The sequence below is a fragment of the Prionailurus bengalensis genome, chromosome D2 (genome assembly GCF_016509475.1).
Source record: "Prionailurus bengalensis isolate Pbe53 chromosome D2, Fcat_Pben_1.1_paternal_pri, whole genome shotgun sequence".
Classification (NCBI taxonomy): Eukaryota; Metazoa; Chordata; class Mammalia; order Carnivora; family Felidae; genus Prionailurus; species Prionailurus bengalensis.
In genome coordinates this window covers 62337049-63459548 of record NC_057351.1, presented here as the reverse complement: position 1 = coordinate 63459548, position 1122500 = coordinate 62337049, and the positions used below count along the sequence as shown (strand labels likewise).

Sequence of the window (1122500 nt, the reverse complement as noted above, 5' to 3'; positions counted from 1 at the left end):
GATATATAACTAAATTACCCAAATTTTAGTCCAGTTTCCTAATTTGGGTATCTTCTCACAAAGAATTATTTATATACATGTACAAATAAATACTCTTTACTGTTTAATATTTTAGTTATAAAATTTTCCATTCCCAAAGTTATCAATAAATTACTGCACACCTGCCTTTCTTAAGCATGCTTATGAGTAACAGGGCTGCAGAGAAAATGAAAGTTTAAATAAAACTCAATGTTTGTGTGAAACCATGAGAGTGGAAATGAAATGTTCTACTTTTCTTTGTGACAGTGGAGGTATTACAAGACCCACAGGATTTCCCAACCTGATCCTGTTATATTGAAAATTCAATCAATTTCTAAAGACTTGGAATTTGTAGAATTCATCTCATTTCAGAAATAGTCTCTTAATGTTTTTTTCAGTCACATTATTTCTTTGGCATTATTGTCTAAATATGAGGTGACCCACTGATGTCCCTCTGGCTCTACCAGGGGACTGGAGTCAGGTGGAGAAGGAGAAGAGGAACACTGGATCACACCCTTGATCAATATCCTATATGGATTCCCGGCAGGGCAAAATCCTCCCAGAAAACACTCTTACATTCAATGGAACTTAAACAAAGGCATTTCTTTTCTAATATTAACTTTGGGGACTCTAAAAAATGTAAGGCTTTTTATTCAGGGGGGTGGTGGGTAGTGGTTGAGATGGTGACGGTGCTTGAATGGAGATGTTCACTTTTGATTTTATTATTTTAACATTATACTTAGCTTTGTCACAGAAGTAACACATACAGTAAACCCTCCAAACAAAGCAGGAGCACTGGGAATAACTAAAATAAAAAATAAATAAATAAAAATAAAAATTATACTGAGACCATACCTATCTGACACTTATTTTTGTCTTCACTCTTTTTTTCCTCTTTATTTATTTATTTATTTATTTATTTTAAGAGACAGAGCATGAATGCTGCATGTGAGTGGGGGAAGAGGCAGAGGGAGAGAATCCCAAGCAGGCTCTGTGCTGTCAGCTCATAACTCAGAGCCTAATGAGGGACTTGATATCACAAATCTGTGAGATCATGACCTGAGCCAAAATTCAGGAGTTGGTCACTTTACCAATGGAGCCACACAGGCGCCCTGTTGTTCAATCTTCTGAGCACTTTAGATGGATTATTATATCATTGAATCTCCACAGCTACCCCAGAAGACAATATTTTTACTGTCCTCATTTTATGGATTAGAAAACCAAGGGTTAACATGCTTAAATGTTTCATCCAAGACCTCACGACTAGTACATTGCAATTAAGCTATAACTTCGTACTTGTGTACTTTCAAAGTGAGTGCTATCAACCATTATTTTATTCTGCTTTTTTTTGTGGTCTTTGTTATTCTGTTTTCATTCAATCTCTCAAAATATGCACTCCTCCAAGCTAGCAACAGCACAAAAGAAAGCTGAAGATACAACTTTGACTGTAAATGTGATACTAATTTTTACCTAATTATTTTTTATAGCTTACTACTTCTTTTTAAGTCACCTTTTTCACCTCCTTTACTAATTCCCCTGCCCCTCACATCCCCTGCTCTGGCAACCACCAGTGTGTCCTCTGTCTCTATGAGCTTACTTCTTGTTATCATTCTTGTCGCTTAGTCTCCATGTATAAAGAGATCATATATGTCTTCCATATACTTCCAAAATGAGTGCTATTAACTACCATTTTATTTTGTATATCTATGTATTCCATAGGAAGGATGCCAGGCCTTATTCTAAAGAGGTCCATCAGAGTTCTGTCAAGGAAAGAAATGCAGACCAATCTAGTCTCCAAAGAAATTCATTCCAGTGGGAGAAATCACACATAAGAAATTCCAATCCCAACATAATATGTAGGAGAAAGTTATGTGCAGAAATACAGGCTGTGTCCATAAGAGCCACCTCGGTCTTTATTCTGTCACCACTGCCTGCCTCTAAATAATTTCATCTTAGATTCATAGCTCACACATTTCGAATACACCAGATATTCCCAGAAACATGTAATGAATGGATAGAAAAAGCTAGGATTTCTTCTCCCCTTGAAATATATGCAGAGCTACCATTCATTTCCCTCCTGCTCTTCTTCTGCTGAATTCCAAGATTGAGTGAGATTTTGTAACTTGCTTCCAGAATGACTGGAAATGGAAATTAAGAATGAAAATTAAAAGTTTTCAATTTCATCTTTTTTTTCTTTCTTTACTTCTTTCTCTATGTTAGACATACTTTTACCTCCAGTTCTTTCTGGACCTCAAGGACTTTCATATCTAAAAGCAGGAAGTAAGAAAGGTGTGGGACGGAGAGAAAGAGTAAAGTTTCTTTATTCCAGTCAACACTACCTCAAACAGAGGTAAAGTACACTACTTTTTCTCTCATCGTAGTCACTGCCTCTTTAAGGCAAAAATAATGAATTTGACACATCTCATTCACTCCACTACTTCTATGAGAGGTTGCTTAGCAACCATAGGACATTGGTGAGAGGGAGATGTTAGAGCAGGTTGCAGAAAGAAGGAACTATCATTAACTCTGCAGATGTTAAATATGATCCATCCCTTATCTTCCTTTCTCTCATGTTACCTACTGGTCAGTTCAGACCCAGAACTCGGGGGTCACTATATAGTCCTTTACCCTTCAAGCCAGTGATCTGATCAAACTAAAGAAAAGAGATCTTTCACAGAGCCGAGGGACTTTTATGGTTACAAATAACAATGACCTGTATGAATATCATACCTCTTATTTTTCTCACATTTTTCAGGTGAGAAAAAAAATAACTAAATGAAAAACAAAATATTTCAGTAGTTTCAGTGGCTAATTTTCACTTTGCAGTTGGACCTATCCTCTTGCACATAAAATAGACTTGACCTCATTAGAAACTGATCCTATGAGTTTTTGAGTCCATGGGATAACAACATTGGACTATTTCTATGATATCCTGATTCTGCCACAGGATTCTGTTTTTATTGTTTTATATATTTAATGCTCTGTACACATCAATAATTATCATTAACCTTTATTTGACTATTATCGCTTGATGATTTCAAGTAGTTCTACTTTTTAGTTATGGAAATAGTCAACTTATTAAAACAATTCAAAGATCATAAAGTCTGGGAGATCAAACTTACTTCATAAAATAAATGGTAACCAAGAGCACACATTTTATTGTGTATTTTCTATGTACCAGGCTCAAGGCTAATTGCATTAGTAAAGTATTCCATTTAATTCTCATAGCAACCCTTTAAAGTAAGTCCTATTATTTTAGCCACTTTTTCAAAAAGAAAAAACGGTTTACTATCTTGTTCAAGATCATACCATTTTCAGTGGTGGAATGAGTGATTGAGCCTAAATCTGTTCACCCCAAGAAGCCAAGCAGAGAGCCCCACTGCCATGCTATCTTTCTAAATGTTGACTGCTACACAACTTATTCTTCTAAGATAATAACAAAGGAAGGGAGGGAGGGAAATATATTATTACCTGGTAAAACCATGCCTTCATCTTCCAATAATCATCTAGAAAATCATCATCTTACTTCTAGGTGATTGAAACAGGACACATAAGTGTGAACACATAAAAAAAAAAGATATTTATGGGATGATTAAAAAAAAAACCACGCTGTTTGTTTGTTTTTGTTTTTTAGTCAGAACTAAATTCAGATCGGGTCTCTACCTAACTGTTTCCACAGTTGGGCTCAGTTTTTTAATCTTTCTACACTTCAGAGTCATAATCTATAAAATGGAGATTGTGATCCTAGCTTTGTATAGGCAATTGAGATTATAAAGTAAAATTGCATTCTTCATGTCCTATGCATATAAGGCATCAAACACATATTGGTTAATATTATTTTTAGAAAATGAAATTATGGGTAAATAAGGATCTATGAAAATCTTAAATAGGACAGTAAGTAATCTGTGTTAATGGTATGAGAAATCCACAAAACCTGTTTATGACTGATTTCCATGGCTCTGTAATCATTGGCTCTTATGTCATTTTCTAAAAATTGTATAACCAACTCTTCAAATCCAAAAAAAAATCTGTGAACACAATAATCATCCCTTCTTAAGAGCACACCTTCTGTATGGAACACACTGTGCTATAGTCTATGTTCAATTCAGGTGCAAATACAACAAAGGGCCTTTCATGGAGGATTATAACAGAGAGAAGGCACACACACAAGTAAATATTACAAGACAAACAAACAAAAGTGCTTAACTGAGTTTATTTAGAGAGGAAGGTTCCACTTCTGGCTGACATGTCAGGAAAAAGTTCCTGAAGGAAAGAAAATGTGAACGAAGCCTCTTTAGTGGGCATTTGTAGGTGATTTGGTGGTGGTGATGGTGGCTGTGGTAGTGGCTTTTTGCCCCCTCCATACAGCAACAACTTTTCCCTTCTGCGTAAAAGGGTCTTATGATCTTATTTTTATTTAGGGGACTTGCTCTCCCTCAGTTTCAGCCGTGATGATCTGGTGGTGCTGACGCCATCTGGTTATGTGTAAGCAGCGGGCAAGATCTGCACCAGTGCGAGAGTCCATGTTCCAGGCCATGATATTGAGTTCAGGTATAGACACATAATTCATGACAATCAGACCACTGAGACTCGCTCTGGCTTTGACCCAATGGAAAGCTGCCTCCCTCTTCTGTATGACTAGTAGTATCTTCCTATTGCTTGACAGTGTTTCTATGTCTAGAATCTACTCTCATATCCCTACTGTTGATGACATCATTTAAACACTGAGCTTAGCCATGCTTGAAGCTGAGCTTCCACCTTTGGACCTAACTGGTTTTTATTTTATTTTATTTTATTTTATTTTATTTTATTTTATTTTCTTACTGACTTATTTATTTACTTATTTATTTAAGAGAGCAGGGAGTATAATCAGACGAGGAGCAGAGAGTGGGAGGGAGGGAGAGAGAAGGAGGGGGGAGAAGGGGGGAGAGAGAGGGGAGAGAGAAAGGGAGAGAGGGAGAGAGGGAGAGAGAGAGAGAGAGAGAGAATATTCTTTAAGAAAAAACACATTTATTTATTTTTAAGAGACAGAGGCAGAGGGCAGGCAGGGGAGGGGGAGGGAGAAGGAAACAAAATCTGAAGTAGGCTCCAGGCTCTGAGCGGTCAGCAAAGAGCCCAATGTGGGCCTCAAACCCATGAACCATGAAATCATGACCTGAGCCCAAGTTGATGCTTAACCAATTGTGCCATCCAGGCACCCTGAGAAAGAGAGAATCCCAAGCCTCCTGACTCCAGCAAGGAGGCTGACATGGGGCTTGATCTCACGACTATGAGATCATGACTTGAGCCAAAATCAAGAGTAGGATACTTAACCGACTGAGCCACCCAGGTGCCCCTTAACCTGTGTATTTTAAGTATGTAAGTCTATATGTATTTTTCCCTACCCATTTTTATTTTTTTAATTTTTTTTTTCAACGTTTATTTATTTTTGGGACAGAGAGAGACAGAGCATGAACGGGGGAGGGGCAGAGAGAGAGGGAGACACAGAATCGGAAACAGGCTCCAGGCTCTGAGCCGTCAGCCCAGAGCCCGACGCGGGGCTCGAACTCACGGACCGCGAGATCGTGACCTGGCTGAAGTCGGACGCCTAACCGACTGCGCCACCCAGGCGCCCCTTCCCTACCCATTTTTGTTGCTTTTGTTTTACTTTTTGTCAGCAGTGATAAAGAACCTTGCTTATATTCATAACTGATAAAGTTTTGAAGAAGAAGTAAAATTTCAGCACATAGAGTGGAGAGAGACATATTGGTAGTGGAAAAAACTGTAGGCAAGGGCATAGCCTGGGCAAAGTGTCCAGGGAGTAGCAATGTCAGGTCACCAACCTGCTCTTCTGTTAGCAGCTGGAAAATTTACTTCCCTTCAGGACAAAAGCTTTAGGTTGGCTTCCTCACCCCAGACAACTCCTGCTGCCTGAGCTACTCAGACCTGCTGAGCCGTGTCCCCTTCCCCTGGTGAGGAAGAACGTGTTCAGTCTTGTCACTGACCTAAAAGACTTCCATTGCCATGTGGTTTAGTGTCAGGGACTTTTTCTGCAATCTCTAGGATTCTGGCAGCAGGTTTTTCACATGGTTTTCAGCCTTTCCTCTTTAGCCATCTGGACTCCAATGAAGAAGAGAATTCATTTAGTGTCGCTGCATAAAAAGGCAGCTGTGGTCCTATCAGATAGCCTCATAATATTAATTAGATGTGATGAATCTTTTATATTCACGTTAACATGCTAAACCTGAAAGGGGCTGGGGACATGTTCATTCCCCAGCAAACAACTCTCAGGGAGAGATGGAAGGAATGACAAACACCACTGGCAGGAGCACGAGGATTATTTTCTTATCGAGATATTTCCTCCTGCATACTTATCCTAGAGAGTTTGGTGAGGGGGTAAAGCAAAGTGTATTTACTTAGAGAGAGGGAACACAGACTCCTGTCTACCAAGTGGCAGTTCACTGCCTTTCATTCCTCCCTAAGGCATCAGCCAAGGGTATTGATAAATGGCCATATTCCATAACTGGCCATTAATGGAATGCCTTTATCCTCCCTGTTCTGAGTCAGAACCTGACCCACTCATTAAAGACCCAGCTCTATCTCACCTCTCTGGTTTGGTCTTCCCCAAACACGTCAGCTCCTACAGGTGGAGGGAGCAAGGATGATGTGTCATGCATAATCTGTCTTCAATAACACAGTCATTGGTAAATTATTCCTATTTTTCATAAATTATAGCCTACAGGAACATCATCCTTACTGTCTTTGCTATGTACTTTATTTATCAGGAGAAATAGGGGGAGGGCCACCATGAACATGGTCAGAAATTGTAGGCATGCATGGTCAGAAAATCTCCTTTTCTATTTTCTATGTCCCAATCTCATAACAGCTCTCTCCTCCACTCCTACCCCCATGTCCCAGCTTTCACTTGAACTGCAAGAGCCTCCTCTATACTATTGTCCGTCTCTCCACTCTGGACTCTAACCTACCCATAAACCCCTCCAGTGCTTCCAAATGTAAATGGAATCATGCCACACCAAGGCTTATAACCCTCCAATGACTTGTCGATGTATTAATAATAAGACCCTTGTCCACCTGCTTCTCTATGATATGCCCTAGCTATCTCATACTCATTTCCCACCCATCTGCCCTTTGCTCCTTCATTTGCTCAGTAAACAAAATGAACTTCTCATTATTCCTTGAACACATTAAGTAACTCCCAGTCTAAAGGCTTTGCACTCACCATCCTATGAGGAATGTGTATTCTCCAGGCATTCACATTGTTTTCTCCCTCACCAAACCCAAGGCTCTACTCATAGACCAAGTCCTCAAGGAAATTTCTGACAATGCTATTTAAAATGGCACCTTCAGGGGTGTCTGAGATGCTCGGTTGGGTAAGTGTCCGACTTTGTCTCAGGCCACATCCTCACCATTGGTGACTTTGAGCCCTGCGTTGGGCTCTGTTCTGACAGCTCAGAGCCTAGAGCCTGCTTCAGACTCTGTGTCTCCCTCTGTCTCTGCCTCTCCCCCTCTTACTCTCTCTCTCTCTCTCTCTCTCTCAGAAATAGACATCAAAAATTCTTTAAAAAAATTAAAAAATAATAATAAAATGGCACCTTCATTTACCCCAAGGATACAAAACTACAGATTTGAAGGGGTAGATGGATCCAAATGTTTATAGCAGCATTATCAACAATAGCCAAATTATGGAGAAAGCCCAAATGTCCACTGACTGATAAATGGATAAAGAATATGTATATATTTATACCACATATATACAATGGAGTTATTACTCAACGATAAAAAGAATGAAATCTTGTCATTTGCAAGGATGTAGATGGAGCTAGAGTATATTACTATTAAGTGAAATAAGTCCATCAGAGAAAGACAAATATGATAGGATTTCACTAATATGTGGAATTTAAGAAATAAAACAGACAAACATATGGGAAGGGTGGGAGAGGAGAGAAGGAAACATACAACAAGAGACTTTTAAGGATAGAGAACAAACTGAGAGTTGATGGAGGGAGGTGGGGGGTTAAATGGGTGACGGGCATTAAAGAGGGTACTTGTTGTGATGAGCACTGGGTGTTGTATCTAAGTCATGAATCAATGAATTCTACTCTGGAAACCAATATTGCACTGTATGTTAGCAGTTAACTAACTGTATGTTAACTAAAAGGTAACCAATTTTTTTAAAAAATAGTAATAAAATAAAATGGTATCTTCACCACTCATTATTCCTTTATCATCAGGGAAGTCAGTATTACTTGAAATTATCTGACTATACAACTGTTTAATCTACCTCCCCCACTAGGATATAGGCTCCATGATGGCATGGATATTGTAAGGATTACTACAATGTAACAGCACCTTGAAAAGTTTTTGGACAAAGTAATTATTCAATATTTATTGTTGAAGAGCATCCAGCATAATTTATCTATTTGAAAGCCAATAATGTGTTTAGCATGTAATCGTCAATTGTGTGTTCCCTGGAGTAAAATAAACAATGGTATACAATTATGACCATCTATTTATAACAATAACACTGATGCTTAGAATAACATGTGGAGCCCAGCAAACACTATATAAGTATATACATATGAATTTAATATGTAATACTATATAATACAAGTCTCTAAGGGAGGTACTATCATTTTCCCATGTTAAATGTATGAAAACCAAAGCACATGTAGTTTAAGGGATTTCCCCAAGATCATGGAGCTAGTACAGAGGAAAACCAAGAGGTGAAGCCACGTAACCTGGCTCCAGATTCTAGAATTCTCACTAGAAGGCTATATTCTTTCATATTACTAAATTGTTTAGCATAGATAATGCTATATAGGACAGTGATTCTATCAATAGTAATTAATCAGCTATCATCTTTATTGTTCTCTTTACCATCTCTTCTTATAAACCCAACCAAGATAATATGCTTGAGCAATACCTAGGTCTTCTGTAACCCCACAGTGCTACACACATAAGATGTGCACAGTAAGTATCTGTGGATTGTTTAAAATTCAGATACTCTAGAGGGACTGAATCTTAACAGCTACTTAGCCTGTATCTTTATTGACTCCTAGTTAAGAGCAGAATCCTTAAAAAACAAAACCCAGAATAAGCACCTAATGGTAGTAGAAGAAGGGGTATGTGAATACAGAAGGGAAGAGAGGTAAGCACTTAGGTCAAATTTGATGTGCTTTAAATTTTGCTCTTGGAGTTTCATATTTTATTTCTCTCCCTTTCCTTTTTGAGTAAACACAAAATGGGGCAGACCATCTCTTTTAAAACAAATGTATCTGGAGTCAGAGTTTCTGGAATAGTAGAAAACACTGCGACCAATTCATATTTATGCATTAGCACCTTCTCACACTTCTGTGAACTAGGAGTCTGCCTCCATTATGGATTTTTCACACTACTGCATTTTCCTGTGACAACACCATGCCAGACATCAACATTATGCGTATTTTCAAAATCTATTTTGAGAACGAGTGGTTTTTCATTGAAAATGTTAGCAATAACAAATGCTCAATAATCATTATAGCTCTTTCTTGCTGAAATATCTAAAATGGTGACATAAATTGAATTAGTCATTGATAATAGTATTCATATTATGTTATTTGACCTTTCCTATTTGGCATAAGGTTATTTTTTTTAGAGCAATTGCAATGGCATTTATTGGACAATTCAGAGCTCTGTTAGAGCTAATTTTAACCTTTTCTCCTATTTAAGCAGTGTGGATAAAATGTTTCTTCTTGGAAGCTACTTAAAAGTTTTCCAGTAGATTAATTCGCCTTCCTTCTTCTGTGAGCAAATATTATATTCTGTTTAGGAGGTCATGAGTCAGAGATGTGGAGATCTAAACTAATGCCGATGTGAAAATTTCAGCTATGACCCCAGAAATCTTCCTCAAAATGATTTGCCTCGATAGTTGGAAAAGATATCCAGGATAAGAACTGAATTCACCAGCAAGGACCTCTTCGGTTGCCCCGAGCTTCCTTGTGATTTGCAGAAGCAATGCTTTTTTGTTTGTTTGTTTGTTTGTTTATCTGTTTATTCTCCCTCTAGATTTCTTATTTCTCTTTCTCTTTCTTACCCTATCCACAACCATAGTCCTTGGGATTTTCCTCCTTTCTTCCCTTCACTTGCTACCTTCTCAGATAGAATGAACTTTATAAATTCTAACTTGACTCCTCTCCTCTGACTTAAGCCGAAGAAATAACATGGAATACACAAAGTTTCACCTTGAGAATGCTAGATTAAAAAAAAAATAATAACATTGTTAGCTTTAAAAAAATCAGCTAAGTGTTAAATACTGAGGTAAGATTATATGTGCATGTTTTAGATATTTGTGTGCATATATACGTATATATACACATGTCGATATATATGTAGACACACATATACAATACATATGCATATTTGTACACATATATTTATCTTGCCTTGCCTTTGTGAATGAACAAAGCCTAGTCATGTAGTACAATTGAGACAAGGAATGCCCTCTTTAAACACCCGGGGCCTTCTCTAAATCGTGCCACCACAAATGTTCGATTGAGTCAATTTAGTGAGAAAATCAGGCAAAGCAGCTATTTCACCATACAGACAAAACATAGGCTAATTAACTTTTCCCACTTAACTTGTTTGGTATCATATAGACTTGATTCTGTAACAATAAGCTAAGAGTATATATAGCCTGTTTGATATTTACCAAATGGCTATTTCAATCCTCTGAAATTCCGTATGTTATTACGGTAGTGTAAAGCTATTTTCCAGTGAAAGTTCTATTGCATATCATTGTTTTCAAGATGGAATGCACAAAATATTAAGTTGTGTCTTAAAAATACGTGACTCTCTTGATATATACCTGTGAGTATTCATGTTCCTTCTCAGCTCCATCAGGCTAAGAGCTCCATTTGCCTGACTACATATTGAGATAGAAATCTATACTCCCTACCTTGTATTTTTCATCTCCCATTTATTCCTTAGCCTACTGAAATCTAATTTCTTCTTTCATCATCCCCTCCAACACGGCTCTCTCAAAGGGTAGCAAGAATCTTTGAATTGTCGGATGCAATGGCTTTTTCTCAGCCTTTATCTGGATTCAAGTCTACATAACTTGACTGTTGGAGTACCTCTTGTGTGAAAATCTGGCATTTATGGAATTGCTCTCTTCTTTTCCAGTTCTGCGGACAATCTCTCAGAGGCTTACACTGGTTCATTTATCTCAACCTGTTCCTTAAGAATAGGTGTCAAGATAAAGTCCTGTTCTTTTACCTTCATCTCTTCTCACACAACACCATTTTTGTTCATAGCTAATGTTAGCCATTTCTAGATATGAAATCTCTGCCTATGTGGGTAGCATGACAAATATAAACCTTCAGCCTGGATCTGTCTCTGAACTACATTTGTAGTTTTGAACTGCCTGCTTGACATTGCTATCTGGATATCCTATGGACACTAACTATGCTTGTATATCAAATCCTTTATCCTTTTTCCCCAGATGTGATCTCCCACCTATAAAGGGTAAATAGATATTAATATGCTCTACATTAATTATACTCTTAAGAGTTAACACATACTGAGTCCTTCCAGTATTTTAAGAGCTTTATATATAACACCATTTAATCTCTGCAGCTACCCTTCAAGGTAAGTTCTATCATTATAATTATTTTTAATGAGACACAGAAAGTTTTCTAAGGTCATCCAGCCAGATAGTAGCAGACCTTGACTTTTACCTCAATCTGGCTGAATGTGTGTTCTTAAAATCTACACTATTCTGTAGAAAGATGGGGAAGGCAGAGGGAAAAAGAGGAATAAAGAAAGACTCCCACTTAAATAAAAAGTTGGCAGAAATATACTATTCATTGCACTCTGATTTTCTGAAGTGGAACTGAAACTTTATTTATTGAAATCTATGTTGATATATTCACTATGAGTGATTTTGTATTGAGTGACATGTGTCTCAAACTTTTTGTTTAATTGTTGTACCTTTCTCTTTGAACGGAAGCCAATTTGATATCCATTTGGCCTCCATATCAAGAAAATATGTTATATACATTAGCTTTCCTCATTTTTAATTCTATTTATATATAATTGTAGAACTTAAGAGCTAAAAGGGATATTAGGAGTCATCTAAGAAAATCTCTTTACTCTATAAAGGGGCCTAGAGTGTTCAAGTAACTGTCCACAGTCACAGACTAAGTTCGTGGCAGAACCAGGAATACAACCCATATCTTAAAATATCCAGTCCGTTGTTTATTCTACTGTGTCATATATTTTTTCATAACATATGTACTGCTTGAGAATAATATTGTTTTTAGTGTTTAAGGTCCTTATTCACAATTTGAACCTTATGCTACTTTACACAGAGTTTTATCCTTTCTTAATCAGCACTTGTTGGACATCTCCTATATGCAGAGATTTGTTTTAGTATTTCCATACAGCTCTTAGGACGCTCTTTGTTTGTGAAGAGCATGTACAGGTTTAGGGGAACTCAGCATGGATTCTTCTAACAGCCCGGGCTGAGATGTCCCTTGGCTGGGCCCAGGAGAAGGGACCTCATTAGAGAGAATAGAGTTAAGTATTTGGGGAGACAGCATGTTCAGTGTGGCTGAAAAATGAGGCGGGCGGGGCGGGTGGGGGAGAGAGAGAGTTCAAGTTGACACCTGTAGCGCTTCTATGCTTGAGTTATTCCCAGATGGTGCAAGTACAAAGAATGGGCACCATCACGCCTGAGGAGAGAGAACCATGCATCAGTAACTTCTAGCTGGTGGCCACCATGGCATGGCTAAGGCACCCATTCTTCAGAACCTAATATGAAAGCAGTCAAACATTCTGCATCTCATATACCAGATAATTATCCCCCCCTCTAATAGTGTGTGCCTTTGGTCTGTACAGATTATAACACAGGCAACTACAATTACCACCTGATTTTCTTTTCAATGCAACATTGCTTTATCATGGACAAGGTACACAATGTGCAGAACCATTTTATGAATTTCCTTTCATTTAATCCCTATAAGAGCCAAAGACCTGAAGTAGGGCATGAGCTATTACTCCATTTACAGATAAACAAATTGACTGAGTCATACACTAATGGTTAAAAAAAGCTGACTCTGGCTCCACCACTAATTAATTCTAGCAAACCACTTACCTCCTTGGAATCACCTCTTCTTTTCAGGGTGCCTTTTTATCCTAACATTCTGAATCTAGGATTCCCAAGTAGATGGTATGGTTGTGATATTCTTTTTTTTAATGTTTATTTATTTTTGAGAGAGAGAGAGAGAGAGAGAGAGAGAGTGCAAGCAGAGGAGGAGCAGAGAGAGAGGGAGACACAGAATCTGAAGCAGGCTCCAGGCTCTGAGCTGTCAGCACAGAGCCCAACGTGGGGCTCGAACTTGCAAACTGTGAGACCATGACCTGAGCTGAAGTTGGACACATAATGAACTGAGCCACCCAGGTGCCCCTGACACTTTTATCCATTCCCTCTATTTTTATTTTTTGGGGGAGAAAGTAAAGACAAAGGTCTAACAATGTTCAAAATTGTTTGACACTATCTAATCCTGGAGTTCTTGTCCAAAGGCAACATACTCAAGACAGGTGAGCATTTCATTCTTTTCCTGAGAAGAAAGTCAGATGGAAACACCAAACCTTTGTTTTGAAGCTATACTTACAACTAGGGACTGATTTGTGACCAAGTGTCTGCAGGCATTTAGAAACATAATATTTAGAGCTCCAACACTGTTCTTTGCTTCTCCAATCTGGTTTTAGTACTAGATGAAAAGAAAAGAGCCATTTTGATAGACTATAGGTAACCTTACCCACTTCTATTCTAACTATTGTCCATATGCAAATGTCAATGTTACCAGGTAATTGTAACACAAATATAGCTTTTTATAGCCTTTTTTTTTTTCATTTACCTTCACATCAAAACCATGCTTTTTAGTGTCCTCTCTTCTGGCTACATACTTTTACAACTAGTTAATGCATTGTAACCTAGTCTGCCATTCATCATTGTTAGACATTTTTTTTTCAACCTCTTTTCAGTTGTTATCGTAAACAGTCCTGAAATGCCTATTTTCATATCTATAGAATACACGGTCTTTTGTAACAGGAGTTTCCTTTAAGTAAGTTCCCCAAGATGGAATTAATGGGTCAAAGGCAAGCAGCATTGTTACTGACTTTTAAATATATTATCAAGTTTCTTTGTAAAAGCAATATAAATAATTCAGAAATATGAATTCTCACTAAAGAGTAGTTATCTAATTTTGCTTGAACCATAAGCAAAATTAGAAATCACCAAAAGCTGAGCGTTTTCAGGAAAAGGGAATGCTGTTTTCTTTTCTAGTCATAGGGAATCGCCATAAGGTCAGTTACATATCACTTAGTGTCCTAGGTAGAGACTCATTCTCTAGGTGTAATAGTAAAATGTGGTTAATTGACTTACCACTACAAGTTCATCACGATAGGAAGTAAGAAGTGGAGAGCTTTGTTTTGTTTCTGTTCCCATGAAAGTAGACTCTGTGACAAAGACTTGGGCAGACTTTATCTGAGAGGCAGTCTCAGGAAGCACAAGTTGAGGGAATGGTGACAGAGGAGCCAAGAAAGGTATGTTAGTGTGTGAATGATGCTTTGGGACCAGGCCTCCATCCCCTCTGGGAACATTCAAGTGTCTTGAAAGATGAACTATGCAGTTGTCCCATAGAAGTTGGGGGAGGCGGGGTATTTGCTGATGAATTTCAGTCAGGTTGCCATTAGTGTGCCAGAAATCCAGCACTTTCAGGGTGGCCTGCTCCCCTAGACCTGAAGAAATCTGTCAGTCAAAAAAGCAAACATACAGGCCCATGTGGTAAGAAGCTATCAGAGTGTTCAGGAAAGATCCACTGAAGCTAAAAGTGAGATTAGAGAAGGCAGTGCATGTGGGACAGGTCATGGACAGCAATGCTACATATCTGAGAATAAAGACCTCCTACTAACAGTGTTCCACCAAAGGAAGAATGGATCTAAGAGCTGTGCTCATTCCTTTGGGTGTTTACCAAGGCTAAAGAAAGTTTCAGGCACTGTATTATGGTCAAAAACATAAGATCTCTTATACAGTTGGTATAAATGTTAACAAATCGATTAAGCCAAAGACTCAGTAATAACATATAGTTATTTTAACTCAGTTAACGCAGAATGAGATATTCTGGCTAAATGAATTTTCAAGTTTGACAAAAATACCTACCTACCTACCTACCTACCTACCTAATTCTGGTTTTACTTGATGAAAATAACTTTCCACAGTCAGAATTACTTTACTTGTTTCAATAAGAATAGTTCAGTAAATGTGAGTAAATAGTTGTTTGATATTTTGGAACTTGTAAAACATTGAAATAACCTTTCTGAGATGTTAATTTTCCTGATCCATGGACTCATGTTAGAAAAAATTGTATGGGAATATGAGTAGAATGTGAATTGAGTCTACATACTCAATTGAGGACATACACTCAGTTTTTTAAATATCCTTAACAAATCTTTATTTATTGATTTTTATAAAATTTTTAATAAGAAAAATGTACAGATATGAGAAATCATCCTTTTCCTATTATACTCCTTTAAGGTTTTATCCTAAAGTTAATAATACATGGAAATACTTGCAACTTCAACTATTCTCTAAACAGGTGTCCAAAGATAAATTAGAACAGTTAGTAGAAATAACGTGAAAGAAAGAGGATGGTTTTTTGGGCTTGAGCAAATTAAACTAAAAATGTGCAACACATTAGAAAAAAAAAGATAACTTTGTCCAATAGAAGAGAGATTAGTCCCAGAATAATTATACAAAAATCATAATCACAGGAGAAAAGTTGGCTGTGCCTCTCCACACTCCACGAGGGCAGAGGGAATTTAAACCAGTGAAATGTTGAGTATTGCATGGCTGTTTGAAAGGCTATCCCTGCTGTGGAGATGGACAGATCAGGCTGTTTTTGTCTCACAGCATTAAATCTAAAATCATCTCACTTACTGTCCTTTCTCTAACTCCATGCTAATCAAGCAGCCTTCTGATTATAATTTGGTTTCCCGCATTGGTCTGCCTACAGGGTGAGAATGTGCTGGCCATACTTACGCAAGTATTCCAGTCCACAGGGTGACTATATTTCTCATTGAAAATTAATGGATTAGTATCCTTAGCTACATCATTTTCATGAAAAACTGGAGCCCTCTTGTGATGATATAATTTGGCTTGTTTTCCCAGAATACAGAGGTCCAGATATCGTGTCATCACAGGGTGGCCTCTCTGTGGGGTTTCTCATGGAACAGCCATTGAGCCCCACTCCCTAAACTTCAACAACACTCTTTCCTAAGACTTCCTATTTAAAACATGTGTTTGTTGTTGTTCCTGATCATTATTAGCCTGAAAACTCTGACGGGTAAAACTTTCTGCTGAGCCCTCAAAACTTCAATTATAAAAAATCCAAAAGAACTATATCCCTTATAATTACCTATTTTAATACTTCGCTGATGAGATGGAAAAAGGAAAGGATGATTTTTTCCCCTTTCTTGGCACCATTTCTGAGATCATTCAGTAATCTCACACAAAACCCAGCTCCAAACCTCCTGAAAAGAGGAAATATCAGAAAGAAAGGGACATGAGACAGACCATTTTGTAGCTTGGGAGTATTTGATATCAGAGACTCTGGAATATCACTGTCTGGATTTGAATTCTTGCAAAGTTATGTACGATCTACACCAAGATACAGGATTTTTTCTATTCTTTAGTTTCCTCATCTGTAAAATGGGGACATTGATAGCAGCTACATCACAGGATCATCACGATAGTTTGATTACAGAATTTTTTTAAAAATTAAATGACCACATGGTGTTTTAAAATTCTTGCACTTACCAAATGTGTTAAATGAATGGCATAAAATTCTAGACACTGGACTAGTGGCCTAAAATTCCAGATGCGAGTACTTGACCTACAAGATTTATAGACCTCAGATCCAAATCTTCAACACTAATATTCCTGGCAGCTGCTGTAATGCAGTAGTGACTTTGAGCCTCTTTTAAAACCACATTAGAAACCTCATTGATTCATTTTCTAAGGTTTCCAGGAAGCAAGGGTAGTATGTGTGCACAGAGGATTGTTGCTGTGAAGTGCTGTTGGATATACTCCCAGATCTGCCAAGAGGTTCTTCCTAACTTGTCTTGATCTGCAGACCCTTATCTATTCTCTCAGGTCCAGCATAACCAGAAAGGCAAGTAACAGGTAAATTTGTTGACCTCTGAGATTCTTCAATTCTCAGATATGGATTCTGATTTATGTCTATTCATGAACATCCATGCAGTTGACCTCCTCCCTCACTGGTCACTGGTCTCAGAGAATGCTGAAGCTTTGCACCAACCAGCTGAGATTCTTTCAGACAACGTGAAACCTGATTGCCTGCTGTTGCTCTTGGGTTACGTTGTCAGTTCCCACAATTTGGAACAAAAGTCCCAAAGTTTTATACTGGTGCTGTTTAAGCATTTTATTATCTGTGGGTAATAAAAGCCTGAGATACGTTTTATCTGATCTATAAATTTTACTGCTATTATACTAGTAGACTACATTAGAAGAGGGTGTGTTCAAAAAATAATAATTTCCAGGGTTCTTGGAATTTCCACTGACTCAGACAGTGAAGCATCCAACTCTTGATCTTGGCTCAGGTCATGATCTTACAGTTTCTGAATTCAAGTCCTACATCAGGCTTTGTGCTGACAGTACAGAGCCTGCTTGGAAATCTCTCGGTCTCTCTCTCTCTTCCCCTACCCCCCACTTGTGCGCTTGCGCGCTCTCTCTCTCTCTCTCTCTCTCTCTCTCTCTCGGTCTCCCTCTCTCTCACAAAATAAATAAATATATTTTTTAAATAATAATAATCTCCTTAGCATTCTTTGGACTTGTCTGCATCCTGGCTTATCAGCAATGGTTACTCTACACATCTTCAGTCAAATATAGATAGCCTACTTGGGCATTTTCCAGATGATAGAAGGTGAAAGACTAAATATAGAAGTGTTCTGTCTTTCCACATTACTACATCGTGCATAAAGTCTGTCAGTAGGCTTGCACCAGGTATACTCTTAAGTATCAAAATTGGAAGTATATCAGCTGGGGTGGATGTTTGCCAGATTCAATGTGACATAAAGTATTTTAAAATTTGTACTCATGACTCTTGACGTAATGTGCTGTTCTGTCTCAATTGAGGGAAACAATTACATTTCAGTATTATGTAGATAATTGTCTTTTCACGTTAATGTAACTCATACCTGCACACCCACCTTTACAACTTGTAATATTACCCTTGTGTAGTAAAAGTGAATCTCCTCATTATTCCCTAATACGCAGGCAAGCTGGGAAGCCCCATTTTAAAAATATATGCAGTGAGAGCCAAAGTTATTTTCACAGAGGTATTTATTTTTACTACTCAGGTTATAGAAGAGCATCACACTTGCTTTCTAATGTGCCTGGCTTTTACACCTGATAAGCCTAAGTTATTCTGTAAAATTCACAGGAAATGAACACTTATTTTTGGAAGAAGAGTGAATTGGGAGTAAGAAGAAGAGCCAAAGGTATTAGCTCTTCATCAGAAGCATCTGTGATTCTAACATCTTCCCAACTCCTGCCAACCTCCTCAAATTCTTGGTCCTCCAGGATACCTTTCTTCCATAAATAGAAATGATCTTGCAGAAAAAAAAAATCTATCTAGCAGTTCAAAACGACTATACAGGCAGCACATTTTTTTGTTTTTGTTTTTAGTTAGTGGCCTCTTCAAACATCACTGGAATGCACCTGTGGTCCCCAAAAGCAGCCGAAAATTTTATCATCAAGATGGGTTCATTGGGCTAAATGTTGCTGTTCCTCATCAAAAGCACATATCACTTGAGGGACCAAACACTGCCAGTAAGATCTTGGTGAGTGTATTAGTTGGCTCATCTAACATTTGCTGAGAGTTTCCTACGCAGCAAGCATTGAACTAGTGGAAAGGTGGCATTCTTAGGTATGTGCATGCCTTTCCCTGAAAAGTCCTGCTCATTTTGCCCACAATAGCAGGTTCATGTTCAAAGTTTATATGCAGGAATTTTCTGTGGTATAGTGGCAGAGCAGGCCTTATTTGAATCCAATTCATGAACTATTTAACAATCAGCAGTCCATGAACTTAACTCCTTGACCTCCTTGGTTCATTTATAAACAATTTGCAGTGTTGCTTCAGTTATGTGTTTGGGGAATAAACTGAAATCTATTTACCAAAATGATTAATATCCACCCCTACTCAGTGATATGAAAAATATATTAAAAATTTATCTTTTGTAAATAACTTGTTTGCTTGAAAAATCAGGTATATTAAAATGGCTGAGAAGATCTGCTTTTTGTTATCTGTGTCCAATGAGTCCTGAAGCAGAAGAGCCCTTAAAGATGTTCAAGTTCACCCCCCCTTATTCTATGTGTAAGAGCTGAAAGGACTGGGGACTGACTCCCTCCCCACTTCTTCCAGGAACTCCTTCTACATCCTCAAACACAAGTTCCTCTGAGAGTTTTACAACTATTAGTTTCTCTTAAGATTATTTCATTCCTAATTTTAGTGAAGGGGGAAGCAAAACTCATAGGTGTCAAAAATAATGGAATGGCCTTCTTCTCTGAGTCTAGTTCACTAGGAAAGAGGCAAGGTTGAAAGTTCCGTAAGTTCAGTGTGAGCAATTACTAACTAACATTTATACTGTTGCTAAAGTGCTTTGTTTTGTTGGATTTATCTGTGTTCCACTTTGTGGACAAACTAAACTGGGATAGCTCTTCTTTTCTGCCATGGATATGAAATCCAACAGGTAAAATTTTTTATCTCATTTTATATTTTTTTCTACCTTAATGAATAAATTATTTAAACTTTGCAAAAACACTATTTTGGGGATCTGGGTCTTATCTGTGCCACCACTGACTTGCTGTATGATCATAGGTATGTCACTCCCCATCTTTGGGACTCAGTTTCCTCCTTGATATAAAGAGAGAGAGAGAACGGTCCCTAAAATGCCTTCCACCTTGGACAACTCAGAGTTGTGATACTCAACCACCAAGGCCCCTCCTTGGTTCTTTGGCATAATACTGGGGACAGTCTCAGGGATTTGTATTTATTTATATCTGTGTCTAAACATCAGTAGGTTTTTTGTGAGTTGTTTGATAGGGTCAAATCTCTGAGCAAAAAAACAAAAAAAAAAGAATTAAAAAGAAAAAAGTTCAAATCCTTATCTGCTGCCTCCAGCTCTACAGTTGCTGATTCATTTTTAAATTAAATTTGGATCTTATTTTTCTTCTGCTTTAAAAGTATTTTTAATTTTTTGGAAAAAGTCCAAACTCATTAACAAGGCCTCTGAGACCCACTGAATGTGGTCTCTGAATATCTTCAGGAACTCACCTTTTTTCTTTTCTTTTTTTTTTTTTTTTTTTTTTTTAGAAACTCACATTTTTCAGACTCCTCTAGCAAATTTCTGCCTTTCTTTTTCACATCCCAGGTACACTTAAATGTTCTCAACTCCTATTTCAGCTTTAACATGCTGCCTTCTCCCTTGTGGCAAGGACACTTATCCCTGGTGCTTAGCCAGGCTGACCACTACACATCCTCTACAGTTCAATTACATTGGGGCATATTTCCTAAATGCCTTACTGCCCACAGAGACGGGTCCAGGTACTTGTCTTATTGTGCTGCTGCAGCTCCCTGCATTCCTTTCTCTCAGGTCCAACCCTTCAGCGCAAGTGTCACTTGCATTTACTCATTCCAATTTATTTTCTAAAAAATTGTTTTAATATTTATGATTGAGAGAGAGAGAAACAGAGAGACAGAGCAAGAGCAAGGGAGGGGCAGAGACAGGGAGACACAGAATCTGAAGCAGTCTCCAGGCTCTCAGTTGTCAGCACAGAGCCCTTCACAGGGCTGGAACTCATGAACATAAGATCATGACCTGAGCCGAAGTCAGATGCTTAACCGACTGAGCCACCCAGGTGCCCCTCATTGCACTTTATTTTCTGATGCAGCTTTTAGTTCTCAGTATAGCGAAGTAGGTAGAGGAGGTAAAGCAGTCGCTCTGTAAGTATGTGTGGCATGAATGAGCAAAGGAATGGAAGTAAAAAGATACTGTGAGGGCTTAATAATTCAAAGAATCTCTCTCCATATCCCAACTAGCTAAGGTGTTCTACAGATTTCCCTAGGTTACAGTTCCTCCACTGGATCACTAGTAGGTGGTCATCAAAAATGACGGCACCATCTCCATAATGGTCCAGATCTCTATCCTGGGCACAACTTCCTGAACACTTCTAGTAAACGCTGCTTGTATTAGGCCATTCTTCTGCTGCAGTTTGTTCAATGTCTCCCTGTTTCCAACCATTTCTATTGCATTTCTTTTCCTTTAGCTGGCATGTTCTATCCTGCATTATTACAGTCCATGTAGCCCACTCTGTAATCCCTTTCTCCTTTTCAGTCGGTACCATATACTTCAAACAGTGGGACCCTGTAATCTCACATCCACACGTTAGTGGTTATTCCTATTTCTCTATATTCAAATATGATTATCTGTTTAGTGTGAGATGTTCCCATTCCTTTCCACCAATCCCAACCCTTCTCACCCTTTAAGATCATTTAAAAAAAATTTTAGAATTTGTTTATTTTTGAGAGAGAGAGCAAGACAGACAGAGCATGAGTGGGGGTGGGGCAGAGAGAGAGGGAGACAGAATCTGAAACAGGCCCCAGGCCCTGCACTGTCAGCACAGAGCCCAATGCAGGGCTCAAACTCATTAACCAAGAAATTATGACCTGAGGCAAAATCAGAAGCTCAACTGACTAAGCCACCCAGGCGCCCCTCTTCAAGATCATTTTAATTGAATACTTTGTTAGACTCATTGGTTAACATCAAAAAACTTCTACATCTGAGATCTCAAACAGGTATCACCTTTTTCCAAATTCAGCCCACTGAGCTTTTTTTTTGACCCACAATAAGCTTTTTAAAAGGTTAATTAATTACCAAAAAGTAAAAAACAAGAGCATTTGCAGAAAAGTAAGGATTTGGGGTAAGTAAGGATCTCTCGAAAAACATCAGAACGTTTGGCAACAGTGGATAATATCAAACGCCCAAAGAGCAGTAATCATTTGATACTGAGATGCACCCTCCACCGTTGGATGGTCCATTACCTCTTTACTTACAACCATTCTCAGCTAGCCCTTCTTATTCATATATGTTAGTTGCCTAGCCTCTGTATGAGTTTGAGACCCTTATATAGGGTAGTTTGGGAGTGTTGTAAGAAACAAATTACCCACTGAATGAAAGACCCTGCTCATCATGAACTCCCCAGCAAACGTTTATCTTTCCACAGTTTTTTTTCCCTTATTGTTATTCAGGGGACACCTGTACTAAAAGAATTTATTGTCTCTGGTTTTTGTTTTTCTGGGTTTTTTTGTTTTGTTTTGATTTGTTTTTGTACAGAGGATTCACATACCCTTGGTTGCCACTAAGATAACAGGGAGGTACAATCAGAGAGAGATTTCAAAAGGCTTCAAGCTACTGCTTAACAACATATGCTCTCTTAAAAATACAGGAATTTATAAAAATGCCAACTGTTGGAATTTTAATTTTCTGTTATAAATCATTTTCACTCTCTTTTTTTTTTTGACAGCTGAAAGCTGACACACATAATTATTTCTTGTTAGATATTGAATAGAAAGGCCCAGAAGATATTGTTGAGGCTGTTCAGCGATGAGAGAGGACAGGAGACCCATAAGTAATGAAGGCTTTCCTTCATAATAGCAATATTGTTGTTCATACTATGTGATAATTAGTTATTAGTCAAAACACAGGACAGTTCTGATCTGTGCACAATGTAGAGAGTACCTAGAATTTATTTCATCATGTTATTTCTGCAAATCTTATTTGTGAATACCTTTCAGAGTATTCAGTGGAGAGTGAACAACGGCTCGGTCAGGACACAGAGAAGGTGATAACCTCACAGTTGGAAGATGTAATTTATTCTTGGGACACCCAGTATCAGCGAAATACATGAGAACTGAGAGGTGGAAGACTTGGACATAATATATTGAAGCATTTTCAAACTACACTCAATTTCTTCAGGAGTTAGTGACTTCTTGGTAAAAGAGATGATTGAGAAGACATTTGATGGTTAATTGTAGGTGACTAGGTACTGAAGCATCCACTATGGGTTTGACTACAATTTCTCATGTCACTTCTAGACCATAGTTGTATAAGACAATTCTGTCTCTCAAACTATGAAAATATATCCATCCACATTTATTAAAATGTTCATAATGGTCTACATAAGGTGTTGGAGTTTGGAGTGTCTTTAATTTCTGTAGACTTTCTGAATTTTTAAAATTAGCACACACCATTTCTTAAAAAGAAAAAAAAATCACAAATCCTAAAGAGAAACCCCTCACTGTTTTCTTTGGATTGGCTAAGGAAGCCAGCACCACTACTTGAACTTAAAACATCAAAAATAAAACTTTGAATTTTTGGAATAGCTAAATGTTTTATAAAAATAGATGAGATCCTTAATGCAGTATCCAAACCTAATTTAAAACCATCTTCTCCGTAAAGTAAGTCCTGGTTATCTTAAACAACAACCCAGCCTCTCTCCCTCTAGCATTCCCTATAGCATATCCTATAGCTACCACCTGTTTAACTACTTATGACCTAGAATTAATTATCATCTTCTGTGTGTTTGTTCTGCCTACTCAACTAGACTGTAAACTTTGAAAGAGCTGCCCCATGACAGCAATTAACAGAACACTTAATAGACTTGTACATGTATAATTTAAATGTTTCTAGTGCGTATATTACCATTTTCCCAACAAAGATGACCATATCTCTGTCAGTTTTTTTTCATCTTTAGAGAATTATAGATCTCATTCAATTGCAAATAATACCCAAATGACAGGTACATTGAAAGGCATTTGCCTCATAAACCTCATAAAGGTTTATGCAGAAATACTGACTTTTTTTTTTCAAACAGAAGATATTTGATAGTCAGTAATCTTTCCATTGTGTGTGTGTGTGTGTGTGTGTGTGTGTTTCCCCCAAATACAATAATGAAACAACAGCACCACACAATAACCAGGAACTTATGTGCATTACCTTTAAGAATGAATTATATGAAATGTAGTTTTTTCTCACCTTCTGTCACCAAGCTACACTACTCAGTTTTGGTTAAGGTAATATTCTTCTCTCTTTGCTATTCTTTTTTCTTTTCTTTTCTTTTCTTTTCTTTTCTTTTCTTTTCTTTTTCTTTCTTTCTTTCTTTCTTTCTTTCTTTCTTTCTTTCTTTCTTTCTTTCTTTCTTTCTTTCTTTCTTTCTTTCTTTCTTTCTTTACCAGAATACAAACTAATGAGAAAAGAGAATATAAGACATACCTGAAGGGTATACTGGAGATAAGGGCTGTCACCCTTCAGAATTGATGATTGATTGCTAGATAGATAGATAGATACAATAAAAATTTAAGAGATGTTTTGTAAATTTATAGTTAGGGGTATAGTTACCGCCAAAAGATACATAGAAATATTGCTTTGGTTTCTATTAAACTATATTTTTTAAGAAAACTATCTATATATATTTTAATTTTTAAAAGTATTTTAAGTCTAATGTAGTTGACATACAGTGTTATATTATTTTTAGGTGTACAGTATAGTGATTCAACAATTCTATACATCACCCAGTGCTCATCAAGATAAATGTACTTTTGGGAGCTTGGCTGGTTCAGTTGGAAGAGCATGCGACTTGATCTTGGGGCCATGAATTCAAGCCACACGTGGGGTATAGAGACTACCTAAATAAACTTAAAAAAATGATAAGTGTAACCTTTCTTAATCCCCTTCACCTACCTAATTCACCTATACTTTAAATGAAGAGTACTGCACTAGACCAGGGTTAATGCCAATATCGGTCTTTCTCAGTGTGCTTCCATCTTCATAATCATTTTCATCTCTGGATAAAATAATTGAAGCCAATCAAGCTCATCGAAACTTTTTTCTGAAGAAATATTATAGCAGATACTTTGGTGCAGTTCAAAACAGCCAATTTCAACCTTCACCCCAGCAGCACTTAGATAATGATTGACCAGTGTAGGGTACTAAAGCCCAGTACTTGCCTCATGACTTACACTCAATTTACACTTCAGAGGTTTCCAGGGGATCAGCCTAAGGCTAGACCTCATCTGAACCCATATATTTACTTTTTCTTCCCTTCTCTAATCTGCTTTGCTCCCACACAGTTATCTCCATGAAGCACTCCTTTGACAAACTGGTTACACACAAATCCCTATTCCAGGCTCTTCTAAGAAATGAAACCTAAGATAAATAACATTAAAATTCGATTGAAAGAACTAAACTATGTACTTTGACAATCAATCTTCGATAATAATATCCACAGTAGGTAAGAATATTTAGGAGAATCATAATGGATAGGTAATTGAAGTCTTTACCTTGGACCGATATCTCTCAACCAGAGCAATTTTGCCCAACAGGCAACATTTGACAATGTATGGAAACATTTTTAGTTGTGAGAAATGGGGTGAGGGGGAAGGATGCTACTAGCATCTAGTGCATAGCCGTGAGAAATGCTGCTAGAAATTTGCATTGCACATGACATCCTCTTCCAACAGAGAATATCAGGCCAAGAATGTCAATAATGTTACTATTCAGAAACTCTGGTCTATATCCAACATAGTTTTTAATTCCATGCCCCCGCATGCATGCGTGTGAATGTGAACGTGTCTATATAGATTTTAAGTTGCACTACATTGGCCCTATTTCAAATCTAAAGAGGGTGCATCCATTTTTGTTTCCCTTACATCATGGATTTTGATTAAAGCCCTACAATTTAAGAGTACAAAAAAATCTACCCAGACATGGCTTGGGATGCATTCAAAAAATATATCTGGATACCTGATTGACCAAATTTCTTTTCAAGCAGGTATCTTATTTTTTTTCACTGAAGTAATTGTCACTTTCCTCTTGCTTTGTCCTACTTCCCACCTCGTGTGATAAAAGGACTAGCTCATACATGGCCTGCTTTGAATCATATACCTACAAGACAAGTATTTGGGGCAGATTTTGTTTTGTCTTGTGTTTTGTTTTTATTTGCTGGGCACAATGAAGTTACAATATTTTGTTATAAATGCACTTATGTATCTATTATGTATTTATGAATACATGAATGTACTGATTTATACATATGTTCTTGTCATTTTCTACTATTAAGGTCATTAACATTAATAGTCTCAAATAATTGAATTCTTTTCTTTTTGGCAGGAGGAAGTTGCATTAAGTTTAAAATTCCATTTAGTGAATCCAGAATTGGCACCATCTTAGCAAGCCAGGGCATACAGACCACATACCCAAAAGGAGGCAGTGAATGTGACTTTTGCCACCATAATTCTTGCCTGTGACCAAGCCCAGGCTCATTGTGTTTGAAATATACCCTTCAGCTCATCCCATCAAACCATGCAGGGTTAGTTTGAAAGGGCTGACTCCCATTTGTGTTGTTCTGAATCCATCTGACACTCCAGTATAATAGATTCCTTAGAGTATCTGAATGCCAGCTGATGAAGGAGGTGATGGTGGACCTACAGCTAACAGCTACCTCATGGCTTTTAGTGGGGCTGCCCAGAATCCAGTAAAAGCTTGGCTTGTGGGAAATGGGGCACTTCAGAGGCAGCTGAGACAAATTCAATTCATGAAAATCCAAGTTTACACAAATGCTGAATAATGGACAGATTATAGAAAATAATTATTCATGTTGTGGATTTAATGATAGAGTTCCTTTAAATTGCATTACCCAAGTACATTTACAATATAACTTCATTTAAAAAAAGTCATACAGAACATTCCAGGAAATAGTTATTTTCAGGACTAAAATTATAAATTACAGAAAGTGTCGAGAGAGACCTTATTGATCACACAGCTTAAATGTTAACATTTTAACCATGAGGAAAAGTGCTCAAAGAAGTGTAGTACCTAGTAGTCCAGATGCTTTCAACATCATGGAAACTTTGATTTGATAGTGTCTGTTTTTATAAGTGGTCACATATCTAGAGGGGCTTGGTCTGAGATAACGCTAACTTTCCTGTGCTAAGCTTCCCTTCCTTTGGAGGATTTACACAGCCATTGTTGACTCTGAGAATCACGACTCCCTAAGGGCTTTTTCACAACTCTTGAGTCTGTTATTACCTTCAATGCCAAAATTATCAGCCTTTCTAGGGAGATAATCAATCAATCTGATGGTTCAATAAGTGCTTGTTAAATTGCATTGAACCAAGTTTGTTCACCCATCCATCCACCTGTGTTAGACTCTGGGGATACCATGGTGAAAAAATATAAAGTTTAAGCAGACCAGATACTCTCTTGATGAGTTTTTGTGGCACAATTCTAATGCAAAGGCTAGCAATGGCCATAGGACTCCAAAACACTTCCCTCATCTGCTCTCTGAAGTTTGAAACTCTTTAAAAATTAATGGACATCCTTGGGAGGCAACAAGTTTGCTAAGAAGTGAAGTTGTTTACACATTTTACTGGAAAAGAAAGTGAGAGTTGACTCAAATATCAGACTAAACTCCTGGTTACATATACATTTCTCTGGGCTTCAGTGGTGCTTGTCTGTGATATAACTCTTCCTCTCTCTAACAACAGACTCAGTTTATTCAATTATGGGAGTTGGCCAGAACCTCATCTGAGCCAATGCAATGTCTTCAGCCTTTGACCATATTGACTGATTCAAAAACGGGTTCATTATCCATGTTATACCAGCCAAGGCATTCTCTAAGACTTTTAAATTGTGATCTTGGATTTTCTCTGAACCTAGAGCTGCCAGTGGCCCTGTTCCATACCAAAAGAAGAAAATGTGGGCATCTGGGTGGCTCAGTTGGTTAAGTTTCCAACTTAGGCTCAGGTGATGATCTCACAGTTAGTGAGTTCGAGCCCTGCGTCGGGCTCTGTGCTGACAGCTCAGAGTGTGGAGCCTGCTTCGAATTCTGTGTCTCCCTCTCTCTCTGCCCCTCCCCTGAACATTCATTCTCTCTCTCTCTCTCTCTCTCTCTCTCTCTCTCTCTTTCTCTCTTTCTCTCTCTCTCTGTCTCTCTCTCTCTCTCTCAAAAATAAATAAACACTTAAAAAAATGCGAAAAAAAAGAAGAAGAAAATAGAACTGCCAGTTAGCCTCCAAGAAGTAGAAGGAGTATCCATGCATGAGAATGTCTATGTCTAGAAATTATTAAGGATTATCAGGTGATTAAAAATACACATTTTAGAGCCAGACTGCCTGGGTTCAAATTCATAGTTTTCTACTAATTCTGAAACCTTGAGAAGACTATATATCTACTCTTTAGCTCAGTGTGACTTTAAGTATGATGAGAATACAATATACACCTCATAGGAGGACTAGGTCAGATTAAAAATGGCCTCAGATTCTTTGATGCTCTTCTCCCTGATATCTGGGAATACTCTGTGATTGCTTTAGAACACAGAAAAAGTAGCATTGTGCCAGTTTTGTGGCTCAGGCCTTAAGAATCTAGCAGCTTCTACTGTTTCACTCTTGCAACATTCCCTTTTATATCCCTTAGTCAACTTGTAGGAAATTCAACATCCTACTGGAGAGATCACATAGAAAAGTTCTGAAACTGTGTGGGAAGTAAAAAGGGCCCAGCTGAGTCCAGTCTTCCAGTCATTTATCACCAAGAGAATGTGCCTGGAACCATCTTGGATGCTCTAGACTAACCCTGACTTAGTGGAAAACTATCTAGTGACTCAAATCGCTGCTATATGGATCCATGACCTGCCTGAATTCCTGACCTACACAAACTTGATATAATAAAATGGCTGTTGTTTTCAGCAACCAAGAGGACAAAACCAGAATCATTTTAAGATTAAATGAGTTAAAAACAAAGTTCTATGAACAATGCCTGCCAATAGCAATGTTTGATAAACTAATTACCATTGACATGGTTCTGGTCTCTTCTGAATTTGATTAATTCACTTCTTACGCAAGAGTGAGCATTTCTTCTTATAAAAATCCTCTAATTTATCTGTAATCTATTTAGAATTGGACTCTTGTCATTTGTCTTCAAGTGGGCCCATGCTAATACAGTATTTAAGATTCCTGAGATTCTAAATCTATGTGGATGGTCCATCATACAAGTCACACAGAAATATTTTTTTTTCACTTTTGTTCTTTTTAAATCCCCAATTTTTCTGTTATTGGCAACAAATCTGTGACTGCATAATAAAACCAAAGTAGGGGTGCCTATGTAGCTTAGACAGTTAAGCATCCTACTCTTGATTTCAGTTCATGTCATGGTTTCACTGTTCGTGAGTTCAAGCCCCTCATTGGCCTCTGCACTGACAGTGTGGAGCCTGCTTGAGATTCTCTCTCTCTCTCCCTTTCTGTGCCCTTGCCCTGTGCTCACTCTCTCTCTCTCTCTAAATAAACTTTATAAAAAAAATAAAAATAAGATAAAATGTAAAAACAAATTACTCAACCCCAAAATGTAAAAATTCATAAGTTCTGCCTGTTACTTTTGTATTATTTTGGTTTTTCATTAGTATATAATTTTGGGAAACAGAACTTTCCATGTTATCAAGTATGTCAACAATGACTATACCTTTCATGTTCTTCTTTACCAAAACAGTGAAACAGAGAGAAAGAGAGGAAGAAAAGAGTAATTAGTTAAATGGAGAACAGATATTAGTTATGGTGGTAAGCTGACTGAACCAAATAGTAGTCCTCAAGGTTTTGAGGAAACTGAGTGGAGTGAGTGTATACACACCTGTATTATTAGGAGATCTCAGATGCTGTCTCCAAACCCCAGCCTTGTTTGTAAAAGTGAAAGCAGGAAGGAGATTTCATCCTACATTTTTAGAGGATTCAAACGCCAAATGTTTGTTTCTGGATGGGTTTTTGAAAAATGTTTTCCTAAAAATGCATCAATATGTTTGCTTTGGTTTGTTGTATTTTCTACGTGACCGTGAGAAATTGGGGTGGGAAGTGGAACCATGGGGAGAAGGGAGGGTGCAAGAGCTGTATTGATTGATTGAAGGTGATTCAGGCCAGAGGACCAGCAGAAGATAGATAGATGATAGATAGATAGATAGATAGATAGATAGATAGATAGATATGATATAGACATAGTCATAGACATAGATATGCCATTTAAACCTACATGAAATGGGTGTTCTTGATGATGGGCACATAAACCTCTGGTTCTCTGCTACACACACATTCATGCATCTTGTGAAGGAGGGGACCATTCTCCCAATTAACCCTATCACTTGCTCACAGGATCATGAAGGCTATTTTATAAGAACAAGCAATTTTTAGGGGAAGGAGTTGTGTATTAGACATGATTAGTTGTCTAGATAACATCATTTCCCCATTCTTCTTTCCTAACAAAGATTCTTAGGTAGCCTTTGTGCCTGGAGGAAGATGATCTCATTTCGAGTTTTTAGGGTAGGGCTGATTGGCAGAAGGAAGGTAATACTCTTAAATCAGTGCCTGATCTGGAATTGGGCATCTAATTTTGTCCAATATGGTTGAAGGAAAGAAAAATCATTTATTCTGTAATTTTGAAAAAAAAAAGTTTCATTTTAAGTTTTTGGCTGCTTGATGGGAATAAAGAAACAGGTAATCCAAATTATCACAGGCAACCATCTTTTTACAATTCAACTATCCTGAGGTTTGAGCCAACAGTGAAATTGGAAGAACAGAGAAACCACCCCCTAATAATGTTACTGAGCTGTGGAATTAACATACCCGAATCCTGCCCTGATATGGAACTTTTTATACTTAAAATTTCATTTCCATAATCTTTAAGGCAGCTGAAGAAGGTGTTTCTGATACTCATAAACCAAAATCTCCCTAAATTAGGAAAGAAATGACATTTGAATGCCATGAAACCATTTCTTATTTCCTGCAATTAACTTTAACATGGGGAAGAGAAAGTAAAAGATCATATAAGGCCCCAGGATGACACAAGAAAGGACAGGAACAGGAGACCTGAAAAGTCACAGGAAGTGGAGACTAGCTGAGCTTAAAGAAAACCACCTTGAATTCACAATTTCCCAAGATGTTTTAAACCTAGCTAACTCTAGACAAGAGGACTACTTCTTTTATTCCATTATATATATATATATATATAATCCATATATATATGTATATATATGGATATATCCATATATATACATATATAAATATATATATATACATATATATATGAAGGTAGAAATTTATGTATATATAAATATATATATATAAATAGGTATATATATATATATATACACCTATATATAGGTATATATACCTATATATATACATATATATATACCTTCATATATATATATCTATCTACTTCTTTTATTCCATTATATATATATATGTATATATATGGATATATCCATATATATCCATATATAAATATATATATCCATATATAAATATATATATCCATATATATATGGATATATATGGATATATCCTTATATATACATATATAAATATATATATCCATATATATATGGATATATATGGATATATCCTTATATATACATATATAAATATATATATGTGTGTATATATATATATATATATCCCCATAACAGGTACTTGGAAAAGTCAAAATCATAGAGACAGAAAGTAGAATGGTGTTTGCCAGAAGCGGAAAGGAAAGGGAGGGCAAGGGAGTTAGTGTTTAATGAGTACAGAGTTACATACAGTTTTACAAGACAAAACGAGTTCTGGAGATAGATGGTTGTGATGGCTGTACAACATAATGAATGTATTTAATACCATTGGCTACACATTTAAGAGATGGCTAAACTGGTAAATGTTATGTGCATTTTACCACAATAAAAACTTAGAAGAGAGAAATCCCCACCATGTACTAAGCCAAGAGAAATACAAAAGATACACACTTAGCAATCTAGAAATCTTCAATATTAAAAAGTCCATAATAACCTCTAAATTTTTAATAGTTCCTTCTACTTACATCATTTCATTTATTCGTTAGAATAACCCTGTGGGCATGTATATATTTCCCCATTTTATAGAAAAGAATCAGAGGCTATGTTTCCATAGCCATATAAAAAGCAAACTGTGAAGGTAGGGTTTCAATCCCACCTTGTTTTTTATGTTGCACTATTCCCTCTGGAGAATAGGAGATTAAGATTCACCATCCCAAATACTCTGGGTATTATAATCCCATTTTGTAGAGGAAATCTTTAAGCAATATAGTGATAATAGTACTCTCCCAAGTCCCAATATTTTGAATGATACCAAGAGAGTAAAAGATATTTTGGTAGGACTTAGGTTTTTGTCAGATGGAGGGAAATGATCCAACATATGATCTGCAGTCAGGGAGCTGAAAGAGAGAAAATGGTCTAAACTGAGATTGAATCCATTAGCTGCAGATTCTAATGAGAGCACTCCATCAGAACCAGCATCTTACTGCCTGGAAAAAGACCAGAACAAATCCTTTGCTTTATCACGATGCCTTATTTTTTTCTTTTTTCCTCAGAGTAGAAGTGGAAGACACAATTTTGAATCACAATTCCTGAAAATTGTTAGTGCACTAATTATCAGTGAATGAGCTCAGCTGGTTGCAAATAAGACTGACAGGAAGCAGTACTAATTGCAACACAAATAGCTAAGTAATGATGGAAGGACAAGGGAAGGAGTTGGATACTGAAGAACAGAATAGGCAAAGATACCATGGATCATCATTAGTGGATCATTTGTGATTTTTTTTTTCTTCTTTTGGTATGGCTCCATTTACCTGTCATGGCTCACCTAAGACTTTTCTATAGTTGACCATTGTCCATAGGTTAATATCTAAGCAACTTAACATGCTGTATATAGCCTTTTATGATCTGGCTCATGTCAAAATCTCTGTCTATTCTTATCTCCTTCTAGCATTATACATAGTTTCCTAAATTTATCAGATCTGTTATATCTTTAAGTTTTCATTATTTCTATTTCATTTGCCTGTGACATTCTCTTTACATCTCTTGGAATATTAAATCTTAATATGCCTCCAATTCTAACCCATTCAGGTAATGCTAGATACTCCACTTCTGGATTTCCCTGTTGTCAACATTACTGAAGATCTTTTAAATATTCTATTCATATATTTTTTTAAATTTCTACCTTCATGGGCAATTCCTGAAGATAGCACTGTGTTGCTCACATTGAGTTCCCAGAATCTGATATGTCATAGTTACTAAATAATTATTTGTTGGATAAATTATGAATGACTTTATTCACTTTATTCACCTTCTCATGAATAACTTCGCTGTCAGGAAGGACAGAATTTTCCTCACTGGGTGAGTTTAGAGGTCATATAATTCAAGGAATATTTTTGCATTATAAGCCTATGATTCAATGTGTTACTAATAAAAAATTAAATTGCATATACCTTATTGTTAGAGATGGCAGATTGAATACATATATTTCTATTTAAGCCATTCCCTAAGCCCCATAAAGATGACAGAAATGTTTTAAAGCATGAAGTAATATGGAATAAAGCAATGGGGATGAGAAAATAAAAAGATTTTTGGTACCTGGAAACAAATGGAAAAATAAAAACCGACTTAGGAGATCCAAGAAATCTGAATTCTGTGCTTTAAGTGGGAAAGCCAAGAAAGAGCATTACACATGAATCTCTAACAGGCGTAGGACTTGGGGAGAACAAGTATCTTGGAAGTGAGGATTAACAGAAGACTGTGTTGTTTGAGGATCTCATTAGGAAAGAATAAGATCCACAGATAATCCACCCCACTTTGTAGAGTCACATGGCTGATGAGTTGATGAGTAGGGCTTTTATTTTCTACAGAGAGTGAAATACGTGGTGTTTATATTTGGGTTTCCAGACACATTTGAGTGAAGAAATCCATTTTTGGAAAATTTAGAAAAAAAGTGTTTTTTTTTGTTTTGTTTTGTTTTGTTTTGTTTTGTTTTTTTAAGAGGCAGAGAGAGAGAATTAAGCCAAAGTTCCATAGCGAATGCTGAATTTTCTATCCAGTCTTCTCCTACATGGTTTCCAGAAAACTAGCAGCCAGTTTAAACCCTCCAAATGAGAATTCTGAACCAGTTCTCCTCTGGGATATATGACCAACTGGAGCTAAAGGACTGAAAAACACTGACATTAATGATTCCCAAAGAAATAGCCCTTTCAGATGATGTTAGAGTTAGGATGATATTGACCATCTCCAATCAAATGCCCTGGGTTTCTGATCACCTCTTTGTTCCTCACTCTCTAATATGAACAAAAACAAGCCTAGACATTTGAAACAAGCACTGGATGTGGAAAACAGATATCAAAACCAAATGAACAAATACCTCTTCTCAACTTTAGTACTATGAGTAGTTTCTTTATTAATACTCTCAAAAAGATAACTAGACATATTGCAACTGTGAATTAAGAACAGAAATATACCTAAAGGAGCATGCAGACATGAATATAGATGAGATCTTGATGATAGAAAAAAAAAGTTAAAAATAATAATACATGTAGAACATAAAGTTAAGGAGAAGAAAAGCGATGAAGGATAGAAGGTAAATGATTCAGGAAGTACAATGTCTGTATAATAAGTAGTCCAGAAAAAAAAAAAACAGACAAAAGCAAGTGGAGGGAGGATATCATCAAAAACATAATTGTTTTTTCTAGAACTGAGAGATAAGGTTATATAGACAAAGAAATCAAAGAGGATTACTGCAAATTTGAAAACACAAGTGATAGAAAGATCTAGAAGCCTCCTGATAAGGAGGAAAAATATTTACATAAATACTTATAAATAATAATGCCTTAGGATTTCTCCCATAATAGCAACTTCAGCCATTAGAATGTGGTAGAAAAATATCTTAAAAATTCTGAGAAATTTTTTTTTTTCCAAAGTAGAAATACATACTCAGATTGTCAGGATACTTTCAGCTGTGCCAAAAAAAAAAAAGAAAGAAAAAAATGTTACCTTTTAAATACTCCATCAGGAAGCTACTAGAAAATCTTTGTTGTATCAATATGAGGAAGATAACCAAGAAAGATAACCAAATATGATGTAGGAAATTGGCGAGCCAGCAAAAGAGGTAAAAATTGCCTTATGATGATGTTTTAAGGAGTTTGCACAGTGACATTTGTTCAGTAGTTTTAGAGAGCTACTTTTTAGAATGAAAATAGTTGGAAGGGAATTCATGGGGTGCCTGGGTGGCTCAGTCAGTTAAGCATCCATCTTTGGGTGAGGTCATGATCTCATCGTTTGTGGGTTCAGCCCACATCAGGCTCTGTGCTGACAGCTCAGAGCCTGGACCCTGCTTCAGATTCTCTGTCTCCCTGTCTCTCTCCCTTCCCCTACTCATGCTCTGTCATTCATTCTCGATTTCCCTCTCTCTCTCTCTCTCTCTCTCAAAAATAAACATTAAAATTTTTTTTAAAAAAATGACATTCATAAAAATTTAAATTCATTGAAGGTACCAGGAAAAAATTTACTCAGCTGACAAAGAATCCGGATTGGATTAATGATTTCCTTCTCTACAGGAAAGGAAAACCAACCATGTAAATACTATACATCTCATCCGTGAACAGTATTAACAGGGTAGGAATAAATTAAATAATAAACATTGACCTATTTTTATGTTACAACTATGTCAGAAGGACGTGAGGCATGGGTAGTCGGGAGGGTGGTGAAAGACAGATTTCATTCTTATCTTCCATAACAAGAAGTTAAGAGACTTTTTTTTTTTTAAAGAACTAGCAATATAAGCTTTATTTGGAGTTTTTTTTTTTCCTTTTTTCCTGTATGGTGTTAATGACTCTTTTTCATGTGTTCAATCAGCAAGAAGCTCTACATTCTTCAGCTTGACATCTAAGTCAAGCTTATCACTATCCAAGTCAGTCGAGGGACATGGGACGTTCTGAAGGAGCAGAGCAAGCACGAGACTCACACCACTCCTGTCCCAGCTGAGTTGATAGAACTTGGTCACATGGCCATTCCTAACCACCACAGAGGTTGGAAATGGAGACCAGCTGTGTATCAGGGAAAACTAGGAGGACACAAATTTTGGTTAACAGTTAGCATTTGTATCACAATTTGGAAAACTATTTCGTTCTTTAAATTAAGTCCCTTGGAAAGCCTATTGTTTCAGCTGTGATTGTGTTCTAAAATGAGAAGCAGATCAGAGGGAGTTGCTAAAATTGACTGGTGATTAGATTACATTTATCTGGTGTGGTTTTTAAATTATAAAATTTCATGGCAGTTACAAAGTACTTCTTGTCTGGAGTCACTCTGTTCTATGCTCCCTTTAGTGGAAAGTCAATGGTCCTTCCTAGGAAGACAAACTAAGTTAATTAGCATAATCCTAAAATAATGGCAGAGAAGGTGGAATTATTCCTATTTTACATATGAAGGAACTGGATTCCTGAACAACTGACAGGTAGGAAGTTGGTCATTTACTCATTCATTTCTCTAATGTTTACTGAAGTATCTATCTACCATAGGCCAGTATGGCAGCAAACACTCCAGACAGAACTTTAATCCTAGGAGGCTGTCTACTTTCACATATCCTATCTCATCAGTTATGCTGAAATAAGCTCTCTGCAGCTATCCAATCAGGGAACTTCCCCTATTTGCAGAGTCAACAAAAGTTGCAAATTCTCTTTGGGAAAATGTCTGTGAGTCAAAATCACACCCTTTTTTTCCCTTAACAGCTTTTGACAGATGCTTCAGACCAGTGTGGAAAGAAAGACATGCACTTTCTCTTTCTGGATCTCCACTGGTTTCCCCCAGTGATTACAAAGGCACTTTTTTTTTCTGGCTGCCTTCAAGACTTGTTAGGCTTGTTCTCCTATTCAAACAGATGTGGGATAGTCTGGTCTCCTAAGTTATGATACTCATCCAGCTGCCTGAAAATCGGCAATTGTTTCTTTTCCTTCATTTGGGAAAACATCACCCACCAACATCCCTACTGACTGTTTAATGATGTATGCTTAGTTGGTGCTAAGTTTAAGTGAAAGAGAATGTCTGCAGAAGATTCTGCACCGAAACTTGCACTGAACATGAGAACAATTGCAGGGAACATGGGAATTCTAGAAGAGTTCTCCTCAAGGGGTAATCATATAATTCATCATCCAAAGTGGGATAATTTGAGAATGAGAGGTAATGCTGTTAACACCAATGATGCTGAGACTACAAATATACAAATATAAATAGCATTCTGGACCAAAAGGAAATGTGAGCATTCAAGAGTGACTTCACTTTCTTTATGCATTGATGAATGAATGGATGAACAAAATGTGGTATATACATCAATGGAGTACTATTTAACCTTTAAAAGGAGGAAAATTCTGGAGATAGATGGTTGTGCTGGGTGCACAAGGTGAATGTATATAATGCCACTGAACTGTATACTGAACTGTATACTTAAATATGGTCAAAATTATACATTTTATGTCACATATATTTTATCACACACACAAAAAGAATGATTGACTTTGCTTTATTTATTGCGACTATGTTAAAACCAGAACCAGAATTTCCCCAGGGACCTTTATTCTAGGCATAACACACTATGATCCTAATTAAAGGTCACCAAAGTTAGGATGTAGTTGAATCACCCACTGTTTCCCTTTGTTATCATCATTTGAGGAAAAACATGAAGAATCCAATGGACTCCTGAAAAAGCTGGTCAGAGAACTCAGCCAGCCTTCCAACCTCCCTACTCAACCTAGATTTGAGTACAGCCCAGATGTTAGTGAACATGGCAGGCAGAAAATCTTTAAGAGAGCAACAATCTGCTGGCTTCCCCAAAACAAACTCTGCTTGATTTGCCTATCACAGGAAGTGAGGCAAACTCTGTCTTTCCTGAGGGTAGGAGGCTCATGAAACCACGAGGAAAAAAGATCTAGGAGACCAAGAGGAAGCAGACCTACATGGTCTAGGTCTCAGATGGTGTCCCAATATGCCTTACTATTAATGTTTCACAAATATCAGGTTCTGTTCAAGCTCAACAGTCACACCAGAGGCCCCCACACTCTATACTCTTTTCCTATAGCCTCTTTGACACACAACAAACATTTTTCTTCCTGTTAACATCTGATATTGGGAAGTATTGGATTTTCCTCTTCACCTTGTGGACCACCATTTTCTGTGCATGCCAATCTGTTTCCCATTTACTCCCAAGGCGGGGCACATAAGGAAGAAGCATTTGGAATGCACATTATAAAGAAGGAGGTGGATTATGGCCTTGGATGCCAGTCGAGTCATTCTGGCACAGTCTCAGTCCTGCAGTCGACTTACCCTTATTCTGATGTGCATTGTTGATTAACTGATTCATGTGTCTATGACGTGCCCCATCCTACAGCCTCAACTTTAGAGCAAGCTCCTAAAGGACCTACACAATATTGTTCACTGCTGAATCCCTCTTTTCATAAGAATCCATGCCACCACACCTTAGGGATTCCATAAATGCCTATGCTCCTGGGGCATTAAGTCCCTGTATATGCCCAGGGCATGGCCAGGCCCCTGCTGCAAGGAAACCTATTATTTAATAACAATCTATAGATTTTGAAGCAGCTGGTGTCAGGAATGCTTCCTTACAGGCCCTGTGGGGCCTCTGGGAGGAAAGACTTTCAAGAAGATTAGAGATGAATGTGTTCTGAAAGACAGCACACAGTTAGCCTTGACTGCAAATTGGGCATTTTATTGCATTTGTCTGATGGATAATCACAGATAAAGACTTTGATCTTTATCCCCATGGCAGCAATAAGAAAAAAAAAAAAAACAGGAACTCTGCGTACTATCTTTTATTTCTTTTCTCTGCAGTTCCCGGAAAACAGAACCTATTAAAATGCTCAGAAGAATCTCTCTGTTGTGTTCTTAAGCATCAAATCAAATGTCGCTGCGTGTTACTGCCCTGCCACCATCTCCCACCAAGGCCATGGTAAGAAGGAAAGTGGGAAAAGGTAGGAGACTCTTCTCTCCCTCAGCAGAAAAAAAATCATGGATGGGAAGAGGAAAAATGTTGAAGGGAAGGGGAAAGGAAGTATGGAGGATTAAATGCTGAGTATCAGGGAAAAGATGAGGGGAAAGAATTAAGGTGGAGGTTGTAGCATGGCAGCTCCAGCTCCATGACCATATCGGGGCTTTAGTCCTCTGACAGCCTATGGTCTGGAGTGTCAAGGTCAGGAAGGTTCTTCTTCCCTGGCAGTTGAACCAAGTGAAACATTCCACGATCAAATTTGAGAAGTCAATCAAAACAGACCAAATCAATCAATCAATCAATCGTCATGCAGGGAAGCAGTAGCCGACTCCAGAGAGCTTGATAACGCAACATGGTGCTTTTTCCATCCCATGATGCATTTAAAAGACTCCACTTGCTATCTAATCAATATGATTAGTGATAATGTTCATTAAGGACAAAAGGGTAACTTTCATTATAAAATGAAGATTATACCTTAACTTTTATGTGTCCTCACAAAGGAATGGGCCAAGACCAAGTGCTTCTTCAACACTTGAGATAAAGTCTATTGTGCTGACGTGCTGTGTGTGGTGACGCACAGGTACTCCGGCATGCTAGCACACAGGACACATCCTGGGGGATGGTGTGGGTGCAGGGCCACACGTATTTTATTCTGATTTGAAAAAGAGACTTAAATTTAATCATGTACCATTGTTTCCAGAGAGGACTACACACAGATTCATTTTTAATGTGAATTTGTGGGCATTTTACATGCCCAACATATTTAAAGTCTTAATTGTGTATCTGAATTTCCTCATGTTTTAATATACAGGCGAACCTCAGAAATACTGAGGGTTTGGTTCTAGACCACTGCAATAAAGACAATATCACAATAAGAAGAGTCAAATGAGTTTTTTGCTTTTTCAGTGCATTAAAGGTTACATTTACACTGTACTGTGGTCTATTAAGTGTGCAAAAGCACTATGTCTAAAAACAATGTGTGTATCTTAATTAAAAATACTTTATTGATAAAAAAAATTCTAACCATCTAATGAGATTTTGGCAAGTTATATCACTGACCACAATCCCACCTTGTTTTATTGTGGTTTACTTTGTTGTACTGAACAGATGCTGCATTTTTTACAAAGTGAAGGTTTGTGGCAACCTACATCGAGCAAGTCTATCAGTGCCACTTTTCTTTGTTTATTTATTTATTTTGAGAGAGAATGAGTGAGTGAGCAGGGAGGTGCAGAGAGAGAGAGAAGTAGAGACAGTCCCATGCAGTTCTGCTCTGTCTAGTGCAGAGCCCTAGGTAGGGCTCGGACCCACAATCTTTGAGATCATGACCTGAGCCAAAACCAAGAGTTGGACGCTTAAGCAACTGAGCCACATAGACCTCTCTGGGCTCCATTTTCTACATGAATTTGCTTACTTCCTGTCTCGGAGTCACATTTTGGTAATTCTCATAAATTTGAAACCTTTTCATTACCATTACATTTGCTATGGTGTTCTGTGATGTTACTACTGTAATTGTTTTGGGACACCACTAAGTGCATCCATATAAGACAGTGAACTTAATTGATAAATGCTGCATGTGTTCTCACTGCTTCACCAATCAGCTGTTCCATGTTTCTCTCCATTTCCTTGGGCCTCCCTATTCCCTGATACACCACAATATCAAAATTAGGCCAACTAATAATCCTACAATGGTCTCTAAATGTACAAGTTAAAAGAAAAGTTTCATGTGTCTCACTTTAAATCAAAAGCTAGAAGTGATTAAGTTTACTAAGAATGGCATGTCAAAAGCCAAGATAGGTGGAAAGCTAGGTCTCTTGCACCAGTTTCACAAGCTGTGAATGCACAAGAAAAGTCTGAATGGAAATTACAAATGTTATCCCATGAACACATGAATGATAAGAAAGTGAAACAGTCTTATTGCTGATATAGAGAAAGTTTGAGTGGTCTGGATAGAAGATCAAACCAGCCACAACATTCCCTTAAACCAAATCTCCAACCAGAGAAAGGCCCTAACTCTCTTCAGTTCTTTGAAGGCTGAGAGAGGTGAGGAAGTTGTGTAAGAAATGTATGAAGCTAGCAGAGGTTGGTTCATGAGGTTTGAAGAAAGAAGCCGTCCCCACAACATAAAAGTGCAAAGTGGAGAAGGAAGTGCTGATGTAGAAGTTGCAGCAAGTTCCAGAAGATCCAGCTAAGATAATTCATGGAGGTGTATACACTAAACAGCAGATTTTCCATGTAGATGAAAACAGCCTTATACTGGAAGATGCCATCTAGGACTTTTCCAGCTAGGGAGAAGAAGTCAGTGCCTGGCCTAAAAACACAGGCTGACTCTCTTGCTAGGCACTATTGCAGCTGATGATATAAAATTAAAGCCAGGGCGCACTGACCATTTTGAAAATCCTAGGGCCCTTAAGAATTATGCTAAATCAGGGCACCTGGGTGGCTCAGTCAGTTGACCGTCTGACTTCAGCTCAGGTCACGATCTCACAGTCCATGAGTTCGAGCCCTGTGTCAGGCTCTGTGCTGACAGCTCAGAGCCTGGAGCCTGTTTCAGATTCTGTGTCTCCCTCTCTCTGCCCCTTCCCTGCTCATGCTCTGTCTCTGTCTCTCAGAAATGAATAAATGTTAAAAAAAAATTAAAAAAAATAATCATGCTAAATCTACTTTACCTGTGGGAAGAGCTCAAAATATCAACATTAGCAGGAGTTTGGAAGAAGCTAATTCCCACCCTCCTGGATTGTTATACGGGGCTCAAGACTTCAGTGGGGGAAGTAACTGCAGATGTGGGGGAAACAACAAGAGAACTAGAATTAGAAGTGGAGCCAGGAGATGGGACGGAGTTGCTGCACTCGCATGATGAAATTTTAACGGATAAGGAGCTTCTTCTTATGGATGAGAAAAAGTGGTTTCTTGAGATGGAAACTACTTTTGGCGAAGATGCCGTGAAGACTGTTGACATGACAACAAAGGATTTCGAGTATTACATAAACAGAGTTGATAAAGCAGCAGCTGGGTATGAGAGAATTGACTCCAATTTTGGAAGAAGTTCTACTTCTGGGTAAAATGCTATCAAACCGCATCGCATGTTACAGAGAAATCATCCGTGAAAGGAAGTCAATTGATGCGGCAAGCTTCATTGTTGTCTTATTTTAAGAAATTGCCACAGCCACCTCAATGTTCAGCAAATGCCACCCTGATTAGTTAGCAGTCATCAACATCAAGGCAAGAACCTCCACCAGCAAAAAAAAAAAAAAAAATTATGAGTTGCTGAAAAGTAGGATGATGGTCAGCATTTTCTTAGGAATAAAGTATTTTTTTTAATTAAGGTATATACATTGTTTTAGATGTAATGCTATTGCATATTTAATAGACTATAGTGTAGTATAAACATAACTTTTATATGCACTGGGAAACAAAAAAAATCATTGTACTTGCACTATTGTGGTAGTCTGGAACTGAACCTGAATATCTCAAAGTTATGCTTGTAACCTTAACATTGCAACTAGCCCATGCCTCACTTCACTTTTGAAATGCGCTGTATGACTGTTAATGTTAGACAGAGGGGAAGGTCTTAAGGTGAAAGGAATCCTTGGTTGAAAGGTAAATTGCATGGAATGTTAAAAATTGCCAGTTTTGGGGCGCCTGGGTGGCTCAGTTGGTTAAGCGACCGACTTCGGCTCAGGTCATGATCTCACCGTTTGTAAGTTCGAGCCCCATGTCGGGCTCTGTGCTGACAGCTCAGAGCCTGGAGCCTACTTCAGATTCTGTGTCTCCCTCTCTCTCTACCCCTCCCCTGCTCACGCTTTGTGTCTCTCTGTCTCTCAATAATAAATAAATGTAAAAGAAAAAATATTTTTAAAAAAATGACAGTTTCATTCCCCAGCCCTTATTTATTTTTGAATGGCAGTACCAGTCCCATACCAAATCATTAGGTGTCTCGTTATTGGAACCACATATTTAGCAGATATAATTTGTAGCAGTAGTTAAAACTTCTGGAAAGAAAACACACCTCTAAGGTGGTCTCAGGATCAGGTACTTCTGAGATGATTTTTGAATGACACATGTAAAAGAATGACCCCTTGTGGTAAGAAGCCAAATCTACACGATTTAATTAAGACTGCTGTAACTGGGTTGGGCTGGAAATGTATTCAGACAATTATAAAGCAACAGGAAGCTTCCTGGTAGAGAGCACACAGCTGCCTGGATTTATTTCTTATAACCTAACAATCCCACTGGAGTAACTCCAAAGACCCCACACCCCATAGAAGCCTAGACTTAGACCATGTGCTTATAGGGAACTTTCTCCTAACTTCTCTCTCAAAACAGCAACACTTTGCACAGTATTACTTCTAGGTACCCGTCCAACTTCTGCCTGAAAAGTTCCAGTCACAAGACACATTGTAGTGGGCATTTATCTTTTCTCCCCTTGCATAACAATAAACTAACTATTTCTTGGGGGTGGGGGTGGGGGTTCCCCATGTGCCTAATCTGTGGGAAGGGGTAGGAAGCAGAGAACACATGATTTCTTAATATAGACATGGGATATGGAAGATCCTTCTTTACAGCTAGGATCTAAACACATGAACTATGAGTTAATCATTATATATTCCTGCTCAGGGTTACGGATCTGGAATGAGAGACAGTGATTTATACAGCGGCAGTGGGAATATGCAGAGCTGATGTCCAGAAGATGTGGTTGTGTCTGATGCATCTAGCATATGTGATTTGGCTAGACTATTTCATCCCCTAATTTTGTCCTGCCTTAATTGCACTCCTTTCCAAACATCCGCCTTTCAACATCCTGTAACATACCAGTGACTCCTCTGCTTAGACATTCAAAGTTAGTTTCTCTTCCTTGCAACCAAGAATCTTAATGTCCCCTGTCTACTTCATCACCAGGATGATGAACAACTTCATGTTACATATTGTCATCAGACCTGGTGCTACCTTCTTCTGCAGTTCGACATTCCTTTGCTATAAGATGAAATTATTTTCTTAATGTTTATGTATTTACTTTTGGGAGAGAGAAAGAAAGAAAGAAAGAGAGGGCATGGTAGGGGCAGAGGGAGAGGGAGAGAGACAATCCCAAGCAAGCTCAGTGTCTTCGGTGCAGATCCACCATGCGGGCTCAAATTCAGGAACTACAAGATCATGATCTGAGCTGAAACCGAGATCATGACCTAGGCCACTTAACCAACTCAGCCACCCAGATGCCCCTAAGATAAAATTCTTCTTAAAGTGTTCATGTTATTTTTTCAAAGCCTTAGTGTCTCCATATTAACACTTCTAGAAGGATAGAAAACCATCTACATCAAGTTGAATAACTAGAAGACAGTTGCCTAGATATTTTAAATAACTTGAGGTGATGGTGCTGTTATTATTGAAGCAAAGGTTCTTCTCGTAGTATCTCATAAAAACTTGTTGACCATATAGTGCCCCTAACCATTTGGGAATAGGCAATGTAGTGGCCTTAGTCAATATCAAAGGTATAAGATCTTTCTATTCCTTCCATGAAGGAATCTTCTCTAATATTATAGTTATCTAACCGGCCACTTTTACCCGCCTCCCACCTATGCATTCCCTATCTAACCACCAAGAGCATTAAAAGGTAAGATATAAAAGGGAAACTGTCTGTTTTTTCCCAATATATGCCTCCAGAATCCCTGACTTTCTTATGTGAACTAGAACCTTTAAACCTTCCAGACTCATTGGGGCACATATATATCTTGAAGAAAGGTGCCCCATATAAATCAATAATAGTCCCCTCTAAGTACTCGAGACATAAAAGTAAGACTGGACCAATGTTATATAAATCTTCCATAGGAAAAAAAAGAATACAAGTGAATGGCAGAATTATAATTAGATTTCAAACACAAAAGAGGTCCAAAACTCATCTTGGAAATCTAGGAAATTAGAAGTGGTGTCATACATCCAGAAGGATTTCAAGCCAGGAGAAAAGCAGGCTCTGACTAGCTAACAATCCTTAGTTCTATACAAGCCGTATAGTCAGGATGGCTCATTCCAACTCAATTTGACTCTCTTTCTTTTTAAGCCACATTAAAACTCTTAAAAAATTCTATCTAGAGTGAGACATCTTTAATTCTCATTCCATATGGAGGATTTGCATCCTGAAAATCAATAATATCCAGAGTTGTCAGAGAAAAACTCTGTTTTGTGCACAGGAGTATCCTTACTACCTCAAGAAAATGAACTTGAACAAAGTAAGTTTTGATGTTTTACGGCAAGGAGAGGTTAACTAGAACACAAGTGTTACTACGTTATTTTCATGAGTCTTCAGATTACCATTGCTTCCATGTATTTCCTTTTCCAATCTTATAAACAAGAAATGAACAGCCTCCAAACATCTCCTTTTGCTTAAAATGCAGTTTCTACTGGTGAGAACAGTGCATCTGCTATAAACCTACAACCCATTTAAATAGAGCTTTCAGAAGCAGTCAATTGTCCTATCTAACAAATATGACCAACGTTTCTGTAGCCGGGCATTACTACTACACGTTCATCAGAACACAAAATATTATGTCACACTGAACCACTGTAGAAATTAGAATCAGAATGAGTTGTGTGGGAGAAAAATTACCAAAAAACTCAAGTGGTCTCATAAGTATAAAAACATACTGGATATATTGATAGCAAGATATCTGTAAGGAGTCAAATTCTCAATCTACAGAAAACAAAAGAGAGACAAAGTAAACATAAATGGTCTGTCAGCTGCTAGACTCTCTCTCTACCACAGTGCTTCAAACACACACATAAACCCAAACATCAAACAATATTTACCCTCATGTTGAATAATCATGACTCAAAATGTACACACGCCCACATGAAACACACACAATTTAACCCTACTCCGGGCAATGCCTTGATGCGCTCTACATAATTTTCTCACTTTTGTTATTATGGGGGAATAATGTACACATCACAAAATGCATCCATTTTTTGTGTACTGTTGGATCAGGTTTGACCAATGTTTACACCTAGGTAGGTGTCACCCAAATCACGTTACGTCCAACAAACCAAAGCTTTCTTCAGGCACCTTTTTAGTCAGGCCTCTCTCCCACCCAGGCAACGAGTGCTCTAATCTCTTTCACCAGAGACTGGTTGTGCCTGTTCATAAACTATATATAAATGAAAGCATAGCGTACGTACTCATTTGTGTTATCTGATGCATTTTGCCAAATTCATTTTACAGCTCACTAACAGGTTGCAACCTTCAGTTTGAAAAAAAAAATGCTGTAATGAATACCATAAAGTAGTGTGCATCTGATTGCTTGATGTGCTTTTAAAAAAGCAAATTCTCAGGCCTCTCCCACAGAGTTTCTGATTAAAATGTAGATTACTGGGACCTACTCCAGCCCAACTAAAGCATACATCCTAGTGTGGTTCTGATGCAGGTTGTTCAAGGACTACATTCTCATATGTTTTATAGCCAGGTTTTTCAATCACGCTCAACAATGCTTCCACCGTGTCACCACCTCTATCCCGTCTAAGAAAATACAATGACTCCTCGTTTACTGCCTACTGAATCAAACCAAAGTACCTTCACCTGCCACATAAAGCCCTCCATCACAGGGTCTTGCTTTCCTAACTGATACACCTTTCTACCGCACAGCGACAAGAACCTCCATGGTCATCAGTCTCCTTAGTGACCCCCACTGCCCATTTATCCTCACACTGCAAAATCTAATGCTAAACTTTGCCTGCATTCAAGAACCTATCAATGCTCTTTAAATTGAATCACAGCCTCAGATTTGTATTCCCTGGAAACTGTGTTAGTGGTGGGTAGGCCTGGAATAGCCAAGTGTGTAAGGCATCACAGCTTCCTTGAGGCGATTGATTGACTTGTGTTAATTCTCCTCCATAAAATGTGCTCTGTGCTATTTCTTTGTTAGAGAGAGCATCCTTTGGCTCTACCACCTTGTTAGAACAATGGTACTATGTGGTCTCCTGGGTATATTTGGAAACATATTGGTCTCATTTTTCCTTATGCTTTCTTACTCTACAAATAGAAGAAGAAAACAACCACAATTTAACCCTTGAGTTATGGCTAAAACAAAAGCTGGAGAAGTACATCACTAAAGGCAGAAGGAAGGGGGAGACTAAAGGGAGGAGGCTGGGGAAGCTAATGGCAAATTTCAATTTATAGTCCTTATGTTCTAGTCTCTACTCTCAGACCCATATGAGACACGGTACAAATTTGTGTTGATACCAGAGTTCAAAGCACTCTCTCAGTTATATTCATTCATTCATTCATTCTTGCTTTTAATCATCTACCACATAGTTTTGAGTTTCTATGGTCTCTCAGGCACTTGTCTAGTTACTCAGGCCACGGCCATGTGTAAAACAGAGTCTCTTACATTCTAAACAAAGGAACTTACATTCTAGGGCGAACAGGCAGACAGTAACCCTGTAAATACACAGAGCAACAGAACATTAAGGTAAGGAGGAAAAATGAATGCACTATTCACAAATGGAGTTAATGGAAATTCTCCTCACTAAGGTAACGTTTCACAGACTTGAAAGGGCTGAGAGAGTAAGCTATCCAACCACCTAGAGAAGTTCAGGCAGGAAAAAAAAGAGGAAATGTAAAAGCCCTAAGGTGGAAGCCTTGTTAGCATTTGACTAACACCAAGGAAGCTGTTGTGGGTGAGCTCAGAAGAGTACTGTGTCACAAGAACACAAAGGGCCTTGTAGGCCCTTGTAAGAACATTGTCACTGAGTCCATTAAGAATGAAATGGAGAGTTTTGAGCTGAGGTACACATGGTGCATTTTGCATTTTCATAGATTTTCTCCTGCTAGTGTGTTGAGAATAGACAAAAAGGGGAAAAAAAGAGTCATCAAGGGAGGCTAATATAGCAAACCAAGTAAACAATGATGGTAACGTGCATCGGTGTGTTTGGATTAAAGGGGCTAAAAAAATGAGAATTAGAATATATTCTGAAGGTGGCAATGACAAGATTTGTTGAAGTGGGAGGCACAAGTAAGAGAGGGTAGTCTAAGATAAGTCCAAGGTTCTTGGCCTGAGTGGCATGAGAGACCAGGTTGCCATTCACGAGCACTGCTGGAGGAGCAGGTGTAGGAGGGTCTAGAAAGTAATTTTTGAATATGTTAAGTTTGAAGTGCCTTTCGGATATCCAAGTGGTGATATCCGGAAGGCAGCATATATAAAACTGTAGAGTCCATGTGATATGTTCGGTTCGGAGATATGTCTTGGATTTGTCAATGTATAGATTCCATATGATAGTCATGAGATGAGATTGTTGTACAAAGAGAAGGAATGATGCCCATGGAATGGGTTCTGGGCCATTACCAATATATGGCTGTTAGAGTAGTTCAGAGAAGCCAATAAAGGAGAAGGAAAAGAAATGTCCAATTATAGAAGAGAAGAAACAGGAGGATGTGGTGTCCAGAAGTCAAGTGAAAAGGGTATTTTAACAAGGAACATGTTAACAATATCAAATTCTCCTAGAGGTCAGTATGATGAGGACTGAGAATTAATTGCTGAATTTAAGAATACAGAATTCATTGGATTTTAACAAGAGCAGGTTTGATGAATGTGTAAATAGTTACAGAAATGGGTTGAACAGAGAAGTGGAGGAGATAAATTGCAGACAAAAATTATAAATAACTCTCTCAAGGAGATATGACATAAAGCAGGTGGAGAAATGGAATGGTTGAACTATGTGAACAAGTAAATGGGAACAAGATACACACATATGCACATATATCTCATCTTAAAAAATAAATATATGATACGTTTGTGAGCTCAGAAAATCCAGTTGAGAGAGAAAAAACTACAGATGCAGGAGAGAAAGAGAGGAAGAGAGAGAATTCCTGAAGTGGTGTACCTAAGGAGGTGACAGAAAATGGGGTCTGGATAATAGGAGAGGGGATGGCCTTTGCAAAATGGAGAGATCACCTGAAACCAGGAAGGAAAAGTGAATTTGTGAGTGCTGATGATGTACTTATGGTCAAGGGATCCCACAGAATTTTTCTTGTAATACCTTCTGTTTTCTCCAGGAAAGAAAAATTGAGGTCATCAGTTGAAATTCAGGATGAGAAAGAAGGCATTGGAGAAGTAAGAAGAGAAAGTATGAGTCCTCCAGGATGATAACAGAGTAAAAAAAATTCCAGGCTGCGCTGAGGGCCCCCATGGCAGTAGAGTCATGAGTGTGCAACGTAAGTGGTACCATGACTGGATAATCCTGCGTGAGTTCACCCTTATCATCCCCATCTTGCAGATGAAATATGCTCTATGATGTAATGTGAGCTGCAGAGAGCATATAATCGGCATCATAACCCAGGTCCTACTTCACACCCCCTACCTACATGTTTTGTTTTGCCTTCAGTTTTGCACATGTTGGTTGTATTTCCCTAAGCAGATTTGAAACCCTTCTGGGATAGTAGTGTGTCTCAGATGCCACTGAGGCTTTTACAGGACCCCACACTGTAAATGACATAATGTGTAATTCCATCATTCATGTCTTTAGGAAGTTTGTATTTTCTGGCTATAAAAGTTATGGCAGATAGAAAACCTTACTGGGGCTTATTCCTTTAGAGAATGCTTTAAAGTGATTATTCCCTAATTATGGAGAAAATCAATCTATGAAAAGGACAATCAATATACGTAAAGGAAAGCATGAGTGATCACCCTTCCCCCTCTCTAAGAGTTTGTATCAAAGAGGAAGGAGACTCCAGATAAGAGCACCCTTTGTTTTAGACAGAAATGGCAATGGAATATTATTTTATTAAACTTACAGTCATAAAATTAAGAGCTGGATTTTTTAATTCACTCATGGAGAAATAGCTCCAAAGGTTTTAGAGAGGTCGTTAACTGTCACTGATAGAAAGTCGCATTGGAGTCCATGTCCTTGGTTCTCAGTCCAGTATTTTTTTTTTCCTCGAATATGGAAGAAATGTACCAGAAACTAAAGATTTTATCCCTGTGCCCATTTAGGTAGCCAGACTACCTACCTCTGTCCATCTCTGGCTTGGGTGTGAAGGAGTAGACAGACTCTTAACTATAGAGAACAAAACAATAATTATTAGAGGGGAGAAAGGGGGAAATGGGTGAAATAAGTGATGGGGATTAAGGAGTGCACTTGTTGTGATGAGCACTGGGTGATGTATGGAAGTGTTGAATCACTATATTATATACCTGAAACTAATATTATACTGTATGTTAACTACTGAAATTTAAATAAAAACTTAATTTAAAAAATATAATACATTTCTGAACTCTCTAACTTGGCCCACTGAATGTTAACAATGAACTCTAAAGAAGTTGCTGATAGGTGGTCTTTCAGGGCCTTTTGCATTACAGATGTGATGGGCCCGGCAATAATAATATAAATATTAATAGGAAAAAAAAGAGTTTGAGCTTTGTCTGCATTGTAAATAAATAATTCACTCATGGGACTGGATGAAAACTAGACACAGCCTCATTGGTGTCTCGAAAGAAAGTCAGAATTAGTCTTTCTATTTAATCTGACTGGGTTTATTCTGAAGCTGATCAAAAAATATTTTTGAAAACATCTAATTCAAGTCACTGGGCTAAAACAGGTAATGTATAACAATGAATTTACCTATATTCCAGTGTCCAAAAGCTTTGGTTTTGGAGAAAGCAGACTTGGAGTTGAGTCTATGTGTGACCTACTCATTCCAGGATACAGCAAAATGGAGTTTACTTCTTTGAGCTAAGCTTTATAATCTGTGAAATAAAGATAATGATATTGGGCTCTGGTTTCTGGTCTAGCATGTAAGAAGCTTAGAAGTCTTCATTCTGTCCTAACAACAAGTAAAAAGCTGAACAAATTGAAAAAATCAATAACCCTTCTTAGATCTGGCAAAGAGGAGAGGTTACAGGGCAAACCACTGACCCCAAAATTGGAGAGACACACAGACAGATACAGAGATTTACGATTTATCAAAGCAGAAGCATCTTTGGGAACCAGTATAGAGTAGGAAAATCTGAAATGTAATTAAAAAATTACTGCAGGCTTAGCGTGAATAAACCTAAGGGATAAAAATTTCAAGGGACCAGTTCATGGCAGGGGGCTTTCACAATTTGGGGAGTTTAACTTCCAGGAGCCTTACTAGGATCTCACAGTGAATAACAAAGAAAAATCACCTCATGTTTCCAGAAGAGAGAGGGGGAAAGGAACAATTTTGAAACATACCACAATATTCTATTCTTAACAAGGTCTGTTCCCCGCAAAAACTGTTTCATCAGAGCCTAACTTGCTGGAGTTTATCAGAGCCTCAATTACTTGGGGGAAAGGAAATACCTAACTCTGGCACCCTCCAGATATCCTATCCCACCTAAGGTTGGGGGTGGGGTAGAAGGAGAGGCACTGAGAAGCAGGGATGAAGTTTACAGTCCAGGGGCACAGCCTTACCAAAAGACTGATACCAAGTCAAAAGACCAAAGAAGCCTTCCTCTCCCCCGTATACTTTATCATTACATTACTAAAGGCCTATTTACTGCAGTTCCTTTCACCCAGCACATCATGTCTGCCTTTCAACAAAATATTACAAGGTGTGCTAAAAGATTTCAAACAAAAACAAAAACACAGCTTAAAGAGATTGAACAAGCATCAGAGCCAGAGTGAAATGGCAGAAATGTTCTAATAATCAGACCAGGATTTTTTTTTAACTATGATTAATATGCTAAGGGATTTAATGGAATAAGTGGAAAACATGAAAGAACAGATGGATAATGTGAGCAGAGAGATGAAAAGTCTAAGAAATAATCAAAAAGAAATGCTGGAGATCAAAAACACTAATAGAAATGAAGAATGCCTTTGATGGGCTCATTAATGGCTGGACATGACTTTTCTCAAAAAAGAAAATAAAACCAAAAACCAGTTCTTTTAAAAGATCTATAAAATCAATAAGCCTCTAGCGAGGCTATGAAAAAGAGAGAAAACACAAATTACTAATATCATAAATGAAAGAAGGAATTACTCCAGATCCCATGGACATTAAAAGGACAATAAAGGAATATTATGAAAAACTCTATGCCTAAAAAATTGATAACCTAGATAAAATGGGCCAATTCTTTGAAAGACACAGCTTTCAGCACTCACACAAAAGATAGGCAATCTGAATAGGCTTATACCTATTAAAGTGATTGAATAATCAATAATCTTCCAAAATAGAGAGCACCAGGCCTAGATGGGTTCACTAGTGAGTTCTAAGAAACATTTAAGGAAAAAATTATATCAAATCTCTACAATATTTTTTTTTCAGAAGATAAAACCTGGGGGGGGGTCGCCTGGGTGGCTCGGTCAGTTAAGCGTCCGACTTCGGCTCAGGTCATGATCTCGCGGTCCGTGAGTTCGAGCCCCGCGTCGGGCTCTGTGCTGACAGCTCAGAGCCTGGAGCCTGTTTCAGATTCTGTGTCTCCCTCTCTCTGCCCCTCCCCCGTTCATGCTCTGTCTCTCTCTGTCTCAAAAATAAATAAACGTTAAAAAAAAAAATTAAAAAAAAAAAAAGATAAAACCTGGGGGATTGCTTCATAACTCATTCTATTAAGCCAACATAACCCTAATCAAACCTGGACAAAGACATTACAGGGAAGAAAACTAAAGATCAATATTGCACATGAACACAAATACAAAATCCTCATCAAAATATGAGCAGATTGAATCCAACAGTGTATAAAAAGAATCATGTACCAGAACCAAGTGTAATGTATCCCAAATACACAAGGCCAGTTCAATATTCAAAAAATGAATTAATGTAATCCATCATATCAAAAGCCTAAAAAAGAAAAATGACATCGTCATTTAAAGAAGTACAGAAAGAGCATTTGACAAAATCCAACACTGATTTATGATTAAAAATTATCAGCAAATTAGGAATAGAGAGAAACTTCCTCAATTTGGTAAGGAATACCTACAAAAACCTATACTAAATGAAGGACTAGAAGCATTCTGGCTAAGACTGGGGACAAAGCAAGGATGTCCCTTTTCACCAGTGCTTTTCAACATTGCACTAGAAGTCCTAGCTAATACAATAAGACAAGAAAAGGAAATACAAGGTATACCATTTGGGAAGAAAGAAAGAAAAATAGTTTTGTTTGCAAATGATATAACCATCTGAGTAGAAAATCTGAAAGAATCAAAAAAATAAAAACTCTTGGAACTAGTAAGCAAGTTTTAGCAAGTTATAGCAAGTTTTCAAAATACAATGTAAAGTACAAAAGTCAATTACTTTCATATTTACTAGCAATGAAAAAGTGTTATTTCAAATCCATTATACGATACCATTTACATTAACACTCCCCAAAATAAAATATTTTGCTATAAACCTATCAAAATATGTATAAGATCTACATGAACAATACTACAAAACTTTATGAAAGATATGAAAGGAGAACTAAGTAGAGCTCATGGCCAGGAAGACCCAATAATGTCAAGATGTCAGTTCTTCTCAATTTGATCTATAGATTTAATGCAATCCCAATCAAAATCCAGGTAAGTTATTTGTGGACATTAACAAATTGATTTTAAAGTTTATTTGGAAAAGAAAAAGACCAAGAACAGTCAGTTTGATATTGAATGAGAACAAATTTGAAAAAGTAACATTGCCCAACCTCAAGACTTAATATAAAGCTTAATATTGTTTATTATATAAAACAATAATCAAGATAGTATGGTACTAGTCAAAGAACAGACAGATAAATGGAACAGAATATAGATCCCAGAAATAGATCCACATAAATATAGTCAACTAATCTTTGGCAAAGCAGCAAAGTCAATACAATGAAGCAAAAATAGCCTTTTTAACAAATAGTGCTGGAATTCTGGACATCTACATGTAAAAAATGAATCTGGATACAGATCTTACACTCTTAACAAAAAATTACTCATAATGGATCATAGAGCTAAAACTAAAATGCAAAAGTATAAAACTCCCAGAAGATAAAATAAAAGAAAACCTCAATTCCTTTGGATATGATGATAAATGACCTTGGATATGGTGATGACCTTTTAGATGCAACACCAAAATCAAGATCCATGAAAGAAATAATCAATAAGCTGCACTTCATTACAATTTAAAAATTTTGCTCTGCAAGAGACAAAGTCAAGAGAATGGGAAGATAAGCCCCAGACTGAGAGAAAATATTTGCAAAAGACACTTCTGATAAAGGACTGTTATCCAAAATATAAGGAATCCTTAAAACAGTAAGAAAACAAACAACCCAATTAAAAATGTGCCAAATATCTTAACAGATACTATACCAAAGAAGATATAGAAATATCAAGCAAGTATATTAAAAGCTGTTCAACTTAATACGTAATTAGGGAATTAAAACTTTAACATGAAGCACAACTACACACCTAATAGAATGGCCAAAGTCTTAAACAATAATAATGCTAAATGTTAGTGAAGATATGGAACTCTCATGCATTACTGATAAGAATACAAAGTGATACAATCACTTTGGAAGACAGTTTGACAGTTTCTTACAAAACTAAACATACTTTACACAATCCAGCAATCACAGTTTATTTACTCAAATAAACCAAAAACGTAAGTCCACACAAAAACCCCATAAGCATGTTTATAGTACCTTTATTTATAATTGCCCAAATTTGGAAGCAACCAAATTATCCTTCTGTAGATTAGTGGATAAACTATGATATGAAAAGACAATGGAATATTGTTCAGTGCTAAAAATCAACAAGCCATTAATCCATGAAAATACTTGGAGAAAACTTAAATGCATACTACTAAGTGAAAGAAGCCAATCTAAAAGGGCTACATAATGTATGATTCCAACTAGAAGATATTCTGGAAAGGCAAAACTACGGCAATAGCAAAAAGGTTAGTGGTTGTCAGTGGTTAGGCAGGAAGGAGATACCAAAAGACAATGCACAATGACTTTTTTGGGCAGTGAAACTATTCTGAACAATAGTGCAATATTAGATACATGTCCTTATACATTCATCAAAATTCATAGAATGCACAACAGCAAGATTGAACTCTAATGTAACCTATGGATTTTGGATGATAATTGGTTCTAGAATTTCTGCTCTTGATTCTAGCTCATGCTAGATCTTATTTACAATTAATCATTTAATATCTAATAACCTAACCAGATTTCAAATTCCATGAGGACAGTAATCCTATCTGTTTTTCTCACAGCTCAACACCCATCACCCTGCATAGTATGGGCAAAACAAATATTTGTTACATAAAAGCATATGGAAAGTATCAGGCAGATAAAATGAATAATAGTACAATTAGATGACATTTTCACAAGAATTTAATGAAAGGACCACTAGAAGTGTGGGAAGGTTTAAAGGAGCCATCAAATTATGTTAAGGCACCTAGCAATTAGCAGCAAGGAGAAGACATTCCTATATCTAGACCAGGAAAAGCAAGAGGCAGGAACAATAGTATCAAAGTCTGATGATAAATAGAGCAGTGGGAGAGTTGCTACCTGTAAGGGAATGAAGTTATAGAGGGCAGAGGCCAATACTAGAAATGTGCACCAACGTAGGCAGGAAGTGGGCAAGAAAAACATTCCTCCCTCCTCCTGAATTACAGTCTCTTTCTTGTGATTTATTAGCTAAACCCAGTGGTAAACTAGACAGCAAGAATGAGTAACAGAGGTCATAAAAGTCGGTCTCTCAGGGTACCAAAGCAGGCAAAGAACAAATATTTGGGAACCAGAGAAGAGGAGGTGGGCAATGGAGAATAATAAACACAATGATATTATTAAGGAAGGGATCTTTGCTATCTTAACATTATATTATGAGAACAAAATGCAAATACATGGAAAAACTTGATAAAGGAGGGGTAAGAGAAGGTTTTCGTCTGTTCACTCTTCAAGCATCTCCAAAAAATGAGATGCTGGGTAACCTGAAAGACTTGGAACACCATCCAGAATATACATAATTAATGACATCTTGCTGTAAAGGACTGTCTTTCTAAATTGCTAAAGGAGTTCAGAAGCCGTGTGTCCTTTGGCATCACCTTTAATCTAAATATACTCAGCAAGAAAATGAGACAGTTCAACTTCCTTCTTCCTCCCCAGCAATCCAGCCCAACCACTGCTCAGTTCAACCAATTAGCAATTTGCAGGGGGAAATGTGAACAAATTAATGCTGATGATTGCAGGCCACTAATTGGCTACTGGGCTGTCAGAGCAGTTTTGCAGTTGCTAAATCAAATTGATAGCTAAAGGCCGTGAGCTATTCAGCTGTCTGTTCTTCTCATCTGGGGCTTCAAGGCCAGGGAAGAGGAGTGGTTTACCATGGCATTCCGGTCAATCTGTCACGACCAGCCCATCATCCCCATGGCTGTACGTGGCCAGTGTATTTACCCATAATTGTGAGGCTGGTTACAAGATTGTGGCTCCGGAAAGGCGAGAAACTGCCACTCTTGGGGAGATGTTGTCATCCTGTCTGACAGGCAGGGAGTCATCTGAGGTGAACAGTAAAGCCAATGCACTTGTGGAGAAATAGTGTGACTTTTTGGAGACCACACAGTTGGAGGCTAGAGTGAAAGTGGAATGTGTCACCAAAGGAGGGGAACCAATCAGGGGAGGAGCTCAGAGGCAGGATGCCTGGGGCGGAGTCCAGCCAATTCATCCAAGTCACTGTTTGCCCAATGGATATCTTTTCCCATCTGATAAATGAGATGATTCATTAATGAGCACTGCTGAACTTGACAGAGGAAGACATACTACTGGCAATAAAACATTTTTTAAAATGTATACAAACTTACAAGAAATTAAACATCAAAATATGCACTGATCCTTTCAAAATAATCCACTTATGAATGTATATTACTTAATCCAAAGATACTATAATTTCTCCAGTCATGACTGTGCATTTTTTTTTTTTTGCAGAATCACCAGAAAAACAAATACTTGCAGCTCATAGAAACAAAGCAAAACTGAACAAAAACAACACTTCCTAATGGTTTAAAACAGTATTTCCAGAACAGGGATACTTTTGTACCACCTTTATCCACCTTGGGGCATTTGGCAATGCATGGAGACATTTCTGGTTGTTACAACTAGAAGCAGAGAAGAGAAAGATGCTCTTAACATCTAAGGAGTAGAGATCTAGGGGATGCTACTAAAACTCTTACAAGGCACAAGGCAACCCCCACAACAAAGAATCCTCCAATCTAAGATATCAATAGTGCCAATGTTGAGAAACCCTCATCCACACTGATTTCCTTCAAGGGGAAATATGGTTGATTTTGGAGAAGTCAGAGCTAAGTTTGATGATTGAGGAAGTCAATTAAGCTGGAAAATGCCATTTCTGGAATAAAATAAGGGATAATTACAGAGTAATGAGACTAATTTTCGTACCTGATCATTTTCAACATGGAGTCCAAAAACAAACAAACAAACAAACAAGTTCCAAGCAATATTGCCATTCACTTATTAATCCTTCCATTCATTAAATATTTATTAAGCATTTAATATGTGCTAGGAAACAATTAGCAAAACAAAATTCTGATACTGAAAGAGCTCTTAGTCTAGAAGCATCCAGGGTAATGTACCTGGCTGTCTGGTAAAGTAAACCCTTTTAACTGTTTCACTATTGGGTTTTCCAAAGGTTGTTTCTTATGAAGATTACATAAATTAAGAGACACAAAATATTTCCAACAGTTCCCTGGCACAAGGTAAACACTCAATATATGCTTAATATTGACTATTAATATAATTTAAGATAACTTCAGTTATCTTAGTGCTCTTTTATTTATACTTATTTACTTATTTACTTATTTATTTAAAGTTTATTTACCTATCCTGGGAGAAAGAGAGGGACAGAGGGAGAGAGAGAGGGAGAGAGAGAGGGAGAGAGGGAAGGAGAGGGAAGGAGAGGGAGAGAGGGAGAGAGGGAGAGAGAGAGAATCCCAAGCAGGTTCTGCGCTGATAGTGTGGAGACTAATGTGGGGCTCAATCCCATAAACTGTGAGATCATGACCTGAGCTGAAGTCAGATACTTAACCAACTGAGCCACCCAGGCACCCCTAATTATTAATATTAAAAATGCAATAACCATTAATAATTTTCTAAATGGATTCCTTTGAGGAATATTCTTTAGAGGTATACCCTTGGTCATCCTTGTAAATGTATATAGCCAATTAAGCATTTTCTTTTTTTTTTCTTTACATATTTGTATTTATTTATTTTTTAATATAATTTATTGTCAAGTTACCTAACATACAGTGTATTCAGTGTGCTTATGGTTTTGGGGGTAGATTCCCATGATTCATTGCTTATATACAACACCCAGTGCTCATCCCAATAAGTCCCCTCCTTAATACCCATCATCCATTCTCTCCTCTCCACGCCCTCCCCCACCATGAACCCTCAGTTTGTTCTCTGTATTTAAGAGTCTCTCATGGTTTGCCTCTCTCTCTGTTTTAAACTATTTTTTCTCCTTCCCTACCCCCATGGTGTTAGGTTTTATATTAACAATGCTTTCCATTGTTAGTGGAAATTAACAATTTCATTACATTACAATACCATTACATCCTCACTAGAGACGGTTAGATCAGGAAAATACAAAAACAAAAACAAACAACAGCAACAACAACAACAAACCTGACAAGCATTTTATAGATATTTGCCTAGCCTTTCTGATCTGGAAGGCATTATACAGGTTAATGTCCTGGATATAAAATAATATAATCAACTATATCTACCTTCATTTGATGTTTAATAATCTTGGGGAGACAAAGCACAAAAATTAACCATAGAAAATTAGCAAAGGCAACAAATGGCAGAGAAATTCAAGAGGGGAGGATCCGTATAGGTATAGGCTAGGAGGAACATCTCGAGAGGATGGTATTAAAAGAAATAAGAACATAAGAGACAGACAGACTTTGGCCTCTGTTGTTCTCATCCATGAAGGTCTCAGGAAAATACAAGAGTATCAAATCAAATGACTTGCAAAGAAGGTGCCAGAAAATTTTGCAGTAAGAAAATGTTGCAATGGAGTTTCTTAAAGACAGAAGAAAGGAAGGGCCTTAACAATTGGAAACTAAGAACTCAGTCTCACTGCTGATTAAGAATTTTCTTAGACTGAGTAGATGGAGTCATGGAGGCTTCCCAGTGGCTCACTGGAGAAGCTCAGGGCTCGATATGTTATGAACCTCAACATTATCATCAGAAATGTGGCTTCTTTTCTGAGATAGAAGCACCTTGCTGATACTTTCTGAGACTGGACACAAGCTCAATATTCATGAGTGTCTCCTGGAATATCTGTTTAGTGCTAAGCAAAAGAAGGGCTAGAAAAGGTGATGTGTAAATCAAATCTCTGCATACCAAATTCTACTTGAAATGCACAAAGGGGGGTCATTATTCAAAAGAACTTTGTAATAAATCCTTATGAAAAACAAGTAAGGGGTTTTTGAGATTGTCCCAGCTCCACCATCATCTGGCTGTGGGACTTGGAATAAGTCATTTCAACCCACTGAAGCTTGTAAGGACTCCATATTATAGATGAAGAGACTCTTTCCTCTGCTTCTCCCAAAAGATTGAAGCAAACCTCAAATAAGTTAAAGTCTGTGATATTGCTTTGCAAACTGTAAAATGGTCAACCACTTCAATTTCATGTAGACATTTATTTTTATCCACCAGGTTGTTTACAACGAGACTGTTTCCTACTAAGCGGAGTCACTTTTATAAGTTAAGACAAATTTAAATTTTGCCAACATTGTATAATTTCACCCAATTATTTCAGCCTTCTGTGTTCCTGACATGGTACCACTGAATTAAATTTGGAGCAAGAGCTCAAGACCTAAACGCTGTGAGTCAGTCCCTTCACCTTGAAAACAAAAGGAAAATTATGTCAGAACAATTTGCTCCATAGAATGTTGGCACAATGGAACAGGCTAATGAATGGGAAGGCATATTTAAGTGAATACTATTATGCTGTTGACTTATAGGGAAACAATGTTAATTCTCTTTTTCTTCCTCTAGTTATAAATTTGAGTTGAACTTTGCGTTTACATGAGGAAGGCACATCTTGGCTAGAATTTACATCACTTAGAACCTCTTCCCATTCCCAACCACACATTCTCCAGCATGTATTTATTTGTGAAAGAACCTTGTAGAACATCTTCATGAAAAGAGAATACGGGCGCCTGGGTGGCTCAGTCTGTTAAGCATCCAACTTTGACTCAGATCATGATCTCATGATGTTCAGTTTGTGAGTTCGAACCCCACTTCAGGTTCTCAGCTCTCAACACAGAGCCTGCTTCAGTTCCTCTGTCTCCCTCTCTTTGCCTCTCCCCTGATTGTGTGTGCACTCTCTCCCTCTCTCTCAAAAATAAACATTTTTAATTAAAAAAAAAAAGAAAACCAAATAAATGCTAGGGATCGTCCCACCTTTACTATTTTCTGAGTATAGGAAAACAGACAAAAATCTCCCATGCTGCCATTTATCTATCAGGGACAGTGATAAAATTCTACAACTCACAGGATCTCTTCTAAATAAAACCTATATGTTTATGCTTTGAGGTTTCCAGGAAGTAAGGAACTCAAATAGTGATTATTCTTAATAGTGTTCTATTAAGCTAGTTCCAGACTGTTTGGTCCCTGGCAGGAATTACTTGATGAAAAGGATGAACCTAGGAGAGTTCTAGCATATCAGCAGTCTAATTGCTTTATAAGTGCTGTAATGCAGTTTCAGGAAGCGATAGAATCCAATGAGCCCTCAAAGTGAAAAGAACTACTGTCTATCCCCTCCCCTTTCCCTCTGATTAAGCTCCTTGACCATGGGTTAGCTGGAGGCTCAGTGTTCACAACAAAACTATCCAAACTTCGATTTCATGTCTTAGTATCTTCCAGACAAAAAAATGTGCCCCAAACAGCATGTCTGGTTCTTCTTCGTGATGAATTTCAATGTTTCGTCTTTAGTCTCAAATATTTGCCTGTGTGTGAATCTGTGTTTGATTTTAGAAAGAAAGAAAGAAAGAAAGAAAGAAAGAAAGAAAGAAAGAAAGAAAGAAAGAACAAAAGAAAGAAAGAAAGAAAGAAAGAAAGAAAGAAAGAAAGAAAGAAAGAAAAGAAAGAAAAAGTCTTGCACTCACTTCAGCAGATCATATACTAAAATTGGAAGGATACAGAGATACATATGGCCCCTGCACAAGGATGAAACACAAATCCGTGAAATGTTCCATATTCCTCCAGGAGATCAGCACCTTTGGGAACCCCCTTCACTCTCTTTCTGAAAAAGCTGTTCTTAGGAAAAGACATGATAAACTCATTCACTCTCAAAAAAAAAAAAAGTTTATGATCCAAAACTGCCAAATACCATAAAGTGAAATGAAGGATAAGACACCAAGTAGAGCCAAAGCCCACACATCTATCATGGAGACAGGGGGCAATGATTAAGCACCTTGACATGTTACTTTGAGGATAATCACAACAATCCCTGATAATGAAAGAGCATAGTATGAAGAGATCTTGAAATCCATTCCTTTTCTCCTTTGTTCAGTCAACCTATGAATCGCCTCTCCTGTCTCAGACACTGTTCTAGGTTCTAGGCTACAGTGGTGATAAATACATTAGCAAGGTCAGTGCTTTCTGGAAGCTTAAAGTGTAACTAGACCAATTGAGGAGGTAGGGGCAATACACGAATGAATGCACAAGAAAATACCAGTGGCAAGAGCTGAGAGGAAACCAAACAGGCTGATGAGATTTGCTCCCCCATCAAAAGCCCATGAAATGGAGTCCCACGCTGAGAGCATGGAGCTTGCTTGTGATTCTCTCTCTCTCTCTCTCTCTCTCTCTCTCTCTCTCTCTCTCTCTCTGTCTCTCTCTCCTTCTCTCTCCTTCTCTCTCCCTCTCTCCCCCCACCTCACATGTGCATGCAGTCTCTCTCTCTCAAAATGAATAAACCTAAAAAAAAAAAAGAGGCCAGTTATAGGCCTCAATTTACAAGGTTGTTTTGAAGTTTTATTATTTTTTTTAATTTTTTTTAACGTTTATTTATTTTTGAGACAGAGAGAGACAGAGCATGAACGGGGGAGGGTCACAGAGAGGGAGACACAGAATCTGAAACAGGCTCCAGGCTCTGAGCTGTCAGCACAGAGCCCCAGGCGGGGCTCGAACTTACCGACCGCAAGATCGTGACCTGAGCTGAAGTCGGCCGCTTCACCGACTGAGCCACCCAGGCACCCCTGTTTTGAAGTTTTAGAAAGATTACTTAATTCATGTAGCATAGGACCTGGCACATAATAGACAGTGAATATGTCTTAGATATCATTATCATTATGACACGTCCCAAGAAATTCAGCTCATAATAAAATAAGATGGACAGGAAAACAAAACTTGCAAGAAAGCAGCAACTGTTTTGCTCATAGTTTTTAGAACTTTCTTTTGCCAATGGCTGTAAAGTAGTGAGAGGGAATCTATTCCTAATTACAATATTTTCTTTATATCATTTTATTAAGAAAAAAATTACCTCAGGGGCACCTGCGTGGCTCAGTCGCTTAAGTGTCAGACTCTTGGTTTCGGCTCAGGTCATGATCTCACAGTTCATGAGATCGAGCCCCGCATCAGGCTCTGCGCAGACAGACTGGAGCCTACGTGGGATCCTCTCTCTCTGCCCTCTCTCTCTCTTTCACTCTCTCTCTCTCAAAATAAATAAGTAAACTTAAAAAAATTACCTCAAACTCATTCGTAAGTATTGAAGAAATATTTAAGAAATATTAATTTGTGGAGGAACTTCTGTATTGGCTTGCTTAGGATTGCCATGTAGTCTGTCCAGCTTTGTTTACACCGAATGCATTGCTACAACATCCAGAATTTTGCTTATTTTAACCCGTGCTGTCTCTCCCCATTCCCCAATTTCTAAATACACAGTATCTCTTCCAATTGTGTGATCAGTGTTTACCTGGCTTGTTATGGCAATTATTTCTGTGTCTATCTGGATTCCTGACCTCAAGGAACACTCGCCAGAGAAATGAAGACAAGCCTCATGGATGTGTGCAACCACCATAGAACATCGCTTTGTCCTTCACAGCATAGGGTTAAATAAATGCTTGATACAGGAATAGTGTTTTCTCTCCAGGGAGTGAACAGAGTGATGAGAAATTATGCCAGAGCTCAAAGGGCCTTTTAGATACCTTCACTATGCCCTTTTATTGATCAAAAGGGATATGAATTGTTTTTCTTCCTTGAGCCCAGGGTCTAGAGAGTTCTCTTGTATTTTACAGTAATATTCCTGACTTGTGAATACAAATGTAGGTTTCTGGTTGGTGACAAGGTAACTCCGTAGAAACTTTAAAGCAGCAAGGATTTTTTTTCTGAACCATATTGAACAGGGATGTTGAATGGATTTCTCCATTTCTATGAGCATTAAACCAGGAGAGCATCTTCCATTAGTTAGTTTATTCTACTGATTGCTTGTGGGTGTTGCTAAGAAGCAAGCAGACAAGCTGGCTGAGTGTTTCTTTCTGCTTTGCTTCTTTTGTTCTGTCTCCTATTTATTGTATTTGTTTAATGTGATACCTACTAACGATATTGCAGCAAATCAGCTTTGATTGAAAACTCCTGCAGACCCTTATTTGCCTAAATACAGTCATTTATGTAACATCTTTCCTCAGAAAGGAAGAAAATGAGGGAATGTGTGCTCAGTTAACCCCCAACCTCGGTATCTTTCTGCTTTAACAGTGCAGTTAATAACTGCTGTGGGAGCAAGGTTACGGTGGGGGGAGCAGTTCTATTTGCAGCATCTTCAAAACCCACATTATAGTGATCCATTCTACCAGGTCCCTAGGCCTTGAACCTGCCTACCTCCCTGAAAGTGCACAGCCTTTCCACGCTGCAATCCTCAAGGACTGCCAATGGACTACAGATTGGCTTTCTACCCTATTAGCAGTTAGAGAAAAGCCAGGCTTTCTTCTCAGCCTACACACTCCCTACCTCAAGACTCATTTTTAATCAATTACATTTTATCTTAAACTTTGAAATTTTGCAGCTAAACTGCCGTGTAGAGTCAGAAGCTAAGGAAGCGGTGTACGTCATGAATGTTAGTCAGAAATCGATGTTCTGTACAGATACCATCAACCCTATTAATATCTACTAGCATCATATAAATCTTAGTTAATGGGTTGTCTAATCTGTATACTTTTGCAGTGTGTTCTAGTCTAAAGTGGTGCCCTGGCAGCATTTTCTCTTGTCGGAGCATCATCAGCCATATAGAACTTTCCAGTCCAGTAGGACAAACCCCCCCCCCCAAACCTTTATACACAGAGCATGGCCACCACCATCTAAAATGGTTTGGATTAATAGTTTTTTCGTTAAGATCCAATAAACAAGCTTCTAGGTCCACGCAAGCTTCTTACAGCAAAAGCTCAATGTTGCCATTCATCATTGCCACCAGAGAACCAGAAACTCCATTTGTTTTCTCTGCTGCTGACAAATGTAATTTATAGGCTTTAAAGACCTAATTATTTTCTGCAATGCAGGATTAAATCTGAACACTTCTTACTGGTGGGGTGAAAGAGGTAGTACATATCTTGGAAATCTGGGGCCTCTCAACGCTGTGCCTCAGATTCTCAGGTGAGAGGAATTAATGGGGCTAAAATTACAAGTTCAGGCCAATACAAAAGGAGGACAAAAAATATTGTTCTTATACAACCAGTGCCCTGGAAGCATTTACTGCTGGTGCTCATTACAGTCCCCTCATACCTTTTTGGAACATCTGTCCCTTGATGTCCATGTTGCTTTGAATCTTGTCTAGCTCCTTTTCAGGAGGGCTGATTTGCCTGCCATCACAGACAGCTAGAATACCTGGAAGTTTACTTTCTTCTCCCTCCCCAGGCATTCCTTAGCCAATGACTAATTGGTCAGAGGAAATTAAAACCTATTCTCCCTTGCCTTGATGATTCAGAATGAACTCGGTTATAATTCACATCCCAGAGTTCCTCTGCAGGATGACTGGGCCTGCTTCTTTGGCTGAAATAGCTTCCTTGCTTGGTCTCCTTCCCTTTCCTTGTCTTTGATTCTCCATTTTGACAGGTCTGTCTGGAGAGCACTTCCTAAAGAAATCACTTGACCATCTATCATAGTCTGAGAACCTGCTTTCAGGCCTCCTCCCCCAAAATACCCACCAGCTAGCCCCATTATGGACAAAGTGCCAGTGAGACATTGAACAGGAATGTTGGAGGAATATTGTCCAAGAAGACAGTCAGCAATGACAATAAGTACTCACAATCTGAGTTGTACCCGATTTAGAGTTTAAAATTGGCCACGGAGAAAGTTGGTTTGATATGTGAGAGCTTCCTGGAGAAGCCAACTTTTGGTCTCAGGTGGGTCTACATTTCCTGCACCTGGGCTATTATCTAAGAAGTGGGCTGGCTAGCACAGCATTGCTCAAACACAATGTCAGGAACCACCTGATTTCCTAAAACAGCAAGTGCGAGCACATTCCCTGGCCTTGAAGATCTCCTGATCTTTCTTTATCTCCCACCTAGCTAAATTTGATTTCTACATGATCCAGCTTGTGTCCTCTATGCCCCAATCTTTTTTGGCTCTTTGCCCCCAAAATAGTTCCACTTCATTCCAACCTCAGTATCTTTGTTCATAGCTTTTGTCTACGTAAAATGCTCTCAATTTCTGCCAGCCACTAATCCACCATAATTTAATTTTGATCTTCAGCTCTCATCTTTAATTCTTCTAGCATATATACATCTCTTCCTTTCTCATTGGCAAAAGCTCCTTTGCCAATTTCTTACCCTCCAAGATTGTAAACTTCTTCAAAATAGAAAACACCTGTCTCTTGTTTTCTTTCCTTTACTGGTGAGCATAAGGATGTTAACACCAGTCATGTTTTAAAAGTACAGTTACATCTATAATATTATTTATAAATATATACTAAATGATATAAATACTTACATTTATATTTGTATAAACTATTTATGCACATAGCCTGGAACGAAAAATCTTGCTTTTATGGAGTTTTCCAGAATTATAATCTGAAGATTATGGGAATTGTCTTCAAGAAATACAGCTTACACTAGGACATAAGGAAGAGCTAGATAGACCTAGGAGATAACCCTGAATCCACTGAATTATCTACTCTTCCACTTTATCCTGAGCCTGATGCCTAAAATTTATCCTTTCTCATGCATAACTTGGGGGTAATCACTGTGTTCTTCTGGTGTAGTGCTCCTGAGCTGGGTAACACATTGAGCCATCTACATTAATAATGACTCCCTCATGGAGGCCCTTGGGTGGCTCAGTCGGTTAAGCATCTGACTTCAGTTCAGATCATGATCTCACAGTTTGTGAGTTCAAGCCCAGCATCAGGCTCTGTGCTGACAGCTCAGAGCCTGCTTCAGATTCTGTGTCTCCCTCTCTCTCTCCTCTTACCCTGCTCATGTCCTGTCTCTCTCTCCTTCAAAAATAAATAAAACATTAAAAAATTTGTTTTTAAAAATGACTCCTTTATGTGTTCATCATTCGTCTCCAATATGAAAACCTCACATGACAAGACAACTTACCAAGTGAACAGACTTGACTTTCAGGCACAGCAGTCTTGTCATGTGAGGATTTTCTCCCCCAAAATGTTGCCTACATTCCCGGTGTTATTTAATTGGGAAACACTTTACTTCTGTTTTCTTTTGATTCTTGATTAGCTTCATTTCAGAAAACCAAGTTAGGAATGAGTGTGCTAATTTAAGATGTCAGGCCACTGGGGAATTCATTAGAGACCAAGAAATGGACTCAAATAACATCAAACATTTTTTTTTAATCTCCTCCACCTCTTAAACTGCAGGAAGTAAAAGTCTAGCTAAATCCTTTTGTAGGTCACTTGAACTTAAACTGCAAGGCTAGAGGGGAAACTTATCAGAAGCATTAATGAGCCGACAATATTTATCTACAAACAAACTGAGAGCAAGGAAATTGATCAAGTTCATCATTCCAATTCCTTTTTCACTCTGTTCACATTGAGAATACTGGTTTCTAATTTTAGGGGTGCATTACTATACCATGAAAAGTTTGTATCTTGTTTGTCTTGGATGACTTCACCATGTCTCTAATTTTCTTGTCTAGAAAGTGGAGGAAATCATATCTGATTATTTCCTTCCCTTCTTGGTTCTACTGAGAGAGACCGGTTTTTAAAACTTTCATTTTAAGCAATAAAATATTCTCATAACTTTAAATATAATAAGAAAATGTCAAGGAATTATGGTGTGCTCTGATAGTCTTGGATGACAGCTACTATTTAAATATGAATTTCCCCTCCTAGATTTTCTGTACCTTTATATTGTTGTGGCGAAATATATTTCTCATGTAGGAGACTGCAGTATATGCCTGCTTTTTATATGGGAGGAGAAGCAATTAAGAATTTTATATTATTTTATAAAGACTGTATTTTATCATTCTGAAAAAAAATATATAGATGTGGTGTGAGCACATTGCATCATTTTAAATGATGGCAACTATCTCTCGGTAACTTGTTTTGGGGAAGCCAAGCAATATTTTAAAATGTTAGATGTGTTCTTTGGCAAAGTGAGCTGATGACGACAGTGGCCCTAACACTGGTTATGACCACAGACTAAGCTGCTTAGTCCCACACCAGTTGTGGAGGTATGAGGAAGTTCAAATGATGGCCGAGGACGATTTTGAAGTGTCCCCAACTTCAAAATTTAAAAAGAGCCAATATTTGCTGAGCACCTGCTATCCACCAGCTTTTATGGTTTATCTCACTTGATTCCTGCAACACTCCTATGAAACAATTATGGTGATTATCCCTATTTATGTAAGAAGAAATGAGGCCCCCACAGGTAATTATTTGTTTAAAGTGTCATTGCCAGCAAAGGTCTGTGTGAGACTCCAAACTAAGCTGTATGACACTACACATTTCTCTCCCCTAACTACTGGAGGGGGGGGCCTCTCATGAGCAGCTGTGTTTCACCCACTCACAGAGTAAAGGAGTCAGATGTTCTACACGCGGGACTGTATTATACAAAACATGTATCTACCCTTACATCTTAGTTTAGGGGATGTTCCATTTTAGCAGCAGAAAAGTATCTGTTACTTAGAATGTCAGGGAGGGGGCTGGTGAAAAGTAAGAACAACTCAGGACATAAGGAGATGGGGGAAGAACAGCAAGCAATTATCTCTTGGCCAATTTCTTATCTGGAATAGAGAAGTCAGTTTGAGGTGTATATGAAACAAATTTTCCAGAACATACTGATCCAATGAAGGGAAGGAGAATCGGTGACTATTGGACAAGTTGATTTATCAAGTTCAATATTTATACCTGAGGAACTTCCATACCCTTAAGCATTCTCTTCCGCTCGTGTTCCTTTTACATTGTCATTAGATGCAGATATGGCAGAGGTAACCATTTCTGAACAAGGCCCTGAAAGATATTAATGAGATACATCAAAAATGGTTATTTGTTTTATCATTTACCCTTTAGCTAAGGAAGGAAAACTTCTGTCTAAAATGAGTGTTCCATTAAATGAGTTCTGGATTTAAGTGGCACTGTATTTGAATACACCTGACTAGTGTATGGATACCACTACTCTGAGATACAGAAGAGGTGCTTTGATAGTTTAAGAACAGACATGCCTTGAGGTAATGTGTGTAGAGAGTAAGACACAGTCTGACATAATTTTATCCCACTTCTCGGTACATGGTAGTGATGTAGAACCAGAGGGCTGTACAAAGGAAGGACCACTTTACTGAACATGTTTGCAATAGGCTGAATAATGCTCCCCTCTCCCAAAAATGTCCACGTCCTAATCTCTGGAAACTGCATGTGTTGCATTATAGGGAAATAAAAGGAATTTGCAGATGTGATTGATTTGAAGATCTTGGATTAGGAGATTATCCTGGTTTATGCAGGTGAGTCCAGTGTTGAGGAGAAACACAGGAGAAATCAGATTCAGAGAAGGAGAGGTGTTGGAAGCAGAGATTAAGGTGGTGCCTTTTGAGATTGCAATAAGAACCACAAGGCAAGGAGTCCTTGTAGTTGGCTGCTGGATGTGAAAAAGGGGAAGGTCATGGCTTCTCCTCTCAGACACTCAAGAGGGAACCAGTCCTGCTGGCAGTCTTCTCTGAAGGGTGCCTGGTGTAGGAAAGGAAGGAGGACACCACCATTTTTAAAGTAAGAAATATTCTGCTCTGGATGGTAGAGTTACCCATCTCCTCCCTCACTGATCTTTTTCCCTTGACCACAGTCTTACATGAAGGTCTGGATTATGTGCTGAGACCTCACCACCCACCATGGACTCTTCTTCAGAAAGATCACACATGTTTCTTGGGCAAATAATTCTAAAGCTTTCTCTCCAAGGGCCAGCTTCCTACATGCATGAACACATGGGTAGTGAAGGGAGGGTAGAACCAACTAGCTCAGCTGTTTTGAAAGCAGTTCACAATCTGTTATGCTGAGCATTGCCCAAGGCCCGTCTCCAGCTCTTTATGGGAGCCCACTGACACTTAGCATCTCACCAGGTGACTGGGAGTTTCTCCCACTTTATTTTACTTTCAATCTGACTCCTGCTCTCTGTCTTCCAATATTTACTCAAAATAAATGATCTACTGCTGGCTGCCTTTCTTGATTTGCAGCACTATTGTAGTGTCATTATTTTTACATGTATTTTCTTACTTTAATATCTTCCATCATCCTTTCACATTGAATACTCTTCTCTAGATCTTTATTCTCCATAAGAGAGGTAGCCTGATATGCTTTCCTTTGGTGGTGAAGCCTTTCTGGCTTCAGCTATCCGCTGTTTGTTAAGAAACCCTAAAGGCAAATCTATAGTGTGGCCAGGACTCCCCTGAACTCCACATCTATGCATCCAGCTTCTGCTCAGCAACCCTGCATGGGGGCCCCAGAGGGACGTTGCTCATATCTCCCCTTCTCAACGTACCCTCTGCTTCCCAACCACAAAGATGAGTGAGGAAGAAAAGATCATCAACAAAACTTGGACATTAGGTCTTATCCTTCCCTCACTCTATTCTCTCTGAACTCTCAGTCACCAAAACACAGTGCTTTTTTTTCTTTTTTCTTTTTCCTTTCCCGTGTCTCTGTTACCATATTATTCCTTTCCCGTGTCTCTGTTACCATATTATTCCTTGGCTTTGACCCCTAACCCCTTTTGCCTGAAATACTATGCACTTGACTCTACTAAGACATCCTACCTCTAGATTCCACAGTCATCTTCTCAGTGTGAAGCTCTGATCACTCTCCAACTTACATCTTTAAGTGTTCTCATCACTTGCTGGCTTTTGGTGAGTAGATACTCCTGAGTCAGGTAAATAGATACTGCTGCATCAGGTGAATAGACAAGACACTGTTGACTCCACCATATTCTTCATAATCTGATCTCTACTTGGATGGTATTAATGTGATCTCTATATCCAGTGTCCCTCCCACTTCCATACCTGCAGTATTCCTGTATGAGAATTTCCTATACACTCCTTCCCTGTTCCACCTGGAACAACCCAAACTCTTCTTTCAAAGCCCCATAAAACTCCTTATCTTTAATTTTATATTTTTCAATCTTATCAAGCTGAAGTCATTTGTCCTTTCTTTTCATTTCCAGAGCCCTCTATACTTCTTGTATAATTATGATACTATTCTTCCTTGTATTATATATATACATAACCTAGGAAATAAGTTTCTGTAGGACACGGACCATTCTTTCACACTTCAGTACATTGCACATTTTTAAGAGTTCAATAAATTTAGACTGAATTAATTAGAATCAACAGTGCTTTTTAGGGTTCCTGAAAGTACAATTTGGAATAGTAGCTAATATGTGCTTCCTTTTCACAGGTCATGAACATATGGGAGTTAACACATTACTTAATTCATGCAGCAACAAGAACGTTAGAATGACAAATTAAAAATAGATTCCCATAGTTAACATATGTAGTGAAGAGAATCAACTGTTATTCCAGAAGTGAAGTTGTGTCTTTTTCCTCTGCAAATTGTTCTCTGTACGATTATGTTAGATCAGCATTTGAATTTGTAAGTTGGAGGTTCTAAATAACTTGACCAGACCTCCAACTAAGTCCTTGAAAGTACAATAAAATATGGTTGATTTAGATTATTGTATTCTTAGTAGATAAGTGTCATTCATATTAATATAAATAAATAGATTTTCATCTTAATTCCTGATGGATGATTAAGGATTGGAGGGCTCTGGAGCACCTGGGTGGCTCAGTTGGTTGAGCATCAAACTCTTGATTTTGGCTCAGGTCATGATCCCAGGGTCACGGGATCGAGCTCTGCATCGGACTCTGTGCTTGAGCATGAGCCTGCTAAAGATTCTCTCTCTCGCCTGCTCACTCTCTATCCCTATCTACGTAAAATAAAATTTAAAAGTATATACTGGAGGGCTCTAGTTTAATCTCCCTGAAAGCCCCAAACTTTATCACCAATCAACAGCATTTACACATTTTTCTAATAAGCATGGGGCTGATTGTTTTACAGGCATTAGTTTTTTAATTCTTAACACAGTGTAACTTTATAGATGAGGAAACAAGGACTAACAGAAATTTGAATATTACCCAAGCTATCAGAGCTAATAAACTCTAAAGCCCAGATTCAGAGATGTTTTTCTGTTTGCAGAGCACATAATCTACATAAACATACTTACTCCACTAGAATTCCCTTCTTTATTTGATATCCCCTTGTAATTCAGAGACAGTCCAGGTGGTTGTAAGCCTGTAACTGTATGAGAAAGGTTAAAAGCACCATTAAAATTTCTATTGATTGATCTGGAGAATCAATGAATCAAACAGACACAGATCTACATGTTCTATCTATGTAATATGGAAATTTATCTAGATTTTATTTCTTTTCTCTCATCATTAGAACAGTTTTGGATAGCTAGCGAAAGGAACCATATATGGTGCAATCCCTGTTAGATTTTTGCTTTTGCTTCTGTTCTGCAAAAGGAGACCCAGGGGGGCTCTTGAAATGTCTACACCTGCAGCTTGAAGAAAGCATCTCAGCCTGGATGAGCTCCTCTGAGAGATTATGCTCACCCATCTGTTTTCATAAAATTTTAACACCAGACAGCAAATTCATATATTGTTTTAACTTAATTTTTATTCAATCTGTTGTCAGAAACCTGACTTCTGCAATCTGGCGGCAGGTGTGTAGTAAGGAACACACAATGTGGTCTCCCCATGCTTCCCCCAAGGAACTGTTCACGAACACACAGACTCTCCACACGGCAGTAATTAGGACTCTTGCTAGATGCAGGCATTGATTCCTGGAGCTTCTCCTTTACTCTGCAGCAGCCTAGAGGTGGAGTATTTCCTTCTTAGGCACTACAGTCCTCATTACTCAACCCAGGCCAAGCACCAGAGTTTTTACCTCCCCTTGGCTTCTAAAATCTAGAGCCCAGGAGGATAAGCCCTCACACCTTCACTTCACTGCCCCCGGCTGACCACAGGAACCATGTTTGCTCTACTCCTTGCAGTTAAAGCTCCCGTGGTGAGTCTCAAATTTATGCCCAGTGCCAATGGCCTCTGGCATTATTTTAATAATTTTTCTCATTGTGTAGGAAGGGATATTTTTAAGCAGTTTTTACTTTATGCAGTTCGACTTTTCAGGAAAGTTCCCTCAACATTCAAATCTCACGCTGTTTTCCTTTCAGTCAGCCACAACATAGAGTGCTGTGGGTGATTTTGTCCTCTTTGGTATTCTTTACGTGTGGATCAAGAATAGTAGGGTAGCTATAACTTCCCAAACTCTCTATATAAGAGAGGCCTCTGGCCCTTCATGAATCTCTAAATAGTCAGCTTTTTATATGAAAGTGTTGCATCTCCTTCCAAGCCAATCCTCATCAGGAAAGGTGGGGGATGTTTGATAAGACTCTTGCATGTGGTTGGGATGGAGCTGTCACTGAAACTGATGAACTCTTACAATTAATAGTAACTATCCATTATCATTATTATTCATTTTAAGAAGGATGTAGGGATGGGATTGGCCCACATATGAGACCAGTATTAACATATTGGTAGAAGTTACATGACCCCAGTTGTAAAAGTTAGAAACATAGTTCTCAATGCTGGGAAGCCTGTACCAAAGTGCCCAGACTCAGACTCCCCCAGCACCAACACTTCGAAAAAGCAGGAAATGGCAAGGAAACAAAGCGACTCATGCTCTCATGCAGTGGTTCTCAAGCTTTGCCTCAGAATGACCAGATGGATTTGATAAAACCAAATTTGGTTTTGGTTTTGGTTGCTGGGTCCGACCCCTAGAGCTTCTGATTCACCAGGTCTGGAGTGGAACCCAGTAATTTTTCCCAGAAAGTTCCCAGGGGTGCCCGTGCCCCTCATCAGGGTCCACACCATCCTTGGGCTCCTCCAGCTCAGAGGCACATTGGAATCACCCAGAGAAACATTTAAAAGACACAGTCTTTGAGGACAATTGAATCAAAATCCCCATGACTAGATCTGACCAGTTAGTGATTTAAAGATTTTCGTGGGTGATTCTAGAATGTACAGAGGTTTGAGAACCACCACGTAGAAACATACAAGTCCCACTTACTGTTGGACATGTTCTCCCCTTATTCATTGAATTTTCCAGGACCAGACCGTGCCACTTTCCTCAGTCTTGGATCTTAGCGTGTCAGGCACCAGCTCTAATCAATTTCTCAACTTCTCAAACCTAGGCAAGAAATTTAGGGGACTATAACACTCTCCATTGTGTTTCTGGCAGTGGGCAGTGTAAAAAAAAATAGCAATCCCTCTTAGAAAGGGAAGTGTCTTCTCTATCTGTCCCCACATCTCTCTCTCCCTCTCCTCTCCTCTCCTCTTTCCACTGGAAAGATTACCTTCTTTGGAGTTCAGTACTAGCTCTGTCAGGGGTCAGGCAAGGACATTGAAGTTCCTGCTGGGTGACACAGAGGATGATACCCATTCACAAAGTGCATTCATAGCCTTCCAGCCACAAAGGGTGTCAGCTAATTGCTCTATACTGGAGAGGTACCTCGAGTCAGAAATTCAGCTGAGCTAATTGGCAACTCCATTATTTCTGCTGAAAATAATGACTTGTGGCGCTGGCACTCAGCTGGAGAGAAGGTACCACAACAGAGTCATTAACTCTGCCCAGCACCAACTGGTTCTCCTTCCCCTCTGTAGCTACTCACTGCCTCTCACCTGCCCACTTAATGAGTCTGGGATGGAAGTAAGCAGGGCAGGTGATAAAGCTTGAGCATCTCTCCTTATATATTTTCAAGTGAGATGAGAAATGCCCTGAGCTTGGGCATGTGGATGGTCAACCAAATAAACAAAATAAATCATGTTGTCCAAAAGACAGAAGAGATGCTCTTTCTTCCATAGCCTAGGAGCTAGAGATTCAAGGACTACAGAACTTCTGGGGAAGGGTGGTTTTGGACACTTCATAATTCTCTGGCTGATGACGAAAGATCATTTGGGTGGAACAGCATATTCCCTGGATTCATTTTGGGCACCCTCACAACTTGAATTTTTCTGACTCTGAATGTGTTGGCCTCTGAAATCTTGACACAGTTCTCTTATGTACTTTAGAAAGAAGCTGGAGAGGAGGGGGAAATGCAGTAAGCCTCATTAGCAGGATTTTCTCATGACGTTTTATTTTTAATAACCTGTTTGTAGCTTTGTCTAAACCAGAGTTTTTCAAACATAACTCCTGACATTTGGACTGCGTAATTACTGTGGGGCTTTGCCCTGTGCATTGCAGGGTGCTACAATCAAGGATGAGCAACATCCCTAATATCTACCTACTAGATCCAGTAGCAGATAATCCCTGCCTACCCCCACACCCCTCACTGCCCCCTACCACTTTTGACCACTAAAAATGTCCCCAGGTAGGTGGGAGGTGGGCAGTGGGAAATTGTCACTGTTGTGAACCACTGGTATGAAACATCACATATTCCTCTAGACAAGATTCTTGTGGTTTCAGAAATGCTGGCACTTATAAGGAATTTTATACATTAAAGGTGGTTTGGGGTGTATTTACTTATTTGATCCGTACAAGTGATATTCAAAGATAAGAGAACAGATGATACCAGGGGCGCCTGGGTGGCTCAGTCGGTTAAGTGTCTGACTTCAGCCCAGGTCGTGATCCACGGTTTGTGGGTTCGAGCCCTGCATTGGGCTCTGTGCTGACAGCTCAGAGCCTGGAGCCTGCTTTGGGTTCTGTATCTCCCTCTCTCTGTCTGTTCCTCCTCAACTCATGCTCTGTGTGTATGTGTGTCTCTCTCTCAAAACTAAATAAACATTAAAAAAAATTAGAAATTAAATGTGATTGAGACACTTGTCCAAAAGCTCTGCTTTCATCTAGTTGTTCACTCTGGGTTTGCAACAAGTCTCAAGGTTATAAAAGTTAAGTGAGTTGCCTAAGGTCACAAAAGCAGTCAGGGAAGTTGCTGCCTTCTTGCACAGTCTACATAAAGCCGGTTCCTCTCTGCTCAGTCTCTTCCCATGCTATCATTTTAGTGAATTAATATAGAACTTAAGTCAGCTCTCCTGTCTTTCCTAGAGAAGACAGTGCCAGAGAATGGAATAAGCCTGGAAAATGGGCTACTTATTATATTCAGTAAATAAGTATTGGGCATCTCATTTTGGCAAGGCATTGTAAAATGCTGCCTCTCTGGAGTTCTCTTTTTTTTTTTTAAGTTTATTTATTTATTTTCCCAGGGCAGGGTCCAATATGGGGATCGACCTCACAAACTGTGAGATCATGACCTAACCTGAAATCAGGAGTCAGCCGCTTAACCGACTGAGCCACCCAGGAGCCCCTCTTGAGGTCTCTTATATAAACGACTTCTAGACACTATCCAAAGTTCAAAAATGTATCCGGGGTGGAGGGAATCCGGTACATGCATGCTTATGATCTGAACCTTCTTAGTAAACCTCTTTGTATTCCTATATTTGAATCGCTATCCCATTACTCACACAAACCTTATTAACCATTCACGCGTAAGTGAACACACACCTCACCGCAGCACTCAATTTTCAAATAGTCCATTCAGTGCTTTACTCCATTTATGGAGGCTGATCCACGAAAAGAGTTGAACTTTCTTTTAACTTCAAAGATGTAGCTTTTGGCTTCATTATTATGATGGGTTACTTCTCTGAGTGAAAGGAAGAGCAGGTGATTGTGTTGACGTGTAAGAGTTTTTGTTTTTTAAAATAAAGACCTAGGATTTTGCGTAAAAGGATTGTTATTTCTCAGTGGTTATGGCTTGCCTAGATATGCAAACTGTACAGTGCTTTCACTTTCCAGAGGTATGAGGAGGCCTCCTCTAACTCGCCACATATTGATTGGAAGAGAGCTGAATAATGACAGGATAGGTCGTTAGAGAAGTGACCTTAATTTACGAAGGGACAGGGATCCGTGGGTCAACTGTTAGCCCTGAGTCTGGCTTCCATGTGCAGCTACTTGGCACCATTATATAGATCAAGCTGTACCAACAGACCTAAGCAGATTTTTCTGTCATTTTTGATCAAAGTTGTCTGTTCCAGGATTTCATTTATTATTTGTCCTGTGAGCCTTCCCCTAATCTCTCATCCTGAATGGGAAATATCAGTCAATGACCCACAAGAAATTACATCACTTTAAAAGTGAATTTCAAACTTCAAAAGAATCTGTTGAACTTTTATTTTAAAAGCTGCAGTTCTCTGAAAGGAGACTTGGCAGGGGTATTTTTTTTTCTTTTTGAAGAGGTTTTTGTTTTGTTTTGTTGTTGCTATAACCCAAGCAAAAATATACACAACCGTCTCCGAGGACTTCAGCAAATATAATTTCATTTCTCAGCATTAGCTAAAAACTAGAAATGAAGAAAATTCATATTTACCTTTTTTGTTTGCTTAATAGACCAACAGGATTTTCACTTTGAAAAATGTCAAACTGTCCTAATCCCTCACTGCATATTTTAATTTACAAATCTTTTATTTACTTGCTTGTTTTTCTTTCTTTAGCTAGACTACTGCAAGCTTTGAGTTTTGTACTTACCCACTTAGCCCCAAATCTTTTTATTTCTTTTTTTTTTCGTCTTTAAGAACTTCACTGGTGCTTTTTACCATTTTTAGTTGGAAAAATGAACAAAGCTTTTGTAGATTGTGTCAGCCTTGTGTTAAGCTTTCATTTATGGAGTGACTTTGAGATTTGAAACAAGGTAATTGGCAGAGTAGTGAACACTGTGGGGAATGTTTTACATGAGTAAAAAGAAGGGAAAGTTAGTTAACAAATATTTGTTTAACAACTGCTGTGTTCAGAACCCTGTGTTCAGAAGTTCAATGGGCAGAGATGGTGCAAAGGAAAGAGAAGTGCTGAGAGGCTTACTGCTTAAATGGGGGCCTGCAGACCAAAAGGACAAGGAGAAATAATTTACAAAGTCACACAGCAAAGTCCCGAGTTATATAAGACAAGGAGAACAAAAGAAACAAACTATAATGGCAGGATGGGTAATCAGCTTTATCCCCATACGCCTGTGCTCAGAACATGGCTTCATCAGCTGAGAGCCACATGGACTTGAGAAATTTACCTACTCTCTGAGAATGTCACTTTCCCATTAGTGATATGGCCTTAATATTCTTTATGAAACAGGGTCAGAGATAACACCTGTCAAGTGTCATGCACGGTACCTGGCACACACACGCGTACAGGCAAAGCGAACATGGGACCCGGTGTGGCGGTGGCCATGGTGGGTGTCATGTCTATCACTGGTTTTGGTGCTGCTACTACCAGAACCACCCCTGCTTTCGTTACTACAATTATGACTTTTTTTTTCTTTTTTCTAGGTTTATTTATCTTTGAGACAGGGAGAGCATGAGCAGGAGAGGGGCAGGAAAAGAGGTAGACAGAGGATCTGAAGCAGGCTCTGCACCGACAGCGAAGAGACACATGTGGGGCTTGAACTCTTGAACGATGAGATCATGACCTGAGCCGCAGTCAGAAGCTCACCCAACTGAGCTCATTCAGGTGCCCCTACTTCAATTATGATTTTAATCACTTTATTCTTCCAATCATTACCCACCCATTTGGAAGGAACCATAATACTTCACTTTTGGCTATGGAATGTGGAACTGCACATAGGTGTTTTGAATTCCACCTAAGAACCAACCTGAGGATTTACATTGAGTCTTACATTTTGGAATTCTAGAAATCCTACTTAGGAAAGTGGTCTAGTTTTCTAAGTAAAGGAGGAAAAACGGAAGCTAACACACAAAAGGTCAAACTAACCTCACTGGAGGTGAAATGCTAGGGTATCAGCAATAGTAGCTCATACAGAACAGCATAATAGTCACCATTTTTGAATCCTCGGAATGACATAATCTGTGTTAAATACTTTACAGAAACTACCTCATGTACCTCATAGCAATCTTATAAGGCAGAAATTAGAGTTTTTCCCATTTACTAATAAGAAATTGCAATTGTGAAAGCCTACTCCAGCACGGTCATATAGCGGGCAACAGAGCCAGAATTTTAAAATCAGTATCCATCAACAAAATATTAACTGCTATTCCAATGCCCCCATTACTAATCTCCAATCTTTCTTAAATGAACAAGAAATATGCTTTTATGTGAATTACTTCTGAAGAAGGCCACTTCCATTCTTCTCTCTCTATTGATTTTGTCTTGTTTTACATTCACAACGTGGCTTGTTCTGGACCTCATCCTCAAATCCTGAAGTCGCCTTCATCTCACAAGAAACAGAGGGATCTAAAGCAGACCACTGCTTCTTTGTTATTCTGAAGAACCAAGTCATTGGATGGCTCCCTAGCAGATGGAGTTAAGCAAACAACACCTCACGTGTTTGGTGGCCCAGCCTACTTCTGAATGCTTGATTTTGCAACAGTAGCAACCAGCACCAAATCACCCAAATAGTGTTATATCCCTGAGCCATAGTAAAAGGGGTGATTTCACTGGGCTCTTTACATGGTGGAGAGTTGTTTGGTTTGTATTTACAAGAAGAGAAATACTTTTTAAATTGTTTATCCCTTTCCTGCCTGCCATGCATCTGTCGACATTATTTTCCATGAGATTACAGGATACCTTCTTGCCATGACAGTATCCAATACTACATAGGTTCTGACAAAGGAAACCAAAAACAGTGAAAGATGCAAGACATTGGGTACAATCTCTGTAATGGACAGAATACAGGTGCAGGAGAGTGTTGTTCTCACTGTTTTAGATAATCATGCACTATATATATATATAATTATATATTAATTATATATAATTAATAATATATAAAATGATACATATTATTGATATATAATATATATTTATATATATTATATATAATAAAATTAATAATAAATTAAGATTAAAACTAATATATATTAGTTTTAATATTAATATATTTTAGATATTATATAAAGGTATATGTCTATATATTTATTATATATATTATTTTTATATATTTTAGATATTATTATATAAAGGTATATATATGTTATTCCTGTCCTTTAATTGGACTCTGTTGGCTTAAAAACATCCATAGTGAAGAGCGAACTCTTCCCCCTTGAAAAGGAACAAAACAAAACAAAACATGATTCTATTGACAGGAAGCTGAGACTGCCCCAGGCCAGGTACTTTCAACCAAGGAAAATAAGCAAAAGTGGTGAGAGGTTACAGCGGCACCCAGGATGGTGGACTCTCACTATCTGGTGATTTGGCTTGTGTTCCATAGTGAAAGCAAGAAAGAGTATGTTATATTTTTGAAGACCCCCCCCCCCAGACATTAGCACTGTTTTATTCAGGGATAAATTTTAATGAAAGACTGCAGGAATCTCATATACATGATCCCATCACAAGCTCACTTCCCTCAGGAAAACTTTGAGTTTCTGTACTTGCTGCAGGCAATTTGAATGTGGAGTCAGTAGGGAAGAAAAGTTATCCTAAGTACCAATTATGCCTTTGGGGTAAATTACAGAAATAAGAACTGTAGCATTGATCTGTGTATTTTGTTTCCGTGTTTGCCATGCATATACATGCCTATATATCCATCTATTTCTAAAGCCATCTTCTTTTTTTTTAATTGTTTTTTAATGTTGATTTATTTTTGAGAAAGACAGAGACAGAATGCGAGTGGGTTAGGGGCAGAGAGAGAGGGAGACACAGAATCCGAAGCAGGCTCCAGGCTCTGAGCTGTGAGCACAGAGCCCGACATGGGGCTCAAACTCACGAGCTGTGAGATCATGACCTGAACCAAAGTCGGACGCTCAACTGACTGAGCCACCCAGGTGCCCCTCTATAGCCATCTTTTTAACTAACTTTCTTCTTCATTCTTGCTTGGCCCCATTATTTGACATATGATGGTCTATCAATGGTTGACTGTACAATGTAGCCCACAGTTCACAGAACATTAAGACGGGATCATTGTAATGGCCGGAAGAACACTCCCCACAGATCCCCAACTACAGGGAGTGTAATTGACCAAGATCCTCAGCTGCTGTGCTCTGAAATCCAAAACTGCATTAGGGCGGAGGCCATGCCTCACATGAACTGTTCCAAGCCAAAGACTGAACGTGACAACAATACGAAAATAGGCTTTTTCCTAGGAGGCATGCAGAACTGTGGCTCAGGACTCCTCAACAGCTCTCCTGAACTTTCCTTGGACTGCACAGCAACTCAAGATGCTCCCACTCAACCTCCCTTGCCCCTCTCCTCCACTGAGGTAGGCAATGGGTGTCAGACCTTCATCATATCCTGACACGTCTCCCAACCTCTCCTAGGTCCCTCATTTTCTTTTAAAGGGGTTTCCTGGGAAACCCCTTGAATAATTAATCTATAAATGTTTTTCTATGCATAGAATCGTTGCATATTTAATTCCATCTTGTCCTCTGTTTTCTAAACTAACGCAATCATTCAGAAACTAAGAAAAATGAACATCATGCAGAGATTCTGGGTTTAGAATAGGACACAGTAACCATGAATTTCTGGGATCAAATTTCTTGATCAGGAAGTAAAAGAGTAGCATGAGGAATGGTATGTTAAGTTAGGAAGAAACTGTCTTTCCTTTCATATAAGAACTAGAAGATGGAAAGAAAGCAGCTGCGGGTAGTCAAAATGGCAGCTTTTACAAATAATGACTGCCAGCCTCTTTAACCTCTTTTCTCTAGGTTTGATCCACGGTGAGTGGTATGGAGGGTCTGACGTTGCTGGTGTCAGCAGTACAAGCTGAGTGTATGTGCTTAGCAACAGCAGCATGAGAGTTTTCAGGGACCATTTGCCAGCAGCACACTTGGTATCATTCTTGATGCCTAGCCAGCGTCCCCGGCCCTCCAGCATTCTCAGACTGTGTGAGCTTTCATGATTCCTGCTTTGCTTCCAGCTTCCATCATTACTTCCTCTTGTTTGCAAGTAAGAACGCTGATTGTATCAGTCCAGGCTTTTAATAGGAAACAGAGGATGCAATCAATAGGATAATTGAGGGTGGTTTAAAGAAACACTGTTGACAAAGGTATAGGCAGTGATAAGAGAAAACTACCAAGGACAGTGAAGTGCTGTGCAGCTAGCAATAGCAGGGAGTCAATATCCCTGCTCTTCTGAGGAAGCTAGGACAGGAAAGATCACCAGACCTCAGAAAGAGGGCTGTGGCCACAGGAGACAGCTCCATTAAGGAACAGGATGTCTCATGGAGGAACACAGCCACTGCAACTCACAGCTCAACCGTGAGGGAGCTGGGGCCATACAAAGTGACGCTCTTTCCTCTCACCTTCTAGTCTCCTTCTGGAACCTTACATTGGTTCAACTCAACTAGAAGATGGGAGGCAAGTGGGACTGTTGACGCTATTCATAAAGATCAGCATCCCATGGCAGACAAAAGGGTGGAAAATGGTGGACAGTAGATATAAAGGAAGAGAGCATATCCGGTATGCTGTCAGAGAAGGGCAAATGCTACTGCTTTGGGTCGAGCTTAACTTAAAAAGTTAACACGTTCTTCTTAACACATCTATAAGCAGAATACTCTGGCAGCATTGACCTGATTCATTGATTATGAACGGGCTTTAAAATTTTTTAACAATGTAGAGTTTACACCAGAGAATTCAAAAGGATTAGTGAGGCTATCACTTTACCCTTAACTTGAAAAATACTTTCACCAGATAGACAATTCTGTATTGACAGTTTTTGCAGCATGTTAAAGATGTCATTCTCTTGTCTTTTGTCTGCATGGTTTCTGAGGACAAGTCAGGTATCCTTCATATCACCGTTCTTCTGTCTCTAATATATCTTGTTTCCCCTGGCTGCTTTGAATATATTCAATTTATCTTTGGTTTTCAAAGTCTATGGCAATATATTTAATTAAATACATATTGAAGTATATGTACTGACATACATATACATATGTATATATAATGTCAATTTTAAAGTTCAATTTTAAAGTTGTTTTCGGAAGAAACACATATCCAGACCAAGTTACTTTTTTATGCCAGAAGTGGAATATCCATTTGTAATTTATTTTGTAAGAATACACATTTTTGCCAAGAGTTTTAGGAATTGCTCCAACACTGCTTTGGAATAAACCATTCTTTTAAATCTAGAAATTCACTTTGTTGTATAAATAACAAATATATGTACTTGAATCTCTTTCTGATCTTTAAACTTTGCCACTGGTACAATAGGTGACTATATTCTTTTGATTACTGCCTTTATAGTGTATTTTTAATATCTGGTACTGGATACCATTACTTCTCTTTTACTAATTTATGTATGCATATATTATATATTTCTTCACAAATTTATTTCTATATAGTATATTTTTGTTATTATGAATTATATATTCAGTTACATTACATAACAAGGTGTTAATTGTGATCAGAAAGCTGTGGAATTTTGGGGTGATGCTAAATTATCATTCCATTTTTAATATCTTTAATTATATCACTTGTTTTCCATATATATACATATATATACACACACATATATACATATATATATATATAATCATATCATCTGCAGGAAATGATGGCTTTTAATTCCTTCTTTCCAATTTAAATACCTCTTATTTCTTATATAATGTAACCTATGGAACGGGAAGAAGTATTTGCCAACCATATACCTGATAAAGAGTTAATACCCAAAATATATAAGGAATTCCTGCAACTCAGTAAAAAACTAATTAAAACAATGGATAAAGTAAGTGAATAGACCTGTCTCTAAAGAAGATATACAGATGGCCAAGAGATAAATGAAAAGTGCTTAACATCACTAATCATCAGGGAAATGCAAATCAAAACCACAGTGAACTATTTCCACCTACTAGGATGGCTATTATCAAAATAACAAAAGATAACAAATGTTGGTGTGGATGTCGAAAAAGGGACACCTTGTACATTACTGGTAGGAATGTGTATTAGAGTAGCCACTATGGAAAACAGTATATGGAGTTTCCTCAGAAAATTAAAAATACAACTACCATAAGATCCAGCCATCTTACTTCTCAGTATATATCCAAAATAATTGAAATCAGGATCCCAAAGTGATTATCTGCATCCCTATGCTCATTGCAGCATTATTTATTTTTTAAAAAATCTTTATTTATTTTTGAGAGAGAGACAGAGTATGAGCAGGGGAAGAGCAGAGAGAGAGGGAGACACAGAATCCAAAGCAGGCTCCAGGCTCTGAGATGTCAGCACAGAGACCAACGCTGGGCCGAAACCCAGGAACAGGGAGATCATGACCTGAGTCAAAGTCTGATGCTCAACCTGCTTTGCCACCAGGCGCCCTGAATCGCAGCAGTATTTATAAGAGCTAAGACATGGAAGCAACGTAAATGTCTGTGAATAGATTAATGGGTAAAGAAAATGTGGTATACACACTGAATGGAGTATTATTCAACCTTAAAAGAAGGAAATGATGGGGCGCCTGGGTGGCTCAGTCCTGTAAGTGACCGACTTCAGCTCAGGTCATGATCTCACAGCTTGTGAGTTCGAGCCTCGCAAGGGGCTCTGTGCTGACAGATCAGAGCCTGAGGCCAGCCTCGGATTCTGTGTCTCCCTCTCTCTCTCTCTGCCCCTCCCATGCTTGCAATCTGTCTCCTTCTTTCTCTCTCTCTCTCTCTCTCTCTCAAAAAAAAAAAAAAAAAAAAGGAAATGCTGCAATTTGCAACAATATGGATAAACCTGGAAAACATTATGCTAATAAGCCAGACACTAAAGGACAAATATGACATGATACTGCCTACATGAGGAATCCAAAATAGTGAAACTCCCAGAAGCAGAGAATAGAATGGTGGTTACCCATGCCTCACATGGAGGGGACACAGAGAGACACTCACTACAGGGTACAAAGTTCTGGTTACCCGAATGAATAAGTGATAGACATCTATTATATGGCATATTGCCTATAGTTAACAATAGCGTATTGTGTAGTTAAAATTCTGCTAAGAAGTTAGATATTATTTGAAATGTCCTTATCAAGAGAAAAATAATAATAATGGACAAAAGGTCAGGAGAAAATTTTAGGAGGTGTTGGATAAGATTATGGCCTAGACTGTAGAGATGATTTCACGGTGTATCCTTATCTCCAGACTCATCAAGTTGTACACATTAATTATAGGTATCTGTTTGCATGTCTAAAATTTTTTAATTAAAAAGTTACACATGGTTACTTCAAAATTTTCTGTCCGTAGGTTCTAAATTATTTTGATAACTGCATTTATTCATTCTCCTCTTCTATTCACATGAAAAATTGGGCTGTCTTTCCATGCGATATCCTTGTTGGGTTTTAGTATCTACATATACTGGACTTCAGCAAGAGAATTAGGAAACTCTTCTCTTTCTATGCTCTGGAACAGGGAATCAGGGAAGCACAACTAAAAAACACTGTAGACAATTTCATACATATCAGAGAGGAACAATAATTAAAATGTTAACATTAAGTAAAATGTATCAATTCCATGTTTGGGGAAAATATGGAGTCGTGCCTCTGCTAGTAGGAATATACATTTGTAGCACCAATTTGGAGAAGTTAGTAAATCCTAGTAATATTAAAATGCACATACACTACAAGCAATCAATTACACTCTCAGGAATATAACAGAGAACTTTTTACATTTGCTTGTAAAAAGACTTCATAAAGGCATGATTTTTTAGCACTACTGTTATAAAAGAAGATCCTGAAACAACTTGAATGTCTATCAGTAAGAAAGAGGATAAACCAATGATGCCATAGTTATAGCTGAAATAATTTAATTAAGTTAAAGCATTGAGTATCAGCATAGTTAAATATCCTAATGTGGAACTTAAAAAATGTTACAAAAAGATAGGCACAGTTTAATTTCATTTACATAAAAGGTTTAAAATATGCAAAAAATTGTATATTTTTGGAATAAAAATGTAGTTAATCTATAAAGACATGCATTAAATTAGGAATAGATGTTGAAATTTAATGCCTTGTTGAATTTTTAATGCCTTTCAAACATTTATGGAAATAGCTTTCTTCTTTTTTGGACTACAATTGTGAAACATACCATTTGATCTGTTCTTGAAAGATCATTTCATTCCTGTTTTGAAACACATTTTAATTGCAACTATTATTTTAATATGTTTCTAGATTTTATTTATTTGGAATTTTTACATTGACATTCCTAAAAAATAATAGATTACATTGCTGTTTTAACATGTCATATTAGCAATAATATTATACCAACTTTATTTTAGAAGAGTATTGAAATATTTCTTTTCATCTATGTTCCAATGAGTTTAAATATTTCTTTATATATTCCTAAAGTTTCAGTAGTATATGCCTACAGAGCATTGGCCCTGGTATTCCATTAAGAATAACATCTGAATAATTGTCCACTATTGCTATTTTATTTTATTCTCTTCTGTGGGTAGGTTTACTAATTTATATTTCCCAAGAACAGTACTTCTTTTGTGTGGATTTCGAATCTATTTGCACAGACTTGAGCTGAGACATTTTAGTTTAGTAACATCCTCTATATCAATATTTATTTTCCCATTCCCATTTCTTATTTTATGTGTGTGCTCTCTCCCCATTTTATTTTTAATTCAATGTATAATCTATCTTCTTTTGTTTGGGTTTTTCAAATGACAAATGAATAGATTTATTGTTTTCACTATTTTTCCCTTTTCTAATTAATTTTTTTTACCCCCTTATTACATTACTTCAACTTTATATAGGTTTTATTATTGGTCTCTTTCTAACTTATTGAAATGCTTAATTTGTTTTTACTTTTTATTGTTTGAATAAAATAGTTATATTATTTATATTTTTGCATTGCTTTAGCTCTATTTCATATATTGGAATAAAAGCATTTTCAAATTTTACTTTCTGTAAGTTCTGTGGCTTCAGTTTTTATTCCCTCTCTGTTCTGTTTTCTAGTTTTATTAATTTATTAATTTTACTAAAGCTAGTTATCTGTGTTAGTTCCACCTTTTGGAATGCATTGAGGTATTCTTTATTGTTTATTATAAGGATCAATTTTATTAATATCCCAGGGCACTTGAAATGTGCTTTATTCTCTCTTTTCATAAAATATATAAGGCCAAAGTACCTGGATTCTTTTAGGCCATACTAATTTTTTCCTTTTTTAATCTACAATCTCTCTGGAACATAGGTGTGATTTGACATTATCTTTTAATGTGTTGGCTATACCCTCTACTTAGTGTTTATTGCCAAGAGAGTTCTAATAACATTTAATATTTTATAATAATAATAAATATTATCATAAGGGGATATAATGTGTTACTCTTTTTAGAGAATCTGAGGTCAGTCAATAGAATTTCCACTTGCTTATCACCTATGGAGAGGTGTTCTAAAGAAAATATCGAAGACCAGTATATCCAGTAATTCCTGTATTTACCCTGGTGAGAACGAGCAGACTTGTTAAAATTAATAAACATACAATTATACAAATATGCATACAATTTTCCTATTCCCTTGATTTATTCCCGTTTGTATAAGGCAGTCTATAAAGGGTAGTAAGCACCAGTGTTACTTATAAGACTGGCTTATATGCTATTATAGGTCAGAATGAGCAAACCTTAAAAAGTCCTTTCTAGGGGCGCCTGGGTGGCTCAGTCGGTTGGGCGTCCAACTTCAGCTCGGGTCACGATCTCTCAGTCCGTGAGTTCAAGCCCCACGTCAGGCTCTGGGCTCATCGCTCAGAGCCTGGAGCCTGCTTCCGATTCTGTGTCTCCCTCTCTCTCTGCCCCTCCCCCGTTCATGCTCTGTCTCTCTCTGTCTCAAAAATAAATAAAAACATTAAAAAAAAAAGTCCTTCCTATTTTGGTATCTTGTATACAAAACGAAATAAAATGCACATTTTAGACTCATTATACATTTCTTTTTTGCGATGTGCTCATTTGATCTGGGAAGGGTTCAGATGTGGCTGCATATTTCAGAGTCCTGGAGCACCAACACATATTTTAGCTGCTGGTTGGAAATTGGAAATGTGAACAAGAAATTTGGTTTGTCTGTGTTTATGGAGGAAAAGACTTGAGCTCAGAATCAGCAGAGAGCAGGACTCGATTTCACCGCTATCACTATCCGAGTGACTGCAAAAACGAGACCCTCTCTATCTTCTAGTTCTGTCATCTGTATAATAGGTTTGATGGCCATATCCCTATACACTTTAATGGACTCATTCACAAACAGAATTTTGACAAGTCTGAAGCCAACTGAATTCATAATGGTGGTACTGCTCCCTCCTAACCCCTTCCCTCAGAACAGATGAATCCGTCTTCCTCCTGCCTGGACCCCAAATGCTTTATGAATTAGAATTTCTAGTGAAATAAACTTATGTTTATCTTGTATGCACGTTTAGAGACTTTTCTTTAACATGTCAGTTACCAGCTCAGAGCCAGGGTGTTTATATTCCAAGTTTATTTTCATAGAACCACAAATGCTTTGGATGGTAGCTGAGGTCAGCTACTCAGACACATCAGCGCCTGACCTCCCAGGGTGGTTTAAAGCTTAAGACATTTAAGAATCTGTGCCTGTATTTCCTTTCATTTCAAGAGACATGCAGTTCTCACGTGTGACTTTTAAAAACATACTTGTGAAAATTTAGTAAACTGTGTCCTCTGAGAGCTTCCAGTCTCCATAGTTAATCTTGCTCTTTTTCTCATCACCAAAATACCCTATCACAAGCACAGTCATGCAGAGGTCCCATATGAGAGCCAAGAAGAAAATGGAACTTTCTAGAGTAACATCTATAGTACCGAACACATCAGCCTTATATTTGTAAATGTTTATTGATTTATTTAAGCTTATTTAGTTATTGTGAGAGAGATAGCACAAGTAGGGGAGGGGCAGAGAGAGAGAGAGAGAGAGAGAGAGAGAGAGAGAATCCCAAGCAGGCTCTGCATTTTAAGTGCAGAGCCCGATGAGGGGCTCAATCCCACAAACCATGAAATCATGGTCTGAGCCAAAATCAAGAGTCAGATGCTTAACATTCTGAGCCACCCAGGCACCCCTACATTAGCCTTTTTAAAAATAAATAAAAAAATAAAAAACTACTAGACATAGTGAGCCCATGTGATAGAAGCCTAAATACTCAGAATTAACTTCCTTAAAGAGATTGAAAGGGAGCAGCCTTTTCTTTTTCTTTTTTTTTTTTTTTCATAAGTTTATTTATTTATTTTGAGAAACAGAGAAAGAGAGGAAGAGGGAGGGAGGGAGAACTCCAGGCAGGTTCCGCACTGTTGGCACAGAGCCCAGCATGAGGCTCGAACCCACAAACTGTGAGAGCATGCCCTGAGCTGAAACCAAGAGTCTGATACTCTAGTGAGTCAGCCACCCAGATGCACCTGACATGTCTCTTCCAAAACAGTGAATGGGATATAGGAGACACATAGGCAAATAAAACCAGCATTATGCATGAAGGGATGTTCCACAGGGAATGACAGCGTGCTAATGCTTATTAATCTTTTTGAGTTATTAGCTTACAAATGCAGGGTAAAAAAAAAAGCATTTTATTTCCTTTCCTATGCTCAAGTTATCTGCTTTGTAAAACACAACAGAACCAAATCCAATAGCGGAGGTTCTACTTTAAATTGATCGCCTATATATCATATTCTTGTAATATATTTATTTTAATATAAAAATGTCATACTGAGTGTGTGTGGTTAGAGTTGTGCTTGTCTGGGACTTACATTACCTTCATGTCATAAGCATAACAAAAAGTGGATTTTTATACACCAATAGCACAGACATTCCCTTTTTTCATGTTGTATCTTTTTATATATTCCGTAGCTGTAAGTTAAAAATGACAGAAGTTTAAGTCCCCTTCCTTGGGATCACCATCGAGCTACAGGAACTTTCTGAGTGTCCCCACCATGGTTTGCTCATCAGCAGAAGAGCTTATAAATATCAATGCATTTTCAGCTACTGTATCTGAGCAAGGAGGATCTGGGAATATTTAGGTGGCCGAATGCATAATAGGACATCTTTCTCCATCTCTGTCAATTCTGATTTGGGAAAATAAATCCCTTCTAATTCTGAGCAGCTTCAAAAAAGCTATTTATTGTTAACAATTATTCTGGGGCTCTAGAATATCTAGGCAGCTGCAATGTCCTCACAGACCTCAGCTATTTGCCAGGATCTGTGACGTGGGTGCCACAATTGTGTTCTTAATGTTTAGTCTCATTAAATTCACTTTTTGTTTTGGGAGTTATTGTATTCATAAGACCCTAGTTTTTTAACAGGCATTCATGCACACCCAAACCTAAGTGTTTAATGGAACATAGGTGACTCTGTTAACTATCATAGTCATTATGTACAATAATCCATAAATAAATAACATGAAAACAAGTCATTTTTACATTCAGATGCTTTTTCCCCTACCCTCTCTCTCCTATTTCTGTTCATAGTTGCTGTTGAACATTACCCTGTCAACTCTTCAAGTATTTGACTACAAAATATGCTTGGTAAATAATGTAGGGAGATTAACTAAATGGCACATAATTACCACAAATTTAGAGTCCTGTAAAAGAATATATTTTATCCATGATTAGAAGGCTTACAGACTTTCCAAATCCATTTTAATATATTTGACAGTAAGCCATGGGAAATTTTAAACAGCAGACAACGCTTATTCAGAATTCATAATAACTCAGCCTTAAATTATTGTATTATTAAAGACTGCAGCATATGAAGCTGCTAATTTGTTTCCTTTTCCTGAACACACATTCTGCTCCCAGCCCATTGTTACCACCCTCCCACCACCAACAACTATAAACTTTCCTATGCTGAAACCTGCAGGAGATTGGAATTTAAGTTGATTTTCAAACTTTGCCACTCTAACAAGATAGATCCAGTTCCGGTACACACTCAAACAAGTCAATTAAGTAAAGCAATGAAGCAGTACAGGAAACTCCACATTTTTCCCTTTCTTTTTTTTTTTTTCTTTTCTTTTTACTTAATTGGTGCCAAGGAAGGCTGGGTGCACTATCTCTGGCAGGGGAAAATGTCCATGTAGTAATTGTCTGAACAGCTTTGAAATGTCACTAGAAAAACTTTATCTCCTCGTCACAGGACTGGGATCCACAAAACTGGTACGGCAACTAGAGAGTCCCATAGAAACTTGAACGATTCTTTTAAAAACTGGTCATCAAAAGGATCAGAATTGGTGAATGTCATATCTGCAGACATCCTTTTTATCCAAAACTGTATGTTCATATTGGAGCAGCAGACAGCATCCCTATTCAAACCATGACTCTTTGATACAGACACTTTCACCAGTAGCTTGTGACAGTAATCACCTGTGACTCTGCTGAGAGTTTTCTCTGGCCACTCGGTTCTGCTCAGTCAACACACAGGGAAATCCAGCCCTGCTGGAGAGCTGATCTCCCAGGAGTAGCACTCCCCAAGTGGGAGCTAATGAATCAGCTTCCTTGCTAAGTGAGGGATATGGGCTGAATATGTCCCATCCCCTCTCCCAAAGGGCCCCAGCAAGGTGAACAGCAACCTGCTAATTAAAACATTCTGTCTTTGGCTTCCTTCCCTTTCCTGTCTCATGGCCCCCTTCTCCCACCAACAATTCTGGGGTCACTCGTTAAATAAAGTATTTGCAATCAAACACATCTCAGTATTAGGGAACCTTCTTAGGGAATCCAGATGTAAGATAGAAGCCTACTATACCTAAGGAGAACAAGAATATGGATTCTGGAATCAAAATATCTGGGTTCAAATCTTTGTTTCCATAGTAGTTGTGCGATTTGGAGAAATATATTTATCTTAACATTGCTTTGCTTCAGTTTGTGCATTGTTGGGGTTATCACATGGAATAATGTATGTAAAGCACACTTAGAATAGCGCCTGGCACATAGCAAATATGAAAAAAGTTTTAAGTTAATATTAATTACTTGTATTACTATTAGTGTTACAGCCACACAGGGGGCTAACTGCTAGAAATAAAAGAAGCAAACAATGATAAATTAAATAAGATAGATATCCTGACTTCCATGTTTAAACTGCTCCCAATCTAAAGGAAAGGTAGACACACAAAAGAATAAAATTGATTATAACTTTGTAAGAATTGTATATAAAATATGGTTTCCCTTTTTTTAATGTTTATTTTTGAGAAAGAGAGAGACAGAGTGTGAGTGGGGGATGGGCAGAGAGAGAGGGAGACACAGAATCAGAAGCAGGCTCCAGGCTCTGAGCTGTCAGCACAGAGCCCAACATGGGGCTCGAACTCACGAATTGTGAGATTGTGACCTGAACCGAAGTCCGACGCTTAACTGACTGAGCCATCCAGGAGCCCCCAAAAATGTTTCCTTTTATCTTCTGTGAATATTTGGATGAATTTCTACTTGCCAGGCACATAGGCCAATCTCAAGGGATAGGTGAGTATAAATATAATTTTTGTTATTCAAGTAATATACTATAAAAGGCTTACAAAACTAACAAGTGAAGAATACCTGCTTTAAATTAAATTTAGTAAACATAGATGCCCTGATTTAATGATTTGAATATTTTGTGTGTCAGAATACCTTAAAATAAGGTTATCCTGCATTGAAGCAAGTCTCATAAGCCCCTGCTCAAGCCTCTATTCATGACATGATATTCCATTCATCCAGTAGGTAAAGATGCTCCAAGGGGAAAATACTATCTGCCAGATTAATTGCTGAGCTGATTCAATCATTCTATCAGGACTTTTTTGTCATTTACTCCCGGAAATACTGAAGGACAGTTCTCAAAGGAAGCTTTCATGTCCCCAAGGATAGCACCTTTACACGATGGCAAGGAAGAGATAGAGGAGAAGGATGCCAACAGCAACACTAATAAAGTGTACAGACCATTCCTCTGTGCCCTATTTTCTCTCTTCTGAATTGGATACAAACATACCTAGTGGAAAATCTTAATGAGGAGACTTTGTTACCCATTGGGTCAGGACCCAGGTGGCTTCATGCTGAACCTGTGCTTGGTTCTGGGATGGAGTCCACTGTCAAATGCCATGTGGGAGAGTCAGTATATTGGGAGGAAAGTTGAGCGGCTCCCTGGCCCCAATCCAGAAATGAGCCTGACAACAGCAGCACGGGCTCTAATTAGTAGGCAAAATTGTTTGTTCCTCCTGTGTGCTGTCTCCTTCACTTCCTCCAGTCACCTCAATGATAAAATTAATAATAAATTTTAAAAGAGAAAGATAAAGAAAAACAAAGGTTTTATGACCCTGGCTCTCATCAACACCTTGGAGCGGAGTGCCTGTAAGGCATCAGACAGCAAAAAGGACAGGGTGTTTGCCCTTTAAGAGATGCCTTTCTTTTCTAAAGGATGTTTATAGACTGACTTTAGCTGGCTTGAACTCACAGGTGTGACTGGCTCTATAGATGATCAGTCCCTTTAGTCCCTTTGAAAACATATGCATTTGAAGCTTTTCTTCCCTTTGAACATGGGAGGCTGATAAAAGAAATTTTGTTGTTGGTAACACGGAGACCTGCCGTTCTATAACTTGAAAGCCCACCTGCACTTTAAAGTGGAAACCTCAGCCCAGCCCTTGGGGGGAAAAAAATTAAAAAGAGCAGTTCTGTTCTGCTTTGAGAAAAATCTCAAGTTTCAAGAGTGAATAATTAGGGAAAATCACAGTTCTGCCTTGCTGCTTTTTCCATCTCTGTGTTCTCCTTGCAAGACCTTGACATTATTGGAAATCATGGTCTATTCTTTCCTTCTAAGATTATGCAATTGAAATTGTGGACACTCCCTAATGGGAGTGAACAAACCTATGAGTCTGGCATCTGTGCCACATGGTGTAGAAGCTCAAGGTTAGACAATCCATTCTCAAAAGCATACTCTCTTCCATGTGCATCACAAGGTGACTTTGTCAGGACTTAAGGCAACTCACAAAATAGCTTTTCCTTCTAATTAGTACAGTATTTCTTTCTCAAACTACTTTTGTTTTTCTTTTTGTTTGTTTTGTTTTGTTTTAAATGTTTTTATCTATTTTTGAAGGAGAGAGAGCATGAGCGGAGAAGGGACAGAGAGAGAGGGAGACACAGAATTTGAAGCAGGCTCCAGGCTCTGAGCTGTCAGCACAGAGCCCGACGCGGGGCTAGAACTCACAGACCGTGAGATCATGACTTGAGCTGAAGTCAGACGCTCAACCGACTGAGCCACCCAGGCACCCCATAAACTACTCCTTTTGAAAAATAAGTAACTCATCTTAGATCCAGCCGGGATCAAACCTTTCAACATCCACTAACCACACACCCTGGCCCTTTCCTCTTTGCTGCTACTATTCCTTCTGCTTAGAATATTTGTCTCAAATATTCTTACCCATTGTCAGTAATTTTATTGTTTTGTTCTTCAAGTTCCAAATCATCTGATTCTTCTTTCATGAAGCCATCTTGATTTTCCCAGCAAGTGGGATCTTTCCCTCTGCACTGAGCTCATGGTATGCTCTCTTTTCTTTCATTTACACTGCACCCTACTCACTTCTCCTGCTTGTACAATCTGCCGTGTTTGACTGAGAATCCCTCCGTGACAGTGTCTCCTGAAATATTTTCATTGAGATCTGAAAACCAATAATTACTGTTGCACTCACTTACTAGAATATGTATTATATGGGGAAGTTATTTTCTCCTTTGGTCATATTTCTCAAGGTTGGATATGCAAAACCTCAATGAAAAACAGCTGGGTATTGCCAAGATCCATGGGATATTCACGATGTACACTTTTTGTTTATTGGTTGGCTTGGTGGTTTTGGTGGTGTCTGTGTGTTTGTTTCCTTTTTGGATGACTGAAAACATTGTAATGTCCTTGTGGTGTCCAGCTTCACATCTACCTGGCCCCCCTCTGATTTGAGTCATAGGGTTGTGAACCATTCTGTGAGGGCTGCCCTTCCAGGGCTCACTGCAAATTTTTTTTCTGCCTCACAGACTCTAGAATCTAGCTCAGCCTAAGTGAAGGCAGAACCCACAATTGCAGGGCTATTAAAACCATTGGGGACAAAGCTCAAACAACGGGGGATGAGAGCTAATGGATAAATGCCTGAGCCTCTCACTTTTCGTCAGGTATTTCTGGGAGATGTCTTCAATACCTCTCAGAGTCTCCTGTGAAATGAAGCCTTCCTTTCCTACAGAAAAAAACCATGACAATGAAAATTTGACTGGTTTTTCTTACTTTTTTGTCTCACTCTCCTCTACTCCTTTATTCCTGCTTAGAAAGATCACTACCCAAATGAAATACCTACATCCAATCCCTTGCATAAGGGAAAACCAAACTAGGAATATAGAAATGGCCCTAGGAATATCAAAATGGAATTCTGATATTAGACCAGTTTGATGCCCACACAGACCCCATTGCTGATAGTGGTGTAATGATGACATGTGGTGTGTTGAAATATCACAATTACTGAGATTCTTTTGGTAGCTTGGCATATACCACAGATATAAGGCAAACATTAGCTCCTGCAGTAGTTTTGGCATTTGGACAGTTAGGGTGCATTAGCAATTTTAAGAATTGTGGAGTTGGTTGGCTTTTAACACCTTAAGGGAAGAAAATGGCAAGATTCCTTCAGACAACTATAGCTTCAGGGCATGCTGTGGAAGCAAGAAGAATTCTTAGCAACATTAAAAAGCAAACAAACAAACAAACAAACAAAAACCCACAAACATTTCCTGCAGCTGGAGGGCGGCCTATTTTAAACATCATGGCAGAGGATAAATGTAGTCCTGGACTAAATTTTTTTCCACAGTGGGTCCAACGGGTGTGTGGGCTCATCAAGTGAATATTTTCCTGGTTTATTATGTTCATCAACTTTATATGGAAGAAAAGGAGTCCATAGAGTCCATCTCCCAATTGGGTCAAGGAACTAGTATAAGCAATTCTAAAAGACAGAAAAAGGTCTAAGGAAGAGGCATATGGATGGATCTAAAGATATGGTACAAAGTGTGCCAATCTCTGACCCTTTCTTCAATGTCCAACAGATAACCTCCATTGTAGATGAGGCATTAAAGAGACAGGTGGATTAAATAGCTCATCCAGTGGATATCTACCAGTTTCTGCCCTCAGCCATTCCAAACCTTATGCAATGGGGCCATGAAAGGAGCAGCCATGGTGGAAGGGGTGGGGCTCTAAATGGGCTTTCTCAATCTACTCACCACTGCTGATAAATGCCCAACCTGTAAACAACAGTAACAGAAGCTGAGTGATTAATATGGGACTATCCCTCAAGAAGACCAGACAGTCTTTGGGTAGCAGGTTGACTTCATTGAACTCACTAAAGAAGTGGTGGTTCTTTCTCATTAAAAATGACAACTACTGGGGAGCCTGGCCAGCTCCATCAGAAGAGTATGCAACTCTTGATCTAAGGATCATTACATCGGGTGTAAAGATTACTTACAAATTAATAAATACACTTAAAAATGACAATTATTTCATATATTGGTTTGGCATCCCATCCTACACTAACTATTCTGCCAGCCCCATTATCCAAGGGCTAACTTAGTGACACAGATCCAATAAAATATTGCTTTGGATCAAGAGACTCATTTTATTTTTTTTAATTTTTTATTATATGAAATTTATTGTCAAATTAGTTTCCATACAACACCCAGTGCTCATCCCAAAAGATGCCCTCTTCAATGCCCATCACCTACCCTCCCCTCCCTCCCATCCCCCATCACCCCTCAGTTTATTCTCAGTTTTTAAGAGTCTCTTATGCTTTGGCTAAGAGACTCATTTTAAAGCAAGTGAGAAGTGACAATGGACTCACGACCAGAGTATTAACTCTTCCCACTATAATATTTATCACCTCGAAGCAGATGTCCTGATAGAATTTTAATAAATTATTAAAGCCTCAGCTAAGGCTCCAGCTATTGGATGATGCATTATGGGGTTGAGGTTGTCCTCAAGGACACTGTATATGCACTATACTAATAGCAGAACCAAGAGCTAAACTACATCAGACTGGAAACCTCAAGGTGGATATATAATTGGCCCTTCTTTCCATTACTCTCAGAAACCAATTACAGAATTTGTGCTTTCTGGCACAACAGTGTTAAACTTTGTGGATTAAAGTTCCTGTTTTCTGGCTAAGAAAATTTCCACTGAGAAACACATTGAGAATTCTATTGAATCTAAAGTTACAAATGCTGCCAGATTCCTTTGGGCTCCACCCTCAGGTAGGACAGTAGGCAAAGAAAGATTGTATGATCAACCCTGCATATCATGAGAAGCTGGCACCGTTATTATATCGTAGAACTGAGAACTTACTAAAATATATTTTGGGGCTTTATGTTTGGTCTCAACAGTGAGTGGGAAATTAAAACAAACAAAGTCTGACAAGTGGAAGAGAATGGGGGGATTATCTCTCAAGGATGAAGGATTGGTCATCACAGCATGTAAGCAACCCTATGGGCTGATTTTTTCCTTTGAGTTGAGGGAAATGTTGAATGGATGATGAAGGAGGTAAACAGTGAATATCAATTTCATTCTCAGAACCAAGCAGCAGGAAAGCTGATAGCACATTCAGTTAAATTCCGTGCACTATTTTTATTCCTTTGTTTCTTTAGCTTTTTTTTTTTACTCCCCTCAGAGGTCCTTGCCAAGTTCATCTCTCATTGGCAACACCAGCAACTCAATAGTGAACCTCATACTATACCTTTATTGAATTGTCTACTTTCCATACCTCACTGCCCTCACTCTTGCTGCTGCTTCCTGGAATTATTTTCCAAAGAAACTACCCCAAATCAAGTCTATCTCAGCCTCTGCTCTTGGCAGCATCCAAACCAAGGCAAATACAATCTTTACGTTTGATAGACACATATATTTTGAAATATGACACACATACTACATAATTTCTTTTTTAAAAATTTTTTAAACATTTATATTTGAGGGGATGGGCAAAGAGATAGAGGGACAGAGGATCCCAAGCAGGCTCTGCACTGACAGCAGACACCCCAGTGTGGGGCTCAAACTCATGAACCGTGAGATCAGGACCCGAACTGAAGTCAGACACTTAACCAACTGAGCCACCCAGGTGCCCCTGTAATTTCAAAATAAATTTTTATTTTCAGAAAATCTATTGTGCTTATGGCAGGTTGTTCTGATTGTGCTTTGACCAAGTTGACTTAAACATTTCCCCCAGCTAAACCAAACTTTAGACAGATTTCTTTCTGCCTCTAAGCCCCTGACTTCCCTTTCCTCAGATGACTTACTTACTATAGAAAACTTGTAATTTCACATTATTTATCTGTTCCTTTGAAATGTAATCTTCCAGCCTCTTGCCAGTTTTACAACCCAGGAATGTCCTTCTCAAGGACCTGGGGAGACATCCTTTTGAAACATCATCATCAAGGAAAATAGCAGCCCTATCTCCAAGTCTCTGGGAGGGTAGGGACTTAATTGCTGTGGGTGCTTCCTTGTAAAATGACCTGCTGTCACAAAGATGGAGAAAATTTATTTTTCCTTTGGGTGAAGCCAATCAGCAAACACAGATGGCCTTAAATTTTTCCCACCCTAGCTCTTAAAAGCTCTCCATTGTCCTGTTTCAGCAACATTGAGTTCAGTCTGTGGTCTGGTCTCTCCTCTATTACAATAGCCTTGAATAAGTCTCCCATGCCTGTTTAAATTTACTTAGAAAAAGGTTTGCTTTGAATTCCAAGAATATCCCAGGACACACATGTCCTCTGTCATTGAGTCATTTTGGGAAACTATAACAATGAAGGTAACAAATGGATTCCTCTTGAGGGCAGACACTATCATACGCTTACTTCTCCCACAAGGCCCAGGACAAAACGAGTGACACAGCATACATATGTTCACTATGTTTGCTAAATCATAGTATATTAGGTCCAGCTACCACCATCTCTCTCCTGGATAAATGCCGCAACATTTCACCTCTTCTAAGCGCCAGCCTTACTAGAACAAGAGTCGCGTGACTACAAACAGCACGTTGATGACATCCCTTGCTCTTAGTAAAGTCCAAATGCGACAAGATTTGCATGACTCACATGATCTGCTCCCATCTTGCCTTCTAGCTTCTTCACGAATCATGCTCTTTCTTAAAATGTATGCTTCACTCAAGAAAGTAGTTGCACAAATTCCTCATCTTAGCACATACTGCTCTTCCCATCTTGAAAACTTTTCCTCTCCTGTCTTCATTTGGGTCTCATTCTTTAGGTCTCAGTAAAGACATTACTTCCTTTGAGAAGTCTTTTGAATGGCCTGAGTTAGATGTTCTCCACGTATCACTGTACCTCCCTGTGTACCTCTTTGCCTCCACACCTCCTCCTCTCTTCCTCCAAACTGTGAGGATCACAGATCCCAGCCTATGTAGGCATGAAATAAATAGGTGCCAAATAAATGATTAAAATATCTGCCTCTTGGGGTGCCTGGGTAGCTCAGTTGCTTAAGCATCTGACTCTTGATTTCGGGTCAGGTCATGATTTCACAGTTCATGAGTTCGAGCCCTGCATTGGGCTCTGCGCTGACAGCATAGAGCCTGTTTGGGATTCTTTCTCTCCTCTCTCTCTGCCTGATCCCCCTCCCCCAAATCAATAAACATTTTAAAAGATAGTTAAAAATAAATAAAATCTCTGTCTCCTTATAATAGTCAAATATTACCTTCAGCTTATTAATATTTTATCTGATAGACAAGACCTAAAAAATGGCAAAGGGGATAAAAGGAAGCTTTTCTTTAGAAAACAGATTTATGGCCTAAGATAAACTTAAGAATTTGAGGAGGCTTTATTTTTGTTCCATTGCTATGCCTTTTGAAAAATTACCACAAACATGGGCATCTACGTTCTGGTCTCTGATTTAATACAAGAAAAGATGTTTCCCAAAGGATAAATCACCCAATGGAGCAGAATAATAGCAAGACTCTGTAAATTGTAACAGCAATCTGTTAAAGTCAAGAGTCATAAAAACGACTTCCATGGCACATTCATATACCAAATTTCTTCATGTTTCAACACGATGAAGCTTGCACTATCATTCCCATTATACAGATGAAAATATGAGGCTCAAAGATCTGTGAAGCATGGCCCTGAGTCAAGTAGCTGCTCTAGCAATGGTCCCCATCTTGTGACTTGGCCTACTGTACCTTACTCTACACTGTGGAGTTGTAACTCAGCTTGACACTCTCCTTCATTCTATAATATACATGCCCATGGTTAGTTCACAAGCAAACTACCCATCCCAGCCCTTAGGTTATCTTCTATTAGCATTTAATTTGTAACCCCATAATTGTCCAGTTTGAAAGGTATGTGGCTTTCTATCCTAATAGGTGGAGTTTTTAAATATCTGCCACAAGAAGCAAATGCAAAGCCCCACAAAAGGCTGAAAGTAGCCCCAGTGTCTTTCTGCTTGGTGTTAGATCAAATATTCATACATAATTTGTGAGGAATAAACTTAGAAATTCCCTGAGCTTGCACCGATGGGTTAACAAGGCATAAAGAAATAGAAAGCCATAGGATGAAGGATCCAAGATTAGGTTAAAATATATGTGTGTGTGTGTATATATATATTATATATATATATATTATATATAATATACATAATATATTAGGTAAATAGGGCAAAGGCCCCCAATATCAGACAAAGGTATAGAAATAGGAAATCTCAAGATGGAAGCATCCAAAATGAGGTAAACAAGATTAGGTATTCAGGGCAGAAATGCCCCCCCCCCCCCCCCCCCCCCCCCCCCCCCCCCCCCCCCCCCCGTCCCCAATTTAGTACTATACCAGAAAGCTGCTTTCACAGGAAGGAAGGACCAAAATAGGTAAACAGGTAAACAGGGCTGTAGACACAGCAGGGCTAAGTTGTCCAGAGTAGAGCTAATTAGCAAAAGAAAGGTGCCTTGTTGACCCTGAGGTTACATGCACCATCTGTCTTATCCCCTAGGCTAGCTAAGATAAACAGACTAGCGCCTCATGCCTGCCATAAACAACCATCTACCAGGCACCAGGTCTTTGTTTTGTATTGATTCAAACCCCTAACACCCCATATCTTCAAAACCCCCTTTCTCACACCCTTGAGTTAATGTTCACAGTTTCACTGCCTCTTTGTGCATGTCCATCACACTTGTAAGCCTTCTGATCCTAATGAAAACAGAGCAAGGACTCTTACTCAGGGCTCTTGTCTACTCCCAGACATTAGCCGCTCTCGCATTTCAATCCTGCCTCCGCTTTCTTGCTAGACAAGAAGGAACTTCAGACCCAGAGTTACAGTAATTGCCACCAGTGTTGAGCTCTTTTGAATGGCTAGAACCAAACTGCCATTCATAAATTTGTTACTCACAACAGCAATAGGTACTTATAGGAAGACAAGAAAAAACAGATGTGAGAAAATTAAGCTACGCCATGGATGCAAGTCTCATTTTTTGACATTATTATATTTCCTTTTATTTAGTAACAGTGTCTCATCCTAATGTGCGCTGGAGACTGAAGGCTATAAGGCTATTCTAAAGGCTACAAGGGTATGGGGCGCCTGGGTGGCACAGTCGGTTAAGCGTCCGACTTCAGCCAGGTCACGATCTCGCGGTTCGCGAGTTCGAGCCCCCGCGTCGGGCTCTGGGCTGATGGCTCAGAGCCTGGAGCCTGTTTCCAATCCTGTGTCTCCCTCTCTCTCTGCCCCTTCCCCGTTCATGCTCTTTCTCTCTCTGTCCCAAAAATAAATAAACGTTGAAAAAAAAATTTAAAAAAAAATAAAGGCTACAAGGGTATTCTAATTTTCCACAAATGAGTGTATATATGTATACACATGCACAGACAGAAGAACCAGATATGGCCAAAGCTTGTGTAAATTAAAAATACACAATTCAGGGGCACCTGGGTAGCTCAGTCGATTAAGCATTCAATTTTGGTTCAGGTCATAATCTCGTAGTTTGTGAATTCTATCCCTGCATCAGGCTTTATGCTGTCAGTACGGGAGCTTAGAGCCTGCTTCGGATTCTGTGTCTCCCTCTCTCTCTGCCCCTCCTCTGCTCATGCTCTGTCTCTCCCTCTCTCTCTCCAAAAGGTGCAAAAACATTTTTAAAAAATTATGTTGAAAACACACAAAAAAATCCACAATTCATCTTTTTTAAAAGCTGTATTGAAGTATAACTGATATATTTTTTTCACTGGATACATTTAATGTGTACACATTGATGAATTTTAACATAATGCATAGTACTGTGACGCCATCACCACAGTCGAGATACTAACAATATCCACTACCAAAACTGTTCTTGTGTTTTTTTGTGTCTATGTGTATCAGGAATACTTAACATAAGATCTATCCTCCACATATTTTAAAGTGCATGAGACCATATTGTTAACTATAGGTACTATGTTATACAGCAGATATCTAGGACTTACTCATCTTGCATGACTAAAACTTTATACCCATTGAACAACAATTCTTCATTTCCCCTCCCCCAGCCCCTGGAAACCACCACTCTATTCTCCATTTCTATGAGTTTGACTATTTAGATACTTCATATAAATGTAATCATGTAGTTTATGTCCTTCTATGGCTGGCTTATTTCATTTGGCATAATGTCCTCCAGGTTTATCCATGTTGTCACAAGTAGTGAGATGTCCTCCTTTTTAAAGTAGAAATAATATTCCATTATATGTATATGCAACATCTTCTTTATTCATTTGCCTGGCAATGGATATTTAGGTTGGTTCCGTGTCTTGGCTATAGTGAATAATGCTGCAATAACATGGGGGTGCAGATATCTCTTCAAGATTCTGATTTCTATTATTTTGGATATATGACAAGAAGTGGGATTTCTGGGTCCTATGGTAGTTCTATTTTTAATTTTTTGAGGAACCTCTGTATCATTCTCCATAGTGACTGCGCCCAGTATATATTCTCACTAACAGAGAATAAAGATTCCAATTTCTCCAACACCTGTTGTCCTATTATCTTTTGTTTTGTTTGGGGTTTTGTTCTTGTTTTTTTTTTTTTTTTGGTAATAGTTTTCCTAATACATGTGAGGTGATATTTCATTATGGTTTTGATCTTCATTTTCCTTATGACTATTGATATTGAGCATCTTTTCAAAAACCTGATAGCTGTTAACATGTCTTCTTTGGAGAAATATCTATTCTTTCGTCCATTTTTAATTAGGTTGTTTGTGGAGTTTGGGTTTGTTGTTGTTGTTGTTTTGATGTTGAGTTGTAGGTGATTCTTACATATTTTGGATAATAACCCCTACCAAAAAGATGATTTGCAAATATTTTCTCCCATTCATAAGTTGACATTTTAGTGTATTGATTGTTTCCTTTGCTGTGCACAAGATTTTTAGTTTGACATAATCCCATCTATCTTTTTTTATTTTGTTCTCCGTGCTTTTGGTATCAAATCTAAGAAATTATTGCCAAGACCAATATCAAGAAGATTGACCCCTATGTTTTCTTGAGGAGTTTTAAAATTTCATGTCTTATGTTTGAGTCTTCAATCCATTTTGAGTTGATGTTTGTGCCCCACAATTTGTTTGATGTCTTTCTACTTTATTTTATTTTCCCTTCTTCCCTTTATCATTGCTTCCCACAAACTCCTGTTATGTACAAATTTCCTTGAAAATTAGTATTATTATCATATTTCATTTATCAGGTTCTCAGTGTGTGTTGGGTACTCTAATATTATATATATGTGTGTATATATATGTGATAAATATTATATATTATATTATATATGTGTGTATATATATGTGTGTGTGTGTATAAATATATGCATTTTCCCAATTAAATCTTCCACAACCCTAGTAAGTATTAGTAAATCCCTCCCTTTATAGAAAAGGAAAATGAGACTTAAGATGTTTGGAAACTTAATTATGCTATATAATTTTTTTTGAGATTGTCAGTCTTTTATTTTTTTTCAATATATGAAATTTATTGTCAAATTGGTTTCCATACAACATCCAGTGCTCATCCCAAAAGGTGCCCTCCTCAATACCCATCACCCACCCTCCCCTCCCTCCCACCCCCATCAACCCTCAGTTTGTTCTCAGTTTTTAAGAGTCTCTTATGCTTTGGCTCTCTCCCACTCTAACCTCCTCTTTTTTTTCCTTCCCCTCCCCCATGGGTTCCTGTTAAGTTTCTCAGGATCCACATAAGAGTGAAACCGTATGGTATCTATCTTTCTCTGTATGGCTTATTTCACTTAGCATAACACTCTCCAGTTCCATCCACGTTGCTACAAAAGGCCATATTTCATTCTTTCTCATTGCCACGTAGTACTCCATTGTGTATATAAACCACAATTTCTTTATCCATTCATCAGGTGATGGACATTTAGGCTCTTTCCATAATTTGGCTATTGTTGAGAGTGCTGCTATAAACATTGGGGTACAAGTGCCCCTATGCATCAGTACTCCTGTATCCCTTAGGTAAACTCCTAGCAGTGCTATTGCTGCGTCATAGGGTAGGTCTATTTTTAATTTTCTGAGGAACCTCCACACTGTTTTCCAGAGCGGCTGCACCAATTTGCATTCCCACCAACAGTGCAAGAGGGTTCCCGTTTCTCTACATCCTCTCCAGCATCTATAGTCTCCTGATTTGTTCATTTTGGCCACTCTGACTGGCGTGAGGTGATACCTGAGTGTGGTTTTGATTTGTATTTCCCTGATGAGGAGCAACGTTGAGCATCTTTTCATGTGCCTGTTGGCCATCCGGATGTCTTCTTTAGAGAAGTGTCTATTCATGTTTTCTGCCCATTTCTTCACTGGGTTATTTGTTTTTCGGGTGTGGAGTTTGGTGAGGTCTTTATAGATTTTGGATACTAGCCCTTTGTCCGATATGTCATTTGCAAATATCTTTTCCCATTCTGTTGGTTGCCTTTTAGTTTTGTTGGTTGTTTCCTTTGCTGTGCAGAAGCTTTTTATCTTCATAAGGTCCCAGTAGTTCATTTTTGCTTTTAATTCCCTTGCCTTTGGGGATGTGTCAAGTAAGAAATTGCTACGGCTGAGGTCAGAGAGGTCTTTTCCTGCTTTCTCTTCTAGGGTTTTGATGGTTTCCTGTCTCACATTCAGGTCCTTTATCCATTTTGAGTCTATTTTTGTGAATGGTGTGAGAAAGTGGTCTAGTTTCAATCTTCTGCATGTTGCTGTCCAGTTCTCCCAGCATCATTTGTTAAAGAGACTGTCTTTTTTCCATTGGATGTTCTTTCCTGCTTTGTCAAAGATTAGTTGGCCATACTTTTGTGGGTCTAGTTCTGGGGTTTCTATTCTATTCCATTCGTCTATGTGTCTGTTTTTGTGCCAATACCATGCTGTCTTGATGATTACAGCTTTGTAGTAGAGGCTAAAGTCTGGAATTGTGATGCCTCCTGCTTTGGTCTTCTTCTTCAAAATTACTTTGGCTATTTGGGGCCTTTTGTGGTTCCATATGAATTTTAGGATTGCTTGTTCTAGTTTTGAGAAGAATGCTGGTGCAATTTTGATTGGGATTGCATTGAATGTGTAGATAGATTATGCTATATAATTAAATAAATATTAGAGAAGGGCTTAGAACTTAGACTATCTTCAATACTCATGCTATAATATTACCAGGGTCTTGCCGTAAGATAAAAGAAACAAATTCTGGCTAGGATTTTAGTCTTTTTCCAACCAAATACCACTCCATTTTAACAGGTCATAATGACTTTCCCTCTAAGAAATATATTGGTATTGGTAAAAATTTAGGCATTGTAGTATTAGAGGCAGGAACCCTGTCTGGTTTCTTTCAACATAATGGTAGTCACACAGATGCCTCTTTGCATGGTGGAGGTCAAAAGCACAAGTTGTGGTGGTTTGACGCATCAATCACCAGAGCTGGATCTGGAATGAGAACTGCCACTTAAATTTCAATTCAGCACTGATATGCACAGCAAATTGCACCTGTCTTTCAGAAAAGGCTCCTGTACACCTAGGTGAATGTGTGAAGTGCTGAGTTGGGTGCTTTGGAGAACACACACATGATTCAAATAAAGACCTTGTGCGAACATGGGGGAAAATGAAATATCTAAATACATAACTGTTGCACAATATGGCACATAAAAATGCTACCAAAAAAAGTTTATATAATGGTAGTGAACATTCAGGGGAAAATGGCACTGCTTCTGAAGCCATGTTTGTAGGCAGTGAAACACTGGTTTTAGAGCCACACAGATCTAGGAAACAGTCCCAGACCCTCAATCTACATTTTATGTAAAGTGAAACATGTTACTTAATCTCATTGTGCCACTACATCCTTATCTATAAATTGGAGATAAAATTTATTCTTTATGTTGGAAATATCTATTAAAATTATAATATACATATACTATGTCTATAGTATATTTTATATATATATATATATATATATATATATATATATATATATACGGAATCTAGCATAGCCCATGGCATACTGTAAAAACTTTGTAAACAATACTTTCTTTCCAGAGTCTAGGGAGAAATAGCAGGTTAAGGAGCCTAGAAAAATTGGGAGAATTTGTTAGAACTGATACGTGTTTGTTACGTGAGAAGAGGGAAATAAGTTGGATATAGGCAGAATGGAAATCGTAAGGAATGTTAAAAGGTAAGAACATGCGAGTCACAGGTGGGACAAGTTTTTGTCATATTTGAATGCTACAAAGGAAAATCAAGTTGGAAATGTAGCTTATGACCAGATGAGGGATGGCCTGGCAATAGCCTAGGGAGTTTGGGAATATGTGTGTGTATCACATGACAGGTTATAAATGGAGCACAGCATGTCATAGTGTCATGATCATGCATTTGCCCCAGGAAAACTAGTACAAAAGCAGTACTGAAGACTGATAAGAAGAGGAAATAGGTTGTAGGCCAGGAAATCACAAAATCAGCCAGAGCAATGTTCCAGGCAAAACTACTAAATGACTAAATTTGGGCAATGACTGTGTAGATGAGGTCATTAGGACAGTACAAGATAGTGGTTGGCAACAGTATAGAGGTAAGATCAAATATTACATACTGGCATTTTGACATTAAGATTGGCAACACAGTGGTATTGGGAGAAATGATTGCATTGGAATGTACCGTAAGGTCTGGAGAAATTATCAGTTTCTGGGTGTGAACTTTTAAGTTCCAGAGAAATTTATAAATGTAAGTCAAAGGAAGGCAGGAAGGAATACAATCCTTAGTAAGGACAAGAGGCTGAACATCTAAAAACATTAGACCCCATCTACATAGAAGTCAGAATGAAAGTTGTGGGGATTTAGTGAGGGGATAATAGAAATAGATTTAATTAAGGACAGGTCCATACAATATACATTTAAAGTACAGAAGGAGAGAAGATTTGAGATTGAGAGTAATTTCAGAAGTAGGATAAGTAATGGAAAATAAGATATCATGACAGCCAGTGTAAGGTAGTTACAGGAGAGATTTTCAGAATGGGACAGGAGACAAAAATGATGATAAGCCAAGTGATCATTGTCTTTGTTGGTGACTTACCTTCACAGAAAGAGAACTATTATGGACTAGTAATATAGAAGCCAAATTATAGAATTTAGGAATAAGTGAGTGGAAAATACATGAAGGTAATTAGTATAGAACGGTAATTTCTAACCAGAGGCAATTTTGCTCCCAGAGGACATGTGGCAATACCTGGAGATATATTTGGTTGTCACTCTGGGGGATAGATGGACTGCTCCATCCTAGTGGGTAGAAGCCAAAAATGCAGTTCATCATTCTAAAAACCACAGTGCAGCTCTACACAACTATCTGGCCCAAATGTCACCAGTGCTGAAGGTAAGAAACATGAGCATAGAATGAAAGGAAGAGACTTGTTGGGGATGTGAGAGAATAAGATCAAAGTATGTTTCTAACAGCGCCATTAGGTAATATTTGCAGATGTAGGTAAAGTAGATACTGGAGAGAAAACATTAAATATTCAGTTGAGAAGAGCTTTAACTGGTAGAACAGTATCCACGGTGAGATGAATATGAGATTAAATCAAGGACAGGAGTTCAAGACTCTCCAGGTTGGAGCTTCACTATCTCTTGTATTCAAACAATTCTTCAATCACACCTATTTGCCCACTCCCTTGACTACCATTTTCCTCATGTCCCCATTTTCCTCTCACTCAACTTATATTCTAGGACCATCATTACAACCACTCTTGCAAACAACTATAACTCCTTGGATCTTCACTTTTTCCATTATATTCACCTATAATACCACCAAATGTTAGTAAAACCATAATGGCCCCACTTTTGATTTATAATGTCGATCTTAAAATGGGCTCTACTCATTATCTAACACCTTTTCAATAGCATGTGTACACTTCCAGTTTCTGAAATTATTTCATACATCTTCCCTCTTTAAATTTTGTTTGCACTTTCTCTTCCTCGATCTCGGCTGATGACATAAGTCTCAAACTTCATTTAGAAAATAGAGAAAAAACTCTGAGTTTCTACCACATAGTTTTCCACCTAGCTGCATCTACTTCGAAATCTCTGCCTCTCCCATTTGCAACAAAATAACTATCTTGCTCTCATCAAAGATCAACCCTTTTACCTGCACACTGTATATTCTCTCTATCCTCCCTATTCTTCCCTTCCCTTCCCCTCCTCCTTTTCCTTCTCTTCTCTCCTATTCTACCTCTCTCCCTCTCTCTCCCCTCAAATATTTATCTAATACAATTTTCTTCCTTGACTTATACATAATCCTTTTACTCTCTACTGAAATATTCCCATCAGGATATTAAGATATCTTTTTTTTAAACTATACTTTTTTAATACTTTTGTATATATATAGCATAGTATATTGTTTTTTTGTTTGTTTGTTTTTGTAAAAAGTCCTTGGTCTACAAACCCCTTCTTTTACTGCCCAACTACTTCCCTTCTCCCCTGCAGATTAAAGTGAAAGAGTTTTCTATAGCCACTGTCTACACCACCTCTTTTTTTTTTTATTCAATCCACTCCAAGTAAGCCTCATAACCACCATTTTACTTAAGCTGCTTTTTGTTGAGATCAATAATCATGTCTATTGTACCAAATCCAGTAGTCTTCAAATACTCTCTCACTATGTGATGTGATTACGTGGTGACATTAACCATTACTCCTTGAAATATGTTCTTCTACTGCGTTTCAGAGCACCACACTAACCTCTACCCTTGGGCCATTCAGTTTGGGTCACCCTCTGCTCAATTTGTAAATGTTTTTGCCCTCTACTCTATTTGCTTCTTTGCCAATACACTCCCTATTCCTCTTTGGTTAATCTCATTCAGCCAATGAGATTGTGTACCAATATAGCTCAAATTTATAATCTCTATTTCTGACCACTTTACTGAGTTCCAAACTCAAAGTTACCGCCTACTCTATACCTCCTTAGAAAGTTAGTAGATATCTCAGAATTATAATGTGCAAAGCAAAGCTATCCATTTCATCACTATCAAATGTGTTTTTGCTCTCTTTCACATCTCAGAAAAAGCATCAATATTGAGGGATATAGGCTATAATCCTGGGAACCCATCTTTATTATTTTTTTTCTCATCTCCCCCATCTAATGCATCAGTGAGTTCCATCAGTAGTACATGCAACACACATCTTGAGCCTCTCTACCTTCATTTCTGATATGCTGGACCATCCACAATTGTTTGTCTCATAGACTACTTCCGTAACCTCATAATTGGTTCTCTGTTCCCCTTCTGCATGAGAACAATCCATTATTCTTCAGAAATAACAAATAAGCTTTGAAATTTAAATCTAATCATTTCATTATCTTAACAAACAGAACCCTCCATTGTCTTCCCAATGCCTTGTAATCAAAACCAAACTCCTCACCACAGTCTTAAAAGATCTCCATGCCCCTGCCCTCCTTTCCAACCCTTCTTCCTCCCTCATCTCCCCCAATCTACTTTTATTCTTTGATTCTTATGCTGATAACTTTGGTTTTGTTCACTGGAACATGCTAGGCTTAAGGGTCTTTATTTATTATTTAATTGTTTTTAATGTTTATTTATTTTTGAGAGACAGAGCATGAGCATGTGCAGGTGAGAAGCAGAGAGAGAGGGAGACAAAATCTGAAGCAGGCTCCAGGCTCTGAGCTGTCATTATAGAGCCTGATGTGGGGGGCAAACGTAGAAATCATGACCTGAGAGGAAATCTGATGCTTAACCAACTGAGCCCCCAGGTGCCCCTAGGCTTAAGGCCTTTATACTCATTGATTTAACTCTCTAGAATATTCAGTCCCAATATCATCACATGGCTGATTCTTTAACATATTAGCTTAAGCTTCATCTTTCCTGATAACTCTCTGTGAAGGAACTCTGTACATGCACAAACACACACACATTCCCTATCATAATATCATTTATTTTCTTTATCATGTTTGTCATTATCTAGAATTATCTTATTCAGCTATTTGTTTTTTAATAGAATATATCTTGTTACAATTAGAATTCAATCTCTGCAAAAACAAGGACTTTGCTTTCTTATTCCTTATATCCTGAGAGCCTAGAACAGTGTCTAACACATTTGATTTGAGGACATATTATCATAATTTGTATATTTCATTTTAAAAATTACTCAAAAAATTTTTTTAAATTGTTTATTTCTGTGAGTTGGAGGTAAGGCTGACAGGATGTATTTTTAACAAAATGGAAGTAAAGTTGTAGACATGCCTGCTGATTATTTGACCTCTATCTTGGAACTGTGTCTTATTCATCTGGGTCCTTTCCACCAATCGCAATGCCTACCTTATGATGAGTACTTACTAAATATATCCTTAAGGAACTTGGAAAGCAGAGGGTGAAGTCTTTTGCAGAAGTCAGGTTTGAAGCAGGAGAGTGAAGGCCTCAAGAACAAGTGGCATGGATAATTTGAGAGACCTCTTGCACTGAGGTTAGATATCACAGATTTGCAATAAGGTAAGAGCACCAGGCCACCAGTGCAAGGATGCTTTGCTCTCTCCAAACAATATCAGCATACCTTACATAAGGGAGTTCTTAATAAGAAACCACAGCTTAAGAAAATTAAATATTAACAGATTTACTTTCTCCATTAGCAGTCTATCGTTCCCTGAGCACCGTTTAAAAAGTCTTCAAATTAAACAGAACCATCTTTGTCTCTGGAGCCAATCTCAGCCTGGTAATCGTTTTCCAGGTGTAGGACTGGAGGCCTCTATGAGGTGTCTGTGCATACCAGCATCAAGCATCGTTCTCACATGTGTCCACACAAGAGTTGGCAGCAATTGGCATGTGGGGAGGAAACAATGGCCCTAAGGACTGAATAACCCCTTGTCAAACATGTACCTGCCAGAAAAAATTGAAGACTGCCTTCAAAAAAATGGAAAAAAAGAAATCATCTTTTGTCCCTTTCAGCATTTTCAGGAAAAGAATACTTACCCATTGGCAAAGTTACTCCAGTATTTTAAATTCTTTGGACATCAAAGAACACTGAACTGGGTAGAACAGGCTCTTGAAACTTTATGTTTGTCATCTTTCTGCATTTCTTACTCAGGGGCTTAAACACACACATACACACATGTACACACACACGCACACACAGTTTGAGTGACCTCTATGTGTATGGCATTGTCCTCATTGCCCTCTATAATTTGGAGAATTCAGAGGAAATATAATATATGTTGGGGTCTCTAGTTATGATGCAATTTGTTTCCTGGAGCTAGAAATCAATACAGCAAGGCATAGCACTCAGGAACTCCAGGGTAGAGCATTTGTAAGAAAATTAGTTACAATATAGGACCAAATGGCAAAGAATCAATAGCCTCTGGAATTAATCCATAATCAGAGATTAAAGTCAAATATGGCAAATCCAGTCTAGTCCTCAAACAGGAATCCAGACCTAAAGAAGTATGATCGAGAACACAGTGGAGTGAGAAACTGTATAGTGGAGATTATAAAAATGTCAGAGTTCCCTCTACCCAAGGTCTCTCTTGGAAGGTACCCTAAGGAAGAACAGAGCAAGACCCAGACCCTAAATATTATAGCCTGTAGGGAAAATGCAGGTTCAAAATGGGGTTCAGTCAGCCTATGCCACCTTTCCACATGTCTTCTCCTTCATGGAAAATATGTCTGGGATAAAGAAAGGGGCAGTAAAGGAATAATTCTGCCATAATACTAACAGCTAGGCCATCCGTCCATCCACAAAGGCATTACAGTATGGCACCTACATTGGCCTGACTTGTCCATACCCAGTTCCATAGGAAAGTGGATAGTCTTCCAGAGTAGTTGGGATATTATTCAGCTAGCTGTAGGAAGCACAGATTTATTGAGATGACAAGCTAGAGAAGAAGACCACTAAGTCAGTCTTAAGCACTGAGTCTGTCTTCCAATCAATGCTTTGCTGCCTATTACAAATTCCTGTTCCCACTTCTCTGGAAGAATTATTTTTTATTACATGTGCCTTAATAGGTGTTCCTGAACTAGGATAAACAACTCTTCCAAAACAAGAGCTGATCTAGAATCATTTAATCATTAGATTTGTAATTAATCCATACTTTGTGAAAAGCCCTATACCATGTGCTGGGGATGCAGCAGGGAAGGGCAAGGACAACAAACTTCCCTAGGAGAATTCTACAGAGTGAATGTAGCAAGTAAACAGGTAATTACAAGATGAACTCGTACTAAGGCAGAAAATAGCAGGGAGGCTTCCTAGAGAAAGTGGTGTCTCCCCTGATCCTGAGACTTCATAGGAGTTAGTTGGATGCAGAGAAGATGGGAGAAATGATGTTCTGTGCAGAAGAAAGAGTATGTGCAAAGCCTTGCAAACAAAATGGAAGTATGGAACATTTGAGGGACAGAAAGAAGTTTGGTATGACTGAGTTGTGGCATGCAAGGAGGTTGCAGGGAGGAAATGGAAAGAGACAAGATAGGAGAGGTAAGGGGATAGAGATCACATGGAGTCCTAGAAGCCTCTTCAAGGAGCTTGACCACAATGCCCTTTTCCTTCTTCGAATTCTTTCAATATTTACTAATGGTGCCAAGACCTTGGCATTTGATTCATTCTCTGGTATTGTTACCTGTGTTTGTATGTGTGTGTTTGTGTGTGTGTATGTATGTGTGCGTGTGTGTGTGTGTGCACATGTCCCCAGCTAGTGTATGAGCACCCAGAGGAAAACAATCAGCATTTCACTTCTTTAGGAATCTTTGGATGCCCTCCAAGTAAGAGTTGGATCAATATTTCTAATTGACTGGTTAATACAATGAATGTTTCATGACATTGAACTCATGACTGACAATCAGATGGATCAAGTCACCATGAAGATTAAACCAGTAAGGCTTGGGGAGGGAGTGTCCACAAGAAGAGAGGCAAAATTCAAGAGAGAATATGAAAACATATATAATTACATGTCAACAAATATCATTAACATCTTTCAACCCTTAATGTGTGCTACTCAGTGTTTTAAGTTCTTTAAATGTATTCACTCACTTCTTTTCAAAATAATCCAAAGACTATTGTCTCCCATCTTACAGATAATGAAACAAAGGCATAGAGAAAATAAGCTTATCCACAGTGACATATATTAAGTTCTAAAACTGAGACTCAAAAGCAAGTATTCTTAGCTCCTCAGTGTATAGTTCATCTCTGGGCAACAGTGGATTCTATTACACACACACACACACACACACACACACACACACCACGTAGAAACAAGCATGGACAGTTATATGCTAAAAGATTAATCAGGTCCATCTCTTGAAAACAGGATTTATTTTTTTTTCTTTTTAGTTATCTGTATTTGTTGCTTTTTTGTTTCTTGTGCCTTATAGGTAGAATAGTGAACAATATGAGTGTTGAAGAATTTCAGAACATCAAATCAAAAAATAACCTTAGAAACCTTAATATCTAAGATCTTAATTGTAAAGATGAAATAACCAAGACCAAATGTAGCAAGGTGACCCATCCAGTCACTTTATCTATCCAGTGCCTGTTCTATGCCAGATAGTTCATGCACTGAGAAAGCATAGTAAATAGTAACAATCAAAACAACCAAAACCATACCCCTCCTCTCCTGGAGCTCTCATCCCAATGAGGGAGACTGGCAATAACAAAATAAAACATAGTGCAAGGTAGAGATGAGTCACTGAAAATAAAGAAGAATAAGGGGTGGAGAGTCTTGATGGGTGGCCTCTCTAGAGAGAGTGGTGAGAGAAGTCTCAGTGAGAAGTGATATTCCAAGACAAACCTCGGGAAGAACTCAGGGAAGGGTAGTCCAAGTGGAAACACAAACATGGGGAGCCTCCATGCTGACATGTGCCTATGGATAAGCAAGGGGGCCAGCATGGCTGGAGCCCAGTAAGGGAGGGAAAGAATATTAGACAATGTACTGGTAGATTATCCAAGAGCCAGGTCTTATAGGATGTGGTAAGAGCTCTGGAGAGTGTTCTAAGTGGGTTGGGAAGTCATGAAAAGGTTTGAAACAGGGTGACCTGATGTGATTTTTTTTTATAAAGGATATTCTGCCAACTGTGTGAAAAGATGACAGTAACATGGACTTTGGTTGAATAGAAATTCAATTGGTAGAAATTGTGAGAAGTAGTTAGATTTGCCAAAAGAATGGATGAAAGATATTAGAGAAAGAGAAGTGAAGAGGGACACCGAAATCTGGAGCCTGAATATATAGACATGGAAGACATAATTAAATATTAAACCTAGGTTTCTTGACTTTTCAACTAGTGCTCTATTATTTCATGGTAGTAGACAGAGGTCATGAAGGCATTATTAGCATCTCATCTCAGAGGAAGACAGTACATTTACAGTTAATAATTACTATTTTAAGTTTTAAAAAGCAAAAATAAGAGTGAGAGCACAAAAAGAAAAAAAAAAGAAGCAAAAAGCATTAGAGAGATTTATTTCTTTACCCCCCTCCACCCTTAGAATTCAGATAATTATACCTTAAAAGCTTTAGAGAGGCAATAACAATTTCATACATAAGTTGAAGTTTTTAAATTTATGTTTTTGGCTAAGCAGTGGCAGCCATTTTAAATCCCTTTGTTTTGGGGGTTAAAAATGGTGACATTTTGCTTATTTAAACTCATGGCTTGGTAAACTTGGATTTTAGCAGAAACATAATGCATCAGCTGTAGTTTGGGTGTGAACAGAGCAATTTGGAGAGCGATTGCTTTCCGATTCCTGGAATAGCTTTTGGACGCCGTGCTCACTCAGGCTAGACAGATTTCATTTATTCACCTTGTCTTCATCTAGCACCGTCTTTCTTCCCTGTCCTCGGAGATTCTGGCAAGCACAGAAACGTCTCTCAGCTGGGCTTTTCAGAGCAGATTTGGGGAGGAATTGTCACTGCAGAATTGACACTGCACCAGAGTCCCCAGCTTGGAACAGAACCCCCAGTTTCCCTCTCTGGCCCAGAGGCCCGGGTTTTATTCAGCCAGAATGCGACTCCCATTGGAAAACCATCACTAAGCCAAATGCATCCAATCCAAGCCCACAATCATTTCACATGTTAGAATGTGAATTTATTACCTGTAATAACCTTTTGAATCTTCATTTCTTATGGGTCCAAGAGTAATGATGATTTTTTCCCCAGTTCTTTCTAATGCCACCTTTATTAATGCCATTACTGAGGTAATAGCCGGTGGAAACGAATGGAAGCATTTTATTTCTCATCTTTCACTCACTCTCCTTGATAGTGAACACGGAGCTCAATTAAAAGAACATTATTATGTGTTGTAGAGGACAATGGGGTGTTTAAGACCCCCTCAGTGAACAAGCAAGACTGGGCCTTGACTTTGCCCTTCATCAGGAAAATCCTAAGATGCTTTTGCATTTTTCCATATCACACTTTTGGGAACCTCCAAGATCGGGCCAATTTTCCAAGGGAAATAGAATGCGGTTTCTAAATATCAGTCATCAAGTGACTTTCTAGCATAGTCCGCCTAATCCAGTAAGTCCTCACCTTTGTGATGGGGGAGGGAGAAAGCAGGGTTGTATACTGTCAAAGACCACACAGTTTGGGGGTAGGTTTTTGAGAGACTATAAAAAATGAAACAACATTTTAACAGTTGGGTGGGAATGCCACCAGTCACTTCTCTAGGCTCATGAAACCCTCCCCATCTTCCTCCTACAATCAAGTCAGACTCTGTTTCCTTGGGCAAAGTTCACACACAGGTGGGGTTGGGGTGATCAGTTCCTTATTCTTTGTGATGGCTGCACTGAACCAGCTGCTCGGAGGAAACAGTAGTGTTCCTGGACTTGGGGCAGAAAGAATGGGGGAAGAAGATCTTAGAATGATTTGGAAATGCCTGACTCTGCCCAAAAGGGTGAGACACACTGGGGAGCTGCAGTGAAGTGTACAGAGAGCCAGAAAACCACATATGCATTTTAAGCAGCAACAGAACGGCTGGGAAGTGGTATTTTCTAGAATTGGACAGGAGGGAAAGTCATTCTTGAAAAAAGCACATGAGCTTGAAAATTAGAAAGACTTTCATTAACCATTGGTTCTAGTACTTACTAGCATCATGACCTTGGGTGAGTCACTTAACTTCTCTGAGTTTCAGCATCCCAATCAATAATAAGAGCACCTAAGTCACCAAGTTGTGAGGATTAATATAAAGTGTTCATGCAAGAACACTTAGCCCTGTGTCTAGTGCATAGTAAGTACAGTAAGCATTTAATAAGTGTTAGACACTGCCACCATCATCATCACCATACCAAAAATAGCAATTTTACTTTAGGGCTGCACATGAAGGAGGGAGAATAGGAAGGACAACTTCTACCTAAAATGGAGACAAAAAGCCCAGAAAGACAAGTCCATTTAAATATAACAGGAAAGTGCCCCCATAAGTATTATGAAAAATGTGGCACTGACCCAAACCACTTGAAAGATTCTTTTACTCATCTGGCTCTCAGTGACCTTAGAGGTCACCTAGTGAAAGAATTTTAAAGATGAATTTTTGTCTCTCTGATACTATTTCCATCTATAGGGAGTGAATCACTAAAAAGTTCCAAGACTCATCCCCAAGCATCTAAGTCAAGCTCATCATTATTACAGTCATGGCCACACTGATATTTTATGCAGTAAAATACACAAAAGGAAAGGAAATCCCTGCTTCCTGTTCATCAGAGAAGGGAAAGCTCAAATTCAAGGGCAAGGGTTTACTGTCTGAGAAAGACAATTTCTTTGGAAACAGAGAGAAAGCCTGTTGCTTTCTGATAGTCTATGGCTTACCAGTAATGCTTCCTTAAGAAAAACATGTTGCTTTCTTTTTAAAAAGAAATTTTTTTTAATCTTTATTTATTTTTGAGAGAGAGACAGAGTGCAAGCGGGGGAGGAACAGAGAGAGAGGGAGACACAGAATGCAAACCAGGCTCCAGACTCCAAGCTGTCAGCACAGAGCCTGACCCAAGGCTCGAACTCATGAACTGTGAGATCATGACCTGAGCTGAAGTCAGCCGCTTAACCAACCGAGCCACCCAGGCACCTGATGTTGCTTTCAAAGGCTTGGTTTCCTCGTCAGTAAAATAGAAATAGTAGAATGAGAGAAAAATAAAGATGTGTTATCAGTAATAGATGAGAATTGACCAGAAATAAAATTTTTCCAACAGGTGGGAACTGCATAGTGATAGTGTGGGAAGTACTTTCCATGAAACAGCTTGTGTTAGTTTCCTATCATTGCTGTAATAATTAATAATAATAATAATAATAATAATGATAATAGAACAAAAGTAGTGGTTTAAAACAACACGAATTTATTCTCTTATAGTTCTGGAGGACAGAAATCCAAATCAATTTCTCTAGGATAAAGCCAGTAAAGTGAATACTAGCATTGTAAGTCTTCTGGAAGCTGTTTCCTTGCCCCTTCTAGTCTCTGGAGGCTGCCTACATTCGTTGGCTGTGACTCTTTCATCTCATCACTCTGACTTCTTGCTTCCATCCTTACACCTACTTCCTCTTCTATAATAAGTCTCCCTCCACCTCCTTCTGAGGACACTTGTGATTCCCTTTAAGCCCCATCCAGAGAACCCAGGATAATCCCCCCATCTCAAGACCCATGATATAATCGCATCCGCATGTCCCTTTTGCCCCATATGGTAATATTCACAGGTTCCAGGGATTAGCACGTGGACATTTGTCAGCCCATCTCAGAAGCCATTTCCCGATTTCTTCCCTGTATAGTCAAAGGAACATTGGGCAAACATGCAGCCCAGCACCCTGGGACATAGGAAGACAAAAACACGTCAACTGTGGGATAAGGAGGGAGAAATAGGGCCACTGTGTAGCTGAACCTTAACAAAGACTTTAGAAGCCCAGATTTGAGAGGACGAAGATATGGAGGATGGATATATCATAAAGTGGAAAATGAACTTTAGTCTCACAAACCATGCCGGAAATCGCTCAAAGCGAGCACTTCATCTCCCAAATGGCCTCAGCTCTGAGTGGTCTAATCTGTGTCCATGACTGGCAGCTACGCCCTGAGTAACCCATCATGAGAGTTACGCCCCAGGCTGTCTTGAAGACAGACATGGATGTAAATATCCTAACTAATCAATAGTTGGAAATGAACCATCCAACAGAAGACAACATCTATAGGGCTGAATCTCTATATAGCGATTATTAACAAAAACAAGGCCTAGATGAAAACAAAGACTACCATGTTGTATGAGTTACGCTAACATTGTGAATGTCCAGATATTTACTTCAAATGAGCCGATAATGGATCCAGAATAATCAATATCAGATAGAGAGAGGAGGGCCCTTGAAAAGCAGTGAGGTCACTTAGCTTGTCAGAATATATCATTCCTGGAATTCAGTCATTCTGTGGTGTGCTCCTCGATTCTGGCTGTAATTCAATGTTGGTGTGTGTGTGTCAATATTCTTATTTCTACTTTAATTTAATTTAGTTTAAAATATTTAATGTTATTATTAAATTAATAATTTAAAATAATTTTATTATTTAATAAATTTAATTCTACTGGCTGGCTCAGTCGATGGAGCATGGAACTTGTGATCTCGGGGTTGTAAGTTTAAGCCCCATGTTGGATGTAGAGATTATTTTAAAATATAAAATAAGGGGTGTCTGGGTGACTACTCCGGTTAAGCGTCCTACTCTAGCTTTTGGCTCAGGTCATGATCTCACGGTTTGTGGGGTGGAGTCCTGCTACCAGTGCAGAGCCTGCTTGGGATTCTCTCTCTCCCTTTCTCTCTGTGCCCCCCACCTTCAAAATAAATAAATAAACTTTAAAAATATATAATCAATTTAATTAATTAATTAAAAAATACAAAAGAAGAAGTGATTGGCTTACTTATCTAACAAGCTATGTGACTTTGGGAACCTCTCTGGCAGTTATCTTTTTAAAAAAAAACAATAGGCCACATAAAATAGTCTTTTTAGGCCTCCATTTTTTTTTTTTTTTTTTTTTTTTTTTTACCTCACAGCTCACATAGAATAAATGCCATACTGGGTAAACAGATGAGGTAGTCCATTGCCAGGGGCTCTTGGCCCAGGGGCTCTGCTGTCCGAAGCCTTGTGTGTCCACCCCGAAGGCTGAAGGATCAAGGCTGAAGGCCTGCACGTCTGTAACCCACTCTGATTCAACAGGACTTGGCACATGGAGGGTAGCATTGCCTAGAAGAATTAGCCTGTGGGGTCGCAGCTCCGCCATCTCCTGAACAGCTTGAACTAAAACGTTTCCTTAAATCACGTTGTCACCAAAGTCATCAGGTCTACGTATAAAAAGATATTGGGCACTCGGTGCTTTCTAGCTTTTTTTTTCTTTTTTGCTTTCTTTCCTGAACAGTCATATTCTGTAATTCTTTTGCTTAATATTTAAGTTGTCTGGCTTTCCAAGCTTGTTGCTTTTATTTTTTTTTATGCCAGAATTTTGGGGATATATGTCTATTGTCAAAATACAAATCACAGAAAAGTAAAAGGAGAAACTAAACGTCCCCCCAAATTCCACTACCTAGAGAGGACCATATGGTGAAATCTTTCCAGGTTATTCTTTATGCCTACAGCATATCCGTGCACCACTTTAGATGCGCATATTCTATGTTACATACATTTTATACACACGAGGTCAACTTCACCTCCCTCTGCCACTCAGCGATTCACTGTGGACGCGTGTCCACCTTAACTTCTGATGACTGGGTTGCATTACTTTGTGCAAGTTATGTTGTTAACACATTTAATACGGTTTCTTCTTTTCTCTACTTGGGAATAATAGTTCAGAAAAGCGTTTTTGTGCATTTTTCTCTCAGCCTGTCACAGTTAGTGACATTACAGGATCAAAAGGCGTAGACCATTTACGTTATGATAAATGCTGATTGAGCCTGCTGCCAAGAAAGGATGAACATGTCTTACAGACATTTTCTGTATTTCTCTGGCATCGTACTCCTCGAGAGCCAGTTGTAGTGTCACTCTACTGGGAAGCCCTTCTCACCTCATTCAGAAATGCACCTGTTTTTGTCTGTGCTCTCTGTCAGACCCTTCTCTATACCTCTACTGTGGCTCTTATCACACATGTGGAATGTATTCTGCACATCCATCTCATCTGGGGCTGCGGGTTCCTAAAGCACAGAGTTCACACGAGGCCATGTACAGCACCCTGACCCCTGGCCTGATTGTCGGGGCTCAAACACCAGCTCTGATGTTTACTAGCTGTGTAGTGTTGAACATGCAATTTAACTTTCATTTCCTTGTCTCTAAAATGGAGACAGATATAATACCTACTTCACAGGGTAGGTGTGAGAACTTAGATGAAATAATGTGCCGGGTGAGTCAGGGTTCTCCAGAGAAAGAGAATCAATAGGACATCTGTCTCTATCTCTATCATATTTATCTCCACATCCACATCCATCCCTACCTACCCACTGACCTACCCAGAGTTTTATCACAAGGAATTGACTCACACAGTTATAGATACTGAGAGGTCCCACCATCTGCCATCTACAAGCTGGAGACCCAGGAAAGCAAGTGGTCTAATTCAGCCCGAGTCTGAGGCCTGAGAACCAGGGTAGCGAGTCATGTAAATCCCAATCAAAGGGCAGGAGAAAATGAGATAAGGTGTCCCAGCTCAAGCAGTGAGGCAGGAAAAATGGGGGAATTCTTCCTTCCTCTATCTCTCTGTTCTGTTCATGCTTTCAAGGGATCTGATAATGCCCACCCACAATGGGAGGGTGATCAACTTTGCTGAGTACACCAATTCAAATCTAATTTTATCCAGAAACACCCTCACAGACACACCCAGAAATAATGTTTAATCCGGGCACTCCATGGCCAGTCAAGTTGACACATAAAAGTAATCATTGCATATGTGTAAAGGCAAATTAGTTAAACTCAGTGTCAAAAAAGAAGTAAACAATAGTGAGTACTCATTTTGTGCCAGGCACCGTGCCCACTGTATTTTTGATGAATTACATGGATAACAATTCATTTCTAGGTTATTTTAATAGCACCTGACTGGTTTCTTAGTTTTCAAAGTTAACACTTCATAATCCTACTATTTGATCTTTGGTATATAATTTTGCTCACATTTTCTCTTGCAAAAAAAAAAAAAAAACAAAAAAACATGTGTGTGATTCCCCAGACCACACCAACTGGGGGTGGCAGAAAATAACAAACCTACAGTTCCCAGAGATTGAGTTTCCCACTCTCTCATGCCACCTAGAACGCTGACCTGTAGGCTAAGGTGCTCAGAATGTTAACATCGCAGTAATAATAATAATAATAATAATAATAATAATCAGTAACATTTACAGAATCCTTACTATATGCCTTGATAAGCATTTTGTGTACACAATTTAATCCTCAGAAAAGCCAATTAAGCATGTATTATTAACCCCATTTTTCAGATAACAGAGAGATGAAAGAAACCACCTAAGACCATGATACCAGTAGGTATGAGGCCATTTTCAAGCTGAGATTTGAAAGAAAAAAATATCATGTTCATAAAATTCTGTATTGCAGTGAAGGTCAAGATGCTCCATGGGTTGTGAAGGATGCCCAAGGCCACAATAAGCCAGTGTTCTCAGCAGTGGAGTGACCAGACACTTGGCTGACCACCCGTGTGCCTGGCCCATGAGCCTGGAGCATACAGGGCTTCCACTCATGTCACACACTGGGGTGGGCTACTCAGGGAACTTCATTTACATGCCCTCTGGATGCTAACTTCTGGATCCAGGCTACCATACATGTCACCTTCAGGTATGTCTGATGGCTCTCTTGTCCTGCTTCTGTAGGAAGTCAGGTCCTCATCCTCTTTTCTTGTGCATCCAACCCTGCACCTCCTCTTATCACTTCATCAGCAGATCCAACTTGGCGTTCTTCACTAAAACTGCCACTACACCTTCTATAGCTCTCCATTTCATGTTCTAATTGCTGTACCCTTCTATTTCAGTCTCTAGAATAGGGGAAGAAACTTGAGGCCCTATAGAGTCAACTGTGAGAACACAAATGATTGAGGTACTGGTATGTGAGGCAATAGGCAATGGTAGGAGCCATGGCACAGTGGAAAACCCAAACACTTTCTAACTAAAGTCATGTCCATTTGCACATAGGAACACAAGTCTAGATAATATTGGAATGCATGTTACTAGACATTCTAGTTTTTACTTTGCAATAAGCATAGAAATCTAAACAAAAAAATAAATTTCAACTTAAAACTGGTACCAATAGGGGCGCTGGGTGGCTCAGTCGGTTAAGCATCTGACTCTAGATCTCGGCTCAAGTCGTGATCTCATGGTTTGTAAGATTGAGCCCCGTGTCAGGCTCTGTGTTGACAGTGTGGAGCCTGTTTGGGATGCTCTCTCTCCCTCTCTCTCTACCTCTCTCTCTCAAAATAAATAAATAGACTCAAAAAAAATTAAGTGGTACCAACAAATTACATTCTTTTTAAGTAGCCTATTATCCAAACCAAATATGCCTGCTCTCTTTCTCATAGTCTGACAGCTATTTCTTCAGAAGTAATGAGCCTCATCCAACTGAATATCCATTCTGTGTTTCCATGCTTAGTGGCTCCAATCCTTTTGCCTACAGTCCCATGCCTGTCTCTGTTCCACTGGTCATCACTGCATGTCTAAAGTGTTGCCATCCTTTGAGAGCTTCTTCCACTCTTATTTCCTTGACACACACTGAAATTTCTGTTTCTCTTTTCAAATTTAAAGCACTTTATATCTGCCTTGTGTATGGAGTTTTAACATGCAGGTCACCTTTCCACATTAGATGTGAACCCTGAGAGACCAGAGAGAAACAAGACATCTACATTTTATCTTCCTACATGACTATCAATTACTAAAACACAGCAAATCTTCCCCCCAGAATTTAAGCTATTTTATAGATGTAATGTCTACCAAAATAATGCATGATAATATGTTTCAAAGACTTATTATATAGAAGATGCTGTTGCAGACTTTATGTAAATAGCTTCTTTATTGTTCTCAGTAACCCCTTGATGCTATTATTACCCTTACCTTTTTTACCCCGAATTAGGAAACTCTGGCAGACAGGTTAAGTTGCTCGTCCAAAGTCACATAGCTATTAACCAGCAAACACAGTATTTGAATCAAGTCAGTGTGTCTCGAGAGACTAAGTTTAAGCTACCATGCTTCCTTGAAGAAGAGCAGAAATAGAATATTATTGACCAGAGAGGATGTATCCTTGGGGAATGTGCATCAAGACCAAACAACATATATACATCAGGAAATGAAGAATAGATCTCCTTCAGAGTTCTTTGGCAGGAGAACTTTACTTCAACATAAAGGGCAGATAAGCCAAAAAGTCTGCTCCAACAAAGATGGCGCCATTCATGGAATTCCAATTCTTGTCTACTTGGCTGCCCTAACTCACACCACAGAGGAAACAATACTCCTGATAAATAACCCCTAAATGTAGACCCTTCAGAAAAATTAGTTCAAATCACCACTATTACATTTATAGAAAGTACAAAAGAATCACTGCACTTAACTCTATAGAGAAATAAAAAGTACAAGAGTTTATTTCTGCTGTTCTCTTACTGATGAGCACATAGGATGACAGAATGATACCCATGATGCCCACAAAGCCACTGCCACCCCCAAACTGGCCCCAGAGCCAACTGCCTTCAACCTGTACCCAGCTTAAATCTACATTTACAGCCCATGTTTCACATTAGATGGAAGGTGTGAGAGAGTAATATGTAACTCTGTTGTTAGTTTTAGGAAACATGATAGTCTTAATCTGGGATGATTTGATCCCCAAACCTAGAATTATCAAGGTGCTTTACAATGAATGGTTGGAAGACTCCCCCCAGGACTCTTTACCTGTGACATGAAAGATGGTAGCAGATGTGCTAGAAATTACCTTGGCCAAACTCAGGAATCACTCTATCAATACATGTTTATTCAGTGCCTGTGGTCTATGACTGGGCTGGGCTCTATATTAACAAACCAATTCGTTGTGGACCAAGTGCTAGAGTGTTGGCCCTAGTGCTTTGTTCTGTGAAATAAAGGAGGGACTTAGTGTTTATGTAGTTCCAGGAGCCATGCCAGGCACTTTATACGCATTATTTCATTCAGTCCTCACAATAAACTTATTGGGTGGGTATGGCTTAATCTAGGTTTTGCTAATGAGGGATTGAGGCTTTGTATCCTTCAGGGTTTAGTCAAGAAAACTCAAGACATCATAGCAAAAATGTTTTTATACAGGAATTAAAGGCTTGCACAACTACTGAGCTGCCTTTCTGGAGAAAGGGAATGTATACCAGGGAAGCCACTAGCAGAACTCCAAAATCAGAAAATCTGTGCACAAAATCCCTTGTGACACCAAACCAAGAAATAAAAGATAAAAAAGAAAGAAGGAAAGAAAGAAATTAAGGATTTTCACCCCGATGGAGCTGTGAACTTCAGCCATCACAGGGAAGAGGCTACTGAAGAGTTCTCTGTCTTCATCACCTTCCTGAAAGTCCCTACAAATACCCTACAGCGCTGCTACAACATTTAAGTCTGCCCACATCTCTGCCAGCAGCTGTCCCAGAAAATAGTCGTTCTCTTTTTCAGTGTTCAAATCTCACCAATGTAGTGAAATCTAACTTGGAGTCATATGGGAATAAGGCCTCAAAGAAATGTTGTCCCAGACTTGCCATTGCAATATGGCGGACTGTGTAGAAGGGGCTGGTAGTGATTGGTCAAGGTCCCCTAATTCGTCACTAGCAGGAATGTCAGCAATTGGGCGCATGATGGGTTCATTCTCACGTTGTGTTCTGCTCAAGTACCTAACTCCACAAGAACCTGGGGGTTGCCATGTAAAGCTTCAAGGGGGATACAGTTTGAGTTGGTCTGTAGTGTTTCGATGGGTTCACGGGAACACTATGAATATTCCAGAAATGGCCTGAGCAGAAAGGAGTGTGCTGGTGAATAGTAACGTACAGGCAGGATCATACATCTAAATGGGTTTGTTTGACATTTCTTGTCCCTGTCTCCAGTCCCCAGCCCACCCTGGATAGTGAATGAATAATCCCTGAAATAATGATAATGACCTATAACCAACCACGTTTAGAGACATCTGGATCCCTTCAGGCAGGGACAGTGGACTGGAAAGGGCACATGTTATACTTTTGCCTTCTGTTATTCCTGGCGAAAAAACAAGGTGAGCCACAGGAAAAAGTTTAAGAGCTGCAAGAGTTAATGAGTGGCTTCCAGCCTCAAAAATCCCTTGTTTAGATGAGGCTGGGGCATTTTACTGTTCTCTTTTTAAATGCATTCTTTTCTCTTTTTTAGCCTAGGTCTTCAAAGGTATGGCAGGGCAGGAGAGGGAGGGAGCAAAGTGGTAAGTAAACCAGATATTTAGATGTAAATATGAAACCCACTGTTGTTCTGCATTCAAGAGGTACAGGATTTGACAATCATTACCCTGAAAACAGCTTTGGCTCACTACAGATTTCCTCTCTTCTCTGCCCGTTTCCAGCGACAGAGCCATCATGAAGAAGGATGTTCAAAGACATCACATCTATAACCTTTGCCAAAGGCACACACAATCTTTGGAAGGAAGACTTTTATTTTCCCTGTCACCTTTAATGCTGGATATACCAGCTGAAAGCTGAATTCCAAGTATAAGGTCACTGCACGGAGGCTTCCCAAAGACACAGAGCTTGAAAAGAAATCTCTTCTGAATGTCACTCTTATTTCAGCTCACATTTTCCCACTGCAGCCCTGATGCCCTAATTGGTCTTGCTGTAGACAACAGAAAGAGAGATCGAAAGAGTGAGAGAGACAGACTGAGAGAGAGAGGAAGAGGGAGAGACAGAGAGAAACAAACAAACAAACACAGAAAAATATTATTTGCCAACATGCCATGCCCATAATGAGCCCACTTCTCACTTTGGAGGAATTGAGATACACACAGGAAATTCCCACAATATTCTTGCTCACGTTAGATGAATGTCCATGTTCTTTCCCTGGAAAAGAATCCTGTTCATTTTGTCTTAGTTGGGTTTTGAAAGAGCCCCTGGAGATCTAAAGTATGAGAATCAGATGATGACAGTTTACATTCTGCTCTTTTAGACGTGGGCAGTTTTATTTTTCCATGTGCTGTATTTAACGGCATTCCACTAAATAATGCCCCATCTCCAGGACACGTAACAAGGCCAGCTGTTTCAAACTGGTGACCTACTGGCCACGCCTACCTGACGGATAGGTCTTACTTTTCAGGAGGAGAATTTTAAAAGAAAAATAGCGAGCTGGTTGCTTGCCATGAAAGATTTCACAAAATTGAGATGATTTGGCAACAGCAGCCCTCCATCCCAGGATGGATGGATACCGGCTGGAGTTTTTTTTACCTCCAGTTAGCGAGGCAGACTCTTCCATCCGGTCCCCTCCAGCCCTGTCCGTTCGACATCTGTGTGGACTCACCAGGTGGCCCACAGAGACCAGCAGATCAGCATCACCCAGGAGTTTGTTAGAAATGCAAATTCACGGGCCTCACCCAAAACCGTCCAATCGGAAACTTTGGTGGACAGGCCTCCAGCCGGAGTTTTAACAAGATCCCCCGAGGATTCCTAAGGCATTATACAGTTTTAAAAACCTTACACTATACTAAACCATTTGCCTGCCCAACCTTGGTCAGCATTGACGTTTGTACTACTAACCTGGCCCACAAACATGGTTATTTGCCTGGGTTTTATTTAATTATTTTAGGAATACGGCGAGCAACTGATGAAGTTTTATTTTCCACCAGCCTGGGAGCACTCCGTTGTTTTGTGACCTGCCAGAAAATGCTGAATTGATAATAGTGAGTGATTAAAAGCCATTGACACCTTCGGTTATCAGTCACTGAGCTATTTCTGATTTGTTTTGCTTCAGAGGGTAAGTGAAAACTGCCAGATTTATTTTTTTGTTCACTGGAGCTCAGTGATTTTTGGCACTGTGATTTTACCTCTTCCTCAAAGGGCAGCAAAGGGCTCTCAGGCTAAACCCAAAGTTAGAGCATAAGACGGTGGTCTCCAAGCTTGCCCAGGCATGTTCAATCCCAGGAGGCCCTTTGGCCAGAGCCACTTGCCTACATTAGCATAAACTGACACCTGTCCCAGCCTAACCCCTGAGGCTGATAAGAGCTGTACTAGACACAGCACAGAAAGCATCTGGGTGAAACTCTCCATTACCATTTGAAAACATCTGATGCTTTCGAATTGCTTCAAGTCTTTAAAAAAATCCCACCTTCCAAACCCGCCAGGACTAAGATATTCAGTCAACTAGAGTCAAGCCTCAACCCGGAGATTCAAAATCACAACGCCATGTAATGGCATTTCACGTCTCTCTTTAGATCACCCAAAGCAGAAGAGTCTAATTGTTCATGCTCAATTTATCTGTGCTCCTTGGTTGCATTCACACCAGCGGCGTGGACAGTCTAAAGGGAGCGCAGAGTGTAAAAAGCCTTCCAATTAGCAACTGGTAGTTACAGTAATTGAGGGATCGGCCTCGAGGTTAAGGTATTGATTCATTTGGATAGTATTATATATGCTGTGAAATTCTCTAATAGTTAAACCGCCACTGAGATCTACTGAGGTAATAATACACGCTTAATAATGTTTCACGCAACACCACAGATTTGAAAATGCTTTCACTTTTCAGCTCCACTGTGAATTAGCATGTGGGGATTCTGTGGCCGCTGGCATCGGCTCAGATTTTGAGGCTGGGACTAGTGAAATTTACTGATTAATAACCAGAATAAACTTGTGGGCTCGTTCCCTCCTCCTTTCATCAGAACTGGACTTCAAATGGTTACCCTTCTCAGGACGCAGGCCAGGGCTGTTATGGTCCTCTCTGAGCTTCAGAGAAAAACGAACAAACAAGCATAGACCATAGCTCCTGTCTCCAGACACTCAGCACCAAAAACCGGTTTTGGCTATTAAAGAGAAGGGTCAGCCCATAGCTGTTCTGGCATCTGTCCCTTGAAAGCGACCAATGGGGAAGGATGCATCGAGGACTCATTCTTGAAGAAAAAGCAACTCAGAATATATTCTTGCAACCTCTCCCAGCACAATTGTCTGGGAAGAGTCTAGCTCAGAAGGGACACAGGGACTTAAAAGATTTGTGTTGGTAAAGTCCAAATGTTAACCTCGGCATTCGAGGCCTCCCAGGTTAGGTCTTTGCCTCTGACTTTGTGTCACACTGCTCTGTGGCACGCACATGTCCAAGTTCTCCTGGGGACAGGCTATGCCCGCCTGTCTGCTGGCCTGTCCGGTTTGTTCCAAGACTTAACACCCTCCTGGCACACAACCTCATCACTCATTCTCTGTGGATGTGAAGTTTTCCTTTCTTTTTAAGCCTGGCTCTGTTCAGTCTCCTTCTCCAGGGATCTGTTCCAGCAGCCTCGGGCCTCACTCCCTGCCCTCCTCCCTTGTGTCATGACTTGTGACCTTAGCCCACCCAGGCACGTGGCAGGTCCCACACGGTCCGGCCGGTCGCTGCCCTTTGAGGAATACACACTCAGTGGGTGCCTACACTTGAGGGGAGTGCCTTCTGCTTTTCTTTTTATTCTCACTTTATCCTGTCTCTGGGGAAAGGCCTCTGCATATCACACAGAGGCTTTGCCCCTTTGTTCTCAGCATTTTGAAAGTGGCAGCATATCACCTGACTAATACTACTCAAAACCAGGAATAGGAAGGGGAGGAGAAGGCAAGAGGCATGTGTAATGCAGGCCTCCTGGACCCTGGCAATATGTCACAGAGGAGAGCTCAGCGGCCTGAGTCAGTGCAAACTTCATAAATCAGGGAGCTGGGAATAAATCAGGGAGTGTTTGGGGAACTCCTCCAAACGCTCATGTAGTGAATATGGCCCAAGCCTAGCCAACAAGGGCAAGGAGGCTGATTCACAAAATCAAGCTGAAAATCTCCGTGTTTTAGGGGTGCCTGGGTGGCTCAGTCAGTTAAGTGTCAGACTTTGGCTCAGGTCATGATCTCGTGGTTCACAGGTTCAAGCTCCACATCAGGCTCTGTGCTGACAGCTCAGAGCCTGGAGCCTACTTTGGATTCTGTGTGTGTGTGTGTGTGTGTGTGTGTGTGTGTCTTTCTCTGTCCCTCCCCCATGCATGCTCTCTCTCGGTCTCTCAAAAATAAATAAACATTAAAATTAAAACAACAACAACAAAAAACCTCCATGTTTGAGATAAGGTAATTTAAAAATACTTATGAGGGATACCTGGGTGCCTCAGCCGATTAGGCATCCAGCTGTTGATCTCAGCTCAGCTCTTGATCTCAGGGTCTTGAGTTCAAGCCCCACAGTATGCTCCATGCTGGACACGAAGGCTACTTTAAAAAAAAAAAGCTTATGGAGCATCTATTCTATGTCAGACCTGGTCCAAGTGCAGGCATTAGAGCAGTGCACAAGGTAAACACTGCCCTTGGCCTTGATTACCATGCATACCTGCAGTCCGGGTACTCTATGTGGATGGAGAATGGTTCAGTTTTTTCCTATGCCTCTGGGATGCAGGTATTCCTGGATGCATAGGAGTTGACCCGGAGGAAACAAAATCAACTAGGCATGAAAGTTTGAAATTACTTGGGGAAAAGAAAATTGAGACTCAAAGATCAGAGTAGAGCTGGAGTGGCCAGCACTCATTTCACAGAGGGCCTCAAATACCTATGAAGCCTGAGCCCTGTAGAGTCATAGCAGTAGAATAAATACAGACTGACTGTAGCTTTTTCTTCAGCTCCAGATGAAAGCCCAAAATAAACTTAAAAAAAAGTCTTAATCTTCAATGTCCACTGTGGTTTCAGAAGCAGCAGATAATAGATAATACACATTAAAAGACTAGGGAGTTACCGTAACTCCTCTTTGAGATTACCCTTGCACAACCGTTCTTCTTTAGAGCTATACATAGTAACAAACTTATTGCCAAAATGCCTGAATATAGTCACTTCCAATACATAAGAAGGGAAGAAGGAATCATCAATACATCAGCAGAGGACACTGCCTTATAGTCACCCACTCCCTCCTCCTGGAGAGATCCCAGTTCCGCACATTTCCTGTGATTACCGCCAGCGTATCTTTATGTTCTGGAGAAAATACAGCATTTATCTTACAACATTCCTGTACACAATGGTTATTAAAATGGTACGCCGTTCCAGTAGCTTTGTTTATGGTAGTGTGCAGGGTAAATATTTTATTTTCTGATGAGTGCTTGGGTTTTATTTGCTCGCATTAAGACTGGGGTAGAGTGACTGGAGCCGACAATCTAGATATTTACCAGCACAAGGAGATGATACGCAGATGCTAATGAAAGCTCTGGGGGTAGTTTTCTGGGCTGTTGAGTGTAATTTCTCACATCTCCAAATGGCTATAATAGGGAAACACCCTGAAAAGAATTCTCTAATGGCTGTGCGAATGCGGCAGAGGATCGTTGGAAAGTTAATGGGCCATGCAAAGCAGCGCTTTCTTCATTCATTCGTTTGGTATGGTGTAAGGTGTCGGACTGAACATCGGACGCCCTGCACTTCAATTCTTTTTGCTCCTTTTGTTCCTGTGCCCCCCAGCCTCCCACCTCTGCCAAGTTACTTTCCCTTCAATGATCAAGGTTGAAACTCTTAGCTTAGCATGTTCCCCGATCAGCTCTACCCCTCTGTGTTTGCGTAGCACCATGGACGCATCTCTGTTACAATAACTAACACATTTCAAATGAACTCTGTGTTTACCTCCTTGGATAGTTCACTCGACTACGGTTGTTTAAAAGCAGTGAGCATATTTTACTCTCCACTGTATTTACTCCACACCACCTTTCAAATGTGCCCTGAATAAACAGAAATTTCCCCATCTGTTAATCTACCTTTTCATTCTTCATGGTACCTAATACATGTTTGTGTGATGAACAAATGAATGCACAAGGCAAGAGAAGTTGGTTGACTCTAAGAAAGTCACCTCGTTTTTGTTTTTTGGTGGTTTTTTTTCTGTGTTTTCAGTGAGGGAATTCAGTGAGTAGTGCTTTTCAGTGTAGAAGGCATACATGCATTCATGCATTCCTTTCACGAGTGTTTACCATATCCTTAATGAGCAGGATACGGGGGAGACACAGACACCTGCTTGCAAACTCCATAGAATCCTAAGAGGAAAGCTGGGAGGACCCAAGACCAAGATAACATCAAAGAATGTTACCCAAACCGTAGCTAGAAAATTCAGAGAAAATACAAAGTAAGGGCATGATCAAGACAGTATAAACTAGATTGCTTCTGACTTCCTAGGACTATGCTGAAGAAATCTTGCAGGCACAGGACGCAGATTACAAAATGTGCTTCCCAACCTTAAAATCTGGCCCCAAGACAATGTTTTGCATGGAGAAGCTAGCCCAGAGAAATCTCAGTTGGTCAGCCCACACTGAGGCTAAGGCTCCTGCCAGAGATTTGGTCCTGATTAGTAGCTAAACCTAGGTCCCGAGATTCCTGTTTTAGTTTGTATATTCATCTGGAGCACTTCCTCCCCTAAAAAAAACAATGCTGATTCCACCCACGACACATCAGACCAGGACAGTCTTCTTGAGCAACCTTCTATATGAAAATGCACGTCTCTTGCAATGTCGCCATAGTGTCCACAAAGGGTCTCGAGGACAATGCCAGATCCACTCCATTCCTAGACACTGTCCATGATTCTTTAAAAATAGTCATTTCTGGTAACCCCCAAGATAACACCTAACCTAACTGCAGCTGCAGCCTCTCCTGGGCATGGAATTCTAAACCAATCAGTCTGGAATCTCCTGATGAACACTGGTGAGGTCATCGAATGATAAGACTTCCCCTAATATAATCTATTCTTTTAGTTCCCTTGTCCCACCTTCCTTCTGCATATAAAAACCTTGCATTTTGCACAACTCCTCAGGGCTCTTCTCTAATTGCTACATGTGATGTTGATGAGGGAACGTGAGGCAAGCTGAGGGCAAAGCACAAGCTAACGACACCGCCCCCTCCCAGGTGGGATGTGTGTGACATTCCCCAGACACTTCTGGCTGTCCAAGAACAAAGGAAAGGAAAGAAAACAAATGGTTAACTGATAGAGATCACAGTCATGCAGGGCATGAGTCTCTATCAGTTAACAAATACCTTAGTAAATGACAAGAAAAAAATGCAATCTTATCAATAGCCTCATCTCCCAACACCTATACCCTCAGTTTCCTGGAGCCCCAACATCACACTCCCCTCCACAGGGATGTGGGGAACAAACCCAAGAAGGAAATGGCAGGTAAAATTAAATTTCTTCACAGCTGTTAGAAGTAAGGCAGATGATTCATATTCAGAAATACCAAATGAAAGCTGTGCTGTCTAATTAACAATAGGTTTACAACCTATTGGAAATATGTACAACCCCCCCCCCCCCAAATGCCCAACAATGGAGTCCAAACCCTTAGACACTTCACTTCCTGGTTCTTCTTACCCTCTCTGTTTGGCAGGCTTATTTTCTTGGGCTTTGCCATGAACATGTGCCAGAGAACAAAGTGAAGAGGGATTCAATGTCTCTGTGTCACCTCAAGGAACGTACATTTGTTCCAGACTACTTTTTGCCTTATATGGGCATAGGCAATGTCCGGATAAGGATGTAACCTCTGCAGTACTCAGCCAATGAGGAGCCAGGAGAGGGGCTTACACGCTAGGAGATAAACTGTCTGCTATAACAGCCCCAAGTGTGCTTGTCCATCAGACACCTACTCTTGCAAGAACATTGATTAAAGCCTCGTTTCACTGTGCTCCAAGTCTGCGTGTCCCTCCTGTGATTGGGTCGATAGGCTTATTTCTAACAATAACCTGCAGCCCATTGACAATCTTCAGGCAAGTACAGAGTTTAACATTTCTTCAGGAACCCCTACTGTCTAGTTAATGCCTTACTAGAGGGAAAACAGCCCTAGCCTGACAAGAGCAAGGCCCCAGGCATCTTGTGAGTCCTCTTTAGCAAAGGAAAGTCCTTCTGGAGGCCTTCCTTTGGCCTTTACCTCCCCCAACTCCATAGTACATAACCAGTCACTCCTCACAATCCCAATGCAGCTCTTTCTGCCCATGGATCCTGTCCCCATGCTTGAATAAAATCACCTATTTGCACCCAAGACGTCTCAGGAATTCTTTCTTGACCATCAACTCCGGACCCCCACCACTCCAAAACCCCATCAGTGGTGCCCTATTAATGACTTGTTGAAAAAAAGTCAATCCGATCTTTAAATTCACTCCGTTGATTTGGTTTATTGGATGTTTTGTTTTGTTTTACATTAGCCACATAGTCTCATCAAAAAACACTATGGCTGTGAACTACAGAGGAAAAGAGAGCACAGTAACTGATAACACAACCCTCAGAAAATGAATCATCGCCTCTCTGATTTTCACTTAGAACAAAGTATGCAGCAACGTTTCTGTCTATCCTCTGCCCCAACCTTCAAGTAGCAACATCCTCAGCAGCTCCTTACTGAATGAGCAATTAGTGGAACTGTATATTGCAAGCTGAGCAAATCCCGCCTGATAAAAGAACTGGTCTCATGTTATCTTTAACTTCGCATGTCAAAGATTAGAAAACACAAATTCAAGTGACTAAAGTACCTACAATACAAACTGCTGATAATTCCTGGATGTGCCCCCCATCCCAGGCAAGAAGGAGAACAGCAAGGAAGCTAGAAATGGGTGCCTTATCACAAAGACTCACCATCTACATGTTTGATGGGAGAAAACTAGGATGACATGATTTTGAAAACAGACTGATGAGATGCCTAGAATTAATTTGGGGCTTGGAAAAAGAGAAAATGTCACATCATCTCTAACAAAGGTCGACCTAAAGAGCAAGTGTGCAGAACTGCCTGCCTCCTGGCTTTCTCAACAGGGAAGCCTTCATCATTGCAGCCTGGCTAGGAGTCTTTAAAAAAAGAAGAAGAAGAAACCTACTGGATCAAAATGACTGGGAACTCTATGACAGAAATGCACTTCCAGACTGAAATGTGTAACCATTGCTGTCACTTTGTTTTGCCTTTGCGCAACCTGAGCCAGAAGCGCCCGGGAGACCATTCTTCAGAACAGCCTGAACAAACAGAAAAGCAATGTCCATCCTTCTGATTTCCTCATAGTCCCTTTCCTTAGAAAATTTCTTATCTTTCCATATCAAGCAGAGGCTCCCATGCCATGCTTCCCACCATGTAGCAGCTCAAACGTGTTTTTAACATGATGTTATACATGGATCTGTCTTCCCTGCTCACTCTCTCTCAGGATCCTTGGTCTTCTTCTGCTGTCTTTGTAGTTTTCTTATATCCTTCCATCCATCATTGATTTCTCACCTTTTGTTTTTTCTATTTGTCTCTATCACTCTGCCTTATCGGTAGCCCTTTGAACAATATTTTAAGTTATAGTTTAATAATAATTTCCTAATTATAAGGACTTTCTTCTCTTTCTGTCATTATGATTTAAAGTTATGTCTAATATCCCAGATGTCACTCACATTACACTTCCCACAATAGTTAATGCAAGATATGTTGCCAACTTTTGGTGCATGTGCTTGGGAGAATCAATGATTATAGGCACGGGTTTTATTTTGGTTACAGGGTAGAGATGAGTATCATTCGGTTCACTTCTGGGAAACAAATGCTTACCATGCCTGAAGAAGGGCTAACATCAGAAGCTAGACATAACACCTTATATATGACTTAATGTACTCCTTAGCTGATTTTACAGATGAGCAAAGTGAAATTCTGAGATAGGGTAAAAAATTTGCCCAAAAGTCTATTTCTGGCAAATGGCTGAACCAGGTTTCTTATTTACTTGTCTTCATTATTGTTAGATGCCTATATAATATGATTCAGAAAGAAAAGGGGAAGGGGAAGGAGAGGGGTACCAGAAAGAATCCATGCCTCCTTCTAGAAACACACTCCTCAACAACTCAACAAGAAGACTTAAAATTCCAGGATCTAACTTTCAGTCCTCTTGTTTCAAACACTGTTCCCATTAAAATGTAAATATAAGGAGGAGTGGAAAAATTAACTATCAGCTCTTAGTCATTGTCAACATTCATGAAAATTACCCTTGGTTCTTTTCCTGAAAGTTGACTTTAATAAGAATCATTGTACCAGAGAGAACTAGTATTCTCTGTAAAGAGACTCAGTCTTGGGGAAGGTGGGGAGCTACTCTGAGATGTTGGTCCTGGGAATGTGTAAAGCATGCTTTTCTACAATTCCCCACTCCCAAGGGGAAGTGTCACTAATTTAAGAAAATCTAATTCTAAGAAGAATTACAAAAGGATAAACATTAAAACACCTCTGCTCTACTCAGTATAAATTTTAACACTAATCTCTAACTTCTAAAGAGATGTTTCTGCCATCTGTTTAATGCTGCCCATCTGGCCAGTTTTAAAATAGTTCATTCTTGGTCCCATTATATAATACTGTATTATTGTTATTATTTTATTCTGAGAGAGAAGGGGGGGAGGGGCAGAGGGAGAGGGAGAGAGAGAGAACTTTTAGCAGGTTCTGTGCCCAAAAGCAGCAGGGCAGCATTCGATCTCAGGATCGTGAGATCATGATCTGAACGAAAATCAAGCATCATGGATGCTTAACCAACTGAGCCACCCAAGAGTCCCAATACTCTATTTCTTAAGGATTATTAACAGGGAGGTCTTTTGCCTTCATATATGGCTCCTGGTTTATCACAAACAATTCGATAGTAAACAGATCATTGTACTGAGTTTAAAAGACTACTCACTGGGGCACCTGGGTGGCTAAGTCCCTTAAGCGTCCCACTCTTGGCTTCAGCTCAGGTCAGTATCTCACATCTCAGGGTCCCTGAGTATGAGTCCCACACTGGGCTCCATGATGACAGCACCACAGCAGGCTGCCTGCTTGGGATTCTCTCTCTCTGCCCCTCCCCCACTCATCCTGTTACTTTCTCTCTCTCAAAACAAATAAACTTGAAAAAAAAAAAGAAACTGATTAAAAAATAATAAATAAATAAAGTACCACCCACCCTAAAACCAAACAAAGTACCTGCCAAAGATTACAGAGAAGGTCCAGGGGCTTTAAATACTTATGTCTTAGAAACAAAAAGAAAAGGAGGAAGGAAAGGTGGGGAGTGTGAGGAAGGGAGACTGAAGGGAAGGAAAAAAAGAAAGGAAATTTGTCTCTAAAACTCTGTCCTTTATCCTACAGATTAACTTTTTCCTGCTTATGTTCTCAGACTTCAAAAAACGTTACTTACCTGGCCCAGGTAGCTGGGCTGAGGGATGCTTCAAACTCCATATTCTCATTGGGAGCCTCTAGATTCCTAAGCACTGTCACGAACGTAATGACACAGTGACATTTACTCCCTCAGGTAGCTATGTTCTGTCTCCATAAGACCACCAACAATCCAAACTGATTTCCAGCATTGCCTACAAAAGAATAATAATTACAGAAGAGTTAAAAACAATGAATGACCAATAAATGTCAACTATGATGATGATAATAATTGATAACGATAATAAAGACCATTTTTTGCTAACAAGTATCTAAAAGACATAATTGATGTCGTGTGACTTAAAATTTCCATGCATGTGTATCTTTTGCCAATTAATTTAAAAGTCACTGCATAATTGCGTGTCTCTGCGTACCAGACATACACAGACTACACTACTGATATTTGCAGTTTAGTATTACCCAAAAGATTTAAAATTGAACATTTCTTTTAGTTTCCATTTTTGCCAGTTCTCCTCTTCTACCCCAAAGAGAGATGTAAATATACTGCTTCCAAAGAGTCAGGATTCACCAGATCTCCTAACTCAGATAGGCCTCCTTCCATTGCAAACCAAAGGCCCCAGCATGGGGGTGCCTTCCTGCCCCCAGGCTGAGGAACCTCATGTTTATGCGGACCCTGAGAAGAATTTTCCTTCTCCCTCCTGGGAGAGCTGATAGAAACCACAAACTAGGGCAGGTCAAATTCTCAGTGAAGAACATCAATATCAAGACTTTGCCAGGGCACCTGGATGGCTCAGTTGGTTAAGCATCTCAGCTTAGGTCATGATCTCACGGTTTGTGAGTTCAAGTCCCACATAGGGCTCTGTGCTGACATCTCAGAGCCTGGAGCCTGCTTTAGATTCTGTATCTCCCTCTTTCTCTACTCCCCCGCTTGCACTCTGTCTCTGTCGCTCAAGTAAATAAACATTTTTTTTTAATTAAAAAAAAAAAGACTTTGATTTTATGAGATTGTGCTGACTTAAGTGTCTGGGAGTAGTTTATGGGAAATTAGTATCTTTTTTTTTTTTTTTAAGAAAAGGGGAATATTCTGACACATGAAATTGTTTCAGGAAACATAATTTTTTAAAATGTTTATTCAACTTTGAGAGACAGAGAGAGACAGAGCATGAGGGGGAAGGGGCAGTGAGAGGGAGACACAGAATCCGAAGCAGGCTCCAGGCTCTGAACCATCAGCATTGAGCCTGACAAGGGGCTCAAACTCACAAAGTGCAAGATCATGACCTGAGCTGAAGTCGACACTCAACCAACTGAGCCAGGAAACATATTATAAAAGCCATATACTGGGGTGCCTGGGTGGCTCAGTCGGTTGAGCAACTGACTCTTGATTTTGGCTCAGGTCATGATCCCAGGGTCATGGGATCAAGCCCTAAGTTGGGCTCTGCATGGAGCCTGGAGCCTGCTTGGGATGCTCTCTCTCTTTCTCTCTTCCCCTCTATCCCACTCATTCTCTCTCTCTCTAACTAAAAAAACAAAAAAAAAAAATTAAAGTCCTGTACCCCATCTGTTCCATTGTTGTGGTTGTTTGTTGTTTATTATTTATTTTTAAAAGTGTACACAAAAGTCAAGTAGGGAAATATATCAAACAAAATATCTCTCAGCTTTCTCTGCATCTGCAGATCCTAGTATGTTATACATAACAGGCATCTAATACATTGTGTTCAATAATCAATTAATCAGGCTCTGGCCCTAAAGAATCTGATGAGCTAATGACACTGGAGTTTCTATTTTTATTTTTTATTATTTAAAAAAATTTAATTGCATTTAAATTCAAGTTAGTTAACATATAGTATAATAATGATTGCAGAAATAAAATTTAGTGATTCATCAATTACATGTAACAATCAGTGTTCATCCCAACAAGTGCCATCCTTCATGCCCATCACCCATTTAGCCCATCACCCTACCCAACACCCATCCAGCAACCCTCAGTTTGTTCTCTGTATTTAAGAGTCTCTTATGGTTTGTCTCCCTCTCTGTTTTTATCTTATTTTCCTTCCTTTCCCCTATGTTCATCTGTTTTGTTTCTTAAATTCCACATATGAGACACCAATTTTTTAGAAGAAAAAAGGTAAATAAAGATCTTTATGGTAAGTATTGTTAGAAGACAAATCAGGCAGGGGCACCTGAGTGGCTCAGTGGGTTGTGTGTCAGACTTTGGCTCAGGTCATGATCTTGCGTTTTGTGGGTTCGAGCCCCATGTCAGGCTCTGGGCTATCAGCTCAGAGCCTGCTTCAGATCCTCTTTCCTCATCTCTCTCCCCCTCCCCTACTTGAATTCTCCCAAAAAATAAATAAATATTTTTTTTAAAAAGACAAATAAGGCAAAATATTAAGTTTATTTGAGCAAAAAACCGATTGGAATCGGGCAGTAGCCAACATGGAGTGGTTAGCAGTGCTCCACTGAGAAAAGCTTCAGGAGATTTTTATAGAGAAAAGGCAGAAATGATACAGGGAAACTGAAGGATCCATAAAAATCTGCTTTTGCTCCTTTTCCTGATTTTATTCTTCCTATGACCTGCCCTCCCCAACCCCACTTTACACAAGCTTCATAATGCAAATAGTGTATGCCTTTGTACGGGACAAGAAAGAAAAGATGTCTTTAGAAAAGATAACATCTAAGGAAGAACCAGGTGAAAATGACCAGACGGGCTGGCATAAGAGCACTCCAGACCACCAGCACTAGGCATCTCAATGCCTAGGTCCCCTTGCTCTAAGGAATAACACCTGGACCCTTGTCGTTGTTCTAACCAGTTCCTGGATACTGAGGGACACTTACACCAGACTATCATCCTCAATAAAAACCCCAGACTCAGAACAAAGATGAGACTCATGTTCTGCTCCTCTGACTCCTGTGTTTCCCTATTTGCCCTCTCTCTATCTTCAGTAAAGTCTGCTCTCACTTCTTGCTGGCTCACATTTGATTTCCATCCTGCGTAAAGCCAAGGACCCCCTTGGCTCATCCTGCAGGACCCGCTCTGGGTTCTAGGACCCTCCCTGCCAGCATCAGAAGCAATGTAAGGAAAGTATTCATTAGCTATAGCTTAAATTCTAGTTGGTTGTTTGTGATTGTTGTCCTTAGGTTTCAATTCTATAACCCTGAAGCGTGAACGGGTTTAGATTTTGGTTTGCCACCAGTGTTAGAACCACTTCAGTCTAATGACCTCTTTGTTTAGTTAATGTAACAGAACGGGCTTCTTACTCATTCCCAAATCTTCAGAATAGGTAAAGGTGGAGTTTAGTTTGAAACAGAATCCATGTAGGTTCCTATGAGTCAGAACAACGGTAGGATTCTGAGTTAATTACAACATGATCAGGAGCCCAGACAGACACACACACACACACACACACACACACACAACACACACACACACACACACACACACGCAAAAAGGATGGCAAAGACCTCCTGCTTAAGGTATGCATAATAAATCTGGAAAATCCACCCAGTAGAGGGGGCTGTAGGCCTAAGAGTTCTACCTGCCATGATATGCAAATGAGGCATATCTTAAGATTCCAATTATCCACATATCTCCAGATGTTTGCTATGACAAGAGATGGATCAAATATATCCATATATCCAATATAGCTACATCTGTATCTGTTCCTCTTCCTATCTACACTCTTATAATCATCAAAGTATAGAAATTAGATTCTGAGTTGGGACATGGATACAGAGTATAAATAAAGAGAAGGTTGTATTTGAGTCCAGTAACTGATATGGGGGAAAGAAGTAGGTACTTTTCTAGAAGTTTGAAAAATTATGAAGTTATATAGGAAGCTTGGTTTTCTTGGTCCAAGTGAGACAATTAGCAAGTTTACATTGTACTTAAAAAGTTCTGCCTTACCATGCATTGTGGCCCTGGAAGTTGAGATGGAATGAAGTGGGGTGGGACCTAATCTGCATATCGATTTTGGAAGTCTGACACTGGAAAGTGCCGTCCAGTTTGTTTTGAAAATGGAAAAAAGTTAAGGCTGGTGATGAAGTACCCAGGACACAGAAATAAAGACTGAAAGCAAATAAGGGGACAGAAGGAACTTATCCAAAGATTGGCAAATTACTTGAAGGGAGTTCTGGAAGATGGTTTTGTGGGATAAATTTTCTTGGTTTAAAGAATCATGTCTTTTGACTCATATACAATGGAGCTGTCAATCCAAGTTCACAAAAAAATATAGAAAAACACAAAAACATAACATTAAGACTAGCTCATAAGAAAGTCATTAATAGTTTCAGTAATGAAGGGAAAATGTCCCTTTCGTCTCCTTGCGGTAACCCCAGAATTGAACATGACTAGGATTTGGAGACTGGGGATGGGGAGCCCTTGAGCTGTATTACTGGAAAAGGCCAGGAGGTGTTGGGACAACGACCATGGGAACAGCTCCAACTGGACCATTTTAATGGCCCCCACAGAGATCGTGGAACAGCTCCTCACTTTTCTACTGCAGGGTTGAGTCTTAAATCCTCGTAATTCCGGTGGTGGTAGCTCAGAACCAAACAACACACTCCAGTCACCATCCATGGTATTATTCATACTTTTTTTTTTTAATTCTCCCCAGTCTACGTCTAACTAAAACAAAATGCCCCATAATGAAAAGTCTGTTTGTTACAGGCTCACGGGTTCTCTTTGCCAGGGAAGACATATTGCCAGTGTACTCTTTAAACTTTCTATAGAGGTGGCTACTTCGAAATATTTTCACCGGGTTGGCCATAATATAATAGCACAAACCTGAGATTTGCAATGACTTTTCATTAGCCTTTAAGAGGTTTCTTGTATTGACCAACTACCAAAATAGCAGAAACCAGCTGTATTATTCTATGTGACTATTTTCACCATGTGTGACATCCAGCTTCTTCTTACTCTGTGCCCTCAATGTAATATCAGACTTTATTACATCCAGAAGCGGCCAGTATTTGGCAATATAAATTTTTGTTTGCTTAAACCCTCCATCCCTTAAATATGTAGAGTATAATAAGTTCATGTAATCAATGGAATTATTTTAGAGCTCATACAGATGTTTGAAAATACATAGTCAACGCAACCATTTTATAGATTGAAATCACGGTAAGGGATATTCCTCAACTTTTCTACAGTAACTCAGCAGAGCTAGAAATATATTTTAATTGTTTTATTCCAAGTTTTCTATTTTTTTAAGGTTAATCATAAGAACAATATGAGCGATGATTCTAAATTTTTGGTTACCACACCTTTGAGTGTTTTCAGATACTAAAGACTTGAAAAAAATGTTTCAACGTCAGGCTAAGCTGCTGATTCTAGGTTAAAATTTATTCAGAATATATCACTAGGCCTCTGACAAGATATTTAATGATTTGGATGAAGACTGCCTGAATGTGTGAAGACCAACAACATCAAGGAAAGAAATTGAATAATGTGGATTCTGTCAATGACGTATCATGGTTCACTTCAGAAAGCCTCACTTTCTGAATAGGAGGCATAGCTATACACTTCCACATGTCACTAATAGATACTTGGATGGGGAGACAAATAAAAAACTTAGGGCTCTTGCAAGGTTCACCATCAGTTCTTCACAGACCAAAGAGTATGGTAGTGAGGGTCACTCCACCAGGTCGTTGACTAGAACCAGCAGAGAAATAAATTAGACAAAACACAGCACACAAGGCAGCACACACACTCCACTCTCCCTGCATCAGCTTCATGATTACTGGGGTGAGAGGGGCAGCCAGACCTTTCCTACTGAAAATAGCTGCCTTTGACCCAGAGGTAGAAAAAGGAAGTCCTTTATAAGGTAAGGCAGCAAAACCCAAAAAGGGATGTTAGGCCGTATCTCCACAGTACACAGCCAATGAGCATCATGGCCTAAGAACAGTGTGGCGGGGGAGACGGTTGGAGATGTCAGAGAACATATAGTCTCTTCTGAGCAGCTGTGATCAGAAATCGAAGTCTTTTTACTTCTCTGTATTTTTTCTTCCTCCAATGCATTTAATGCCGAACTATAGAAAACTAATATCCTCATTAGGAATGTAGATACAATCGCTGAATAACTGTAACCCCCAAACAGGACACAGTACAGCTGCTATATTCATTTCATTTATCCACATATTTATTAACTAGCATACAATATAATCAAGAGCTGCCGAGTATAAGGCTGAACTCCTGAATGATGACAGAGATATGATGACTACTTTTACTGTCTTGAAGTTGGTCATCAAGAAAGACGAGCTGGATAAATCTCAACTGCAATTGCAATAAATGTCTTTTGTATTCTTTCATTTTATAAAATCTGGAAAATAGGAGAAATCGGCCAACTAAAAAATGCTGAAGGCTTTCTGAAAAATCGAACACGGATAAATTGGATGAAGGGAACAGGCCGCAGACCACACCAAAACATACAGAAAAAGATGGTTACAAAAGAGAGGCTAATTCCAGAGGTTGTTCAGGCTCTGGCTTGATTAAGTTAGAGAAAGTGAGAGTACTCTGGGGAAATCATCCGTGTGCTTAACCGAGGAACTTTTTTTAGAGTAGCAGTCTGCTTGGAAACTTTCTATTTTATGTGGGGTTTTTTTTGTTTTTTGTTTTTTGTTTTTTTTTCTGACCAGCCATTTTCCCACTGGGAATGAAAAGTAGGGCGGTGTTTCAGGTGACTGGCTACTCCAGGAAAAACAGAGATTCTGTGCCTCAAATACAAAGCATTAGGTAACTCTTTAGTAACGTGTAGCCCAACTCCTAAAGATGGCAGAAACAGGCTTTGGCAGTTAGAACTGGCACCCACATCAAGGAGTGCTGGGATTAGAAGCGGCAAATGTAACCAAGCTTTTGGAGAGAACCGACAACCTGAAGGAATCACAACTCACTCTGCAACCTGAAGAACACTCAAGGATTCAAGACACTGTAAAATATATACAATGAAATCAAACTGTTAAGTGAATAGGTATAGGATAGTGACAGCCAATATGAGATGGAAGTTTACAGATAAACAAGAGGAAGAGGTCAGAACCATCCTTGTGGATTGGAGTTGAAGACATCCGTATGAACTCATGTTTGGATTAATATAGATACAGATGGATATTACCTATCTATAAATATAGATGGAAATAGATTATATAGACATAATATAGATTATATATAGATAGATCTAAATCTATCGATACTATAGATATACAGAGTAGTATGCGTACATATGTCTTCTGGCTCTTTTAGCTGAGAGGCCTTAGAGGCAAGGAGACCCCAGTGGCAATGAACAGATCTTGTGCCAGATCTTGGTTCCTAATACCCTTCTCAAAAGCGAGGCTCCTTGGAGAAATGGTTGATTATAGGTCTGAAGCGGTACATTTCCAAAATAAGCCTGGAGCACATTGTGTGTCAGAAGGGAAGACAGTGTCAAGAAAGAGATTTTTAAAAGACAGGGAGACAAACCATAAGAGACTCTTAAATACAGAGAACAGACTGAGAGTTGCTGGAAAGGTGTCTGGTGGGGGGATGGGTACATGGATGATGGGCATTAAGGAGGACACTTGCTGGGATGAGCACTGGGTGTTATATGTAAGCGATGAATCACTAAATGTGATTCCTGAAATCATTATTACACTATATGTTAACTAACTTGGATTTAAGTTTTAAAGAAAAGGAAAGGGAAAAAAATATTTTTTTTACATGATGGGAATGTATCAAAGGACACAGGAGCTCCCCCAATAAACAAACCCAAAAGCCGTGCCAGAAAGTAAGGCAGCGCAAAGAAAAAGATAAACAAAGCTGAACAAATTTGAGCAAAAAATAAATAAATAATGTACTATTGGATTTTAAACCAATGTATAAAATAAATATCCATGAGTCCATATTGATATAAATAAATAATTAGATGAATAAATAAAATGAATAAATAAAATGGGGAGAATAGACAAAGCTTGTGTGCAAAGAATCCCAAATCATTTATGTAGATACAGCATCCTCAAGGATGTGGAGCATATTTTTTTAAGCTCATTTATTTATTTTGAGAGAGACAGAGACAGCATGATTGGGGGGTCAGGGGGAAAGAGAGAGAGAGAGAGAGAGGATCCTAAGCAGGCGCTGCGCTTGAGCCCCACATAGGGCGTCAACCCACAAAAACATGAAATCATGACCTGAGCTGAGACCAAGAGTCGGATACTTAACTGACTGAGCCACCCAGGCACGCCTCCTATTTTTTAAGTGCCGGCTCTAAATGGTGACTTCCTTCTAAAACTACTCAAAATTATCAATGTCACCAAAATCAGGAAAAGTCTGAGAAACTGCCCCAGGCAGGAGGAACCTAAATAAACATGGTAACCAGAAAATGTAAGGTGGTATCCTGGATAGGATTCCAGACCAGGGAGAGGACCTTAGCTAACAACTAAGGAAATCTGAATAAATATGGGGTTTAGTTATTAATAATGCATCCATGTAAGTTCATTGATTATAACAAACATATCATATTAATGTAAGATGTTAATAATATGGGAAACTGGGCACAAGATATATGGAAACTGTACTAGCTTCATGATTTTTCTGTAAACCTAAAAATGTTCTAAAAAGTAAACTTTACTTTTAAAATAATTAAAACTTAGTAGGTGGACTAAGACCCTGCAAATACCTGATTACTAACTACCCTGAGCCCATTAAAAAAATAAATCAAGATGTACTACAATAAAATTTAAAAAGTATCTAAACAAGAAAAAAACAAACCTCATGTATGATTGTAATATTGATACTTCTATACTACTGTACTTTGTGATAAAGGAAATGCTGGTGAGCAAAGAAGTAATTCAAGAAAGATTTGAGAGTGTTGCATAATATAAAAATATTATACCCATCTGTCAGTAGAATCTTATATGTGACCAATGTCCTGGAAAAGGGATAGGGGGAGAGTGATAAGATTCTTACCGTTTTGCAAAGAAGGCAAAAATGTTGATTAAACAAAGATGTTTATAAGAAATATAAAGTGATTAGTTCTTTAAAAATTAAGAGTACCCACTAGAGCAATGTTTCTCCAAATGTTGTGCACTAACCAGCAACATCATTATCACCTGGGCCCTCTTCAGAACTAATAAATGAAGTTTTGAAACTCTGAAAGCAGGACCCAGCAGCCACTGTTGCCACAAACCCTCCAGATAACTCTGACGCACTCTAAACTTTGAGAACCACCACACCTGAGTAACGGAAAGAGAAGTTACAACTTGAAAAATAATAATACTTTAGGAAAAAGTAAGCAAACACTAAGAATATAAAGGAGGCAGAAAAAAATGATTGCAAGAATTAGCTCAATCATAGAAAAATGATTACCATAAAAAGGCAGAGCAAATTGATGAAACTGAATAAAATTTCAAAATGAAAGCAGAGGTACTCTGGTTGCAGATGACACAAAAAATGACAGAAAAAGGGTTAAAATCAGAAAATGGACAAAGAATGATCAGGCAAATCTAAATGGAAAAAGCAGGCATAGAAATACTATCATCAAACAAAATAGAACTTCAGGTGAAAATACAGAAATTCCATTTGATAAAAATTGAACTTGTCAAAAAGATGAGAAAATGAGGTTTTTTGCACCTCACAGGATAGGTTTAAAATATAGAAAGCAAATATTGATAGAAACGTAAGGAGAAACAAACAAAGCTCAAATTACACTTGCAGATTTTTACAGATTTCTTGAGAATATGTGGGATTCTAGGTTGAAGAGCAGAACTTTCACTTTCAAAATTATTTATTTTAAATTTATGTATTAGAAATAGATTGTTCTCACTGTGAAAAGAAAATGAGAATTTAACATTAGTAATGAAGCTAAATCTCTCCTTGATTGTCTACACCAACCCCAATCTTTCTCCAGAGTTACCCATTCTTCAAGTTTGGTGTTATCCTTGTAAACATTTTAGTTTTAAATACCATTTACTTAATATATGTATTTATAAAAATAAAGTTTGTTTTATTTTCCTTTGTTGGGTTTGGCTGCTTTTACATAAATCACTAAATTCTATTCCTGAAATCATTATTACACTATATGTTAACTAACTTGGATTTACATTTGAAAGAAAAGGAAAAGAAAAAGGAAAATATTTTTTTAAATGATGGGAGTGTGTCAAAGGACACAGGAGCTCTCCCAATAAACAAACCCAAAAGTAGTGTCAGAAAGTAAGGCAGTGCAAAGAAAAAGATAAACAAAGCTGAATAAATCTGAGCAAAAAATCAATAAATTATGTACTATTGGATTTTAAACCAAAGTATCAAATAGATATCCATGAGTCCATATTGATATAAATAAATGATTAGATGGGGAGAAGAGACAAAGCTTGTATGCAGAAGAATCCCAAGTAATTTATGTAGATACAGAATCCTCAAGGACGTGTATAATTTCCTATTGTGAATATTCACTATACTTGACTTTGGCCTTTATTTCCTGGCCCTACACTTACCTGGCTTTAGACTGCCTGGGTAAAGAGCCTTGGGTTCTAATTCCAAGTTGGACACTAACCAATTGTACCCTTCAGGCCACTCTCCAAACATCAGTGCCCTTACCTGTGAGCTGAAGAATTTAGTAACATGGTCCTAAGTTTTCCTCTTGTTCTATCAAAGCATGATTTTATATTTCAAATTTGGAATGTTGACTAAAACAACCTCATACAATAAGAACACTGAAAATAATAAAAACCCTACAAAAATCGAAGGCATTAGTTACTTGTTAGGCTGGCAGCCTTCTCTTACTAAACAGGGAGAGAAGCAGAGAAGAGTGTGTATTAATAGGTCTGATTCACTACCTGAAGCTCAGAGACGGAAGACAGAAAAGAAAATAAGGCATTTTAAAATTATTTTGGGAGTGAAAGTAAGAGAAGAAAATAGGAAGTGATTAAAAGTACACATCAACCAATGTAAGGCAGAAAGAGGAAATGCGCACGCACACACACACACACACACACACACACACACACACAGAATTGTAAAATGCTTCAAAATAACCACAGAAAGGGAAAAAAGATAATTGTGAAATGAGGGCCCTGCAGCAGGTAGCACAGAAAACAGAATCAGGCTTGCCAAGGAACATGAAGAGCCTCCTTTTCCTGTGAGAGGAAGGAAGGACAAGAGGAGTGACTCGGAAAAAGGGGTAGGTAGGGGGATGTTCTTATATAAGGTGGCACATAGAAAAACAGGATACTCAGTTAATGTTGACTTTAATGAATGTGTCCCAAACAATAAAAAGTCCCTCCAAAATACTCATTGTTTGCATAAAACTCAAATGTAACTTGATATCCTGTATCTTATTGGGCAATCCTCCTCATATTTTGATCTCAGTATTTCCCTAAGGACAAAGCCAGCTATGAATCTTTGGCGCTCCAGTTCAAGCTGGACAAGTAGCCAGCTCTCTACTGGACATCTCTTAAATGACTCACAGAGTCTTCAACATAATCGGTCACTAGCTGAATTCCTGAGCTGCTCAAACCAGAAACCCTTCCCTGATGGGTTATTTTATCTTACTACCAAAATCTACATCATCACCAAGCACTGACAAATCCAGCCTCAAGACAGGTCTCTAAGTTCATACATTTCTCTCCACCCCCACCTCTTCCCCCTTCATTCAGGACACCATGATCTCTGGCCTGGATTAATACAATTGTCAAGTATGGAGTTACACCCTCCTTCAAACTTTTCGTCACCCCACAACCAGGGGATCATTTTATTTATTTATTTTTTATTTGAGTGTAGTTGGCTCACACAGCAGTTTCACATATACCACAGTGGATCATCTTATTTCCCTACTTATAAGCCCTTAGTTCTTCCCCTTAAACTTCATACATAATCAAATCTGTTGCCATGGCCCACGAGGCTGAATGTGACCCTGCCCCCGTGTACCCCTCCTCTGCGCCCTTGTGTCACTTTTCCATGCAGCCCCCTGTGCTCCAGTGGCTGTGGTCTTATTTTCTTGAACATGCTAACCTTTCCTCCCTCGTTAATGCATTAGCACACTAGGCTGCTCCTGGCTTTCTATGAGGCTTTATCTAAACAGTATCTCTACAGAAGACTCCTTATTCACAGTTGGCCTAGCAAGCTGCACACAGATTTGACTTCCTCTAGTAACACCAACCTGGAGAAAAGACAGGGGTGACTGTGAAGAACAAATTTTTGAGGCCTGCAAAAATGAATAATGAAAGCATGATCCAGTCTGTAGTATCTCTCACCCTATGCTTCCTATGAAGTTTCTTTTCCAACTCAACCAGTTTACTCATTTTCTCATCTCATTTTACAGATGTGAATTTGCAAACGTCTTTTTCCTTAGTATGTTCATCCCCTAGGTTTTGAATTTCCCATATGCCACTTTTCTTTCAATTCCAACTGAAATTCTAACTGCCCCTTGAAATTCTGGGGCACCCCTCCTTCCGTCATCTCTGGGTGCTACGTGGGGAGGCAGAGGGAACACGCCATCACACGTTCTTGGTTTCAGTCCCACCTTTCCCACTGACACAGCGCAGCTACCTAACTTCTTAGAGCTTTAAGTTCTTCAACTATGAAAAATGGATCACAGGATGATGCTTATAGTTTTAGAGGAAATAAAACAAGATATAATAGCATAGTTCCTGGAATAAAGCAGACAATTTACATTAGTTTCCATTTTCCCTTTTTCATGCTTCACACTTAGACTATGTCACCACAGGATCTGATAACATAGATTCATTAGAACAAAAGGATAGGATGTTTAATAGAATCCTAGGACCAGCAGAAATCTTCAAAGTCATCAAATCCCTGAGTAGCACCTGCCTAGGTCATTCCAGACCACTCCAGAGGACCAGTTTTCCTTTTCTTTAATGCCTCTGGGCATTAATGCTATGAACTTGTCTCTAAGAGACTCCAGAAGGAATTAGAAGCTGAGATTTATTCTTGTCTCATTATGGAGCACTTTGGAAGCTGGATGCCCTCCTCTCCAGTATTCTCTTAAGATCTACCAGCTGCATATAGATAATCTCAATCTTTTCTACGTATTGAAGATTTTGATAAACTGGGAGTACTTTGTTCTATTTACTCTTTAAGGCAGGTATTTTTGAATTAATGATACTGGTATCAATTGATATTCATAATTGCTTCCAAATTACTTTTCTGTTGATACAAAAAGGAATAGTTTCAACTCCCAAAATGTTTTACTTTCAAAGTCTAAAAAAAATAATTTTGAATACACTTTAACCAGAAAAAAAAAACCTTACCCTTTTCTCTTTGGATAATAGCAAGAAAGGATTCTCAATGGAAGGGAAGGTCAAGATTCCCTTCTCACTCTTCCTTCTTCCAAGGAAAGGTTCTTCATCAGCTGGAGAGCACCAGAACTGGAATCACCTTTCAGGTTGTTTGGCAAGCAACATGGCTGCCCATCTGAGCTTGAAAGAGGAAACCCAATCTTGTAAGGGGATTTGGTTCTAAACAGTATATTGGTTTCTGCAGAGAATTCTTTAAGGGGAGGGAAGGGGATGGCTGGATCAGCGAGGCTGGGGCACTCCGGAGGCCTATCAAAGAGTTTAATTTATTTGTATTTATTTTACATTTATGCTCAGCAGGGGAACCTCTTGAGGAAAGTACACTGTGCATACATACTAAATATCAGCCAAATCGGTTTCCACGTTCATTCTCCTCATAAAACACGATTGGAGCACAATAAATATGGAAACATAAAATGCATTAAATTAAAATGTTATTAGTTAAAGCAGTTATAGGAACTTCTTATACATAATCATAAGGGCCCTGGCTCCCGTGGGAGCATGAGGCAGGATGTTTCAGGCAATTTCTCCCATGGAGACTTAGGAGGCATCAGGCCCTATAAAACCCCTGTTGGTTAAAATAGATTCCTATCAGCCACTGAAAAGATCTAAACTATCATTATCTCACATGTCTTATATGATAGACATGGGGGGTAGAAAAGACAACAAGAGCCAATAGAGAAAGTGTGCCCTCCATTTCAGATGGGAGTTCACCAACACAAATGTGGGAGGGAACGAACTTCTAGTCTTATCCTCTGTAAGTAATATAATTGTATATAAGACCAATGAAAATGTAATATATTTTAATGTATCTCTTCAATAAATTGCTTCACTGTGACATTGGACAAGGCTTTGATCCTTATACTTCTTGCCCCAATAATCTAGGACGGGGGTGGGGTCTTTAGGAAGGGACCCTTTCCAGGGTTAGATGGACCTGAATTTGTAACCCACATCCACCAATTAACAGTTTCCCAAACCGCTCTGAACCTTTTCCTTTAAGTTTTAGATTAAATGGTTGGTGACTGGGGTGGGAAGATAATGGCTATCTAATGACAATTCATGGGATAACAGGTATAGCAGCAGACTGAGGAGCTACTGTCATTGATAGCATTTATTGTGCACCATGCACATGCAAAAACATTGGCAGCAGGAATACAGGAATATGAGCTCAAAGTAGGCGGCCAATTGTTTCTCGGGCATCTACCAACAGGCAAATAACACATCAAAGCTTTGTTAAGCGTCCAGAGACGTAGGAGATAAAATCCCAGCCCGCAGGCTTCTTTTAAAAGGGGGAGACAAGTCTAACCCACTCAACAGTATCAGAGACAGACAGTGTCAGAAGCACACATATGATATCTGGCAAAGAACAAACATGGATCAGTGGATTGGAGCAGTGAGCAAGACTTCATAAAGTAGATGTGCAGGGGTAGGAAGGGCAGGGAAACCAGGAAGGTGCAGAAAGGCATTTCAGAGTGCATGAAGAGTGTGAAAACACACATTGAGTCAAGAAGCATGCAGCAGCACATTTGGGGTTCACGGAAGAATCCAGCAAGGCTAAAGTAGAGGTTTTATCTATACGTGAGCAGGAAGAAAGCCAGGCAGCAGGGGCTGGGCTTGGAGCCACATAAATTCTGGAGCCCCGGGAAGTCCCTAAAACAGAGGGCAGTTAAGAAAGAGTCTGGAGTGACAATAAATCATGTTTATTAGTTGTTCCAGTGTGGTAAAGATTCTAGTAAAAACCACCTACAATGGTGATTAGAGAAGGCAAGATGCCCTGGGAGGGAAGGCTTGCAGGAGCGAAGCCCGTGGATCTGTCCCTTAATTATTCTGCCCAGCTTCCAGAGGGGAGCGTATACAGCACTCATTGGCAAACCATTCTCCACAATTCTTTATGGGTTCAACGATTAGCTTAAATTATTGAAGAGGTAAGCTAGGTCTCTTCATGCATCGTTAATGAGGCACATTGTTTCTTTATTTCCTATTCCCCCACTCCCCCCAACCAACAAAGATTTACTCTTTCTTTGCCCAGGACCATTCAACTTGCTGTTCTCTAACCTATAGAGCTCGAGAAAATAAGCTTTTCAAAAGCCCCTCAGACGGTGTGGGTATAACTGCCCTGAGAGTGTATGTGTTACCCAACTAATAAGTCCAGTGACTCACCATCTCCCAGGCCAGGAGGTCTGAGCAGAGAACCTTCTAGAGGAGGCCACAGAGAGGGTGGTGCTGGTTGTGAAGCATGAAGTGCCAGGGACAAACACTCAGCTGTGGGATTGCTCAATGCGCAGTCTTGGAGGAGGCCTGGCACTTTACTGGGAGCGCTGAACCGCTGACCCGGTGGGGCAGGTGAGAGCAGTTGAAGGCAGCTCCAGGGACGCGATGCTTCCTTAGAAGGAAAGGAAGGAAGGAAGGAGCCAGGACTGTGGTTCTTGCTGTTCTCCCCCGGGGCTGCTGTAGTGGAGCAGCCCTCAGTGAGAGCCCAGAGGTGCAGACCGGGCCGACCAGGAAACACTGCCCTGAGAAACAAGAGGAGAGGTAGCCAGGAAAGAATGTGGTTTGTTTCCCCAACGCAAGGGTTCTCAAAGTGAGAGGGCCAAGTCAGCAGCATCGGTTTCACCTGGGAACTCATTGGAAATGTAAATCTTCACCCCCGCCCCTCCAGATACGCTAAATCAGAAACTCTGGTGGTGGGGCCGACCTATCAAGGTTTAACAAATCCTCCAAGGCAACTCTGATACGAACCATAGCTTGAGAACTACTGCCCGAGGGAATAAACTCTCCTGAAAACTTCTTTCTCTGCTAAGGGTCTGTGACTTAACCCAGTTCACCCAGCACGTGGACTACGAGCTGAAAGAAGAATTCAAGGATCCTACTTTCCACTCAGTAATCTTTCTACAATGACTGGATGAGTCTAAGCCAGCACGAATGAAAACCAGTATTAAAATGATGTTATTTCAAAACATCCAAAGGTGGTTGATCGGAAAAATTAGAGAAATTGTTCTAAAAACTTCCCATCTGTTACGGAATTTCCTGAATTCTCCAGTGTTTTGAAATACAATTAGAGATTTCACTTCATTCTAGGCATTGTTGTTCTGGAATAAAAGGCACTTAAGAATGATGTAGCGTTTTATACATTTTTGGAGGTAATCATCTGATTGATCGTTTTGCATCTCAGCAAAGTAGAAGATGTATCTTTTCTGGAATGAATAAATAGATGTTTAAAATGGGCGTAGTCACATAGACTGGCCTGCCACCCACTAGTTCTGGTATTGACCTTATTGGAGATTAGGAGTCGGTTGATGATAGTTTAGTGGAAGCGTTCTGTTTGTCCAAAAATGTGGTGCATTTAGGAGTATACCAAGCTAAACACAAGGCTCCAACCTGCAAAGTAATTTGGATTTATTTAAAGGAAAAACGTCAGGAAATATACCAAACAATATTCAAGGATAACTGACATGATACAGACTAGAAAGCCAACAGAAGGCCCCACCATTCCTTATTTTCATTTAGTCCTAATTGGAGAACTAGCCCTGTGCATTTTCCTTTATTTTCCCGTGATATAAATATTGCCTTCTCAAACGCATATTCTCTCAATGCTCTATTATGTTATTCATGCCTTTTCTCACCTGCTTCTGCCTGAATGTCTTGATTCAAGTCGACCATTTATTGAAATTACATTTCAGAAATCAAAAGAGCAGCTCTTGTAGGGGAAAAAAAACTGGAGGGGGGGCCTTGAGGGTGGGGCTGAGAAGTGGTGTGTGCAGGTAATTCCACAGGAAACAATTGATGCTCGTCTACAATAGGAAATGAACGAGATGAGTTTTTCCCCAGTCCTCTGGGGAAATCATTCAAATATACACTCTTATCAAACTCTAATAATGTTCTTGCTTCTGCCTGTTTGCTTTGATGAAGCTGATAATAACAGAAATCTACATTTATTTGCATTTTTCTACTAGAAGTCATTGAAGCATCCCAGAGCATAATTTTAAAGTGCATATGCCTATAAGTGGCAAAAAACATGAAGTGTCATACAAATGCAGGCAGAGGAGTTCAGAAATGGAATTCATTTCAGGAATGAGCTGTGAGGCTGCCTCCCTCTGTTTGGTGCCCTTGACCTGAGAAGCAAGGAAGGAGAGATCTTTTTTAAGCCTACTTTAGGCTAAAAACTAAGCATTTCCCCCCAGTAGTGCAACTGCTCGTGCATTTCCATTACTAGCTACCCTCTCCCCCCAAACACTGATAGAAATCATGTAGGCACACAAAATAACAGTACTGAAAGAATTCAGTGAAACATAATATCAGAAAGGTTTTACAGATCGTCTACTCCTCCATTCATTCCCCTGTACAGATTTGACAAACGTATCCCAGAGAATATAAATGACTTTTCCAAGACCACAAAGCAAACTGAAAAACAGAGTCGAGGACAGAAGGAAAGCTGTCAGATCCTCACTGCTGCCAACCCCATCCCCCCAACATCCCCACGGCACTGCCCTCAGGCTCAGAGCTCAGCCCAGGGAATCCTTCTGTTTAATTTTTGAAATCCCATTTTTAATTTTATACTTTTTGATACAAGTCGTCATTTTTACTTTGATTGAATCCTCATGAAAGAACATTGGTCCTTTCTAGTTCTGCAGTGTGGGGATTCTGTGAGTCAGGTTAATTTACGTGAGACAATTCTAAAACCATCCGCGGGAGCCCAAGCAGAACTAAAACAGACATTGACAGTTTTAGAGTCAGTTACTCTCTCCTTATACATTTGTAATTTTGTGATTTACTTTTTAGGGGTTGTGCAGTGCATTGTGGGGAGAAATAACTTTACAGATAATTTAGAGCAGAAACTTGAGGAAACTTGCAAGGAAGAAAGGCAAAACCTCAGTTAATTCAAGAAGCAAAACAAAACGTTCTTCTACTACAAAGCACAGAAAGTCCTCATCAGTTTTTCAGCTGAATTCATTTAGAGACTCTCTCTTGTCTTGTCTTTTTTTTAATAAACATTTATTTATTTATTTATTTTGAGAAAGAGAGAGAGAACACATGCAGGAGAGGGACAGAGAGAAAAGGAGAGAGAATATCCCAAGCAGGCTCCAAGCTCAGTGCAAAACCCGATGTGGGGTCAATCCCACAAACCATGAGATCAGGACCTGAGCTGAAATCAAGAGTCGGACACTTAACCGACTAAGCCACCCAGTGCCCCGAGACTCTTTTCAAATGAGAAAGGGTGGCTGGCTTTGTGGCTATGAATCCCAGTACCGCACTTAATAACTGTGTGACTTTAGGCAAGTTACTTAACCTCTCTGTACCTGAGCATCCTTTTCCATGAAAGAGACAGTAATACACACTTAGATATTTGTTGTCGTGAGTAATGAGTTCATCCATGTAAAGTTCTCAAAACAGCATGGGGAAATATAATAAGTGCTCAAAGGTGTTAGTGATTCTTTTAGCTGTTATTCATGCTAAACACAATGTGCACCAAGTAGGAAAATTCAGTTTTCTACAAAACATTGAATAGTTTATGTAACTCTCCAGGGCACAAAACCTTTTTCTCTACTTGACTGTATTTCTCCATCACACCAAACTATGAGGAAGGTGAAAAGATCATCATGTCCCTACTGTATATATCACACAGCTGAAATAAAGGGAAATACGTTCAGATGTTACGTGGGAAAATGGGTTTAGAACCCCTGAGTTGGAAACATAAAGGTGGATGGAAATTAAGATAATGCACTAGTGTCTCAGCAAGGCTTGACTTTGAACTGAACAAATTTTTCTCTTCCTCATCCTTGAAGCCAACCCCACCCCCTTCACTTGTTTTTCTGTAGAATCCTTTATTCCAGGAACTAGGTATTGATGTTGACATCCGCTGACCTCAGTGTGTACTTAGTAAGGACACTCAGATGGCTAGCGCCAACAGTAGTCAGGAGACCACCTTGAAGACGTGAGGACCATGGCTGGAAGCACATAGCAGATTCCTATTGAATCCGCCCGGATCCTGTATTTTCCCATAAAACCCCTCAGCCTTTTATCCCTTGAGGGCTTGCACTCTTGGAGGCATTAGTCCGCTATTGCCTCCTTTGTCCTGCAAAGCAATACATGATCTTCCTTCTTCATCCCCAAACTCTGTCCTCCTGTTGCATATTTCCACTCCAGAGGACAGAGGTCTTGGAGAACACCATGTTCTCTGCTTGTGCCATGTGTGGGTACCTAAATGACAAATGCCCCAATTTCACCCTCATTCCCGGATCGAAGTTGGAGTGAAAGTTCCAAAACTAAGGTATGAGGTGCTGATCACATGAACTAATATAACGTATTAGTTGTATACTATTGGCTTTCTAAAAAATGTTATTTTCCCATTATAAAAATAGAAAATAACATGAGTATTAATGATAAAAAAATAAATCTGGTCCTGTGGACTATCCTGTTTTGGACTCTATGTTTAATCCACTGAAAAATGTTAAGGATTCTTAAAATTGAGAGTTGCAGCCCACATATGCATTGGGAATTGTGGGATTTAGACTAACCCATGGAGAAGCTAAATAAATAATTATGACCAATCTTATGTTTTTTAAGATGTGGATGGGGAATAGCTGTGTTTCCTTTTGATCACTCCCAGTTACATAAGACTTCCGCAGGTACAGAAGGTTCTTTTCAGTGACCCCATGGGAAGCTCATCTAGTGGTTTGGCATCATTAGACGTGACCAAGCAAAAGAGATAGATGATAGATGGATGGATGGATAGATAGATAGATAGATGGATGGATAGATGGATGGATGGATAGATGGATGGATAGATGGATGGATGGATAGATGGATGGATAGATAGATGGATGGATAGATAGATGGATGGATGGATAGATAGATAGATAGATAGATAATAGATAAATAGATGATAGGTAGATACATAGATGATCGATCGATCTGGTCCTTCCTGCTAGCACTGTAGTATCAGAGCCTCTGTCCCACAGCAACCAACGTTACAGCCCCTTAACCAGTTCATGCAGGGATGAGTATACCACACACCAAGTTCTGCAATTTGTCATGTTTGTTTGGTTCGGTTGGTTATTTTATGTTTTGTTTTTCTGTTTTTCAGTTAGCTTAGCAGTATATCTTGAACATTATTCCATAGCAGCGTATCTGTTTCTCTTTCTTTATTTTCAGTGATAAAGAGGATAGCATCGTATGGACAGTATTTTAAACAGTCTTCTTAGTCTTTTGCTATAACACATAATGCTGCACATGTACACTTTCCAGACTTTCGGAAACACAAATATCTTTCTTTTTGAAGTTTACCTATCAGACTTAATGTGTTCAATTTTCACATTGCAGCAACTCTTATTTCATGAGTTGACCCTTCCTGAGAAAGTCTTCGAATATTCTCAGCATTTTGGTAGCCTTCGTTTTACTCTTTGGGGAATGAAACAGCCATTAAACAAGAAGACAAGGAAAGGGTAAAAAAAAATGCAGAGAAGAGCTTTCTTTCTGTGTTTCATTCTCTTCATGTTGATGGGGGTCAGCTGTGGGAGCAACAGAACATTGTAGCCATATACCTGAATACTATCATGAATATAGATGCCATGTCTTCTTTTAGGGCCATTTGAACACCATCTAACAGATGAAAATGATAAGAATAAGACCAAGCGCCTACATTTTAAAAATTCTTAAAGCAATCTCACCCAGTAATCAACTATTTCTTTGTAAACTTTAGAGCAACTCTCTCAATGCATGAAACAAAAACTTTTTTTTTTATCACTCAACTTGTTTTAAGTTAATCCCATTATTTATCAAGGTATGACTTATATGTAGTAAAAATTGTCTTTTTAAATTGTTTATTCTGTTATACTCTCCCATCATTATAAGTAATACTTTACTGTGTGGGTTTTTCACTTTGTTTTCTTCTGCTTAAAATAGCTGAAGATTTTTAGATCTATTCCTAAAACATTCCTATACTTCGTACAATCCTTCTTCCATCACTACTACTGAAACAGTCTCAACATAAGTATATTTCATTTGGGAGAAAGTTAACCAAATATTGGGTTGTGAATTATTATCATTATTTGCACATTGTACTACAGAGACAGAGGGTGTACGATTACATCCTTTTTATATTTCTTCTTGTTTTTTTTTCTTTGACTTGTAGTGGCCATTTTGCCCCTTAACTTTGTTCTGTTACTAACATTCTCTTTGTTTTCTCTCTAAATGCTCTGAGAGAGTTGTCGAAGTTCTGTAAATGTTTCTGTGCAAATGCTCAGTATTTTCACACACCCTGAGCACCCATTTGTTTTTCCCATGGAGTCATCCCTTGTGCAGTTCTTCAACTGATTGCTTCAATCTAACCTAGTTGCACTCAGTAGGCTTGGATTTATCTTTCACTTCACACCCCTGATGAGATTCCCTGTGTCCTGGGTTCATTCTTTGTCCTTTTGTTTTGCTAAGTACACTAGCTAGTAGCTGCCTAAAACATAGGGCTTGCAAGTCCATTTTCTGAGTCCTTTTATATGTGGACATTTATCACTTATACCTGGAGCCGACAGTGATGGTTGGTGGGGTTTGGAAATCATCTCCTGTCAATATTTTGAAGGTTTAACTCTGTGGTCTCCTGGCCTGTCATGGCTCCAAATTCAATGCCATTTTTACCCCTCATCCTTTGTAAACTCCATTTACGTTTTGGTGTTGAAATGGGGTGTGATGGGCAGTGGGGTTCTTGGTGTGGATTTTTTTTTAACTCAATGACCTCTTCCTATCATGAGGACACATATCCTCTATCATGGGAAATTTTCTTTATGATTTGTTCGACACTTCCCGATGCTTCATTTTATCTATTCTCTCTCCATTGGGGGGGATTTTCTTGACTATCTTCCAAACACTTTATTGATTTTTTTGGATACCATATTTTTATTTTTTAGGCTTATTTTTTGCTTTTTGTTTTCTTATCCCCACTCCCATGTACAGTATCCTGTTTTTATATTATGGCTATAGCTTCTCTTAATTCTCCAAAAGAATTGAATATAGATTTTATATTTTAAAATTTTATTCTGTTCCTTTGTTGGATCAATCTTTCTGTTTCCTTCTTTAAGTTTCTTACATGTTGAAAGCTTTCCTTAAGTATCTGGCAATCCTTGGCTATTAATTTGTATTGTAAAGTGAGGCATTGAGTAGCTAATAGAAACTCTAGATGAAGGGGAGTTATTTTGACTTGAGACCTTCTAGTAGGGTCATCGGATAACAGCTCTGATTCTATCAAACACTAACATCTGTATATTTAAGGTTATTCCATTTGTCCTAAGAGAATTTCTGTAGTTTGTTGCTTGGGTGTGTGGGAGTAGAATGGGTGGGTAATATATTTCACTAATCTTACTCTGGAAACTGGCCAGGATAAAACAGGTGACTTATGATTCATTTACATAGTTCCCCAAATGCCCATATTTTCTGTTTGGTAGGTATCTCAACACAGCTCACTTCCACAAACATCAGGATCACCTACATAATTTACGGGGCCTAGTGTAAAAAAATAATGGGGCTCCTTGTTAAAAATTATTACTAATTTCAAGATTAATATGACAAAGTATTAAACAAGGGTCCTTTCTGAGTGTGGGATGCTGTGTGATTGTATAAGTTGTACAACCATGATAGTGGGTCAAACACAGTCTGTCCCTAGCTCTGCGTGGTTCACTTTCTCCAGAAAAGAACAAATACGCTGTCTTCTAAAGAGTTGTGAAAAGAATAATCATCTGACTAAAAGGCATGAGAATGAGGATGTGGGGATTAATTTCAAGCCAATCCACATTTTCCATATTATATCTCACTTTCCTTGGCTGTGATTCTTGGAATCTCCAAGAATCCTGGCTTTTCAGAGTTCTATGGACAAGCCAGTTCCCTTCTCATAATTTCCTAATTATTTCCCTCTGTAGCCATGGTCTATTCTTCAAACTAAGGTTATTTTTTCAGGAAGCCTGGGGGGGGCTCAATGGTTAAGCATCCAATTTCATCTCAGGTCATGATCTCGTGGCCCATGGGTTCCAGCCCCGTATTGGGCTCTGTGCTAAAAGCTCAGAATCTGGAACCTGCTTAGGGAAACTGTGTGTCCCTCTCTCTCTGCCCTCCCCCACTCACACTCTGTCTGTCTCTCTCAAAAACAAATAAACATTAACAATTTTTTTTTAAGTAAGGTTATCTCTCTCCATTCCATCTTTCAAACCTTGATGACATCTGTTATCTGGTATCAGTTCCTCTCCCATTCTATTCCTGTTTTTGTGTTTGTAACTATTTTTTAACTGTCATTTTGGGGGCATATCACAAGTGTAATATATGTCAAAGCATTTTGTTTTCCAAATCGGCATGTTTAACCAGAGTCATTATATCTTCTTCTTCATTGTATTTCTATAAGATACTTCACGTTACCCTTCAATTATTTAATATGCATCCACCTTTTGCTAACAAAAAGATAAATTTTACTTTGCTGACTCATTTAATATTTTGAGTTCTAACACATTTTACTCTCAAATGCCCCCCTCCTCCTCCCAATTCTTAAAAAAAGGCACATTTTCTGGAAGATAGAGTTGACTATGTGTATGCTTATCGACCCAGATATTTCAGGACAGTGTATGTCTTGTTCCAACCAAATTGCTGGCTGAGGAAGATAAGATATTGAATTTTTAATTGCAAGCCATTATGAAACTAGCTGTTTTGTATCAACCAACATAGAATCAGTAGTTAACGATTCTCCATTGGTTTCAAGACAAAAATCTCAAATTTAATTAGAACTTGGAGGCACAGCCAAGGACTTGGTGACCGATAATCATTCTGACAGACCTAAAATTTGAAGAAATTGGATGACAGTAAAAATTCTTGAGTCTTAATGAACGAATGGATTGTGTTCAATTTAGTGTGTTTATACACAGATGCAATACCATTTTAAACAGAATTCTTGGTTCCAGCTACAAACAAGGCTATCTCCCATGGGCCTTGCTAGGACTTCACTTGAAATTAATACCAGGGTGCTGTGTCATTTCCCAATTGTCCAGCACAGCTGAAGAGATAGCCAACTATCAAGAGAATTAATTGGACCAGATTCAAATTCTCAATGATCTCAGCCATCTCACAATCATAGAAGCCAAATATAACCCAGATCTCCCAACTGGTAGTGTACTGGCTGTCTAATTAAGAAGCAAAACTGTCTAAGGTGATTTAAGATCTAGCCTCGTTCTACAGTGAGATGGATGTCTTGTCAAAAATCTGATAAAATATTCACAACAACCTATTTGACCCAGATGCCACTCAGCCAAATTGAGGAGAGTGGAAAAAAGACTATATATATATATATATTTTTTTTCTTTTCTTGTGACTATCTTTTGTTTTGGTAAGCACTTCTCTGTCCTGTTTTATTTCCCTCGGACTCCAGGAATGTCTTCACTACACTTCTTAGAGTTGGGGAAATAAATGAGTATCGATGGGTAAATGTGAGTCATTTTTGTCAGACAACTACTTTGAGGGAGGCAATTAAGATGTTCCACTTGTGCTATGACCTGCCCTACCCTGGCCTTTCTTGAGAGAGAGAGACAGAAACAGAAGTGGGCATCTGAGGCTGAAGATCCTGTTAGCCTAGATCACACAGAACTGAAGACTTTTATGAGGTCTTTCTTCCCATCTGCCTGCCAAAGAATGTCCCAAAGGTTACTCTCCCTGAAATTTAGAGCTGCTACCCTTTTACTCTTACAAAGAAAAGTGTATCATTCGTATTTATCTGACAAGGGAAAATAATCCTAAATATTATTATTTTTTAATTTTTTTAACATTTATTTTTCATTTTTGAAAGGGAGAGAGACAGAGCATGTGCTGGGGATGGGCAGAAAGAGAGGGAGACACAGAATCTGAATCAGGCTCCAGGCTCTGATCTGTCATTGTCAGCACAGAGCCCGATGAAGGGCTGGAACCCATGAATCATGAGACCATGACTTAGCCGAAGTTGGACACTCAACCAACTGAGCCACCTAGGCGCCTCTCCTAAACATTCTTGGTTCAACAAATTTAGGTTGCAAAGTATTAAGAGGGTGTATTCTCTTTGTGACTTCTTTACAGAGTAGATTTTCATTGACAACATGTGACTTCATGTCTAAGAACAGTAAACTGCTCTCAGTGTAGACAGAATACCAAACTAGCTGCAAAGGCTAGTCTCTAGTCCAGTTTGGTGATCTACTCCCTGTGTGGCTTTGTATAAATCCCTTAGGTTCTTTGCATCTCATTTACTCTTTAAATTGAGAATAATGTCATCTGCTCATTTTCTTTTAAGTTGGAACTCATTGTGTTACCTCGGTGTCAAGCCTTTTGCCACTCACTCTATCTGATCTACCTGAAACTAGAGCTATTATCTTATTTTACTCCTCACAGTAATCCTATTATTGGATGTGACAATAATATAGGGCTCAGAGAACTCAAGTTACTTGAAGGAGATCACAGAGTTTATAAACAAGACAATCAAATTTTACAGTTATGGCAATATGGTAACCCAATTTGGAACCCTGTGTCATACCGCTCTATGAATATAGACAAGCCATTCTGCTTCTTTTTCAATGCCAGGTTTTAATATATTTAATCTAGTGGCACAAATAATGATGCTCTTCCATAGGGTGTGAAAGAGATAATATACATAGAGCATTTAGACCCATACACATGTGAAATAATATTGTTGTTATTATAATTATTAATATAATATGTTATTATTACACGTGTTTGGCATCTCCAGTGCTTGTCACTTTGGTCCCAATACCACTCATTGGCTGTCTAGAAAAACTCTAGCTTAGGTGTATGCAGGACTCTGCAATCAGGACTATCACGTTCAGAGGATTTGGAGGCCCGCTGTGTGAGCCCTATTGTCTTTTGGAAGTTTCATCAACCATTGCTAGCTGAAGGCTGAGCACTGCACACTTTCATGGTTTGTATTAGCAAGGAGAAGCCTTTCCTCTTACCCAACCTCCCACTGTGACACCAGAAAGCATTTAGACAACTGCAGCTGCCTGTCCTTATCTCAGATTTTAGGAGATCTCACAAAGACTGAATAGGCTCTCCGTAGTTAGGGCTTATCGAGGAAGAAGAAGATTTGGGACAGCATACAATCTGTGATTAATGTTAGTAGCTTCCCTCCTTTTATTTCCCCCACTAGGAACGACAAAACTAGAGACACTACACTACTTCTCAAAAGGCCAAGCACTATAAGACAGGTGCAGGTGGAGTGATGTTCTGGTGACCAGAACCCATTCTAACTTCCCTTAAACATGTTGGTTAATTCCTTTAAGTGTCCACCTGATGCTGTGAGCCATGACTGGGCTCATTTTGGATTAAGATGAATGCACTTTCTCAGGTCAGGGCTTCAAGACCATCCTGAAAGCAACTGAGGGTTTTAGACTGCTGTTCAGTTCTCCCCTCCCCCCAGGCATCCCTCTCCATTCCTCTCCTCCCACAGACCCCATCATTATCTGAAACTCCAATGTCACCTCCTGAAAATCCTGCAGATGTATTGAAGTTTGGTTTCTGCGGCACAGCACTCAGGGCTTCTGTACAACTGTCAGGTGTTAAAAAACAAAATTCAATTGAGTCGGTCTTAAAGATCTTATTGGCTTTATTGAAGAATTCATGAATTGGCCAGTATCTCATCTAGCAGATAGAAAGGAACTCCAAGGAGCTCTATAAAATGAAAGGCTTTTATGAAAGCAGTTGAAGAAGGAAGTTATACTACTGAAAAGTGGATTGGTTGTGCAAGGTCACCTTCCTTTAGGGGACGGCAGTCTGTCTATCAGGCAGGTTTCCTCACTAGTGCTGACCAGATGATTCCTGGTGCACTCGTTCAAGATTCCATTTCCAGGAGATGCCGAAGCTACAATTAAGTCTCAGTTTGGAGACATGAGGCTTAGCATAAGTGACTCCATTTGGGGCCTGTTGTCTTGTTTTTCACAAATAACTGATGGGCTGTAACGGTTTTCTTTCAGAAAGCTGCCTATGTGAAAGAGTTCCTGGTCAAATCCTTGTTACTGGTCTCCCCTGCTGAGTGAGGGGGTTGACCCCTGACCGACAACTAAGAGCCCTAGTTAAAAGGGAGCCTCTTAAAATAAGCATGACTGGTTTCACCTATTTTAAAGTCCTGCTCTGCAAAGGGCTCTGGCTTACCATCCTTTGCCTTGTAACAGATTTCTCCATAATAAACACCCCACATGCAATGAGAGGGAATATATGTAGGGCAGGAAGGCCTGTCCCTATTTGGGGATGGCAGGGTGACAAGTGTGGCTTGTTTATTTTTTATTACATAAAAGATCCTGTGGCAACAAAGCCCTGGAAGAAATACTGGTGAGAAGGGTAAAGCCCCAGAATGAGTTCACTTTTATGAAAGGATACAGATGGGTGATCAGGGTGTTCCTTAGAAGAAAAGACAATAATCAGAGGATGTGAGGGCCTAATTTAAGTTTGCTTAATATATATTCTGTATGTATTTCCAACTAAAGTTGGTGTTTGCACAGATTAGTTCCCTCATGGAATTTATAAATATAAGCCCTAAAAAGGAAAGGTCAGAGGTGAAGACAGTGAAAGGGAGAGAGGACAGGGGACATACAACAATATTAGAAGTAACATTTAGAAAACAGAACAGAGGTGAAGGCAAAAAATTAAGTAACTGATGAATTCTATGGGCTCATTTCTATTTCCCTGTTTCTCTGGGGGGCATGGTAGGGGCCTTGCTTTAAATGTGTTCGCCTCAGTAGGGACCCTGGCACAGACACAGCTTAGGTATTTTAACCTCTGAACCATTTCAGAAGAGTCCTTGGCACATGCATGCTGGTCACCAAAGCAGGAGAACTAAAGCAAATACTAAGTTAAAGTAGCTAGTCGGGATAGCTTTAAAAAAAAAAAAAGCACAAGGGTGGCTCAGTCAGGTAAGCGTCCGACTTCAGCTCAGGTCATGATCTCATGGTTCCTGGGTTCGAGCCCTGTTGTCAGGCTCTATTCTGACAGCTGGGAGCCTGCTTCGGATCCTCTGTCCCACTCTTTCTTTGTCCCCCCTACCCCCACTCATAGTCTCTCTCTCTCTCTCTCTCTCAAATAAAAATAAATTTTTGGACTTTCTGGGGTTTTTTTTGTTTTGTTTTTTAAAGTGCTAAACCAACCAACCTTAGAATTTGAATGAGAAATGTCCAGGCAAAACTGTGGGATCTATCAGCTAAGGACAAGGCTGACTGTCACCAATAGCAATCACAAAAGAAAATGCTCATTTGTCTTTTAATTAGCAAAATATTTCACACGTCTTGCATTCACAGGTGGAATTCTGAGAGCATCTGTAAGGATGATGGCAAATGGTTTTTTCTGTAGTATTTGGAGTTCATGTGGGCAACAGGGAACTGCTTCAGAGAATGTAAGACACATTCTCAATTGGACATATAGGTGGAAAGTAGCTTCCCTTTTCTCCTCCTCTCTCTTCAGCAAGTCTCTGTATGTTGGAAACCAATTTTTAGTATTATAGATGTGAATCAGTTAAGCTTTTAAATTTGGGGTCTTTCAATTATATGGAGATTATTTGGGATAAGCAGAGCAACTGCAGGTAACAGTACTTGGTCTCAGCAGATTTTACAAACTAAAATAAATTAGCTTTATTTCATCACATAGAGAAATACTATTTCTTATTAAGTACCTTTATGTATTGGGAAATGATAGCATCTGCTAATCCATAACACCTAAGGACTCCGAATAATCAAAACAGCAAAACGCCTTTAAAAATACCATTTGCTAGAAGATGATGTTTTCAATGAGTTTAAGATTTAGCAGCTCAGTGTCACTTCCTGTTGTGTAGTTTCAGCCTCATCTGGGGTCTTCAATTTAGCAGTCTCAATTTGGGGGGCCATCTCTAACAGTTTTATGCTGTGAGCTTTCAGCAATAAAAGGCCCACAGTTAAGAATGCCATTTCCTATATACTGACACAGGTCTAAGACAGGTTGAGTTATATTACCTTGCACAGTGAGGTTAAAGACTTTTGAATGGGATCAGATGTAGGTTGATGAATTTGGGATTGCAGATATTTTCATTACAAGGAGCAGCTGGAACAATTGGTTTTAATTAATCTGAATAAATAGTGGGCTTTGACAAACAAATAATAACCATCAAATTAAACAGCTTTCTTGGGGGAAAACCATCCAAAGTGGCAGTATTGCCTTTGGGCTTTTGAGGGATTCTATTTAACAAGCTGCTTATTGCATTTTCAAAGGGAGAAGGAGGGACTGAGTACATATATTGTGGAACGGTGGGAAGAATTTGACTTACCTGAAATTGCAGGAATGTGAGAATCATAGAATTTTGGAGTTAAATGAGATCTCAGTAGTCATTTACACCATCCATCTCTCATTATGTCCAAAGGGGGGAAAAAAGAGAGAGAGAGAGAGAAAATTTAAGTGCAGAGTGAGAGACAGTGCTAGAGAGAGGCAGAGAGAGAGCCTAAGCCTGAGCCAGAGCACAAAACTTCCCAAGGTTCAATTTCATATTCATAAGAATGATCATGGGTTATAGGGGTGATATAAGAGAAATCTATATTCAGTGCATTCTATTTACTGAGGGATTTAGGTACAACTTGAAAATCATAATAATAAGGTTGGGAAGATTCAAATAACTGGAAATTTCAGCAATGCGTTATATCCATGATGTCCTCAGAGGTTTGAGATAATGAAGCACCATTGACCTAAATCACTCACTGGGCAGGATCATTATTGAGTGCATTGTTCCAAGAGATCATCTATGACATCAAGCTTGACCCTGGGATCATCATATTCCAGAACTTACTGTTCGGAGGGGAGCATTTCGTGTACTTAGCCATTATTCCCTGTGTATGGACCTCCAGATAATTTGATTAGAGTGGACTCTTATGTCAGAGCAGTATAGCCAGTTCAGCCTATTGTGACCCTGTCCACCATTGCTATCCTCTCTCATCTTCCCTGTAAAAGATGGGCATGGAGAGTCAGATAGCTGTCTCCTCCAGGAGGAGCTCCTTTAATCCTGTGATGAGGGTTGTGAGACGACACCAATAAAAATTATAATTGGTATTTTCCCACCTTCCATCACCTACCCAACCTCCAGACTTACTTTCCATTTTGGGTGGATTCATTGGCACCTTTTGTTAAGCTATTGGTAAGTAAAAGGATAATGGCCAAAATCTTCAGTGGAAAATAAACTCTTTGAAAAGCCAAGAAGGATGCCTTAAAGGTGCCACCATGTCTGAATCTAAATCTTCATTTCTTTCTCCTTTTAATTATTTTTAATATTTTTTTGAGAGAGAGAGGGGCAAAGGAGGAGAGGGGCAGAAGGAGGGAGAGAATCTGAAGCAGGCTCTATGCCCAGCATGGACAGAGTCCAACTCAGGGCTTGATCTCAGGACCGTGAGATCATGACCTGAGTGAAAATCAAAAGTCAGACACTTAACTGACTGAGCCCCTCAGGTTCCCCCCTTTTAATTATTTTTTAAAATTTTCATAAATGCTTCTTTCATGAGACCAATAGGGACTTAGTATGTCTGCAAGTATTTAAGTTGGGCTTATTGGAAGTTTTACTCTACAGACAGAATACAGGATGCATCATCTGGGTGGCCGGTGTATTAACCAGAAGCAAAGGCAAACAGCTTCAAGACATCTGATTCAATATTTCCTTCTGTCAGGGCAAAGTCATTCTATGTGAAAAGTCATGGCTTCTGCTCTTAAGATGCATCCAAAATACAGATGCAACTCTTTCAGGTTGTTCTTTTATCTCCTAAGGTCACAGGAAGGTGGATTAGGATATTTGGTAAGCAGGAGGGATGGCAGTGGAGTTGGGAGCGGGTGGATATAGTAATTAGAGTATGAGGATAGCAGTCTACAGGGCAGCACTAGGTGACAAAGGCAACTCATGAAATCACCTTTGGTTGCCTCCTATTTTTCAGGACTACCCTCATTCCATCTTACCCTCAACATCAAGATAGGCTCACTGGCAATTTGTGGACCCCAACATGCACAACACATGTGTAAGTCATGCACATTCACACACATGCACCCACATCATTCACCTACCAAAAGAGCTGCACATATCTTTCTTGACAACACCCCAAATTTCTTATCTTTCTCAAAGCCAAACCTTACTTGCTCCCATTTCTATGGAATCATCTTATCTGCTGTATAATGTAATGAACAGCTAATAAAATAGAGTTCTTTCACAAGCATCGATGAATAGTGTGAAATATTGCCTGTACCATCTAAGATTACGTGATGGCATTCATTCTGTATCAATAGTCCTAGAAGTTCTTTGCTCATTAAGAATTTTTTTTTGGGGGGGGGCACCTGGAGAAGAAGTATTTAGTTAAAATAATGACCCAGGAGGCCAGTCCTGCTCTTTAATACTCTGGCTGAAGTTTGCTACAACTGGCCCACTGGTTGGGGGAGGCAGCCTATCATTCTTCATTCTTCATGCTTTGCCCAGTAAAGAGCATCCCCTAGAGAGAGCTTAAAATGTGTGCTGACAGCAGGCAAAAGCTTCTATCCAGTTGTCAGATTAGACCCTTGAAGATGGCATATGTGATTATGTATGTGTGTGTGCACATGCATGTGTGTGTGTGTGTGTGTGTGTGTGTGTGTACGTATGTGTGAAACTTTTCCCCACCTTAGAAAAACAAGGAGAATTTCCACTGGGAACATTTCCATCAAGCATTAAGCAAGAAGATTATGATGAACAGTTATTTCCCCCCTGGATAATTCTTTACCAAGAGTTTTCAATTGCTTTATGAAATGAGATGAGAAAGTCCATAATATGTTTGTTTGTTTGTTTTTTCCTCTCCAGAAAATATAAAATGCAGGACATGGACTAAATAAATTGACCCCAAAAGAGGGAAGTAGGGGTGAATTAAAAATGACTGTGGTTTACATCTCTTTTTTATCTACTATGTGTGAAGGGCTTGTATTTACTTCTCATGTGAACCATGTGAAACGGGCCACAGTTACACAAAGCTGGATCAGCCTGGGTCTATTGCACATGTTTTCCCCACTGTACTGTAAACTGCCTTTCTGGAAAGCACCTTTAAAAAAGTCATACAAAGCCATTTCAGAGAAACTGGAAATTTTTAAATAAAAGACTTCCCAGATATTGGGGCACCTGGGTGGCTCAGTTGGTTAAGCGGCAGGCTTCAGCTCAGGTGGTGTTCTCTTGGTCTGTGAGTTTGAGCCCCGCGTCATGCTCTGTGCTGACAGCTCAGAGCATGGAGCCTGCTTCTGAATCTGTGTCTCCCTCTCTCTCTGCCCCTCCCCTGCTTGTTCTCTCTCTCTCTCTCTCTCTCGCTCTGTCAAAAATAATAAATATTAAAAAAAAATTTAAAAAGACTTCCCAGATATCGATGCCTCTTGAGTAGAAGAGAATTTTGTTCTCTCTTACAACAAAATATTGATGTGAGATGCATATGAGGATTTATGTGAGAAACAGATGAAAACCCAACAATGAGTTTTCTAACATCTGAACTGTGCAGCCATCTGAACAGGGACATCTGAACATCTGAACAGGGACAGCATTAGAAAACAGGAAATGGCTACTAGACCAGGAGTCTATAGAAGTTTCTATGTCTGTATCTGAGACATTGGACTGATGGTCGTCAGGGAACCTCCAACCTGTAGAGTTCTGCAATTCTGCTGTGTGGAAATAGTGTCTCCCAAGCTGTCTGGATTTTATCTGTCTGCACTATGCCCTCCAAGCCGATGCTGGATTTGCTCTGTCTGCATTAACTAATTTTTGTTTTGAAAATCCCATGCTTGCTATGATGCAGCTAAACAGGTGTGACCTGTAGTTTAGTTTTTGAGTACTTTTGTAAGGAGCATCGGAAAGAGTCCTCAGGGACCATCTAGAATGGTCTTCTGTGGTCACTATACAGTTGTGCCTTTGAAATCAGAACTTTAGTCAGCAAATAAGACCCCAACAAAACATCAGAAAATCCAAGTCTTTGGCATGCAAATACTCCACATAACTACCAAAAATTGTTAAAATGGTGAAGAATGAGGTCTAGCTCATTATAAAAGAAATCTTGGATTTGGCACACTTTGGGTCACATGTCACAAAAATAATCAGAGATTTGGACAAAATAATGTCATTTGTCTAGGTACCATAAGCTAAGCTTACATTAATAGTTCCCCTATTATTTGTAAAGGCCATAAGGATCATTTTTTCTAGCTCCTTTTTTATCATCTGCACACATATTCCCAAGAGCATATTTTCTTGCACATTATACATATTCCTAATGTCTATTTTGCATTACATTTTATATTCCCATAAGATTATATTATTTGAAATGTTCCTTATCAATATTAAAAATGATGAGGCTGAATTTGATTGTCAGTAACAGAAAATCAAGTGAAGTCAAAAAAGAAAATCAAAGGAAATAAAGTTTAAGGACTAATGATGCAATGCACCCAAGGGCAGGACCTCAGGAGTGACCTAGAAACTGAAGACCTCTGTGTTCTCAGGACACCTTCCCTGTGTTGTTTGTTTGCTTGCTCCTGTTTTTACAAGTAGGTCTACCTCATTTGTCTCACACTGTCGGCAGATCCATTTCCATTTTCCCATATCCCCAGTCCACTTGGAACAAAAAATTAAAAACTCTGGGAGGTCCTCTGGATGGGCGGGGGGGGGGTGGGTGGAGGGGGGAGGGTTGGCGGTTGGCATGCACAGCACTGTGCACTCTAGGCAGCTTCACCAGTAGGGGTCAGGGTTGAGGAAGACTGTGGTGTCCTCAGTGGCTGAAAAAGCTGTGGGATCCCTCCTGTTCTCCTTTTCATTCATCAGGAAATGTTGTCATGGAGGGAATCCTTTTTGCTGCTAACCTGTGCCAGCTTGGGGGTTGCAGAAAAAGCTTTCTACGCTCTTCTATGTATCTGTCCATTGGGTTTTGTGCTCCATCCTTAACTGTACTCTGCGGAACAGTCAGAGACATTTTCAGTAGTTGTTAGCTCATTCTTTTTTTGTGGCGGTATGATGGCTGGGAGCTTGTAGTCCACCATCTTGTCAACCTCTGCCTTAAGTCTCTAATAATTATCTTAATGGTTAAATAATATTCCACAAGGTTATTTTACCGTAATTTTATTCCATTTACCGTTCTCCTATTGGAATGCCACTGGGTATGTTTTCATTTCTTTTTGGTATTACAAATAAAGGGGTAATGGTCAAGTTATTTTTAGACAGTAGAAACTCTACATAATTGTTAGACAAAAATCAGTTTTTACTAAGTAAAATGTGGCTTTCACAAGCTGCTTGAAGAGTCAAGTATGAACAGAAATTTGAGGAATACATGCAATACTGTAAGTGATAAGGTGTTTTTTTAGACAACTCCCCCTCTTTTTAAATGCAAACTTGAGGTTTCTTCAAATGTTCCACATTACAAGTATTTGCTGAAACTCATTAGTGTATAAAAAGTGTGACCTTAAACAGCCTCACTGACGTGGATTTGTATGAGTGAGCCTAAATAACATTTACAAGATACATTTAAAATAAAGTTATTACTGGGGTGCCTGGGACCTTCAGTCAGTTAAGCATCTGGCTGTTGATTTTGACTCAGGTCATGATCTCAAGGTTTGTGGCTTGGATCCCCACACAGGGGATATAAAATGTAATATAAAATGTATTTAGTAATCAAGATTCTGCCTAGCTGCCTTCCCTGCTCTGAGTCTGAGTTTCTCCAACTCTATTGTAGTTGGCCTTGACTCAGATAGCCTCTGCTTCTGAAGACTAGGCTATTAAGTCCTCTTTATATAATTATACTGAAAATGACTATATCTTCTAGTAGAGTCAATAAAAGTTGCAAATAGATATTGGGAAAAGACAGTTGAAATTAAACTCATGGGGGTCTCTTAATAAATGTAGAGGTAACCTTTATTTTTCATGGTAATCCAAAGCAGTGATAAAGGTTTCCTCACAGGAGCCTGTGGAACATTGTTAGCTCTTACCTTCTCCAGTGGTGATGCTAATATGTTGTGAAAATGCAGCCCTATTTTGCATATAGCTATAGAACCTAGAGTGAGATTAGTCTTAAAAATGTGTCATCCACTTCCCTTTGATGGTGATGGTGATGATACCAAAGACAACAATATTATCGACTACTCCCTGTCTTCCTGGCTTTCATCTAAGTGCTTCACAAGTCTATGAGGCGCATGCTATTTTTAGGCCCATTTTACAGATGAGAGACCAGGCTTAAAGTCATGATTATATAGAGGTTACGTTGTAGAGCTTGGACTGAATCCCAGGCAAGTTCCAAATACCAGTGTTTAACAACTCTGTTCTTCTGCCTTTGGTAGAAATTCACCATGAAATTATCAAATTCTCTCAGAGCACTGAAAGCACGTATTTTCAGGATACTGTTTCCCTAATAACTGGCATCAGTCAGGAAATTCTCCTAATCAATGATTCAAGTCTAAGGATCAAGTCTCAAGTGTCAGTTCCAGGGATGGAGCAGGGCCCACTGGGTTCCTTTGTCCAGTTCCACAGAAAGGGGAGAACTATATTTTATCTACTGCTTCTATGGAAATCCTGAATGGCATCAGCAAGACCCCACTTCTAACATTTGTCCCGTTATTTAATAAGCTTTGTTGTTTCTTTCAATCAATAAAGTCTATTTCTGAAATTGCTAATGAGGGAGGTGTTGCTTTCTATTGAGACATGGATAACAGAAATGCTTAGAGTAGTTGCCTCTGAAGAGCTCCCTGGTTGGATGGCTAGCTCCATACCCCCAGAGTCTGAGTTCCTGTTGGAATCAAGTAAACTGCTGCTTAAGGAACAACCACGCACACCTGATCGAAAGCCGCATGCACACGTAATATTGCACTGTCACATTCAAGCAAGGGCCAACCACAGACTAAGCAAATACTTCGACTCATGCTGTCCTAGAGGGAGAATTTGATGAAATAATGTATGTAAACATTGGCCATAGTAGCTGGTAAAAAGAACACTCAAACTTGAGAGGTTTTCATATTTCACCAAATAGAAGATAGTTATTGTACAATGAACCATGATTTTATGTATTTCAGGAAGAAAACAAAAACCACCTGAGACAGGGAGGTTTGGTAGGGAAGTGAAGCTTAAAGCTGAGACACCAAAGGGCTTTATACTCTCAAAAAAAGGAAGCTAGAAATAAACCCACCAGGCAGGAAGAGACCACAAGCAAACATGCGTGTCTTTACAAGCAGGAGAGGAAGAAAAATTTGCCCTGAAAATATTTTTATTTACCAAGTACATACTCATGCAGGTTTAAAGTCTGAATAAAGATTACCAGTGCATTCCCAAGACCTAATTTAACTTACAGTGATCTCTCAGGTGGACAGTTGCCTCAGGTGACTGGCAAAAGCCAATGTAAATCGCCTATGAGAAAACCCACTTTCAATACAGGCAGGCGGCAATTGTCCAGACACTGTTGATTCTAAGGCGCATAGTAATTTCAGAGACAGTAACATGTGAAAAATATGTGCATAGTATAGGCAATGAAAGTGTGGATAATTTATTACTTTATTGGCTAACTTGCATTAAAGAGTCTCTTAGACTATGGTTTTCCTTTACAAAGGGCATTGCAATACTACTGAACAGTTGAGTATATTCTGGGCTTGGTCAAATAATAATGATTGACTATATCTACTTATGGTGCCAAAGGAACTGTGGAAGGAGATCATTTCAAGGCTGTATTCTAATATCTCACCGGCACTGAACTCACCTGGGTCAAAGAGAAAGGCTTTCTTTGTGTTACTTCTCATCAATCTTCTCTAATGGAAAAGAAACGCTTGGGGGAGCAGGTCTCTGGGAAGCCTCCCTTGTAAGACTCACTTCTTTCAAGTCCATCCTTGGAATCTCGCTAGATCTCCAGCAGATGTGTCTGTGTCTCTGGAGTACAGTTGTTGGGGTTTTAACTTGATTAAGCTGTCACTCAAAATTGTTGTTTATACGATCGATCCCACATCAAAAAAGACTTCATGCCATGGATCTGATGCTAAAAAGTTTCGGAGCTTCAGCAGGAGAAGCTGAAGTATTACATCTTGGATGCCCATGTCCAAAGTGCTCTGACGTTTCTTCCTCTGGAAATGGATTGGGCTCACTCTGGGCAACTCAGATCCTCCGATTAACCCCAGGTCATGTACAGAGAAAACGGAACAAATTGTCTAAGTTCGGAAATGGTTTGAACTGCCAGGCTTCTAACCCTTGCATTTGAAAAGTAACTGGATATCAAAGCGTTTTTGGTCATAAACTTTTTATTTTCTCATAATTTAATTTTACTTTTATTATTAAATTCTTTTTATGTTTATTTTTGAGAGAGAGAGAGCGCGCGTGCGGGCGCACACACACGCACACACGAGTGGAGGAGGGGCAGAGAGAGAGAGACACACACACACAGAATCTGAAGCAGGTTCCAGGCTCTGAGCCATCCCCATAGAGACCGACATGGGGCTCAAACCCACAAACTAAGCCGACATGGGGGCTCAAAGTTGGACACTTAACTGACTGAGCCACCAGGTGCCCCATCATAATTTTAGATTCAGAGGAAAGTTACCAAGATAATCCAGAGCTTCCAGTAACCACATTGCCCAATTTACCCTAAGTTAACATCTTATTTTGCCATGGTATATATGTCAAAAATGAAGAAACCAACATTGATATATTTAAAGATTTAAAATAGTATTTTTAAAAAGCCTTTTAAAAATACACTCTCAAGTTCTAGATATTATATGAATGCACATGAGATTATATATAAAATAGCAAAGCTTTTTACAAAAACCAAGCTGAATTTATTTCTTGTGTTTTTTTATGCTATCCCTACTGCCCCACAGCCCCCACTCTACCTCCTACCTAAAATTTAAGACAAATAAATCCTATGAAGACCAAATTCTTCCACCTCCTGATTCCATTGCCATGGACTTCTACATCCCCAAACTCCTTTTGGGGGCAACATATATTCTCACAGAGTCACATTTCTGATTCATGTAGATAATGTTTTCATCTATAAATAGATCATAAGCTTAGAGTGTAGAATATAGAAGACTGGGGCTTGTATTCTGATTCTTTCATTTTCTGTAGCTGTGTGATCTTGAGCAAGTAAAATAATATTAATCCCACCCACAGGATAAGAGATGTGAATGTTAAATAATTTCTTTAGCATGAAGTGCTTAGCATAGTACTTGGGACACAGTATATATAGCTAATAAATATTGGGTAGTATATAGAGCCAATAAATAGTAATACTGCTGTTATTACACAGAATAGGGGTCAGTAAACTACAGCCCATTGACCAAAACTGTCCTCCTGCTCATCTTGGTATATAGCCCAAGAGCTACAGCATGACTTTTATATTTTTTAATTTTTTAAAAGTTTACTTATTTAATTTGAGAGAGAGAGTGCGTAAGTGTGTGTGTTGGGGGGCAGATAGAGTGGGAGGGACAGAATCCCAAGCAGGCTTCACACTGTCAGCAAAGAACCTGACGCAGAGCTTGAACTGTAAGATCATGACCTGAGACAAAATCAAGGACGCTTAATGGACTGAGCTACCCAGGCGCCCCGGCTTTTACATTAAGAAAAAATGGTTGTGTATTTATTTATTTTAAGAGAGAGAGGGGGGCAGAGAGAGAAAGAAAGAAAGAGAGAGAGAGAGAGAGAGAGAGAGAGAGAGAATCCCAAGCAGGCTCTGCGCTATCATTGCAGAGCCCAACACCTGGCTCGACCTCACAAACCATGGGATCGTGACCTGAGCCAAAATCAAGAGCGGGTGGTGCCCCATAATGGTTGAAATAAATAAAGAGAATATTCTGTGACATGTGAAGATGATATAAAATTCAAAGTCAGTGTACACAAATAGCTGTATTTCAAAATAGCCTCATCCATTGTTTTATGAATCATCCTTGGCTGCTTTTGAGCTGTAATGGAAGCTGAGTGCAATGCACACAATATGGCCTGCAAAGCATTAGTTAAATATTTACTACCTGTCCCTTTATAGGAAACATTTGTGACCATTGCTCTGGAAACTTTCTTTGCCTTCTCCCATGTTCATCTCAATAGAAGAGTAATAATGTCACACCGTTTTGTTTTGTTTTGTATTGTTTTGTTTTGTTTTGTTTTCAGCTGTGGACACAACCTAAAAAAAAAAAAAAAACAATCTTGCCTCATGGGTGCATCACTAGGTCACAGCAACACTCTGAACCAAAGGTTCTTCATTTTCAAAATCAGGATAATGATAAATATCACCTACCTCACAGAATTCATGAGGGGTAAATGAGAATGCATGTGAAGTGCTTATCAATGTTGGCTTACAGAGTGCTCAGCAAAGAATGTTTTTTGGTCTCACCCTTCCCACCTGACTTTGTTGGATCATGAAAAAGACAGTCATCTCTGAAGCTGAGCTCCATACTACAGCCAAGGCCAAATGGTCAGTTTCCAGTAGGCATGCCTGATATCTGTGGACACCAAAAAGCTGATTAAATATAGGTTCTAGTACAGTGCTGGGCACAAGGTAATTTCTCAATTACTACTCATTGATTAGTTCATTCTCATTTCCAAGTGGCTCATCAGGGACTACTTGGTAGAAAGTAACTGCTTCTTATATTATCTGAGGTTAGTATGGTTCTCATTTTATTCTGATCACACACCTGTGACACATCTATGAATTCTGGGATCCACAGAATTAATAATGTTTTGTTGCTGTTGTTATTTGGAAATATTTATTGAGCACAATACTAGGTAGAGTGCTATGTGCATAGGATAAAATTATGAGCCCAAACAAACATGATGGAGCTTACAATCTAATAAGGCATTATTGATATTTTGAAAATAGACATAAGATCTTGTCCCTATGTTAAAGGCTATTAAAAAAAGGCATAGTGAGTTATGAAAACTTTTGATAAAGTCGGGGATGTGAATCAAGGATGCGTTGGAGTCGATGAGGCTGCAAGAGGGGAGATGTAGACTAGAAAGAACATTATAGGGCACTTGGGTGGTTCAATCAGTTAAATGTCTGACTTAGGCTCTGGTCATCATCTCACCAGTTGTGGGATTGAGCCCACATCAGGCTCTCTACTGTCAGTGTGGAGCCTGCTTCCAATAGATCTTCTGTCTCCCTCTCTCTGCCCCTCCCCTCCAACCAAGCACTCTCTCTCTCAAATAAACAAACATTAGAAAAAAAGACAAAGAACATTATATACAAAGGTTATGCAGCAGGAAGCAACTGCTGGGGGTAGATGCCAGGCTGGGGGCACTGAAGCCACTTAAGGGAGGTGATGGCTCTAGATGGAAGTGGATATGTAGCCAAGGACTTGACCAAGTGTTAGATTTGCTCCTTAATCCTAAGAGCGATGGTTATCAGGATATTGTTACCATCACCCTCAGTAGCTCTGCCCTAAAGTGAGATGGTTCATCTATTTAGTAAAAATCTGATAAATACCTACTATATTCTCAGCATGGTTTTAGACACTGAGGATATAGTGGTGAAAGAAAAGGGAAATCATTCTTGTACTTAAACTCTGGAGGATTTCTACCAAGACTTAGGAGAATATGATATAGAACAATATTTTTCAGCTTTTTTTTTTCATTTTGCCGCCCCCACCCAGAGCCTTTTAGGCATTTTTACCTATTTCCCCCTCCATGAGATTTTAATACCACAGCCAGGCTGTGTATACATTGTATGTATATTTGTGCTTTGTACATAAAACAAGTAAGACATTTGATCCCCAAGAACCAATTTTTACCCCATTGGAGGCAATACCATTTGCACTGAGAATGCATGCTATCCATGTATAGACTTAGGTTTAAAAGAGAAATTTCTATTTGAAAATAGCTGGCCAGATCTTATCTATGAGGTGAATGGGCAAATACTAATTCTGCATATCCATCACGGCCTTGATTAAAAATGATAAATTAGTAATGTTTGTGCTAGCTCCCTGCCATTACCCAATTTGTTTTCCTGATCCATTTCCCTATTCTGCATCTGTCTATCAACTCCAACAGCTCCCTGAACCTTCCCGCCATCTTTTCTTCCTTCTTCCACAAATCTTTGTTCTTAGCTCTATTTACTCCAGGACCTAATTTCAAATTATTCTTTATTAGAATAAATTCGTAAGGATTAGTGATTCCATAAGCGAGCTTATATCACCAGTCTAATTCTATGCCTAAAAAATGTCCATTCATTTCATTTAGTTCATTGGCTTTCAGAAAGAATTACATTATCCCTAAGAAAACACCATATAAACATCATGACAATGGGTGGTTTAAGTGATAAAGAAAAGTTCAGGAACAGGGACAGTTTATTTGTATGCAAATACGATAGTCATTACGCCTATTTCAGTGAAGAATTAGTAAATGACTTCATTAAATACAAGATAATTGGGAAACACCAAAAAAGGGTAAATTCTAAATTGTTTTGCAAATTCTGTATAGACATTCTGAACAAATCATATTTTAAGCTGCCAGTTTTTAGTGCTATAAAATGCATTACAAAGTGCCGGTCATATATCTTGGATTTTGTTTTCTCTTTGTAGAATTAAATTCCAGATTTGCTTTGATCTCACTCTTGTATTTACATCTTGCTCCTTTGTTTAAACTGTCTTCTTTTATTTACAGTGTGCGGAGGGGGAAGCAGGTTTCAGTCCAATTACCATAATTTCTGCTTGACTTATGTGCACTTAAGCGGTTTAAATCTTGCTTTGGTGACAGGAGATTTTTCCTTCAGGATTCCTCAATAAATCCTTCCAAACCTGATGAATAATTTGATTCACAATCAGTCCCTTCGGTGCACAAAATACTTAGGTTTGTGGGTATCGCTAAGTTTGAGGAGCAAGCCTTATATCTGGAACACAAGCCAACAGAAGAAACATCAGTTGGCTGGGCCACGTTTGTGCTACATTAACCTACTGTCGACAATTCCCTTTTTCTCCAAAAACCATCACAAATTCTCAACTGGCAAATTCAGTGCAAACTCTTTAGCTTAAAATTACTTAAGGCTCTTCATGAAGTGGTTCCCATCTTGCACCGACTCCTCTCCCATTACTCTCACATCAAATGTTTGGTTTCAGCGCCATCTCTTCCTGTTACATCTCTGTGCTCTTGTTTGTTTCGGGTTCCCTCCTTGGGTCACCATTCTCTATCTCCCTAGGAAAATTCTACTCATTATTGAAGGCCTAGCTCAAATCTAAACACCCCTGGGCCACATCAGCTCATATCCACCTATCTCTGCCCTAAACTCTTGTGGAAATCTATTGATATTCATTTATTCTGACCAAAATTCTTACACGAAAGATTTATTACTCTCATTGAAGTGTTCACAGCGGGTCTGTTAGTGCAGGCAGTACCACTATACAAGCTTGAATCCTGAAAGTCACTTGTGATGGTTTAGTAATACATCCATAATTCTTCCGTGCTCCTCTTTTTAAAGGGTGAATTTAATTCTCATCCCCTTGGGGCCATTTGGGCTAGACCAAGGATCTTTCTTTCTTTCTTTCTTTCTTTCTTTCTTTCTTTCTTTCTTTTAATGTTTATTCACTTTTGAGAGACAGAGAGAGACAGAGTGTTGAGGGGGGGGGGAGGGCCAGAGAGCGAGGGAGACACAGAATCTGAAGCAGGATCCAGGCTCTGAGCTGTCAGCGCAGAGCCTGACACAGGGCTCAAACTCATAAACCATGAGATTATGGCCCGAGTCAAAGTCGGACATCCAACTGACTGAACCACCCAGGCGCCCCAAGGATCTCATTTCTAATGAGCAGAATACAGCAAAAGTAACAATGTATGACTGCTGAGGCTAGTTCAAAAAACACCACAGCTTCTAACTTTCCCTTTCTCCTATCTTAATTTTTTCTTGGAAAAGACATCTACCATGTTGTAAGGATACTCAAACATTCCTATGGAGAGGTCCATGCGTTGAGGAATATGAAGCTTTTTGCCCATAGTGTTGGGAGTGAACACTCCTGGACACAGATCCTCCAGCCCCAGTCAAGCCTTCAGATGTCTGAAGCCTCAGGTGACATCTTGATTGCAACATAGCTGAGATGTATCCCAATTCCTAACCCATAGAAAGTGAGAAACAATAAATGTTGGTTGTTTGACACAGATAAATTTTGGGGGAAATTTGTGATGCAGCAAGAGATAACAATACAGCATCCATTAATTTTCCTCTCATCTTTCTCATGCACCTTCTTTGTCACCAAGGCTTGAATATATTTTCTTCAGAATATATCCCAAAATGGGACAACTGGGTGGTTCAGTTGGTTAAGTGTCAACTCTTGATTTCAGCTTAGGTCATAATCTCAGGGTACTTGGGTTCAAGCCCCACATTGGGTTCTGCATTGGCAGCACAGAGTCTGCTTAGGATTCTCTCTCTCTCTCTCTCTCTCTCTCTCTCTCTCTCTCTCTCTCAGCTTCCCACCCCCCGCTCATGCTGTCTCTGTCTCTCTCAAAATAAATAAATAAAAAATGATTAAAACATTTAAAAAAAAAGAATATATCCCAACACCATCTACCTGTCGTCACATCCACTGCCACTCACATCATCATCACCATTGTCCTTCACTAAGGCCTTATCCTTCCATCTGTTGTTCCTTCTTTCATTATTTATCTCTCCACCTACTTTCCAGAAAGTCCTTCACATTACAGCCAGAGGGATCTTTATACAAACTGCAGTTCTACTCTACAAGGGACAAACCTTATACTGTGGAAGGCAGAATTCTAAGACAGCCCCAAGGATTCTTGTCCACAAGTCTAGATGTCATGTATAATTTATGCCTCTCCAGAGTGGGGAAGACAGTGAATGTGATGGCTTCACTCCTGTGATTAAATTATATTTTATGACAAAGGTAAAGGGATTTTGCAAATGACACTAAAGTCTCAAGTTAGCTGATTTTGAGTTACTCATCATGATGATTACCCTGAGTGGGCCTGACCTAATCAGGTGACTCCCAAAAAGGGACTGGGCTCTTCCTGAATGGACAGACTTGAAGCATGAGAGAAGTTCTCCTGCTCATTATGAACAGTCAGTTGTGTTCTTGTGGAGAGAGTTGTATGTGTCAGGGAACAGTGAGTGGCCTCTGGTTGTTGAGGGCCTTCTGGTTAAAAACTGAATTCTGCTAACAACCAAGGATCATGTGCCTCAGGGGAGACCACAGTTCTAGATGACCCCTTGATTTCAGCCTTGTGAGATCTGAACAACAACTTGGCTGTACTATGCTTAGTCTGTTGACCCACAGAAGCTGTGAGATAATAAATTTGAGTTTTAAGCTATTAAATTTCTTACACAGCAATAGGAAACTAATAGACATACAAATCCCTTTACTAGCCAAAAGACACAAGCATACTGGTAAGTAATCCACTGGGATAATTCTTGATTTGTACATTTGATTTAGCACTTTCTTCTTTGCGGTGCTGCGCCTGAACACAACTTATCACTTTATCCTTACATTCTTCACAATAGACTGCTTGTTGTGTTCCAGGAACTACTGAAGTGCATTAGAAATATTACCACATTTAATCCTCTTAACAAGCCTAAGAAGTTGATACTACTGTTATCCCCAACTTATAGATGAGGGAGTTGCAGTAAGGAGAGACATATTCTTTCAACCACAAAGGGTTGGGGCCGATGAGAAACTAATTCATTAGGAGCCATTATCGAACATTAATTTAGGGAGTAAGGATAACACTCCTTTCTGATAGTAACAATGTGACTGGAACAGTAAAATTAAGAAAACAGACCTGAGCCGAAGTTAAATGCTCAACTGACTGAGCCACCCAGGGACCCCAATTGATTCTCTGATTTAATCCTTCATGGTGGGCAGTACTAGAAAGAATATCAGTCATCTGGGTTTGCTTTCTACCTCCACCACTTAAAATATCTATGACTTTAAACACCTGCTTTGTAATCTCTGATTAGCAACTATTTTTATTTAAAACATCTATAAGAATGTCTACTCCCCATAAATGTTGTCAGCATTAAGATAGCTACATAAAAATATTCCTTTGCTCATAGTAGTGCTAAATGAATATAGCATATATACACACAAATATTTTCTGCCTCACTTTTCATATAATGGAGCAGAGATCTGTATAACTGAACATGCTAAGTTTACTGATTCTTGAATGAAACTATATGTAATGATAAAGGACAATCTATATATAATATACAATTTATATGTATGATTTATCAGCATGTTTTATATATATGTATACACCTGTAATGCATATAATACATAATATATGTGTGTGTTGTATAAAAAAAAAAAAGAAAACAGAAAAGCCTGGAAAATATGAACCTGATTTTTTTTGTGTGCCAAATACTTAAGTTTTTTTCCCCTAATATATTTATAATAAAATCTGAAACCTTCACTTTAGCTCTCAGCCAATACATGATCTAGTCTTTAACTCTCCTCCCAGCTATACTTCATGCCATGTAATTGATAGTTGTGAACTCATAATTCAACAGCCAACAAACATATACCAAATGCCTATGAGTTATTCAAACAAGTTACAGTGACAAGTCTCTGTATGTAGAACAGACACATATTGAATACTCACTAAGTCAAAGAAATTCAAGAATGATTATGACATGGCTCCACTCTCAAGATGTCAAGTAGAAAGAAAGGTGTTTAGAGTCCCGATGGATACACACAGGCTAGAGAAATACAAACACTTGTAGAAACAACTTTGGCATTTAGTGTGCTGACAGTTTTAATGCAAAAAGAAAAAGATTGTAATAATTTCTTGATCAGTAGTTCTCACATTTAAAAAAAACACACACAACTCTCAGTAAAAAAAAAAATATATATATATATATATATGTTGACTGTTTGGGTTTGACCGGGAATATGGAATAACCCAGGAAGTGGGACTTGGGTGCTAAAATCAAGACGGTCCTGGGCAAACTGGAATGTTGGTCACCCTACATTCCTATCCCAATCCATATTTCCTCAAACAACACATCCTATATCTGCCAGCATGTAATTATATATATATAATTTTTATATTTTTATATATAATTTTATATTTATATAAGTATGATATAATTATAATTATATATAATTGTATATTTCTATAAATATAGTATAATTATAATATTATAATATAATTTTATATTTATATATAAATAAAATAAGCTTTACAAAACAATAATTATTCTTGTGGTATGTATTAACTTTGAATATTTTCTCTTTCAACTTTTTGTTTGTTTTTTTTTTTAATTTTTTTTTCAACGTTTATTTATTTTTGGGACAGAGAGAGACAGAGCATGAACGGGGGAGGGGCAGAGAGAGAGGGAGACACAGAATCGGAAACAGGCTCCAGGCTCTGAGCCATCAGCCCAGAGCCTGACGCGGGGCTCGAACTCACGGACCGTGAGATCGTGACCTGGCTGAAGTCGGACGCTTAACCGACTGCGTCACCCAGGCGCCCCACAACTTTTTGTTTTTTAACATGGTATTCATGACATACTAAATTAAATTTCAAAATGTGCTAGTTGGTTTTGATTTGAAATTTGAAAATAAAGTTCAAAAATCTTACTACTTATTGATTATTTTTGCCTCCAATTTATAAACCACTTATGAGTATAGACAAAATTTCTATTTCTTTTCCTTTTTGTTGGAGGTGGGAAATGAAATCAGATTTATTGAAGTATAGTTTTCATACAGTAGAATTCACCCTTTTTAGGAAAACTATGAGTTTTAGCAAATCCCTACAGCTGTATAACCACCACCATAATCAAGATACAGGGAAGTTGCCTCATCACCATCCTCCCCACCCCCCCAAAAAAAAACCACATTTCTTTTTCATCTTCCAAATACATTGCCTATTTTTTTCTTTGTTGCATTATTTTTAACATGTATTAAGTGCTCAACAAATGTTAGCTGTCATCTTGCTGTTATTATCATTAAAAAAGCAAGGGGATGGTTGTTGAGTCAGTGTACCAGCCACACTAGATCTTTCACTGTTAAGGTCTTTTTGTGACAGTTGGACTCGGTACTCAGAAGGAGACCAGAATTCTGGTTTCTACCTTGTAGCGTACTTGTCCTTCTCTAAGCAATGATGAACGCCACATTCAGAGGACAGGATCTTCCCTAAGAAAACATCAGATTTTTACTTCGAGCAGAATCAAGCACCAGTATTTCCTGAGGGCATACGATGGCCCAGCGCTTATTCCAGAGGCACAAGGAAACAGCCTTGTCTCTGGTATTTTTCCCTCAAGGACTTAAAGGTAAGTCAAGGGTACAAAAATAAGTAGAAAGAACAAAGGATACTCAGTACCTGGCACTCTGTGCTTGACAATATCCCATTCAGTTCTGATCTTAGGGAGAATCTTCTTCAGCAGCATATGACAGGAGATGCCCTTTTAGACAAGAAAGGGGTGTGTTTTTTCGCATATAATAAGAAACCCAAAGATAGAAAATCCAGGGGAACTGCCGTACCTCCAGGATATCAGTAAGATCCCATCCTCTGTGTTCCTTGCTTAACCATTCTTACCATGTTCATGTTTCACGTTTTTATGTTCATTTGCATGCTCTCAATATATGTGCTACTCCCATGCCTATGTATCTATCTACCTATGCCTACACACCTAAGCATTATTTATAATAGTCCCGAAGTAGAAACAAACCAAAGTTCCATTAACTGGTGAATGGATATATAAAATGTATTATATTCATTGGAATATATTCAGTGGAATAGTATTCAGTTATAAAAAGGAAGTATTAATATATGCTATAGCATAGATGAATCTTAGAGCATGATGGTAGGGAAAGAAGTTAGACACAAAGTTAGACACATATTATATGATTCCATTTATATGAAATGTCCAGAATAGGCAACTTTATAAGGACAGAAAGTAGATAAGTGGTTGCCCAGGATGAGGGTTAGTGAGGGAAAAGAGGAGGAATACAAATAAGTACCAATATCATGAAAATGTTCTAAAATTGATCGTTGCCATGGTTGCACAACTCTGTGAACGTACTAAAAACCACTGAATTATATCCTTTGAAGACATGAGGTGTATGGAATGTGCATTATATCTCAATAAAGCTTCTATCAAAAACATACGATAATATAAATGTGTATATTAATATAAACATCCCAGAGTTCATTTTCATGTTTTATTTTAAAATATGTCATATCAATTCTTGAAATACATTTGCTACACTTCGGACCATTATTTTTCACCATCTGGGCAGGAAGAGTGGAGTAATGAAAGGGGGAAAAAGCACATGCTGGCCAAGTACGACCCTTTTAAGAAGATTTCTGAGGAGCTGTGTTCAGAATCTTTGACTTACGCCTCATTGCCCAGGATGGGGTCACATGACAACTCCTAGCGTCAGGGACATCTGGGTTAATGAGTGTCTTAGCTGAGAACACTGTCACCACCTTTCTTTCAAAAGGGAGGGGAGACGGATATTGGGAAGTTAACTTATAGTGCCCGCCATAGTCCTCAAAATCAAAACAAACACAATAATGAAAAGCCTCTGGGAATGTCACAGCCCAGAGGAGCTAAGAGGACATGATGCCTGAATATAATGTTATATCCTGGATTGGAGCATAGAACTGAAAAAAAAAAAAGAGGTATTAGGTACGTAGGAAAATCTGAATGAAGTATATAAAAATGAATGTATGTATACATATATAGAATGTATTGTACGGGAATGCAGGATAGTATGAGAATGTATTGATACAGGTTTATTAGTTGTGACAAATGTACCATTATAATACTAGATGTTTGTAATGGGGCACTGTCTGTAGAGCTACACTGGAACTCTGTAGTATCTTGGCAGTTTTTCTATAAATCTGAAACTGCTCTAAAAATTAAAAAATACATCTTTAAACAAGAAGTCAGTGAAATGCTTCGATGTCATTTTTGTTGCCTCCACTCTGAAGCTATGGAAACAGAGACTGAAAAGCTTGAGGCGGACAGAGGTCAAATAGCAATTGAGAAGCAAAATTGTGACCTGAGTCCAGTTTCACTGTAATTTAATGCTGACGTTTGAGTTCTTTTCCTAAAAAGAATTCCCCTCAAGAATCTATAAGTTCTTAAAATTTTTTTTTGATGTTTATTCATTTGTGAGAGACAGAGAGTGAGTGGGGGAGGGGCAGAGAGAGAGAAGGAGACACAGAATCCGAAGCAGGCTCAGGCTCTCAGCTGTCAGCACAGAGCTCGACATGGGGCTTGAACTCGTGAACGATGAGATCATGACCTGAGCTGAAGCCAGATGCTTAACCAACTGAGCCACCCAGGTGCCCCTGAGAACCCACAAGTTCTAATAGAACAGCCAGAGTCCCCAGTGGATGAGCTCATTGCTCTTGTAGGCTGCTCTTAGTGTTTTAGGTAACAAAACACATACGCTGAGCCCTAGGAATCAGATGCTAGGAAATGCTAGGCAAGCCCAGCCAGAGTCATTTATAAAAGAAATAAACATTTACAACAACAAAGCTCAGAGCATTTAAAGCAAACTTCCCTGCTGTTAGTTGTTTGCAAAGACCATAAATTCCATGAAATTTGGACTGTTGACTTATAACCCTGATTGTATTCACAACATTCATTAAATATTGGAGGTACTTAAAAATATTCATTGATTGAATATATCCATCCTAAATACCATAATCGGTAAATCAGATACTAAAATAGACAGTGAGAGAAAACACAGACTAAAGTCCTCAGATCACATTTTCTATCCAGGATACCTCACGCTTCGATTCCATTGGATTTCTGGTCTATTTCTCATACCACAGAGGCAGTTTGCTGCCACATTATAAATAAAATCCACTTATAATTTTCCAGAAAATAATGCCCTTTACCTTCTTTTTTCTGTAAAAAGCCAGGAAATCAATGTTATTTTGTGTCTCAGAGCATCAAGGGCTCCTCTTGGGACACTGCCTGCCTGAAGTGGCTGCCCCCTTTGATGCCTCTCTGGCCATTCCTGTGAAAAGGAGTGGCGCTCTCCATGGATTCCATCAACAATCATTTTTTGACTGACCGTTCTGTGCCAGGCTGCATGGCAGTCACTGGAAATACAATGGTGAAAAAGACACAGCTTCTCCTTCACAGAATGGAGCTTTTTGTAGGACAAAAAGATAATTTGTAGGACAAACACATAATCACGGGTGATGCATAAATAATAAGTATCATCCTGACAAATGCCATGGGGGGCGGGGGCCCCTCTCTTCTGTGTCTTACATTACATGCAAGTGAAAGGCGTAAGAATTGGAAACATGAAGAATTTTAAGACTCATGTTTAATAATACAAAATCCTCAAGGTGCAGGTCTAAACTGATTTTTATTGTGTGGTGGTTGAGTGGAGAGAGCAAAACAGGCATGGGGCTTCGGCGGAGAAGGAAATCCTAAAAAGACAGAGAACAAAAGGATGAGTGGTGCACACATGTTCAGTCTCTTCTTTCTTCACTAATCATGTCGGTATATGCTTCTCTCCTAAGACAGCATGAATGAGACAAAAAACAGAGAAGGACACCATTCCAGCAAATGGAGAACGAGGAGAGGGCAGGGAAGGAAAGAGCCATGAGAGGAAGTCACAGTTATATTGTGCCCAGAAGGATGTATGGTCATTTGAGAGGCAAACGGGGAGTAAAACCACATCACACAATGGTTTTAGGTCCTGTAAGAATGTTCTTCCCTTTGTACCCTAAATGCAACTACAATTTACAACAGGGAATAGGATGTACATCTATCTGATTTGCATTTTAAAAGTAGTTCTTTGGCAAAAGAATAGGAAAATTTGACTTTTTCCCATGGCCTGGTGAGCAATGATGGGTGTCTGTATTGGAGTGATGATTGTCAAGATCAAGAACATTTGTCATATTTAAAAATTATTTGTGGGGGAAATAGAAAGACTAGTTTATTGAATGTGGGAAGGGTGGTGAGGTCAGAGAAAGTACTGAGGGTGACACCCATGATTCTAGTGTATGCAACAAGGTGCCTGGCAATTCCATTTACCAAAAGAGGGACGGATGAGGAAAGGAAGGAAAGGTATGAGCTATATTTTCAAGTGTTTCATCGTAAGTGCCTTATGATATCCAAGGAAGCTCAGGCAATGTGTTATATGCATCAAGATCTTGGAATAGTGACTATTGCTTCTTCCTATGACTAATTTTGGGGTTGACTTGCATCCCCAATATGTTTTCCCTGCTTTTTCATTATCTGTGTAACAAATCAATATATTGATTTTCTTTGACCTAAGTATCTACAGTGGTATCTGTTTTCATGATTGGATCCAGACTGAGGTTCTGACTTGAGTAGTGGTGTTCCCACAAAAAAAAAAAAAAAAAGGAGAAATCTGGGAAGATACTGAGAAAGTTCAAAATGAGAATGAAAAACTGAAGTGTTTGGTGTTATAGAAGGTAAGAGAAAATGCTATATCAATAAGGCAATAGGCAAATATATTAAATGCTGATGAGGTATGAAAGTCTCCTAAACTTGGTAACTTGGACACCAAATTACCATTGACAGTGTTGTAGAAATGAATAAAGTTTTACACCATAAGATGGCCAACGGGACTAAAACAAGCTCTGGTTTCTAGCTTGGAGACCCCTCTTCCAGGTTCTTCTTGCCCTGTTTACCACACATGCGAAAACCCCCACAGACATGCAAGCTGACAACTATAAATTACCCTTCCCATTTGCATTTGGCACTCAGATCTTTGGAGGAATGGTCTCCTCAGAGCCTTCCAGTGTTAAATAATTCTCCAATCCACCAAGATCTCCGAGTGCCAGTTGGTTTTTCCGCCAGTGTTCCACCCTGTTTCTGTAACAACAGATCTGGTACAATTGTCAAGCATAGAAGTCAGACTTAGTGGATAGAAAAAGGACATGAGGAGAAGACAAGAGGATGAGAAGGTTCCTTCAATTACTTTGAGTAGTTTGTTATAAAAAGAGAGGAGGAAAGAGATTGAGATTGAGAGAGACAGGATTGAGAGAGATAGAGGGAAGAAGAGATTGCTACAGTGTCTGGGTGGGTTTGTTGTGGCTATATTTGTGTTTGGTTTGTTTCCTTTAGTTTGGTTTATTGGTTTGAAGGTTAATCAGTTTTTTCTTTGTTGCCATGAAAAATTACCACAAACTAAATTAACTTAATCAATTACCACAAACTTAAACTAACAAACTGCCACAAGCTTGAACAGCACAGATTTACTATGTTACAGTTCTGTAGGGCAGACATCAGAGGTGGGTCTCACCACGCTAAGATCAAGGTGTCTGCTGCACTCTTGTCCTTCTGGAGGCTCTAGACAAGATCTGTTCTTTGCCTTTTCCGGTTTTTAGAGACCACCCGCATTCCCTGGCTCAGGGTTACCTTTCTGCATCTTCAAAGCCAGCAGACCCAAATGGAGTCCTTCTCACAGTGTATCAACCTGGCTTCCTCTTTTGCCTTCTTTCTTTCTTTCTTTCTTTCTTTCTTTCTTTCTTTCTTTCTTTCTTTCTTTCTTTCTAGAGAGGGGGAGAGAGGGTGGGGTGGGGCAGAGAGAGAAGGAGAGAGAGAGAATCCCAAGTAGGTTCCATGCTTTCTGCATGGAGCCTGATGCGGGGATAAAGCTCACAAACCATGAAATCATAACATGAGCAGAAATCAAGAGTCAGACACTTAACCCACTGAGCCACCCAGGTGCCCCCTTGTGTACTTTCAAGAACACTTGAGATTACACTGAGCCTACTTGAATAATCCAGGACAATCTCTCCATTTCAAGGTGAGCTAACTAATAATTTGAATTCCATCTGCTCATGTAAGCTAATATATTCACAGGTTTCAGGGATTAGGATGTGGATATTTTGGGGGCACATTATTCTCCCTACTATAAAAGAAAGCTCATGGGTCATATATAAATGCTGCTCTTAAAAAGCACTTAAAAAGAAGAGGTTAGAAATAAGAGAAAGACAATAATAAGAGGGGAAAGTCCCCTTCATGTAACAAGTAATCCAGTGCCTACCAGGATATAATTTCTGAGCATAATGTATGGGGGGGGGGCAGGAATGCTCTCATTTGATGGTTTCTCTTGTATTCATAAAATGTGAAGTGAAGCCATCAATCAAAGGAGAAAAGGTAGAGAGGGGGGTTCAGGTGTCTGAGGGGAGTGGAGAAGATGTGGGGCCACCATGAGAAGTGGGAGAGCCATCTACAGAAAGGGAAGTTGGTTAAATGCCAAATAGCTGATTCCAATCAAATATCACAACCAGAATAACAATTTTCCATGATCCCTTTGGCGTTCAACATTTACTTTTTACACAAACCAACCTAAGTTATATCAAAGTTCACCTGAACTTTGAGAGTTGCTGATAGGACGGTCACCTTTCTAGAGAAAGTTAACTAGCGTCAGAGGGATGTAAATGATGCCATTGAATAAATTTTTAACATTTTATTCATTTTTGAGAGAGACAGACAGAGAGACCATGAGTGGGGGAGGGGCAGAGGAGGGGAGACACAGAATCTGAAGCAGGCTCCAGGCTCTGACCTGTCAGCACAGAGCCTGGAGTGGGGCTCGAACCCATGAACTGTGAGATCGTGACTTGAGCTGAAGTGGGATGCTCAACCGACTGAGCCACCCAGGCTCCCCTAAAAATTTAATGATGCCACTTAATTATAAAATTGAAATAAACAAAAGAAAGAAAGAAATGTGCAGGAGAAGAAAGCATGGAAAAGGGGAAGACTGGAGTTTCATTTCTAGTTTTTACTCTGAGCAACTTAGGATGCTGAAATCTGAGTATCCTGAAATGGCATAGACGTGCTCTCTTTAGGAGTCCAAGAAAAGGTGCCAGAATGGAAGCTTTCCTGGGGTCTCTCCTTAGCTGTTCTCCAGCATTCTCCCTCTCCCCGCCTTGAACTTTCCTGTTCTACCTTTCATGCCCAGAAGTTCATGCCCTGCTACCTGTGCTGGCTGGAAAGCAGCAACTGCCATTCTTGATCACAGGCACAGGCATGTCTTGATCACATGGAATTTGCCTAAAAATGCAAATCCGTAAAACAGGCTTGGCCTGAGACCCTCATAAACAGCATTGAACAATATAAGCTGCATGCCATCGAATCTTTCATCTAAAGGAGAACAAATTGTTTCAGTACCAGGAAACTGGAAAGGGAAGGGAGAAAAGAAGGTATTTGAACAGAAAGCTGACAAAAGTTCCTTTGATACAGCTCCTGCTGACACCCTGGGCAAGATGTTTCTTGTGTAAGCTAGATCACAAAATGCATTAAGAGATATTATGCTGTATACTCCAATTAGTATCACTGGGATCCCTTTGCTAGCTCACCATCCAAAAAATTAATTTTATTGTTTCCAGAACTTTGAACAAACTCATATAATCCTTCAAGCAGATGTACGAGGCATTAAAAACCACAATTACATTACTTCAAAGCCATAATTTAAAAGTTTGGTCCTAGTTCCAGGCCTATCATTGATTTCTAAGAGAAACACACTTCAGATCTGATATAAGCCCTAATAAATTACCAGCTTTGAGCAAAATAAGTTTAGCTTCCCATAAAGAATAAAATGGGGTTTTATTGTGAGAAAAGGGGAAGACTAGATGATTGTAAATTTGTATTGCATTTTTATAACCACTTGGGTTTGAAGTCAAATATAATTTGACATTTTATTGATATTTCCAGTGTTTAAAGCTGACAAGAAGTACATTAAATTTTACCATGTAAATCTGGTATGACAATAAAAAGCCTTTCGCACTTCTCATTGGAATTGTTGCAATAAAGTGAAATAAGGAGAACTATCAAGAAAATGATTTTTTCCCCTTCTGGAAACCTGTTTCTAAGAAGCTCTGCGATGTTAGGAGTTAAGACATCCTCTTTTCAATAGGATTAGACTTTTCCTCCCAAGTGGTGATGCTCCCTACACTTGTGAGTAGGTCCCAAGATATGCCTTAAGCCTTTCATTCTGTTGCTCTTCTGACAATAATAGTAAATGATTGTAACAATCTGCCTCATTTTCCTAGGGCTTCTGTAACAAAGTAGCGCAACTTGGCGGTTTAAAACCACAGAAACTCCAGGCACCAGGGTGGCTCTGTCGGTTGGGCGTCCGACTTCAGCTCAGGTCCCCATCTTGCGGTTCAGGAGTCCGAGCCCCGCATCAGGCTCTGTGCTGACAGCTCAGAGCCTGGAGCCTGCTTTGGATTCTGTGTCTCCCTCTCTCTCTGCCCCACCCAATTTGTGCTCTCTCTCTCTCTGTCCCTCTCAGAAATAAACAAACATTTAAAAAAATTTTTTTAATAAATAAAACCACAGAAACTCACAGTCTTACAGTTCTGGAGGCTAGAAGTGTGAAATCAAGCGCTGACCTGGCCACACTTGTGTTGGGTATTTTCACGGTAAGCATCATTGCTGTAGATGTCTCTGCTGTAAGCATCTGTGCAGCAAACATTTTCACTGCATAACTAATTGGCCATAAAAGATAAAAAAAATAACTGGTTGACAGTTTAGCCTCATCAACTGGTGACCACTTGGTTTTATTTCTCCATTGATACAATGTTCCGTTTTTCTATTATATAAATCTTAGTCCTCATGATGGTCTATACTGTGGTGTAGTTTCTTGCTTTTTTGTTTTGTCTTGTTTTTTTTTATGGCATATTAAAATATTTTTTAATTTTATCTAAATCCAAGTTATAACGTATAGTGTAATAATGGTTTCAGGAGTAGAATTTAGTGACTCATCACTCACATATAACACCCAGTGCGCATCCCAGCAAGTGCCCTCCTTAATGCCCATCACCCATTTAGCCCATATCCCCGCCCAACACCCCAGCAGCAACCCTTAGTTTGTTCTCTCTATAGAAGAGTCTCTTATGGTTTGCCTCTCTCTCTGCTTTTATCTTATTTTTCCTTCCCTTCCCCTATGTTCATCTGTTTGGTTTCTTAAATTAGGAGTGAAATCACATAGTATTTGTCTTTATCTGACTGACTTATTTCACTTAGCATAATACATTCTAGTTTCATTCATGTTGTTGCAAACAACAAGATTTAATTCTTTTTGATTGCCTAGTAATATTTCACTGCACACGCACACACATATATATGAATAACACTTTATCCATTCGTTACTCAATGCACATTTGGGCTCTTTCCATACTTTGGCCGTTGTTGGTTGTGCTGCTATAAACATTGGAGTTCATGCACCCCTTTGAAGCTTTTTTGTATCCTTTGGATAAATACCTAGTAGTGAAATTTCTGGGTTGTAGGGTAGCTCTGTTTTTAATTTTTTGAGGAGTCTCCACAGTGTTTTCCAGAATGGCTGCACCATTTGCACTCCCACCAGCAATGCAAAAGGGTTCCTCTTTCTCTGCATCCTTGCCAACATCAGTTGTTTCCTGTTTTGTTTTTTAGAGAGAGAGACTGCGCCCATGAGTGGAAGAGTGGCAGAGGGAGAGAGAGAGGAGGCTTAAGTAGGCACTACATTCAGCGTGAGTGAAGCCCTATGCAGGGCTTGATCCCATGACTCTCAGCCAAAATCAAGAGTCAAATGCTCAACCAACTGTGCACTCCAGTGTGAATAGTTTTGAGTGCACATTTCCTAAAGTACTTTGGACCATCTGTCAATGGACATGAGACACTATGTCAAGAACAAACAACATTATAGAAAGTTTTCATAATGCAATGCAAAGCACAGTTATGGATATGAATCCTAGTATTTGGAAAAGAATACCTATATTAATTAAGGAAGAAATTTCAGCAAAAAAAAAGGCAAAAGAAAATGTGATGCTAGATGAGAAGGCGGATGAACACGTAAAACAGAATGTATAATACTAAACTGAATAATGAATGAAAGATGTTAAAGACAAGGGCTTAAGTATAATATACAAAATAAAATCAGTGATTTGCACAGTATTGTCATGAATCTATCCCATACATTTTTAATGTATTCAAGTATTTCACATTTTGCAACCAAGTCTTTTAAATTTTGTTATTCATTTTTCATGTTTCATTATGTCATTTTTAGTGAATGTCTCGCTTTTATGTTTCATGATTTTATCTTCATAGCAAAATTTCCCTTTGGCCAACTAGTGATGCAGCAAAAATAAATAAATAAATAACTGTGGAGAGAATGCTGGTGGAGAAAATGCTTATAGCAAAGATGCTTACAGGAAAACTACCCAGAATCAGCCATGCTCTCTCTGAACCCTGAAGAGATCTTTCCCGACCTATTTTCAGCTTCCGGTGGTTTGCTAGCAATCTTTAGTGTTTTTTTTGGCTAGGAGCTACACAACTCCAATCTTTGTCTTGATTGTCACGTGGCATTCTCCCAGTGTGTGTCTGTCTTCACATGGCCATCTTTTTATAAGGATACCAGTCACACTGGAATGGGAGCCCACCCTTTTCTACTATGATCTCACTTCAACTAATCACCTCTGCAAAGATGCTTTTTCCAAACAAGGCCACATTCTGAGCTACAAGAGAGTGGGACCCTCCCATATTTCTTGGGGGGATGCAATTGAACTATATCACAATCTTTATTTGAAATCAACAATGCAGGGATGTCAACTGCCATGAAGCACATACATATGGTTCACAGTGTTCTCTGAACTAAACGTGTTATCATCAAGATGTTTCCAGTAAGTTATACATATTAAAAGCAGAATCTGGATCTTATTAACATGGGGGTCACATTCTATCTCTCAACCACCCATTTGTTCCCTCACCAAAAACATTATTTGACATTGATGAGATTAAACATGAAGGCAGAATGCAATACAATATGCTCACAACAGTAACGCTGAGAATCAGCCAAAACATAAGACCTAGAAGGACTGAAAAGGGTCAAAAATTGCATTTATGTCTACCTGTGACGGTTATGCTACAGTCTTTCCATCAAGAACAATAGAAAAATCCTCCATCCAGAATAGATGGCCCCCAGTGAAATCTGACTTCTAGATGAGGAATAAATCATTTTTCAATGTAAGTATATTTCATGCAATATTTGTTTATATGAAATTAAAATTTAACTGACTTCCTGTATTTTACATTGCTAAATCTGGCAACCCCATTCACAATGCTGCTATTGCCTATTAAGGCCTAATAAACTGCCTAATAGCAGTTTTTCAGCTATTATTCTAGTGTCTTTGCAGAACATAGGTGCCTGGGTAAAGGGACACATAATGGAATAAGCATCCATTAGGTTCAGTCATCTTTTGAAATGTTTTACTTAAAAAATCACACATTTACCAAGGTTGAGAATAGAAACATAAAAGTGTGTGTGAGCATGTGTGTGTATACGCACACACACACACACACACACACACGCATTTATAATATATATATCTATTATGAATTTGTATATATGTTGTACTAAATTGTCTGCCAAAACTCCTATGTTGAAGCATTAACCCCTGATGTGACTGTATTTGGAGACAAAGCCTTTAAAGAGGTAATTCAGGCTAAATGATTTCAAAAGGTTGCGGCTCTAATCCCATAGGACTGGTGTCCTTAGAGGAAGAGACACTAGAGAGCATTTTCTCTTTCCACACACACACAGAGGAAGGACCATGTGAAACCACCATGAGGAAGCAGCCATGTACAAACCAGGAAGAGAGGTCTTACCAGCCTCTCTGGGAGCACCTGATCTTGGACTTTCATCTTCTAGAACGGTAAGAAAGTAAATATCTGTTGTTTAAGCTGCCCACTCAGTAATATTTTATTATGGCAGCCCAGGCAGACTAACACTATGTATGAGTGAGTGTGTGCATACAATTTATACATATAAATGTGCATGAATATGTGGTTGTATATGACCAAGAAAGAGTTTAGTGCTCCTCTGAAATAAATGGGTGATACCTATTTTATTTTCAACATTAGTAATAGCCATCAGGAAGACTTCCTGGAATTTTTCAAAAACTCAGGTATACACACAATGCTTGAAGCTTAAAAAGTACTAATTGACAATTAACAACATCAGTTTCTGAAGTCTGCTTGGAATTACCTGTCTTCTGTATGGATACTTCTTACGGTTGAGGACTTACTTTTTAAATGAATTGTAAAACGTGAATATCATTATTTTGTATCCTTACTATGACTTTTGGGTTTACTTCAAATGTGAAATCTATATTAATATGCATTCAATAGAACCTTCATTGGAATAAATTAAGGAAGGATTCATTTACACATTTAACTGGAAAGACAAAGTATAGAGAAGATTTGATTAGCAGCCTTAGAGTAGTGTCAGTAAGGACATACTTTCCTTCTGCCAGCCACCCCCTGGTCATCAAAAAAGTGGCTCTCCATGATATCTGTAAGCAAGGGCTTCTTCTTCTCCAACCCAAGAGAGAGTGACATTATTCAGAAGCTTTCATAAAGAGCGAGGAGACTTCCTTCCCAAGAAGACTTCAGCCAACTGCACCCAAATCTTAATAGTCCATTTGTGTGTATACATGCCATGAATGAACCAACAACTATGGCTGAAGGAATGGATCATCTGATTAGTTTCAACATGAACCTAGTGCCTTGACTCACAACGCTAGATACAGAAAAAACATTCAGCTTTGCCCAAATTCAAGAGCTACATGGGAAAATAACGTGTCCTCATAACCCACAGTCTTCCTGAGGAGACATGCTGCATTGCTTATATTTCCCAAGATTTTATTATTAAAATTTTCAAACATAAAATAAATTGAAAGACTTACCTTATGAACATCCATATACCCATCATGTAGATTCTGCAACTGAAAATTTGTTATATTTGCTTGATCACTTATGTAGTCATTTCTCCATTGCATTAGGTTTTGATGATCATATAAAGGTGTTGGTACTTACAAAATCCAACATATTTCTAAAGTCAATTACATTTGTATGAGCGTATAATGCATTTGTTCTCAAACTCCTTTCACAAGCTAAGTGAAGTTTGATCATCAAGCTACACATTTTGCATTCAAAGCTTAGAATTTCAAACCTCTAGAGGAGTAGTTTTTGGCACTAAGTTCTGATGCTGAGAGTGAATCATATTTGGATAATTCTCCTGCAAATTGAAACATTCACTGTAGATCTTGCCATTTACATCAATTTTCTTTGATTGTGAACTCAACACACCCATGCTTTAAAAGGTGTCTAAACATATTGCAGCTTTCAATTTCTCAAAGTTCTGCTTCTATAAAACTTGATCACTTTTACTGATTCTAATGGGTTTTGTACATTTGTTCTTTCAAAGTGCAATTCAATTATCCCCTCCCCTCAGTGATCCCCACATCCCATATTTAGCCTTGGGCTAATCTGTCCACCTTAGTGTAATTGTACATTTCTTGATGATAACATTTATCATGTCATAATTATAATTATTTATTTATGAGCCTGTCTCCTTGACCACAGTATTTTTATTATCAAGCTCCAATTTTGTGGTTTTCTGTCCCAAAGTGGGCACTCTATAAAGATTTATAGAATTCAATTTAAATCAAGAGATATGTTGGACCTTGGATTTTTCAACACTAGAAACTAATAAGAACAACTGTTTCACATGTAACTACTTCCAAAAATCTCCATTATATACTTTAGGAATCAAAAAAAGTTCAGCATCATATTGGCCTCTCTGTATTACAAATTTCACTCTTCTCAAAGCCTTATAAAACACAACCAATCTAAGTATCATACCTGTCTTATTAAGGCACAAATAGTACTTAGAATGACTAGTCAACATGGAAAAGTGTGGACACTGAGCTAAAGTTCCAGGGTTCAAGTCCCAACTCTGCTCCTTTCTAGCTGTAAGACCTGGGGAGAATTACTAAAACTTTTTACTGCTCAGTTTCATCTTCAATAAAATGGAGATAACATGACTACCTATTCCCTCAGGTTGTTGTGAGTGTTAAATAAATTAACTTACGTAAAGTCCATAGTACCTTACACATAGTAAGTTCCCAATATGTGTTGGTTTTTAAAAGAAAATATGTAGTAGACAGTATCTACTGATTGAATAAGATCCAAACCCCCTCAATCTCTCTCTCTCTCTCTCTCTCTCTCTCTCTCTCTCTCTCTCTCTCTCTCTTTAACAAAATCCAGATTCATCCAGGTGGCTATAGAAATCCCTTGATCTCAGGATAGTAGAACTCTGTCACACCCCAAGCATTAACCCATGGTGCTCTAATCTGGCCATGTTACTGTCCTAACACTTTGGGACTATTTTGGGAGTAGCCAATGAAGGGATAAGTGGAAGACTCTGGGTGGGGCACCCAGGACAAGTTTTTGTTTTGTTTTGTTATTGTTGTTGTTGTTTTACTTATTGAAATGGATAGATATAACTCACCTGCCTCTCTCTCTTTTCCCCTTTCTCTTTCTTCCTGTCTATATACCCAAGGGAAGCAGCTGCATGGTCACCAGCAATAGGTAAGAGGACAGAAGTCGTTACAACAAGAAAGGCAGAGAAGACAGATGGAAAGAGCTTTTGTCTGTGTTGACATTACTGCAACAGTTGCTTCAGTAACATTAACCTATCTACCTCTTGGGGCTCCTGGGTGGCTCAGTCAGTTAAGTGTCCAACTTCAGCTCAAGTCATGATCCTGCAGTCTGTGAGTTCCAGCCCCGCCTCAGGCTCTGTGTTGACAGCTCAGAGCCTGGAGCCTGCTTCAGATTCTGTGTCTCCTTCTCTCTCTGCCCCTTCCCCGTTCATGCTCTGTCAAAAATAAATAAGCATTAAAAAAAATTAAACTACCTCTAGACTTTGTTATGAGTGAAAAGTCCCTGCTATTATTTAATCACTGTATTGAGGTTTTCAACACTCCTGGTCAACACAATCCAGTTGGAACCAACAATGCAATAGAGCATATGTTGATATGGTACCATTATTGGGAATAATATTCTCAATGATGAAAGAAAAAAGCTAGAGTAGTAAATACCATGTTTTAAATGTTTTATTTTGTTAGAGATACATAGGTCACCATGAATTTAGTCCCTGTATGAGACCATTAATATTCCCTCTTCTACAGAAAAAAAAGTTGTATCATCAATCTTAAAGTACTGCTTTTTCTTAACTTGGCCTTTAACTATAATGAACTAGGGAGGAGGACAAAATAGATCACTTGGAACAGATTCCCACCCTCCAAGGAAAAGATAAATCAAACACATAAACTTCTGTTTAAATATGAAATAACAACTCATTTAAAATCGAAGAAGTACATTTGCAAAGTGAAATACTTTAACCAGTAGAAAACTTAGGGCATTGACATTTATGTTAGCCAATGACAAAGCCATCAAATGAATTTGCAAAATTGAAATTAATTGATTAATTAATTAATTAATTGTTTCATTGATTCAACAAATGTTCATTAAACCTGTACCATTCGTAAGGTACTATGAATACGACAAAACCATCTTTGTGCTCACCGGCCTTCCTATTTGATGGGAGGAGAGGGTTTTTGAGGTTTTCTGAGGGTTTTTAATGTAAGGAAAATGAAGATTAAGATTGGACCAAGTTATGAGGGAAGCCAAGGTGATGTTGGAGACTAGCTTTTCCCCACATACATGAAAGATGTGATCAGAAGATGAGTTGTTAGTATCTATGCCAAAAACAAGAAAGAAATTTGAATTTCTGGAAGGAATCAACTTTTGAAATAGGTTCTATTTATAGACTCAAAAGGCCTTTACAGAATTTGCTTTCCACTTGCCCCAAATATACACCTCCATCCCTTCTTTTAGATCAGCTTTTTGAAGTCAGATGTATAAATTCTAGCCAGATCCCTGGTCAAAACTTTACAGAATACCCTGGTTGAAACTATAGGAGTTCCTAAATATTGCATGGTGCCATTGCCCTATATTGTTCTAAGGGGAGCAGGCTTTCCAGTATCAGCATAAACTGCAAATGTAGAATTTGTAGAATTTTTACCTTCTTCACATGCAGTCATTCTAACAGCATGTTTTTTAGAGATTTTGTAAAAGAAAAATTGTACCTGGCCCATTGAAAAGAAAGGAAGACTTTATTTAAAACTAGTGCAATGGGGGAGAGAGATTGAATTCACTTCTAAAGTTTAAGCCTGGAGGCAAGCTAGTGGAAAAGTACTGGGAGGACATTAGAGAGGGAGGTTGGTCTCTGTGAATATTAGGTCAGCTCTATTTGCTAATTGACCTTTAGCAAAGTTAGGCTGCAACCCTTTCACAGAGGTTTGAAAATAGGGGTGCTATCTTTCTAGATAATTACATTTCAAAAAAATGACTCCCAGGTTCTTGAGAAAGACATTTAGTGAAAGACTTACATCTCAAAGAGGCAAAGGAAGAGTTGACAAATTTTAAGTTTCCTAAAGTAAATGCTCCAGTTAAAGGAGAGGAGGGGTCTACAGTCCGAAAGAAATCTGTCTAAGGTTGAGTCAGGCTGCGGGAAGCAACCACTTTCTTTGTCGGTTTCTTGTCATCATCCCGAGATGGTAGCACCCAGCATTGCCCAATGGAGGAACAGAAAGATCCCTTCTACTAAGGCCACTTTTAACCTTATACATTTTTTGAAAATTTTCATATCTCCTCTTTTTTGAAAAGCTCCCATTTCACTTTTTCCTTTCTCTTTAAAACAGAAATTTACAGTAAGGTTGACTCAGAATGGAAGAAGAGATATCGTTGCATATTTAAATATCCAAAAGTAGGTGAAAACAGGTGGGAAAATCCAACCAATCTCCATTAAAAGTCATCCCCTGAAGCCAGACTTCTCTCCACCCTCCTCCCATTCTCTTCAGTTCTCTCCCAAAAGGAGTGATCGTCTCCCTTTTATCTCAACTCCTAGCGTGTAGAACAAACATAAGATTTTATGTTTAATGATGTCAATCATTAGCTTATATTGGGATATAAACCATAAAGCCACAGTAATTTCATAGACATTCATTTTCTTCAGGTAGCTTTGTGGAGGTTTCATATAGATTCTATAGATTATAGAAGCAGTTTCATATAGATTTCTGTGTTCAATATCCATTCTTTTCAAGCAACATTTTCTTCTTGGCTAAAGAAAGAATTTTTGTGGATCAGCACCCTTGTTTCCCCATGACTGCACACCCAACCTGTTGCTTCCAACTTACTCCTCATCTGTGGCTTTATCCTACTCTGCTTGCTCCCTTTTTATACCACTCACTAATTCTTATTGTATTCTGTTCCAGAAAGAATATGGAAATCTTTTCTTGACTGTAGTATGACTGACAGTTTTATGTGTAACTTTAGGAACCTCTCTATAAACTCAAGGAGTTGGAGAGCGTGATGAAAAGGATACTTTTCCTAGTCCTAGAGAAATTTTCTGCTCCCCCTTTCAGAAAGGAGAAAAATCACAAATGTAACCTCTGGCAGGGTAACATGCTACATACCCAGACTTTTTTTCTTACAACATCTGCCTTCTGGCAATGTGATTCTCATTTGCATTTCTAAAGCAGCTCCTATTGACTTTGACTACATTTCTAAAAATACTTAAGCTCTGTCTCCATTTATATTTGAATCCAGATAACTCTGCTTATCCCATCTAAGGGTTGCTCTCAGGAGGGTGATGAAGGGCATATCCTCTTATAAAATAGTGGACAAAACATATATTATGTTTCTGTAAAAACCTACAGAAGTACAGCCACAGCTGCTAGAGATCAATATCTGGAGAAGGGCTTATTACATTTAAGAAACACATTAACATGCTACAGGGGGAAGGGGTGTTAGTTGCACAAAGGATTCCTAAGAAGTGAACTGATCAGAAGAAACACAGACCTTTTCTTTTGGTCTTATAATGAGATGGATTTCATACACACACACACACACACACACACACACACACACAGCCAATTGCTCAGAACTATGGAACTGTTAAAGGAAATACAAAAATAGAGTTGCAGCTAAGAACTTGTAAAAGAGAACATATGATAATGAAAGTTTAACATGTGGCATGTCCTAGTCATTTCTCCAGAGTATTTTCATCTAATCACAGACAGAGTTGCTGAATCCTCCAATGGAAGTGCTCAAAAATGAGATTAAAGTGTGCAGTATTAGCTTTTTGACAAAAGTAACAATTTTTCTTTCTGAAGGAATGTGAAATAAATGCTGCCATTAATTCTTGTGAAAGAATAAGTGATATAGATATTTATCTATATCTATATCTATATCTATATCTATATCTATCTATCTAAATGTATGTATTCAAGAATGCCATGATCTCACTTAAATTTTTCTCTTAGCTGATGCTTTGTGAATGTTTTCTTTGCCCCTAAAAAAGACACTGAGACTAAAGTGGCACTACATGTTGGGTTCACCTCAATGTGTTTCCATGTTCTCTGTAATGATAACCCCTGAGTCCTAACTATATGAAGCCCTGGGCTCCCATTTCTATCTTTCTAGCTAAAATAGTTCAAAGTTACGTTGAGCTTTCCAGCATCTTGTCGTCTCCAACTTGATTTCTCAGCCTCTTGGCTCTACATCTATTGGAGATCTTGGTCCTTTAAGCACGGGATTTCTTGTTAGTTCTCTGATGCTGATGCCTTCCTTCATACCTTCATACATATTTTTGAAAATTCTATTCAGAATTTATAGTTGATTCTGGCAGAGCAACTACTCTGCCATACACTAATCTGTCATAGCTTAGAGCAGCATTTATTTGTTTTCACTATATAATTAGATAACTATAATTTACATTTGATGTAAAGAAATATTCCTAGATCACCCATGTTCAATAGTCCAGGAATGGTGCCCTCAGCTTTAGTATCTGCTCTTTCTGATTTGCCCACCCAGGTTTCTTCTTAGAATCCCTGTAGAACCATGGGGGAAAAAAACAACTTTTTTGCCTGGCCTACTTCATTTCCAACTTAGCAGCAAGAGTCTAGATGTTCATACTGACCACAAAACGACCACACACCTCCAACCTCCTTTAAGACTGCTACAATGCAGTCTTAAAGGAGGCTTCAGCAGATCTTGTATGTAAGAAGCTCTAACCCTTACTCTTAAGAATTATTCTGAGCAAGGCAAGGGGACCCATGTCACTCAGTCATTGAGTGTGGGCCACCTCAGTAATGAGACATGATCTTGAGGGAGGCAGCCCCTTCAACAGAAGTAACCTCTTTAAGGGCTGAGTATGCAAGTCCTTCATACTGAAGGGATATCTGGGTAGTGCATTGAAGTATCAACCACAAAAATATTTGGGACATTTCCTTATGTTTCTTGGAAATCATAACCATCAGGCTTTGAATTTTCGAAGTGATGAGGTGAAATGTTTTCAAGACCAACAGGCTCCTCAGACGATCAAGTATCTAGTATTCATTTTAGAAATGGAAGTTCCGGGAGCCTCAATACCAATGGAATCCTACTTTAACAATGAAATTCTTGGGGCGCCTGGGTGGCGCAGTCGGTTAAGTGTCCGACTTCAACCAGGTCACGATCTCGCGGTCTGTGAGCTCGAGCCCCGCGTCGGGCTCTGGGCTGATGGCTCAGAGCCTGGAGCCTGTTTCCCATTCTGTGTCTCCCTCTCTCTCTGCTCCTCCCCCGTTCATGCTCTGTCTCTCTCTGTCCCAAAAATAAATAAATGTTGAAAAAAAAATTTTTTTAACAATAAAATTCTTCCTGCTGCGATTGATCTTCTCCATTACTCAGCATTTTCAAGTTGTTCATAAGATAATTCAATGGTCTTATTTGTAAATGAAATTCAGAAACTCATATCGTCTTTACCAGTGGGAGAACACCTGCTCTTCTTGGATTAAATTGTCCAGGTCTCTCATGAAATTTTGTTTTCTATCTTCCCAGTGGTTCCAAGGAGATTTCTGGTACTTTATATGCTTCCCTGAATATAAATTTCAGAAATTGCTATAGAATTTTGTAGCCCTGCTTGTAAGAACATCTATAGAGTGTATTCCTTTTTTTTTTCTTCTGTGTTCAAATGCTGCAAAGTGAAGCAAGCTCATTGCCCCATCACCTAATGAAATTACCTGTGTTACTAATCTGTATGGTGTGTGTGCCTTTATTTATTCCCAATTATAGTGAAAAAAGGAAGAAGAGAAAGCCATATGAATTTGGGGATGTAATTAGTCTTGGCATAGCCCTGGGTCATAGCCCTTGTTCACTGTACGTGCAATTAGAGATGTATAAATAAAGCTAGTATCCCCACAGCAGTGATAGCATTATAAAACTAAGCCTTCACATAAATTTGTCAAGATTGCTGTACATATAAACTACAAGCCTTGGCTTTACCCCAACTAAATCACATCAGAAGTGTTTGCTTTGGTCTACTAATTAAGTTATATAGAAAGGCCAAATTCATGCGGGGGCAGCAAAGCCAAAACCCCCCTAAGACATTTTAAGGATGGCATACAAGAAAGCAGTAACTTACATGCCTGTTTTCTCCTCCATTCATATTCAAAAAATCAAGGAGAGTCCCATTGAGGCATGCAGAAAGCTCTCTCTAACAGATGTAGACAAGTGTATTAATAAATCATGACCATCATTAAAATTCTTAAACCAACATTTTGCGATCAGGCGGGCTCCTTGCTAGCAGTTTCTGTAGTTAGATAGAAAATACTGCATATATGGAACACTAATTAATGAAATCGTTGTAGTTGACTAGTTGCCAAAGATTACTAGCAACACAATCATAGTTTAGAAAACAGTCAAGAAATTTGACTTGCAAAGTGTCTGTGGAGACGTGTTGGGGCTAATAAATCCGCATAGCTCCTGCTCACGTATGCTACCCTTGGGCAGAGCAAGGTGGCCTTAATTGTTTTTGTGTTTGTGCATATGCTCTCTACCCTATCACAACATTTTTCAACTGTGCCCATGAATTCATATGCTTGTATTTTCAGATTGTGCACAGCAAAACCACTTAGGTATAAAGTGGGATTTAAAGAGGTTGATGAAATTGTGTCATCCTAAGAGCTGTGTGGTTTATAACAGATGCTGGGAGTTAAACTTCCCACCCAAACAGCGTCAGAAAATTAGTGAGAGCCACAAACATGACACCAATTACATCAGCAAGCTCTATAATTCCAAGAGTAAATTTCCTGAATATTTCGGGATGCCTCAGTGAAATCAATATTTAGCACCTTCTGAATCTTTTAATTCACCAAATCCTTCTTAATTTTTAATTTAGGTTGAAAATATTGAAAATATTTTGTTGTCTAGCTTTAACTGCAGAGGGGACATATGTTTTAGGAAACTTCAAGGAAAAATGGTATGGAAAAAACTAAATGTGCAGCATGTGTGAGCTGCCTATTCTCACTCATTCTACAGAAATTATTTTTTTAATCTATTTAACTTTTTTGGTAAAATAACCTGATAGCTTTAAATATTGATGACAAGCACTTAAAATATTAAGGGATTATTTGTCTCAGTGCATTTTTCCCTGGAAGGATGATGTCTTTGAAAGCTCTTAACAAAATGCTGTTACTCAGTCCCTCTCTGCCTCTACCTATTTGTTAAGGGAGCATGTCATTATAACCATGGTAAAGTGGGCATTATTTACTCAATAAACCTTTACAGCTTTATGGAAAAAGCTCTAGATTCAGTTTTTGTAAGAGAAAGGATGCTTATAGCACGACATATTCCTGAAATTTCTTTGATGGACTTTGTTCTAACAAAAATGCAAGTACCTGTCTCTAGCAAAGGACCATTTCTAAAATAATGTGGTCCTAAGTATAAATTGTCATTTGTTTTCAAACTGTTTAAGGAAGTGAGTAGGAGATGGGGGTTTTTGGTCTAATATTTTTATTTTTGAGAGAGAGAGAGAGAGAGAGAGAGAGGGGGGGGGCATACACCTGTGCACAAGTGGGGAAAGGGCAGAGGAGAGGGAGAGAGAATCTTAAGCAGGCCCCACGTTCAGCACAGAGTCTGACGTGGAGCTCAGTCTCAGGAAATCGGAAGCTTAACCAACTGAGCCACCCAGGTGCCCCTTTTTTTTCTTCAATTTTAGAGCAACTTCTTGGTCATGGTAGACTAGATTTTGGCAGTTCTTGGATTAAGACATTATGAACCCTTTAGAACACCCCCTTTCAAATGAAAATTTATACTCCTTTTGTAAGAATAAATAGGAGGAGAACATTAGAGCACAATGAAATGTATGCTCTTTTATCTTTAGCCAGCAATTGCTCAATACAGAAATGGTCCCGTCAGTCTTTGTAAAGGTCATCACAGGCACTACAGCCAAGTGCAGTCTTGGCCCAGCTGTGGGAAGACCAGTACCTATTGTTCAGAGACCCAAATTGGAGTTAGTTAAAAAGACTAAAATCTAAAGAGACTTTTCTTGTCCTGGGTCTTAAAACTTACTGCAGTCTCCTGTCTGAACAGTTGTTAAATCTACAATCACAGTCCATATCTCTCTGCCAGGTCACCTTGTTCTTACTCTGTAATCTGTGTCTAATTCTTGTTCTTTTCATTACAGAGAAAAGGTGCTCAGTCTTCAAGTGAAAGTAGATAAAGTGTTGAGGCAGACTAACCTTGCTAACAAATTCTATCTTCTGCTTTTAGTAATCACCCCCTTAAAACAAATGGAAGGTGGGAGGGTATTGTGAGTAACTGAAGAGTATCAGTGGGGGGAATTTCACTTTAGGCTGAGGAAGAAGGCAAGAAGCATGAGAAAAATGAGTGATCCCCCAAATAAAGCTAGGTGGCTAGTGGTAGATATTATAATTAAACTCCATTGTTTCACCCCTGAAATGAAACAGAGACAAAGAAAATCTAAACTTCAACATTGGGGGAAAAATCAAAAGATACGTTTTCAGTGATGAGTGTTGGCTTACTCATCTAATGGAAGACTTTTGACTCATATGATTAATGTTATACTTTCCTAGATAATAGAAAAATCTGAGTATGAGCATGATGCAGAAAATCTAGTTTTATCTCTTGCTAAGCAAAATTTTGTTACCAGTCTTCCTTAAGAATTCATTCATTATTCACTCACTCAAGAACATTTTTTATTGAGCACTCACATTGGGCCAAGCATTATTCAGTACACTGGGAATAATAATAGTGAACAGAGAATTTCCTGTCTCCCATGAGTTTCTGGTTTTGTGGGGGAGAATAAAATAAACCCATAGACAAACAGATTATTAAAATTTTTTTATACTGGTAAGTGCTGTGAAAGACCTCAAATGTGGTTATCGATTATAATATTTAATTGGAAATGAGGGAGGGCAATATAAGGTTATATGACCAGGGAATATACGTCTGAGGAAATAATTTTGGTGGTTAAGACTGACATAATATAAAGATGAAGTGTTGGGGGTGCCAAGGTGGCTCAGTTGGTTGAGCATCCAACTTTGGCTCACGTCATGATTTCAGGGCTCATGAGTTCAAGCTCCACGTGGGGATCTCTGCTGACAGCCCAGAGCCTGGAGTCTGCTTCAGATTCTGTGTCTCCCTCACTCTCTGCCCCTCTGTCTTGTGCTCTGTCTCTCTCTCTCTCTCTCTCTCTCTCTCTCTCTCTCTCTCAAAAATAAGTAGACATAAATATTTCTTTAAAAAGATGAAGTCTTGGGGAAGAGTGTTCTAGGAATATGGAACACCAAAAGACATGAGGTGGGAATAATCTCAGTCTATTCGGAGGTTAGAAAAATGGCCAGTGTGGCGAGGCTATGATAGCAAAGGAGAGATATGAGAGATATGAGAGATATGGTATGAGAGAAACGTAAGAGACAGGTAGAAACTAAGACATGCAAGGCCTTGAATGCATGGTAAGTGTTGTGGATTTTATTCGAATTGTAATTGAAACCCTTTGGAGAATTTCACTTATTCTTTAAAAACAGGATACTAGTGACTGTGGACAATGAACTAGAGAGATCAAGATTTGAAACAGGAATGTCATTTACAACACTATTTTTGAAGTTCAGGAGAAATAACCATAACTTGGACTAAGGTAATAGTAGAAAAAAATGGTGAAAAGCAGGCATATACAAGCTATATGTTGGAATTAAAGCCAATGGGAATTCCTGGGTTTGATGTGGGGCATGTGTAAAAAAAGGAGCAATCAAATTTCACTTGTAGGTTTTAGCTATGCACGAACATCAGAGGTGGAAAGGAATATTACAAAGTAGAGACTGAAGGCCAGATGCCAAAGTTGCTAAAAATCCCATTGCTAATTAATATTATAGGTAGGACTACTAGACCCCTCTGAGACCCCTACTTTCTGCCATGTCAGGTGGATGATTTATCTTTCTTTCTTCTCCTCTAGGTAGAAAGAAAACTCATTCCAGTGGGTGAGTGAACTCTGTATTTTCTCAGCGATTATTTCATTTTATTCTTTTTCTACTCCACTTCACTCATATTTTGTTCAGTTTCCTATATTAAAATTAATCATTTTACAGGATCCAACTGTGACGATGTAAGAATGGAAAGAATTTATATCAGCCTTGTGACAAAATACTGATTGATTTTGATTAAACTGACACCATATAGCATCAGAGTCTAATGTAGGATGGTGTAGGGGGCTGCTATATAGAGTCTGTGGCTCCAGAAGGATGAGACTAAATTCTCTTTTACAAAATATATAGTTCCATGTTTTTTAAAGTTGTTTACACTAATGAAGCACAGTATTTTATCATTAAAGCCCACAAATATGTGAATTTAACATATAGTCATTATATTATTTCTTTATCAAGGTATAATTGACATACAATATTGTTTAACTTTTAGGAGAATAATGTAATTCTTTTATACATGTACATATTGCAAAATAATTACCAAAATACGTTTAATTAAAACTTCCATTAACTCACATTAATTACTACATGTATGTGTGTGTGTGTGTGTGTGTGTACATGTGTGTATGCATGGTGAGAATATTTAAGTTCTATTCTCTTACCAACTTTTAAGCATATAAAACAGATTTATTAGCTATTGTCACCATACAGTACATTAGATGCCCAGAAGTTATTTGCATTATAACTAGAGGTTTTTACCCTTTGACCAACATCTCCCCATTTCCCCCACCGCCCTGCCCCTGAAAAGCACCATTCTACCCTTTATTTCTTCGACGTTTTTAGATTCTACCTGTCAGCAAGATCACATGGTTTTTGCCAATCTCTGACTTATTTCTCTAAGCATAATGCCTTCAAGATCCATCCTATTGCTGCAAATGGCAGGATTTCTTTCTTTTTAATAGCCAAATTATACACACACACACACACACACACACACACACACATACACACATGCTCATATACTACACACAATTAAATCTGTTTAACATAATATTTTCATTAATTGCCTGATACATGTATGATAATTTCCCACTACTCTTTGGCTGCATTGTCTTTGATTATCTCTTCTCATATGGCCATGATTTAATAATACCATTTCTCTAGGAAGAATAGAAAGATAATTTAGTATTTTCTCTATCCTAGTCTATCAAAAATTTTTTTATTGTTATTGATAGATTGAAAAGGTGTTTTTAGTTTCAAAACTCATTTTAAAGATTGTTATCAAACTTCCCCATGGATAACCTATAAGATTTCAGGTCACTTCAAATGTTCTTTTATTTTTGATTTTTTTAAATGAAAAAAAATGTTTGTTTATTTTGAGAGAGAGAGAGAGAGAGAGAGAGAGAGAGAGAGTTAAAGGCAGAGCAAGAGAGGAAGAGAGAATCCAAAGCAGGCTCAGTACTGCCAGTGCAGAGCCCGATGTGGGGCTCGAATTCACGAACCACAAGATCATGACATGAGCCGAAATCAAGAGTTGGTCACTTAACTGAGCCACCCAGGTACCCCGGTCACTTCAAATGTTCTTATGAGCAACTAAAATTAACTAATTCTTAAAATGATCATACTTTCATACTTGTCAACCAGTTTGTCAATGATGTTGTTGTCATAATGTATTATAAATTTTATTTCATCTTTATCTATGTCAGTAATTTGCTTTAAACTAGCAAGAAATGTAAACCTTCTCTCAATGCATTCATGTGATCCACTCTTCATTAACTAGATTATCAAACTGTCCGAGAGCCTATTCATTCATATAATCCTTCTGAAAAAAATTTTTCAATCTGAAAATAAGGTATACACAAAAGTAATGCAAATGCATTTATAATTGTCATTATGTAGTAATGAACCATATAATTGCATAATCAAATCATTCTTATGCTACATACATTAATTTACTGATGAATATATCTGGACGTTTTGTAAAGGCATGTTTGTGTTTCTAGATCTTTCTCTTTGTTGCTAGTGATGTTGTTTACTTTTTTGCCTGGCCTACCAGAATTCTCTTTAAGACATGGTAAGTCACATATGCTTAGTGAAGGTGTGTTGGGATAAACAAAACTTGTGAATACACACAAACATACTCACTTTTATAGTACTTATGTAGTTTCATGCCTTACAAACACAAATGTTTGTTATACTTTATGTGATTATAATAAAAAGTAGTAAGTTGTACTTCTAATTACATACTGTCCACCTTATTGAATATGACTCATGAGTATGAACTTTTGTTTTGATTGTCAATGAAAGATCAATCTATCACACTTTGACATGTGTATAAATTAGAAGAGTGTTGCACAGACTAGTGTCTAGTCTATACATTTCAAATCTTGTTTCTCTTCCACTGTATGTGCTTCTAGGGCCTGATACCAAAAACCATTATCATATGACTATATAATAACCCCTAGTCTCTGGTGTACTCTCTCACATCTCACCAGAGGAACTGGTATAGTAGATGATAGGAGTATTCTCAGAAACCATTCTTATATTGAGGTGGCAATATAATCTAGCACCATATCAATAGCAACAATATCATTAAGCACAGGTGACTGTAACTTTCATAGATTTGTGCCACTAAACTACAACTAATTGTAACTTCATCTCAACTTTCCTGGCTTAACTAGATCCCCAAAGGGCTAATGAACACTCTCGAACCAAGTAGTGGGAGAAGGTAAATGAGAGGGGAATCAGAGAAGAGAAAGACAGTGGTCTTAACCTCTTAAGGTTAAAATATTCTATCTTTGCATATTTTACAAAGGAAGTATATGATCATGTAAATATGTGGTCAGCATTCCTCCCAGGGTCTTGAAAAGAGTCCATGCAGTCAAAGACTCTGATGCTTATGCTTCACTAGCTTCTTGAGAAATTCAACTCTGCTTGCCTCTCTCAGCCACAGTACTAAAAGCAAGTACCCAGTGTTCTCAGGTATAGAGCACAGGTTCCCTGGCTGCTGCCTTAGAAAGAGCCATCACCTTACCAGAATTTGGCCACAGGCTCTAGAACCTGCAACAGCCTATCTCAATCCAAACTTACCTCCTGAGTTCCATTTCACTGCTAGTAACATGACCATCCCAGGTCCTCAATTTAGAGACACCCAGAAACCCACAAAGTCTGCATGCGTGTTTTCTCTCTCTCTTACACATGCATCCTCAAAGTTTATAAGTATGATAGCTACTAAGGAGTCTTTTACTAAGGAGACATTCGAAAAGATCATTAAGAAGGCTATTAACTCATTGAACACATTTTCAGAAAATTTTAAATTGGTCTATATTGAAAATATACACTATTCAGTTTTTTCAACAATGCAAAGAAGGGTAAATTATAAATTGCCCCTAGACTTCTCCTTTCTTATAGGCTTATGTTCATCAAAAGATACCATTAAAAAAACAAAAAGGCAAGCCACATGCTCGGAAAATAGGTTCACAATAAACCTATCTGACAAAGCACATGTATCCAGAATAGATAAAGACTATTACAGATATTATACATAAAGACTCTAAGAATACAAACAACCCAATTTTTTTAATGAGAAAAAAAATATTTGAACACTTAACAAAAGCAGATATACAAATGGCCAATCGGCAAATTAAAAAGACATTCAACTTCACCAGTCACCAAGGAAATGCTAATTACGACCACAATGAGATAATACTACATACTTCCTAGAAAGGCTATAATTAAAAATGGTAATCAATGCCAAACAATGGCAAGGATGTGAAGCAACTAGAACTCTTATATATTGTTAGCGAGAGTGTAAAATTATATAAACACTTTGGTTAAAACAAATCTGGCAGTTTCCTAAATACCTAAACATGTTTATCCTATGACCCAGACATTCTACTTCTACCGTGTCCACAAGAAGGCTTTCACAAGAATGTTAAAAAAAAAAAACAAAACTTGAAAACGACCAAAAGCTGCTAACAACCCAAATGCCTATTGGTGAACATAAACATAGTATGATGCATAGTTTGTTGCAAATCAGGAATAAAAAATTAATGAACTAATGATTCCTACAGCAACATGCATTAATCTAATAAGCCAGTTTGTTGGAGGAATGACCAGACACAAAGGTTTGCATGCTAAGATTCCATCTACAGGAAGCTTATGAACAGGCAAAACACTCAATTATGATAGAAATCAGAACAGTGGTTAGCATGGAAGTGGTGAGGGGAGCAGTTAACTGAAAACTTGAATGAGGGAACTTTCAGGTTTGATGGATAGTTACTATATATTGATTTGAGTGGTGGTAACATGGATGCATAGATTTGTCATAACTTCAACGATATGCCTAAGATCTGTGCTTTTTATTATATATAAGGTGAGCCTCCATAAAGAATAGTTGCATTTGGGGATAGCCAGCCTCAGTTCTTTTCTTAGTCTCCTTGAATTCACCAACGAAAGTACTAATGTCTTTTAGGTATGAGTCTGATAAGAAGAAGAAAAACTTTGGTTTACATTTTCATAGGCACATAAATGGTAGGTAGAAGTCTAATATTTATTTTACAAGCTTACATTTATAACTGTTAAATATTTTCCCTCTAAACTATGAAATCTAGAGTGACACCTATCAGTAATACTTCTCTTCTACTAGCTTTTCTAATCTTCGGGAAAAAAAGTAAATAACCATTACAACACAGCCTTATGAATCAGGACCTCATTATTTTTCCAAAGGGATATCGTGGGAAAGAACAAAAAAGAGAAAATGGGAGAGATAAATTCACATCTTTAAAAAGTGTCACAAAAGACTGAAATACTCTTAAAGCCTTACACAACTATCTTACTTCAATAGTCAGGATTACTTTAATTAGAGAATTTTCTATTGGAGGAGCCCTTTGTCATTATTATGAAGAATATATTAATGCAGGTTTCTCTGAGTTGCCAGTCATATCCACTTTCCTGAAGAGATTTTGCTATTTATGAAATTGTCTTTATTTCTAGAAACACTGTACTGGAAAATGCCATTTGAAAATGCAAGTAAAATCACGCTGCTCCTGTAAAAAGGGGAATTATATATTTTATAATTCTTCCCTGGATAGAAAAATCTAACTGAAATCAGTGATTTCAGTCCTTGGCTTGGAAGCTGTTAACAAAGCTATGAAAGAATAGAAAACTGTTAACACCTGTGTTTAGAGAAGGAACCCAGAGTTGCTATCATATTTTGTTACATCAACGAAAAAAAAAAGATTGGCATAAAATTCCTTATCTGTTTCCATAGAACTTCAGATAAATTTATATTTATTTTATATTTTACAAACATAAATTATATTTCTCTCTGACCACTGATGGGGAAACAGAAAAATATTGGTTTGTCTGAACAAAGACACCTGGAACCAGATCAGTGATTTATAAACTTACAATTAAAAATTGTTTTAAAAAGTCTCATAACATGTTTATGAAGAAACTACATATTCATTTGTTATTGATCTATGCTTGTCCTAAGATTTTACCACCCCAAGCCTTGGGAATAAGTAGATTTCCCTAATGTCCTTATCCATTTCTGATGAACTCAAACATATATAAAAAAGACTTTAGTCTCTGAAAAATGGGAGCATAGTTAAAGGCACTTTTTTCTTTTATAAATACATTTTATAAATAAAACTCGAATCTATATCTGTATCTATATCTATCCATCTATATCTATAGATAGATATAAATAGATTGATCAATCTCAAATGTGGAAGCTTAATTTGCTTATACATACTCTAGTCTAAATATTGGGACCACCTCAAGGGGAGAGATAGTTGGCTTGATAGAGGTGACTGTGTTCAGCCACTTAGTCACAGACTCAGAAGGTGAGAAACTGCACTAATTCCCCAACCTTAGCTTCTGTCCATCAGCACTCTTGCCACGACCTCAAAGATGTCTACTAACTGTGGGAAGGGAATATGCTTCGTGCCACAAGCAAACTGATCCAGAAAGGAGAGGCAAAGAGGATGTGCTACCATGGCTCAGATTCTGTCTCCCTGTCTTACCCACCACCCAAGTTATTCCTCTTCTCCTGGGCAGAGATGAGTCACTCAGAAGGAAGAAACAAGATTTGCAATACCTCCTAGATGGTAGAGTTGCATTTTAATGGATCTAGGTGGAATAATGAAGAAAATGGACAATTATTTCTCTACAAGTATATCTATCTCAGGTTTGTTTCAGAAAATCTTATCTAACTTTAAACATAGACCTCTACAGAAAACAGCTTTACTTTAAAACTGACAGTAGGGAGGGGAGTTATATTTATATTCCCTAAAATGGGGATCTATGCATATTTTATTTATACTTATTTTGCGAATTATTTTTCATTTAAGATCATTGTATCTGATCTTTTCCCCAGAAAAGATCATTGTATCTGATCTTTTCCCCAGAAAAATTAAAGTGGGCAGCCAACGAGAAAGCTTAAGACCATGATGATTTAATATAAAATTATTATGGAACATCGACTATGGGAAAGAAAAGAATACTGACATTTGCAGAAAACATGAAATAATTCAAGATTATGCAAAATATTTCCTATATTCTTTTAAATCTTGTAGGTTAGATTCTTTTTAGTCCTGAGATTCTGAAAAGAAATCATTCACTCTTCAAACAGCAACAAAGACACCATTGGTGCTGGTATTGAAGTAAAATAACTCCTGATGTGCTGTAAGCCACAAATTACTAAGACTGTCTCACAAGTGATGGATTGGGATGCCGTATACTGGAAGGTGAAGGACGAGCTTACATACATAGTAATTTGGGTATGTAAACACTGCGAGGACACCAACAATAACAAGGCTTGTGGAGAGCACTGACTTTATTCCAAAACAGTTGCTTTGGAAATCTTCAAAAAAGGAAATGATAAGCTGTGAAAGCAAGAAGGTGTCCACAGTGGTGTTTAAAGAGATCCTTATGTCCAACAGAAAGAGGGCAGATTAGGCTGAAATTCATGCCCATTATTTTACTGTAAAGGTGGCAGTGTTGCAAAAAACAAAAAACAAAAACAAAACCCTAAACATGTCATCTCAGTGGGCCTCTTGTGTTAAAGTTAGGGCTCTTATAGTAGGTCATAGTACCTGAGGTCTGAGTTGAGGACATTTGAGTGACAAACCTGAGAATCTGGAATCCTAGATTGTTCTGAACACAGGGCACTGGCAGAAGCAGGCCTTCATTTTTTTTGCCAGCAGTAAACAGCCTTATTTCACCTGGAAGGCTTGCAAAAAAGCACACCTGAAGCACCCTGCTTTCAAGATGATGCTCATTCTACTCTGACACCACTTAAGGCCCTCAGATCAATCACTGTGGACAGGTTTCAACATAATCTGAACAGGAAATTATAGTCCCTAGTTGGAGCAAAAATATCTTGCTCCCCAAAAGAACTGAAGGACCCAGGAGCGCCTGGGTGGCTCACTCGGTTGAGCATCCAACTTCAGCTCAGGTCATGATCTCTCAGTTCATGGGTTTGAGCCCCACGTCGGGTTCTCTGCTGACAGTTCAGAGCCTGGAGTCTGCTTCACATTCTGTATGTGTCTCTGTCCCTCCCCTACTTGTGCTCTCTCCTCTCTCAAAAATAAATAAGTAAACATTAAAACATTAAAAACAAAAAGAAATCAAGGACCTGGCTGATTTATACAAGAAAGAGGCAGAGCAACAAATGTGGCAGCAATTATGAGGGTGAGGAGGGGAGAGTTCATGGGAGTCATGGGAGCATTCTTCCATGACTCAGGATTTAAAAAAAATTTTTTAATGTTTTTATTTACTTAGTTTTGAGACAGAGAGAGACAGCATGAGCAGGGGTAGGGCAGAGAGAGAGGGAGACCCAGAATCTGAAGCAGGCTCCAGGCTCTGAGTTGTCAGCACAGAGCCTGACACGGGGCTCAGACTCATGGAGTGTGAGATCATCACCTGAGCTGAAGTCGGATGCTCAACTGACTGACCCAGCCAGGCGCCCCATTCATGAGTCAGGATTTAATGTCATAGCAAAGACACCTGGAACCTGTCCTAACGTGCTGTTGGCTCACACAGTAAATGAGGTGGAGACTCTGAAACAGCCTTGGCAGAGTATAAGAAAGGAAAGGGTGGGAAAGCCTAGGAAAGTGGAATGAGAATGCATTACCTGAAAACAGAGAAACAAACACTTGGCAAAATTCTCTCGAATGTGTACATCCATACCTGTTGTCACTCACTGAAAGAAATCCAAAGAGGGTTTTAGCTTGTAGGGAAAAACTGTTACCGTACTAACGTAGATTTATCATAAAAGGGAAGTGGTGTAATAGAAACTTTCAGAAAGTGGGGATACCTGTATGTAAAAGGCAATTTATTATAGAAATTGGTTCACGTGATTTGAGAGGCCAAAAAGTCCCACACCATTGTCTGCAAACCAGAGAACCAGGAAAGCTGCTGGTATAAGTCAGCCTGAGTCCAAAGGCCTGAGAACCGGGTCACCGCTGATGTAAAGCCCAGACCTCAAAGGTTCAAGAAGCAGAAGATCTGCTGTCTGAGAGCAGGAAAATGTGGATGTCCCAGATCAAGAGGGAACAGAGAATTTGCCCTTCTTTTGACTTTTCATTCCATTTGGGCCCTCAAAACAAAATAGATGATGCCCACCCATACTGGTAAGGGTGGGTCTTTACTCAAGACACTGAACCAAATGCTAATCTCTTCCAGAAACACCATCACAGACATACACAGAAATAATGTGTTGCTAACTTTCTGGGTATCCCTTAGCCAAATAAACATGACACATAAAATTAACCATCATATTGGGTAACACAGGCATCTAACATGGAAGATTTCAACAGTTTCTACATCTAGAATGTGTAAGATTTTAACGGGTAGAGACGAGAGGAGTGTCTAGTTGTTTCTCTCTTGCTTGGAAGCACAGCAGAACAAACTCCAAGATTCCAACACGGTTGTTGTAAGAGATACAATTGATTAGTTCTTAATTTAGAGAGCTAGATTGGACCAAATTAGAAAACGATGGTGGTGGTTTTAGAAATTTATTCTCAAGCTGAAATAAATCTACCAAAGATTTTGGGGCAAGGAATAACACGAGCAGAATGTTTGGGAAGAGTCATTTGGCAATGATATATAATGAAAGGGTAGATCTTAGAGATCGGAAGAGTATAAAGTTAGCTTTTGGAATAGTCCAGGCTCCAGGCATCCAGATCCTGAATTAGAATTCAAAGTGTGAAAAATAGAAAAAGAAAATGAAACCATGCATTCACTTTAGATAAACTAGTTTGTAGTGGGCTAGAACTATGTTTAAGACGAGATTAAAGCCACTATAAGCGGTGCTCCAGATTTCACACAGATAAATATGTTTATGTCTGAATGTAATTGTTTATGTAAGAAGTAATTATTTTATTTTTTGAAAGTATTTAGTGAGCCTTTATCCCTCAGTGTGTAAAAACAACCATTCAAATTATGTTTGGTAGCAAATGCATCATTCCCTCCATCCCTAATTCCCTTGCATTCACTCTCCAACCTTGAGAGAGAGCCAAGTCTATTTCAATCTCAGACCTGGAGATTTGGGATCCCCTTAGAAACTGGACATTCGTGAAGCATTCGTATGTCCGTATTCATGGTAGTATATCAAACAATTTTAAAGGTCACCTTTCTGAGAAGCTACATCAGTCTTAACATAAGGAAGCACCAAGTAAGTGAACAAATATTAGTTCCAGGTTTCCAGAGTTCCTGAGTTGCTCTGATATTTTAGGGTAATTAATGTTGGACCCAGACTACCAATACTTTGGGGGGGGGGGGCAGGGAGTAAGCCAACTGATAAAAGATAAGAAAACAAAGTACTATAGAAATAGATGACCATGTTTTTATCCATGCCTTCCTTAAAACAATAAAGTAATTTGCTGTGTCATATTGTTCTGTGGTTCATGTGGGTGGTGTAAAGTCTATAGTAATTGACACTTACTGGTTTCAGATCTGAGAGTCCTTTTAACCCAATGTCACCACAAATGCCCTTTGTCATCTGCCCCTGTTAAAACATGAGCCACCATAGGTGGTCTGAGATGGCGATTCTTAGAAACCCTGCTTATAAGATTGGCCCTTGGCTGGATCTGAGAACTTGGCTTTTGGAGTGTTCCCAGTCAAGAGCTGACTGATAAACGTGGAACATAAGCCAGGCTGCTTGTGAAAACAATATGGTTTTAATGAACACTGACTTTATTTCTAGGAGTCTGAAATTCTGGTGCATGTGAAGCAGATGGTGCTTATGTGACCAGCCCCCAATAAAAAAAAAATAAAAAATAAAAAAAATTAAAAACTTGGGTGCTTATTCTTTAGTGGGATTTTCTGGATAAAAATGTCACACACGTGTTGCTGTATTTCCACTACTGGGGAAGAGTATGCTTTTGTGGCCTTTCCCAGGAGGAAGAGAACATAAGGAAGCCTGCACATGAAGTTTTGCAGACTCTGCCTGTGTTTTTTCCCGTTATGAAATGGTTGCATCTCCTTACCACTACACTGTTATAATACATCTTAGCCATGAGTACAACAATATGCTAAGTCCAAGAGTCCTTTCCAACCCATCTCCAAATGTGATGGTGGTCTGTTCTTGAAGACCCTCCCAACACAGCCCCATTCTTCTCAAAGATTTAATGAGTCTGGGCAAGAGTTTCCATCATCTGTTTAAGAAAGACACAGTACTTTTTGCACCCATTTGAATATCATTTCCCCCCCTGCTCCCCACCTCAAGTGGGAAGATAGATACTTCCTAAGGAAAAATAAACCCACTTTAGCCAAAAGTCCAGGATTTATTTTTCTACCTATTTAGGAAACATACTATCATTATTTGCACACAAATGTTTAATTGCTTCAATAATCTTCCCTGGCAATCTGCAGCCACAGAGTCTAGAGTTCATTTTAGGCTGTGAAATTTCCTTTCATTTGCTTTCAGTGTGCTGCTTTTTGATTTCCCCAATTGAATGAGTGCCCTCTTGTTGTTCTGTTGTGGAAAAGGGTAAACAAAAATGCCAACTGGCCTTCCTCCAACCATCCATCATGCTTTACTGCCTCTGACATAAGTCTTCCTTATTTTCAGTACTGCTGAATGGTACTTAATTCCCTGCCTAGAAAAACCTACATTTCTCTTCTTTGAATAGCATGTTTAAAGGTGTGGTAAGCTTTTCTCAGGACACCCTTTGGGTGGCTTTAGTGCAAGCTTTTTGGAACAAGTCTAGGTACCACTGGCAATCAAGCAAAGCAAGAAACTACTAAGACACCCTGTTAAGGTTGAAACAACTTGCTACACTTCTCTCTACCCCCACATTGAATTGTGATCAATTGATTTGTCAAAGACACCTAAAACAGAGATGTCCCTTCAAGTCTCTCAGCTGTAATAACCGACAAAACACAGAAGTCCTTTATCTCCACTTCATATCACTACTTTGATGACTCCAATCCCATTAGTAGAAGCTTGGTTACATTTTCTAAACAAAGGGTGGCTCTGTATCAGTAATTGTCTTATGCCCATGTATCAGAATCTCCTACTGAATTTTAAAAATATACATCCTAAAAAAAAATATATATATATATATATACATATATATATATATACACACACACACACACACACACACACACATCCTTAGGACACAGTCCCCTGAGATTCTGCCTTTTATAGGTCTAAGGAGGGATCCAGGAATTCACATTTTTTAAAAAGTTCCCCTGATAATGCTTCATACAGAGGGAAATGATGGGAAAGTAAAAAAAAAAATCTTAATGTGATTTGGGAAAATGTCCAAAGAACAACATTTCAATGTACTTCACTTCCTAGCACGTGATTATCTAAAACAGATGAAACAGAGAGACAGTGAGCAAGCTGATTAGCCATGGCTTTTAAACCCAAGAGCTTTCAACAATCTATTTGCAGAGGAAGACACAGAGGAAAGAAATGAACTGACCTTTTGGGGAATTGTCTTTTCTTCTCCTTTCCCTCCCATTCTTCTATGATTTTGCATAGATTTTTCATACTCTTCTGGCCTCTAGAAGCAGTTGCTTTTTTCTTCTAAGCATCATAGGTAGTTTCGTGAGGCTTGGTGGTAAGGACCTGGAACAGCTGAGTCCTCTACGGATTTAGCCCAAGAAATAACGAAGGGGCGTAGAGAAATGAAATCTATTTGCCTGCTTGGTTGCTGGCTTTTATGATTAAGGAGAACATGCAAGGCACAAAACAGGTAATTATAATGCATAAAAACAGATCAGAGTAATCCATCCTGGGCCACACATGATTTGATGAACTTTTTTTTATAAAATACCTCTGCTAAATTGACTTGAGGCCCTTAAGACAGCAACCCTTTAGGAGTTTCTGGTGGTTCTTTAAAGGGGGAGGAAATCTGCTTTCTTCACTTTTCCACCTGGCCGCCTAATGCATCAAGACAGCTGCCCAGGATACACCTCATTTAATTGCAATTGTTGCGTTTAAGTTTATGGTTCTCTCTGAAATGTGGGGCCATTGTTTAAAGTCTTATTTGCTTCTTCTATCTCTTGGACACTCTTGGTAACTTTTACTTGTGTTGTTGTTTATTCTCTTTTTCTCCTTATGCCCTACTGGCACTTTTCTCTCTCACTCTCTCTCACATCTTTTTTTTCTCTACTTTCCCCACCACCTGTCCTTCTGACTTTGCATATAGTAATAGGATAAGGGAAAGGGCTGCCTCGGTCATTTGGTCTAACTGCAGACCCAGTCCAGATATTCACTGCATACTATCTGTGACACTGTGGCTTATAATAAGAAATGTGTATTTGGTCTTTGTCCCCATTTCTGGCACAGAGCTCCTGAAACTCTTGGAATTTCCCATGGGCTAAGAGTGCTCAAGGTGTCTTTTGTTATGTTAATGATGTGATTTTCCAAATGCACCTTAGGATGGGGGCTTGTTGCCAGGAGAAACAATCTCCTATTTAGAGGGTTGGAATTTACAGTCCCTTGCCTTGAATTCTGGGGGAGGAGGAGAGGGGCTGAGGTTGAGTTCAATCACTAATGGTCAATGGTTTAATCAATCATGCCTATGTAATGAAGCCTCCATAAAATCTCAGAATGACGACTTAGGGAAGCTTCCAAGATGGTGACTATGTGCAGAATCAGAGAGTGGAAACTTCAAAGAAAGCATGGAAATTGTCTTTCCCCATCTACCCTGCCTTATGAGTCTCCTCCACCAGGCTGCTCCTGGATTATAGCTTTTTATGATAAACCAATGCTCTAGTAAGTAAAATGTCTAAGTTCTGTAGGACACTGTAGCAAATTAAACAAACCCAAGGAGGTGGTCGTTGGAACCTCCAATCTATAGCCGGTTGGTCAGAAGCACAGGTAACTACCTGAATTTGCAAGGTGTCTGAAACGCAGTGGGGAGATAGTCTCCTAGGACTGAGACCTAAACTTGTGGGATTTGATGCTCTCCCAGGTGGATAGTGTCAGAATGAAATTCAGCTATAGGACACCCAGCTGGTATTGGAGAATTGCTTGTTGGTGTGGGGAACCCCACTCCCACCCCCTCCTGCCACATGTTGAAATCCTTAAAGATTGTCTTCCAGGGTCCCTCTGTATTTCCAGGATCAGGGAAATTACTACTTCTCAGGGCACCCAGCACTACTAGGGGGCAAATCTAACATTTTTTCTGTGTGCTGAACTTAAATGTGCCTCATTAAAACTGCTGAGTTTTGGTCCTGATTCTGCTCTATGGGTAACAGAATTTGGGAAGATAATTAAATAAATGATTTGGCTTAGGTATGAAGTAATAAATTGGAGTTAAAATAAAGAATGGTGAGGACTTGACTGAACTGAAATATGCATCTACCTTGTAAAAGAGCGACCATAACCTGCCTTTATTGTAGAAAAGTATGGTTCAGTGTTATGAGATCTTCCAATCTTTAAGAAAGACCTAGAGACTAGATTGTTACGTAAAAACTCCCAGTTTTTAAATAACAACAATGGGGGCACCTGGGTGGCTCAGTCAGTTAAGCATCCAGTTTAGGCTCAGGTCATGATCTAACAGTTTGTGAGTTTGAGCCCCGCCATGGACTCTGCTGACAGCTTGGAGCCTGGACCCTGCTTCAGGTTCTGTCTGTCTGTCTCTCTCCCTCTCTCTAAAACAATTAAACATTAAAAAAATAATGATAATGACTTCAAATTTGAAATATTATGTAGGGTAACACTATGAGCCAAATAAAATGAATTGAGGCTGTTGACTCTAACCAATGTTCTTTGCCCTAAATTCTGTACCTTTTTCATGCAATGGCTTTCAAATTTTTAGACAGAAAGCTCTTAGACTGTAACTTCTTTTTTTTCCCTAGCTAAATTTGTCTATATTTCTTGAGATTATTCCTATATAATGTAACGTCTAGAACCCTCACTTTCACTGTAGTCCTTTTCAGTCCCTTTCCTATTGACCAAAGTTTCTCAAAATAAATGTGGGGAAGACCAGTACCAGGGAGGGAACTGACAGGTAACCTTCCAAACAGTGCATTAGACTTGACACCCATCTTCCAAGAACATTTATTAAATTGGCACTTCTCCATTCTCTGAGTGTGCATTTACAAGAACACATGTATAGTTACACACTCATTCACATGCACATGATTACATGATACAAGGCATGGACGTACTTCACAATTTTCAGTTGGATTATATCTTGTAAGTGTGACCTTAATTGTAATCTATTTAATTCATATTATCTCTGATTGTGTCATCATCTGTTTGCACCTAATGGTGGCTTCATGCTGTCTGTAGGTTTAATAAGCATATCTCTATGTCTTTATTAAAGGCATTGTTAAAATTGGACAATGCCAAGTACAAGGATAGAGCCTGGAGGCATGATATTAATGTCTAACATACTTGCTGTTATTGAGCTATTAATCAGATACTTTCAAGGTATAATATTGCAACCACTAAAAACAGGCCTAACTTGTCTAGCTCTCCTTTGAGGATACCATGTTTTGCTGAAGTCTGAATACTCATAATTTTCCTAATAATACTCACAATTTAGTTAATATTTACATCTTTGAAGAAAACACAGCTGCTCCCAGGAATGTCCACTTTCTCTATCCATGGTCCTACAGAGCCCCATGCCACTGTGGAGAAGACCAGGTTATTTTCCAGCAGAACTTCATGAAAGAAGAAATACGTTGTTCCCAAATTGCTTCAACAGAATACATTGTGATGAAGAAAGCCCCAGCCACATTTCCACACTGATCTTTCTGATCCATAAACAGTTCAAGGACATTCACTATATGAAATCTGCAGTTGAGGGGCACCTGGGTGGCTCAGTCAGTTAGCATCCAACTCTTGATCTCAGCTCAGGTCATGATCTCACAGTTTGTGAGTTCAAGCCCCACGTTGGGTTCTGAGCTGACAGCCCATAGCCTGCTTGGGATTCTCTCACTCCCTCTCTCTATGCCCCTCTCCTGCCTGCACATGTGTGTTCTCTCTCTCTCTCTCTCTCTCTCTCTCCCTCTCTCTCTCTCTCAACAATAAATAAATAAACTTAAAAAAAATCTGCTGTTGATATCTCCTTTGACTTCAATGGGTAGCTTCTTCTCTTTATTCTGGTCTCAGCTCGGATGTCACCTCCGTAAGAGACTCTTCCTATTATCCAGTCTCTGCCTCTTATAAGCCATGGGGCCTTAGAAAGCTACTTGATGTTTCTGTGCTTCTGTCTCCTTCTCTTTAAGAGAAGAGCAAAAACACTACCTGCTTCACTGAGGTTTTGTAGGGATTAAATGATTTAACAAATGTAATATCCTCAGAACAGTATCTTTGCATTTTGAACTTTATCATTAGCATTACTGTTATTGTTACTATTTGAACACTTGCTTCCTTACAGTCATTCTAACACATTTACCAAGTTTTGTGTCTTCAAAGTATTACCTTGTTCACTCTTGACTTGCTGGTTTTCAATAACCTTCAACCTGACAGGTAACTGCCTTAAGAACACGCTTCCTGTCTCTGCGTGACAGCATCTCTGTTGGCTGGAATGGCATCAGGCACCAAGTTATCACCTACTGCTATCAGCTGAAGGAAGGAACATACACACAAGTGGATGAAAGACAGTCTCCTCTAGGACAAGGCTGGATTTCTCTTCCATGGCACGTGGAAACACCAAATACCTTTTCATCTTTTTGGATTTGGGGATCTTCAGGCCATTCTAGACATTATGGAACTTAGATCTATTTTACTAAATTCAGCCTCAGCACTCTTCATAATATTCATATCAAATCATAAGGGAGAAAGAAACAGAGTTGCATTCATAATTGAGGGCCACCGATCTAATTAATAGAGAAAAATCTAGAGAGGAGGACTTAGTGTATTATAAGGCAATTCAATAGCTCCCAAAAGGAACCATGGAATACCATTGTACAAACATAAACAGTGGGCTATTTGAAGCCAGTGTGTCTGAAGAAAATCATCAATGCTTGATTCACACACAAAAAGAAAGTAGGAAATAAGCTTTAAAGTATTCTGACTAAATAGATTGTGTTATTTTATATAATGGAGTGTTATGCAAATCTTAATAAAAGAATATTAGATCTTTAAGTATGTTTCAAGAAGTATCCATTAGCATTTTTGAATAGGATATTCAGAATAGTTAAAAAAAATCTCAGATTTTTATGTAATGAAAATTACTAAAATATTAATATTTATTTTCTCCATTTTTCTATATGCATGTGTATGTGCATATATAAATAAATAGGAAAAGGTGAGGGATGCACAAAAAGTTACTACAATGGGGGTCATCTTTTAGGGAGGAGCAGAGAAGATCAGAGTTGCTTGAGGTGGCCTAAGTGACCTCTAGGCTTACTTGTAAGTTAATTTTTTTTATAAGAGATGTATATTTGTGCCTTGTTTAAATGATAAACTTGATTTAAAAATTAAAAACACACATTGCCCACATGTGGGGAAATTGTCCTCAAATTCTGTTTGCATATTAGACTTCTGTATGGGTAATACAACTGTAATACTTATCAATATTACTTAAATGAAGATAGTTTGGCACATATTATCCTGAATAAACTCATGCTGTATTGAAATTACTGTGCCTTAACTTTTTCAAGGGCATATAAACATCTGTTTATGTTATAAAATCTGCTAGTAGGCTGTTAGCACACTGAGTGATGAGTACTTCTTCCCTATAATCTATTTTTCTGCATCTTTAAAAACATCTTTTTGTTTTTCTATTTTCAGTTTTGGGGCTTCTCTCCCAGTCTCTGAAACCTCTCAACAATCACTCATGGTTTCAACATGAGTGCTTCTCTTAATTTTTCTCCTGAGCCTTGAGCCTTGAATTAACTTTGAATGGGTCTAGAGATGTAAGTTCATTTGACTGTGGCTGAAAATCAATTATTTCCCCTTATACCTCAGATTTTTTTTTGTATTGAAAAGTAATTCTTGTTCTGTCTTTTTGAGGTGGACAAAAGTATTTGGAAAAGGCTAAAAAAATAGAAATTAAAGTTTTGTCTCTTCTCTGTGATGGCAAGTATATTGCTATCTATCCCATACTGTTGTGTTCTCTCTTTCTGCTTTTTTAAAATATTTATTTATTTTTGAGAGAGAGAGAGAGAGAGAGAGAGAGAGAGAGGAAGAGAGAGACTCTCAAACAGGCTCCATGCTGTCAATGGAGAACCTGACATGGGGCTCAATCCCATGAAACATGAGATCATGACCTGAGCTGAAATCAAGAGTCAGACATTTAACCAATTGAGCCCTCCAGGTGCCCCATCTTTTTGCTTTTTATTTGCTTGCAAACACAGTTGCCCTACCTGGTGCAAAGCCTTCTGTTAATTTAGTCCTTCTGCCATTCCAATTCTCTCTCAGATCTATACCTTTGTTTAGGTTTGGCCTTTTCTTCTATCTCATGTAGTTCCCAGGTATTTTAATGGAGCTCCCTGAGAGCACCCCAAGATGTGACATTGGCTTTCTTAGCCAATTTCCCTTTCCTTGCTCATCTACTTGTGCTGGATTGTAGGGTCAGATTATCAGCTTTTCAAGTTCTATCCCTTTTGAGCCACATTCTTTCAGAACCTCTCATCACAAAGCCTTTCCTTTTTTTTTTTCCTATGAATTGTTTAAAATCTGGTCTGCATTCTCTTGTTCTCTTGTTGCTACTGTAAAATCCTCACTCACATGGTCACTTTCTGCCAGGGTCCTCCCTCCCTCCAGAGCACCAGTGCATTCTTCTTTATTGGCCATCAGTCTATCCAGAGGGGGCAGTTCCACTCACTATGTCCTCCACCTCTGACATTGTCGGATGCTCAGCTCTGACACAAGAGAGATTTCCAGTTGGTATCTGGATAACTGATGTCTACTGGCACCACGGTATTTGGAAATGCTCAGGGTTTTTTTGTTTTTGTTTTGTTTTGTTTTGTTTTGCTTCTGGCCAGAAAATCCCTTAGTAATTATCATCAGTGGTTTCATATTTTGTTTCTCTCTACTTCCAGCCTCATCCAAAGATCATACTATGTGTGGGACCTCAGCATCCTGACAGCTACATGTAAGGATTTTCCCTCAAACTGGAAAGCAAATGTGATTTTAAAAACCTGCCTGTTTCTGTTCTTCTTAAGAAGAAAGATTTTTGTGTCTCTCCTAAGACATAAGCTGCAATGTGGAAGAAAATCACATGAAGTCTGAAAATTCCCTATTAAGTGTCTCTTTTGCTTAGAAATTATTTTCCATATTTTTATAAAAGAATAAGGAAAAACAGTTGTAAAAGAGACAGATGTGTATTCACTATCTCTGTTCTTATTTCCTCTTTTCAGTATTAAAAAATGTTCTCCCAGCTTTACTGAGTTGTAATTGACATACAACACTGTATAAGCTTAAGGTGGACAACCTGTTGATTTGATACACTTATATAGTGCAAAATGACTACCACCATAGTGCTAATTGTTCCCATCTCCTCCTGCTTCTGGGTGAGCAGCTAGATGACATTTTCCAGCTAGGAGATGTTGTACAGCTGCATTCCAGTCAATACGATGTAAGCAGTAACCTCCGTGATTTCAGGGTTTTGCTCCTAGAAAACTTCCCACTTGGCCCTCAGTGATCTGTCTGTAGGTTTTGTCTGAATTCAGAGGATCATGTGGGTAGATCTCAGAGAGGCTGGCAGAGGCACAGTGGGACCTACATCCCTGTGAGATGTATGAAGAAGAGTAATTATTCCACCAGATGACCCACTTCAATCTGGCAATTCCCTTCACAGCCCATGCAGACTGTACCTAGTGACTCAAAGCTATTAAATCCAGGTTATACATTTTAATCCACCTCCTCTTGCTCTTTTGCATTTGTTCCCACTAACCACACCTTGTTGCATCAAGTTATCTCCATCCTTGAATTTCCTGACATTACCATTTTTTTAAATATCTATTTACTTTTGGGAGAGAGAGAGAGAGAGTATGAGCGAGGGAAGAGCAGAGAGAGAGAGGGAGACACACAGAATCCAAAGCAGGCTCCAGGCTCCAAGGTGTCAGCACAGAGCTCCATGCGGGGCTCGAACCCATGGAGTGTGAGATCATGACCTGAGCCGAAGTCGGACACAACCAACTGAGCCACCCAGGTGCCCCTTGGCATTACCTTTTGTAGTTCTCAGATTTCTAAAGGTTCTCTCCCTTTGCCTTCTCTCAGTGTGGATATTCGTGAAGGTCCATCACTACCTACCTAGCACTCAGCATGCTCTCCCCAGTATTTAATTTCATTGCCATCTTTCTAACTAACACGTAATGACCCATTTCAGAAGGTGACCCCAACTTCTCTCTGACTTCATGTTTTTGTGTTTTTTGTTTTTCCTTTAATGTTATTTTATTTTGAAAGAGAGAGAGAGAGAGAGAGAGAGAGACATCAGTAGGAGAGGGGTAGAGAGAGGGAGAGAGAGAGAATCCCAGGCAGGCTCCGCACTGTCAGCACAGAGCCTGACAAGGGCTCGAACTCATGAAATGCAGAGCCTGACGGGGGCTCAAACTGTGAGATTGTGACCTGAGCTGAAATCAAGAGTCAGACACTTAACCGACTGAACCACCCAGGCGCTCCTAACTTTGTGTTTTTTAACAACATGCTCTGCCTCCTCCCTGTGTACTGGTGCTAGTGTACTGCTTACCCTTCTATGGATGTGCTACATTATTGTGTGCTCTTCTTCTCACATCCTGGTTTCTTTGCCTCTTAGTATTAAACTCCATTTTTCCCCTCAAGGAAGTCAATCATTGCTGCTTCCCTAAAACCCTTCCTGTTCATCCTTGGGCAGAATTGTGTGCACTCTTCTCTATGATCTGTGACTTCCACATATCTCCATTACTGACCTGTGCCACAAATACTTTCCATGTTTACATAGCCACCAAGGCTATGAATTCCTCAAAGGCAGGTTTTGTATCTTATTTTTGTGAACCCCCTTTCTCAGCAGGGCACCTACCATGTAGCAAGTAACTAGCGAAGGTAAGTGGAAAACTTATGAAATGAACCTACAGTTTCCTACAACTTCCTTTTAGTGTTGACTAAAATTTGGAAGGATTTGCCTTCCCAGACTGCATTCCCACAAGCATTACATAAACAACTCGCTCAGTTTTTAGTTCTCTGTCAAAAATACTGAGTAGGAATTTTTTTTGTTAGTCTGAAAGGAGTTGGCTTGATTTGGTGGTTGTGGTCAGTACAGAGGGGTCTTACCTCTAGTCTGTGCTGTAGGCTTCTGTGGGACAACTGGGTTCCACGAAGTGTTTGAGTGTTGAACCATTTATATTACCTTCCCAGGGAAAGTTATTGTGGGTACATGGCTATATTCTATCTTTATAGTTCTCTTATCTTATTTGAGAATCAAGTGGTATATTGGTGGATTCCTCAGAGGAGGGCTAAATTCGGTAACCAACCAATCAAACAAAAAACACTCAAAACAGCTTTAAATGATTAAAAAAAAACTATCTTTTATCTCACAGTAGAGACAAGAAGTCTCAATAACTCTATCTGGATACTTGAAAAGAGGAAAATGAGATGTGCACATGTGTAATTGTGCACACATGTTTCTTGTCCAATAAATGTAGAGAAATTTTAGTTTATCCTCGTCCACATCTACCCTCCTTGGTTTTAAGACAGGTAAAACTTGAGCATGCTTCTGCTGTGTCTCTCTTTATAAAGAGAAGGAACACAGCAAGACTGGATGGGTGAAGGAGATTCCAAAGCAAAAAAGACAGTGATGGCATCCATGTTTTACAGTTGGTGAGCCATGGATTGGAAATGGTAGATCACAGTAGGAAATGAAAAGAGTTAATCACAAAATGAAAAATGAAAAGAGTTAATTACAAAATGAAAATTGTTAATCACAATTTTAGGCAATACTGATATTGACCATGTCCAGAAGAGGATGAGTTCTAATGCCTTCTCTTCCAAGAAAGGCTTAATTCTCCCTACATAAGAGCAAACTTTCCCTCTTCTGAACACAGTTGTGTTTGGATTCTGCTTCTCTAGTGGCCTTTACTCCAGTGAATTTTACCTTGCCACATCTTCTAAGCCACTTTGTAAATTCTATGAGTTCAAGAACAGCATCTAATTGTATACCTTGATATGATCAATAGCAGCTAAGATGGTGACTAGTGCATTCTGGTATTCAACAAGCATTTATTAGACTCACAACAATAACCAGATCTTTTTTGTAGGTTAGAATAAAGCCTATAAAGAAAATTATTTTCACTTCTTCCTCTGCACTCAAATTTCCCAGCCAAAAAAAAAAAAAAAAATCAAGAGTATTTGTCACATACACCGCTTTGCATGGAATAACTTCCATGGGTTTCTCCTGGAATTCAGCAAACACTTACTGCATACCAAGTGAAAGTGAAGAATTTAAAGAGACTGGTATTTGGAGTCAGCTTTTCCACCAACTTCAGAGATTTACCTCTGACAAGAATGAGATTCCTCTGGTGTGTACCTCAAACCACTTTGATTTAATGATGAAGAGAATTTCCTTGGTTAGGTGTGTCTGTATGTGTGTCCTAGGGAAATTCAGAAAAAAATGGATTCTTGAAAGATCTAGATTCAGTGGTCCAGGCGAAGATTTCCTATTGAGGCAACTACTGTGTTGTTTTTTTTTTTAATTTTTTTTTCAACGTTTATTTATTTTTGGGACAGAGAGAGGCAGAGCATGAACGGGGAAGGGGCAGAGAGAGAGGGAGACACAGAATCGGAAACAGGCTCCAGGCTCTGAGCCATCAGCCCAGAGCCCGACGCGGGGCTCGTACTCACGGACCGCGAGATCCTGACCTGGCTGAAGTCGGATGCTTAACCGACTGCGCCACCCAGGCGCCCCGCAACTACTGTGTTTGAATCCTTGTTCTCTCCAGTTAATTGAAACAAATGTTGAGTAGAAACAGAGAGCTTCTTTGTTATCACTGAACATGGATGATAATGACTTTGGGATCGATACCTGCTTTTTTCTCTTTCTTCTCCCTGAACATACAGACGCTGCTCAATCAGAGTCAGGGCTGTTATGAAAGGATCGCTTTACCATTTACAAACACACATGGCTGAGCTTGGAACCAATTGTGGGAGCTACCTTAAACCCTTTTCTAGAAGGAAGAGGATGGAAAGAAGAAAGAAGAAAGAAAGAAAGAAAGAAAGAAAGAAAGAAAGAAAAAGAAGAAAGAAAGAAAGAAAGAAAGAAAGAAAGAAAGAAAGAAAGAAAGAAAGAAAGAAAGAAAGAAAGAAAGAAAGAAAGAAAGAAAGAAAGAAAGGGGACCGTATTTCCCTGCCTTCATGAGAATGGATTACCGGGCTCTCTTCTTTCTGGAGAAATTGATGCAGTAGGTTCTGCTGCTAACCCCACATTGTAAATAACAGTTTGACTTCGGGTATCCTGGTGAAATATACTTAAAAATAAATCAGATGAGGCTCTAGGCAAAGATAAATTTGGAAGTAGGTACCTGCTATGGCTCTGCACTCTGTTGCCACAGGGCTGTGCTGCCCAAACTATATTCCTTTTTTGGCCATAAAAAAATAGAAATGTGTGTTTGCAAATTATTGCGTGGACTTTTTTTTTTTCCATTGCTACTTCATCCTTGGCTTTTCTGGGGATGTCAATAGAGTGGGTTAGCAAAATAAAGACAGATGGCAGGGAAATGATTCTGAAGGTTTTTTTTTTCCTGGTTTTGTCTTTTTTTTTTGCGATGCAACCATTATAGACACTCAGTCATACTCATTCTTAACTAGAGACTTTGTCATTAGTTTTCTGCTCTCCCTAGAGCCAGTTGCCATTCCTTTCCCTAACAAGGGCAATATTTTTTTTTATTAGGGGTGGGTAAGCACTTTGATACTCTGTCAGAGTATCTGAAAATCCTTTTCAGAATTTACAGGAAATGAAAGCAAACTGGGCACTCGATGTGTGAGGGAAAAACCAACGTGCCAGAGTAGATGTTGTGGAAATGGGTTACAAAAACATCTTCAATTCTCCATCCCTATCCTCATTTCCATTGCAAATGCAAACTTCCCTTTCATCAAGGGGTAGAGACTATTTCCCCAATCCTTGAATCTGGGTGCTCTGACTTATTTTGGTCAAAAAAATACAACAGACAAGAGAGAGAGCCAGTTGTGAACCAGACCTCAACAGCTTTGGTCATCTAGACTGTTGCTCTACCAAAGCCCTGCAACTACTATTTAAACATGTCAGGGCTGCTCCGTTTGGAGTAGTGGGAGATGATGTGAAGGATGGCCCAGTTGTTCCAGCTAACGCTATTTCAGAGCAGCCAGAACAAGCCAACATGAAAACATTTGAGAGAGCCATCTAAGATCAGCAGAACCGCCAGCAACAGTACCTACCTGACAGTAGATACTGGAGCCGGCCCAGCCCACGCTAGAACAGAAGAACCAGCCAACTGGGCTGAGCCAAAGCTGAAGTGCTAAACTGTAGCATTGGGAGCTAATTAAATATGGGTTGTTTTAAGCTATCTAGTTTTAGGGTATTTTATTATGCAGAAATAGCTAACCAAAATATGTGTTACAGTGAAGATGGAATTAGCTTTTGAGTTGGATCAGCTGGAGTTCAGATGCTGGCTGTAGCATGCAAATGGTTAGCTTTATGGAAATTTTAATTTCCTCATTTGAAAAGTAATAATACTAACAATACCTACGTTTGTATTGTTTCTAAGGAATAGAAATTACATATGTAAAGCATTTGACTCTAAGCAGATGGTAGCTATTACAAGAAAAGAAAAAAGGGGTGCCTGGGTGGCTTAGTCGGTTGAGCCTCTGACTTAGGCTCAGGTCATGATCTCGCAGTCTGTGAGTTCGAGCCCTGTGTCGGGCTCTGTGCTGACAGCTCAGAGCCTGGCGCCTGCTGCGGATTCTGTGTCTCCCTCTCTCTGCCCCTCCCCCGCTCATGCTCTGTCTCTGTCAAAAATAAATAAACATTAAAAAAAAATTTTAAAAGAAAAGAAAAAGAATCGGGAGTTAGAAAGAAGGGAGAACACAAGAGCTGTAAGAGAAGATGTGAAGAGAGGAAAAAAGGGGGGGTAGGGAGAGGGAAGGAGAGATGAGGGGAGGAGAGGGAAGGATAGGAAAGAGTTGGGGATAATCTGGGGATAGAAAATCGAGGTTGGGAGGCTGACCTCAGCTCCTTCCTTAATCTGAGCCTGTGGTTGTTGTCTGTATATATATAAATGACTCAGCCATCATTACTGAGCCCATAATATGGTTTTGGAACTCTGCTAAGATCTTCAGAAACAGTATTTTATTTAATCCTCACAATGTTCCTGTCAGGTAGTTGTGATTGTTAGTCCCACGTTACAAATGAGGAAACTGAGACCCAGATGCTTTAGGGACTTGTTCAAGGCCACACAGCTGGTGAGGGATGGGGCCAAGTTGGAAGGTGACATCGGACTCTTGCACATCACAGGGTACACTTCTTCCCTAGAGAGGGTACGTTTAGTGGGTAATTTGGGTTTTACAAACTTAATGGTAATGGTCCAAGAAAAGACTCCCCTCTAATCAAAAAAGCTTTGTAAATCATGTATCTTAAGTGCCCATCATGCTTTATAAATCAGACACATCTTTGAGAATGCATGAAGCACGATGCTAGGTTCATCTTTTAAGTATAAGGGAAACTGGGGACCTTATTTGTTTCCAGTGACAATTCCTTTGCCTTCCTTCATCTTTCTCCTACAATGAGAAAGAGACCCGTTGCATTTTGTATAGACTTTGTAGCAATTAATGCAAGAACTAGAATTTTACACAAATTGGGTCAGTAGCATTACTTTGAATCAGATCTTAGAAACCAGTGACATGATATTTTAACTAACAACACATTTGCTGTTTGACATCTTTCCCTAACTGGAAGAGGCATATTCTAAAACAAACTCAAAAAGCTCAAGGGATTTTGCTTTCTCACATTTTGACTGTGGAAGTAAGGGACTGAAAGTGTTATATTTCTAAGCTTTAACTGATTCCCTAGCTGTCATTGTCTTTGCTCCACTGAACACACGACTCTCCTCATCATTACAAATTTCAGTGAAGAAATTTCTGTCTCAGAATCTGTGTTGCGAAGGATTACACACTGTTATAACACCAGACTGGTGAGGTTTTCAGGATATACATTTACAAGCGATTTAAAAAACAAGGTGTCCCCCGTTTTTTGGAAGTTTGTGCCACCTCGCTTTTCCGAAAGTCCCACATCAGTAGCTGATTTGCTAAAAGAAAGAAATATGAAGAGTAATTTCACTTTTATCAGAAAAGGAGAAAAGCAAAAACAGCATTCAGCACTTTTGCAGCCAGCCCTTACAGAGGCGGCACACCCCGGAGCAGCAAGAGGGGGTCCGCCACACTCCTTCCCTGGGAAAGATGCTCAGCATCTCAGCATCCAGTCTCCAGAGCTTTGCAAAGTCTGTGTGCATCTGTGCTTTATCTAGATTTATGCTGTACTTTCATTAGCAAGATGCATCCAAGGTATCAGAAAAGCCTAAGAGAGGTTATTTTTTGGAGTGTGGGAACACTCAAATATTTTTCCATATAAATTACTGGTAATTTGCTTCTTCACTTTATGCCACTTGAGCTTATGAAAAGTTTCAGAGGAATACTCTACTTCTGAAGAGCGGGGGGAAACCTGTACATACACACCATAGAGTTTGACTTGTCATCTCAGGGTGTTATTTGAGGGATCTCACATTTGGAAAATTTAGTCCTACTGCCTTCAAATAAGTTGTCATTCAGAATCGCAATGAAGCACCATGATTTCCAGCAGCGAAGAGAAATCTTGCGCTAGATAAAATTTCAAGTGACCCCTCTTTGACAAAATCAGATGGGCTTACAAAATTATCTTCCAGAGCTTGTATGCATATATCAGAGTGTGCCCTCTGAGAGAAAGAGCTTCTAAGCACAGCAGGGTCTGAATTGATGGCAAGACCATTCAACCCACGATTGTAGCAGAACCAAAAGAGAAGGAAAAGCATCCTTCATGTTTTTCCGAATACACAGTTCAAATGTAGAAACTTAAGCAAGCTTCAGTCACTTTTCCTATTTTTATCTCTAGATGGTGTCCCCATTACATATCCAAAAACTCTTCAATATTCAAAGCACCACAAACTTAAATACTTGATTTTTGTCTTTCAGGAAGATCTGTCCAGCAGCTTCCTTTTTATGCATTATTTATGTTTACACTTAACTTTACAAGTGACTAAGAAAATCACTTTATTTTTTTTTTAAGTTTATTTATTTACTTTGAGAGAGAGTGCAAGAGCCAGACCTGGAGACAGGCGGGTGGTGGGGGCGGGGAGAGGGAAAAAAAGAGAATCCCAAGCAGGCTCCACACTGTCAGTGAAGAGCCTGATGCAGGGCTTGAACTCATGAACCACAAGATCATGACCTGAGCCAAAATCAAGAGTTGGATGCTTAACCACCTAAGCCACCCAGGCACCCCAGATAATCTCTTAAGTAGAGACCCTCCTGAAAAGCCACAGTGAGACCTCTATTCATTTTATGGACTTAAAGACAGTACTTGGTTTAATTAAACCAGGAAAACTTTGAAGTGCAGTGACTGGTCCCCAGCACATTAGACCAAGTGTCCCATTTAGAACAAAGGGCATTGCTTGAGTCCCTCCTATTACTCAAGTTCTTCCACATTCATTTTATTCTCATTTAATTCTAATACCTACCCAAGGTAGTAGGTGTTACTGTCTCCATTTTATGCATGAGAAAATGGAAGGAAATAACTTGCTTCTGGATCTGTGGCACTAAGGAAGGGCCAGCATCGAGATTCTAGCCCTTATCCATATGGGTCCCAATTTCCTGTTGCTTCCTGGGCATCAGATTCCTTTTCTGAGAATTTACATTACCAAATATTCTACTTCCCCCTTGAGAACTTAAGAAGTGATATGAATGAATACTTGTTTCTTATAGTCTATTAAAAATGTGTTTTAGGGGCGCCTGGGTGGCGCAGTCAGTTAAGCGTCCGACTTCAGCCAGGTCACGATCTCGCTGTCCGTGAGTTCGAGCCCCGCGTCAGGCTCTGGGCTGATGGCTCAGAGCCTGGAGCCTGTTTCCGATTCTGTGTCTCCCTCTCTCTCTGCCCCTCCCCCGTTCATGCTCTGTCTCTCTCTGTCCCAAAAATAAATAAAAAACGTTGAAAAAAAATTTAAAAAAAATGTGTTTTATCCTTTTTATCTTCTACTTTTCTGTTCTTTTCTCTGTTACTTCAGTAGCCTGATTTTCGTACCGTCTGGATATTTGTTCTCCTAAAAAAAATTGCATTCCCTGTATGCAAGCCATCTTCCCACTGCTCCCAGAAGCACTAGAGTTCTGCCTGTCACTTATTTTTTATTTATTTTGAGAGAGAGAGAGAGGCAGAGAGAGACTGATACACAGAATCTGAAGCAGGCTCCAGGCTCTGAGCTGTCAGCACAGAACCTAACATGGGGCTTGAACTCATGGACTGCAAGATCATGACCTGAGTTGAAGTGGGATGCTTAATGGACTGAAACACCCAGGTGCCCCACCCCCCCCTTTTTTTTAATGTTCTGCCTGTCACTTTTGAAGGCAGATAATAATCCAGAGACCATGTAAATAGTCCTGCACAAAAAACAGGCCCAGGGAACCAGTGAACCATGAGTAAAACAAGAACAGCAATGAAGCTCAAAAATGCAACTATTAATTCACACCATCAGGATTATTGCTTTTTGTAAAGGTATTTTTAATGAGGGGAGATAAACAAAGCTTTTAAAAATATACACCATTTTAACTCTGGATCATTGATTTTTAGTGATTCCCCTGGAGCATACATTTGCTTATAAAATTGTTTTTGGTAGGGGTGAGAAGTTTGTGTTACATAAACTGATAAGGGCAGAAAGGTCTCTTGCTTTCTTTGAGACAGGGACATTTATAAGTTATGCATTTTTATTATGTAACTATTACCACAAACTTTTCAAAGAAAACCTGAGCATATGCATGAGTGTGTATTATTTTTTTGACTACTCTACATTCTCCAACGTGGGAAGAAGACAACTCTGAATTCTAACGTGTAAGACACAAGTCACTGTCGTGTCTGGCCACGTGTGTGGGCACCAATGCGTGCACATGCCAGCGAAATGCTTGTTTGAAGGCTTGCAGTTCAATTCATACAACACTCAACGTGCTTATCAGACCCAGGTGAGTCCTCTGAGAGTTCAGGGGGTTCTTGAGAGATGCCTCAGGGACACTAGTCTTTAGTCTTTCTTATGAAATGGTCAACTGTATAGTCTTCCTGGTTTCCTTGCAGCAGGCCCGTTTTGAAATATAACAACTTGCTCAAAGATACACTTTTCATATTCTGCTAATGTTATCAGGACAACCATATGTGTGAAAGCAGAAGGCCAGACACCCTGTCCCAGGTCTCAAAGGGAATCAGACTCCTAATGAGGTCTAACTCCAAATTTCATGATCTCCTCATGCTCTGACCTGAAGCTTGAATGAGCCCAATGGTGTAGGGTATGCACAAAGAGGTGCTTAAGAACCTGGATCAGACTTTCTATCCCTGGAGGAAAGTCCTCAATTCAGCCTATAAGCTCCGGCAGGACTGGGACCATATCTAGCTTCTTGTCTACTACATCTCCATCACTTAGCACAATATTTAAGATACAGCCATTGTTTTAAAATGTTGGTTTTATTATTATCTGGGTATGGTGAGACCAAGACCAGGAGGCAACTGTTATTGAAAATATGGTTTGTTAATCACAGTTGCAAGAAGAGTGGGCAAGCTTTGCCATATGGGACCACAGGGTGGGTCAGGGGGCAGAAGGAATGGGGGGAGGGGGAGAAAGCTAGGTAAATGGTTTTTCATGGTAAGACATGGTTTTTCACGGTAAGAAATGAGTGAGACAAGGTAAGCTTGTTTAGGATTGACTTGTTTGAATAATGTCAGTGGGTTCCAGGGTGTAGGTGCTGTCTGAAGTTGTCTGGTATCTGGTCCCAGGTTGATAACAGCAGAGGAATATTGGCTTGGCTTGTGAGAGTTTGATAAAGGAGAAGATTGAGGGAAATGAAGTTTAGATTGGTCAGTTTGCATTTAAAAGGCATGTTCTAAGGCATATAGCTTGCCATCTCTAGGAATTAACTAGCCCTGGGAGAGGCTGTCCCTTCCCAGTCAGCAAGGTCCTAAGATATCAAAGCATCATAAAATACAGAAAATAAAAAAAAAACAAGATTAATACAGCCATACAATAAATATATATTAAGTGAATGTAAGAATAAAGGAATGGCTAGGGTGCCTGGGTGGGTTGGTTGGTTAAGCATCTGACTCTTGATTTTAGCTCAGGTCATGATGTCACAGTTCATGGGATTGAGCCCTGTATCAGGCTTTGTGATGACAGGGCAGAGCTTGCTTGGGATTTTCTCTCTCCCTCTCTCTCTGCCCCTACCTCGACACAAATAAATGAACTTAAAAAAAAAGAATAAATGAATAGCTGATTACTGCATCTCAGGTTATAATCTTTATTCACATCTTCTATGACCCCTGTGAAAATAAACAATAGATTTCAAAGAATGCTGAGCACAGATTCGTCTCAAACTTCTCCACTCCAAATGTTACCTGAATCATTCAGGTCATATCCTGTCTAAAAGCAAATACAGAGCACATGGGCATGGCTGCCTCTTAAAATCAGGTCCCTCTACTGTGTGTTTTTTAAAAAAAAAAATATTTATTTATTGAGAGAGAGGGAGAGAGAGAGAGAAAGTGAGCACAGAGGAGGGGCAGAGAGAGAGAGTGGGAAAGAGAGAATCCCAAGCAGGCTCTGTGCTGTGCCAAACTCACAAACCATGAGATCACAACCTGAGTAAAAATCAAGAGTCTGACACTTAACAGACTGAGCCCAGGTGCCCCCACTGTGTATTTTTTACAGGTACTGTGCTGGACTTGGGTGATTCATTTTTCTTCAGATCTCAGATCCCCATCTATTGAAGAACTTAGACGCTTGTGTAAGTAAATGTTGCTGGTGTTGGGACAAACACGTAACCACACTTTAAGCTTTCAGGGAATGAATTTCAAGTAAATATTTTGAGAAATAAATGAAAGGGAAAGGTACTTTAATTTCTGGAGGCCTTTAATGACTGTATGATACACACTGAAACAACTAAATAGCAATGTTACAGGAATTTTACTCAGATAAATAAATTCACAAGGACAGTTTAATAACATTTGCAATTAAAATTATTCTCCAGCACTGGAAGGACGGCTTTCAATTACATGTAGATCATTGGATTCATTTAATTCATATGACTTGTAAATTTGAGAGTCTGTGCTTCTAAAAATAAAGTCATGAAATTCTTCCTGAATATATACAACTCCATTAACAACTTCCTTAATTAAAATTATCAACAGTAAATACATTTGATTACAGTTGATATATCATACCTTATTTAATGTTCCATCTATCTTATAAGCTATCATATAGGAATTTTCAACAATTGCCTTCATCTTCCTATTTTTAGTTTTATTAGAATTTTATCTGAATTTAGCTTCCTTTTTTAGTTTTGTTTTTTTTTAAGTTTATCAATTTTGAGAGAGAGAGAGAAAGAGAGAGAGAGAGAATAGGGAAGGGGCAGAGAAAGGGAGAGAGAGAATCCCAATCAGGCTCTGCACCACCAGTCAGAGCTGGACATGGGGCCCCCACCCAAAAACTGCGAGATCCTGACCTCAAATGAGATCAAGAGTCGGGTGCTTAAATGACAGAGCCAGCCAGGCACCCCGAGCTTCCTTTTTCTTAAAGAGAAAAACTAAGGCACTGTATTTTACTCACAAGCAATTACATAAAACAGAATCTTTATCTTTTGTGATAGTTTCTCTACACCAAGTCAAGAGAGTCCATCAGATCTTTTTTGTCATTTGTTGGCACCAAGGCTACATGAAGAGAAAGCTGTCCTGTCTCATGGAGATACAATAAGCCAGGGCTGGGCTGTTCTACTGTGGCTGGACAATTTTACCCGTTATCAAGAGTCAGAGGTGTCGAACTCAATGAAATAGACAATACCGAAAATTAATCCAGAAACAAAAACAAGGCAGTTGGTTAATTCACTGCAGTAGGTTAGCTAAGGACAGGAAGGGTGAAACAATGCCAGACGCCCAGCCAAGGCAAGGCCAGAGTGTGAGAGGAAGAAGGCGCTAGTGAATCAAAGCAAGGTTTTTGAAACTTTCAGCTGCATGGGTGTAGTTGGATCTTCTAAGCAGAGTGAGAGAGGAGAGGGACAGCTTGGTTCTGACAGAGGCAGGGGAAAAAAGGTTAATCTCGTAGAGAAATTATCATTGCTGTTTTGCAGCATTGCTAAAAAAGCAAAGTGGCACATACCTGAGGGAGAACAGCTAGGTTTGGTTAAAGAGTAATTTTGCTCAACTCCATTGAGACTCATGTATATTCCACTAACTGAATTTGTGTATGTGGTCATGTCCCACCAGCAGATACAGACTCCCTGGCAAGCTGGCAAATGAGACCTGAAATTTAACAATTTAGCATGACTAAATGCATTAAAATACCTTTCTAATTTATATATATATATATATATATATATATATATATATATATGACAAAAATGAAAGTTTATTCACCATTCTCTATGTTTTTTCAAGTAAATTTAATGTAATTAACAAGATTGGTTCTTGAGATGAGTCATGGATGGTTCTGGGACTCAGGTATAGCTGGGTGTGTATGGGTCAATTAGCAGAAGTCCTTCCACATGAAGTCCAAGGAGTCTCCTCCTGGAAGGAGCTCCTCCTAGGGGCTGCTGATTTCAGTCAATAACAGTAGACATGCTGAGTTCAGCATAGTACTTGCCACATAGATTGTCCTGTTTTCCAGTCACTGGGGAGATTTCCCCGGGTAAAGAAAGAATAAAGAGAATGGAGAAAATGCTAAAAGAATCTCTCTCTCAAAATCCACGGGTCACTGATCTTAGTCCCATGTTAACAATATTGGGACTGCAGCCTCGGCAGCATTTTTGGAGGGGTCTGCATTGGTACCAGAGCCTTTGGCATGCTGGCGTAAGAAAGCGCGAGGCTCAGAGGAAGACCTGAGAAGTGTAGCACTGTAGACAATAAAAGAATTTTTCAAGGACGAGTAGGGTGTTTTTTTTTTTTATAATTTATATAATACCACACGCACATGCTTGCACATATGCTTGTGTGCACGCAGGCTCTCTCTCTCTCTCTCTCTCTCACACACACACACACACACACACACACACACACACCATTAAAAGGTCAAAGAAGTGTGTATGTATGCAGGATTGCTATATTGGAGAGTAGTTGGAGAGGCACTTTCTCTATTGTAACAGAAAAAAGGGTACAAGTAAATGGTTCAGTGCCTGGAAAATTAGAATGCATAATAGTGGAAATATTCAGGTTTAATCAAATCTCAAATTATAAAAGGTAACAAGGAGATGCTAGCGGTCCTTGAATTATAAAAACATACTTTGAATTGGAGACAATATTTTTCTTTCAGGAAAAAAATGCCAAAATAAATTTACTTTCTTTGGAGAAACTTTTCATTGTTCGTATGATCTTGTTGTCAAACATGTATCTTGCTTCTTCCCACCTACAGGGCCTCATGAAAATCTTCATGTACTCATTGCCTAATATAGACATTACATAGTCCACATCATCTGGTCAGGTAGGACATAAGTCTGAAAACTCGTTGAGGAGTTTCTAGCCTCTGACACTAAAGGAAATCAAAGTGTGTTAAGTCTATAATACAACAAATATAGCATTTGTTGTGAATCTAGAACTTAAGAAAAAAATCCCTTGTGGGTTGAAAAAAGAGCCTGACCATTTGCGAAATATAGAAATTTTGGCCAAATTCCCTCAAAATGGCATGAAGTATATCTTCTTTAAGGGAATTTCTTGATATTAAAATTATTAAAGGCAGATAATCAAAGCATGCATGCCCCAATTTTTTAACCCTTATTATTGAATTTATTTTGAAGCAGTAGCAATATATTTTTAGAATTTAATATTTGTAGGATTCAGTAGCAGTGCCAGTAAATAGTAAATTCACATAGAACTCACTTTCAAAGGGCTTATTAACCTAATTGTTATAAGCTAATTAGATAGATACAGATGATAGATAGATGGTAGATAGATAGATAAAAGCCAAAATTAACATATAGTCTATCCCAATAATTTCAAAGGTGTTAGTACTTTAGGAATTGGTAGGTGGAAAAAACTTGATAATCAAGGACTTCTTATAATTCTGTATGAATTTTCAAATGAACTTGTCAATTTCTACAGAGAAATAAATTGGTAATAGAGATTTTGTTGAATCTATAGATCAGTTGGGGAAGTTTTCCCATCTTAACAATGCTAAGCTTTCTGATCCAAGAACATAAGATATTTTTTCATGTATTTAGAGGTTTGGTTTTTTTTTTTAACAATAGTTTTCAGAGTAAACTCCTGATATTTTTTTTCACTTTTGGTTAAATTTATTGCTAAATATTTTACTCTCTTTGATGCTATTTATGGATGAAAGTATTTTCTCATTTAAAAAATGTTCATTGTAAATGTGTAAAAATACAATTGCTTAACTCATTTATTAGTTTTTGAAAAAAATTAGTGGATTCCTTAGGATTTTCTATATATAAGATCATGTCATCTGCAAATGCAGTTTTACTTCTTTCTTTCCAGCCCAGATGCCCCATTTTTCTTTTTCTTGCCTAATTGCCTGGATAGAACCTTCAGTACAATCTTGAATAAAAATGTTGAGAGCAGACATCCTTGTCTTGTTCTTGATCTTAGGGAGAAAGCATCCAGTCTTTTACCATTAAATATGATGTAGGCTTTGGTTTTTCATAGATGCCCTTTATCAGGTTAAGAAGTTTCTTAACCCTATCCCTAGATTCTTCTTATGAAAGGTGTTGGATTCTGTCAATTGCTTTTTATGCATCTATTGAGATGTAACATGTTTCTTACTCTGTTGATATGGTGTATTATGTTAATTGATTTTCAGAAGTTGAAGCAACTTTGTATTCCTGAGATAAATCCCACTTGGGATTATCTTACCTTACTTACCTTACTTCTTAGTTCTTCGCTATATCTCTTAAGTTTTTGTGTGTTGACTCTTCCTTTCCATTTATTGCAGTTTTCTTTAATAATTTCTCTTTTGGTTTCTTTTATGCCCCTTTGGTTAATTACTGTGTTGTATAATTTCTACTTATTTCTGAGTGTCTCAATTTTCTTTTTCTGCTATTTATTTCTAATTTTATTTCACTGTAGTCTGAGAATATACTGTATAATATTCTTAGCCTTTGAAAGTTATTGAAATGTGTTCTATGGCCTAGTATATGGTCTACGTTCTGTATGCATTTGAGAAGAATCTCTATTCTGTTGTTAGGTCAACTGCTCTAGAGATGTCTGAAAGGTCTAGTCATGGTGCTGTTCAATTCTAGTTCCTTAGTGACCACCTGTCTAGATGTACTACTCACTAGTGAAGATGGGGTGTTGAAGTCTCCAGGTATTATTATTGTACTGTTTATATCTCTTCTTATTCATGCCTTTTTTTTCAGGTATCTGGGTACTCTTTTATTAGATGCATTTATATTTATCATTATTATATATTCTTGATGGGTTGACCCTTTTATCATTAGGAAATGCCACTCATATCTCTAGTAACATCTTTTAAGTGTATATTATCTGACATTAATATAGCCATTTCAGCTTTCACTATCTGCACCTGCTAGGGCTGCCATAAGGGAATACCACAGTCTGGGGCACTTAAACAGTGGAAATTTATTTTCTCACAGTTCTGGAAGCTGGAAATCCAAGATCAAGGTGCCAGAATAGTTTCACAGATGAGGCCTTCTCATTGTACCCTCACATGGCTGTTCCCTTATACAGGCACACTCCTGCTATCTCTTCTGAGGTAAACAATCTCTCTTCCATAGAGATGATGTCAGAGTTCAGCATTCCCAATACATATCCCTCCTCCTCTATGCAAGGAGAAACCTTAGAAGAGGCATTTAAAAAAACACACAATGGATATGGGCCTTTAGATGAGTTTAACAGTTACAAGAAGGGGGGGATGGAAACATGCATGAGATATTCATGCAATATGATTAGATTACTATAGCTGTATTTTTTTTGTTGTTGGTAGTGGGAAACTTGGAGATAACGGGGGATTATGACGATCTTCAATGTCAGGGTAAGAGGTTAGTTCAACATTCAGAAAGAAGCCATAAGAGCCATAGTTCAGAAGTACAATAGTAAAGGAAGTTTTTCAACTATCAAAATCCAGCCACTGTAGCAGAACCTTGTGAATATTGTAACTGTGGGCATCATCTTAACTATCTATTCCAATACTTCAGCAATCAGCAGAGTGTGGCAAAAGGTCATAGGTTAAGTTTATGATCCCCTGTACGTGTGTAGACCAGATGGCCTATTATATACTCTAATAGAAATAATACATCCCTCATTCATGGCAGTGATCATAGATATAACTTCACATATGTTGTGTGATTATTTGATTTCTATTTCCTCATACACAATAGTTCCACAAGGTGGGAAATATACATATGTTTGTTTGCCATTTATAGTTCCAGTGTCTGACTCAGGGCCTGTCACATAGTACAAGCTCAACAACATTTGTTGAATAAGTGGATGGACAGAAGAACGATGAAAAAATAGACAGATGGATAGAAATTAGTTTAAAGATCACCAATTATCTTGATTTGGTGCATGTTCAATTCAAGATGTTTGATATCTTTTTTTCACTGTCAAACTTAAGAAGGAAAGAAAACACCCTGTATTCCTAGTCAGTGAATTGCAAAAAAAAGAAAAAAGAAAAGAAAAAAAACCTGAAAAATATCTGTCTTCCTTTGCAGATGATATAACTATCCAGAGGTTAGTGAAGCTCACCATTGATAGCCCTCTGTGGGGACAGGTCGAGGTTCAAGTTATCAAATGAACTAACCATACTGGCTAGGATCCTATAAAAATGTTCTAAGGACTCTCACCTTTAAATAACCACTTTCATTCTTAATAAAATACAGATAACTTCCCCAGTGAAAAACTGCTGAGCGCTGTTTTTCCAATTCATCAAAGCGTAAAGCTAGTCTATACACAAATCAATTCAGAGGGTGTGCAAAAGGGAAGAAAGGAGAATACCAAGATAAAAAAATATCCATTAAAAGTGCAAAGTGCAGTAATGATTAGGAGCCTATACAAGCTCAGCCTTCACAAATGGCAGCAACCAAATTTCTGAGTAATCCTCCCTAGAATAGGTCAAGGCAGAGCGGATTAGTTGAAGGTGAATGGACAGTAATGTGGTCTGATCAATTGCCCTCAGTATGCTTCAGACATCCCACAGTGTCAAAGCAGCTTGGTCTGATTGGTTGTGCCAAGGGTTATCTTGTCAGAAATTCAATTCACAGAAGTGAAGTAGCCAAACAAACTTATACTTCTCAAGGGCAAGCTTTGTTGGGAAACAGGAAGCAGGTACCCTGCAGTTTTCAAACAATGCACATGGGCTCCATCCTAGTATCAATATTGCCAGTTTACTTGCATAAAATGGTCTCATTGGACAGGCCCCCACACTCTCCCGCTATCATTTCATTCAGTTGTAGGTGGGTTTTATCTTACTTAACATTGGCAGTCAAGTTTTATTTCTCTATTAAAATCTCATGGAGCCAATACCTCTCATTAGAGACATATTAAAAAATCTTGAGACTCTGCTCACCACAGCCAGGTTGCTTCTAGCACAGACTCAGGGGACTAGTACTTACCAGGAGAATAAGACATGCCTGGAAGGAGAGGGTTTACTCCAGGAAGGGCAAACCCAGAGGCTGGTGTTGAGGATCAATCACTCTGGCAGGCTAACCACAGAGCACAAAGGTCATGGCACAAAATGAAGCAGTCCTGGCCAGGAGTAATCTAGCATAGAAAATGAGAGTACTGTCACAAAGAGATATCCAACAGAAAAAGATACTCTTGAATCCCAAGAAAAAGGCACTGAACATTAAAGGGGAGTCTTAACAACCATTTGGCTTCCTGCCTCCATTCACTCACTCATTCAAAACTGTGTTCCAGTACCTACTCTGTGACAGGCATCAGGGATATAATGAGTTAAACAACTATGCTTCTTGCTCTCATAGATCGTACTGTCTAGTTAGAGAGAGACATTCACGTGATAACTATACACATAGGTGCATTATCATGAACTGTGGGTAATTCTAAGAATCAGAAGCTCACAGAACTATGAATGCAAAACAAGGAGTCCTGACATAGCCTGGTGGGTATAGTAAAGACTCACTTCCCTTAGGGGGAGATGTGTAAACTGAGCTCTGAAGAATTAGCAAGAAAATGGGGGGAAGTGACATTCAAAGTTCTCAGGTAGGAGATAATTGTACATTTGAGGAATTAAAAGAAGGCCAGGGCAGGTGAATCACAGAAAACAAGAGGGATATTGACAGAAGGGGATGGAAAGGAAGCAGCAACCAGTCATTGAAGATCTTTTGAATCAAGTTAAATTTCGGTTTTTATTCTAGAAGCATTGAGAAGACAATGAATGCCTTAAATGAAATAACATCAGTGGATATATTTTTAAAAGATGACTCTGATTGAGACATAGAGAAGGATCGTGTGTCATGAAGGTAGAAGGAACTGCAACGAGCTGATGTTGGAGACCACTTAGGAAATTTTTTTTTTTAATTTGGTTTCTGGATGAAAAATGATGGCTGTCTAGATTAGGGTGCTGCAAACAGAGATGATGGAGAGAGGGTGATATATTACAACAGGTGAGATGAACAAGAGTGGCGATGGATTGAACGAGATGTATGGTGGTTGGTGGAGAGGGAAATGACAGAATTACCCCTTGAATTCTACTTGCTGAACTACCCAGATGATGGTCTACTTATAAAAAAAATAAGTACTGGAAGAAGAACAGGTTGAGACTTGATGGAGGAGAGGTTTGAGTTCAGCTTTACACATTTCCAGTTTGAATTCCTTTGATACATTCTAAGACATGTAAAGACAAAATAGCTGAATATGTAAGCCTAGGGATCTGGACTAGTCACATAAACTTGGGAGTCATTTGCATATCGGTGATCGTTGATGGAAACATTTGGTAAGTATGACATTGCCTAGGGAGATAGTACAGAATGGGGAAAGAGAAGCACTTGGAACCCAGCCTTGAAAAATGTCAACATTTAGGGTTTAGGAAGAAGAAAATGAATGAAAAAGAGACTGGAAGTAGCAGGCAGAGGAGTAGAAAAGAAGTAAGAGGTATGTGTGATCTATCACAGCAGGCAAGGGAAGAGAGTGCTCTGAGAAGGAGGGAGTGATCAACTATATTGAATGTTGGTAAGAAATCAAGAAAGATGAGGATTGAAAAATGTTCATTTAATGGTGACATGGGGGTCACTGGTGACTACAAAGAGCTTTTTTAGTAGAATTTTTGAGGTTGTTGATATTGTTGTTTTCTCTCCATATCCATTAAACTCTTTCTTTCATGATCAATACACCTATTGCTTTGCTGATTAATGAATTAACCAAGATTTTCAGCCTTAAGCAGTTTTTATAAAATTTTTTAACGTTTATTTACTATCGAGAGACACAGAGAGATAGAACATGAGCATAGGAGGGGCAGAGAGAGGGGGAGACACAGAATCCAAAGCAGGCTCCAGGCTCTAAGCTGCCAGCACAGAGCCCAATGCGGGGCTGGAATCCATGAACCGCGAGATCATGAACTGACCTGAAGTTGGGAGCTTAACTGACTGAGCCACCCAAGCACCTCTCTACCTCCGCTTAATTCTCCAGTTTCTGCTCCTTGCAACTCCCTACATGGCAGCATCAGAGAGCAGAGGATGGAGCAAGAACCTGAAATCTTTCCTAATGTTGTGATGCTGGGTAACGGACTTAATTCTGTGAGCCTCAGAGTCCCCACCTCTACAGCACAGAGGACAAGAGTTCAATCACAGGAAAAGGTGAGGCGATGTGTATGGGATCTAGCATTTAGGAAACATTAGCTCCCTTTCTCCTGTCACCGATGTATCTCTTTTCCTTGAAGTACTCCTTAGCACATTTATCTAAGCTATTTTACTCATGTTTGATAATATTCTCTTTTATTGGCTTCACAGTCATTTACGCTCATACACAATAGGGTTTCTTATAGATTACTTACAAGGTGTGAAATAAGACTTCTGGAAGGGTTAAGGTTTCTTCTCAGAAAACCATTTGTACTAAAATGCTATCTTGTAGTGAAGAAATCATTTTAGATGAAGTCAGGTGGGGTGGGGGATCCTACTCCCCCGCACCACCTCCTGAAAATTTCAAGCACTGTGGCTTTTGCATAATAGAAAGCGCTAGAAAACTTCTGGCTTCAGAGGCACTGAGGGGAAGCCAAAGTTCCTATTATATTTCTAAGCTCTTCTTTTCTGCTTGAACAAATAATGGCATCAGTCACCTATATAGGCTATCAGTAGGAAATTCTGATACTCTCTCCCTCAGGACAAATCCAAAATAAACTGTCAGGGGCCTGTAATGGTACCAGGCTCTCAAACAACTGGAGTCCCCAGGCATTTCTCAGGATGGATAAGGAACTTGTGAAACTCATTGTGTTCCCCTTCTCCTCGGAGCCCTCTGTGACCTGTTATTGTGGCCGATCTCTGGTTGTTCCGCTTCAGGGGTGTTCATGCAAGCGATTGGAGTTCAAGACCGGGCTGCAGCCTAATCAAGCCCTGGGCTGCCAGGCTGGGAATTCACTCTGTGTGCATGTATGGCTGGGCTTGGTAATATGCATCTGGGATACACTGAATGGCTCAGGGACATTAGTGGGGAATTTTTATTACTGGGCAAGTGGAGGAAATGTTTAGTCTTCAAAGAATCGCTGAAGAGGGGCTCTGTGAAATCTGCCACCAGCTTGCTGCTTCATCATTTCATCTCCTTCATTCCACATGTGCTCCTGTAATAGGCAAGGTGACTTGGCTGATATGAATCCTAGACAGAGGATGGTGTACAAAATCACCCGAGAGTTTGAGCCACCTTTAAAATATTTTTCCGTGAAGTTTATTCTAGAGGTTGGAAAAAAAATTTTTTTTCCCCAATGGTGCCTGGTTCTGAAGTAGGCTAAAAGGTACTGTGATATCAGAATTGCCACAACTGGAGTATAAATATCTTTCTTACCCAAAGTCTGTCTTTGGAATACCAAGGGATGGTTTTTAAGAGCATCTTCTTGGGGCACCCAGGTGACTCAGTTAATGGTCCAACTTTGGCTCAGGTCATGATCTCATGGTTTGTGAGTTCAAGCCCCACTTTGGGCTCTGTGCTGATAGCTTGGAGCCTGGAGCCTGCTTCAGATTCTGTGTCTCCCTCTCTCTCTGCCCCTCCTCTGCTTGCTCTCTCTCTCTTTCTCTCTCTCTCTCTCAAAAATAAACATTAAAATTTTTTTAATATAAAATAAATTTTAAAAAGAGTAGCATCTTCTCTGCCTCATTTGTTAACCCTTTATTTATTGATCATTCATTCATTCATTCATGCAGTGTAGACCCTATTAGATGCTGGGATATAGACATGAATTTGCCATGTTCCCAATATGCCTAGTAGGGAGTAAAGATACGTAATAATGGAAGTTTATACAAGATAAGTGATCTCTCCAAGAACAGAGAGATTACTTCTGAAGGGGTCAAAAACATCCTCAGAGAGCTGATGACCCTGGATGTCAGTGTTGTAGGATGAATGGGAATTCCCGGGGGAGGTGGTGATTTGGCTGGTCCTATCAAAAAAAAACATCCAAGTATCCTTTCTTTCTCTTCATAACCAATGACTTGTCTCTACTGCTGGTTCTCAGTCTGGAAGTGCATAGAATCACCCACAGGACCAAAATAAAACCAAACAAAACCAAATCCATACTCTACATAGGAGATATTGTGATGCACTGTCCAGATCTGTTCTCAAGCTGCTGGCAGATGGTCCTCCCCTGTGGGACCCCTGTGGGGATGGCCAAGGCCAAAGACTAAGGTTTCATCCCCTCCCTGGGGCAGCCAAGCCAGCATTGAATGACCAGCCAACACGGGGGTATGAAGTCCCAGATCCCTAACCTCAAATGAGTATACCTCTGGGAGGCATCTTAGCCTCATGACTCCTTAGGTTAGCTGAGGCCTCTGTAGAGACTGATGGTAGTTCATCTTTCTCTGCCCAATCTCTCCCCTTTTCAGAAGACATCTCTGAGAGTCAGCTTCCTGGGGAGCCCCACCTGTGACAAGAGGCCTCCTTCCTCAGAAGTCTGGATACAGAGAGTCTCACAGAACAGGTTGGCATAGTTTCCAAGAGTCCACAGGCAGCTCTAATGCATATCTCTTATAAAGAATTGCTGCCCAGCCTTCTCTTTTTTTTAACGTTTATTTTTTATTTTTGAGAAGAGAGAGACAGAGCATGAGCGGGGAGGAGAGAGAAAGAGGGAGACACAGAATCTGAAACAGGCCCCAGGCTGTGAGCTGTCTGAACAGAGCCCGACGCGGGGAGCGAACCCACGTACAGCGGGATCATGACCTGAGCCAAAGTTGGATGCTTAACCGACTGGGCCACCCAGGCACCCCATGGCCTTCTCAAAATGAGGGCTGAAGACCCCTTGCCACAAAATCGCCTTAAGCAGGTTTAGTAAATAGTGATCCCTAGGCCCTCCCTGGGCCCTTTGAATTATAATTTCTGGATAGGAGGACTGAGAATCTGCATTCCAACAAGTTCCTCCAGGTTCTTTTTATGCCCATTGCTTTTAGGAAACATGAAAGCTCATCTCAAGCATTTGTGAATGTCTTTACCTTTTAAATATGTACCACATGCAGATATGAGTATGCATGATTCAATAAGAAAAACACCAGTTTCCCTTGAAGCTGCTCTTACCCACACATGCTCAGCATTTGGGTAATAATTAAGTGACCTCTGGCCACATGGCAAAAAAACAAAAAACAAAAAACAAAAAAAGGGACTTGCCCTTCAAAGAGATTCACTGGCATCTGAACAGTTTTGTTTGGTATCTCTAATGCACACTCTGACTTTGCTCATTGCATCACCCTGCCTTGGCATGCAGTCAATACCAGAGATAGGAGAACAGCATTCAATGTATCCTAAGCCTTTAAAACAGAAGCCTCCAGAAGCAATCAGGCATGACTTCTGCTAGCTCTTTCAGGCTCTCTTTCCATGTCTCCTTTAATACGCTTTGCTAATCTATTTAAAATTTATTTCCAGTGATGTTGCCTAAATAGACTGTCCTTGGTGGGAACTCCATGGTCTAAGTGGGCTTCTAAGGTGCATTCCTCCTCACCTACATCTTTGCTCAGTCTGTCTTCTTTTTAAAAAGCAGACAAGTGTTGGGGCACCTGGGTGGGCCAGTCAGTTAAGCATCAGATTCTTGATTTCAGCTCAAGTCATGATCTCTCCATTCGTGAGATGAAGCCCCTGTGTGGGCTCTGTGCTGACAGCATGGAGCCTGTTTGAGATTCTCTCTCTCCCTCTCTCTCTCTCCGCCCCTCACCCGCTTGGGCGCACACATTCTCTTTCTCTCTCAATAAATAAATAAACTTGTAAAAAATGCAAACAAATGCTACTGTATATGTTCCTTTCTCCCTCTATGTTGCTGTAAACAAAGTACAGAAATAGTGGCAATCTGGTGTAGTCATTATGTAATGGAGCTAAGGTGAGTTAGCTCCTTGGTGAATTACAGATGGAGGCTATACTGAGTGGAGTTGTCATTTGCAGCCAATGAGATCACAGGGAATCACTTCCAAAGCTGTGACTCTGAGTGGGGATGAGTGGGTTTTCTTTTATTGAGGGTTAAGGTGAAAATTCAGAAAGAGGAGCTTTGTCATCCCACCTAGAGGTGGTAGAAGGTTCACAGGAGTACTTAGAAAACAAGTATCCTATGTTGTGCTAATGAAGCTTATGTTCTCAAAAACTATATCTAGGTAGAGATAACTGTCAGACCCCCCACAGTCCATCTGTGCAGGGGTCCATTGGTGGGCAAGCTTAAACTGATCTAGGCTGACCAGAGTTCCTCCTGTTATTGGCTTCTAACAGATAAGTGTAACATTCAGGTGGGAAGGGGGGATTGAGTGCTGACAGTTTCAACCTCATTAACCCAGTGTGGCAGGATTTTAGTTAGGCATTGCCCCTGGAATTAAACTCCCTGGATTCCAATCCTGGTTCTGTTCTTTGTTACCTTTGTTACTCGAACTGGTTGTCTAATCTGTTTCTTTGTTTTTTGATCTACAAGTCAAAGATAATATTAACTACCTCCTAAGGGTATTGCAAGAATTCAGTGAGTTAGTACAAAGAACTTTGGAACAGAGCCTAGTATGGAGTAGGTGTTCCATCAGTTCTGGCTATCATGATCATAGATGCGGGCAAATGGGAACTAAGTTACACTTGTCCACCTCACATTCCTGGGTCTTATTTGTACCTTTCAAAATTCGCTCAAAATAAAATACCCAATTAGCAAGAAGTGGGCAGAAAAGATGTGATCAGAGAGGGTTTTTACAGAGATCAGTGGAAGCATGGAAGAGAAAAGTGCTTACCGAGACCAGGATGAGCGTGAGAACATGCCAAGTTTAAGAGGTCTCAACCACCAAACTCCATTCTGACTCCCATGCAGACAGTTTTTTCCCCTGAAGCGCCATAGATCCGTGTAGATCTGGATCCTCTTTTGCAAACACTATCTGGGTGGTTTCAGGCAAGCCATTTAACTTCTCTGGAACTCAGTTTTATCTTTAAATTCAAATTACCCAACCTCTTCACTGGATATTGGTAAAGGCAAATAGGACAGAGTCCATCAGTGCTCATCACAAAGTTGGTGTTGATTAAGCATTAGGCAAATTCAGTGTACATTAAGATGGAGGGAGTTGAAAACGCAGCAAGAAGCATGGGGTGCTGACTGTGAGTGCCAGGAAGTGGAGGCCTCCCACTGGGCTGATGGCAGCCCCAGTGCTACAAGACCAGCACGGTCTATTTAACTTCTTTCCGTTTTGATAATCCCAGCAGTGGTTCCCTTAGGAGTAAATACTGATGGCTAAGAAATGCATTTGACAAGCTGAAAGTCAGTGACAGTCACTCTCCACGCAGCAAGCAGCCCCAGGAACAGGCAACTTATTCCCCAGGCCATAGTCCCTGGAGGGAATCATAGCAGATCTTATTTTTAAAGGTGAATTCCTGACTGTTCACCCCTGCCTTGGATTATACACACCATTGGGCTTTAATGAACAAAGCGAACCAGCCTCAAGGTCCCACGCACAAGACTCATTAAAGAGACCCAAAGAGACACGGGAAGGTTGGGGTTTTTTTTTTGCCCCCAGACATTTGCTATCCTGGTTACCTACAGCCATAAGATGATGGCACATCTTTCTCCCAGATTACCATTCATTTTCATCTTCAGAGATAAAGAATTAAGACATGTAGGGGCACCTGGGTGGCTCTGTTAGTGAAGCGTCAAACTTCAGCTCAGGTCATGATCTCATGGTTCATGAGTTCAAGCCCTGTGTCGGGCTCTATGCTGATACCTCAGAGCCTGGAGCCTGCTTTGGATTCTGTGTCTCCCTCTCTCTCTGCCCCTCCCCTGCTCACACTCTGTTTCTCTCTCTCCAAAATGAATAAACGTTAAAAAACTTTTTAAAAAAAGAATTAACACATGTGAAAATAAAAACAATAAAATATCACTAAATATCTGCTTTGTGTCAAGACCTTTATGCTGTTGGGGAACCTGGGTGGCTCAGTCAGTTAAGCATCTGACTCCTGATTCCAGCTCAGGTCATGATCTCATGGTTCGTGAGCAGCCCGGAGCCTGCTTGGGATTCTCTTTCTCTCTCTCTCTCTCTTTCTCTCTCTCTCTCTCTCTCTGCCCCTTCCCCCACTCAAAATAAATAAATAAACTTTTCAAAAAAAGACCTTTTTACCGTGTGTTTGCTTTTCACAATTTTAGTAGATAATCTGTCCCCAGTTCCACAGAGGAGGATGTTGTTAATAGACTCAGAAATGTATAATAATTTGTCCCAGGTCACACAGCTAGGCAGTACTTGGCTGGGATTCCAAAGTTCTTTTGCCTGGACTTAGACTCATGTTCTTTCCATCCACCATGCTGCTCTTCCCCGAAAATCATTCAGGCTGATAATGATAATAGAAGGAGGAAGGAGGACAAATGGAGTTACCTTCGTTTTCAAGAAACCCACAAATCTCTCCGCTTATTCACCACTTCCGCCTATGGACACCTTGAGGATAAAGTAACAGATAAGGCCATTGTGCGAGGGTCATGTTTGGGATAGCACTGCAGTGCTTCTCTGGTTATAAAGACTCAGAGAGATCTAGTAATGAAGTTGTCTCTCTTGGCCTCTTGGGAGAAACAAAACAAAACAAATACACTTTAAGCCCCTCACTCCCTGTATACTTTAAGTCAAACATTTTCATCTTTGTTATCCAGAAGAAAGCAAACATTTACTGAGCGTATGCTACCCGCCAGTTGCCATCCTAACACCTGAGATATATCACTGCATAAAACAGATAAAGATATTTGAAGTTTATTTTGTCAAATACTCACAAATCCAAAGAAACAAGGATTCTTATGGAAGAGGATGTAGCAACTGGTTTTCCTAAAGTGCATTCTAATTTTCAGTGCATAGGGATAGCAAAGGTGTTCTATGTTTCCTGATTTCTGGGTGTCCATGGCATAGTGGGTCAGTATCTTCAAGAGCTCTGCAAATGCGACCTTTTAACTTCCAAATGGGACCTTCTGGACCATTATGATGTGTTCAGCAAAAGAAGACAAAGACAGAAAGTGTCCTCGGGGGCACTTCCTGGCAGCCACGGCAAATTCAGTGGTGCACAATGACACCAAGTCTGGGATGATTTTACACCTAGACCTGATGAAAGCACACTTGTATATAGAGACCTGTGCCATGATATAAAGAGGCACTGATGCAAATTCAGTTCCCAACTTTGCCATTATAGGGCATGACCTTGGATAAATCAAGTGGTCTCTGTGAGCTTTCCTCACCTCCAAAGACAAATGGTGTCTATGCCATTTTGCTTTGTGTATGCGTATGTCTTTTTCTCTTAGAACACATGAAAGAATGTATACAATTTCATACATTTGCATGACTTTATATGCCAAGCAATTTTTATCACTAATAATACCAGGGGAAAGTTCCTGTCATCCTGCCATCTCTTTTCCTTCTCCTAATAAATTCAGTATTTTCTTTATATGTATTTTCACACGTACTTGCCCTTTTTATTCCTGTTGCAATAGTTCAGGTTCCTGTAGTGTCACTCCTGAAATAGTGTAATAGCTGCCTAGCTCCCTGACTTTACTGAGTGTACCTTCTAATCCTACATTCAAATGGTTCTTCCATTAGAAACCCAATTTTTCTAATACTTCTGAATGCCCTGCATTATACATAAAATGAAGTCCCAATTGGCCTTTTGGGTCATAGTTTATTTTTCTAGGCTTCTGTGTCTCTACAAGCCAGGCACTGCTATTCACTAGTCTTGATTATGTCTCATAATTTCTTACACCCAAATCTTTGCTCAGACTACTCTCACTGAGCAGCATCACACTTCTTTTCTTTAGTTACAAGTTATGCTTCATTGAGTATTCTCTGTTTACTCCCCACCTGTCACTAGAGTCCACTACCAAGTAGGAGCTCATGAAAGTTTGTCAACTTGAAGACGACAGAAGATGCCAAGGCATATTTGATTGATGAGCAAATGGATTCACACTTCTCAGTATAACTCCCTAGTATTCTAGGAATTTCTGAGATTTTTGAGTATTCCTAGAATTTCCAGTTCATTATTATGTCCACATAAAGAACTACAGTTTTACAACATTGTTAGTGCCTGACAAAGTCTTCAGTGATATCATGAAGACTACTAAGATGAATTCAATTTCCTGGACCTACAAACCTTTGGATTCCCCATCATTAAGTACCTAACTCTTTAGGAACCAAGAGCAATACCTAACATTGCCTAATCCTCTCATTTACTCAAATATAGAGTAGTAAGGAATAAATACTTTTATATATACCTTATCCTGTATTACTTTCATTCAAGCCCTGGGAATGGGGTATCATTTTGTTCTTATCTTACAAGCATGGAAATTGAACCTTGGTGATTAAAAATAAATGTTATTCAAACTCACACAGCTTATCAAAGTCAAGATTGGAATTCAAGTCTTTGTAATTCAGTGTGTACATCTGTTCAACAAGTAAGGTGGTAATAGGTACATTTCTATGTATGATTATTCACTTAGGTTATTCATCTCTTCCCTTGTCTCCTAATGTCAGCATCCCATAACACAGTCAGAAATAATTTGCAAATATCAAACTCTTTCCTACACTGAAAACCCTTTAGAGGCTCCCCATGGACTGCTGGATAATGTCCAAACTCCTTAGCATGAGATATAAGGCCCTTCTTGGCCTGGGTATCGCCTGTCTGAACACCTCAGAACTCTTCCTCTGCAACCACTCATTCCACTAAATATGACCTGAAGATTCTCTCTTCCTCTGGATTTGGTTGCCTTTGGGGTTTGCCCCAGGCTCAGTAGATGGACAGTTAGTTTGTCATTATGGATCAGAAGAGTGTACAGCCTTGACCCCTCATCTAGTATTCAGGCCTAAGGGGAACTACTTTCAGACTGTAGCTTGATCAGTGGGATCTAACCCCTATTATCTGAAAAAAATCATGGTCCAACAAAACATACCCTGAAAATACCTTCATGTACGCATAAATTCTTCAGTGATTGGGGAAAAAAATCTTGATTTTGCTTGACAGGCATGCAGTACATATCATGAAAGAAAAACAAATGTGTGACAGGCTGTGAAATGGAAGGCAATATTGCCTCATTAGAGTTAATTTTAAGTTGGTTTTAAATGACGCTTTGTCATGCATCTAAATAACTTAAGTGGGTACCAGGAATGTGTTTATCATATTGCTTGGAATACGTTTTCTTTTGCTACCCTAAATATAACCCTTCTCAGAATTGCAAAGGGGAAAAAAAAAAGCCTCCTTCCCTGCAGGAGGTTGTGAATGTAATCAGGATTTTAATGACATTTCCCCCTCAGAGTCTGCCCTTATCTATTTCCAGGAGCAAATCCAAGCCAGGGAACACTAGGAAAATCACCATTTTGATGGTTTTTCTCTTCTTCTTTTAGTCTTACCTCTCCCTTGCTGCTGTTACACTATCTCGTTGAAACCTCTAAAAAAGAGCTTGTATGTGGTGTGGCTAAGAGTGGAGACCCTTGGTGTCAGACTGTTTTGGTTCTAATCCTGTCTCTGCCATCCAGTAACCATGTGACCTTGGACAACTTCAAAGTTCTTTCTATGATGCACATTTTTCAAAAAGTAGGCTCCATGCCCAATGTGGGGCTTGAAATCACAACCCTGAGATTAAGAGTTGCATATTCTACCAATTGAACCAGCTAGGTGCCCCATGTGGATGCACTTTTTAATAACAACTATATTAAGACACAATTCACACAGCATATAATTTATGCATTTAAAGTGTACAATTCAACGTTTTTTAGTATCTCGACAGAGCTAGACAGCCACCAACACAATCAATATTAGAACATTTTTGTTACTTCCCCCCCCAAAAAAATCCTGTACCCATTAGCATTCACTTCCTATTTCCTCCCACCCCTCTTCCCATCTCCTGGCAACCACCAATATACTGTCTCTGGACAATTCATATAAATGAAGTCATACACTATATATTCCTCTGAGAATGGTTTCATGCATTTATTTTCAAGGTCCATTTATGTTGTTATATCATCAGTACATCATGCCTTTTCATTGCCAAATAATATTCTGTTGTATGAGCAGACTACATTTTGTTTATCCATTCATCAGTTTGGGCATTTGGGTTGTTTCCACTTTTGAGCTGTTATGAATAATGCTTCTGTGAATATTTATGTGCAAGCTTTTGTGCGGAAGTATGTTTTCAATTTGGGGGCATACCTACCTAGGAGAGAAAATACTGGTATATGGTAACCTTATGTCTAGCATCTTGAGGAACTGCCAAAGTGTTTTCCAAAACAATCACATCAATTCTCATCAGTATATAAGAGTTACAAATTCTCCACAACCTTGCCAACACTTGTTATTGTTATTGTTTTATTATAGCCATTCTTGTTGGTGTGGTATCTCATTATTGGTTTTTCCTTCGTTTACTTGTTATTTAATTACTAGACTTCATGTTTTAGAACAGTTTTAAATGTACAATAAAATTGTGCAGATATTATAGAGAGTTACCCTCCTCCCACCACATGGTTTCAAGTATTAACATCTGATATGGTACTGTATTAGTGTCCTGGGGACTGCTGTAACAAATCACCATGGATCAGGTGGCTTGAAACAACAGAAATTTATTTTCTTACTGTGTTGGAGAGTTGAAGTGAACTTAGGGCATCACCAGGGTCATGCTTCTTCTGAAGGCTCTAGAGAAGAAATTATTCTGCCTCTTCTCAACTTCTGTTGGTGGCTGGCAATCCATGGCCTTCTGTGGCTTATAGCTGCATTATTCCAATTTCCGCCCCCATACTCATCTGGCACCTTCCCCGTGTGTGTGCCTGCGTCTTTCATGGCCTTCTTATCAGGACATCAGACATCGGATACAGGGCCCACCTGAATTCAGTATGACTTCTTCTAACTTGAGTACACATGCAAAGACTCTCTTTCCAAATAAGGTTACATTCACAGACATCTGGTGTTAGGACTCCAACCTATCTTAATTGTGGGACACAAACTCCCCAAAATGTATAGTTATGGACTAATTAATGAACCAATATTGATACATTGTTATAAGGTCCATCACTTAGATCTCCTATGTCCTAACGTTCTAATGTTCCTAATGTCCTTTTTATCCTAGGATTCCATCCAGGACACCACACCACATTTAGTTGTCAAGTCTCCTTAAGTTCTTCTTGACTGTGACACTTTCCCTAGTGACTTTCCTTTTATGACCTTGACATTTTTGAGGAGTTTTAGTCAGGTATATTTTAAGATGGTCCTCTGTTGGAATTTCTCTGATGTTTTTCTCATAATCAGACTTGGGTTATAGGAATTAGGAGGAAGGTCACAGAATCTTCCATGAGGAAGACCATACAACATCGTTTTCATCATATCATCTTAAGGATACATACTATCACAGCATGACACCACTCTTGATGTTAACCTTGATCACTTGGTTGAAATACTGTTTGATTGGTTCCTCCAACTATAAAAGCACTCTTTTTATGCTGCTTTCCATACTGTACTCTTTGGAAGGAAGTCACTATGCAAAGCAACCCACACTTGAGTGGGGAGTTTTTTCTCACCTTCCACACTATTCATCTTCCACATTTTCATCTGTAAATAGGGGTAACAACACTAGCTACCAATTCAGAGTGGTGAGGTGAAGGTTTATGGATTAATTCATGTAAAGTCCTAGGAACAATTACTTGTACAGAGTAATAATTCAATAAGCATCAATAATTATGACTGTAATTATCATTATTAAAACCCTCACCCTTTGCCTTCTATTATAATAGATTTGTACCTGTCTGTCCTCTAGCAATCCTTGCTTGTAAATGCATCTCATTGTAATATTTCCCTATTACCTAACAGTGGCACTATATTTCCATGTCAATGCTCAGCTAAAAAAATATGTTCATATGTATAAAAATATAAATACATAGATGTAATTACTCAATAAATCCCTTTCTTGCACCAAACCTCTATCACTGTGTAGCTATTCTGAGATGATTGAATCATATTGCTGCCCTTGGATAAGTCATCATGCAGACTGAGGCAGCTCTAGATGGGAGCCACAGCTCCAAAATTTTCTATAAATGTCCATTGTTTCAGTATTATAATTTATCCCCTTAGTGCCCTAAGAATTTTCATCTTCAATTTCCAAGTTCACTTTAATAAGGATTTCTTGGCTGAATAATCAGTCACAGGCACTCTGGGAATCATGAAGATAGATGAGTAACAAATGGTCCTTGGTCCCTGCCCTCATTAACCTTACAATCTAATTGTGCAGACAGAAATAAATAACTCAAATGTGAGTCAGAACTGTAGTATAACTAAAGTTTTTTGACAATGCACAAAAGGGAATAATTAATCCTGATTGTGATTATCACAGAAGACTTCACAGATTTGTAGCTTTTGAGCTGACCTTTGAAGAATATGTAAAATTTCAATAAGAAGAGAGAATAGAGAAAGAAATTCCACCTTATAGGAACTGCATGAGCAGAAACATAAATATGAATGATAATAGAAAATATAGCTAGTATTTACTGATAGATCATTAATAAGTGTTCTAATAAGTTTTAGGCCCTTACAGCATTAAACTAAGTAATCATCACTAAAGAAATTCTGAAAGATCAATATTATTCATATGATTATCCCTTAAGAGAGTAATAAGCAGTGACCCTTTCTGACTACTCAGTAGAATTTAGGGCGTGGATGACAGGAAGTAAGACAGGAAGTGTGGAGGGTTGGATGAGGCTGACAACTACATTGAAAACTGATTGTAAAGGGCCTTAAATGCTAGCTTATGAGGTCTGGTTTGGGCTCTGAGGTCATATGGCTCTAAGGAGCCATAAAAAGATGATGAGTGACTTTATATGTTCAAACCGGGTTGTATTAGGAAGAAGAAAACTCCATGGTTGATGGTGAGAAATATGTCAGGTTTAGATACTCTAAATAAATTTTAGAGTATCAGAGAGACCTTGTTGAAAAGAAGACAAGGAAAGGGAAACTGCGAAGTGTTTGTATTCTTATGACCTTAAGAATGAAATATTTAAGGAAACAGAGCAAGCAGTCCAGGGGACCTAGCCATTCCAAGGCTCACATGCTTGTTGTTTTAGTAAAGGTGTGTTCTATTTGTGTTATTATTGTAATGGGAAGAACAAAACAAGACCAAAACATTCTAACCGAGGGAAGAGTTCAAGCCACTACACGGGAAGGACTAGAGGAGTTTGGAAGGGGCTGGCACCTTAAAAATGAATAAGAAATATGCTTTGGATGTGGCTTAAAAATAAAAATGAATATATGAAACATGATTATGAAGTTCTTGGTACTACAGACAAGTCAAGTCCTTTGCTGACTTGGTTATGGTTGGTTTATATAAACTAGACTTCTGTATATCCATGTGGCCTCGCTTGTCCCCTGCATAATGCCATCCCAAGTTAAACAAGTTGATAAGGTGGAAAAATCCATGAAGGATGAAGGGTGGAGAAACACTAGTTAGTAAACTTATTTTGAGCTAGACCCAGAGGATGGTCAAATAAAGAAAATTTGGAGCATTAGTCACTCATAAGAGATAATAAACAATTGAATAAACCAACAAGATTTTAAATTCCTTTCTGTGTAATTGTGTAGATACTACTGAAAGGAGCTTAGGCAGCTTTCTCATTGTACATTAAAGTAAGAAAGACAAAATGTTTGATGTGGAAGGCATCCCTTCTATTCAACAGCTAGTTCAGTTATCTGCAGAACAAAGGAGAAACTGAGGTTCCCAGAGACAGATGGAACGTCAGGTCTTAGGTAAGTTTGTCAAAGAATTGGGACCAAAACCAGTTTTAGGATTTCCAAACTAGCCTGCTTTCCAAAACACCAAGTTCACCAGCTATCAATCTAGAGCTCTGTCCTCTAATTAAGGAAAGAATGAGGCAGGAAGGATCCAGGTAGTTGAATAATGTGGGATTGAGAGAAATTAAATAAATCAAAAGGAAGGAAGAACATAGAAAACGAACTTCACCAACTTCACATTTTGTGAAGAGGTAGCCCCACCAAGCCATCGCTTAAACCAAGTTCAGCCAATGGGAAAGAATAAATGTAGACAGAATCATCTTTTTAAATAAAAACATATTTGCCTTCAGACCCTATCCTGTCTTAGCCACCAGGCATGGCCTCATATTTTAATTTTCTTTAAAGCCTCCTTTGAGCGCCACCAATTTATATCCAGTCCCCTGAAGAAGAGTGAAATCTTCAGGGTGAGCATTTTCCATAGATCATACCTTAGCATCATTATCAAGATAAAAAACTATTCCGGACCAGCGTGACACATATTATGTGAATAACTATGACTAAGAGGTAGATAAAATGTCTGTATCCATGATGATGACTCCTTTCTGTGTGAACTAGAGACAGTCACATGACCTTTTTCTTTCTCCATAAAATGCAAATGATGGTATAAACCTACTTTACTAGGCATTTATGAAGGCTTATGGCAACATGTTTCTAAAATTGAAAGCTCAATGTAAATAGCCTTGCACTGTAAGTTGTTATGTGCTTCAAAGTTCTCTCAGTCAACACATTAAAACATCTTTAATTTACCCTCAATTAATTCAGGCTTTGTAAGAATTTCAGAAGCTGGGCCAACGAGTGTTTTATAATATTTGTTTTGTTTTGCATATAAACATTACATATCGTTATCAGAGAAAAACTGTAAAATTAGAGCCAGGCGGTGCAAAGCAGGAAGCCACAGTGGTTAAACACCCTGGCACTGTCATTTATGAGCGGTTTAGCCCTGTATTTTAAGTAACATCTCTGTGCATGGATCAATTTTTTTATTTCTAGCAAGAGAAGATAACAAGGGTTCCCTTTCAGAGCTGTGCTGGGAATGAAAGCTTGTTGCTGTCAGCCATAAAGCTCTCAGAATAATGCCTGGCTCAGAGTAAGTACTCAATAAATGTTAGTAACTGTTATTATAACTTCTTTTTTCTTATTTTAATGAGAGCCAATTTATATAAGTAAATTTCACATGTAAGGTAGAAAGGATAAAAATATAGTTTTAGAGATAAAAAATTAATTGGCACTTTGGAAGTCTTATTTGTCTCCCAGATTCAAGCCCTGTGTATCCCAATGCCCGAGGGAAAATCGCTGTCCTGAATTTTGGAATTGTTGTCTCCTTGTTGTGTTCCTTAAAGTCTTCTTTAGGGGCACGTGGGTGGCTCAGTCGGTTAAGCATCCGACTTGGACTCAGGTCATGATCTCACTGTTTGTGAATTCGAGCCCCATGTCGGGCTCCGTGCTGACAGCTCAGAGCCTGGAGCTGCTTCGGATTCTGTGTCTCCCTCTCTCTCTGCTCCTTCCCTGCCTATTCTCTGTGTCTCTCTGTCTCTCAATAATAAATAAATGTTAAAAAAAAATTAAAGTCTTCTTTAAGCACATGTCGGTATATCCCTAAGCAGCATTATATGAATAAGATCATTTTTAAAATTTTTTTTAATGTTTATTTATTATTGAGAGACAGAGCATGAACCTGGGAGGGGCAGAAAGAGGTGGTGACAGAATCCAAAGCAGGCTTCAGGCTCTGAGCTTTTAGCACAGAGCCTGACACAAACTGTGAGATCATGACCTGAGCCAAAGTCAGATGCTTAACCACTGAGCCACCCAGGCGCCCCAGAATAAGATCATATTGATAGATTCTGCAACCACTCTCTTCTCCCACCACCTCCCCCCCCCCGTCTCACTCCAATATAATTTTCTTTAAGTCCACCTATATTGATTCGCAGACGTGTAGTCCACCCCTCTCTGCTATATGGTATTCCATCACATTCCATAGGAGACACTTGAGATGGACAGTGTGACTGGTTCCTGTGTTCTTCTTTCTTTTTTTCACTCAAGTATGATGTTGTTATTAATATTCCAACACATGTTTCCTTTTTACCAGTACAAAATTATTTCTAGGGTAAATCCCGGAGAGTAGAATTGCTATGCTCTAGCACATGCATCCAAACGTGAACACTGGAATCACTTTGCATCAAAAGAGAGCAGTGAACGTAATTAGGCTTGAACAATAGTTATAAATTGGAACTATCCCAAGGAACGCAGCAGGTGTAGTCATGCGAACCCTCCTAGATAATGTCTTTCTAAACAGATTGCTTTCTAAAGTATTCCAAATTACACATCTACCTGCACGTTGCTTTTATCTTTGCGTCTTAATCCAGCTTTGGTAAGATAGTAAGATATACTTTTCTAGTAATTTGCTGATTTTCTAAGTTTTCAAATGAACTGGCATAAAACTGCTTTAAAAATCACCTTACACTTTATCCCATTCAATTATCTTTAGACATGCCTGCTTGGTCATTTCTAATATTGTCTTTATATCCAATTGTTTTTTTATTTTATTTTATTTTCATTACGCAAACTTGCAAGAGATCAGTCTCTTGAAGAGACAAACTGAAAATTTCACAAACATTTGTCTTTTTTTTTAAATATTCTCTATTCCAAGGGAATTTTAGAGGTTATAAATTTGTTATCACTTATCCCCTTTTACTTTCTTTCAATTCTTTTGTTCTTATTCTAACTTCATAAATTTAGTGCTTGCCTTATTAATTTAAACCTATCTTCCAAGAGACAGACTTAAGTGTTTAAGCCTATAAACACTTTTAAACTTCTTTTATTTAAGTTTATTTATTTATTTTGAGAGGGAAAGAGAGAGAGCATGATCAAGCGAGGGACAGAGAGAGTGAATCCCAAGCAGGCTCCACACTGTCAGTGTGGAGCCCTATGTGGGGTTCGAACCCACTTATCATGAGATCATGGCCTGAGCCAAAACCAAGAGTCACATGCTTAACTGAATGAGCCACCCAGGTGCCCCTAAGCCTATAAATTTCTAAGAACTTCTTTACTTTCACCTCATGATATTTTCTAGGTAGAGATTTCTTGTTATTGTTCAGTTCTAAATTATCTAATTTATATGTGTTGACTTATTAATTATTCAAAATATGTTCTTTAATTTTCAAAACTTCAAGGGCTTTTCTAGTAATTTTCAATTTCTGATTTTTAATCAGTAATGATTACATTTTTCAATAATTTTTTAATGTTTTGTTTTGTTTGTTTTACATCTCACAATTCTCTGAATCAGAAATTCAAAACAGACTCACAGGCAATTTTATGCTCCTAACAGCTTCCACTGGGATCACTGAGGTCATCTGATAGCTAAGTTAGGGAACTTCATTCATGTGCCTAATGTGTTGGCATAATGTCCATAAGTCTGGGTTCAGCCTGATCTCTCCCCATTTTCATGTAGTCTCAGAGCCTTTCCATGTGGTCCTGCAGGAGACTTGGGCTTCTCACAGCATGATTATCTCAGGGTAGTTGGACTTGTAAGGAAGCTCAGGGCTCTACACATGGTGTTCTAAGAGATCTTGGTGGAATCTACAGGACTTCTTATGGCCTATTCACAGAGGTCTAAGAACATCATTTCTAGATTCTTTTGATCAAAAACATCACTAATGGCAGCCTAAACTTGGGGCAGGGGAGGGATTAAATTCTGCCTCTCAATACCAGGTATCCAGCAGAGAACTTTTGGCCATCCAAATTCTATCACACTTACTAACGCCCCCTCCTGTCATTGTATCCAGTTCAAGCTTCAAGACCTCCTGGAGACTTACGGTCAATACCATCAAATCCAAACATGGCTTTTCATTTGCTGGTAACAAAAAAACTAAAAACATAAGTCTGCTGATTCCCTCACACTGAATGTGCAGTGTGGCATGTAGTCAGTATAGCCACAGAAAATGCTTCTCTTTAGGGAAAGGAGAAAATAAAAGACACAAAACAATCATTTGTCTGGTAATTCCGAAATTGTGCTGGGAAGATATTGTGAAGGCCTGGAAATGGGAGAATTTCCTCCTTTTGGCTCTGGTTCTCTGCTCTGGCAGGGGTGCCCTTGACAATTTTTTTCTTCATGGATTCATCTTCAAGTAGTCGTTTCTTAATTCATCATTTTCTTCATGACAATATCAATATGAATTTAGGAGAGCAGATCTATCTTCAAGACTTTGTAACTTTATAGAGTCTGTTCTTGCTCATGAAAATATGGTGGTCTATACATTGTTTTAACTATTGATTTTTTTTTTTTTTTTTTTTTTTTAGTTTGAGCTGGGTGAGGTGGTTTTTTTTGTTTGTTTGTTTGTTTGGGGGGTTTGGGCAATTAAATCCCTTAAGCACATAGATGGCTTCTGGTCTATTCCATTCCAATTTCTTGTGCCAACAACAAAATCCCAAGTTCTTTCTTAAATTTCTGAGATAAGCTGTCTTTCTTTGCTTCCTCATCTCTTTGGTGACTTTAGGGGTGGGTACTCACAGTGAGGCTGAGTAGCTGATACTCCCAGACCATACCATTAATCTGATGTTTGCTGCAAGACTGCATCTTAACAAGTATTTGTTGTACCAAGTTTCTCAATATTACATGCTGATCTTTGTGGTCTATAAACAGTAGGATTATTTGTTTGTTTTTCCCAAAACATAAAAGTCCCAAACTTCTGCACTTTCTAAATTCTCTTGTATTTTTCCTTGTAAATAAGCAATTTATTTCCTGAGTGAAATTTCTGTCTTAGAATACATTGTCAAAAGAAAAAGAAAAAAGTAAGTTGCCCACAGACACTAAAGATTTGGTTAACTCCAATCCCTCCTTACACTGGAGCTTTCAATTCCATAAGTGTACAATCTGCTTCCCAAGGGCCAACATCTCAATTTTACCACATGTTTTGCTACTATAGTACATATGTTTCCTCCCTGCTCATGGAACAATCATTAAGCCAATGTCCTACTTAGAGATCTCAATTTCTCTTTATGCAGCATAATAGCAGGTGCAGAAATTTACAACCTCAAATTCTCCAAAGCTAAATACAACAAAGGTTTAGGTCTGCCTGGTAACACAGATTAATAATACAGGTCAATAGGTAAGTAAGCTTCACTGCTTCACTCAATTATTCAGAGACACTGAGGTTTGAAAACATTACTTTTAAATTCTACTGGTCCAGAATGCCTTCTATGCCTTGGCTCTGCCATTCTCAACATGTGCCTTCAGAGTCATCCTGATCTACTTTAGATAACAGATGCGTGTGTGGGGGGGTGGGCGGGTGGAGAATTTGGAGAAGGTACACCTACTTATAACTGCCTTGGATTGAATGTGAGACATCAACTCGCATTCCATAGACAAGGACTACACAGATCATTTCTTCTAGATAGATGCAAGAAGGTTTGTGACATTGGGGTTGCCTGTATGCTCAGAGAAAGGAAACAGGGTGGTGAACATCTAGCCAGTCTCTGCCACAAATTTTATGCAGGCATTTAAGTTGTTTTTAGTAGGAGAGTAGTTCAGGGTACCACGTCTGCTGGCTAATAGCTAGAAATGAAAGTGTATTTGAATTTTCATGATTCTTTAAATAATCTGAAATTATAGTTTTGACTCCCTCATGAACTAATGGTTACATATATATATATTTTTAATCTCCAGGTAATAGACTTTTTTCCTTTGGTTTTTATTAATTGCTACTTTTATGTCATTGTGAGAAGAGAGGGTGACCTGTATAACTTACGTTACTGGGAACTTAATGAACCCCATGTTTAGCCTAATATATGATCACTAAAAAGTAAATGTCATATGAACAATTGAAAATAAGGCAAGTCAAAAAATGGGAGGCTTAACAACCTCCAATTACTTAGTTACATACAGGTCAGCCTCTCTTAAGGCTGTGAGTGACCCAGTCTCCGCCCCCCTTCCCCCACTCCCCTCACTTTCCTTCCACTTCACCATGAAGCTTGAGCCACACTACCCCTTCTTATTCCTGCCTTGGCTCTTTGCACCTGCTGTTCCTGCTGCCTCAGGATCTAGTCCCTGTTTGTCAGGTAGCTTTCATTCAAATGTCAGCCCTCTGATAGCGTCTCTTAGGCCAACACTTACAAATACATCACTGGCTTCCTTCTTTCAGAGCATCTGTCACTATCTGAAATCAAATCGTTAATTTATGTGTACATTACTTGTCCTGCCCCAAATGAAATGTGACTCTATGTGAGAGGGACTTTGCCTTTCTCATTACTGTTTTATTCCTCATCCTTACAAGAATGCTGAGGCTACAGTAAACACTAAATACATATCTGTTAAATGAATGAACATAAATTATCTCTCATTCATGCCCAACTTCAAGATGCAGAGGTTATGGAGATGAATCATTCAAAGATTGCTAGTTCTCTCTCTCTCTCTCTCTCTCTCTCTCTCTCTCTCTCTCTCTCTCCTGTGCCTCACTCTCTCCTTTCCCTCTACCTCCCTACCTTATTTGGGAAGGTTTTTCTTGTTCAGGTGAGTTGTGCATTCAAAAAAATATTTCTCAACATAAAACTTCAGACTGGGATTTGGCAAATGACTTTCTTTAGCCTTTATTTATGCTCCTATTTCTAAATTTTATCTTCTTATGTATCTTGATTTTTGTTTTTTGGTAGGAGAAGGACAAGAAATGTCTCAGTTATAGTGAGTCATTTACTATGTTTTCCAAAACTCTAGCAGAGGTTTTTATCTGTGCCCTATCCTTCAAAGATGCTTTTAAAATAAAGAACAATCTATATAATATCTTGGGGACAAATTGAAGCTTTTTATGCAAATATATTTTTCAAGTGTTTTAGCAGCATTCATTTACATGGACTTCATGGGCTTATAAAAAGTCAGTCTTAATCTCTCTGGAAGCTGCACTCAAGAATCTTCCCTTGGTAACATATGTTGCATTTGCCTATGGTATTGGGTAAAACAATTTGATTCCCCCCTAAAACTCACTTTTAAATTCAAGTTTCTACACCTTTAATTATCTCCCTAATTACTTCAATAAATAATGCTTCATTTTTATTAATTAGATTAATATGATACTAAATCCAGTTCACTTGGCATAGTATATTTCAGAGAAGAGATGCTGTGGTGTGAATGTGTGATGGAGGTGGGGAGGTGGTGTAAGGGCTTTTTAGGGTGAAGAAAATAAAAATGAACTCAAACCATCAGTTGCGTTTTGGTAAACATGTCTCATGAGTGAAGGCTGGTGGCCCAGGGACATTATCTCATTATTCAGGTCCCTTAGGAAAGAGGAGGATTATTTTCAGGATAGTCTGTGCACAAAGGGCCAGGTACTGCCTTCAAACTGATGTTCATTAGGAATGAAAAGTGCCAAAGCAGTTTATGTACATCCCAAACCATGTCCTGGTTGGTCCTGATTGCCCTGTCCAAGGCAGGCTATCTTGAATTCTGGGAGAACTTCAAAATACAAGCCCCCATGTTTTACCCATAAGAAGCAGCCCAGCTTAAGGAGTTGGTATGTTGGGGGCTCCTACAGGATCTTTAGAGAACGGTTCTGCTTTCTGGTGATGAGCACTATTCAATAAGAGGGTGATTTTCTCTCATACATATTATGTAGAAGGTAATTAAGGAAGGGAGCTGGTTAGCTGGCACATAAAATTTGAATGAAATAACAACTACTACTTTTAACACTAAGTGCTTAACTATGTTGCTACTCAGTGCTACTAAACGCTTTAAATCTATGGTGCTAAGTACTATTATTTACCCCCATTTTATACACAAGGAAACTAAAGCTTAGGAAGGTGATTGAACTTGCCCAAGGTTATGCCGTTAAATGGAAGCTCCAGATTCAGAAACCAGGCAGCAAAACTCCAGGGACCATACTTTAAATGGATGGATGGATGGATGGATGGATGGATGGACGGACGGACAGATGGACACACGGACAATGAATGGTGATTGGATGGGCGGATAAATGTATGAGTTAGTTGTTAGATCATATCAAGCAAAAGTAAGCGATTCAAACGCCTTTGAAAACTTTTCTGATGGCAAGCTGACTTTAATGAAATTTAAAAGAAAATGATACTGGTTTTTCTCTGAAGGCCCAGTTGAAACAATGTCTCCTACAAAGCATCTGCATCTCATGGAAGTTTTGGAGAGCCTAATCTCTGCTTTGTATCTAGGCACTTGCTACACGTGGAGTCACCTGCCTCAACTGAGAAGAGCTGGCGATCCGCACTGTTCACTCGTTAACACCATCTGAGTGCCAAATTGATGTTTTACATTATTTACTTGCCTCTCATTAGGAGCAAGGCCAGAGCACCATCCAATTCTCAAAGCAGAACACCCCAGAGTTTCCTCATATACAATTGCACATCACATAATGGTAAGGTTTGTTAAAATGCCACATGCTTGCAAATTTTTTCAATAATTGCTACAAATATTCACCAGAGGGGGGAATGTTTATTCATTTGCTTAATTTCTAATAATGTTTTCTGCTATGGTAATATTTCCTTAGTCTCTCTTACATTTAATTTGGCACCTGACCAATTGAATTTATGCTTTTAAGCAAATGGTACAGGCTTTGAATGTTTAGCATCTCATTCATGTTATTTGTTCTTAGATTTGGTACCCATACAGCCTGTTGGCTGTTATTTTCTAATGAGAATTTTGTAAAATGCCTTGGAGGCTCATTACAATTTGAGCTCCTTTCTTTCCATTCAAATGAGCCCCATTTTAAAATATAACATTTCTTGCCATTGAATGTGTGTTGGCTCTGGAGAACACAGGTTTTTCTCTGTAGAAAACAAGCTGTTGCTGTGCCTGGGAATATCAGCCCTTTGTGTGTGAGGCTAAAGCTGTTCCTTCTAAGGATTCTAAGGAACTATTCCACCACTTTATAGAGATGCCTATGCAGCCACATATTGTATGTTGTATTTTTTTAACTTTACTGAGAAACTTCCTCATTTTCTCTCCAGCTTTACTGAGGTATGACTGTCAAATAAAATGAAATAAATTTAAGGTGTACGTGTGATGATTTGATATATGCATTGTTAAACGATTGTTAAACGATTGTTAAAACATTGTTAAACGATTCCTACAATAAGTCAACTGATACAGTCACCACTGTACATAGTCAACTGTTTTAAAAATGAAAAGCCTGAGATCTAACCTCTTAGTGAATTTCAAGTACGCAAAGTATTAAGACACTCACCCATGCTGCACATGGGAGCCTCAGGACTTATTCCTCTTAGAGCTGCATGCTGGTGTCCTTGGAACAACCCCTCCTCATCCCCCCTCCCTGTATCTTACAATTCTTGTATGAACCCTAAGGGTGTTCACAGTATTCTAAGGAGGAAACTGAGACATTAGGTGACACATCAACTATCACCCAGTTAAAAATGATAGAAATGCAAGGCTCTATTTCCAAACACGTATTCTCTGACTCGAAAATCCCTTGTTCTTTTTCTACATCCTCCCAAGGCACACTCACACCTCTGGTATTATCCAACCTCACTCCAGTGCATCCATGCAATAGCTTGTACTCAACAGTTTTACTGCCAAAAACTTATCTCTCTGATGACCAATTGTTTTTATTTCTATGGGCTGTACCTCACAGAATGAGTCTTAGTTACCTTCCATTTGAAATCCTTCAAGTACTAGGATATAAAATAAATAGCATAATTTATTTCCTTTTTATTTCACAAATACAAATTTTCCAATTCCTTTTTCTGTGACTCTTTATCTAGCATAATGTACAGCTGGCCCTGCTCCCATGGCCACCCTCTGTGATCAAATTCCCCTTTATGTGTAATCTGACCAGTACGGAGCAGAACAATATTAGCATCTTCCTATTTCTAGACACTCTGCTCTTGTGAATGCTGCCCAAGGTGACATTGTTTGTGTTTTATTTTGTTTGGTGTTTGTCAGACTGACATAGTTAACTCACCTGATTTTCAGTGTGGGCTGACTCCTCTAAGGTAGACTTTTTTTTAAAGTTTATTTATTTATTTTTGACAGATAGAGAGAGAAAGAGAGAGAGAGAGGGAGGGAGAGAATCTCAAGCAGGCTCTGCACTGTCAGCACAGAGCCCAATTCGGGGCTTGAACTCAAGAAACTATGAAATCATGAAACTAAGAGTCGGATGCTCAACTTACTGACACCGTAAGACATTCTTCTGTGTTTTGCTAATGAGGCAGTTTCCACTCTACTTTGCATCTGTATGGTTACTGGGCAAGGGGGACCCTTTGAATCAGACACTTCATGTACCACTTCGGACACTCACTGCCTGGGAGCCCCACTCTGCAAGGTTCTGTCCATCTGTCTGCGGGGGGTAACCTAACAGCACCTCACCTCATTTCTAGACCACATGTCCCCCCACCCCACAGCTTTCCTGCAGACAGGGAGGAACAGGGCACTGCCAGGCTTCACTCGGTCCCCCTGTTTGTGCAAGTCAGGAGTGTGAGGAACTTACCATCTTGTGTAATATGTTTTGACCAAGAAGATATAGGTGTTGATGGCCGAACCCTCACTCAGACCCTTTGAGAAGCAGTTTATACAGATTTTCAGAACACAGGTCTGCGATGTCAAATCGTCACTTCCAGTGGTGTCCACTCTCTAGTGTGTCTTTGTACTGGCTTCCGTTCCTGCCCTGTCCCCTCTCCTTTTGCTCACATCTCCTTCTCTCCAATTTTTTTTAAATTTTTTTTTCTTAATGTTTTTATTTATTTTTGAGACAGAGAGAGACAGAGCATGAGCAGGGAAGGGGCAGAGAGAGGGAGACACAGAATCAGAAGCAAGTTCTAGGCTCTGAGCCATCAGCACAGAGCCCGATGCGGGGCTTGAACTCACAGACTGTGAGATCATGACCTGAGCCGAAGTCAGACGCTCAACCGACTGAACCATCCAGACGCCCCTCCAATTTTGTTTCTTAATAAAATAGTGGTATATAAGCTTTGGGCTCAGGCTTTATTTTTCTGAGCAATCCAGGCTGAGACCAATTAATAGAATGTAAACATCTGTCCCTTAAGATGACTATTTTACATTTAAAAAATTTTTTTTTATTTACAAAATTTTTAATGTTTTTTTTAATTTATTTTTGAGACAGAGAGAGACTGAGCATGGGCAGGGGAGGGGCAGAGAGAGAGGGAGACACAGAATCTGAAGCAGTCCCCAGGCTCTGAGCTGTCAGCACAGAGCCCGACGTGGGGCTCAAACTCACAAACCACCAGCCGAAGACAGATGCTTAATTGACTGAGCGACCCAGGAGCCCCGACTCTGTTTTACGTTTAAAACATTCAAGTTTTTAAGAGATTCTAATTCTTTCATCTACAATATTTGTTCTTGTTCTTATTGTCATATTCTTCATTCAGAGGGTAAAGAATTTTTACATATATGCTAAGGCATTGACCATAATTATCCTAATTGGAAGGTATATGGTTCAGGAATTATTTTTAGTGTCAAGATGCCTTTATAACCAAGCAATACATTTGTGTATGTGTGTGTGTATGTGTGTGTGTGTGTGTGTGTGTGTGTGTGTGTGTGTAGGAGAGAGAAGCATGAAGGGAAAGTACTTCCACGGAGTTAGTACTTACACTGAATGAGGGTACAAGGGAAGTGTTTCCACTGTGGAGATTCCAAAGTAAAGTAGGTGCATCCAGCAGGATTCAAAGACCCATGGTTTCAGCTCTGATAGGTATTTTTTGCCATTCTTCAGATTGTACTTGCCAAGGTCCTGTCAATTATAGGACCTATTCTAATTTTAGTGAGGAAACTACGTCATCAATGATCATTTTCAGTTTGAGAAAATACATCTGATTATAGACTGCTTATGTATGTGAACATTAAACCTTACTGCTTATTAAACCTCACCATTTTCTTAAGACTGTAGCTAGGAGGAACCTTAAACATTTTCTAATTCTGGATTCCCACTTACTTTTCAAATAAAAGGAAACTGAGGCCCAGAGAGGTAGGGCAGCCTGTTCTGGGTAATTAAAAGCAGAGCTTAGACTAGATTACTAGACCCAACCACTTACTTTTCAAATAAAAGGAAACTGAAGCCCAGAGAGGTAGGGCAGCCTGTTCTGGGTCAATTAACAGCAGAGATTAGACTAGATTACTAGACCCAAGGACTTTCTCCCAACACTCATTTTAGAACTTTAAAAGAGTAAGGGATTTTGTTCTGTTCTGAGGAATTTTTGTGGCTGAGAAGAACACAGTTTGTAAAGCCTATTTTTTTTTTGTTTTAATATTTTTTAGTCTCTTTTTAACCCTTGAATATAGGATTCCTCTCTTATTCTCAAATACCACAATCCGTTTAACCCCCAATCCTGACAGCTGCAGTCTCAAGAATATATCCTGAACCTTCTTTCAGGTTCTCCATCCTTAAACCATACTCCAAAAATTTGTCATATCCTAAAATAGCTCTTAATCAGTCTCCTTTCCTTCTCCATTGCATCCTATACAGTATTATGTACATAGCCATCATTGTGATCTTTCTCAATGTAAATCTGACCAGGCCATTCTTTTCCTCAAAACTTCCCAATGGCTTCACATGGAAATTCAAAGATGGCCTCCAGGCTTTATATGGTCCGGCCCTTGCTTACCTTTCCAATTTTGTTTTCTACAACTTTCTCCTAACTCATTTTATAGTAGCCAGTATGGCTGTCTAGTATTTCTCCAACAGACCTATGTTTGTCCCACTTCAGGATCATGCTTGGTGTTCCACTGCCGAAAAGTTTCCTCTCCCAGGTTTTCATTGTTTGCTCCCTTTCAATACTCCGGTATCTGCCCCTGTCACTTCCATGTAGTCCTTTCCTGACAATCTATTACCTCCTTTCTCCTCTCTTCTTTTATTGTGTTCTTTATCATAGCAATCATCCCTATCTGAAGTTAGATAGCAACAGAGTGAAATACATGCATGTTGTGTCTTGCTTCCTGGAATGTAAGTTCTAGAGGTCGGTGGATTAGTATCACTCAACTTAGTACCTGCAGCACCTAAAACGATGACTAGTACAGGGATGGTGCTGAATAAATGTTTATTGAATGAACAAATGCCTGCATAAGGTTATAAATCTTTACTATAGAGAAGTCATTTTCTGCAAACATATGCCATTATGATTTTACTTCCCATTTTCCAGCAGTTATCCTGTTAACTAACTTAGCAATTCACCATTAATAAAGAGTCAATCAAGAAAGCAAGTCTCCAGTTCAGGCTATTAGAGTGCATTGAATTATCCCATGCATTAGAATGCCTGGAACCTGAATGTCAAAGCCATTTGGCTGTAAGATATTTACTGCTTTTGGACCATAGAGATGGTTGTATTCAAATGATCTCATAATAGTAGAAGAGCTCTTAGATGGCCTATCATCAATTATATTATTACTCTACACCCTGTAGGCAATATTTAATTAGTCCCCACAGCATTGCTGGTTGAGAGCAGAGGCAACTGAAATGACTTGGAGACAGACAACATCATGGGTGGTTTTAATGCATGAGTGAAACCATATTCAAAGAGCAACCTTTCCTCTTTATAGACCTGCTGTGTCCAGCCCATTATATTCACTGGCCAAATACTATGGTGTATTCTCATCTATGTGTATTTCTTCATTAATTTAAGGAATTAGAGTTTATCTGTAGGATATTATGTAATACAAAAGTTTCCTTTTTTTAAATTTTTTTAACATTTTTTTTTTGAGACAGAGAGAGACAGAGCATGAATGGGGGAGGGTCAGAGAGAGAGAGGGAGACACAGAATCCGAAACAGGCTCCAGGCTCTGAGCTGTCAGCCCAGAGCCCGACACGGGGCTTGAACTCACAGACCGCGAGATCATGACCTGAGCCGAAGTCGGACGCCTAACCGACTGAGCCACCCAGGCGCCCCAATACAAAAGTTTTCTAAATGTGCATTAAATGATGCATTGCCAGGGGTGGGCATGGAAGAATTTTAGAGGCAATATGACATAGTAGATCCCTGGAATCAGCCAGGATTGGATTGAAGCCAAGGACCTGAACCTTCCTAGCTGTACATGTTGTGGGTGACTTAGTGAACTTGTTTGAGATTCATTGTCCTTATCTACAAAGTTGAGATGACAGTGGTATCCGCCTTACAGAGTACTGTGATGACTAGTAAAAGAAATGCATGAAAGCAGTCAGTATGATGCCTGAGAATGCTTCACATATGTCATTTATTATTATTTTCTTTTAATTTTTTTAATTTATTTTTGAGACAGAGAGAGGCACAGCATGAGCCGGGAAGGGGAAGAGAGAGAGGGAGACACAGAATCCGAAGCAGCCTCCATGCTCTGAGCTGTCAGCACAGAGCCCGGCGTGGGCTCGAATCCACAAACTGTGAGATCATGACCTGAGCCAAAGTCAGATGCTCAACTGACTGAACCACCCAGGCACCCCATCATTGCTTTTTTTAAGCGTCAATCAACCGGTATTTTTTGAAGGACATCCTGTATTCATATAACTGAGACTGTAATTGAGACTGTAGGGAACGAAGCAGTGACTCTGCCTTATATGAGTTTATGATCACTTTGGTGAAACAAAGTGTGCCTTCTCTGTAGATGACAAAATGAAATGTCATAATAAAAAACTGCAAATACAGTAAAAGAGGTAGTAATGGATGTAAAGGCACAAGAGAAGATTTTTCAGCTAAGATGATCTGGTTTGCCTCACAATGAAGGATGAAATTCAAGGAATACTGATAGAAGGTGGAGATTCAGAAAGTTAGAAATGTGAGCAAAGAGACATTTCCATGCAAGAAATTATGCTAATTCCAAGTTCCTATTGTCTAGTTTCATTGCTGTTTATCTTGATTGTTCCTGTCGAATATAGGCCCCCTAGAGACCTCCACTTCAGAAATACTTTGATAGCTTCATTCCAGTGCCAGATGTACCTGAGAATAAGAGAATTCTATTATTCAAGGACATTATTTCACACCAATGTATCTCGCACCTTATTTTTGCATATCTGAAGATTCAAGTGTTCCTTGCAGTTAGTTGTTGTTCTTCCTATTATAGTCGCTAATTGACTGAAGGCAAAGAATGGAGAGTATTAGGGCCATGGATAAGTAGGCTTATCATCTCAGGGGAAAAAGGACCCTGTGTCTAGACCACACAGAAGGAGTAAAAAGATGAGTGGATTAAATGCTTTCTCCCCAGCATTTCTCCTATATGCACTTTTTCCCTAGTTAAGGACACAAATTACAATGCATTATGATTGTTAAATATTTCAATAAAAAGTGGGACTCTAATACAAAATGACTGCTCTACACGGAAAATGGGACTTTTTATGGGGCTTTTATGGAGTGTGACCTCGTTCCATTATTAATAATGCACTTTGTGAGTTTTCTTTCATCCATTGATCTTGCCGGAGCTTTGCTAACATTAATTAATCCTCCTGTCATCTCCGTGAACAAGGTAAGGCATTTATTTAAGGGCTTGCTCTGCCACGATGAAACGTGGGCAAAAACTGCTTGACGGGACTTGATGGATGGGTGGTGCCCAGGTGACGGTGAAGAGCTGACTTTTAAAAGAAAAAGGGCTGCTTCAACTTTTCTGGCAGAGGCCACTCCTTCTCAGAAGCAATCTGACCACTTTCTCCATGTACTCTTATTGGCTCAAACCTATTCCCATCTGTTTGGAGGGCACGGTGCCGAGGCAGGCACTGGTCAGATCCTTGGCGCTGATCTTGGGCAATGAGCACTTTCTGGGCAGTCTGTGTTCCCCTGCCACGCTGCATCTGTTTTACCAGATGTCTCACCTCTGGGTCCATTGGTATGCCAGCCCTGTTGCTGTGTGTCTATTTATAGCACATCTGCTGCTGTGTAAATGCCAAGCAACAAAGCAAATGGCAGGGCTGGATGTGAGACCGTGTGCGTATTTGTTGGGATGGGGGTTGGTGGACACCTAGAGCACAAGATCCATAATGCACTTATATGGCACTGCCCCCATCAGCCTTCTCAAGGTGGTGTTTGCTGCAGGCTGCAGCCGGGGAGCATTAAGACACCTGCCTTTAGCTATCAAAATGGATGTCTCAATGTATATTGCTTCCAAAATCAAAGACCATACAAGTCTTCTGCCCTAGAAGTGTGTGCCACAAAGTTAAAAAGACAAATCTCCCCCCAATACAAGCAGTACTTTCCTTCATGGCTTCTTCATGTTCTCATATATTCCTTTATTCAGCAAATAATCTATTGAGCATGACTCTGAGGGATCCAACGTATGCATCTCTACAGTAGACGAATAAAGAGCTATAGAGGCATGATGCCAGGCCTTTCTCTACTGGGGGACACAAGAGTTAAGTGAAACAGTTAAGTGACCATGTAAGGTAGTCAGCGATCGGTGTCCAAGAGAGTGCTCTCTGTGGGTTCCAGGGCAAAGGAAATGACACCTAATAGCAAAGGTCAACTTCTGTTACACTTGCCCTACAAAGAAACACTCGAAGTATTCTGTACACAGAGGAACAGCTCCAAAAATGGCACGAAGGATACAGGTCTGTGCTTTATTGTCTGCCTGATAATTTACTTTAAAAATAAATGTGTACAAATAGTGAAACATATGTTTTCACGTTGTTCAACACTAATCTGTACCCTAGGGTCACTCAGGTGAAACCTGCATCTCATCAGAAATGTGCACTCCAAGGGTGTTTAACTAGCAAATGAACTACCAGAAGCAGGAACTGACACATTCTGATATGATTATTTGACACTTCATATATCTTTGTCAAAATCCACACCAGAGAGTTTTTTAAATCGGCCTAGTGATATTAGGAATTAGAGTCAGTTAGAAAGAATGCATGGGCTTTCCCAACCTTTAAGAAGTTTAGAGAGCCAGCAAACTTTGCAGTTCAATAACAGAGTATGGTACTTGAGCTCTGGAACCTTCCTGGCTTCACATTCCTGTACCTCCTCTATGGTTCCTGCCACTTGACGCCATTATGATGCTAGTTGATTCTACCACTAGAATGTATCCTGTTAGAAAAAGCTTTCTATGCAAGGTGCTTGTCAGAGTGCTTTAGGACACAGAGTAGGAATTTCTCAACCTACAGTACAAGTCATATTCCATGCCAGTTTACTAATACATGTTTGTACACTAGATTTACTCTACATCTTGCTTTCGTTGTAATATACAAACTTGTATGAGGCATATAGCCCTCCCAGCCCAATCCCAACATTGGAGTTTAACTATAATTACTAAAAGGACTTGAAATTGGCTCAACGGTAAACTGGCTTACATGAGTTCTCTGGTGTGAAGGATGGTTAGTAGTTGAGTTTACAACCAACAGGCAGTGGATGTGTTGGTGAACTTTAAACTATAAAACTCACTATGAGCCACGGTTTATAATTATTGGCCACTCAGAACAACTAACAACTATCAGTGCATCAGCAGAGCTTGTATACAGTCCCTTTCTTTCCTCCTTCCCTTGTTCTACCTTATTTATATGTCCGGCATGAAAATTTTATACTATTCAAAGCCCTAAGTTCACTCTTTTCCTGATAAAAATTTATCTTTTAGCAAAGTCATGGCTGGTGTCCTGACATTTAGAATAGAAATTGACAGATTTCTGAAACAATAGCGGTGTCCTCTTCCTTCTGATTTCTGCCAACAGATAGTGTTTTAATGGATGCAGGCCAACCTTGAGTTTTCCACACAGTCTTCCATTTACATTTTAGTAATCTTTTTTTTTTTTTTCAGGAACGACAACAAAAAATTCAAATGAAGATTACATGGGCTTCTAGCTTTATTTAGAAGGTTTAACTTTGACTTTGGACATATTGATTCCAGCTCATCAATTTTAGGATTCTTTGTTTTGCTATTTCCCCCTCCCATTTCACACCGGGCATTTTTCAACCCAGGGGAATTGGTGCAAAGGTTGCATCCAGGTGAACTGTTCCTGTATACCAACTCTTCCACTAATTCTTCCCATGTCTAAGAGACTTCTGTGATCACACGTTGATAACTTCATCTGTAGGGGAGATATTTAAACGGTCTTGAACAAGACCGTGGTTTGTATTAGCTATTTTGACAATGGGCCTGTTGAAAATGTCAAATTGGGTTCAGTCAAAGGACAGTCATGAAGATTTTTTGGTGTGTGGCATACAGTCCTAGAACATGCCATATAAGAAAATCCCAAATGAACAGAACCCAGACACATCTAACCCGGTTGTTGTTTCCATTCTCAAAATGTTCATCTCTGAACAGGGGCTAATACAGATGACAAATGCCTTCTACAATGTGACAGCTTTGACAACTATCCTGGTCATGTTAAAATGGTAGTGCAAAGAAATATTAATAGAACATGCATTTAAGCTCCAGAAATGATCAGGGCAAGTAGCAGTGATAAAGTGAAAGAGACACGGGTTTTGGATTAAAGGATTTTCTCATTCCAGCCCCACCTCATGGAGCCTTAGTCTTCTCATTTCTAAAATAGGGGGGAAAAAAAAAACTATCATACAAAGTTGATATGAGACAAAAATAAGGTAAAATATGCAGGGGACACTGCACCTATTCTAAATCTTTTCCAGCAGGCTTCCTATCCTCTAGAGCTGGAAAACCAAAAAGTTTTCTTGCATTCTTCCACATGGGTACACTTGTGCGAGATTTAGAAGAAGCCACAAATGGTCCTCGGCAGGCAAACGGAAAAGATAGTGCAATGAGGAGGGGAATAGTGCTTGTTTCTTGTGGCAATGGTGATGAAGGTTCTAGTCATTTCATCTAGAGTATTGTAGGTTGAGAAGCAGCCTGGAGCCCAGTGGGGCTTTCCAAGAACCCATTCTTCTGGTTATTCTCTGTATCTGTGTATCATCCAAGCATAAGCTCCTAATCCTCATGGAAAATGTTATGAGCTATTTCATGCCATGTAACAAATACCCTCCTTTTTAAATTTATGGGAATTAATTATAATACCTGAAGCTAAGATCTCTGAGACCCTATCTGAAAAGTATTTTGGGAAAGATAAAAACATTAGCTGCTTTTGAAAGGAAGGCTCATATCCTACTTGTATTTATTGATTAATTTCAAAATATAACAAAATCCTCTTAGGAAACAAAGCCTCTAAATCAGATTATTGAGCATCTGTTTTATGATCAGCATGGATATTTTGAGCATACGGTCTTTATTTTCTGGGTAGAGGCTAGACTAAAAATCTTACTAGGTATACCTGAAAAAGAATTTGTAATTCATAACAATTGCCTTTTTTAGTTATATTACTTCTTATCAAGTGCCCTCACTCTCCTCTACCCTCCCTAATTCATACCTAATGTTTGGAGTTTAAATAAATAAATAAATAAATAAGCAAACAAACAAACGACATTTTAAAGTATCAATGTGTAATAATTATAAAAGCATCTGTACTGGAATTCAATACAGGTAGTATTTATAAGAAGTTGATTACTTTTTCAGTCATAAGAGGTTTAATTTGAAAAGAGAAAAGAATTAATTTATTATTCTTTGTAACCAGGATATAATAAAGGAAGATCTGGTTTCTGGCACAGCAGGTATAGAAACTCAAAGCTGATCTTCAGCCCTCTTCTTCCCTTGTGTTTATTTCAATTATGGCTACTTGTGGGAAAGATCATTTCCACAGGTCTTTTATTCATAACACTCCTAGAAACATAATCCTAAAAGCATGGTGCATTCCTTAAGCCCAAAACAAAATCTCTTGGGACAAACACGGCTTGCTAACTGGAAGCACATGTCCACCCTGCAGCCATCACTGTGGTCTGGGGATGGCCTCTCCGACAGCAGGTCTGGTCCCCACAAGCACCAGCAGGTTTGACAACTGTAACCGGGAACCCGAAAAGCCACATGATTGGAATGGGGCAAAAGAAATTGCCCAAAGAAAGTTAGAGTGCTAGACAGAAGAAAAACAAAGGTCCGTTTCGAGGTTTCCCTTGATTTAAAAGAAAAGAAAAGAAAAGAAAAGAAAAGAAAAGAAAAGAAAAGAAAAGAAAAGAAAAGAAAAAGGCATTCACAATCCTCATTTTCCTATAAATTATAAAAAGCATCTCCAGTGGTTCCTTTATTATGTACTTTCCATCTCTGTTACCTAGTCATCCTGGCATGTAAACTTCCTTTCTCTGAATGAGGTGGTCAAGATACAATCACATATTCTCCTATTAAGAAAAAAAGTATTTTATGAGGAACCAGCAAACAAAGGGACACCACACACTCTTAGATTGTATTCCAACACCTTCCAAAGGCAGGCCAGTATGACCTGGGAATAGCTCTAGTGTATGAAATTGCATGGCCCTTTATAATTTAAAGCAGTTATCTTATCTCATTTAACCTTTTTGATAACTCTTCTAGATAAATGGTGATAATGATGATGATTGTTACCTATTTTATATTAATGTAGTAGTAGTAATAGTAGGATTTCTGTTGTACAGGTGAAAACACACATAAAGGGAGGTCGAGCAGCTAGCCAGACTCATACAGAGTCATCGAGCAGTAAAGAGAGGATTGTCATTGTGGTAATGGCATACCTCAATAACTTGGTCTTTCCGTTCTACTTAGAACACACACTAAACTGTGGAAGATGGGGTGTTTAGGTCTGTTTTTAATGAATTCTGGAATGCCTTGTGAACTTCTGATATGTGGCTTGACTCTTGTGGGTAGTGCTTTGTGCTCAATCTAAAGAGAATGACACTGCATGGAAAAATTCAGGGAGCCCACAAAACTTGTGTTACGTGATATGGGATTGAAATCATCAGATTCCTGATGGTCTACAGGGGAGGAAGCTCCAACTGTCTCTCCTCCTGGGATTTGCATATAAGAATAAGCACAAGAATCAGCTCTTAAACACTGTCAGAGTCAGGAATCCAGAGCTCCTCACTGATGTCCCCATCCTAACTAAAAACAGAATCTGCCACCTTATCTTACTGAGAAAATCTTATCCTGTCTTTAGATCCCTAGAGATGTATTTTCAGCCTAACACACAGATTCCTCAGCAGTGTATATTTAGTCACGACAGCACGCCAAACTTGCAAAGTAAGTTGTTTTCCATTATTATTTTTTTTAAATTTCTCACGTCAGCTTTGCCACTAATAGCACTTTCTCTCTCCAGGGATATCTAAGTGATTTTTGATCCCCTTAAAACCTCTCTGTTGTTAAGTCATGTTTATAACTAAAAAAGAAAAAAATGGGGAAAACAAAGTCTTACGATTTGTTTTGTGCAAAATGCTTTCAAACTGTCCCAATTTCTGGGTTCTCACGACAACCCTGTAAGATATGCAGGGCACATAGGGATATCCGAGTGGAACAGAGAGGGGAATGGAATCCCCAAGGGGTAAGTGACTTACTGAACTTCTCCAGTTCTTTAAGGCAATTTAGGAGAGCAGTCAGATCTCCCCCATCACAAACCCAAGTGTTTTCTATAAGTCTTCTATAGTGGCTTTCAAAAGTATTTTTAATTTTTTTCAAATAAAATCAGATATTTATATATTGATGCCCAACACAGGAAACAAATAATAAGCAGGCTGCCTTATGGAAGTGGCAGGCTGAGGTCAGCCTCACTGTGGGAATTCTGGGGCATTCCTCCCAGAGGCCACTCGTGGACGCAGTTTGAGATCCACAAAACTAGCATGGGCTCCCATCTCCTCTTGTCTCTCTAGTCCAGTCCTGCTGGACTGCTTCCCACATGGGGTGTGACAAACACTTCTTAAAAATGTGCTAAAATATTACTTCCCTTCATCCACCAGAATGGTCCAGGAAGCTTGAGCCCTCTGGGGGTGATCTTTTCTACCTCCAGATAATTTCCTAGATGGCAAGCATTGCAGAAAATTCAGGAGTTTATCCATTTTATAACACCACAGGAAGGTAATCAGCCACACAGAATGGACGAAATTCTACAGAATTCATGTCTTTCTATGTATAATTTGCAGGGAAGAAAGAAAAGTGGGGGGGCGGGGGGCTGTTACAGAGCAAAGCAAACAAATGCAATGTGTAAATCCTTGAGTCAATCAGCTATATATATATACATATATATACACGTATATATATATATATATGTGTGTGTGTGTATACATATATATATACATATATATGTATATATATACATATATGTGCATATACATACACATATATATGTTTATATATATGCATATATATGCATATATGTGTGTGTGTGTGTATAAAGACATTATCCAAAAGAAAAAGATAACAAGCATTGGGGAGGATTTGGAGAAATTTAAACCCCTGGGCACTATTGGTCGGAATGTAACATGGTGGAGCCTCTATAGAAAATGTTAAGGCGTTTCCTAAAGATAATAAAAATAGAAAAACCATAGACTCCAGCAATCCCATTTTTAGGTGTTTATCCAAAATAATTGAAAGCAGGATCTTAAAAAAGATGTGTGCCTTTCTATGTTTACTACAGCATTACTCACAATAGCCAAGATATGGAAACAAATGTCCATCACTGGATGAATGAGTACAGCCCACAATGGAATATTATTCAGCCTCAGAAAAAGAAAGAAACTCTACTACATGTGACACCATGAAGGAACCTGGAGGGTCACGCTGAGTGAAATAAACCAGTCACAGAAGACCAAATACTGCACAATTCCACTTACAAGGACAGCTAAAATAGTCAAACTCAGAGACAGAACAGAATGGTGGTTGCTCAAGATTTAGGAGAGGAGGCAACAAAGAGTTGCTGTTCTACAGGTATACAGTTTCAGTTGTACAAGATGAATGAAGGTTAGGTATCTTCTGTGCAAGGTCGTTTTCTATATTTAACAATATTGCATCGTGCACTTAAGCATTCAAGAGGGTAGATCTCATCTTAAGTGTTCCTGCCACAATTTAAAGATCAAAGAGCAGCTTGATTCAAACAGAAAAATAAAATGTTCATTTTTATTGAGAAAATACATTTATAAGAAATTGGTGAAATATGAACACAGTGTAGATATTAGTGGAAATCTTTTCCAGTAAAAATAGTAATAATAACATTTAGTCAATATTAACAATTAGATAATGGCATTGGATTATTAGGGATTATTGTCTCTTAGAACGATAAAAAGTTACATATCTGTATGATAAACACAATATATAATTTAAGAGAGAGAAAATAAGATTAGCTCTATATTGCTAATTGGAAAACCTGGATGATAAACACATGAAGGTTTAATATATTAATCTCTATTTTTGAAATTTTTATAATAAAATGTTAAACAAAAATGAACACCAATTTCAAGAAAAAAAGGCACAAGTTGCCACCTCAGTAATAGATCAATAAATTCACCAACACTCAGCCAAATATAATTTGCAGGTCCTAAGACGACTCAGGATGGAGACCAGAAAGATATATAGATAAGTATAGATATACAAATATATCTATATATCTTATTACTGAAGTAATAAACTACCTTTGTGACTGAAAACAAAGGTGGTAATGGCAGCAGAGTTGAGAGTTTTGGGAATCAAAGTTAATCAGAGAAAGTGCTTCGAAGAAATAAAATTGCAAATAGCCAAATGTATAGTCTTATAATTAACAGTGCATAGACAGTTTGGAAATTAACCATAAATTGTTTGAAGGGGTTTTTTAAGTCCTTTTTCTCCCCAAGAGTGATTGATCTTCCATGCTTTATTAAAATTACTCTCTATAGCTTCTCTGTACCCTTTAAGTGGTAACTTCGGTAGACAAGTCTCAGATTTTGCCCACTGTACCAAGAAATGAAAGCCATGATGTGGAAATGGAGCCAGCAGCCATGATGCTGGGACAGGTTCAGATGAAGCCCATCACTTGAGTCGAAATTGATAGCCCTGCCTGTGCTGTGCTGTGCATTTCAGTTCATTGCCAAGAAGAGATTTGTCAAAGGAACGTAACAAGATGTATGGAAGCAGCAGGTAAGAGTTTTGAAAGCCTTTATAAACTAGAGTAAATCTTGAAACTTTGGGCTTAATCTCTGAAGTTGGGCTTCTAGGTGTGAGTACAGGTTGGGGGAAATGAAAGTAAGGCAAGTACTTAGGAAAGCGGGTCTCTAATAAAAACAAGAAGTTGCTATTACACGGCACGTGAATAAAGACACGCTTGGGAACCAGACAAGTACCATTACTGGGATGGCAATCAGCATTGGGGATTGAAAGAAACAGATCACGTGGTTTTTTTTTTTTTGTTTTTTGTTTTTTGTTTTTTTCCTCTAAGAAAGTGCCCCCTGTGGCTCGTTCCCAGCCCATGGTGACTGTGCTAAAACCCAAGATTTTGTGTACAGTTTTTCTTTTTTTTTTTTTTTCTAGGAAGAGCCAGAGATTTAGATGAGCAGGATGTCCAAATTTATTAAGTCTTTGTGGGCATGCCTACCAAACAAAACCCAACTACAGGTCATGTTCCATCTGAAGTTGGCAGGTGTGCAAACTCAGGTCCATGTTCATTCACTGTTTATCCCTGTCTTCCTATTTCCCCCATCTTTAACTTGGTTCAGGACCAGCTATACTATTTTTCCCACATTGAATTTGTTTTCTTGGACCTTTACTGTTGTTTCAGACTTAAAAAAAAATGTTATGTCTGAACCCTTCTGCATTTTCTTTGTTGACTATTGTTCCAGAGAACATAAAAGAATGAAAACAAATGAAGAAAGAGTTAATGGTAGAAATCGTGGGGCTAATCTGTAAGCTTCCTTCTCTTGGGCAGGTTAGAGCCTGGTGCTAACGAAACCCACATGAACAGTCCCACTTTTGTGTGACCTTTCAAAGAATAAACAATGTGTTTCTGTAACCAGAGTCAAAACAACTGTGAATCACTGTGTATAACCTATACTTCTACAAAAAATAAGCCAAAATGACCTTACCACTGGTCAGGTAATGCTATACTCACGTAAGATGGCAACACAGGTATCTCTGATTTTGAACTTTGGCCTAGCTCAACACCTAAGGGAAACATTTGGGAGTAAACCTGGCAATGCCATGGTGATTATTTATTGAGTCTTCCAGACCACAAGGATGTAAAGTGGGAGACCCACAGTTGCCTGGGGAAAACAGGATGCTATGGAGAGAGGGTTGGGCTTGGAGTTGGAAAGTAGGATCCAGTCTCATTTCTGCTGCCAAGAAGCTGTAAAAACCTCTCTGCTCCTTGGCTCATTATTTATTTACTATTTATACCTTGCCTATTTCCAAAACAGATTGGAGGTGGCTTTCAATAAAAACCACTAATGTATCAGAACTCTTTTACAAGGTAATAACCTGATATTAAAAAAAAAAAAGATACTTACAGCAGCAAATCTAAGCTAAGGGAATATACTGTATTGAGCACCAAATGCTGCCGTGAGCTCTGTGGTTACAGAGCAAAGCAGGAAACAAATCCCTATCCTCATCTGTGGGTCTCAGTTTTCTTATTTATAAAATGGGTGGCAAATGAGAGCCAGATGAAATCACTTTTTAGGTCTTTCTAGGGTCAACTGTTTCTGTTACAAAGTGATACATATGTTTCCAAAAAGAACTAAGCACTAGCAGGGCTTATGGGAAAATTGGGGGTCAGGTACTTCACTCATAACCTATGTAACTTTGTAACCAGAGAACCATAAGAATAACAATGCTAATGAAAATGCTGGCACAATTTAAAAAGAAATTTAAAATCCCAAGTGAACAGATAGAATGATATTTAGAAGGCTTTACCAGGCAGAGTCCTTCAGATCGGGCAATATAAGCCCATTTAAAGAAAAGTTGAGACTTATGGGTTCAAGGACAAAATGCACCCAGATCAGGTGAAACGTACAATTAGAATTTCAAGATGGAGCAGAGGCCATGGTGTTCACACCTCAGCAGACTTCTTGTGGACTTTGAGTTCGGCCACAGAGGAATCTGTGACCAGGAATTGATCAGGCTCACACGACCTGTGTTTCTCAAAAGACATCTGAGAGTTTCTATATTCTGGACACTCCTGGCAGCTTTAGTTACACAGAATATTGATTTGGCTATTAGTGGGAAGAGAAGGTCTGTAAGTCTCATAAGTTGTAATAAAACAAAAGCCACGGTAAGGATATGGCCACAAGGAGGTTATAATCTAAAACGATGGTTGGGAGAGAGAATGTAGGGTAACTTTGAGAAAGAAGGGAGGAAGCATGAAAGGGCATCAGGAAGTGGAGAAGATAATGAATAAGTTCACAGTGGGTGTTGTGACAAACTGAATAAAGAAATCTTTTGGTTTGACCAAAAGAGAATTCATGGAATCATTGAAAAAAAAAAAACATGGAAGGAATTATCTAGCCACTCCCACATTAGGGGATAAAATCCCTTGATATCAGTGTTTCTCAACCAGGGACAATTTTGCTCCCCGGGGGATTTTGGGAATGCCTGAAGTGGTTTTGGCTCTTGCAACTGGAGAGGTGCTACCAGCACATAAGAAAACAAGACAAAACAAAACAAAAAAAAGTTACACAACACACAGGTGAGACCCCACAAGAGTGAATTATCTGACCCAAAATGTTAGTAGTGCTGTGGTTGAGAATTGCTTCTTTATTTTTTTAATGTTTATTTTTATGTTTATTTATTATTTGGAGAGAGAGAGAGAGAGAGTGCAAGAGAACGTGCATGTGCATTGGGGAGCGGCAGAGAGAGAGGGTGAGAGAAAGGCTTCTCACTGTGAGTGCAGAGCCCGACTTGGGGCTTGAACTCAGGAACCTCTGAGATCATGACCTGGACTGAAATCAAGAGTCAGATGTTTAAGCGACTGAGCCACCCAGGCACCCCAAGAATCCCTGCTTGCAATAAAGATAGGGCCGCTTTTGCAGTCTGGAGTCAATGCTTTAAACATGATTAATACGTTCTTTTATCAAAGGCAATTTTCCATGGCTCATTCTGCTTTCCATGGAAGTTGTACAGACTTTTTTCAATCCCTTATGTGATGGTGTTGAGGCACATCTACTCTCACCAGCTTGATCTTTGAAGCCTTAAAATGCAGCTTGGTTCAACCCTAATCCACGTGTAAATGTCTTTAAAACTGTTCCCATTTAGATTATTTTCTGCCCTCTTCTATGATTTAGATTTTTTGACCTTGTGCAGACTGGTGTTTTGACTTCTAGAGAAATGAGCTTCTAGTCCTGCTTATGAGTCTTTCTCTTCCTTCAGTTTGAGCTTTTTCTGATGCCCTGAGTTTTATCACTCTCAAGTGGTATTCATGGCAGTCCATTAAATGAGGGAAAACCATCTAATTTTGGTATTTTCAGTGTGCAATCAGGTTTCTGAATATTTGATGGCCCCTGCGTACATCTTCAGGTATTAACTTCATTCCAAACATAGTTTTAACAGCTAAAATTATGAAAATAGCCCTTAGATTACTTAACACTTGGCTTGAAGATGAAGTGAATCGGAAGAAAACAAGAGAATTGGAATCAAAAGCATTGTTTCTAAGAAAGAAGAAATAACGTTCTTACCATCATATCAGGGGAAAGATACGGCACAAACAGTCGACATCAGCATCTCATTTTCTCTGGGATTTAGAATAAGTCGCTGCATACTTGAAGTTTACTTAACTTGGAATCTTTAGTTTGGAAATCAGTGGAGAACTCAGTTGAACCTTTTGGGTGACCCTGTGTGCCCATCGTGGATCTGATTTGAATGGAACATTATTACGGAAAAATCTGCCCTTTTCCAACTGTTTCAAATGCCAGTGGCATCTGAGACTTCTTCTATAAGGGGACATTAATGTCTTTTTCTGACATTTTTCCTCATGACTGACATTCACCAGAAATTTCTCCTCAGCCATTGGTTTCATTAACATTATTATTGCTTTTGCTTGGTGCTCTTCCCTCTCTGTAATCCTGTAAAAATCAGATGGTGTTTTTTTTTTAAAAGATAAAATTCTCTTTCTCAGGCACATGCTTACCACACAAGAAACCCACATGAACACGGGCTATTGTAGATGGAGCAGATAAGAGAATGTGCTCCCAAACTCCAGGCAGAGGAAGATGTTTACAGTGATAGCCTATACTTCTCACTAATGTTCCAGAACAAGAGAGAAAGAGAACATGCTTTCGCCTCTGTACAGTAACTGTCCCTTGTTCTGAGGACGACAAAGGGCCATCTCATGGACATCACATCCACCCTTTCTATAGGCTATAAGGAAAGCAGCAATACACAGTTAACTAAAGGTATGTCTAGAAAGGTTCACGAGAGCACAACGAAAGGATATTGTAGTGCTTTCTTCACTGGTCTCTTCAAGTACAGGCATATGTGAGCAATTTTATGCAAGCCTGTCTGCATACAGAAATGAGTGCATCTCACTTTTTTGTTCTTCACAGTGGATCCTGAATTTTAGGATTTATGAGCTGTCAGAATTTCAATAAGTGAAAATGTCATCTTATTTCTAATGATATATTTGATTAAGCTGTGCAGATATGTAATAGAGATTCTTCAAAAGTTTATTGAGACCAATGAGTATGTAAAATTCTTTCTGTATTGGTAACCAGCATTTATGGAATCCCTCCTACAGACATCAGACACTATGCTGAGGGTTCTACATATGTTATTTAATTCTCCTGTGTCTTAGAATTACATGTTCACCCAATCACTCCTTTCAAGACAGACCTATTTTCCAGTCCCCTTGAGGTTAGGTGGGACCATGGAACTGTTCTGGTCAATAAAATGTGGGCAGAACTAATACATGCCATTTTCAGAGCTTGCCTTTAATATCTGTCACATGCTCCTTTGCACATGTGCTCTTTTTTTTTTTTTTCCTTGGTTGACTGGATAGAGAAGATCTGGGGGAGGATTCTAAGGCCCATGAGGGGACTGGACTCTGTGAAGACACTCAAGGAAGGTGGTGGTGATGATACTAACTGATGAGTTTTTACGAGAAATAAATAATGCTAGGCTACAGAGATATCATTGCCGTGTCTACAGAAGCTAAATTCTTTAACCTGATACAGCAAAGTGAACTGTAAAAAGGGTGCTGCTGTAAGACAAGACTGAAATATGTGATTGTTGCCTTGTAGGTTGGGTGATAGGCAGGAAGGAGAGTGATGATAGAGGTTGAAGGGATGGGAACCCATGTCATTCAATGGCAAAATATTTGGTGTAACTATCTCCTGTAGTAGCATAGAAGGTAAACCACACACCTAACGAGCCAACAGCTAGTATGCGTCCGATGCTAAAGGCTGATGTGATAAGGCTTTGCGAGGAAGAGATGAATGTGGGAAAGACCTGGCTGGTTTGTGAGTAGAAATGAAAGGGAATCAAGAGTCAGAAAGCAGCTGCCTTGTTTCCAGAAAACCATACGCTTTAGACACAGTAAGAGGTGGAACATTAAAAGGTGTCAAGTGTCAGTGGTCCACTAAAACTCAGATGAGTAAAACGTGTAAGGAGAACTATTAAATTAGGAGTGTGGCTTCTCATTCAAGTCTGGCAGCCACCATTATCTTGAAAGAGAAGGGGACAATAATAAAGGAAAAATAAAGGAAAATAAATACTAAGGGAAAGGATAAAATAAAAGAGACCTGAAACTTAGTTTAAAAGAAATAGGAGGGGGAGTTTGGCATGTGGAATTGGCTGTAATCAAAAGATCACTTGCACATAACTAACAACCACAATGAGATCAACACCTATTAGAAAGGGTGCGATGAAAAAGACTGATTATACTAAGTGCTGCAAGGATGTGCAGGGCCTGGGACTCTCATATACTGCTGCTGGTAACGTAAGAGGAGGTAACCACCCTGGCAATCACTTTGGAATTTCTTAAAAAGTTAAACATACACCTACAATCTGATCCAACCATTCTGCCCATAGGCATTTATCTAAGAGAAAAGGAGGCATGTGACCATCCCATGGCTTCTAACAAAAGTTCATAAAATGGAAATAACCTAAAATGTCTATCAGTGGATGAATAAACAAGTATCAGAGAAGTATGCTCAATACAGAAGATAGATAATAAACAGTAAATATATATATATACATATATGCAGTGTTATGAGTTGAAGTGTGTCCTCCAAAATTCATCAGTTGTAGTCAAAATGAAGGAAGACAGTAACTCAGAATGTGACCTTATTTGACATGGAATATACACAGAGGTTAACAAATTAAAGTAAGGTCATTAGGATGGGTCCTAATCCAATTGGGCTGGTATCCTCATAGTAAGGAAACACTTGGACACAGACATGTATGGAACAGAGACCACATGAAGACCAAGAGAAGATGGCAAAGAAACCAGTGAATTCTCTGCTTTCCCTTTCTAATTTTCCAAATGACAGTATCCCTCTGATTAGTTTGTCCCTACTCTTCCATCATATATTAGGTGTGTGAAGAGAAAGGAAACAGGTTGTCTTTGAGAATCAGAGGTATTGGGGTGCCTGGGTGGCTCAGTCAGTTAAGCATCTGACTTTGGCTCAGGTCATGATCTCACAGCTCATGAGTTGGAGCCCCACGTCGGGCTCTGTGCTCACAGCTCAGAGCCTGGAGCCTCCTTTGGATTCTGTGTCTCCCTCTCTCTCTGCCCCTAACCCACTCACATTCTGTCTCTGTCTCTCTCAAAAATAAACAAAAGAAAGAAAGAAAGAAAGAAAGAAAGAAAGAAAGAAAGAAAGAAAGAAAGAAAGAAAGAAAGAAAGAAAGAAAGAAAGAAAGAAAATCAGAGGTATTAAACCAAGAAGAGCTACATCTATGAGCAGAAGGATATCACTCATTACCCAGATATGCTGCTGGACACAATGCCTGGATGGAGCTTTGAGGTGGCAGTAAGAATGATCTATGCATGGGAAGAGCATAGCTGAGACATTGTTCTAATCTCTCCACACCCTTTATCTCCTCTTGGGCTATACTGCCTTTGCATGTTGCCTTACAGGTGGTGAGACAATGTAACTCAGGTATGGGTTAAGGAATATCAGTGAAATAATAAATGACACTTCTAATAATGCACTCCAAAAATCTCTTTCAGATCCCTTACAGCATTTCTCTCTTCTCCTCTCCTGCCTTCTCCTCTACTTTCCCCTCCTCCACTTTGTCTAGACAGATAGAGGGGATAGAGGGGATCCAGTGAAGAATGGCAGGACTTTGGGAGGAGAAGAATTTCTAGAGTAGATGGAAGGAGCCCAAATCCAGAGCCACTGCTTCCAAGAGCCAAGAAAAACTGTCCATTCTAAGACATTCATAATGGAATTTATGGCAGCTAGATATATCTATATCTATATCTATATCTATATCTATATCTATATCTATATCTATATATATTCTGGTTAAGCGAACAGTTTCCAGGGTTTATCTGTTAATGAAGCAACTGGTATTACCCTGACTCATATGCTTTCCAATAATCTAGAAAATTAACAATAGCAGCAGCCTTATAGGGTAGTCTCTGAAAGATTACAAAATTGCTCATTTGTACAGCAAATTAGTTAACATGTGGTGGATTAATCATGTCTTGGTGGTTTAGTTTTAGCTTCAGAATAAAGATTGAAGAAATCTGATAGGGGATCTTCCTAAGCCATGACAGGAGTATACATTTGATCGGTCAATACTGTGTGCACACATGCATGTGCGTGTGCACACACACACACACACACATACACACACACACAATTCATAAGAAATTCTTTCTGCAACCATGTGACCAATCACAGTGATTCAAATGAGTTAACAATGAGGGGAAATCACCAATGTCAGAAAAACATTAGTTGACTCTTATCCATGCCCATTATACAGCAAGTATAATGGACTGTGAACATGAAGAAAAAAGGTGGGGGGGGGAGTCACTGCAGTGTTAAATGGCAGTTGCTATAGAATATGTCTGAACAGAAAAATTACTAATGAGGTGGTACAGGTCTCAAACCAGCTACCAAATGCCAAGTATAAGTGAAATAGCACTGCAGAGCAGGGACGCAGTGACAGCACAACCCCAGCCAACAGACTCGCAAGACCGTAAAGACAGCTGAATGGGCAAAGTGGGTTACCCAGGGGTGGAAGTGTTAGAAGACCATAGTTCACAACGTGCATTAGCGTCCTAATGAAAAACCTAATCCCAAACTACTTGCCGTGTGATTATTTCCCAGGATGACTAATCACAGAGGAAATTAAGAAATGAAATGCATTAGAATTAGCATCATTATAGAAATCAAAGTGTACTTGTTTAAGGGGCGGAAAGTAAGAACCAGAAGAGATTTTTTACCAGGAGTGTGCATAGATTGACTACTTTTTTTTTCTTTTGAATGTTGGAGTTATATTCAATTTTACTGACAGTATATTATGATCAGACAGAATTGGATCTTTCCTTTCTATTCAGTCATGATTAGATGCTGACCATAGACATGAGCAATGGGCCACTGGTAACAAATGGCCCCAACATCACAGGAGAGAAGAAAACAGAGATCAATGATTCTACTTCTCAGGAGGTATTCAACAAAGCCTGATTTTAGTCATTGCAGAAGGACCAGTGGGTATATGTATGGTCTGTGCTTGCCTTTACAAGGTAATTCAGCCATAATTACGAGATCATGAACAACCTGTTAGGGTTTTATTGGGCCTTCTTCTCCCTCCCTCCCTGCTTTCTTTCCTTCTTAATAGATGTGGCATATATTGCAGTTAATCTTAAAAATACCTTAAATGATCAGAGGCGTTGTTGTTTTACAAAAATGAAAATGCTTTATATAGTTCCAGAACAAGAAGAAACAACCTAAGACACTCAGATAGTACAAGAAACAAACAAACAAAATTAGAGACTTTCTCCCTCTCCTCCACAGCGTCTTCCTCCCTTCCCATTCTCCTCCTCCATTCTTCTTGCCTTTCTCCACTCTCCCCTCACGTGGCTTTGTTACTTCCACTCTCTGTTCTTGTGGTGGTTCCAGAGACTAACCTAGGCAGTTTCTACTTCTTAGCAGGGGGTTTTATCCCCTTTTAATTTAACTCCTTTTTGGGGGGTAAGCTTTCCTCAAATTCCCCCCAGACTAGGTCTTTTTTTTTTTTTTTTTGCCTTTAAATGGTCTTTTGATTATACCTTCTAAAGATGAAGAGAATGTCTCCCCTTAGGCCCAGTGTTGCTCTTTCTGCCCTTCTGGCACTGCAAAGGCAGCTAGTGGGGTGAGATGGGCTGTGTTTTATGCAAATCTGGGGTAAGTCCCAACTCTGCCATGAATTCCCTGTCCTTAGGCAAATTCCTTCACCTCTGAACCTCTACTTTCTCAGCTATAAAACCAGGTCAATGACATCTGCTCCTCAACTGAATATTACAGAATATAAGTGAATGACCTAAACACATGCTGTGGCATATTGTAGTGCCCCCCCCCCCCAGTAGATACTAACTTCTTGGCAACCTAAGCCTTTCTTCTCAACTTTGCTATTAAGAGCCAGCATACAGGTTTTTAAAACATTTTCCTTTTTCTTCTTCACATCCTAGTTAATCAGTTGGGGATTCTTCTCTCTATGTTGCCTTAGATTTAGATTAAGACTCTTCCAGGCCCAGGATGGTTGGTAAAAACAACTTCCCTCTATTTGCCTGCCTAACAAGGATGAATGACTCTATCTCTGTGGTTTATGTTGAATGCCCGATAATGCATCTCCAAGAGAAGCACTTAGCAAGAATACCCATAAATATAGCTATAATGTTTATTCAAACTACTCGATTTGCAAGGCCAAGTATACAAATGAATGATGAAAACAGACAAAATGTGTCACTGAAATTAGCCTGCACTGTTTGTGAGGTGGGTAATAGTAATACAGTGTGTTGTCTCTTAACAGCCTGTGTTCCAAAGAGCTTTAGTTACGTAAGAAAGATTTATTATAAGAACAAGAAATTTATTCTCTTCTATCCTAATGTGATGTCTGCTGGTTGGGGAATGCAGGTCACAAAGATATATTGCTCAAAGAGCGCTCTGGGGAAGGCCCTTTGCCTCCAAAACCTTGACATTTGAATATTACATAAAGTCGATTTATATTCCTTAATCATACAAAAACATAGAATCTCTTTCCTTTAGCGCCATCACAATCATGTCCTATAGAAATGGAATAGAACTCAGAAGTTATTTACCATTAACAAGAGAAAATGAAAGGGAAGAGAATCGTTGTCTGATCATGAAAGAGCAACTCAACTTAATCCATATCGATTCCAGAGCTGGATGGAGGATAAATGCTTGAGACACAAGAACGCTGATTTTTGCCTCAACAGAAGGAAGGAAGGAAAGGAACAGACTAAAAATATTAACTACCCATTATGTATGAACAGCTGTACCTAAAATATTCACATTTTATCTCATTCATTTATCTTTACAAGTTGTCATTTTACACTTGAGGAAAAGAACAGACCGGAGATATTTATGGGGCTTGTGGTGGCCACTCAGCTAGTGAAGAGCCTAACTGACATTCATCTCCATTTATGATTGATTCTAAAACACTTCCCATTCTACCATTCTGTGTCTATAACCTCAGAGAACACTTCCACACCTCAAGCTGAAAAGTGCAATCAGTGACCAAATGGGTAAACACTCTCAATCACCAGAAATGGGTGTCCAGAGCCTGTAGGAGCAGAGCATCAAGGAGAAGTTCCTACAATGGGTGGGGGTTGGACTTCCACTTTAGTTTACTATCTTTCTTTTTATGTCCCTCTCTCTTCCTGCCACCATTCTTGTGGTCAACCTATTGGAAGTTACAGCTGCATCCTTTTTTTAAGACAGCAACAAGAGCAGTTGCTTCTACTCTCTGTCCTGGTTAGCAATTAGTCCTTCACATTTAGGATATTGATACTTGCATATCATTCATGGCTGCATTTAATCCTTAACACTTACCTCAAAGGTGGTTTCCTTGTCCCATTTTTTTCTAGGTAAGGAAAGCTCATTTCACGAAGGAAAGACTCTTGTGTGGGGACAAATAGCTGAGACATTTGTAAGCTGGGATTCCAATCTGAATCTGTCAGACTCAGCCTCCAAGATCTCAACATTCTTTGGAAAAGAAATTTATAGTAGAAACAAGAAAATCAACCCTTTCTATGTGAGGGATTTACCTCAACATTTTTCTTGCATAAGTTAGCTTAGAGGATGATAAAAATGCTGAACCTAGCCTGGTTTTTAGGCATGAGATTAGTCTTATTCATTCTCTTCTTGCTTAACTATCCACAAGAACTCTCCTTTTTCATTCAACTTGTCAAGCTTCCTCTTTGTCTACCAGGGGAAATATGACAGGGAGTTAACACCTTGTATCTGTCCATCAAGCTAAACAAATTGGCTGCAATTATTGAAGGAAAACAATGGACTTGTCCACCCCTATACAAATCCTTATCACCCTCTTTATCTTTGAGGGGATGGGCGTCACTGCTGCATGCAACTTCATTTATATTTGGTTCCTCAATGCCTAGGCAAATGCATAAACACATGAATAAGTAAATGAACAAGTAAGTAAATAATTATAACCTCAGAACATTTTCTTTGTTTTTATCCCCAAACTTGCCTTGCTGAAAGGAAAGCCACAGGACAACTTGCAAATTCATGGAAACTTCTGTTTGATCCTCACACTCCCTAAGATTGCAGAGAGAGGTAAGCCAATGCACCACAGCTCGGGCTCACGTAGACCCAGTTAGAGGAGAGCACGTTTAAACAGGGGGTCTTTTTTATGGGGGTCTTCGTAGTCTCTTTCAACCCTCTTGCTGCCTTCCTCTCATTTCAAACAGAGAGGTCTGGGAAGGGATCTCTCACCTGCTCTTCTGGCTTTAGAGTAGAGTGGAGGTTGGTTCAAATCTAACAAAACTGTGCATCTGAAACACTTTTATGACCTCATACTGAACGGTGTTTACCTCTTACTTGTTTGCCTTCAAGTTAACTATTAACTTTCTATATAGAAATGGGCTAGGACCCTATACTAAATAAACTTGCTATAAATTAAATGTATCTTCTCTGTTATTCTAATATGTCTTCCCTCTCACCTCTTAGTCTATGTGTCTTAGCTAGTAACCCAAAAGGTAGCAGATGACACTCCTGCATTAGAATAATTCAATGAGAATTTACTAAAGAGACTAATTACAAATATGTGGGCAGAGTTTAGGGAAATCACAGGGAACAGTAACATTTTGTGCCACCTCGGTCACTTCTAGGCAAAAGGAGAGACGGGAGGAAGTGGTAATGAATGCCAAAAGGAGAGAGAGTGGGAAGCAGGTCCATAAGAGAAGCTGTGTTCTCTGCCAGAGGAAAGCTACCAATTACAGTCTCAAAAGGAGAAGGAAGATGCTTCTCCAATTTACTCTTCTTCCTTCTGGTCTCTTCCTGGAGCTCCTCTTTGGACAAAAGCCATAAGAGGCTGGAAGGCAAAGGAGCTCATTAGTGTAATCCAAACAAATCAGCCTCTTGGAGTAGAGTGGTAGATTAAAAAAGGGTGGAGAGTGAATCTGGAGGGGCCAACAAGATGTCCATCACACTCATCTTCAAACTATACCCAGCGGCTCCACACTTACCCTGGAACCCTTACTGTACTACTGGAACAAAGACCTGTCTCTCCCCTCTACTGCAGATTAAGTGTGATTTCACCGCCTAATTGCTTTTGTTTCATATTTGGCTGATTTTCCTATTAGATTATGCCCTCCTGGAAGGGCTGGGACTACATCTAATTTCTCAGGAAGTCTGGTGTTGGCCAATCAGGGAGCAGACTGTTGAGGCCTAATGTAATGTGAAATCATCAAAACCTGTATAAACTTTACTTAGAGTGTATAAATGAAATGTCAATGGATTTAAGCAAATTGACCAAAGTCTCTCACAGGAAATGAAGTTGATAAAACACTTAGACTTATTCCAGATTTAATGCATTTAGGTTTTGTGGCTTTAGTTTGCAACCGGGACATCTCTCTCTCTCTCTCTCTCTCTCTCTCTCTCTTTCTCTCTCTCAAAAACACACACACAATTTGGGCATTATCTCTCTGGGTTAAGATAATTTTTGGAAAGGCAATGTTCATCTTCTCTAAGAATTCACGTGGGAGAGGTTGATATTCTACATGAATGTAGCAGGAAATAATAATATCCTGCCTTTTATTTTGAGTCTCCCTACCGTCTCACTCCCTCTAAATCACCGTGTAATCAATCTGAAGCAGCAACATGCAACAGCATTAAAATTAGGGATGTTTGGAGAGGGAATTAGTCTACTCACTCATTATTCTTGATTAATAGAAAATTATCCTGCTAACATTTACTGTGCTATTCATTTGTTATTTGGAAGTGATTAGCTACAAATAGCAGTTAAGAACAAGCCAGTTTTGGAGTTTCAGCTACAGCTGTAATTACCTCTGCAGTACCTCTTCCTTCAAACACGCCTTCTTCCCTCGAGCATAGCTCATACCCTTCCCTAAACACCACCTCCTCTCAGATATTAGCCTTTTCTGTCTCTCAGCCAGTGTGAAATCAGCTCTGCCCACATTCTCCCCCTTTATGAAGACCTGAAAATCATCAGGGAAGGTTAGATTATGGCCCAGAGCTGGGAAAGCTCGGGGTGCAGATGATTCTGTTTCCCAGATTTCCCCATGACCTGCTTACATCTTCAGTCTTCAGCACATTTCTCATTTACCAGTGTTTCTCCAAGAAGGAAACTGAGGGCCCCAGGTCAGCCAGGGACCTAGCCCCACTGGTAGGCTCTGTGATCTCTGCACTCCTTCCTTACTTTCCCTTTTAAACACCCCACACCTGGACATTTCTTTTCTGTTCCTCAGGGTGTGCTCATGATTACCAGTGTTGCCCTGGGCGTTTCTGGTTGTTCACTTTGAATTCTCCTGTTTAAATTTCCACTTTTTTGCATTTTGCTTCTGGTGGGGAACTATCACCTCACTGGTGATTACTTAAGAGAAAATGAATAATTTACCCTCAGGTGTTAACAATGACTGAAAATTGGCTTGCTAAGGTGTTAATAATCCTGAGATATATACATTTTGTCACTTTTAGGGCCCTAACTAGTAATTCTCAGCCCAAACTACTCATTATTATCATCTCAGGAGCTTTTTGAAACTTTCAAAGCCTGGGCCTCATGTCAGAGTCTCTCCCAGTAAGTCGGGTGGAGGCTAAAGCTAAGAGTTGGCTCTTGTTGGGATTTCAGGAATTCCTCACAAGATAATGAGGGAATTGTTATTATCCAGTTCATCCGGCCAATATAGTGCACTTAAATTCATAGTTTGTTAGGTGCTAGGTCTTTCTTCTAAGTCTAAACCTTTTGCCTACTTTTACCATTCGACACATTTTTAGAACCTGTTCTAAATCATTCAGAGTGAAGGTATCCCACTCCAGAACTCTGCATTAGATTCTGCAGAGATCCACATTTTAACAAATTCTTGTGACAGACGAACACACACTCAAGTTGAGAACCACTCCTGGTGTTAGGCAGAGCCAAGGCCCAGATCTCCAAAATTACAAACCGATTTGATTGTGAGTTTCCCTTTCCTTTCTTTTTTTTTTTTTTTTTTTTTTTTTTTTAGTTATCTTGCAGTGGACCATTGGTCCCAGCCATAAAAATATACACTCCAAGTACAACTTTGACTTATGTTAGAGAATATGATTTAATAGGACACAATCAATGAATTGTTTGATATGACATTTACATTGCCTTATGTTCAGGTATGTTTATTCAACCCGTCATTGAACTCAACATGCACCTGGCACCATCCAGCATGAGTCACTGCATGGCAATGAACACAGACAGACTCAGTTCCCTCAGGGAGCTTAGAGCTTAATCTCCTCAGGGAGGATGTTGTGCACTCAACTAGCACAAGGCAGAAGACAACAGGTGATAAAGTCAAGATCTGAAACAAGAATAAGCAGGAGTATATTCTTTTCATTTTTTAATTTTTCATATTTGAGAGACAGAGAGAGACACAGCACGAGCCAGGGAGGGGCAGAGAGATTGGAGACAGAATCTGAAGCAGGCTCCAGGCTCTGAGCTGTCAGCACAGAGCCTGATGCGGGGCTTGAACTCACAAGCAGTGAGATCATGACCTGAGCTGAAGTCGGGTGCCTAACCGACTGAGCCAGCCACCCAGGCGCCCCAAAGCAGGAGTATATTCTAAAAGACCTCCTGTAAAGGAGATAGTAGATGAGTTGAATGTGGCAGAATGGGCTAGTTTACACTGGGGGTTTAGCACCTAAAGCAGATTGATGTTAACCAGGATGAGCCTTGGCTTGTATTATTCCCCCTCCTCAAGGGGCTTTCACACAGCAGGTCTCTCTGGTGAATTCTTGTTTATCCTCCAAAGCCATGCCCTCCCTCCATCTCCTCCATGAGGTCTCCTTGCTGCCCTTAGGGCTGAGATCATCATCTCTCCTTTGTTCCACTACTTCGTTTGTGACTGCTGCTATGCTAGAAGCATCATGCCAATCATTTGTAGGAATGATTTATTTAAATAACTGACTCCACTAGATTGTGACCAACTTGGTAGCAGAAAACATGACGTATTCATCTTTGAGTGTCCAATGCTTAGCAGACCATCTGGCAGATAGAAGGTGTATAATACATGTTTGCTGATTTAACAATTATATTGCAATGATTAATAGCCTAACTGACCAGTTTGTATCCTGACTCTACAGCTTGATATCTATGTGACATTCATACAGTTATTTAATCTTTCAGTGTCTCCGTTTCCTTATCAGTTAAATGGGGACAAAAGAACTTTCTGATACTATTTAAAATACTATTTTGAAATACCAAATGTCACTACTGCTGATACAAGGATACAATGACTTAATACAGCAAAGTGTACACGTGTGGGCCTGGGGCATTACAAGTGTTCAATAAATATTTACTAATATTTTTATTAGTACTAAAATTGGATAGATCTTTCTTCCCTACATCATTCTCCTTGGAATTCATTTTATTCCACTATGGCAGGGGAAGTGCTTGGGCAAGTGGCTGGTCATAAATGCATCTGTGACATCTTATTTTGATATAGGACTCCCATTCTCAGCACTTAAACCTTTTATGGATATTGCCTTGCATCACTACATGGCATTAGCAACTGACATAGAGAGGTCTCAGGTATTGTCACAAGTCACCCAGTGAGAAAGCAGGACAGATCAGACATTACACGTTTAGGTCAATGCCTCCCGCTCCCCTACTAAGGACTGAGAGTTTTGCACAATGGGTCCTACCTTCTAAACTACATGCTTCCCAAACCCTGAGGTCAATTTCAACTTTCCACCCTAAATAATGGAGTTTCTCTCAGCCTGAGATATTGTGCAAGTTTTAAAAAATTTCCTCTTCTACTGCTGAAGAAGAGCTTTCAAGCAAACTATCATAAGCTCTCTTACAGATGGCACTGATCAGTCCACCAGCTTCCACCTCTAAAGCAGTGACTCTCTACCTGGAGTGTTTTTGCCCCTACTTTGGGAGTTTTGGCAAAATCTGGAGACGTGTTTGGTTATCACAGCTGGTGGGTGCAACTGGCAGCTAGTGTGTTCAAGCCAGGGATGCTAAACATCCTTCACAGGCAGTACAGCCCTGACAACAAATAATTATGCTGACAAAATATCAATAATGCCAAGGTCAAGAAATTATGCTCTAGAGGCAGGTTCCTACCTGAGCATGAGTTTAAAGAAATGGTATAAATTTTAAACATCCCTTATGCTGGCTCAGCTTGGGGTAGTAAAACCCACAAGAGGAAAAGACTAAACAAAGTGAAAGGTGAGGACAACACAGAAGGGCACAAAGACCTGCTTTGGACAACAGCGTGGACTCCAATTTGATGCATTGAGCTTTCTTTGTTCCAGCAACCCAATTTACTGCCTTTCTCTGACAACAGACATGCTGCACAGTCATATGACTGTTGGCTCCTATGGTAATGATACCCAGCAAGAAGAGTGAGCCTTAAGAGCAGCTCTGTGGATTCTGTGGTCTGACCCACTGCCCTTCAATGAGGCTAAATTCCCTTTGTGACTCTCAGTTGGCAAGGATTGGGGTACTGGGAGCAGAAGCCTCATTTTATTCATTTTACCCTCCGGTTTTCTTTAAAATTGCACACGTCATATTGGAGGGCCCCAGGTGAGAAGAAAAGAAGCAGGCATCAAATTGGATAAAATAATAAAGCAACTGGAGTCACAACCCCTCTCCTCCCCAGCTGCCTTCCTGCAATATTCACTTCGTTTTCTGCCTGTAAAGGAAAATCATCTGATGGTCCCTGAACCATTCCAACTTAACATGCATGTCACACTTTAGTAATTATTGGCCATAATTGTAAATAAGCCATCCTATATTTTTATAGGGAGATTATTTCAGCCTTCTAATCCCAAAGCCAATGAGTTGCCCTAGAGTTATGTAGATAGTTTGTGTTCATGCATTGGTATTTCTAAGGAATTTGTTAAGAGGAAAGGATAGAATGTTTTGTTTTTGCAGCTAACTCCTTCTTAAGACCCCAATTTTATAGTATTTAAGATTTACTCCATTTAAAAACTTATTCAACCCAAAAAGAATTATTACTTCTCAGATATATTCAAATTTGATTCTGGAATTTTGGTTTTAATAGATCAGTGAAGGTATGAATTTCCATAAATAAATGATGATCTTTCTCTATCAAGATATATCTTCCTCGTTAACTTACCTAGTGTTTTGTAATTCAGTTTTATGGCTACATTTTTGGAGGTTTCATCTGCTGAAATGTTTGCAGATGTTTAAATGTATTCCCTTCCTACGAAATTGTTTTCCTGCTGGGTTACTGGGAGCAGTCTCAGTTGAGAGAGCCATGAGACAGTGGAGTCCAGAGGCCATTGCAAATATGGTATTTCCCACTGTTATTAAAGGTTAACTCATTTGCTCCTCAATGTCTTTCAAATCCCAACACCAAAAGCCTGTGCTGCTGAGTACAGTCAGAGACACAAGACAAACAACCCTGCAACACACCAATTAAAAAAGAAAAGCATTAAAAAAAGCATTGTTTAAAACATGGAGATAACCTCTCTTTAGCAACGATTTGCTTTTTGGTTCAAACATATAGACAAAGGATGTCTTAGTTAAGAATTTTTTATGTACTGTAAGTGGAAAAGACCAGCTCATATTTTCCTAATCAAAGAAATGGAAAATGATGACTTCTAAAAGTGACCCCGTTAAAACTTAAACAGTTCATGCCATTCCTTTGTTCAAAATGATCCAATGGCTTCCTAACACTTTTGGAGTAAGACAGACTACGAGAGCTTGTTGTAACCATCATCTCTCTGATCTCACCACCTCTTAACCCCTTTCCTCACTTACTCTCTTCCACGCCTGTAGGGAAGCTCCTGCACTGGTACTCGCTGTTCCCTCTGCCTGGAAGGCCCTTCATCATTACTTCAAGTCCATTCCCTTCACTTCACTGAATGTCATCTTCTCACTGAGATTTTAACTAGTCAGCTAATCATAATTGAACTTCCAGCCATGACTCTTTGTACCACATTTTTTCTCTTAGCACTTATCACTATCTATCATACCGTGTACTTTAAACACCTATTCTCCTTATTTTGTATTTCCCACACTTGCATATAAGCTTTGTTAGGGAAGAGGTCTGGGGGAACAGTTGGCAGAATATTCCAAAGGCAGAGGAGAGGGTGAGTAGACTCCAATTGCCTGGGTGCAGCTCGTGGCTCCACTGATGGTCAAGTCCTTTTGATGAAAGAGGTTAATCTAGGATTCACAAAGGGCTAGGAAGCTATTAGAAACTTTGAGATCTTCTATCGATTCATAGGTCTTCTTTTTGTATCATTCATCTTACCATTTCTGTAGATTCACTTTCATTGATTCAATTTGTAACCACTGAGTTCCATTACCACAATTCCAGACAAGAACTCCACTAGCTCTCTAAACCTCAAAATTTCTGGAAGAGAGAATTTGATTGGCCAATACTGGGTTAAGGTGCACCCCACCTCTTAGTGGCCAATGAATGGTAGTCAAAAGAAGGGGACCACATAAGGCAACAACAGAGCTATAAGAGGTTCATACCTATGGATGTGGGGCAGAGTTTATTTCTTAGATTTTGAGGTATTTTCCAAACTCATACTTGTATCCTTTCATTAATATATAAAAACACAAAGAACAAATAAAGATAAGTACAACAGGAAATGGAGATGGCTGTCTCTATTCTGGCCTTATTTAAATGAACAGAACCTGTTTTGGGAAAAAAAATCCAACTCTGTATAGACACACCTGATACGGTTACAATCTCACAGAACCATAACTATTACTGGCCACAGTAGTAACTCTACTCTTCAGAGAGTATTTTTCAGCTTTCTCTGTGTGTGTGTGTGTGTGTGTGTGTGTGTGTGTGCGCACGCGTGTGTGCCCTTTCTCCCTTAATGCTCAGGAACTTCATGGACACTTCCCATGACCTTCTCATAACCATATTAGCCACTTAATGGAAAAATAAATGACAAGGAACTGTTAAGATTTAAGTAAAACCTTCAAGAAATTTTATGCTTTCAAAATCACAACAGTATGTATATACAGTTAAACAACAATATGTCCATGAATGAGAATAACTTCTTTTGTTAGCAGACATTATTTTGCAGATTTCCAACAATAGATATGCTAGTCCTTGGGGTCAATGATGAATGGGTTGGGAACTATAGGGCTATACCTACAGACTTCAGACATTAAAAAGTTTGTTCTCCCCTTCATTGAACCAATATATATTTACATACATATTCTTTGCTGGGTACTATGCTAGTGGTACACTAGAGAGACACCATCTCTGCCTACAGTGTCATACATGATTTCCCATCATTTGCTGGTACTCTTAGGTCCTTGGATGATAATAATAAATAAGTATTTGAGCACTTATTGAATAGCAAGTTCCGTCATCTCATTTAATTATTCACAAAATGTCATGAAGAGGAAATAATTATATTTTTGTTCCATAGAGAAGAATGTGTCCAAATGATTTGACCAAATTTTAAAGCTCATAAATGATGCAGCCAGAACTTAGAGCTCCAACACTCTCAAAGGAAGCAGGCAATTAGGTAAAGAGAATATTAAAATACAAAGCAATAAATTTTCTAACATAGGATTTGACAAAGTTTTATGGGAAATCATAGAATACAGTGACAATCTGTCAGTCCCTGGAATAGATAGGACCAGGGATGGGAGGACATTGGGAGGCAGAATTGGGTTCAGGCTCAGTCTCTTCACTAATAATTTATGTCATTTACTCAATCACTGAACTTTCTGTTGTTTTCATCAGAAAACTGGAAATAGCAGCACCTACATTCCATCTTTTGTTCTGGTAAATACCTGATAAATGATGAATGCCAAATATATGCCAGATACATACTATAAGACCATACATGGAAATTATGCATTATGTATACATTCAATGTTATTAATCTCCTTCCTTATTTTTTGTCTTTCCTAACCACCTCTGAATGTGTAAAAGTAAGAATTAGGTAAAACTGTCTTTTCTATTTCAAGAACATGTGTTTCATTTCGGTGTCTGTGAGACAAAAAGCAGTTTTGACTCATTTCTGTGTCATGGCTGTCTTTAGTTCACTGGTCTATAACAGTCATAAATATCACTTTGGCTGGGTGCCCTGGAGTCATAAGAAGTGAGGGGCTAATTTTAGGTCTTGACTACTCTGTTGGTAACAAATGCCTTAATTGGCAATCAATGTGTGTAAGGCCATTTAGGAAAGAATGAATGGGCTATACGTGGACACCAGCAGCTCATACACCGGGATCATAGAGAACTCTAAGAATCTGGTGTTAGAGTGTGTTTTACACTTTCTGCTCACCTTGCTGAAAGCAGAGCTACATTTTTACAGAATAGGTGAATAACTCTGCCAGTTTTGACATTACCATCATCCCCAACTTAGTTATTTCTTACTAAAGACATAGTGGGTCATACCCTGAAAGACTTCTGGGGTGCTGGTTAAGCTCTATGTGATTGGGTAATTCATTAGCATCTCTGGGCTTCATTTTCTCCCTTCACAAATAGACAAGATATGTATTGCGGCATACTTGGTCTGTGCTAGTTGAGAAAGCTTGTGTACAAAAATGAATCAGGACATTCATACATGGACAATTTTCTACATGTGGAAGACATGCTGGATCTTGGCATATATTTATATTGGCATTTTCTTGTTAATTAATTTTCTCTTATTTTCTATTTTTTGGTCAGGGGGAGCTGCATTGTACTGAACAAGAAGGGAAGTGGTTTTAAACAAAAGGGGACAGGTATAACTTGGTATGAAAATCTTTTAAGTTTTAGAGAAAAGGAGAGGAGGGTACAAGATTTCAAGAGAACTAGGAATTTTGATGATTGTGTTAATGTTTTTGTCCCTGTCTATAATTAATTGGCAAGTCTTCAAGGAACGTATGTTGGGCTCTAGGCTAGGTGTTATGAGGAGAAAAACAGATCTCTGTCCCTTTCTCTCCTCAAGGGACTCAGATGCTATCTAGCTTGAGAAGTGGAACAGAGCTTCCAAGGTAAACAAATCATTTCCCCCATGAGGCAGTGTATTCTCAAACCTGGTAAGTGACATGGACATTGGGTTCAGATGTAGGAGATATGGGGTGACAAGGCAAAGAGTCTGAGCAAATCTAGGCATTGGAGAAAAGTAAGTATGATTTAGCTTGTCAACAGTTGAGGAGAGGGAACCTGCCTTCCAAGTTGAGGAGTAAGGTGATCCAAAATGCACGATTAGATAATCACGGTTGGATAAATTCTTGTTATGAAATAGTAGACAATGAAATGAAAAGGTGTGTATTAGTTACCTTGGAGATGTTTTTCAACATCAGATTGTAAGACATTCAACTGGGAATCAATGAGAGTTACTTATGATTGGGGCTGCAACATGTGAGCCCTAGGTGTGAAGCACCCAGTGATGTGGCCTTCAGCACTATTCCTCCAACCCACCCTCTTCTTTCCTATCTTCATTTAGACAAGGCTGATGAACATGGCAAGAACTTGCCTTTAGGAGAATTTGAAAGTAGGCCATTTGCCATTGGCCCATTTACCAGGTCTACCAGGTCTACCAAGTATATAGGAGCCTTTGAACACTACCCCATATCCCTACCCTTTTTCACCTATTGAATTTCAACCAAGCTGATCTGTCCTGAATCTCCCATTTGGCCTCCCACTCTGCTCCCTAAGACTCTAGTTGGCTAACCTGATAAAATGATTGAGTTCATGGCTAGTAATAAATTCAAAAGCAAAAGATCTCACACTTTTTAGACACTGGATGCCACGTTTGATTCTGGTCACTAGAAGTAGTCCCTTTGCACATGTCCAAAGGAGTGATCCTAATAGTAAGAAATAGCTGGAAGGGACGAAGGACCTGAGAGAGTATGCAATCTTTCAGCTTTACCTGAGGCTGAACACAACTGGTGCTGTGCTCATGCTACATCAGCTTGGACATCTTTCCCACAACTGTCTCCCTATCAAAAACACTACTCCCTTTCAAAGGTCAACTAAAATATCACCACCCCTGAAAATCCTTCTCCAATCCTCCTTTATAAGAGCAACACCTAGGGGCGCCTGGGTGGGGCAGTCGGTTAAGCGTCCGACTTCAGCCAGGTCACGATCTCGCGGTCCGTGAGTTCGAGCCCCGCGTCGGGCTCTGGGCTGATGGCTCAGAGCCTGGAGCCTGTTTCCGATTCTGTGTCTCCCTCTCTCTCTGCCCCTCCCCCGTTCATGCTCTGTCTCTCTCTGTCCCCCCAAAAATAAATAAACGTTGAAAAAAAAATAAAAAAAAAAGAGCAACACCTAAAATTAATTGGCTACTCATTCTTCATATCATCCTTAATAAAAGTGCTTTTCTTATCATCTTCAATTTATAAGGGAGAAAGCCAAGGGTTAGAGCAGTTAAGGACTTGTTCAAAGTTGCAGAAATTAGTGAGTGATTAGAGATGTTAGCTCAAAACTCTCAACCAACTAATCCACTAAAATTTAATTTCTTCCTCCTCTATTCCCTCTTAAAGCATGTTGTTGTGTCTTTATTGTGATAGAAACTAGCAGTGTGTGCTTTGTACCATGGTAAGGTGTATATACGTCACAGTCTTCTTCAATAAATTATTAATTCTTTGAGTTTAAAGGCCATATGTGACTCATCATTTTATCATCCATAGCACCCAGTGCGTGTCTGATGAGAATAATGTGCTTAACAAATTTTATTTGAATTATAGAAAACAAGAGACAAGAAAGTGTGTTAAAATTAATTTTGTTTTTTAATTTTTTCCACTTTTACCTGGTGTGTGTGTGTGTGTGTGTGTGTGTATGTATTTATGTGAAGTTCAAGGAAAACTTACCAGCCTAAGTTCATGTTGGATGCCTATTGTTTTGCTCCTTATGAATGGTGTAAAGGTAGGAAATATAGCAGAAATGGGCACAGAAAGCCACTGTTATTATTTTCCAGAGGGAAAAACCTCAAAATATCTATAGGCTATGTCCACAGAACTCCCAGAGAACAAAGCCAATGAAATTTCTAATATGAATTCCTAACAGAATCCCCTCCACATTTATTATTTGGTGTAAATTGTTTGGTAATGTTTTTTTTCCAGCTTTATCCCTTCTGGCTTCAGCTTTTAGATAAAAAGCATTTCATATTCCTGGCTGCAATAGCTCCCAGCAAGTGGTAGGGATTTTAGAGGGGTTTTATCTTCCCTTTCTCTTTCTCTAGCAGTGTGGACTATGCAGATGGGCTTTTTATGATCAAAAACTTCCTAGTCCAGGACCAAGGGAGTGGTGGCCTTCTTCAGAACTCGATGAAGAAAAATAACCTTCAAAGGAGGTTTTAGGTCTTTTCTTGGTCCAAAGTGCCAATACAGACAAATAGTTACCTTGTAGGAGAAAACCCAGAGCTAGACACTATTTAAGAGCCTCTTTGTTGAATATTAGGGTGATTCCATAACATCCTTCAGTTGGAAAAGTTGTTCTGAATTTGCTTCTAGAAGTATAATTTCCCCGCTTTCCTCAATAATTCTCTCTCTTATTCCTTAAAAAGTATAGCATTTGTCCATAGCCCATTGGAGATTCTCAGATTAGTTGTAGCCACAGTTTGTTTCTCCTTAGCAGGTAACCTATGCACCCAATATGTGTCATCTTCCAGAAAGAGTAAAATGGAGTCCCAAATCAGCTTTTTATTTGTAGTATACTCTGTCTCTGTCAAATTCACAACTTATGCATCCTTGGCTCATGTATCACAGGCTAATAAACAACAGGGAGATGGTTTAGTGTACAGAATCTGAGGTCAAACAACTTGAATAAAATCCTAGCTCTGCAGTGTTGGCTTCATAAGATTAGACGAGTGCCCTGACCTCATTGAGTCCAATTTTATAAAATCGGTACAATAGTGCCTACCTCATGCAGTTTTTGTGAGGATTAAATGAAATGATGGCTATGAAGCCACTTAGCATAATACTTAGATAAATGTGAGCTATCTCACAGTGTTTTTATTATAACAATCAAGTTCTTTCCATCACCAGGTCAAAGTGAAGAAGCAGCATGGGTTGGGTTCAGTTCCTCAACTTACCACATATCAGATAAACGGGCTCAGACAAGTTTGTCAATATCAACAAAACTCAATCTCTTATCTTTCCATCTGTAAAGTTAGGCTAACGATAGTAATTATTTCATTGGGCAGTTGTAAGCATTACATACTAATGTGTTGTAGACTCTAAATCTAAAGTTCTGGATTGAAAGCGAGAGATGGCTAATGTCCGGGAAAAGACAAGAGCCCTGAATAAGGGTCTTTGCCCCATATTTATTTATTAGGATCAGAAGGCTTACAAAGATGGTGATGGACATGCACAAAGGGACAATGAATCTGTGAACATTAACTTGTGGACGTGAGGGAAAGGGAATCTTGAGGATATTTGTGGCTAGGGGTTTGGGTTAATACAAAACAAAATCCAGGCGCCAGGCAGTTGGGAGGCAGGTTGTTTACCATGGACATGAGGCAGCACCTCTGTTTACCTTAGCTAGCCTAGGGGATGAGACAGGTAGGGGAAATAACCTCAGGGTTGACAAGACACCTTTTTTTTTTGTTAACCATCTCCGCTCTGGGCTGCTTTGCCTGCAGTGCAGCGGTCTATAGTCCAATGTCACCAATTTACCCAACCTGGCCCTATTCTCCTATGAAAGCAACTTTTCTGCCATAGTACTAAATTGGGGGTGCTTCCACCCTAAATATCTAATCTTGTTTATTTCATATACCTGTGTATTGGGTACCTTTGCGCTGTACCTATTTTAGGCCTTTGCCTCTCCCTATTTTGGGGACTCTGCACTCCGTCTCTATTTTGGGGTGCCTGTACACCTCCATAATCCTGGCACCTTTGTGCCTCCCTATTCTCGGGGTGTCTTTGCACCTCCCTATTCTTGGAGTGCCAATCTGGTTTACCCAAACTCAGGTGTGAGCATTTTATGACTTTGTATTTCTTTATGCCTTGTCAACCCATTGGTGTAAGCCCTGGGGATTCCTAAGCTTATCCCCCACACTAATGAAAATAAAATCCTTAGCATAGAATTTGGCTATAGTAATACACTTAATAAATAAATATTATCATTAAAAATATAGTAAGATATGAGCATTATTATTATTACCAGTCAATTGTATGCTTTTTGAAACAAGAACAAACTTCCTTAGAGCATCTATTCTCAGTTCTCCTTAACCATTCAAGCAATTTCAGCCAACCCAGATGCCAAGTTTCTAAAGCAGCAAACCAGGTGGCATTATTTTGCCACAGGGAACAAGATGCCAGTGTGCCAACAGAGTGGCCAGCCATTTGGCTGAGAAGAATATTATCATAGAAATTCACAACTGTGTTTCTCAGTCCTGGGACTTGTTCTCTCTCCTCCCTTCCTCACTCACTGGGTCCATGGGCATTCATTATTAATAGCAAGAACTTTGATCCTAGGTTTAAATAATCCCCATTAGGCTTTCTTCCCCAGAGTTTTTAGTGTCTCTTGGTCTCTCTCTCTCTCTCTCTACTTGAGATTTATTGGGGAGGACAGGTACCCTACTCTGACAACAACCCTGTAGTAGGCACCTCTTGTTTGGTTCCATGCCACAAATCAGAATAAGAGAGAGAAAAGACATTTGTACTCACTCTCTCTCTTCCCCCTCCTATCCTATTCTCTTGTCAACAAACATATGACCACCTCCACTACAATGTGTACAAACCTATGTAATTCTTTTTTCTCAAATCCCCTCTTCCCTGGATGCTGTGACAGGAAGTTCTTCTGCTTAACCTCCTTCCTCTTTGGCTATTCCTTCTCAGTTTTTCTTACAAGCTCCTCTGTCCCATCCTAGGGAGATTTCCTCAAAGTTCTACTTTTTCTTCACAAATATATGCTTTCCCCAGGGCACCTTATCTCTACAAGTAGATCCACCCATTTTCTCAAGCCAGTAATCTGGGCAGCATCACTGAATTCTTATGCTTGTTCATCAAGATGAACCTCCCCACAAGAAATCATAAAGTTCTGCTGAGTTTTCTGCCTTATCATTTCTTGAATCCACATACATTTCTTTTCCGTACTCCCGTTACCCCAATTCAAACCCCATACCACTTACTTGAATTACTACAGTAGCTTCTGAACGTGTCCCACCATTGCCAAACTTGTTCCACATCCTTCATATTCATTGTCTGCTGTACAGCCAAGATGATCTTTCTACAATGTAATTGTGATCATGTCAGAGCACCATTTAAGACCTGCCGATACTTTCCTTGCCTCTCTAACCTTTGTCTATTTCAAGCCCCATTCTCTACCCATAATGGATGGTGTCCATGTCCCAGCAAGCTAGGTCAACTTTTTCATACATACCAATTTTTGTTTTGAGAGAAAGACAGAGAGAGCTGGGGAGAGTGGCAGGGGGGGTGGGGAGAGAGAGAGAGACAGTCTTAAGTGGGTTCCACATTCATGCAGAGCCCCGTGTGGGACTCAATCCCATGACCCTGGGATCATGACCTGAGCCAAAATCAAGAGTCAGACACTTAACAAACTGAACCACCCAGGCACCCCTTGCTCTTCTTTAAAAATCTCCATTTCCTTACCTCCACACACAGCATAATTACTCAACCTCTAAGTTTGGGTGGAAGAGTGACTTTCTCCAGAAAGCCATCCCCATGCACCCAAGTTTGGATCTGGTAACTTTCCTATGTGTTCACTGACTTGCCTCCTGAGAGCATTATATTGTAATTGCCAATATACTTTCTGTGTCCTTCCCTATGTAATCATTCATGGCCAACAGACAAAGAGCAACTGTATCACTCATATTCATCCACTTGTCCCCCACATTGTGACTGGTTCCTGCTCGGTAAAGGAAGGAAAGAGGGAGGAAGAAAAGGAAGTGGCAGAAGAAATGTAAAAATTTCACAAATAGGAAGAAGAGAGGGAGGCTGTAACAACCTGCCAGCACAGAATACCTCCAAAGACATAATTTATTGGTATCTAAGTGAGTTTTATGCCTGGAAATTCACTGTTGCTTGCTTTACTTTATCACTGCCATCTTTTGATTTTTTTTTCCTGTGTGTGTTTAATTGCCTACTGGCTTCTTTACTCCAAACAGGTAAATAGATTTGCAGTTGAAAAAAAAAAAATGAAATTTCAAGCATATCTGTAAACAACCATTAAATGCACTTTTGTTTACAGAAAATAGCCTGAGCCTTCCCCCACTCACAGTATTTGTATTCTTGGATGCTTTATTCAACACGAGCACTGTCCAAACTCTAAACAAAATGTTCTAATTATCCTGTGCTTATGTCTCAAAAAGCACTAACTCCTACCTGTTAAAGGGCAATTATATCCTATTAGCATGAGTGTCTTCACTTTGAATCACTGTGTTTTTTTTTTTAGTCCCTAATTACAAAATTGGGGAGGAAAAAAATCCACCTCACAAAAAGCTGACAACAAAATGAATGAGAATATAGCCATCCTCCAGAAATGAAAACAGATCGTCATAAAGATGATCACTGACCAAAGTTAGCTGCTTTGGTGTATTTAATTTGACAAAGGTTGTGATGAAGAGTGACAATCCTGATGATAATTATGGTGACAATAAGGATGATGAGATCAGTGTCCAGGTGGCAGGCTCCTGTAGCATGTGAGGCAGGTTGACAGGCCTTTTCAGATGGATCATCTTTAACTAACCACTGTCATAGGCTCAGAAGGTAGATACCATTACGTTCGCATTATCATTTCTATTTTATAGGTAAGAAGGTTAAATTTCAAAAATGTTAACTAATTTGCCAAAGACCCTGCAGTTAATTGAGTGGGTGGGCCAGAATTCAAGTTCAGGCTCCTTAACGCAAAAGACCTGTGACTGACCCCACACCAAAGAAATTCTGTCAGAGTGAGATTAATAATCCTGAGGCTTTATCATCTTTTGTTTAGGTTTGCCCACCTTGGCAGGCCATCCTACTCACTTTCTATCTAGTATTTTCCTCACTGTGAGGAAAGAAATTAGCAGTTTCCACTCATTGCTTTCTTATCTCAAGTATTCTTCGTTTAAAAATCCAAACATGATTTTTTCAGAAGTCATTTCATCAGATGGCATTTTTAATACATAATAAACATTTGGACTTTTCTCATATACTTAAGTATAATTTAGTTTTACATGCAGTTTCTTAATTTGTATCAGAAGGTCATGATTTCTCATCAGTCTTCTGCAAATCACATAACCTCTTTATGCCGCCATATTCTGATGTATGTCATACAATAATAATATCAAACCCATTGGGTTATGGTGAATGTTAACCAGTATAACAAGTAAAGCATTTAGCACAGCGCCTGGAACACAGGAGGCCCTCAGTAAAGGCTAACTGTTATTATTATTAGAGTTTACAGACTAGAAACTCCTGTTGGTATTTACCCTGTATAGATTCAAATACTCTATAAAGTGGTTGCAAAGCTAGAAACCAGCTTGTTGAAATGATTCCTTGTGGCGGCTTATCGTGTATCTCAACAAGCCACTGCAGTTGTCTCCCTGAAAGATTCAGAAATTTAAATAAAGGCTAAGTCTGGCTTTGCTTTCCTAGTTTCTAATTAACTATAAAGGTCTACCTTTCTTTCCGCCCACCTTGCTTATTCACCCACATAGCAAGGAACAGAAAGCTACGTGTAGACAAAAGCGGCATGAATTCCATGACGATTTTTAAAACTGAGTTTCTTGGTCATTTCTTTTTTTTCTTTTTACATTTTTCATGCCTCGTCTGCCAGAGGGTGCATGTCTATTTCTTACACTTCGTTTGCATAGGACCCACTAACGTGCACAGAAAGACACAAGCTTCTGCCTTTTTGGACGCCTGTGGGAGCCAGAGTGTGTCGAGGCTTCAGCCTGGCTGGGTCCTGGCTTTAACTGTTTTTATCAGAAATTTTCCTCTGTAACTCGTGATTTTGCTAGCTGATATTTAGCTTCCCTGTGATACTGTTTTCACATGGATGTTTGATGCCTACAAAAATTCAGAGGAGGTAATACTCTTGTACATTTTTCTTATGCTTAGGCAGGTCAGTCACACTTGACAGTGTGCAGCAAGAAGAGGTGACGTGTCACTTCCAGGCTGACACAGTGAGAAGCACACACTCATAGATCCCCGGCCTTGGCGTACCTGCAACGTTGACAAAAGAGGCCATGTATCCCAGATGGTACAGCTCTTCCTTTGGATGTTTAATCAGATTGGATCCATGACTCTCCACATGGAGAACTGCTTGAAACGACAGTAGACTGTGGGTGAGAGATGAATACAGGATAAAATGTTTGATGTGTTATTCTAGTGATTTGGAAGATCTGATCACTGTAACATAACCTATCCTATCCTGACTCAAAGGAAGACTATAGGTCTTGCAGTTTACAAATCTTAGAGCAAGACAGTGTTTCTCTTAGTATTTTTTGGCAACATCTTAGATAGGATTCCCACAGTCCCTTTTGAGTCAGTCACATGACCATTCTTGAAGCATCACTGTGACCATGTGACGGAGTGATCTTGTTGGCTCGTCCTCTGTCATGACCCACACCCTAGATGGAGAAGAAAAGAGCAGAATATACATACTATCATCACCTGGGCTGAACAGGGCTACTGTGGAGTAATAGAGGAAGCATTCTCTAATGTATGCTCTATCTACAAAATGGGGCACAGATAGCTTCTGAGACCCAGCTCATGCTGACATACAATCATTTTGCTATGATAATGTCGTGAAGGGAGTGGAACATTTGCTTTTCCTAAAATGCTTACAGGACAGTTTGGCTTTTTACTCTTGTTTTCAAACACTTTACTAAAAAGGTAAACACACACAAGTTGGCAGTGGAAAAGCTAAGTCATAGGAGTTAGACCTAATCTTTCATTTCCTTCTATCAGCTATCTAATGTGTCACTAATGTGTGCTTCAGTCAACAAAACTATACAGAGAACTTGCTGAGTAAAATATCCCGTGTTAATGCTCTGGGAGGGCGCAGGCCAGTGGGACAATCTGCCTAATAGAACTCAAGTGGGACAAGGGGTTCTGATTTTCAAAAGCAGGAAGAAGTGCAAGAATAAAGAATAAAGAATAGATCAGAATGAGCCTTGCATGATTAGAAGGATGTCTATAGTTAGAAAACGGATAAAATGGCATTGGCATCTCAGAGACCAACTGGAGGAAAGAAGCAAAAGTTTGTGTTGTGGCTGGGATAAGGCATTCACAGTTCCAGAGGATACAGGCATGGTCCTAACCATCCACATGTGGATGATTAAAGAGAGTCTAATAAGAACTTTTGCAAGGCACTGGCAAGGGCTACTGAAATTCAGCAAAGGCTTATACAACATGCCATGGCCATCAAGAGCAGGAAGCAGTTAAGACATGAAAAGACTGTTGCAAAACCTAGGAAAATCTGTAGCTGTGGGAGGAGGCCACCTGCCAGGAGTTTTGGCTTTTTGTAGAAGAATGACCCCATCACCAACATGAGAGAGAGAGAGAGAGAGAGAGAGAGAGAGAGAGAGAGAGAGAGAAAGAAAGAAAGAAAGAAAGAAAGAAAGAAAGAAAGAAAGAAAGAAAGAAAGAAAGAAAGAAAGAAAGAAAGAGGGGGCAGGGGAAGGGAGGAAGAAAAATAGAAACAGGAAGCCAAGGGAGCACATGCCCAGGAAATAATTAGGCCAGACTCCAGGCCTCTTACCCTCTGATATTTTTCTGCTTTCTCCCATTGGCCAAACCCAGCTGGAGGCTCAGTTGAAATCAGCCTCTTGGGTCACACAACAAGATGGACAAGATGCAGATATGCAGGGACAAACAGTGAATTGCAGTGCAGATGCACATGGGGTAGAGTCATAGGTGAACCTGGAAAGGTAGCTTGTAATAAGAATAGGGAAGGCAGTGGACTGAAAGAAGGGGGGCAGCCTGCATATTTGGGGAAATAAGCATCCTAGGTTTTATAACTCTGGAGAAAGTACAAGAGATATATTCCACATGGCATTTCTGAAAAGCTCTCTTGGGTGAGTAGTCACTTTCTGGAATATTATCAGGTATAACACATTGAAAAAGACCCCAGCATCAGAAAGTCTGCAGCAACACTGGCACTCATCAAGCTAAATTAGTGATTATAAGACAGAGTTGCTCAGGTCTTTTAATATGCTAATGTACACCAGGAATCTGAAAAAGTGAAATACAATAGTGTAGTATTTCCAAAATGCATTTGATTATGTAACTTTTTAAAAAAAAAATATTGTCAAGTTAGCTCACATACAGTGTATACAATGTGCTCTTGGTTTTGGGGGTAGATTCCTGTGATTAATCACTTACATACAACACCCAGTGCTCATCCCAACAAGTGCCCTCCTCAATGCCCATCACCCATTTCCTCCATCCCCCGCCTCCCCCCATCAACCCTCAGTTTGTTCTCAGCATTCAAGGGTCTCTTATGGTTTGCCTCCCTCTCTGTTTGAAGTTATTTTTTCTCCTTCTCTTCCCCCATGGTCCTCCATCTTCTCGAGTTCCACACATGAGTGAAAACATATGATATCTGTCTTTCTCTGACTGACTCATTCCACTTAGCATAATACCCTCCAGTTCCATCCATGTTGTTGCAAATGACAGGATTTCATTCTTTCTCATTGCCAAGTAATATTCCATTGTATATATAAACCACATTTTCCTTATGATTGTGTAACTTTTTTAATAGAACATCTCTTGGTACTATATAGAGTTCAGTGGTGCTAATTCAAGAATTATGACCTGGAATAAATTTGCTTATTCTGTTTTTTTCCATGATGTATTTTATACTTATCTAACTATATTTTAAGTTACTGGAGAACAGTAATTCTTTTCTACATCAAGTTTCTTATTGCTAGCAAATTGGAGATGAATAGAGAAAAGAATCAAAGAGTCACCATGGGAGGGGTGCTTGGTTGGCTCAGTGGCTATAGTGTGCAACTCTTGATCTCAAGGGTCAGGAGTTTGAGCACCACAGTGGGGATAGAGGCTACTTTTTCAAAAAAGAACCCACATACATATACTGTATAAGAATGTAGAGTTACTCCAGGTAACTCTGGAGTGTAAGTAGGGGTGTTATGGAACAACAGTAGTCAGAGAGGTGTGCGGCACTTTGGAAAAGATCAAGCTTCATGGAGGAATCAAGTTGGGAATGAAAGTGGTAAAGACCTCCAGAATGGCATGGTAGCCACACAGAGAGGAAAAATGACCAATTTGCCAAAGATGTAAGCAGTTCAATGGGACAGAGAAAAAGAAAAAAAATCCATAAGGATGAATGGAATGTATTCCCCCAAAGCATGTGCCTTTTCGTGTTCCAGGCTCTTCCTCCCCTGGTCATTTATTTTTTTATTCTAAAAATATATAGGTTGAGTGTTGTGCTTAGGGCATAGTTCCTGAAAACAAAACAAAACAAACATTTTATCTGATGGAGATTCAATAATCACTTTCCATTGATTGAGGAATGACATAACAGTTTATCAGTCTGTCACTCAATGATTCAATGAAGACAATATTTACTAAATACCTACTATTTACACAGAATTGTGTTATCTCTTCCCTTCCCCTGTGTTTTGTAAATGAAAAGAGTAAAACAGAATCTACAGAAAGCCAGGAAAGTTTGTGAATGAGTGATTCAGAAAGGCAGAGAAAAAAAATATTTTTTGGCATATATGTGGTTAGAACAGGACATTCATCGTTTGTCTGTGGCCCATGTACAGAGTACACGAGAGTGCACACAGTGTGCACAGAGCCAGCCAATATCTTCTGCCTTCTCATCCCTCAGAGGCCCCAACCCCAGCTCAGGGAACCTGCCACAGGCCACAGTCAACAGCTAACCCAAAGGAGTCACAGAGGTCTAGAACTGCAGTCTTAAGGGCAAAGCAGCAATCCATTTGGATTATGGTCAAAGTAAAATCCAGATTTGGAGAAACTTTCTTGTGGAAACAGTGTAAGACAGGATATTGCTTGGTGATCATACAAGTTAAAAAATCATGTCAATTTCACTAAAATTGCTTAAACCTCAACTCTGGTGAACTGCAGGTGAAAGTATTTTAAACTACACCGTTAACATTAGAGGGATTTCGGCAGGAACGGCACTGACCCTGAGATGACTGAAAATTTGGAGTAAGAGCTTTGATGTAGTTCATAAAATTGGATTCAAATGAGAAAGCTAATGTGGGGCCACATGAGTACAACACAAAGAGTTTATCCCTGAATTCAGAAAATAAAGCAGGTGAAACATGCCAGACTCAGTAAGAACGAGGGTTATCGGTGGGAAAAGTGAAGAGGAAAGTGTTTTGTCTTTGTTATGTTTGTTTTTCTCCTTACTGAGGAATAGAAGGTGGATGGCTTTATGTCTGAGGTAATGAAGTGTTTCATCAATTTGGAAATGGTCATCTGTTCATATTTTAAATATGAACATCTCAGAAATCAGTGTGAAACCTTACAATCCTGGGGGCGCCTGGGTGGCTCAGTCGGTTAAGCTTCCGACTTCAGCTTACGTCACGATCTTGCGGGTCTGTGAGTTCAAGCCCCGCGTCGGGCTCTGGGCTGATGGCTCAGAGCCTGGAGCCTGCTTCCGATTCTGTGTCTCCCTCTCTCTCTGTCCCTTCCCCATTCATGCTCTGTCTCTCTCTGTCTCAAAAATAAATAAACATTAAAAAAAAAAAATTAAAAAAAAAAAAGAAACCTTACAATCCTGTAAGTAATGGAAATTCACAAAGTGGTGGTCGTCATTGCTTGGGCACGTATAAACTTGGTTGTAATTCCTGATGGCCTGACTAGACTCCTTGACACTTTGGTTAAAAAACCATTTAAGGATCATCTGAAGAAGGAATACTAGGTTGTTATCTTTCTAACAACTTGTTATTATCCAAAAACCTTCCACTGCCACTTTCTGGTAATGCAGCAGCATTTGAATTTACTGATTGGACATTAGCATCATAGAGAAATTCTGGAAGAGAATAATGGAGTACTGTTAAGAAAAGCTGTATCATCCCCGGGGGCGCCTGGGTGGCTCAGTCCACTGAGCATCCAACTTCAGCTCAGGCATGATCTCAAGGTCTGTGTAGAAGGATCTTCTAGCCCTGTGTGGGGCTCTATGCTGACAGCTCAGAGCCTAGAGCCTGGAGCCTGCTTTGGATTCTGTGTCTCCCTCTCTCTCTCTGCCCCTCCGCCATTCATGCTCTGTCTCTGTCTGTCAAAAATAAATGAACATTTAAAAAAAAGCCGTATCTTTAACATGCTTATAACATTTAATGGCATAAAGGAAGATACTGTATAGAAAAAAAATATGGATATTGAGGAATCTGAATCAGAGCGTGATTCCTGGAGAGCTGGCAAAAATGGACAGGCTTGCAACAATGAGTCAATTTTGTTGATATGTGAAAGGTTTCAGGAAAAACATGTTGTTATGTAGAAAGGAAGGCAAGTGTCTGACATTAACAGTGCTTACTGCTTTTGATAAAAAGGGGAAATTAAGCTGTTTAAAGTTATATCACTGGCAATATTGAGCTTCAGACACTTTGTAATAGGCAACTTTTATGTGTTTGTTTATTTCTGCAACAAGTCAGCAATCTATCTTTTATTGCATGTCTCTTAGGGTAGAGTGATCTGAATAATTAAGCCTTTACATAAAAGAAAAAGAAAAACTAGTAAATACAGATGACCAATGAGAACTTAATTAAAATGTATTAATATGTCCCTAACTTAGTTAAGAGTATAAATGGATCATATTTCACTTTTCAAAGATGACAGCATCATTATATACATAAATTATTGTATATCCTTTGAGAAACCGCCCCCCATGTCTGGTTGTCAGTTTCCTGGTCAGGGAAGTAAGGAGAGGAAGGATTAAGTGGGCAATTTTAAAGTCATTTTATGTTTTGAGTATCTATGCTTTTATTGTGTTAAAAACATTAACACGTTAGACTGGGATAAAGCCATTACTCTTCTCCCTCTACATGGAAACTCCAACCTAAAGCGTATTTATAGGCACAGCAGAAAAAAACATCATTAACTAAGTCTGGCACCTATATGACTTTGGGCAATTCACTATTTCTGGGTCATGATTTCCTTATCTGTAGGAAGAGCATCCATATGAAGGGCCCCAAGCTCTCAGCACACAGGGTTTAGCAAACAATTGGAATCTCAGAAACTTTGGCTTACTCATATGGAAAGCAATTCTCAAGTCAAATCTCTAGTGCTTTTCTAGCAAACTTCAACCGTAGCATATCCGTAGAGAGTAAAACTTTTGCTGCTGTGTTCTCTCCTGCCCTTTCAATGGCTGCCCAACTAACAGACCTCTCCTACTTCCTGCATCAATAACCTGATCCATTGGTAAATATACACCAAGTGCTTATTTTATGCATGGTATAGTTTTAGAAGCTGGTTTTCCTAATGTAGAGGGACACGGTCTGATCAATGTGTTCAAACTAAGGGACTTCTACAAAATGTTGCAGGTTACTTTCTGTAGGGAAACCATTAGAAACAGAGATGACCCTTCTGGTAGTCTGAACTCTGCTTCCTCTATGATTAACAGGCTAATTAACAAGGCTAGTTTAGCAGTTCCAGTAGAATTACTTGCAGGTGCAAGTATTTGTGAAGATAATTATAAGCTGGCTTAGTTTTTGCCTAGTCAGTAATAATCATGTATACGTATTTTTAAGTTCCTCTTGTGGGACCATTTGAGGCACAAAAAATGCTACCTAAGTTCCCAGGATATTTAAAACCAACAAACAAAAAAAGATTAAAAAAAACGAAGTACAACCCAAACTTTCTATTGTTTTCAGATCAAAGGAATACTTAGAGAATTTCCACCAATTATCATTTGGGCACTTTAAATTTCTTCTTCTTCAGCCATATGTAAGTATTCTAAGTTATAAATCCCTTAAATACCAATATTCCTGCTTCCATTTTTCAGTTTAATCATTTAGTATTCATGTGGCACATAGGATTTGTAAATCACTTTACAATAATTAATTGGTTGAAGAAAAACACAGATGGATATTTTGGTATTCAAATTATATTGCACCCTGGTATTTCCTTTAAATATGTATAAATATATATATATATAACCAAAATGTTTTTATAATTATGAAAATTACAGTGAATTATTTTTTTCAAACTGACTTTCTATTTCTGTCTTCCAAAACTCTATCATTCTACTCTTCCAGTTGTGATTTATTTTGGCAAATAAATATCTACAGTTCCTACTGTATAAATTTGTTATTATCACAGACTTTGGTCTAAAAGCATTTTCATACAACTCTCCATCAAAGGGTTTAGTGAATATTTAAGTAGACTCTCTTGAACCAAAAAATTAATAAATGAATGCATTATTTTTTCCAACACTTTCATTTCTGTATTGCTTCATGTTCCTATGGGCTCTCCCTTCACATCCCTGAACCAGCTTTCCTGATTGGTAATAATGTTACGTCTCCATCTATTTTTGTCCCCTCCATCTGTTCTCTTTTCTTTAGATACAGATCTTTAGAACAAGAGAAAATAAATACTACATAACATTAGTTGATTAGACATATAGAGTAAGAGAAAGTACATACACAAAAAAATGTTTGTTAAAAGACACACAAGATTTTAAAAATTGAAGTAGAAATTAGTGATGTGGATTATGTATTTCAAAATAAAGCCAGTAAATTTGATCAAACCTCCAAAAAAAAAATGGCTGAGAAAAAGGGAAAGGGAATGCAAAATATAAACATTAAGAAAATAAAAACAATATGACTACTGATACATAAGCTACTTGAACAATTATAAGTGAATACTGAATGGTATCTTATAAGTCTAAGCTAGAAAATCCAGCAGATCTATTTGCAATAGGAGTTAGAAATCTAAATGGATAAGTAAGTGTGAGATAGAGATAGTCCTACATTTAGTACCTTCCCCCAAAAGGAGCTAAACCTAGTTTGTTTTACCAGAGACCTACAGCATATCACCAAAGGTGACCTAATTCTTAGATATTTAAATTATAATAACAAGTAAAATACAAAAAGTATCTCAATCAAAAACAAAATAAGCCTGAAAACAAAACTAAATAGACAGCATGGGCATGCACACACATGCGCGCGCACACACACACTATATATTGCACAAAGTTTCTCACATTTTAGTAATATGTGAATTACTTTCAATAAAAAAATAAATCCTAGGGTGCATGGGTGGCTCAGTGGGTTAAGCGTCTGACTTCGGCTCAGGTCGTGATCTCATAGTTTGTGAGTTCAAGTCCCTCACTTGGCTCTGTGCTGACAGCTCAGAGCTGGGAGCCTGTTTGAGATTCTGTGTCTCCCTTTCTCTCTGCCCCTCACCTGCTCCCACTCTCTCTCTCAAAAATAAATAAATAAATAAATAAATAAATAAATAAATAAATAAATAAAAATATGCATTAAAAAAAGGAAAAAATCTTACAGAACCGCATTTTGATTTACATATTTATTATGTTCCTTATATATGTATAAGCAAAAAGTTAAAATTCCATATTAGTTATAGTTGTTTTACCTAAAACCCCAAAACAAATGCACATAAATTATATGCATACTTAAAAATGATACAGTATAAAGTAATATATTCTTAGCCACTCAATCTCAACCGTTACATTAAGTAAGTGGGAGAGTATTTGAAAGAAGAAAGGTCTATTTTTTTCTGTTTTTAAGTTTAATAAAACTGATAATGAGTATGCTTGTTCACATAAATATATTTTTTAAAGAATTACTAATTTCAGGGTTTGATTTAGTAGTTACAAATCATCACAACTCATAATTTTCCAAAAAACTGCTAATGAGCAATCTTGTACTCTTTAAACATGAATTTTAATTTTAATCAGGTGCCATATAACAAATCTGTTGCTATGCCTAGTTCACCTGAAAATAAATCAGCATTGTGGAAATATTAAAGCAGGCATTAAATGGCTATTTTACCTTTTATTGCTAGAATAGGAGCCGACAAAAATCTTCATTACTTATTTATAATTTCATTTATTTTTACAAATTAATATATATTGGGGAAAAATTTACATCTGTTCTCATTTCTGGCTGCATATTAGAATTATTTGTAAAGATTAAAAATATATATTAATGTCCATACCCCGACGTTATAGATTCTAATTCATTTAATACAGAGTGAGCCCAGAAATGTGTAGGAAGTGCCAAGGACTTCTGATCCACACAGTGCACACAAAAGTAACTTTAATAAATTATTAACTGCCACAATTACATTTTTCTGAGCTTGGTTTTCCCATATTAATATGTTCTTCAAGGTGTTGGGTGGGGGCATGGGCTAAATGGGTGATGGACATTAAGGAGGGCACTTGTTGGGATGAGCAATGGGTGTTATATGTAAGTGATGAATCACTAAACTCTATTCCTGAAACCATTATTACACTATATGTTAACTAACTTGGAATATATATATATATATATATATATATATATATGTGCTTATATGTTGGTATTACATATGATATATCTGGAACTATATAGAAAATGACCATAGCAGTTTCTGTGGGAGAGAAATTAGGTGGCCAGAGGACACAGATGGGAGACAGACTTGTTTATAACCATATATATTTTGAGCCTTGGGAAAAAAAAAAAAAGAATGACCCAAGTCTCTCACTTTTTCCTACCCCTTGTTGTCTGTGTACCTTGTGATTTTTTTGGAGCCAAATGCCCTACACTGAGCTATCCCCTGAAACCTTATCATTTTTTTAATCTATCCTTGGTGAGAAATCCAACTTAAGCACAAAGGCAAAGTAGGACATTGGACTCACATATAAGTTCTCAGTTGTAGGGTGGTGACCCACATTTTCACGATTATGCTTAGATGTGCATAAATTTAGAATATCAGCAAACTAGGACACAATATGAGACTAAATGTACGGAATACTTGGCCCATGGATCTCAGTTTGAGAAATACAGTTGGCAACCAAAATAATTCATAAATATGCAAATATTCTAGGTAACTAATATAAAATTGAATCCAACTATACTTTAAAATATGAATGGGGGTGCCTGGGTGGCTCAGTTGGTGAAGCATCTGACTGTCGATTTCAGCTCAGTTGAGGAGACTGAGTCCCACATTGCACTCTGTGCTGACAGCATGGACCCTGCTTGGGATTCTCTGTCTCTCCTCTCTCTCTGCCCCTCCCCACTGCTTGCACTCTCTCTCTCAGAGTAAATAAACATTTTAAAAATAAGCATGAATGGTATATTATAATTAATGAAGATTTTTATCAGGAAGGTTATATAGCTTACCATTAGGAAATCTATTAATATAATTCACAGTATTGATGATTAAAAAAGAAGGAACATAAGACAATCCAAATAATTTTTAAACACTTTGATGAAATTCATCCATTCCTAGAAACTAGGAATAAATTCCATTAACTTAATACAAAGTTTTTTTCTAGAAACTAATTTAACTAACCTAGAGCAAACCTTGTATTTAATGGTGAAATACTAGAATCATTGGAATTTAAATCAAATACAATATTTTACTTGCTTTAAACTACTATTAATTCAATGGTAAAAATATTGTCAGTGAAATAAAAAGGAAATAAGATTTTTGGAAATTAAGTAACAATGTTTGTGTTCTGCAAGTGATATTAACTATCACCCTAGAAAATCTAAGAGGATCATTTGAAAAATTCTATGAATAATAAAAGACTTTCATTTGGTAAGTTATCCAAACATAAAGGTAACATATGAAAATTAATAGTCTTCCTATATGCCAGTAATAACAAATCAAGGAGCATAATGGGAAAAAAAGGAGTCCTTATTCATAATAAAACAAGAGCTATAAAATAAGTAGACAGTTATCAAATAACTACTTAAAGAAAGGTTTAAGGTATTTAAAAGAAAACAACAAAAATGTAATTCTGGTTTCTGGCCAAGATGAAGTGTAACTGAATTTACTCAATTGCCTTAGCCAAATAGAAAAAAAACTAGAAAACATACATAAAACAGAGATTTTTTAAGTACTGGAAAACAGTGCAAGACAGAGACCCCAAAGTGATGAACAACAGATGAGATGAGACCTATAATTGCCTCTCATCTTACACCTGGACTGTGTCTCTAGGCTGTGGTGCAGGGAAAGAGAACCCAGGAGACTCCTGGTGTCTTGGAGTTAAATATGGAGCTTGAGTTTCCAGGGAGACCTGTATAGTTACATTTATAAGGAAGAGTATCAAAAAGAAGAGAGAGAGAGCACTCTGGCAACATGCAGAGGCCTCACTCTTAAGTCTTCAGGTGAATATCGATCAAAGCATGTACAGGAAGCAACTACTTAATGCTGGGGAAAGAACAATCAGTAAAAAGCAGGCAATCAGTATTTGACACACAGATTGTTAGACACATGGTCTGCATTGACACTGATGCTCAATATCCCCTGTTAGAGTAGGGAGCACATGTGATACAGGTAACAAGTGAAGATCTAACCTAAATCTGGTTCACAATGGACACACTGGGTCCACAGACAAACCTGGTAATCATTTTCTTGGTCTCTTGATGCATATTTGGAATGGACATGCTTGAAGTTGTAAGAATCCTAATATTGGTTCTTAGACCTAGAATAAGAGCTACTATATTGGGGTAGATTAAATACATACCTTTGAAATTCCCTCTCCCCAAGGATAATAAATAAATTAAAAAAAAAAAACAATAATGCATCCTAAGTGAAAGGATATATAGTGTCACCTTCAAAAAACAAAGAATGAAGGGAGATACTTCCTGTCAAATCTTCATTTATTTCACCGCTCTGGTTCCTAAAATACAATACGGATCACACTATGGGAAAGAATGTTACTATGGAATCCATCCAAGTATTAGTGAATGCCTATTTCCCATTCCTATCAGGAAGAAGAATCAGAAGCAGTTTATGTGGGGCATTATATATTTGTGATGCTAACAGGATTATGTTAACACTCCCAACCTTTGTCATAACATTGTCAAAGATAGTTGGATCATCTGCACATTCTGCAGAGCAGTGCATTGAAACACTGTATCAGGAATATGACTACAGGAAGCCTACATAGGCAAGAAGTGGCAAATTGGAGGCTGTGGAAAACATGCGTGCTCTAGAGGCTGACATCGGTGCAGTTCTTAGGAATCTAGTGCTCTGGGACATGTGAGGATATTCCCTTCACAGTAAGAGACAATTTGTTATATTCAGAACTCCCATTAGTAAGAAAAAAACCAAAATATTTTATAGGTTTCTTCAGATTTTGAAGGTAGCATATTCCACACTTGGAAACATCCTTCTTATTCATTTGCTAGATAACATGTTCTTTCCAGTAGTAATGAGACTTAAAAATAAATAAATAAAGGGCCCCATATACCTGGCCCAAGTTATCATACAGACAATCCTGCCACAAGGGCTATATTACCAAGACCTTGATGTATTAGGGGCAAAGACACCACGTGGAGTTTATGGAAAGCCCAAAAAGAATAATCACAACATAGACATCCATGGTTTGGGAACAGGTCCATCTGCAACAGAGATATACACACTGTTGGAAAAGCATGAGGCATGATACAAGGTCCCCATAGGCAATGAGCTTTTGGACATGAGACATCAAAGGACAAGATGGTCAGAGCTGCCCAAGAACTGGATTCTTTCAGACCAACAAGTCACAGATCATGTGGGCCACACAGCAGTCTATTGTAATATGGAAGTGGTGTAGATTTCCTAGAAATCTGTGAAAATAAAACTCCTACAGCTCATAAGGTCACAGGATGTGATATCAATATACAAAAATGGTTTATTTTTTATTATTTTATTTTACTTTTTAAGTTTACATCCAAGTTACTTAGCATATAGTGCAACAATGATTTCAGGAGTAGATTCGTTAATGTTCCTTACCCATTTAGCCCATCCCCCCTCCCACAACCCCTCCAGTAACCCTCTGTTTGTTGTCTGTACTTGAGAGTCTCTTCTGTCTTGTCCCCGTCCCTGTTTTTATATTATTTTTGCTTCCCTTCCCTTATGTTCATCTGTTTTGTATCTTAAAGTCCTCATGTTGAAGTCGTATATTTGTATTTTTTTGATTGACTAATTTTGTTTAGCATAATAGTCTCTAGTTCCATCCACGTAGTTGCAAATGGCAAGATTTCATTCTATTTTTTTAATTAAAAAAATAATGTTTATTCATTTTTGAGAGACAGAGACACAGTGCGAGTGGAGGAAGGGCAGAGAGAGGGAAGCACAGAATCAGAAGCAGACTCCAGGCTCTGAGCTGTCAGCACAGAGCCTGACATGGGGCTCGAACCCATAAACCATGAGATCGTGACCTGAGCCAAAGTTGGAGGCTCAACTGACTGAGTGACTCAGGCACCCCCAAAAGTGTTTATTTCTATGTTTCTAAAAATGAACATGTAAAGACTGAAAATTAAACATATTACCAATTATAATCACACAAAAAAATGAAATATTTTGGTATAGATCTAACAAAATATGTACCTGTACGGTGAACACACAAAAAAATGATGAAATGAATCAAAGATAAATAAATGGACATACTGTCTATATACATATATATGTATACATATATATGTATATATATATATATATACATATATATGTATACATATATATGTATATATATATGCAACTTCTGGGTTGAGAACTGCTGACTTCTTGTTGCATTCTCACGTGGCAGAAAGAAAGCTTCCTAGCTTTCTGGCCTCCTCTCAGTACAGTACTAATCCCACTCATGAGGGCTGCACCCTCATGACCTAATTACCTCCTAGAGACCCCACCCCAAATCCCATCATATAGGGTTTGAACATAAATTGTGCGGGGGAGGGGGGACTCAAACATTCAATTTATGGCATGCCTGCATATAAAACCACTTATACTCATTTCAATCATAAAACTTTTGTTTGTGCATATATCTGAAAAAGGATGCTAATTTGCAGAATAGTTTATATCCATTCACATTTGGAACTTTTCTTCTGCCCCTGGGTCTGGTTTTCTGGGTATTTGGCAGGAAATCAGCTTTTAATGTACCAACTTTCTACGACATACACAGCACTGAATGCAAGGTTTTACCAAAAGGAAAATAAAGATGGGACAGAGAGGAAATCACTGTCTCATTAAGCAGATGATAATTGCAATTATTCACCAAGAATTATGAATCACAAATGAGGATTGCTAAGTCAATTGGGAAACAATTTGGCTATAAATACTCATATTAAACAGCCTAATGAAATCCGCTTTGCTTTAGAAACTTCCACTCTTGTTTTCATCAAGTGCTTTGCAGAAGTGCAAATCTTGATAAATTATTCCTGTCTTTTGAAATGCAGGAAAAAGCAGCAATGTACTATAATAATCATGTTGATTGTTGCAAGATCTTCTGATGGTAATAATATCACCTACAGTTCAATTGCACAGGGTTTGTAGTTCTCTCACTCCTAACCCTTACTTCATGTGGTCTCACGACACCATGTAATAATCAGTTAAGGACAATATTTCATTGCAAATGTACAGCTAAGGAAAATGTAGTATAGAAAGGCATAATGACTAACCTGAGGTCATACAGTCAGTTGCTGGAGTAGAATCTGGGTTTGCGTACTCCTTCTAAGTCTCGTCCCTAAATCGCATTGCCTCCACTATCAGTTTCGAAGCCTTTAGTTTCACATAACTGAAAATTGAGCTCAAATTGACTTGAACATTAACAGAATGTACTGGCTTATGTAAATAATAATTTCAAAAGTAGGTGGGTAGATACGGCAATTGGTTTGATCTAGTAGTTCAGAAATGTCACCTGATTTTTTTCTCTCTTCACTCTTTTTCCTGCAGTGCCCCCCACCCTTTTTGTCTTAAGAACAAAGCTCACACTGTCACAGCATAACTCTTAGCAGCTTCTAGGTGAGAAAGACAGTGGCAGGGAAAGAGGGAGGGGGAAAATGATGGAGAGAGAAGGAAACCCTACTACAAACATAAGGGCAGGCTTACTTCTGATGGGCCAATGTAATTTAAATGCTCTTTCCATATCCAAGCAATATGACTAAGGCAATTCCATGAACTGATTGGTTTCAACCAGTGTTTATGTCCATTTCTTTACCTATCACCATGGCAGAGAGTTGAATTAAAGCTGATTTCAGTAGAACAATCACAGCCCCATTCTAGAGTCAGTGTAGAGTAAATCACACCCAAATTCAAACCACACAGACGCTTACAATGATGTGCGGAGAGCATTCCCCAAAGGAAAACCTGAAGGCTAATATACACAGATCTAAACCATGGAAGATACAGGCTACAGGTGGGGATTAAGAGGGCTGTGAGCATACATTAGTTCTCATATAAACTCAAGATTTGAAATGGGGTGGAGAATGGGAATTTAGGCAAGAGGTGGTTTGAAATAAATCTATGAGGCCAGTGATGCATCTTCACTGATGTTCCATGGTTTACCTACACCCACTTCCTCCTTATTTTGCTCCATTTTTGTGTCTCACAGCTTTCTCCTAATACTAGATTGTATTGATAATTACAGTGCTGACTATTGAACTTATCCAAAGCCATCTAGCTGCACCCCCAGCTGTGTGATCTTATAAAAATGATTTGACTTCTCTGGGCCTCACCTTCCTCTTTCATAAAATCAGTGGTTTTCTAAAGTTAGTTATAAACCACTTCATCATCTCTAAGGTCCCTTCCAGTTTTAATATTCTAATAACTCCCCTGCTCTAGAGATGGGTTCATTTAGCTTGAGCACTGTATTTGATTCTGCAAATATGAAGAAGTTCAACAAGACTTGGGATGGATGCCTGTATTTTCCGTTTCATCATACATCACACTGACTTGCTTGGCTGGGGGACAAATTAAAAGACTCCTTGAGCTTTCAAATTGACCTGGGTCTTCCTACCTCCATCTGCTGGCAGAAGGAAGGTTACATACAAATAGGCTCCCACTTTCTTGTGCAGGACTTAGTTTAGTTTTTACAGTAGCATTTGGTAGCCTAAACCAACGATACCTGCTGTTTTGACCAAAAATGCTTCTGGACTGATACCTGAGGTTCACTTTCAAAAACTATTTATTAACAATTAACTCATCAGCTCCAACCTTGGATCTAATTTTGTGTTGTTCCCAATTCTTCAATAAATATGATTTGTATTTCTGTGCATGTAATCTTTGCAATAGATTCCTAAAAGTGGGATCCGTACTGTGACCATTAAGATGAAACAGACATGTTATTTTGCTAGCTGTTACCAAATTTTTGACCATAAGTATTCTATCACTTTGCACTCTCAGCAGCAAAGTATGAGAGTACCTGTTTCCTCAGAGCTCACAGAGTATGCTAAAACAAAACAAAACAAAAACAAAAAAGAAAAACTTGGAATTCTGGTCCATAGGCAAGAAATTATATTGCATTGAAGTTTTAATTTACATTTCCCTTATATATGTGAGGGTGAGACTAGCTTCCTATGATTAAGAGTCATTTGTAACTTTTCCTATGAATTCTATTCATTTCTGTAGTCTGTCATCCTATGGAATAATTGGAATTTTTCTTCTTCTCGTGTTTTAAAGTTTATTTATTTATTTTGAGAGAGACAGAGCACCAGCAGGGGAGGGGCAGAGAGACAGGATCCTAAGTAGGTTCCTCACTGTCAGTGCAGAGCCCCATGGGGGGTTGGAACTCACAAACCATGAGATCATGACCTGAGCTGAAACCAATCCAATCACTCAGGCACCCCTCTTTTGTCTTTTTTGAAGATCTTTAAATATTAACTTTTGTCATCGACATCAGATGCACGTTTTCCCCCAGGACACCATTTGTCCTTTTGCTTTAATTATAGTGTATTTTTCTTGGAGATATTTTTCTTTATGATATAATCAAATTTATATTTACTTATTCAAAGAATCCTATAAACAAAGTGCTGAGAGAATGTCTCTCTTCAGAAGAGACATTAAATCCCAGAAACCTGAAAGTAGGGTGACAACACATCCAGGTTTACCCAGGACCAAGGGGCTGCTTGGCAATGGGACTTTAAGTGCTAAAGCCAGGATAGTCCCAGACAAACCAGGCTATGTTTATCACTCTGTACAAAAGTTGAGATAGGTTTTCCATCTGGGGAGGCCAGGAAAGAGTATTTGGGATACAGTGAAAATCAAGGACAAACTTTAAAGCAGAAAAAAAACACATGTTTCTTAAGAAGTGTCATAAGACCATTGTAGAGGGAGTCCAGCAGAGGGAGAAGACAGTATCCTAACGAATGGTTAGATAGAAGAGTCCAATCTTGAAAGATTATTACACCATGGGTGAAGTGGGGGTAACTTGCATTTGTTCTAAAAGGTTTGGGATGTTATTGACAGCCTTTACTACAAGAGTGGCATGACCCATTCATACCATTTGGAACTTGGTCATCTGTCACTGATTGAGTGTTGTCTTTTGGTTCAGTTTTTAATCTTTGCACTCTGATCTCTCCATAGGGTATAGGGGAACCTTTATATGCTATACTGAATCTTTCTTCCTCACTTCAACACACATGGTGTCTCAAGCCAGGGCTTGCACAAAGAGTGATGACAAATTCTTGCTGGATAAACAAATGGCAGAAGGATTGAAAAGTGGCCCATGTTCCCCTCATATCAATCCTACAAAGTGCCTTCTCAAGGGAAACAAGATATAGGAAAGATTTTAAAGGCCAGAAATGCCCTCCAATGTAATACATTGCCTTTAAATTTACAGCACCTTTCTTTTTCTAGGTCTCTTTTCTTAAGGCTCAAGGGGAAGTATTTTTAGGTTTACCTGATAACTGGATATTTCCTGTTTTATTGAACATTGTGAACTTTAAGTATAAAAATAGAATGGTTTAATTATCCTTTTTTCAATTCCTGTGTTCAAATATATTCTGTCAAACCACACTTTTTTGATCCCCTAGGTAGATTCTGTGGCTTTACAGTCACTTTAGGTCATTAGAAAATGCACACAGCCCAGACTGATTTAAGACTCTGGCTTCAAAAACAATTCAAACACCAACTCCTCCCTTCCGTGCAACAGCCCCACTGCAGGGGATGTGGGATGTGAATGGGATGCATGGTTTTATCTTAGATCCTCACATCCCAAAACCTTAGAGGGGTGGGGGTTGCACGGTCTGATTATGGAATACCTCTCCTCTCCTCCCAACTCTGTGTCAAGTCCCTCTATGTAGAGGCAGAAGAGAGAGAGAGTAGGAAAGAAGGAAGAGTGTCAGTGGCAGGAAGGTATCTACAGACTTACCATGAGTCAGGCTAATTCCATTTGTTACTGATGCTATCTACCAATATGGTGATTTTCTGCAAACATAGGAGTTGTTTTCATGAGGCTGAAATTAAGTCACACTCTGGTCTCTGGTCCATTCAATGCTGAGGACTCTGAGAGGAATAGCTGTATCTCCTTACAACCCTGAGATTTCCGCACACTTAGCCCTCTTTCTCAGAAGCCACGTGGGCAACCACATGGCTCTTGCCCTTGCTCTACTCAAGGTTTTTTTACTTCACTTGAAAGCACAAGTGACTGCTGAGATGTTGTTTCACACCCTATAAGTACAGAACTCTGGCATTCTCTCTGTCATCCATGGTCACCCACATCCATTTGCTAGTATCACTCAAGTTTTCCTTTGGAGAATGACTGCTCCTCCGTCGTGGTAGCACCTGTGTGGTTGGCTTCAGTTTGGTAGGCTTTGCTCTACCTCTGCTCCAGAACTGAGATCTGATTGATCTAATGTAATCACCCTTAATGTAACTCTTTGCCATATGAAATAGGTTGGGTGTGAGTCCTACCCCCTTCATCCTAAGCATACTATCAAATGATTCCAGCTTGTTCTATTAACCTGAACAATTCTGCCTTCAAATATCTCCAGGTGAGAAGCAGTTCCTTGTCTCTTTGGGAACGTCTCCCAAGTCTAGGGAAGAAATTTTGGCCTCCAGCAAGACCAGAAAACATATTTCTACTCCTTTGCAGTGCCTACACATTCCGTAACTGAACAATACCAGGAAGGAGTGACACGCCAGTATACCCTTATTGTTGATACTCCAAGCACTCTTCCTTTGTATAGTTTGGAGCCCCTCTCACTTAGCTTTGATGAAGAAAAATGTCCCCAGCCTCCACAGGGAAGAAAAGTCTTGCAGATTCTCTCTCCTCTCCTTAGTTCAGGGATAGGTATGGACTAAAAAGAGATGAGAAGGAACTGGGGTACAAAGGGATGGGGTGAAGTGAGACACTAATAGAGATACTGCTGGTCCATATGGCTCCTTCTTATGAAATAGAGCAAGGCATTTCCATTGTGAGAGGGTGTAGCCCATGTGCACACAGCCAGGTTTGCAGGGTGTGGGCTGGATTTCAGTCCTCATTACCTTCTTGGCTGTGCACATTTGAACAATGAACAACCTATACAAAACAACTATGGGATGTGGTCCCGACACTGCAGTGATAATCAGGGATAGCATGGCTGGTTTGGCTATTGCTTAATAAATACTGAAGAAGGGGGTCTGGCCTCAACTGCTATTTGCTCTGTGTCAGCTGTGACATGAAAATGAAAGGCCAAAGACAATTACCACCCAACTTCCTTCTGAATAAGTATAATTAAATAGTATTGGACATTGTGCTCAGTGACTTGTACAGCTGCTGGAAAAATTGTAAAATCATATCCAAGGGCAATTTGAAAGAGAAGCTATTGCTTATAACCATTGAGAGGAACTAAGCACTTAAGGAAACTAAACTATACTATAAGGTTAAGTCACATTATCTTCGCATAACATACTCAAAATAGCAGGAACATATTTCAATTAAGAGAACTAAACTCTGGAACCAAATATGAAATGCATTAAGAAAATCATGAAAAGAAAGAGTAGCTAGTCTGAAGCCTAATGAGAATTGAGATATGGCCAAAATTCCCTTCATATTTTTTTGTTTTTTCATTTAAAGGCTTTTTTTCTTCTTTTTCCCTTAAAATAGTACAGATGGAAAGTTACTCATAGTCCTTAATTCAGGACACCATCTTTATTGGTTCCTCCATTGCCTATTTGTTTATTTATTTATTCTCCCCCTGTGTCCCGATTGTAACTAGCATTATTCTCCTGCTCACAGGTCACTATTTTAATGGGTTCTAAATATACCTGGGAATTTCTTTATTTTATTGTATTTTTTTTTAATTTTAGAGAGAGAGGGAAACCATGAGCAGGGAAGAGGGGCAGAAGGAGAGAGAGAGAGAATCCCAAGCAGGCTCCACACTGAGCGTGAAGCCTGACACAGGACTCGATCCCCAATTCTGGGATCATGACCTGAACCAAAACCAAGAATTGGGCACTGAAAAGACCAAGTCACCTAGCCACCCCTATCTGTGAATTTCTATATATTGTTGTAGAGTGCATGCATTTGGGGGGGAGGTATTTTTAAGCTTTTAATTTTGATAATTTTTGAAATATTTTAAACTATTCTTCTATTTATATACTTAATTTTTACATTTTTCATTACATATATTTTTTTAATTTTAATATACTATAGAATTCTATGTATCTTTATTCTTAACACCATTTTAAGATCTTTAAAAAAGATCATTTTTATTGTGTATGCATGATTGTGTGTGATTTTTGCTTCTACTTGGAACACAATATCCCACACTTTGCATTTACTACATTATAATTGTCCTGTCTTTAAATAATGGGTTGCCTGCATCTCTAAATATTCTGATCCATGTTTCCTTATGAACCTGCGTAAGACTTGGATCTCTGTGTCGTAGGGTTATGCGCACTTAATTTGACTCAGTACTACCATGATATTCTCTAGAATGGCCACCCTAGTGGCCCTAGTAAATTATGGGCTCTCTACTTTGCCAACAAATATCACCTTTACAACTGGCTTGCCTTGATTTTGTTGAGGGGATATGAAGAAGACTGAATCTACTTAATGAATCTACTTACATTCATATTCTCAGCAATCAGAGAGAAGAAACTGGGGCGGAGATGGCTGTAGGGTGTGTGGATGGATACAGAGAGAATATTATAATTATTAATGAAGCTGTTGCAAATTGAATAGACTAAATAGATTGACAGCATGAAGAGAGACTCATTCCCTTTCTCTCTCTTTTTAGATTAAACGTTAGTTTATGACTAAACATTTGAGAAGAAAATGTCTCAAATGACTGTGGGAAAAGCATTTTTATAATAACACCAAAAAATAACCCCCTCTGGAAAATGTCTACTTTATATTTCTCTTCAGGGTTCAAAAAAAATGTTTATTTATTTATTGGGGTGGGGGGAGAGGCAGAGAGAGAGAGAATCCCAAGATGTGGGGCTCAAACTCATGAACTGTGAGATCATGAACTGAACCAAAACCAAGAGTCGGACACTTAACCAACTAAGCTACCCAGGCGCCTCTGTCTTCAGTTTGCTTTTATATTATTTTTAATATACATATATGCATCTTTATGCAGCATTTCTTAAATTTTTTATGATTGTGGTAAGAAAACATGTAACATGGGATCTCCCCTCTTCAACAATTTTTAAGTGTAGAGTATGGTATTGCTAACTGTAAGCACAGTGTTGTACAGCATCTCTCTAGAACTTTGTCAACTGCATGTCTAAAATTTTATGCCCATTGAACTCCCCATTTCCTATCACCCCAAGCCCTAGCAACCAGAATTCTAATTTCTGCCTCTCTCTTACTCTTTTAAAACTATTTTCCGATTATCACAGTTGTATGTACCCAGACTTCTTAATCTCAAAATCATTTTTGAATTTATAATCCTAAATTTTGATTGAGATTAGAAGTCCCTGAAAATAGATAATATATTATAGTAAATTAAAAAAAATAAAGGAGACAGGCCTCTCATATCACTTCCTGACATCTTCTTTGATCCAAGAATGCAAACAACATGAATTCTTAACCTACATTCTAGCCATCCAGCTCAAATACTTGGTATTGAGATGGAACTTTTGTTTGTTTTCTTCTAGGGAGAATATAACTTAAAATGGAAGATCAGGGAATCATGACGGGTCTTGGGAAGGAATCCCTAAAATTTTACCTTATTGGATTATTAGGAAAAAGTCATTACAGAGGGGTGGAGGGCAATTGAAGGAAACTACAAGGACTTGTACGTTTTCTCTTTGGCATTGCAAAAAGAAGAGCAATGTAAGCTAGTTTTAGTTTGATCTTCTCACTGAGAAAAACAGAATTATTGGAACAAAAAAATCATTTTAGCTTTTTGAAGTCAGGGAACTACCAAGACAGTGAGAATTTTGAGGGCCAATGTTCCAGAAAGCAGAAAAGCCCAAAATGGTCAACCCAACATTTGGTATAGTTTTTCCCTTTGAGCATTTGCTGGTTTGAAAACACCAAGTGAGAGGTTAAAAATCTGAGCATAAAATAGAAGCTAATATGACGGGCAGTCTCATAGGTCTGGATCTAAAACTGGAATTGAGAAGCCATCCAAACGGAGGGGCTCTTGTTCACAAATGAAACTTTACTGGGGGACTTGAAAAGCTATATTGTAAACCTAAGTGTGAATTAGATAGAAACTGGCTCCTACTGCAAGTTAGCTTTGAATTATCTCAAATCCCAATTAAAATACCTCCCTAGCAAAAGGCCTCCTTGGACTTTTGTTTGTAAATGGTATAATGCAAAATATCTAGCATCCATTAAGAAAACAACAGTTTCATTGAGGGTCCATTCAAGAAGCAGAGACCATACAATGAATTTCAGTAGAAATGATTTCATATAAAAAAATTTTCAGTTGAAATTGAAGAACTGAAAGGTAAAAGATAGGACTCTCAATGTCATAAGTTAAAATGTGCAGAAGCAGCTACCTTATTTACAACTGGAAGAACAAGAGAAAGAAGCTGGAAATATTTCAAGGAAGTTTGGAAGAGAGGTCTCTCAAATAAAAATTAAGATATTAAGAAGGGATTAATATTGGCCAGTCATGTCTCTAATCTTGGAAGAGGATTCTTGGGGGACTGAAACCCAGGCTTTTCAGGCCATAATCCTGCCTGGCTGATACTGGACTCTCCAAGCAATTGTATTAAGGCTGGTTCTTTGACTGAAGAACTGGAAACTGGATTCAATTGCTGCTACCTAAACCAACATCTGCTCTCTAGTGAAGAATCACGAGGAAAATGATAGTGATAGAAAAAGAGAACAGATAGGAAGCAAATTTGCAAGACAAATTCCCTTCTTCTCCCTCCAACCTTCCAATCTCCCTCTAGTGCCTTTATGGGCAGATATAAATAGGAAGTTAGAAGGCATTTCAGATTTTTTTTTTTTTTGCAGATTCCCACCCTTGGAGCATAGTACAGAATGGTGGGTTTCAGGCTGAGAGATAATAGCTTGATAACTGTCATACAAGCATGTAAAAGAACGTGACTGACCAAGAGCAAGTGAAAAGCAGACAAAACAATAGAGTCAGAGGGGATCCAGATATTGGAGTTGTCAAACAATCATTTAAAAATAATTGTGATTAATAACATGCTCACAAAGTTAAATGACAAGATGGGGAGAATTTTGGCAAAGAACTGGCAACTATAAAACCAAATCAGATGGAAACTGAAAAGAGTAATAACTGAAATTAAGAATTCAATGAAAGTTCAACTTATGATTAGCAAATATAAGAATATTAAAGACCTTTACTCCCACCAAACTGTCAAGAAATAACAGGGGGGAAAATCACGTTTTTTTAAAGCCATTGAGATCTGAGGGCAAAAAGCATCTAAACTCTAGACTGACAAACCCTTCTTAGTGTTACCTATGTGGTAGATTCTTTCCTTACTCAATACCATTCACCAAATAGACAAATAACAAAACAGTATTTGATGGTAAGCGGGTAATTTATTCAATGGCTAGACAATGGAGAAGGGGATGTCATGCTCTAAAGGCACCTTCTCTCCATTAGGTCTCATGGGCAGTGTTTTATGGAGTTAGGGCAATTAAGGGGCTAGTAAGCAAGCTGATGTCAGGATTTTTCATGAAATGGAAAGGAGTTTTCTTCAAATTAGAGTGCCATTTCTTTTCTTCCCTTAAAGGAGCACAGTTGGTTCTGTCATGGGCTGGTAGGTGTGTGGGTTTTTTGTTGTTGATGTTGTTGTTATTACAATTAGATGGTAATGATCTTGAGCTCATCTGGAGGGTTAGCAAATGGGTCAAAAACTGGGTCAGAAGGGCTTATTTGGAGCTTTGGGCTTCTGACATCTGGTCTTACGTTCTGGTGGTAAGCAGCACCTATAAAACATGGCTGGAAAACTGAGTTCTTTGGAGCTTGTTGTTGAGTCCCTGGTGATACTAGGTGAGTAATACAAAAGAGATTTTCAAGCTTGGCCAGTTGCTAATTTTGGAGAAGGGCAGGGGAAATATGAATTTATAACCAAATGAATGGTTGATGAACATGTATGTGTATTGGGTTGTAGAATTTGAATCAAATGCAAAAATAATCTGTCAAGTAATTTTCTTATAAAGAAACTTTTCAGGTGTAAACAGATGTGGAGGCAAGGCTGAAAATTAGAAGTATATCTCTTAAAAGTAGAAGTAAAGTTTCAAATTCTCATAATCTCAAAATCTCACTGTCATGTGGATTTACACTCACATCATCTCAGAATCTCATGGTTCTGCAGTCCCAGACTCCACAGTATTGCAATATTAAAGTTTCCAGGAATCATAGTCTTATGGTCTTACAATCTCCAAGCTTTGCAAACTCATGGTCTCAAAATCAAAAAGTCTCCCTAAAAATCTATCAGTTTTACAGTTTTGAAGTCTACCAACCTTGAAGTCTCACAGTCTTGAGGTCTAGAAATCTTACAGTCTTTGGTCCTAAGGTCCTTCTAGAAGAAGTCTGAAACAAATTCAAAGCACTTAATTTGGGGATAAAATTCGTCCAACCAAAACTGTAATCAAACCTCATTCAAATTCAATGATTTATAAGACTAACATTATCAGTCTATGGCAGTGTAAGAAATTCAGAGTTGTACTGTTAAAGAGAGAGAGAGAGAGAGAGAGACAGAGAGAGATAGAGACTTAAAAACTCCCAGCGCTCAACTTATAAGACCATGCAAAGACAACTAAATGTTGAATGTAAAGGTAAAAGGAATAAGAGTGTATTATGGAGCTGATAAAATATGGAATTTAAATATATAAAGATAAGAGCATGAAGCACAGGGACGCTGCTATAGTATTATAATGTTGTTTGCATATAATTTAAATGTAGGCTGAGAAAAGAAATATATATATATATATATATATACATATATATATACATACATATAATATAAACTCTAGAGCCAACACTAAAACTTAATGGGAACTGTAGAATTAAAATGTCAATACATGAGATAACGTGGTATTCCAAAAGCACACAAAAGTAGCCAAAAATTGACAGGGAAGATACACAGAACATAAATAGGACAATAGAAAACTAATAGCAAAATGGTAAACTTGAATACAATCATATCACTAATTATGTCAAATGTCAAACAGACTAAATATTTTATTTGAAAGGCAGGGATTGTAAGACTGGAAGGAAAAGACCAGCTATAAAGGCAAATATTCTTACACTGCATAAAAATCAGATGCACATAAAATAGGACAGAAGTTGAAAGTATGTAAAAGAAAAAACATAAACTGTGAAAGTACTAAGCTTAAGAAATTGCATATACTTGGGGCACCTGGGTGGCTCAGTTGGTTAAGCATCCGACTTCAGCTCACATCATGATCTTGCGGTTCTTGGGTTCAAGACCCATATCAGGTTCTCTGCTGTCAGCTCAGAGCCTGGAGCCTGCTTCAGATTCTGTGTGTGTCTCTCTCTCTCTGCCCCTCCCCTGCTTACACTCCATCTCTCTCTCTCTCTCTCAAAACACACACACACACACACACACACACACACACACACGAAAAAGAAATTGGATATACTTCAAGACAAAGAGTATTACCAGAGACAAAATGGAACATTCCAGAAAGAAGTGTCAATTGATCAAGAAGGAATAATCAATTGAAGTGTGTATGCATTTTTTTACAAAAAGTAAAAGTGGATAAAACCAACAAGAGAATAGACAAACTTATGTTGTAGAGCTGTAATATCTTTTCCTTTGTAATAGATAGGATAATAACTTAGTGAGAATATTGAAGTTTTTTTTTAATTCTTTTAATGTTTTTATTTATTTTTGAGAGAGACAGAGCATGAGCGGGGTAGGGGCAGAGAGAAAGGGAGACAGAATCCAAAGCAGCCTCCAGGCTCTGAGCTGTCAGTAAAGAGCCTGAAGCAGGGCTCAAACTCAGATCGTGACCTAAGCCGAAGTCTGATGCTTAACTGACTGAGCCACTGAGGCATCCCATGAGAATATGGAAGTTTTGAACAATCCTATTAACTGACATGAACTAATTGGCATTCATAGATTACTGCACCTAACTCCTGGAAAATAAACCCTCTTTATACATGCACATGAAATATTCACCTATAAAGAGCAATAAAGAGCCATGTAACAAGTCTTAAAAGTTTCCAAAAATTGAACTACAGTACTGAACATTCTTTGACTATGGTGAGATTAAAACACAAGAACAAAAAGATCTCTAGCACATCTCCAAAACTAGAGCAAAGCAACAAATTCCTACATGGTCCATGAATGAAAGAAGAAATAAAAAAGAAAATTACAAAGTGTTTTTAACTGAGTGATGATTCACAATATATCAAAATTTGGGAGATTAATTTGTAGTCCTTCTTAGAGGAAAATAATAGTTGTGATGATTATATCAGGAAATGGAAAAGAGCTACAGTCAATGCTCTAAACTTCCACCTTGAGATGAGGGAACAAAGAAAAACAATTTAAACGTAAAATGAATCAATGAAGGGAAATACATTTTAGAGCAGAAATCAATGTTATGAGAGACAAACACAAGATAAAATTAAAAAGCCAAGTTGTTCCTGTAAGAAGGTGAATGAAATTGCTATCCTGTAGCTAACTTGGTCAACATAAAATATAAAATACAAGTTAGTAAAAATGAGGAATAAAAGATACATTGCTACCTATTTTACAGTCATTTAAAGGAAAACAAGGTACTATTAAGAACAGTATTATTCCAGAGGTGCCTGGGTGGCTCGATTGGTTAAGCAACTGACTCTTGATTTTGGCTTAAGTCATCATTTCACAGTTTGTGAGGTGGAGTCCTGTGTCTCTCTCTGCCACTCCCCCACTCATCACCCTCTCTTTGTCTCTCTCTCTCTCTCTCTCAAAATAAACAAACTTAAAAAAAAAAGAAAGAAAGAACAGCGTATGCCAGTAAGGTTGACAACTCAGATATGAGATGAAAAATTTCTCTTTTAAAAGCAACTTTGAAGTATAATTGATATACAAAAAAAACTGTACACATTCAATGTATACGATTTGATGAGTTTGGACACAGGCAAATCCATGTGCAACCATCTCAACAATCAAGGTAACAGACATACCATATGCCTCACTAAAAGTTTTCTTGTGCCTCCTTGGGTATTTTGTTTTTGTTTTATAAGAATACAACATGAGATTTTCCTTTTAAAAAAGTTTTAAGTACACAATACACTAATATTAACTATAAACACTGCGTTGTACAAGAGATCTCTAGAATTTATTCATTTGGTATAACTGAACCTTTATATCCATTGTTTATGGATTTTTAACATATTTTGCTTAAATTTTTAAAAAAATCTTTATTTTTGAGAGAGAGAGAGAGTGTGAGCAGGGGAGGAACAGAGAGAAAGGGAGACACATAATCTACAGAAGGCTCCAGGCTCTGAGCTGTAAGCACAGAGCCCGATGTGGGGCTTGAACTCATGAACCATGAGATCATGACCTAAGCCAAAGGTGGATACTTAACTGACTGAGCCACCCAGGTGCCCCTGACATATTTTGCTTAGATTTTCAGGAAGTTTTTATAGTGTTTTAGGTCTCCTCATATATTGACAGAAATGCTGAAACAGTAAGCAAGCTTATTAATTTTTGTCTACGGTCTCTCATTTGTTCCTACTGCAAAAAAACAAGTTTTGGTTCAAGAAAGCATTCAATAAAGATTTGAACTGAGTACAATTTGAAATAGAATGGTATTTAAATTTGTAGACTGGTCAAAAGAGAGTTGACATTTTTGAGGACCCAGAAAACATCTGGCACTGGGCAAGGTCATTAGGTATATTATGTGTTTGGGAGTTTTACATGCACTGAATGACAACTTATTACTCACATATGAAGTCAAGTGAGGAGTATAAACAATCCCAGGACACTTACATTGTAAAATGGTATGTAGCTGCATCTATGCCTTTAAATGGCTTGTTTTTCTTGTATCCCCTTTTTCCTCTGACAGAACAGTAACAACATGATGATATAAATGGTATCAACATAACCTTCTGAGACTTTCCTTCATCTGAGTACCAGTCTCAGCATGGACTGATGATGTAACCTCTCTCTACCTCTACTTCCTCCTCTGTAAAACAAATACATAACAGAGTGATAGGAAAAATTGAGATAACATAGGTAAAGTGCTTTCCACTGTGCTTGGCATCTAACATATACTCAAAATATGTTACATATTTTAGTATTAGTCTTAGACAAGTATTAGTGTTAGAATAACAGGTAAAGCAGCAGAGGATACTAACAGTGTGATCTGTAGCAAAGCATGTGGCCCTCTGAGGACATTAGCTCCCAGATAGGTAAAGATAATGCCTTGGCTTTGACTTCTTAAGGCCCATCCAGTGCCAAAACTTATACAATGCATGTTTTTACACCAAGGTGTATACATGTATACATCACTGGTCTTTATCTGAAACAATTCTATTTTCCATTTTCATGTATTTGATTGTTTTCAAGGCACCTTGTCAGTAGCCCAGCATAGTAAATTTTAGAAAAAAAAAGATGTATATTAAAAGAGACATGGCTTATTTTTTACCTACCTACTTACTTACCTACCTATCATCATCATGATCTGTCTACAGAATGTATAATCATTAAACAATATTTGCCTTCTCATGTAGTTCACAAGCTCAACCTCAGTAAAAAAAAAAAAAAAATGTCTACAGTGTTCTCCAAAGCACATTCCTACAAAATTTTACTTTTCAATCCAGTAATTTCTATGGGCTCCCAGTAGCTTTGTACAATTACCACTTAATCCTATTTTTGCAGGGAAGATGGCAAAGTAGGAGGATCCTAGGCTCATCTTGTCCCATGAATACACATAGATAACAGCCATATCAGTGTAAATAACCCCAAAAATGACCCAAAGACTGGAAGAACAGACTCTCCACAGCTGAATGCAGAGAAGAGTCCACATTAAAGAGGTTAGGAAGGGTAGAGACATGGTTGGGAGGCAAACTGACCCATAAGACTGTCGCTGGGAGGGAGGGATGCCACAGGCATGAAGAAGGGAGAGGAATAGACCCCAAACCAGGTACTCCAGGCACAGGGGACCCTCAAGAGGAGGAAAATACCCATAATATTTGGCTTTGAAAATCAGAGGTGCCTAATTTTGTGAGTTCTTACAATTACTGGGCTTTAGCACGTGGAGCTTTAAAAAATCAGTGGGCTCAGCTCTGGGAGAGCCAGGAGGGTGAGGAAAATGAGTCCTTGCCCTTAAAGAGACAGCACAACAAAGAGCCCCAGTGAGATACAGCACAGAAACAGCAGTTTGAAAAATGCTAGGTGTATACAGGAAGGAAATTTAATTTACTCATCTCAGAGCATGTGCAGGAGGAGCAGACATCTTTGGGAGACTTCTCCAAGAACAAGAACAAAGGAGCTGCCAGCACCATTTCCCTCCCCGACCTCTGAGCTAGATATACAATCACCTGCTGAAACTAGCAGAGGTATGTGGGTGATGGGTGAAACAGGTGAAGGGGACTAAGAGTACATTTATCGTGATGAGCACTGAGTAATGTATAGAGTTGTGGAATCAATAAACTGTATGTCTGAAACTAATATGACACTGTGCATTAACTTCACTGGAATTAAAATTATATATCTCTATGTAATAATAATTATATTAGAATGAAATTATGTATAGAGAGATCTCTATGCTGGGTGTGGAGTCTGCCTAAGATTCTCTTTTCTCCTCTCCCCCTCTGTCCCTCACCCACATTCATGTTCTCTTTGTCTCAAAAAAAAAAGATTGTAAAACTTCAGTATTTACTAAGTTATAAATTACTTGTGGTGTATATTCTAATTGGAGATGAAAGACCAGGATTTAAAACACCAACGGTAAGAATGATTAATCTAATCAAGGCAAATCATGCTGGCACAAGCTTGAAAAATAAATTTCTTATATTCAAGTCCTGGATTCAATACTAATTATTTGACCCTGCACATGCAACGTAACTTCTTTACTACTCCATTTTTATATATGTAAAATGGGAATTATTGAAATTGGTCAATATCAGCCTAAAGCTCATCGTGGTTTCCATGGCAAATTCTGATTAAATACAAGATTTTCCTTTTTTTAAAAAATGTTTTTCATGTTTGTTTTATTTTTGAAAGGGAGATTGACAGAGCATGAGCCAAGGAGGAGCAGAGGGAGAGGGAGACACAGAATCCAAAGCAGGCTCCAGGCTCCGCACTGTCAGCACAGAGCTGAACAGGGGCTCAAACCCACGAACCATGAGATCATGAGATCATGACCTGAGATGAAGTCAGGGGCTTAACCGACTGAGTCACCCAGGTGCCCCAAATACCAGATTTTCTTTTCGTAAAATATCAATCACTGTAATTTGAAATAATTTGTGTGATTTGTGAAGTATGAAAGAAGACATTGGGAACAGAAGTTGGGAGAGTCCTGAAGGATTCTTATTTGTACTAACAGAGGGTTTACTACTTCTACACAGTTAACCAGCCAATATCTTTTCTAGCCCTGATTTCTAAGCTTTTTGTTTTGGAGACTCATCCCTAGCCATTTCTCATTTCTTATGCTCCCAGGTGAAGGTAGCTAAACTTGATTTCACCCTATCATTGCAGTTTTTTTCAAATCCCAACTACTATGTATATTCTAATTATTTTCTTACAGATTGTTTCCCAGGCAAACTGAATGCATCAAACATAAGGATCACTACTTAGCATTTTTCTATCAGTTCCATTAAAAACATGGATTGTGTTTGTTTATTTATTGCTATATTCCCAGTGTTTAGCACAGTGCCTGGCATACGATATTTGTGGATTAATAAACTTATGATTTCAATGTGTAATACTTTCTCCCAGAAAACTTTTGGGGAATGTGTGAGTGACAGAGGAAAGGGGATGAAGAGAGACAGATGGTTCAATTGAGTCAAAGCTTATACACGGAGAGAAAAATGCCTCATCCAAATCTGTATAGAAAAGTTAAAAATATCCCAGAGGTTACAAAAAGCAGCATACAAAATAGCATACAATCCCTGGGATGGTTTAAATAATATCAATCAAGTCTCTGGTTTCATTTAGGTTATTATTTTATGATATAGAATCCAGATTTCTATGTATTGCATTAAAATCATTTACTCATTTCTTAGCTACACGGACATAGAGGATTTGCCTTTTCTGTTTAGCTTGGTACATGTTAAATCAAGCAGTTTCAGAATGGCATTATACACAACTTTAGAAATAAGAACTCCCTAAAAACAACTAATAAGCATCATATTGTCTATGTTTGCTTTATTTTGGACATTATGTAAGTCTTATTAGGGTCAGTGCCAAATATTAACATTTTGCTTAGTACATTATAGATTATTGATAAATATATGTTGAACAAACACTACAGGAAAAAGTGAAAGCCACAGATATTTTGATTTAGCAAAGCAGAAAAACACAGAACATATGTTTTGAAAATAAGTGTGATATTTTAAGAAAAATGGATGTATAATCCCGTTAAGATATATGGGGCAATAGGACCAGGCTAATAGGGAAAATTCAAGCGTAATCATAACTGAGATTTCCACTAACATGATCTGATAGACTCAACTCAGAAAGTTGAGTCCCAGATTAACACACAAGACAAGAAAGGCCAAATATTTAGAAGTTTCCACTGTCCAGGTCATTAATATACATTGTAAAGTTTGGGTCACAAACCAAGATACTACTTTCTATCTTTGCCCATATTGTCTAGTGGGTTAAAGTAGCTTGGGTCAATGAGTAACCATCCATCCATCCATCCATCCATCCAACCATTAATCCATTTGTTGAGTAAGTATTTAGTGAGTATTTACTAAAGACACAGGCAATAGACACTCAGGGGTTGGTATCTATCTATCTACCTTTCTATCTATCTTCCGTCCATACTTGCGAACATGCACACACACACACACACACACACACACACAAACACACACACACATACACACCTGCCTTCAGGATCTTAAAGGTTAGAAGAGAAGTATATCAAATTATCAGTAATAGTAAAATGTGATAAATGCTATAATAGGTACATCATATGGAAGAAAGAAAAGGAACATGTTACATATTCTAGAGAGAATCAAAAAGTGGTCCCTGGAGAAAATGATGTCTGAGTTGAGAACTAGAAGATAAGTAGCTTGTGAGAAATTGTTTCAGATACAGAGAATAGAACCTCTTGGCATCAGGAAGACAGTCATCAGCCTGAAGATGAAGGCTTTCTCTTGTTTGGTAGATAGAGAGGGACTGTGGTCACCTCAAGACCATCAACAAATGGAAAAATGGATACGGCAGGTTGGAAACTATTTCATCTTCCTATTAGTTATTATTACCAAAAAGTCAGAGAAGTTCACTGTAAGCATGAATATTGATATCAGCATTCTATCAAGGAAGGCAAGTGAAAATCTGTGAAATGATTGAATACCACTTGTCAACCAAGAAGTGAAAAAAAATTGAAACAAATTTTAGACAGGTACATAGGTTCTTTCATGCAGAGGAGGATTATCAGACAAAAAAGTCAAGTTACATAAAATTCAAACTCAGGGATAGGTGGAATTTATTTTTAGGTACTCTGTATAATTGAACTTCCTGATTCTTTTAAGTGTCTGAGCCAGTGAATTCACTGTAGACAGCATTTGTACAGGGAGGCATAAATGTATTGGCCACCGACTATTCTTTGGTGCCCCAAGTATGTCTGTCTCAAACATATGGGTCAGGAAAAATGCTTTATTCTGAGATATCTTCCAGTCCTACTGATTTCAATGACAACATCAGAACTCTATAAAATTGTTATTCTCACGGGTTCACAGGTACTCTTGGCCCTCATAGATAAAATAATCCAGCAACCCAAGATTTCTGCCTGCCTCAAAGCTCTTCCATTATCTCTGAAGACTTTCTTTGTAAGCACAAGAATTATGGTATCATGTCAGGAATTACTTTCTCAAATTGGTTCAGAATTGGTTCAGAATAAGTCCATGTTTTGCTAGTATTGATGAAATTCCAGGAAAGCTTTTCTCTAGAATAGACTTTAAGCCACCTTTTTGTACTCATTGTATTTATTAACCTATTTGGGGCTTTAATATTTCCAGATTAAAAGATACTCTTACCCAGAGGTATCTGCTGAAGAGAAGATAGTGCCATAAAATTCTTTATAAATGTGTAGCTGATTCTGGCCTTGCATACTTGGTTTTATCACTTAAAAAAAAAAAGTTGTCCCTTAACTTTATAAATGTGTAGCTGATTCTGGCCTTGCATACTTGGTTTTATCACTTAAAAAAAAAAGTTTTGCCTTAACTTAGTTTTATTAAAAAATAACTATTGTCCAAAAAAAAATAGGTAAGAAGAGTAGCATTGCTTTACATTTTTGCCAATTTCTTTTGTGACCTGCTTAATAGAAGACAGCTGGATTCTCATAATAACTGCTTCTGCATTCAATCTATTGTGATTACTGTTGTTTTGGCTGAAGTATATGAAGAAATTATAGCTTCACACAGATAAGTAGTTGAGGACTAGAAGACCGTATAGATCCTCCAAAAGATTTGAGGGACCTCAGGGTCCTCAGAGCACACTTGAAAGATGTTCATCTAACCCACAGTGGGCAGTGAGTCTTTACCAAGTTCAAAGATGAATTAAATAAACTCTGGATAGGGAGGGAGAGGAGTCAGAGATATTTAATTGTAAAATTTCATTAAAGTTAAACACGGTTTCCTCTTTATGGTGCTGTTTGTTTTTTATCTGGGAGGAAACTGATGCCTCCATCTTGCCCCCTTTGTCTAACCAATTGGTGGTTTTCCTATGCTTGCGTGGGCAAAGGTGTCAGCGAACACACAGCATCATTATTGGACAACAACACGTTCTGGGGCAGTTTGCATAATACCGTTTATAACACCATTTCCTCAGAGAATGGCATGTCTGCTCTTTGATTATTTAGAGTGAAATATAATTTGTTCATATTCTAAAACGTATAGGAAACACTTTATCTGTTGGTTAGTACATTTGTGTATATGATACTTTATTTTTTTAATTAAAACTTTTTGCTTTCTTTCATTAAGAATATAATTGACATACAACATTTTTTTTTAACGTTTATTTATTTTGAGACAGAGAGAGACAGAGCATGAATGGAGGAGGGTCAGAGAGAGGGAGACACAGAATCTGAAACAGGCTCCAGGCTCTGAGCTGTCAGCACAGAGCCCGACTCTGGGCTCGAACTCACGGACCATGAGATCATGACCTGAGCCGAAGTCGGACGCTCAACCAACTGAGCCACCCAGGCGCCCCAACATTTTTCTAAGTTTAGGGCGTATAACATGTTGATTTGATATATTCATATATTTCAATATGATAACCACCATGGTGTTAGCTAACACCTCTATCATTTCATATAATTATTATTACATTTTTTGTGGTGAGAAGAATTAGCATCTGTGAATAAGCTTGAAATTTATAATACAATATCATTGACTATTATCACTTTGCTGTGTATTAAATCTGCAAAACTTATTTATCTACCAGTTGCACGTTTGTAACCTTAAGCATCTTCCCAGTTCCCCCGCCTCCTAGCCTCTGGTAACTACCATTCTACTCTTTGTTTCAATGAATTCAGCTTTTTTAAACTCCATGTAAGTGGTATCACTAATATTTGTCTTTCTCTGTAGGACTTATATCACTTAGCATAATGCCTTCAAGTTATATTCGTGTTGTCACAAATGGCAAGATTTCCTTTTTTTTTCTAATGGCTGAATAAAATTTCATAATATATGTAAATATATACACATACACCCCATATTTTTATCCATTTATTTGTTGATAGGCACTCAGGTTGTTTATGTACATCTTGGCTATTGTGAATAATGCTGCAAGAAACATGAGAATGCAGTTATCTTTTTGATATCCTGTTTTCATTTCCTTTGGGTATACACCCAGAAGTGGGATTACTGGATCCTACTGTAGTTGAATTTTTAATTTGATGTGGAACCTCCATACTGTTTTCCATGGTGGCTGAACAAATCTACATCCCTACCAACAGTGCATAAGGGTTCCCTTTTGTCTACATTCCCACCAATATTAGCTCTCATATTTTTTTAAAAAAATTTTTTTCAACGTTTATTTATTTTTGGGACAGAGAGAGACAGAGCATGAACAGGGGAGGGGCAGAGAGAGAGGGAGACACAGAATCGGAAACAGGCTCCAGGCTCTGAGCCATCAGCCCAGAGCCCGACGCGGGGCTTGAACTCACGGACCGCGAGATCGTGACCTGGCTGAAGTTGGACGCTTAACCGACTGTGCCACCCAGGCGCCCCATTAGCTCTCATATTCTTAAAGGTAGCCATTCTAACAGCTATGAGGTTATATCTCATTGTAGTTTTGATCTGCATTTTACCAATGATTAGTGATGTTAAGCATCTTTCAATGTATCTGTTGGTCATTTGTATCTGTCTTCTTTGGGAAAAATGACTATTCAGTTCCTCTTCTCATTTTTTAAAATGATTATTTTTATATGAATTATAGGAGTTCTTTATATATTTTGGATATTAACCCCTAATTGGATATATGGTTTGCAAATATTTTCTTCTATTCTTTAGGTTGCCTTTTTTTTTTCGTGTTTCTTTTGCTGCTCAGAAGCTTTTTAGTTTGATGTAATAGCATTTGTTGATCTTTGCTTTTGTTGCTTGTGCTTTTGGTATCATATCCATAAAATCATTGCCAAGACCAAAGTCAGGCAGCTTCTGTATGTTTTCCTCTAGTATTTTAATTTATTTTTTTATTTTTTTTAAATTTACATCCAAATTAGTTAGCATATAGTGAAACAATGATTTCAGGAGTAGGTTCCTTAATGCCCCTTACCCATTTAGCCCACCCCCCTCCCACAACCCCTCCAGTAACCCTCAGTTTGTTCTCCCTATTTATGAGTCTCTTCTGTTTTGTCCCCATCCCTGTTTTTATATTATTTTTATTTCCCTTCCCTTATGTTCATCTGTTTTGTCTCTTAAAGTCCTCATATGAGTGAAGTCATATGATTTTTGTCTTTGTCTGAGTGACTAATTTCACTTAGCATAATACCATCCAGTTCCATCCACATAGTTGCAAATGGCAAGATTTCATTCTTTTTGATTGCTGAGTAATACTCCATTATACACACACACACACACACACCCCACACCTTCTTTATCCATTCATCCATCAATGGACATCAATGGACATTTGGGCTCTTTCCATACTTTGGCTATTGTTGATAATACTGATATAAACATGGGGGTGAATGTGTCCCTTTGAAACAGCACACCTGTATCCCATGGATAAATGCCTAGTAGTGCAATTTCTGGGTCATAGGATAGTTCTATTTTTAGTTTTTTGAGGAACCTCCATACTGTTTTCCAGAGTGGCTGCACCAGCTTGCATTGCCACCAACAATGAAAAAGAGATCCTCTCTCTGCATCCTCACCAAGGTCTGTTGTTGCCTGAGTTGTTAATGTTAGCCATTCTTACAGGTGTAAGGTGGTATCTCATTGTGGTTTTGATTTGTATCTCCCTAATGATGAGTGATGTGGAGCATTTTTTCATGTGTCGGTTGACCATCTGGATGTCTTCTTTGGAGAAGTGTCTATTCATGTCTTTTGCCCATTTCTTCACTGGATTATTTGTTTTTTGGGTGTTGAGTTTGATAAGTTCTTTGTAGATTTTGGATACTAACCCTTTGTGTGGTATGTCATTTGCAAATATCTTCTACCATTCTGTCGGTTGCCTTTTAGTTTTGCTGATTGTTTCCTTCACTGTGCAGAAGCTTTTTATTTTGATGAGGTCCCAGTAGTTCATTTTTCCTTTTCTTTCCCTTGCTTCCAGAGATGTGTTGAGTAAGAAGTTGCTGCGGACAAGATCAAAGAGATTTTTGTCTACTTTCTCCTTGAGGATTTTGATGGCTTCCTGTCTTACATTGAGGTCTTTCATCCATTTTGAGTTTATTTTTATGTAAGGTGTAAGAAAGTGGTCCAGGTTCATTCTTCAGCATGTCGCTGTCCAGTTTTCCCAGCACCACTTGCTGAAGAGACTGTCTTTATTCCATTGGATATTCTTTCCTGCTTTGTCAAAGATTAGTTGGCCATACATTTGTGGGTCCATTTCTGGGTTCTCTATTCTGTTCCATTGATCTGAGTGTCTGTTCTTGTGCCATCTTCTAATAATTTTATGGTATCAGGTCTTAGGTCTACGATTTTAATACATTTTGAGTTAACTTCCATATGTTTTAAGAGATAGGGATTCAATTTGATTTTTCTGCATGTGGTTATCCCAATTTTCCCAACACCTTTTGTGAAGAATGTAGTATATTAGTATATATTTTTTCATTACTTGTTGACATGCATGGAATAGGGATGGTCTGTACTTTTCCTCTACCTTCTGTTGCTACACCAAGTCAGAAGTTAGCTTGGTAGAAATAAGCATAGTATTCAATAAATATTGGTTAAATTGGAAGGTTAAAGGGTTGGTTTGAGGATGAATTGCTCTACCCAAATGTTCTTCCATGCCTAGTTTTTTTATTGCTTGTTTTGATTCATTTTTATTTATTTTCTGAAAGAGATAGAGAGCTAGTGGATAAGAGGCATAAGGGGAGGGAGACAGAATCCCAAGCAGGTTTCACACTGTCAGCACAGAACCTGATGTGGGGCTCAAACTCATGAACCATGAGATCATGATCTGAGCTGAAATCAGGAGTTGAACACTTAACCGACTGAGCCACCCAGGTGCCCCATTCTTCTAAGCCTAGTTTAAGCTTCAACTTTTGTCTGGAATTTTCTTGTTATCTCAGAATGAGTCTGAATAATGTGGTATCCAATCCTGCAGCAGGGGTGAATACTTCAGACTCTGGTTCTTCTCCTTGCCAGTCTCAAGTGCTGTGATACTTGTTCTCTTTATTTCCAGCAGCTTCAGGTTTGCTGATATAAAATAAATATCATAGTAATTCCCTAAGGATGTTGGGAGCCAGAAATTTAATATTTTGAAAATATTTGAAGGAGTTTTTTTAAGATAGAAGCAGAAAATAATATTAATAATGAAATTTAAAAGAGATGAAACATTTCTAAATAACACAGCTCCTTTGATCATGTTAGATCAAACCCACTTCATTTGAAAATATATTTACTCCTTATTTTCATAGCACTTAATGGCACAAGTGCTACTTTCTTTATATAAAAGTAAAAATGTTAAAGCAATTTCACTACATTTGAGGAGACCAAAGGACACTGATCAGTGCTACCAACTTGACTACAGGTAAAACAATATGATTTGGGATGTGGGGCTCCAAAATATACCTGAAGAATTTTTTGGGTAAATATATAAAAAGATGTTAGTCTAAGGTCAGACTTATTTTTTAGCTTGTTAACTTGCTTATTTGTTAAATATCCATTTATTGTTTTAAATTCACTGTTTCACTTAAACTCCTTGAATATATATATATATATATATATATATATATATATATGTGTGTGTGTGTGTGTGTGTGTGTATATATATATATATATATATATATATATATATATTAAGTGTCTCATTTATTGAATATTTGGACTATTCCAATAATGATATTCTCACTACCCACTATTATGGATTTAAGTTATAGCCTTTTCAGCTTCTTCAGCCACATAAAATCTTTCCAATGCATTTATTTGCCTCCAGTAATAACATTCAGCTACTCCCACAGCATTACTGTCTTTGAAGGCAGAGGCATTGAAAAGAATTTGGGTACATAAAATCTGGTTAAAAAATATAAGGAGGGGAGCCTGGGTGGCTCCATCGGTTGGGCATCCAACTTCAGCCCAGGTCATCATCTCATGGTTCATGGGTTCAAGCCCCATGTCGGGCTCTGTGCTGACAGCTCAGAGCCTGGAGCCTGCTTTGAATTCTGTGTCTCCCTCTCTATCTGACCCTTCCCTACTCACACTCTGTCTCTCAAAAATAAATAAACATTGAAAAAAATTTTTAAGTATATAAGGAAATATCTGTCCACCCACAATGCCCAAAAAGGCTTAGGATATAGGTAAATACAAGTTTGGTTAGGAATAATGTTCCATATTTTCTAGGAATCTTGACATAAAATATGGAATTAGCCTACTTAATCAACCATCAACTATTCGCTGTGTTCCTATTCTAGGTATGGTACTATATTTAAAGTTGTGGAAATTATAAGAAATCATAAGACTCTGTCCTAGAGGGACCTACAATAAAGTAGAAGGAGAAAGAACATAAGTGTTTTAAAAGCTAAGAAAACAAGGCCAAATAAAAACCTAGAGTTACAAGGCTACATTGTTTAAAGTAGAAATTAGAAAAGATGATATATTCCTTCCAAATCTTATCTCAATGATTAAAAATAAACAAGTGCAATAGAAGATACTTATTTTAGAGCTTTTAATTTTTACTGATATTGTGTTTCCTTGGACATTCATCTTCTCTATTTGCACAAATTGAATAGATTCAATTACTACCTGTATGCTAACAATTAATAAATATATATATTAACGTATATTTCAGTCTTAATGCTAGTCTCATCTCTTATCCATTAACGAAGTGCCAGCACCCCAGTGGAAGTACTTGGTGAATAAATTATTTTATAAATAAATCCATCAACTGTCACTTCCTTCACAATTTTGACCAAAGAGGAAAAACTAGCTGATGATTCAGGAGAAGGTATGATATTTTGAAGAAGTACCATAGAAGATCAAGAAATAAACAAAAGAAGGGGATAGATCCATGTTCAACGTTTGGGAAAAACAGATTCATGGAAAAGGTTAATAGTACGCTATAGCAGATACCATTGAAGGAAAGGATTCTAAGGAATCATTCAGCAGTATTTACTGAGCGACTTTCATTGTGCCATTGTACTAGGTGTGGAGACAATTTCTGAAGAATGAACTGTCCTAAAAATGAAGTTCTGATGAAAAACTGATCATGACAAAGCTGATTTCTCAGACATCTTTCCAACCCTAAGATTATGTCCTTGAATAAGAAGTCCCAAGTAAATGGAGGAACCGCTGTAGATCTCCAAGAACTAGAAATTTCACAACCCATCCTCCCTCAATAACCTTTGACCTATATCAGAACAATGTCTCAAACAAACCATCAGTGTTAGACGTGGTATCACTAAATTCGAGATAAAAGTTCTCTTACTGTAAGATTATTCACAATCAATTCTTTCTTATCTGCATGTAGCTTCTCTGGAACAAGATATTATTGCTATCATTTTAATAATATTTTTATCATTTTACATCATATAATATTTTGAATAAAATGAATGTTTATTGAGTAAAATTTGGAAAGTATAAATAATGTAAACAATAAAAAGAAAAAAAATGGTATAAAGCATGTATATTGAAAGGGTACCAGTAATTTTACTATCTTACTACAAGCAGAATTATGTATTTTATTCATGATATAAAATGGTAGTGTTGCATGTATGTCATTTATTTTTGTGTAACAGTATGATTTGTGTATCGTTTCATAATTTTTAGAAGTATAAATATTATAAACACTTTTCTACTACTCTATTAGGATTATTTACAAAATTTTATCACATAGATATTAACTTATTGATTTAAGATATAATATGACTTATTGACTGGTTATTCTACTGTTGAACATTTAGGCTGTCTCATTTTCATAATCGAGAATAATGCTTAGGTAATATCTTAAGCCTTTGAATATATCTCTGATGACATTCTTACGATTAATTTCTAGATGGAGTATTATAGGGTTAAAGGGTATGAATACTTCTGAGGATTTTGACATATCTTAGCAAATTGCTCTGGAAAAGGATAGTTCTACAATCCTTTCCACCCTTTTTAAGATTACTTCCTTCTTCATACCCCAAAAACGACCTTTTCAAATGTATAGGTAAAATGTTATTTCAGAATTTGCACTCGTCAATTAACCTATAAGGCCGACTACATTTAAGTATTGGCTATCCTATGAAGGTTTTGGTTTGTGATTTGTTTGTGAATTGTCTGTGATGTTCTTTGCTAATTTCTTAAAAAATCTTAGAGAGGCAGAGATGTGGTTGGCAGGGGAGAGAGGCAGAGGGAAAAGGGTAGCGGGAGAGAGGGAATGTTAAGCAGGTTCCATGCTCAATGTGGAGCTGGAGGCAGGACTTGATCCCACCCCCCTGGGATCATGACCTGAGCTGAAAGCAAGAGTCAGTCACTCAACTGACTGAGTCACCCAGGCACCCCACCATCTATGCTCATTTTAAATCAGAGAACATTTCTCTTGCTTATTTATAATAGATATTGAAGGTTAAAGATATTAACCCTTTGCCTATTATGTAGACTTGAATTTTCCTTTGTTGGCATTTACTTTTCAATTTTATTCATAGAAATTTTAGATATACTGACTTGTCATTTTATGAAGTATGGTGAAGATAACAATATTTATTAATATTTACTATGGGGCGCCTGGGTGGCACAGTCGGTTAAGCATCCGACTTCAGCCAGGTCATGATCTCGCGGTCCGTGAGTTCGAGCCCCGCGTCAGGCTCTGGGCTGATGGCTCAGAGCCTGGAGCCTGTTTCCGATTCTGTGTCTCCCTCTCTCTCTGCCCCTCCCCCGTTCATGCTCTGTCTCTCTCTGTCCCAAAAATAAATAAACGTTGAAAAAAAATTAAAAAAAATATTTACTATATGTGGGAAATGTACGAGTTTACTATATGCTTTATCTCTTTCCCTCTTAAGTACATGAAATAAGTATTAGTAATTCAGAAACTAAGGTTTATAAGGATTAAATAATCCAAATGTACAGTGGGTAAGAGGTAGATGTGACATGCTGAAAAAGATGTGTCTGAAGCCAGAACCCTTATTCTTGGACTCTCCCTTCCAACATCTCCCCTTATACATTATTGCAAAGACTTTCCCCACCCAGATATCAGATAAACACTGATCTATACTTTATTTTCATTGTTTGGTAGCTTTATTTTTAACTTTTAAAAATAAACCCAGAATATGTTGTGAGTTAGAGATCTCCCTATGATAATGTGTTTATAACTTGATAATCAACAGTCTTCTAAATAGTTATTACTTAGTTCTCCATTGATATGAAATGATTTGCCATCTTTTATTAGCAGATCAGATACCCTCCTTTTAGGATCCGCTGCCTGGATACAGGTCTATGTTCTGGGAAAATAGATTTTATTCAAAACGTGAACTAACAACTATCATGACAATGAAATCTATTTGTGTGTTAAAGTCCAAATCCAAAGAGAAATCAGTCAGACACAGTCTGTTCTTTCAGAGTCTGACGCCAATAACCGAGGATTGACTCTGTTGTTTTGGACTCTGTAAGGGTATGAGCCCAGCTTTCATTCACTGAGCAGTTATTAGGTACCTGGCATGGCAGTGAGCATAATGCATGTTCTGCATAGTTATATTCCTGAGTTCTAAAAAAACTGACACCCAATTTAACACACTGATGGGGATATGGGGATTAGGGGAGCATGTGTTAGCCTCTGATCTAGGAAGATGAGGTAAATGGAGACAGAGGAGGCTTTTCCACATTAACTGAATTCTCTCCAGGGCAATTCTCACATGCCTAGAGAAATCATTTATTTCTTTTTAAAAAATGTTTCAATGTTTGTTTATTTATTTTGAGAGAGAGGAGAGCACAAGCAGGAGAGGGGCAGAGAGAGAGAGAGAGAGAGAGAGAGAGAGAGAGAGAGAGAGAGAGAGAGAAAGAGAGAGAATTCCCAAGCAGGCTCTGAACTGTTAGCACAGAACTCAATGCAGGGCTCGATCCCACAAACTGAGATCATGATATGAGCTGAGATCAAGAGTCAGATGCTTAGCTGACTGAGCCACCCAGGTGCTCCAGAAATCATTTATTTCTAAGGCAAGATCAAATTTAGCTGCTGTAACCAGAAGAGGCTGAGTCAAGCCAGGCTCATCAAATGGAAGGCCAGAGTGTAAAGGATGGGGCTCTGAGCCAGCCTAACCCATACCCTGACCCTTGTAAACAGCTCTTTTGCAGTCCCCTCACTTCCAGGCCCTCCTTCAGGGATTGCTAACATAGAATGCGTTTATTCCTTTTTAACAAATTACTGATTACTCCAAAAAAGAGGTAGATTTCAGAGGGAAAGCATGTTAATCTCAAAGGATGAAGAATGCTCATTGGATGTTCATCAAAGGATGAAGAATATGTTTCATTGACCGTGGTCTAGAGACATGCCTAGCTGGACAACCGTTTAATTTGCAAGTGTTCTTTTATTCAATGACTAAAATATTTCACGGATAAAACTGAAAGCTTATGGATGCAGATAAAACACGTTTAAGAGATTTAAATCGTCATCCTAATGATAGAGGCAATCATTGAGGAGACAGACAGAAGAGAGAGATAGACCTAGAGAAGGGCAGTCCTTTTTTATAAGTGTAGGGCAAGTAAAGGTGATAAAAGAGAGCTGCAAATGAGGTGACATTTATATAGCTAAGGGTCACAATACGGAACTGGTCAAGCTGAGTCAGGAGAGCAAAAAGAAGGCTTGGTGCCTGTTGAATGGACACCACTGCCTTGACTAATTCCTCCTCACTCTTGTGACTCAGCTTACTCGACATGTTTCTGGAAAGCTGGAGTTATGAGTTATTTGTACCTTCAACATGTTTCTGGAAAGTTCGAGTTATGAGTTATTTGTCCCTTCAGTGATCTCTTATGGAAGCCTGACTGCTTACTTCTAGAAATTGCCATAAGAATGTAGCATTTTAGGGGGTAACTCTTGCAGCCCACTGATCCTCAGTTCAAATCTTAACATCGTCATTTACTAACTGCGACTTTGGCTCAAATACAATTGTTGTTTCTCAATTTCTTCATCTATACAATGAATATAGTAGTACTATAGTTCTAGTTCATCATGAAGACTAGATGAATTAGCATCATTAACACACATTAACACTTGGGAAAGGGTATGATAATTAATCATTGCTCAATAAATGTTGGCCACTATTGTGGCCATTCTTATAGCTCATTTTCTTGTTTATATTCTGCACTAGATAGTAAATTCATGAAAGCCTGGTTTAAATGTTCATTACTGAAGATCTTCTGAAACCTTAACATGCATAAAAATCTCTTGAGAATTTGTAAATGCAGATTCTATTTTAGTAGAAGTTGGTTGGAATCCAAGTTTCTGTATTTCTATTATTTCTAATAAGCTTTAAGGCAATGGGCTATCCATCTACTTTGATTAAGAGCAGTGAAAAACAAAACCACTTGGGAGAAAATAATCCAATTCCTGAATGATTTGGTCAGCACCACAACCCACTACTCCTTTTTGCTTTGGTTCCCTGGAATAACTGTATCTCTGTGAAGATGGTTGGATTGCCCATGTTACTTTCTCTCTCCACATCAGACATGGGCTCCATATATAGGTAAAGTTAGTGTCACTAGCAGAATAGAATCTTAAATCAGTTTCTCTGTGCAGTGGGTTTCCTAGGCTCCTGTTTCAGCAAGTACTTCAGGCAATCGGGTTACCAGAGACCTTGGGGGAGAGTGAGTTCATTGTATGAGGTGAAGCCAGCTTGTTTTTTTTTTTTTTCTCATTTTCTTCTGGTCCAGCAAATATATGGAGATCTGAGCAGTAGCTGAGAAGCTAGTTCTCTACCAGGAAAGTGGGATCCCTGATGGCCATAGGTGAGGTCCTTTATGGCCTTTATGGTCCTTTAAATCTGTCTAGAGTCCATGTTTCTAGAGGCTCCTATTTGATGGCCTAGATTTCCATCTATTGGTGTCTGCTTTGTGGGAGTAGGCAATACTGATTCTGCAATGGTAGTGATACAAACAGGTGTTCACAGTACCTTGCACAAATAGATAATAGTAGTACCTTGCATAAATAGATAAATAGTACTTAAAGGTGTCTGATTGATTGCAATGATACTGTACTATATAAGAACAGGAGTGAGTATGGCTGTGTTTGCAAAAGTCCTTCGGGAATGTTTCCTTGATTGCTAGAATCCTTAGCATCTTCTTTCCCTTAACTCATACTACAAAAATAATCCAAGTAATTAAAATTTGGCATTTGATTACCTTTTGTTTCCTTCACTGCTGCTTCATACTGTTGTTTTCATTCTATTGAAATCTTGTTTCCATGGCTGGACTATATTTTCTTTGAGTGAATAAGAGAGCCTTTGCCTGTATCACCCATATAACCAAGTGTTCAACAAAGTGCTGGACACCCAAGGCCTACAGTGAAGAGCTGCTCAATCTTTGAAAGTAGTTACTATCTTCCTTCTGGAAATTAACAGCAACTAGTTGATAAAGCAACTGAGACTGGAATCTTCAAAACTTTTCTTTCTTTAAATGAAAAAAAAAAGGCCTTCTGGAGTGTGAGATATAAATATTGAATTAGACCAACCTCAAAGGGAGCTTTTCTGCTTAGGAAAGCCCAGCTACCTCAGGTTTCTTTCTCCAGGTATTTAGGATGCTTTCTTAACATACAAGACATATATAACATGAGTGATGAAAAAGGAGTTCTGTGGCTTGGACAATGCCATCTGATAATTTGGTAAAACATACTGAATACATTGCATGTTACTTGTGTGTGTGTGTGTGTGTGTGTGTGTGTGTGTGTGTGAGAGAGAGAGAGAGAGAGAGAGAGAGAGAGAGAGAGAGAGAAAGAGAGAAAGGAGTGAAATACAGTGGAAGAGACAAACAGAAAGTAACAGGAGTGGAAACTATTAACTATATAAACTATATAACATGTATGGAAACTATGATTACATACATATAGAACATAAATATACATTACATATAATTAATATATATTATGTGTGTATATATAATATATGTATATCACTTTTTTTCCCTAGTCCAAAGGGACCATATGTAAAAATAGTAATATGACTAATAGGTTTATTGGTAAGAAGATTAGCCTGTACTTAGAGCAGGAATACCAAGTAAGTGAGTAAAACAAAGGAAACAATATGATAATTAATACTTTCAAACATCAAAATTGTCCTGGGGAAGTTTAGGTCTATATTGTCCTTATTTCAGTTTATTTTATGGTTTAATTTTATTTTTGTTTTGAGTTACAGATGGCCACATACCCCTCTCTGTTATTGGGAGCCTGAAGATCTAAACAGAGGCCTAAGAAGGTGAGGAATTATAAATTAGCAGATGAGAGATGAAAGCGGGATAAATATTTGTTTGGAGTTTTCAGGTTGGATCCCAATTTCTGAACTAATATTATCACATGTGATATGGGACAAATCCGTTCACATTTCAAAGCATTATTATTTTTTTCATCAGAGGTTAAATGACAATAGCAATAATGACCTTCTATTTGCGGCAAAGTTTTGAGAAAAAAAAACAGGTTAAAGGTTGTCAAAGAAAATAATTTGAAAAGGAGAAGGTTCTGCACAAACAAAAGCTCTTGGTCATTGATGGCATGTGAGAGACAAGGGAAAGAGGATGTGAAAAGAACTTTGAAGTTTCCCACTTCAATCACCGGAGGAGGACAATATCATGACAGTAAACAAAATAAGGGGTTCGCTCCAGACAATTTAGAGAACTGTAATAGGTGTCAGGTAATAGGTTCTACCCAAGTAATATACTGAGCTCTCTACACAACACGATTCTTATAGATTTCTTTTCCTAGAAAATAGCCAATGCTTACATACCATCTCTACTACATTATAAAGCCTTTTGATGGCAAAGATTGTCTTACATGTTTGTTTATTTGTTTCTTTGTTTTGTACTTTTTTAGGGACAAGTTCTCAAAATGAGCAAGATTTGTTGGGTTTGAGTAGTTTTTCATCATCTCGGATGCTAGCCTATTTTGAACTTTCTTTCTTCTTGATTCACTGTCTTGACATAGTTCTTGGGCATCTGGTGTAGCCAAGAAGACATGTAGTCTCCTTTCCTAAAGGAGATCCTGTCTGTAAAACATTTACATAGTGCATAGTATATAGTAAGGGATGTAAGTACTAAACATTATTACTCTTTTTAGAAAGAAGTGCTAAAATTATAGGACTATGAATTTTCCTCGGAATAAGTGTTTGGCTGCTTATTGTTTGGCTGCATTTTGAATCACATAATTTTTAATTTTTAGTCATCAGAGATTATATGAACCACCATGCTCACTTTTTAAAAGGAAAAAAAACATAAAATGGAAATGGATTAACCAATATCACACAATATCACCGTGTGTGTGTGTGTGTGTGTGTGTATATATACATATATATATATATATATATATATATATATATATATATACATATACATACATACATACTTGGTGCAAATCAACCAGGAAAAAATAAATAAATCTTCTTTAAATTGTCCTATGACTATATTTTGCAGGATCTTATGTGTAAATGTCTGAAATTATAACCAACTTTATTATTGCTATTTTTAAGGAAGCTCTTCTTTAACCAAATAAAAATGAAAAATCATGTAAATGAAAAAGCAAATAAAAATGGAAAATCTCACTTCCATGATGTCCAAATGGGTATTAATTTTATAGATTATCCTAACAAAAGCCAAGATGTTTTTGATTACCTGGATAATTATTGAATTTTCAAAACTATTTTGGAAGTTCCAGATCTAAGCCTTCCTATGTTACATAAGCAAGGAAGACTTGGACAATATTAGCTCCTTAATTTCATTCTTAAATGTCAGTTATGAGAAGAAACTGCTACCTGGTTGTAGATTCATATTTTTAGCTATTTGAAAATCTTCAGCCACTGTGTGGCAATTCATTCCTTTTTTTGTTATATAATCATTATCATTATTATGGGCATAGGCTGGTTTTCCCTTTGGAAATCTAAAAGAAATCACAGAGACTAGCTATGTAGAGTTGACATGCCCTTCACAAAGTCTCCATTAGGTGTCTCATTTGGAAAATGTGAACCAAGTGAACAAAGTATAGATTTAATTTTGTTTCATTAGATTGTGAAGAGACCAACAGGAACTAATTAGTGTTAACTACAACACGCTTCACTAATATCCTGCCAAAACAAAGATTTCCTACAGTGCCAAGATGAGAGACATGTTCAGGATGATAAGAGAGAAATGTAAGCGGGTTAGTGCAATTATTATTACAATTATAGCTGCAAAGAGTTCTAATTGAAAGGGGATTTTGCTCTGGGTGGGGGGAGATTGGTAATAAGCTCCCTTAAGATCCTGGGCTAGACATTTAATTTCGATTTAATGGCATAATTTTATATGAAATGGATGCAAATTAATTATTAAGCCATATTTATTGTGATTATTCATACAGGCAACATCTTAAAATGACAAACAGGGGTTTATGAAGGGTAACCCAGCTACTCAGCCCCCCTTGGGTGATGGTAAACTGAGAGGTTTTGGACGTAAGTGTCCATTAATGTGGTGAAGGAGATGTTCTGTCCATATCAGAGATATGCCATTGGTAAAGTGTTGCCTTCAGGTTATAGCTCTGGCCATTTAATTTGAGTGCCTCTTGTTATTAGAACACCTGTTGTATAAATGATGAAAAATTTTAACCTTCTGAAAGTTGTTCTCACTCTCCATATTGCAACATAAATCACAACAATGTTAGCAAATTAGTGGTAACATTTTGTCCTCCAGGCCTCCTGGAAAGCAAAATACAGGAACCAATGGAACAAAGGCAGGATGCAAACCACCAGGGGTGCTAGATAATGTATACTTATGTGTATGCACATACAAAAATTACACATTACAGTGATTTCTAATGATTATCCTCTGCGTTAAAACTATATCCCACAAAGTAATGTAATTCACCTCTTATGTCTAGCAAGTGTCTTCTGTGATACTTCTAGCTGTCACTCAGAGGTTGTAATGACTTAAAATATTTAAGGTTGCAGAAAGACTTTGTGCACACCCCACCCCATACATCCCACACAAGTATACTATACACGCAAAGTTGGTAAATATTTCCTGATCATTTTAGTATTTTCCTAACACATAACTCTTTGGGAGACACGGAAGATCTCCATGGCTTGGCCTCTGCTCTTGACTTTCTAATGATCAATTTAGGGACACTTGAACACATTATTATAAAAAAAATAATTATATGCTAAGCATTTCCATGATGTGAGATAACAGTCGCCATTGACTTAGGCAGTTTGGAAAGTGGTTAATGGAGGATTAAATTATAGGTATAGGAATTAGACAGGCAGAGAGATCACAGAATGTTCCGGGACAGGAAATGATAGCAGGATTAGAGGAGACTTGGACTTGTTAATGAGACAGTGAATAGAAACAAACCTTCATACGGGGAAGTAAGAGGTAATAATGTCAGATGGGTGGGGTTTAGACTTTGGTTTATCTTGCTGGCAGATAGGAGGACTAATGTATGAGGGATGATATGCGTACTATGACATTTTAATATAAGCCTTTGCCTAATATCTCATTTGCAGGCACAGCCACTTCCCAGGAGAATTGAAGCTTTACTAAAGGCAAGCCATTGCTCAGACAGGTTTCCCAGGTGCTGAGATCTCTTAAAGTAAAATATCCAAGAGTAATATATCCAAGTAAAATCCAATATATCCAAGTAATATCCAAGTAAAATATCCAAGCTTGGGAGTAAATTTCCAAATCTGATTTCCCTAAAGAAGCGTGGCGTAGAGCTCTCGGAAGTTATACAAAACAAAAAGATTTTTATGAAGAATGAGCTGCAAACCAATATGGTTTGTACTTCATTATAGAAAGAATTTGAAAAGATCTGGCTTGATGATGCTTGTATAACGGTAGGGGACTTCCAACATCACCCCACACCGCTACTTCCCTCACTTTACAAGATAATTATAAACATTGTAATTCTCACAATTCTATCATTTGGACAATGGCCAACCGCATGAAACCATTTATGCCCATGGATGCCTAGAATAATGAAACAAGTCTTCAGCACTAAAATCCTAAAAATTCTAAAAGAGGAGATGGCTGCACTATGGAAATCGAACTTTATCTCCACAGCTGTGCACACTTCAGAAAACTTTACAGAATGCGAAAACACTTTTGTTTTCCTCCTTTGGAATTATGAAAAAAAAATTAAACATTCATGGACATTTTAAATTCAGGGAAAAGTTAAAACATGTTCAAAATAAATTTTGACAACATCTGTTCTTTTTGTGTGTGAAAACTCACTTTTATTTCTTTAATTGAAGTAATGGTTGTTGCTCTTACTTGCTCTTACCCCTACAAGAAAAGAGTCAATACTAGACCGGTATTAGACACTGAATATTATCTGACCTCTGACATAACTTTGACAAACTTTAAGACTGTTTCCTTGTTCCAGGACTATCTTCTCTCTCAACTTCAACTCTGTCTTCTATCTTCTTTGATAGAAAGAAGTTGCTCATATGTTAGAAAAATGTATATCTATTGTTTTCTTTCTAAATAAATAAATGTTTACATTCCTTACTGTATGTTTGAAACTCATGATGAAGTAGTTATTTTTTTATGATATCAAACGCAAAATAATTTGCTCTTTACCCCTGGAGCTACCCACTTATCCACACCCCCAACCGTTCTGTCCCAGTTTTTCCCTGCTTGCTTGTTTAGTTCTTAGTAGAAAAGATATTTGTTTCTGCCACTCTTATAACTAGCTTTTTAACCAAATGAATCATGGTAAGTATGTGCACCCTTATGTGATTTGTAAGCACATTTCATATCCTAGTCTTAAAACAGAAATGGACTTCTACACACAGAAGAGGTACCTGCCTAGAATCAATTCATTTTTATTATTTATTATCACCCTTACAAAGAGGGGAAAATGGTTTTCCTATCCTCTGTGTTTGCAAAGTCTAAGCTGACAGAGTCAGGAAATGGATATGAATTCCCAGAATTGCCATATGGAGGGCAGACAGGGGACAGTTTCCACGTCTGCTGCTGTCCACTTTCATTCAGGCTGTGAACTTCCTTTGGCTGTTTGCAGCCACAGAGGGTCAGAAGCTTAAGTTAGCTTCTGAGTGTAATGTCTGTTTACAACATTTCACTCACCATGACAAATGGGACCCGGTCAGGTTCACTGTATTTGGAGCCCATTCCTGGTGGGTTTCATCATTTTGTTCTTTGACCGCAAGTACAACTCTGAATATATATCTGTCAGGATACAATTCTACAGAGATGCTGAACATTTAACCCTGAGTTAGGCAGTGCTAGAAATGGAACTGTAAGATAAATTAACAAAGTGCATTTTCTGATGTTAAATCTTGATTTTTCTCCTTTCAGAGAAATCATTGACTTGTCAGTTCATAAAAATAGATTTATGCCTAAAACCTCATGGTACTCAGATTGCCCTGGTCTCTTCAACAATAGTCCTCAGTCCACAATCCACTAATTTATACATGTTTCTTCCTTCTCTGTGTTCACCATCTTTCTGCCTGTATTAGAAGATATTCCAGGGTAAATAGTCTCTTAATTCACCGCCACATGCCTTCTAATTCCCTCATCCTTAACTCATCCCCTTCTTTCAACTTGTGAAAGATTTTTTAAAATTCTCCATTCAGTAAACATTAATTGACCAACTCATTTCTTTTGTTTTCAAGTGACAGTATTTCTAGTTATTTATTTGCTCACATAACTGAAATTGGGGGTATGGAAAAATCTCATATGTGGCTGCAGCCCAGGTGTTGGAGAGAGGGACAAAATAATCTCTTCTCTTCTCTCTCAATTCCATCCTTCCCTGTGAGTGCAGTCTCTGCTTATGTTGAAGCATTGCCCTCAGTGTCTTATTAAAAATGGCTTTCTCCATTCAGAAAAGGAAAATAAACCTAAGATGTTCAGCTCGGATATTCTTACAGCTTCAGACTCTAGAAGAAGAGAACTTCTTTCCCAAAGCTCTTTCTCTACAGTTTGGGGGAGGCCTCTGATTAACCTAGCCTGGTTTTATGCCCATCGCTAGATTTAAAAGGTCCAAGGTCAGACATACCAGAATCACATACAATGATGCCCATATGATTTCTGAAAGGATTCTAGTCAGCACTCTGCAAATGAACCCATCATTGTATCAGTCACTGGGCTTGCAGAGGTGAAAGACAGGATTGTAAGAAACTTGTAGCTGGTGAAGGAAGCAGACTAACACAACAAAACAGGACAAACAGTTCTAATTTGATGCGATAATTATTGAATATCCTTATGCTCAAGATGTTCTTGAAGCACGGATGTAGGCAAATCAGAAGAGGTGTTACCTGAGGATTCCTGGAGGAGCTAAATCTTGCAGAATGCTAGGGGCTTGGAAAATCTGATGATGTGCGTTTGCAAATAATCATAACAGCATGAGGAAAATATTATAGGCAAGACTTTCTGGCATAGTCTACGATCTGTAAGAAGTCCTGGAAATGAAGAGGAAGGAGCAGGAGGAAAGAGGGAAAACATTAAAAGTTGTAACATAATCCTATTCATATATTAGTAAATTTAAGTCTAGAAACAGTAGGAAGAATGAACCCAGAGGTAGGAGAGAAGCGGGGGCAGGGAGACATGTCCCAGGGCAACTGCACTGAACTCAGTGCAGGTCCATAGGAAAGAACAGCAATACAGAGGATACCTCAACTGAAGAACTATGGAGAAGCTCAAAGGGACAAATCTGAGTGACAAATTAGGCTGGAAGAATGTCCACACTGGTTTCCAAGTTTCTGACCTAGATGCATAGAATAGAATCAAGATCTCGAAGGCTAGAAAAGGAATAATATTACCCTGTCATTTACTGTACATCTACTCTACCAGCCAGCTAGTCTTCAAGCATTGCAGAGTTTCAAGGATCACGTACTTGAGGTTACCACATTCTTTTTCTCTGTCCTCTGTTTTTGACCCACAAAACTCTCAATTTCACTAGACCTCAACTAAAACAGAGGCCCAAAATGCCATATGAAAAGGTATGATCTACAAGTGGATTGAATCATGGGTCTGAGGGAGAATTCTGACTGAGGGAGCCTGGTCAGGGGTTGCTGTAGACATGGAACAAGCAGTGGTATATAGGAGCTTTAGGGGTGGCCAGAAGACCCCAACAGTATCAGTCAGCTCATAACCAAAGATCAGAATGGTGCTACTTGGCTGCAAAAGCAGTTAGAAAAATCTGGTTTCCCTTTAGATTATATAAATATTTTGACTTTTATACAAGCAATTAGAAAATGTGAAGTGATCTACCTTTGAATTGTGTATTTACTTGTTAATCCACTTTACCCTCTTTAATATACATTTATCTTTTGTTTCTCTGAAAACTCTTCTTTCCATCTCAAAACTTCTCAAAGCTTCAGGTTTCTGAATAAAAAGTGAGTATGAGATATCCACCTCTAATTCAATTTTCTTTAAGAAATAAACATGCTTGAAATAAATATGCCAAGAGTCTGTCAGACTTTTCTTTTTCTCATTGTTTTTATCTCCGCCTCTCCCATTCTTTTCTTTCAATCTCCCTCTTGTTTTTCTATATCAAGACATTTTCTTTCTTTACAGAATAAACAAACTGAAATGCTCATAGTCTAACATCTTTCTGACATTCTATAGAAAAAGCAGGCTGTAAATCATCGTGCTGAGTTACCTTAAGGTGAGAAAGAGGAAAAGGGAAAATTTATAGGATGATAGATCATTGTCACTGATTTCTGTCCATGGGGCCAAAGAATCGTACAGTTCACATGAAATACCATGTGAGCAAAGGCTGCACATATAAGGCTAATCTTCAGGTGATATTCTCAGAGCTAAAACTAAGAACCTTATGGCAAATCAGCATCCTTAGACTCTATGTCTAGATAAACTCTCCCTCCAGACCTGTGACTTCCTGATCCTCATTCTGACCCCCATTCCATCCATACTTAGTTCTTGAGGTACCCATATACGAAGCTCCTCACCTTTCTCCACTGATTCGATCAACTGGTCCCTTTCTTCTTCCCATATTCCCTTTCAACACCAGGCTCCATATGCACTCCCTCCAGGCAAAAATTTCAGATTAACTCCACCTTATAAAAACATTTCCAATCAAGAATACTTTGAGCTTTTATACATAAAACTGCAACTTTCTATGCACAGCTATTTGTTAATTGTTCCGCATTCTTATTCTAGCTCATTCATCCACCAGCCATTAGATCAAGTATTTGTATAAACATACAAGCCCTGGGTGTACCACTGGTGACATAGAATATATTAAAAGAGATATGCTCCCAGGCTTCACGGAATTTTAAGTAAATTGACAATGTCTATTCAGTAAGTTAAGTTCTAGCTGGAGACATGAAGAGAATGTTATGGGAACACAGAAGAGATGCAGGGCTTTCAGGCTTGGTGGGGCGGGGACAAGAGGCTTGCTGGAAGATAAGGGGCCTCAGCTGAGTTTGACAGAGACAGGAAGTATTACCTGGTTGGGGGATATGGTGGGACATTCCAGAAGAGTTGGAAAAACCTCAGATACTGAAGGAATTTTAAGCAGGTTCGTGTGGTTGCCGCAGAGAATGCCATCAGTGGTGGGAAACAGGATGGAGAAAGTCTCAAGTACAAAGTCTCAAATGTTGATACACATCAAATCACCCTGGGAACTAACTAAGGGATCAATTCTTGACAGGATCCAGGAAATCTGATTCAGTGGGTCAAGTAATCTACATTTTAACCATCTCTTTTCCCATGGTGTTATTCTGGATCATGAAGAGTCTTGAATGTTGAACAAAGACATTTGAAGGGGAGCTTAAAAGATTCAGGGAGCCCTGTAGGGTCTTAAGTAGGAGGACAGATCCAACTGATTTAGCAGTTGATTAATTGAGGACCATTTGAAAGACCATTGCAGTGATTCACTTATTAGATTTATACACAATGGAGATATATGTCATATTGTTTTGTTTTGTGTTTTTCCAATACTCCAAAGCAGTGTGTCTAAACTACATCAAGTCATGGTGGCCTGTTATATTGAAAAACAAAAACAAAAACAAAACTCCTGGGCTTTATTCCTTACATACTAGATTAAATCCCTGGGTTGGGACCCAGTGGTCCCATTTTAATAAGTTCCTCAAGCAAGTCCTATGTGCCACACATAGCATCCCTAGAGCATCTTAGACTAAACTTGTCAGTACCTTTCAGACCAACCCTTTAGGTGACCATGGTGGGCTGTGTCTAATCTGAATGCTTTCTAGCATCTTAAACACAGAAATAATAATAGACTGCATCATTCTTAAAGTAATATTTTGTCAGAGCAGGGGTTTAGTCTGTTTAATTCAAAACAAAACAAAACACAAAGTCCTGTAAACTTTTCAGGCTCATACTGGAGGAACGGCAGCTTCTGAAAGTCACATGGAAATAACCACATATTAAGACGTATCTTTGAAAAGAGCTGCCAATGCTTCTGTGAAGCTTAAGGAGCTTTTCCTTAAAAGAAATCAGGTAATTCGTTTTGAATTAAAGTTAAGCACTTGGCTTAGTTCTCTTTCATTTTTCTTCTTGCAAATCTCTGACTAAATTAATTAATCTGGTGTTTAAAACTGGCAGCCAACCTGACACAGGGGGCCGTGTAGCAAGCTGGGTGCCGACAGTGAAATTAGAACAAATGTTAGAATCAGCTCCTTGGGAAGAGGGGCCTGCTTTTGCCCTGACCCTCTCCGCCCACCCATGACACACATGACTGACTGCCATGATCTCCCATGCTGAATGTTTCAACCCTGAATCCCACAGTTGACTTTCTTGCCTATTATACAGAAGGGATGACAAATGCATGAACAATAAAAAGAAAACTCAAATTTTCCACTCACAAACTTAACAGCATGAACAGTTGCTGCTAATCCCATAATCCCAAACTGGATTAAGTCAGAGCATTCAGGCCAATGACAACAGAGAAACCCGCCAGTAGTGGAAGCAGAGGTGGTCCTGAGATTATTTTTCACACCAGGTATGATGGTTAATTTGATGTGTCAGCCTGACTGGGACAGGGGCTGCCCAGAGAGATGGTAAACATTATTTCTGAGTGTGTATGGGGGGGGGGGGGTGTTCCAGGAAGAGATTAACATTTGGATCAGTAAACTGTGTAAAGAAGATTGCCCTCACCAATGTGAGGTGGGCGTCATCTAATCTGTTGAAGGTTTGAATAGACTAAAAAGGTAGAAAATGGCAAATTTGCTCTTTGTGATTGAGATGGAACCTCTGTCTTCTCCTACCCATGGGCCTCCGCGCTCCTGGTTCTAGGATCTTCAGACTGGACCTGGGACTACACTCTCCACTCCCCTGGTTCTCAGGCCTTTGGACTTGGACTGAATTATACCACTGGCTTTTCTGGTTCTCCAGCTCATGCAAGAAAAATTGTGGAACTTCTGAGTCCCTGTTACACATGATTGTGCAAGCCAATTCTTACAAGAAATCTCCTCTTGTAGATTTCTATATATAACCTTTAAGTTTTTTAATTTTTTAATGTTTATTTATTTTTGAAAGAGAGAGAGTGGGGGAGGGGTAGTGAAGGAGGGAGACACAGAATCTGAAGCAGGCTCCAGGCTCTGAACTGTCAGCACAGAGCCCAACGCGGGGCATGAACTCATGAACTGTGAGGTCATGACCTGAGCTGAAGTTGGACGCTTAACTAACTGAGCCACCCAGGAGCCCCATAACCTTTACGTTTTTATTTAAATTTCAATTATGTACAGTGTAATGTTAGTTTCAGGTGTCCAATTTAGTGATTCAACACTTCTATACTGCAGGCGGTGCTCATAATAACCAGTGCCCTCCTTAATCCCCATCACTCATTTAACGCATCCCTCCACCTCCCCTCTGGTAACCATCAGTTTGTTCTCCATAGTTAACAGTCTGTTTCTTGGTTTGCCTCTCTTTTTCCCTGTGCTGGTTTGTTGTCTTTCTTAAATTCCACATATGAGTGAAATTATATGGAATTTGTCTTTCTCTGACTTATTTTACTTAGCATAATACTCTCTTGTTCCACCCACTTCATTGCAAATGGCAAGATTTCTTTCCATTCTTTTCATGGCTGAGTAAATAACATATCTGATAAATGGTTAGTATCCAAAATATATGAAGCACATATAAACTCAATTTTCCAAAAATAAATAATCCAATTAAAAATGGGCAGAAGACATGAGTAGATATTTTTCCAAAGAAGACCTACAGATGCCCAACAAACACATGAAACAAGGTTCAACATTACTCATCATCAGGGAAATACAAATCAAAATTACAATTAGCTATCACCTCACACCTGTCAGAATGACTAAAATCAACAACACAAGAAACAACAAGTGTTGGTGAGGATGCAGGGAAAAGGGAACCCTCTTGCACTGTTTGTGGGAATGCTAACCGGTACAACCACTCCGGAAAACAGTATTGAGGCTTCTCACAAAGTTAAAAATAAGACTTCCCTATGATCCAGCAATTGCACTGCTAGGTATTTACCCAAAGAATACAAAAATATTAATTCAAAGGGATACCTGCACCCTGATGTTTACAGCACCATTATCTAGAATAGCCAAATTGTAGAAACAGTCTAAATGTCCACTGACTGAATGAATGGGAAAGATGTGTCTATACACACACACACACACACACACAATATTGTATATATGTGTCCAACTGGTGTTCAAGTTAATTTCTCTTTATACTTCCTCCCTTCTCATTGTCTTTCATCTTTCTTTTCTCTCCCTCCTTTACTTACTCTTGTCCTGCCTTCTTTTTCTCCTTTCTTCCTCTTTACTTAAATTAATCAAGCACCTACCATGCAGGTGGCATGATAAATCAGTGGTGACAATAGAGGCCAAGTCCCTGCCCCCTTAGGGATCTTGCATTCTAGTGGAGAAAACATATCAGATTCAATTAGAAAATTAATGAATACAAATAATTAAAGATCAGGACACCTCTAGAAAGTAACAACAAAATGCTATGGGAGAGGATAACAGAGGCGACATTCAATATGGTGGAGTTGGTGATAAGTATTTTTGAATGTTGACATGCAGTATGGGAAGGAGCCCAGAAAGTGGGAGGAGGTGTTCCTGGCAGGAAGAGGCAGTAGTGAAGGATCGAGGGATGATGCTCTGAAGATTTGGGTGGAACTTGTTTGTTTCTTGGAGGCCACTGTCTCTCTCTGTCTCTGTCTCTCTTTCTTCCCATTTCTTTTCAATGAGAAATCACATTTTTCTAAGAGTTCTAAGTGGAAATTTCACAGGGCTCTGTAAGGGAGAGGTTGCTTTCAAAGCAAATTGTTTACCCTCTTTCCTTGTAAGTTTCAGACATGAGTAGCTTGAGTGCCTGAGGATCAAGGTACTCAACAAAAAAATTGTCACTGGAAAAGGACTCAGTGTGAGCAAAGCTGTTCTCTTGTCATAAATAACCTTCATCACAAGCTCAACATTCAGCACAAGATCCTCCTAGAGCTGACTGTGGGAGAGAGGAAGGTATCTCATCATCTGCAGTAATTATATAGGTTCAGTTATGTGAGTCCTGAAATTTGTTTGACCTGAAAATTAAGGCAACTTAAAGAAAAATTTGTTTTGGTTCTAGAATGGGACAGGTGGTGGGGGTGGGGGTGCAAGGGTCCTAAATGCTAAATTGTGGCAGTTTTGAAATGCCAGCTGGGCCCTGGTAGGGCAGATACTGGGACAACCCTTTGCCTGTCTGATTTGTGCCTGTCTCTGCAATGCAGGTGATGTGATTCGACACCAATTAGCTGCCATGCACAGAAGTCATCCGTTTCCCCAGTTAGTGGTAACCATGGACTATCATGCACCTCTTCAAACATGACAAGCGGCACACAAGTCATTGCCTTCGTTAATGCTCATCAGAGCTGACAGGCAGTGAGTTACAGAGAGATGCTGGAGAGGCAGAAAATGTGATTGGCCACACACAGCATCAGGGAGGACAAACCTCCTGATGTTTTGATCAGGAGAAATAACCAGGCAAAATTTAAGTTTATCACTACCCTAAAGCATAAACTCAGAAGGTTTCTATAAACATCCTGTGAATCTCAGGGGACTTGGACCAGGAGGAAATAAGATGCTTCCCAGAAGACTCCTGGCCTCAACTCTCTTGTGTAAGTCTGACATGTTAACTAACTTCCAGAGAACATGGAAGTTTGTAACATTCCAATGTTTTACAAAATTGTGAGCATTCTCACAAACAAAAACTTAAGTGTGGCTTTGATGGGCATCATTTAATAATTCAAACCTATGTTTACTTATTTTATTTAAAAATTTTCATGTTTATTTATTTTTGAGAGACAGAAAAAAAAAAAGACAAAGCATGAGCAGAAGAGCAGAGAGAGGGCGACAGAATCCGAAGCAGGCTCCAGGCTCTGAGCTGTCAGCACAGATCCCAACACAGGGCCGGAATCCACCAACTGTGAGATCATGATCTGAACTGAAGTTGCCTGACTAATCCACCCAGGCACCCCTATGTTTATTTATTTTAAATCATGACCCTCCAAGCATAAAAAGATGAACTTGTCTTGTAACAAATGTACATTGTGCCTCTCACTGCCAGAACTGGCCTAAAACTCTGCTCTCTCATGCTTTTTGCCAGTATAGGAACCATAGTGCTCCCCATTTCCTATAAGATCCCCCAAATCCTCAACCCAGAATTCTATAAATTTCTTATCTCTCTGCAAATTTCTTTTTATATATCACATTTTGTAGTTACAGTGGTCCTCTTTGTGTCTATGATCCAAACAGAGAAGAGACAAAGAAATTTTTTTTAAGATACAGAAGCCAGGAATGAATATATATACATCATATGATCCTGTTTTTTTTAAATTAATGTTTATTTATTTTTGAGAGAGAGAGGGCACACCAGCAATCAGGGGAGAGGCAGAGAGAGAGTGAGACACAGAATCCGAAGCAGGTACCAGGCTCTGAGCTGTCAGCACAGAGCTCCACGCGGGGCTCGAACTCACAAACTGAGATCACGACCTGAGCCGAAGTCAGACACTTAACTGAATGAGTTACCCCAGTGCCCCGATCCTGTTTTTTAAACCTACTTATTTGTACAGTCAAAGAAATCCACAGAGAAATTATAGGCTTGATGAAAAGGAATTTTTTCTTTGTATACTTTAGAATTTTGGACTTTGTACAATTAACATGGATATGAATGTACTGATGTATCAACTTGTACTGATGAACATCAGTGTTATGGAGCAGGAATGGTACCTGGAAGTTGTTTAAGACTCCACCCAAATCCCACAGAACAAACACTCAGGAGAAAAAATAGTGACTTACATATATAACCAAAACCAGTTTGTTGGTTTACCATGATATAAATGAGTCAATGAATGTCTTCCTCAGTCCCTTCAATATTTACAGGAGAAAGTCTATCCCCTCTTCCAACTAGGCTGAGAAATAATATGATTCACTCAAGTCAGACCACAGATGTGCTCAAACTCTAAATTAAAACTCAAAAACTCAGTTGATAGCAACAATATTTATGACCAGTTGTCTGGAGGAAGTGTGATTCTGTCACCTCCCTCAATCAGCATTTCCTAAGTGTGTCTTTTGGGACATAAATTCTACAAGATGTCCTGTCCAATGAAGAAAGAATCCTTTGGTCAACCAAGTTTGGCAAATGCTGCATATTATTGCCCTCTCTAGAAATTCAGAATACACAACAGGGCACAAAGAGCTCTGATAATTCATGAAGTCAAGAAAAAGGCTTCCATTTATTAAACTGGAATTTTCCAAACCTATTCTGTGCAAAATCCAGTGTAACATACACAGGGGAAATGTTTTGTGCACTATGCCCAAATGGACTTCCCATTTACACACAAAACCTTTTCCAGTCCTTGTTGTATGCTCCAACCTCCCACTCATCTGTAGAATTGCAGGTAGGAAACTGAAATCCTTCTTGATGTTTTCCATCACTATCTATCTACACATTTCAAAACGTTATTTTGACTAATGGGGAAATTACTGTGACTATTTTTTTCTTACATCAAAGATCGAAAGTCACTAAATTTGAGCTATTGTTATGAACAAGCAGAATGCTGAATTCTTTCATAGACTACCTAAGATAATCCTCAGAATGATCCTATGTGGTGAGCACTGCTGTGCCCAATTAGTGATAAGGAAAAGAGACGGAAGGATCTCGCGCAGTCTTGCCCAAGATGATGCAGAGGGTAAATTTCAGAGCTGGGATTCAAACTCAAGCAGCTCGGTCCCTCAGCTCATGCTTGTAACGTCCATCTGAATGCAGTGTCTAAGAAAACCCATGAGGATTAGTATCCTGTTCTTAGTATTTTCTCTACCAAAAATATTTGACTCCTCAACACTTGATTTTTTTTTTTTTGGTAAATATTTTGTTCACAATCTGTTATGAAATGGGTGTGTTTCCCTTTTCCCATTGGTGCCCAAATATCTTCAGTGCCAAGTGTGACGTAGCGGATGTACAGAACTTCAAGGTACGTGCGTGGTGGACCAAAATTATATTGGCACCATATGACATTTCTACTCTTATTTTCCCTTTGCCTCATTTTACCTCATGTTGTTTCTCATCAGCTTTAATTCCTGTTTTTATTGTTATACCGTGCCTAGGCTATACAAATATAAGGTGGCAAGAGAGAAACATATTGCATCTCTAGCATTTCCTAAACATCTAACTGCCACAGACCTTTTCTCTCCAGCTGCACTGTCATAAAGTATCATTATGAAAATGAGCCAGGATTGAGTTTCACTCATAAACATACTTTCTTTACCAGAGAGCTTTCACCCAGCCAATTAGCATCCAGTGCATCACACAGGAGAAAATTTGTCAAGAGCCCAGTTTGTCATCGATAGCTAAGTGAAAGGTAGCTAACGCGAACTGCATTTCTAAAATTCATTCCACTTACGGTTCAGGAAGGACCTTGAGACTGCAATCTCAAGATCGCAGTAAGAGTGAGTAACTCTCCATTTACGTGAGCATCTTTCTCCAGAGAGCACTTTGGCGTTGTCCTATTTACTCCTCCTCGTTACACTTGTTTGGTTGCTCTGGTGTGTTACAAGAGCACTGAAACCCGACCAAACGTTAGTGGCGGTCCCCCAGAGCACTTGCTTAAACTGTGTTAAGAGATCTGGTTCAAACCAAGCTCATAGAAGTACTGATTGCCCTGTGTGGGGAAAGGCCTTCATTTCAAAGATGGCTGACCACGTGAGGAGCTGATTTAATGCACCTGGGTAGTCGTAGGCCCCACGACCACCACATGGCCCATCTGTTTTCAGTTGCCAGGATAATGGAACTAAAGATCAGACTTAGAGTGCAAATATTTAACCAGGTGTTTTAAAACAACAGCAAAATAATGTTTTGTTGTTGTTGAAAACAATAAAGTTTCGTTGTAGAAAATTTAAAAATAGATAGATATACAAAGAGAAGAAAATACACAGCACCAAAACGGTCCTCTGGGCCATGAGAATGTGAGTGACTTATTTCCAGACCTGGATTCATACACAAATAAACATACACACACATGAAGGCACACACAGTGTAGGTATGTATGTGTGTATGTATGCTTGTGTTTGAATGTGTGTGTGTGTGTACGTTTGTAGTTTCACAAGTCAAGCTCAGAAGTCAGGAATGTAAACTTCCACTTAATTACCTGGTTGACCATATTCCTATTCACCATTACCTAGTTCCTCATCCTGCAGGAAGATTTTACTTGCCTGCCACCCTGAAGTCAGACATGACTGTGTCACTTCTTACCTTAGCCAATGAAACATAAGGAAACTGACACGGAGAAAGGTTACAGCTGGCGCCAAATTCACCACATTGTCTCTTTTCTCTCTTTCATGACAGCTCCCTGCCAGCCTGCACTTCAATGTGATGACAGTGACAACACTGTAGTAGAGTGCCTGGCTGACCCTCTGTGGACGTGTCATGTGGCTGGGAAATAAACCTTCTATGTAGAACCGCTACGGTTTGGGGATTGTTTGTTACCACAGCATAATCCAGCCTGTCCTGGCTGCCACACTGCCTTCAGAGAAACCAGTTGCAATCACTTTCAAATGCCTATCTCAAAGCTATAAAAGTTAGCACTTCTTAAGGAGATAACACTAAAGACCCACAAACTTCTATACCAGAAGTGGGACTCGATCACCTGTGCTTTCCATGGTTCTCTTAGAAGGCCATGGGTTTAAGGTAGGACCTTGGTTTTTGCTTCACCTGTGACATACCTTCAGGTGAGGCAAAGGTGATTCATTCTTATCAATACAGTAACATTCTGCCATACATTAATAAATGGTATCCCCAAAATTCAAATAAAACGTGGTATTGCATTCTTGCAAGAGTAACTGAAATGATCAGGCCTCAGTCCCACCTCCATGTTCCCCCTCCTCCACTCCAAAACAAGAGACTATTTGACATTTCTTGTTTGGGAATGGGCTAGGCAGCAGTTAGGACCTACATGCCAGTTAAATCTGATATTGTGCTATGGCAAAGTTTGTGGGATTTCCTGTTTACTGACATGAACTCAAGTTTATTCCAGATTGGGTTGTCTGGACTTATTTTTCCATGTTTCCCATTTTCTACTGTTCTACAATATTGTCACTGGGAAAATTTATTAAGAGGCTCTCTGGGTATTCACATGATGAAACCCTCTTAAGTAGTTAGATAGTTTCCTTGATGTGTTTGTTTTAGAGAGAGAGAGAGAGAGAGAGAGAGCACGAGTAGGGGAGAAAGGCAGAGGGAGGAAGGGAGAATCCTAAGCAGGCTCTATGCCAAGCTCGGAGCTGATGCAGGAATCGATCTCACTACAGGGAGATAATGTCCTGAGCCAAAATCAAGAGTCAGACACTTAACTGAGCCACTCAGGCACCCCAAAATTAGATAGTTTTATAGTGGACTTGATAACTGTTATTATAATAAAATTTGACTGTAATCCACACCAAGTAGTTATATGAATAAAAGTAACCCCACATAAACTAATTATGTCAACCATTACCTGAAATCATTTTAAAATAAAAGCTGTAATACCAGGGGGTGCCTGGGTGGCGCAGTCGCTTAAGTGTCCGACTTCAGCCAGGTCACGATCTCGCGGTCCGTGAGTTCGAGCCCCGCGTCAGGCTTTGGGCTGATGGCTCAGAGCCTGGAGCCTGTTTCCGATTCTGTGTCTCCCTCTCTCTCTGCCCCTCCCCCGTTCATGCTCTGTCTCTCTCTGTCCCAAAAATAAATAAACGTTGAAAAAAATATTAAAAAGCTGTAATACCAAAAATAATAGTGATAATATAATAATAGAATTTATTATGATGTCTTATATTTACTGTTAACCCTTATGTTCTGGTGAATAAGCCCAGATGATGTTTTAGCAACTAACTCAAAATCATACAGCTAGCACAGGCTTTGAACACAACCTGTGTGACCCAGACTTGTCATCCCATCTTAAACTGGCCTTCGGCTATCCAAAGCAAGGTGAAATAACTTATAAATAAAAGAGGTATAATTTCTATGGTTTCAGAAAGCTTGTGGTATCTCCAAGCATAATAGTCCTTTTTTTTAAGCTTATTTATTTATTTTGAGAGAGTAAGAGAGAGAGAGAGAGAGAAAGCAAGCTCAAGTGGGGAAAGGGCAGAGAAAGAGGGAGAGAGAGAGAGAATCCCAAACAGGCTCCACATAGTCAGTGCAGAGCCCGATTCAGGGCTCGAACCCATGAACATTGAGGTCACGGCCTGAGACGATACCAAGAGTTGGACGCTTAACCAACTGAGCTACTCAGCATAAGAATCTCTAACAAACTGTTGATGAGATGGAAGAGAAGGGAAAGAATGTTTCATTCACTTGCTTTATCAGTTAGTCGGGAAATCATTAAGTCTAAAACATTTATTGAACACATAGTATATGCTAAAGATGATGCTAGGAACTGCAGATAAAATAACATCCCTACCCTAAGAGAATTTAGTCTCATGAACTAGAGGCTAAATTTAAATAAATAAATGAACAAGCACATATATGAGTACTGTTTCTAAGTCTGTAAAGGGAGTAAGCAAAGTGGTGCCCTGGGGACATCACATCGGGATGGATGGATATGGCTGAAGGCACAGTTTAGAGAAGGTAATGGCAAAACCTTGATATCGGACAAGATATCACCTGAACAGAGGGTGAAGCACACTTACTTGAACAGAGGACTGAGGGATAAAGAGCTAACCACGAAGAACCAGGTGAAATAAAACTTTGTGCAAAAGAAACAGCCAGGACCTGAAACAGGGGAAACCTTGAATAAGCATGAACCAGGGGGAGCGGGGCGGGGTGGGAATAAAAGGGCATCACATGAGTCAGAAAGGTCAATGGGACCACATGATGTGGGGACTTCAGGCTGGTGTTACGAAGCTTGATTTCCATTCTAAGGGCTCTGGGCATCCCCTGACGTCTTCAGTGAATGTTTCTCAAGTTGTGAGGACAGCACCCAGAAGCACGGGAAGAACCTTCAGAAATGTTTGACACAGGCGTGCAGAAGCTAGTTATGGCCAATGAATTCAACCTCATGATATATGTCAGGTGTGTAGACATAGCCCAATGTTTCGAAGCTGCTTGTTCTATGCAAATCCTCTTCCCTTTCCCCATCCCTTCCAACCAAGCAAATCTATCTGCTGTTTGCTAAACGCTTGCATCCGAGGCGTCTGCTCCTTACCCCGGCCTTCAAATGTATCCCAAACACCCCAGAATGCTATCTTTGGATTCCTTGCTGGTCTAGTTTGCAATTAATTTCAGCCACGGTGTTTGCATGCATCTAGCCTAGATCAGTAATCTTTCATACAAACTAAAACCGTGTTAAATATTTAACAGTTGCACAAAAAAATATTTATAAGGAATCATCCCCCTTAGCATAACTATTTACATCTCTCTATACACACATAAAATTTCACATTGTTGTAATCAGTGTTTACATAAAGTTGTGTGGCATTTTTATATTTACATCTTTTGTAGGCATTTTTCATGCTTCTATAATTTTCATATTCATCATTTTTATGGGTGCATACTACTAACAGGTTCATGTATCATAGTTTAATTAATTCTTAAGAAACAGATATATTATCCATGCACTTTCCTAGTCCAAATTGGTTCCTAGACCCTTCTTACTATGTTTCATGGATCTTCCATGTTTCTGGAACATTTACGACCTTTTAAAAAACAAGCAATAATTAAGGGAAAATGATCTTTTAAAACGACTATATATTCATGACATTTAAAGAGGTTTTTTTCTCCTCAACTTTTAACATGTTTTTACAAAGTGTGTCTTCCTCCATTAGCTTTTCTGACTTTTTTCCTACAAACTCCTACCATGTCTTTGCCTTTCTCTTTAATCTTAGCTTTTTCTCTGGTTCCATTTCCTTTACACCTAAGGCCCGGAGCCAATACACCCCGTTGTATTCCCTCGTGCTTCTGTTCAAATATTTTCCTCCAGGGCCTGAAGCTTGCTTACACTTCCTCCTCCTGCTCCTCCCTCCTCCGCCTCCTCCTCATCCTTCTTCTTCTTCTTCTTCTTCTTCTTCTTTTAAGTTTATTTATTTTTAGAGAGTGCACGGGCGGGGCAGAGAGAGAGAGAGAAAGAGAGAATCCCAAAGAGGCTCTGCACTGTCAGTGCCCCATAGACTTCTTCCTTCTGAAAAGTAAACATGGTTTTTGGTTTTGGGGGTTTTGCTTTGTTTTGTTTTGGGAGGTAGCTTGTATTTATAGAAAATGTAGGAGCGCCTGGGTAGCTTAGTTGGTTGAGCGTCTGACTCTTGATTTCAGCTCAGGTCATGATCCCAGAGCCATGGGATCGAGCCCCATGTCAGGCTTCCCACTGAACACGGAGCCAGCTTAAGAATCTCTCTCTCTCCCTATGCCCCTCTCTCCCACTCATACGTGCTCTATCTCTTAAAAAAATAATTTTTAAAATGTGGAAAATAAGGAAAATAATAAAGAGGAAATATATATGAAGTTCTACCACTTAGCTGCACTAGATTATTTATTTATTTTAATGTTTATTTATTTTGGGGAGAGAGACAGAACACAAGTGGGGGAGGGGCAGAGAGAGAGGGAGACACAGAATCAGAAGCAGGCTCCAGGATCTGAGCCTTCAGCACAGAGCCCAATGCAGGGTTCGAACCCAAGAACTGCAAGGTCATGACCTGAGCCAGAGTCAGACGCTTAACTGGCTGAGCCACCCAGGTGCCTAGAGGTTTAACATACTGGTAGATATTCATCCTTTCCTCTAGGCACAAGTCTGACCCAGCTGTAATCATTCTGCTTTTTAACTTTTGCATCCTTCTCCCGCTCATCGTGCTAATAAGCATTTTTCATACTATCACAATTTTTTCACAGCCAACATTTTATTTTTTTTTTTTAATGTTTTATTTATTTTTGAGACAGAGCATGAGCAGAGGAGGGGCAGAGAGAGAGGGAGACACAGAATCCGAAGCAGGCTCCTGGCTCTGAGCTGTCAGCACAGAGCCCCACGCAGGGCCCCAACTCACGAACCTTGAGATCATGACCTGAGCCCAACTCGGACGCTTAACCGACTGAGCCACCCAGGCGCCCCACAGCCAACATTTAAATGGATACAACAACTTCCTGTGATTGGTGATCTCACAGTCAACATTCCTATTTTGTATCTTTTAAATTTGCTCAGCGCTCTTGTTGAAAATCGGTTTGCCACGAAGCGGAGAAGATCCTTTAGGAGCTTGGACCAGTGTTTCTACTGTTTTCATCAACTGATGCTGCATTTCAGGTGTTTGCATTTCATTTATCAGACTGAATTTTGTCCTTCTCCCAGTTCTTCTTTTTCTCCCATGCCCGTTCTGCCTTCCCACCTAGCTTGGAATTCCCTATGACAAGCACTTGATTTGATTTCCCCCTGGTCACAAAGCACCTTCTAATCTGTCAGGAAAGCTCATGCTGTACATTGCTCACCCCGTGAGCCAACGCCTAGCAAGGCATCAATGATCGTCAGACACATCACACACACAGGCCAGAGGGTGTTAATTCAGAGAGAGAGACGGGGCGGGGGGAGCAGAGGAAGGCACACCTCCTCTGTGACAGAGGGAAAGAGCAATGGTAAAGAGACGTGGAAGGGGAGCTTTGGCTTCCAGGAGAAACATTCTGCAGTGAGAAATGTCGAGGAGGGAAATGGACTTCCATGATGGATCTTTCCACTTTGGTGAGGGAGACCTGGAAATGGCATTGGCTAAACACCACTATCCATTCAGTGCATTAATGAGACAGCTTTCAGAATCCCCTTGTATAAAGAGGGCCATCAATACTGGAGAAGTCCAGAGGTACTGCAGCAGATTACAGCAAGATGGATGTTTGCTGAGGGGATGGGGTTTTTCATGCTGTTCCTCCCTTTCCTGCACATTACCGTCAAAACGCCGGCAGCACCCTGACATCAGAAGCCTCACCGCACACTTGTAAATAATCGTATGATAATTCCATTGTATTCAATGTGAAAAACATCAGTGGATCATTTACACCGGTCAGCTTTGAAAGCTAACCTGACATTCTGGTGATGCAGCCTCCACAAAGCCCTTAAAGTCAAAACATTTTATTGCTCAAACAGCCGTCTAAAGACCACACTGTATTTGATGGGAATTTTTTGTTGTCGTTGCTCTACTATGTTAATAAACAACAGGCATTCATTTATTGTTCATTTATTCATTCATTTCTATATACCCTACTACATATTCCACAAAGGATTTGAGGCATTTACTACCATTATTAGAAAATCTTAGAAGGTGAAAAAATTCAGTTTACTAGTAGTGAAATTGTATGTACTGTGATCACTTTAATTTTATTGGTAGTGGCTACAGCACTCTTCCTACTGACTGAAAATGTATCCTGTTACATAGGATATAATTAACATCTCCTACAAGAATGGTGCACATGTGGCTATATAATTATGTAAAATCTGACAATTTATGTATTTGTTTTAATTTTTTTTAATGTTTATTTCTGAGAGAGAGACAGAGAGCGAGCGGGGAAGGGGCAGAGAGAGAGGGAGACACAGAATCCAAAGTAGGCTCCAGGCTCTGAGCTGTCAACACAGATCCTGACATGGGGACCAAATCTACAAACTGTGAGATCACAACCGGAGCCAAAACTGGATGCTTAACTGACTGAGCCACCCAGGTGCCCCAAATCTGACAATTTAGAAGAAAATTTTAAAGACTTCCAAACGTACATTGCCAATGTCACATATGAATTAATCTTTGTACCCTCATGAAACCTCATTAAAATATAATAAAATAAATAAAAATAAGCTATACATGTATAAAAGGAGCAGGCCAGGAGATGAGATTTCAAGAATACATTTTCAGAAATGGAAGGCCTCCAGATTCCCTCTCGTGTATCATTCTGAGGAAACCACTTAAAGTTTTACCTCTCCAAAATGACGGAGTAAACCAAGAAAGACAAAACAGACCATTTCATCCAGGAAACATCAGATCGACCACAAAATGAGTGAAAAAAAAAAGTCTCAAGAGGCTAGATACAGAGTTTAGAACACAACATTCTAGTTTAGGCTAGAGTGGGAGGGGAGGGTGGAGGGCCCAGGGAGGAGGACTGTTTCAGAGGAAAAAAAAACTGCATAAATATTAGCTCATTCTGCGGAAGAAGGTACTCCAAAGAATTTTCCGCTTATGTAGAGTTTGGGGAAAATGATTTTATATTGAAAATTAAGCACATTTGTTTATAAAGGCGATCATTAACTCCAATATAAAAAGTGGTACCAGAAAGGAAAAGGTAGTCATAATACCCTACTAGTGAATAATACCTATGTAGCCATATAATGTAACAAGTAATATGTGTTTAACCAAAAGGGGATTACAATTGTATTGTGCTAATGGCAGGACAAGAAGGGTGTATGGAGAGGACTCAGCTAGAGCTAAGGGCTAAATCCTCATTTCTCACACTATGAAATAAAGGTCTGATGCTCAACAGCACAAATCAACAATTGCTAATAGTATCAGATTACTTAGAAATATGGAAGAGGTCAAACCAATATATATCAATATAGATAGATGATATATAGATAGATAGATAGATAGATAGTAACTGACTCTGAGGACCAAGGTATTCAGGAACAAAGTGAAGTCGGGAAGGCAAAGAGAAACTGCTGGAAGCTTTATAGTACTGATTGATTCTTTTCTCTCCTTTTTCTTCTTCTTCTTTTTTTTTTTTGTACTGCTTGATTCTTAATTTGCATGTTCTACTTTCATAAATAATTTCTGGGGGAAGAACACTTTTTTTTAAAGGGGGGAAAACAGTAGACACCTTCATGTCCTGAAGGTTAAGATATTTACATGGGGGACTGGAAAAAAAGAGACATGTCTGTTGGTCACACTATTCCTGTGCATTTTTGCGTGTTTGAATTGTTTTGTAATTAAATCCTTAAGAGTTATAAGGGAGGTCGATTCTACAGAACTTGTTGACTTCTTGATGAATGGTTGGTGAGAGAAAGGAATAAATCAGTCCCTTGCTGTGAGGATGGAGGCAGTGCTGTTTGAAGAATCAAACACATGAAAAAGAATTCAAGTGGTAAATCTGTTATTATTTTTCCCCAAATTCCTTCCTACTTTAAGGTTTCATCTTGTCCATTTGACCTAATGGAGCCACTGTAACTCAGATCTCTCAATCTTTCTTGAAACAATAGGTCCTTTGTCCCCATCTTTGGAGCTTAACATTACCTATCTATCATCTCTCTCTCTCTCTCTCTCTCTCTCTCTCTACCTATCAGTATATCTATCTGGCTCTCCCTCATTCTCTGTGTTAGTTATACACACAAGTGTGTTACACACACGCGCGCGCGCACAAACACACACAGGCCCTCTGATGCTTTTACATTCACCCTCAGGCACACAATTAGACACACGATGTGTTCCATTTCAGCTCTCTTCCCCGAAAATTCCAGACACCAGGACTGGGAGTCTTATTGTTCTCAATAGACTATTAAAAACAGTAACAGCAAAACTAGCCCTGACATTTAGGAACTGCTCTGACACAGCTGGGCCTCAGTGTTTTTAGAAGCTGGTCTGTTGAACACCACAAGGCCTTTACTGTTCTGGACATAAACAATCTTACAAAACACCAACACCAGACAAAGCCACTGTGACACCAAGATAAAGTGAGACAAAACAGGGTCACTTCATAACCTTGCATAAGCAGAGACAAGACAAGGTCAAGTGCAACCCACTAAATACCAAACATCCCCCTCCCAGCCTGTGTGAGTGACAGATGCTTCTGTACTGACTACAGCTTTATCCTAGCTCTAGGTTGCCTCCGGCAAAAATGCAACTGAGTTACCAGATCAAGGGATTGTCTCCCCTTCCTAAAAACATCCTACTCAGAGTAAATTCTTGCTTCCTTAAACTTTAAAAAAAAAAAAAAATCACCCAACCAAAGTCCAAATCTCGTACAAAGTTCTTTTTAGCACTGTCTTACTGAGATATTTCCTAGTCGCCGTGGCATATGACCTCCCTTGATGCAATGAGTAATAAATAAGACTCCTCAACTCCCAGGGTGTTCAGGATGAGCTTTGGCTGCAGGGCACTGATATGATGGAGTTCTTTTGTCCATGGAAGCTTCCTGGACTGAGCAGAGATAATTCTTCATGGGAACAAGAATCACTTTCCTCGGGGCACCTGGGGGGCTCAGCTGTTTAAGTGCCTGACTCTTAATTTTGGCTCAGGTCATGACCCCACAGTTGGTGAGATAGAGCCAGAATTGGAGTCTGCTTCCTGCTTCCAAGCTTCTCTCTCCTTCTTCCTCTGCCCGTCCCCCACTCTCTCTCTTTCAAAACAAAATAAATGAAAACACTGAAGAAAATAACCACTTTTCTCCTACAATAGGCATAGTGTGCCTTCGATGAGGAGTTCTTCAGTTCACACAACACATCCCGCACATTTCAGGTACGCTCGCTTCCTCCATCATGACTAAGAAGTGGGGTTTGGATTCAGATATCCAGATTTCAAATGCCGGTCACGCTGCTTACTGTTTCTTTAGTCAGGTAAGATGTTGGGTCTCAGTTGCCACATCCTGACACTCGGGTAATACCAGTTCTACCCACACTGGGTTGCTATGAACACGAGGAGACAAGGTTATACGTAAAGGGCCAAGCAAACCACCCACCACATGTTAGTTCTCACCAACTATTCATCATTACTCGTGTCATCTTTTTCCACCAACAAAACTGTTTCGCGCGAAGGAATTGAAGATTAAATTGTCGACGAGAGGATTATTTTAAGATCTTTTAAAACCGTCTAGCACGTAGTAGCCATTCGAAAATGTTTTTGAACAAAGGGGTTACAACTTATTTTGTCTTTTTTTGTTTGTTTGTTTTTTCCTCCTACTGAACGGAGTATCATTTTTACAAAGTGAAAGCTAGGCATGTTCAAAGTTTCCTTCTGGTGTATTTTTAGTTAGTGTGAAGGAACACAACCACGAAACTGATTTTAGGTTCGGGATTTCCTTCACATTAAGGGCATATCTGGAGTATGGTCAAATACTGAAATTTTTAGAGAAATGATGTATCATTTAATACTTTTTTATTGAAAAAATATTGCTTCTGCCTGAAACTGGAAAAAACTCCCACCCTGATGACATCCTACAATCATTTTTAATGAGGGAACTCCCAATGAGATTTTTCCCAAGTCTTACCAGCAGGTGGAATATTTTCACACGAGCCCACCCACTCAAGTATCACTTGTTTCTAGGTATATTTCTTGTTTATACTTTGAAAAGAACATATCCATCTATCATTCTGTTGAGATTTGGGGAGGAAGATGCAAAAGTCAGCAAGATCCACCCCTGGCAGCCATGATTTAGAACATATTGCAACAATCACATTTGACATTGCTAACAGTTTATCTGGCTCAACCTTAATTCTGATGTATTGACAAGTGCAAATCTGGCAATGCGGAAGCACGGTGTGCAGACTCCCTAATGTTTCAAGTGCTCAGTGAAGCTTCTTTCCAAATGATTTCAGCTTCAGTCTTTGCCTTAACTCTCTCTTGGAACTGTGTATTTCACAGGCTTTCAACTTTGTTTTGTTATTGTTACGCAAGACCAAGTCAGGAGTTAAAAGGATTTAAACGGATCTGTATTTCTGTGTTTGTGTACGTGTGTGTTTACCTTTTTATCCGTCAATATAGCTCTAGTAAAATCTCAATGCTGGATTTTTTTTTGAATCATGATCTACGTAATAATCTCTTGATAGAAACGCTAATTTTGATTTATGTATGAAAAAAAAAATCCCAAGTTAATACATAGCAGTGGTTCTCAAACTTTTCCGCATATTAGAATAAGCTAATTTTAGAAGTTCTGATGCTGAGGCTGCAGCCCATTCCAATGAAATATCTGAGAGTGGAAAGCAGTCACCCATATTTTCTGAAACCCCCCGCCAAGTTGATTCCAACGTACAGCCAAGTTTGGGACCAGGGATCCACACTGGCTATTCATAGTGCTAACTATGGGTTAGGTTAGCAGCACAGGTGCTATCTGGAAGTTTGTCAGAAATGCATCGTCCTGGGTCCCTTCCTAGTCCTACTTGTTCAGAATATGATCTAGACCAGTGCTTCCCAAACTTTAAGGTGACTTCCAATCATCTAGGCGTCTTTGTCAAACTGTAGATTTGGATTCAGTTGTTAAGTCCTAGAGCCTGAGACCCTGCATTTCAAATAAGCTATAGCTATTCATCTGACAAATATTATTTATAATTACAAACAGAATAATTATTTATGGTTATGGCTTTTAAGTAACTACTGCATACCAGACAATGAGCTGAGAGGTTTGTTCTTTTTTTTTTCACAAGCTCTATGTAGAAAGATGATAATTTGTATTCAAAAAATAAGTTTGAGGTTCAGAGAGCTAAAAAACGTGGCTCAAAGCTGCTCACCTTACCTCGTGTCAAAGACACTCATCCTTCAGAGTGGTAACGAACCACCCAATGTGTTCATCATATACATAAATTATGAAATACTCTGTTTCAGTGCAGTTGGGGGGAGGAGACCCAAAATCTATTATCACCCAAGGAGATGGCCCTAGTCTCTTCCTAAGTTTCAAATAATGGCATCGAGGCAATAGGATAGAACTGTAAAGTGATTCTCAAAGAACATGCCAAACTAATCCAGAAGGATTTCTACTTAGCAACGCTTTATTAGTATTGGTAATACACAGTTAACAGTATGTACTTAAAGTAACAAGGCATACTATTGAAATGAATTTTTCAAGGGATGAGCTTCTTAGATTTTTAACAAATGGCAAGATACCATCACTGTGCTTACCACTCTGGGACATTCAAAATAAGTGTAATACTCAGCACATCCATGAAAACCACTTTTATAGGAGACAACTATAAACCCATAAAGTTGTTCAATAATAACACAAAGTGGCATATGGTAGATGCCAATTGAGCAACAGAGGCAGTACTCATAATGATAGTAGCTACCACTTATTGAATGACTATTATGTAGCAGATGTTTTATATAAATTGCCTCGTTCAATCACTACAATCTGTGTAAGGTTATAATTAATATTCCTATTTTACAGATAAGGAAAAGGAAGCTCAAGGAGTTACGTGATTTTTCCCAAGGACTTACCGATATTAAATGCCAAACTGGGATTGCAAGCCCAGGTCTGTGCGACTCCAAATGAAATTCTATTTCTAGAAGGCCTTATTGCCTCTCCTACATCATACTGCCTCCTCCATATTCTTGGAGGTCAGTGAAGGAAAATACGCAGCAACAGAGAAAGCTTTGAGGGGAGATTTTACATGAGCTGTTTTCATAAAGACTGCTGGGATTTGGATAAACAGAGAAGGGGCAGGAAGAGAAATTGAGCCAGGAAAAGAATGGTCAGGAAGCAAGGGGCTGTTCAAGTTTAATATGAATAGCTTGTTTGGGGAAAAAGTGTTGGGGTGGGATGTATAAGCTAAGTTCATTTTGAAGGACCTTAAAAATCAATCTTAAGGATATTGGTCTAAGGACAATGTGGTCTCAGAAGTTTTTAGGTGAGGGAGAGAAATGACTGGGGAGTTTACATAAAATGAATAAAACTCCAATGTGATGGTTTATAGGGTGAGAAAGGAAGGAATTTGTGAAGTACTCTAATAAACCACATTGAAGCTTTGAGGGAATAGTAAGACAATCAAATTTTCAGAGCAGAGGGTTTCTTTATGGAAACTGGAAATATAAAGCAGTAATGCCTTGATAGTTCCAAGTTGTAGAGATCTAAGGGATTTGGAATTTGCTCCAGGCAGTGGGAAGCTGTTATGAAAGTCAGTTTAGGAGAAAGAGGAAACAGAGAGACATCCTAGAAAACAATGAAATTTTAAATTGAGGTGTTGGCCATGGAAATGGGAAGGAAAAGTATAAATAATAGGAACTAAGAATCTTTAGGAGATCAGGAGGCAAAGGGTGACTGATTGGAACTTTGGTTTTCAGAGAGAGGTCAGAATGGCCAGGAGATGGTAATGCCTGGAAGATTGTGAGTTGCTTATCTATTTACTTGGACTTGAAATCTAGACTTGGAATTATAGTGTGAAGGAAACTCAATACCAAGTGGAATGTATTTTTCTTTCAAAACATCCAGAATAATAATAATAGTTTGTAAAATTTCTTAATTTTTATTTATATGTCTTATTTGTTGTCTTATTCAAATGACTCTCACATAAATCACCCCACTGAAATCTTATTTCTCCATAGAGTCAGGGTGGAACTTGTCACTCACATTTTATTTGTGAGGAAAGTGAGACAGAGAGAGGTTCAGGCACTCGCTTGAGCTTACTCGGTATGTGAGTGTCCGAGCCCAGCGTGTTGTGTCTCCAAGTCCGAGATCAGCTTCCTACAGCATAGACAGCACATGTCAGGTCGGAGGAGGCTGGGCCAGATGGGATGAGCACACACATCTCTGTAGTGATGTGTCATTTCTTCAATTAATCCATAAAACAGAAGACAATTCAATAAAAGTAGGTAATGGCTTTGCACTTTAATTGTCATTAGATTTAAATTATAGAGGTACTTCTCGTCAGTTCCAGAAAAAGTAAAAGGGCAAGAGAAGTGGAACTTGAATTAAGGTGTGAGGGTTTTTTTTTCTCTTTTCTTGTTGAAGTGCAAATGACATGTATCTAAATGTGGATACATTCCTGCTTTGCGTGAATCACTGACCCTTTCCTTACTGAGCTTCAAAGCTATTTATCTGCCTGTTCAGAAGAAGTCCACTCCAAATGAAGGCTGTTGGGGTCAGCAACTCTCAGATCCTCGTCAGGACCTATCTATGGCACCCAGGCATGGAGGTCACTGTCACTCAACACTTGAATTGTATTTAAACTTTCTCTGACTACAACTGGGCAGGGAGATGATGAACCTTAAGGTTGCATAAGCCTCTGCTTACATCCCACACTGTTTTCAGAAAGGAAACAAATACATAAATGAAACGATGGAATTCTGGAGACAGGGATACACCATCTGTAAATTGCATCCACCTGAGCACATCATTGGATCATTCTGTGCTTCAGTCTCTTACCTCAATGGACAAGAAAAGGCAATAATTTCTCAATCTATTTACTGATTTATTTCATGCATTGAAGATCTTACTGTATGCCAAAGATTGAATTTGGTGCTGAAGGACAGCATGGAATAACACAAATTCTAGCCTAAATGAATCTTAGAGATTATCAAGGGAGACTATTATTATCCAAAAAATTATAACAATAATTCTCTTCAATAAAAGTCCTCAATGCTTTAGTGAGCTTTTCTAGAGTGAAGAGCTCTCTAAAAATAAGACGTGATGGGGGCGCCTGGGTGGCTTAGTCGGTTGAGCATCCGACTTCGACCCAGGTCATGATCTCACAGTTCGTGAGTTTGAGCCCTGCGTCGGGCTCTGTGCTGACAGCTCAGAGCCTGGAGCCTGCTTCAGATTCTGTGTCTCCCTCTCTCTCTGCCCTCCCCAACTCATGCTCTGTCTCTCTCTGTCTCTTAAAAATGAATAAATGTTAAAAAAATTTTAAAAAAAGACATGATTAAAACTTAAGCAATTTTAAGGTCAGGGGAAGAAGGATACATTTTATTTATTTTTATTATTTTTAAGTTTTTATTTATTTATTTTGAGAGAGAGAGAGTGCAAACCAGTGGTAGAGGGGCGGAGAGAGAAAGAGAATCCAAATAGGCTCCATGCTGTCAGTATAAGCCCAATGCAGGGCTTGAACTCAGGAACTGTGAGATCATGACCTGAGCCAAAGTCAAGAGTCAGATGCTTAATCAACTGAGCCACACAGATGCCCTAAATGCTACATGTTATTGAGCACCTGCTATCTATTAGGTACTTTACTAGGATCTTTATATGCATATTCTAATTTAATTGTTCCCTCAAACCACACATTATTTGCTATTATATATATTTTCCCATAAAACAGTAAAATCTCAGGAAAATTAATTAACTTGCCCAAATTCATCATATTTTGATACTAAAGAACCCAAATTCTAGAGTTAGACTATATGGGTTCAAATTCTAGCTCTGTCTCTTACTCTGTGAATTTGGAAAGTTACTTACCTTTCCTATATCTTAGTTTTCTCACCCATAAATTGAGAATAATAATATTATCTATATAAAATGGTTGTTGTGAGAATTAGATGAGTTCAGTGTACCTGACAAATATAACGTGTTCTATAAATATTAACTAATATAATATTTTCAATATTAGCTGCTTTGACAGTCAATTTCAGGTATTACCTTGGTAAGGCCAAGGTGCCCATTTGCTTCACCAAACATAAATAAGACTAGAGGCGTGCCTGTTGGCTCAGTTAAATATCTGACTGTGTCCCAGGTCATGATCTCATGGTTTGTGAGTTCGAGCCCCACATTGGACTCTGTGCTGACAGCTCAGAGCCTGGAGCCTGCTTCAGATTCTGTGTCTCCCTCTCTCTTTGCCCCTCCCCTGCTCTCTCTCTCTCTCTCTCTCTCAAAAATAAATAAACATTGAAAAAATACATCAGACTAGATGTTGCCGCCTTGGTATTTTTAAGATGTAATTAACATCTAAGTCAGTAGACTTTCAGGAATGCAGATTACTTTCCATAATGTGGGTGGGTATCATCCAATCAGTTGAAGGCCTTAATAAGAAATATTGAGTTTTCATGAAGGCAAAGAAATTCAGGCTCAAGACTAACATACAAACCCATTTGAGTTACTAGCCTGCCTGGCTTACTCCATGGATTTTGGACTTACCAGTCCCTATAATAGAGACTATCTTCTTGGTTTGGTTTCTCTGGAGACCTTGATGAATACAGCCATACAGCCTGAATGTGAATCCCACTCTGATTGCCAAAGCTGGTTTTAAAGTTTCAATGGACTTTCCTATAGTTATACTTGAAGCTGTTCAATTTGTGCTGCTCTCCCTAACCAATCTGGTTTTCAAAAAACAAACAAAAGATTTTGATGAGTTTTTCCTGAAAAAGGCAGTGGCAGTCATGTCGAAAGAGACCTAACTACAGGTCTTTTCTCTTCATAGTCCAGAATGTTCCTTCCCCGAGGGCTTTGTCACGGTGAATGGGGGCACATGTGACAAGTCGTATTTCTTTCATAATAGAGAGAAAACTTTAAAATGAGATTCTAGACTTTCATTAGTTTTTGTGCTGCCCTAATTTCTTTTTCTCCTTTGCTTTCACACCAGCTGCAGACTTTAATTAAACTGTGGCAAGTCTCCTAAACTTGGCGTGCTTTTCCAGAGAAAACAAGGGCACCTCCTCCCAGGGCAGATCTTTCCCTGAGCCTTCCAGCTTGCATTTATTTTCTCAACTGTCTGGATTCGTGGCTAGAAACCTTATGCGACCTCACATCTCATTTCTTCCTCCCTTTGCTCTCTTCCATTTAGTGGATTTCGCTAGAAGTTCCTGAGCTGTGTATTACTGCCATGACTGACTCAAAGTAGTATTTCATTGCTGTAATTATGGTAAATTACTACACCGGTTTATCATTTTGGTTCTTTATTTTAAAGCACCATTCACAGCCACAGGATAAAACCATCATATCTGTATTTATGGATTAAATTAATGCATCCCTTTATTATGGACAATGATAAAATGAAAGGTGAAAAGGAAGCATAATCTTATTAGGCTGTAGACAATGACAAATATGTGAGAGACCATCTCAGAATGCTCCTGGAACCCAGTGGCTGGGTACGTGGGGCTCTCCTTTCCACACCTGTTTTGTGATCATCAAACTGTGTAGCATAGGAAGCTGAAACTGACAGGAAGCTCAGCACTGCTTATGTGGTAAGGTTATTTAAATAAACCAGTATATTTTTTACTTTAAAAGGCCATTTTCTTTTTTAGAGAGAGAGAACAAGCAGGGGAAAGGGGCAGAGGGAGAGAGAGACAGTCCCAAGTGGGCTCCGTGCTCATTGTGGAGCCCGACACAGGGCTTGATCTCATGACCCTGGGATCATGACCTGAGCCAAAATTAGGAATTGGGTACTCAATACACTGAGCCACCCAGGCGCCCCTAAGAGACCATACTTTTCTGCAAAGCTTATTTTGCAATCTGCCTCACTGGACAAACTCCTCTCTTCCACCTTTAAATAATAGCAGACAGTTTATAGGAAAATTCTACAAAACAATGATGTAAAGATACTATCAACTGAATAAATGAGGAGGTTCAGTACCTGCACAAATGGCAGGGGGAAGGAAGGAATCTAGAAGCAAAGACTGGGAAGAAAGACATGTATGTGCCCTGTGCTCAAGAGTGGTAATCCAGGGAACTGGGGAACAGGACACTACAAGATGAGAAGAAAAGGTTTCCACACCCAAACAGGTGAGATCAGAAGGTCCAGGAGAGCAAGAAGTGAAAGAAACCTGAAACCAGTCTTGTTCTAACACCTAATCAGGATTTGCCTACATTAAAGGGCATCTTTTACCAGACAATAATCTCAAGTGATGGGGCATCAGCCTATACATCTTGGTTAGACACTGGATACAAGTAATTTAATTAATAGTCCCCAAGATTCTACCATGTGTCTGGCTCTCAACTAGGCACCATAATGGAGATATGAACAAGAGAGATACAAAGATTGTATACATGATACTAACAGTTTAATTAGAAAGAGGCACATCAACAATCTTTAAAGAGCTGATTATATTTAGAATTGTTAGAAGTGCTATTTACCAAAAAAGCACACGTGAGCACACACACACACACACACACACAGGATATACTCACCTGACAGGGGAGATGCCATGATCACAAAGGTGGTTTTCCCAGGGCAAGTCTTATACACTGCACTCCCAATGTGCTGAGCCCTGTGATTTCCCCAAATGTGGGAAACTCGACTGTATAATTTGGAGGTGGGGTGGAGGTGGGACTGAGTTCCTGCTTTCTCATGTTTTGTTCTGGCCGGAGAAAGAGAGCTTCATTTCCTGCTTTGGTGTGGGTTTTCTTTTTAAGCCTGAGCCCTTTTTGGCTCATTTTTGAAGGAAACAAATTTGTTTCAGAAGATGAAAAACAAAAACAAAATCGAACACAAGATTTTATAAAAACACATCACATGGGATGCCTAAGTGGCTCAGTTGGTTCAGTGTCTGATTCTTGATTTTGGCTCAGGCCATAATCACAGGTTCAAGCCCTGCATGGGGCTCCACAGCACAGAGCCTGCTTGGGATTCTCTCTCTTCCTCTCTCTCTGCCCCTTCCCTGTTCATGGGTGCTTTCTCCCTCCCCCATCTCAAAATAAATAAATAAAACTTCAAAAAAAAATAAAGAAAGCACATCATACATGGGGGTTGTTTTGGCTGGTCAAAAATCTCAAAGAAAACCCTCCTAAGTGAATTTTCAAACTTACTTTCAAACTTTCAAAGCCTTGAGTAAGGCTTTGCACAGTCTGTTCCCTCTGCCTGGAACTCTTCTTTTCCCTGAAGACGGCCAAGGACCTAAGGTGAGAGCAAGCCTGATAAAAGAGAATGGCAGTGAGCCTGAGGATAGTGACAGAGGAGGAAAAGGGACACAGGTAAGGGGTCAGGTGGCCCTTAGAAGAGTGTGACAAGGATTCACCGACCACATGAAGTTTGGACTTGATTTTCAGAACAGAGAAGCAACTTAAACATTTTAAGGTGAATCACATGCTTGAATTTGCAATGTAAAAAGATGCCCTCTTTGGAGAATGGTGCCTGTAAAAGAGCAGGTTTGGGACAATTTGAAGATCATCTCAGCAACTACTTTGCATCAAGAGCCTGTTATATGACAGGCAGTGCACTCTGTGTATATTAACTCTCTTAACCTTTCTCTCCATTCTGTGTGGAGAGATTCAGCGCTGGGTTCATGGGCATGCTGCAAAGGGCCCCCCACTTAGCTCAGTCAGAAAAGTGCCTAACACCCAGAAGGGCTCTGTACTGGGGGTTTAAGGCTCTGTGGTGTCTGACTTGAAATTCCTAGTAATTTGTTCATGGATTATCTAATTTAAAATTTAATGTTATTTATTTTTGAGAGAGAGAGAGAGCATGAGTTGGAGAGGAGCAGAGAGAGAGGGAGACACAGAATCCAAAGCAGGCTCCAGGCTCTGAGCTGTCAGTACAGAGCCCGACATGGGGCTCGAACCCACGAACTATGAGATCATGACCTGAGCTGAAATCGGATGCTTAAACGACTGAGCCACCCAGGCACCCCAAGTCATGGACTGTATTTTGTAAGAGGAGTTCAATGGGAAAATGGAGCATGCACAGGGGCTAAGAGCCTCAGCTCACACAAGACAGCCCCCAGGCTGTCTGCCTCACTGGGTTGGGTTGTCAGCACCTTCTCCCAGCACCCTGGGCCCCACCAGACCTACCCCACTCTTTCCAGGCCCCATGACCACTGACACTCTCCCACCGGGCAGTGACCAAGAAGTACAGGCCTGGAAAGACTTGCACCCCCCATCATCCTTTGTCCTAAGCAGAGGCCATCCCTCCTCTGGAGCGTCAGATGGAGCTCAGGCACTTGGTGGCCACTGTCCCTGCTCACTGCCTGGGGCTGGCAGCACCGCAGGGTGTTTGGCAGGCAACCTGTCAAAGACAATCTTCTCACCTACCCCAATCCAAGTACCCAGACATAACTGAGATTTAGAACTCCCTCTATGTCTGTTTATGAAATTCTGACATATAGACAGATAAATAGATAATAGATAATAGATAGATAGATGAGTTGTAAATCTCAACTATGTCTCATAAGAAAATTATGGGAGCCAATTCACATGTGAACGACCTTGGGGATCTTTCAAATGGGGATGATCGTATTAATAATAAGCATATTGAACACTTTATATGACTGACCTAAATCTAAGCTCATTGCATGCATTATTTCTATTTACTTTTATAACTAACCTTAAAATCTGTTACCTCCATTTGGCAGATAAAGGAACAAGTCCTAGATAGTTAAGTAACTTGCCTGAGAAAACACTGCTTCATTTGCAGAAATAAGATTTAACACCAATCTAGCTAAATTCCAGGCCACATCTCATAACCAGCTTGGGTACCAGTTCCAATAGGTCCAGCCTGCCCTTTTAACCAGTCAGGAAGACCAGAGGCAGAGAGCCTAGAAATTTTCCTACAGGTCTTACAGGGTAATAATTGGACAATCAATACTAGAACCCTGTCTGCTTCTTAATGCAAAACCCTTTGCTTTATAAATGATAACATCCCCAAGCCCTGCAGAGCCATTAACCTCAGCTTTACCTGAGAGCATTTCTGCTAACAGGCATTAAGGACCTACTTTGTCTGTGTCCACAGATAGCAGAGGAGTGAGATGGAGCCCCTCTTCACTAGTTCACCTTGGGAGGAACAAGAACGAGAGCCGGAGTTAAACTAGCCAATGTGTGGCACTTCCCAGAGTGCTCTGGGTCCAGAGCAGATCCCCTGATGAGTGGGACATCTGGGCTCTCCAGTATACTCCAGCACTGCCCTAGCCCAGAAACTGATGGTTTTGCTTTTGTCTTTTCTCTCTTGATAGGGATGAGTGTGATATAGCTTTCCTTTCAAGGGCCATGTTGAGCTGACTACACTGACAAGGAGTCTTGAACTCCCATGTCCTCATGTCGACCCTGCCTCCATGTAAACAAGCAAGAATAAACACAAAGCAAGCAAACATACAAACAAATACAAAGGGTATAGATCGGTGCTTGTGGACCTGTAATAACTTCCAAAAAGTCTTCATGGATAAACTAACTCAACTAGTAATAATCATTCATTCGTACATTCATTGATTTTTTAAAAATATGTATTTATTGCCTTTCTACTAGGTACCACACCTTGTTCTGGGTGCTGAGGATTGTAGCAGGGAACAGAACAGAAAATGGAATGCTCTCCTGGATCTGATATTCTGGGTAAGAGGCGACATGATAGTTAAATATATAATACGTTGAATGGTGATCAATGCTATGGAGAAAAGTAAGCAGGTAAGTGCAGAAAGGAATGCCGGGGAGCATGGCAAAGGGCTATTTGTATTTATCTATCTATCTACCTATCTATTTATTTATTTTAGAGAGAGATAAAGAACAGGAGAGAGGGGCAGAAGGAGATAGAATCTCCACTGAGCACGGATCCTGACACGGGGCTCAATCCCATGACCCTGGGATCATTACCTGAGCCAAACTCAAGTGTGGACCACTCAAACGACTGAGCCACCCCGGTACCCCTAGTGTTATTCTAATGGGGGATCAGAGAAAGCTTATCTCTGTTGTATTTGGGCAGAAACCTGAAAGCAGTGAGGGCTAAGCTACATACTGACTCAAGGGAAAACAATTCCAAAAAGCATTCCAGCAAGTGCAAAGCTCTGGGGTAAAAGCTCACTTGTCATGTGCAAGGAAGCCTAAGGAAGCCAGGGTGACTGGTGCAGAGTGAGCAAGTGCAGGAAGAATAAGACCACAGAGGTGATGGTAGAAGGGCAGGGACATCACCTAAAGCTTTATAGGCCAAGGCAAAGACTTTGCCTGTATCTTTTTTTTTTTAATTTTAACATTTATTCATTTTTTGAGAGACAGAGAGACAGCATGAGCAGGAGAGGGGCAGAGAGAGAGGGAGACACAGGACCTGAAGCAGGCTCCATGGTCCGAGCTGTCAGCACAGAGCCAGACCTGGGGCTCAAACCCACCAACTGCGAGATCATACCTGAGCCAGTCGGATGCTTAACCAACCAAGCCACCCAGGCACCCCTGCCTGTGTCTTTGAGATGGGAAGCCACCAGAGGGTTTTGAACACAATGGTCACGTGATCTGAATAGACTCACTCTGGCCATGGTGTTGCCAGGGTGGGAATGGTGAAGACAGAAACAGGGTAGCCAGTTGAGAAATGATGGTGATGATCCACGTGAGAGCTGATGGCCCCAGTGGCACCGATAGGACACTTGAAAAGGAGGTACGTTCAGGGTCTGTTTGAAGATAGAGCCCATAGAATTTTCTCTGAGGGTTGGCTGTGAGGAGTAGGAGGAAAAAGATGATTTCCTGAGTTTGGGCCTGAGCCATCAGCAGTGATGGGGAATAGGATGTGAGAGCTGTGTCGGACGTGTTCAGTGTGAAGTGCCTATTAGAGATCAAAAGGAGATGTTGAGTAGACAAGGTTATTTATAGTCTGCAGTTCAGGAGGGATGTCCTGGCTAGGAATAAAAATTTGTAGTTTTTAGCATATCGATTGTATTTAAAGCTATACCACTGAATAAAACCACACAGGAAAAAATGTACTCAGAAAAAAAAAACCCATAATTAAAATGTGAATAACATGCTATATATATATATATATATATATATATAATGCATTAGGATATATATTACAGGTATAATGTATATAATAGTTTATGAATCTTATAATAACTGCAAGATAGGAAGTATTCATCTCATTTCACAAATGGGAAGTGCAGGAAGGTTAAATGGCTTACCTGAATTAATTCAAGGAGCAAATGACAAAATGGGGCTCTGATTCAGGATACTACACTCCCTGAGTACAACTGCCTTGATTACCGTATGCTCTGGACACCGCAGTTTTTCCTAAGTGTAAGTTCTTTTCTTGCCCGAGGTTGGGATCTGTCTTAGGCACCAATCCCCAAGTGCAAAGCATCTGAGAGAGGGTGCTGAGGATAGTGATCATTGTTTTAACATCCTTGACCCTCTTTACAGGCACAATCTCCCTCACATTCAGCCTCCCACCTTGCCAAGTATCCAGGAGGGATCTCAAGAAAGGAGGCCACCGGAATTAAATGATTTTGTTGCAGAAGAAAAGGACCACAGAGTTTTATTCACCTCCCAAACCTGAGTGTTCCTGAAGTTTATAGCTGATGCAGAAAGGACAGGCTTGCCCTAGAGCCTGCTGTGAGCACAGGAAACTGCGCAGGGCTGGTAGGAGAATGCATCTGACTCCCTGGGGGCTATGCCTGGGTGCAGCGGGGTGGCCACCAGCCCGGCCTCCCCAGGGGCGGCTCCCTCTGCTTCCTAACCTGGACAGCCTTATGGGATTCTTGTGTTCGGCTAATTGTAACTGCCCCTGTCTCGTTCCTGAATGCACCAGTTTTTACAGTGTTCACAGCTGTTAATTAATGTAGAGCTCTCTTCCTGAACAGCCGCTGGCGTCTTTAGTGAAGTTATGGATTTTCTTTCTCAATTGCTCTAGAGTCACCCTGAGGCTATTAATTTGGGCTATTAGCCGTGGGTGATTTCAAAATCCATATTGATAATGCTGGGGCTGTGGTGGCTGCCTGCTACATGGGCTGTAAGTAAACAAGCAGTAGCCTCCTCAGTTATTTCTGCAGCAGCCAGAGTTTTCTGGGATTCTTTCTGGGAGCTAAGCTGGTCAGGTCACTGCAGTAGGAATCCTGTGCCGTGGATGACTCAGAGACAATAGCTGGCTTTCATAATATTAAAAAATGTATCAATAGTCATAATGACAATAGCAATACGTTAATATAATAAAGCAGTAATACTATATGGCTAATAATATTAATTTTCATTGACTAATAATTTATTATTTATATCAATAATTTTAAGAAACAAAGATGACAGCTGTTACCATGATAATTCACTTATTGAGTAACTACTACTTGCAAGGGATTGCACTAAGCAATATATTTTTTTTCATCAAATCTTCCTACTTCCTCTTTAAGAGTTTATTAGTACCACCATTCTGCAGATGAGAAATCTGAAGTTAGAAAGTTTATGCAAATTGTCCCAACACACAGTGAGTGGCCAGAGCTCAGAGTCCCAAGTACTCTTGGGTTTAAACATTAGTCCTGCAGACTGGCCACCCCCCAAGTACTTGAAGGCACTTGTTAACACACAGATTACCATACTCCTCTCTAGCCTCATTCGGTCAGGACCTCTGTGGCAGACCCCCAAAGCTACAGTAGTAACAAGGTCTCCAAACAATAATCACATATGCCCATCTGGTAACCTCTGTTTAATGACTTTTGGCCAACACATTATATAAGTGTGAGCTCTTGACCCCGACTGCTTGACTATGAATCCCAAATGCACCACTTATTTGGTATACATCATTGACAAAGTTACTTAATCTGAACTGTGCCTCAGTTTCTTCATTTTTAAATGTTTATTTTTGAGAGAGAGAGAGAGAGAGAGAGAGCAAGCACACGAGCCAGGGAGGGGCAGAGAGACAGATGGAGACACAGAATCCAAAGCAGGTTCCAGGCTCTGAGCTGTCAGCACAGAGCCTAATGTGGGGCTTGAACTCACAAATGGACAGATCATGACCTGAGTCAAAGTCAGACACTTAACTGACTGAGACACCCTGGCGCCCCCCCCTTTTTTTTGTTTCCTTGTTTCTTTTTTAGTTTCTTTATTTTTTAAAGGAAGGATAATAAGAGTACATACTTAACATATTTTTCAATACCCATGTTTTGAACATGTACTGTGTATCAGGCCGAATGTGGTCAGGAGGAGGTGAATTAACACATATAGTTTTCTGTCAGTGCCAGACACACAGTGAGTGTTTTTTATCATCAATACACCAGTCTAGTATTGTGGATCAGAGGCCACAGCTGCCTATGCACTCAGAGCAAATGCCCTTGTGCTTTTAATCCTTGAAGATAAAACTGGAGTCTAAGTGTGGGCAGACTAGATGCTTCTCACATTGAAAACTGAAAAGGATTTGCAATCCAGGGACCTGAGTCAGAACTTTATTCTGCCTCTTTCTACCCTGTGACTATAATAAAGTCAGTCACAGAGTGCTTTTTAACTCAGCTGTAAATGGGTTAATAGCACTTACCATGTGCTACTGTGAAAAGACAAACATCAAAGTGCCTATCCTGATTTTGATGGTGGCAAAAGGTGGCACATGAACAATTGTTGACTTCCAGAAGCACTGTTAAGGGCTCTACCTATGGTAAACCTGAGCTCCCCACCATGCAAGCTTGCTCCCCTGCCTTTGGAATCTAGCAGGAAGAATTTAGTATTTGGGGTTAAGGTGTTATTTCAGGTTAGACTGTAAATAAAGCATATATTTTACACGAGAGGGCCTCCCAACTGAAATGAGCCAATAATCAGACATGGATTGCTGGAAGGATCAGACATAGATTCCACCTGATCTAGTTAACTAACATTACAGAGGAATATCAGTGCAGACAGCATGCACAGCAGAGTGAGCATAAACATGCTCCAATGGGGGTCACTCAGCACATAAACCTGCTGAAAGTTTTTTTTATAGTTTTATAGTTTTTTTTTTCAGAGAGAGAGAGAGAGAGAGCATGAGTGGGAGTGGGGAAGAGAGGGAGGGGGATAGAGGATCTGAAGCAGGCTCTGTGCTGACAGCAGCAAGCCCAATGCAGGACTCAAACCCATGAACCTGGGGCTTGAGCCCATAAACCATGACCTGAGCTGAAGTCGGAAGCTCAACTGAGTGAGCCACCCAGGCTCCCCCTGCTGAAAGTTTTTACAGCAGTGAGTAAAATGTTCCACTTTTTCCCTCCTTTGCTTCTTGAAATTATCATTTGTATGGTTTTTGTTTGGTGGTATCTTCAAAAGAGTCTACATTTTAAGTGTTTGTGTTTTTCCTTTTGGTTTCTGTTTTCAAGCTGGGCATGGCTGGTGTGGTGTTGACAAGTGAGACTAGAAAATCTAAAAGGAGGAAGTCAAAACCACCTCTAAACTCTCCACACACAGATACCAGACTGTTTTCTTCTGATTATTTTCTATGATTGTACTATCTTTGTAATGCCAAGGTCTCTCTGATGTATAATGTTGCTTTCTTCTTTTTTCACATATCTGTATCATGAGCTTTCCTCATCTTTGCAAATTATTTAAACACATCATTTTATTGACAGCCACAGGGTAGATGTGTCATAATTGACTCAAACAACCTACTGTTGTTTGACGTTTCAGTGGTTTCAAATTTATATTCTTTGTAAAAATGGTTGCGTTCAACATGATAAGGTGTAAATCTTTGTCCTCATCTGCATTTCTAAATATAACATTTACTTAGGAAAGCTTTCTTAAAATAGGGTTCTAAGGTCCCTTTGTTTAAGGCTACTGATACCCCAACCTACTTTCCAAGAAGATGGTACCAATCTCTGCTCCCACCAGCAGTATATTAAAGTGCCCAATTAATAAAACTTTCCAGGAAACAATCTTTTTACAAATGGCGAAATGGTTGAGAGTATCATAAGACTCGAACTGGCAAAAATGAAGTTAACCCAGCTTTACTATATATTTATTTGCTGATTATTAACCACATGCATTAACCAGTCTAATTCTAATCCTGCCCACAAGATTTGGGACAGAAATAAATGACTGAGAATCAGACTGGAATAATCTAAGTTTACCTATTAGGAGAATATCCAACCAACCTGATTGTGTGTGTGTGTGTGTGTGTGTGTGTGTGTGATTCTCTGCTTCTCTCCCCACACTCTATTCTATTCACTTATTCCACAATTATTTATTGAGCACCTACCAGAATCACCTTTTGATTCATTAAGTACTTTCTGGAATCTTATTATGATACCAACCAGATTTTAAGGCAACACAGGAGCAAATAAGGCAAATATGTCCTCGAGGAGCTTCCATCTAATTGAACAAATAATTACAAGTCTGATACATCTTAGGCGAGATAAAGACAGAATGCCAATTCTCTCTGGGATATGAAGGATGATTAGTGATGGGTTAGCTGCAATGTAGATAGGAAGAAGGAACAGTACATACAAAGAACTTGAAAAGGGAAAGCAGGTGACCTACTTGAGGAAAAGAGAGAGTCCTGGTGTGGCTACAGCACTGGGAGAAGGGATGATGCAGAGTGCCAGGTTTGGATGAAGAGGACGTTGGCATAGGTCACACTTTGCAGGCCATTTAAAACAACATTTGGCTCAAACACAAACACAATGGGATGCTTGAAGTATTTTAAGAAGAATGAAATGATCAGATTTGAATTTCAAAAGACAGCTCCAGCTTCTGTTTAGAGAATAAGTCGAAGACAGAAGACTGCAGAGATAGTAGTCCTCTACCAGGTTCATGCAATCCAGGAGAGAGGTGGTGATGGTTTGGACCCAGGAGGCGACAGCGATGATGGAGACAGATGGGTGATCTTAGTATTAATAATCGTGGTGGCAAAGCTTTTTGCTATTAAATCCATTACACAGCTGCTGAAAAATCTTCCTTCTTGTCCCTTCTTCCTTGCTCAGTGAGGATAAAGGATTGCTGATCACCATTCATTCTGTAAGATCTTTTTTCCACATAAGATCTATATTATAAAATTCCTCTTGCTCTTTCTTTTCCTCAGGTCACATAATTGCATTTCCTTTTATCTTCACTCTCAGGGTATACCAATTCTAATGCTTTAAACTGTTGGGTTTTTTTTTTTTTTAATTCCTTTAGGGGATGGTGGAGGGAAAGCCTCAAGCTTTAAAAGGTGCATGTGAATTTGTTATTTTCCTATTATGCAAGGTACTTGCACGCTATTTTCCTTGGTTATCGTAGAAACACTGTGTATGTTTACTAACCTAGTCATGAAATACTAGAATTTTATAGTTTGTAAAGCAATATTTCTATTCCGTTTGCTTCAATGTGATGAAAATGTGATAGGACAGGACAAAGTTGTCTGCAAATGCATTTCTTTTAAGGCATGAATATAGGACTTTCCTCTGTTGGGCGAGGGGGGAAGCTCAGAATTGTCACTTCTCTGGGACGTATCCAGTTATTGCTATGGAGGTAGGAACAATATTGATTCCTCAGACACTTCCACTGGCTTGATCTTCAATTTTTTGCCCCATTTCTGCTGATCACCTCATCTCACAGACAGAGAAGTAAGGATTAAGGAGATACCTTGTGTGACTTTATATAGCTCCTCAGAATAAAAGGGCTATATATATTCAATGCATTATGAATCTGATTGCGTTTGTATTCATGATTTTTGCAGACATTGACTCAGCCCCAGAAACTTCTTGTTTTCTAATTCAGCATGAGGAGAGGAATCCAGTATTAACCCTCCTAGCAAGATATTTTCGTTACATAAGGAGAAACAGGAGGCAGGGAGCCTCCATTCGTGGTTTGTCTTTCCAACAGTCAATCCCTTTCTCTTTTACCAAATGGTCAGTCTTTGAATCCTTTCTCGCACCTCATGCAGCCACAGCCCTACTTCTAAATGACTTCACAAACTAAGTATGTACCCCTTAGTCACTCCTTTTTACTCTTCCATGGTCTCCATCCAACAGTTATGTTTGCTTCTGTTAATTGTATGCTGGCTCTGGGGAATTAAGAGAGAAGAATACCACAGGAAAATCAAAGAGAGTGATATATTTTCTGCTGTTTGCCTCATGGCCTCGTACGCTGACCTCTCACTGAGGGCTTCTGTATTGTATCTGATGTTGCCCGTTATGTTACTTTTGATGGAAGTGCCAGGCTGAGAGTGACATTTCGCCTAAGTGTGTCAGGCAGTCAAGAGTAGCAAGAGGTTGCTTCCAGTGATTCATGAAGACACCTCAACCCTGACCTTTAATTGTTTTTACAGTCCTCGGCCGTATCTCCTGTGACTTAAAACAATGAGACGGGTCCACGTTCAAGGTGGTTTTGTCAAGCTCAAGGAGTACCCAGACAAGTCTCACGTTTCTTTACTCTTTGCCATCTTTTCAGTGCTGAGCTATATGGGATAGTAGAGCAGGAGTCAGATGGGGGTGGAAGGGGGGATGAGAACTGAGCTTCTCCAATATTCCTGCCTGGAGCATTGTTTATACCTGTAACAATGAGGGCTCTACAAACCTGCAGCCATTTGTATCACCTCCCACGGCCTGCACTAAAGCTTGAACTCCGCCCGTTCAGCCTCCAGGATGAAACTCCTGCGTTTACTTGTTTGTGATTTATAAAATTGTACCCTTGGCAAACCGCTGGCTGTGGGGGGCAAGCACACAGTTGAAACCAGCCACTAAGTCCCATAAAGACCAGTATAGCAATCAACAGCCTCTGTCAGCAGGAACTGACTTAAGGATCCCACTTCATTCCCAGCAATCAGGGCAGCTTATTTACAAAGATGGGGCCTTCTCTGAGTCCCCAGAGGAGGGAGGTCAGGTTTTCTTCTCTTACGACTCACAAATCCTCTTAGAGCAATTCTGTGTTCTTTTTCCTCCTGAGACTTGATTCCTGATAGCCAAGAGAGAAATTCCACTCCTAAGAAGTCTGGGGAGATCTCAGCAAAACCAGTTTGGTAGAGTCCCCTGCGCCTAACCTAGGGTGGTGCATGGGGCAGGTGAACACTCTTGAACCTTTTATTGAATGAGGGTCTTCTGTGCAAAGATAGACATTATATCTCCTTTCGATCCTTATCTCAAGGACTTTAAAAGGGCATTTCCCATGGCCTCTTTCCCTGACAAGATGAGCAGGGGAACCAGCCCCAATCAGGCTGTTGGCTTTGCGAATGAAGGAAAATAGCAAAGAGCTTGCCAAAGAAAGGGTGGTTGGGGAATCTGTGACATTTTTAAAGTGTGTCATGCTGTGCCCTTTGTCTAAAAGACACTACACAAAAGCTGCCTGAGGATAAGTCCTCTTTGTGCGTAGTTTTCATTGACTGTCATTAGGGCTAAAGAAGGGGAATGGAACTGGCTGCTTCAGCCTCCCCACCCTCAGCGTTCCCACCAGTCACAAACACATCTCTTCTCTTTCATTCTCCTCGTCAAAGGAGAGAATGAGAGGATCAAATATGTATTCATTTAGAATCAGGCACACAGTTCACTGAAATCTAGACTTTCTACTTTATTGACTTTGTGACTTTCGGCATTTCATTGACATATGTCTTAGGCATAATGATTAAGGAATGGTGGCTAGCTTTCTTCGGTATTATAATTATGGATGCTATATTCTCTGAGCCTGTTTCTTCATCTGTAAAACAGGTTCAAATTTTACCAATCAAAACTAGTGTGAAGATTAAGTGAAATAATGCAATATGACTCTCTCTGACATCCCCACAGCTACATGGCAAAGCACCCATTTCCTGTCCCTTCATGAATCCCTCTGCCCCAATGGTAGCTCTTTCCAATTTGATCATAGTTGTCTGTATACTTGTGACCACAGCCATGAGAATAATATCTTGAGGACATGTGTATTAGTCAGTTTGGGCTTCTATAACAAAAACACCATAGACTGGGTGGCTTAAACAATATTTATCTCTCACAGTTCCGGAGGCTGAAAAATCCAAGATCATGGCACCAGTAACTATGGTGTCTGGTAAGAGCCCACTTCCTGTTTGCAATAACCATCATGTCATTATATCCCCACATGGCAGAGAGGAAAGCTCAGATCCCTCTACCTCCCTGTAAAAGTACTAATCCCATTATAAAGGCTCCATCCTCAGGACTTAATCTAACTCTGATTGCCCCCCAAAGGCCCCACTTCCAAATACAATCACATTGGGTATTAGGACTTCAACATATGAATTCAGGGGGAACAACCATTCAGTCTATAGCAGCGGGGAAAATGGTTTCTAGATTGGACCCTCAGGGATCAACATAGTAATTAACAAGTATTCAAAAATACATATTGCATGGATGGGTGGATGGATGGGCAGATGGACAGATGGACAGATAGAAGAACCAATAAGTTTTCTGGCACTTAATATAATCTGAATAAACACAGTGATATCCTTCCTCCTAATATTGCCCCCAGCATACTCTATTAGTATGCTCCCAACAGTGCTTCTCAGATAAGGCTCAATTTCTAGTCTTTCTCTTTCTCTCTCCTGTAGTCATCAGGCCCAATATGTGTCTTATTCCTAACAGAGAGCTAATGGCAACTGGCTGTCTAGGTAAGAAAAAAAAAAGCAATCTCACAGCCATACTAGCACTAAATTGCTAATGACCAACACAGTTTAATATATTTTCCCATTTAGAGATATTTGCATTTTAATCAGTGACAGTGCCTTAACCAAAGGATGAGTTTAGAAAGTGGCTTTTCAGGACTCAACATTAATAAGCTGGAACTTTCTATAGTATCCAAAAGTTAAAACCACCACCCACCTACCTATCCCAAGACTTTTAAGTAAAAAGTTATGAACCAGAATACCCATGAATCTGCTTTATTCCTCCCTTGCTCAAAAAGAAGCCTGTCACCCAGCTGTAGCATACTCCTGACAACTTGAAATACACACTTATGAAATGTATTTGGATTTTTTCCCATATAAAATGAGGGCTGGAAGGAAAGGTCTTTCTGGTTCTTTTATTCCTGCAACCAAATACCTGGTCCCCGTCCAACCAGGGCCAGCCCACCATCACTACAACCATGTGGATAGCCAGACCAGAATCACTCCACCTGGACTAACAATTAGAAGAGGACTTATAGGACATAGGGGTGGGATCACTGAAATCTAGACTTTCCTGGAAAACGTTGGACATGGAATCTCCTGCACCTGTGTATAGCTAACAAGGCTGCCTTTGCTCTAGAGTGGTATCCCCTCAATAGACAAGTCTGGTCATGTGCAACCAGCCCTACATGCAGCTTAGGACACAAAGGCACTGTCCCACGTCAACAAACATCTCAGCAAAATCCGTTTAACAAAGGGATGTTCTTGCTCCCGATGATGTTGAATAAGGGAAACAGAGTTTTATTTTTGTGGTCACTAAAGTGATTTGCCCAAGGTCACCCATCTATTAAAATGGAACAGCCCCATGTTCATGCCTTTAAAAATGGTACACAAGACTTTTAAAATACTTTTTAAAAATGACATTTGATTACGACCAACTGATGTGGCAAGCAGGGCAGAGTCATCACTTCCATTACAGTGATGATGAAAAGGAGGATCATAGTAGCTTAATCACATAGAAACTTCTAGATGACCTAGCACAAGAACTCCATTATACCAGCTCATACTCCCGTGGATTTCTTATGTTTTTGTATTTTCTTTGTTTTGTTGGCTATTTTTTTTTTTATAAAACACCCTCTTATCCCCTCTTTGCAGTATGTATAGGAGATCAGCACAAGTCCTGAGCCATCTCTGCAGAACCTGTCCTTCCCTGCCGGAATTTAGCAGGTGACCTTGGGCATTCCAGGTGGTGACTTTGGGCCATTGATTCTCCATCTTACATAGGGGGAAGGGATGCACCATGTGGTGTCTAAGAGACTTCCCAGCTGCCTTTAAAAAACTATCACAATCTTTGTTCATATTTCTTCCTGGGCAATGTCCCAGCAGCAAATTCATACAGGGTCTGTCTACAGTCTTCTCCTTGCCCCTATCTGCATTTCTATTCTCAGTGGTGAGGAGGATGGCTCACTATCACCATCACAATTCTGATCTCCTAATGCTAATTACCTTTATGTTTGCATTGGATGCTCACGAGTGTCCTGTCAAGAAAGTAGCACTAATGTCACTGTCTGTACCTGCAGGTCCTCTGGCATAATAATTTAGGATATGGGGTCTTGAGTGAGACAGACCTGGGACTGAGTCCAAGGTTCACTAAAATCTCAGCAGTGGCCTATAAAGAGTAGTACTAGAGTAGTATGAGTATTAGTATTCAGAAATTGAGACCTGCGGAGATTTTCTGCTTTTCACAGTGGGCCAGCACTCAGCTTGGTATAACAGGTCTCCAGCACAGGGAGCCCTAACATAGAGGTAATGGGAAGAGGAAAGGGAGGGACCATATTCAATATTATAATTATTATATTCTATTATAATTTACATTTGCAAATATACATTTTGTCTTTGCAAGTATACATTTTCAAGTATACATTTTTCTTTGTAACATACAAAACAAGAAAAATTCTGCCAAGTTGTTATGGCTTCTGAGGACACTTTGCACAAGCCAGACTGCAAGGGGAAAGGGGTTTTCTGTTTCTCAGACGCAGATGTAGGGTTTCAAAACTGAAAAATCCAAGTGTAACTTTGGCACTGTGAGATCTTTGCAAGTCACTGAACTACTCGTGGCTTTAGTTTCCTCCCTTTTGAAATAAAAACTTGTCTTTCAGTTTTGCAGAACAGAGCATGGGGAGGAAGATGGGGGTCAGGGAGAAAGGGACAGGCAGTGGTAGGGCCTGCTGACTTGTCCCTCCTCCCCAGCCAGATTCCCCATCCAGCCCTCTCACTGTCTTCACATCCATCCATGCCCAGTGAAGCCGCCCTACTCCCCCCTCTCTTTTAGGCTGGGTGTTTGCTGCCCTGACAAAGGGAGCGTTGATAACTGCTACCTGTGTTACTTCTTTCCGGAAGGCAGGCACCAGGGATGCCAGTCACCGAGCCTTGACCTGGCTGTCTTAGCCAGAAAATGTTTCTCTAGGCCTGGCTGAGAATAGCACACCTCATCTTCGAGATTTTTGACCTTTTCTCAATGTCTCCTTGCTGGTTGCCTCTGTCCTTTCTAAAAGCTTCATATTGATGTTTGGCCCTAATAGAGGAACGTAAACAAGAGATAGATAAAGGTTAACAATACCCAATCAATGCTGCAGAGAGAGGTTGCACAGGGAGGGATGTATTGAAAGGCCAAATGTAAGGAGAGCTCTATTGACAATTTAATTGCATTTATTCTTTCCCCTTCTATGTTGAACTAATAACAGAGCTGCCTGATACCTTTTCATTTTAGTGACTTCTTTTTGTTTTAACAGAAGAAAAGCTGACATGCAAATAGATACGGGATCATTTCATTAATTTTTAAAAACTCTTTCTCAAGTGTACTCACCGATTGCCTGTTTCCCATGGCATTCTAAGGACGGTATTCTAAGTTACTCCCAACTCCTGAAGTAAGCTTTCCTATCTCTCTCTTCCTTTTTTTCTGGTAAACCTGATCTCCCTAGGGAAGCCCAGCTCTCCTGCTGGCCTTCCTGGGAAGCATTTCCTGAGGCCCACATTATTAGTGATGCCCCTTCTTCTGCCAAGGTGCCCCTATCTTGGCCCCATTGGCATCTGTGCTCCCTCAGACCAGAACTTTCACCCAAACTCAAGGTGAGCAAGGCAGATGTTAAACCATTGATAGAGGAGTAGAGTAAGGCTCAAAAGGGTAATTTGCATTTCTTGGGATCATACAAAATGTCACAAGATTTGGGGTGAGAAATTCATCTTAAGATTTAATTTCTATTATATTTTTCTACTGCGTTATGTACTTCATTTAGTTTCTTATACAAACAGCACGCAATGAACTAGTCAATAGTCGATACCTTATCTATACCTAGAGCACACACACACACACAGGAAGTAAAAAGGAAGGAAGGAAGGGACAGAGGGAGAGAAAAAGGGAACCCTACCATGACAGAAAATGAACCATTCATTGGCAGAATCCTAAGGATGAGGACAAACCTCTCTAATTCCAATATTACTTTTTCTTTATAATAATTTCTTTTGTCTCACTCCTGGTTTTCCACACCTCTGGATCTCTATTACCCAGCTTACAGTGTTCCAAGAGTGAAAAATAAATATTCTCTTTTTTCAGAAGAGTCTAGTAGGTAAGAACCTGGAATTGAAGAAGAAAACACGAAGACAGTAGGAGTGTGGCTTAAGAAAAACAACAAAATCTACCATGATAATTCTTCCTTTACTGCATGTTTATATGATTGGGATTCCCAGCACTTGGCTTACCAATTTCACATTATGAAATTGACAAAATATCAGGATGACTTGGACAGAAAGCCTGTGCTTTTTATACATCATCCATTATGAAGCTTGTGGCTTGTAAATAGCATAAGTCATGTCTAACAACCTTATATCCCAGGACATGTGTACAGAATAAAGGTTGTGTTTGAGCAGAGACCCTGCAATCCAATAATTGCATGGCTGTTTTCAAAAGTACAGAGAAGGAAACCCAGGTCTCTGCTCCCTCCAGAGTAGGAAAGGAGGGCAGAGGAGCCAACAACTGGGAACCGATCTCTTTTCTGTGTTCTTCTCCATTTGTATGCTGCAGGAAGAGAAATAGCAAAATACTGTTGCATCAAAGAAAATTGCATCAATTTTTAATTATGCACTTAATCATCCTCTTCCAGAAGGGTAAGCTGTCTTTCATGACATTTTTTACATATTTGAAGGCAGCACTGTGTGAGCACAGGGCAGGATGTTGGGTTTATTAGATGTCACAGACAATTTCAACTGACACTGATGGGTTGATTCAAGGGACAAGAGCCTTTCAAGGGGTATGAGTGCCAGACACTGAAGAGACATGTAGTGCTTGGCCTCAGAATTTTTCTTCTTTTGTTTATTCACTCAGCTAATTTGTTAAGACTAATTCTAGGAGGTATAATACTGTAAACGTTAGCAATGTAGGCATGAAAGACAGTACCTGCTCTGAAAGAGCTCACAGTAAAATTTACTGATGCAAACATCAATAAGTAAGTTAAAAGTAAGAGCAATATTAATGGAGCCACAGGGATTGTCTGAGATTGTCTAGATCCAGGGCAAGTAGCCGTGTATGTTGCTGGCTTCCCAGAAAAGATTTGGAAGGTTCTTAGCAGGGTTTTGAGGGACAGGTAGGAGTTTGGAAAGCAGACAATGCGGTATTGTGGTTTGTCTGTGTGTCTCTTTAATGCATGCTTTGGAAGAAATGGGGGTAACCTCCAGTTAGAGGGAATGATACCTGCAAAGGCCTATAGATATTTTTTTAAAGGTAACCTTATACCTTTCCTGCTAGGGCTGACCAAAGTCAGGTATAGTATAAAGATGCTGAATTATTGCCCATAGATCTTTCAACATACAACCATTGTTTCTGTAATGCAATTGAATGCAGTCAAGGTAAAATATCAGGATAAAGCTGGGATGTGGTTGAGTCTGTTCTGACTCTTAAACGTGTCATTTTTTAAAAGTGCCCTAAACTTTTGTTGTTGTTATTGTTCATAGGCTGGCTTTTTTTTTCCATTGTGGCAAAATACATATAACACCAAACCTACCATCTTGACTTTTCTAAATTGTACAGTTCAGTGGAATTAAGTACTTTCATGGTATTGGGATACCATCAGAACCACCCATCCACTAAACTCTTTTCATCTTTCAAAACTTAAACTCTGCCCATTAAACAGTAACCTCCACGTCCCTGGCAACCACCATTCTAATCTCTTGCCTTTATGAATTTGATTGTTTGACCACTCTAATCACTTCACGTAAGTGGATCATACACTAGCTGTCCTTTTGTGACTGACTTCTTTCACTTAGAAAATGTCCTTAAGTTTCATCCATGTTGTAGTGCATATCATCATCTCCTTCCTTATTAAGGCAGAATAATGTTTCATTGTAAGTGTACGCCACATTCTGTTTATCCATTCGTCCATCAGTGGACAGTTGCATTGCTTCCATGTTTCAGGACCACAGATAATGCTGCTATAAACATGGGTGAACAAGTATTTCTTTGAGACCATGCTTTCAATTGTTTGCATATACATACAGAAGTGGAATTTGTGGATCATATGGATTTTTGTTTTCACAGTGAAGTTTGGGGTGTAGCTAGGATACCTGTTTCTGTCCTGTGGGGATCTCTGAACTCCAAGTGAGAAAACATGGACCATCATTAAATTTGTACCATTAACTTGACATGTAACCTTGAGTAAGTCACCCTACCTTTTCGGACCTTAGTTTCCTCATTTATTAAAAAAAGGAGGTTGAATTAAATATTACCTGAGCTCATTTTAGCTCTAACATTCCATGGTTCTACACTTGTGGCTGTGGCTCCAGTCTAACTGATGAAGACCATGAACTTGGTTTATCCATTATGACAAAGGCACACCCTACCTTGTTCTAGATAGGGAGGAAGGGCACACAATGACTACTTGTAAGGGTAGGGAGAGTGAGCAGTCTACTTAGGAAAGCCAATTTAAATGTGCATCAATTAAATCACACTGCATTTTGTTGTCTGGTTATGGGCTAATACTATCTTTTGCACATGAGGTCCTTGGACAGAAGCAGTTATTAATTTGGAGTGAAGTTTCTGGAGCAAGACCACCTGGGTTTGAATCCTGGGCTTCCACTTACTAGCTATAAGATTTAGGAAAGTCGTGTAATGTCCCGTGCCTCAGGTTCCAGAATGTAAGAATAATATACACAGCACAGCACTGTTGTGTATATAAATAAAACACCCTGAACAGAGCCTTCTCCTTGCCCATGTTCTTCTCGGCCTTGTTCATATTTATCTCCCTCCTTGATAAAGCCTCCTTCTCTTTGGCAAATGTAAGTGTTGGGGATTTATTCTGGAGCTCTCAGATTCTTTGCTCTCACCTTTATTTTGACCCCTGTTTCTCATTCCCTTGCTCCCATACACACACCCCTCATTCCTCCCAGCCATGTTATTTTTCTTGATTTTATTCTTTTGTCTCCTAACTTCTTCATTCATCCTTCTCATTTATCCAAATACCTTCTGATCTTTCTCTCATTTTCTTTATCTTTCTCTGGCTCCTAAACAGAGATAAGCTGCTCTCTGCAGGTAAAGCACTTAAGATTCTCAAATAAAAGGAGGTCGCAGATAAGATGCTAGCTCCCATAAAGGTCCAGGATACTCCATGGGGCTCCTCTGGGGTCTTGAGGAAAAGAGACAGGAAGTTTCATTTTAAATAGTTCTACCTGCTTCTCAAATCTGGTATCAGACAATTTTGCCTAATCAATTTATTCTCTTGAGTAAAAAATGTTTTATTCAAGACTTTTTCTCTCAAAAAGAAAGATTTTATTACATAACAGCAAGACCATTTTCAAACCTAAGAGCATTAGCTGTATTTTTTAAATAGCATCTGATACCTATGATTATCCATGATCATCCACAGGAGGACTTTTTACAAGTAGTTTCTTCAATTGGTGTGTAAAGAAAATGTGTAAAGAAAATGCCCATTGTGACATTTGATAGCTGTCTCTTAAATTTCTTTTCAGTCACTTTCAACCTAAAACAGAACCTCTTTTCCTTTCCTTTGTTTCTTTTTTTTTTTTTTTTGTCACACTTCTTATATTTTGATAAACTGGGTTAATTGTCTTGGCAAAACTTCCACATTCTGAATTTGGCTAATTATTTCCTCATAGTGTCATTTACCTGTCCCTCTATCCCCTGTGTTTCCTCCATTGCCTGCAGACTGTACATTATTCCTAAAGGCTTCGTTAGATCCAGGTTAGGCCATTTTGGCAAGAATGCCTCACAGGTGGCGCTATATGGTTTAGACTGTAACACCCCAGTAGGCACGTAATGTCTGTCTCACTTTTGGTGATACAAAGATTGATTGGTGGGTTCAGGTGGTGACAGCTGTATCTCTGCATTGTTCTGTGATTTGCCAGCAGAGCCTAGATTAGGTAATTTGTTTCAACTATCATGGGCAGTGCCTGTCTAGCCTTCATGGAGACTCAATAAATAGTAAATGACCTGCATGGATAAACAAACGCTTCCCTCCTGCCTGGAGCCCACTCTCTCCTTAGATATTAACAACGATGCTGTCATTTCCTGAGTGTGTGCCATTGCCAGGGACTATTCTAGACACTTTATAAATCTGAACCCATTTATTCTCACAGCAGTCATCCACATTTTACAGATGAGAAACCTGAGGTACAAAGAAGTTAATTAACTTGCCAAGTTCACACGGCTGAAACGTGAAAGCTCAAACTCAGGCAGGCTTCAAAAGCCCGCTCTTAACTCTCCCCCCCACAATTCCTGTCCAGGTCACCTCAAATCTCACTTGTTCCAGGAAGCCAACCTTGACTATTCCAGTCCTTTCTATATTCCATGTGACACAATGTAGCACCGACATTACAGAATGTTCTGTAGTCTGTATTGCTATGCAGCAGAGAGTATAACCCACCTGAAAACATGAGATGTGGAACCAGGAGGGAAAATCTCATTTTGGGTTGCCACTTTGTAGCTGTTTGTCTTGGGGAAATTTAACTTCTGTGGGTCTAGTTTTCTGCCATAGCAGTATTTTTCTCTTGAAATTCTTACGAAGGTCCAGTCAAGAGCTTTGTAACTTTGAGGCACTGTCCCAATATTTCACTCCTCTCATTCATTCATTCATTCATTCTCTCTCTCATACACAGCCTCCCTATAATTAAACTCTAAGTTATCAAACTCAGGGGCCACCTTGCCTCTTCCTTTTTTTTTTTTCAACGTTTATTTATTTTTTTGGGGACAGAGAGAGACAGAGCATGAACGGGGGAGGGGCAGAGAGAGAGGGAGACACAGAATCGGAAACAGGCTCCAGGCTCTGAGCCATCAGCCCAGAGCCTGACACGGGGCTCGAACTCATGGACCGCGAGATCGTGACCTGGCTGAAGTCGGACGCTTAACCGACTGCGCCACCCAGGTGCCCCGAGCCTCTTCCTTTTTTCTCTCCAATGACTTTCACAATTTTTCTTTGCTTATGACCTTTGCTAGGACACCAGTAGCTATGTAGACTGTCTTTACTAACCATCAAAGCCTTATTTCCCAATGGATCCCCATCCCAAAGACAACTCAACATCCCAACTGGTCTTCCAGCCCTGGAGAGCTGCCAGGCCTAGCACTCTGACCGTATCTAATAGAAAACAAAGAACACCCTTTATATCAAAGTCACATTGATTAAGATTCTACCGAGTTACATCATTCAGACATGGGAAATGTGCTTCTCATTCAGAACCAGACTTGAGCAGCATGATGAGGTTGGCAAGACCTTCTTTGGAGTCTGATATTTTCAGTCCTCTCCCCTCCAAGTCTGAGTATAGAATTCCCTTGATTCCTGGATCTTCTTTAGGGTAAAACAATCTTTCATTTGTGTGTGTGCATGTGTGTTTCTATAAAATGAGGTTTATATTTATCTCTAGTGCAGATAAGGAATTTAATTGAGATCTTTAACTGACTATAATTTTACACAAGGAATTAGCTCTAAGAGGTGGAAATTTTAGGCATGCCTATTAGTGTTAAGGTCATGTGTGAAGAGAATTTGAGACAGAGAGACATTCTAGAACTCATCGAAATGACTAAGAAACAGATATTGCCTATTCTACCTATCTATAAGTCAAGTCCATTCTTAATGTACAGACTGAGAAGTTCTGAATAGTTATTTCTCTGCTGAATCTTCAGGGATTGTTATTCTAGTTTGAAGTTTATTTACTTCATTGCAATTTGAATAAGCCTTCTGAAGTTTATTATTTGGGTCTTCAACTTACAAAATGACACAACTATTAGGTGTTCATTAGAGTCAATGTAATAACATTTTTTTGAGCACCTAGGTACAGTAGGTCATTAAAGCCAAGAGAGACATAAGCTGCCTTTCTCTAGATGTTGCATATGCAGAGCCATGAAATGGGTACAGATAAATGGGAACAGATAAATCAGAGTTCAAATCTTGGCACTGAAACTTACTAATTATGAAATTATTTAACCTTTCATACCTCAACTGTTCTCTCCATAAAATGGAAATAATGAGCCTAATATACCAAATATTCTATTTTTTTAGTAACTTAAAAGACAATATAAGAATCACTGTATTGTAAACCTGAAACCAATGTAAGATTGTTTGTCAAATATGCTCAGAGAGAGAGAGAGAGAGTGTGTAAGAAAGTGCATGACATATAATCACCTCTCAAGAAATACAAATTTCCTTTTTTTCCATAATATACTGTGCCTTGTGATAAGTTTCATAACATTAACATAAGTGCAAAGTGTCACAAGCCTATGGGAGGAGATTAATTCTGACTGAGAGATATTCAATTGTCAGTATGTATCATTATGTCCAATGGGGACCCTTATATATGATGCTTTTTAAAAATATCACTTAGCTTTATTTCCTAGAGTCCATTAATCTCTCAGTTTCAAATATGGATAGAGTTGGTTTTAGAAAAATGCCTTCAAAGAAGAAAGTTTCTAATTGAGACTCTGCACCAAGTCAGAGAATCTGAATGTTTGCCCCTGAGATGGAGTTTTTCACTCTTGATTTTCTTTACCATTTTCTCAACCAGACAGCCAGCTGGTTGGGATCCTTGGGCATTATTCCTAAGCATTACTATGTATCCCCCACAATCAAAACCTATGCAACTTTGAAGGCTACCCGTGTTTCAAAGGAAATCTCTCTCTCTCTCTCTCTCTCTCTCTCTCTCTCTCTCTCTTTCTCACACACGCATGCGCGCACACACACACACACACACACACAGTTTTTAGTAAAGTTTTTGTGGGGTGGCTTTGTTTCATTCGGGAGGAGTGACCATTAACTCACATTCCTGGGCTTGCAGTTTATGTTTACTATTTAGAAGAAAACATATATCACACCATATTTCCTCACTCATTCCTTCTTGTGTTTGTTTTCTTTTTGTTGTTATTATTGCTTGATTTTTTTTTCTCTCTTCTTTTTTTCCTGTCACTTTTCAGTTAAATTCACTCTCACTGAATACTTAAGTGCTCACTGTATGCTCTTAAGTGCTCAGACATAACCAGATACTTTCCACATTCTCTGGTGTTTCAGATGAGTGAATGAATGGCTGGCTGATGCACTTTGGAATCTATACATCCAAGAAGAGGTTTCCTTAAAGTGCACATGGATTCTCAGAGTCAAAACCACATTGCCAGAAAAGACCCACCCTCACTTTGTCATGTGCACAGATGTTTATTTGTTCCTTATAAAAAACAAGGTAAGTGACTGAGTGAATATTTAGGTTCCCAGCAAATGCAAACATTCACTGGCCAACCCTGCATGAAGAGAGATCCAAGCATATGCAATGGACAGGCTTATACCATTTTGAAAAGTTTTGTTGGGCAGACCCCAATTGACACCTAAAATTGTGTGCATTGAAGAATATATCTGTGTCTGAAGTAGGGTGACTTTACTCCTGTCTCTAGCTTCATTGCTTATCCAGCACGTAACCTGTGCTGCCTTGTGTGTTTTGTTATTTTTTATGACTATAAAACTTGCTTTCTGCACACAAGACCTTGTGCCAAATAATAGAAACCACAAGTTTCTATGTTTTCCATTTTATATAGTCTGTGATTAGTTTTTGGTTTACAAACAGATATGCATTACAGATTAAAAAATCCACCCTTGCTACTTTTTGTATTGCTTGCAACTACCTGACTCTCATCCAATAAGACCCTTAATATGGTCATCTTACCCCACACAACAGAAGAAGGAACAAAGAACATAATTACAGAATGCTGTACATTTGCTTATCATATGTTGGTCTTCTGTGTCCAACCTTACCGCATACAAAGACAGCTCTGATAAAGTAGGATTTTCTTGACATTCTTGACCAGTAGTATTTTGCTCTGTAATTATTAGAATAATTATTTGCAAACCTCATGGTTATAATGAGGACTGAAGGAGGAGGTTTTATTGTGAGCTATAGATAGCAATGTTGGATTGCTGTCATTTTATTTTCCCACCTATTTTTATCAAACTTTTGTCTTTTTTTCTTTCAAAAGCTAAGATCCTTAAGATTTACCCAATTCACTTATGAATCCCTATAACCACTGTTATAGGCTTTGTGGTCTAACAGATAAAATGTAGAAACTCTCAGGGAAAATAGCAGAGTAGGTGGAACCTAGGCTCACCTTGTCCCACAGATACAACTAGATAATACTCACATCAGTGTAAATAACTCAGAAAACTACCTGAAGATTGACAGAATAAACTCCACAGCTAAATGTATAGAAGAGGCCACATCAAAATCAGTCCAGGGATTCACAAAATGAAAGGATATATTTCTGACACCATATACCTAAAATGTGGGGAGGAGAGGAGTAAAGAATGGGTTCAAACTTAAGTGATCATCAACTGAAGACATACTGCTACATGCAGAAGATGTTATGTGCAAACTGAATGATAATCCCATATCAAAAACCAGTAATAACTATTCAAAAAATAAAGAAAAAGGAATCAAAGTATATCACTAAAAAAAGACAACTTATCGTGAGAGAAGAGAGTAAAAGAAGAAAGGAACAGAAAAAAACCATAAAATAAATTAAAAATGACAGTAAATACATACCCATCAATAATTACTTCAAATATAAATGGACTAAATGTTCCAATAAAAACACATAGAGTGACAGAATGGATAAAAAAATCAAGATGTATCTATGTGCTGCCTACAGACCTAAAGACACATACAGATTGAAAGTGAAGGGATGGAGAAGAATTTATCATGCAAATGGATGTGAAAAGAAAGCCAGAGTAGCACATTTATATGGAACAGAATAGACCTTACAACAAAGACTGTAACAACAGACAAAAAAGGACACTATCTAATTATTCAGGTGACAAGCCAATAAGAAGATATAACAATTGGAAATATTTATGCACCCAACATGGAAACACCCAAACACTTACATCAATTAATAACAAATGCAAAGGAAATAATCAATAGTAATACAATAGTAGCAGGGGACTTTAACACCCCACTTACATCAATGGACAGATCATCCAAAGAGAAAATCAACAAGGAAACAGTGGCTTTGAATGATAGATACATTGAGCCAGATGGATCTAACAAATATATTTAGAACAGTCAATCCTAAAACAGCAGAGTACATTTTTTTTCAAGTGCACATGGAATATTCTCCAGAATAGATCACATATTAGGCCATAAGACAAGACTCAACACATTCAGAAAGATTGAAGTGATTTCATGCATATTTTCTGACCATAATGCTATGAAACTAGAAATCAACCACAAGAAAAACTCTGGAAAGAGCACAAATACATGGAGGTTAAACAACATGCCAATAAATAATGAATGGGTCAACCAATAAATCAAAGAGGAAATAAAAAATACATGGAAACAAATGAAAATGAAAACATAATGGCCCAAAATCTTTGGGATGTAACAAAAGCATTCATAGACCAATGAGGCCTACCTCAAGAAGAAAAATCTCATATAAACAACCTAACTTTATATCTAAAGGAACTAGAAGAAGAACAAACAAAAACCAAAACCAGCATAAGGAAGGAAATAATAAAGATTAGAGCAGAAATAAATGAAATAGAAACTAACAAAAAAAACAAAGCAAAAACAATAGAACAGGTCAATGGAACCGAGAATCTAGTATACATAAGTTGCATTAATTACCTCAAAAGTTGCCTTGTACAATTACATTCTCTTCTGTTGTATTTCATAATTACTCTACCTTCCAGAAAGATTCTAAGTGTGTACAGCACCATGTATGATGAGTCAATAAACCAAGAAGGCATATCCCTTTCTTACATATACTCCACAACCACCATAAATGCAGCGCTTATACTTGAGAAATATTTGAATGCTTAATCAAACCCAAGCATGCTGAAAAGACACACTGACATAGACTATATACAGGAAAAACAAAAAAATATAAATATATATTGAATATTTTCATATTTAGGAAAATATGTAACATATATAAATATAGCTATAATACACACACACACACACACACACACACACAATTTTAAACTTTTAATTTAAGCCAAGATCTCAGTGGAAGTAAACCATGAATTATCTACAATTCAGTACATTGGGAAGAGGCTGTAAGGCTGAGATGAGTGTCCTTTGGGTCAGATGAAAAGGACAAGGGAAACTCAGCTGATGACTGTCCATCTTTCCTATGGGCCATATCTGAAAGCCCTCAGTTAATACGTTTTATCATAAAAAGTCCATAGACTGGGGAGAATGTAGGATGAATGGAAGCCTCCTTATGAACATCTAAGATTGCTTCTCCCTGCAAAAATGAGAAATCCTGAACTTAGGAAAAAAGGAAAGGACTTGGAGAGAATACTGTCCTTCTTCCTTAGATCACCCTTCCAAAGGGCAAGTGTGCACATTTCAGTTTTGCTATCCATTTCCTTTGACTTCTGAATCTCTGTCATGGTGGATTTATGAGACTTTAAATATTTACCATTATAATACATGCCATAAAGATGCATTATTATTTTTTAACCAACATCAAAGTTTAAAAACTGAATAAAAGCTTTGCTCCACTATCGACCAGATTCTCTCTCAGAACAAAGAAATGGAAGAACAAATCATACAGCAAGATTTAGAGTCCATGGGGGACACATTTGACACTGTTTCTTTTGAGGGGGCCATTTGTATCTGTATGCTTCGCTGCACAGAAAGTTCGGAAAAGAAAGTGCTGCTGTAGGTTTTATAGTTAATTGGCTTTAGGACATTTAAGTTTCCAAACTGGGAAAATGACAAACTAAATCAGATTGCTAGTTAGTTGTCTTTGGATAGGATCCAGTTTGTACAGTATTGACCTATTCAGGGACTTTAAAAATTAGAATTAATTGTCAACATTTAAAATCTGGCATTGTTACATAAGTATTTGGATTTGTAGTTTCATCTTAAAAATTCAAGAGATCTCTAATCCTGTGCAACAGTTTGGTGAGTTGAGAAGAGGCTGCTTCCTTTAGCTCTCATACGTTCTATGTTTATCATAGTGCCTCTGTTGTCTCATGGGAGCTGAGATTTGCATTTCAATGGTCATTTAACATAGAAGAAGGTGGTTGGGTTCTTTTCCCAGGATTCTATTCAAAGAAAAAAACAAAACAAAAAAGAACTGAATGACCATATGTTTCAAGAAAAGTTGGAGACAGCATATGTCTTTGTGGAGATACAGAACATTCTTCCATTTGTCTAGGCAGATAATCATGTAATATAATTTAAGTCATCATTATAAAATAAATCTGGCCTGCTTTACTCATTTATTGAATGGCAATAGGGACCAGGTATTTGATTCATGGGTTTATTGGACATCTGCTGTTATTCTACAGTATGTTCTAAGTGTGCTTTACCATTTTGACAGACGTAACAAAATAATTTCCCTGCGGGTTTATGGAAATGAATAGTGGAAGAAGAGATAATGGTGTTCTATAAAGAAAAGGACACAAAACTAGAAATAGGAACCATATGCTAGAACTCAAGATCCCCTAGGTCGCAGCCCAAGACTATTTCTGCTATTTCTACTGTTTCTACTATTTCCGGATACATTAATCAATAGCAAAGGCATTACTGAGTTCCGCATGTCTCCAAACCTCCTTTCACTTAAGAAAAAAAAAGTACAAATTCTTAAACTTCACAGGAACTTCTTTTTCATTCTCTCAATGGCTTTACATTTTGCAATGATGGTGTATATTTTTTCTCTCTTCTCCATAATCCCTTCTCAGATCCCTTTGGAACAGCCTTCTCTCTTCTGAGCTCTTAGAGTATTTAGTTTTTACTGTCACTTAAACTAGAATTGAACATTTTCTTAGTTTAACAAGAGGATAGGCTTGTTTCCCAAGACATGTAGTAAATTGTGTTTGGTGCAAAATTGCCTACTGAATTTTTACCATTAATGATTCATGATGCTTTCCATTCTACTTGCAAATGTTGAGTTTTATACATCACAGGGAAATCCAGAGTTTCTCCATTTTTCCAACCTGGAGAAGTTACTTGATCAGAACCCACAAGGGCTAGCGGTTCATGAATTTCATTAAAGAGAGAAGAGTACATTTTAGGAAAGCAATATTTCAAGGAGTTCAAGGAAGACCCTCCAGAAAACATGTACCCCCACTCACACACAGAGCAGAGTTAAGGCTCAGAGAGGCTCCCTTAAGAGAAGAAAACACTGAAAAGTTTAGTGCTACTGGAACCAATTCTCAACTTCTTACTGTGTGTTTTAAAGTGAAGTAATGCTGTATGAAACTAGGTGGAAGAATTTTTGCTATAAGAACACTTGTCTAAAGAAATCCTGGCCCATAGACTCACTAGATGATCTGACTGCAATTTTCCACAAATCTCTCAAAACCTACCACTAGGAAATGCATTAATGAATGCAAAATAGCCAGATTCATATCTGAATCTGCTAAAAGTCTGCCTGCATTTGGAAGAAGTCTGCAAGGTCAAATGAAACCCCAAATGTTGGGGTTTCTAAATAACAGAAAACACACATTATCTTTTCTAGGAGGGGGAAATTAGTTCAAGACCTGTGATTTCATTTACAACTTAAGGGGACAATTTTTGTTTCTTAAAATGAATATATTACCTAAGTTAAGTGAATGATATATTTCAAAGGCTATGTGGAACAAAAAGAATGACTCCAATTATATGCAATGTATTTGGTAAATAAAAACCCATTAGTCCATAATAATAATAAAAGGAAAAAATCAATCATTTAGTACTATTGGAGGTGACTATTATGCCAATTCCACACTCTGAAAATGGGCAATGAAGAATGTAGAATAATTCTTTCAACAATCATATAAAGGAAACAAGATAATAATAAAATTGTTAGATAAAAAGCTGACGGGGAATGGAATATTTGTGCAGTTTTTAAGTATCACCCCAGAGATGTATTTGATTAATGCGACTGCACCACAAATTACCACAAACTTAGTGGCTTTAAATGACACACAATATACACCATAGGGTCTCACAAGGCTGCAGTCAAGGTGACAGCTGGGCTGCGTTCCTTTGGAAGCCACCTGTAGTTCGTTCCCAGGTGACCTTCTCAAAGACCTCTCACAACCAGGCAGCTTGTTTCTTCAGAGACAGCAAAGGACTGGGGGGAGAGGGAGCCGGGGAGTTGTTGTTCAACGGGTATAGTTTCAGCTTTGAAAGATGAAAAGATTCTAAAGACCTGTCATACAACGATGTGGTTACAGTTAACATTACTGAATTGGACCCATCAAAATGTTTAAGATGGTGAATTTATATCATGTTTTTTTAGCCTAATTTTTTTTTAGCATTTCTTTATTTTTGAGACAGAGAGAGACAGAGCGTGGGCAGGGGAGGGGCAGAAAGAGAGGGGGATATAGAATCTGAAGCAGGCTCCAGGCTCTGAGCTGTCAGCACAGAGCCCAATGCGGGGTTCCAACTCACGAACTGCTAGATCATGACCTGGGCCGAAGTCAGACGCTTAACCGACTGAGCCACCCAGGCGCCCCTAGCCTAATTTTTTAAACCCATAAGAAGGAAAACATAAAACAACTTCTGATTTTTGAGGATTAATATTGTAGAAGTAAATTAACACCTACCTTTATTAGATGACCTGGCATTGTTAGCTCTTACCAGTCTGTGTCACAATCAATGGCTCAGATCCTAAAATACTCTCAATGGTGTTGACTCGTAGGGAGGGTTTTCAGTTTTGGTTTTGGTTTCGGCTTTTTTTTGGCTCCTACATTTTAAATAGAAGCACTAAGAGATAGAAAGTTTCCAGGGAGAGAGCTTTCCCGGCCTCCAAATGTCCAAGAATAGGTGAGGAGGTTTTAAACTGGTGCTTCTTGACATTTCATATGCATAAGAATCACCTGGAGTCTTGTTAAGGTACAGACTGCTGTGCAGTTAAGTTTGCAGTGGGATCCGAGGTTCTGCAATTCTAACACTCTCCCAGGTGATCTTGATGCTGCTGTTTTGAGTCGTGAGAGCTTAAAGAGATTTAAATAATTAGCAAAGGTTGAACTAACTATGCAGCATTTATCAATTTCATGTAGTCATTAAAATCACCTGGTACTTTGTTAATACCAATGTCTAGGCCCCTACCCTGGGGAATATGCCTTAGTTGCTCTTCAGTGGAAGTCTGGTATTTGTGGTTTTAACCTCATGATTTTTACAATCAGTCAGTTTGGCGAAATGCTAAATGATCTTTAAAATTTCTTTCAACGTTTTTATTTATTTTTGAGAGACGGAGAGAGACAGAGCATGAGTGGGGGAGGGGCAGAGATTGAGAGGAAGACACTGAATCTGAAGCAGGCTCTAGGTCTCATCTGTCAGCACAGAGCCCGACTTAGGGCTTGAACCCACAAACCACAAGATCATGACCTGACCCAAAGTCAGACGCTTAACCGACTAAGCCACCAAGACTCCCCTAAATAATCTTTAAAACAGTTTTTGGTATTGACTTCCCACAATTCTGCTTCTTGATATTTCTCCTAAGGGCTAGCTATAGACGAAGTTTTCGCCAGATGCCTCTGTCCACTATCGGCCTGGTATGTTGTTTCATCCCAGGGACATTAGAACACCTATTACATGGAATCACCTTTTATTGCTCATAACCAAGAGAAAGCAATCTACATGTGAACCTGCTTTCATCACTTGGCTAGATGATTTCGTTAAGTGATAGACTTTCATTTTTATAACAACTCTGTGAGATTTTCATTATTTCTCTCATTGTGTGGATTAGAAGACAGAAGTCTATAGAAGTCAAGCGACTTGCTAAAGGTCGTACAGACGGACAAAGTTGGGGGGGTATCGATATGACTCTTAACTCAGTCCTGAGCCTGGTCCCTCAGACAGCAGATGCCCCATCACCTGTGCCACCACCCCCTCTGCGTGTCTGGGAGGCACAGGGCCTGCAGGCTCTTCGCATCTTCTGCTCTTCTCTACTTGATGTCTCCATTTACTTCGGCTTTCTGCCTCGTGGTAGGACTTCACGCTCTGACTTTTGCATCTGCTCTCCTCAGGCCCTCCAGCAGGGGACCTCAACCCAGATTCACTCTTCCAGTATCTTCCTCTGGTCTTCTTGAACATGCACACTCATCTCAGTCTGGAGGAAAAGTCAGTTGTGATGTAATGAGGCTCCTGACATTAGGCTCTTCAGAACAGCAATCAAATACACTTCCTGAATTATTCTTCAGTCAGAACCAGCTGCTCTGTGCAAAGCCACGTGGTGAGATTGGTAGGGTGGGGAAATCTGTACTCATAGGCGGTTAATAGAAACTTGCTGATTCTTTTCTGTTCCTTGGTTATCATTAGTACAAATTGCATGGAAGTTATTTTGCCTAACAAATATGCATTGGGCACCAGCCCAGAATTGTTCAGGGTACTTTGAGGATGCAGGGCTGAGCACAAGTGGCCATGAATTGTGTTCTGATGGAGCTTCTGGGTCAATGAAGAAGATAATTTTAATTAAATAATCATAACAATCCATGTGTGATTACAAATAGAGATCAGTGCTGTGAAGGGAAAAAACACAAATATTAGAATAAAGTCTCAAATGTGTGGTAGAAATCAGCAAAGATCTGGTCAGGTTAATCTCATTTTTCCTTTTATTTTCTTTAGTGGAGTTGTGATGTTTATAGTTGTAAAAAGAGCTCACATTTATTGAGTTCTTATTATGGACAAGTGGTTTCTTGTAAGTGCTTGATATGCTTTATCATATTATATCTGCCCAGAAACTACATTAGCCCTATAAAACAGCTATTCTCAATCCCCTTGAGTTTCTTCCTTTGAGAGTTTGGGACAGAGTGCTTAACAAACCTTAAGCATCATACAGCTAAGGAGAAATGGGTGCAGAATTGAACACAAGTCTATCTGACTCCACTGCTCAAGCTTTTAACAATTGTTGATTGCTCACTGCTTCAGGGAAATACAGTAGAATTGTGTACTGAGAGCCAGTTGTCATAACTGGGCCCAGGATGGAGAGACAGTGGCAAGAACAATGTAAGAACAATTAGGTAGACTGGTAATTGGTTGAACAAATAGACCCAAAGGAGATATTTTGATGGATGACAAACAGGAGGGAGGTTCGTAATAGCATCTGCCTGAGGCTCTGTCCTTGGCCCTGTCTGAAACAGTTTGTCAGTGGACCTAGGTAAATGCATGAAAGGGAAGGGTTCATCCCATGTGTGGACAAAAATTGCTGAGAAGAGGAGCAAATATGTTGGATGACAAAATTAGTATTCACAAAACTCCCACTGAGGTCTGCTTCTCTTAATTTGAAATGTAAAGAAAATGAAAGTGAAGACTTGCCCTTTGAGTCCAGGGCATCAACAGTATAGCTATTGACCTGGGGACATGGAACTCCACATTTTGACATAAAAATTTTCGTGGGCAGGATATTTCATGTGGCAATAGCATGAGGTGACAGGTAAAACACTTAATGAGATCTGTGTTTCACTCTGGGATTATAAAATCTGGGTAAAAAATATAAAACAAAGGAAAGAAGAGACAGAATTTGCTTTATCTGAGTAGACCATTTATGGAAAGAAGCATTCCACATAGTCTGGCACCTTATAGTGAGGTTATATAGAGAGCAATTGAGTCATCTGGAGGAAAGAAGCAGGATTGTAAAACGTTGGAAATATTTCATGTGAAGAGCAGTCAAAATGTAAATAAACAGCTAAAACTAGGTTGTGGAGGTGCCCGGGTGGTTCAGTTGGTTAAGCATCTAACTCTTGGTTTAGGCTCAGGTCATGATCTCACGGTCTGTAGGTTCGAGCCCCGTGTCGGACTCCATGCTGACAACAGGGAGCCTGCTTGGGGTTGTCTCTCTCCCTCTTCCTCTGCCTCCCTGCTCCTCCCAAAATAAATAAACATTAAAAAAAACATAGATTGTTGACTGTAGGGCAGATGAAACTCAGGACAGCTGACAAGCTGTCACTAGCACTTGGACTCTCCTGCAGAGGTAGCATGACATCATGTTGGGGGTTCCCATGGAGAGTGTCGATGAGGCCACTGAGCACAGGAAGATGAAACTATGGGAGAATAATTCTTAGTCTCTACAGATGAGAAAACAGAGGTCTAGAGAGCTTCAGTAACTTTAGCTCAAGTTAAGGGTTTGCCAAATAAATCAGGAGATAGGGAGGGCAGAGTGGGTGAAAGATTTTAGGACAACCTTCAAAAAGCAAATCAGAATTCATTACAAATAGGTACTCATTGACAAAAATAGTTATAGGTAAAAAATGTATTGCTGGTATTTTACTCTGTTACATGCTTTCCATACTTGGTCTCATTTCATATCCCTAGCAATCCATTCTCCATTTTAAAGATGACAAAACTGAGGGTAGGTGACACTAAGTAATTGTGTGTGCATGGCTGAGATCCAGCGATATCTGAGTTAGACTCCAGAGCCCATGCTAATAGACAACACCTTGATGATTCTAATAGTGTAGAACAGGAGTAAATCAGGAGTTTGGGGCAGAAGGACAAGAGAGACTGGGGCCAAGAAAAGAGAGGTCTTTGCTCAAGGGGAGGAACTGGCAGCCTCTAGTAAGAACTGAACTGAAGACACAAGTAGCCTGGATGGGAGAGTGATAATGTGGGGAATCACAAGTCCCTAGAATAATTAGGAGTGTGGCAGTTTCTGGAAAGCAATGGCTGTAACCAACTGCAGCTAATATTAGTCTTCCCTGTGGTGGGATCGTTAGCAACAGCCTGTCAAATATCCTTAGACAAATGCCTTCTGGACAACCTCATATCCATGCCCTTTCAGGGCAATATCACTCTGCTTGAGTGGTGTTTTCACCTTCATCTGCCTGGACAGGTTGTCTACACTCAGTCTTTAATGTAAAGAAAAAAAAAATTGTTAAGGACTAACAGAACACATACAAAGTGCTTCTGACAACAGGGCTATCATACCAATATGTAATTTGTATTGGTGTAATGTCTCCCTGCCCAAGCTTTACATAGTTTCTCTCTTGTAGACTTCACACATTTAGCTCGATAGACATTATCTTTCTCCCTAGCTGATGGGGAAAGAAAAATCACCATGCGTTCTAATGTTGGACTTTGTTCTAGAGCAACTGAGACTGATAGGATATGATCTGAGTCCTCAACATCAAAGACCAAGTCTAGACTAGACTAGACTCGACTCTGCTCCTCAAAACTTATATTCCACACCTTAACTTCCAGCTTGCTGCCTCTGCTTCTTAAACTAGAGGAATCATTTTGTTTTCCAAGTTCTTCATCCAGAAGGTAATAAGGCCACTTCTGGGCTGGGGTAGAGGCTGTGGTGGAACAAATGCCCCAAGCCTACCCTGCTGGGTTCTGGCAGCAGAGGTCTCTCCCGAGCACCAACTGCCGCATGAGCTCATTTCTTGCTCCCTGGCATCTTGCTGTGCACTGCTTTATTAAGAGGAATTTACTCTTCAATTTCCTGTAGTGATTTCAAATTCCCAAGGTTACTGCAGCGCCTTGCTTTATAGCAACAATTACATACCACTCCCTAAGGTCGTAAAGGATTTGGAAATACATCCTCAGAGGAGCCTTTGGATGTCAGATGCCACCAGCTTGCAACAACATTAACTCTGTCATTAGAATCTTGGGTGTGAGATGCTTGGAGGTGGGAGAAGAGAAGGAGCCCAAAGAGAACAAGGAGAGGGTTCTTTAAATATCCTGGCCTGGTCTCAACACTCAGGGAGTGCTGTAAGAAGGGGGGATCACAGCGATGGTAAGGAGCATTGGTTTTCTCTTGCAGAGAGCAGTTTCATGTCTGCAGGGGGTGGGGTTTCTCTTCTCCAGCCTCTGATCACAGAGCCACATAACTCTCCTCACAGAGTAGTTATTTTAAATGTGTACCGTTTTCAAAGAAACTTACTGCTGAGGCTCTTTTAATCCTCAGAGCCAGTTGGCGGGGGGCCTGCACAGAGCTTATTTTATGGCATCCTAACAATGCATACAGGGCAGCATCTCAAGGAATCACACTCTCCAAATGTGAGTTGAGGATAATGCTACAGACCATCAAATGCAGGTCCTACATTTTGTAAAGAGGAAAACTGATACTCAGAGTAATTCAGCTCACATGGTGTCACTCTGCAAGTAAACTGGAGATATTTTTCTTATACTTTTATTGCTCATAAATCCCACATTCATCACACAAAGAAGAGCAATGCATTGACTGACTCGCAGGTTCCTTTTTCTTAAAACTGATACATCCGTTAATTCAGTTCGGCTTGCTAACAACCCAAATTTGGGAGATTTACGAATAAAATAAATCAGGAGGGAGAAGCCTCTGGTACTTGAGTTAATTTAATTTGTTTAAGAGGAAAACAAGATGTGTAATCCCCATTTATGACAATAGTTGGGGAAAGGCCAAGACTTTGTTGAAGGGTTTAGTGGCAGCATCAGCAGGAAACCTGAGATGAGAAAGTCACACCGTGAAATTATAACCTCCCACTGGCCTTTCCCAGGCAAGAGAGAAAGAGGGAACCCCCAGATGACATGACTCAAAATTCCCACATCTGTCTCATTTGTTATGATCAGTTCCCTTGCCTCACTTTGGTGATGAAATAGTGGTTTGTAGAGATATCTATTCATAGGTGAATAAGTTTGTATTTCACACGACTACTTTGTAAACAAAGAATATAATACTTGGTTTCTCCCTCGAGCTCTGTTGGTAGTAGGGAACAAAGGAGGCTCGGGAATAAATTGAGGTGTATAGATAGGTGACTTCGGTTTAAAAAATAGTCTCTGCTGGAATTCAGATTAGGAAACTTGGAATCTGCATCCTGGTCAGAAACTTTGCCAAAAAATTCACACATTTATTTATCCAACAAGCAGCTTTAGAGTAAGTACTCTTTGCATGATGTATATACGTCGCAGTCTTTACGTTCGGATGGGAAATGCAGAGACCCAAATTTGCCAATGGTCATGAAAATGCACATGGGACACAGTCACAGCACAGCAGCATACTAAGAAATCAAAGAAGAAAAGTTTAGGGGAAGATATGAATAAATGAACATCTGCTGAGCCCCTGCTCTGACCAAGGCATTGAACTGGATGTTCTATTAACATCACAATATTTTTATTCTGAAAGGAATTTAAACTCTGCATGCCCTTTGATGCAGAAAAGTTTAATCACATGAAGTAACGTTCCCATGGTCTCATCTCTATAAGGTGGGTCTGGGGTGGGAATCCAAGCTTGTCTGATTCCGAAGCCCAATATTTTCCATTTTTCTGCATGAAGTGCTCACCGGTACAAGATTTATATATACGTGAGGCCTAATACATTCCCCAGAATGTTAAAGTTACTTTTTATAAAGTCCATCAGAGCAGAGTTTAGTCTGTAAGAGACCAGTTAAACTGAGCTCCGCATCAAGTATGTAGTCACAGATTTTATAGGGCAGCGTAACATAGTGCTTACCAGCCTGGGCTCTGAAATCCATCCTTGTGATTTTGAGGCCTGCTTTATTTAACCCCTTGGCAGTTGTGTGCTGTAAGCATGCCATTTCATCACTCTGAGTCTCCATTGCCCTGTTGTATTAGTCAGAGTCCCGCTCGGAAAAAGACTGGGGGATTTAATGGGAGTTTAATAACGGTATTGTTTTACAAAGGTGTGGGCAGGTTCCTGGAAACCACCAGCAAAGACTCAGTATCTTCAGCAAGTAACAGTACCAGGAGCTGCTATCTCCCCAAGGCTGCAGAGGCTAATGGAGTGAGAATGTTGGAACCCACAGGATGAGGGAGGGCTGCATGGAGAGGGCTGCCTGGCAGAAGATGCAACCTTCTGTCCAGACATGCTTCCATCCAAAGGCTGGACAGGAAGTACCCCAACCTCACTCTCACCCTTTCCTCCAGTAATTCCCTGCTCCCCGTCGGCGGAACCGAAACGGAAACCAGAGAAAAGGAATAGCATTCACACTGGATGCCCTCCAAAATCTTGCAGCAGGACACGGAATAATGGGAAAATGCAAAAACAAGCACACATCCGTCAAATGGGGGTGGTAGTCGTAGAACCCACTCTGAGAGTCATCGCAAGGATTACATGAATTAAAGCATATAAAGTACTGAGATTGATGCCAGTCATGTGATAAGCTCGTGTGTAAATCCAGAGCTGAAGTAGACTGAGAATGAGCTACTCCAACATCTTTATTTGACCAATGAGCACACAGAGGTCCAGAGAGAAGTGATTCGTCTCAACTTACATAAATAACTTGCCCCAAGTTGTATATAAAGACTAAAATTTGTCCTTCCATCTAGTTGCTAGAGATCTATATCTGTAACTTGCCTGCCTCAAAGGAAGGCACAGTCCCAATTTCAAGTCCAAAAAGGTGAACAAAATGGGTTCTACTACCTGTAGAACTTACATCTCTCTGAGACTTCCAGCATGTTCCCTCTAATGGTCTGCATTCTACAAAGTGGACTGTGATTTCTTGAAATAATTTGTGCACTGGCTGACTTGCATTTTTCTCTCTCATGGGTTTTTCTGTGTAAAAATAAGAATCTGACATGGTAAATCTTAAAGGACCAATAAGCAAAGTGCAGGGACTCCTCATTTCAAACCAAGCAGTTTAAAGAACAGATCTCTTCTGGTCCACAATGACCATCCTGGAGCAGGAAGCAGAGCCAGGATGTTTTTAAAATCAGCCTCCCCTTTCCAGGAAAGATAAATGCTATGCAGGAGCAGCTCTAGCCAAGGGTACCTCATGATAACTGCAGCCAAATAGGTGATGACCAACCATCCCAGTTTGCCTGGGATTATCCGGTTTTATCACAGAAAGTCCCTCATCCTGCAAAAACCCCCACCCATGCATCCCACCCCATCCTGCCCAGTCCAGGGCAAACCAGGATGCTTGGTCACCCTAGATGATTTACAGAGTTCAGACCAGACAAGTGCCCTGTCCCTAGGTTCTTGCCTGGTGCTTAATTGCATCATTTTGGAATTTAAACAGTTGCATTTCTAAGCAATACTCTGCATTTACCCCTGGGAATTCTAATAAGCATATGCTAATAAATCAAAGAGTGGTCACAAAGATAGAAACAAAAATTAAGAGGCAGCTTAAAAACAAAACAGAGAGCAGATGCTATGACTACTTTTAATTATAAAGCACTAAATTCCTTCACAAGACTGTTCAAAGCACGGATCTATCTGGTGAGCAAAGACTGAGGTAGCAGTCACCAGAAAAGTAGGGAAGTAGTAGGGAAGATTTCAGACCCACTACTGACTGGGGCCAGTGACATCAAGGACTGGATATAATCGCTTAAGGTAACCTCTGTGGTATCTCATAAAGAACTTAGGCTGCTAAAGTGTATATTAACTCCTGGTGAATACATGAATAAGGAATAAAGGAAAAAGAAAAGTGCATCCAATGGTACATTTTGAGAAGGGTCTTTGGAGTCATTATTTCTAGATGTTTCTAAACTTAAATTTAAGTCAGTCTCCTTGGCCAGTCTGCTTTCATCTGCAGCATCAGGACGCATCACGTCCACAACGAGGAGCCTCGTACATCCAACGTAGGCTCGGTGAGGCTCCAGTTTGTACTTATGACGGGGGAAAAACTCCAAAACAATCTATGATGACCTAAGCCTTTCCCCTTTCCTGAATTAGGTAGTATTATTCTTAGCCTTTATTTTTTGAATTTCACCATCTGAAGGCGAACTCTGTTGTGCCAGATCAACTGTTGAGATCTTTGTGGTAGAAAATCAGGTGGGAACTAGGAGGGGTAGTTTTTGGAGAGTGATTCAGTAGAAGAGTGAAATGGGGAGTTTTTAGAGACGTGAAAGAAAGTATGATTCACCTTCATAATATTCTAGAAATATGAATTAGAAAACTGAATTAATTCATGATTAATATTGTTGTATGAAATATGTTCTCCTAAACATGGCACCATTATGGGATAGAAGCATGTGGGTCATGATCTGTAAGTTTAAGATAATATTCTATGTGGTACTATTTTATACTACTGATAGAGTATGGAAAATAGGCTACTCTGGTATTTCCCCATCAATGCAAGCAGTTACTTTACATCTGCAAACATAACCTGCCCTGACATAGTCTCACATCTACATAACAGCATACTATTCTGTTATATATTCTGTTCACGAGCTAGCACCTAAAATTTTATATGCAATTATTGCATTTCTAAGCAAGGTTGCAGTATCAGCTAGTCTGGATCATAAAACAGTCTCATTCATTTAAAGTAAATAATGACAATTTTGTTTAGTAGGAAGTACATAGAATCAAAAATCAAAAAGTCTGTGGCACTCCCAGTGGGGCCACTAATTTGCTGTGTGAATTTGAGAACCTTCATTCACTGCTTAGGCCATAGCGAGTGACAATTACAATACATAGAGTCTACTCACAGATTTGGGGGATGAGACTGGACCCAAATACATCCATTGAGAAAAACTCAAAATCCCATGTAAATGAGAAGCTACTATTATATGCACTGCATGAATGGAGACTTGCTAAAGAATCAGAAAGATATCAAGCGTACCTACTATTAAATGGGCTCTACTTTTTGTCTTCTCATGATAGTACAGAAAGGATAAGGTACAACAGCCCGACAAACTGTAACAGGGCACTTTGGTTCAACGGTAGTGTTTCTATTTTGGATTTGACCATCAACGTGTTACACATTTTTAATTTGCATTTAAATTTCCTTGAGACCATGATTTAGAGACCATTTCCCATGGCCTCCGTCAGCTCCTCTATACACACTGCTCCAACTTTACTGGCCCCAGAGTACATTTACTAGAGTAACCACTGCATGCAGTCTCGAGCCAGGCATGCCTTGGGCTCCTTATTTTTTTGTACCTTTAGCCTCAGTGTTAGCCGGCACATGGGAACCGTGGCAGAAAACCCCTGCTTGTATGAGGACCCAGCAGTAGCTTCTGCATGAAATCCATGATTGCAGGATTTGTTGCTACCGTGACAAGACGAAGGAGTCGCCAGGAGGAAGCTTAGGTGGTCCATGGGTGCACGTTCTGGGATTAGATATTAACTTCTTGAGCCTCAGTTTTCTCACCTATAACAGGAGGTAGCTTTCTTGTATGGCTGTTTTCAGGGCACCACAAAATGACTCATGTTTGGCATTTAGTACAAAGTGGGATACATAGTAAAGCATCTGGTACATATATTGTATCTATTATTATTTCTTTATCATTTAGATTAAGTAGGTTTCCACAGTTCTATAGCTCTGAGAGAACTGGATCCCTTTCCTCCACGACCCTGATAACAGCTCACAATTATACCTTGGTTATTTGATTACTTACTTAAAAACGTGCTCATCACCTTGTGGGCACAGCATCCTCATTTGCGTTTGCTCGGTTTTATAACTCCTGCTACCAGCACACTGTCTGGCGCATGGGATGCGTTCAATGCATACCTATTAAATAAATACATGAGATCCATAGAATTTAAACTAATGACCACTGAGGAGCAGAAAAGAAAATCAGCAAAAGCCATTATTAATCATCTACAAGGCCTACGTTTCCTATCCCAACATCCCCACCAACCCCACCATGTGACTCTGCACAGTATGGCCGGTTCTGACTAAAGAATAGTTCAGGGAATATATTTTATCTGGTCCAAAGAGCCTGTCCTCAGGAACCTCAGGCATCAGGATGTGCTTTTCCTCCAGACCGAGATGGATGTGGATGTTCATAAAGATCACAGAGAGATACTGAAGTGAGCAAGTCTGACCTGACACTGATCACAATGTCTGCTCTTCCCTTGATAGCTTAATGTCTTTGTGTATCTTGGTTTCATGTCTCCTGACCAGGACTTTACTTTTGCTTCTGCTCCGCCAAATCTTCTAGCACCGAGCATCAACCCTGATCCTCACCAGGGTGCTGTACAGGTATACACATGGATACCAGTGGGATTGTAAGTCTAGTGTCTGAGTGACCAGGATTCAGACAGAGATGGGAATCCACTACTGACCCCACAACTTCTTCCATCTGTGTGACCTTGAGCAAGTCACTTGAATTCAACTACCAAAACCAAAACAAGAAGAAATAGAAAATTTGAACAGACTCATAACCAGTACAGGAATTGAATCAGTAATTAACAATGTCCCAACAAACAAGAGTCCAGGGCTGGATGGATTTCCAGGGGAATTCTAGCAAACATTTAAAGAAGAGTCAATGCCTATTCTTTTGAAACTGTTCCGAAATATAGAAATAGAAGGAAAACTTCCAAACTCATTCTACGAGGCTGGTGTTACCTTGATTCCAAAACCAGACAAAGACCCCACTAAAAACGAGAACTACAGACCAATTTCACTGATGAACATGGATGCAAAAAATCTCAACAAGATACTAGTCAACCAGATCCAACAACACATTAAAAGAATTATTCACCAGGATCAAGTGGGATTTATTCCTGGATGCAGGGCTGGTTCAATATCCACAAATCAACCAATGTGATACATCACATTAATAAAAGAAAGGATAAGAATCATATGATCCTCTCCATAGATGCTGGTTTCTGATCCACATGATGAGGGAAATAATACAAACCTCACAGAGTTGTTATGCAAATAAAATGTTATAGTTCACAACATTGCTTAACCACTAAATGATCATAGCAGGTTCATGTATTGAGTGCTGATTTTTTATTATTAATAATATCTAGGAATCTTACTGTCACTGAGATTTAAAAAAAAGACAAAAGAATAAGGCAAAAATTAAAAACAATATTTTTGGGAAAAAATATAATCAATCGTTAGTTCTATGGGAAAAAAATAAACAGAGAAATAGTATCATGGAAAGCTTATGAAGATCATCTAGTTAGTGTTTCCCAAATTTGCCTGATCATAAATATTTCCTTGTTAAACACACAGCTTCTAGACTTCCACCCAAAATCAACTAAGTTACAGTGTCTAAAGGAAAATGATAGAAAGTTAGATTAAACAGGATATCAGGGGGTTCTTACAACCAAAAACAATTGGGAAACCCAGCTTTACTGAGTTCAACCTTTCCTAACTCTTTGAGAACCCTTACATGTGTTCCACAGACCAGCAGTATCAATACTACCTGGGGACTTGATCGAAAAAATATCGAGCCCCATCTCAGACCTACTGAACCAGAATCTTCATTTGAAGAAGATCCTCAGGTGATTCTCAGGGTCATTAATAGTTGAGAAGCATTGGTCTAGGGTATCACACCAACTCTGGGACACCTTCAGTGACAGAAAACACCCTACCTCTCAGGAAAGCCTTTTCCACCGTTTGGAACCTCTGGCTGTTTGAAATATAAGAGCCACTCCCTTCTCTAAAAGTTTGCTTGCAGACAACACATTAGGACTTAAGTCAAAGGTTGCAACACACACTGGGTGGCAGCTGACATTTCCAGGATACCTAATGACAGTTGGCTATTTTTCCCCTTCTTGTGTTGTTTCCTGTTATATTTAATGAGAAGGGCAAGATATTCCTGTATCATTTAATTATAAGTTAAATGTTTATTTCTTATCTCTACATTATGACTTTACATCGATTTTAAAAGCTACATGATAAACACATCAGTTTTATTTTGCATAATTAAAAAAATGACTAAGAAATTCTTCAAGAGCTGCCTGGTGGCTCAATCAGTTAAGCGACTGACTCTTGGTTCCGGCTCAGGTCATGATCTCACGATTCATGAATTCAAGCCTCACATCAGGCTCAGTGCTGACAGCATGGAGCCTGCTTAGGATCCTCTCTCTTCCTCTCTGCCCCTCGTCCACTCGCTCTCTCTCAAAATAAATAAACTTAAAAAAAAAGAAATTGTTCAAAAATACAGGTAAGTTGAAGAGTAGGACAGAGTAGGAAACACTTCAATAGTTGTACTCACTTATCTTAAAGTAAGTTATATTCATCAGGCTAGTTAGCCCTTGTACACTTTATTATACACCTCCCCAAAAAGTACCCTTTTCTACAATAATCATACCTAAGAAGATTAAAGATAATTCCCTAATACCATCATCTAATACTGGACAAATATTTAAATTTTCTTAATTTCCACAAAAACAAGTTTTTGTATCTGGATATCTCTAACATCCAATAAAGTTTCACACATTACACGTAGTTGTTTTATATCTTTGGTCACATTTAATATAGAATAGTTTTTCACAAAATTTTAAATTTAAAGACCCCTTTATACTCTTAAAAATTATTGAGGACTCAAAGAGCCTTTTGTTTTAATGTTGTAATACCTACCATTGGTTAACATATTACAAATTAGAACTGAGGATTTTTAAATATTAGTGCATTAATTCCTATAAAATAGCAATAATTATCCTGTTATACATTAACACAAAGAACACTTTTTAATGAAAATTACTATATATTTTTTCCAAAACAAAACATAATATAGTAAGAAAGGTGATATTGCCTTACAGTTTACAAATCACTAACATTTGGTTAAACAGAAGAGAGCTAGATTCTCATCTGTTTCTGTGTGCTTCTGATTCAATATATTGTTTGGTTGAAATATAAAGAAGAAAATATGGCCTCATACAGATAATCATTTAGAAAATTGAGAAGTCTTAAAAAATAATGTTTATTTTATTTTTGAGAGAACAAGAGGGACAGAGTGTGAGTGGGGGAGGGACAGAGAGAGAGGGAGACACGGAATCCAAAGCAGGCTCCAGGCTCTGAGCTGTCAGCACAGAGCCCGACGTAGGGCTCAAACCCACAAACCCTGAGAGCATGACCCGAGCCAAAGTCAAATGCTTAACCAGCTGAGCCACCCAGGTGCCCTGAGAAGTCTTTTAATAGCCTTTTGAATAATTGTGGATATTCTTTTTTGATACTACACTTGAACCAGAAAAGTGGTAGTTTATCACATATTAGTTACAATGTAGAATCTGAAACCGTATCAATGAAAGTTTACTGCTCTCTTACATTATAATTGATTAGTCTATCTTGCATTTTATACCTTTGAATAAAAATATAGGTTCACTGGGTTATGCAGATATTGCAAATATTGACACATTTCCTTATAAAATATCAAACAAGTCACACATATTAATATCACCACTGATCTCATCAGGAAAGTCTTCAAATTGTGTTACTGTGTCAAGGCCATAGTGGCTTGCCCATGATTTCCAGATTTCAATGTTCTTAAATTTTTTCATTGGTGACAAATATGTTCAGTTGTTTTCCATGAAGTGACATTCTTATAACATTTATTTTTGAAAAGATGTCTGCCAAATACTTGAGCTAAATAATCTTAGTTTTCTTCTGCCAGTCATTCTTTCAAGGAAAAGCAGTGTTCTAGGAAACAAGAGGCTAATTCAGCTTGCAACTCAAACAATTGTACAAGTGATTTTTCCTGGAGGCAACCGCAGTCTCTCACATGGCGGCAGACGTGCTTTATGCATACCTAATATTTATTTATTTTTATTTTTTAACGTTTATTTATTTTTGAGAGACAGAGAGACCAAGTGTGAGTGGGGGAGGGGCAGAGAGAGATGGGGGACACAGAATCCAAATCAGGCTCCAGGCTCCAAGCTGTCAGCACAGAGCCCGACGCGGGGCTTGAACTCCTGAACCACGAGTCATGACCTGAGCCGAAGTCAGTTGCTCAACCGACTGAGCCACCCAGGTGCCCCACATACCTAATATTTAGAAGTCAAGTACTCAAGTTCTGATTTAATAAATGTATTTTTTTCTGTTTTATCAGGATATTTTTAAGTGGATCCCCATCTTTTTTTTTGTTTTACTATAATTGTATAGTAGTGAAGCACAATTATTCTGAGTGCAGTTTGGCGCCATTGCCTTGATTTGTATTTTAGAGTTTTATCCACCATTGCATTTTGCACCATGAGTGCAACTATCAACAGAGTAAAAAAAAAAAAAGCAAATAATGTCTTAGTAAAGTTGTGAAGATAGTTTTGACTTTGTGGACCCCAAGGCCACTCCTTGAAAACTGCTGTAGTAATTTGTTCTCTAAGGAAATATTTTCTCCTTCCCTGCCTCTCCCTCTCTCTCATCTACTGATATATCTATCAATCTATCTACCTATGTATGATCTATTTATCTATAAGTCTTTTAATGTAGTATATTTGCCTTGCTTTGATTTTCTGCCATTCCTCCCTTCCTTCATAATTTGACCATTATAGAGTTTACTGAAAATATAGATGAGGGGTGACTCATCTCTGTAACAACCTGTAAAATCTCAATAATTCATTACACTTACATCTGCTCTAAAGTATTTTTACCTACAGTGATTCAGTAATAGGAAGTTTCTATCAGTAACCTAAAATGAAAGACATGTTTGGAAACATAAAGTTTATACATTTTTATTATCCTTGTGTATCAGATAGTGTTCTTCTAAGATAACAAAAGTCATTATAGGTATTGAGAATGTAATTTTAATTAATAAAAGCAGATGGTGACAAAGGTTATGTAAAAACTGGGGAAAAAAATGTATAAATCAGTAGGGAAATCCAGATTTAGCCACATTAAAAAGCCATCACCATCCCTAGACCCAAGGGAAGAAAGAAGCATACAGTGTTGTTCTATCCCAGGGGCTAGAATAAGTTTAATTCTTAAAAGTTAACAACCTAAAGCAGAAAGTGCCTATATAATCACAAAGAGTTAATGTTCAATAGATTGAATGGATCTGAGAGAAAACAGGTCAAGGATTGGCACACCTTAGCTTTGTTGTGATATTGCCATGGAAGAGTTTTATTTGTTTCTTTTCAAATCATTTTGTAGTAATTGAGCAACTACTATGTGCTGGCCCCCACTGTGGGCAATGGGAGATTAGTAGCACATAAGAGAAAGACATGGCATGAAACTGATGTGCTAATGAGGAAAGACAAATAACAACCCCACAAATAAAAAGTAATATTAGCTATGTAGAAATTTAAAATAAGATGATGTGACAGAGAGTGATTATGTTACTCTTGTAGATCAGGCATGGGACAAGGAGGGTCACTGAGGAGGTGATATTTAAACTGTAATATTGACGTGAGGGACAAGGCCTTGAAGACCTGAGGACATCATTTTTCAGGTCTTAAAGGCAGAAATAAGCTGGGCATATCAGAGAAACAGAAAGAAGGCCAATGTAGCTGTGATTCATGGATAGAATGGAAAGTAAGAATGTGAGTTAGGCAGAAGCCAGACTGGGTAGGGATTTATCAGTCTACAAACCTTTCCACTGCAAGGCTGTAGAATTTCTTTTTATTCTAAATGCACTGAAAAGTCATTGGAGGATTTTAACCGTGGCCATGACATGATATGGCTTATTTTAAAAAGTTCTCTGGAGGGCAAGAATGGAAAGGGGTAGCTAAGCTGGTGAGGGATCCAAGAGGAAATCCTACACTGAATTTAAGTGACTTGAATTTAAATTTAAAAAATGATTTTAAAAAGGAAGTTAATGAATGTGGCACTTGCTGTGTTCTAAAACGTTATAACTTACTGATTGAGAAGAGAAAATTCTGCGAAGTATGTTGCATACTTGAGTATTTTCCTTTTCAGAAATAATCGTGTAATAATAACCTGAAATGGTTTTAAATAAGAGTGGCAGGTAGCTACCCCACTTTGATCCAAATACAGGTTTTGGGACATTTTTTTTCTTTTATAGTTGCTTCTACTCCAATGTATCATACATGTAAGTCTTAGTATCTTTACAGTAAAAGAAGAATAGCTTATATTAAAAAAAAAAATGGTCCCAAGAATCAAGATGGAAAAGAAGACAATGAGACAGCCATAAAGAAGTTTGTCAAGGCATGAAGGAATAAGGTAATTAGAGAAGGGTATAGGGCAAGTCTGATGGCATGAATTTCACAGAAACAATGGTTGTGAAGGAAGACTAAAGAAGTGGTTTATAAGTTGCTTTGAGGTTCTTGGGTAAATGCATTGCTTTCCATGAAGATTTCTCTAGAGAAGATTATTGTTGCTATTTATTTTTTTAATGTTTTATTTTATTTTTGGGAAAAGAGAGAGAGAACAAGTGGGGCAGATAGAGACAGAATCTGAAGCAGGCTCCAAGCTCCAAGCTGTCAGCACAGAGCCCAACAGGGGGGCTTGAACCCACGAACTGTGAGACCATGACCTGAGCTGAAGTTGGCCGCTCAAGTGACTGAGCCACCCAGGCACCCCTATTATTGCTATTTCTTTATAAGCGGACATCTATATTTCTATTAGGGCAAGAAAGTGAGGAGAATGTTTAGGGAACGGGGGATGGTATAGGGTATTTCACAGCTAATAGATCATAAATTCAAAAAGAACAACAGAAAGCTCTGGGGGAAATAAGAATTAATTAGTAACTACAGAGAGTAGTCTGAGGATTAAGTTCCTGGCAATGAACAGTTTAGGTGCTGTGAGGACCAAAGAGAACAGGGATATGAGACATGATTGCATTAACCCCAGAAATGTTCCAAGTCAAGCTGGACATCTAGTACTCCCACGCTCAGGGGGCGTGGCAAACAAACAGTGAGCCAATGGCCTGTCAGGGTTGCTGTTGGTGACTGTGATATGGCAGGCAGCACAGGATGGACTGTGGGGGCTGGTCTTAAGTCTGAAGCCCTCTCGGCTGTGACAGCACATGTGGCCTTTGTCCCTGTCTCTTTTCACCAAGGCACGTTCATGGTGCATGAGACACTAAACAAGAATGAGTGTTTCAAACTTCTCAGCTGTAGGACCCTTTCTTAAAAAAAAAAAATAATAATGTTTATTTATTTTTGACAGAGAGAGAGAGACAGAGCATGAGTGGAGGAGGGTCATAGAGAGAGGGAGACACAGAATCTGAAATAGTCTCCAGGCTCTGAGCTGTCAGCACAGAGCCCAACGGGGTCTCGAACTCACAGACTGCGAGATCATGACCTGAGCCAAAGTCAGCCGCTCAACTGACTGAGCCACCCAGGTGTCCCTGTAGGACCCTTTCTTAAGTGAAAGTGAAAGGCCCAAGTTGAGGAGTTGAAACCAGACTCACCCTACACTCTCAGCTCTAAGACTCCAGGAGCGCTCAGGTCCACTGGGGTCCGTCAGCCATGCTCAGCACACCCCTGAACAGTGCGAATTCCAAACAAGCTACAAATTTCAGATTCAGTGTTGGTGTTATTCACAGTATTCTGGCTGACGTCTGCAGCCACGACATACGTGGTAAAGCCTCACTAATTTTGAATAATGAGACTAATATGACTCACTAACAAAACTAAATTACAGTCGTTTTGTTAACAAAATGCAATTTTATTACTCTCAAGTAGAGAATGTGTTATAAACTGAGCTATAAATGGATATTATTAAGCTAAATGGAATAAGTTTATGTAAAATTACAACTCACAACAGGCCGACATAAAGTGGTGATGTATCACAAGCATGTAAATCCTTTGGCATAAGGGAAATCATTGCTGTGGTTGAGAAATTGAAGGCAGAGCAAAGAGTCTTTGATTTATTGAGTCCTTGGTTTTCAAAGGTAGTACTTATAGTTTGAATTCTCCCTTACATATAAGACCCTGAAGAATCAAAGGCAAAGAAATTATTTCAATATTTACTTGGAAAACCTAAAGTGTAAAAATTATTGGAAATCTCAAGTGAATCCACTTGGCGATAACAAAATGCCATTGTATATTTAGGTCTGGGTCTTTGATGATATTTGAAGACAGATACTAACTTAAACAAGATCAAATAATTTATATGGGTGCAGGACTCCTCAAAAATTTAATATGTTAGCACAGGGTGTCTCAAACTTGAATGTGATTACAAATAACCTGGGGATCAGGCTAAGATCCAGATTCTGATTCTTTGGGTCTGAGATGGAACCTGGATTCTGACTTTTCCATGCAGATTCATGTACCACACTTTGAGTAGAAAAGTGCGATAGTTCCTCCAGACTTTATGTGTGAGAATTTACAGCTATAGTGTAGCATTTTTGTTATGGCATATCTTTTGTGGGAAGAGAGATTAGTGAGAAGTTTAAAGATTTTTGTTTAATCACAAATTTTTGTACATTTGATTTGCCTTTACTGTGTAGGATCATCTTCTAATTTCAGCTCCTTGACTGTTTTGTCATCTACACTCTCCCAAAAGCACTTAGAAGGGGCCTTTCATTACAAAGCACCAAGCTCCATAGTTGACATAAGAAAATCGAATACAGAATTCTCTAACCCACGTACTCTGATGTTGGCACAGGGGTCCTGTAATTGGCTTGTTTTACATGATTTTTTAATAGTGCGTTTACTTTAGGTCAATTAATTTTATTTCACTAATGTTGTTTATTTAGCGGCCCCGCCTAAACATGCTTTTACAAAATGAGAATTTGCTTCACTTAAGAGTAAAGCCAGAAATTGCTCTTTGGGTTCACAGACTTGCAGAATTTTAGGGTGAGCAGATTATTAGAGTGTGTGTCATCTGAAACTCTTGCTTTTCAGATGAGGAGATAGAGGCATTGTATAGCCTGGTAGAGCCACATTTAGTTCCCCTACCTCCAGTCTTTTTTTTTTTTTTAATTTTTAAGGAAAACGCGAGCCTCGGTGGCTCTTGATTTTAAACCCCAATATTACTTATCTTGTGTATTTCTGGATTATTAAAATAGTTATACCATGTTTTAAGTATATCAATATAGAATACATGACTTGCATGCTCCTACTTGTGACCTTTTCTTTACTGTTTTTCAGAGGCTAAAAAAAAAAAATGTGTGCCTTGAACTGTGTCAGGATGAGTAGCTTGAAGATTGAGTGTCCAATTGCCTCATCTTTCCTGTCCATGTCATGTTTGGGTCTATATGAGCCTTCCTTCCCAGATAGGTTTAACAGAATGGTCAAATTGTTCTAGAAAGAGGTGTGTTCAGGGAAGATGTACCACAGGTTCAGGACCACAGACTTACGTAGCCTCTGATTATTGTCCATACAGGGTGCTGACCATCCCCAGTAATCTGTGAAATATGCAGAAGGCACGCTCTCTGGTTCCAGTAGCTTGCCACTTAGCCCCGGTGAGCTGGCTGGGCTCCAATTCAGGTAATTGCATCCTGTCTGCTCAAATTTCCTCTGCAATTTCAATCAGATATGTTATCCTCTTTAGCATGGCTGCCCAGAATGATAGTTCAGGATTCCCTTACAGCTGCTAAACAGCTGTTGTGTTCAACCCAAGAGGTGACTACGTTTCAGTAGTGGGTAAAATGATTCCTTGTTATTTCCTTTTGCCATCACAGAGGCATTCTGAGGCTTAATTAATTAAGATGTGCACAGCTTCCAAGGTGCAAGTTATGGTAAAGATGGCAGACATTCATTATTAAGCATTTTTAAACAGTTCTGCACCTGCCCTCATCCTAAAGTGGAGTCTGGGGATGATGTGTTTCTTGTACTACAATACCTCCTGCTTACATTTAATAAGAAAATTGTTATCAGAAACTGGCTTTGGCTGAATTTGGAATTATGCAACCTATTACCTCTTTTGATCACTTTAAATGATCTCTGGTTCCAATGAAGCAAACATCTCACTTAGAACTGCATTAATAAACTTTCCACTGATGGCTTCACATTACTAATTACAGATTCTACAAAAGTATTGATTTTTTTTGCCCATAATTCCCCCAATTTTGACACATGACTTTCTATGCATGCACCTTGTTCATGAGAATACACTGTATTTTAAAAAAAACTATCCCAAAACTTAATGGCTTAAAACAACCATCATTTTATTACATCTCATGATTTTGTTGATCAGGACTTGGGAACAGTTAAACTGGTAAATTCTTCTGTGCCACATGATATTGACAAGAATCGCTTGTTAGTATTCAGCTGGACTGTGCTGGATGTCCAAGATTGCTTTATTTACATGCCCAGGGCCTTGTCAGAGTCAGATGAAAGGCTGGGTTTCACTGAGTCGCTCTCCACTTAGTCTCCAGGCCACTTCATTGGTCTTTCTAGCAGGATAGTCAAACTATTACATGGAGACAAAGGACCTCAAAAGACTGAGACAGAGGCTGACAGTTCTCTCAAAGGGTCTCAAAGGTTGGATCCAGAAAAGATAGTGTCGCTTTAATTATTCTTTTTTGATCAAAGCAGTTACAGTACAGCCCAGATTCAAGAGGAGGGAAAATAGATTTACCTCTCAATAGAGGAATGTCAAAGAATTAAGGACATCTTTAATCTACCACATTGATCACATTGACAATGTCCTTATCCACGGTAGTTTCAACAAAGAGATCTGAGGTTTCACAAGGAACACCTCTACAATTCAACATCCAGATATAAGGACAAATTGGATACCAACATCTTAGCTGTAACATTCGCCTAAAATACCTTTGGAAACATAGCAAGAGCAGGTATGTTTTATGCCAGCATTGGCACCTAATGAAAGGTGATAGCCGCAGTAATTCCTGTTTCTGCTCTCTAAAGGATACAGGACTGTTCCCCCTGCACTATTATTTCAAATATAGTTGCAAATAGTTTTAATTATATCAAGTGAATTTACACCTAGAATTCTCAAAAAGACTTGCAGTGGAGACAGCTCAGATGCAATCCCTTCTATTTTGAGGCTAAAGAGCTTGAAATAGAGAGATGTAATTGTTTTGCTGAAAAGTCTGCATATAATGAGTATAGGACCACTTACCTACTTTACTCCACGTTCCTTATCTCCATTAAGATGTGACTCACAAACTCACAACCTAAAAATCTTTGATGAGGTTCAAAGTTCCTGACTTCACTATAATGGAGATGTTTTTGCAAGAGGGTAAAGCAGTTCTCAAGCTAGACCCACATATTCATTGAGAAAGTTCTCAGTTGGAGCTGCTGCTGTTGTACCAAGTTTATTCCTTTCTCTGGGCGTGGAAAGGAGAGTCTTCCATGGTTTAATGATGTATGGTTTGCTCCAATTGGTCACAATGCCACCAAAGATGTAAGACCATTCCAGTCCTCTGGATTTTCTCTTCCTTAAGGAAAATACATCAGGTGCATTATTCTTGCCCTTTTCTCTAACTCCTCAGGTCATTCTCAGTCTTGAAGACTCAACTCAGTTTTCCCAACTGTTCTAGGAAGACTTCTCCCACTATTTGAGTCACTCTTTCCCCTGAACTCAAAGAATTTTACAATCCAACACATGTATTATCAGAAATTAATCACATTCATTCTTTCACTCATCGACATGTTCTAAGCACCTTCCCTGCGTATATCTCTAGGAGAGCTACTCTCCTAATATAAACCAATCATATGTGCATCTTGCTTTAAAGAGCTAACAGCATTTCAGAAGAGAGTGCTGAAGAATCACTATGTACCACGTACTATGGTATAAGGTATATGGATAACATCACTTATGTTATCTTATGGATAGCTCAGGACAATCCCCAAGAGTTTTATAAATAATGAAACTGCAGCTCTGCAGTCCAAGGTCACATTCCTAGTAAGTGACAAAGACAGTACTTAAGCTCAGAACTGTCTAACTCCAGAAACAAAGCTCTTGGCCATTTGTCTATAATGCCCTTGGGTAATTGTATCATATGCCTACACCCCCATGTATCTATATGTTTGTGTAGATATAATTATTCAAGTAAATGTATGGTGACATTATATTTCAGATGTCATATGTAGCATAAAAAAAGACATAGTAAAGTTGCTAGGAGACCTCGGATGGAAGCAAAATAATTTGACCTGAAATAAAATGTATGGAACTTGACATGAGCCTTATCAGGACAATAGTGAGTAGTTTGGTTTAACATGAAAAATGGGTTGGTAAACATGGTAAGAACACAGTAGGACAAACACGTGAAAAATATGTTAAGAAGCTTGAACTTTGTCATATGGTCATTGTTAAGTTTTTAAAGGTGTTTAATATAGGTTGACAAGATCAGAAATGAACTCTTAGAGGATTAATCTGCCAGCCTAGGCAACAGGATATATTGGAGTAAGACCATGTCGGTGATATAAATTAAGCCTTGCCCGTTTAATTTCTTCCAAAAGTACTTATAAGTCTATTACAAAAGTCCAAGTGAAGTAAAATGATAGCAGTCTGACTTCATCATATACCTAATCTTGGCTTGTTTGTTGATGGTTTTAAAAGTGCATTTCTTGAATTGTTGACTATTAATAATAAAAACAGTAACTGACATTTTTTTCATATACTTTCCTCTTTTCATTAAATTTCCACATAGATGATCCACTGAATTTTAAATGGGCTACCAACTCCATAAACTTCAGGACTATAGGCTAAAAAAGTGCTAAGGACACAATTGACATTCAAAATGTTTGGTTAATTTACTAATTAATCTATAAGCAGCCATTGTTCCTCTATTCTCAGAGCTGTTCTCCAAGGTGCCTCTAATCATAGTTATTAAAGCACAAATAATGATCACAAAAATGATAATAGTATCCAATAAACAAAGTATTATTAAGATTCAACATGAACCAAATAACTTAAGCACAATCATATAAGACATATATTATTATGTGCAGTTTATACCCTAAAACTGGGAGCAGATAAGGTTAAATAATTGCCTGGGGTTATCTATCTATTGGGGATGAGTCTGGAATTTAAATGCAGGCATGATGATTCTAGTATAATTACTCACCAAGCTCCCAAATCCAGATTTTCTAGTCTCAGTTCCCAAGTTTGCATGAGACAAGAGATCTTTTACTAAGGGCACAAGAAAGGAAAGCTATATGCTTTTTAAAAGTATTTTTGGACTCTCTAATCTAAATAGAAATTGGCCATGCACATCTATATTTAGGATATAATTTAAGGACTGTCTACATTGCAAATCACGAGTTTCAACTTAACTGTTCTCCCGAGTTTAACATGTCTAATGGCAAAAAGGGGAACTTGAAAACCAGTAGGTGGAAAGAATCCAAACTCCCTTATCCAAAATGAGACTCAATTTCTAAATCCCCAACAGGTTTCCCTCCTCCTAGCAGCTGGCTGCCAGGAACAGAGTGAGTTCACCACAGCCCTGCACAAGATTTAATGGGGTAATTAAAAAGTGTGCTGAGAATTTGGCCCGGGCCTTGGTTCTGTTTTCGCTCTGCACATTTTGTGTTGGTGGAAACAGTTCAGGCAATTCATCATTTGTGCTTGGCAATGCCAGTGACATAAGTCAGTTCTTGGAATGCAGTAGGGGACAATGGTATGGTACCAAATGGGGATCCAAGGTTTGACAGCAACCTATGGAAGCTTTGGGGACCTTTTGGCTGTGGCTAGTGTTCCTCTCAGATAACTGTTAGCAGCAAGTGGCAGGGAAAAATTTGACTGCCATTCCCCAATCTGCCTAGATTTTGGGGTTTTGTTGTTGTTTTTGAGGAGGTTTTCTTGGCTTATTTTGCTTTTATATCCAAATGCCGACTCTCACTTCAATAAGAAAGCTTCATATGCTATCACTAATCTGATGTAAATAAGAAATGCTATCTTTATGTACATGAATGAATAATTACGAACGTGATAGATCATCTTTTCAAATGTTGGAGATCCATTTCCTTTTCCATGAACCGTCTATTCATGCCATTGAGCAGAGATCCACAAACTGCCGTGATGAGTTATGAAATGGGTGTCCACATATGATGATTGTGGAATTATAAATGGGTTCAGCAATTTGTTAAGATGTGGTGAAAAATTTATAGCGTCTGTTCCCGGCAATTACACTTTAATGTGTTTACCTTATAGATAAACTCATATATGTGGAACATGACATACTTATAACACCTTTCTTGTAGCATTTTGGGTAAAAATAAGATAGAAAACAACATGAATATTTATTAATAGATGCCTAATTGAATAAAGTATGGGAGGACTATCTATTTGTAACCATGATGGTTGTAACTAGTATATGCTAGTTCCCCAGCCTAACTTAGAAGACTGGACGAAATATATGAGGCAATATTCCTCATCACTAGACAACAAACAGCACAAGATTATGACTCCTGAGGGAAGAGAGAGTGAAAAGTGAGGCCCACAGTGGTCCAGGCTTCTACTTCAGGATAATTTCCTGACCACGGTACAGATAGGTGGCCTCTATGCAGACTGTGGAAGTCCTTCTGAGTTGAGGGGACAGTGATCAGAATTTGGGGAGCTGAGATGGCTGGGATTTGTGGTGTGGGGTATCAGATAAAAGGGTAACTATGTTCACAGAAGGTTCCAAATAATCTACACAAAAGTTACATTTATATTTATAAAGGCAAAGAAAAATTGGGAATCAAAATTAAAATCAGTACTATTTACAACAGCACACACACAAGAAAAACTTATGAAATACTGAGGTATTTCAATATGCCAAATACATATAATATTTTTAATCTGAAAACTACAAAACATTGTTGAGACAAATCAGAGACTACTTTAAAAACATAGGCATCTACCACATTAATGGATTGGGAGTAATAGTGTTAAGGTGTCAATTCTATAACTCATAAATAGATTGTCACTCCAATTATGTGAATGTAAACATGATAAGATTTATGTGGAAAAGCAAAACAACTAAAATACCTTAGTTTTTATAATGAAGAACAAAGTTGCAAGTCCCACATTATCTATTTTCATTATTATAAAGATAATAAAAATCAAGACATAGATTAAAAGAACACAAAAGAGTCTAGAAACAGACCTTTATATATGGTCAGCCGATTTATTACAAAGGGGCTAAGATGATTTCATCAAAAGTGGTTAAGTTTTTCAACAAAGGATGCTGGAATAATCTGGTATCCATATTAAAAAAAAAAAAAAGAAAAGAAAAGAAAAGAAAAGAAAAGAAAAGAAAAGAAAAGAAAAACTGATTCTGTAGCTCACACTACCATAAAACTTGACCTAAAGTAGATTCTAGGCCTAAATACAAAACCTAAATCCATAAAACTTTTCACAATAACACAGGAGAAAATCTTTGTTACCCTACATTAGACAAATATTTCTTGAATGAGACACAAAGAGCATAAACCATAAGAGAAAAATAAATATATATATTTATATATTTTACTTCATAAAAATTAAAATTGAAGCTCCTTGAAAGACACTGTGAAGACAATTAAAAGATAAGCTGTAGACTGGGAGAAAAGTATTTGAGAAACATACCTGTATCCAGTATATATAAAGAATGATCACAACTCAATAAATAGGCAAATAATTCAATTCAGTTCAATGGACAAAGGGAAGAATTTTCAACAAATGGTGCTAGGTCAACAGTACATTCATGATATAACAAGAGGGGAGTGGAATGGAATTGACTGCCATACCATATGCAAAAGTTAACTTGAAATGACTCACAGACTTAATATATAACTTAAACCTATAAAGCTTCTCGAAGAAAATACAGGAGAACCTCTTTGCAACTTGAAATAGGCAGAGATTTCAAACAAACACAAAACATTTTGAGAGATTGAACTTCATCAAAATCAACATCCTTTGGTCTTTGAAATACACTGTGGTAGACAGAATTATGACACCCACCCCCAATAAAAAGAGATCCCATTTCCAAATCCCCAGGAAGACTGAATATGTTACTCCATGACAAAAGGAATTTTGCAGTTGCTAAGTTATATTACTAACCAGCTAACCTTAAAATAAGTAGATTATCCTGGATTTCTGAGTAGGCCTCAATGTAATCACATGAGCCCCTAAAAGCTGAAGAGGAAGACAAGAAGGAAAGATAAGGAAATGTGAAGCATGAGAATGATTTAATGTTGCTGGCTGGAGCATGGAGGGAGCCACATGTCAAGAAACAGGGACCTCAGTCCTGCAACAAGAAACTGAATTCTGACAACAACCTTAATGAGCTCAGAAGCACATACTTCCCCTGAAGTTTCTAGAAACAAACACAGACAACCCCACCAACACTTGAGTTTTGGCCTCGTGAGACCCTGTGCAGAGAATCCAGTCACATGGTGCCAGAATTATGCACTAGAGAACAGTAAGATAATAAGAGTGTTCCTTTAAGAGACTGTACGTGGTATTTTCTTACACAGCAACAGAAGACTAACCCAGACAGCATTACTAAAATGAAAAGGTAAGCCACAGATTGGGAGAAAATATTTGCAGCACATACACAAAACAAAGGACTTGTAGCAAGAATATAGAAAGAAATCCTGCAATTATATATAAAAAAACCCCAATATTAAACTTAGACAAAAGATTGGAACAGATAGTTCACAAAAGAATATATGTAAATGCCCAATGAAACTACGAAAACATATTCAACATCATGAGTCATTAAGATTCAAGTTAAACACACATTAAGGCATTTTTGAATGATGATTAGAAGGGCTTCAATTTAAAAGATTAGCTATACCTGGAGTTGGAGATCATGGTGGCAGTGGAATAATTATACCTTATTGGTAGAAAAACAAAAAGTACACTTTGGAAATTGCTTAGCAGTTTCTTAAAAATGTGAACAGATAATGACCACGCAATCCTGCTATTTCATTCTTCGATATTTACCCCAGACAAGTAAAAACGTAGGTCTATGTATGAACGTATTCAGGGCAGATTTATTTGTGACAAACTGGGGGCGGGGGGGGAGCCTGAACGCCTACCGACAGTTGAATGGATTTCAATTTTGAAATTATGGTGTATCTATACAATGGAGCACTACTAAGCAATTAAAAGGAACGGACTACTGATGCATACAGCAAAATGATTTAGTCTCAGAGGCATGATGCTAAGTGAAAAAAAGCCAGACAAAACATAGTATATAGTGTAAGATTGTAATTATGTAAAATCCAAACAAAACCTTAGTGACAGAAGGACAGTGGTTGCCTGAGCATGGCAGTGGAGGGAGAAAGAGATTACAAATCGGCATGCGGAAACTCTTGAGGTGACGGAAAATTTATTATCTTCATTGTGATGATGGTTTCATAGGTGTATACATATGTAAAAACGTATCAAATTGTACACTTTAAAATTCGCAATTATTGTACTTCAATTATGGCTCTATAAAGCCGTTTAAACAATTATATGGCCCACAAAGCACATCTTCCAGCAGGGAGGTCTGGCTGTGCTCCAACGGTCTGAATTCTCAGATGTCATGATTATCATAAAAGTCAGAAGGACAGTCAGATAATTAGGATTCTGTCCCAGAACCATCCAAGTCAGGGTACTTACGAGAGGCAGGTGGGGAAGGAGGAATTTTCCTTCTCCATCTCCATTGCTGATTCGAGGGAAATTAGCCTCCTGAAGAACCATGTTGCTGTGCTCACTCTCTTAATCCACCTTGTTACAATCCACTGAATTATAATGAGTTTGCCAGCACTGGGTCCTGCAAAACCAGAGGGATTTCTCAAGGACAGGACTCAGTTCTTGGGATTCTGGGAGATTTTATATCTGGGCCCCCATTGTTATCCCACATTGCATTTGAGATCATTAGTGGTGGCCAACAGGATTAACTACTGACAAATCTCAGGCACTCCTTTGGTTTAAAAGATAAAGGAAAACCCCTGAGAAACGTTTTTAGCGTGACTGGATCACATCTGTGAAAGAAAGAAAATTGTTCTAATCACATATTTTGAATTTTTTATTCCAGAGCCCACTTGGAGGCCTATCTGGTGTTTGTGCCTCGCAGGGCCAGTTTCCCAGCTCAGGGCCCTCGTGAAGCATAGCTGATTGCAGAGCAGAAATCTAGGAACTGCCAGCACAGGGGAGAATCTGGCTCCTCCCCATGGAGGCACCCACAGCATAGCAGAGCAGACTGACCTCCATCCCTCCTGCAACGTACTTCAGCCCTGGCACAGACAACAGCCAGCTGCAGAGGCTCTGACCTTGTCTCCATTAACAGAGTCAGTGCCAGTTTGGGAAACAAAAGAGGATTTAATCTCTCCGCTGTCACGGGCAGCCAGATCAGTGAGTACCTCCGACCAGGGTCTTCACGTGACAATATTCCTGTCAGCCTCAAGACCTCCTCCTCCCAATCCTTATTGTCCAGGAAAAGCATTTCATTGCGTCTTGAGTAGGACAAGTCATTCAACCTTCCTCACCATGCAAGTTAGACATTACAAGAAGCATTATGTAATTGACAATACAAAGGTTGAGGAATTCACCCAGTTTAATAATTGTCCAATCTGTAATTTGAACACAGTTTAGGAAATATCTCAAACCCATGTGCTTTCCACTTTAGCAGGCACCTTAGTAGATTACATAGCCTGTTTTAAGTGATTTTTTATATGGTGATGCTTCCTTATTTTAGAACTTCAACAAACGTATTCACACTATTATCTCTGGCACATGTGTAAGGCATCATACCTGTAAGATGGCACCTGGCTTCACGGGCCCTTGGTGGATTCCCATAGTCCAGTTTGGGGTTCTCAGTCTATTTTTTTTTTTAGTTTATTTATTTATTTTGAGAGAGAGAATGAGCAGGAAACGAGCAGAGAGAGAGGGAGAAAGACAGAATCCCAAGCAGGCTCCAGACTGTCAGCACAGAGTCTGATGTGAGGCTTAAACTCACCAACCCATGAGATCATGACCTGAACCAAAATCAAGAGTCGGGCACTTAACTGAGAACTGAGTTCTCAGTCTTTAGATTCAGAACTCAATGTTTTCCATTATCGTATAAACTAATTTACTAGCTTCACAGGAATCTGATTTGTAAAGAGTTCTAATTCATTCCAAGTCTAAGTAGGCCCAGAAAACAGACTGGAATGTTGGTATACCATCTCATCCATTCCACATATATTGATTTCACACTAGGTGCCAGCAGAGCTCTAGGTGCTTGGGGTAAGACAGTGAATATGAGCAAGGTCCACACTTTCATGGCGATTACCCTATGAGTCCTGATCACTTAAATTGCCAGTTGAGGGGGAAATAGTCACATGAGCCATGGGATGTTCAGCTTTGTGTAGAATTTGAAGGGTCTATGGGTTAATCAAGAAGACATTTCCAGCAGAGGCAATGGTGCGCTGGAGTTGGCTCATGCCAGCTCTGGGGAGCCAACTGTTAAATTTTCAGCTATTTTGTGAGCTAGTTGATGCCATGGTCAGTATATTTATGTTGCAGGGATTGGCAAACCTCAAATCAGAGCTTTTCTTTCCTTTTTCCATGAGAGCCAATTGTTAAACAGTGACTAGCACATTACTGGATAGAGCAGCAGAGGACTGCGTATGCAGACCAGGAGAAAGACTTTAACCTCCTTGGATTCTAGAGCCTGTAATTAAGTTTAGGGATTATTACAATACTACATATGGTACTAAAAGCCTTAGGATAGACACACTGGCCCAGGGAAGAGTGATAAAAGCAGAAGACTGAGAAAAGAAATTAAAACACAACAAGGCATTTTAGGGGTGGAGCGCAGGAGACAAGTGGCCCCCAAAGAGATTAGTTAGGTTTGAAGTATCAGGAAGGAGATTCACAAGGGAAAGTATACTGAGACATTTGCAGAAGGAAGTGTTCCACTTTGTTTTCTTAATCTTTTTAAACTATTATCTGAAGTGTATCAAGTGCCCAAGAGTTTCAGTGACTGGGGTGAGGTGAATTGGTGATACACTTGGACAAGGCATTTTCAAGGAGTTGTGGGGAATGAAGTCAGGTGCATGAAGTGAATGTAGGTGGGGACCGAAGTGAAGGTAACAAGGAGACAGAACCAGAGACCACACATCTGGTGGTGAGGAGGCCCTCTCTCCTTGAAAAAGGGGTGCTGGGTATTCTCTTCCAAGTCTCAGCTCTTGGATCTCAATTTTCTTTTCCTCATGCAGGAAATACCCTTCTGTTAACACATTCCTTCTTCACATGGAGGATGAAGAAGGTGACAGCTTTAGCTCTGCTAAGCAACCATACTCTCCTGAGATTGATGACACCCAAATCACTGAACCTGGAAGTTTACTCCTTATCATTTAGGATTGCTTTTTCTACAGATGGCTAATTTCATTTCCCGCATGTTAAATTTTTCCTAGCTCTCTGCTCAGAAGGTAATCTAAATTTCATGCTTAGGGAGTACCTTTCTCTTATCCATGAACATATGCTCCAAGAGGGAGTATTTCCTCTGCTCATTTTTAACTCATAAAAGATTCAGGAGGCTTGTGGCAAAGGAAGAAGAAGAAAGGAGCCTGAGACTTACATTGCCTGTTTAGAAGCCACCACACCATCCCCATCTCTGAGAAGCTGCCTTATGTGCTTGTGCACTGAGAGGGATGGTCAAGCCCTGTACCATAATACCGCATATCCAGGTCTCAGCTGACAGGCCTTGGATGGACAACTGTTCGACAGATGGTCATTTCAAAATCTGGACAGAGACAGTGACTTGCTGGCTCAGAAAGACAAGCTGCTGTAATTAGATTCCCTATCTCTGAAACTTCCCTGTAGGAGTCTTAGTTTGAATCCTGTCAGTTGCAACAGCACGGGCTGGAAGAGAAAGTAAACAGAGAGAGGAGTAAGTACAGGCAGGCAGAGGAAACCAGAGGTGAGAGAAGATGCACTTCCTGAGAGACAGAAAGAGTGAGGTTATCACTGACCCTCATGAGAACTGGAAAGTCAGAAATCAAGAACAAGGTCTTAACCAGAGATAATTTACTCAATATCTTGGCTCATGACAAAAGCCCGGATTAACACAGAACATGTGTTTTACCCAAGATACTATTTTTCTCATGATTGCAACTTGATGTCCTCAACACACGTTTATTAAGAACTTACTCTGTGGCCAAAATGAACAAATCAGGAGACTATAGATGCTGGAGAGGATGTGGAGAAACGGGAACCCTCTTGCACTGTTGGTGGGAATGCAAATTGGTGCAGCCGCTCTGGAAAGCAGTGTGGAGGTTCCTCAGAAAATTAAAAATAGACCTACCCTATGACCCAGCAATAGCACTGCTAGGAATTTATCCAAGGGATACAGGAGTACTGATGCATAGGGGCACTTGTACCCCGATGTTCATAGCAGCACTCTCAACAATAGCCAAATTATGGAAAGAGCCTAAATGTCCATCAACTGATGAATGGATAAAGAAATTGTGGTTTATATACACAATGGAATACTACGTGGCAATGAGAAAAAATGAAATATGGCCTTTTGTAGCAACGTGGATGGAACTGGAGAGTGTGATGTTAAGTGAAATAAGCCATACAGAGAAAGACAGATACCATATGGTTTCACTCTTATGTGGATCCTGAGAAACTTAACAGGAACCCATGGGAGAGGGGAAGGAAAAAAAAAAAGAGGTTAGAGTGGGAGAGAGCCAAAGCATAAGAGACTGTTAAAAACTGAGAACAAACTGAGGGTTGATGGGGGGTGGGAGGGAGGGGAGGGTGGGTGATGGGTATTGAGGAGGGCACCTTTTGGGATGAGCACTAGGTGTTGTATGGAAACCAATTTGTCAATAAATTTCATATAAAAAAAAAGAACTTACTCTGTTGTTAATTTTTTTAAACTTTCTGAGGAGGCTTCATGCTGTTTTCCACAGTGGCTGCACCAGTTTACATTCCCACCAACGATGCAAAAGAGATCCTCTTTCTCCACATCCTCGCCAACTCTTGTTATTTCTTGTGCTTTTGATTTTAGCCATTCTGGCAAGTGTGAGGTGATATCTCATGATGGTTTGGATTTGCATTTCCCTGCTGATGAGTGATGTGGAGCATCTTTTCATGTATCACTCACATGTGGAATTTAAGAAACAAAACAAACGAACAAAGAAAAAAGAGACAAAAAACAAACAAAAAGAGAGACTCTTAAATACACAGAACAAACTGACAGTCACCAGAGGAGCGGTAGGCGGCAGGTGCGTGAAATAGATAAGGGGATTAAGAGGACACTTATCATGATGAGCACTGAGTAGTGAGTACGATTGTTGAATCACTATATCGTATACCTGAAACTAACATAACACTGTATGTTAGCTATACTTGAATAATAAAAAAAAGAACTTATTCTATATCAGACATATAGAGCATTAGGCCTTAACTTCACTGTCCTCAAGTAGTTGTCAATAGTGGGAAAAAGGAAAGAAAAGCTTCTGTTTTATGAGTTCTTTGGGAAAAGTAGAAAAGGAAAATCTGAAACAACAGCTAAAGTCACAATGTAGGGGTAGAATATTTCTGCAATAATTTAAGGACATCCTGATTTTATATCCACAAATTGAGGGGAGCTCAGATTCTAAAAGCCAACCACAGGGTACTTGGAGCTTCTATGTGTGTATAACCATCGGTTCATCATTTCAGATAGTATAGACCATTTAGTCCACTTGATAGACCGGATGGTTTCTCTCTGCTAAAAAACCATAGTCTGAACACAGCCAAGAGGAATATGTTGATTTGGGTTGGCTAATTCCTATAAAATGCAAACACATTTTTCTTCATTGAGAGCCCCAAACAAGACACAAGAATAATGTACAGGCCAGAGGCACCCGGATTAGCATTTGATAAATGGGATGTAAGTGGAATGCAAGAATTAACTGTCTCATAAAATCCTCAAATACTACCATGAAGTGCACAGTATTATTACTTGCAATTTAAGATGAAACAAAATAAAGGGCTTATTGATGTTAAGTCACTTGCTAAAGGTGACAGAGAAGACCCAGTTTTGTTTCTGCGGTTTTCTTTATTACGCAATGCAGAAGACATCCTCCATACTTCTCACCCAGACTAACCTATACTTTGGCAATAGCAAGATGACCACAGTCTAAGTTACACATTCACCAGTCACCCTCAGAGTAGCTATGGCTTAGGGGAAGGACAGTTGTAAAGAACAACCTAGAAAGCCTGGGCTCCCTAAGTAAAAGATAATGTATGAATAACATGGGGAATGTAGTCAATACTAAGTGTAGTAATGTTGTATAGTGACAGATGGTAACTACACTTATTGTGGTGCACAGTCTAATGTAAAGAATGGAATGACTATGTTTGTACACCTGAAACTAATATAATATTGTATGTCAACTATACTCCAATGCTTGTCAATAAAAAAGACAATGTATGAGTGGATATTCAATTGTGTGAATGTGTGTGTGAAGATGTATTCAAAGCTACTGAAGCAAAACAAAAACAAAAAACACAGAACTTAAAGCAACTGCTGGGAATGGTGTGCTGGTCTTAATTAGCAATATTTGAACAAGGTAATATGGCAGTGTTTGCCCTGGCAAACAGAGTTGCTGGAAACTTTTAATTAGCAGGAAAATCTCGCAAGATGTGGCTTGTATCCCTTCCAGCCAGGCAAGGGCAGTGTGAAAACAGTTCGTGCAGTGACGAAAGCACAGAGTTAAATAATAAAGCAGTTCTCCAGTCCTTGGAAGGGAAGGAGGGCCGACTTTTTAAAGTATTCACTTAGTGTGGACTGGAGGGAGAGAAGAGAAAAATAATATATAAGCCATTCACACACCAGATGTTCCCACTCAACAATCAGTTTCAAGGAAGTTCTGTATAGATGGCAATCGCTCTTGAGTTTGGGGGCTCTGTGGCCACAGAAGAAAATTCCGGGTAGAGGCAGGATTGCCCTCTAAGGCCCACTGCTCTTACAGGCCATGGTAGTCTAGTCTTGGGGCAGGAGGGCTCCACCATGCTGTGAATCCCATCGCCCCCCCCCCCCCAATCTTTCACAGGTCCTCTGTGTTGGCTCAGGGCTGGAGACCAGGACTGCAGCACTCAGCTAGCTGTGTTCGGGGTTGGTCAAAGAACTCAGTTCTCCTGCTCCCCGAGGTATTATATCAAAGAAAGTGTAGCTGTCCTACATATCTTTTATCTGTGTGGACACTTTCAATCACAGGAATGGGGATGTCTTGTTTTGTGATCTGACCACCATAGGATGGTGTCTTCAGTTGGCTTTCCAAGAAGGAGAGCCTGAGACAGAGACTTGGGGCAGGTAACTTATTAAGAGGGTGAAATCTAAGGGTAGGAAGGAAAAAGGATGAAAAGGGAACAAGAGTCGAGCGAGGATGTAGTTTCAGGTTAAGTTTCATTTTGCCTTGAACCCCAAGGGGCTCAACAGCATAAATGATACCACAGACGTGGCCCATCAAGGAGTGGGGGTCAGGGTGTTGCGTCCAGGAGAAACGAGGATCCCTCTGGGGCAGGAGCAGCTGTGAGACGTTAGCAGCCAACACTCACAGACGCCGGTGCCGGGTGCACTGCCGCAGGCAAAGACGAGCAAATACAGGTGTAGGGAAAAGCCAGGAAATTGCCTTCCAACTCAACTCATCGTGGTGGCAGCTCTGAGCCAGTATATTAAATTCATTACAGGATGGGGTGTCTCATTTGATACACACAATGACCTGATAAGATAGGCAGGGCAAACACAATTTCTCTTCAATACTGACTCCTATTTCACAGAGGAGGAAATGTGTGCGGATAGACTGAATTACTAGCCTCAAGAAGCCAGATAATACGAGAAGAGTTGGAACTAGAATCTAGGACATCTGCCTTCAAGTTCTGTGTGCTTTCTGCTACATCTGTCTCTTAGCTCTCATGGCTAAAGGTGAGAAAAGTCAAACAGTGACAGCAAGCATGCAGGAGGTGGAGTGAGCAAGTGCCACGGGAAGCAGGGGCAGATGAGTGGAATTGAGCCGGCCTCATCAGGAAGCCTTGTTGAGAGGTTACATCGGTGCTGAGCCTCTTCTATGGTGGTTAGGATTTAGATGATCAAGGGACAAAGGCCTTCCAGGCTCAGGTAGTCCAGAAACTAGAACGACCCAGGGTGCATCTGGAGTAGAGCGTGTGGGTCCTTCTGGCAAGGGGCTGGATCTGCACAAGCAATGTTGGCCTGTGTGCGTATGTTAGAAAGAGGGTCCCTCCATCTCTGAAGGCTGTCTGTCTTTTCGGGCATCTCACATAGTCCCTCCACGTACCCACTGCACATCCTTTGCCAGCTTGTAAATCAGCTGTGGTTTCTGAAGTGTTAACTCCTGAAAAACTGGCCCCAGACTGTGGAGAGCTGCATGAAATTGCTTTCCATGATCAGATGAAGAGGAACAAAGCCCTTTAAACTGGATATGCAGTTTCTATCAAGTCAGGGTAGGATTTTATAGAATTAAGATGGCTTAGGTGAGGTCCAAGTATTCAAATGCCCCACTCTTATCTCAAACACTCCTACCCCAGGGGCTCAAGGAAAAAGACAAAGGAAAACAAATCACCACCTTCTTGTTCCTAAGACCTGGGCCACAAACTCTAATGTAGAATGTTTTGAGAAATCTGAATGTTACATGTGGCCCAGCCTAGACACTGATGAGGCCTCTCCCTTCTCTTTCAAGCTCCAGTGAAATCCCAGGATAGTATGGCTCATTCCATTTCATGAAAATATGGAAAGCGGCAAGAATGCAAGAAAAGAAAACTCTTTTTTTTCTGCAGGATGGCCATATTATAGTGGCACAGTGACCCCGACAAGTAGCCAAGGAGGCCTGATTTGTATCCTAGAATCTGAGCAATTGGGTCAGTCTCTCCCCCTTCAGACACAAGTGGGGGTGCAGGTATTAATGGGAACTGTCTTGTTGATAATAGACCATGAGGCTTATGGGATTAAAGGACTTATAAAAGTTATGGTGTCAAATAATAGTAATAGCTTATAAAATGCAGACCAGAGCAACAAAGTCATAGTGACAACCCAGATTCACTTTAGAGAGCAAAAACCTGGACCACTGGCCTGGTAAACTTTGATGGGAAGGATCATGGGGCTTGGCCTTGGATGCTGAGAGCTAAGGTGGATCACCTTAGCTGGATGATGATCCCAACTTTTATTTCTTTGCCTAAATCTTTATCTTTTTTTCAGGAATAGGCCTATGGTATGAGCTGAACTGATGGCCCTCCAAAAGATAGATCCACTCAGAACCTGTGAATGTGACGGGTTTCTTACTTGGAAAAGGGATCTTCCTGGATATAATTAAGGATCTTTGGATGAGATCATCTTGGATGAACTGGGTGTACCCCCTAAATGTGACACATTTAAAGGATATGACACATATCCTTTACGAAATAAGGAGAGGGGTGCCTGGGTGGCTCAGTCAGTTAAGCAACTGATTCTTTATTTCAGCTTGGGTCATGATCCCAGCATCATGGGATCCAGCCCTACACTGGGCTCCATGCTGAGCATAGAGCTTACTTGAGATTCTCTCTTCTTCTGTGCCACTCCTTCACTCACGTTCTCTCTCTAAAATGAAGGAAAAATGTGGGGAGAGAGCACACAGAGGAGCCATATGAATTTGGAAGCCGGGGTCAGAGTGACAGAGCTATAAGCCAAGGATGAACAGCAGCCACCAGAGTCTAGGAGAGAGGTGGGATATGAGTCTTCACTAGGTCCTTCAGGAGGAACCAATGCTACTGACACCTTGATTTTGAACCTCTGGCCCTAGAACTATGATGGAAAAAATTTCTGTGGTTTTTAGCCACCTGGTTTGTGGCTCTAGGAGACTGCAGCCTGTTAGGTGCTAAGCCTCGGGAACCCTCTTAGTAACAACAATGTAGATGGATGAACCACCAGACTGCCCCCAACCCAGGTACTTCAGCTACCAGGGCACGAGCATATCAACCTGCATTCTAATCTCCACTCACATACGGAGGCTTCCATACTCTCCTGGGGCCAGTGACCCCACACAGAAGCTTCTGTCTTTGGCCTGTGCACCAGCATCACCGCTCAGAAACATCCCATTACACCAGGCTTAAGCACATCTCAGGGCCCCTGGGAAATATGTTCAAATGACAAAGCTGTTCTCCTTTTTGGCAAAGGTCTTTCATCAAGTGATACAGAGTATATTTTCAATCCGTCCCATATCACAATGAAGAGACAAACCCTGTTAGCGTGTGTTCACTGAGAAAGAAGAAACAAAACAAAACAAAACAAACGTAAAATGCCGCAGCTTGGTACACCCAGGGACTAGCTGGCTTTGAACCTCCATGAATCTTAGCGGTAGCTTGCGAAGTGTAATTCGATCTTTTTAACTTCATGATATATATTCATGTCAGTGGCTTTCAGATAAGGAAAAGACCTTAGTGAAAAATGAAACTTCTGATGAATAACTTGGAGGGCGGTGAATAATATACAAATATTTTTTGCCCCTCAGTCAGAGAGATTCCAAATCCTGCTGAACTTCCATCCCTGCCACTGCCTTTCTCTTACAGGGAAAAGAATTTGGGAGGAGGAAAGAAAAGAAATTGGGGCACTCGGGGTAGGAAGAGGGTGGGTGGAGAGACCAGGGAAAAGAAGGGGAGGAAGAACTCAGCATGTAGTAATTGAAAGATCTTAAAAGATGCAGGAAAATTGGCACATTGTTGATAATCACCATAATAACGAAGCTAATGATAGGCTCTCAGAAGGACCTCCTTGGTCTCGGATTTGTTATAAAGAAAAAGAGCTGTTCAGCTGGCAAGCGTGGCTGAGTTTAGCAATGTGGCGTTCATCAACCAACAGCCCAGTAGCCTGGTCTGGGGCTGGCTACTTGTCTCCTGCACCGTCCCAGCCTCATTTTGCTCCTACAAACTTAGTATCTAGCCTCTTCTCTGAGACTTGACAAAAGAACAGGTGTAAGAACATTCATGGGATGGTGGGGATGGTTTAGAAGAGAGGAGAGGCAGCACTGGGCTTGTTAGAGTAGTGCACACATGGCCTAGGGGGACGAGGAACACGCTTTGGAGGGATGGGAACGGTCTGAGCCTTCCCCTGTTTCTGTCCTGGTGAGGAGTCACCTCCCTTTGCCACGCAGGTGTCCTAGGGAAGCACAGAGGAAAGTTGGGGGCAGAGGGAATGCTCCTTTATGGTGAACCTGTGATGCTCTAGATGTTTTCTATTTAGCATTTTACTTTCCTCATAAGAATACGAGAGAAAATGATGTTTAGGTAGGTTAGAGACTTACCCAAGACCACACAGCTAATAAATGCAGAAGCTGCCACTGAACCCGGGCCCATAGCTCTTCAAATGCAAAATCCCTGTGACAACATGGTGAGCCTGCCTCCACAGGTGGAGGTGGTTCCCTAGATGAGTCTGGGATGGGAAGTGAGCCCTTAATTCTGAGAGCTGAGTGGGAGAGACTCCATTCAAAGGCAGGAAGTTTGCATGAGACATCGATAAACACTCATAAAAAGCATATACTGTAAACAGAAAAACATTTGGAGAACATGCTCTTTCCCAAAGCTGGAGGCGCTAGTTTGAACCTGCTCACCTTCCATTTCATGTCTTCCACAGGTGATCTCACCCAGGCCTGTGGCTTCCAGAATTCCAGTTCGGAACCTTTAGCTATTCCCCTGTCTCAGAGCATCAGGTGGGTCCTAAAGCTTAGGCAAGAAACCGGGTCCTAGTTTCCCTTCTGTTTAGCATGTTTTCCAGAAGCAGGCAATGCCTTCCTCAAGCTAACTTCTTCATCTCACAGTTCATGCACAATCTCTTGCCACGTCTGATAACCACTTAAAACCTTAATTGGTGGTGTTTTGTTCCAACATTTATTAACAACAGCAAATTACTTACGGATGGGACATTGCCAGTAAAACTGCTAAGCAGAGAAGTTTCTCCACTTTTGTGAAAGAAATAAAGAGTAGCAGAGAGCAACACAATCTCCATTTCCTTTGCCAAGAATCTTGAGTAATGATTTCCTGTATCTTTAATACTCATTGTGAAAGACCTAAGTAATTACAGTTTCTTTTTCCATTTATAAAGACCAATAAACCATTCTCTAGCAGATATTATGCTACCACAGTCTCTTTTGAAGTTATTGTCCATCTTTGACCTATGGATGTTCTTATTTTAACTATGCTTAATAATCAGTATAACAGAACAATCTCATTACATTTTTTTTTTAAGTTTATTTAAAAGACCTTGAACGAAGTACCGCAAAACCTGCTACATCTGGAAAACCATTATGGACATTTGATGTGATTCTTACTTTCTTCTTTCTTTTTTTTTTTTGTCTTTATGAAATGAACATATGCTCATCATAAAAAATTTGGAATAACACGGAAAATGCAAACTTTGTTGTATGCAGATTAGAAGGTCGACATTTTTTGTAAATCCAAATCTCTGATTTTTTAATGACTTTTTTAATTTAATTTTTTAAAAATTTACATCCAAATTAGTTAGCATATAGTGCAACAATGATTTCAGAAGTAGATTCCTTAGAGCCCCTTACCCATTTAGCCCACCCCCCCTCCCATCCCCCCTCCAGTAACCCTCAGTTTGTTCTCCATGTTTATGAATCTCTTCTGTTTTCTCCCCCTCCCTATTTTTATATTATTTTTGTCTCCCTTCCCTTATATTCATGTGTTTTGTCTCTTAAAGTCCTCATATGAGTGAAGTCATATGATTTTTGTCTTTCTCTAATTTCACTTAGCATAATACCCTCTATTTCAATCCACGTAGTTGCAAATGGCAAGTTTTCATTCTTTTTGATTGCCGAGTAATACTCCACTGTATATATATACATATACACACACACACACATATATATATATATATATATATATATATATAACACACACACACACACACACACATACACACAAACCCCACATCTTCTTTATCCATTCATCCATCGATGGACATTTGGGCTGTTTCCATACTTTGGCTATTGTCGATAGTGCTGCTATAAACATGGGGGTGCATGTGTCCCTTTGAAATAGCACACCTGTATCCCATGGATAAATGCCCATGCAATTGCTGGGTCGTAGGGTAGTTCTATTTTTAGTTTTTTGAGGAACCTCCATACTCTTTTCCAGAGTGGCTGCACCAGCTTGCATTCCCACCAAATCTCTGATTTTTTAAATTTATTTTATGCTTGTTTTCAGAGTCCATTTCTCACCATTCCCCTGTTCCTACTCATCCTCTAGTTCTGCCGCTTCTTCCACATTCAGGGTTCAAGGACTGTGCCAGGAGAGAAGGGAAAGGAAGATTCTAGGTGGAAAGAAAAGTGTAAGCCCCAACATTTGTAAGTGTCCTTTCCTTTGACAGTCCGTCCTTCTGGTCACCACCTTTCCTCTGGGTGGGGCGGGGTGGGGGCCCATCTCTCTGTTGGGTAACTCCAACAGAGTAGGAGGGTAACTCCAACAGGGTAACTCCACCTCTCTGTTACCTTTCTAGAAATGATCCAAGTACTTGTCTCCCCATCCCCCAAAGCGTGATTTAAAAAATGAATAAATACTCACAAGACTTCTCCTTAAATTATAAGTTCCACCAGGACAGGACATGGGCCACAAATTCTTATCTCAAATTTCACCACCTATAGCACCAGGTACTTCGTTTCTTGGTTTATGCTCAATAAATATTGAAAGAATCGTGATTTTTAAAATGACTTGAAAGCTTGTCCTCTGTCCACTATCCATTCTGCCTTCATTACCACTCACTTCTGTTCACTGGTGGTGGAGGAGGGAGGACTTGTCTCCTCGTGTAGGGACTCCCCACAGGGTAGTAAATCCAAATGCCTCTAAATCTTACTTCAAAAGCCAGAGCAATACTTACAGGTTTATTTCCCCAGATAGTTTTCCTCACCTTTAGTTTTGGAAGGCTGTTGTAACAAGTACCACAGGTGAGGTGGCTTAGACAACAGAAATGTATTTTATCATAACTGTGGAGGATAGAAGTCAGAGATCAAGGGGTCAGCTCTGTTGGATTCTTCTGAGGCCCATCTTGACTTACAGATGACTGCCTACTCCTGTGTCTTCACATGGTCTCCTCTGTAACTGCGTGTGTCCTCATTTCTTCTTAAAAGGATATTAATCAGATTGGATTTGTATTCACCCTAAGAGCCTCGCTGTAGCAGCCTCAGTGTAATGTGCTGTAATCACTTCTTTAAAGGCCCTCTTTCCTAATAGGGTCACATTCTGAGGTGCTAGATGTTAGGGCTTCAACCTACGAATTTTAGGATGACCACAATTCAGTCCATGTATCATGCAGTGAGCATGTGACCCACACTTTACCAACTGGGAAATTTATCTGAAACTTTGAATTTTCAGTAACATGAAGATAGGAGAGATAATTAGAGTTCATTCCCTCCTGAGGAGACAGACCCCTGGTGAGATACAATCTACCCAGAAAACATCCCTGTACTTCTTGATCCCCATCCCTCCAAAGCTGCCATAGCTCCTGCCTCTTTCCAAGGTTTGTTCCTCAAACTTGAGTTGATTCTGTGGGCTTCTGATCGCCTCTCCTTAAATTCCTTTTGGCTTGAATTAGCCAGGAGAAGTGACGGCCCTCTGAATTTTAAGTTAGGGCAGCCACACATCCTGGTTTGCTTGAGACAGTCCCGCGTCATGCTTGTTTTCCCAGAGTAATTATGAATAGTGCTCCATTCACCCCCAACTGTGTAAAATGATATGGTCACCCTCTATTAAGTGTGTTCCGATCATTATTCTCTGTATCCAAAAAGAGTCTGGTGGAAAGCAAGTTCTCAATAAATACTTTTTATTTATTTTTTTTAAAGTTTTTATTTAAATTCTAGTTAGTTAACATACAGAGTACTATTGGTTTCAGAATTCAGTGATTCATCAGTTACATGTAACACCCAGTGCTGATCATAACAAGTGCCTCCTTAACAGCCATCACCCACATAGCCGGTCCCCCACCCACCTCCCCTCCAGCAATCCTAAGAGACTATTAGCTATAGAGCTTAATAAATACTTTTTAAATGAAGAATGAACAAAAGGGATCTTGCCCCATTATCATCTACAGATGCACATTTAATTATTTATTTTCTTGTCCCCGATGTCACTTGCTGTGTCTGTATCATTAAGCCAAGAGGTTTTGGAAGGACAGCATCTTGCTAGGAGAGCTCTTAGGCAGAGAGAGACACGTGTTTGGAAACCTGCCATATTTCTGTTAGCACCCATGGTAGTGGTGGCTGCTTCTTTAACAGGGATGCATTTCAAGGCAAGGTGTGAAGCCCACCTGTTGTTAGAAAGTCTGCCAAGATCTAAGCTCCATTGGGCTCAGAGTTCTTTCTCCCCCTACCTTCCCTCCCTGCTGCCTGGATGAGGCTCCAACTTGATCAGTAGGCAACCAACATGCCACTAATTAGGAGGCACAAGGCATAGCAGAGGATGATTAGCTCATGATGAGCACACACTGCCTAGAGTTGTCTTGTTACTATTATAAATAGATTAGAAATCTGGGGAGCATCTGCATTTTCCCCTCACAGAGGAGAATCTGAAATTGACAGGTTGAAATGAGAATGTGTCAAGTAAAGCTTTGTAATTGACAAAGATTAACTTTATTTCTCTAGGCTCATTTCTCTCCTCTTCCTCCCTCACTGCCCCTCCCACAAAGTGTCCCAGCTGCCAATGGAAGAAGCCCAGAAATTCTCTAATTGAACCATAAGATTTTGGAAGGTCAGTGCAAGAAAACCATTCTGGCGCTCCAAGGACCAGGTGTGTGTTTATGGAGACAATTAAGTGCTTCCCAGGTGATTCTGCCCAGAAACCAAGGAAGATAGATTAGTGACAAGAAAAACAATTCTGTTCTCTGTTGCTTCTGTGTGGCCTCCTTTCTCTTTCCATCCACCATGCTTGGACATACTCTTAATTGCAACCAGTTCCTGGAATGCTGACAGCAATAACCCTCTGCAAGGGAGAAGCAACAAAGGACTTTGCATCATAAGAAGAGGCTTCTGGGAGAGGCTTTAGGAAGAAGTGGGGCCTGCTTAGCTGTGAGAAATTCCTGGAGCCTAGCAGCCTTCAGCTCATGGGACACTTTGGGCACAGACATTTCATCTTAAGAAGTCTCTGTTCTTCAGGGACTAGACCGCATACTTTCCCAGGAGCAAATCACTAAAGGCCCCACTTTATCTGGTGCATTTCTAGTGGCTGCAAACAGTGCTGTTCCCCAGATACTGAGCCGTAATGACAGACAGCATGTGTGCCTGTCATCATCTATTTTCCTCTGTCTTTGGTGACATTTTGTAAAGAATCTGCATCTTGAGCTCCCTCTCTGAAAGAGCTCTCTTTGAGATGTGACCAGGGTTGAAGGCAAGAAAGGTGTCCTTGGTACCTGCGGATATAGAAAATGTGTATTTTTACAAATAATTGTTTTCTCTGATTATTTTTCAAGGTATGGTGATGGAACTCACGCCAGTGAGCCTCAGAGGAGCTTTGAGGGACCTCAGGACCTGAATTGCACGCATCCTCACAAAAGCTTTGTACGAGAAGGGAGAATAAACAAGAAGCAAGTTACTTATAAATTCTGAAGCCAAAAAACCATAAACAAGCAAGGCCGAACTGTTTTGAACCCTGAACGTCAACACATTTGGGAAGAGCGTATTTCAGAACACAGCAGCCTCTAGTTGTTAATTTTATGAGGCATTTTAGCCACCCTGATTGGAAGTATCCATTTCTCGCAACTTTTATATAGTCCAAGTGTTATCGGAATCAGGTTCTTGGGCCCACAGTAATAGCAACAAGGCCAGACCCCAAAATCAAAGATACAGGAAAGGCTTTACTGGAGCTACAGCTCCAGGTGACAGGAGACACAGCAAGAATGAACACTTAGATCAACCTCCCCAAATGCAGTGGAAGGTCCTGCTTATATAGAGAAAGTCCCTATCCAAGTTCCCGTTCCGGTCCATTATGCTAATAAGTGGAAAAGAAAAACAAACACCTCATCCCAACTGGTTGGAAGGGTCTTGTCCTGACTGATATTGGCAGGCAACACCGGCGGCTCATTAGTGATTTTTGGAGCCACGGTCCTTTAAGTCTGGCTTGTATTTGGAGCCACATCCTAGTTCTGCTCTGTAGAAGCGTTTTGACAATAACAGCCAATAGAAAATGACCCAGGTACATAATATTTTTCACTTGGGGCTCGTTCCCGTGGTCCCTGTCTCACAAGGAAAATTAGATAAGTTATATATTTTTAAACAAGCAATAAAAGTAGCTGTGACTTTTGGCATCAGGTATAAATAGCTGATTTTTACCAAAATTCTCTTCCTTCTGAGGGGTAATGGAGGGGGATGGTATATCTCCCCAGGTAATTCTGATTCTTTCCCTGAAAGTACAGCCCTAGGTGAGAGTAGGTAAGTGGTCAGATAGTTTTTACAACTGGAGGGCAGGGAGGACAGAGAAAGGAGACCCAGCACAAAAGAACTCAGGCCTCTCAGGTTCAATTCATTATTTGTCAAGCTCTAGTTATTTTGTCTGTTTTTACCCAAATTATCTCATTTGATCTGGGTTCCAACATTGTGAGGTAGACAGATGTCATTATTGTCAATTTATAGATAGGGAAATTGGAACCTGATTATGTGATTATATCCCTCTGGGCCTCAGACAATGAAAAAGTAATGGAGTTTTATTGAGACTTGTTAGTTTCTGAATAAATTGAACTCTAGCTGAGGTTCTCCTCCCATTTTTGTATACAACGTGCCATTGATTCCGCTCTGAATGAACCTATATCTCATCATGATATATGGTCTAAGAACACAGAGGCGAAGAGCATTTTAAAGGGAACTCTGCTACTGTAAAGTTAATGGTAATTAAACTAAGTTTAAGGGACATCAAGACGCAGTACTCTGGAGGTAATTGGGCTACATCTGGTCCCCCTTGGCAGTAATGTTGGAGTAGACGAGAATTTGGCAGGGTCTGGTGTGTGTGTCAGGATGAGGCATTCCCATTGCTTATGTTTGCTCTCTGGCCTTCTTCCCTCTGAACAAGGCCAACTGCTTTAAAAGGCAAGCAGCCTAGCATGTGAAGCTGGGGCCTGGCAGCTGTCTATTGAGTAGCCGTATTTCAGTCCAGTGAGGGAAGCAAGGGAGGGCATCGGGCCATGGGCTGCTAAACAAGTGGGTCAGGAGGGCAATGACAAGTGGAGGGCTGTGAGCCACTAAATGATGAACACACTTGGGAAGTTAGATGCTAAACCATTCTGGACACTATAAATACAGGAGCCACATTGGCATAACCCTTAGGCTTTCCACTGAAGCTCAGTCATGTGCAGTTCAACCAAGTTTGCTTTTGTCAGGAAGGGATGTGGTGGAAAGAACACTGCCCCGTTATAAAGAAGACATGGGTTCTGTCTCCAGCTCCACACTAACTTGTTATATAACCATAGGGAAGTCACTTTCCTCTCTCAGTTTATCCCCCTACAGAAGAGAGTTTTCCTAAGTACGCCCGTACTAGTCATCTATCAACTTTGGAATTGGCAATGTGTTCTTCACACCTCTGTAAATCAGAAGTAGCCAGTGAGGCAGGCCATAAAGTGTTCTCCTTTTACAAATAAGAAATCATGGTCCAGAATGACTTGCTGAAAGTCAGAGATCTCCTAATTCCTGGCTTAATATTCTTTCCAACATCCAATCCATCACCACCTTGACTCGCAGTGTGTTTTTTTGTCCCAGATAACTCAATTGGGTGACTCTCTCGGAGCTGCAGCTGTTGCCCAGGAGGAAATGAGCCAATTTGGAAGTGGTTCTCACTTCTGCAGATTAAGGTGCCTTGTATCATGGTAACAGGAACCAAGGGAGGTGACTTTTCCCCAGTAACTCTCCCTGAGCTATTTTAGTGGCAGACAGAGCAGTTATTCTCAAACTTCAACAGACAGGAGAATCCTCAGAAACTCCAGGCCCCAGCCTGAGCACTTCTGCAGGCTTATCAGGTTTCAAATCTCCTGAGAGAAGACAATTCTGGTGCAAAGAGTGTCCCCACCACTTGTGAGAAACCCCGCATAGAAATAGCTACAAAGCCAATCACATTCTCCGCCATCTGCCTTTGGCTGTCTGCTAGGAGAAATCTGGCAGGCCCATGTGCTGGTTGCACAGGCTATATTCCTAGCAGGGCTTAGCCCAAATGAACCAACTGACTCATTCTGTTTTACCACTTGATTTCACTGTCATCCTTTCTTAATCTGGTGGAGTTTTATCAACCCCAACATAAATTAATATGGGAAGAATTCAGATCCCCTTGGAAAGCAAAAACGACTTCATTTAGAAAAATCACTTTTGACATGGGATAAGGATATTAGACACTTTACACTACAGGGGAAGCTTAAAACTATTAAAAATACCTTAAAGATGTACAGGCACCTTATATTATGAACCACTAGTAAGACCAAAAAACACTTCATTATTTCTTTTAGAGGCACTATAAATGGCATCCCCCATTGAAGAAGTTACTCCGACAGTATGAATTTTTTAAAAGGTGAGCATAACTCATGTGATGCCAAGAATAATAATTTTTAAATACATTCACCAATCAAAAGAAAACTACCTTTGTTTCATCCTACATCTTTCATTTGAGTTACAAAAAATAAGATTCTGGAATGGTCAGCTAGTATCCAAAATATAGGAACAAATTATTGACCAAAGTTTTAGGGTTTCCTTGGCTTCTGGGATCCGTGGAAATTTATTACCTATTTTGAACACTAAAAAAATAATTAAAACATCTAACTTACAGCCCTTATTGTAAGCACTTAGCTCACCTAAGTACTAATGTTAGGGAAGAGCCACTCATTCATCCCTCCAAATTCCTTACTCAGCAGTGGACAGAAGATCTATTGCTGGTTTGATGCATCAAACAGCATTAAAAAAGGTTAAAATAGGGGTGCCTGGGTGGCTCAGTCAGTTAAGCGTCTGACTCAGTTTTGGCTCAGGTCGTGATCTTGCGGGTCATGAGAAAGAGCCCCACATCAGACTCCACACTGATAGTGTGGATCCTGCTTGGGATTCTCTCTCTTCCTCTTTCTCTGCCCCTCCCCTGATCATTCTCTTTCTCTTTCTCTCTCTCAAATAAATTTTTTAAAAAACTTAAAAAAATAAAAAGGTTAAAATAATAATAATAATAATAATCATAATAATAAAGAAAATACATCTTCTTGCTTCCTTCTCATTTCCTCTGCTAAAATCTTCAAGGCCCAAGTTGGAGTTCTATCTACCACCCACTGGGATCTGATGCCAGCCTCAAAGGCCTTGTGGTTACCAAGCCTTCTGCTCAGAAGTCCTGGCCACAAATATTGGGATCGAAACTTGGAAATGGGCCATCTAATGAAAGTTCCCCACAGGACCATAGAAAATGAATAAGTATGGTAGATTGAACTGTTGTTAACTACTGTTCTCAATTCTTTGTGCCCTCCCCTAGATTGAAATTATATACCCACACCTTTGCCATGTGACTTAGGGGTGCCTTACACCAGAGGAGGCAGAGACTGTTTCTGGCCACTGATGCTGGACGTGGCTATGCGGTTTTCTTTAGACAACAGAATGTAGATGATGGTAAAGAGAGTGACCATTTTGAGCCAAGGCCTTAGAGGCATAGAGTATTCCGCTGGCCTCACTTGGAATTCTGTAATCCACCATGAAATGCCATGCCATGGGTAGCTTCTGGTCTCAGAAGATGACAACGCATGAAGACGACCTGGACCGAACTGAAGCCTGCATCTGAACTAGTTCAGGAGAGATCGGGCCGTCCCAACTGAGTTCAGCCAAACCACAGCCAACCTGGAGATTCACGAATAAAACATAAATATCTGCGTTGTAAGCTTTTTGTTTTTGTTTGTTTTGTCTGGCCATGTAGCATTGGTGCAGGAACAGTTGACTGATAACAATAATGAGAACTGCCCAAAGAGAAAAATGTCAGCCAAGTATGTAGCTTTGATGTACAAAAATACATTTATTTTCAACAATTTCAAAACCACTGTCTTTTTTTTTACAGTAGAAATATTCAAATGGAACAATAAAATCAAGAACAGTATATATACATATACTGTATATATAGACATGACTCATGCATTTGTATTCCAGTATTTAGTACAAGTATTGCAATTGTCTGCCCCATTTAACCCTTGAAACAAAAAAGCAGAATCTTTAGAAACGCTCCTTATCCTCATCTATGCTGTAGCCAGTCAGATCTCTCTAGGTCACATTCTCTCGGGGTCTCACAGAGAAGAATGTGAACAATAGCTCACAAAAATTAACAGGTACAAACTCCGGCCTTTCCTCGTGTATATATACAGTATATCATTTTTTAAAACAAGTAGACTCAGGCTGAGCCCGAAAAGAAAACAATGCTTACGGCATGGCTTAAAGTGACCCTACGGAAAAGAAGTAGTGTGTGTGAATGCATGAAGGGGCCGGGGTGCTGGAAAGGAGAAGCTGGCTTTGAAAGCCACTCGCCCCAGAGGCAAGAACTATCTTAAGGGAACTGAAGGCAGACATTTGACTTTAAGGAAGTTGTGTACATCTGACAAGCAAGTAGCACAGCTTTGCTAAAATCATCTTTGACTAATATCATTAAAGGCTAGCCCCCTATTTGGCCTGCAGGGCTTACATGGACTCATGATGCCACAAATGCCACATCCCTCCCAGCCTCTTGGACTCCTGTGCCAAGACGCGCTCGCTAGGCCTAACCTAGTGCTCAGGGGCTTTTCTGAGCTAAAAATAGCCCAGGAATTCTCCACAAGCATTATACATTTCCATGGAATCTGACCAGAAAGCACAAAGACTGTTCCTCTTAGATCTGTGGCCTAGCTTCTTCAGGGAAAACCACCTTCTCCGGCTGGCAAGTACCCTCAATGCTTTCCTTTTGGAGGGGAAGCCTTGTTTCCCCACCTGGGTCTCAGTTAGAAGTCTCTGGTGGGCTTCATCGTGCAACTTCTTCCACGTCACTGATGGAACAGAAAGACCCTCATTGTTCTAGGATGTCACTCTAGTCCTTCCTTTACTAATTGTCCCAAAGAAGCCCTCCCCGTCCCGCCCTCCCCCCTTTTATATACATAGGTAGAAACCAGCTATGCATGGACACAGAGATTCAAGAGTTAAGTGTGACAGACAACTGGAGAGCATCCAGAACCCAACACATCTAGCAGGCCTGGGGGTTGGTCAGCTCGGACGGTGAGTGCATAAGCCAACACACGCATCTTTCTTTTTTCGGTTTTCTTTTTTACTAAACATTAAATTATTTCTTAGGAAATAAAAAGCTATTTACACTGTAATTATATACAAGAAGCCACCTGTAGCCTCGCTATCGACATGCACGAGGCAGGGCCTCTTTCGTAAAGATGTGCACGCTTTCTGCAGCTACTTTCACTCCCCACCAACCCACCTCCTGCAGATCTAACTGGGGAATGGTTTGTGTTCTAGGGGTGTGTGCTGGGGGTGGGGGGAGGGTGTTGGTGATTGTGGGGGTGGGAAGCAAGACATGGGAGGTTAATGAAAAGCCAACCCAACTTAACAAAAAACAAAAACAAAAAACCCAAAAAGCAAATAAACGACAAAGGAGACCACAGTAAAAAGAGTCCTCACACTGTCAGCGGCAGAGTAAAGCCAAGGAGGCCACAGGAAGATGCATCCTTTGCCCTCCGCACAAATACGGCCATTTATTCTTTTTGTCTCATTTTAATCAGCTAAGAACTCCTTTGCCTCCCACAGCTAATAAGCATCTGCCTGCTCTTTATGAAGGGGCCCTTGGTAAACAAAAGGTTAAAAAAGCCATTTTCATTTTTCCATAACAAGAGTAATAGTAATCATCAAAAATAAGGTCAGAAAGATGGTTGACCACGTGACTTGTGGATATTAAACACTAGTGCAGTTGGGGATCTCCTTTGTGCTTTCGCTGTTTGCAATGGTGGCAATGCCTCCTGCGGGGAAGAGAACACAGAAGGAGAGAGGATGTCAATTTCACAAGGGCAGGAACCTGTGTCTATTTTATTTACTGTTAAATACCAAGCCACCTTGAACAGGTACCTACTATGTATTTATTAAAAAGGACACCTGGACAGGCTATCCTACTAGCTCATTGGCTTATGCCGTCTATGTGAAGGTGTGCTATCTCCCACATCAGCACGCAAGGTAGGAGCAATGCCTTGCCCTCTTCCACGCCACTAATGACAATGGTCATAGTCAACGTGCACTGAACACGTACTATGTGGCAGGCACTGTGCTAATGATACACCATCATTTCATTATCACAACAATTTTGGAAGGTAGGTACAATTATTCCCATTTCACAGATGAGGAATGTGAGGTACAGAGGGGTCACAGAGCAAGCAGATTGATAAAGCAAGAAAATGCACCCAGGCCCCTCTGATACCAGAGCCAATATTCATGTGGTTATGAATTACGACATCCACTTTTGCTTCAGAGAAAGAAAGACAAATCCCAACAGTAATGCATAGGTGGCCTTATCCCTCCCCTACTCCAACCGCAGCACTTTCTATCCTGGTCTACTTTTAAGGGGGGAAAAAAAATCTACCAATTTCATGTGGCCAGAGGTTACAGACAAATTTTAAAACATGAGTATGTTTCTGTAGCCAGCTGTTTCCCACCCCGCTCCAGTCTGGTACTAGCTGAGGGACAGGCCACACGAGCCAGCTGACCTCGGGTTTGGAGGACAGAGGACACAGGAGCTTGGTGATACCAGCACACATACCTATGACCCGGGTGTCCAGCTCTTTGTCCAGCAGTTCCTCAGGCTCGGTGAAGTCACTGAGTGTGATTTTGGGGGCGTTTTCACTTTGGCTCACTGACCCAATCATCTCCTGCTCCTTGTCGTGTTGGACTTGAGCATAGATGTTAATCCAGGGGATTTTCCTACAAAAATCAGATTATGATCACAGGGTACGCCAAACTTGGGCAACTGGGAGATCCTGGGTCATAAGGGGGAGGAAGAAGCTATTTATAGGACAGGCCCATGTCAGGGAAAGGGGCTGGTCATGCCGACACTGCAGCCAGGAGGCCAAGAAGCAGAAGGCCAGAGAGCAGATGGCCCAGTGGAGATGTAAACCGCAGAACTCCGTGAGGGCTGCACCTTCTTCTGGGGTCAAAAAAAACCCCAAAAAACAAAAACAAAACAAAACAGGTGTAAACAGAAGGGCAATGCTGTCGATCAGGTTGCACTAAAACCCTTAATGTACTTATCTGCCATGAATCTTTTCAAGGAGCTGGACTTTGAGACTCAGAAGGTTCTACCACAGTGAAAAGACAGCTTTTTTCTAAGGTTGCATCTACTGCATCAATTTACATTGGTTTCTTTATGAGTAGCCAAGAGAGAAAAGGCTTCCAGCCATTGCTACCATATTCAGAACACCATCCATGGGCCAAATATCTTAAACAGTTGGACAGTTTCCTCATCTGCTTGATGGGAATAACAATAGCTTCCTTTCAGGATTGTGGAGAGGATTAAGAGAAGCGAAATAACTTCCTTCAAAGTCACAAAGGTTGTAGGTTTGGAAGCCAGGCAGAAAGACTTGAGGTTGGAAGAGCGGCTGGTTCAGATTGAAATCTTCTTGGATTCATCTCCTGACCCATCTCCATTATCCCCTGACCCACTGTGTTCCAGTCCTGTGTCCTCCTCTGAATTCCTCTAAGCCAGGGCTTCTCCAACTTTAATGTACTTTTTATCACCCGAGTTCTTGCTAAAATGCATTTGTGACTCTATAGGTCTGTACGCGATGGGGTGAAATTTCTGCATTTCTGCCAAGCTCCCAGGAGATTCTGAGGCTGCTGCTCTGAGCCCCAAACTGTGAGGTGTAAGAATCTAGGACATCAAACTGGTCCCCACCGTGGGCACTTTGAACCAGCTGTTCCCTCTAGAACACTCCTCCTTCTATTCTTCTCATGATGGTGTGTCCTTTCTGCCCTTCAGAACTTGGCTCTGAGAGGCCTCTCCTGACCACCCAACCTCTCCTGTTAAAAGGATATAATTATGGGATAGTGTTTATGAAAGAAATGGATAGGGTCCTGGGTTTAGGGTGGTGGAATAGTCAACTTTGCCAACTCGTTTTCTGTCTTTGTCTCCATTGCCTAAAAGTCCCATGCGTTCTGGGTCTATGTTCTCTGTCTTCACGGCTACACACACAACTTAGCACAGTGCTTGGCACATGGTTTATCTTCAGGAAGTATTTGTTAAATGAATGAACAGATGACCTCAAAGCATGTGCTCTTTCTACCTTCATATATTATGTTCTCAAACAAAAAGACCACATTTTCACCTTGGAATATTATATCTAGAAGAGACCCCTCATAACCCATTGAATGATGGGGAGATTGGATTAAAGTCCAGACATTTCACGAAGCTGATCCCTGGCAATGATATTATTAAAACTTAAGGCATCAGGCGCCCATCCCAATCTAGAATGTTCTGTGCCTTTCTAATTTTTTTTTTCAACGTTTTTATTTTATTTTTGGGACAGAGAGAGACAGAGCATGAATGGGGGAGGGGCAGAGAGAGAGGGAGACACAGAATCGGAAACAGGCTCCAGGCTCTGAGCCATCAGCCCAGAGCCCGACGCGGGGCTCGAACTCACAGAGGGTGAGATCGTGACCTGGCTGAAGTCGGACGCTCAACCGACTGCGCCACCCAGGCGCCCCTGTTCTGTGCCTTTCTAAAGGAGAATCACTCTGTTGCCCTGGTACCAAGCAGCGGTATTTTCAAGCTTCTGTATTCCCTTCCCCACTCCAACCCCAATGAGTGTGGGCATTTAATAAGATTTACTTGTAGCTAATTTGTTAGAAAAGACCCAAAAATGGGGATGAAACATGGATGGTTTCTACCACTCCTTTTCATTCAATTCTCATTTCCTCCATGGTTGTTTTACATACATTAAGAGACGTGTCCTTGTGATTCCTACTGGTCTAACCCAGCTTAACATAATTTACAAGAACCTGAAATAAATAGATTCTATGTGAGGCAGCAAACCACAGGCTCTCTAAATACGTATAATTAAAAATTCATGCTGGCCCTTACTTTCTTCTTATCTAAATAGACATGCAGCTAACAACTTAGATTTCTTCTAATCATAAAAGTACATATTACTCATGAACTCTGGGATCAACTGTAATATTTATTAGGTGCTGGAGGCAGTCACACTATTCCTCATCACACAAGTTTGCGGACTTCAGAGCTGCAGCCAGAGTTCACTGCCTCCCCTTTTCCTGCATTCCTAGTGATACCAGTGGGGATTTGGAAAAATTTTCCCTTATAAAGAATGTTCACTTTCTTGCAATCTCTAAACAACAGGCAGATTTTTTTCAACATTTTCAACAGACGGGTGGAAAGAATTTTATGTCATAATGGGCACATTTAAAAAAAACTGTCAGGGGCGCCTGGGTGGCTCAGTCGGTTGGGCGACCAATTTCGGCTCAGGTCATGATCTCGCAGTTTGTGAGTTCGAGCCCCGCGTTGGGCTCTGTGCTGACAGCTCAGAGCCTGGATCCTATTTCGGATTCCATGTCTCCCCCCTCTCTCTAACCCTCCCCTGCTCATGCTCTGTGTCTCTCTGTCTCTCAATAATAAATAAACATAGAAACAATTTTTAAAAATTGTCAAATTGTTTTTCATTTCTTAACACATGCACTTCAAGGACTGTTGAGAATATCAGACTAAGGCCCATTTTTGCAGGTAAAAAGGTTAACAATTAAGACATTTAGGGGCATGTCTTCACCTCCGCATTCATATAGGTTTTAATAAGAGAAGGACGATGGATCAACCCAAGTCACCCATAAAAAATTCAGTTTTTGTTTGCTCCAACTGTAAGTGTTAGGAGCCTGTGGGAGAAGCTCAAAAGTATTCTTGGATAACCAGAAAAAAACAAAAACAAAAAACAGATTTACCGTATAGAAAGTCTTGTTAGGCAGAATTTTCAGAAAATAAAAGCCAGGTCATAATGATTTCTAATTACTGTCTAAAACATTGTCTAAAACTTCAGAAAACAGCTACCCAAGAATAAGATCATATGTGAGAAACAGGGTGATATTTATTTAAAGGAAGCTTGAGGCTGATGGTAGCTGTCTTCTCCTTCCCCTGGTAAGTGACCACTTGGGGCACTGAGATTGTTTTCACTGCCTGGCACACAGTGAACCCTCAGTAAATGTCTGTGGAATGAAAAGGTGGTTTGGTGAGCTAATGCTGATGATTACACAGAGACAGTTTTGTGTCTGAAAACTCAGCATGGCCAGTGATCTGGAAACAGAAACAGAACTGCCCTTTCTCTAGATGTGCTCAATGTTTGCAAACCAGGTGCAGACACTTAAATTTAAATTAATCAAAGTTAAATAAAATTTAAAGTTCAGTTTCTCAGTCATACTAGTGGTTACCATATTGGACAGTACAGGTTATGGTGCATTTAAATCATTAATACCAAAAGTTCTATTGGACAGTAATTAAAGAAACAAAGGAGCCTCTGGGAATAACGGATAAGAACCTGGCCTTTACTTGATAGGAAGCCAGCCACCTCGCATACAGCCATCACTGGAGTTCCAGGTGATGTGGAGGGAAAAAGAGACCAAAGAAATAAAAGAAAATCCAACAGGCCCTCAGCCAAAGAGCTAGAGCATTGAGAAACAAACTTCCAGAAAAGGTAGCTAGAAAAGAAAAGATAACTGATGATTGGTTACCTTAACTGACTCTACTGCTTATCCAGTTTGAGTGGTGTTTGCTTCGTGTAGCTTTAGGTTCATGATTCACTGTCAGGGACACAGAAAGAGTTGGCTGATATTTGGGGACTATAGAGGTAGAGTAATTCAGAGATGTCATTACCTGGCAGAGATTCAAGAATTCTAATGTACACATTTAGAGATGCCTATTTTAATAAGCTGACTGTCTAGGGAGTTTAGTAGAATTTATAAGAGAACAGAAAACTTCCTAAGTCATGAGATGTCTTGCCTTAGTTTGGAGATGCCTGACACAAATACGTTTTGCAGGACTTCTACCTGGCCCTTGTCCTCAGCAAGCATGGAGCTCTAGAAGCCAGATGGTGATAAATTTGGTTTAGTTGATCTTCCAGCTCTAGCAAACATCAGGCTTCCCCATAATCAAATCCTTGGATGAATAAAAGTGGGCTTTGCATGTAAGTGAAGTACATCCACAAATGGGTGTTTCCCTGACTAGTCTGTCTCTATATGGAATCTTTGCTCTCTACTTGTTCCTTTTTAAAATTTTTTTTATGTTTATTGTTGAGAGAGAGCGAGCGAGCGAGCAGGGGAGGGGCAGAGAGAGAGGGAGACACAGAATCCAAGCAGGCTCCAGGCTCTGAGCTGTCAGCACAGAGCCCAACATGGGGCTTGAACTCACGAACTGCGGGATCTTGACCTAAGCCGAAGTCGGATGCTTAACCAACTGAGCCACCCAGGAACCCCGCTCTTTACTTGTGATATGAAGGTTTGTGCCCTTCTTCAAAGGAAACATGGGCAGGTGGGTTGACATGTCTTGATCCAAGAGGACATACTGGTCTATTAATGGGTAGGAAGGTAAACCTCCTTCAGAAGGAGGACAGTGTTGAAGGATTCCTGCTGAGATGTGTACTGAGTAAAACTGGTGTTTTTAAGCCTGAGGAATCCACTAGAGAGCAGCTAAAGAGGGTTGGGGGAAAGGGTGGAGCCAAGCACCTTTCCTGCTGATTTCTTTCAAAATCTAAAAGCATTACCTTCAGGGGCCAGGAAGACTCTCAGGACTAAATTTTGCTTTCAGAATAATTAATGATGTTTTCACTTTAACCAGTGTTTCTATGAAGCACTTCTCTATGCCACTGATACAATCTTTTGTGAGCCGACCATGCGCCAGTTGGTGACACAGAAGGGACCTTTGGAAGGCATGTTATCTGTTATCTATCATAGGTTAGCGTTTTTGATTATTTAGTATGTACCAGCTATCAATATTATTACATTTGAACTGTAGAGCAAGCCTATTAAGTATCGTTGTTTTCTTCACTTTACAGATAAAGAGACTAAGGCTTAGGGAGGCAAATCCAATGGCTCAAGGCTACAAATACTAAGTAAAACTTGGGTCTATCTGATTTTCAGAGTTCATGCTCTTAACCAGGACACCTCTTGGTAGAAGTATTATACTATTCAAATAATGGTACAGCATTATTGATTTCAAGTTCATGTTTTAATAAGTATCCTGTTATGTCACCTCTCCTGTGGCCTTCAAAAGTAATATCTGAATACATGTGAAGTTTGGTTTGCCTGATCAATTGCCCTTCAGACACAGGAAAAAGAGGGAGAGGGGTAAAGGTTGAATATTTTTAGCATGCAAATTTACACAGAAAGACCAGGTGGCTGCAACACAAGGTAAGAAAGCATGTGTGTGTGTGCGTGCATGCATGTGTGTGTGTGTCCATGTGTGCACCAGATTTCTGCTGCATTTTGTCCGCTTAATCACCCTCAATGGGTGTTAAGAGGCAGAAAATATCTGAATATCCAAGACTTTACTTAAGAAATTTAGGTGAGGTCTGAAAAATCTTTCCACTTCTCTTGAAGAGAAAAAAAGAATTGATTTCATAGGCTGCCCCTTACCTTCCTAACTCTATATATCTATAAATTGGATAGAGTTCAGATTCTTAAACCCATTTATTCTTTCCTGGACCCTCCACTATTCCTGCTGTCCCCCAGTGCCAAAAAAAACTTCAGAGAATCAATTTCACATATTTAGGATTAGTGTAGGAACTCTGGTTATAGGAAGAACCAGATCCCATGAATCTAGCCCCAGTATCAAAACTGAGTGATAGTAGAGCATACCTTTTAAACTTGTAGATCAAAAATACAGCCAGGCCGACAAACACCACTGACAAGAGCATAAGCATGGCTGAGCTGCTGTGCCCGGCACTGGAGTCCACCAATGGAGCTAGGAGGAAAAAGAAGATGGCTCACTTGGAAGCTACCACATGGAGGGAGATCCCACTGGAGAAAGGAGGCCAGCTGATGTTCATCCTCATAGTCAATCTCCAACTGCCCTGCCCTGCGTGCTAACCGGGCATGGGAAGCTTGGCTTCCATGATGAAAATAGTATCCTCAATCACAGCTTCTTGGGACAAGTCAACTCTTCTACTCTGCCTGGGGACATTTACTGTTCTTGGTATGAGGTGAGCAATGTGTGTCTAGCTAAGGGGAGTAGAAGGAGGGTTTGAATGTTCTTTCTCTTAGCCTGAGTGCCTGTTGACATAATGATGGGTGGCCCATCGGGAACCTTCGATTGAATACTGATGCAGTGTTTCATTCCCCTCCTCTACACTCCTTTTGCTAAAACACTGCAGAGTGGGCACATCTGGAACCTCCACATCTGCAAAGTCTTATATTAATAAGAGCTATAATAGGCTCTCCCAGAGAGCCAGTAGTGGATGCCCAATGGGACATGCCTTTTCAAATTTCTTTTACAAATCAATCACTAGAGCTTGTCTCTGTATCAACTTAGACTTACCAGACGTAAACCAAAGGTTTTTTTTTTTTTTTTACATTACCTGATCTGACCTCCCAACCAAGATTCATGGAATTTGAGAATCATAGAAATTAAGAAACCTTGAGGACTATATATAATTTTGACCATGGCAGATTAAAAATCAATCAACCAACCAACCAACCAAGTCAAAGCCTAAGAACATTGTAGGTATTCCCCAAGGTCATACAGGGATTTAATAGCAAAGCCACTTCTAATGAAGTCTTCTTGCCACCTTGACAGGAAGCCCCAAGAAAGATGTGATTAATCTTTCTTGTAACCATCACTACACAAAAGAGCCCTGCCCTCAAAGCTATTTTCAGGGATTTGTGGAGAAGTGTCTGCTGATTATCTCCTCCCTTTTCTTCCCATTTCCCCCTGGATTCCAGCAGGCACTCACCTAATGTCAGTTGTGTGACATACACAATGACTTGAACCCCTGGCTTCAGCTCGAACTGAACCAAGTTTTGGTTTAGAGCATTAAACAGCATCTCTACAATCTGAAAGAGAGAGAGAGAGAGAGTTTCACAGGAAGACATGAAATGAAATAATGCTTCCTCGTGGAGTAAGAAACCAGGGTCAATAAGCAAACAGTGACCACATTCAATCAGAAGACAGGATATTAGGACATTTTCATCAATTTGGTTCTCACAGCTCTTGGGAGCCCTCTGTGCCCAGGGAAGTAGTTGGTGGTATTTGCTTGGGCTGGAGAGGAGAGTGAGACAGAGAGAGTATGTCCAGAGTTACTTAGTGAATTACAGTTGATAACAGACATGGATATCTCATTCAATTCCTGGTTCAGTGCTTGTTCATCCATGCCTTTCTAATTCACCATAGCACAACCTATTATGAAATGAAAGAACATCAACCCATTATTAGTTCTTTAATCTAATGAAGTAACACACACAGGGCAGAGACACCCCTGCCAGGACTAAAGCAGGCATATATGTCCCCAGCCCATTCCTCTATTTTTTTTTTCCTTTTGGAGACAATTGAAGGCAGACATCAAAGCAGAAGCTGCCTTCTTTTTATGGGATAATTTTTCCTCTTTACTTTTCCCTAGCAAGTCTCGGAACACATAACATCGATTTAATCACTCTGTAATTCCCACATGAAAGCCGAGGCCGACTTGGGCTGTTGTCCCTAACTCTTATCTGGCTGTACGCGCCTTAATATCACAGCTGCTATTCATCACCGTAATTACCTATTTATCTAAATGGATGGATATTGTAGCTTCCAAATATAGTTCACACATGCCACTTGCTATTTCAGAATAAAGAGGTCTTGTAAAAGTGATGTATGCTTTGAGAAGCTGAATTTATTTCTGGCCAACTTCGATATGCAGCCCTACAAGGCAAGGATCTGCTGCATTTTCCAGAGAAATGGACTGTGCTGGTATCTGTGCAGCTGGAAGATGACTGTGGATGGCCGTATGGAGGAGGGGATGGCCAGGTGAGTAGTATAGGGACAGAGAAGATGTCCTCAGGTGGGAGCAAATGCATGATTTGTGCTGATGTTTAGAAGCCCATTCTTACTTTAAAAAATTATTTATTTTTGAGAGAGAGCATGAGCGGGGTGGGGAGCAGAGAAAGAGAATCTTAAGCAGGCTCCACATTGTCAGTGCAGTGCCCGACCTAGGGCTCAATCTCACAAATGATGACCTGAGCTGGAACCAAGAGTTGGACGCTTAACCCACTGAGCCACCCGGGCGCCCCCTATTCTCACTTTCATTTACTTCTCCTGACTTAGCATCACAGGAAGGCGGGGGCAGTAGGTTAGTGAGGGAAAACCGGCCCCTTCACTTCAAGAATGGTGTGCCCATCACAGGAGCCACACGCCCATTTGATGAGGACAGTAAATCACCATCCCTTCGGACACGCTGCTGCCTTAGTCAAGGCAAGATGAAGCAATCCATCTCTCACCAAAGAAACATGGTTAGAAGCAGTTCATTTTCTCTCCTGAAGCAGAACTTAGGTTGACCGGGATGTTTAAGGACAAGAAGCACTTTTTCCTAGAAATAGAAAAGGAAACTCAAATTCCTCCCTCCCCCTCCTGTGTCTCCCCCAGGCCAGGTCACCAGGTGGGAGACCCGAGTAAGTTTGCAGGGATGCCAACTGTTGGAATGAGTGCTGCCAGGGACGCTTTCCCTTCTTGCGCACTGAATGTTCCAGTCTGTGCACTCGCGCTAATTCTGGGCCAGGCTGGCTGCTGGCACCGCCCTGGGGGCTGTGCAGACCCACAGGCTGCAGGGCCTATGGGAGAAAGCTCCCCTCCCTTCGTGGCTGGAAAGATCACTGTGTGCCTTCAGACTGTGGGGGGCAAGCAAGTGTCCTGGCCAAGTGTTCTGTCACTTACTTGTTCCAGGTCCTCTTCATTGCCTTTCCTCCTCTCCGTCAAGTTCTTGGGGGGAAGGATGAAGAGCTCTGCCGAAGTGGGGAGACCAGGGAACACGGCAACTAGGATCTGGTCTTCCGGGACACCGGTTACCTGCAGGGACGTTCAGACCACAGAGTGGAGCCCCGGAGCAACCGGCCTCCCCGAGTCAACCACAAGGAGCAGGGTGCACATGGGTGTAAGGCTCACGTTTGTTTTTTAAACACAGCATTTTAGGCACACATTCCAATATTCCTCTAGGCTTTCTTTCTGTTTCCCCTTAGAAGTGCTATTATTAGTTTCACTACCTCCTTTGGCTCTTACATACATTTATCCTGAAACTAAAATACTATGATGCTTTTCAAAATATTGGTTGCTGGGAACAGTGGCTAAAGCTCCTCCCCTCTTTTCCATTTTTCTGCACTATAAGAGCACTAGAGCTTCTGGCAAAAACATGGATATGCAATGCAAACAAGGAATAAGAGGTTACAAACAAATGTGGGGAAATGCAAATAAAAAATAAAAAAAAAAAAACCAAGAAACCCTATTTCACTTACAAAAGCAGGATTTTTTTTTTTAAGTTAAAATCACTAATGTCGGTGAGGCTTAAGAGGCTCCCTCATTTGTTGCTGCCAGCCCTACAAATCAATTCACTTTGCTGATTTGCTTTTCAAAAGACTACTTTAAGGCCATAAAAATATTCAGACCCTTCATTTAGTAACTGTAATTTGGAGTGTTTGTCCTAAGGAAATGATCCAAAATATAGAAAAAGCCACACACAGGAAGAAAAACATTATTTGTAATAGCAAATAAATAGAGAAAAACTCGAATTTTCAAAAAAATAAGTAAATAATGGTATAATCATCCAACAGAACGTTATTTTACCATTACGATGATAATTAGTACAGTCAGCCAACATGGAAAAACACTTATGATAGCTGCATTCTGATCTATTTCCTTATATTTCTTTGGTTACAACCCTATAAAAATAAAAATGTATAGGAGTAAAAAAGCAAAATAAAATACTAAAAGTTGTGTTAAGATGCTGAGATCGTGAGTGAAACTTTTTTTATTCCTGAGTGTTTAATAAAAGGATTATATTACTTTTTGATAAAAACTTAAAATTAAGTGCCTCTCTGGAGGCAAATTCCTGAAGAGAACAAAACTCTGAGCTCCCCCTACCCTGGAAAAGAGTATGGTTATTCTTTCCTATGTGTCCCCTGAAGGTCTTTTATCCAGAAAACCTCCTCTTCTGCTGCCAATCCAAATAGGGTAGTTTTTGATTTGTCAGAAATACCTGCCTCCTCCAAGAAGTCTCCCCTGACTATATCCACTGGCAGTAACCTCCTCCATGTTAGTCTCTCATGCCAACACTTCCAGATACCATGTCTACCATGTTTCAGGGACTTAGATCATCTCACCTGTGACATGAATATATCTGGCTGGTATAAGCTTTTCCCTGAGAAGTTCTTATGAATGCTAACCCAGACATTTCTGGGAGTCTTTGTAGTTATCTCACTGTTCTGATGATGTTTGCAGAGTACAGACTCAATAAACAGTCGCTAGACTGAATAGAAGTGGAGGGGTTGTATTCCATTTGCTCAGCTCTGATTCCTATTTGGGACTAGGCTCATAGATTGGAGTTAATTCCCAGGGATGTGATAAAAGTGAGAGCACCAACTTGCAGATAACTAACAAGCAGCAATCAGAAACCAGAAGAGTCTACCAGACACAGAGGATCCCTTGGAACTGGCCAGACATCTCCGTTTCCTGTTGGGACGCATGACCCGAAGTAGCTGAAAGTCTTGGTGTCCAAGTCTATGGGGCAAGAAGGCCTCATACTAACCAGCCAGGGGAAGCAAGTCTCCAGAGACCATTCTGGAGGGCAAAGCACAGAGGATCACCCAATGGTTGGGCTGACCCTTTGTCCCAGGGAATAGTGGTCTCAGGGGGTATCAGTCAATTAGCAACTTTGGAGAGACTCTAGACCCATCTGTCTAGATTCACTTAATCCCATCCAAAGGGACACTTGAGGGACAGATCCTCCTGAGATTTAAGACCCAGGCATCAATCAACATGTCTGATTATTATTATTTACTAGTATTATTATTACAGTTACCAAGTCATTTATTAAAAAGTTAGTATGTTTTTAATAAACACAATCATATAAAATACAACAGAATTGTGGATGTTTCTGTGAATAGGCATATAAGATCAGGGGCATTTTCATCCCTTTCTATGAAAAATGTTTTTGTAAAAAGATTTCAGATGAAGATCATCTGGTAGACAACTCCCCACAGGAATGCTCTCTTAAATCACTCTCTTTTCTTCCTCCTCCTCTTCCTCCTCCTCCCCCTCCCCCTGCTTCTTCTTCTTTCTCCTTCTTCCCCTCCCCCTCCCCCCCCTCCTCCTCCTCCTCTTCTTCCTCCTCCTCTTCTTCTTCTTCTTCTTCTTCTTCTTCTTCTTCTTCTTCTTCTCTTGCTGGCTCCTTCTCCAGGTCCTTCCCTAGATTGTCCTCCTCTGCCTTGGGGAGCATTGGCATTCATGTCTGCCCTGCATCCCAGTCACCTGGGGGGCCTAATCACCTCCACAGTCACTGCTCCACATTTCTGCCTTCAGGGGGAATATGCACTTGACCTTCAGATCCATAGTTTCAACTCCCCTTGTTATCTCACCCAACTGCTCCTCATGTGCTCCAAACTCACATACAAGATCATACTATTACCGTTCCTCAAGCATGTTTCTCCTACATGGCCTAAGGGCAAGGCCATCACCCCTCTCCTCTTGGAATCAAAAAGCTTCTCTCTCCCTCTCATTCACACTATATTCTATTAGTCATCAATTCTACTGTTCAACTTCCTAAGTGGCTTTTGAATCTTTCCTCTTCAAGATCTTGTTATCTCTGGTCTAGAGAACTATAGCACTCTTTTAACTGGTCATCTTTTGTGAAATTTATTCCCTACCTTATTCACTTCCTACCTCAGCAGCCCAACCTCTGCACCGTTACCAAAATGAGGGTCTGAATATAAATGAATCTATTCTCAGTATTTTTTGCTTAAATAAGAAAATCCAGTTCCCACTGCCTACCAGATGTATGTCAGACCCCTTTTAGCTTCTGTGATGCTTCACAAGCTGCCCTAACCATTCTAGCTCAAGTATAGTCATACTTGCCTTAGAACCTATAGACTTGCTACACTAAACTCTATCATTTCCCCAATATGCTCCACTCTTTCAATAGTCCATGGCCTGCACATACTGTTCATTCTACCTGAAAGACACCACAAACTCTGTTAACCATTATGTGCTCTTTAAAACAGAGTTCAAGTATTCCCTACAAAGACCATCCTAATAGCTCACAAGTATTAATCAAATCACAAATAATGTGCTAATCCTGCATTTGTCTGGGTAGAGTGAATCCTACTTTTCGTCATGCTCTTTTGTAATGCTGACCATGCCTCTGCCATAGAACTAATCATGTTAGACTTATCTCTGCATTTGAAAACCCATGTTGTACTCATCATTATGTTCTAGTGCCTAGTTCTGAGAAAAGGGTTAACAGAACCCTTTCAAAGCTCTCTAAGGCCAGTATGGCCTTGGGTTAACTCTAGAACTCTATTACCCTGAAGGTATGTTCTTTATTCTGGCTTGTAGCCTTCTGATCGTCACGTATAGCCAATGGTAGTCTTGTGAGTCCACATATGTGGTTAAGAAACCCCTTTGGTGGGCAAAGAACAAGCCTAGTGAATGATAATATCTGTATAGATTCAATGAGTGCCCCCATCCATTAGTTCATTAAAGGGGTAAAGCTCTTGTCTTAGAAAAATTTGGTATATAGACAGGGCCAATTCCCATCCTCAAACACTGGTTCCCATCTCTCTCTGTGTGTGTCTCTCCTCCACTGTCCCCACTTCCCTCCATCCTTGCTTTACCCTCCTGATTCTTGTCTCTCTTTTTACAGAGAATTCTCATATAACTGTAGAATGGTGGTTTTAACCCATGAAAATTTATTCTAGACCAGACACTCTGTTTTTTTTTCTTTATACACTAACACGTAAGCAAAGATAAAACCAACTTACTTTAACCAGAGCTCTCTTGATGACATTGCCAATATCTTGCCTCCACTCAGGAATGTCAGGGTTGTGGTAATCCAGGTTTGGAGAGAAGGACAACAGTTGGGACTGGAAGTATTCTGCAAGGAGAGAGGGTGTGTGAGTGGGGCTGAGAGAGGGGTGGTGGATTAGCAGATGGCATGATCACTGTGCTTTAGGGAAAGGGTCCAGTCTTCTACGTGGCCTCAACTAAAATTCCTTCTTATCAGTGTGTTTCTTGGCTTCTGAAAAGAAGGTGGAGCTTGGTGACTGGAAGTGGATTTGTGCTCCTACCAGGTAAGAGTTCCTAGCATCTTAACTGAAATGAAAGATAAATATGAAACTCCAGAAGAAGGAGGCATTTGTTACCGTCGGCGGTATCATGTAGAGCCAACGATAAAGTATTTACAACCTGTGCTTGTTTGAATGGAAACTTGTCACTTGCCCTCCCTCATTTCCTGTGACCTTCCTCCTAGAAACTGTCAGGGGATTAGATTGAAACCCTGTGTGTAGGGTGTGGGCCATGTTCAGTTTCTTGATGTGGCTGATGGATACAGAGGTCTGTTTATGTTGTGGCAAGTCATGAAACTAAACACTTATGATCTGTGTACTCTTCTGCATTAAATCTACACTTCAAATAGAGGCGCCTGGGTGGCTCTGTCAGTTGAGCATCTGACTCTTGATTTCAGCTCAGGTCATGATCCCAGGATCATGGGATTGAGCCCTGTGTTGGGCTCTGTACTGGGTGTGAAGCCTGCTTGGAATTCTCTCTCCCTTCCTCTGCCCTTCTCCCTGGCTCACACTTGCTCTCTCTCTCTCTCTCTAAAATAAAAAATTAAAAAAATGTACACTTCAATAACAATGTTTGCTTAAAAAAGGCTTCCAGCTGCCTGATGAGAGAGCCAGAGTATCAAATTTTCAGAGATGTAGGAAAAGGCACCCACCTGAAGTAAGGCTGAAGAAATATGGTCTGAGTCAGAGGATCACATACCTTAGTACAACCTTTTAGAAAACCCCAGGTATAGTAGTAGTCTTTAGGTGCCTGGGGGAGGTTGTGTGGGATGGTGCTAGAAGAAAATGTGATTAAAATAAATTCAATAGCTAGGAATGGTTCTCCAGGATTGAGAACAGCATGGTAGCCCTATTTACCACTCTTCTTTCTAGCTCTGCCCTCATATTCTTAGTCTTGTTTTTGAGCCTTTGCAGCCAAGGATGTTAGAATTTCCAACAATTGGTTATGTGTAGTTAATCTCAGTAATTTATCTATGAGTTCTGCAAGGTCAGGGGCATGACTCCTCTTTTGAGATCACCGGTGCCCATGGCCACAAATGGTAGGTGATGCATACATGTTGTAGATACTTCAGCAGGACATCAGATATAGATGGTTCTATGATAGTCTTTCTAGCTTGGTGTCCTTTCACTTATTATATGTCTTTGTCTAATGAGAACCCTGTCAGGATGTGATGCAGTTACTTCTAGGGGAGTAATAAGGGCTTTTCTATGCCATTCTGTGCCGGTTTCTCTTAACCTCAGTGTCTATTCAGGAACAAGGTAGAAAGTGTGTTTGGAAAACTTGCTGACCTATGTAATTTTTTCCCAGCCTGAAGAATTTCCAAAGCAGTCAGGGATTGCCATCAGGGTGAGCAGAGAGGACTGGTTGAGCAGGAGGGGGCATCACAGAACAATTTTTAGGGCTTACCATGAACAGCGATATCTTTTGTGTCCTGAATAAGGGCATTTCCAGCAGCCACCTGGACAGTGATGCTGTTGGTTCCCTCTGCCAGGAAGGTGAAGGAAATGCTGCTATCCAGGGTGATGAGGGGCTGAAAGACAAGAGTAGGAATACCCACTTAGTCCTCTGTGGGATATCAGATTTTCTTCCTTTCTTATAAATCTCAGACTGTCACAAATCTGCATAGTATTTGTGTATCCCCAAGGGATCCTCACTTGAAAAGGGGAAGAAGAAAATGACTTTTCATAGCTTCCAAAAACTGTGATTATAGCCGGTATCCAGGAAGAGTACTAATATCCTTGAAATGGACTGTAACATGTAATCTTGAAAGATGAAGATAAGATTGGACACTCTGGATTTTGCACATCACTCTGGTCCTTCTCCAGGGGCCAAGTAGAAGCAACATTAGTAACATATTCCAGCTGGCTCTGGAAACAGATCATTTATTTCTCTTCTCCAATATTCTGTGTCAACTGCATTTTCTCCTATATGCCACTGGACTATAAGACCTTTCAGGGACGTGATCACACTTTATTTACTTCTGTATCTCCATCCTTCTGTATCTCCATCATTGGCACACTGCCCTCATATAGTAGAATATATATGTAAGTTGGATGCATGGTCAGATCACTGGCTTTTTGTTTTATTCTGTGTTTTCCATTGCCAGGCACTCCTAGCATTTTAAGTAGGTTGGAAAACATATAAACATACACATCTATGACCATTTTAGTTATTTTCTTCTGCTTTATTTTCATAACATATGGAGCTTCCCAAGGAGAGAAACAGAATAATTATATTATTTTCCTGAGAATTAGGATCTTGATATAATTAGGTGCTTATCAAAGAGAAGTATGAAGATCCTGAGGTTCAAGAGTCATTATTCGGTGGTCATCTTAAGCCTGTGCCTGTCCAAGTTCCTGTTGTTTATGAGATAAGACATAACAGGAGAAGGCTGCTGTAAGGCAGCTCTTAAAGAGAGGTCACAAACACAGATGAGCAGACTCCCTCTCTTCTTTGTATGTCAGGACAACAATGGGATGGAGACCAAGAATGTAGTCAGTTGGGGATGCATAGAGCAGCTCTTTAAGGGGGTGAGTATGGGTCAGCACTTACATAGCACACGCATTCACTCTAAACTAGACATGGCCTAGATGTGTGTGTCAGAGCCCTGCAGAGGCTCAAAGATGCAGCTTTCAGGCAGTGTCTCTGCGGCAAGACTGGAATTCCTTTCTAGCTCACAATTTTCAAGTGGGCTTCTGAAACATAATTTGATTTCTTCTGCTTTAAAATTCTGGACTCAGACAGACTACCATTGCACCACAAGTATTATGCTAAGTAAAATAAGTCAGTCAGAGAATGAAAAATAACATATGATTTCATTCATGTGTGGAATATAAGAAACAAAACAAATGAGCACAGGGGGGACAAAAGAGAGAGGCATGCCAAGACACAGACTCTTAACTACAGAGAACCAATTGATGGTTTACCAGAAGGGAGGTGGTGGTGGGTTAAATAGGTGATGGGGATTAAGGAGTGCACTTGTTGTGATGGCAGCGAGTAACACAGGGAGGTGTTGAGTCACTATATTGTACACTTGAAAGTAATATTACAGTGTATGTTACCTAACTGGAATTTAAATTAACAATTTATTTAATTGTATGCTTGAAACTAATATGTTGCTATATGTTAGATAACTAGAATTTAAATTAAAACTTAAAAAATAAAATAATAAGGGGGCGCCTGGGTGGCGCAGTCAGTTAAGCATCCGACTTCAGCCAGGTCACGATCTTGCGGTCCGTGGGTTCGAGCCCCGCGTCGGGCTCTGGGCTGATGGCTCAGAGCCTGGAGCCTGTTTCCGATTCTGTGTCTCCCTCTCTCTCTGCCCCTCCCCCGTTCATGCTCTGTCTCTCTCTGTCCCAAAAATAAATAAACGTTAAAAAATAAAATAAAATAATAAAATAGAATAGAATAGAATAAAATAAAATAAAATAATAAAGTATAAAATAAAATAAAAATAAAATTATGTAACTCCATTATTTTATGGCCAGGCAGATAGCTGGAGTTGGGCAAGATTAGAGATATTGCCTTAAGCTTGTGACACACTTTCTTTTTTGTTTGCTACATGAAAGAAGTGAGTGTAGAAATAGATACACTCTTTCTTTTAAGGACAGATCCCAGAGTTCAAGTATTAAGACTCAGCAACAATATACACAAAGGTACAGCCTTCTGAATAAAACAATGAATCAGTTGCAAGTAGGTTCTGTGATGTATGTCAACTCCCATGGGCAGATGGTTGGTGTTTAGTGTCCTGTGTTGAGAAGGAAGCTGAAGTCAAGTTGGGTTCAGTACACCAGTGTTGGCTATGACCATGGAATAACAATATGTACACCACAGAACTGCCATCTCTAGTGTAAGAAGAACAAAGATTTGAAACTCTGGCTTTATTAAATTAATGTTGTAATAAATTACCTTGGGCAAAGTTTGTCCCCATTATGGGCCTTCGTACTTTATCTGTTAAATGAAAGCTTTGGGTCAGAAGAGCTGTGAGAACTTATTCAACAATCAGAATACAGAGGATTGATGAATGGCTTTTGGCAAACTTTCTAGTCCCTACTGGTCAACCCATTCCATCTTATCTGTTAGGAGACTTTCAACTGCTTCATCACCTAGTCATATTTTTTGGACATACCCAACTGAATGGCTAAATTTTCTTTAAAAATGATAATATAAAACATTAATAAGGATGCAGAGCCACTGGAACTCTCATACATTTTTTGGTGGGCTGTGAAATGACACAACAACTTAGGGAAAAGTTTAGTTTTATAAGAAACTGCAACAATTTTTCCAAAGTAATTGTACCATTTTCTGTTTTATGACTTAGCAATTTCAGTCCTGAGAATTTAGTCAAGAGAAAATAAAACGTATGTCCACAAATAAACAAAAATGTTCATGGAAGCTTATTCATAATAGCCCCAAGATGGAAACAGCCCAGGAACTCCCCAATAGGAAAATAATAAAAAAAAGCCATAGTGTATTCACACAATGAACATAAAGGAAAAAAATACTGATATATACAACAGCCTAGATAAATCCCAAACCTATAAGAAAGAAACCTTACATAAAAGATTTCATATGGATGAAGTTCTAGAACAGGCAAATCTAATCTATGATGGAAAACAAAGCAGCAGTTGGTTTTGGGGATTGGGGGTGAGTATTGACTAAGAAAGGGAATGAGAGAACCTTTTGGAGTGATGGTAATACTATGTATTTTGACAGGAGTTTGGGTTACATGTGAATGTGTTTGTCAAAACCTAGAAAGTGCACACTTCAGATTTGTGCATTTCATTATTGATACATTTTACACTGTCATGGGGAAGCAAATACTGCACTCTAGTTAATGACTTGCAAGCTTAAGCATCGAGGACAAAGTATATTGGTGTCTAAATTTGAAATAAGTCAAAAATTAAGATCAATTGATGGATGGACAGAACAGAAAGGGAGACAGGTGGTAAAACAAGCATAGTAAATGTTAATGGTAGCTACAGCCGGTGGGTATATGGATGTTCACTGTAAAATTATTTCAACTTTAGTGTATATTTGAAGTTTTCCATAATAAAATGTTGGGAGAGAAAACATGAAAGGAGCAATCAATATGATTTTACTTTTCCTGATTCCATGAATGACTCTCTCTGATCGTGGCTATATTCTATTGTCCTCCATTTTGGTTCTCTACCCTCAGCTATCATCTTCCCACCTCTCATCACCAGGCATTTTTCTACCTTCACAGTGTTCTCTTCATGAAACGTTCACTACTTCCTTGTCATCTTCCTTAGCTGTCAGTGGTCTATTTGTGCCCCCTTCCTTTCTCTACACACTCCTGTAACCTTAGACTTGGGTAGCTGCAATCTGTCAGGCAAAGGCACCTCTTTTGAGAGTGGTGAAATTCCTCTTGTCCCTGAATATTTGATCTTCTCTCCATCTGGCTGTTTCCCTAGGAGATCCAGGGACCAAACAAGGGTGCAGGGCTGCAGGACAAAGGGAATGCCATCTGTGGTGGGAGAGAGTGTGCTATCCTACCAGCCAGTCAGGGCTCTGAGTCACAGCAAATAGTGCTGAATGGGAACACTTGGTCCCCAGATGGCAGACCACAAGCTTCCATACTAGGGAAGAGGCAGGAGCTAATTTTGTTTTCCAAATTGCTTTTGTTTTTCATCAATTGATATGGCATCATGGCTGATTTCACCTTCCTTGCAAACCTGGAACACTCAACAGGATTCCTGAATTCTTTGTTGGCTACCGATATCTAGTGCGCAATGCTAAATTAAATCAAGTATTTTAAGGTTCATTTACTAAATCTATTAGGCAAGCAGAAACATTTATTAAGCCAGACCTCTGTTAATCCCAGCAAATTGGCCTTTCAGAGCCCTACAAATCTAACAGGCAGCCGATTGACTTCTCTATCTCTGTGCCTTGTCCAAGCTGCAGTGGCAGCCCACAGTGAGACCCTTTGGAATAATACCTCATTCCTGCCTGGGTTGTGGGATACATCCCTGCCCACAGAGAATCCCTCATGTGTGACAGGTCACATATTATCCACTGAGCCCAGAAAGATATTGACAAAACTCTGAGTGACTATTTAGTTATGACATTTCCACTTGACTAATGGAACAAGGAGCTTCAGGGAAACCTTTGGATGCAGCCTATACCAGTTTCCCAGATGCTGTAAGTCAAGTTAATATTGAACATAATAAAACCTCTACAATTTAAATATATACTTTTATAAAAGCTACCATTACCAAATTGGAAAGACTATGCAATGACTATGCCTGCCTTACTTAAAACCTTCAGCAGATTATATAGTTACATGTAAAATGTGTTCATCATATGAAGTTGAAAAGGTAGAATACATAATTGAGGACATACTATGATTAGACCTATGTAAAAAAAAAACCTAAAATATATACAAAGACCAGCAAAATAGCATCTATACAGGTGTTAGGACTAAGGAATTAATGTGAAAATTCATAGGGGAAAAATTCACTCAAACACACAACACACACACAAACACATCAAAAAGCTCATCAAAAGTATCACTGTTCATGAATCTGATTCTATCTTCTGTCATCCTATTGTAAATCTGAATTTCTATGACAAAAAACAAAAAACAAAAAAACATCCATTTGTGCCATTGAAAGCCACCTGTCACCTATCTTCCCTACCTTTCAGTGTCTTGTCTCATTTCTACCAAAATGGACCCTCTGTTTTGTCTGAATCAGTCTACACAGAATACAACCATTCCTTACTTTTCCATACAAATCTCTTTCCCCTTCTCTGCCTCAATTCTGTTTCTTCAATGCCAGGTTAAGACCAACTTCATATGTGACTCACTCCATGACCAACAAGGTGTACATCCATCACCACCTAGGCTGCTTGACTGGGCCAATAATATTACATCCCTACCACCTTCCCTTATAGTACCTATGCCTTCATATTCTCCAGAAGATCGCTTCTGAAAGATAACAAATGGAATTTACACAGATTTGTATTCCTCAAAACATCTAGCACAAAATATGGGCTCTTGAATGAGATCTATGGAGCTACGGATGCAATTTCACATCTCCTGTGATAGGTTTGCAGGTATATGAGACTATTGCTGGATTTGAGGAATGTTTATTCTCTTCTATTTACTTGTACATCACATGGGCTCGCCAATCATTGCATCTGTGTTCATCATGCCTTCTCATTTGAACTTTGATCTCCTTGAAGGTAGGGACAATGTTGTATGTGTTCCTCTATTCCTGACACCACCGAATGAAGGGCTAGGTATAAAGGCAGGGGTGAGCTGATTCTTGATTTAATTCAACCATCTGGGTAAACTTGCATAATTCACTCAGTCACAACTCTCTCTCTCTCTCTCTCTCTCTCTCTCTCTCTCTCTCTCACACACACACACACACACACCCATAAAACATTACTTTACAAGGTTATTAGCCTAAGTGTTTTCTCTGAAAAATGGGATAATTTTCTCCATCAGTAATGTTCTAATGATTAAATAAAATGATGTGTATCAACAGCCTCCTACAAAGCTGTAGTAGAAATAAATGCCTGAAATTAGTACTAGCTCCTGGGGTGCCTGGGTGGCTCAGTCAGTTAAGTGTCCGACTTCAGCTCAGGCCATGATCTCATGGTTCATGAGTTTGAATCCCGCATCAGGCTCTGTGCTGACAGCTCAGAGCCTGGAGCATGCTTTGGATTCCGTGTCTCCCTCTTTCTCTGCTCCTCCCCTGCTCGTGCTCTGTCTCTCTCTCTCTCAAAAATAAACATTAAAAAAATTAGCACTATCTCCTTTTACAGATCAGTTTGCTAGTTAATGGGAACCAAATAGCATCAAGTCAGATACAGGAGTACTGATGCATAGGGGCACTTGTACCCCAATGTTTATAGCAGCACTCTCAACAATAGCCAAATTGTGGAAAGAGCCTAAATGTCCATCAACTGATGAATGGATAAAGAAATTGTGGTTTATATACACAATGGAGTACTACATGGCAATGAGAAAGAACAAAATATGGCCCTTTGTAGCAACGTGGATGGAACTGGAGAGTGTGATGCTGAGTTAAATAAGCCATACAGAGAAAGACAGATACCATATGTTTTCACTCTTATGTGGATCCTGAGAAACTTAACAGAAACCCATGGGGGAGGGGAGGGGAAAAAAAAAAAAAGAGGTTAGAGTGGGAGAGAGCCAAAGCATAAGAGACTCTTGAAAACTGAGAACTGAGGGTTGATGGGGGGTGGGAGGGAGGGGAGGGTGGGTGATGGGTATTGAGGAGGGCACCTTTTGGTTTTTTTTTGTTTGTTTGTTTGGTTTTTTTCAACGTTTATTTATTTTGGGGACAGAGAGAGACAGAGCATGAACGGGGGAGGGGCAGAGAGAGAGGGAGACACAGAATTGGAAACAGGCTCCAGGCTCTGAGCCATCAGCCCAGAGCCCGATGCGGGGCTCAAACTCACGGACCGTGAGATCGTGACCTGGCTGAAGTCGGTCGCTTAACCGACTGCGCCACCCAGGCGCCCCAAAGGAGGGCACCTTTTGGGATGAGCACTGGGTGTTGTATGGAAACCAATTTGACAATAAATTTCATATATTAAAAAAAAATAAACTTAGTTAAATTAAAAACAAACAAAAAAACAAACAGCACCAAGTCAGAGCCCTCAGCAAAACATTCAAAGACACTCATTAACTTGCCAGTCAAATATAATGCTCACTGATCAATTGGGCAATGAGGCCCCCTTGATATGCTTCTGGTATGGTGCTAGCAAAAACAAAACAAAACAAAACAAAACAAAACAAAACAAAACAAAACTGAAAATATATCTCTTTCACCTGGACCAAATAACCATTCTTAGATGGGGGAGAGAAATCTAGGAAACCAAGTCAGATACACCATTGAAATGTAGATGCCACTGATGCAAATGACAAGCACCACCCTGACTGATATTTTCAAGGGCTATTAGATACATTCTAAGTACATCTAAGTTACTAATATTAATTATTACTGGTTACTACTTGTTCACTATTAGTTACTAATAGTTACTACTATTATTACTCTGATGTTACAAAGACCAAAACTGAGGTTCAGAGAAATTGCATGATTGACTATACACATACAGCCAAGAAGAATCTGATTCTGGACTGCAACCCAGATTTATTATTTTAAAACTGCTCTATTCTGGGCATTTGTGTAGCACTTCATGCTCAAGCTTATAGGTGGAAATTCCTAACCAAAGAAGACCTCAGGTTACCATCAACCCAAACCAAAACAAAACTGTAATGCCGTTCTGTAATTTAAAATTTCTCTTCTCCTAATATGGCATAATATAGATTAGCTAGATGTATATTTCAAATAATAACTCAGTGATGTCTGTGGATTAGATATTAGTATCCTTGCTCTACAGAGAGAAAAAGCACTGATATTTAGATCAGGTGATTTGTTTAAGCAAACAAAGATAATCATTAGAGAAACAGAAACCTGACTCCCCACTTCTGTGTTTATTTACCAAAATTTAAGAAACTAGATTAAGTAACTGCATTAAGTAGATTAGATTAACTACTAGTCTAGATTAACTAGACTAGATTAAGTAACTAGTAAAGCCTTAAGTAACTAGTAAAAGCCTTAGAATTCAGGTCTTAGAATACTCAAAGGAAAAAAAAACATATTCAAAGGGGAAAAATGGTGCTGTAGAGAAACACTGTGTCTCCAGCTCCTTGTGGGCTGTTGAGTAAATCACTGTGTTGACAACTGCGAAGAACTTCTCTCCTTGAGCACAGCAGCCTCAGTAAAGATCACCTGGTAAATGAACACTAACAGCAAAGAATTCCCTGGCCTGACAGCCAAAAGTTCTCAGCAGATAAAGGCACTTAAAATCCTCTGTTTCTAATTTTCTCCTCCCAAATGATTTTCTCTTTCTTCTTTCACTATATATGCCTGCTGGTGATTGAAGAAAGATTTTAGGGTCTGTAACCTCTAGAAGACAAACAGAGCGATGCAGCTAATGCATCCTGGGGCTGGGGTGGTGCATGGTAGATGGGAGCTAGGAGACCTGGCTCCACAATTAACCAGATGTTTGACCTTGGGATGCTCGTCTCACACAGGGAACTTCACTTCTTTAATGTACCAAATGGGGATCTTAATAACTAACTTCTGTATCTCTTGTCCTGGTGAATAATCTTTCCAGAAATGCAAAAGCATCACAACCTATATTAAGAAACTGACTTGAAAGTATACAGCATGAACAATGCAAACAGAAAAGGGTCCCTTGGGTCCATAAGTCTGTCTTTTATCAACCCATCCTAACTCCAAGTTTTTATAAAAAGCATCCATTTAGTGAGTACCTAGCATGTACTAGGGAGATACATAGCACCTTATTTAATTTTCACAACAATTAAGATGATATAGGCATTATTCTCTCCAATTTGTGCTGACTGAATTAAATTTTAGGTCAAGTGACCTCATCAAGCTCACACAGCTGGTACTGTCACTGTGACTCCAAGGTCCATGTTTTCATCACAATGTCATGCCGCCTCCCTAAAAAAGAGCAGGGTGAATCATCTCCCACTCTTACCATGCAGGGACTGAAGTTCTTTTTGGTCATCTCGAAACAAACAAAGCCATCATTGTTCATTTCTTTTTCAAAGGAATGACTACATAGAACTGAATACTTGCTTCCACTTTCTTGAGATATCCAGCATTTCCAAGTGTGATACGATACCTTTCTTACTTTTTTTTAAGTTTTTTTTTTAACGTTTATTTATTTTTGAGACAGAGAGAGACACAGCATGAATGGGGGAGGGTCAGAGAGAGGGAGACATAGAATCTGAAACAGGCTCCAGGCTCTGAGCTGTCAGCACAGAGCCCGACGCGGGGCTAGAACTCACGGACCGCGAGATCATGACCTGAGCCGAAGTCGGCTGCTTAACCGACCGAGCCACCCAGGCGCCCCTCTTTCTTACTTTTTAAAAATGAAAGGTCTAAGATGGTTAATGCCAATCACATCAAGAATGACCAAGCAAAATGTAGACAAAATCAGGAATGGAGAAAAACATGAAGCCCTTACATTTAGAGACCCTCAGCCTAACTGCTCCCAGCTCCTATTATGCAAGTGTAGTCACTGTTGACACAAGTATCACCGTCACCAGTTGCGGGGTGTAGGGAGGATGTGCCAAGTTCAGAGTTTAGCCCTCTTAGTCCCCTTCTTAGAGGCTTGGCAGCATCAGTCTAAAAAAGAACCTAAAGAAAACCCTGGGCTTCATAGAACATCTAGTAGGTCTTGGAGAAGGGTTCTTTACATGCATTATTTGATTTGCTTTTCACATCTCTGTATTTAGAGATATAATTCACATTTCCAGATGGAATCACAAGATCTCAGAGATGCTAAGTGGCTTCCTTTACATAGCTAGTGTGTGGAGAGCCCAGGATTAAAAAAAAAAAAATAGAGCAAATGAAGTTTTAGAAATACTGATTATGGAAGTAGGTTTGTATAGCTTCTCAGAGTACTCTTTCTTCCTCAGGATTGTTTGAACTTTCCCTACTATAATAATGAATCCGGTATAGAGACGTATGTGATATTCAATTATGTGGATTCATAGATTCAGGAAGTACTCCCTATTGCCCACATCTCTGATGTCCCCAACGTCAACATGGACGCTGGAAGATAGAAGAATTCAGCACAGATCTACTCAGACATGGATCAGAAAGGGCCGAACCTTTGTGCTATTGCCAAACCACCAGAAATAGGTGAGGGTCCCCAGTTGACTGGGCCACACAACCGCACTGATGTTGACCTCCTTATTTCTTATAGCAACAAATGGAACTCGGAGATGAACATGCTCCACGGGACCTGTGGGAACAAGGAAAACAATATGAGTGTTTATATCCTGGGAATAAACGAACTTCATCGCACTCCCAGATTCTTAATCTTAACCCCTATTACCATAAACTATAGTAAAACAAGGATCACAAACTCACAAATGTTGAGATGTGGGTGTGTGCTTGAAATAAAGCACCTTGTATAAAAGGGAACATAAATCAGACTTAAGACTTTTTGAATGACATCTGAAATACATTTACATCTGATGTGCCTAACCATGAATACTTATGAACCTCCAATCCAAGGACAAAGCCAGTTTATTAGACACTTAGCCAATAAATAGGAAGATAAACAGCAGTCTCTTTCATTTCTGACAATTAGCCTGTATTGTCATGTGGGGTCAGCACATCATATGGAGGGCTCTTCCATTATCCTTGATTGTTAATTGGTTCCATCCTCTTCAACAATCCACCATTGTGCCCGTCATCTGCAATACTCAGTGGGCGTCATTCAGAAGCTGGCAAGGCTGTTTTACAAAAAGGAAAATGTGTATCTCCCTAAATCAAAGGAGAAACAAATTCCAGGTTCCCAAATAATAAAAAAGCTGCTTGCAAAAAGGTGAGCAAATTTCTCTTTTTTTCCTGCAGAAAACTGATATTAGCAGCAAGTCAGAGAAAATATATGAACACATCCTACTCACAATAAATGAGGATTTTAATTTAATTCATTTCCAAAATAAAATGAGAAGAGGAAAAGCTGCTGGAAAACATTAACAGGTCAGTGTTGCACTGTGGGGTGGATATGTTATCTTTTTTAACTCTGTGGGGTTTTCCTCTCCCCCCCACTTCCACTCCTTCCTCTTTTCCTTTCCTTTTTCTTTCTTTTCCTTCCTTCCCTTTTCCTCCTTTCCCTTCTTTATATCCTTGCTACTTAACCAAACCCAATTAAAGTATTCCATTATCTGTTCACACTATGCTAGCACAAATATTCCTGGTTTCCATCATGATAGTGTCAACAATAACTAAAAGTCAAGACTGCAGTCCACACATCTTTTTAGTCGGGGGCCTTGAGTTCTTCTCATAGGTGGGACATTTTTCAGGCCACTCAACCTTCACTATTTACATCTTGGGTTATTTTGGAGGCAGCTCGGTTTAAAGGGAAGAAAACAGATGGCTTCTTCTCATTTCTGGTCTGGTTTAAATTTAGCTGTATGATCTTTTCCTCTTTCTTACAGAGCCTTGACCTTACACAGTCCCTTACCATCACATCGTCCCGCATCTTCCTTATAGGAATCAGAACATGTGAATGCGATATCTGGATGTTAAAAGTACCATCCCGTTAATTCTGGGTGGGCATTATTTCTACCACCACTATCGCTGTCTCTGTATACCATTGCATAGAAGTCCCTCTAAGACAGCAGAAGTTCTTCTGAGTCTCACTGGGCATCGCCGGTATTGTAGGTAGATTGATGCTGAGGGAGAAGGTGTTTGGGTAAAGACAAATGCTGAAACGAGGAGAGCAGTCAGGCCTGCCTGCCACTGTCCATGCTGTACTTTCCTGAACAGTCAACACGTGTTCGAGGACCTGCATATCTACAGCTTGAAACTACTCATTGATTACAGCTCTCTGACCTGACCACAGACATACAACCCTCAAGGTTTCTTCCAGCAAATAGTCTCTTCTAGCAAATAATTTCAACCTTGTCACTTCAGATACACATTTGGCTAAAGGTTTAATTATTTTCCTTAAAATTTTTTTAAAATGTTTATTTATTTTTGAGAGACAGAGAGAGAGAGAGAGCACGAGCAGAGAAAGAGGGAGACAGAGAATCCGAAGAAGGCTCCATGCTCTGAGCTGTCAGCACAGAGTCCGACATGGCTCGAACTCACAAACCACGAGATCATGACCTGAGCTGAAGCTGGATGCTTAACTGACTGAACCAGGCACCCCCGAAGGTTTAACTATTTTCAATAAGAAATTCTGCTCAATTATTTTTGTATGGTTTAATTGTTGGTGAAAATACAAATACCCACAAGTTATGAGAAAGCACTGGCTACTTTTGTGACTTAATTACTCATTTTTAGGACCTTATATGATTTACCTTTCTTTGTTGTTTGTGTTTTACTGATTCATGGGAGGAGAATGAGACAGTGGGAAGGAGCCCCCAGCCAGCCATGTCCTAAAAGGGAGATGAGAACTCTGTGTTTACAATAACACCCCAGAGTCTTTCTCTGTGCCCAGATACAGAGCTCATTCCTCCCCTGCTGGGAAAGGGACCATTTACCCTTAAAGTCAATTCTCCTGTTATATCCCTCCCTCATAATGCAGGAAGCTTATTCCCCTGGCCAGCTCATCAGAATCCCAGGCCTTTCCACAGTTAAGTGATGATACTGCTAATGGCTTGTGGCCCTGGCACTTCTTCTCAGCTTTCTGTCACTCAAGGGCCTTGGCCCAGCTACACACTGTCAGGTACTTTGATGCCCAAAAAGATAAAAGGAGATATCCTTCTCCCTAAACTCATTGCAAACAAAGGGATACAGTTTCCATGAATTGGCACACCATCAAACATAATCACATTTTTTCCAAATTCAAGACAAGCATGTTTGGGTAAACAGAATCTCAAGGAACAACAACACATAATAGTTTTTTTAATGTTTATTTATTTTTGAGAGAGAGAAAGAGAGAGAGAGAGAGAGAGAGAGAGAGAGAGAGAGACTGAGAGAGAGAGGGAGACACAGAATCCAAAGCAGGCTCCGGGCTCCAAGCTGTCAGCACAGAGCCGGATGCGGGGCTCAAACTCGCAAACCATGAGATCATGACCTGAGCCGAAGTCGGATGTTTAACCGACTGAGCCACCCAGGCACCCCAACATGTAATAGCTTTGTAGGGCAAAGAACCTGAACCAGATGCTCCGGGCTTCAACCTAGGGATATACCAGTGACCAGAGAGAAGGGAGAGGAAGGATTCAGGAGGGAGCACAGCCAACTCATAAAATCCTCACTGTCAAACAGTGCTCTTTTTGATAAAAATCTAATAATTTGTGCGAGATTGGTTATTATGGGTGGCTAACAACTACTTTTGTTAGCTAATGGCCCAAGGTGAGGCCAAGAGCAGTTTCCACTATAATAACTGTCTGGTAAATGCAGCCATGATTGATTTGGAGGGAATTACGAGCATGATAAAAGTTTCAAGGAACATTTCCTCCTTCTTGCACATAACCCACAGTATAAATCAGTTCCTTGCTGTTGTGATTTTTGCCACTAAGATACACTGGTCTTTGCACCCTTCGGGCAAGGTCTGCTATTGTTAGAATTAGGAATATGGGTGGGAGAGAGGAAAGTAAATTTTCCCTCTTTGTCTTCATTTTTAAATGCAGCAGAAGTGTCAGGCAGAAAGTTAGTAGGTAGTACTTAGTAATTACTATAACAGGTAACATTCATCATGTGCCAGGCTGGGTGGTTAAATGGCATTTTGCATACTGTGCAGAAAAATGTTAACATAGACCTGAAATTGCCATCCTTGGAAAGACTTGTGTGCAAGATTGGCTCTTGATAACATCTGGAAATTTGGCTTTGAGAGTATTTCCACTCAACAGTTAACTGCTAAGAGTGGTTCACTAAGTCTAGATAGTTTATGCCAACAATATGGTTTATTCTGAGAACATATTTTCCTTAGGGTGTCTGGAATTCTGGCATACACTAGGCAGGAGATGCCTACCTGACCAGTCCTTCCCAAAAAATCATGGGTACTGAATTTCTAAGCAGCTTCTCTGGTAAAGAGCCCTTCTCATGTGCTTCTAGAACTCCTTGCTGGAGGAATTACCCATGTTGGGTGACACCATGATAGGGGCTGACTCTTTGGAGATCACGACTGGCTTCCTCCAGATTTTGCCCTCTGGCCCTTTTCCTTTGCTCATCTTATTTTGTCACCTTTCACTGTAATAAATCACAGTCTTGGGTATGACAATATGTTGAGTCCTGTGAGTCCTTTTAGTGAATCAACAAACCCAAGGGAGTGGTCCTGGGGACCCGTGAACCATATTCATAATCCAATTTGATTCTCATAGCTTCCCTATAACCTAACTATTAAAGATGAGCAATCAGAAGTTTGTAGAGTAAGAAAGTTGATCAGTATTAGATGTTTAACAAAGGGATATAATCAGATTTCAAACAGAGGTCCCTTTGTTCTAAACCCTGACTCATGAACACCCTGCATGCCACCTACCTGGGTTTTGGATCTGGTGCTTCTGGCACAGAATGAGTATAATTGGTGTAGTATGGTTATTACCACTAGGGCTATTGATGGCCCATTTCTAGCAGCACCTGCCCTCACCCACCAGAATGTAAAGTCTTCGAGACTCAGGCCATATCTGTATTGTTACTTCCCCGGTGCCTTGCTGAATGCCTTACATATATTCAGATCCAACAAACATTTGTTGAATAAATTAGTAAATAATTGGGTGTTTTATTTACATTTCCTATTTGTTACAAGAGCCATGTGAGGCAAAGTACCAGTTATAATTAAGCCATTTTGAAATTGGAGTTCAGAAAATCCAGAGAAGAAATAATTTATCTTGTGGCCAAGTATCCTGGCATCTTTAGGGATGTAACTGATCTATCATCCAGGTGTCCCCCAGTGCTCTTCCCCTATCACTGGTGGCCCTTGTGCTACCACTATGATTGAAATGCTAGACGACTAGATAGCTTACTGTTTTCCAGAAACCGTTTAAATGTAGGCAGCTTATAAAGTGGAGTTTACGTCATCACTGAGGTGGAGATACTTCTTGCATCCACCTAGACTCTTTGGGGACATATAATTTTTACCATATATAGCATATTACTCCCCAAACATCATGGGGTATATAAATTAGAACCACAGAATTCCTTAGGCCCATGAGTATCACTGAGAAAGGCATAGGAAATCAATACCAGCCCCATAACATGTCTTGACCCAACATGCTAAAATCATAATATTTAAGTTTCATTTTACATGAATTAAGTCCCAGGATAGCAAATACACAAAACATATCCATTACACACAAAGTACTTTGGAACTTCAGCTGTGGTTTTGATTTGGGCCAAGCGACAGTCAATAGTAATGCAATACGTTCCAGGTCAACAAAAACATTTTGGAGAGTCCTTAGAATTGTTTACGATAGGAGTGAACTTACAGTAAACTTGGACATAAGAATTATGTTCTTTTGTGTGCTCAGTTCTACATTTTCAAAAATCCATACATGTTTCTTTAACCCTTCTTTGGTTCTTCCAACAGAGATTAGAAATTTACTTTGACTTGAGCTGCTTTCACTCATAGTAGCTTGGAAGTGACCATGTGGCCACGAACCAGGTGAGCTTCCTCTTCCTATATTCTTAGGACTCTCCAAAGCAAAGTGAAATGACTTTCACCTGAATGTGTGTCTGCATATGCAAACGTCCATCAGGACGTAGTGGGACTGAAAAGGAGGGGCCGATTGGTAATGCTCTCCAAACTTTCAAGATATTTAAACTGCTTCGGTGTCAGAAAACTGAAACACAAATGAGCACACATCTCAGTCTCTCCACTTGGGCCATTACAAAAGGGTGGCAGTCATACCAAAGCTAGTCTCAGCTCTGCATCCCAGAAGTCTTGACACCAGTTGTCAATTGGGAGGAACATAAGAAAGGAGAAGGCTCATGCTACTTACAAACCACGTGCAGGAAGAGGACAGCTGTGTCTGAGCCCAGGTTGTTCTCTGCATAGGCCGTCACCTGGAAGATGCCCGCACTCTTGTACACGTGCTTGATGCCATCCTCGATGGGGCTGAAGTTAGCATAGGACACTGCAATCCCATCCCCAAAGTCAAGCTGGATGTTTGTCCTTTGGAGATCACCCTGCACGGGGGGAATAGCAGTGGGCCTGGGCTCACTCACATGTCCAGTCTGACTCCTATTGGATGCTTGTCCTGTGCCTTCTGCATCACCCTCTTGAGGACCTAGAGACTCTCTCAGGGCTGAAGCACCCTCCACACAACCATCAGACTCTTATATGATATCCACTGAGCATCACGGGGAGGTCCTATGGATCTGTTGTCCCCGTAAGCCCAAGCTCAGGGAAGCCTCTGACATGGGCCCAAGGGGACAAGGTAAAGCCTCTAGGGAGTTCTAGGCACACACATGCTTTAATATTCCTCTCCTGTGTCATAAGAATAACAGCAATAGTAACAGCTAATACTTACAAAGTTTCTTTTCAGTTCCAAGCAATTGATCTCCTCACAACTTTCTAACGCAGAAAGTATTACTTTCCCCATTTTATAAATGGGGACAAAAATAAATAAGTAGACCAAAGACTCACAGCTAGTAGTGGAAGAGACCAATTTTGAACCCAGCCAGTCTGGTTTCAACACTAATGCTCTCAACTACAATGCTAGAACTATATACAATTATTCCTATGTTTTAATATTTATTATTATGTTCCAAGCATTATGTTTATCACCTAATACATAGTCTATACCACACCTTCAGAATAACTGTGAGGTAGGATGATTATTCCCAGGCTACACATGGATACTACATACCAGTTAAAATTACATCTGTGCTCTGCTGACCTTGGGTTTCCCTAAACCTGCCTAAGCCCCTCTTCCCTGAAGCCTTTTCCAATCATCCCAGTTCACAGATCCCTCTGCCTCTTGGAAGGCCAAGAGCCCCCTGGGAGACACCTAGAGGCATGATGCCATCAGTTCGGGTGAGGTCATCCAACGCCCCAAGCCGATGCTCAGCTTCTTAAGAGCGGATACTGAAGCTCACCCTCCCTTGTTCTTCCTCCCAGTATATTCGGTCAGCGCTTTGGATAAATGCAGTTGAACCTGACCACAAAACAAGGATCCTCGATGAAAAAGAAGAATTGGATCTCTCTGTTTACAAACATAGTTGATGAAATTTAAAAAAAGGATATACATCATTTTGGAATTATGAGCCAATCCTTCTGTCCAGTGAAGGTGCATTGATCACAGTTTCATGTTCCATCTCTTCCCCCATGGCAACCCAGATGTGAATGAAATATTGATAGGTGCTCCCTTGCCCCCTGCACAATGTTAACTACCCTTGGGTTTATGAATATAAATTGAAGTGGAAATGAACTAGAGGCAATTCAAATGGATAAGATCATGGCTCTTCACATCCATTCAGGAGAAGGTTTTTATAGTGCTGGTCCTGGAAACTCCCTAGTGGAAATATGATAGTGACCTCCTCTGAATCTTAAAGTCCTTTAATTCAAGTGCCCAGTGTGGGCGAAGGCTGAAGAATCTGTCAATCCAGGATAAGGAACCTTCACCATCCTGTTCAGTATGGCCCAGACTTTAAAGGTTTCTAAAGTATTCACATTTGGGGAAAACAAAAAACAAAAAAACAAAAAAACCCTCCTGGCCTGCTGTGGTCTCTTTCCAAGATCTGAAGAGCTCAGAGCAATTTGCATACACATTTAGAGGTCTTTGTAAATCAGGCAAGCTTTTTTGCCCCACCACCTCAGCAAGGAGTGCCTGAAAAGCTCTCTGGTTTGGGAAAGGGATAAAGTAGTTCATGTAGGGAGCAAGAAGCATAAGACAGAGCTGTTTCCACCCTGGAATGAATGGATGCAGGCTGATTTTACTGCCTTAATTGCAAAAGACACTAAAAAGTGAAATAATGGAGCAGCCAGTTGATGGAAAAGCAACTAATGTGACCTTCTTTATACATATAGGTTTAAAAGATTGCAATAATCTTCCCCCACACTTACACTCACTTTCAAGACTCTTTGAAAGCCTTGTGGGCTTTTTTTAATCAGGGGGGTTAAGTATGAGGAAAAAAGCAAAAGAGGCTCCTGGGAGCAACAGAAAAAATACGAATTCCCTTCTTCTGGCAAAGTTTAGAGCATATGGTCTTATGGTGATAAATATTCCTTCAACAAAGCAGGCCCTAAAGGGGAATCTCAAAGAACATATCCAGATCTGCATCTGCCCTGTGCCAAGTGGGTCTCCTGCAGCCCAGGTCTGTGCCAAGTGATGGAGGGAAGAGGGTCCCTAAATGTCCAAGCCTTCTTTTATCCCTTCTGTCTTCTGACCATTGACTCTGGTACAGGCACCTGGGGGGATACATCATCTTTCTTTTTTCCCTCCCTGGGAGCAGTGAGTTATGACCTCAGAGACCCAGGACAACACCTACCTCCTCCATGAGAATGATGAAGGTCGCATTATGCCCCTGCTCTGCTACTAGGCGCCCGTCGGTTGTCACCACATGCAGGCCTCGAGGGGCTTTTCCGGGACACATCTGGGCCTTGGCCGTGTACTTCTCCCTCAGCCCATCCGTGCAGTTGTTAGATACAATTCTCCGGTACCTAAAGAGTATTGACAGCTGTTGGCAGTGTGGGGTGAGTGTGTGTGTGCATGTTAGAAAAGGATACCAGAAAGCTAGAGTGAGAGACGTTTTGCACAGCTGCTCCTAAAAACTGAGTCTCAAAGAAGACAGCCCTTTAAGAAGCCAAACAAATGCTGAGGAACTGCTATCCCTCCATCTGAGGAAGAGCAGCTCTTTAAACATTATTATTGATCCTACCTGGTGAGCCACGGATCAGATCAGTGTCTAAACTAGCCAAGAAAAATCAATGCGTGACTCACATGCAAGAGGGAAGGAGGCTGACCCACTGGACGAGGGAAGTAAGAAAAGCAAGTGCTCCTTTCTGTGAGGGAGGAAGGGACTTGTTCGGAGTTATCTAAGGCCATTTCCAGTTTTCTCTGTACCGAAAAGCATCTAGAAGATCAGACTTCTTTTTTTTTAATATATGAAATTTATTGTCAAATTGGTTTCCATACAACACCCAGTGCTCATCCCAAAAGATGCCTTCTTCAATGCCCATCACCTAGAAGATCAGACTTCTAACTCTGATTCATCAGGAAGCCTCTTCCTGTCTTCCTTCAACCCGCAGGACATCATTCCATCCTTTAATACCTAATAGCCCTTGCTCTGAAGCCACGGGGCTCTTTCACAGCACATTTTCTCTCCTTACTAATATTCCACCTCCCACTCAACACAAATGCCAATTCCAAAGCACAAATTTGAAATGCCTGTTAAATCCTGCTGAGGAAAAATCAGCTCAGAGAAGAAGTGGGCATGGGGAAAACTCCTCACAAAGCAGTGTGGCCTTTCAGGACAAGAGCATCTTTGCACATAGTGATGCCACGTCATCTCACTTCATCAGTGATCCCAGCATATGAAGCCAAGAGCTTGTCCACAGTCCTGACCTGCATGGAAAATATTATTCCCACTATCTGTAAGACTGCATATAATCAACATTCTGGTAAAACCACAAAATATAAATGTGCCACCACCACCATCATTATATCATGTCCTCTTTCACCCTGTATGTCAGGAATAATTAACCAAACCATCCATGCTGCCTTCTTCTGATTGCCTTTCAATTGAAAGCAGATGAGAGACAATTCTTTATGAATAATATTGATCCTCCACTATACCTGATATTTCCCCCGGTCCTCTCTCCATCCGTCACCCCCCAAACACTGCTGAACTACCAACCCTATCTCCACCCAAAGATCTCAGGAGGATGTTAAACAAATGCTGTGTGTAGTTACTGCCTCAGATAGAATTACAATATAGCCCTTTGTAGATACATAATATTTTTTTAATTGCCAACTGAGCTCATAATGGGTCTTCAGATGTGCTGTCCAATATGCTAATCACTTTCTACCTGTGCCTACTGTGCACTTAAAATGTGGTTAGTCTTGCATGTTAAAATGATACTATTTTGGATATATTAGGTTAAGTAAATTATCTTATTAAAATTAAGTTTTCATTTAAAATTATTTTTAATGTAGCTACTAGGAAATTTTAAATTATATATGTGGCTCATATTATAATTCTTTTGGTCAGCACCAGTCTACATCATCAAACTTTTGTAACCAATTTATACTTTCTTGCTGACTTTTAATCATTTACAAGATATTTAATTTTTACTTATGGCAGATATTTTGGTGGGTACCATATCCTAATGCAACCTTGATATCATCTACTCTTTCTCTTCAACCTCAACTGGCCAGCTGGTTGACCACCTATAATATAAGCCAACATTTAAGCAACACAGAGGTATGTGTACACAGTTGTAGTAGATCTTTTGGAAAAAATTGAATTATCTTTCCTTTTCAGCTTCCTAATTTATTTGGTTGGCTATTTGGGATTTTGGTATACCTAACTTGCTTTAAATTGGGTGTACATATACATGTCACGTGATCATATGTGGTGTTGTGATGTAATTCTCCTCCAGTTCCATCCAAGGTATGCTCTGGCTTGGGATTTGGTGGCCCAGCTGATGACTTGTGCCTATCATATTCTTCTTCCTCAAACTTGATAGCACTGTGTTCTCTTCTACCATATCTCTGAAAGTTCATGCTTCTGGATCTGTATTTTGAATGGCTTAAATCCCTGAACTAGACACCCACAATAAAATTGCATCAAAAGTGCTTAAGCCCCAGCTCAGGACCCAGCAACAGCTCCCTAAGAACCACGTATTTAGCTAAAAGTTCTTGTCTTTCAGTAGCTCAGACCACTCAACACATCTCTTCCATCATTTTCTCCCATCACTTAGGTAGATTGTACCTTTTCAGGATTTTACAATCAGAGAAGGTAAAAGTACTGAGGTGGTGAGTAACTTGTGTGAGATGGTAGAGGACCCATTGGAAGAGTTGAGACTGGAGTCCAGAACACCTTAGTCCTCCGCTATTCAAAGCCCTAGGACCAGTAATGACAATGATGCCTGGGAACTTCTTAGAAATGAAGAATCTCAGCCCCACCCTACATCTACCAAATCACAAGCTGCATTTTAACAAGATCACCAGGCGATCTACAACACATTAAATTGGAAAAGTGCTATCTTAGACCCCCAATCCACTTGCCAAATCTGTTCTGCACCATGGAGGTAGCAAAAGACGGGAAGATAAGTCTTCAAGGAAATATTTTTTTCCCCACAAATCTGAGTAACTATAAGTGAGCAAAGAGAGAAACACACACATAGTGTGACAATTAGACAAAGTATGCCTTGACTTTCTTGTTCCAGGAGGTTCTAGAATGGGACCTGTAAATTTTCATTTTAAGTTGCCAGCATCACAGTCGAGGAGAGCTTCTGTTCGTCTATCACTAGAGAGCACTGTAATATCTGCATACCACTTGTGTTCATTTATTTCCTTAGGGGCTCAAAAAATAAGGTGGCATCTCTTTCCAGCAAAGAAGACACAACTGAAACAATAGCTATGGTCTGTCAGAGGCAAATGGAAAAAAGTATTAAAATCTGGTAGATTTCTGATGTTCCCCCTAAAGCTACTCTCAGCTAAAGAAAGCCTCAGCTTTCCTCAGAAGCCACCTATAAACAAACTATCCATACTCTCTCTTGCTTCAGAAGAAATGCTACCTTTGATCCCAATCTAGGGAAACAGGAGACTAGTGAATAGAGTTCCTTCAGGTGTTTTACTTACCCAGTGCTGTTAAGGTAGCTTTGACCAAGGCTGCAGTCCTTTGATGGGGTTGCTGGGTTGTACCAGAAAGCTGGGACACACTGGCTCTCTCCGTGTCTCTCATAGCCGTAGTCACTGTCCAGAAAATGAATATTGCACACTAGTACAGATGCACAAATGCCAAAACACCCACAGACACACACAAACACAAATACATCTCTACGGTCTTGCAAAAAGCTGCATTGCATTCTTTCAAATATTTCCAGTGACAGCAAATATTCATATGAAGTTTTAGAGTTAGAAATAATCTCAAATCATTGGAAATCCAGTGCACATAAGAAATAATGCATTATCAAACAAATATTCCAGGTTAAAAAGAGGTATGGATATACATCATGTAGCAGGTACACTGGCTGGGGTTGGGTGTCAGGGATGCTATGAGCTGAAAAGCATATTCTGGATCACAGTGGAATTACTGACATAAGAAGGTGATAAGCAAGAGGATGATTTTAAAGGTCAAGATTCATTTCTGGATAAAATTCCATAGGTGTTATTCCAAAATTAATTTCATAGATTTTATTTTAATTTTTCCTACAAATTCCTTCCCAAGGAATATACATATATATATATATATATATATATATATATACACACATATATATATATATACATATATACATATATACATATATATATATATATATATATATATATATATTTGCATCCACATATATACAAATTGTCATTCAATTTGTCCCCAATACATATAACACAGGTCTCCTGTTTCCCTACAAACAACAACAAACTGTGGTTCTTTTCCACATTTTCATAAAAGCCTAGCTGTAATAAAATAAAGAAAGAAAATCAGGTATGATTCCCTCCTGCATTCCTCCCATTCCAAAATGAAGTAAAAGACCAGTGTGTAGAGAGGAGGGCCCCCATCTGAAATGTGACTGGTGTTTCCTTACTTCTTGGAGTTTCATAAGGCTCCCAGGTGCATAAATGTCAGGGTAGAAAAAGAGCAATAAAATAAGTATTATTGCTCTTGAAACCAACCAGAGGTCATTGAGGGTGTCTTCACTTGGCAGGAGAATTCATGCTTCTAAGTTAAGCACCCAAGGGTTTCCTGAAACCCATAGACTGGGCAGAACAATCTGGACATTTGAATATTGATCCACTGAGTGTTAATAAAACATAAAACAGCAAGGAAAGTCACTCTCTCCAGACCTACCCCTCCTTTCTTTTTCTGTTCCCATGTTCTTTGAGCCAAGATTTAATTAAAGTCCAATGAAAATAGAGGCAAACGGTCTGTGACTAGGGTAGGAATGAAAGGGAGGTAGGAATACAAGTTTAACTCTAGATTTATTTATGACTCAATATGTGCACTGTCCTCAGGAAGAAGTATTACAATCCTTGCCTACAAGGACTTTTAGTCTTTGGAGAAAGAGACCTAACATGCCTCAAATCCAACCAAAGAACAGAATAATACAGCATGAGACAGAACATGAAAATACAGTATGAAGCAGTACAGTTTGGAAGCATCGACTGATGGAGGAGATTATAGAAATTGTTCTCTCAGTTCCACATCACCTTACTTCCTCACCATATTCCTCTACACCAAACTCATACCTGAACAGTCCAGGCCAAATTTTCAACCCTTTGTCTCTGCATATGTTATTCCCTGGGCTTGAAGCACTCAACGTTGTCTGTGTTTGGTAGTTTGCTTAGTATTCTTCTTCAGTATCTAATCAGAGGAGGCCTTCGCTGATTCCCCAGACAGAATCTTTGTGACCACAGCATGTTGGAAACATTGAAGATACAGAGATCTCTGTTGGTTTTGTTTGCCAATATAATAGTTCAGAGCAGTACTTAGGACATTGTCGGTGTTGAATATTTACTGGGTGAATGAATACTCCAATTATGTTTTAAAAGTAATCACACTTCTTATTCCGTTACATTGGGTCTATCTCTGCAGGGAGATGTGAACCCATAGTTCACCTTCCAGTGTGGACCACAGAAAACATCCCAAGTGCTCGACAGATGCCTAAGCCAGAAAGGTGGGACTCAAGACCAGCTTTGATATGGCCATGTTTAAATGAAAATGGAAGAAAATAAGGAGCAAGGGACGTGTCTGTCAAACAAATCTTTTGCCATGCCTCCTGATCAATGATTAGAGATCTCCCAGCCCGCACGTTCAATGCAGACTCAGTATTGTGACAGTTGGTAACCACCAGTGGGAACAGACTTAAAATTTCAGGAATTTTGCCAGCAATTAATGGTTGTTAAACACAGCCAATATCAAAAACATAAGTTATATCAAATTTCAATTAAATAAATATATTTTAAAAATAAATACATAAAGCACAGAGACCCCTTATGTTTTGCTGCATTGGTTATAATGATAATAATAATAATAAAATAATAATAATATATTGTTATATATAAAATGTTAGGTATTGTTATTTTATCTATGCTCCTGAGGTCATTTGCATCTATGTACCTGTATGGCAAAAATACTACATAATGTGCTTCTGTACATCTCTTCTCAATTCTATATTCACTGGCGTCATGCTGGTAGCTTGAAATTGGCCACATTTGGGGATATTTAAAGCAATCAGCAAATGCTACAAATGAGGGCTTATTTATTTATTTGTTTCAAGAGAGTCAGTAGTTAAATATTTACCAGCACAGCACTGAATATCTGATTTATTTAAAAAAATGTTTTTATGTTTATTCATTTTTGAGAGAGACAAAGAGACAGAGAGACAGAGAGACAGAGAGCATGAGTGGGGTCAGGGCAGACAGAGAAGGAGACACAGAATCCAAAGCAGGCTCCAGGCTCTAAACTGTCAGCACAGAGCCTGACATGGGGCTGGAACCCACAAACCATGAGATCATGACCTGAGCCGAACTTGGACACTTAACCAACTGAGCCACCCAGGCACCACCAGAATATCTGATTTCTAAGCATTGCTTATCATTAGAAACATTTGGGGTGTGGTGTGTCTGCAATGCTTCTAGACAATTCTCCAACTGCTGGATGAACTAAATCTACTGAATGTCCTGCCAACCCTAAGAAATATTAGTAATCTCTGCAGGAAGGGTGCTCTCCTTAATAGCTTTGGGAAGGAAAGGGATGTCTTAATGCTCTTTCCTAAATCTTTAACCATCTTTAGCAGTTCTGTTCAGCTCTGCTACCTGTTAGCAATGCAGTAATTTAAAAAGGTGCGTCAGGCATGCTGTTTTGCCCCAAAGAGAAAAAGCACCTCATTAATATTTAATAACATTAATGGAAACATCACTGGCTGCCTCCAAGCTGTGGACTTCTTCATTAACTTCTGTTAAATGTATATTAAAATCTTATTCTGCCCAACCTACCCCCCAGCTCTGGAGTTTGCATGATTTCAAAAAAAAAAAAAAAAAAAAAAAAAAAAAAAACAAACCAAAAACAAACAAAAAAAAAAAACAAGCAGTTCCAGCTGCTGCTCCAACTTCCTGGGGAAGAGGTGTTTTTCTGTTCAATTGTGACATTTGGAGAGAATGTACCAGAAAGTCTGATTTGCCTCAGGGAAGTATGCTGCCACAGCTTCTGCAAACACACCAGCAGTTTCCTTCCAGAAATAAGTCACCTCTGCATCTTTCTTAACTATAAAAGGGTTTAGAACTTCTAAAAGTTTAGGAGGAAACTTCTCCATTTCCAGGAGACGTATGTCCTCCAAATCCCATTCAGGGAGAAGCCTTAGACCATCTAAAGAGGGAAGAAACAAGCTTCAGAAATCACAAAGCTTCTGCGTGTCAGTGACACTTGTATTCCTTGGGTCTAATCCTCTCAACTGGTAGGTTGGAAGGGAGAAACAAAAGAGAAGTGACTTGTTCAAGACCGTACACAGCTGGAAATGGCAGATGGAAGTGATACTTGGGACTCCTGATCCATGGCTCAGATTTAGTAAATGAAGCACCCATTTAATCATCATAAGAGAGAGCCCCCTGGTCCCCAGGAATGACATTCTGAGACTCTGGGAGCCAGCCCAGAAGTCATGCTTTCTGTTGGCCCAGTTGCTGGGGCTTTTCTACTCTCAGACCATGCAGAGCCCTATCACTGCCTCAGTGACCCCCAGGCCCTCCATTCTCCCATTTGGCGGTTGAGATTCCAGGAATAGTACTCCCCGGATGTCTCTGTCCCACTTAATGAGACAGGATCACATGCTGGTTTGAAATGGGCAGATAGAAGGTTTTGGCAGATGCAGAGTGAACACTCAACAAACAGAAGCAACTGCAACAAAAACGATGGAATAATAATTAACATCATTAACATTTTGCTAAGGCATAAGCCTAAATACAGGCAAAAAGAAAGGTGATTACATCCAAACTCTTTCAGAAATTGTATGAAAAACCCAACAAGCATCCCTCAAGTATTTCTCTTTATCAAGCCTCATGCCCTCTAACAACCTTTTCACACAACTGCATTCTCTGAAGTGCTGCCCTTTTCCCTTGTGCTTGGCAGCAAGTCTACACAGCTCCATCACAACCTTCCACAGTAAGCCTTCTGTCATTACTCCAGTCCTCAACACTCCTTGCTCTGATCATTTCTGGCACTTGCAGGTAGGAAGGACCAGGGCTGTCTGAAAGACCTTGCTGTTTTACAACTATGCTATCCAATATGGTAGCCACTAGCCACATGTGACTATGAACACCCAGAATATGGCTAGTACAATTGAAGAACGGAATGTGTAATTTAATTTCATTTTAATGCAAATAACCACATGTGACTAGTGACTACTATATTGGATAATATAGGTCTGGATTATAAAATTCAGCCCCTAGTTATGTTCCTTATTATTTGCTATTATGCCTTCTTTCAGTTCAAAACTCTGGTTTACACCTTTGCTTTTTCTACAATGCTAGTCTATAGAAAAATACACTTGATTGTACTCTAAATGCAGAATACTAATGGTTGGATAGATTTCAGACACCCCTGCACTTATGCACTGCGGCATCCCCATCTCTCTTCCCCTCTATGTTACCACTTGATAAACTCCCTCTATAGATGTGGAACCATACTGCACATGGAAGGAAGCACTAAAACACACCCAGACTTAGAACTCTCAGGTCAGAATATTATCATTTTGAATGAGTTACTTAACCTCTCTGTGTATCCATTTCTTGGTCTATCAAACACCTACAGTAACAGACTCTCCTTCCAGAAGCTAGCTGAGAAAAGTAAGATAATCCATCTAAAGGACTTAGTGAGTAGTAGGTGCTCAGCAAAAGTTATTGCTGAGTAAGTGGTTGGATGAATAAGAAAAGAGAATGACTAAACATAATTTCTGGTTCAACCTGGTTCTCCTTGAACAAAGGTACTTGCATCTCTCAGAGGGCCACTCCTTGCTAGAAGCCTCATTTGACTTCAAAAAAGGCCCTTATACTCCCTTTTCCGACTACTCACTAGCCCTCGACAAACTTAATTCACAGGGATGATTCATGCCTGGCCCTTCACCAGTGCCACAATGGAAGTGGCTCTCTAGAATAAGCATGAGGCTAACTAAGTAGAAACATCAATATTTATGCAAAATTCATGCTTAATACTGACATGCTCTCCTGAGGAAAGGGTGAATATTATTCTACAAATAAATGCTTCTGAGAATCTGTAAAAGCTTCCCTCTTCAAACAAAGAAAAGATATAGGTTGAAAATACTCTCCCTTTGTGGATCTAGGCTATACTCCTAAACTTTTCCACCAAAATCAAGACGTTTAATGCATCCTCCCCAGCCCATAAACAACCCCCCCGCCCACACACACTAATCTGATTAAAACTAGGTTATACCCTCTCCCTGCTGTCTCTGACACTTAAAAGTTGCTTGAACCAATCAGATGAACATGACCTGATTTGGCTTAGGCAAACAACTAGGTAGAATGCACATAATAATTACTTTTATACTAACTGAGCTGGGCTTTTCAGATTCTTTAGCTAATAATGCTTCCTGGTAGGAAAGACCATTGAGAAGGAGATAGGGCTATGAAACTCCTGCCATGCACTGATTTCCAGCACTGAAGACAAACAAACTGTATTTGATGGAAAAAAAATATATTTTTAAACCAATACCTATGCTTACTGAAGATCACTTAAAACAAAACAATTGTAAATACTCAGTAGTTGTTTATATAAAATATTGTAGAAAAACAACAGAAATTTCAGAAATGAAACTTTCTTCTCTACTCAAAAGTAGTGCAAAAATATTTTTAGGCCACACGATTGTTTTTTGCTTTTGTTCTCAGATTCTGACCACTAACCCAGCCTCAAGTCCTGGGTGTTTGTTTGCTTATCCTATCTCTGACTCAAGCGGTTCATTTTTAAATTATTATTATTCAAGTATAATCAGCTTTCTTTGTTATATAAATTTTAGGTGTACAATAAAATGATTTAACAATTCCACACATTTCTCAGTACTTATCAAGATACAAGTGCTCTTAATTCCCTTTATCTATTTTACTCATCCCCCTCACCACCCAGCTTCCCTCTTATTTTCTCCGTATTTAAGAATCTGTTATTTTTTGTGTTTTTGTTTCTTTGTTTTCTTTTTTAAATTCTACAAATTAGTGAAATCATATGGTATTTGTCTTTCTCTGACTCACTTATTTAAATTAGCATTACACCCTCTAGGTCATCCATGTTGTTGTAAAAGGCAAGATTTCATCCTTTTTTATGGTTGAGTAATATTCCACTGTGTGTGTGTGCACGCACACGCGCACACACACACACACACCACATCTTTATTCATTCAACTATCAATGGACACATTTGCGTTGCTTCCATATCTTGGCTATTTAAAATGTTGCAATTGGGGCACCTGGGTGGCTCCGTCAGTTAAGTGCCCGACTTTGGCTCAGGTCACGATATCACAGTTTGCAAGTTCGAGCCCTGCATCGGGCTATCTGCTATTAGCATAGAGTCTGCTATGTGTCCTCTGTCCCCCTTTCTCTGTCCTGCCCCCCCTTCCTCCCTCCCTCTCAAAAATAAACATTACAAAAATTATAAAAACAAAATAAAATAAAATAAAATAAAATAAAATAAAATAATGCTGCAATAAATATAGGAGTGCATATGTATTTTCAAATTAGTGTTTCTGTTTTCTTCAGGTAAATTACCCAGTAGTGAAATTACTCAATCACTCAATCATTTGGTAACTCTATTTTTAATTATTTGAGGAACATCCATACTGTCATCTGTATTATTTCTAATATGAGATACAATTGGCTCTAAAATATAATCACATAATGCTTTAAATACCATACTCCCCAAAATTCTATAAGGTCCTCTTGAACACCATACACCTATTACAATTCGAGTACCAATGGTCAAAACTACATCATCTGGAATTTTGTTAGAGTTAACGGAAAATTCTAAATAAAAACATATCAACAGCAGTTCACCCAGGTTATTTGAGGATGTTTTAATTTTAGAATAACTAAACTTGGGGACCTGTTTCTTTCGGAACATAAAGTGAATCTAATAAGACTTGTTTGATTTCTTGAGAAATAGCATGATACAGAGAAGAACATAGGATTTAGCTAGACTTGTATTTGAGCTCCAAATTTCTCTGTTATGTGACCTTAGTCAAGTAGCTTACGTTTTCGTCTCATTAAAATGCTCGTTTTTGTCTCATTAAAAAGTCATAGTAGCAATGCTGATGTTACAGAGCATTGGGTCCGGGTGGTACCTGTGTAAATTCAAGTGCGAGAACCAAAGGACACCTTGCAAAGGCTTTTTTCTTTTTTAATTTCTTTTTTTTTTTTTTTTGCACTGCTTCACTTACAGATGGATTCTGATAGCAGTTCCCAAAGAAAGGCTCAGAAATATTTTAAGCAGTACCACCTACAATAAATGAATGAAAAACACCCAAAGGTATGACTTTGTAGACAGGGCTCATTTGGATGTATAAGCTCTGGTTTACTTGCTAAAAATACCATGGGGACTACTTAACTGTGGGGTACAAGATTAACAGCAGCAGCAGCAATAGCTACCATATGGATGCCTACACCACTAGGATGAATGCCTTACCTACATTAATGATGTAGATTAATTCATTTATTCCTCTCTAGCAACCAATGAGATACATGTTATATTATCTGTATTTTACTGCTGAGAAGGTTAAATCATAGAGATTAAGAAAATTTCCCAAGGTCAAAATCTGTGAATATCAGAGCTGAGATTTTTGTTTCCAGACTAGTAAATGTTAGTGGAATTACTGAAAGAAAAATATTCATGCTATAATTCTTCTTCTTTCTCCATTGTGAGGTTTCCCAATAGCAGACAAGGGTCTCTTACAGTTCAGAGAGACACAGGAGGGAATAGTATGACATGCAAGGGCAGTGTGCCTCCATGGAGTCAGTCTTCAGAGGGACCCAAGGAAGACTGAAATTCATATTCAGAATATTCAAGCTGACATCAATATGTCACGCAGCATAATCCTGAGGGGTCTATGACAATTTTTCTGGGTTGTGGTTAATAATTGAAAATTATTCTTCCCAAGTGTGAAAATATCCTCTGTTTCCAAAGGGTCAGAAGTGCCACAGGTAGGACCCTGACATTCAAATTAAATTCCATTCAGCATATCCCATTTTAATGATTCTCACTGAGGTCAAGCTTTCCAAGGCATGTGTTCAGGGATGCAGAGTAGCTAGGGAGCAGTCATAGCCATCTAGCTGGTTTGCAGTTACCAGTGATAATGCTAGCAGAAAGGGGGGAACAAAACATGGGTTCCAGCACAAAGCAAGCTTCAGGAAGAGGATGAAATGAGGCTGAATGAGGTTGCTGGGGAGGGGCAGCTGTTCTGCATCCATATGGATTTACTTCTGTTATTCGACACCAGAAAAGCCCAAATGCAACTCTGCTGCTGTCCTGCCAAGTTTAGAGGGTGATGCCTGAGCCCTTAGCTTTGTCTTTTAACCTGGAATGGGTTATGAAAATATCTAAATTGAACTTCACCTTTTGACTGTCCTGAGAAGGAGGAATTCATCTAATAGGGATCAGTGTGGGATCACTAGCAGGATCCCCCCTCCCCAGAATTGAGATACTTTTTTGACTCTCCTAAAAGGGACAATGTTTAGGGAATATGGTGCAACCACTTAATTCTTACTATGGGATAGGCACTGAAGAAAGTCTAAAATTCCTGCCCTCATAGCACTTGTAGTCTACAGGGGAAAGACAGACAATAATAAAGCAATCAGAAAACATGATCACTCCATGTGGTGACTAATACTAAGACAATGAACTAGGGTGTCAGAGTGTCAGGGTGTAGGAGAGATCAGGTGGCCTCAGAAAGCATTTCTGAAAAGCTGATGTTTTTGCTGAGATATGACTCATCCAGAGGTTCCAGCCATGCTGAGATCTGGAAGAAATTCTGCGTTTGCTATTGTCTTTGATAGGCATAAGCCTAGATTAATTAAGGTACAGAAAGGAGACGGTAGTGTGGCTGCAAAACAGGGAATGGGGGCAGAATGGTAGGAAATTAGGGCACAACGGTAGCAGGCCAAATCGTGTAGAGTAGAACAAGCCAAGAAAGGAAGACTGCATTGTATTTTGTGGGAGAGAGGAAGCTACTGAAGTGTTTCAAGCATAGGAATAGTAATATATGATTTGGGTTTTCACAATCTCATTTTGGTTGCTGTCAGGAGGATAGGTTTTAGGGCAACAAGGGTGGAGGCAGAGAGAGTTTGTAGATTGTGGGAGTGATCCAAGTTGTGGTCAACATGGGCAGAGGTACTTTGGGTTAGAACGTGTTCTGGAGGTGAAGACTCACAAGGACTTGCAGATGGCCTGGGCCTTAGAGGAAGGGGAAGGGGAAGGGAAAATCAAACTCTCCTGAGATTTTGACTTAAGCAACTATATTTTTTATTGAGTTTGGAAAAACTGGTCTGGGAAGAGGGGTTCAAGAAGAGCTGAAAAAATTGCTTTCTAAAGTAGAAGATTCAGGAAGAGCTCCACTTTGGTCACATTGGGTCTGAAATCCCTACTAGCAATTCAAGGGGAGATAGAGGCTGCGTATGTACATGGACACACATGTCTCCATCTTAGAGGACAGTGAGGTCAGAGCTGGAGGTATATATTGGAAATTTGTGAATTATTGGCTAATAGGTGAGACTTAAAGTTGTTCTTTGTGGTTGTCATTAGAGGGAGAAAAAAATGATGAAAGGAGAGAGTACACATGGAAGATCACAGTTTGAGCTAATGTATCTGTAGGTAGCTGTCCAAGGTGGTAGCTCTCTGAGCTTTGTCACTGCTCAGACCAACCTCTCTGGTACTTGCCCAGGGATGCTAACTGAAGATGACAAGTTTCCTCAGACATATTGCTCTGACAGAACAGTGACCTCCCCTGTGAAAATATCTCCTCCTGTCCTCCTTCCAGGGGTACAGGGTTACCCTCGGGCCCAGGAACTGAAACAGTCAGGCCCATAGGCCAGCAAACACACCTCCCACCTGTGGGTCATGACTCCCCTTTCCCCAGCTCGATCTTCATCCTCACCCCCCAACAAGTAAATGTCTGCTTGAAACTGACAATGAGATGCCATGGGACTCACCATTCAAAGTCCCAGTCAGCACAGACACAGGGCTCTGAAACCACTGTCCCTGAGGAATCTCGACCTAGGGCACACTGAGCTCCTGGCTTGCGTTTCTTGAATATTTTTCTTTCTCCCATGACGCAAGGCTCCCCCTTAGAAAGAAAGTCCATGGTGAGAAAGGAAGAAAAACACAAAGAAGGTGAAATAAACCAGCTTCTCTATAGGAAGCACTGGACTTTCCATTCTCTTTTGGTCACTCTGTCTACCAATCTCATCCCTAGTAACCATTCAGGAGTCTCAAGGGAAAAAGGGCCAGTCTTTTACTACAACACAAGAGGAATACCATGGAGGAGGTGCTGGCTCATCACTACCTCCCACCCAACTTAGCCAATGATGTCTATTTCATTTTGTTTCTCTTCCACCTCTGGAAAGAAGGCAAAAATTCCAAGTCATTGTCACAGACTTACAAATTGCCCAAATGACTTCAACAGAAATTGTGGTGGAAAAGAATCAAATTCTGGCATATTTTTCATATCATCTTCAGAGTAAAACTGAAGTTGGCCTGAAAAGTTCTCTCTCTATGATAAATAATCATGCCCAAGTCCTTATTTCCAGTCAAGGGCAAAGAAAAGCGGAGAAACTGGTATAAATCACATGATCGCAATGGTTCTGAAGAATGCAGAAGTCTTACCTATGCTGCAAAGCAACACATATCTAGAGGCACTCACCCCAATCCCTCACCCTTTATCTGTGGCCCTGTTTCCAGGGCTCTTGGGGATCTCACTGCAGGCTGGCCTGACAAATATTCTCACCCTCCCCACTAACAGGTGAGATGATGAAACCACTGAAAGTCCTCCTGGCTGTCTGGGTTTATTTCTCCACAGATAGAGCAAAGGCCTGAGGTAATACTTGCCCCCCTCACCCCTCGACTATTCAATCATCTCAATGGGTTGATCAGGATCACAGGGTGAAAAATGGTCCTTAAATACCATCTTTGCATGCTTGACCTGTGTGTGTGGACTCCAACCCTTCCCCCAAATCCATCACTATCTTCAGGTGCCCCACTACCTTCTTCCTCCAAATAGGAAGGTCCAGAGATGACCAAATAGGCCTTGTGGTATTCCTTTTCCTAGAAGCCAGTATGCCCCTACCACATGGTATACCTGATTGAGCAGGTGCCAGGTCTGATAGTCTTCCTTGGTGCAGCGTCGGCTGAAGATAGATTTGTAGTCCACTTTCACCAACTGCCATTCAGAACGGAGGCTGAAGTGGCCGAAAACTCTAAGTGTTTAGGGGAGGCAGGGGAGAGACAAACAGAGAGGTCCCACTAGTCAGTCACTAATACACAAAGACTGGAGGGAGAGAGGACTAAATTGCGGCCTGGACTCAACAGGTTCTTCCAAATTGAGGTCTTGGAAGGTCACCAAGGAGAAAGTCCACCATTTATACAACTCTAGCCAACTGGCATGGTATTCATAGTGGGTTTAAAACTAACCATTTTTTAATTGCAAAAGTAATATATGTACTTTATAGTAAGCAATGAGAACACAGAAAGATATGAAGAAAAACATCACCCAATAGTTCAAAACCTTACACAGAAAGATATGAAGAAAGAAAAAAATCACCCAATAGTTCAAAATCTTACACTCAACAGGTAGAACTGTTGTTGATATTTTGACATGTAGCCTTCTTGTTTCTCCTTAATGCAAGCACAGGTATTTTATCTACTGATGTCTACTGACAGGGACTCAGTTTCCTCATCTGTAAAGTAAATGTGTATGTGTATGGTGGGAATGGGGGCAAATTAGCTAATCTGAAGTGTGGCTGCCAGTTCCAAAATTCTGACAGAATCTAAGTGTGCTTTAGTTGAAATTCCTATTGTTTAATTCACATGAATAACACCCTCCTTTCCCTTCCCTGAAAAATCACAGTAGCCCCATAAAAGGAACTCATATTTATGTATAGTAAAGAAACACACCATCTATGTGACTTAATCAATACTGACCTTTTCAAAGCCCAGTAGTTGATGGCCCTATACATATGAATGACCAATGGTTTCTAGAAAAATGGAAAAAAAGACTGATCACCCATACTCTACTTGGGTGGCATGTCTTATAATTACAATGCAAGATATCTATCATAGTGCTATAAAGAGGAGACCAATCACTCTGGGAACCTAAACCAACTGAAGTCTTTCAAGGCATTGGATGGATTCCATTTCAGCAAGACTTAATCATTTTATCAGCCCCGGATTCTCATATCCTTCCAGTCATACGTTCTTGTGGTGACACCTAAGAGACTACTCCTCAAGGGACAGTCCCTTCTTCTTTCTGAAGGATGAAGATGCTTTGGGAGGGGTGGAAGTTGACTAAAATTGTGAAATAGATGAAGAAATAGGACTGTTTTGTAGATCGTACAACTTATATATTACACCTTGAGAAATGCCTTTTAATGTTCTATCAATTTAAAAGTTAAATACAACTTTTTATAGTCTTGTCTAAAAGATCAAACAGACTTTGGGGTGCCCGGGTGGCTCAGTTGGTTAAGTGGCCGATTCTTGATTTTGGCTCTGGTCGTGATCTCATGATTTGTGAATTAAAGCCCTGTGTCAGACTCTACACTGACAGTAAGGAGCCTGCTTGGGATTCTCTCTCTCCCCCTCTCTGTCTACCCCTCCCCGACTCATTCTCACTCTCTCTCTCTTCCCCCTTCCCTCCCTCTCAAAACAAATAAATAAATAAATAAAACCATATAAAATTAAAAAAAAACAGACTTTGAGGTGAATAAGTCATAGGGATAACAGGCACTGCATAGGAAATACAGTTGATGATACTGTAATCATTTTGTATGGTTACAGGTGGTAGTTGCACTTGTAGTAAGTGTAGCATAACGTATGGAGATGCTGAATCACTATATTGTACACCTGACACTAATGTATCATTGTGTGCCAACTATACTAAAAGAACAAAACTAAAAACGTATGATCTTTATAAGAATCTTAGCTCAGCACTGAGTAGCAGAAGCCATGGGGCTAGAATATCTTGGGTTCTGTGGTCAATACCATGTGGAGCAGAGTGAATGTAAGCATCCCTCCCCTAGGCTTACTCTGATCTCTTGCATTTTTGCTGTATTCATCGGTCTCCAAATCCCATACGTCCATGCCAGGTCACCATTGAGGTACTTTCACCTTCTAGTCCTGATTCATTTCATGGAGAGTTCACTAGTCAGTCCATTTAAAATCTCTAACAAAGCAGTTATGTCTTTTTTTTTTTCAACGTTTATTTATTTATTTTTGGGACAGAGAGAGACAGAGCATGAACGGGGGAGGGGCAGAGAGAGAGGAAGACACAGAATTGGAAACAGGCTCCAGGCTCTGATCCATCAGCCCAGAGCCTGACGCGGGGCTCCAACTCACGGACCGCGAGATCGTGACCTGGCTGAAGTCGGACGCTTAACCGACTGCGCCACCCAGGCGCCCCCAAAGCAGTTATGTCTTAAAAGTTTCTACTTATTTGAAGAGAGAAGAGTTAAACTGAAAGACTGTTAGGAGAAACAAACAAACAAAAACCACTGGGAGAAGACCTTGATGAATGTCTTCTTCTGTCTCTATCCAACCTTTCTAAATCTTTTCATATTCAAATATCACCTCCTCTAGTCTTCCCTGATTGGAATACTCTGAGTAGAAGAATAATAGTGATGCTAAACCAAACACTTCCACCTACTCCAAATAGTTTACAGTTATTTCATGGATCATAAAATACATCATGTCTGATTAATGCCATTCCTTTCCATGGAAGGATTACTGGACAGACAGAAGAGGGAAATATGAGGCACACAATTTACCTGGGTATCAGCAAGGCATCTGACAGTAAAATTATGTGACTGAACAGTACCTAATTAAGGCATTAATATCGAAGAGGGGGGAGGGCATGAGTAGTCAGCTGCAAGGTTCTGCTGTCTGCTCTTTCCTATTCATCATTTTTATTAATGACTTGAAGACATGAAAATAATGGTCATCATTGGAAATCACATTTTCTGATGACACAAAGCTGGAAGAAACAGTCAATATGCTTGATGGCAGAATCAGGACCCAAAAAGGTCTTGACAGACTGAAGGGAAAGGCTGAATCTAATAATGTGAAGTAACAAAAAGATATGTCAGGTCCTTCCCTGGCAACTACGTAAGTATTGAATAAAGAAAATGATGCTTGATGCAGTTCAGGTTAAATAATAATAATAATAACAATAATAATAAAAAAATAATAATGTGGCATCTTAAGAGTTTTCATACACAATGTGATTAATGTAAGTAAATACTTCAGAGAAACCAAAAGTACTTGAGATGATCTTACAACACATTAATTACGAATTCTGTATATTATCAAGAATGAAAGAGGCAATATCCAGGCCTATTCTACATTAACTAGATCACAAAGAAAAAGGCAGCCAATTTTGGATGTCACCATTCAAAGATACACACTAAGTGTCTCAAACTAGAATACATGTATGGGTTTTGGTGGTCATAGTAAAGTTTGAATCTCCAGAAATTTTAAATAAAAATATGCATTTACTGGAACATGTGTATTTATTATGGAGAAATTACATATATTTTATCATATTTTTGAAGTGATTCACAGTTCCTAAACCTTAAGGACCATTGAAATAGACACTACATAAGATGACATACTGTATTGAATAGTGACTCCCCCACGGGACATGAGCATGTTCTAGTCCCTGTAACCTGTGAATGTGACCTTATCTGGACCTTTGCAGACATAAGCAAATTAAAGATCTTGAGATGAAAACATCCCAGATTATCAAGGTGGGCCCTAAGTGCAATGACATGCATCCTTGTAAGAGAAACATGCAGAGAGGAGGAGGCCACGTGAAGAAAGGGCAAAGACTGGAGTTATGTGGCCACATGCCAGGGAACACCTGGAGCCCCTAGAAGACGTAATATGCATAGAAGGAATTCTTTCCCAGTGCACTAGAAGGAGTGCTACCCTGTTACCACTTTGATCTTGGACGCTAGCCTCCAGAACTGTTAGAGAACTAATTTCTGGGTTTTTGGCCCCCTAATTTGCAGCAATTTTTTATAGCAGCCACAGGAAATTAATACAGATGGTGATGTGATTCAAGACCAATTTTGGAGGTGGCTGGGTGGCTCAGTTGGTTAAGTGTCCAACTCTTGATTTCAGCTCAGGTCATGATTTCATCGTTCATGAGTTCAAGCCCCACATCAGGCTCTGTGCTGATGGTGTGGAACCTGCTTTGGACTTTCTCTCTCTCTCTCTCTCTCTCTCTCTCTCTCTCTCTCTCTCTCTCCCCCCGCCCCCACTCATATGTAGGCTCTATCAAAATAAATAAACTTAAAAAAAATCACTTTTCACCTATCTATCCAAGAAGTGCTATAAAAACTATGGCTGGTTAACTGGGAGATGACTTAGGAAGGGCAGGGGAGGGGAAACCAAAAAGTGGGCCTTCTGGGGAGATCACGTGAGTATAAAAAAACTAACAAGATAGAAAAACGTGAAAGTTTACAAAATATGAGAGAACTTTCTAATAGATAAACTTGCCCACAGAGGAAAGGAATGCTCAAGAGTTAGTAAACACAGAACCTCAAGCTCAGGCTTCACCATCTCCCAGGGCTGCTTTGGAGGAGGATGCAAGCATCACCCAAGTGCCCAACCTAACTGACCCTGACCCTCTAAGGATGTCCATGTTGTTGGTCCTCCCAACTCTCTGGGATACCTGTTTCCAGTCTCAGAGAGCTCATTTCAGAACTGACCACAAAAATAGGTGCCAAGTTAGGACTTGGGGACTAATTCAGCCTCTGTCTTCTGAAATCTTGCAAGGCATATCTTTTCATCTATATTTCTTTGGCTTCTAGCCCAGATGTCTTTACACTGTGTTTCCCAGGTCCTTCCTCAAACTGTAAATTGATACAAAAATATTTTTACTTGGGAGTGTGCTAGTCTGCTCTCCCATGTGATCACTTATGTTTGCCAGATACAAAATTTTAAACACTGAATGTCAGGACTATAATCTTTGCTCATTTTCTCATTGGACCCCAACTAAGATCAGTGGACCCTAACTAAAACCCCTTAGCAACTTTCAGATAGTAATGTACTCCCCATCTCTCTATCCGTTATTGGTTCTGGGAAGAAAAACGTTCAATATGGGCCCCCGCCTATGGGACATAAGTGACTGAAATGGTCTCTTGGATGTATCTGGCTTCCCTAATTCCATTCAATATTGCATTCATTCACAGTTCTTCTGATTGGAGCCCATGGAAGCCAAGGAAATGACAGAAATGCAGCAAACTTAGCAGGAGATAAAATAAGGACTAATTTAAAGTCAAGCATTTATCATCCCTTTTCCTAACTACCCTTAGAACAGATGTTAAAATTCACAATAGGATTTGTAAAAGTGAGAAGCCAGCATACAAAGCAGGATGACCATCATGAGAAACCATGTACCTTACTCTGGGATGATAATCACCCACAAGGTGGATTAGGAATAGAGAAAGCCCAGACTACTTCTGATTAACAAATAAAAAAACTTAATTTCCCAGATAAAAGTTTCTTATTCACTGGAAATGCTCCTCTAAAGTTACAGATCTCATCACCAGTAAGTAGGCACTGCATATTCATCCCATTTGTTGTAAATTTTGGGGGAAACAAAGTGGTTTACATATCAATTTAATATGGAAACCCAAGAGAGGTAGGTAGGGTGAAAGAACCCAAGACATGGAATATCTCTAAAAGGATAACGTGATTCCAAAATCAGGTGATACTTCTTTCAGAAAGACTTCTATGACTGTTCCAGCAACACTGAACTGTTTCCTCAGAAGCTCAAATGGTCCTATTATCTCTAGATAAGAGGTTCTCCACTGTCTCCATCAGAATCACAGAGGGCTTGTTAAATATAGATTGCCTTATTCTCTTACTTTCTTATTAGTATGTTTTGGGTGCCTCATTGCATTTCTTTCTTTCCTTTTTTAAATGTGTAGTTATTTATTTATTTATTTGTTTGTTTGTTTGTTTATTTATTTATTTAATTTTTTTTTAACGTTTATTTATTTTTGAGATAGAGAGAGACAGAGCATGAATGGGGGAGGGTCAGAGAGAGGGAGACACAGAATCTGAAACAGGCTTCAGGCTCTGAGCTGTCAGCACAGAGCCCGACGTGGGGCTCGAACTCACGGACCGCGAGATCATGACCTGAGCCAAAGTCAGACGTCCAACCAACTGAGCCACCCAGGCGCCCCTGTAGTTATTTATTTTGAGACAGAGAGAGAGAGAGTAGGTGCCACTTAGTGCAAGTGGGGGAGGGACTGAGAGAGAAGGAGAGAATCCTAGGCAGGCTCTAGTACTGTCAGCACAGAGTCCTCTGAGGGGCTCTGTCTCACCAACCACGAGACTGTGAGACCATGGGATCATCACCTGAGCCAAAATCAAGAGTGCTAATGACTGAACCACTCGGGTGCTCCTGATTATTTGCATTTCTAAAAGCTCCACAGATGATGCTGATGCTGGTCCCAAGACTATCCTTTAAGAAACATAGCTCTAGACCCCTTATCTAGAATTTAATTTTCCTACCTTTGGTCAAGTTTGTGTTAACCAATTAGAAAACTCCTTATGGTCTGGAACATTTCTTATGCTTCTTTTTCTTCTTCTTTTTTTTAAAGATAATTTATTGTCAAGTTAGCTAACATAGTTTCTACAGTGTGCTCTTGGTTTCAGGGGTAGATTCATACGGTTCATCGCTTATATACAACACCCGATGCTCATCCTAATAAGTCCCCTCCTCAATTCCCATCACCCATTTCTCCTCTCCTTCACCCCCTTCCCATCAACCCTCAGTCTGGTCTCTGTATTTAAGAGTCTTTTATGGGTTTGTCTCCCTCTCTGTTTGAAACAATTTTTTCCCCTTCCCTTTTCCCATGGTCTTCTGTTAAGTTTAAGTTCCACATAGGAGTGAAAACATGTGGTATCTATCTTTCTCTGACTGACTTATTTCACTTAGCATAATACCCTCCAGTTCCATCCTCGTTGTTGCAAATCGTGGGATTTCATTCTTTCTCATTGCTGAGCAGTACTCCATTGTGTACATAAATCACATCTTCTTTATACTTTTTGCATGCCATAAAGCCTTTCAATGGTAGTTGCTTGATAAAGAAACACTAATTGATTATTGAGGAACGAGGAATTCTAGAGTGTGGTTTCAATCTCAAGTCTTTGGCAAAAAAAAAAAAAGATAATTTCTAGCATGCACAAATCCTCTATCATCCGTAGTCCCACTTCCTTGCAATTACCAAGGTAAACTATTTTGACCCTCTGCTGCAGAAATGTATTCCTAACCACACTTCTTAACTTAAAGTGTATTTTCGCCAACATATAAACAACCTATCATGTGAGATAAAGATGTGGAAATCCTGAAAATTCCACTGAACAACAAATGTTCATTACCATCACCATCACTCCTATTGCTGGAACCCCCAGAGATACACATCCAAGTCCCTGCTCATCAAGAGCTTTTGACAGGTTTGGCTCAATATCCCCTTTTTAAGATACATACTAACCTCAAATTCAGGGCTTTGCCTTTTGTGTGTGTCTGTGTGTGTGTGACATTTTACACAGAGCCTTGGATAAAGTAGATACCTCATACATAAATAGAAATGACTGGAAACAGGTAGCCTGTCCGTTAGTTCCCTCGAAGAAGTTGCTCCTGACCAAAGCAAAATTAATGAATTCTCTAAGCCATTCCTCATTATATGGATTTTCAGGAAAAATCAATTAAAATTTATTACTTCTGTTTTTCTTTTTACCTTGTCACCTGGATTTTTTCACAAGAGTTTTTGGCTTAAGATTCACCCTCTTCTTTGGCTCTATCAACCTAAAAGACTGTCTCTTCTTTTTTTTTAAACTCCTCTGGTATCAAATGTCTAGATTACTAATGTGACTCTGGTCAGAGAGTGCCCTCATGTGCTCCTGTCCTGTTGCTTGATTTTTAACACGCAGATGGTTTAGTCATGGTGACAAGAGTATGAGGCAAAGAAATAGAAAATATCTTTCCCTATTCCTGGTCTGCCACTAAATTAGCTAAATAACCTTGAGCAAATAACTTCATCTTTTAAACCAGCAGCTTCCTTATAGAAGATGACTTTAATCAGTGACACATATACTCAAAAGATGGAATGCAGAAACAGTCTAGGTGGAATGTGGCCCTTTTAAGATAATTTCCAAGAGTTTATTTTCTTTCAATCCTTATGCCCACCTCCAGGTGTACAAGCCATCTATCTCCTGGTGACCCCATACACAAAAGATTTATCTTTTAGAGTCATTCGTCTTTATCTCCACTGGCACTTCTTCCATAAAACAGATGCTCATTAAACAGTTCTGGGTTGATTAATGGATAGAATTAATCCATCAAAGTCATTCACTTCTTCAAAATTGGAGTAATAGCTTTATCTGCCCTTATTTCTGGGCCAAAGAACACGGTTGATCTGTGTGTCCTTTGGGGTTTAGAAAGACAAAAACAATCTTGAGAGAGAAATAGCAGCAGCTTCTCTGTCCTTTGTTATCCTGGACTTCCACAAACAATTGATTTTCTGGGACCCTAACATACCTTCTCTTACCCACCATCCAGACTTGAGTGAGACTTCTGGGGAGGGGAGTGATTAATCTGAGGGAAGGAAGTGGTTCTCAAAAATAAAAAGAAACTTCATTAGAATTCCATACACATAAAAGTTTAGCTACTCATTAATTAAATGATTTCAAAGGGGATCTGGTTATATAATTGCTATAATTTAGGTGGAAACAATGCCACACTAAATGTAATTAGAGAAGCAGGCTCTGTGAAGATGTTTTTCTCTTTACAGGAGAGCAATTCTGGGTCACCTGATTCTCCCCTGCATAGTTCTTTTTCCTGACCTCCAATTATACCAACCTTTATATACGGTTGTAAAAGCTGAGAGAAGATTCTAGGAGAGAGTGGTTGATCACAGTCCTTCAGAGAGGAAAAGGACAAGGATTCAATACTAGAAAGAAAGGCACTAGAAATGTACAAAAGAAAGAACAAATGATGCTTGGGGTGGTCCGATTAAGACTTTACTGTGGACTAATTTTTGAAAGAACATCTGATTGAACTCAAGTAAGATGATACAGTGTTGTCATCGACCTGCCCCAGAACCTGCCCTTTCCCTTATCTTCCTCAGGGACTCTTACACCTGCATCTCGAGCTCTTCTAACCACTAATTCCCCCATTTATATCTGCCTAAGGAAAATTTTAAGAGAAGAAGGCCAAAGATGACTTGACAGGTCCTTCCTGACTCTCCTCTCTCTGTGGCTGACTTAGCCAAGTTCTCACTCATTAGGCTAGAAACCTGTGTGTCAGCAGAAACCCAGTCCTTGACTTGGTCCCCTCTCTTAATCTCCTGCCTGACACTCATTCCTTTTCATTGCACTTGTAAATAATCTCTCATATTCACCAACTCAATGGGAATCCCATTTCCATACCCTGATAACAACAATGGCTACCACTGATGGCTATATTTTACAGCATGCTTATCATTTTCCAGGGACTCTGCTAAATGCTTCACGGTTTTTATAATCTGGAACCCCACACACATTCCCTGAGAATCATGGGTATAGTCATTTCATGTAAAGAAACTCAGGCACTAGGTTCATTTTCAAGATCAAGGTTGAACTAGGATTCAAGTTGGCATCCATGTGAAGCCAACTCTTACTGGATGCTCATCCTCCTGCTGAAGAATGTAATCTAGGCTCTCGTACTTACTGCTTACTGCCTCCTCACTGGTTTCACTTGTTTATACCATATATCCATATTCATGAAACCAATTTTCCACCAGCTTCCAGATAGTTGTCTTTGAGCATGATTCCAAAGACACTACATGGCTGCTCAGAAACTAGTTACAGAATAAAATAGAGATCACATTCCTAGAACTAGCATTCTATCCCAAATCTGGACCTCATAATTCTTTTCCAAACTGTTCTTCCTTCTTCCCTCTGTTCCAACCAAACTAGTCTAGTTTATTTTCCACAAATGCCTACTCTACACAGATGCTTGCATACATGTGCATTATATAGATATGCTGATGGTAATTGCTGTGGAACACTTAGCAGAGTTCCTGGTGGTGCATGTGCATGTGCATGTTCACACACACACACACACACACACACACACACACACATTTTACTAATTCAACACCTTTTTTTGCCGTGCTATTTGCTCCTTCATTCTCTGCCTGCCCCAATCCCATTCTAAGCCCCCACTGAAATGTCACCTCCTCTTAGAAACATTCCTTAGATATTGCAAGTGTAAGGGATCTCTCCCCTCTTCTAAGCTTTTGACGTCCTGTATGAGCAGATGCTGATCTTCTCCCCCAGAAACAGAGGCTTTTCCTCAGTTTCTCTAGCTTTCTGCTTCAGTGACACCATATTCTCCTTTCCTTACTGGTACTTCTGTAAGTGTACTTCTCACCTAACTCTTCTTCCCCTCATTTCTGACTGTGGTAACTTAAGTCTTCGTCTTCTTGGTTCTTACACTTGACCTTGGCAATCGTATTTATTTCTGTAATTTCAAACTCTTTGTAAAAAACTCCCAAGGTACCTACTCTTGTCCTTGAACTTTCATAAGCTCTAGTCATGACTATCAGGATAATACCTTTGAATTTGATTCAAAAGCCACCCTACAGTAGCCTCTATCTATCTTTGTAATATTATCTCCTGCTCTCCTCCATGTTACTTGCACTCAAGCATAATTCTGTTCATTCCACCAAAAGCAGCATGATTTCCTAGCGCCTGATTTTCCTCTGCTTGGGGATGCTATTCCCCACATCTGATTTTGTCCAATTCCCACTCATTCTGCAGGTCTCAAGTCAAACAGTAGAGGGGGTGATGGGAAATAATGCATTGGAGTGAAAGGAAAGGAGGGATAGTTTTTCAAATCTAAATATTTCATAGTGGCTGTTTAGATTTCTTCTTTAAAAAACAAAACTACCCCCAAATGACCCAGGCTTTTGTTTCCAAACATATGATGTATTTTCCTTTATTTTCTTTATCATAATTCTATTTTAATATTTTGATCTAATTATACCATTTAGAGAGAATATGACCTCAATTATATCAGCTCTTTGAAATTAGTCCATAATTTCCATGGGGCCCAGTGTATGGTCAATTTAAAAAAAATTAAATGTTTGCTTAAAAAATATATATTCTCTATTTGTTGAGTAGAAGTTGTATATAGGTCTTTTAAATAAAACTTACTAATAGTATTCACACCAAAATCATACTCCTTGATTTGACTCCTTGTTTGACTCCTTGTTCTATTAATTTCCATGTGAAAATTATTAAAATATTTCCTATGATACTGCAAATATTCCATGTCTCCTTGAGTTTTTTGTACATTTTTGCATTATGTAATCATAACACTACAGATTTTGAGATTATTCTATCTTCTTGATAGATTATTCTATTAGGTTTAATTCAAATGCTAACTTTTCTATTATGTTTTCCTTGATATTTCCTCCTCTTCCACTCCTTTCCTAAGAAGAAAAAAAAATATCTTTCCTCTGAATTTTTGTAGCATTTTTTCTGTACTTTGGGTATTACCCTTAGTACGTCCAGAAGGTATCAAAATTAACACACTATGTACATAAGTGTGTTATCCTCCTTGCTAGATTTTAAACTCTTAAAAGTTTGCAACTTATGACAATCCATCCTTGTCATATATTTATTGTCTGAGAGCCAGCAGAATGAACTAGTTAAACACACAGGTGTTATTATCAGATAGGGCAAGATATGAGTGCCAATCCCAGACTCAACGAAAGTCTTTACACACATTAATTAGACTTCCGTTTTCTCATGTGCAAAATGAGGATAATAACAGTACCTAACTGAGTGCTGAGGTTTAAATGTGTCATATATTTATAGTGTTTTGTATAAACTAAGTAAATAATTTTAAATTATTAATATTTTTTATGTAATAGCATCTAATTATGATAATTTGCTTTATGTCCTTTGCTGGATGACTGAGAACTCTATGGGCAGATAGTGTACCTTATGCTTTTATATACCCATGATCTCTACAAGACTGCAAACAGTAGGCTCTCTAGTAGAAGTCAGTCAAATTAACAATAATAATCAGGAATATCAATATTTGTGATTATTTATTGAACCCTTACAGTTCATTAACCACTTTGTATGGATTATGTCATTTCATTTATTATTCTCATTTAACAGATAGGGAAACTAAGGCTCAAGTTAAATAACTCATCCAAAAAGAATTATAGAGCAAGTAGGTGTGGCAGCCAGTCCAACTTAGGCAGTTGCTGCTAATATTATAACACAGTTTTCAGCACTGTGCTTTTAGCAAGGCCCATATCTCTTTTAAGTATCTCATGATTCATTAGCAATCATGGACTGCATAGTTTGTCACTGAGGTTTGGGCATGGGGGTCCCCTTAACAACAGCTCATTATAGGCTTCTTGCACAAAAGACAAAAACCCCATGAGATATATAAAACTGAAAGTCCAATTGGAGGAAGGAAGAAAAATCTGCAGAGAAGATATATCCAGAGAGCTTCAATTATGACCCAATTTGTCTCAAGTTCTAAAGCATCAACTATGTGGATGATTATGTACTTGAACCTGAACTATGACAATCTTTATTGGTTCTGCCTCTATTTGGGAGTCCTTTGGGCATGAAAAAGGACAAATAGAATTATAAAGTCTTAGTCATCCAAGGGTCATTAGGGACAAATCATTGACCCAACCCCTTCATATGCTGGCTAGGGAAAACAATGATGTAGTGGTTTGCTCAAGAACACAAAGAACTAGGACCCAAGACTCCTGGAACCCAGCTCTTCCTCCCACGTTGACTACCTTTCACAGGAAGCCTTTGCAGCATGCAGGCTGAGCCGTGATTTGCCAGGAGTGACAGTAGTGCATTACTGGAAGAATGAAGGGTACACCAGAGATCATATTCAGGGCTGTGGCAAACAAGGAAGTCTTCAGCCAAGACTTTCCTTCTACATTTTGCTGGCTTTTCCTTCAGGCTTCTGTGTCTAAAGGATGCTCCAGGTTTTCCAAACTCTAGCCTGCCAATCTGGAACTACAGATAAGTGCTCCAGGTTCTTTTAAGAGAGAGAATTTTTCTTTGATTTGTTAAGATATAGCATTCCTCTGTACACTCTACTGAATCAAATGAATCATCAGAACGACACAGACAATGATATGCCCTGGTTTCTGAGGAAGTGAGCCTGCTTTCCTCCAAAGGCAGCTTAGCTCTTCTCACTAAGTTAGGTGAAGGTCAGAGATCCCAGAGTGATGGAGTCTAAGTTCAGCTTCACAGGTAGCTGGCAACCGGGCTGGAGGGTAGACACAGACCTTCAATTTATAAATGAGGGAGAAGGACTACGGTTACCAGGGAAAAAGAATTTTCCCACTGGTCCAGGTGTTACCTCCACATGGATATGCAGAAAAATGTTCCCTAAATAAAATATTCTGCAATAAGCTAGTCTGGCTACCGACAATTTCCCCTATTGACACACTGGATTTATTTCTCTAAGTAAACAGTTAAACCTGCTGTGGATTTCTGTGAGTCACACACCATCTTCGCTGCCAACCCCAACCAGGACTTAGAATTAGCCATTGCTAGGAAACCGCAAATCCCAACTCAATCCTTTTACTCAAGCTTGACTCCTTTCACTGGCTGGATGTCATTAATTTGAGAGCAAATTATTAGAAACCTGGAAAACAGTTCTGAAATGCCTGCAGATTTATGATGAAGTCATTTCACAAAAGGTCACAGGCAACCCTGCTATAATTAAATCTTTCATTAATTTTTAAAATACACAATAACTTACAAATGCATCATAAATTAACCAGATGACCTTGAAGAAATTATTTAGAGCACTGCTTCATCAGAAGCCACTATCTAGCAATTTCCTGAATTTTTATTTTATGAGTGGGGTTTGTCTATTTTCCATTCTTGTTTTTGATTGGGTTCCAGTAGCCTATTTATTTGAAATTATTTAGTATTAATTTACTCACGGAATTAGTTAGCACTGAAAAGTGATGGTGGGTAGTTAAGACTCTCCCTTCCTTTAGGTCACAACCTCAAAAGTAGAGTGTGACCTACAAAATCACCAAAATATAATTAAATGCAGCTCCTTTCATTATCCAGGAGATACTTTTTTCTCGTATGTATATTTTGATAAATTATTTCCCTTTTCTCATTATCAAAAATTAGAAAACTATAAAAAATGTATAGATGAGAAAATAAAGGACCCATTGGAGGTAACCACTCTTAATAATCTGTAATGTTCCTTTCAATTCATTCACAGTGTTGTTTTTTCTCAAACTAAGATACAAGTAATAATGAGAAACCACAGCCAGGGTCAGAATTGCTGAAAGTTAGAGGTACCCTGAGGTTTATAGCAATCTCTCCTCTCTTCTCCTCTCCTCTCCCTCCCCTATCTCATGTGTGCCCACATCACCACTACCACCATTAAAAGCTCACAATCAGATTATACAACAGATTCCATAGCATTAGACCTGAAATAAACCTCATACAAAACTGTTCTTTCTTCTGTAGGGTGTGGAAGAGACTTTAGAACATAAACTTCCTATCAGAAGAGCCTTTGACTACCTTTTGTATGTCTTAGACCAGCTCCTGGAACTCTTAGAACAGTGCCTATCTTGTAGTGAGCATGCAATGCATCCTGTTGAATAAAGATCTAATAAGTTCTTGTAATAGAGGCTTGATACATGTGGTTCCCTGAGTCCTTTTCTAAATATCTAGTTCTCTGTGGAAGGCCCAGGCTCCCCAAGCCTTCTCCTGCTTCCTGCCCCATAAGCCTTCCTTTCTACTTCCATGGAGTAAGCTCCTGAGGACCTATTTCAAATCAAAACGGAAAGAGCAGTGTTCTGAGAAGGCCAGCCATCAGCAGCCCGCAGTTGTTGGTCTCCAGAAATTTAGGCCACATCCTTGGCTACTGGTGTGTGTCCATGCCACCTGATTGTTTTCCCATTAGGGTGTAGATGGGCTTAGCACTAAAGGAGGTCAGCAGCTGCCTCAGAATTACACTGAGTGAAAGTGAGACAGGAACTAGACCTTAATAGAAATAGGCAGGGGATCAGCAGCAAGGGATCCTGCACACAGAGCCTGTATTAGCTGCATGATGCTCCGATCTGTGAGATGGCAGACAGAAGCAGGGATTAGCAGGCTTGAAAGTAAGTCCTGGAAGAGGCAGAGGGTGGAGGGGAAATTGAGAAAGAAACTGAAGGTTTAGCATTGGAACCGACAAGGCAAAGGGAAGAGAGCTGATTTTTTACAAGTATTTAAAGACTCTTTCTGTGTCCAAACAACATTGATTCCTTTCTCAAATCTTAGTTTTGACATTTTAAAGTTTTTTTTTTTAATTTTTTTTCAACGTTTTTTATTTATTTTTGGGACAGAGAGAGACAGAGCATGAACGGGGGAGGGGCAGAGAGAGAGGGAGACACAGAATCGGAAACAGGCTCCAGGCTCCGAGCCATCAGCCCAGAGCCTGACGCGGGGCTCGAACCCACGGACCACGAGATCGTGACCTGGCTGAAGTCGGACGCTCAACCGACTGCGCCACCCAGGCGCCCCCGACATTTTAAAGTTTTAACATTTGAAATTTTGAGTTTAAAATTTGGAATTTTAAAGTCTGTATCAGTGGGTTAGAAACCAGTCATCTGTGGACCTGTGAAAGATGAGTCAGGAGTTGGTGGATGAAGGGGGACCTAAGAGATGCAAACAAGGAGATGATGGATGTTCAAGACAAGAGGGACTACATGGGAATAGAAAGAGCTGGAAGAAAGGAGAAGGAGTGTCACCTGGTTTTCCCATGGCATTATATTTCTCAGCCTCCAACTTTGTGTCAAATTCTGAACCAAGAGATAAAAAGAATCCTAAAGAGAATAAAATTCAACCCCTACCCTTAAATATTTGCCAGTCAGTCCAATGGTATCATTCAATCCCTATGTATCTGATGACTACCAATCGTGCACAAGCCTCCATGTCCACGGCTCTGGGAGATGATGAATAAGACAGTTGTAAACTCTATGACTCTGATGGACTAAAAAATCCCTCACACTCCCACCACCAAAATGACCAATGCGTAAAACAATTAGAAAACCGTGCAAAAGTAAAGATGATGATAACAATACGCCATGACCCAGCAATTCCACTTGTAGGTCTGTAGCTCTGAGACTTCTATCTAGGCACTTGGAGGCATGCACAGAGATATAAGAATACTGTTTGAAATAGTGTAAAAAACTGTTTGAAATAAGCTAAAGGTCCACTGATAGGAGAATGGAGACATAAGCAGCACATATTCATATCATGACAGAATGCCATACAACATTAAAAGTGTCTGGACCAGATGGATATGCCCCAAGATAGATAATATTGAGTGACAGACTCATGTAGGAGAATGATAGCATTTATATAAAATTATGCACCTTAAAAACAAATAAAGCAATACTACATATATGTTTGTGGATAATTAAATATGTACTAAATGTGTCAACACGCACTGCAAGGATATATATCAAATTAATGGCAGTCACTGATCTGTGGAGGAAATAAAAAAAAAAACAGGGTCTGAAAATGGGCAATAATGAGAAGACAAACTCTACTGGGATGCCCTGTACATTGATTAAAACAAATCTGAAGCCAGAGCCATAGTGTGTTAACATAATATTAATTCCAAGGGGTTGGTACACAGGTGCTTATGAGATTATTCTTTGTATTACTGCATGTTTGAAACTTTCAAGGAGAACTTCAAGAAACAACACAGGTATGAAATTGTGGATGTAGAATCTATATTGGAAATCACAAATGGAAACTCTTACAGGAGCCAGAAGGGCAGCTTGAATGGACCATGAGTAAGCTGAAGAATTGGAGCAGACACATGTACATCAGGAGACAGGTGGGGCAGGAAATAGCATGTCCAGTCCAAAGGGCAGCTGTCATACAGCTCTAGAAAACTTCTGGACTATGAGCATTCAGGTTCAATGCTGCCAGATGTTTCCAACTTTGCAAATTTTGACTCCATTAAAAATAGTGCAGACCACACTAAATACACCTGTGTGCCAAACCCTGCACCTTAAGAAAGGAAATTCAATGAAAGGGAACGAGTAAGAGCTGAAGGAGCTGAGGAGGGCTTCCTGAAAGAGATGAGCTGCCTATGTGGGTAGAATAAGAAATGAGGAAACTTCTAAGTCATTCCAAATGATTTGCCTATTCAATATTTCATAAAGGAGCGCAATAGAGAGAGAGTTTGTGGGAAGGGGAGGTTTGTAGAAACTGTGTCAAAGATTCACACTAGGTTTGTAACAAGCCACAGTAAATTAAGCTCCATGTGCCCTGTCCTTCAGAGTCAACAAACTACAACCTGTGGGATAAATCTGGCCTGCTATCTATTCTGGAAGGTCTACAAGCTAACAACAGTTTTTAAATGTTAGGGGAAGAAAAGCAAATGAATAATGGTATTTTATGACATGTAACAATTGCATGAAATTCAAATTTCAGTGCCTATGAGTGAAGGTTTATTGGAATACACTGAGGCCCATTCATTTGCATATTGTGAATGGCTCTGACTGCTTTCACACTAGATTGGGGATCAAGTAGTTGCATCGAAGACCCTGTGGCCAGCAAAGTCTAAAATCATTAGGGAAAATCTTTGTGGACCCCTATCTGGTTGGCCAAAGTTCTTCCCTGCAAGTGACTCACATCTTGTTCATTAGACTAGAGAGATTACAAACATCTCTAACGTTCCTCTGTGGAGCTTATTTCCACTTAATTCTCACATCCATGTCAGGAAACCCAAACTCAGAGAGAGAGCAGATAAGGCTTCCAAGGTCACATGGATGCTAAGTGGAAACCTGAGCCCTGTCCCTGGAGTGTGGAGCTCTAAAACCCATGCTCTTGGCCATCACCCCATCACACACAGTCGTTTTTTGGTCAAAATAAATCTTTTCCTTCCAGGCTATTGCCAGCCTCCCGTACATCCCAGTATCACCTAAAACCCCCTACAATCAGCATACATTCTGCTTCTGTGTTCCTTGGCACAAGGAGGAGTGTGCTTCTGAAATGATGGACGTCTGTTGACAACCTGAAGAATGTGAGCCCGGCAGCCAGCCTTAGAGGCAGTGACTTCAGAGTTCCACTGGATTTACCGATTACTCGAATGACTTACTTTGGGCAAAGTAAAATCGGGTTCTTCCAGCAAATAGCAGAGAACTGAAAAACAGATCAATGGAAGCAGCACTGGTTCATTTCCAACGACTTTATCAGATGCAGTTACCAGAGGCTAAACAATGCATTTATGCTCAGGGTTGGGTCTCTGTGTGGCACTAAGGCTATATTTAAGGGCATGTTCCCTGCTAAGCATGTGGTCAGTCTCGTGAGTGGAAAGAAGGTCTTCATTTTTTTTAACCTCTGCAGTTTTGGGGTTTGTATAATTTTCTAGGTAAAATGTTCTTTCTCCCCCTTCACTATGGCTATTAGTTCCGCTAGTGGAACAATGGATCTGAGATTTATGCCAATTAGAATTGGATTTATACAAGGAGTCAGTGAGGCAATTGGCCCTAGACAATTTGCTGCAAGTATCTCTACCTCTCACTGTCCCCTCTGCAGGACAGGCATGGTCTACTGCTCCATGTTTGCTCATAATGCTCCCTGTCTCCTTCTTGTCTGCAGAGTCACAAAACCTTTTCCAGCTATTCTATCTTCAATCTCTTCTTTGATGTCTCATAGCAACTACAATTTGCCCCATACCTTCCAATGTAATCCTTCTCCAGTTCTAGCACATGTTCACCATATCTTTTCAAACAGGTTGTGTTTGAATGGGTCTTCTGTGACTTGGTGCCTGGAGGACAGTGGCCATCCATCAATACTTAGTGAATAGCTAGCATCCTGTCACTCTTGTTCCCACACACCACGGTCCTTTATTGAACAAACCTTGGAGAATTCTACTACCTTTCCTCAAATTTCAGCTCTTAGCCTGACATTTGAAATTCACAGTCCTTGTTCTCAATTTGCCTCCTACTGAACTTGTGAGGTGAGCAGTGAATTTCTCTGAGCCTCAGTGTCCTCATCTGCTGAGTGATGACAATCTGATCTACACAGCAGGGTTGTTGGGAGAAATCTATAAAATCCAATTTGAGAAAGTGCTCAGGTACCTGACAAAAAAGAAGGTGTTGAACAGACACAGACAGGTAAGAAGGTACTTCTTACGCCTGGCAAGAAGCATCCACTTTCTTCCAGGGAAGCAGGACTTTCCTTTTGGTTTATTTTTTTTTCCCCTGAGAGACTATCAGGTTCTCCCTTGCTCTTGTTAAAGATCAGCTAAATCACAGCCAATGGGCTCAAATATTTTATATCAAGAAAGAATTTCAAATGTAGCTTTGAGAATGTAGGAAAGCAGTGTTTCTCCATTTGATTCAACATCAGTCAAGCAAAAAAGAGTTCTCCTTAGCGTGCTAATCTGGGGGCAAATACTACACCAAAGAGGCCCGAGTACTCCAGCAGCTGCAAGCAACTCATCCCATCAGGTAGAGAGCCACTGTCTGAGGTGGCAGTAGGCCCTCTGCTTGTCAATCATCCAGTCCCATTCTCAGCCTTAAGTAATAAGAATGGTCACATTTCACAATGAATTAGGCTAGACTAGATGGTTCCCGTCAAGGTTACCAGGGAGATGCCGAAATAATAACTTTTGAAAAGACGGTGGGAAAAAAGAGCAATGAAAGTAAGTAAACCCCATGCCTGCAAGCTGGGGACTGTCTCTCCCACACGAATTCCCTGTAGAGCTCATGTTCGAAGGTACCATGCTCCCCAAGCACTGGCCTTCAGGAGAAGTGGTAGCCAGGCAGACTCTTGTGAATGGTTGAGGAAATTCGGAATCACCCCCTTTTGGTTCTCGTTCTCCAGCTGCCTCTTGGTGGCCACACATCATTCCATCCCTTGTGTCATCATACTCCATACACACCTCTGCACACAGAATGCTGATTCCTACTCAACTTCCAGACCCTCATTACTTGCAACTAGTGGATTCTGATCATAGCACTTCAGAGTCCAGATAAGTCACTACAATCACAATAGTGGTGAGATTATTGGGGACCATAAAATGCATTTGTTAATTCATTCATTTATTCATTTAATCACTGACATATACACCATCATATCCTAAACACTGGTAAACATATAGCACTCAAAGAACAACATATACAAAGATCCTCCCTCACAGAACTTAAACTCATATGTGTGTGTTTACACACACACACACACACACACACACACACACACACACACGTGTCTGTGGATCAAGGGCAGATGAAGGTGGAGGAGGAAGCTACTGAAAAACTACTGCCATTTTCATTAATATTTATTGTCCAAAGCATGGTGAAGGAAAACTACATAGGGCTAAGACAGCATGTGGCAAGAGGGTCCTCAATGTGGTCTGGTGGGCTAAAGAATGTGCCAGAAGAGCTGATACGTAAGCTGAGACCTGAAAGATATCCAGAAGTTTGGTTGTTCAAGTTCAGAAGGCAAGCACATTCCAGACAGATATACAAAAACCCAGGGGCAGGAAGGCACCAATGGATCAGAGAAAAGTGGTCAGTGTTGGGGACAGAAATGAGATCCCAGATGTGTGATCAAGTATAGACATTTATAGACTATTCAATGACTTAATCCTAAAGGCCATAGAGAGACTTCCACGGGCTTCGAGAAGAGGAATGGCATTACCATATTTTCAAGTTCAAGAACATCACTCTGGATACAGGTCAAATTCTTAAACATAATTAAAGACCCTTCAAAATATCAATCCCTTGAGACCCAGCCATGTGCTCTTTTGTGGCACTTTGCTTTGTTTGGTTCTTTGTCTTGAAATCAGTCATTGTTTCAACAAATAAGTACTGACTTTCTACAATGTGGCAATTCCTCTTTCAGGAGGAGTACTGAGGTTACAGTACTCAATAAAACTGAAAAAAATCTGTGCTTTCTTTGAGCTTATATTCCATTACCTATTAATTGGTTCTCCACTGGTGAACTGCTATGAAATTTCAAGACCAACTCAATCATCCCTTTTTTTTTTGTATGTGTGAAGTTTTCACTTCCTTTTACTCATATCCTGGTTATACAACCAGGGTTCTTTGATGATTGGTATATCTCCTTCCCCAAACACATTGGTGTGAGTGTTCTTTGAAGGTAAAAAGAATTGTATTTACCTCTTTAATACCCTCTAAGAGAGTCTGAAACATATTAGAAGCTCATTACACAATTTTCAATTATAAACTGTGTATTATTCAGAGCTCTCCAGAGAAACAGAACCAATAAGTTATACATATACAGTTGACCCTTACCCTTGAATAATGCAGGGGGTGGGGTGGTTAGGGGCATCAAGCCTCTGCAGAGTTAGAAATCTGTGTATTACTTTTGGCTCCCCCCCAAAACTTAATTTTTAATAGCCAAATGTTGACTGGAAGTCTTACTGATAACATAGTCACTTAGTACATATTGTGTATGTTATATGTATCACATAATGTATTCTTACAATAAAGTCAGCTAGAGAAAAGAAAATCACAAGGAAGAGAAAAAATACATTTATAGTACTGTACTGTATTCATTGAAAAAAAATTCACATATATGTAGACCAGTGCAGTTCAAACCTATTGTTCAAGGGTCAGCTATATATGTGTGTATATACATACATACATACATACAGAGAGAGAGAGAGAGAGAGAGAGAGAGAGAGAGAGAGAGAGAGAGAGAGATTTACTTACTATAAGGAACTGGCTTACACAATTATGGAGGTTGACAAGTCCCAAGATCTGTAGGGTGAGTCAGCAAGCTGGAAACCCAAGAGAGCTGATAGAGTAGTTCAGGCTCGAAACCCAAGTGGATTTTTTAGTTGAAGTTCAAGGACAGAAAAAGCCATGTCCCTCAGTTCAAAGGCAGCCAGCCACTCAAGAGGAATTCTCTCTTGCTCAGGGAAAGCTCAGCCTTTTTGTTCCATTCAGACTTTTAACTGACCGGATAAGCCCCACAAACATTAGGGAGGGCAGTCTGCTTTATGATTGAAATATTAATCTTACCCAAACACATCCTCACAGAAATATGTGCGACCAAATATCTAGGCACCCAGAGGCCCCAGTCAAGCTGACACAAAATTAACCACTGTATCCTGATAAATATTTACATCCTCTAAATGAAGGTAGAGAGATAAAGTGATATAACCTCAGTGAGAATGAGCTAGCCTTTCTTTCTCCCTGACCAAAGCTGAGCTACAGAGTTAGGGTTAAGCACGAGGAGAAAAATCCAGAATTCAAACAGCCTACATCATTAGTAAGTTTTTGGTTAAATGACAAGAGGAAGCATGTTTATCCCCAAATGGACTCCCTGCCCTCACAGTGCTTAGGGAGTATATCAATTTTTTTGAGCTCCTGCTTCCCTCCATGTCCTTGTCATTCCATGAGGGGAAAGCACTGGTTAGCCAATTGGGCCACCTGGGTTTAAAGTCCTTTTCAAATCTGAGGGAGAGACAAAAATTGCCTCTTGGCAATCCTTCCAGGGCTCACACTTGTGGCTGTCTGAAGAACCCTGACAAAACCTCGATTATTTTCATACTAGAGAAACTCTGAATTTGATGAAAAGATAAAAACAGGAAGCCTGAATTGTTCATACTTGGTTGGACAACTGCTTCCAAACGCATCTTAATTTCATGAAAATACCTGTCTGTCCCAAATCCCATGTAAGGCAATGATGCCCTCCCCTAGTTCCTGCTACTTACTAGCATTTAAAGTATCTTGATAAAGAAGGTAGAAGGGGCAGAAGCTGTGACCGCTCTTGCGGAGTCTTGGTGGGGAGGAAAGAAAAATAGGAGTGCTATCTCGTCTTTTCGGTAAATGGTTTGGCCCTGAGGTCAATCTCCTTCGTATCCATGTGATGAGCTAAACTCTATCTGAAGCTGAGAAAAAAATTATTACCATGTAAGATTAGATGAACACAGAATTTAAAATGTAGCCTTAAACTTGCTGGGGAATGCCAGGTCATGTAGAGACTGGTGTATATATGATATCGTTCAAAGCAATGCCCACGATAAGCATGCAATGCATTCAAAGAGGGCTCATACAAGAAAATGCAGGATCAATCACATTATGGGATGAGAGGAAAACAAAATAAAAGGGGGACTGGTATCTATCTTTGGTACAAAAGCAGGAAACACCTGACTTTAGGACCATGTATACCTTCACTGCCCAAGTTCTAGGACTATGTCAGGTTTGACTATGAAATGCAGCCATATCTGGCTTGATAAATTCAAGCAGAATCTACAACCTTCTTGAATGCACACTTGCCTTATGGAATTTAGAATTCAATACTTTAAATCCTTGATGGACATGTAAAGTCCTAGAAAAGAGGAAGGAAGGTTTTCTTTCTATAGCTAGTGATTAAGTGAAGGATAGGAAATAATTTGGAAAAGTTAGTTCATGTCAAAGATCTTCATGAAAAAAGATGATGGTATTCCCAGTATCCCATATGCTTCCCAGAATTCACAAGAAAACATTTTAATCTCTTGGCAGAGTATTCTGGGTAAAATGACAGAATTATTTGTATGTCACATTTATTTAATGTACAATCAGGTAAACTTTATGAAGACAGGAATTTCTCTGATTTGTTCATCTAGAACAGTATCTACCACATAGGCACCAACGATGTTTTTAACTTCTATTACTATTATTTTTTTTTGCAGTATAACTATAAAGGTCATACCAGGCCCCCAGATCCTTGAGATTTCTCTCTACTTGCATCTGTTACCTATCTCTCTCTCTATACATACATGTATAGGTAAATGTGTATGTGTATGCGTCTGTATTTACATACACTTGCATATACATATTTATGATAGATGTATATATATATAGATTTACTAAATCATTTGTATCTTAGAAATACAACTTATATTATGATGCTTCCTTTGAACATCCAGAACTTACACTTCCACCATACATTATTGCTGTATATGCGACAAATGGTGAAGCTTTAGACTCTAAGCATCAATAGTATACTGTATCTTAATACTGTGTATGCTTATACAGCTACACTTGAATACAGAATTGTTAACTTTTAATAAAGTGATTTCTCAGCTTAGCAACAGAGTCTGTTTGTTTAGAAACTTTCATTAGAAATTTGGACAGTGAGACAGTTCTGTTTAGGGTGTATTTTAAGACAATGGGAAGAAATTCCTGGACAAAACTCAGATTACAACCTTACATCCTGAGCAACAAACTCTGCAGGAAATCCTTGCTCATCTTTTATGACAGAACTGTCCAGAGAAGTCTTACCATAACACAGGTTCGCATCTACAGACATCAGTTAGTAACATAATATACCCCATGGAGAATCAGAGCAGCTCTTCATAGGGTTTGACATCGTATCTTTCAGTTTTCAACCACAGAGCTCCAGGATCCAACCCAGCACCTAAGACATAGCAGAAGCTCAAAAATGAGCATTGAGTCTTTAAAAGACACAGTTCACCGCCCTTGGAGTTAAGAGATAATATTTTCCTGGCAATTTGGGAAATTCGGAGGGAATTAAAGAGGATTTAAAATCACTCTTTGTTGCACTTGTCCAACACATTTTAAAGGTATTCTTGTGGAACCATTCAGATTTTCTATTATAAACCTTTTTTTTTCCCCCCCAGTAATGAGGATACTGGAAATCCTAGACTGTTTCTGTATACAAGTCCTGTAGACATGACACCCTTACAGGGCTTCTGCTAAATTTGCTAAAAAGGCAAAGAGTTTTAGGATTTCAACATTTTTAAAAGAAGCAGGAGTGATTCAGTCTTAAAATGAAGAAATGAAGATATAGCGTGGTTAGCTACCAGACAGGTAATCCACAGCCACAGGATTCTACAGAATTCTAACTCGGGTGCCCTAAACCTGGGATCAGATTTTGTCCATTTATTATATTTGTTTGTTTTCCCCCACTTGTGCACCATTTCTTCTGTCATTTTTTGTCAGTTTTTTTCTGTCACTCTGAAAGCCCAGTGTGCGTGTGCATGCTGGTCAACACTTTGGGTGTGACAATGGAAGTAGAGGGGTGGAACACGGCAGAGGAGTCAAGTTGGTGGCCAGTTTATGACCTCTGATCACAACTGCATAGCTGTAGTTAAGACCAATTTTTTAAATGATACCCTGGGGAAAAGATAAGACACGGAACTAGCCATTTGCTCCTGTATCTGCCTTCCCTTCAAAGCCGGTTAAGGAATACTGGAAGAGACTGATTCAAACCATAAAGACATTTGTAACGCAAAGTTTCAAAGAACAGCAGTGTTCCCTAGAGGAGGAAGACCAGACTCTTCTCCCAAACCAGCAGAGAAGCATTCTGGGAGCCCTTCTGTGCCAACTCCACGACACGGCAGATTCCCCCTAATCTTACCCAGAAGACTCCCTCAATTCCATTCAGTGATAATTAAGGCATAGAGTGTTCTAGTCACTTGAAAGTGAAGGAGGCGAGGGTGGTATTGGCTGGTAGAAGGTTACCATAACTATCTTCCCATATCCCTCACGTACACACATGCACACAAACGCACATAGGTGATCAACTTTTTAGGAATTAAAATTATATAGAGTTTTAAAAAATCGTAGCAACTTACTATTTTCTTTAACATTCAGAAAATATTTCAGGAATTGTTAAAGCCTTAAGATGATCTATTCTCAATGTAAAGGGATATACAAAAACGTTCACAGCAAGTTAACTTGAAGTAGAACAACAACTCCGTGGTGTGTGTGTGTGTGCGCGTGCGTGTGCATGTGCGCACGTGTGCACGCGTGCCACAGGCTCCAGGAGTACTTAAAATATTCTCTTATTTCAGTATGTGGGCTATTTTGTTTGCTCTGTCCCTGTGCCTCGCCCCCTACTGGACAGTTTTGGAAAGAAAACATGTCTAAAGACTGAAGTTTTCCATTTGCTTGGATTTTGGACACATGGAAATTTACAATATCTTAAATTCTGTTAGAAATCTTAACTGCTCAATTAGAAGCCTAGCTTCTCAGACGCTGTCAGTAGCCTTCCCAATCAGTGGGTATAAGGTTGCATATTTCCATTTTACAGATGAGGAAACTATGGACCAGATTGAAATGCTTTGGTGTTGGATTCCCTGGGAAAACCCATGGCCTCAGTGGAAACAGAACCCAGTTCTTGAACTCCTTTCGGCCACAGCAAAACAAGTACTCACGTCATGATTTGGGTCTCCACTCCCGCCTCCACCAGAGCCCCGTCAACAAAGAGAGGAACCGAAGTGAAACCATACTTGTCCCAGGAGTGGCCCTCGTCAAAACTCACCCTGGGTTGGAAACAAGTACATGGAAGAGACAGCTGAAAATAAAACGATACTCTTTTGCAACAATTTTTCAGGTTATTAAATTCTCCTCTGTATCTCACTTTCTGGCAGTTTGAATTATCAATAGGCATTAATCTTCAGCATCTCCCTATATTATTATGAGATTTGATCAAAACTGTAATTCCTGTCCCAGGCAGAGATAGCACCAGACTGCAGAAATATTTCAACATATTAGAATCAAAACACACACACACACACACACACACACACACACACACACACATACACACACACACACACCGACACCACCAACCAACCCAAGCAGGAGGACTTAGTGGATGGAGTGTAACGTTTCAAGTACTCAGAATAGAACTGAGGTTCAATTTATAGCACAATCAATTCAGTCCCTGGAGTTTCTGACACAGATAAATTGAGTAGTGCGGGGTGTAGCCTATGGGAGGGGAGGTGTGTGTCTTTCAGATCAAACCTTAAGAAAAGCAATTTCCTATTTGTTCAGAATGAACGTTAGGATCATTTTCCCTCCCCAGTGCCACTTTAAGGAGCTGTTAGAGATGAGTGCTGAGTGTCAAAGACATTCTAGACAATACTATCCCATCTTTTGTCCAGTGCTAAGAGAAAGGTCTGGCCCTTTGTGGACACAGCACCTGAAACTCTTTAAAGAGAAGGTTACTAGTGGAGGAGACTGGGGCAATTCTGAGTGCTTGCTTCTTTTCCTTTCTTGATATTGTCAAGTACCTGACCCTCCTTCTTCCCCAAAGCAGCTTTATTTGCTTTATTCCCTGTGCTCCCTCCTCCTGGCCATATTAATTCTTAATTCTTCCCTGACTCCATAACTCAGGATTCTCTGAGTTCAACTATAGGAACTCTGTAGGCTTTTCCTCTCATAGTGCTGAGTGATAACTTCTTAATGGATCTTAAATCCACCAGTTCAAAACGATAATCTTCAGAGTTCAGGGGTCATGTATGTCTTGTTAATTGAATGCTTTCCTAACACCACCCACACATCTTTATTATAAGATTTCTTACATGATATTACATATACATTTAGATAAATACGTGTCTGATTTTTCCACTGAACTGTGAGCTTTTTGAGGTCAAAGTCCATATTATTCATTTTTGCATTCCTAGCACCTAGCAGAAAAACAGGCACCTAGTTGGCACTATATAAATGTTAAATGAATAAATTAATGAAAGAAATAAAGAATGATTAATCGCACTCTTCCAATCCATCCACTTTTTTCAAGCATGATTTATCTTGGCATTCATGTACTGGCTGCAGGAATCTCTCCATTACTGGTCAACCTACTCAGCCTGTTCTCTACATATCTACTTCTTTGTCTCTCTCAGACTCTCTCTCTCTCTGTCTCTTTCTCTTTGTCTTGTCCTTTCTTAACCAATTTCTGAATTTATGATACACTTAAGTCTATATTCACACAAAAAACGAAAAGCAGACAGTCCAAACTTAAGTTTTTATGAGTTCACAAATTGTGTCTGTCTTGGCTTTTCTAAAATATTGAGTTATTTTTGACATGTAAAAATTATACACATTTAAAGTGTGCCATGTGATATTTTGATATATGTATATATTATGAAAAGATTACCACAATCAGGCTGGTTTCCAGGGGTAGTGGTGAGGAGGCAGGAGGGAGAAATGAGATGTTTCAATGGGTTCAAAGTCTCAGTTATGCAAGATAAATGAGTTCTGGCGATCTAACATGTAACATGATGATGATAGTTAACAATACTGCCTTGGGGCGCCAGGGTGGCTCAGTCATTTAAGCGTCTGACTTCTGCTCAGGTCATGATCTCATGGTTATGATTCGTGAGTTTGAGCCCCATGTCAGGCTCTGTGCTGATGGCTCAGAGCCTGGAGCCTGCTTCAGATTCTGTCTCCCTCTCTCTCTGCCCCTCCCCCACTCACACTCCGTCTCCCAAAAATAAATAAATGTTAAAAAAAATCCCAAAAAACAAAAAAACAATACCTCCTTAACTTTTAAGAATTTGGTCATTTCAGACTTTTTTTTTTTTAAGTAGGCTGAAAGCTACATAATCATCCAAGTGACCGAGAGAAAGTTGGGTAGATATGAACTGCTTTTCTTAAAAATGAGTTTCTTATTTCGAAGGTGAAGATGAAAGCACAATTGGGAATGAACTTCATACCTTTCTTGCCATTGACCTGCTCAGTTCCTAAAATAATCATAGTTGTTTTCGAGTATGTCCTGGCCACTAACTAGTTAACTAGGCAATAGCTCTAGGAGATAAGTAAGCATTTCTTTAGTTATTTGTTTGGGTGACTTTGGATAAACTGGGTTTTATACTGATAGGAAGAAGCCAAAGTGAGATGAAGGCCTCTGTCCTATCTCGTTCTCTGAATTTCCTTACCAGTGAAGATCACTTATTAACACTAGCAGAGAAAATAATGGTGGGTGCTACCAACGTCCCAGGGAAAGAGGAGCCTTCCTACCACTGCCGTTGAGAACAAGGCAGAAGATAGTCATTATTACTTTGTACAGTGGATGAGACACCACAGAGTAGACACGGAGGGACCATCATAGCCTTCTAGCTCTGAGATGGAAGTTCCAAGGAAAAGCCAAGCCCAAGATGAAAAGAAAAACTGGAAAATAAAAGGCCTGTTGTATGAACTGAGTTCATGTGGAAGCAGTAGAAGCATGGGTTAGATGGAAGAATGAGATCAGAAGAGAGACTAAGAAATGCCAAATCCACATGGGAAAGCTAGCATATACAATAACCAAAATCCAAAGAATCCATTACAAACCATGCTTATAAACATGAGCAAGGAGACATCCCTACAGAATCAGGGTGAGGAATGGATCCCGTGATTCTCATTTATGGTCAGCCTACCACTTGGAAGGTCACGACTGTGCCATACTGGTGACTTTATGAGATCAGGAACTTCTAACACTTGAATATTGTGAACTGAGGTAATTATTAAAAACAAAACAAAACAAAACAAAACTCCTGAACAAACTCCAAAAAATATGACATTAGAAAATTTAATCTCTTGGGTATCAGAAATTTGGGTCTGGATGGCCTGCCATTTATGTGAGCTATTCTTTTTTGATTACAGGGAGGTTTTTTTAATGTTTTGAAGTAACTATAGTGAATGGTATCCCCAAGGGATGCACCTTCTTTTCCCTACTCAGTTCAATAACTCATTAATGGCCCAGACAAAGGAATTGGGAATTCTTTATTAGATCCACAGGTGAAACTGAAAATTGTTAGGGTCTCCAATACTTAGACAGGTGTAAAGTTCAAACTGACCTCTAAATAATGGCAAGACAAGAATGCAAAATCAAAATAAAATACACTTCCTTTATAAATATATATGATGCTTAACTGTACCTGGTCTGGCAGTGGCCTCTGTTTAAAGGATCTAGTGGTGAACAAGAAAGGGAAGGCCCTAGTGTAAGTGGAACTTACGTTCTAATTTGAGGACACAAACAATATTCAGACAAATGGATTAAAAATATGAGTTATAAAAAATATGAGTTACAAATAGGTGTCATGAAGACAAATAAAACAAAGTGATGTGGTAGAGAGTGACCACAATAACTACTTTGTATTGAAAGTTTAAGAAAGTCCTCTTTGAAGAGGTTGTATTTCAACTGAGGTCTGAATGATAATAAGGAACAAGCTGATTAGACCCTGGTAAGAGCCATTCCAGAGGTAAGACCTAGTGTGAAAGGAAGTTGCTTTCACAAGGGAGAACAGAAAGATTGCCAATGGCTGTAGATCAGTGGGAAAGTAGATTATAGAAGGAAAACGGAGTCAGAAAACAAGACCAGACAGACTACGAAGGACCTTGTTTCCATCTGCAAGGAGAGAGATATAATTTGCTTTAAATTTAAAACATAATTTTCATTTCTTTATAGTGAATGGATTGTCAGGACTCAAAGTGGATGCAAGGAGATGAGCTGAGGGAAAGTGTAACAATTGTAAGATACCAAGTAAGAACAGGGGCCTGGACAAAGGTTATAGTAGTGGAGAAAGAGATGGAAAAGATACTTTTAGAGGTGGAGGCAATATAATGTATACAGGTTGCTTCAGCAAAGGAAATAAATCATGGACAACTGATTTTTAGGGTTAAGCTGTTGAGATGGGGAAAAGGGATGAAAAGGAGATGCAAAGCTTTTTTTGTTTGTTTTTATTTGGTCCACATCAAGGTTTAGGTGCTTTTTGAACTTCCAGGTTGAGACATTGTCAAGGAGACTTTTGGATGGATGGATCTAAACTTCTGGGGAGTAATCAATGTTGGCAATGTAGATTTAGAAGTCACTTATAAGGTAGGACCAACTTAAAACAGAATGCTTAATTAGAAAAAAAAAAAAAAAAGCTCCATAGTCAGAGAAAGGAAAAGAAGAACTAATGGTAAGCTCAAGCTGAAAACAACTGGGGTCATTGTCAATCATACTTTCTAGAAATGATGCTATTATAAGAGGTAATCAAGCCACGGTGAGTCTATGTGAGTCTACTATGTGTTCACAGATAGCTAACATGCATAATAGAAAAAACTATCCTTCTATTAAATCCTAAATACTCTGTTTAGTTACAACCATTGTAGAGAAACTGACATTCAATGTGATTAAAGGTAAAAAAAAAAAAAACAGGTTGTTCTGAAAACAGTTTATATGAATTGAAGATAGCTTAGGGTAAAGAAGAATAGAGCTGAATTAATTATCATGTCTTTTACTTTTTTTTTTTAGTAAGAAAGCTTTAGTTAAACAAAACGCTATTTGTTGACTACTGAAAAGGGGCAATGTCTGTGAAAGAAATAAGTAGTTGGATGCATAAAAATATCAATTAAAAATACAGATAAAAGAGAAAATATTTCCATTCTCATAATGGTTTTAAAGAGAATAGTCAAATATTTTTGCACAATAATTTAAGCTCCCAAGTATTTGTCTTGTTCGTTTTTATAGCGCAGCCCTTAAACTAAAGCTGGATAGATAGTATATGCTCAATGAATGCAAAGTGCATAAATGCATAAAATCAGTCTTGAGCTGCATATCTGATCATTTTGTAGAGCCTAGGAAGGTTAGACAAAGAGACCTCTTGAGGTCCTTTCCAGCTATATAATTCTTTAATTATGTGCAATTCTGGATCCCACTTATTCAGTATAGCTCTGGGCAGCAGAACAGGTAATGGTGGACATTAATTATAGTAGGTTCACTGCTGCTCAACCTAAAAACAATCATTTAACAGCTAAAGACATTATACAAGATGGGGAAATCTCTGTCTTGGGTATATGTGAGTTGCTTAGCACTGCAGTATTGTGGTGAAGTAGGGGGATCCTCTGGGGTGTCCAAGAGGTGTCTACTACACTAGGTGTGAAACCAGACTACACATTCTCTCAGACCCTTCCTTATTCCAGCATCTATGACTTTATAATACTGAGATGAGATCCACTAAAAGGAAGATATCTTCCAAGGACAACGAAGTCCTCCCCAGAGAATCAGTGTCCTCCCTTTGGTGAGGTACATTGTTCCATCTTATTTTGTCACAAACACATGAGGTGGTAACATTTTAGCCACCTGGAAGTTCTTCACAATAGCACACGTACTTTCCCTTTTCAGAGGCATGTATGGTTGGAACTGTTGTTTTCATGTGAATGTTTTTCTGAACAAAATACTAACACTCACAGCCATTTATAGAAAAACAAAGGAACAAAAAAGGCCAGGTGATGTTTCATTTCCTGTTTCCAAGAACATCCTATTGAAAGGAGACACTGACAGCTTGTCAGGGCAAGCAAACAGTAGGACCCCAATCTACCTGCAGATTAGTAGCTCTGACTATTTTGAGTTTTCATTAGAGCACTGCATTCCATAGGGCTCCATTATTCACTTTACCCTAATGCATCTATGGTATAAAGATAATGCTGGATGCAGGGCTTACCTGAAATAGCACTTAGGTTCTAATCTCTATGCATCCAAGAGTACACGGTCACAAATAGATGGGTTCATTTGTATGCTGTTTTGTCTTCATGCATATCTAGCTACCTATCATTTCAATTTATGGGAAACAGCATGCCTTATTAGCCTAGCTAAAGTTTCCTCAGCTTTTCAATTATGACTCCTATTTTCTCTGAAAGGCAATGTAGCTATTATTTAAATTTGAGAACCACTATACCCTTGTGTGAGAGCGTGTAGGCTGGTGTTGTTTTTTTCTATGTGAATATATATACATCTATGTACAAAATGATGTCAGTTTGAGGCCTACACAGAAAATGACAATGAACTGATTAGTTAACTTTTCTTCCACTTAAAATGAGCTACTTGTTTACCTTGAAAGCTGTGACTTAATTAGAAGCTACTGGTGATGAAGAAACTGCTTGTGTTTCACAAGCTTGCAGTTCATAAGCAGGAGACAAATATCAGTCAAGAATTTCATAAGGGAACATTGATGATAATGACATGGTCAAGTCCTTACAAAATACTCACTTAGCCTTTGAAAGAGAAGTGCAAAGGAGAATTCTTGAATAAGGTATTTCTTATTGTGTTCTAACACATCACCCCAATAGCTGGTATTTAACCATTGCAGAGATGATTTCAGAGACTGGCATTCATAGGTAGGCAAGCAAGTAGGAATCATGGGTGGCGTCCAAGTTCAGGGAAATATTTGTAGTATTTATGACAAACAGCAGTGTCAACATCCTTTAAATGGAGAAAATGCTATCTCAAAAGTTTCATTTGAAAAATACTTTGTAACTTGGAGTAGGCAAGCAAATGGAAGGTAGTATTACCACTGTTACTGTAAGAGGAAATTCAACGTGAATGCAGCTATTTTCTCCTGAGCTTTGAAAACATTTTCTAACAAACAAACAGATATTTCATGGAACAAGGGAAAACTCAAACTTTGTATTGAGGATTTTGAGAGACATGATTTTGTCCTACTTACGTATCCCTGAAAGAATATTAAGAAGTTTTCCCAGCATGCATGGTTTCCCTCCAAAAATTCCCAGATAAATGCTCCTTTGGGAAGTGATCAGGTCTTGGGTGGGAAAGAACTGCAGAACAGACTGAACAGTCAGACGTAAGGATGGTAAGATGAACCAAAACCAAAACTCTCTAGTTCATGCCAAATACCCTCTCCTTTTCTGTACCCCAAAGGAAACAACACCACCAAATTCCTCTTTTCCTTAGAATAAGGAAACTGTTGTGCAAAAGGGTCTAGAAATCAACCACTAAGTAAGTACTAGGTTCCTATGATAATGGAGAAAGAGCAGGAGGGTGATGGTCAAGTGTGAGATGGGGCTATTGCCCCCCTTCTCTCAAGACTTAAGTGGAGGAAATCTGCTCAGCTATATCTGTCTGCAGGGCATTTATCAATTCTCTTATTGAGACATAAGTGAAATTTTTTGATAGGGGCTAAAGATGTTGCCTTTCTTGGTGAAAAAAACAAATAAACAAATGAATGTGTTTTAAGAGTCAAGTAATCCTTTCGGAGAGTTCAAGTCCTACTCTATCCTCAGTGGAGAAACTCTTCCCTCCACAAAGACGCAGGTCTTTGCAATAAAAGAGATTACTTACAGGTTCAACCTGGGATTTAAGCTCCAATGAGTCCTACCCACCCTAACTTACTCAGATTCTTGATTCCAATCAGATATATTTTCTTAACACTCCCCAATTTTCCTGAATCCCAGGTTTTGGTAGGGGTTTCCCTTCCCTTGACTGCTTTCATCAGTCCTCTGACTCCTGGCATCTTTTTCTCAAAAATCAACTCTCCTGTCACCATCTGCACGAAGATCCCTTACACACTGGGCAGGACTCCATCCTGCACTAAGATCCCAACAACGCACCGGGCCAGCATGCTTTAGCAGGCATTGCTTGGATTTCTGGTGACATATAGACTGTCTAAGCTCCTTATCTTGACTATGATCTCCTAGAGAGCTAGGACCATGTGATAAGCCTCTGTACACTCAGTAAAGATCTGGAAAATTCAGTTAAAACAGAAGAGCATCCATAGCAGAGACCCAACCTAGTGCTGCCAGGTACTAGCTGTGTAGCCTTGAGCAAAGTATTTATTATGTCTGCATTTCAATGCTATTATAATTATGTGATAAAAAGAGTACCCACATACCTAGTGTTGTGTCAAGAACTAACTTAGTTAACTTACTAAAGGGTTTAGAATGCTGTCTGGAATGTAAGAATTCCTCAAAAAATTTTGTCATTAGCGTAAGTAATTTCGGTCTTCTGATTGTACCCAAAAAGTATATAATCAGTAGTAACAGGGTGATAAACAATTACAATGGGAACCTTTACACGTTCATTCATCAGTTAGTACTTTTCCTTACAAATGGCTCCATGTATCATTTCAAAATTCAATCTCATAATCTCATAGGAAAATATAGCAGTTGGTAAAACCATTGGACTTCATGCTAACTTCAGCTCTAAGAAACTGACCATATTTGACTATTTTCATCCCCCAAAAATGGCAAGTTCATATGGTTTAACCCAATAAAAGGACAAACTGAGAGAAAACTTTTTAAGTCCTTCCAAGGTGGCTGAAGCCTAAATTTGGCACCTGGGAATCCTATGCCTCTTCCTGATTACAGTCTGATACTTCCCAGTAAAACTCTTACTTTAAAAGGGATAGTCTCCCAAAATCAAGGGTCTGGGAGTTAAGCCAGAGTCCATCCTCCAACTTGTGGTTCACCCCAACAACTGTACTCGGGATAGTACCCTCTACTCCCAAATATTCAGTCTCAAATATTCACTTTGCTGCATGTGAAGTCCGAAATCCTTTCCCTTCAGCATATAAATGCACATGATACTTACTTATCTCCTGCCAAAAGCAAGAACAAACAACAGCATCAGTCGTCCTCACCATCATCATCATCATCATCATCATCATCATCATCATCATCATATATTCTCACAGATCTTTGTCCTCACTGGAGGGTCTTGCATATATACACACAACCTCATTCCATAATCTACTTTACTGAGAAGAGTTATCTCCACTGTCTCCATTTTACTCCATTGCTTATCATTCATTCATTACTCATTTCATTCATAAATCTATTGCAATCTGTCTTTCAACCCCACTTTTCTTTTTAATTTTTTTTTTAATAAATTTTTTTTTTCAACGTTTATTTATTTTTGGGACAGAGAGAGACAGAGCATGAACGGGGGAGGGGCAGAGAGAGAGGGAGACACAGAATCGGAAACAGGCTCCAGGCTCTGAGCCATCAGCCCAGAGTCCGACGCGGGGCTTGAACTCACGGACCGCGAGATTGGGACCTGGCTGAAGTCGGACGCCCAACCGACTGCACCACCCAGGCGCCCCTCCCACTTCTCTTTTGAATCTACTCTAACAAAGTATAGTTTGAACTCCTCTACTACTCTACATTGATTAATCCTACATTTTTTTTATTCCATAACTAATTTGGTCCAATTATAGAATTTGGTGCTATTGATCACCCCTTTCTTCAGCATCCATGAAAACATTTCTCCTGTTTTTTTTTTTTTTTTTGCTTTTTTTTTTCTTTTTGGCTACTTCTTCTTTGTTCCATAATTTATTTCCCATTCTGTATGTTGATATTCAACCATGTCCATACAAATCCCTGATTTCTCCTTGTTGTACCTATCCTCCTGAGCCATTGAGCCCACTGCCATGGCTTTACCCATCATCTAATGGCTAATGACTCCAAGTCTAGAGTGTCAGCTCAGACCGCTGTCCTGACCTTCAGATGAATATATCTGACAAATAATCATCATCTCTGCTTGAATATTCACAGACATCTCAAACCCAACTTATCTAGAACTGAAATTAGTATCTGCTACATGAACCTAAGTTTCTTGCAGCAATTTCTATATCCTGTATTTTGGATTCTTAATCTTGGCTGCTTGAACCCACATGTCCTTCCAGCTCTTTTCTGCCTTATCTGAGCACCATTTCTACCACCCTATTCTATTTATCATACCTCCCCATCTAAATTATCTGGTCTACTGCTACGTAAGAGTTAGATGATGGAATGTATATTAAATGGATGGATGGGTGAATAAATGGATGAGGAAATGGGTAGATGGGTACAAAGTCATGCAGAAAAACTTGTCCCAACACTTTCCACTAAAAGGAAAAAAAAAGCTTATTAATAGGGTAGGGAGCTGTCCTTACCACAAATGCCTGACTGGCAGAGGTGTGTGTTTCATGGCCACGAGGGCGCCACCCCAGTCTAGGAACCAGACATTGTACTCTTCATCAAAGATCTGGAACAACAACAACAACAACAACAACAATCATAGCAATGCCTCACATTTGCACAGGGCTTGTTACAAAGTCTTTCACATACATCGTTTCCTCTAGGTTCTGAGTCTTCCAACAACCCTACCAGGGAGTTTGGCAAGTACTATCATCCTCACTCAATAGATAAGGACATGGACTTACAGAGAGCAAATAACTCTCCCTAGTTCACTGAAACGGAATTTCCAGGGATCCTTCCACTAGTATTGTGTCCAGTGTGTAATACAGTGTGCTACAAGAAGACGAGACAAGATGCATGCTCAGCTAGGTAACCCAAAGGAAAATATGACTTAAAAATGTTTACCCATCTTTGCATTTTGAGTAACTCACTACTCAGTTCTCTCCTTTCTCAACTATTCAGGTTTTTGCTAATTTATAAATGTTCTGTCCCTTACAGTGTTGTTCATAAATTATCTAGGAATGTAAAGACAATTTCTCTAGACATGATGACTGAGTTATTAGACTGAGACACTGCCTCCTAGGTTTCCGTGCAAGCTGGATGAAGGCCTAAGTTTGGCCCTTGCAGATTCTGAAGGTGTATTGGAATACAGTGCTTCCAGGGATGTAGAGTTATCCATTCTTTGATTCATCCTTTTGTCCATTACTCATTTCATGCAACCATTAATTCATTCAAGCATTCAGTGATCCATTCATCCATAGGCATTTCCTAAGTGTCTACTATGATGCCAGGCTCTGAGCTATGAGAACTTCAGAGGTAATCCCACACAACTCAATGCTTCTATTATATACAACTATCATATCTCCAACCTGAAACAGGAAAAAAAAAACATTTCTCTAGCAGAGAACCAACCTCCTACCATAGATCTTCTAGAAGAAACTAGAATTGGATAATCCCTCTAGCTCTTAACCACTGGTGGTGGCTCTTACAGCCTAGAAGGAGAGGTTGGGATGCTGGGTTAAGTGAGACATAGTAGAAAAAGTGAGGAGTCTAAACATATTTAAAAGGGAGAGAATAGGAGGGATGGGGTCTGCCTTAGGGAACGCCATGGAGGAAAACCTAACCTCCCAACTGGTTTCCTTTCTCACATTTGTCTTTTAAGAAAATAAGAATGTCCATACTAATGGTAGTATTAATGTAAAAAGGACCTCAGGGTGATTCATTTATATATCATATATAAACATGAACTTTGGGCTTACAATGACAGCATTTTCTTTCCCGAGCTCAAAGGTAGGCTCTGTGATAATCCACATAATGGAGATGCTGGATTTAAGTGTGAGGCTGAGGAGTACAAGAAGATTCTTGCCATGGGGAAAAGAAAAAAGTCATTATCTACACTTTCCTCTCTATCATTTTGGCCAATGCTAACAAGTGTCCTGTACAGTAATGGAGTGGAAACTGAAATCCTTAGCTATTTACAAAAAGAGAAAAGAAAACCAAAGTAGTGACAACACAAGGAAGGGATGTTGCGGTGGTCACCTGGCCAGGTGAGCTATTTCTTGAGTGGGAGGGACAATGGTTTGTTGTTGGGAGTTTATATACCAGAAGAGTTGATGTTCCAGTTTCCATCCAAATTTAACACTTAAAAGAGTTTATCTTGGGGCTGCTGGGTGGCTCCATCAGTTAAGTGTCCAACTCTTGATATTGATTCAGGTCATGATCTCATGGTTCATGGGATCAAGCCCCGTGTCAGGTCCACACTTACAGCATGGAGCCTGCGTGGGATTCTCTCTCTCTCCTTCTCTCTCTCTCTGCCCCTCACCTGCTCACACTTTCTCTAAAAATAAATTCAAAAAATTATAAAAAGTGATTATCTTATATTCTGAAGGTATGTTCTTAATTATGTGTCCTCTCCTCATCTGCCTGATTCTGGCCTTGTGGGTAGGAACCTTAACTTATTCTTTGTCGTATGCCTTATAATACTTAAAATAGCTGGTTGTAAGTATTAGTCCTATGTAAATTTTTCTCTTGATAGTGATAGTGGTGACAGCGGTGGCAATGGGGGTGGTGATGATGATGCTGGTGATGGTGATGACATTTCACTAAGGGATCCAAACAGGAACTTGTCCAACTAGACTGCAGATGATGGCTTCCCCTTCACCAAGACATTCAGTGCTCTTCCTTTGTCTTCCTCAGGTAAAAACCTTCTCATCTTTAAGACTTACTAAAATGTCAACTCTTCTTGTTAAGTCTTTCCCAGTTTCCTCAAGTAGAATCAATTCTTCCCTTTACTCTGCAGGCTAAAAATGCCACGAAAATAATTCAATCACTCTGAACTCCAGTTAGTTATTTACGAAACTATTTTATCTACTTAATTTTGAACTCTTTGAGGAAAGGGACCCCAAAATATTCAACTGCCTCCTCAGTTTTGTACTTGACACCTAGCTGACATTGTATAAATCTGTGTTGTTCAATACAGTAGCCACATGAGACGATTTAAATTTAAATTGATTAAAATAAATAAAATAAAAAAATTTAGTTCTTCTGTCACACTAGCCACATCTCAAGTGTTCAGTAGCCACTTGGGATGGCACAGACACAGAACATTTACATCACTGCTGAAACTTCTATTGGACAGTGTGCTACAAATGTGTATACAATTGAGTTAATTTTTCATGTAGTCATGTATTTATTAAGCTGCTTCATACTTACTTAAGGCTGGGCCTACATATTATTTAAATCACAAGAGATTTCAACAGCCTTGGGTTTTTATTATCCTAACCTATTCATCTTGTAGATAAAGAAACAGACCCTGAAAGGTAAAGGGACCTATCTGGGCAGATAGGTCCCATGGCACATTAACGATAGAAATGATTTCACCGGTTGTATCCCCAGAAACTAGCACAGTACTTAGCATCTGGTGGCTGTTCCATACTTATCACTGAATGAAAGAATGGAAAAAAATGGGAAAATTCCAGTTTTTCATATTCCTTACCCAATACTTCCATTTTACCCCCCTGTCCATCTGTCAGGAAAATGGACCAAACTGAACAGGTAGTTCAATATTTTTTGCAACCACAAAGTCATAATGAGCCCGAGAATCTATAGGAAAAAGAGATGTTGACAGAACTTGCCCTAAATGCCTCTTCCCTGTTCCCAATTCTCCCAGTTACCTGTCGCCATGTGTTGCCCCCATCAGAAGAGATGAACACACCAATATCAGTATATGAGAGCTCCGGGCCAATGTTGCCTGAAACATAAGCACATCATTTGCAATTACTTGCAGATTTGGGACTGAGGGTAGGGGTCGCAGAGGGTAATGATTTTCTAAGTATGTTTAGAGTTGATTTGTGCAGTGTCTTTATTGGTGTCATATCAAAAACACAGCAAGAAGAAAAAATGTAATATGGGAACACAAGTAAATAATATTACAGGAATTCATCTTTAAATGGTAAGACTCAAAGACCCAGTATTAATGAGCTTGGATCTCTTGAACTATTCATGCTTTTACCAATAGTCTCTTAAAATTTATTTTTATAGGCATTTTCTGAAGGTGGCAGAGTGGAACAATAGATATGCATGGAGAAGTTGGGCCTAAGGATACCTTCCTCCTCATGGATAATTTTAGCCTAAGGAAAACTGGTGTGTTTGTGTGTGTGTGTGTGTGTGTTTACATGTGAGTGTATATCCAACTCAAACATGTCCACCTGTCTCTTGGGTGCCACACAGATGAATGACCCCATATTAACGACCACGTAACCAAATTTATAGGGTGGCCAGAATAAAATGACTATCCTCAGCAGATCATGGCTATCGAGCACTGCAGGAGAAATCATCTGGTTTGTGCCACACTTACTGCCTCCTCCATCACTTCACAACTTCATGCTCTCTCCCCTTCTTTTCCTTCCCTTGAGCATCATCACCCAGTGGTTATACTTATTAAAAGAGGAAATGATCAAGATTTTCTGGTCCACGTATGTTGCCCAAGGTTCCCCAATGGGCATCCCCCACCTCAGAGCCCAGAATAGTGCCCCAAATGCAGTAGTTAACTGATCAATAAATAATTGTGGAATGGATGAATGAGTCAACAAATGATTAAATCACGTTCTGATATTGATGTGTATTTGGGGACATATCAAGCACCAGGAGAGTACCCTAAAGATGTAAGAATTTATCATTTTGGCTGATATTTTTTTCTTTAAAAATAGCAGGAAAGGAATGTTAGCTCCCACACATCTGTAGCCTAAATAAGAGCACAATAAAAATGCAATAATGAAAATGTTAATTGAGCTCCTGACATTTAATGCTTCAAAATGAGAAATTAAAGCCAGGCTACAGCTTGTCAAGCTCCCATCAGCACCAGGGAGCACACAGCTAGCCAACTTGTTTTGACACTCTGGCTTCCAAAAATAACCCCAGGGCTCAGGGCTCAGGCAATAGGTGTGAGTGGAGTGAAGAGAGGCACCATGAGCAGCTCTGTGGAGATCTGTCTGGAATCTGGAATTCAACTCTCTAGATACAGGTTTTGGAAGAAAGAAAGGAGGGATGGGGCAGACAATATCAACTCGTGTCGTTTGGGGATGGCTGCCTGGAGCATTGTGACAAGAAGGATTCTGAAGTCATATTTAGTCTCAAGAGAACAGAGTATAGGGATCAATCAGGAATGTCTACCAAGGTGGCAAAGAGCTAGAGACAGGCACAGGAGCACAGTCACCCTTGATCTGGAATCTGCTATTCCTGTAATGGCTTCTTAGGGTCTGTCTCATCACCTCGTGCTCTCTGTAGGAGCTGGTTCTGTCATCTTCCTAAGCCCCTCTCTTTCAAAGCTCCACCAGACTGACTTTGGAGGTTCTGTGATGATGAGAATCCAAGGCTCACAGCAATGTCTTTTTCTGGAAACATCTTCCACCAACTGAAAGGAGCCCTTAAAAAATTGCTACTGAGCACAAGAACCAAAAAAGTTGGTTCCCAGATGAAGGGACAGAAAAGATGTCTCCAAGACAACTGGATATCAGAACACAGGCAGTCCCTAAATGGCCCTATGGGGAATCCCTGACAGGAAGAATCTGGGTTATGGTGTCAGATAAGGAAGATTTGAATAAGGCGCCTTCCTGGCTGACGTGGGACTGCGAAGCTCACCAAAGTGACCTCTGATCTGATTAGAAGAGGATGTAGCTGTTCCTCACTTAAGAGATGTGATGGGAAAGGGGAAGGGGAGAGACACAGAGAAGAACACAAAGCTTCTCTCACCAATGGCTTATCTGGTCAGTCCTGGAGGCTCTACTGCCCTTTTGGAAGCTTTAAACAACTTGTAAAAATTCCCATTTCCTCTCAAAGCTACCTTTCTCTGCTCCTTAAACACTTGTGCTAAGAAAAAAAAAAAAGGAAGAAAGAAAGAAAGAGAAAGAAAGAAAGAAAGAGAGAGAGAGAAAGAAAAGAAAGCAAGGAAGGAAGGAAGGAAGGAAGGAAGGAAGGAAGGAAGGAAGAAAGAAAGAAAGAAAGAAAGAAAGAAAGAAAGAAAGAAAGAAAGAAAGAAAGAAAAAGAAAGAAAGAAAGAAAAGAGATAATTTTGGGGTCTCGCTAGCACAGATACCCATTCAGGGGACTAAGGGCTCGGTGAAAAGATGGAAAAGGAAGCAGACGGGGCACAACCCACTGCAGGGAGGAGAGCGCCCCCATGGAGCTTCAGTTCACAGGAAGCTTGGTAGGGAGCCCGGGGTATCTTGCAACTGGCAGGTGAAGGGGCTCAGGACTAGACTTGGAACCAGACAGAGTGTTGGTGTGGGCACAATACCTCTTCCTCTTCCTCCTCCATCTCCTCATCTGTAAATGAAGGAGAGTCATCACCTCTTTCACATCCTAGCACTGTTGTGCAATGGAGGCACGGAGAGCGCTTTGCACACTGCAAGGCACTGTGAAGATGTAGGGTCTTGACACCTTGCTTGAAAACACAGTGGTAAGAATATGTAGAGCCCTAGTATCCCCACTCTGCTAAAAGCAACTGTCAAACTCTCCAGACTGGCATTCTATCTGCCCTCTGAGATGGACTCAACAGGAGTTGGAGACAAATCCTTTCCTCCATGCAGCTCCCCCAAGAATACACCTCAGGGCAAAGAGGAAGAGGCAGTGAGCACCAGGGGCGGAGGGAAGGGGGCCCAGGGTCACAGGCACCTGGAGGCAGGTGAAATGCCTGGACATGGGAAAGGGCCCTAGAGACAGGCTCCATGCAGGCCACTGAGGGCACCCGTGGCTGACTTCATAATTGTTTTCCTGATAACAAACAACCTCCCAGGGAGAGCTGGCAAGCAGGCTAAGCAGAAGCTGGGAACATGAAGGCATGTGCTAGACATCTAGCTCTGGCTTTTTGTCAGACTCTCCTCGGCTGTGTTATAGCCTTCCCAAAGTCCCAGGGACATTTTTATGGAAAAGAGCCATACAAAGTTATGAGAGTTACAAAGGGGAGAAAAAAAGGCATTAGTAAATTCTGGTACACAGTTGACCCTTGAATAACATGAATTTGAACTGCGCAGGTCCACTTATGTGTGATTTTTTTTTTCCAGTAATACAGTACAGTGCTATAAATGCATTTTCTCTTTCTCATGATTTAATTTTTTTAATATGAAATTTATTGTCAAATTGGTTTCCATACAACACCCAGTGCTCATTCCAACAGGTGACCTCCTCAATACCCATCACCCACCCTCCCATCCCTCCCACCCCCAATCAACCCTCAGTTTATTCTTTTCTTAATAACATTTTCTTTTCTCTAGCCTACTTTATTATAAGAATACAGTAGTAATACGTATGACATGAAAAATACATGCTAATCAACTGTTTGTTATTGGTAAGGCTTCTGGTCAACACTAGGTTATTAGTAGTTAAGTTTCAGGGACTCAAATGTTATATGTGGATTTTTGATGATGCAGGGATTGGCGCCCCCAACTCCCCCTGTTGTTCAAGGGTCAAGTGTCTACAAATAAAAACTTTCCAAAACAAATCTATAATGTCTCCATGTGTGTCAATTTATAAAGACTTAACATTTGACTAATTTAGAAACACATAATGGTCACAGGTAATAACTAAACTAATCCTACCTCACTGTATTCTGAGTACTCTGCTGGGGGTCTTATGGACACTCTCTTCTAATTCTTACAAGCCCCCCACAAGGTAGGGGGGGAAAGTCTGTCTTATAAATAGGAAAACGAAGCCCAGTGGTTGAAGAACTAAGCCAAATTCATAAGGCTAGTGAGTGTCAGAGCTCATCTCGGAAAGCAGGACAACAAGGAGTGTATTCATTCATTCAGTGCATGCATAGTGTATGCATATGATTTATGGGTTCTGTTGAAGGAGATGCCCAAATCATACATAGTCTTCTGATGCAAGATGAACAGGGCTAAACTGTAATATTACTGATGATAACAGGTAACGTGTATTGAGTACTCGCTATGTCCTAGGCACTGTTCGAGTGCCTTAAATCCAGTTCTTCATTGAATCCTTCAATTCTGTTATGTCAATACTGTTAATCCCACTTCACCAAGGAAAACACTGAAGTTCAGAGTGGTTAAGCCACATAGGACAATGCCTGGCTACATAGTTAACATGCTAAATAATATTACTTTGATTATTGATTACTGTTTTCCATGTTCCTCCTACTCCACCCCAGGATGTCCTGTAGGCCTTGAGGAAAAGTAGAGAGTATTGCAGTCCCTGAGTTGAGAGGTTCAGCCCCCAAGGATTGGGGGTTTGGGGATCACTCCCCAAGCCAGAACAGTAACAGAGCCTGCCGTCATCACTCACTATCTTGGGCGGAAGCCAGTCCTGAAGCCAATGGTGTTAAATATGGGGAGCCAATCCCTACGGGGTTGAGAGAAATGGACTGGAATGCTAGAGGGCTACACTTGCTGCAAATCTGATCAGTGTGGTCAGTCATGGATGGTATTTAGAAGTTCATGCAGCTGGAGCCAAGGAGAAGGAAGTCTTGTCTAGGAGGGCAGTAACTCCAGGAGCCAGAGCTTTGAGTTGATAAGACAGTACAGAATATACCATCTCAGGAAGTCACTGTGAATTTATCTTCTCTCATTAGAAAAGAGCCTAACACCAGAGCTCTAACTTCTGAGATTAGAAGCCTGCCTTGCCTTATGCCATCAATGTATTCCTGAAAAGGTACATGTAAATCAAATGCATGCTAATCAGAACACATTCCCCAGAGACTTTCATTTTTCATTTCAGAGTTGCTTTATCTTCATTTCTGATTGATGTTCAGTGGACAGTGGTTCCAACAATGCAACCTTAGGTTTTTCTGCCCTTTTCCCCAGGCTCTTAGCCAAGTGGTTAATCATGTGTAAACAAACCTTTACATGCACCAGAGACCTCCTGATTAAAAACAGCTCTGGGGTGAAACCCTTTGCAAAGAATCCTCTGTGTAAAGAGAAAATGACCTCAACTTATATTTGGTGAGCTGGAAAGTTCATATATCATGATGTCTTAAAGTGAGAATTCCCTATTACAAACAAGCCTTCTGATCAGTCAGTTTACTTTGAGAGGAACTCTGGTCTCTTGCTAAGCACAGGGGACTGCTCTGTGACTGTGTGGGATGCTCATTAACCTAGAAGTGTCAAGTGTCTGGAGTTCTTTTCCTGGGTCATTAGACTGGCCCTGGGGTTCCGTAACCCTGCCTATTTTCTGGGGAGAGCACCCATTTCTTTCCCCCAACGCTCAAATGATTCCAAAGAGGTGATAAACATATTCCAGAAGCCCTCAGAGAGGAAGAAGCCCCAGGAGTGTCTTCCTTACCTGTAGCCACCACAAGCCCCGGGGCTGTCTCCTTACTGGAGATTCTTCCTGAGGAATACGGATTTTCAGAGATCTCCAAGTGCAGGTGTAAGGAGCAGAAGGGCTACAACGGAAAAGAAGAAAACAGCTTCATTCCAGCAAACTTCTGACACACACCCTGCCCCACCAGAGACGAGCCTTCCAGATGCTCAGCTTCCAGAAACAGCCACATATTCAGATTTGGGCAAGGAGACATTTCCCCCTGAGACAGCAGGTATGCTCACATCTGCAGCTGCCCTCCCGCCATCACAACTGTAGCCCCCGCCCCCTCTTCCTCATCACCCCTGCCCCATCCATCAAGGTCCAGTTCACAGTCAGCATTAGGAAGCCTCCCTGACCATTACTTCCCACAGGATGATCCCGACCTTCCTCTGTATCTGATCTTGACATTCACATCCTGCTTTTTACAGGTGTAGGTGGCCACTGGGAGGGAGGGAGAGAAGCTATGTGAAGCAGTCTCCACGCCCTCTACCCTCTTGTTCAACCAGATTGCTTCAGTTCCTCTTTTATTATGCAATTTCTGTATATGATGTTACTTGAATTTTACCTGAAATGTTTGAAGTCATTGTCTAAAACTCATATAAATGTATTTACTCATTTATTCATATTTAGGTGTTTTTAAAAAGGATTAGGCATTTATAGAGATATATCTTGTATAATAAGTAAAAACAAGAAAATGATGAAAATTGGGAAAGGAGAAAATGAGGTTAAGAAAATAAGAGAAAGCCTTGGGTAAGGCCTAGGGAAAAATAAAATTCATTCTGTGACCAGCTCCTAGAGGTGGGTGCACATTGGTCTCTGATCTTCCTGAGACCTCAAGCAGAAAACATGGGATTAGACTGTAACCTACAAAAGAGGAAAGGCCCTGTATGTCCCCACAGCCCCAGTCTTTGATATAATGTCTAGAATACAGTAAATGCCTAATAAACCTTTTTAATAAGTGGCAGAAGGCAACTTTTGGCTAAGGGGACACATAACCATTTCTGGGACCTTAGAAGAGAGCATCCTCTCTAGGAGAGCATGAAGGTTGTGAATTTCACGGTTAATGATGGGTCTTCCCTCCCCACCAAGAGTTGTCACACCTGAGGGCAGAAAAAACTTATACAGCATGTCGCCCTTAGTGCCAACCTCAATATTCCATACACTTGTCACCCTGGGAATGTTACTAGATTAGCTCCTATCCCATGTGGACACACCTGACCTTTTCTGGGCTTCCAAGGCAACTTTTGCTTCCCTTGGCATCTATCAAACATTTCTCAAACCGTATCACAGCAGTATCAGTTAACAAATGTGTTTCTATCCATGAGCTCTGTCTGGGACCCTGGTACACAGGCACTTTCTCTTAAACATTTCTTTATCTTAGGAGTTGGAGCACATAGTACATTTTCAGTAAAAGCCTGTGGGTTTCAACTGAACTTTCCATCCAGGTGGTATGGCAATCTGAGTCCATAGATCATCTCCCTGGGAGTTGTGGGAAATCCCTGCTCGGCACCACCCAAGTTCCTACGAACCCCGTGCTGGAAGAAAGCCCCTCATGCAACATCCCAGGTGACCAGCTTGCCCATGGACCTCATGTGAGACTGAATGACTAACCAGCAGGCAGTGTACCGGACTTCCTCTCAGGTCCACATCTGGAGCTTGAAGTAGGCGCCAATCTCTGCCCTTGTTGTAAGTGATGTATGTCTTCACTTGCTCATCCACCTTCTTGTTTGCCAAGAATATCCCTTTGATACCTGCTACCTAGGAAAAAGGGCAAGAGATGGAGAACCATGTTGGGCCAAATGCTGATACTCTTGGAGAAGACTAGCAGTTTCCATGGGGTTTTGGGAGTACAAAAGAATAGAAGAGGAGGAACATGGTGAGAAATGCCATATGCCATGTGGTCTTTGGGAGAAGTATAAGTTAATCTCTGTACTCTCCTCACCTGACACCAACCCAGATGTCCCATTGCCCTTTTACTGATATTCTTTTTCCCACTTCACATGTTTCTACACTTTGTTTATAGGATTTTATCCGTCCTTAACTATTAACATTCCCTCTGAGGTGGCAGTGGTTGATAATACCCGAAGGAGTTAACTCTTCTAGGGAACATGCACTTTTGCTCAGGAGGAGCTTATAGGCAGATTTTGAAAGCATAAAGGTATAATCCCTAATGCTAGAAGTTTAGGCATCCAAATTAGTAGTGAGACATCTATTTGTAGGCAGATGACCCAGCTTGGTGACTTGGCATCCATCTTTGGCTGTGCCACCAGCTCTCTGTGTGACTTTGCGTAACTTCCATATCATCTTTGGGTCTCAGCCAATGGCCACTTTGAAACAGACAGAATCAGACCTGCCCTTCCTATTTTCCTCAGTTGGCTAACAATGGATACATGAGATAATGCACAGCACTCTTGCCAAAGCTCCTGATGTATTGGAATTTGCATACCCTTGATATTTAGAAGACAGAAGAGCATCACCACAAAATTAAAAAAAAAAAAAATTATGATCCAGAAAGGTTCTGGAGTAAGGACAGATTCAACTCAAACTTCTATTCCTTCTATGTCTACATTTTGGGCAATGAACTGATACTCAGAATAACAACACTCTATGTCAAAGAAAGATTCCCTAACTTCCTGTATAATCCCAGCATGTTCCAAAGCCAAAAGGGAAGTCAATCATTTAAATACATATAAACATGAGGTTGAATGGTAGATTTTCTGGAAATAGATACCTCAGAATTTTAAGTGTATTTATTCCCCATTCTTTTAGGATCCTGGTTAACTTGCAGAATAACAGTGGGAAAGAATTTCACAGAAGTCAGCTCTTTTATTTGTTTAATTACATAATTCAGTTGATGAAATAAGAAGTTTTGGGGTTTTTTTTTGTTTTTTCTTTTAAAGTAACCTGACTGCCCTTGAAAAAGAATGCCAACCCAAATAAAAACAAAAACAAAACAAACAAAAAAACAAAACAAAATAATGGACAAAGAATGTCAAGCAGAGAATAGAATTTATCTGGGAAGGACACCACCAGGAGAATTTGACAAATGGCCAACAGTGGAATTGATTAGATTCCTAACTTGAACAGAAGGTGGGTACAGACAGAAGCTGAAGTAGGGGGAGGGGCACTGGTGTCAGAATTCTGTCCTTCCCAAGACAAACCCACCCTGCCCTCACTGCTTAAACTCAGTGCCATTGCAGGAAGACTGGTGTCTTACATGCTCATCCAGGGGCTCTGAGTCTCTCAGACCACCTCAGTCTTTAAAATCAACTTCAAAAGTGTTTCTCTTAAACCTGACTATCAATCATTCTTCACAGAGAGTGGACTCTGTGTTTCTTTATTTTTCTCTTTTTTTTTTTAATTTTTAAACATTTATCCATTTTTGAGAGGCAGAGAGAGCACAAGTGAGGGAGGGGCAGACAGAGAGGGAGACACAGAATCTGAAGCAAAATCTAGGCTCTGAGCTGTCAGCACAGAGCCTGACACGGGGCTCGAACCTACGAACCGTGAGATCATGACCTGAGCCGAAGTCAGATGCTCAACCAACTTAGCCACCTAGGCGCCCCGGACCCTGTGTTTCTTTAGAACCATCTGTCTGATGGAGGACTTTCGGTATTATCTTCAGCCACAGAGCTGGTACCTTTTCTGTTGGGCCACCAGATAATGATCTAGAGAACTGTCTCATCTAAGCCAGCTGGCCCCTTCCAACACAACACGTACCTAGGGCCTTGCTGTCTACTTCCTGGGACAAAATATACAGGTCTGATTTAGACATCTCATGTGGGGCTCCTGTCACCCCCATCTGCTGCCTCCTAGCTGGATGCCTTACAGCATGAATTACTAGCCATTCAGCTATGTCCAGTTCTTCTGGATGAGTGTCTTTGGCAAATGGAATGGTCACTACCATAGTTTCCCAATGAGCACTCCACCATTCAGATGAGCAATTTTTGCAATCCCGACATATTAGGAGAGAAAAATTAGGAGAATGGGGTCTGAAAAGATATAGGAAGGAGAGTTTTCCAAGGAACCCATCTGCAGCTCTGAAGGTGTTTCTCCTGCAGTTACAAAGGAGCCACAAGCAATCTCCCTCCAGTCTGAAAGAACAGAACACTGCCCACTTGCATTTGGATTGTTTAAAATCCTTACATTATTACTGAGTTGCTTCTTGGCTCTGTATCGTGTATAAAGGACTGTAAGTTTGGAGGGCCCTTTGCTTTTGCATGCCCTAGACCAACAGCTTTCAACCTTTCTGACTGCGGCCCAAGAATGAAATATGTTTATGCTGCAGTCTAGTCCTCACGCCCACATATACATGCATGAGTATACATGTAGACCCATATATGTCTCTGATGCAAAAGTATCATGAAACACTACTTACCCTCACTACATACAACATAAAGGGATTAGGGAAGGAAACACACATTTTAACTCTTCCATCCAAAGAGATACTTGGCATCTGATAAACTCTAACCATGTGACCTCCCACTGTTATTTGAAATCAGAAGCATGGCCGCAGATGCTGGCCCCAGAGTTCAAAGAGAAGGGCAACAGCTTGTGATGGTGCCCACAGAAGAGGGTGGGACAAGTGTGGGCCTGCCTGGCCCACTTTCCTTCTGGGAATCAATTTGAGGTATGAAGGGAAACTGACAGCAGCCTCTTGGCAGAGTACTAAGTCCAGGTGGCATGATCATCTGTTGCTCACCTCCCTGGGCCCTTAGGACAAGGAAACCGGGGCTCTGCTGAGAAAAACAATTATCATGGTCTGCTGTGGGCTGTCCCTACAGTGGGACCTATGGTGAGGGGCGGGTCAAGGTGAGTTTGGGAAAGATGGCCCTGTGGAATCTAACAGCAGTTGATCATTTAGCCCAAGATGGGTCACTTAAAGTCATGATAAAGCAAAGGCGGGGCACAGGCACAAGGGACAGAGAAAGCAAGGAAACATCAATAAGATGGGCAAAGAAAGCAAAATACTATGGATGACTCACAGGGTCTCATTTTATCCATCCTAGGGAGGTCAACATCGTCATTAAGAAATTCAAATTAAACACACAATAAGGTGCCATTAGGCCCCTTCACAGTAGCTACACACACACACATACACACACACACTCACTCAACTGATAATGCCAAGTGTTGGTGAAGATGTGAAGCAACCAGAACTCTCATACATCTCTGGTGGGGATGCCACTTTAGAAACACATTCAATCCCACAATCCTACTCCTAGGTGTATAACCATGAGAAATAAAAAAAAAGTATGTTCTGGTGAATGTTTATAGAAGTTTTATTCATTAGCTCACAGAACTGGAAACAACTTAAATGTCCTTCAACTGCTGAATGAAGGGATAAACTAGGGCATATCCACAAATGGAATACTACTCAGCAATAAAAAAGGAATATCTACTGATATTCAACAACATGAATGGATCTCAAATGCATTATTATTTTTTTTAATTTTTTAAAAATGTTCTTTTTTACATTTTATTTATTTTTGATAGAGAGAGACAGAGCACAAGTGGGGGAGGGGCAGAGAGAGACGGAGACACAGAATCTGAAGCAGGCTCCAGGCTCCGAGCTGTCAGCACAGAGCCCGACGTGGGGCTCAAACTCAGGAAGGGTGAGATCATGACCTGGGCCGAAGTCGGACGCTTAACCAACTGAGCCACCCAGGCGCCCCTTAATTTTTTGAAGTTTATTTATTTATTTGAGAGACAGAGAGAGAGAGAGAGAGTGTGTGCGCACAAGTTGGAGAGGCACAGAAAGAGAAGGAGAGACAGAATCCCAAGCAGGCTCCACAGCATCAGCACAAGGCCCAATGTGGGGCTTGAACTCACAAACCGTGTTATAATGAACTGAGCTGAGATCAAGAGCTGGATGCTTAACCAATTGAGTCACCCAGGAGCCCCTCAAATGCATTATTCTAAGTAAAAGAAGCCAAATTCAAAAGGCTATCTACTGTATAATTCCAGTGACATGAAAATCTAGAAAAGGTGAATCAGGAGAGAGAAATAAATCAGTGATTTAGGGTAGGAGGATGGTTGACTACAAAAAGGAAATATTTTGGTGTGACAGAAGTGTTCTCTATCTTGATAATGATGATAGTTACACAACTGCATATCCCTGTCAAAACACATAGAACTGTATACCAAACAGGGTAAATTTTACTATACATAAATTATACTTCAATTAAAAAAAAACATAAATGTGAAAAACTGCATAGTGGAAAGAGCCTGGGCTTTTTAATCAAATAGACATGGAATGGTTTAAACACAGCTCCACCATTTTATAATCTGTATGATCTCAGCCAAGTTACTAAATTCTCTGCATCTCTGTACTCTCATAGGCACAAGGGAGAATGATACCTGCCACAAAGAGATAGGGCGATTGATAAATAAGAAAAAGTATATACACTATTTAGGGTTATGCAATTCAGTACCATGGCCACTAACTACATATGATTACTGAGCACTTGAAATGTGGCCGGTGGGACTAAGGAAATGATTTTTAACTGTATTTGATTTTAAGCAATTTAAACTTCAATTTAAAAACTGACACCCAATTCTGTTATTGGCAAACTTTAAGTATGTTTGGAATAACTTGGGTATGTGAATCTTCTTTTTCTACTGTAAATTTTATGAAATGTAAATACTGATCAAGTATTTCTGATGAAAATTTAGCATAGGAATTGAGATGTGTGGGAAGTGTAAAATACACCCTGAATTTTGTAGACTGAGTATGGAAAAATATAAAATATCTCATTAGTATTTTTCAAATGGAACACATACTAAAATGATAATATTTTAGATAATTTTGTTACATAAAACATATTATTACAATTAATTCCACCTGTTTATTTTTACTTTTTAAAATGTGAGTAGTAGAAAATTTAGAACTGCACCTGTAGCCTGTATTATATATTTATTCAACAATGCCAGTCTAAGGCATTGTCTCATATGCTGTTGTTATTATTATGATGAGGTACAAGTTGTATGCTTAATATCCAGGAAAATATTGGGAAAAAAATGCATCCGACTAGCAGCTCAGAGCATGTTTCTGTAATATAATTGAGGGCGTTGGAAAGGATATTTGTTTCTTGATTTATCTGTGGAAAGCAACTAAGAAGAAATGAAGTTTAGAGTTAGTAATGTGTGATGTAAAGAAACCACAACAAAGCTCTATGTGAAACGAGTATCATAGAAGAATGGTGAACACACATAATAGATTACATTCATTGTCAACACCAGACTTGTTTTGATGGAACAGGCTCTGACACCTTAAAAAACATTATTATTTGTCCTTCAAGAATTATTTTCTCACCTGATTATGTAATTACAGCCATGAAAATATTGTACTTTGAAGCAGGGATTAAAGAACGAGATGGGACTCTCTACAGTAGGAGACTGCTCCAACAGACCAGGAAACACACAATGTCTCTGCTTTACTTGGTTTTAGGACATTCAGTGGGGTGGATTCCCATTGGTTTCCAAGGTCTTTTAGAGACAAGACCTATAAGGTGAATTCTCAAGTACGTTCTCATTTTCTTTGTCTCCTTTCCGCGGTCAAGAAGAAGCTTGAGAGGGCCACATGCAACATAGAATGATACACTAGTAAGCAGATTTAAGTGGCTGTGCTCATTCTGAGCCACCTCACATCCATGTTACCTAAAGGCATCCCTGACATTTCAGACAAGGTTAAACAGGTATAATACCCTATCACATTATAATATAAAGTTAGACATTAATGTGGCATAGGGGACTATGTCATGCATCTAAATATCATTTTTTAGGTATGTAGATGTAGGGGAAAAACACAGAGAAATGTTAGCCCATCAAATAAATGTGCAACTCTTCAATCCAGCTCTTTATATATTTATATATATATATATATATATATATATATATATATATATATATACTATAGTATAGTCACAATATTTATCCCCAGTGTTTCCAAAAATCTCTCCACATTCCATGAAAATGGGCATCTACTCATCAGACTCTAGTTCTCATCTCATGCTGGGATTCCACCAGACCTGTCTTTCTCTCAAGCTCCAGTAATTCATCCTTTAAGCCAACTCATTTAAAGGACTCCCCAAATTCCTCAAGTTAGAAGTAACCTTCCTCCTTATTGATCCTACAACATGGAAAATCATGGCCTTAATACAAGTTAGTCTATGATCACTAGCTACCCTAATAGAATCACATATCTTTCCAGTAGATTGTGAGTCTCATGCACTAGCCACATCTCATCAAACAAAATACACTCTATGAAAGTGTATTCAATTTAGTTGAATTGAATGTGAAAGCTTACTAGTTTTCCCAGCTGCATTACTCAAGGGCATTCAGAGTCCAGAAAAATCATAGTCTCTCTGCTAACTGGCCATATGGTACACTATCTCAGTTTCTGTGAGAATCTCCAGTGAAGAAGGTTAAAAACTAATGACCCCTAGAGACCAATTAAATTTAGCTTTATCTCCAAATCACAGAATGCATCTCCAGGTGCAAAACAGCATCACCCTCTAAAAACCTTAATATGGTCATAGTCTAGGTAGCGTGGGGATACAATTTATTCCCTTGGTATTAAATGCCTTATAGAATCTGAAATCCAACCATTTATCTGGCACTCATTCTTGTACCTGACAATAATCTATTCTATGCAATTAGATTGGCTAGTTCATGGTCTTGCAAATCTACACTATCCATCTAGTTCTTGGCTCCTGCCGCTCTCAAAATATGGAATACCTTCTACTTCTTCCTCCCCAGGGCAAAAAGACTTATAATAAGATTGGTAACATTGCAAAAGAATAACTGGGCATGTATGGCTCATCCCCATGTTCACTATTTTAGGGCTCTGCTTGCAAAGATCACATTCTCTATATCTCACTGCAATGATGTTACAGGAAGAGGCTTCCACAGAAGAGCATTTACTAATTGTGCATGTGACTGGATGGGTGTATCCAGTTCTGGGGTGCAGTATTAGCAAGCCCACTCCCTCCTACATAACTTTTAAAAAGAAGTAACACTGACATCTGATCTCCAATTCTCTCACCCTTTGTCTCTGTCTCAACTGATTCCAATCTGGGCAGGTAAAAAAGGAACTTCGTTCAGTGACTTCCTCAAAGTCCAACAAGCTAGATGGCCAGCTTCCTGAGGGTACGAACTAGTATCTCTCCTCCCTTGCTCATGGGCTTTAACACAAAGTAGGGGCACAATGAACCTTGATAAAATTAAATGGAAAACAAGCTCAACAGAACTGGTTTTAGAGAAGTCGCCTTGCCTAGTATGTCTTGCTTCTCTATAGATAAAATGACACCATGCATTTTTCCCAATAAAACTAAAAATGCAAGACTGCCTTCAGCAAGACAAAAGAGATTACATGTATCTAGGCACATTCTTCACTTTAATCCTTGTTCTACTTCAGATCAGAGTGGCTCACTATTCACAATGACCAAGGGGTTTTAGGTGCCTTTATTAGGAAAGGAACAGCACAGTGCCAAACTCACCTGACTTATCAAAAGGACCAGAGACACAGGGAGTTCACAATTGAAAGATCATCTGCAGCAATGCCTACTCTGTCCTACTGGAGTCTAACTGCAGGAGTATGAGCAATCTTCTCACCTCGATAGCCTCACTTACGCAAATAGGAACTTGGTTTGGAATGTTGGTTGGAATGGCCTGAGTCCTGGGAACATTTCATCCAAACCTTCCCACTAGATGTGACTTACTGCCCAATAACAATGTATATTTCTTCTTCCAGGTATGAATAGAGGCATGCAAATGTAAGCTTCCCAAAGCCCTTTACACACCTTAGTCATCTTTGCCCATTTTCATGGGCAAGAACTCTGAGAAGAAATCTGGACAATTTTCCAAACTGGGACCTTGTTTGTTAAGGGAATTCTTTCAGTACTTGTCAACTACCTCCTAGGAAATCACGGTTATTTCTACTGATTTTGTTTTTTACACCCAATGACATTCACTTCAACCCAGACCTTTGTGTAATCCTGCCTAACAAAATAACTAGAATCGTATATGTTTCCACTGCTCTCAATAACTGAAGAGCCAACTTAGATACCAATACAGGGATGCTGGAAGTTTGACGGACACTGTTCAGAAGAGATCACTGCAAAGTAGAAGCCCCTGCACTGATACCTCTTTTCTAAAAGCTGCTCCCACTCCCCAAAGATGAAAACTCCTAAGAGAGCAGCTCATGCATACCATCTGAAGCTACCACTCATGACAGACAACTTCCCCCTCCACAAATGAATGTCCTCAACCGGTGTAACACGTGTAGGTTGACCACTAGTTACGAGTGAATGCTGGATAATAAAATACATCCCTTTACTCAAATCAATCCATCATACCAAGGTGGGCACTGTGGCCAGGACCATCAAAGGTCATACACAGCCACTAGAGATATAAAAAAGTACCATAGCCTTAGGGGCACTGAAACAATTAGTTTTTTTTTTTCTCTAGTTCCTATGAGGAGTCACTTGTTTTCCTAGATAAATTATTCTTTAACTGGTGATCACATTTAAAAACAAACCTGAATATAACTGAAAACTCAGTAAGGTGATGCTGATATTAAACAACAATAACAACAACTCAACATAAGTCAAGGCCCGTTCTTCCCTCATGCGCAGAGGTTGGTATCTGGTGGCATTTTAGGGAAACCCTCATTCCAAGCGCTGATATTCACTTTTATTTTCCTATAAAATTTGTTCATAGGATGGAATTTTCCAAATAACATATATAAGTAGATACGTGCCTCCACTCCGAGTCCATAGAGTTGAAAGGGGAACTTAAGTGAGCCTATCTAGGTCAAATACCTGCATGTCTGGCTTGTAATCATGCTTATACACACAAGAACATCAACTTCAGCTACCATTTGTTAAAGCTCACTGAGTCAACCACCACACTGGATGCTCTACATACGTTCTCTCTCCTTCTCACAACCACCTCATTAGGCAAATGTTTTACAGGTGAGGAAGTTGAGGCACGGGTAAGTTAGTCCCTTGCCTCAAGTCACACAATTGCTAAAGGGTGCAGCTGAGGTCTGAACCCAGGACTAGTTGACTGCAATGCTTATGTTTATACCATTAAAATTCATGAAAAAGAGAGGCAGATCCAGGTGCAGGATAGTCTTGGCTACATACCTCATACAATTCAATAATAATGTTTCCCATTAGACCTCGGCTACTCTTAATGTTCTCCATGGCCAGGGTGAAGTAGATGCCACGCGTGTCTGAGATGTAGAGGTTGTACGTGTCATTCTGGTTCCATTCTTGGACGGCTGCAAACACTTGGTTCTCATCAGTACTGATGATGTGCATGTCCTGTAAGAAGATGGAAAACTTGTAAGGACTCAGATCTCCATATCTCTCTGCCCAGTGGGACCCAGAGTAATTACCATGACTTATTGAGAGGTTGAGAAAATGCCTGAGTTATAGGCAATGTTAAACAATTCTGTGTCGGACCAAGGCTATATATTAAGAGCTTTGTGATTTCTGTTCCTTGCTAAGTGACAGTAAGATGGGTGTAAGGGGCTTTGGTGGGTATCATTTTCTATGGCTCCAAGGGATTCATCCACTTTCATTTTTTAGTTTTATATCTGAGAGTTAGTGTTAGTGCTAACAGAAACATACAGCCCTGCAAGAGGAAACACACATGCAAAGAATACAGGGCTTATCCCTTCTTTAGATCTTCATTTATGTTTTCAAACTTTTATTGTAGTGGTTTTGAAACTTGTCGTTGGAATCTTCAGAGTCATGGGGATTGCAAGAAGGATGGCATGGAGGCATAGCCAATGAGTGGGATTCTGGGCTTCCAACTCTGTTTCAACCAGAGCAATACCACCTGAATCTGTTTTATATTGGAGTCCCATGTAATATTTTGGGAGTAAAAGGTGAGGGAGGTTCTGCTGCTAATAGCATAATATTTGAAAATCACAGATATGGCAGAAAGGATACTCAACCTGGAATTTAGTGTTCTGGGTCATAATAGAAACTCTACTAAAAGTTAGCTATATGTTGTGGAATGTATCTGGGTCCCTGAGGTTTAATTTTCTCACCATAATACTGAAGAGGTTGGGCTACTGATAAAAAGAATAGCTAACACCTGAGCACTTATTCTAAGTCATCTAAATGTATTATTTTAGTGAAAAATCCAAATAATTCTACAGTGGAGGCAGTATTATTCCCATTTTACTGAGGAATAAACTAAGGTACACAGAGGTTTGCCAGCTTGCTTCATATTTATTACATAGCTAGTCAGAGGAAGAACCAAGTTTTGAACCTTTGTAATAGGAGTCTAACCTGTTAGCTTCTAAGCATTTGGACAGACAGCCTCCAGATCAGAAGTTGTAATCCAAAGACCCATGAGATGAATATGAATCACAAATATTTGGTTCAACCACAGTCTCTGTTCAATACCTGACTGTGCAGTCTTTTAGGTAAAGTCAGCACTCCCGAAGTCTCAGCCTCAAGTACCCAAATGTTCTTATGACCGGCCACTTACCTATTAATATCAACTTCCTGATCTCTGAAGTCAATTTAGTCTGCATACCTGGACTAGATCATTTCTAAAATCAAATCTAATCAGTTCACAATTCAAAACAATTTATAAAAGCCAGTTTTAATATGTAGCTAGGCACTATACAGAGATTATCACAAACTCAAGTCCTTCTCTAGGGAATTTGCCCTGTCAGGAGGAGATGTTGACAAAGATGAACACTTGACATAATGGAAGCAGTTAAAAAATGCATTAATATACAGATATATATTGCAAAGAGTAATGATATCCTAGGTAAGCAGGAGAGGACCCTTGTCACGGTGGTGGCAAGCACTCATAGTAGGGGCACAGGCAATTGGAGTTGACAGTAAGTAAATCACCAAGCTGGGTCTAGCTTTTACCTTATTTGGCCAACCTTTCCCAGAAATGATTTCAGCAGCAAAAGGAGGTAGCGATGTCTATAATGACACAACTATGGAAAGCTTCTCTCAGGATGATTTTAAAAAAGAGAAGCTCATTTGATTTGGACAACCAGGATGTGGGAAAGTGAGAAGAATTCTGGATCTTTTTATTGGCGAATCTGTCAGATCTCAGCCTCTGGCCTTGAACTCCCTAGGTCGCCTTGACTAAGACCTCAGTAGCTCATTTGTGCTTAAGCACCTTATAGAATTACAGGTTCCCGCTGAGCTGCTTGAAAATGGAAATAAGGCTTCCTCTTAAAAACCATGTGATGAAATTGTGTTGTGTTGGTGTGGAATGAAAGCCCAAGAACCCGGTAGGAGGGGAAATAGCAGCTGCAGGAAATACGAATTAAATTCACTTACCCAGTTAAAAATGCAATAGAAGTGCCGGGCTTTTCCCAGATGTTTTGGTTATAAAAATGAATGAGCTAAGTTATTTTAGACTAAACTAATGTAAAATAAGTGGAAAAAAACAACTTAAAACACGGGGGCATGGTCAGGATTAAAGGCAGCCAGATTTGCTGTGAATGCATCTTAGTTTGGAGCTGTACTAGTGTGTATCACCTGGCCAACAGGTATTGCAGTCTCTGGGAGAGACAGTGCTCTCTAGCACCTAGGATTCTGGGAAGTCTGCTTGTGAAATTCTTAATTCCCCTACGTCACTTAGCTAATAAATGATATTACTAAGATTTAAACCCAAGACTATCTGAATCAAGAAGCTAGCCTCCGTTTCAGTGGGAGTATAACTCAAAATGCATCAAAATTACCTGCAGATTTTAATAGCATGTAGACTCACATGTCCCACTGCCTGCAGTTCTGATTCAGTACATCTGGCTTTGGAGCCTTAAATTCTACCATGTGAACCAGCCTTGCAGGCAATCCAGGTGCATGCAGTCTGGGGAATCAGTCTTTGAAAAAGCTCTAAACTATGTGTCCTCTCTCCAAATAGATCTTACAGTTGAATAGGGATCAACCAATAATAACCAGAATATTAAATCTTCAAGAACAATAAAAGCATTATCAGGATTATTGGTCTAATAGGGATCTGATGATAATAAAGCGTATTTCTTGAATCCTGTGATCTCAAGCTAACCCCAAAGCACGTGTCACCTCCTTCTAAGACAATGAAGACATTTTTGCTACTCCTGAGAACATGCAGGGAGAGATCTGATCAGTGATGAAGAGAGAAACCCAAGAGGGGAAAAATCAGTAAGTAAATTCTGATTGGGACTTTACTAAACTGGAATTTGGGCAGCATCAGATGTTACCACCTTCATGTTTTTATTTGGAAAACATGATAAGTAGCATTCCCTCTAAACCCTTCTACCATTAATTTGGAAGAATCATAGTTGCCTTTCACAAACCTAAACGTGCGACTTCATAGGTGAGCAATGGTGGAAATACTTCCCCGTGACTGAAACATTGTCATGTAATCTGGGCCGACTGTTATTTCATTCACTGTAAAAACACATATGATATTCAGCATCTGCCACGTGCCAAACGTTATAATAGGAATACAGAGAAGAAGGTGTAGAACCTGACCTCAAGCAGATGTCCAATGGTGGTGGGGACATCCCTCACTCCTGGCCTTTTTGTTTTTAAAAAATTTTTAATGTTTATTTTTGAGAGAGAGAGGCAGAGAGAGTGAGTGGGGGAGAGGCAGAGAGCGAGAGAGACACAGAATCCGAAGTAGGCTCCAGGTTCTGAGCTGTCACCACAAAGCTCAACATGAGGCTCAAACTCATGAACCGTGAGATCATGACCTGAGCTTAACCAACTGAGCCACCCAGGCGCCCCAACTCTTGGCCTTTTGTGAACCTGACGAAGGTCCCCCACACAAGTACTGACAGGAAGAGGGGTGTGGCATCCATGGAAATGTGTGGAACTTGAATGGCCTGAAGGCAGTTTTCCCCTGAGGGAGGTGAGGACAGACAGTGACTGCATCTTAAGGGGTTGTGTATGGCACACCTAAGTTTCGCCCAGAAAAGAAATCCAAAACTAGCACACGATTTTAAGCCCGAGAAAATAATTCGAGTTGATCAGTGCAGAGATTTGGCTGGGGAACACCAGCTGCATTGTGTGATCTCATTCTTTGTGGAGGCAGTGTGAAAGGTGAATTTCAGTGGGGCAGGGAGGAAGGCTTATGAGGTCACTGCAACAAGCTCCAAAGTGACACATGGGGGCCTGAGCTAAGAAAGCAGGTATTCTATGAGAATCCTATGAAATGGCTGGTGAGATATTAAGAAGGCAGAACCCACAGGGGGATGAAGGAAAAGGGCATATCTTTAATAATATATCAGATATCCGACTTACAAAATTCTCTGCTTCTTTTTAGCATGTTCACACAATCATAACTAAATACTCATAATTAAATACTTGTGTAATCATTTAGTTTATGTCTGTCTGTCTCACTAGACTGTAACCTCCCAGAGGGCAGACACTGTGCCTTTCTTAGTTATCACTTCGTTTCTAGCACTTACTAAGTATCTAGCACACGGTAGATAACCAATGAAGGTTTAGATGGACTAAGTAAACAGAGGAGAAGGATGATATATTAGGGATATCATATAGAGACTCTGAGCTCAGTTCCAGATTTTTACAATGAGATCATTTAGGGGAGGTACTTCAAATAGGCAGTTGGAGATACAGTCTAGGGTTCAGTGGATATGGGATGGGGCTGTGTACACAGATGTCACCAATATGAAGAGAAGTGATGAGGTCACCAAGGAACCATGCAGAATACCAGGAGAACTTAGGATGATCAACATTTAATGGGTGGCAAGGGAAGGGGATCCAGAAAAGGAAATAAAATAAATATTCCAAAGGGAAGATTATCAGGTATGGATTTTTTTTAACACTGTCAAATGCTCCAGAGTGGTTAAAAAAAAAAAGAGTTATATAAATGTCTATTGGATATGGTGTGGAGGTGGTCTCTGGTAACAATGGCCAGAGGATTTTTGGTGGAATAGTGGAGAGAGGGCTGTGGGAGAGCACAGGGCATCTGGCAGTGGATGGAAGGGTGGATAAGAAGCAACCAAAGAGATAAGAATTACAGATAACATTTTAGGAAGTATGGCTGTGAGGGAGCAAAGAAGGATAAATCAGTATTTGGGGAAATGTAAACATTAAGGAAAACTGTCCTAAGGAAATTAAGGAAAAGGTTAATATCACCGTCATTATCATTATAATAAATTTTCTCAAGCATATTTCCCTCTCCTCTCTTTTATTATTCAAAATGGGATTAAACATATTCTACTGTCAACTAAAAGCAAACCCAGACTTAGGTAGGGAGAGACTTTACTTGCAAAGGCTATTGCAAAAGGGGGAACAGTCTGGCTGTCATATCTAAAGTCCCTCAAGAGTAAAGGCAGAAGAGAATTACTTTTATGAAGTGATTAGAAAATAAAACGAAGCTAGAGAGAACTGGGTGTGGGAAGAAGGGGGAGCAGGTGGCAGCAGAGAGGGCCATTAGACAGGAAACCACCTTCCTTAAGCTTTGTCACGTCAGGTGATTTTCAGAAGGGCTGTTAACGGGTTGTTCTGAGTTCCAGTGACTGCTTAAGCCCTCAATGCTCGCATCTGCTCAAGAGTGAGCAGAGTTCATGGATTTGGGAGAAGGTGAAAGCCCAGACTAAGTCTGATCGAGTGAAAATAGCCAGCATTTTGTCCAGATTGGTCAGTGGGGACAAAGAGTTCAGGTAATCATTTATGAGATAAAGAAGGGGAAGTTGGTCTTGTCAAAGGCAAATAGGCAGGCATCTGTGTCTTAGGGAGGCACACTGGGAAGAGTGGTTCTTTGCAGGGAGCCACGTCCAGCAACATAAAAGAGTGGGGGAATTTCTTAAACCTTATTGTTCTCCAGCAGCACCGGGCTCAGTGATGTTCAATGGTATTATGATGCCCATTTCACAGATAAGAAGATCTGGGCTCATGGATAAGCAAGTGGTAGAGCTGGAAAGAAAGCTCAGGGCTTCCAGCTCAGAAGCTCCATTGCCTTTTCCCCAGTCAGGCATGGCCCCCTGTCTTCTGCCTCCCCACCTTGCTGGTGCATGCCTTCCTTGCCAAGCCGACACCCAGGAACTGGTTCTGGAGAACTCAGCACAAGGTTGCTGCTCCTAATAATGCCACTCGTTATTAATGGTGTTCATTTCATTCTCTGCAAAATACTCTGAGCCACAGAGTGCCCCAGGAGAGCGCGTTCTGAACAGACAGGCAGGGAGGTGAGGTGTGAGGGCAATGATGACAGGAGCTTCTTCTTGTTTTTGTTTTTTAAGTAAGAGGCCCAGCAGCAGCCGCAGCTCATGGAACAGCAACAACTTGCTTAAAAGCCATTTCCACTTTTAAACACTTCCACCCCCTCTGTCCTCACCTCCTCAGCCTAGGCTATGAAAATCTGAGCCAACGCTGGCTAATAAAGGGGATCGATAACCATCCAGCTATTTTCACAGCAGCCCTCATATTAATGAAGCTGCTATGGATGAAGTTCTATAAAAGAGGCCGCACGGACAGTACTCCACCACAATAAACTGCCATGGGGTTGCTGATCGTTAATGGAGTGTCCCAGCGTTCTGATCAATTCCAGGCTTCATTTGTCCCCACCTGCAGCCACACTGCCCAGGGGAGTGAACTGTTTGTTTTCCTCAGAAGGCTGAGAATACATAAAATATGCACACAATACAGAGATGAAACAGGCCTTACACTGGGGATATGGTTTGGAAAGTTCCCAAAATACTTCTCTCCTGCTCCAATACATAGAAATCATCAAGTGACTGCAAGGGGTCTTTCTCCTTCAGAAAGAGCATGATTATGAACTTCCCCTTCCTCATCTTCTGCGAGCAGGGTACCACTTTCCTGCTTGGGTTTAGACCATCAGATGGGTACACCCTGCAACCACAAAGCTGTATAATGGTCCCACTCAAACCAATCACAGAGAGGGTAGAGAAAAATGAGAAATTGATTCCCATGGTTCCTCAGGCTACTTTATACAGTCCCTGTTCATCTCATCAGCCTCTCCATCTCTCTCTCTCTCTGCAACCCAGTTTCTTGAGATAGTGTTTTAGTTTGTTGAAAGAACGATATTATCTCTTTTAAAATAGGGCTTATGCATATATGTTCTATTGGCTTCCCAACCCTTGCTTGCAGGGTTAACTCCTTAACCCTCTTAAATCAGCTTAAACATGACTGTCTTTAGGACACTTGTCCTCACTATCCATTTTAGGTAAGCTCCACTTATTATGTCACAATGGCGTTTGAGCTTCTATCCCCCTAACACTCCCTACACCTACAATTGCTTATTCAGTGTCTCTCTTCTCTCCCAGAATATAAGCTCCATGAAGGTAGGGACCATTTGCGGCTTACTTACTATTTTATCCACAGAGCTAATTTCGTGCCTGGCACAGAATAAAAGCTTAAATGGGAGAAACAACAGTTCAATGGGTGAATAAAAGAAGGATCAAATGAATGAATGGATGCAAACATGCATATATGAATAAATGCATGAATAAAACAACCAGCGGGTAGACAATTACCCACCTTCTTATTCCATAATCCCTTCCACCTCTGTACTCACTTAGCTTTTTTCCCAGCACCAGCCTAAAGACCCTTTACATCTGATATGTGTCTACCCAGAGACTTGGCTTTTTTGCAGCTACAGTAGGTGATGCAACTGCATCCTGTCCATGTTCAGATTTAGGCTCCAAGATCCATCTTCTGCCAGAAGCCATAGTTCACAAGGGATGGAGCCCACAGGGTAAGTTTTATAGTTTTTCAATAGAGGAGTTAAAATGCCATTATCTGAGATTAACATTATAGTAAACTATTCCTATTTTAACTACTCATAGTGGCAGAAGGGAGCAGAAAACAGGCAGTGCATTTATATTTAGCATTAAAATGCAGACAGAAGCAAGAACACCACAAGACTCACCTGTGCACCTTTATGCATGCATATATATATATATATATATATATATATATATATATAGGGAGGAGGCAGAAAACAGGGGGCCATGCTGGACTGGGGAAAAGGCAATGGAGCTTCTGAGCTAGAATCCCTGAGCTTTCTTTCCAGTTCCACCACTTGTATGTGTGTATACATACATACACACACACACACACACACACACACACACACACACACACACCACATATCTGGGCTCCTGCCTAGGCCCTTCTGAGCCTGTTCCTCTATTTGGCAGTAAGGCCCTTGCAAGAGGGAGGAACCCCCAGAAGAGACTGAATACTAGCTCTCCTTTCCTTACGGCCCCTGGGAAATGGCTCCAGTCCCATACAGGATGTTTGAGACATAGGGAATCAAAGCTCTTGCCTGCATAACCTACTGAAAAGGGAATACAGAACCCATGTTCGGGGACATAAGCAGAGGCCAGACCCCAGCAGTGATATGTCAGGCTGAATGCCAGCTGTCTCCCAGGCAGAAGTCAAACCTCCCCAGAGCCCAATATGGCAGCCTCTCCCTGCTGCTTTGTCTGGCAGGACCCAGGACAGAGGTTGTGCATACCTTGGGCAGTGAGTACTTGGGCAGCTTTATCTGGGCAAAGGCCTCTCTTCGATAGGACACGTAGTAGCTGGCTCTTCCACCAGTTGTCACCTGGATCACAGGGGAAACACAAAGAAGTCAGATGGGGTCAGGGGTCAGATTGGGCCAGGGGTCGCGGCCAAGTTGAAAGTACTAGCTTCTCCATCAACAGCCACAATAGGTTTGTGATAACCTTTTAGAGAATAACCCTTGCTGGCAACACAGCACTGAGTTGCTCCCATGTCATAGCACGTAGACCACAAATGAGCAATTACAACAGACTTTCCCAATGGTTGACACTGTCTCTGAGAGCAGGGACTCTATTTGGTCACTGTGCTCTGCATATACACACACCCAATAAGTATTTTTAGAAAACAGAAGCCATGACATGGGATGCACCCATGATCTATTTATTCTGCCTTAAAAAACAAGTTTCTAATCCAATGCAGTCATGACATGATTGTGAAATGAATTTTTTCTGATTCTAAATAATTACTATTGCTCAAAAACTCTTGTTACTTTGAAATTAATTTCACTTCTGATCTGAGCACATTTTTTTCCTTCCTATTGACAAATTTATGCACTAAGCAGGTATGCTTTGGTCCGTTTCACATGCAAGTTATTTAAAGGAATCAAGGCTCAGAGGAAGAACTCTAGATTGGAAAGTGAGAAATCCTGGGTTTGAGTCCCAGCTCTGCTATCTGATGGCTGGGGGAGTCAAACTCTGTAATCATCTCACTTGGGAAGGATGGATTCTTAGAAGAGTGTGGAAACCACTTCAAGAAATGGTCTGGCCTGGGCTTGTTGAAAAGTCTTGCCAACATGGCACAGTTCTGCAGATGGCTGCTGTCAGCCCAATCGTCCTAACTTGGAGGGAATTAATATTCACAAGAAAAGATACCATAGACTGTTCAGAGAAAATAGCAGGACGACAATAGCAACCAGGCCGCTGTGCTGAGGAGGCAATTACTGGAGGCACCCACTCTGTTCTCACCAAGCACTTGCTAGAGACGGGCCAGCCCTCCCAATCCAGTCGGAACCTGGCACCCATCCACAGCGGGAGGTGCAGGGAGCAGAAATGTCACGTCCCTATTGAAAGCCGCCCATCGCTCCCCATCCAAGAGAGGGCATCTCCCACAGCTCCCCCTTGCTCTGCACAGATTGGGAGCCCACAAAGCAGACAGTGCAAGCTGCCAGGTGGAGCAAATGTTAGAGTCTGTGGGGAGGCAGAACCTTTGTCGGTGCAAAGACAGGCTGTGAATCAAGAGGAGAGACTGATTTTGTCCCCACTGTTCAATGCTATCCCTACATCTCTATTTCCTCATTAGAGCCATTCATGTTTTGTATTCCAGGACTTTGGGGTTTTGTTGTTGTTGTTTAATTTGGGTTTTTGTTTGTTGATAAAGACATCCGTTCTCAATCTATATTGTGCTGCACTGGCTTAGAGATGGGGTGTTCACATATTAAGATCAATGAGTTGTTGAGTAGTCTTTTCCGTTTTAAATCTCAACTGCATAGATTAAAATGTAATCTTTGGTACTAAACACACAGTCACCACTAGTCCTTGCTTGATCCTATTTGTGCGTTTCATTTCATTTATTTATGTTTTAAATCCCAGTCCAGTTAAAATGAGGTGTTATGTTAATTCCAGGTGTACAATATAGTGATTCACCAATTCTATATATTCCTCAGTGTTCATTATAAGTGTCCTCTTAATCCCCTTCACCTATTTTTTTTTAATTTTTTTAATGTTTATTTATTTTTGAGACAGAGAAAGATACAGCATGAACAGGGGAGGGTCAGAGAGAGGGAGACACAGAATCTGAAGCAGGCTCCAGGCTCCGAGCTGTCAGCACACAGCCTGACACGGGGCTCGAACTCATGGAGTGTGGGATCATGACCTGAGCCGGAGTTGGATGCTTAACACAGTGAGCCACCCAGGCGCCCCTCCCCTTCACCTATTTTACCTGTCCGCCCAGCCACCTCTCCTCTGGCAAATATCTGTTTGTTCTCTATAGTTTGTTCTGTTTTATGGTTTGTCTCTTTCTTTCCTCTTCATTTGTTTTGTTTCTTAAATTCCACATAGGGTGAAATCATATGCTGTTTATTTTTCTCTGACTTATTTCATTTAGCATTAAATCCTGTGGATCCATCCATGTTGTTGCAAATGGCTATATATCATTATTTTTATGGCTGAGTAATATTCCATTATATATGTATATATATAAAATTATATATATTTTAGATAAATATAGATATACATTATATATATATATATATATATATATATATATATATATATATCACTTCTTTATTCATCTACTGATGGACACTTGGGCTACTTCCAGAATTTGGCTGTAATAAACAGAGGGGTGCATATTATCTTTTTGAATTCGTGTTTTAATTATAAATTATAAAACCAACATATGTATACCTGTCAACCCCAGAATTGGAATAGTAATGTTTGAACTTTAGCTGCATCAGAATCACCTAGAAAGCTGCTTAAAACTCAGACTCCTGGGTCCCACCTATAGAGTCTTTGAGTTCATCAGCCTGGGGTAAGGTCCAAGAATTGTCTTTTCTAATGAGTTTCCAGATGATGCAAATGCTGCTGGTTTAGGGGACTCACTCTAAGCAGGTCAGAACCAGAACTTCAAATGACAACTGACATACACCTCTGTGACTCTGTGCCTTGCACCTGTCCTGAGACCCTTGCCTCCCTCTTAGATGTAGCTACTGTCCTCATTTTGTGTTGACAATGATGATAAAGTTTTATTTTAGGGGAAATTCCTGTTACATGAAATTAGTCATTTTAAAGTGTACAATTCTTGGGGCACCTGGGTGGCTCGGTCAAGCATCCGACTCTTGATTTTGGCTCAGTTCATAATCTCAGGGTCATGGGATTGAGCCCTAAGTCTGGCTCCACACTACACATGGAGCCTGCTTAAGATTCTTCCTCTCTCCCTCTGCCCCTCTCCCCAGCTTGTGTTCTCTTTCTCAAATTAAAAAAATAAAAAATAAAGTGTACAATTCAGTAGCATTTAGCACATTTGCAATGTTATATAACCACTATCTAGTTCTACAAGTCTTCCATAACCCCAAAGGAGACTTGATACACAACGATGAAGTTTCTAAACCCCAAAATACACGTTCTGGTCACTTACCATATGCTTAAAAAACAGTTCTCTCTGGGACACCCTGAACATCACCAAACTTGCCTTGGGGAAGGAAACTGGCATCAGAGTAGGCTAGTCCTGTCAGTGAATGCCAGCCAGAGCTCAGCAATGAAAAGAAGTTTCTCCTAAAAAGACCCAGTGGGCTCCCGAGGGAACAAGATGAGAGCATTGCCAAGCCTCTGATAAGCACCATAGAACTGCACTGGGTCCCTTGCGGTTTCCAAATCACCAAGAGCCAAAGGAGAACAGAGTGGTCCCCTCGTTAGGGTGATCAACCCCACCAACTCGGGAACTCAGTCTAGCCATTCCTGATACACCCTGCACAAGCACAGATTCTCTCTCTCACAAGCTCACACATACAACCTGGGAGACTCTGTGCTTGAGTAATCAAAGATGGAGATTACACTTCAGATACACAGTGGGATGATCCAAACTACTAAGGGGCTGATAAAGCCCCAGGAGCCCAGAGGTTCTCCCACTTCCAAGGACATCAGAAAATCTTCCAGTGATACCAAGACGACTCCCGCAGTTATGCTTTTGTCCTGGTGATATCCTTCTCTGTACCTACTGAGAGCCGACTGATGGTTTCACGTCACTGTACCACCTATGAGATCATGGAAGGATTTTGGATGCCACCAGTTCATTACAATTTCTCTCCTCTCAACTTTTCAACCCTATTCTTCCTATTTCTACAGCCCTTTCAACATTTTTTTCTTACGGTACACATATTCCTATAATCTTCCCTCCATGTCTTATTATACAGTTGCAACCTCCCTGATTCCTAGGCAGTGCTGGCCTTGTGGCAAATGATTAGTGAATATGTGATAATAAGAGTAATGACACAATGGTCATTGATTGAGTTCATCTACCATGTTCCAGAACTGCATGTAGCCATTATATAAATTATCTAATTCAATTCTCATGACAACCTTTCAGAGACTATAAGGTACTGACTGACTTGCCCAAGATAAGACAAATTGGAACCTAGCAAAGTTTGGCTCTAAACCTGTTCTCCTCCTCCTGTGATTGAGAAGGGTCTCCATTCATCTTACCTCGCTATAACAATACATTTTCCTGACTCCAAGGAAACATATTTTTATTTTTTAAGAAACATATAAAAATCTCTGTAATTGGGACATGTATATATGTTTATTATTCTTCATATTCCCAGAAAATCTGTGATGACATTGATGACGTATCTTAAAAATGATGTCTTCATAGAAGAGAAGGGGTGAGGTAATAAAAACAAGATTGTAATTACTACCATGCAATGAAACCTTATTACATAGAAAATGGTACAATAAGCAGTTGAAACACCATCCCTCATTTGAGTCTAATTACATATTATATAATGTATACAGCCTCCACAGGTCAGGACGAGATTGTTACAATCTATGACTCCAGCCTATGCCCGAGCCCTTAATTATGAATAAGTGTATCCCCACAATGTCAGGCACAGAGCAGGGCTCAATACCTATTGACTAATGGAATAACAAATTGTGGGGATTAAGCAGCTCAACCAGAGACACTTTTGAGTTTGATTTCCTCCATTATTTAGTGACTAAACCATGGATGTAGAGAACTCTCCATTCCCACCCAGCCTCTAGATGGTTGCAGGAACATATCTCTAGCACTCCTCCTTGGGAGCAAAATCCTCACAATGTTGGGATGATACAAGCTGATGCATTTGCTGCCTCTCCAATACTATTTGCACAGCTCTCTGGCAACCACACAAGAAAAGAATAAAGTTTAGCGACTATTAATCTATTTTGATGAACTTTTCTCTTCCTTACAAGCAAATCTGCTGGCATTGTAAATCCCAGAGATTATTACCACTTTCCTTTTCAGTGACACCTTTTATTTTACATATGATGAATGTCATCCAATTATTTGCTCTGGGCCCATCCGTCATGCTAAACACTGAATTAGCTGGGTCTTTTCCTCACTAATGACTGGCTCGTTAATCTGATTTTCTGGATTTCCATTTTACAGGTTTAATTGGGCTCCTGGCCAGTGAAAATGATTCCTTTGGACAAATGCACTGGCCATTAAATACATCTATCTCTTCTGACTTATTCCCATTCTTGCTGTAACCAAGTCTAACCTGACATATCCTTTATTATTTTTTTTCATTTCTCCTTGCTTTTAGATGATGGCTTGCCCTGGAGGAGAGGAAGAAATCTGCCAAAAAAAAAAAAAAAAAGAAAAAGGAACCAAAGGGCCTTGAGTATGTTGAGCCTGTTTCTGCCATAGATAGAAGAAAACTTATAATATCTCTAGAACTCATAAATGGGCATGGTAATCTAAAAAGAGAAGCAAAAATGAACATTTTTGAGTGTCTACTATGTTGGATGCTTTACATTCATGATATTATTTAATATCCACACTACTAATTACTACTATTATTATTGTTAGTGAAACTATTAGTACCCTACAAGGCATAAATATTCATAGCATTAGATTCTCTGAGTCTTTACTACATGCCAAGCACTGTCCCTGTATACATACTGGCCTTCTCTCTTATGTTCAGGTGAGAAATTGACAGGTGCAGAAGTTATGCAACATACTCAAAGACACACAGCAAGTAAATGGTGAAGCTGGAATTTGAACTCAAATTTATCTGACTGCCAAGCCCATGCTGGTCCTTCAGGGTGTGTCAGGTTTCCAAACTTCTGGGTTGGGGAATGGATTCCATGTCACTTGACTTCCAATTTCCCAGGTAAGATGCCTGCCAACAAAGCAGATCCTTTTATGTGAGGGATCGTAATAGTTTCCCAGCCTTGAGACATCACTGCTCTGTTGTTGGACCAGAGTGAACAGTGCTGCTCCTGGAACTTGTGAATAGGAGGGGCCACAGCGGAAACAAACTGGGCTTGCACAAGAAATGAAGGAAATGGCACTTAGAAGGTTTGTCGACTAGAGGACCTTGCTGGCCCCACGCAATGTGAATAACCAGCCTAAGCAAGAAAAGTGGCCACCTCTCCAGGTACATGTTAGTGACTTCCCACACAGCCTCTGCAGTGCTTCTTCCTCCTTAAAGAAACAAAAGTGAACCACACAGTTGTTAGGATGCACAATTAACTTTTCCAATTTCTTTGCTCATTAATTCTATTCAGATTATTTGAAATAAATCTTGACATTGTTAGGCCTTTCTCTTCCTCTCCACCTACATACTTCCTTCAAAGATCACATTTCTCTTTCAAGAACAAAGAAGCAGGATGCTGACTGCTGGACCACAAGAGTTGATAAAAAGCCGTAAGTCTCATCAGGAAGTTGCTCTAAGCATCGGGATGGCCCTGAGGGCTCCTGCACGGCAGGTTATGTTGACTTTGCCATCTTAAGCTCATTTTCCAAAAATGTTTTGCTAAGGCACCACACTACGTGTCTGAATCAAAACTGTGAGATGGCACTTGGAATAACACGGCATCTTACCAGCAAGTTGTCTCCTCTGCTAGACCATTTGATGTTGAATTTAGTGTTTGTCAAACTGGTGTTTGCTCATTTTATGTCCTGGAGGCTGTGTGATATTAATGTAATATGCAGTTTTATCTGCCTGTTTCTAGAAAGAGTGGGTCTATTACCTACTACACATACACTGTGCTGAGGTTGAACTCCTTTGAAACAGATTTGCACATAAAATCTTTTATTGGGCCCCTAACATAGTAAAATCTTTTACTAGGACCCTAACATAACAGCCCCAAAATAACCTCACTGAGAACGGATTTCGAGTAAGATAGTTGACATTGAAGCCAATATTGTTCTCTCAATTTGCTGTGTGTGTGTGTGTGGTGTAGGGGAGGTGTTGGAGGGGAGATGTATACTGAGGTTGCCAGCACACTTGTCAGCCAAAACATATTGATAAACAATTGCCACCTTCCCCAACTCTACTAAGAAACTCCCTGGAACCTTCACTGCCCATTTGGAATGATAGTAAGGGAGAGAAAAGGTGGTGAGTTAGAAAAGCATGGGATAAAGACCTTGTGTCTACACCACACACAGCACTAGAAGAGGAATCAGCATGCCTGAATCTGAGCCTGTTTGTCAAATACAGTAAAGGATCTGGACTTGATAAGTTTCCAATTACATATTTTCAAAGAGGACTCTTCCGCTTATTTTTTAGCATTTTACTACTTTGGTTGGGATCCTAGACCTGTGTTTAAATTCTGCTTCTGCCACTTGCTGGTTTGGTAACTTTGGACAGGTAATTAATTTAACCTTCCTAATTTTTCCTTCTAGAAAATGGAGACATCAGAACAACCTATTAACATGTTATTTTGAGGAGTAAACACAGAACACCATGTAAAGAGCTTTAGCCCCAAAGCTGGCACATAGTAAATGCTCATTGTATATGACTTGTCCCTGCTGAGCTAGAGGTACAGAGACCTGCACCAGTATAACATCGTGGGGGCCTAATGGGAATTGACCATGACCATAGTGGCAGTTTATATATACAAACTGGAGGCTTCAGGAAGTGCTGGGATAGCCACATTGTGCACCTGGTCAGGGATAGAGGACTGAAATTCTTCTTGTTGCCCTCAGGCAGGATGACTTTATGGAGAAGACACCTATGGAGACCACATAGCCAACATGGTCTATGCCAGAGATTGAACCATTAAAGGTTGCAAGCTTTATCTTTGTGTTCGGGCTTTCATGACTTAGAGGGAGGACAAGAAGTTCTTGGAATTCCCATAAGGCCCTTCAGGATGAAAGTCCTTTGCCTTCCCTCTTTTTTTTTTTTTTTTTTTTTTTTTGCAGGGGGTGGGGATATAAAAAGGCAAAGGTAAGTGTAGAAATAAAAAAGAACAGATATGGACTTGAATTGTTGTCTTGGAGCACAAAAGCTGGGAATATCAAGATGCTCAAGATCAATATAATAACAGCTAAAAGCTAAAACCTAGTCCATCTACTTTGTCCCAGAGTTTCATTAAAAAAGAAAAAATCACTACTCATGGAACCTCTAAAGAAACATGTTAAAACTCATTACCAAAACATCTGCTCCTTCCTCTCTAGGGAATGGTCCTGTTCCTTGTGGACTGTGAGTTTAATATGATTTTGTAAAAGATGGGACTGAGGAGGCTAGAGCAGATATTACAAGGAGACTTGCTTCTATCATCTTCCTACCCTTATGTAAGTCTTCTCTTCAACTTGAGACCTCACGTCACCTGTTTCCTTTGCACAGGTAGATGCTATGAGGCCAATTAATTGGCTGAAATCGTCCCAGGCCAACACAAGCCTCTGTCTTTTTTTCTACTATTCCAGAATTTTAGAAAATAAAAACAAAATAGTGGGAAAGGAGAAGAAGGAAGAAGGGTGTAAGGTGCTGGTGTATAGAACATCTGTCTTTCTAGTTTCAGCTTAGCCAGGTATCAGACAGGCAATTTTGGCATGGTAACTAATCTCTTGGAGTTTCAGGGTTATTGTTCCATAAAAAGGGAGAAAATAATTACCCTTCTCCTAGGGAGAAGTAAATGAGATAACAAAATGCTTTCATGTAAATGTAAAGTGTTCTACAGCTGTAACGATGAGAAGGTTATAAGTGACCTGTGGTATGTACCTAAAAACCCAAAGATCTTAGAAGTATTTGCACTGGGAAATCGCTATAGACTGAATGTTTGTTTTCCCCCAAAATTCCTATGTTGAAACCTAATCCTAGATGTGATGCTCTTTGGAGGTGGGGTCTTTGGGAGGTGATTAGGTCATTAGGGTGGAACCCTCATGAATGGGATTAGTGCCTTTATAAGAGACCCCATCAAGCTCCATTTGCCCTTTCTACTATGTGTCTATGAACTAGGAGATGGGTTCTCTTTAGCCACCAAATCTGCTGGTTGCTTGAGTTTGGACTTCCCAGCATCCAGACTTGTGGGAAATACTCTGTTATCTGTACATAAGATTCTATTATATGCTATATCTGCTGTAGTGGTCTGAACAGACTAAGACCGAAATCAAGCTGACTGAAATCCAAATACCCAATCTATTGATTGTGTGGGGGCACTGAAATTTCCCAATTAGGCGATAGCTATCCACAGGCCAATGGGGAATAAGGAATGTGAGAAGAGAAGCAGGAAATGGATGGGCAGAGATATAGAACAGAAGTATATTCAGCCACACAAGATGAATGGCAGGCATATAGAGCCACTTAAAGAATGATTAATTTTATTGATATGCTCAAGATATTTTACATAACATAAAAGGGCATGACAAACAAAGTCATTAATTTTCTAGAGAAGCAGGGATGCTTCTTTGGGACGTGGGATTTCCAGACGGTCTTGGAAATATGTGTGGGCTGCTAGATATGATGGCAAAACTTCGCCAACATGGGATTTGCGTGCCTCATGAGTGAAGTTTGGGACAGCAGTGGACAGATTTAAGCCATCTGTCAAGCTTTTTCTCAAGAAACACTGACACCTCCCCAAGAGAGCCATGAATATTTGTGAAATGCCACCTGCTACTTGGAGCCTCACCATTGCACTCCGCATGCCGTGCTGCTCTCGTCCTCCAGCAGAAGCACCACCACTGGAGAGTCAAGCTCTGTGCTCACACTTTGGATGCACTGCGTGCTCTCATGCACAATACCACACAGAGAAGATACTATACAGCCTCTCTCAGTACTTAGCATCCATGTCATAACAATTAATATTTGTAGGGTATGCTCTTCTATGCATTAGTTTTATTATTTGACTGAACCTCATTTGGTCAGAGCACAACCCTTTGAGGAAGGTCTCAGTATATTCCCATTTTAGAATTAAGGGGTCTTACTTTAGGTCACCTTGTTACTAAATGGTGAGTCTCAAAGCCAACCACAGAACTTCTGACTTGAAACCCCAGGCCTTTTTCACATTGCCAGGCTGCTTCAGACTGTGTCTGCTGAGTCAAGATCAGAAAAACACAAAGTGGAGATAATTGCATGGGTTTTCACAAGTGGGTCGTGATTTTACATTAAATAATCCTTTGAGTGTTTGGCAACACCACAACATGGAAAACCAGAGGCGATAAGAGAGTGTGCTTCCCTGTGGGAAATAGAGAAGCAGATTACAAGATGTTCTTCCCCACCTACTGCTGACTCCACATACTAATTAAAGGTCTGGCCAAACTCACATTATTCCTTGAACATTGCTCATGTTTACACATCTCATTACGGATACTGGCCCCAATTCTACCATATGTTACATTTATCAAAACTTATTCAGCACTTTTGTGCCCAGGCTGTATCAGGTACCATGGGAGTCATAGGACTGTGACCTCATGGAGTTCACCATTTCTCTGTAAAAACAAGCCTAGCATAGAAGATGTACAAATGGCCGTAGAACACCATAATGCTATGGTACCCTGAGCAGGGTGAAGGCTATGTGCCACAGAAGAGAGAAATACCAGCTCAGAACCACAGTGATTTACTCCACTTGTTTTCATGCTCTGTACAGAAGTACTAAAAAATCAGTGCACATACAACATGCACACACACATACATAGAGTATATACATATATATGCACATAAACTATATACATATATAGAGAGTATATACATATATATGTAAATAAGTGTATAGTGAATACAAATGTAATATATATATAAAATATATGTTATATATATACATATATATACATATATACATATATATGTGCATATATATATATATGTATATATATATATACTATGCAGTTCCACTTTACTCGTAGGTAAAGTGACATGCACAGGAACACACAGCTCCAAAGCGGCAGAGCCTGAATTTGAACTTGGCTCACATATATCACACACACACACACACACACACACACACACACACACACACACAGGATTTGAACTTGGCATATATACATACACACACACACACACACACACACACACACACACACACATATATGTTTTCTGTTTGTTGAATGGGATGATAGATTTGAGGATGGAACACTAGAGAAACCAGGATATAGCTGAAGTGTTCTATTTAATCAAGGGAGGGATGGAAAGAAACGGTGGGGATAAGGTGGGGATGGATCTTGAAAGAAGAAAAAGATCACAGCAAATCTGAAGGGGTTGCAGGAGGTGAAATCTAAGAAGGCAGGTCACTGGTGGTCAGTTCCAGAAGAGGTGCTTTGGAGGAATGCCAAGAAACAGTGGGTGTGTGTAGGTTTTATTAAGTGTTTTTTCTGTGCAGGATCTGACACAAACACTCTGCTTCATTTTTGCTTGACATTTCCAATAAAAAGTCTACACCACACTGCTCAATAATCTTATTAAGATTTTATTTATTTATTTGTTTCTCTTTGCAGAGGTGGCTCATATCAAGAACATAGTTCTGCTTCAAGAAAATACTCAAGACTTATAGCTGGGTTACCAGAAATTCATTTTTCTGAAACTTTTCAGCCCTTTGTTTAGTTCTTTGTTGGGAAAATTAACAAAGAGCCTTGCATCAGGAGCCTAGACATGGATTCCAAACCTCCCTCAGCCCTACTGGCTATTATGGATCTTTGGGAAAAGCACTGAGCTGCTTCTGGACCTCAGTTTCATCCTCAAACAGGTAAGGCACACTCACAACATACAGGCCCAACATGTGCCAGACACAAAGCAGGGACTCAAAACTGTCACACCTCTGTGTTCTTCATTCCTTCACATCCTAGGTCCTGGCGTCCTCGGCATAAGGATCTTCTTCAACTCTTATATCCTAAGATTCTATGCTGCCAGTTTATTTTGCGCTCATTAAATGACCCCACAAACACGTTGTAGGCTGCTACTTTGCGTTCAAGGTTTCTGCTCTTACTTACTGCCCCTTACATTGTTCTTGACCCAATTGCCTCAAAATGTAAGAACATTTAGGTTGTGACTCTCATTTAAAAAGCAGAACAAGTGTACTGGTATCAGACAGCCTGGGTCAAAATCTCTGCTCCACTCCTTACTAGCTGTGTGGTCTTAGGAAAATGACTTCACCTCTCTGTGCCTCCTGAGAGAAATGGAGGTAAGAGTAGGATTTACCTCATAGGATGTCATAATGCCCAAATGCATTAACACTATGCCTAGCTCACACTAGCCACTCAATAAGTGTTAGCTCTTACTATTACATGAAATTGACTCCCCAAGAACTACAGATTATTCAGTAAGAAAATTAGCCAGGAGGTAAAAATCACGGAAGAATGTTAAAGGACAAATCTTAAGTAAGGAAATGCTGAGAATCACAGTATTTCTTCTACAGAAGGGCTCCGTATAAGGTTCAATCAACTCCACAAGGACTCATACCAGACGTCTCAGAGGAAGTAAGGAAGCCACCACTTCCACGCCTTCCCTCCCACGCACACACAGAATACCTAAGAAGCAATTACACAGCAGAACGAAATAATAAACACAATCGTATTAACAGCACTTTTGATTATTTCTCCATCCTGCAATCTGGAAGCAATCGCCACCTGGGGCAGGCAGTTAAACCGCAGGCGTTTATTCCAGAGAATCGGACAGAAGGCCTGGGGTACGGCAAGCAGATTCTCCACTCTAATTGGGTTCGGTAGGGTGGTGGAATCACCACTGCGCATCACAACAAGGTGTGCCTCCCTTCCCAAAACATTTTTCAGAGGAGGAGGTGGAAGCGATTCTGCCTGGCCTCTAGAGGTTGCAAGGCTCCAGGGAGAGGGGAAGTGGCTAAGTTCATGGTCCCATCACACACACGCTGGATTAGAGAAAAACAAGGAAGGAGAGAATGGAGATTAAAGACAGACCATTTCAAAGCCCAAGAGCCCGGAGAGGGAAAAGCCAATCAATTTCTTTTTTTTTTTTCTTTTTTCTATTTCACAACAGATGTTTCACTTGCAGTTCCAAATCTAATAGCAGTTGGTGTAGTAAAGATGAAATAGTTGGAGGAAGAAAAAGAGAGAGCTAAAAAGGAAAGGAGGGAGGGAGTCAGGCTGGCAGAGGAGAAGTGAATCTCCAGTGCCTCCCTGTCCTTGCAGGCTTCCTGTCTCTGGCTTCTGCCCACTGGGGACAAGCAGCGTGTGTCCCTGTCTCCCCTGCCCTATGGTTCTCCTGGGCTCCTGCAAACGCAGCCCCCTGCCTGCAGGCATCTCTCACCAGGAAGGCAGGGGTAATCAGGCCCATCCTTCAAACATCTTCATTCTATTACGTTCATAATCGGCTTCTAATGTTCTGTTCGATAGATGTGGGGCCGACCAGACCAAGCGCTTGAACAGCTGCTCAGGCCATGGAGCTATTCTCTGTGCCATTGATCACAAAGACAAAAATCAATCCTGGCTAAGGAGAAAGAAGTTAAAAATAAATTGCTGGGATTGATTTCTGTTCAGACCTTCTGACTCCCAGTTTAGAAAGGGGGAGGGAAGAGTGCATGTGGATGCACCTGTCATGAAATCACTTCATATGTCCCAATCTCAAAAGCAAAATCTGGAGATATTTTACACACACACACACACACACACACACACACACACACACACAGAGGCATGTATGCACACAGTTTTCTTCTAATTTATGCTTTTATTTTTGCCTCCCAATAACTATCAGAGATGAGAATCCATGTAAATCATAAACTCCCAGGAGAAGAGGGCTGGGTTTGTCTCATTCGCTACAAAATCTCCAAAGTGGGGTCCCATGCTTTGTGGACTGTAGTAACTCCAGAGATATTTATTGAGGGACTGAGAGAATAGATGAATTAATGAAGTATCTTCTTTTCTATGATTGGCTCTTGCAATTATGTTTATTTCATCAATTTATCACAGCATGTAATTATTTTTCTTCTTCACTGTTTTGCATAGGTATTATCTCTCTCACTAGACTACAAACCCTCTTATGGCAGGAACTTTTACTTGTTTGCTTTTTAATTTTTGACCTATTGTACTGCCTCTACCTTGTGCCCTCAGTAGATGTATGTGAAAGGAAAGGAGGAAAGGATAGTTCAGCAACTCTGTTAAGGGACGGGCTGCAACCTAAATATTTTTTGTTTTGATTCCAACACTGAAGAAATAACTTGGGAAATACTCCTGAATAACAGTCACCAGCCCATGTTTAACTAAATGGAGCATCCTGTAGAGTGAGCAGACTTCTGGAACTGCAGCATTAGAAGGGAACTCTGGAATCATATACTCCATTGCCTTCCCAACTGGATTCTATGGAGTTTGGGAATCCTACAGTGATGCCTTGGGAGTGTCCAAAATGGATGAAGAAGAGGCTGAGTGGGTAGGAGAGCTCCTATAGCCCCCTGACCCTCTTTAAACTAGATCATTCCCTTGTATCTGTTTTGCATCTTGGAATTCCTTGGAAAGGTTGTATGAAAAGCAGTTCCCACTGTTAAGAACCACAACAACAAAAGGTTAAGAGCTCTTCTTGGATGCAATTCTTTCTTTTTGTGACAAGGAAACTGAGCTCTAGGGAGGAAGGTGGTGGCCCAATGTCACCGAGTGAGTTAATGATGAGAACAGACTTACATCTAACAATGCTGTACTGCCCACCCCCACATCCCCCACCAACCTGCACCCCCATCTGGTGGCAAACTGCCTCCTGCCATGGAAGGGTCTCTTCCTTAGAGCATTTGTTGTTCTGAAAATTAGACTCCTCAAGTCAATTCTCTGCTTGGAGACCTAACCTGAGCCTTGCCTTCTCCAGGAAAGTATCTCTGATCATATCATGCCTCGTGGATCTCCCTCGCTCTGAGAAATTGCCTAGCACTTTCTCAAGAGCTTTTGAACATTGCTCAGAGAGAGTGTCAGGCCTTGTAGTCCCACCACCGCACCTAGTCTGAAACAGAACGAGGACAACATTGTCAGTCTTGTTTACCAATATATTACCTTCGTTGAGAATAACAGGAACATATCAAGTGCTCAACAAATGGTTGTTGAATGAATGAATGAATGAATGATCAACACTTCTGTCTCAGACAGAACCTCTCACAGCCCTGGGTACGTAGTAGGTGCTCAATCAAATTAAGCTATGATCAGCCAATGGCTCCGCCACTTTTAAACTCCAAAAAGACCTTGTTCTGACTGACCATGAGGGCTTTCAGAATCAGATCCTTAAAAGTTGCTTGCAGAAATCCAAAGCATTTGTTTACCCCATTAGCTAGCTATGGAGTTAAAGGCAGAGCTATTAAAAATTGTAAAAGCCGAAACTCTGAAATAAATAGATATGTATCCTCGTTATAATGGTAATGGGGAGAGGACTGAGTTTAATAGTCTGCTTCTCAGTCCACAGCCCAACTGTCTTCATTATCGGCACTGTTGTTTTTACAATACAATTATCTTTAATAGGAGAAGGCCCCAGAAAAGAGATCCTCCTGGGAGCTGTGCTTCAGAAGAGGGGGTATTGGGAAATTGCTGGGACTTAGAAAGGGAAGGACAATGGGGAGACCCAGCTGGGTCATGACTCAGTAGCTCCTCTGTACCCCAGAATAGAACTCAAGAGAAGCTGTGCCCAGAAACACACAATGGAAACTGGATAATTCATGGCAAGAGGTACATGGTAAGTGGGGAAGGCTGGAGAAAAGTGGAGCTGGGGATGGTAACTATGATTAACCATGCTGCCACTCCCCCTCCTCTGCACCCTAGTGATGAGTGTTTGAATAATCCTCTAAGTGCATGTGAGGGACGACTCTCAGAGGTGCGGGCATGATTACATTGTACTGAATCCCATTAAGCCCTTCTTTGGTTAATGGTGCAGAAAGTTTCTGATCTGAAACAAAATTGAAACAGATCCTGACAAACAGTCCACTGAACAAGGAGGGAGTAAGGCTTTCCTGCCCCTTGTGTCCACCAAGAATGGGACAACAGCTGCCTCTTTTTTACCTGTACAGTCATCCGGAAAAGTTCTGGGAACACCAGCTATTCGGTGCTAATGCAAACATCTTCCGATTGGGAAAATGAAATGAGAAATAGATCACTGTCCTCTTTTGTTATCCCTTATGAAGCCAGACAGCTCTGATGTCATATCCTGACCCTGCCATCTACTGAGCTATAGGACAAAGGGGGATTCTCTAACCCTCTCTGAAATTCAGTTTCCACCCTTAAAAACTAAAGAGAATAATATCCATCACACCAAGATCCTGGGAAGATTAAAGTAGAATTAAAGAAAAGAAAACGCACACATAGCAGACATGCATTTGGCATGAAATAAACATGAGACACAACAAATAAACTGTGACAACAGTTTCACTTTGCTGACTGGTGGGTAATAACCGGTGGTGTGGCGAGGTGGAAACCGCATTCTGAAGCATCACTGCTTTGGAAACAGGAAATTACAGATTTTCCAATAGTGGAGGAGACTGAGAGGTGTGTGGCCGATCTCATTCTTTTGGGCTGAATTACAGAAACACTTGTGGTCCCCTGGACAACATATCCACTTTCCAGGCCAGCATTCACAGGCTGCACCTAATCATATGAGGCTCCCGGATAATTAAACACCATGAGTGCCACCTTTCCTATAAAATACACTGCACAGCATACACGCCACGCCACTACTCTTCCTTCTCATGCCCACGGAGACACTACTAATTAACGGCAACAGTCTTTCCTACTGAAGCACGACAACACAGCCTTCTTTGCAGCTATTAGTAATTACTCAAAGGTGATACACAAAATGGAAACAATTCGACACCCTGGGGCCAGACATATCCCATCCATGTACTACTAGAAAAGCAAATACCTGTGTTATAATATGGGGCAAATTACAGAACAATTCACTGAGATTAAGGGAAAACATTCCTTGCTATGCTGGCCTAGTAAATAACAGTATGTAACTTTCACAGAGCCTCAGCAGATCTCCTGGGAAATAAACAAGTCGTCACCATTTATTAGGGACATGCACAGCAAAGCTCTGAAAGGAGCAAAAAGACACCAAGCCAAAAGGATTGATGGGCATTCTGTAAATAAAGAGCCCCTCCTGGAGCCTCTCTGTCTCAGCAGGAGACACTGGGGAATCATCAGCATCTGGATGGTAATTGATGCCACGCTGTAAGAATCAATGAGACAGGATTGCTCAGAGAGCACAGGAAGTGAACAGAGAAGAGGAACCTATGAAAAGCTCTGAGAACAACCCATATTTCAAGGGTAGGCAGAGGAAGAGGCACCTGTTTAGGAGAGGAAGAAGATGCTACATGCTGGAGAAGTAGGAGGAGTAGCTGAAGCACACATTGTCAAAGAAGCAAGGGTGAATGTGCTTCCAGAATGAAGCAGCAGCCAAGAGACCCCAGTGCCGCAGACGGGTCAACTAAGTTAATTATCGAGAGGTGTTGTCTAGATATAATTCAGAGACATCTTTGATGAACTTGGCAAAAGTAATTTCAATGGAGTGGACAAGGAGCAAGTCAGTCTCAAGTGGGTTAAAGAGAAGGAAATGAAAAAACGGGACAATGAATATAGATAGCTCTTAAGAAATCTGCTTGCAAATGAAAGATGGGACATTTATAGACAGGAACATTGGATTCAAAGAAAGTTTTCTTGTTTTTTTTAATTTAAGGATAGTATATATTTAAAAATATTTAAATACTGATGGGAAGTCTGAAACAGGAAGGAATATTGAAGAGATAGGGGAAGAAGGATAATGGGTAAAGCCAGGTGCCTGAGAAGTCAGAAGGGGTGGGATTGGGCATTTGGATTGAGAAATTTTATATAGCCATGAAGATGATTCTTTTTACTTTTCTTGGATAGTTTGATCTATCCACATACTGGATACATAGTAAGGACTCCATAAATTTGAGGGTTTTTTTTTTTTTTTTAGTTTCTTTGAGTTGGGTTCCATCTGCCTTGAAATGTAGAGCCTGAGACCAGGGCTTTTATGCAGGTAGTGCTTGTTGTTGTTTTCTGTGAGGCTCTTTTGTCTGTTTGTTTGCTTGAGTTTGAGAAATGATCCTAGGGAACAGAAGTGGCAGAACTAGAGAGTGGAAAACAAGGAGGGAGAAAAAGCCGTCCCAGGGAGTGTCACTCAACTGGTTATTACTATGAGTAACTGGGACCCAACCCCACTGGGGACACTCTAAAGACCCCTAGAGAACGAGGCTCAGTATCGCCCTCCTGACACAGGAAGAGAGGAGTGAGTATCCACTGGCTACTGACTCCTATCAGTCTAATTGTCCAGGAGGGTCTTGGCACCTTTGCACCTGCATCAGGATGGCTAAGGGGTCTCTCATAAGTATCCTATTTAAGGAGGAATCAGCCCAGAACAAAAAGCAAGAGGTTCACAGTGCAGCTGAGGCAAGGTGACATCAGGCCACCTGTGTGCACAGCTAGCTGCGGAGCAAACAGAAGCCAGAAGGACGTGAGATAGGACCTTTGCGATGCCCAGCATGAAGATCAACTAAGCATCATGACCTTCACAATCAGGTTGCTCATTTGTTTTTGTACACTGAGGCATTTCAAATACTAACAGCAACTTTTACATCAAGCCACTAAAATCATTGCCTGTACAGGAGACACATCCCAGCAACATGCTATTTAAGGATCTTCCATTAGCGCTGGCTGTTGAAAACAACTCACTTAAGATTCTGAAAGCGCTTCAAGAATATTCACCTGAAGATGTCTTTATTGAATTTCTTTTGAAGGTGGTGTCTGCAACTCTTTCATTTTCCTTTAAACTCCTGTGTTGTAAATGTGTCCCTAATGATGAGATTGCTATTTATTTAACATTCAAATCTCTCCCATTAAGGCCAAATTAACATCATTTAAAATATTGCCAAATAGTTTTTCTTTGAATAATTACACTCTATTAATTTCTGCCTTAGGGCTTTTTTTTTCTTTCAGAAAGATAACTCTAGAGTGGCCATGCCAGAGAGGCTTTTCTACCTCCCACAGTGGTGCCTAAACCAGGTTCTTAAACAACTATCAAAACCCAGGGGAGCTGGGGGCAAACATGCTACAAGAAGGTACTCAAGAGTCTGGCAAGATAATTAAACCCCAGAATATCTACAGTTACATAGCTGTCATTAGAAGCTGGTTTCTTTGAAGCACTATGGAAGGTATGTGGGAAGATTCTATCATGCACGTATGTTGATACATGAGTTGAATCCATGAATAATTACCAAATGAATTTGGGGAAAAGATTTAGGACTCTTCTATATGACAGGCTTATAAAAACTCTTAAATGAGAATGTGCATACACAAACGTAGCGAGTCTGATTTTTGCATGCGGATTAATCTCTTGATCCTTGCGTTTTATAGGGTTCCGTAGTTTTCAAAGCATTTCAAAGCCATTATTATCTCCCTTGATCCTCACAAAAACCTTCCAGTTCAGGCAGGGCTAGGGGCATCATTCCATTCTCCAGAAATGAGAAGATGAGTGTTCTGAAAGTCCAAATGAGTTGCCCAGTGTTCCCTGGTTGGTAAGGTGGTGGAGTCCTGACTACAACCCAGGTGTTCAAGTTCAGGGTCCTCTGCCCCACATCAAACCACAGGCTACTTGAATCATAAACTCTGAGAGCAGGAACAATGCCTTCTTCCTCTGCCACGCTCCAGTGTACCTGGCACACATCAAGGACCTCAAGAAGCATCTGTTACCTAGCTACTAGTACTTGTTAATTGCTAATACTTCTAGAACATCTTTTCAACTCTTCACAACAGCAACTTGTGTCCAAATTGCTGACTGGCTTCACTGTAGCCCTGGAGTTATCCTAGGACTTCTTTTCTGCGTGCCATTGATCCGCACACAGAATTCCTTGCTGTAGGGGGGCCTTCTCTCCTGACTACACCCACACATTACCAGGAGTTTAAAGTGTGGATCTCCACACTGACACTGGTCTAGTTGTGGACGTTGAGAAGGATTTGGCAGAGTTGGGATGACCTTCCCTTTGAATTTTCTGCTTTATCTACACCTCTAGAAGATGTAGTGTGTGTGTATGTTAATTATGGATCGGTCAGTGTTTTCTCTTGTGTTTTAGATATCTGTATTAGAACTGGTTTTTTCCCCCCACAACTGCACTCACAATAAAACTTTATTCAATGAGTGAATGAATCCTAATTACACTGAAGGCCACCTCCCATGCCATGAAGGGAGGATGAGGCCAGGCTTTGCATAGTTCAGTAAAGACACACAAATCTCTTACAATGGCTTATTAGGGCTCTGTTCCTGTTTCTTCATCATACCTCCTAATAGCCAGGGTATCAATCCTATCACTGAAGGGATTTTACTGCTATCACTGCTGAACTACCTATTTTCCAGGATAATCATTAGAAAAGCTACTCCATAAGGAGAAAAGACAGGATTTCCAACCTTCTTGGCTCAGAACACAGAAAACAACTTATCTCTCTCCCCCTGCCCCTACAGAGGAAAGCCGATTTCTCTTTTATCCATGTGGAACGGAGGCATTTCAGGCAGACGCTTTCCCATTAAAACAAGGGCTCTTCTGGGAAGGATTAGCTCCTTTTGATTTCACTATGAAACCCCAGGCCCCCAGGCCCCCTACACAGAAAAGGCATTGACAGATTAACAAATTTCACAGTGTTCTGTACATCTTCAGCTCGGCTGAAAGCTGGAGATCAAACACTAGGCCCCCTCAAGCAAAACCATCAAGATGACTATCTTTACCTCTTTGTCAATAGAAAAATAAAAGGTGAGGCGGAACCTTGGGGTCTCTTCTGAACTGTAGGAACCGCATGAGTAGTATAGGGACCCTTCAACGACACACAAGATACAGATCAAAAATAATCATGTTGAAAAAAAAAGAAAGAAAGAAATGACTGGGCATGAGGAGCTTTCCTTTAGGAGGGCAAAGTGTTTTAAGGGTGAATTTTCTAATGCAAAATTAATGGGAAGTTTCTTATGAAGTAGTTACCTGGGTTTTTCGTTATTAACTTTACTCTCAAATGTGTGCATATACATTTGTATATGACTCACTAATGGGTAAACAATTATGCCTTAAACACACACATAACATTTATTAATCTGCAGAGAAAGGAAATGGATCCATGTCACATGAATCCCGAATGGTTCGGTTGTCCACACCCAAAAAGCCTGACCTGTGACCCATGGAACCAACAGTGCTACAAAAAGTTGGCAGTTTCAAACATTTCTTAGCAGCAGATTGCTTTCATCAGAGGCAAAAAGTATTAAGAACCCTGACATACAGAACAAACAAAAGCTGAGGTGTGCTATTTAAGGAGGGGGTAAGAGGGCCAGATACCCTCTTCCATTTTTCCATAGCTCCTGAGACAAGTTACCTAAGACTCCATGTAAAAACTGCCAAGAACCACATTTAGCAGGGCGGCAGTGGGCGGGGGGGGGGGGGGGAGCCAGAAAGAGTGAAGGGGATGGACTGGCGTCCTTTTCCATAAGATTCTTCCTCAGGTGTATGTCTCTGGTGGCACTAAAACGAAATAAAAGATACCAATACTCTACAAAACTAGAAAATTCAAGGGAATAGATCCCTTAAAGTTATGAAAAACCAAACCCACCAAAGTCCTTTATGCTCCTCCTATTGTTATGTAGCTGCTCCAACTGCAGGCAAAGAAAATAATGTGGCTATACAAGGCTCCCCTTTGAGACCCCAACTATGGAGTGACAGCAAGCATCTTTCAGAAAAGACACAGTTCTCAATGTCCAGCTCTACCTTAGCGGTACTCCCCAGAGAGGTCACCCATGAGGGGGCGTGCGCGTGCTGGACCCAAGCCTCCCTGCACTACAGCTTTCAAGATCATTCTTTTCAGTAGCTTGCTGGCAGGGTCAGCAGAATGCCATCTACCCTGATGGCCTGATGTTCTGCTCACATATAAACCTGTGGGTTTAAGCCCTGGAGTGAGAAGCCACTGTTGCTCTGAGGAGTTTCTGCCCTCCCAAAAGCCTTCTGCGGCAGCTTTACTTCCATGAACAGAATGAGGCGTCTTTGCCTTTTCCTTGCTTCTGAGATAGACATTAGGCACTGCAGTCCAAATCTCGCCTTCCCCACAAAGCCTTTCCTGATGCCCATTTCAATTTTCAAAACCCATCCCCTCCAAGAAAGATTCAAAACTCGCACTGATTTCAGACATTTCTCTGAGGTGGCTTCCAATAATTAAAACAAAAGCAATAAGCCACAACAACAAATCAACAGATAAAGGAAAGCAGCCACATAAACACAAATGGCCAGCAGTCGAGGAGAAAAGGAACAATAATAACACACAATGTGATGCAGGGAAGCTGCTATAATTGACACAAAACTTAGTTGTGAGCTTTTTAGCACTACAAAGAGGGAAACGCGCAATTACCTAGATTTAATGAAAGGAAACAGAAAAGGTTCACCTCCCCAGGACTGTCCTACCTGACAATCCTGCCACTTCACTCCCTCCCACAACTACACCTATCCTTGGACAAAGAGATCCCCGGGCATTGTTTTCTCTTTCTTAACTTCACCCCTGCCTCCCTTCTGCCTGGAATGCTCTTTTGCCTTCACTTACCCAGCTGGTACTCCTAGTCTCCCTTGCTGGAAAGCTTGCACAGACCCTCCTTCCGAAGCTCCCCCCACTTGCTTTAAGAGCAACATGTGCTTTGCGCTAACACAGCTCTCATCATGCTACCTAATAACTGTTTAGCTGTCTGTGTTCCCCACTGGGCTGATTGTATTTTAATATATTTAAATGAATGAATATGAAAAGGCTACTGAATCACATAATGGATAATTGTTGGACAGCAGTTTTATAAAAATGCAGAGACATCCTACATACGGTCATTTTTCGTGCAGTGAACAACTGGCAATTACCCAAAGTTGTCTCATATTGTTAGTTGGGGAAACAAGATTCCCTTGCTTTAAAAAGATAACTAACCGCATTCCCTGAGAATAAGGACGGTGTCTTATCTTCTCAGTTCAGTTCAGTTCAATAAACATTTATTGAGTACCAGTCATTATGCTAAGTGCAGGAGAAACAGTGATGAATAAGACATAGTCTTGTTCCTCTTAAAGTTTACAGACCTGGCTGGGGAGACATAACACACGTGGATAAGTAGTCAGCAAAGGAGCTTGGTCCAATCCTGATCAAGGATGCCAGGGAAGACTTTCTACAGGCAGCAATGCCTAAGATGAATCTAAGGATAAGTTTGTCCAGTAAAGGGACATTCCAAGCAGGTGGGAAAATGCAAGAAAGGCATGTTAGGCAACAAATGACATGATGTGTGTATGGAGACCAAACAGGTTTATCGTTTATGGGAGTGTAAAATATAACCAGGAAGGTATATGGGGATTCCCATGAAGCTAATGGAGTATGCAGGATCCAGATCGTACAGGGCCTTGTAGGCAATGTTAAGGAAATTAGATTTTAACCTATAGGTGATGAGCAGCCACTGAAGACAGGAACATTGATTTTTGTTGTAAATAAATTACTTTGAAAGTAGTGTTGTGAATGGATTGGGGGTGGGGGTTGCTGGTCTCGGAATGAGAAAATCAGTCTGTAAGCTTTTGTGACATTTCAGAAAATACATGATTAAGGTTTATAAATGGTTTTAAATAGCCAAGTAATAATGGTGCTTCCCTTTTCCTCTCATAAATCACCCTAGAGCAACAAGGAAAACAAGAAATAAAAATACAAACTCAATACTCAATGAAAATATAACCCTGAAACACAATATATGTGGAAGCCAAATTCAGTGAAGAACAAACAGAGTACCGACAGGCACCAGGGCAGAAAATGCCTACAGCTACAAATCTTAGATCAAGCTAGAGAAATAGCATTCTCCAAAGATGACATTTCCCAAGGAGCAAAACTAACAATCAATTATTTGGAACCTAGGGACTGTGGCCCAGGAATTGGCAGTTTATTTATTCTTAGAGCTGACTAATGACAAGAAGTTGGAGAGGTGTGGCTGGATGAAGAAGTAGCCAGGTGGTTTTACCTTTTGTAAAGAACTCATTCACAGACAAACTATCTTTAGTTATATGGAACCTCACTGAGAAACAAAGAAGATTCTTGTTAAGCTGAAAGAGTTCTGGTCTGTCACCAAGAAGAATCTCCTCAAATAGTCCAGAAGAGCTCATGTCATAAAAAAAATGAATAATGGTTAAGAACCTAAAGATAAAAGAAAATATTGCAGGGATTATAAAATACTATGGCAAAATGAGAGAGAAAGGGACAGAAAAAACAGCAGACTCAGAAAATAAATCTGCTTCCAGGAAGCAAATGAAAATTGTGCCCATACTGCTATGATTAAAAATAGCCTGTATGATGAGGAGATTACCTCTGTAAGAGAAGACTTCAAAGTAGAAATACAAGAGCTAAGAATAGATACGTTGGGACAACAAAAGTGATAAAATATAAGCTGGCAAAGTTCAGAAAATAAGTTCAACAAGAGCAGCAAAAAAATATAAAAAAGAGCCTGGACACTGCCAAATACTTGTTCAGGGATAATGTGGGTAAGACTTTCCAGTATTTTTTTTTAATGTTTATTTATTATTGAGAGACAGAGAGAGACAGAGCATGAGCAGGGGAGGGGCAGAGGGAGAGAAGGAGACACACAATCTGAAGCAGGTTCTAGGCTCTGAGCTGGCAGCACAGAGCTTGATGCAGGGCTCAAACTCACAAACTGTGAGATCATGACCTGAGCGAAAGCCAGACACTTAACTGACTGAGCCAACCAGGCGCTCTTTTTTTTGTTTTTTGTTTTTTTAATATCACTTTGCTCAGTGAGTTAAAACTGATTAGAAGGGAAAAAAAAATAATGACTCTCCTTTGATTTTCCTGTCTACTGCACACATCCTAAATGTCCTGGAGAAAGAGAACCAAAATAATTAAACTGAAATAAAATATATGTTTCAAAATATAAGCAACAGAAAGTTCTGAGATATTAAAAAGGAAGGAGAAATTGAACCAACTGAATGAGACTTACATTTCAGGAAAAGAAACTCACACAGTATGATCAACCACAGAACATACATTAACAAAGCAAATAGTATTAAAAATAAATATTTTTTAAAAGGACTTTTAGGTATCAAGGGGGAAAAAATTAAGATACCCAAAAGGGAAATATCAGACTGGCCTGACACAGTGACATTCAGTAAGTTAATGGAGCAAAGTTATCATGGAAAGCAAATAATACATGCATTTTATAGCTTAAAAAAGGAAATTAAACCTTTTCCCTAAAGAGGGAAACTGTTTACAATATTCAAGAATTCACCTTTTTTGTGGGATGCCTGGGTGGCTAAGTCAGTTAAGCATCTGACTCTTGATTTTGTCTCAGGTTATGGTCTCACTGTTCATGAGATGGAGCCCCACATTGGGCTCTGTGTTGTCAGCTGCTTGGGATTCTCTCTTTCCCTCTCTATCTGCCCCTCCCCTTCTCACACTTTCTCTCTCTCTCCCTCTTTCTCTCTCACAAAATAAATAAACATTTTTTTAAAAGAATTTACCTTTCTTGAAGACATTACTAAAGGACAAATTTCAGGGGCACCTGGGTGGCTCAGTCAATTAAGTGTCCGACTTCAGCTCAGGTTTGAGTTGGAGCCTCACATTGGGCTCTGTGCTGACAGCTAAGAGCCTGGAGCCTGCTTCAGATTTTGTGTGTCTCTCTCTCTCTGCCACTGCCCTTCTCATGCTCTCTCTCTCTCTCTCTCTCTCTCTCTCTCTCTCTCTCTCTCTCGTTCTCTCTCTCAAAAATTAATTTAAAAAATTAAAAAAAAAAAAAGAAAAACTGAAGGACAAACTTCAGACAACCAAGAAAAAAATGCAAAAACTACAGAAAGGAACTAGATTTACCCATATAACTAAGATCTAAATAAATGCAGGAATGATCATTCACAGCAGAATGTAAATGCTCTGAATGATTTAATTAACAAAACTAGAATTGGATACAGGTTATAAACACAGGCTAGTTTTTCTACCTTTGTTCAACAGTACTTCGTAAAATATTTAAGTCTAAGAGAATTATATTTGAACATAGAAAAGCAAACAAAGAGATAATATGACCAACCCAAAACAGGTGGTGAAGGAATCTAAGAGAGAGGGGAGGAAAGAGAAATGTATGGAAATTGTATCACGGCTCACAAAAGGAAATCAATAGATATTATCCAGAAATAGAAGATTTGCTGTTATATTCATAAAGCTAAGTAGCTAGAACAAATATTCAAAATTATCAAAGAAACCCAGAGGCAGGAAAGCAGGAAAAGAGATCATATAATGACTTTTTTAAAAAAGAAGCAATTTTAACTAAAAGCTAAGCATACACTGTCAGAAAGAAGACACATCTATCATACTGATCAATGCATAAGGCCAAACTCACCTATGAGAAGGAAAGGACTCATTAAATACTGATGGCCAAACAATACACAACTATACCTTCAGTATGAGCAGCGGTTCATATGTAACCCACTCACATTCTTTTACCTTATTTTAAATTTAGCCAGTTGATAGTTGCAAATAATAGCATTTAATCTGTGTTTGGTGGTTGATGAAATTCCATGCTTTTCTCAAGAGTATTGGCCTTTTGCATTATTTGGGGCATTGTTATTCCATTGCTTCCCATCTCTCTCATAGTTTTCTTTTTAAAAATCTGAAAACAGCCTTCAAGGTCCTGGAATCTAATACCCTTGGTCTTTCTGTGGTTATCTCTAAACTCTGTTTCTAGGTCTCATTTACTCCCTCCTTCTCATCTCCCTAATATTAGAGTGCCCTCTGCCCTAGTCTATGAGTTCTTTCTCTTTTCTGTCTATATTTATTCCCTTGATGACTTCAATTTTGCAACTCAAAAGTGACATCAACATGCTGACATGCTTCCAACTTATATCCTCAGCCCTGGTTTTCCCAATACCTCTGCTCCTAAAGCCAGCCTCAAATCTCTACCTGTTCCCGACACATCGCCATGTGGGGCTCAAGAAAGTATAGGGCCTAACACACCTGGCTCCACGTGCCCATCTGACTGCTGACTCCTGCCACCCTCTTCTGGTTCACCACTCACCAAATGAGACTTTTTCAGGTCATCTTAAAAAAAAAAAATAGTAGTATCTACAGATGTCTAACATTCACATTCCTCATTAATTTTCATCTAAGACATTATCATCATCTAATATATTTGGTAGATAGATGAATAGATGATAGCACAAGATAGAAAGAGAGCAACATTTACAGAGCACTGTATTTGTGTTTTACAAATGTAATTAACAAACAGAATCTGCCCAGCAACCAATAAACTAAGTACTCAATTGTCCTCTTTTTACAGATAAGTCAAATGAAGTATAGCTCAAGACCACCCAGCTAAAGTGTGGCCTGCCAAGGCTGGGATCAATGCTGGCCATTGGACTCAAAACCACAGCATCTCAACCACTAATGTTTCACAGGCTTTTCATACCTATGTATATATGGATGTATATATTATATACATATTTTCCCATGTCTTACATTGGAATATAAATACCACTTGGGCAGGAATTTTATTATGTTCACTGTCTTAACCCCAGCTCCTAGAACAGGGGCCTGAAACGTAGCAGGCTGTCAATAAAATTTTATTGACTAACGGGAACTCCTATCTCTTTCAAACAAAATAAAAATTGATGCTTATCAAAGAAAAAACTTTTGCTGGCTTGCAGTACAATAATAATAAAAAGATACTTCAGAATAGTTAGGGAAAAAATCTGGATGTCTGCCGGCAGAGTTACAGAAAACTTTATGCAATAAAAGGAAAAATGAATTTTAAAAAATCTGAACATTTAAAATTCTAAGTCATGTTTCCCAGAAATGGTCCTGTCATGTTCATCATTATATGCAGTATTAGCATTAAGGAAAGGGCAATAAGATTGGTAAATTCATAAATCATCTCTGTGCTTCTACCTTGAAAAAATTAAATAGAGATAAAGAAATAATAAAGCCTTAAACTGGGACCATGGGAATGGAATGAAAAACAAAAAACCATCTGAGACTAAGGGTGATATTAGCAGGGACCTGGATTCACTGAATTTGTTGTCATAGACAGATTTCCAGGTTTCTACCTTGAGTGACCAGGTAGAGGGTAATGCCACCAATGCATCAGGATCAAGGCGGACATGTCGATTTTATTCTAGCTGTGGAACATCCAAGTTGAGATATCAAGATGACTATTAGACAAGGAGGTCTGCTTTCCAGGGCAGAGGTTATAGCTCTCTGGCTTGAGATTCATCAGAACATGGAGACAGTACTTAAGACCCAAGACGGTATATACTGGGTGCAAAGAGAAGCAGGCCAAGGGCAAGAGTTAGGGAGAGCCAGAGTCATGCCTAATACTTTGTTGACTTTACTTTGCATTGTATGTGTTCAATAAATATTCATGAATAAGGCAATAATAGTGCTAATGACCTGCCAAGATTTAGACAAAAATATTCTGAGATTCTGGCTTTTACACAAACTTAGACACAGGGATTTTCTGGAGCCACACAGACCTCTCTTTCCCTCCCTTTTTCAAGCTGGTTGTTGAGTGGATGGCTACATGTCATGTGTTTCAGACCTCAAAAGTCTACACAACTGATTTTTAAAAAGAAGTGACTCCTACATCTACAATCTATCAGTAAGACAAGTAGTCACTGAGCACCCTGGATTTTCAAAGGCTTTCTGTTAGGGCCAAGGATGAGGAGAAAAATTCGTGTATAAAGTATTGTCCCTATCCTCAGATAGTATAAAATGCAATTTGGAAAGACGAAGACAAATCCACTAATATTTAAGTAACAATTCCTAATAGCCCATGTGCTAAGGGAATAGCAGACAAGAACAGCTGCAGTGGTTCAGAGGAAGAGAGGCATACCCAGCTCCCGGGAAATGGGGCTAATCTGGACCAAAGAAACAGGAGTGAGGCAGAGAAAGTCATTCAGGTGCATAGGTCTGAGTAAACTCAGGAGAGTCTAAAGATCAAGGTTCCTATAGGAAACAGCCTGCAAACACAACTGGCAGCAAAAGGGTGGGAAAGCAGAGTGGGAGAAATCAAAGCTGCTCTCAAAGGTCAAGTATGATTACACACACTCATAGACAGACAGACACACACACACACACACACACACACACACACACACACACACACACTGTAAGTCACTCTGGAGCAGAAGCATCACCTTTTCTTTTTCCTCATTTTTGTTCTTCTTTGCATCTCCTTCCAGTGAAACTCAACACCTAAAACAGGGCTTCCCTTTCCTGCCTAAAAATGTGAGTCACATCTAGTTTTCTCCGTGAGTCAGAGCTCTTGGGAGTGAAGGATTTCTGGACTCAGGACATATCAGGGAGTGGTCAGCACTGTAAAGGGAGGGCAAGATTTAGGGAGCTCTACATTTTTCTAGAAAGAAAATCCTAAAGATGCTTCATTTCTTGGGGATTCTCACTCCCAAATGAGACCGGTCACTTTGGACAGCAATGGATCATGGCTTTGATAAACTACTGAAAGTCAGATCCATTGGAGATGTGGCTCTAAGAAACTTCCAAGCCCTAGTCTAAATCCTGGTCATTTTAAGATCCTTTTGGTATAATAAAATAGCAACCCAGCTGAGGATTCAGTGGGCCACTAAAGACCCCATCCGTGATACTGACCCATAACATCTTCATCTTTCACCAGAAGTCCTGGATCCCCCAGAGAATGGGTCACCAAAGCAGAGACTCACCCCAGCTCCACACGTTCACAACCTCGGGAATGCTGCCCTCATTTTCCTGACTTCACCTAAGCACCCCCACCTCTACCACTGAATGCATTTTCTGGACTCACCTGAATGAAGATATATTCATCCTGAACAACCAGGGAACTGATGTCAATGGAGCGGACAAAAGGCCCACTCCGAGTGGTCTCAGCACATTCCTGGATCCTGCAGGTGAGGTAGTGAGCATCTGAAATGGGAGAGCGACACTTAGACGCAAAGAGAAATGGTGACAAAGCTCTCATCACTACACAAGGCTCTACCCCATGGGAAATCAGTGACACAGTTCAAAGCAACGAGATTTCATTCTTGTTCACAAAATTTGTAATAATTATTAAAAATGGCAATATCTAGATGAGGCAAAGGAGTGGAAGAAAGAGTTAATCTTACATCCTACTGACAAAAGGGTAAACTGGTATAGATTTTTGGAAGAACCAATTTGAAATATCAGAATTTTAAATGTGCATATATTATACCAGCAATTCTAACGCAAGGAATGTCTTCTGGAGAAACACTCGTATATTTTCCCAAAGAGTCAGGAGCAAAGATGCTCACTGGGGTATTGTTCATAGCAGTGAAAAATCAGAAACAGGCTAAAGGTCCCTGAACATGTCAATGAACTAAGGTACACATATTACAGAATGCTATGCTATAATTAAAAAAAATAACTAGAGGGGTGCCTGGGTGGCTCAGTCACTTAAGCAACCAATTCTTGATTTCGGCTTAGGTCATGAGCTTATAGTTCATGAGTTCAAGTCCTGAATGGGGCTCTGTGCTGTCAGCACAGAGCCTGCTTCAGATCCTCTGTCTCCTATCTCTAACCCTCCCCCCATCATGTGCACACTCTCTCTCTCAAAACTAAACATTAAAAAATATTAAGTAGATATGGACACATCCACATCCTGATTTCTCTAGAATCCTTGTTCCTTTTCAAATAACCTTTGAAAAAATTACTTGGCAGTATGGTAGTATGGTATTATGTCCCCCCAAAACCTTGCCTTTATAAATGTATAGGTTTGTGCCACAGTGCAAAGAAAAAGTTTTAAAGGAACCCATAAAAATTAGCTATGATTACTTTTGGGTGAAAAGAATGGAAATAGTGTTGAAGTGAGACCTTTCTTTCCATATTATATACATTTTTATTATTTTTACAATAAGAATGTATTCACCTATTACTTGTATAAAACCTATAAATACTCTATAATTACTTGTAAAATCTTCGAAAGATCTCAGCAGGTCAAGAGCCCCTCAAGCAAACCAGGAACATGACAGCAGAAGCTGTTGCTGAATGGGAAAATCTCTGACTCTAAAATGCATCCCAATTATGACCATAGGGTCATCCAAGAAAGATAATTTATTCAGTTATTTGTTACTGGGGAAAAACTACAGGTAAGTCTCTGTAAAGAAACCTGTGTATATATGTGCTTTTATTTTTAAAAAAAAAAAGTTTATTTATTTATTTTTGAGATGGTGGGGAGGGGCAACGAGGGCAGGAAAGAGAGAGAATCCCAGGTAGGCTCCGTGCTGTGAGCACAGAGCCCAGTGCAGGGCCCAAATCCACAAACCATGAGATCATGACCTGAGCCAAAACCAAGAGTCAGACACTTAACTGACTGAGCCACCCAGGTGTCCCCGTACATTTGCTTTTAAAATGGTTATAATTGGGGGACCTGGGTGGCTCAGTCGGTTAAGCAACCGACCTTGGCTCAGAACATGATCTTGTGATTTGTGAGTTGAAGCCCTGCATTGGGCTCTGTGCTGACAGCTCAGAGCCTGGAGCCTGCTTTGGATTCCATGTCTCCCTCTCTCTCTCTACCCCTCTCCTGCTCACACACTGTCTCTGTCTCCCAAGAATAAATACACATTTAAAAAAACCTAAATAAATAATAAAGTGGTTATAACTGAATAGTACTTGAAAGTAGTAAGTGGGGAAAATGAGAAGTAGGAGTGATTTCAGTATTAAAAGTAGAGAAGTCTTTGTTATCACCTAAAACCATGTTCATTACTACATGTATCTAATGCAATTGCTCCCTTGAATGTGTGCACAGGTGTCACGGGTGACAGGGAAGGGGAGCCTGCAGCCAGCGGAGATAAAGGTAAACAGGTTAAATAAGAAAAAAGCTAATTGAGTAAAACATGAATACGTTTAATTATCCCTGTTTATCTTTTTTTTTTTAAGTTTATTTATTTACTTTGAGAGAGGGAGTGCATGAGCAGGGGAGGAGCAGAGAGAGAGGGTGACCAAGAATCCCAAGCAGGCTCTGCACGGTCAGCACAGAGCCTGACATGGGGCTCAGTCTCATGAAGCATGAGATCATGACCTGAGCCGCGATCAAAAGTTGGACGCTTAACAGACTGAGCCACCCAGGCACCCCTCCCTGTTTATCATTAATTAACTAATTTACTGATGGCTTCAACAAGTTTTTCTGGTGTGTGAACAATATACTGGGTATTGCTTAGGTACGAGGAATACAACAGCGAATGAGACAGAGGTTTTTGAATCAAAAGGACCTGCTGACTAGGAAGGGGCTTACTCATATTATTTGCAGCTAGCTATTCCACACATTTATGTATAAACATGATCCTAATGTAACAAACACATGTGGGTAAGAAATGAATTCATTATGTGCTACATCCCTACTTCCCGAACGTCCATAGCTGAACAAAGCCTATTTGCGCTGGTATTCTTAATCCAAACATGTCAAACATGGATCTCATTCTTTCCGTCAGCAGTCTTTTCACCCGCCCGTGAGCACAAGCCTCTTAACTTTTCTTTCCTCCATACGCCATGTAATCCAGTTGGTTCCCAGCCCCGACCATCCTGCCTCTGACATGCTTAGTCTCTCCTCTTCTCTCCACAAGCCCTGCCACTTGCCTGGGACAAGTCCTTCTCATCTGTGTGGCCTGTTGCATCCATTTCACGACTAGCCTCCATGTACATGATGGACTGGGAACTGGATGGACCCGAGGCAGGGAGCCAGAGTCATCTCTAAAACCTAAACCTGACCTAGTCTCTCCCGGCTTCAAAACAGTTCTGAGTGCCCTGGGACAAAGCCCAAACGTTGTTCTATAGCAGAAGGCTTTTAACAAGAAGCCGAATAAAATCAAGTGCCTAGGGAGGCAGACAAGTAACGTGTAAGAATAAAATGAGCTGGGTGAAGATGACAAACAGCAGTTGGCACACGGCCTCGGCGGCTGGGAGCACTCGGGAGCGGTGAGGACTGCAGTGAAATGGCCAACACTTGACTCTTCATGGAGGAGAAGCTCCTCAGTGTCTGTTCATCATTGGCACACAGGAGTAAGACGTTCTGTGTCTTATAATAAATCTAACTGTCTCTATTTTTTAAATGTGAAATTGCCTGATTTAAAAAAAAAAAAGGACACCTATTCTACATTTAAAATAGGGTGCGGGCCAAATCCATAAAGCCAAACAAAACAAGCCTACATCCAAACATGTCACCTGTTCTGTAATTTGGTCCCTACCTTCCTCTCCAGAGAAGAGACCTTCTTCCCCCTCTTCCCTGCCCCATTAGCAAACCCAGCTTGTTCACCGTTCTGTACGTACAGCCTGCCCTTGACTTCCTCTTTGTCTCTGCGCACACAGAAAGCTAAGAATGGCCTGGCTTTCCACTTCTGGGTGTGAGAGCGAGGGAAGGCCGAGAGCACAGGCTGTGCCGAGCAGCACATGGCCTGCCCACCAGGAATACTCTTGGACCCACAAAGCCTTAGTAATTTTCTCCCAGAATAAGGCACTAAAAGCCAGCGAAAAGCTGCAGTAAATACACATAAAGAAACCACAAGTGTTGACATGACAACCTGCTTCCTTCTTGCCAACCAGTGTCTCAGAAAGCTCCTTATACTGCTAATCAAAGGTACGCACAGGAGGACATCTGCTTATCCCCCGCCCCCCCACAGGCTCATTTTCTACTGTCTGTTTACTATTCACTCTCCCATTTGGACACTTTGGGAAAAAAAAAAAAAAGAATCAAGTGTATTCAAGGCCACCCCAAACAAAATCAAAACCTACCTAAACCTTGGCCCACAGCAGGTGAGCTCTTGTGCCAAACTCATCCTACTTCTTGGCTCTCCCCCTGCTTGCTACTGCCCAGCATGGAACGAAAGGTCCAATTTAACAGGAAAGCAGCACTGAAATGAGTTTTTCAAATCCACTTAAAATTCAGGGGACTTGCAGTCTTTAGCTGGACTCATATATTGGAAGTCTCAACGCTCTTTTTTTTCAAACATACAGAGACATGATAGTAAGTGCTAAGGTACCCACTGCCTGGTGAAAACTCAGAATAGAGAAAAAGGGGAGAGTCAATTACCGGGCAGGCCTGGCTACCAGATGGAAGTGACCGAGGGTGACAAGGCACTCAGGGTGTCAAAAGTGAGCAGGGGACACCAAGAGCCTCACATTTGCAAAAGTTCTCAGATTCGGGCTTTGGACGTTATCCTGAAATGAAGCTGGGTACAGTCATGGAGATTTAAAGATGAAACAGAAGGATATTCATCATTTAACTTGAATCCCAAACTAGGCTTCTAATACCTGTGGCCTTTTTATTTGCTTTTAGTAACACCAAACGCCTGATAAGATGGCAGGGGTCCAGAGCTCTTGAGCATAGTGTGGTATTTGAAAGCAAGGCCTCTGAAGTCAGATTGGGCTGTGTTCAAGTCCTGCACCTGTTACTTGCTTATCACCCTTGAGTAAGTAGCACGGCTCTTCATCTGTGAAATACCCGCAAGTTAGTATCTGCCTCCAGGGACTGTCATCAGTATTGAATAAGATTATGTATGAAAAATGCTTAACATATCATTGGATACATTTTAAGAGACTAATAGATGGTACCTCTTTCTTAATATGGAAAGAGAAGGAAGGGAATTTAACACTCTGCATCTCTCAGACCCTCCATTAATAACAGGTAATGTTTGTGGAGAGTCAAAAGACCATATCACAGGTCCTACTAGTAAAGTCATATTCCAAATTTATACCCCTGTTTAATTTCTTCAAGTACTTTGGGTGTGCAGATAACAAAAAAAAAAAAAAAATCTGAGCCTGAATAACCAAGGAGGACTTGAAGGAGAAGGCAGCCTTTGTGTGTAGACAAGATGGAGAAGTATATTATGTGAGAAGGAAATTCCTAAAAAGGGAGTGAAAACTGAACATGGCCTTTTAGGTAGGCAAAGCTCATGGAAGGCACTATATAATCACATGTTAATGGATTAGCTTTGATTAATCCATATTCTTAATCTTTTATTTACTATCCTTTCCTTTGAAATGTTCTCAAATGAAAAATCAGAAAGACCAGATTGAATGAAGAACTCATTTGGATATCCCTGTAAGAAAATTAGAAAGTGATTTCCCTAGGGGTTGAGAGGCAATCATTACCCTGATGATTAACGTATTTCTAAATGTCAAATGTCTTCCTAATGTATTTTGAAGAGGTGGTGTAGTCACTGTTCCACTTACAAAAGCTAAAAGTCAAAGGCTTTGTTCCCTGCACTGTCAATAGAGGGATCTACTCATTAACCTTAGAAATATCTGGCTCAATTTAACTAGTTCTACTGCTGGAAGACCCCTTAGGGAAGATAAGAACATCTCCCTAGTGAGTCCGACCTTCACGCCTTCTCACTTAGCAGATATTGGGCTAAAGGTCTCATATAGCAAGAAGGGGTGGTCTCAGACTGACTGATTCATTCCTTTTTGCACTGGGTCAAGGAGTATAGTGAAGCTTCAAGTGTCAGGCACTCAGAGAACTTCCAGGAACCAGAGAACATTCTCAGAAGAATCACAGACCAGTGAGGAAAATGGGATATTCACAAGTGAACATGCCTTGGGGTTTGCGCTGGACAGAGGAAGATCTGAGAACTGGAGAATATAGACAGAGAGTATGAAGGAGATTATCTGACATCCTTAGCATTCTTTTATTCCTAAGGAGATATATTTTTGCCAGAATTTCTGTAAGGCTTAGGGAGGCAGTCTCTAACTTCCCCATCCAGCAAGGCAAGTTTCTCATCCATTTATATCCAGTGTTTCTTTCTCTGTCAAACCTTTCCAAAAGGGTCACCTCCTCAGAAGTAGGAATGAAGTCTTAGTTATCTTTGTTTGTCTCCTAAGCTAACTTTATAAAGTCCCAGTAAATGCTAGTTAAATTGAATTGAATGACATTAAAAAACCTAAACACTTTTGTTATGTTGAGTGATATTGTGACTTGTGGCAATGGTTTGCCTTTGAGATTACTAAATATTCAAACTATCCTAGCCATCATGCCTCTTACCACCTCGGAGAAAGAAACTTTCCTTGGATTCATTCAACTTCCATCCCTTTGGGTAATATACATGTTGTCAAAGTTTGAAAAAGTGAATTAAATTGTGAACAAAAAGCAAATCAGCTCCTCAGGTCCTCTCTTAGAGAAATACCCAGGAGCTATTTATTTTGAATAATAGCATTAACTCTCAGATGCAAACAAGTAAAAACCAGCAGATCCAAGAAACTATGAAAAGTTATTTAGTTTCCACAAGCCTCCTTTTCCTTGATTGAGGAGTGGGGCTAACCTGTGTGCAGGGCACCCACATGCTGGAAATGCCTACACAACCCTCCAGACATGGTAGGTACTGAAAACAAAATCAACAAATTGAAAAAGGTAGCTTACCTACCTTATTCCATTCCTGCCTACTGTGCTTATGGATTTAGAGTTTTTGTGAAACTTCTAATTACCCGAAGAAGAATTCTAATGTCTCCTGTTTTCTTATGGCATAGGGGGAATATGGCAGTTATAGAGATTTAGAAATCACAATGTCCTTGAATATCTTAGGACTCCTGGTACTGCATCCAGAGCTCTTTCCACTCCAATTGCCAAATAAACTGAGCCTGACTGAATATGATGACTAGATGATAACAATAGTGATGATGACAGTGATGATGACAATGATGATGATGACAGTGGTGATAATGATGATGGTGATAATGATGATGATGACAATGGCGATAAAAATGATGACAATGACGATGACAATGACAGTGATGACTAGATGACGATGATGATGATGATGACAATAACAAGAAGTAACATTGTTTGAAAAGTTTTTTTAAATATTTATTTACTTTTGAGAGAGACAGAGTGTAAGCAGGGGAGGAGCAGAGAGAGAGATGAAGACACAGAATCCAAAGTGGGCTCTAGGCTCTGAGCTGTCGACAAAAAGCTCAATGCGGGGCTTGAATTCACAGACCGCGACGTCATGACCCGATCCGAAGTCAGGGGCTTAACCGACTGAGCCACCGAGATGCCCCAAGAAGTAGTATTTTTGAATGCTCACTCTGTGTCTTCCGGTGTTGCAGAAGCTGTATGTATTAACTTATTTAGTTCCTGCAACAATCCAGTAAGGAGTTGCAATTACTAGCATCCCCATTTCATAGATGAGGAACCTGAGGCACAACAATTAAGTGATGTGCCTGAGTTCCACAGCTTCTAGGAAATGACAGAACCAGGATTAGAACACAGGCATATTAACAGCAGGACCAATGATCCCAACTATTATTTTTTTTTAATTATGGAAGGACAATCAGTCTGAGAATTAGACAAGAATCCATGTTCTGGTTCAGTCCTCATCCACAGCTATCTACGTGGCCTTGAGAAAGTTATTATATATTTTAGTACCTTTTTTTTAAAATTTTTTTTTCAACGTTTTTTATTTATTTTTGGGACAGGGAGAGACAGAGCATGAACGGGGGAGGGGCAGAGAGAGAGGGAGACACAGAATCGGAAACAGGCTCCAGGCTCCGAGCCATCAGCCCAGAGCCTGACGCGGGGCTTGAACTCACGGACTGCGAGATCGTGACCTGGCTGAAGTCGGACGCTTAACCGACTGTGCCACCCAGGCGCCCCGATATTTTAGTACTTTTTTGAAAGTGATGCAATTTCAAAGTACCTTTTCTATTTCAACTTAAAAAAAAAAAACACCAAACTTTGGAACGCTTTTAGCAAAGAAGATCCTATCTTTTCAATATAGAAAGTGAACTTTAGTGCACCATTTCTAGTTGAATGTAAGTCAAGAATTCAGCAGTCCCATTGGCTTAACTCCACACCCCATCCCCATCTTGCCTCTGAGTTCTTAGAACACTGCTAGAGCTCAGAGTTACACAGTTTAAAATTACTGAACTAGTCAATAATCCAAGGTTCTTTAAGAGCCAATATTCTATGTATCTAGAACCTGAAGTTTAGGCTATAGGGTTAATAGTTTTGCATTGGGTGCCAAGACCATTTGATTAGTTAGGATTCCCTGAGGTCTGTTAAGAAGTACTAGGCTTGGAGCACCTGGGTGGCTCAGTTGGTTAAGCATCTTTGCAGTTCACGAATTTGATCCCCATGTCAGGCTCTGCGCTGTCAGTACTGAACTTGCTTGGGATTCTCTCTCCTCTCTTTCTGCCCCTCCCCCCTCCCACTCCCTGGCTCACGCTTGCAAATGCACTTTCTCTCTCTCTCTCTCTCTCTCTCTCTCTCTCTCTCAAAATAAATAAACTCAAACATTTTTTTAAAAAGTACTAGGCTTCATCCTGACTTAGTGAGAAGGTGCGGTGATAGATTGATGGCAGGTGATGATGGCACCAGGACAAGAAATGGTGGCATATGTGCTACAGATTTTGATTCTAGAAATTTCAAATGTGTCTAGATGCTAAAGAGCTTCTGCCTGTATCCAGGTTCACTTACTATGGTATCCCTATGATACATCCAAATGGCTTATGCTTGAGAATTTCTAATGAAGAGAAACTCAGCACTTCACAAAATAGCCTTAGCCATTTTTGGATACCCTTAATTATTACTTTTCTGTTCACCAAACTGAAATCCTCCCCACTATAAATTTTACTCTGTAATAACACCTTTTTTAGTCCATTGATGAAAAAATGTTATAAAAATACTTCTTATATTTGTTAGTCATATATTATGATTACAATATGTATAGTTACATAACTATATATATACAGTTATATATTTTTTATAATATATAAAGCACTGGAAGAGAAGGGATCTAAGGTCAAACAGCTTCTAAATGGCAGAATTAATTCGCCAACTCAACTCTGAACTCTTATGGCATCAAGGTGATGAACTTTCTATTGATACTCAAATGTCTTTTGGATGGAGGATATGGGTGTGTATATGTGTGTATCTGAATATGTCTTGGGTCGGGTGTAGGGAGGATCACAGGGGACATTCTAAGAAAAATTATTTCTAGAAGACAATGGGAGAAAAAGTCATTTGAATCCTGAATTGTATGGAAGAAATGGGTTCACAATGATTTTAACCAAACTGGTTGGCTTTGCCCTGTTTAAACCCTGCCAGGGCAAGAGATAATTCAATGGCTTCAGCTTAATCTGGAAGTCTGACTCCCAAAAAGAAGGGCCAGGACTGGACCGGAGTGGAGATTCCTACATCAAAACAAGAACAGGGACTGGCTTACACTGGGTTTGCTCCCACGTGTGGGAGCCAGGTTGAGAAAGAGGGTGGTTAGTGTCACATACAGTACAGAAAAGCGATGCTCTGTGCTGATGTACCTGCTGTTCCTCCAGTCTAGAAGAGTGCCGTCCAATGGACATACAATGTAAGCCACAAACAACCTTTATGGATTTTCAGTAGCTACGCTAAAAAGTCTATAGAAAAGTGAAACGGATTGTAACACATTTTATTGAACCCCAAATATCCAAAGTATTATCATTTCATCATGTAGTCAACATAAAAATTATTAGTGAGCTATTTTCCATCATTTAATTCATAGTACATCTTTGAAACCTGGTGTATGTTTTGCACACATGGCACACCTCAATCTGGACAGCATGTTTCAAGTGCTCAGCAACCCCATGTGATGATGCAGCTACCACATTGGACAGCACCACTCTAGCATGACTTTCCTGACCCCCTTTCTACCATCCTCCCGGGGGAATCCAACTCATCTCCCAAGATGAAGCTTAACTATGGCCTCTTCTGTGCAGCCCTCAGTCACTCCTCAGCACTAGGGGTACCCTTCTCTTCTGTATAGAAGTTGTTTGTGTGACTTGTCAGGCATTTCTGCCCAGAGGCTACACACACACAATCATGGAAAGCTTAGTTGGCTTGTGCTCCATATCTGGCCTTGGAATCAGAACTGGCCCTTCTGTTCCTGATGGGATTAATTTGCCTCACCTACTTGAGCCAGACGAGGCTGGCCCCATGGAATAGACCAGGGAGGGAAGAGGTATATGCGGATGCCCAGGCTCCTAAGATTGTCAGATACAATAAGAGAAACAGAAAAAACAGCTCCCTCAGGACTGCACTTAGGCAAACTTGGCGACTAGCCCTAAATCACACATGAGTCATATATGCATCGCCCTGGTGGGAAGTTAGTTGGAAGTCTCATCTGAGTGCTGGGGGGACACTCTGCCCAGGACCCTCAAGTGGCACTCCAACTGGGCTGTTCACCGTGGGGCTTCCCCAGCCAAGAAGTTGGCTGTTGTGAGTACGTGATTTGACACAGTAAGCCTTCTTTGTTCTTCTCTATACTCTCTCCTTATTGTTACTACAACTGTTTAATTCTTCATATTCTCTTTCCTTTATAATTAATTTTTTCCTCCATGAAACCAAAAGTATGGCTATCATGAATTACTGTTATTCAGAACACCTTCCTTTTGGTTCCAACAGCACTTTCTTTGGGAGACTTAAATCAGACAATCGTGGGCTTTCAGCACATTATATCAAAATAACAATCTGCGTGTATATCTGCCTCTCCCCTAAAACTGTGGGCTGGCTAGTCAGGGCTGGCTGTGTCCTATTTATCTGTAAATCCCCCACAGCTTAGCATAGTGCAGTGCTGATCGGATTGGGGTCTGCAAACCAGCAGCATCACCTGTGAGCTTGTCAGAAATATGGAATGTGTGTTTTAACAAGCTCTCCAGATGGTTCATATGCATGTTCCATTTGGGAAGGCTCAGATCTAGTGCAGTGGTTTTTAGTACTGCATGTACTTTAGAATCATGAGGACAATTTCATAAAGGGCCAATGCCCAGGACCTTCTGTGTGTGTGTGTGTGTGTGTGTGTGTGTGTGTGTGTGTGTGTGTGTAAGTTCTCCAGGTGATTATAATTAATGGTAAGCTTTGAGAACCACTGTCTTCACACATGGAAACTCATCCATTTCTGTGGAGTGAATGTGAGAGGGTAAATAAACAAGAAATACAAATTTCTTTATCGACATTAGTATGAATGCCCACACATCCCTGTCTTGCTCTGGGAACTACATAGAACATTTAATTGTTGTTTCATAGCCATATCTTGTTTCTATTCTCTGAACATCCTTACAGGTTTCAAACAATTTCTACTACTCCTTATGAATCTTTCCTTCTCACCCCAACAAGTAACACAGTGAACGTTGTCTTGACTTGGAAAGCACTCTGATGAGTTACAATTTATTGTGATTTTGTCTTGAAAGTCAAAAGGGGAAGAAAAAAGGTGCCTGGGTGGCTCAGTCGGTTAAGTGTCCGACTTCGGCCCAGGTCATGATCTCACGGTTTGTGGGTTCAAGCCCCGCGTCGGGCTCTGTGCTGACAGCTCAGAGCCTGAAGCCTGCTTCAGATTCTGTGTCTCCCCCTCTCTTCCCCTTCCCTGCTCATGCTCTTTCCCTGTCTCTCTGAAAACATAAACATTAAATTTTTTTTTACTTTTAAAAAAAGGGGAAGAAAGAAGGGAAAGACATGTTTGCCCTACTTGTATGTTCTTGTTTCCAGCCCTATGACAGCCCAGCTGCCGTGATCATCATGTATTGTTTACAACAGGGTAATTCCAGACCCCAACACCAAGGCTCTTTCTTCATGCCTATGAGGATATAACTGCTGGCTATAATCCCAGCACCATCTGAGGTTAGGGATCCTCAAAGTGTTCTTGAAGGGGCCATCTGGATCAGAATCATGTCATGAGCATGTTTAACAATATGTCGACTCCCAGGCCCTACAGGAGACAATCTAAACCAAAACCTCTGGGGTGGATCCCAGGAATCTGCAATAGAACCAGCTTGCCAGAGGGTCATGGATGTTAAAGGTTGATAGAAACGGCCATAAGAACTGTGCTGCTAGAAGAAGCAGAGAATGGAATTTTACTGCTCAAGGTGCTTTTGAGGATAATTTACAAAATAGTAATTGGCAAATCCAGAACACGGGGTAAGTGGTCTGAAATGGGCTGATTAAGGAACAGACTCTCCAACATGGAAAAAAAAAAAAGTGGAATAACAAAGGAAAGTCAGGGGAAGGAAAAATAACTATTATCCAAGATCTACTAGTTCTTTTAAGATGTTCAGAGAATTGTTATTTTCCTTTTAGACATGTGAATGACCAAACAAAAGGGCTAGAAAAACTGAGGTTTCAATTGACTTCAAATACACCAAATATAAAGAAGTCCCCTTTCCTGTGGGTTCCTAGCATGTCCTGTGTGTGACTATAAGAAGGCTATCAGCTATTCAGGAGCTGCTGGTTTATTTGTCTGCCCATTCCCTTTTAGAATACAGACTGGGGGTGGGGCAGAGACCATGTCTCATTCCCTCTTTATATCTCTAAAAATGCAGGTCATGACTGCCATCCAGGGGACACCCAGTAAATATCCTATAAGAGAATTAGAAAGAAAAGTGAATAAATTATTAATTGTTTCATTTAACAGTGAGGGAACAGGAACCCCAAGAATTTTAGTTGCTGTCCTGGAAACACAGCCTCTCCATGGAAAAACTGAAATTAAGATCTAGGTTTCTACTCTCCCAGTCTGCTTGCCTATAAATAACTGAAGACCATTTCTCCCTGCTCCTCGAAAGGATAAACCCAAATTGCAAACATGGCCCCCAGTGGAGACAGAGCTGGAGGGATGGTGGGTGCTTCTGGTGCCTCCTCCTGGTCCAGGACTGTCCAACCCTCTGCCAGAACTTGGAGAGTGTGCTCGTTCCAGCACTCTGCCCAGGTCCACCTGCCTCTCTTGGCAAGTAGAATGCACAGGATATATTAGCAAGCACAGTCTGGCCAGGCAAGAAAAGACCTGGACACAGAGCTGGGAGTGACTAATAAGCCGCTCTGATGCACGATCCCTAAGAAGCAGGGTTCAGGACGTTACCTGGCCTCATCACAGAGGTCATTCTGTGTTCTACTCCCCTGTCCCCGTCAAGGATGTCAGACATAGGCCAGTTGCCTTCTCTATCTCTCAGCACCATTCCTGAGTTAGAAGCTAAGTTAGGCAGGATGGGGGACTAGGGAAACATAACAAGGCTGCCTTATGCCTCAGAGATGGGGGCACAGCAGCATTGCAAGTAACTGCCCAGAGCTAGAGTCTAAATGAGCTAGAATGGGTGCTAACTTTCCATCTACCAGCTGCTATAATTTAAACATACAACATGCAAACAGAAGAAGCAGAAATAAAGGAACTTGAAACAACCAGGCAGGACTGTCTAGTATAATCAGTGTTTAAGGTCACAGCTAGGGAAATCACAATTCTATCATGAAAGCTTTTTTATGATAAAGGTAAAAATGGCCTCAATGCTTGGTGTTCAGTGTGGATCACAGATCAGAAAGCTACCTACCCATTTCTTCCCACAACCTCTCCAGCCTGCCTTTACTGGCCTTATCTCCCTTCATCTTTGCCAGCCACAAACCACAGCCCACAGCCTTGCACACACCACTTTTCATGGGTGAACTCTGGGAATGTGTGAGGTTCTCCTCTCTACCCAAAATGTTCTGATAAAATCCTACTAATCTCTCAAGGGCCAGATCAAAAACTTCATCTAAGAAGCTTCCCCCAACTTTCTTTTACACACACACACACGCGTGTGTGTGTGTATGTGTGTGTAATCTATTGTTAAATTGGCTAACATACGGTGTGTAAAGTGTAAAGTGTGGTCTTGATTTTTGGGGTAGATTCCCATGATTCATCACTTACATACAATACCCAGTGTTCATCCCAATGATTGGCCTCCTCATTGCCCATCACCCATTTTCCCCTCTCCCCCACCCCCTCCATCAACTCTCAGTTTTTTCCCTGTATTTAAGAGTCTCTTGGGGCGCCTGGGTGGCTCAGTCGGTTAAGCGTCTGACTTGGCTCAGGTCATTATCTCACGGTTCGTGGGTTCGAGCCCCGCATCAGGCTCTGTGCTGACAGCTCAGAGCCTGGGACCTGTTTCAGATTCTGTGTCTCCCTCTCTCTCTGCCCCTCCCCCACTTGCACTCTGTCTCTCTCTGTCTCAAAAATAAATAAACATTTAAAAAAATTAAAAGAAAAAAGAGTCTCTTATGGTTTGCCTCCCTCCATCTCTGTTTCTAACTATTTTTTCCCCTTCCCTTCCTTTATGGTCTTCTGTTAAGTTTCTCAAGATCTACGTATCAGTGAAAACACATGATATCTGTCCTTCTCTGACTTATTTCACTCAGCATAATACCTTCCAGTTCCAACCATGTTGCTGCAAATGGCATGATTTCATTCTTTCTCAATGCCAAGTAGTATCCTATTGTATATATACACCACATCTTCTTTATCCATTCATCAGCTGATGGGCATTTAGGCTCTTTCCATAATTTGGCTATTGTTTAAAGCGCTGCTATAAACATTGGGGTACATATGCCCCTATGAGCCCCCAACTTCCTTAGACTATTAGCAATACTCCCACTTATAACTCAACATAATGTATGTTCAACCCTATGAACCCTGTGAGATTGTGCTAGAATTACTCAAATCCTTGTCTATTTCCCCAACAAGCCCACAAGCTCTCTGAGGTGGAGATAATATCATATTCACCTCTACATCCCCTCAGTGACCAGAATATGCAGATTTTAATTTTTTTGATATTTATTTATTTTTGACAGAGAGAAAGAATGATCAGGGGAGGGGCAGAGACAGAGGGAGACACAGAATCTGGAGCAGGCTCCAGGCTCTGAACTGTCAGCACAGAGCCTGGAGCCTGTTTCAGATTCTGTGTCTCCCTCTCTCTCTGACCTTTGCCCGTTCATGCTATCTCTCTCTGTCTCAAAAATAAACGTTAAATTTTTTTTTAATTTAAATAAACACCAGTTGAATAAAAGAACTAAGTGATCAATTAACTAATTAATTAATCATAAATGGTAGCAAGTTCTATAGAACTAGAAGCTAAGAACTGTGTGTTCTAGTTTTTCCTCACTATAGGTTTTATTTTAGTATTATTATCATTATTTTTTTAAATATTTATAAAACCTCTAGACCCAATGTGGGGCTTGTACTCATGATCTCGAGATCAAGAGTTGTAAGAACTCGTGACCCTGAGACCAAGAGTTGCATGCTGTTCCAAAACAGTGAGCCAGGTACCCCCCCTCCTTTCTTTAAATACTTATTTTAGTATTATTTTTATTTTTTTAGGTTTTATTTATTTATTTCAAGAGAAACAGTGAGCAGGGGAAGGGCAGAGAGAGAGATCCCAAGCAGGCTCCACACTGCTAGTGTGGAGCCCAATGCACAGCTTAAACTCACCAACCTTGAGATCATGACCTGAGCTGATACCAAGAGTCAGTGGCTTAACCTTAATACACAGCTACCCAGGTGCCCATTTAGTATTATTTTTAAATACAAACTTTTTAAAATTTATGTACAGTAATTTTTTGACATACAGTTCTAAATTTTTAACAGATATATGGATTTATGTAACAACCACCACAGGTTGCCAAACATTTACAATACCCTGAATGATTCCTCGTGCTGCTTTCTTGTCAACCACCCTGGAAACCACTGATAAATTTCTCCATTGTTAGTTTTTCCTTTTCCATAGGATCATATAAATGGAATCCTACAGTATGTAACCTTTTGAGACCAACTTATTTCACTCAGTATAACGCCTATGAAATTCATCCATGTTCTTTACAGATGTGCCACAGCTTTGCTTACCCATCCATCCATTCAAGGATATTTAGGGTATTTCCATTTTGGGGTGATTATTAATAAATCTGCTACAGACATTTGTGTATAAGTTTCAGTGTGAATTTCTGTATGGTAAATATGTAGGAGTGGGATTTCTGAATCATAAGGGTGTGTGTAAATTTATAAGAAGCTGCCAAAATGTTTTTCCAGAGTGGTTGTACCATTTTGTGTCCCCACCAGGAAAGTACGAGAGTTCCAATGGCTTTACACTCTTGTCAGCATTTAGTATTATCAGTTTTGTTTATTTTAGTAATTCCAATAGGTATGTAATAATACCTCATTATGGCTTTAATTTTCATTTCCCTAATGTATAATGATGTTGAGCATCATTTCATGTGCTTATTTGTCATCCTTATATCTTCTCTGGTAAATGGTCTACTCAAATTTTTGCCTGTTTTAAAAAAAAAATTGCATTGTTTCTTATTGTTATGCTCTCAAAGTCCCTGATCACAAGTCCTTTAATAAGTACATAATTTGCAAATATTTTTCCTAGTATCTTCACTGTTTCTTTGGCAAAGCAAATACATGTTTTTTTAATTTTGAAATCCATTTATCAATTCTTTGACTTTTTGTTCCTGGTGCCAACCCACAGTCATGGAGATTTTCTCTTATGTGTTTTTCTATATTTTTTTTTATAATTTTATATTTTACATTTAAAAATATCCATTTTTGAGTTGCATTTTGTGTAAGTTGTGAATCATAGGTTGAATTTCAGTTTTCCTCATATGGCTTTCCAATATTTTCCACCACCATTTGTTAAAAATAACATTCTTTCTTGACTGGATTCATTGTCCCTTGCAACTGTGCTCAATTTACTTATTAGTTGTAGGAACTTTTTATTTTTGTATATTTCTTGGGATATTCTACATAGACAATTATGTCAATGAGAATAATAATAGTTTTAATTTTTCCTTTGCAATCTATATGAATTACATTTCATTTTTCTTCCTTTATTGCACAGGCTAGGACTTTCAGCATAATGTTGAATATGTGTGTTAAGAATAAACATCCTTTTCTCTTTCCTGCTCTTATGGGCAAAGCATTCAGTATCTCATCATGAAATATAATGTTAATTGTAGGTCTTTTGTAGATGCCCTTTGTTGGAAGTTCCCTCTCATTTCTAGTGAGTTGAGAGTTTTGTGCTTTAGTTTTCATTCTATCACTAGCTAGCTGTGTTAATTTGGGCAAACTTTAGTCCAGACTACCACATCAGAAAAAAGGAAATAAATGTTGTGCCTTTTTGTGATGATTAAAAGATAGAGATGTGTGTGCATGTGTAAATGTATGAGTGAGAAGGCCCTCACCACATAGCATGAAAGAAAAGTATCATGCATTTCATTAGGATATACAAAAAACAACATCTCTAGGTTAATGCAGTCTTGTTATATACATTTTCTAAGTAAATATGGGTTAGAGGCAATCAGAATATTAACTACTGAAAAACTGATTTTGGAAACCTAAAAAAATATAACAGGATTAATATATACCATATTTAACCTAAGTGTGGCACATGACATTTATTCCTGTTGTACTTGCTTGTTTTCTTCAATTCTTGACAATAGGCCAGATACTATTATGGTTTTTTTTGCATTTTTAATCTCATAAAATTTTGTGGCAGTCCTGCACCATAGGCCTTATCCAAATTTGGATCAGAATTGTTAAACTTTTGGAAAATAGGTTTAAACTTAATGTGAGAAATTACCTTAAATAGACAAACAAACAAACAAACAAACAAACATGGGCGCTGTCCAGGAGTAGAAAAGGATGTTTCTAATTAAGCCTAAATCTGGGAACCTGAGGATACACTGTCAGAAGTTTTCAGGGATGGTATTCCTACATAGACAGGAGGTTAGATAGTCATTCAAAGTGTTTCCAACTCTAAAATACTACAACCAGCACAGATCACATCTAAGGCATAAAAATGTTGACATGGAGGGACACCTGGGTGGCTCAGTTGGTTAAGGGTCCAACTCTTGATTTTCGGCTCAGGTCATGATCTCATGGTTTGTGAGTTCAAGCCCCATGTTAGGCTCAGTGCTAACAAAGTGCAGCCTGCTTAGGAGTCTGTCTGTCTGTCTGTCTGTCTGTCTGTCTCTCTCTCTCTCTCTCCTTTCTTTTTAATTTTTTTTAACGTTTATTCATTTTTTGACAGAGAGACAGAGTGCCAGTGGGGGAGGGGGAGACAGAGGGGGAGACAGAATCCGAAGCAGGCTCCTGGCTCCGAACTGACAGCACAGAGTCTGACGTTGGGCTCGAAGCCACGGACCATGAGATCATGACCTGAGCTAAAGTCGGACGCTCAACCGACTGAGCCACCCAGACACCCCATCTCTCTCTCTCCTTTCTGCTTCTATCCCAGTGGCTGACTCATTCTTTCTCTTTTTCTCTCAAAACAAATAAATAAACATTAAAAAAAAAAAGTTGATATGGGAAGCAAAGCCAAGATAGGAACTGTACCAAAAACTGGCCTCTAGATCATCTGAGGCTACTGTCTGCTCTTTTCCTGCTGCCCTATTCCTCCTTCACACCCCTACATCTCACTCTTCCCCCAGTTTCTTTCTCAGCAATAAGAGTCAGATAATATCATTTTGAATCCATTACTCTTATGATCACTGCATTTGAATGTGTGGCATTATTTTCTTAAATCTTAAATAGCTTTTCTGTTAAAAAAAATACTTTTTTTTTGTTTAAAGAGTATGTGAACCATCCCTCATCTTTGCCTGCTTCAGAGACTTACATTTATTCAAGGACCAAATGCAACCAAATTACATGGAAAGGAAAGGAAAGGAAAGGAAAGGAAAGGAAAGGAAAGGAAAGGAAAGGAAAGGAAAGGAAAGGAAAGCAAAGGAAAGGAAAAGAAGGGAAAGGAAGGGAAAGGAAGGGAAAGGAAGGGAAAGGAAAGGAAAGGAAAGGAAAGGAAAGGAAAGGAATGGAAAGGAAAGGAAAGGAAGAAAAAAATCAAGTACTCAGCAGAATATAGTAACAAACGCTGGTCATCTAAAACTTTTAAAAAGAAAAAGAAAACAAATAAAATATTCCCCAAAATGCATGTTTCTGGCATGCACCTGTGTTTGGCATCAAAAACAGATTTATCAGGGACAAAGCGCATGCAGTTTTACTTAATGTATTCTAAATGACAATCCAACGCCCACAGCCAGGTCAAAACTGACCCTCCTTACATCTGTACCTTTTACAATTTCCATAAAATGTCTCTCCACTTGGTCAGCCTATAACCCCATGAGGTGGGGAGAGCAAGGATGAGTGTTCTCAGATAATGGAAGGACTCAGCACTGAGATCAGAGGGTGTTTCCCCAGGCCTTAGGGCTAGTGCATGGAACAACCCAGGACCCCAACTCACAGACTGGGGCCTGTTCCACAGCATTCCTCCATCACTACTATTTTCACAGATTATTTGGCTCTATTGTTGACCTAGGCTAATTATATTTTCATCTCTTTCATTTATATCATATATTTTCACACATTTCATGTGTTTTTAAGTTGATTTTCTTGGGTAGGGAAGAGCCTTATGATAATACGATCAACTCTGGGAAGAGTAAAATGCTTAAGTGGTGCAAAATGATATATGTTATCGATTTCCGTGTAAGACATGCGCAGGTGCATACCGTGCAAAGGGGTCACGTATTCAGGATCCTGGGATTCCACTGCTTCTTTGCAGGGACAAGAAACAGAAAGGGTTTGCTCACCACTGTATCTCCAGGGCCTAACACAGCACAGAGTAGCCTGACCCTACATATTTGTAGAATGAATGAATAAACAGTTTTGAAAAAATTGCCCAGTGACTTTTTTGGGTAAGCTTGACTATATGAAGGGTTCATTTTTAAAGCTGGCAGTCCCTGTAATTCACCATGTGAATGCAAAATAGCCTGATGAGCTATGGACATTCCTATTCGAATTACACTGAAGATGCCAGGAAATTACTAACAGGAGCCTCAAAATTCATCACATTAACTCACATCCCCAGAAAATTCATTCCTGAGGGTGTATTTCAGTGAAACATCTCCCTTGGGACCAGAGGCCTCTCCCCCTACTCTGAAAAATAGGATGGATATGGCAGTAATGGAGCTCAGGGCTTTTCATTTTCCCAAGCCATTAAAATGCAAATTAGGGGAGGAGGGAGCCTTGCAGTCAGACCCCCCCTGGCCTAGCCTCCAGGCCTCAGCACTCACATCCATCCGCAGTCCGCACCTCCATGTGCACCAGGTCCGCCTCCTTATCCAATCCGGCCACCGACCTGGGGAAGGAAGGAGAGACAGTGACCACACGGAAGGCAGACAACAAAGTGCAAAAAAGAATTCAGGGCTGACTATTACTTGGAAAGCCACTTTCTCAAGAGGGCCTAGCCTGCATTGTGGGGACCCACAGAGGATGGCCACTGGTGAGTCTGGCAGATACAGCTGTCACCTGCAATGGTCACAACTCATGAGTCCTGGAATGGCATTAGGGAGTCGGTGGCTCTCAAAAAAACCATAAAAGAGTACAAAGTCCACAGTAATACAGGTCTAAATCTCTGTCCTTGCCTCTTCACCACCTGGCACCTAAGAGGTTCTCTCTTCCCCACCTCCTTCCTTCTCCCCTCACACCCAGTCTTGCCACACAGGATTCCTTCCAGCACTTTCTCCCCCTTGTCTTCCCACTGGGAGTGTTCTGTTCCCTACCCTGATCTGTCCTCTGGATGAAGGTGGTTAACCTCCACTCAAGCTGTTTACTTCAAGACACTGTTGCCCTCCTGAGTTTGAGGCTATCTGCCCTTCTTTCCTCCTGCCCCGGAAACAATAAGTGTTTGGTGACACACATTAAAATCTAGTCTGACAGGAACAAAATTCTCGGAGTGATCAGAGTGGGAAACCTTAAAGGTCTATGGCCAACAGCCAAAAGCAGGCAGGCTGAGAATCCTGACAAACTAATCCTTGTGGGCCTCCGACCTTCCACACATAAAGCCCCAGTCAGCCATCTCCCACATGAGGTATCCAGGCCAGAGGTTGACACAGAAAGTCAGCTAAAAGAAGCAACACAGAAATTAAAACATTCATGCACTGAAGAGATCACATAATCCACTCTCCAGCAAGTTCTTGCTTGGTCTATTTACTCTTATTTTAAATATCATTCTAAGATGGGATTTCTGGTTTTCCAGTCTTCAACAGGTAATAAGTGGCAAGCTAGAAAGAAAAGGTAGAATTTAAAATTGTGAGAGGGGTGCCTGGGTGGTTCAGTTGGTTGAGCATCTGACTCTAGATTTCAGCTCAGGTCATGATCCCAGGGTCATGGGGTCAAGCTCTGTGTTGAGCAGGGAACCTGCTTGTATTCTCTCTCTCCCTTTCCCTCTACTCCTCTCCCCTGCTTATTCTCTCTTTCTCTCTCTCTCTCTCAAAAAAAAAAAAAACAAACAAAAAAAACTAAACTAAATAAATAAAATAAATAAAATAAATAAAATAGAAATTTAAAACAGTGAGCATCAATAGCTGATACCCAGATAGCAAGAAAAATAGAAAAAAACCTATGAAAAACAGACCTAAGAACTTAAAACCCAATGCTTCTCCCTGGCCCTTGGGCCATTCATTACTCTATTAGAGGGCCATTCATTACTCTATTGACATCTACGCTAAAGAGAGAACAGAAAACAGGAATCGGGGCGGTGGCGGGGGGGGGGAATGGCATCAGTGCACTCTGTTTAAGAAAGTAGGTTGCAAATGCTATATGTTAGGAAAAATAAAATGATTTTTATTTGTTCAAATGAAATGATTATGTTTTGAATGCCCAAAGCTGTTACTTAAAAATCTCACTTATGATCATCAAAATACTGTATTTTAGTTTTTGCTCACCTCAGTTGATCCTAAGGCAAACTTCTAAGGTAAAGAGAGCAGGTATCATTAGCTGCTTTGACCAAAGGGAAACTGAGGCACAGCAAAGTTGATGTTTGTCTAAGATCACAAAGGGATGAGGCCAGAACTAGAAAGACTTATTGATTCCTCAGCCAAGAGCAAGTCATGTCTTTTTGGCTCTTCTCCCTTTTGCTTTCCATGTCCTTTGTATCCAATGGTCTCCTTGTCCCCTTTCTTCTCCAGCTAACTCTCACCCTTCCTTCAAAGCTCACTTGGCTCACCCCTCTGGCAGCCCTTCCACTCTTCATGTTGCTGAAGAGTCCTCTATATCTGCGTCCATAGCATCTGCACATTGGTGGTTCTCAATGTTGGCTGCTCATGAGAGCCACTGGAAGAGCTTTAAATATCTGGATGCCCAGGCCCCTCCCCAGACCAATGAAATAAAAATCCTTTGGAGATAACGAGGAAAAAGCTAATAAAAATAAGATAAAAGGGGCCAGCCAGATGTCCAAGGCTGGATACTCCCTTTGCATACTTTTGGCTTCTGTAATCTTGCTTGCCTCCTGTGTCCACCAACTGCCCAGATAGCAACACTGATAAGATCCCCTTCCCCTTTTTCTTTTTTCTCTCAACCCTCTACCATCTCAGCCATAAAAGAAGGCCGATGCCAAGGTTCGGGGCTCAGCCTTTGGAGCTGACTCCGCTGGGTCAACACTGGTGTGCAATAAATAGTCTTTTCCTGATTTCCCTAGTGTGTGTGGCTTGTCTCTTCCTGGGCACCGAGCATTTGCTGTAACAATAAGATGATGGCATCGGTAGTTTTTTTTAAAGCTCCCAAGTGACTTCTATGTATAGCCAAGTGTTAGAACCACTGCTTTGCATGGCTCAGTCATATCACTTATGTCACTGCACTTGCCTGCTGTACTTGGATATAAATTTTAACAAAGTAGGACCCTATATATTTATCTTGGAATCCTTGGCACTTTTGTGCTGAGTATATATCAGGGGCTACCAATGTGTTTATTAAATTAATATATTATTCATTTAATAAGCAATCCAGTCTACTATGATAATGCCAAAATTACAATGTGAAACTCACATTGAGTCATACAAACAGAGGGCTGAGGTCATACAAACAGAGGGCCGAAGCTATCAGAATGGACTTTATGGACACCTGCTCTGTTTTACAGTCTCCCTTTCTGTTTATAAGCAAGTTGGTATTGTCAGGATAAGATGATTCTCAGGTATTCTTCTATCATTCCCCCAAGGTCAAGGGCAGGGTAGAATGGACAGAATTGGAACCTGGTTCCAATGACCAAGCCTAACTGGTTATCAAGTGCTATTCTATAACAAAAGAAAAGCCCTTGTCTCTTAGGAGCTTAAAACAATGCAAACACCACCAATAAAAAACCAGAAACCATTCCCTAATTCAGGATTTCTCACTCCCTCCTATCTATCTAAAACCTTATCTTTTAAGGTTGAAATTGAATTACCTCCTGGAAGCTTTCCCTGGTCACTCTAGCTTACATTGATTTAACTCCTTTGGACTTCTACAGAATTCAGAATCTGGATCATATATCCTCTAGCATTTGTATTTTGATTAAGTTTTTGCTTCCCTAGAGCAGATCTCTGCAGTCTTGGCTATCTTAGTACCCCTATAATCTTTCCATCTTTTATAGAACTATTCTACCCAACTCAAGCCATGTGCTTTGTCCAGGGTCATCACTTACAGCAGCCCACCCATCTGAACCCCCAGGATGGTATATGATCCAGCATGATCATGAGGCATCTTGGCTGTGGTGATTGGAACATGTCAGGACAAGTTAGAGGACTTCCTCAGAATTTCTCTAACTGGAGCTCATTAGAAAGAATTGCTTTTCTTCTCTACTCACCAAGTCAAGACTGTTGAGAGAAAATTTTCTAGTCTGATAGGGAGAATAGGTCTACAGGGATGATGTGGATATAATACAGAAAGATTGGCATTGTGACAAGGAGTCTCATAGAGAGGGAGAGAAAGGATAATATGAGGACAGTGGTTGAGACAAAGACAGACAGAGGTTCAGAAAGAGACAGAGTAGACCAAAATGGCAGCACAGGAGACTCCTGAGTGCCCTTCCTCCCAGGTACACACTGGGTATAGCTATATATGGAGCAATTCTCTCTGAAAGACATCCAGAAACTAGCTGAGTGACTCCCACACACCGAATGAATGAGAAAACACCCACACTGAAATGGGGAGAAAAGGCTAAGATACACTCTCACCATGAACCCCACCTCTGGCACAGTGACACATAATCAGGAGCAAAGGGTTTGGCCTCCATATTTAGCATCACAACTTTTAAGGCTTGCATCAGAGGGATGGGACCCCAAAATGCCTAGCTCTGAAAGCCAGTGGGGCTTGTGTCCAGGAGACTATAGCAAACAAAGAAGCAATTCTTCCTGTGTGCAAGAGCAATCACTGAAGCTATTGCCCTAGGGCTCAGTGCACCTTCCCCCAGTCTTTCCCTGAAAGTGGTTTATCTGCATACTTTAAAAGCTGCTGCCTGAGGGCTAGGCTTCTAATTTATCAGGCTTTGGGGGCTGTGATCCTCCTCACAGACTGAGGAAGCCCACTGATACCTCTCCCATCTTCTCCCTACAGCCCATTCCAAGTTGCCAGTAGCTCCCTGGAAGGAGCTGTGCTACTGGAAGGACCACACCCCAGCTTTTAGGGTTGCTGCCCAAGGGATGGGTCCCCAGATCACCTGGCTCTGATAGCCAACAGGGCTTCATTCATGAGTCCCAGAGGACTATAGCAAACAAAGAATCCATTCTTAACCATCTACTTCCCCAAGGTTCAGTGCAGAGGAAACAGGTCCAAAACACCCATCTTCTACTCTTTCCCTGAAAGGGATTTATCTGCTTACCTTAAAGGCTACCGCCTGAGGGCCAGGCTTCTAATTTAGCAGGCATCTGGGAACTATCTGCAATCTTCCAAAGACTGGGGAAGCTGGCAGATACTTCTCCTACCATCTCCCTCAAACCTACTCCAATAATAAAACCAAGTCACCAGTATCTCTATGAAAGGAAGTTGTACACGTATGTGGCACCTCAGCTCTTGCAGTTGTCACATGAGGGATGGGACCCTGGATCACCTGATGCTAGTAGTAAATGGGTCTTGCATTCCTGAGGCACTAAGGACTGTAGCAAGCAAAGAAATAGTTACTAATGGGCATAGCAGCACCCTTACCCCTTGCAGCTACACACCTGGACCTAGCACTGAGGGAGATGGCAAAAAGGCCCACCTCCCAGTTTCTCCTTGAAAGTGGCTTATCTACATACTTTTCCAACTTGTGCCTCAGGAACCAGCTTCTCATAAGCCTGTATCTAGACATTGACTGTAATCCTCAAGTTTGAGATACTGACAGGACTTGGGACACTCATGACTACTAAAAGCCACTAAGAACAAAGGAGGCCTGGACAAACACAAAGTTGAGAGACAGCTAAGAGCTCAGTCAGGCTGGTCAATGAGGTTCATCTCCTACATGAGGTCACTCTGTCAAGACTGGAAAAGGTGGCTGTTTTATCTAATGCTCAGAAACCAACACAAAGAGTCAAGGAAAATGAAAAACAAACAAACAACAACAACAACAAAAACAGAAATATATGTTTCAAACAAAAGAACAAGATAAACCTCTGGAAATTGATCTTAAAGAAATGGAGATAATAATCTACCTAATAGAGAGCTTAAAATAATGGTGATAAAAATGCTTAACTGAGGTCAGAAGAATAATGCATGAAAACAGTGACAATTTCAACAGATAGAAATATTAAAAATTACCAAACAAAAATCATGGATCTGAAGAATACAATAATTGAATTAAACAACTGAATAGAAGGGTTCAATAAGAGACAAGATCAAGTATAAGAAAAAAAAAATCAGTGAACTCTAAGATAGAAGTGGACTTCCTCCAAAGGAGCAAAAAAGAAAAAAGAATTAAAAAGAGTGAATACAGTTTAAGGGACTTATGAGAAAACATACAATAGACAAATGTTCTTGTTATAGGGTTCCAGAAGATTTGAAGAAATAATGGCTGAAAACTTCCCTAACTTGGTGAAGGTAACAGGCACCCAGACCTAGGAAGCCCAGAGAGTTCTAAAAACAATGAAACCAAGGAGAACCACATAAGACACATTACAATTAATGAAACCAAGGAGAACCACATAAGACACATTACAATTAAATTATCAAAATTTAAACACAAGTAGAGAATCTTAAAACCATCAAGAGAAAAACAACTTGTTATACCCAAGGGAATCCTGGTAGGACTATCAACAGATTTTCAGCAGAAGTTAGCAGGGCAGAAGGGTGTGGGATGATATATTCAAAGCACTAAACAAACAAAAACCTTGTCAACCAACCAAGAATACCCAGCAAAACTGTACTGCAGAATTAATGGAGACATAAAGAGTTTTCTAGACAAACAAAAGATGAAGGAGGAAATCCCCATAGATTAGTCTTACAAGAAATGTTAAAAGAGGTTCTTCAAGCTGAAATAAAAGGATGCTAATTAGTAACAGGAAAACAAACAAACAAAAAGTATAAAACTCAGTGGTAAAGGTAAATGTATAGTTAAATTCAGAATACTTTAATGGTGGTGGATAAATCACTGATAAGTCTAGTAAGAAGTTTAAAGGACAAAAATATTAAATTGACTATAATTAACTTTTTAATGGATATACATGTAAATAAATGCAAATTGTGATATCAAAACATAAAATGTAGAGGCCAGGGATTCACACAAATAGAGAAATGCACTGAGAGACAAATGGCAGTTAGATGCATCTGAAGGTACTTCAATCTGAATCCATTTGTGTGATGGTTAATTTTGTGTGTCAACTTGATTGGGCCATGAAGTGCCCAGACACTTTGGCTAAATATTATTATTGATGTGTCTTCTAGGATGTTTCTGATAAAACTAACATCTGAATCAGTAGACTGAGGAAAACAGATTGCCCTCCCTATATGAGTGGGCCTCCTCCAATCTGTTGGAGGCCTGAATAGAACAAAAGAAGGAGTAAAGGATAATTCACTTACCCTACCTGAATGTTTTCTAGCCCCAAAATTGGTCTTCTTCTGAACACAGATAGGAATTTAGAGCATTAACTCTGCTGGTCCTTAGGCTTTCAGACTTATACTGGAACTACACCACCAACTCTGTGAATCTCCACTTGCAGGTGGCGGACTCTGGGACTTCTCAGCCTCCATAATCACATGAGCCAATTACTTCTAATAAATCTCTTTCTCCCTGTCTTCTCCCCCCATCCTCCTGTTGGTCTATTTGCATATACTATTGTCTCTTCTATATCCTATTGGTCTGTTTCTCTGGACAGCCCTGACTAATAAAATGTTTCTTAGTCCCATTCCAGCACTGCAGCCTGTTTATCCGCATAAGCCCATAGCATACCCGTGTGGATGTATTTCTATATTCGCTTAAGGCATCCATTTCAAAGAGAATGATTCTTAATATACAACCTATCAGACACTGAGTTTCCCAAGGACAGGGACCTTAATTATCTTTCTCTAATATTTACCACCACACACAGCTCAGGATTAGGCATACATTCCGATTAAATGATGGGGATACGAAATTTGTACTTCAGAGCTGCTTTGTCTCTGGATCCACAAGAGAAGAGATTAAGCTGCTCAGCAGGCCAGAGATGGAGCAGAGAAGCTTGGGTGCTGAGGATAAGGAGAATACACCTGCCCTTTTCCAGCACACAGAGGAATGCTACCGCCCACCTTCTGTAGTACTGTTGGCATTAGCCTGGGGTTTCTCCACACTAACACTGTTGATATTTTCGGCTGGATAATTCTTCATTGTGGAGCCGTCTTATGCACTGCAGGAAATTTAGCAGAATCCCTGGCCTCTACTAGATGCAGTAGCATATCCCTACCAGCCTGAAAACCAGAATTGTCTCTAGACACTGCCTACTATCCCCTGGGGTCAAAACTTCCCCGAGTTGAGAACGAGAACCAGTGTCTTACCTGGACTCACTCAACTGATGCCTGGACTCTATCTCCCCTGCTAAAAAGGCAGCAAACAAACAAAACAAACAAACCAACCAACCACGCAGAGATCTCCCTTCTGCACTCAGACCTAACACTGCTGATATACCCATGAACTATCACTATTTTGGGCTACACCACTTTATCAGGAAATTCTCTGACATTCATCAAGTGGAAACAATCAAGTTCCTAATCTTAAAGTCCCCCACCCCCACCAAAGCCCCCATTTTTAAAAACCAAATGTAAGAAAAGTGCAAACAAATACAGCAAGCAAAGAAATACAAGATGCAGATATTTGATAATTTTTCTAGGGGGTAGGCAGAAGTTGTAAGAGATAAACCTGTGGAAATTTGGGGGAAAGCGCATACAGTAATAAGGATAAATGCTAATGGACATTGAGACCATTCACATGTCAGTCATTGTGTTTGGTGTTTTACATGCATTGTCGTAATTAATCCTCAAGATGATCTTTAAGGAAGGTACCATTCATTGAATTTCCATCCTTGGTAGGATGGGGATAATAAGAGAGATTAAATAACATACTTAAAGTCACACGATAGATAGTCACAATTGATAGACACTGAGAGTACTGTGTGTCAGGTTCTGTTTTAAATGTAAATGCTTATCTTTAATCCTCACACCATTCTTATGAGTCTTGAACCATTCTTCTCCATATTTTCCATATTAAAAGGGTACATTTAGGCATTGAGAGATTAAGCAACTTGCCAAAAGGCACACAGTTTAGTAAACTGCAAAACCAGGGCTCAGTCAGGCAAGTAGCTTTGAGCCAGGAGTTTAACCTCTCCTGTAAGCTGCCTCTCCTGGCTGGTGAGAGGTTTACATGCAGCCATCTCTCCTAGAATCAAGGACCAGAACCATCTTGCCCCATTGTCTCCACACCTCCCATATGGAGGTCCTCAGTAGCAGCTTTGTAGGAAATAGAAATGCACTCTATACATTTTCAATACAGCATCTCAGAAAATGTTCATTCTAGACTACATGAACCTGAAGCCCCCTCCCCACCATTGGTGATAATCAGTAAGAAGGAAATGTTGGGAACAGAACAAGGAGGCTGGGCCAATAACAGAGAAGTAATAAATGGAGATCTTTGCAGAAGCCTGAGAAAGATAAATACAGTTGAGGAAAAGAAAATTTGGTGTTTGGGTCTGAGTCTCCTGCAGGTCTATGCAAATGGAATGAGCCAAGACATATATAAAAGGGACTGTGAAATTGCCATGAGTACAGGGGAGAGGATGAGAGGCATGCTTGCTCAGGTAGGCCAAGAGGGTTAGTGATTGCCCCTGACCCCTCTTCCATCACAAACACACAAGCCCCTTCACATTTCCAGGACCAACATGAGGCCAGGATGGATAGAAAGGCCAGGACCCATATCCAATGCAGAACCAGCCATAGGACACATCAAGTTCCCTGTGCTGAATGGCTACAACAAAGTAAAAATGAATTTTCAAGTATGCCATTGAAGTTACATGGAAGGAAACTACCAAAAATTTCTAAAATGTATCAGATAGTAAAGAGAAATTACATATGGGTGGATTACTATTAATGCTAAGTCATCAATAGTGCCTTTATTTAGTGATATGCATTCCTGGTTTTAATGAGGTGACTATAAAACAATTAAATTTTTTTTTTTACATTTATTTATTTTTGAGAGACAGAGCATGAGCATGGGAGGGGCAGAGAGAGAGGGAAACAGAATCAGAAGCTCCAGGTTCCGAGCTGTCAGCACAGAGCCCGACATGGGGCTCTAACCCACAAACTGTGAGATCGTGACCTGAGCCAAAGTCGGACGTTTAACTGACTGAGCCACCCATCCACCCCTATAAAACAGCATTTAAAAGAACAAAACAGAGTTAAGGTATCAAGAACATGTATGAGTCTATGAAAACCCTTATAAATATTTAAAAATTCCCTAATAGTTAATTCTCTTTTCACAAGGTTTTCCTGAAACTTAACACCCATGATTGGGGAAAAACTAATCTTTTCCAGGGGATTTTCCCTTTCTTCCTCAAAAGGGAAATAATACCAGGCCCTTTTCCAAAAGCTCCCCACCCCATTTTGCACAGATGTGCCAATAATGACTTTTAGTTTCTACATCTGTGAAATGGGAAGATCATAATGCTGACTTCACACAGTTACAGGATTAAATGAGCTAAGTGGTAAACACTTAGAACAGTGTCTGGCACAAAAAGCATTCTTTGCAGTTTGAAGGGCAGGATAAACTAATATGCTTTCCTGCCTACCTTCTTCCTTCCCTTGGACTTCAGTTCTACATCTGTTGAGCGCTTAATAATGCAACATTGTGCCAGGCACTGGATATGAGAAGTCGCTGCTATGGAGTTCAGTTTAAGCACCTTTCCCCCTCTTCAGATGGATTATACACCACAAACCTGGGGACCAACCCTTGATCGAGGTTCTTTGAACAGCATGTTCTCCTCTCCAGTGTAGAAACCATCATAAAGAACTGCAATTGTTTTGTTCTAGCTGTGGGACACAATCCTTGACCTCTCAGGCTTCTGTTGGATCTTCTATTGGCATTTTCCATCACAGTATTTGACAAATGGTAGATCATCAATATGTATTTGATGAATGGATGATTACAACACTTTTATTCAGTCAGACAAATTATATACGGCCCTCCGTAAGCCTGGAGCTCATGTTTGGGTCTCAAAGACAAACCTTCCTTAAGGCCAAAAGAGATCTTATTTTCTTGCCTGTGCCCCAGATAATGTTTATCAAGTGGATTGCTCAACTGGTGTTAAAAAGGAGAAAAAAATCTATACAGATGTGAATAATGTGGGAGGTGATTTCCTCCCGGGGCTATTCAGCCCAGCCTCTCATAACATAGCTGCTGTCATGGGGAAGTGGGAGCGCTAGACTTCTGTGCATTTTTCTCTCCTTGTGGATGAGAATCCCACAGCAAAATCTTCACCAGAAAAAAAAAAACAAAAACAAAAAAAAACTGGACACTGGGGATGCATGAGGGAGATATTAAGGGTAAAACAGTGATATGGTTGATGAGGACCAATAATGCAAGCTGGGAGCCAAGCACAAACTAGCATACCCCCTCCCCCCACCCACCCCAGGGGAGGGAGGGATATGTGTGATATTCCTCAAGAGCAACTGGCTGTGCAAGGACAGAGGGCAGAAAACAAATGGTTAAACTGGTAAGAGTCTCCATCAGTTTACAAATGCCTTAGTACAATTACAAGAAAAGGACAATCTTATCAATCACCTTATTTCCAGGAACTCCCTACTGTCTTAATGTTAATGCTTTGCTAGAGGGAAAAACAACCTTAGTTTGACAACAGCCATGCCTCCAATAATCTATGAATCTTCTTTAGCATATAGAAATACCTTTAAGAAATTTCCTAGACTTTACCTCCCCCAACTCCATAGTACATAAGCAGTCACTCTTCACAATCCCAGTGCAGCTCTTTCTGCCCATGGGTCCTGTCTCCATGTTTTAACAAAATCACTTTTTAGCACCAAAGACATCTTCAATAATTCTTTCTTGGCCGTTGGCCCTGAACCCCACCATCACTACAAAACCCCATCAAGTCAAAGTACAAATGCTTTATGAACTGATCAGCTAGCCACTTAAATTTACAGAACACTCTTATCTCAACAGATTTCTCCAATTCACACCACATTCTCCCCCTTTGTCTTTGCTCAAGCCACCTCTCCAGTGAAATGTTTCTTCCATTCCACTCTGGGCCCTGTGGATGGCCCACCTCAATACCTCTTTCCAGGAAAGCTCCTGACCCTGGCTGAATATTATAACTCCTTGGGAAACTTTCTAAAAATACTAGACACCAATGCACAGGCCCTACCCCAAGAATTCTGGCTTAACTGATCTGGAGCAAAGAACTTCTCACAATTCAACAACATCAGAACCTTCTCCTTAAAACAGATGTTGGGACTCCACCCTCAGAACTTCTGATTCAAGAGTGGGGCCCAAGAATATGTATTTTTAGGAAATACATCGATGATATCATAATATGGCCAGGCATCACACTATGAGAACCACTAGCCTGGAGAACAGTGCAGGATCAATAGCTTCTAGAATCAATAGCTTTTAGATATTCCCAGGTGATAAGAATGTGCACTCAGAGCTGAGAATCATTCATTAGAGCTCAAAACACCGCCTCCATGAACTCAGCCTGAAACAGTCGCTTCCTTTGACGTGTCAGAGCAGGAATTTGGAATCAGACTGTGAGGTGCTATTTTTACAAGAACCACAGTTAGTACATGTACTAACTGTGGAATCATAGACCATTTACTTAACCTTTTTGTGCCTCAATTTTCTCATCTGCACAACAGGGAGATAATAATAGCACCCGTCTCATTATTTTTACAAGAACCAAATGAATTAAATGCATGTAGAACATTTTTAAGAGACAGAGGCATGTATTAACATTTAACATTATATATAATGCTTACTATTACGGTGCTCCCATTATCTTAAGTACAATTAATATTTATTGAGTGCCTAATGGACCAAGAATTTTACTACCAATTTAATGTTATCTCACTTAATCCTTAAACAAACTTTTGTGACTGGTCATATAATTTTTTTTTTTTCAGATGAGGAAATGGAAGATTTTGAGATGTGAAATTACCCAACTGTTGGTACAGGGTGAGAAAGAGATAGAGCCTGGATTCAAACATGGTCTGTCTTACTCCATCTTCAGTTATTCGTGGGCCTGAATTTTTTCTTTCTTGATTGTACTAACCTCAAAGACAGGCTCTAGATATGATCAAATCGTGCTTTCCATTGGTGCCTAGCACTGTGCCTTGCTCTTCGCTTATTAAATATAAGTAGAGTAGATGAATAAATACACAAATTACAACAACAATAACCCTAGCAGTGTGTTTAGGATAAATGTTTAGAATAGCTCCATAATATGGTGAAGCAGATTCCATTCATTTAATTAATCTCTAGGCAATTAAATGAATAAAGTCTTCATTTTACATTATTATGCTGCTATTTTCACCATTTATCCTCAAAGCAATATTGGACCTGTCAAACACAGTCATCTGTGATTTGCCTGACAAATGTGATCTGGCTGTGAAAATGCCAGAACTGCAAAAACAGGGATCTCATCCAGCTCAAATGAACATGGCTCCCCTAGTGGGCACATTGGGAGCTTGCCTTCTAAATCAGCAATAATCCCCATCTCCTCCCAGATTCACAGATTTCTAGGGGTACACTCCCATGTCCAAACTATATGGCTCCATCCCTTGTCTATAGCTGATTAGACTAGGGGTAGACAGCACCCCCCAACCCAAGCTGGGTCAAAGACATTTGTTTCCCAAACTCTGGGATTGATTGGAGAGAGTACACATAACACTTAGGAACAATTCATCTTGGACACTTCTAGCTGCTCTGCAAGAAAGAACAGAGGAACAGAGATAAGAGAAAAAGAGGACTCTGAGATCTGGAATAGACTCCCTTCTAAGATCTGAATGCATTTATTTTCTTGGATCCTAATGATTCATTTATTGCCGTTCATTCTCTCTCTCTCTCTCTCTCTCTCTCTTTCTCTCTCTCTCTCTCTCTCTCTCCCTCCCTCCCTCCCTCCCTCCCTCCCTCCTTCCCTCCCCATCTCTCTCTCATTAAACTAGCTCAAGGTAGTTACTGTTTCTTGCAACCAGAGAGTCATTACGAATATATTTGTTAAAAGCTGTTCAGCGTACATTGAGCCTTCTCATTATGCTTGGATTCACTACTATCTCCTCAGCATTCCGGTCCTCCCAGCAGAAAGGGCCACTGACCACTAGATCAGCGTCTTTCAGCCTAGGGGTTGTGACCCATTAGTGGGTCACTTTAATACACTTTATGAAGTGTATTTAGTGGATCACAAGTCCTTTTTTTTTTTAATCAAATAGAATGAAATGGGACAGAAAATATCAGAGAGCATCTCATGTGGGAGACTATTTTTTCATGTCAATTTAAGATGCAATAAAAAGACTTAGGTTTATAATGGGTCATAAGCATAACACTGCCTACTAGATAAGCAGTTAAAAAATAAGGAAAAACAATACGGTCTAATTCAATATATTTTTTAAGTTCTAGATGTTTGGAACTGAATATAGCAGTCACATGAAGTTTCAGGACAAGGCATACGCACACCAAGAGGTCACTCCAATCAAACAAAGAGGTTGAACATAACTGAAGAATTTCAGTGAAGCATAGCCAACACCATGCTACACGCTGGCAGTGGTAATGTGAGGCTGAGCTTTGGTCATCGGTGATTCTGTTAACACAGTGACAATGCATGAGGCTTTATCTAAATACAACTGAACAACTGGCCTACTCAAAATATGACCAGTAATCCCTTGGCAAGTACTTCCTAAATACCTACTATGTGTGAGCACTCAGTGAGTTACCAGACAGCCTACCACGTGGCTGTTTGTGTGGCCACAGTCTGGCAGAGCTCTAGGGAACAGCCATATATTTCCAAACAAGATGATGTCACATGACAACTCAAAAAAGACAAATGTTGGGGTGCCTGGGTGGCTCATGTGGTTAAACGTCTGACTTCAGCTCAGGTCATGATCTCATGGTTTGTGGGTTCATGCCCTGCATCAGGCTCTGTGCTGACAGCTCGGAGCCTGGAGCCTGTTTCCGATTCTGTGTCCCCCTCTCTCTCTGCCCCTAACCCACTCGCATTCTGTCTCTGTCTCTCTCAAAAAAAATAAACATTAAAAAATTTTTTAAAATGCTCATCATATATTAATCCATAAAACAGACCAAGCACATTGCAACACTTGCAGAGTGGTTAGAGAGAATGGGTCAAGTCCTTTATCCTAGACATCTGATTTTGGAACTGCCATTCTCAGACCCCACTACCTATTTCCTGAGAGTATACTATTCCTTTAATAGATATTTATGGAATGATATATAAAGGAAACTTTGGAAAGGCATGCTAGATCACAAAGGGTTTCACAGAGATGGGAAGACAAAGGCTAGGCTTGAAGAATGTGTGGGATTGAAAAGTCAAGGAGAAGAAAGAGGTAAAATGCATGATGCAAGGTACAGTGGGGCAAATGGACATGCTGTAGGGGTGGAATGCTGGCCAGAGGTCACAAGAGATCACTTTGGAGACAGAATAAGAAGGACCTCGAAGGCCATGAAAAGCCACCATCCCACAAATTATGGATCGGGTCCTGGAAACTCAAGTCTGGAATATTCCCTCCATTTAGGTTGCATCAGTGAAAAAAAAAATCCTGTTTCTGAAGGTATATCCATTCTATTTCTTCAGAAATAAAGCATAGAAATGTAACTTCTGTAAACTGGTTTATTTAGAAAAGTCCAGGCTTTTTAAAATTTTGCTTTCTCCTTTTGTTGTGTTGTTGTTTTGGGGATGTGCTTAAAACACTATAACTTGGAGCAAGTGTGAGCCCCAAATTGCAGTATTTGTGGAGACCCTCTCACTCCGTCCTTCACCAATGGCCTGAGTCAACACCCATGGTCACTCAGGTGGGATGCAAACCAAAGCACAAGAAATGCAAACTCTGAGTGAGAGTAGTGCACACCAACTGTGCCAAGCCACCCAAACTCTGCCATGAGAGAAGAGTGAAGGAAGACATCCTGGTTGGCAGGAATTTTATAAACACTTGGATTAAGAAGGAACACCTGCCTATCATCCCCATGGTCACATGACAGGGTTGCTTCTCGGCAAAGCACCACACCAAGTAACTCGTCCCACTATTCCCACACAAGTACTGAGCACCAGCTACGAGTCCAGTACTAAAATCATAATGGCAGAAGATGCCAAGCTGAGTAAGATGAGGCTCCATGGCTGATACGGGAAAAGAGGCAGGCAGATATTTATATGAAAATGTAGCAGGGTGGTATGGGAATCCACAAAGGGGTGGGCTTTTAAAAGTGAGTAGAAGAGAGAGATACAAATAGATCCTATTGGTCCACCAGCGTAGCCCTGTGGTTCCCAAATCAAGTCTTTCTCAAGGGCTTAGTGTGTTCAGCACGAAGACTGAAGATAAGACGAGTGTCAGTGGGCCAGAGGAAGTGGAGGGGTTGGTAAAGTGGGGCAGGACATAATTTCAGAGAAATACATTCATGAAGGTATAGAGATCAGTTAAACAAAAACAATTAGGGATGAACATAACCCTCAATGCTCCCATCTTCCCCAAACTGGAGTTTGGAATGACAGAGTTAGTGCTTATTGGGGGTGCTGCTGATCACACTTAGTATTATTTTTAACATATAATGTGTTTTGGGGACATGAACTTGTCTCAATAGTCCAGTGGTTAAGACAGGAGCTTTGGAATCACAGGTTCTAGATCATAATCCTGGCTCCATACCTTGGGCAAGTTAGTTCCCTTCCCTAAACCTCCAATTCTCCGAAACCATCAAAACTTCCCCTTCTAGTCTTGAAGAGGGTGAAATAAAATGACATAAGCACACATTTAGTGAATGTGTGCACTAGGTTCCAGGCATCTTAAGAAGCATCCAGGAATGGACACTTACGTGTGCACATATGTGCACAACACAGATGCACATACACACTCATTTCAACACGTACTACGTAGAAAGTGTCTAATAAAAATTTCCATCAGAACGCAGCAAAAAGACCCCTGGACTGAAGCGAATATAAAGGCTTCAGTTCTGGTCCTAGTCTATTCAGTGACCTGATCCCAAAGTGCACCGCTCCTTGCTCTGTGGATTGAAGGGCTGCCAGGGCTGTGGGGCACCCATGGATCCCCTCCGTCTCTGGTCCCTCCTGTGGGGTTCACGCCAGCGCTGAGGAGGACTCCAGTATGCAAGCTCCTTCTTTGCACAGACAGATCTTCCACCCCTGACTGTCAGGTTCCTCCCTGCTCCACCCTGCCCTGACCCCCTTCTCTGACCACCCGGCCCAGACCCCCTTCTCTGAGGGAGAACTTTCCTAACCAGGAGAGGGCACCACAAGGCAGAGGAGCCTCCTGCTGGGAGGTTCCAGAGCTGTCATTCACTGGCAGCAGGGCCCACACCCAGCTGGCAAAGGCTCCTCTGAACATCCTCCTGCTTCCAGAAACAGCCTGCACCCGCACCTCCGTGCAGACCGAAAGGCCAAGCCGGGCACCGGCAGGTGGAGAACCTGCTGGACGGACAAGCCGGAGGGGTTCCCCACACCTGACACATCGCACAGCCCTTTCACATCACCATCTAATTTTAACGCCTCAGTCTGGAGAGGTAGGTGTCGCTGTTCCCACTCCACAGGTGAGCAAACTCAGAAAGCTGAGGTCACTGAAGGTCACCAACCAGAGCTGGGGTTCCCACCAGGCTTTGCTGACTCTGAACCCAGGGCTCCGGGCGCGGCGGGTGCGGCCTCTCGAGGCCACAAGACCTCACAGAATTAGATGCAAGATTACGTGGTGCCCATGGGAAGTGCTGGAGGAACTCAGAGTTCATTAAAAAAAGGCAAAGGGCATCAAGGAGACAGCCTCGGAGGATGTGCTGTGGAAGTTCTAGAGAAGAAAGAGAAAGGAACCAGGTGTATTTATAGACCAATAATGTGCAGAAGAGGGGAACCGTGTGCCGCCTCTGGTGATTCTCATCAAGTTAATGGACGTTGCCAATAATTGTGGTAACATTTTTAATTGTGTCTTAGCTTTGAAGAGAATAAAAACAGAATTTCCTCGTCTTTGCCTTGGGACGGTTAGAGGCACACCTTCTGGCACATTACACCAGCACAGACATGCCCGCCTGGAGTCCGCACAGCAAGGCCTTACTCACAGCTGTCCCAGACCTGACTGGGGTCAAAAGCAGTTAGGAAAAGGGCATCTGCTGTATGAGTTCATGAGTGCACATGGGTGTGGAAGACAACAGGTACGGGTGCGAGGGGACGGGTCGGAATCTCGTGCAGACCCTGTGAAGAATTCGGTAAGCACCCAGCACCCCCAATGACCACGTAATGGTAGCTAATATTTGCATACTAAGCTGCCTGACGGTGGGCTGGTCCCTGTTATATAATGCTTTGCGTGTGTGATCTTATTTAATATTTTATAAGAATTGGTGTGTTTATTTGGGTAATGTCCACCTCCCTTCTGGCTTAGAAGCTTCTTGAAGGAAGAGGGTCTTGCCTGCCCGCTATGGTAACTTTACTTCCTAACACAAAGTTGGTGCTCAATCAGGTTGCTAAACAAAGGATCAAAACTCCTATAGGGAGGTACAATTTTTTTAAATGATTTTCTTAATGTTTATTTTTGAGGGGGGGGTGGGGAAAGAGAGAGAAAGGGAGGAAGAGCAAGCAAGCAGGGGAGGGGCAGAGCGAGGGAGAGACAGAACCCAAAGCAGGCTCCAAGCTCAGAGCTGTCAGCACAGAGACCTATGCGGGGCTCAAACCCACGAACCATGAGATCATGACCTGAGCCAAAGTTGGAAGCTCAACCAACTGAGCCACCCAGGCATCCCCAGGGGAGGTACAACTTTTACCTGCATTTTACTAACAAGGGACTACTGGCTTGTCTAAGTCACATAGCTAATAAATGGCAGTTGCTGGATTCAAACTAAGGTCAGATGGACCCAGCTCTGGAACAACATGTTGTGATGCACCATGAAGGCCGCCTCTGGTGACTAGAGAAAGAGGGAGGAAGGCAAGAATATGACCAACATGTGTTAATCAGCTACTCTGCACCAGCCACCTTATTTCTTTATATCATTTAATCCTGAGAAGGAGTCTATGAAGCATGCAGTGCCCATAAATTGTAAGTGCAGGAACAGAGGTCCTGACAATTTAAGTGACTTGCCCAAGATTACTCAGGTAGCAACGGAGAAGAGGGAGGATTCAAATGACTCCATAACTTAACCTCTATAGAGCTTCCCTTTACTTCACGCCTTCCCAGAAACTGACACCACACAGATGAAATTACATCCTGAAAACACAAGGCATTGAGGCGAAGAAAATAAAAGTATACGGTTTCCTGTTTCTTCAAACAAATCCTTTAGGGACAACTTGGGGACAAACTGTGATGCAGATGATTCTCTGATGAGCGCCCTCCCCCAATCCCTGACTCCACCCCTCTTTCAGTTCTTATTTCTACAGCCACTAGCCTCATGCTCCTTACCCACAGGCATCCCTGTCCTACCCTAGGACCTAAGACATTCCCTTCTTAGGCCTGCCCTTCCTGGATAATATTCTGGGCTCTAAAATCAGCCACCAGTAGCCCATGGATATGCCCAGGCTCTCAAAGGAAAATAATGAATGAATGTAAAGATATCCTTCGGTAACAAGCAAGGACATCTTGGGGCAGCAGAACAAACCAAAAATAACCAGTTATATTTTCTATGCTGGTGCCAGATGTTGAATACCTCCTCTTTAAGCAGGGGATACATGAGTGAAATTCCTCCTTTGTCTATCCTGGAAAGGATCAGTCTAGGTGCACACACCCCAAGGTCTCCAAACCTGGGACTTGCACAGAGAACTCATGCCAAAGGTTTAGAAAACTAAGCCTGGGTAATCTGAGGATCACCTATCTTCAATTCAAAGTAAGCACTGGTCCCTTCCTGCCTCTGTCTCATTTTCACTCCATTTTACTATGAGGCAGTGACAGAGGGAAGTGGGGTAACACATGCCCTTCACATTCAGAGAGACCTGGGTTCAAACCCAGCCCCAGTGCCTACCAGCTAAGTGACCCTGACATGCCCTTGCTTTCTCTGAGCCTCAGAATCCTTATCTCTGAAGAGGGAATAATAATACTCATCTCACAGTGTTGTCATAAGAATTTAACTAGATGATAGTAGGACACTTCTAGTACAGGCTTAGGAATACCCCATACATGCCAGCCATTAGTGTCTCTGGTCTCTGTAATAGATTATCAGCCTTTGACCCCCTGACCCCCGACTATACTCAGGAACCTCCATCCCCACATTATACCTGCATAAACACTGCTGTAGGCACATCTCCTGGCTAAAAGAAGAAGCAGGTGGAATCAGCAGAAATTGTCTACAGTAGAGCTATTTAATTTGTCCCCAGAAAAGAATTCTTCCTAGGGCCCAGCACACTTCAGGGGCAACATGTGAAAACTCTCAGGCCGTGGAAAACTGAGTCCAAGATGACAATGCACAGCCCTGGCAGCATCGTCCTCTGAGATATCGCTCACACCTGTATCCTTCTGCCTAGAGAAGGGCTGCCCAGGGGAAGAGCAAGAAGTCAGAGCCCTGGGACAATTAAAATTAAACTGAACCAGACACTCTGGAATCCTCTCCTGGGAGTCATTCTGCCAAGGCAGGGGCAGGGGCGAGATCACTTAATAGGCCCTTTTTCATCTTTAATTTCTCTGATTCAGAAAGTTTACAAGATCAATTGCTAAGAAGGCTAATGTGAGGAGATGACGCAGCAGGTTGCGCTGGGCCCAGCGTCAGCTAATTCCTTAGCTTCTAACTAGAGCCCACAGGGACCCACTTATATAAAGCCTGAGAACTTGCCTTGCTCAATCACCCTCCCATTCCAAATCCTCCTCTATATAAAGAATTTGAACTGCAACCCAGCAAGAATAGCAGATCAACCCCAAGCCAGCCTGCACTTCCTAGGAAGTTTGGGAAGATCCTACTTCATACACTTAGGCTTCTGCCTAGAGTGGGGTCCATGAGTCCAGAGCCTGCCTCACTCAGTCTTCATGCCCCAAATCCCAGGGACTTCCACCTTCAAAGGCTCTGTGAAGCAATGTAACATCATGATCTAGTCACCGAGCCCTCAAAGAGCACGCATTTAAATCCCATTGCTACTCTCTCTAAGCCGTGGTCTCCTCATCTGTAGATGGGAGTCCCAACAGAGCTTTGTGGGCACACAACTCAATAATGCCAGTCAGGTGCTTAGCATGGCACCTGAACTTAATAAATGCTAGCCATCGTGAACTGTCCATTATGCTGGGGCCACCTGGTGCCAACGTACTGTGCTTATTTGGAGATTCAGTAAAAGTGGACCAGCACTAGGAAGCTCCTGTGTTTCACAAGAGAAACTGGACCATAATCAGACTTGATTTTAGCTAGTTCCCTAGTAGCTGCTGCATCCCCGGAGAGAAGTGACTGCCTTTTTATTCCTTTTATTATTTTCCCTTTCTCCTTTATTCCTGTAGTAAGTTAAACCCTCCCCTCCTCCCATCCCTCCCCACAGGAAGCCACATATAGGAACAATGCTGGCTGATGACAGTGTTGCTAAATGGTGCCTGGAAACAGCATGGATGAAGCAATAGCTGCCTCCCGTTCAAAAGACCTACATTCTCCGAAAAGAAACAACCCAGAAGGGGAACAGGTCGTACCAATCATTCTGGAAGATCCATCCTCCAGGACCCTTCAATTTCCCTAACAGGACACTTGTTTCTCTTCTCCCATCATTGTCTGCATATTTTCCTTAATGATAGTAGAATTAAACTGAACTTTTTCTGCACAACTGGCTCTGGGGGATTCTAGAAAGCCTAGGAAGGAAGTTTCAATTTGTTCACTTGCTGAGAATGAATTCTGCCTCATATAACTCCTGACAAATTGCCATTTTTAAAGGGTTTGTTAATTTCCAATGAGCAAATGGCACATCAGATATCTTGTTTATTCAACAGATGCTCCTGAGCTAAACAAATGGTTCTTGTTTAACAAACATGGAAACATCTTGTCAGCTTCGCCGAGATCATCCTGCTTAACTATCAAGGGAGGGTCTCATGGCTTGTGGAGAAAATATGAGCTGCCTCCCTCCCGTGTAGGGTTCACAAAAGGGTTGGGGACAGTGGTTCCACTGAAGGAGATGATGTGAATCTCCTTGATCACAGGCTGGGAAGCGGCTCTTTGACAAAAGACCTGGGATCTCTCCCTTTCTCTAAAGATGTTGGGTATTTCTGATTCAGTGTACTTAATCCAGCCATCTCCTTGGTGCTGAAATGAAAGCAGCATTGAAGGAGATCCTCACCTGACATACAGAGGTTGTATAACATTGTGGGTAGATTTCAGCTTTGGGGTAAGCCTAGGTTGGATCCCAGCCCCGTCACTTACTAATTATGTGTGAACTGGGATTACTATCGTAACCTCTGTCAACACCAATTTCCTCATCTGTGAAACAGGTCTAACAACAACATGAAAACCAAAGATGCTGACAATACTGATAAATGTTCACATTATTAATCCTAATTACATTTTTGAGAAATTTTTAAATGAAATCGAACCCAGGAATGAGTGTGACAGGCAGAGAGAAGGTTGGGAAGCACCAGATTCCTATTCCAATGTTTGGAAGGAGTAAATGTGGAATGTTTGACAATGTGATGACTCCAGTCAGAAATGAAATCTAAACAGACAGTGGAGTCTTTCCAAGCCTCCAAACTCCAGACTGATATCATAATTACGTTCAGCCAGTGAGCTAAGGATCTGGCTAGACTAGGAGGCGGGCTGAGATGGGGAGGGCTAGGAAAGAAGGGAAAGAAAGGAAGAGGCCAGCTTGCCAGGGGCACATGGGGACACATGGAGAGAGCTGACGGCTGACCTCTGTCAAGTCCGAATGTGCAAGAAGAAATCCGTCTGCTGATGGGTGCAGCACAGTACAACATATTAATTATACAAGGGATGGCATTTCAAAGCCTCCCTGCTGGAAAGTATCACAGAGAATTACCTTGGGACGACATCTAACTTGCTGAAAATTAATTTACTCCACAGTTTAGATGCTTTGGAGAGATGCAAAGTGAGGTTGACCCCAGCTGAGCGTGGCAATACCATGTACTGTCTAAATGAGCTGCAGATATTAACCAAACTGAATGCGTGGAAGGGGTGCAGAAAAAGCCCCCAGGCACGGTTCATTGCCTGACAGAATCTCCACAGCAACTGTCTGAGGTAGACAGCATTATCATCAGCATGATGCTGATGAAGAAACTGAGGCTTAGAAAACTGGCCCAAAATATGAGAGCTTCTAATGAAGGAGTGAAGACGTCTATCTCAGGAAATGTGTTCTTAACAACTCAGTGTGAGGGAGGTGGGGGGCTCAGGTCATTTCAAAAGTAAGGTAACTTCAGAACAGAACTTTGCAAGAATTAAGTAGTTTGCCTAGAGCTGCGTGTCCTGTCTTCATTGTCCTGGCAAAGGGGAGGCCTGACCAAAGACCCCCACGGAAAGAGCAGAGCGCACACGCAGACCAGCAACTCGTGTGGACAGTGGGTGGGGGTGAGGAGCAGTTAAGTGACTGTGAATTTGGAAAGATGTCTGGAAAGTGTCTGGTGTGAGAAGGCATGCTAGGGCACGCTAAAGGTTTTGGAATTCAACATCTAGGGTAGTTCTTGTCAATCTTGTTCCCTGACAAATCTTTGGCAGATGGCGTTCACCTAAGACACAATCGGGTGAGCATAGCACGATTTTGAGAAAATCTCTTTTCTCTCAAATCTTCTTTAGTGAAATCCTGTGCAGTCATAATGCACATTCACTACATCTCTTTAAGGTCCATCCAGAAAGGCAGCTTCACTACGGTCAGTAAGAGAGACAGAAGAGGCCGGGGACACATTTGCTGTCTTTCAATTGATTTCTATTCATTTAAGAATGCAAAGAGGTAAGGATGACATAATTTTATTGATAACCTTGAATTGCCTCGAATTTACCCCCCAAAAAAAATTAGAGGGGAGAGAACTCATCAACACCAGTTATTTATTACTGGCCACAAAAATTTTGTGATACACTTCACAAGTAATCATGACTCACCAGGGTGTCATTACACTTTTATTTAAAATTCTTTTATAGTTCTCTCTTGACTTCAACAGAAGGTTTTAACCAAAAGAGAACATCATTTAGTCTGATTCTTAGCAAACTTACAAGGCAATGTAAAGGATCAATTCAACTGGTAGCAAAGCTAATGGCAGAGAAGAAGGTGGTCTGGGCAAAAGACGATGTGTTCATCATCTGGTATAAAAAAAATGCCAGAAGGGATGAAAAAAAAAGTTGCATTTGGGAAAAACGTCTTGCACATATCATAAAATGGCACAGGCATCAAGTGGGTGGGATGGCTGAGAGAATTAATGAAGGGGGTCCGAGGTGATTTGAGATCTCTAGGTTAGACAGGTAGATGGAGGGACAATCTATGAAATCAGGAGGAATAATTTAACCAAATTGGGGGAAGGAAGAGACTTTTGTGCCTTTGGGGAATGCAGTATGTTCTGTTATGGAGAGTGTGGGCATGGAGATAAATGAGAAATATCACAGTAGAACTTTCCAGTAGTGTCTGAGTGATGTCAGGGTAGAAATGTCTAGCGAAGCATGGGAAGTGTGTGTCTGAAATTCTAGAGAGAGTAGAGTGGGGGAAGGGTTTGGTGGTCTTTATAGGAACGAACAGGTGTGATGATAGTGGATATACTGGGGGAAAATGGACCTTTTCAAGAACAACAAGACAATGATGTGAGTGTCCTGGAAACACTGACATGTACAGGGTACCCAAATCAGGAGGAGCCAATGACGGATGCAGCAATGAAATGAGCAGGAAGACAGAAAGGAAACAAGAAAATTACAGTGATCAAGGAAGTACAAGGACTCTGGAAGGAAGCAGACAATGTGAGAACGCGAGCTGAAGTCAGGCAGAGTGAGAAATAAAGGGAAAGTACAGGATTTGGCATTAGAAGGTCCCTGATGATCACAGTCAAGGAAGCAGCAGTGCAGAGACCAGATGGAGGGGGTTTAAAGGTGGTTTGGAGGGAAGGAAACATATTTATTCTAATAATTTCATAAAATCTGGCAATGGAAAAAAAGGAGACAAATAGGGAAGTCACTTGGGTGGAAAACCAGACAGTTCATTTTATTTTTTTCTCTCATTTTTAGGGTAGAAGAGAACTAACAATGTGTTTAGGTGGAAGAGAATAAAGAATTTGAATTTACTGGACTAAAGAATAACTGAAGAAGCAAAGCCCCTAAAAGGGGAGAAGAGACAGGACAACAGTGTAACTGGAAATTTAAGTTGACTAGCAAGGTACAGCTAGTCTTCCAGTGGGGCAGAGATATAGGGCCAAGCAGACAGAACTTTGGGGAGGGAGGTACAAAGGAAAGTAGGGTGTACTTAAATGCTGTAGCCTCTTGTTTGGGTGAAACAGAAGGCTCAGTGATTGCTGGAAAGAAGGCACAGGGGAGAGAGGGGAACAGGTGAGTGGTGAAGGGCTGCAAAGACTGGGACAAGCCCAAGTAAGGACAGGAGGTGAGCCAATTAGAGAAAAACACTGTGGCAAGAGCAAGGGCCATTTGGCTCATCAAATAAGTGGAAGGAAGCAGGTTATGGCTGGTATTGGACAATATATTACAATTCTCTTTCTTCAAGCATGGAGTGACATGCAGTGGTTGCCCATAAAATAAATGGTAGAGAATGATGACAAATTCAATTAGGTCTTTGGATGTAATGATCCAAATCCAATGTGGCAAATCCTCAATCCCATACCAGCTCTGGTCCCCACAAGCAACCTTTTGTGGCCAGTGAGGTGGCAGCCCCAGTCTGTCTCTAATTTATTTCCAGCTCTTCCAACCTCTAAACCCAGATCCTTCTCCTCCAGGTGATCTCCACTTCCTGAAATCTAGATCAAGTCTAGAATAGATCCTCCTTCTTTGAACACTAAAGAAGGGGAAGCCAAGGAATTGCTCACAGGGAAAGATTTCAGCAGGGACAGGATACAGGGAAGGGCTTCTTCTTAGTAATAACGCAGGTCTTTTGTACAACACAGTCACAAAATGTCAGCTGTGGATTGTTCAACCGGATGAGCCCATGAATGAATATTAATTTTTAAAAAACCCTTTTTGAGTATTAGCTTTTTATAAAGCACAATGTTTACCCAGGGGACCATCCATAACAGCAGTTAAACAGAGACACTCTAATTTATTGTATTGTGGGGTCTTGGGAAACAGAAATCCTTTAAGTACCTTTACTCTGCTTCATGGGAGCTACTTTTCAAAGTTTAAATTGCTTACATTGCACACTACTCCCTTCCTAAATTCCATTTATAAATCAAAGTAGCTTTTGAGCAATTTGATGGGAGTGTAGTGGATTAAGAACAAACAACAAATATATATACGTGTGGTCATTTGACTTTATCAGATTTGTCTTTTGTCTTCTCTGGAAGACATCTCCTCTTTTATAGAGATGCTCTGAGCTAGGTTTGGTGTATTCGTCTTTGACCTGGAAATCAAGTGTTTGGCCAGAAAAGGACATGAGCTGTCTTCTTAGAATGACCAACCTTTGACTCCGATGATGTCCTGACTTCTGTGTTCTATCAGTGCACCAGAGGTGACCTGCCTAAGGTCTCAGAGCCCCAGGCTGAAGCAGAGTTCGTTCCAGAATATCATCTTGCCATTCATAATCACTCAACGCCAGGCTCTAGATCTAACCTTGGGTATTTTATAATGCTGACCTAAAAGTTTCTATCCCACCCAATTAGAATCAAAGGCTCTTAGTCCTGGAAGAGTCCTCAGAGGTCATCTTGTGTGGTTGGTTTTCAAACCACTTGGGATGAATATATCTCCCCAAACTACTGCAAACTGATATTTTTGTAAATGCAATAAAATTTTATCACAGAATGTCAAATGGCTATACAAGTTCCTAAAAACTCTTAATGGATGTACTCATCCATACTTCTCTCATCGCAGGCCGGAGGCAGTGTGTGGTTCGGCACTGGTCCCTGGGCCGCACTTTGAGTAGCAATGATGCTAGTACAAACTCCTCATGCTTCACAACAGGAGACTGACATGCAAGGGGAGGAGGCAATTAACCACAAACACACAATTTCTTAGCTGGAGAATTAGGTTTTACCAGGACTACTGATGCCAGCCACAACTACTGAACCTCCTACTGAATACTCACTCACATATAGATTGAGACAGATGGACCCAGCAGGAAGACTTCTTACTTGCACCCTACATATTTTGATTTTGTTAAGTTTATTTGTATTTCTGCCTCGTTTAGGTTCTATACACACACACACACACACACACACACACACACACATATATATATGGCAGGTTCCATTTATACGGCATGTCTTTCAGACTCCGAGGTTATGCTGAGTCATTTTACATTCATATGACAATCTTTAATTGTCCCTTATTGTTTTTAGCACAGTTAGCAATCACATCTTCAATCGTCTGATTATTTGGTTACCGTCTGTTTTTCCTACTGGACTGTGAGTACTTAAGGGAGCAGAGACCATGTGGGTTTGGCCCACCATTATATCCTGGTGCCTAGTATAGCGGCTGGCTCCTAGTAGATGTTGAAGGCAAGGCATGTTTGTTGAAAGAACCAGTGAGTGGAGAAGTAACGTGGGGTAGCACTCTGGGGCCATCTGTAGGCATTGTGGAAGCTAGCAGCCTGCCTACAGCTGCCATCCGTTGTGAGGACACCAGCCAAGTCAAGGAGCACAGTCTGGCTCCACAGGCTACTGCCTGACTTGCTAAGTTTTCTCCAGGGCCGCTCCTCAACTCTAGCAACTTCTCCAGGCTTATTTCATGTGGCCTTTCATCAATACAACAAGCAAGACAGCACTTCCCTCCTCCCTCCATTCCCTGCCTCTAGTCCTGCCTCCTCCTACGTCCTTCCTTCTGTCCTTCTCTCCTCTCTGTAACTATTCCTGTATCTAACACTGGGGGAGGCAATGTATACAGAGACAACCTAGCAGGACTGCCTCCTAGAGAAGGTTTATAACTGAGCTGGGGAGAGAGAGAAGTACTGTGGGTAGATAAGGAGAGAAGCCAGCAAACATGAACACTGAGACAACACAAGCTCTGGGACTTTTAACCCCTCTGCCTGGATTGTAAACCCTTCACAATCAGATCACATCTGGTCAAGGCTTACCCGGCGCGCTTCAGAAAACCCTGAACTTCTCAGCACCTCCAAACATCACAGTGATTTCAGTCTCTGAACCTCGGGCTCCTGCTGCTGCCCTGCCTGAAACGTTCCTCTCTCCTCCTTTTGGCTTTGCTAGGTCTCCCCCTGCCAGACTTCACTGCCACCTATGAGACATACACTAACTACCCTTCTGTCTCCTATGGCACCTGGATCACACAGGTGAACACTGGGGTATCTGACACTTATGATCAGGGCTCCCCCCTGGAGCATAAGCACTTTGAAGGAAGGGACCGTGGCTGGAACATATGCAGTGTTCCCACCGTGCTCCAAGTGTGAAACTGTGAACACTTCAGTGGAAACATACTGCAGGGCCAAAACAACTTCATTTTAGGCCATTTTCCTGGTCTACACCACCTAGAACACCTAAAAGCAAATTCACGGCAACCAATACAGAATAGGGTCATTGAAAGGCATTGCACATCACCTCAAAAGTGGTTACGTTGGAGGTAACATACAAAAGAGGTTTCCAAGATTTGCTTCATCTTTTACAAAATGAGGACAGTAAAAATAAATAAAAATTAAAAAATAAAATGGGGACAGTAAGGACAGCTGGAAATAAGAGGAAAACTACATAATTACCAGGGACAGCAGCACACTGGATACAGTGTGCCACCAGTGTCTACACAGTGACTCTGGGGAGTTACTTTACCTCCTGGCCTCAGTTTCCTTATCTGCGAAATGAGGGTGCTGGGCCTGTTTCTCTAGAATCCCTTCCCTCTAATCATTCAGGTGTCTTTTAGAAACCAGCCTGTCTCTCCTGGGCTCCCAAGGTCAGTGCCTGTTCCAGAAACGGCAGCTGGTTTCCTCTGAGCAGCCGGAAGGAAAAGGTTCCTATTCATTACACAGCCCCATAAATCATCTGGAGTCCATAGGATGTTTAATATGGAATCACTTAATTTAACAGTCATTTTGACATAAGGAATTGTTTTCTTAAAGCTAGAACTGGCTGTAAAATCTCAAGTGATATTTTATGGCTGCCATATAATAAAATCATTCAGCAATTAGTGATTAATGACATACAACAGTAAGTTTCTCTGTGGTCACCTCCCCCACTGCTGTTTCTCTCTGGTCTTACCCATTTCACAGTGCGGCGATCATACCTGGAGCAGTGAGCGTCTTTTTATAATCAGGGTAGATTTCTGAGCCTAGAAGACCATCATCACCCTCAGAAAGTGTCCAACAGAGCCTAACATTGTGATGGGGTGGAATGGAACCACCTATATGGACATAGTTCATGGCATGGAGGAAAGTCAAAAAGCACAAGGGCTTCCCTGCACAAACCACCAAGGGCAGTGTTCAGTAGCAGGTGTTGACTTCTTAGGTTCTGTTGTTTTGATGACAGGATTACCCTTGCCAGGGAAAGGTGTCATGCCGACACTATGAGCCTTTTTATAAATGTTTGTTTATTTTTGAGAGAGAGAGAGAGAGGGAGAGAAAGACTGTGTGTGTGTGAGTGGCAAAGGGGCAGAGAGGGAGACACAAAATCTGATGCAGGCTGCAGGCTCTGAGCTGCCAGCACAGAGCCCGACACGGGACTCAAACTCACAAACTTTGAGATCTTGATATGAGTTGAAGATGGATGCTTAACTGACTGAGCCACCCAGGTGCCCCCATCCCTGTGAGCTTGATAGTCTTCTGTACCCTCTTGCCTATCACACTTCTGCCTTTACTGCACTTTTAGCCCTGACTCTCCCCAACCCCAAAGTACCCATCGCTAAGCAGGACCCCGTTACAGCACACTTCTCTGGCCTAGCCTTCTGCAAACACCCAAAACCAAACTTGACGGTATCAGCTCCAAACTAGGAAAGACCAGCCCCACTACGCTCTGGTCCACATTAACACACAATCCCATGGAGCAGACTATTGGTGTTAATCCCATTTTATGAACAAAGAAACTGAGGCCCGGGGCCCAAGATCACACAGCTAATAAGCAGTGCAGCTCTGATTCACACCTAAGCGGTCTGTGGCCAGCCCAACACACTCGGCCACCACGACGTTCTGACCGTGTGCTTGTTAAAAAGAGTTGCAATAACGGGCGCCATGAACTTACCACGTTGTTAAATGGTAACCAGTTATGGGCCATGGCCACATAAATATTTATTAACATTTTACATGGCTTTTTATTATTGCACCGTTATTTATTACTATTATTATCAAAGCTCATTTGCCTCTTAGAAACAAGAAGGATGAACAGTATACCTCCCTCTCCCTGCTGCAGTGGACACGGTAGCATGTGGTCTGCACCCTGCTCTGCCCCAGACATTCCTTCCCCGTTGTTGGAAATCTATGTGTGCCTGATAACTCCCAGCTGAGCTGCTCATTGGGAATTTGCTACAGCTGATGACAGCCACCTCACCAAGGTCACCCTCTTTGGGTGTGGAGGGTCACTGTGGAGGTATGAAGGTCCAATCCTTCGGCTCGAGACTGGATGTGTGGAAGGGCCATCCCAGCTACATGGCCCCCTGGAATCAGCTACTGCAAATACATGGCAGGCCCACCTCATCCTGCCTGCTATGTTCCCTCACCCCTCAAAGGGTAAGTCTGAGCTCCCAACAAACCTCCTACACATAAAATACTTCTGTTTTAAAGTATACTTGCCAAGGAAACACCACCTACAACATCCATGCACCCCACAAAAAACAAACAACAAACACAGAAACAAACAAAAGCATTCAGAGAACAGTTTTAGTGCCCTTTTAATTTTTAAGTTTCTTTACTTTGAGTTAGAGAGAGAGAGAGAGAGAGAGCAGGGGAGGGGCAGAGAGAGAGAAAGAGAGAGAATCCCAAGTAGACTCCGCACTGCCAGTGCAGAGCCGGGTGCGGGGCTCAAACTCACAAACAGCAAGATCATGACCTGAGCTGAAATCTAGAATCTGATGCTTAACTCACTGAGCCACCCAGCCCCTCCGCCCCACCACCATTGGTGCTCTTTTATTTTTTTATTTATTTATTTATTTATTTATTTATTTATTTATTTATTTATTTATTTTAGAGAGAGGAACATCATGAGTGGGTAAGAGGGGTGGAGGGAGAGAGAGAGAGAATTTTAAGCAGGCTCCAAGCTTAGAACAGAGCCCGACATGGGGCTTGATCCCACCACCCTAGGATCATGACCTGAGCTGAAAGCAAGATATGGACACAACTGACTGAGCCCCCCAGGCACCCCTGGGTTCCCTTTTACACTAGGAAAAATCACACCTAAGTCCAGAGTGTGGCTTTCCACAAAGTGTGTAAATATCATGCTGAATTTGAACATGTATTAAAAGGTTAATTTGTACATCTATAAATCTGTGGTCATTATACTTTGTTCATTTATTTCGAAGTACAATTTGAGCTTTTAGATATTATGAAAACATAAAACAATATTCTAGGACCAAAGAACGATGTGGATTTATTTTCTACTCTTCAGGAGTCTTTCTCTTTTGTTTATTTTTTCCTTTCTTTCCCTTTCGTTTCCTCTTTTCATGGCAAAGCGCATTTTCTGGAATTCCCTAGAGTTCTGTCTCTTTCCAGTTCTCACTGCCCCTAGTAATAGCCTTTTAACAGGCCACTTGCTCTCCAGCTCTTCCTTCTATGATTTGTCCTTAATTCCTCTGCAAGAACGACCTTCTCAAGGGCCAGTCCTGAGCGCATCCTGGCCCTGAGCAGAAGCCCACAATGTGCACGGCATTAACTGCAAAATCTTCAACCTGGCCTTTAGGACCGCTCAGAAATCACTTTAATCCTCTTTCCAGCCTTATCAGCATCTCTTCTCCCATAAGAACAGAACCTGAACTTCCGGAAAGCCTGAACCATTCACAATTTTCTAAACACACCCCATGCTCCCCCACTTTTAAAGCTCTCCCCCTGCTTCTTCCTCTGCCTGGAATTTCTGCCATCACATATCACCAGAAGGCACGGGAATACACACATATGCTCAGCCCCATGTAAATGAACCCATCTTTCCAGATTCTATCCAAATGCCACCTCCTCCATGAAGACGTGACTGATGCCACCTCCCAGGGCCCCTCTGTCACAAGCTGCACCTCCCTCACTCAGTCACTTCACCATGGTCATTCATATCAGATATGTGTCCATTCGTCTCAGCTTTCCTTCGCCTTACTGTATCAGCTAGTTTTTGCTGCATAATAACGCATCCCCAAATTCAGTGGCTCGCAACAGCAATTATATATTTTGCTTATACATCTAGGGGCCCGCTGAGAATCGGTTTATCTGGGATGGGTTCCATAGGAGGCTTTGTTCCATGATAGGAATACAGCAGAACTTGGTTCCTCTCAGAGATGTGTGCTTATGCACGCACCATGTGTTCGCTGTGGAGCCTGGGGGCGGGGCGGGGGGGAAGCCACAGCTACTATGCCGTGGCCCAGGTAAAAGAGACACACTCAACTTGGCAGGTACTTTAAAAGACTCTGCTTGTGTCACATCTGCTAAACTTGGAGACAGTAAGTCACATGGATGAACCCACAGTCAAGGGGGTGAGGAAGTACCTTCAATGGATAGTCAAAAGGCCCCACAAATTTACATGGCGACAGGTTTGGATGTACAATTCTATCGCTTAAGAGAGCTCAGGATTGGAACAACCCACATCTACTGTCCTTTATATCCCTTTATAGGGATACACAGTTCACAGAGTGGGCACTCAAAACCATCTCTTGGATGGAATTGCTCAGTAAGTACATCTAAATGGACATAAAGAAAAAATCAATAACTTCATTCATGCCATAGTGTTCATAAAAACTACAGGTGTTATTTTTATAATGACTAACATCTAGACAGCATTTTGCAGCTACAAAGCATTTTAATAATGTCTTATGCTTTCAAAGCACACTTAAATATATTATCTCATTTAGCATGGAGTGCGTACATTTCAAAAGATGCCCGGAGGTGGTCATGTCTTTGCTGGTTAACTACTCTCTAACTATGGATGTCAAGTGCTGCAGAGAAAAGGGAAGGTTTTGGTAAGGGGGCCCAGTCTGTATGACTCAAAGAACAAAACATGACAGTTCGCTAACATGCCTCCCTGGTTTTCAAAACCACTTCCTAACCACCTCCTCTGGTTTCCAAAACCTATGGTGCAAAGGAGTTGCCAGGAGACAGTGCTAATGCTGAGGCCTACATCTAGAGATTCCGATCGAGAGTTTTGAGGTGAGACCCAGAATCTGCATCTTTAACAAGCATCTCAAGTCAATCCACTGCAGGTTCTCCCTTGACCATCAACCAAGAAACAAAATCCTCCCTGACCGTCAGAGAAGTACACAGAATTTCCTCTTATGCCATCACGTAATGCTGGAAACCAACACCCAGGCCGTAAGAGGATTATGGACACCTGGGAGGAAAGCACTGGGCCTCCAAGACTGAGCCTTCAAACCTTCTGGCCATCCCTTTGTGCCGAAGGCACAGAGAGCCAGAAATTTCTGAGTGCCCCAAGGCCTGGTGCCATTCCAGTGGCAGAAGCAGAATCTATACCCAGAAGGCCTGATCCTACTCAAACTCTCCTCCTGCTTATATCGCAGGTCACAGATTTTTCTCTACCCAATTTACTGAGTTTCCCTGAGCTATGGAAAAATCCTAACAAATCTCACATTAGGGAAGGAAGAAGGGAAGGAAGGAAGGAAGGAAGGAAGGAAGGAAGGAAGGAAGGAAGGAAGAAAGGGAGGAAGAAGGGGAGGAAGGAAAGAAGGGAGGGAGGCAGAGAGGAAGGGAGGGAGGAAAGAAGGGAGGGAGGGAGGGAGGGAGGAAAGCACGGCTCCCCCAATTATGTAATCCATGTTCCAAATCTCCTCTTGCGCAGAGAAAATAGTCATAAAACTTAACTCCATTTGTTCTATTTCACTGTTGCTTCTTTTGATGAGACTTGTTAAACAGGGGGCAATAATGCTGAAAAATGTATGTAGCAGGATTTTGGACCTCTCCTTCCCAGAGTCACATGGACAAGTGTATGGCCATCCCATTTTAAACCACCCCCCCCCCCCCGCAGCCCCAGGCTTTTGGCCTGCTCCTTGGCAACTATTGCATACTTTGGCGCCTTTTATAGATCAGCCTGGTTCCAGGGTCTGACCTTTTCAATACTTCAGTCTCCTTACATCCATCCAAAACGCTGAGTGGGCAGAGCAGGGATTCCCTCAGGGGCACTCTCTCTGCCTCCAATGTGCGCAGTTCTGCCCAAATTACTTGACAGCTTCTCTTCAACACCGCTAGAGGAAAAGGTTGGAGAATGTCTCAATAGGACACCACTCGCCAGTGGGGAGATGAGAAGGGGCGGGGCATGCCCCTAATCCATCATCCAGGCTGTCTTCCCAAAGAGCAAACGTGAGTGAGATGCCTAAAGCAGGATAATGTATCTTGACAAGGGGGCAGGAGCGGGGGGATTGAAAGAGAAACAACATAGATTCTTGAACCCTGATGTAAGCAACAGGGATCAAGGTGGTAGAATATCCCAGTTGCTAGATTCACAAACCATGTACATAGGCAGAAAACTGCCGTCTTTGAAAGGCAATATGCTGACAATTAAAAAAAAGTCTAATCACCTAAAGGAATTCCCTGTTTTAGGCATCCCTTTGAGAACAAAACAAATTAGGGAGTGACTGAATGAATGATCCTCGGTGGCATTTGCCACCAAGTAAATGAAGGGGTCCATTTCTTCCAATCCAGTCACCACAGCCTTCCATCCTATCCTGCCACACCTATCACTCTGAATTAGCACTTCACTTGCCAAAACCACGTTTTGGTGAGTGTGGACAACTGTCTTCTCACCAAACATGGTGAGCCTATTGACAGAGAAGAGAGTCCACTTCTCACTTCTCAATGTCCTCACTTAACACAATGGCTTATATAGTTTGGCAACCATTTAAACAGGGTCTACGCTATGAAGTTGTACATTTCGGGGTATTGTAATACCAGTATGTATTACAATATGTAATACCAGTATGCAGCCTGTGTAAAATGAAAAGACCAGTTTAAATCAATGATTTGTAAACATTTTTGTTTAATAAATGGGGTTCTATCTTCAAAAGAAATTGTAGGCAGAAGCCTAATATATACAACTAATTAAGAAGCTGAGTAGTTCTGGCTGAGGCAAAAATGAGAGGGCCAAGGACCTGATCACTAGGCACCTCACAGGCTTTTCTGTGAACCATGTAGTCCCTGGGGCAAATTAGCTGAACTCCTGTAGAGCTTTCGAGGGCGCTGTCAGAGAAATCATCAGACCAAGTAACATGACAGAGCCCTTTCCACTCTAATGTTTCCATAATTGTTCAGTCTAAATGAGAATGTATCAATTTAGTGGAATATTCTGCCACCATCAAAATGATCTTTATGAAATTATGTACATGTACAGAAAACTGTTCAGGTTAGGTGTAAGAAAAAATGTTTAAAAAGATCTAAAATGAGCAAATATAATTCTATGAGAAATGGCTTTCATGTGTCCAAAAATTATTACAAGACTAAAGTTATGTTAAAATGATTAAATCCTTAGTTTAAAAAGAAAATTTTAATGCCATTGTGTCAATTAAAATGCACATAAGAATGTGTCGCTTTAAAAAATCATATACTAAATATGTACTTCTAAAAATTTTTTTAATGTTTTATTTCTTTTTAAGAGAGAGAGAGACAGAGTATGATCGGGAGAGGGGCAGAGACAGAGTGAGGCACAGAATGCGAAGCAGGCTCCAAGTTCAGAGCTGTCAGTACAAGAGCCTAACACGGGGCTTGAACTCACAAGGGTGACATCATGGCCTGAGCCAAAGTTGGACGTTTAACCAACTGAGCCACCCAGGCGCCCCGATATGTACTTTTTAAAAGTCTACAATTCCATAATTTGTCATTGGAGAATGGAACTTAGGATCAGGATACTAGAGAAGATTTGCATCTGTCCTCAGAAAAACCAATAGCTTATCTACTGACAGTGAGTTGCACAGAAATGCACTTAAGCATCTCACAAAAAAGGTCCATATGTTAATAAATCTTCATAAAACATGTATATCATGTCATTCACCTACACAAAAGATGAATGCCCTCCATTAGCCAGAGTGACAAATCTAAATCACTTTGCCGGCATGTGAGGCCCTACACAATCCGAGTCAAGTCTACTTCTATTCTATTCCTCACTGCCCTTCAACGCAAATCCGATTGTACTGGCGCAGTAGTTCTCTTCAGTGGCAGGGGCCAGCCAGGGAAGACTATTTTGCTTCTCAGAGAACATTTGGCAATTTGGGAATAGCCGGAGACATTTCTGGGTGTCACAAGTTGGGGAGGGGTGCCGTGGCTATTTATGGAGTGGGAAGCAGGGATCGAGGTAAACCTCTTGCAAAGCACAGGAGACTCATCCAGACCAAAATATCAAAAATGGTGAGGTTGAGAAATCCTCTTCCAGCAGATCCTCCAATGTCTCTCCAAATGTATCACGACCTTAGCTTCATTCTGATTATTCTCCCTTCTCAGGAAAACCGGTCTCTCCCTTCCTTCCTCACCAATTCAACCCACTCTTCAAGATTCTTCAATCCCAACTCCTCCAAGAAGCCTCTGCTGAGCAGTGATAACACTTCATCCAATACTCTTTCAGTGTTTCCTACTTCTGGCCATGGACGCTCAGCGATCCACATGGACTTATCTCAACATCTACATCAAATCTGTTAAAGCACTTACGATCCGATACAGAACAATCTTTAATTGATGGTCTTGTAAATTTTATTGAATTTTGTTAACATTATGCCAGAGATAACTTTCTCTAAAAATAGCTTTAACAAGTATAATAATAGACATATGCTGAGAGCCAGAAAAACAGATCAGAAATGCAAACACCGACCATTAGGCAATGGGATTTGGATGGGGGGAAGAAAGATTCAGACACACCCAACCTTGTTTGGTTTCAAAGAAGATGCTAATTGCTATTTTGCCACCTAATTAATGAGAACAGTCATTTCTTTCAATTGTCTGCTTATCTTATAAGTCATTATATTATTAATTTTATAGCTAGTATCTATGAAGTACTTATTATGTGTCAGGCTGAGAAGACTGGCATTCAGCCAGGAGGCAGCAGTAGTGAGTACTAGCTGGTGTCCTTTCTGACTCAAGGGGCTTTGGTCAGAGATCTAGTACAAACGTCACATGGTTGTTAAGGGCAGAGCTCTCCTCCTATTTAGATCCCCAACCCCCCTGCCACAAGAATAAATCCCTAGTCACATCCCACTCTCCCAACCACTTAAAATTTAAGAGATATTTTCATTGTAGTGCGAAGAATCTAATGACACCAACTCTACCTGCATGCAGGCACATTACAGACACACATCATGTTTACCCAGCTCAATCATGCCAATCTGAAGAGAGATGCTGTGTGCAAAACAGCTTTACTTAGTACCAGAAGTGAAAATTCCTAGAGAAAACATTACCTAGAAATGTGTAGGACCCACATGAAGGAAACTGTACAATTCTACGGAAGAACGCCCAGAAATGGAATAGAAGAAGAGAAACCATGTGGTCCAAAATGAAAACCAGATTATTGAAAAAGATTGAGTTTCCTCCAGATGAACTCAGAGCTTTATTGCAATTCTAATCAACAGTCTACTTAGTTGCTTCAGTGGGGGGGGGGGGGAGTGGGAGATTTTGGAACATAACAAAGTGATTCCAAATTCATTTGGATGGATAAATGAGGAACACAAGCCAAGAATATTTTGAAAAAGAAGTAGGGGTTCTATTTTTGTTTTATTTTCTTATGTGGCACAGGAGAGAAGACTAGGCGTGATCACATATTATCAACAATAGTTAAACACAGTAAGATCTAGCTCAGGCAACAGAGGACCAACCAATCCAGTAGAATAAAAACTGACTGATGCCACCAACATCAAGGGTACCTAACATGACCAGAGCTTCCTTTGCAGGAGATCATCAGATGAGACAGTCCATAGGAACAGAATGAAGTGGGAACACACTCATTAGATTTTGTTTTACTTAAAAAAATAGAAATCCTATACATTCTAAAAATATCCATCAGTATGAATAAAATTATTACTTTATTAAATTGATTATAATATGGTCAAAGGATGATATGGACAACTATTAATATGAGATTTTTGAAGCACAGTGTCAGAGAATGCTCAGTATTTTTCTGCCATATTTTACCTAATTTATGCATAGTATATACTATATTCAATATATATCTAATATATAAAAATATATTATGTATTTATATGTATTTATAAAGCTGCATTACAAATCAGAAAACTTCATATAATATTTTCATGATCACACATTGAGGGCACTATCTGAACATGAAGTAATAAAAGACATTACAATGGGAAAAAGAAAAAGATCTGTACAAATTTTTTTAACTAAAAAGTATGTTAAAAATCATAAGGCAATTAAAACCCAAAGAACAAACTGGGTACAATATTGAAACAAAATGAGAGACCATATAAAGAACTCATAATAAAGAAAAAGAAAAAACAGATGGCCACATAAAAGAAACACAATGGCTAATAAATATATGAAAACATGTCTAAACTCACCGGTCTGATAAGAAATGCAAATGAAGACAAGAAAAATTCATTTTTGCCTACTGAATTAGATTACTTTTTTAAATTAAATTTTTATGAGGTGTAGTGAAGTGGTATTTTACTAGTTGGAGTGGAAACTGGCATAAACTTTCTGGAGAACAATTTGGCATGACGATATTATATATATATATATATATATATATATATATATATATATATATATGTGTGTGTGTGTGTGTGTGTGCGTGTGTGTGTGTGTATTGTTTTGGTACTCTATCCTTAAAAATTATAATAATCAGACTTAGGACAAATAATACTTAAGTTTTCAAAACAACATTCCAATGCCTTTTTTTTTTTAATTTTTTTTTTCAACGTTTTATTTATTTTTGGGACAGAGAGAGACAGAGCAGGAACGGGGGAGGGGCAGAGAGAGAGGGAGACACAGAATCGGAAACAGGCTCCAGGCTCTGAGCCATCAGCCCAGAGCCTGACGCGGGGCTCGAACTCACGGACCGCGAGATCGTGACCTGGCTGAAGTCGGACGCTTAACCGACTGCGCCACCCAGGTGCCCCTCCAATGCCTTTTTTAATAATAAAAGTTTAGAAGCAAGAATCAATGTTAAATGATGAATGAATGATTAAGTTATATATCCACCAATCAGAATAAAATGCAAATGATATAAGTTCTAAATTATGTTTGGAAAGTGTATAGGACAGGAAAATGTTAAAGTATGTGATTTATTTTTTTTTTATTTAAAAAAATTTTTTAACGTTTATTTTTGAGACAGAGAGAGACAGAGCATGAACAGGGGAGGGGCAGAGAGAGAGGGAGACACAGAATCTGAAACAGGTTCCAGGCTCTGAGCTGTCAGCACAGAGCCCGACGCGGGGCTCAAACTCAAGGACTGTGAGATCGTGACCTGAGCCGAAGTCGGACGCTTAACCGACCAAGCCACCCAGGCGCCCCATAAAGTACGTTTTTTAAAAGAGACCACATTTTATACACAACATGATCTCAATTATGATGAAACTGAAATATTCATGTTAAAAATTATACTAGGGAAAAATTTATGAAGTACTTGATTTTTTTAAGTGATGTTCTCTGGGCAGTGAAATTATAGGTAATTATTTCTTTTTCTTTTTCTGCTTTTCCTTAAATATCTACAACAGACTTCCATTGTGTCTAAAATCAGGAAAAAAAGTAAAATGTGTTTGTTTCTTTTTAAAATTATTTTTTGTAGTTTTGGCATTACCTCTCCCCCTTTCCCCACATGCCTGGCCATTTCTGTTCCAGAACTCTTGTTGGTAAGAGGTTCTCCAGAAAGTCTGCATTCCTTTCCAAGTTCTTCCCTGCTTTATATCCTGCCATGTACTGATTCCTATCTCCTCTCGTTGACCAAATTCACATGTTGAAGCTGTAACCCCTAAGTGTCCTTATAAGAAGAGACCAGAGCTTGCTCCCGCCTCCACCATGTGAGGACATGGCAAGAAGGTGACCATCTACAAGCCAGGAAGGGAGCTCTCACCAGAAACCAAGCATATTGGCACCCCGATCTCAGACGTCCAGCCTCCAGAAACATGAGAAAATAAATTTCTGTTGTTTATACTGCCCAGTCTATCGTTTCTAATTATGGCAACCCCAGCAGACTAATACATACCCTTGGCCTCGGCTGTAACACAACATTCTTACATGTTGCTCAATGAGAAAAAGGGTGACTCCTTTCACAATCCTGCATCCAACCTGAATTTTAAACAGCCTCCATGTGTTCAATGTGGCGTTTTCTCCTTGGGTTCCTCTGTTCAACATTCTATTCTTTTTTCTCTCCCTAGTCCTCTTCCTGACCCACCAAATTCTCATACTTCCTACTCATGAGGGTGCAGAACAATTTATTACTATCCACATTTCTTCATGTAAGGAGCAAGCCCTCCATGAAAAATCTGGCCTTCAAGAAGAGGGCAGCAGTCAAAATGTTCTATTCTACATGGAGGGGTCTCCCGACCCAGCCCTCATAGGACTCTAACCAACTCAAATCTCTCCCACTGTAAGGACAGTCAAACTTGCTCTCCTCTGAAAGTTTATTTATCAGTGAGATTCCACTGCATCTAAGATGAAAGAATGTTCTCATGTCTTCCTCATAATCATCTGTGTGGTATACGCATTTGGAAGTCATGTGTCTCTAATTCCAGAGACACTAGCAGCCAAGGCTAGATAGAGAAAGAAGGAGGAATGGTATTTCCATCTGTGTCCTGGAATTTGCCTTACATTGGATTAGGTGAGTATTGTGGCTATCTGTGAATGCTATGTTGAACATACACAAGTATTTTCAGATATCCCGAGGCCTTGTCAAAGCATTATGTCTTCCTCAGTGCTGACTACCACGTATGGCTTTTGAGCACTGCGTTTGCTCTTAGCATTAACATAGCTCTTCCAAGGCCAAGATGTAACCAGACAGACAGCATGGGCAGCCCCCACCAGCAAAGTAGAAACTGATTTCTGCTTGCAAGCTGAATTTTCACATCTCCCCTCCTGACCTTGCATGTATTATTTTGAATGTAATGCATTTTTAAATTGCCATACCATTTTAAAAATGTAAGGGAGAGCTGAATTAAATATTATTTGTGGCATACCCTGGTTTGCAAAGGGCCTCTAAATCTGATCTCTTATATCGGGTCGATGCCTAAATCCCATTACTTGAGATTGCAAATGACTGTGTTTGCAAAATTGTAGATGCACATTTAGAGGCAGCTTCAAAAATTCAACCCATAATGTTCACTTTGTTTGAAAAGACCTTGATTTTCCAGGAAGCAATCTCAAGCCATTCATCCCGTTCCTTAACTCTGTCTCTGTCGTGGCTAATGTATTAATAGCCTAAATGACTTGCCATGTAGTTCTTCAGGAATCATAGTTTAGGGTCTAAATGAGTTACTGAATGAAGAGGAGCCCATATTGGAAGCAAAACATAGCATACATAGCAAAACATAGCATACAAAACATAGCATACAAGATCTACAGAGTTTAAATGGAGGTAAAGGTACAAGAGGGTTCATGCCAACCACATTATCTCAAGGTACTTATTCCCCATTTTTACCTCCTGCTTCTCTGCCCAATGTCTTCTACACCCATAGCTGCTAGTATGCTGAGAGGGGTAGGTCTAGGATTCAAAAACATGAGATTTTTTTTGTCTGAAGTGAAATTAACACTTCTCTGAAAGGACAGGTGCACACTTGCTGTGTGACAGATTACCATAAAACTTAGCAGCTAAAAACAGCAAATGTTTATTATCTTACTATTTCTATGGGTCAGGAATGAGGACATGACTCAAGTGGGTGTCTCTGTCTCAAGGTGTCTGACAAGGCAAACAACCAATGTGTTGGCTGGGGCTGCAATCTCAGCTAAAGGATGAGCAGAGAAGAAGCTGCTTCCAAGCACACCCATGTGACTGCTGGCAGGGGTTCAGTTGTTCCTTGTTGGAACTGAGTTGTTGGACTGAGGCTCTAAGTTCCTCACTGAATACTGGCTGGAGACCTCCCTCAGTTCCTTGCCACATAGGTCTATTCACAGTGCAATTCCCAACATGGCAGCTTGCTTTGACCAAGCAAGCAAGAGCGTACCTAAGATGAAAACCACTATCTTTTTGTATCCAGGTGTCTCAAGTGACATTCTCATTACCTCTGCCACATTCTATTCACTAGCAACAAGTCACTACATTCAGCCCAAACTCAAAAGGAGGGGACTACACAATGGAAGGGTCCCCAGAAGACAGACACCACTGGAAGCCATTTTGGAGGCTGCCTGCCACAAGGAGGAAGTAAATATTATGTCTACAAATAGACTTATATTTGCCTATGTTGTAGGCAGGAATATACATTAGCACACAACTTTGATAATATTTTCAATGACAGGTATTAAAGACATTCAAAACGTATGTATTTGGATGTAACGATTCCCCTTCTGGTGGTGATCCAACCAAAAATATTAAGCCCTAAAAATTACCAACTCCCCCTCCTCCATGTTCTAAGAGATGTGCACCTAACAAGTATTACATTGATTTGCTGGAGGCATGGGGTGTGAACAATAGACGGAGAAGTAAAGGACAGAGGGTAGGTGAGCACATGTAAGAAAAGCCTGTGATACCTGGGGAGGAAGGTGTAAGTGTAGCAGGGCTCTGAAAGCAGACTTCTGGGACAATAAGCCTCTGTGACTGGGAGCCCATAGAAAGAGAAGGAAAAGGTAAAGTAACTACCATTATGATCAGGACTTTTAGAGACAAACAGGGGCAAAGGAGTTTTAGAAAGACTTACTGTGTGCTGTGTGATGAAATGCTTATTTGCAACCCATTTAAGAAAATGTTCAGTAAAAATTGGCATTGCTCTGAAATGCTTTCAATATGGAAATCGGGTCATAATCACTGAAATGTGACACTCTGCTGAGACTGGGAGAAACACAGTCAAAGTTTTTGCTTGGGCTACCTAGACACTGGTCCAAGAAAACAATCCCAGATATTGAAGACATATGCATAAAACATTAATGAAACTGTTATTTATGGTAATGAAAGATGTAGAAATTTCCAATATCCAATAAACATAAAACACAGTAATAAAGTATGTATCTTTATATAATGAAGTGTTGCATAGACAATTAAAAATGATGGTTATAAAGGTCTTATAATAACATAAAAATTGTTATCATAGAACATTAAGAGGAGAAAAATCAGACTGCAGAAACTCACATTTAATGTGTATAGGTTATGTATAAATGAGCATATGCAGACAAGAAGAGACTAGGGAAAAAAAGAACAATAAAAGCTTGGAAAGGCAAGATTGCAATGAGAAGACTTTTAGTCTGTTGTTTGTTTTCCATCCCATCCCTTTCTCTTTTAAAAGACATTTTCCTAGGACCTCCTATCTACACACACCTGGAGGGAAAGCTCTGCTTTTCCATTTTTCTTACTCTCCCTTATGGTCTTTCTGAAAAAGCAAAAGAAAAGATGCTGGCACAACCATCATCATGAACCTACAGTGACTACACTGATCTTAATCAAAGTACAATAGAGACGTGGAGCCCATCCTGACTGTCCCTACACAGCAGCCACTGGTCCGCCAGCAACTAGGCATCATAACAGCTCAAAAGAACAGTCCTTAAGGAACCATCTTCCTGGACCCTCTAAAGTGGGTTGATCTAAAACCAGTACTACATCTATTGACTTCCTGTGGGCTTTCTTACTCTCAACAGCAGTCCACACTGCAATCCAAACAGCCCAGAAAAGAAGTAAGAGTTTAAAGTCTGGGATATCTTAGGGTGTATACTTTATTAGAACACCCTCCTGCAGTGATGGCAAGAAATAGGAACAAAAGGACTGTGATCTTTCAGGAGACACAATAATTAAGGGAAGTTAATAAGGAAGAGATATTGGAGATATTCTTTCTCTCTTTCACAACACTATATAAGCAAATGCCATCAGAGACCAGAGGCACTTAGAGGCCAGCCCAGCTACACCAGAAGAAGGTAAACACCTAGGGAGGGTGAGGGGCCACAAAGGCAAAGATGGGAACCACAACAAGTATTCACACTGCATGTGCAAAGAAAACAATCTTCTCAGTGCAGAATGTGCCTGCCTGTTAAATATCTCCCAACGGAAGAGTGGAAATACTATTCATTTGCAGCTCAGTAGGATATTAAAACAAAAACAAAAACAAAACAAAACAAAACAAAAAAGAAATACATACTTTTCCCCCATGATAGCTCTGCTCAAGCAGACTAGAAAGGGATTGTGTTAAGACACATATTCCACTTTTGTGCTCTGCTTGCAAATTATAATTGCTGAAGCAGTTGGAGTGATAAATGGGAACACAAGACAGGCCTGTTGATCTTCCTGTTAACGAGGTATCAAAGGAGTGAAAGGGTCACATACAAAGAAGGAGTTTTCATGTCAGCGGGTCCTATTCTTTACGCATGTATCGGATAGCTGAATCAATCCATAACGTAAGATTCCTAGGTGACCTGTCTTGATGGGGTGACAAATCTGGAATTCACAGAGAAAATTTTACCTCCAGATGAAGCTTTTCTTATTACTGCTAACCAATATTGTGCCCCATTCCTGGCCTAACTCAAAGGCACTGTGGGGCACTAAGGAGGAAATGGATAATAATGGCAGCCCCTTACTACACCTAACTCATCCATTTCACAGCCGTTACAGCAACGATGAGGTATGTGTGTGGTCGGTTCTTCCTCCAGGAGCCTTGGCAAAAATCACCCTGGATCACAGTGTTCTTCCCAAGAATCCTCTCCAGGGGGATTCCATCTCTCCATCAACTGAAGGTGGCATGGGGGAAGAAATCTTATGAAGGATCTTTCTCTAGACAATCGCAAATCTCCAAATTATAGATAACAATATTTGGGCAATATTATCCGTGAATTGCACACTCACTCTATTTGTCTACATGCAAGATAAAAGTATTAACATCATCCTTCATCTCAATATCTTGTTTTAAGCATGACTACACTCCCTCCAATGTGTCCCCACTGTCCCCAGTACCACTTCACTCTGTACCATCCCTCCCAGAGAAGTAGTTTTAGGGATTTTTGTTGTTGATTTGTTTTTGTTTTACCATTTCATAAGAATTATGAAGAGTATTATAAAGAACAGAGAGCAGTGGAAGTTAGGCTGAGAAGTGAATCTGTGATAGTAAATCAGATCCAAACAATTGTTATCAGATGACCATAGGTATACAAACTTATCATGCATGGGATACAAATTTGTGTCCCAGAAAAATAGCAAAGCACTTAGGTGCCATGGTCTTTGGAAGTGCTAATAAGCATAATTCTCAATGACTTATAATGCACAAATTATAAATCTGATATGAAACTGAAGACGTGAAATTGCCAAATGTCCAATTGATCATATCTGTTCCTGTCAATAACCTTACAGAATTGACAAGAATATTGTTCCCATTACAGAGATGAGGGAACCAGAGCTCGAAGAGTCCCTGTGTCAGCCAAAGCAGAGCTCCACGACACACTCTTTGTCTTTTCTCAAGGAGGTGCCTAGTGAATGTTTCTATTCCTAACCCACACAGGCCGTGTCTCTTCAACATAAATGGATTAGAGCTTGAGACAGACATGGATTCTGTCACTGGGGGGAAAAAAGGTCTGTGTAACGTGAGCACTTCCACTGCAACTTCTGTGACACCTAGAAGAATAATCATGGCAATTATACATCAGAAATGAAGAAGTGATAATTACAAAGATGGAATTTCCAGCTACCACTTGGCTAGCCAGCACGGGCACTAACTTTTATATTTCCCCATGGGGGCATATATGAAAGAATCTCAGAGTGCAGGAGAGATGAAACACAATTATCAGGACCTGGGGATTTATTCTTTCTGCTACACAAAGGAAGGGGGAGGGCAGACCACAGCTGGAACCTTCTCTTCTTGCTCTTTGCAAAACATAGGAAAATGCTGCCCCTCATCCACTTAATTTAATTTCCTTCAGAAATGATGACAAGGCTTATCCAGTCTATTGTACTTTCCTTTTCCATCAACTTGACTTCCTAGTCAGCCAACAGCCTCACCATCTCAAGAGTTTGTTCCAGAAATAGCAGAGGATTTTTTTTCTTTTTGATGGACCTCTGCATGATGGTACAGAGAAACAGGTCCTTCTGAGATGAGCAAAAGGCTGTAGTCACATGGCTGGAATATCAGAGAAACAAATATTTCCTTTTGTGCTTTAGTCTATTAAAAAATCTTAGTAGTCCTAAATACAGATCAAATATTAAGTGTAATAATAGTACAGACCAAATAGTAGTCGGTCTGAAAAGACCAAATTAACTTGGGATAGTCCAGCTGTTGAGCCAAGAGCACTTCCCGGTCCTCACTGCTTTCTCCCAATTATCTTCACTGTGTACAATCAATACACAGTACACAGTGTGTTTTCACAACATGCTTCTACAATTATCCTTTTTAATTCTGGTCATAGTTTTGTGGGTTCAGAGGGAACTGTAGGGAGCCACTGCTTTCAAAGATGTTGGTGTGAATATATATATGTACAAAGTACTCATCACCATCCCCCACTACATACACATGCACGTACGCACACACACACACACACACACACACACACGCCACCCCTACCTTGTATAAGACATAAATGGACATTTGATGATGATTTTTTTAATTTTAGAGGTTGGTGGAGAGGAGCAGACAGAGAGAGAAAGAGAGAGAATCTTAATCTGACGCGGGGCTCGATGCCATGACCCCTGGGATCATGACCTGAGCCGAAATCAAAAGTCAGATGCTCAGCTAACTGAGCCACCCAAGCATCCCCCATTTCATGATTTTTTAAGGGCATTGAACTAAGGTAGTTAGAAAGAAATATGGAATATAGACTACTTTCAAAGATTAACTTTGCTTTTGTTTTAATTAAGCACAGAATTACACATATTAACCACTTTGATGCATGCTTCCTATTCTCTATTCCTTTGGCCACACCTCTGCTGAAATGAAAGTGAGATACAAATAAGAAGCATTTTCATACTGCAGCAGGGAAAAAGAAAATATAGAATTATACCAAACCAAGTTTTCTTTGCTACAACCAAGGTAAAAATAGTATGCACGTATAAAGGAACACCAATTAAAAAAAACACTTTCTGATGAGGGGGAGCTAATTTTCCATTTGGAACACATATGTACTCTTTAAAAAGGCTTCTCAAAATGTGCTCCACGGAAGTTCTTCTGAAGGAGTTATCATTTGTGACACGAGAAAACGATTCTGTAGTGAAATAAGTTTGGAAATCAGTGACTGAATGCTTGGTAGACTTCTTTAGTCAGGGCTTCCCCAGAGTCTTAAATATCCTAACACGAACCCCGCATCTTCAGTAAGGCAGACTTAAATAATTATTATTTAAAATCATTTGACCATAGAAATGCTTATCAAATTTTGTGGAACTAGTGTTCTTCAGAGTACATTTTAGGAAATACCACTTTTAGAATGGGTACATAAAATAGATACACCCCCCCCACAAAAAAGGGGGGATAAGTATATAGCTAAGAGCACCTGGTCATGACCTTCTCATGGAACACCCTAGCCCAGGGCTTCTCAACCTCTAATGTACACACTAAATCACTAGGGACCATGTTACATGCAGATTGTTGCCCAGGAAGTCTTGCCTGAGGTTCTGCATTTCTAACAAGTTCCCAGGTGATACTGATGCTGCTGGTCAGTGAACCACACCGAATAGCCAAGGGCTAGAACAATCTGTCTTCAAGTGCTGAAGGTGGCCAGGATTGTCCAGAGAGCTAGGCTGTCTGACGGTTCTTTATCCCAGAGGGCAGTGAGTGTGCAGATGGGGCTTACCAGTAAAACCTGTTGGGTGTGATGCGTTCATGCACGAGTTGCCACCGTCTTCCAAAGTCCATGGAGCTGTACAGCTGCAAAACAATGACGTGAGGAAAGCATAAGCATCGAGGGAACCATTCAACATAAATACATGTGGTATGCCCCTGGATAAGGACCTTCCAACACACCCAAGTAGACACCCATTCTATCGAGATGAAAATACGAATATGATGTGCTGGGCTTATCATGGTGCCTTCTAGCACCAGGTAGGTGCTCCACATATATCCGATCGGCTGGTGTTTTTGAGCTGAGTTGATGTCATCTATCATTCTCTCCTTCAGGGACAAAATCTTTTGTAAAATTCTATCTTATTTTTCTTCAAATTCCCTGAAGGCTTTTTTAAAGAATTTTTTAAGATTATTTATTTATCTTTAAGAGATTGAGAGAGAGAGAGAGAGAGAGAAAATGAGAGAGAGACAGTGAGGATCCCAAGTAGGCTCTGCACCATCAGAGCAGAGCCCTGACACGGGGCTCAAACTCACAAACCGCAGGATCATGACCTGAGCAGAAATCAAGCATCAGATGCTTAACTGAGCCACCCAGGCACACCCGTAAATTCCTTGAGGTCTTTAGCTACATTGAAAACAATTCAGCAAAATTCACTAAGAATTTACTTATTGGATATCTCCTATGCATCAGGCACTCTGGTGGATGTGAAGATAAAGAAGAGGTAGATTCTGTGCTCTCAGGGAAATGAAACACACATAAAAATACGCATCAGCTGGTATCTGAGCCAATATTATATGCAAAATATTGTGCTAGTGAAGTTTTATCTCCTACTGCTCCAATACATAATCCAAATGAAATGGACTCTTCAGTGTCAGTCAAGATACCACCCTTATTTATACTCCCATGTCTTCACAGAGATAAGGCCACGCTTATGCCTAAGTAAACATTACTCAGCCATGAACCCACAAATGTGGCTTCCTCCCTGGATCCTTTTCTGCCCACTTCAACCCACTCCTCTTTCTTGCTTCTCAACTCACTGCACCCAACTTTGGTTTCCTCTGAGCACTTGCCATAAGGTAATATGTGGTTATGTCTTTCAGATTTGTCTGTATTATTTAGTTGCATTTATACTCCTTAAATACATAGGAGGTGTTCACTAAATAAATACCTGTTGCATAAATCAGTAATTAAACAGACAAGTCAGTATAGATAGTAACATAGAGAGATGAAAGGAGAAAAAATTCTGGAGGAGGCTCAAGACTTTGGAAAAATGAAGAACTCTCAGTGTAGCTAATAAAGTCAGATTCCACATTCACTTACTTTATGGATGTAGAGTGTGACCCTTTTTGAACACATAAAGGAAAGGCCAACATTCCTATAAGAGACTAGCCAAGAGTATGGGGTTTATTTTTAAGTGTATGTCTGGAAGTACAATATCTGTATCTAACTGATAACGGTGATAATCATCATAATAATAATAATAATAATAATAATAATATTAATAGATGGACCACATTGCACTTTCACATACTTTTGAGACTTACAAGGACAATGACAGTAAGGCAAGGCAGTTATAACTCACTTGAATCTTTGCTCTCAAATATTTTCTTTTTTTTTAAGTTTGTTTATTCATTTACCTATTTATTTACTTACTTATTTTGAGTGAGAGAGAGAGAATCCCAAGCAGGCTCCATACCATCAGTGCAGAGCCCAATGCAGGACTCGATCTCACAACCTTGAGATCATGATCTGAGCTGATGTCAAGAGTCAGATGCTTAACCTACTGAACCACCCAGGTGCCCCAAGCATTTTCTAATCTATAAGCAGAGTCAACCACTCCCAGCCGGTACCATCACTATTTTTACTGTCTGCCTCTAAGAAGCAGTTCACACCAAGCCAATAATGGTTGGCATATCCCTCCCTCCATCAGAGTATGAGTCATAAGAGGAGCATAGATCATGCCCAATTAACCCTTATGTATCAGCAGTTATACAATGCCTGACACATAACAGGTGAGCACACAAACCTATTTCGAAGTTAATGAAACTTGGTCTTGGAGAAGTTAAGTTTTGGTCCACATAACTAGGATTTAAGTTTTTTGATGCCTAGCTCACATCTCCTTCCATGGAATCATGGTACCTAGTTTATAATGAGAATTCTATTATGTTTATGTTCTCCACACTTTTACAGGTGGGGAAACTAAGAAAGGCAGAAGCAGATGGGCCTCAAGTTTATAGAAATGGGGTCAGGTGAAGTATCTCCCCATTATCACATCCCTGGTAGTGCTCACCTATAGGAATGTGCTGCCTGGCACGCCACACCCAGGTAACACTGCCATCTGTAAAGTTCTGAGTCCGCAGTCATGCAACTCAAACAGAAATAATTTTTTGTGTGAACATCTGGTAATCTCAAATAAGCTTTGTGGGGCTTGAGGAAGTTTTAGACCATTTCAATTTAATTCCAATATTTATTGGACATTGGCACCATAAACTACATAACAATGTTTCTTTTTGTCCAGTAAATAACATAGATGTGTGCATGTGTGTGTTGGGATATAACATATGCATACATACATATATACACGTGAATACGTATCTGTATACTCAAAATATCCTATATGGTAGTTAAGGAGATATATTAGCATTCCCATTTTATAGATGAAGATTCTGATGCTTGATTCTTTAAAGTGGCTATAACAACTATATGAAAACCAGGATGCCAATACTGATTTAGCTGATCACAGTTTATACTATACTTCACCAATTCTACCAACTCTCACCCAAACCGGATTCCCATTCCATCGGTAAGTACTAACTACTGTGTGTATTCAACTCTGCATATGGGAAAATCAGGCAAAATTATTCCCCATCACCCTTTGTCCTTTCTCTATTCACGAGCCTAGTGAAGACAGCAACTAATTCTAGACCATTATACTGTAGAACACACAGAGCCACATCCAATTCTTCAGAAACCAAAATGACAAACCAAAATGACCTTCCTGAACCTCGAATACACATAAAAAATCTCTATCTGCCTCCCGTCCCATCCACACCACCTATCTCTATTTCTCCAGGAAGCCTCACTCTTCCATTTCCACCCATGTTAATCTTGCCCATCTCTCAACTTATACATAGATGACTCCCAAATACACATACACGACACCAAAGGCTAAAGCTCTAGAAGTTGAGAAATGGGCAAGGAATGGAACAATTAGCCTTCCTGGAGCTACACAGCTTGACCTAGGCCTCTGGAGATGAGTGGTATGGACAGGACAAAAGATGGATACAGATTTTACTGGGTGGAGGAAACAATAAGAACAAAGTGGTAATATGGCCAAGGTCTTGAGCCTGGCTTATGGGGAAGCTTTTTTTTTTTTTTAATTATTTATTTATTTATTTGGAGAGAGAGAGAGAGAGAGAGAGAGAGAGAGAGAGAGAGAGAGAGAGAATGAACTGGGGAGAGACAGAGAGAGAGGGAAAGAAAGAATCCAAAGCAGCCTCCATGCCGTCAGCACAGAGTCTGAAGTGGGGCTTGAACTCATGAACTGTGAGATCATGACCTGAGCCAAAGTTGGACACTTAACCTACTGAGCCACTCAGGCATCCCACGGAGAAGCTTTTAAGAGGAAGGAGAAATGTGACGCCTGTCATTGGCTAAAAGGAGGTGGAGGTTGTCTGTCCATTTTTCTGTCTCTCTTCCTATCCATCCAACTATTTGTGGCTGATCTTATATTTATCTGTATGTATATTTCTATTGGGGAGGGGATTGGAAGGAGGGAGAGAGTTGGTGAGGACCAGACCATTGCATTGGAAAGGATATATTCTTATATTTTATTTCAAGGACTGAGATTTCCTGCAGAGTGTTAAGAAATGGATCACTCTCCTTCCCATGGCAGGTGTCTGAGGGACAGATGCTCAGACTTAAGACACATGTTTCCTAATTAAATATAGAAGAGACTTTGGTTGGAGCCTTCTATAGCCCAAAGATATCAGACTGTCAGCCCAGATTCCAATCATAGAATCAGAGCCCCAAATTCCTTCAAATAAAACCCAGCATGATCGTGTCTTTCTCTGCTGCAAACTCTAAAGACAAGCCAGGGAAGAACCATGAGGGTCACACTGACATTGCTGGCATCTCAATCCTCTGGGGGAAATTATCAGTCCTTCCATCATGCAGGATCCAGTAGTGGCTAAATGCATCCACCACAGCTCCTGCTGGGGCTCACTCTCAGGGTAAGCATGGCTCCTCTCATCTCATGCTATTTCTAACAGAGAAAGAACAAGAGATCAGCTGCTGATCTCCTCATCCAAGTCTGTTCCACCTCCTGCCTCCCTTGTCTCTGGTTTTGCTTTTTCAGCTCTTCTGTTTGACTGATGGGAGAAAAATTAAATTGAATTCTCTGCCCAGAGGCTGATTCAGATGAACAGAAAGAGCAGGCTCCTATTCATTAGGAGTCTTTGGTTAGCTACCTTGTCTCTCTATCCACAGTAAGTTGCTGAGTCTGAAATGAACTTTATTTTACCACGAGCTGGATCTTTGCAGCCTCTCCATTCATATAAGTGTTCATCCATTTCTTCCTTCCTTTACTCATTGACTAAAATTGTATCAAGCAACCAATATGATTTAAGCACGGAACTAAGTGCTGGAATTATAAAGGTTAAAAATGCCATGAACAGGGGAAGACAGAAACTCAGACAATTATACTGTCATGCAAAGTATGTCATAATATTATCACTAGCTATCTGTGCAAGGGTAAGATTGTAGGCCATTGGTATTTTTTCTTTTGGTTATGTGGGTTTTTAAATTATTAAGAACATATATTACTTTAGTAATTAAAAAGTTAAAACTCTAACACTCAAAGAATTTAGGCAACCATTGAATAGTGTTAGAAGGTGATTTAATGATATGAAAATGCTTATGATATATTATTTACTTTAAAATATATTACAAAACATGCATACATTCACACCAATTTTATTTAAAGTATTGTAAAAACTTGAAACATATCAGAAGGAAATATGCCAAAATATTAGCAGTGGTTATTTCTGAATTGTGGGATTATGGATAATATGTACTTTTTTTTAATTTTAGAGAGAGATAGACAGCATGAATGGGGGAGAGGGGCAGGAGGAGAGAGAGACACACAGAGAGAGAGAAAGGCGAGAGAAGAGAGATACAGAGCGAGAATCCTAAGCAGGATTCCATGCTCAGCAGGGAATCCAATGCAGGGCTTGATCCCACTATCCTGGAATCATGACCCAAGCCAAAATCAAGAGTCAAATGTTCAATGGACCGAGCCACCCAGGCACCCCCAATGGACTGAGCCACCCAGTATATATTTTAACATATACTTTAAAAAATTTCCTGGGGCGCCTGGGTGGCTCAGTTGGTTAAGCTCCAACTTCTGCTCGGGTCATGATCTCAGAGTTTGTGAGTTCAAGCCCCATGGCGGGCTCTGTGCTGACAGCTTGGAGCCTAGAGCCTGCTTCGGATTCTGTGTCTCCTTCTCTCTCTGCCCCTCCCCAACTTGTGCTCTGTCTTTCTATGTCTCAAAAAATAAACGTAAAAAAAAATTTTTAATAAAACTTTTCTATATCTTTCAAATTTCTTTACAATGAATATAATATTCCAATGTTTTACTAGAATATTATATATATTATATATATATAATATATTTTGGAATATAAGCCAATGTTTTATTCTATTTATATTTTTATAATAATAATTTCTAACCATAATGTATACACTACATTTATCTTTAAAACTACCTTTTAAAAGGCCAAAAATTAAAATTCCAACTTTTATATGAGGGACCTTGAATTAGGCAAAGCAATATGGGATTTTCCACAAAATGGTATTGCATAGACATTATCATGGATAGCAGTGAATCCTTCTTAGGACAAGCAGTGTATTAGCTCCCATGCTGTTTAAGCAGTCCTGCATGACTTCAGCCTAACGTGTTTCATGCAACACTAAAATAAAGTATATTTTCCAGACAGCAAATATCTTTAAGAACATTTCTTATTCATATAAAGTTATATTTATGAGATTGTTCTTCATATCCTGCCTTATTATGCCCCCTCCTTGCAAGGATGACATTCCTGGACTTTTACCAGAGAATAATCCAGATCCTCTCCCTTCCCTTCTTTTCCTATATATCATGGTCTCATATCTCTTAACAAGCACGTATTCAGTGGCAACACACACACAGAAAGCCCTAAATGAATCATTGGAACAGATGGAAAATATGAAAGAACATGCTCTTTTCCTTATTGATCCAGTTATTAGTTCCCTAATTACATCAGCCTGCCAGGGAAAAGCATCTGATGGCTAAAGTACTAGAGGCAATTTAATCAATGTAATATTCCACAGGAGTAACAACAAGTTATACCTAGAAAGCTTAAGTCCAAATAATGATATGATTGCATTAGGAGGTTATAGCTTGAACCGTGTCCACCGCCCCCCCCCCAAAAAAGATATGTTGAAGTCCTAACCTCTAGTATTATCAGAATGTGAGCTTATTTGAAAATAAGGTCTTTGCAGATGAAACCAAGTTAAAATGAGGTCAGGGTGGGTCCTAATCCAATATGAGTGATACCCTCATAAGTATAAATTAGGACTCACAGAAAGGCACAGAGGTAAGACAATGTGAGGACACACAACACAGAGAGAAGGCCACGTGAAGACAAAAGACTGAAGGGGTATATCCACAAGCCAAGGGATGTCAAAGACTAATGGCAAAATACCAAAAGTCAGGAAGAAGCAAAGAAGGACTTCCTTTTAAATTTCAGAGGGAACATGGCCCTGCCAACACCTTGATTTTGGACTTCTAGCCTCCATAATTGTAGGACAATGGATTTCTATTGTTTTAAGTCACCTGATTTGAGGTAGTCTGTTACAGCAGCCCATGAAAAGCTAATATAGTTGATGCTTGAGCAACATGGGTTTGAACTGCATGCCTTCACTTATACACAGATTTTTTTTATAAATGCAGTCTAGTACTATCAATGTATTTTATCTTCCTTATTATTTTCTTAATATTTTCTTTTCTCTAGATTATTATAATAATACAGTATATAATACAGTATATAGTACTGTTCATGTCATAAGTAAGGCTCCCGGTCTATAATAGGCTATTAGCAGTTAAGTTTTTAAGGAGTCAAAAGTTATACATGGATTTCCAACCGCACAGGGGGTCAGTGCCCCTAACCCTTATGTTGTTCAAGGGTCGACTGTACAGGGATCTAACACCTACCTCCAAGAATAATAATGACAAATCTTGCTACATTTATTTTTGTTTGTTTCCACTCCTAGGCTAGAAGTCTGATGTGTGACCAGATTGTTGAATCTATGATTAAAAGCCAAAATCTCATTTGCCTATATTTTTCTCTGCTATGTATTTTCACCACACCCTTAAGGATAATATTTTCTAAGATTAAATATGAATTAATAATGACCATATGGTGGTAACCAGACATATTCAGAAGAAACAACAAACTATGCGTTTTATGTGAGCTTTTGGTGATTCAGCCAGATTCCCTAGAGCCAGAATACTGTCCATGAAGAGGGAAGAATGGTTTGGAACACATTTATAAAAAAATCTCTCCCTTGTAGCAAATTCAAATTTAATATACATCTGTCCCGATTTTTTTTCTCAAAACCTATGGAATTTAGGTAGTATTCTGCTTAATTGTAGTCATGATGGTCTTTGTCATTCAAATAAAATGAGGCTGTTTCTGATAAAAAAAAAAAAATAAGGTGTCTGCACTTGTTTCCTTGGTAGCCACAGAGGGAGTGGTAGGAACTGTCTGGGCTCTTTAGGACTACAGGAAGAATCCCCTGGGTTGTGGCAGTATTTACGGTAGGCAGGAGAGAAACCAGGTCACACAGTAGCAGAGAGTCCTTTCCAACATGTGCCTCTGGTTCCTTCCTCAAATATTCTCCAAAAAATCCTTCCCTTGATAACGGGTGGAGACAATACCCATCCAATGTCCCTCTAAGCTCTGGGTAGTTAGACAAGGGCTTCTGTCCTCAGCAGCCCTTTTCCTTTGCCCTTGACAGATATCAGGCATCTATAGCATAGATACATTTATTTTAAAAACAGGCATTCACCCAGTCATGTCATTCTTTTGTAGAAGGCAACATTTTCTTTTCTTCTTGAAGATTTCTAACCATAAAGGTTTTCTCTCTCTCAGATGGCTTACATCAGTCATTCCTTTGTTTAATAAATATTGATCAAATGTCTATTAACAACCAAGCACTGCTCTATGGGTTTAGGATACATCAATGAACCAGACAAAAGTTTCTGCCCTCAGGGATCTTACTTTCTTGTGGAGATCAGGAACTCAAATGCCCTCAAATCTGTAAGTGTGAATATGTGAGGGAGGTATAAGAGAAACAGTACCACTGTTTGTGTTCTTTAGACACATGATCATTTTGCTAGCACTTAACACACTAAGAAACTTCCTTTACTTACTCAAGATGATTTTCCCCATTTTTATTGAAACATTTGCCACTTTTGGTTATCTTTTGTTTTCCTGCTTTTGATGGAGACATGGGCTCAGAAAAGGTTTCACTTTCCTCTCAACCCTAAGGAAAACAGGTGCAAGGTGTGATAAACTTTGGCAGACTACATTTCCCCATAATACTGGGGAGAAGCAGGGAATACACAAAGCTCATGCTCCATCTAAAAATGGGCTTAGCTGTTCCTTATCTGGACAAAGACAGCTGATCTAGTGTGGTCAGGCTTTATAGTTTTTCAAGGGAACTGAAATTTCAGATTTTTATGAGAAATCTCCGTATTTTTCAGTGTTAGCAAAAATTTTAAAAATTTAAAATGTACTAGGGGTGCCTGGGTGCCTCAGTCGATTGGGCGTCCAACTTCAGCTCAGGTCATGATCTCACAGCTTATGGGTTCGAGCCCCGCATCAGGCTCTGTGCTGACAGCTCAGAGCCTGGAGCCTTCTTTGGATTCTGTGTCTCCGTCTCTCTCTGCTCCTCTCCTGCTCACACTCTGTGACTCTCTCTCTCTCTCAAAAATAAATAAACATTATTATTTTTTTAATTTTAAATGTACTGCGGGGCAAATAAGGTGTATTGATCCTGCCGGCCAGAGGTTGCCTGAGGGCCACCAATTTGTGACCTGAATCTTAGCAAAGACATACAAATGCCTGAAGAAGAGAATGGGACTATTTGACCTTGAAGTAAGATTACCAAATTTAACAAATACAATACAGAATGCCCAGCTAATTTGATTTCAGATGTAAAATAAATGTGTGTGTGTGTATGTCAGATGTAACAGTAGGAATATGATTATGTTTTATGAAACACTGTTATTTATCTGAAACTCAAATTTAGCTGCATTTTATCCACATGTCCTGTATTTTATCTGGCAACCCTCCCTTGAAGTCTCTCCCATTCCATTTCTAAGCAGCTGGATCATAAGATACATCCCCTTATACTATGTGCCTTTATTCTTTGACATTGGATTTCCCCAAGTGAATAAAAGAATTTCAAAATCATTGTAAATACTCCCTGTACTCAATTAACTCACATCACTTTATTCAACTTATTTAGTATTCGTTAAGCACCTAGCATGTGCTAGGCTCAATGCCAGGTGTGATGATGCAAAGATTAATAATACAAGTTCCCTGATCTCTAGAAACTGAAAACTTAGGTGGGAAGACAGACATGTCAACAGGTAAGTGCAACACAACACAATGAGGCGCATGCCCACAGAGGTAGAGGAGGGCTGGAAGAACTCACGGAAGTAGCGGTCAGTGCTGCGGGGTTGGGCAGTGTGCCATGAGCTGAGTCATAATGAATGAGTAGGAGCTGGCCTGAAGGATAAGTTCCCCCCAAACACTGCAGCTAACAAAGGTGAAAAATTACAGTCATTAGGGAAGACACTGGAAATAAAACAGAAACATCATCTCATCCTCCTCCAAAAGTATCATTTGCTTGGCCCCGGATGAGTGCACATTGGTCTAAGTGCCACATCAAAAAAGAGAAAGAACAGAAAAGGAAAAGGAGTCAAACAAGGTCATCTAAAGTGTTTAGGAGGAAGAGGAAGAAACAAGTGCATGAGAGGGTGGGCATATGGGCAAAAGGAAGACCCTGAGAGCAACAGCAAGATGGCAAGAGTAAAATTTGTAAGAAGTAGAGGCAGATACACACTCGTATTCATCGAATTTGGAAATACCGTCCCTTGAAACTTAAAAGAGGAAAGATTAACACACTGAATATGAAGAACTGCCTCTAAAAGTGAGCTCATAAAGCTCATTTCTAGAGGAAGTTGGTGAGAAAGGCACAGGCTATCCTATAAACAGCATCAAACACAAATTAAGACTCCATGCCCCTCAAAGTTGTTCATCAAAACATCTCCCACAGCCAAAGGGAATAAATCATCCACCAGGAATCTGGGGGTGTGGCCTTAAGTATTCTGAAAGAAGGACAAATATCTTCAAATCTCTAACTCTTACCTTAACCTTCCATGGATATTTTGTAGTGTATGCTACCATATCTCTGTGCTTAGAATGCAAGATAAATTTTTTCACCTATCTTCAAGTGAATTGGACCCTCCAGAAAGACACTATCTACCATACTTACTCTCTTTCACCACTGTTCCCCTCTCAAGTGGTTCATTTTTGAGCTAAGTTTGAAGAAGAGGAAGAAGTTACACAAAGAATGTCTGGTGCATAATGAGGGCCCAGGTGCTATTGATTGGGGTGACTCACCTGTCTCAAGCTGACCACAGAGGGGCTATGGTCATTTCTTGGTGCCTATGACAACTAGAATCCTGGACTTGATATGAGAAGACACTCTATGGGCAGGGTTTCCATTAAGTCTCCTTAATTTTAATGAACAAGGGAGAGGAAAACACGCAGTCTGGTGACGCCATACTTGCAAGAAAGAAATTCCATGTGACCCTATAAGCTAACACAGGAAGTCTCATTTTTGCCATGGCTTTTGTATGACTCCTCAGACTTATCCTCCTAGTTGGCTCCAATTTCAGAGGTCATGTGTATATTGGAATAACCAAAGCCTTCTATTTCCCAAGTTAGTATCCTACTCCCTAATGGAGGTGCTGGTGCCTTAAAGGCCCATTTGAGAACACAAAGCACAGATGATACTCATCTCCATTCTCCCAGTGCCCACCTCTCAGTATAGCATGCTTTCCTCCAGATGGGCACACAGAAATAATGGTACTGATGTCTATACTCTGTCAAAGGGTGACCCGTGCTCATTTCCCACATGTCTTTTTCTCCAGGATTCTCCTCTCTGCTCCCTGCACCACCTTATTTTCCAGCCACATCAGTTTTTTGGCTTCTCAAACATATCATGGGCTCTCCAGTCCGAGGGCTTTTGCACATGCTGTCCCCTCTACCTAAAATGCCCTCCATCCACTCTGCACTTCTCCCTCTTTGTATTCATGTACTGAACTGCTCCTCAAATGTCAGATATCAGCAGAAGTAACACTTCCTAAGAGAAGCCCTCTTTGGTTACTTCCTACCCTTATGGTTCTCTAGTCTCTCTTACTTCATAACATTCATCAAAATATGAAATTACACATTCATGTAATTATATGTTTGATATCCGTCTTCATTTCTAGGTAGTGGGGATTGCTACCTTAATAATCCCAAGGGTTTAACACCATGCCAAGTACAGGAGAAGAGATGCTCACATAAATATTCACTGAGTTAATACATAAATATTCCTTTCCAAGTCTTGTAAAGTTCTGTGTCTTCCACCCAAAAAGCCCCCCACTTTCCTTCCCAAATTTGTCATAAGTTTACCCTTCTTTCCATGTCTTCTCCCTTCAATGATGCCATCTATGGCCATGCTCGGCCAAAAGAGGCAAAATTACAATAGTAAAACTAAAGAACTACTTTAAAAGCAAATTCATACAACTCATTACTAGAAGATGTGGGGGATAAGGTAAGAATACCTTATAAACAGCATCTCTTTTCCCATATTTAACACTCGGTGTCCAACCAGATTCTACTAACATGTTTCTCTTATAAGTTCTCAAGTTATTTTTATTTAATTCAATCAAACAGTGATCTATTCACCCATTTACTTATGCATCGAAACTTCAGGTAATCTCTTCAAATTGACTAGAGACTCTCGGATGACAGGAATCCCCTCTGCAATCTTGACACTCTCCCCCTTAAAGAAACTTCCCCTGGGCTGCTTAACAACACAGAATCAGAGAATAATAAGCTTTTGTAGCTGAGATTGGAAGTAGGAATCATCTGGACAATTCTTTTTACACATGGCAAGCCCAAGGCTCAGAGAACCTCACTGTCCTGCCTGAGGTCCCACACCTAGTCAGCTGTGGAGCTGGAATTCAAACCTAGGGTCCTGACTCTCATCTCAACGTTCTTTTTACTGCATGTGCTGTCTTTGTTAAATTAAGTGCATGACTTTAAAAGAAAAACAAGTTACCATCACCTCACAGAACAATGGCTCATTTGGGTATGCCATGCATGAACGACACTGTACCTTGAATCTAATGCTTTTATTTACAATTCATTCTCACAATTCACTTTATCCTCTTTTACACTGAAGAGTATTTTCTAAGCCAACAGTCACATAAGACAATCTTATAAACAATTTACATAGTATCTACCCAAATCCATTCTTTTGTCTCCACACTCCTATTCTATTGACCATTTTCCTTTGCAATCAGATTCTATTCATTTTTATATATTATGATTCAGAAATATCTCGTATTAAGCAGTACTCTTTGCACACAAATGCTGGTATTCCTCTGTGAGCTGACTTTTTTGTTCCGACTCATATCCCTTCCTTTACCTGTGTTTTCTCGCTCCTTAATGATTTTGGTGTCGCACCACAGCCTGCTATTAAATCCACTTGATCACCTATTTTCCTGGCCTTTTCACTGCATCCAATTTGTCCCTAACTCTTTCCAACTTCAGATTTGTTTTTCTTCCCAAAAGCCTGGATCTAAAAGAGGCATGAAGTACTCAAATCTCTTAGTTTTAGGTCATTTATGTAATTTAAATTACTACCTCTAAGTATCAAAACAATAATACCTCCCTTCAATTTGGAAGAAATGAAGACTTCACTAACCCTAACATATGAAACACCATTTGAAACATATCTCCAGATACAGACATTTAAACATGCACATGATTTTAGTATTAATATAGAGCCAGAAAAAAAATTTAAGTTTGTTTATTTTTAAGAGAGAGAGGACAGAGAGAGAGAGAGAGACAGAGAGAGGAAGGGGCAGAGAGAGAGGGGCATAAATGATCTGAAGCAGGCTCTGTGCTGACAGCAGAGGGCCCAATATGGGGCTCAAACACACAAACCATGAAATCATGACCTGAGCCAAAGGCAGAAGCCTAACCCACTGAGCCACCCAGGTACTCCTATAGTCAGAAAATTTTAAAGTTCATTCAAACTCAAGATATTAAAGGAAAAACTATGTACTTCAAAGGCTACTCTTTCAGAAAAACAAGAGGGAAAAAAGAAACTAACATTTATAGAGGATTTTCCCTGACAGGCATTTTTGTATATGCTTTATAGTTTAAATGACACAAAATAAACAGTTTGAGGGTTATTTCTGCCCACACATTCAGGAGGAGAACTTGGTGGCCTCATGGGTTTTATAAATTTGATCAAGATCTCAAGGCAAGTTCCAGAAAACCTGATTCCAAAACCACTCTGCATTCTAAAATACCTGGCTGCCGTTGAGAAATGAATGTTTGCAAGGAAATTTCCTGAAGTCTGATGCAGCTCAAACAATGTCCTAGGAGAAGTTGTAGAAACTTGGGATTGTTGGCACAGGAAATTGGCCAATGAGCATAGAGGTTTGTAACGGTGTTCAAATGTGGGAAAACATTCTCTCATGGAAGGGGCAATGGAACTTTCTTCTGTGTTGCATCAAAGGGCAGAAGTAGGACTGAAAGGTCAAATCTAAATGGAAGTAAATATTGGCTTGATGTAAGAAATAATATTCTAATGGAATGAACTCTCTGAGCGTGGAAAAGCTGCCTCATAGGGCAGCAAGTTCTCCAGGGACTTTTGGGATGTGTTTGCATAGAAGATGGATGAGCATTTTGATTAAGGTGATACTATCAGGAAATTAAAGTGTCAGATGGGGTTTCAACCAATGACTTCTTAGGTCCCTTAAGATACAGGATTTTTTTTTTTAATTTTTTTTTAATGTTTATTTATTTTTGAGACAGAAAGAGACAGAGCATGAATGGGGGAAGGTCAGAGAGAGAGGGAGACACAGAATCTGAAACGGGCTCCAGGCTCTGAGCCATCAGCACAGAGCCCGACGCGGGGCTCGAACTCACGGACCGTGAGATCATGACCTGAGCCGAAGTCGGACGCTTAACCGACCAAGCCACCCAGGCGCCCCAAGATACAGGATTTTTAATTGTTCTTCTAAGAACAGTAATCCTAGGTACAGCATGCAAAAGAATACTACTATGGATATTCCGTAAACATTTGTAAAAGCTAGGAGATAAATTTTCTTCTAAAGGCACTCAAATGTTGTGGGAAAAACCCAGAACTCTGGCAGGCATTGGTGGATTCATTCAGCCTCCCTGTATCTACCACCTTTGGAAAGCAATTCTCAGCCCTTCCCCCAAGAACTAGAATTTTCTCACCCCTTGAATCAAGGATGTCCTTACTCCTCATTTTGGCATCAGAATGAGAAGACGTGACAGTGTCCCAATTGTGAGTGTGGTCTCTAAGAAGCCATGAATATTTTCAATCTTTCAGGGTTCTGTCACCTCCAGGTGACACTAGCCTGATGGGGGAAGAAAGATCACACAGAAGAGAATTTAGGTATCCCAGAGGAGGCCACCTCAAATCACCATACAGCCATCTGACCTCTAAATGTAAGAGAGACCCTGCCAACATCAGTACAGCTGCATACTCAAACACTGATGACCACAGACACATGAATTCATCCTAGTTGAGATCATAAAAACTACCCACTAAACCACAGAGCTATGAACAGTAATGAATGTGTATTGTTTTAAGCCTGTAAGTTTAGGGAGAAGCCTATAAGTTTGGTTACACAGCATTAGCTACCTGACACACAGACTGAGATTCAAGTCTTACTTTTATGACCTCACTGGGCTGTTTTGAGGAAGACTTTAAATTCCTCAATCTCAGTCTTACATAAGTATGATGAAAGGTTTTCTCCAGAATAGTGGCTCTCAAATTTCAGTTATCCAGATACCTTGTTAAAAATGCATAATCCAAGGACCTCTCCAGAAATTCTGGAATCAGGAGGTCAAGAGTGTTATTTTAACAAGATAACAGATGACCCTATTGTAAATGCTAAGGGGCAATTCTCAGGAAAGTTTCGACATTTATAACTAAGCTCACCCCCAGCCTTCAGCCAAACTCCACCCCATCACAGGTAAACAACGTCCAAATGAAAATTGAGAGCTCCTTAGAGACTTCTAGAAGTATCACAAGCTTTCTCCAGGGCCCAGTAGAGAAGAGTGGCTTCACCTTAAGTCAGACACCTTTTGACTGACTACTGGGAACCTGCTCCTAGCTCCATTACAGAAGTCACGGCCTTGACAAAGGAAATGGGCAGAGTGTTTCCACTCAAAACCATTCTGTTCAGCTGCCAATGCTGGAATACAATTAAATAGCAAAAAGCATAGCTTCAGCTAAAATGCACAGTAACAGCTGGACTGTGTTCCCTGAAAGTACAATTCATTTATTACATAGATAATTAGACTTCCCTCTAGATACAAAAACGATATGGTCTGTGCACTAAGCAAAAGGGACTTACCATAGCCTGGCCAGCCTTTGCCCAAAGCTCTCAAACAGCATGGATCCCTGGGTTCTAAAATCGGAGAATGATGGAGTAGGAGCTAGAAGACAGCAACTGCTCTGAGGGTCTTCTGCTCATGGCTTTAATCGTTGGTTCTAATCTCTGCAATGCAGTCACCTGGCAGTCTGAAGCAATACTGATGCCTGCGCCCTATCTCAGAAAAATAAAATCAGAATATCTGGGGATATACTACCTGGCATAGATATTTTTAAAGCTCCCCAGGTGATTCTAGTGTGCAGATAGGGTTCAGTACTCTCTGTCTAAAGCACAGGTTGGCAAACTATGATCCACTGGTTTTTGTAAACAGAAAGGTTGATTGGAACACTCATTTATTTAGAATTGAGTTGTTGCAACAGAGATCCTATGGCTGGCAAAGCCTAAAACATTTACTATTCAGCCCTTTACAGAAAGTTTGCCAACCTTGCTCTTAGGTACTGATCTTTAATACTGGTTAAGGGGTCCTTACAGGATTTTTTTCCTGATTGGCTCATGGCTTGGTTTCATATCCCTTTGACCTATTTTTCCAACGTCAGGAGTTCAATGTATATAATAATTTTAACAGGCATTTATTATTGATCAGATACTACATTAAGAAGTTTGCATCATCCCATTTAATCCCTATACACACTAAAAAATTCTGGTTATCTTCACAAAAAAAAAAAAAACAGAAAACAAAGATTTGGACAAAACTAAGTCACTTGCCTGAAAACAGAGCAATTTTAAAGGTTTTATTCAGGTCAAGTTGTCTGATTCTCTGGCCTGTGTGCTCCGTAACCATATAAGCCAAGATTCACAACCTGGAAATGGAGCTTCTGAGCCACACTGGAGTGTGAACTTGGGCAGGTTACTTCAAGGGGCAGGGAAGGGGCTTCTAAGATGCCTACATTATAGGGCCAGGGGAAGATCAGAGATAGCATGATGCCTAAAAAAATGAAAACGCTGGCACAGTGAAACTGTAATCTTGTCAGATTTTTGTCTTGAGATGTTCCTGACTATATTTCACTCATTTTTTGCATCCATTTAATCAACTTAGTAATTTAGTGAGCTCCTTCCATTAACCAGGCGTGATTTTAGGTGCTAAACATAGAGAACAAGATGCTGGAAAACACAGTTAGTATACTGATCCCTGACTTCATGGAGTTTACATGGAAGTGGGGAAAAGGAACAATAAGCAAACAGATATTTATATGTACATAAATAAGCAATATATATGTTTCTCATTATCTGCGGTGGTTATGCTCTTTTAAAGTCACCGCAGACACTGATGTAGCAAATACTAAACCATTGTCCCTATGGGAAATACAAGGTTAGGTCCCTGTGAATCTCTTACAGTTTCATCACACATAATGTGTTTCACACACATAAGCTTGTTTTAGGTATGTTAATATTTTTTAAAAAATTATTCAACGTATATTGTTAATGACACTAACATTGAACTAATGGCCATCACATCACAGCAAGGCACATCATAGCCACCTTATGCTTAAAAATACCAGCCAGACACTCAGTACTACATTTGGGGACCATTTTAGACAATGGAACCACTAAAGAAAAGCACAAAAATTACAAAAACCATGGTGCAAAAAAGACTACAGAAAGGACAGTTGCTTGGGGTATAAGAACTGGAAGGTGCTAGAGTGTCTCCTCATTAAACCTCAGCTGAGAACACGTACATCAGGCGACTCAACTCTTTTTTGCCACTCTCCTCATGTCCACAGGTGACATTGACAATACTCTGAGTGTTGATTTGGGGATTACAAGTAAATTTTAATGAGTAGGTAAATTCACAAACACAGAATGTGCACATCATGAGGATTTGCCTAATATTGTCATGCAGAGATAAAGCTTGGAAGAAAATTAAAGCAGGGTAAGGGGACACAGTATGACAAGCTGTGCCATTTTTTTGTTCAGGTGGTCAGAGAAAGCCTCTCTGCACACCTAACCTTTGAGCAGAAACCCAAATGAAGGGACAGAGCAGGTGAGGTGAACATCTGACCAAGAGTGGCCTGAGACAGCAGAAGAGCAATGGTGAAGGCCGTGACATGGAGGTGTGGGTAGGTGTCTCTGAGGAGTCGCCACGCCAGGGTGGCTGGAGTGTGGACGAGAGAGAGGCGATGGGGAGGTGAAGTGAGAGAGAAAATCAGGGACAACATCATGTTAAAAGACATGTGTGCCGGGGCACCTGGGTGGCTTAGACGGTTAAGCCTCTGACTTTGGTTCAGGTCATGATCTCACAGTTGGGGAGTTCAAGCCCCAGGTCGGGCTCTGTGCTGACAGCTCAGAGCCTGGAGCCTGCTTTGGATTCTGTGTCTCCCTCTCTCTCTGTCCCTCCCCTGCTTGCACTCTGTCTCTATCTCTCTCTCAAAAATAAATAAACGGTAAAAAATAAATAAATAAATAGCATGTGTGCCTTTGATAGGACCCAGGCATCCTTCTGCTCATGATGGAAACGTACAAGGTGTTTGAAGGGAGGCTGCCATGATCTGGTACAGGTTTTAAAGCTCACTGACGGTTCAGTGGAGAACAGAAAGTGGGGAGGCAATGGAATAGCAGGGAAACTAGGGAAGAGATGGCTGTGGTGGTCCAGGGAGGAGACGTGGCCCCGGGATAGTGCGTTAGCAGTAAAGCTGGGGAAGTAGAGGTGATCCCAGGCAGGTCTGATCACAGACTGGCTGTGAAGTCTGAGAGTAACATAAGAGTCACAAATAATTGAGATGCTGGACTCTGTCCACCAAGGTGTAGAGGAAGGTGAGGCAAATGATCATATTCAGGATCTATTTTGAAAGTAGGAGTGATAAGATCTGCTGGTGTATTGAATGTGGGTTTGAGAGAAAGAGACGACTCCAAGAACTGGAGTCCGTGGAAAGTGGTATCATTTACTGCAATTCAAATCTGAGAAAGAAATGAGTCTGTGGGGGCGTCAAGAGTTGTACGCGTTAATATATTCTTCAGGTTTTGTGTGTATGTGAGACAAAGAGAGAATATTATGAAGACATAATAGGTACTCACCAAATATTTATAAATTACCTATTGCACATGTTCTGCTAAGTGCTCAGGATTAGACACAAAACCCAGCTACCCCAGAGAAGCCTGAAGTTTAATGGGAGAAACAGACAAGTCAACAGGTGATTATTAAAAAAAAATCTCAATACAGGTTTTGAAGCCAGAGAATGTCAGGCAATGCCCACTGCTGTACAGAAGGAACACTGGACAGAGATTCCCAAATCCTAATCTGCAGAAACTCCAATTTCTCCAGAGTAAGTCCTGAAGAAGGATGGTTTTCTTGGTCTTGGAAACACACTGTTTGAAGTTTTCAGCCTAGGTAGCTCAGCAGATGAGTAAAGTCCTTCTGGGATCTCCTCGGGAAAAGCTTATGAGAAACCCAGCCAGGCAGCGAAGAGCCAATGTAACAATAAGTGTCACAGAAATGTCTCCTTGCTCAGATGACAAGCAAGAGCCATGAAGACCGGCATCTCCACATTCCTTCATTCAACCTGCTGAACTTGCCTTCAGATGTGCTTGTTGCTTTTAACATGTAACCAAGAGCAATTCTTGGGGAGAGCAGAGAGCCACCAACAAAACCAAAAGCCTCGAAGCCAGGGAACCACCTCCACAAACAAACAAAACACAAATTCCTCCAAGGTTTGAGCAAGGGAGACATAGCTCTCTTGAGGAAAATTGCTGTTGAAGGCAGGATACTTTTTGCTCTGAGTCTGCTTCTACCTTTCTCTCCGGCCCCAGAACTGAGGGAGACAACACGGAAAAATAAGACAATCCTCTTCCTTAGTCCCCCCAGGACAGCTGTTGAAGACCAGCATTTTCAAAAAGGACTTACTCTAGAAATCCAAAGGGGAAATACATAAAGAAAATATGAAAACTATAAAATCATTTCAGTCACAAAGCAGAGGGTCTTGACCCTACAATAGCTAAGAATGTTACTTACCAGGTGCACAGGCCCTGTTTTGTAGCACATTTTGTCTGAAAGCTCCAGGTTCAGAAAATGCCTGTTGAATTCTTAAGGCAGTTCATGCACACACTCACAGACACACTCCTTGGCTGCACCTTTTCTAGATAAATCCCTGGAGTGGAAACTCCAGGCCAGGGACAGTTTTAGGGGAGAAACATATGGGTGTTGGGGTTATCAAAGTCCAGTTGGGCAAACAAAGCAAAACTCACATTCCTTCAGGCATAGGACAGCAGAGACATGGGTTGGGCCAAGATCTGATCTCTTCTCCACTTCCCCTGCCCCTACTGTATCCCTGTTTCATGAAAACTTTGCATTTCAGGGCTGGGAGGGTCCGTGAGATCAATTCCAATATCCCCTTTGAAGTCAGTAACCTTGACAGAGGGGTTTCTATCTTTATCTGATTGTAAAGTTGCCCTACAACCCTTCCATGTTGGCATTTCACACTCCAACAACAGTGAAAGACAACAGTCAAATGCACTCCTGTCTATTTCAATGGTTACAAGAACAGAAAAGCGTGCAAAGCCCTTTGAGAAAAACCAGGAAGATGACCCACAAAATCACACAGGGTCTATCCAATGTGCGCTCACCCCAAGCTTAGTCTGTACTATTGCAGATCACCTATGGAGTGTGAGTCCCATACAGATATACATGCCCCTTCTGCCATTTTGCTTTCCTTTTGCATTTTAATGTTACTGCACAAAGAACACTGCGTTCTCACAATGTTGCCATGACAGTCAAATAACAAAGATGAAAGTAATTAGGCTGGGAAAGGAGCGGCTGGCTTGTCCTAGAAACGGAGCCTCCCAGCTCCTTGCCCGGCCGGGTAGGTGCAGGAACCACTCTGCCATGTGGACTTGCCCTCCCATTTTCAACTAAATTCCATGGTTTGATAACCTCTTGCTGTTTCTCTTCCTCCGGCCTATCCCTGTGCACAGCTCGTAATTTGCCAGGAAACGTAGAATTTATTTTCCACTTCTTCCTCGCTGCATTGCTCACAACTACAGAGGTGCCTGAGCCGGATTTTCCAACACCCCCCCCCTCACTGTCCCCAGGCAAGGGACAAAAGTTCCTGTTGGACTCATCACTTGGATGTGTTCACCCTCTGTGACATGATTTATAGAAAGGCAGCCTCAATTACAATTTCTCTTACTCCTTGCATTGACAAAATGCTGAAAATACAGAATTGCCAAGATGGCACGGTACACAGCCTCCAGCTCAAACAGTTTTCTGCCGACAGCCCCAGGCACAAAACAAAGCTGCTGTGCCAAAAACAATGGCTTAATCCATCAGTGCCAAAGAAGGCAAGACTGGGAGCTGTTTTCCTAACTCCAGATAGCGGCCCCCACACGGCCACTTTCCTCTCCAACCAACACTGGGAACTCTCTGCTCCCTTCCTTCTAAGGCTGGTAGCTGAGAGGCAGCCACTGCTATGGGCCAAGCAATTTCAGGAAAAGCAGCCAGCAGACAGGAATTGAGAGATTAAAAATTAAATTCACATGTGTGCTTCCATTTCCAGCCCTGTTTACCCAGAGTAAAAACACGAAACCAGTAACTGAAATGAAAACAAACAGACCCATGTATCTACTGGCCTTGGTTTCACTTTTATTCCATTGCTTTGAGACTGGTGGGAACGCCAAAATAGTGTTTCACCAAGTAGGCGGTTGTCTGTGGGAAGAGCTTACCCTAAAACGCCAATCAGGAGTGAGCCTGGGGACCTCACACATGTCATTGGTTGGTAGAAGAGAGAGCAAGTTAAAAACCAGGCCAATCTTGTCTGCCTTCCACAGACATTCTGATCTTTTTTTTTTTTTTTTTTAATCCTGTCTCTTCTAAAGTCTCTTTATTACAGACTTAATGATCTTCATGGCACCCTAGAAATTATTGTTTTAAAAGCTTCTTGTTTGGAAAAATTGCTCAGAGGCACGAGCTGCCATTTCTGGCTTGCCTGGTATACTTTCAATCCACTTAACCCTATAGTCAGACTTGCCATGACCTTTCACCAACCTCCCAAAATGTCCAATGTTTTCTGGGTAAAATACCTAAAAAAATCATTTCTTGACAACTGGGATGTATATTATTGTCTTAATTATTTAAATAAAAAGATTTTTAATTAATACACTTTCTTTGGGGGGAGCAGTTTTTTTGTTTACATAGCAATGGTGAAAAGTAGGAGAAATTGCCATATATTCTGTCACCTCCCCTTATTATTAACGTCTTGCATTAGTGTGGTACTTTGTTACAATTTGTGAGCCAATATTGATACATTATTAATAACTAAAGCCCATAGTTTACATTAGGGCTCACACTTTGTATACATTCTATGGTTTGGACAAATGACAAATGTATGCCATTTATATGATACTAATGACATGAATCCACCATTGTGGTATGATACTCAATAGTTTCACTGCCCTTAACACATCCTGTGTTCCCCATCTATCCACTCTTCCTTTCCCCCAGCCCCTGGTAACCACTGATATTTTTACTGTCTCCATAGTTTTGCCTTTTCTAGAATGTCATGTAGTTGGAAGCATATATTATGTAGCTTTTACAAACTGTCCTCTTGCACTCAGCAACATCCAAGTTAAGTTTCTTCCATGTCTTTTTGTGGAAAAATTAATTTTTATTTTTGACTGATTGCTTGCTAGAACTAGTAACTTGTAAATACAGGCCTGGAACTGGTAGCTTATAAAATATCTCCCAAGTTTCTCCTCTCTTAACTGTAATCTCTGAAGCAGACTGGGGATACCATTAAAAAAAAAAAAGTCAAACAAAAGCTTGGTACTTTTTAATACTTATAAGGGCAAAACCACTAAAATTAATTTTATACTCTCCAGTGGATATTTATAAATATGTCAAGTGAGTTAACCAAAATTATCCCATCTCAGGGAACATTATTATAATTACTAGTTATTAGAATTATTCATTATTAAAATGAGAATGTGCCAGAGTTCAGGTAGGAAAAAAAAAAGAGTGTTTGAATTCTATAAAACAGCACAGAAGAGATACTCATTCAACTGATTGGTTAATCCCATTTAAGTGTATATACATGCTGACAGATCAAGTACCAGCCAGTGGATGGTAAGAACATACTAACGACAAGGCTTTGTGCAATGTACTTTGGGTATGAGGATGTCTCGGATACGTTCCCTGTGCATCAGCAGCATATGATACGAAGGAGTGTGATGCTTGCAATAATTACTACAATGTTAGACATCATGTGCTGGAGGTGGGGCAGGTACAGACACCCAGTGTCAAAGGAGCTCAGAGAAGGAAACCCTTTCTGATTAGGTGATATGGGAGCTCACAGCCCTTCAGGGAGTGCTAAAAGTCATACATAAATAATGTCCCAGTAACAAAACAGCATAAGGAAGATGAGGGTGATGGTGAAAGTCAAGGGCCTTGCTTTTTGTTTGGTTGTTTTATTTTATGGGTTTGTTTTTTTTTTTTTCCAAGAGTCTCAACTTTATGATTTAAATCCAGCTTTTGTTACTTGTCTTTTCTTTTTCAGAGGCGTTGCTTTGGCTTTCTTCTTTTTCTTCCTTTCTTCTTTTTGTTTTCTTTTGTTTTGATTTTTTGCTAAAATATTTTTGATATTTGATATTTTTGATAAAATAGTTTGATAATTCTAGGCAGGGGAGGTGCACACCAATTTACTAGTCTAAAACCATTCTTATATATAATCTGCCCTCCCTAATATGCATCTGAGATAAACCTAGGGTATAGGGTTTGCACAGAGAATCAGAGAGTGATGGCATCTGTGATACAAACTGTAGTAAGGATGAATTTTATGTCTATAAGCTTGTAGTTCACCCTGACAGCAAGGGAGAGGCACTGAAGATGTGGCACCTTTGGAAGAAGCTATTTATATGGTCAATATTTATGGGGCCTTTGCCTCAGAAGATTCTCTTTCCATAAAGATATCCAGTAACAGGTAAGTATGGACAACCCCATGGATGCCAATGACAGAGCCAGGAAGCTTTCTGATGCAGCAAAAGGGCATGCTACATGGTCTTAGAAACAAGACACTGAAATTCTCACAGGGCAAACGTGGCTCTGGTTTAAGTCAGTTTAATTAAGTGAAATTGTAAAATATTAGAGTTTCAAAGCCTCAAAATTCAAATATTAGTAGTTGGTGCTTCTGCAAAATTCAGGGAAGAAAAGGAAAGAGAAAAGAATACATTTCTATGGAAACCAGTATCCTCCTGACATAGAACAAAAAAAAAAAAATCAGCTGCCACTTTAAGTCAGGAAAAGTGGGCCATTGTACCCAGCTGATCTTTAATTCAGAAATAAGTACACCCCTTCATTTATTCAATTTTTCACCCATTCCAAAAAAAGCTATCGATGGTCTTCTTGTGCAGGGTATTGTTCTAGGTGCTGGAAGAATAAAAAAGATCATGAGACAGATTCATTCCAACCATTCATGGCTCCTAGATACAAAAAGGGAGTGCACATCACTGAGCAAGGTAGAATAAGTGCTAAGCATAGGATGTGCCACATAGTACACACTTGATAAACAGCTACTCTTGGTATTAGGTGAAAGGAAGAAAGCAATGTCAAGGCTCAAAGGAATTGAGATCACTTGTTGTTGAATGCCTATGGAAAACTTCATGAAAAAGTAGTAAGACCATGGAAGTACATTAGCATGTGGATCAGAGAGGAAAAGAAGTGCGGGAAAGAGGCAGAACAATAAATGTTTACAGAAATGAACACAACTCAAACATGTCTAGAGCCTGAAGTATATAAAGAGGAAAAGTAGAAATGGCGGGGGGGGGGGGGGGGTCCAGAATCTCAAGAGCTGGAAGATCCAAATGCTAACTCTGAGTATGAGCAATGGAGAACAACTGGTCATTCTCCTGTGTGTGTGTGTGGGGGGGGGGGGGGGGTGGTGACACACTATATCACGTAGAACACCAAAGATGGACCTAATGACATTTAGCAGTTATGTCAATCTCTCTTCAGTTTTATTATCTGCAAAATGAGGAAAGGGATGACATCTGAAGAATAATCAAATACGTCATCATTAGGGATTTTAACTTGGCATAAGAAGCATTAGAAGGAAAAGACAGAGGGACATCGGAAGCAAGCCAATACAAACAAACACAGAACAAACACAAAAACTGAGGTAGTAACAGTGGGGATGGAAAGGAGGTGAAGTCAGTGACAGTACACCAAGGTAAGACAATTTCAACACAAGTGACAAGAGAAAGGAGAAGGTAACGCTTAAGTGGCAGGAAGAATGGACAGATCACTGGTAGAACTAGGGAAGGCGAGGGAAAATTCAGGCTGGAGTTTGACACATGGGGTGAAAGATTCTTAATATTTCTTCCGTGCCCCCGTGAACATAAGTCTGAGAGAGAGAGAGAGAGAAGCTGATGACATTAGAGTGAGTTACTATAATTAATCAAAGGAGAATTTGGATGAGCAGCTACAGCTTCTTCTAAACTCTCCTGAGGGAAACAATTCAATTCGATCATGTTGAGTCTGTCTCAAATCATTACTGTATATTCTGTTTTAAAAGTTAGGAGAGAAAAAAATGAAAATATAGCCTCACATGTAATAACCTTAAAATGCAGCTGAGAAAAATGTCAAATCCATGTTTCCACATAAGGCAACATGAGACATCTCTGTTGAACATCTGTTGGTTTCCCACTCCCTGTTCATTTTGACGTTTTCCAGTAACTTCGAACTTCCCTGGGACCACTCCTCCTCCAACCAGTTCATGAGATTTGTGTGGGACCTCCCCGCTCTTACCATCATATCAGGGTCAGCATGTGATCCAGGTCTATGCCACCTGCAGTGGTCTTGGTAATTAGCTGAAAGGTGGGCAGGTGGCACAATCAAAAACAATCAGAAGCAATCCCATTCATTTCTGCTAAAGGATCCTTCCTTCCACCAAGACACTAGGACCGAAGCCTGGAGTTACCAGCCGCCACCCTGCCATTCTGAGGGGGAAGTTTCCTGAGAACAAAGACAATGTCTGAACAAAAACAGAGCTGAAAGATACCAAAAAAAGAAACAACTGCTGGCATAGTCTGAGACCCAACCATGCTTGAAGCCAGGTCTTCCCTTAAATGCCACAGCTATCTTAACCCCAAAACTCCCTTTCACTTACTGCTACTTTGAGATGGAATTTTTGTCACTTCCATTCCAAATAGTCCTACCATACATAGCACATAATCACATGCAACATGCTAACTAAATCCAGAGAGAGCCATGCATTGTACAGGCTACCTTAGCCAATGGAAGGTCCATGTAAGAGGCCAGTTCTTGGAGGTTGGTTCATTGTGCTTTGACTAATATAGTTTTTTTATTGGATACTGCAGGGACTATAAAAAATTGTCTCAATGTAGCTCCTGCTAGTCAGGAACCTCATGATTTCATGTAGGAAACAGCTGCACGCCAAATTCAACAAAAGAGTGAACCAAGTTTAAGGAGATGAAGAGTGGAGCCTAACAAAGAAGGATCCATCCTCATAACAAATGACATTAAGAAGGACTGCTTTTTTTAAAAAAAAAGTGTGCATTTATTGAGCAACATTCTATGTGCTAGAACTTCTCACATTTACTACCTCTGTAGTTATGTTCTCAAAAGCAACGGTAACAATGATAATAAAAGCCATAAAGCCCATGACTGCTTCTTCCATTTTTTTTAGACTGGACTGTATAATTTAAAAGTCTATGCCTCAATCCCTTTACTAGACAACCTAGAAACCTCTTGCTGCCTGACTGATCCAAATGGACTTTCTGATTAATTGATCTTATTACTCATCCCTGAATATGCAGAGAAAATTCTTTATTTCCTCAACACCAGTTGGAAATAGAAAACTACCTTCCCATTCTTTGACTGCCTTTTCGAGTCTTATGAATCAGTTGAACAGGACTGCCCACCAAAGATAAGACCTTTCTACCACGGCCACCAGAACCGCCTTTGTGTTGGGCTCCCCCAACCTGCCCCTGACCTACACATCCCCTAACAGTCAACCATTTCATGCAGAGACCTGCAGAAGAAGCAGATGGCTCCCTCAAAAAAAAAAAAAATCCCCTTCATTACACCAAAAAATAACCTTCATAATTACCCAGAAGTGGCAGAAAAAAAATATTAGTAGCATGGGAAAACAAGCAAAACTTAATCTTTAAATGAGACATAATGGAGTCTCTTGCACTGCATCAAAGTCATTGTTAAAAATGCTGTCCTCCAAATGAAAACACTGCTCTCCTGATTCCAAGAGTCAAATCAGCTTAAACATATCTTTCCCCCGAGGCAGTTTTCAAGATTAATAATATTGTGTATGTTGTTTTAGGAAACTTTTTTCCCTGCAACTCAGAATAACATTCATTTTGTGAGCTTTGCCAGCCATCCATTCTCCACAGATATGCTGAGTGGAGAGACGAGGCAACTTTGCCAGGGATGGCAAGAAATTGGAGTGGCAGGCGGGAGTAACGCTGACTGCCATCAGGGTCCACCTTCCAGCCAACATGACAGAGCCCTCAGCAGCCTTCATCCTTTATGGTAACAATTTATACAAAGGGGGAACATAAAAAAACATAATCCCTGCTTGAAAAGAGTTACAGCTATAATAGCAATTGCCATTTTTTTGTTATTCAGTGACTGGATGGTAGACATGGTGTTGAGTTTTTTTAGTTCTACAGTTTCTCCAGTGCTATGGTCTAGCTTTTAAAAAAGCCTGTAATATTTTATTCCTACAGTATATATGTAATACTTATAATATGTAATATCTAACATAAATTCATGAAGTACAGCAAAATGAACACCTAATCCTGGCACCGAAAGTTAAGAAGTAGAAGCTTACCTGTTCATTCCACTGAAGCTCTCTGTGCACTCTCCCTGAACCCCTAAGGCAAGCATTCACCAGAATTGGCCTTTTATTGACCCCTTGCTTTTAAAAATAATTCTGCTCCAGAGGTACGTAATTCTAAATGCAATATTGTTAGGCCTTGCTTGTTTCTGAAATCTATAAAAATGCCATACTGGTATACTTGATGTTTTTTTTTTTTCCCACCCAGAATTATTTTTCCAAGATCCATCCATGCTCAATGCAATTTTAGTTTGTTAATTTTCATGACTGAATAATATTCTACTATGTCAGTATAACACAATTTATTCATCCATTTACCTATTTACTTACAGCTTTTTTGACATAACAAGAAATCATGTATGAACATTCATGCATATGTCTCCCAGCAAATGTTTTCCCAGGATTTATAGCCAGGAGTAGACTTTTCAATCATAGGATTTGCACTTACCTAGTTGGACTCAAAGGTACTGCCAGATAGTTTTCCAAAGTGATTTGTTCACATTTATATTGCTATCCAGGATAAAATAGATTCCCATTAAACCTCAATTTCCCTCATACTTGAAATTGTGAGATGTCTTAACTTTGTCAGTCTGATGGGTACTGAATGCTATCTTATTGTCATTTTAATTTGCATTGAATTGATGACTAATGAGGCTAAGCATTTTTCTCATGTTGTGTTGCTAGTATTTCATGTTTTCTCTTAAATGTTATGCCTTTTCATTTATTTTGACAATTACATTGCTAATTTGACTGCATTTTACTTATAAGTTTGCAATATTTCTTTATATACAATAGATCCTTATCCTTTGATAGAGATGTGTGTTACAAATACCTTCTCCACGTCTATGGCTTATATTTGCACATGCCATTTATGGTATCCTTTAACGAACAACTATTCTTTATTGTTATGAACTTTAATTAATGTAAATTGAACTTATTCAATTTATGGTTAGCATTTCTTGTGTCATAACTAAGAAAACCTTCCTATCACAGGGTATAAGAGACAGTTTCCAAAATTTTCTTCTTAAAGGTAGTATGTTTCTTTCACATTTAAGTCTTAAAATACATCTGGAATTTTACCTTTATGTGTCTTGAATGTATTTTGTCCCTATGCATAAATATCTCAACATAATAATTGAGTAGCCCATTCTTTGCCCACTATTCATGCCAATTTTGTTATTATCATATATGTGATGTCTGGATCTCTTCTGAGCTTGCTATTCTGTACCAATTGCCAATCAGCCTCAGTCTCTGTGTGTATGTGTGTCTGTCTGTGTGTGTATGTGTGTGTGCGTGTGCACGCATACAAATTGAACTACAACTTTTGACATCTGGTAAGTTCTCCACCCAGCCCAACAACACACACTTTCTCTATTCAGATAAGTCTGCATTATTCTGGGACCTTTGCTATCTTTTATGCATTAGAAAAATTAGCTTGGTTAAGTTCCTATAAGCACCTGTTGTTATTTGATTGAATTGTATTGAAACACAGCAACTGATATTTTTATGCTATTGAGGCTTCCAGTAAACATGCATGGTACATTCCTCCACTTAGTTTGGTGTCTTTTTATGTCTTTTTAAAACGTTTTAAAGTTTTCTCCATAAAGGTCTTATGCATTTCATTCCTTTTGGATAGTAGAAAAAGTTATACTGTGTGAATTACATTTTGAATTATGTTTTCTAACTCATTATTGCTGGGGAATAAAACTCCATTTGATTTTTCCAGACTTTGTTAAGTTTAATAATTTGCAGGGGTTTTTTGAGTCTTATATAGAGAGAATCATACTATCTACATAGAATGATTTTTTTCTTTTTCTTTTCTTATTATGATGGTTGATCTCCAAGTACAATGCTGACTTGATGCTATAGTAGATAACCTTCTCTCATTCCTGGTCTTAAAAGAAATGCTTCTAATATTTTATAATTAAAAAGAATGTTTGTTGGGCCGTCTGGGTGGCTCAGTCGGTTAAGTGTCTGACTGCGGCTCAGGTTATGATCTCACGGTTTGTGAGTTAGAGCCCCACGTTGGGCTCTGTGCTGACAGCTCAGAGCCTGGAACCTGCTTCAGATTCTGTGTCTCCCTCTCTCTGCCCCTCCCCTGCTCATGCTCTGTCTCTCTCAAATAAATATTATTTTTTTTAAAGCTTGTTGTATTTTTATTAATAATCTTTATAAGTTTAAAGAAGCACTCATTTTTTACTTGTTGGTTAAGGTTTATTTGTTTGTTTTCTTTTCTTGGTTTTGTTTTGTAAATCACTAATGGGTGCTGAATTCTATTCAAGAATCTTTATGAATCAATTGAGTTGTTAATGTAGCTTTTCTCCTGGAGCCTTTAAAAGAGAAAATTACATTTTTGGATTTTTCTATCATTAAGTGATCTGTATTCTAGAAATAAACCAAACTCAATCTTATTATATTCCCTTTTGCATACATGGCTGGATTCAGTTTATCTCTCTGAGTCTTCACATTATGAAGTAGGTGCTTTATAATCTCTTTACAGAGTATCATTTACTAGTGGTGTGACCTGGGCCTGACTCCAAACTCCAAGATTTTAACCATCTTCCATAGCTCTCCGGGTGCTTTGAAGTTGACAACTCAGGATAACACCTCAATGGATGTTTTTTATAATGTCCACTAGGTGTCCAGTTCTTTGCTCTTAGAAGAATAAAATCCCCACAGGTTAATTTAATTACACTTGACTAGTGGACCTCAAAAGTCAACACTGTAGGTGTGTGTGTGTGTGTGTGTGTGTGTGTGTGTGTGTGTAGAGAAGAAAAGAGGGATAGATCTGCTGGCATTAAAATATTCAAAGACCACAGGGGATGGGTGTAAATGAAGGCTGAAATGTCTTTTAGTGCTATTAGGGGACTGGCTAGAAGTTTTCAGATTACAATGTTTAAATTTTTTAATGTGTATTTATTCATGATATAGAGAGAGAGCGGTGCAGAGAAAGAGGGAGACACAGAATCCAAAGTAGGCTCCAGGCTCTGAGCTGTCAGCACAGAGCCCAATGCAAGGCTCCAACTCACGGACCGCGAGATCATGACCTGAGCCAAAGTTGAAAACTTAACCAATTGAGCCACCCAGGTGGCCCGAGGTTACAGGTTACAATCTTAATGGAAATGGGCCTTCTTATTTCCTTTCCATCTAGACTTCTGAATTTATCAAATCTGTTTACCCAGCCCCACCTCTGCATAAGTTCACACTTGCTCATTAGAACTTTCACTGTTGTCAATCTCAACTTTAGGTTGCAAGGACATTCACCAGAAAATATTGGCAAGCTCTCACCAAACCATCCAATATCCAAAGGTCCATTTGGACTGCCTCCCAAGTATGTTTTTCACTTTGAATATGTATGTTTTCTCAGCCTGCTCCAGTTTCTCTACATCCATTTCTAAGTTTAGCTACCAGAACCAAACACCAGAGAGAGTTCAAATGAACTAGGAAGAATGCTTAGCTCTAAAAAGGCAAAAGCCTCAGGAAACTCAAAAAAGGGTGTCATGAGGTTTCATCCCTATACGCTGTTAAAAAGTCTGTCCACCTTCAAAAGATCATGTGCTGAACATTCATGTTATGCTGTACTGGCTGGAGCCTCTGCTCTGGATCTTTGGTTGTCTCAGATAGCAGTCTAGATGAGTCCTTCTCTGGCCACCCTAAGCTGCTGCTCTCCCATCCTGGCTCTCCCCACTCCCTTCTGTGTGTTATTACCTTACAGCACTTATAACCAACTAACAATATATGTTATTTCTAGACTGACTACAGCAAGAGTTGGCCGATTATATAAAACCAACTATAATAATCAATGTTATCATATATCTATATCTATATCTATATCTAATTTGACAGATACAGCAAGCTTCATAATGGGAGAAATTCTGTGTTTTTGTTTGGTTTGTTTCACAGTATATCCAGGTGCCTTGAGCAGTGTTTGGGACACAATCAGGGTGCAATAAATACTGACAGAAAAAGGAAGGGAAATTGGAAGGGAGGGAGGGAAGGAAGGGATGCCATCCTCACTCACTCACTGTGCAACCCAGACTGGAAAATGATGATCACCATGGTTGGTCACTCAAGCAGACCCCTAAATGTGGTGACAAATGACCTCAGCTCAGATATGCATAGAGGATTTTCCATGTATGGAACATGTAATCAAGGTAAGAACTGTGTTATCCTCAAAACACCATAGTCAATAGGAAGGAGTGAACGACAAATATGCACCACAACATGAGGGATGTGAGAATCCTTGTGCTTAGCGAGAGAAGCCAGGTGCACAAAATGGCGTATTGTATGACTCCATTTGTATAAAGTGCAAGCTAATCAATAGTGATAAAAAGCAGAGGAGGGCTGGCCTGAGCCCAGAGGTGGAGGGAAGGGTGGTCTGCAAAGGGGTATGAGAAATCTTTGGTGGAGGCGACAGATATGTTCTGTATCTTGGTGGTAGTTTTGCAAGAGCTTACAACTGTTAAAACTCATTGAAGTATATAATTTAAATAAAGGTGGTTTACTAGACATAAATTATTTTTTAATAAAGTTGATAAGGAAAAGATATCATAACAGGCACAGGGAGAGGCAGATGGCTCTTTTGCTCAGTCTCCTATCCAGGAGCAAAAGCATTCAGACTCTGTAGAGTCATCAGGCCAGACATCTACAATATGTGATGTCAATTCTGTGGTTTTCTCTCACTCACCCCCCCCAACCCCGCTTTCTTGAGCCATGACGCCTCCTCCTGAAACTAAGAAATCCTCTAACAGGATCTCATGCATGCATCAGTTCTGCCCAACCATCCCATTAACTGTGTGGTCACAATAGACATTGTTTGCACCATCTTTCACTACATAAATCTAACAATATCTGGGCAAAGACAGCCAAAACCCCCAACACCCCCATAGAGAATCTCACCTTGACCCTAGCCTGCCCTTCCTGTTCTCTTAGAAGTGTTTAAACATCAGAAAGGTGCCACAGAAAGAAAGAAAAAAATAGAAAGTGTACTTCCAACAGAAAGATTTTTCATTTAAATGTACTTTATTGTGTGATGTATTCCTTTAATTAAAGTGTGTCTGGGTGCATTGGTTGCTATTACAGTGCAATCCCTCATGTTTATTGAATGCAAGAGTAGCTGGGGCAATGCAGTGGAAACTCACATATTAGCCAGAGTGGAACTTAAAGTGGTAGTTCCCCGCTCTTTTGAGCCTCTTAAGAAGTAGATAATCTTCAAGGTGATTTTGGTTAATGGCTGAGTATGATGAGATGCCCTCTATCAATTTGAATAGGTCTTCTCTGAAAAACCAATTTCTATTTCCAAATACCTTGCTCGGTTCTGTCTTGCTGTCTATCCCAGAATGCATCCTTCACCTCCAGAGACAAATACTGAACCAGTGTTCAGGCAGCAGAACAGCAGACGCTAGACTGTTTCTACAAAAGTTTCCTTTCAAAAGGTGGTGTAGGGCAATGGAATTATTAACAATCACTGTCATTCATATGACACTTTATGGTTTACAGAGCACTTTCATGTTTCTTCTTGGATTCCCCTTAAGGAGCTTGTGTAGTTAGAATCAGAGCCCCTCCCACAGTGACTTAGGAACAAAGACATAGAGGATAAGTAAGGCACCCAGTTGCAGAGAAAAACCACAGAGATGAGCCAGATGCACATCTCCGACTCTGGTCATCTCTTCACCACCACGGAGCTGGCACATGGTTTTGTTCTGCCTCTGCCGTGAGTTATGACTGACTTCGGGAACAATCTCAGGGCTTCAGTCTCCTTGAGTGTAAACAGAGCTGATATTTCAACATCGCTTCAATTCTTTAATTCCAAGAGTCTTGTACATATGCTTCCCTAAAGTGAGAAATGGGAAACTGGAGGAAAGGGGGTCTCATTTCCTGATCACCTGGAAAGCCGGTTAATTTTCTTCCTAGCCAGGGCCCTGTTATATCATGAAAAGTTCCCCTTTCCTTTGGTATCACTCCTGGTTTTTCTCTCAAACTTACTGAGAAAAAAAAATGCCATCATAAAAATATCAGACGTTCAAAAAAAATCAATCACTAATCAATAGCTCCAATGGATCGCTCTTTTCATTTCCCCGTGATCTTTGTCAGGCCTTGCAAACTTCCATCTATACATTTACATGTATATGTAAATGACATAGGTAATATGTCATCTCACTGTTGTTTCCCAAGGATAAGATACATCTCTTTGTTTTTCTTCCCTCTGGTTAAAACTGTATCTCTTGCAAATTTTTTTCCCTTCAACAGGATTGTAAGCTTAAGGACAGAGACCCTAAATGTCACCTCTTTGGATGTGCCTCAGCATTTACTGTTTACTGACAGAAGCATAGAAGGCTTCAATACACATTTACAGTATGTTTCTCTCCTTCTTGAATTTATCCTTCCACAATTAAAACTCTGCTTCCTTTTTCAGATTCTCCTAATAAAATTAGTTTCTCATTTACACTCTGGCATTTACTAGCTCTCAGTATAGAGGCAAATTACTTATTTCTCCATGTTATGTATTTAATTATTCAGTGTCCAAATACTAATAACAACAACATCAATAATAATAACCAAGCTTACCATGTTATTGTGAGATACAAAGCACATAGAAACACTTAACACAGTATCTGGAATATAGAAGATGCTCAATAAATATGTGCCAGATCTGAGAATATGAACAATACATGTCTGTGTTCATTGTCTCCCTTAGAGTTAAAGGAGAAAGGAAAGGAGGAAAAAATGTGCATTCAAAACTTGATTCACTGTTACCTTCTCAAAACTACTCAACACTGTTCTGTCAGTAACATTCAGTAGGATAGGTAGCATCCTCTAAAAATACCCTAGCTATGAAGTATCTCAGCACTCCCTCTTCTGATGACACTGATGCAACAAAAACCATAGATCGAGCATCAAATCTAGCTTAAAGCCACATCAGAGGGCTAGATGCATCTGGAAAAAGTGCTATAGCCTTCACATTCAAGCAGGTTTGAATATATTTCCTTGATCGGGGGCTGCAGACAGAAAGAAGAAGATCCATCCCTTCACGGAGAATCTACTAGACATCAGTGAAGTGTAGACCTTTGTCCAAGAGCTATTTACTGGGTATTTACAATGTTCTGGGCACTAGAGATTCACACAAGAAAAGGCAAGGGGTCTTCTCCACTGTCACTCACAGAGCAAAAAGCAGTGGCTATTGGTAGATGCTAAGATGGACATGTTCAACAATTGCAAGGGAGGGAGGACAGCCTGGCAGAGATCAAATGGCTTCCCAGACACTTAAACTGAGAGAGCATTTGCTAAACAGAAACCAAACTATCCAACGAGATTCATGTTTTTCCAGAGACTTCTCTGTTCTTTCTTCCCCATCCCTCTCCAGCTACACGGTTTTGTTTTGTTTTGTTTTCTGTTTTCTAGGCCAACCTAAAACCCCTCCTTCTCTGTAACACAGCCTATCATCCCAGCCCAGAAGGACTTCTCTCCTGGAAGAAGATTTCCATACTTCCAGATTTCTAGCTGCTATCCTAATTTCAAATTTATGTCCTTCTACCTTCAGAGCCCTTTGGGCAAGGTCCATGCCTGGGGTTGCTCAAAATTTTATGGCCTGTGCAAAGCACCTGTCTGGTATCACTCCTACAAATAGATAATTAATGAAAAATCATCCCAACAATTGTTCTTGCTGGGAACTGATCTTATGCCCTGATTTGTGGGTTCAGAAAACATGTTTGCAATTTATGCCACTGAGAGTCAGGCAGGTGGTTTTGAACCCAGCTTCTGCTGCTTCACTCAGTGCCCCTTCCTCACAAATTACACTCCAACACTCACCTTGGAAAAGTGACTCCTGCTTTCTAGGTTTGTTTCTTTCTTTCTTTCTTGGGGGGGTGGGATGGAGTGGCAGGGGTAGGGATACAGTGGCAGGGATAGGGACAACATGGGTAGGGATAACCTAGGTACTGCCTGGTGTGGTTAATTACTGCTATTTGTGTGTGTGGATGTGTGTGTGGATGTGAGTGTACTTCACCTCAATTAGACTACAAAGATCCTTGAGAACAGAAATTATACCACATATATTTTGGTATCTCTCATCACCCAACAAAAGGCTGCACAGAGAATTGATTACTAATAATTATTTTTTAAAGTTTATTTATTTATTTTTGAGGAAGAGAGAGGCAGAGAGAGAGAGGGAGACAGAGAATCCCAAGCAGGCTCTGCACTATCAGCACAGAGTCCGACATGGGGCTTGAATTCATGAACCGTGAGATCATGACCTGAGCTGAAATCAAGAGCCAGACACGCAACCAAATGAGCCACCCCAGTGCCCCTGATTACCAATAATCGTTAACTGACCTAATGGTTTAAAAGCCCAGCCCCTAGTTAGGACTTCAGGATGAAGGCGAACCCTCAATTTGATACTGGAGTAACTTGCCTTCCATCCTTGTCTCCAAGGAACAAGCTGTCAAGGATGGATCCTCACTATAGTAAGGAACTTGTGTAGGACTTTCTCAGGCTCACTCACACAGCCAGTCAACAGCTGAGTCTAAGGCACCTTTCCTATGCCCGGCCTTGTTTGAAGTACTGAAGTCCCATCCCAGGACTAAAGAGCCCAAGTCCCCAGTTTCCCAGAACTTTAATTTTAGTGGGAGAGACAGACATGCTACCCAAGAATTAACATACTGAATGGTGACAACTTGTCACGAAGAAAAACAAAGCAGGATAAATGGTGCCCAGAGGGGGTCAGAATGAACTTGAACTTTACACGAGGTGGTTGAAGGAGGCATTGCTAAAAAGATGGGGTTTGAGCGGAGACGGGAAGGTGGTGAGAACACAAGGCAAGTGAGTAAGTGCATCCCAATGAGGGTGCTGGAGAAGACAACAGGGATAGGGCTGTGCTTGGTGATTGGAGCCAGGATGGTCAGGGCACCTGGGGAATACACAGGAGGGCAGAGGGAGACGGAGTCCTAGCAGCACTTTGGCAGGCACACGGGGGAGGGGACAGATGACTTCATGAGCCAGGGCAAAGACTGAAGGTTTTACTCTCGGTGAGATGGCATCTACTGGAGGCTTTTAAATAGGAATGGCATAATCCTCACCCTTTAGTAGATCACTGGGCTGCTTTGTGGACAGTGGACAGCAGGTGGACAGGGAAGATGTTGTTACCCTCACCCATGCAAGAGAGGGTTGACAGTGTCAGGACCCCATGAAGCAGTGGGGAGGGGATGAGAAGCAGTGGGATTCTAGGTGTGTTTTAAAAATGGAGCCAAAATGAGGGCACCTGGGTGGTTCCGTGACTTCGGCTCAGGTCATGATCTCACTGTCCTTGAGTTCGAGCCCCGCATCAAGCTCTGTGCTGCAGCTCAGAGCCTGGAGCCTGCTTCGGAGTCTGTGTCTCCCTCTCTCTGTGCCCCTCCCCTGTTCACGCTCTGTCTCTCTCTTTCTCTCAAAAATAATAATAAATAAACATTAAAAAATGGGGCCAAAATGATTTGCTGAGGGACTGACAGTAGAGTGTGAAATAGAAGAGGAGCCAAGACTCCAAAGTATTTTTCCTGAAAACCTGGAAGAACGAATCTGTGAGGGAGGTAAATCTGGAGAGGAAAATGAACGGAAACCAGGTGTTTGATTTCAGGATGGAATATTTGGCATATTTAGGAGATATCCATGTCGAGAAGTCGAGTAGGCACTTGGAGATGAACAAGTCTGGGGTGCAGAGGAGAGATACTGGATAATAATTAGGACAAATAAATGGCACTGAAAACCACAAGCCTGGATGAGAAAATAACAGGAATGCATGAGGAAGGACAGAGATGGAAGGAGTCCAAGAACCGTGCCCATGGGCTCTTCAATATTCAGACAGGCCAGAAAGATGAGGCAGAGGCACGAGAGGCTTCTGGGAAGGAGCTCCCAGTGAGGGGGAGATACAAAGGAGAGCAGGGTTCCCTCTTTCACATAATTCTCCCTTTCCCCCTCTCCCCCTCTCCCCACCTCCCCTTCCCCTTCCCTTGCTCCCCCTCCTCCTCCCCCTCCCGAACACATTTCATTGCCTTTACTGGACAATTTCTATTCATCTTCCAAATCTCAGCCTTTGTACTAATTTTTCAGAGGACTTCCCCAAACCTCCTTTGTCATATCGCATTGGTCTTTGCCACCTTAGCACTTGGGGTATGAGTCTATGCAATACTGCCATATGAAGCATGATCATTTGTATCAGTGCATGTTTGTTTACACGTACAAGCACCAAATACCTGCCTTTAACCAGGTTTTCACCTGCGTGCAAGGGTCACATGTGCTTCCATTCACCCAGGGTGCACCTGGCCCTGGGCTGCATGCCCTGTGTTCATTACCTAATTCCAACTGAAGAGCCATACTGTGATGTCTATAGAATTCGTCCACTTTACAGACATGAAAAGAGAAGATGAGAAAGGTGAGGGAGTGGTCAAAAGAAAACCCAAGTCCAAGTTAAAGCAGATGGCCCTTTCCAACTTTGCTGTTAATCACTCAGTGAATATTTGATGCTGGACTGTTGAAGGGCAAGCTGATTGCAAATGGGGCACCAAGGAGGAGACTTGATAAGCTGGAGCCTCGCACTCCCAGCCACTCCCCTCTCTCGGCTCTCTCCCTACCCATTCCTGCACTTCACATTCACGCTACACAGCTGTCCACGGGTGCCTATGCCGATTATTCTCCGTGTGTCCTCACTCGTGGCCATCATCTGCCCTTCTCCGGCCCCCTCCCCGCCCCTGCAGGGCTCACCCTCATTCGCGGCACTGACCCACCTGGTTTCCTTGCCTCCCAGATGGGTTCAAAAAAGGGAGGCAATGGACAGAGCTTGGCCGGTGAGACGAAAGAGAGGTTACAGTCTGCCTTTCCACCTCCCTGCTTCTGTCCTGTCTGCCATGGGCTCCCTCTGCCACAACTTCAGTTTCAGCTGCTGGATGCCCCCACCTCCACTCAGCCACTTGGGCTCACTCCAGGAATCATGGTGCAGTTCCCCACACGCTCGGTTCTTCAGGTGCAGGGGGCTCTCATGTTCCTCCCACTGCTTTCTACTGCTGCTGTCTGCTGCTTGGCCATGCTGTGTGGGGACCCTTATCCCTGCACATCCCTCTGAAAAAGAGTCAGTTCTCCCCCAAATTCCACCAAGGCCAATCTTCTTCTCTGGATACCAGGTCGAAGCGCATCCCTTTTCAGTGTCATCCTGTTCTGGCCCCAACCCTTCCCGGCTTCCTGCACAGTCCTGGCTATTGGGCAGACTGCTGCATCACGCCTGCTCGGATTTTACAGCCATCCACAGTCCCATAAAAATCAATGGAACAAAAAACCCCGAGAATCTTTATCACACCTGAGAAATTTCCCGTAACTGCCCTGGAATCATCCTGGATCTCCTGTGGTAAAACTTAAAGAAGATGCGGGGGCGGGGGGAGATTTGACATCTACGCGTAAACTGGTGGTAAGTCCCATCTTTTCCCCTGACGGGATGAAAAATGAAGTGCCCACAAGGAGCTCAGCCTGTCTGAAGACAGAGATAACACCTCATGCGCTTCCAATTCTGAGGGCTGCACTGTTTGCATAAACATTTTCAAAACCCCAGCTCCCAAGTGCGCAGGAGGGAACCCGCAGCGTAAATCAGAGCCTGGTCAGAATGAAAAGGTAGGGGGACAGGCGCCCCTGCCAAGCTCCCTGCCTCGACACACTCACACTAGGACTCTGGATAAGCACAATTAATGACAAAGTGGTTTGTACAGTGTATGTAAACACACTAAACACCTTGCTCTGCACATTTATCTGACATTAAATGATTAACCAGTGGCATAAGCTAATATTTATACATGACTTGCAATTGTGCCATGCAAATTAGTCCCCATTTATCATGGAATCGAAGAATTTGGAAAAGGAAACATAGTCCAGGGACCTTCTAGTTCAACCCCCACATGTTAAGGATGAAGAAACCAAAGCAGAGAAAGGAGGGGGCATGTCCAAGACAGAAAAGAGCAAGGGCTATGGGCTCGTCTCCCATTACAGTCCTTTTTCTGCCACATTTTGCTATTTTCTACTCCCAAGGGGAACAAGGTGTCCACCTCTCCTAGAATCTTGAAGAAAATAAGAGTTTCAAGTTTCTCTGACTTCTCTGAAGGCCAGAATAATAACAGCTACTCACTCTAGGCCAGGAAGATACTCAGATCTTAATGGAGTAAATGATTTAATTCTCCCAACATCACATGATTGATCCCATTATTAGGAATTGTGACAAAGACTGAGAGCATGGATTCTGGATCCTGACTGTTTGGGTTCATATCCCACTCCACGGTCAACAAGCTGCATGAGTTTCCTGCTCCTGTCTCTACATCTAAAATGAAGATAACAACAGCCTTTCTCTCATGGGGGTGGGTTGTATAGATTACACTAATTAATACACTTAATGCAGTTATAATGGTGCCCAGAACACAGTGAGTGCTCAATAAGATATTCCCTAGTTTACTGTTCTACTATGTTTCCTATTTTGCAGATAAGGGAAGAAAGGCAGACAGATTATTTTTTAAACCTATTCAAGAACTCTCTCTGTCTCTGTCTCTCTCTGTCTCTGTCTCTCTCTGTCTCTCTGTCTCTCTGTCTCTCTGTCTCTCTCTCTCTGTCTCTCTCTCTCTCTCTCACACACACACACACACACACACACAATCCAGGCCTTCTGATTCTAGAATTAAGGCTTATTCTCACTGATGCCATCCAATAGAACTTTCCATAATGATGGACATGGTCTATAGCTGTTCTAACCAGTATAGTAGACATCAGCCACATGTGGCTACTGAGCACTTGAAATGTGGCTTGTGCAACTATGAAACAGAATTTTTAAATTTATTTTTAATTAGTTGAATTTCATTTACAACCACATGTGGTTAGCAGTTAATACATTAGACAGCTTGTCTCTTCACTACCTTATTCATTTTGCTGTCCTTACACCCTAGCTCAGTGCCTGACGTATGGTAGGCATTCTTGTGTCACTCTGCAGGATAGAAACTCTTATTCCCATCTTTCCGACTTTACTGCCTTCCCAAGTCTATCCTCAATAAACAGTTATTCACCTCAAATGAACTCCTAAGTGCTTGGAGGATGAATGAATAGATGAATGAAAGTCTCACCTCAGCTCGGTTGAGAAATGGTTCCATGTGAAGCAGGTGGCTCTCCAATCTCGCTTCCTCTAACATGACGCAGACACCCCTCCTGAGCCTGCAGCCTTTGGCTTCTGTCTACTCTTAAGGAGAGACTGGTGAGTCAAACTCAGAGCCCATAAAGGTCCTGAATCACCCACCTGGGCCCACATCTTACACATTTAAGTGTCTAGAAGATAATTTGGAGCATGCTGATCTCTCATTTTGATTCTGGGAGTCACATCCCCCCAACGTGCCCATGGAAATTTCAAGAACCACTTGAAACAGATCCTACTCTGGGACCTGAAGCATTAAGATGCCTCACCATGGAGTCCAACCAGCCCCTGTTTGAACACCATCTCTGTCATTTCTGGCTCTCATACCTTGCGCACATCAAAATTCTAAACCCTAAGTTACCTCATCTTTTTTTTTTTTTTTTTTTTTTTAATTTTTTTTTTTTCAACGTTTATTTATTTTTGGGACAGAGAGAGACAGAGCATGAATGGGGGAGGGGCAGAGAGAGAGGGAGACACAGAATCGGAAACAGGCTCCAGGCTCCGAGCCGTCAGCACAGAGCCTGATGCAGGGCTCGAACTCACGGACCGCGAGATCGTGACCTGGCTGAAGTCGGACGCTTAACCGACTGCGCCACCCAGGCGCCCCTACCTCATCTTTAAAGTGGGAATAACAGTGTCATTTTCCAAAAGGTTGAGACACCGAGTATGAAGAGCTTAGGGAAGTGCACAATGTGTTGTATGTGTTTGTGAAAGAATGTTCTGCCTCTCCCTACGAGGCTACAGTGACCACATCTACATCCTCCAACTGGCCTGTCCTAACTGATCCTTCCTTTCTGTGATTTTCCCCTGAGGGGGTTCTATAGGCAGCTTCCCAAAGAAAAAGTGTATTCAAAGGGTGAGCATAAAGCTGGACCTGATCCCACATTTTTGCATAAATTTTTCAAATGGGAAGAGCAATTTCAACGAAAATTTTGGATAATTACCATCACCATCAAAAAGCGCTTAAGTGCCTATTTGCAAGTAGTGGTGAAGGAAGAGGACAGAACTCAGTCCCTGCCCTCCAGGCCCACTTCAAACAGTCACTTACACACAATCTGTTCCCTTTAGAAAATTGCTAAACCCAATGGTTTTCTCAGTGCTTACCCCTCAAATAGCATTTGATTCTTCTCCGAACCTTGAGCCACTTTCCTTCCCTAAACTCCATGGCACTGCTCATTCCTAGTTTTCTTCCTTCTTCTACCAACATCCTTCTTTTGTCTCCTTTGCTAGCTGCTGTCCATCTCTGTTATGCCACTTATTGGCTCTGTGACCTCTAAAACTTACCTAACCATCCTGAACATTAGTATCATCCATGAGATCAAGGTAATGATGTTAGGTTAGCTTGAAGATTATACAGGAGAGTGAGGCCACAACTGAATGGGACCTAATCTCTTAACAAACATTCTGACATAGTAAACATAGAAAAATTCAAAATCTTAAGTAATTTCTGAGCTTGAAAGTAAAATTTCTGCATGTCAAAATCGCACCGAGAACTCAAACCGAAGTGGCAAGCAGGAGCTGACTCACTTTGTGACCCGTGGTGTTTTGTGGAACAAATATAGGCTCTGGGAACATTCTAATGGGTGCATTCTAGTATTTGTACAAGGGAAAGATTCTTGTCCTTATGCTCTACAAGGCAAATAGCTGGAAACAGTGCATATATAAAGTTTGATGTGTTATCAGACACATAACATGGAGCCTTGAAATATGTCAGCCACTATCTAGGGAAGCAGAAACAAACTGCCTTCTGATCAGAGCCTTGAATTAGAGTGGAGGAGATGGGAACAGTCACTTGAGAGAGAACAAAACCCAAGGCTAGCTGCAGCTATGAATCTGAAGTTTGAATTCACATGGTCTGCATGATGCAGAAATCTACCGTAGACAAATACATAAAAATTTGTCTATGTCCGCTGATACTCCTAGACCTCAAGCAGAAACAAAAGAAAACCACCCATGGAGGATATTTTAAAATCCAGGGCATCCTGTGAAAAAACAGACTCAGCAAGATGAACCAACACTTAAAAGACATACATAATCACACACACACACACACACACACACACACGCACACACACACACACACACACAAACCACCACGAAGTTTGAAATTCATGGAATTAATGAATGAATCAGAAAGAGGCTAGAAGAGCAAAACTAGCCTAAATAAAACATTTAGCACCTTAGCACATAGTACTAGTGTATGTACATATTAGGTATTCACTAGTTCCTATTTCCCAGTCTCTTTTCTTTCATATCCTAAATAATTGGTTTTTAGACTCTATTGTTGGTTTTAGACACTTATTTTTGGCTTTGTTATATTTCATTCATTCATTCATTCATTCATTCATTCATTCATTCAGCAGGGGAGTGCATGACCAGAGCTGAGGTTTAGGAAGACTTTACTTTATGCTACCCCACATTGATACATTCACTACTGCCAAAAAAAAAAAAAAAATTAAAAGAATCAGAAGCAGTAACAAAGGACCAGGGACCAAGCAAGAGACAAGTGGTCCAAGAGAAAGGTAATTCTTCTGCCTACCACAAGAGGGTAGCCATGTGGTTAAAAAAAAAAAAAAAAAGCATGAGAGAAGGAGCTAAGTGGGAAAGAGCAGGGAAGCACTTAGGAATGTTTAGCTCTACCTGTAGACTTTAATGGGATCCATGACATGAACCCAAAGTTTAGGCATATAAAGTATTCTTCAAACTTTCTCTGTGTGCTTAAAAGGCCAACAGTTGGACCACTGGAGCATGGACCCTCCAGCCTCCCCCTGACACAACCAGGGCCCCAATTCAGCATTTTTGGACCTTAACTTGTGGAGCAAAAGAGGATGGTTCTGGAGAGGACAGAGTAGGACAACAAGTACTAAGGTATGTTACCTACCTGAAGGGTTTCTTAAGGAGAGACAGCAGGGATTGGGGGGTGGGGCGCGTGGAACTTGTGGGTTTCAATGAACAGAGTGTTTGAACAAGGTAGCACATAAAGAGAAACCAACTTCCAGTGGAAAACTGAAAGAGAGAAAAATTTAATTTTATGTGTAAGGCTTTAACTTGTAATTAGAATGCTCCAAGAGCAGAAGTGGCTTTGAGGGACTGAGATCCCTGAAATTGGAAGTGTGTAAACAGAAACTGTGCTCAGAGATAAAATATAGAGGTTTGGGGAGTTGGACTAAAGACCTGTCCAGCTCAAAGATTCTATAAGTATTAATAAAATAAAAGGCAGAGAGGTTAACAGAAGCAAAAACAACTACAAAAACATTCACTGGTGAGATTCTGTACAATGAACTCCATGCCTAGAAGTGTTAGTAAAAACAGAAGAGTTTAATTAAATGAACGATAGTATGGTTTTTATTATCTCCTCTTCTCATTTTATAGCAGAGTATGAGTGCATGCACACACACACAGGCGATCCAAAGGAACACCACCTAGAGACTCTGGCACAATTGAAATGCTAAAAAGGTCATAGTTCGCACGTTGTTATAAATTGCCTCCTCTGTGTATGTTTCCATGATAAAGAGAAAGAGCTGGATAATCTGAGCACTGCTGTCTTCAACTCTGTAATTAGAGAACACGGACCCTGATGAATTGCAAATGGAGTCAGAAGCCCAGCTTGTGACTTAATGAGCAAAGACAGCCCAGTCACAGACGTCCACACTCCATATTAATCAATGGCTGACGATTTTCTGCTGGGAAATTGTCCTCAATGATATATGGTCCTATTAGCCAACTATTACCCAGTCGGCCTCCTTTGCCTGAGACCTCTGGCCTTAGTTCTGAGTCTGGACAACAAGGCATTAAGGAGACTGAAGTTCCAAAGAATCTTGACAGATAACTTCACCCAAGAGAAAATACCCCCTGAAGTCTTAGAAAAGTTAAAATTCAAAGTAGCAAAAGAGGAAGAGATTAAAAGAGAAGGCAATAAGTGCCCTGAGAAGAAAATCCAAATTACCTCAGCTAGTTCGGACCCCCAGTCATATGAAAAGTGACGTCATCTACTTAGCTGTGGTGCCTGGTGGCAGGCAGAGCTAAACACATCTTGAAAGGGAGAAGCACAGCATGAAATCTAGGATTTTTGAGTCTAAGTCATATTCGCTTTCCAGAGCCTAGTACTATGTCCCTCAGTGAGATCCATTTTCAGCTGCATATAAACTATGAGGTTACCTCTAAAGTATTAATTCTTCTTAACTGAGCCCCTTTCTTCATAACTGACCCATCCCCAAGTATGCATCGGGCACCTAAGAAGTACACTTAGTAGGTTTCTTTCTTTGGTAAAATCCCCCTCATCCTCTAAAATTCAGCTCACTCCCTCCCCCAATATTCTGTAGACCCTTCACTGCCAGTAGTTTCAGAAAGTCACTGGTTCCTAAGGTTCCAATGGCACCACACATGATTAATAGGTCATTACCTTTTACTTCCCACCCAACTGAGCTACTTCAGGGGAGGTCTGAGCCTGACTCATCATTATATCCACACAAGCACTGTATACAATTATTTACACCCTTCTAGTTCTCGGTAAAGTTTTGCAAAATGGAAAAGTAGGCTTTAGTATGAGGAGATTGGGGTCTTGTTACAGAGCCAAGACGTACACATGAAACAAACATTGAAGAAAGCAGAAATGATTAAATGCTAAACTGTGTCCTGAATTTTAATTGCCATAGAGCTAATCCCCAAGGGAGAGTTCCCAGGTGGGGGTCGGGGAGGGGAGGCAGGGAAGCACACATCTATATCTCCCCGATCCTCAATCCCTGATGTGCCTTCTTCTTTCAAGAACTGGAAACATCCACAAAGGGCTGTTTCCCATGATTACAACAGTGAAGTGTTAAGAGGTTATCGCCCAATCTAAAATGGATTTAATTGGGATTAAACCATTGATGGAAAGGTCAAGTCTCATACCAAAGAAACAGAGTTGGAGAAAAACCTTCACATCTGGAAGTCTGAAACAAATTGGACGTTCATATGAAATTGATTAATGACAAAATTGGAAGATTCTTTTTAGTTTTTGAATTGTTAGTTTATGGTAAATAAATGACTTACTCCAATAGCCTTTGTTATTTAAAGAGAGAGTTCCCAACCTCTCATAGTCCATATGAGTTCCCAACCTCATAGTCCACAGTGGACTATGTTAAAAACAAAAGAAATAATTTCCCATCTCTACACAGTAAAGCACCAATTCGCTAGATTAATACCAAATCCACCCCCCCAGGCTGACCACACTTCTGCTGCTCCCCATTATGCACTCTGTGCCCCAGTGAAATGAAAGTAGTTGCTAATCTTAACTATACTTCTCCTTCCCTGCCTTCAGAAATTTACTTAGGCTATTGTTTGCACTGTGCAGAATATCTTCTCCATGTGCTAATCTGATACTTTTTCCAAAAACCAAAAAGCCACATTTTCATCCTCCACTGCACTGTCTTGATCTCTCTCCACTAAACTAACATACACAATGGGATGTGAGGGTGGAGGTTTGTACTTACTTAACATTTTAAAGTCACATTTTAGTAGTAAGGATTTTTTTTTCTATTATTAATTCTTGATTCTCAAAGTCTCTCTAATGGCTTCAAAATACTTATTCACACATTAGGTAATTTTCATATTTCTCTGAAACTAGTCAAAATAGTTCCATTTTACAAGTGAAAAGTTACAATAAGTGTAGTGAGTCACAAAGGACCAGAATATGGCCGATCTTGGTAAGTATTCCATATACACTTAAGAAGAATGTGTTTTCTGCTTTTGTTGGCTGAAGTGTTTTATCAAAATCGATTAAGTCAAGTTAGTTGATTGTGTTGTTCAATTCTTCTATATCCTTACTGATTTTTCTCTCTACTTGTTCTATAAAGTACCAGCAAAAATTAAAGCATTGAATTTTTAATATCATTTTTTAAATCACATTTATTAAATGTTTAGGTGTATGTCTAACAAAAGAGATACAAGATCTATAAACTAAAAACCATAAAATACAGCTGAGTTAAATTAAAAGAAACCTAAATAAATGGAGAGATATAATGTGGCCATGAATCAGAAAACTTGATATTTGTAAAATGTCCATTCTCCTCTCACTGATCTGTGGCTTTACATAAGCTCAAAATCAAAATTCCAGGGGCGCCTGGGTGGCGCAGTCGGTTAAGCGTCCGACTTCAGCCAGGTCACGATCTCGCGGTCCGCGAGTTCGAGCCCCACGTCGGGCTCTGGGCTGATGGCTCGGAGCCTGGAGCCTGTTTCCGATTCTGTGTCTCCCTCTCTCTCTGCCCCTCCCCCGTTCATGCTCTGTCTCTCTCTGTCCCAAAAATAAATAAACGTTGAAAAAAAAAATTTAAAAAAAAAAAAAAATTCCAGAAGGCTTTTCTGGAGGGTAGAAATTGACAACTTGATTCCAAAATTCATATGAAAATACAAAATACCTAGAATGACAAAGACAACTTTGATAAAAATGAACAACTTGGGGGGCACCTCAGTGGCTCAGTTATTTGAGCGTCAGATGTGATTTTGGCTCAGGTCATGATCTCACAGTTCATGGGATTGAGCCCCGCATCAGGCTCTGTGGAGCCTCCTTGGGATTCATTCTCTTTCATTCTCTCTCTCTCTCTCTCTCTCTCTCTCCCCCCTTCCCTCGCTCATGTGCATGTGCACATGATCTCTCTCTTCTCTCTCTCTCTCTTGCTCTCTCTCTCTCTCAAAACAACAACAACAACTTGGAAGACTTACACTCCTGGACTTGAAGACTTTTATAAAACTATGATACTCACGGTAACATAGTATTGGTGTCAAGACAGAAAACTAGATGAGTGGAATAGAACAGAGTCCAGGAAAAGACCTGAATACATGTGGACAATTGATTTCTGATGAAAGTGCAAAGCCAATTCAGTGGAGATTTGCAATAATAATCTTTGACTCATACCTCACACCATATACAAATTAAACTCAAAATAGATCGTGGGCCTGAGTATAAGACATAAAGCTACAAAACATCTACAAAAAAGCTGAAGAAACAAATCCTTGTGACCTTGACTTAAGCAAAGATTTCTTATGACACCTTAAGCATGGTCCAAAATAAATAATTGACAAATTACATTTCATCAAAATTATGAACTTCTCTTCACTGAAAGTCACTGTCGAGAGAATTAAAAGATAAGCTGTGGTGGGGCGCCTGGGTGGCTTGGTCGGTTAAGCGTCCGACTTCGGCTCAGGTCATGATCTCACCGTCCATGAGTTCGAGCCCCGCATCGGGCTCTGTGCTGACAGCTCAGAGCCTGGGGCCTGTTTCGGATTCTGTGTCTCCCTCTCTCTCTGACCCTCCCCCGTTCATGCTCTGTCTCTCTCTTTCTCAAAAATAAATAAACGTTAAAAAAAAATTAAAAAAAAATAAGCTATGGAGAAAATATATGCAAACCACATACAGTAAAACCTTGGTTTGTGAGCATAATTCATTCCAGAAACATGCTTGTAATCCAAAGCACTTATATATCAAAGTGAATTTCCCCGTAAGAAATAATGGAAATTCAGATGATTCAAACCACAACCCAAAAATATTCATAGAAAAATGATTACAGGGGTGCCTGAGTGGCTCAGTCGGTTAAGCGTCTGACTTTGGCTCAGGTCATGATCTCATGGTTTGTGAGTTTGAGCCCTGCGTTGAGCTCTGGGCTGACAGCTCAGAGCCTGGAGCCCACTTATGATTCTGTGTCTCCCTCTGTCTGCCCCTCCGTGGCTTGCACTCTGTCTCTCACATTGTCTCAAAAATAAATAAGCATTAAAAAAAATTATTACAATACTGTCATATAATACAAAATAATTAAAAATATATAAAATATAAAGAAAAATAAATAAATTAACCTGCACCTACCTTTGAAAACCTTCCTGGCTGGTGTGAAGGAGACAAGAGAGAGGAGCTATGTTGTGTAGGACCACTTTCACTATCACTAACAGAATCAGTGCCATCTATTGGCTCAGTGGAATCTTCTTTTTGTACAACTTTAACAAGGAACCTATCCAATGACACTTGCTTTTGCCTCCTTTTGAGGATTTCGTGGTATTGTCATTAAACAGATTCATCGTCCCCACTGCTACAGCCTCATTCAGGTGGTGCTTTTCTACAAAATTTTGCACTGTTTCCAAAATTTTACACATCTCCCTAATCTCATTTGAAGTGAAGGATTCCTCTGCCTTTTCCTCCTCCCCCTCTGCAGCAAAAGAAAGCTCGGTTGTGATCTTGTGACATTCAGCATCCTGTACCACTCGTATTGCAAGACATCACTCCTTTATCAAGTAAAAATTTATTAGAAATGTTCACACATTTTGTGGAACACTCACAGAACAAGTTACTTGCAATCCAAGGTTTTACTATGATAAAGGACTTTCATCCAGAATGCAGAAGGGCTTTCAACACTCAAAAAAAACAAAAGCGACCCAATTTTTTAATGGGCAACATATTTTTGCCAGAGACTTCACCAAAGAAAATATACAGATAGTAAACAAGCACGTGGAAAGATGTCACAACAGCAAAGTTACCAACAGAATGAAAACTACTGTCACAGAGAGATACCACGACGCGCCTCGTAGAACCTAGGCTGAAACTGAAAAGACCGACAACCATAACAAGTGTTAATAAGGATATGAAGCAACTGCAAGTCTCACGTGCTCCTCATGGAAATGTAAAATGGTACAACAACTTTAGAATATCGTTTGTCATTTTCTTAAAAATGTGAAGCCACATCTACCGTATGATTCAGCCATTTTGCCACTAGGTATCTACCCAACAGAAATAAAAGCATATATCCATGTGAAAGCTTGTACAGGAATGGCCCCAGCAGCTCTATTTGTAGTACCCAAAACTCAGATTCAAACCAAATGTCCATTCATGGGCAAATGAATAAACCGATTTTGGTATATCCATAAAATGGAATGTCACCCAGCAAATAGGTAAATAGATACATAGACAAATAAATAACGACTCATACACACAACAATACCTTTGAGGATGAACCTCAAAATAATTATGAGAAATTAAAAAAGCCACTCAAAAAACTGAGGATATAAGATGCCTTTTTACAAAAATGCTACAGGATGCCAACTATTGTATAGTGACAGTAAGCAAATCCCCAACTGTGACTATGGTGACAGTGGGGAAATGAAGAAAGGAGGGAGGAAGGAATTATAAAGGAGGACAAGGAAACTTTGGAGTGGGGGGGGCGGTGATGGATATGCAAATTTTCTTGACTATCATTATGGCTGTGTGGGTATATTTATGTCAACACTTACCCAATGTGTATGCTTTAACCTGAGTAGTTCCTGAATGCCAATTATACCTCGATAAAGTTTTTACAGAAATCTGAAGGCAACTCATACAGTGACCTTAGATTATTTTAAATAATGTTTATGAGCACTTAAAAATGTTTAATTTCCAAAGTATATCTTAACTCTTTGAACACAGTAATTATATCAAACATTTTGAGGACAGGTCAGACCTTCTCCCCAATGTATGCTCTCATAGTTACCAATACTTCCATTTTGTAGCACTTATCATAATTGCCATCAATTACTTATATGATCAGTGCTTCTCTTTCCATGACAGCAGAACTCGTATCAGTAGCCTTCATTAGTGAATCCCTCAGTCCTGGTACATTCTAAGTTCTCAGTAAATATTTGTTGAATATAATATCCTTGACCTGGTATCTATGTGGCAAAGCACAGGTTATTGACACTTTTAATGACATACACTTCAAGCAAAGAAATGCTTTTTGCTCTCTATGCTTTTCATTTTTCTGTTTATTTTATCAATATTCACCTGAGAAAAAATGGTTTCCAATAGTTTAAAACATGAATCTGTCAGGATTTGTTAGACTCTGGTCTGCTAATAAGATGCTTGGGAGGAAAAAAGACAAACACCATGGCATACTTTTCAGTTATTTTTAAACGACTGATGGTGTGATACCACTAGTAGACATTACACGAGTATCAGCTTTCTATCTGATTATTCAAATGGCATATTCAGCATCAAAAAAAGGGAAAGAGAGTGTATAAACCTAAGGGCAGACAGATCATATCACAAGTAATGATCTACCAGTGAAACTCAAAAGCTCCCTTTGGGAGTTGGAACCTCTGGGCTAGAAGGTTTCAGAGACCATCCAGGCTGATAGACGCGGGAGAGTGGATTCCTCAGCCACCTTCCCACATCTTCATTATGAAAACATTCAAGCTCAATATTAGTCCAACAGTATTTGAAGAAAGGAAAGTTAATATATCCTTTTTTTTCCCCCCTCGCTCATTCCCCAGCTGCCTATTACAAAGCTTCTAGATTACAACCTCTGGTATCTCTACCACGCACTTTAAATTAAAAAGTCTCCATTTTAAAAAAGCCTTGTTTCAATAACTTAGCTACAGCTGGCTACTGCCTCCGGCACTCAGAGCAGCCAAGGGAGACAACGGGGCAAAATGTCAGAAAAGCAGCTAACGGGAAAAGCGACCACAAAGGAAGGTCATTATCCCCTCCATGGTACACCTTGGCGGCAATGCCAACCAGGACCTCCCCTCTACCACTCTGCGCTTTTGAGAAACTGGCATTTTCTTTGTCAGGAAAGAAATATGCTATGGGCACAGCCCTTGGCCTTAGATATTTTTTCAGGCAATCAGGCTATCAGATCAATAGTGTCCTTTTGGCTCTTTTCATGGTCAGAGTTATCAGGCACTCTTCCTTCCTGTGACTTTACACAGTCACAAAGTCTACTTCTATTGTCAAATCACTCTATAATTGGTCCCCTTTCTTTTCAATGCCACAATTATTACCTTAATCCAAATCTTACTTATCTCTTGTCCAGGGACAATTTAAGATCATTCACTGTCGTAAACACGGAGAAAAACGTTGGTCCTCCCATCCCTTAGGTGCTTATAAAATACAAAATTATAAAATAAAAAGCTTTCCATATGCTAAAATGAATCGCTTCTTTCCAGATTTTTCTAAAAAATCTAGATAACTTGAGTTACGTTTCCACAGATAATCTTGCCCAGGGAAAGCTTTCTCTAGAAAGCCATATTTGCACTGAGTTTTAGGACTAGCTAGATGAAAAGGGGGAAAGGACTCCCAGAGATAAGTGCCAGAGTTTCACACTCTGGTGTGAAACAGGAGGATACATTCTCTGTTGCATGAATTAAGGGAGTGCATAGAAAGGGGGGGGGGGGTAGGAAGTTAGACAGGATCCAAACTACCATGGTCTATGTGCTAAGTTAAAATTATCCTCCAAACTACAGGGAAGCCAAAGATAAATTTTAAGAACAAACTGGTGGTTGCCAGAGGGGAGGGGGTAGGGAGTTGGGTAAAATACGTGAAGAGGAGAGGGAGATACAGGCCTCCAGTTATGAAACAAGTAAGTAATGGAAATAAAAACACAGCATAAAGAATACGGTCAATGACATTGTAATAGCTATGTGATAGGACAGATGGTAGCTACAGTTGTGGTGAACATGGCATAATATATAAATCTGTCAAATCACTAAGTTGTACACCTGAGATGAATGCAATATTGTATGTAACTGTACTCAAAGAAGAAGGAGGAGGAGGAGGAGGAGGAAGAAGAGGAGGAGGAGGAGGAAGAGGAGGAGGAGGAGGAAGAAGAGGAGGAAGAGGAGGAGGAGGAGGAGGAGGAAGAGGAGGAGGAAGAGGAGGAGGAAGAGGAGGAGGAGGAGGAGGAGGAGGAGGAAAAGGAGGAGGAGGAAGAAGAGGAGGAAGAGGAGGAGGAAGAAGAGGAAGAAGAGGAGGAGGAAGAGGAAGATTAAGGTCAACCAAACCTCTTTCTATAACTTCTGGCACATCTGAGATCTACTGACATTTTAATGTGCAAAGAAAGAACAAAAATAAAATACCAAAATAAAACCAAACTAAACAAATCTAGCTTATACAAGCACATAGCCATGATTCTAAAGAATAAGTTTCCATCTCTGACTTCTTTCAGACTCTATTCCCTCAAAGTTCTCCTCAGTGGTCTCCTTGGCCTGGGCACCATATTTTCTGTTGTGCCTCCATGATTTCCTAACCTTATCTAGGGTCAAGGCCAAAGATCAGTTTGAAACCTTCCTGACCAACATCAGGACCTCTCATGAGGATCTGATTTACATCTTAGGGATAAGTCCCACCCTCACTTCTTACCTCCCACCCCCATTGTAAAATCTTCCTGGTGGTTGTTAGTTCCATTCCATACACCTCAGGAACATCTCAGGCTACAAAGTAGGAAGAGACTCCTACTCTCCCCTCCATAGGGCCATAGAGACCCATATCTCAGTAAGACGTCCATCACTCAGCAAACTTGACATGAATATAAGTTATGGGCTGACTATGTCCCCTCCAAATCCATATGCTGAAGTCCTCACCCCAGTACCTCAGGATGTAACTGAATTTGAGACAGGTTATTTAAAGAGTTAGTTAAGTTAAAATAAGGTCATCAGAGTGGGCCTTAATGCACTATGACTAGTCTCATTTTAAGCAGAGGAGACTAGGACATAGATACACACAGAGGGAAGACCATGTGAAGATACCAGGAGAAGATGGCCATCTATAAGCCAAGGAGGAGTCCCTCAGAAGAAACAAATCCTACTGACATCTTGATCTCAGACTTCTACCTTCCAGAACTGTGAGACAGTTTCTACTGGGACAGGCCTAGCAAAATAATAATATGTGACAAGACAGAGAACTTTTTTTTTTCACCAGAATTCCTTTGAGGAGGACCTCTTAATTACTTCAGGACTTCACGGATCAATGTAAAGAGGAGTCAAAAGTATAGCCTGGATGGCCTGAGTCTGGGTGGAGGTGCAGACAAACTGAGGATTTTGTCTGCTGTGGGGACAGAAGACCTGTAAATGCCACAGGAAGGGTTAGTGAGGATATTAGTTTCCTATCAATGCTGTAACGAATTACCGCAAATTTAGTGGCTAAAGACAACACAAATTTATTATTTTTTATACAATTAATAGAACACAAATTTAATTTATAAATGTAAATATAATTTATGGAATTTGTAGAATATAAATTAGAATATTTCCTGGAAATCTGAAATTTGAAATCAGTCTCGGGTGAAAAATCAAGGTATCCACATGACTTCAATTCCTTTCAGAGGCTTTAGGGGAGAATCCATTTCCTTGTCTTTTCCAGCTTCTAGAGGCCACCTGCATACCCTGCCCTCGTGATGCCATGTTCAAAGAGTATCATTCCAACTTCTGTTTCCATTGTCATATTTCTTCAACTCTTCTTTTCTTCTTCCCTCTTATAAGAACCCATGTGATTTTACTGGACTCACCTGGGTAATCCAGGATATTGTCTCCATCTCAGGATCTTTAACTGAATCGCATCTGCCCAGTCCCTCTTGCCCGGTAGGAAAACAAATTCACAGGTTCTAGGGATTCGGAGTTAGACATCTTTGGGGGAGGGAACATCAATCCAGCTTACAAGAATGAGGAAAACCAGAGGGTGGCATGACCCAGGAGAGACTAGGGACACAGAGATGTTAAAGGGGCTTTCCCAAGTGAAAACCTATGAGTTATGACTCCTGTCCTTGACACCGTAATTCAGCTACCACCACCTAATCACAAAATGCTTGGCATAGTTGGTTACTGTTCCCCAGGAGCAGTCACTGACACAAGAATTAAGTAGTTTCCTTGGGAGATGGTGTAGGAATAGAGAAGCAACCCAGGCAATGGAAGGCACTTAATATACGGTATATTATAAAGCCAGCTAACTCTGTGGGCAACCACAACTTAACTACAATGGGAAATTCTGGGGGAAAAAGTATATAATAAATACATGCCTCAGAGTTGTCCCACAGGAGAAATGAGGGAACCAGAGTACATATATATCAAATTCTGTTGGTCACTGGCTGAGGACTGCTCCCACATGTTACCTCCCTGGCACTTCTACTGGGTCCTGTGCAGAGGAGTGGGGTAACCTCTAAAGGGTTTGGAGAGTGACTTCCAGCAAAGAAATGCAAATCCTAGCCCTAGGAAGTCAGCAGGAGCACACTACAGTGGAAATACCAAATGCATATGGGCAGGACATCAACCGTGTCTGTGAAAATTAGATTTCTCATGGAAACCAGTGACATGGCTGAGTTTTGCATCCTCACGGATGTGGGGTTGAAACAGTCCAGAAACATTAGGTAACAGCTGACATCTGGAACACACAGAGAATAAACATCAACAGCACAGTGGCTTCTGTGCTTGTCATATACCTTATGCATCCAGAACCGCCATTATTGCAACTCACTCTGTTAACTTCTACACAAAAACCAGTCTCGAACTCTTTGCTAACTGGCTCCAGCTCAGGACTTTCTATAGAGTCCCTGTTTCTAGCATTTCCCTGGTCTGGAGCCAGTTTCCCCCTCCTCCCCCACTCCCACCACATTTGGCTTAGACAGAACATCAATCTGCACTGCCACACATCTCTATTGCTCTTTTGAGCAGATGAAAATATATTGGATAGAGTTTCTCTCCACCTACTACTTCCTCCCTTGATTAAAAAAGAAAATTAAAAAAGAAATGACAAAAAGAAAAATCTCCAACTGTTATTTGCTCCTTCCATTTCACTCCCAGTCCTCAGCCCTTCTTCTCCATTCCCAGCCAGAAGTCAGGCACTTCTGGGGCTTCCATATCCACATGCATGAGGACAATACGCATGTGGGTACTTTTAAGTAAGAAGTCAATGTTCTAGAATTTAATTTTCTCCTCTCACATTAAACCTGCCATTCTTCACATAATCGGAGTGATAAATGCAGAGTCAGACCTCGTCTCCCTGACATTAATACCCATCAGGACTTCAAATGCAAACAATTGTGACATTCGACTTTATAAAAATTACCAAGTGCACCAACTCCGCTTAATTAAACCATTTAAAAGTTGCTTTTGTTACATTTAATGAATGATATATTATACTGCAATGAAACATGCAGCAATACAAATACTTCACAATGCTTCCAATTAAGACTCACTTCACTTATGCCAATTGACAACACAAGTGTTCCACACTTCATTCAGTTTGTGCATTTTAAATGAACTGGTTAGTGAGAAGGGTGCTTCTGTGCTAATGAGTTTTGTAATCAAGGCATCTATTTTAATTTCAAATTGGCTAGATTGGGGGAAATTGCTAGACTAAATGACTGGTACTAATTAGGATTATAAAAATATTCATCATGCCATGGAATTAACATGGGGGTCTGATTTTCCTACATTTGCATATTGCTTGAGTTTTGGGGAAAAAAATCTTGACAAATTGTCTTCTCTTTAGTAAATTGAACAAACACTATATCTGTTTTAGCCCTTCTTTTCATTTAAAGCATAATACATATTCATGATTTGTAAATGAAGTTAAATGATTTCAACTTCTATCTTCATTACCATATTAAAGATGTTGTCTTCATAAACTTCCTTAAAAAACTTCAAATCATAGTATTACCTATTTAAATGGTAAACTCTTTGGTTTAATCTACATATTAACCCACATGTTGGAACAAATTAACAGGAAAAGTGAGTAAAAATGGACAAAACCTGAAAAAAACCACTACTGCCTTGTTTATTTTCTGCTTGAGGCAAAATTAATTAGTCCTATGGCCTAACATCAGTAAGCGGGGTTTGATGGCTTCCAGCCTCAGAATCTCATCTTGGAAAGTGCCATCAGCTGAGGGATGTGACAGAGGAACCACCGGATGCTTCCAAATGTCTGGTCTTGGCATGGCCAATTGTGTTGTCTCATTATTACAGTGCTCTCTGGGACTGGGATTCAGTATGAAGTGGCCCATATGAATTTCTGCCCAGATGTGGTAGTTAAGTCTGTCTATCCACTAGGGAGAGTGAGGTGTGGTGGTGGGTCCTAATGGGAGATCTCAGGAAGGCCTAGAATAGAGAGAGGGCCAGGCCCCTCACCGGCTATGTGACCTTGAGCAAATTAACACTGCTTGCTCTTAAGAGACATACGCTCACCTATAACTTGGAAATAACACTGCCCACCTTGCAGACTCCTATGAGAATTCAATATAATGTACATAAAAGCACCTGTCACTGCCCATACACAGATGATATTTAAAGACATATATCTCCATTTCTGAGAAGAACCTATATGTCCAATATTAAATAACACAGCATGGGCATGTTAAGAGTTACTCAGCACAAACCTTAATTCACTGCATATGTCTACACCCCTTGGCTCCAGAGTATTTGTTTCCATTACAGCTGTCAAATCAAATAACCAAACACTAATTCAATTTTCGGGTATAGTCACAAAATTCATCTGAAAAACTACCAGAATAAATCACTTCCTTAACATCTATCTATAGTGGATGCTTCTAAATAATAAGACCTATATCTATCACTGAGTTGTAAATAATATAGATTGAGGTTATATCCAACAAGAGTATACTTTTTGTTAGGATAAAAAACATAATTTCTAGAGTTTCACAGTTTAAAAGGGACCAGAGTGAAAAGCAACGCTGAAGAAAAGAGAAACCTTAGACTCAATGTACTCCTAGTTCAAGGAAATTTTCCTCTACACCACCCTGCCTCTTCAAAAGGTATTTAAATAATGATTTGAAATATTTTATCTAAAATGACCATTTTCACACCTAAAATGTTTCTTAAGAGCACTGCTTTAGAACTAGGACTTAACATAAGCTATTTAAGAATAGCTTCAACAATTTTTTTTAATTAGAAAAGTAATCTAACAAAATAATGGAAAATTTAAAAGACAAACGGCATGGAAAACAGAATTCCATCATCTTGAGAGACCCCAGGAAATATTTGGGAATATTTCCTTCCTTCCTTTAAAAATGTTTCTTCTCCCCTCCCTCTTTGCTTCCTTTCTTCTTCCCTTTATCTTATCTTTTGCCTATCTGCATTCAAATAACACAACTTTACTTAACATTTCTTATGCATGAATGCATATGTATATGAATTCATTTGAAATGTAGACGTATTAAATAGGAATTAATGCATATCCATGCTGCTACATGGTCATCAGAACCACCATTTTGATGGCTGTGTAATATTCTGTCAAATGTATGGACCATGATGTAAAGTCTCTTAATGTTGGCCATTGAATGAGTTTACATGCAGTTTTCCCCATTATGAATGACTGATAAACCATCATACCTAAAGCTTTGTGGTATTTAGTGTTATTCTCTTGGTAGTCTCAGAACTGGAATAAGTTAATCGTTGGATTATAATTATGAATACGTGTACATCTTCTGATACACATCACCAAGATGTCTTCCAGGAAGGCAAACTCATTCACATGACCATCAATATCATGTCAGAATATGGGTTTCATCACAACTTTGCCAACACAGGGTATTGTTCTTATGGCATAGAAAGACACACATTTTTAAAAATGAAACCTGTGAAATTAATTGTAAATGGGAATTTTTTGAAAGTTTCCTTACAAATGCTCTGTATGGATCAGGCTCATTCAACATCAATGAATTATTGCCTTTGGTTTAAAGTTTAAGTTTTTTAAATTCTCCTTCTCTATCACTTCCCTCACCTTCTAACTTTCCTTCCAAGTCTTCTTGGAAGTCTAGAAAGTCTTCTAACTTTCCTTCCAAGGAATTTATCTGTGTCTATTCCTTCACCACCTTATCCAGAAATCATCTGCATGACATTAAAAACAACCCTGATCGATGGTGACCCCACTGGGGGTGGAACATAATGATTGCACAGAGCACAAGGGGGATTCTGGAAAGCTAGTCATGTGCTCCTTAATCAGGGTGCTAGTTTCATAGGTGAATTCAGTTTATGAAAATTCATCAAGCTCATGAGATGTAAACTTTCCTATATATACGCTATAACTTGAGTGAAAAGGATTAAAGACTGACTCCGACTTTATTTTAATTCTTTTAATGTTTATTTACTTTTGAGAGAGAGAGTGAGAGAGAGAGAGAGAGAATGTGAGTGGGCAAGGGGCAGAGAGAGAAGGAGACACAGAATCCGAAGCAGGCTCCAGGCTCTGAGCTGTGAGCACAGACATGGGGCCCAAACTCACAAACTGCAATATCATGACTTGAGCTGAAGTTGGACACTTAACCAACTGAGCTACCCAGGAACCCCAAGACTGACTCTGACTTTAAAAGGCCAGGTGCATACACAAAAATAACTCAAAATTGATGAAAGACCTAAATGTAAGACAGGAAGCCATCAAAATCCTTGAGGAGAAATCAGGGATCAGCCTCTTTGACCTTGACCACAGCAACTTCTTACTCAATATGTCTCTGGAGGCAAGGGAAACAAAAGCAAAAATGAACTATTGGGACCTCATCAAAATAGAAAGCTTCTTCACAGCAAAGAAAAAAATCAGCAAAACTAAAAGGCAACTGACAGAATGGGAGAAGATATTTGCAAATGACATATCAGACAAAGGGTTAGTATCCAAAATCTACAAAGAACTTATCAAACTCAACACCCAAAAAACAAATAATCCAGTGAAGAAATGGGCAAAAGACATGAATAGACACTTCTCCAAAGAAGACATCCAGATGGCTGACACATGAAAAAATGTTCAATATCACTTATCATCAGAGAAATGCAAATCAAAATCACAGTGAGATATCACTGCACACCTGTCAGAATGGCTAACATTAACAACTCAGGCAACAACAGATGTTGGCGAGGATGAGGAGAAAGAGGATCTCTTTTACCCTGCTGGTGGGAATGCAAACTGATGCAGCCACTCCGGAAAACAGTATGGAGGTTCCTGAAAAAATTAAAAATAGAACTACCCTATGACCCAGCAATTTCACTACTAGATATTTACCCAAGGGATACAGGTGTGCTGTTTCAAAGGGGCACATGCATCCCAATGTTTATAGCAGCACTAGCAACAATAGCCAAAGTATGGAAAGAGACCAAATGTCCATCGACAGATGAATGGATAAAGAAGATGTGGTATGTGTGTGTGTGTATATATATATATATATATATATATATATATATGTGTGTGTGTGTGTGTGTGTGTGTATGAGTGTGTATATATATACATACATACATACATGTACATACACACGTATGTACGTACATATGTACATACAGTGGAGTATTACTTGGCAATCAAAAAGAATGAAATCTTGCCATTTGCAACTACATGGATAGAACTAGAGGGTATTAAGCTAAGCGAAATTAGAGAAAGACAAGATCATGTGACTTCACTCATAAGAGGAATTTAAGATACTAAACAGATGAACATCAGGGAAGGGCAGCAAAAAAAATAGAAAAACAAGGAAGGGGACAAAACGTAAGAGACTCTTAAATATAGAGAAGAAACAGAAGGTTGCTGGAGTGGGGGGGTGGGCTAAATGGGCAAGGGGCATTAAGGAATCTACTCCTGAAATCATTGTTGCACTATATGCTCACCTAGATGTAAATTAAACAATAAATACATTTAAAAATAATTAAAAATAAATAAATGAATGAATGAATGAATGAATGAAAGGCCAGGCACTGTCATACCAGTATGACTGGTCAAGATGGTGGCAGAGAATGGAAGCAGGATAGAAGGTATGGTCAGGTCAGGTAGATAAGTTCCTAAGTCTAGAGAGGCTTGCCAAGGAAGGGGCAAGCTAAAGAATTCCTGAGTTCAACTGGAATACTGGAGACCTAGGGTCAGAATTAGGCAAAGGGTCAGAGTTGGGGACACTAGGCAGCAGTGTGAACACAAAGGACCAGTGCGTACATGAAGACATGGTCACTGCATACAGGAAACGGGTGGAAGAATCCAGAGAAGGCTGTGAGCTGCTCCACCTCCTTCTCACCTGTGGCTGCAGTCACCTCCTTTGCAGAGATACTGTCTTGGCTGAATTTCTACCATGAGAGCAGAAGATGTTGGGAAGATGTTGGGAAAAGGTCCCTGAGTACCCTACTTAATACACATATATGCTGCATCTCCCATCAATTATTTTGGCAAATATTCATGTTCTCTTCCCTGACAGAAATGTGTCAGCTTACCAAAATGGACACCTAGAATGTAGAGGCAAAGCACAGAAACTCTGGAACTTGATACAGAAAAGCAGGTTTGGGAAGACAAAGGCCATGAGATCCATAATTTTATGGTATATTGTTCTTTTGAGCTAATGTTCTCATGAGCAAAGTTGCCATGGGTAGAGATTTTTACTGTGTGACCCTCACCGGATGCAAGTTAATATTGTACACTCAACCAGTTGTGTCATTCAGAGCTCAGTTCAGATAGATTAGTGGTAATATTTGAATAACACACAGGTTGTTCCATCTTCTTAATAAAAAAAAATAGGGCCATTCTTGGTCCACTGTTTTGTTTTCACCTACATGAAATAGCCTCATGGAAACTGGTGTTTCTATGGCGATGGAGACAGCACCTCCCCACTATACCCACAAGATATCTCCAAGAGCACGATCAGCTTGCCATAAGTGAGTGGAGCTCTGTACTGTTGTTCTCTTAAATGATACACAAATGGTTTTATAGGCATGGAAGAGACCTAATGAAATTGCAATGTTTTTTCTTGAAATAGAAGGTGCCCTTCAGTAGTACTCTCGTTCCCTGGAGGATACGCTTCAAAACCATGGTCATCCCTAGTTAATCCCCAGCAGCTTTATCCCCACCAGGTGGGGAGATATAAAGCCTTTTTCTGCCAATGGCTACTGAGGAAAGTTGTCATCACCTGCTAATCCTGGAGCTCTGAATACAATTACATTTCTAATCTGAGGGTTTACAGGAGAATACAAATGAAAGGAACAGCATCATTTGTATCCAGCATTCCAGAAGTACAGGTTTAAACTTCCTTTTTGAATTTTCAGTTCCTCCACACACCAGATGCTCTAATTCACCAGTGCCCTGTTCATGCAGCCCCAGATAGAGTCCACCAACCAGTAAAGCCTGCATGGAACAACCATCACCTCTTCAACTGTGGACTCTGTTTTGCCAGTGACCATGACCAAAACTGCATCAGCTCCTTAACCAGCTTGTCAATCTGTCAGCTACTATTGAACTTGTCTGGTAGCAGGTGATCAAAAAAACCCCAAAACAAACAAACAAAAAAAAAACACAGCAGTCCACACCCCCCAACTACTGTAACAGCAAGCCTGCATTATGTGTGCTAGCGTTTCAGAAAGTGGTTTTTAAATGGAAATGACTGGCAATTCTAGACCAGTCTAGCTCAGAAGTGTCTGAAAAACAACAGAGTCTGAAATCCCATGGAGCTCCTCATCTCTGGTCTCCAAAGCCAGTTGTATTTGTTAATGTTTCATTTTGCCAAGTAGATAAATGATAATAGAGAGTTGTATAACTCTGCCTCTCCCACAGAAAAAAAAAATAGCTGTTTTCAACTCTGTCTCTTGTGGAAGACCCCTGTGCCAGGATGTATGCATCTGTAAATACATGAGCATGTGCCCATTAAAAACAAAACAAAACAAATAACAAAAAAAAAAAACTACACCAAGTATCTTGTCAAAATGAGGAATGTTTAAAAATCCAGATTTCTACAGCAATGAGAACATCTATCCATTCAGAGGGCTGCAATATCCTCAAAACCTGTCTTGAAGTCTTTTTTTTAAATCTGTTTTAATAATATTATTGAGCCCTCCAGCTAATCCAAAACATCACAATGTAGTTTCAGTCATCAATGAGGACATAGCCTGGTGGAAACAAAAGAGAATCCTGACTCCTAAATACACAGCTCTCAAAAGACATTCTAGGGCTTTGATTTGGGGAGGGGAGGGGAAAAGGGAGGGGACAGGGGAGGGGAGAGGGGAGGAGAGGAGAGGAGAGGGGAGGGGAGGAGAAGGGAGAGGGGAGGAGAGGAGAGGAGAGGGGAGGGGAGGAGAGGAGAGAGGTGGGGAGGGGAGGGGAGGGGAAGAGAGGAGAGGAGAGAGGTGGGGAGGGGAGGGGAGGGGAAGAGAGGAGAGGAGAGGAGAGGAGAGGAGAGGAGAGGAGAGGAGAGGAGAGGAGAGGAGAGGGGAGGGGAGGGGAGGGGAGGGGAAGAGAGGAGAGGAGAGGAGAGGAGAGGAGAGGAGAGGAGAGGAGAGGAGAGGAGAGGAGAGGGGAGGGGAGGGGAGGGGAAGAGAGGAGAGGAGAGGAGAGGGGAGGGGAGGGGAGGGGAGGGGGAGGGGAGGGGAGGGGAGGAGAGGAGAGGAGAGGAAATACTGGGGAGGGGAGGGGAGGGGAGGAGAGAGTAGCTGTTCTCTTATTATTCCAATTTAATCAGCCATAACCTATCATGTTTGCTGGTTGTTTTTTAATCACGAGATTCTTATAAAGTCATCTCCATTTATAAGAATCTCCATTCTTATAAAGTCATCTCTTCTTTTGTCTGTGGGGCAAAAGAAGAGCTGCCACAGGAACTGGGAAGCTCCCGGGATGGCCAGAACGGAAGAAATTGGTCAAAAGTCCAGGTCCAGCTGAACAGGAAACAGAAATAACTCTGCTACATCATGACACATCAAAATTGGAGAGTCATGGCCCGTGTACAGGGTCAAGTACAAGATGCATTTGTCGCTACCTCGCCACCCCTTTGCAACTTTGGAAGTGGGTGATCTCCCACAACCTGGCCTTGAACAAGTACAGTTCCTAGTACAACATTTCCTAGCTGGCTCACAACCTACCATCCAGCATCTCAACTAACATGTTGTTATATTCATGTCTCAATTTCTAGCTACAATTTTGTCCTATCCGGAAGGTATTTCCTTAATTCTCCTGCAGTGCCTTTACTGAATGAGATCTCCTGGCAAGTCTCCTGCAGCTTTGAGGTAGCAATTTGGAAGGTGAAGCAACTGGATATTGTCCCTTTAAAATATCATTCAATTAGGTCTTTTGTAATACATACAACGTAACGAGATAGCCTTACCGATTCTAAAGAAATTGCCAGTGCATTTCATCAAAGGCACAATAATGAAAACATCGATTCAATCCTCACCACAAACATCTCCCTTTGATGCTGCAGTTACCTTAATACTAACACTTTTCATTTTCTCTAGAAGAAACCAGCTGCCTCAATGCATGTACATCACAGAAGGCTCCAGTCTGAAATAAGACATTTGTATATCAATCTCAACTCTCCTTGCCTCTTCATCCGCTGCTGCATAGCATCACTGTCCTTGACTCTAAACCAATAAATTATTCCAAAATAAAGAAAAACTCTTCTGCACCCTGGATGACTGAGGCTACATGTTTTTATGCCAGCTCTGCAAATGTTGCCAGGGGCATCATCTGCCTCCTCACACCATTTATTTAAAAGAATGGCAGGGTACCAGTTAGAAACTTTATGGGCCTGAAGAACATCCAGCCACTTTATGCAAAAGATGTCAACAAGAAAGAGTACCTAAGGAATAATACATCCAGAAATGTGCAGCGTGATTAGGAAAATCCATCAACACCCACTGCCACATTTCCAAATATTTTTACTAAGTGAAAAAGCAGCCACCAAGCCTGAAAGTATTTTGAACACATTATATCCACAAGAGTACTTCCTGAGCAATGGCCCAGATGTTCACAGCGCTATGGAGATGGAGTTAAAGGATATTCCTTCTAGATACACACAAGGCACACTGCATTTGGTTTATTAATCTTTTGGCATGAGAGGTCTAATCTAGTTTGTCTCTGTATAAATAAAAATATAGTTTCGGGTTTCTGAGCATCATCTAGATAAATTACTATTCAGCCTTTAACAAAGCCAAATAAATTATTATTTTTTCAATACAGCTTCGAAATTCCTAGCAACACTAAGCATCTAAACTCACAGACTACCTGACATTTGGCTAAGTCTTTCATACAATATCCACTTGATGCCATGAAAGAAATGTATTTGCAGTGGCTTTTGCTCTGCAAATGTCATATGGGTGTCCTTAGGGGATTGCATTAAGCACCTGGAACCCACCATGAGGCTCCATTAATGAGACATATAAAGGTTATGTTGAAATTATTGTTTAAAGGTGCTGACATCTCTCTCTCCCTCTCTCACACACACACACTCATATTTACAATCCCATATTTAAATATATACAGAGAAGCAACTGTTTCAGGATTTAAGAGAGAACAGAAAGTTAAGGTTAATCTGTAGATATCTCTCCGCTAGACAGTGCTGATAATTATCTATTTTCTTTCACTGATTGATTTCACAACATTATTACATAACAGTTTGTCATCAAGCATTGTACCTAGGTTCTGTACTAAGGCAATACAAAGAAGCATAGTCTAAAGTCTCTTAAGTGTAAGTTGATCAGTTACAGCGGGCTCATTACCATAGCATTTATGCATTCATCCACTAATTTGTTCACCTCACAAAAATTACTGAGCACTTATTAAGTACCAGGCACTGTGTCAGCACTGGTGTTAAATCGGAGAGTAAAACCAAACCTGGCCCTGCCCTCCTGGAGCTTATAGTCTAGTGAGGAATATAGATAATCCTAATATCACATAAATCAATGTAAAATTTCAACAGTGACAGGCATTCTGAAGGGGGGTATACAGCATTATGGGAAACAACACCAAGGAGCATTTAACTTTGTCAGGGAGTTTAGGGAAGAGGTCCTGAGAAAGTGATGCTAGAACTGAGATCTGACAGTGACAAAGTTGATTTCGGGGAAAAAGATTCCAGGCCCAGGAAATGGAGCCAGGGAAACAGCTGGGGTGACAAACTGAAAGAAAGCCATTCAAGGGAAAGTGATAATCTTGAGTCAAGACGGAGGAGGGACCAGCTAAGGAAATCTTAACAGATCCTACAAAGGACTTCGGTCTTTATTCTGTGAACAATGAGAAAATGATGAAATCCTAAGATCTACATTTGGAAAATAGGTTGTTCAGGTTATAGTGTAAACACACTGGAAGAGGCTCTGGTCACAGCTCAAACGACAGATATAACCCATGTTTGAGTGGTGGTGGTAATCGAAGGGTCCATGGAATTAAGAGATAGAGATAAGAATGACAGATTACAGACACCAGGTTTGCAACAAGGAAGTATGAAGGATAACTCCCAGGTTTCTACCTTTTGCCAACAAATGGATACAATCAGGGAACACTGGAAGAGAACCAGCTATGTTGGAGGGAGAGCAAAGTTCATTTTTGGAATATGTTGAATCAAGAGGCATCCGAGACACATGAGAGTCAAGGTCAAGTACACAGATGGGTAAATGGATCTTGAGCTCGAAGAGGAGGATTTATCGAGTCATTATATCTTGAAGGTACTTATAGAAAACAACAAAATGGACATGTTTGGGACTTCCCTTCCTTTGCTAAACTACAAGCAATGGTATATTCAAATTTTACCAAATCAACACCACATGGTATGCTGGAATATGCCCTAGACTTGGAATCTGACAATACGCATTTGAGCTCCGGCTCTTCCAATGACTAGCTCGGCAGGCTTGAACAAACACCTCAGCCCTTCTGCACCTTTGTTTACTATAGTCACCAGCAAATTATTATGAATACACATTCCCTACTTACTTCACAGGGTTGTTTTAAAGGTCAAATGAGTAAAATTATAGAGAAAATCATCTTCAGCCTATGAAATGATAAACAGCACTGCCAATACGTGAAATGCACCTGCCTGCATATTTTGATACTGAAGAGTAGAAAAGAAAGTTCGTTGCTGCAGACAAAATCAACCCAGATGGATGATGAAATGTCATTGAATCCCTTCCAAAATTGGGACTGAGTAAACAAGCGTTTTTCCCCAGGTGGTACCTGGGTGACAAGATGCAAATAAAAACAGTGTTTGTTCACCTTTTGATCCAGACTGTAGGCCAGCACCCAGTCTTCCTGCTTGGGATGGAAGAGCAGACTCTGGATGTAGAAGGTGAGCCGGTACTTCTGATAGGTGGCCCCCTCATCTGAGCTGATCAGTAAGCTGCTCTCCATTTCAGGATCACTAAGAAGCATGATCTAAAGGAGAGGGGAGAAAATATTGACAGAGTTAGCATAAGAGAACTACTACAAGAAATTAAAGCATAAATATAAAGTCATCTGTACTTGCATATCACAGCACAGGAAGGGGCACGTGGGTCTCTCTATGAAATATTGGCATTTCCCCCCTGATTTAGTCCTTCATTGCTGAAGGGAGCTGGAATATTGTGCATGGTTAGGTCTGCATACAAATGAGGCTTTGTTTCGTGATGTCCATCTTATAAGTACTTTCATTTTTGATGTCCAGCCTTTAAGTAGTGGGAGCATATTCTTATGGTCCTCTGTCCCCTGACCTTGAGACTGTCACAAATTTCTCTTCCTCCCTCTCCCTCCCTCAATTCCTGTCGCTCTTCATCACACTATTGTTCTTACTGCCCTTTAATCATGAAAAGGATCCCCTTATTATCCCACTGTTTGTTTTGTTCTTTCTGAATGAATTGTTTCAGTGATTTAATTGACTTAAGTGGTCTCAATGATCCCTTTGTTTTCGAGATTTTCCAAAGCACCTATCCCCAAAGGCCCCTGGGGCAAAGACTGCTGCTCAGGAAAGTGTGTCTTCCCCAAGCTAGATGGACAGAATGGTATAGACTAAAAACACTTTGGCATCAGAAGGAGCAGATTCAAACTCAACACTTCTCTGTTCACAATGGGTCACTTGGAAACCTACTTAACTCTAGAGGCCTCAGTTGCCACAACAATAATTGAGTATCACAAGAAGCCAAAATGGCCTTGAACACACAGTCTTGACAAGGGATAGCTATAATTATTATTTATCTTCCAGTATGTATGTAAAAGCTCCCTCCAATCAGTGCACTTTGACTTCTACTTACAGTACCTCAGTGACATTGGCTTCACTGCACGTGTGACTGACTTTCCAGTATTTAATCCAACAGACATTTAGATACTCAGACCTTTCCCATCATGGAACTCCTAACAGTCTTTGATACCACGGCAATTCCATCCTCCCTGAAGTGTTCTCTTCCAGGGCTTCCATAACATCACACTCATCTAGCCTTCCTTTTCATCTCTTTTGAGTACTCAACTTTCTCTGATCTCTATAATATGACCACTCCTTGGGGCGCCTGGGTGGCTTAGTTGGTTGAGCCTCTGACTTTGGCTCAGCTCATGATCTCACAGTTCATGTGTTCGAGCCCCTCATTGGGCTCTGTTGCTGACAGCTCAGAGCCTGGAGCCTGCTTCGGATTCTGTCTCCCTCTCTCTCTCTTCTTCTCCCCCGCTCACACTCCCTTTCTCTCTGTCAGAAATGAATAAACATTAAAAAAAAATTATAATATGACCACTCCTCAACCCTCAGTTGAGGGTTTTTATTCAACACACCGTTCCTCAGGGACTTCTTCCAAGCTTTTTTTTTGTATTATTATTATTGCTATCTTTCTGGGGACAACTCATAAATTAAATCTCAACCTGAGGTCTCCTCTCGTCTCAGCCTCAGCTTCCTGGCAGATTGTTCTATCTGAAGGTCCACAAACACCTCAAATTCAACATTCCTCACACTGTACCTCCTCCCAGCTCTACCCATCTTCCACTGTGTCCTGACTCAGTTACTGTTTCTACCAATGATTCAGTATAAAGCCAAAACCCAAGATTCAGCCTTGACTCTGCTTTTCTACTTACCTCCTAACATTAACTTGTGTTTGAGCCCTGTATATTTTACCTACTAATTAACTCTAAAATCAGATCTAGTTTCTCTCTCTCTCTCTTTGCCCTTTATAACTGCCTTAGCCCAAAATGTGATAATTTCTGCACTGCATCACTGTAAGACCTTCTAGACAACCTCACTGATGTCACATAGCCCTTTCCACCCCCCCCCAGCAATCTACTTTGTACACTGTGACCCCAATAATTGTACTATATAAAACTTATTTGATTCTGACATTCCCCTACTTAAAACCATTCGATGAACTTATCACTGATCTTCCCATATATCCTAAAATCTTTAAAATAGCCTGACAAACTCTCCCCTGCTCATGTCTCTGGCTTCAGCAGCAGCAGCATAGCCCTTTTGACCTTTATTATCCAGCTACGCCTAGCTTCTTTGAGTTCCTAATGTTTGCTGAGTGACTGAATGAGCAAACGAGTTTATTTCCTCTTACAGATTTTCCTGCCTTTGGCTATAGTTCCACCAGTTGTTAGGGCTACTTCTTACCACGGTCTGAACCACAGGGCCCAGAGTACAAAATAAAGCCAAAACCCGTACCCATACCTCATCAAATAAAACTATTAATGGCAGGATTTTTTAAATGCTACTTATAGTACATATCACTATTACAAAGTAAGCTTTAAAATAGATTTAATCCCTTCAGCTGCTAAGATTCATAGTCCTTTTCCTCTTTTATTCCTTTACAGCTTCCAAGACAAGCTTACTTTCTTTTCCCCAAATATTTGCTTTGGCTTCATTGAAATAAGTTATTACTAGTTATCAGCAAATTTTTAGGGAATGGATGCTGTATAATATTTTTTCCATTCCTATAAGAATAATCCAGGGGAAATGATCTGAGATGGGTTTTTCATAGACAGAAGAGAGTCTCTGCCCTTGGGGCTATGAAGGGGGAGGGGCAACTGAGAAAAGCACCCCTCCGCTGCCCTTGAGGAAACCTCAGAGGACATATCTATCCTCCTCACAAAGTCTAAGAGGACAAACACTGAGGAAGAATGAGGCTTTCATCGCAGCCCTGCCCTGCTCCCACCATGTGCTGACAGGCTACATAACAGGCAATGAAATCATTTTTCCCCTGGTGCAGAGAAATTAAACTGCTTATTTTATGCAGGTATAAAGAAGCTTCATGCCTATGATTTTAATTAGAAGATAAGACCAACATCATAAATGGACTTCATTTTATATACCATGAGTTACTATGTACTGAATAATGGTTACCATCAAATATCTAGTGCAATGTATTCTCTTCCCCTAGCAGTTTCCTTCTGGGCACATGTGCGCGCGCACACACACACACACACACACACACACACACAAACACACATCCACACACAAATGCTGCATATATGTGCACACATACCTGTTCACACATACATCAATGCTACATATGTATGGGCACACACACACACACATGCACACACACATCAACCCACACACAAATGCTGCATGTATGTGTACACATACATACTCACACATACATCAATGCTGCACATATAGGTGCACACACATGTACACATACACACACATTAATCCATAAACACTGCATATATATGTACACATACACCCTCACACATACATTGATGCTGCATATATGGATGCACACACATCCACTAATGAATTCATATATAAGGCATATTGACACTGTGTGGTGGTCTTAGAGAGCTTTTACTGGCAGGCGTACATTTTTATTGCAACCTTTCTCTGACATTCTCATCAGAATCCCTTTCATATACTTTGATATCACTGCCAGTGTCTGTATTCAGTGCTAGCCTCTGAGAAGAATGAGATGAAGGGAAACAGCCCTGTATGTTCTGGATTTCAAGTCTGCACTGGCCACACTACCAGATACTTTATCAAAATCTCCCACAAATCAAGTGACAAAAGTATCATCAGTTGCATTGATAAGGAAACAGAGGCTCAGAGGAGGAAAGCAACTTTCCCACTGCCTCCTCTGATCGGCTCAAATGCCACCACCTGCACCCAATACTAACACGTTCCTGGACCTTGAAACCACAGCAAGTTAGTATCTTTATCAGCAGAAGAGCAGAAGTCAGAGGAGCAAGTCTTCATTCATCCTTTTCTTAAGCATCTCTACGAAAGTCACCAAAACAAACAAACAAACAATGTAGCTTCAAGAAAGCCCTTTTCTTCCTGTGACTCATATCCACCTCTGGCCAAGAAGCCAAGAAGAATTAAATGAGTAGAAATACAAAGAGGAAATATATGTCAGTGCTGAGGAGGCAGAGGAGGAGGAGGAGAAGAAAAACAAGAGAAAGAGGAAGAGGAAGAGGAAGAGGAAGAAGAAGAAGAAAAAGGAGGCCATAATAGTAACATAAATATAATGTGAGAGCAAATACCTCGCCAGAAGTTGTCTCAAGGTAAAATATGGGTATTGTATATTAATATATGACATATGTAAAGAAAATCATCCCATATCCACCCAAATTTTGACTGCTAAGCAAGGATTTCAAATGCAAATGCATAAGAGGGCAAAATCAGGTAAAATAAGTGAGTGAAGCAAAAAAAGCAAGACAAGGAGTGGTGAGGAATGTGCCAACTTGGAAGGTGCAGACCTTTTCTTAAAATATTTAGAGTTAGAGTTTTAAAAAAATGTACCCAAATTAAATATGTCTGCAGTCTGAATTTCTGAACTAGGCATGTGATTCTTGGCCAAGTTACAATACTACTGAAATCAAGAAATGTAAAACCCTTGCCCCTTAATTTTTAATTACAGGTATCGAGGTATAAAAATCAATGTCTGTGAGCTCTGCATTTGTGAGATTTTGACAATATGAGCAGAGAAGAGCTTCCCTTGGAGATTTTTGCTTTGCTTTATTTTGCTTTTGCTTCCTTTTTGCTTTGATTTTTTATCCAGCTGTCCTAACATAAGATCTGCAGTGGGTGTATGTGTGTACTGGAAGGGGAAAAGGGTATTTCAACTATGGTTTAGCAGAGTTATTAATAGTATAGGCTCTGGGGACAGGTGGTTTGAGTTCAGATTCTCATTCTACTACTTTGCATGTAAACATGAGGATATTACTCAATTTTTCCAAGTCTTTACCTCATCTGTTAACAGGAGATAGGGGCGCCTATGCAGCTCAGTCAGTTAAGCATCAGACTCTTGATTTTAGCTCATGATTTCACGGTTGTGGGATCGAGTCCCACTTTGGGCTCCACGCTCGGTGTGGAGCCTACTTGAGATTCTCTCTTGCTGCTCTAAATAAATACATTGCTCTCTAAATAAATAAATAAATAAATAAATAAATAAATAAATAAATTCGTAAAATAAAAGGAGATAATAATCATATCTAACTCACAATGCTGTTGAGAGGATTACATGAGATAATGATTCCAAGAGCTTAGCACAGGCCCATAACTGCTAAATAAACATTGACCTTCATCTTTAAATCACCCAGGGTAAGAGCACAACTTAAGTCAGAAGCGATGCCAAGCAGGTTGGAGACAAATTGAAGCAATTTGGGGATTATGTGCCTCCCTCTTGGCTCCCATGATTCCTGAGCTTTGTGGATGAAGATGAAACAGATAGGTGGTAGGGAGAGAGGGGAGTTGCTGTTCGGTGAAAAGAGTTTCAGATGTGCAAGATGATAAAGTTCTAAAAAGCTGCTGTACAACATCCGTGCTTACAGTTAATAACAGTGTATTGTACAATTTGAAGAGTTTGATAAGAGAGCAGATTTCACGTTAGGTGTATTTTTTTTTTTAACCACAATTAGGAATACCATGAAAGGGTAAAAGAGAAAAAAAAAAAAAACAACTACATTTTACATGTGCTTTACACTGCTGGTAATATTTTAAGAAAAACACTTTATTAGCAAATATCAACACTGCCAAAATGAACACCAATCAGTAGGTAATTGGGAATTTGCTAAATTTGTTTGTGGCTTTGAATGAATGACCACTCTCCTCTCTTCAGTGCAAAGCTCCAGCACATGAAAGATTAAACACATCACTGCCTTAGGGGTGAAAACCTCATATAACTGGTCTCTATGGATCTGGCTGTTTACTGTATGTGAATTGTCTGTATCTCAGATTAGAAATGGACAAGGTTTAGAGCTCACCAACATTTAGAATTTTTTTTTTTAGTTTGTAATGTTTTTTGCAGGAAATTCCCCAGGAATTTGAGTAACAGCACCCCTAATTTTAATGGGGTTTTGCAAATCACAAAGGACATGGGTGAAGGTCAGGAATCAGGTGGGGGCTGTGCTTAGTCTTATGCTTTCACAAGCCTGTCAAGTTTATTTATGCCTAAACCAGTCAAAATTAGTATTGAAGAGGTCATAATCCTCCCCACAACTCTTTCCAGAATGCACCTTTTCCTGTTGTTTGGCAAGTCTTACAATATCACCAATGAATATGTCATTTCATTCAGTTGGATCCTCTCTGGTCTGTGTGCCATCTATAAAATGGGTGAAAGCTAAAGGTTTCTCAGTTTCTCGCTCTGCCAGAGAACCCAGGAGTGCAAAGGAACATATTGTTGGTCAATGCTTTGAACATGGTCTCAGAAGACAAGTAGATTCTCCTCTGAATGGAAAAGGAGAAATGCTATAATTTACTATATAATTGAGTCTTAATGGGAGATACTGAGCACAGTTAGTGTTCAATAACAATAGTATCAATACAAGCTCACAAAGAATATAAGAAAGATGTTCTTTAAGCTGACCCCTAAACCACTGACGTAATTCATATATTGTTGAGTATTGACTTATACACAAATAGAGCCTGTTATAGATAAGGCTTTTAATCATGATATAATGATATACCAGCATTCCCCTCCACTGCCATCCATCTACCCATCTCTCTGTCTTTCTGTCTATCCATCCATCCATCCATCCAGCACCTCCTCTTGTATCAGTGGCTCTCAATGGGGGCAGGGTGGGGGACATGATGCCCCCATGGACATTTACCAATGTATAAAGACACTGTAATTACCACAATTGGGGGCAGCAGAGGGAGTTACTGGCATCTAGTGATTAAGGCCAGAGGTGTTGCTAAACACATCACAATGTACAGGACAGCATCCTACAACAAATAATTATCCAACATAAAATGTCAACAGTACTGTTGAGAAACCTTAATCATAATATATGCATAATGTATCTAGACATATATATACATATAAATCCTATACTGAAAAAAATATAAACTACATACACATTTTACAGATGCACATCAATGCATATTTATGCATATACATGTCTCTTTCACCTATTACCATTTATGCATGCCATTCACTTTGCCAAGATTAGACTCCCCATCTTTCTACCCAACCCATTGTATTAAGCATATTTCTACTTGTCCTTCAGAATTTAACATAAGCACCACCAATAAAGCAACAGCCATCGAGGCCAATCAGGGAGGAAAAAGCACAAAAACAACTCAACTACATAAAACAAACAACTGGATTAAAAAAATGGGCAAAGTACTTGAATAGACATTCCCCCCAAATATGTATATGTATGTATGAATATATATATGTGTGTGTGTGTGTGTGTGTGTGTGTATAATTGGCCAAAAAGTACATGAAAAGATGCTGACCATAACTAATCATTAGGGAAATGCAAATAAAAACCACAAATGAGATACCACACCTCACACCCACTGGGATAGCTATGATCAAAAAAGACGGAAAATAAAACTAGAAAATAACAGGTGTTGGTGAGGATGTGGAGAAAATGGAACCCTTGCACACTGTGGGCATGTGGGAATGTAAAATGGTACAGCCGCCATGATAAACAGTATGGTGGTTCTTCATAAAATTAAAAGTGGAGTTTCAGATGAACTAGCATTTTCACCTCTGGATATATACCCAAAAGGACTGAAGCAAGGTCTCAAAGAGATGCTTGTACACCCATGTTCATAAAAGCATTATTCACAACAGCCTAAAGCTGGGAGCAACCCAAATGTCCATTGATGGAGGAATGGATAAACAGAACGTGGCATATACACACAATCAAATATTATCCAGTCATAAGAAGGAAAGCAGTTCTGACATACACTACATCATTATGAAACACAAGGATGTTACGTGAAGTGAAATAAGCCAGTCACAAATAGACAAATACTATATGATTCCACTTACATGTGGTATCTAGAGTAGTCAAATTCACGGAGACTGGGAGTACAATGATGGCTGCCAGGAGCTGGGGGAAATGGAGAATGAGGAGTTGCTTAATGAGTAGAGACTTTTAGTTTTGCAAGATGAAAGGAGTCTGGACACTGGCTGCACAACAATGTGAATGCATTTAACACCACTGAACTGTACCCTTAAAAATGGTTTAAGATGGTAAATTTTATGTTATGTGCCTCTTACCACATTAAAAAAAAAAACCAACACAGAAGTAAAGATATACAGGGGTACTTTGGTGGCTCAGTCAGTTAAGTGTCTGACTCTTGATTTTGGCTCCGGTCATGATCTCACTCACAGTTCACAGATCTTGTGATTCTGAGACCAGCATCAGGCCCTGCACTGATAGCAGGGAGCCTGTTTGGGATTCTCCCTCTCTCTCTGCCCCTTCCCAGCTCATGCTCCCTCTGTCTCTCTCAAAATAAATAAATACACTTTAAAATAAATAAATAAATAAATAAATAAATAAATAAATAAATAAATAAATAAATAAAAATACAATACACAATTAGGCATGAAATGACATAGAACAATGTGCTGAGGAAAATTTAAAACCAATCAAACAAACACATAAACACTATTTACTGAGTCTTTATGCCAGGCTCAATTATAAAGACTGGAATTAGAGCAATAATCAAACCAAATGAGAATCCCTGCCCTCAGGGAGCATACATGCTAGGGGGAGAAGAATAGATAGTAAACAAACAAATAAGTAAAATCTGTAGTTTATCAGATGGTGACAAGTCCTTCAGAAAGGAGACAGAAAGTGCAGAGGAAGCGAGGCTGCACTTTTGGCAGAGGGTCAGGAAAGGCTCCCTGGGAAGGTGCCATTCGAAAAAGGCTGTAGGAGTTCAGTGAGCTAGCGAAGAGGGAAGGAGGCCCAGTGTTGGAAAGGGGGTCTGTGGGTGATAGAAGCACCCTGGCTTTACCGCAAGTGATCTGGAAAGCACTGGTGGGCTCGGAGCAAGGCACTGATAGGCCAGGGTTTATATTTTGATCTTTTCACTGTGGCTGCCATGCTGGTTGCATAGAGGATCCCAGGAGGTGGGGAACAGCAACATTATCAGAGTCCAGGTGGAGGCCACCGTAAAGACCCAGAGGGAGCGGCTGTTGGCCCCGGGCTAAGGCGAGCGCTGAGGTACTGAGATGTGGTCCATTTCCGGGTACAATTTTATTTTATTTTTCTAAATGTTTATTTATTTATTTAGGGAGAGAGAGAGAGAGAGAGCACGTGAGAGCAGGGGAGGGGCAAAGAGAAAGGGTGAGAGAGAATCCCAAGCAGGTTCCGCCCTGCCAGCGCAGAGCCTAACCCAGGACCTGATCTCACAAATAGTGAGATCATGACCCGAGCCCAAACCAAGAGCCAGATGCTTTAACCCACTGAGCCATCCAGGCGCCCCTGGGTATATTTTAAAGGAAAAGTCAAAAGGGTCCATTTACAGATGACATGCACAGTATAAGAGAAAGTGAGGAGAGCCATTAAAAAGTTTTCTACCTTAGGGGCACCTGGGTGGCTCAGTCAGTTAAGCGTCTGACTTCAGCCTGGTCACGATCTCACAGTTTATGGGTTCGAGCCCTACATCGCGCTCTGTGCTGACAGCTCAGAGCCTGGATCCCACTTTGGATGCTGTGTCTCCCTCTCTCTCTGCCCCCCCCCAACTTACACTCTGTTTGTCTCTCCCTCTCTCTCTCAAAAATAAACATTAAAAAAAAATTTTTTAAGTTTTCTACTTTCTGTGCATCTTGATGTTGCTTATCATAATCAAAAACTGGAAATAATTCAAATTGCCTGATAGGATTTTGGCCTGAAAAACTGGGAAAACAAAATCAGTGTTTATAAGATAGGAAAGCCTGTGGAAGGGCAGGCTTGGGGCCTTGGAAATAAAAAACATGACGGTAGAAAGGCTAAGTTTAAGACAGCTAATAGGCATCCAAAAAAGGTTAAGTAGACAAGTGGTAGACAAGGCTTATTTTCAGAGTGGGCTGGACTACAGACAAGAATTTAGGGGATATCACTGTTTGATACCATTTAAAGATGTGAAACTAGGGGTGCCTGGGTGGCTCAGTCAGTTAAGCGTCCGACTTCGGCTCAGGTCATGATCTCATGGTCCATGAGTTCAAGCCCCACATCAGGCTCTGTGCTGACAGCTCAGAACCTGGAGCCTGCTTTGGATTCTGTGCCTCCCTCTCTCTATGCCCCTCCCCTGCTCATTCTCTGTCTCTTTCTGTCTCAAAAATAAATAAAAACATTTAAAAATTTTTAAAAAATAGATGTGATCTGGAGGCAACAAGACAGTAAATATAAAACTGAACCCTCTGCCCTGCTTAAGGGTCAAAGAGAAAAGGGGGCACCAGAAAAGGAGTGTAAGATGGCAAGGAAAACCCAGAGAGTGCAGTGTCCTCAAAACCTTGAAACCAAGGTAAGAGAGTCCCAGAGAAAAGAATATTCAACAGTGACAAATGCAGCTGAGACTTAAGTAGGATGAGCACTGAGAATTGACCACTGAATCCGGCAACATAGAGGATATTGGTGACCATGGCAAAGGCAGTGGGGTGAAGGAGGCAGACACTCAGTGTTGAAGCAAGGATAAATTGGCAGGACCGTTCTGGAAACCAATGTGGCAATATGGAACCAGACTCATAAATATTCATAACTTTGATCCTGTCATTTCTCTTCTAGGAATCTGTCCAAAGAAACCATCAGGGACCCAATAAAAGGCTAATGCACCTATATGATCATCTTAGTGTTATTTATAATAATAAAAAATTGGAAACAACACAAATATCTGATAGAATGATTAAATAAAGTAGGCTAAACCCATTCAATGGAATATTATGCAGCCATTCAGTATGGATTCAAATAGTTTTATGACACGTGAAAAATAATCATATGCTCAAGCAGTATACACAAGAGCAGGCTGAAAACACATAAAGCATAATCTCAATTTTGTTAAAAATTGTTTATATCTCATGCCTATATTTATGCATAGATAAAACAACTTGAAGGAAAAACTCAGTACTTGTCAGTAAATACTATTATGTGGCAAGATCATGAGTAATTTTCTTTTTTTTTTCTTTACATGCTTCTATTTTCCCCATTATGCAATGAACTGACATTACCTTTATAATAAGGTTTTCCCCTCTCTCTCCATGCACACACATGCACACACACACTTTTTGTCGTTAGCCCTTTCAAGAATATCAACAGGATTATGCTACCCATCAGCTACCCTTAAAAAAACTGGGAAGATGGGTAATTATCTGTGTACACTGTGAAGCACTCCTCTGAGCACAGGGAAAGGATGCAGTGAAGGCAGGACAGCGAGAGGACCTCAATAGAGATAGCGGCAAGAGGACCTCCCAACTCAGGACTGGGATTCCTGACCTGCCCTCTGGAGCAGGACCCTCTGGTGCCCACCTACCCTCCATACTTTACCCAGCCCACCTTGCACTGCGTGATGGATCTCCCCAAGGCAGCTCTGAATACGGTGTTTCCTCCTGAGAAGAAACTCCCGTATCCTTTACATGTCATGGAAACCAAGCCTGGCACCTCAGACCCTTCACAGTTGGGTCCCCCTGTTGCTCTCAGGCGCGACCACTATGACACAATCAAGCATTCCCCAAAAAAGTGTTGTTCAAATCACTGTCTTACCCTAACACTCCTATCTTTGCTAATGCTATTCTCCAACCTGGAAAGTCCCAGCATCCTCCCTTCCCACACTTCCCTCCAAGGCCCATTTTAATTCCTTCCCTTCCCCGAAGCCTCCAGAATACTCCAACAGAATTATCTCTGCCTTCTACAAACTCCATTGGCAAATTAGTTATCACACTGAACTATGGTTTTATGTTTAAAATAGTTGAAAATTTCTAAGTAGCATTTTTGTATATTTACAAATATTAGTTATATTTTGTTTCACTTCTATTCATCTCCCATGACCACCCAGATGTTAAGCCTCAAAGGCAGAGAGCTTCACTCATATCACACTCTGGTTTTCTCTGCTGGGCTCAGTAAAGCACATGTTCAATAAACACCTGAAGCATGGCTGAGGGAAGCTCACACAAGGGTTTCTGAGTTGGTTCGGCCAACTACTCAGTCCACCGTATTAGTGGCTTACCAGTGCCCTAGCCAGAGAAGACCACACCGTCTGAATAAAAGTGGTCGGCAAAACTTTTCCCTGAAGCACTGCTGGTGGCCCAGGCAATACCAGCTCCAACTGCAATATCACCACTCAGTCCCTCTGCCAATCCAGTTCCTCTCTTGTGGAAATACAAAGTTAACAAATCAATAGCCATATTATATTTTTCAGTAAGATTCCATTTCCAGTATTTTAAAAAAGCAAGTCCACCCCTGAGAGAGAAGGAAATGGAAGTTTCATAATTACAAAAATAATGATAAAACTGAAGTCTACAGGATTTGAGTTAGAAGTAATTTTGATTACTTTTGTTGAATTTTTCTTTCTTTCTGTCTTTCTTTCTTTCTCTTTCCTTCCTTCCTTCCTTCCTTCCTTCCTTCCTTCCTTCTTTCCTTCCTTCCGTCCATCCATCTGTCCTTCCTTATTTGAGAGAGAGTGAGTGAGTGGAGGAAAGGGGCAGAGGGAAAGAGAGACAGGCTCCATGCTCAGCATGGAGCCTGACATGGGGTTTGATCCCATGACCCTGAGATCATTACCTGAGCCGAGATCAAGAGTGGATGCTCAACCAACAGAGCCACCCAGGAGCCCTTGTTGAATTATTTTTTTTAATTTTTTTAATGTTTATTTATTTTTGAGAGACAGAGACAGAGCATGAGTGGCAGAGGAGGACAGAAAGAGAGAGGGAGACACAGAACTCATAGCAGCCTCCAGGCTCTGTGCTGTCAGCACAGAGCCTGACGCAGGGCTCGAACCCACGAACTGTGAGACCATGACCTGAGCTGAAGTAGGACATTTAACCAACTGAGCCACCCAGGTGCCCCTGAATTATTTTTAATGTTTTGTTCTGGTTTGATATAGGGGCTTTGATTTGTTCATTTTTTCTTTGGCCACATTAGGGGCACTAAAGAAAGATGCAAACCCCACCGTGGACTCCCGACATCAGATCGAGTATGCTGTGACACGGGTTAGATGGGTATAAGGCATGGGATTTGGCATAACGTTGTCACAGGCATAGATAATAACCGGGTGCTTTGGGAAAGGTTTTGACAAATATCAAATCAGTTGCATCAAGATCATCCAAGGTTTTGCTATTTCAAGCATCCAAATTGCGAATGTGCATGTCTGGGAACACAGCAGAGCCCCAGAGTTAAGAATCCCTGCTTCAAATCATAAAATGAGAAAGCCAATGGCTACATGAAGAGACAGAGAAAAAATGCTCACCAGCATGCATACCACCTACTACAAAACAAATCCTAATTTATAAGCATTTAAATCTGTGTGGGAAGAAGATCCTCAAAAGATTCCAGTGCACAGGGATGGTAAATAGAAATTAATTGCACAGTACCCACTATGACTAATTTAAGAATTGCAGATTGTCACGGATATAGTATTTATTTAGTGTGCTATCTTTAGTGTTTAATTCACTGAACATTAAAAAAAAAAAAGGACAAGGGCTTTCATAAGTTCACCTGCTAATCCTATTTTTCTTTTTGGATCTTATTTGTTGTGTGAGAAACCCCTGACTGAGGCAATTTTCAGAGCCCTAACCCTACATATTTGGGAGATTCTTTCAGTCAGGAGAGGGAAGACAAGCTTTAGGTTATCATGAGGAAAACAATCCGGGGAGCAAATATGCTTAGAAATACCCCATGTTGTGGTCAGGTTGGAAGACACTGTTCAGTCAAGAGCATCACTGGCACTGGTAGCAAGGTCACTGCATTCAGGAAGCACCACGCTGACCACTGAGAATGTTGATACGTTAGAACTCAACTCACCACCCCCCAGTCACTGTCCCCACTTCTTTGGAGGGGCAGGAAGGAGCTCACATACAGCCAAATGTTAGATGTGATTAACAATGAACAGGCAATTTTCCAAGGCAACAACCCTTTGGGGTTGAACCATGTAAGAGTCAAACAATAATAAGTGATGGTAGCTTCAGTCTTTCACCAGTACAGTAGCTGGCCTGAGGAAAGGGAAAGGGGGCACCAATCCCGTTCTTCCAGGGGACAGATATTCAGCTACCAGAAAGAGGATAAACAAAATGGAGCCAGACCACACAAGGAGTTGGGAGATCCTTGAAGCAGTTGGTCTGTGCTTTCTAACCACAGCTCAAGATACCTTCTCTGCACACCTTCACTTTCAAGCAGGGCTAAACAATATCACAGGCTTTGCATTGAGTTTCACAGTTTGCTAAGTCTTTCCACAGATATTCTCTCCCTGATTCTCTCTCTCTACTCCCTGGGAAAGCCAGGGCAGGTATTAATGCCTACTGTATTTGTTTCTGGTTGCAGGGAACAGATTACCACAAATTTAGTGGCTTGAAACAATATAATCTCATATCTTACAATTTAGATGTCAAAAGCCCAAAATGCTGGGTTTTTATCTTGCTGGGATAAAATCAAGGTAGAAGCAAGGCTCAGCCCTCTTCTGAAGGCTCTGGGTGAGAATCTGTTTTCTTGCCTGGCCCAGCCCCTAGAGACTGGCTGCCTACATTCGTCAGCTCATGGCCCCTTTCCATCTTCAAAGCGAGCCATGGCCAGGCCAGTCTTGCTCCTATGGATTCACTCTGACTGCTCCCTCCTTCTTCCCATTTGAAAGATTCCTGTGATGGCAATGGTCTATCTAGAGGATCCAGAGTACTCTCCTTATTTTAACATCAGATGATGAACAGCCGTGATTCCATCCAGACTTTAATCCCCCCTTTGCCATGTGACCTAACACATTCTCAGATTCTGGGGATCAGGACATCTTTGGGAGGCCAGGATCCTGCCCGTCACACCCCATTCTACAGGCCAGGACCCACCACAGCCAGGGCTGAGCAACTTGCTGGCAGTCACAGCTAGTCACCAAGTGTGGAAACTGTGCTCAAACTCAGAACTTTACCTCCCGAGGTGAGTGTTCTCCTTCTTGCTCGGCTGCCCTGTGCTGGCCACACAGTAAAAATGAGCAAGATGACACAGCAAGGGAATGACAAAGAGTGCATGGGAATAAAGGCAGCAAACAATCAAACTGAAGCATTTCCCGGAAAGGTCTTTGTCCACCATCCTCCCCTTTTTGTGTCCGTTCCTGCAGCTGCAAATCTGACACCGTGATCCCCAAACAAAAGAGAATGTGGCCGCATGTGTGTGTATTTCTTTTTCCTGCAGGGTTTTTAAGCGTTCCTGTTAGCTGTTTGGTGATGCTTCCTCTCTTTCCCAACGTGAAGCAGGACAGGAGGGGACAGAGAGGTGGCAATTTTGCCATGCAGGTACTCTCTGTAATGACCCCTCATCCTGTGCCAGGTGGTCCCCAGGCAGGCAGGAAAGAGAAAGCCACAATAACAATCACAGACAAGCAGAGGGCCTTGTAGGGAACAACATAATGATGAGCCCCAGCTGCCTCAGTCGGGGAGGGCGGGCAGAGACAGGAGAGGGGAGGCTGCGGGTGAGAGACAGAGGTGCCTAAGGGGGGTAGTTTTCTACTTTGTGCCATGACTGCTCTGAGCCTGTGTGTGTGTGTGTGTGTGTGTGTGTGTGATGTGTGTGTGCATTTTCTTTCCTTCCTCATCACTCAGAGGAAGAAAACACACACCACACATCCCCTTGGAAACTTTCTGTTGTGGTTAAGGACCGAGCAGCACATTTGTCAAAAGGTCCAACTGCCACTTTGGATTCCAAAGCTCGGCAAAGGATCCACCCCTATGGTGATTTAGATTAATTGCTTCTCATTAAGGGCCAATAAACAAACTGCATTCAGTAGCTCCTCTCCGCCATGGCCCACTGTGGTAGGGTATAATTGCCGAGAGGGGAAGCAGAGACACGCCGGAGAGTTGTCAAATGTAATTTATAGGTTTTTAAGATCTAATCATTTTCTATAATATTAGATTAAATGACAGCCTATATTAAAGAGGAAATTACATTTCACCTTGCTTTCTTCACTTTTCCCTCCTTTTCTAGCTATGGTTTTCACAAAGCTCTAATCCCACAGCAAAGGGCCAGAAAACGTCCTTGACAATGTACTTGAAAAGGATCAGCCAACGGATTTTCCTGCACCCAGCAGTCTGTCCAGAGAAGCAGGACAAGAGATAAATGGGAACATACTCTTAGCTAAGCCAACTCTATCCAGGAACCTGCAGAGTCCCTTCCTCCTTAACTTAAGCCAGAGCTGTGTCATTTTAGCCCCTGACCACATTCACCACAGCTCAGGAGCATTTATTTTGGTGTTTGTGAGGGAGAGAGTCCTGGAACCAAATCTTACAAAATATCACCCCTTTTAGATTTGGAATCAAACAGAGTCAAATCCCACCTCTGTTGGTCTATTGGTCAGCTCATTTATTAGCTCCCTGACATCAAAGTTTCAGATTTTCTCTGTGAAAAAAAAGATGGAATCGTGCCCAACCCCAACATCATGGTGGGTTTAGAGGAGAGAATGAGAGACAGAAGCAATGTCTGGAAACCTCCTGACATATATTGGCATTTGGCAAATGTCAGGGCCTTTCTTTCCCACCTGCTCCCCAAGGCCATTGAGAACAGATGTTCTCAGCCAAGATGGGGGATAAAAGCAGACAATGAGTTTGTGGAAGAAGGGTGGAGGGGGTCACTCAATTTGCACAGCTGAGATGAAGCAAAACCCCAAAATGTAAAGAGTGATAGCTGCTGTTGTAGAAGGAGGTATCCAACCTCCAAAGCACACGGAACGAGCAGGTGACAGCCATGCGTGACTGTACCATGCCTGGCATATTCAATGGCAGATTACAGAGAACCAGCTCTTTGGCCTGGAGGTCACAGTGCTTCACTCACAGGTGCCAACAGAACTTCCCAACCCGAACCCCCAGAATGCTTATACTCTTTAAAAGAATCACCCAATTCACTTTTTCCATAAGCATCCTGCTTCCCCGTCTTGAAGCCATTGCTGAGGCCGTTCCTCTTTCTGGAATGCTCGTCATTGCACTCTGTACACCCAAACCCGATATGTCACTTAAGGCCATACCAAAAGTCGTCTAAGAAAGCTCCATGGCTTCCTCCCTCTTCACTCTGTTGTGCTTTATAGAGCTTACAACTAGCTGCTTAAGTTATAATAAAACTGTAAGATTTTTCATGGCAGAGAGATTTCCCCTTATCTACTTATTCCCCCACACAGTCCAATTTGGTATCTTACAGAGGGAGCTCAAAAGACCTACTGTTCTGCTCCCCGTGGCTGCATTCATGAGCCCCGCCTGAGGGAGCAGCCCCTGCCATACTAAAGAACTCCCAAATGAGGAGGGAAAGGAGTCTGGCAGAGCCTCGAAATGGCTCATTTTTTTTTCACAAGAGGCGCTAGTTACCTCTGCTCTCACTACATTCATTGACCAAAGCCAAGTCATTGGGCCGAGCCCACCCCCATTGAGAGATGGTGTACGATCCTCCCAGGGGACAGCCCTGTGGCAGAGGGGAGGCAAGAAATATTCTGTACAAATAATAGACTCAAATTCAACTCCTTGATATACATTCAAATGAGTCAAAAACAGATACTCAAATAAATAGATGTGCATTCATGTTCACAGTACCACTATTTATAAAATGTGGCCAAAACATGTGTAAACAGCCCAAATACCCATCAACAGATGAATGGATAAACCAATTACGGGACCTACGCATAGAACATTTTTCAGCCGTGAACAAGAAGGAAGTATGGATACATGCTACAGTATGGATGAACTTCAAAAACATGCTAAGAGAAAGAAGCCAGTCACAAAGGTCACATATTAATGACTCAGTTTACATAAAATTCCTAAAACAGGTTAACAGGTAAATCCATAGAAACGGAAAGCAGATGGGTGGCTGAGGTGATGACTGCTTGCTGGTTCCGGGGTTTCTTTTTAGGGTGATGAAAATGTTTTGGGACTAGACACAGGTCATGGTTGTACGATACAGTTAATGTACTCAATGCTGCTGAATTATTCCCTTAAAATGATTAATTTTATATTATGCAAATTAAACCTGGATAAACAATTACAAGAGTTGAGGCCAGTGCTGGTCAGCTTCTGGCTCTCTCCTGCTTGCCAAGAAAAAAGAGGATGACAATATCAAGCTAAAGTACTACTAAGCACCAAACTAATTCCCACCTGGCTTGTAAAGTGATTCTACTAACTCCTCTGCTTAATGGAAAATAATAAATGGGTACCACCATCAGGAGAGCGTGAACAGCTGTACAAACCTCACAATCAGCTACTGGCTAGTGAGTCTTGTTACAGACCCGCTTGGCTCCCGCGATGCCCAATTCCAGCATGGCTGCAGCCTGTGAAGACTTCACATGTCCTGCTGAGCAAGCCACAGTTCCAGGTGGATTACCCTCCCCAGCAACAAATCCTATTCTAATTGCCTGAAGCCTTCTCTTCTTATTTCTTAAAAATTAACATTACCAACAGGTTTAATCCACAACCAGAGGCCTCCTCATGCCTAAATGCCATGCTTGAATGCTCACATTTTAAAGGATGGTATACAGGCACTTGCTTTATACAACTTTATGAAGCATGTGTTATAAAAGTACCTCACCCATACGGCTTTTTAATACCATGGCAGTCCATTCAATTCAATCTCATAAAATCCAAGCAATATTTAAGTGTTAAAGGTGACTTTCACTATGATATTTATTATTGGATAATGAAAAATGGGACACATAGCCTTCAAAACTCCAGGCAATGAAGTGAACCGCATCTCTTCTAAGCTTTTAATAATAGGACCACCATATTTTTTGGAAATGGCACAAATCCCAAAGTCCCTTTTGAGATTCCCTCTCAGCAGCATGAGTTTTCTTAACAGTTTTTTGTTTGTTTGTTTTTGCTTCTTAGTGACCAAACCTTTTATCCATCAGAGGAAAATCAGTGAGTTAAATATTCGGATCTGCCTTCTCTATGAGACTGGAAATTCTTAAGGGCAACCTTGCCCTTCCCACATGACCATGTGAAGCATTTCCCAAGATTATTTTCTCCCTTTGTGGTAGATATCTCTAGAGAACCCAATATAGAAAGCTACTAGAACACAGTAGAAACTTACTCTATGGCACTATTCCCAACTCTGGGTCTTCTTGGATCTAATGTCCTATCACTTCTATCCAGCCAGTATGCTTAGTGCCATTCACTGCTCTGTATATTTGTGTCCTTAGAAGAATGTGACATCTCTGAGAACACCGACTATCGATGATTTATCTTTCTTATCCCCGGCATTCAGCACAATATCTGGTACACTGCAGATGTCAACAGATATGTCTAAGTGAAGTCATAGTTAACTAACTCTGAGAAAACTATTACAGAGCAAGCAGCTCGACCATCCCAACCATTTCAGTATACATTTGATAGAACATGAGAAATTTAGCCATCTTCTTAAAATCCCACAGATATCCATGATATAGTTATTGGCCAATAGTGGCACTTTGGAAAAGACCATCAGCATCACCCATAATGCTTCCTAAACACTCTGTCTTCCTGGGTCCTACTTCAGACATCTTGATTAAAATTTCTGACTCAGGGAGAAGGAATTTCTGCCTTTAACAAGTAGTGAGATTATTCTAACAAATACACAAATGTGAGCATCGTGCCTGTAAAGTGTTTGCAGCAAGAAAACAAATCTTCTCGGGTTTCTTGCAGAATGGAAATAAACTGCTGGTGCCTGATATTCCTCCATCAAGGATGTGGCCATGGAGAGTTTGAAGGACTCATACAAGCAAAAATGGAGTGTGAAATGTAGATGCAGCCCTCATCATGAGGGGGTCAGTCTCCTTGGACTCAATAGGGAATCAAGGACTGCAGGAGAGAATGATGTGTCCCTAGTACCACAGGGACAAAAGTAATTACAACAAGGGAATCAGGGCACCATTCGTTAATATCTTTCTCTGAATAACCTTTAATCCCCACTACTACCAGAGATGGGGGTCCCCAAATACTCCTTTTGTGACTTCTATAACTGCACACTAAGCTCCCAAAAGGTGTGTGTCTTTCCCCCTAAAGAGCCTACATTTTAGGCTTTCTAAACATCACCTATTTACTTATAACATGGTTGGAAAGTAATTAGCATCAACTGTGGAGCAATGAGCTTTCAGATTCTACATTTAGTTTCCAGAATAGAAATGAGCAGGAATTAGCCATTCTCCTTCCTCATTAATAGGCAAGCACCGCCATTCCTGCTAGTTTATAACATGTTAACACAACTCTAGCTACTCCCTGGCTGTTGTGCCTAGCTTAAGGTGATATCAAAGGGAAACAAATAGAAGTATTCAGTACCAGTGTGTGCATGCATTTAGACTAGAGAGGCAAGCATGTGTGGAAAGAAGCTAGAATCTGATTAGAAAAAAATTGGCACAACCCTCAACTGAGTCCCATGGTGGAAAATGGAAGGCTCCTCAGCATTTGGTTCTGTACCATGAGTGAATGCAAACCCCAAGATCCTAGACATCCAAACCAGGATGGGTTCATTTAAGACTGAGGGGAGAAAATATAGTTGAGAGCAACGTGTTTCAAACTCCAATATGCTCATGAATCACCAAAAATCTTTCTAAATTACAGATTCTGATCCCGTAGGTGTGGTGAGAGGTGTAACATCCGCATTTTTAACAAGCTCCTAAATTAAGCCAATGCTGTGGTCTGTAGATCTTAGAGTAACAGGGACTGTTAAAAAAATCTGGTGTAGTGCTGTGGTTCCCAAACTTTGACGTGCATGAAATCCACCACTGGGAGGGCTTATTTAGCCACAGATTTCTGTGCCCCACCCCCACAGTGTCTGAATTCAAGAGTTCTGGTGTGGGTCTGAGATTTTATATTTTTAATGAGTTATCAAGTGATGTATGAGCTAGCTGCTGGTTCAGGAACCCCATCTGAGAACCACTGCTGTAGTAGAAGGACACCAGACCTGGAATCAGGCAGAACCCGATTCAAATCTCACCATGGGGCTAACTTGCTCAGCTCTCTGAACCTGATGTAAATGGGGATAATAAAATCTACTGGTTGTTTGGTTTGGATGAGGGTTAAATAAATAATGTACATAAAGTATTTAGCACAATTTGTTAGGACCCCAGAAATGAACAACGATGAAGAATGCCTGAATTATAAGAGTATGTGTCCAGGATTCAAGATAATCATGACTCTGTGTGTTGTGTCTGCTATGATTTGCCCATCTCTGACCTTCCATCTTCGACACATAGACTTGTAGGTAAACCTGAGTGATCAGTACTTATTCAATCGAGTCTTACACGTGCAAGGCAGTGTGGAAGGTACATCTGGAACTGGGAACAAAGCAAGATGGTTTCCGCCTTCAAGAAACTTAACAATCTCAAAAGGAAGAGGAGATTCAGGACTAAGCATGCACTTGTTATATGCTAGACACTTCACAGGGAACATATAAACAACATTAGTAAGATTAAGAAAGAAACTCTCTATTAATAGTAAAGATAACCAGAAAATGTAACTATATTGCCAGTACCCACTAGAGATGTCTGAAGGGCTCTGCAATAGGAATGAATACCAGTCCCCTATGGACGGGCAGTTCAAAAAGTAGTCTTTCTTAAAAAAAAATATTCAATTTAAGATGGTCCTGTTATAACACCAATTTGCTGAAACCATTTACATTTAGGACTCAGCTTTTAAGTTGTAAGACAGCTGAGAGAATAGCATTTACATACCAAGTTTGTGGGTTTCACCTTTAGTGTGCATAAGATCACCTGGAAAACTTGATAGAACATTCCAAATCCATGTTCCTTGCTCTGGAGATACTCCTCCTGGAGTTCTGTGGTGCAGATATATACCTCTCCCCTCTCCCCCTTTTCTTCCAAGACAGCATATCCCCAGTCTGAGCCAGAGGAAAATGTTGCTTTTCCCCAATCCACTTGGACTAGCCTTTCTATTCAAATGGAAATTTCCAGCAGGTTTTCTCCAAAACCAATTTATAAAACATGTCTGTAACTAAACCAGATCTATAAAAATAGCCTTAAAATCATAATTAAACTAATAATAGCTAATATTTCTAGCTCTTGTTATGCACCAAGCTGTATGCTAAGAATTGTTTACATGCAGTGCTTTATTCAAATCCTCGCAAGGGCACTGTGCATTAGGACCCTTTACTTTAACCAGTAGTTAAGAGAAAGATCCAGTGAGGTAAAAGGAACATAGCCCAAGATCTAGTAGGTAATATTGCAAGAACTAAAATCCAATATTTCTAACACAGAAATTCACTATTGTATATTGTCCTAAAGTTAGCCTTTTTTTTTTTTTTTTTTTTTTGGTGAAAAAAGGCAATAGGCAGTATCTCATTGGTTGTGAGTAGCGATCACACATGGCTTCATTCCAGAGGATGACATTTTGAAAAGGACCTTGAATGGGGTAGAAGGTTCACAGGAAATAAGCAGAAGGATGTGGAAGGAGGCAAACAGAGGTGTAAAGGCGGGCATGCTCAGAGGAGTCCTACTCTGATTTTTGTTCAACCTCCACCTGATCCTGGCTTCTGCCTCTGCATGTTAGATGGATGCTTCCTATGACTCACCTGACACCTGTACAGGTGGACTCGTGCCGCTTAAACAAAAACTGAACAAACTGAACTTGTGTAAATCGAATCTTATTCCTCCACTGACTCATTACCGTTTCACTTCAAATTGATATTCAATGTGCAATTTAAAGTTTCTCTGCTCTCAGTTCTCAGGCAAGTAGCTAATGATCTGCAAATGAACAGTGAAATACACCAAGGAACTGACCAATAAATTCACCATTCTTTCTACACTTCCCTCCTCCGTACACACAGAAATTCAAAGCCTACCTATTTTACAATTCAAATGTTTATGTAGTGGGTTTTCTTAAAGAGAACACAAATTTAAACATGCACTTAGTTCTATTCAAGAAGCCACAATGAATGAAGATCAAAAACCTAGACCAAGCCAGATTGCTGCTCTAAGATCTCTCGATTACCTACCTATGTGAAGGAAAATGCAATATATTTATGAAATGCTACAAAGAGGTTCCAAGAGACAGCACTGAATTTCCTAAGAGGGAAAAGATGGAAGTCATATTTAGCTTTTTTTCTTAATACTCTACACCTTGAAACCGTAAGAGAAAGCCTTCTCTGTTAATGTGTTTCACTCTCTTACTGAAATAATTGTGTCTATAATTCTCCTGAACTGCCAAATTACACTAAAAGTCTAACTTGCCAGGCCTCAGCTACATTCAAAACTATTTTGCTTTCCCTATGGCATATAAGCAAAAAGCTCCTTCCACCACCCATGTGTCCCCACTGATGCCCAAACACAAGCATAGTATCTGTGGAAAACATAGCAATTTAAAGACAAAGTGAACATAGCAATTTTAAATAAAGCCAACTTTCAATTTTCTGCCTCTGGAGTGAGGCAAAGATTATATGTGCTAGAGGGATCTACTGATTTTTGTAAACACATAAGAAAAAACAAACTGGGCTTTTACCGTCAAAGCTTGGTTACTCATACCATAGAGAAGACCTGGATGGATGTGTAATCGCAAATAGTGACTAATGAAAGCATTTTCCCCCCTTTAATATCCTGGATGGTGGTCTTTTCTGAAACAAATTAGCTTGAATTAGCTTGGGCTACTATTAGCATGATTTCACGTCGCTTGACAAAGTAAGTAATATTAGTGGGTGGCTGAGAGGAGTGAGGGTGGTAGCAAATGGGGCTGGGAGGACAGTGGCCAATAACTAAATCCTTCCCATAGAGACACCACTGGCATGCTGGCTTTGGAGCTGTCTGCCCAGTTTGATAACCCCTAAGAAGAGGAACATCCCATCTTTACTCATTCACTTCCTGTGCATTCTTCCTCTGGAGGATGTTCCTTTTATTTAAGACTCTTCCTTTGAACCCATAAGACACATGAGGATCAAAGAAAAGGGAGCCACTTATAGACTTCAAACTGGAAAGTCAACAAAATGGGGGCAGGGCTATCTTTGGTTTTTAGCTACTGTGTCCCCAGAGTTGATGCCTGGCACCCTGAAGATGCTGTGAAATGAACTACTCCATGTGGTTCCCAGCTGGACCATTTCTATAATGAGAAGTTCATCCCATTCCACTTACCTCCACACTGCCCATTTCTCTATCATCACCCCCATACCCACTTGGTCTTTAAGGTTTTCAGGCCCAGCTAGATGCCTATGTGATGTCTGAGGCTGTTTTCCCAGTTCCTTGATGTTGGTTTCTCCATCTTGCATAAAGCGCCCATATCAGAATTTATTGGTAATAACTAATTTAGTAAAGCCCTCATTCCTGTGCTTTGTATGCCATTCTTTGCAACTTCTATCAGCCACACCAGAACCCTGTGGCTGAGGTGCCACACAGCTACCAACCCTTTGGAGGAAAGCAAAACTCAGGGGCATTCAAGACAGGGCCAGGCAGGAATCAGTATCCTGAATCAGTCTGAGCGGTAGACAATGTAGCTGGAAAAGCATAAAGGTTGTATATGTGTTATCTGTTCCTCAATGCCAAGCCCATTCTTAGCCCTGCTGGAAGTCCTCTATAAAGAGTCCCTTAAACATTCTCATTCATTTTTACAATCAGAAAAATAGCTCTGGTGTCCTGACAAAGGCAGTTTTGTTTTTCAGGTGCTTATGTCCAAGGTCGATAAAAAACCATACAACCCAGTGTTGGGTCAGGAAGTTGGTCCTGGGAAGCACTGCCATTCTCTGGGCCCATGAGGATGGTGTATTACTGCCACGTAGGTCAGCTTCACCATCCATGAAGGGACAGCACCTGTGTGTTTGCAGAGCCTTCATGCTTTTGAACGCATTGAGTGTCCCTCAAAAAAAAAAAAAAAGAGAGAGAGAGAGAGAATCCGCAGGGAAGAGCAAATTTTTCCCCAATCTGCACATACTATTGTAGCCATGGATCTTACTGCTGATCTCTGCCATAGAACCTTCTTTTTTCAAAGCACACCTCTTTCCAACAGAGTCCTTCCTTGGCCAAGTACATTTTCCCTCCCAAAAGGAGAAATAGGAAAAGTGATGGGGCAATGAGAATGGGGGAAGAAGGTTAAAACACATAGCAGTGCTAATTTTTAAAGGCCCCACTATTGCTTTTTCTGGGATGGGAGCTGCCATGCTGGGGATTGCAAACAACCCCAACTTGTCACTCCCAGAAGTTAAGTTTGGCTTTAACACAGACTTGTCCCCTGCTGTCCTTACTGCTGCTACATATGTCCACCCCAAGGAACAGGCTGAGAGCTCAGAGGGAGAGAGGGCTCCTGGGTTTTTTGTTTTTGTTTGCTTTGGTTGGGTTGTTTTGTTTTGTTTTTGGTAGGACTTATAAATTCGTTCTCATGCAGAAGGAGAGGAAGAAGGAGAATATCTCAGTTAACTTGGGCCCATGATGGGAGGGTGGGGAGCAGATGAGGAGAAGCACAGGGCTGAGCAGTCCCTGAATGTGGGAACACTCTCAACCAGTGGGAATGGAACTCCTGGTTTCTTTTGAAACCATCGAGTCAGTCAGCAAGGCTACTGACCTAGAGGCCACTTCATGCCAAAGCAGGAGATGAGTCCATGCATTTACAGAGTTTTGAGTGGCCTGTCTCCACATCAAAGCCCCTGCAATGGTCTGATGATGACAGAGCATTTATCAAACAATTTTGGTATCTGCTGCTAAAGTGGATACAACGACCTCCACAGTAACCACACACAGAACTGGGGGAGAGAGAGGCAGAATGAGCCAGGCAAGGAGCAGTGTGGCTGGAACTCACTGAAAGACTGTGAAAATGGGGCCCCAAGGAAGAGGTAGGTAGCAGAGCACCACAAGAAGGAAGTTCTGTATTTGTGACTCCAATTCTCAGTCCCCTACAGGTATCTTCAATACCCTCACAGCCCCTCCTTAGCTAGTACTCATAGTTGTTACCACTACCACCAAACATGTCATTTATGAAATACCCCATGTGCCTGTCACTGTGCAAAGCACTTTCATGGGTTATCTTGTTTGATACTCAGCAATACCCAAGAAAGAAAGATTAATATTATTCCCATTTTGCAAATAAGAAAATTTCAGGGGCCAAGGGCAGGCACCCAAGATGAGCCACTTTGGCACGCAGATTATGCTGAGCTGAAAACAATCAAGTCCCTAAAGACTCAGGAAGAAACACCCCCCCCCTCCACCCACCAAATGCCTGAAAGAACTTAGAGAACTTGTTCCAGGAAGAGAGCTATCACCACAGATAACTACATTGTAATATGAACTAGGTGTGGTAGGGAGGAACCTAGGAAGGACTGCTTGATCAAACTCCTCCCTATGTCTCATTGTTTGAGTGGTGCAGCCAACATTCATTACCATACATTTACTCTTTTTCATCTTCCTGTAAATTGTATTCCTTCTCTTTCAAGTCCAAGACCCCTATCCCCTTCTTAGTTCAAAATGATACATTCTTCATTATGCCTGTCTTTGGAATCTCATGTCTATGTGGATTCTCCCTATATACAAAATTAAATTTTATTTTATTCTGGTAATCTGTCTCATGTTAATTTCATTCTTAGTCTAGTTATAAGAACCTCAAAGGCAGAGTAAAATTATTTCCTCCCCCACAACACCGAAGTTTTAAGAACTCAACCCACTCACTGTAACTAAATAGCACTGTTAATAACTGGTAGAGCCTAGAACTCAGGTCTGCCTAAAGCCGATGTGGGGGCTCTTAACCACACAAATGGCCACAAGATGGCAACCACTTAATTCAAAACCCATTCCCATAGCACTTTGAAGGGTAAACTATGCCACCGCCACTTCTCCAAAATGATTGAGGTCATACTAGTGTGAAGACAGAGTACAGAATGGAGCAAATACTTTTTTTTTTGGTATGTGTACATGTGTGTGTTTACTTTTGTGGGAAAAAAGTGTGAGCTGCTGAACAGAAAAGCCATGGCCCCCTTCTAAAATGAAGGTACCTCCTTATCTTTACAAAATAATTTAATGTAAACAATGTATTAAAGTCAAAACACATACAGTTCACAAATCATAAAGGTATAGCCTTATGAATTTTTACAGGTGAGTGTGCCTGTGTAATACACACTTTGGACATTAAGAAAAAGGACATTAGTAGCACCTTGGAAATACAACTTGTGTCCTTTTTCTCCCAAAAGTAACCATTATTCTTTCTTCTATCAACATTGACTAGTTCTGACCATTCTAAAATGTGATAGCAACAGAGCCATAAAGTGTGTATTATTTTTTGTCTTGCCTATATAGCTCCACATTCTATGAGATTAATCCATCTTGTCACTTGCTTATAGCAGTGATTCATTCTTTCTCTTTAATGTATGGTATTCCATTGTATGAATAGTCTACAATTTATTTATCCATTCTACTACTGATAGACTTTTGGGTTGCTTCTAAAGTGTGGCTTCTATTGCTATGAATATTCTTCTATATGCCAAATGATGCAAGTATGCATGCATTTCTATATGACATATACCTAAGAGTAGAACCAGTGACTCAAAGGCTATGTGTATATTCAGCTCTAGAAGATGTTGCCAGATTTCCAAAGTGGTTGTAATAGTTTACATCTAATTCAGGAGTGTATGAAAGTTCCAGTTGCTTCATATCCTTGCCAACACTCAATGTTGTCTTTTTTCATTTTAGTGAATATGTTGGTTAAATAAAGGCATCTCAGAGTGCCTTTATTTTGCATTTCCCAAAGACTGATCAACAAGTTTTCATGTGTTTATGGGACATTTAGATATCTTTTTTTGGTGCAAAGTCAGTTCAAATATTTTGCCTATTTTTTCTGTTAAGTGTCAGTCTTTTTTAAATTACTTTAAAAGTTCTTTATATATTCTAGATATGAGTACTTTGTCATATATATGCATTACAAGTATCTTCTCTTATTCAGTAGCTTGCCTTTTTACTCTCTTATAATGCTTTTGTTGAATAGAAGCTATGTGTTTTATTAAAGTTCAATTTAGCAATATTTACTTTATGGTCAAAACTCTTGTGGCTTATATAAGAAATCTCTGTCAATCCAGAAGCCATGAAAACAATCTCTTATGTTCTTGTTGGGGCGCTTTATGATTTTAACTTTCACATTTCTATCTGTAATCCATCAGGAATGATTCTGCGTAGAGAGTGAAATAGAAGAATATTTTTTAAAAATATATTAAGATATTCAGTAGATCAACCTATGTTTTTTAAAAGATCACCTTTCTATCACCAAGAAAGTATCAAGAGCGTGCACGCGCGCACACACACACATGCACACACACACGTGCACACACACGCGCGCGCGCACACACACACACACACACTTCTGGGCTTTATTCCACTGCTCTTGTGCTAATAGCATACTGTCGTAATTACTGCAGCTTGAAATAAGTACAGATATTTGGTGTAATTCTTCCTTTTTTCCCTAAGATTGTCTTATACATTCTTGGCCCTGCACATTATTGCATAAATTTTTAAATTGGTTTATCAAATTCCACAAAAAATGTCCACTGATATTTTTATTGGGATTGTTTTGACTTAGTAGATGAGTGTGGGAGAGAATTAACATGTTTACAATATTGTCCCTATCCTAATTTACTTAGACCTTTTCTGATTTCTCTCAGCAATGTTTTGTGTAGTTTTCTGTACTGAGGACTTCTTCATGGTTTAATTACTTTGTCTGTTATGTTATTGTATTATCTATATATTTATCACATATTATTTGATACTATTATAAACAGAACCATTTTATATTTTTAATTTAATATTTGCTCATTACAACCATATAGACATAATTTTTTTATATATTGGCATTGTATCCAGTGACCTTGTTATAATCACTTACTAATTCTAGTGGTTTGTTCATACTCTCTTGAATTTTCCACATAATTATGTTATCATTTCTTTCTCTCCAATCCTTGTACATTTTCTTTCTTTCTCACCTTTTGCACTGCCTAGAACCTTCATTATAATGCTGAAAAAAAGATATGATAGATATTTTCATCCAATTCCCAATCATAGAGAAAAACATTCAAAATTTCACCATGAAGTGTGACATCTGCTGTAGGGTTTTTTTTTAATATATTTTATCATATTTAGGAAGTTATTTTCTGATTGGCTAAGCATTATTACCATAAGAGATGTTGAGTGTTATCAAATATTTGTTCTGCATCAGTTGAGATCATATGATTTCTCCTTTATTATATAATTATATTAAATTACATTTGTTTTTAATATTAAAGTAACCTTGCAGTAATCTTCCTGAAATAAGCCAAATTTAGTCGTGATGTACTATTCTTTTTATATTATGCTGGCTTGAATTAGGTAATGTTTTGTTAAGGATTTCAGCATCCATGTTCATGAGAGGAATTAATAGGTAATTTTTATTCCTTTTAATGCCATGCTCAGACTTTGGTATCAAGGTTATGCTGTCCTCATAGTGAGTTGGAAAGTCTTCCCTCTTTTTTTATTCTCTGAAGAATTTCTCTAAGATGTGCGTTATTATTATTATTATTATTATTATTATTATTAATTATTTTGTCCATAACATTTGGAAGAATTCACTAGTAAGGCCATCTGGGCCTGGTGACTTCTTGGTGGGAAGAATGTTAAATACAGGTTCAGTTTCTCTAATAGATAATGGATGCTTCAAATTTTCAGTATTCCAAAATATTTCAATGGCTGCTCTAGAAGCTATGGTGTTAGCCTCTTAGCAGTCCTCAGAAAATGCTGCAACACATCCTACTGGGCAGGTTCCAGCCATGATTCTCCTTCCACAGTCCTGATCTTTTAGACAGATCTCAGTAATCCTCATCCTAAATTAGCATTGCCTCTCTGATGAATACGAGATGTTTTTGTCATTAGAAAAAAAATATATATATGACCCTTGTCCCTATAGCAGGTTGATTTATTGAGAAATAAACACAGCAGAATAAACTATGAAGACATAAAATTGTGTCTTCCTTCTCAATGCTTCAGACTAATCAGTCTGAAACAAAAGTGAAGTCCCAATTCCCCAAATAAACCCTTCCAGACAGACAGCTAGGCCTTTGTTTGCAAGGACTAGACTCTCTTCTCCACTACTGGGAATGTCAGAACTTTTTTTCTACTTTGTTTCAGAGCCAGAGAAAGAAGAGAAAGAAGCTTGTGCTTGGAAGCCAACCTTAAAATCATCTCTGCTTTCTTCTCCAAGGTCTGGACCAGTCCAGGGAAATTAGCCAGATTGTCTAAGTTTTGGTGCCCTGGTTGAAAAGAACAGAGCCCAAGTCCTTAGAGTCTTATTCACAGCAGTAAGAATGGCTGAGGTTCTCTGAATCTGACAAGTATCATCTGGAGTAGCAGAAATTCAAATGAAGGTGGCTATGAGTGCCCATGTAGACTGTGAACAAAGTTGGTGACCTTAAGAACCCTGGAGAAGGTGTGTACAGCCCACTCAACATGGAGTAAAGATGGTTTCAGAGTTGGACACTTGTACATGGACAAGACAGACACTTTTTCAGGGCCAAGAAGAGTGAAGAGCATCACTGTATGATGTCAAAGATGTTCCCATTCTTCCCTGGATTGTCTAAGTTCCAGCATTTTTACAGGAACCAAGAGAGAGAGCCAGAAAGAATAACTGCTATGTACTGAATCAATAAGTCCAGTGATGAAGGGCTTGATCTCCAGTGTATTTTTTTTTTCATTTTTCAATAGGAAAAAAATAACATTTTTTTAAAAAATGGCTTACCTTCTACCCTCTGAGTTTTGTGGACCAAGAGAAACTCATGTCCACATCTCTTTCACATTATAGAACAGCATCAGGGTGAAAAACAATTAGGAAATTAGTTTTTTGGGTAGGTGAGGACAGTCACTTCACAGAGCCTTGAAGATAGTTTGGCTTAGACCTCCCTCTGCCCCTATGATACTTCCACCCAGAGGACAGAAAATGCCCCTTAAAACTCCAGTATGCAGGAGCGTCAAGTCCAAAGGGATACTCTTGGGATACTACCCTTGGAAAGGGATTGGATAGGAACAGGAGTAGCAGGAACATAGTATGGAGTTCAAATGGTTCACCGGCTTGGATTGGGCACTTTCTGGGCCATTGCCAGTTAATAATTGTTTACTGATTTCAGCTTCATGGAACTGAATATCAACCCAGTGCCAAGCACTGTGTTAGGTACCAGGAAGCCTGAACAGATAATGCATGGTTCTAGCCTTAGGGCATCCAATGTTTAGCTGGGGACACAGAAACATAAATGGCTGAGCTGCAGGAAGATACATGCTAGACAGAAGATAAACAGAATGTTGTAAAAGCACCAAGGAGGGAGCAATCAATTCTACCATAAATGTCCCCTTTACTCAGCTCTCTCCCCCTAGCAGAAGGTGCTAGGCTCTGAATTCTGGCAGAGGATGCTAGAGGAAGACTATAAGCTATTACAGCTGGAAGCCATTAGTCCTATTGAAATGACAGGAGAGGCCAGCAGAATGCTGAACACAGAAGGTGAGTCCAGGATGGAGCAGCCAAACTCAGGTGCCATCTGGACCAGGAAAGCAGATCTGGGAGCTGGGATAAAACCTGAAGCAAAATCCCTCTTCATTAGTTAGCCCTCCACAGGCCTTGCCCAGGGACAGACTGAGAACCATTGACAGGTGGCTGAGATCCAGCTACCCTGGAACTGCCTTGAACACCTGCACCATGGTTTCCCTCCAAAAAAGCAACAAGAATAGTGTGCTCTGAGAGCCTGTAAGACATTGCATCAGGCACTACAATGGGTACAAGAACGGGAAAAACTCAGTACCTTCTCCAAGAGAGCTAACCATATTTCTACAGACAGAATGTTAAAGTATATTATGCAAGGTGGAAATGACAATCAATGTGGGAGGAAATACAGGGAGAGGTGATCAATAAATGTCTCTTATAGGAGATGACTTCTTCATGGAGCCCCAAAGATGGTTAGAATTCAGGTAGTGGAGAGAGAATGGGAAGGATCATTCCAAGAAGACACTGTGAGCAACAGCGCAGGAGCAGCCAGAGAAGATGAAAGGGAACATGGCTTGTATGAATCCTATAAAGATATGAAAGTACAAGGGTGATGAAGCAGGAGAAAACACTTGGGGACATTTGTCAGGGGAGATTTAGTCTCCTGCTACGGAGTTTGGCCTGAATCCTGAAGACAGTGGGCAATCACTAGCAGATTTTGAGCAGGCTAGAGACTGCATAAAAGCAAATTATCTCATGTAACACTCCTCCCCGCAAAAGATTCATCCCTGACCAATAAAGGCCATTCAACTGGAAGATGTCAAAGCACAGACTAGTCTCAGGTTATAAATTCACCTGCCAACTGAGGACCATATCAGCCTGGGAAGGTTTGGGTCTCTGCACTGTATTTACATCCCAGTCAAAAATTGAAGGTACTAACAACAGTGGAGAAAGAGGCAGGCTGAGGTTGAACGGGCTCCCGATGAACAGAGAGCCCTGGAAGTACACAAAACACATTAAACTTCAGCAAAATGGAAGGGTAAGACTGGAGTCCAAACTCTGCTAATCAGTCATCTTTCACCAGGTCAAGCATCTACCACTTGGCTGGCTTCCATCCCCACTGGCGCCCGCATGCAAACCACTACTCGCTGCTGTGCCTTGTAATTAAAGGTAAAAGTACACACAAGCACTGCCAAAGGAGAGCAGCCAACATGTGGGGAAGTATCATTTGGAAGTGCCCGATGGTGTGGCAAGGTGCATACAGCAGTGGGATTCTGCCACCACTTTGCTGTGTGACCTTCAATAAGGCCCTTTGAGGTGAGTAAGAACTGGTTCACCAGTTCCTATTTAAGCAGCCATGGGGAATGGGCATCTGCCGGGAGCTTGGGGAAGGGTTGTCCTTCCAAGACCCAAGCTTGACTTGGCTAGTATGGACTGGAGGAAAACATATCAGATATTCAATGTCACTTTTCTTCGTGGTGAGTAAAAATGACATGAGCTTTCAGCCAACCTGCGAGAAAACTTAAAACGGCTTGCAAAACACAACTGGTGTTCTCTATTCTCTCAGAAAAGAACTTCTTGAATTTTATAGAAGACTCTTCTGGTGGATTTAATATTCTATTTCCTGGCATTCAAATTGAGACCAACTTTTTCTGAAATATGCTTAATTTCTAAAGTGAAATTCAACCGCAATGGCAATGCATAAAACATTGATCCAGTTGGCAAACTCGACCTCATCTTTTTAGTCCTAGTCAAATGTGACCTCTGCTCTGTTTCCTCCTCTAACTACCCTTGGTAGAATTAATCACTTTCTCTTCTTTGTTGCCAATGCATTTGATACATCTCTCTATTATAATATGTTTCCTTGGGCAGAAAAAGTCCCATTCATCTTGGTGATCCCAGTGCCTGGCACTGTGCTGAGCACAGAGTAAGTTTTTAATAAATGTTTGCTGAATTGATGACAAGCTGGGTTATATGCACTCAATCCTATGTTCAACAATAAGAATCGCAAACAGACCGCATTGTCGAATTTATCTTTGTTTGCCAAGACTTATGTGAGATCTTAAGCATAAGCCTGTCTCCTAGGATCTGGACCCATCAATACAACTGACTAAAAGCCTTCTAACCTGGATGTCCCAGAGTGTCAAACTCAACATGTCCCGACCAAACTGATTATCTGTTGTCCAAAGCCTCTTGCTCTGTGGTCCATGCATGGCTTATGAATACCACCACACCCTATGCATTTACCCAGCCACTCAAATGAAACCCTGAGACCTACACTACAATCTTCTTTGGAAGCTCAACATCCAAGCACGCATTAGGCTGGGCTTACTTGACTTCTCTAGCACTTCTAATAGCCAACTTCCACAGCATCCTTCCAACACTGCAAAAGTCCATGCCCGTGTCAGCCCTTGCCTAGAACACCATGGCAGCCATTTTTTTTTCTTTTTCTTTCCTTTTCTTTTCTTTTTTCTTTTTGCAGAGCTTGCTTTATTTCTAATACACAATTCTATAACATTTTTTGAAAGTTTATTTATTTATTTTGAGAGAGATAGAGTGTGAGCAGGGGAGGGGCAGAGGGAGAGAAAGAGAGAAAGAGAGAGGGTGAGAGAGAGAGAGAGAGAGAGAGAGAGAGAGAGAGAGAGAACCCCAAGCAGGCTCCACACTTAGTGCAGAGCTAAAGGCAGGGCTCCATCCTATGACCCTGAGATCATGAGCTGTGCCAAAATCACAACTTGGACACTTAACCAACTGAGCCACGCAGGCACTCCTCAATTCTATAACATTTTTCAAATTTATATGTAACAAATAGCTTCCTAGATCAAAAAATACAATGTTTAATACCTACAGAGTATTCCATCATACTAATGTTTTTAATTTACTAATAAATCTCTTATGGTTGGGTATTCAGGTGGCTTCTCATCTTTTTTGCTTGTGTAAGGCAATGTCATACTAGACTCTTGCTGTCAGGCTCACCAACCTCTTGAGTCAATCTCCACCCTGTTCTTCTAGTGATCTTTCTTTTTTTTTGGGGGGGGGCATTTAAAAAATACTTTTTTATTTTGAGAGACAGAGAGAGAGAGAAAACGTGTGAGCAGGGGAAGGGCAGAGAGAGAAGAAGAGAGAGAGGCTCCACGCTGTCACTGCAGAGCTGGACGCAGGGCTCAATCCAACTAACGGTGAGATCATGACCTGAGTCGAAATCAAGAGCTGGACATTCAACAGACTGAGTCACCCAGGCGCCCCCTCCATCCCAGTGATCTTTCTAAGACACAGATCAGATCCAGTAACTCCCTATTCCATCAAGAAAAACAAAAATACAACTCACTAGCCCGATACAGGAGACCCTTAATCATGCGGCCCTTTACCACCTCTCTTTCCCCTGCCACCTTTTCACATGTGCTTTCACCCTACCTCACCAAAGTTCCTGGGCATTCCTGAACACATGTCTATGCCACTGCACATGCTATCTTCTCTGCCCAGAAAACCTTCCCCACCCAACCCTACCATCAGTCCTCAGCAAAGCCCTACTCACCTGTTCACACAGCTTAAACACTACCTTCATGCAGAGCCTTCCTGGCCCTGTTAGGCAGGATCAGTGTCTCTTTCCTCTGTGAATTTATCACCCTCCTGGGAAAGCCTCCATGAAAGCAAAGGCCCAGAGCATAAGACACACTCAAAAATAGTCAATGGATTCATTTTTCTTGACTCTAACTAAACCAGTGCTTCTTGATGCTTGAAGCACACTGGAATTATCTAGAAAACTTTATATAACCCAGGCTTCATGCTAGATACATTAAAACAGTCCCAAGCGTGTTGCCTGGACCTGGGTAGCTTTCTAGCTCCTCAGGAAGTCTGAAGGGCAGTCAGAGCTGAGAATAAATGGAAGTGACTCCAGACCCTTAGAAAGCAGTGATGCATGTTTTCTAGAACTCAGTAGAATCGGTGGGTCACAGAATGGAATGTGGAGTCGAGCAAACCTGAGTTTAAAACTTAGGTCATCAACTCCTTAGCGAGGCAAATTTCTCAACCTCTCAGCCTCAGTTTCCACAGCTGCCAAATGGGGATAATAATAGTGCCTAACTCACAAGGGTCAAAGGGCTGTTTTAAGGATTAATCATATAATGCATATAAAAACTTAGTCTTGACCCCAGCACATAGTGAGTATGCTATAGACTGGTATTTGCTATTCCTTCACAGCCCCCCCCCCACTCAGGGCCCAAAACAAGCCAACACTCGCAACAGTCATTTGGAGGAAGTTCATGGACCAGATGACTGTTCTGCTGCTCAGTATCTCCATCGGCTCCCTGAAACTCCAACTGGCGATGCTGTCACTTGCTGTGGAGATCATTACCAGTAAAAAGGAAGCAGCGTAAAAGTGCCCCTTCCCAGCCTTGGCTGTTTTCAGAGATAATGTTAAGTCAATTCTGACTTCTTCCACCTCTGCAGTTGTAAAGGAAACCACAGTCAGACCTTCTAAATTGGTTATAATTCTGAAAGGAGAGAGAGAAACGCCGAGTGGAAACACTGGAACTGAGCATGAGCCGACAGATCTGTCTATCCCTCTGGCAGGAAGTGCCAGAGGAATAAACCAGCCAACCTCTTTTGGTTGCAAGTCTTAGAGTACTAGAGGTCTGCATGAATGAGTACACTTACCCACACATGTAGACAAACTCTGGAATTTTTTTTTTAACCCTCTCCAAAGACTCCATGAAAATACACCTTAAAAAACTACTGATGGCACACTTGTGCCCAGGCTGTGTGTTAAGCAACACACAAAAATATGAGATGTGGGCTCCTGCTCTCCAGCCAAGGACAGGACTTGAAAAGCTATCCACCATCTTTGCAGTAGGTAATGAAGCCTTAATGTTAGGTTCCAGAAATTACTTCTAAACCTAGCTTGACATCAGGCAGGGCTAGGAGACTTTTTAATATCTAGCCCGAACATTCTCCAGACCTATAAAGTCAGAATCTCTAGGGGGTAAATGAGGTCTGGGTTCCAGTATTTTTCAATGTTCTTCAGGCTATCTGATGCAGACTATCCATAGACTGCCTATACTATTTCAGGAATTGGGGGCAGAAGTTCCATCTGGGAGAAAAACAATGGATATGAGATACTGGGGTGTCAGGGAAAACTTCAAGAGGAAGGAAGGTACAAACTCATCTTCTTAAGGGGAGTAAGATTTATCAGGTGGAGCGAACACATGTCAGTGAGAGCCAGGACATAAAGACAGGAAGGATGGTGAACAGGAAAAGTGCTAACATCTATATGATTTACTGGCTTATCTCATTTGATTCTCAAAAGGTCCCCATGAGGCAAGTGGCAGGCATTGTTGGTTGCCCACACAATATCCACCCATGCCTCTCCTTCTTACTTCCTAACAAATTCTGTCGAGGTACTCCCTCTGTGTGGACATGTGCCTGGAGGAGGCCAGCCCCACAAAGCCTCCCCTGGTCGGCCTAGTCCTAGCACCAGCACGCCCGAGGGATGCTGGGAGCTGGGATTGTCTGGCAACAGTTCCCTCATTCGGAAAACATGTTGTCTCCTATTCTGGATATTTTCGTGTCTGGATGTGATACGAGAACTGTGACCATCTTTTTTCCTCATCATGATGAAACCAGCTCGAGGACAAAGACCAACACTCTAGATGGCAAAGTACAAAATGTGAAAGAAACTGGCCCTTGACAATGTCATGGAAGCAGTGAATGAACAACCCAGAAGCACCCTACCCTTAGATGTCACCGTATGAAGCAATAAATGCCCCATGCTTTAGAGGGGCAAGGCAGGGCTTTCTGTGACTCATAGAGCCAAAGCATCCTAACTGATATAGGCAGGGGTTATGATTTCCATTGTAGGGATAATGTCTTGAGGTATGGAGCACTTAAAAAGTGTCCAAGGTCACAGAAGTGACACTGCTGAGGGGGACACAGGGAAGAGTAGACAGTTAAGCTCAGAACCACTTGCTGTTACACACGTAATGTACAGATTTTCTCCCATGGACAGTGGGGAGCTCATGAAGGTTTCTGAGTAAGGACTGGCATGATCAAAGTGGTGATGTCTGACAATAAATGAAGGTCTCAAGTTCTTTATCACTTTTTGAGAGAATGACTATGATAACGGCCTACCTCCTCCCCACCTCCTCCTACCTTCCTTCCAGGGGTTGATGGTCAGGCCCCAAGCACCTGCCCTAAGACTTCACAGAAAACTCAGCATGCACAAGTTCATAAGCGAGCATCTGTGAGACCCAGATAAATGATTTTTATAGCTGCTCAAGAGAAGAGGGCGACAAGGAGTACTTCAAACCATTTACACTTGGCTTAGGGTCCAGCTGAGGCAAGACAGCTCCCCCAGACAGCCACGTCACACAGCCATTAATGCTGAGGAAATCTTCTCAGAGAAATAACTTTTTACAACCTTGCGTCTAGGAGGCTGGTCTGCTCTGAGCTACCGAATGCTGATGCTCTGTGATTTGGGATCAAGGTGCGGTGGCTGAGACCAAGAAGCCAGCAGTTTATTATTCCAAGCCACCTTTGCAGAGCTAACCTGTGTGCTAAGATTCTGCTCTGACATCAACCCACTCCTCTCCAAAGGTCCAGAGCAGAGTCAGGAAATCTTCCATGCATATATATGCTGTCACTGCCTCCCCAGGGATGATTAAAGATTGGAGGTTCAGGCCAAAGACCACTTTGGATAATTGCATCCTATCTCCCTGCTACTCTTCTTGTGTGACTGTCCTTGTCTGGCCCAGGCTGACTGCTTTAATCAGTCAAGTGCCTCCCCCTGTTACCATCCCCCCGACAAGCGAGAGGTGCCCTATACAAATGGGCTGCCAATAACCTCACAATGTCAGTTTGTGTCCCCATGCCCAAGCCTTCCTTGTACTCCATGGCCTATCTTCCTGCCTTCCTCCCGTCTTCCTCATCCTTCCATTTCGGGCCTTTTCTCACCGTTTGGACTTTAGAAGACCTTGTCCAATTTCAACCTTTAGTCTCCTCGTTCAACTTTGACTCAAATTCTTCTTTCATGTTGCTGCCTCTGACTGCTCTGGGTCCAAATTACCCTTGGGGGCCTTATCCATGATACATAGCTCCCTACTGGTCTGAAACACTGACTTGGCTCCTTCTAATCCCAGTGCCCTGGAAACTCTGGGTTTACTGGACAAAGACAAAGAGCATCTTAAAGCTCCTAGTTGTCAGTGTCCTCCTTAACCCCATGTCTTTCCAGGTCTGCCTGCATGGTGAAGTGTCTTTCTGTGTAACTTCATAAGAAGAGCACTGGGCTCAAAGCCAGAAATCTGATTTCAAAAACCACAGTTCCGCCATTAAGTGTCCGTATTACCTTGAATAAATGGCTTCCCTAACTGGGACTCAGTTTCTTTATCAGTTTAATGAAAGGCTTGAACCAGACAACCTTTGAGTTACCAATCAGCCTCATCTCCAAACGGAGAACCAAATTCCTGAGAGAGAGAAGCCAAGAGTGCCCCAGTTAGGCTGAGTATCCATTCATAAATGGGCAGACCCGACATGGGACTATCCCACAGAAGCCAGTTGTCTCAAAATTAGGACAATGATAATAATAATAAACAGTAGTACTGTTTGGTTTGTCACTGGATAAGCATTTGCAAACATTTCTCAATTAATACTTCTATCAGCCTATGAGGCAGGTACTAGTATTATCCTGATTATATTAGCAAGGAAACAAAAGCTTGTAATATTTAATAATGTGCCCAAGCCACCAGCTGATAAGAGGTAGAGCCAGGATCTGAAGAAAATGGCTTCTTACCCAAGTGGAAAGAGACCCTCCAGAACCCAGCCAGCCCCAGCCCTGTTGGGGGGGGGGGGGCGGGCTTCCAAATGGGAATGCCAGAGCTTGGTCCTGTTGCTTGCTCTTTTTAGTTACTGAATGCTACGGCATTTTCCACAGGCTGGTTACTACCCCCATCCACCCCAGTCTATTGTTTGTCTTATGTTTAAGAAAACACAGCAACTCTACACTCCTCTGACTTCTCCCCTCAGCAGGGAACATTCTTCTGAACTTCTTAACACAGGACCAAGGCATTGTTGAACTAGAAGGAAACACATCCCTCTGCATACCTATACTCCTTTTAGATAGCAGAGAGCCTCTGGAAGGTCATGGTGCCCATCCAAGCCAAGAAAGACCAAAATAATCACTGTCTTAAGACCTTATGTTTGAAAGGTGGACAATCTGAGTTTGAAACCTGGCGTGACCACCGCCCAGCTAGAACTTCGTGGTTTTGTCTCAATGTGCTCATTCTCTCTCCCTCTGGACCTCTCTCCTCTGCCCCTCCCCCATCACTTCCTCCCTCTCTGTCTCTGTCCCTCTACTTCCCTCATGCAGTAGTCATTCTCAGCCTCCCCTGTACCCTCCTCAGAACACAGATAACAACAGTAGTACCTTACATATTTTTGCATGTGAGAAAAATGTCACGTAAAACCATCAGCATGGCACATGCTCATTCAATATTAGCTTTTTTTTTTTTGTCTTTCTAATACCCAAGCCAGAGCAAGGCACGTTCCTGAGTTCCTGACATCTAGCAGCAGGCTGAGCGTCCATGGGGGTGTCTCCCGGCATTTAGCACGCTGCTGTAACTGCAGTCGCTGAGGTGGTGGCCACCAGCTCCTCTCCCAGCTCAGTCCCAAAGGAAAGTCCCATTTAAATACAACATCTGCCCGTGTGGGATCCAGGCCGGAAGTGCCTGCATGTTTCCTGGGCCTGGCGCCACACAAAGGAGATCCGAAATGGTCAAGAAGGATAATCTGTACACCACCAAGAGGGAGCAATGCACCTGAATGTGCATCTACACAGACGGAGGTGGTCATGGGGGAATGATGCTGGGGCTCTGAAGCCAGACAGACCTGGATACGAATCCCTGCTCCACCAGCTCCATCTGCCTAATGGGGCTTGGGAGATAACTGGTAGAAACTTGGTTTACACACACTGCCCAGGACTGGCAAACATCACTTTTAATTTACACTTCATTAAGTGAGATAGAAGCAATCAATGCATCAGTCAGAAGACACACAAGGCAGGTGGCTGGGGAGAGAAAAATGGAAGGGATGCCAAGGGGGCAATTCTTCGTTTTAGAAGTTGAAAGGACATTGCCTAATGCTAGTTTGAGGGAAATAGATGCCTTTTTGCAGGACAGCAAAGTCAGCTGCGTGGACATGGGGTGCCTGGGAAGCTGGAAGCATCGCTGAGCAGAGGGGGAAAAGCCAAAGAGAAGTTCATTTAACCAGGAGAAGGACAGCATCTACTCTGTGCACTGTGCGTGCATATGCTATTTAATGCTTAAAATTGTCTTCTTAATCCAATCGGAAGCCCCATCTACAGATGAGAAAACGAAGGCTCAGAGAAGTGAAATGACACATTAAGGGCACACAGCCAGTAGGGCACAGGCTGTGCCATGAAACTCTTCCCTCCGCAGTCACACACCTTGCTGGGCACTAGGAGGGAATCAGGAACAGGTGGCAAGTTTCTAAACTGCACACACCTTCCCTCTGGAAGCCAGGCGAAACTCTTGTGTATTTCTCGTAGCTCCTTCCTCTCTGGTTCATTTCTTTCCTCCATGTGGTCATCGTAAGACAGCCTGAGCCATTTCTCAGAGTTAGACTCATGCTGTGAAATGGCAGGGCTGACTGTCTGCATCTGCTCCCGGGGGGCCCTCCACATGGACCTGCCAGCACCAAGCTAGGCCTCCATTTGTCACTGAGGTCAGCATCGCGCTCTGCGCTGCCGGCTCAGACCCCCCATGTGCAAGGGACAGACACTTACTTGCCGCAAACCTGCCCCTGAGCCATTTGGCAGACCTGAGGATCCCAGGACGCTGGCCCCTCATTACCCGGACACACTCACCAGCAGAGTGTGTGCTGAGTGCTGACGTCTATCATTCTGACCTTGAGCCCGTGATGGGGGGGATGGGCTGGGGGCGAGCCATGCGTGCCAACAGCAATCCCTCTGCTTGGTTGAGCCCACCAAGGAAGAAAAAAAATAGAGTCATTTCTTTCACTGGTGGTGGTGGTTGTTTTTGTAACAGATCTCTCTACCTCAGGGGCAGTGAGATCCATTTGCTATATAACTGTGCATTGGAACATTAGCAAGAACACATCACCCTGCCATCTCAAGCTCTTTGTTAAAACTGCTCTTGCCTGTGATGCTCAAAAACAAAGACCCAGAGGTCTAGGGAGGGCAGGGCAAGGACGGAGGGCTGGTTTACAACGCTTAACACGGGCACCTTATCAGTGCATCGGCTCTCGTCAGCCCTCCCCTACACCGCTCCCACGCTGCCAGTCCCCGCTCAAAAGCCTGCTGTGGCTCCCCATGCCCCTGCCCTGAGTCCTACTTCCATCCCTGAGATTCAGGGGAGGAGGTTGTACAGTATTTAATCTCACTCTGCCACTCTCCTGATCTGCAACTGCTAAACCCAGTATGTCTGGTAAAACCTCCACACACCCTGCCTCCCCTATCAGATTGTCTTTGTTCTTCCTTTCTTCTCCAAATCGCAAGCTTTCTTCCACAGCCCAATCTTCGCCTCTCCTCTTCACTGGTTCTGATTATGCCACAGGGTGACATCTTCCTCCAAGCTCCGTGCTTTATTAAATCCTTCACACCGGGATACATTGTTTTTTAACTGCCTTTAATGTGCCAAATTCCCACGATCTCAGACAGCATAACAGAACCCGCATCTCATATGACCACCCAGAAACATAGGCTTTCCTTTACTCCTTAGTTCATTCCAAACCAGAGTACGCACAAAAAGAGAAGGGTTTTGGTTTCTGGGTTTTTTTCCCCCCTTAACCCTGAAGTTTCCATAATGCTCTTTGTCAAGATCTTCTGTACACACAGATGCACAAGTACACACACATACATACAAACACATAAAACCCAAATCCAATAAAAATCAAATTAAAAAAAAATAGGTTAGGCAAACACAAGCCACTAAAACGTGCAGGAAGTGGACAGTTTTTATTATTCCTTTTAAATGCCTGAACAATCTTACTGCAAATCATATCTTTATTTAAAAAAATGTGATCTACTCAATGCAAAGCCCAAAGGGCACTTTGGAGAGAAGCCAGGCTATAGGTTTATATTCTTCCCATTTTCAAATAAAATGCAAAAGAAAAAACTAGTAATCATTTTAATGAGCCTTTAAATAAATTATTGGCTAGAGCACACTGCAGTAATTTATACAGGGAACCAAATACATATATTTGCTGAGAAAGGGACTTTGTGACTAAAGAGTGAATTTCCAAGAATTACTTTAGATTCTTTTTCCTTTAAGTGATTAGTTTGAGTTGAACCACACTTCATATCCGTTCTATCACTGGTCACACTTGCAAAGGCAGGTGGAAATCTGTAAAGCAGGGTCTCTCCCCTCACTGGTCTACCCCCTTCTGGTTTCTTAGTTCTCCTTTACTTGGATTCCGTGGCCCCCAACAAAGTTTGACGCTTTCATTCTTGGAAGGTTACTTTCTGGATCACTTTTTGTATCTACTAAGAGGAAAAAGGTTTGGACATGGAATCAGTAAATGAAGAAGGTTTGGTCCAAGATCTGTTTTTCCTTTTTTCACTCCTTCTTTTCACACATTTCCCCATAAACGCTGCTCTAGCCTCTTGATAACTGTTAACTGATGAGGCAAGAAAAACGAGGTGGTTGTGAATTAACAAGAGTGGGACCATTTCTCTCTATCAGCAGAATAATCCATCTCCCACAGGCTGTCAGCAAGTTTGGTTTTAAGAGACAAGGAAGAAGATTGGCAGGGGAAAGAAGGTGGCAGTGTGCCTCCTGGACAGGGCAGGATGTGAGGCCCTCGAAAACCCAGGGTTCTAGGAGGTGCAGCCTCCCCTCCCCTCAAGGAAACTGAGAAGCATGCAGCCCAGCAGGGGAGGCTTGGCAGCCCCAATGGTCAGCACAGAGGCACAGCCAAGGAGCCAATGCACAGGGAGCCCAGATTCCAGTCTGTGATCATAATGCCAGCTCCGCCTCAATAGATACAACTCTCCCTTCGCTTTCTGAAGCTTATTTCCTCCAATACAGTATTATGTTTCTCATTTTATCCTAATTTTGCTCCCAAAGGAAGGGATAGGTAAATGATCCTTTATGCCCATTTTACAGATGGGATAACAGAGGCTTAGAGGATTTAAATGGTTTTTCCCTATCCCCATAGCTAGTTAAGAGAAAGGCCTAGACCAGAAATCCTAGTTCCTTCCCCAGGGAAGCATCTCTTCCCCAGGGGAGCCAGCCTCTTGTTTCTTGGATACCCATTTAGCCTGGAGCACAGTACTCAACCATTCTGTCTTCCAACATGCAAATGGCAGTTTGGATTTCAAGCCCTGGGTTTCTCATCCAGCTTCATCTGAAACAGGATCCCAGTGGTAATGTCCTCTGGACTTTGGGCCAAAGAACTGAGAAGCTATGGATGTTTGTATGACCCTGCAGCTAACACACACATCAGTGAGACAGGTGGAGAGTACATATCCCCAGCTGTTCCCTGCTTGCATTCGCTTGCAGCTGGGGTTTTCTATCACATCTGAGTGCTCCAGCTGTCAACAGCCTGTGCCTCTGTAGACAACACTGGATAAGCGGTCAGTAGACCCCGTCCCAGCCCTGGCTCTGCTGCAAATGATGTCATGACCTGGGGCAAGTCCCAAAGTGGTCCCTTCTGCTAAATGAGAGCTGGCAAAGATGATCTCTGGGGGCCCTTTTAGCTCCAATGTGCAGCTAGTCTAAAATTAAATATGAGTAGAAGTGAGTTAGGTGAGCACATTAGACCACGGCAAGTGACCAGGAGCAACTAGACCTCAGCAGGTCACTGGCCTCTCGGTGCCAAACTTTCATCATTTGTGAATGGAATGATGACAGTACCAACATCACAGGGTGGTTGATGAAGTATGCAATGAGTTCACATAAAACATTTAGAATAATTTGGGCACATAGTTAACTCTCAAAAAATGCTAGCTGCTTGTCACTGTTATTATATTATCATCACCACTGTCATTAATACCACAGACACTTGTTACCTTTGGAAACAGAAAGGACCCTCAGGAGGGACCTGTCTCACTTGCTCTTTAACACATGGCTTATATACACATTCTGTGAAGGGATAAAGCAGGGCCCACGGCGACGAGATGCCTGGTTGAGGGTGCACCAAGCAGGTGGCCACGAAGGAGGAAGTGGGATGCAGCAGAGCCTGTCCACTGGCTGCTATCATGAGAGTATCCTCACGCCTGGGTGCTCCAGAGAGAGAATCTCTAGTTCCCTCCCTTGCAAGAGGAGAGCTGCACATGCCTACACGGGATAGGGACATTCATGTGACACTGCATCAGCTCATGCTCATGGAAGCCCTCTGTTGTGCCACTGAGGACGCTGCTACTCTGGGTCACAGCAGCAGAGCCACTGAGTTATAGGAAAGCATCCACCTTCTGACCAAGGAATTGTAGCTTCAGAAAAGAACTTTCTAGCCTGATGGAAGGGCTTAGCTGGCCAACATGCATCCCTAAAACCAAGAGCTATGGGGATCGCACCTTCCAAGGACTACTCAACTGGCTGTGCATTAAGCCCAAGGTCCACAGATCATCACATACCACCATGCAGCCCTCTGAGAGGCACCGTCCAAATGGGGACCATCCAGACAACCCAAGCTGGAAGGAACCTCAGAAAGTATAGGAGCTGATCTTGCCATTATACAGATAGGGAAATGGAGGTTCTGAGTAGGGACTGGCTTATTGTCTTCAATAAGGTACACAGGTACCCAGGGGCAGAAAGGAAACAGAGGTCGTCTTCTATTCCTACTCTAAAGGTCTTGCCCTTCAAAGACACAAAATACTACATGATTCCTTTCAGTCAAAGGGAAGTCTCTGTGAGCCACACTCAGCTGATCTCTCCCACAGGTCATCAAGGCATCACTGGAGGCCCTCAGTAAGAACACCTACTAAGTGCTATCCTTACCCTGTGTTCCCAAAGGCCGCTTTGCAAATACCAGCTTTTCATCTGGAGAATCACTTCGAACTCAGAATATGGCACACGACACCACCTGGATGCAAGGAATTGAAATGGATTTTGGACCGTTTCCCAGGCCCCAAACTCCCAACTCCACATCCTAGCCTATCTAAAACACTTCAAAATGCAAAAGTCTCACAGGAAAATATGCAGAAAGAATCAGGAGACAATGGGAAGGATGTCGTAGCTGCACTGGGCCCTCATCCTCGCAAGCAAGCAGTGATCTGGAGCTCCTGAGTGCAAGGCCCTTTGTGGAGTGGCTGCTGAAGTCCCCACCTGGCCCCTGCTACTCACCGGCACCTCCTCCCTGGCCCTGGTATGCATTTGAGTTTGAGACCCCAACTCTATACACGCAGCCATTTTTTCTGTGCATGCTGTCTGCCCAAACTGCACACTATTTTTTTTAAGTTTATTTATTTTGAGAGAGACAGAGACAGTGTGAGCAGAGGAGGGATAGAGAGAAAGAGAGAATCTCAAGCAGGTTCTGCACTGCCAGCACAGAGCCCAACGCGAGGCTCAAACTCACAAAACCATGAGATCGTGACCTGAGCCAAAACAAAGAGTTGGAAGCTTAACTGACTGAGCCACCAAGTGCCCCAGACTGCACACCTCTTTTTCGTTAATTTTTTATTAAGGTTATTTAATTTTGAGAGAGAGGATGAGAGGGGTGGGGAGGAGCAGAGAGTGAGACACAGAATCTGAAGCAGGCTCCAGGCTCTGAGCTGTCAGCACAGAGCCCGATGTGGGGCTTGAACTCAGGAACCATGAGATCATGAGCTGAGCCAAAGTCGGACGCTTACCCAACTGAGCCACCAAGGCGCCCCTGGACTGCACACTTCTAAAAGCGGGAAATTCCCCTCCAAAACACTTTGCTCAGAGCTAGACATTTAACAGATTGCTGAACAGCCTGAAATTATCTTTCTACATTCTCCTTTTTATGATTCTGACTGCTTTGCTTTAGTGTAAGAGATTTTAATATCTGTGAATGGAAAGTGTTCTGCCCCAAAGCCAACTCTCCCTGATCCTCCAACAATCTCAGGAGACATGGTCAGGGAAAGCAGGAGGCCAATAGTTTAAAATTCTGTGTTTTGCTTTCCTTAGAGGTTTTCCCACGTGTCAGAGAGCTCAGGGTTATGCTGCTGTATTAAGAGAATGATATGGGAATAACCAACACCCGACCACGTTCACAATGCCTCTTTAGTAGCCTGATAGAAACGGCTTGCTTGTCAGAGAAATCTGACTGGTAATTCCCACTATATTTCTGCAGGGTAGCCTGGAAGCAATTATCCTTCTCCATGGTAAATCAATTAAGAAAGAACGGTCTAACACTCCCCTCTTCTTCTAAGAAACTGCTAATTCTCTCACAATAATGGACAGAAAACCCCCAGAAGCAGAGTTAGTCCTATGAGGGTGCTGACTGTACTCTCCTGGTCTTTATATCTGTGCAAGGGCAGTCAACTTCCAGGTCAGAGTAGACAGCGTGGCCCATGTGGTCAGACAGAGGTGAATGGAGATCCACATTTTTTTACAAAAAACAAGGGGCTCACCTGCCTGAGCTTCAGTTTTCTCATGTGCCAAATTGGAATAAAAGTGCCAGGGTCTAGGGATTAAGAGCAAAACTTAGGATAGGGTGTAGAAGTGAACTCAGCCCAGGGCTTGGAACTTACAAGGAGCTCATAAGAAGTAATTATCCTGTTCTGATAACAGACCTTACAGCCTCCCCACACCCCACACATCTACAGAGGCATACCCACCTCTACCCTGCAGTGATTTAGTCACATTCCCTGGCAGTCAGACCTTCCTATGCTCTCTGCCATTTCCAAAACACTGTTTCCAAATCTGCAGGTGGCAGTCACTTTTGAGCCAGAGCAATTAGACCATAGCAGGCCTACATTTCCCTATCCACTTAAAGGTTTGTTCTCAAATAGGCACCCGTAGGAGCCAAACCCTTCTCTTGTGGAGGCACAAAGCCTTCAGCATGTGTGTGTTGTACAAAACACATGTCTGTTAAATGCAAGCTTGACCTTGGCACATGCCATTCTGCATGGAAAGAGGACAAGAATCAGCTGACAGTAATGAGTTCTAGAAACCCAGGGACACTTGTCTCCTGCGAGCAGCAGAAGCTATGAGAGGGAACTCAGACCCCACCAGAGCCCCTCCTCTGGGAGGCAAACCTCACATGTGCCTGTTTCTAGAACTAACACACTGCCAGGCTCAGACATCACGCAGGCAATGAGCTATTTGGCCAATGGCTGGAGAAAGGCAAACAGGGAGGAATATGGAATTCACATCAAAAACAGTCAGGACAGGTCAAGGTCATTAAAGTAATGCTGATGCCACCATGTCATATGACAGCCTGGAACAACTTCAACTGGAGTAGCTCCCAGCATTTCATACCAATACTCCCATTTAGGAAAGACTAGTAAATATGGCTAGTGTAAATCTCAACTTCCTTAGGGAGTCCACCATTGCTAGATGTATCCTGATGAATCTGTCATTCCTTGTCCTTATCAATGGGAAAGTCGTTACAGACCCACCAATTACAAGTAACACAGCCTTGGCGTAATGGACATAGAGCTATTTCCTTATCTCACCTGCCTCCTAAAGTGGCTGGGAGGACTGGAGGTTATACAGATGAAGTTATTAAAATGCAACTTAGCTCAGTAGGTACTCAATTAAGGCTAAGATGATTACTGGTAGAAGGAGACAGTACACATGTTAACACTTCTACTTTCAATCTAATGGCTTATTGGCTATCTGCATTTGGAGATTTTATGTCATCACCAAAAGCATTAGAAAATCAGCAGCTATATAAATACAAGCACAATTTACTGTTTTGCCAGGGGCCACAGATCTCTGATGTTCTCACAGCCTCCAAGGAAAGCAAGCCATCTGTTAAATAAATAACTCACTAAGTAAAGAGCAAGTGTTTCCACAAGATTAACCAAAAATCTGCTGGATTTTTCATTGGCTGTCAGTGAACATGGGCAGCTACAGATAATTCAGGCACTGGAGAATCAGAAGATCTTGCATAATGTGAGCTGAGATGAGAATCCAGAGACCACAAGTTTAAACTTTAAGACATATTTAAGAAGGAAGCAAAACCAAAAATTGAATTACAAGGTCATAATGATTCAGAGCACTAGAGCAATAAAGAAACAAATCAGAGAATTTTCATCTGAGTATTTATGTCTAATTGTCATTTTGCCTAAGTGGCTGCTTAACAGTAGTTCTGGTAAACTGAATATTCTGGTTAAAAGAAAGCCACCATGTAAGTATTTGAATTGTTGGCATCTAGAGGCTCAGAAGACAATCAAAAACACAATAAAATGAAAAAAAATCTAATTTCATCTTCCCTTGGATGATTCAGAAAGCACTTCAGGATCACATAGTCTCCTTATGAATTAATTCCTACTGCCATTTAAAAAAAAAGTAAATAAATCCATGGCAATAGCCAGTCATTTGTTTTTCCCCAATCTGTGTGAAGAAAATATCTATGCTTTTAACTTTCTGGGCAACAGTACCTCTTAAGTGGGAATTAATTGTGCTTTAATGGCGTTTCTCAGAGAAGACATACAAAATAGGTCCAACATTCGTTAAGTGGGAATGAATTCCCATGAGAAACTGCTCCAGAGAGCCTGTGGGGTAGATGACATCTCTAGCATGAAGAAGTGGAGACAGCATCTCTACTCCAGTAGTCTCTCAATCCTAGCTCTCTGTTCTTTCTGACCCCAGCATCTGCTTTCACCAACTTTGTTCCCTGAAGGTCTAAGCACATCTAGGCTATAGCAGGGAGAGAGAAAGAAGTCAGAGGTCAAGAAAAACAGCAAAAGACCAAAGAAGACATTAATAGAAACCCAACAGGAAACAGACATGACAGATGACCACCAAAATGGATGCAAACAGGTGTGACCCTCCACATCCCACTTGGGAGAATCCTCATGAGAGGGCTGACCCATCATCTACATGAAAATATGATTAATTCTGTTGTGGTCATAGGTCAGAGATCAGTGCTGAAGGGCATCTGCTACATGACAAATGACAAACCAGTTACTGTTTCTCCCAGAGTGCACACACCCTGAGATGTGATTCCATCTGACCCCATGTCACTTGTGGGAAGCTTTATACTGCAAGTCATGAGACCAACTGACAACGGAGCCACCAACCAGCTGAGTGACCTGGGTGGACATTTATCGTCTGTGGGCTCCAGCTTCCTTCTTAATGAAGGGAGAAGGGCAGAGACAGAATTGAGACACATCACTTCTGAATTGATTGGGTCCAGTTTTATCATGTGTCCATCATGGACAGGGCACCAGCTTTAATCGAAGTCACGAAGCAACTGCCCCAAGCTTCCAAGACAAGACTAGACTGTAAATTTTAAAATACTAGGCTGTGACTGCATAGAAAGAAAAGGTGCAAAGTGTGGTCTGGAGAAAAGAAATCCGGACTGAGAATCATGAGTCCTGGCCTCTAACTTGGCTCCTTTTTTCACCCAGTTATGTGGGCTTTTTGGCTCCTGTCTTCCTGTAAACGTCATCTGTAAAATGATTACAGATAAACGATTCTTAACTGAGACTCCATGGACATCTTTGGTCTAGGGATGAGATTCCAGCTGTTCATAAACTGCTAAAAACTGTTTTCCAGTTTTATGTCAGGGGCAGGTTTTAAGAGAAGAGATCTAGAGTTTTGATCACTTTCGCAGAAGCACTGAAGTTCAACAACCATTAATAACTCTTTGTATAAATAAAATCTATGATCCCTTCAGCTCTAACGTTCAAGAAGTCACATGACAATACTGAAAACTGTGTAAAAGACAGACTTTGGGAAAAAGGAAAGACAAACTGCTCCACTAAAGCCAGCAATGGGTATCTAAACAGCCCTCCTGATGATCATCTGAGTTCTGGCACTTGACTGGTGGGCACAGTCTCAGGTCTGGGGCTCTCTAGCTAGATCGTTGGGTATCCATCACCAACGCTGAACCAGGTGTCACCCATTCTGCTTCCTCCCTTTTCTGGGGCTGTGGAGGCAAAAGTGAGGAGAAGAGGGGGCTATGAGTTCTCGTGCTAAGGGTTTGAGTCAAAGCTGTTCTGCTTTGAGTAGCATAAACAATTATCACCCCTGCTTGGCCTCCACCAGGTTGGAATCAGAGATCAGGGACATCTGCACAATGGGTTCAAGCTCACCCCTGCACTTATTCTCACTAAAGAAAAGGCTAGAAAACCACTGGGGAAATACAAATCGGATCACAAGAGATCTTGGCAGTGCCATTTTTGTTGGGAAAATGAATAAAGTTTTACACCATTAGATAGCCAATGGGACTAAGACAAGCTCTGTTCTCTAGCTTGGAGACCCCTCTTCTGGGTTCCTCTTGCCCTGTTTGCTGCACATGCAAAAACCCCCACAGATAGAGAAGCTGACAACTATAAATTACCCTTCCCGCTTGCATTCGGCACTCAGATCTTTGGAGAAACAGACCACCGGTATTAAATAAATCTCTGATCTACCAAGATCTCTGAGCATCGCTTGGTTTTTCCGCCAGCGTTCCAGCCTGGTTCTGTAACATATTTGGTTCCCTGACCAGGAAACCCAACTGTGCTGACCCATTGTTGCCACCGGTTTGGGAGAACAGCGAGGCGGTGACGGCACAAGGAATCGCAAGGGAGAAGACACGCCCTGCTTGAATTTTGGCAGTGTCCCGCTCAGTTGCCTCAGGCTGGCCCTGCTCTGCCTTTCCGACTCAAGGAGACTTGGCAGGTGAGGATCTGGACCCGACATCGGAACTGGTAAGACTGGGGCCCAATCTAGTGAGGCCAACTCACAAGAGTGGAAGGGGGACCTGATCAGTCCCCAGACACTTCAGTAGTCTCACAGGTAGAAATTCCATGGGAGGGAATGTAATAACCTCTGGTGTGTATGTGAGTGTGAATGTGCAACTCGGTCTAGCTTGCCTGCCAAGTTCGATTCTGTGGCTCCGTGGGTGGGCACCCTTAAGGTCCCCAAAGCCCACAGAGTCTGAATGGGCCCGTCTGCGATTCTGTGGTGAATGGCACAAAGTCTATGGTGGCATCAGAATAGTTTCTGATCATAAGTCACAAAGCTGAGACCGTTACGGCTAAGCGTCACCTAAGTTCCTTCGGGACATGGCCAGACAGGCATCTGACTGATCTCCTCATTAAAGGAAGGACCCCTATCTCTCTGTCTTTGTGACTCTGCCTCACAGGAACATTATGGGGTCAGGACAGAGCAAAGAAGGAGTTTTTGGGAGACTATGGAATTAAGATAACCCCTGGCATGTTAAGGACCCTATGTGAGTTAGAATGGCCCACTTTTGGTGTAGGAGGGCCCTGTGAAGGAACCTTGGATGTCCCAATGGCCTGCTGCATCTAGCATGTTGTCTCCAGAGACCCTGGTCACCCTGATCAATTTCCATACATCGACTGGTTGAAATTGCCTGAAATCCTCTGCCTTGGGTGCGATTCATCCATAGCAAGCAGAGTCAGGCAAAGGTTTTAGCCACTTTATCCGGAGACTCACCCAGAGAGCCAAAGAAGCAACCCACTGCTCCCCTAGTGTTTGCAGGAGACACGAAGGAAGATCTCATCCTTCTGCCACCTTATGACTCACGGGGCTCCCTCCCCTGACTGTCTCTCCTCCACCACCAATACCACCCATTTCTCATCCCCTCAGGGACCCGGAGAACCCTCCTCCACAGGGACCAGTGACCAGATTGCATCCTCAGCCAGGTGCAGGCGCTCTCCAGATGTAGGTCCATATCCACGGGTACCAAGAGTCTGTACTCCTGGGGATCAGAGCAGGGGCTGAGAAGCCCATGAATATGCCCAGCAGCAAGGGGATTCCCCCGGGGATTATTATAAGAGAATATGCGAGGCTTACAACCTGTTTGCTCCAGAGGCACAAAAGAGCCAAAGCGAAAGGACGGGGAAGGTCTAGCCACCAAAAGCAGGGAGGCCCAGATCCTCCTTAGCAAGGGGTCAATGAGCCTACTGCAAGGGGAAAGGACATTAAAAGAATAAGTGTCCCAACCAGGGAAAGTCCCAGAAACCTAGGAGGAACCTCAAGGGGACCTTATTGGTCTGGCCGAAATAGAATCAGACTAAAAGGGACACTGTCTCCCTCTTCCTGTTCCTCTGCCTAATAGATGTGAGGGATTCTCCCTCATTTCCCAGGTTAACAGTTATAATTGGAGCCAACTGTGGTTAGTCTACCTGGGGATGGAGACTTGAAGGAATATTCCCAAGCAGTTGCTGCTTTTGCCTTCCCCTCCCCCTCATGTTTCTGCACCAACTTGGGTGTGGTCCTAGACCACCCTCAGTGCCTCTGACACCATTGGTTCCTCCTCCTACCCTCCAGGTCAAGGAGCAAAGTGCACCCTCTAGGACCACCCATTTCACCTGGTGCCCCAGGTGAAAATTGACAATGGGGAAAAATTGATGGACTTTTAAGTGGACGCAGGTGAAACATATTCAGTGTTGAAACTAATTTAAGTTTGTTGGCCCTGTCTTTAAAGTTATCAGCAAAGGTCAAATAAGCTCATGTTATCTCTGTTGCAATTTATTAATGATAGTTAATTTTGTCTGTCTCAAAGTTTTCATGGGTAATTGTTGAGATAACTTTCAAGGTCCTCAGTAACCTGAAACTTTTCCAAATAGGACGGAAATGCTAAAGCTTTGATTACTGAACATAGGTTTGTTTTTTTAACTTCATATTGCTGAGAAATTAAGGCTATTTGGACCTATTGGAAAACATGCTTTGTACTTAATTGGTTCATGAATTTACCATCTAAAAAAATTCTCATTGCAAACACCTCTCAGTTGGTTACTAAGTCCTCAATTGGAGACTAAAGTTTCCTAAGAGTTAAAATTCTGCTAAGTGTACTTAAGACTGATGGAAATAAGGAAAGCAACCCTGTATGTAGGAAAGTAGTAGACATGTAAGAAAGATATAAGGAATGGATATACAGTTTTGTTGAGGGTAGAAGACAGTAATTTTGTCCTAAATGAGACTGGTTATTTGGAGAGAAATAGCTTTAGGACAAAGTCTGAAGCCAAAGGAAAGTTGTAGAAGGTTGAGATAAATGGAATTTTAAAAGTACACTGGTATAAGGTTAAAATTCTGCTTTTCTCTTTCCTCAAATGACAAAGTTTTCTTGGACTGTTGATCTGCTCTTGGTAAGACAATGCAAACAAAGGTTTATTTTCCAGGAAAACCAAAGTTTTATGTTTCATCTTTATCAGGTCTTTGATTACTTAGTTAAAACTTTTCAATGTTAAAGGAGCTAGGTTTTCGGTAACAACTATATAATGCCATACACTCACCTTTAGAATCTTTTACTGCCACGTTGGTTAAATAAAGTTTTAAGGTTTGTAATGATCTGTAATCCTATTTAGGATGGACTTATAACTTCCTAAGGTTTTAACAAACTTCCCAGGATTTAAATGGCAAATGAAGTCTTTTGACCAATTAGGCCCTTTTATTTGGGATACTAAGTTAACTTGGAAAGGCACTGTCGTAGGATGGTAAACCCTAGGTTGTACTGCACTGGTAACACTGTAACTGCCCACATATATATGCAATTCCTAAAGTTTTAATGTTTTGGTATAAGGTCATCACTTAATATTCTGATACTTGAAGTGTTATGTGCCACAGAAATAACCGAATTTCTTTGTCAATTGCATCATAATGAACTCTCATCAGATCTTTAACAATGTCTATTTCTGAGATTTTATCATTTATAATTGTTCTTATTCTCCCACAAAACGTGTTTCTTCTTCAAGGAGATTTATAAAAAGGACTTTAGGGACAAATACAGGTATTTGACGTCTTTAAGAATAATACTAAAATGGGTAAGAATTTCCAGAACTAAAAAGCCGCATTCAAATTGAACAAGAATTAGGAACATGGGATTAAATGAACTAAGGAAGATTATAGTTTTGTGATTCTTGTTGAAAATACTGCTTGTTCTCTGATGTTTTCTCTTCCAGATTAAGGAAACTTTCTCCTAAGATATCTATGATATACAGAAATGTCATAAAATATTCATTTGTAAACTGAAGCATTTATCTTTTCTCTCTACATAACTCCCCTGAAATTCAAAAACTCTCAGTGAGTATTCTTTCTTTCATGGCAATTACAGTTGTTTGCATAAGTTCAATAAGAATCTGTTCATCTTGTAACAGATCACCTTTGGAAATACTGGTTATTTTATCAAGGCTTTGACTGGAATGTCATATTTGAGAGTGACATTCATAGACTCAGATATGACCAGACAGCTTTAAGGAACTAAGGTCGGCTTTACGAAACATGGGGCCATAGAGCCCCTTGGAAATGTTGGCCTGATACCTTGCTTACAGAGTTCCCAGCAGCCTCACCAGGTGATGAAAGAAGGTCACTTCCTGGCAGGTGCAGGAACCTCAGGATATCTTGGGGACCTCATAAAGAGGAATTCACCCAATTCTACAGGTATTGCAGGCCTGTCTGATGGCAAGGATTTGGCGTGGCTTCTGGCCTGGAGAGGCTACTAAAAGTTCAACCAAGAGATTCCTGATAAAAGATTCCAGCAAAGCAAACTTTAAAAGATCCTCATGATCAATCGCTATTGGTGAGCTTGCATAAATAATTAGGCCAGGATTGTTAAGACTGGACTTGTTCTACAAATGCATCGGTCTCAATTTGGCTATCTCTAGAAAGGTTGGGGGGGGGGCTGGTTTAGAGAAAATAAAAAGACTATGTTTCAACAATGCACCGTTAAGGATGTTAAATTCTAGTTCTGTCTTTAAATGTTTGTTGTTTGCCTAAACTAGACAACTTGAGGTAAACTTCAGAAAAATTGTCAGTTTTTCGTGTATAGACAATCTTCTGTGCTTGTTATTCTGTGGGGATAGTACTAAGACCCTATGGGCATATGATTATTTAAACAGCTAGAAAACAGGATGGATCTCTACATATGCAAACCTTATCTTCCCTAAACCTGATCTGACAGTTACCAGAAACCCGACCCTTTCGAAGACTTGGAGGTGGACTTTACAGACACACAACCAAATAGAGAACTCAGTTTCGGGTATCACCCCATGGTGATCACTCCAGAGCTAAGAAGGCCAACTCAGAGGAACCGTCAACGTGGCAAAGTGATCCAGATCCAGTCAACCCGCCTAAACTGACCCTCAAAAAGACACTGGCCCCTGAGATCTCCAGTGCTGCTCCAGCCACACCCCTGAAGCTGGCTGGCCTGCACATGGCAAAAGCCTGAGGAATCAACTTGTGGACTCAGCCCAGGGATTTGGATGCAACTCAGCCAGCCCTTGCCCCTTACTGGTGTCATAACCCTAATCTTGCTTCTTGCTGTTGGGCTAATAGGGACTGCACCAACAGGCTGGATGTGGAACGGATGGCAGACTCCCTGGTAACCTGACAAAGCCAAACAAACTCCCTGGCAGCAGTGTCCCTCCAAGATAGGCGAGCCCTCTACCTCCTCACTTCAGAAAAAGGAGGGACTTGTGTCTTCCTGGGGCGGGGCGGAATGTTGCTATTTTGTAAACCAATCAGGAATCGTCAGGACTAAGGTTAAGGAACTCGAGGAAAGAATTCAATGTAGACAACAGGAAAATATCAGTCAATGGAGAGGATGGGATCTCACAAACTGGGCATCCTGGCTCCCTGCCCTGGAAGGGCCACTCCTTTCCTTAATTTTACTTGTGACCATCGGCCCCCATATACTAAATACCCTGGTATGTTTTATTGATACCATAAAATGGCCAACGGGACTAAAATAAGCTCTCGTCTCTAGCTTGGAGACCCCTCTTCCGGGTTCTTCTTGCCCTGTTTGCTGCACGCGCAAAAACCCCCACAGATACGGAAGCTGACAACTATAAATTACCCTTCCCACTTGCATTCGGGCTCAGATCTTTGGAGAAACGGTCTCCTCTGAGCCCACAGGTGTTAAATACATATCTGATCCACCAAGATCTCCGAGTGCCACTTGGTTTTTCCGCCGGCGTTCCAGCCTGGTTCCGTAACATTTTCAGCCTTTTAGAAACCCTGAAACAGCCTTTTAGAACGCTGGTATGTTTATAGGGGCTCGGCCTGCCTAAGTTTCTAAAGAGCAGTGCCTTCCTAGTTGCAGTAAGATCACCTCTTCCCAGAGCCAACATATTACACAGTATTTATTTTCTAAAACCATCCATTATTCCATGGAATCCAGGACCCTTCCTCCCAATGGGTCTCCATGACCAAGGTCTGGCCTTATATGATATCCTCCACATCCTGGCTATTGAGTCCATTGGAAAGTCAGAGGGCCGAGGGGAGGGGCCACCGGAACCAGGTCTGCTCTCTCCTGCCTCAGCAGCTAGCTGTTCTAGATCAAGTCGGTGAATCCAGGAACTGCCTCTCCTTCCCTTGGCAGAAACAGACTCCCCGTTTCCAAGGCGCTGTCTGAAAACAGACCAGCAAGAGGGCAACTGTGGAAGAAGCCAATTCAAGAAACAAGCATATCCATCCTCAAATCACAAAGCTGTTACTCACCGCTGTCTGACTTTAGGCTAGAAAATTCATATCTTTGAGCTTCAGTTTCTTCATCTGTAAAATGGGGACAATAATAATGTCTAGCGCATAGATGCGCTGTGAGCATAAACGAGATAAGGCATCCCTGGCACAGAGGAACACCTTACTAGTCATATAATTTTACTGTTGTTGTTGAAATTACTAGTATTGAGGCAGTTGTCAGAATTATAAGCAGTGTTTGTGATGTTCTCCTTGGTATATCAAGCAGGCCCTCTCGGATTCCACAGCTGTGGGTTTTCTTCTTCACTCCTGGCCCCAGGCAGCCCTACTACAACTCCCCATCCCCAGGGAGCAGTCAGGACCCCTGACCCCTAGTCTTACCTTCCTTTTGTTGGTGGGATTGACGTAGAGATAACTGAGGACAGTCTTCAGACCTACTTTGTCATTCAGCTTTTCATAGGTGGTGCCATAGTCGGTTGATCTGCAGGTAAGAGAGAAACAAAGGGAGAGATGTTTCACCAAATGGGAGATTGTATTCAAGGGGAAGCCAGGCTCTCCTTCAACTCGCACCTTTGTTCCCAAATCACAGGTGTGATTCAGAGATAAAAGGCCCCATTAATTTTAGAAGAGCAATTAGACCACTGCATCTACCTAAACTCAGTCTCCTTTGCTCCCAGCCTTTCTCAGAGACCTCCTTTTCTGCCCTCTGTGAGACTGTGGGTACAGGTTGCTGCTGGGGACTTCCTGCTCCACCTTCAGCCCAGGCGTCCCTCTTGGTGCTGTGCAGGGGCACAAGGAGCTGTGTGCAAGGCCAGACGGCCTCCTGAGGTCACTGGAGTCCAGCCAACCTCATGCCCCCTCCACTGAGCCTGAGGCTCGGGACCCTCTGGTGGAAAGAAGCCCGTTAGGGTCCAGTGGCCAAATCAGGCCGCAGCAGGCAGAGGGTGTGAGCCTTCACAGAGGAGCAATGGTGTGTCAGGGTGAAAAGTCAATGTTGTTGAACTACTGCCAACAGTTCATTATTCCAATTACCCTGTTTGTCCTTTGGGCCTCATTTCCAGGGTTTTGACCTTATACCAAAATCACAAGTCAGGTCTCAGAGAACAAAGGCAGGCCAAACCACCGGCTCCTTCCTCTCCACCCCACCTTTCCATAGTGGAGGAAGGAGAAGGGGTGCCAAACAGGGAGGCCCCAGGAGCTAGGCTCGCTATCACGCTTTTTACCTCACTTCCCAACTCCACCCCTCACTTGCCCCCCTCCCTCTTCAAACAACCGGTATCATCAGATCCCCAACTGGTCTTTCCCTCATTGCCTTCCTTGGCTAGATCACAAAACTTCTCCCACCCAGGCTTTAGAAAATCAGAGGTCAGTTTATTTCCTCTATGGTCACCCAACCTCATGGGTGCCCGCATTCTGTCTCAAATCTCAGATCCCAGTTCTAGCTGGGTGCCTCCCCTAGTAACTGCCTTTTCCTGGATTCTTCATCCACCTTCTCACCAGAATCTGCTCCTGTCCTGGCCTACATCTTATTTTTACAAGCCTAGTAGCCAAGGCTTGTAGTATTTGATGACCTTTAAGAATTATCCCCACCCCCATCTAATCTAGCAAATTCCACGTCCCCACACCCAGCTTGGATGTCCACCCTCACCTCTGTTAAGGCTTCACTAGCCCTCTTCCCAGTCACTTTCATCTCTCTGCACAAGAACAAGCTTCCCCACCCATTACAGGCCCAAAGCCCACTGTCCATGCCTCCTTTCGGCTCTTTTGATATTGTTATGTTGAATTTCTTTAAGTTCTGTTTCCCCTAGCACCACATAAGCTCCCGGTGGGCAAGGAACCACAGAGAATGCTATGGTGAGATGAAAGAACATGAACTTTGGGCATAGCAAAATCTCTATTTCATTGCTAGATCCACGGCTCTCTGGTTGCATGACCATGTGCAAGTTACTTCGTCTGCTAGAGCCTCAGGTTTCTCAAATAAAAGAATCAGGGTAATTTAGTTCTTACAAGATCTTTGTAAAGATGCAAAAATAGAACACATGGGAAACCTACCAAAAGGATGTAGGTATAATGAAATGTTAAAAAATAAAATAAAAATAAAAAGGACGTTCACTTCTCCTTTCCCCAAAATGTACAGAACCAGGCTTCACACATCATATACCCTCAGCATGCTTACTGAATAAACAAACATCAGCATTTCAAATCCCTCCCTGGGCTACTGGCTCCACATGGTCAGTGGCTATGGTAACTTTTATAACCAGCTCCCACCTCAAAATGACTTATTTTCTGTCTCCTGTCTACCTTTAAGCACAGGGAATCACGCCTAATCTTTCTCCTTGCCTTTATCTCTTAAACCCAGCTCAGTCTCCAAGTCTTAATGATCCTATCTCCTAAATAACTTGGACCCTTGGTCTTTTCATCCTCACCCCGATGCTGTGGCTCATGCATCATTATTTTTGCAATAGTTCCCCAATTGGATGCTCTTCTTCTAGCCTTCTCCCCCGCCCCACCATCCTCCATGCTGTCATCAGGCTATATTTCAACCTCCCAGCTCTGTCCATCTCATCCCTCGTAGTAATTACCCACTGCCTACGCACAATGAGTTTGTAGCTTCCAAGCTTAGTCTTGTCAAATTTGGCTTTAATCTTCCTTACTAGACTCATTTCCAGCCATCTGCTCCCTGTCCCTTTCTCTCCAGCCTCACTAAACTTTCCTGAATGTCTTGCATTTTCACTTCCCTCCATTTGTACACATATCATTCCCTTTGCCTGAACTATTCCTGCTCTATTTCTTCTTCTTGGTGCATTCATCTCCAACCCTCAACACCAATATCACCCTCCTTCCAGCTTCCCCACTGGGAAATTAATCAAGATTTCCTTTGTGTTCTCATATCACCTTGTATATAATTCTATTTTGGCACTTATCCTATGGTTTCAGTCATACTATCTTTATTCTGGGATCTCTTCCTTGACTACAAGTCCCTAAGGGAAAAAGCCATTTCTTATAATAGCCCCAATGCCTTGCACCACTTCTGGTGCAAAGCAAGTGCTGAATGTACTGATTTGTGTATTGTTTTGCTTTGCTTTGTCTTTATTTGCAAGAATGAATGCGTGGTCACAAGTTCTTGCCCAACTGCTAACATTTGGGAGCAAGTCAAAACATAGCCTTACCTAGAAAAATTCATAAAGTTGCATGTTGGCATAATTGGAAAGGTCTAGCAGCATCTGGTGCCAGGGAAGGACCTACAGTTCACATGCACTAGCATCAAGGTTAAATGATCAATCACTCCAAGCTCCTTTCCTCTCCACAGCAGGGAGGAGACACCTTAATCTCTAGAGGCAGTCAGGTGCATACTTTTATTAACCCAAATAAAATATTTTGTAGGATGAATCACTTCTTGATTCTGTACTCTTAAAGGCCTAAAGATAACATGGTGTGGAGAAAGAACATTGAATCTGGAGTCTGGAAATCTAGACTCTAAAGCATACACAAAGTGTTCCCCTGGACAAACCAATTCTCTATGCCTGTTAAAGAAAAAAATTACCCAGACACTTGTTAAAATGGTAAGGCAGACTTCATTCAGGGAAATGGCAGTAAGTATAGAGACCACTGTGATGGGATTCTGCAATAGGAAAGAGAGACTGGGATCAACTCTAAAAACAACAAAAAGCAAGGAATTTACAGCCAAAGAGAAGGGTGGGAGTCAGTGAATGGATCATTACTAGAAGGTAGAGTAATTCTTTTCTAAACTGACCTGAGAGGATTCTTACTGAAAGCATGCCAGGGTAATCAGACATCACCTAGGGCCTGGTAGGGGATGAGGAATTCAATCAAATATTGAGGGTGGGGGATTCTAGCTAAACAGGCTTAGCAGGATTCATGGTGAAACTGGGTAAAAGTTGAACACACCCAAGGACAGGGCCTTGTTGACAAAGCACTCAGAGGGTCCTGACTAGAGTTTGGCAGAGAAGAGGGTCTGTCAAGCCCCATTTTCTCATCATCAAATACAAGAGGTTTTACTCCAATAATCATAAGGCCCCACTTGGACCTTAAATATCTTTATGCCACCAACACAGTGCTTAGCTGTTTTCCAACCAGCAAACTTTCCTCACTCTATACATAGCAAACATCTTACTTTTGTAAAGAGCTGAATTCTCAGGTCCCCCTGCATGACTGACGTCACAACAAACCTCCTTCCAGAATCCAAATAAATCTCATCAAAGGTAGTATGCTTAGCACCACATAGTCCTCTCTTTCTGCCGGCTGCACCACAGATTCACAGGGACTCTGCTCTTCTCCGAGTAGCTGCTTCTCCAAGAGTCGGGACTTTCCAACAAAAGATACTCCATAGATCAGCTTCCTCTGTGCCTTGGGCATTTTCTGCTCAGCCTGACAGACAGGTGTCTTCAGTGAAGACACCTTAAGAAGCCAGGCCGCCTGTGGGACTAAAGGTGCCCTGGACTCTGTCCTTTCCAGTGTGGACACTGCACATCACATTAACCACAGAGCTATGGGGACCCCCTTTGCCTGGGGTGAGGAGCAGCTGGGAGAGAGGCCTCCACCCCATTGCCAGAGACCGCTGCACCTGAGGAACTCACTTTTCCAAGAAAGCAGACCATCCTCCACCTTGTCACTTGAGACACCTGCCAGTGGGGCCACGTGGAGGAAACAGGCTCCCTTCTCCTATTTCAAAGCTAACTTCCCAAATCTTGACACTGTGCTCCCAACACTGAAATGTCCAGAAATCTGGAAACATCACACCTGCCATTGACCATTCTGGAGATCAGAATGCACAGCTACCCTGGAAGGTGACACGTGAGAGGTATAAAGCCACAGGCTATGGGTTTCTGTGCTTCCGCTCAGGTTACTGCAGTCTAGCAGACCATTCCATGTTCTCTCGTTCTTTCTTCCTGCCTTTTTAATGAATTATTTCCAGCACACGGGAAAACACAATGAGATGCCAATCACATGCCCACTACCAGATTTAACAAGTATCTGTGTTCATAAACAACATATAATCTTTTGGAGTATTTTACTTTTACGTAAGCCTTATACAGGATGTATGTTCTGCAGTTTGCTTACTTTGCCCAACATTCAAGTTTTGAGATTTACCCATGGTGGCACATCTAGCCCTAATTCATCCATTTTTCATTGCTGTAGAGCACTGCAGCTTATGAAGAAACCACTGTCTTTCTTTCCAACCACTAATAAATATTTCTGAATTTTTTTCTTTTAAAATTTGCAATAGTAAGCAATGTTTCAGTGTTCTTATACATGGCTTCTCACACATTTATGAAGAAAGGGAAGAAAATGACATATCCTGATGTGCAGTTACTGCTGCATACTCTATGCATAACTTCTACTTTGCTGGTTATTGACAAATTTTCTCCAAGAAGCCTGTATACACTCCCTTACTCTCCAGTTCCAGCAGCTGAGTCCTTTATTTCCAGGGCCTAAGTCCATAGATCCTGACCAGTCTTGTCCCAGGTATCTCTAATTCTACAGTCCTGAATTCCAGACCATCTGAACCAGTTAGCATCTGGGGCCCTGGATCCTGGCCACATGGACGCTGATCCTGGTTTTCCAATTTGCGCTGCTGTGGGTCACCTGCTCCATGATGCCCAAGCCTGCCCAGGGACCTGCTTATTGTCTAGCTGGGCCTCCCAGCTGCCAAGCACTCACACTACTCCCTAGGTACCTGAAGATGACTGGTAGGCTGGATACCCTCCGTCTTCAACTTCCCAGACTCAGACAGTTCTGTGCCAGGACCTGACTCCTAGTGAGCCCCTCAACAACTCAGGAGTTCTTGTCCTATGCTGATAGGCCTTCAGAAGATCTCCATGTGGGCCAGCACATTCCAGGAGAGCATGGCAGCCTGACCTGCCATAACCCTGGGTGTTCACCAGGGATACTCTCTCCATGACAACGTCCAGAGTGCAGTTGAGAATATCATATACTTTTATCCATCCAGCAAGCTCCCACTCCTCTAGTAAGCTTCTGGGGGAGAGGCTGGTGGCAACAAGCATATGGGCTGCTATTTTAAAAGTAAAAGAACATAAAAGAAAAACTTTCAGGCAACGCAGCCAAGTCAGCCTCCCGGTAGAGTGGAACTGTAACTCCACGCCCCCGTTCCAATGCCACGTTCCTGCCAGAGGTGAGAGGACTCTGGAAGGCACTCTGCCAGTTCTCACTGGCCCACCAGATGTTCGGGATCAGGTGAGTGCACTGCTTCCCTCGTCCAGGCAACTGCCTTCCTCCAGTTTACCACCCAGCTCACTAATCAGCCTCCTGCTCCTTCCCTTTCCAAACTTTGCCCCTGACTTCTGCAAAGCAAAGGAGCTGGGAGACCCACAAGTCTTTCCCTCCTGGATTCTCTTATCAGTCTCTCTTCTCCTCCATGGGCTCCATTCTCTGGGAGGTCATCTAAATTCAGCAAACAATCACAGGCTCGATTATTCTCTTTCCTGTTATTAAGTTTAGTTTGTTCTGTTCATTTCTTAACATATACCTACCTATTACCTATTAGGGCACATACTGTGTGCCAGTCAATGGGCTTCACTTCTCCTTTTGGACACTTACAAGTAGCCCCAGCTCAGGTTAAAACTTTTTTTTTTTTGTAAAAGCGCCAGAGAGTAAATATTTTAGGTTTCCTTGATCTCTGTCCCAGCCACTCAACTCTGTACTTTAGCTCCAAAACAGCCAAACACAGCATGTCACCGACTGGGTGTGGCGGTCACAATACAACTGTATTTACAAAAGCAGGGAGCCCATAATGAGGAGGCCCCTGCTCCAGATTATCAAACCATCAGCTTGTACTATCCCCACCACCAGCCTGACTCACTGTCTCTGCTCTAAGACAACTTTCCAAGATTCCCACCAGGGTCACTGATGCCCTAACTCACCCTCCCAGCCCGGCTGCCACATTGAGTCAAAATGCCTACCTGAGCTGGGCATTCATGGTCCACCCCATCCAAGTCCCATCCCCCACTCTCCCAGTGATCTGAAAGCTGGCAACTGCCCAGACTTCCCCCTTCTTTGACTCCCAGCACTGATTACATCCTGGAGACTTTCCTACAACTTCAGCCCACACTCTCCTATTCATTTGTATCAAAGGCACCTTGGAGTTCCCTAGTTATTCTCTGAATGTGAAAATTTGCTTTTTGGCAATTGCTAAGAGCTCCTTAAAAGAAAAATAACAAATGAAATGCCTTTCAAATCTCCGGAAGTGTGGAGCACAGCTCTAAGCAGAGAAAACAAGGAAGGTGGGATCATGGCAAAGACAACTAGATGCAGAGCTTGAAGAACTAGCTGTGTGAGCTCTTTGCTCCTCTAAACCTCAGCTCAGACAATACTGTTGTGGTGTCAATGAAGAGTAGTGAGACAATACTGTTGTGGTGTCAATGAAGAGTAGTGAGATACCTAGTCTAGGAGCTGATAAAAGCCCTCGTTCCATAAATGCTTATGGCTGTCATTTTTATGAATGCCCCAGATTGTATTTTCCTCAAGGGCAATCACCTTGTTTTCTTTTCCTTGATTTACACTCCTTACACTTAACAGGGGTGGGAAGGCCTATGAACACCCAATAAATCATTAAAGAATCTTTGGCCACTGTTTCAATTTGCTACCATGAAAGTACAATATGGCCCAGCTGCCTGGAAAATCAGAAGTCAGAACCAGGCTTCAAAGTGGCATGCCTTGGGGTGGACCCTCCAGCCATTCCCCAAGTATGTCCCAATGAACTAACACTGAGGAGAGTCAACAATCAAAACCCACAGGCAATTAGGGGCTCTCAAGTGTGGTGAACCACAGATCATTCCAGGGTCAGGGTCAGGAGTTTCCACAACGTAGCTCCAGACCAAGCGCTACCCAGACAGTCTTTATGATTGAAATGGAAAAACCATTGATGCTCCCCTCTGGCCGGCCCCACTTCTCCTCTTAGGGCCAGTGCCCAAAGCCATATTAATTTGTATCTTTGCAATGGCAGAAACCCAGCCTGACCACAAACAGATAACTCACTTGAGACCTCAGCCAAAAGCAAGTGATTTAAATAGCTTCATTCTCCAAGCGGGTATTGGTCCCACCCTCTGTTTAAAAAAAAACACAGGCTGATGCCAAGGCAGAAGCTCACAAAGCTCCCAGTGACCTCTTTGTGTTATCTGACTCCTCAGCTGCATTATCTAGTCTCAAAAAGAGAGGCACAATGATACAGGATAATTAATCCATCTCTCTGTCCTCCTGCCCCAGCTATTTGAATGAGAACCACCACTGGGTTTCAAATGCAGAGAATTGGGGGTTAGCTGACCCTAAAGACCAGATCGTGCATAATCCATGGTTTATATCAGATAAAATGGAGATCCACCAGCAGCACCCGCCCAGCACAGATCTGGGAGGGAAGGTTGGGGTGGGTGGGGTTGGCCAAACATTCATATCTTTGTTCTTTCCCATTGTGTGAACACTTTGGTTCCCACTAAAGAATCTCAGTCCAGACAATAAGGTTGTTGGGTTGTTATTCTGAGGGTTCAAAAGGACAGTCTCAATTCTATCATCCAAGAGGTATGTTTATATCATACAGGTAAGGGGAGGAAAGAAGCCCTCCAAAGAAAAAGCCTCTAAAAGAACCCACGTGGGTGCAGCATCCCATAATTCACTGCACTTTCATTCATGTGACCATAATGAAATGGCTATCATTAAGGGAAAGACTAAGTGTATTTTATCCCCCCCCCACACACACATACACACATATGTATGTATACTATATAACAACATCAAAAAATAAGGTAGATATGAAGGTCATTGATCTGGAAAAGTCCCTAACACACATACTGAATAATAATATATTAAATACACAAACAGTACACCCAGACAAAATAAAATAATATATTGCCATTAAGCTTATAAGTGTGTACACAATGCATTTTAAAAATTCTAGAAGAAAACACAAATAACTGGTAATAAATGTTAACTCGGGGTAAGAGACTGGGGTGGGGTCCATTGGCTACTGGGACTTGAGCTCTTTGTAATGTTATAGTGTTTTAAAATGAAAAGGTATCCATGTATCACTCACACAGTTAAAAATAATAGCTGGAGGGGCCTGAGTGGCTTAGTCAGTTAAGCTCAGGGATGTTGGCTCAGGTCATGATCTTGTGGTTTATGAGTTTCAGTCCCATGTCAGGCTCTGTGCTGACAGCTCAGAGCCTGGAGCCTGCTTCAGATTCTGTGCCTCCCCCTCTCTCTCTCTCTTCCCCTCCCCACTTACTCTGTCTCTCCCTCTCTCTCACAAATAAATAAACATCAAAAAAAAATTTTTTTTAATAATAGCAACATGGGGCACCTGGGTGGCTCAGCTGGTTAAGCCTCTGACTCTTGATCTCAGCTCAGATCATGATCTCACAGTTCTGCGCTGGGTGCAGAGCCGTCTGGGGATTCTCTCTCTCCACCCCATCTCTCCCTCTCAAAATAAATAAATAAACTTTAAAAAATAATAGCAATAAAGTGATTTGTTACTGAGCAGCTACAATGCATATAGTAAAATGACACATCTGTAGAGGAACCCTATTTTAGATAAGCATTTGCATTCAAACAGACAGCCCAACATAATCATAAGAGGATTCATTTCAGAGTCAAGCAGATTTGGTTTCAAATCCAGCCTGTGGAACCTTAGGCTAATTACATAAGTCTTGTGTTTCATATCCACTCAATGAGAATATAAATATTGCCTTCATAGGATTACTGTGAAGCTTAAATAGCCCTAATATCACAGAGCTCACTTCACTGTCAGTTGTTGGGAGACCCCATGGTAGAATAATAATCACTGGAGGAGAAATTGTCCCGTCCATTTCTGGGCAAACAGCAGCTGAGTTATAGTTATATAACCACCAGTGGACAGACGAATGCCATCCCATCCCCACCAAATCAGCAGTAAGCTACCAAAAGGCACACGGAAGATGGAGGGGTTGCTACACATAATCAGAGATAGCCTCCAGCAGGTGGCCAACGCTCGCAAATTAAAGTCGAGGGAAAACAGAATCAACTTTTTTTTTTACTAAGTTTTCCTGGGGTAAAAAATAATGAGGCATGAACTAGAAGGTGCTGGACAGTTTTAGCAAGGCATCTCTGTCTTGGGAGCAGATGTTTACCATTTCCCTTTAAAATTACATGCAGCCAGTTGGGTCCCTATGCCATGCAAGCAATTATGTCTGTGCACATCCAGAAACCCCCAGGATAAAATGTGTAGCTGCCTAATGGAGAAATGTGAACTGATGGCTAGCCTTCAGACCATCCCACTACCCTAGAGAAGTTAAATTCTGTGTCCCATTCATCTGTAAATCTTTTTCTTCTCAGAGATAAGCACAATGCCTTTTATGTGGTGGGCACTCAGTGCAGTAATTAATTACTGTCAATTAATGTGAATCTGTTCTTCCCAGGAACAGCCAGCCCTGTAAAGAGAGCATGTACCTGTGCTGTATCCTCCTCCAAGAAGCTTCTCATCTCTCCTGCCTCTGGTTTCCTAGCACCCAGCATTGGTGTCATTGTCAGGGACGATTGTACCTGCTCTCTGGGGACATACATCTCTTCTCTGTTGTCGTTTTATGTCATCATTTAACTTTTTCTGCATGAGGCTTCTTTGTCCAGACAGAATAAGTTCTCTGAGTTCAAGGAAGTATCTTGGATGTCTCTTTTAAACCCTAAAGCATGCTGAATATTGCCACACAGGGTAGATAGTCAAACTGAGCAAATATGTTCCAGGAACTGAAACAGTCACATTCAAACATTCCATTTTGACTGTGAAAGTGTTCTGCTGTCAGAGACTTACAACAAAGCAGATGTTCCCTCATGCAGAACTCAAACTACCAGTTATCCTACTGGTCATTCAGGGAAGAAGGAAGACTAAAGTTTTCCAACACCTGACATTTCCCAACACAGGAAAGAGGAAGAAATTTCCAGATACAAAAGGAGTGAATTGCAGCTCTTCTATTTGAAGCTATTATGCCATAGTCACCTCATCTCCATGGGCTGAGAAACCTCTTCCTGTAGAAGAATCATACATTGGGGCGCCTGGGTGGCTCATTTCGTTGAGCGTCCAACTTCGGCTCAGGTCACGACCTCGTGGTTCATGAGTTCAAGCCCCACATCAGGCTCACTGCTATCACTGCAGAGCCCACATCAGATCCTCTGCCCTCCTCTCTCTGCCCTTCCCCCATTTGCACTCTCTAGAAAATAAATAAAACGTTTAAAAGAAGTTATTTTAAAAGAATTATATACTGATTGCCATGCTCTCTCTACACTGTGCCAGCTGCACAACATTATTTAAACATTTGCCCTGTTGGGCCCTGCATTCTACACTCCAAATGCTCAAAATGATAGACCAGAGCACTGTAGGGAATGAAAATGAATCCTAGTTTTCTTAAGCTTTTTTGAAAGTCTAAGTAAAAAAAGACAACCAGCTAGAAGTTGAGTTTATCCTCAAATCACAGACTACTTAAACCATCACCCTTGCGAAATGCCCCTTCACGATCTGAAGTAGCCCTCACCTAAACCCCCAGTGGCATGGGCTGACTCGGTAGATGGGTTCCCATAGCCTCACATAAAAGAAGATAAAAGGACTGAAATTTTATGGTAGAATACAGAATACAGAAAAGAATAATGCAAAACACAGACATCAATTATAGCTACGCCATGCAGAGAAAAGCTCAGTTAACATCTGGTGTGCTTTTTTTCTCTAATCTGTGTGCATGTGTATGTTTATGAAAATTGGGGTCATTCTTTGTATACAGTTTAATGTCCTCCTTTTTCACTTAACATAATATTTTAAGCTGTTCCCCGTGTTGTTAAATATTCTTCCAGAATCATTTTAAAAGCCTTACAACATTCGAATATATAAATGTATTATAATTTACATTAACTCTCTTCTTGGACAATTGGTCGGTTTCTGGCCAAACTTTTACAATTTTATACCTTTAGTGTGTATCCTTGTACATAAATCCTTGTGTGCATCTTTATTTGTTTCCTTAGAATAGATTCATGGAAGTGCAATTATTGGTTCAAAGGGTAAAAATTATCATTAAAGTTCTTGTTATAAACTGCCCTACAGAACTATTCTGGTCAATCTGCACTTCTAGTAATGTATGGCAGGCACCAGCTTCACTGCTTACTTGTCAACACTGGGCTTTACCTTTCGAAGTTTTCCAGACATACCAGACAACATTTTAAGTTTTCCATACGAGAACACAGGTGTTCTAACATACCAAGAGGACACCCATCTTGACGCCAAAGCATTGTAAAAAACATGAGATCTTAATTGTGTCTTCACACCAGAATGCCACGTCTTCAACAATGCTTCTCAAATGTTTGTGACTCAGGATTCCTTCATACTTCTAAAAACTGGTGGGGACTGGACCCTAGGAGATTTAATTCACCCCACGTACTACATGAGAAATTACAGCTGATAAAATTTTCCATTTATGAATTCATTTTAAAATAACAAAAATAAATAAATATTACGCTTTTGCGAAAACCAGCTGGTTTCCAGAATGAAAACAATTTAGTGAGAAAGAGTGGCATTTTATGCTTTTTTGCAAAACTCTAATATTTGGCTTCATGGGAGACCATGAGATTCTTCTATCTATGTCTGCATTTAATCTGATATATCGCATAGATCATGTAGCTTCTAAGAAACTCCACAATGAGAAAATGAGCATAAAAAAGGGAAAATCACATTTTATGATTAGAAAATAATTCAATGTCATCAATCCTCTGAAAGGGTCATGGACATCCCCTAGGGATGGAAGGGCCACCCTTGGAGAACCACTGCCCTATGCCAAACAACTACTAGGTCCCAAGAGGGCCGCGGCACACAAAAAGATGACTTTTTTTTTATTAAATCTCTGGACTTCTTGAAAATCTCCTCTTCAAGCATTCCTCTTATCCAGTTCCTTTAAAGTTCAGCTCCAGCCTCCCACATAAAGCTTTCTCATCCATGCTGCCCTGTGATCTTTCCCGTCTCTGCTTTTCTCCTGCTTTTCTATAACTACAGCACCACTTGGCCTGTACTCTCTGATTTTCACAGTAACTTGCCCCCACCCAAACTATAAGCTTCTTGAGGTCGTGGGTCAAGTCTCTGGCACACACTCGGGCTCAGTAATTGATTTCTCGGAAGACTGCTACCCTAAATCACCAGCATTTAAGTAACATGCACATAGAGCCTTATGCACAACACTTTCTCTTGAAATATTTTATTTAATTCTCACGAACTTCCTTTGACATAGGTTTTCTATCTTTGTCATAAAAATGAGCAAATAGAGACTCAAGGAGGTTAAGTGTCTGAGTAAACAACAGTGTTGGACCTGGAATCAAGGTCAACGGATTCCAAATCCCTTGTACTCTACTCCAGTGTTTGGCTAGTTATTTAAGCAGTGGTAAATGGAGCATGTGCTTCACAAAGTATCACATGTTTCACTGACTCATCCTTTCAGGGGATCTCCAAAGGCATTGCTTACTAGGAGGCATTACAGGTATCAAAAAGGAGGGTGTTTAGAATCAACATTAGACTAAAATCCCTGCTCTCCCACTCACTAGCATAGGATACTGGGAATGCTGCCTTATTTTTCTGGACCTCAGTTTCCCCATCTCTAATATTGGCATAACAACTTCCACAGGGCAGAGTTGTTTGGGATACTCTCTATAAAGTGAGAAACCTGCATTAAGCATAGAGCAAGAATCAGCTTAGGTCCCTGAAATACTTCCATTCCTTCCTGAGGCCATCTTCCTACCATTTCCTATTTCCCCTCTATAAAACAAGAATGACTTAATGAAATGAAAGCAGGTACTTCCTATAGTCTGAGCAATTTACTGAACAGAAGTATATTTTATACCAAACACCTGGATCTGGGGGTCTTTGGAACAGAGAGGCTGCAGAAGCCTGGGCCAAAGGTATTGCTGGGAAGAGAGGACAGTGGTTTTTACCAAGACATTCACTGCCAATTCATGTGAAAGCCTGCAGGGGGCTTGGTTCTGGAAGCTAGCCACCATAGCCCACCTCCCTCAACATGCACAGACATTTGTCAGGCCCATGTCCTCTCTGAATCACTGGAACTCAGCATCCTTCCTGACATGGTGGGTTGCTCCCATAGTGGGGTGGTAGTACTCAACTTGGCAAGATAAGGTGCTGAGAGGAGCCAGAGCCCTGATTAGGAATAGAGTGTCTCTCAACACGTTAACAAACACCAGGACTGGCAGCAACATGATGCTATTGACTGTCTCCAGTGGCTCAAACTTAAGCATTCAGCCAGCACCATAAGTTCTGGTCTACTGGGTTTCCAGAATCTTGTTGTTACAGATACTCCTTGTTTCCAACCCAAAACAACGCTTCACAGTTTGATTACTCTTCTCTTTTGTAAAATGAGAGGGGCTGGAATCAATGATCTCAAAAGCCCCTGCCATCTCCAACCTTCTGTGCATCTGATCAAGCTCCAAATGCCTTCTGGTTGCTTCCAAAATGCAGATCGATGCTCTAAGGATGCAAATCTGCCACTGAGGTCCTGCAAAAACTGCCTGAGTTCAGGCATGTGCCTAAAACAAGTGCTCAGCTTCCCAAAGGTCTACCAGCATATGGATCACGTAATCTAGGCACCTACAGGACTGTGGTCCAAAAGAACCATATGGTCTTGGGGCAATAAGACCATCTCTCGTTACGTAACTAGAAATCAGGGTATGTGTGAGTCTTGAATGCCAAGGGATGACACCCAACACCTGAACCACCTGAAAATGATAGACAAAATGACTTGAACATAGGTAAAATTCCAATATACTCCTCTCCTGGAGAGATCAAAGGAGAAAGAGAAGTTTGGGGAGGGAGACAGTGATTAGGAAAAAGGCTCAAGAATGCAATTAGATAAAACTCTGGGAGGACAAGGGGTCTACCAAGTCCCTAGTGTTCTCTCCCTGGCACCCAATCACCCTTTTAACAAATAAATACTATGAGACACATGAGTAGGAAAGAGTTAGAACAAATGCAATAGTATAGCAGTATGTTTAAGAGCACAAGTTTTGGAGTCAGAGACAGGATGGGATCAAGGGCTGGTTCCACACCTGTTACTGATTATGTGATCATGGGCAGGTCACTTCATCTCTTTGAACTTCAGTTTTCTCATCTATAAAATAGGCAAAACCACCTATTCCAACTACCTCATAGGGTGGTTTGAGAGCTCACCGAGTAAAGACACTTAAAGCATTTATCACAATGTCAAGGTTACAGGTTCTTAATAAAAGGTAGCCATTATTAACATGATGACAATGGCTACAATGTTGAAGACAGTGACATTCGTTAGTGCTAAAGGATCTCAGAGAAAAGGAAGGAAGACTTCATAGAAGAGGTAGGCCTTGAGGAAAAGATGGAGGATGAGGAGCCAAAGCAAGACAAAGAGCATGTCCAAAGGCTTGGAACCTGAAACATGCAAATATTTTCAGAAGATAATTAGGAGATGGGCCAGACCTGAAAGCAATGTTCCACATGGGCATAAAGGGGAGTATGTTTAGATTCGTAGAATAAGATAAAGGGTCTTGGATATCTGCTAAAGAGTCTGAATTTTATCTACAATCAGTGGGGGCTGCAAAGGCTTTTGAATAGGGCAGGGACATGATAGATGCCTGTTTGGAAAGACTAATCTTTTGGTGATGTATATGATGGATCAGTGAAGCATGTCCTCCTGGAGGCAGAAATACTTATTAGCAATCTGTCTCACTAGCCTGATGGCAGTAGGTTGTAAGAGATGAAATAGGGACACGGGGAAGAAGCATAATCTGTTTCCCAGACAGGGGGCAGAGATGAAGGAGAAGGGGCTGGTGATGGTAACTTAAAGATTCCAAGCCATTCGAGAGCCTAAGAGAATAGTGTCGCCATTGGCAGAAATAAGAGTGGAGCTAACGTCTCTGGCATAGGTTATAAATTGACTCTGAGAAAGAAGAAAAACATCCCAGGCTGAGTTCCTTAAAAGCAGAGCCTGCATCTGGGATCTGGAAGCTCAAGAATTACTGAAGGAGTGCTCTTAGGCAAAACTTAGCAGAAGACAGGAAGGCAAGATAGGCAAGGGGAGACAGACAAGCAATAATGTGGATCCAGAGAAAGCCTGATACAGGTAAAGCCTTCCCCCTGCACATGGCCACCACCTCTCTTGAAGCAGCTGACAGATGGGTAAAGGGAATGTCAACTTAAGGTTTGGCACATAACATTCAACAAATGTCTTTTAATGTTATAACAACTTTAGCATGAAGAAGATGGCAAGATGTCCAACATATCTGATGGATGAAGGAGAACAACTCTGGGCAACTCCAGTTCTCTTCCCCTGTACAACCTCTATCCAGTAGTGTAATTCACTTCCCCTCCAACTCTTGACATGCTTTGTGTAAGCAGCAGAATGGTAGGTAGCTGTCATTTTCTGGGTTTTCACCACTAGCCATGTAATTCATCAGAGGTGCAAAAGCAAAGTTAGGTGAGCCTTTCTAAAAAGGTGGAAAAGATAAGCTGTCTCTATTTAAAACAGCTGAATATGCATGGAAAAATCTGGCATGGATACCCTATGTCTTTGGGCCACTAACATGCACTGCCAGTTCATATATTCTGGTCTAGGAGTCTGTTTCCTGGTTGGAGCCTATCTGCAAGGCTACTCTAACACTTCCAGGATTCCCTAGGGCTATATTTTCCTTTTATATGGCAGGAATCTCCCAGAAAGGGTTGTGTAACTTTACTGTTAGTTTTAATGTTCTAAGTAAGCTGAACTCTGTTTAAAAGCTGCACACAAAATCCCACAGTAGAGAATCACATCCAAACGCATATTTCCTGTGAAATATCAGATCTATCTAACATAAAACATGCTTGCATTTTATAGGAAGCTGCTGTTTCATTCTTTGACCCAGAAATCAATCAGCAGGTGTTTATTACTGAATGCCTGTGGTGTGAAGGGCACTATGCTAGATGCTGGAAAAACACAGAATATCTTGGGAATAGTAAATAGACATTCTGGCTAGAGAACAAAGTTAATGTAGGAGTGAAAAGGCTAGATACGCGTTTCAGAGACTGCATGCATCGAGGTAGCTAACTGCAGTAGCAAACGGCAGCATTTAGTCACATTTCAGTGACTTAATACCGTGTTAGTGCATTTCTGGTTCACATTATAGTGCAACATGGACTGGCAGAGAGGTAAGGGGCAGGAGGGGACTCTGATGTGGGCAATGCTTCACAGACCCAGCCTCCTTTCATATCAAGGTTCTGCTATCTCACAGATCTTAGGAATCCTCAACTGAATAGGTGGAAGGAGAAATGAGTGAGCAGAGAGAATGGTGTAAGAAGCATTTTTTACCAGGTATGGAAGTGGCATCTATTACTTCCAGCCTCTTTCTACCGGGCAGAATTCAGTCCCATGGCTATATTTAAATGAAAGAAGGTAGTCTAGTTGTTTGCCCTGGATGAAGATAAAATAAGTGTAGTAAATATCTATTCAGTCTCTGCCATGGAAACATGATGGTGAAGTTTCAGAATTTGGAAATTAGAATTTTGTCTTTTTATATAAAAGACTGACCAGTTAATGACTCCTTGTTCCTAAGGAGATTCTGAGCTCATAAAACACCCAGAAACACATCCTACTCACCAAAAGAACAGGAACATAATTTGTTGATTACCCATTCATTTGCCATATATTTATGCAGTGCCTATGGCTTGCCTGACACTATTTTAGGTGCTCAAAACACCACATTAAAGGGAAAACAAACCAGTCAAGTGCTGGGCACTTTATATTAAGACAGGAATTTTCACTTTTATCCCAATATTCCAAATAAAGAAACTAGGTCCTTTCAACATCCTTTGATGATTAAAAACAAAAAAAACTGCCAACAAATTGAGTATAGAAGGAATGTACCTCAACTTACTAAAGGCCATATGTGACTAGCTAATGAAATTACAGATTACTACTCAATGTTAAAAAGCTAAAAGCTTTTCCTTTAAGATCAGAAACAAGACAGGGGCGCCTGGGTGGCGCCGTCGGTCAAGCGTCCGACTTCAGCCAGGTCACGATCTCGCGGTCCGTGAGTTCGAGCCCCGCATTGGGCTCTGGGCTGATGGCTCAGAGCCTGGAGCCTGTTTCCAATTCTGTGTCTCCCTCTCTCTCTGCCCCTCCCCCATTCATGCTCTGTCTCTCTCTGTCCCAAAAATAAATAAACGTTGAAAAAAAATTTTTTTTAATAAAAAAAAATTTAAAAAAAGATCAGAAACAAGACAAAAATGGCCATTCTCACAACTCTTACTCAAAATGGCATTGGAAGCCCTAGCCAGAGCACTAGGGCAAGGAGAAGTAAAAGGCATCCAAATTGGAGAAGAAAAATCTTCTGTGTTTGCAGACGACATGATCTTATATAGAAAATTCTAAACACTCCACCAAAACACTGTTAGAGCTAATAAATGAATTCAGTAAAGTTGCTGGGTACAAAATCTATAAACAAAAATCAGGTGTGTTTCTATAAGCCAAAAAGTAACTATCAGAAGAATAAATTAAGAAAGCAACCCATTATATCAAAAAGAATAAAATTAACTAAGGAAGTAAAAGATTTGTGTACTGAAAACTATAATACATTGATGAAAGATAATGAAGACACTAAATAGAAGGATATTCTTTGTTCATAGATCAAAAGAACTAATATTCTTAAAAAGCCCACCCTACCCAAAGAAATCTACAGATTCAATGCAATCCCTATCAAAATTCCAATAGCATTTGACAACATAAATAGAAAAAAATAATCCTAAAATTTGTACTAAAACACAAAAGAATCTAGATGGCTCAAGCAATCTTAAGAAAAACAAAGATGGAGGCATCACAGTTCCTGCTTTCAAACTATATTACAAAGCTATCGTAAACAAAATAGCATGGTATTGGCATAAAATCAGACACATAGATCCATGGAACAGAATAGACAGTCCACAAGTCTGTGCATATATGGTCAGTAAATTTTCAACACAGGAATCAAGAATATACAATGGGGGAAAGAACAGTCTTCAGTAAATGGTGCTGAGGAAATTGGATATCCACATGTAAAAGAAACAAACGAGATTCCTATCTTACAATATACACACAAAAAAGCAAATACAAATGGATTAAAGACTTAAATGTAGGGCCTAAAACTATAAAATTCCTAAAAGAAAATATAGGGTGTAAGCTTCTTGACAATGCCATTGGCAATGATGTTTTGACACCCAAAGTGAAGTCAACAAAAGCAAAAAAACAAAACAAAACAAACAAAAAAAAAAACCAAGTAGGACTACATCAAGCTAAAAAAATGTCTGCATAGCCACAGAAACCAAGAATGAAATGAAAAGGAAATTTATGAAATGGGGAAAATATATGTAAATGATAAGGGGTTAATATCCAAATAGATACAGGGAACTCATACAACTCATTTGCAAATAAATAAATAAAAAACCCAATAAAAATTAAGCAAAGGAGGGGTGCCTGGGTGGCTCGGTCGGTTAAGCATCTGACTCTTGGTTTCGGCTCAGGTCATAATCTCATGGTTTCATGAGTTTGAGCCCTGCCTTGGGCTCTGCACAGCTGGCAGGGCAGAGCCTGCTTAGAATTCTCTCTCTCTCCCTCCTCCCTCTCTGTCCCTCCCCAACTCATACGGTCTCTGTCTCTTTCAAAAGAAAGAAATAAACTTTAAAAAAATTAAGCAAAGGACCTGAATAAACCTTTTTCCAAATAAGACATACAAATGGCCAATAGGTCCGCAAAAAGGTACCAAACATCATTAATCATCAAATGCAAATCAGAACCACAATGAGGTATCTGCTGACACCTGCTAGGACGTCTATTATCAAAATGACAAGAGATAACAAATACTGGTGAGGATGTGGAGAAAAGGAAACCCTTGAATGCTGCTGGTGGGAATGCAAACTGGTGCAGCCACTCTGGAAAACAGTACAGAGATTCCTTAAATAGTTAGAAATAGAACTACCCTATGATCCGGCAATTCCACTTCTGGGTATTTACCCAAAAGAATTGAAAACAGGATCCCAAAGAGGTATCTACACTCCCATATTCACTGCAGCACTATTCACATAGCCAAGAAATGGAAACAATCCAAATACACAATGAGCAGATTTTTAAGAATGTGGTCTTTGTATATAGTGGAATATTACTGAGCTTAAAAAAGGAGGGGTGCCTGGGTGGCTCAGTTGGCTGAGCATCCAACTCTTGATTTTGGCTCAGGTCACTATCCCATGATCCATGCTCAGCGTGGAGACTGCTTGGGATTCTCTCTCTCCCTCTGCCCCTCTATCCCTCTCCCACCCCCTCTCTAAAATAAAAGTAAATAAATAAATAAATATTTAAAAGATAAAAAAGAAGGAAATTCTGCCATGTGTGGCAACAAGGATGAGCCTGGAGGACATCAAGCTAAGTGAAATAAGCTAGTCAGAGAAAAGACAAATATTGCATGGTATCACTTACATTTGGAAAGTAAAAGAAAGGAAGGAAGGAAGGAAGGAAGGAAGGAAGGAAGGAAGGAAGAAAGAAAGAAAGCAAGCCAAACTCATAGAAACAGAAGAGTGGTTGCCAGGGGCTATAGGATGAAGGAAATAGGGAGAAGCTGGTAAAAGGATACAAACTCTCAGTTTTTTAAGATGAATAAAGTATTAAGATCTAATATATATATAACGGTGACTATAGTTGATAACACTGTGTTGTATAATTGAAACTTGCTAAAAGAGTACAATTTAATAATTCTCACCACGAAATTAAAAATTAAAAAATGATAAAAGTGTCGAAGAAATTTAATCACCCAAGTAGAAATTAAAAACTCTACCCTAAAATCTAAACACATTTGAGAAATGGACAGTGGTGATTATTGCACGTTGTGAATGCACTTAAAGCCACTGATTTATACCCTTAAATGGTTAAAATGACAAATTCAGTATTATGTATATTTTACCACAATAAAAAAATGTTTGTTATAAAGAAGAAACAGAAAGAGAAAAAGGATGAGAAAGAGGAAGAGGAAGAGGAAAAGGAAGAGGAAGGAAGGAAGGGAGGGAGCACTTGAGAGGGAGGTAGAAAGGAAGAGAAGAATGAAGGAAGGAAGAAAGGAGGAGAGAATGAGGGAGGGAGGGGGGAAAGAAGGAAGAAAGGAAGGAACGGAACAAACGAATGTAGGCTCAGAGAGGCCAAGTGACTTGCTAAAGTTCACATACCTGGTAAGTAGCAAAGTTCGTGTTTGAAACCAGGTCTACTTTACTTCAGAAGTCAAGTTCTTCTCCATATGCCATACTAGCTCCCATAAAACACTTCTCTGAGCCAAAGAGATACATAGATGCCTTCACTACAGGCCACTATAACCCAACTCTAAATCAGCTTCTCAGTGGTGCTAAGGAAGAGATGTGCAGACTAGATCTAGCCCTCTATTTTCTTCCTCCACTATAACAAACCAGCTGGACAGAATATGAGAAGTCAGTATGGGCTACAGATATCTTGGTGTGGGCTAAAGGCTGGCTGGCAGGCATGAGTGGGATTATCCCAGGCAACCAATTCCAACTCATGGGGACCAGAGCAGGACTCACTCAAAGCATCCCATTCCCAGAACCACGCAACAATTGCTTCACTCACAAGGAAGACTATGTTCTGCACTCACAAGAGAGAGATGAAATTCTTTTCTCTCTAGCTTCCATCACTGACCCCTAAAGTTACTATATCATCCCATAGTTTATCAAACTATAAAATAATGGGTAAGAGAGCTATTAAGTCAGTTGTATGGGAACAATACCAAAGAAATTAAAATCTTGGAATTTAATACAGCTTTCCAGAGTGAAGAATACTTTTCCCTTAAAGAAAAGTAAATTACTAACTTCATCTTTCTATTAATTGCCCTTTGAAGAATCTTTCAGGTTTTAGTAGAACTGATTTTAATGGCTGGACATGTTGTGATATATGAAGTCTCCCCATCTCAAAAACATTCCACAACAGTGTTTTTTCAGTGCCTCCAATTTCATGTTTTGATGTTCATTTGTTTGGATTAAGCAAAATGTATTCATCAAGATCAGTGTTGGAAAAGACAAAATTCTGGGCAGGATACTGAATATTCATTGCCTTTGTGGGAATTATTTTATTTGAAATCATTTGGTATGAGCACAAGGACCTAATATGAAATGAAATATGATAGATTCACACATCTTTACCCCTTAGACAAACTCTTTCTGAAAGACTAACCTAGTCTCCCAAAGCCCAACAAAGCTGACGTTATGTTGACATCTTTACGGTATGGGCCGTTGTCTCAGGTCTGCATGGAAAATAAGCTGATCTGCGCCTAATCAACATGTTGTATAGCAGCACCTAGTGCCTCCCCTAAACGTGTTCTCTACCATTATGATCACAATTCCTAGTGCCTTAGGCCAGGGGACAATAGACTTTTTCTATACAGAGTCAGAGAGCAAATATTTTACACTTAGTGGGGTAGCTATTCAACTCTGTCACTGTAGCACCAAAGCAGTCTTAGGCAATACATAAACAATGGGCATGGTTAAGTTCCAATAATACTTTGTTTAGAGAGACTAATATTTGAATTCCTCTTGTTTTTAAGGTATCAAAATGTAGTATTATTTTTATTTGTTTTTCAACCATTTAAAAATGGTTTTAGCACACGGGCTATACAAGTACAGGGGGCAGTACTGGATTTGCACTGGATTTACACTGGATTTGGTGTATGGGTCACAGTCTGCTGCCCCCTGCCCAATGGCCACTGCCTACCTGCCCCCTCCCAACTATAAGCTCCCATTACCTTTTGCTGACCTAGCTGCACCAACACTCAGCTTTCCCCCTAGACCAAAATCCACACTCACACTTTGAGTCATGCTTCCATGAGCTGTCCCTTGCCTGAACCACCCCAGTCCCAGGATGCCATCCCGGCATCTGTCCTTGGTGGTTGGCATGCTCATGTGATTCCCTGTAGCTTCAGTAGTAGGAAAGCAAACTAAAGGGCTGCCAAATATTGTGATTCTTCATGTCTTAAAAAGATCTGCAGTTTAAGAGTGGCCAAGCTACAGCTTGCCCAATGGACAGACATGCAAGATGCCCAAGCTGGGCTTCTTCCAGAAGAGAATGCAAAAGAATCCACCATTTCACTTTTTTTTTGCCACAAGACCAGTGAGGAAGCATGTGTCCCATAAAGAAGGAAACTGACATTTCCAGCAGGGAAAAAGATGCACCAAACCCATCTGGTCAGTGCAATCTGGCCAGGCCCATGTGGCTATATTCATGTTGCCTAAAGCAACAGTTTACCTCCGGGTTGGAAAATGGCAGCAATAAAAAATAAATGGAATCCAGCCAAAAAGATGACTCTCAGTAAAAAGAGACTCTGCGTAAGAAGAAATGGGGTGGGGGGAATATTTATATACCTAGAGAGAGAGAAAGACATTATCTTCTTCTCCAACACATTTTTCTGAAGTTACACATCTATGGTTTCTATTTATTCCCATTGGAGGGAAAAACAAAAACCCTGAGATTTATGAGCAGTGTTGTTTATTTATAATCCAAAAACTCTCCTCATACCATATGGTTGGGAAATTTACAGAGAGACAAAGTGAGAGGAAATTGCCTGCTTAATTCAATGGCCTTGGCAAAGCTTGCAGGCAGAGACGGCATCCCAAAGTCTACCTCCAACACATGGGTAAGCATGTTCAGGCATGGAGGCATGCATGCAGAGAGCAGAGGGAACCCTTGGCTTGCCAGCAAAGCCACGAGTCGGTACAGTGGGAATGAGAAGAGCCGACGAGGCCAGTCGCGGAAGGGGACTCATTTCTCAATTCTACAGACTGAGACACAGATACAGAGAATGAGACAGGAAAGGAGGGTGAGGGCAGAGAGACGCTGGAGCAAGCAGTTCTCTGAACAAAGAAAAACAGGACACACGGGTGTCTGAGCGTTCTTATGAAGGCAAAGTGTACCCAGGCCTCTGCAACACTTTTGTCCAATTATCCTCCTTCTCAGTGTTAGTGGGAAATAAGTAGGAATTTCTGATTTCGTTTCTGCCGCCCAGCAAGCTTTGCAAAGAAAGGCAATCACTCACTGCCTTTGAGGAAAAGACACAAGTTCACCCCTGATGTTTTTTCTTTACGCTCTACCTCCTTCCACTTTCAGACTTAATGACAAACAGAAAGCCACGCCTGGGTGACTCGGTTAAGCACCCGACTCTGGATTTTGGCTTGGGTCAGGATCTCACAGTTCATGGGTTGGAGCCCTCATTCGGGCTGTCTGCTGTCAGCACACAGCCTGCTTCGGATCCTCTGTCCTCCTCTCGCTCTCTGACCCTCCCCCACTCAAGCGCACTGCTCTCTCAAAAATCAACATTTTTTTTTAAACAACAAATGGAAAGAAAGGAAACATTGAGGTTGAAGACATTAATGCAAATGAAAATAGTGTGCAGATATGGAAAAGCACTGAAAAGGAAGAAAATAGTAAAGATAAATGACATGAGAAGCAAGGACAGACGGAAGCTCAGCTCTTTGAGAAGGTGTTTGCTAACAACTGGCCGCAGTGCTCCCTCCACTTGATGCCCACAGCCCACAGGACCTGTCCATACCACACTGGGGTCCCACACCTGCTGCCTGTGGTGTTAGCTGCCTCTTAATATGCACACAGCTCCTCCTCAGGTTCTCCTCCCACTTCCGTTTGGATGACTCCCAAAACTTAGTCCCCACCAGTCTCTCCTGTGAGCTCCAGTCCCACATTCCAAACGCTGCATGATGAACCAGGGCCATTGCAATCCCAGGATGCTAACACTGAGCTGGGCACCTCCCCCACCAGAGCACTCCTGCACCTCTCTCTCTGCCCCTACCTCCTCCTCCTCTGCCATTCCCCATTTCTGTAATGGGACCCAACCCTCTAACTTGCCCAGGTCAGAACCGTTACAACCATCATGAGTGTTCTCTCCCTCACCTCTAGTCGCAGCCAGGTCCTGTCCCCACTTTGCTTCAGAAATACGTCTTGCTGGGAACCTGGGTGGCTCGGTGGATTAAGTGTCAGACTTCAGCTCAGGTCATAATCTCAGGGTTCATGGGTTCATGCCCTGCTTTGAATTTTGGGCTGACAGCTCAGAGCCTGGAGCCTGCTTCAGATTCTGTGTCTCCCTCTCTCTCTGCCTCTCCCCACTCATTCTCTCTCTCTCTCTCTCACTCTCTCAAAAATCAATAAGTATTAAAAAAATTTTAACAAGGAATACCTCTTGCATTGGTCCGTCCACCCTCCCTCCCTCCCTCCATCCCTCCCTCCCTCCCTTCCTTCCTTCTTTCCTTCCTTCCTTCTTTCTAAACAACCCAAGTTCCACATCATGGGCTGCCTGGGCTACTGTAATACTACCTGACCTTACTTTCTACCTCCAGACATCTTCCCTCCTCAGTCCAGGGATCAAAGTGGTGCCAAATCCACCTTCCTGAAGCATAGCTGTGAGCACAAAGTCATTTTCCAGGTCAAGAATCTGCACGGTCCCATATTTACTATAAAAGAGAATTCTGGTATTCCATACCCTGTCTGCACTCACCATCACCACTGCTCACACCCAACCCAGGGGGAAGCACACAGTTGAATCTCAGTAATTGCTTGATGATGGAGTGGCTGGTGACTGAAGAATACTGAGAAGAGCTATATGCTCCTCCTCCTCCTCCTCCTCCTCCTCCTCCTCCTCCTTCTTTCCCTCTATGGCTATTTGGGAGGAATGCTGCCATTGAGAGAACCCGTGACCTTATAAAACTGAACTGATTTGACAGTTACAAGTGTGTAAAACAATGATAAGAACGCAGAGGGTAGAGAGAAGAAAGGAGATTACACCGGAGTTCATGACAAATAACAGGGAGGAAGCCCAGTCAGTGAGCAGCCAGAATAATTAAGAGGATGACCCCGAAAGGAAGTGAATAAAACCTGGGTGAGCCAGGGAAAAGTAATTTATTGACAAGGAGTAGAGACGTAGCTAAACAATGAAATGAATTTGTCGGGTAGGAGTGCTGTGGAAAGGTAGCAGGGAACAGGTGCTGGAGAGAGGCATAAATTTGCCACAGGAGAAAACCTGAGGTCCTTATCAGAATGGGTGAAGGAGAGTCTCAGAAGAGCAGAAGGCTGACCAGACTACTAAGTGTGACAGGGTTTGCCTGAGAAGGAAACAATTGGAAAAGCAAGGAGCTGCTGTTCATCCCACCATTGAGACTGCTGGCTTCCTTTCAACATACAGAACAGGGCCGGTAAGGAATCTCTAGCACCTAGAAGTAAATGAGCCCTAATTCATTGACACGGACTCTACAGAAGCATCAGTTAAAGGTCTCCATACCAGGGGACTGGGTGACCAGAAGTCAGACAAGGCACAAAGGAAGGACAAAAGGTCTGTTGTATGTCAGAAGCATTGAAAACAACCAGTACCTATCACTAATAGACTTTGAAAGCCAGGAAATCACACTACAAGTGACATCAAACCATGGTGAACTATGCCCTCTCTTGTTCTGAATGCCAAAGCTGACAAAGCAGACAGCATGGGGACTGGATGGAAGAGACCATTGTCATCAGTTGCTCTAGACTCTGAATGAGGTTATACTTTGTGTCTGGCAATGCCCAGGAGACTGGCTCACTGCCCTTGGAGATTCAACTCCCAAGTACCTACTGAGTATCTACATCGGCTTTCAATCATGATCCTACTTCACAGACACAAATCCCAACAAGCGTGAGCTGTATACCTTCCCACAATTCTTGGCCCAAATCAGCCATTCCATGAGTGATAAAGCAAACAAAATCACAGCTCAGGTGAAGCTCACAATCTATAGTGGAAAAAAAACCCCAGCAAACTAGTATTCTAATAAGCAAATTCAAAAATGGAAATTATTGAGCATGCCGAAGGAAATAAAGAGGAAGTATGGCAGAGACTATTGGTGGCAAGTGTCTTTTAAGAGGAGATGCCACTGAGGCTGGACCTAAAGAGCAAAGGGGTAGGATGCCTGAGCACTGCAGTTGGAAAAGCATCTGTAAGGGCCCTGGAGCAGGAAAGAGGTTGACCAATATAAGAAAGTGAACGAGGGAGAGAAAGACATGTGGAAAGAACACACAAGTGGTAAGGACACACTATGTGGCCCAGCCTCCTCTCTCTCACCAAGGACACAAAGTGGAAGAAAGGAACTAACATAGACTGAGTGTGTCCTATGTCTCAAACACTGGAAGAGGTATTTTTCAACCACAGCCTCTGCTTTTGCCTGTAGAAACCTACAGAGAGAACTAGCATACATGGAACAGAATGGTCAATCATGGGGGTGCCTGGCTGGCTCAGTTGGTAGAGCATGCAACTTTGGACCTCAGTGTTGTAAGTTTGAGCCCCATACTGGGTGTAGAGAATGGTCAGTCATGTTGGATAAAAATAATGATCAGTCATGTTGGATAAATTTGTGTTGATCTTGATTTGGTAAGTTTGTGTGTGACACATGTCATTTTGCACTGTTCCTCAACCAAATTAACACCTGATTCCAATTAGCCAAATGCATCTCCCCAAATATAGCATGAGCTAGTCCATTATTACTAGGTTTTTCTACACTTAAAACCCAGGTTTCCTAACACTAGAGATGGACAGAATCCCAAATGGACATCTTAACCACCAAACCAGAATTTTAAAGGGACACACCAACTCAGTACATATTTTTACACTATCAAACAATAAGATTGTAAAACTTAAAACGAGAGTCTTCACAAAATACCCATGCCGACACACAGTCTACATCATCTTCCCAGGGGTCACAACCTTGTCTACAGAAAAATGCATTTAACAAATAAGGAGCAAAGAAGAGGCAGGAAGACTCTAGGACCTTCCCTCTGTTTGTGATTTAAATCTTATCATGAAAGATCCAGAAGCCAAACCATTGCCTGTGGAGTCAGCAGTTGCAGGGTGTGAAATGACTAAAAGAGCACAAACATGGAAGAAAGAAGTCTGGGGACCAGCATCGGTCCTGCCTCTAAACTGGCTGAGTAAGCCTTAGGTAAACACACACCTCTTTTGACCTCAGTTCTGTAAGATATAAAATAAGGTATAGATACTTCTGATTCTGGACATGGCAGAGTAACCAGGACTGGATCAACCCCCCCCCCCCGCCCCCCCAACAAAACAACTAAAAAATAAATAAATAGAATATATAAAAACAATTATTTTGAAATCATTGGACATCAGGCAATGAAGACCAGTGATCCCTGACAGACAAGAAGCAAATGAGGCAAGTGTTCCAGTCATCCCAGACCAATGCAGAAGGAAGGCCTCTAGGCCACATGCAGGGAAGGAAACTGAGGCAAAGCCCAGTGATCTCCCAGAGTTGAGCTGATGCCATGGCGAGCATGAGCAGGCCAAGGTGGGTCGAGTTTGCAAGAAACAGTACGGGAGAAGAGACAGCTACATAAGTAGACAGAACTCCAGAGGAATGCAGAAGATCCTACTCAAGTCTTCAGCTGAGTATTAATCAGTTCACCCATGTGAAGAAACCGCCCAAGGCTGGAGAAAAAAACACCTGAAAAGATTAGACAACAATCCCAGAAGCTCACACAGGGTCACTAATAGTTACTCTTCCCACCAGCCAGAGTGGTGACCCTCACGGAGCATCAGGAAGAACACTTCAGAAATGCTCTGCCTCAGTCACAGGGCAAAATTAGCCCTAAACAAAATGCTACCTGATCCCACCTTCTAAAGATTAAAATCAACACCGGAAAGAATTCAACCATTTCTAAGTGACTTAAGTGTGTCTCAGAAAAAAGCTCAACAATATTTGTAGGAATTCAAAAAACACCTACCACCCAGTAAGATAAAAATCCTAATAGTTGGCATCAAATAAAAAATTATTTGTCATGACAAAAGCAGAAAAATACAACCCATAATGAGAAGAAAAAAAATCAATCTAAACTACTAGGTCTCAGCTAGGAGTGATTTCTGACCCCCTCCAACCTGAGACCAGTAGTCAAGGTCCGGAGAAATTTCTAATTGTCATGACTGAAGATGCTACTGGCAATGTAGTGGGTGGTGAACAAGGATTCTGCTAAATATCCTACAACACACAGAAAATCCCCCATAACTAAAAATTAGCCAAACCAAGATTTAATATTACCACTGTTGAGAAATCTTTCTCAGAAATGACACAAATGAGAGAATTAGTAAAAAAAGGACATTAAAACAGCTATTATAACTTGATTCCGTATGTTCAAGAAGCCAGAAAAAATGTACATGTTAATTATATATTTGAAAGATATGAAAATCAGACACAAATCAAACTTCCAGAGACAAAAACTACCATTTCTGAGTTTAATGAGATTTATGGCAAATTTGACACTGAAGAAGGCACGTGAAATTAAAACCATGATACTATCAACAGTACAAATGAAATACAGAAAAAAAAAACTGGAAAAACATAAATAGAACATCAGTGTGCTGCAGGACATCAGGTGCAATTAGAGTCCCCAAAGAAAATTGGCAGTGGGGGTTGGGGTGGGAGGCAAAAATACTTGAAAATGTAATAGCTGAAAATTTTGAAAATTTGATGAAAACTATAAACGAACATCCAAAATGCACAAAAATTCTCAAGCAGAAGAATCATGAATAAAACAACATCAAAGCACATCATAATCAAATTGCTTAATACTGGTAATAAAGACATAAAAATATAGAAAGAAAAAGATATATCACAAAGAGTGGAGCAAAGACATGTATGACAGCAGACAAGAAAGTGAAGCAGTATTTTTAAAGTATGAATGAAAAACAAAAACAAACAAACAACAACAACAACAACAACAAAAAACCTCTAAATGATGCCAGATGGAAATCTGGATCTACACAGAGGAATGAAGATCAAAGAAATGGCAACTATAGGAATAAATGTAAGTCTTTCTTCTTATTTAAATCTCTTTTTAAAAAATATCTTTGTTAAAGCAAAAATAACAACAACATGTTGTGAGGTTTATAACACACATAGAAATAAAATGCATGGTGACAATGGTTCAAAGGTTAGAAGGGGAGAAATAGAAATACATTGCCATAAGGTTCTCACACCATATGTGAGATGGTAAAATGTCGCTTGATTCTAGACTGAACATTTTGAGGTACATGCTATAAACCCAAAAGCAACCATAAAATAACACAATTAAAGAGTTATGTCCAATAAGCCAAAAAAAAAAAAAGGTACAACGAAATAACAATACTCAATCCAAAGGAGGAAGAAAAAGAAAAAATGGAATGAGGGAACTATGAGACAAGTAGAAAACAAAGAGAAAGGTGATAGACTTAAACCCAAACCTATCCATAATCACATTAAAAGTAAATGGTTCAAACATTCTAAAAGGCAGAGACTGTCAGACTGGATAAAAAAGCAAGACCCAAAGATGATGTCTACAAGAAATGTGATTTACATTAAAGACACAAATAGATTAAAAGCAAAATGATGGGAAAAGATGTACCAATCAAGAGAAATCTGGAGTGGCTATACTAACATCAGGAAATGTGAGTTTCAGAGCAAAGTATATTACCATGGATTAAGAAGACCATTGCATAATGATAAAGTACTCAATCTTTCCAGAAGACAGAACTCTCTTAATGCTTATGCATCTGATAATAGAATTGCAAAATATATGAAATATAATAAGGTACAGGCAGGGCTAATATTCAACCATAATAATTTTAAAATAATGGAATTTGGTAAATTGCTGTTGCTCCAGACTCCCCAACATCTCCCAGCCATCTCTCCTCTCCCCCAGGATCTTCCCCAACTCAGAAACTAAAAAGGTAATTATCTGTACACCATGCTGTCTCCTTACTCGGTTCCAACCCTGTAACCTCTACCTACCCTGACAGATTGATAGCAATTGCTTAGTATTTTGAATACAACCTCTAGGCTTGGATAAAAGTGATCTCTAAATCTCTTGCCATTTATAAGGTTTTATCATTTCATTTATTCAAGCTGGCTTGACACTGAGAAAATGTTGAGTGGTGGAGAGGTATTTAAGAGCAAAGAAACAAGAGTGGACAACATCCTCACTTTGCACGGGCAGCACGTGCAGAGCACCCATTTGTAAAACACAGAAAACAAAGGCTTCTTCCACTGGGCCCTTTTGCATTTCTCACTGAACACCATGAAGTCTGATGCCCTACAGCAAAATACAAGCAAATACAATCCTTGGGATCAACCAGCCCATGAGTCTCTTGGCCCAACCACTCGGCCTGTCACTTTGCTCTGGTGGTAGCTAGGGATTTATGGATTTGATTTCAACGTTTAATTTTCAGTTTTATTCCCAGTACCAGAGGAATAAAAGTCAGAGCAAAATCGTTTAAAAGAGGTTAACTGTTACAATTGTCTGAGACTCTAAAAAGTGAAAGGAAGGGGAACGGTTTTACAATGCTCACTAAAAGAAATCTATGATGTCTCAATGCTGTGAGCAAGAGGAAAAGAGGTCCTGGGGGAAAGCACAGCTTCCCAGCCACCTTCAAAAAAGCAGACCATAAACCCAAACTCTGAGAAGCACTCTCATTGGTCTCATGCTGCGTCCATGGGCTTGCCACTCCCCATGCTGCTGGGAAGGTGCAGGAGATAAGGGAAGTGACTTGCCTTGCACTAAATGTGCGAGCATCTGTACTTGGACGGTCCGTGAGGGTCTGGCCACCGCACATCATGCCAAATGCAGCAGAACTTAAAACATTCACAGAAACATGGGTAGAACAATTAAGTAACAAAGATGTGGAAGAGGGAAGCATGATTCTCAAAACTTGTACTGTTTGAAAACAATCCAGTTCATGTGGGATCTAATAAAATTTGGGACAGGAGCCACACACCATGAATATCACTGCCTGGAGATCTTGGGGCAGAGAGAAAATCCTCAGGTAAGCACCCCACAACCTGACCCAGAGCAGCAATTCTACCCCTTCCCATAACTGAACTCCTGTCTAGGAGCTGCATTCTATGTAACAAACACGCAGGAGCATACTAACCCATCAGTGGAAATTTGAAAGCCCTCTAAAATCTCCATCTTCCCACCCTCCATGTCTGTGACTGTATCTCTGATTATTCCTCTGCACTCTCACTCCACACCAGTAGAACTGAATGGGCCCAAGTCTCTCACAAAGCCATGTTCATTTCTGACCCAAGCCCTTGTTCATGCCATACCTCTTTCTAGAATGTTCTCTATGACTCCTCCCTGAACAGCTCTTTCCTAACCAGCCTTTCAGCCTTGGCCCAAGCTGTTCCCACCCAGGGAGACTTTCCCAATCAGTCCACAATGTTTTGTTTGTTTTTATTCTGAACTCCTTTGGCATTTATAAACACTGAAGTGTCTATGCCATTCGCTCAAATAGGGCTTTAAATTATCATATAATTACTGCTTATGTGAACCTTTATCTCCCCAACTAAATCATAAATTCCTATAAAACGGACACTCTAGAATAAATACTTTCCCTACTATGCTTAGTGGGGTATTCATTAAATTACTTGCTAAACAAAGAAATTTGAATTGCTATGATAACCCAGATCCTGCCACCCAAATGTTCCCTTTGGATAACTTTGTCAACCCTCACTGCCACTGAGCTCACAGACAGGAAAGTGGGTAACTCGCATGTGTTCCAGTCAGATTACTTAAAAAATTGGATGAAGAAGATGGTGAGTAAACTGGGGGCAGGGGGGAAGGGAACCCTCTAAATAAGGCTGAAAGGTGTCATCATAGATAAAAGTAAACATTTTATTCAGGAAATCTAGGAATAAAAATTTTCTCCACTGTGTTGCAAATTTTACATATCAGTTTAAACAAATAGCACAATGGCAAAGAGGCTGTATCTGACATGCCATTTCCAGTCAACACCTAGTGACTATCTTGGACTCTTACCTAAAGGATTATAATTCTAAATGTATGTTTAGGGAAAAATACATAATATATACAGATAGATATCTATATCTATATCTCTACACATCTTTCTAGAATGTTCTCCATGACAGTATTTTTGTATATTATATACATTATTATATATAATGTATATTAGACATATATACATATATAATTTATTTCTTACATGGCTTCAAAGCATATTCTATGTATGTGCCTATTCTAAACAAAAGGAAATACATATAAAATTAAGTCTCTAAAGTAAATGGAATGAATTCACGAATTATCATTTTAACAAAGGTATTCAAATTCAATTTCCAAGAATTTTGAAAAGAGAGAAGCAGGACTTGAATAAGAATTTTGGAGCTGTTGATGAGAAAGGAATCCAAATACATTTTGCTGTCCCCCAAATAAAAGCTTCCATCCCAACTCCATTGGATCATGTTACTTTTACTGGAAAAAAATTATTAAAGATACATTTAAAGACTATGGAACAGGGAACCAAAAGATAAATTTTACCCCTCACCACTGCTATCTAGCTGGGGTATCTGTAAGACCATCACCTGATACTTCCGGACCCTCCGCTGTCCAATCTGTTCAATGGGAGGAATGCCTAGTTTGTCTTTTTGGCTCTGAGATTCTTGCTTTACTTTGAACATCACCAAATAACCTGTCACAGAGAACAGGTAAACCTATATTCTCTCTCTCTCTCTCTCTCTCTCTCTCTCTCTCTGCTCTCTTTTTGCTCTCTCTTTTCTAACCATTCTGTTGACATTGCTATCTTTGCTATTCGGCTTCAGATCATATGAACCAAGAGAAATTCTTAGAACAATTAAGGAAGAAAGTAGAAATCCTACAAAGTTCAGAGAACGCTAAAGTATACCCAAAACTTTCCCAGGATAATGGGATATTCATCCTTCCTATGTTCCAGCTAGTCTGATGCAGCTATCTGACTTACATCATACGCCTCGTGTAAGGAGGATGGCATGGGAATGGGAGAGAAGCAAAAAGAAACAAAAAAAATTATTTCTTGGTTATAAATTTTATATTTGAAGGAGAACCTTTTTCTCCTGAGCCTTAATACCCTGCAAGCATTTTAAAAGATTGGTAGCCATTAACATTTTTCTAATCCTAACAAAATTAAAATGCATAAAGATATACATTAAAAGCTGTATATATTGAAATTGAAATACAAAAGAAATACAAATTTGCATTTGTATACATTAAAAGCTCTATATATTGAAATTGAAATACAAAAGAAATACAAATACAAATTTCTATATATTGAAATTGAAATACAAAATTAAAACCCATAAAGATATACCTTAAAAGTCCTACTATATTGCCACAAGGAGCACCTACACAGCAGAGTCTGTGGAATAGAAAGGAATGTTTTGAACATCTTTAACGTGCTTCTTGTGCACTTAAAACTCAAGTGTATATGCCCTCACGAAGCTACTAAGTCTCCCTGACAGCATAAACTGGAATCTGCTGTCCTTGAGATCTTTGTTAACATGACCCTGAAAAAGGCCAAAACGCATGATTCCAAAATGTGCAGTAAAGAGATATTGCTGACATGGGAGACTGCAGCCCCTTGGCTGTAACTATGAGCGTCAGTAAGGGGACGTGGAGAAGATGCTTCCTGCATGGGTGAGCAGCACTTCAGTCTCCTTTTTGTCAGCCTGGCTTTGGAGCAGAGATCAGCCTGGTCACTATATTCCAGCCCCTGGCATGGTGCCCAGCACTTAGTGGATTCTCAGGAACTCTTTGTCGAAATACTGACTTAGAAATTTACTACTAGTCCACTCACAATTTCCTGACCTCCTATCAACTTCAATGAAGCAGAAGAAATGGTGTGAGAAAACAATCTATAAGCAAGAAACGCAAGGGATGCTCTGGGCAAAGACACTAGTCTAGGTCTACTTTGATTGGTAGCAAGCATGCCTGGAGGAAGATGGAAGAAAGCAAAGCTAGAAAGCTATGTGGGACCAGATTATGAAGAGCTTTGCTGATAGGCACCATTTTTTTTTTACCCAAATTACTACTTATGGGAGTTCAATACTTCATTTTGAAAATGTCTACTTTTCCTTACACCAAGATGTTCTATGAAATGTGATGGATTCGGTATCCATATTACGTCTTGAAAAGGTCACCTTCTGTCTATACCCAATGGAAACCCATCCCTCTTTTCTAAGACCAACCCATCACATACATCTCATACAGTATCACCTGATTATGCTTCCTAGTTTCCATATCTAATCTCATAATAACCAGCTCAAAACCTTTGCTGGCTCCCCAAAGTCTGCTGACTGCTTCCTTAACCTGGTATCCAAAGTCCACTATCCTATCTTCTCTCTGGATTTTACAGTATTATACTTAAAGATCTCTCATAGGACATATTGATTTTTACCTAACAGATCCTGGATGTTGAATTGCTTTAGATCATTTGTTATGTCTTATTTTTTATTTCCTCTGACATAACCCAGTAGGTGGTAATCCCTCCATGTATGAGGAATGGATGAATGAATGAATGAATGAATGAAGTGATCAAAGCATACTTACGCTAACTTATCTCTTCTCATCTCTAAAGATCTACATCATCTGTATGAGCTAAGTCCTCCTGAATATGTTTGATTTAGTCTGCCATTAATACTTAAAAATATGAACTTGAATGACTTCAGAGGGCATATAAATGCTTTTGTTGACCATAGGCCCCACCCGCCTCTACTACCTGTCCTTTACTCATTTGTTCTTCTCTGTATACCTGACTCTATAATCCCCAACATCAAATTTATAAACATTTGCATCATAATAGTAACTAACACTTATTGAGTATTGACTTGAGTGAGAACTTGTTCTAGGCACTTTTCATGTATTACTGCATTTTACACAATCCAGCAGCCAACAGTAAAGGTCTGATGCTATGCATTACGTAGTTTAGTAGTGTTAGCCAGTATCCCCAACTGTACAGTAGAATCTACAAAAGAAGAGAGGCTGGACCCCACTGTGGTTCACACACAGAAAGAACTGAAGGTATAGTTACTGCCTGCCTGAAGAAAAGGTACAATGCCTTCTTTAGGAAGTCCCTAAACTCCTGGAAAAGGTGGAGTATCAGTCTCAGGGGCCACTCTAACAAACTTACTTCCCAGCCTCCTCTGAATAAAAGAAGTTGAGTTGCCCCAATCTGGCTCCCCAAAATTTAACAGGCTCCAGTTAAGAAGACTCTCACCTCCTTTCAGAGCCCTGAAATACTTACTAGGATCACCAATAAGAAATAGGGCATTCCCCACAGATATTAGCCCCAGTTGACTGTTTTGAACAACATCTTGGAAAGACTTGACCCAAAGAGCCATTTTTCTTAGCTCAGACTCTCCACCAAGCTTTTCATGATGCTAATAAATGAGGTAAAGTCTAAGGTTCTGCCTTTAAAAATACATATTTCAGAATTGTCTTTATCTTCCCTTCATTGCCAGTGAATCACTCACAGTGTCCTCATAGCCTTTGTGCAAAGGCACTTAATCTTCTCGTCTAATGACACCATCTACGGAAAGAAGCCGCAGTGTCTCCATTCACCAATAGCCAGATCAATCATGTGTCTCTAAGAAAATGAAGTCATACCAAGCTGGTTTTTAACATTACTGAGGGGTGTCGTTAAGACCTCAGAGAGTCCTTCTGTGGATGGGCTCTGATAGCTTGTGATTAATTAGGTAGCTCTTTCCCGGAGACGCCTTCCCCGCCTCTGCTGTCAAACCTACTCACCCCAATGTGGAGACTCCTGAGCTCCCCAGACCTTGTGGCAACCAGAATGAGTGAGGTCCAGGAAAGTTCCCTACACCCACTGTCCTGCTCTGGAATAGAAAAATGGAGCCCTTACCCTGTCTATGGAGAACAGGTGGGACAGATGGGACAGCCACCTGTAACTTTAAAATGTACACCCTTCCTCCCTGTGATTCTGTGATGTTGGTCTCCTGAGGACCAGGACACCTTCTAGACTTCACTAGAAATCAGCAGGATTCTCTTTTAAGTAGAAGAGAGGGGTCAAGAGGAGAAACATTGTGCGACAATGAAATAGTGAATTAGTATTCTTTCTTCTAGTCCAAATGTTCACTAGCTCTTGTGATATCTGCAAAGATTCTCTCATCCCCAGCTGTGGATGGGAGAGGGCAGTGGATGGGGAGACTGGAACTGGCAGCTGTAATATGGAATGCGGCAGCACCAAATTGGAAGGCTGTCCAAAGAAATATAAAATCACAGTGTATGTTATGAACAAGGGAGTGGCCCTATGGATGCTTCTTCCCTAAATAGAATGTGCTTTATTTGGGCCCCAGTTTCTTTATTTGTAAAATGATTCTGTAGAATTCTACAATTCTAGGAGATCATATTCCTTCCCCATCACAAATGAGACCATATTTACTAGCATTTCCTTTCAAAACCATAAGCATTCTGATGAAGATACTTGTCGTCATAAGCTAATGCTCTACTAGTCATTCTTTTCTTTCTCATTCCAAATAATAGGTTCTGTTCTAATAGTGGTCGAAAGCCAGGAGATTTCTTTTGACCAAGGAGATAGTCCTACTTTTGATAATGCATTGAAGCCAAACAAAAAAAAAAGTGACTTGAGAACCACTTTTATAATAAATCTGGACATTTTACAAACAGTTGGGTTGAGGACAAAGCAGAGGTAGAAAGTCAATCAGGTGGATCTCTACCCACAATTTGTTACAAAAGAAAATTCATATTTTTTCCCTACTCTAAAAAACTGGTATGCTGATCAGTAAGGGCGATCTGTTAAAACTCTTCGAAGGAGAATCTACAATTTTCAAAGGAGAATCTTCCTTCTAAATTTCACTGTGCATCCACTGAGCAGCTCAGCACCTCTAGCTTCTGATCCCATTTGGGGACAGACCTTTTCCCATCAGGGAATACAGATGCTTGCTGGCTGCTGAGGATGCAAACAGCTTTTATATCCCATCCGCTCCACATGAAAACCATGTGAATTCCTTAGGGTGAGTATTGTTGTTCCCATTTTACCAGTGAGAAAAACTGAGCCCAGACAGGGAGGTGGCTTGCCTGACACTACATAGCTCTTTGGAATGGAGGCGAAGCAAGCATCCAAGTCTGATAACACCCCACATTCCTGGGCCTCTCTGCTCAGTCAGTCTGCTTGGTTTTTGATAAAACTACCATAGACTTCTTCAATCATCAGTAAACCAAAGACTTTGCCTTTATACCTTCCAATGTGGGTACTTATGTGTATTCGAATATAAGCAATTGAAAAATGAACACTGCCCACCCTTCTATTCTTTTTTTTTAAATTTTTTTAATGTTTATTTATTTTGAGAGACAGAGACAGAGACAGAGACAGAGACAGAGATTGAGAGGGGAAGGGCCAGAGAGAGAGGGAGACACAGAATCTGAAGTAGGCTCCAGGCTCCAAGCTGTCAGCACAAAGCCCGATGTAGGGCTCGAACTCACAAACCGCAAGATCATGACCTGAGCCGAAGCCGGACGCTTAACCAACTGAGCCACCCCGGTGCCTGCCCACCCTTCTATTCTTAATATGAAGCTCCTTACATTGTTACTCTTTTTTATTAAAAGAATTCTCTGTAATCAAGAAAAAAGGCCCAGACTCTGCGTGTTGTAGGTTCCCTCCCAAGTTTGATCTTTGCAATCGAATATTTCCATCTAAATGCTCCATCAATTCAATCAAAATGTTAATATTCTGATTACAAAGTATTGCTCTATGCATTGCTAACACATTTCTTTCCCAATTCTTTCCCCCAGCAAAGCACAGAGCTGGAGTTCACAAATAGGCAAGCCATTTTGGTTTAAGGGAGGCAACTGCACACCCCTATTGCCACAGTAATTGATCAGCAGAAATATTTCAGGTTATTAGACTACAATCTATACACACTCCCCCATATTCGGATCTCTTTTGTACTCTGCACAGAGCTACTGCACAGCTGCTAAACCTCTGTGTGTTTGTAATGATCATGGGGACCAGGAAACTAGCAGTTGTCCTTTAAAACCTACATTAACCCTGGGTTTAGTGATGTTATCAAAGAGTGTAACTCTTTTTTCATACTTTGCTGCATCAGTGATACTGAAGTTGAAGCAAATAAATAATTATGGTTTCAACTTTGAGGCATTATCTTCCAGGCTACAGAGATGATATATTTTAATGAGTCAGATTCAGAGAACCATCGTGGGAATTCTGAAAAATTAATCTCTTTCTCCCCTGCATGTACAGTGACAAACATGTGGTTTTGAAGGCCAATTGTGGCTCACATCATGGCATTCCCACTGCAGAGTGAATTGTCTATGATGAGGATCTTTTCAGTAATGACACCATCGATACGGGCCACCTCCCTACTTATCTGCATCTATAACGTTATAGGGAAAGGCAAGGGAGGACAGATTTCTGCAAGGGAAAGCAGAGATTTCTAATCTGAGTTTAGAGAATGTGCTCGAATGTTTGGCAAGAATGCCTCCTGCCCACAGATGGGCGGTGGAGGGTAGCCACTAGAGGCAACCGTGGAAGAGGTGACAACCTATGTGAGGATGTTCGAGGCACCAAGGAAGACCCTGACCTCAAAACGCTTCTCCCACCTGCTCTGACAACTATTTTAACACAAAGGTAAAGACTTGCATTCTGTAATGAGGCATCAAAAGCGTGTATCACTGAAAGGCAGACCACAGTGATAAATTCAGTCATAGTTGAGTCAATACCAGCCAGCAGATTTGGACAGAGGAAAGGAAAGGCAGAGAGCAAGCAGCAGCCTCATGGAAGAGAGCAGTCCCAAGGAAGAAGGGAGAGCTCAGGGAAGGAAGATAAACCTTGATGTCTGATACTCTTTGTCTGTATCACTGTAGCTAGAAGAGCATGGCAGCACGTATTGGGAAGCCTCGAAGATCTTTTATAACCCCTATCACATTTTACTTCAGTCACTGGCTCATTTAGGCCACATATGTCATTAAGCATCTAATAATCAGGTTAGGCTCTAAGGAATGTAAGGAGAAGACAAGGTAGGCTTTCTGTCCCCCAAGAACTTATAGCCTGGCCGAGGAGGCAACTTATAATTATTTAAATGTATTTATGAAAGCAAAAGGAAGTGAATCTAGGGTGGCCTGGGTCCTGGGGAGAGGGATTTGAGCCGTGGCATGTTCACCTGCCCCAGGGTATCAGCCAGGTTTACCACCATCACCTCCACCACCCTGCCAGAGAAAGAGGTGGCAGGTAAAATTCAATAGACTTCAACACCCTTCTTCTCGATGTTTCCACTCCTTGACCTTGCCCAGGGCCTCTGAACTGTGTTCTACAAGTTAAGGACATCCTGCTATGGGGGAAAAAAAAAAGGTGTGAAACCCAGTCTGTGCTCTACTAGGCAGGCTGGGAGGCTCTGCTCAAGACCACATTTGTTCAACAGAAGGGGTAAATTCTCAAATTCACTTGCAGGCTCCATCTTCTCACCAATGGGCCATGTCCAACTAGAGACAGTGCCTTTGTACAATTTAGACACATGCATGTGTTAGACAATGGGCTGGTGGTGGCCTGGGCCCACCGTCTTTTCCATGTAAATTGCGACAGGCAGAATAATGGTCCCCAAAGATGTCCATGCCCTAATCCCTAGGATCTGAGAATATGCCACCTGTACAAGGGACTTGGTAGATGCAGTTCACTACAGATCTTGAGATGGGGATATTATCCTGGATTACAAGGTGGGCCCAATCTAGGATCTGAGAATATGCCACCTGTACAAGGGACTTGGTAGATGCAGTTCACTACAGATCTTGAGATGGGGATATTATCCTGGATTACAAGGTGGGCCCAATCTAATCACAGGAGTCCTTGAAAGTGGAAAACTTTCCCCAGCCATGGTGGATTCAGCGATACAACATGGGGCTGCCACTGCTGCCTTTAAAACCAAGGGAAGGGAATCATAAGCCAAGGAATACAATCAGCCATGGAGCTGGAAACGGCAAGGCAACAGATTCCTCCAGAGCCCCCAGAAAAGAACTCGGCCTACTATCACCTTGATTTTAGCCCCATGAGACCTGTAACTTCTCACACATGGAACTGTAAAATAATAAACTAAATGTGCGGTAATTCATTACAGCAGCAATAGGAAATTGACATGACGGATATGATGACTATCCATCATAATCTGCTCCTCCTAAAACTCTCCAAAATGTAATCCTCATATGCAGCGGGAGTCTCAGGAAAAACACATTCTGAACAGTCTCTCATAACATGAAGCCATCCTTAAAAACCACCGATTCTGCTCATGGAAACTGATGGAATAGGTTGGCGCTTCCCAGAGGCTCCTGGAGATTTGTCATAGCTTCAGGCTGAGTCCATAAAAGCAATCCATTAGGACGCTGCAGGCTGCAGTCAGTGGTGGCATCCCTGACCTACGTCCCTGGCTCTTCCAGTAGATTATGCAGTTCTCTCTAATCCGTTTATTAAAACCCTCCATATTTGGAATACATAAGAGTGTATTCCCCAGACACTGAAGCATGACCGATGATGGTACAATTCTATGTACTTACATTCTAACCTACGTAATTGTATTACCTTTTTCACGCAAGTATTTCATCATGTTAGTTTAAAACCTCTATAAAATCATTTGTATCGTAACATAGTATTTCATCCTAGGAGACAAATTACTTAACCATTCTCTGAATTAAGTTCATTTTTTTCTCTTATGAACATCTTCTACTAGTATATACATGTATATACATGTGTGCACACAAACACACATACATTTATAGTTGAAGACAGAACCACCAAAGGCAAGAGTTCAAACTCCTTACAGGTTTTGAGTAAATCTTCTTGAACACCAAATACTTTCCATGACAAATCAAGCCCTTTGCCCAAAATGCTTATATAATGGAATTCTCCATAGCCCAGCCCTACCACTCTCCTTTCCCTATCACAGCACCTTTTTGTTTCCCCTGCAGCATTTATTACCAGCTATAATTATATTGCTAATTAATTAATGTGGTTGTTATCTGCTTCTCTCACTAGCAGGTCAGTTCACCAATGGCAGAAACTATGCATGTCTTGTCCACACATGTACCCCCAAGGGCATAGCACAGTTCCTGGAACAGAGTATAGGCACAGCATCTTTGTTGAATGGACAAACATAGTCCTCCATGAAGATCTCCATGGACTATATACCCTTGTCCCTGAGTTAATGCTTAATAAAGACAAATGAATTCCATGAACAAATGCAACTGAAAAAAATCTGTGTATATTTCCTAAAAGCTGGAGTTAACATAGACACTGGGATGACAGTAGAGATACATACTATCAGACTACCTGAAATCCTTTCTGGAAAACAGTAAGGCATGTGTGCATAAATAAGTAAAAATTGTTCAAAATAGAAGTGTTATTACCAAAAAGACCTCTTAGGAAAACAAAACTTTATAACACAGACATTATAGAAGATTTTCAAAGTCAAAATATTAAAAATACACTTCGTATGTGTTTTAAAAATTACAGGTAACAACACAGCAAGGACATGCTCTGTGGTATCTGATTCCTTCCCTGGGAACTTCCTTCTTATCACCCCATATAAGTAGCCTTCCTTTCTTTCCTCTCTTGGCTGATTTTCTGTCTCTCATGTGGCATTCCTTTAGAAGACCTTGCCTTGAAATTATTAATGAACATCTTTCTCTTTTAGATTCCAGGCCCCTTGAGAGGGTGGCCAGTTTCTACACTGTTGATCCCCCATGCCTCGTCCAGGTCTCTACACACAGGCTTGAAGGGAAAAATGATGATATGCTAAATTAATCATGGTAGGACATTATATTTCTTGAACATCTTATATGGGCCAAATACTTTTGCACTAACTACTGACTTAGTTCATCCTCGTAGGACATATGATATACTTGTATCCATTTTATAGATGAGGAAACAGGTTCTGAGGGGTCGATAAAATCTCACATAGATCGCTGTGGGCTGAAATTGCTGGGGCTGCACTTTGAATAATAGAAAGTAGAAAAAGCAAAGAAAGGAATGGGGAGAGAGATATCTCAAGGGAAACAAATAATGTGGGGAACTTCAGGGCATGGAAACAGACCTTTAACTGCTATACAATTTCTATGCTTCTACAGATTAATTTGAAGGTCGCATAACTATAAAATACTTTTGGAACCTGACTTGTTTTGTTAACATCTAAAATAAAGGAAAGAAGTCCAAAGATAAAGGATAACAATATTAAAATAAGCACCACCCTCCGAGAGCCAGAAAAATCAAAGCAAGTAATTAACATCTGGTGGCATAGTTATCCCAGACAAACTGGCTGCAAAAGGAGATGACTACAATCCTTAGAACACAGTCCCTTTCAGGAATGTTTACTGCCCTTAGTGACTTACAACTGAAGTCATAGACCCCCTTTGTCAGCAGGCTTTGCTGTTTTTCTCAAGAAACAGCAAGTCTAACAACCAGGCCAAGGCAAGAAATACGATTTGCTACTTATTGGCATCTAACCTTGACATACAGAGTAACACTAACTAGAGAGAAAAGGCATGGTTCAAAACTCCCAAATACACGTTAGGAGCCTGCAGGCTTATGTTTACAGGGTCATATGAATATAAAAAAGTCACCTCATTTTAGCCATTCTAAGGCTTTCCCGTCAGTGTTATGGTGTCTAGAGATTCAAAAACACTAATAATTATGTCCATTGTAAAGCTTTGCATTGACCATCAGCCTAGCACTTATTCATTCAGACAGGCGTGCAGGTTTTACAATTTAGAAACATTTCTAATATGCACCATTGAGCCCGTGAGACCATCTATTTTCTCATGGACATGGGTAGGCCAGCGGCAATAACTAACTAGGAATTTCATTAGAGCAACTGGGTCTCAACCACAATTTATAGACTCAAATTTCTTCAACACTGAACCAGAAATTCCAGAGGTTCATCTTAAGCAAACACAGGCTTGAAACCTTGGTGGGTCCATGACTCCTAGTAATAATAATTGTAATTTTTTAGGAGTTCACTAAATTCCAGGAACTAGGTTAGCCATTTTATAAACATCAATTAATGTAATTATCACAGTGACATTATAAGGTAGACCCTCTCATTATGCCCCATTTTGCAGATGAAAAAATTTAAGAGAAGGTACTTGCCCAAGGTCACACAACAATGAGAGCAAGAACTTGAACTCAGAATTGACTATCCATGTAAAACCACTATCATGAAACAGAAGTGCAAATAATGGTATTGTACCAAGATGGCATCCTTGATCCAATGCATATCGCAAAACAGAAGTCAGAGCGTAATTTTCTTATTGATTGGTCAAACACTCTTGACTTGAAAAGATCTACCAACTGGCAACTATTCACTGAGCATCTATTCCAAGGAAAGCACGATGTCTGTAGCAGGTTTGATCCCTGCCTTTGAAGAAGATAGTCTTTGAAGGAAGAGGAGACATGTGACTTCAGAACTTGGAGGTAAGGAGCAGTTGAGAAAACGGAAGACATCGTATACTCAAAAACAAATTCAGCAGACATAAGCGTGTCAGAAATTTGGAGAAATAGGAGAATGTGATCAGACAGAGAAATTTCAAGGTTCAAGTTATTATCAATCAGGCAGTAAAAATGATGACAGGACCAAGATTTAATGATGCTAGTAGGTGGCTGAAGAAGATGGCTGAAGACTATGAGGTCAGACTAGTGAAGGTGCCTTCTAACCCAGATGGAGAAGACATCACAGAGGGTGTTAAAGGACATGATGACGAAGACAGGTTTAAGTTAGGGACACGGTAAGCAACAGGATGCAGTATATTTGAGGTTAGGCACTACGACAGCAGGCAGGATGGTAGTCACCTTCCGTGATGACACCGTCCCAGAGCTAGAAAATACAGGAAAGCCATTCCTAATGTCACCCATCCCAATTACATGTAAGGCTTACTTCCACTTATTTAGAAAATTCGTCTTGAGAGTTTTCAGAAGGCCCCCGTCTTTTGATGTCCTGAAACCTTGGTGAACTTGTCAGTCTACAAACATGAGGAAGTGTCAGTGGTAAAAATGCTGGAAAGGGAACAGCACACACAATTCAGGGGACAGTAAGGCCTTTAAAATGTTTCTCACAGCAGTTCGAATAGCTTTTGGGGGCAGATATTCCTAATGTCGAGCAGAACGGCAGTGTGAGCTAGAGACAAGATAGCAAGGGAGAAAGGAAGGGAAAGAGAAACCCAGCTGAATGTATGTGCCTGTTGGTGGCAGATCTGAATGGCAGATATCGCCAACCAAGCACTCTCTGAAAATGCCTGGTATTTTTGTCATTTATCAAAATTTGTCAGCATGACCAAACCCTCTCAGTCAAACAAAGAACGGGGCCATGAAGGAAGCAAACAAGATAAGCACGCTGCATTGTCACCCCTATTAATGTGATTTCTGTACTTGGCCATGTTCAGGATAAACTCCCTTTACTGTGTTGGCCTCACCGCGGCAGTGAATTTTTAATGCAAATCAACTGTCTAACAGTGTTTGTATTACAATAATAACCTGGAAGAACTTGTTTAATATCAGAGGACTTAGTGGAGCAGATGAATAGTTCCAACATGATATCCATGGGATAGAAATTCAATTAAAACCTGCAAGCAGAGTTGGAGAGAGGTAGTTATTGTTCAACACATACCACAGGGCCCTTTGCCGAAGCACAGCTATTAGCCGAACTGGTTGAGAAATTCTGTTTTCCTTTATGGCAATCTGTTAGCTTGTATCAAGTTAAATTAATAAAAACACCAAGCTGCCTCTGCGGTGGGAAGGCAGAATGAGGCCAAGGGCTAGCTGCATATTTTATAATTCTGGATTAAGTGCATTAGGCCACGCAAATTAAAGATATGCCACAATTATAATTAAAATGAAAGATCACGCGTCTGCAAACGGTGATTGTATGACTTGTGCATCCAAAAGAGAATACGGGGGGTTCTACCCACAAATGGCAATTGTTTCTGGTACAAAAAGAGGAGGAGGAAATTACCTTGCATGAACACTTTCCTTCGGAATAGGTAGAACAGAGCTTCTTCTGAAGATGTTCAGGTAAAGCCAAAGGGGGCTGTTGACTGGCTCTGCTCTTTGCTCAGAACTAGCCCCTCCCTAGAACCTGCATGCTGCTTCGGGGAGCACTGTGGGGTGAGTACAGGCTCCCCACCCCGTTTAAGGATGAATGGTTTCCCAGTCAGGAGGAATCTGGTCAGCAACTAAGGAAAAGCAAAGAACCAGGGGTCTCATCCCACTGAGGGAAAGCGGGGCCAGAACCAGGAAATCCGGCACTCCACATCCGACTGCGTTTCTGTCTCAGAAGCCCTCACTCTGTTTCTATTTTCTGCTAGTTTTGAAAACAAGAAGCGAAAGCTTCTTCTTGTGAGAATGACTGACACACTGGCGTTCCCTGCCCTCTGCTACAGAGAGGGCAAGGTCTCTCTGGATCTTTCTTTGCTCTTTTCTTAACACATTTGTTGTGTGGGAGCATACTCAAGTCTACGTGTCTGTGTGTCTGTGTGTGCGCACGTCATTATAAATCACATTCTGCAAATGGAGTATCAGTCCTTCTAGCCATAAGCTTTCACGCATGGCAAATGATAATGCTTTCAGCACGTAACATAATTTTCCTTCTGCCAAGACTCCAGCATATTGTGCTTTTCAGAAAACAAACTTTTCAACCCATATTGTTTGTGATGGCGTGTGGAGTGGGCGTGCCTGTGCACATTTGGGCAAGCACATGAAACACACGCATGAGGAATTGGGGCTCAAGAAAAGAAATTCACCGGAAACCCAGATACCCCAAAAGTAGGGTCAGTACAGTTTGCTATCTCCCCCACTCTCTCTTGTTTTCCCTTCCTGTACTGTAGGAATTATCCAAAGATGGCTTATGGAATAACTACATCACAATCCTTTGGGATGTCAGCAAAAAATAAAAAAGGATCCCATACTCCTATCCCTCGTTACCAGAGTCCCAGGAGGGTGGGACCAAAAGCTGGCATTTCAGCAGGACTGCATTCTGTCGTGGCCAGATACCCCTGATGCACACTCAGTTTGAGAGTGCAACCTCTATTCGCTCCCCTAGGTCAAAGGCCCTGCATGCAAATAGATTCTCAAAAATACTCAATCAGGAGTATCATCCGTCACCACCCCCTCATTTCCCTGAGAATGAAACAAAGGTCCAGGAAGGAAAACCAACTTGCCAAGGGTCACACAGGAGTTGATGCTGGAATTCAGTCCAGTCTGGCAACAATACCTGCTATTTATAATTTAACATATAATTTAAAAGCGCTTTGCCAATTTCCTCACAGCATCTTATGAGTTTCATGCGGCAGTTATTATTATATCTATATTACAGACATGGGTACAGAGGATTGGAGTAGCATTTGGTTGGCTAGGATGTAAATTCTGTGTGCTTTATTCAGCCAAATAGCCCAGCGCAGCGTAAGCCCGTGAATCAACGGGTCAGAGTGAGCAGAAAAGACTGAGACAGAGCAGAAGTCACCTCCTTGCATCAAGTACAACGGTTCCAATCAGTTGAGACTATAATCAGAACTACAAGGGAAAGGGGCAAAACGAAGACCTCTCAGCAGGGTTTGAGAGTGCTAAGCAAGCATATCCCACAGAGCAGGGTCTGCCCATCGCCCCAGGGACTCCTGCCCTCCCTCTGCAGGCTTCCAGGAAGGGCAGAAACAAGATCACCGTTAAGCTGTATCTCAGAGGCAGGAGCGCCTTGGCCTCACCTCACAAACAGTGAGAGAGAGGATTCCAGCAAGGCGGCTCAAATAAAAATGGATCAAGGATTCAAAACCAATTACCAAAGCATCATCTCACTCAGATGGGCACGCTAAGAATAATTAGTCTCTATAAGGAAAATGTCTGTTGTAGACGCATTGCAGAAGTCTGCATAATTAAATACAGCTGCCAATTCTCATTTATCTTCCTGGAAATTTGCATTTGAGGGTCCACCTCGATTGCCAAAGTCCCAGAGCTGGTGCGCACAGTGGGGCTGAGGGCCGGGGCTCCAGATTTCTAAAGTAGAACTCTAAGCACAACAGTGGACCACTGATAACTCCTGACCCTTAAAGAATTGGTTTGCACATGGGGCGCTTGTGTGGCTCAGTCAGTTGGGTTTCCGACTTCGGGTCACGATCTCACAGTTCGTGTGATCAAACCCCACGTTGGGCTCTCTGCTCTCGGCACAGAGCCTGCTTCAAATCCCCCATCTTCCTCTCTTGGCCCCTCCCTGGCTCATGCTCTCTCTCTCTTCCTCTCTGTCTCTCTCTCAAAAATAAACACATATTTTTTTAAATTGGCTTGCACCAATTAGTTATACGGGCCCTGTAGATAAAAGTGCATACCTTTCCTCTTCCCTTCCTGGAAACTTCCCTCCTTTCTCTTTGCATAATTAAACCATAGCCATCCTTTAAGGCCTAATCCACAATGGATTTCTCTGTGAAGCCTTCTCTGTGCCTCTATCTCTTCGTCTGCAAAATGGGGATCATTGTAGCATCTAACTCCTCGAACTGCTGTGAGAATTTAAAAAGTTAATCTTTGTGTAATTTTTGAACCGTGCCTGGCACGTAGTGACCTCTCAATATATATGACTATGACTTTATCATCTGGTTCCTCTCACCTACACATGCTTGTTTCTTCTCTGACTTGGCCTATCCTCATACCCCAGCACACAGGGTCACACACGAGGATGCACAGCTGTTTTGCCCACTGTGATTTCTGCCCACTCCTGTTCTTGGTGTTGGTTTCTATGCTCCCTGACAGCCAGCAGCCTTAAAGCCTCTGGCCTCCCTCTACAAAACATGTTCAGGAGACTGGTGGACCTCAGAGCTGGGCTCACTGCAAGATACTTCCAAGAAAGATGACCAGGTGAAGGGAGGGGACCAATGGTCAGAGAAGAGGGGAGTATGAGGCAGGCCTATCCCACCCAAACCAAGGTGGGCACACTCTCAACAGGGCAAAACACTGCCTTTACCATGGCCAGCTTCTCCCCATCCTGGGTAAACTTGTTTCTCATTCCTTCTTTCCCTTGGTCACCCTGGGGTCTACTCTCATGGCCAGCTCCCTATGCCCTTTGTTGTCCTTGGGCCCAAGGCACCCTAATCCACACGCTGTCCCCAGACCTCTGTCAAAAGTCTGTCTCAAAACCTTCCTCACACTGGTGTGCCAGGAACTCATGACAGTTCTAGGTGTTACTTTTCTTTGAAGTGTTATAACAGAGTCTAACAAGAACAAAAATATTGATTACATATAACAATGATCTGTCAGCTTCACTGAGGGACTGGCCTGGAGCCTGGCACACACTGGGGCTGACGAAATGCCTGTTGAATAAATGCGTGCATGAATGAATGAATAAATGAATGATTCCCACTCAGTGCCACTGGCTAAAGGGGTCTCAATGCCTCTTTTTCCCAAGGATTTAGATTGGCCAAAAAGGACAGTTCCAGAAGATAGGATCAATGATAGAAAAAGTAAGTATTAATTTAATTGTGTGTTTTTTTGTTTATATGTTTCATATGCAACATAAAAATAGGGTAGAGTACACCATCCTTGGAGAGCTATTGACACTCAGAATATGCATCAACTTTGTGATGAAATAATAATAATAATAATAATAATAATAATAATAATAAAGAGCATTTTTAGAGCTCTTACAATATGCTGGCACTCTTTCCAGAACTATGTATCAACTCATTTTCTCCACACAAGTCTATGTAGTATATGCCATCATTGTTATGCCCATTCTGCAGCTGAGGACATGGAGGTACAACAAAGGTAAATGATTTGCAGCTAATAATGATGAAGCCAGCAAGAGAACACAAGCAGTCAGCACCACACAATGTGTGCAATGACCATGCTTCCCGATGTTCCAACTGAGTGCTGAGTTCAAACAATCAATCCAACACATTTCAACAGGGCATAGGGTGGGTTCTGCTTTGGGTTTGAGAAGAGATGGTTGGCTGTAGTGCCTACAGGGTTCCATCTGAGAGATACCATCAGGAAAGCAGAGTGAGTGGAAAGATCACTGCACAGGTAGGCGGTCCCCTGGGAACACAGCTTTGCAATAGTGGGAGGGTCTTGTCAGGGTTAGAGTTAGCTCCTGCAGACCACATTAGAAAGAGCAATGCATCAGACGTGGCTCAGAAGTTAGAACTTTCCTCACAGTTTTGGAACTTTGCAATGTGGCGTTTCTCAGTGATGTGTTAATATCATGGATGTGCTTTTAATTAATGATCTCTACTTGTGCGTGTTAGCTATAAAGAGACATTTCCCGCAAGAAGGCAGCCAAGACACTCTCCCTCAGTCAGAGAACAAACCCCTAAAGCACTGTGAAGTCAGAGAAAAGGAAGAAATGGATAGAGCCACCTGGGCTGAGCCACAAGGCTCCTCAGCAATTAAAAACAACTGTACATGAAAATATGAAGCAAGGATGGGGGCGCGTGTTTCTAAGAACCACACACAGCCAGATTCCTGTGTGCTAATGAATACAGAGAAGCTCAGGGTTGTAAAACAAGATGAATACCACCCCTCATTAGTGCTGCATTTGATGGCTGTGTAAAAGGAAGAAAATGATCCACTTAAAAAGGGTCTTTAACATTGATGGGTCAATTTTGGCAATTAGGATTTACGTGGCTATCTTTGCACCACTTTGAAATGAGCCACAGCAAAGGCAGTCTTCACTTTCTTGTTTAGCTGATGACCACACAGCTCTCTGAAGGCCTAGATCCTCATTATCTTTTAGGTACCAGCTCAGATGTCACCTCCTGGGCAGAGCTGGGACTAGCATGAGACAGGTGAGCAAGGGCGCCTAGGGCCCTGCACCATTTTGCACCCTGGACATCTCACCTGCCTCACTGGCCTCCTGCCAGGCCCTGCACCCAGGTGTGGTCTCCCCTGACCATGCTAACGGATGAGCCCCTCACCTCTCCTCTCCCATGCCCACCTAGTGCCTGTCACACAATGCTGTGGCACTCTCCATATTGGTTACCACCTGGTTGGCTGTTTATTCATCTACTGTCTATTATAGTCCGTCAGCTGCATGAGAGCAGGAACATGATCTATCTCCCCACCACCCCCGCCTGCAGTCCCTCATTGCCTCACAGGGTTTGGGGCACACAGCCAGTCCCCAGGAGATCGTGTGCTGAATGGCAATAAAACAAGGGTATGAAAACCTCCTACAAGAATGATGTCTAGTGACCCCAGACAACCCAACAAAATCCTCCTAAGCCCTCATCCGTCCTACTTACCTTAAAGTACACAGAGAGAACCAGTGTCATGGGTACATGTTCAAGACTGAGATACTCCAAAATAAGTTTGGGGCCAAAGAAGGCACCTGATTTGGTAAAGAGCAAGTCAGAAAGCATGAACTCCACAAGCATTAAGACCACCTTTTCCAAATCATTGAGAGAGAAAATGGAAAACAACAACAACAACAAAACAATGAACGAATACCTCTTCCAAAGGGACTTCAAGATTATTTCAGTTAATGTTCACATTAACTCTCAGAAGTAAACTCTGCCCACTTTCCACATGAGGACATCAATGTGAAGACTGAACAGGTTCTAGAATCTGTCACTGATTTTACAGCGAATAACCGAGGCAGCTCGTGTTCAAACTCGGGTTGCTGCCAGCACCAAAGTTATCCTCTCAAATGACCTAACAAAGCACTGAGGTTGATTTCATGTCAAGGGCTCAGGTTAGAAACATGACATTTACTGGTGGTCATAACTAATTGTTCCCAACTCTGGCTTTTTGAAAGAATTCCTAGATCAATAAACCCAACAAACCTATCCTCGAAGAGCAGTCAACACAATTAGACAATTGGGTTTTCAGAAATACATGTCTTTTTTACAGATTTTACATAACTACCCCGCTCCTTTCACACCACAGGAGTCCTTGTGTTACATAAGCCCTTAGTTCCTTTGCCTGAACCTATTCCTTCTTGTTCAAACCTTGACACCTCAAGCACCTGATTGTGAACAGGAAGTCAGGTTTCAGCACACTTCCCCAAAAGGAACCACCACCACTGGGTCCCTTTTCCCTAACTCACTGTTTACTGGTGCAGCTATGTTCTAAGTAGATTTCCTCACTCCTTCCCTTCTGACATTTCAGGGATGAACCACAGAAAGCGTCAACCACAGGCTGGTGAGTGTGCGAAGTGAACAGAGAACCACTGTCCGATCCCTTACACATCTTCCCACCGGGTGGCCGAGGACAGAAGCACTGCAGTCAGCCTCCAAGCGGGAAGCACTGCCCTGCAAAGAAGGCAAAAGATGGACGAGCCTCCCACCCCCGGGGGACTGTTCTGAGGCAGCGCCTGACTCATTGTGGAGTGCATTGTGCTCAGCTTGTAGGTTCCGCTTCAGGGAAAAGGAAAAAACCCTGTTCTTTCAAGGTCCCTCTTAGAGAAAGGCTTTTCAGACTCAAGAGATTGCTCCTGGGTAAAAGCCCAGCATTTGATTGTCTTCATGTCTTACGGTTCCCACTATTTCTATTGTTCCTCTAGAAAGCAAAAGGTTTAGTCACAAATCCCAAAAGACGGGGGCTCCCAAGATCTTTCAAGGATGCCTGCCTTCCTGTCTGAAGTGTGCTGGTTTGACTTTGGGTCCAACCTCCCGTTAACTAAATGCTACGGAGCAAGGCTTTTCCCTTCTGTGAGCTCACTGTCCCCCTCCCTACAATCTGTAGGGAAGCGTTGATGATAGGTGTTTCTTCTGACATAAAATATCAGCAATCTAAGTGAAAGCATTCATAAAGGAAGGGATCTACAAGGGGTGAATTCAAGAACCGCCATCCAGGGGACTGGAAAGCACACGTCTACCTGTCTTCCCTGGCTTCTGTCTGTGGATTGCTGCCTGCCCTTCTGCTTCCCTGTCTTTCCCCCTCCCTCCTCCCCTTCCAACGAGCAGCTCCTATCACGTGCCAAGCAGTGCCTGGTGGTGAGAAAAGTTCGTATGAGTCAAACACGACCCCTGAGCTCAGTGAATGTGTTTAGTGGAGAAGGCGGAACAGTAGCGAAAAAAATAATAATAAATAGCTCCAACGTAAGACATAAAGTGAAATGACTGCAGGTTGTAGAAGATGTCATGCTTTGAGAGACTGAGAGACAGACCAGCTCAGAAACCTCACTTAGACAGCATGGCTGGACAACACCTTTCTGGAGAAGAGACACTTAGATTGAAGCAATCTTTAAAATAAGAGAACAAAATTAAAAAGAATGAGGTTTGTGAAAAGTAAGACTGGGGGCAGGTGGAACGGGGAGGTAGGGAGACAATGAGAATGTTCCAGATAGACGTGAAGTTCCCCCGGGAGTTGAAACAGTGTGGTTTGTTCTAAAGAGAATGAAAGAACACCAGCTTGCCTTTGGTGACTTGGGGTGGCATGCATGATCACCCTACAATTTGCTTCTACAGGCCTATGTGCATTTGGTGCATTCGCCTTATCACTGATACTTTAACAGAGGACAATAGGGAGAATCATGGCATGTATCATAGACACGTACTGATATCTCTGATGCAAAAATGTGGGGTGCACTCTGGTCTATCACCCATTGGCAGATGCTGCCCATCACAGCATGCCAAAGGGCCATGAAAGGAAGACAGTATCACCCAGGGAGACTCTTATGGACAAACGTTCTGAACCTCAATACTAGGAACCACTCCAGGGGTGTACTGGTGACAGGAATGAATGGAACCCTAAAAGGAGAGTATGGCGTTGGTGCCAGTGCGTACAAAGATATCAGTGAGGCTTCCTAAGGTGTCCAAGGCTGGGCAGATCCCTCTGTGACTGCATTCATCCAGTGATCCCAAGGAGGCTAAACTCTGGGCTCTGGGGCTGTGATTGCAATGACCCTAAGCCATCCCCCACTCCTACGGGTTCCTAGCACAGCAAAATCTTTTAAAGTTTGTTTAAATCTTAAGACTTTTATAACCATGTAACAATTCCTGACATCTCTGGGCAAGACAGCAAAGCCAGAAGGCCAGGCAATAACCCCACACACATAGCATCCTGTTCAACTCGTACTATACTCAGCACTTCCCTAAACATCTTGCCATCAGGGTGTTTAGATTAGAGATAATATCAGAAATTCTCCATTCCTGGCGCACAGTAGCCATTCAGTATATGCTAACAATTATAACTGCCCCCAAGCACATATTGCCCCCACTTACCCCCCATCTCTTGGCAATGTTCCTTTTGTCAACCCTGATAAGCAATCTGGCAAATGCCTCAAAACAGCCAGTGAATTTTGATAACTGTGGCATTCTGTGTGCGATTCTCAGTTATCAGCTGGCTGCCTTCCAACACAGGCTGTCACTCCAAAATATCCATTTATCCCATCCTACACCATCTGACTGTGACAGAGGACAAGCTACCGAGCAGAAAACACTGCCACTGCAAGGCTGGTGACGGGTGCAGGAGGGCTATCAAGAACCAAGTGGCCATAAGAGGCTGCCTGGCCTTTGGCAGCATCCACTGGACCCAAGTCTGCCGGAGCCGGGGAGGCCTTCCGCACACTCCCAATATCAAGACCAAAGACACTCAGGTGGCTCCTGCTCTTCCTCTGCCCAGAAATCACTTATGGAGCACACGCGACACCCCAATCACACAGCCAGGTGCTGGGGAGATCTTGAGAGGCCGTACATGTGTGGTAAGACCACGTAGCCAAGGAGTGTGTGGAAAAACAGATCCTAAGGGACTCCAAAGAAAGAAGAGAGAGGGTGTTCAAGACCGTCCCTGGGAGAAAGAAGAACATAAATCCCAAAAGTGAATAGGAGGGAAGAGGAGTGAATTCCAGAATGGGAAGTGGCATAAGGAGAGGTGGGGGAGTCGGAAAGGGAGGCACCGGCCTAGACGCAACAAATCCATGGAAGCATTTGCTCTGCTGGAACTTCCTCATTTCCACGTGCAGAGTAGGTACTAAAGTGCAAAGTGATAGGGTAGAGGCCACCCCAGAAACGACTGACAGCTCCTAGCTGAGAAATTCCAGGTGGTGAAGGAGTCAGGAGTCGGCTCATCTGAGGGTAACAGCCCCAAATCCACCTGTGTGAACTTCAGCACACTACTAGTTACACTGAAACTCAGCTTCCCCATCCTCAAAAAGGAAAAGTACAGTAGTTCCTACATCCTAAGGTTTGGGGGAGGATTTTCTGAGATAATAGAGCACAAAACAAGCAGGTGTTTCCTCTAATGAATGTCACAGCTTATTCAACAATTTTAGCACCCATTCCCCACCTAAGGGACAGATTTGCAGCCGCATAAAAATGCACGAAAAAGTGGGAGCCCTTCAATCCTAACAAATACAAGTAAGAAGAAATGTGATTTTAAATAAAGATCAGCAGATGTGATTATTTACAAATTGTGAAACTCCGGCTTTATGAAAACGAAAACTAAGATAACAGGAAAAAATAGAATGGGGGAATGTTGGCATCAGATTCCACGTTTTCAGTTTATATATTATATTAAAAAACCATGTACAGAATGATAAGGAAAAGAAGTCACCAGTAGATAACCATGCAAAATGTGTGGAAAGAAAATGTGCTGTGGAGCTATAAGTAGATAACAAACAAGAAAAAAAATGTTCCATTCACAATAATACAGAATCAGTAATAAAAATTTACATGAAAGTTCAATAATAAATCTTTAAAACATTCATTACATGATGGAAACCCCCTGCTTAAAGCCTTTTAATTGTCCCCCATATGCCCCAAGTAAAACCTAAACCATTTAAAATGGTTAAGACACCACAGGGCATGCCCCCTGCCATCACCGCACATCTTACAGACCACTCACCACACATGTTGGCTTACTCTGGCTCCTTGGAAACGCAAACCCCCCTCCTACCGCCCCCCACCACAGTATCTTTGCACAGACTTGCCTGGAACTTGCCTTTGCAAAGGAACTTGCCTTTGCACAGACTCCGCTCTCTCTTTCCTAACCCCTCAGCTCTTGATTAATTCTGCTTCATATTTCACCCCCAGTGTGAGGGGGTAAATTGCATCCCGTCCCCTCAAAATTTATATCTTGAAGTCCTCACTCCAGGACCTCACAGTATGACCTGTTTTAGAAACAAGGTTTTGCAGGAGCACCTGTGTGGCTCAGTTGGTTAAACGTCTGACTTTGGCTCAGGTCGTGATCTCATGGTTCATGAGTTTGAGCCTCAAGTTGGGCTCTGTGCTGACAGCTCAGAGCCTGGAGCCTGCTTCAGACTCTGTGTCTCCCTCTCTCCTGTTCTGTCTCTCTCTCTCTCAAAAATAAACAAACATTAAAAAAAATTAAAAAAAAAAGAAACAAGGTTTTGCAGAGGTAATTAGTTAAGATGAAGTCCCACTGGAGTAGAGCGGGCCCCTAACTCAATACAACCGGCGGCCTTATAAAACGGGTAAATTAGAACACAGCCACACACACAGGAGAACATCATGTGAACATGAAGGCAGAGGATGCCAAGGATTGCCAGCAAACCAGCAGGAGTTAGGAGAGAGGCGTGGACCAGATCCTTTCGCACAGCAAGAAGGACCCACCCCACTGGCACCCTGGTCTTGGACCTCCAGCTTCCAGAGCAGTGAGGCAATACATTCCTGTGGCCAAAGCCCCGTAGTTTGTGGTACTTGGTTACAGAAGCCCCAGGAAACTCGTGCATCCAGGAAAGCGCTCCCTGATCCTTCCCCTCAATACGTTCCTGCAGCCTCAGTGTCTTGGGGACACTGTGCTTTCCTTGGACCACCTCACAGATTACTTGACATCTGCCTCCACACTGGAGGGAAGCATTAAGGTGAGGGCAGTTTGCTCACTTTCTTGCAATCCCTGTGACATCGAGCAGGTGGGAGTGCTCCATGAGCATGTGCTGGTTATGTCTGGGGAACGTGGGAATCAGCCCTGGCAGGCACAAGCCCTCACTGGAGCCTTGAGGGATTATTAGGACAAGAGGCAGAGCGGTCTTGAACTGAGGCAAATACAGACAGAGCGCATGCTTGCTGTGAGCCAGCACCGTTCCAAACACTTTACCATCATGAACTCATGGTGTCCTCTCAGCTGCCCAGTGGGTATGTTATCACTCTTCTTTTAGAGATGAAAAAGTGGGGCCCAGAGACGTGCCTGGAGCTCAGAGCTGGGAACTGGCAGAGTTGGGATCTGAACCTAGCCAGGAGGTGCCAGAGTCCGTGCTTTTTAACCTTTCTGTGTGGTGACTCTCAGGAGTGTGCAGGTAAGCAGGTACAGGTAACAGGTAACAGGTAAGACAGGTATGAACAGGTAAGCTGTGTTCAACAAGTCCTTCATGGCTTATTAAGAGAAGAAGTTCAGGGCTATTCCAAACCTTTATAGAAGGAAGAGACTAGACCCTCCCCATCCCCTCCTCTGACAATTCCATAAAAGACAGTGCCTTGGGTCTAATCCAGGAGGAATTTTCTCCGTGTCTCCTTCCTTCACATGAGACTTGCACTAGGTGAGTCGTAAACCTAGGCTGTCGAGAACCCCCAAAACAACTTCCAACCTTGGTCAGGTCTAAATTAATGACTATCCACAGTGAGGTTAAGTGCACAGGCTCTAGAATCTGAGGGCCTGGATCCAAATCCCTGCATATCCACTTCCCAAGAGAGCATGGCCTGGGGGAAAGTTACTTGAACTCCCTGACTCTCGGGTTCCTCAGCTGCAAAATGAGGATGACAGCAGTATTTACCTAGCTGGTTTATTAGAAGGCTAGCTTAAACATATGGGAAGCACTCGAGTCAGTGCCTGGCACATAATTAGTGCTCAGCAAGTGTGAGCAGCTGTTATTATTGATGTGGTTATTACTGTTTTCATTTTACCAGTTCAGATGAGCCTGGATATGTTCAGTTAGCAGGAGACATGCATGTTCTTTGTGGCATCTAGGGATACATCATTTTCACGGATCTTACTACCCAAGTCTTATTCCAATGATCTTACAATAACTCTAGGCACACAGATTACCCTAAAGCATGGAAACACACGTGTGAGCTGTGAGCAGCCCACACACGTACACGCATGCACTCTGCAGTGTGTTAACTTCTCTTTCAATTTCAAGGTTTTCTTTCCCCAGCATAAGACTTTCAGAAAAGCAACTTTCTCATCACCCATTTGACAATATATACTACAGCCTCAAAAATTCTCCTCCAGAAATCTCTCCTAAGGAAATAATACAAAATGCAGATGAAAATAAAGATTTATGTATCTAGATATTCATTACAACATTTTTAAAATAGTGGGAAACTGTTAAAACAATCCGAATCTCCAAAAATAGATGAATATAGTTAAGCAAATTACAGAACAGCAATACAATACACTATTATGCAAACATTAAAATTATGTTTGCAAAACATTTTGAGTCACACAAAAAATGCTTACTCAAATGTTATACAAAAATAAGAAACAAAACTGTTGACACAAGAGGATCTCAATTATGCAAAAATGGATAGGTAAAACATGGATAAGTATACATATCCTGAAACAATGGTTATGAACAGGATTATAGATGGTGACTATTTTTTTATAGTACTCTTCATTTTTCAAGTTTTGGAAAATTATCTTTACTAGTGAAATTATGGTATAAAAATTTAAATACGCAAAAATGAGAAGTAAAATAGAAGCTTAGGAAACTCATTGTTACTTCCTTGTTGGCCAGAGGCAATCTTGTGTAACATTTCAATTCTCAAATCTTAGGGAATCCAGGCAGATCAGTTTAAAGAGAATGCCAATATAAGGTATCAAAGTATCAAAGGAAATCAGAATTAGGTGCAATTCTAAATTCTACACAGGCTGCCTTGTTACTCCCCCTCCTCCCCTATCCCCACAGCGAGCACATGTTGAGGAACAAAATGGAATAATCTTATGAAGTCAGGCCACCTTCTTTATCCTCTGCCCCACGCTTTCAGAATACTGAAGTCTGACCTTAGTCTGAGTTCAGGAAGCCAGAGAAACATGCCATGTCCCTGATGGCCCCTCACCAGGTCCAACGCATAAGCCAGTCACCACACGTTAACCCCAAAGGTACAGAATCCATGTTTATACATCTGAAAGGTGGGGAGCAAATTTCTGGTCTCCCTCAAGCAAGGGGGCTTCAAGCTTAGGCTTCCTGACTTCCTCATTCCTGACCTATTGAACAGACTACTCAGATCTCTAGAGGATCTACAAGGGTAGGAAGATAAACACACAAGCAAACACATACATACATTTATGAATTCATAAATAAAGAGAAAAAAATACAAATATCCAACCATATCAATCCTGATCCTTCCAGACTACAACTTTTTCCACACTAAATCACCCTTTCTAAAGCACAGCTATCATTTACAGCTGCTGTTCACAAATCTGTGCTCTTTCCTCTCTATCCCACAGAAAAGGTTCCAAACTGCTCAATCAGGCCCCAAAGTCTTCCCCAATGTGACTTTCACTTCCTGTCCCACCTCTTCCTCAGTCACTTTCCCTGCCTTGAACCAATATTTCAACTCCCCAGTCTCGTGAACATTCTCCAAACCTGTCCTCGTCATTGTCTACCCCTTGATTTTCATCTGTTTTTTTATCTAGCGTGCCTGTCACCTCACATTACCCATCAAAGTCCTTCTCTCCCTTCAAGACCCACCTCATGTCTGCTCTCCACATTAAGCTTCCCCTGATCTCCCAAAGCTGGAATTAGCATCTTCTTTTCTCAGGCCTCTGTTTTAAACTTCTATTATATTTCCTTCTAACAATAAATAATATGAAAGGTTTGTATTCTCTATCTCTACCTTTCTCTGTCTCTCTCGATTAGGGATTTCTAAGAGAGAAGATCTCTTTTACATCTTTGCATGGTCCACAGTGCTTAGCACAGATACTGCACATAGCTAAGTCTTATTAAATGAACTGACCTAATGCACGGTCATAGAAGAGCCAAATCTCCTGGACTTAGAGCCCTCACTGGGGAACTTCACTCTATCCCATAACATATTTATTCCATGATTAACAAAAGGCACCTAGCAGAGCAGAGTCCACGATAAGCATTCACAAATACTAAATGAGTTGATCAAGGTCACAGGATACGAGACCAACAGACAAAACATAAATGCATTTCTGTTTCTGTTCACTAATACCCATGTGGAAACTGACATCAAAAACACAATACCTTTTATAATCACTCCAAAGAAAATAAAATACTTAAGTACACACTTGAACATAACATATTTACAGAAACTTAAATAAATGAAGAGGCATACCATGTTCAGGTATTAAAAGATTCAATGTACAAAAGCTGTCATAAATATGAAAGTAAAATCTCACTGGCAAAAGTAAATATATACAAAATAATTCAAGACTGTAACAGTGGTGTATGAATCATTTTAACCCTAGTATAAAAGGTAAAAGATAATAGTATTTTGTTAATGCATAAATAATATGTAAAAAAGGTAAACTCTGGCATCAGTGACCTAACATGTTGTGGGAAGAAAGTAAAAGTGTGGAGTTTTTGTATACAATTTAAGTTAAGCTGTTATGAGCTTAAAATAGGCTATTATAACTTTAAAAAGTTTTTTTAAAGAATTTTTTTAATGTTTATTTTTGACAGGAAGAGAGAGAGAGAGAGAGCGAGAGCGGGAGACACAGAATCTGATTCAGGCTCCAGGCTCTGAGCTGTCAGCACAGAGCCCGACATGGGGCTCGAACCCACGAACCATGAGATCATGACCTGAGCTGAAGTTGGACACTCAACTGACTGAGCCACCGAGGTGCCCCATTAAAAAAAAGTTTTATGCAAGCCTCATAGTAACCACAAAGAAAAAAACCTTGGGTAAATACAAAAAAATAAGTAAATAAAGGAATCAAAGTATATCACTACATATAATCATCAGGAAGACAGAGAGAGAGGATGAAAAAGAACTACAAAACAGAAGACATTAACAAAATGGCAATAGTAAGTCCTTACTTATCAATAGTTACTTTAAATTTAAATGTTTTAAACTCACCAATTAAAATATAAAGAGTACCTGAATGTATTTTTTTCTAAAAAAGATCTAATTATATGCAGCCTAGGAGAGACTGCCTTCACATTTAAGAACACTAAATGTGGAGGATGGAAAATGATATTCCATATACATGGTAGCCAAAACAGAGCAGAGGGGTGTCTATATTTATGGCAATCAAAACTGTCACAAGAAAAAAAGAATGTCATTACATAATTTTAAATGGGTTAATTCAATAGGAAGATACAGAAATTATAAATATATATGCATCCAACATTAGAGCACTTAAATATATGAAGCAAACACTGACATAACTGAAGGAATAAATAGACAAGAACCCAATACTAGGAAGAACCTTCAATATCCTAGTTTCAATAGTTGATAGATCATCCAGAAAGAAAATCAATAAAGAAACAGACTTGAACAACACTACAGACCAAGTAAACCTAACGGACATAGATGGAACATTCCATCCAACAGCAGCACCCAGAACATTCTCCAGAACAAATCATAGGCTAGGTCACAAAACAAGGATTAACAAGTGTAAGAAGATTTAACTTATTCCAAGTATCTTTTCTGACCACAGTGGAATTAAATTAGCAATCAGTAACAAAAGGAAAAGTAAAAATAAAAAAATCACAAATACATGGAAATTAAATATACGCTCTTAATCAATGGGTCAAAACAAAAAGGCAAATTAGAAAATATCTTGAGACAAGCCAAAACAGAACATACCAAAACTTCTGGAGTGAAGCAAAAGCAGCAGTGAGAGAGAAGTTTATAGCCATAAGCACATGGATTAAAAAATATCATCTTAAAAAAGTTAACATTACACCCCAAGGAACTAGGAAAAGAAAAAGAAACTAAGCCCAAAGTTGGCAGAAGGAAGAAAATAATAAAGTTAAGAGCAGAAATCAATAAAATAGAAACTAAAAAATAATTAAATAACTGACAAAACTAAGAGTTGGTTTTTTGAAGATATAAAAAACCAAAAGGTCTTCAGTTAGACTAAGAAACAAAGAAAAGGCTCAAATATATAAATTCTAAAATAGAAGATGAACCATTACAGATGTCACAGAAATTAAAAAAAAGATTATAAGAGACCATTATGAACAACTGCATGCCAAGACACTGGAAAAACTAGAAGGAATGGATAAATGCCTAAAACATATGACATACCAAGACTGAACCCTCCTCCCCAATAGAAAATTTGAACAGACCAACAACAAACAGAGAGACTGAAATAATCAGAAAACTCCCAACAACAACAAAAAAAGCCCAGAACCAGATGGCTTCATAGGTGAGCCCTACCAAACATTTAAAGAATCAAAACTAATCCTTCTTGAACTTTTCCAAAAAACAGAAAAAGAAGAAATTCTTCCAAACTCATTTTCTGAAGCCAGCATCACTCTGATACCAAACCCAGGCAGAGATACCACAAGAAAAGAAAACTACAGGCCAATATCTCTGATGAACATATATGCAAAAATCACCAACAAGATATGAACAAAAACCTAATTTACAACACATTTAAAGGATCATATACCATAACCAAGTGGGATTTATCCCTGGCATGCAAGGAAGGTTCAATATGTGCAAATCAATCAATGTGGTACACCACATTAACAGAATAAAAGATAAAAATTGCATGATCATCCCAAGAAGTGCAGAAAAAGCATCTGATAAAATTCAATATCCTTTCACACTCACCAAAAAAGTTTCAACAACTTAGTCATAGAAGGAACTTAGTCATCACAATAGAGGCCATGTATGAAAAATCCATAGCTAATCTCTCACTCAATGGGAAAAAACCACGCTCACCACTGCTATTCAACATGGCACCAGAAGACCCAGCCAGAACAATTAAGGGGGGAATAAGGAATAAAAGGCAATAAAATCCAAGGAAAAAGTAAAATTATCTGTTTGCAGACAACATGCTATTATAATATTTTATATATATGTGTGTGTGTGTGTGTGTGTGTGTGTGTATGAACCCTAAAGACTCAAGAAAAAAAACCATTAGAACTGATACACAAATTCAATAAAGTTGAAGGATACAAAGTCAACATACAAAAATGAGTTGTATTTCTCTCTTCTTTGTTGAGATAAAATGGACATATAACATCTTCCTGGTGTGCAAAATGGTGATTTGATATTGTACATACTGTGAAATGATCACCATAATAAGTCTAGTAAATATCCATCATCACTACACATAGTTATAAACTGTGTTTCTTGTGATGACAACTTTTAAGATGTATACTCTTAGTAACTTTCAAATATGCAGTACAGTATTATTAACTACAGTCATCATGCTGTACATTATGTCCCCAGTTCCTATTAATTTTATAACTACCAGACTGTATCTTTTGAACACCTTCACCCATTCTGCGCACCCCCTTCCACCCCAACCTCTGGCAACCACCAATCTGTTTTCTACATCTGTGAATTTGCTTTCTTTGTTTGTTATTAAACTCCACATATAAGAAGGCTCCTATGGCATTTGTCTTTCTCTGTCTCTTACTTCACTTAGCATAATGCTCTCAAGGTCCATCCACACACTAACAATGAACTATCCACAAAGAAAATTAACAAAATCTCATTTATAATAACATCAAAATGAATACTTAGGAATAAACTTGACCAAAGAGGTAAAAGACCCATACGCTGAAAACTATAAAACATTGATGAAAGAAATGAAAGCAAATACCAATAAATGGAAAGACAGATGTGCTGAGATTAGACAAATTATTGTTATTAAAATGTCATACTACTCAAAGTGTCTATAGATTCAATGTAATCTCTATCAAAGTCCCAATAAAATTTTACACAGAAATAGAAAAAAATAATCCTAAAATTATTCATGTGAAACCACAAAAGACCCAAAATAGCCAAAGCAATTTTGAGAAAAAAAAATAGCTGGGGGCATCACACTTCCTAATTTCAAAATATATTACAAAGCCAAAGTATTCAAAACAATATAGCATTGGCATAAAAATTGACCTCTAGAGACCAGAAATAGATCAACTCATATATGGTCAACTAATCTTCAACAAAAATGCCAAAATACAGAATGAACAAAGAAAAGGCTTTTTAAGAAACAGTATATGGGAAATTTGGTAACTACCCCTAAAAGAATGAAACTAGACCCTTATCTTACACCATACATGAAAATCAACTCAAAATGAATTGAAGACTTAAGCATATGACCTAACACCATAGAACTGCTAAAAAAAATTGCTAGAAGAAAAAAATAGGCGAAAAGTTTCTTGCCATTGGCTTTGGCAATGATTTATTGCATATGGCACCAAAAGCACAGGCAACAAAAGCAAAACTAAGCAAGTAGAATTACATCAAACTAAAAAGCTTCTGCACAGCAAAGGTAACCATCAACAAAATGAAAAGGCAACCTACGGAATGAGAGATAATACTTGCAAATCATATAACATTGTGATAAATGGTTAATATTCAAAACATATAAAGAATCCCTATAACTCAATACCAAAAAAAAATAGCCCAATTAAAATATGAACTAAAAACTGAATAGACATTTAGATATTTCTCCAAAGAAAACATACAAAATGGCCAACAGGTATATGAATAGGTGCTCAACATCACTAATTATCAGGGAAATGCGAATCAAAACCACAATGAGATATCACTTCCTACCTATTAGTATGTAGATTAACAAAGAAACAAGAGATAATACACGCTGGTGATTATGTGGTGGGACGGGAACCCCCACACACTGTTGGTGGGTATGTAAACTGGTACAGCCACTATGGAAAACAGTATGGCAGTTTTACTATCATATGCTCCAACAATACCACTTCTGAGTGTATATCCATTTGAATTTAAATATGAATCTGAAAGGGATATCTGTACTCTTATGTCCATTGCATCATTTTTCACAAGAGCCAAGACATGGAAGCAACATAAATGTCCACTGATGGATGAATCAATAAAGAAAATGTAGTATACGCATACAATGGAACATTAAGTCTTAAAAAAAGAAGGACATCCTGCCATTTGCAACAACATAAATGATACTGGAGGACATTACGCTAAGTGAAATAAGCCAGACACAGAAGTACAAATACATGATACTGCTTGAATAAGGAATCTAAAATAATCAAATTCATAGAAGCAGAGAATGTAATGGTGGTGGCCAGGGGCTGGAAGAAGAAATGGGGAGGTATTAATCAAATGGTACAAAGTTCTAAATTATACAAGATAATCATGTCTTAGACATCTGCCGTATAGCATAAAGCTATAGTTAACAATACTGTATTGCAGACTTAAAAATGTGTTAATATGGTAGAACTTGTGTTAAGAGTTCTTATCCACAAAAAATAATAATGAATAAAGAAGGCAGCAGGAAACTTTACAGGTGATGGATATGTTTATGACAGAGGTTGTGGTGACAGCTTCACTTACCTCCAAATTCACCAAGTTTTATATATATATATATATACACACACATACATACATATATATTAAATATGTACAGCTTCTTGAATTTCAATAATATCTCTAAAGTGTATCTTTAAGTGGGCAAAAGACATGAACAGACATTTCACCAAAGACAATATACAGATGCTAAGTAGGCACATGAAAAGATGTTCAACATCATCAGCTATCAAGGATGCAAATTCAAACCACAATGAGATATTACTGCCTCCCTCTTACCATGGCTAAAATTAAAAGTAGTGAAAAAGCCTTGCTGACAAGGCTATAAAAAACTGGATCATTCAGACATTGTTGGTAGGAATATAAAATGGAACAGCGACTCTGAAAAGGTTTGTCAGTTTCTTCTAAAACTAAACACACAACTACGACATGACTCAGAAATCACACTCCTAAGCAGTTGTCCCAGAGGAATGAAAACTTATCTCTGCACAAAGACCTGTACTCATATGTTCATAACAGCATTATCTGCAACAACAAAAAACTGGGAAATAGCCAAATGCCCTTCAATGGGTAAAAAGTTAAGCCACCTGCGGTACATGCATACGTGGAATACTCCTCAACAATAAGTACAAACTATTGATACACAGCAATCTGGGTGAGTCTCCAGGGAATTGCACTAAGTGAAGATGGTAACCCCCAAAGGTTACATACTGTATGATTCCATTTCTTTAACCATTTTGAAAGAAAACATTTTATAAACGGAGAATAGATCAGAGGTTGCCGAGGTTTAGTGATGAAGGGTCTGGGGAAAGAGAGGTAGATGTGATTATAAAAGGGGAACACAAGAGATTCTTGTAATGCAACTGTTCAGTATCTTCACTGCAGTGGTGGATAGACAAACCTACACACACACACACACACACACACACACACACGAATGAGAACAATAAATTTGTGTAAGATTGATGATTGTATCAATGTCAATGCACTGTTGTGATATCATAGTTTGATAAAATATTACCATTAGAGAGACTGGGTAGAGAGTACACAAGCTCAATCTGTATCATTTCTTAAAGCTGTATGTGTATCTTCATTTGTCTCACAAAAATTTCAATTGAAAGTGTGTATGATCACAAATGTCACACTCATCCCATAGAACACTCTGTACTCAACAACCATAAACAGAATGAGTGAGAATTTGCAGATGATTACGAGCATTTTACCTGCTGCATCTCTGGGTGAGGTGGTGGGAAGGAGGTATGCCAAAAATTGAGAATTTTTGGCAACATGTCTAATTAATCCCAATGCCATCATTTATGGAGACTATTGGGACTATGGTACGTTGTCTAAAGTTCAGGAGAATAGATATGGCAATGCAGCATCCAAAACTGAGAAGGTGCTCACTAACTAGACCCCGAACTGAAAATTATTTGGGGAGGCAGTATGACAAAGTCAGACAAGCATGTATTTTTGTTTTACAGGGGTGAGGCCAAACTTAATCTCCATTACTTGCTGATTATAAAAACCTCAGATTCATCTCTACCAAAATGGAATAAGATCCTTGCAAGGTTGTTGTAAGTGGTATCTTTACAAGTAAAGCTCCTAGACATTCCCTAACACATTCTAAATTAGTCTTTTAAATTAATAGTACAAGTGAAGGGATGCTCTTTAAAATGTAGTGTATTTTAAGTCTCCTTTATATTAGAATACCTCAGAAAACATTTGATACCCTTGAAGGTTATTGGTCTAGTATTCCCAAAACTCTTCCCTAGTTTTTTTTTCTAGTGGTCTCAGTCTCCCTATGCACAGGAATGAATAAGAAAGCCCCCAAATTTCTCACCCCCAAACATAAAGTCTTGCCTGCTTGACTCAAGGGGGCCTTCCAATTCTCTATTGGGAATTTAAATCACGGAGAAGGTTGTTGTCATATTATGGCAGCTCACTAGAGAGTAGAACCATGACATTCAGATGCTGTGGTCCCTGGAGATGCAGAGAATAGAGTCATGACATACCATGGTCCCGAGAGAGGCCTAGGATTTTGGTCCTTCCTAGAGTCTTCCTGTTACCTGTTCCTCCAAACTCTGAGTGATCCCAGTATCCTTCCAACAAATCCTACATCTCGCCTAAATTAGTGATTACTTCTATTGCTTGCAACCAAGTATTATGAATAGAAAGCCTTCCAAAATCACCTGGAAACTATTTCCCATTTGTTGGCCCTTCCAAACCCCCAGGGAACCTGGATTCCCAGCTGCCAACTCAGCCTCACAGGGTTCATCTCAAGCACAACTCCACAGACAGCAGCACCTTGTAACCATTCTCTTGTGGTACCACTCTCTAAAATCAATGTTAATTGCCAATTAAACAAGTTTGATGCTGACAGAATGTGAGCTAATTAGTAAGTGCCAGAGCTCATTCCAATTATTAACCTTTATGGTTGTCATTTATAAAGATGAGGGCATGAATGACTGTGCTTCTCATTGTGAACCAGACATAAGGATAATAGATACAAGGGAAAGGTGCTATGCTAAGGGGGAATTCCCCACAACAAGTTTTTATGCACTTTTCAGAAGTCAAGATGGCCATGACCTCTCTTAGGTCAACAGTTATATCAGAATCAAGAGGGGAGCTCTTTAAACACTATAAACAACTTGGGGAGCCGGGGTGGTTCAGTCGGTTAAGCATCTGACTCTTGGTTTCAGTTCAGGTCATGATCTCACGGTTTGTGGGTTCAAGCCCTGCATCTGGCTCTGTGTTGACAGTGCAAAACCTGCTTGGGATTCTCTCTCTCTGCCCCTCCTCCACTCTCATTTTTTTCTTCCTCTCTCTCAAAATAAATAAACTTAAAACTATAAACAACTAGATCTTCACCCCCAGAAACTGGCTCAATAGGTTTGGAATGAGGCCCAGGAGACTGGCTTGTCTTATATTTCCCAGGTGATTTTCATGATCCACCAGAATTGAAAATCACTTAGACAAACATCCAAGAAACCCATTCCTAGTCCCCAGTGCAACCCCATGGCTATAGATCTCTTATGAAATATGAATGGTGGCTGAGCTAGAAAGGCCAGGAAAGAGTGATTACTAATGTAACAGCAAGAGCAGGGGGCTACTGAGAATGGAGAGACCTAGATTTGGGTCCCAGATCTGAATCAGTGAGCACCAACCCATTCGGGACCTTAGTTCATCCATCCGTAAAATGGAATGTTCAATGCACAGGCTTCACATTCCTCCCAGAAACAGGAGACGTGCCAGGCATTCATGTGGGCAGTGACTACAAATAGTATACCAGTTTAAGAGATAAGTACCACTGAAAGGGGGAGCTTTTAAAGATAAACCCTATCTACGTATTGCATTTTAAGACTTAACTTTAGCTCTAATTTGGGTACAAAGCATTTAGACAGCAAGGTGTGAAATGCCTCCTTTGTAAGTTCAACAATTCTTGAAAAGAAACCTCACAGACATGTGAAGGAGAAAACAGAACATGTCTTTTTACCAGTTTATTGCTTCCCAAATAATATCGAGGGCAGTGGTCTTTGTGGGGAAGCTGCCAGAGGCCTCCTAAAGACATTTACGGTGGACGTCCAATAAAGTAATTGACCACCAAATGATGAGAAAGTAACCATGAAAGCTTGACTACCTTATCTTTATAGGCGTTGTATATACATAAGCAGGAATAGGGTTGGTAAAAATCCACTCTCCTATAAACTTGGTAATAGATAGGCTCTATGTGAGTTGAAAATTTTCCTCTTTTTTTTTCCCTTGGGTTTTAAACCAAATTCCAAGGATCCACCTATCATAGTGTTACACACGTGGACATCTGGCAGGGAAATAAATTATGGCTTACCTTAGAGAGTAGGGAAATGCATCCATTTATAAATGTTATTTTAGAAGGGACTGTCTGATCCTGTTTACTTATTAACTTCATTAGAAAGCTAATGAATCTCCTGCTGGGAAAATGAGAGGGAGCACAGGCTGGGGAAAGGGATGGGCAGAATTTCACACTCCTTCTCCAAATGGTGAGGTTATTTATGATTGCGATAAAATGGCACTGCATTTGGATGAAAGCGAAAACAACATAAAATAACAATCAACAGACATGATCCATACAAAAGTGTTACATTCTCTCAGCCACTGGACAAAAATCAAGATTTATACATGTCTGGGTCCTGCCTCATGGAAGACAAAAAGACTAGGCCATAAAAAGAACCCCTCTTTCCCATAATAAATAGGAAAACAACAAATCTGCAATCCAGACCCCATTCTCCAGTATTCTCATTTCTCTATTCTCTAACAAAGAAGGTTTGTGAAGGCTCAATATTTAGGGCAAACCCCTTTCTCATTCTGTTTTTTGGAACAAAGACTTTCACAAGTTGAGTGATGCTCCCTTCGTTTAATGAATTTAAATTAAGTAGTTTGGAGAGGTGTTCTAGCTAATACCTGCCAACTGGCCACTATCCATCAGTGAGCGGCGTGGCATGTCAGCAGGGTTGTGTATATGTTGTTAACAATACCTGATTTTTTAAGGAAGGTGGCTATGCTCAGGAGTGAGGGCATTATCTGTTGCGCATCATAAATCCCACTGTGTGGGCTTCTTGTTTGATTTCCCAAGGTGGAAGAATCTGTGGACTTGGGAGTTGAAAGAGACTTGAGAGATCATTTCACCTCATACCTTTGTTTATGAGGAAGCAGAAGGATGGTAAAGAGTAATCCAATTTACTGGTAACTGAGATGGGCCAGAACCAGGCTTTCTCCTAGATCACAGGTTCCTGGTCCTACATGACGTTAAGAGGCCACCAGGGCACTTCGAAAATTATACATCCGGAGTAATCCTCAGCCTTACTAAATTGAAATCTCTTGGGTAGGACCAGGAATTTAGATTTTTAGCATATTCCACAAGAAATTGTGAGGATATGCCAAATTTGAAAAACATGCATGATCCCACTCTGACTTCCATGTTAAGTACTTGGATGGTAACAAACCTCTTCAATGTGCTTAGATTCCCTTATGGTTGCATTAAAAAGAAAATAATCAGTAACAGATGAGTTAACACTATGTTAGGGGAACTTAAATCAGATTGTGGTTTGTATCCTATACTCCAAATCATTATCAGCATCTGGTGTAGAAAAACCAAGAAATATATTCACCTTGCCCTTTTGCTGAGCACAGATTAGTATGCAAAGAGGAAGACTCCACAGTGTTCTCTCAAAAGAAGTGTATCATATCCAGGCTTTATGTGCTTAGGATTCTAGATGTGCTCTGCACCCTGCCCTCCTAAAGTTACCAGCACAACTGTCATGTGGAACCAGGTGGAAGCTGCTGAGCTAGGCAGATGTGGACCTATCAACAGATGTTACTGTTTATATTAAGTAATGACTAGATTACAGGCATTTTGCATTACATGTACCATCTCAGTGACTTCTCACAAAGCTCTCACAAGACAGGTCTTACTGTCATCCCATTATATTGGTACGTAAATGAGGCTGAGAGAAATTAAAACATTGCTCAAGGTGGTATAACTAATAAGCAGTAGAGCTGGGATTCACATCCAGGCAGTCTGAATCCAGGACCGACTCCTTATACACTACTCATATTCAATCCCACCAATTACCCGGTGTTTCCAAGAACCATAGGAACCAATGGTACAGGAGAGAGGCTTTCCTATTAAGAGTTTCACACCCTAAAAGAGAAATAAATGTTTTATATTAAACAGCAAAACAAAAAATAGGTGCCATATTGATCACTTCTCTAAGTCCTTCCTAGAATTATTTTGCATCCTTTATAGAATGAGATGGGTGGTAATAAAAATATAAGTATTTCTATAGCAGGGCAACTTCTTGCAGAATGCACTGTATTTTGTATATACATATTATTCGTGCATATGCCTGATGTTGGTTCCTAGTACATTAATCTTACCTCTCAACAAAACGAAACATTCCTCGAGGATAACAAGCATGACATAATTATCCTGCATCCCCCAGCAATGAGCACAGGGCTGCTTATATAATTGATGCTCAATTAATATCTGTTCAATTGAATGCTCTGTGACCCATTCAGGAGCTTTCACCAGATTTATTACTACTGAAAGCAAATAGAAGGAGGCCCCAGTTCTAGGGAGAGGATTTCACAGCCTGTATCATCAGCCTAGCCTTCGGGACTTCACATATGAAGAGCCTAGCGAATAGGACGGGAAGTTTTTAATTAACAGCCTAACAAAAAAAATGTCATTCCAATCTGCAGTTTTGTTTCCATTAATTCACTCAGATTCAGCAGCAATTCCACTAAGGAATTGGGGTGAGCAGCTGCAGAGGGAGGGAAACACATAAATAAATCATGAGTGTCATTAAAATTTGTAAACTAATAACTTCTGGGAAGTCTTAGCAATTATTATCAGGGTTTTCTTGGCAAACAAAAAATTAATAAATCCAAAGGTCTCCATTTTCTATTAAAAAAAATACAGCATCCCCCAGAAAGGTCACTGACAGAACAATTAGGGGAGGAAATAAATGGTCCAGCCAACAGCTTGCAAACCGGATGAAAAGTCACTGGATTCCCCAGTGGCAGGAGGATGAGACAACTCAATACAAGGAAAGCGACAGGCCAAGGCAAGGCTGATGCTGCAACCGATTCGGGGCCACTGGTACTTCAGTGCAGCTCTCCAAGCCCTTCTTTAGTGTAGCCCAAGTGCTATGTGTTATAGATCCAGAAACATGAAAGGCACATGGTCCCTGCTCTTGGGAAGCTCACAGGCTGGAAACAAATCACAACACAGTGTAAGTGGTGCCAGTGGTGAGCAGAACAGGGGCACCCCACTCGGGGAGGAGGGGCAGGGAAGCTTCCCAGGAGGATGAGCCCAGGAGGTGGTATGCTCCACAAACACCTTACCCAGGGACTCCTCTCTCTGCTCTCTGGGCCCTAGGAAAAATGGCTGAGCAACCTGGTTGCTTTTCTAAGGGCACAACGTGTCTCACGCTGTTGTTAGGAAGAGGAGCCAGCACCAAGAAGCAGATCAATTACCAGATTCCATAGGATTACCAACCCTCCCTGAGCGTTTTCCACGGGTGGGCACTGTATACCAGGCACTATGCTAGGCAGTTCACACATTGTATTTCATGTGAAACATCATAACCACACTATGAGGTGGGCACCCGTATAATCCTCATTGTACAGTAAGGAAATGGAGGCACAGAGAGGTGAAGAAACTTGTTCAAAGTCACTCCGTGGCTAAGTGGAGGAGTGTGGACTTGAACCCAGGCCACCCGTCTCCGAGCTTCTATTCTTAATTACATCGATGAGCAGGAAACAGATCAACTAATGCTCAGCCTTTAGATCTTAACTTATCTCTCCTTTTTTGGGTCAGGCTTCTATCAAATCTAACAGTACTGGGGGCCAGCATCACTCTTGACTGATGGGCAACCTCCAGATTTGACACATTATGGACTGAAAACACTCCGAAAGTGAAGCCCTGGGTCTTTAAAAAAAATATCAGTCCCCAACCTCCTTAAGTCTATAAGCATGAATTCTCTATGGAAAATGTCCATTGACTAAAGGATACAAACAGATGGTTGTGCTAATAACCAGTTATTAATATACAGCCATTCTTGCATTGGTAGAGAAAAAATTTGACCCTCCTCCTAGAATAACAGCACCGAGGAGTTTCAGAAAGAATGTCGTGAGGGCTTAAGATACCCCTACCCTATTGAATGCTTTTCAACAGTCTTTTGTCTATTTAGAAGTAGATGACCTCTGAATTATTAATCCGGTGAGGCGAATAATTATATCCCACTGTAACCTGGCAGGGAGTGTCATCTTGTCATGACAGCTGCTGCTCCAGGCTCCTCTGCTGTATAGAAAATTGAAGAAGAATCCCCTACATTCAATTTCAACTTGGTTAAGCATGTTGGGCCAAATCACAAAACTGAAAGGGTGCGTGTTTAATTTAGTTTCTTTTTCTCTGCACACTGTGTTAGTAAGGAAGATCACAGTGCTCTAGGCTCTAACTGCAAAATACATCATCATTATCGGGACAGAAAAGAGGATGGGAGACACAGATCTCTAGGGGATGAGCAGGAAAGACAATGCAAGGTTTGAAGAAATGCTGTGAGGCCCCAGCACATTGGAAAATTCCCCCCAAAGGATAGAAACAGACCCTTTTCTCTCTCTAGCTCTATGCAGGGGTTGCTAAGCAGGGCTTTATCAGACCCACGAACCCTTGGAAACAGAGCACAAAAACGCATTCATATGTAACAATTATCCAGAGGGAAAGCCTACAATATCTACCAGCATTCCAAATCCTTATAAGGTCACACCATATGAATCTGTTATCTGCAAACCATGCTTAGTGTAACATTCTTTGGTTTGGCCCCTTCTGTGAACATGAAGAGACCCACCCAAACGTTCCCTCCCTGGTCCAAGACCAGCTGCTCTCTCTTCCTGCTGCTTGGCTCCCTTTTCTCCTGCAGCTCAGGCTTACCTGCCCTTTTCCCTTGTAGTAAGGATGTTTTTCCACTTCTCACTTGCCAAGTCACATCCCACCCATCAGTCCAACCCCCAGCTCATAGAATCCTGTCTACAGAGGAACATCCTCTTGTTGCTAGAAACCGATACTTCAATTCCCTCTAATCAGCACAAGGAACAACCATCTAAATCACTCTTCTCCCCTCCCTAATCCCCTGAAGATCTCTGCTAATTCATCCATATCACAGAATATATCCCCTTGGTGCCCTATAATTTCCATCACACGGACCCCGACATCATTGGATCCTTATAAACAAAGTCAATAATGGGATGAACACTATACAAACACAGAGGGTTATAATAATCAATCATTACAATTAAGTGAACACTTTCTACGTGTGAGCCACTCTTAAGGGTTTTTACATTTATTATTTCATTTAGTCCTTGCAAATCATCCACTAATTCATTGAGCAAACATTTATTAAGTATCTCCTATGTGCCAGATACTGTCCTAGGTGCAGAGAGTATAGCCCTGAATTAAAATGGAAAAAAGTCTCTCTCTACAAGCTTAGATGTTAGTGGTTATAGGCAGACAATAAATCATTCAATAAGTAGAATATTTAGCATGCCAGATGGGGGTAAGTACTAAGGAGGAAAATGCAAGTTGAGTGATGGAATGTGAAGTCCTGGAGAAAGGCCTCCCTGATTAGAGGAACTGAGAGGGTAAGGAACAGAGGCACTGCCCGCCCCCCTTGGAGAGGAGCAGAAAAAGGCGGCGGGGGTAAGGGCCGTGGAGGGGACAAGGTGATGTGTCTCAGGGAAGGCAAAAACAATGTGGTTGCAGCAAAGGGGTTTCTGTACTATCTCCAACTCACATCCAGGGAAAGAGAGATGCGCTGAATGGTGACCACCCAGAAAAATATGTTCAACATCCTTACCCCCAGAACCTGTCACGGAGCTTGTTTGACAAAAAAAGGATCTTTCCAGATGCATTTAAGGATCTCAAGATGAGATCGTGCTGGATTATCCTGGGGCCTAACTCCAATGGCAACCTTCCTTATAAGGGACAGGAGAGGAGTGGGCCAAGGAGATGATGTAGGCAGAGAAGGAGGACCATAGCCTTAGTTAGCTACGAGGAATGCCAGCAGCCGCCAAGGCTGGAAGGATTCTCTCTAGAGCCTTCAGAGGGAGTGCGGCCCTACAGACACCTTGATTTCAGACTTCCACATTCCAGAACTGAGAGAGAGTACATTTCTGCCCCTTTAGACCAGGCAGTTAGTGGTACGGTGTCACAGCAGCCCCAGAAAACTGATACAAAGAGGTTAAAAAGTTACAGAGCTCTTTGGGTGGGTGAGGTGGGATCTGAATCCTGGCCAGTGCACATCAGGGTGCCCTTAGGCTGCCTATGGTCTCTGGTACACACCAGTGAATATACTGGCTCTTATGACCACAGGCCACACACTTCATTACTTAAGGGCCTCTAGCAGTAAGCATGGCCTGGGCCTGGGCATGGGCCCCTGGTTGTGCCTGGCCCACCCCTAGACCTAGCCAAACCTTTCTTGAAATATGGGCTGCCAAGTAGAGCTTCTCCCATTGTAAGGGCAGGATCCTCTGGCTTGTTTTTATTATTTGCCCTCTGAAGACAGCGCGTGAGTCAGGCTTCAGGTATCACCATAGTATCACTGCGATTGGGCCTGAGAGGAAGTTTTCTGAGGCTCTACTTCCCCGAGAGTCCTGTGTGAGCGGAAATAGGCATGCTCTCATCTATTAGAGAAACAGTGCTTTCTTATATCTCTGCCAATTTTCACTGAGCAGCAAAGTTAGGTTGTGGACATCCTGGGCGAATGGAGGCAGGCCTGAGTCGATATGAGCAATTAACCCCTAAATATTTAATAGATGCTGTGACTGTTCCCCCTTGCTGGGAAACAAACTCTGGCCAGTCCTCTGCAAACAAACAGGTCGGATGAAGAAGAAGCAAGGCACACAGATATTCATGCCCCAGACCACTTCTGCTCCAAGACCCCGGGAAACCCTCAGGACAGAGGTCTGGGATGATGACGCAGCCCAGTGAAGAGCCTTTTGTGACAGTGCCCCCTCCCCAGTGTTTACAAATGACAAAGCAAACAGGACAGACAACACAGCCTTCCCAGAGCCTGAAGTGCTGACTCAGAGCGACTGATGGAATTTGCTGTTGCCCTGTCACTGCCCGCAGTGTGCACATGTGCTGTGTAGAGCCGGGCGCCAAAGCGCCCGGTGCAGAGAAAGTCCTCAGGCCTCTGCTTCAGTCAAGCTCTCCCTGATCTAACCACCCGCATCCTTCTCTCTGTCCCGTGACCCGCGTCCCCTCAGAGTGGACTTATCCAGCAGGCACAATGGGCACAGTGCCCAGGGCTTACCATACTTTTAAGGATCCACAAACATGTTTCATTTCTTTTAAAGTCCAAACAAAAAATGAACTTTGAGGCTGAAAAAAGTTTCCATATACTATATTAACACACTTATCTTTATGCCATTGCAGCCATAAAATACATATTTCGATATATATTAAAATATATGTATTACCAATATATATTTTAATGTATATTAAATTTATTAAATATATAGTAAATGTTTATTAAATATACAGACATTAATATACAGTAAGCATTTATAAATATGTATAGGGAATATACTAAAATATATGTATCAAGAAGCCTATGAAGGTCCCCATCTGGACCTGATCCCCACGTGTATCTATTCCCACAAGGACAGGTAAGAACCACAGCATCTCACAGATGCACAGGGCCGGAAATGGTCCTTGGGCCAAGACTCACGCCCAAGGCAAGACTCTCCCCTCAGCAGACTCCCTGACCCACGGCTCTTCTCATTCCAGGCATGCTCCCCTGATCTCTCTAACCAGACGTGTGTCCCTCAAGCAGAACGAGACAGCGCAAGAACGCAGAAGCAACAATGGTGCCAAGCAGGCAGGGCTGTGACAGGCCCCCAGAGAGATAAGCAGAGTGCTACGGGAGTTCACAGGTGGGGCTGTCCATTCCACCTGGGGGGCTAAGGGGCTCTTCCACGAGGAGGATTGCTTCCTGCCTCTTCCAAAACGTGCCCCCCCGCCGCGTGGCTGGCATTCTTCAAGTGAGCCAAGCCACAGAAGCTTGTTAAGAACCTCTAATCCACTTACCTCCAGAGTGAGCTCTCAGTCACGCTCCCCAGGTTGAAGTCGTACAGCTTCGTCAGGATAAGTATAACCTGTGATGGGGATGGGGAGGAGGGCAGAGAAGAGGAACAAAAGGGGAGGAAAAAAAAGCAAGCTTACTTTAGTTTGTGCAACAACATACAGTGCATCTCAAATCACCCAGAGGAGGGTTTAGTATTTATCCGTTGAGTGGAGGGGTATTATAGGATCAAGCAAGGGAAAACAATTATTAATTTAATGCATTCCTGTAACTGGTAGCATTTATTTTAATCCTGACGATGCTTTGCATTTGAAGTAAAACATGCCAACAGGAATTAACTGGGTATCGACAGTGGTTTCTCTACATCTGTCCTCCTTCAAGGTGAGGTGCTGCCCGGCTGGCTCTGATCACTCGTACAGCCACCCAGGGATCAGACGATGGGCTTGCTTTTGATCTGGAGATGACTCTGACTTACAGACTTGGACCCAATGGTAAGAAGCAACCGAGCCTAATTCTCTCCATCTACAGATGGGTTCAAAGAGATTCTGTGTTTCCATTACTAGCGCCTCAGCAGCCACATCTACTTGAATGGCAGGCAGGCCCAGTCCCCAACATCCCCTGATGCCATCTGCCATCTACCATTTGGCATCTGTCCTCATCATGGAGTAAGAAGCAGGTCATTGGACTCCACTGGACTCCGGGACCACTTTCCTGACATCAGCTGAAATTCAGAAACCCAAAAGGAAGCTGTACATGAAAGAGAGCTGGAGCTTTCTCTAATAGAGTTAGCAGTTTCCTGAAATGGTCTTGGGCCGGTCTGGTCCTCGGCCCTTTAAACTTCTCCAGCTGGGGACCTGGATATCAGACGTTTCCCTGCCTGCCCACTGTGTGCCTGGACAGTGGCTTAGGCACAACTCCGAATCACAAGGATGCCAAGTGCATGCACCTGAATCGATTTTAATCAAAACACAGGTGCCTAATATACAGTGCCTGCCTGCACACATGATAATCCAGTTACACATAATTGTGTTTATCTAAATTTAATGCACAACTCATTTCACTTTTTTCAGTTCCTTCCCATTCCACGATTTAACTTCCTCCAGTTCATTTGCACAGCAGCCATTAAACTCTTTCCAAGATAATGAATTTCTGCTACCAAGATGGGACTTTCCCATTCTAGGTATCTATTTAAGATTAAAGAAAAATAATCAGCCATTATATTGAACATTTTTATGGCATCTCACTGACAACAGAACACTCACTTTGAGATTTACTAACATCCAAAACCCCATGAGGTCTGTCCGCACCATTTCCATTACTTTTATGTAAACTAAGAAAAAATTAGAGGCAAGGATGTGACCCATTATAGGTCAGAGAGAGTCCATGGCAAAGTTGGTTTGGGATGTTCAACTTCTCTGCAGGGCCACAATGGAAGGGCTCTTCCCAAGCGTGCATTCTTTGATGGAGAGTGGTGAATGGGCAAGAAACAGCCAAGCCAAGAAAAATATCAATGACATGGCTATTTGCACAACAGTAAAATCTACCAAGCTACCTGTCCTATTGACATAGCACAACAGTAAGGAGTGTATATCCATTGCAGAGAACTGCTCCCCACAGCCACTCAGTGGTTCTTGCCTCTCCCATTCATGGAGTTTTCCTCATTTGTTAAATTCAGGGGCTGATGAAAACAAGGGATTTATTCCCACCTTCCCCAACCAAATGCCTAGGAATGCACCAATAATCCTGTTTGCTGGATAACCTGCACAACAGACTTCACCTCCCCTTTCTTTTATCCTCTCTCATCTACAAAGTCGTTCCCACAGTCACTGTGTAAAAAACAGGGGTTGGCTATGCGCTGGCCATCCCAAATTCTGGAGAAACAAACTCAAAACTATGCTTTTCTAGAAATAGGTCAGAACACCCATCCAGAGCTCTGCAGGAGCAAATTAGGTCATTTCATTTTCTCCCAATATCAAGCCTTCAGGGACATCAAAAAACCTCCAAAAAGTGCAAAGTCCACACAGAGAGAAGAAAGAAGTGTAGGGGGTAAGAGTTCCACTTAACCAATAGAGAGCTTCTAACAAACAACTGGGTCTGGAAAGCCCTGGAAAGAGCCCAGAGCTGTTCTCATTCTATCAGTGTCCTGGTTCCCTCTGCCTCAGGATGAACTTGACTCCTTAGCCTGGTATGTAACACACTACACACACACATATGCACTACCCACACACACTTACTACACACACTCCTCCAACCACTTTTCCCCCATTCTCAAGACGCTGTCTTCTGCTTTAGCAATCCAAGTTTCTCAAGGCTCTGCAAATAAGCCAAACCTGTTCTCACACCTCTGCTTTCTTTCTTCCATGCTATGTTGTATCAACTGTGCCTCAGCCTTTTATTACCACCTGCAACTGCCTGCCTGTTGTTCAAGAAATAACTTGAAGCCCACCTTCTCTAGGCAGCCTCCTAGGACCATACCAGCCATCAGAGTTATCCCTCTTCTCAAGTCCTATCGCACTTAAAATGGAATTACATAACTTGGCACTTAGTCAAACACTATCCTGTTACCTTCTGGATGTCACAGGATTTGCGTTCCCAGCTAGATTGAGGCAGGGTTCGTATTTTGTACTTCTGTCTCCCTAACAGGCAAGCTCAACATGTCAAAGGTTCCTAAAAATAATCATTTTGAGTCAATAGAAGATAATGGTGTTTTGGTGATGAATCATAGTCTTCAGATGGGAATGGTATTAATCTAGTCTCTTTCCCTCACTGTACAGATGGGGAAACTGATGCACAGAGAAAGGAAGAGACTGGTTAAAGTCTCAATAATGTGTGACCTTGACCAAGTGCCCAGGGCACTGTTCTTCCATGCCATGAGTACAGCTGGAGCTAACAGTCACCAGAAAGCCTTTTAAATGCAGATTCTAAGGTCCCACTCCCAGCAGGTTTGACTTGGTGGGTCCTGAGTGGGGCCCAGAAATCTTCCTGTGGTAACTGGAGAACTACACTTGGGAAAGACTCCATCCCACTATGATTCCTCTCCCAACACTGTTGCTGCAGTGACACCGCCCTTGCACCGTGCTGAGATCCTAACCTAGAAAAGCATCCCGTCCTTTAAATGTAGCTGAACTTCAGAAAGCATGCAGAAAGAGACGTATGAGGAAAACGCCTCCGCAAAATCACCCCTGCATTTCCCAGAGGAAAGGGGTGAATTAGGGGCTGGAAGCTTCCACTCCCCTGGTGCCAGCACAGAAGGGCAGTAATAGAGCAATGAAGAGATGATAATGTAACCTTTAGCCTTGAGATACTCTGTGCCAAGCAAACCAAACCAAGAGGGAAACAAGGCCTGCCCATCCCTGGCTTCTCTCACCACTCAGAGCCTTCCGAAGGCCACCAGACAGGAGGGAATTAGGGAAGAAAACTGAAAGCAGATGCAATAAAGCCACTAAGCCCCAGACCACGAGGCAAGGACTCAGATCAGAAAGAAAAGATGCGAGTGTGCCTCAGGAATCACCAGCGGATGGGATGTGGGGTGCGGGAAGGCTAAAGGGCTAATCCTGGATCCACAGCAAAGCCTGACTTGACTCGTCTTCAGAAGACGCCCCCAGATGAGGGCTGGCAGTCAAATTCAGCAAAGGAAAAGCAGAGAGTAAACGTTAATTGAACCCTTACCAGGCAATAAACACTACATGGAGTGCTTCTCAATCCTCACAAAAAATTCTTGAGACTAAGCAAGTGTAATATAATATCCCCATTTTACAGATGAGAAAACTGAATCCCAAGCGCTAAGCTAATTGTACCCCCACCCCAGGCACACAACTAGCAGGAGACAGAACCAACACTTCCACCCCTGGCTATATGACACACTGTGCTCACTCTGCTCTAATGTGATGCTACTCCAGGCAGCAAGTGTTTATGTGAGCCAGTCGTGTGCAAGACAAGAAGCAGGCACACAGAGAGGAGAAAAGCACACCCTGGCCCTCAAGGAGTTGCACATTCTCTCCTGAAGTTCACAGATACTTACTGGGCTCCTCTTAGGTGAATTGGGAAGGCACCAGCTAAACTCTGGGACTCAGGGAGAGATCCAGAGTTCAAGGCCCAAGGATGAAGGGAACTTTTGTTTTCTTTGTTCTTGGAGAAGGAAATAGGAAACAGAGTTATGGAAGGAGAAAAGACCCAGACAAACTGCTGAGAGACCCAGGTTTACTGAGAGACAAACTGCTGAGAGACCCCCAGGCAGCAGGATTGCTGCCTAAAATGTGAAAATACATTGGAATAATTCATGAGTAAATAGCATTTCTCTCTTAATATAAGCTATATACGTACACACATACACACACACACACACACAGTATAAAGAGAAATCCGCAGACATGTATGTGTGTGTATATACAAACATAGTTAGAAAGACCTATATAGAGAGAAATGTGTAAACACACACACACACACAGACACACACACACACACACACACACACACACACACACATGAACACACACACACCCTTAAATTGGTATCTGACATCTCTGGAATTATACTGTGGTCATTTATCTCTTATAGCTTCTATCACATTGGGTCAGTATGACTTTTCCATATGTCTGACTAGTCTGTTAGATTGTGGCCTCTTTGAGGTTAGAAATCAGGTCTCATTCAATTCTGCATCCTCAATGCACAGCACATCACCTGACACTTGGCAGGCACTACAAGTGAATTATGGATGCAGAACAATAAAAGAAGAGATGAGATGATAAATGTATTCGAGAGGTACAGATAATGTGCTATAAGAGTTGAAAAGAAGAAGCAATTAAGTCCATAGAGTGTGATCAGAAAGGTCTCCATGAAGGAAAGATTACATGAACTGGGACTTAAAGTATGCTAAGAATATGCATAAACTAAAATGGAGCTCATTCACTTTTTTTCTTTTTTTTAATTGAACTGAGATCGATAGAAAAAAAGGAGGGTAGGGGAGGAAGCCATTCCAGTAACAAGAAAAGGTATGGAGGTAGAGTGGCACGGGCCATTAGGGGCAAGAGCAGTCATGTGTTGAATGCAATGTCATGTGTACATGAGCCACTTAGAGACATAGGCCATGTCAAGTTGGGAAAGAAGGCACAAAGGACAATGGGATCATGCAGGAAAGACAGAGGAAGCCCAACCTATGGCCAACTATGGGTAGATAAAAAGTTTTATGAGTGAAGAGGGCGATAACAAGGAGGGACCATATTTACCAAGGGACTTATTATGTGTCTATATGTAATGTATACATAAATATCTAATAAGTAATATATCAGAGGACTAATTATAACAGGAGACATATATAATGCATACATTATATAATAAATAATTCATATATTAAGAGACTATATTAAAATAAGGGACTTATATAGTAAGTGACAATAAAGGGCAGGACTAGCCTCTTACGAAATCAGTTGCTGCTGTCTTTGTTGACCATCCACCACCAATTTTATTGGCCCCAGGCATCTAGTATCTTCTAATGCCCCCAGATGTCCAAGCCATCCCTGTGCCTGCTCTTTACACACACTCGGAGCCAGTAACTAGTGTCTTTATTTCACATGTCCCCTCTTCTCTTTCATTCATCTGTTCTTGACTTATGTTACGCACAGCATAAGCTTCTTGGTGAAGTGATCAAAAGAGAAATGGTGGCTGTCCTCATGAAAGGGATAGTCCTCCTCAACCTGCTGCCTCCAGGATTATGCATTTGAACTAAGGAGTCCAAGTCTCTGGCAGAGTTAGGGAAAGTGATATGTGAGGACAAGGGAGCTTTCTATCCTCTTCCTACCCACTTCCTATGTGAGAGGAGGTACCCACAATGCAGAACTGGAAAGAAGTCTCCATCGGTATCCTACCTGAGAACCCTTCTAAATGTGCCTGTCTCTAGAGTCACTTACCCATTGGATCCAGCCGTCTGCCTCCTGGACAGGGCTTGCATGGCAGCATGGAAATAACGGAACACTTGCAACCAGAGGGCTGCCTCAAAACCCAGTCTCACCATATGCTACTGTGTGAGCCTGAGCAACTTATTTATGTTTTCAGAATCTGCTCCAATTTCCTTAAATGGGGATAATGATACACTTGCCCCTGCCAACCTCACAGCGTTGTTGATTCAAATCAAATAAGGAAAGCTGACCTGCTTTATAAACTGTACTAGGGAAATGGGCGTTATTAGTATGATAATTATTCTTCAGGAGATAAGGGTTCCAAATGATTTTCATTTGGTCGGGGGCTGGGGGAGGGGAATTCAGATTCTAGAGTTTATGCTAAGCTCCTCCTAACAAACTCATCCATTCTCAACCCCAACTTCAGTACAGGAGGCTGCAGATCAGAGTCAGTGCATTCACCTGGCTCCCCCCACTCAGCTTCAGAAAGAAGGCAGGAACCCCGGGGGGATTCCTGTCCTCTGAAAGGATAATGCATAATCTGCAAATTCATAAATCACTGCGACGCTCTCGCCCGTGAGCACATTCAGTGAAGGGAGGGCCTTTCATGCCTGTAAAATTTTACTCTGAAGGAAAATTAATTTAGTTCATTAAACCTTCCTGAAATCTTGGTGCCTTTAAATCCACAGGGTCCTCTGCGCATCCCACTCACAGGCTACCGCTTCATTCCTGCCCCTACTTGATAGTTCTTTGTTTCCAGCCAGTTGGAATAAGGACCGCAGCTTTCTTTACCAGAAATGGTTGATAACTGTCACACGACAAAGATGCTACCCCTCTGGGACAGCCTATAAGGCTGCATTTTCCAGTTCCAGCAGAGTCTGAATCCCAGGGTCCTTCTCACACCTCAGGGAGATCCCCTCACCAAGGAACAGAAACTGAACATTTACAACCCAAAGCCCAACAGATCCCCAATACAAGGATGTCTGGGCACCAACTGGGCATCTTGAACTGTGGTAGGTGTGTGCCAAATTCAGAGTGACATGAACAGTGCTCCCTGCCTGCTATGATTTTACAATCTAGTTAAGAGGACAAGGAAATAGTACAAACTATAGCAACTTGTCATGTACAATGCACAGATTTTCACAAAGCTTTTATCCCCTTTCCTGCTTTTTATAAGGGCATCTCATCAACTCTGTGGCTCACGGCTGAACCTTAGCATGATCCTTGATTCCTTCCTTGTCCCACACAAATCAAGGCAAACACAGAGTCTTTGAAATACACTGTAGTCCACTGTATCACACAATTACAGGTTCTCATAATTTTTTTCATTCATTAACTACAAATATGTATGGAACGCTTCCTGTTTGCCAAGTAATCTGGATTCAGCACTGAAAATAATACAGCAGTTTCTTTGCCCTCATGAAGCTGACATTCTGGCAGGGAAGATAAATAAGCAAGTAAGTAAGTAAGTAAGTAAATGACATAGTTAGATGATGGTGAGTGCTATGGGGGCGGGGGTGGAATTAAGGAAAAGGAGACAATGAAGGAGCCCAGGTACATCTTCTATGAAAAATGGACACTCCTGCAAAACCCTGAATGAGGTGAGATGAAGTCATGGGGTTATCTGGGTAAGCAACATTATAGGCAGAGGAGCAGTGAATACAAAGATCCTGAGGCAGGAGTGTCCCTGGCATATTCAAGGAACAGCAAGGAGACCAATGAAGCTGGTGTGAAAAGTAGGGGGAGATGAAGTCAGGGATATATTCGGAGACTCAGATCTTTCTGGAACTTGTGAACTGTTGTAAGGACTCCAGTGAGATGCGGAGTGAGTGAGTGAGTGAGATGGGGAGCTGCTGAGGATTTTAATAGAGAAGTTTACTTTTAACAGGATTACTCTGGCTGCTGTGTTGAGAAAGGCAGTAAGGACACAAAAGTGAATTAGGATCCTGTTGTAATCATCCAGGTTAAACATGGTATGTGTTACAGCAGAGCAACAGCAGTGCACAGGAAAAGGGACATGATGTTTATGTATTTTGAAGGTAGTGTCAGGCAAACTGGATATGGAGTGTGAATGAAAGAGAACAGTTGAGGATGACCCTCAGAGTTCAGGACTAAGCAACTGGAGGCAGAGTTGCTGGTTTATGAGATGAAGACTACAGATGAAGGAGGTATGGAGGAAAAATTAGAAATTAGCTTTGAACATGAAGTTTGAGATACCTAAGAGAATTCAAATGAACAAGTCCAATAGTGAGCTGGATAAATGAGTCTGGAGTTGAGGGAAGAGAATCTAGGACAGAAATATCCATTTGGGAATTGTCTCTAATTAGATGGTATTTAAAGACACAAGACTAGATTAGATCACCAAGAGACAGAGTGTGAAGATGGAGTAAAGATATGAGGATTGAGAGCTGAGGTGTTCCAGCATCTAGAGGTCAGGGGAGTGAGAAAGTCCTCTCAAAATTGCCACAGTGGATATGTATGTCCTGTGTGAATGCTCACCAAATGGTATTTACTACAAGGAAGAACCTCAGTAATCAAATGAACAAGATGGCCTTCGGTTGAGGCCAGTAAGCCCAATTCCCCAGAGCCCCCCCAGTTTGCTCTGGGGGGTCCTCTGTGGTCACTGCTATGACAGAGATGGAGACTTTGCCTAGGCTTCACATGGACTTCCTTTCACCAAGGCTGTTGTGCATATTATCACTGCTACATTCCCGACCTGCCAACATCAGAAACCAATGTTGAGCCTCACTATGGCACCTGGTGACAGTTTGATCACATTGCACCACCGCGCCCCACCCCCGCCCCCATCACATACAAGGAGCAATTTCTTCTCATTGTGATTGCTCTCCCTACCTGCAGTGCTTATGCTAGAGTCAAAATCTTTCCATTTCAGAACCCCTTATTCACTGTCATGGTATCCCACACAACATTACTTCCAACAAAGAAACTCATTTCACAGCAAATGAAGTGCAGTAATGGGCATATCCATGGAATTCACTGGGCTTACCACAAACTTAATCACCCAGAAGCAGCTGGCCTGATACAATGGTTGAATGGATTTTCAAAGATTCAATGACAACACTAGCTGGGAGTCAACACTGTGAGGTTGTGGCACTGTCTTCCATAAAGTGCATTTGACCAACATATGGTCAAAATACAATGGTCTGAGAATCAAGGGGCAAAAGAGGTAGTGGTCCTCTCATTATTGTCCCCAATAAGCCATTTCACAGTATCTGCTTCATGTCCCCATACATTTTGGCTCTGTTGAGAGAGAACTCTTGGTTCCTAAAGAGGGAATTGTCAAAAAAAAAAAAAAAAGACAAAACTCTTGTTCTGTTGAACTGGAAGCAGAAACTAATACCCAGCTATTTTCAGCTTCTCACACTATCACTGAACGTACAGGAAAACAAGGAGTTATTTATGAATTGGGGATGGAAATGGATGCTCACAGTAGCCAGAGAGAGGGGTTGTGCTGTCTGTTTACTCCAAGTTCTCTTTCCTGTCTATGTATTGCAGGTAATCAGGAGCCTGAGAATTGTATTTCTAAGACTCTCACATTATCTGCCTTCCAGTCTGACCCAATGCAGGAGGCAGTATGCCAGTAGGGACCAGTAGGGACCAGTAGGAAAGAAAAAAGCTACTCTTCCCACTTGTGTTTTGAAGTCACAAAACAACAGCAGCAACAGAGCTGGCGGGAACAACAGCAGTGACGGTGGACCTCAGTGACAGGAAGCACAGACTTCTGGGTCCCCTGCATGAGAAGCCCGGCACACACAGTAGGAATCTAGGTAGGAGAGATCCTCAGCTTCTTGCACTGTTTCTTCTCCTCCTATGCAGAGGCCTGAAAAGGTTTCTATAGTTACCAATCTTTGGGCAACTTTGCCTTTTCTGTTCCTCACTCCTCCAGCCTTGTAAACAATTCCTGCATTCAATTCCTGTCTTCTCTTAGAAATATTAGAGTCAGAGACCCTCACTGACATAGAAGAGTCTGTGAGATCATAGGAAACCCAGGAAAGCATGTGTGCTGGAAGCCAAGTAAAGAAAGTGCTTCAAAGAGGAGGAGGGATCAGCTGTGTGAAATGCTGCTGACAGTTCATGTACAAGGAAGATTAAGAACAGACCAATGGATTTAGCTAATGGATGACTACAGAGGCCTTCAAAATAACTAGTTTACTTAATTTCTGATCTTCACCCCTCTTCTACCATTAAACCAGAATGACCCTTCTACAGCAAAGGCCAAATCCCATTACCTACTGCCAAAAAATCTCTCCTGGCTTCATACTGTCTTTAAAATCAAATCCAAATTCCTCAACATGGCATGAAAGGTCTTTCTCAACTTGGCCCCTCTAGACATTTTAACCCTCTTCTAGAGCCACTTTCCCAAATGATATCTAAATTCTAGACACTGGAATACCTATTTCTTCCCTGTTCCAGGATCCCACACTTTTTCAAAACTCTCTCCTCTCCTTGAAAGTCCTTCCCCCATTTTCCACCTGCTGATCTCCTCCTCATTCCTCAAGGCCCAGCTCAAACGTCATCAACACTCTGATGTCTCACTTGTCCTCTGAGACAGAATGGATTCTCTTTTAATCCATGTTCCCCTAACTTGTTGCACATACATCCAATTATGCTATTCACCAGATTATATTATAATTATCTACTTGCATATGCATATCCACCATTAGGCTATGTGTACCTTCAAGATAGAGACCCTGCTTTTCTCATTATACTATAAGAGTATTTTATGCTCTTCCTTGACATGGTGCCTGTAACCAACAGAAATACACACATTCTTGAATAGAAAGTGTTGCCATAGGTGTTCAAAGGAGGAGAAGATGAGTCTCGACCGGGGTAATCAATGTTCTCAGAAAGGATGAGAGCTATAAGTGAAGATCTTAAGAGATGGGAGGAAAATGGAAATTTCCAGCCCTCTTCTTCTGGAGTATTTTGTAAACTCCTTCAAATGTGTCTTTTCCTTAGATAAACTAGTCTGCCAATTCTCTCCAGAAGTGAGAACCCAAGGTGGTTTAGGAGAGAACTTCATGAATTTCCACGAGAGGATAAGAGAAAGGGGACACAAAGGCAAGAAGGGAAGACAGTGAAAACAATCTTCTAAATATGACCATATTAAGTATTAGAGGGTTGTTATTCTCTAGATACTTCTAGAAAAGACAAAGGTATATCCCTATATCTGATGGGATGTAGGTTAATGAAAACACTAGATCTATAGACAAAAGCATGACCTGATCAAGTAGAGTAGCTTAGACCAGAACTGAACAAATACAGAAAAAGCAGAGGTGGGACACTAATATATACTGAGCACCTACTAAGTGTCTAGCACCATGTTTGATGCTTTATGTGCATTACACATATGATGGAAATAACCACAGTGAAAAGCAGATATCATTATCCCCACTGTCCAAATGAGGAAACTGTCCAGTCAGGGCCCAACACAGGTTTATCTATTCCTTCTTGATCCAAGCAAGGGATATGAGATACAAAAATTAATAAGCATTAGTCATCCCTATTTAAAGCAGAGCTATTGTTAAGAAAGTACTGTGCAGAATTTGGTTGCTGAATAAGGTAAGAGACAGATGTAGGAAATGGAAATACAGTATTGTTGAAACAAGGAGCTTATGAAAAATGGCTCTTGAATAGTAGGGGGTTGTTCTTACTTTGTATAACGAGCCATTAAAAATTAATTAAAAATCCATTCACTCTCATTCCCTAAGGGACTTTGAAAATGAGAGGGAGAGTCATCTCTTGGAAATGATTTAGGTAGCTTGCAGCCCCCTAACAGGGGTGGGGCCAAATGACCCCAGAATTCCCTGCCAGTGTCTATATCCCATGATGATAGCTCACCAGAACTAGAGTTAATTAGCTCAAGGTATACCAGTAACTAGGAGTCTGAGTTCATATCTTTCTATGTGCCCGTAACACCTTCCATCCAACCACCACCAGCACCCCCTGAGGAGGAGGCTGAGGGCAGGAACAGATGTGAGCAGACGAAAGATGAAAAGCTGGCTCCAAAGCCACTGGAGTGAAGCTTTCAGAGATAATCACCAACGTTAAGGAAAATGTAAGCAATCTGTTTCCTTGGGAAAGGAAAAAAAGCTCTAAACCAGATAGTCTTAGTGTGGAATCTATGCTCTGCCACTCACTCTCCGTGTGACCTTAGACAAGAAGCTGATCCTATGAAGCCTAAGTTTCCTCATCTGGAAAACTAAGCCAATTTCATTTCTTTCATTGGATTGTTGTGAGGATTAGATGAAAGTTGTCTTCTGTCAGGTGCACAGGAAGCCCTCAGCATATATCAGGTCCCTTCCACCCTGGTTTGTCTCTGAGCAAACCAGGTCATTTGCCACCAGAGTAGAAAAATGCCATGTCCCAAGAGGGAGCATGTCACTTCTTTAGTGATAACAACTTGAAGCTAACAAAATAAAGAGCAACCTCGCCAGGCCTCTCACTTATGTAGAGATGAAAGCTCAGAGATTCCCTGAGTGCTGGTGCTCACTTTATGTGGACATGCATTGACAGCCTCAGCAATGGAAAGATCACAGGTCCATCAAGTCCATTTTGCCTGGTGTGTGATCCTATCCACTTGTCTCTTTCATTTCACCTGCAGGCACACACATTCCCCTTCCTTCTACCACTCCTGTCAGGGGCATCATTCCCTCTTGGGTCTCAGGAGCTGAAAGAGCTGTCAGCCAAACAATTTTAGCTGCTGACCCCAGTGGATTTTCTGGGGATCAGCAATTCCCCAGATTGGAAGTAGCTACCAGCCCAAGGTGCTTCCAATGAGACCAAGAGCTGAGACTTGACTAGATTGTAAGATGACCTCATGGCAAATCCAAGAGCTGTCTTATTTGTTACTGTATCTTCAGCACCTGGGACAGTACCCAGACACCCCCCACCCCAAGATCTCACATACACAAAGGAGGAGAAAAATGATCTATCACCCAATCCATGATCTGTCATTTATCACAACTTGTCTCCTATCCAACCCTACAAATTGGGCTCTGCACTGTGCTAAATATCATTTAAAAAAGGAGAAACATGAGACACAAAGTATCTGACCTAAGGCACTTTCAGTGTGAGAAGAGAGGTAAATATCTATACAACTACCTTTGGTGAAAATTGAAATTGGTCTGACACGAGGCTGCTCATATTATACCTAATGTTTCACGTGAGTCTTGCAGTAACTATGAAAGATAGACATATAACAGTAATCAGTGATTCCCAAACTGGGATGAAGTAGAGAATTACCCTTTGTGAAAATTTGAGCTGGCTTATTTTACCAGATGAAGAAAGCAAATGACTTTTTTGGCTATGGAGGCATTACAAGAAAACACAAGGAGGCTAGACTTGTCAGTCGTGTTTCAGGACCAGAGGTGGTCTGCTTAGGCTAGAGTCAGGTGCATGGAGAAAGAGATGAAGTCCCAGACTGGGGTTTGATAACGATGGTTTTAAACATCAGGTATGTTTGTGGAAGGTCCAAAACATCACTACAAGTAGGGAGATAAAGTAACCAAAGTCACAACAACAGAGAGCAAGTAACACCCTCCAAAAAACACCTCCTGACGGGCCAGGCCCTGGACAGTGTATGACTCCTCTTTAATACAGTAGTGCTCATAGGTACAGGGCTCATAACAAGCTTTTAAAATACACAAGGGGCAGAAAACTAGCCAAAATGACAAAACAGAATTCTCAAAAGAAATTTGAGGAAGAAATGGCAGCTAAAGAATTTATCAAAACAAATATAAACAATATAACTGAACAAGAATTTAGAATAATAGTCATAAGATTAATCGCTGGGCTTGAAAAAAGCATAGAAGACTGCAGAGAATCTATTGCTGCAGAGATCAAGGAACTAAAAAATAGTAATGATAAATTTGAAAAAATGCTATCAATGAGGTGCAAAATAAAACAGAGGTGGTCACAGAGAAGACTGAAGAGGCAGAAGGGAGAGGCAGAAATAGAAGATAAAATTATGGAAAAATAGGAAGCTGAGAAAAAGATTTTTAAAAATTCTGGATCATGAGGGGATAATTAAAGAGCTAAATGATTCAATGAAATGGAACAATATCCATATGATAGGAGTTCCAGAAGAAGAAGAAGAGAGAGAAAAAGACCAAAGGTGTACTTGAACAAGTCACACATCTGAGAACTTCCCCAAGCTGGGGAAGGAAACAAACACTGAAATCCAGGAGGCACAGAGAACTCCCTTCAGACATAACTTGAATCAATCTTCTGCATGACTTATCATAGTGAAACTGGCAAAATACAAAGATAAAGAAAGAATTCTGAAAGCAGCTAGGGATAAATGGGCCTTAACATACAAAGGTAGACACATAAGGGTAGTATCAGACCTATCTACTAAAACTTGGCAGGCCAGAGGAGTGGCAGGAAATTTTCAATGTGATGAACAGGAAAAATATGTGGCCAATAATCCTTTATCCAGCAAGCCTGTCATTCAGAATAGAAGGAGAGATAAAGGCTTTCCAAAACAAACAAAAACTGAAGGAATTCATCACCAATAAACCAGCCCTACAAGAGATCCTAGGGGTATTCTGTGAGTGAAATGTTGCAACGACCACAAAGGACCAGAGACATCACTACAAGCATGAAACCTACACATAACACAATGACTCTAAACCCATATCTTTCAATAATAACACTGAATGTAAATGGACTAAATGCTCCAATCAAAATACACAGGGTATCAGAATGGATAAAAAAAAAAAAAAACAAGACCCATCTATCTGCTATCTATAAGAGACCCATTTAGACCTGAGGACACCTTCAGATTGAAAGTGAGGGGATGGAAAACGATCTATCATGCTACTGGAAGTCAAAAGAAAGCTGGAGTAACCATACTTATATCAGAAAGACTAGATTTTAAACTAAAGGCTGGTAACAAGAGATGAAAAAGGGCATTATATAATAATTACAGCGTCTATCCATCAAGAAGAGCTAACAATTATAAATGTCTATGCACCAAATTCAGAAGCACCCAAATATATAAAACAATCACAATCATAAGCAATCTTATTGGTAAGAATGTGGTAATTACAGAGGACTTTAATACTCCACTTACAACAATGAACATATCATACAGAAAGAAAATCAATACATAAACAATGGCCCTGAATGATACACTGGACTAGATGGAGTTGACAGATATAGTTAGATCTTTTCATCCTAAAGCAGCAGAATATACATTCTTCTCAAGTGTACATGGAACATTCTCCAAGACAGATCACATACTGGGTCACAACACAGCCCTTCATAAGTATAAAAGAATTGAGATCATACCATGCACGCTTTGAGACCACAATGCTATGAAACTTGAAATCAACCAAAGGAAAAAGTCTGAAAAACCTCCAAAAGCATGGAGGTTAAAGAACATCCTACTAAAGAATGAATGGGTCAACCAGGCAATTAAAGAAGAAATTTAAAAATATGTGGAAACAAATGAAAATGAAAACACAACAATCCAAACCCTTTGGGATGCAGCAAAGGCAGTCCTAAGGGGAAAACACATTGCAATCCAGGCCTATCTCAAGAAACGAGAAAAATCCCAAATACAAAATCTAACAGCACACGTAAAGGAAATAGAAGTAGAACAGCAAAGAAACCCCAAACACAGCATAAGAAGAGAAATAATAAAGATCAGAGCAGAAATAAACAATATGGAATCTAAAAGAAACCCAGAAGAACAGATCAATGAAATTAAGAGTTGGTTTTTTGAAAAAATAAAATCGATAAAGCTCTAGCCAGGCTTCTCAAAAAGAAAAGAGAGAGGACCCAAATGGATAAAATCACAAATGAAAATGGATTTACTACAACCAATCCCTCAGAAATACAAGCAATTATCAGAAAATACAATGCAAAACTATATGCCAACAAACTAGACAACCTGGAAGAAATGGACAAATTTCTAAACACCCACACACTAACCAAAATTCAAATGAAAAGAAATAGAAAACTTGAACAGACCCATAAATAATAAAAAAATTGAATCAGTTATCAAAAATCGTCCAACAAATAGGAGTCCTGGGCCATATGGCTTCCCTGGGGACTAGACATTTAAAGTAGAGTTAATACCTATCCTTCTCAAGCTGTTCCAAAAAATAGAAATGGAAGGAAAACTTCCAGACTCATTCTATGAAGCCAGCATTACTTTGATTCCCAAACCAGTCAGAGACTCCACAAAAAAAGGAGAACTACAGGCCAATATCCCTGACGAACATGGATGTAAAAATTCTCAACAAGATACTAGCATATTGAATTCAATAACATATAAAAAGAATTATTCACCATGATCAAGTGGGATTCATCCCTGGGCTGCAGGGCTGGTTCAATATTCACAAATCAATCAATGTGATACATCACATTAATAAAAGAAAGGATAAGAACCATATGATCCTGTCGATTGATGCAGAAAAGGCATTTGACAAAATTCAGCAAACTTTCTTAATAAAAACCCTCAAGAGAGTTGGGATAGAAGGAACATACCTTACTATCATAAGAGCCATATATTAAAAGCCCACAGCTAATATAATCCTCAATGGGGAAAAACTGAGAGCTTTCCCCCTGAGATCAGGAACACGACAGGGATGTCCACTCTCACCACTGTTGTTTATCAAGTGTTGGAAGTCCTAGCATCAGCAATCAGAAAACAAAATTAAATAAAAGGCATCCAAATTTGCAAAGAAGTCAAACTTTCACTTTTCACAGACAACATGACACTCCACATGGAAAACCCAAAAGACTCCCCCAAAAGACTGCTAGAACTGATACATGAATTCAGCAAAGTTGCAGGATACAAAATCTATGTACGGAAATCGGTTTTATTTTTATATACCAATAATGAAGCAACAGAAAGAGAAATAAGGAAACTGATCCCATTTACAATTGCACCAAGAACCATAAAATACCTAGGAATAAACCTAACCAAAGATGTAAAAGATCTGTATGCTGAAAACTATAGAAAACTTATGAAGGAAATTGAAGAAGACACAAAGAAATGGAAAAACATCCCATTCTCAAGGATTGGAAGAATAAATATTGTTAAAATGTCAATACTACCCAAAACAATCTACACATTCAATGCAATCCTAATCAAAATTGCACCAGCATTGTTCTCAAAGCTAGAACAAACAATCCTAAAATTTTTATGGAACCTCAAAAGACCCTGAATAGCCAAAGTAATATTGAAGAAGAAAAACAAGGCAGGACTCATCACAATCACAGACTTTAGCCTCTACTACAAAGCTATAATCATCAAGACAGTATGGTATTGGCACAAAAACAGACACATACACCAATGGAATAGAATACAAAACCCAGAATTGGACCCACAAATGTATGGCCAACTAATCTTTCACAAAGCAGGAAAGAGTATCCAATGGGAAAAAGACAGTCTCTTTAGCAAATGGGTGCTGGGAGAACTGGACAGCAACACGCAGAAGAATGAAACTGGACCACTTTCTTACACCATACACAAAAATAAACTCAAAATGGACAAAAGACCTAAATGTGAGACAGAAAACCATCAAAACCCTAGAGGAGAAAGCAGGCAACAACCTCTTTGACCTCAGCTGCAGCAATTTCTTACTCGACACATCTCCAAAGGCAAGGGAATTAAAAGCAAAAATGAACTATTGGGACCTCATCAAGATAAAAAGCTTCTGCACAGCAAGGGAAACAATCAACAAAACTAAAAGGCAACTGACAGAATGGGAAAAGATATTTGCAAATGACATATCAGATAAAGGGTTAGTATCTAAAATCTATAAAGAACTCACCAAACTCCGCACCCAAAAAACAAATAATCCAGTGAAGAAATGGGCAGAAGACATGAATAGACACTTTTCCAAAGAAGACATCCAGATGGCCAACAGACACATGAAATGATGCTCAGCATCACTTATCATCAGGGAAATACAAATCAAAGCCACACTGAGATACCACCTCACACTGGTCAGAGTGGCTAAAATGAACAAATCAGGAAACTATAGATGCTGGCAAGGATGTGGAGAAATAGGAACCTTCTTGCACTGTTGGTGGGAATGCAAACTGGTACAGCTGCTCTGAAAAACAGTGTGGAGGTTCCTCAAAAAAATAAAAAAGAACTACCCTATAACCCAGCAATAGCACTGCTAGGAATTAATCCAAGGGATACAGGAGTGCTTATGCATAGGGGCACAGGTACCCCAATGTTTACAGAGGTGCTTTCAACAATAGCCAAATTATGGAAAGAACCTAAATGTCCATCAAATGATGAATGGATAAAGAAGATGTGGTTTATATATATAATGGAATACTACTTGGCAAAGAGAAAGAATAAAATCCTGCCATTTGCAGCAATTTGGATGGAACTGGAAGGTATTATGCTAAGTGAAATAAGTCAGTCAGAGAAAGAAAGGTGCCATATGTTTTCACTCTTATGTGGATCCTGAGAAACTTAACAGAAGACCATGGGGGAAGGGAAGGGGGAAAAAAAGCAGTTACAAACAGAGAGGGTGGGAGGCAAACCATAAGAGTCTCTTAAATACAGAGAACAAACTGAGGATTGATGGGGGTGGGGGAGAGAGGAAAGTGGGTGATGGGCACTGAGGAGGGCACTGGTTGGGATGAGCACTAGGTGTTGCATGTAAGCCAATTTGACAATAAATTATATTAAAAAATAAAATAAAAATGTAGAGCTAAAAAAACACCATGTATGTAAATTTCCTATTGTTTCTATAGGGAAAGATCACCACAAATGGAGTGGCTTAAAGCAATACAACTATATTATCTTACAATTTTGGAAAACAGAAGTCCAAAATAGGTTTCAGTAGCTAAAATCAAGCTGCCACTAGGGCTGTGTTTCTTTTTTTTTTAATTTTTTTTTTCAACGTTTATTTATTTTTGCGACAGAGAGAGACAGAGCATGAACGGGAGAGGGGCAGAGAGAGAGGGAGACACAGAATCGGAAACAGGCTCCAGGCTCTGAGCCATCAGCCCAGAGCCTGACATGGGGCTCGAACTCCCGGACCGGGAGATCGTGACCTGGCTGAAGTCAGACGCTTAACCAACTGCGCCACCCAGGCGCCCCAGTAGGGCTGTGTTTCTACATCCTTTCTTGGGCTCCAGGGGAGAAACCATTTTCTTGCCTTTCCCAACTTCTAGATGCTGCACCCATTCCTTTCTTGTGGTTCTATTCCATATTCAAAGCCACAAATGGCTAATCAACACTCTTTCTCACACTGTATCAGTCTCCTACTCTTCTGCCTTCCTCTTCCCCATTTAAGGATCCTCTGATTACACCGGGTCCAGCCAGATAACCCAAGATAATCTCTTCATCTTCAGCTCAAATGATTACAACCTTATTTCCATTTACTATCTTAATTCCCCTGCATCTTATAACCTAACACATTCAAAGGCTGCAGGCATTAATTGTGGACATCTTTGGGAGGCCACTATTATGCCTACCATGTCAGGTTAAGGAGATTCTACTCTACTCAGTAAATAGCACAGAGATGTCTAAGTGCTTGAGGTGAATGATTTGTTGGCACCTATGTTTTGGAAACAAACTGTCCAGAGTATGAAGGATAGATCAGTGAAGATGAAAAACAAGGAGGCTAATGAGGATATTGCAATAATCCAAATTTAAGAGACTAAAGATCTGAACTGAGATAATGATAATTGGAAAGAAAAGGAGAAAAAAATCCATTAAAATTGTTGCTAAAAATTGCAAATGATGCATAATAGAAAAGAAAGGAGTCAAAGATGCCTCAGAGATTTCTAGGAAGTTAGTGGGTTTCATTATAATTCAAAGGCCTGCACTTGAATCCAGCTCCAACACTTACAGGAGGAGCATCTTGTATGTTTGCATAATCTAACACTCATTTCACGCCCCAGCTTGGTTAGATGGGATTCCAGCCTAACTCCCTGAATCTATGCATTCTCCCTTTCTTTGGAAACATGTTCATGGCCAAAGCTCTCCCTCTTTCCCCTCTTGCTCTTGTTCATATACCTAAGAGATGGATGGGCATATTTGTTATTACCTGCCCAACTGCCTGAACTTCTAAGGATTTCCCTCCCTAGGTTAATATGCTTAGCCTCACCCACATATCTGGTCACCTCTTGAGCACATTCACAAACCACTTGCCTGGATCTCACTTGCAGATTGCCCAGATTTCCATGTTCTTTCTGAGTTGGCCTTGTTCTAGATCTTGATCCAGAATAACTGAGAATTGGGCCATAGAAGCCATATCTCAGGACATAACAGATGAAGGACTGTCCTATTCATGTGGTAGGAGGTGGGGAGGGGATGTAGATTTTAATCTGTTCAAACTCTTGGACAAGCACTTAGTCAAAACCCCAGAGGTCTGTCCCATATATTCTAGTAAAAGGACCATCCTTTCAAGCAAGACAGTGCTCATAAATCCCAGACATTAGAGGTAAAAATATTTAGTGTGTAATCAGGGCCATGACATACCTAGAGAAGAATTGCTCCCCTCTGGTCTTCTGCAGTGGCCAGCATTCCCCTAGCAACCAAATCAGTGTCCACACTAGAAAGTTATCTAGATTGCCTAAAATAACACAAGCCTAGACTTTGTCTCCATATAACTCCTCGGAAAGGAGCAGAACCTCCAGCGGCTGATGGTGGATGATTTAAGAACCCTCTCTCATGTAGCCTAGGACATAATAACAAAGAACACATAATTTATTTGTATTGATTCACCAGCACACATTTGATCATATCTCCTTGTCCTTTCTTTTGCTAAGAATCCATGGCCACAGTCCTGAGAAATTTATCTTTTGCAGAATATCTCTGTAAAAATAAGTTCCTCACATATCTTAGGTACAGAAAAAGAGTACAGCCAAGGAGACTTGCCAAGGAAAAGGGGAAAGGGGGTCGGCAGCCCTTCTTGTATACTGACTCTCATCTAAACAATCTCCCTCCATGATATGAAGCAGAAAAGTGTGCATGGGAATCAGGTTTGGGGCAGGGACTGTCAGATACAGAAACAGAAAGTGGAGACAGATCAGATTCCTGCTCTAGAGAAACAAGGAGCACAGAAGAGCTGGTCGGAGTCTGAGTCAAAGAGAAGGAATAAAAGTGAGGAACAGAAACAAGTTTGGACCTCACGATAGATTGAGTTGGCATAAAAATGCCTAGGTGTTCAGCTGTTTCCATATAACCTTGAATGACTAACTTTCTTGTACTGAGCATCTACTGTGTATTTGGCTCTGCTCCAGAAGCCAGAGTAGGTTAGACATAGTTTCTTCTCTCCAGAAATTCTCAATCTAATGAGGGGAGGGGAAATAGATAAGTAAACAAATACATAATGTGATTCCTGCACTAACAAGGGTACTGAACTGCACTAACTCAAGGACTCTGGTGATGCTTATAATTCCATGGTGTAGAGGCTCCCCCCACTCCAAATCAGAACACAAAACAGTAGGGAAAATCAAAAGAAACAGCTTTGCATTTTGACAAGCCTGATCAACTTTGGTCAGCACAGGGAACTTTAGACCTGATGTTGAATGTGATCACGTAGAAAGGAGCCATTTGTTTTGAACCCGCTGTATTCCTTGGTGTCCCACAGAGATGTGGCAGTAACAGGGCCCCACCATTAGTTGCCCTTGGCACTAAGAAGATTGGTCTAGAAGACCTCAAAAGGAACATAAACCCTCCCCTCTGTCACATGTTCTCCTCTCCCTGTTTCTCTCTGCCTGCCAGAATCTTCCCACCCACTCTTCAAGTATCAGCTCAAGCCCGCCACCCCCAGCAAGATCATCCATTACCCTCATCCACATACATCTCTCCATCTGTGGCCAACTTATTTCTCACTGTCTCCCATGTCACGTGCTTGTCATCTTACAAATTTGACCATGATACTCCTTCCATTGAGTGGTGGAGTTCACATCCCTCCTTTTGAAAGTGGACAGATCTTTGTTATGGCCCAGACCAATGGCACAGAGGGGAAATGGTATTAAGTGACTTCAAAGGCGACACTGTGTGCCCTTAGAATGGCCACTCTCGGGGTCCAAATGCCATGTGTGAGGAAGTAAAAAACCAGCCCACAACAGGATAGACCACATACAGGGGCCACAGAGTTTCAGCCCATGGCCCAGTTGAGGAGCCAGCTGAGAATGGCAGTCAGTCACCAGACATGAGGGAATACATACCCTCCAATAAGGCCACTGAGTCAGTCTCAGCTTTGATTCATTCAGCTGAGGCACCAGACATGGCATACCTCATGCCCTATCAAAATCCTTGACCCACAAAATGTATGTACATAATAAAATGTTGTTCTTTTGCATCACTAAGTTTCAGGGCGGTTCGTTACACTGAAAAGGTACCTAGAACACCATTCAAAAACCACATGCAGCATTTAAGGCAGACAGCATTAGGCACATGGAATAATTTTTAATGATTTGATTCATAAAGACCTAATCTCCATACCTAGAACGTATACCCCTTGAGAAAACACATTAGAACCTAGCAGGCGTATTCCTACAGGTATACGAAATACCACATGCCCTGAAGAGTATTCATCAAGGAACCCCTTAGACCTATCCCTTCCTTGAGGAATGCTACATCTCAAAGAGAGCACAATCATCCCCTTAGTTGTCCAGGTCAAAAATCCAGGAATCCTGCTATATGCAGCACATGCAACCCCACCCTACTCTTCTGTCTCTGATGTTCACATCTCACCCTTCTATGTAGCCCCACCCCTCCTCCCCAAGTTCAAACTGTCATCCTCTCTCATGAGCACTTCTGCGACTGCCTCCTTCTGGTATCCCCACCTCTAGTTGCACAAGCCTCTGGTTCTGCAAAGTGCCATGCTACCTTCCCAACACCCAAATATGATCAGGTCATTCTCAAAATCCTCCCTGACTCCCTACTGCCTACAGGGGACAATCTAAAGTAACTGACAAGGCACAAGGGCTTTGTCAACCTGGTCCTGGCCTAGGTCTCTATGTCTCTATCCATATTTCCTGCCACCTTGGGTTCTATTTTCTGGGTCACTCATCTGAACCAAAGAATGAAGAAGATGATTTGAGTGACTTTTTTCGATTCTCCTCACAATAGTACATAACCAAAGCATTCAGGATTAATTTATTCATTCTCATATTCTCTGTTTCTGTCCTGTCTCCTGGCTTAATTATATTGCAGAACCCTCTCTAGAGTCTAGAACTGTGCTCTCCAATACCATATCCATTAGCTACACATGCCTATTTAAATTTAAATAATGAAAATTAAGTAAATAAATAAAATTAAGTAAATTAAAATTAATAATTCAGTTCCTCAGTCACACGAGTCACATTCAAGCACTCAGCAGTCACATGTGGCTAGTGGCTAATATACGGGACACAGAAGATCATAGAACACTCCCATCACTGCACAAAGTTCTGTTGAATAGTGCTGATCTAGATATTCTCAACTAAGTGTTGTCCTAGAAATACAGTTCCCTATTTTCTCACCTAAAATGCAGACTTTAAAAAAAAATTTATGATTTATTTATTTTGAAAGAGAGAGAGCAAGGGAGGGATTGGTGGGGGTGTGGAACTCAAGCAGGTTCCACACTGCCAGTGCAGAGCCTGATGTGGAGCTTGAACCCACCAACCATGAGATCATGGCCTGAGCCAAAATCAAGAGTTTTATGCTTAACCAAGCCACCCAGGCATCCCTAAAATGCAGACTTTAAATACCCATTATTGTGTAGTGGGGAGCTAGCTTCGCCAGGTCTCTCCATGCCCTCTCCTTCTGGGAACAATATCCCTTTGGGGAACCAGTTTCTCCCCATGATGAGTCATATGGTTCAGGTGGCATGGGCCATGGTACTGAGTCTATCCTCAGCTTGAAGAGCTGGCTCTATTTATCCCAAGTCAGTCTTCCACCCCAGCCCTATGGTATAGTGATTGATTCCAAGAAAAACATGTTACCAAACTGGAGCCAATAATATCCAAGATGAGTCTTGCTGGGACTTTTGCGAAATAGAAGCATCCCCTTCCTTCCTCAAGAAACATCAGAAGAGACTTTTGTCTTCTAAATAATATGGAATGAAGGTATGAGTTCTAGAATACTATGACCATTTTGCTGTCTTGCAAGGAAAGCCTGACATTGCTGGGGGGAAAGAAAGTGAAACCTGAGGATGTGGCCAACACTGCATAAGCCAGAAATACTACAGGAATGTAAGTACTGATGTTATCATTTGAGCTGCTGTATCAAACCTGACCTGAAGCTGTTAGCCTCTAGTATTTTATGTCAAATCAGCCAATAAATCCTTTTTGTCTCAGTTCATCCATATTCTAATTACACCTGAAATACTCTAGCCATCCTTTGAGCCTCAGGTCAAAGTTACCTCCTCCACAAGGCCTACCCTGTCTTTTCCAGACAGACTATTATTCCTTCTTTTATATGACCCTTGCTACACCCTAGCATTATAACAACTTCTTTCTGAATTGTGATGTTAACATTTTATCTTCTTACTACACTGTGAGATATTTGAGATTGAGTTTCGAGCCTCTTGATCTTTCTGAAAAATAAGGAAATACACAAACATAACCCTACCTGATCCATAATAGATGCTTCCAAGCATCTGTTAATAAGTGAATATCTGGGGCGCCTAGGTGGCGCAGTCGGTTAAGCGTCCGGCTTCAGCCAGGTCACGATCTTGCGGTCCGTGAGTTCGAGCCCCACGTCGGGCTCTGGGCTGATGGCTCAGAGCCTGGAGCCTGTTTCCGATTCTGTGTCTCCCTCTCTCTCTGCCCCTCCCCCGTTCATGCTCTGTCTCTCTTTGTCCCAAAAATAAATAAACATTGAAAAAAAAATTTAAAAAAAAAATAAGTGAATATCTACAGGATAAATGGTAGCCAACTGACAAATTTCAGTTCACAACAGTAATGGTAGTAGGACTACAAGTCAACATCTATATCCACTACTTCATTTAACCCTTACAGCAATCCTATGAAATGTGACCACCATTATTCCCCTCCCCCACTTTTTTAAAACAGGATCAACCAGAGTCTTGAAAAGATTATGTAACTAAACAAAGTCCCATGACACATAAATGACAGCACTTGACATATTCTAACGAAAAAATATGACTGTTCCCTCCCAAGGTTTCATATCCTACCTCCCTCCTTGTTATTAATGTTTATTCATTTTGAGAGAGGAAGAGACAGAGACAGAGAGAGCACAAGTAGAGGAGGGGCAGGGAGAGGGAGAGGGAGAGGGAGAGGGAGAGGGAGAGGGAGAGGGAGAGGGAGAGGGAGAGGGAGAGGGATTGAGAGAGAGAGAGAGAGAGGGATTGAGAGAGAGAGAGAGAGAGAGAGAGAGAGAGAGAGAGAATCCCAAGCAGGCCCCACACTATCAGCACAGAGCCTGCCATGGGGCTCAATCAGAAACCCTGAGATCATGACCTGAGCCAAAATCAAGAGTCAGATGTTTAACCAACTAAGCTGCCCAGGGCCTCCCCACCACCTCCCTCCTGATTAAGGGGGTCAACGAACTCAGCAACTTTGGCACCACAGAAATTATCATGCCAGCTTGGTGTATACTAGAACCTCTGCTGGCTAAGCCTCTCTCTCAAGGCTAAGTTCAAAATCAACCAAACAAAATCTTCAAGATGGAACCACAAACTCAATCTCAAGCCAACCATTTACTCTAAGCTCAGAGGTTAAAGAAGACCTGGGGGACTGCAGGTCGGGCACGAAGGCTGCATGAGCGACGTCAGCTCTCTAGAAGCAAGGACAGGGCACTTCTTTTTTTTTTCTTTTTCTTCAATATATGAAATTTATTGTCAAATTGGTTTCCATACAACACCCAGTGCTCATCCCAAAAGGTGCCCTCCTCAATACCCATCACCCACCCTCCCCTCCCTCCCACCCCCCATCAACCCTCAGTTTGTTCTCAGTTTTTAACAGTCTCTTATGCTTTGGCTCTCTCCCACTCTAATCTCTCTTTTTTTTTTCCTTCCCCTCCCCCATGGGTTTCTGTTAAGTTTCTCAGGATCCACATAAGAGTGAAAACATATGGTATCTGTCTTTCTCTGTATGGCTTATTTCACTTAGCATCACACTCTCCAGTTCCATCCACGTTGCTACAAAAGGCCATATTTCATTCTTTCTCATTGCCACGTAGTATTCCATTGTGTATATAAACCACAATTTCTTTATCCATTCATCAGTTGATGGACATTTAGGCTCTTTCCATAATTTGGCTATTGTTAAGAGTGCTGCTATAAACATTGGGGTACAAGTGCCCCTATGCATCAGTACTCCTGTATCCCTTGGGTAAATTCCTAGCAGTGCTAATGCTGGGCCATAGGGTAGGTCTATTTTTAATTTTCTGAGGAACCTCCACACAATTTTCCTCCAAATTGGCTGCACCAATTTGCATTCCCACCAACAGTGCAAGAGGGTTCCCATTTCTCTACATCCTCTCCAGCATCTATAGTCTCCTGATTTGTTCATTTTGGCCACTCTGACTGGCGTGAGGTGATATCTGAGTGTGGTTTTGATTTGTATTTCCCAGACAAGGAGCGACGTTGAGCATCTTTTCATGTGCCTGTTGGCCATCTGGATGTCTTCTTTAGAGAAGTGTCTATTCATGTTTTCTGCCCACTTCTTCACTGGGTTATTTGTTTTTCGGGTGTGGAGTTTGGTGAGCGCTTTATAGATTTTGGATACTAGCCCTTTGTCCAATATGTCATTTGCAAATATCTTTTCCCATTCTGTTGGTTGCCTTTTAGTTTTGTTGGTTGTTTCCTTTGCTGTGCAGAAGCTTTTTATCTTCATAAGGTCCCAGTAATTCATTTTTGCTTTTAATTCCCTTGCCTTTGGGGATGTGTCGAGTAAGAGATTGCTACGGCTGAGGTCAGAGAGGTCTTTTCCTGCTTTCTCCTCTAGGGTTTTGATGGTTTCCTGTCTCACATTCAGGTCCTTTATCCATTTTGAGTTTGAGGACAGGGCACTTCTATGGTTCCCTCCCACCTCTCTGCTCTCCCGACCCCCAGACTCCACCTCCACATCTTGGGTCACACTCCACCTTCAGTTTCTGCTTCCAGGCCACCTACCTCACAGTGCTCGGATGGCAGGCTCTAGTTTTTCTCCTAAACTTGGAACTTTGATTCAAAAAAGCAGGTTTTGGGTCACAGGTGATCCGGGGAAAGAGAAGGAACACACACCTGTCTCCTACCATCCAGGACACTGACGGGTTTAGGTGGACAGTACGGGACTTCAAAGAAAAGTGAAGCCCAGAATCACAGGAAAGGGATCATTCAATCAGCCGGCATGTGCCCAATACCTAAAATGTGCCAAGGGATTCTCAGGTATTGTGGGCACGTGAGGGAAAGACGGGGCACCTACTGAGACAGGTTAGTGGGTGGGAGGCTGTGAGTGGGAGATTACGGTGGAGGGGGAGAGTCAGAGAGAGAAAGTGAGATGGAGATACAGTTTATATATAGCTTGTGTGTTTTTCCACATAAACACAACATATGCATCCAAAAGGTGAGAACCTCTTTCAGTGTGGGTCGTGGACCAGAGGAATCAGACCCGCTTATGGAACTTATTTAAAAAAATGCAGATTCTGTTTTCTACCCCTCATGCACTGAGATCTGTGCCCAGAGGTGTCACCCCTTCCATAACTGTGCTGGGGCCACCGGCTGCTCAGGGCTCTGTTCCTAAGCAGACCTGAGTCATCTGCAAGAACCTCCAGAGGAGGCCAGATGGCACAACGCCTCTTGGAAAGCTAGATTTATTTCCAGGCCTCCAGTGACTCAAGATAATCAAGAGCTACATGAGCAGCCCGTCCAGTAGTTATTGTCTGGGGGAAGGTGACAGGGGTGGGGGGGAGGGGGGCACAAGAAACACAGGAGCAGGGCCAAGGGCAGCCACATAGCATCTGCTAATGGCTCCCAAGTGTTGACTCCCAGCTACCCCAGCACAAGAAGAACGAACCCCCACTTTAAGGGCCTTTTGCATTGAGATCTATGGCTCAGCAGGGGCCCAGCTTCTTTTCCACTTATGAGCATCACTCAAATCTTCCAGTAGCCTCTACGGAACCCAGCCCTGAGCAGCATGAGTGTGACATGAAAAAAACCCCACCCAAGGGTGGGACACATCCTGCCAGATACCCAATACGGCACAGCGCAGGCACTGGGGCCTACAAGCCACCTCCAGTAGTACACTCCTGTGCTGCAAGGTGGCCCCACCTCATGGAGCCCATCTCCTCCAGACAGCAGTGCCTGCATAGGAGAGCGCCCACTGGATGCTGAGGACGATGGGCCTCCTGGCACATAGGAGGTTCTCAACAAACCTCTGTTGGCTGGACGCATGCAAGAGCAAAGCAACCCTGAGCTCCCAGTGTATATACCAGTGGATACAGTAATCCCCTAAAGACTAAGTGTTATAGTATTTAAAGCCCAAATCCTGAAAGCAGACAGCCCTGGGTTCACATTCCAGCACCGCCACTTCTGTGTGGCCCCCAGAGCCTCCCCGTCTCCCTCCACACAGGCACATCGACCTCATAGGCCTGCGGTGAGGAACAAAGAGGAAAACCGTGAATCAACTCAGTGTCTGGCGCACAGAAAGAAACTGGGCAATGGTAGCTGGTATGTAGAATTAGCTCCGGAAGGTTCCATTTCTCTTACAAGGTAGAGGCGAGAAGGATGAGAGGTGAGTGGCAGGAGGTGGGAAGTGGAGAGAGACCACTCTAAGTAGTACCAATCTGATGCAAACCGGGTTCGGTTTTCCCCAGCATCCCGCTGTGAAAGCTCAAGCTCACAGAGCCAAGAAACCTCCAAAGGTCACACAGTGCAGAGCTGGGATTCAAGTCCAGCCGGTCCTCAAAGCCTTGCTCTTTCCTTAACAAAAGTTGATGTGTAAAAGCCTCTGGTGGGTCTGGAAGTGGGTCTGCACTGAGCTCACAAACTGCCTGCACACAGGAGGACCCGGGATGGATATTATTAGTGTAGTGTGGAGATGAGCCGGGAGGGAAAGGATAAATATAAGAAAAACAATTAGCAAACTGATGTAGCTCAGTTCTGTTTTTCCTCATACTGGAAAGGATAACCATCTGGGTGTACGACCCAAGGCTGTGCTTGAAGGCACCAGAGCAAGGATATCTGGAAGCAAAAGACAGTAGTTCATACACAAAGAAATGCAGAGAAAACCAAAGCAGGACACCTGCCTAGCAGCCCACGTTCAACAGAAAACAGAAAAGCAAATCAACTCATTTCTGAAATGCATCTGAATTAGTGAAAATTAATTCTAAAGTTATGAAGTATGCAGATACCCCAAAGAAACCAGGATCCTCTATCCTGTATGCTGGCCCAGGCCTGCCAGGGAATATTCTAGCAGAATGACAAAGCTATTTATGCCCATTACCCTGCTAATTCCACTTTCAGTAATATACTTTTATATCCCAAAGAAATCACTCAAAAGTAAAAAAGAAAAAAGCTATTTGTATGGAAATGTTCATAACACTGCCGTCCCTCACAGGGGGAAAAAAAACAAACAACCTAAATACCCAACAGCACAGACATATTCAAGCAATTAATAGCATATTCTATGATGGATTCCACATTGTTACTACAAATTGAGAGCTGAAACTACATGCCTGTATTAATACAGGGGGAAAATGTAGAAACATACCTAAGTTACAAACTAGAGCAAAAGAATGCTGTGCTTATTATAGCTACGTATAAATATGTATATCCACTTGATAACCCTGTGTTTGGTATTAATGAGATTATATTCTACAAAGTTAGATACATAATGAAAAACTATTTTTGTTTTATGTATTGACTTAGCCTAAAGTCTACCTTTAAAAAATGTGTGTCTATTTAATATGTAATTGTGGAAATGCAAATATACACCCCTGTATAGATGGTCATAAATGACAATCAGGATGGAATACTATTTTTAAATGAACTGGGATCATGATGAATCTACATTGTATACCAACTTCAAATCTTTATTTGTTTATATTTAAATGTTTCCAAGAACGTTATATTACAGGATGCCCAGTGGCTGACTTCCACATTGTTCTTCACTACGGTGGTTAGCCGTTATTTACCACTGAGGTTAAGCTGACGTATCAGCGATCTCCCTGCACATACATTCTTCTGTTAAAACTGTTTGTCTGTCCTGCCTCTTCCTTTTAGACTGCCAGCTTTTTGAAAAGCGGGATTGTGTCTTCCCTCTTCTTCCAAGTGCCTCCACAGAGAGCATCTTTGAACTGATTCACAGACTGGGGCTCCATTAGGATTTAATGATGAAGGTTAAGAGAAAAGGCAGGATAATTATCAACTATATTTATAAGATAGAATAATGCTTAAAGACTTACAAATCGGAGCTAGGTACAAATAATTAACTTGCTATGTTTTATTTTGGCAAAGGTCTTGAAACAAATAAAATATTCTCCATGTTCATTCATTGATAAGCCATATCTAGTATGTGTTAGTGATACAAAGATAAATTAGACCTGGTCCTGACCTTCCTACAGAGTATTTCACATTTAGTGAGTTAGACACATGAACATACAATAGCAACATAAAGAGAGTGACTCTGATGGACATCAGCACAAAGTGCTGTCAGTAAGGAGAAAAGGCTGTCTCGGCAGGCTTCCAGGAGGAGGATTACTAGCTGAGCTGAATCCTAAGAGGATGAATAAGGTGTAGCCATAAGGAGACTGCAGTCAGTGAATGGCTAGGAATGGGGCAGAATTCCAGGCGAAGGGAACAAAACCTACAAAGGCCGAGGTATGATGAGCGGGAACAGCCAGCAGATCTCAAACACAGGATCTGAGTTAGGGACAGCTGAGGCTGGGTCAACACAAAAGCCTGGATTTTGAGAAGGGTCTCGCTCCATTATTTTGGGTGGTGTATGTCCTTAGACTAAGAGCAGGGGAGGAAGATGGGAGGGAAGAAATATACAAAAGGCCAGCGACACATGTCACTGCAGGTCAGGAGAGACAGCAGAAAGCATCTGAACACCGTGTCCAACATAAAAGGAAAGCTGATTTCACTTCCTCAACATGTCTTGACCCTCAAAACACCACCTCTCGGGCTGCAATGAGTGACAAGCAACTTGGAAGCTCTTCAAACGAGGGATATTCTAGCAGAACGTTACGTGATTAAGAGAGAACACATACCAATTTCTATTTGGTAAATGCAAAGTTACTCTGGAACGGGGTGAAAAAAATTACACATTTTCCTAAACTATTCATAGAACCCCCCCAAAAAAGTGACTCCCCCAGATATACTTTATCAATAAAAGATTTTTTTCCTACTTGAAGAAACAGGTTTTAGAATGTCAAAATGTGGACAATGATAAAATACCCTCTTTCTCTTTTCCTCCACAAACCCATGAAAACTTTGTTGTCCTGCTTACAAATTTTGTTTCATGGAAGAAATGGAGTATTTTCCTTTAACATATTTTTTTTTGCCAGCCCAGAGGAATGTTCTCATGTGGGGCCATCACTGCCACCCACCCCTGAAGAGAGACCAAGGGGTACAGGAAGGACCAACCCAATGTGCCCAACCTTGAAGAAAGGAAAGCCTTCCTGCTCTGAGGACGTGTGATATACTCTCACCCAGTCACACTCGAAATGAGCTGATATAGCCACAGAAATGGAAGGTCTCAGGTTCAGTCATTAGACAAATATTAATGAAGCCTCTTCTATGTTCCAGCTCCTGAGCCAGGTACACACACACACACACACACACACACGTATATATATATTAGTGCATAAAATAAGCTGTCCCTGCTCTCAGGAAGTATTAAATCTATAGTAAAGATGAGACTTTTAAACTAGACAAAGAAATGAATGTATACCTACAAATTGCAAAGAAATTTTCTGAATTAACAAATAGCAAAAGGGATTATCTGTCACATCCAGAGATCAGAAATGCCCTTTCTAAACAGTGAATGGATCATGAGAAGTAGCTGGCCACTTAAAGAACAGCAGAAGGGAAGCCACAGCCCTCACAAGAAACAGTAGTGGTGAAGGCCCTCAGGCTGAAAAGACTTTGGCACACTTAACAAACAAAAAGTCAGAGAGGCTGGAGGGTGGCAGATCAGCAGGAGATGAAACTGGGAAGGGAGTGAAGCACGCAGGGGCCTTGTAGGACATGGAAAAAGAAAACTATCCTGAGGGTAATTTTGGAGCTAAATGTCGCATTGCCGGTGTCCTGGAGTTGGAGGTGGGGGCAAGCCACGGCACTAGAGAAAATAAAGAGGTGGGTTCTTCCTTCCACTGCTTACAAAAAAAAAAGACTTAAAATTCAGATTCCCACTACCTAACTATAACACCCCCATCAACAGGGGTGTTCGTACAGTTTTTTCTACTGTTCTGACTAAATTGATAAGAGAATTTCCATAGCAAACAAAATCCTGGAATAACTAAGGATGTGCCTAACTAGGTGGGGACCGATCTCGGGCTAGGATGCGCCACCGTCCCCCACTAACACGTGTCTGTGGACGGCTCTCCAAGAGAGATCCAAGTGTCCCCTAGCCCTCATCTAACCCTCGAGGGTGCTACTGCCAGATTCATCTTTCCTGATGCACCTGTCTACGGCAGACGACTTCCTTGTTCTCACAATATCAATCACTTCCCTACCTACTAAGGCCTGTGGCCCTCAGCCTAGAATGCAAGCCCCTCTGATGTCTGGCTCCCCCATCACCTCCCCGCGCTACTCCCCTAAATGAACCTCTGCTCTCCACTGACTCCACTTCTGACCCCCTTCCAGTTCTCTTTCTTCCCTGTTCCATGTTAGGCTCATCCTAAACCCCAGCTCCTCCCTAGGGACCCAGTGACTAGGACAGACAGTACAGATCTAGGTGGAATTCGTGACTCTGCCACTTTCAGTGGGTGACTTTGGACCAGTCACTTAACCTCTGCGATAAGCCTCGGTTTCTTCTTCTGTGAACCAAGTAGGAGGCCCCTGCCTTCCAGGCAATTGTGAGGAAGAAACAAGGCAAAGCACTATTCTTCCTTTTTGTCTCCTATCAAACCCCCTGGCTTCTCAGAAGCCAGCCACAGCTGCCCCAGGCCGACTCTTTCCTCTTCCATGCACACCTGCTACAGCAACTACCCTGTCCCGCTCGTGATGGTTTGCAGGTCTGATTCTCAGAAGCTGCGGCCTCTGAAAGCACACACTCTGGCTTTCCATCTTCCTATTCCCAGGAAATGAGCAAAGAAAGGAATGCGTCAAACACCTGTCCCGGTCCCTGGCACACAAAATGTGCCAAGAAATGTTTTCCCTTCTATGGCATTTTAATATGTCATCCTGTGTTGGAATTGTGGTGCGCGTGTCTTCTCCTCCTCACTGCCTTTCAAGTTCCTTGGAGCTATGGACATGTCTTAGTCATTTTTTAAATTTATTTTTTAAATGTATATATAGTAAAACTTACTTTGGCGTACAGTTTTTTGAGTTTTGACAAATGCATGAAGTTGGGTGACTATCCATTTTAGACATTTTTAGTTCTCTCTACATACTTTCTCTCTCTATAAATGTTTGATGAACAAATGAGTGAAAAACTGAAGGAAGGAAACAATAAACAAACAAATACTTGCTGGCAAGTTTCTACAATGTCCACCTTAGAGAGTTCTTGAGTCAAAGGAAGTTCAGAGGATGAGACAGTAACTGTTCTGTCACCTTTCTACAAAGCCATTTCTCAGTATCTCTCCACAACCTTTAAAACTTGCATGTACCCTCTGTCCCTGTGCAGCAAATTCTAAGACAATGTCTGGACAAAACAATCAGATGCCCGCAATGATTTAGGTGCCAGGAAGGACACAAGAGCATAATTTATAACAGCAAACTACCAGAAACAACATAAATGCCAACAATCAAGGGAAGGTTAATTAAGCTGTGGTACTTCCATATGATGGATTAAAATCGTAATCTCACATTCTTATTTTGTAATATTGAATATAAGGTATAATCATGCAATGTCAAGGGTAAAATACAATCCATAAAACACTATACATAATACTAACAAATGTTTTTTTAAAAATACATCATATGGATATACGCATATGCTGTATAAAGACAATGTTAAACACAAAAATTTAATATAACTTTTATATTATTACAAAATAAATGTTCATGTGTGTTGACATAATCCTCAGTGCATGACAGTGGAATTTTTATTTTCTTCATTACAAGTTTCCATATTTTCTAATTTCTTATGATAGATACTCCTATTTCTTTTATAGTCAGAAATGCTATAAAAATAGAATTGAAGGGCCTTTATCTCTGCTTTAAAAATCTCATAACCTTTATTTCATCTCTAGATGATTCAGTGGTGGCTAAATTTTAACATTCAAGATGTGGCATATGGCTCTGCTTAAATGAGAGCATGCTTTCTGTCTGAAGCATGTTCAGAAATAACCCATCCCACTGGTGGGTGACACATTTCCTGCACACCTACAGGAAGCAGACCCTTCTCCAGGGGGCCGGGGCTGCCACCTTGGTGACATTGAGGGAGTGTCAGATAAAGGACACTGGGTAGGGTCTGGGATGTGCAGAGTGGCCTCGCCTTCACCACTAACAGGTACATGACTTCCCTCAGCCTAAGTGCCAAGCCTCTGATGCATCCCCTTCTGTATCCCCAGCAACTAGCAGAGGGCCAACCCACACAGCAGACAACCACAAGATGCTTATTAAATGAGTATGGGTAAGACATGAGTAAGAGCTGGGAGGTGGAAGGCAGAAGACGTACTCTAGAAGCACAAAGGGGCCTTGTTCTCTTGGGTGGCCGACTGCCTGCACCCACAGCCCTGGCTGTCATACCTCCCGGTACCTGCATTTCAAGTTGTGACCTGCAGCTTCTCTCATCAAGAGCCAGAAACCGTTACCCCACCCTTTGAATCTGAGTTGGTGTTGACTCGTTTTCCTCCAAAGAATATGGCAGAAGCAATGGTGCCCCAGTTCTGGGCCTAGGCTCCCAGAGATGCCGTGTTTCCACTTGCTTTTTAAGAGCCCTACCCAGCCTCCAGGAGCACAATCTGAGGTTAGTCTGCTGGAAGGAGAGACAGGCGGCTGGCCACCCCCCAGTAGCCCCGCCACCGGCTGATGTGTGCAGGAGAGCAGGTGCATGAGGAAGACCGGCCAAGACCAGAACAACTGACCAGCTGGGCCCAACCCGAATTGCTGACTCACTCAGTTCTAAGCCAATTTAATGTGTTTTTTTAAGCCACTGAGTCATGGGAGATGTGTGACAAATGGACCTTTATTTCAGCTTTTAAATCTCCATTTATATATCTTAAAGGTATCTAAAACCCAGCACACTTAAAATGGAACTCTTGTTCTCCCTCCCAGAACCTCCAGTAGTCTGTGAATGACAGGATTATCCTTCCCACTGCATGTGACAAAAAATTAGAAATCATCCTCAAATCCTCCCTTGTCTTCTCCTACATGTTTCTATATCCAATGCATCAAGTTCTGTTGACTTTTCCACCTAAATATTTCCCAAATCCATTTACTTCTCAGTCTTTATCACCAACACTTCTCTAAGTTACCATCAATCCATTTCTGCTGTGTGACCTTTAACAGGTTACTTTAGTTCTGAGTTTCCCTTTCCTTGACTATAAAATAGAGACAATACCAGTACCTACTTCACAGAATTGTTATTTACATTAATGACATGATGCGTCTGAAGTGCTCAAAGAAAATATGGTACAGAGTAAGCATTCAGTAAATGTTAGTTTGTTTTCCTTAATAATAACAGCACACGATGCCAATTTATAATGGGTGCCAGTCTTCCCATATGCCAACAGTTCCTACCCTCTCACTTACCTGAAGACAATGCAAACCACCTTCACCCATGCCCCTTTCCCTCTCTTGCCTCCAGGCCTTTACATATGTTTTTTTCCTCCATTTGGAATGTCCTTCCCAGCCATCCATTACAGATGAACTCCTATCCATCCTTCAAAACACAAGTCATATCTTTACCTCCAAACTTCCACCTCTCCCTGAGGCCCCTCCATACATAACTAATAACTCCCCTAATCAGTCCCTCCTTTACCCTATTCATATTGCATGCATGCTTCCACTGATTTGCACATTATTGTAACTTATTTATTTATATCCATCTCAGTTTTACTGTTAGCTACTTGAAGGCAGAAGCCATGTCCTTACATCCCCAGCATGTAAAATCGTGCCAAGTACCCAGCATGTGCTAAGTAAATGCTTGGTGAATGACTAAATAAATGAAGGTCCACCTTTATGTCCTCCATCAACTCATAAAAGTAGAACGTACCCTGAATCAATGGAACCAACTTTGTCTAGAAGCTCTGGGAATCTTCGTTCTGTCAGTGCTAAAGTAACTGGCACCCATGTGGAAAATATTTGCTGTCACTCCCCCACCCAGATCCCAAATTCTAGTTCAAAGCCAAGTGCCTGTCTCCCCGCCAGGGCAGCCCACAGCTTTACTGCAAATGTTTCCCTCAGCTCTCCTCTGTGCATAACCTTAGCTATATTATTTACTACCGTGAACACCATAATATGTATTTAAATATGCTGTAAAGGTCAGACAACTGAGCCATACCCCTTCCCGGGAATCCATTTCACACCATGGCAGAATCAGGCCTCCCAGCACTCACTCAAACCCAGATTTGAAGGTAAATTATGAAGGCTTTTTTTTTTCTGGTGTGAGGACGACCTCATCATGCATCATATTCTATGGAATAATAGCGATAAATCCATCTGTTACAAGCTGGGAGAACAGCAAGTGTTGGAAGCCACAGAATGATTTTAACTTCTGGGCTGTCACCCTCATATTCACAAAGTTCAGCTATAAAAACCAAACTCAGGTTAAAAAAAAAAAAGGAGAAGAGAGATGGAGAAAGCACTTGGGAGGAGACAAACTGCCTCCCCGCCCCGCCCCCCCCCCCCCCCCACCATCAGCAGGAGATGCTCCCAACAGGGGATTCTTAAACTTTTACAAGGCCACTCATGTCCCCTTCTGGTCTAGGTATCTCTTCATTTGTCCTCGCATTGAGCCTTCAGTGCAGTTCTCCTTAATTTAGAGGCTCAAAGAGCTCTTACAGAAGATGATGAAATGATAGATCCTCTCTCCACAGAAGCATACACTTAACACACAATTTTCCACTCAATCTCAGGGTATTCGTGGATCCCCTAAAGCCTCTCCATGGATCAAGAAACCAAAAAAAAAAAACCTAATTTGTTCTACAGTATCCCTCAGCTAAGACTGAAAATATAAACGGTGGTAGGCTGATGCCTCCAAAAACAAAATAGAGCCCTCTGTGCCCCACCCCCAACCACACACACAACCTGTACAGGGAACTTAGTGAAGAGATTTTAGAATGAGAGAGTTTCTTAAGATGAATATTCAGATTGTGTGTCAACTAAACTTCAGTTAAAAATTTAAAAGTCTGTAACAAGAGCAACAGTCCAGAAGTGTCTGTAAATGCAGCCTGGGGGTGCACATCCTAGGATGTTTTCCCGGAAGCATTCAGAATGCAGGAAGAGTTGGGTTGCAGGCTCTATGGAACCTGGCTCTGCCCCTAAAGCCCGGGGACCCAGGGAGTTTCCCAGAGTTTGTCATAAACTGAAGTAGAAGGGTCTCAACAGCTCAGAGCAAACCCTACCCTGGCACACATCCCTTAGTTCTCTTCCATATGCTTTCATTATAAAAACCATAGAACACCAGAGACAATTCTGGGAAGAAAAAAAAATACATAATCACATTAGCCTCTTATAACTGTTCCCATATTTAGGATTCCTTTCTTATTGGATGAAATGTAGACCTTTGTAAAGATCTGTGATCAAGGACATATGCCCTTTTGAGCTATCTTTTTGTTTTCACCTAACCTATCATAAATGTATTCTCATTTTTCCTTAAAGACTTCATAATGATCATTACTGCTATCATGGAATATACCTTATTATGTTTCCTTTTTGGTTTAAATGTGATTGTTTTCATGCCCCTAGCATCTTTTCATTTGAGGGCAAGTTCTTAGGATAAATTCCAAGATGTGGTATTACTTAATCAAAAGCCATGCTCAATGCTATAGCTTTGGGTACAACCTGTCATGCTGCTTTCCAAAATAGTTGTTCTGATTTGAAATGCCACCAGCATGATTATTCCAACTGAAGAGAGCTCAAGGGCTTCATCATTAGTCACAATCAAATGTTGTGCTGCTGTTCTTGGAGGGCACTAGCCATACTCCTACTGGGTCACCTGTAACTATGCTCCCTATCTCTCTATGCCTAGACTTAACCTCTGGGCACACAGAAAATCAACTCAGAGGATTCCAACCTAGAATGGTAGAATGACCTGGACTTAGTCATAAATATTCTGTTTAGAATCCTAGCTCTACTCCTCTTCTATTCAAGAGTACAAAACTGAAGCACAAAGATCACAGTTTATAGCCCCCCCCCCTCCATGATTCAAACAGAACAGGTGCTCATTAGATTGGGGAGGACTGTATTAGGAAACTAAATGACTCCCATGCAGCACCTAAGATTTAGCTAAGGGTGACAACTCATGATTTGTCTTCCCCTATTTATCTGCTTATCTAAACCCTACTTGTTTGAAAGAATTAATGAAACTTTGGAGTGTCTAGAGTTGAACCCTTCGTAAGGCACAGGAAGCTCATACCTACCAGCCGATCCACCTCTGGTAGAAATCAAGTAAGTTGCCCAATTCATATGAAGTGGCATCTATTCTGGTTTCTTGAATGATACCAGTTTTCCAAATCTTATCCTATCTCAATGAGGAGCTTTGTTAACTTCTGAATATTGAATATAACTGCATTAGGATCCCACTTCCACAATGCAGCCAAGTTCATGGAAAGGAACCACAACTAAGCTTCAGTTGGTGGCTTTTGCTGCTAATTATGTGACAATGGTAGAGCCACTTCATCCGTTTTACCCTCTGTATCTGTACCTGGATTATTGACTTAATCATGCCCACCTTGCCTATTTCCAGGGCTAGAAGAATAGATGAAAGGTGTAAAGGTGGAAACGAGGCACCTTTACAAAAGTACCAGGTATGATAAAGAAGGAAACTAATATTTACTTTGTGCCCCTCCCATGAAGTAAGGACCATTAAAGAAACTTTTAACAACCTATTTCATCCTCTCTACAGTCCATATAAGCAAGAGTTTATGTAGATGAAAGGAGAGCCTGGACGACCTAAGTCCAAATCCTGATTCTGCCACCTAGTAGTTGTGCTGACTCAGACCAACTTCCTTAACCTTTGATTATCACCTGTCTCCTCAACCTTAAAATAGGAATGATGAAAATTCCTACTCTCAGGTGCTTGTTAGAATCAAATGAGATGCTCCATAAGATAGCTCCATGAGAACTATAAAGCACTAAACAATAGAATGTTTTATACCCCAATATGGTTATTACATAACTGGAGCTAAATGGGAAATGTATACCCACCAACCTGGGAACTGACATCCAAGAACTATTCCTCAGGGTTGATCTGGGTCCCAGCATTGTGTGGTTAAGTGATGACAGAATGGCTCTTTCCCTGGGGTTTGAAACCGGCTTTAGGAGACAGTGAAAGATCTCTGTGACAGCTGTAAATTTAGTCAAAGACAGAGACCTTGAGCCCTGGAGGAGGGCCCTCCAAGAAAGAGCTAGAGTAGAAAACGATCAAGAACAAAATACTGCCTTTCATGAGAATTCAGAAGCAATAATGGGGTCACTCACCTGCAGTAAGAGCCTGAGTGAGTTAAATGAGCCTGGGAACTCACGCAGGAGCATTAAATGCATTCCTTATAAACAGCAACCCAGAGATACCCAGAAAGGGAGAAAGGTGATAAGGTAGAAGGAAAAAAAAGTGCCAGTGATGGGTAATATAGAGGATTATAGAAAGTGCTTACAGCAGTGGTTTTTAAAAATATTTTACACATTCTTTCTTTAAAGGAAATCAATGTGGAAATCCAATGCATATAACAAGTAAAATCAAGGTGAGCTAGTTGAGGAAAGGTCTGGAGCCTGAATGCTCAGCCCTACAGCCCCTCCATCCCCCAAAGGCAGCCTCACTGAGGAAAGTGAGGCACTATGGGATCTGACAGTAGAATCAGAAGGCCACCAACTCAAAAAGGGATTGGATCTGTGACAAAGACAACCAACTCTATTACCCACTTCTCTCTCTTCCTTTGAGAGCTGAAACCCCTCGTAGAGATTTCATTTCAAAGCCTCCCTTGCAGCTAGAAGTGACCTTGAGATGACTCAGCTCTTGCCAGTAGAATGTGAGTGAAAGTGGTGTGTGCAGCTTCTGCATCACTTCCTTCAAAAGAAATGGACTGTTCCCTTTCTCGCTCACTACAGGCATGGATAAGACAATGGCTAGCTTCAACCATGTGAAAAGGACAAAGTCAGAGGCTAATAGGGCAACAAAATGGAAGGGGCCTGGGCCTCTAGGATGAGATTGTGGAGCAGAGCCACCTCCCCTCCCTGGGCCACCCACCTACACCAGACATGGGAGAGAAAGAAATCTCCATCCTGTTCAAGCCTCAGCACCATGAGTGTCACTGTTACAGATCCCCTGCGACCTAGCTAATGACGTATGTAGGAAGAAAAGAGAAAAAGTAGGGGGAAACCCTCAATTCAGTGCCTCCTACACTACCTCCAAATCTTCTCTGAGCCCATTACTTGGCCCCAATGCCAGAATGATGACCTCTTTCAATGACCAGAAGTTGTTCATAGCTTTGAATGGAAACAGATTCTGTTTATGCTTCATTTCTTAGGAAAAGTGATTCTGTAGATGCTCCATAGTTCCCAAATGGATCCTGGGACTACACTATGGTAGCACAGAGTTCCTTCCCTTTCTTTTCTTTTGCTACATCTGGGCTTCAGACTTGGAGCTGGGATGTCACAGTTCTACACATTCTCCACTTCCCAGCACTGCTGCCTCCAGGATATTCCCAGAATGAGCCCGTTGCTTTCTGGGGGAAACCTCAGCCTAGTATCTTGTTCTTTAAATCCCAAAGAGGTCTATCAGCTCAGGCTGAAAAGTACTATCTCAATGCCAAGAACTATTACAAAATGTTGAAAAACAATTTTGTATAAACCCCATAAATCCTAATGGTGTTGCAAGTGCTACTGAGTTTCTATTCTCTTCTATTCTCCCATCTTAGATGATTCAATTGTTAAATATAGCCAGAATAAGGAGGGTTTTGGTCCTCCTTTCCCATCACCTGACAGGCTCACTTTCTCTTGGCTTCACAGATCCAGTATCGTGAAACCACTGTTAAATACTAGATCATTACTGAAAATGATGATGTTGAGGTGTACAAAAGAAACTAAATGCCTTGGAATATAAAAGCTATTCTAATCACCACATCTAATTACCAAGAAGAATGACTCACCAAAATATTTAAAATGTCTTAAAATATAATAAAGTGAAAAGAAAGAATGTGAGCAATTGCTTAGTGAGCTGGCAATGGAAGTAGATCTCAGAGAATACAAATCCCATTTTAGCATCAAAGAAGCCAGGATCTTTCAAAATCATTGTAAGTTCTATTCTTATCCATGTTTAAACTTAAGACCTTCAGAAGTGAAACTTTCGAATTTTAAACAGGATCTTCTGAAGCTTGCCCTTGCTATATACTACAATGACACTGTGAGCTTTTACATATCTGTAAATTTATGTACAGTTCCGGTCTTAGAACTAAATGTATGCCTCAATGCTTTAGTTTCTCTTTTCAGGCTCTGCTTCCAAACATATATACCCAGATGAAAGTCCTAAGTTGTAAAAATTATATTCACAGCAGATTAGTATCTTACCCTCAAAGATTCCATTTGCACTATGCACAATACATAATTCATTTATTCACACACTCACTGTGTTTACGGCAGCATGAGTGACAGGCACAAAAGAGACATTAGCACAGACTGAGCTGATCGCAGGTATGGACCTTTTACAGGTGTATTTTTCACCATCAAAAAAATAGCCACAGGTAGGCATTTTTATTTCCATTTTACAAATGAGGAAATTATGGTCTGAAAAGGTTAAAGAATTTTTCCAAGGTCAAATTCAAAGATCTGTCTGGCTATAGAGCCTGTCCAATCCCCCACACTATTTCTCTCCACGGGAGACAGGAAAGTCAAAAACAAATAATAAAAGCTATGGTGCCTTAACCTAGTAGCCCTAAGCTTCAAATGAGACAGGTCCTTTTAATTTCCCCCTGCTTACAGATGAGGAAGCATGGGTATGGACAGATTAAGTGACTTCTCCAGGTGACACCAACTATAAGTGGTAAGAATAGGATTTGAACCCAGGGCCATCTGGCTATATGCCCCTTACCACTCTCTCTATTAAAAGAAGTGAAAATCCATGGATTGAAAATGAGCAATACAATAGTCACCAATTTCTACAAATTTAGGAGAAGGAAGAATCAGTCCCGGCTAGCTGAATCAGGGAATACTTCATAGCACACGTGCTTTCTGAAACTAGTAGCTTAAGGTGGGGGGGGGCGGTAATCTCAACATCAGAGTAACCAGGAGTAGAAGGAAATTGATATGCACAGGGTCTTTCAGTGACTGACTTAGTATAACCCAAAAGCCCATGGTTTACATTCACTCTTGGTGTTGTGACAGGTGCATAATGATGTGTATGCACCATTACAGTATCAGACAGCATCTTTCCACTGCCCTAAGCATCCCTTGTGTTCTACCTATTCCCTTCTCCACTAACCCCTGGTGAACACTGATCTTTTTCCTGTCTCCATTAGTTTTGCCTTTTCTGGAAATGCCATAGAGCTGAAATCATACAGTGTATATAGCTGCTTCAGATTGGATTCTTTTACTTAATAATATGCATTTGAGGTTCCTCCATGTATTTTCACAGCCTGGTAGCTCATTTCTTTTTAACACCAAATACTATTCCATTGTATGGATGTACCACTGTTTATTTTTCCATTCACCTACTGAAGGACATTTTGGTTGCTTCCGAGTTGTGGCAATTATGAACAAAGCTGCTATAAACATCCATATGCAGGTTTTTGTGTGGACATATGTTTTCAACTCATTTGGTTAAATACCAAATTTTGCTAAATCGGATGGTGAGAGTACATTTAGTTTTCTAAGAAACTGGCACGCCGTCTTTCAAAGTGGCGGCACCATTTTGCATTCCCAGCAGCAGTGAACGGGAGTTCCTGTTGCTTCCCACCTTCGTCAGCATTTGGTGTTGTCAGCGTTTTGGATTTGCACCATTCTAATAGGTGTGTTATCATAGCAGAGTTGCATTTTTTAAAAGAGCTTCCCTGTGATTCTCCTGCAGATGGCTCGAGGTTGAGAAATTTTAGGAAACTTAAAGAAAAAGGCTTTACCACCAGTTTGCAGTCTCTCATGTGAGGGTTGAGGATCAGGGCTGATTCTCAACTGGTGCTCACTTGGTACAGACTTGTCAGTTAAATACTGACACAGTCCTAGGCCCATTAGTAAAAAGCTGTTACTGCAAGCCCTCTCTGTGTCCCACTACCACCCACAGAGCCCCAGACCCACTGCTTAGACTTTCCAGCGTGTTTCGCATCCTGTACCCAAGGAGCTAAGGCTTGGCCCTGAGAAGACCTCTGGAACTGTGCTCCAGCTACAGCCAGGGTCCTTCCAGACTAGTCAGAGCCCAGACCTTTCCTGGCTATTAAATATTTTAAATATCACCCATGGGTTTATACTATGAGATTATGTACTGCTTCCCAAACTTTCCTGATGACTGTATACACCTGCTGGGCTTGTTAGATAATCGGGCCCCACCCTCAGAATCACTGATTCAGTAGATCTGGGCTGGGGCCCAGAAACATGTATATGTGTGGTTTTTCCTTTTTCTTTTGTTCAAACATTCAAGGTGTTGGGTTTTGGTTGTTGCTGTCGCTGTTGTTGTTGTTTTCCAATCTCCCAGGGTTTTTTTTTTTAATGTTTATTTTTGAGAGAGATAGAGACAGAGTACAAGTGGGGGAGGGAGAGAGAGAGAGAGAGAGAGAGAGAGAGAGAATACCCAAAGAAGCTCCAGGCTCCCCTGAGCTGTCAGCACGAAGCCCAACACAGGGCTCAAACTCAAGAACTTTGAGTTCATGACCTGAGCTGAAGTCAAATACTTAACCCACTGGGCGCCCCAGGGTTGTTCTTATCTTTGGGAGAGTTTTGCAATTAAAAACAAGAGAGTGGGAAGAACTATTTCCACCCAGGCTAGAAAAATTCTTCTAAGAAAAAGCCAGGTAAGTCCCAAAAACATGGATTTGGGATGTTGAGACATAGGTGAGAGATGTGAAATTCAAATCTTAGTCCTACCTTGCCAGCTCTGTGACTTGGGGCAATTGACTTAACCTGTATGAAACTACGTTTGCTGTAAAGATTAGGTGAAATAAATGTATGTGGTGCATAGGAGTTAGACATACAATTTCAGCCAACATTTTAAGTACCCAGCATACTTGTGGACTGTCTCTCATTAAATATATACATATGTGTGTATATATATATATATATATATATATATATATAATCAGCCCTGGGGCACCTGGGTGGGCTCAGTTGGCTGAATCAGCTCAGGTCATGATCTTGCAGTTTGTGAGTTGAACCCCACATCGGGCTCACTGCTGTCAGCCTGTCAGTACAGAGCCCACTTCAGATCCTCTGTCCCCCTCTCTCTGCCCCTGCCCTGCTTACACTCTCTCAAAAAATAAATAAGTGTTTAAAAATAAAAATAAATAAATAAATAAAATATATCAGCCTTGATTCAGACTCAAGGTTTTGCTACCTTTTTCAGAGCAGCAAAATTGGCCAAGGTTGGCCTAGCAAACAGTATGGTGCCATCAAGCCAATGTCAAATGGGGCTCATTTAATCTTATTTATTTGGTGGACATCCAGCCTACATCAATGTTTGCTTTAAAACATGCATTTAGTAGGAAAAAAAACCTTTGGCTCCATCTTGAGTTAGAAAACATTTAACTCAAGCACTGTCATTAGTCACTAAAAGTTTCATTTTGCAGCCCTCTTTACCTATGCTATTTTTCTATTTTTGCAGCAGCAAATATTCTTGGCCCAGCTTCTTAACTTGTTCTAAACTGAGTAGAAAAAAAAAAGGAGGGGGAATGCCTTCTTTCAAAGAATTTCACCCTCCTAAAGACAGAATGATTCCTGGGAATCCCAGCCCAGCCCAAGTCATTAGGGATGAATGCCACCTTGTCATAAGTGCTAGGCTGCAAAGAGTAGAGAAATGGGCAGATAATGAAATTACTGAACACTCAAAGTGTCAGAGACTGACAGGCTGGGGCCATCCATCACCAATTATATGAGGCATTAACATGCTGCTTTCCTATCCAGGGACAAAGACAGCAACAAGAATAGTAAATAGTCTGGAGTGGGTCTGTGCAAGAAAGCAATAATTTAATGACCTGACAACCAGCCAATACCCTGAAATTGTGGCCTTCCTCTGCCCCAGAACTTGTTTTACACCCAGCACCTGATCCTTGAATGATACAAAATGTCAATGTTCCCTAAACTTCAATCTTTGCTGTACCTTCTTTGCAAGCTGCTTCTGTGAAACAGCTGTACTAAATGCGGTGTATTTCTTAAATTGGCTCTTCTTTTTACTAAAATTAATTGATTTTGAAAGAAAACTTGGTATTACTACCAAAATGGAAAATCTACATCACCTGCCATAAATGCAGAGGGATCATGAAAATAATAGCAAAGCAAGGAAAACAAGGCCATTAAAGTCTTAATACTGTCCCCTGCTGTGGGCTCTGAGACAGAAGCCACCTTTTTTTTGTTAAAATGGGAGATTATCAAGTGTTAGAGAGGTATTAAAGATACACTAGCCCCAAACGGAGATTCTCCCTTGATGTTCTAAAGGGATCAAAAGCAAACTGAAGAGAATTAAGTATCTCACCAAATGAGCCAATACTACTCACAGCCACATCCATGCTTGAGATGAACTGCCACAAGTCCCAACGCTTCAGAAAATACTACGAAGAGTTCTGGCTACAGAAGGTATGGCACCGACAGGCTTTTCACAAATACAGAACAAGCCATGAGCATCCAAATGTGAGAAAACAACAATGCTCTTCCCAGCCAAAAGGTAGATAACTTATGGAATCCCCCCTCAAGGCTATTCTTATGAAATATCTTAGTTTGTTATCCCTTCTATCTTTGGATCCAACCAAGAAGGTTCAGCCAAAGCCATACCACCACCCAGGATGTTCTCAGTCTGAAGCAGGGCATGGAGGCCTGACTGGTGCCCTGGCCATTGGCACATAACTCACATTATGGAGAAAGCTAAAGGTGGTAACTAGAGCCTTTAATCAGGAAGGCAGGATCACAATGGTGTCGTGGTGGCCGGTAGGACTTAGAACTGGTCCAAGTTGAAGGAATGAAATTAGCTTGTACCAAAATCTAAGCAGAACCAGGGACAGCTCCTTGTGGTCCCAAGAATTGATTACAGAACATAACTGGAGCTCTTCAGTTCCCAGCAGAATTGGTCTTTACTGGCCACCACCAAGACTTTTTATATACATACACACACACATACACATATATGTGTTCTATTGGACACCTCACATGTGTTATCAGTAGGACAGCTACTGGCCCTTAGGGAGCATTTTGAAAATTTAGGGCAACAAGGCAATCAATACTGGATTTAGTGGGCAGAGGCAGGAATGCTGATCATTCTATATTGTGTTGTACCATGGAAAGTCACTTCACATCTCCCACAGCTTGAAACAGTCACCAGACATTCTTTTATTTTTTTAATGTTTATTTATTTTTGAGAGAGACGGGGGGGGGGGGGTGGCAGAAAGAGATAGAAACACAGAACCCAAAGCAGGCTCCAGGCTCCGAGCTGTCAGCACAGAGCCCAGTGTAGAGCCCAAACCCATGGACCATGAGATCATGACCTGAGCTGAAGTCAGACACTTAACCAACTGAGCCACCCAGGTGCCCCACCAGACATTCTTATAGAGAAGAATCTATTTGTCATTAACCACACCTAGAACCTAAACTCATTCTACATATAAGCAGAAAGTCTTTTTTGCATAGCATCAATAGACTGAATTTTTAAGCACATAACTACCATGTAGATTATAAGACTGACTTTTGTAAAGGATCTTACAAAAAAGTATTCACCATTTTAAAAAAAAATCACATAATAAATGGCAATACCATTTGTAGTGTTTGTATTGCCAACACACACCTGTATCAGTCTGCTTTTGTAGCTGCCTCTCAGTGATTCTATGTATGGAAGCAAGCATCCAATGACTTCATTATAACTCTAGTGTAGTCGTACCAGAGCATTTATTGAAATACATGCTATTTTGTTATAAATTACTCTCCATTTATTTCTTCTTTATATTAGAGTCAGAGCATTATGTTGATTTTAATTATGTGTGTAGGCAGGTTACATTATCTCTGAATTTCATTTCAGTACAGTAAAGTGAGTGTTTCAAAATATTTGTTGTAAAAATGGGAAGCGGGTCTGAAATGCCTGAAAATACCGTTCTCAGAGATCAGCCCCATGGTGGTTTGTCTTCCTAGTCTCTGTAACCCCAACCCCCACCGAGTCCATGGAGGGCCTTCTGTAGGGCAGGGAAACACAGGCTCCTCATCCTCTCCAAGCTCCATGTGGGTGTTAGGCTGTGAAATCCAGAGGCACGGGGTGTTTAGCCAAGGACTTCATCTCCAATGTGGCCCTGCTGCCTCCACAGCAACCTACTTGTTTTGGCAACAAAACTTGTAAGAAGGGGAGTAGGCAGGTATTGCCTATTGAAGTAACTTTCCAAATCCCCTCTTCAACTATATGCTAGATAATAATCTCTCTCTTCTCTCCTCTCTCTCTCTCCTGTGTGTGCGCGCGCGCACACACACACACACACACACACACACACACACAATCTACCTTGAAATCCTTCCTTAATCTTTTGTTTAAATCCTTCCAATAGAGGTTCATTTGGTTCATTTCCCCTAGATTCCTGTAGCTTTTTTCCCTCAAGGCTCCCAAGACGCCCCACTCCCTACCATAGCATCTGTTCTGAGCCCCAGAGCCCCCTTTATCACTGTTTATCTTTCCCACCTACAGCAGCCATCTGGCTCCTAGCACTTTGGCCTCATGATAGAAAATGTCCCAACCATCAACCCTTGAAGGAAAACAGGTGCACAGGAGAAGACCCCATACTCCCGAAGGCTGATAAGCAGTATATGTATGACATTTTCCAAACCAAAAACCTGGACACAAAATCTGATGAAAATATGGGCTTGGAGTCTGACCCAGAACAAAGTGTTGGAAATCATGACTGTCCCAGAAATTCAGGGATGAATAATCCAGACAGGGTGATCTTAGAACTCTTCTGAGGTAGCTGCCAAGAATAGCAGCAGCTGCATATTCCTTTTCTCTGGCCTGGAAACTGAGGCAAAAGGTCCAGTCCTGACCCTCTCCTAACACTCTGCCAGCATCTTCTCCACCTCTGCCATTGCTGTCCTGTCTCACTCTACCCCTTAAATTTTGGTCATTGCCAGCATTCCACTGTCAGCTCCCTTCTCTCTCTACATTCCACTCCTGGGAAATTTAATCCACTCTGACAGTTCCATTACCACCTAAGTGCCAGCGGATCCAAACCTTCCTAATCCCATCCTGACCTCCCTCCTGATCTTTAGTCCTATAAATCCAATGACCTCCTAGAAAAATCCAACCTTTGAACTTCCAGTACTTCAACGATAATATGTCAAAATCATACACATTCTTCTCCCCTCCCTCCCCTGCTAAGTTAAATCCCTGCTCCTGTCTTTATTCCTGTCTCAGTTAATGGTCATCACTGCCTTCCCAGCACCCACAACAGAAACCTGAAGGCCATATTATTGACCTAACTGTTCCCCAAACGCATGGCTGAGTCCTAAGAACTCTATCTTTGCAATGATAGCATGTTATCACCTCCTCCGTTCCCAGGGCATCAGTCCAGATTTTCGTCATCTTTCACCTGGAATATCATAATACCAAGGACTTTCACTGATTTCTCTTCCTCCTCAGAGCCCCCCACCCATCTCCAACCCCTTAGAAGTCTGATCCTATTAAAGCGTATAGTCAAATCTGACACTTAGCTCCACACCAAGCTTTCAGCATGACCCATGGTACAGAATTCTGGTTCCTCAACACAGCCCTCCATTATTGTTTCCTTTCAATCAGGAAGGACTAGAAGCATTTGAATCAGGCAGACCTGAGGTTGAATTATAGGTTCACAGATTTCTGACTGTGTGACCTTGGACAAGAACAAGAGTGCAGACTCATTATTTTAATTACCCTAATTGTAGAGTCTGTATTTATCGTACATAGAGTTCAACTTCCTATTCAGCCACTTTAGGTAAAAAAAATGCATCCACAGGAGATGGGGTTATGTTATCTGACATTCAAAATAACTCACTTCTGAAGTGGTAAAAATCTCTTCTTTTATCAAAAATGGAGATAATAATGATGCTTTTCCATTTTATTGCAAGGATTAAAAAGAGAAAAAATATATGCATGCACATATACAAATACATTTATATATACTTACATATACATATTACATATATACACATACACATGTATATATAATTATATACATATTGCACACACATATACATATGTGTACATATAATTATAGATACATATTATGTATGTACACATACATTTATATACACATATACATATGCATTTCTATCTATACACATACTATATAGTATCTTTATATATAATTATATATACACATATACATATACATTTTATGTGTGTGCATATTTGTATATGTATATATATCCCAGCACCAATTCCAAGGTTCCTTTGCCCAACCATAGTAAAACTCCTTATTAAGAGATAAACTTGGGAAATAAATGACCCAAAAATCACTCAGTCTCAAAGTAGGGACACAGCTGTTGTGAAAGACCCAAGGAAATCCCACAGTTGACCTGAGGCTACAAGAACAACAACAACAAAAAGGATAACACACAACCTACAAAAATGTGGGACTTTTGACAGGTAGGGCGTGTAAGTCACAGTCATTCGAAGTTTCATGAAGGCGGCTGCTTCTAAGTCTTCTTTAGAAGGAAATGATAACTGTGAAGAACTGTAGCCACCTTGATACCAAGGATACTTAGAAATTCACTTTCTAAAGCAGGAAATGTTGCAAAGACCATAAGGATAAATGTTCCCTGCATTTCTTCTCTCCACCAGGAACAGCACAAATGTTGTAAGCAACCCACAGGGAATAAAACACTCACTGCCTTCAAGGACCAAATGGTCTTACAAAGTTGTTAACATGTTTAACTGGTGAAGCAAAGCAGAATGGAACACGGTCAAAAAGAGGAAACAACCACGTGCCACAGGAGGATGAGGCTCAAAGTGGCATCAAAGCCACACCTGATAAACAGGTGGCAGCCAGCAGGGTCAGTGTGGAAGTGCCATCATGCATTCTCCATCTTCTTCCCGCCGAGACCTGTTGCCACATACCTCTAACGGGATAGGTCTGTGATGTTTTAGGATAACTCTGACTTTCTTGGGCCCTGTATTTTGAATTCAGACCAGAACTATCCCCAAAACATAAGCTTCTCTTTGCAGGGAATGTAGACACTGGTCCAGGTTTCTCTCTACATTTATGCCTCTAACCTATTCTCCTTCCTTCTTTCTGATTTGATTCCAAAGCAGAAATATAACAACTCTACAGAAGATTATAATCACCGGCTTTGTTATGGAAAGGTGTAGAAAATATAAATATCTTCTCTGATCACAGCCACCTAAAGAGTACCAATTTGGAGAGCTCCAATTTCCCCAGAGTTGCAGAGAACTCTAGATGATCCACAGCACATAACAGAATAACAGAGGAGCTCCTCTGCTTATGAATGAGAGAAGGGCTAAAGGAGACACCCTGGCCTGAGATCCTGTGTGTCTGCTGCTGCCCTAGCTCCCGACCACACCAGAGCCACACAAACGCCCTTGCAAGCCTTCCTATGTCACCAAAGCACAGCAGCCAGAATGCAAAATCTGAGATTCCAGGGCTCCCATGCTCCAAGTTAAGGGTCAAAGAGGCAGCTTTAGAGTCAGTCCTTGAGAAGCCTGGATTTCAGATGAATGCAGTGCCTTATTCCACCAAAATCCAACTCAAAAAAATGTTCACGAAATGGCCACTCCACATACCATGTATCACCACTGGGTTGCCACTGGGCTAGGCACCCTTCCTGAGTGGTTTAAGACCCTTAAGCACCACTGAACCTCTTTTAAGTCATCTGTTAAATGGAGCCAATATCTTAACCCACATAAAGGCAGGGAGCTGAATCAGACGGCTTCTGGAGTTATCGCCCGGCTCCAACGTGCCTGCATAGCAACCAGGAAAAGGGAAAGCTGTTTTCCAAGTTTGACAATGGACTGTTGTATGCCAAGCTTGGATAGATATATATTTGTTTGTAGGGCTCTAAGTCCATATTGCCTCTAGGACTCTATAAACACCTGCAAAGTGACCAATGAAAGAGGAAGGTGTCTGCATTACTGACCTCACTAGTCTCTGAGCTCAGGGTCTGCTGCCTCAAGGCAAGCCCTCCTATCCATCAAAGTCTCCTCCTCACTTCAGGAAGTCCTGTTTTAGCCTTTCTCAGACACACCCACTACTCCACTGGCCTTGCTTCGAATAGCTCATGCATATCGGTTTTTAGATCTCAGTGTGTCCCTGCGAGTTTTATTCCCAGCTGTGGGGGGCTAGGGCTACTGCCAGACTCTCCCAGTCCTATCTTTCATCTATCAGACAGCTGGCCAGGAGAATGATGCTGTTTGTAGACTATAAAACAGAGCAAGAACAGAGTTGCCTGAGTGTCCATCTTTATGCAAACCGGAAGTGCCATCTTCTGAAGATCAAGGAACCATGGACTTCAATTTCCTCATTTCCTTAAAACAGGGAAGAGAGGTCCAAGTTTGGTTCATTCAGGAGAGATCACACATGCATCATGCAAAGAACTCTATTGATTCTGCTAAAGGCAACTGGGATTAATGCTAAGACCACATTGTGTTCATCTAAGTATCCCCTTCTAGCACAGAGAGAAATATATATAAACAATCAGCAAAATAGCTGCTAATTTGGCAACCATCAAGTTATAATCTCTGCCTTCAAAGTACATATACATTTGTAGAAAAACAAAACGGACACAAGTAACCATCCCAAAAGGTAGAAAGTCAGCACTGAGAGAGCTGAGCAATGAAAACAGGTTAAGTTCTAAAAGGGAAAGCTGTTTTCATCTGGAACCTCAGGGAAAGCTTCAGGGAGGAGGTGGCCACTAGACAGGTAAAGAGACAGGTAAAGGCTGTCCCAACAGTGAGGGGACCTTCCAAGGGTAATCAGTCCACCTGGGGATTCCAACTCAAGGCCATAGATTTTTCTCTCCCACTATCTTAAAAAAAGAACTTCTGTCCCTTTTTCCCTTCCTTTTCTCTGGCCTCCTTGCCAATGTGGTTTATTTTTTGCTCCCCCTTCACTTACTTCCCCAGCCACTGCAAACTCCTACCGGGAAGTGGTTTGTTAATGTTCTTCCCTTCTTTTTGTCAGCCCCAAGTTAATGGGCTTCTGGCTAAATACTTGAATTTATGCACCCTACATTGTCTTTTCAGCACGATTTCCAGTAATTTATGGGAGCCGCTGTCTGCTGCATTGTGTTATTTAGTACTGTGGATGGCTTTCGAATATAGTCTGCACAGTGGTGCTTCGGTGGAGGACAGAAGCAGTGTTATATGGCAACTGGATAGGCTCTCACTCTCCTCTTCTGGGGAAGAAACTCCTGTTTGGGCGAGTTACCGAGGAGAGTTATGGCAGTGTTGGCACAGAATCCCCTGAGTCAGGCCAACCCCATTAAGAAGAGACAGGATGCGGGAGAAAGTCCTGAATTATCCAGCAAAGTTAGGCACTAGGATAGCCAAGACCCCTGTGAGCCAGAGAAAGCCAGACAGAAGAACCATCACCCCAAAAGTCACACAGCCATATATTCTTTTTATGGTGGTGGCAGCAGAGGGCTCGGAGAGGGACCGACCAAGTGTTCACCTCCACATACAGCTATGCATTCAAAGGGCAACCATTTTCCTCTTAATCCTGATCAAGTTGTTGTTCTGAATTCACAGTGTGCTAAGAATGATACCACTCATTTATTTAATTTTCTCAGCAAATCTGTTCTGGTTTCTACCTTTCCCAGCAGTGAGATATATCCTGGGAAGAGAGCCTCCCAGGTGCAACACTATAACCCAATAACACCCTGCAAGACCCAGGTTTTCGAAGAAAAGCCCGGGCAAGATGTGTTAGCCTATGCTCTGTGTGAAATGAACAAGTCCTCACCCTCCAAGAACCTGATGTGCAAGAGAAAAGAGAAGATGTATTTTTCAATAACTTGGGGCAGAATCATGGAAATACAAAGAATCAGGCTGGCTCTAAGCTATCTGGTCACCCTTCCCCCCATTCACTCTCAACATTGACACCCAGGAGGATGTTTTCTGACTACCAAGGCTGCTATCAAACGTGCAGACCTGGGCATTACTGAAGGAGGAAGATGGGACATGAGAGAAAGTTCAATAAAGAGACTGTAGAACCCCCCAGACCTTGAACAAGATACGACCTACAGATTGTTTTCAAGATGAATTTAATGTTTTTCCCAAGTAGGGCATGCCACTCTGGTTGCCAGAACCCTGACCACTTTTACTTCCTCCTTTACTTGGCCATTTCAAACACTTACGTTACCTCTCTGATCCCTGGGATTCACAGGAAATCCCAAGAGCCCCAAGAAACAGACTGTCCATTGCCAACCTTGCTGAAGAATAACAAGACATTGGCAGAAAAGTCAGGGCGCCTGGGTGGTGGAAACAATGATGTCATTAGGAGGGATGTTTGAGCCTCTAATAGATGGCAAGTAACAAATCGGTGTGGTATAAATGCAATTTATGTGGGCCATAATGTACTCAATTCATCCCCATAAATGAAGGTAAAATCGTACCTCACCTGACAGAGTCTAGTTCCTACTTATCATTAGCCATGATAAATCCCACACAATAATGGGAGTTCCTGGAGACAACTTTTCATTTCTGGGTAGCTTTGGTTAGTCACATTCAAACCACAATTTGCTCATCCTTCCAAAAGCAAACCTTGCTAGGCATTATTAGATTTCAAATTCATTTTTTAGCCTTAAGTGATTTTTGAGAAAGTAATACAAGCACATAGAAAAAAAAAATCTAGAAGCACGAAAGGTCTTCTACAAAAAAAAAAAAAAAACCTTTCCCGCCTCTTGTGTCCCTCAGTCAAGTCCTTCCCTAGTAGCAAATAGTGTTACATATTTCTTGTGAGTCCTCCCAGAGATCTCCAACATAGACATATTTATAGATCACTCATACTTTTATACAAATAGAAGCACACTATGTATACTGCATTGCACTTTGTTTTTTTCATTTCACATTATACCATGGAGATCAGTCCTTTCCCATGGAAATAAATCCTCCTCACTCCTTTTAACAGCTGCATTGTATTCTATTTTCTGGATGGACCATAATTAATTTCACCAGTTCCCAGCTGATGGGTATTACGGTTACTGTTTCAGGCTTCTGTTCCCACAATGCAGCAATAAGTGGTCCTTTGGCTCCATTTTCATTTTCTTTCAGTGCAGCCACTGCCTGATTCAATTTCCCCACCTTCTTCACCTAGATTCAGGAGCCCATCCTGAGAGACAGAACAAACGTCTCTGCAGAGCTGTGGTTCTCAGCAAAATGAAATAAAATAAAATCCTGCCTCCATCGGCCCATCTGGAGGGCGCTGCTGTGAGCAGAGTCTGTAAGCATAATAAATCTCTCCTGACGCCAGAGCCGGGAGGGGGCTGCCCAGGCCAAAGCGATGGGCTTCTTAGTTGGAGATGTCGACAGGCTATATTGAAAGCTGAGAACGGAGCCATATAAATCTGTAATTGCAACCCCATTCTCACGACGGAGAGCTGCCTGCTTGTAGTTGCTTCTCATTACCTGCTTACAACTGTAATTTCTGTGTGGTCTTTTTCCTTTCCTATGCTGCAGTTTTCTGGGGATTCAGAACTGGGGAGTGGTGCTAGGCATTTCTAAAAAGAGAACAGAAGGTACCAATTACAGAAAAGTGATTTCTTCTTTTGAATCCAACTGCTACGAACTTCATTGTCCCTCTTCAGGTGAGAACATCACAACCTGATGCAAGCATAAATTGGTTTGGGAAAAAGAAATCCCATCTGCCCATCCTGCCCAGGAGCATCCACTGGTGAGGCTGGATCATTCAAAGTCCTCGCCAGCTCAAACAAACAGACCAACTTGTCCTCCTCCCAGGCTGCCGAAAGTATGTGTCCTAGCCAGAAGCGAGGAGTCTAGTTGTTTTATTGGATTCTTTACAATTCATTACGAAGCCCAAACAATGGAGACCAGAGACAACCGCGGCATTAACATGATTCATTCCAAAGGTGTTCATCATTCTGCAAAGTTCTTTCTCTACAGAGACTCCCACATCAGTAAGCTCTGCCAAAAAGGATACTGTGATCAGAAAAGTCAGCCTTATTCCCTGTCATGCTACAGGAGCTGTGGAGGCTATGGACCATAACTGGTAAGACAAGTCCTAAAACCCCAACGTGGAGACTCTGTGTCCTCTGTTCTTGCCCATAACAACCAGGTAAAGCTACAAAAATGGCCCCAGCTCTGCAGAGGGCACTGAAAAGGGGAAATGGGCAGTGCTTCATTGGAACACTGGAAAGTTCTGGTTGACTTCTTAGTGTTTCTCAGGCCAAGCCTGAGTCCAGGGATAAGTGCCAGGCACCAGAGCAGATCCCGCTTGATGTTGCACAATTCTTCAATCCCAGCAGGTGGCTCTTAGACTAGGGGAGCCGTGCGCATTGAATGGAAGCCCTGGTCTCATATGGCTTGCTCTCACCCAGCTCACACTCTGCTTCTGAACTTGAGGCCACTCCTCTCGGCTTCTGCCTTCAAGTTTCAATTTTCTTTTCTTTTCTTTTTTTTTTTTTTTTTTGGCTCTCTTTCAATTCCTGTATCTTTTATTATTGAGGGAAAGAAGATCGTTTTTTCATTGTCTTTGACTCTCCAGTAGTTCCTACTATACTTAACATACAGGAACTAAAAAACATGTGCTGAACGAATGAGTGAATGAGCTAAAATACAAGCAGTTATTAACTTGCTGGGGTAATTTTGATTCCCCAAGACCAGCAGCAGCTCTTTGGGGTCTGAAACTGAGGTGGCTCCTTCCCTGTCCTCCCCAATGATAATGCTCGATGTAGAGCCACAAAGCAGCCGCAGTCTCCAAGAAGTATCCCTTAAATTAGGCATGTCAAATTCTGAGTTCACAAACACAAAAGTAAATGCACCACCTCAAATCACATGCAAAATTGTGTGAGTGCATCTGTATACACTTTTCTGCAAGAAGATCCTTTACTTCCTTCAGACTCTCAAAGGGATCCATGGCCTCCCAAGAGCTCTATGTTCACAGACTTAGAGAATCAGAAAATCTGAGACCTGGAATGGTCTCTTCTGCCCTCCCTGATGCCAAGTGGGACTGAGTGGGGCGGGGACGCTGCAGGTGTGAGTTCTGCTGACTAACAAGCATCATTGCTCTGTTTTATGGGAAAAGATAAATCACCAGGATTTAAAGAATCCCGGTCCCCGGAACGCTCTTGTGCTTGACAGCAGGCACATTTTTTCCACCAAGTCAACATCTCCAGAAGGAGCAGCCAAGCCCTGTCAAAGAAAAAAAAAGAAAAGAGGCTTGGAGAAAGATTAAAGAAATAAATAAAGCATGATCTGCAAGCTGGGAAAACAGGCTTGCCCTACAGTGGTGCTAAACTGCTTGATTCTGAGAAGGAAGGAAAAGAACGAGGTGATGCACCTTATCAGTCCTGATCCCAGATGCCCTGCTGTCAGTCCCACCCACATAGGGGGATTCGGGGCAACTGGGTGCTGCCTCTGAGCCTGAAGGAACAGACACTCTGCTCTGGATTTGTGTGCAGGGAAACACCACCTGCAGGCATCTCCTTCAGCACTGTTCAGAAAATACTCAGAAAAGGCCTGACTTGGAAGGGACTTGCCCCACATTTAAACAGACCCTGCCCCTGCCTGTCTCCAGAACAGGATTTCTCTACCCCAGCATTACTGACATTTGGAGCCAGATAATTCTCTGTTGTGGGTGACTATCTGATGCATTTAGGAAACGTAGCAGCATCCTTTAAATAAAGCAGCCTTTATTCACCATCTGCCAGGACCACTCCCTGTCCCACACCAAGTTGTGACAACCAAAAATGTCTCCGGGCTTTGTCAAGTGTCCCCTAGAGAGCAAAACTTCCCCCTGAGAACCAGTGCAGTAGGATCTGCCAACTGTGTCTAAGGGAACGCCAGTACTTAGGGATGCTAAAAGTTGTTACTTAGGGGAAAACAAGATACTGTCAATAGTTTGGGAAACACTGTATTAAACAAAGATAAACAGGACTCTTCCCTGACAGATTTCTCAGAGTCTGAAATAGATCAGGGTGCGCTATGAATCTCTAAGAGGTAAACATAATACCCAGCATTCCCCCCAAAGGCACTTGGCTGCACAGTCCTTTTATCTCAGTGCATTTAGGATTAGTATTCCGAGGGATTGACTTCTGGAAACACTTCTGTAAGGCAAAACTGGAAACATACCTGTGAGGCAAATACACCCGGAGGAAGGGATGGAAGAAGCTGATGGGTGCCAGGAGCAGCCTCCAGACACACAACTGCCCACAATACGATTTATCTTAACACCCCAGACTTCATCATTAGAGATTCATTTTTTGAGAACAGATTTAGACTTTCTGTCTTCAAAAGTCCCAAATATTTTGGAAGATATTAAAACTTCAAATCATCATCAGCTAACACTTCATAACTAGGGTAAAGTTATCAGAGAATTTCTCCCACAGTGACAGCTGACCAGGTCTGACAGTCTATGGAGAATGGGAAACCACACAGGCTGGAAAGAAAGTAACAGAGGAAAGAGAGCACCAAAAGAAATCTCTCCCAATTTCTTGCTCTGGCCAGGGCTGCCCCTGAGGTAATACTCACATTCACAGCCTGCATGTACAGACTTTAGAAAGGTCGGAGATAGTAGGAAGGCGGTCTTGTAAGAGGGGTTAGAATTAATTGTTCTGTGTAAAATGGATTTAAAATAGTATTATTCTACTAAAAAGACTTCCTTGTGATTTCCACAGATTTCAAAGATCATAAAACATTAGAACTGAAAAGGACCCTGAATTATCCAAGCCCTGTTCTTTTTTAAACTTGTTTATCCAGAGTCTATGAGAGTCGTTTACTCAAAACCCAATACATAAAACACAAAATCATAAATAGTCTCATTTAGTATCGGCTGGAGTTCCACTCAACACTTAACCCCCACTTCAACCTCCTTTGAAGAACCTTCCAGAAAGCCCAAGCTTCTCAGAGCAAACATGCGAAACACAGTCCCCACATTCCACAGGCAGGGGAATCTGAGACCCAGACAGATGATGTGACTTGCCTGGGACCCCACACCTTCTCAGTAACAATCAGGAGAAGAACCTAGAGCAGTGCCTGACTCTTAGCCCAGTACTCTCATCTTACCACATGTTGACTAAATATCAGGAAAAGGGTGCTAACCCTACAGAATGAGTTGCCTTGGAGTGGAGTGATCTCCTTATTTCTGCAGCTATCCAAGAACAGGCTGGTGGTCATTAGAAGATCTGGTGACTGTAATGATGAGTGACCTAGACACCTGTACAGTCTCTTCTCGAAGGCTCACTAGCACTGCTGCATCCTGCCTGACCGTAGCCACAGGATGCTCAGGGAAGCCCACTCTGCTGAAGCGACACAGCCCCAGATAAAGGATAACCACTGCCCATTCTCTCTGGTCCCCAAGCCCCTGCCTTGTCCTAATGGAAGCAGGCGAGCCGAAATGAACCGCGGGTGCGGCGTGAGTGAGCGATGGTAGACGACCAGGTGACACACCCCTAAAGCCAAGTCAACAATTCGAGGCTCAGTGTGCATCAGGCAGAAATATGACAGCGACTGTCAGTCACAGGAAATGTCGTAAGGGGGGTTTAAAATAATAAAGCTGCCTCCGAACTGGTAATACAAATGATCCATGAGCAAGATGGCAGATTCCACGCTGGATTACTGAGCTGCGGGAGGGAAGTTCAGCCCAGGCATGCCTGTGAGGGTGTTTGTGGGTGTGCGTGCAGGCCACGACACGCGGGCACCCCGGTCAACTTGCAAAAACAAAACCAGCAGTGTGTCTCTTTTGTCTGAAGGAGACCCCCCTGTGCAAATGATGGCAGAGGAAGTGGGTGGACCCAGAAGATCCAGGGAAGACGAGCAGGAAGATCTGCCCTGACCCCAAAGACCAGCACAAACTACCAATGCCCAAACTGGACCTCAAGGTCAGCAGGAGGAAATGGGGGCACCGGATGGACCCTACCCATCCTTTGCAGTTGCCTCTCTGGGACGTAGGAAAGGGTACCTGATATTTGGCAATTAGCAAGGAACAGTGACACAGCCAAATGTTCTTTGTGGTTATAGCTTCTTGTTACTATTATTTGTTCGCTCTGTGTGTTTGTCTTCTTTTTTTCTTGGGGTGTGTGCATGTGTGTGTGTGTGTGTGTGTGTGTGAGAGAGAGAGAGAGAGAGAGTTTTGTGTCTTTTCTCCTAACAGAAGCTAGTGGGCTACTCAAAGCCATGTCCTCCAACAAGCCCCCCCAGAACACACCCACCCCTACCTCATGCACTCCTGCTCTGTGAATCTCAGAGGTGGCTGATGGGAAAGGACTTGGAAACATAAAGCGCTGTGACCCACATACCACATACAAACCCACAACATTCAGTGGGGTGGGCAGCTGTGGTGCAGTGGGACAAGTCCTGGCCCTGGTGTCACAAGGGGCCCAAACCCCAGCTCTCCCACTTAGTAGCTGCGTGGTATTAAGCAAGCTACTTAACACCCCTGGGCTTCCGCTGACTTCCAGCTGACTGTTGTGAAGATCCCACGACCTGCGAAGGGGAGTGTGAGCTACAGAACATTCTGCAGATGTTGGATGTCAGTATTACTGCTGCACAGAGTTTTCTACTACCTGTAATCTCCAGTGATACTCATTTGCTGTGCAAAAAACCATCCACGTTGGTACAATAGTGCTCTCCATTTATTACTACTAGGAGCAGTACGTACAGCTAATAAAGCTACATAACGTATCTCATAACAATTATATTGCTCTCTGATACTAGAGGATGATATTTTGTCTGGCAACAGTACTAATAAAAATATTCTGTAGCAACTGCCTTATGTTGTTATTCTCTCCCCAAGAAGACAGTGAGCTCCTGAGGAGGGATCTTATCTGACACTCGCGTGTCCCCTGTAAGATGAGGATCATCTGACAGACACTCAGCAAACGTGTGCTTGACAAAAGACCCAGCTAACTCCTGGTGGATGCCACCTGACTGACCCCCTGCAAAGGGAATTGGTTTGACAGCCTCGGTTCAGCACATTCCAGCAGAGTCCTCATCTCCCATCCCACCCGGAGACCCAGTTTCAAACCCCATTATCCCAAAACAGGAACATTTGCTTTTGGATCAGAAGGCCCTCCAGATCCAAACAGGGACAACAACCAGCATTGGCTTTCCCATCAAACCACACAGTCCATCTGGAAATAACAGCAGCTACCCACTGACACTACGCTGACACTAGATGGCATGGGCTCCTATGTCATTAAGGTTTGGGCAAAGCACAGCACCGACGGGTACGGGTTCAGGGCAAGGGGTGAGAGAGCTGCGGGTCATGTCCAAGGTTATTAATACTTTCCCACTCCACCTCTTCCTCGTCACCTTGTCTTCTCAGGGCGACCTCCACAAGTCACAGCACGAGACAACATTTATTACTGTCATTACAGGGATCACATGGGCATGCATGCTCACAGATGCCCCCGGATGTGTGAGGTGCTGGTCCCCTTGCAAGTGCGGTTCAGTTTCTCGAGCCAAAAACACTTCCGCTATCAAATTGCGCTCAGCTCTTTTTGCTCTGCCTCTTTACTCAGGGCAACCCCTCCCAGTCCTCCACAACTCAGCCAGTTCTTTGCACCACCTCACCCCCATCCCACCACCCACCCACCCCCTTCCCACAAGCAAAACAGCAATGTGCTTAAGGTTAATACGCCTGCCAAGCCTCCCTCTGATGAATGACAGGTTAATGATGCAATATGTCCCTAAATAATTCCTACTTCTAATAAGCGTGTTAGTCAGCACCTACACCGCCCTCATCAACTGGCTCAGGGTAGTGCAGGGTGAGGCTAAGAGAAGAGACCTTTGTGCGTGGAAAAGAAGGGGGATGCAGAGGGGCCTCCCCTGCCATCCTCTCTAATCAGAGTCACCCGAGAGCCAAAGGCTGTTCTGGAATCTGTCAACCAGCAGCAGGGGCCACTGTGCCATGTAAGACGGGAGAGGGCAGAAGACCAGACTGAAGGGCCGGCACCAACGGAGTAGGCTGATCACATGGCAAGAGAGAAGTCATTCCCAAGATCCCAAAATGCCTTTACAAGACATCAGCCACATGCTGCAGGAGCAGGCAGTGTCCCAACACCCTTGGGGGAGCTACCTTGGTTTAACAGTACCACTTACGAGGGTCCTGACTCTCAACTTCTCTCAGATGTTTTCATTTGCTCCTTGATGCAAATTCTCCCAACTTTTTCAGCTCTGGGTGTGGGTGTGTGGGTGTGTGTGTATCCTCTCACTGGTTAGACAACAGATATCTGGCCACTCCCCCCACCCCCTTCTATCACTCAGAATTTCTGGATATGAGACCTCAGTAAGTATATTAACGTCTGATGGCTTCTCTAACCAATGACCACTTGGTGGTTAACTTGGTGGCTTAAAAACAACACAAATTTATTTTCTTACAGTTCTGAAAGTCAGAGGTCCTAAATGGGTCTTACGGAGCTAAGGTCAAGGTGTCAGCAGGAGCATGCTCCTTCTGGAGGGTCTAGGGGAGAATCCAAGTCCTTGCCTACTTGACCTTCTGGAGGTCAGTGGCATTCTGTAGTTGGTGACCCCTTCCTCAAATCACTCCAACCTCTGGCCTCCACTGTCCCATCTCCTACTTCCTCCCTGTTAAAAGGACCCCTGTGATGATGTCAGGCTCATCTGGATAATCCAGGATAATCTCCCCATTTCAAGACCCTTAACTAAATCACATCTGTAGAGTCCCTTATGCCATGTAGGATAACCTAAACATGTTCCAGAAATTAGGATGTGGACATCTTGGGGGGCCATTATTCACCCCACCACAGTCAGAGAACTAAACTGTGCCCCAGCTATAAAACAAGGTCACTGTGAGCTAAGTGGAAAGGATACTGTAAAAGCACTTCACAGGGCCCCTGGCATACAAGTGGTTAATGACCGGTAGCTCTCCTTACTACCAAACACAGGTACGAACATCTATTGTTGCCCAGGAGCTCTGAAGCAGGTTATCTCACTGTCTGCTCACTGCAAATCATGAGATGGATGTGGCCGTCCCTCTTTGGAGGATGAGAAAATACAGGCCCAGAGAATACGTCCAAGGTCACACAAGTTGACAAAGGGCAAAGCTGAAGTTAAAGTCCAGATTTAACTGAATGGGCAAATAAATGTTCAGCCAGCACTGTGACCTAACCCATTATTTTACCAAAACAGGCTCCGTGTTAGAATCACCTTTGGAGCCAAGTCGCACTACAGATTCCTGGGCCCACCACTTGGGATCCTGATTCCATATATAGGGAGTGGGGTCTGGAAATACAGCTGACCCCTGACCAATGTGGGGGTGCCAATGCTCCATGCAGCCAAAAATCTGCATCTAACTTCTGACTCCCCCAAAGCTAATAGCCCTCTGTAAACTGGAAGCCTTACCAATAACATACTTGATTAGCACAGATCTTGTCTGCTACATGTATTATATACTATATTCTTACAACAGAGTAAGCTGGAGAAAAGAAAAAGTTATTAAAGAAATCGTAAGGAAGGGGCATCTGGGTGGCTCGGTAGGTTAAGTGTCCGACTTCAGCTCAGGTCATGATCTCACGGTCTGTGGGTTCGAGCCCCATGTCAGGCTCTGTGCTGATAGCTCATAGCCTAGAGCCTGCTTCAGATTTTGTATTTCCCTCTCTCTCTGTCCCTCCTCTGCTTGTGCTCTCTCTCTGTCTCTCAAAAGTAAATAAATAAACATTAAATTTTTTTTCAGGAAATCATAAGGAAAAGGAAATAGGTTTATTTATAGCACTATACTGTATTTATCAAAATAAAAAAAAAGTGGACCCACACAATTCAAACCTGTGTTGTTCATCCATCAACTCGTGTTTTGTAACAAGCTAAACGTGTTCATTCAGATGCTTGGGCAAATTTGTAAAACAGGAGCCCCCTAAATAATAACAGTATCCTCTCTGCAGTCACACTCAACTCTCATCTCTCTGAAACACACACACACACACACACACACACACACACACACACACACTCACACACACACAAAATCAGATAGGCAGTTTCTCAACAGCAGCACTATCAACATTTGGGGTCTGATGACCCTTCCTTGTGAGGGGCTCTCCTGCGCATCACAGGATACGTAACAGCCTCCTTGGTCTCCACCCTCTATAGGTGCCAAGGGCACCCTCCCCACCTCCAGCTGTGACAAAAGGTTCCAGATATTGCTGGAGGCAAAACTGCCCCTGGTTGAAAACCACTGAGATAGGGGATCAGAAAAACCAGGTCATAAAAGCAAAGTCACTGCCTGAGAGACGTCCAGTCTCTGGTCAGTTCGTACCTGTCCCTGAACAAGCGGAAGGCGGCAGCGGGAAGGGCATGTGGAATCAAGAGTGCAGCCTGGGAACTGAGAGCACAGGGTTCTTGTCCCACCTGCCCGCCCTGCAGCTCAGCACGTAACTGAGGAGCCACTCCTTGAGGGCAGCCTCAGACTCTCCCGCATCCCATCACTTGCACTTGGCAGACGTGAGAAGCTGCTGAATTTCCTTTGTCTGGGTCTCAGTTTCCCCATTCGCAAAATGAACAAGTTGAGCAACAATCTGTCTAGGGTCACGTCGTGTTCTGAGTTCCCCAAAGTGAGCCCATTCTCAGCCAGCTCTCCGAACCGTGGGCAGGTGGGGCCAGAGGGAAGCCCCTCGTGGGGCTGCCAGAAGGAGGGCACGGCCACAGACATCTGCAAGGCCACAGTTCCACGGCGGCCTGGGTGTGTGCAATGAGCCGGACGTCTCTGTTTCCCAACACTCCCATTTCTCTCCTTCAGTCCATGAGCACTCTATCTCTCCCTATAGGTTTTTCTTTATTTCTGTCTCTCTGTTGTCATATAACAAAGAGGAACTCTGCAGGGCTTCCTAAGGCTTTTTTTCTTTCTTTTTTTTCCCCCCACTGCCGAATAAGCCCAGGTACTTTTATTTTGATTAAAGCTGATACCTTCAGTGAAGACAGTACAGAAAAGTTCTCTGAGTCCTGAGATATAAGATTATTACAATTTTGCCTAACCCGGGTTCTGGGAGAGGGATGAGCTGATACGGCGATCTTAGGTAAAGACCCAAGAACATGCTGGTTCTCAGAGGCAGGCCTGCTGTGTGTTTGCATTCTGGACTGCCCTTTATGAAAAGATAAAAAAGACAACCTTCCTTGCAAACTATATTTGACGTAATTATTTGGCAAGGGTGTCTTACACGGAACAGACACTTAATTCCATTTCAAATTAATCTTGTTTCACTAGCAGAGTGTGACCTGAGAAAGAAAGTGTTTTAAAAAGCCAACAACACAAATACCCAAATATTAAGCATAAATGTCTTGTCCCGTTTTCAAAAGGCAGATGCAATTGACTTTCAGATGAGGGCTTCACGCCAACTCTTAACTACCCTTGCTATGCCTGGCAACACTCAAGCGGGCCTAGCAGACAGAACTCAAATCAGACCTAAGAATTCCCCAGTCCTGGGGAGTGTCAGAGAACTCCACAGAGTGTGAGGGCTCCATGGCCTGCAGAAGATCTGAGTAAGAAGAGCAGACCTAGAAAACCTCCCTGGCCGCTACGGACTCCCATGAACCCCTTCTTCACATGCCTTGGTGCAACCACACGCCCTCACATCCAGGTAGACTCCTGCCTTGCACCCTCCTCCCCTGGCCCCCAACTCTGTCCCAACATTCTGAGCACCTATAATAAATACTCTGCTGAGCACACTTGTTTATGTACCTATCTCCCAGTCAGACTGGAATCTTCCAGAGACAAACACTAGGTTTGCTTATTCCAAGATCCTTAGCACTTGGCACCAACAAGCATTCAATATCTGCTTATTTAATGCAAGAAAAAGGAAAAGAGGGCAGGAGGGGAAGGGTTACACGATCATGCACTTGCCAGGTTCAGAAGCACCGAGTTCACTCTGCCTCCAGCTTCTGGCTATTCAAGCGAGCACACCTCGTCCCCAAGCTAAGTAAGAATTCTTGGCTTCGGGGCTGTGTCTTTTAATCTGTAGAATCCCATCCTGCCCTCATGGTATTAGTCCAGCACTGGAAACATAAATGCCAACGCCCTTCTGTCTGGAAGACAGTGGCACCAAGAGGGAGGCAGTCTAAATGCCATGCCCAAGGCCAAGGCAGCACTGAAGTCTGTCATTCTGTCTTTACAGAACTGATCCCAGCTGCACTGGGTTTGTATCTCCTCATTGCAGCCAGGAGCACAGTGACCACTGGCTTGCTAGGTCATGACTCTACAGCTGAACATCTCTGTGACCGCGATCATGGCATTCCCGCCTCAAGTGCTGATGGATGCCTCATCACAGACTGATGGTGTCTGTCTGCCTGAAGTTCAGTGGGAGCCTCGCAGAATCCCCTGACTTCCTTGTATCATTGTACTCCGAACACCTAATCAAGGCCTTGCATCTGACAGGGAAAGAAGGAACATATATCAAGCAGTTCCATGCCTCACGCACTGTGCTATGTACTCTAGACACATTCTCACATTTATTTTCAGGGAGGAAAGGGCTCTTGCTATCCCCATTTTACAGACAGAAACACTGAGACTCAGAGAGTTCAAGGCCACAGCTAACAAATAGCAAATCACAGATCAAATCCCAAGCTTTCAGCCCTAAATCCTATGTTGTTTCCAGGGCACCATACTTCATCCCCAGCGTTGACACTCAATAAATGCTGGTTGAGTTCAACTGAATGCCCAGAACACTCTACAACTGAATACACGCACACACCAGGCTCCTCATAGCTTACTGCTGCTTGTTAAAATTATTCTTGGCTAACAAGAAATAATTAGAGTCTCTGGAGTACAGTCCACTAGAAATATGTCCTTGGGAATTAGAACATAAAACAAGCCTAAATGGGAATGTCTCTGCTGGTTGGCGAAGTCCGTAAAATCATACACTCTCCATGCCGAGAGGGATGCTGGAGATCATGTAGTTCACGTCTGTGCTTCCCAGAGAGGTTAAATAAAGCACAGATGGCCAATGACTTGCTCAAGGTCGCACATCAAGTTGCAGCCGTGACAGGACCAGAATCCATGATGGTCCCTCCTTGTTTCCTCTGTGTTCTGGGATCCCACTTCTGAATGTCCCGGTTGCTATTTCTCCCTGCCCACAGCCCTCTGAACCAAGCCTCGCCGATGGACGGCTGGCCAAATCTCTCTTTCTTGTCAGGTAACTGGGACTCGTGGCCACAGACAGAAGCTGCCACATCATCTCGGCATGTAATCACCCACAAAAGCCATTTCCCACCTCATTGGCTCTCACTGCCAGAAATATTATCCTTAAGTAATCAATACACAGCAGCCCTCACCCTCCAACCCCACGAGGAACAACACTGTCTTCCCTTTTCCTGGGGAAACAGTGAAATCAGCACAGGCTGCAGAAACAGAGGGGGAGTTTGCTCACCCTCTGAAGCGTGGGGGTTAACAATGCAGCCTCGCAAAATCGAGTCATAAATTTCAGGGACCCTCTGAGCGGGAAGAGAGTCTCCTTCCTGCTGTCAGGGGAAGGGCCGGGAAGGTCCATTCAGCCCATAGTAAAGGCTGACCTCCCATTGATGCTGTGAGCACAGGGGTAGGAAGAGGGGTAGCAGAGGGGCTGCGGGCCACTGTAAGGGAACAGAACAGTTATTTCTGGAGTTTGGGCTTTACAGGGAGGCACAGTTCCCACTTTCTCCCAAGAAGGATGAGAAATGGCTTGTGAAACTAAACACGACATAGAATATTTGATAAGGTAAAACTTTATACTCGAAAAACAATTCAAAAGGAGCAGGGAACAGGCATTTCCAGTTCTTGAGGACACTCAGATAATTGAGAGATGGAGGAAATGAGCTCAGTCTGGTTTGTGTGACCTGAACTGGGCCCTGTAGTTTGAACAGCTTTTCTCGCTTATTCCTCAAATCTGTCTTAATATCCTCATCTGAAAAATGAGGAACCTGAGACTCGGAAAGGCTAAAGACCCTGACCGGCAACACACAGCCAGTATCTGGCTCCCAATTCTGTGCTCCTTCTCCCGGCCTCTGCCTCCTGCTCTGTAGACCCAGCACTGTGTCAGCTGGCAGCAACGTGCTGGTAAACGTTTAAACACCAGCTCGCTGAAAGAGAAGATAAAAGAGCCCTGATTTATAGCATTTGCCAATTTCCATAGTGTAAATATTGTCATCATGGCCAATTTCAAGCAACTCATGTGCATTACCCGGTTCAAAAAATTCCTCGAAATGGATCAGTTGGTTCTCAAAGTCACAAGGCATCAGCACACCACTGCTGGGGAGGAATAGAAGGTTTCTCAACGCACTGCCTACCTGCCAGGAGCTCATAGCCTGATGATGCACTGTGAGAGAATGGCATGCTGGGATGAAGGGCCATGGCTCAGTCATCCTGAGGGGTCTGACCCCCTGCCAACCACTTCTCCAGCCTCCTGACCTGCTCCGGAAGCCTCAGGACTCACATCTATGCTGTTCCACTGCTGAGATACCTATTCCTTCATTTCTCATCCTAAACATCACTTCTTTAGGGAAGTCTTCTCTGCGGTTAAGTCTCTCTGTAAGACACTCCTACGACACCAAGATTGAGACTGCAACAGTTCAGTATTATGTGATGTGTCCATTCTCCATCCAGGGATCCCAGGAACCCAAACATTTACACATGGGAGCTCCCAATTTCTCATGTGAGCTATACTTATTAGTTAAACACATCCCCATAGAATCTGAAGAACGGAAAACCTTGGAATTGGAAGAGAGGTCATCTAACACACCTTCTCAAACTTGAAGGTGTACAGAATCCTGAGATAGTGCTAAATGCAAATTCCAATTCAGTAGATCAGGTGTGGGGCCAAAGAGTCTGCATTTCTATCAAGCTCCCAGGTAGCGCTGATGCTGCTGATGTTTGGACCACACGGTGAGTAGCAAAGATCTCACAGATCAGCACTGTCCAGTACAGTACCCACCAGCCACCTATGGTTACTAAGCACTTGGATCATGGCCAATCGCAAGTCAAATGGGCTGTGAGTATAAAATCTGTACCAGATCTCAAAGGCTTAGTAGAAAAAGAAGAATGCGAACTACCACATTCATCATTTTAGGTACTGAAATGACAATATTTTTAATATATTCGGTTAAATAAATAAATCATGAAAAATAATTTCATGGGTTTTCCTTTTGTACTTTTTAAAATATGGTCACGAGACAATTTTAAATTTCATATGGATCTCATGTTGTATTTCTGTTGGACAGCACTGTCATAGAACTTCCCATGAAATACCGTAAGCCCCACAAAAGTAGCATCCTCACAGAGTCCCGTGGAACAGCACTGTACCTTCATAGTAGGGAGTCCCTGCTCCTCTCATATACAATGAGGACGCTTTATCTGGCTCCTGCACCTTATGAACTTCCAACAAAAGCTACAGTGTACAGGGTTTCCCAAATTAATTTGGCCTCTCTATAGCAGCACCATGTCCCAGACTCACTTTTCAGGCAAATTCCCATGTCCCATCCCAAGCTTGCCAAATTGGGAGTTTCTGGGGGTGGGGGTCCAGGAATCTAATTTTTTTTTTTTTTATAATCAGATGATTCTGATGATGTTATCTTGGAAACACTCGAGCGTATTCTTTGACTGCTGCTTGAATACCGTTAGTGACAAGGAGTTCATTACCTTGTGAGGCAGACTGTTTCACTACTGGGCAGCACTGTTGTAACAGCTATTATCCACTGGTGAAATTATATCACCATCATCATTACCCTAAATGGGCCCCAGAAGAAGAGTCATTTGACCAAAGGTTATAACTTATAAGATCAAGTCAGGACGTAGGGCTCCCCAGCCAAATCCTTCGTTTTATAGCTAAGGAGCTAAGACACACAGAAGGGCAGGCCCTACTCAAGGTCACACAAGCATACAGAGGTAGACATCAGACTCCAAGTCAGTGCTCACCCCTGACAGTCCTGCCTCAGACCTTGGCAGCAAAATACCCCTCCAGCTCTGCCCAGCCATCTTAGATCGCCCAGGGTCCTGGTGCCAACTCCTAGTGGGCATCCATTAGCTCTAAGAAGTCATCTTGAAGACCCCCCTCCACCTCTACCAGAATAAGACCCTGGTAACACCTCACAGCCTCCTCCATCTGATGCTGAATCTTGCATGGGGGCCCCCCGTTCCCAACAGGCATCTCACCTACCTGGGCACATTCCCCTGAGCTAGGACGGAAGCTGGCCTCCCTCCAAGGGGTAGAAATGTCCACTGGGCATGCCAAATACCTCACCAGATACTTACGTTCTAAAACTGTTTCCAGAAATGCAAACAGCCAGCAGCACCCCTGTGGGCACAGTGCCTGGGGCAGCCTCCAGAACCAACCTCTGTGAACTGGCTTCACCCTGGCTTTGCCTCTGGCTATAAGCTAACAGAAGCCCAACACCCAGCAACCTAGAAGCCCCCTGGGGGGTGCACTAGTTCTCCCTCTCTGCATTCTCCCTGGGGAGTTGTGAGGATCCCACGGTCTGTGATTCCCTCACATACAGATCCACTTCCTTAGGTATAAATAAATTGGTGGTTCTCTGACCCTCTCTTCTATAGATCACAGAAACAGGAGAGGCAGAGGGTTTGGAAGACAGAGGGCCAGGAGAAGAGACACAGCAGCAGGGAAGGAACAGAGTGAAGCCTGATGTCACTACTGTGCAGAGAGGGCACTCAAGAGTGCAGCTACCCTCTCCAGCCATTTGGATTCCATCAGCACAGGGAGTAGGGCTCTGCGAGCTGCCCTTGACCCTGTACCTCCTTCCATGTCCAGGCCTTTACACGCTTGTCCGTGTGCTCTGTGAACTCAACAGTGCACCTCCAACGTCAGGTCACTACGGTGTCACTCGAGAGGAGGAAGGTCTCCAATTAGGCAGAGAAACAGATGCTTCTTGCATAGAAAATTGGGCCGGAGGGAGCAAGGGGTGACTTGTGGAGCTCTGAAGAGCAAATTCTCCATCGGGAGAAGCCCAACAAGCCCTGAATGGCTAATAAGCACCACGGAGAAGTACACTTCACCACTGCCTTCAAGCGCCTTGGTGGCTTATTATAGGTGTTCTGCGTGGTGGCCATGGATACCACACTGTCAAGGAAAATAAAACATCAGATTAGCAAAGTGATGGGTTTTTTTTGATTTCCTATGTATCAAGAGTTCCCTCTCCTCCACCCACTTTCCCTGGCCGCATCTCAAGCACAACCTCTCTTTAAATATTCCTTGCATCACAGAATACAATTTACAGATAGAAAAAGTAGGGCCCTGGATTTTTTTTTTTTTTTTTACTATAACATATCTCAGATTTCTCAAAAAGATGCCTGGTCTCCACCTACTCCTTACTGAACTCCAATCAAGGTGCCTACTTATCTCCGCCTGAAGAAGGGAGAGTGCCTACATCAAATGATTCTCAAACTTCCATGCACCTAAGAATCACCTGACAGCTCACAAAACAGCAGATGGACGTCTTCCCTGCAGACTCTGATTTTGTGCATCTACTGTGGAGCTCAGTAAACCGTCATCATAACCAGTCAGGCACACCTTGAGAAGCTCTGCTCTAACAGTTTTAAACAACCCCGATCACATATTTAGCGATTTCTTTGCAGAAAATATTTGGTTCAAGGGCTAATTCTGCTTTATCCAGTTAAACCCCTGGGTCCTCCTTCCCTGAAACTGTCCAGTCTTGGAAAGCCATGAGCTTTGATGCCACTTCACCTGTCGTAAAACAATTCGGCACCTACTGGCCATCTTTTATATTACAACCAAGCTCTAACAGACTTGTCAATCACGAAGAATCAAAGGAAAGAGGGAGGGTCACAATTCTAAAGAAAGGGGTGACATTTAACCTTCAGAGTAGAACCTAAGGGCTTTCCACATTCAAGTCCTCTGGAGCAGCATGACAAAAAGGATTAATTCCACAGGCCTGGGAGCTAGGGTTGCACCTGTAACTTCAGGTGAAACTTCATCAAGCATGTAGGCCAGATATTCCAGGCCTACTTAGAGCTTTTCATTTATTCAGTGTTCAGAAAGCAGACCTTGCCACTTTCTTGAGAAAATCATTTTCTCAGCGGTTCCAGCATAGATTATGTGTACCAACACTTACCACTAACTCAACAAGTATTGACTGATCATTTTCTCTATGGAAATCACACGCTATATCAGAACAAGTCACAGAACCGGCTCTTGGAGGGCTTACACTTGAGATGGGAAAGTAAGACATTTAGAATCAGAACCACATTTAATGGGGGGTAAGGAGGACCTGGGGACATGAAGCTACCCACCAAAAAACCTGGAGGAGGGGCACCTGGTGGCTCAGTTGGTTAAGCATCTGACTTCAACTAGGTCATGATCTCAGTTTGTGAGTTCGAGCCCTGTGTTGGGCTCTGTGCAGACAGCTCAGAGCTTGGAGCCTGCTTCAGATTCTCTGTCTCCCTCTCTCTCTGCTCCTCTCCTGCTCATGCTCTGTCTCTCTCTGTCTTTCAAAAATAAACAAACTTTTTTAAAAAATTTTAAAAACCTGGAGGAATGTGAACCCAAAGAATGACCACTTTTTGTATCCCTCTGCTAAGCCCAAAAAAACTAGGAACCTGACCTGTATTATCTGGGAAATAATGAGTCTTTCCCATCACAGTGGAATACAGGTAATATTTATGTTAAATCAAACCTCTCAGAGGTCATGGTGGAGAAAACGATGGAAGAACACGTCACAGAAGGCCAATATGCACAACTGGGGAGGGTACATCCAAGTTATAACGGAGAGTTATGCTCTTTACGTATTATGGCCCCATTATCTCCTTGAGCCCAGGGTGAAACATCTGTTCCTCCTTCTACTTATGACTTCCCCAAATCTTATCTTTGTCATGTTCCCTACACTAGCAGCAAGAACAGCCAAGGTGGGGGCGCGTGGGTGGCTCAGTTGGTTAAGCTTCCGACTTCAGCTCAGGTCACGATCTCACGGTCCGTGAGTTCGAGCCCCGCGTCGGGCTCTGGGCTGATGGCTCAGAGCCTGGAGCCTGCTTCTGATTCTGTGTCTCCCTCTCTCTCTGACCCTCCCCCGTTCATGCTCTGTCTCTCTCTGTCTCAAAAATAAATAAACATTAAAAAAAAATTAAAAAAGAACAGCCAAGGTGAAGGCCCAACTTGTCACCATGTTGGAAGCCAGCCTCCTCCAACCATCCACAATATGAAGGGCCCTTCTTTTAAAAAGTTATCCATCCATCCATGGTTCATCTACCAACAGTGTGGCCAGCATTGTGCCTGTGCTTAAGACACAAGAGTGACAAGAAGACACAGCCCCTACTCCTCCCACAGAGCTCACACAGGACACAGACAAGTAAACAAGCCCTGTGAATGCAATGTTCTAGGAGAAGGGTATGCAAGGATGCCACTTGACTCACTTCCCCCAGTGCTCCTCTCACTCGACACATGGGAGTCAGGGTGGGATTCCTGCACTGGCACAAGGAGGCAAATATCAACCAGATCTAGTGACAGCCTCCACTCCAGAGTTCTCTGTGACCCACCTTCTCAGCTACTCTCATGGATACCATAGCCATCAGACAATGGCCTCACCCCCTGGTTCTCTCTAGCCTGACTGTATAGCTTCAGTAGGTCTGCTCCAGGCTTTGTCTCACTGCCCTCTATCCCATTCTGACTTTCTCCTGGGCCATTTCTCCTGAAGCAGAAGGAGAATAGCAGAGTCAAAGATAAGAGCTCCTTCCAGAAAATCTAGAAGATAAGGAATTCTACAGAAAACAAAGCAAATCTCTATCATGTCCGGCTCCAAAAGGCAAGTTGGTAGCTGTGGATGCCAGGATGTCCCCCACCCCAGGCCTAGACGAAGTACCATGTGCAGTGGTTGAAAGCACAGACTCTGAGCCAGACTCCCTGTGGGAACCCCAGCCCTGACTTACTGATTGGCTGGGTGGCCTTGAACAACGTATTTAATTTCTCAGGGGCTTGATTTCCTCATCTGTGAAATAGATAGATTCACAATATTATTATGAAAATTAAATGAGTTAATACATAATTCACATTATACCTGAAACAGAGAAAGAGCCTTGGAAATTTTAGTTATAAATAAAATAACTGTCCCTCTTTCTCCCCATCCAACAGCATAGGTCATCTAGATTCTGTGCCAAGTCAGGTCACAATTCCTACCCTATCTCGACATTGTTGAAACACTGCACACCATGTGCAGAGGACCAACTGGAAGAGGGAACCAGCACTGACTGACCAACTAACTGCTGTACACGAGCCACTGGTGTGGGTATTTTCATATACATTATATATCACTTAATCTCTCAGCAAATCTGGGATGTCAAAATCATTATCTCCATTATACAGATAAGAAGACAGAGGTCCAGAAATTCCTCTGACCTGGTTAGGTACTAGTGTCTAGCTCCATGACTATAAAGCTTTGTAAAGGTCCATAAACTTCTTAAAGTCTTCATGTTGGTATCTGTCTGTTTCCACAGATGGAACAGGAATTGAGCCCAAAAGGGAATGGGGTTTGTAAGGAAGAGTAGAGCTGGAAAGACATCCTTCTTTTCTGTTCTCTGATCTGTGGACAGAGAAACAGCAGGGGACAGAGGGTGTGTGTGTGTGTGTGTGTGTGTGTGTGTGTGTGTGTGTGCGCGTGTGTGTTTGTGTGTGTGCAGCAGTAGTAGAAAGAAAAAAATAAGGTTCCATCGGGTCAGAAGAAAGGTAAAGCATGGTTGCTGACATGGACCTAGAAAGAGGTCATAGAGTTTAACAAGAGGAGTTTCTGGCATGGTCTGATTCTTGGAGGAGATTCAAACCTAACTCAATCTGGTTCTAACGACCAGCTCATCACTTCTCCTGTCCTCTGTCAAAGGCAGCCATCAATAATCGATCATCGCACTTATGCCTTCAGGCCTGGAGGCAATCCTAGCCTTCAGACTCCAGAAAGCCCTGCCAATCAACCAGAGTTGACTACTAGATAAAATCTATTTGCCATCCCTTCTTTTCACCATGCTGTCAAAAGGAGATTAAGAAGCCCCTAGTCTTCAAAGGATAGGTAATCTACTTCAGGAAATGATTAGGACACAGGAAACAAGTGATAATATATATTCTTAGAACTTCCTGGGTGAATCTTAGTTAAGAATTCCGAAAAAAAAATCAATGGACTAGGCAATGCAGTACAATTAACTATGCTTTCAGAAACTAATGATTCATTACCTTCTTAGCTTAAACTTCTAGAACACTTTATGATTTACAAATTACCATCACTTGACTCTCACAACTACCTCACCAGGCAGGCAAGCACCTTGTAATGTGTAAAGCATAAAACTCTTATTAGTTTTAGTGGTTTGTCAAGTTTTTAAGTAGGCAATCACCTCTGCAAATAATTTCCTTTGCAATTATCATCCCCCTCATTTCTTTTTCCTATTGTTGCATCAGCCAGAACCTCAGAGCCTTGCTACTCAGTGTACTGTCTATGAAGCAGGAGCACTGGAATTCCAGCCCTCTAGGAATCTGCATTTTAACAGGATCCCCAGGTGATTCGCATGCACATTAAAGATTGAGAAACACTACTCAACTGACTATTGAGAAATTAAAAGAGTAAAAAGTGTCCTGATTTTTGTTCTAACTAAAAAGAGAGTGTGTCCCTATTTTCAACATTATTTACGATGCTGATAAGTTTTTTTTGAAAGCTATCCTATGTCAGTTAAAGCAGAATGTTCTACATACATACTAATCACTCTGAAAAAATTAAAGGTCTAAAGAAGTTCAATGTCTGCCACCACATCACCCAGGTTGTAAAGAACAGATCCAGCACAACAGTCCATGCATGTGCAGCTCTAATGCTGACCGGTCATCACAGGTGGATATGGACTGATAACAAATTGTTCATGCCTAGCATGAGGCCCCCAGCCATATACATATTGGATGAATGGGTGAGTAAATGAATGAATGAATGCATTTCATTGTACTTTCCATGAGGTTCCCACCATCAATACGTATTTGGTAAATGAACAAATGAATGAATGTCATTGTACTTTGTTTTATGTAATAGGTTTGTTTCTGCACAGCTGAATGAACATTAAATTTTAGATTCTTGACTATTTGTGAACCACATGATTCACTGTGCAAGAAGAAATCTCTATTTTAAGGTACCCTATACTAAATCCTTTCACAAAGAGACGGGGGGAAAAAGCTTTCTTCATGAAAATGTACCCCTTGATAGGTTTTAATCAACAAGTGCTGATTGGGCACAGCTGTGTGCCTGTAACTGTCTTAGGTTCTAATAAGGATTCAGAAGACATAAGACAGTAGTTTTCAGTAGTTTTCATATTTAGCGTGCACCAGAATCACCTGGAGGGTTTATGAAACCACAGATTGTGAATCTAACCCTCATTCCCCAAGTCTCTCAGCCAGTAGGTCTGGGGAATGGACCAAAAATTAGCATTTCTAACAAGTCCCAGGATGATGTGTCCAGGGATCACACTTTGAGAATAACTGACATAAAGTATTCCCCCTGCATCGAGGACAGTGGTTCCCACCTCAGCTGTATATTTGAGTCATCTGGGAAGCTCTTACAACTACTGATGCCTGGTTCCTTCCAACCACCAGGGAAATCAATCTCTGGGGGTGGAGCCTGGGCACTGGAATTTGTTGTAGGTTCCCCTGTCGTTTCTAACATGAAGTCAGAGTTGAGCACCAGTGAGCTCAGGAGGTAAGATAGATATGCAAGAGGAGTCCCAGGGCACTGGGTGCCGGAAGCAGCTGGTGCCAACGGGAGAAAGCCAATGGTACACACCTCTTCCCAACTGTGAATTGAGTCACATCATGTCATTAGTCTGAAACTGGCCACCGCAGGGGTATATTTTCACTACAGAAATTGGCAAGTGCTATGGATCAGGGCTCTCCCCGTGCTCCCAAGAGAAGCTTTATTAAACATCTACCAGCACACCACTGATTAGAAGGTATGTGTGATAGGGACCAAATGAACAGTCAGGCAACAAATACTAGAAAGATGAGAAGAAATCTCACTGGGCTGCAGTGGACATGGAGAATTTCATGGAGGTGGTGAGGCCGAGATGGACGATAAAGGATGGCTAAGATCTGTATGGAAAGAAGGTCATCTGCCTGGGAGAACAATAAGCGTTATGTGTTTGGAGGTGGGACAGGTCAAGGTGTCTCTGGGCAGAGTGAGGGTTCTTGTCACATAAAAGTGCTTCTCTGAAAATCTGACTTCAGAAGTTTAGAATTTCATACAATGGGCTTCCATAGAAGAGTGCGCACGTGCAGTATGGGATCATATACTGGCCAAACTTTCTGTAAGGACCATTAAGACAAAGGCAGGCCACAGAGTAATCATCCAACCTCACCAGTGCTTCTGAGGGCCTCCTGACTTCCTACCAGTCAACAGCTTGTAGGCAGTGCCCAAGAACCACTGTGGACCAGGCTGTTAGCTTCCATCTCCTCCCACCGACGATACCGATCTATTTGATCCCACACACCTCCCAGAAACCTCTAGGGGTAAAATCCTAACCTCATTCCCAAGAGGAGACGGAACTGTCAATATCCATTCAGGGCCCTAGAGCCTCTGTAAGAAGCAGATGCATCTCTGTGTACTGGAAAACCAAGATGGCAGAAATGAGAAAAAAGAAAGTTGGCATCAGAGAGGAAGAGCTTTGTCACTCCCTCCCTTCCCCAAAAGGTCAAAGATAGGCCTGCGGGAGTCACTTCTACATGCTTCCGGTACTCAGAACTTTTGCCCTGGATGCTTTTCACTCCTGCATCTGGGGAGGGAGGAGGCAAGAAAAAGAATAATACCTATGAATATTTCATGCAGCGCCTCTGCTGACTTTTTAGTTCCCTGAACATCCATGAAAGTGCCACTGTAATAATGTCATTGCTTGCTCGTCATTTTCTACCTGGCTCTTCGGGAGGAAAAAAACAGAAATGATAATTCCTTGCTCTGATTGGGAGGTCACAGGAAATCATCTACCACTTGTACTAAGGTTTTTGAAGATCAAAAGGCTAAACAATCACATTTTCATTTATTTGGCATCATTCAAAGAGGTAGAATTGCACAGACATACATTTTCCAGATAAATGAAGCTTACCCTTAAGCACCTGATTTGTTTTTGAATTTTAGCCATTTCAAATGGAAATTACTCTAGAATGGTACTCACTTCCCTATTTTGTTAGACAAAATACATGGAGCAAAATGTAACCTTTTTTGTGGCACTTCAGAACTCTCATTGTGAACAGCCTGTATTTTTACCATGCTAGAATATACAGGATGTCTCAGCTTATTGTGATGCGTAAGGCTGCCTTCCCTGAATTAATAGTCTTACCCGGGTGAGCGTTCTGCATTCCTGGTTCTTCTTTTTTCTTCACACCTGTCCACCTTCTTGTTGCCAGTCTGCCCACCATCACGTCATGCCTACATCATGCCGTTTGCCCCTAGTGTCCATTCTCCACCCCCGCTTGCTTCCCAATTATAATTTGTTGCTCTAAATTTGCTAGGACTTGGGAAACTTAAGGACCAACATCATGAGAACAGTATGTAGAAAGAGAATTAATAGACTCTGAACAAGGGCCAAAGGCAGTGTCTGCTAAGTAAACTCTGTGACCTTGAGCACATTAAAACTCTCGACATTTTGCCTTCACATCTCCAAACCGTGTTTACTTATTTATTGTCTCTTGATGCATCCGGGACAGCAGAGTTTGCCCAAGAAGCAATCCTTGATAAATGTCTAGTGACGTCTAGCATTTAGTGATTTTAAATTAGCATGTGTGCATACTAACATATGTACTAATTATGGGTCTTCATAAATATATGTATATTTGCACTGACAGTGTGCTAGGTGCTCTGGTGACGAAGGCTGTGAAATCCTTTACACAATCAGCTCGGTCTGGCGGGGAGGCAAAGCTCACACCACCCCACTCCCATTCATCTCTTCAACCCCATCCCCGCTCTCCACTGAGCCACCATTCTCCAGCCACTCCAGCAAGCGTGTGCCAGGACCACCGCCCCCTCTGGGGCTTCGCACTTCGCACTCCCTGCAGCCCAGAACTCTCCCTGCAGATCTTTGTGTAGCTGGCTCCTTCTGCTCTTTCAGGTCTCAGCTCACCTATACCCCACTCTGAGAAGCCTCCCTGACTTCAATGTATCCAGCGCCCCTTCTACTATATTACTTTGGTTTACTCTCTTTATGTAACCCTCCATGGTGACATTATTCTGATCCATTCACATACTCATCGTCTGCTCCCCCCGCTGCTGATGAGCAACCTGAACACTGAGTCGACCACCATCCCAGCACCCTCAGGACTACACCAGGCCCTCTGCAGAGCACCTGCTGAACCGGCAAAGCAGCACAATGGTTAGAACATGACGTAAGTTGTGGGGAAGGAGGGCAGAAAACACACACCCAAGCCTGGGAGTAGAAAAAGATCTCAAGAAGGGGAGTTCTGGGCTGGATCTCACACAGTGCATGTAGCACATGGGCAAGGGAAGTCCACTGGTATTCCAGATAAAAGGCCACATATAACAGACAAAAGATTATACACGAAAATAACCCCTACACAAAATCTCAGCCTAATTTATTGTCCAAGAATCCCCACACTGCTGGGATGGCAGTAAGAAGACAGAAGTTCTTCCACTGCCCCCGTCCTCCCCAGGTGATGACTTCCCCTTCCACAAGGGAAGACACTCTCACTTCGTTTGAAGCCTGTTAGTTTCTAAGGCTACTGTGACCAAGTACCACAAACTGGACGGCTTTAACAACAGAAAGTTTTTGTGTCAGAGTTCTGGGGGTTGGAATCTAAGATCAAGGTGTGGACATGTTGGTTCCTTCTAAGGGCCATGAAAGAGAAGCTGTTCTAGACCTCTCTCCCGTGGTGTCTGTGGTCTGCTGGCAATCTTTGGTGTTTCCTGGCTGAAAGATGCATCACCTTGATCTCCGCCTGTATCTTTAGACAGTGTCCTCTCTGTGTGTGTCTGTATGTGAATATCCCTCTAATAGGGATCCTGGTCATATTGCTTTAGGTGCCCACCTGACTCCAATATCAACTCAAATAATCATATCCGCAATGACTGTATGTATTTCCAAATAAGGCCACATTCTGAAGTCCTGGGCATTACAACTTCAACATATGAATTTTAGGGGGACACAACTCAGCCCACAATAGAGCCTCAGATTTAAAATCATTTTCCTGGGGTGCCTGGGTGGCTCAGTCAGTTGAGCATCTGACTCTTAATTTGGGCTCAGGTCATGATCCTACAGTTGTGGGATCAAGCCCTACACTGAGCTCCATGTTGAGTGTAGAGCCTGCTTGGGATTCTTTCTCTCCCTCTCTCTGCCCCTGTCCCCTGATCACTTGCTCTCTCTCTCTCTCTCTCTCTCTCTCTCTCTCTCTCTCAAATAAAAGAATAAAATAAAATAAAATAAAATAAAATAAAATAAAATAAAATAAAATAAAATCAGTTCCCTAACAGGGGCTGCCTCAGCAGGACGAAGGCATGTCAGAGGTCAAACTGGGAAGCCCATGGAGGCAGACTGACTTTGTCAAGCCACTAAATGGGAAATTCAAAAAGGACAGGCCCCCTGGATCTGAGACGCAGCCTGGAAGAAGAACACGGAAGGGATGGGATCTCTCCTTGCATTCGTGGAGGGCCACGAGACCAGAGAACCAGCTGGATCACCTTATCAGCTCTCAAGTCTCACAACGTCCTAGCTGTCATTTTTAAGTGATGAGGCACAGGGCATTTGGAAAACAAGACATCCTGGAGCCCAGGTCTTGAAGAGAGACTGGACAGATGGGAATATGGAGATTAAGTTTCTCGCCTGCAGAATGAGAGGCTGGATTATGTTACCTCCGGACGCATCTTGTCATTGTGATCTACACCACTGGTTCCTAGCTGGGACACAGTTTATAGCTGGTGGCCCCATGACAAACAGCATCAAATGCTTCCTTAATCTCCACAGCCACAAGAATAAAATGCAGTAACCCTCATTCTATTTAACAACCCTAAAAAGAAAAGGGAAAAGGAAAAAAAAAAGAGTAGGGATGAATCTGGGTTAAAGATTACTGCCCTCTGGAAGTAGTTAAAATCGAATAATATTGTAGCCACTGCAACAGAGTAGTGCAAACACACCCAGGGCCTAATTAGATTTCTGAATACATTTGCACACAGGCTCCGTCAGAATTTTCTTTGCCTCCAACACAGATCTCAGACGTTTTCTCCCCACCCGGAACCTATGGGTTGCTGGGGCCCGTCTAAATCCGCTCTTGGGCAGGAGGGTCCCCAAGCCATGTGCTCTGAGAAGTATCTATTTCTGGGGCTGAGAATTCTCCTGTTTCCACGTCCGCCTGATGAAGTTCCTCCCGCAAAGGGCTGAGAGGCTACAGCCAAGAATACAATCAAGAGAAGGACAACCTGTAATCTTGACTTTCCCTTTGTACTTCAGACAAGCGCGATCAACATCGAGGCAGCGGGGGGAAAAACAGCTGCGTGTAGAAGAATGAAGCACACACCTGTGCAGTGAGACTTCTCCTGGAGAAAATGAAAACGCCTCCCTTTAATGTCAGGGTTTAAGAAGAGAAATCTCTTCAGAAATGAGAACTCAGAAGAAAGAAAGGGGAAGAGAAAGAGATGAGGAGAGAAAGTTCACGCCCCCCCAAACTGAATTTCCAACCGCTCCCACAAAGCAATATCCAGCCGAGAAAAAGCAAGAGGAAAGCCTATTCCCCTGACAATAAAACCACAGTCCGCCAAACAAACAGGAACACAGACACACAGGTGGGGGACCCAGAGCTGAAGCATGAAGGCGAGCATAAAACTCGGTGCACCATCGCTAAGAGCAAAACGCAGCCCAAGCAAAGGGGCCCCTGGGGGCAAGCTCTGCTGCTGCACCTGCCCACTGTCTGAAAGACCAGCATCCCCTGCCCTGCATCTGAGAGCTTTGCAAATGAGATGAAAACCAGCCCGCACTGAGACTTGGGATGAACTGAGGACAAGCGCTAATGGCAATTATCTACTTTTAATAACTGGGTAATTGCTGACCAGACCAGGAGAGGCCAAAAGGCCAATGCCTTTGCTTTGCCAAGGAAACCAAGGGTTAGGTGTTAACTGCATAAAATTAAGTGCACTGCTGCCCTGGTCACTTGTAATTGGGCTGTGCTGCCACATGATGTGGGGACAGACCATTTGGGTCAGGGGGCCTCTGGCAGACCCACCTGGACAAAGCAGGCACAGACTTTTGTGAGCTCTAATGGGGCCAAAAAAAGACCCACCAAAAAACAAAAAACAAAAAACCTTAACTTGGACAACAGCAGTTATTCAGCGCTGGAGTGGGTCTGAAAATAATGGTTGATCTTGAACATGGATACAGATATTCCAGCTTCAGGAGAAGTCAAGTGACTATCTCAGGAGGGTTCCTAAAAGCACGTGGAACTGTTAAGAGGTCAAATCCTTAGCATTCAGTCCCAGAAATCACTAATCTGAAAGTCGGGAAGATTTCCCCAGGCACCAACCAGCACAGAACGTGAACACCCAGGATCTCAGCCAGTGCACTGCCTGCAGCTTGTGAAGGGAGGTATTTAACCTCCTAAGAGATTCATATTCAAAGCATCACCCTCGCCAGTCTCAGAGGGTCCATGCCCTGTGAGGTCCACTGATACCACAGGCAGTCTCCACTCTGCATGCTCGCTCCAGCGTCCAACACTTCACTCGGGCTTTCTCCATCTCTGGATGATTTCTCCTCTCCCACTCAAACTTCACCTGGTACCTTCCAAGTTCCACCTGACCCCACCCTTACCCTGCCAAGAAAGGCTGTTTATGAAGAAGGTGCTGAATAAGCAACACCTGCCCTGTACACTTATTTACCCCTGCTGCACTCTTTGAGCCCTTGACCAATTTCAAGCTCACTTACTTAGAGATCATCCAGTCCAACTTCATAGACAAAAATAAACCAAGGCCTAGACAGGTTGCTTGGCTTATCCAGACATTCTTTTGTTAATTTCTGTTTCATGTACTGGAGTTTCATCTGTCTAATATGCTACATGTTTCCAAAGACAGAGTCCCTATATTATCCTATATGTTAATCTTTCATATACCCCCATAGTAGTTAACATGGGACCAGACATAAGTAGATCCTTAATAAATAGCTGTCCATCATTGGACACTTTCCTCTGTGGTTTATTAATGACCTCACTCCAATAATAGTACTGTAGGGCTCAGAATAACCTCAACTTCCCCAAACCACATTGATGACAAGCCATATAATAACCTAAAAATTTTATACAAGAGTAAACCCCTCTGGCTGGTGCCCTGCATGTAGCAGGCAATAAGGAAGGGAGAAGGGATTGGCCCTTCACCCTTATCCAGATACATCATAATTTAGTCCCTACACCCTTAACTGGGTGCATATTATTTGTCAGTTTTGTGTCAGTGATGGCACTTGAAAGTCAAAAGAGATAAACAGTCCTTGATCAAGAGGAGTTTCAATCTAATGGGACAGACAAGATCACAGATTATGACTCCATGTGACAAGTGTGATGACAGAGGAAGGCAAAGTAGAATCATTCTAGATCATTAGAGAATATTCCATTTCTCTTTCTTTGACTCACCAACATGTTCCCCATGAACACAATATGGCTGGCTTGACTATTTGCCAAAGCCCCCAGCACACCTCAGCACACACTCTCCTCGGCCAAAATGCCCTCATTTCCATGTAAATCTAACTCATTTTTGGAACTCAAATTTCAAGTTCAATTCTAAATCATTTAGGATTATTCCTTTCATCCAGGCTCTCCTTAACTACTTTACCACTCACTTTCTGCAACAACATTTACTTGGTTTGTTATGATATTTCTCATCCAATTCTTATGCCCTTACTTACCTTTCATGCACTTTTATTATTGATCTAATTTTTTAAAAATTTTAACTTTTTTTTAGAAAGAGAGAGAGAGTGAGTGTGTGCTCGCACAAGCAGGGCAGACACAGAGGGAGTGAGAATCTGGAGCAGGCTACATGCTCAGCATGGAGCCCTACACAGGGCTCAATCCCATAACCCTGGGATCATGACCTGACCCAAAGTCAGAATCCAACACTCAACCAACTAAGCCACCCAGTTGCCCATCCCAAGTTCTCTTATATAAAAAATTCACACATGGACAAGTCTCAAGTGCACAGCAGGTGGTCAGTATTTCTCCTTGCAGAAAGAATGCATGAATGAGTGAATGAATGAATGTGCCTTTTCATTAGTCAGGTTTCAGTTGTTGTTCAACAATTCCAGACAAATCTATCCTCTGTCTCTTCTCCTCCCCATTACACACTAACACAGAGACACATGACACTATATTCAAACAAAATGAGTTCACCTGGAATGCATTAGCCACAGATCTCTGCTAAGATTAGCCAGGTTATTTCAATAGCACCTTCTCTAATTTAATTTTTTCTCTGGCATCCCCGTCCAACCCGCCCTGACTCCATCTGGACTTTTTTAGTGCTTGGGGAAAAGGAGAAAATGAGTAAACGAGCTGGCAGGAATGGGGTATAATTCTGTGGTTCAAATTGCCATCCACTAATGAGTGGAATAACTCTTTATTGATGCTAATAAACAAGATGCTGATACATGGGCATGGAGGTCAGGCCCTGCCTGGTGGGGCCCCAGCAGGGACTGACTTCTGCAATCAGTTTTCATTCCTCTATGAATATCCCAAGCTACAGGCAGGCTGGACAGGAATCATTTTCTGGGTAAATTTCCATGTCATAGCACAGCAAGCAAGGCCATGAGCCCAAAGATTGTTCTCAACCACCAAGCCCAAGGAAGCTTATATTTCAATAACTCTCTTGACTTCTCTGATTACAGCACCTAAAACCAGAAATGCTAGGGGATAAAGGGTTTTCTCCCAGTGTTTTGGACTTTGTCTCTACCATCTGCTGGTAGGTGTAAGTGCATAGCAAAAATCCTGCCCTCTACAAGGTTATAGTCTAAGACAAGCATTAACGCAGAAGAGCCCATGACCCATGGGCTACAGAGCTGGCCAACAACAGCTAGAGAGATTATGACTTAGTAGGTCTTTGGAGGAGTCTGACAGTCTGATTTTTAACAAGGGCCCCAAATGATCTTGATGTAGCCAGCCCTTATGACAGACTGATAAACAACATGGAAACACCGTGTCATGTGAAGTGCATGTGCTCTTTTTTAATTTTTTTAATGTTTATTTATTTTTGAGACAGAGAGAGAGCATGAACAGGGAAGGGTCAGAGAGAAAGGGAGATACAGAATCCAAAGCAGGCTCCAGGCTCTGAGCTGTCAGCACAGAGCCCGACGCAGGGCTCAAACTCACAGACCATGAGATCATGACCTTAGCCTAAGTTGGAAGCTCAACAGATTGAGCCACCCAGATGCCCCTGATGTGCTCTTAAGTGAGACAGGCCTAGGTGGAAATCCCAGCTGTATTATATACTGCAAACTGGGGCAAGTTACCTCACCTCTGGGTAAGAGTAAGAATAGCTTCTTCAGAGAGTTGTAGGAATTTAAGCTTGTAACATAAAACTAGTAGTGCAGGGTCTAGCGCGTGGTAGAATTTTACTAAACAGAAACTGTCCACAAATAGAGGCTTTGAACTCCTACCTCTCAGACTGCCTGGCCCAGTCCAAATGTCTCTAAATCATATTAGGTCTATCAAATTAAGGCTCTATTTCAGGATGCAAATATGATTCAGTCATTCCACATACATAAATACTAGGAAAAAAAACATTCTTGGGGTTTCTGAAAACATGGTCACCATAATGATGGCACAGAATTCCCTAGTTCCCGGTCAGCTTTGGACTTTTAGGTCACTGACCTCTGGAGAATATCATGATAATGCTGTCTTATCCATAGCATGGTGCAAACATAAAGCCCAAGGACAATGTCATGCCAGAAAATAAGATCACTGATGAGGAAGTCCTCTGAAAAGTCTACCCTAGAATAGTAAAAGTATATTTTTTAAAACCACATTTACTGGGAACAGAGGGAAAAACTATCAACAAAGTCACACATTAGGATCCTTCTTATCCTTCTATTACCAAAGGTAATCAGTATCAGGAAATGAGCTTTGGATTAAAGTGTTGCCATCAGCAAATACTTGCATTCTTCCTGTTCTTGTTTTTACACACACTTTATAGTCACTGCATCCTTCAGAAGCCAGACTTAATGGAAGCCTATGCAGGACTTGAGCACATATGTTCTCCTCCTGACATGACCTGGCCCATCACTCTACATGAATGTAGACCGCTTTTCCTTTTATATTTCTTGGCAAGAAAATTTGCGGGTAAATAACATTTAACCTTTCTCAAATAGTGAAGGCGGCCCCAGTTCCATCCATCAAATGGATTCCTCACTCTTAATTTAAAATATTAGAAGGTGCCCTAAACCTTTTTCTGTGGGGGGAGACCTAAGCAAATCTTATTTGGATAGATTCCCTATGGTTGTGTAAAGTCAATGCCAGATTCTTAAAAGATACCTAGCCAGGTACAGCATTTAATTAAAAGAAGGTCAGTCAATAGAGTAGACATACTCCTACTTGAGTGGTTAATTGCTAGAAAGAGTTTAATAAATTATTTTTCAAGCCAAAGTCCCTGTTTCCATGGTTTTTTTTTCTTAAAACTCTCACTGAATTCCACCAGCAAACTCTTTCCAAGGTTGTTAAATAGACAGAAACAAACAGCTGCCTACAGACACTCAAGATACATGGAAAATATTTAAACTTTCTCTTTTAAGTCCACATTAACTATCTGAAACCCAACAGTAACTTCATTATTATACACTGTCTCAGACCACTCAGGAAATAATTCAGATGAAAGTAATTAATTCCATCTCACAAAGTGCTGGGGAAAGATGGTTATATTTCAATCACTGAGCAGACAGAACAACAATCACAATGGAGCATGCCTAACATCCTCGAGATCTCGCTCTCAAGAAAATGGAAGAGAAGGAGCTAAATGAACCTGGGACCCAACCAGAGAGCTGGTGAGCCCAGAGCACAGCTGAAATGACTGAAGCGTGCCCTTGAAGCCCGTATACTTGTTCTACCCCCAATGGTGATTCCCCCCCACACTGCGTTTGTCAACTGCGGAATTATACTCAACTCTGCAATCCAAATATTGCCCCACCCTCCACAATGGTCTTTCCTTAAGAGCCTGTGTTTCACTGGAGCTTTTAGAGAAAAACAACCAAAAACCTAATTCCTGCTAGAATTAAACCATTAACTATGGTTTAACGTGTGCATCGTTTAGCATCTATTCAGCTTTTAAGAGAGAGAATGAGGTCTTAATTCAATTGAATAAAACCTGAATGGTGAAATTCCAGCCACTATAGAAGTCATTGCTGGAAAATATGAGAAAATATATCTGGGTAGGAGCCACCTCCACGTCCCTCCTCATATATTAAATAAGTGGGCAGCCACACAGCCATAAATGTACTTTTCAAAAATGTGATTCTTACAGCTTGTTTTTTTTTTCCCCCAGAATGCCAGTAATGAAAGGGATCCTGATTCTAGCCTCCAGAGATGAGGAAGCTAAAGACCACCACCATTTAATGATTTGGCCCAGATCACACAGCAAGCCACAGCCACATCAGATTCACTCACTGTGCTTTACAAGGGCTTTGGAATGATAGATAATCCTAGACTCTTCTGCACCTACTTAACCTTTACACCCAAACAGTCGCCAATCTTCATTTCACCTAGAAAATAGCAATAGCCTGTAACTAGTCTCCCTGACTGTGGGCTTGCTTACCTCTTGCAGAATGGTGAGAGCCCATGTCACTCAGAAGCTTAGTTCCCCTATTGAAGAATATACCAGCAATCTACAGGAATGTCTGTTAAGATTCACCCTACTTGGTCTTCTAGCCTAGGATTAACTTCCCATAATAGAAACTTCCATACCTCTTATTAAGAAGACTCATCTCATGACCAGGCATTGCTGTTAGGAATTCATTCCTTATTTTGAATCCCAATCTGTCCCCCTGTGACTGCCACAGATTAGCACCAATGGGATACTATATTAAGCAGTCATAATATCTCTTGTACCTGACACCCCTTCCTGTATCTAAAGGCTGCTATCATGTCTCTTCTCTGCCTTCTCTTTCTCTTTTCATTTTAGTAAGGCCCCCATTTCTTCAAATATCCCCTATATGACAGGACTTGAAATCTTCTGGCCATCAGGTTCTCTTTCTCCTATATGTCTTCCAATGTGTCCACATCCTACTAAGCATATACCAGAACAGAAGAAAATTATTCCCAACTAAAATACTACAACCACAATATTCCAAACTAAGAAGTGCAAAGTATAAAGAAATCATCCCCGTTCTCATTCTATACTATACATCTATCAACATAGGTTACGGGTTTGCGAATTTTGTGGCTTATTATATCAGAGTTGACTCATAGGGATCCTTGAGCTTACTGTTTCCTCAACCATTTAATAATATTTCACTCATGATACTAATTCTCTGGAACAGGAGGGCGCTCATCCGATTTTGGGCAGTTTAATTTTGGGATTTATAGAACTTTACATTTATCCCTGCTACATTTTTGTTCTGTTAGACTTGGCCCAGATCTCTGGTCTATAAATATCATTTTATATCCTGTTTCTGTCTTCGTATTCACTGTCCCTCCTGTCTTTGTATTATTTGCACACTGGATGAACTGGGGGATATCGTCCCCAAACCGAGGGAAACGATGCTGGCATCTCTTAGGTAGACAGGAGGGCGGAGCCAAGGGCAGCATCAGCCAGCAGGCTACTAGACTACCTCCAGATTCACTTTCAAGCATGGGTCGGTACCCTTTGAGAATGATTTGTGACCCGTTATTAATCCATCCAGTTTCCCTTACCTACAAATACACATCCCTATTGATGATCACAAAGATTTCACAAGGAGGTTGTTCAGATATGTTGTTGAGATTGTTTTGCTTGTGTTATTTTCTTTTTCTCAACTAATAGTGACCCTTACAAACAAGGCAAGATTTGCGCTAGCATGAATTGCTTGCATCAAATTCTCACAACATCCCCAGTGATCATCACCACCTCCTCATTAAGCCCACTGCTCCAGCGTTGCGACATCCATCATCTGACATCTGTCTATCTCATTCTTGAGATTCCTCAGAGTCTTTAACAGTGATCTCCTATGTAATGCCTTCCAGAGCCATGGCGTAAATCTCCTGTGTGATAGAAGACTCGAATTTATTTAGATCAATACGATATTCTGTAAGTCTCTTCACACACCTTATGGCTCTTCTCATGTATTCATGTTCATTTACACATGTTCATTCTACACTGTTGAGTCCAGAGAACATTTTCCTTGACATAGAAGACCAAACTGAAGTGGGAACTGAAGAGCCCTACTTCCTTCCTTTCATCCATCATTCTAGAGGACCTTCCCCAATATCCTTGTCCCAAATATTTCCAAAAACCTCATTCTTGTCCTTGGGATTTTTTTTTTGAAAAATATAAAATATTCTAAATTTTTCCCTTCCAAACTATTCTTTTAGGTCAATGCCACCTACTAGTTTATATTAGCACGCCTTGCCTTTGAACATATTTCCAGACTGCTTAAAAAATCATGTCTGATGCTGATTTGGACAAAATAAATTTAATAACTTTTTTATGTGTTTATTTAAAAAAAATTTTTTTTACATCTTATTTATTTTTGAGAGAGAGACAGAGCACAAGTGGGGGAGGGGCAGAGAGAGAGACACACACACATTATCCGAAGCAGGCTCCAGGCTCTGAGCTGTCAGCACAGAACCTGACGTGGGGCTTGAACTCACAAACCGTGAGATCATGACCTGAGCTAGAGTCGGATGCTTAACCAACTTAGCCATCCAGGCGCCCCACTATGTGTTGATTTTCAAAGAACAATATTCAATTCCATTATTTTGCAAGGGACCTATGATTACACGGTGCAGGCTTAGGAAATACCAATGAGATTATGGTTTAAAAAAAAAAAACGAAAATCTTTCCATGTGGAAATGTAAGGGAAAAAATGGAAAATATGAAACATGAAAAGTAAGCCAAAAAATTTACTACATCTTATAAAAGGTAAAAGCTAGGAGAGTATAGTAGTGAGGAGTCCTGGCTTTGTGTTTTGCAAAGTTGAAACTTGTTCAAATGCTTTCATTCAGCTCACACTTGAGGTGCATAATCTTGAGACTGCTACTTCCTCTTTCTAAGGTCCCATCTCCTCATTTGTGAAATATGCATAATCCTAGTGCCTGCTGCTTAGGGGGCTGAGAGAATTCTAGAGAAAAGGGAAATAATGAAATTGTACAGTTATTGACATACAGTAAGCACTCACTAAACTCTACACTATTTTTTTAAGTTTATTTGTTTAATTTGAGAGAGAGGGAGAGAGGACACAAGAAAGTAGGGGAGGGGCAGAGAGCAAGGGAGAGAGAGAATCCCAAGCAGGCTCCAAGCTGCCAGCGCAGAGCCTGACGTAGGGCTCCATCTCACAAACCACGAGACCATGACCTGAGCCAAAATCTAGAGTTGGACATCCAACGGACTGGGCCACCCAGGCACCTCAACTGTACAGTATTTTTTATGCTCTCATTTGAGATCCACCCTCAATACTGAATACTTGGGCCAAAAATGCCCCAATTTGTAAGAAGCATGAAATACAAGGTAGATATAAAGAGCTGAGGAGAAAAAGGAACGAGGAAACAACTGATAAAGAGGTCACATTCATGTCCAAACTAATAAAACCATCTCAACCTGGTGCTGGCCTTGTGCTATAACCTCCTTAAGGACGAAGTCCCCAAGGCATGCTTCTTTTTGGCCACCACGTGCACACGCATGCACACACGTGCACATATTCACATAAACACCATTCCCAGCAGAGTGAGGCACATGGTAAGTGCTCAGTAACCATGCCTGACTGAGGAGTGATCTCCTCAGAGCTGAAAGCAAGAAGTAAATTCACAATTCTCCAGGCTACACACAAATTAACTGCAGTAAATACACTGTATACCTTTCCCTGGGAACTGCCTGACCCAGGCCTCCACACACTCTTGTTTTTGCTTCACAACTCTGGCCCCCCTTGGCTATAGCACATTAGTTTCACGGTGGACACCCAGCCACATCTGGGAAAACTGGATACCTTCTCCCAGGGATCTGTTAAGAATCTAGTCACAGGATTGGTGGAGATCTGTAAGAAAGGTCTATAAACTCCTGTCCCTGAGGCTGTGGAATTTCCCTGGTCCCCACCCTTTTTTGAGGCCTGGTTGTTCCCGGAAATGCCTGTAGTACTACAGTATCTTCTCAATAAGTTTCCTTTTCTTGCTTAAGGGAATTCCAGCTGGTTTCTGTTGCCTTCAAATTCAAACAAACAAACAAAAAAACTGAACTAATACACGAATTAAAATAAAGAGAGAGACCAGTGGTTTCAACAGCCCGGCCATGCACATGATTGCACAAGCTTTGGCTGATACAAACAACCAAAACAAGGCCTCTTAATTTACTATTTGTCAAGTCAGACTCAATGGGACTCAGTAAAGCTATTTAGGAAAGAAATCATGGAATCTTGTCATCAAAAGTATCATCAAACTCTATGAGATTATAGACTGTACAATCAGACCACATGATAGCAGAGAAAAGCTGGAATTTTCCAAGAGAGAGATTTGTCTGAGAAGATTAATCAATGTGTCATAGAAAACTGAAGAGCCAATGACTGAGTACTCACTATGCGCTAGCTACTGCTCTAAGAGCTTTTTCACACATCAGCACACAACCATGTGATTTGGAGTTATTATCAGTCATATAACCATGGGATTTGGAGTTATTATCAGTCATACAACCATGGGATTTGAAGTTACTATGAGTCATAACCATGTGATTTGGGGATATTATCAGTCCCATTTAAAGATGAGGAGGGGCACTGGGGTGGCTCAGTCAGACAAGTGACCAACTCTTGATTTCAGCTCAGGTCATGATCTCACGGTTCATGAGATCGAGCCCCGCGGTGGGCTCTGAGCTGACAGCGCAGAGCCTGCCTGGGATTCTCTTTCCCTCTTGCTCTGCCCCTTCTGCACTTGCACATGCACAGGCATGAGCTCCTTGTCTCTCTAAGTAAACATTAAAAAAAATAAATAAAGATGAGGACACTCAGGGACTGAGAAGTGAGGTACCTCCCTAACGTCTCGTGGCTTGCAGGCAGCAGATCCAGCCTTCAAACCCACTACTCTTAACAATGTACAGTAAGCTGTGTCCCTCCAGATGCTGGCATATTCAGGGCAGAAGTGAAAAGATGAAGAGAGGAAAGTGTCTTGGCAAAGGCAATTTGCAAACTCTACGTGAACTTATTCATTCATTCAACAGACATTGAGGCCTCCTACTATCAGCACTGTGCTAGGCACTGAGAACGGTCCCAGAAGTGGCCCTCTTATAGCCCAAGAATCCCCATCCATAGGATTCAGAGAGTGGAGCCCAGTATCTTATACCAAGTAGGCATTTGATAATCTTCAAGGCTCAACCTACATACCACATATGGGAAGTGTTTCTTGCCTCCCTACAATCTATAGATTAGGTTAGCACTCCTCACTGATTCTCCAGAAACCTCAGGTATCTATCATAGACTTATCATGTTCCTTTGGAATCATCTGTGTGTCTACTTACTCCCCTATAATATAAGCTATTCGCATACGTGTGACTGTGCTGTTCATCTGTCTCACTAGGGCTGGTAAGAATTCCCAGCATATGTAGGTGCTCAACAAATGTTTGTTAAACAGATTCCTCCATATGACATACTTCTTCTTCAAAAGCCCATCCTTTGAGAACAAGTGACAGTACAACACTTTGAGCAGCTGATCCATTGACAGAGTTGGGTTTGTCCCAAGTGAACCATTCTCTTTCATCCTGTCTTATGACCAGCTCTACCCATCTGGAAGGTCTTCCACCAGAGGAGGGGTGCAGAGGGAGGGGGCCTGTCACTTGGGAGGAAGTACACCACTCTTAGTGGAGCAAGCATGGATTTGAACTCACACTTTGATACCTAGCGTCGAATCCCCGTTTCTCCACGCAGCAGTCATGTCACTGGGAGCTGGTCAACTCCTCCTAGCCGTAGTTTTCTCATTTTAACCTCTGCCTCAGTGTCATTCTGAGGATTAAATGGGGTCACACAAACGAAGGTGGCAAAAACATCACAGATGTCCATGAATATGAATAGCCCACCCAGCTAACACAGCATATGTCTTTTAAAAGTATACACCGATCCAAAGGGCGCCTGAGTGGCCCCATTGGTTAAGCATCTGACCCTTGATCTTGACCCCGGTCGGGATCTCTTGTTTCGTGAGATTCAGCCCCTGCCATGAGCCACCATATCAAGCCCTGTGTTGAGTCCCTGCATCAGGCTACCATGGAGCCTGCTTGGGATTCTCTCCCTGCCCTTCCCCCACTCATGCTATCTCTCTCAAAATAAAAGCATAAACTCATCCTTTTCGATGTTTTATAGGCTACTTTTGTATCTCTTCCATTTACATCTTTCTGAGTTGGTAGGCTTTTTAATATAGGTATGACAATAGGGAACAGCTGTGAGATACAAATGATTCAAAAGGAAAACCACACCATTAATTGAGGATGATAGCCTCATTACCTCAATTTTCTCTAAAATCTCGCATGGGGAGCCCACCTGAAACCTCCCATCACGCAAAAACCCAAGGCTTACAGCCATGTTCGCCGTGAAAATGAAACATCACTCCTCAAACCTCAACTAATTCTATGTTTAACTTTTTTAAACAAACCGTAACAAATACTAAGTGTAGCTAATCATTCCCTGATTCCTTTGGTATTCATTGTAATAGCATTAATTACGATAAACACATTTGGAATTAATGTGCATGTCATATGCATATATCAATTCCATTCTAATTTGCCATTGATTAACGCCCGTGAAGTGAACAATGAGTCTCCAGTTTTAATACACCACTCACGTCTTGGGCAGCACAGCCTTAAAATGGGTCCCAGGCACGCGACACCAAACCGGCAGCCTGCAGAGAGGCAAAAGGCAAGAGAGAAAGTGCAGGGAGAATATTCTGCTTGCCCTTCACTTGGCAGTACTCCTGATGCATTCTGGGGCTGCAGGCGGGGTCCAGATTCTGCAAACCCAGCATTAGAAAACATTCATGAGGGAGAAAATAAGGCTTGGAAGCACAAGCGTGAGCTTCAGCATCAGGCAGACCTGGTTCAGATCCCGGCTTTGCCCCTTCCTAGCCACACTGTTGTAGCCAAGTTATACCATTTCTCTAACCTTCAACTCCTTCATCTGGAACAGCGGAGGTAATCATATGTTCCTCACAGGACTGCTGAGAGGAGTATGTAAGAAAAAGCAAATGCTTCACTATTTTCGGCACATGCTTTGTGTTTTAATAAAATACAGCACTAGTGTAATTAATCATCATTATCATTATTGCAATAGAAAAATTACTACTACAAGCTAGGACTCTCATCCAACAGGCAGCACTGTATAAATACCACCCAATCAGGTCCAGTATGTCCAGGGGCCCAAGGTTGGAGGAGGAGAGGGAAGGAAAAGATAACTCTGACAGTCTATTCATTTTCAATTTTTTGTTTTGGATTTTTTTAAAAGACTGTTGAGGAAGATTGCATATAAAGGGCAGAGCGATGACAGCATCAGGGAGAGCTCTGAGGTGACAGGCAGACCCCATGCATACACTCAGCAACCTTTCAAAAATGGGTTTCTCCACTTGCAACATGGAGATGATAATACCCATCTCACAGCACCACGAGGGTCAAATGAGCTGATGAACTGGGTAAAATGGGAGGCATCATTATCAGAGCTTACCGCTATTATTATTAGCATGATGAGAAGCAGCAGCATTGTTACTAATGAATGAAGGTTTAGGGAAGCTCATTCTGAAATCCTTTCCTTGGAGCCCTAGCCTTTAAACGGATGCCTGAATAAAGGATGCTTTTCATTTTCCTGTTCTGAACCTCTCTTTCATGTCCACATCTGTACAGACCAGGCAGATGTCCTGTGTCTTCTGGCCCCAGCCCTCTATCTCCAAGAATCGTACTCACGCACACAGAGAGGCTTAGGAGAACACGAAGATGGCCCAAAACAAACTCATCCCTTCCCCAGGAGAAAGAACTCAATCCGCAGGCTGTCCCGAGAGCCCACTCTCAGTAACACTGATTTCCAGAGAAAATTTCTTGGACACGGTTATAGGATACCCAGGTCTTAACACCCCTCATCCCCATGATGATTCATCTGGTCAAGGTCCTCTAACAGGGGGTGAATGCCTGTCACAGAACCTCTCCCACCCTGCCTTCTACTATACCATTCCAGCATTAACATTAACCTCCCTGGAGCTTCCATTAAGCCTAAACCTGGACCATGAGACCCTTGGGTGAGAAGACCATTTGAACAAAGAAGATTTTTGCATCCCCAACAAGTTATTAGCATATGATGGATGCTCAGTTAAAAAACAAATAAAAACCAAAGGTCTGGATACATAACAAAGTAAATATGCCCTCTAGGACTCCAGAAGGCAAGTGCACCACTATGATGGCTGGGTGGGAATATTGGCATTGCCTTCTAATAATTAAAAAAAGAAAAAAAGAAAAGGATTTAACTGACTTTATGAAACCAAGACTGTCAAGATGAGAAGCTAATATTATTGTGTGGATGGAAAGGTAAATCTTGTTCTGACTTAATGAGGCCAAGCAGTTGACAAGATCCAGGAAGAAAATTAAGACCTCAGAATCACAGAACCTCACCTCTTTTACACCATCATTTCTCCATACAAACCACTTCCTTGCCTTGAGACACACAGAAACCATGAAATAAGAAAACAGGAGGTATCCTTCCTTTATAAACATTCTGTGTGATGCACATTAATCCACTGATCTTCAGGGAGCAATGCACCTGTGTGACCCTGATGCAGGCATCCATTCGGGATAAGGAAACGGGGGTCCGCACCGTTATGAAAGTTATCTGGAAGACAGTCACTAAGCAGGTAACAAGAGGAGCATTGTTGTAAAAAAACAAAACAAACAAACAAAACAAACAAAACAAACAAAACAGGGGCACCTGGGTGGCTCAGTCAGTTAAGCATCTAACTTCATCTCAGGTCATGATCTCATGGTCCTTGAGTTCAAGCCCCCATGTCAGGCACTGTGCTGACAGCTCAGATCCAGGAGCCTGCTTTGGCATTCTGTGTCCCCCTCTTTCTCTGTCCTTCTTCTGCTTGTGTTCTGTCTCCTTCTCTCTCAAAAATAAATAAACATTAAAGAATAAAAAAAAAAAACCAGGCCCAGGTTGTGAGAACATAAACAAGGGGACTCTGAATCTGGGAGATCAGCTAACACTTCCTGGAGCAGGTGGCATCAAAGCAAAAAGAAGATGAGACAAAGCAGACGGTCAGTATTCAATGTGTTTTGACCACTGTCTGATCTAGGGAATCTTCTGCTCTTACGAAGCCTTCATTTTATCAAGGGACACAAACTTAGGAAATAAGTATTTGCTTCAATGATATAAAAATGAGGAAAAAAAGGTCCCACAGATTTCTAGGACTATTTGGTACAGGCATATATTTTTTTAAGGAATTCGCTATAATTAATGTTGACTGTTTCAGTTTTACGTAATGAAAATGCTGCCCAGTATGTCTTTGTTTGACTATGTTGCAAAATTTTAAATATGTACCTTTTAATATTTTTTTACTATGCTAAAAAAGAAATTCTATACACAAATTAAAAGAAATACTTTCAAAAGTAACACTAACTTGTCAAAAGCAATACTAACTACCATTGTGTGGTCCAAGTTTTTCCTCCTCACCATTAAACACACTGCATCTCCTTACATACTTCCTACACAAAGGAGGTACCAAGTGGAACACTGTTTGATAGCTGAATAAACACAAAACCTTCAAATTACCATCCAGGAATCCTGGAGTCCTACACAGATGGGTGAAGCCCATGTTTTATTCGGATTGGCTTTTAATGGAAATACAATCAAAGGAGAGATAATGGGTGTGGCAGGATGCAGGAGGAAGGTGTGATCTCACCTGTTCCAATAAAAGGAAAGCAGTGAGTCCAGATCCCTCCAGATGCACTAGGAGCCTTCAGCATTGATGCCAGAGGAGAGACAACAATGGCTGTGAAGAGCATCTATGGCTGTGACTCCAGAAAGCACTGACCTCCCTCTGTTTCTGCTACAACTCTGAGAGCTCTCGTCTAGGAAGTTCAGACACCGTGTACCTCTAAGGTGCCTTCTCTTTTTGGTTATGGACACTGATAAAAAGGCTTTTCATCTACCCAGAGTCCTAGGAGAAGCAAATTCAGGAAAACCTGGCACTGGACAATTTTGTCAGCCTCTTCAGAGTGGAGCCAGTAATAGGCACAGGCCTGAGAATTCACCCTGGTACAGTGAATTCCCATGGGACCATGGCAGCAAAACTCAACGAGAACTCCATCCATTGCTTGAACTATTGTGAAGACCGCTGCTGGCTGTGCTGCAAACACAGCCTCCGCTTCACCTGTCTCAGGCGATCGGGGAGAGAACCACGAGGTTCTTTTCACTTGTCCCAAGTGTTCTGACATCTCTCAGTTAGAGAGGATCCAGGTCAACAAGACCCTGCGGTGGTTGGGAGCAGAGATTATGTCTGTACTGAACATCTCTTCCTGGATGCTCAACTTTTCTATGAAGTCTGGACCTATTCATGGCCAATAGCTTCCTCCTATTTTCTAATAATTTTTGGAGGGTCAGATGTGCAAATGCCCAGCCGAGCCCACTTCCACCAGAGAAGCCCCAGACACCCAGCATGTGTCTGCAGCACGTGTCTTGGGTTCCCTTTGCTTCACCTCTGGCTGCCACTGTTGAAAGGCAGAAGCAGGAGAGTCAGCTGAATAGGCTGTGGGTGTTTGCAGAACACCTGCATACTGTCAGGGAACTCCCTCTGAATCTTCAGACCATGGGTGCTGGGCTGTGAGTCTCAGGGGAAACCATGAAGTTGCTGCTGGTTCTCAGCTGTACACTATTCTCCACCTAACCCAAAATGTACACAAAGTGAGCATTTTCCTGGACTGTGACCTAAAAGCCATTTTAGTTTTTAATGCCTCTGATAGTTCCCATCAATGTGCACTCACAAATGTGTCTGCCTCACATTCTTCTGCTTTGGGATCCCAAAAGATAGCAACGAAACCCATCAAAATCTGTCATGAGAAAGCACAAATTACCATTTGGCCACAGTCCCCTCAAGAAGATCAGTTACTTCTGTCCAGAAATAAAGAGCAAGCTGGGGGGGGGGGGGGGAACTACCAGTTCAAATATTCCCAGGTTGTTCTGATATTACCAGGTGTTTATGAGAAGCTACATCTGTGAATTGCTGCTTCGAGATGAATTGAGAACCTGTTTCAGGCGATTGCCTGGGTTGGATCACTGTAAAATGTCATGACGAGTGGGTGAGTTGTGAACAAAGAAAAAGTCACCATGTTAAAAGTCTGAACACCAAGCAAGAAAGAGGACAAATAACTGAATCAAATTTCCAACTGAAAAAGTCAGAGGACTCAGACATGGAAACATTTTGAAAAGAAAAGGTTCACTTGCAAAGGGTGCAAGAGAAACAGACTTCAGAAGGACTCATTCTCCAAACAGAGAACGTAATAACTAATCAAATAAACTGCAAAATTATCAAAGGCATTGAAACTGACTACCCTGCCACAGCGTGTTGTGCCTGGCATAGTCTATCAATGAGGAATGCTGTGGTGGGACTGATCCTACTGGTTAAGACTGTAAGACGCCCTTCAGTATCAACCATCAGAACACTTTAAAAAAAATAAAAATTTCTTACAAGACCTGGAAATTACACAACACACCTGGGGCCACAGAGCGAGATCGCAAGTGGAGACAGAGGGAGCACGCTGGGGAGGGGAGCAGGGGGCAGGACAGGGGGATTGTATTGGGGTTAGAGGTGGGGCTCACCCCTTATTGGTGAATTTAAAACACGAAGAGTGGGAAGAAAAAGCAAGGGGCCCAAATGATCAGTTATGGAAATCATCCAGGATCTCTAAAACAGAGGAGCCTCAGGGAGACAGGGTGGCCTGTGGCCTGTGACCTGCAATGTATTTATTCCGGAGGGCCGTCTTTGAAGTGAATGCCTCTTTAAGTGGTTGCCTGGCACTAGCATTACAAAAAAAAAAAAAAAAAAAAAAAAAAAAAACTATCAGGGTTCACACTACACGTAGCTCTCTGGGGATGCCAACAATATCCAAAACCATGAATGTGAAATTCATCAATGTCAATTTAAAACCTATTTCTAAACCTTGACAGAATAACGAAGTGTCACTGTGCTCTCTAAAACACAGCCCTTTCGGGGCCCCTGGGTGGCTCAAGTTGGTTGAGCAACCAACTTTTGATTTCGGCTCAGGTCATGATCTCAAGGTTCATGAGTCTGAGCCTCTCATCAGGGTCAGAGCCTGCTTGGAACTCTGTCTGTCTCCCTCTCTGCCCCTCCCCCACTCATACTTGCGCTCTCTCCAAAAAAACTTTAAAAAAATTTTTTTTAAATAAATAAAACACAGCCCTTTCATGCAACAGAACACGCATGTGCCTGCACCATAACATACCCTGATCAGGTGGACACGTGATCCCCCAGAGTGTCCTTTCCACTCGAGTGTTTATTTCTCTTGGGAAGATAATGGAACGTTAAGAAGAAAGCATCCCTCGCACAGGAACAAGAGATCGCTTTGTTTTTAACAAGCTCACACCCTTTATTCCTTTTTAGCCTTCCGTGTTTGAAGTCAGACCCCAGCCACCAGGCTTCTGTACTCCATCCACTCAATTCACAAAAGGGTCTGGCTGAGCACAAAAGATGGACCGTGTTCAGCAATGACACCCATCGGCCTGAGGCCCAGGAACTCAAGCATTCAAAAATTAGGAAGACAAATTTAGTCGGGTCACAGGAGGATAATTCAGAAGGCTGGCTGGTTTGTTTCCTAAGTGGGTTCCTGGGCAGCCCAAGTATGACAGCTGTTTAACACAGGCCCCAAGGGCATGAGCTGAGATTTTGAAAGGGAAAGTGGATCCCACCAACCCTTGTCATTCTGCTCAAAAGGAGGAAACAGAAGAAGAAAGAGAGATGCACCTTGAGTCACTACTATACTGTGTTTCCAGGGCTGCATGTTTTCCTGGGGGAGGTGGTGGTCAGAGGAGAGGGGGGAAAGGTTACATTTTGAAAGAAAAGGAAACTGGTGATTAGTGAGCAAAACAGAACTAGTTCCAAGAAACCTGAGGCCTGGCTGGAGCCCACGGCATGTGTAATAACCGTATCCCAAACAGAAATCCTTATCATAGGGCTCATCCCCAAAGCCGGCTTCCACGGCTGCCTTTTCATCTCGGCAGCCTCCAACAGGCCAGTGGCTCAGCAGCAGCTTTCATTAATTTCTCCTATCACCGCTGATCTTGAAGCTTTAGCCAGGAAGGGAGCCAAGGGCTTTGTCTTTTTCATAGGTAATTTACAATTACAAGGGCCAGTTTCCTTGAACCCTACCACTGGGCAGAGGGGATTGAGGAGCAAGCTTCTTTCTCTCCCAGAGAAACAAAGGGATTGGTTAAAAAAAAAAAAAAAAAAAAAAAAAGCCAGGCGGCTAGAGCTCATGAATACCCCAGCTCTGGCTCCAGCCAGAAACAAACACGAGAAATAATGAAAGTCCTCAAAGTGCACAGCTGAGGATGCATCTCCGGCTGCATTTGGGGGCAGAGCTCAAAAGCCACCTGGAGTTTCCTGAATCCCAAGTAATAACTTTCAAACTATTTCCTAAGCCAATTTTTTGAGAGCCCTGAACGGCTGGCGTAAGTGCCAAGAACAATGCAGCGGCAGAGCTCTGGAGGAGGGGCAGCCCGGCCCCCTGCCCGCAGACATTCACCAGGCAGGAGAACCACTTGAAAGGGGACCGGTAGGGGGGAAGCCCCCTCCCGGAGCCCTTCTCTTTCTTGATGTTCTTCACCAACTCTTGAATGTGTACTCCACCCCTTCCAGGGAAAGAATTTCTAAGCTGAACACCTTAAAGTGTACATTCTTTTATTAACTATAGAAAAGAGTTTTTTCTTGGAAGGAAAAGAAACCTAACTTGCCAGCTCTATTGAAACTAAGTTAGTAACCAGTCCTGCACACATGTCATGTCATTCAATACACCCAACACAAGGTCAGTGTTGTTTTTATCCCTGGTGACCAGAGGGGTTAAATCATTCAGTCAAGGTCACAAAGGTCTGATGTGCCCGAGGTGGGGTCAAATCCAGCTCCCTCAAAAGCCTGCAGAAAAGTCTCTCCTGTTACACGGTCCTGAGCATCACCAGCACAGGCTATGAAGGAGGATATCAGAGGTAAGCCTCTCTGCCCACATGTGGACCCCTCATGATTCATTCTCACTGACAGTTGCTAAGGCCATCATGCCTGTGTGATCCATTATGCTACAATCCACCTTTCCTGAGGTCCTGTGCACAGGCACAGCAGCGTCTGTGATCTGACTGCTTAGTAAATGCTTCTTAGGGACAAACGCAAACTCTGCTCCGGAAGCTCTTTCCACCTCCATGGGAAGACAGGGCCAATGTGAGCTCTCAGCTAGATGATAAGAGCAGCAGTTTGTGTTTGGTGCCTAGGCTCTAGCTACCTCCTCTGCCCTTTGCCCTTGTTGGTCTCCTCTTCATCTCCAGAAGCTCCAGGCCACCTCCCACTACTATAATTTCTCCTACAGCTGAAAGAAACAACCAGTGACTCATTCATACTAAAGTGTACAGGACTATAAATATTCATCCTTATAATAAAGAAGTACATCTCATGATAAAAATTACTAGTGTACCCTAGACTAGGAACTGGGACTTATTTCTAGGCAAGAGATTTTTCTTGCATCCCTAAAAACAAACCACAGAAGTAGACCATTTTTGTCGCACTTCAGATTAAAGCAACCTGACATGCTCACAACACACATGCACGCAGGCACGTGGGCATGCAGAGAGAGGAACAACTTAGAAATAGTAGTATCTCCACTAACCCAGTTATTATATGCTGAGTGCCTACTATTGTAGTGAGGGCGTGAGGGCGGGTTGGGAAGGTAAAGAGCACACCAGGACCCTTAAGAAGCTTATGATCTCTTTTGGGACACACAGGTATCCAAAGACACTGCTGGGGAATAGCACTGCCTCAGTTGTTTGGTTTCCAGGAGATGCTTAACGAAGACCAACTCCGTGGCAATGAGGTTCCATTCACAAGCCTGCTCAACATGGGGTCTGTCCTATCCTCCTCCGCCCTCCCCCCCTCCACCACCAAGCAGGGATTGAGAAAATTTTTTTTTTTTAAAGTGAAACCTTTGGACTTTACAGCGAAGCATCCAACCTGGTACTTGCCAAGAGAAACTGAAGGGGAAACACCAAAGAGCTGCTCTACTGAATCACACAAGCTATTGGGATTATTTGCAGGCATGTCTCTGGATCTCCTTATTTTTTTTTTCAGCCAAGCCCAATGTGTGATACAAAAACTGCGCCCAAGGAGTTGGTGAATAAATGAATAAATGAATGAACACATGAACAAGTTATAGAACTTAGGGTAGGCATCAGGTCCAGCTCTTTTGGGTCTACCTGGTGTCCGTGTACAGGTCCTGAGGCCCGTCTGCATCTCTGCCCAGGGGAGAGCAAAGCCCACCCTCCCTTCCCCACCTCTCAGGACCACCGGGAGCATCAAAGAAGCTCACGAACTCCAGAGCGTTTTCAGAAGCATAAAGCACTTTCCGAGTTCAAGGGTTGTTATTATTCTTTTGGAGACACCATGACAATCCGCAATAGTTCTTGTAGGGAAATTGAATCCATCCCTGATTAATCAGCCTGTTTACTGCAAGCTGATTGCAGCCTGACTTGCCCCCACTCTGGCTCTCAGGCTCCCTCCTCCACTGTCTGCTGCTCAGCCCCTCAACTTTCAGATGCCGGGGCCAGGAATGAGGCCTGGAGGAGGGGCTCCTTCTCCCCTGCCGCCTCCACCTGCACTCAGTCTCATCACCCCCATCCCTATACTCACCTCCATTCTGGGTACTCCCGGCTGCCCCAGAACACCCACACAAACCTCCCCAGCAAAATAGCCCCTCTAGATGACAAAGCACTGCTGCGACCCCGCTGCCCTCCTCACCAATCCTGCTTGTTAGCGTGGCTATTTCTTTTCAGGGAGGGGTGACACATCTCTGCTCCACAATATGCATGTGAGCCCAAGACAAAGGCTTCTTAAGAGCAGTGGCAGCCCCACGTATACAGAAGCAGAGGCTGCTCCGAGCTAAGGGGACTGAGACTGGAGTTCATCCTTCTAATAATTCCATACTGACACCCCCAGCCGCCCCCTTTGGGGGACAGAAGAGCAAAGGCATTTGGCATTTTTAACTTCCTGCAGCAGAGCCTGGTTCTGAGTGTTCCTCTCTCGGCAGTATCTATCATAATCTCTAAAAGCAGTGTCGTGCTGGCGTGAGTCACCTCTCAAATACAAGCGCCACGGTTTAGGAACATCCTGTCCGGAGACAACAGAGAACACTGATGTAACAATGGCACTGACCTCATGACCCTCTATTTCTCTCTTTATTCCCATAATGTCTGCTATTCAGCCTCCGAGCTAGCACAATTCTGTTCAAGTAAAACAATACTGTGTTTTATTATAAACGTGTCAGACTCCTCTGCTGAGTCCTTTCTTGCTTTCTTTGTAGATGCTGGGGTCCTTACCCAATAAGCACTCAAGATAGATTTATTGAAAGCCAGATGAACACCAAGTCAACTGGAGTAATAAAAGGTTGTGTCCTGCCCTCCTGATACAGCTACAGCCAGCTAGGGTTTCTTGAGCACTTGTGGTGGCTAATAAGAATATTGCATCCATAATCTCATTTCAACTTCCCAACAACCCTGTATCTTGCCGTGTTGAAGAAAGTGAGGTTTAGAGAATTCAACGAATGTGCCCAAGTCAGCGGAAAGGCTGAGATTTGAACGCAAACCTCTGACTTTTGAGACCATAGCTTGAAGGAAGTGTCATTTAACCACCTGCATCAAAACAAGCAGAGACCACTGAAGGGCTAAATGGGGCTCGCTGGTGTTCCTCCCTTCCTTTGTTCTCGCTCATTCTTTTAACAGGTCTACTGAGCATCTTCAGAGGGCCAGGAACTTTCTAGGCACAGGGATCCTTGTCCCTGCCCTTCAGTTCCTCAGTCTAGTTCATCTGTGTGGCCTTAATAACTTGGGTCAAGTCATGGAGGGGGCAGAATGCAGGGTAAGAGTTGGAAAAACACACAGGGCACAAGGGACACATCACAGTGGGAGCCAAGTTTAGAGCCTGGGGTTTGGAGTCAAGGTGACTAGAAAACTGAGGCTCCCAGAATCAGAGTGGAGGAAGAGTTAGGAATTAGGCAGCCCTTTCTGGAGGAATCCTGAGCAAGGACGCCTGGGAGGGAGATGATTTACAATTAGCCCCCAAGACCAACTCTTTGTTACAGAAGGAACATGACTCAATAAATGAAGATGCAGACTAAGAAGACACATCAATTTGCATCTCTGCCTCTGGCTGGGACCCAGGAAAACCCTTTGAAAAGGTCACCATGATATTCCCATGGATCATTTGTTATGCTCCAACCCAGAGAAGTAGCTCTCTGTCGCAGATGTGAATGTATGGAGGGTGATGGGGTCTCTCAAGTGCACCCCCACACACAAGGCCTCCCTACTGGGCACTCAGCTCAGCAGGAGTGAGGGCCAGGGGAGGGGGGGGAGATCATATAAACAGGCAGTTTCCAGTTGTCTTAGAAATTCATTCATTCACAAACGCCACCAAGTCTCTGCCCTCCCAACCACGGCCCTGAGTCATCCACAGGCAACGTGGACTCCCCACTTCTTTCACTCCGGGATTGCTGGCAATCACCCAGCAAAATGCCCAAAAGACCCAACTGAGGAAAACATGGTGGAAAGGTGCGGGACAGGAATGTGGCTGCTCTTCAACTCAGACTTTCTTGGTGCCCAATCTAGATGGATCTCTCCATTTACCCTAAAATCCTTTCACTTAACACCCTGCCAATTTTCAGTATTCTAGAATGCAAGAGATGTGGCACAGTAATTTCGACAGGGAGGCGAAAGACGAGGGTGGATCCTGACCCAGCTCGGTCCATGACTAGCCGCGGAGCCTTGGTCTAAACACATCTTGCCTGATCCTCACTTTCCTGGTCTGTAAAATGACAACAAAACAGTGTCTACCTCACAGGCCTACCCAGAAAGGCAAATGAAATACTCCAAGCAAAGCACTCAAACAACGCCTGGCGGAAAGTACACATCCGTCTCACAGGCCTCCAAGTCGACTCTTCTCCAGACTGCGTACCTTCACTTGACATGACTTTCAACTCTTAGAATTGTGTTCACTCTGTTAGCAGGGACGACAGAAATAAATCCAAGATTTGCTGAGCACCGAGTCTGGACAAGGGCCTGTTCTAAGGGATGTTCACAAATTATATCATCCTCACAAGACTTAATAAGGTAACTATTGTTCCATTTGACTGACAAGGAAACTGAGGCTCAGAGACATTCAGCACATCCTCAAGGCACACACCGCCTGTCACTGGCAGATTTGGAGGACACCATGCTTTTTCCCTCTAGTGCACCGTCTGCCTTTTGTTGTGTCCTCTCAAAGTGCTGTGCCCAGAACAAGTCACCTGGTTCCAGGTGTAACAGAAGCAGTGCCGAGGGAGAAGGACTTTCTCCAGCCTCCCCACGGGCCCTGCACTTCGACTCAAGTAAGCTGACACACACCGAACTTGACATTTCCTATCTTCTGATATATTAGTCCACCCAGCCTCTCCATCCTGTACTTGAGCAGGTGTTTCACTTTTTTAATGCAAGGATAAAACCTAACATATGACCCTATTAACCATCATTTTGATAAATTAAGTTGGTTTTTTCAAGCCTGAACTAATCATCTTGGATCTGAATCTTTTCATCCGACATATCCATTATCTCTCCCATCTTCGTGTCACCTACATATTTCTTTCCTCTGTCGTTGATTAAAGGAAATGTTAACAATGCAAGATCAAGAGTAGAACCCTGTAGCTCTAAAACCTGTCTGTGTCTTAAGAATGCTTCGTTAAGGGGCGCCTGGGTGGCGCAGTCGGTTAAGCGTCCGACTTCAGCCAGGTCACGATCTCGCGGTCCAGGAGTTCGAGCCCCGCGTCAGGCTCTGGGCTGATGGCTCGGAGCCTGGAGCCTGGAGCCTGTTTCCGATTCTGTGTCTCCCTCTCTCTCTGCCCCTCCCCCGTTCATGCTCTGTCTCTCTCTGTCCCAAAAATAAATAAACGTTGAAAAAAAAATTAAAAAACAAAGAATGCTTCGTTAAAAAGCACTCTTGAGTATATTCCATGAATAACTGATCCAGCCCAAAGCGCTCCACCTTGAGCCCAAGGTTATCCGGAGAGGCTTTTCCAACACCTTGCAAAAATTAGGATACACCATGCCCACTACAAAGAAGGGTTTGAGGTTAGCGAAACAATACTTGCTCCTTGCTTAGCATGCGATGACTCCTAGTGATTACTATCTGCTTTACCAAGGTTACACAAACCATCTTTCGAATACTCTTATTTTAGAATCTTGCCCAGGATCTTAAACCAGCTCACACATCTGTAAACTAGCTCCTAGTTTCAAACTAGACCAGTTTGAAAACAGGAATACTTAGTGCCTGTCTCCAACCTTCCGGAACATTCTGACTCTGCAAAGTTGTCCTCAAATATTGCCAGCAATATTATAGTACACCAAAGTTTGACATCTAACCTGGGATGTAATTGTCGAGATCAAGAGACTTGAGCCCATTTAAGGCAGATGGAGCTCTCTTCTAATTGGAACACCAGAGCTGGTCATCCACACTTATTAGTGCTGATCACCCCAGGCTTGTGACCTGCAGGACTAATCTCCCGGTGAGCCTGGACTTCCACTGTCACTTGCTAAGCTCAGACAAGCTGGGGCTAGGAAAGATCAGCCAGATAGTACTTTCTAAGGCTTACACTGAAACGTTCTTTGAGTCTGCAGGCCCCAGGAGAGCCCCATCACAGAAATTAGTCCTTGATTTTCAGTAGGACAGGAGTAAAAGGCTTCCTGCCTGAAGCAGGATTCACTGCAGAAAGAAGGTCCTCTGGTTTAGTGTAGTACATCTAGTGTACGAATCCCCAAATTCAAGGGTCTCTGACCTGATTTGACCTAATCTGCCCACATGCACTGCCCTAACCTAGTTCCCAAACTCTTTCCTGGCTTCCACCATCTTCCTATTACTGCCTCAGCCACACCCAGACTCCCGGAATCCTGACCCACCATGAACACACCTCATTCTCGGCCTTGCCCCAGGTTTTTTCAGCCCTGCAGTAGAATTAAGTTTCCTCAAACCTCCAGGGCTCGGGTCTTCGAACAGCACTGAAGGGCAAGGTCACTGTCAGAGTTGAGATCTACGCAAGGCTTAAGCTCTAGAGCTCATTTCTTCTATCGGGGGTAACCTGCAAACTATACGGCGCACCCTGACTAAATTTTAAAAATCACTCAGAAGGCTCTGACCTAGAAATTCTACCTCTAAGAATTTACCCTTAAGGAAATAATCAGGAATGGTAAAAAAAAAAAAAAAAAAAGCCACAAGAGCATAATTTCTGAAACAATCCTAATGTCCAGGAGTGGGGAGTTGGTTAAAAAAGAAGGGGAAAAAAAAAAAAACGGTCTGTGAGTTCGAGCCCCGCGTCGGGCTCTCTGCTGACAGCTCAGAGCCTGGAGCCTGCTTTGGATTCTGTGTTTCCCTCTCTGTCTGCCCCTCCCCCTCTCATGCTCTGTCTCTCTCTCTGTGTCAAAAATAAATAAAACATTAAAAAATATATTTTAAAAAAAGGGGGGGCGCCTGCGTGGCTCAGTCAGTTGAGCGTCCAACTTTGGCTCAGGTCATGATCTCGCAGTCTGTGAGTTCGAGCCCCACGTCAGGCTCTGTGCTGACAGCTCAGAGCCTGGAGCCTGCTTCTGGTTCTGTGTCTCCCTCTCTCTCTGCCCCTCCCCCATTCATGCTCTGTCTCTCTCTCTCTCTCTCTCTCTCTCTCTCTCTCTCTCTCTCTCTCTCTGTCAAAAATAAATAAAACATTAAAAAATATATATTTTTAAAAAAAGGAGAAAACTGGCACAGCCACAAATGGAATGGCAGGTAAATAGATAGATTGATTGATAAAATAAATAGATGATCTACAATGATAAACATATGTATGACATGTGATGATATATATATGTATCCTTTAAGAATTATAACAGAATATTTAGTTACATAAGACAAACATTCATGATACATTGTTCAAGGAAACAGGTTACAAAATAATCCATATGATACGACCCAAAAACTTTTAATTTTGTTAAGAGAGAGAGAGAGCAGGGTACAGGCAGAGAGAGAGGGAGAGAGAGAGAATCCCAAGCAGGCTCTGCACCGTCAGCACAGAGCCAACACGGGGCTCAAATTCTTGAACCGCAAGATCATGACCTGAGCCAAAATCAAGATCCAGAAGCCCCCAATGACTTGAGCCACCCAGTCGCCACCAGACCCAAGCATTCTTAAAAAGATATATAGACAGATAGATGATGATTAGATAAAGAGATGAAAAGGAAGAAGGGAAAGTATTAGAGATAGACAAAAAAGATATTAATAGTAGTCATTTCTGGGTAGATTTTCAAGCAATATGCGTGCTTTTCTATTTTATCCAGTTTCTGTGAAAATACAATGAATATGTATTATTTTGTAATTGATAAGAATAAAAATCAATGTGGGTATACTACAGTTTCTCACTGCAAGGATAGAATTCATTCTCCATTCATTCATGCATCAAAATAAAATCTAAACACCTATCACGCGGAAGACCCTGTGCCATGTGCTCCAAAGGGTGAAGAGAATGAGATATGAATGATCCTGTCCTCGAATTACTTACACTTATACAGGGAGACGATAAGAGAGCACAGACACCTACGACCAAAGACAACAGAAACAGTGCTGTGTAAGTGGACAGGTAACGAGTGCCCAAGCTCAGAGGCCCAGCAAGGAACGGATGATCAGCACCCTGGAAGTGGGCAGAATTTCAATAGGTGGACAGGATGTGGGAAGAGGGTGACCCATTTGTCCTGGTTCACCTAAGACTTTACCAGCTTGAGCCCTGAAAGTCCTGCACCCCAGGAATCCCCAGTCTCTAGTAAACCATGACTACTGGCTACCCTCTTTGGGAAGTGCTCTCTGGCTGAGAAAAGGTAAAGGCATTAAGACGGGGCCAGGCAAACCTTGTTCCCTGGAAGGAAGGCAGTCCAGCTTGAGAAAAGGTAACAAGGAACCAAACCACAGATGACTCTGAAGTCTAGCCACAGGGAATGGATTTAACCCAGTGGCAACAGAGAGTATCGAAGATTTTAGAGGAGAAGCAACTCTGAAAGAATAACCTGGAGGCAGTCTACCTAGCAAACCAGAGGAGGAGACCAGGAATGAAGGTGAGATCCCAGAACAGTACCCAGGAGACTCCCTCTGGGGAAGTGGTGTGGCAGGAGGGCACTAATGCCATTTACATGCAAACATGCAAAACAGATGGGGGGGGGGGGAACAGGCCCCACAGGTTTGCACCCTGGCGCTGGGCTCCAACCACCACCTCAGCAGCCACTTAATCCACCTAAAAGCAAGAGCTCAAATGAATATGCCCAGTGGGAATGCCAAGCAAAAACACACTAACAAAGTAAAACACCCTTTGCAAGCAAGTGCCTCCACGGTGATGAAGAAATGCCAGGCTCCAGTGCTTGGGAGAGGACACAACCCGATGTTTGCAGCATCTCCTGAGAGCGAGGTGTTCTTAAGTCCAGCATGGTAAATCAATGCAGGGGGTCCCTGGAATCCAGAGCCACTGAACGGTAAGGTAAATTTGCCTCTGCTGGCTTAAAGTTGCCCACCTTGTTTACTTCCGAGACCTCCCTGAGCAGAAAAAGCTCAGCGGGCTGGTTAGCTTCCTGACATGGTCTTACAGACAAGAAAGAGAGCAAGCTCTTTTCAGCTGCGGCTTCCCCAATCCTCAATTCCGATTCCATTTATTTCCCTCACCCCAACACATACAAACAAACTGCTCCAATATCAACCCGAGTATAATTCCCATGGTGTCTTGCTGCCGACAAGGTTAGCTTCACACAAAGACAGCGAGAGGACCTAGCTAATTTCAATCACCTTAAAATAAAAAAATAAATAAATAAAAAATAAAAAAAACACCCTGTCTTACATGCAGGTGATGTTTTTACCTCCTTAAGGGTCCTCTACTCTGGTGTTCCCTGATCCTCAGCACAATCCTGGAGCCAGGCATGAATGACTCCACCCTCCCCACTTTATGGGGAAGGAAACAGAGAAATGGAGAGGTGACGTGAGTCGCCTAAGATCAGACAGTGACACATAATCACGTCTCCCTCTGTGCTACATCCACCATCCATTGTCCACAGCATCCCTGTTCCCTTAGGGCCTGAGTCAGGAAGTACAGAGGTGAAGGGAGAGGGCTCCATCATCTCGCATTCCATCCTGACGTTCAGTTACACTAACAAAACCTAAAGACCTGAACCAACCCAACCCACTGGTGAGCACATCTACACTAGACACTCCCGTACGAAGCACAAGCAAAACCAGGGAATGTTTGCAATGATGAAGAAATCAAAGAACGGAGATTTTAGAGAAAGAAAAAGGATTTTCTAGATCTGTGTGGTCTAACACAGTAGCCATCAGCCACGTGTAACCATTGAGCTGGTCAGAACAGACATGGGCTATAGGCATCTTGTACACCCCTGATTTCAAATACTTCATGTGGATAAAAATAATAAAACAGCATTAATATTTTATATTGATTACCTGTTGCAATTCTAATTTTTGGAGGTATTGGGTAAAAATGAAACCTATTACTAAAATCAATTTCACCTCATTTTTACTTTTTCAACCTATTAGAAAATTTTAAATTATATGGGGTGCCTGGCTGGCTCAGTTGATAGAGCATGCAACCCTTGATCTCGGGTCCTGAGTTCAAGATCCCACACTGGGCATGGAGCCTACTTTAATGAAAAAAAAAAAAAAAGAAGAAGAAGAAGAAGAAGGAATATATAAAATTTTTAAATTATATATGTGGCTCACATTATATTTCTATGGGGCACCACTATTCTAGAAAGTTTTCTTCTTTGTTTTTATGGAATAAAACCAGAATGTCTTTTTTTCCCAATATTCTTAATAGCATGTAAAAAAAGATGTTTTCATACTGGCATATTCCTGACATTTGTCCCACTTTCCTGGAGCGCTCCCAGCCCCGTTGGCCTAGTTTGTCCGTCATGCTGACTCACTTCTCAGGAACAATCAGAATTTTCTGTGTTATGGTCTTTGATGAACCTGCCACACTCAACAAACCCAATTCCTCAGAACTGGGGTCCATTGCTGAAGTGTCCCTCCCTTGCTGGCCTCCAGATTTCTTTCCCAGAGTTGAAGTCACTGGGCGAAGGTCAGGACACAATCAGATCTGGGAGGCTCTAATTGTACTTCACAGGCACCTCCCAAACTTTTCTTCTATGGTAACAAAATTCACTGTCCCAAGGCTCTGTGTGCCTTACATTTTATCAGGCTGCCCAGCTGGCCTTCTTTTTTCCTGCTGAAATTGCTTCCAGTTTATGATGTGACCATCTCACAAGCATAATATGTAGGTGGTGCCCTCAGGGGCTTCCTAATTGTCACTGTCCCTGGGTTTTATATGTGATCATCAAAGAGAAGATGCTCATAAGCAGAGGCAGCAACCGAAAGGGAAGAAGATAAAGAAAGACACCAGAACTCAGCCACAAAAACTCAGAGGAAAGAACCAGATCATAGACAGCAGGCAACAAAGCAGTGTTGGTGACAGACTGGAAGGGAAGAAACGAGGCTCCGGGTAAGAACAGCAGAAGAGATGGAAACAGACCTCTATTTCCTTTAGTTTTACTGTGTGCTGCCACTTTTGATGCTAGAACGTACTTCTTTTTTGGTGGGGAAGGGGATCAGGATGATGGTTCCTCTTCCAATGGCAGAGAAGTCAAGTGCCTTTTCTCCCTTCCTCAGTCAGACAGAACTCCAGTGTCAGCTGGCACCCTCCTCACCTAAGAACAACCCTGCAAATAACGATAACAATGAGGGGTGCCTGGGTGGCTCAGTGGGTTAAGCATGTGACTCTTGGTTTTGGCTCACATCATGATCTCATGGTGCATGAGACTGAGCCCCACATAAGGCTCTGCACTGACAGCACAGAGCCTGCTTGGGATTCTCTCTCTCCCTCTCTCTCTCTCTCTGCCCCTTGCCAGCTCATGTTCGTTCTCTCTGTCTCTGTCTCTCTCTCTCTCAAAATAAAAATAAATACTTTTAAAAATAAATAAATAAAGATGACAATGGTCCATCCTTGTGGGCAGAGGGAGAACCAGGGTATCTGGCCCCACTGACCTGAGACTCAACTTCAGAAGACTCAGGTAAGATAAAAGAACCACATTCCCACTCCAAAAATATTCCAGAGGCCAGACATCAAGGTCCCGGAGGAATGAAGATGATTTCTTATCCTAAAAAACTGCCTGGATGTGGCTAATACTTGCTCTCTTTGTTTCTCATCATTTCTGTTATTTATGTTCAGTTCTCATTCTCTCTCTCCCTCTCTCCTTTCCTCTTTCCCTTCCTCCATTACTCTCTCTCTCTCTCTCTCTCTCTCTCTCTCTCTCTCTCTCTCTCTGTATCTGTCTCTGTCTCTCTCTCTCTCTTTATGCCCCTGTCCTCTCTTCCTGAAAAGCAACTTGGGGAAGTGTGGGCTTTGGCATCAGAAAACCCTGGATTCAAAACTCAGCTCTGCTTCCCTCCCTTCTCTGAGGATATACGTTTTCACTCTGTACCCCAACAGTCAACAAAATTTAACACCCCCTGAAATACTGTTTCACGTATTCAACAGGTATTTACTGAGAATCTTCTATGTATGTGTTGAAACTAGAAGACAGAGCATTACCAAAATGGACCAAAACCTTGACCTTGTACATTTTAAATTCTAGCTGGAGGAAGATTATCAGTAAACAAATGAACAAATAAATTATACACCTGACAATTATAAATTTGGGGAAGGGAAAATAAAGCAGAGAGGAGGACTAAGAAATGCAGTGAGTGCAAATTTAAAGGACTTGAAACCTAGAAAGCAGGTCAAGCAGGCTTGGGGAAGAGCACCCAGCCAGAGGGCACAGCACAGCAAAAGCTGTGAGGCAGGAGCACAAGAACCTGGTACCTGGGTGGCTATGAGTGAGATGAGCAACAGGGGACAAGGTCCACGGTAAGGGCTTTGGAGTTGGCTTGAAATGAGACAGAGCTGGGGATGCTGGGTGAGGCAGGGGGACACTGACTTATGTGTAAGAGTGTTACCTGGTGTGAACACACAGTGGGAAGGGCAGAAATTAGAACACTGGATCTGAGGCTACTGAAATAATCCTAACCAGAGATCACGATCGCTCGGACCAGGGTTTTAGCCGTGGCAGTGGTGAGAGCCAGTCTCCATCTACTTGTTAGCCCTGCACTGGTGTGTGACACACATTTAAAAATACACCCCAAAGCAGAAACAGTAAAAGGAAGAGGTTCAAAAATAAAAATAGAGGATCTACTATTTTCTTCCAAACACTCAATGGAATCAACCTTGTCCACTCCCTGGATATACCCCACTTTCAAGAGCACTGGTGTAGATTGCACCAAATAATGTGTGTAAAGTACCAAGCATAGGTGTAAGAACACAGGACGAGCTTCATTATACTGGTCTCTCCTGCCCTGACCCCTATTTAACTTAGCCTATGATCCCTTGCTCTCCCATCGTATCGCCTCTGGCCCTCCTCATGCTGCCTATGACCTGGCCGCTTGCCTGACTAAGGTTACCCTAGTATAACTCTCAGCTATTCCAAAAGCTTCCTTTCTGGAAAGGCACCATCTTCTGGGCTGGGAGGAAAAGGTGAAGAACCCTGGAGTTTTGGCTTACGTCTAAAATAGACATCACACTCCATCTAACAGCAGAATGCCCATCCTTCCCAAGGTGGCAAGGAATTTGACCAAGAGGAATCACATTCTGAACAAACACATCTTATCAAGTTTAAAAGAACAGAAATCCTACAAAGTATATTCTTAGACGACAATGGAATTAGACTAGAAATCAAAAACAAAAAGATGAGCTGTGAAATACCCCAGTATTTGGAAATTAAACAATACCTTTCTATGTTAAATAACACTGGATAAAAATGAAGTTTCAAGGGAATTTTTTTAATATTTTGAACACCATCAAAATTAAAAGGCAACTTATCAAAAGTCATCAGATGCAGCAAAAGCAGTGCTCAAAAGTGTATAACATTTACAGCATATTAAATGCATATTATCAAAAAATAATAAAGATCTAAGATCAATAACCTAAGCTTCCACCATAGGAAACTAGAGGAAGAAGAGAAATTCAAGCCAGAAGCAAAGAAATAAGAAAAATAAAAGAAGTCAATGAACTTGAAGCCAGGAAAACAACAGAGAAAAATGAACTAAAATTAATGCTGCTTCTTTGAAAAGATCAATAAATTGACAAACTTCCAGTGAGGAGAGCCAAGAAAAAAAGAAAAGACACAAACACCAATATTAGAAATGAAAGAGTAATTATCACTAGTGACCCCATTGATATTAAAAAGATAATAAATATCCATAGATAATACGGACCAGTTCCTTGAAAGGCACAAAATACCAAAACTGACACCAGGAGAAAGAGATACCCTAAAGAGCTCTGTATCTATTAAAGAAACAGAATCAATAATCTTCAAAAAAAAGAGAGAGAGAAATCACCAGGTCCATATGGTTTCAACCCTGAGTCCTACCATCATTTAGGGCAGAAATAACACCAGAAGGCAGAAGCAGAGAGCACATTTGCTAACTCATTCTATGGGACCAAAATTTATCCTAATACCAAAACCAGAAAAAAAAATTTCAAGAAAACCACAGACAAATATCTCTCGTGAACATAGATGTAAAAATCCTCAACAAATATTAGCAAATCAACAATATATAAAAAGAATTATACAACAAGACCAAATGGGATTGTCGCCGGTATGCAAGGCTGGTTCAACATTTGAAAATCAACGGACCTAAGTCATCATCACATTAATAGCCTTAAAAAGTCAAACCACACGATAGTATCCATCAGTGCAGAAAACCCAACACCCATTTATGATAAAAACAGCAAACTGGACATAGTGGGGAATGTCCAGAAGAATATCTACCCAACAAACCTACTGCTAACAGGAAGCCAGGAGCTACGGAAAAAATAGGAAGCAATCCCATGGAAAAGGACCCACAGTGAAAGTGGACAGTTTTTCCTGAGATTTGGGGAAGGCTGAGGAGGGCTGGGGTTCCTTCCTTGTCCCCATCACCCCACCTGCAAGTGGGATGATGATGACCACGTTGTGTGGGGAGGGGGCTGAGCTGAGACGAGGGGACACAGCTGTTCCACCCACAGCACGTCCTACACTCTGCTCTCCACAGCACTTAGCACTTGCTAACGTGTTGTGTAACCTATTTTCTTGACTCTCCCCCGCTAGAAAGTAAGCTCCGGGAGGCAGGGACTTCGCTGTTTTATTAACTGCCACATCACCACCACACAATGGCGTGTGCGTATTTTTGTTGCATAAATAAACCAGTTCAGGCCTTTGTGATCTTTTAGATTATTCAGGGGCCAAGACCACGGGAAAGAGGGTCGCAGGGTCGGGACGAATAAGGCAGCAAGCCATCCTTCAGCTATGGGCATCTTCTCAGACAGAGGGGGGCACCACAAACACCACGGAAGCTTCTCAGTCTCCTTCCTCCCCCTGGACCCACCCACCGTGCAGGGAGATATCTGCCAGGCTCGCAATCGCTAACTGGCTCACCTGTGACAAGGAGGGTGTCCTGTCCCTCCTCAGCCACCACAGCCCGCCCCAAACCTGCACTGGCTTCCTGAGCCAAGAGAACCATATGTGAGGATGGCCTAGAAAACAGCATCGTGCAAATGTTTTCATTCAGCGATAAAATCATTTGATTTCATTCAGGCTTGTCTTTGCAAGGGCAACTGAAGCCAGCTTGACAGAGAGCCGTTAAATAGACTAATTAGGAAATGATCTGGAGAGGCGGCGTGGCAGAGTGGGGAAGAGTCAAGCAACTAGGATTGGATTCGGGCACAGTTACTGGCTATGTGGCTTCTGGCAAGACGAGAACCTCTCTGAAGCCGGGTTTCTTCCTCTTTGGTAAGTGGGAAGTACTACTGAAATCTGTTACTCTTGTTTCATTGTTGCTACTGTGGGAAGAATCACAAAAGAAGGAAGGTTGGAGGAACTTCCAGGAGCTGGAGACGCATCTCAGGAAGGATGAAAACCTACCAATGGCAGCTGGGCTACTTGAGCTGCACCACAGGAGCATCATAGGCAGCATGGGAAAGCGGGGTAAGCCAGTGTGGCTGGCAACCTCCTGCTTCCCTTGGCACCTGCTGCCCAAGGAACTCGCAGGGTCCCCCCTCAGCTCAAACACCCCCATCTCTGAACTATCCTCGAGATGTCCCAGAGCCAAACCTAGAGGCCCAGGCTGAAAAGAGAGTCCCTGAACTCAGTAGCCGGTGATGCTTCCCAAACTCCTTCCAGTGCAACTCCACCATCATCTCCAGATGCTGGTTCTCTCCCGGATCCTAACTCCTGAGGAAATGCCAGGCTGAAGCGGGGGCACGGCTCGGTGCTGGCAAACTACACCAGGCTGGCACCAGCCTTGATCCTTTCTGCTCCCCAGAAAGTGAGTGTGGCCGTGGGAGGGGCAGCTGGGCCGAGGCATTAACAGCACAGCCTTGGGGTCAGAAAGACCCATGTTAGATTCTGGCCTCTACACGATGACACAACTATGTAACCTTGAGTAAGATGTGTGATCTCTCTGGGCCTGTTTTCTCATATGAGGATGATAGGAGCACTTAGCTTACAGCCCTTACCACAGCGTCTGGCCCACAGTTAGCTAGATATGTCCACTCAGACTAGCCAGGTTTGAAACCTGGACAAGATACTTAGGCACTGGGAAACCCCAGGAAAATTACCAACTTCTCTGTGCTTCTGGTTTCTCAATCATAAAATGTGGACCATAAAAAGAACCTATTTCTTAGGCTTATTGTGACGATTAGTTAATCCTTTTGAAGTATTTAGAAAAGCATCTACCATATTGTAAGTGCCCAATAATGACAGCTAGTCTTTGTTTAAAAAATTAATAATAATAACAATAGAAAATTATTGCTGAAGGAACATGAAAACCAAAGCAGTCCCACCCCATCCCACAGGCTCTTGCACATAATAGAAAATGACAAACATGTGCAGTGAATGATCCTGGTGATCATTCCACCTAATTTCCCATCATTGTCAGGTTCCATCTCCCCATAAATAGTGTTTCTTAGCCAAGAGAGGCAGAAAGTGTGAACCCGTGTTACCGTCACCACAGCCTTATGCTTCACATATATATACAGCCTTTTTGTGGTGATGCTATTTACTTCTTCAACAGACTTCCCAACAAATGAGAGACACAGGTGTTATAAGCAATCTCCAAAGGAGCTGCCCTGGAAGAGGCCTCTAGGAGCCACAAGAAAGAGGTGCTACACAAGATCCAATTCAGGTCAAATCACTGCTCTCAATAGGGTAGGGGCGTGGTAATTTGGTCTAGCGACAAACATAAACTCTCAGATTTGCTGTTCCCCCTGGCTGCAATGCCCTTCCTCACTTCATTCCCCGGTCTCCGGAGGGGTGTCCTCTGGAACAGCTCCCTCAACATTATGTATCCGTTATCCTGTTTTGCTTTTCTTCATAGGATGATTTGGGATGCTTGTTCATTAGTTTATCATCTGCTTCCTCCCCCAAAAAAGGCAGAGATACTTGTCTGTTCTGTTCACCACTGAGCCTAGAACAGTGTCTGTTACATACATTAATAAGCACTCAAGAAATACCTGATTAAATGAACGAAGTAAAGGTCTTCCCCCAGCAGAGGTGACCGCCAGCCGTGTGGCTGGAGTACAGAGCTGACACCCTTCTGCCAAAAGGCTTTTCTCAAGCCCAGAGGATGGGCTGGGCTGGGCTGGGCTGTCGGGCAAAGGAAAACTGTAAACCCAGGTCCCAACCCTGTTCTTTCTGGTGGATGGTAAGACTTTGACGGCCTTTTATCTGGAAAACACACTCAGAAACATTCCATCATTCAATTAGAATGTTAAAGAGTTGCAACAAAATTAATTTGCTTATCACCAGGGAAATTAAAACGTCTACAAATAAATTCTACCCCTGCAGCCCAGTTTCAGGTGGTTGATGCATCTGATGTGTTGGCAGCAGTGAGAACCCAGAGGAGAGTATTGGGAAAACTAGTTTCTAGCTGGAAGGGAAAATTCAGCCAAGGTATAAGACACACACACACACACACACACACACACACACACACACACTCACACACACCATCACCAAGCACTGCTGCCTGAGTCTGTGTTTTTAATGTCTTCTCCCAAATGGACAAATGATTTAAGGAACTAAAATGCAGACTATACAGTTCACATCTCTCTGTCAAGCAGAGAATTCACACATTAACTGTAGCCCCAAGGGACTGGAGTCCTGCCATCAACACAGTGTTTGAGAATAGGGGCTTTGAAATTAGATGCGCCTGGGTTTCGATTCCTCCCTGCCACTTCCTAGCTGTGTGACCTTGAGATGTTTACTAACCTCTCTGAACTCTCAGTTGCTCATCTATAAAATAGGGTTAATAAAATTAATCTCACGGATTGTGGAAATAACATATAATCATACGTAAAGCAGGGTAGGCGCTCCACACGGGAAATAGCTTTCGTCATTATATTAATGATGTCAAATATTGGCCATGTGAAGAAAACCGTGGCAAAAATAAGCATAGAAGACAGAGAATGTGCCCCAAGTTTATAAAGGAGGACGGTACACATGAAAACACAGAGCAGGGCTGGCAAGAAGTCTCGCCAGGACTGCTGCTTCTCCCAGGGCTTTCCTCCCAGCCGTTCTGTTCAAGACCCATATGGCATTCCTGTTCTAAGCTGGGACAGAGTAAGATGGCCTGGAATGATCCCCAGGAGATGAATGAATTCCACGTGACTCATTCATAGGCCCAGACACCCAGCCCAAATCTCCCCACTACCCTGCTATCTCCAAATCCCACAGCAGCCGCCTCCTTCTAAACACGCAGAAGGTGTATGCATACACAAGGAAAGCAGTGACTTGGGAAAGCATGGGGGTGGGAGGTGCTAGCCTGCAGAACAAGAATGAGAGACTGGAGGTCTACACAGCATTGCTCTCAAACCAAAAGCAAAAGTGAGGCAGCAGACGAGACAAGGCGGGACAGAGGAGGGCGAGGGGGTGAGCTCCACTGGGCTGGAATGAACCTCATCAGAGTGATAAGACACGGTGGTGAAGCTGTCTTGCCACTCTCCCTTTTGTAACGTTACTGTGTCTCTGGAGTCGCTAGCATTAAAAATACGTTAAAAATTTTAAAAAGATTAGCTACCTCAAAAGGGCTATGTGATTGCCCAAGGGGCAGGAGTAAAGAATGCGCTAGAAAAGGCATCCGGTTCAGCCTAGGAGGAATAGAATCTCAAGGGAAGAGACAAGAAAATATGACCTGCTGAAAGGAAACCCAAATCAATGTCAGAGTCCCAAACAATGATGGGGTGGGAAAAAATGACCAGCTCAAAGCTTCAAGTTTGGGGAGATTTACAGAAAGACAGGAGTTAGAACCCAACTTCCTTTCTCCCCAACCCAAAACGCAAGCATGAATTTTTGTTGTCTGCATGCAGCAAACAAGTTACCACCAGCAATTTACCAAACAGTCAAGCAAAGATAAATGAACCTACTCTTTTTTTTTTTTAAATAAGTCTCTAGCATCTACTCTTTCATTGTACAGTGATTCACATGGACAATGAGGAACCTCCCTTATTTTGTTACCTTGGGTCTCTCAGGAGGAAGGAGGGCCAGGACACGGGCTGGTAAACGTCTATACGTAATTGCAAGGCTGTGGTGGCATGCAGTGCCATCAGGAAGCCGCACCAGGTGACACTGGTACAGTCCATATTCATTCACAGCTGCGGGTGGGTTTATCCAGGGCACCAATTATCTAATTGCTGCTAATGTTCCGTATATTTACTCAGCTGCAAATTTGCAAGATGGGGCCTGACTCACAAGAAGGGGATAATAATGGGAGATATATTTCCATTTGAAAATTCATGAATAAGCAGCAAGAGCCCTGTTTATTAAAATTCAGATGCAGATAAACAATGAGTATAGTTCCAGGAATAATTGCAGGTTTTCCACAGTTACAGAAAACCAGCTCCTTTGTCAACACTCCATTGTTCTATTTATACCTTGGGAGATATTGCACTGAGTTTCTATAAATACAATGGAAACTCATTCATCTCAACCTCTCTCACGTGTAAAGTCCCAATCTTCTCAGCAATAAAAGAACTGCATCCCGAGTGTATCTGACATTAGGTCTCAAGACGGTCATAGGTGAATCTTTCCTGATATAAGGGATAAAGAACAGGCTTGCATCGGACTGGGGGAGGGGGAGGGGAAGCAACAGGCATTCTATTCTGGTTTCTGAAATAGACATGAAGCAGATACATTCTTGCCAGCTCTCAACCCCTGCCTGAGTTAAGAATATCAGAGATTAAAAGCAGAGGAAACAAACTGACCAAGGTATCTTGACCCTGGCATGGGATGGCAGCTCATCAGTGATACTCATTTATATATTTTCTTTGAATGCAATTCTGTCCTTCTCTATGGATATTATTAGCTCTCCTATTATATTGAAAATCTGTATCATGCAATCTTGAAATCTACTTATTTGACCTTCCACCTTCAAAATGTCTAGATTATACTTTGTACTACACAGTGTTCATCAGAGAGGGTCTAGTTCATTAAAGGTCTCCTGATCCCAAGTAGCCCAAAAAAGTGCCCTGATAGCAGGACAAAATTGTCCTCTCTCCAGATACAACTAATTTTTATAAGAATATCCCATTTTTAAGTGTTTTACTGTGGAGCAGGCATTGTGTGAATTACTTTCCATATAAAAATCCAATCATCCCACCAGTTCTGTGAAGAGCGATCATTCTCTTTTCGATAGACTAAAACGCAAAGCTATAAGCTAAATGACCTAGCCACATAGCGAGCAAATAGAGAGCTAGAGCTTGAACCCAGAACTCTCTGAAACTAGGAGATACACCCTTAGCCACCACATCCCCACATTTTTCTGCTTCTTGGATCTAACTCATTCCACTCCGTTTTGTGGATAAACCACAGAGTGTCCTACCTGTGCTATGACTCAGACAGATTTTGCTTCTATTAATTTAACCACTACACACACACACACACACACACACACACACACACACACACACTAAAAGCTTCAGTCTGTGTCTCTCCATGATCCTTGGTTTTCAAGAGGTGACCCTATATCTATAGCAATCCTCCATGTACTCAGACTTACCTGTTTCATGTTTAGGGGGAAAATAATTTTATGTGGGGTGTGTGTGTGTGTGTGGTGTATCACACATATACATAAGCTTCTTGTCAGTGTCTCCTTACAGGTAAGGTAAAACATCCACAGGGAGGTGGGACTATATCAGAAATGGGGCCCTGATGTGTACGCAGCCTCCCTCGCCAGCTCATGTTCTATATGCTGCAGTGAAACCAGATTCATTAAAAGGGTTTACAACACAGAGAATTTTAATACAAATGGTTTCCTTTGGTGGTATATCTCTCTAGAAACTCCAGTCCCTGAACATTTCACAGGTTTCAGAGCCAAAGTAGAAGGGGCTGAAATAAGAAGTAATGGCAGACACAGTATCCAGGGACCATCGGAGACACTTAATTCATCAGCAAGACAGCAGTTGTGTTAAAAGGTGGGGCAGGGGGTTGGGGAGCCAGCTTGCAGGTTCCCCCCAAAATCTGTGCCTTGTTTGTTGGAGAGAAATTCCTCTTCACCTCTTCATTTCAAAGACGGTGGGAAAAGTTCTAGCCTTTTGATATGGGTTCAGCATTGCTTATGAGATAGAGATGGCCAATTATGAGTTCAAATACCAGTGGCCTATAAAAGTGGTATCCCCCAAAATTCCCTCCTTCACTTACTGGATCGTTCATGTATCCATTTAACAAATTATTGAACACCTGCTTGAACAGGTACCATACTAGCTCAATCAAGAACACTCTCCCTAAACGGAGCTTTGCTTAACCGACCTGCTGGATTAACTGATTCTCTCCTTGCTTCTGATGCCCACCTCACTCAAGTCCTACCAACTGAGTCACATGTTACCCCAGTCTCGTACACCCAAGCATTACTTCTCCCCCCAGCTGCATTATGCATTAATGACAGCTAATTGCATTTATTCTCCAAACTATGTATAGCTGTCATACTTGTTATGATAATTAAATTAAACAGTGTGTAAATCAACAGAAGATGAAGACACAAAAAATCCATGTTTCTATAAAAGCTTACTTGAATGTTTTGCAAAGAGCTGATAAAGGTGAGTCATTAAAACATGTGGTTAAGTTAGCTGTGAACAGGAAAAGTATAAAATACTGGGTGTAGGGAAGACCCAGAATCTTTTAATTGTTTTCCCAATGTCTTCTTACTCCATGAAAAAAAAAATCAGGAACTGGAAAGTAGAGATGATGTGTTACAGGTGTGATTTAAACAAGCCCCAAGACCTAGAAGGCTAATCAGTAGACCAACATGCAAAGAAAAGACCTAGAGCCTGTCTGTATTTTAAATATAGACTGCACATGGGTGGCTCAGTCGTTGAGCATCCGACTTCGGCTCAGGTCATGATCTCACAGTTCATGGGTTTGAGCACCACCTTAGGCTCTGTGCTGACAGCTCGGAGCCTGGAGCCTGCTTTGGATTCTGTGTCTCCCTCTCTCTCTGCCCCTCCCTCACTTGCACTCGGTCTCCATCTCTCTCAAAAATAAATAAACATTAATTTTTTTTTTAAATGGGTAAACAGGGGCACCTGCGTGGCTCAGTTAAGCGTCTGACTTCTGCTCAGGTCATGATCTCACGGTTCATGAGTTCAAACCCTGCATCAGGCTCTCTGCTGTCAGTGTAGAGCCTGCTTTGGATCCTGTGTCCCCCTCTCTCTGCCCCTCCCCCACTTGCACTCTCTCTCTCTCTCTCTCTCTCTCTCTCTCAAAAATAAACATTTAAAAAAATTAAAAATGGGTAAATAAACATACATCTCTCGGTGTTACGTTAAAATAATATGTTCAGGCTCTGTGTGTACTTTTTTAACGACTCGGCAAATTTCACACACATTTTTCAAGTACCAGTAACTGGTCTCCACTGTAAGATACTAACAACCACAATCCAGTGAGTCACAGGCTGTAACAGAGGCATGTGGAATGGGAAGATAGAGGCAGAGGGGGTAAGTAAGAATATCTGAACCAAGCTGGTGGTGGTGGAGGCGGGAAAGGGAAAGAGAAAAGAAACCTTCAGGGAGAAGAAATGTGCACAGAGTCTTGAAGAAGAAAGAGCTAGCATGGCAAAGTTGGGGTGAAGGGTATTCCAAGCACACAGAGCCACGACTATGAAGGCACAAGGTGCATCTGTGAGTCTCCAAATGAGTTGCTGTGACTGAACACCAAACATGCGGTGGCATTCTTTCCACAATGATTTGCACACCCGTGGTTTGCCAGGTACCATGCTGAGATCGGCGCTCATGAGACATACTTCCTTGCTGCTTTAGGTGGAAGGTGGCCCATCACGCTGTCCATAGCCTCTTCGCACACACTCTCCAGAAAGCAGATCCTCAGAAGGCTAAAACTGCCTTCTCAGAAGTCTGCCTGTGCTTTGGTACCTACCCCCATCTCTACCCCACCCCCATTTTCCAACCCCATGCAGGGCCCAAAGTTATTTCTCAGAAAATCTCACAATAGTGAACTGGAACAGGCTATCAGATCTGATTGACAAGAAATCCACGCTGCCCAAGATGACCCAGAGTTGAAAATAACCATATTCTTTTCTCTCTTGTTTGGTGCTATTTCCTTCTAAACTGAAATGCTTATCCAACCACCCGAATGCCACTGAAATGGGTGACAGATTAGATTACCTGATAAACACCTCTACACCTTCCAAGAAATTTCCTAGTAATCACAGTAACTGCGATTTTTTTCCAGCTGGTTGCTGACAACGTTTCAAAATGAATCCTCCTACACTCTTATTTTTACCCTCCACTAGCTGACTTTAATGGTAATCTCCTTAGGTTTAGAGCCCAGATGGAGTTGAAAAATCTCTTTGATTTCTTTCAGAAGGGAACTCTGGTAGGAAGCAGCTCCATCAGGCCACTCTAACACATTTTGTTTTCATTTTCTCCCTGCCCTCACCCCCAATCCTTATCATTGTACCTAAACTACCCTCCCACTGGCTTTCATTACAGTTCACCTTCTAAATAAGGAACCAAGTATCTCCCTTGGTCTTTGGCATAATTTTGGTTTAAAAGGATCAGGAAAATTTAAATCTTTGTATTATCAATCAATTCGAAGTTTTATCTCCTTTAATATTAATTTGAACCCTTGAAGGTAACCTTGGTAAGTGTTTTGTTCACCAGTACATCCCCAGTGCCTAGCCAAAGCAACGGCAGAAAGTAGGTGCTTAATAAAGAAAAATGGGATGAATAGGTAATCCTTACATCAGCCCCATGAGGAGAGAAAGGTGGATATTCTTACAGTTGACAATAAACTCATTAAGGTTAGGTAGTTTGCTCAGGGTCACTCAGCCTAGGACTCATCAACATTTGTTGAGTGTCATTTTGCTAGAGGATGTATCCGAACTCCAGCATTAAGCAGAAAGATTTTTCTTTGCTTCTGCAGAGCTAAGATCAGGCCCCTGAGTCCAGTCCAAGGTCCAGTGCCCTTAAGATGGAAACGCAGCCACTAGAAAAGGGGCTTTTGGAAACACCACTTGAAATTGAATCCTATAACACACTTGAGCAGGAAACAGGAAGGGAGAAGGATGGAGACTGCAGGAACACTGTGAAAACACAGTTGTGCTTCAGGTGTGCTCAGGTGGAGGAACCCATGTAGACTCCAGCAGACCATGCACACCAATGGTCTACAAACTACTGTCCATGGGCCAAATCTGGCCCTCCATCTGTTCTTGTAAATAAAGCTTTATTAGAGTATAGGTTCACCCATCCATGTACATATTTGTACATGGCAGCTTTACACTATAACAGCAGAATCGAGTAATTCACCCTATGGCCCACAAAAGCACCCTATGTCCCTTTACAAAAAGAGTTTGCCAACTCCTGGCATATTAGATTCACTCAGCTCACTTAACAACAACAAGGGCAGCAGCAGCGGAAATGAAACAAAGTACTACTGATGTTCAATGAGGTGGGAAAGATCATTTTCTACCCAATACAAAAAAAAAAATATATATATATATATATATATCTATATATATATATATATCTAACAAACCAATTACTTCAGCATTTGATACCTGCTTAGAAGCCTGTTGTCAATAATATCTACTCTTGCCTGAACTTTTGAACTAGATATCCACTCCCTTCATTACCAGTGCATTTAGAATTAGCAGTCATTAGAAAAACTACAGAAAACAAACTTTTTTTCACTTTATTTTAAAAGAAAAATCAGAGAAGTGCATATAGAATGCAGCGCTACAAATAAATGGAAACTCAGCATGCCTTATAAAATGGTCCAGATCTCATTAAATGATTTCTTGGCTATTATCTTTTGGGCTCACCAATGGATCTGAAAGGACTCTCCCGTGAAACTGAATGCTCAGGTGCTACTCTTTTGAAAGGAAACAGCATATTGAAATCAGAAAAGACAGCACCCGATTGTTAGGAAAACGGACTTCAAATGAGGAGTGCCATGTTCTATCTTTAGGCTTTGCCACTAATATTCCCTTGCAAATTTCTTAACCCTCCCTATGTTTTACTTTCCTAACCAAATGGAGAAAATCATATCCATCTCCTACCCCTTATCTCCCTCCTCCAAACCAGTGATGTGAAAAGGATGCACAAAACAGCATTTGCTGTGAGCTTTTTAAGAGCCCCTCACAGGGACAGGCTAAACATTACATGTACGTTCTCCAAGCTCAGACTGTTCTCCAGGGAGGTGGGGCGCAGTAAATATAAACATGACACAGGAGAACAAAACCAGGGTGTCACAAGCAAATGACCTATTAACTCATCTACTACAAAGCCTTATTCCAAATATGGCAACACACGATGGAAAACTCTTCATAGATTAAATTTTGGTAATCTCTAAGAGAAAACCTTCAAATCTTCATCCTCTAAGCAATTATTACTTTCTATCAGTATGAATGGCTTTTTCTACAATTTCAGGTGGAAATTCAAAGTAAAGTTTAGTCACTTTGTCCAGCAAAAAAGCTTGGATTGCAGCTGACTATGTGATCCAATAGGCCCCTGCCTCTGATACCCACATCCTTCACTGCAGTTCAGGCTAAGAAAAGTCCGGGCTTTTGTTCCAGGTATGGGGCTGATGGTGTGGATCAGAGAGCATCTAAGGCCGTAGGACCACAGGGCCCCACCCCATGACAGCAAGCATCAGCTGGTATCACCCTGATCCGAGCCGCTCTCTCTCTCACTCTCTCTCTGATCTGGTCTATACCCACACCTTTGGGAAACTGCTTCTTCATTTTATCCCCTCCATTTTATCCTGCTGAGCAGTGCTCTCAATCAGAGAGTGCTGTCTCCTCAAGCTGACCGGTAATTAGCCCAGTGTTGGGATGAACACAGGAATCAAGTAGGAACAACTTTTTCAGAAAGAAAAATAATGAAAGGGAGAGGAGGATGAGGAGGGAAAGGAGAAGAGAGACTGACTCTCTTGTCATCAGTGCAAGCTCTGAATGGCCATCTTACCCACCACATGGAGAGTGCCTGCTTGAAAAGGAAGCTGACCAGGAGGAAAGTAGAGTTGGAAGCAGGAGAGAAAAAGACAGACTCTTAACCACACTGAGCCTCTAGGTCCTGCCACAACTGGAGCTACATCCACTCCAGATATCTTAGTTGAGTTTTGGTTAATTTTTTAGTTTGGTTAAACATTTGGGCTTAAACCAGTTTGAGTTTAGCTTCTGTCACTTGCCACCCAAAGCTTCCTTACCAGTACAGTGAATGCACATCTCAAGCCATCTCATTTAGCTTCACGGAGTGGTCAAGTGACAGAATGTGGGAGGCTCATGGCAACCCATCCCGCCCCTAAAATCACAGCTCAGCACCTGCCCAAGCACTCACTCATCTGAAGCATGGCCTTAGGCAGTGCTCTGACTCCGTTCTGTTCCGTGACATGTTATGTTTGCAATATGTCAACAGCCTCTTGAATGGTTATTTATTACATTTTTATTTAGCATTGGGTGAGAAAATAATTTCTAAGAATCTTGGAATATATTATTTCTAGAATAAAGCTCACATTGCATCCAGATGCAATTATCCTAATGAGTAACTGTAAATCATCCATCTTTTAAAATCTGGCATATTTTAAAAATCTGTTAGCTCCTATTACGTTTTGCCAAGCAAGAGTTTCCTGGTTATCTTTTTATCTATTTTTCCTGATTATACCTTTTAATACTTTGTACCCAAATTCTTAAATCTTTTAAAATGATATTAAAGACTCCCATATTACAGTGACTTTCTCCTCCTCCTAAGATCCCACAAGTACCCTACCCTCCAGAAACACTGGCTCGCTCTTTCCCAGAAAGACCAGAACATTGCTGCTCCAGGATTTGTTCAGGTGGTTCTCTTGGCCCAGAATGGTCTTCCCACCCATATCCCATTCATATATCCAGCCATCCAATCCCAGCCTGTCTCCAGGGGCCCAATTCCCACCTCTTACTTGAAACAAAACTAGGCATCCTAGCCTAGGGCTAACTCTCTCCTCTAGAGTTTGTACCTGTTTGCTACCTGGCATATACTTGGTAGGACAGGGATCCATATGTACGATTAGTTTTATATTCTTGAGGAGGAGCCCTGAGGACTAGTCTTCCCTACACAAGCATGATGTCCCTTCCTGAGCTCTGCCCACACATCCAAGGATGGTAATGATAAAGTGGGGACATAGGGGTGATGACCCAGTAATCAGGGACACCAAAGCCAAAGCCCAGAGTAATCAGCTGCAAAATATTTTGGTGGTCCAGGCCTTCATTCTTTTACATATATACCCTTGGGCCTTTTCTGTCCAAAAAAGTCCTAGAAATCAGTGATTTAGGCACTCTGTAAGTTGCCTTGGAAGCTAACAAACATGATCCAAAGCCACGCGAGGCATCACCTCTGCTTATGAGTATCTGACATTTCCTCACTGAGCCTCAAATTCATGGAGCTCATAGGGTCCTAGAATGCACTTCCTTTCTCCATTCCCTTCATCTAAGTGTTACGTAGCCTCTAAGACCTTTCTGTTGGGAGACTAAAGGGACCCATGCTGCTTCCCTGACTCCTGCACCCCACAGGGATCCCACGTCCTCCAAAATCCTAGGGAAGGAGAGAACTCCATGGCTCATGATGGGCAACTGGTTACACGCTTCCCTGTGTCACTCAATCATCTTCTCATCTCCTCAACTGGATCACGAGGTCCTCAGTATAGGAACACTTCTTTGCACAGCTGGGTTTCCTTCCCTGTGTCCAGGCCAGAGTCACACAGGGTGAGCATTCAACAGCCATTTGTTTGGTAAGGGGTCTAATTAAGTCTCCTTAGAATGAAATCGCTCCTCTTTCCTCCTAAATGACTTTCTATTTAATTTGTGAGAGCTGATACACGTGTGTATGCACCTGTGCTAAAGAGAACAGTCAGCAATAGACTGAACCATGAGAGTGGCAGTAAGAGGGCTGTTGAATACCAAAAGCGAATTAAAACCCTAGAAATTCTCACCAAGGAATATGAACACATGGAATTCATTTTGGGCTCCAAGTAGTGTGTTTCAATGTACACGGTCTGTGTACACAACTTAGATATGTCCAAATGGTTGTTATTTGCAGGGGTCCAAGGACTTCAAAACAGGAAACTTGGTCCTAGGTTTCCTATCACTGATCCAATGGGACCTTTCGTAAGCCAGTAAACTCTGACTCTCAGGTTCCGCATCTGTCCCGATCCACAAGAATGTTGTGCAAAGGAAATGAGGGAGGGTTCTGACAAAATGATAGTGTTGCATAGTGGATTGGCATGGCCCATGATTTCCTGGAGAGATGCTCCAATTAGTGGCCTTCATGAAAACCTGCTTTGCTGAACTTGAGGTTAATACAGTACAAAACACCTTAAAAAGTTGCCCTGTGCTAAAGCACAATGGGGGCAGGCAGCATCAGGTGCACTGGGCTTGCGTGGGCTCCTGGCTGACATAATTAAACCCCAGACAGGACTATGAATATGCTAAATGGCATCACTAAACCTAGACCCTTCACTTAGATGCATTAATGGGGCTATAGATCAACTATTATGTCACAGAGTGTGTTCTGGATGCATTTTAAAATTAACTATTCATAGGGGATCATTTTCAAAGAGTATTTACATGTTGGAGGCTCAGCACCCGCGTGATGCACCTGTTCCCTTTGAACAGCCCTCGCATCTGTAAAGCCTGGAACACCTGTGAACATTTAAACTGGCTTGGGTGACAGCCGTGTGATCGTCAGCATATGTGCTCGGATCAAAGCCCATACCCTCAAACTGTAAAGGAAGAAAACACCAGATATCCTAATGCCATGATACAGGCAAAGCCCACCATACAGGAAAGGTTCTTTGTGACATCAAAGCGAATGTCTAGCAGGACCAGGGCCTGGACAATCAGACCAAAACAAACTTTCACCAAGAAAGACTTCAGTGCACCAGACTCTTTCTTGTCCAAATCTATCCCTGATGGTCAATGTCTCCTGAAAACTCAGTGCCTGGTTGTGTACTAAGCACAGCTAGGCCTTTTAATCTCTCCTCAAGCTGCACCGAGCCTTGAAATCAATTCAACAATTATTGATTCGGTGCCTATTGTGCATCCAGCCCTCTGTGAGCTGAGGGTCATTTATTTAAATGGTATAATGGATGTAGGAACAAGGATCTTTCACTGCAGCTTGGTTCACTATATTGAAAATATGGAAACAACTTTGATCCCCACCAATGGTAGTCTTAAATAAATTTGGGTGCAGCCACTCAATGGAGTATTGTGCACAGACATCAAAAAGAATGAAGGAGATTTACATATACAGATCTGGAAAGATGTCCGATTAGAGTATGTGGAAAAAAGTTACACAGTAGAGTTTATGATGGGACCTAATTAAAATATATATATACACACACACATACATATATGCACATACATATGCACACACATATATCATTAATCTATATGAATATAATCATACATATAGAGAAAATCTGAGGAATACATATGCTAAATTTATGATAGTGGTTACTTCTAGGACACCAAATTTGTGTTGAGAGGCATTACACATTCCAATAATGCATGAATTTCTTTCCATTTATTTCTACTTCTGTTATGATCACCTACAAAAGGTTATGTCAAAACGATATACTAGACCTTCTTCTCTCAATGGAGCCTCCAATATCCTAACCACTCCCACTGATGACCATCAGCTAAGTTCCCTAATGTTCCAGCAAATAAGAAACCACAAATATTCTCTTAGAGATACACACGTAGACACGCACATTTGGAGGATTGAAAGAGCAGATGCAGATGATAACACATTCCCACTTCCCCTACTGGATTTATAGCACTTCCTTTCCTCATTAATTCCCCACTAAAAGATTGAGTTTGGTTAAGATCTTCCTAAAAGCAAAGATATCTTTGGGAAGATCCTTCAGAGAACATATGGTTTCTAGTAAAATTTTTAAAAATTACCCCAATAATATTCCATTACACAGAGCTGATCCAAATGTCCCAAACATTTCTTACAATGATTACAATTCATTGATTGACATGAATCAATAGGAAAGCTTCCTTCATAGCTCCAAAGAATTCCTACTTTCTCTGAAACTTATTGAGCCCTGATCATGACTGCATATTCAATATTTTTCCAAAATACAGAAAAGTGGCTTCAAATTTCACAGCTATAAATTTTATGAAATGTTAAAGCTAACAACATGAAAGGGACATTTACAGAGGTCCTACTGCTTTTCAAGCACTACACTAGGCACTTGAATCAGTGATCTCATATAATGATCACAAAACAGAAGTGTCTTAGGTTGGGTACCCAGAACTCTGAAACAGAGATTTGCATATGGGAGGGTGTTTTCAGGGGAGAGGCTCAAGGCAAGTGGCCAAGGAGAAGTGAAGCCTGGGGCCTGGGCAGAAGGACATGAAGTCTCCCCCTCTGGGAAGACAGAGGGATGATACAGCCACAACAGAGGCCTCTACCCATCCACAGGAGTTCTGGAATTGTCCGGCCTCAGGTCAAGATGCCAAGCCATTACACCTTTGATGTGGACACAGGCTACCCCCAGGGAATAGGTGTGACCTTGGATGAGGCAGCTGTCTTAGGCTGAGGGTGATTCCTGGGGAAAGACTCAGTGGCCGGCGCTCATGGTAGCTGGGGAAAAGAAAGGCTCATCCTGCATCCACCGCATTCACTAGTAATAACCATGGTGAACAAGGAAATTAGCCCGAGGTAAACAGAGAGGCAGGATTTGAATATCTACTTTCAAAAGTCTTCCCCTAATGCCATGCTGCACCCCAAACCAAGTACCCACTTAGGGCACCTGACTCAGAGAAGGGTAGCTTTTGGTACTGGATCTCACACTTGCAATTTGGACCTTTATGCTGATAAGCATATCCATCTGCCCACCAAGACAAAAGGGGCGAGGGGAGTCTTGAATCTGACGCTAGAAGGAATCTATCAAGCCAAAGAGATCTGTCACAAACACAGAAGAAGGGCTTTGCTAACAACCACATGGATAATCAAGGCCCCGTTATTCTGTGATCACCTCTGCCATGAAGGACCTTACACAGAACCCTGTGCTCATCCTATTTGCACTGTGTGTTTACTGAAAGGTTTTGCTTCACATGCATGCTTAAAAGATCCATTTATTCCACTCCATTTCCACTATCCATGTTCCGTAGTAAGACTAGAAGCTACACAGGATAAACTGGGTGGAGGAGAACGCACATTTTGGCACACAGGAGAAGATAATAAGAGAGGAGAGAAGGAAGCTGAATCAAACAGTCTCCATGCATAATGCTTCCAACAAAGGGACTGTAATCAAACCTCAGATCCATCCATCACCAGCTGTAAATCGCTATTCTGGAAGCCTCAGTTTCCTCCAGTGTTAAGTGGGAAGTGAAAAAGCACAGACCTCCCAGGGTCAATGTGAAGATTAAATGAGATGATGAACATTAAGTGCTTACCACTGTGCATGTACAGAAAGCATTTAGTAAGTGTAAGTTCTTGATTATTACTATCAGGGTGGTTAATATAATCGTCAGCACCCTCCCAATAACCCAACTGCAGCAGGAAAAGTCAGAATGAATGAAAGTGTGGTAGATGGGTTGGGTTTTTCTGAACCTTCTGTGAAGTAGGTTGACTTATAAATGGTTTTCCTTCCCTATTTAGAGACAACCCCTAAAACAGCAAATCCTCCCCCGAAATTCCCTATCCTGTCCTGCATTTCACAGCTCCCACAGTGTGGCCCCCGTGAAACGACAGGAGCTCACCCTCCCCGCCTGTGAGGCTCACACACCCAGCGAGGGCTTCCCAATCCGCACACTGGAGCTCAGCCACCTGCCGTTACCTCCTGGCTTCACCAATTAAACATAAAGACGACACTGGTGCTTCCTCCTCTACCAGAGAAGGCAAGGCTCCCAGATCTGCCAGTCCCACCGATGCTATCTTTCTGTTATTAAACTTACCTGTGAATCCCCTAAGAAGAGCAAGTCTTGAAGCTCATGTGGCTCAGAGGCTTTGCTGTATGAGGAGTGCCCTTGTTTCTAAGTGTTTCTAAGTGTGTGGTCCCCAGCTGACCTCCAGCAGAGTCACCTAGGTAGCTCGTTTAAAATGCAGATTCCCAGCACTCCTGAGCCAGAATCTTTGAAGCAGGGCCCTAGAAGCTGCATATTTAAACAGATTTCTAGATGAATCTGACCCAACTGAAGTTTGAGGTCCCCTAGGATACAGGCATGCTTTTCTTCACAGCCTAGAGCACCAGAGTTGGTTTTCACGATCTCTTTCTTTTTTCTTAACTTCCCCAATCTCCAAATCTCTAATGCCTGCCCCCATATGTTCCAAACATTCATTCATGCAGTAGCCAGCAAATCCTTATTTTACACTGGAAAACGTGCAGTCTATTAATGTCCCCGGGAGTAAGTAATCCATGGAGAGATGCTCCATTTTCTTAGGTAGAGTGTAAGCTTGACAAGGACAAGAACAGTATCATTCAACAAATACAAGGCATCCAAATACGGGGGCCCATCCCTGTGCAGATGGCATGGGGGATAGAGAAGTGTAAACCATGGCCTAACTTTACAGGATCTCATTGTGTATACACAGAAAACCGGATCCATCATGCCCAAAGGCCTCAAAGACACTTTGCATCTTGACCACTGAGGTGCCTATAATCCAAACTTATGGCTGGAAAGTCAAAGACCACATTTCTTTTCTCTGCTGATATAGGCACAGACCTCCCTGCTGTAGTCCATGCTTCCCTCTGTTTTTTCTCCCCAGGGCTTCCCATATCTTCCATTCTCCCTACCCTTCCACAACTGATGAGAAAGAAGAATGAAGGCTCAGATCCATGCTGAGATGGTCCCATCTCAGAAAGACTGCAAGGCTGCTAAAAGACACCTTTCAATTTTTTTTAATGTTTATTTTATTATTGAGAGACAGAGAGAGACAGAGCACAAGCAGGGAAGGGGCAGGGAGACACAGAATCCGAAGCAGGCTCCAGGCGCCAAGCTGTTAGCATAGAGCCCGATGCGGGGCTCGAACTCACAAACCACGAGATCACGACCTGAGCCAAAGTCGGACACTTAACCGACTGAGCCACCCAGGCGCCCCTAAAAGATACCTTTTACATTAAAGCCTGTACCCAATCACCTGACCCCAAACCGGGTCCTGGTCAACTCACAAATATCTGCATGTGTCCACGCTGCCCAGTAAAAACCAGACAATGGGGTAAGGGGTTAAGTACCACAGTCCATTTAGTTAGCCAAAACAGACACACATTGAAACATCACAAGCCATACAGCGCGGACATATACGGTGAGGGACAGAACGGCCAATGACTGCTACTGTAACACCTCCTGCCATGTCTTGAGTAAGCAAAAGGAACAGAGAACAATGTTAGGAGACAGAGGAGGAAAACCAGCAATGAGTGTTGTCTCCAAGGTAAAATGTCCCAGACCAGGCATGAAACGGGGAAAACTCAATGCCCCAAGCGAGGAGGGAGATGAACCAACACACATTTCCTAGGGTATGCAATACAAAGCCAGGCCTGATTCCTTTCTCTTTTATTGGTACTTATCCCACAGAGCCTTCTTTATTTGTTTCTCTTAATAATTTTTTTTTTTAGTTTTCTAAACCCACGCACAAAACAACTTCTTCCAACCTTCGCACCCTCCTCCCACCCAACTCTCATCATAGGAGGCCACAGCCTGGTTGCTAATGCAGTGGGCCAGCTGAGTCTGATAGGTCCAGGGGTCCCCCTGTCACTATGTGGATAGAATTCCTCTATTTGGTTGCTATGACACCATGGCGCTAGGGCTCTCCAGCCTTGTTGCCATGGAATCCTTCCTTCCCCATCCCTCACTGCATGTCAGGAGGGCAACAGCCCTGCAGGCAAGCTGCCCACAGGCTTCTGGCCAGGCCGGTCCCCTGCAGTGTCCTGGAACGATGCAGTGGTCAGAGCCAGCTGCAATCACACACCTGAACCAAAACAGCCTGCAGAAGAGTTTTCTAGCAGACCCCTCAAAAGGTTAACTACATAGAAACAGCCTTTTGTAATCTGTACCTGAAAACCAAAGTGCTCTGAACACACGTAGCTGCTCTCTTCCACAAGGAAACCATCAGATGGTTGCTGACAGAGGGGGACCCTCCGTACAGTCTGTCTGGTCCCAAGAGGAGCAGCCAGGGCTCCACGGTACTCGTTTGGATCGTGGATCACTAGGAAACACCTGTTGTCTACCCACTATGCTCGAACCCAACACTTTGCCTTCATCTGCTCAGTGTTCTCATGCTGCTGAAGAGGAGGGAGAGGAGGAATGTGAAAGAAGAAAAGGTTTAGTTTTGTACAATGAAAATAAACATAAAGCGTCCTGCGGCACTGAAGTGTGCACCTCTGAACTAACATCCTGCATCACATGAGGGTCTCGCTAGATGAGGGTGAGGCACCCCAGAGGAGGTGACACAAAACCTGGGTTCTGGTCCTGCTTCAACCCTGTGACTCTGGGCAAAGTATTTCTTCTCTGTGAGCCATGGTTTCCCCCTATAAAAAGGCATGGGGCTCTGAGCGGATAATCTCTCAGGGCCCTTCCCCGGGTGGCTGGCCTACCCTCTTAGCAGGGGCTCCAGGGACTAGACTTCTGAGTCAATGCTCGGATCCTCAAGTCCACACCCTCACCTGGAGGGGTTCCGGGGTCCAGAGAAGGGCTTCACCACCAAGAACGAGCCTTTTTGAGTGCTCCCACATTTATAAAGGAATCTCCCACCTGCAGGCAAGGGACAAAGGACACTCCAGCCCTTTGGTGTGCAAATCCTAGAGCTGACCCAGGCACTCTAGCCGCTGTTCATCAAACACCTTACATATTTGCAGAACAAGGACGTTCCTGTTGGTTAGACAGTAACCAAATGGAAGAATTCCAAGGAAACGTATTAAAACTAAAATGTACAAAGGGAAAGAAATGATAATGGTACACATTGGAGGTATGTGCTCCGATCAGACAAGATGGGAAGGTACAGTTACAGAGAAATCAGCCCCACATCCCTTCTCTGTTAACCACCTCTAGGGAATCCTGATCTGGAATTCCTTTTCTACTGGCCTTCAGTGTTTCTGCTGCACATGCTCCACAAATGCCTCTCTCCAGCTTATCCACAAATGGCTCTGGGCCAAGACATGGGGACATGATGGTGAACCAGCCAAGAGGGGCTTGCCTTCATTGGTGCCATCCTCCAGTGGTGAAGACTGACAAAATAGAAATAAATTTCAGGTACGAATAAACTATTGTAAGAGAAAACAGGGTATTGTAATAAATAAAATAATCATCTAGGGGTAAGGTGAGTCAGGGCAGGCATCTCTGACAAGGTGACATCTAAGCTGAGATCTGAGGGTTGATACGGGGCCCATTTCGTGAACAGTGACAGGATGATGGTGTTCCATGAAAATCCAATAGCACATGCAAAGGCCCTGCGGCAGGGATAATTAAAAGACATGATTCGAGGAACTTCCAACGGGGATAAAGAGGCAGATATACAAACAAACAATCACAATTTCACAAGGCAATTTCAACAAGGGCTTCATTGGCACTACGGACAAAGCTGACTATAGGAGAAAGAGCCCTGAAGGTCAAGCCTGCCAGGGGCTGGTCAAGAGGGCTTCTCAGAAGAGGAGGTATCTGAGCCGAATTTTGAAGGATGAGTAGATCTTGCAAAGACAGAAGAAACACAATGCACAAAGGCCTGAAAGTATGAGGGGCACAGAGCTTTCTCAAAATGAAAAGCACTTCCATTTACCTGGGACTTCATGTGGGAGGAGGAGTGATGGGAAAAACAGCAAGAAAAAATTAAGTAGACCAAAAAAAAAAGTAAAAAATTAAGTGGACAAGACATGAAGGGCCTTTTATGCCAAGGCAAAAAGAATGGGTGCCAGAGTTTAGAGCCCCCAAAATAGATGGAACAACAGAATGTTAACCCAATGAAAGGACACCCCCAGCTGTACTAAAAACAATGGCACCTATGCACATCACATCCTCGCTTCCCCGGCAGGCTTGTGCACCTGGAGGGGCGTGGAAGCAGAACCTGCCCTCGGATGTTCCCTTGCTGCTGGGGGCTCGGGCCATGCTGCCAAGGGAGGGTCCTGGACTCAGCACATGGAGGGGCAGAAGCCTGTGTGCTTGGAACAGCAGGTAACCAGGAATGCGTCAGAATCCCTCCCACACCAGCTCTCTCAAAAAGACTGGTGGGGGGAGGGGGAGGGGGAGGCAGGTAGAGAGGAAGAGATGGGGGTGGGGGGAGGACAGGAGGACAGAGAAGAAGGAAATGAGCAGGAACAGGAGAAAACTGGAGGGAGGTGCCCTACACACCCACCAGGGTGAGAAAACTCAGAGCTCCGCTGGCTGCTTCTCTCAAGAAGAAAACAGAAGTGGTCCCCACTGCTGTGCTGCTGCCACTGGGAACCGGCGTGGAGCACCTCCCCACGGGCTGCTAGTCTCCGTGCCCACGGCCTGCTGGCAGGTGCTGGCGTCTATGCGCTCTGATTCACAACGCCCTCCGCATCCACGGAGCACGCAGCTCTGCTGAGTCCCCCCCACGCACACAGCCCCTCACCCCAGCCACCCCTCCTGCCCCCGCCTCCTCCCCATCCCCCGCCTCCTCCCGGACCCCTCGTGGCCATCCTAGTTAGGATCAAGCTGGGGGAGGAGATCCAGACCTGGCTTCTGAGAGGCTTGATTGATGAGGCTTCCCAGATAAAATACAGGACATTCAGTGGAATGTGGATTTCAGATAAATTATGAGTAAATGTGCTTATATTTTTATTTGCTAAACCTGGCACTGCTGTGGCTGATGGTTCAGGTACGCAGATGCCTCCTACTTTTGCTCCAGATTCCTCTCCCAAAGCTATGGATGAGGGTGATGATGAGGATGGCGATGATGACGGTGACTCATGTTTTGAACCATGATGTGCCAGGCACTCTGCAAAGCGAAGTGCACGCCTTATTTCATCAAACCCTCAGGACGACCCTATGAGGACAGTATTATTACTATCTCCATGGTACAGACGAAGAACCTCAGGCTTAGAACTTATCTGAGGGCACACAGCTAGGACGTGGGAACCAAGATTGGAACCAGGACAGACAGGCTCCAAAGTATGACCTCTAGCGCTAAGCTCCCCACCACTCTCTCCAGACGCACGGTGGATTCAGAGCTAACAGGGCAAAGCTTTGATACGCTGAAATTACCACCTTTCAGTTTGAAACCACCGGCCCAGGAGAGTCCTGAAGGGCTTCTCCTCCTGGACTTACTCCTGTGTGGCACCCTTCCAGCCACACCCCTGTACTTACTCCTGCGTGGTACCCTTCCAGCCACACCCCTGTACTTACTCCTGCATGGAACCCTTCCAGCCACACCCCTGTACCTTACTCCTGCGTGGTACCCTTCCAGCCACACCCCTGTACCTTACTCCTGCATGGTACCCTTCCAGCCACACCCCTGTACTTACTCCTGCGTGGTACCCTTCCAGCCACACCCCTGTACCTTACTCCTGCATGGTACCTTTCCAGCCACACCCCTGTACCTTACTCCTGCGTGGTACCCTTCCAGCCACACCCCTGTACCTTACTCCTGCGTGGTACCCTTCCAGCCACACCCCTGTACCTTACTCCTGCGTGGTACCCTTCCAGCCACACCCCTGTACCTTACTCCTGCATGGTACCTTTCCAGCCACACCCCTGTACCTTACTCCTGCGTGGTACCCTTCCAGCCACACCCCTGTACCTTACTCCTGCGTGGTACCCTTCCAGCCACACCCCTGTACCTTACTCCTGCGTGGTACCCTTCCAGCCACACCCCTGTACCTTACTCCTGCATGGTACCCTTCCAGCCACACCCCTGTACTTACTCCTGCATGGTACCCTTCCAGCCACACCCCTGTACCTTACTCCTGCGTGGTTCCAGCCACACCTCATGCTCTCCCAGCCCCTGCTCTGAGACCACCCTCACACTCGAAGGACAACTTCACATCAGTCATTTACACCTTAATGTGTATTTGTGTTCGGTGTGACCTCTCCCAGACATCTGAACATGGGGCTGTCTCATAATAGAGAATACAGATATTCACCATTAAAAAAAAGCTCAGTCACTAGTGACATTTTGTATCAAGAAAGGGCTTTTCCACTCACTCATCCCCACTCCTTACCTGGAGGCAGCAGGAAAGGGGAAGAGACCCAGAGGGCTCCTAAGTGTCTCAAACAGCACTTCCCCAGAAAGGAAGAGGGATGGGAACAGAACAGCTAGGAAATGGTAGGGAGGGCGAAAGCGAGGCAGGAAAACAGGTCAGAAGGAAGAGTGGTGTGGCATTCCCCAGGCCAGACAGGTTGGGTGATTTTTAAGTATCAGTTACATGCTCTGATTGATGGAGCTTACTATCCAGCTGGGAAAGACAGACCACCTTGATGGAGGGAGGATGTTAAGCAGGGTTGGGGTGGGTGGATGGATGGATGGACGGACAGAAGGGTGGGTGGGTGGGTGGATAGATGAATGAAAAGCCTGAGAAAGGGATGGATTTGTGGTTCTGAGAGAGACCATCGAGTACATGGGGCTCGTCCCAGGAGCCTGGGTCCTTTCCATCAGGTATGAGAAAGGTTCTAAACACAAGGAGAAAGGAAGAGGGATGGGAACAGAATAGCTAGGAAATGGTAGGGAGGGCGAAAGTGAGGCAGGAAAACAGATCAGAAGGAAGAGTGGTGTGGCATTCTGAATTCATCGGGTTCCCTCCCAAGGTTCCTGAACCTTCCAGGCTTGTTATACCAGGGTAGAGCCAGCCCCATGGAGACCCCAGATTTTCATCTCTGCAGTTTACTGAGGGTGGGTGTTCTAGAGCTCACAACGATCAGTTATTCATCACTTTATTTGCCCAGAATGCTGGCTGCAGGGGTGAGCAAGGCAGATGTTTCTGCAGCCTGAGTCTGCGGCAATTGGCAGTTCCTGTGCCTCCCCACCCCAGCCCCAAGCTGGTCACCGCTGGTCCTGTTGCCCCTTCCCGGGAGATGCCTTCCCCCACAAAACTGAGACCTGGAGAGCACTCCTACAGAGTCCCTGTTGCCTCCGGGAATGCCAGACCCCTGCTCAGAGCTTCACTTCCAGAGACACAGTGCCCTCCTCCCTGACCTCCTCTCACCACAGACAAGCTGACAAGCAGGGTCTGCAAGAGAATCAGAGCCAGACGCCCCTCCAGGGACACCCCGTGCCATGGGCCACCTGTGATTGCCCACTTTCATTCCGTCTGCATTCACTCCGCTGCCACAGCTGTGCTTCTCCCCAGGACTGCCTACCCACCCCCACCAGCGCTGTAGGACCTCACTGCCACCAGGCAATGAGGAGCAAAGTGTCAGGAGGGGGGTCAGCCAACCCCAAAGAGAAAGCAGAGTCAGCAAAGAAACCCACAAGAGGAGAAGCAAACATCCATGCCACCTCAGCTCTAGCAGGTCTCAATGGGGCAGGTGCCAGCCCCCAAGGACATCTGGAAGAGGGTGGGGACAATGCCAGTGATGCCGGCTGGGAGCAGGGGTGCTAAGTCCTTCAGTGCTCATGACAGACAGCACCAGAAAGAATTTCTCTGTCCAAAAAGTCAATGTGCCCCCTATTAAAAAAAAAAACAACCTTGCATGTAGTCATGTCTTCTTTCTAGGCATTTATAAGTTTTGTGAGGGCGCAGAGGTGGGGAGGGTGGGCCAGGGATGGAGTCAGCAGGTAAGGAATTCCAATAAACTGGGAGAACAGTGTTCGGCCCAGGGTCTCAGGACATGCAGGTCAAACAGAAGGAAGAATGTCCCCTGGGTCTGGATGTGCAGGATGCCAGGTGCAGGTGACCCTTGCAGCTGTGCCTCCCCATCCTGGCTGGGCAGGGAGGGTGCATTAAAGGCCCACGGCCCTGTGATCTCACTCAAGAAAGGCACTGGTGGATGGCCCTCACAGCCTCTGCCACTAAAAGGATTCCCTTGGGGCCAGGAAGCAGCAGACTTGTTGTCAAAGGCGACACCAGGGATGACCAGTGCGCCCACGCTTGGACTCGAGTTGTGGCTCCCTTTCTCTCTGCCTCGCAGACACAGGCTGTGTGCTGCCTCCGCGTTCCTGCAACACTCAGTGTGGTCCTCCTCCACAGCTGGCCTCTCACGGCACGACCACTATCCATTCACTGCCCACCTCTCTACTCATCAACACCAACATTTCCTGAGTTACTCTCTAAACAAATGCCTGGTGCCATGTATGTTGGTGGAATGGCCCACTGAATCTCCACAAAAACCTCCTACGATAAGCATCATTACCATCATCCCCATTTTATAGATGAGCGGCCCGAGCAGCAGAGTGAGTCCAAGGCTGTCCAGAGGTCCCACAAGCAGCCAGCATCGAGCGGGGCTGACCAGCTCTAAAGTCTAGTGAGGGACCACTGTGCCACTCTGCCACACGGCGGTCTGTGCCAATGCACGGGGGCCAGGACTCCCAGCCTACACTATCTCTTATGGCAGCCAAGCTGACTGAGGTAGGCCCATCCCAGGCCTTGCCAGGCGCTGAGTCAGACCCTGTGAATCCCAGGGCTAATCCACCCCAGAATTACCAGTCTTATATAACTGGCTTCCCCATCTCTTCCCAGCTTGGATGGTTTGGCTGGGATAAGAGTCAGGCAAACATCAGCTGGCACCAATAGTTACCCACAGCATAAACACAAGGAGCCATCACAACAGCACCAAGGCAAAAGATTAAAAATACCTTTCTCTCCCATTTTCAGGCATCCTGTCCTCAGGGCTTCATGTTGGGAGCAAAATCATCCTGGAAGCTTCCCTGAAGCACCAGGTAGGTCTTGGCTGCCTCTTCTCTTCTACTTCTCCATAAACAAGCAAGTGGGAGGGCCAGCAGGGGTCAGACAATTGGGGCTCCCTTCTAAGCATCCGTTATTTCTGAAGGAAAGGCACGGAGACTCTCAGGCACTCTCGCCCTTAGAAGTACATGCTGTCTCTAAGACCAAGGGGCAAACAGAAGCCCAAACTTACACTTCCTATTTGATGACTATGCCCAAACAAGAAAGGCTTTCTCTTTCCAAGACTTCCTCAGCTTTCTGAACCCTTCAAGACTCAGCTCCAAGGTCACCTTGATTTGACTAGTCTTCTGCGGGGAATGTGGTGGGCAGGGTGAGAGTAACTGTCCCTACCACTGGGACCTTCGGGGTCTTCCTCTGAGCTCTGTAAGGACCTGAGCTGAAGCATGTTTAGATGTCCTGGGTAAGCAGATTCCCTAGAACACTGGCTAAAAGCCAGTGACCCCCAGACTGGTGGTGATGCCAGGGAGGATCTGAATAGGTAAGATCCTGGGCCAAGACTAAGCAAGATCTGGAGCGGAGAGAAGACCAGAGGCTGCCTGCATTCACCCTCAAGATTGGCACCCAGCTTGCTTCAGGGCCCAGAGCCAGGTCCCTTCATCCCAAGCTCCCGCCGGGTACTGAACCCAGGGCATCTGAATTTCCTAACCAGGGGTCAATTTAGAATTCTCCTCTGCCTCGCTGTCCAGTCTCCTAAGACTTTAGCAACATGAAAGCACTGGATGAAGTTGCACCCCCTACAATCTGTCCAGCAGCCCCCACCCTCCTCTCAGGCAGCATCAGAGGCAGGATGCACGAACCATATTAGTGCCTATGGGAGTCATTTCTTGAGGGCTCAACCCAAGATCCTTAACCCTCTGTCCGTAAGTAGAGTATGAGAACTGAAAGTACTTTTCAAAATAATAGCTAACCTGCTGAGCACCTCCAAGATGCAGGCTTTCTTCAGCCTTGCGTGGACAGCTCCCAACAACCCCACAAGGTAGTTACACATTTACCCCCTTTTGATAAGGAAGGAAACTAAAGTCACTGAGTCTAAGGAGCTGGCTCAGGTTCACAGAGCTGATAAGAGGAGCAGTCCAGGCCATGCGGCCCCAGGCTTAGCCTTGTATTCTTTCCTTCAGCAAGTATCTATTAGGCACCGAGCAGAATCAGCATGCAGATTTTGTTTTCCAAAGTAAACAAACTGCTTTCTGAGGAGGCCATTTCTTCTCACAGTTCAGGAGATAAAGAACCAGAAAGCTTGCGATCACAAAGTGTCTCCACCACCTTGCTTTGCTGAGTTTCCCCATCTCTGTCACACTCCCCACCACAGGCTGCACCATGTGGGAGCTGGAAACAAAATGGACCAATGCTCTGTCCTCGTGGAGCCTGCATGCCCATGGGAGGGACAGCCAATAAGTAACAGGCAGTACTAAAATGGGTAATATGCAAGAGGGTTCCTGAGGAAAACAAAAGCAGGGAAAGAAGGTGAATGTGAGGAGAGATACACAATTGTAAATTGGGGGCCAAAGGCAGGCCTCCCTCAAAGGCAATTTTCAGTAAAAAAAAAAAAATTCTCATCTCCTTTCAGAAGGAGGTGAGAAAATGAAACATGTAGCTAGGTAGGGACAGAGCATTTTAGAGAGAGAGAGAGAGAGAGAGAGAGAGAGAGAAAGAGTCAGTGCAAAGGTCCTGAGGCAGGAGCATTTGGGATCTATAGGGGAACAGAGATGCCAGTGCAGCTGGACCAAGTAAACCAGGGGAGCAAGCAAGAGGTAAGGTGAGCATAGTGACAAGGGCCAATCATGAGGCCTGGACGGTTACAGTTAAGACTCTGCCTTTACATTCTGATCAATCCTATCATTATGGATGAAGGAACTAGGATCAGAGAGGGCCGATGGTGTATTAAAAACCACACAGAGCTCATGTTTAAACCAAGGCTACAAAACAAAATCAACCCTAATGGGTCATCCTATCAGACAGTGACCCCAAGGCCTTTTCCTCATGGCCACAACCTCTTCCACTTGGCAACCCCATCCACCTCTGACTTGAAACAGCTACAGTATGAACTGACACAAAAAGGCAAGCTGGGTGGTACTCAGTGGGAGGGCTGACACTGCAGGCGGGGGTGGGGGAGGATGGCAGAGATGGGCCTCTCAGAGCCAGGAAGGGACATCAAGGTGCTAGAAACTGGCAGTGGTGAGCTTTCTGGGGCTACTTTATCTCTGGGGCTGTAAAAAGAAACCGCCTCTCCAGAAAGTGGGTTTGTTTACTTGGAGAACATCCCCAGGCTGGTTCATGAGCATCTCACCATGCATGTGCTACAAATAAATAACTCACATTTCCCATTTTAAAGCAGGAAAACACGACCCACGGAGTACAGCATGTGTTACACCCACATGTGAGTGCATCTTCCTCCCCACAGAGCGCAGGGATCCAAGGTGGCATTCACGGGAAGGTGTGCTATTTTCCCCTCGCGCTGACCCTCCTGCTCTCTGCTCCCCAAGGTGCCCAACCCAGGCTCCCGCCCCATCTCTGAGGGGGCCTTCTGGAAGGTATTTGTTAAGGCCCTGCCTTTGCCTTCCTCTTGCTGGCTCCTGAGGCCAGCTCTCAGCAGTATTCTGGAACTCTCAACAATAGCTCACCTGCCGTTTGCCTGCCTCCTCATGGAGCCAAACCTCACAAGAGGTCTCTAGAGAACTGAGAAGTCCACAGCAGGAGAGAAGCCACAAGAATTCATGGACTAAGGCCTCAGAGCAAACAGCAATGGGGGCTGGCATGTCTATAGTTGAGCACATTCTGTGCGCCAGGCACCATTCTGGAAACCTCACATGCATCGGCTAGTGTAGCCCTTACCACAGCCCTGTGAGGTAGGTTCTGTGATAATCCCCATATTACAGATAAGAAAACTGAGGCTCAGGGTTGGTTAACATTGCACTGGGTCATATTCACCCACTGTAAGCATCAGAACTGAGATTAGCCCAAGCAGTCCAACTTCTGAGTCCACAGCCTCCACAGACTCTCTAGGGAAAGGGAGATGAGACTCAGTGGGCTGAAGAAAGAAGCATCGTACACGGGACCAACTAATAAGTCCTGACAGGGCTTACGCCACCCCTATGCCACTTTATCAACTGCCCGGGGAAGTTACCCTCTGCTCCTCTGGGAACACTCTATTTCATGCTTTACCTATGCTCACCAAGCAGTTCCGGCATGGCTGATTTGTGTGCCTATCTCTTCCAGGACTAAATCGTGAGCTCCTTAGGTCCTGTTCTAGTCTATTTGTAGCCCACTGAGAGGCACTGTGAGGGCTCATGGTAGTAAATATGTGCTGAGTGAATTAATGAAAAAAATGTGTGAATGAATGAATGAACCTGGCCAGGTCCAGATATTTTAGGTGTCTCCTTTAGAAACTCTAAGACAGAACATCACAACATCCAGGTCAGAGCTTCCGATCTGCCTCCCACACAGTCCCACAGCAGGACTGAAATAGATACGTACATATGCTCTCTCTTTTTTTTCCCTTTTATTGCATTTAATTCCATGTTTCAGTTTAATTAAAAAAACACAATAGCTTAAAGTGTTGGATCCTGATGCACTGTGCTATTCATGAATATTTATCACTCTGGGCTACATAAAATTGAATAATTATTAGCAATTAAAGGAAGGTCAACAGAAAGCTTTCTGGAACTCTCCACCAAGGGGAAGGGGGAGAAATGGGACACTTCAATAGACAGCCTTGGGCAAGGACTCCACAGGAAAGAGGAAAGTCTTGGCTGACAAGGCAAAAACCCATCCAAGCCCCTGAAGAAAGTTCCAGAAGAGTTTGAAGCAGGTCTGTTCTACCTGCAAATCATTTATTTAGATGAGGAAAAAGTGGGTGTGGTATTAAAAAAGTATCAACATGACAGCACAGGGTCCCAGGAGATGACTGGAAAGGATGTGAGCCTTGGCCAACTGACTCCACCTGAGTGCTTCCTTCTCTACTACTCACCTTAACGTGTTCCAAGACAAGTAAGTCTGGTAAAGAAAGCACCCAGCAAAGCTCCTGATACAGAGACAGTGCTCAGGAAATGGTGGGTTCCTTCATTTCTCGTTCACGATGGATAAGGTTCTCACCAACCCTGATTGACTCAACAGCTTTCACTTCTCCACAAGCAAGAGAAGCCTGTTCTCGTCCCATTTAACTTCTACTTTGGAAGGAAGTCTGAAGGTGGATTCCAAAGTCCTCTGCACACCCCAGGACAGCCACCTAAAAAGCTCCCCTGAGACTCTGCTAACCACTTCTCCCCAGGGTAAAGTCCCTCCTTACAGCACAACAAAAACAGCTTCTGCAATTTCTCATCTCCCATCAAACTTTTATCCAGAAGGCTATAAAGAACAATTCTTGCCTTCTTCTGCCCAGAAGCTCTTCAAATACTAAGAGCTCTGGACCCCCAGGTTTCTCTTCTCCAGGCTAAACGAACCTATCTTTTTTAATAGTTTATTTTACAGTAGGGTTCCAATGTCCTTCCCTGGCTTGGTCTCTCAGAGAAAGATAATCTGATTTGCCTTGAGCCCTCGGATCTGAGGGTACCCAGTGCAGCTGTGCCCTTGGTGGGAGAGCAGAGCAGGACCTCACTGTGGGCACGATGCTGTTAGTTCAGAGAATATAAACTTAGGGAAATACCAGAGCTCACTGTCGAAGCATTTTGAGCGCATCACCCATTTTTTCAATAACATATTTTTGAGCACAGACTCCAGGCCAGAGACTGCTGAGGTAGACATGGTCCCTGCCCTCAGGAGGCTGTGGGAAGCACAACTCCAGAGCACACGTGACCCAACTAGGTTGAACCCAGCAGAAGGGTCAGAGGCAGGTAAAGCACTAAGTCTCCTGTACTCTCCAGCACTGAATACTCTCTCTCATCCTAAATGGTGCTCTTGTCCCCAAGCACTGACTCTACCCTACTTTTACCAGGTCCCGATGGCTGTTAATCATCACCTCTTTTTCAGCAATAGCATTCACGTTCACTAACACTGATGGAGGGCTTACTATGTGCCAGATACAGCCAAGCACTTTACACGTATGAACTCATTAACAGCTGCTTCTGCAGGTCTGAACTTGGCCTCTGAAAGTCACTAGTGTGGGCCAGGTCTAGTCAACCCAACTAGTCAACCCCACGTAACAGAGTCACCTCACTTCAACAGGGTCCACTATTACTAAAGTACCATTACTATTAAGCATGCCACAGTCATGCACCACCATCCGGAAGGCCACCTGAGGTCAGAACGTAGGAAGACGTCTCAACCCATCCTTGTTGATTCTCAAAGTATGCTCAAGGGGGTCTATCAATGCCCAGTTAAGGAATTTAATTTTGGCATCCTCACGTTTTTCTAAGACCAGGCACATGTGTCTACAAGTGACATCAATTACATCACTACTAGAATGTTACTAGGAACTAAGAGCACCTACTGCTTTAAACAAATGTTTGGTCACGCAGCACCCCTCCTACTTTAAAATGTTGCATACAACAGAAAAAGTTAGAAAATCTCAGAGCTGCAAGCGATTTCAATGGTCCTCTTTGCTAAACATGCACATGCACGTGCGCACACACATGCGCGCGCGCGCACACACACACACACACACACATACTGAATGCTTTGTCTCCAGGAATGGGGATTGGATAGTGCTGACTCATCCACACTTTTCTCCAGAAGGTCATACTCAGAGGACATGAGCTGTAGTCCTGGGGTGGGATAAAGGTTACTGCCTGTACAGAACAACAGGAAAATGTCAGATAATGACCTCATTCCCACCACACCTCGCTCCCTGAACCACCCCTCCAAGGGCCAGTCCTAGGGACCAGCAGGTAGTTTAATGCTTCAGTAATGAATCTGATGACTCATGGGCCTTCAGGCAGGCACCTTCTCACCCTACCCTTCAGCCTCTTCCTCAAAAAAACTTTCCTGCAACATAATAAATACACCAGGTTGCCGGGCAGGCTATGATAGATTGGCTAATGTTAGGGAAGCATCTCGAATGTATTAAAACACTGCAAAAACACATTTGCATTCATCTTTCAAAGACTAAAAAACACTTCTTTATTCTGTTTCTTCTTTGGCGCTTTTTTTGTGGTTTTTTATATTGTTTTCACCTTAAATGGAACCATCCTAATTCAGTCAGGACTAGAAAACCAAACAATAGCCTCAGGATAGACTTTGCAAAAGAAAAAGCAAAACCGACAGGAGAACGGAGCCAGCTGTGGAAAGCTCAGGCAGCACGGCAGCAGCAAGGCTTGCAAACACACCTAGGCCTGGTCCAGGATAGAGGCCTTAGTCGCCACAGATAAGCTTGGCTTGTCACCACAAAAGGTTGGGCTTGTCTAGGGTGAGGAGTGGTGGGTGCGCACCCTTCACTCCAGGCTGAAGTTTGTTCATCCCTCTTATTCCATGTGTACCAGTGACTGTTGACTGGTCATTATTTGTAGAGCATGGACACCAAGACATCAAGGAGGCACCGACCATGCCCATTAATCTCATTCCCTAGCCATTGTGATCTGACTGACCGTGTCAACCGGCATTATGTAAAAACTGAATTAAAATAAGAGGTGGCCCACAGCAGAGAAGCCTCATATGATCTGGATAGAAGGAGAAAGAAGATACCTACCACCATTCCCCCCTGTAGAGAGCATCATGAGACTGAGCTCGAGTCCATGATTAAGATTATGACTGAATTAGAAACAGAGATTGAAAAAGAGACAGGAAGAAAGAAACAAGAGATGGGGAGACATAGGAAAGAACAGGGTCCTAAAATCCATAAGAGGACTTTACAATAGCTGCTCCCTTCCTTTCAGGTCTTCCTTTATTTACTCTCCTTCTGAGTACAGCAGAAAGAATAAGCCCTGGTTCCGGAAGACCTGGGTTCTCACCCAACCTCCAGCCCTCATTAGCCATGTGACCTATTGATCACAACCTACCTCAGCTCTCAGGGTGCCCAAAACATAGGAAGCACTTAGGAAATTCCTCTTGTATTCTTTTTTTAGCATACTTCATCTCCTTCTCTCTCTTGCCTCTCTGATTCTTACTCATGTTATCATCATTATTCCTCCCTCCTATAGATTAGCTTTTACTTTTTCCATACAATCAGAGATAATCATCAAATGTCAGACTTGAAAAAGAGACTTTTATCCCTAACCTGGTAAAGATATCTATAACCACCTACAGCAAACATGATGATTCACTGTGAACTATTAAATGTTTTCCACCGAACTCAGGAACAAGCAAAAGATGTCTGCCATCATTGCTTCCACTCAACACTGTAGGGAGGCTATAACCTGTGAAATAAGGCAAGAAAATGAAATAAAAGGTACAAATAAAAGAAAGAAAACATCCTTTCAGTATTCATAGATGATACGACAGTATGCAAAGAAAATTTAGAAGAACCTAACATAATACTAGCATCAAACAATTAGAAAATTAACTTTTGAAAATTTCACTTAAAATAGCATCAAAAAAGCATCAAACTCCTAGAAATGAACATATTAAAAGATTTCTAAAATCTTTCCACTAAAAATTGTGGTACACTGCTGAAAGAAATTAAGAAAAACCAGTGTCAATATTCTCCAAACCGATCATTGATATAATGTAATCCTAGCCAAAAATCCTAGCAGGCATTTTTTGCATGAAAATTGGCAAGCTGATTCTAAAACATATATGGATTTTACATATACATATAAGGTAAAGGGCCAAGAGCCAAGACAGTCATGAAGAAAACACAAAAAGCTGATGAACTTAAATTACCAAATAATAAAATAGATGATAAAGCTATAGTATGAAGACAGCACCGGTGTTAGGATAGCAGAAAAAAAAAATGGAACCAAATAGAGAACTCAAAACCTGCCATACACAAGACCCCTGATTTGCAATAAACATACCCTTTCAGTGAATGACAGTGGGTCATTTGGAGTTACATATGAGAAAAGGAAATAAATTTGACCCCCTTCTTCACATCAGACACTCAGCACACACAAAAAAAGAAATTCCAGGTGAATCACTGGCCTAAATGTAAAATGTAAAACAAAGCATGTCTGAAGAAAACATAGGAAAGCATCTTCCTGACACAGGAACGAGCAAAGATTTTATAACCTTAAAAGAAAAAACTGAAAAATTTAACTTCATTAAAATTAAGAGCATCCCATTAATAACAAAGCAAGCCACAAACTGGAAAAAGGTCTCAATAATAAATATAGCAAAGCACTTTAATCCAGAATATAAAGAACTCCTACAAATCCACATGAAAAACAGATAATATAAAATGGGCGAAATATCTAAATAGGTGTTTCACTAAAGATTATATCCAAATGACCACTAAACATGAAAAATGGTCAACATCCATAGTCATCAGATTAAAACCCACATGGCATATACCACTACACATCCACCAGAATGGCTAAAATAATTTTTTTTAATTCCAATATCAGGCCTTGGCAAGGAAGTGGCAAAGCGGGAAGTATCATACATTGCTACAGGGAGTGTAATCAGTGTAACCATTTGAAAAATTGGAAGTATCTACTAAAGTCTATGTTATGATCCAGTTATTCTACCCTTGGATATATATCAAGAGGAAGTAGAGCATATAGCCACACACACACACACACACACACACACACACACACACACACAAAAGGTAAAAAAAGTTGTGATGTAGCCAAAAACTGAAACAATCCAGATATCCCAAACTTTAGAATGGATGAATAATTTGGGTATATTCCTACACTGTAATACTTTACAGAAATAAAAGAAAGCAAACTGAAGCTATATACATCAATATAGCTAAATATCAATATACTTGTATCACTAGGGATAGATCTCACATAGACTTCATTGAAAAAGGCCAGACACAAAACAGAACATACTATACATATTAGTTGTCTATTACTATTGAATTACACCAACACTTAGTGGCTTAAAACAAGAGACATTTATTGTCTCAACCATTTCTGTGGGTCAGGAATTCTGGTGCCTTAGCTGAGTCCTCCAGCTCAGGGTGGCTCCCAAGGCTCTGATCAAGGTGTCAGCCAGACTACAGTGATCTCAAGGCTTAGCCAGGGGAAGATTTGCTTCCAGGATCGCCCTTATGGTTGTCGGGCCAAAGGCCTCAGTTCACCAGATGTTCCCCAGAAGGCACCTCCCAACATGGCAACTTGCTTCACCAGAACAAAAGCCAGAGAAGGACCAGAGAGAATGTAAGGAAAATTCAAGTTACAGTCTTTTGTAACCTAATCATGGAAGCAATATTCCATCATGTTTATCATACCTTATTCATTAGAAGCAGGTTACACAGGCCAGTCCACATCCAAAGGGAAGATATTATACAAGCGCATGGGTATCAGGAGGCAGAGATTGTTGGGAGCCATCTAAGAAGCTGCCTACAACACTGTATTATTCCATTTATGTGAATTTCAAGAACAGGCAAAATTTGATAGAAATCAAAATATTGATTACTTCCAGGGAGAAAGGCCATACAATGTGAAGGGGTAATGAAGGAGCTTTCTGGAATGCAATGAATACATAGTTCTACAGCTCGACCTCATTTATATGGTGGAGTGACATCAGCGTACTCATATGTAAAAAACTGAGATGAAAGTCCGTGGACTCATGGGGCGCCTGGGTGGCTCAGTTGGTTAAGCATCTGACTTCGGCTCAGGTCCCGATCTCATGGCTCATGAGTTTGAGCCCCACATCAGGTTCTGTGCTGACAGCTCAGAGCCTGGAGCCTGCATCAGATTCTATGTCTCCCTCTCTCTCTGCTCCTTACCCGCTCATGTTCTGTCTCTGTCTCTCAAAAATAAATAAACGTTAAAAAAAAACTGTGTACTCAGTGCATGTATTTTACACATCAATAAACACATGGGGAGAAAAGTATCTAGCAGCCCCTACCTTCTGCACTTTTATATCTGAGGATACAGAAATATGAACTGAATTCCTAAAAGTCAGAGTAACCTCCCTCACCTGGTCCGTATGTGCCTGTCAATTCACATACACATCTGACTGAATCTCCCCTCTGGTAGTACCGTGTGAAGAGAACCGTTTGCTCTTGGAGGCAGAGGACCACACCTGTTTAATTTGTTCTTATAGCCATAAGGTCAGGGTCACACTTGGGAAACCATCTCTAGGACTTGAGACAGTTCTTAGAAATCAGTTCTATGCTAGGAGTTACACATCCTGGGCCCTTTTCACCTATGGAGACTGCAAATGATGAATAAAAATGCCAATTATCTTGATCCTTCTAATTCAAACTTTGAAACACCTAGATGTGATCTAGGGCATAGTCAAAGTTTTGCACTGAGTTCAAAAAGTGTTAACAAATTATTGGAGAATATACAAACAGTACATTTAACCCACTAAATTATAGTTAACTTTGACAAGATAGACACGTGGTTAAGACTTTACAGGTGTTAAAAAAAAAAAAAAGGTTAGAGAGGGAGGGATCCAAAACATAAGAGACTCTTAAAAACTGAGAACAAACTGAGGGTTGATGGGGGGTGGGAGGGAATGGGGGGTGGGTGATGGGTATTGAGGAGGGCACCTGTTGGGATGAGCACTGGGTGCTGTATGGAAACCAATTTGACAATAAATTTCATATTTAAAAAAAAAAAGACTTTACAGGTGTATCTCAGTGAATCTAAACATCCATGCCATGAAATAGGCAATAAGATTCATGCCCATTTTGTAAATGAAGGCATTTACACCTAGAGAATCTAAGTCAATTGCTCAAGATCAGTTGGCAAGTAAGAGGCCCAACCAGGATCCAAAACCGTCTCTATCTCACTCCTAAGCCTGGGGTTTTAACTAATTCATTATATGACTCCTCATGCATCCCTTAAAAAAATAAGCCACTTACTAGTTCTGTAATGTGCCAGTCATAAATGGTCCTGATGGAATCAATAAACGGCCCCTTATCAATCAGATTGAGACACTCTAGGTCCTAGAAAGAACAAGCTTAGATTGTAAGTGCATTTAATATGGTTTACTAACTAAGAACTGTACCTGTGTGCACACACATGCATACCACATGCACGTGCACATGTGCACGCACACTCACACACACACACACACACACACACCTGTCACAGTAAAGTATAATAGCAGAGCTCCAATCAGTATGATGCTCACCTGAGATGGGTAACCTGGACTTTGGAAGCCAAGTAGGGACTCGTCTACCCTATATCCTAGGAAAGCAATGATGAGAACTGAACTCAAGCAGCAAATACTCCTAAAAGCTCAGCAAGGTGGCACAAATGAAGAGCAGTAGGCTTCACTAGACCCATCTATTGCCCAAGTGAGGCACAAGGATAGGAATGCCCAGAAGTGGCCCATGGCACAGCACCTACAGCTCATAGAAACCTGAAGAGCATTAAGTTACCTGCCACCATCTTACACACTAGGACCAATTCTCTTAACAGAAAATGTTGTTGGACCACATAAATACAATAGGAAATCGCAATCAGCATGAACCACACCAACAACAGCAAACAAGCTACTCAACTAAACATAACTGGTCATTTCACTTGCAAGGGGAATTCTCTCCTAATGCACACTTGTTACTTATTCGTTTATTTAGGAGCCAAAATCTGATAAGTCTATAAGAATATTTTTTAACGGTATAAAATCTAGCCAATTTTTTTTCCTATAAAACGAGCCACTGCATTAATTTTTGCAACAGATCTTCTAGCCTTCTTGGGCAAACCAAGGATGTTTTATACCAGATGAGAGTATCTTCTCTCTCTTGAGGAGTTTACAGTCCAGAGAGAGAGAAGGAGGGGGGATTGGTAGGAAAAAACAGGATCAAGGGAGGAGGACTGGCAGGAATATTTCAGAAAAAGGGAGCAGACAAATGGAGAAGCAGGGTACAGGCACAGGAAAGCAGCTAGGGAAGAGGGTCACAGTCACAGGGCCCAGCAGACAAGATCAGGCAGGTCAGAGCCTCTATGAGCACAGTGCATTGTGTGTTTAAGCACATACAACTAGATGCAGAGCCATGTCCCAAATTTAATAATACACAAAAGTCAGTCCCCACTCACTCTCCAATGTCTCCTCACTGAAGCACCATGTTTATTCTCTCCATATCTACAACAATCTTAACTATATTTTATTTGCTTAATAACTGTCTGTGTGCACACACAAAACTGTAAGCCACGTGAGGGCACAGACTTGTATGCTCCTACCTCCAACTCTCAGCTCTGCCTTTCCAGCTTTGTAACCTTAGGGAGGTTATTATTTAACCTCTCTGCTCTAATAGTTCATGAACATTTTATGAGAATCAAATGAGAAATACGTATAAAATCTAGGATAGGTCTCATTAAAAGTATTTTCCCTAATACTCAGCAAGAACAAAGAGGCCAGAACCCACATTCCGTAACCACTCTTCCTCCTTCTCTTAGGTGAGGTTTATTCTGGCAAGCCATGGTCAGACTCTCCATTCAAGGATCCAAACAGAAAAATCCTACATTCCTGCCACCAAATGGTATTTTGTTGGAATTTCATCCCCCTGGGCAGTCTCATTCCTCTTCTCTCCTCTCTCCCTCCTCCTGCCTGATGCTATGATGCCACAATCCAGTCTCTGTGACTCGGGGGATGTTTCCATGGCGACAAGCAATGATGTCATAAAGGGGGGATTGTTACAGGGTTGAATGAAATCTGGCGCCAGATGCACCCTACCCCCTTATATAAGGCGGGGGGTGGGGTGGGAGACAAACCCTGTGGACACATCCCAGAAAATGGGAAACCGAATCACCCAAGGGATGGCGAGGGCTGACCAGAGGGAGAGAAAGTTCCAATCCCCTCCATACACCAACAGCCCCATTTGGAAAAGAACGGATTTAACAGACCTCACCAAGACAAGAGTCATTTTTCACCAAAGAAAATCAAAGGAAAGAACAAGAGGCAATGGCTACCGGAGACTCCACCTTCTGGTCTAGGAAGACCCAAGCAGACAGTGGCTTCATCCATCAAAGCCCCAAGTGTATCAAATATTTACTGAGGCCACAGACTCTTTCCTACCAGAGCCTTAGACTGTCGTGTGCATCTGATTGCCCCAAAGACAGACCACTGGGACCTTCAGTGCAGCATGCCTTTTATCATAAAAAGTCTTAGCCAGAAAAATAGCCACCCCCAGCTTAATTCCTAGAGGAATTCAAATCACTTTGTTAAGAAAATCCCCAGAGGAGATTTTATACTAAGGAGCATCCCACAATGCTGCCTGCCATCTCTAGGTTCTCTAAAAGCAAGCCCAGCCTTGATGAAAAAAGAGTGCCTGACATCAGGGGAGTTTGGCTGGATGGCTGAAGAAAGGAGAACTTTACCCCGAAGCACAATGCTCAGATGTACAGAAGCTCCTGTTTAACTGGAAGAACCTGATCGGGTGATCATCGTCCACAGCCAGTTCCTTCTCTGACTATCTCCTGAAATTGCAGATTGAGTGAGTGCCACCAATTGTGAGTGTCAAGGAACGGGTCCTTCTCAATAAAATGTTTCCCTTGGTCCCACAGGAGGCTCTGGGTACCAATGGTTTCGACAGTGCAAGTTATTTCTTTCTCTAGGCAGCTGCTTTTCCTGAACACTCTGCTCCTGGAGAGTTTGGTCCACAGCAGTAGCTAAATACGCATGCAGCGTGTACGTCCTCTCATAGCCTTCATCGTTATTTATGAACTAACTCCGAAGGGAAGTCATTTCCATCCAGAAAACCTGACATACGCTTTTCCGTACCCACCCATGCATAGAGATAAGAAAACTGTGCTCTTTTACTATTCTGGCAAGCAGGAGGCAACGTTTTCCAGATGCCGTTATGGGCAGCCCCGAGCCATCCACTGCGTATCCCAGAAAGCCAAATGGCCCAAAGCCTCCATTCCTAAGCCACTCTCCAGTCCCCAAACATGTCACAATCTCTCATACCTCCTGACCTTGGCCCAGGCTGCCTCTTGGTAGAATGGCCCCACCCCCACCCTGCCCTCACAGCCCCTTCAACCACAAGACCTGGGTCCAGGTCAAATGGCCCAGATCCTCCTCTCTAAATGCTTCCTTCTAAGAAGGAGCCCCTCCCCCTCTACTGTCCATCCCCTCCAGTATTGTGGGGGCTCCCTGAGGACAAGGACCAGCCCCTATTCACAGTGAATACTGGACTGCATCACATGCCCTGGCATCTGCAGTAGACAGAAGCCAAGACCTTTGTGCCCTGCAAATCTTCACTGCCAGCTTCAGCTCTTCCAAAATAAAAGCTGACTTTTAAAAGTAAGTGTCGGTGACTCAAGTGACTCATTTTATGGACAAGGGGCCCTTAATAAGATGAAACAGAAGCAGTGTGGTCAACTGAGAAGGCCTGGGACCCTGGAGACCCAAACGCTGGCTACGAGCAAACTGTTTATCCTCCCAAAGCTCCAATTTTCTCATCTGTAAAAGCAAGGAACGGTGGAAGTTTGGGCTCAAAGTCCAGTTCTAACGTTCTAACTCATTGAAGCAGGATGTGGCATTTTCACATCCCGAAATAGGAGCAAGTTATACTTCAAGGATGATTCCTCAAGGCACTTCCCCGCCCTCCTAGGTTGATATTGTCTCTTTCAGCCGCCCTGAAAACCCCTGTCCTGTTTACTGCTCACAGTGCGCTCCTGGCTGGGGACGGATGACAATTTCCCATGAAGGGCAGACTTTAAAACAAATGGAACCGCAGCCTAGTCAAGCTACCCTTGTTTATGCCTGGTCCCTTAAAGAGAGTCTGCCCCTCTTCTTCCCAAACGCCTCTGAGCCTAACCTTGGCCAGGGTCCCCTCCCCCAGCCCCCAGGCACCAGCAAAGCTTTTCCTGGGTCCACCTGAGCCTGGCTCATTCCGTTATTTTGCAAACGCATCTCTGTGTACCTGTATATTCTGTCATTCTCCTTGTCCATGACAAATGCCTGGTATAAAAATTACCTTCAGAGATGTGTTAAGTCAGGCAGCAAACACATCCAGAGGCCTGGGGAAGGTGAGAAGGCTGGAGATTGGTGGAGATGGTCTTCATTACTGTGCATCAGGAAAATAAAAGGAGAAAGGGGAGGGGGTGGGCGAGGGGTGTCAGGGTGAAGAAAAAACTACTGGTTCATTCACCAGCAGCGTGCATGTGTTGAAAGTCTATCCTGGTTGCTCAGCAACCAAGAAAAAGCATTTCAGAGAGCAAGGGGCTAATTGGATAAATGAATTAATTAGACATTTCCGGAGTCAGGCGGTAAATGACAGCAGGCGTGGGTGGCCAGATTTTTGGTTTTTTTGTTTGTTTGTTTGTTCCCTAAAGTGTCTTCCTATCCCTACCTGAGCTTGGGTCCAGCAAATTAGGGAGCTGGAGAGTGTGGGAGCTAGGTAACAGTGTGTCAGAGATGCTGTCCGGGAGGGGCAAAGCATGGAGGGCAGGTTGCCTTGGGAAGGAAGTTGCAATAAATGACCTTAGAGGTCTCTTTCAACACTAACATTGGATTGGTTTTGCCAATGCAGGGTAGGGAGGGGGGGAGAAAGGAGTAAATCCCCACCCTGGCAGCCTGATGGTAACTAACAGCCGGCTTTCCCACATCGTCCTGTGGGGTTTCCCTTTGCTGTATTTAAAGCAAGCAGGTTCCCATGAAAGCCAATAGACACGGGTTGTAGGGAGTGTGCGTGGGAAATAAGATGTTTTGTTGGTGATTGTTTTTTCCCCTTGCTCTGCTTTGCTCCCTCCCGTTGGCTTCCTTTAATTACAGCAGAACCCCACTGGTTGCTCTAATGATGGAGAGGGCCTGTGCAGAGCTCACGGTGGAAGGGAGGGAGTGGGCAGGAGGCCCTCCTGCTGGAGGGGAGGGAGGGCAACGAGGGAGGGGAAGGCAGCCAGCAGCTGCCAGCGCCCCATCTCTGGGAAGGAGAGAGCTTCTGGTTTTGCTGCTGGAAACAATCTACTGGGAGCCTCCAGGGGAGCTGCCACACCTCTCTGAGCCTTTGTTTTCCCTCCCACCAAGAAGGGAGACCGGGTTTCCTGGTGGTTGGAGAAGGATTGATGCCTCTGCTAACTGTATCTCACCCTTGCCCACAATTCCTAAGGGGTGCCCACTGCCAACAAAAATAAAGCCAGCGGGATATGCAATGCCTCCATAATCTGGCCTCACCTCATCCCTCTCTCTCCTGGTTCACACACACACACACACACTGTTACTTCTCACCTCTGACTCTTTATTCCTCCTGCTCCAGGCCTGGAAACACCAGAACTTCAGAACAAATGCTCAGTGAGGGCTTCTAGAGAACAGGATGGTCTCACTGGGGAAAGGTCCAGGGGTTGGAAATCCATCTCAGCCCTGGTGGGATCAGGAGGTGAACCTCACAATCCTGGGCCTCACCCTCCTTGCTGGGAGCAGGTGGGGAAGCAGATTGAAGAGAGGCTCTCTGGCCCTGCCTGTAAGGAGCTCTCAAGTCAGCCCAGCCCACATGGGAGTTGTGGCTCTGTCAGTCAGCCGCTGTGTGACCTGAGCCAGGAATGCAACACCTCAGTGCCTTTGTTTCCTCATCCTTACAATGAGGCTCTTAATAGCAGATACTTAAGAAAGGTTAGGATTAAATGAGATGCTGGATGCAGAGGTAACAGGTCAGCCCCTGGCACACAGGGAGAATACATTAAATGTTGTCCATGGTTTTTACAAAATTGCATCATTCTAGAATGAAATAAAAGCCTATCTCCTCATCTCTACCCAGCCATTCGCTCTGGTTCTCTCAGCCCATCCCCACACCCAAACTCTACAACCCCATGATTTTCTAGGTCCTGAATATAGCAGACTCAGCGACCTGACATTTCCAAAGGGCATGTTGTTCTAGTTCATTACCTACTCTGTAGCTTATTAGCCATGTGACCCTGGCAATCTATGCAACCTCTCTTCATCATGGTTTCCTCACCTGTAAGCCCCAACTTGTAGCTTATTGGCAGAGGGAAATGAGACGGCAGGTACAACACTCCCAACACCCCCTCATGACATACAGTAGACCCTCAGTGAATTAGATCGCCTCCCCCAAAGGCTTCATTTTGGGTGCCAATGTTGGTTTAACATTTCCATCTCTCTCTATTTACATGTACTTATCTTAGATTTCAAGTTCCCAAAAGACCAGATCAAATCTGAATTGCTCTTTACTCAGCATATGCCACAGCACTGAAGCACAGTTTGGAAGTTGCTCACAATATGTTCTGAACTACTGCAGGATGATATATATTATTTGTAAACACATAAAAGTGCCCACACCACAATGCATAGCTCATCATCATTCACCACGTATAATGACAAAGATAATAATGAGTATAGGCGATAACCACTCAACTATGGAGTATGTTTGTTTCCTATCTCAGCTGCATAGAAACAAGTCTGCCATTAAAAAAAAAAAGGCTTGGGCGCCTGGGTGGCGCAGTCGGTTAAGCGTCCGACTTCAGCCAGGTCACAATCTCGCGGTCCGTGAGTTCGAGCCCCGCGTTGGGCTCTGGGCTGATGGCTCAGAGCCTGGAGCCTGTTTCCAATTCTGTGTCTCCCTCTCTCTCTGCCCCTCCCCCGTTCATGCTCTGTCTCTCTCTGTCCCAAAAATAAATAAACGTTGAAAAAAAAAATTAAAAAAAAAAAAAAAAGGCTTAGCAGAGGCAAAGTCCCAAGTACAAGACTGCACTGGACATACCCGGCCAGCCTGTCAGTGATCTGGCCTACAGCCCCCATGCCAAGAGAACAAGTTGAGGGTGGAAGAAGGCACAGATCTCTGGGTGCAAGAAGCGTGATTATTTTCATAAATGAAGAACATGGAATGTGAAGGGGGGATTGAAATGCAGCCCATTTCTCAGCTCTGAATATGATAAGCCTTTTCCTCACCCCCAACACCACAGCCCCCTATGGTGGAGGAAAGGAGAAGAGGGGGAGACGTTAGGGATGGGGCAGGAGAAGGCAGGATTGAGGAACAAACTGGAAGCCCCCTTACCTGCTCAGAGGCTGACAAAGAGAATTAAGAGCAATGGGAAGTTACTGATGCATAAACAGAGTTTCTGTTTGGTCAGTGAGAAAGCTCAGGAGAGGGACAGTGGTGACGGTTTTCAGCAATGTGAGTGTAATCAATGCCACTTCAAAGTGGCTCAAATGGCAGATGTTATGTGTTATACACACACACACACATACATACGTGTGTGTGTGTGTGTGTGTGTGTGTGTGTGTATTTTAGAGAAAGAGAGCATGCAAGCAGGGAAAGCAGCAGAGGGGGAGAAAGACAGAATCCTAAGCAGGCTCCACACTCAGGGAGAAACCTGAACTGTGGCTCAATCCCATGACCCTGGGATCATGACCCGAGCCAAAATCAGGAATCAGACACTCACCTGACTGAGCCACCCAGGCGCCCCATCCCCCACTATGTTATATATATTTTTAAATCAATACATAAGATTTAAGGAGGGACAGGGGAGACAGTAGAGCTCTCCCCAATTCCCTGCCTCCTTAACCGAAGAAAACCCAGTATTAGAAGCATGGCCACCAGAGACATAGAAGCCAGCCTTTGGACACGGCCCTCACTCTCACATCCCAGTGGTGTTCCGAGGCTTAGGGAGGGGTCAGAAAGGAAACAAGCATCTCTGGCTAGAGGGTACCCTCCTCCTGCTGTCGCCCTCTTCCTGCTGCCAGCCCTGAAGGTGGACAAGTTAGACAAATGGGACTGGCTGAGATTTCCGGAGTCCCTACCCCTAAAATGCCTTCTGGGTGTACCATGGAAATGAAATCAGTACCTCAAAGAGATATCTGCACTCCTATGTTCTTTGCAGCATTATCCACAACATGATATTTCATCAACCTAAGTGTCCATCAAAGGACGAATGGACAAAGGAAACGTGGTATATATATACCCACAATGAAATACTGTCCAGCCTTAAAAAAGAAGGAAATCCTGTCATTTGTGATGATGTGGATGAACCTGGAGGACATGATGCTAAGTAAGGCGGGGGCAGAAAGACAAATGCTGCGCGATCTCACGTGCAGAATTTCAAAAAGTCAAATTCGCACAAGGTGAGAGTAGGAAGGTTGTCAGGGGCTAGGAGGTAGGAGAAAGGGGAGAGGTTGGTCAAAGAGTGCAAAGTTTCAATTATGCAGGATGAATAAGGTCTGGATATCTAATGCCCATCAGTGTGACTGTAGTTAATGATACTATATTACATACTCGAAATCTGCTAAGAGAATAGATCTTAAATGTTCTCTCCACCAAAAAAAGAAAAAGAAAGAAAAAAATATGGTAACTCTATGAGGTGATGTGCTGGCTTGATTGTGGTAATCATTCCACAATGTATACATGTGTCAAAACATCACATTGTACACATTAAATATATGCAATTTGTATTCTTCAATTATACCTCAGTAAAGCTGGCGGGGCGGGGGGGGGGGGGTAGGCAATAAAATGCAAAGGCCTCAGGAAAGGGAACTGAAGCACTACAGGACTGATGTTAGAACATTTTCCCAGGGCGAGGAGAAGGAAGACAGTAGAGGGTGCTGGGCAGAGAGGAGGCAAAGAACCAGAAAGGGGAACTGAACACACTTCCCTGGTCCCTTTCTTTTCTTTACTTCACTTTGAGGCAAACACTAGCCCAGCCCCAGGCCTGAGAGTTGACACAGACTCTGGGGTGTTTCAGGTGTCCTTCTGTCTCAGAAAATTTCATCCTCTCGCCAATTGCTAAAGCCCTGCCTTATTTGCCATAAATTCACAAGAAGCAGTTCACAAGGGATTCAGGGTGGACCTGTTAAAAGCAAGATAAATTCTCAGTTAAACACACACACACACACACACACACACACACACACACACACACACCCCTGAAGCTCGTTTCCCGGAAACCACACTGGTAACTTAAACACAGAACAGGAGCCCCATAAGAACACAGAACTGAGCAGTATGGGTATGCAAGCACTTTTGCAGCCTCTTCAGAGTCACCTGCTGTTCTTCAAAGATGCTCATTCTCACCTCTTGTCATCCACACCCTTTTGGAGGGACATTTAAATAGGGGCTGGATCTGTGCTGAGATTAAAGAGAAAGGGGGGGGCCATTGGTAAGTCTTGGCTCATCCCTCTGGACATTGCAGGGCTTTCCTCCCCTGGACACCTTACGGGCCCCTCCTCCCCCACCCCGGAGAAGAGAAATGGTGGTGTTGGATGGTGCAACTTCCCTCTGTCTGCCCTTCACACACACCCTCAGAGTAGGAAAAATGGGTCTCAGGAGGAGACCTACTATGAGATAGATAAACCACGCTTGTCTTCACGACCGCTTACCATCTACAAATCACTTTCCAGTACCCTTCACCGGCAGGGTGGGAACCTTGCCAAACCTTTCAAGTTCACTAAATCCTCACAACAGCCATGTAAAATAGGGATTATAACCCCAGTTTATAAAGGAGAGAGCTGGGTTTCAGAAAAGTAACCCACCCAACGTGACAGAGCCAGTCAGAGGAGGAGTGAGGTCCACCTGACTGACCCAAGCACAACTATGCCGCCCAGAACATCCCCTCCCCTATGTCTCCCCAAAGTCACCAAATGTATTCATTCTTCCCAAGGCTCCCTTCTGGAAGAGAAAGCCTTAGACTGTATTGAGAACTTAATGGAAACGGAGGAGCCTCAGGGTGTTGCAGGAAGAGCACTGGACTAGGAGTCAGGGACATGGACAATGGTGTGGGTGCTGCCGCCATCTTGGTGAATTTGATCATGCCACAACCTCACCTGGCCACACTTTTCCACATCTGAAAAAGGACCTGGTTAGATCATTATTTGTTCTTTCCAGCTCCAAATACCGTCTCTCCATTATTGACACTTTAAGAGGATCTTGGAGAGGATAATGTTTAACCCAAAGGGATAACTCTTGAATTGTGAAGTTTCTAGCAAAAGTAAAAACAAAAATCAGGCAGAGAATACTTCCTGCTTCCCCTCAAAAAAATCACACCACGAGTACAAGCGACTTCGCCTATGATTTAACAGCAAAGGCATTCCCCTAAATATGTTTAGAAATGTATAGTTTATAACACCCTTTCAAATATATGATTGCATTCTGATTCCTGCAACCATGAAACAGATAAGGAAACTTGAGTCTCAGTTATGGACTGACTTGGGCCATTTCATAAAGCTGGTAGATGGTGGTATGAAGGCTGGTCTTCCAATGTCCATTTAATCACAACCAAAAGGATACTCCTACATGTGCCTTGTGCATGGATCTGGAGTCCTACCACAGCATGAGCCAATCCACACACCTAAGCTTTCATCAACATCATCATCATTACCATCATCATCCACAATGATCTTATCTGAGGACACAACAGACACTAAGCAATGGTTGCCGAGAACAATTACTAAGGGATGCTAGTGTCATTTCAACACATACACCCAAATACCTGCCAACTCCACCTACTGGAAAGATCAGTGCTGTATGCTCGGAGACGTGCACACACATGGCCTCCCCACCATTTTCTCTCTTCATCTCAGCTCCTGAAGAGGCACATTGATGAGTCCTTTCTTCCCAAACACGCCCCTTTTCAGCATCCCTCAGTCTGGTACCGCAACAGTCTCTTGGCTGAGACAAGAGACCATCAAGGAACCACAGGTTTTCTCTCCTGCCCACCTATGTTCAGTTACAGGGTGTGACAATGGTGTTTCACACCATATAATCAACCCTGCCCCTCCAACTCCATTTCTTAAAAAATTCATAAGTGCACACGAAAGAGAAGAAAACACAAAACAGAACCAGAGGGGCAAAAGGCAATCTTGAAATGAATTTGACTGCAAAAGCTTATGTTCCTGCAGGCATAGTAGATATTAATAATTCAACAAAATATTACAGTAATTACTATACTTTGCAAAATCACAACAGTGCACTTCAGCGCAACTCCTACCAATCTCCCTCCAACTGCAATTAATAAATAAAACACAATTCCCTATATTAAATTTGTTGTTTAAAAGCTAAATATTTTATCAGAACTAATATATTTTAAATAATCAGTCAAGACCAGAAAAATTCCTGGCCCCGCATGTCTCCCCACTTGCAGTGAAATCCCATCTTCACAGCTAGAGCAGAAACGGACTTCAACTAACAAGAATGCACTGAGTGTTAGGGCTTGAAGGCCCCCCCCCCCACTGAGGGACCTGGGAACTGCTCGGCCCCAACACTCTGCTGCAATCTGAGCAGGCTGCTGGAAAGAGTGAGAAGGAAAAAAAGGGGGAAGATTAATTCTTTTGGACCATGAATTCTGACCTACCTCACTGGGTTCCGGGAAAAGCCATGAATTACAAAGAGAGGTGAGGGACAGGAAACCACCACAGACACACCTAAGTATAGCCCTGAGCATGTATGAGGCTAATGACCTTGAAATACAGGTGAGCCTCCCTTTATACTCTAGTTATGTTCCCACAAATTTGTTACACCCAATCTATCAAGTTCTGTTGACTTTACCTGCTGTATCAGTTAACTTCTGCTGCAAAAATGCTGGGGAACAAACCACTCAAATCTCAACTACTTATTCTCACAAGAATCATTTATGCTCATAAATATATAGGGCAGCTGGAGGTTGGCTGACTCAACTGCGCTCAGCTGGGCAGGGCTGCTCTTGGCTGGGCCAGGCTGGTGTAGGCTAGGCTTGGCTGCACATGACCTGTCCTCTCTCCCAGGACCAGCAAGTTGGCCTGGGCATGTTTCCTCATGCAGAGGCACAAGAAACCAGGTGGATACCTGATGCCTCTTGCTAACTAAGCTTAGAACTGGCACTTCTTCTATTGACCAAAGTGCATCACAAGCCCAAACCCAAAGTAAGGAGGTGGAGAAGAAATGCCCCACCCCCAGAGAAAGGGTACTACCAGGGCCCAGTACAAAAGGGGTTATAGAGAGGGGCGAGGAATTATATAGAGGAACCAACAATACAGTCAACTACACCTGCTAAGTACTTCTTCAGCTGGCTTCTCCTCACCCACCTCCACTGCCACCACCCAAGCCATCACTCTCTCTAGCTACAGCGACAGTCTGGTCTCCTTTCCCCATCTAACCCATAGGGTGATCAGAGTGGTTTTGTTTAATGCACATTTAATTAAATGACTCTCCTACTTTAAACCCTCCCAATGGCTTACCCCTTTGCTCTTAAGATGGAGAATAAACTCCTCCCCCTGGATCCATAAGGCCCTACCCATCCCTGCCTGTCCAGCTTTATCTCTTGCCAGCCTCCAGCCCACAAACCCTCTTCTCTCTGTCCTTCTCTCTGTCCCTTTCAGATACTTTCTTCCCTCATGTCTCAGAAGCTATGTGCCCAGAACACTCTGCCCTCTCCTCTTCACCTAATTAACCCTGTGCATATTTGAGATCTCAGCTCATCTGCTTCTGCCTCTCTGCCCTCTCCAAGTTTAATGTGCCTAGTGTAATCTTTGATAATGTCATGAACCTCTCTTTCAGAGCACTGATCACCATTATATACTCAGAGCCCAGCAGGGCATGGCATCTAGCAGGTACTCCAAAAATATTTGTTGAATATTGATGACGTTTTCAAAAGCTATCTTACATTTTTTAAAATGACAAATAGCTAAAACTACTCTTTTTTTGGCTGAGTTTTATATTAAAGGTATTCAGATAATAAGCATCTATGGCAAACTGCTCTGTAGAGTTTAATCCCTCACACCATGCTGCTGATTTTGTATAAATCTGGTTGTAATGCATCAGGTCTCCTTAAAGGGTTGTGCATCAGTGACCTGAGCAAAGCCAAGGTGGCCCATGCTAGACACCTCCTTCCCTTACTCTCATTAGTCCTGAGTAGGAGAGGGATACATATAATCCCCAAATAGCAAAGATGCAAAACGAGCAAGTACGCTAAGTACTTCAAGACCCAAGGGAAATTTTTTTGACCCTAGACTTCCATGTCCAGATGAACCACAAGCCAATGCGAAAGGCAAATAAATTTTAGACATAAATTTATCATAATTTTAGACCATATAATTTATCATCCAAGCCAGGATTTCTTGAGAATTAAAAGCAATATATCAATATTTATGTCAGGACACAGAAATAATCCAGGACATTCTCATGCCCTCTCTACAAAAAAAAACTGGAGGATAAACCACAGAAAAATGAAAATCATCCCAAAAAAGAGGAATGGAGCCACGCCCCATCCCCCAAAAAACCTAGAAGTACGAACCCAGGAGTAGAATACATAGAAATAGTAAGATAAGAACAGGAAGACAGACCTAGAAAGAAATCAGTAAAAATAAGAATATCCAATAATACAGTTAAGAAGCTGGAGTATCTTGGCACAATGGTGAAGAAACAGATGTTTCTTCTCTCTGTGAGGATGATAAAACAATTAGAAACTCAAGAAAAAAAAAACCAAAGAGCAGTACAAGAAGGTTACAGCCCAAACTACTATGGCAGAATTCTGAGCAACTGTCACAGCATAAAATAATCTACCCAATCTTTACTTCTTATCATGTCACACAGATTTAGTCATGAGTATTGTCAACCATACTGCTTTGTTGTAGATAATAAAAACAAGCATAATATTCTGAACATTTTATTAGTTTCATTCACTGTGCTCTAGGTTACATCCAATGTATTTCCTAAGCACCTTACGTTGTTCTCTGTTCCTAACATTTTCCTAATGTGTGTTTCCCACACACAAGACTATACACTTTGGGGGTGTCCAGTCTGCACCACTAGGCAGTATAGCAGATGCTCCCCAAATACTTCATATTATCTGAAAAGAATGAGGCCAGGCAATCAATACAGGTCAAGTCCTGGAACAAATGTTTTTTTAAACTCCCAAATTACACTCCCATCTGAGAATTTTATTATATCAGATGTGACTTGAAATAAATTGTACACCGTGCCTGGAATAAGAAGCATGAGGTTTTTAACGCCATGGTATGTGTGCTAATGGAAGGGTTTCGTTTGTGCTGGGCAAAGGCAAAACAAGGCGGCTGTTGGACATGGTCTCAAATCTATTGCGGAAGGACCTCCAGCCACTTAAAGCATAAAAGGAGAGGTAAGGTAAACTAACACCGTGAGTTCATACCGCCCCTGTTCACATTGCTTTGAGAACCATTCTTTTTAAAATGCTTCCAGGTGCGTTATATCCTTACTTAACTGTGACATAAAGGGAGCCAATGGGATTGTCCCCATTTCACACATAAGGAAATGACTGACCTAGTATCACATCTAGTTTATGCTGAGATGGGCCTGTATCAATTTATGCAGCTCATCCATTCTATAGATAAATAAATTGAATCCAAGAATATTCAATAACTTAAGGAGCATCACACTAAGCAAAGAAATGAATGAAAAAATGAATGAACAAATGAATGCACCTCTGCTTGGGGAAGACCAAATTTATGCATGCTTGAAAGAAGCGTTTTTCAGTATTTTTACCAACATCTTAGACACTCTCCTTACTAATGTACCCATTAAAAAACAACAACTCTCATTCATAGACATATACTGAAGAGTTTTCATCCCCTTACACCTAAGAATGGTGGCCGGCTAAAAGCAGTTACTGTACGTGAGTCAGAAACCCAAATCCACAGATCTCAGCTCCCAGGCCAATATTCTTCCCATCCTATTATGATACTTCTCACTGATGAGATCTTAGAAAGAAAGATACTAATGGGAAGCTAACTGCTCCCTGCCCAAATCCTGACAAAGTCTAAGAAAAAGAGGAATTGCACCCACTTCCAGGTAGGACATCATCTGCCAGCAGGTAGAGGTCAAAATTTTAGGGAGCCTCTGTTTTATGTATTATGAAGAACAACCACAGGTCCTAAGTGAGGTGGGGCTGCTTAGCCTTGAGAAATGACAATGAACACTAATTTGGAGGTGTGTGTCCCCTTCTCAAATCCCCAGCACCATGTTCCTGCTACTCAGTATAAACCTAGAGTGGGATCCTTTCTTTTGGAAGGCGCCAACTCCAAGGAGGACCTCTCAGAAGTGGGGGCAGTGACTTCATCCCCCTCCCCACACCCAATATGGACCATGGGAGGCCCCAGAACAGGCTTTTAAAAGAGTAGGAGGGAAATTCCTGGCTTGGTGTGATGGTTAATTTTATGTGTCAATTTGACTGGGCCACAGGGTACCCAGATATTTGGTCAAACATTACTCTGTGTATGTCTGCGAGGATGTTTCTGGATGAGATTAATATTTGAATCAGTGGACTGAGTAAAGCACATTGTCCTCCCAGTGTGAGTGCCCTCATCCAAGCCAGGAAGGGCGGATTAGAACAAAAAGGCTGAGTGAGAAATAATTCTTTCTCTTTGCCTGACTATCTTCAAGCTGGGACACTGGTCTTCTCTTGCCCTCAGACTCAGACTGGAACTACAGCTGGGTCTCCAGCTTCACAACTACAGATTTAAGACTTCTCAGTCCCATTTATAGTGTCTGTCTATTCCTCATAATAACTTCCTTTAGATACACATACATATACACATAGACACACATACATATGTACATATACATACACATACGTAGATATAGACATACATGCACGTACATTCACATGCACATACACACATACATATATATATGTATGTACATATGTATACGTATACATATATATGTAGGTAGGTATGTATACATATACATATACATATACATGTATCTATGTACATATACTTATATACACACAAAGAGATTTACAATGAGGGGTGTGTGTATGCACACACACATACTGGATATATATCGGATGTATATATCCTATTGCTTCTCTTTCTCTAGAGAGCCCAGACTAACACACTAAGTCAGGCCAGCCTGCAGAGAAACAACAAGTGCCAAGGGGATATGGGCAGAGAACCAACAGATCTGCCTAAATGGACAGATACTCAACCTACCCCATTTCCTGCCTAGGCGAATAATAACATTCTTAACCAACATGATAGCCTTCAATGCTAGACCCTTTATACTATAGCATACTTTAGACCCACGCCGTCTCTAAGATTACCAACAACCTGTAGGTTCACTATTATCCCACTTTTACAGCCAGTGAAACTGAGGCTCAGACGTCCGTTCAAAGTCGCTGCTGCTTGGGCATCTTCTCATAACCCAATAGACATTTCAGAGTTTTGAGAAACCTTCCAGTCAAAACTTCACTTTCAAGTATGAGTAACACTGACAGCAGCACAGTGATATGAGCAACTCTTTTGCCTCTAAAAATAGCTTCCTCTACCTACCACCACCCTGGAAAACAAATTTCTCTGCATCTCCAGTTTTATGGTCTCGAAACTCTTATTGTAGCAAGTTCCTCCACTACATGTAATCACATTCAGATATGGCAGCTTGAGCGACTTTTCTAGCCCTGAAAAAAAATGTTCAATTCAGTAATTGTTCCCCATCTCCCACTGAGAACAGATTTTAAGAAGAAAAAGTTCATTTCTGATGCAGCAGTGTAATCTTTAACCTGACTCTAACCATCTGGAAGAGAAACTGCATACCTCACCATAGATGCCAAAAAGACCTGGAAAGCCCTGAATCAGGCATGTGGGATCTCAGCACCAGTGAGAGGAAACAGAGATGTTCAGGGGTGAGCCTAGGCCTGGGGGCGACAAGAAGAGGCCTTCCCTCAGCCCCAAGACACTCATTCTTTACCCAGGCAGTTCTAAGTATTTAAGAAAGTGTTTATTACATTCAACTCAGTAAGCTTCTACTGACCATGCACCATGCACAGGAAGTGAAGGGACACAAAGGCAGAAAATGCAAAAGAGATAGGGCACCCAAGCCTAAGTATCACTTCCTGCTGATTTTTACTTCTAGAGTCTTAGCTGGGTCATTAATGGGTTGAATGGACTGCAGAACGGATGTAATGTATTTGAACAAAACACCCATTTCCTTTTTCTGCAGGAAGAGGCTGATCAACCTCCCTGCCCCCCACCCCCCACCCCCCAGGACTGAAGTGCCCTGTTGCCAATCAATATCCATCTAGGGGTCACCAAACATCCCCACACACAATTCACCTGCAGGGTGCCGTTTCTCCTCTTCTCTCCTTTGGAACGATTCCTTGTGCAGCATTTTTTTTTATTATTTCATCCTATTTATTTTCACTTCTTTCCCAGGGCAACACTCCCTCTAGTGTCTGTGTAGGGATCTCAGGTTCCACTCTTGGTGCAGAGGGTGCAAGCAAAAAGGGAATACAAGCCTGTATCTCGATGAGGATAAATCACTACAAAATTAATAGTGGGTTTGGCCAGGGTGATAATTCTTGGAAAGAGGCTGCGGATATTCTGCAGATAGTTCTAATCATGCATATTCCCATTTTACACTAGGCACGAAGCAGAGAGAGCTGGGAGATCAAGAGAAGCACAGCTGGAACCTCAATGTCCATCCCATGGCTTCCATGTAGAAAAGTCTTCGGCACTACATTACAGGTTCCACTTGCCGCCCAGCCCCAGCAGCCCACTGTTCTCCTACTTCCCTGAATGACACATTCCACTAACTCACTTCCTTCAAGAAGTCTTCCGAGATTAGCTGTGAAGCATAATTATGGGTGCCCAAGCCAAGAGAAGCTATTCTCTACCTTGCTGGATGCCTTCCTTAAGGCTTCAATGGAATCCCCCCCAAAAATGTCCCACATAAAAGCTGTTAATTAGTGTAATCTTTAACCTGGTTCTAACTATCTGATTCTAACCACTTCTATTACAAATTCTGAGTAGGAATTCCAAGGTCCCCAGTCATTCCCTCCTGTCTTTTTCACTATCTCAGCACAACACAGAAGAGAGATATCGCAAAGGCTCATCTGGCCAAGGATAGGAGGTGCCTGACAGGAGCATCTCCCTGAGGGTTCTGGCCAAAGCTTTTGCCATTAGCTCATTGGAAAACTTGGAGCAAGTACGTCCTTCCTCTGCTTCAATGTTTCCATCTGAAAGCGAAGGGAAAGCCCTTTCCAATACAAAAGTAACAACTAAAGCAACTAAGGTATCCGCAGGGCTTGCCACAGGTCCAGCACTTCTTTTAAGCACTTTGCCACGTACGTTATCTCATTAATCCCTACAGCAGCCCAGTGTGAACGGTACTATTTTCACCACTCTCTTCTAATAAATGTACAAATAGCGAAGAAAGTATAACAACTTGTCCAAGGTCACAAGGCTATTAAGGACAAAGGCACGATTTAAAGCCAGGCATCCGGTTCCAGAACCCATGCTCCTAACTATTTACTATACGGCTGTCCCCAATAATCTCTGAAGAAGACTATGTTCAGGATGGATACACTCCACAAGCATGAATTCACACCCAGACCAAACAATCCCACAATCCACACCCTAACAGGATCCTTGATTTCCCTATATGGCTCTATTTCCAGTTTTTCCCCTAAACTAGGTCCCGGTGTGTGCCAAGTGACAGGCCCCTACTTAGCAGCGGGCAGTTTTACTGGCCAACAGTCCTGTATGGCTGGCCCCACTGTGCTCCAGGGCCCTCTCATCTCAACCCACTAGGGATGCTTTCCTCCGCTCCCCAGCAAGGAGTTAATAGCAGAAAGCTGTCTGTGCAATCCTGAAGTTCTTAGACTCCATTACTTTTTCCAAATTTACTACAACACATTTATTAGCGTACTATAAAGAAAAGCATTTCCATAAATAATTAAACCCAAACTACACTGATCAAAATAAATGAGCAAAATGTTCCTGGTGATGCAACCAGGCCTGATTCACTAACTCGAATAATGAGGTGACTCACAAGAGGCCCCCATTAACAACGGTTAGTAAGACACAGATTGTCCAACATTGAGGAGGTTGGTATTTATCGTCTGCAGATACCTCACTGGGTGGGCAGGGTGGATGTAGAACACAGCCAGGGAACCAGAGGAGGAACCAGAGGAGCCTCTTTGGTTAGCCTCGTGTATATTCATCCTAGGCCTCAGTCTGTCCTACCTATAAAATGGGCAGCATCCTACCTCCCCTGAGTGAAAATGCATAATCCTCTTGGACACAAAATGGTCTGTAAACCCAAGGAGAAACCTGGGAATGAGTAGGGGACGGCTACACAGAGAAAAGGAACAGGAGAGAGTCCAGATCATAGGATGCCACGTTTCTGTCTGAGCCTCACATCCCTCATCTCTATGCTGAGCGATACGATGAAAACAGTTGCCACATGCCCTTCCTGCCTTGACATCCTAGGAGTCTCAATGCCGTAGTATCTCTCAAGTGACCCTCTCTCCCCTGAGCTCACAGCCTGAAACAACTGCTTAACGATTAACCACGTATCATCCCCATGGCTTCTATCTTGCTGTCATGTGTTATTTAACTTTACAGAACAGCAGTCTCATATCCAAAGCATGTTGGAAGGACCTTGAGGCAAATGCTGTCTTATCCTTATTTGGCTCTCCCTCCATCCCATCCCCACCAATCCCACGGTGCCCAGAACACTGCCACACACACAGGAAACACACAGCAAGCGGTCGACTGCCTTCCGTGAGTCCATCTGATCTCTGAAGTCCAAAAGGAAGAAGCCAGGTTGTTGCCTAGCTCCTATCTCCATCTTCTTACTAAGTGGGGTAGAGATGCCTCCAAATCTGGTGTCAAAAGTCACATATGAAGTAATAAAGCAGCTATATTAACTCAGTGCTATTAAGAGTGTCAGCCCGTCCTCCCCACACAGCTAAGGTGCCTTCCAGCTCTGGGTGTAAGTTCAGTAAGTATGTACTGAGCTGTGTGACAAGCACTGTATGCCACACAACACAAGAAGAAAAACAACACTCATGCTGAGGGGTGGGGGAGGTGCTGTGGTAATTATTTCCTCCTTCATCTCTTACCTTGAAAACACTTACAAAACCATACAAGATTAAAATAAATGAGTACTAAACCCGTGATCAATTGTGTGATGCAGTCTTTGACATTCTATAAACAATTAGGAAAAAGGGAAACAAATGCTTTCAAGGAAAGTCACTGCATTTGAATCTTGAGCAGAGCTGTAAATAACAGGTGCATTTCAACAGAGGAAGAAGGGTACCATAAGTGGAGAAGACCTCAAGAGCAAAGGCTCAGAGTCGAGAAGGGGCTTGGGGCAATGAAGGGGCTCCCTTGGCTAGAGTGAAGGAATCCATCAGGGAACAGAGAAGTGGAAAAGTAGAGCCAGGACATACACAGTGAAGGGCCCCAAATGCCAGGTTAAAGGACTCTGGATCTGAATGCAAGCAGGTGAAGGCATTTGAGCCAGAACGTAGACATACTAGATGAAATACCGCTGGTTATCATCGCTGTCAAGTTTGAAAAACCTGGGAAAGAAATCACTGATATCCCAAAGGACAAGGACTTCTAATTCCTTCACAGCTTCTGCTCAATAAGACTTGAGGCTGTCACCCTTCACCCACTTGGTCAAACACCGCTGAGTCCCTCCTGCATGTGAGACAGAGCTCTCCCATCTCTACTCACTGCCAGCAAAACCAGAGCACCATCCAGACCCTTCTCTCGGTCACTCCCCATACCTGGGGGTAAGGATGGTTACCAACTTCCATCCATCCCCCAGTGTCCATTCCACTTACCCAAGGTGGCCCGCTGACACTACACTCTCTCTTCTCTGCCTCCAACTTCATTACATCGCTTTCCTCCCAAACTCTCTGAAAAATCATCCTTCAACATTTTCCCTCTATAAGAAAAGTGTCTCAAGCCTGCCAAGAGGCCAAAGAAAGCAGGAAATCAACAGGTGAGTCAAGCCAGCCGGCCTCAGGTGCACCTAGCCTTGGATAAACCCGGCCTTCAGAGGTATCTTCCTATCTCAGCCTGTCTGGGGTTGTCGCACCCCCTCTGCTCCTTATGGGATGAATCAGAGCCCACATATCATCCGTTCCAAAATTCCCCAGTGACAATAATAGATTTACGCAGGCCAAGGAAAAAGCAGTTCTTCCTTCTGCCCTGAGCCTTCTTGCCACTGGAGCTACAACCCTCCACTACCCCCCCACCCCCACGGCTGCTTCTCTTAAATCCAACACAATTGGAGAAGCCACTTCCCAGCACTTCTTTGCCAACTACAAAGCAAGTTCCAACCACTGCATTTCTGCAATCATTAAATCAGGCCTCCCAATTAAGGAGTTTGCAAATTCTGCTCACCTTGGAAATCACTGCAGGATCTGAGAAGCAAATCACACCCTGTAACCCAGCCATCAGAGGAAACGCAGAGCAGACAAATAGAGACAAAAAGCCTGTGTCCAGCCCCCTCCTCTCTCCACCCCACCCCCAACCCCAGGCGGACAATGACCAGGAGCAATTAGGGCTGTGATGTCCCACAGCACTTCCCAGCTCCAGCTCAAAGGAGAGGTTCCCCTTGTAATATTAATTAAAAACAGATTCTTTTGGCAACCCCCTGAGGAACAGCTTCTGTGGCAGGCTTCTTTATTAAGCCTCTGAGAAGGCAAAATGCATTAAGATATTGTGACACAAGGTTCGTGAGCAGGGACGATGAAGGCAAGACAATCCAGCCAAAAGCTATTTGAAAAATCTGTTTGAGAGCCACAATTAGCTGCTCCAGTGAGTGAAATACAATTAATCTGATCAAAGCTGTCACTATTTTGCACATTAGGAGTAAATATTTTAGAACACAGTCCAGCTGAATTAGTTAAAGGTATGAAATCCCGCCTGGAAAACATCTGTGTGTTCCACCTCCTCACGGGCTCAGGGATGGGTTATCTGGAGGCACCTGGAGTTACCAGCATCCCCTGCTTCTCGACACCCCTGCTTCTGCACCAATGTGCAGTGTTGGGCACATTAACTGAAAACTATCTGACAAGTCATTTCAACCAGACACGCTGCAGGGGCAGCAGGCTGCAAGTTGCTGCCACTGCCAGTGAGCTGCTGGAAAGGAATGGGGGTCATCCAAGGGAGAATGCAAGGTTCCCACCTTGGCAACACGCACGGGGGATCCCCATGCCGGGTTACTCCAAAGAGGAGGGGGCACAGAGAAGTGAACTGTCGCCTTTACAACCTTCCAGTCTCCAGAGCCTTTTGCCAATCCAATGAGCAAGCAGGAGGCACCTTCCTGCATTTGAAGGAGAAGGGCAGAATGATGTGTTTTTCTGTTTCCCTGCAAGCTGTGGGGATGGAGCTCCCTCCGGGTGTTTGTGACACACTGTCTTAGCCATTAATCACCAGGAATCCAGCTGGAGACTGCCGGAGATAGGGTGGCAAATGTCCCTCCAGTGTGGAGGCTCCAAGTCCAAGTCCACTCACCTCTCGCTAAGAACACCCGGCAGGGTAGTAAGGGTCAGAGGGAGACCCAGACTCCAGCCCTTCTTGACACCTTCTAGCTTAAGCCTGCTGGGCACTTCCTCCTTTGTCCCCCAAGCCAACTGAGCACAGTCCTTGAACCAAAGTGGACCCAAGACCCAAGCCCTGGACAGGGATCTCCTCTGCCCCCGAGTCCCTGGGCACACCTGGACAGATGGAGTGGAGCATGTCCAGTTATGCCTGCCTAACATCCTGCCAAGTGTCAGACTGGAGTTTGATCTCAGTTACATGGGGTGACTGAAAACCCTCCCCAAAAGGGAATTCATATCAAGTAATGAGGTCCACCAAAGGCACTTGCAAGGAGAGCAGAAACCCCAGTTCACACTTAAACTGCTGGTCTTCCCAGAAAAGGATGTGTTTAATACTTCGGGTATCAGAGGCAAGATGGAACTCTCTTTTCATGTCAAAAGAGCCTGGTGCTAGGATATCTCCCTCCACTTTGAAACCAATGATGAGGGACACTTCCAGAAACTTCCATCATCCCACTCATCCCTCACCCTGGCTTTTATGTAGAGCATCTTCTTTTATTACCTTCAGGAAATGGGGGGGGGGGGTAGTTGAAGAAACCAGCCTGGTAATGTTGCAGAAGCTAGTTTCCCAGTTTCTCTTAGAGGGCTTGTTTCCTTAGAGTCTCTCAAAGAGAGGGCCATGTTAACATACTTCCCCTCTTCCCTCAGAGCAGCACAGATCTGATACTCAGTGAAGCCTTTCTCACTAATACTGCCTACACAGCATGGTCAGAAGAGGCAGGTCCAGCCCAGGAGCTAAAGAGGCAGTCCCCCTCTCCACTAGAAAGAAAGGACAGGATGGGGTCCCTGCACCCACGTGTGTTGCCTCGTCCTTTCTTGGACAGTTAAGACTGGCCAAGAACACAACCAACAAGCATCCCGTGGGCTCTTTGTGGACTGCCTGAATCTCATTGCTGTCACTAAGGGCTCCAAGGCCAACTGGTCCATTCCCCAGGTGCTTCTGCCCCTCGTTCAACTATGAGCCATTTGCCCAGGGGGCACAGGGCTAGACTTGCCCCCTCACTTCCTCTGCTGCACAACGGCATTGAAGACAGGCAGATGTAACTACCATTTGCAAAAAAGTGGCCGTTCTCAAATTCCATCTTCAGGGGACAAGTCAACACACACACAAAAAAAAACGATCCTTCAAGTAAAAGCAGAGACATAAGAAACGCTTTAGGCATTGTGAATTTATACCGTCCAAATGTGGCAGTAATATAGTCATAGATAATGTGAGGACAGCACCTCCTCCTTCTCCCAGAGATACATTTACTTCCACACATCCTGTTCATCCTCCTCACTGAGTGTGAACATGAACGAACACACACACACACACACACACACACACACTTCCTCATTATCAAACTAAAATGAAGTTGAGAGTCACACTCCCTGCTGTCAGAGAATTACCTCTTTCTCCCCCTCTCCCCCTCTCCCTCTGGAGATTTCCAAGTCTTCAATCACCCAGCCCTGACAAGGCCTGCTGTGCCCACCCCCTATGCCCAGAGTTGCACACTCCGAAGCTACGGGGGTCTTCACCGGAGGCAGATGAAGCCAGACACCGCACCGCTGGGGAGTCGGACCGCGCAAATCCTTCCAACCCAGCATCCGTACCCAGGCTGGGCTGCGCGTGTCATGGAGAACCAGGAAACCTGTTTTGGGCAGCGTGGACATGCTGCACTCTGCGGACTCCCCGCTTTCCTGTTCCTTCTCACCCCTGTGACACCCTAGAGCCCCTTTAAAATAAGACGAAAATTTCCCAGGAAATCTTTAATGCCAGCCGTAAAGAGAGGCATGAAGGGGAGGGGAGGAGCTTTCCCATCAAATGAGTTCCCCAAAGCTGCCTATACAGACATTCATCACCCTCCAGACTCTGCCCATCGCCGGGTTCTGATTTTATCCGGAGAGCCAGAGAAGCGGAAAGGATTTTTCCCAAACTGGCTGAAAGTGGGGGCCGTGGACAGGAGGGGAGGGGGGTAGATCGCGGGAAGCCGCCCCCCATCCACCGGAGAGCGAGTCCCCCTCCGTTTCCTGGCTTGGCCGCAAGGCGCTGGGCCCGGGAGGGCGGCGGGGATCGGGAGCCCCTCCGAGCGCGCTCTGTGGGTTGCAGCAGCTGCCCGGGGCCGCTCGAGCTCCAAGCCCGACGCAGGGCCGTCAGCGCCCGGGCCGCAGGAGTGGAAACTCAAGGGCGCCACCTGTCGGTGCCGCTGCTCTCAGGGGAACCTGGCAGCGGGGAGAAAGGGGTGGAGAGGTGCGCTGAAAGCACCGGGTCCCAACTCCACTCCGGGGGCCGATTGTGATGCGGGACGCAGCAGCCGAGGCGAGTGTTTTGCTCAGAGACTTAGGTGTGCCTGTGCATGCGTAAGGGTGAGGGGTGCGGAAAGGGTATTGAATTTCACTGCACGCTTTAAACTTTTTTACTGCCTCTCCTATAGCTTTCCAGGCAGCTACCTGGGTTTTGGAGGGGGACTCTGTGACGTGAAGGCCGGGGCTTGGGTGGACTCGGCGCAGCCCCCTCGCCAGGGCTGGGAGAAAGTGCTCCTGGAGCGGAGAGCAGCGGCCCCAAGACCGGCAGGGGTCTGGGAGGGAGTCTGAGTGGCCTCCAGCTCCCGGGTTCCTTTTCGCGTGACTGGAGGGGGGAGGCTCGGCAGTTGCAGGAATCCGTCAGTCTGCCCAGCGGGTCCTTCGCCAATTCAGACCTCGTCCTCACGAATTCAAGCGCCCGACGGGAAAACTGACTCTCCAAGCCGTTTACCAGGGAAAGGGACCACAGATCCATCCCCTGCTCATCTTTAAGACACTTCTTTCCCTCCTCTCTTCCCTCCGGGCTGCCCCAAATCTAGGGTCTCCAGCAAACAAACGTACACACCATCTTACAACAAACTCCGCTAACCTGTTGGGGGCGTGGGGGAAGCCGAATGAACCTGTTCTCTCTACAAGCCAGGGCGCCCCCGCCTCTGCCTCGACCCTCCAGCAACTATCTGTCCCTCGTTCCCGCCCCCCCCCCCCTTCTGCCCTGCTGTCAGGAGACAGCGGTCCGGCGGGTACTCACGCTGCTGTTGTGTCCGGACCAGTGCACCATGGCTTGATTGTGGGCCGAGTCCCCGGTCAGCGCGAACGAGGTGCTGGGCAGCCGGAGCTCCTCGGCCGCCGCCCCCCCGGCCCGCGGCGCCTTCACCTCCTCCCGGAGACCCTTGGCCGGAGGGCGGCTTCCTTTGGCACCATCGGACAAGGCAGAGGCCCGGGCGTCCCCGCGTTCCAGGGCACTGGGGGGCTGCGCCCGGCGACTCCTCCTCGCGCCGGCAGGCTTGCCCGGAGCCGGGGTGCCTTGTCCCCACCGCGCGCCTGCAGGCGACGGTCCCCCGCCTTCTCCCTGCTTCTTTCCGCCGCTGCCGCTGCCGCCGCCTGGCTGGGACAGCGGCTCCGGGCCGGGCCGGCGCCCCAGTGCGGCGCCTCTCCGCGCCGTCGCCAGCTCCTCTGGCCACTGGCTTGCCACTGCCCGCGGGAAGAGAGGAAGCAGCGCCGGCGGCCGCGACGCAGGGGCCTCGGGGCGCCCGGGACCGCCCGTCGCGCCCCAAGTGATCTCGGCGCCGGCCAGGACCCACGTCGACAGGAGCAGGAGCCCCGTCCGGGCGAGAGGCGCCCCGGGCCAGCCTGCGGGGCGCTCGGTGCGCGCTGCCTCCATCCCGCTGCGGCTGCCGCGGCTCGGGCTGCCGAGAGTGTGGCGCCCGCCGAGGTGCGGGTCCGGCGCGGGGGGTGTGCGCGCGCCGGCGAGCCAGCGAGCGAGTGTGTGTCGGGGGGAGTGGGGAGGGGGCGGCCGGGAAGGAGGTGGCTCGGGCTGGCGCGCCTCGCGGGTCCTCTCCACTCTTCCCTCCTCGCTCTCGACCGCTCGCTCTCTCGAAAGGGCGATTCCAAAACCCAAGAAAAATTAATATATGCCCCCTCGGTGCTTTTTCCCCCTTAAAATAAGATCCCTCACAATCTTCCTCACCGAGCTCCTCCAGAAATTTTGTTAAAAGGGGTGTTCAAAGGTAATGAGAAAAATCCTCTTTTAAAATATGAAAATCAAGCCAGATCCAGGAGGAGGGGCTGGCGACGGACCCCAATCCAGAGTCTCTCCGAAACCCAGCCTCCAACCTGCTCCCGCCGAAGAGTTCGGAGTCGCTTCTGGCCACCTTTAGGGGGTTACTCTTCGGGCCTGTTGTGGGGGGCGGGAGGTGGCGTGCAGGGAGGATGTGGGGGGGGGTCTCGAGGGAGGGGGAGGAGGAGGAGGAGGAGGAGGAGTAAAGTGTTTTCAGCGCCAACTGTTCGGGTTCGGAAGCCAAGGGGCAGACCGGAGCCTTCGCGTGCGGAGGCGGCGCGCGGAAGCAGAGCGCGGGATGGACCCGGGACTCCGCTAGCGGCTCCCGGGCCCGCCCCTCCCACCGCCCCCCGCCCCTCGCGGCCTGCGCCTCCGCCCGGTGCGGGGGCACGGGGACTGCGTGCGTGCGCGTGCGTGCGCGCAGGCGGGAGAGGGTGAGGCAAGGGGTGCGCCGGGGGCTGGCGGGCTAGCGGGTGGGCGCCGCGGGGTGGGGGCACCTGGCGGAGCCCAGGGCTGGCTCGGTGTGCGGGGGCGCGCGCCTCCGTGCGTGCGCGTTTGCACGCATTTGTGTGCGTGTCAGTGTGAGCCCTGGGGTGTGGGGCGGGGAGGGGTCCGCTCGGACCGTGGGCGATCTCGGATCACGCGCGGGCTATGTTTGCATTTCCTGAGCCTGCGAGTCTTCAGAAAGGCAATATTGAGAGCGAGGCAGGCCGCCCTGGACAGCCCCCTCCTCCTGGCGCCCCGCGCATCCATGCTCCCCCACAGCCGGCGGACGGAACCTGGTGATTCATTAAGCCTCCTGGAAGGCGAGGGGAGAGATCCAGGAGGAGCCGGAGGCGGGGTCAGGTGTTTGCCAGCTCTCCCCCCTCCACGGTTCTCTTTCTCGGGACCCCTGGTCGGAGCTGAGGAAAGACAGTGGAGACCGTTCGCTCCCACGGGGGGATCCAGCCCCCATCTTCTAGCCTGGGATTGAGGTCGCTCACTCTTCCTAGATTCGTTTCTGAGCCGGCTCAGTTGTTCCTTCGAAGTGTAGGCTGCCAGTGAGAGGGCCCTCGGCCCAGCCCAGCGCCGGCCTACCAGGCCCCCCTGGACCCCGCTGCAGAAGCGCAGCCTGAGCGCGTGGGACGCAGTCCGGGCTAGGGCCCGTGGAGCCCCCTAGGAAAAGGGAGACTTCGGAGAGAGGGAAGCTAAACTTGAACGAGGAGGAGATGTGGTTTACAGGCCCGGGCACGTAGTGCAGCGCACCGCCTCTGCGAAGCCCCCCGTGATTCCTAGGGGTTGGAAAGGCGAGCAGCGCAGAGCTGGAGGAGGGGTTGTTAAGAAAGGAATAGGATGAAGGGAGGGGGCTTGGAGAGCGTGGCCGCCTCCAGGCCCTTCCCCTCCTCCTCGGGATTAGAGGAAGAGTTCCTTTGTGGGTGATGTTTAAAGCATAGCCAGAGGGAGGGAAACGCCGGAAGAGGGAAGAGGAGAAATGTGGGGCGAAGGGACAAGAAGGGAACGGAGGGGAAAAGAGAAAGGGGAAAGGGAGAAGAGAGGAGAAATGAGATGGAGGAGGAAAGGCGAGATAACGGTGCGAAAGGAAAGGCCAGAGAAAAGAAGAGGCGAAAGGGCCAGCTAAGGGCCAAGAGGGATGGAGGAGGCAGAGGTGGCCTGGGAATCAGCCGGTCACAGAGGGCGGCAACCGGCGGTTTCCGGGAGCCCCCACCCTGGCGAACAGGCTTTTCCGACCGGAGCTAAACTGGAAATTGGAAACCCAGGAGACTGGGCTGGAGAGCCAAGTCGATGACAACGTCCAGCCCAGGATGAGGCGTGTCTTGGACTCTAGGGGTTTCCAAAGACCGTTGGCAGCGGAACGCCCCAAAAAAGTTGCAGCGCGGAAGGCTGAGGTGGGCGCGGGATCGGGCGCTGGACGCGAGCCGGCCATTCGCAGGTTCCCAGCGCCCCTGCCGGGGAAAGCCGGGCGCTGCAGCCCGAGCCAAGCTCGGGGTGCAGGAAGGATGCGAGGCCTCTCTTCTGCTTGGGCTGTGAGCAGAGGTGCTAGTTGCCAGAGTAGAAGTGATCTTGGCTTTCAGGCTGGCCTCCCGGAGTGGACGTTCACAGAGCCCGGGGGCGGGGCGGGGGGGAGCTGGGGGTAGGCCTCCCAAGTCCAGACCCACAGGGGGAGGTATGCTGTCCAATCCCCAAAGTTCCCGTGCAGTACCCCATGGCGGGGGACAGTTGTCTGCAAGAGCAATGCTGGGAACTCCCTGCTCCCACTCCCATCTGACCTGACCTCAGCGTAGCCCGTGCAAAGGTCGGATCCTCGAGGGGGGACTCTGGGAGATGTGGCTATTAAGTATTTGTTTGGGGGAAAAAATGGATAAAAGGCTCTAGCAGATGTGATAATTTCACACATCTCCTGCCCGGATTCATCTTCTTGGCCTTGCTCTAGCAGTTATTGGCCCCCATTTTATCTTCAGGCTCTCCCTCCTTCACCCTTTGCCTAATAATCCTTGTCCTCGGCCCTGTGCCCACTCTCCCTCTGCAGCCTCCGAGTCCCCACCAGCCTTCTAGAGTTCAGCCTCTTCACAGTTCTCTCTTGTACCTGTAGTCCCCTTCCTCACCTGCCGCTCTCTACTGGACTTTCTGCAAGCGGACATTTGCCTTCAGGTGACTCATCAAAGGCTTACTCCCAGCAAACACCTCCTGGTGGCTTCCTTGACACAGCCTGGTAAACAGCTTCCACTTCCTGCATTTGTAGTGTTCCATCTGGAAAGATCTCCCTTGGTCTATGTGGTACCAGGGTCTCCTGGGCCCTCCCTGACCAGCCTCAGTCAAGCTCATCAGCCTCTCTTCTCCTGTCCACAAATTAAATTCTGAGCCCTAAACCTCCATCAACACCCCGTTCTCTATGCTTCATGCTCACTCCCCCCTCCCTGTGTGAGTGAGCTCAACCCTCTCACCCATTTCTGTGCCTCAGCTGTCACCTCTTGCTTGTTGACTCCTGAATCGACAAGCGCACTCTGATCTCTCTTGAGCTTCACATCTGAGTTCCCCACTGCTCCAGACACATGGAGGTCCACACTGAAACCCATATGCATCAAGTTCTAAAAACCATCCTCCTTATCTTCTCTGTCACCCAGACTAGATACTTAACAGGCAACCCTGTCTCCTCCCTCTTTCTCATCCCCACATCCAGAAAAATCATTGTCAAGTCCTCTTTTAAATTCTGTTAAGTTAGTTTATTTTGAGAGAGAGAGAGAGAGAGAGAGAGAGAGAGAGCGCACATGTGGAGGAGGGGCAGAGAGAGAAAGGAGAAAGAGAGAATCCCAAGCAGGTTCTGCACCACCAGCATGCAGGCCCACACAGGACTTGAACCCACCAAGCCACTAACCAGGAGTTCCTGACCCAAGCTGAAGTTAGATGCTTAACCAACTGAGCCACCCAGGTGCCCTGTCAAATCCTGTTTTAAAAGCCTTTTTCACCTGTTGTCTCCTGTTTATTCCCAGAGTCACTGCCTTAGATCTGACCCTCATCCTCCCTCGTCTAGGGTTTTGCTGTAACTTCCTATCTTCTCTTGGTCTTCAGTTCTTTCCTTCCCCAACCCAGCCTCCACACCAGCCTGTCCAATAAAAGTATAAATTTAAATTTTTCTAGTAGCTTCATGAAAAATCAAAAAAATTAATGAAATTAATTGTAATAATATACCTCCTTAAATATATGCAAAATATCTTCATTTTAGCTCATTAAATAAAATTATTGAGGTATTTTTACATATTTTTGCACTAAGTATTCAAGATCCAGTGTATATTGTACACTTATATCTCAACTCAGACTGACTACATTTCAAGGCTCATAACCACATGTGGCTGGTGGCTACAGTTTTAGACAGCACAGTTCCATAGTTGCCTTTTAAAACATAAGGGAGATTAGTCATGGAATGCCCTCCTCAAAACTCTGCATCACCAGCCATTGTCCATAAAGTCCAAACTTCTCAAAATAGTATGAAGGCTCCATGTACTGCCTTCCCTCCTTGAACTTTCTTACCATATTCCTTAAGTCTTCATCTCCCCTCTGCCACAATTTCCATCAGGGTCTGCTCTCACTGCCAGTTCTCCCGTGAAGTCTGCCCCCACTATACCATACTACCTGACACTGTCCATTATCGTCACCACTACCACCTCCATCATCACCATCTCCAAATTTTTGTCTTCCTGCTGTAAGATGGGAGCTGTCCAACATCTATTTGGAATTGGAAAGACAGGTGAGGGTTAGATGGACTCCAATCTCCCTCGCTGGCATAATGCTCAGTTCAGCTGGAAAAGTCATGTTGGGAGCCAAGACTAGCCCTCACCCAGGTACAATGGGGAGAGCAAAGAAGGCCCTACTGAGAATGCATTTTCCCTCCAGGCTTCTGTCCCTGTTGCAAACAATGGAAAAAGCACACTGTATGCTGTAAATTATCCATGAGATTACACAACTGCCACCCTAATGTGACTTCTTTCACTTTTTAAAAAAAAATTTTTTTAATGTTTACTATTGAGAGACAGAGAGAGACAGAATGTGAGCATGGGAGGGGCAAAGAGAGGGGGAAACACAGAATCCGAAGCAGGTTCCAGGCTCTGAGCTGTCAGCACAGAGCCTGACCAGGGCTCCAACTCACAAACCGTGACATCATGACCAGAGGCGAAGTCAGACGCCCAACCAACTGAGCCACCCAGGCACCCCTCACGTTTTATTTTTTTAATCATCACGGTGAAATAACACTTTGGGACACTATTCTTCCTGACATCAAAAATGCATTCTTATTCATATCCTCTCTATCCCCCCCTTTCTTTCTCTCCCCACCCCAAACCCTTAATATTTTAATAGATCTTGCCATCAACACCCATGGCCAGCGCATATGGAGAAGCATTCCAATTAAGCCTGTTTCTCATATTTTATAACATGTTCAGCACTCCTCATATGAGGATCTAAAGACATATTCCTCATAAAACTTAGAGCCGGAAAAAGTGGCTTTCTCGTGTGAAACTGACATCCTTTTTTAAAGGCGTTCTTAAAGTGGCTTTGTCTTCTCACTTTGTCTTCCTCTTGTCTCCACAGTCAAGCTGAGTACCAGGTTCACTTGCTCCAACTGTCTTCAGAACAAGATCTTTATCCTCTGCTCCCCTTTTACTAAATACTGTTTGTTTTTGTTGTTTGATACACTTCAGTCTTACAATAGCTGTGCGGTGTTGATAAGCCACTTCACATCCTTTTTGGAACTAAATAGGAAATTAATTAATCGATTAACATCAAAACAGCAGTTCACATTGTAACTCTGAATTTCTACAGAGGTAAATGATTATAAAACAAACCATGAAATGCAGATGAAAGTAGTCAGAAGACCACTGGAATCAGGACTTCCTACCACTGTGTGTCCACGAAGGCAAGAAGCGTCTGGTTTGCTCCACGCTATAACCTCAGCACCTGGCCCCATCTGTGACATAGCACTGAGCCTCGATAACTGTGCAATCACGAGTGAAACAGATGAGTTTAAATAACACTTCTGCTGCAACTTCTAGTCCTCTGTTCTTTTTAGCGTATGTATACTTTCTAAAGAGGCAAAAGCTCTATGATTTGATGCTCTTCCCTATCACAGGTGACCATCTGCCCAGCATAGTTGCACGTAGTTACATTACAAAACTTGGCCATTGTTAAAAATAAAAGCAAAGAAAAACAAAAAGAAGAAGAAGCTTGGTCATAAAGTCACCAAAGATGTTATGGTGAAGAAAAGTGGAAGAAGAAAGAAGGAGCAGAAAAGAACAGCATGAACACTGACATTTAATAAGGGCTTTAAGTCCCACTCTGTGTCTTCTATGCCATTGCTTTACTTATTTCTGCCAGAGTAGGTTTCCTTGGTTCCAATTGGTAGACTGAGAAACGAAGATGTATGTGGTGAAGCAGTGATGATAAAAGCGATTCCATTGGCATTAATGAGTGTTCACACACCCCGAGCACTAACTTGGGACCTGATGTGTGGTAATGATCCATCATCGTTCTAGCAGAGCGATTAAGAACCCAAACGTTGGAGCTAAATTACCTGTATCCAAATGCCTACCATACCAACCCCAGCTGTGTGACCTTGGACAAATTCTTAACCTCTCTGTGCTTCCATTCCTCATCTGTAAATGGGGATGGTGAAAGTACCATACAGAGTCATAGTAAAGACTAAATAATTAATGCACATAAAAGCAGTTGAATGAAGTGTAGCACAGATAAATTGCTAAAGGTAGATTTGGCTGTAAAGGTTCTTACTCTGGTCCCGTGGAGGTCAGCACTTTGGCCCATTTTATAGCTGAGGAAATCTTGATTCAGAGAGGTTGGGTTGCACAGCTTGTGAGTGACAGAATTCGGGGTTTGAATCCAGATCTGTATGACATTAGAGCTAAGTTCTTACACAGCGGTTTATAGCATCTTCCTCTAGATCACACAACAGGCCTTAGGCAATATTTACATTCAGGTCTCCTTGGCTCTAAAGCCAGTGTTCTTTCTGCAGTGCCACCTGTCTCCCCACACAAGGACACACCATGAGGACTGACGCTGGTAGCTGATCAGGCACATGGTTCCTGCAACATGCCTAGCAATTGAGTAGAGGTTGCTGACTTAGTTGTTGACATTCTTATCTTTAAATGACACCCCTAGAAAGGAAAATTATGGTCAATGAATTCCAGGCCTGTGTTCAAGTAGCAAGTTCAGGCTGAAGAAGACAAGTCAACAACAGAAACATAACAACCTCCAGGGAAAGAACACACTCGTTAAGCTGCTTTCAGCAGCTTAAAGCCATCACCAACATTGTCAACATCTGCCCCCTACTCATGTCTCCAAAAACAAAAGGCATCGACCTAATGAGGTTGGTGCAATGGGAAAGAAGGTTGGAGGAAACAGGTTTTTGTTTTACTCTTCTCCCTGACGACTCTAACAGCAATGCTACGTTCCTAGAGATAAGGTGGTCTCTTCAAGACAACGTGGGAAATGAAAGCATCCAGTTGAAACCCTTAATGTTGGTAAGAGGGTGGGCCAGGAGGACACACTGATGAGCCTGGGAAGACGCAGCTTGAGCAGTAGAAGGGGAACACGTAGATAGTGGTATCTCAGAAGCAAGGGAAACGAGTGTTTCATAATTGTTCAGAATCATAGCATTGAGGTCAACCAACAAGGCCATTGCCTCGAGATGATTTACTCTTTAATTCTGCAGTCTCACCTTGGGGAATAAAAGCTTTGACTTCTCATGAAGGAAATCCAGGCATCATGGAGCAGATGGAGCACATTTGGTGGCAGGGGGTGGGAGGGTGTAGAGGGAGATTAGAGAGGAGAGGTAAAGAGGTCTGGTAATGATTTATTAAGTGCTTATATGCCAGGCACTATTCAGACATTATGTCACTGGATCCTAAAAAGCAAGAACAAAAAAAAAAAAAAAAAAAAAAACTTTGAGATAGGAACTGCTGATATCTCCATTTTACAGATGGGGAAGCAGAAGTGCATTTAATCTTCCCAGAGTCCTGAGAGGTCGGCAGGCCAGGTCAGTATCTGTATTTATAGATGGAGTCCCTGGTGCTCAGAGAACTTGGTGGAGGGGGAGGGGGTGCAGATTTCCTGAGTCCAAGTTTGGATACAAGACAAGCAAGAATGAGGAGCCTGGGTGGAGGAAGAGGGGGCAAGGATTAGCTTCTAGATGGGTAAGAACAGCCAAGTAAAGACAGAGTTGAAGCTCTGAAGAAGCATCCCGCTGAGGACAAGATGGACACCCCCAAGAAGAGCCGGAGGCCATTTAGCTACAGCCAGAGGAGAAGATGTATCATGGATGCTCTGTGGCCCTCCCACCCCCGCACTTGGACCATGACTCTTTCACCGATCCACACTCAGAATCAGGAGCATCACGGGGGACCTAAGAGAGCTGGAAGTTCTTGGGAAATTGTTCAAGCGTAGCAAAGAAGAGCAAAGCAAGGAACTAAATATAGCCTGAAAACAAACATGTGGTTTACACCCAAGTTCAGCATCAGGAAGGCAGAAGGAAGGGAGAGTGCTACTCAGGTCACAGGAACCAGAGCCCAGATGAGGCATGCAGGGATTTCCCTGAGCTCCTAGGAGCACCCTGGGTGCTCCTGCTCCCTCAAGGACAGGCTCTCTCCTGCTGTGGGGTTTTTGCCTGTGTTGCCTTTCCCTTCCCTACCTGCCTGATTCATTCTCAATCTTTCTTCAGATCTTGGGTCTAGCTTCATTTTCATTTCCCTATGGGAGCCTCCCCCGACTTCAGGACCCCTGCCCCATTATTAGGGTGACCAGTGCCCCAATTTAGGACTCCTTTTTCAGCCTAATTAATAATAGCACCTTCTTTCACTCTCAAAGTGTCCCAGTTTGAGCAATAAATTATATGGTCACACCCTACCTATTACATGTTCTCCTGAGACTAAATATCTTTTCCTCAAAGCATTATTACAGTTGAATTTTTATGTGTTTATATAGAGATTTAATTAACGACTCCTCCAAAGTACTATAAACCTTAGCAGCAAAGGGTTCATAACTATTTTTTATTAAACTTTTAATTTTGAGGTAATTGTAGATTCACATGCAGTTATAACAAATAACACAAAGATGGGGCTCCTGGGTGGCTCAGTCAGCTAACTGTCTGACTTTGGCTCAGGCCATGATCTCATGGTTCATGAGTTGGACCACTGCATTGGGCTCTCTGCTGTCAGCACAGAGCCCTCTTCAGATCCTCTGTCCCCCTCTCTCTCTCTCTCTGCCCATTCCCTGCTTGTGTTCTGTCTCTCAAAAATAAATAAACATTAAAAAAAATTTTTTTAAGGGAGCCTAGGTGGCTCAGTCGGTTAAGCATCAGACCTCAGCTCAGGTATCTCATTGTTCGTGGTTCAAGCCCCACACCAGGGTCTGTGCTGACAGCTTGGAGTCTGGGACCTGCTTCAGATTCTGTGTCTCCCTCTCCTCTCTTTCCCCATTCTCCACTTGTGCTCTGTCTCTTTCTCAAAAAAAATTTTAAAAAAATTGTAAAGAAATAACACAAAGACATCCCATGTACCCTTTACCCAGTACGTGCCCCCTGCCCCCTCACCCCCCGGCAAAGGTAACATCTTACAGAATTACAATACCATATCAACAGTATGTTGCCATTGAAACAGTCACGTTTTGGGACATTTCCATCACCTCAAGGATCTTGATGTTGTCATTTTTATAGCCACACCCACTTTCATCCTGTCTCCAACCTCTCCTTAACCCCTGGCAATCACTAATCTGTTCTCCATTACTGTAACTTTATCATTTCAAGAATGTTATAAGTGGAATCATATAGTATATAACCCATCAGGATTGGCTTTTCTCACTCAACCTAATTCTCTGGAGATTCATCCAGCTTGTAACTTGTATCAACAGTTACTCTTTTTTATTGCTATGTTATATTCCATAGAATGGATGTACCACTGTCTGTTTAACCCATTGAAGGACATTTGAATTGTTTCCAGTTTGGGACTATAATGAATAAAACTTCCATACACATACAGGTTTTTCTTTGAATGTAAGTTTTTATCTTCCTGGGATAAATGCCTAGGAGTGCCATTGCTTGGTTCCATAGTAGTTGCATATTTTGTTATTTAACAAATTGCTACACTGTTTTTAATTGGCTGTACTGTTTTACATTCCCACCAGCATGTGTGAATGATCCAATTTCTCTGAATCCCCTCCAGTATTTAGTGTCACCAATATTTTTTTATTTTAGTCAATTTGGTAGATACATAATAAAATATCATTGTGGCTTTAATTTGCACTTCCCTGATGGCTAAGGACATTGAACATCTTTTTTTTCTATTTTTCCTACATTTATGTTTATTAAAAACTGACATAAACAAACAAAACCTATACAAAAATATCCCAAATCACATATCACTTTGAAACAGTAATCCTGAGAGACATTATTGCCTAGGGCCCCCTCTTCCTCTACCTGGACCACTTCCTCTTCCTCTTCCTCTTCCTCTTCCTCTTCCTTGGCCTCAGCTTCTTCTGGCAACAGCTCCCCTTAGATTTCACCCTTGGCTCAACATCCGTGAGTAGTGTATCCAGAGGAAAGCCATCTGGCAGAATAAAATATCGAATATTTTTTTCTTTGAATACTCATTGTTTTCAGCTGTACCTGTTCTTCAAGGTCATTTTGACAGTTTTAAGATGCATGTTCATGCTGATATTTACACCTGTGATTGTTCCATGGACCTATGTTCCATTTTTTTAATTCAATGATTATGGTTTTGTGACTCAATTTCATCAAAAGTCTCAGGAGTTTCATCCTAGCAACACCATCACTCTTTCAATCAGATAGTGCACAAAACCCAACAACCCGGGTCCCAAAGACTATGAGTATGAATGACTGGAAACTGAACATTTGCCAACCGTGTGTCCAGTTAGGTGAAATATCTCTTCAAGTCTTAGATCCATTTTCTCATTGGGTTGGTTTGTTTCTCTGCTGAGTTTTAAGAGTTCTTTCTGTATTCTAGATACTGGTTCTTGTTGACTATATGGTTTCAAAATATCTTTTCTCAGTCTGTAGCATGTCTTTGCATCCTCTTAACAGGATTGCCCACAGAGCAGAATTTTTAAATTGTGATGAAGTCCAGTTTATCAATTTTTTTTAATGAATCGTGTTTTGGGTGTCATTAACACTTTTTGCCTAGCCCTGAATCTCGAAGATCTTTTTTTATAAGTGTTATAGTTTACATTTTGCACTTACCCCATGATCCATTTTTATTCCATTTTTTGTATAAAGTATGAAACAAGTTCACTTTTATGGCTATAGATGTCCAGTTGCTCCAGCACCATTTGCTGAAAAACTATCTTTCCTCCATTGAATTGCTTTTGTGCCTTCATCAAAAATAAGTTGGGGGGCACTTGGGTGGCTCAGTCAGTTGAGCATCTGACTCTTGATTTCAGCTCAGTTCATGATCTCATGGGTTCGTGGGTTTGAGCCCCACATCAGGCTCTGTGCTGACAATGCAGAGCCTGCTTGGGATTCTCTTTCTCCTCTCTCTCTTCCCCTCCGCTGCTCACTCTCTCTGTCTCTCAAAATAAATAAACTTAAAAAAAATAATAAGTTGGGTCTATTAGTCTATGTCTGAGTTCTCTGTTCTGTGCCAGTGATCCATCAAATGTGCCTATTCCTCTGCCAAAACCATACAGATTTCATTATTGTTGTTATATATTAAGTCTTGAAATCAGGTAGATTGATTTCTTCTACTTTATTCCTCTTTTCAAAATTGTTTTAGCTACTTTAATACTTTTGATAAGAAGGCTTTGCCTTTTGGCAAAGTATTTTAGAATACTCTTATCCTTATTTAAAAAATCTTGCTGCAATTTTGATAGAAATTATATTGAACCCATACATCAGTTTGGGGAGAACTTTTTACTATGTTGAGTCTTCCAATCCATGAACACAGTCGGTCTTTTGATTATTTGTATTGTCTTTGATTTTTTTGTCAGTATTTTATAGTTTTTAGCACATAATTCCCATATATGTTTTGTTAGATTTTCACATAAGTATTTCGTTTTTTGAGTGAATAAAAATGGTATTATATTTTAAATTTTGGTATCCATGAATTAATTACTAGCACATAGAAATACAGTTGATTTTTTTATGTTTACCTTGTATCCTGTGACCTTGGTGAACTCATTTACTCTAGGATTATTTTTGTAAATTCCTTGGCATTTTCTATGTAAACAATTGTGTCTTTTGCAATCAGCAACAGTTTTGTTTCTTCCTTTCCAGTCCGTGTGCCATTTTTTTTTCTTGCCTTACTGCACCGGTTTGAACTTCCAGTTGAATTCAACTGTATTGAATAAAAATGATAAGAGTGGACATCCTTGCCTTGTTGCTAATCTTGGAGGAAAAGATTTAGTATTTCACCATTCTCTACTGGTTTTTTTATAGTACTCTTTATCCATAAAGTTTCCCTCTATTCTTATTATCCTGAGTTTTTATCATAAATAGGTGTTAAATTTGAAATGCTTTTTCTGCATCAATTGATACGATCAGTTGATTTTTCTCCTTTAGCCTATTAATGTGGATTGATATTCTTACATTAAACCAATTTTGCATCCCAGCAATAAACCCCATTTTTTCATGGTATAAAATTCATTTTATATGTTGCTGAATTTTATTTGCTAATATTTTGTTACCGATTGTTGTGTCTATATTTATGAATGATATCGGACTGTGGGTTTGTTTGTTGTTTTGTTTGTTTGTTTTTGGACTGTATGGTTTTGGTATCAAGGTAATATTAACTTCATAAAATGAATTAGGAAGTGTTCCCTCCTCTTCTATTATTTGGAAAAGAGTATGTAGAATTGGTTTTAATTCTTTAAACCTGATAGAATTTTCCAGTAAAACCATCTGGGCCTGGAAATTTATTTGGGGGAGTTTTTGAAATTATGAATTCAATTTCCTTAATAGTTACAGAGTTTTTCAAACAATCTATTTCATAAGTTGTGGTGGTTGGTGTCTCTCAAAAAATTTGCTCCATTTTGAGTTGTCAAATTTGTATGCATAGAATTGTTAGTAGTATTTTTGTATTATCCTTTGATGTTTGCAGAATCAGTAGTGATATTCTCCCTTTCTGATATTGCTAACTTCTTTCTTTTTACTGTGTCAGTCTTCCTAGAAGTTTGTCAATTTTATTGCCCTTTTCAAAGAAACAGCTCTTGGTTTCACTGATTTTCTTCTATCTTCTTCTGTTTTCAGTCTCAATGACTTCTGCTATTTTCTTTATTATTCCCTTCTTTCTGCTTGCATTGGGTTTATTTTGCTCTTCTTTTCCTAGGTTCTTAAAGTGGAAGGTTAAATTACTGACTTGAGGCTTTTCTACTTCCCTAATATGTGCATTTGGTGCTATAAACTCCCTCTCTGCATTACTCTAGCTGTATTCCACAAATCTTGATATGTTGTGGTTTTATTTTCATTAAGTTCATTATTCTTTTTATTTCTCTTGAGACATCTTATTTGATCCATAGATTATTTGGGAGTATGATCTTTTATTTTCATGTTTTTTGGAGGTCTTTCTATTATCTTTCTATTATTGATTTCTAGTGTGATTCCATTATGGTAAGAGTATACATTCTATATGATTTCAATTTTTAAAAAAATATTAAAATATTAAATAATTTTATTAAAATATAAAACTATAAAAATATTAATGTTTGGCTCCAGAGAGTCCATTCTGCTAGTCTAACCTCATTGACCTCAGCTACAGCAATTTCTTACTTAACACATCTCCAAAGGCAAGGGAATTCAAAGCAAAAATGGACTATTGGGACCTCATCAAGATAAAAAACTTCTGCACAGCAAAGGAAACAATCAACAAAACTAAAAGGCAACCAACAGAATGGGAAAAGATTTTTGCAAATGACATATCAGACAAAGGGCTAGTATCCAAAATCTATAAAGAACTCACCAAACTCCACACCCAAAAAACAAATAATCCAGTGAAGAAATGCGCGGAAAACATGAATAGACACTTCTCTAAAGAAGACATCCAGATGGCCAACAGGCACGTGAAAAGATGCTCAACGTCACTCCTCTTCAGGGAAATACAAATCAAAACCACACTGAGATATCACCTCATGCAGTCAGAGTGGCCAAAATGAACAAATCAGGAGACTATAGATGCTGGAGAGGATGTGGAGAAACAGGAACCCTCTTGCACTGTTGGTGGGAATGCAAACTGGTGCAGCTGCTCTGGAAAACAGTGTGGAGGTTCCTCAAAAAATTAAAAATAGATCTACCCTATGACCCAGCAATAGCACTGCTAGGAATTTACCCAAAGGATACAGGAGTGCTAATGTGTAGGGGCACTTGTACCGCAATGTTTATAGCAGGACTTTCAACAATAGCCAAATTACGGAAAGAGCCTAAATGTCCATCAACTGATGAACGGATAAAGAAGATGTGGTTTATATACACAATGGAATACTACTTGGCAATGAGAAAGAATGAAACATGGCCTTTTGTAGCAATGTGGATGGAACTGGAGAGTGTTAGCTAAGTGAAACAAGTCATACAGAGAAAGACAGATACCATATGGTTTCACTCTTATGTGGATCCTGAGAAACTTAACAGAAGACCATGGGGGAGGGGAAGGAAAAAAAAAAGTTAGAGAGGGAGGGAGCCAAACCATAAGAGACTCTTAAAAACTGAGAATTGGGGCGCCTGGGTGGCGCAGTCGGTTAAGCGTCCGACTTCAGCCAGGTCACGATCTTGCGGTCCGTGAGTTCGAGCCCCGCGTTGGGCTCTGGGCTGATGGCTCAGAGCCTGGAGCCTGTTTCCGATTCTGTGTCTCCCTCTCTCTCTGCCCCTCGCCCGTTCATGCTCTGTATCTCTCTGTCCCAAAAATAAATAAACATTGAAAAAAAATTAAAAAAAAAACTGAGAATAAACTGAGGGTTGAAGGGGGGGTGGAAGGGAGAGGAGGGTGGGTGATGGGCATTGTGGAGGGCACCTGTTGGGATGAACACTGGGTATTGTATGGAAACAAACTTGACAATAAATTTCATATTTAAATAATTATTAATGTTTGTTTTATAGCCCAGGATATGGCCTGTCTTATCTATGTTCTGTTTTTACTTGAAAACAATGTATATTCTACTGTGGAGTTTTCTATAAATATTGGCTAGATCTCATTGGTTGATGATGTTGTTTAGTTTTTCTATGTTCTTGCTGAGTTTCTATCTAGTTCTATCAATTGGACAATTGAAATGAGTGCTGAATTCTCTAATTCTAATTGTGCACATGTCTATTTCTCCCTTCAGTTCTGTCAGTTTGTGCTTCATACATTTTGCAGCTTTATTGTTTGATATTTACGCATTTAAGATTGCTGTATCTTCCTGACAGACTGACCCTTTTGTCATTACATAATGTCTCTGTCTCTGATAATTTTCTTAGTCCTGAAGTTTACTATATCTGACATTAATATAGCTAGTCCTGCTCTCTTTTGATTAATGTTTTCAAGATATATCTTTTCCATCCTTTCATAGTTATATTTTAAGTACGCTTCTTGTAGACAGCATATATTTGGGTCATGTTTGTTAATCCTCGCTGCCTAACTGCTTTCTCTTTTGTATATTTCAATCATTTACAGGTCCTGTAATTAGTGATATATTAGTGCTTAACCCTGCCATTTTATTTTTTGTTTTCTGTTTGTTCTGTTTTTAATTTATCTGTCTGGTTTTCCCTGCCTTCCTGTGAGTTACTTGAACATTTTTTAAGTTCCAGTTTGATTTCATCTATAACATTTTTGAATATATCTCTGTACAACTTTTTTAGTGCTTGCTCTAGGTATTGCATTAAACATACACAATTTATCATAGCCTGTAGGTTTTTCTTTTTACCAGTGTGAGTGAAGTATAAAAATCTTATTTTTTCTTTATGTCCCTTTACCTTCCCCTATTTATAATTGCCTTAAATATTTCCTATACATACATTTAGAACTATATGGAACAGTGTTATAATTGTTGCTTCAACCACTAAAAATTTTTAGAAAACTCAAGAGAAAAAGGAAAGTCAATTTTATTTACCAAGATTTTAGCTTCCTACATTCTTTCTTCATTCCTGATGTTTCAAAGATCCTTCCTTTATCATTTCCTTCCTTTCTTTTTTAGGCTACCTCCTGTTGTCAGTCATTCATTTAGGGTAGGTCTGCTGGTGACAAGACCTGTTAGTTTTTCTTCATCTGAGAATGTCTTCATTTCCCCTTCATTCTTGAAGGATATTTTCACTGGCTGTGGGATTCTGAGTTGATATTTCTTTATTTTCAGCATTGGAAATGCTGAAAATATTTTGAAAAATGTTGTGTCACTTATTTCTGACCTCCATAGTTTCCGATGAGAAATACATCGTCATTTGAATTGTTTTCCCTTTAGGTAATGTGTGTCATTTCTCTCTTGCTGCTTTCAAGATTTTTCTTTGTCTCTAGTTTTCAGAAGTTTGATTGTAATGCGTCTTGCTGTAGATTTCTTTCTTTCTTTCTTTCTTTCTTTCTTTCTTTCTTTCTTTCTTTCTGCTTGAGGCTCACTCAGCTTCTTGGATATGTAGGTATGTCTTTTGACAAATTTGAGAAGTTTTCAGCCATTATCTCCTTCAGCACTTTTCTATCCTTGTCTTTTTTCTCCTCTCCTTCTTTGAGTCCCAGGACATGAATGTTAGATCTTTTGTTATAGTCCCACAAACCCCTGAGACTTTGTTCTTTCTTATTTTTTCAATCTATTTTCTGTTGTTCAGATTGGGTCATTTCTACTTTTGTACTTTCAAGTTAAATTATTGTTTTCTGTCCCTTTATTCTGCTGTTGAATTGATCCTTTGGGATTTTTATTCTTGGTTATTATGTTTTTCAATTCTAGAATTTCCACTTGGTTCTTCTTTTTATCTTTCATTTCCTTGCTGAAACTTGCTATACTTCCATTTGTTTCCAGCTTGTTTTTAATTGATTGTTGAAGTATTTTTTTATAATAACAGCTTTAAAATCTTTATCAGATAATTCTAACTTATCTGTCATCTCTATGCTGGCATCAGTAGATGAGATTTTCTTTTTACATTCAGTATGAGACTTCCTGGTTCTTATTGTGGGTATTATGTTTTGGGACTCTGGATCTTAACTTGCTTCTGATATAGCCCTGACAGAGGAACAGGAGGGGGTGCCACCTTGGTACTGCCAGGAGGAGTATAAATTCATACTCCCTACTTAGCCTCCATTGACACCTGGGGGACAGGGCTGGGCAAAGGTGGGAGTTTCCTGTTCCTCCCAAACCTTCACTGATACCTGTCTGGCTGGAAGGTATAGGAATTTGCTTCATTACTATTTCCCATGTGGCTTCCACTGATACAAAAGCATGGGGAAGGGGGCTGGCTTCATTACCACTGGGCACTGTGTGGATGTGAGGCCACAGATTTTTCTGTAGTGTTTAGCTAGAGTTAAGTTGTTATTGTCTAAAAGTTCCTATCTTGCCAAACTGCCCCTTTTCTAGTTCTTTGGCTAGGGACAACAGGATTTGCATTGTCTGTGCCCATGGGTATTTCCAAGTTGCTGGCTTCTTCATCTCTGAGTCTGGGATTCATGAGGTAAAAACAAACAAGCAAACAAATAAAGCCCAAAAACCAAGAACCAAAAACAAAAGCAGAGAACTCACGTGTCATTCCTTGGTTCCCCAAATATCTTACTGACCTGCCATCTTCTTTCCACCTTTCAGAGTCTTCTTATGTTTGCTCTACACACAATGCTTAAGGAGATTTGTTGTACACAGCAGCAGGAAGTGTAAGGAAAAGTTCGTCTACTCCATCTTCTCAGAAGCTGATCACACCTACTTTTGTTCATCATTATATCTTCAACACAAAACTCAGTTCCTAGCACCTTGTAGTAGAGCCTATAATAACTTGTTTAATGATTGTACGAATACAAGTACATCCACATTGTCTGGAGTTTAAGTAAGCCCCTCCCACATGTAAGCTTCTGGTGGGTCTACACTCTCCCAGGCTGTAAAAGAACCTCTTTAAGAAGTAAGCGACCTTTCGTTTTCTGCAGTAAGCACATCCCTAAAGGGTGATGTGTCTGTAAAACTGAGATAATCATAGAACCAACCTTATAGGTTATGGTAAAGATTAAATAAGGAATCCGCATTAATGCCTCTGTCAAACTGTAAGCTCTCAATAAATACTATCATTGTGTGAAGAACGGAATTTTTGTCAGATTGCGTTTTTTTTACTGATTTGCCTTATCATTTTAGAGGTGATGTCATTTCATTTCTGATTCATTTTCAACCTGACAGTGGTCCCCAATGCTTAGTTTCTCAGCCTCCCTCCCAGCCTTTGTGATATACCATGGGTAATCTACAGATGGACTGATCCTCATTGCAGTCAAGGGGCTTTAGAATTCATTGAATTCTGGTGTTCCTTCTTCTGTCCAGCCCTTACATCACCCCCTAATTGTTCCATTTTATAACCTCACATATTGGTGTTTCTAAATTCTGCATGTTTGGAGTTGAGCACAATTAGCTCCTCACATGCCACCCTTTATAAAAGCTTTCCATTGGGTCATCATAGGTGGCACAGTTATAATAATACCCAGTTTTACTGTCGATAACAATAATAACAATGGTCGCTGCTTATGGAGCATTGATTATATCCCAGGACCTTTTTTTTAGAGCTTTGCCAGCATTTTCTCAATTAATCCTCATGAAAGAATGGGAATATAAGCTGTCTTCCCATCTTCACTTTTAAAATGAGAAAACTAAGGTTCAGAGAGTTAAATAATTTGCCTAAGGTTATAGGGCCACTAGGTGTTGGAGCCAGCACTCCAGCCCAGGCCTGCCCGAGGCCCAGACCAAGTGCTCTTGCTTGGGAAGCGGGGCCACCTTCTCTAGCACAACCACCATCGCACAAATCAATGATGTTTCCCTAGAGGCTCGCTTTTCCAGAGGTAAAGCAGTTTAAATCCTGAACAAACCTGACTCATGGAAATAAAAAAATTCAAACAGGCTAACAGGAGGAGGTGTGAGTTCTGCTTAATTGACCCAGTATAATTATTTCCATTGAATTGCTCTATACCTACGGATGGGTATTTACTGAGCAGACTGGCCCAGTGGTTCACTTCGGCACCTGCTTTGGTATGGAACAAGTTAATTGCATGGAAAGTTCTCATCTAAATCACTGAGCTCCTTATTCCCACCATTGCCAAAAATACACATGCACGTGTGAGCGTGTGCACGCACACACATACACACACACACACACAGAGTGTCTTGTGCCAAAAGGATTTTTCTAGAACATGGACTTGCTCTTTAGCCCAGATGCTGCTTCCGAATGACACAGCTCAGCCCACTTTGAGGTTTTCAGTAGCAGTTATCCAAAAGAGCTAGAACAGGGCCCTCTGTACTGCAGAGAGAAGAGACCAGTGAGCAGTATGGCCTCTGGATGCCCCCCCCCCAAACCAAAGACATCCCCCCTTCCCCACCACCAAACCAGCAATATGATGCAGGGAAAATGTGCTTGGCCAAAGTTGCCTTTTTTCCTCTTTGTAAACACAGGGAGAAGATAAATTACAGCTTCTGTTAGTAACATAATTACTTTAATTAAAATTTAGGAGGTTGGAAAAGCCAATTCTGAATGTCAGATTTCCAGTGATGTGTGTTAAGCCAGGGAGAATAGAAATACAGCCCTGTAAATAACTAGTATATTATAACTGGAGCAGTGTGTGCTATATTCACTTAGGAGTTGGAACAGCAATTAGATGATAACCAGGATTTTGTTCCTTTGCCTCTCCCTCACACACAAAAGTAACAATTATAAGCCTTTGACTATGGTGGCTTTTACCTTCCTTCAACCAAGCAATAGTCAACCTCCAAGACCTTTCTCAAATTCTTCCTTGAACCCTTTCCTGAAGACTGTCCCACAGAAATCCACCCATCCTAATCAGCTACTGTGATTGTTTTCTGCACTATTCCTTTTCCCTCTTAATTGGACTGATTTTAGATTTGTACTACAGCCTGTCATGTACAGTCCTCTAATTGTGTCATGTTTTCCTAACAAGATTATAAGCTTTTGGGAGGCATCGAACATGTCATGTGAAAGCACAGATATTTAGAGCTGGAGGGATCTCAGAGACTACATTGCAGTGGAGAAAACAGGGCACACAGCTAGTTGGGAGCTGAGCTAGGCACAAGAAGTCTAACTCTTAGTTCTATGTGGGTTCCAACCCCTCCCTGGATCAGTGGCACATCAGTTCCATCAAGTATCACCCTGGTCAGGTATAACGGAAAGAGTGGTGGAGGAGCTTTTCCTTAGACTACCATCACCCCCTTAAGCTCCATTCTAGGGGGCTTGTCCCATTGAGTGCGATGTGAGAAGGCAGGTTAGACAGGGGTGTTGAGGAGAGACTCCTGGTCCAGAACACTGTGCTTGTGGCTGTCAGCACAGCTGGTGTCATTTGGGTCAGCGGGAGGGTCTACTTTCTGAAGGACAGTGAAACAGGCCAGGCTGGCCCAACCTCCCTGTAGCTCTCTGATCTGGCAAAGGACTGGACTTGTTCTGAAGAAGTTTCTCTAACTCCTTCCCCTTCTCCTTTCCCATTAGAGACATCAGGTTCCCCAGAAACAGACTGAGTGTTTTTCAAAGGTGGTGTTTTCAGAGAAGTGGGGAAAACAGGAGAAGAATGGGAAGAAGCAAAGAGTGCGATTTCATGAAAAGTCCCACCCTGATCCCTCCAGGGTGCTCTGGAGTGTAAGTTACCTCTCAGGGCTCTCCCAACCAGAGGACAGAGGGTTGTGCCCTCACTCTCCCAACTCTTCAGGCATTGGCCAAGGACCAACTTGGGGAGATGTAAGTTCTCTTTCCTCCCCTCATATAACTGGGCAGAGTAGGCTCCAGGTGCACAAGGGCAGGTCTATGAAAAGAAGCACAGGTGCTGACTGTTAGAGGCTCAAGAACACTAACAGGGAGCATAAATAGGGAGAAGAGTTCCAGGGAGACCTAGGCAGAGCACCAACATCGTCAGTAGCACTGGGACATTTTTATTCCATCAACAAAAACCTGAAAACTTAATAACATGGCCTTTGTTTTCTGGTTCCATTAAGGGATGACCAGAGGTGGTGGGGAGCAGGTAGGGGTTCCATGAGGGAAAGACCCTCGGGGCACAAGGAATGTGGTGGTTTAAGGAAGAGGGCTTTCTGATCAACACCTTGAAATGTTCTCCCACCACACTTAGCATGCGCAGTGAGGTGGGAGCCACTAGGAAGGCTGGGTGACAGACTGCCAGGAACTTCCCAGGTGGCATTTACCTTGGTTCACCAGGCGGTGGAGCATATTGTTTAAGAGCACACACTGGTTTTCAAAACCCAACCCTACGACTAACCACCTATTAGCCCCTGGACAAATTACTTAACCTCTGTAAAAATGGGGAATGATAAGAATGATCTCATGGATTTGTTGTGAGAAATAAATAAAGGGTGTGTGTGTGTCTGTGTGTGTGTGTGTGTGTGTGTGTGTGCATGAGAGAGAGAGGAGGAGAGAGAAAGACAGAGAGAGGAAGAGAGATTTAGCAAAGGCACTGAATATAGTAAGTTCTTGCATCAGGTTGTATCTTCCAAAGAAAACTACATTACCCCCATCCCACATGCTCTTTAAAACAGTGCCATTTTCTCAGCAACAGGTAGAGTCTATTTTCTCTCTGAATCTGGATGGGCCTGTAACTCTCCTGTAACAAATAGCAGGTAAGTGACATTGATGTGATTCCTGAGGCAAGATCAGAAAAGTTGAGAGTGCTCTACCTTGTTCACTGAGAATCTTGCTTTTGGAGCCCTGAGGATGCCATATTGTGAGGAAGCTCCTAGCAGCTCACATGGAGAGAACAAACGGAGAGGTCCTGAGTCTACATGAAGTCAGAGAGATTCCAGTCAAGTCCCAGCTATTGTAGTCACTGTCTGAACACAATCCAAGCGAAAACTGTTCAGCTAAGTCTTCCCAAATTCCTGATCCACAGGGAAAAAAAAATGATGATTGTTTCTGATTTAAGCTACTAAGTGTGTATTTGTTACACAGAAACAGATAACTGCAATGGTGCCTCATAAGTGCTAGGTATTGACATTGTCCTTCACCACAGCACTAGGATATCATCCACAGCTTTGCAGGTTCTGAAATGTGATTTTGTTCTATTCCAGAGAGAGTTAATCACTATCTCAGGGATGGACTGTCACTAATCAAGGTTACAAGGGACTTATGGCCAATCTAGAATGCCAATTTACTACCATAAGAACTGCAAGGGGGTTACATGCTCTGTCCTTGGGCCAGATTATTTTTTTCATGTAAGAAATTTACTTTGGAAACTAAACTATAACCAGATTTTCTGGTGAGCATAGATTGAGAATAAGGGAAATTAGTTGTCCAACTCAAATAATCCTATGGTATCAGGTCAAGGGAACACATGGTGTTATCTCTCTGGAAATGACCCACCCCCTGCAGAACACAGCAGCCCAGATCTCCTCCAAATACCCTTGGATAGACACTGACAACATTTGTCCTTCTGTTTTTGTTTTCCAGATTCAATATAGACAGTTCTCCTTCTGAGTGGTATATCATTTCTTTAGTCCAGCAGATAGTAATAATATTCTATGAAAAAATAATGTTTCACATGTTGTATGCAAAACATGAGTCATATAAATTCAATAAATAATAGATTCAACAAAGTGAAAATGGATTCATTACTATAGAACTTCTCATAACCTTAACAAATATGCTAATTCATGATGTAAACCACACAGAGGAAGATATAATAAGACAATGGATTCTCCCATGTGCACATACCTCTCCACCAGCCCCAGATTACAGTTTAATGCTATATAAAAACAGCTTCAGGGCACCTGGGTATCTCAGTCAGTTAAGCATCCCAACTCTTGATTTAAGCTCAGGTCATGATCTCAAGGTCGTAAGATGGTACCCTGCATCATCCATGCTGGTCATGGAGCCTGCTTAAGATTCTCTGTCTTCCTCTCTTCTAGTCTCCTCTCCTCTCCTCCTCTCTCCTCCTCTCTCCTCCCCTCCCCTCCCTTCCCCTCTCCTCTCTTCTCTTCTCTCTCTCTCGCCCTCAAAAATAAAAAATAAAAATAGCTTCAATCAAGTTATGCTCTGAACCAGGAATAATTTTGACCACTTAAGTTGTTTCTATAAATGACTTTGCTGGACCATTAAGTTGATCTTATAATTTAATTATCAGAAGATTCTTCTCTTTTGCCTTTTGTCATAATTCTCTTGAGAGGTACTAATCTGCTGCTCTTAAAGAGTTCTCAGATATGGTGTGGAAAGGGGATCAGAGGGAGGAGGACATACACATAGTTGTTTAGGGAAGGCGCTAGGATAGAGATCCAAAGTATTGTGATGCCTACTAGAAATAACAGAAATGACTTGAGAGAGAGGCAGAATTCAAGGTGGGCTTTGAAGATAGGAGTTTGACAGGAGTTCAACCAATAGAGGTGAAGAAAAGGACACCTCAGGCTGAAGGGGAAGGTTGAGCTGAGGTCTAGAGAGAGAAGCAGGGAATGGAGTGTTGGGGAAGTTGGGCGGAGCATGTGATGGTGGAGGGATGAAGCTGGTGATGCAGGAGGGCTCTATAAAGCTATATCAAAGACAGAGGGCTTTAAATGAAGGTATAGGGGTCCAGAGATGGGCTGTAAAAGAGGATGAACAGATTAATCTCAGGATCTGGGAAAAGAACTCTGAGACTAGTATATGGAATGTACTGGGAAAGTAAAATACGGGAAGTCACTTAAGAAGTTTCCACAATATCCCACAGGAACATCAGTTGCTACTCAGATATATGTGGTGGCTCCATAATTTTCTTTGTATTTCTCTGTGCAACAGGAGACAGACTATTAGAACATCTGCTGTTAAGAAAAAAAAAAGTACTGAGCTCTGTGCTTGGGGCTTTTTGAAAAATCATCGCCAGATCATTTCAGGCATGCAACTTCACAATGACAAAACAAAGAGAAAGTGCTCCTTGGTGACAGCGCATAAGCAAACCACATAAATCCAGCCCTGCAGGTAGAAGAATGGGATTTATCCCGTCTCTCAATACAGGGAGACATGAAGATACAGCCAAACATCCCTAAGGCTAATATATAACAGTTGATGTCTTGTTTCTTAATCAATACCCTGTTCTGAACTCTTTCCTATATCACCAGAGGATACTTAGTTCTGTAATCCTGTGGGCCTTCCTTGAAGTGCTGTTCAGAAGTCCCAGGGTTCTTGTAAATCTTAAATTTTCAGAGGAAAATCCCCTTGTCTTCAGTCCTCACAATTACAACTGGGTGATCCTTGTCTAAGCTAGCCTGGTGACCTAAGGGGATAGATCCAAGCCTGAGCCCAGAGGTCTTCCAACACCATGATGGAGGGCACAGTCTCCAGTCTCCTAGACATTCACAAGCCATGTCACATCAGCCGTACTATGGGGAGTTAGTGTCTTCCCCTCACAAAACCCAGAGAAGCCAGTCTTCTGCAAGGCTCAGAGAATCTCAACTCTGCTTCCCTTCCACAAGCCCTGACTCCAAAAGCCCAGGAGTCAGAAACTCAACTACCTAAGAAACTCAACAGGTAATGCAAATGAGTGGTACCTGCCAGATGGAAGATGACAAAATGGCAAAGGACTCATGTCTGGGTCAGGAAGACAAAAAGGAGTGGCAGAGACCATGGCTAACCACAAATGCATGCCTTCTAAAGGGGACAGAGCCATTGCTGGCACTGCAAATGTGGAGCTAATACTAAGCACTCAGATTTCTGGGAAATGCCTGAAATCTGGGTTTGTATGTAGAATCTCTCCATTTAAAAAATTTAACAAGAATCAAACTTAAAACTCTGTACTGACTACGACTATTCAGACTATACTAGGCACATCTCTTTACTGACTTTGGCCCAGGGCTGTGCTTATGTGAGACACAACTGGTCTGGCATTCCCTTTCAGAAAGCCTGGGCTTTCAGAAGCAAAGGAAAATTCTGCTGTAGCCTGGCAACACAGAAGTTCCTAAGGCAAAGGAGTTCAAAGGTTTGTCTATGTTCTATGTTCTTGGACAAGTTTTTGGAACCTACATTGTAGCTTGTAACTACCACATAAAGCACGAATTGAAATCTCAGTATGGAGCCCCACCACATCTGCCTTTGCAGAGCAGCTATGGATCTGGGAGAGTGCCTATGGGTGGCCATAATGTCCCAAGGCTTCCTGGAGGAGGGAGGATTATGACCAGGGCTGATATTCAATTAGAACACACTAGTTTGATTATGCCAACGGTTAAAATATTGAAATACAGGATTCCCTCACTGTCCAAACTCTCACTACCCAAAACCACAGACATTCAGACAATTCAGTTCTCTGTTGTTATCTGCACCTACTACCTAAATGCACCCTGTTCAAACTCTGTACCCAAATTAAGTACTCAGAGCTATAGCTTTGAGCTTTATTTTCTTGGGCTTTCCCATCAGGTATCTATGCCCACAAAGGGTGAGTGAAAAGGAAAGCAATGTTTGGTGATATTCTCCAGCAGCTCCCCTATACAGTAACCCTAGGTGAGGGGCCAATCCAGTGGAATCCTCAACAGAATAATAGAAAAGTCAGCTACTACGATCTGCCTTTTAGTTTACTGAGAATGACTCCAACCCCTCCAAATATTCCCTCTTGGTTGTCTTCTGTTAATCTCATGCCATTCTTGGGGCTCAGGCCCTTTTTTAAGGCACTCTGTGGCCCCAACAGTACAGATATACAACACAGCTCTTTAGTCTCCAGGCAGAAACGCTGGTAAGTAGCAAGCAGGACTCATCTGATAAAGGAACCATTCACAATACTCTCTTTCTCTCCCTACCTTTCCAGTTTGGAGAGAACTCCACTCTCCCCATTTCTTCTCCAAGATACGTCACACCAGTGAATCACCTCATTTTCTTTTAGTTGTTCCTCTGTAAAACTCCTGCTACCTGCTCCCTGCCCCCCACTCTTTGGTCCCTCATAGTCTAATAGACCCATGGTCAGAATCAGCAAATAGGAGTTTCCTTTTCTTCAAAGCATAAAGGCTTCAAACCCACTTAACTGCAACAAAGAAAAGGACTAATAAGAAAGCTGTTAATTTTGCATGTGAAAACAGCCCCAGTCTTCACATCTTGCTACAGACAATGTGTCACTCATTTGCCACTTTGGTTTCAGATACATTCCTCTCCTTTGTCCTGAAAACTACACTTCCCCAACTTCCTTGCTAGCTGCCTTCTGGTTTAGCCAATGAGAGACCATGTTGGGAGATTGGAGGGCAAAAGAGGGAGAAATGAAGGTAGTTCTCCCCTTCTTTCTGCTTTGATTGGCAACTGCTCTGTGGTTCCAGCTTATATCACACAGCCTTTTTCATAGATCTAGTTCCTACATGGAAGCCCCTGGTGTTCTCAGTCCTGCTAGATGGCCCCAGCATTCTGAATCTGACAGCACCATCTCCTCCCTTAATTCCCTGCACCTTAGGGCTTGTAGAGGCTTTCTGCTTCCTTAATATCTGGGTTGCCTTGTGGTTCATTTGGCTCTTGAGTTATCCCAATGCCTTTATAATCAATTCTTCATATTAAATTCCTTCTATCGGACTACTAGCATGTGCTCTGTTCCTCTGACTGGATACTGGCTGTTTAAAATAGGTCATCTCAACATCAGAGCACCAGCCTCTAGATTCCTATTCTTGGTTGCATTTTAGGAAGGCAGAATCAAACCACTGAGAGATGGGCAGCAATGCATTAGCGGGACATCATCCTTAAGATCCCAAGTCTGCTGAGGCTGCCACAACTCAGGAGCCTTTATTTCCTGATGTATATAGTAGTCCTATTGTAATACATTTTATTTTAGTGGAAAGTGAGAAATCTTTTGTTTAAAGGGCAGATGATAGGAAGTGTTGCATTTGCTTCCAGGAAATTCACAAAATGAAAAATAAACTCACATGTTCTGGAGGAAAAGAAATTGGTCAAATAATAAAACCCAATTCCTATCCTTTACCACTCACGAATATACAGGCTGGACCTAAAGGTCTTCATCTTGAGGTATCTTTCACTTTGGAGATTAAAAATAAATTTCTTAGGACTAGGTTTTTTGTCATTGCTGTTTCTCTTTGTCAATCACTGGTGAGAATGATGGAACTAATAAATTTCTTCAAAAAATATTTAATTAAAAACTTGCCATGATTATGTGTTGTTTTTTTTCCCATCCAGCATCCTTCCTTAATTCTCCTGATACCGATACTCAGACTTGTCTCTGGAGGAAGCACCAGTGGTCCTCTCTCCCACTCCCACTTAAGTAGACCTGATTATATCCCAGACACAATGGGTAATCATGTGACTGAGCTCAGGCCAATGGAAGCCTCAGATGGCCATGGCTATGGTGATTGATTGGTTCAGGAACAACCTAATCCAAACCAAACAGGTCAAACAGAGCTAACCCTGAGACTTGTTTGAGCAGTCAAGACAGGTATTTCATTTTTCTCACAGCTCAGAGCTGTGAAGATGGAGACCTTGGGATCCCATGTGCAGGGAGACTGCCTCAGAGTAAAATCAGAGAGAAATGCACTGAGGAGAGATAGAGAGAATCTAGGCCCTGATGGCAAATTTTGAATCTTTGATCTAGCTGTATCTGAAGCTTGTCAGCTGTTGGATTGTCTACATACATTTTACGGTTTTTGATATAAGGATATTTGAGTTGGGTTTGTATCCCTCGCAACCAAAAGTGTTCTGACTAATATACCTATAACAAGTAAAGCATTGCATTAGGCAGTGTGGAGAATCTTAAGATGAGCAGGCTCTCAGGTAGTTTAGAAAGGAAGGAAATGGATCCATTACTTGAAGCAGAAGATGTAATGAGAATAGCAAATAGAAAGCACAACTACTCCACTTCTCTTTTGCCTCCATTATTTCAGGAAAAATAATCTTCGCATGGAGAGGGTAGAACAAATGTTTTTTCAGGGTTAAGAAATCAGAGATAAGTGAGGACAAAGAAAAAAGCTCATCACTGCTTTCATGAGTCCAAATCACTTTTCCCAACTGAGACACAGTGAAGTGTGCCTCTAGGACTTAAATATGAAAGTGCTGAGCCACTGGGGCTACTCTCTGAAGGACTGTGGGGAACTGGGAAATAATCTGGATTTTTTTTTTTACAGATGGATTGTATTATTTAAAGTCTAATGAGTTGTGTTTAATCCTTAGAAAATTAAATAGTTGGTTTTTGAACACAGAAAAATGTGTTCATTTTTCAATTAAATATTTTTTGAAAGAACTAATTACTCCCATCTTCCCCCCATCAGCAATTGTATATGACCAAGAGAAACAGCAATAACAAAAAAACTTAATCTAAAAAAAATTTTTACTCTCCAAATTAAGAGATATCTCAAGATGAAGACCTTTATGTACCACCTATACATTCATGAATGATAAGAGATTTGAATTGGATTTTAGTATTCGATGAATTTCTTTTCCTCCAGAACAATAGCATGGGTTCAAAAAGAACAAGTTTCACCAAACCATTCCAATCTCCTTTCTTTAATAAAATGATAATATGGGCATAAAAGGAAATGTAACAGACATAATTAATCCAAATGGTAAAGTGGTTGGCAGTCTTTTTTTTTTCCTGTTTTCAAAAATTCTTGTTTTCAAATGAAGAAAAAAGCCATATATCTCTGATAGTACAGATAAAATTATTAATTATCAGAGCCAAAGAGTATTTGATCAATGGAGTAATGAAACATACAGAGTGGCCCCCAAGGGAATGTTATGAGGGTTTATCCTATTTAAAATGGTATATCAGTAATTTTCATATTATTGATTTAAAAATCATATAAAACTGGGAGAGATTGATTGTGAAATCAAGACTTAAAAGATTATAACAGGATACAATAATCTACCCTAAAAGTAACAAGATAATATTTAATAAAAATGTACTCCTACATTTAAGTTTAAAAACAAATGAACAAACAAGAATTACACAAGTACAGAATGGAGAAGACCTGGTTTGACTGTATTTCATTCATTCAAAAAAAAAAAAAAAAGATGGAGGTGATTCACTGGACCACAAAGTACACTTATGTGGCCATCACTACAGATGATAATAAAGAAGGAATTTCCTGACATGGAAAAAATCCCCAGAACATTTTCCTAAGTGGATAAAAACCAGTTTACTGAAAATACACACACACATATAGATATTAATAGAAAAAAAGACTCAAAAGGTAGCAGCAGTTAACTTTCAGTGGTGAGAATATAGACAATCTTATTTTCTTCTTTGTGTTGTTCCATATTTTATACATTTGCTGCAATTACTTTTTATAATAAAAATGTCATTGCAGTTCAATATGGATCAAAAATGTAACGGCTGATAAAAAACAAAAAGGAATTCAGTCTTAAGCTGCATACATAGAATTACGTTTCCCAGAAAAAGAGATATTGATCAGTTCACTATGCTCTGTACTGGGACAGCCATATCTGGGATAATGAATCAAGTCCTGGATGTCATGTCTTAAAGAATCACTTTGACCATTTAGACTCATACAGGGGTGGGGAAGGGTGGAGGGTGATCTGAAGCTTAAAGAAACTTGTAAGCAGGGCCTGTAAAGAAAAAGAGTTAATGGAGACATATTTGCTTTCTTTATGAGTGTTTAGTGTTCTCACATAGAAAGGGCAGTAGATTGGGGCACCTGGGTGGCTCAGTCGGTTAAGCGTCTGACTTCGGCTCAAGTCATGATCTCGCAGTTCGTGAGTTTGAGCCCTGCATCAGGCTCTGTGCTGACAGCTCAGAGCCTGGAGCCTGCTTTGGATTCTATGTCTCCCTCTCTCTCTGCCCCTCCCCTGCTCATGCTCTGTCTCTCTCTGTCTCAAAAATAAATAAAACATTAAAAAAAAAAAAGGGCAGTAGATTTCTGGCAGATTAAAGATGGCCGCAAATTCTTCAATACTTACACCATTCAGAGATGGGAATCTATGTCCCCTCCCTTTAAATTTGGATGGTCTCTGTGACTGCTTTGATCAATAGAAAATGGCAGAAGTGACACTATGGCAGTTTCTAGGCCCAGGCCTTAAGAGATTGGCAGCTTCCTCTTCCTGTCTTCTGGGGAAGCCAGTAGCCTTGTGAGAAGTACACTGTGACCACCAGGCATGAGGATGCCCAAGCTAGCCATATGGAGAGGCCACACAAAGGGAGAGATGTCTAAGCAGACCCCAGTGGATCCAGCCATCCCAGCCTAGGCACCAGCCATGTGAGGGAAGAAGCCTTTGTACAACTTCTGACTGCAACCAAATGAGGGATGCCAAACAAGAATTGCCCCACCGAGCCCATCAATCCCAGAATCATGGGAGATAATAATAGTTATTTTAAGTTAGTGTGTCTGGGGATAGTTTGTTACAGAGCAATAGAAAGTCAGAATGCTTATTATATCCAACTTGATCTCAGTATTGAACAGGAGAAGATTGAGGATTTTTGACCAAGAGAAGATACCTTGCCCTTTATGGTAAGTGCTGTGACCAAACAGCAAAGGATGGAGGGATGTGTGGCCCCTGAGACAAGTTCAGGGATGATACATCAGGCTCTGGAACAAGCTGCTAGATAACTGCTAGCTGTAAGGAAGACTAAACCACAAAGATAACCAAAGTGGGCTCCACCCTCAGGAATTTCCATGTGGAAAGGGGACCAGAGGCAGGAAGAGAGGGCCCTGTTTTTCCCTCCAATTCCTTCTTGGCATGAGCCCCCTGGATTTTGGATCTAACAGACTTTGGGTCCAGAGTGTAGGGACCTCCTCTGCTCAGTGCATGGGCATGAACTTCACTACAAGAATTCTGAGTTAGTGTCTGGGAGGAGAGGGAAGAACTCATTCGTCCACAGCATCCAGACCTTATCAATGTGCAAAACAGGAATACCAGAATGCCTTCTAGCATTTCCCCGGAAATAACTGTATATACACGTAGGTCTTTGAAACAAATCCTCCTAGAAAATTCACCATAAGAAGATGGAGCATTTCCCACACAGATCCAATAGTCCCCATCCAAGAGGCAGTAGCTCCCTTGGCTGTGGGTCTGCCAGAAACTATTTGTATAGGATGGGGGGGGGGGGAAATCACTCATTCCTGACTTTTCTCATCTGCAAAATGAGGTCTTTGGGTTGGGTGATCAGAAAGCACTCCCTTCCTGGGTTTTCCCTTCCATGATTGTCTTTCACAATACCCATACTTGCTTCACTCTAAGAATTTATCACAATGTGTAAAATGTCTATTTGCTCTTTCATTGGCTTGTGTGCCACTAGATAGTAAGTTCGTGAGGACAGATGCTGATCTTGTTCATTGCCATGTCCCCAGCTCCTCATACAGTACCTGACACAATAAAGACCTGTCATAAATATTCACTAAATAAATAAGGTTTATTTTACTTTATTTCACTGTGCCTATCTTTATATATAGGTTTCATTTATCGGATGCATACTTCAGAAACTTTCCATACACATCAGACTCAGAGGAAAAGGAGAAATAATGGAACTGTAAGAAACCAATTATCAAATTTTCAAAGTTTGGGCTTGATACGTATTCACAAATAATGAGGGGCCAGCCTGCAGTGTGGTGGATTAAAAATAAATCACTTCCATGTGCTTAATTTTGCTATCTTTCCAAACATTGTCATTTAGACTCCTTCGGCAGGACATCAGCAAGCAGAAAAGAAGAAGACAACTGTTGTGAAGGAGCAAAATTTAACAAAGTTACAGCTCTTCTGAGTGCTGGGTGTTTGTGCTGGATGGATTCACATTTAAGTTAGATTCTGAGCAGATGAAAGGAAGTGCCCTCAGTGGACTTGAAGAGATGGACAGGTACCTGTGCCCCCCATGGAAGACAACCGGGCCTTCAGCAGATGACAGGATTTGGGGTGGGGGTACAGATTGGGAGGGAAGAAGCTGCTGTCCCTGCCCCACTTTCAGTCACCGGCAGGCACAGCTCTGTAGGTAGATCACAGCTGTAGAGGGAGGTGTTGTACCTCCAGGTAAAGATTTCCATATGGAGATGCAAATTAGGACCCCTCTGCAGGGATGTCTGAAAAGAGCCAATAACCCGGGGAAATGCTGGGAAGCAGCTTGGAGAAAGGACAAGTGTGGTGGAGGAAGGAGGCAGAATGTCTTTGGCTTCTTAGAGAACAGTTTTATTGCTGTTATTGATGACGATGCTTAATTAGCATCAGGTTCTTGACCCAGGGACCCAGGTAACAAGGGCCAGACTGTTGGCTTCACCACTCAGCACCAGAAGAGAAATGCTCTGCTTTTCCACCCCATCTGGTCTTAAGATCTGCTCATACCTCACACCTATACTGCTCGACCTCCTCACTGCAAATGTGTGGGTCTCTTTTCGGCAGCCTCTGCCTGAGGCTCCCTGAACACAAGGTGAGTTTTTCCCTGTTTGCCCTCTAGTCCCCAGACCTAGTGGACAAATGATAGCCAGTGTGATGCTTTACAGTTATCTAAACACACCCACCTACCCTGTCTCATTTGATCTTCATGACAATGCTTTTAAGGAACTCAATTCCGAAAGAGGAAAAGCATTAGTAACAGTGGAGGGTACTCTCTCTGGAGCTGGTCAAAGGTGAATTTGAGTCCTGCTCTCACTTCCTAGCTGTGTGACTTCAGCAAGCTATCTAAACTTTCTGTGCCCCAATTTCCTAATCCCAGGCTGACTTTCAGCCCAGGAAGTGATATAGAGTTTGGTTAAGAGCTTAGACTCTAAAGCCTGGCTGCCTGGGTAGAGTCTCTGTCACTGGCTGGCCATTTGACCTTGGGAAATTTACTTAACATCTCTGCCTCAGTTGCCACATCTGGAAACTGGGAACAATGAGAGCATCTCCAAGTCAGAGGTTGTGAGGATTAAATAAATGCAGTAATCACTATTCAGTCTTTACTGTGAGTCTTATTACTCTTTATAAAATGTATTTTTGTTGTGGTACTAAAAGTAGCACATCAACATTGTAGAAATCCAGGGACATCTTTATTTTGCTTTCTACTTAATTATGTTTTTTTTTCAACGTTTTTTATTTATTTTTGGGACAGAGAGAGACAGAGCATGAACAGGGGAGGGGCAGAGAGAGAGGGAGACACAGAATCGGAAGCAGGCTCCAGGCTCTGAGCCATCAGCCCAGAGCCCGACGCGGGGCTCGAACTCCCGGACCGCAAGATTGTGACCTGGCTGAAGTCAGACGCTCAACCGACTGCGCCACCCAGGCGCCCCTACTTAATTATGTTTTAATAAGAGTCTTCGTAAAGACCGTTCCAAAATATTTAGCCAATGCCTCCTCCCTCTGGGTACCATCTCCTCCCTCCAGGCTGTCATAATCACTGAGCTAGGACACAGGGGTGAGGACACAGGGGCCACGGCCCACTGTTCACCAACCACCCTCCCCCTCTCCCAGTGACAACAGTAACAAACAACTGAGAAAGAACAGGATTCAAACTGAGGCCCAAAGTGTCCTCCTCCAAGCTGGTTGCTTGTTTGTTTTCCTGGAGTTCTGTTGTTCAGTTGCCATTTTAATTTGGCCTGTCTGCACTGTCTCCCTCTGGCAAGTAGCCACTCCCTTGCAGAACCTAGCAAGACGACAAAGTTCCTATAGTGTGCACTGACCTGGCAACAGAGAGAAAAAAGAAAAAAATCCACAACTTTTCCAGGAGAGGTAAGATGTGTTCTCTGAGCACACCAGAGAAGCCCCCTCATCTTTTCTATCCTTCCCAAACGCCAGAGGTTGACCAAGGGGTACTTCCGAGCACATTCTTTAGAGCCACGTGGAGGTGTTTTTCTTAAGGAGGTCAAGAAGGGAGATGGTTTTAAGGTGAAAAAGAGCACAGTTAATAAGAACATCGGGAAGGCAGTCAGAGACCAGGATGGGTGGCCACCCCATAAGTACCCACATCCACTTTTGCCATCAGTTCCCATCCCAGGTCCCGGGGGGTGTACCTGGTTTGTAACTGGGGTCTCCTCATGAGAACCCCAACTCTTTGAGCCAAGGCACCCTCTGGGGATTCAAGTAGCCCTACCTTAGTTTTTTTGTACAATATTCCAGTGTTCTAACTAGGGTAGAGGAAGTAAATATTCCTCCAAAACAGAAAAGATGTGCATGCTTCCTCATTAGGGAAGGAGCTTTATTCCAGTACCAAGCCCACACTGAGCACTATCTTTACTAATATTTGTTGAATGAATAGTGTTAAATCAGGGTAGTTCTCAAGATTATAAAATAAAAAACATGGATGGTGATTTCTCTACGACAGGCACAGTGCTCACTAAGCATTACATCTTGTCTCATTTGATGTTTGTGATAACCCCAGGACATAAAAGAAACCCCCAGATAAAAGGGGAGGACATAGGGGCTTAGGGAGGTTGAACAATTATCCAAGGTCACAGAGCTGATAAGTGGCAGAGCCAAGACCCAAACCCAAATCTTTCTGCCACCGAAATCCTCTCTTTTAACCACTAACAATAATAATGAAGATGATGATAATACTGACAAACACTGTGTGTGCCAGGCACACTCAGAGTCGTACATGTATTAATATTATATGTATACATACATGATCACTAGGACAGTAGTATTATTGTGTCCTTTTTTTAATTAATTAATTTATTTTGAGAGAGAGAGTGAGCACAAGCAGGGGAGGGGCAGAAAGAGAGAGGGAGAGAGAGAATCCCAAGCAGGTTCCGTGCCAGCAGCACAGAATTCCATATAGGGCTCCAACTCACAAACTGTGAAATCATGACCTGGGCTGAAATCAAGAATTGGGCACTTAACCAATTGCGTCACCCAGGTGCCCCTTTTTGGGTCCTTCTAACAGACAAAGAGATTGAGGCACAGAGAGGCTAAATGCACATGCAAAGTCACACAGCTCTTAAAGTGCCGGAGCTGAGACTCAAACCCAAACAGTGGAGCTGGAAAGGCCCTGACCACCCCTTGGCTCTCCCCCCACCTTGCCGCTCTATCACTTACAATGACCCAAGACAACGTTGTTCGAGTCGAAACTTTCCTCTGGCAGGACTCTGATAAAATAAAGACCAAGGCAGACACTTGCATCCAATGTAATAAATCTGTATTACATTATTATTTATTTGGCCCAGAACTTCATAGGAACTGTCAGGGACACAGCAGAAGACACATACATTTGCCCTTCAGGAACTTAAAGTTCATTCAAGGTTGAGATTCTGGAAGTAGTGAGTATTTACTGAGTGCTGAAACAGTAGCCATGTGCTAGGTCCTTTTACATCCCCTGCTTCCTTTTATCTGCACAACCATCCCAAGGGGGAGGTTTTATTCTCCCCCATTTTACAGGTAACCGAACAGTGGCTTTCAGGAGAGAAAGAGGTCCCTCAGCTGTCGACTCTTGGCTCTACCTGCCCGGGAATCCTGCCAGGCCCATCTTTAAGTCAGCCAGCTTCACACACAGCAGCAGTCAGTACTCATAATTTTTTTTCTTTATATTCAGCACGCACACATACACACACACACACACACACACACACACGAAAATCCTAGCTGTTTAAGAACTAAATATAGAACTGACTGCTGGCTTCAGTGTTTATTCTAATCCGTGCAGGTTCATAAAGTCCACTTAAGACCAAAATAAGGCTGACTCACATATGTAAAAGAAAATCAGTTCATATTTACAAGCTTCATAAAACCTGCTGCAAATACTTAGGTAGAAAGATACAGTGAATGCATTTACAACTTTACCCAAATGTCTCACTAGCAGTGGTCTGGAGGAGGCTGAGAGAGGGCTGAAAGGAAGTATAAGGTTCAAATAATCTATAAGAGTAATATATTCTAATTACTAAATGAACCAGGCAATCTAAGAATATTGGATTCAAATGGATTTTCTTGTGTTTGCAAAAACACTACAGAACACACCATAAATGGGGTTTATGGCACATACAGAGGACCCGGCTCATGGACAAGGACGGATGGACACACACACACACACACACACACACACTATGGGGGGAGCAGAGTGATACCTTTCTGAATGAAAGGTTCAGACAATTGTTGATATTTCCAGGGGCAAACACACTCTCTGTACCCAGCCTAGTGCTACACAGGCTCATTATTCATCAAACCAACAACGAATATGCCTCCAGCATCTCTTACTTGCCCTGCCCTGTATTGTGCGTTGAGGGAAAGATAAGAAGACAAATGCCCTCAAGAAACCTACTATGTGACTTCCATGGATTATTTAGAGAAGAAATTAGTTGGGGTCCATTTGTTGAGGGGCATCAAAGCCCAAGTGACCCAAGGAAATGAGCCAAGTTGCAAAGGGAGATTTGTAGGCAAGAAGAGCAGTATGGTGAGGAAGTGGGCACAGGGAGCATAGCCAAGTTCCCGTCTGTTTCTCCTCCCTGGGCCCCCCCTGGTTTGCTTTCTCATCTCCATTCTCCAGGCTCCTCTCACCTCATCTTTCTCTGCCAGCTGCTCTGTATCCACATCGCCAGCCATTTGGACAGTGGTGGACCTGATGACTAAACCCTGATACGAGGGAATCAGGAGACTGCTCCAGGGCTAAGAAACTCAGAGCCACTCAAAATCATGGCCTCCGAGGGGAAGGGGTGCTGCCTTGAAGACTCTGTGTCCACGGGCAAGGAGCAGGCAAGCTCATTTCACTTGGGCTTTGTAGCTGTGTCTCCCTGAACCTGATTCTGTCTTGGGAGAAGGACTCTCTGCAATGGGGCCACTTTGCAAAGAGGAGTCATAACTTATTGAGGATGTATGAGCTCCAGTAACTGCATCTCCTAGGATACAGAGAAGAGGAAAAGGCATGTGTCCCTGAGCCTGTGGGTGACAACACAGCCATTTCAAGCTGCCTCAAACCAGAATGTATTGACTTACAATATTCTCCATGCTGCAAGCATTAATGGAGAGCTGTAGCAAGCCTACACTTGACACAGTGGACCCAGAATTAGGAAACACAGTCACCACCTCAAGAACTCTGGATCCTACCAAAGAGCACAGACATGGCCTTAATCAGCCATAATCTAAGGTAAAGGTGGAATGTGTCTCATAGTACTGGGAAGAAACTAGGCATTGTTAAAAGACAACTCTATGCAGGCATTTAGGCCTCACATTCTGCCTGAAAGACACTAGGGGTAACCCAAAGAGGCTAAGCAACTTTCCCACAGTCACACTGTTTCTTGCAGGATTTGGGCCCATGATGCTAGGCAGCTTCCTTCTGGAACAGTGCCTTGCCCTAGAGAGTCCAGGGGACCCAGGGATTGGAGAGGAGGAGGAAGTAGACAAGATTGCATTGCTGAGATTTCAACCCGCCATTTGGGGAGAATAATTATGCAAAATTAAACTACTAATGTACTTTCACAGTCTACAGTGTGTGGGGAAATAGATTTTAGAAGATTTGTTTGAAGCAGGCACAGTAAGAGATTTATAATGATGAAGACAGACCTGAGAAGTACCAGGAGCAAACACCAAAATAACATTAAATAAGCCTATGGAGTGTGGGAGCAAACAGACCTACACACCTCAGCCAGCCTTGTACTGCAACATTATATGATAATTAATGTGCCTGATGATACCCCTGGGTTATCAAGAAATGGGCAAATTACATTGACATGCTGTCTCTGGTGAATAGAAAGTACAGTCAGGACCCTACTGACTTTGCATCAGTCTTCAGCTACTGGCGTGATCTCGGAAACGCCAGTCAACTCTTTTGGACCTCAGTCCTCTCACTGGTGAAATGGGGGTTATGGCAACTCTGAAAGTCTGAAAAGCAAAGACTATAAGCAAACAAAGGGATCCGGGAGAGAGAAATTTTTCCAGCACTCCACAGTGCCGCCAGCCCTTGCAGAGGACGGCCATGTTCTCGCTCTGGACCATCCAATCCGTACATAGATGCTTATTCCCTCTCTGCTCCGTTTCCCCAAAAACTCCATTTCACAGCAATTCTACTTTTGCCCAGGTTGTCACTGTGGTAGCGTGACCATAATTGTTCCAAAATCAGGGTCACTTTGCTACTGATGAGAAAGGAAAAACATATTCATATGGCAAAATTATTTTCACTTATGGCACGAGTCATGCTGTCTAGATGCTAAGTGACTTTGGCCATCTACAGGCAAAAATGAAAATGTGTGGCAGAGAAACCATTGGCAACTCCAGCTTCTACACTGGAGGATGCTGAGCCTGAATGTAGATGCTCTGCCGGAAGCCTTCTCAGTACTGAGGGCTTGAGGTATTTTCTGTTGTCTGTCCCTTGTGCCCTAGCTTGTGTTCAAGGTTGGGAGCTAGTCAGGGCATGAGATTTGAAACCCCTGCTTCTATCCAAGTCCAGTAAAGGAAGGAACAGCCTTAGAGGTCAAGTCCTAGGAGCATTTCTCTTTAACTCCCAGAGCACAATGTTTGAAACCAAATAAACCAAAAACCCTTGGGGGACATAAGACCTTAATGCATGGATGGTAAATAAGTTTAATCTAAACTATCCATTGATCAATTGGTAATGACTGCCTGGAGCATCATACTGAGAAAACTTTTTAAACTGTTCCCCAGGGTGATATTCAAAAGATTTAACAACCCACCAACTGCTAAGCTAGAGCAAGCTCTACCAGCCCACCAACCTAACCCTAATCCTAAACCCTCTGGGCTCTTCTAGGTTCCAGGCCGGTTTGGATGTTAACTCTTTGGCTGCTGGCTCAGTGTGAGCCCTCCAGGCAGCAGCTATTGACCAATTGCTGAAGATGTTTAAACAACCTGATCACAGGTCCTGTATCAGCTTTGTCTGTCCCCCCAGGTTCACAGGAAGTGGACAACAGTTGGTTAGCCTCCTCAGCCTTACATGGAGACAGAGGAGAGTACAGCAGCACGTCAAGCATTTTCTCTCCCTGCCTGCCGACTTGACCTACATTTTCCTCCGTGGGTCATCTGTTGTAGGTACTGTCAATTTTGCCTGAATACAAATAGAAATTGAGACTGTGCACCTCAGACACATCCATACTGGATATGCTTACACCGATATGCTTTGCATTGTTACATTGCATATAACCTGTTGACGTGAAACCAGAGTACTCATTGGTCATTTTACTGGCATTAGCCTTAGATAGCAAAAAATGACAGAATTGCTTCTGTTCAGCTTCGATTTAAATTATGGGTGGGTCAAGGCTATTAGTCTGACACAGACGATGGCTTTCAGACCCTGGGAGTCCCAGGAAGGTGGCTGAGTTCTCCTGGCCCTCCTTGTGTGCTCACTAATTACAAGCTATTGTTAAAAATATTAGGCAGAGGGCAGCTCAGGGTTAGCTTGCCTGTTGGACACCCGGCCTGGCAGGCAGAGCAGATCACCGTCTACCCTTGAAGAACATCTGGGGCCAAAGACCTAAGTCTCTCATACCCCTGTGTGCATGACTAGGAGTGTGTTAAAGTGACTCAAGGGCCTGCCCTAAAAGATTCTAGTTCAGTAGAAATCTGCCTTTTAACAACTTTCCAGACTGGCTCTGTTGCAAGTTATGGATCACATTTTGAGAACCTTTAGACAGCAGGGATGAGAAGCCAAGAGGCTTCTGGGCAGATAAAGCAGATAGTAAAATGGAAGAAGATAATGCAGTGGGGACATGGGGCCACTGACATAAACTCCACCCACTCTGGCTTTCCTAATGAGTGGCGGGATTCTGCCTTCATCAGAATAATACATTAGGTTCGTTTATTGATGCAGAGTAATAGGTGCTTGGTGTGCATTCATTGACTCATACAGCTCACAGCCACAAACACCTAGAAGAGGACACTCATTCTTCAGTGAAGAAACTGAGGCCAACACCAGAACTTGAAGGTGATAAAATCAGGACTTGAAACCAGGCAGCCTGACTCCAGAGCCTGAACACTCACCACCGTGGGCTTCCCACATCCGAGAACTATTCCAATATACCTGAGATAATAGCTCTTAATATCCTCATGGATTAGCTAGAATATAAATACAACTATCAGCTTTTCTCAACTTATAATGAATATTTCTGGTAGAAAATGCAGAATGGAAAATTGAGCTGAAAGTGGCTAAAACGGTACATAATAAATTCATTATAATTAGAATATAACTAAAGAATCTTATCTCCTTGACAAAATTTAGATTTGCAAAATTAAGCCTAAGAAAACTGGACCTGAAAAAGGTTAAATCGCTCATTGTGGCAAAAGCTATAATGGTCAAAAAATGAAAAATAAAAACTCTGAGTGACAAATCAAATATTCACTGTATGGTGTATATGGAATAGAATTTCTCATAATAAAAATGGAAATGAAAACCAAAATGATTAGAAATTTTTTTTTAATTTTTTTTTAACATTTATTTATTTTGGAGACAGAGAGAGACAGAGCATGAACGGGGGAGGGTCAGAGAGAGAGGGAGACACAGAATCTGAAACAGGCTCCAGGCTCCGAGCTGTCAGCACAGAGCCCGACGCGGGGCTCGAACTCACGGACCGTGAGATCATGACCTGAGCCAAAGTCAGCCGCTTAACCGACTGAGCCACCCAGGCACCCCGATTAGAAATTTTTAGATTCATCACATAGCAGAAGATCATCAAGAAATTAAATGTACTTAATAGAGTTTGCTCTATAAAATCATTTTTTGACACAAATTATTGTTTTTGTTATTCCAGTTAAAATGACTTTATTTATACACATGGAATCAAAATTCCCTTAGGGGGTCAAAACAGGAACAAGCTTTCAGGTCACACTGGGTTGTATTTATAAATGTTATCCATCACTTGAGCAGTGACCCTAGGCCTCCCTCACAGTTCAGATTTATGTAATAATCAGGACATAAAATCATGTGGCAGTTGGTGAGATATTGGAGTAGGGCGTCCCACCATGTTCCTCCAACAACAATGTGCTCCTTATGGATTCCATGGGAATCCCAGTAGAGAATCCACTGCTGAATTGACACAGTGGTTTTTTTTTGTTTGTTTGTTTTTATGTTTGTTTAAGTAGGCTCCATGCCGGGTGTGGGGCTTGAACTTAAACCCTGAGATCAAGAGTTGCATGCTCTACTGATTGAGCTAGCCAGGAGCCCCAGATATACTGTGTTTTTTAAAAAATTTTTTAACGTTTATTTATTATTGAGAGACAGAAAGAGAGCATGAGCATGGGAGAGGCAGAGAGAGGGGGAGACACAGAATCCAAAGCAGGCTCCAGGCTCTGAGCTGTCAGCACAAAGCCCAACGTGGGGCTCGAACTCAACAACCGCGAGATCATGACCTGAGCCGAAGTCGGACGCCTAACCAACTGAGCCACCCAGGCGCCCCCAGATATACTGTTTTTGATACAAGTATACAACATTCCCTACATGGGCAGGAAAAAGATGTTTGAGAAACATTGCTTTAAATATTGAGAACTTGCCCTACCTCCTTGTGTCTCCCTATCCCACCCTCTCTGCCCTGTGTATTTAAATATCTGTGCGCTGTTTGTCCAAACCATCATCTACACCATCATTGTTGCTCACCTGGACCACTGCAATTACCTCAGAAGGCATCCTGTTTCCACTCTGCCTCCTTAGAATCATTCTTCATTCTGAAGCCAGAGAGATCTCTCAAAAACATAAGTCAAATTATGTTCCTCTGCTTAAAGCCATTCAATGGTTCCCTATTGCACTTAGAATAAAGCATAAAATCCTTATCCTGGTTTATAAAACCCTTTACATTCTGACCCCTGCCTACTTCACCAGATATATCGTGTACCACACTCCCAACTCTCACCTCATTCCTCCTGCAGTGCCTTTTTTTTGTTCCTGTTAATTCCTACCTTAGATCCTTTGCACCGAGAGTTCCCTCTGCCTAAAGTACTCTGTCCTCATCTTGTCCTGTTTGGGTCCTTGACTTTTAGATCTCACCTTACATGTCCTCAGAGAGGCCTTTTCTGACCCCTGTCTCAAGTCAAGAAACCATGTAGTCATTATTATTTCATCTTGTGTTAATTCTCTGCAAAACACTACATCTTTTGATTTTGATTAATTTGTGTGTTTGTTTCTTACCTGATCCCTCCTTTATATTGTTAGGCTCCATAAGGGCAGACACTAATTTTATCTTGTTTACTGTATGTAAGCACCCAAGATATGTTTATGGATATAATGAATAGATAGATGGATGGATGGGCAAATGAACGAATGAAATACCTCAAGGCTGTTGAAATTTTAGGAGCCAGTGTGCTGGGAATATCAAAGAGAAATAAAGGTAAGGCAAAGCTTCTTTCTCTCAAGCCAAGACCCTCCCCAAAGTCCCCCTTTCCAGTAGGAAGCCTACCCCATCCACCATGCCTTCCCCCCCTCTGAACTTATAGCAGTGATTTACAGTTGCAATTAGCCCTTTGTTCCCTGGATTGGATCTCCCCAACTAAAGTAACCTCCTTGCAGGTTTGAGCTATGTTATTTGGTGACCTTCAGCTCCTAGGGGGCACCTAATAAATATTTCATAAGCCACAGGAGTTCAGGGTTGGAAGTGATCTGAGAGCTCACCTTCTGGAAGCTCCCATCATGGAGGTAAGACAGCAGAGACCTACAGACAGAAAGTGACTTGCTCAAGTTTGCATGGTCAGCCAGACATAGGATGCTCCCTGACCTGTGTCCTATTTCCCAATCTAATATTCTTTCCACTGCTTCAGTGGAGACCTTATTAGAAGGACAGACTCATGGGCAACCCCCACCAGACCTGGGACAGGCTCCAGCATCAGGTGTTCAGCATGCTGGTGGTGACTGTGGTTGTAGGGCCCCAAAGATGGTGCTGTTTGGGTAACCCACTATTAGGACGAACCATATGAAATCCCCAGCATTCAGCAGCTTTTGACATACAAAATGACAATTTCGTATGGTTCAACCTAATGACATTTAGGTTTAAAGGTGTTAAGGGTAACAGGGGAAAAGACCCAGAGAAGAAATGATAGCTCTATGAAAAAAATAAATAAAAACAAATGAAAGCCTAAGAAGGATAATAAACAGACTCCCAAGTGGAAATTTCACGAAGACAGGAGAGCTCCCTTTGCTGGACACAAAACTGTCCAAAGTGCCAGGAAGGATATGGGGTACAAATGGCCATAGCAAGTTCCTTATCACCGAGAAGATTATGCACAATAAGGAAAGCTTTTGCTTTTTTTTATTTTTTAAGGATTTCTTTATTTTAGGGGGCACGTAGGTGGCTTAGTTGGTTAAACATCTGACTCTTTGATTTTGGCTCAGGTCATTATCCTAGGGTCATAGAATCAAGCCCCATGTTGGGCTCTACAGTGAGCATGGAGCCTGTTTAAGATTCTCTCTTAAATCAATAAATTTTAAGAAGACTTTTTTATTTTTAAGTAATCTCTACACCCATAGTTGGGCTCAAACTCACAGCTTCAGGATTAAGGGTTGCATGCCCTACTGACTGAGCCAGCTAGGTGCCCCATGGAAAGCTTTTAAAGTTGGCATTTACTGAGTGGTTTCTCTTGCCAAGGACTGTTTTAAGCACTTTACCTCTGTTGCGTCCTCCATACAACAATCTTACTAGATCAGTACTATGATTATTATCAATCTTACAAGTATCCCACTTTACAGATGAGGAAACTGAGGCAGAGAGAGGTAAGGAACTAGCCCAAGGTTGCAGATTAAAAGTAACAAAGGGGCACATGGGTGGCCCAGTCGGTTAAGCGTCCGACTTCGGCTCAGGTCATGATCTCACAGTTCATCAGTTCAAGCCATGTCAGGCTCTGGCTGACAGATTGGAGCCTGGTGCCTGCTTCAAATACTGTGTCTCCCTCTCTCTCTCTGCCCCTCCCCCACTCACACTCTGTCTCTCTGTCATAAACGTGTTTTTTTCGTAAACATGAAAAAAACCTTTTTAAATAAAAAAGGATCCGACTTTTGATTTTGGCTCAGGTCATGATCTCACGGCTTGTGAGATGGAGCCCTGCATTAGGCACTGCGCTGACAACGCAGAGCCTGCTTGGGATTCTCTCTACCCCCCTACTCACCCCTCCCCCCCTTTCAAAATAAATAAACTTAAAAAAAAAAAAAGGAAGTGACAGAGACCATGTCCTCACCCACTGTGTTATTTTGAAGCTGTTCCAGGGGAAGTCAGATGACCACTAAGCACAGGCTTTGGAAAGCCATCTCCAGCATTGGGAGGACAGCTGGATAAAATACCCTTAAGGAAAGCTCTGGACCTGGGGTTTCAGGGTTCTAGAATGCTGAGTAGTTCTGGTAGAGGAGTATCTCACCACAGCGTCTTTTCCCCCCAGTACAGCCCTCCCCGCCTCCCTCCTCCCCATCTTGGTGAGGCACACACTGTTGCCTGGAGGGATGTGTAGGGCGGGTCCAAGAATTTAGGGTCATGAACTCCTACTGATTATACACCTGATATGCGCCAGGCAGCGGTCAGTCTATCCAAAGATGACATTGTGTCTTGTGGGTTCCTCTTAACAACATCGAAGCAGATATTTCATTTTACAGACAAGAAGACTAAGTCACCAGAGAGGGCCCTGGCCTTAGCTGGTTAGCTGGTCAGTAACACAGCCAGGATTGGCACCTGGGTGTGTCTGATTCTAGAATCTTGTGCTCCTTCTGCGAAACCACAGCATACCTTGGGAATATTTCCAGATAGTAGTGGGCCTGAGCGCCGAGTGGCGCTAAAGGGACGAAAAGGAGTTCTGAAATTCTTGGTTCTGACTGCAAATGCCCTGTGCCTCCTGCCACCTCAGCCCCTGCTTCAGAGAAGCTGGCAACCCGGATAAGCTCGTCCCAGGCCGTTTCCACATACGAAGCCCCGTCCAAAGGCATGAAGTGGGATAGGCAACGTGCAATTTCCAACTTCGGCGCATCAACACACTTGGAAAATCACGAGAGCCTGTCAAGACAATCTGACAGTGAACAAGAGGAAGTGAAGTCGTTCATCAAACATTTAAAATCGAGACTCACCCAGACTCCCAAGCTGGGAGCTCCCAAAGTTCTTCCCTTCAGGTGAGCTCTATAGGAGCACGTGCTGAGGGGTCAGCGCCCTTGCTCCCGGGTGAGAAGTGCCTCCCCGCACGGCCCCCGGGAAGCCGCCAGCTCCCCAGCACCCCAGCTCTAGCCAGCCACGGCAGGGACAGATGCTGTTTCCTTTACATGCCTGATTCTGATATCATTTACCTTGCGGGTTCCTCTGGCTGGCTTTTGTCTTATATGTTCCACGAGTTGCAAGCAGCCTCCCCTCCACCATCTGCTGGTGAGGGTGATGGCATGCATGGCAGCAACTGCTGAGCTCCTGTCCCTCTTTTCTCAGAGCCGATGAGAAGAGACACAGAGCCTGGTCCCTGGGGAGAGTCACAGTCTCCCCACCGCGGACAGATCAGAGACAGCAGAGAACATGGTCAAGGTCTGAGTTTACTACCACATGAGAGAAGATGCTGCACTTCCGAGGCTCATTCACCATGCATAGCTCAAGGGCCCTGTGCCCGGCGAGCTCTGCCTGGCAAATCCAGTGTCACCCATTCACCAGCCTGTCTGCCGAGCAGGGGCCCTGGCCCTAGTAACCTTGGCTCTGCCCGTGGACGTGAGGCGGGCAGCCTCGATCGTGTTGACAGGCCCCACATTCGAGCAAGCGTGAGCCGTGTTTCTGAAACTGTTCTGCAGAACATTTATTAATGGGTGTTCAGTTTAAATGCCCCTTGATCAAGTACAAAGAAACAAGTTCACTCCCAGGTGTTTACCCCAGAGAAATGGAAATATGTGTCCACATAAACACTTCCACGCAAATATCCATAGCAGTTTTATTCTTAAGCACCTAACATCCATCAGCTGGCAGGTGGATTAACAAACAGGATGCATCCTTACAATGGACTACAACTTCCTAATAATAAGGAACCAACTGCCAATACACACAGCATGACTGAACCCCAGGAAACACGAAGTAAGGGAAAGAAACCTGAGACACAAAAGATTACTTGCTATAGGATTCCATTTATGCGAAATTCTAGAAAAGGCAAAACTATATATAGCCACGGAAAACAGATCAGTGTTGTCAACGGTGGAGAGTTTGAGAAGAAGGATAGCTGTAAAGATGTTTTGGGGCTGAGGGAAACATCCTATATCTTTTTCTTAAATTTTTTTAAATGTTTATTTTTTAGAGAGAGAGACAGAGTGCGAGCAGGGGAGGGGCAGAGAGAGAGAATCTGAAGCAGGCTCCAGACTCCGAGCTGTCAGCACAGAGCCCGACATGGAACTCGAACCCATGAACCGCGAGATCAAGACCTGAGCCAAAGTCGAACGCTTAACCAACTGAGCCACCCAGGTGCCCAGAAACATCCTATATCTTAATTGTGAGGTTAATTGCCTGACTGTATATTTTGGTCAAAACTCATTGAACTGCACTCTTAAAATGAGTGAATTCTATTGTTTGTAAACCATACCTCAGTAAGGTTAATTATTGTTTTAAAAAAGTAAAACAGCTTGTTTTTAAACCACAGGACTTTTCAGAGCCTTGAATATGTCAATGTGCATTTTAAACCTTCAAGATGACGCTACAATGTCCAAGGTTTGGCAAATTCACTTGACCAAGGATTTCATAAGAAGTTTTACATAATACCAAATAAAGCCTTGAAGAAACAGGAAGAGAAGATCGCGTTAAGGAATTATCAGTCTGGATAAATCATTGCCCTTTCATTGTTTCCTTTTAAACCTCAGACCCTCTTGAGAAAGGCAGCACATTGAGCAGGACATCTTCCTGGGGGTGGTGGAGCAGGCGGGGCCAGGGCTCAGCAGGGGCGCAACGAGTGTGAGGAGAGGGTGTTGGGCACCGAAGCAGGCATCAGGATCCTGAATGGGCCCCCTGCAAGCTTTGGCCATTTATCCCTCCATCCAACTGTCTTGTGCAAGGCACTCTGCCCAGAGCCAGGGGAACAAATCACCTATGGAGCCTGCCGTCCAGGACTGCTCACAGCCTCACTCACTCTCATAAAGAGCTGCTTCCCCAGACCCCCCTGCCCACCCTCTCCTCCATGATTTTCTTCTCTGGCTTCTCACTGTCTTTTCCCAGAGGGAAAATGGGATGGGTCTCTACCACTTGGATTGGCACATTCCCGAGTACCTCCAGCCAACGTGGTCATCAGCTGTAACCAGCGGATCATCCCAGACGCACTGACCACCCGAAGGAGCTCAGCACAAGCCGGGGCGTTCTATCAGATGGCAGCAGAGGGAGAGAGTTTTCCACCTCATTTCACCTCCAGCCACATCCAACTTCTCCCCACCCCTCACCCGGCCTGCCTGTTGCTCTGAGTCAGGGAGGGGTGGGGGGAACCAGACAAGAGACAGCATCACAGAGATGGCTGTGTGGAACACGCCTGCTTTGTTACATGGAGGAGACCCATCCATCCAGCTCTGCTCTCTCTGCCTGTTTTTTCTTCTTCCTCTCTCGTGTCCCCCTGACGCGGTCACCTGGCTCCTTTCCAAAAACAGCCGAATCCAGGGAAGCAAAGCACATATCCAAGTTGGGACCCTAGTCTGTTCCCAGAAACTGACTCTTAACTCCTGCACTATACTGCTAAATTCCTCGCCTGCCCTGTACCTAGGAAAGGAGGCGGACCCAGGAGTGTAACAGCCTCTCCTCACCCCTTTCTGTATTCCATGCACCTCACCCAGCATCCAGCCACAGAAGATCTCCAGCCTCCAAGCCTCAGGAACAGAAGTGTCCAGGAGGCAGAGCCAGAAGTGGTGACACACGACTGCCCTTATCTGTGCTCCTGGGATTTCCCAACAGAGGTTTAGAGAGGGCGTTTCAAACCCCAGAATTTCTCTGAAATGCTCTGGGGCTGTCGCAATGGAAACCACTCTGGAGTTCTGGCTGCCCATCATTTCCTGCTCTGGGTTCTCGGCTTCAGACAGTGGCATGTCCTCCGCATGAGCCCACACCATCCTACACACTCCCCAGGCTCTGAGGCTGCCCCAGGCCTTGGACCTGTGTGTGAGCTACGCTCAGCTGTGACACACACCCACCCCAGACCTCACAGAGGATCTGGGAACCTAAGAAATCCAGAAATGCAGCCCCTTAGCACAGCTGGGAAGAGCGGGACGGGCAGCAGCAAACCAGCATCGCTAGAAGCAGACGCAGTCGCCACCACCTCCCAGCCAGGATAGAAGTTCATGGGGATCATGTGCTGACTCTACTTCGTTCACTGTTCTGTCCCCAGATCCCAGAAGCCCTAGTAGGCACTCAAGAAACATGTGCTGAATGAATGGATTGATAAAATGCATGTGTGTACACATACATTTTAAAGAAGCTATTTAAAATTTTTAAGATTTTTTGAAAGGAAGAAAGGAATTGAAAAGGAAGGCACAGATGCCTTGAGTGATAAATCACATACTGGGACTCTCCTGGCAGAAGATTTCTCTAAGCAGCAGAATACACGAGGAAGCCAAGGAATGATGTAGCCCAGTCATTTTCAATTTCTTTCTTCACAACAGAATCGTTATTCCAAATGGAATCTTCCACCACACAGCCCAAGAGAAAGTGGGGTTGCTCCAGATGAGGCTGGAAGAAAGCTCCTAGCCAGAGCTCCATGCAATCAACCTCTTCAGCTATCCTCCAGCCACCTTCCATCCCCCTCCCCACTTGGCCCCCATTCCGAGAGCCATGGCCCACCACAGGACTTGCCCAGGAGACAGGGCACCCCACCCACATGGCATGCTCAGGAGACAGGAGTGTCGGCAGCATGGAGCCTCCATTTCCAGGTGGACAAAAGCCCCACCTCATTCCCATCCCTGGGCTCTGTGAACCCTTCCCCTGTGTATGTCAAGATTTCTTGCTATGTTGCATTAGCCAGTTTGAGGAAGGTTTTGGTCACTGGAGATTAAAGTGGCTTTAATAAATTTAGGTGATCTGTTTTGAGCACTCTCACAGGTGCCCCTAAGCCTTTGTTTTTCCCAGCATTTGCCCAGATGAGCCCTGATGGGAGCCCATGGGCTGAGGGTGGAGAAGAAGCCAGCATAATAACCCATGACCTTCCAGCTGACCAGCACGTTTCCAGCCCGCAGGGCAGAGCCCCTTCACACTCCATGAAATCAAAGTTAACCCCCTTACCTCTCTTTCTAGCAAGGGAGGGAGGGAGGGAGGGAGGGAGGCAGGGAAGGAAGGAAGGAAGGAAGGGAAGGAGGGAGGAAGGGAGGGAGGGAGGAAGGGAGGGAGGAAGGAAGGGAGGAAGGGAGGGAGGAAGGAAGGGAAGAAGGAAGGGAGGGAGGGAGGAAGAGAGAGATTAGGGGGGAAACCCTTCATTTTTGGCAAGATCTAAATGCAATTCTAACTCGGTAGATCCATGAGAAAATTGACAAGAGCCAATCCTTTGCACAAGGCATGCTCTGATTTCATGCCGACAAATTATTTTTTAAAGGGCATTAATATCACAAGCTGATGACTTTTAGCCCTGAGCAAATGATGCATTTTAATGTTTCTTTACACATAGCTCTCAGCCCAAGTGAAGCTGTCTTCAGCAAAGCATTAGCAAACATTTACATTTCAAAATTCAACAGAGGGTTGTTGTTGGGCGTTTCTTTCTTTTCCTATATGCCCAGACAGAGAAATCATATTTCACATGTTAAGTGGTATGGAGCATCCGTTTCTAACCCCTGGCATACCATCAGAAGACAGTGGCACCTGGCTTTCAGGCCTACAACATAAAGACTAATTTTGAAAGGGAGACAGAAATGCAGTGGCTCCATCAAACACCGTTACCGTGGTGGCAGGCAGGCTGTTTGTGAAATGGCCGTGTATTTGCAGGTTCCTTTATTCCTCAGCACAGGGGAAGACACCGGATATTTGATGCAGGGTCGTCAGAGAGCAAACAGACTCAGTAGTTAGTGCTTATTTCTCCAGATGGAGTCAAAGCCAAAGGGACAGCGAACCCAGGGCTGGGTGAGAATCAGAATCAGTCAGGGGTAGGGATTCATTTTCCATTTTAATAAACTCAAATCGGTTAAGAGTCATACAATTAGAGGTCTGCAGCATGCCTTCAAATCTGTCGCATTTAAAGTCATCCTACTGTAGATGAAGAGGTCCTTGCTCTAGACCAGGGCTTCCAGATGCCCCCTAATGGTTTGGACATGCAGACTCTGTAGGCAGAGAGGTGTGGGTTCAAATCCCACCTCGGCCACTTTCTAGCAGTGAGACCTTGTACAAGAGACTCAACCTGTGTTATCTTTAGTTCCTCCATCTTTAAAATGGAAATAACAAGGTTGCCCATCTCCCTGGCTCCTGTTAGAAGCAAATGTGATAATTCGTGTGACAAAGCCAGCATGGTCCCTGACTCACTGTACATACACCATAGGAACTGCCCGTTCTTGTCATCATTCCCTCCCCAAGGAAACTTGCCATTCAGCCAATCCAACATCTCTCCAACATGTCCTCTCCTCCCAAGATTGGCTGGGCGTCCTCCTCCCGTACTTTGCAACCCGCTCCCAACTCTCTGAATCATTCAGAGAAACAGGATAATAAAAACATATCTTGTTCTAAAATGGGATTGCTGTGATGGTTGTACAACTCTACACTTACGAAAGCCCGCTGAACATGCATAGTGAGGGAATTTCATGGTATGTGAATGAAAACTTCAATAAAAATAAAGAAATAACCAAGACAGGAAAGTTACCAAGGTTCTGAAAGGTTGGTTGACAGTGATTCACAACAAGGTTGAAATCTCCCAAATGTCTCAGAGTCAGGGTCTGGGCCAAACATTCTAGACTCCTCCTCTCACGTCCTTCAATCCAGAAGGCCACCTGATATGCTCGTTTACCTCCATTTACCCCCCTGCTCTGTGTTTCAAGGTCAGGACAACTGATTGTGACACCTGAAGGCAGGGGTGCCCAGAAGGAAATCTGCCTTCCTGCTCTGGGCCCACTTTTCCTTCCCCAGGTGACACCGATTAGAAGGAACTCAATGAATATGAATGGCACAGGGTGGGAGGATGATTCCCAAGAAACCCAGACCGAGGAGTCATCTCCATCCCATTACTGAGCTAGGGGAAAGCTACCAAGACAACACCATCCGTTCTACCTAAAGTTCCCTCGCCCTGACAGCACATCTCTCCCACACACTCATTCCCCCGAATAGGAATCTATCTTGCTTCCTCCCTGGGTACACAACGGGTCCTGGCTGGCTGTAATAGAGATGACACTCTCCTGGAAAATGCCTTTTGCTGTGATGTGTGCACTCTGTTATTTGGGGAGAGGCAAATGGCTGGACAGGGCTGCAGGGTGGCTATCTAGAGTCCCCAGGGCCTCTGGCAGGTACAGAATGCCTCGTCTTCTTCTTCATTCTCCATCTCTGTCCCACTGAGGTGAGTGCAATCCAGCCTGCATCGATATGTGACCATGAAAGGAGGGAGGGGACAGCCCTCCCAGATGCCTGCAGAAGACACACCAGCTCATCCACCTCTTTGGAAGCTGCTGGTGGCTCTGCTTTCTTCTCGGGACCACCTACCCCAGTCCCTCTTGCCTGCCACTGAAATTGCACCTGGGACTCTATTTCCCATTTCCTGAGGGGTTTTCCTCCTTGCCTGCATTCTACTGAGTGTGTTCTCAAAATAAACAAAGTACGGTTCCTGGCTATGGTTTGTCCAACAGCCTCTTGGCACATTTAACACAAGGCAAGGAAGAACACAGGTGAGAATCCCGACAGCCCCAGGAGAGGATGTAAGATGGGCAGACTGGAACTGCCTGTGCTCCAGTCAGGCCAGCCTTGGGCCGGAGCCACCAACATGGGTGACCAAGCCAGCTAAGTGCTCAGAGGGTAGCAGGCTTCCACAGAAGTGAAGAGCAACAAGGAATCCACTCAGGACAGGGCAATGGACACAGAGGATGAGCCCAGGACAGCCTGCGGACGTGTGCTATCTACTGATTGCATAAGTCTTAGCAGAGCTCAGTTTAAAGATGCTCTGACTTGCTCGTGCCCAGAAACCCTGCTACCCTATGTTCTTTTCAGAACTTTTCTCTGAACACAACAGTCCTGGACCTCAGTTTTCTGAAGCCACTCTGAAAATCCCAAGGCCCAGAAACGACTTGAGGCTTCCTGCTTTCAAGCCTCAGATGTTCTCACGTCCTATTCTTCTGAAGTACATGCAAGTTCGTGCTCTTTAGCACCTCCCTGAGCTTCCCTGCCAGCAAAGAGGATCCCTCATCCTTCAGAAGCTGTCTGGTTGGCTGTCCAAGATGAATCAGATGCAGGTGCAAGCCTTGGCTTCCTCACTCCCCATCAAGTGCTCACGCACTGTATTATTCTGCCCCATAAGGACCAGTCTTTGAAGAAGACAGAGAAGGGAGCTTATGACATTGCAAACAGAAAGGACCCAGGAAGCTTTCTCTGGATTCCACATAGCTATGCTTTCCTTCCTGAGGTGACTTCTCTGTAAGTCAACACTTCTTCCAGCTAGGTGTTTCCTCTCAATAAAACCCCTCACTCATTCTCCTGATTGTCACCCTTAATGAGATTTAGCAACTAATGTGTCTCTCTGATCAGGTCTGTCCTGCCTTTATTGACATCCCACCCCACACCCCTGCACCCTCACTACCCTGAATCCTCTCATCAGGAAACATGACAGCTGACTCTGGAATCCCACCCATATGCCTCCTGCTTTCTCCTAACTGGTGAAGATCCCCACCTGGCATCCAGGCATTTAGCTGTAACCCTTGATTGTGAGTATGCCAAGTATCCCATTCATCAAGTGTCTCTCCCAGGTGGAAATCCAACTGCCTGCTGACTATTTCCATATGAGAATATGGTCACATTACACATTCTCCATGGCCAAAGAGAACACAGGTCCCTCTCTTCCTGGCTCTCCCAAAGCCATTTTCCCCAATAAATCTCTCCAGCACCCACCCAGGGCCCAGACCTTTCTCTCTCACACCTCAGGTGGCAAACCACCAGTAAATCCTACCAGTCCTAACTCCAAAAGATACCCTGGGTCCATTTGCTTTTCTCCATCATCATCAATGCCACCCTGGTGTCTCTGGACCATGCAACAGCCTCCCCCATGTCTCCATGGGGTGTGCTCCACCATTTGTACCTTGCAGAGCAGCCAGAGGTATAATGGGCCACAGCACTCCCTGGCTTGGAAGTCTCCAAAGACACCCCCCCCCATAGCATTTGGAATAAAATCCAGACTCCCTTCCATGATCCGCATGGTCTTACTAATCTGCAGCCAACTTTTCAGACCTAATGTCCTACCCACACTCAGTGAATGACTGACTGAACAAATATCTGCTTCATAGACATCATCTTCCTTTGCTTATTAAGGAGAAATTAAAACACTCATAAGGCACCTCCGTAGTTCTGACAGTCCTAGAACCCTACCCGACCCAGTAACATTCCCCCACCTCTCCAACCAAAGTAAGAATTAGAGGCAGCGGCTCAGCTGTATCATCACAGTTTTCTAGCTGGGGCTTAAGCTTTACCTTCCAACATCATCCCTTCTGAGTTCACACTATTTTCTTTTGTGTTCCTATTCACTAAGGGGGGGGGGGGGGTGGCGAGGGGAGGGAGATGGAGAAACCATAGAAAAGTAAGGAATGAAGAAGTAATGGAAACTCTTTGGTGCCCCCTTGTGGTCATGTTCAGTTAGCCGGCTGAGGAGTGCCCACAGGCATGCCGGCTTTTCTTGTAGTTTTGGAGGTGGATGAGAGGGCTGTGCTGGGGCCTAGGCAAAGGGGAGGCTGAAGTTGGAGAGGGAAGTACTCCCAGGGACCGATGCTAGAGATACATGTCCGCCACTCACAGCGGGAGGAATCCAGAATAAGATGCTTGCCAGTAGGGATGCTTGGGTGGCTCAGTCGTTAAGCATCCAACTCTTGATTTCAGCTCAGGTCTTGATATCACAGTTCGTGAGATGGAGCCCTGCATCAGCTGCGTGACAGTGTGGCACCTGTTTGGGATTCTCTCTCTCTGCCTCTCCTCCGCTTTCTCTCTCTTCCTCTCTCTCTCTCTCTCTCAAAATGAATAAACTTTAAAAAGAAAAAAGAAAATAGATGCTTGCCAGGCAATTTCTCTACCTCTCAGATTCCTGTTTGGTAAAATAGATGTAATTAATTCCTGCCCAACATTCTACTAAGGGTGTTGAAGCTGCCATGAGACCATCTGTACTTTTTTGTTGCTTAAAAAGACAAATATATATAGATATTATATATATTTATATATTCTAGTACTCAATCTTGATAAATTCTAAACCACTCCTCCTGCCCCTGCACACTTGCATGTTCACATAAACTTTCTGTAATCACCAAATGAATCAGGCAGGATGGGAACAAGGATGTACTTAAGATAATGTGTGCCTGACAAAGAAGTACCCAAATGCCACTCACCCTCATACAAAAATGTCCTGGAGAAAATGCCGATGGCAAGACTACACAAGTGGTGAAGCAGAGAAGGGGGGGGGTGGTATTATGTCCCCCAGGAAAACCCAAGGGCAAATGTGGACTTCCAGCATTTGCAAAAGAACAACGGAAGCCAGGTGAAAAGCCAAATATCTATGATTAAGGAAATTAACCCTAATCTCTTGTGCTTCTAACCCTTTTAGAGCTCCTATCTTAAAGATATTATTCATCTTTGCAGCCTAAAGCCTATTAAAGTGTTTGACACTAACCACCACCTACCAAGTAGACAGTGCATGCAAGAGTGAATGAATGCATGAATGGAATAATTTGAGGAAATATTTGCAACATGTACAGCCTCTAGCTTTGAAAATGCCTACTTTCTAGTCCTATCCAAGTCCTAAGGAGCCTTTTCATAGCTTTTTTGGATCTCCTATTTTGAGTATAGTGAAAAGGGTACACGGCTAATTTTGTCATGAATGCCCGGAGTCTCTAATTCCCTCTCTGAACAACTAATTTTGCATTGTCTGCCTACCACATTGTCTTAGTCTGATGAAAGAAAATCTTCCTAATTCTAACAGTGAAAATGGATAACTTTTTCTTCCAAACCAGTAGTTCTTAACACTGGCTGAATATTAGAATAAGCTAAGAAGTGTGCACACACACACACACACACACACACACATACTCACACATACACACACACCCCAATATCCAGGTGCCATCCCAGACCAATTAAATCAAAATCTCTAGAGGTCAGCGCATGGGCATCAGTGTTTTTCCAAGCTGGGACAACTTGTTCTAACATGCCTCCAGCATTAAGAACCACTATGAATGAGCTGGCCTTTGCCCAGAGAGCAGGGTCTCACCAATTATGCATGAAGCAAAAGCAGGCTTTAATGTTGCCTTCCATACAACCTTAGACCTAGGCCAGGAAGAAAGAATCCAGAGCCCAGAGCTGGTAAAGAGTTCCAGCCTTCACTCTTCCTTGGGCACCTCTCTTGTTGATGGCAGAAGGAAATGGGACTCCAAGCTCGATCTGCCTCATCCAGGTTGGGTGGGGGCAGCAACTCAGGACCAGGTTCCTGCAAGTGTAATGGCATCAGCAGACTCTAGTCTGGTCCTGCCCATTTAAGCAAGCCCAGAGAGCAAGCCATGGTCACAGTGACTGCGGTGGGGAGATGCTCCTTCTATGGCACTGAGTGGAAACCGGGTTTCCAATGCAAATAGCCAGATAACCAAGGGGATTCTGCATAAGGAGCCCACCATTCATTTAAAATGAGGTCTCAGACAGCCACTCATATGTTTCGAACACAGTGCATGAACCTAAATTCAATCTGCTACATTGTACTTTCTTGCTTTTAACTTATGGCTTCGGGCTTCTACTAATTTAACGGGCAATCTGTTGCAAAAAGGAGACCACCCTCTTACAAAAATTGACATTAGCATAAGGCACTGCTTCCCAAATTTGGAGCATAATTGAGACTATCCAAATCTTACCTACAGGTCAGGAGTTATTTTAAGCTATACACCTGAGCCATATAAAATAAAGTTTGTCTACTAAGGAGCAAATCATGGCTGTGTCCATTTCTTCTACTCGCCACCAAACCTTCTGTTCATTTAATGTTTGCATGCTCTTAAACATTAGGCGGCTCCGTTCAAAAGCATGGAATAAATATGAGCATGATTCATCACTTTGCCACGTTCAAACAGTGATTTGACTGTGTCCTGCTGACTCTCAGTGAGAACAGCAGTCATCAGGTCTCAACAAGCCCCAAGCTGAGATCAGAAGTCGCACCCTAGACCTAGGGCACCAACTGCTTGTCACTGATGGACGGGAGCATCGCCTGAAGGGCCCTTTGTGTCTAGATGGAAACACAGGGGAGAGGGCCATGTGTTAGGGCTCTCTGCAGGCAGCTCTGACTGGCAGGCCAGAGAAAGGGGAAGTGCTGGCTCAAAGGGCAGAAGGCAGACTGGCATTTATCTTGATGGCATCAGCTAGATCCAAGCAGGTACTCTGAGCTTGCTATCCTGGGGCGTCCTGCACAGGGCAGAGGCCTTCAAGAGGCGCTTTTGCCCATAGTGGATCTAGGGAAGGAAAAATTCTTCCTCTAGTCTTGAAGATCTTCCAGCTGGACTAAGAATTAAAGTTACAAGTGCAGATGAACAGGGCAAAGAATCCTAAAGTTTTCTTTTTTTTTTTTTTAATTTTTTTAACGTTTATTTATTTTTGAGACAGAGAGAGACAGAGCATGAATAGGGGAGGGGCAGAGAGAGAGGGAGACACAGAATCCGAAACAGGCTCCAGGCTCTGAGCTGTCAGCACAGAGCCCGACGCGGGGCTCGAACTCACGGACTGTGAGATCATGACCTGAGCCGAAGTCGGACGCTTAACCGACTGAGCCACCCAGGCGCCCCAAGAATCCTAAAGTTTTCTTAAGGGCACACGGAGGCCCAATAATGACATGGACACCGAAACGAGCGACCCAGGCAGGCTGTTGTTATACTTTGTAGACAAAGAGACAATAAATCTTTGAGGAGTTGATGACAAAGAAAGCTTAAGTTTGGGAGCTTCAGTTAGTAAGAAATTTTAAACAGAATTTGGGCTGAGGTAGTCAATTAGTAGGACGTAACAAGAGTTGTTTATATAGTCTTCTGGGCCCTGAATTGCCCATCTCTGGTGATAAGGACATCTATCCCCTGTTACAAGAAGGGGCCTTTTCACATGGGAGATTTATTTCCTGCTCCCAGGGGGACTGAGGAAGGTTTGTGAACCCTTCATGCACAGACTGTAACTTTTACTAAAATAATAAATTAAAAGTAACTTATTTAAAATAATCAACACACCAAAGTGGCACATTTTGGGGTGGCCTGCCCTTGGCCCTGACATGGAAAATAAGTTAGAACCACTAATTTTTAGTTTCAGAGGGCTCGTCCCCTGGGATCTGTAGGAAACTAGTCTATGGTTTTTGAAAGCCTTGACTTCCCCTTGCCTAAGCCTCATCCTCACTCCCCCTCTGTCCTCAAAAAGTGCTTGCCACACACAGAACATTCAATAATTATTTGTAATAAAATTCCCCAACACCAAAGAAGCCATCCTCCATTCAAGAGATAGGAGAGAAGGAAGTCCAGGATAGATTCTCCTCTGTTACAGAATTTTTGTTCAGAGATCTCATTCATTACAAGCTCATGATCTGAAACATCACTGTCTTGATGAGGCTTTTCCTGCTTCCTGAAGAATAAGCAAAAGGTCACAGAAGGTGTTGTGGGAAGGAGTCTCAGAGATTTCTTAAATGGACCCCATTCTTTGGTGGAAGAGGGAGTGGAAAGTCAGAGAACTACAGAGACTTACACATAGAAAGCTTTTGATAAATGTTGTTCAGTGAATAACACAACAGTTTGCTGCATGGAATGTGCCAAGACCTCGGTCTTCAGGCCTCCACCTCCAGTGCCTCGTGCATGGCACCACCCACAGGGAAGCAGGTCAGAACACAGCCTAAGCTATCCTCCTGCTTATTTGAGCCTGTAGGTTTCCCCTGAAGCCCCTCCAGCCAGTGCACCCCATCTTAATGAGGTCATGTTTCCCAGGAG

The 1122500-nt window shown here is 41.2% G+C and overlaps 1 protein-coding gene, 2 long non-coding RNA genes, 2 other non-coding genes and 1 pseudogene across 5 annotated transcripts; 3 read left to right on the top strand and 3 right to left on the bottom strand.

Annotated features, from left to right (window-relative positions):
• The first annotated feature begins 61090 nt into the window (after positions 1-61090).
• On the top strand, positions 61091-61194 carry LOC122493597. Its single transcript, XR_006299955.1, has one exon. It is a non-coding gene; the product is annotated as a U6 spliceosomal RNA (small nuclear RNA).
• Positions 61195-393956: 332762 nt separating this feature from the next.
• On the top strand, positions 393957-394123 carry LOC122493645. The gene has a single exon (XR_006300001.1). It is a non-coding gene; the product is annotated as a U1 spliceosomal RNA (small nuclear RNA).
• Positions 394124-474078: 79955 nt separating this feature from the next.
• On the bottom strand, positions 474079-1065358 carry SORCS3 (sortilin related VPS10 domain containing receptor 3). Its single transcript, XM_043597460.1, has 27 exons — positions 1064008-1065358; positions 886485-886552; positions 809982-810081; positions 752564-752722; positions 686064-686137; positions 638658-638722; positions 618612-618730; positions 588840-588929; positions 580511-580690; positions 570972-571118; positions 569340-569442; positions 563720-563796; positions 560522-560613; positions 550259-550366; positions 524126-524243; positions 522981-523114; positions 512424-512537; positions 509107-509278; positions 506616-506802; positions 500829-500962; positions 490529-490652; positions 488818-488930; positions 484724-484855; positions 482769-482868; positions 481675-481780; positions 475589-475749; positions 474079-474797 (listed from the first exon to the last, which is right to left on the bottom strand). Exons 1-27 carry the CDS (start codon positions 1064638-1064640, stop codon positions 474733-474735), a joined length of 3675 nt encoding a protein of 1224 aa, XP_043453395.1. The 5' UTR covers positions 1064641-1065358; the 3' UTR covers positions 474079-474732.
• Positions 1023639-1044170, bottom strand: LOC122493227. Its single transcript, XR_006299847.1, has 3 exons — positions 1043908-1044170; positions 1042658-1042747; positions 1023639-1023839 (listed from the first exon to the last, which is right to left on the bottom strand). It is a non-coding gene; the product is annotated as an uncharacterized LOC122493227 (long non-coding RNA).
• LOC122493228 lies at positions 1041070-1041985 on the top strand. Its single transcript, XR_006299848.1, has 2 exons — positions 1041070-1041188; positions 1041294-1041985. It is a non-coding gene; the product is annotated as an uncharacterized LOC122493228 (long non-coding RNA).
• Positions 1065359-1074876: 9518 nt separating the features above from the next.
• LOC122493549 lies at positions 1074877-1076010 on the bottom strand (annotated as a pseudogene).
• Between the last annotated feature and the right edge of the window lie 46490 nt (positions 1076011-1122500).

Coding starts and splice junctions, on each gene's coding strand:
- SORCS3 (XM_043597460.1), bottom strand. CDS start 1,064,640: ATGGAGGCAGCGCGCACCGAGCGCCCCGCAGGCTGGCCCGGGGCGCCT. Junction 752,723..809,981: donor ATCCCACCAACAAAAGGAAG/GTAAGACTAGGG, acceptor CCTCTCCTTTAG/ATCATGCTTCTTAGTGATCC. Junction 481,781..482,768: donor TGTCACACAACTGACATTAG/GTGAGTGCCTGC, acceptor TTTTCCTCCTAG/CTCCATTGGTGGACTCCAGT.